The sequence below is a fragment of the Manis pentadactyla genome, chromosome 3 (assembly GCF_030020395.1).
Source record: "Manis pentadactyla isolate mManPen7 chromosome 3, mManPen7.hap1, whole genome shotgun sequence".
Lineage (NCBI taxonomy): Eukaryota > Metazoa > Chordata > Mammalia > Pholidota > Manidae > Manis > Manis pentadactyla.
Genome location: NC_080021.1, coordinates 85,632,068 through 86,785,500, shown reverse-complemented (window position 1 = coordinate 86,785,500; position 1,153,433 = coordinate 85,632,068). Strand labels below are relative to the sequence as shown.

At 36.2% G+C, this 1,153,433-nt stretch overlaps 2 protein-coding genes and 1 non-coding gene across 3 annotated transcripts; all 3 read left to right on the top strand.

The window, feature by feature from the left end:
• Positions 1-18,956: 18,956 nt before the first annotated feature.
• On the top strand, positions 18,957-19,988 carry LOC118910057 (melanoma-associated antigen B4-like). Its single transcript, XM_036880877.2, has one exon. It carries the CDS (start codon positions 18,957-18,959, stop codon positions 19,986-19,988), a length of 1,032 nt encoding a protein of 343 aa, XP_036736772.2.
• Positions 19,989-222,323: 202,335 nt separating this feature from the next.
• SNTG1 (syntrophin gamma 1) lies at positions 222,324-1,010,198 on the top strand. The gene is made up of 19 exons (XM_057498090.1): positions 222,324-223,096; positions 472,722-472,796; positions 694,378-694,431; positions 701,474-701,608; positions 720,265-720,321; positions 741,735-741,792; positions 742,597-742,640; positions 742,733-742,774; positions 789,380-789,482; positions 799,512-799,594; positions 805,340-805,470; positions 819,132-819,261; positions 839,486-839,524; positions 919,955-920,071; positions 921,154-921,225; positions 948,942-949,094; positions 952,217-952,309; positions 974,222-974,332; positions 1,006,368-1,010,198. The coding sequence occupies exons 3-19, from the start codon at positions 694,405-694,407 to the stop codon at positions 1,006,524-1,006,526; spliced, it is 1,554 nt and encodes a 517-aa protein (XP_057354073.1). The 5' UTR covers positions 222,324-223,096; positions 472,722-472,796; positions 694,378-694,404; the 3' UTR covers positions 1,006,527-1,010,198.
• Positions 867,108-867,214, top strand: LOC118910077 (U6 spliceosomal RNA). The gene has a single exon (XR_005023828.2). It is a non-coding gene; the product is annotated as a U6 spliceosomal RNA (small nuclear RNA).
• Positions 1,010,199-1,153,433: the final 143,235 nt, after the last annotated feature.

The window sequence follows — 1,153,433 nt, the reverse complement described above, 5'->3', positions numbered from 1 at the left end:
CTAGCAGTGGTACCAATAGAAAATCTCATAAAAATTCTACTCACTGCACAACGTATTCTATCTTTATTTCTTAACAAATTTTGTTCTCTTTTTAAGATTCTTACCTCAATTTATTGAATGACCTTTTGAAATTTCAAAAATCTTCTCTGAGGCAGTCATTGTTCAACATTCTTTTTCTAAAATAAAATAAACCATTTACTAGTTTTTCCTTTTAACTACTGTGTAGCTTACTCTGTGCACAGCATGGCCCTGGGAAGTAACTTGTATTTATCTCAAATGTCAGAGTTTGGTGATGAGAAAAACTATTGGAGGCTTATACTATATATGTTAAAGTATAGTCCATGGTGATACTGTTTGCTGCTTTTGAACTAAAGAAAAGTATTTCTCTCTGTCTTTGTTTTTCACACAAACATATGAACACATATAAAAATGAATGCATTAGTGAAAATACAGATACACTAATTGATGAAATAGAATAGACACCTAGAAATAGAGCAAATGTAGTCAACTAATCTCTGACCAAACACAAAATCAATTCAAGGAAGAAAACATAATATTTTCAACAAATGGTGCTGAACTGTTTGACATCTATGTGCACAAAATGAATCTAGATCCAGACTTTACCCTCCTTTATAAAAAATTTAACTCTAAATGGATTTTAGACCTAAGTGTAAAATGCAAAACTGTACAGCTCAGAATAAAACTTGAAAAAATTCTAGGCAATCTTGGATTTGGTAATGAGCTTTAAACTACAACATTAAATGCATAGTCCATGAAAAAAATTGTAAAGGTAGATTTTATTAAAACTTTTGCTGTGTGAAAGGCATTGTTAATAGACTGAAATGACAAATCACTGAGAGAAAATATTGGTAAATTGCATATCTGGTAAAGGAGGTGTATCCAAAATATAATGAGATCTCATAACATGAACAATAAGAAAACAATTATTTTTTTACAAAAATAGGCTAAAGATATGAATGTCCAACTCAACAATGAAGATATATAGATGGCCAATAAGCACACAAAAAGATGGTCCATGTTATTTGTCATTAGCAAATGGAAATTAAAACAGCTTTGAGATGCTACTACAAACCTATAAAAGCAATTAAACTTTTAAAAGCTAACAATTCCTGATGAGGATGTGGAAAAATAAGAACTATCACTCATTGCTGGTGGAAATACAAAATGGTACAGCTACTTTGGAGGGCAATTTTAGAGTTCTTTATAAGCTAAACATTGTCTGATTTATAATACAACAATGAAACCATGGGTATTTACACCACAGGAAAAAATATCTACAATAAACTGTGCAGACTGTCTATTACAGCTTTATTCATAATGACCTTAAACTAGAAGCATTCAAAATCTTCTTCAGTAAGTGAGTGGATAAACAAACTGGTATATCCATATAATAGAATATTGTTCAGAAATAAGAAAAATGAGCTACTGAGCCTCACAATACATGGAAATAACCTTAAGTGCATATTGCTAAGTGAAAGAAGCTAATCTGAGAAGGCTACATTCTTTATGTTTCCAATTATGTGATATTCTAGAAAAAGCAAAGCAATGGAAATTGCAAAATGGTCATGTAGTTGCCAAAGTTTATTGAATAGCTAAAGCACAGATGAGTTTTTTAGAGTCATTGGGCATATGGTGTATCATGCTATAATGGTACATATGTGATATTGTGAATTTCACAAAATCCAGAAAAATGTATAGCATAACAGTGAACTTTAATGTATAGACTTTTTAAAAATTATCACCTGGAAGTTCAAGTGATTTCAGGGTGGAATACAGACTGTGACAAAAAATCTACCTGTATTGCATATATATAATATGATCTTTTTGAAGGGCACAATGAGCACATTGAGCACCCAGATCTTGGTTTCTGACACCATTAAAAAAAAATTAGAGCCAGAATTCATTGGAGATGTGTTTTATTCAGGTTCAGGAAATATATGAAATGAGTCTGGAGTTACTTGTAGTGCCAGAAAGTAAGGAAGTGCTAAAAAAATTAAAAAGACTGAAACAGAGCAAAAACATATATGCAATGATTGGGGATGTCAAGGGACACAGGATCCTACTGAAAGAGCTCTCAGTGACTAAACCTAGGATAGTTTGAGTAAGAAAATAAACAATGTAGTATTGGAATATGACCCAAATTATAAAATAAATATCCAAGAGTCCATGCTGATATAATAGATTGAGAAAATAGAGATAAGACATAAGTCTTATGTGTGTGTGCATACTTGAAAGCAATATAATCTTATATATCAACTCTATGTGTATAATTGAAATCAATTTATTATGCATCAACTATACCTCAATAAAAATATATCAATAAAAAAATTTCCATGTAGGATATTTCCAAATAATTATTGTTGATGCTAATCCCTAAAGGAGAGTGCTACTCACTTCTCCAGTGTGGGCTGTTCTTAGTGGCTTCCTTCCAAAGTCCACAGTATGGAAAGAAGGAGTGTTCAGGCTCAGGAAGGGGTGCATGAATAGACTTCTGAAGGCGAAGGGAGAAGAGAGGCCAAAGAAGGAGGCAGACCAGTTCAGCTCAAAATTAAAGCAAGTTTAATGAAGGGGCTCCTTAGAGGTGTGTCTTTTGTTGCAGTAAGACAGCGGTGGGGTTTGTCTCCCATTTTCCCTCACCTGTCCTAGACCCCTTTTGCAGCCCATCCTATATGGGTCTACATGCTGAAACTCCTCAACCCATTAGCTACTCAGGAGGGTCTGGCACTCGGTGGCTTCCTACTACATTTCTTCAGGAGTGGTGTTGGGGAACACGCGCACGAAGCAAGGCATCTGGAAAGGCCAGCAACATTCCATCAGAGGGAGAGCGAAGTCAAGGTCAGTCAGCAGTTAAGCAAATGGCAGATATTACAAGATGGAGTCACCCTAGCCCCACAAGGGGGAAAAAAGTGATTTTACAGTGGAGACACGCCACGCACTGTCCCAGCCAGTGGTCAGTTACCATCAAGGTGAGAAGTCGTCCTGACCGCATGTGCCTTGGATGTGATGCGAAGGGAATGGCCTTCTTTCAAAAATCCATAAGCCTAGACTCATCTCGAGAAAAACATCAGACAAACCTAAATTGAGACATTCTACAAAATACTGCTCAAAACCATCAACATCCTCAAAAACAAGTCTGAGGAACTGTCACAGCCAAGAGGACTCTGAGGAGACATGGTGACTAAATGTGATGTGGTTTTTGGATGGGATCCCAGACATAAAAGGGACAGTAGATAAAAACTAAGGGAATTTAAAGAAAGTGTGGACATTAATAGCAATCTAGTTTTCCTTTTTTGAGATAAATGTGCCATAGGAATGCAAGATACTCACAGCTGTGGAAATGGCATAGAGGTATCTGGGACACCTCTATACCATCTTTCCTACTTCCTAGAAATCTAAAATTACTTTAAAATAAAAAGTATATTTCTTCCTTGGAGAAACATTATGAATAAATTCCAAATCCTTGGAAAAGCAGGTGATTTCCGGTGCAAAAATTTGAACTAAAATGATAAGAAATTGATGTCTTTTTGTGGCTGTACTAAGAAGACTGGGGCAAGCATTGTTATGTCAAGTCCTTATGCAGAAGAACCAAATGAATTCTAGAGTTCCCCATGTAGAACTGAGGTACTTTATTCTATGAGTGAGTTTAATGTCCAGACAAGGGGGCCAATTTTGTTTTGTTCTCATAAAGAAAACAATGTTTCAGAACAATTTTCCCATCCTTATACATGTAATTCTTTCACTAACATATGTTAAATGCCTTCCCTAATAAAAAATAATTTTTTTAAGAATGATAAATATATGTTCTTGAGTATTTTAGAGGCCATTACAAAGTGATGGGGATTGGTTTAGACTTTTAATATGGTGACACAATTGTTTCCCCAAAAAGAATATTCTGTACTTCCAAATTTCTGTAAAAGTGAAATGCATCCTCTTCTCATAGTTTCTGCAGAAAGTGATCACCTAGAACATTCCAGTTAGCGATGGCTGACTGCAGGCTTTCCAGAGGCTTCATCCATTTGCAGTAGGTAACCAAGCCTCTGCAGTTTCTCACAGATCCTGATGGAGGAGGAACCCAAGTCTCTGGGTGAGCTGGAAATACTGGAAATAAGGTACCTTTAATAATTATTGACTTTAACCTTTGTCTTTTTTATTTATTATTATGGATTAATGTACTTTATAAATTGAAATACAATTGACATACAACATTGCATTACTTTTGCACAAAGCATGCACAGGAGTTTGTACTCTGCCTGTGGACTAGTGTACCAGGGTTGCCGGAACAAAGCGATAGACTGAGACCAGGTGGCATAAAAACAGAAATATTATCCCCCACTGTCTGAGATGAAGGTGTCAGCAGGGTGGGTTTCTCCTGATGCCTCCAACCTAGGCTTGCAGAGGCCTTTCCGCCCGTGTGCCCAGGTCCTCCTCTCCTGCTAAGGGCTCACTTGTAGGCCTTCACTTCACCTTTGCAAGGTCCCTACCTTCAAATACAGTCACATTCTGAGCTATCTGAAGTTACTACTCCAACATATGAGCTTTGAGGGTACAAATTCGACCCCAAGCAGCCTGAAAATAGAAAAAGAAAGGAAATGCAAATATCATGCAGTGATTTGCAACTCAGAACACAGCGCCTCTTAGTGTTGTGCAGGGGAAATGGGGGCCAGGACAGCTGACAGGCAGTGCTGTGATCTAGGCAGACATAAACTAAGAAATAATCAGGAACTGAGCACTGTAGGTCCGGCCACTCACACTGAGTTTAATAGCTAATTGTTAGGACTTCATAATTTATTAGAAGTGGGGAGAGGTTTAAAAAAGGTGGCTATTAGGTGAATCACTGAGGCTGGTGTAAGCAAAACAAAGAAAAAGTATTAGTATAGGGGAAGATGAGAGGATGCATAAAGGAAATTATATAAAGAAACACTGGATTTGGATTAAATAACACTGACCCTGCATGATGTAGTTTTCAGTTTAATGAGAACTCAGACCCACACTATCTTTATTCATGAGTGGGATTTTCCTCTGCGGTGGTCTGAGACATAACCGAAGGTGAGGCTTGTCATGATTAACACCTTTGTTTTGGCCAGGAATGCTTTGTGATAATTTGCATGATGTGCTATGAATATTTCACTCAAATAGAAATAATCCTAACAGCTGCTATATGATCATATCAAAGATATCTGGTCATTGTTTGTTTGGAATTCAGTTTCCCAGAGGAATACGGAACTATTATCCAAATGCAAAGTGTTATTTTTGTTATTTCCACTACATCAGGGGACATGCTGCCTTTAATTATCCATCACCAGTTACATTTTTATGAGAAAAAAAAACAGGATTACAGTGTTGTTGAAATCCCCTTACACTAAACCTTTAGCATAGTATGAAATACAACTTGTATATCACAAACATAGACTACAGATGTATGCTGTCATGTGCAATTAAAAATGCGCAGTTCATAGCACAGTTCCTGATAATTAATTTTGCCCTCTAGCAAGTGGTTATTCCATTTCTAGCAATTATGCATTAAATGGAATTTCTTTCTCCTCCAATCCTGAAATAAGAGTTTACATTTCTGTGTTGTGGTTGATGTTGATAAAATATGAAAGTTTAGCTGCTGAGCCTATTAGAATGAACTCAATGACAACAAAGCAAAACGTTTTTTTCTTCCCCTCCTCAAGACTGTAAATGTGCTGTTCCAAGAATATATAATTTTCTATAGATATTTAAGCACCATGACCTTCAGGCATGAGGCATTTAATATTGTGCATGCTTCTGCATGTTTGTGAAGTTACACCATCTTCCAAGGAAGGAGTTAATTTTCCCACATTTCTTGAATGGCTAAACCTAAGACTGAAAGGAAAATAATCAAAGAATGAAAAACAAAGAACAAAGAATATGACATAACTGAACAGCTAAAACTGTAAATGATACAATAATTACTCTCTGGTAAACTCTTCTTTCCCCAGAACACAAAAGAAAACCTTGAAAAACAAAGGTAAGCTGTCTCAAAACAGTGACCTTAATGCTAAAAACAGGGATTTTGATTTCCTTGTGAGAGAACCAGGAATATTGAAATTTAACATATATACCTGAGACACAAAGCTGATTCTGTTGCTCAGTCACAACAGTTAGTTACCACAACTATGAGTTCCGTGTTGTATTTTATTAGTTAATGTTAAGCCACAGTAATTTATCTGTAAGCTTTCAAAGCCGCTGACAGTAACTAATAATGGAGCAAAAGCAAGGGAGTGTTGAAAGGTAATATAGATGCTCATTCATGCTCCAAGCACCATTCAAGGATGTTACTCTTTGGAAATACTTTGCTCACCTGGCCAAAGATCACCACACTGTTCCTTTGAGCTTTACATAATTGTTAGGCTCTGACACACTCACATCACTGTATTTAAGAAAACCTTCTAGGTCAGAAAAACTGCAAGAGTTTGTGCCAGTAAAGCCAAAATTGACTGCATCCTTCTGCACTCCCAGGCCAGGATGTGGGATGTGGGTGGCCGTGGGCACAGGACTCCCTCTCCTTTCATTTTCCTGTTGAGGTCTATGGTAACTCCAACGGAGGCACGAGCTGCTAAAATTTCTCAGCTCTCAGTTTATATCACAGGGATTCTGTCCCAGGCAAGAGCAGGTGAGAAGTGTGGAGTCCTCTCTTTCCACCCAACCACCATTCATAAGGCCAGGATCAATCACAAGCATGGCAGACCAGGAATAATGAGGCCCTGATCATCCTGGCTCCAGTCACATGCCCGGCACAGAGATTTGATGCCAGGAGAAGCAAACAGAAGAAAAGACAGCCTCTCCAGCAGAATGACCTGCTCATAAAGCAAGAGTGTCACTCTTGAGAAAAGTGGCTCACTGCCCCTGCCCCAGCTCTGGAGCAGCGATGTGGAAGGGCTGCACAGGGGAGAGGCAGGCCAAGATAAAACATTTCCACAGCTCTCCCCAAGTAAACAATGTGAGGAAGGTGAAATATAAGGACACTCTGGCAAAAAAATAAAAAAATAGAATTAAGAGGAGGCTGGGAGTTCCATCAGGGCAAATAGCTACACCATAAACCACATGGATAATTAGCAGAAAGAGCTAGAAAAAACAGAGAGCTGAGAGGATCTCCTGGGATGGGAACAAGCCTCAAAGAAGGACCTCAAAGATTACTCATGCAATTGGGCCCAAATTTAACTGTCCAAACAGTGAAACAATGTGTGTCCTAGAAAAATCACTAAGAACAATAAAGCAATCAGCTGAATATTAGTGGAGAGTAACAGCTGGTGTGATATCAGCAGACTGACAGCTTAACAAAGAGATCAGAGGGAAGGACAGACACACAGGGTCTCCAAATATATTGTCGCCCAAAGGGATTCCGTGTGCTTAAGGCTGTGTGCGCTGAGGGCTTTGAAACAGGCCAGCCAGGCACTAACCAAATAAAGAAGCAAATGACAACAAAAAAAGCCCTGGAAGAGGGGCATCAGCAACCAGATAACAGTGGGGATCAGTATTTAGAGAATAAATGTTATCTGAAACATCCAATCAACAACAAAAAATACAAAACATGCAAAAAAGAGGGACATGTGGTCTATAAACAGGAGAAAAGCAGGCGACTGAAATTGCTTAAAAAGAACTCAAATGTCAGACTCTTCAAAGTCTTCAACACAGCCAGGGTCAATCTGTTCACAGAGCTGAAGGACCATGCTTGTGAAAACAGAGGAACATATGAGGACAAAATTCACCAAGAATGTCAATAAAGATACGGAATTCATCAAAAAGAACCAAACAGAAGTTCTGCAATTGGAAAGTGTATCTGCAAATATTTTAAATTCATAGAGGGATTCAACAGCAGAAGAAAAACTCAGCTTGTGTGAAGGTAGAATGATAGATATGACACAGTGTGAAGAATCGAGAAAAATATTTTTATTATATTTTAATATCTGTATATAAAAATCAATTTTATATCAAAAAGAACAGAACATTAGAGACATGTATGTCCTCCACAAGGCACACCAACAATGGAAGAAGCAGAACAGGATAAAGAAGAAAAAGTAAGAAATATGTGAGAAAATAATTAAACTTGAAGATAAATTGGGATTATGCAGGCTGAAGAATAGAGGGAAAAAATGAGCAGAGCCTCAAAGAAATGTAGGACACCATCAAGTGCTCCACCTTGCACACACTGAGAGTACTAGAAAGGGGAGGAAAAGGAGAAAATTTTAATAGAAATAAAGAAGCCAAAACCATCCAGGACCATTTAAAAAGGTTCATAAATGGATAGATTGATAATACCAGATTTCTACATTAATATACAGCAACATTAATCATTAACTAAATAACAACATTCATTTATAAAGGGCAGTAGATAGCTATTAATAAATAATTACTAAACAGTAATTAAGACAGATGGGCAATTATACAAGGATAGACAACTAGAGAAATGGAGAAAATAGAGTCCAGGAACAGCTCATGTGCATATGGCCACTTGATTTAATGCAATAGGATAAAATATAAGCCTCTTTTAATAAATGCACTGGATTAATTGCCTTTCACTTACAGATAAAACATATTGGGACCACTATCTCTCACCATATAAACAAACCTGTTAGAGATGGTTTGCTGATCTAAATGTAAAAGTAAACAATTTGTTTAAAATAAAATTTTATAAGAAACTTACAAATACCTTCATGATTTTTGTTCTAAGATATTTGTAAACAAGATACCAAAACTGCTTTAAAAACGTAGTAAAAGGTAAATTAGATTACATTAAAAATAAGAACTGCTTATCAGAAAAGAAGAATTAGAAAAATAAATGGCAGGTTGGTGTACAGGAGCAGATATTTGTGAGGCATATATCCAACACAGTGTTTGTATTCAGAATATATAAAGAATTTCTATGGATAGATTTAAAACAAAGGAAATGTTAGTAAACATGTTACAAGTTGCTCAGTTTCATCAGTGTGCACAGAAATGCAGAGGAAACCAACAAAGCTATAATGTCGACTATTTTATAGAGGCAGCACAAATTTAAATATAAATAATACCAAATAAACCTGACTGTATCCCAAAGAGTAACATAACACTGGAAGGGATGGACAAGAACTAGCATCAGTATTTTTAGAAACAATATTTTAACTAAATGTTAGAGGCTAAAGAAAATAAAACCAAAACAAATATTACACACTAGTTAGTAAATTTGCTTTCCAAGCAGTATGGGTTAGCAATTCTCAAACTATTTTAAATGTTCTGGAATTGAATAAATACATCTACAAATAGTGGACAAAGAAAGCCACTCCTTGAAGAAAGGAGTAACAAGTAAGAAAGTCAGGAATGCTAGAATTAACCTATGCTGAAATGGAACCTCATTATACATATTTCTGTGTGTGTGTGTGTGTGTGTGTGTGTGTGTGTGTGTGTGTGTATGTGTGTGTGTGACATATATATATATATAGGTTGTGGGGTGTTTGGGTAAATATAGTTGTGTCACGTACACACACACCCTAATTCTGTCACTGTCACTGAGAATGTGTAGGAGCAATCACAACCCAATATATATGGGCAGGTCTATTATTAGAACTCAGCTGCTAAATGTCATTCTTCTGGTAAAGAAACCGGAACTCCTTGGAGAAATGGCTGATGCCACTGGCAGGCTTGGAGAAGTAAAAGAATGCTCCTGGAAATTCTTATGCACTAGAAAGTAAGGAAGTCTTTAGAAAATGATGGGGACGTTTTAAAAAGGACACAGAGACAACCTGAAGGGTCTCCAGTGGCCAAATCTAAAACAGCTTGGACAGCAAAATAAATAATGATAGTGGTGGATTATAGTGGGTGAAATAAAATAAATATCCATGAGTCTATTCTGATAAAAATCAATCATCAATCAATGGGGAAGAAGGCACCTTTCTGCCTTGGAGTAGAATACTAATTAATAAATGTGGAGGAATAATGATTCCTCCAAACGTAGTAAGGAAAGACTGAGGATACATAATAACAGCAAGCAATGTGTGGTTTTGAATTGGATTCTGGCCCAGAAAACGGCCACATGTGAAAAAGCAGAGAAATCTGAATATGGTGTTTAGATTAGCTAGTATTGCACTGATGTTATTTCCTGATTTTGGTAATTTATTATGATTACATATGAAGTATAAATTTGTGGATATGAAGTAAAAGTTATGGAAACTATTTCTGCCATTCTAAAATTCTTTCAATATGAAAAGTTCATAAACTAAAACATCTTTAAAAAAAACAGGCAAAAATGTTTAAAGAAAATAGTCACTGTTTTCTATGTAAAAACGAAGAGGCTATAGCACAGCATATCCACCAAAATGCTAAAATGAGTAAGACAAACAAGGCTTAGTCCATGATTTTGTGCAGTAACTGAGATTCTCAGTGCTTCAAGTGGGAGAGTAAACTGATGGAGCCACTTAGGAAAACTCTGGCAGTATCTACTGGAGCTGCATGCACATATGCCAACCCCCTATCTCAGGCCATTACTGCCAGGTGTGGACTAGTAGACAATCTACACAGAAAACAAGTCAAACGCTGATCATCAGAATAGGTAAATAAATCATGCTACATTCACCAATGAAAAATACTGTTTCACATAGCAATAACTATATCCACAAAACAGCATGCATGAGTATCCTAAACGCAATGTTGAATGAAAGAGTACATACTATATTGTATTCATATAAGTTCCAAATACAGGATAATTTCATCTGCGATGTTTGACTTGAGACTGTTGGTTGTGTGGTAGACACTGACAGGGAGGAAGCAAAAGAAGCTCCTGGAATGCTAATGTGGCTTCATTTTTTAATCTGTGCTTACTTTGTAAAATGTATGACGTGCTTACAACACTATCTGCTTTTTTATCAGCTATCTTATGTTACAGTAAAGTATTTTAATAAAAGTTTTAGAAGTATATACATTGTATATTATGTAATATATTTTTTATATATACATACACACACACACACACACATTCTTTTCATAAATCTTACTCAACTTGCAAGCTGTCTTTCAGTCTCTCTCCTGTTTGCCATTTTCTTTTTTCTCACATTTATTTTTCTAACTACTGGGCTATGTGATGCGTTCCATCCATACCATGGTATTAAATCAATCGGTCCTTCCTAATCATCAGCTGTTATCTTTTAAATTCAGAGTTTGGCATTTTTTTCTGCCTCCTGAATCCTGAACTCACTTTTCAATTACTTTACTTCTTTTTCTAGACGTCCACATTAATGAATCTTACCCTTTGCCAGGCATTGTTATGTGGAAACAAGTGCCACTAGAAAACAGAAAATGGATCCATCAACTTTGGGGAACTGCAGAATGCCCCAAAGGTGGAGGTGAAAAGGAAGCAGCTACTACTGAGTACTTCCATGTCTTAATAAGCTCTTCTTTACAGTTTTAGTCTTAAAGACTTTTGAGATTTTCCTCATACTTATAAAGCACATGTCTGGGTCGGAACCTCTGCCCTATACTTTCCTGGGGAAATAAGTTCTCCCAAGTACCAACCTGGCCAATCACACTCATTTCCGCAACCCCTTCCCCCCTCCCGACCCTGCCGTGGCCGGATGTGACTCACGCGCATTTCCGTTTGGGAAGCGAGGACTTTGCAACCGGCGTTTGGCTTTTTTCTGGCGGGAGGTGCATTCCCAGGACTCGTCTGGAGACAAGGTGAGGACCCTGAGAGGGAACCGAAGGGGCCTCTCCTCCCATAACAAAGGTGACCCCCTCCTCCGCAAAATCCTGTTCCTGCGGTCTGGCGCCAAGAGGCCCAAGCGGAGCATGGTCAGGCTCAACCGGGCTCGGGATGTCTCAGTGAGAAGGCCTTTGTCTAAGGGAGCAGTGCCATTTCTACCAATGAAGGAGAGCTAGGTCCTACCTGGATGCACAATGAGGGCCCTGACTGCTAATGAGGCGACCTTTACCCAACAGAAAGGGACACACTGAGCAGCTCCCCAACCAAGGTAGACAGTTGTGGGGTGACCTAAGTGACTAAACGAGTCCCTCTACACCTGACAACTCCCAAATTCAGCAGAGGATGCAGAGCTTGCAGACTGAGATGCCTCATTTCCTCTGGAGGTGGTCTCTGGAGGTAAGGGCCTTGTCTAAAGGGTTAATTAAGCCCCATTTAGCAAGAGAGACCCAGTCCCTAAGAGATTCATGGTTGTGTCACTGAGTGAGAATTGAGGACCCTTCAAGGAAAAAGGGGTCCACAAAAGGCGCCTGTGCTGTTTTCAGACCTGGGAGACTTGGACACATTGAAATATGAGGTTTTTATTTATTTATTCTTTTTTGCCAGCACTTGTTTTTAAAGTGTTAATATACAATCTTATGTTTGTTTCAAAATGTACATCACAGTGACTCAACCGTCCCCATGATCAACTTATGTTGGGATTGTGAATTATTGTGCCCCTTTATCCCTTGCCGCCTGCACCCACCCCAACTCTTCCCCCTTGGCAACCACAAGTCACTTCTCAGTGTCTAAAAGTCTACTGCTGTTTTGCTTTGTTTTTATATTCCATAAATAAGTTAAATCATATGGTATTTGTCTTTCTCTACCTGCCTAATTTCACTGAGCATAATACTCAGTAGATCTATCCATGTTGTTGCAAATAGCAGGATTTCATTTCTTTTTATGGCTGAATAATATTTCACTGTATATATGTACCCCTCTTTATCCATTCATATATTGATGGGCACTTAGCTTGCTTCCACATCTTGGCCATTACAAATAGTGTGGCAGTAATCATAGGGGTGCATAAATCTTTTTGAACCAGAGATTGTGTTTTCTTTGGGTAAATTTCTAGCACTTGAATTAATGGTTTAAATGCTATTTCTACTTTTAGCTTTATGAGGAACTTCCATATTGCTTTCTGCAGCAGTTGCATCAGTTTACATTCCCAGCAACAGTGTAGGAGGGTTCATGTTTCTCCACATTCTGACCAGCATTTGTTTTTTCTTCTCTGATGGATAGTGGCCATTCTTACTGATATGAGGTGATATCTCATTGTGGTTTTAATTTGCATTTCCCTGATGATTAGTTATGTGGAGCACCCTTTCATGTGCCTGTTGGCCATCAGTATTTCTTCTTTGGAGAAGTGTCTGTTCAGGTCCTCTGCTCATTTTTGATAGGGTTATTTGTTTTTACGATGTTCAGGCATATGAATTCTTTATATATTTTGGATGTTAACTGCTTAGCAGACGAGTCATTTAAAAATACATTCTTCCATACTATAGAGCGCCTTTTAATTCTGCTAATGGTATTCTTTCCTGTACAGAAGATTTTTAGTTTGATGTAGTCCCTCTTGTTTATTACTGATTTTGTTTACCTTGCCTGAGGATGTGTGTCCAGGAAAAAGTTGCTCATATTTATATTCAAGAGATTTTTAACTATGCTTTCTTCTAAGAGTTTTATGGTTTTGTTACATACTTTCAGTTCTTTGATCCATTTTGAGTTTACTTTCGTGTATGGGGTTAGACAATTACCAGTTTCATTCTCTTTTATATGGCTGTCCAGTTTTCCTAACACCAGTTGTTCAGGAGGCTTTTCCCCATTGTATATTCATGGCTCTTTTATCATACATTAATTGACTGTATATACCTGAGTTTATATCTGTACTCTGTTCTGTTCCATTGACCCATGGGTCTGTTCTTGTGCCAGTACCAAACTGTTTTGATTACTGGAACTTTGTAGTAGAGCTTTAAGTCGGGGAACATAATACCCTCAACTTTGTTCATCTTTCTTAGGATTGCTTTGGCTGTTCACGGTCTTTTTTGGTTCCATATGAATTTACAACTATTTGTTCTAGTTCATTGAAGAATGCTATTGGTATTTTGATAGTGATTGCATTGAATCTGACAATTGCTGTGGGCAGGATGGCTAATTCTTTGTATCCATGAGCACGGGATGGATTTCCATTTTGGGGTGTCTTTCTCTCATGAGTGTCTTGTAGTTTTCAGACTATAGGTCTTTTACCTCCTTGGTTAGATTTATTCCTAGATATTTTATACTTTGTGATACAGTTGTAAATGGAGATGTTTTCTGATATCTCTTTGTGCTAGTTCATTGTTAGTATATATGAATGTGACAGATTTCTATATTAATTCTGTATCCTGCAACTTTACCGAATTCAGTTAATATTTCTAATAGTTTTTTGGTGAATTCTTTAGGGTTTTCTATGTCATCTGAAAATAGTGACCGTTTAACTTCTTCCTGACCAATTTGAGTGCCTTTTATATTCTGTGTTGTCTGATTCCCGTGGCTAGGTCCCCAGTACTATGTTGAATAAAATTGGTGAGAATGGGCTTCCTTGTCTTGTTCCTGGTCTTAGAGGAAAAGCTTTTAGCTTTTTGCTACTAAGTATGATGTTGGCTGTGGGTTTGATGTATATAGTCTTTATGATGTTGAAGTATGTACCCTCTATACTCAGTTTGTTGAGAGTTTTTATCATGAATGAATGTTGAATTTTGTCATATGTTTTTTCAGCATCTATTGAAATGATCATGTGGTTTTTATCCTTCTTTGTGTTAATGTGGTATATGATATTGATTTACAAATATTGTACCATGCTTGCATCCCTGGAATAAATCCCACTTGGTCATGATGGATGATTTTTTGATATATTTTTGAATTCAGTTTACTAATATTTTGTTGAGGATTTTTGCATCTGTGTTTATCATGTTTTTTTTTCTATAATTTTCTTTTTTTTGTGGTGTCTGTCTGGTTTGGGTATTAGAGTGAATGCTGACTTCCTAGTATGAGTTTAGAAGTACTCCCTCCTCTTCAACTTTTTGAAATACTTTCAGAAGGATGGGTATTAGCTCTTCTTTAAATGTTTAGTAGAATTGAGCTGTGAAGCCATCTGGGTATGAAATTTTGTCTTTGGGGAGTTTTTTGATTGCCAGTTTGATTTCATTGCTGATAATTGGTGTGTTCAGATTTCTCTTTCTTTCTTGGTCAGTCTTGGAAAGCTGCATTTTCCCACAAAGTTGTCCATTATTTCTATGTTGTCTGGATTATTGGCATATAATTTTACACAATATTCTCTAATAATTCTTTGTATTTCCATGGTATCCTTTGTGATTATTCCATCTTTGTTTCTGATTGTACTTATGTGTGTAAATTCTCTTTTTTTTCTTGTGTAGTCTGGCTAGGGGTTCATCTATTTTATGTTCTCAAATAACCAGCTCCTTGTTTCATTGATTTTCTCCCATTGTTTTATTGTTCTCTATTTTGTTTCTTTTTGGTCTAATCTTTATTGTGTCCCTCCTTCCACTAACTTTGGGCTTCATTTGTCCATTATCTAGATTCTTTAATTGTAATTTTAGACTGATTATTTGGGATTGCTCTTCTTTCTTGGGGTAAGCCTGTATTGCCAAGTACTTTTGTGATGTAACTGATTTTGCCACATCCCACACGTTTAGGGGTGTTGTATTATTATTTTTTCACATTCTCACTTTCTTCTTTTTTTAATTTTATTAAGGTGTCATTGATATATACTCTATGAAGGTTTCACATGAAAAACAATTTGGTTATTACATTTGCCCATATTATCAAGTCCCTCCCATACCCCATTGCCGTCACTGTCCATCAGTGTAGTAAGATGCCACAGAGTCACTACTTGTCTTCTCTGTACTACATTGCCTTCCCTATGATCCCCCCCATACCATATGTACTAATCATAATGCCCCTCAATCCCTTTCTCCCTCCATCCCCACCCCTCCTCCCCCCACCCCTCCCCTTTTGTAACTGTTAGATCCTTCTTGGAGTCTGTGAGTCTGCTGTTGTTTTGTGCTTTTAGTTTTGCTTCATCATTATACTCCACAAATAAGGGAATCATTTGGTACTTCGCTTTCTCTGCCCGGCTTATTTCACTGAGCATAATACGCTCTAGCTCCATCCATGTTGTTGCAAATGGTAGGATTTGTTTCTTTCTTATGGCTGAATAATATTCCATTGTGTATATGTACCACATCTTCTTTATCCATTCATCTACTGATGGACACTTAGGTTGCTTCCATATCTTAGCTATTGTAAATAGTACTGCAATAAACATAGGGGTACATATGTCTTTTTGAACCTGAGAACTTGTTTTCTTTGGATGTTGTATTTTTTTTCATTTGTATCCATGTATTGCTTGATTTCTTATAAACATGTTGTTTAGTGTCCATAAGTTTATAGGCTTTTTTGTTTTCTTTGTGTAATTTATTTCTAGTTTTATATCATTGTGGTCTGAAAAGCTGCTTGATACAACTTCTGTCTTTTTTAGTTTAACGAGGCTCTTCTTGTGGACTAGCACATGAGATATTCTGGAGAATGTTCCATGTGCACTTGAGAAAAATATGCATCCTGCTGCTTTTGGGTGGAGTGTTGTATAGATATATGTTAAGTCCATTTGATCTAATGTATTGTTCAGTGCCCCTGTTTCCTTGTCTATTTTTTGTCTGGTTGATCTGTCTATTGGTGTGAGTGGTGTGTTGAGGTTCCCTAAAATGAACATGTTGCAATCTATTTCCCCCTTTAATTCTGTTAGTATTTGTTGCACATATTTAGGTGCTTCTATGTTGGATGCATAGATATTTATAATGATTATATCCTGTTGTTGAACTTACCTCTTTTTCATTATGTAATGTCCTGCTTTGTTTCTTGTTACTTTCTTTGTTTTGAAATCAATTTTGTCTGATGTAAGTACTGCTACTCCTATGTTTTTCTCCCTATCTTTGCATGACATATCTTTTTTCCATCCCTTCATTTTTAGTCTTGTTTCTTTATCCATTCTTCCTATGTCTTTTGATTGGTGCATTCGGTCCATTTACATTTAAGGTGATTATTGATAGATATATACTTACTGTCATTTTATTAATTGTTTTCTGTTTTTTATAGCTCCTCTCTGTTCCTTTCTTCCTGTCCTATACTCTTCTCTCTTGTTGTTGATGGTTTTATTTAGGTTCTATTTGGATTTTTCTTTTTTAAATAATTTATTTAGTTATTTCTTTCTGTGTGTGTGCATTTATTCTAGACTTTAGTTTAGTGATTCCCAGAGGCTCAAGGATAGCTTCCTTACTATATAATAGTCTACCTTAAATTTCTGATTACTCTGAAACACAGTGTAAAAGTACTTGCTTTTCCCTATTCTTCCTCTACTTTTTCCATATTAGATATCATAATTTGCATTTTTTGTGTATCCTTGACTGATTTTGTATATAGTTGAATTTGTTTCTTTTGTTTTAATTTCATACTTGTTTGGTAATTAGTTGGTTTATTACCTTCACTGTGGGCTTATTTTCACTGGTGAAAGCTGTTTAGCCTTAGGGATATTTCCATCTACAGCAGTCCCTTTAATGTATCCTGTAATGAAGGCTTAGTGGTGGCAAATTCCTTCAACTTTTGTTTGCTGGAAATTCTTTAATGCCTACTTCAAATTTAAATGGTAACCTTGCTGGGCAGAGCATTCTTGGTTGGAAGTCCTTCAGTTTCATTACATTAACTATATCATGCCACCCCCTTCTGGGGTATAGAGTTTCTGCTGAGAAGTCTGCTGTTAGCCTGATAGGATTTCCTTTATAAGTAACACTTTTCTCACTCTGGCTGCTTTCAATACTCTCTCCTTATCCTTGATCTTTGCCATTTTAATGATTATATGTCTTGATGTTGTCTTGCTCAGGGTCCTTTTGTTTAGGGCTCTTTGTGCTTCGGTGAACTGTCTGTTTCCTTCCCCAGATTGAGTTATGCCAGGTATCATGGTGAGAACCTTGAGGCCTGTGGGGATGTCCCACCCCATGTCAGTGAAGCCACAAAGAATCCTTCCTATTTTCAGCACTGGGAGACTTCAAGGATAGAATGTCATACAGAAGTTCCCAGGAGTAGCAGGAAAGTAAGGGTCTTGGTCTGAGGGAAATGACCCTAAGTCATCAGAAGGAGAAGTCTTACACCCTATCATGAGTAAAATTTAAACTTTGAGTTAAGATCCTATGTGGGACCACCTACCATAATATATCAACTTGCCTGCAATAGCTTTCACTCTTGAGACATCACATTTGGTCAGATAAGGTGCTCTTCACTTCTTCCTACTGAGAGTCAGGGAGGTTGGCTCATACTGTGAGAGCACAGGCATCAGTTCAAGAAAAAGTGGTGCTTCTCCACCAGGAACCAAATTGGGGAACCTGAGTGAGGACTCACAGGACCATCCAAACTTGAAGAGAAAAGACATCAAAGCATCCATCCCAACCTTTTGATTTCAGCCAAAGCAATCTCAGGGAAGGGCTCTGAGGTTGAGTATCCCCCTTGCTTGTTTATATCGGGTCTAAGAGAGGTGAGATTCCTTAGTCTGAGGGTACAGCCACAAGTCAGCAAAAGGAGAGTGATCTCGAGCCTTTCAAGGAGCCAAACTGAGGACCTTAAATGAGGACTGAGGAGCCGAGTGAACTCAGGAGAAAAAGGACCCCACTAAATTCTCAGCACTGGGTGTCCCCTGGTAGGGAGGTAGACTGAGGCACTCTGCAGCTCCTTCTGGGTCTCAGGAAGCTTTGAGGTGTCAACTTCAGAGTAGCAGAGGGGAGGGTGCCTAAGCTCTGCCCAGAGTTGGCGTGACAATGCTGAAAATAAATTGAGAAGAACACACATTCCAGAACACAGGGGGTTTCAGTGCCAGCACCTGCTGTCACAGTAAATCCAAGGCAGGCCTTATAGTATACAGATTAAGATTCACTGTAAGGGTTCTATGGTTGCTCTATGGGATTCTCAGGGGACAGCCTGTCCAGAAGAACAGGAGCCTTATGGGTTCCCTGAGTAAGGCCCTCAAGAAAACCTGTAGAGTCCGCAGAATGGAATCTACCTGTTGAAGATGTTCACATCATCTCACTCTCCTTCCTCCAGGTGTCCAAATCACATTTTCACTGGCCCAGGCTCTTGACCCTTGTCCCTGATTACAGCCATCATGCCTCGTGGTCAGAAAAGTAAGCGCCGTGCTCGTGAGAAACGCCGCCAAAACAGAGCGGAGGCCCAAGCTCTTAGTGCTCGAGCCACTGCAGCGGAGGAAGAAGAGACCACTTCGTCCTCCTCTCCTGTTGTGCAGTGTGCTCCCTCAAGCTCCCCTGTTGCTGGCACTTCCCAGAAGCCTGAGAGGGCCCGGGCCACCACAAGGGCTGTTGCAGGTGTTTCACACCCAGGATCTGATAAAGAGGCTAAAGGCCAAGCTGTGGAAAGTGAAACTTCCTCCCAGGCCTCAGCTTCCATTGAGAGTGCTAAGGAAGATCCTGTAACCAGAAGGGTGGAAATGTTGGTGCAGCTACTGCTCTATAAGTATAAAATGAAGGAGCCCATTAAAAAGGTAGACATGATGAAGTTGGTCAACAAAAGGTATAGGGAGCACTTCCCTGAGATCCTCAGGAGAGCAGCTGAGCATGTGGAGCTGGTCTTCGGCCTTGAATTGAAGGAGGTTAAGCCCAATAGTAGGTACTACACCTTTGTCAACAAGCTAGACTACCTCAATGATGGCAGTCTGAGCAGTGGCTGGAAAATCCATTGGAATGGGATTCTGATGCCTGTCCTGAGCGTGATCTTCTTGAATGGCAACCACGCCTCTGAGGAGCAGATCTGGCAGTTCCTGAGTATGTTGGACATCTATGATGGAAGGAAGCACTTCATCTTCGGGGAGCCCAGGAAGCTCATCACAGATTTGGTGCAAGAAAAGTACCTGGAGTACCACCAGATACCCAACAGCAATCCTCCACATGATGAGTTCCTGTGGGGTCCAAGAGCCCATGCTGAAACCAGCAAGATGAAAGTCCTAGAGTTTCTGGCCAAGATCAAGGGTACCACCCCCACTGCCTTCCCATTGCATTATGAAGAGGCTTTGAGAGATGAGGAAGAGAGGGCCCGAGCCAGAGCTGCAGCCAGGGCCAGCACTCCTGCCAGGGCAGGTGCACACTCTGAGGCCACGTCCAGCCACCACTCTCACCTGCAGTGAGGTCAGAGGCAGATTCTTCATTTTATGGTTGAAAGGCCTGTTAACCTGTGTTTCTGATATGCCTGATTAACTTGTTGACTTCTCTGTTTTGTTTTCTGATTTTCAAGTGGTGTTCCTTTCAACAGAATGTTTATTTAGATTCAGAATATAAGGTTATAAATTTCACAGGTCACATCTTTATTGCTGTTTGTCAGGTTTAAGAGTAAGAGTTTTTTGTTGTTTGAATAGAAATTGGAAATCCTTAAATTGCTTTTGTAATCCAGAACAAAATAACCTGGCTTTAGGATAGGACTATCCTTGGAAATGTGAAAGAAGTCCATGCTAAAGTAGTTGGGATCAGAAAATGACAGATAGATAGATATAGATGTATAGAGATGGAGAGAGAGAGAGAGACAGATGGATAGAGGTGAAGGGAGGGAAAGAGAGAGAGAGGGAGGGAGGGAGATAGATAAATAGGTTGTTGATAGAAAGTAAAAGTTAATCCTTGGTTTGCTTTATGCCAAGTAAGTTCTTGGTTTGCCTTACTCCATTTAGTCTTTCTTTTTATAAATTTAGGAGAGAAATACCTGGATTTGCTTATGTTTTTCAAGCACTTTTGAGAATATAAAGCATATTGAATCAGATCTCTTGTTCATGGCTCTTATTTCACACAAACATTAACTGAGTATCTGTTCTTTGGAAATCTTCATGCTTGTACTGGGGATGGTAAGTGAAAGACGATCCAGCCCCTGTCCATGCATTACAGATTCTCGGAAAACTTATCATTATGAAAGAGGGGGATATGCTTTCTATTTCACAAAGAACAACTGAAAAGCAGGCCATAAAGGAGAGTGCTACAACATGTTAACTTAGTTTTCATTGCTGAGCAGAATTTTGGCTGATTGGCAGGTTCTCTGGGTTTTGGTTTGGGGTTTTGTGTGCATGTTTGTGTTTTGACTAGAACACTGCATGTTCTCTGACATCTCTTAGATGTAAAAACAAAAACCCCGACTGGGTCGATGATAACATCTGAGGTCAAGATAATCATAGTAATAAATGCCATTTCCTAATGTCTCAATACAGAACAGGCACAGTGACAGACACTTTCCATACATTATGTGTATGCCATCAGTACTACAAGATGGGGCTTATCAAACTCACCTCACAGGGGAGAGACTGAGGCTTATAAAGTCAGAGTTTGATGATGTGCCAAAATTCTCAGGGCTTACAAATGATCGGACTGGGACTGGAGTCCTTGTCTCTTACTGCAGAGTCCTCACTATGGTCCTCCTCCTATCCTGAGGAACACCTGTGTTCTTATTTCAGTTTACTTTTCAGTACTTCAAGATTTATTTTAGGTGCTAGAGAATTGCTTTGTGCCCAGACTACTGGATTGGAAACATAGCCAGAGCAACAAGAATACCAAAATAATTGACAGGTACAAATAAATGAATGACCATAGTGGATGACAGTATGGTCATCAACATTTGCACTGTTAGAGAAGGAACCCCTCAAAGATCAGAGGCTTTCAAAATCATCCTGAACAATCTCTTTCCTGCATAAAGTAAATATATCAGAACAGAAGTTACGTGAGAATCTTCATCTGGCTGATGAAGAGAAGAAACAGATCTATGTACTTTTTCCCTGACACCCCACCACCTTTCCTGGGGCTCCTGCCTTGTGCTACAGGTTCCCCATCTCACATTACTTCTAGGATAGGGGCCCATTCTCTGCCAGGTTTGTAGAGCAGAAACTGCTCAAGAGTTTGCAGAGAGGTGGAATTTTCCAGGAAGCTTTTAATCCAAGGGAGGGGCACTAATGGGGGAGGCCCCGTTCACCAAAGGAAGGATACTCAGTTCCTAAAAGCAATTTACATGATGACACTGAAAATGAGAGGATCCCTCCCAGGAAGAAGGAGGCCACATAGGGCCCTGTCCTTGTTAGACCTGAGACCATGTCACCTAGGCAGAGTAACATGATGAGTCATACTCAACGTCCTCCCAGAGCAGCTTGTGGAGGTGAGGAATCTTGTCAAAGGGGGTGACCTCGAGTCAGCCAAAGGAGGATTTCCAGATGATGCCAGAGCCAAGGTAGGGACTCTGTAGACTGAAAGGACCACCCACCTCATACCAGGTGGTTGGGGACACCTTCCACTTCTGTTAGCCTTGGGTGACATCCATTGGCTTTTGTGGCCAGATCAGGCAAACTTCACTTCTTCCTAGAGGGTATTAGGGAATTGGGGGGCCTTAGTATGAGAGCATAAGCCTTAAATCAAGACAGGGAATATTTCCAGGTTATTCCAGGAGTCAGGGTGAGGACAGTGAAGAATGTAGGACCACACACTCCATATCAATAGTGGCCCACAGAATCTTCCCTACTCAGCTCTAGGAAGGCCCACATGGAGATGTCAGACAGAGGAGCCTGTCAGTTCCCACTCCAGAATGATGGGCAAGTAAGTTTTGGTCTGAGTGTGGCAGTCACATGTGAACAGACAGAAGAATTTTGTCCTACCCAGGAGTCAGACTAAAGACCCTGAGTGGGACCATCTGTTAGAGGGCTTCAACCTGCCTGACACAAATAACATTCTTATGAGACCATAGGTAGGCATGTGTAATCAGAAAAGGCCATGCTTATTTCCTCCCATCAGGTCACAGGGAGGTATGGGCCTTACTACCAGGAGACAGGCCTCAGGTCAAGGTAAAAGGGAGCCCCTGGCCCTGCCAGGAGTCAAATCAGGAAGGCTGAGGACTGAGTGGTCAGCCCATCCCTGTATGGGGGAAGGGAAGAGAATCATGCCCTATCCTTTGATACTGGCTCTGGAAATCTCCGGGCAGGGCTATCAGGTAATGCTCCACCCTCACTTCTTTATATCAGGTCTGAGAGGCAGAATCTTTGGTTTGAGAGTGAAACCACCAGTCATCAAGAGGGAGGGCTGTAACAGCTACAGGGGCTTGCCATTCAGTACACACATTCCACCATCCTACAAGACAGAGCTTACCAAATTGACTGGACAGAAGAAAACCCTGAGACTCACTCATAGAGTTTAATACTGGGCCAAAGTTCACAGGGCTCGATAATGACAGAAATGGCATTAGACCCTTGATTTGAGTTAGTCTAAAGCCCCCACTCTTCCTATCTTCCAACTCTTGAGGCCAACCTTGTATCCCTTAATTCACTTTTTTTCTCATTACTGCAAAATGTATCTCAAAGCAATAAGATGGACTCATGGCTCAGATCCTGGGTTGAAGTACATAGCCAAAGCCATAATAATACTAAATGTAAATGTGAGGTATAAATTAAGGAGGAGATAATATTTGCTGATAATAGGATCATCTACATATGTGATTTCAGATAACCTTAAAAGGTCAAGGACTTCAATCATTATCTGACCCAGCCATTTTGTTATAAAAAGAGTATCTATTTAAACAGAGGTTATGTGAGACCTCAGGTCTGGCTTGGATGAGAAAGAATAGATCAGTATGTTCTAATTTATCTTAAAGCCTACCCCCTGGACCTCCTGTGTTGCACCAAGGATTTCCCATGTCACATCACTCCTAGGACAAGGACCCATTCAAGGTTTGGAGTAGGGCAACTGCTCAGGAGTTTTCAGGAATGTGGCATTTCTCAAAAAGCCTTTAATCAAAGTGACAAGAGCCTATGCGAGGACACCCATGAACTAAGAAAACAACATCTCAGAACACTGGGTGTTAGACACCAGGCCCTGCTCTCAGACCTGAAGTCTCTAGCAGAGCTGTCAGGTTAAACATCTCACTTTTGCATCAGTGTTATCAGGGACATGAGAGCTTTGGTCTAAGAGGGGCAATGTCAGGTCAGTAGAGGGAGTTGACACATATGGCTCTGAGGTCCCTTAAAAAGAGTGAAGCACCCACCCAGAACACTGGGGTCCCATAGAGTGCAGTTCCTGCTGTCAGCCCTTGGGGGTCCTGAATTCCACTGCAAGCTAAAGTGTAAAGAGGTTTTGAGAGAGGAGAGAGAGCCTAAGCCAGAGTTGCAGCTAGGCCTGGAACTGTCGCCACTGCCAGGGCATGTTCCAGGGCCAAGCCCAGCAGCACCTCACTCACCCAGTGAGGTCTGAGGGAAATTCTTCACCTTGAGGTTGAAAAGAGATGTCAACATTCTCAGTAGCTGAGCACCAAGGTAAGGCTGGAGGGAACACATTGTATATCTTTTTTTTTTTTTTTGCTATACTTAAATAATTGAGATTTATCTGTTTTTGTTTGGGTTTCTCTTTCGTACTTTAAAAATACTTTTCCTTGTAAAAGAAGGTCTATTTTATCTCAGTAACAGTGTTTATCAATAATATGTGTCACATTTATTTCTTTTTACCAGTATAAATATAGAAGTGTTGATATTTTGTACAACAAAGTAAAAATCCTTGAATCTCTTTTTGTGGTCCAGAACGAGATACCACAGCATGTAAATAGGAGTTTTCTTCCAAATATGGATGAACACTGCAGTAAAATTGTTGGTGTTGAGAAATAAAGCAAAGGCCTTGGCTGAGTGACCTCAGCAAGATGGTGGAATTCCCAGCCCTCATTCCCCACAGAAACAGATTAAATAATGATAAAAGTAACAAAATACCTTTATGGAAGGTAATCTAACCAACAGGTTGCAGTACCACAGGGAAGCATAAACAAGAGCAGCAACTCTTGAAATGGGTAAGAAAAACAATTCGACGTTACTGGCAATGGCCCCTTCCTCAAGCTGACGTAGTTCAGCACTGAGAGAGACTGTGACTTTTCTCTAAGTGGTGGGGAGAGAGGGAGTGGCATGAACGTATTATGTACCCCAAACTGTTAGAACTAATAAAGGTATTCAGTAAAGTTGCAGGATACAAAATCAACATGCAACAACCAGCTATGTTTCTATCGCTAACAATAAACTATTTGAAAAAGAAATTAAAAAAAAATTCCATTTAAAATAGTGTCCAAAAGAATAAAATACATAGGAATAATTTTAACCAAGGAGGTGAAAGATCTGCACACAGAAAATAGTGAGACATTGTTGGAAGAAGTTGAAGAAGACGGAAAGAAAAGAAAAAATACCCATGCTCCTACGTTGGAAGAATTGATATCCATATTACCCAAAGGGATGTACAGATTCAACACAATACCTATCATAATTTTAATGGAATTGTTCACAGAAACAGAAAGAAAACTAAAACTCAAATGAAACCACAAAATACCCCTAAGAGTCAAAGTCACTTTGAGAAAGAGGAAGAAATATGGAAGCATCACACTTTTTGACTCTGAGCTGTATCACAAAGCTATAGTAATCAAAACAGTGTTATACTAGTGAAATTAAAACAGTGTTATATAGACCAATGGGACATAATAGAGCCCCGAAATAAACCCATGCATATATGGTCAAGGAATCTTTGACAAGGGTGCCAAGAATACACAATGGAAAAGGGATAATCTCTTCAATAAATGGTGTTGGGAAAACTAAATAGTCTCATGCCAAAGACTTAAACTGGATGCTTATCTGACATCACACTCAAAAATTAATGCAAAATGGACTTAACAATGAGACCTCAAACCACAGAACTCCTAGAAGAAAACAGAAAAGGTTTCTTGACATTAGTCTTGGCAATACTTTTTGGAATATAACAATAGAAACACAGGCAAGCAAAGCAAAAGTATACATGCAGGATTATATCAAAGTAAGAAGCTTCTGTACAGTAATGGAAACAAAATGAACAGGCAACCTCTGGAATGGGAGAAAATATTTGCAAACCATATTTCTGATAGGGAATTAATACCCAAATTAAATAGCGAACTCATACAACTCAATAGTAAAGAAACAAGCAATTAAATATCTCAGTTTTTAAAAATGGTTGAGGAGGATATTTTTTCAGAGAAGACATACAAATGGCCAGTACATATGTGGAAAGGTGCTCAGTACCACTAATCATCAGGAAACTGCAAATTAAAGCCACAATGAGATATTATCTCATACCTGTTAGGATGGCTAATATTAAAAAGACATGGGATAACATGCTGGTGAGGTGTTGAGAAAAGGGAACCCTTGTGCCTTGTTTCTGGGAATGTAAATTGGTGCAGTCACTATGGAAAATGGTATGAAGGTTCCTCCAAAAATTAAAACGAGAACTACCACATGATTCAGCAATCCTGCTTTGGAGGATATAACCAAAGGAAATAAAAATCAGTATCTAGAAGAGATATCTGCACTCCTATGTTCATTGCACCATTATCCACCACAACCAAGATACGGAAACAATCCAAATGTCCATCAAAAGATAAATGAATAAAGAAAAACTGTGGTATGTACATGCCACAGAATATTAGTTAGCCTAAAAAATGAATGAAATCCTGTCATGTGGGACAACATGGATGAACCTGGGGGACGTTATTCTAAATGAAATAAATCAGTCACAGAAGGAAAAATACTGCATGATTCTACTTATATGAGATAACGAAAATTGTCAAACACGCAGAAACAGAGTAGAGTGCTTGTGGCCAGGAGCTGGGGCTTGGAGTAAATCAGGAATTGCTGTTCACCTGGTGTAGTTTCACTTAACACAAGATGCGTTAGTTCTAGAGATCTGCTGTAAAACATTGCACATGCACTTAAAAATTTGTTAAGAGAGTAGTTTTCATGTTAAGTGTACTCTCCACAACAATAGAAAAAGGTTGACTCTCTTGCCTTCTTCCCATAGAGAGAGTAATCTGATCAAGTGCAAGTATTTGTAAAAGATAACTCTTTTATCCTGTTGGTGGGAATGTAAATTGATGCAGCTACTATGGAAAACTGTATGGAGACTCCTCAAAGATTAAAAAACAGAACTACCCCATGATGCAGCAATCCCATATCTGGGTACATAATCCAAAATAATTGGAATCAGCATCTTGAACAGATAAATGTACTCCCATGTCCACCACAGCATTATTCACAATGGCCAAGACAACAAAGCAGCCAAAATGTCCACTGATGGACAAACGGAAAAAGAAAATGTGGTATATACATGCAAGGGAGTATTATTCATCTTTAAGAAAGAGGAAACCCCTGCCATTTGCAACACCACAGATGAACCTAGAGGACATTATGCAAAGTGAAAGAAGCCAGACACAGAAAGACAAATACATGATACCACTTGTCTAAGGCATCTACAATAGTCAAACTGACTGAAGCAGAATACAGTGGCTGCCAGGGTCTGAGAGGAGAGGTAATGGGGAGGTATTGGTCGAAGGATACAAAGTTTCCGTTATTGAAGGTGAGTAAATCCTAGAAATACACTATACACCATAGAGCCTATAGTTAACACCACCACACTGGATACTTAAAAATTTGCTGAGAGAGTAGATGCTATGTTAATTGTTCTTCCCCCGCCCCCAACCAAGTAATAATAAAATACAGAGGGAAAGAGAAATATTTTGGAGGTAATGGATGTATTTGTAACATAGATTGTGGTGATGGTTCCTAGGTATGTACTTATCTCCAAACTCAAGTTGTATATGTTAAATGTGTACATCTTTGTGTATGTAAATCATACCTCGGGAAACTTTTTTTAAAAAGAACAGATATTTTGCTTTATTTGGGGTTGTACAGTATATAGTAGTATACAGTAGGCACTGTATAAATATTTAATCAGTGAAGGCCAAAGGAAGAGTTAAATACAGAAAAGATTGTCAATTCTCAGCTTGCTTAACACCTTCTAACGTTCTTCTTGTGAAAGTTATATACCTAGGTTTGCTTAGATTATTCAGGAATGTAAGAGAAATTCAATCCTAATGAATTAGACCTAATGAATTAGCCCTCATATTCACTGTCTTGTTTATTATCCGATCATTAATTGAGAATGATGTCTCTGGAAGGCTTCAGGTTAGTACTGGTTATGTTTTGCAAAAAAAAACCCAAAACAGAAGCAACAAAAATAATAGGATGTAGCCCCTGCCCATTGAATCTTAGAGTCTAGATGCAACCATCATATAATAAAGATGGCATGATATGACCTAAAGTATGAGTAAAAGAAGGGGTGGGAAAGGAAAGGGGTTAGAGTTGAAAGCAATCAAATGTATTTGTCCTGAGGCAAAGCAGTTTGGAGCCTGAGGGAACTGTGATTCCTTCAGTGACAGGTAATTTTAGGTGAGGTTGCATGGTGCGCTAGATGAAGCTATGGGGGCGGTGAGCAGGGGCAGACGCTCAGATGAGGACCTCAGAGATGAAAGACTAAGCCTGCAATGGAAAATTGTCCGTAATGTTCACTCACTACGGGATTGTGGGTAAACCAGACAAAATCTCTGGGGTAGGAATTGAAGGTGCCCTGTGCTCTTGTCTCAGTGCAACTGAACACAGTGTGCAGACTAGATGTTCTATGTGCATTATCACCAGGGAGTTTCTGAGAAATAAAGGTTTTACTTCCTTGAGGTGGGATGCCCAGAATATGCTGGATTGGCATTCTTTACTCTGGGCTGGGGGAGACAGGAAAAGGGCACTCAATTAGTTTATCTTGTGTCATTTGGTGAATTCTAGGCAAGGTCTAGGTTTTCACTGATGGTTAAATGAAAATAATGGTGATTAGATGGCAGGGCAGCTCGTAGTTATGGAAGATAATGGTTATTGATGAAGATTCTTAAGACTTTGACTTACATCCAACTGGGAAAGACTCTCCCACAAACCTATTATATGTCATATCCTATGATGAGAATATGTTACATTATTGCCCTTGTTAAGCAGCATTTTGCTTGTCCACAATTTCTTTGTCTTGGGATTTGGTAATGTGCTTTGGTTCAGTTTACAGGGCTGGCAAGTGACAGGGCTGGGACTGGACTCCTGGTCTGAATTCCTGTGGAGCCCACACTCTTCACTCCACTCTTCTCTGCCTAAAGCAAACCTTGTGTTCCTTAACACTCTAAGATGTATCTCAGGAGATAAAAATAAGGGGTCTGTGCCCAACAAACTGACTGAAAATACATAGCCAAAGCAATTACAAATACCATAGTAAATTAAAGTTATAAATAAAGAGGAAAAACAGATAATATTCAGTGATAATATGATCATTACATATGCAGTGTCAGATAACCTCAAAATCCAGGTATCAAAACCATCCTGTTGTCACATAAAGGGCTAATTCTGACTATTGAAAAGACAGGACAGTGTCACTTTTTCTTGTCCTGGGTCCACTGCCTTATACTGCAGTTTCCCCATCTCACATCAAGTCTGGGACATGAACCTGCAAGGTTTGTATTAGGGACACTTTTCTCAAATTTGTAGGGAGGTGGTGTTTCCCAGGAATCCTTTAATCCAAGAGACAGGAGACAAAGTGAGGACCCCAGGAATAAAGACTGGGAAGACAACCATCCCAAAATATAGTGAGTCATTCGGAGACCTACCCAGACCTGCTCTCTGGAATGTCCAGGCAGGGCAGTGGTACTGGATATCCCCTTTGCTATTCCTCATAGTTGTCAGCAACGTGAAGGTCTCAGCCCAAGGGTAGAGTACCCAGTTAAGTGGAGGGAGCATCCCTCGTTAGACATCAGTTTGAGGACCCTGAGTGGTGAATGTGGAGACACTGGCTCCAGAGCAGGGGTGTTCCACAGAGACTTGATTCTGTTGTCACCCTCCAGGGATCCAAGCATTCTTGACCTAATGACGCTCCCACCTGGAAGTGTACGGGAAGGAAGTGGGCCATTCTTCTGAACAAAGTAACCTCATAGCAGGGAGGGTGGAGCCCCAGGACTGGCCAGGAGCAAGGTGAGGTCCCTGAATGAGGAAAGGGGGGTTGGCTAGCCCAACAAAAAAAGGGGCTTTACAGGCCCTCATACGGGGTCTTAACAGAGCAGAGCTGCAAGGCTGAGGAGACTCCTCATTTCTGGCAGGAGGCTCTCAGGGAGGGAAGGGCCTTATCCAACGGGATAGAGACCCAGGTCTGCAAAGGTGAGGACCCTCCAGCACTACTGAGGAAGGCTCACAGAGTCCACCCCTCCCTTCAGGCCTGTGAGACCTGGCAGAGGGGGTCAGAAGTGCAGTACCCTGGCTTCCCCCTTGGGAACCCACCTTGCCTTCCCCACTAGGGGCTCAGGAAGGTGAGGGCTCTGTTTGGAGGCTGGTGTACTCAGGTCTGTAGAGGTAGGAGGCCCAGGCTCTGATAGACACCAAGGTGAGGTCCCTGAGTGAGGACCTAGGGACCACTGACTCCTAAATAGTGGGGTCCCACAGAGCCCCAACCTCGCTGTCAGCTCTCAAGAGACCCTGAACAGTCATGGCTGGACGTGACTCATCCTGACTTCCACTTCAGAGGTTCCCAGAAGCAAGGACTTTTGTCTGGGGTGAAACCTTTGGCCTGCCAGTTGGATTCCCAAGACTGGTCTGGAGCCAAGAGGAGGACGTTGAGTGAGGACTGAGGGGACCATCCCACCCATAAGAAAGGGAACACCATTAGCCTCCGTGCTGCCGTCTTCCCTGGGAGGCCCCAGCTGAGATGTCAGCTTTCTGCCTGGAACGTCTCGGGAGGGAAGGGCCGTGGTCTAAGGGAGCAGCCTGGGTCCTGCAGATGGAGGATTCCTAGGTCTAACCGCAGTAAGCCTCACCCGAGTATTAATAAGGAACCTCTCCCCACTAGGGGTGGCAAAACAAAGCAGCGCCCCTAAATTTATTTCTGGAGGCTTTAGGTAGGGTTAGTCATATACAGAGATTCCTGACTTTCCCCTCAAAGAATGGAGGCCTCAAAGGATTGAGGATTTTACTCTGAGGCTGGACTACCTCCAGCCTGATAAGAGGGAGGAGTCCCTAGTCCTACCTGCAGTTAAGGTCGGAGGCCTGAGTGAGGACTAAGAGGAGCACCACCTCTAAAAAGTGGAGCTTCATGAAGTCTGCCCCTTCTCTCAGCCCTGGGAAAACCCAGAATATCTGTTAGGCTGAGACACCCCCTCATTTCTGTCTGGAGAGTCCCAGAGAGGTGAGGGCATTGGGCTAATCGAGCAGCCTCCATTCTACAGGGGGAGGAGCCCCAGGGCTTCACTCACAGGAGTCAGGGTGAGGAACCTGCATGAAGACCGATGGTGCCACTCATCCCAGAAAAGAGGCGACAACAGAAAGGGCCCCGCCTTGCTTGCAGCACTGAAGAACCCAAGTGCGGAAGTCAGGTATGTATTCCCTCCTTTCTCTCTGATGGCATCAGATTGGGGAGAGCTTCTGTCTGAGATGGAGGGAATCAGGTCACCAGCGTAAGTGTCTCAGGCCCAGCCTAGAGCCAGGGAACAGGATGCTGAGGACTGAGGACCCCAGACCCGAACGAGCCCAGGACAGAGAGTGCCACAAAGTGGTGAGCATGGGGTGCCCCCTGGCAGGAGTGGTGGGCTGAGTGCCCCTTCATTTCCTCTGAACACATCCCAAGAAAATGAGAACCTGGGTTTAAGGTATAAATTTAGAGCAGCACAGATAAGGGACCCAGGCTCTGTCGAATTTTGATACGATGGTCCTCAGCATGAACAGAGAGGATCCCCACACTCCACAGGGACTAGACCTGCCCATGCTGCTCTCAGCCCCACTGAGCACCAGGCAGGACTGGCAGTCTGCAGCCTGGGGCTCACTTCAGTTATTTCCACAGGGTTCTCAGAGAACAGGGTGATCATGACAGGAGCCCTGTGGGTCTCTAGAGCAGGGCCTTCACAGAAATGTGCAGAGGTGACCTTCCTGACGTCAAGGTGATATCTCCCTGCTGAAGGCACTCAAACCCTTTCATCCTCTCTCCTCTCATACCCAGATCACCTGCTGTCCTACCCACACCCCTGCCTGCCATCCCTGAGCACTGTCATGATGCCTTGGGGCCAGAAGAGTGAGCCCCGCACCTGTCAGAAACGCCACCAGGCCCCAGCTGAGGGGTGCTGAGGCCCCTGCCACTGAGGACGAAGCATTCCCCTCTATCTCCTTATGCTACTTCATTCTTCTTACATTTAATATTTGTTATTACACAAAATCTGATTTAATTATTTTCTTTACTTTCTCTAACAAGTAGCCCCATTTAGCAGAAATTTTCTCACCCTCATTCACTGTGGGATGCTCAATACACAGAACAGTGACAGTTAGATATTTAGTATTTAGGAAAGTTTCAATAAATGTCTTAAATTAATAAAATATTAGTTGAATGTTTATTCCTTTAAATATTTATTCATATAGGAATAGTTCATAAACTCTGTCAATTGTGCATATGGGTGGAATATATCATTATTTTGAAAAAAATCTGTAAATTAAATTGATTACATTAAAAGGAAGGGTGAAGAGACATGACAATTTTACATGTTTCAATTCTAGGTTGAGAAAAACATTGAAAAGATGTAAACCCCCAGTCAATAAGAGTGACAATTTAGGAAGAAGAATGCCATATAAATTAGAGTAATATTTGCATCAAAAAGAGTTAAAATTAAGGGTAATTTTATAATTTCCTTACATATTATAAAAACAAAAAATACTATCATTTTTGAATACTGCTTCATCTTGATTGTTCATATCACCTCAAATCATTAGCTCATAAAGACTCTTGAATTCCCATTGAAAGAGATACCAAAGTATCACATACCATCTTTGTTTTATAGATGAATAAGTTAAAATTGAAAATAACAATGACAAGGTCAATGTCAAACAAACATTTATGGTTAAACTTAGAGTAGGGCCCAGATATTATTTCTCCTCTCTGAACTGTCACATTGTCCTTAATGGCATGCTCTCATCCTTCCCTTGTTGTAGATTTATCAGCCAATACCATTTTTAATTATCTATTGATTAAAATATACTACCTAATATATAATTAGGATCAATCAATTATTTGGATTTAGTTAAGATTTTTTAATTTAAATAAAAATTATGATTCATGCTTCTCTACAAACAAGTCTAAGTTTAGCACTCATTAATATTTCAGTGATGTTAAAATGTATGAATATCTTTCAGTTTATTCTTCAAATGAAATTTTAGGTCGAGAAAATCACATGTTGAATTTAAATTCTTACCATAGCCATTTTTATTTATGTCCCAAATCTGGGGAAAGATCATATGGTATTTTTGAGATTAAGAAAGGAGAGGTAACTTGCCTAAGGCCACACATAAGCAGTAGTCAGGCCAGAATTTGAACTCTATTCTGAATGATCCCAACGTTCTTAAATTTTCACCTTGTTATGTTTTCCTTTGAATAGATTATATACCCCAGATTAGAGAACATTCAAATGAAATTCAGATGGCACTTGTGGAACACCCCATTGTGGCCACATTTGAACAAGATGTGCGGAGCATCTTATCAAGCCAGAAAGCAAGAAAGTACCCAAAAAAGAAAAGAAAATGATGGGGATATGTCAAAAGGATCCAACTGGAAGAGCTCCCAATGGCAAAAAGATGGAAAAATTTAATCAACACAATGATGTAGTATAACCAAAATGTAAAATAAGTATACATATGTACATACTGATATAAATACTGACTGAATAAATAAATAAATGGAAGAAACAAATGTCTTGTTCTAAATTCCATGTAACTCTTGGATGTTCCATTTTCAAGGAGGCACAGTATAATTCCTCATTTTTAAGTGTGAGCCAAACATAATGACTTCATTTAATAAGGTGTGGTATGGAAAAGAAGGTGAGGGGGAGGGACCTCAGAGCGAGGACAGCTGACGGACATCATCCCAGCCAGGCGGCCGTGGCAACAGCAGCAAAGGTGAGTCGTGTTCATGATCGGTACCCTTTATAGAATATAATATCATTGAATTTACCTCTATGATCCAGCTCTGAAGAACCTCTAACTTTATTCTAATCATGAGAAAAACATCAGAAAAATCTCAATTTAAGGACAATCTGCAAAATATCTGACCCATACTACTAAAAACTGTTAAATTACTGAAACAGAGAAAGTCTGAGAAATGGTCACAATTTAGAGGAGTTTAAGGAGATATGGAGAATGAATGAAATATGGCATCTTAGATGGGATCTTCGAGCAGAAAAAGTATATTAGGTTAAAAACTAAGGAAAACAATAAAGTATGAACTTTAGTTTATAATAATGCATCAATATTGGTTTATTATGACAAATGCATGAGAGTAATATATGATACTAACAATAATGGAGATTGGGTGTGGGGTATACAGGAATTCTTTGTACTATCCTTACAACTTTTTATAAATCTTAAAGTATTCTAATATTTTTAAAATTTCCTTTTAAAAAAAACGAGCATAACAAACAAAGCAAAACAAAAAAAACCTGTGTCCATATGTATGGTCAAATGATCATGCAATCAATATAACACGTGTTCTTGAAATAAACACGAAGCTTACAAAATATTCTTAAACATAATACTGGCATTATTTTACAAGCCTACACATCACTTAAAAAATGCAAGCCACTGAATCAAACACATTTATAGTAAAATATGCAGGCTTAAAAAATCCCTTGCTTTTCTTAATGTCTTATCCATATGTTTAAATTTCCTTAAAGCCTATATTGTTTTAGAACTTTGAATCATTCTGTATTGTATTTACTCTTCTGGACCTTGATTTGTTGTTCAAAATTTTGTTGTGATGTTAGTATTTTTTGAGGCTCATAGCAACAGCACACCATTTCACTAAGGGAGTGGCCTTTTGAGGCTCCCTATCAAACCCAATTATGGTGAATATTTTATTTATACTTGCTCTATAATTTTAGTTACATCTTCTATGAGAGCTTTCTAGCTACCTAGAAGAACCCACACTGCCAGAAATGTACTTTATTTGAAGGTTTCATCTTCAACAAATTCTGTGCAACCATTTTCTCACACTCTTAATTTCTTCTCACAGCATTGCATGGAAACCCAAGATGTGCAGCTTTGGCATAAACATTTTCATTTTTTTCATTGATTATATCTAGGTTGTAAGAACTACCATACTCATTACAATAATCATTATTTAAAATTTTAATTTCACTTTTGGAGATTTGCATTTTTTTAATTTTTAAAAATTTTTATTGAAGTATCATTGTATTTGCAAATGTCAAGGCTATCAAAACAGAGCTGTTGAAAGTTGGGAGTCAGAATGAGCTCCCATAGGAGCCAAAATTAATTTAATCATAACTGTTTAAATTTAGCACTAGACAGTTCTAATCAACAATAACATAGCACTGTGGCAGTCAACTTTCTATACAATTTTTAAATATTAACTAAGTGATTCCTTTTAACAACCCAACAATAAAACTGAGCCTCAGAGAAATTCTGCAACTTGCTCCAAATCAGAAAGATCAGGAAACAGTTCTGGGAGTTGAATTTGTCCAGTCTGGCTCTAGAATCTGGGTCCTTGCCCCTATACTATGTTGTGTCTGATATATAAAACGTTTATCCAGCATAAGTTTTGAATTTTCATCTTTCCCTTATGAAAGCATTTTTACTATTTAGAGCAAAATACATTTTTTGCTCCTCCAATTTATATTTAATTTAAATTAAAATTACCTCCATTTTATATTTAAGAAGGTGTGCCTTTAGGATTTATAACCATATTTCAGTTATGTTGTAAACAGAAAATGACTAACAATGAATTTGATATCTTATGATATTCAAATACTCAAAAAAACTGAAAAGAACAGCTTATAAAACAGCTGTTACATTGCCTAAGGTAAAACTCATGGAAGTATAAGAAGATTCTTACCTGCTAGATTGCTTGTAAGTGAAATAGTGATAGAGAAAATAAGCAGATGCAATGAAACATAAATAAGTAATCAAAGTGAAAAAGGCAGTAATTTAAATAGCTTGATATTTTTGAATTCCTGTATAATAAGGCTTCATTGGCCACAGTGTGTGTTCGTGTGTGTGTGTGTGTGTGTGTGTGTGTGTGTGTGTGTGTGTGTGTTTAACAAGCATCAGTACCATCTCTCCCAAATGGGTGATAGTGGTCCATAGTGTAGAGAGAATTGACACTGATAAGCCATCAAACAAAAGCTTTTCTCAAGACACGTTCATTTGGTCCATCCCTTAGGTGAGAAATTAATTGGCAATCATGACACTTTGCAGATGACAAACTGCTGTTACAATGTCAAATACCATCCTAAAGCAGAAAGTTCTCTTAGACTAGTCAAAAATAATTATATTTTTTAAATGAAGGATCTTTCATGGTTTAATGGAGAGAAATGTTTCAGTTCAGTATGAGAACTCTGGAACATGATGACAGAAAATGAGAATTATTCAGTCATTAAGAGGCAGAAGAATAATTTTAAATAAAAATGTTGAGCAGTGTGAAAGTAAAATATATTCCTCTAGAAGCCATATATAAAGAATATTGGGCTTATATAGAAAGAAAATGCATTATCGCTCCTAAAATTCTGTTGATTTTTTTTTTGTAATTGAGACATTTTTTCCAGAAAAGTCCTGTTTTGTAGTTGCAAAAATGACTGAGATGTGTTTTCTTTAAAAATTACACTTCAGAAACTTTTGCATTTCCTGCGACTTCTGTAGTTTTCTTCTCAGATGTAACAGTGGGTTCCATGTAAGGATGGTCTTATCAACTAACCCTAATAACTTAAAATGGGAAGATTTCCCCTTTTACAATATAATTCTCTCACTTCATCTAGAGATGGATATTTATTCCTGATATTGTTTGATTTATTACACAATGCATTGTTTACCAATTAGTTTCTATTCTAAGTATATTTTATCCTTGCATTCAATAAATATCTTCATTCAATATAGTATTTCAAATACGACTTTTTCTCTTTGGATGTTTAGAGTCACCCAAATTTGTATTAACTTTCTAAAAATTTTAGACTAGATTAGACATTTTTCACTGACTCTTGAGATTCTACCATTGCTATCCCTTATTCACTAAGTCTCAGTTTTAAGGAAATACCTAGTGCTTGGAAATAAATAATACTGAATACATGCACTGAATAGACCAAACTGAAAATGTGCATGACCCACACATGGCCATCAGATTCAACTTTATTATAGATTCCAAGCTGCTATGATTAAAACAAGAACCACAGACATATTTGGCTAGAGTGTATACTCTCCATACACTTTGAGATTCTCTCCACGAGAAAACTGGAACTCATCATACTATTAAAAAAGGAACAAAATGTGGGAATTTAAATGGTAACGAATTTGAAGGAAGTATGGCAGCTTCCTTCAGGAATTTTGTTTTACACTCTTGATCAACTTTTTCTCCCCTCCTGACACATTATTCCAGAAAATGTCATTGGAACACTGCTATTCATTCTACTCTTCCTATTTCCTTTATTCTTACAAGAACTTGTAAGATCTTGTAATAAACTCAAGTAAAAATCAATTAGCATAACATTATTTATTGTTATTTGCTGGAAATATATATACTGAAGGGAATGGTGATAAAACAGACATGCTTGGCAAGCAGTATTTACATCTTGACATGATAGGCTTTGCTACTTTTTCTTATAGGAACTGGGCATTTTACGCTCTGAAACCATTGCTCAGCATAATTGTATGACAAAGGCCATTTCTATCTCCTTCAGCCACTTCTGTTTGTCTGTCCCAGGACTATTTGTGTTGTAAGACAAAACTCTTCTGGAAGGATTTCTGCTATCTATACCCCATTTCCAATAGAATGGACTAGTCAGTGTTGGATGCATGTACAGATATATCATTGTAGAAATGATACTTTACATTTACTCAAAATGTATTCCCCAAAAATGTTATGCTAAAAAATTCAAACTTATTCTGAGAAGAGTTGCAAGAGTAGCACAATGAAGACCATGCAGATTTCTCCTAGGCACACAAATTACAAACATTCCGAATATTTCCTCTATCTCTTCATATCTTTGTCTTCATAATATTATATTATAATAATTATTAAAAATATTATTAAAGTATCAACTCCATTAAAACAATGTCATGGGTCTTTCTGATGATTGCTGTGTTAATTTCATTTGTCAACTTGGCTAGGCTATGATGGGCAGATTTGGTCTAGCCCCAATCTAGATTTTGTTTAGGTACATTATAGATGTGATTGACCTTGCAATCGGAAGACTGTTAGTAAAGGAGATTATCTTAATAAAATGCATGGACCATATCCAATCACTTGAAGCACTTAGAGTAAAGACTAAGGTTCCATGGGAAAGAAGGACTCAAAGCTGCAGCCCAGAAACCCTGCTAATGTTTCCGTCCTGTCAATCTGTGTAACTCAGACTTAAAACTGTAACATCAACTCTTAACAGAGTCTCCAGTGTCCCAGGCTGCCCCCACAGAGTCTGAATTTTTCAGACCCACAATCATATCATGTGATATATATATATATATATTCATATTTTTATATATGAGATATTTATATATATATATATAATCCCCTTCCCTTCATTGTATATATATGTATTACATAAATATACATGAAGAAAATACATATACATACACACACACATATATATATGTATATGTATGTGTGTGTGTGTATATATATATATATATATATATATAGCATATAATGCATATTGCATTAGAGTTCTTAACCCCACACACATGCATACATGTCCTATCACTCTTCTCTCTGACTAGTCTATGAGACATTATTATATTCCTAGCAGATGGCAGAAGAGGTCTTGGCACACATTAGGAAAGCAATAAATATTGTTGAATTAATTATCTGCTTTTTAGTGGAATCTTCTACCAAACCTAGTAAAATAAAGTAGTATAAATAATATCTATGACCTATGATACTTCAAGACCTATATGGAAAGGGACTAGAGATGGTAATGTATATTTAAAAAGTGTTTCAAAGGTATGAGAATTCCTTCAAAGACCTTTGCAATTCATCTGGAGTCTCTGCTTAATTTTTTATTCATTTTGCAGCTACATTTATTTTCCCCACCTCTCATATGTTTATTACTGACTAGACTTGAGAAAAAACTGGTTGAGTTTTCTTCTATTTCATATGATGCATAAAAGACATTCTAGAAATCTATAGACAAAATAATAATAATAAAGTGCTGGGAAAGAGAATCCATTCTCATCATCTGTGTGACAGAAAGTATTTGTTTGCTCTCATTGATTCACTATGGTGAGATAATCAGAATCAGCACCCAGTCCAAAACATAGGCACCAAGCAAAGCGAGCATACAATCAGTATATGAAGAATAGATTTGGGTTCAGAACCAAAGATGAAGACACTTCAAGGAGAAAACAAGCATGGGAGTATCCTGGGAAGAAGGAGAACATGGAGGCACAGGAATCTGTCTCCCCACCTAGATGACAACTGCACTAGTGGAGTCAGTGTGATGTAACTACTTGGGGATGCTGGGATTGATTATAAGGCTTACAACTTCTGGGATAAGGCTTTAACAGAAATCATAGTTCATTTAAGTCAATTTCAGCATTAGTTCAGCATAGTAACCATTCCCCTGTTCCTCATCCCCATGGTGAGCGGTCATCCAAGTTCCTGAAGCAACTGTGTACATCTTGTAGTAGCCAGGGTGGGCAATAAAGACTGTATTCTCCAAATACCAGGGATCTGGGCCTGACTGATGATTGGGTTTCTGATCATGGAGCACAAGCACAGGGCTGGGCAGCCAGTCACATCCCCTTTCCTGTTGGAAATCTTCCCCCAATTATGCTGAAGTGACTTACTGGGGATTTAACTGGCACTTTCCCCTTCCCTTCTCTTTTCTTTTATTTCTTTCCTTTCCCTGCTTTTTTACTTATAAAAGAGCCATGTATTTCAAGTATAGGATATATAAAAGTAACAAAACTATGGGGAAATTTAGAAAGTCATTTCACATGTCCAGGGAAAGACACAGGTTCGTAAAAGTCCTGAGGCCTTAAGTTTACACCTCAAACTAATTTCCAGAATAGATACAGCCTACAAAAGTCCAAAAACAAAAACCAAAATGGGAGATTCCTATATTTTACCAAATTATTTGATTCAAATGTCCAATATTCAACAAAAAAATCACAAGGCATACAAAGAAACATAAAAGTATGGTTCATGCAAAGGAAAAAAATGTTAACAGAAACCATCCATGAGAAAGGCCACATGGCAGATCTCCTAGACAGAGACTTTAAAACAAGACTCTTAAAGATGCTCAAAGAACTAAAGGAAGATGTGAAGATGTGGAATAAATTATATATATATATGAATAAAATGGAAAGAAATATCAGTAGATAGAAAACATAGAAGAAATGACCTGAAATTCTAGAGCTGGAAATACATAACTTGAAACGAATAAATGACCTAGAAGGATTCAAAGGTATATTTGTGGCCCAGAAGAATCCACAAACTTGAAAATAGGATAATGGAAAGTATTGAGTCTGAGGAACAAAGAGAACAAAAGATGAAGAAAAATGAGCAGAGCCTAAGGGACCTGTGAGATACCATCAGAGAATTCCAGAAGAAAAAGAGAGAGAGAAAGGGGCTATTCAAAGAAGTAATGGCTGCAAACTCCCCAAATTTGATGAAAGACTTGAAAATAAATATCCAATAGCTCAACAGTCTCCAAGTAGGAAGAACTGTTATAATCAAACTGTGAAAAGACAAAGACAAAGGGCATCTTGAAAGCAGCAAGAGAAAAGCAACTTTTCAAATACAAGGAAATCTCAATGAGATTATTTGCCAATATATCATCAGAAATTTTGAAGGCTAGAAGGCAGTGGGCTGATACATTCAAAGGGCTGAAAGAAAACACTGTTAAACAAGAATTCTATTTCTGTCAGAATTGTCCTTCAAAAGTGAGGGAGAGATTAAGATAATTTCCAGATAAACAAAAACTGAGGGAGTTCATTACCACCAGCAAGTAATGCTAAAGGATCTCCAGCAAGTTGAAATGGAAGGACACTGGACAATAACTGGAACCCATATGTAGAAATAAAGAACTCAATAAAGGTAAATACATGGGCAATTAGAAAAGCTAGTACTATTTTAACTTAAGTTTGTACTTCAATTTCTTTTCTTTATAATTTAAGACACTAATACATGTTTACATGTGTTTTTTACAGCTGTATTGAAGTATTCACAACTATGCTTAAGAAAAAAAATATATATATATACAGATGTGTATATGGTATACAACTTGATGATTTGATATACTGTGAAATAACCACAAGCAGCAGATCAAAATAAGTATTGCTTCACATAGTTACTGTCTTTTTTATAATTTTCCAACTCTACTGAGATATAATTGACATATAACGTTCTGTATGCTTGAGGTGTAAAGTTGGATGATTTGATACATTACGTATATTGCAAAGTGTTCCCCAAAGTAAGCTTAGTTAACACATTCTTTACCACATGATTATCAATTCATTATTGTTGTTATTGTGCTGAGATGTTAAAATTCTATTTTTATGTCAGCTTTTGAGTATACAGTACAATATAGTTAACTAAAATTGCATGCTGTGCCTTAGATCTCCAGAACTTATTCCTTTTATAATAGGAAGTTTGTACCTTTTAATCATCATCTCCCCATTTCCTCCACCCCTCAACTTCAGCAACCACCATTCTACTCTTTTCCTAAGAATTGCAGTTTTCTTAGATTCCACATATAAATTAGATCATACATTATTTGTTTTTCTCTGTCTGATTTATTTCCCTTAACATAATGCTCTCAGGGTCCACCCATGTTGCAAATGGCAGCATTATTAAAAGCTGAATAATATTCCACTGTCTTTCTTTACCACATATTCTTTATTCATTCATCTGTCATTGGACACGTACATTGTTTCCATGTCTTGACTATTGTGACTAATGAAAATAAGAGTGCAGAAATCTCTAAGTAAATGACTCTATTTCCTTTAAATATATACCTAGAAGGGAAATTGCTGGGTCATATGGTACTTTTATTTTTAAATTTTTGAGGAATCGTTATATTGTTTTCCATTGTGGCTATACTAATTTCCCTTCCACCCAGCAGTAAAAGAGTTCCATTTTCTTCACATCCTTGCCAGCATTTATTATCTCTTGTCATTTGATAATTGCCATTCTAACCACTGTGGGATGATAATTCATTGTGGTTTTGATTTGCATTTCCCTGATTACTGATATTGAGCACATTTTCACATACTTGTATGTCTTCTTTGGAGAAATGTCTAAGTTGTCTGTCCATTTTTGGATCAGATTGTTTTTTCTTGCCATTGTCTTGTATGAGTTCCTTATATATTTTATATATCATATATCTTTATCAGATATATGGTTCACAAATATTTTCTTCCATTCTGTAGGTTGCCTCTTCATTCTATTGATTGTTTCTTTTGCTGCACAGAAACATTTTAGTTGATATAGTCCCACTTGACTGATTTTTGCTTTTAGCTTCTGCTTTTGGTGTCATATCCAAAATTATTTCCAAGACCAATGACAAGGTATTTCTTCCCTAAGTTTTCTCCTATGAGTTTCATAGTTTCAGGTATTAAGTTTAAGTTCTTAATCAGTTTTGAATTAATTTTTGTAAATTATGTAAGATAGTGGTCCAATTTCATTCTTTTGCCTGTGAATATACAGTTTTTTACCAATACTTTTTCTATAATTTCTCCAATGACTACTCTTGGCTCCCTTTTCAAGTATTAGTTGACCATATATGCATGGGTTTACTTCTGAACTATCAATTCTATTCCATTGTCTACATGTCTGTTTTTATGAGAGCACAATACTGCTTTGAATATGATAGCTTAATAATATAATTTGAAGTTGGTAAGTGTGATGCCTCCAGCTTTGTTCTTCTTGCTCAAGATTGCTTTGGCCATGTGGAATCTTTTGTGGTTCTATATGAATTTTAGGACTGTTTTTTCTATTTCTGTGAAAAAATGCCATTGGAATTTTGGTAGAGAATGCATTAAATATATAGATATCTTTGGGTAGTAGGTCTATTTTTAATAATTTAATTCTTCTAATCCAGGAGCAAAGAATAGCTTTCTATTTGTTTGCATCTTCAGTTTTTTTCATCAAAGTCTCATATTTTTGAGTTATAAGTCTTTCATTTCCTTGGTTAAATTTATTCAAAAGTATTTTATAGTTTTTGTTGTTACTGTAAATGGGATTATTTCTTTTCCATATATTCATTGTCAGTATACAGATACACAACCAATTTTTGTATGTTGATTTGTATCCTGAAGTTTTACTGAATTTATTCTAAACATTATTTGGGTGGAATCTAGGATTTTTCTGTATGTCAGATCATGTCATTATGATATATTTTTCTTATCTGATTAGTCTGTCTAGGACTTCTGTACTATGTTGATAAGAGTGTTAAGAAAGGGTACCCTTTTCTTGTTCCTGACCTGCGGGGGAAAGCTTTCAACTTTTCTCCAGTGAGTATGATATTGGCTTTAGATTGGTCAGTTATGGTCTTTGTTATTAAGATATGTTCCTTCTAAGCCAAGTTGTTAAAATTCTTTATTATGAAAGTATATTGAATATTGTCAAATCCTTTTCTTGAAGGATTTCTATTGAAATGATCATATGATTTTCTTCTTTTATTCTATTAATGTAGTATATCACATCTGTTGACTTTCATATGTTGAACCTCAAGACTAATGCATTTCTTTAAAAATGTTAGTTGAAAATCTGTGACTTTGGTTTATAACTTCATAATTTTTTGTTTTCTAAATAATTTAAGAGACAATACCTAAAAACTTTTAAGTTATTTTTTTAGACACACCATGTATAAAGATGTGATTTTGTGATATCAGTAACTAAAAAGGAATGGGGACAGAACTGTAAAGGAGTAAAGATTTTTTTGTGTGCTATTGAAGTTGAACTGGTAAAAATTCAAATTAGAGTGTTATAGCTTTAGAATATTGTATTTAATCTCCATGGTAATCACAAAAAAATAGCTGTTGAATTTTCAAAAAAGGAAATGAGGAGGGAATTAAATTCACTACAAAAATATCAGATTACCACAAGAGAAGGTAATAAAGCAGGAAATGAAGAACAAAACAATATATAAGGCATATAGAAAACAGCAAAATGATAGAAGTTCCTCTTCATCAGTAATTAAATGTAAATGGATTAAATTTTCCAATCAAAAGATCTTGGCAGAATGGATTTAAAAAAGTGATTCAATTATATTGCTGTCAGCAAGACATTCACTTTAGATCCAAAGACACAAATATATTTAAAGTGAAAGGATGTATAAAGATATTCCATGCAAATAGTTACAAAAGGGAGTAGAGTGGCTACACTAATATAATGCAAAATAGACTTTAAATAAAAAAATGTTTACAAGAGACAAAGAAGGATATTATTTATTTATAAAAGACATTAGTGAGAATATGTAATTATTAATAATTACACAATAAGCCATTAAAATGTATGAAATAAAAATAAAGGGAGAAATAGTCATTTCTATAGTAATAGTTGGAAGCTTTAAGATCCTGCTCTCAATAATGGAAGAACACAAAATAAAACAACTAGGTCTAACAGATTATATAGAACACTCTACCCAGAAACAACAGTTTACACTTTATTATCAAGTGCACATTAGGCATGTTTTAGATCTCCAGAGTATATGTTAGGTGAAAAATTAAGCCTCAATAAACTTTAAAAGAGCTATATCATATGAAGTACCTTTTCTGGTTATAATAGGATGTACTGAGAAATCAATAACAGAAGGAAAATTAGAAAACTTACAAATTTGTTGATATTATACTGCAATTGTAATTGATCAATGGATCATAAAGGAATCACCAGGGAGATTAGTGAAAGTGAAAATGAAAACACACACACCAAAACTTATGGGACACTGTGAAAGCAGCATCAAGGAGGAAATATATAGCTATAAACATTTCAGCATTATTCACAATAGCTAAAAGTTTGAAAGCAATCCAATTGTCCATCAACAGATAAATGAATAAGCAAACTGTGGTATGTACATACAATGGATTATTATTCAGCCTTTAAAAAGGAAGGACATTCTGACATGTTGAAACATGGATGAACCTTGAGGACATTATATTAAGTGAAATAAGAAATAAGACAAATGCTGATGCTTCCACTTATATGAAGTACCTATAATACTCAAATTCATAGAAACAGAAAGTAGAATGGTGATTGCCAAATACTGTAGGGAAGGGGGAATGGAGAATTACTGCTTTTTGGTTACACAGTTTCAGTTCTGCAAGATGAAGACTTCTGGAGCTGGATGGTGATGACAGTTGGACAATATGAATATACTTAATACCATTGACCTGTACACTCAACAATGTTTAAAATGATAAAGTCTACACTATCTGTATTTTACAACAATAAAAATGTTTTATTTAAAAAGAAAAGGTTAAAAGAAAGCAGAATTGATTGCTTTATAGTCATCAAGCAAGCAATGCCTGAGAATCAATGTTAGAAAGATAAGGGAATTGCCATCTAAACCCTTCAGGTGGATTAAGTGACTATGTGTTGATATCCATTTTATTCCTGGCACCCTGATTTACAGCTTGTTGCTGCATTAGCCTTTTGTAACACAGTGTCCAGGGCCAATAAGTATTTTAATGGTCTATCAGGCTCCAGCATACCAATAGGAAACTTCAAAAAGTTTACTGCATACTTAATTAAGTGTTTATGTGATATCTCATTATGCCAATCAGTCACTGCAATTCAACTCAACTCTTAAATAGCAGGATATAAATTATAGTTTCATTTGGGATGACATGAATTTAAGCAATCTGCTTTTGGGAATGAGACCTCCAGAGAGAGTACCAGCAGTATACAAAGTTCTGGCTCTGTCTCGACTCAGGGACCAAGTTTCCTGTGCTTGCCTGCTGCTTTTCCACAGACTCTTACAGAACTAGCTCTTTGTGAACAATAATAATAAGACAAAGATGAACACAAATATGAAGAAGAAGAGAAAATAATCTTCTTTTACATAAACCAAGTCAAGGCACTTGTGCAACATAATGTCTTCAGATCCACAGCATTCCTTCCACTGGTAGAAGATAGCTCAAAATTGGAATTTTGCATTTTAATAATTAATTTTAAAACTTTGAAAATGTATTTTGTAAAGAAAGGCCCACATATAAATGAGAAATAGAAGCCATTGCACCTTATTTCCTGACTGAAACCCCTGAGGAAAAACCAAAAACAGGGAACATTGAAAAAGTGACCGCAACTCTACCTGCATCAGAAGGTAGGTGGGGAATAGGTTGCTGATTGTCCAACAGTACAGGCAATTTTGTTTACTTGATGGTTTGTACAGAAAGTGTTTGCCTTTGAAATGTTTTCAAATTTTTGGCAGCTGAACCTTCTGTTTCTTGTCTCTAATCCCTAGCATTTGAATATGATGTCATTTAAAGATGGGAGCCACGATAAAACAGGTGTCTTTGAGTAAAAATTAGCCAGCTGCCAGGATGTAGGGGGCTTTGCAATAAACAACCGATTGCTGTCACTTGCATGGCCTGGAGAATTCTCATCAAGTCACTTAATCATCTTTCCTGAATCTCCTGAGATAATCCGCTCTCTCCAGGGTGGTCATCTATGACTTATTTGTAGAGAAGGGGAAAGCAAACTTACAATGCCAATGTGTGACATTGTTCGAGGTCTTTCTGTTGGAAATGCTAGCTTTCCATCAAATCTTTTTAATTAAAGGCATAGCATTTAATATCATGTTACATTTTGCTAGAATGAACTGGTTGTATTAATAAAATGAATACATATATAATTGATATAATAAATTGGATAAAATGGCATTACCTGCTAGGGAAACTATGTGAGATTTGTGAAAATATTTCATAAACTAGCAATTATTACTAAAATTTCTTAAATGCATATCCTACAAATAAAGATAATTTTTATCCTATCAATGGAAAGGATAAAAAACTGTAAGCACAAACCTGGAACTTTGGTTTCATTTTCATTATTTTATATTGCATCTACATCCATAACAGATTTTAGTCAGCCCTTGTTAAAAGACATAGGTGAAATAAACCATTAGTGAAGACCATAATAATAGAATGTAAAAAATACTTCTGTGAGGAGAAATAAAAGTCCCTAAAAATGAAAGGATTAAGAGTTATTGGTAGAATATTAAATTACCTCTCAAATAACCAGAAATTGCCTAGTTTATTAGCACACTTTTCAACATAAAAAAATATTTTCTTTGCTGTGCAACCCAGAAATTCAACTAAAGATAATTGAAATCACACAGGTGAGTGTGTGCATGCTTGCAGAGTATTTATAAAAGCGTCTTACATAATAATCCAGAATTGGAAACAAAGCAAATGTTCTTCAATAGGTGAACAAGTAAAGGAAACTGTGGCATAGTCACAAAATAGAAAACTATTCAGTGATACATAGGAATTAAGTTCTGATACACATACACAGGGATGAATCTCAAAACATAATGCTCATTTAAAGAAGTCAGACACAAAAGATCACAAACTATGATTTCATTTATGCAAATTTCTAGAATAGGTAAAACTAACCCATATGGACAGAAAGAAAATCAGTGTTTGCTTGGGGGTGAGGAGGAGGGGTTGATTTCAAAGAGGCACAAGGGAACATTAGATATTATACAAATGTTTTGTGTCTTAATGATGGTGATGCTAGGGACATAGGTGTATATTAGCATATCGGTGTGGATGACCCTAAAAGTATAGTTGCAGTAGTTATGTAAACAGTTGGTTTTTTAGGTTTTTAAAGCTCACTGGAAATGGGGGAAGCTCCCTATAGTTAATTTGAATTTTCTAATCTGCTGAGCACCCTTGACAGAAATTATATCAACACCACCCTGTGGACTGTCCCCACAATGTCCCTCGGTCATACAAGTGTGTTCAGAAAATGCAGACTTCTGCTCTCCAAAACCTTTGGGGAATTATGAATAATGTGAGCCTGTTAGGGTCTTCATATCATCCTACAAGACTCTTCAAGGCTTAGGCAAGATCTGCTTTGGCTAACAGGAGGAATTTGGATTTATCCTTCCTCGTGGATATTGTGTTGTCTCATATGATTGTCAGGATGGATTTATCACTACTCTCCATCACCCAGTAGGCAAACTATCTATCTCACCACATGCTGATATTATGCTAATAAACACCTTATTTTTAAAGCCATATTTAAAGAAAAAAAGCTCCTTTCCTTTCTAGAGCTGCACTATTCAGTATAGTAGACATTAGCCATACATAGCTACATATATGTATATGTATGTATTTTTCAACTTGTTCTAGAATAGAGAAAAAAACATCTACATTTTATAATCAAATAAACAGTGGTATCAAGATTTTTTTTAAGTCCAGGGTACTTTCTTTTTTAACTTTTTATTTTGAAACAACTTGTTTGTTTCAAGGAACATACAATAAAATGCAGAAATCTTAGTGTACACCTTGATGAATTGCAACATATGTATACACTTGTATAATAATCATTATCCAGATCAAGATAACAAACATTCTCATTATTTTTCTCTTCATCTATTTCATTCCTCTTCCCACTTCCCTCCCCTATGGCAACCACCAGTCTTTTCTCTGTGTCTATGAGTCTATTTCTATTTTGCTTGTTTTGGTTTTTAGATTCCACATATAAGTGAAGTCATATGGGATTTGTCTTCCTCTGCCTGATTTATTTCACTTACCATAATACCCTCTAGGTTCATTCATGTTGTTGCAAATGGCAAGATCTCATTCTTTTTTTTTTTAATATATATTTACTCATTTTTAATCCATTCATCTATTGATGATACTTTGGTTGCTTCCATATCCTGCCTATTGTAAATAACACTGCAATAAACATAGGGGTGTACATGTCTTTAATAATTAATGATTTTGTTTTCTTTGGATGAATTCCCAGAAGTGGAATTGCTGAACTGTATGGCATTTCTATTTTTAGTTTTTTTGAAAAACCTCTATACAGCTTCCTATAGTGGATACACCAATTTACAAGACCACTAGTAGTTTATTAGGATTCCCTTTACTCTGCATCCTCTTATCAACCAACATATATACCAAAATTTCTTATTTCTTATCTTTCTGGTACTAGCCACTCTGATGTGAGGTGATATCTCATTGTGGTTTTGATTTGCATTTCCCTGATGTTAGCGATGTTGAGCAACTTTTCATGTGCCTGTTGCCCATCTGTACATCTTCTTTAGAAAAATGTCTATTCAAGTCCTCTGGCCACTTTTTAATCAGATTTTTTTTTTTGGTGTTGATTTGTATAAATTCTTTATATATTTTGGGTATTATATATTCAACCCTTATCAGATATATCATTTGCTGATATATTCTCCCATAAAGTACATTGCCTTTTTGTTTTGTTAATGATATCCTTTGCTGTGCAGAAGTTTTTAGTTTGATATAGTCCCACTTGGTTATTTTTGCTTTTATTTCCTTTTATGGGGGAGGTATATCCAGACAAAAATTACTAATGCTGATTGATGGTCAAGAGTCTATTATGTTTTTTTCCAGGAGTTTTATGATTTCAGGTCTTAAATTTAGGTCTTTAATCCATTCTGAGTGTATTTTTATGTATGGTGTAAGTGATCCAGTTTCATTCTCTTGCATGTAGTCATCCAGTTTTCCCAACACTATTTATTAAAGGGACTTTCTTTTCCCCATTGTATATTGTTGCCTCCTTTGTCATAAGTTAACTGACCACGTAAGAGTGGGTTTATTTCTGGGCTCTCTATTTTGTTCCATGGGCAAATGCTAGTACCGTATTATTTTGATTGCTGTAACTTTGTAGTATAGTTTGAAATTAGGGGTGATAATGCCAGCTTTGTTCTTCTTTCTCAAAATGCTCTGGAAATTCAAGGTACTTTTATGGTTCCATACAAATTTTGGAATTATCTGCTCCAGTTCTGGAAAAATGTCACTAGTATTTTGATAATGACTGAATCAAATCTGAATGTAGATTGCTTTGGACAATAAGGCCATTTTAACACTAATTCTTCTAATCCATGTGCATGGGGTCTTTTCATTTATCTATGTCATCTTCAAATTTTTTTATCAGTATCCATGGCTATTTAATTTAAATTTAAACTAATTAAAATGTTTTAAAAAATTAGAATTCAGTTCCTAAGTTGTGCAACCTGTGTTTTAAGCAGTGAGTAGCCATATGAGGCTAGTAGCTGTTATGCAAGGTAGTGAAACAAACTATAGAGTAATTTCACCACCACAGACTTATATTTGTAAAGCTACTACTATTTTGGAAGGTATGAAACTAAGTAAACTTTTATAAGTTTGGAGGAAAAATATTAAACTACTGTTCTGATTTTCCCAGGAAAACATTGAAACTGACTCGCCAATCAATATTTAAGACTGCATAGTATTAAAAATTGAAATGAAAATGCCGAATTTTATAGTTGTATAATGATAATTAATAAAATTCAATCTTAAAAAAAAATATATTTAGTTAAAAGGAACATTTCATTTAAGTGGTGTGTTCCCAGCTTGATCATTTCAGTGCATATAATGAATGCATGATGCTTGCCCGTGTCTTTGACAGTCTGTCAGATAATGGAGTAAATGTATATGTTTTCTTAATATGTAAATTAATCCCGATGTGCTTTGAATTAGGAAACTTCATAGAACTTCAAAAGAAAACCATGACATTTTCAGGTTAGACTTACACTATTTAAAAAGTGTTAGCTAAAACCCAATTATACAGATCAAAGCAAAGATAGCTCTCTAGACACTTGAAATATTTATCATGTCAGAAATTATATGTCTGGACTGATAAGCCCATGATGCATAAAGTTTACTTTAAAAATATTATATTTAGATATATAAATTAGTTGAACTATTTTTAAGAAACTCATATTTTTTATCACTCAGGGTTTATAAGGTATATTTAATATATTAAATAACTTAGTTTGACAAGATTTTAGTGAGCAACTATTTACTGCATAGTGTTTCCCTAGGCCTGAGGAAAGGACCCAATAAATGAAAGTTGTAAATCCTTTCCAGAAACTCCACTGTTTCAGTAGACAGGAGTTGGAAGGTGGTTTTGCACCCAGATGGTTGAGGACAGCTTAGCAGAATGTTTTCACCAATACATCATATATAACATATGTTCAGATTTTCCAGTGGATTATCAGATAGAAAAATCAAAGACATTTCTGTTTTTTATTAAAAGGAGCAAATCTCTAAATAATTCTCAAGATAACTCAAATCTTATTATTTGAATTGTGTCTGCTGAATTTAACTGGTTTTTGGGTGACCCTAGTCCTATACTGATAAGATCAGGAAAGACAAGAGTGCATCCAGTCATTGCTTACCTCTCTGCACAATGTCAAACATCATAAAATTTCATAACCTCAGAAACTGCTTTTTTGTTTTTCTCCAGTGGCATTGGCTTGACTGCTACCATAACAACAGGGGAAGTTGGATAAAATAAACTGTCATTTAATAAATATTGTGCTACTGGGTATCCTAAGGGTTAATTCTGTGTGACATGGTAAGAACAAGGTGGCCACAGAGTAGGAATTTCAGAGCTTTATCTTGGGTAATGAGTAAGCTTAATTTTGAGTCTACAATCATTGCTATTTCAATAAGCCCAGATCCTAACCACCCCTGGCCATGCAGCCCTTCTAGATTGCTCTCTTCGCATGGTTGATGAGAATGAACTGTGACCAAAACACATTCACCTGCTACCTGAAGGAGATTTCAAGAGACAGGTTAACCTTTACAAATATCACTGGCTTATTAACTTCTAAGATACTTTAATCTTATAAATTTGCTCACTGTGTTAGGGCCAAAACAGTACAAACTATCACCAGCGTGCTTCTATCACCAGTGCACCTGGAGATGGCATGTTTGAGCTGTTTGCCAATGAGGTTGCCTACCTAAATCATGAAATTTCAAAACCTGTGATTGAGGGTGAGCCTTTATTATTAAAAGGTGTTTTCCAAGTTTCCTCTTTTCAGATACATTCATTGCATTTTTATGAAATTCAGTAATTATGAAGCCTTTTAATAATATTCTGCCAGTGACAATCTGAAAGCTCCAATTCTTGCCTAGACTCCACGAATGCAGTAAAAGTAAAACAATGTACATAGTCACAAAACTTTCACTGAAGTTTTGTCACTGTGGTTATTATTTCACTCAATAGTATAGGCTAGCTTGTATTAGCTGTTCAAAGACAAGGCCTATGTTTCAAGCTGTTACCTCTGCTGACTTTAGTGTCACAGGAATGGAGCTTCTCAAAGGCTGTCTCTTATCCTGGAGCATCAGCATCATCCGGGATGTGGAAACACAAATTCACTTGCTCCACCACAGTGCTGAATCAGACACGGTGTCTGTCACAGCAGTGTGTGTGTGGCGTGCACATGGCATTCAGATGGGACAACCAGGAGCCTGGCTGATTCTGATACACACTTACATTTGAGAATCACTGGACCAGAGCTGCTGAAAGTCTGGAGGATGTGCAGGGCAATTCAAATTCCTTCTCCGTGCCTAAACATCTCCAGGAATGTAGTACCACATTGACACAAAGGAAGAATTAGCTAGAAAAAAAAATGATTAAATTTTGATGACTTTCCACAAACCAAAACTCACTGGATCATATTGGAGGGTTATAGGAAACATAAAGAGCTGCTTCTTATCACTAGCCAAAAATCTTTAGAACTCAAATGAGGATCTGGTCATTACAGTCCTATTCCTAGGTACCTAATTTTAAATAATATATTCTTAATTCCAGTTGTAAATTATTACTCCAATCACTATTTTATACTAATTACCTCTCTTCTCTTAGAAAATACTTTTCCTATTATCCTTTCAAAAGCACATGAGAAATGCAATCCATTCATTTGCAAATGATTCTTGGTCCTCCCCTTGACCCATGGGTGACCTTACACAATAGCAGCCTGGCGCTTCCTTGAAACAGAGAAGAGGCACAACCATCAAGGTCACTGTGAGGGCTAAATGAAGTGCCCCGGGCTGGTGGCTTAATTCTTCACAATAGATGGATGTATTTCATCTCTTTGTCCTTCCCTGGCTTCATTTCTTGCTTTTTCCCTGGACATTTTTCTCTAGCTCCAAGAAAAACGTTACTTTTCACCTTGCTGGTAACCTAAATTTCAGAGTCTGTCTTTAGCATTTTGGTGAAGCATAAACTCATTTTTTATTTCATTATTTCTCAGAGTTTTAAAGAAATACTGCAGCCTATATTTGTTCTGAGTTATGTAGGCTAATTTTCATGATACGTATAGGTCCTTTAAAAATTAGAGAGAAATTCTGACTTAAGCTACAACACAGATGAAACTTGGAGACAATATGCTAAGTGAAATAAGACCAGTACAGAAAGGGCAAATACTGTGTGATTCCGCTTACATGAGGTCCCCAGAGTGCTCACATTTACAGAGACAGAAAGTAAAATGATGGTTGCCAGGGACTGGTGGTAATGGGGAATTAGTGTTAGATGGGTACAGAGCTTCAGTTAGCAAAGAGAAAACATTTTAGAGATGGATGGTGGTGATGGTTATTCAATAATGTGAATGTAATTAATGTCATGGAACTGAACACTTAAAAATAGTAAATCATTTGTTATGTTTATTTTACTAGAATAAACAGTGTTAGAAAGTTAATTCATTTATGTTAAGGAAATATCTGTGAAATATGCTTACTTACAGGAAATACCATTTGTAGGAAAAGGTCTGCTTTTTTAAGGAGAAAAATAGTATTGAATGTTTTACACAATAACTTCAAAAACACCTGAGATGAATAAAAAACAGGTCATTGTAGCTTTTTTCCAACAGTTTGTACACATGGATTTTTTTTAGGGTACCTATAAAATCCCCAAGTTTATTAACTCTGAAAGGAGATGACACTGGCAGTTATTTATTTTAACTTGTAACTTTTCTCCTTGTAATTGTATAGCCCAGTCTAAGAGACTTGGATCATTTAAACTGGCACAGCTTCTGTCAGAGGGGGAGAAGCTGCCTTGCAAACAAGCCAGCTACACTGGCCTGCTCACTACCCACTGTTAGGCTGGAGAAAGGAAAAACAAGGACAGGCAAACAGAACAGAGAGATGCCATAGGGGGAGAACAGACCAGACCCCAAAGTCCGTGCCGTATATGGAAAGGGGACAGCTCTCCCTGAATTCCATCCTGATGTGCCAACTGGGACCCGGATGTCAGCCTCCTCCCTCTTGGAAGGAAAAAAGTTTCTAGTTGACTATTATGTCACCTTTAGCCAATCATACCTCTCAACACCCCCCTAAGATAGTTTGCCCACTCCTCCCCCTCCTAATCCCTTATAAGCGCCCGAACTCCCTAACCGGGCGTGACTTCTCCGGCCTGTAGTACCCAGGCCGCGAGAACATCACCCTGGGGTATTTAAATAAAGTACCTGGCCCTTTGTTGCCTCTCTTTGCCTGCTTATTCTGGCTAGAATTTATCTTACACCCACACGAACCGCAGTCCTGCCATCCACTCACTCTGTCACCTGCATTAGGCATTGTTCTAATGCATTTCAGTCATCTTCCCTCTTCCCTAAGGAAGAGCTTTTTAAAATTGAAATACATATATATATATATACACACACGCACACATATGTGATAAATTTTAAAGAATTTACTGATATCAAAAGCTGTAAAACAAATAATGGTTTTACTGGTTCTGAGGAGAATATACATTGACACAGAGGAAGAATTAGCTAGAAAAAAAAATGATTAAACTTTGACGACTTCCACAAACCAAAAGCAGGTGGGGACCATGTACAAGCAGGTGGCCAGTAACTTTGCAAGTCTACTCAGAGACCCATATTTGGGCTGTTGTCACTCCCTCAGCATGAGTTTATTTTCTCCATCAAGAATTTATTTTCCATTGTATGAATATGAATTCTATATAAAATAATAGAGGGATCTGTAACTATAAAAATATAAGCATGATAAATTGAAGTAATTTAAATGTTTACCTTTTTGATAGAATAGTGTATTGTCCTTAAAAGAAAAACTGGGAATACATTGTTTTATTTATGTGTTTATATCCTATTGAGACAGGGACCATGGGTTTAGACAGAGTAGGGTGAGGGCCTCCCGGAAAAACAAAGCAAGATAATCCATTGTGAGATTTGTTTTCGCCTGCTGGGGGGTGCAGCTTATTTTTCTGACTTTACCCACGTGCTGCTTTTCTTCTTCCAGCCCTAATCAAGTGATTTACAACCTGGGAAATTTAACAAGCAAGCCTAGAAACAATGTAGTAAAATCACGAAGCATTCCATCTTAAAAATAAGATTTCATTTTAAAACCAAATTAGTTAAAAAGTAAGTTTCTTAACATACTCTTTAACAAACAGACAATAACTCAGCCCACCTTGGGAACAAAGCAGTCAGTCTTAAGTGATATGCTCCCAGACCAGGAAGCTACTATCCTGACAGGAAATCAAAGCAGTTAATTTATTGTAAATAACCAGGAAGACTAATAAGAAACTTAAAGTCTCTTCAAAAATAAACATTTTGGGGACACTTAGCAGATGTACATCCCTAGCCTTTTTTCTCTCAACTGCCTAGACAACATACCACCCGGGGCCTCCCTTGCCCCTCCTGGCATGAGCCAGGAGTTCTGTCCTCTCACTTTATCTCTAAATAAAAGCCTCTGCCTTGCTCTCCTACCTTGAGTGTTTGTGAAGTTCATTCTTCTACTCCGTGAACAAGAATCCCTGCATCAATATTTGTATAATTATTCATTGAAATAATTGTGTAAATGAGCTCTGATTACTGAGGGCAAGCTCCCAGATTCTATTTTAGCCAATCGAGACCCGGATCCTACCTCAGCCAATTGGGACCCGGATCCTATTTCACCCAATCAGAGCTTGGTCTCTCTCCCCTCCAGTCAGCAAGAAGTACACCCACCACCCCTAGACCCTGCCAATTGACCAAAGCCATGACTCATCACCTCCCAACTACCCCCAGGCCCAGCTAATCAGCCAGGGCCACGGCCATCACCCCCACAAACCAACCTGGAAACCCATAAAACCTTTGTACTGGGGAAAACACACTCTCTTTCTCTGGCATCTTGCCACTGCATTGGTGTAGATGAGAGATTGAGCTTGAGCTAGCTCAAATAAAGGCTCTGTGCTTTTGCATCGGTGTTGGCTCCTTGGTGGTCTTCTGGGATTTGTGACTTTGGGCACAACATTTGGGGGCTCATCTGGGATCCCAGAGACCCCCAGGACCCCCGACCTGGAGAGCCCTGTGCCGGCTGGTGAGTGCACTCAGTTATCTGTCTGTGTTTGTCCGTGTCTCACTGTTTTTGTTTGCGAACAAGCCTGAAGCCTGTATAAGCCTGTAGGAGCTCCAATCTGTATCTGGGTCGGCATTGACTTAGGCGGACGCGCTGTCAGGTCGTCGACCGGGGGTCTTGGGAGATGTCCCTTGCCTCTGTCTGGAGGATGAAGTCCTCATCTGTGAGGAAAGTCGGCTGCCGCTGCAGTCTGACAGACCTTCAACTTACTTTCAGTTTTGTCTCCGCAGCCGCGGCAGATACTTCTCTGTAGGCGCCTGTTTGTTGTTTGTCGTGTTTGTCTTAGTCTTGTTGGCAGAAGAAATGGGACAAACACAGACGACCCCCTTGTCTCTCATGACAGACCATTTTTCTCAGATGTTAGGGAGAGAGCTCACAATTTGAGCATGGACGTCAGGAAGGGAAAATTTCGTGTTTTCTGCACCTCCGAGTGGCGGTCTTTTAACGTTGGCTGGCTGCCGGAGGGAACATTTAATCCAACCACTCTGTTACAGGTTAAAGATATCAGGGGAAGAGCTAACAACCTCAGTGTGGAAGTCCAGAAGGGTCGGTGGCAGACTTTTTGTTCTAGCGAGTAGCCAGTTTTCAATGTCAGATGGCTGCCAGAGGGAACCTTATCATTATGTCTCAGTCTGTATGTTTGTGTGTCTAAGTGTGTAAATGAAAATATCTTTCTACCTCCGGATGGTATTAATGAAGTTGATTTAAAGACAAGCGCTTGTGAAAATTGGGCATTCTAAAACTTCCAGAAAATCTGATAAAAAATGTTAAGCATTAATGCTAATTTGGGTTTGGCTGAGGCACGCATGTCCTTGTAGCTATCAGCTGCCTAAGTTTACCTAAGGCCATTTAAGTCAATGTTATCTGTTAAATCTTTTAAGAATAAAATGCTTAAAGGCTTGACTTTGTCTAATATTCAGTAAAGGTCTTGTAAGTAATCTAGCATAGTTTTTACGAATGAGTGAACTAAATGAGTGTGGCAAGTGAACACCTTTTTAATTGTGTGTTACCGTGTGTATACCTACCTACAGCCTTTTTGCACAGGCTTGTTTCTCTGTCATTGCACAGAGAATCTTTGTGGTAACCTAAAACCTTAAAGTTTTGCTAAGTTAAGAAGATATACTCTATGTTTAGTGAGAGATTGTGCTGTAAAGCTCATGGTTACAGAAATTATAAAATGTGTTCATAAATTTGTCAATCTAAAGAATGTTAGTTTAACAGTTTACAATAGCCTACTTCTCAGTGTTCACTGAAAATTAAGGTTACTAATGGTTTGAAGTTCTAATTAAAACTACTTAAAGTAATAAAGAAAACATTTCTCTATGCTAAAAGATGTATGTTTTAATAAGAGAAAGTATAAGGAATGGAAATTCGTTCTACGTGCTAAAGAATGTGTCTTTTGATAAAAGAAAGTAACTTTGTTCTAAAGTACAGATATTTATTTATTTAAAGGAAGACAGAGACAGAGACAAAGAGAGAGAGAGAGAGAGAGAGAGCAGTGTGGTGCAGCAGCGTGGTGCCTTTTATTGTGGCGGATCCGCTCAGCCTGCTGCTTTGGGGGAGGGTCAGGATGTTTAGAGATAAGGCGGGATAAACCCAGTCAAGCCCAGGCATAATTCTCACCGGTTTATGTGCTTGGAACCATGGGGCAAATGGAGAATAAATTACTATATTCTTAAAGATACAGTCATGCTATGTGAAATTAAAGCAAGTGAATCTTGATATCAAGTACACAGCAAAATTAGAATTTTGTTTCCAGTTAAAAAGACAAAGTTTTCTTTAATTGTTAGTCTGCTCTTAATGTTGAAAGATTGCAAAAGGTTCTCTAATTGTTTTATCAAAGCAGTTTCTCATGCTTAAAGTCTCAGTGAGTTGCCAGAATATTAAAAAAAATGAAATCTTAATACTAAAAAGACTAAAAGCTAAAGTTTGTTAACAACTGTGTAACCTTTATTTGCTTTTGAAATATTTTGTTGTCATTCTGGTTAAATAGATAAGTATTGCTTCATAGCAACCCATAATCCTATTTAAGCAAGTGCCAAAAAAAAAAATTAAATGCAAAAAGGTGCTTTTACCTCTAGTTAACTCTGATATTTTCCAGAGGGCCCCTGGAACATGTCAGAGGAACTTTTTCTCATTGGAGAAAGTATTTGACTAATTTGGCTTATTTATCTGATATATATATATATATATATATATTTACCAGGAAAGCACTGTCAAAGAGAATGATGCTAAACTTTGTTACTGAATGTTTTGTGTTACAGAAATATCCAAATTTTCTTATATCAACTCTTATAGTAAGTTCTCATCAAGTCTTTAACCATTGTCATTTGTAAGTCTTTTGTCATTTATAGTCACTGTTTTATTATTCCTAAACTAGTAAAGAACTAGATTTCAGCAGAACAGGTATTAGTTACATAAGATTACATGAACTAAAGAAAATGATTTTGTGTCTTTTTGTTTCAAATGTTGTTGATAAAGTGTTTTAAGCTTTTTCTCTTAAGCTGACAACAGTTTAGTAAATGACTGTCTTTATAAGTAGAATTGAAACTTTGTCTTTCTCTCTACCTAATCCCTCCAGAATTTAAAAACTCTCAGTGACTTTTTTTATGTTTCATGGCAGTATGTTTATTTGCATTAGTTCAATAAGAACCTGCATTCCTTGTAAGAAGACCAATTAAAAACAGAGGTTATACTACCAAGGCTTTGACTGGAATGTCATACCTGAGAGACATGTGCATAAACTCAGATATGGACAGCTTTAAGGAACTAAGGTTGACTTTATAAAGCCAACAAAGCCCCTTGGAAGAACTGGCCTGGTACCTTGCTTACAGGGTTCCTAGCAGCCTTACCAGGTGAGTAAGGAAGGTCACTTCTTGGCAGGTTCAGGAACCTCAAGATGTTTTGGGGACCTCGAGAAGAAAAGAATTCACCCGAATCTACAGGTACTGAAGGCAAAATCTGATGGCAAGTCTGGCTTGGCTGTCTGGCCTCAAGAGGCCTTTGAAAGTTCAATCTGAAATTCCTTACAAGAAGTTCCAGCAAAGCACATTTAAAAGAGCCTATGTAATCAATTGCTCTTCTTGCTGCACTTATGCAAATAATCAAGCCAATTGTTAATTATTTTCTTAATCTGGCTAATTCTAATAAAAATAAGGGTGATTTTAGAGAAAAGTATTGTTTCAATAATGCTGTCTTATCTATACTAAATCCTAATACTAGTTATTGAGATGTAAACTCGATCCAGAATTCTAGTTTCCCCATAATACCTGACTATGATTCTCAATTAGAGTCTTCATATTTCTAGTTCTCATATTCAGCCATGCATTCTTAATCTCGTCAAGTTTGTCCTTCCAGAATAGAAAATCCAACTCCACATGTTGCTACTTAACCTAATAACACAATTTGTTTTATCTTGCCTAGAAGCCACAAAACTGCAAATAGTAATAGAAATGAAACCCAGAACAGAAGCGCCAACCTTCCGAGGCCCTCTCAACTGACCAGTGATGGACTTCTGTGTGCTGCTGTGTTACCACACTTCAAACATTTATGAATCTAATTAAATCTTGTTAAATGTCCTTTGTTGTGGCAATTAGCATGAAGTTCAATTTGCCTGAGTACTATACTGCATAACCTTGGAAAGGATGTGCAATTGCAAAGTGGACCATTTGCACCATGGGCAGCCTTCCTTTGTGCTTCCTGTAGGGCTTGATGGGCCCTGTGAGTATTGAATCTATGTGGGTGAGTCTTGATTCAAAGAGGTGATCTATAAATACCTATGGCTATTAGATAATAGCACTTCTATCCAATAACTATCCAATAAACAAATTAGTTCACTTGCAGAATGGTAATCATGATCATTACATCTAATGCTCTTTTAAATTGTTGTAATATTTTATTTTGTTCCTCATGTGACCTTGAAAACCTAACCGTCAGTAAGCTTACTGGACTAAAAAGCATGTTTCCCTAGGCCAATGTTCCCTTCCTAAATTTGATGACTTAATTTCCTATTTTGGGTGACTCTCATGTGCATTATTAAACTTGCCTGGCAGACAGCAATCCAAACATACACCCCATCCAAAGATTCAAATTAATTTGATGAAAATGATGTCCTCTCTGTTCTGAATTTCCCCACTGCCCAGTCAGGCCCTCCAGCAATTTCCATGTTTGTAGGTGACAGAACCATCTACACCTGAGGCAAAACTCTGAGTCATCTTTGATTTGTCTCCATCAAAACTGACACTGAGTTCCCTAATGAAGTGCAATAAATTGCATCTCCTTAACTAATTACAGGTGTTCCCGTGTCTTCATTTTTATAACACTTTCTTAGTTCAGAAACTAATTTTCTCCTTCCTAGATTGCCACATACCCACAAAAGGGCAAAGGATGGTCTCTTCTATGATTGCCATGAGAGAAACTGGTTTTCCATATGGGAGGACATGAAGCATACTCCATACATCCCACTACACACAGTTATTTATAAACTAATTAATAATTCAAGATGGACTATAAACTTAAATGTGAAAGATAAAACAATAATGCTTCCAGAAGAACACATAAGAGAATGTTGCCATGACTTCCCTTGTCTTAAACAAGACCTCAGAAGGCTCATTACAGTGGCTGCCATTAAAATTAAGATATCCTGTTCCTAAAACGATACCAATAAGTATAAAAAAAGGCAAGCCACAGCCTGAGGGAACATATTTGGGATAGCTACCCAAGCAATGCCCAAAGTATATATCTCAAAATCAGTAAGAAAAACACAAACAACACATTTGTTTTTAGTTGGGGAAATATTTGAATAGCACTGTACAAAAGAAGGTACCTAAATGGTCAATATGCACAAGAAAAGGTGTTCATCATAGTAACTCAAGAAAATGCAAACTGTGACCCTGCTGAGAGGTGAGCTATCACCATACTCCAACTGGAAAGGTCAAGCACAGAAGACTGTCAGCACCAAGTGTTGGCAAGATGTAGAATATTCAGGCATCACTGGTGGTGCCTGAATATATATATATATATATTTTAAACCCTCCTAAATGCAAACTTCCCATTCACATTTCTATCAACACAGAAATGTTTCTAAAATTAAAATCTCATGATACTGCCCCATGCCCATCTTCCTTTGTTCCTCCTCCATTGTCTTCAGGTAGAACCTCTCATGGACTGACCTCTGCCTCTATCTCCCCACCGCCCTCAACCTCATTCCCTTTAAAGCCATCCTCTCTGTTAAAGCACTTTCAGGTCCTTTCCTTTCTTCTGAATCCTTCTGTTTCAATAACACGTAATAAGTTTTATTTATGTAGTTACTAATGTGACTGTCACATTATAAATAATTACACGCTCAATGTTTCATACTAAATCAGAGGCCACTGAAAGACAGGGTCTGTAAGCATTTTATCTTGCATCATAACACATTACCTCTGGGTGCCATACAATCCAGCACACAAACTCCAGTAGGTGGAGCACAATATGGAGCATAAAGCATCACACCTAACAAAGACTTTTGCATACATTTCCAAATAATATATTAGTGACTGCAGGATGACTTTTTCAAGGGAGAGAATAAAAGCTGTGAGTATTGAATCTACATGGGTGAGTATTGATTCAAAGAGGTGATCTATAAATGCCTATGGCTATTAGATAACAGCACTTCTATCCAATAACTATCCAATAAACAAATTAGTTCACTTGCGGAATGGTAATAATGATCATTACAGCTAATGCTCTTTTAATTCTTCAAAGTATTTCATACACACTAATTAATTTTTCCAGCACCCCTGCCAGGTAGGTGTTAGCTCTGTGTGTCACATGCACTGAGCGCTGATGAGTCCATAATGAACCTAAGTTTACAAGAAGATTGCTTATGAGGGCCACTGAGGATAGTGGCAATTAGTAGAGAAAATTGTAAGGGGCTTTAAGGACATTTTTAGCTGGTGGTCCTGTAGTTCTTACTATGAACTTAGAAAGGGCTTTGATAAATGTCAGTGAAGACAATTATAGTAAGAGAAGTAAACTTGCTATTAGATTAAACTATTAATAAGGATGCCTACACGCTATATACACTTCTTATTTGAGCTGATCTTTTCGCTTTGGTCTTTTCTTACTGTTTATTCAAACCGTTATCTACCATAAGAATATGGGAGTTTGATTGGTGCCGACCCAAATGTTAATAGACTTCAAGACAGTCTTTACTTGGGTCAAAGACTATCATTTACATTATTCACCTAAAACAGGACTTGCTAATGAAGAATAGTTGATGGCTTTTGAAATGTTTTCCTTTCCATAAACTTAATTTTTATTTTATCAGGTAGGGAGATTTTTTCAGTCTATAAGAATTGACCAGTTTCTACTTACACAAATGTCTGGACCCTTCTCCCCACCATGCACAACAGAATTCACATCATATTTATCTCTGGTTGAGATGATACACAGGAACTATATTGCTCCCCTCCACTGCTGTCCTCTTCTGCCACAAGGCACCATCTCTGCCCTTTTGGCCCTGTGAGTGTCCTGGGCTCCGCACCTGCTCCCAAATTGCATGTGGGGAGTAGATGTATGTCCATGTTCACCCGCCACCTATCTCTTCTCACACACGGTCATGGCCCATAATTTTAAATCAGACTCAAATACCGTCAGTTGATAAATCAAATCATTGACTTCACTTACCTTCTCTCCTGAGCAACTCGAACCACAGCAAGCTGTGTGCTGTGCTCAAGAGAGGTTTCTTATGGAACAGTTGGCTTTAGTTCCAGCCTCAGTCCCAAGGAACACTGATTAATTCACTAATAAAATTTTGGTGGACTTCAGGAGATGTGAAAAATTGGTGATTTATGACCTCCTCGAGAGCTCCCTGTGCATTATCTGGAGCTGGCCCCCACACTTGACATGAGGAGAGGCTGAAGAAAGAGGCAGGCCTCTCCAGAAGGGTAGGTGGCAGGTTTAACAAGCAAGGGAACTTACAAACAAGGCTTGTCTCAGCCTCTGAGGCCCTAAGATGAGTAGATCTCTATGCCATCTGCCGGAATCCTGAAGTTCATACAGGGACCTGAAATGGGTTCAGACACACGCGTGGCCCAGGCAGTCTGACACCACAGTGCCATCTCAAGGCTGCGTCCCTGGGCAGCCTCTGGGAATAGGGAAGCGGAGTGCACCTTCCAAGGACAGGGGAGGCATGTGGGTCTCCAGTTGCCAGGGTCCAGCTCTTGGGCCAACCAGAGGTCACGTCCTCTGGATGATCTCCCCCAACAAGTAAGATTGCTTTATGTCTTTGAAAAGGGCCTGTGAAACCAACAACCGTGCCAGACTATTAAATAAACTGTCATTGCAAGGCAGGAACAGTCGTTACTTATTTTGTTCATGGCCTTCTCTAACAGGAAGCAGATTGTAAAATGAAACACTTTCAAATCAGATTTCAGAGTCCCTGATTGTTAAAGCCCCAGTAGCAATGTAGCAAATTTCTCAAATTTAGTTGAATCCATCCAAACTAATACTTTAAGTAGCAGGCATGAGTGGTAGCTATTTTATTCCCAAGTGCCACACCTACTTCTAATGGCTTCTGCTTTGGACTTTATTTGTATCTAAATCTAATTTGTTAAACTGATTAAAGAAGTTCTGGAGATCTGGAAATATAGTTTTGTACGTGGTGGTTAGCATACAACTTTACATTGACTCCTAAAATGCTGATACAATTTTAAGCATCACACAGACAGATGGTGGAGCATGAGGAGAGCAGGGGTCCTGGCCCCCCACATCTCTGTCTGATGACTGTGAATGAGCTGTTTCTTCTCTCTAGGAATTCAGGTACCTAATCTTTAACAAGAAGGTCTTGAACTAGACTACAATTCCCTTTGACTCCAAAACAATAACACTTCAAATATAATAATAATTTATTCAATGACTCTAAATTATTAATTTAAAATAATTTTTAACTTTTTAGACAACTTTAGATATATTAAATTAGTTCTATTTTTTAGGTAAATTGACATTTTAATGTAGAGAATTCTTACTTTCAGAAAGGATTCATGTTGACTAACTGATAATCTAGCATGTATTATGTTAAATGATTTAATTTGTTGAAATGTTACATTCCATTCTACTGGGGAAATGAAAGAATCTTGCCAATAAATAGATCCCTCCATACCAATATAGAAAAGAGAGAGGATACAATTTATAAGTGAGTGATTATTAACAGATTTACATGAATATAAGGTGGCAGGAAAGTGAATGTGAATTTAGTGCAGAACCTCACACATCTGATATAGGAAAGCAGCAGCAGGAACAATGACATCTGTTGTCTCCTCATGCATGTCTCCTGCAAAGCTCTTGAGAGGCCACCAAGTTAATTCTTGGGTTGCATTTTTACATGTCTACATGTTATTTGTCCTATCATCTTGGAGGTACCTCTAAATTATAAAAACTAGAGATGGAGCTTAATTTCAAAGAGATTTCTCTCTATTCAAAGGTTAGAGGAACTCTTGGACTTGGGTTCACTATTTCTCTAAAGAAACACTTGAATAAAGAAAGGAGGGGCGAAAATTGTTTTGCTCTTTATACACAGAAAATAGTTTACTCTTAATTCCCCAGAGTAGTTTCCTTTATTTTTTAAAAAATTTCTAAGAATATTAATGGCCCATGCCTATATTTTTCTTCTATCATGTTTTTTTTTCAAAATAGAATTTAAGTTATGTACATCTCAGTCTAGTTGTACTTCTAAGATAGCTAATATTAAGAGCTGTTTTATCAAATATATAAAAGCAATTTTACTTCTCAAGAAAAAGTCAGTACTCTACTGGAACCCTTGGTTTGCTCAGACAAGAGTACATATTTTTTCAAATAATTTTCTTAAACGGATAATCAGTTTTAAGAAAATCACAGTATTGAGTCCCTTATTTGCTCTCAGTCAGTGTTTGAGATTTAGGGCCAAGCTTTAGTGATCATCAAAAGTTTAATTCTAGGCCAAAGAAAATCTTAAAACCCTTAGAGAAAAGGTTTATTTTTAGCATATATGAAGGGTTTTAATTTACCCTTTTAATTAAGTGTCTAGTTAAGGAACTTTTTAGAAGAGGTCTTATTTTTCTTTATCCTTTCATGTTGGCAGACAGAATGGTAAAAAACAAGAAATGAACATTTCTCTCATCTCTTTAACTGTTGTGTAACTCAAATAATCAAGAATAATTTAATAAATTATTGATTTTTAAGGTAAAATCATTAATTTTATAGCAAAGCTCTTCTCACTATTATCCTCTTATTCATTTATTCACTGCAATGTAGTTTGGAGAACAAACAGTCACACATACACACTCACACTCCACCCTAGTCCTATCTGCAGTAATCACCAGGATGCTTCCTCTACCAGAATATTCTTCTTAAATTGAGGACAGAAAGGAAGATCTCAGGAACTAGAAACTTAGGAAATGTCTAGGGTCTGCTTGAGATGGGTAAATTTACATTGAAAAGTATTATATGTGAACCAATATTAAAACACTGTATGTGGATCGCATGTTCCCAGTGGGAAGTTTTACCCAGGTATAGGACTGAGGTACTGAGGCCTGCAGGTTTACATATGTGCATGTTTACATGTGTAGGTTTACACATATGTATGGTTGGTTTGGGGGAGTGAGCTCTGAAACTACCACATGTATGTACTGACTTATATGTATGTTTTAACTTAGAACATGACATTTACCTCGGAATCCCTTGAACATGTGTCATAAAGTGTTACTCATGACAATTCTATCTAGATTTCAAAATTACTTTCTTTACTGTAGTTAATAGTTAATGATCATTATTTAATGCAACCTGACAAATTAACTATGATGAATGTGTCCTTTCCTTTCTTTATTTTTCTTTTTATGTTCACAGTATACTCAAACATCTACAAAAATTTTCTCTTGATTGTAGAATTTTATCTGCATTGAAAGTGAAAGTCAACAAGATTTTAATCCTTTCTTGTTAGGAAAATTAATGACTATTTTCTAACTGAGGTATCTGATAGCCATTTCTAACCAAATTTAGTTTGATTCATATCATATTTTATATGGCAAAGTAAACATAGCTATTTTATAGCCACAATATAAAATGTTATTAAGGAAGAGCACTCTCAGATACTTAAGAAAGATGACTGACATTTTATTGTATCTAATTCAAGCAAAAAAATATAAGCTGAATTCAGAACACAGACAGCTATGTAGGAAAAATAAAACAGACTTTGTGTAGCATCATCTAATACCCTATGGATTATGATGGTGGAAGCACTCTTTACAGTACAAAGATCCATTTTTTTTTCAGACAAGGTACATGCCCAAATATGTGTGTGTTTATGAAGTGTTTATATGTATATGAAGTATTTATATATATATGAAATGTATGTATATATATGTATATATATAAACATATGAACCCTTGCCTGAAAAAAAGGGATCATCGCACTATAAAAGTTGATTCCATCATTGTATTCCATAGGGGATTGGAGTTGTATATCAGACATGTAATATGTGTTGTATGTATATGTAAAATTGTGCATATGTATACATACATGTACATATGTGCCCAGCCTTTAGAGGGACAGACTTCATTCAATTACTATACATTAAGTAGAAATCCCAGGTCTGCAGACTTCATTTTATCTTAGAGAACAGAGGTAGCCTCAGACTGTGGAGAAACAGGAACTTTTTTCTCTGTAGTTTGGATGATTCTTGGAGTCAGTTAGAACATCTAGGGGGAAGGAGGAAATTCTGGTTTATTTTCTGAAATTCATGGTAACATTTGCTTTAAGCTCAAGCAGCCTGGTGACCTACCCAAGACCCAGCTGAATTTTGGTTAGAGTCTTGTCATATTATATATACAGGCATACTGTATTTTATTGTGCTTAGCTCTATTGAACTTTGAAAGTACTGTATTTTTTACAAATTAAAGGTTAGTGGCAACCTTACATCAAGCGAGTCTAATAGTATTTGTTCACTTCATGTCTCTGTCACATTTTGATAATTCTCACAGTATTTCAAACTTTTCATTATTGTTATATGTGTTATGGTGATCTGTGATTGATGATCTTTGATGTTATATTGTAATTGTCTTGGGGTGTCACAAACTGCACCCCTATAGGATGGCAAACTTGAATAGAAGAAATGTTGTGTGTGTTCTGACTGCTCTACTGACCAGCATCCCCCACTTTTCTCCCTCCCCTTTGTCCTCCCTATTGCCTAAGATACAAGGATATTGCAATTAGGCCAGTGAATTACCGTACAGTGGCCTCTGAGTGTCCAAGAGAAAGGAAGAGTCCCACATCTCTCACTTGAAATCAAAAGCTAGAAATAACCGTAGTGAGGAAGGCTTGTTGAAAACTGAGATAGACTGACAGCTAGTCCTCTTATACCAAACAGTTAGCCAAAATATGTATGTGAAGGAAACATTCTTGAAGGAAATTTGAAGTGCTCCTCCAGTGAACACAAGAATGATAAGAAAGTGAAAACAGCCTGATTGCTGATATGGAGGAAGTCTTAGTGGGCTGGATAGAAGATCAAACCATCCACAGCATTCCCTAAACCCAAGCAAGGCCCTAATTCTCTTCATTTCTGTGTGGCTGAGAGAGGTGAAGAAGCTGCAGAAGAAAAGTTTGAAGCTGCAGGAAGTTGGTTTATGAGGTTGAAGGAAGGAAGGTGTCACCATGACATAAATGTGCAAGGGGAAGCAGCAAGTGCTGATGGAGAAGCTACAGGAGGTTACCCAGAATATCTAGCTCAGATAGTTAATGTAGGTGGCTACACTAAAGAACAGATTTTGAACATAGGGGAAACAGCCCTCTATTAGAAGAAGATGCCATTTAGGCACAGACAGAGAGGAGAAGTCAATGCTTGGCCTCAAGTTTCAAAGGACAGGCTGACTCTCTTTTTAGGGCCTAATGCAGCTGGTGACTGTAAGTTGAAGCCAGTGATCACTTTCTATTCCCAAAATCCTATGACCCTTCAGAATCATGCTAAATTTACTCTTCCTTTGCTATGTAAATGGAACAACATAACCTAGGTGACTGCACTTTTGTTTACAATACAATTTACTGAATATTTTAAGCCCACTGTTGAGACCTGCCCCCCCCAAAAGATTCCTTTTAAAATATGGCTGCTCAGTGGCAATGCACCTGGCCACCCAAGAGCTCTGATGGAGATGGGCAGTGAGATTAATGTTTTCATGCCTCAAACACAACCTCCATGCTGAAGCCCATGGATTAAGGAGTTAATTTTGACTTTCAAGTTTTATTTGTAAGAAATACAGTTCATAAGTCTATAGCTGCCATAGATGGTGATTCCTCTGATAGATCTGGGCAAAGTAAATCAAAATCTTCTGGAAAGGATTCACCATTCTAGATGCCATTCAAGCATTTGTGATTCAAGGTAAGATGTCAAAATATCAACCTGAACAGGAGTTTGGAGGAAGTTGATTCTGACCCTCATGGATGACTTTAAGGAGTTCAACATTTCAGTGGAGGGAAGAACTGCAGATGCGGTAGAAACAGCAAGAGGACTGGAATTAAAAGTGGAGCTGGGAGCTTCTTGTCCCTTCCTGCATAAGCCAGGAGCTCTGTCCTCTCACTGCATGTCTTAATAAAAGCCTCTCCCTGGCTGTCCTACCTTGGGTCTTTGCTAAGTTCTTTCTTCAACTCCGCAAACAAGAACCCAGCATCATGTTTAGGGGCTCATCTGGGATAGCTTTGGAGATGGGAGCTTCCTTTTAAAGCCAGACACCCCTCTGGCATGCATTATGAAGAACTGAGAGCAATTTGATCCCAAGACCCTGAAAAAGAGGTGCCTTATCTTCTGCACACAAGCCTGGCCTTAATACAAATTCTCCAATGGAGAGGCTTGGCCCCTGAGAGAAGTATACAATATAATAAGGACCAATTAAAAACACTGGTTATATTACTAAGGCTTTGACTGGAATGTCATGCCTGAGAGACATGTGTAAACTCAGATATGAGCAAGACAGCTTTAAGGAACTAAGGTTGACTTTATAGAGCCAACAAAGCCCATTGGAAGAACTGGCCTGGTACCTTGCAAACAGGGTTCCCAGCAGCCTTACCAGGTTAAGTAAGGAAAGTCACTTCCTGGCAGGTGCAGGAAACTCAAAATGTCTTGGAGACCTCAAGAAGAGAGGAATTTCCCCAAATCTACAGAAGCCATAAAACTGTAAATAGTAATAGTAATGGAACTTAAGATGGAAACACCAATCTTCCAAGGCCCTCTTGACAGACCAGTGATGGAGACCTAACTGCACCCTTTACTGTGCCTCCTCTCAGCATGAAGCAGCCAGAGCGGTCATCGCCCCCTTTCCCTAGCAGCAGCTAGGGTCTCTTTCTGTAGAGGGGGGAATGAGACAGGGACCATGGGCTTAGACAGAATAGGGTGAGGGCCTCCGGAAAAAGCAAGGCAGGATATTTACAGTCAGAGCAATATAACTACATGCAAGAAATCTCCTACCAAAACTCTGTGTTAAATATTAAGTTCTAGAGTCACTCTTTAGTGAGATCAGTTGATACTCCCCAGATAAAGGAAAGTAGCCCATGCTTTTAATATGCTAATCATTTGTAATCATGTGTAAGATTCACTTTAGGATGCTAAAAGGAACTTAATATCTCATCAATCACAAACATCCTAAGACCACATTTAAAAAGTTCACACCCTAAGCCCTTTATCAGTTCCCCAAAATCCTCAACTGCCTATAAAACCCCTAGACAACGCACCACCCCGGGCTCTCTTGTCCCTTCCTGGTGCGAGCCAGAAGCTCTGTCCTCTCCCTGTATCTCTCAATAAAAGCTTCTCCCTGGTTCTCCTAAAAAAAAGTGGAGCCTGAAAATGTGAATGAATTGCTGCATCTCATGATGAAGCTGGAACAGATGAGGAGTTGCTTCTTATGCGTGAGCAAAATAAGTGGTTACTTAAGATGGAATCTGCTCCTGGGAAGGTGCCGTGAAGACTGTTGAAATGACAACAAAGGAGTTAGTATGTCACATGAATTTAGCTGATAAAGCAGCAGCAGGGGTTGAGAGGACTGACTCCAATTTTGAAAGAAGTTCCACTGTGGATAAAATGCTATAAAACAGCATTGCTTGCTACTACAGAGAAATCATTCATGAAAGGAAGAATCAATTGATGTGGCAAACTTCATTGTTGTCTTATTTTAAGAAATTACCACAACCACTCTGACCTTCAGCACCCACCACCTTGTTCAGGCAGCAGCCACCAACATCAAGGCAAATCCCTCCACTGGTAACAAAATTACAATTTGCTGAAAGCACAGGTGGCTAAGAATTTTAAGTTATACAGTATTATAAATGAACATATATACATTTTTTAGACATAATGCTATTGCATGCTGAATAGACTATGGCATAGTATAAACATAACTTCTATATTCACTGGTCAAATTAATTTGACTTGCTTTATTGCTATATCTGCTTTATTGTAGTGCTTTAGATCTGAACCTGCAATATCTCCAAGTCATGCCTGCATATATAATTAATACAATATAATATAGTATAATATAATATGATGTGATGTGATGTGATGTAATGTAATGTAATGTAATATATTCTCTTTTGAGTTAAGGTTCTATATTTAATACTTGATTACCTAAGGAAGAGATACTATCTGAGAAGGGTCTATTTGAATTTCACAAGGAAGAAATGGGCAATTCTGTAAAACATTGATCCTGAGTTTATCATTTATCCTGATAACATTTCTAAAGTAATCTATCTGTGTAATACAGATGTAGAATTCCTTGATTCAGCATCATTTTACTAAAAATATGTCAATAATTTTCTCAACAGGAGGAATTAAGATGGCTGAATGTCAAAACAGTTAGATGGACTCACAGTTGAAGTATTCTTGCTGACCAGCAAATCAATAGCAATGTGGAAAGAAATTTGTTTCCAGTAATGGAATATAGGTTCCACTTTTGGCCATATCCTGACCAATGTTTCTCTTAACATCCCAAATGAAGATATAGTCATCAAATTTATTGAAATAAAACACAAAATAAATTGCATAACCAAATATGAATCCAAACATTCTTAAAGCTAGAGAATTGACAAAAAAAAAAGAGCGTTTAATGTTCTGTGTATATGAAGACCTCAAAAACTAACTTTGAAAATCCAAATCCAACCTTAAACAGCAAAGTTGACCCAAAAGGAAAAAAAATGAAAGAAAACAACACTAAATAGACCTGAAACAGGTCACTTGTTTGCTGTGTTGAAGCTGGAACAAGAAGGCAGAAAACTGCCTTATTCCACCTCAGGTGAGACCACACATATCAGAATGCTCACATTTTTTGCCACTTGGCAAATGTACACAAATGACCATGACAGTGCCATGAGAATTGACTTTCAGGTTACAAATAAATTTGGCTATTAGGAAAATCTGCAAATACAGAATCTGTTAATAATGAAGAATTACTATGTAAAACAGACCTACTTTACTCCTCTTGATCCTACTTTAAAAAGGATGTAAATAAAGTGTAATTGGAGGAGAATGGCGAAGATGGTCAAAGTTCTGTCAAGCAAGCCCAATATAGAAAATCTGAAAGAAGTTCAAGAGTTTAATCTACAGAAAAGATATGATCGGAAAAAAAAAAAAAGGAATGAAACACAGATCTGTCTGCAAATGTTAAAATCAGGTCTAGTGCTTCCTTATTGTTCTCTGCCCTGCATCCACTAAGGGTTTCTGCCACAGTCCACCCATCCACTTCTAATCCCAAGTACCTGCACGTCAGGCCCATCATCTTCCCACCTGTCCTCTCCACTTTGTCCCAAAGATAAGCAGGACCTGCGACCCACGGGGCTGGCGGGACACACCTTCTTCTCTGACATCACAGAGCTCATGGCTTTATTCCTAAATGGAATTTGTCTGCTTCTTGATGATGTTTTATGGCAGTAATCACTTACATTCCACTGAATAAACTCCTGAATATCTTAAGAAGCACATCCTATAAAATTATAATAGTAAAATTATAATTTGTTTTTCTGATTATGAAAGCAAACATATTCATTGTAGAAAATTGGAAGACAGAAAAAATTCTAAAGAACAAAAATATTTCCCCCAATCCCACAACATCGAAGGAGCACTTAAGAAAAAATTTTAAATTATGGTAAAATATGCATAACATAAAGTTTACCATCTAAGCCATTTTTATGTGGCATTATGTATATTCACTTTTTGAGCCACTATTGCCACCTTCCATCTCCAGAATTCTTTTTATCTTGCAAAACTGAAACTGTACCCATAAAAAGTTAATTTCCCATTCCCTCCTCCCCGACTCCAGGCCCGGGCTACCAACCTGCTGAAAAGTAGCAACTTTTACGTGTTGCTATTTGCCACCTGGTATTGATGATTCTTAGCGTCGAAGAAAGATTCCTCCTGTTAAAGAAGGATCTAAACAAATGGAGCACATTGTTGACTGTGATCACTATATCCTTATCCCTGTGGCTAAATTCTGTCAATTATAAAAAAAGCTGACATTCAGCTTGTGATTTTTATAGCACCGGAGATTAATTGTTTAAGATAACTAATAGGAAAATGTCATATATGTATATGTTTAACAAATGTGTCCAAATTATCTGAAATCTTGCATTTAGAAGAAACTATTAATAGGTTAAAATTTTCCAGGTACAAGTTCTGTAATGTTGGAGATATGAAAGGTTGTTTTTTTGTTTGTGTATTTAAAACGCACTGTTCAGTCACATAATGATGGAACATTTCTAAACCTCTATAATTAAGATATTTGTCCATATGATGACTTTCTCTCAAAAGCAGAGATTTTCTCAGTGCTAAAATGTTACCCTTAGCTTGAAGGGACTGATTTCATTATTTCTTAAGGATTGGTATATGGTATACTTTTCCATTTGTTATTATAGGAAAGATCAGCAAATTTAGATCAGTTATTTTTTCTTTGTTCAAATGATCATACAATTTTTCGGTTTAGTAAAATGTATAAGAAATGTCAGTGAAAATTTGTATAGGCTAAATGATACCCACAGTCAATCCTACAAAAAATGAAAACATAATATAGTTCACACTCTCACTTAATTGGTCACAAGTAAACTTCAACAGGCTATAGGTAATAAAATGCTAAGCCTACCATTGCTGGATCCCCACTTGACAGTTACTCCTATAAATTATGAGGTCTGAGAATTTCAGACATGTAGACTATTATTCATAAAATTTGTTTTTTTAATATTGAAAAATAGATGTAGAGCTTCTAATTCTTCTTTTTTAATTCCAAATGATTATTGTCTTTAGTCCTCAAGAAACCTCTGAACATCTGATTATCAAATCAAAGATCTGTAATTTCTACCTGCTTTTTATGATGCATCAGTTTTATATTCCATAATATTCTTTTAAAACCATATCATTTCCCTTGCCATTATTCTTAAAATTTTATGAGGATTTGAACATGTTATAGTTTTACCCTGTGTCAAAAAATCCTAGTAAATAATAGAAAAGAAATGGTAAGTATACAAATAAATGTCTGGCTATGCTGTACTTCAAAGTGAGAAAGCAAATTTTTGGACAATGGAAGCTGTGAGAATTCCCTTCGTAATTAAAGCAGGAAGCACCGTATTGAAGAAATAAACTTCCACCCAGGAAATCCAGAAGGACAGAGCATCAGGAAAGAAAGACGGCTTGCCAAACACCTCCCTACAGGGAGCGGATGAGCAACAGCAGCGAGGGGGCCCTGGGGAGACCATGCAGCGCGCTGTCCCTCAGTACCTCTCATCAGCAACTAGAATCTTCATCTATTGAGAGGAAAAATGATTATGGAAAATACTGCATAAATGAAAGAGAAAAAAGCATATGAAAAATAAAGCAAGTAAGCCTTAGAATTTATATATATTGATAAAACCAAAACCTCAGCACTGCATAAACTAGAAAATTGGAATATCTAAACAAATAATTTTTCCATGCTTTAAAATGGATAAAAACATGGAAATGTTGGAGAACTCTTAAGGAACATTGACAATAATCACTGAGGCTCCAAATTCACAAAAAGGTTTCCAGAATAGAAGAACAAAAAGAATTGTAAAAAATGAAATATTAAAAAAAATAGAATTTGTCAGAATTGAAGAAAAATAAAAATCGTGAGAAATTATGTTCAAAAACTAAAATTAAAAAATGTGAATCTGGGGCTCTCTTGTCCTCTCCTGGTGTGAGCCAGGAGCTCTTTCCTCTCCCTTTATTTCTGAATAAAAGCCTCTACCTTGGCTCTCTTACCTTGGGTGTTTGCTAAGTTCATTCTTCAACTCCACAAACAAGAACCCCGGCATCCTCTTTGAAGGCTCCTCTGGGATAATTTCAGAGGTATTTTGTTGTCATTCTGGATAATGGATAAGTATTGCTTCATGGCAACCTTTAATCCTATTTAAGCAATTGCCAAAGAAACTTTCTTCTGACAACTTCCCAAAATCAAATTAAAAAAGGGTTCCCAGCAGCCTTACAAGGTGAGTAAGGAAGATCACTTCCTGGCAGGTGCAGGAACCTCAGAATGTCTTGGGAACCTCGAGAAGAGAGGAATTCACCCAAATCTACAGAAGCCATAAAACTGCAAATAGTAATAGTAATGGAACTTAAGATGGAAGCACCAATCTTCCAAGGCCCTCTTGACAGACCAGTGATGGAGACCTAACTGCACCCTTTACTGTGCCTCCTCTCAGCATGAAGCAGCCAGAGCGGTCATCGCCCCCTTTCCCTAGCAGCAGCTAGGGTCTCTTTCTGTAGAGGGGGGAATGAGACAGGGACCATGGGCTTAGACAGAATAGGGTGAGGGCCTCCGGAAAAAGCAAGGCAAGATATTTACAGTCAAAGGAATGTAACAATGTAAAGTCCTTATTGAAACTCTGTGTTCAGCATTGTGCAAAGTCAAGGTCACAGTAATTCTCTAGGGTAAAGATACCAGACTAGGAATATAGACTCCTTCAGTGAGATCCGTTAAAGGTCAAAAGGCCAAGAGCAACATCATCTGGAACTTTTGAGTGTTCTCCAAGGGTATCTCAGCATAACCTGTGACTTCACTATAAACAGCCCTAGCAAACAGACAACAACCCAGCCCACCTTGAGGGCAAGGCAGGTGATACAAGTCCACACCCTAAGCCCTCAATTCCCCAAAATCCTCAACTGCTTATAAATCCCCTAGGCAACACACCACCCCAGGCTCTCTTGTCCTCTCCTGGTGTGAGCCAGGAGCTCTGTCATCTCACTGTATCTCTCAATAAAAGTCTCCCTGGCTCTCCTAAATAAAAAAAAAAAAAAAGTGAATCTATGGGAAAGTACTACAATTAAACACTGTTTTCTTTTTAATATAATTTATTTGGTAAGTTTACATGATTTAATTTTATTACAGGTTTATTGAGACACAATTTACATACTACACAATTAAACCATTTACAGTGTATAATTCAACATTTTCTAGTATATTCACAGTTATTCAATCATCAGCACAATCCACTTTAGAACATTTTCATTACCCCATAAATTAACTCCATACCCACTGGGAGTCACTCTCTATTTGTTGTCAGTATCTTCAGCCCTAGACATGCACCAAACTACTTCTAGTCTATATCAATATTTCTGGAGACTTCATATAAATGGAATAATATAATATATCCTTTGTAACTGGGTTCTTGCACCAGATTTTATTTATCACTTCATCAGTTGATGGACATTTGGGTCATTTCCATTTTTTGGCTATTATGAATAATGCTGTTATAAACAAGTCTTTGGATGGGTTTGCTTTCATTTTTCTTGGGTACTTATCTAGGATCTGCTGATTCATGGAGTAACACTATGTCTAATAATTTCAGGAACTGACAGATTGTTTTCCAATATAGCTACACTATTCTATATTCCCACCAGCACTGTATAAGAGTTCAAATTTCACATCATTGTTAATATTTGTTATAATCTGACTTTCTAAAAATCAGACTCATTCTAATGGGTGTGCAGCGGTATCTCACTGTGGTTCTGGTTTGCACTTTCTTAATGCCTAAACATGTTGAGCACCTGTTCATTTGCTTATTGGCCTTTTGGATATCTTCATTGAAGAAATCATTATTCAGAATCATTATTCAGGTAATTCATCAATTTTAAATTGGGCTGTCTTTGTACTATCGAGTTGTAGGAGTCATATTGAGGTTTTACAGTTTAAACATGATCATATATAAAGAAATGGAACATTGGATGCAAGAAGACACTACAGAATGTCTTCAGGGTTGGAAGCAAAATAAAAAAAATAAATTAAAGATTTAAACTTAGAGTTATAGACCCATGTTACAGTGCTGAACTTTGGCTGTGCCCTTACTCCTGGAAAATAGCAATGGTCAAGAAATTCCCCCAGATTTTTATGTTACAGAAATGGTCCACGGCAAAGGGCTACCTTGTCGTGCGTATTCACAGGTAGGGCTTGTCCCCACTCTTCCTCACAAAACTCCCTCAGGCAGCTCTCTCTGTAAAACCTCAGCCCCCTTCTTCTTTTATTTATTTATTTATTTATATTTTTTTGAAGAACATTGTTTACTAGGCTCTCCCATACCACAAGTCCCCCACAAACCCCATTACAGTCACTGTCCATCAGCATAGTAAGATGTTGTAGAATCACTACTTGTCTTCTCTGTGTTGCAAAGCCCTCCCCTTTCCTCCACACCCCACATTATACATGCTAACATAATACCCCCTTTCTTCTTCCCCGCCCTTGTCCCTCCCTACCCTCCCATTCTCCCCAGTCTCTTTCCCTTTGGTAACTGTTAGTCCATTCTTGGGTTCTGTGATTCTGCTGCTGTTTTGTTCCTTCAGTTTTTCTTTTGTTCTTATACTCCACAGATGAGTGAAATCATTTGGTATTTATCTTTCTCTGCTTGATTTATTTCACTGAGCGTAATACCCTCTAGCTCCATCCATGTTGTTGCAAATGGTAGGATTTGTTTTCTTCTTATGGCTGAATAATATTCCATTGTGTATATGTACCACATCTTCTTTATCCATTCATCTACTGATGGACACTTAGGTTGCTTCCATTTCTTGGCTATTGTAAATAGTGCTGTGATAAACATAGGGGTGCATCTGTCTTTTTCAAACAGCCCCCTTCTTTTTGTGTGAGGTTTTTCTCATTAGTAAATGTTCTCCTTACTGTGATAGACTTACATTGTTGAGTCTGAAGAGGTATGGATTTAACAAGGGTAACAATCTGATGCTAATAAAGATAATAGCATTGGAATGTCAAGGTGGTTAGAGTGGATGGAAATAAACTTGTAGATTCTGGTCAAGTTTGTTTTCAAGATTATTAGAAAAATTAAGTTTAGCAGGTATATAAAAATTAAAAGATAATCACTAGAAAAATGGAAGTATAATGTATAACTTTTAGATTAATAAGATTAAAATAATTAAAACAAACATTAGACAAAAATCTAATCCTAAAGGAAATACTGATCATAAATTGACTTTGAAATTTCCTGAGGTCCCCTAGAAAATTCCAAGAGTTTGTTCTTTGACTTTGTAAGAAGAGAATGCTAAAAATAATCTAGCATTTTTGCTGCATTGAATTGCATCAAAAGCACTGTCAAATAGTGAGAGATGCTTAACTTTCCCTAGGGGTAAATTTTATATGGGTAAATGTAATTAATATAAATATTTCAGGAGTTATATGAAATTCCTAGAAATTTGTAAATGTCTTCTGTGTTCATATGTCCTGATATGTGCTTGCCTCAAAGAAGACAACGTATCAGTCATAATCGTAATTGCAGTTTTTGTATAAAATGTATGTTACAAAACCTCCAAAGTTCTTTATCAAATTGTCTTATTTTTACAATGAATTATCATCAGAACTTTAACCATGGCTAAAAAGGACTGAAACGACTGCCCAGGTCCTCATTGGCACCTAAGTTACACTATAGTCGCCCTTCTCCTGAAGTACTGCAAGCTGAAGCTGGGCCGCTTGCTATAAACCTCAAAGGATGCCTCATCACAACAGATGGCCTACTTGGGAAGTCCTCTGAAGTACCCATGTCTTCTATCCTCTGCTCCAGGAAATAACCAGATTGTAACACTGATGTCTGTACCATCACCAAATGCATTCAAACTGCAAACCCCAGATCCTTCAGATGGCCACTGCCATCCTCATCCCAACATGTAAAAACACTCTGAACCCAACCTTTAAAAATCTTCTTGACTGGCTAGAATCTGGACTCAAAAGCTAGATTTATAGTCTGCTCCAACCATTATCTTTCTTTTTGTTTCAATAGAAATGCCCCTCATTAAATTTCCAGTCACTCTTACCATCCAGTGAATACCTGTTGTGCCCAGGACTCAAAGACTGGTTCAGCAGAATATGGAACAATGTTTATATTTGTCCGTTTTGACTGATCTTCTTTCCACAGAGATCAACCCAGCTTCTTTTTGTAAAACTTCCTGGGAAATTTCAACTAGGGGGAATGAAGAGATTAACAGCCCAGAAGATTGTTATGAAAATGAATTTAAATTGAAAGTACCTGAATAATCAACAGCCACAGAAAGAAACATTATCTAATCTTGAGTATAGCCCCAAAATACAGCTGCTTTTGATCCCCCTCTGAGAGAGTTTCCTGTTTAGGAGAAGATTGACCCTTAGCAAATTCAGCTACTCATTAGTATCAAAAAGCTATACAGAATCTCCCATACTTTCCCTTTGAAGCCCTAAATCTCTCTCCCAACCCCCTTCTAGTCAAGCTCCTATATAAACCTTTACTTCTGGCTATTCATAGAGTTCCTCATTACTGAGTACTCTCAAATGCATGGATAAATAAATCTGGACTTTTCTCCTGTCAATCTATTTCTAGTTAATTGCCAGTGCCCTGACCAGTCTGACCTTAGATGGTAGAGAAATTTTTCTCCCAACACATAGTGGCAGATCCCCATGGTGGGGAAAGTCCTGAGAGTCAGAAGTGAATCCTGGGCAAGCCAGCTAACGTGATGCCAGGCACAGAAGGCTTCAGATCTGTCAGTAACCTTTTGTGTTTTCAATCCCTGCAGGACCCCTTACTCCTTCTCTGAAAACTTTCTGATGAGGTGTTTAATCTGGAGCCTTCAGGATACTTTCCTTTTCCCAGTTGTTCCCTCAGCCTTTGCAGCCAAGCTCTACAACAGTCAAAAGCAGTTCATTCTGCAGGGCAGCTTCAGGGCTGCAAGGAGGCTGCTTCCCTCACAACTGAGTTGACAGTCTTAAATTAATCCTTGGGCTCCCTCATTATTGGTCTTCTTGCTGCTTTTAGTATCTTCATCATATATCTTATACTTAATTATGTTTTTTTCTTTGGTCTTCTCTATTTGTTTAGTGTAGTCCAGTTTCTTTGTAATTTCAGTTTGTCTGTTTAATTTTAGACCTTAGTTAAAAGTGTTATGGGTTGAGTTTGTTCTCCTGAGTTCTTGTCCTGTGGCAACAAAGAATTGAGAAGCAGAGATGCAATAGTGAAGCAGAGTGAAAGTTTTACTGAATACACTCCAGGGGAGAAGCAGGCCAGAGTCAGGGTAGACAGAGGCCTTGATCCCATAGGCGGGAGTATATATGTATATATTACATTCTGGCTAGGGGGTGCCTCTTTGATTGACAAGGTGTGGTTACTTGATTGACAGGTCCACCTATACAGCCATCCCTCTCAGTGTGTGTCCTTTCCCACAATGAGGCGTGTTTTGGACTGTTCATAGTTTTATTTAGTTGCGCCCCTGTTGGGATCAAGTTAGGACCAATTTGGTCTGGTTCTGACAGGCAAGAAGTTATCTTCCTGCAAAGTTGCTCGTGGGCCCCCTACCTCGGTAGTTTGGGCAGTTTTTCCTTGGGCTTTATCATCTTCTTCTCCCTGGCTGCTAATGTCTGTTTTTCTACCTAACAAAAGCATCAGCCTCTCACCCAGTGTTTTCTCCCCACTCCTCCTCCTTTGTCCCTCTCATTCTTCTCTCTCCTCACCTCTTCCTCAGCCCTCCCACCGATCTCAACATGATTGAAATTTTTTCATGTTAGCCATACAGCTGAGTTTACAACACTTCCTAAAGGGCAAGTGTTATTCTGATATCATGTATGAGGAAATTTTCACTTAAAGTTGCAGTAATATGTATGGGGTTAAACAGATAGTAACATGGAGTTAATGTGTCAACCCAAGCTGAAGTGATAAAAAATCCTTTTCTCTTTCCCACAGGCCATCCTTCTTGGCCAATATCTGTTCATGGATTAAGAAAAGACAAAGTTCAAATGTCAAACAAATCGAGGCTTTCAATAGTAAAGTGCTGACTACACCCTCATATTTAAAAGCACACAAAAATGTCACAGTCAACATTCTCATTAACAAGAAAGCCGTGTTAAATATGAAGTTTGTTTATGTGATCATGTAGGGAAATATTGTGCTTCAATGTTTAGAACACTTTCTATGGGGTTATCTGAGTTTGATTCAGATTCTGTGGGGGTTCTTTCCCCTTCTTTGCCTTTGAGCTATTTTGCAACTCTGTAAATTATAGAGAACTGAAGGGAATGCAAATGAGGCTTGCTTATTGACGCCAAGTGAATTCTGTCTGGATGAAGTTCATTGATTGTCCTCTCCCATCTCCCCTGGAAAAGCCAGTTTATGTCTATTTGCAAACCCTTGAGTATTTGTGATCTATAAATATGCTGCTTCTTTGGTTTTTCCTTTGAACTATTTTTCATATTGTATCAATTCTTTCATTAATAACAAGCTAAATAAAATCTTAAATGTGTGCCAGCTTTACATCTATTTGGGAATCATAATTTTATTTTTAAAAGAATTATCCTTTAAGAATAAAATTATAGAGTGATAAATTCTATTTTAAAACACATTTGAAATTACAAAAGTAGAAGAAATTTGATACTTTTACTTAATTCCCCTCTCCCCCTTCATATTAATAAAATGAGACACTCTGAAATTGGTCTGCCCACTTTCCCCAGCCAGTTAATACCATAGCTGGAACCAAATACAGGTCTCCTGACTACACGCCCAAATTCAATGTTTTTTCCCCAATTGTAACAAACTGTTTTATTATGAAATAATTCATTTAGTGAGTCTGTCTGGAGTTAAATAAAATTGTTGGGGGTTCAGTTTGTTTTCCTTGGTTCTTGTCCCAACCAAAACAAAGAATTGACAGGCAGAGACACAGTAGTGAGGTAGAGCAAAAGCTTTACTTGAATACATGCCAAGGGAGGAGTGGGCCAGAGTTGAGGTAGACAAGTCCCCAAGCCATTAAACGGGGGGCCTTTTTATTACAGTCTGGTTAGGAGGCACCTCTTTGCTTGACAATGTATGGCCATTTAGGTAGCCATCCCTCTCAGCGAGCATGTCCTTTCCTGGATTGCACACAGAAAAGCTCATGGTGGGGGAGTAAAACAGTATTTTCACTTTAATGAGATTATGATGTGGTGTGGTTTGGGCAGTTCTTAATGCTCTTTGATTGAGCCTGTCTTGTGGTCTTGTTGGGACCAGACTGGGACCTATCCTTGAACCTTATTTTCCCTTTCCCTGGCTTCTCATGTCTTATCTTTCTACCTAACAAACTGATAAATTGACAATTCATGAAATAAATAAAGACATTAAGAGAAGGTAAAACGTAATCTATTTTTCAATTAATTATTTTTAAATTTCAATACACATTTCCTAAAAAGGAACAAGAGTAGTAAAATGATTTATATCACTGATTGTAGCTACATAAATAATATAATTATATATAAGATATGCTTTGTATTTTCTGCCAAAAACCTTACTATCGTCATAGGAGGAAACAAACAAAAGACATGCATTTTAGAAGACATTTTACTATCACTTGAAGCATTTACATATAATTTTTGTTAGCATGGTGATGAATAATTTGGGCTAAGGAGGAAGCTTATTTGAGTTCATCTTTTTCCTCTAGGTATAAAAATTAGTTTGAAAAAAATGTTGTTTTTTAATGGGAAACTATGCACTGTTTATAGTACACCCTTCAGAGTTCTCAGATTCTAGCCCTGTTCATAGTCTTTGAGTGATTTTACAACCCTTCACAAATTGCAGGTAACTGATAGATATGCAGATTCTGACCTGTCTGGTAGCAATTTTAATTAACTTCCTCTATTTGAGGAAAACCAATTTTGTCCCATTTGCAATTTGTCTCAACATTCATTTACTCCATATAAATATGTGCTGATTCTTGTTTTCCTTTTGGACAGGCTATAACATCTGCCTGGTATCTTCATAGCATATGAATAAAAAATTCTTTAAAATTTGCTTATATTTAAATCTCTGTGAGAATAAGTTTACCTTTTCCTGAAAATTTTCCTTAACAATAATTACTTGCTCTGCCTCTAAAAAGTTCTGGAACTATTAAATTAGATGGTCCAAGATGCATAATGTATGTTTCGGGAAGATGTTTATATAAGCTGTTAAGTAACAAAAATTCAACTAAGTAAATTTTAAAGTTGTAATTGGCCTTATTGATTGATTCATGAAATGGGCAGCATCTCTTCTAGCAAGTAGAAGGGAGCTCCAAAGGGCCACAGAGAGGGAAAGGTGTTTAAAGTAGGACAAAAAGTCATACAAAGACAAGAGGACTATTTTCAGCAAGAGCATCACTCTTTAGTGGACAAAAGGGTCTTTTTAGGTGGATTACTTCACCAGTGCTGATCAGGAAATTCCAGACTGGCTGTTAAGATTACATTCCTAGGGAAGACTGAACCTGCAATTAGGCTAGATATTCAGCCCTGGTTTGGTGACAGGGGCCTAGCACAAGGGACTCCATTTTGGGTCTGTGGTTTTCCTTTTAGAAAATCTGTTCCTTTACTACAAATTGGAGATACCTAATTTTTGCCTGTTAATATTAATCAGTAGGAATATCACTCATGAATAAGCACTAGATAACAAGTATGTAAATTAAATATTTCATATTCTCTCTTAGCAAATCTGTTTATCAAATTTGATTTTATATTTTGTTCCTTTCTATTAGCTTTGAACTATATGCTATCAAATTTAACAGGAAGCTCCCTAGTTGATTATCATAGCAGGCAGTAAAATATAATGTCAGTAAAGTCCACATTCTTTTAAGAAACACAAATTCTAAGCTTTGCGTAGTAATGCCTCAAGCTTGCAGGCTTTGGGCATCATAGGCTAACAACTCCTGGCTTCAAGCCAATTCCACAGCACTGAGCAATTCTTAGAAGTGGTGATTGTTTTCAAAGCACCTGAGTATGGGCTTTGGCTCAATCAATTGGAGAAAACAATAATAAAAATTTACAATAACAAAAAGAAAACCAGTATAATCATTTTCAATATCCCCTCATGACCAAGGAACATTAGAACACTTCCTAAACATCTCTACTCTAAGAAATTCTTAGTTGGTTCATACTGTCCCCATAATGTTAATCATCCAGACCCATTTTGCATGGATATTTCCCTTGTTGACTCAGAAATATTTTCTTCTTAAGCTTAGCTGCCATTTCTGCATTTTTTAAATTGTGCTGAGAAATTAAAATAAAATTCTCAAATTATCAGTACTAAGACATTCATTCAGAAATTTTGGGAACTTCTCCAGACAACATCCTCAGGTAAAGAGAAATTAAAAGAGAAAACAAAGTAAAATAAAAAGAGAAATAAAATGGAATTTCTACTAATATTAAATATGCACATAGAACAATAATTACAGTACATTGTGAAAAGGAAGACTGTGAGGGTGACTCAAGAGGTGCTTCTAAGTTTCTTGTGCAGGTGGGGAGATAGTGTAGGGACCAGGGGTTGATTAATATTATTTCAAGGTGAAGGTACAGAGTGTGGGGGATAGGGAGAGTGAGGTTTAGCATTAGCATAGACACTTCTAATAATGTGTGTACAGGATGCAGAAAGATTTTTAAAAGACAGCAAGGGTTTCAGATTACCAAACAGTTATGTGCTGTTGGAGAATAAAACCCAAGGCCCAGTCAGGAGATCAAGCTGGAAGAGCCATGAAGGAACACTTTCCAGAGGCCTTCAGCCACTCCTCCTGGGAGCAGAAATGACTGACAGACCCTGAATGGTTCTTATATACAGGTTGTGCTGTGGTCAGATGAGGACATGATGTGTACTCATTAAGGAAGTCAAGTCAAGGCAGGGAGATGGCTGAAAGTCTGTTGTAAATGTTCTGATGAGGGATCTGGAGGTATGAAACCTGAGCAGGGTGGGTAACTTCAGAAGATAGGAAGAACTAGCGAGGCTTGAGAATCTTGAGAATATTTTATCCAGATATTGATGATGGAAGGTATGTGTGAGGGTGAAGGGGAGTGAGTGTGTAAAAAAGTTCCCCAGTTTCCTGAGATTGGAGATTAAGATAGCAGAACTTTCAGGAGCCTGTGGAGTGTCCAAATGGAGATGTCCACAAAGCCCCTGGAGCTAACGTCTGAAGGTCACACCTGGTAGCATTGATCTAGGAGTAACCATCCTATTGTCATTTATTAAAATGCACAGAGTCAATGAGACTATTCAGAAAGTGCTGAGTCTATGACTCAAACAGTTTTGTAGAGTTAACTATTTGACTTTTATTTACTTAAAAACTTTGTCATTATTGTACAAACTTCAACATTAGATTATTCACATTTTAATTCAAGATTGATAATCAAAGTTGCACTTAGCATATTTGCCAATTACAATGACTGCTAAATGTTTGCAAATTTAGCTATTTTAGATCCTTGTAAAGCAAGAGATAGAGAGAAAACCTTGCTCTTTGAGGGAGCTATTAAACTTTTTCAAGTGCTTCAAGTAGTCCCCTGTAGAGATAGTTATTGGAATACTATGTGAGTGTTCTTTGTGCAAAACTATAATTTCCTCAGTGGTTAGGAAAAAAAATGGCACATGTGACCAATGTTTCTCCTGTCATGGTACATAGAATGGTTTTCTTTTACTCCTGACAGTACCTAAGCAATAATATCAGGATAATTAGAATACTAATTCTGAAGTTTAGATTTTTAAAACTCAGGTTAAGATGAACATCAGTAATTTATATTTTTTTCCTGAACTGAATATGCATTAAGGAAAACCATTTTCACAGCAAGCACCTATATTCAGTGCTGTGCATGATTGTGGTAAATTATTTCTGAAATTGCTTTGTCTTTTTTCCTCACATAATTTTTCTGTAATTAATTCCCTGGTCTGCTGGAAGTAATGATTTCTGTCATGTTTTTGTAATTAAATTGCTATACAATTTTGAGGTAAGACAATTGATTTTCACTATAGGCTTGTAGCAGTATTTCACATAATAATTTGGGATTTTATTACATTTTTGTAAACATGCATTAGACATTTAGTATCTCCTCAGTGATATGTCTCCATTATTATTCCCATTTCAGAGATAAGGGAGCTGCAGAGCACCAAGAATATGGCACAGAGGCCTGCTGAAGCCCACTTTTCCTTTACTCACCGAGGACTCTCCTATGCACATTTAGGTCTTCTATACTAGGATCCTGAGGTATACTTCCCATTTTGTCCTCTTATATGAAACCAAAATGCACAATTACTATTCCCTCTCTACAAGAATTACATTAGAACTGATAGATTTTTAGTAAGGTGGTGGAATAGGAAGATGCACATCTCATTCTCCATCAGAAATAGTGACTTGATGACAATATACAATCCCCAAAGCCTTTACAAGAACACCAGGAGCAAGTTAAGAAGTCGAAGTACTATAGGCAGGTGCATAACTACACTGAAATGTACTGTGTTGTACTTCACAACAATAGTGTCATCCACAAGTTCATGGCTCAATACAATCAGGAGAGAACACCCAAGTCATAGTTTCTCCCTTGGGAAGGTTGAATAGTGGAATGTAAATCCCATGTTCTGACTTTTCAGGGGGGCTGCCATGACTAGTTTCTGATTCATCCAATTCAGTGTTGACCAAGAAGCAATGTATTTTGAATAACAAAGGAGAGCTCAGTAGCTTGCTGAAGCATGAGAGAACCTAGAGTAGGCATACAGACACAGGAAAGAGTCAGGTTAGGAGCTCCAGACAGAAAAAAAAAAAACAAACAGCAACAAAAACAATCAGACTTCTCTAATTGGGGAATTGAATGAACAAGCCCAAAGATGATACATCCTCAGAAAGTGTTTGAAAGGTCCCCAGAATCTCTAGTCAAGCTGAGTGTTGAAGGTATTTCCCTGTACAAAGACAGTCTTTAAAAACTGGGAATGCTGCTCATTTTCCAAATATCCAAATCCTAGCAAAAAATAACAAGGGCTATGGAGAGACAGGTAAATATATCCCAATCAAAAGAACAAAACAATGACTATTTCTGCAAAAAATGATCCTAAAGAAATGGAGACTTGTGAATTCCCTGGCAAAGAATTCAAAATAGTTATCTTAAAAAATCTCAATGAGCTACAAGTAAACACAAACAACTAAGTGTACTCAGGAAAATTATACATGAAAAATGTGAAAAAAAACACCAAAAGGAGACAGAAAACATACAAAAGAACCAAACAGAAATTCTAGAGCAGATAAGTACATAACTGAATTGAAACTTCATTAGAAAAGAGAAAGTTTCAACATCAGACTTGATCAAGCAAAGAAACAATCAGTTAACTCAGCCAATTGAGATTATTTTATTAGGGGAATAAAAAGAGAAATGAATGATGAAAAGCTAAAAAATCCAAAGAGACTTATAGCACATGAAGAAGAATATCAAGATACATATTATAGAGTCTTAGAAGGAGAATAGACAGAGAAAAGCACAGAGAACTTATTGGAAGAAATAATGGCTGATAACATCTCAAATCTAAAGATAGAAATGGACATCCAAACTCAAGAAGCTTAAAAACTCCAGTAAAATGAACTCAGAGAACCATACTAAAGCACATTATATCAAACTGTAATGGACTAAATGCTTGTGTCCCCTCAAAATTCACATGCTGAAAGCCTGTTCCTAACGTGATTTTAGGAGGTGAGACCTTTGGCAGCTAATTGTGTACGTGGAGGGCTCCTGAATGGGAAGAGTGCCCTTAAAGGAGTCATAAGACAACTTACTTTCCCTGTTCGCTCTCTGGCATGTGAGGACACAAGAAGTTGGCAGTCTATAACTGGAAGAGGATCCTCACAGAATCTGACCATGCTGGTACCATGAATTCAGACATCTGACATCTAGAACTGGGAGAAATACATATCTGTTGTTTGATCTACCCAGTCTCTGGTACTTTGTAGCCTAAACTGGCTAAGGTACTATTAAAGGTCAAAGTTAAAGAAAAATTCTTGAAAGAAGCAAGAGTACAGTGATTTATTTCACACACACACACACACACACACACACACACACACACACACACACACACACTTTTGTTAAATTATCACCAGAAACATTACAGGGCAGAAGAGATAGAGATGATACATTCAAAGTGTAGAAAAAGAAAAACACCTTTGAACCAAGAATACAATATCCAGCAAAACTGTCTTTCAATAATGAAAGTGAAATAATTTACCTTTCCAGATAAACAAAAACTCAGGGACTTCATAAAAACTATACTTGACTTACAAGAACTACTAAAGGGAATCCTTCAGGTTGGAATGAAAGGACACTAGACAGTATCATGAAAGCATACAAAAATAGAAAACTCTCTGGTAAAGGTAAATGTATAAACAAATACAGAATTCTGTAATACAGTAATGGTGGTACATGAAATATTTTTACTGTTGGTATAGAATTTGAAAGAAAAATATGTAGATAGAAGATGTGAATTGTATTGACTTTGTATTCAACTGAAGTTATGATCAATATAAAATAGATTGTTGTAACTATAAGATGTTCTCTATAATCCCCATAACCACACAAAAAAATAATTATAGAAGACACACAAAATAAATGAAAAAGGAATCAAGCACACCACTACAAAAGCTCATGAAAGCTAGAGGAAGACAGCAAGAGAGGAAAAGAGGGAAAAGGCCAAAAATACTGCAAAAGATACAGAAAACAATTAACCAAATGGAAATAATAAGGCTTTCCCTATCAGTAATTCCTTTAAATGTAAATGAATTAAGCTTATAAAAAAATATGTGGTTGATTGGATAAAAAAATAACCCAACTGTGTGTTGTCTACAAGAGACTCTCTTTAGATGTAAGGGCACACATAGTGAAAGGATAGAAAAGACATTCCATGCAAATGATAACTAAAGAGATCAAGGTTAGCCATATTTAGGCTAGACAAAACAGTCTTTAAGTCAAAACTGTCACAAAAAATGGAGGACATTATATAATGGTAAAAGTGTCAATTTACCCAATAACAGCAGCCTTCACATTCTTTTAATGTAAAATGGAAAATACTCCAGGACAGATAACATATTAGGTCATAGGCAAGTCTTACTACATTAAGGAAATCTGAAATCATAGTAAAGTCTCTTTTCTGACCACAGTCTAATGAAACTAGAAATCAATAACAGAAGGGCAATTGAAAAATTCAAATATATCACAAGGGAAATTTAAAAAATATCTTGAAACAAATGAAAATATGTCATGGAAAAACTTACGGGATGCAGCAAAAGCACTGCAAAAACACATTAGAAAAAAAATCTCAAATAAACAACCTAACCTTATACCTTAAGGAACTAGAAAAAAGAACAAACTAAGTCCAAACTTAGAAGAAGGAAGCAAATATTAAAAATTAGAACAGATGTAAATAAAGTGGAGAATAGAATAGTGATTGAAAAAAATGAGACAAAGAATTGTTTCTCAAAAGTTCCAAGAAAATTGACTAACCCTTTTGTAAATTAAGAAAATAGGAGGGAAGACACAAATAACAAAATCAGAAATGAAAGTGGAAGTATTACAAATGCCATAAAAATAAAAAAGGATAACAAGTGACTACTATGAAATATTAATTGCCAACAAACTGAATAACCTGGAAGAAGTGGATAAATTCCTAGAAACATATAATCTACCAACACCGAGTAATGAATAAATAGAAAATTTAAAGAGACTAAAAATGGATAGGAGATTTAAAAGTGTAATCAAACACCTCACAACAAATAAAATACCAGTACCAGATGGCTTCATTGGAGAATTCCACTGAACATTTCAAGAATTAACACCAACCTTTCTCAAATGATTCCAAAAAAAATATCACTGGATATAGAAGGAAGAAGAGGAAGGAACACTTTCAAAATCATTTTATGAGGCCAAGATTACACTTATACCAAAACTAGACAAAGATACTGAAGAAAGCCACAGACCAATATCTCTGATGAATATTGATGTAAAAATATTCAACACATTATTAGTAAACTGAGTTCAACAGCATATCACAAGGATTATACACCATCACCAAGTGTGATTTATCCCTGGAATATAAAGATAGTTCAACACACAAAAATTTGTCAATATAACACACAGAATATAGAACACAGAATACATAAGCATCACACTGACACATAAAATTCACTTGGCAAAATTCAGTGCCTTTCATGATAAAAATACTTAGCAAACTAGGTAATGAAAAGTAATTGCCTAAATGTAATAAAGGTCATATATCAAATGCACACAGATTTAATTGTGGAAGAGTGAAAAGCTATTTCTCAGGACTCTAGGGATGCTCCACTTCTATTCAACATAGTAATGGAAATCCTAGTCAGAATAAGTAAGGCAAGAAAAAGAAATAAAGGGCATCCAAATAGAAAGTAGAACAATAAAATGGTCACTGTTCACATATGACATTATCTTATATATAGAAAATCCTAAAGAGTCCACAAAACAAAAACAGAAATAAATTCAGCAAAGTTGCAAGATGTAAATCATACAAAAATCAGTTGTGTTCTATACACTAAGTATGAGCAATTTGTAACTGAAAACTATAAAACATTGCTGAAAGAAATAAAGAAAACACAAACAAGTAGAATGACATGCTGTATTCACGGACTGAAGTCTTAATTTTGTTAAAATGTTAACACTACCCAAAGAAAACTATAGATTCAATGCAACCCCTATCAATATCCCAGTAACATTTTTCTTCAGAAATAGAAAAAAATTTCTAGAATTCAAAATAATTTTGAGAAGAACAAAATTGATGGCCTCACACTTCCCAATTTCAAAATATATTAAAACTAATATTTGAAATAATTGAAAATGAAGCCAAGAATATTCAATGGAGAAAAAACAGTCTCTTCAAAAAATAGTGCTGGAAAACTGGATATTCATCTGTAAAAGAATGAAGGTAAGCTTCTTTGTTACACCACTCACAAAATTAATTTAAGATGAATTAAATATTTACATGTAAGAACTGAAATCATAAAATTTCTGTAAGAAGACATAGATGGTAAGCAACTCAAACAATTAAAAATAGAATTACTATAAGATCCAGCATTTCTACTTCTGGATAAATATCCTAAAGAATTGAAAACAAGATGTCAAAGATATATTTTTACACCTATGTTTACTGCAACATTATTAACAACAATCAACATAGGTAAACAACCTAAATGTCCATGGAGGGATGAATGGATAAAGAAAATGTGGTAGATTCATACAGTGAAATAATAAACAGACTTTAAAAAGAAGGAAATCCTGTCATATACTACAACATGGATGGAACTTGAGGACATGCCGAGCAAGATAAGCTAGACACAAAAGGACAAAAAATACATGATTCTACATGTGAGAGGCATCTAAAGTAGTCAAACTTTTAGAAACAGAAAATAGATTGGAGGTGGCCTGGCCTGGGAAGAAGATACATAGGAGTTTCAGTTTCTCAAGAAGAAAATGTTCTGAAGACCTGTTTTCCTAGAGTACTCATATATAGTTTACATTACTGTACTATACAGTTAAAAATGATTATGATGGCAAATTTAGGTTATGTGCTTTTTACTACAACATAAAAACTAGAAAGCTGGTTGATTATTTCAGATTCACTTATAAATTATTTTGGATTATTAAACATGACTCATAACAGATGCTTAACTTCATGCATATATAGTTTGCTTATTAAAATCTGCTTTTGTAGAAGATGCTTATAAATTATGTGGATTCTTTAGTAACTCATACTAAAGCAGGTTCTTGATACCTGCTTGTTTCCACTCAGGTGAGAGACCAAATATCTTAATGAATACCAACATTTATAAGAAGAAGAACAACAGCAAAAGGTAACATGTTTAAACATGTTTGCCCAGTGCCAGGTAATAAGGGCTTTATGCATATTGTTCCCATTTCTATGAATTTACATAATAAATTCAGCCTATAGAATATATAATTTGTATGTACATTTTAGAAAAAGCCTGATAGTGTAGATACTATTTTGTAACTTTTTGTTCCTATCAAAATGTCCTGATGACTTAACATTGATTAGCCAACAGCCTGCACCATTTATAATGGCTGCTGGGTCCACAATATGCATAGACCTGCCTGTATGGCCTCTCTTACTGATAAGCATTTGGGGTCTCAGCAATTCTTTCTGCAGTTATACGTTAGCCCTAAGTTCCTGTCTTTCAACCTTTTTTCTAGGCTGTCACCTAAGGCACAATGACAGCTCTCTTCCTCCCCATGTGCCAGGATATTTCTTCATTCCCATGCTTCAATTTTCATCTTGTGCTGGTGACCACTGACTTGTCTTCAGTGGGACATCTCCTTGTCCTATACTGGAATATTTGGACACCACATCCTAGACATGTCCCCTAATGACCCACAGACACTACCACCAGCATTAAGACCACTTCTAGTTTCACAAGAGTAGAGTTTGTGGAAATAAAAATTTGTTGATAAAAATAAAAGAGCAAAGGGCATGTGAGTTGGCTCTTAAAAGGAGGGTAAAAACTCTAGAGATAAGAATAAAGGCCTTCAGCTAGAGGAAACCAGTGTGAGTTAAGGTAGTGGAAAGAAGCAACTGATGTAGCTTTGGATGGTGGATGAATGTTTTTGCTAGCTTGCAGTATCAGTATAGAGAAACAGTATGATGCAAGGTTGGGGAAGTACAACCCATTTATACCTAAATTTTTAACTAAAAATTGCCCATCTAATGGTATAACTACCCAGCTATTTTCTATTTTCTACCTAAGAAAAGTCATTTCATTATGTGTTTTTGATTGGGTGCAATCAGCCCTGGCTGGTTAGATGGTCATTAGTTCAAATCAGGGTTACACAACCAATTGGCTGTTAGGTTTAGAGGAATTACTGATTGTTGGTGAAACTTAGTTTTTCAGCCATCAAGAAATGATTAAAATACACTCTCATAATGATTACTGTGAAAATTAAATAAAATAAATTGTGTGAAACTTCTAAGTACAGTGGTACATTTTAGATATGTAATAAATGCTATTTCCCATGTTTCTTACTTTTAAAACTTTGTAAATCTAGGAGTTATTATTGATGGGCCTTTATCTAATTCACTTAGATTTGCACCTATAGTATGATTCAGAAAAAGGGTACAGATAATATTAACACTTTGAGAAATTAATTGTAGAATGGCTTTTGTAAATGATTTTGCATCTGTTTGCTTAATTTATCACTCCTGGAACTTTTTAGCAACCTTGGAAAGAAAGAGAGATCCATTTGTGTGGATAACTGAAAGACTTAAGGATGAATCCCAAGAGTGTGACTAATGACAATTTTGTAGCATAGGTGAGGCACTTTGTTCTCTCTCTCCAAAACTTTCAGTGGAAGTCTAAGATGTATTGCAGCTACATTGTTCCGTGACACATCGTGTATAGTAACGTTAAGGTACAAGCTAAAAATGCATTTCTGAGCACTAATAACTTTTTGGGAATGAATGTTGAAAGACTCTGGTGTTTGTGTTTTCCTTAAGAGTTTATACCAAAATATTTTACTGCAAATATATACTTGTCTTTAATCAGATACTATTCTGATGCTTGCCAGATATTTTATTACACTATTATAAATATTATATGCATTTGCTGAAGATTTAAATCAGGTTAATGCCTGGGCCAAGAAAACATAATTAGCAAAGAAATTAAGTTCCATTTAGTATGTCTGTTACAAAGGATAGTTACATGTTTAAAAAAAAACATTGACTGTGGCTATTATCAATGCCTATCTGGGTTCACTGAGGTTTGCATTACAGAATACAAGAGGTTTGGAAATGTAAATAAAGTTTTACGTTTTTTTATTAGATCAAAGTTTTTCACCAAGCGAGTACACATGCTGAGCCTTGTTAAATTAAATCAGAAACCAAATTTTACTCATGTAATGTTAGTAACTATATCCTCTTCAGATTTTAGCCAGGATTTAATTTTTGAAACCAAGAAACTAAACAGGTTGACCCTTCTGCAGATGTCCAGCAACAACATTAATCTGAAATAAAATAAAATAAAATAAAAGCTCAACAAAGGAATCCTTATTGCCTTCCCTGGTGGGATGCTTGCCAGGCTCTGGCTGTTGTCAAGGTGTAGGATCGTGGACACATTAGCCTTGTTGCCGTATCTGCAGCAGGTACTACACTGGCCTCTCAGGATTTGTATTTTAGGATCTTAAAGTACAGGAAGTTATACAAACATATGTGTTTTCAGAAAAAAAGATAGCTTCCCTATTTGTTAAAATATTTCATATACAATTTAAAATGAATACTTATCATCTCATATGTGGCCTATTTATTTGACAAGTAGAGAAAGAACTTATGGAAAAGTATTTGTACGAGTGGCAGAACAATTTGGCACAATTTTGGCTGTTCCCTACCAAGTGATTTTTACCAAATGGGAGTGAATGAGAAGATATTTAGTGATTTTTCAAATTTACCATTGATTTTTCTACTAGTTCATCAATTATCTATTAAATTTAATACCACTCAGATATTCTCCATAATAATTATGTTTGGCACTTATGATAGAAACTGCAAATAGCACCAATAGCAAGAATATATTGATGTTGAAAGTTAACACACGGTTTGGGGTTGGGAGGCAGGAGACCTGAACCCTGTTTCAGCTTCTCTACTTGCCATGTTATGGACTGAATTGTGTCCCCCAAAAGGAATATGTGGGTGTTTTAATCCCTGGTATGTTAGAGTGTGACTTTATTTGGAGATAGGGCCCTTAAAGGGTTAATCGAGTCATTAGGATGGGCTTTAATCCAATATAATTTTGTCCTTACGAAAAGGAAAAATTTGGACACAGACAGATGCACACAGAGGGAAGAATGACATGTAAACAGGGAGAATGAAGTGATGTATCTATAACAACTATCAGCAAACCAGCAGACATTAGGGAAATGCAAAGAAGACTTCCCCTACAGGTTTCAGAGGGAGCATGGCCCTGCTGACATCATGATTTCAGATTTCTAGTCCCCAGAACTGACACTGTAAATTTTGTTGTTTTAAGTCACTCAGTTCTTGGTACTTTGTTATGGTAGCCCAGCAAACTAATATACCATATGAACTTTTTAAATAACACTTCATCTCTGAGTTTTTCATCTCAGAAAATGGAAATAAGATAATAGCTATATTCATCCCTTTAAAGACTTGTTTGGAGAATCAAATGAGATAATATGTGTCAAAGTGAGTATGTATGTGTATGTATATTTTAAGCAAAAGTTTAGGACACATGTACAATATGTGCCAAATGTATAGATATAGATAGATATTTCAGGTATAAGTGTGTTCATGTGTGTATATGTATATATTAATGTGTAATATATGTGTATAATGTATTTTAATATACCATATTTGAGTAAATTTCTCTTGTGAGTTTACTGGAAGGCAGAAGCAGAATCTTTTCATTTTTGTTTCCTCATTGTACCCCTTTTGAGTCATTTACACAAGTGGAAATTCAGCATATGTTGATTGAATCATACTCACAATATTGGATACTTAGAAACAGAGTACTACAAAAAATTATTTTTTCTTAGAATTAATGCTAAAGGCGTAACAGATTTAAAGCTATCATCAAGGAAGAGTATGTATGAATCCATGAATATGCTAATCCTTAAATAAGAACATTTAATTTACATCAGGGTTGGAAATGCAGGTTTTCACAATACTTTGGGTCTGAATTTGGAAATTGCTTTATTCCTGCATGTCATGTCACATCATGTGTCTGGTAATGGCATACTGCTATTCTAACAGTCTTTGAAGTACATGTAAATTTTAGGTAAGTTGTCTAGAACTGATGAAAGAGAAATTTACTATTGCAGATAAAATTGCCAATAACCTCAGCAAAATAAATTTCCTATCTTTAGTTATAGATTTAGAAAAAACATACACAAATAATTAGAATTATATTTTTAAATGATCACTTATTTTATAATATTAGCTGTACTCTGGGTTACTGAATGTTTGGAATTTTTAAAATACTATGCAAGAATTAATTATTATGCTTATATTGTTATTATTTACTTTTGCTTTGGGTACATTTTTCATCAAACTGGAATTTAAGGAGAACATAATTTCTAAAAATACCATGATAATAGCAATATAGAATCTGTCTCATGACAAGAAGATGCAAAAGAGATGATGTAATTTTATTATTACTCTTTTAGGTTTTCCTATAGAATTTAATGAGAACAAACACAATGATCTTTAGCTCATAAACAAACTTTATTTTTTTAGCATAGCCTGAAAAAAAATAATTTTCAGGCTGTTGTAATTAAAGTTGCCCTTAGCTGTAGTAAGGAGTATAAACAAATAACATATGCATATATTATGGCATAATGTTAAGTACTTTATTCTCTTTGATCTGCTAGTTTTAATTCACTTATGAATCAAAGTGAGACTTGAGAAAATAAGATCAATACAAGCATAAGGAAAACATAGTGTCAACATTGCCCATGTTTATTCATATGGTTCCATACTAGTATATAAAACAGCAACTACAGTCACAAATTATAATGTACTGTATATTCAACAGGTATAATGCATTTATCTATTCTTAAATGAAGTATCTTTCTCTTCATTACTCTGTAAGATTGAAGGCATCCATTTTTTTTGTAGTAACACAAAAATAAATTGCTGACTACTATTCAAATAATGAAATACCAATTTGAAGAAACTTGTGGAAAAAATAACAAAACAAGTATAAAAGTGTAGCTGCACTATCAAAACCATTATTTCATACTTTGTATAAGTGGTGGTGAATTACTTCTTTGGCTTTCTGGAAGCTAATCCAAAATTTAATTTCATTTTAAAATACCTTTAATAATTAATTATATACTTCACAATGACCTTCCTCATTAATTTATATTTTGCATTTAAATTTTTTATTGAAGTATAATTGATACATAACACTATATTAGTTTCAGATGTACAAAAAATTATTTCATATTTGTATTATTTGATACTGTGAAATGATCACCACGATAAGCTATTACCCTCAGTCACCATACATAATTACATTACTTTTCTTGTAATGAGACTTTTAAGATTTACTCTCTTAGCAACCTTCAAATATGCAAGAAAGATAGTATTCTTAACTACAGTCATCATGCTGTACATGACAGCTATTTGGTAACTGGAAGATTATAACTTTTGAACACCTTTACCTATTTGCTCATTCCCTACTCTCCCTCTTCACGGCAACCACCTGTCTCTTCTCTGCATCTGTGAGCATGTGGTTTTTCATTTGTTTTGTTTTGATTTGTTTGCATGCTGTATTTTTTAGATTCTACACACAAGTGAAGTCGTACAATATTTGCCTTTCTCTTTCTGACTTGAATGTAAGACCTGAAACCATGAAATTCCTCAGAAGAAAACATAGGTGATAAGCTCCTTGACATCAATCTTGTAAATGATTTTCTGAATCTGCCTCCAATCATATATCCAAAAAGGGATTAATATCCAAAATATATAAAGAACTCATACAACTCAATAGCAAAAAAATCAAACAAATAACCCAATTAAAAAATGAACAGAGGACCTGAATAGACATTTTCCCAAAGAAGACATACAGATGGTCAACAGGCACATAAAAAGATACTCCACATCACTAATGATCAGAAAGATACAAATAAAACCATAATGAGGTATCACCTTATATATGTTAGAAAGGCTATTATCAAAAAGACAAATAACAAGTGAGGATGTAGAGAAAAGGCAACCTTTGTGTACTGTTGATGGGAATGTAAGTTGTGCAGCCACTATGGGGAAAAGTATGGATGTTCCCCCAAAATTATAAATAAAACTACCATATGATCCAAAAATTTCACTTCTGGTTATTTATCCAAAGAAAAGGAAAACACTAATTTGTAGAACTATCTGCACCCCTGTGTTCATAGTAGCATTATTTACAGTAGTCAAGATATAGAAGCAACCTAAGTGCCCTCTGATGGATGAATGGATAGAGAAGATGTGTTATATATATAAACAATGTAATATTATTCGGTCATAAAAAAGAATGAAATCTTGCCATTTATGATAACATGGGTGGACTTGAGGGCCTTATGCTAAGTGAAATAAGTCAGATGGAGGAAGATAATACTTCACTAATTTCTGTTTGAAAAAACCCTTACATTCTTGTTCTATGACCCATAGAACCAGATGTTTTCCTCTAAAAACAGAAATCAAAATGCTACAAAAATCATTACAGGATAATATAGGTGGTTAAAATGATAAGTAACTCATATATTGAGTATCTTTTAACATTTTCTGTTAAATGCTATATCATCATAAATATATACTTCTGTTAGACCTTTGACTTGCAAGACATTTTTGATAAATAGAAAGTTCTTGGAAAACTCTGAGAAGATTTAAATATCCCAGGACAAATACATAATAAATGCTACCTTAAACTATAAGTGATAATTTCTATATATTTAATTAAACTGGACTAATATAATTTGGGTCTGATTTATCCCTTTTTGCTATCCACATCAATTTAATAAGACAAGTGTCAAATGACCCTATCTTGATATACTAATGAAACGTTGAGCCATTTTTTTCTTTAGATTCACTTTTTTTTGCAGATAATTATTGTTTATTGAAGGGTAGTTGACACACAGTATTACATTACATTAGTTTCAGGTGTACAACACAGTGATTCAACATTTATATACATGATAGTTCTAGGTACCAGCTATCACCATACCAAGTTGTTACAATATTTTGACTATATTCTTTATGCTATACATTACATCCCAGTTACTTATTTATTTTACAATTGGAAGTGTGTATATACATATATATATATATATATTTTTTTTTGTGAGGGCATCTCTCATATTTATTGATCAAATGGTTGCTAACAACAATAAAATTCTGTATAGGGGAGTCAATGCTCAATGCACAATCATTAATCCACCCCAAGCCTAATTTTCGTCAGTCTCCAATCTTCTGAAGCATAACGAACAAGTTCTTACATGGAGAACAAATTCTTACATAGTGAATGAGTTACATGGTGAGCAGTACAAGGGCAGTCATCACAGAAGCTTTCGGTTTTGCTCATGCATTATGAACTATAAACAGTCAGTTTAAATATGAATACTCATTTGATTTTTATACTTGATTTATATGTGGATACCACATTTCTCTCTTTATTATTATTATTTTTAATAAAATGCTGAAGTGGTAGGTAGATACAAGATAAAGGTAGAAAACATAGTTTAGTGTTGTAAGAGAGCAAATGTAGATGATCAGGTGTGTGCCTGTAGACTATGTGTTAATCCAAGCTAGACCAGGGCAATAAAACATCCACGTATGCAGAAGATTTCTCTCAGAACGGGGGGGTGAGGTTCTAAGCCTCACCTCTATTGATCCCCAATTTCTCACCTGATGGCTCCCCTGCGACTGTGCCTGTCTTAGGTTGTTCCTCCCTTGAGGAATCTTACCCGCCTCTGGCTAACCAGTCATCTTCCGGGGCCATACAGGGAAATGTGAAGTTGGTAAGTGAGAGAGAAGCCTTATTGTTTGAAAAGGTTAGCTTTTTACTTCTTTGCATATTTATGCCCTGTGGCTTCTATGCCCAGTATTTGTCTTGAGGTGTCTTTACCACTTGGAAGAATTATGATACTCGGTAAATTCGATCTATGGCATGAATTCTATTTAAGGATTGTAATTAGGAAGGAAGAAGAAAAGCTATAGAAGTAGCAGGCGGAAGAAAACCTGGGGAAATTGACGATTTCTTTGACATATCTTCTTGTAGAGTAACTTCAGTATGTATAGTTTTTAAACTACTAAGTAAATTGTGCACACACATTAACATAATAGGAGTACAGTTACGTAACCAAAGCATACCTGTAATTACCAGCCATCTCCAGTGAAACCAAGAAAACCAGTTAGGCACCTTAGGCATTTGTGAAAACTTATCTATGATATGGTGGATAATGTCCAACTGAACTTGAACAGTCTGAGAGAATTCAGATAAATTAAAACAACCCATTCTTGGGGACTGTTCACATACCATATGCTCTTTTAACAGTAAATAGTCTGTAGTTGTAAGATTTTGGGGTGCTACAATTTGCACTTCTCCTAATTCTTGGTTGAGTTCCAACCGTATAGATCCAGTCAAATTTGTTGTTTTACTGTATGCACAGGCCAGCTTAGATATCTCCTTCTTCATTCCCATGGCAAGTCCAGGAATTGGTGGGATGAATGCATCTACACCTGTAGCAGTGCGTGGATCTTTGTTGGGGTTTTTTTGATGATCATCTTCTGGCATGAGTCCTCCCAAGAGTGCTGATGTTGAAAGTTCTTTTTCATATCTTATCTTAGTTCATTTAAGGGGTAGCCCAATTAGGCTTTGATCCACTGTATAAACACAGACCCTTTGCGTACAGTTTTATATGCCCTTTATACTCTTGTGTAGAACTCATTGGAGGTCACCACACAGGAACTGCCCTTTTTTTTTTTTCTTTGGTATCACTAATCTACACTTACATGATGAATATTATGTTTACTAGGCTCTCCCCTATACCAGGTCCCCACTATAAACCCCTTTACAGTCACTGTCCATCAGCATAGCAAATGTTGTAGAATGACTACTTGCCTTCTCTGTGTTGTACAGCCCTCCCCTTTCTCCCACCCCCCCATGCATGCTAATCTTAATACCCGCCTTCTTCTCCCCCCAATATCCCTCCCTACCCACCCATCCTCCCCAGTCCCTTTCCCTTTGGTACCTGTTAGTCCATTTTTGAGTTTTGTGATTCTGCTGCTGTTTCTTCAGTTTTTCCTTTGTTCTTATATTCCACAGATAAGTGAAATCATTTGGTATTTCACTTTCTCTGCTTGGCTTGTTTCACTGAGCATAATACACTCCAGCTCCATCTATGTTGCTGCAAATGGTAGGATTTGCCCTTTTCTTATGGCTGAGTAGTATTCCATTGTGTATATGTACCACATCTTCTTTATACATTCATCTATTGATGGATATTTAGGTTGCTTCCAATTCTTGGCTATTGTAAATAGTGCTGTGATAAACATAGGGGTGCATTGGTCTTTCTCATACTTGATGGCTGCATTCTTAGGGTAAATTCCTAGGAGTGCAATTCCTGGGTCAAATGGTAAGTCTGTTTTGAGCATTTTGATGTACCTCCATACTGCTTTCCACAATGGTTGAACTAATTTACATTCCCACCAGCAGTGTAGGACGGTTCCCCTTTCTCCACAGCCTCGCCAACATTTGTTGTTGTTTGTCTTTTGGATGGCAGCCATGCTTACTGGTGTGAGGTGATAACTCATTGTAGTTTTAATTTGCATTTCTCTGATAATTAGCGATGTGGAGCATCTTTTCATGTGTCTGTTGGCCATCTGTATTTCTTTTTTGGAGAACTGTCTGTTCAGTTCCTCTGCCCATTTTTTAACTGGGTTATTTGTTTTTTGTTTGTTGAGGCGTGTGAGTTCTTTATATATTCTGGACATCAAGCCTTTATCGGATGTGTCATTTTCAAATATATTCTCCCATACTGTAGGGTTCCTTTTTGTTCTATTGATGGTGTCTTTTGCTGTACAGAAGCTTTTCAGCTTAATATAATCCCACTTGTTCATTTTTGCTGTTGTTTTCCTTGCCCAGGGAGATATGTTCAAGAAGACGTCACTCATGTTCATGTCTAAGAGGTTTTTGTCTATGTTTTCTTCCAAGAGTTTAATGGTTTCATGACTTACATTCAGGTCTTTGATCCATTTTGAGTTTACTTTTGTATATGAGGTTAGACAATGGTCCAGTTTCATTCTCCTACTTGTAGCTGTCCAGTTTTGCCAGCACCATCTGTTGAAGAGACTGTCATTTCACCATTCTATGTCCATGGCTCCTTTATCAAATATTAATTGACCATATATGTCTGGGTTAATGTCTGGATTCTCTAGTCTGTTCCATTGGTCTGTGGCTCTGTTCTTGTGCCAGTACCAAATTGTCTTGATTACTATGGCTTTATAGTAGAGCTTGAAGTTGGGGAGTGAGATCCCCCCTACTTTATTCTTCTTTCTCAGGATTGCTTTGGCTATTCGGGGTTTTTGGTGTTTCCATATGAATTTTTGAATTATTTGTTCCAGTTCATTGAAGAATGTTGCTGGTAGTTTCATAGGGATTGCATCAAATCTGTATATTGCTTTGGGCAGGATGGCCATTTTGACGATATTAATTCTTCCTTGCCACGAGCATGGGATGAGTTTCCATTTGTTAGTGTCCCCTTTAATTTCTCTTAAGAGTGACTTGTAGTTTTCAGAGTATAAGTCTTTCACTTCTTTGGTTAGGTTTATTCCTAGATATTTTTTTTTTTTTGATGCAATTGTGAATGGAGTTGTTTTCCTGATTTCTCTTTCTATTGGTTCATTGTTAATGTATAGGAAAGCCACAGATTTCTGTGTGTTGATTTTGTATCTTGCAACTTTGCTGTATTCCGATATCAGTTCTAGTAGTTTTGGGGTGAGTCTTTAGAGTTTTTTATGTACAGTATCATGTCATCTGCAAATAGTGACAGTTTAACTTCTTCTTTACCAATCTGGATTCCTTTTATTTCTTTGTTTTGTCTGATTGCCATGGCTAGGACCTCCAGTACTATGTTAAATAACAGTGGGGAGAGTGGTCATCCCTGTCTAGTTCCCGATCTCAGAGGAAAAGCTTTCAGCTTCTCGCTGTTCAATATAATGTTGGCTGTGGGTTTATCATAGATGGCCTTTATTAAGTTGAGGTACTTGCCCTCTATTCCCATTTTGCTGAGAGTTTTTATCATGAATGGATATTGAACTTTGTCAAATGCTTTTTCAGCATCTATGGAGATGATCATGTGGTTTTTGTCTTTGTTTTTGTTGATGTGGTGGATGATGTTGATGGACTTTCGAATGTTGTACCATCCTTGCATCCCTGGGATGAATCCCACTTGGTCATGGTGTATGATCCTTTTGATGTATTTTTGAATTCGGTTTGCTATTATTTTGTTGAGTATTTTTGCATCTACATTTATCAGGGATATTGGTCTGTAGTTTTCTTTTTTGGTGGAGTCTTTGCCTGGTTTAGGTATTAGGGTGATGTTAGCTTCATAGAATGAGTTTGGGAGTATCCCCTCCTCCTCTATTTTTCAGAAAACTTTAAGTAGAATGGGTATTATGTCTTCCCTGTATGTCTGATAAAATTCCGAGGTAAATCCATCTGGCCCGGGGGTTTTGTTCTTTGGTAGTTTTTTGATTACTGCTTCAATTTCGGTGCTGGTAATTGGTCTGTTTAGATTTTCTGTTTCTTTCTGGGTCAGTCTGGGAAGGTTGTAGTTTTCTAGGAAGTTGTCTATTTCTCCTAGGTTTCCCAGCTTGTTAGCATATAGGTTGTCATAGTATTCTCTAATAACTCTTTGTATTTCTGTGGGGTCTGTCGTGATTTTTCCTTTCTCGTTTCTGATACTGTTGATTTGTGTTGATTCTCTTTTCCTCTTAATAAGTCTGGCTAGAGGCTTATCTATTTTGTTTATTTTCTCGAAGAACCAGCTCTTGGTTTCATTAATTTTTGCTATTGTTTTATTCTTCTCAATTTTATTTATTTCTTCTCTGATCTTTATTATGTCCCTCCTTCTGCTGACCTTAGGCCTCATTTGTTCTTCTTTTTACAATTTCGATAATTGTGACATTAGACCATTCATTTGGGATTGTTCTTCCTTTTTTAAATATGCTTGGATTGCTGTATACTTTCCTCTAAGCACTGCTTCTGCTGTGTCCCACAGAAGTTCGGGCTTAGTGTTGTTGTTGTCATTTGTTTCCATATATTGCTGGATCTCCATTTTGATTTGGTCATTGATCCATTGATTATTTAGGAGCGTGTTGTTAAGCCTCCAAGTGTTTGTGGGCCTTTTTTGTTTTCTTTGTACAATTTATTTCTAGTTTTATACCTTTGTGGTCTGAAAAGTTGGTTGGTAGGATTTCAATCTTTTGGAATTTACTGAGGCTCTTTCTGTGGCCTAGTATGTGGTCTATTCTGGAGAATGTTCCATGTGCACTTGAGAAGAATGTATATTCTGTTGCTTTTGGATGTAGAGTTCTATAGATGTCTATTAGGTCCATCTGCTCTACTGTGTTGTTCAGGGCTTCCATGTCCTTACTTATTTTCTGTCTGGTGCATCTATCCTTTGGGGTGAGTGGTGTGTTGAAGTCTCCTAGAATGAATGCATTGCAATCTATTTCCCCCTTTATTTCTGTTAGTATTTGTTTCACATATGCTGGTGCTCCTGTGTTGGGTGCATATATATTTAGAATGGTTATATCCTCTTGTTGGACTGAGCCCTTTATCATTATGTAGTGTCCTTCTTTATCTCTTGTTACTTTCTTTGTTTTGAAGTCTCTTTTGTCTGATACTAGTACTGCAACCCCTGCTTTCTTCTCGCTGTTGTTTGCCTGAAGTATGTTTTTCCATCCCTTAACTTTTAGTCTGTACATGTCTTTGGGTTTGAGGTGAGTTTCTTGTAAGCAGCATATAGATGGGTCTTGCTTTTTTATCCATTCTATTACTCTGTGTCTTTTGATCAGTGCATTCAGTCCATTAACATTTAGGGTGACTATTGAAAGATAAGTACTTATTGCCATTGCAGGCTTTAAATTCGTGGTTACCAAAGGTTCAAGGTTAGTCTCTTTAGTATCTTACTGCCTAACTTTGCTCGCTTATTGGGCTGTTATATACACTGTCTGGAGATTCTTTTCTTCTCTCCCTTCTTATTTCTCCTCCTCGATTCTTCATATGTTGGGTGTTTTGTGCTGTGCTCTTTCTAGGAGTGCTCCCATCTAGAGCAGTCCCTGTAAGATGTCCTGTAGAGGTGGTTTGTGGGAAGCAAATTCCCTCAGCTTTTGTTTGTCTGGGAACTGTTTAATCCCACCATCATATTTGAATGATAGTCGTGCTGGATACAGTATCCTTGGTTCAAGGCCCTTCTGTTTCATTGCATTAAATATATCATGCCATTCTCTTCTGGCCTGTAGGGTTTCTGTCGAGAAGTCTGATGTTAGCCTGATGGGTTTTCCTTTATAGGTGACCTTTTTCTCTCTAGCTGCCTTAGAACTCTTTCCTTGTCCTTGATCTTTGCCATTTTAATTATTATGTGTCTTGGTGTTGTCCTTCTTGGATCCTTTCTGTTGGGGGTTCTGTGTATTTCCGTGGTCTGTTCGATTATTTCCTCCCCCAGTTTGGGGAAGTTTTCAGCAATTATTTCTTCCAAGATACTTTCCATCACTTTTTCTCTCTCTTCTTCTTCTGGTACCCCTATAATACTGATATTTTTCCTTTTGGATTGGTCACACAGTTCTCTTAACATTGTTTCATTCCTGTAGATCCTTTTATCTCTCTCTATGTCAGCTTCTATGCATTCCTGTTCTCTGGTTTCAATTCCATCAATGGCCTCTTGCATCCTATCCATTCTGCTTATAAACCCTTCCAGAGTTTGTTTCATTTCTGTAATCTCCTTTCTGGCATCTGTGATCTCCCTCCAGACTTCATCCCATATCTCTTGCGTATTTCTCTGCATCTCTGTCAGCATGTTTACGATTCTTATTTTGAATTCTTTCTCAGGAAGACTGGTTAGGTTTGTCTCCTTCTCTGGTGTTGTCTCTGTGATCTTTGTCTGCCTGTAGTTTTGCCTTTTCATGATGATAGGAAAAGTTTACAGAGCTGGGATGAGTGACGGCTGGAAGAAGTTCCCTTCTTGTTGGTTTGTGGCCCTCCTCTCCTGGGAGAACAGCGACCTCTAGTGGCTTGTGCTGGGTAGCTGCGCCAGACAGGGCTTCTGCTTCCTGCCTGGCTGCTATGGAGTTAATCTCAGCTGTTGCTGTGGGCGTGGCCTAGCTCGGGCTCCTGCTCCAAAATGGTGGAGTCGCGTTGGAGGCGAGCGGCCTGGAGGCTATTTATCTCCGTAAGGGTCCTCTGAGGTCCCTGCAGCCCAGGAGATTAGGGTGCCCAGAGACCCCAGGATTCTCTACCTCTGGATTAAGTGTTCCACCCTGCCCCTTTTAGACTTCCAAAAAGCACCCGCCAAAACAGAACAACGACCACAAAAAAAAAAAAAATTTTTTTTAATTAAAAAAAAAAAAAAAAATGGCCACTTGTTTTTCTTTATTCTCTGGCGCCAGCCTCAGGCATCTGCTCACCGGTCTTGCTGCCCTGTTTCCCTAGTATTGGGGTCCCTATCCCTTTAAGACTTCCAAAAAGCGCTTGCCAAAACAAAACAGAAAAAAAAAAAAAAGAAATGGCCGCTCGCTTTTCTTATGTCCTCCGGCACCAGGCCTCTGGTACCTGCTCACTGTTCTTGCTGCCCTGTTTCCCCAGTATCCCGGGCCCCCCGCGCACGCACTGTTGCTACGCTCTGTCCCGGATGGCTGGTGCTGGGTGTTCAGCAGTCCTGGGCGCCCTCTCCCTTCTCGCTCTGACTCCTCTCCTCCCGCTGGGAGCTGGGGGGAAGGGCACTCGGGTCCCGTGGGGCTGGGGCTTGTATCTTACCTCCTTTACGAGGCACTGGTTTCTTGCAGGTGTGGATGTGGTCTGGATGTTGTCCTGTGTCCTCTGGTCTTTATTCTAGGAAGAGTTGTCTTTGTTATATTTTCATAGATATATGTGGTTTTGGGAGGAGATTTCCGCTGCTCTACTCACGCCGCCATCTTGGCTCCCTTATTAGCCTAGATTCACTCTTAAACAAAAACTCTGACTCAAAGTGTCAGAGAATGTAGTCAACACTATGCAAGCAACAGATTAAACATAATACTATAGAAAGTGCCAAAATATTATGTACCTGATAATAAAGTTGCCTCTAAAGGTATAATACACATAATAAAAAATCCATAGCATGCTCATTTACTGTATTGATTATTGTAAATACATTTTCTCAGTGTTTCATCATTACTTGTGTTTGAATTGCAGCTCACCAACTCATAATGGCATTTTCCCAGTAAAGGTAGGCTTTTTCTTTTCTAGGTTTCATTGGTCCTGGTAGCTAACTAGCTTTGTAAGTTTTCAGCCTCCTCCCTGTCTCCAATCCGCAGATTAAGAAGGTGATGCGATGAGATATCGAAGACCTGAACGGACCAGCCAGGGGACTCAAGGCGTAACAGCTCAAGAATGATGATGCCAAGAAGGCACTCCTCATATTTATTGAGTAAATGAACATCTGAAGAAATCTGAGTAGGGGGTTCAGCACATGACCATTATCTATCCTTGAGTCCAGCCCAAGGGCGGGACACTCATCAAGGACACCAAAACCATGTGAGGGCGGTCACGAGCTATAGAAACTTTTTACGGCTTTAATCATTCTGCCCTTGGCCAGACATCAGAGGTCATAGGAGAGACAATCAAGTCACATATCTTCATACATTTGATTTCTATTTTACTTGATTTATATATTAAACCCATTAAGCAGACATAAGTTTTCAATGACAGCTCTTATTGCCCTATTACAAAGAAAAAAAGGCTCTTTTTATATGATAGCTAAAACAATTTAGCTCTGAGTTATTTAATATTAATTTTTATTGTGGTCATAGGGTACAAGATTGTTAAGAAACATGTGATCTTTGGGGCATAGTTGCTCTATCCATTGGATTTTTTCCCTGGATGTATTTAGCTTCTTTCATTTTTTATGAGTCATTGAAACATCATTTTGTTTTTATGAAACCTGCATGGTAGCTAGCTAATGATTAGCATTTATATCCCAAAGTTTGTTTATGTATATGGAAAATGTGAACTTTCTCAATCATTGATAGACAGTCACCTCTCTGTCAGCATTTCTAACACTAGTCACAATTCGATATATGTATATGAGTTTATAAATGTACATACATTCATCTATATATGACAAATTTCTCTTGGCCTCACCCATTTGTGGGTATAATTGAACTCATATTTCAAGTAAATTTAATTCCACTGGCTTTTGCCCCCAAATTTACCCAATATTCCCAGAACATTTCTCTAACTTTCCAACAGTGTCAACACCTATAGACCAAACTTCCCCAGGAACCTACATCCTGTTGGACTTGGGCTTGAACTCTCCAAATTCCATGGTGCAGAGGCTACTTCACCAGGTGCCACTGAGTCCTGGGTAGTGACTATTGCTGGGCAACCCCCCACCATCATGTCAGTTTCTGAGCCCAAGACATCATTCAGATATGCCTGATAAATACCTCTGAGCAAGGCTGCCTTGACTCACTCTGAATGAACAATCACTACAGAAATCCCTGGGAAGTGGGGGGATGTCCTGTGTCTTCTGGTGTTCTGTGTATCTAAACAGTGCCGCTTGTATCTTCATAAAAAAGCTACTGCATTGTTTTCTTCTAGAGCCTCCCCTTGTAGCACCCAGGCTGAGCACCTCGCTTTCTGGCCTCAGTCTCTTACTGAGTGTGAATTTTGTGTCTGCCCAGCATCCTGGAATGCCCCTGCATATATAAACCTAAGTTTAAATATGTTAGGACCTACTGTACAGCTATCTCAAGTCCACCCATGTTATCAAAATATTTACAAATCTAAATATTTAATACAGCTCAGCTGAGCTTTCTCCCCTCTTCTGTTCACCATGATTCGCAGTCTCTTCTGTCCTCTGCTAAGAAAAAAAAAGGAAAAAAGAAGGAAACAAAATTTTGGACAACAGACCATAAATCTCAGAACATTATAACTTGCCATGAATACATTCAAACACAACAAAGTAAGAAAGTGCTCTGAGTGGGTCTAGTCTAGTCTAATCTGCTGTTTCCTGGTCACCACTGGATCCATTTCACAGCTACTTGATTAGAAATGTTAAGTTGGTCTTTTGGAAACCTGTAAATTACTAGAGAGAAATCAGCAAACTTTATCTCAATATGAAAAATATTTTATTCTGAAAGTGTATCATTTTTACCTGTCTAGGTAGCTTTATTTTCTATATAAAGGGCACCACATTTTTAAAACTTTAAGATTCTAATTGTATCATTATGTATTCTCTCATGGACAGTGCATCAGTCAAGGCAGTTTTGGATGTGCTGCAGTAACAACTAGTTAGAAAACCTCAGCACTGAACTTAGCAAATTAGGGGTATATGTCTTCTAAACTGCACCCGGGACTGACAGAGCTTCCCCCATCTGGACAACCACCAGTCACTGTGGCAGAGAGAAAGGGCTCGACTGAGGAATGCAATTGCCTGGAAATCTCCTGTTCACCCATGCCCCCCAGCAAGGTTGGGGGGACACACTAGAATACCAGGATATTGGTGAATAAAATGCGGACTTCCAGTTTGAGCCATTGCGATCATCAAAAAACTTCAAAACCCTTGACAGTCAACATCCATCAGCCCTCCCAATCATGTGAGATCATCTATCTACCATTGGACAGCTGGGAAAAATTGGGCTGAGTGCCTTGTTCAAAGTGTGAAGTGAACAAAGATTGACAAATGAAGTGACAACCAGTTGACAAATGCGAAGGCTACTTATTCAGTTTGCTCCAGCAAGGACTTGGCCATCCTCATTTGCCTTTCAGCAGAGACTCAGGGAGAGTAGCTGTAAGGCCTTACTGTAGGAAAAGGGGAGGCTCAGGTGTATCCTGACTGGTGAGAGGAAGCTGGGGGTGGCTGAGCAGAAGACAGCATCCTCTGAGACTGGTGACAGAGGTACTTGGTGCTCTCTGGTTGATCCTACATTGGAAAAGATGGGAGAAATAGAGAAACCAGCAGTTAAAAGTCCTGATGGTTCTAGGCCTCCTGCTACAGTGGGGAAGGTTGGGCTTTCTGGAAGAGCCACAGTAGAGGCTGTGGGGTCAGAGTAATGTGTACTCTAGCCTTCCTACACTTTTATTTACAGTCTCTCAATGTTTTTCACATATTTTCATTAGCCAAATCAAGTCATGTGTCCTTGGATTACTTCATGGTGGAGGATGACTTAAATACTGACTCATGACAACCAGTGATTGAGATTCAAAAATACTGTTTACAAGCATAATATATCTTTACATCAATGCCATAACAAGTCACAGTCCTAGCAGTCACTTGCATATAAACTTATGTTCAGTCTGTTTATTGGCACAGGTAGATGTTTTGATTCCTCATCTACATTTTTTGGGACAGGCACAGAAAAACTTCCATTTTATAGTTAACAGTCAGTATGAAACCTCCTTCACAAGCAAAAATCTGCAAATCTTCTCTCTGTTAAAAAATGTATACATATGTATATAATTGCACATGTATGTATATATACAAACTTACATGCACAGATATATACATATATATACATACACACATGATTAAGATCAAAGATGATTTACCATTTACTCACAATCATACATCCCACCATTTTGGCTCTCTTGACTTTAGACCATTAGGTAGATCATCTGAAACAGTCCATTTATAATGAAAACATCTTTCATAACATAAATTTGTTTTTAGTAAATAAACAAAAATAGCCAGGACCTAAAATTTTGCCTCTCTTTAAATAGTCAATAAAAAACACACAATATTTTTATTTAAAATTTTTATTGTTAATAGTCCATTTAAATCATATGACCTATGTAATTTGATACAAATCAAAGATGAGTAAATTAACAGCAAAACTTCTCATAAGCAAAAAATATTAAGAAAATTAAAGTGCTCATCATCAAATGATTCACAGAGAAATCTTAATTTTAAGAAAGTTGCTAAAATCTGAGACAATGATGTAATTATCTTGAACGAGGGTAATACTTGCAGGGTACTGATAGCATGTCTCCAGTGTTATTTCCATACACTGTTCTCTAGCTTCATACTCTTAGACATCAAGGACAGGGCAGTCCTGCTGTCACCATCACCAGGGCCCCTGGCTCCACTTGCTTCTAGTGACCATGCTTCTCATTCTGAAGGCCTTTCCTCTGAGAAGCTTTTTTTTTTGATATATTTTTTTATTGAACTATAGTTGATATACAATATTATATTGGTTTCAAGTATACAGCCTAGTGAGTCCACAGTTAAATACATTGTCAAATGCTCACCCCAAAAGTGTAGTTACTGTCAATGTAGAAAGATGTTGCATAATCATTAACTATGTTATCTATGCTGTACTTTCATCCCCATGACTAATGTATGTTATGACTGAGATTTTGTGGGGGTGCTGTCATCTCCTTGTCTCCTGTGGTGCCACACTACACACCTTCCCAAGTAGGACGCCTGTATCTTTGATCCTCTTTCTCCCTAGTCGTTCTCTCTTTGGAGAACTCTCACTTGTTCCATGCTTTCCACTGTAATCTCTAAAGCCTGGGATCCTCAGTCAGTCAGCGCTGCCACACATCACCACAGGTTGTGTGGCTGAAACAATAAACACTCATTTTTCACAGTCTGGAGGCTGGACATGTGAGCTAGAGGTGCCAGCGTGGTCTGGGCTTGCAGACAGCTTTACCCTTGTAGTCCCCTGGTAGCAGAAATCAGGGAAGAGGGACTCATGTCCTTTCCTGGGTACCCCTCCTATAGGGAAATGAATCCTATGAGGGTACCAGTCTCTTGACCTTCCAAAGGCCCACATCTAAATGCCACCACACTGGGGGATGGTTTTCAACATTTAAATTTGGGAAGGCGGCATAACATTCAGAGCATGCATGATAGCTCCCAAACTTAAAGAGCATAAGAACCACCCAGGAAACTTGCTAACAAGGCACACACCTTGGCCGGAGGTGCTGATGGCATAGGCCTTCATTCATGGCTCTACAGTTGCCCTGAGCATCTGAACTCAAGTTGGTCTTTCTCTTAGAGAGTCATATGCCTACTGTGAACTCGGTATTTCCATGTGGGTGTTTAATCCACAACTCAAATGAAGCACGTGCAACAGAGAGTTCCTTACTACAGTGGGGAGGCTGCACGTCCCGTGGCCCCTTCTGTACCTCTGAGCTCATTTCATCCCTCCACCCTCTCCTTCACCATGTGCCACATGCTGTTTTCTTTATCCATGGCCCCACACAGGGCAGCTCCCAATGACAGGAGTCTTTCAGCACTGTTTCCTCTGCTGAGATACTCATTCTCTATGGCTTTATCTGCTTCTTCTCAAATGGCACATCCCCACAGAGGCCTTTTCTGCCCACTTTCCACAGGGAGCCCCTACCCCCGCCACCAGGGAGGCCACATCTCACTCCGTGCACAGCCGTGCTCCTCATGGGCTCTAACCTCTTCATTCGCCTCTGACCTTGTTTACTGCCTCTGAACGGGAGAGGTACACAAGCACTTGATAGCCAGGATCTGGACTTGTTTTCTCTCATTGTAGACCCTATGCTGGAAGGTTTTAATAACTAGTTTTGGAAGGCAAGGAGGGAGGAAGGAAGGAAGGGAGGAAGGAAGGGAGGAGGGCAGACAGGCAGGGAGGGAGGGAAAGAGGGGATGTGTTTGATAAGTAATTGATCCCTGGATTTACCATCCCTCGTGTCTCTTTTCTTCATTTTTTTAGCCTATTTTTATCTAGTCCTTCAGCAGCTTTAACTCACAGAGTGAAATAATTTGTTCAAATACTGATCCTTTCCTGTTTTCTATGCACTAACAACGGAAAAGAAACAGAAAGGCTTTTCCTCCAAATAACCAAATCTTTAGCTTAGAGTTTTGAGCTTCCTTGTCCCAGTGTAAGTGGCAGAACTCGCATCTGCTCCTTATGTAAGTCTTTTCTGAATGCATCCTCCACGGAGGGTTTGATGGGGCCAGGCTGAGATTTCATATCAACCTGATGGATGGACATAAAGCCAAATTTAATGACGTTAAAAACATAATGGTTCTTGAGAAAGAAAATCTATGTCCTTATCTATATCCATTACCCTATTAGCTTTTTAAAAGATCTTGCCTGTAGTAATCACACATATTATAAAACTAACAAAAATAACCAGTTACTTAGTTTTGCCCAAGGTAGGAAAGCCACATGTGTCCCAGAGATGTCTCTGGGCGGGAATCTACAGCTGACTGGGAGAGGGAGTTGAGATTTGGGAAGCCCACAGATTAGGTCCTACACACTTCACCACATTAGTTTCTTCATCCCTAAAATTGGAGTAAAATATTGCTTATCTCATATGATTATTATGATAATTTAATTAGTGATTGTATGGAAAGCATTTAGGAAGTGCTCTTTAAATACTAGTTATAATTCAATTTATAGTTCTTGAGTTTACATATCTGACTTCAGCCATGTTTATTTTAAGCGTTCCCTAATTACTCTTATGAAACACTGATCTTTCTCTCAGTTTTGTTATTATTCATTATACTACACCATTTTCCACTTTAAATAGTAATTATTATTGTGATTATAATAATTGTAATGTGCTAATTATATGTTAATGATAAGTCATTGCATTCTACAAGTCCCCTAAAGTATTTTTTATTAATGTCATAATGTCAATTATGTCTGTTGATTACAACTTGCATTTACTATCAATTTTATTCTTGATAAGTGTTTGCATTTAACTAAGGAGGCTTTTAAAAATCTAGTTAAGAATGCTATCCCATCTGCTTGGACTCATGGCCACCATGTGCTTGTTATTACTAAGGAATTTATGATATCCATTTGTCCTTCCAAATTAAAGTAGCACTTATCAATAAATCAAAAATTAACCAAGGTATAAATAAGGGGCAAGATCTTTGAGATGAACAAAACCAAAACGAATATTAATTTAATGAGACAGATATGACATACATACATGTTAAAATTATTTTAGACTATAAATAGCTATTTTAAACTGTTTTTGTATGTATATAAATCATGTGCTATTTCTATAAAATCTATTTTCTTTCCTGTCATTAGGTACTTGCACAGAATCACTCTTTTGGAACCTTAGTAAGAGACCCTGGACAGAATTCAGAGTAGTATTTATACTTACCCTTAGATGTTTGCCCTCCAATCTTGCTGAGTATATAGAGATTCAGGTGAGCTAAAGCCATTTCTTTCAGTTACAATAACTTTCTAACACAGTTATACATAGTTTGACATTGTTGTAGTTTTTCTAACAGACAAATCTTTTAAAGTATGATCTCATTTACTCATCTTAATTCTAATACACACAAGTTGAAATTAATCCTTTTCTCCTGGTTTTTGTTCTGTTAAACTATTTTAAAATGTTTCTTTTGTAAAACTTAAAATCAGAGTGGGCTTGCTTTTACTAATTTTCCTTTGTTTCTCTCCAAATTAGAGCAGTGGAAAGAATATGGAGAAACAAAATGGCAGCAGACTCAGAGACTCCAAGAATGAACTAGTGGTTATCAAAGGGGAGGGGTGTGGGAGGGTGGGTGGGGAGGCAGGGAGAAGGGGATTGAGGGGTATTATGTTTAGTACACATGGTGTGGGGGATCACAGGGAGAACAGTGTAGCACAGAGAAGGCACATAGTGGATCTGTTACATCTTACTACACTGATGGACAGTGACGGCATTGGGGTATGGGTGGGGACTTGGCAATATAGGTAAATGTAGTAACCATATTGTTTTTTTATGTGAAACCTTCATAAGAGTGTATATCAATCAAAGCTTAATAAAATATTATAAAAGGAAAAAATAAAGAAAGAATATGGATAGTTACATCAGAATCCCAATACTAACACTTACTCAATGTGTAAAAGAATATAATCTAACAAGTTCTTGTCACTCAGTTTTCTTCACTATAAAATGGAGATAATTCTCTCTACCTTCCAAGATCATTACAGGTATATTCCAAAAGAGGGTATGGCACAAAACCATCACTGTTATTATGTTTACTGTCAATTTCAACCTAGTGACTGCCAATTGTTATCAATTAGAGGGGTGGTACTAAATGATTTATGAACACGTAGTACACTATTTGGACATTATTAGATATTGTTGAAATACGTCTAATGATTCTTTGAAATTCTGTTTTTTAGTACATCCTCTTTACATTAACAAGTTGTCCTAAGTTAGTGTTGCTGTCATATTAATAATAACCAGAACAACATCTCTGATTTCTACTTGGGTTCTACCCACAAGTGTTCATTCAGTTCAGTTCAACACCGACTCATTGAGCAGAATTGATGTTCTAGAACTCTGCTAATTACACGGGTGAGCCAGACAGGTTGCCCTTGAAAATATTGGATTCTTTGGGGATGAGAGGAGAGCAGAAGGCTCTTCCAATTCCCTGTGTTGGAGGTAAATAGGGGATAGTAAAGAGCCAGAGAGAAACATAAGGCTTAACTGGGTTGGGGAGGTGAAATGCGAAGCCTGAAGGGTGCATGCTGATGTTGAGGACTTTCTAGGGATTTGTATCAGCACACCTTACTTGGGGAGGGTTGGAAGACACATGATTTTCTTTAGAGGAGGCTATCATAAAAGAATTGAAGGCTCTAAAAAATATATTCTCATACAAACAAGATAGTGATCCTAATGTCTCAGTGATAGCTTAATATCCTAGATGAAACAACTACAGAATAGACAAGCATTGCTTCCAGGGGGCCACTGTTAAACTAGAAATGAATTACATAGAAAGTGAGAGTCAGCAGAGGTTGAAGTGAGGCCATTGCTTTTTAGTCAGTATTGTGCTAGGTTTTCAGATCAGCCCCATGGAATGCAAAGAACCCTTGGAGAAGCCGACTGCACAGCCCATCAATGCCCTTGAATCAAAGAACAGACCAGGGTTAGAAGCCTGGGTAACTGACAATCAAAACACAGTGCAGATGCTGGAAGAACAGACAGGAATGGGGCAGAAGAGAGTGTAGAAAAGGGGCAAAACTCCTCTAATGCACAATACTGTTGGTCTGAGCTTCTTGAAAACTAGCCTGTCCGTGAAATCTATTTGACTTTTATTATTCTTCCACTTTTTCCTCACACATATTGTAACATTCAGAATTCAAATATTGTGCAAAAATTTACATGGTGGTGGAATTACTAATAAACTATATCCACTAATTTCTATGAACACTTCTGCTGTCCCAGGGCCTTGACGTGTAGGATATTAATGCCCACTGAAAAGACTAACAATTATGTTGATTGCTAACCTGAAAAAAATGTAATTCATTTACCTCTTTTCTCTGCAGTATGTAACACTAGACAATATAATCATCTTGAAATTGTTTGAACACTAACAAAAGAAAATCCGTGAGTGTTTAGTATAGAGGGAGAACAATAGAGTCACCAGGTCAATCTTATTTAAGGCTCTGGAGTTCCACAGCACCAAAAGAATGTGCTATATTGGTAAAAGCAAATGTAGAGGTGTTCTTTTTTAAAAAAAGGTTTTGAACAAGGTTTATGTTCTGGTCTTTACTCCTCCAAAAGGAAGCCTTTTACCAAAGAAAGGTAGAAGAAAGAAAAATTATACATAACAGTCAAAGCCTTTAATTTTTAAGAAAATCTAAATATGATATTCAAGCTTACTTTTTTACCAAAATGGCCTGCTGGAACTCCCTATAATGTATACAATTTTAAGAAAGATTTGTATTCTGTCAAAGTAAAATAAATGTATTACTTGTAAAGAAAAGCATTTTTGCCAAGATTGCAAAGAATTTCCTTGGTAGCTATCAGCCTATGGAGGGAGACAGCGGAGTGGGGTTTTCCTTGCATAAGCATCCTCTCTTTTCTTTATAGTCTGGCATCTATTTAATTGCCACTAAAGTCAGAGCCCACAAAAGAAGTCTCTGCTGCACACCTTCCATGCCCAAGGGATGGAGCGGCCAATCTTTGGCAGTAAGTTGCATGCCTGTCATTTCGGTGACTGTGTATATGATAATCATCTGGCATAAGTGACCCATCCCACTAGAGTGAGGCCAAACATCAGTCAGTTGACCCCATAGCAGGTAGTACCTAATATCACATACATTAAAAGGATGAATGGATGGATTGCTCTAACTCAGGGTTTCTCAGTGAAAATGAGGCCTATTCCCATTTGAGGAAAGAATGGACTTTTAGTGAGAATGGGGGAAAAGGCAATATATCAGCTCTTAAAAAAGGAATCCAACAGGAGTTGTTGAGGGATTTTTCTTTCTGCGTGGATGGTTATGAAAGCAGAGCAAAGGAACAGACTTTATATTCAAAGTGAGTTTTGCTATTATTCAGTTTTCCATATTACTTAAAACAGAAAGTTGTGACAGAGAAGCAGACCCAATGCCCAGAATGATGTCCTGTGGTCACACTAAGAGCAGCAGTTGCTGTCTCATCTCAATTTATTTTTTATCTATTTTCTATACTATATATATTTGGTTTATTTTTAGTTAAAATATGAAATTTATTTTAGAATCTCATGTAACATTGAAGTTCTTTTATTAATTGGGAAGTAGGGGTTTAAAACATTTTCAAACAATTCACCTGAGCATTTTTCCTTCTGCCTGTCCAAACAGCATGTCACTGAGTGCGCACCTCTCATACCAGCCCAAGGGGCTAGGCCGGAGACAGGGTGATACCCATGCTATCTCCCGGAACATTACATGTCCTATTAAACCATCACTTGCTGTGTGCCCAGTATTACAAGGTCAACACAAAAATGAGTAAAATAATTTCTTCCATTAATATTTTTAAAATCACCTGTATTGAGTGATAATTTTCATGGAATAAAGTGGACCCATTTTTTAAAGTGTACAATAAAATTTGACAAACACATTCTGTGTCAGAACCAACACAAATCCTGATATAGCACTTTTATTGCTCAGGAAGTACAATCATGGTACTTAACAATCAAAATCCCCTTACAGGCCCCTTACCCATAAGTAGCTAAGCAAAGCCCACAGGAGGGCCAAAACCACTATGCTAATTAGATTTGGGTGTTATTTTAATGAGGTGGGGTTAACGTTCAAATAAGGTCTTTGGATCTTGCACATGCCCTGTAATCAGGGAAGCCGCTGTGGTCCTAAGGCCTCTTGACCATCTAGGTGTCCTTTACTCTGGACCTGGGAACTAGGGAGGGCTTAAGGTTGGGCTGAGAGAAGTCTTACTGGGGAATGGGATGGCCCCTTTCTCCTGCTTATGCCTAACTACCTGTTCTAACATCATGTTAATAATGATATTTCCAGGTGGAACCAAGATGGTGGCGTGAGTAGGACAGTGGGAATCTCCTCCCCAAAACATATAAATTTTTGAAAATACAACAAATACAACTATCCCTAAAAGAGAGACCAGAAGACACAGGACAATAGCCAGACTACATCCACACCTGTGAGAACCCAGCACCTGGTGAAAGGGGTAAGACACAAGCCGCAGCCTGGCGGGACCCAGGACCCCTCACCCCAGATCCCGGTGGGAGGAGAGGAGTCAGAGCTGGGAGGGAGAGGGAGCCCAGGACTGCTAAACACCCAGCCCTAGCCAACTGCACCAGAGCACAGACACACAGTGTATGCGTGGGGTGCCGGAAACTAGGGAAGCAGGACAGTAAGACCTGTAAGCAGGACCGCACGGCTAGCGCCTCTGGGACAAAGAAAAGCGAGTGCTTTTTGAAAGTCTTAAAGGGACAGGGACCTCAAAACTGGACGGAAGCATCCCGGGTCACAGTCTAGCGGCTGGAAATTCCAGGGAACTCCGGGTGCACTAACCCCCTGGGAACAGCTCTGAGACCCCTCACAGAGGTAAACAGCCAAACAGCCCCCCGTCCATTACCCCTCCGGGGCCCCGCCATAACATAGTAGCAGCCTGAGGCTGGCCACGCCCACAGCAAGGGAACTTCTTCCATGCCGGCCAGGAAAGATACAGAGACCCAGTCTACACACAATTGCCCAACACAAGCCACTAGGGGTCGCAGTTGTCCCAGTAAAGACAGGCCAGGAACAAGTGGAAAAAGTCTAGGCTCTCCCAGCTGACAGAAGTGTCAATAACATACCACTGCACCTATCAACTTTAAAAGGCAAAAAAATTTGATCCACACAAGACTAACCCAGACAGATTTGACATCTTCTACGTCTTCTCCTGAGAAGGAACCTGGGGAGATAGATTTAGCCAGTCTTCCTGAAAAAGAATTCAAAACAAAAGTCATAACCATGCTGATGGACTTGCAGAGAAATATGCAAGAACTAAGGAGGGAGAATATAGAAATTTAACTATTTCTGGAAAGACTTCAAAGCAGAATGGACGAGATGCAAAAGACCATTAATGGACTAGAAAACAGAGAACAGGAATGCAGAGAAGCTGATGCAGAGAGAGATAAAAGGATCTCCAAGAATGAAAGAATATAAAGAGAACTGTGTGACCAATTGAACTGAACAATATGCGCACTATAGGGGTACCAGAAGAAGAAGAGAGAGAAAAAGGGATAGAAAGTGTCTTTGAAGAAATAATTGCCAAAAACTTCCCCAAACTAGGGGAGGATATGGCCTCTCAGACCACAGAGGTACACGGAATTCACATGATAAGGGATCCAAGGAGGGCAACACCAAGACACATAATAATTAAAATGGCAAAGATCAAAGACAAGGAGAGAGTATTAAAGGCAACCAGAGAGAAAAAAAGGTCACTTGTAAAGGAAAACCCATCAGGCTATCATCAGACTTCTCAACAGAAACCCTATAGGCCAGAAGAGAATGGCATGATATACATAATGCAATGAAACAGAAGGGTCTCAAACCAAGAATACTGTATCCAGTACGATTATCATTTAAATATGAAGGGGGGTTTAAACAATTCCCAGACAAGCAAAAGTTGAGGGACTTTGCCTCCCACAAACCACCTCTACAGGGCATCTTACAGGGACTGCTCTATATGGGAGTACTCCTAAAAAGAGCACGGAACAAAACACCCAACATATGAAGAATGGAGGAGGAGGAATACGAAGGGAGAGATAAAGAATCATCAGACTGTGTTTATAATAGCTCAATAAGTAAGTTAAGTTAGACAGTAAGATAGTAAAGAAGCGAACCTTGAACCTTTGGTAACCACAAACTTACAGCCTGCAATGGCAATAAGTACATACCTTTCAATAATCACCCTAAATGTAAATGGACTGAATGCACCAATCAAAAGACACAGAGTAATAGAATGGATAAAAAAGCAAGACGCATCCATATGCTGCTTACAAGAGACTCACCTCAAACCCAAAGACATGTATAGACTTAAAGTCAAGGAATGGAAAAAGATATTTCATGCAAACAACAGAGAGAAGAAAGCAGGTTTTGCAATACTAGTATCAGACAAAAAAGACTTCAAAATAAAACAAGTAACAAAAGATAAAGAAGGACATTACATAAAGATAAAGGGCTCAGTCCAACAAGAGTATATAACCATTATAAATATATATGCACCCAAGACAGGAGCACCAACATATGTGAAACAAATACTAACAGAATTAAAGGAGGAAATAGAATCCAGTGCATTCATTTTGGGAGACATTAACACACCACTCACTCCAAAGGACAGATCTACCAGACAGAAAATAAGTAAGGACACAGAGGCACTGAACAACACACTAGAACAAATGGACATAATATACATCTATAGAACTCTACACCCAAAAGCAACAGGATACACATTCTTCTCAAGTGCACATGGAACACTCTCCAGAATAGACCACATACTAGGCCACAAAAAGAGCCTCAGTAAATTTCAAGAGTTTGAAGTCCTACCAACCAACTTTTCAGACCACAAAGGCATAAAACTAGAATAAAATTGCACAAAGAAAGCAAAAAGGCTCACAAACATATGGAGGCTTAACAACATGCTCCTAAATAATCAAAGGATCAATGACCAAATTAAAATGGAGATCCATCAATATATGGAAACAAACGACAACACCAACACAAAGCCCCAACTACTGTGGGATACAGCAAAAGCAGTCTTAAGAGGAAAGTATATAGCAATCCAGGCATATTTAATGAAGGAAAAACAATCCCAAATGAATGGTCTAATGTCACAATTATATAAATTGGAAAAAGAAGAACAAATGAGGCCTAAGGTCAGCAGAAGGAGGGACATAATAAAGATCAGAGAAGAAATAAATAAAATTGAGAAGAATAAACCAATAGCAAAAATCAATGAAACCAAGAACTGGTTCTTTGAGAAAATAAACAAAATAGATAAGCCTCTAGCCAGACTTATTAAGAGGAAAAGAGAGTCAACACACATCAACAGAATCAGAAACGAGAAAGGAAAAATCACGACGGACCCCAAAGAAATACAAAGAATAATTAGAGAATACTATGAAAACCTATATGCTAACAAGCTGGGAAACCTAGGAGAAATGGACAACTTCCTAGAAAAATACAACCTTTTAAGACTGACCCAGAAAGAAACAGAAAATCTAAACAGACCAATTTCCAGCAATGAAATTGAAGCAGTAATCAAAAAACTACCAAAGAAAAAAACCCCCGAGCCAGATGGATTTACCTCAGAATTTTATCAGACATACAGAGAAGGTATAATACCCATTCTTCTTAAAGTTTTCCAAAAAATAGAAGAGGAGGGAATACTCCCAAACTCACTCTATGAAGCCAACATTACCCTAATACCAAAACCAGGCAAAGACCCCACCAAAAAAGAAAACTACAGAAAAATATTCCTGATGAATGTAGATGTAAAAATACTCAAAAAAATATTAGCAAACCGAATTCAAAAATACATCAAAAGGATTATACACCACGACCAAGTGGGTTTCATCCCAGGGATGCAAGGATGGTACATTTGAAAATCCATCAACACCATCCACCACATCAACAAAAAGAAAGACAAAAAACACATGATCATTTCCATAGATGCTGAAAAAGCATTCGACAAAATTCAACATCCATTCTCTCAACAAAATGGGTATAGAGGGCAAGTACCTCAACATAATAAAGGCCATATATGATAAACCCACAGCCAACATCATACTGAACAGGGAGAAGCTGAAAGCTTTTCCTCTGAGATCGGGAACAAGACAGGGATGCCCACTCTCCCCACTGTTATTCAACATAGTACTGGAGGTCCTAGCCACGGCAATTAGACAAAACAAAGAAATACAAGGAATCCAGATTGGTAAAGGAGAAGTTAAACTATCACTACTTGCAGATCACGTGATATTGTACATAAAAAACCCTAAAGACTCCACTCCAAAACTACTAGAGCTAATATCGGAATTCAGCAAAGTTGCAGGATGCAAAATTAACACACAGAAATCTGTGGCTTTCCTATACACTAACAGATGGAAACTCATCCCATGCTCCTGGCTAGGAAGAATTAATATCATCAAAATGGCCATCCTGCCCAAAGGAATATACAGATTTGATGCAATCCCTATCAAATTACCAACAGCATTCTTCAATGAACTGGAACAAATAGTTCAAAAATTCATATGGAAATACCAAAGACCCCAAATAGCTAAAGCAATCCTGAGAAGGAAGAATAAAGTGGGGGGGATCTCACTCCCCAACTTCAAGCTCTACTACAAAGCCACAGTAATCAAGACAATTTGGTACTGGCACAAGAACAGAGCCACAGACCAATGGAACAGAATAGAGACTCCAAACATTAACCCAAACATATATGGTCAACTAATATTCGATAAAAGGGCCATGGACACACAATGGGGAAATGACAGTCCTTTAACAGATGGTGCTGGCAAAACTGGACACCTACATGTAAGAGACTGAAACTGGATCACTGTCCAACCCCATACACAAAAGTAAATTCAAAATGGATCAAAGACTTGAATGTAAGTCATGAAGCCATAAAACTCTTAGAAAAAAACATAGGCAAAAATCTCTTAGACACAACCATGAGTGACCTCTTCTTGAACATATGTCCCCAGGCAAGGGAAAAAAAAGCAAAAATGAACAAATGGGACTATATCAAGCTGAAAATCTTCTGTGCAACAAAGGACACCATCAATAGAACAAAAAGGTATCCTACAGTATCGGAGAATATATTCATACATGACAGATCCGACAAAGGGTTGACATCCAACATATATAAAGAGTTCACACACCTTAACAAACAAAAATCAAATAATCCAATTAAAAAATGGGCAGGGGAGCTGAACAGACAGTTCTCCAAAGAAATTCAGATGGTCAACAGACACATGAAAAGATGCTCCACATCGCTTGTTATCAGAGAAAAGCAAATTAAAACCACAATGAGATATCATCTCACATCAGTAAGGATGGCTACCATCCAAAAGACAAACTACAACAAATGTTGGCGAGGTTGTGGAGAAAGGGGAACCTTCCTACACTGCTGGTGGGAATGTAAATTAGTTCAACCATTGTGGAAAGCAGTATGGAGGTTCCTCAAAATGCTCAAAATAGAAATACCATTTGACCCAGGAGTTCCACTTCTAGGAATTTACCCAAAGAATGCAGCACTGCAGTTTGAAAAAGACAGATTCACCCCTATGTTTATCGCTTCACTATTTACAATAGCCAAGATATGGGAGCACCCTAAATGCTCATCAGTAGATGAATGGATAAAGAAGATGTGGTACATATACACATGGAATATTACTCAGCTATAAGAAAAAAACAGATCCTACCATTTGCAACAACATGGATGGAGCTAGAGGGTATTATGCTCAGTGAAATAAGCCAGGTGGAGAAAGACAAGTACCAAATGATTTCACTCATATGTGGAGTATAAGAACAAAAGAAAACTGAAGGAACAGAACAGCAGCAGAAGCACAGAACCCAAGAATGGACTAACAGTTACCAAAGGGAAAGGGACTGGGAAGGACGGGTGGGAAGGGAGGGATAAGGGCAGGAAAAAAAAAAGGGGGCATTACAATTAACGTGTATAGTGTGTGGGGGACACGGGGAGGGCTTTGAAACACAGAGAAGACAGGTAGTGATTTTACACCATCTTACTATGTTGATGGACAGTGACTGTGAACGGGTATGTGGACGGGCTTGGTGAGGGGCGGAGCCTAGTGAACATAATGTCCTTCATGTGATTGTAGATTAATGATACCAAAATAAAATTTAAAAAAATAATAATAATGGTATTTTCTTGTATTTCTAATTTGACTTTCCCAGATGATTAATGATGCTGAGCATCTTGCAATGAGCTTTATATGTATATATACAAAAAAGTTGTCTTTTAATTGAATTGTAAGTGTTCTTTTTATTCTCTATACAGAAGCATTTGGTCACATTTAGGTTTTGCAGATCTTTTCCCTAGTTTTAAATTTCCCATTTATTTTTTAATGTTGTCCTTTGCTGAGCTTCTAACCTTGATGAAGTTCGTGTTATCAATTTTTTATTTGTGGTTTGTGTTTGTTTTGTCCTAAGAAATCTTTGACTACTTTAACATCATACATATTTTTCTCCTGTGCTTTCTTCTAGAAATATTAAAATTTCAAAGTGAACTTGGACTTAGGTGTGAGGTAAGTAGTGAGGGTGATTTTTAGTCCCTGTTGGATACAAAGTTTTCCCAGTAGCATTTATCAAAAGGCTATTTATCCATTTCCCCATCGTTTTACCTTTGTGAACACTTCATTACTTAATGACACTTTTGTAAAAAGTTTTAAAGGTGATGGATGTCCTTTGAAACTTTGAAAGAGGATAGTTTCATGGCCAAGAAGTTTTGTTGACTCTACATTTTTTTCCATATAATTTAAGAATGAGCTTCTCAATTCCTAAAAAAATGACATGTAATAGGATTTTGTTTGAGATGCCTTTAACTCTTTGAATGAATTCAAGGAAATTTGACATTTTAAAATAGTAATAGAAACATTGCTAAGATCTTCATGAACATGGCGTAAATCTACTTTTATTGTATTCCTCTTTAATCAATATTTTATAGTGCTCAGTATAAAAGTCTTGTACAACTTTGTTAATTTTTTTTACTGGAAGTATTGTTTTTACTGCTACTTTAAAAGTATTAACATTTCATTTCCAATATTTTTGTTGCTAATATATAAAATGTAATTATGTTTTACACATTAACCATTCATTATGTGATATCATTAAATTTCCTCAGTATTTTTAGTATTTTACTTATTTCTTTGGATTTCTACATAAGTGCCCATAATATTTGAAAATCAAGGTGGTTTTACTTCTTTATTTTCTATTGCTATGGATTTTATGTATTTTTCTTGACTTATCCACAAAGTAAGACTTCATGTGCAGTTTTTAATAGAACTGGTGAGAGTGGCTATCCTTGGTCTTAATTTTAGTAGGCAGGCATTTAGTCTGTTAGGCTATTAGCTTTATTTTACTTATTTTTAAAAGTTCTTAATTCTGTTAGTGTGAGAAATGATATCAATTCATTTTCAAATATTAAACAAACTTTGACTGTCTTGGATAAATACCACTTGGTCATAGTGCTTTCTAAGAAAACCCTATATACTAATATACACACATATGCACATATATTTATGTTTACAAGTATAAATATAAATAAATGTACATATATTTGCTAATACATTTAGAAGAATTCTATTTCCAATAATATGAATGATGGCTTATTGGGGCCAGTGATGTATACCAGTGGAAAACGGGAAGAAATTGCTTTTGAGCCATTAGTAGCCAAGAATCCTTTTCAGGAGGGAAACGTCTCTGTACCTGAAGGTACTTGGAATACAGCTCTAGTTGTGGGCAGCCCCCAAAGTGGAGGACTGTGGCTTTCCATCCTAAGACTGAGATAGTATGGATGGAGGATGGAGAGGGGAAGAGCAGCAAATGGGCTGAGTTGTGGGCAGTATGGCTCATGATCACCCAGGAACCCTCCCTCATAGTCGTCTGCACTGATAGCTAGGATGTCTATTGGGGCTTGACCCTGTGGCTACCAACATGGTACCATGCCAACTGGATGGTTTGTCACCAGCTCCTTTGGGGGCAAGAGTGTAGCAAGACTATGGGCCTCTGGTCAGACTAAGACAGTTATCATATATCATGTAACTGGCCATTTGCCTTTAGCATCCTTGGAGAATGATGAAGCAGACACATTGGCCTGGGTGTGTTGGCTAGAAGGAAAGCCTGCCTCTGATGTAGCCCAATGGTTAAATCAGCTTTTGTTGCATGTGGGACAAAAGACAATGTGGGCTGTAGCCTATTGGTGGGGCTTGCCATTGACCTCTGAAGAAGTCAGCAGAGCTCAGGAGTGCCTTGTGTGCTCTAAGCGGGAATTACACTGAGTCCCACAGCAACATGGGACAGTAGTAAGGGGGCCAATACCCCTTGTCAGGTGGCAAATAGACTATATTGGACCTCTGCCCATATCAGAAGGCTATCGGTATGCCATGACTTGTGTGGACATAGCTAATTGACTATTGGTTGCTTTTACTGCACATCATGCAAATCAGCACACCACCAAAAGAGGCCTAAAGCATCTCTTTGCAGCCTATGGCTGGCCTGAGGTGATTGAGAGTGATCGAGGCACCCACTTTACAGGACAGGTGTTACAAGAATGGGTGCAGCAATTGGGAGTAAAGGTGGAAGTTTCATGTACTATATAACCCTATCAAGGATAGGCATGACAGAGAGGTACAATGGTTTGTTGAAATCTGGCCTGAAGTCAGACAGCAATATTCTATGGGGCTGGTCAGTTTGCTTATTGAGTGCTACAGCATTTGAATGAGAAACCCTGAAAGGAGCCTTGAGCCTGTGGACATGCTAACACACATTGCTGCCTCTCCTGTACAACTGTATGTGCAAACCAGAGAGGAGTTATTGAATCCAGAATATGGCCAGCAGAGCAATATCCTGTTGCCAGCCCCAACTGCATTAAACCCTGGAGACTCTGTTGAGTGGACGTGGCCCTAGACATTTTGTCACATGGAGTAGTAATGGTTGGTCCTTTTGGAACCTTGAGGAAAAGGCCTGGAAGCTAGCCTCCTGTGTGTTCCTAGAGTAACAGTGGAATGGCCCCCAAAGATCAAGGTAGTGTACCCTTAACGTCTGGGAGGTAAGAGCATCTTATGGGGAAGTTGTTTTATATTTATGGCCAAAACATTGTATTCCTCTTTAATAGAAAATAAAGAAGAAAACCACCTTGATTTTCAGATATTATGGGCATTTATGAAGAAATCCATTGCATGTACCTCCTGGAGCCCTATATATTGACCCATCTGTAACTCCCACAGGGAGGGTGGTAAAATTCTGGTATACTAGACCAGGGAAAGATCTCATTCCTGCCACTGTCCTATCATGGGAGCACTCTCTTGCATGCATCCTACCTGATGGACAAGATTTGGCTATGCTGGTATCATTAAAACATGTATTTTAAATATGGCAGCTTGAGAGGAGAGATAGAGGCTTCCTCCTAAAACTGGATACAATTAGAAAATTTAATTGGTGCTACTAATCCTGACAGAGCAACAGGAAAGAGGACGCATCAGACTGCACACACCTTGAGAAAAGAGCAGACCTCAGCAAACGGGGTAACGTACCAGAGCTGTGGTTCCACGGGACCCGAGTCCCTCCCCCACCCCAGATCACCAGCTGGAGGAAGAGAAACAGAGCAGGGAGGGAGTGGAAGGCTTGGGACTGCTGAATACCGGGCCAGGAAGCTGGGAACAGCTCTTTCCTCCCCCCAGGCACCAGTACCGCTCCCCTGCAACCCCCGACATTGCTTCAGGGGCTGAGCAGATCCAGAATAGAGCATCTGGACATGAGAGGGCGCCATATACAAACATGAAACGCCAAAGTAACCTTGTCCAGAGTAAAATTATTAATACAACTGCCGAGAAAGATTTAAATAATATGGACCTCGTGACTCTTCCTGAAAGGGAGTTCAAAATAAAAATCATCAACATTCTAATGGAGGTATGGAAAGACATCCAAGAACTCAGGAATGAATTCAGGTTGGAGATCCAGTCATTGAAGAGCATGATGGAGGGTATTAAAAGCAGGTTGGATACGGTGAAGGAAACAAATGAAATAGAAACTAGAGAAGAGGAATACAAAGAAGCTGAGGAACAGAGAGAAAAAAGGATCTCTAAGAATCAAAGAATATTGAGAGAACTGTGTGACCAATCCAAGTGGAACAATATTCACGTTATAGAGATACCAGAAGGAGAGAGAAAGGGATAGAAAGTGTCTTTGAGGAGGTAGCTGCTGAAAACTTCCCCAATCTGGGGAAGAAGATAGTGTCTCAGGCCATGGAGATCCACAGATCTCCCAACACAAGGGGCACAAGGAAGACAACACCAAGACACATAGTAATTAAAATGGGAAAGATCAAGGATAAGGACAGACTGTTAAAAGCAGCCAGAGACAGAAATAAGATCACAAACAAAGAAAAGCCCATCAGGCTAACAGCAGACTTCTCAGCAGAAACCTTACAGGCCAGAAGGGAGTGGCATGATGTATTTAATGCCATGAAGCAGAAGGGCCTGGAACCAAGATTACTTTATCCGGCAAGATTATCATTTAAATTTGAAGGAGGGATTAAATAATTTCCAGATAAGCAACAGCTGAGAGAATTTACCTCCCACAAACCATCTCTACAGTCTATTTTGGAGGGACTGCTATACATGGAAGTGTTCCTAAGGTTGAAAAGCTGTCACCAGAGGTAATAAAACCACAGTAAAGAAAGTAGAACAGCTAATTATGAAGCAAATGCAAAATTAAATTAACTATCCCCAAAATCAATCAAGGGATAGACAAAAAGTACAGAATTTGATACCTAATATATAAAGAATGAAGGAGGAAGAAAAAAGGAGGAGAAATAGAAAAGAACCTCTAGATTGTGTTTGTAACAGCATACTAAGTGAGTTAAGTTAGACTCTTAGATAGTAAGGAAAGTAACCTGGAACCTTTGGTAACCATGAATCTAAAGCCTGAAATGGCAATAAGTACATACCTATCAATAATCACCCTAAAAGTAAATGGACTGAATGCACCAATCAAAAGACAGAGTCACTGAATGGATAAAAAAAGAAGACCCATCTATCTGCTGCTTACAAGAGACTCACCTCAAACCCAAAGACATGCACAGACTAAAAGTCAAGGAATGGAAAAAGATATTTCGTGCAAACAATAGGGAGAAAAAAGCAGGTGTTACAGTACTGGTATCAGACAAAATAGACTTCAAAACAAAGAAAGTAACAAGAGATAAAGAAGGACATACATAATGATAAAGGGCTCAGTCCAACAAGAGGATATAACCATTATAAATATATATGCACCCAACACAGGAGCACGAGCATATGTGAAACAAATGCTAACAGAACTAAGGGGGAAATAGAATGCAATGCATTCATTCTAGGAGACTTCAACACACCATTCACTCTAAAACATGTATCTTATTGCCCTCAATGCTATTTTATTCCAGAGTACCTGTAGACTGGACCCGGCCTCTGGCTGCAGCTGCTGCGTGATGATTGCTCTGAACTGCCTACCCATTCAGCTACTGACCACCTGTGGAATGGAAGAGCTATGGACTTAATCTGCATAGGACTTTGAACCTAGCTGATTCCTCCGACTTGAGGATTATCATGATTTTATTGCTATTATTATTGTTTGTTATTAATCTGGTTACAGTGCTCCAGTTTTCTCACACAGGGACCATTAAGAAAGATGGAGATTGAGTAGATTGTGAGGTGAGATTTCTGGAGGGGTGGGCTGTGGGTAAAATTGCAATATTTCCAGAATCTCTTGCCTGGCCTTAGAGTATCTCCATATCAATAGGTGTTTTAAAAAAGAGGTTGAGTAGGATCCCTTTTATAGCTGCGTTGCAAGAGACATGAGCGAGCAGAAGTGGATGACTGCTTGTAAGAGGTTTTCTCCCACTTTATTTCTCCCTTTGACTGATTTCAGTTTTAAAGGGAATTTTTCCTGGGATGGGACTTATTCCCCCCACCCTGCCCCAGGGTTACAGTATTGTATAGTTTTTTAAATCTTTCAATACCTTTGGTTTTAATGTGAAAGGATGCTTGTCTCAAAAGTCACTCAAGGAAGTATTCTCTCCTCTACCCTAAAATGTCTGTCATAGATTAGTGATATATCTTTTAAGTGTTTTATAGAATTTACCACTAGGAAATTCTGGGTCTGAGGTTTTATATTTGAAATATACATATATGCATGTATGTGTAGTCAGGCTTATGATTTTTTTCATATTTTTTTCTTTGATAAATTTGTTCATTCAGAAGTTATCAAATTCATTCCCATGCAGTTTTTCATAAAATGAAGTTACTATTTCTTCATGCTTTTAGGATCTATAGTAATCTTTAATTACTAATATAAATAAATTGACTTTTCAAAGCTTTTAATATAGATTTAATGAAATTCAAATCAGAAATTCATTGTTATTTAATATTTTCTCTTTTTCTTGAATAAATATGGCGTGTAACATTGTGCACAGTGTTATATTGATACACTTGTGTACTTAATATGATTGTTAATGTAGCAATATTTATATTACATAATTGTAGTGCAATATTAATGTCTATATTCGTTATGCTGTATATAGGTCTCTATGGTTTATTTACTACTTGTTACAGGTTTGTACCCTTAAACACGGTCAATATGATTGCACCACCTCCCATCACCTGGTAACCACTATTTTACTCTGTTTTTCACAGGTTTAACTTTTTTAGATAACAAATATAAGTTATATGATACAGTTCTTATATTTATCTGACTTTTTTCATTTAGTATAGGTTTAAGGTCCATGTACCTTGTCACAATGGAAGGATATCCTTCTTCCTCATGGCTAAAATTCTCTTGAGTCCTATGTACATCTTTTATATCTGGTCATATGCTGATTGGCATTTGGGTTGCTTCCATACCTTTGCCATTGTACATAATACTGCAATGAACATGGGTGTGCATATAGTTCAACAAAATCCTGTTTTCATTTCTTGGGTATATACTATTTTTAATTTTTAATTTTTAATAAATTTTTGAAGATCTATTTTTAATTTTTTGAAGAAACTACAAATTGTTTTCCAGCATCATTGGACCAATTTACATTCCCACTAAAAATGTATAAGGGTTCCTTTTTCACCACATCATGACCATATCTGTTGCCTCATGTCTTCTTGATGATGGTCATTTCTAACAGGTAAAAGGTGCTATCATTGTGGTTTTGACATGTATTTCCTTGATGATTAGTGATGTCGAGCATCTTCTCTTGTCTCTGTTGACCATTTTGATGTCTTCCTTGGGGAAAAACATCTGTATTTAGTTCTGCCCATTTTTCAATCAGATTTTTTTTTGTTAATTGAGTTCTATGAGTTCTTTATGTATTTTGGATATTAATCCCTTATCCAATATATGGTTTGCAACAATTTTCTCCATTCTGTAGAATTATTGTTTCTTTTGCTATACTATAGCTTTTGAGTTTAATATAGTCCTGTATGTTGATTTTTGCTTTTGTTGTTAGTGCTTCCGGTGTTATGCTCAAAAACTTATTACCAACACCAATATCAATGAGCTTCTTTCCTACATTTCCTCTTAGGTGTTTTAGGGTAAAAAGTCTTACATTTTAGTCTTTGATCCATTTGAGTTAATTTTTGTGAGTGGTGTGATACAGGACTGTCAAATAGGTGACAGTATGCACAGGGATTTAGTTCTAGGCTAAACTGTTACATTGGTTGAATTATCTATTTTTGCCCCAATTTCGCAAACTATATTGTTTGCAATTTTTTATAAGAATTGTAATATAATTTTAAATCCAGAAGACTGATACTTTAGGCTTTTTTTTTTTCTTCCTTAGGGTTGCTTTGGTTATTTGGGGTCTTTTGTGACACATACATTTTAGAATTCTTCTATTTCTGTGAAGAATGCCCTTGGTATTTTGATTGCAATTGCATTGAATTGATATATGACTTTGGATAGTATGACCACCATTTTAACAATATTAATTTTTTCAATTTATGAACAGAAGATGTATTTTTCCATTTGTTTGTGTCTTCTTCAATTACTTTTAGCCTTGCAGTTTTCATTGTACAGATCTTTTTTCATTGACAAAATTTATTTCTAAGTAATTTATCCATTTTGGTGCTATTATGAATGGGATAGTTTTCTTTATTTCTTTTTTAGTTGTTTCCTCATTAGTTAAATAGAATGCAATTGATTTCTGCATGTTGATGTTATATCCTGCCACTTTACTGAAATTGATGAGAAACTCCAAGTTTTTTGATGACTTTTGGATTTTCTATATATAATATCATATCACCAGCAAATAGAAACATACTTGTTCCTTTCCAATTTGGATGCCTTTTCTTTCTTTGTTGCTCAATTGCTCTGTCTAGGACTTCTAGTACTATACTAAATAGGAGTGGTGAGAGTGGATATCTTTGCTTATTATTTATCTAAGGGAAACACTTTCACTTTTCTCCATTGAGTACAATGTTAGCTGTGAGTTTGCCATATATGGTCTTTTTTATGTTGAGGTATGTTTCTTCTATACCCAATCTGTTAAGAGGTTTTTTGTTGTTTTTTTTTTAAATTTTTTTAATGTAATGAGAAGTTTTTTTTTTTTTTTCCTATTTCTTTTTTTTTTTATTGAAGGGTAGTTGACACACAGTATTACATTACATTAGTTTCAGGTGTACAACACAGTGATTCAACATTTATATACATGATAATTCTAGGTACCAGCTATCACCATACCAAGTTGTTACAATATTTTGACTATATTCCTTATGCTATACATTACATCCCGGTTACTTATTTATTTTACAATTGGAAGTGTGTTTATATATATATATATATATATATATATATATATATATATTTTGTGTGAGGGCATCTCTCATATTTATTGATCAAATAGTTGTTAACAACAATAAATTTCTGTATAGGGGGGTCAATACTCAATGCACAATCATTAATCCACCCCAAGCCTAATTTTCGCCAGTCTCCAATCTTCTGATGCATAACGAACAAATTCTTACATGGAGTACAAATTCTTACATAGTGAATAAGTTACATGGTGAACAGTGCAAGGGCAGTCATCACAGAAACTTTTGGTTTTGCTCATGCATTATGAACTATAAACAGTCAGTTCAAATATGAATACTCATTTGATTTTTAAACTTGATTTATATGTGGATACCACATTTCTCTATTATTATTATTTTTAATAAAATGCTGAAGTGGTAGGTAGATACGAGATAAAGGTAGAAAACAGAGTTTAGTGTTGTAAGAGAGCAAATGTAGATGATCAGGTGTGTGCCTGTAGACTATGTGTTAATCCGAGATAGACGAGGGCAATAAACATCCATGTATGCAGAAGATTTCTCTCAGAACATGAGGGGGGAGGTTCTAAGCCTCGCCTCTGCTGCTCCCCATTTTCTCACCAGATGGCCCCCTGCGACTGTGCCTGTCTTAGGTTGTTCCTCCCTTGAGGAATCTTACCCTTCTCTGGCTAACCAGTCATCTTCCGGGGCCATACAGGGAAATGTTAAGTTGGTAAGTGAGAGAGAAGCCTTATTGTTTGAAAAGGTTAGCTTTTTACTTCTTTGCATATTTATGCCCTGTGGCTTCTATGCCCAGCATTTGTCTTGAGGTGTCTTTACCACTTGGAAGAATTATGATACTCGGTAAATTCGATATGTGGCACGAGTTCTATTTAAAGGTTGTGATTAGGTAGGAAGAAGAAAAGCTATAGAAGTAGCAGGCAGAAGAAAACCTGGGAAGATTGATTATTTCTTTGACATATCTTCTTGTAGAGTAACTTCAGCATGGATAGGTTTTAAACTACTAATTAACTTGTGCACACACATTAACATAATAGGAGTATAGTTACATAACCAAAGCATACCTGTAATTACCAGCCATCTCCAGTGAAACCAAGAAAACCAGTTAGGCACCTTAGGCATTTGTGAAAACTTATCTATGATATAGTGGATATTGTCCAACTGAACTTAAACAGTCTGAGAGATTTGAGATAAATTAGAACAACCCATTCCTGGGGACTGTTCACATCCCATATGTTCTTTTAACAATAAATAGTCTGTGGTTGTAAAATTTTGGAGTGCTACAATTTGCACTTCTCCTAATTCTTGGTTGAGTTCCAACAGTATAGTTCCAGTACAATTTTTTGTTTTACTGTATGCACAGGCCAGCTTAGATATCTCCTTCATCATTCCCATGGCAAGTCCAGGAACTGGTGGGATGAGTGCATCTACACCTGTGGCAGTGCGTGGATCTTTGTTGGAGTTTTATTTTTGCTGATCATCTTCTGTCATGAGTCTTCCCGAGAGTGCTGATGTTGGAAGTTCTTTTTCATATCGTATCTTAGTTCATTTTCGGGGTAGCCCAATTAGGCTTTGATCCTCTGTATAAACACAAACAGACCCTTTGCCTACACTTTTATATGCCCTTTATATCATTGTGTAGAACTCATTGGAGGTCACCACACAGGAACTGCTTTTTTTTAATCATTAATCTACACTTACATGACAAATACTTTGTTTACTAGGCTCTCTCCTATACCAGGTCCCCCCTAAATACTCCTTTACAGTCACTGTCCATCAGCGTAGCAAACTTGTAGAATCACTACTTGTCTTCTCTGTGTTGTACAGTCCTCCCCTTTCTCCCACCCCGCTATGGATGCTAATCTTAATACCCCTCTTTTTCTGCCCCCCCTTATCCCTCCCTACCCACCCATCCTCCCCAGTCCCTTTCCCTTTGGTACCTGTTAGTCCATTCTTGAGTTCTGTGATTCTGTTGCTGTTTTGTTCCTTCAGTTTTTCCTTTGTTCTTATATTCCACAGATGAGTGAAATCATTTGGTATTTCTCTTTCTCTGCATGGCTTGTTTCACTGAGCATAATACCCTCCAGCTCCATCCATGTTGCTGCAAATGGTTGGATTTGCCCTTTTCTTATGGCTGAGTAGTATTCCATTGTGTATATGTACCACATCTTCTTTATCCATTCATCTATAGATGGACATTTAGGTTGCTTCCAATTCTTGGCTATTGCAAATAGTGCTGCGATAAACATAGGGGTGCACTGATCTTTCTCATACTTGAGTGCTGCATTCTTAGGGTAAATTCCTAGGAGTGCAATTCCTGGGTCAAATGGTAAGTCTGTTTTGAGCATTTTGATGTACCTCCATACTGCTTTCCACAATGGTTGAACTAACTTACATTCCCACCAGCAGTGTAGGAGGGTTCCCCTTTCTCCACAGCCTCGCCAACATTTGTTGTTGTTTGTCTTTTGGATGGCAGCCATCCTTACTGGTGTGAGGTGATACCTCATTGTAGTTTTAATTTGCATTTCTCTGATAATTAGCGATGTGGAGCATCTTTTCATGTGTCTGTTGGCCATCTGTATTTCTGTTTTGGAGAACTGTCTGTTCAGTTCCTCTGCCCATTTTTTAATTGGGTTATTTGTTTTTTGTTTGTTGAGGCGTGTGAGCTCTTTATATATTCTGGACGTCAAGCCTTTATCGGATGTGTCATTTTCAAATATATTCTCCCATACTGTAGGGATCCTTTTTGTTCTGTTGATGGTGTCTTTTGCTGTACAGAAGCTTTTCAGCTAAATATAGTCCCACTTATTCATTTTTGCTGTTGTTTTCCTTGCCCGGGGAGATATGTTCAAGAAGAGATCACTCATGTTTATGTCTAAGAGGTTTTTGCCTATGTTTTCTTCCAAGAGTTTAATGGTTTCGTGACTTACATTCAGGTCTTTGATCCATTTTGAGTTTACTTTTGTATATGGGGTTAGACAATGGTCCAGTTTCATTCTCCTACATGTAGCTGTCCAGTTTTGCCAGCACCATCTGTTGAAGAGACTGTCATTTCGCCATTGTATGTCCATGGCTCCTTTATCAAATATTAATTGACCATATATGTCTGGGTTAATGTCTGGAGTCTCTAGTCTGTTCCATTGGTCTGTGGCTCTGTTCTTGTGCCAGTACCAAATTGTCTTGATTACTATGGCTTTATAGTAGAGCTTGAAGTTGGGGAGTGAGATCCCCCCTACTTTATTCTTCTTTCTCAGGATTGCTTTGGCTATTCGGGGACTTTGGTGGTTCCATATGAATTTTTGAATTATTTGTTCCAGTTCATTGAAGAATGTTGCTGGTAGTTTCATAGGGATTGCATCAAATCTGTATATTGCTTTGGGCAGGATGGCCATTTTGACGATATTAATTCTTCTTAGCCATGAGCATGGGATGCGTTTCCATCTGTTAGTGTCCCCTTTAATTTCTTTTAAGAGTGACTTGTAGTTTTCAGAGTATAAGTCTTTCACTTCTTTGGTTAGGTTTATTCCTAGGTATTTTTTTTTTTTTGATGCAATTGTGAATGGAGTTGTTTTCCTGATTTCTCTTTCTGTTGGTTCATTGTTGGTATATAGGAAAGCCACAGATTTCTGTGTGTTGATTTTGTATCCTGCAACTTTGCTGTATTCCGATATCAGTTCTAGTAGTTCTGGGGTGGAGTCTTTAGGGTTTTTTATGTACAGTATCATGTCATCTGCAAATAGTGACAGTTTAACTTCTTCTTTGTCAATCTGGATTCCTTGTATTTTTTTGTTTTGTCTGATTACCGTGTCTAGGACCTCTAGTACTATGTTAAATAACAGTGGGGAGAGTGGGCATCCCTGTCTAGTTCCCGATCTCAGCGGAAGTGCTTTCAGCTTCTTGCTGTTCAATATAATGTTGGCTGTGGGTTTTTCATAGATGGCCTTTATTATGTTGAGGTACTTGCCCTCTATTCCCATTTTGCTGAGAGTTTTTATCATGAATGGATGTTGAACTTTGTCAAATGCTTTTTCAGCATCTATGGAGATGATCATGTGGTTTTTGTCTTTCTTTTTGTTGATGTGGTGGATGATATTGATGGACTTTCGAATGTTGTGCCATCCTTGCATCCCTGGGATGAATCCCACTTGGTCATGGTGTATGATCCTTTTGATGTATTTTTGAATTCGGTTTGCTAAAATTTTGTTGAGTATTTTTGCGTCTACGTTCATCAGGGATATTGGTCTGTAGTTTTCTTTTTTGTTGGTGTCTTTGCCTGGTTTTGGTATTAGGGTGATGTTAGCTTCATAGAATGAGTTTGGGAGTATCCCCTCCTCTTCTATTTCTTGGAAAACTTTAAGGAGAATGGATATTATGTCTTCCCTGTATGTCTGATAAAATTTCGAGGTAAATCCATCTGGCCCGGGGGTTTTGTTCTTTGGTAGTTTTTTGATTACCGCTTCAATTTCGTTGCTGGTAATTGGTCTGTTTAGATTTTCTGTTTCTTTTTCGGTCAGTCTTGGAAGGTTGTATTTTTCTAGGAAGTTGTCCATTTCTCCTAGGTTTCCCACCTTGTTAGCATATAGCTTTTCATAGTAGTCTCTAATAATTCTTTGTATTTCTGCGGGGTCCATCGTGATTTTTCCTTTCTCGTTTCTGATACTGTTGATTTGTGTTGACTCTCTTTTCCTCTTAATAAGTCTGTCTAGAAGCTTATCTATTTTGTTTATTTTCTCAAAGAACCAGCTCTTGGTTTCATTGATTTTTACTATTGTTTTATTCTTCTCAATTTTATTTATTTCTTCTCTGATCTTTATTATGTCCCTCCTTCTGCTGACCTTAGGCCTCATTTGTTCTTCTTTTTCCAGTTTCGATAATTGTGACATTAGACCGTTCATTTGGGATTGCTCTTCCTTTTTTAAATATGCTTGGATTGCTATATACTTTCCTCTTAAGACTGCTTTTGCTGTGTCCCACAGAAGTTGGGGCTTAATGTTGTTGTTGTCATTTGTTTCCATATATTGCTGGATCTCCATTTTGATTTGGTCATTGATCCACTGATTATTTAAGAGCGTGTTGTTTAGCCTCCATGTGTTTGTGAGCCTTTTTGCTTTCTTTGAACATTTTATTTCTAGTTTAATGCCTTTGTGGTCTGAAAAGTTGGTTGGTAGGGTTTCAATCTTTTGGAATTTACTGAGGCTCTTTTTGTGTCCTAGTATGTGGTCTATTCTGGAGAATGTTCCATGTGCACTTGAGAAGAATGTGTATCCTGTTGCTTTTGGACGTAGAGTTCTGTAGATGTCTATTAGGTCCATCTGTTCTAGTGTGTTGTTCAGTGCCTCTGTGTCCTTACTTATTTTCTGTCTGGTTGATCTGTCCTTTGGAATGAGTGGTGTGTTGAAGTCTCCTAGAATGAATGCATTGCATTCTATTTCCTCCTTTAGTTCTGTTAATATTTGTTTCAGGTATGTTGGTGCTCCTGTATTGGATGCATATATATTTATAATGGTTATATCCTCTTGATGGACTGAGCCCTTTATCATTATGTAATGTCCTTCTTTGTCTTTTGTTACTTTCTTTATTTTGAAGTCTGTTTTGTCTGATACCAGAATTGCAACACCTGCTTTCTTCTCTCTGTTGTTTGCTTGAAATATCTTTTTCCATCCCTTGACTTTAAGTCTGTGCACGTCTTTGGGTTTGAGGTGAGTGTCTTGTAAGCAGCATATGGATGGATCTTGCTTTTTTATCCATTCTATTACTCTGTGTCTTTTGATTGGTGCATTCAGACCATTTACATTTAGGGTGATTATTGAAAGGTATGAATTTATTGCCATTGCAGGCTTTAAGTTTGTGGTTACCAAAGGTTTAGGGTTAGCTTCTTTACTATCTTACTGTCTAACTTAACTCACTTGTTGAGCTATTATAAACACAGTCTGATGATTGTTAAGAGGTTTTTTATCATGAAAGATTTTAAGTTTTGTCAAATGCTTTTTCTATTGAGATGATCATGTGATTTTTATTTTCTGTTTTAGTCATGTGATGTATTACATTTATTTATTTGCATGTATTGAACCATCCTTGTCGTCAAGGAACAAATCCCACCTGGTTATGATATGTAATCCGTTTTATGTGTTCTTGAATTTTGTTTGCTATTTTATTAAGAATATTGCATCTACATTCATCTGGGTTATACTTGCCTAGTTTTTCTTTCCTTATAATTTCTTTTATCTGGTTTTGGCATCAATGTAATGCTGATCATCTTTGGTAGAATTCACCTGGGGAGGCTGGGGTTTTCTGATTTTGATTCAATTTCTTTAGTCATTATTGGCCTGTTCAGATTTTCTATTTCTTCCTGATCCAGTCTTCGTAGTTATGTGTTTCTAGAAATGTATCTATTCCTTCTAGGTTACCTAATTTGTCGGCATATAATTGTTCATCATAGTCTCTAATGGCCCTATGTATTTCTATAGTATCAGTTGTAACATTTTCCCTTTAATTTCCAGTTTTGTCTTCCTTCTTCTTTTCTTAGCATGGTTAAAGATTTGCCACTTTTGTTTATCTTTTTTTGAAGACCCAGCTCTTAGTTTTGTTTACCCTTTCTATTGTTTTTATAGTTTCTGTTTCATTTATGTCCACTTTGATCTTTGTTGTTTCCTTCCTTCTGCTCATTTTGGGCTTAATGTATCATTTTTCTATTTCTTTGAGGTATAAAGTTAGGTTGTTTATTTGAGATCTTTCTAATATTTCATTATATACATTTATTGCTTTAATCTATCCTCTCAAAATTGTTTTTGCTATATGCGACAATATTTAGTATGTTGTATTTGCATTTTCATTGGTTTTGAAGTAAGGTTTTACTTCCCTTTTCATTTCTTCTTTGAACCAGTGGTTGTTTAGAAATGTGTTGTTTGGTTTCCATATATTTTAACATCTTCTCACTTTTCCATTCTTCTTGATTTCTGTGCTTAGAGAAGATGGTTGGCATGATTTCATTCTTCTTATATTTGTTGTTTACTAGCCTATCATATAATCTATCCTAGAGATTGTTCCATGTTCAATGGAGGAGAATGTGTATTCTGTTGATGTTGGATGGAATGTTCTATGTATTTTTATTAAGTGCATTTGTTCTAAAGTGTAGTTCAACTCTAACAATTCCATGTAGAGTTTCTGTCTAGACAATCTATCCATTACTGATAGTGGGGTATTAAAGTCCCCTGCAATTAGTGAATTGTTGTCTATTATTCCCTTAAGATCTGTTAAAATTTGCTTAATATAAGTCAGTACTCAGATGTCTATAAAATAGATATCAAGACCAATGGAACAGAGAGACCAGAAATAAAGCCCCACATACATGGTAAACAAATATTTGTCAAGCAAACCATGAACATTTAATGGGGAAAGTATTATATTCAACAAATGGTGTTGGAAAAACTGTACAGCCATATAAAGAAGAATGAAATTAGACCCCTATCATACACTACTCACAAAAATTAACTTGAATTGTATTAAAACTTTATACATAACACTTGATAAAACTCCCAGAGGAAAACACAGGAAACTTCTTGATAATACTACTGGAAATATTTTTTTTAATATGACACCAAAAGCACAAGCAATGAAAGTAAAAATCAACAAATAGGACTATATTGTGGTAAAAAACTTTTATACAGTGAAAGAAATCATCAACAAAATTAAAAGCCAACCTATGGAATAGGGAAAATTATTTGCAAACCGTATATCGCATAAGGCATTCATATCCAAAATACATATATGCAAACTCATACAACACAATAAAAAGACAAATAGTTTGATTTAAAAATTTTTAAATGGAACTAAATCAATGTTTTTCTAAAGAAGACATCCAAATAGCCAACAGGTAGATGAAAAGATGCTCAACACCACTAACTATCAGGAAAATGCAAATCAAAACCATAAAGAACTATCTCATCACACCTGATAAAATGGTTATCATCAAGAAGCCAAGAAATAACAAACAAATGCTGGTGTGGATGTGGAGAAAAGATAACCTTTGTACACTGTTGGTAAGAGTATAAATTGTTAACAGCCACTATGGAAAACAGTACAAAAGTCCTAAAAATATTAAAAATAAAACCACCATATGATGATCCAACAATCTCCATTCTAGCTGTTTATCCAAATGAAATGAAAACAGGATGTTGAAAAGATATCTGCACTCTCATGTTAATTGAAACGTTAGTCACAATAGCCAATATATGGAAACAACCTATTTGTCAATCAATGGATGAATGGGTAAAAAAATGATGAATGTGTATACACATGTATACACACACACAACATAAATATATTTTTCATATACAATGCAATATCATTCAGCCATGGAAAAGAAGAAAATCCTTTCATTTGCAATAACATGGATGGGCCTTGAGGGCAATATGCTAAGTGAGATAAGTCAGACAGAGAAAGGGGAGTACTGTATAATATCAATAAATTGTGGAATATAAAAAAGCCAAACTTACAGAAACAGACAGTAGAACGGTGTTTGCCAGGGGATGGGGGTGTGGGTGTAATAGAGGAAATACTAGAAGATTCAAATTTGCAACCTGAAGATGAGTCCTGGAGATCTAATGCACAGCATAGTTGAGTATAGTCAACAACAGTATTATACACTTCAAAGTTGCTGAGAAGCTACATCTTACCTGTTCTTACCACATACAGGAAATAATTATACCACGTAATAGAAGTTTTAGCTAATGCTACTGTGGTAATCATATAGCAACATATAAATGTATCAAATCAACACATTATATACCTTAAATTTACACAATGGTATATGTCAATTACATTCCAATTTCAAAAATGTTTCTAATTATAAATAATTCTGAAGGTTTTCTTTAACTCACAAGGATTACTCATTTTCCTAGGATAATACCATACCTATTTATTTACTAATAGTTTAATTTTTATGGCCGATCATTTATTTTTCACATATTAAAATGTTTTATAGATGTTGAACTTTTCTTAAATGATTACACTTTTATGCCACCCAGAGAAAATGCAATAATTATTATTTAGTAACCAATTGATCCAATTATATATGTGTAACCAGGGGGAAATGTAGGTATGTAGGTATTTATTATTAGACATATAGTATACTTTATAACATTATACACACACACACGTGTATATATATAAAACATATGTAATATTTTTCAAGTTCCTTTGAATATTTTAAAAGAGAATATTGAGCACTTATAAAAACCTCTGGACAGTTTTTTTATGTTTCATTTCTGAAATCTAATTAGGGCAGTTAAGATTTGTTTTCTCTGTTTTTAATCTACTGAAATGTACCTTATAAAACAGAGGACTTAAATATTCTATGAGCCCTGCTATAATTCCAGAATAACCCCTCTACTTTCACATTAAAAAGTACTTTGCTGCCAAGGGAACTTTTTTTATTATTCTTGCCTTTCCTTCCTTATTTTTTTGTTTCTATACTGTTTGAAATATTGTGTTTTCTTAGTTCCCTTGATATCTAAAAAAAGCTCAGCTTTCAAAAGAACCAGATTATGAAACTATTTTAAACTTCATGCTCTTAGCTTTTTATGTGTTCTACAAGTAAACTTTGTTGGTTAGAGAAATAAACTAATCTGCCTCCATATCCTCTTTAATTTTTTTTCTGACCCAAATTTATCAAACCTAGGGCTTCTGATACATGTTGTAGCTCCAGAGGATTTCAGGTCTGGGCAAGTTCACTCTGGATTCACTGAGACTGGAAAACATAACAGAGCACTGGGAAAATGGTTCATATCCAGCTATATTCTCCTGGCCACCAGTGGAGCATTAAGGTTACATCCACTGCATCCTCATATAGCAAGTCTGAAATCCACATTTCACAATCCAAGCAAAGCACTGGGCAGAGATCTTTATGTGGCTCAGACAATAATGCTCATTGTCAACACATGTACAAGCATGCGCCTGCACAGTAGGCCAGGTATTACATAAGCATGAGATAGAATTGCAAGAGCACAGTGGGCAAGTAGGTCAGGGTTAGGTGAGCATCCTGGCCACAAGAACTTACATTTTCCCTCCATATGTAAATCAGTATAATGTGAGGATGTTATTTACTGTGAATAACAAAGTGGAGGGGAGTGGTGTGTTTGGGTGGATTAGGATGCAGTCAGCAGATATATTTGGCATATGACAATGAACATCCCTGCTCTGTGATGCGACACTTCCTGTTTGGGAGAAGGTAACCAGAATGTGCAGGTCTCCACAAAATTGTGGTGGCAGGACTTTGAAATTACAGGAGAAATGACATATCCTATTTTTCATTAAGATAGAATTGTTAATATAATTTTCAAAGGAAAAATAGGATTTTGTTTTAAAACATATGACTCACTACTGTTTGGTCTCAAATTGTAATTTCTCCCTGGAGAGCTGATTCATTTTTTCTGATGCATCCTCGGTTCCTTCATGTACCCAAGAATTGCATTTCAAAGATGCTGTGGTTGTAATATGGGAGAGGGCAGGGCAGGGAGAGATGGGCTGTCATATGCATCACAATATTTTCTGCATTGTTTGACTTTCAACCATGTTCAAATATTAATCTGATTAAAATAAATTTTACATAATATTTTCCTATCAATAAGCTAAACATGAAGAGCCTCAATGAGAGGCAAGCAAACATTTATTTGAGAACAAAGAATTGCTATTTGGGTAGATTCAAGTAGATACTCAAATGGTGTTCCTGCTTGTAGGATGGAAGCAAGGGGTTTTTCTGAGGAAAAGGAAAGGGACAATTACACAAGTATTTGTGTATTTGTAAACCAGAAGTTTTCTATGAGTATTAACAAGACAAGCTACTCTGGTGTATGCATGAATTGACTGCAGGTTCTACCTCCAGAAAGCCTACCACTTGCAGATTGTCCCTTCTGCTGACTTCTCACATACTTGCCCAGTCCAGAGGTTCTGGACCATTTCAGACAACGGCGGGGAAGGTGGTCTCTGTAGTGGCCCATCCAGCTCCATTTTAAAACAGTTCCAGTCATGTCAATTTTTCACACTGTTATTAATACTGCTATAGCTGTTAACTGGGGAAAACAAATTGTTCAGTATGTGGTTAATATGTAACTGGCTAAATTCCTGGAAAAATGGAGTTAGATTCTTAACTCATGTCCCAAAAATGAATATCCAACTGAAATAAAAATTTGTATATAGAAATTTAACCATAAAATACAGGAGAATATGTTTAACTAAGGATCTTTTTCTCCATATAATACCTAAGGTGAAAATAGGAAAAAAAAGGATCAATAGAATTAAATACATAATAATTTTTAAATCTATATATTACAAATAGGTCATAAACAAAATCAAAACAAAATAAAAAACTAAATGAACTTGGATACTGTAAGACAAAGGGTTACTTGCCTCCTAGAGAATAAACAATTTTTTAAAAACCAATAAGAAATGTTGAGTATCTTTGTGGACAATTGTTCAAAATTTTGGAAGAGCTACTTAATAGGAAAATAAATTTAATTGTAAATATATGGAGGAAAATTAATTTCTCTGGCAAATTTTGAAAATAGAACATTTCAAAATAAAATAATTACACAGCATTTATTACTTATGGAAGTACACATAATAATGAGTTTTGATGCATTTTAGTAGTTTGTGGTTGTTTCCTATAAAATATATCATACATACAAAAAGTGCATAAAATGAATACTGGGCTCTTAAAGAATAATATTAACACCAGTGTACCCATCCCCCAGATTAAGAAACAGAACAAAATGGGTACTGTAGACACCTCCTCCTAACAATCACATCTTTCTCTGCTTCCCCCAAAACTAATAAATATCCTGAATTTGTGTTATAATGCCTCTTTTTAAAATGGTTCTATTTCCAATACATATGTATACCTATACAATATATCATTTTCTTTGTTAGCAATTTTTTCATACACTAATCTTTCTTCTTTGACTTACTATTTTCTCTGAACTCAAAGTTTATGAAACATGTTCATGTTGTTGCATGTGGTTGTCTGTTTCTAAGAACAGTCATAACTAATCTTAGTGTAGTCTAACCTATCAAGTATTTCCTTTATTATTTTCAATATTTGTGTATTATTGATAATCCATTACATAATCTGAAGTCACACAGGCAGAATCAGGCTCAGATGGATAGCAATCGTTTACTATGTCACTGACCTGTATCCATAGTTTTATTATTTACATATTTGTTCTTTGTTTGCAATTTTCATATAATTGTGAACATAGCAAATAATCAAATTAGGTAATTGGGACCAATATTTCTGCTGACCTTAACTAGTAAAACTGGAAAAACATTTTTCAAAATAACATGAATTAGAAAACTCTGGAGAACTACAAGGAAATGAACCATTGCAGAGTCAAGGTCCAAGAGAAGAAAACAGAGAAATGACATTTGGGTGCTTTCCCCGCACATCGTCAATTCCATAGGCAGCACGTGAGAGTCTGAGAATCAAAGGGCTCTCCGTGAGCCTTCCAAGGGGGACAGGGGGTTGCTCACAGACTCACTTGGTATTTCACATCAAATACATCTGCAAGTCCTATAAGTACTATCCACAAAACCAAATAGGTCATCTTCATCTTTTAATAACTTCTCGTGTGTGAAGTAAGATACAACACTCCCCTCCTCCTCTGTCCCCCAAGTAGAAAGTTTGTAATGCTTTGCCCTCCAGATTTTCACATGATTATCTCTGTTTTTATCTTCAGATGTCAGCTCAAATTTTTACCTTCTCAGAATTTTCTCAACTACTCAACTTAAGTTACCCACCAAACATTGCCATCGTTGTGTCATTTTCTACCGCATCTTGCTGCCTTATTTCCTCAAAGCCTGGGTCAGTCTCTCACTCCAACTACAGTACTTGGCTCTTGAGAGCAGGGACCTTGGCCTGTCTTGTCTACCGTTGTCTACACTGCGCTAACCTGAAAGCTGTGTATCTAACATGCACAGTGCAGACAGCCCGTGTGAAACGGCCTAGCCATGCTTGATGCTCAGGTGTTGGATCCCCGAGCCTTGCTGATCAGTACAAACGAGAGAGAGTTGAAGAGTTTTGCTTTCCCATATGGGTCACAGACATTTCCTCTTCCTTTGTCTAGGTGGACTGCTCTGTGTTGCATTTACTGCAGTGCAATGAGCTAAGTGGAAATGGATTATTCTGAGATAACCTAAGAAATCTCACCTGTCCAAATGAGATGGAGAAGGGTGTCTTTATAATTCAAGAGCCTAACTATCCCCTTAAAGCTGAGTGTGGACCTAGAAGACTGGATGATCCCTGTGTTTGCTGAGCTGTTGGGTGGGGTGTGGGGGGGCAGGGAGTGCATCTTTCCCTCTGCTCTCCACAAACTCCTGCCCCACTGTCTGACCAGCTTCTCCTGCTCTGCCTCCTCACACTAGTAATAGTAAAAGTAATAGTAATATTATTTTTACTTTTGAATCTTTGCTTTTGTATCCTTGTTCCCTTTTCCTTTGCATACTTGTTTTGCTCCTTTGTCACTGGGCCACACTTTGGCCTCCTCTGAAACAGCTCTGAAGAGTGTCATGCCTCCTCGGCTATTATAGCTAGATACAGAGTCTTTGTTTCAATAAAGTAGGGATCAAATGATCAGGTTTTAATATGTTATTTTATAAGTGATTGCCTTTTCTTCTGAATTAAACTGGATTTACTTCAAGTTGTCTGTGTGTGTATGTGTGTGTATACAGAAAGTTGGAACCAGTTGTTCCTCTGTCCATAACCTGAAGGCCATAGCCATCCATACCTAACAGGGGATAATTAAAATTGGGGTCCATTACCCCTTCCAGTTTGCTTGTAAGCACATACTTAAGATGACAATTTTATCTGCAAATAAAAATGGGAGTAAAGAAATAAGACAGACTAACTGTACTTAAAACATTAACAAAAAAAACATTAATCATTAGATTGTTATAAATATTTTCTTGACTAAAAAGTGACTGAGAACCATTTTTATTGCCTTGCATGATACCAAGCACTCTGGAGTGATTTCAGAACCTCTCAAATATATTACTGAATTGATCTAGTTTCAAAAATTAATTTCCTTTGCATAAATTCTGGCTTAAAATGTCCCCACGAACATATCTCAATGACTTTTACTCTAATTGCAACATGAGAAGCTCCAGTCAGTACATTAGATGCTCTTGGACCCTAGAGATTTTTATTTCCAAAGGAGTGTGTACAAAACACCATAATAAACATACATATAATAGCCTTTGTTCTGAGGCCCCTTCAGTGAAACCTCAGGGAGCATCTTTCCTCTTTTATTGGTGAGATTCATTGACATCCTCTCACCCTGGCTTTTAACGTCTCTTTATTCCATTATGATGTGATCTCCATCCTGATGCCCCTGTGTCCTGAATTCTTACCCCACATTACCTGCAGTCACCTCACTGACTTTCTTTCATCAGGGTTGTCTCTTAGTCAGACTGAAACTGAGCTTCAGGCCCAGTTATCCTGGCAAATGCCATTACCTCAGGAACTGCCTTTTCTGTGGGTGTGGATGCCCACTTTCCAAACCTTCTTGGTTTGGAATGCTTCAGAAATTTACACTTTTATAAAAAACCTCTGTGCACATTCATATGTAAGCCAGGGAGACATGAATCATGTGGGAACACACATCCCCAGGTTGACAACATCACTGGCCCACACAGTCTAGTCACTGAAATGTTGCTTACAAGGGGCACATGTTACAAGCATCAGTGAAGGCAGCTGCTCTTAAGTCTAGAATGGTCTATGCTGTACTGTCCCTATCAGTACCCCAAACTAAAATTAAATGGGATTGTTATTGGAGAAACTGTGTTTCCCTGAATCTCATATGTTGAGGCCCTGACCCCCAGTACCTCAGAATGTGACTGTGTATGAAGATAGGGTCTTTGCAGAGGTAATGAAGTTGAAATGAGACCATTAGGGTGGACCCTAATTGACTGGTGTCCTTTTCAGGAAAGACAATTAGACTCAGATGTGTACAGAGGGAAGACCATGTGAAGACACAGATAAATCTCTTGGCTCATAATATTTTCACTTCTATATTAAATTTTATTTAAATTGTATCAAGATTTTTTTTTCTTTTTCAACCATACATTCTTTCACATTTGTCTGTTTTTGTATGTCGGAACCACGTGTTGTTATTTTTTTATTGTTGAACTGGCCCTGGGTTTGTATTAATTTCCTTCAGAGTTTTCTTGGAATCTATTCTTTCCTATTACCAGCTTTTCCCGCATTATCATGAGTCACATTCCTATCTACCTATGATGTCTCTTAAGTGACTTGAATTCAGGGAAAATTGGTATAAGTTAATGTTCTCCATTTTCTCAGAATCTCTCCATCCCCCTCCCATTTTTTTCTATAGAATTAGACTAAAATATTTTTTATTTTCTTTGATCACTATATCTGTAAGTGTTTATTTAGGATTAACCATGTTTCAAGCACTGTGGTAAATGCTATGATTTTAAGCATAAATTATTGCTACATAAGATTATTCCCCATTTTCCTGATGAGGAAACCAAGACTAAGAAACTGAAAATTTTTCAAAGTTCATACAGATATTAAGTAATGGAGATAAAGTGTAAAAATCTGTCTGATTTTACAACTAAGCTCAAACCACTTATGTGGCTTCTTTTTTAGACATTCTTTATCTTAGATTCTATAATACTTGAAAAGCAATATATAGTTCTTTCTTCAAGAAAATTATTTATTCCTTATAAGACCAATCCATGGTATTCATACAAAATGCAAGAGTAAAAAGAAAAAGAAAAGAAAATTGGTACAAAAAAGGCACACTTAAGCTCTAGCCTAAAAATATTAAATTAACTATTTTATGTATATCTTCCTAGGTATTATTTGATGTATAGCTTACCTGTCTCTGTTTCTTTCTCTAGCTCATTTAGGGAGGAGCTGAATTTGTGGTGGATATTTGATACAAATATGATCATACTTTGAATAAAATGTGCTTACTCGCTCCACTTAACATTTTGACATTACTATTTCCCATTTTTACCAATAAGTTGATCCAATAAGTGGATCGACTCATGTTTAATTAAAAATTTCCTATATCCTATGTTGGATATGATTCTTATTTTTGTGTATTCAAATATTTGTTTTTATTCTTATAAATAACAAATTCAGTATCTTTTAAAATAACCCTTAAATTTTATAATACTTTTGATTTACAGAAAAGTTGAGAAGGTACTACAGAGTGTTCATATATCCCACACCCAGTTCCCCTTATTACTCAAATCTTATATTAAAAGGTACATTTGTCACAATTTTTAAACCAGTATCAACATGGTATTATTAAGTAAAACCCACACATTACTCAGATTTCCTTAATTTCATGCAATATCTTTTTCTTGCTTTGGGATCCCATCCAGAGCCTAAATCATACTTCATCGTCATGTCTCCTTAGTCTCTTTTGGTGGTAACAATTTATCGTATTTTCCTTTTTTTGAGTAGTACAGGCCAGGTATTTTGTGCTGTCCCTCAGCTGGCATTTATCTGTTTTTCTCACTGTTAGGCACCATTTCAAGGGTTCATGCTATCAACACGGCTTATCATTGTGGATGCTGACCCTCATCACCTGGCCAAGGCCGTGTTTGCCAGGCTTCTCCACTGCGGGCCTTCTTTTTCCTTCTTTCTACACTGTACACTCTGGAAGGAAGTTACTTCATGCAGCCCACACTTAGGGAGTGGGGAGTTTACCTCCTTGAGGGCAGAGGACCCACATCAATTATTTGGAATTATTCTGTACTGATATTTGTCTTTTCTCTCCCATTTATTATTTATTCAATCATTATTTAAATAAATATGGACTGGTGGATATTTATTCTGTGCTTTTAGGTATAATCGAAGCTATCTTATTTATATCTTGCTCACATTGTCCCAGGTCTGTCCTTTGGGAGCTTCTTGGCCCCTGTGCCCCTGCGGCCAGGCCCTCCTCGTGCACGTGTTGAGTGAGAGGATATCTGAATGCTTTCTTCGTGGCACTGAAAGGCTCATCCTGTGTATTCCCTCTAACAGAAAGTAATGTCACAAAGCAGGGACTGTGAAGAACCTATTTCAGCTCAGGGAAGCCTTTTCTGAAAATTAAGAAAATGTCCCAGATAGTCACAGCTGTAGAAACTCCTGTAAGGTGGCCTCTCACCTCTCCTCCGATGGCTGGACAGCATAGGCGATTGCCACCACCACATGTCTGCCTCTCCCCGAAGACTCCTGACCACTGACAAGCCCTTGCAAGTCCACCTTGTGGTGACAGTGCATTCAGGAGCATTCTAATTCAGGGCAAATAAATACCCTCCTTTATTAATATGCTGCCACAGTCATTTGCTGAGTAAGTTTCACCCAGTTCAGAACCTGCTTGGCTCAGAAGCCACATCTGAAAACAGGCTTTTGGAGCATCTCTGTGGGCTGAGCTAGCGGTGCCTCCTGCCTCCTCTACAGATCAGCCCTCAGGCCGTTGGGTACTTCAGAGCAGGAAATCTATACTAACTGTAGTGCACAATGGGGAAATGTTACCTTGTGCTCCCCTTTGCCTGTCCTTATAGAAAAGCATAGTAAAACTTTTGCAAAAACAGAAACAGTCAGGTCTCCAAGATAAGCAAAGCATGTGATTGGACTACTGTGCTGGGTCTGTCCAACCCATGAAAGGAGTTTGAAGAATGGACAAATGGATGTTGGATTAAATTAAAGATTACTAAAGAAAAAAGAGGAGTAACCTAATTCTTGGAGATAGAAATTTCTTACTCGACAGCATAATGTAGGAAATTAGTTTTTTTTTTTCTGTTTCTCCACCCTTCCTAATGTCTGGAAAAGAAAAGCTGTTGGAAACAACCCTCCAATCAATTGTATCTTCCTGAGAAATGACTCATAAGGGTGACTGTTTCAGAAATGCTTTGGCTTCTTTGAAATTCACATATCTTGTCTGTGGGAAAAAGTTTTACAATGGGAGTTACTGGTATCATTTCAAACTCTAAAACTGGAAATGTCCTTAAAAAATTTTTAGACTGTAAGGTAACTATAACATAATACAACTTAAATTCTTAACTTGGAAAAATGCAAAATAACTCATTGGTTGAAGAGCTGACTGTGTTCTCCCTCCCACTTTAATTATTCATTTCTTTCGTTCTTTTCTGAATGAATCTCCAGGGAGAGATTAGGTGTGGAGAAGTGCACAGCCATGCCTGCTGTGAACTTTACCCAGATGAGTTCCAGAAATGGAATGCCAAAGTGTGCCCTACACAAAGGCTGGCATTCCCTCCTCTGTTCCTGCAGTCCTATGAGCCCTGGCTCCTTACCCGGCTCCAGTCTGAGGCACAGTGTGTCCAATGTGCATTCTTCAGGACACAGGTGGCTCTGGGCATCACATTTACACATGCTAATTACATGCATGTTATTGATATCCCCAAGGGATCCAGCAACTTCATTAGTGAGTTGTTTACAAATAACATTTTAAACTACCTATACTGAAAAAATGTATTTATCTTGAAGCAATTATCTTAACTTGGAACCCTACATTTAAAATTTGTATTTTATTCTCAGACTGACCATGGAAAAATACAAATCTCATAAACCATTTATGAGGGAATAATAATGCTTAAATCAAATTAACAGATGTTTGAAGATTGCATTTTCCATCTGATATGTAACAATTTTATTTTTAGTTCACCTTAACTTGTGAATATGACTGTCTTTTATCATGGTACCTTGACAACCACTAAGACCACTTAGTGCAAGCTGTCATCCTGCGATATCCCAGCAACAACGCTGCTAATTCTCTGGCAGATTTTACTGACAGCACACACAGTATTTATCAGTCAGTACAACTGGAGCACACTCAGAGTACTGGGGAAAGTTGATTGTGCATTTGTCAACAAGATAAATTACCCATCGTAAGCTTGAAATTTTTAATTGTTTATGATTAAATGCAGTTCCCTTCTTTGTAATTTGCATGTTTATACCCTTCCACAGTTAAAATAGTATATATGTTATATATAGCAACAGCACAGAGAATTACCAAGTAGGAAACCTAATGAAATACATATGAGTTACATATTTAATAGAAAACAGACTCCTCTGTTTAGACAATTTAATATACACAGTCTTTTATATTAAAAATAATACTTCTCGTTCAAAACGTGCCTGTTTCAATGACAATATTTTTCAAGTATTACAGTGAAAAATCAGTTTAAATCTATTGTTACTTTATGGTTTAGCATGTGGTTTGTTGGACGTTTGCTTTATTTATGATGACCTTTCAGGATACTTTATTCAATTTTTCCACTTCCGGAAATTTTCTGAAAAACTTCAGCCTTTTTAATGACTCCAAAATTCTTAAATTAGGCCAGAATCAACATTTAAAATTACATATTAAATGGTAATATAATGGCATGAAAGATAACCAAATATTCAGAAAAATGAAATAAAGAATTTTGACCCTCTATTAAACTAGGATTTTAAACCAAACAAATGTGCTTGTGTCTAATGTACTTCAAACACATCCCTGTTTAGTAAAACATGTAGAGAAGGAAGGCAAAATATCAAAGGGAAATGAATACTAGCCTTATATTGAGCAGAAATGTCTATATATTCCCTAATTTTGGTTTCTCTTTAAATATGTGTGTTTTGTAGCATTTCTAGCAACTTATTGAGGAAGCAACATTATGCAAATCACCACCTGGCTCTGACTTTTCTGGGACTTTGGTAACTGGTCCTTGCTTTACCCACTCTGCAGGAGGAGTACATGGTACCCAGTTTGTACTCAGCTCCCCAGGATGTGGTAAGGATCAAAGTGATTTGGACCTCATTGTATTCATCTGTTTCCTTACCCGATTTTTCAAATCGGGTCACCATAGAAAAGATGGACTGCCATTATGTGTATAAGCTGAACCTTAGGAACGTCCCACCAACAAACGAGAAGAAACAGTGGCTTTGCCATGTCTGTAGGTGGAACCAACTTCACCTGTAGGGCAATAAAGGCACGTGGGGCCCCGTTATGATGGGCATGGGACAGGAAGGCACCCTGGGGAGGGCAGTTCTCTTCTATTATACTGAACACTGTCTTTAAAAGTCAGTCAGGACTCTTACTGAGATAACCTACTGTTAACCTTAAAAATAAAAGTTATTTTTATTTTATTTTTATTCTGAATAAACTACTTTATTCAGGAATACAAGAGAATTGCAATCCAGGACATGCAAGCTACCACAGAGCCATAGACAGGTCTGGAGAACAAAGGAGAAGAACTCTTTTTCATTGAGGAAAATGGCTGAGCAGGTGGGGTGCTGGGGTTGGGGGGCTGTTTCTAAACAAAAAACCCATTGGAAGGAACGGGGCATGTTGTGTCTCCTCTTTGGCAGCTGAGACAGCCTCTCATTCGCTGTGCATATGAAGAAGTGGGAGATAGAAACCTTCCCCCCCTGGGGAAAAAGTAACTAAAACAGTGTGGCCTCCTCTTCTCCAGTGGGATCTGAGGTTGTGGGGAGTGGTAGGCCTGAAGGCTTCTCCTGCAGGCTTCCTTACACCTTGTCAGTAAGGTTTCCCTTGATTAGTTGTCGCACTATTTACCTCAGTGCAGAAGCTATGATTAGCATATAATAAACTAGGTTCTTAATAAGGGTTCTGTGAACTTGACTGTTGCACTAACTCCAGTTTCACTAACGTTTATTGAAATTTTGGTTTCTTTAATTAAAATGTAAATAAAAACACAGTAGTGTTAGACCTACCATTAAAACCCACAGAAATTTTAAATATTTTAGTATTTATGTACAATTGTTACAGATATCCAAACATGTTTTGCCTATCACTGTAATAATGGTATTTATTAAATTAAGTGGTCCTTATTAAGTCACAGCATTTCTTAATCTCATTGTTAGATCTTATTTAATGTAGCTAATAAAGGAACATATTTATAATTATATTCCAATATAATTTATTTCCTTTGTGACTGGAAGTGTTTTATCCAATGTATTTAAATCATTCTTCTGAGAAGAGTTGTGGGCCCATTTTGCTAAAGGAGAATAGGGCAAGAACCTTCCTTATGGCAGGGCAGAAAGTGGAGGTTGTTGAGAACAACGTCTCTCCCATTTCAGTTTCCTGAAACTCTGGGACCTGTGAGGAGATTATCCCAAAGGAGAGGTAGTGGAGACAGGAATTGGCTGGGAGAAGAGGTTTAAGACAGCAGGGATCACATGTGGATAACTGGCTTCCTCTGGGAGGTTGGCAGGGCCTCCATAGGCTCTGGTTCATGAGGTTCATCCAGAAAGGTGGCCCCAGGGGTACTGGAGCTCCCAGAAGAGGACTAATCCAGCTTGACATGGGATGGTGGAGCCCCAGCTTCAAAGGACCAAGTGCACTTGTCCAAAAGCACTCTCAGTGGGAACCATGATGGATTAGAGCCCATGTTTTTATTTTCTGTCCATCTATAAAACCCCCACCTGCCCACTCAATATGCAAACCTGGGGGAGGATGTGTAGTTCAAAAATGATTACAGTTGAATTTACTGCCGTCACAGCAAAATGCTGACATGGAATCAGATTTATTTTGTCCTAAAAACAAATTAAAATGTATTTCTTTTACATTCTTGTTTGTGAAGAGTCAACCACATCAATTATATTACTATTATTATACTCATTTTATAATAACATTAACATTTTTATTATCATTATTTTGTAAACTACAGTTAATATTATATCACAATCTGAAATTTTGGGGGAATCATGAAGCTTAATTTTTTATAGTTTTTGAAAAACATGCCAGATTTAGAAGTAAGTTTAGGGGACTATTTCATTGCAGAAGGGGGTATTTTAGACTAAATAAGCATAATGACCTTTAAACTTGATTTTATGCATATATATTTTAATCTTTCATTAAGAAATATTTATAATATATGTACTACAGAACGTACTGGACATTGTTTGAAGGAACAAAGCTACAGCCATGGGCAAGAGGTACAGGTACTAGTTCTGGGTTCTTATTCTAACAGGAGGCAGATAGGTGGCTGACCACAATTACTGTAGCTGATAGTAAGTGCTGGAAAGGAAGAGGCTGGAGCCATGTAATAGACAAAGACGAGCAGTTAGTGGGCTGACTTTGGGTGGGAGGAAAGGATGTCTGCGGAATTGGCATTTGTTCCTAGGCATGAACACATGAGAGGAGACTAACCGTGGGGCAAGCCCTCTGCATCGGAGCACAGAGGCTCCTGGGAATTAGTGGGTGGGCCAGGGAGGAGACTGTGCTTCTGCATGTGTTGGACAACAATACAGAGAAGAGAGGCAGTGTAGCAAGGAGTTATGCTTTTCACTGTAACACTGAATGCGTTAAGAAAGTGGTTTACATTTGATAAAGGTTCTTTTGGGTGCGGCTTTGAAACTGGATGCAGAGGGAGCAGAGGTTTGGGCCCTGTCAGTGACCCGGAGGAGGAAGTGTAGACAATCAGAGGTACATTTCCGAGGTTGCGTGCCCAGAGCTTGCTGGAGAACAGGAAGCAAGGAGCAGAGAAATCGTAGAATTTTCTGTCTAAACCAGAATATTTTTTAAAAGCAAAAGAGAGTGAGTAGTAGTAAGCCAGGACAAGAGGTGTAGACCAGGACTGCTAAGGGTCTGTCAGGAGGTACAGGTACCCGGCTACCCCGGATTTAAGGAACAAGAGGAGCGAAGCCTACAGCTGTGGTTTTGACTATGAAGATGGCGCTGCGCTTATTGGGAGAAGCAGGAAAGCCTGTGGCAGGACTAGCTTGGGAGAAGACATCACCTCCTTCCTTCTAGATGTTAAATTTCAGAAATGTTTTTTTGTTGTTGTTGTTGAAATCACTGGAACCTAAGTAAGGAGTTATGACTTAAAACACCCTTTAAAATACATTTACCATGTAAAGTTTTGCTATAGTTTTGTTCACCAGTTTTCCAAAACAATTAGGTAGCTCTTCCTAATTTTACATTCTAAATTTATTGAAAAGAAAAGGTGAACCAATTTATTTCATGAAAGGTTTTGTTAAGAAACTATTATCATTAAATATGTCAAAATGTTTCCTTTATGCTATTCTATTCCTTTATAATTTGTTTACATTAGCCTGGGCTCATCATTTCAAAATTAGAATAATGAGAACAATGTATAATGACTCTTAATATTGCATTTTCTTTTCCTTTTGAGACTTCTATTTATAAACTCTTTGAACAGTAGCACTTATCTTTCAAAGATAATTAGGCACATCTACTGTTCAAGAGATGGGCATGCAATTGAGAAAAATGTGCCCAAGCAAGAAAAGAGAAGGTATTCTTTGCTTAATATGCTCTGCTATAAATTGAACACCTACATTCTAGATTAAGACTGTATAGTGTAGTGTGACAGTGGTCCCCAAATCTGGGCTGCACACCCCAGGGGCACACAAAATGATTATGCATTACAGGTAATACATGTACAGTCATTCTACAAACCTGTAGATGTTTTATTATTAACAAAATATACTGGCACAATAGTACATTCAGAAGACATAAGCTTATGTAGCCAGTGCTCAGGAAATATTTTACTGATATAACTGCCGCTCTGAGAAATGTTTGGGGGAGCAATACTGTCCTGTGGCACCAATGATGGTAGAACATGTTTTCAACTACCTGGACTTTTCACCTGATGGAGTGAATTCTAAGACTGGCAGTCAGCTGATGTTTGTCTGGGCTCTATGCCCACCTTGGCAATCGCTAAGTCTGCAGTTTCATGTTCACCTAAGGAAAAGACACAAATCTGACTGGCCAAGAATTTGTCATAAGACTTTAGGCAAATCATTTTTTACATCTCAGTTTCCTTATCAATGAAACCAGAAAACAGAGTAATATCTTGTTGAATTAAAGTATGAATGAATAAATGATGACCATAGAATAAAAGGTTGTACTTAGACACCCTGATATTTATTCCATTCTCAGTGACCTCATCCATATCTCTCTGAAGTAGAAGAGAAAAATCTTAATCTCAACTTTAAAGATATCATAAGTTTGTACGTCCATACTTTCTTTGCAAATATGTCTACATATGTGCACACATTTTTATAGCAAATTATAAATTATGCCATTAAAAATAGGGCAAAATATATACATAGGGATAAATAAATCATCATAGGCCGCAATATGTTAAAGATATTTTCTTTAATAACTTAAAGAAGGAGATGGTGGCAAAAAATAAATTTAACTAACTCATTAGTTCAGTTTCTTTGGTAAGAATAATTTTTAAAAACACTAGAAAATTTTACTCAGTGGATTTTGAATTTAATGTTGAAGAAATGTCAGAAACTAGACATTTGCATACCTTCTGGGATTCCCCCTAAATTAAACGTTTTGAAAAAAGTAATTATATATGTAATATATGCAACCTTATCTTGTCTTACAACATCAAACTAATATGTCAAGTAGATGAAAAATACTGGAATCATAAATTTTAGTAAAATAAGTCTTCCCAACATATCTACCAGATATGTATTTACAAGGCATAGTTGTGAGTATATTTCTGTAACATAATTTATGAAAACATAATGAAGTACATACTTCATAGCATGGTTATAAAATGAAGTAGGGAGGCATTACTCTAGTTTATGGAAAATAAAGTAAATTAAATGATCTTCAATTTTCATTTCAAATGTCATAACTCTTCCTATGATTTATCAAAAATGCCACATTCCTGTCTCTGTGACTTGTTGTAAATGCCATCTTCCTATCTCCAGCAAAGCTGTGCATATATTTTTCATTGCTAAGTATCACCATTTGAAAATGTCTCTAAGGACCACTTTCCATTAAAAAATATCTTCCTGAGATTTACTATACAATATTTGTGACATGGAACTAATATTTGACAAATGAATGTGTTCTCATACAGCGTCTGTAGAACAACTAATCCAAGTAAAACTTGTAAACTATTTTCAATCACTCTGTCTTTTGGACTACCTTATCATCAGCAGCAGCATCTGTTGAGCAAATACTGTGGTTGTTTCTCTATTTCTCTGTTACTTGAAATCTTTATATGTTGGTGGATATTTCCCCTGTACTTTGATCTCTGATTAACTTTGGCCCATCAGGTTCTTTAAAATACTGCGAGCAGTGAAAGGTCCCTAGAACACCCGGAGGGACAGCACTGGACTTTTCAATAATATTGCTCAAACAGGATGAGCAGGAAAAACTGGTTATATGTATGACTGTTTGTTAATTTATACTAACTGGCATGGAAGGAAATGTTGGGAAAGCTTTTTCATTGCTTGTTTTAACAAGTTCTTCTTGATAAGTTGTTTTCATGTTGTGATCAGATAAGAAATGATTTTATATAAGAAGCAGATAAAGAATTGATGAGAATATGGTTTAGAGAAGGAGGCAAACAGCGAGTTCTGATCAGTGGTTGTACCATGTACTTGTGAGTCTTTTGAGTGGGCCTAAGGGTGCCTGAAGTGATTGGTGCTGCTGGAAGAGCAACAGTCTGAGGCTGTGAAGAAGCACAAGCAGTGGGAACATCTTGGATCTAAGTTCAGCTCTTTGTTTCTAGATGTTTCTCTTTGCCAAGTGCCTGCAGACCAGTGGAACCAATTGAACTAGCTGTACATTGTGGTTTGGGACATTTTTCCTAACAGTGTATCTTCTAATTTTGATTCCCTGGCCTTTTTGAAGATTATCTAAGCATCTAATATCCCTTAATGACTTCCTTTTCTGTATAAATGAACATTTACTCCTGTTGTAGAACAGCTGTGGCCTGAAGAGACAGAGGTGTAAAGGGGCTGATGCTTTCCCGAAGACAACTAGAACCTTCAGGATGGGTCTGCGAGGCCCAAGGAACTGCTTACACCACTGTCGTTGGTAGAAGGCTGGGATGTGAAGGGCCATTCCTGTGCCTGGTGTGGAAGCAGCAGAGGCCCTTGAAGCAGCACCTGCTGGGAGGTGGTCATACCTGTTAGCCACAGGCAGCAGAGGCCCCCAAGGACCACCACTCTGGGCCTCTCTCTAGGGCAAAGCCAACCTCACCTACTGTGATGTGACAAATAATAAATGTTTGGTCTTTGTGCCTGATTCCTGCATACAACTCTCCAAACCCTTAGGATCTCCCGTGTGCCAAGAGTGTCCTTTGTATGCTGATGATGACTGGTGACTGGAGGCCCCAACCTAGCTTCAGGAGGGGCGCTGCCCACTAGAAAGACACAACCATGATTAGAAGGATGGAAATTTCAGCTCCAACCCCAACCATTAGGGAGGGGAGAGGGACTAGAGATTGATTTAAACACTAATGGCCGATGTTTTAGTTAATTGTGCTTACATAATGAAACCTCCATAAAATCTTCCTACCCAAGGAGCTCAGAGAGTTCTGAGCTGGTGAACACATCCATGAAGCCGAACAGTGGTGCAGCCCAACAGTGGGGACAGAAGCTCCTGCAGTTAGGAGCCCTTAGAGCCCTGCCTGATGTCTCTCTTCAACTGGCTGTTCATTTGTACCCGTTACAGTAAACCAGTGATAATAAGCCAAGGGTTTTCTTGAGTTCTGTGACTTGGTTTAGAGAATTATGGAGACCTAAGAGTGGACCATGGAAACCTGTGAATTAGAGCTGATTGTCCAGAAGTACAAATGGCAACCTAGGATTTGTGGCATGTCTGAAGTGACGGCAGTCTTCTAGGATGGAGCCCTTAACTTCTGAGTTCTGCACTAATTCGGGTTCTGAGTATCAGAATTGAATTGAACTGTAAGACACACACATTTGGTGTCAAAAATGTTGCATGGAAAAGCAGTTCATAACTATTTTGGAAGTGTTACTGAAGAGATGAGGAGCATGTCTGCTCACTTGCCATTTTCCCTCTCTGTGCTGTGGTCGGATGGTGTCGACAGTACAAGAAGGAAGTTTTATCCCAGCCGTCACCACCAGTGTCTGCTCCAGACTCCCTGAGAAAGAGAAGTGGAGCTGCGCCCAGAGAGCTTGTGCCTCACTGACTTGGTTCACAAGGGGGTCCACACATTTGGGGCAAGTACTCTTCCCTCCAAGAATGGAGAGATGCTGTTATATGAAAAAGGATCAACACCAAAATAGGGTCCTGAGTTTCTCATCCCAGCGGTAGTTTGCAGGATAATTACTCTTTCCAGAATTGGAGACTGAAGCACTTTGCTTAAGGAGGTTAATGAGTCTGCATCCTAAATCAGAATCCGTATGTACCCTGATAATGCAATTTACGTATGAAATTAAAATATGTGTTGGTTTCCATGCAGAGCACAATTAGGTTAGGATTACATCTCATCATGATTCAAATTCAATGTGCCCTGAATTTGTTACAGTGATAGATTTAAATAGAGAAAACTGCCAGATGTCTATGGATGAGAAAGATAAGGAGATATATAAGATTCTTTCTGCAGTTTGAAAGACCGTCCAGTAACTCTAGGACTTGCCCCCTTTATCATAGTCATAATAAATGATGATGATGATAATGATAGCAATAATGAAAAGTACTGTGAGAGCTTACTGTGTGCTAAGTGCAGTTCCAGGTTTCAAATGTACCAAGGTTTATTTAATTTTGTAACACTCTTGTGATACAGGTATTCTGTATATCCCCAATTTGATATAAGAGGAACTGAGACCAAGGTCACAAGCTAGAAGATGATGGAATCAGGATTCCAACACAGGTTAGCCCATCCCAGATCCTGGGATCAAGGTACTGTGAGGTAGGTTAGTCTTGAGAATGTAGTAAACACTGTAAGTTATTTAGAAATGCCATTGTAGTTAGTTAATATAATCATACAGGAAGCACTTTCAAAAAGCCTAAGGATGTCTTAAGGTAGAAGGCAACTTGCAGGGTTAAAACTGTCCCTTGACATGTTGAATTTGTGAAACACAGTTTCTAGATAGGAGGGTGATCACAGATTGAGAAAATAGTTCCGCCCATCGTTACCATCATGCTCTTGAAAGTCAAAGAGATCCGAAATAAAGAGGAATTGGAGACTAAACATGGAGGTCTGTTACCAAATTCAGACCACCATGTCCCTAATCACTGGCCTGCTTGGGATCCCCCTTCACAGGCCTGGTGCTGGGATGGCCCAGGTTCTGAAGACATCAGAGACATTGGGTTGCTCTACTCACTTGGGGTGAGGTGGGGCCTGGCAAGGAGTGGGCGTTCTCAACACCAGAGGACTGGGTAGTCAGTGCTCTTAAATTTTGCTGAGCCCACAGTTCCTTCCCTGGCTGTGCTGGTACCAGTTTGGAACTGCAGGCATTACTTAATCAAGACAAGGATAGGGTATAGAAACCCTGGACATTTGCAGTTAGTTTTTTTGACCACAAGATTTTTTATTACATTCATAAAATAGTTGCATTGGAGCTGAAACAAGCTAGCAGTGGTAGAATTAAGTAGATATTTTTAGTACCTTTTCAAGTGAAGCCTGAAGCCCCCAGTCCTCCCTGCTGTGGAGATGGTGATGGCCCTATAAACTAACAGCTCAGCTCCGTGTGCTTCAGACTGGACTTCTGGGTCACAGTGACCTCACCCTTGGACAACTGACATCAAAGCTAGCAAGAGGATGTGCCTATTTAGGACAGAAAACAGGTAGGTTTCCTAAAGTGGTCAAATCTGTGGTACTAATATCAACACGGAGCTTTGACATGAGCGTGTGAAGTTCTTGCAACCTTGGCCTGTCCATCTCACCTGAACAGAGAGCTCACGCAGCTCACAGGAAGATAAACTGGGCAGCGGCTGCGGGCAACAGGGAGAGCACTTCTCTAAATGCACCACACCCCGCACAAGACATACCAGGACAATCACCCAAGGTGCATTGTGGAAATACTGAGCAATGAGAGAAACACCAGAGCTGTTAAGTGGTGACAAACTCTCCCTCTCTGGCCCAGTCTTACTCTTACAAAGTTTATTCTTACTATTCATTTACATAGTATGCCACTAGACCCTTTAAAAGTGTATCTGTAATATTCATTCACATCCATTTCATCATCAAGGTGATGAATGATAAATCAGATAACATCAGGATAAACTAAAATCATAAGTCTGTCATACCTTAATGTTGCTGTGCAATAACCCTTGAGTTGGCCATGACTCAGATAAACAGCATGGAATGAACACTGTGTGAACTGATAGTGATATTAACAGTCTTCACCAGTATGTAGAGAATGATTATTTAGGGTATAGGCTTCATAATGTCTCAACAATTATAGTTTATATTTAAGATGCAGTGTTATAAAACTGCAAAATATTAGTGAAACCAAGTCCAGTGAATGTGACCTGAAGAAACATCACAGATTTTTGTATCTCAATATTCTTAGCAGCTCATTGAAAGTTGTGAATCATACCACTTTTTTCTTTCTGTTTTACATGCACAGCCTCAAAGTTCAAGGCCAATAGTTCACTGCTATTGGTCAACTATAGTATTTTCAGAAATTTATGTCCTATTTTGGACATTATTTTCATCCTTGGGTCCTAATTTTTTCTGCACTTCCCTGTTTGTGGTCATTTCTTGAAACTTTTAAAAATCTTGATGTCTAGCATGAATTTTAAATCTTTACCCAAATATTCTTGGAATAAATTGCGGGGATATATTGGAGGTAAACAAAAAAGGCAAGACTCAAAAAAATGAGTTTATAAAGTAAATGAATATATTTTCTTTCAAAGTATTTTCTCTCTTGCACTTCTAAACTATTGTGGTTTGCAAACTCCTTATTCAAAATACCTCAAAGCCACGATTATCTCTGAGATCCTGAATGCAGCTAAGGCTGAATTTTATGACATGCACTCAAAATCTTTGTTCTCTCTAGCCCCACACTGGCTAACTGTAACATCTTCATTTTGGGAAGCATTTGGGGAAAATTCTCATATAGTTCTTGGCTTAGCTATGCCTCAGTAGGATGTCTTGACTACTTTCCAGTTCAATTCCCTGAAGTTTTGGCTCTGGGGCAGCTTTGCTGATTCATTGTAGGGGGTGTAAGCCCTGCTACTGCCTTCCCCACGGCCCCTTCAGTGGTGACCTGGTGAGGATTGCAGAGCTCCAGACACTGTTGGAACACTAGGGGAAATTACTCAAGGACTATTTCAAATGGATACTTGTTTTCATCCTTTCTCTCTGTAAGGCTGTCCAGAGGAATCAGAAAGATAAGGATTCCTCTGGGTACTGACTACATACTTCATGTATTAGGATTAAAGATTCTGTTTTTAAGATAAGTGTGTATTTATTTGAAGCTTTCAGAGTTTAGTGTTATGAGATTATTAAATCAGTTTAAACAAGTAATACAATTAGTATCAGCCACTTTAAGTTATATTTTATTATATTTTGTTGCATATTAATGTCCCCTTTGATGACATTATTATAAACTATGACAGGCCCTTTCCATAAAATGGATGACCACTCATTGATTATTCACTAGGAGTGGTCAGTTTTGTCTTGAAGTTACTGTTAACAAGCTATCGTTGTGGACTGTATAACTTAGAAGATGTGAATCAATAGATAATCCTGGCTCCATAAAGGGAGGAGTTATCTCCTAAGACATTGAGAAGGTGAGGAAACATTTCCAAGTATGTTTTTGAGTTAGACAGAATGTGAGGGGGGAACATCCCCATCTTTAAGCCTACATCTCAGGCCCCTATTGTGTCCACAGCCCATATTTCAGACTGCCCTGTAATCACAAAGCCTAAGTGGCAAGATTTGGGAGGAAATGTGATATTAGGGACAGGAAGGCAAGCAAACACGATTTTCTATAAAACTATTTAATGCCCAGGCTAGACTGCCACAGAACCACTCCTGGCTAGAAAAACTGAACAGGATTCGATCATGCAGGCTAATTCAAGCCAAGTATTGTTAAGTGCTTTCTGAATAGTTGTTTGGAGAGCTAACAAGACAGACCACTGCCAGGAAAAGCCTTTAGAGCATAGGAATAAAAAAGCCACCACTTTCTCCAAAGCTACAAGACCTCAGGGTTCCTGTGTTTGAATTTCAAAGGCTGACAAGCCCTTCCTAGCCCAAATCAAACAAGAGGCTCTCCCCTGTGGCAAGTCTTCCCACTACCATGAGCAAGGGAGTCTCAGGGGCAACACAGACCTGGAAATCACCTGCAGTTAGTGGAGTGGAGATGGAAGGGGACTCACAGTCTCTGAGGATGGCCTGGTGGGGGGTGGAAGGTGACCTGGAGGGTCTCGATACCCTATGGTGGCATCCATCCCAAAGAAGATGTCCTTCAGTGCTGTATATGCTGATCTTAATTTTAGGTCCACTTTAAGAAATTGGTGAGGGTTAGACACATCACTGGGAGTCAGTACTATTCAATCCCTGAGAAATATTCCAGAACAGTACCCTCATGGGTGCAAAGGATCTCTCATGGGGAAAGGTGAGACAGGCACTTGGCGCAGACATTGAATGATAGCTGTGTGAGGGCCGGGGGCAAAGGAAGGCTGGGAAGGCAGCCTGGAAGGGTTTGAGGGATGATTAGAAGGTTATTTCTGGTGAAATACAGATGTTGGTAGCTAAACTGAAGATTAACAGCTCAGCTGAAATAAGGCAGAATCGTAGAATTCATATCATCTGCATTCTTAATCTAAAGCTTTCACCCCAAAAGAGGAAAGTAGAAAAAGTTACCTGGTGATGGTGAGGCATTTGGACTGACTCATAATGGAGATGTCTCAGCCAGTATGGGACCAGCTGCTGCTTGGCCCTGGACAAAGGTGTTCATATAATGGGACAATTCCATGTGAACTGAATTTTTAAATGGTTAGGCATGTACTGTGGTGGTGAGGGGCACAGGTGATGGGGGGAGGGCATGAGGAAGGGCAGCCAGGCCTTTGCACATTCAAGTGGCTTTGAGAGAACTTCAGGTGGAGAGCCTGCTGCCCAGGAAACAAGGAGGAAGCTTCAGGAGAGTCCTCAGAAGAATCCTCAAGTGAAAACAGAGAGAGAAGTCATGACGGCCCAGTAAGTATGAATCTCTGGAGTCATCCCTCCTGGGGACAAAAGCCGGTAGTTTGACTGCCAGTATGCCAGAGTGTTTGAAGCATGGAAAAACTCTTTGTTGTTTTCTGCCTTTTAAAAAGTAGCACTACTGTTGCTTAACTAGCAAACCTATACTGGAAGATACTCTAATTTCTCCAAAGAGTGATTTCTTGGTGGTGAAGAAAAGGGCTAGGAGACAGAGAGATTGAAGGCTTTCAGTCCAAATGGCACTATATGCTCATGCTTCAACCAAAACGAGATTAGAGCTAATTCCATTCAATGGAAATCAAATTAGTGTGCCAGACACTAAGTGGGAATGAAGTGTGAGAAGCCAGGCTAGGGAGCTGGATACAGAGCGAGGAGAGGGGGGAAAGCCAAGTCGCCCTGTGGAAAAGGCAGGAAGGACCCAGCGCTGCTGCCCCAGGCCGAGTGATCCGGGAGCCTCCAGGATCCTGACCTGAGAACACAGCTGTTAGGAATTTGCCAAATTAACACTTGTTAGGTGGTGCACAGGGTGCCAGGTGGTAAGTGACTCCTCAACAACAGACCATGAGTGAAACTGAAGTGGCGTTTACTACTCACAGTCCTGGAGGAAGTACCCAAGATGTGTCTAGGGGCCACACAGGGAGGCTGAGACAGAGTGCAGGCAGAGAGAGACAGGAGCTGGTGCACACGCCTTCATTAGGGTCTGCGGTACAGTGCTTTGGGTTCCCAACTAAGGCCATGCTGGCCAATTCAAACCAAAAGAGCAAAGTTTTTGTAAACCCCAGAGGGATCTTATCCTAGGTGCCCATGAGAGGAAAGCACTGGAGACTGAGGAGATTGCTGGTCGCAAGGGCTTTGGGGAAAGTCCCATCAGGAACTTACATTTACTGTGACTCTGTGGGTTGCTATGTAGGGCATGTGCTTGGATGGGGGATGGTCCCAGTTTAAGGTCCCCTCAGGCCTCTTGACTAAACAAAATGGATCTCCATGGCACTAAACTGTTGACATCACCATGCATGAGACTAATGCTTACCTGAAGTAGCAAGGATGAATGCTCCCTCCAGAACCCTGACTCTAGGGGCTGAACCAAGTGCAATGACTGCATCCTATACCCCCAAAGCTCGAGGTCATATAGAAGTGCTTAAGATGAGCTCTTGCAAAAGGATGCACTTACGATTTTGTGACCATTGGCAGATAACTTAAACTTTCCATGTCTCACTTTGTTCATCTATAAAGTAGGAATAGAATTGGTGCCTATGTGAGGGATTTAAATGTACGGATGGAATGGGTTCACACCAATCGATGACCTAGAAAAATGCCCAGTCCATGGCAAGTACTCAGTAAATGATAATTGTTTCTGTTATTACTGTGGGACAAGACACCCAAATAATCATTTTAAGAACTGATTGTGAACTAAGAAGAGTCATGTAGGAGGCTACGAGACAGGTATGCATAAACTCACAGAGTAAGTGAACATAATAAAAAAGTTCCACTCAACATGAGTCTAAAATTACCAATCCCAAAAGACAGAAAGGTACAAACTATTGCTAAACATGGCCATTAACAAAATCAATACCAGGTACATGAAAATATTGCAGATAAAACAATTCAATGGAATAGTCTGAGAAGGACTTAAAATAAGCATATTTAAAATATCAAAGAGACTAAAGAATTACATCTATCAAAACAAGGAATTATGATCCAAAAATAGGTAGAAATGAAACAACCAGAAAGGTATTTGTAAGGAACAACTAGAAATATTTGAAATGAAAAACATGTATAGTCACGGGAATTTACAAAATAAGACAAAACTCTGGACTGATCATTGTTAAAAAAACCAGTTGGAGTATCGCCAACATAGACATGAGACATTCACCCAGGATGCAACATAGAAATGTATACACAAAATGCATTAAAGGGCAGTTAAGAAATATATGAGACAGATCCAAACACTGCAGTTTGGGTCTAGGCAGAGTACCTGAAGAAGAAAATGGAGAAGATGAGACAGACCGAATATTTGATTGGATCACAGCAGAGATTTTCCTAGAAATAAAGATGTCTTCGAGCAAAAATATCCCAAAAATCCCCTTTGATTTCCAAGCAAGATAAAAAACATTAGCCCAAATTTAGGAACAGTGCCCAGAGGTATAATAATTACTGTTAAAAAACTAAATTAAAAATAAATCTCTAAGCAATATAAGATGGAGGGAATCAGTGCTTGATGATACCTTAAATAAGGGGTTAATCCCTCTGAATTCCTTATGTTCTTTAGAAGGACAGAATACTGCATATCTGCAACTTGTTTAGAAAACATATAGTTCATGTTCATATAAAGTTCTAATGTATCTGTATAAACCATGGAAATGTATTCTGCAACCTGCAGCATTACATGGTTAAGACATAGGCATATTACTAACTTTCTGACTCTGAATAATAGCTCTTTCATCCATTAAATTGGATGAAGGTGGGAAGGCAAGTTCCTGGATCTTTCCATGCCTCAGAAAAAAGTCTTCCTGTCCATTCTAATATTGAATCTTTTTACTTCTTTAAGAAAGACATTTAACTTCATCTTTGTAAGCACATAAACATTTATCCTCTCCTTTGTATTGTTACTTGAATGGCAGAGGTTCTAGCCAGATTAGCCCTCCTGCATGCTCTGTTTGCTGACTCAGGTGGATATCTTCCACCATATGTTGTGTTTCTACCATAGATTGGTGGTGTCAGTGTGGGCGTGGTTGTGAGTTTTAGAATTCCTCCCACCAGAGTGATTTTTTCCCCTCATTGTCTTCTGCAAGGATCCCAGAGGTATCACTGACATGGACCAGGTTTTCTGTTTACTTCTTATACTGGAGCGTCTCATACACTGCAGTGAAAATCTGCATTTCAACCAACGTTAAGCTCCAGGTTTAGATTCTTCATGGGAGGATTTTCCCCACATATGACATTGTCTTTCCAGCAAAGACAAGCTTCTTTGTTGTCTTTTTTGGCCAGTGGTTGAAGAAATTTAAGCCCGTTTTCACTGGAGTTGAGCTTAATGCAAGATTTTTTTCCAATTATCCACCCTTTTGAAGCCGCAGACCTTATCTCCTACCCAAATGGGCTTGTGGTTGGGCACTACAATCCAATTCCAGGGCAGCTACAGGGTCAGGTAACACTGCCCACCACCACCCCAGTTGTAACCATGTCTGGCTGTAAGCTCACCGCTCCAGCCCTCTGCTCCTTCCGTTTCTGGCCTTGGGGATTGCCTCTTCAGTCTTCTGTACAACAGCATACAATTTTTTAAGTACTTGTTAATGTTTGTAAGACAGGCTTTCCTGCCTGTTGCCAGAATCATAACACTGTCATTTAACTTTTATCAATCAAGATTATGTTATAAATACATTAATGTTAATGTGATTTTTTAAACTTCTTAGGTGAGAGTATTAGTGCTGTTATCCCATACACTTTTATCTTTTTTTTCCTTTTTTTTTATTAAGGTATCATTGATATACTCTCTTATGAAGGTTTCACAAGAGAAATAATAGGGTCATTACATTCGCTCTTATTATCTAGTACCCCCCCATATCCCATTGAAGTCACTGTCCATCAGTGTAGTAAGATGCCACAGAGTCACTACTTGTCTTCTCTGAGTTACACTGTCTTCCCTGTGACCCCATACACTTTTCTTTAAAAGCACTTAGTGGAGTTTAAACTGCTGCATTTCATAAGAGCTTCCTGCAAACTGAAAAGTTTTGTCAAAAAAAATCAATGTCATTAATTCCTCTGTCACTTATTCCATCCAAGCTTTCTAATTGCTTTCAAAATCAAAACCAAGAAGACATGCTTTGCTAAATAACTTTGGCTGTCTGCATGTGTAGTTTGAACAGTTAAAATTTCGAAGGAACAAGGTTTTGATCTGTTTATTTGTGTTTTCATTTGGAAACAATGTTACAGTGTATAGTCACGTGGAAGAAAAGAAAGAGACCAAAGAAAGAAGAAATATATAATTATAACATTATTCACAAGGATATATTCAGTTTTTAAAATGTATTGGTTTTCCAGAGATGAATACAGATCAAAATATATGATTAATGTCTATATATGTTATAGATGAAAAACTGAAATTGTCTACCACTGTAATTCACACAAATCACTCAGTATGCTAATGATATGGTCCAATGTGTCTAATAATTTAGTTGGGTGACTTCATATTTGATATATGACATTTATGTTACATTTTCTCAATCATATGCATAGTTTTAAGAAACATTCTTAATCTAGTTCAAATATTCTCCACTCATAAAGCAAATATCCTAAATGTAATTGAAAAAAACCATCCTGAAAAATCACATCCTTTGAAAACTGGGCATCTATTGCTTAAACCACGTTTGCATACTAGCACTCCATTTTTCAAATGAGTCTTTCAAATATATTGGATGAAGAATATGTAGTAGGTTGAATTAGCACTTTTGGATCATTATTCCTTGTTTTGATAGACATAATTCTTTAGTCCTGGTTCTTATCCCCACCGTATTCTCATCCTTTGCCACCTAACCTTGCAATTCTTCCTCCTAGGGGAGGAATATTCTTTTCACTCCATGGAACTTGCTTTGGCCAAAGAGATTTTGGCAGAAGTAATGCAAGGAAACCTGAAACGTGCCTAAGATGTGCTGGTGCCATGAGAATACCGTGCTCCACTAGCCTAGGGTCCTGTGGTCTGTGGAGGACAGACACATGGGTGCCAGATGGGACAGTTCACCTGCCCACGTGTGGACCAGAATACATAAATATCAGTTAAGCCTTAAAGTTTTTGTCTTGGTTCATTAGTCAGCATTTTTGTGTCAAGTTAAAATATGCCTAATAATTTTGATAGTCAATTGAATTTATATACATAACATATTTTCATTGATTTTTTTAAAAACAAGTTGACTTTTTATGTTTTTATTATTCAATTAATATGGAACAAGGCATTGAAGATAATATACCCTGAAATTAGGCAGACTGGACATTATCTATATTAAGAGACACTGTGAATCTTAAAATAGCTGAGAAGAAATGTATTCTAGTAATAGTAGGCTAAATAATTCAGACCAATTCCTCACTAAAGACAGTGGAAAATGTTACAGGGATTTTACAGACAAAAATTTGTTAAATGCTTCTTAAAGATTCTCAGAAACTAACAAGCTAGGGAAACATTATCAGGCCAAAATCTAGAGGAAAGAGAGATCCCTGAGATTTAAGATCAACAACATACAAAATTGCTTTTGCCTTAAAGGCATTTGCTAATCCAAAAAAAAACAGATAAAATTTTTCAAAAAGTAAGTGTCCACATGGATGAAAAAGCATACCCACACCTAACACCATATGCATAAAAGTACTTGCATATAGATTAAAGATTAAGTGTGACAGTCAAAAAGTTAAACTTAATATTGGAGAATATAACCCAGAAAATGATAAGGGACTTGAAAAACCACTTAACAATAGAGGGAAATCAGATGGTAAATAAAGATATGAAAAAGCCCTCCACCTTATTAGTAACCAAGGTGTTAAAGCTATCCTAAGGTAAAACTACACAGACACCACACTATTTAAAGTTTAAAAGCCTGACATACCCTGTTTCATGAGTGATGATATAGAATAAAGGAGCTTTATCATATAGTTACTATACTACATTGAAAACAAATTTTTCATTATCTACTAAGCTGCATATACAAAAAACCTATGGCCCACCAATGTTAATTGTGAGCACATGTCAGAAAGAAACTAATGCTACATTAATTAGGTATTGCTGCATGAAATTTACCCTTGAAGGTAGAAGAGTTAGGTTCTTCCATGCGATTACAGTCCAGCTTCAGACCAGAGTTGCAGTCATGTCCAGGCTCAAATGGAAGGTCTCTTTCCAAGCCCATTCATGTGTTTATTAAGGGACCTGGTTCCTCAGTGGCCACTGGCCAGAGGTCTGAGTTCCCTGCCACCTCTGTCTCCCCTTAGGTTTACTTACAACACAGTAGCAGGTTTCCTCCAGAGCAAGACATCTGAGAGGAAGACAGAGAGAAAGATAGGCAGAAAGACAGAGCCAGAGAGAGCATGTGAGCTGGTGAGCATCCAAGATGGAGCTGCAGACTTTTAAAATCACATCTTTGAAGTGCCACCCCATCACTCCTGCCTTCTGCTGTTAGCCACACAGACCAACCCTGATAGACAAGAGGAGGGTGACAGGGTACACAAGAGTGTGAAGTCTCAGAGTCAGGGAGCACTGGAGACCTGGCGAATGAGCCCTGACAAGGCATGTACGGATCTTCTTCAAATACATTGTTTGTAACAGGCTCAGATGAGAAAGAATCCAAACATTCATCAATGTGAGGGAAGACGAATCATCGTTAGTATGTTCACAAATTGGAATGTAGCATGCAGCAGTGAGAGTAAATGAACTATAATAACAGTACAAAGATATTTCTTATAGACACATGGAGTGAAAGTAACAAGACAGAAAAGAATCATTATAATTTGATTGTAATTATATAGGTCCCTAAACAGGCAATACATTGAAGGGGAAAATTTGAAGAAGAATAAGTTGATTGCAACTAAAGTCATGATAGAGGTTATAACTAGTGGAGGGAAGGAGAATGTGTTGTGAAAAGGACTCAGGAGGGTTTGTGGAGCACTGGTAATGTCTATTTCTGAACCTAGGTACTGGGTGTAAAAGTGCTTCCTATATAAGTATTCATTCTATATTCACATTTTTGCACTTTTATCTATGGTTGTGTTACAGTCATCTTGAAATGTCTAAACATTACATAAAGTCTTGTCCGCTTCTTAAGTGAAAACCCATTCCCTGGGCATTGCCATATTCTTAGGTTTGATTTAATGACTTTTTAGAAGCAAATGCCTTAAATATTAGGAAGTAAATTTGAAGATTCCTAGGTAAATATAAATGTCTCGTTGTCAGACAATGGAAGTGCCCATTTACTCCAATGTTCCTTATGTTTAAGGGCACCATCAAATATTCCTTAAACGTCACACAAAGGTCTAAGAATTTTCATGCACAGTGTTGATATTCAGAAGATATTAGAACAGAAAAGAAAAGAGAAGAAGAAAAAAGAGGAGAGGACAGAAGATGAAAGGGAAGGATCCAAGATAATGCAAGGAAAAAAGAAAGTAAGATAATATAGGCTTTATTTACATGGACAAAGAGATTTAGGAATCACCTTGCTAGTTTAATCAACTTTGGTTACACAAAATATAACTGAGATTTTCCACAAATGTGAACATTATGTCTTTACATTGGTTGATAATTAGCTGGAATTAATTATTAGTTGGAAATTAGGCTATCAATTTCTGTTTTCTCTATTAAGGAAAGACATGAGACAATGTGGGAAAGAGCTTGGTAACTTATGAATTTCTATTCAAACAGTAGTTATTACAATGATCTTATATCTTTAGTAATGTATTTTGAATTAATAAATTCTAAGTCATTTTAAAACACTTCTGTGAAAATTTCCAAAAAACTACTTAGGCATTTCAACATTTCCAGTAGTTGTTTAGCCTTACTCTCTCTGCTATTATAGATGCTGTTCCTGTATGGGCATTCCAAATTGCAGAAATAAATAACAGCACCAACTAATACTCTCTGGGTTCAAAGGTGACTGTTGGATTTCATCAGACCCAGTAAAGTCTAAGTCAGGGATTGTCCAGAGCCACCCTCCTACCTTGCTGTCCTTAACTGGCTCTTCAAATATGCCGATCATTTTGCAGCTTCAAAATCTGAGCAATGACATAGTACTAGCCCTGGGCTACTGAGCCTCCTGGTAAAACCAATGTTTTCCTCTAAAATCTTGGGATGGTTCTTTTTCATATCATTTCAATGGTGTTTGGAGCAGTGACATGTATATAGACCTAAATGTTTATTTACATGTGGCAGTTGTGATTTTGAAATTTCCAAAATGCTATGAATGGCATGCTGTATTTTCATTACAGATCCCCTTATTGAGCGATCCCTTGCTTTGTCCCATTTCTAGTCCAGACCAGCCCTATAAGGGGCACACCTCTTTACAGTCCTTATCATTTGTGTAGAAACACAAAACTATTGAATAGCATTTTAAACATAGCCAACTAATAAGTATGCACCACAAAATGCAATCACACAATGTAAATTTTAAAAGAAATGCTTTTTTTTTTTTTTTTTTTTTTTTAGATAATTATTTTTTATTGAAGGGTAGTTGACACACAGTATTACATTACATTAGTTTCAGGTGTACAACACAGTGATTCAACATTTATATACATGATAATTCTAAGTACCAGCTATCACCATACCAAGTTGTTACAATATTTTGACTATATTCCTTATGCTATACATTACATCCCGGTTGCTTATTTATTTTACAATTGGAAGTGTGTACTTTTTCTTGGTTGTTGTTGTTAGGGCATCTCTCATTTTTATTGATCAAATGGTTGTTAACAACAATAAAATTCTGTATAGGGGAGTCAATGCTCAATGCACAATCATTAATCCACCCCAAGCCTAATTTTCGTCAGTCTCCAATCTTCTGAAGCATAACGAACAAGTTCTTACATGGAGAACAAATTCTTACATAGTGAATAAGTTACATGGTGAACAGTACAAGGGCAGTCATCACAGAAACTTTCGGTTTTGCTCATGCATTATGAACTATAAACAGTTCAAATATGAATACTCATTTGGTTTTTATACTTGATTTATATGTGGATACCACATTTCTCTCTTTATTATTATTATTTTTAATAAAATGCTGAAGTGGTAGGTAGATACTAGATAAAGGTAGAAAACATAGTTTAGTGTTGTAAGAGAGCAAATGTATATGATCAGGTGTGTGCCTGTAGACTATGTGTTAATCCAAGCTAGACAAGGGCAATAAAACATCCACATATGCAGAAGATTTCTCTCAGAACAGGGGGGATGAGGTTCTGAGCCTCACCTCTGTTGATCCCCAATTTCTCACCTGATGACCCCCCAGCGACTGTGCCTGTCTTAGGTTGTTCCTCCCTTGAGGAATCTTACCCGTCTCTGGCTAACCAGTCATCTTCCGGGGCCACACAGGGAAATGTTAAGTTGGTAAGTGAGAGAGAAGCCTTATTGTTTGAAATGGTTAGCTTTTTATTTCTTTGCATATTTATGCCCTGTGGCTTCTATGCCCAGCATTTGTCTTGAGGTATCTTTACCACTTGGAGGAGTTATGATACTCGGTAAATTTGATATGAGGCACGAATTCTATTTAAGAATTCGTTGTAATTAGGAAGGAAGAAGAAAAGCTATAGAAGTAGCAGGCAGGAGAAAACATGGGAAGATTGATTATTTCTTTGACATATCTTCTTGTAGAGTAACTTCAGCATGTATATATTTTAAGCTACTACTTAAATTGCGCACACACATTAACATAATAGGAGTATAGTTACATAACCAAAGCATACCTGTAATTACCAGCCATCTCCAGTGAAACCAAGAAAACCAGTTAGGCACCCTAGGCATTTGTGAAAACTTATCAATGATATGATGGTTATTATCTAACTGAATTTGAATAGTTTGAGAAAAATCAGACAAATTAAAACAACCCATTCCTGGGCACTGTTCACATCCCATATGTTCTTTTAACAGTAAATAGTCTGTAGTTGTAAGATTTTGGAGCGCTACAATTTGCACTTCTCCTAATTCTTGGTTGAGTTCCAACAGTATAGATCCAGTCAAATTTGTTGTTTTACTGTATGCACAGGCCAGCTTAGATATCTCCTTCATTCCCATGGCAAGTCCAGGAGCTGGTGGGATGAGTGCATCTACAGCTGTAGCAGTGCGTGGATCTTTGTTGGGGTTTTTTGATGATCATCTTCTGGCATGAGTCTTCCCGAGAGTGCTGATGTTGGAAGTTCTCTTTCATATCGTTTCTTAGTTCATTTTCGGGGTAGCCAAATTAGGCTTTGATCCTCTGTATAAACACAAACAGACCCTTTGCCTACACTTTTATATGTCCTTTATATTATTGTGTAGAACTCATTAGAGGTCACCACATAGGAACTGCATTTTTTTTTTTTTAATCATTAATCTACACTTACATGACGAATACTTACGAATACTTTGTTTACTAGGCTCTCCCCTATACCAGGTCCCCCCTATATACTCCTTTACAGTCACTGTCCATCAGCGTAGCAACCTGTTGTAGAATCACTACTTGTCTTCTCTGTGTTGTACAGCCCTCCCCTTTCTCCCACCCCGCTATGGATGCTAATCTTAATACCCCCCTACTTCTCCCCCCCTTATCCCTCCCTACCCACCCATCCTCCCCAGTCCCTTTCCCTTTGGTACCTGTTAGTCCATTCTTAGTTCTGTGATTCTGCTGCTGTTTTGTTCCTTCAGTTTTTCCTTTGTTCTTATATTCCACAGATGAGTGAAATCATTTGGTATTTCTCTTTCTCTGCTTGGCTTGTTTCACTGAGCAAAATACCCTCCAGCTCCATCCATGTTGCTGCAAATGGTTGGATTTGCCCTTTTCTTATGGCTGAGTAGTATTCCATTGTGTATATGTACCACATCTTCTTTATCCATTCATCTATCAATGGACATTTAGGTTGCTTCCAATTCTTGGCTATTGTAAATAGTGCTGCGATAAACATAGGGGTGCACTGATCTTTCTCATACTTGATTGCTGCATTCTTAGGGTAAATTCCTAGGAGTGCAATTCCTGGGTCAAATGGTAAGTCTGTTTTGAGCATTTTGATGTACCTCCATACTGCTTTCCACAATGGTTGAACAAGTTTACATTCCCACCAGCAGTGTAGGAGGGTTCCCCTTTCTCCACAGCCTCGCCAACATTTGTTGTTGTTTGTCTTTTGGATGGCAGCCATCCTTACTGGTGTGAGGTGATACCTCATTGTAGTTTTAATTTGCATTTCTCTGATAATTAGCGATGTGGAGCATCTTTTCATGTGTCTGTTGGCCATCTGTATTTCTTTTTTGGAGAACCGTCTGTTCAGTTCCTTTGCCCATTTTTTAATTGGGTTATTTGTTTTTTGTTTGTTGAGGCGTGTGAGCTCTTTATATATTCTGGACGTCAAGCCTTTATCGGATGTGTCATTTTCAAAGATATTCTCCCATACTGTAGGGTTTCTTTTTGTTCTATTGATGGTGTCTTTTGCTGTACAGAAGCTTTTCAGCTTAATATAGTCCCACTTGTTCATTTTTGCTGTTGTTTTCCTTGCCCGGGGAGATATGTTCAAGAAGAGGTCACTCATGTTTATGTCTAAGAGGTTTGTGCCTATGTTTTCTTCCAAGAGTTTAATGGTTTCATGACTTACATTCAGGTCTTTGATCCATTTTGAGTTTACTTTTGTATATGGGGTTAGACGATGGTCCAGTTTCATTCTCCTACATGTAGCTGTCCAGTTTTGCCAGCACCATCTGTTGAAGAGACTGTCATTTCGCCATTGTATGTCCATGGCTCCTTTATCAAATATTAATTGACCATATATGTCTGAGTTAATGTCTGGATTCTCTAGTCTGTTCCATTGGTCTGTGGCTCTGTTCTTGTGCCAGTACCAAATTGTCTTGATTACTATGGCTTTATAATAGAGCTTGAAGTTGGGGAGTGAGATCCCCCCTACTTTATTCTTCTTTCTCAGGATTGCTTTGGCTATTCGGGGTCTTTGGTGGTTCCATATGAATTTTTGAATTATTTGATCCAGTTCATTGAAGAATGTTGCTGGTAGTTTCATAGGGATTGCATCAAATCTGTATATTGCTTTGGGCAGGATGGCCATTTTGACGATATTAATTCTTCCTAGCCATGAGCATGGGATGCGTTTCCATCTGTTAGTGTCCCCTTTAATTTCTTTTAAGAGTGACTTGTAGTTTTCAGAATATAAGTCTTTCACTTCTTTGGTTAGGTTTATTCCTAGGTATTTTATTTTTTTTGATGCAATTGTGAATGGAGTTGTTTTCCTGATTTCTCTTTCTGTTGGTTCATTGTTGGTATATAGGAAAGCCACAGATTTCTGTGTGTTGATTTTGTATCCTGCAACTTTGCTGTATTCCGATATCAGTTCTAGTAGTTCTGGGGTGGAGTCTTTAGGGTTTTTTATGTACAGTATCATGTCATCTGCAAATAGTGACAGTTTGATTTCTTCTTTGCCAATCTGGATTCCTTGTATTTTTTTGTTTTGTCTGATTGCCGTGGCTAGGACCTCTAGTACAATGTTAAATAACAGTGGGGAGAGTGGGCATCCCTGTCTAGTTCCCGATCTCAGCGGAAATGCTTTCAGCTTCTCGCTATTCAATATAATGTTGGCTGTGGGTTTTTCATAGATGGCCTTTATTATGTTGAGGTACTTGCCCTCTATTCCCATTTTGCTGAGAGTTTTTATCATGAATGGATGTTGAACTTTGTCAAATGCTTTTTCAGCATCTATGGAGATGATCATGTGGTTTTTGTCTTTCTTTTTGTTGATGTGGTGGATGATATTGATGGACTTTCGAATGTTGTGCCATCCTTGCATCCCTGGGATGAATCCCACTTGGTCATGGTGTACGATGGTTTTGATGTATTTTTGAATTCGGTTTGCTAAAATTTTGTTGAGTATTTTTGCGTCTACGTTCATCAGGGATATTGGTCTATAGTTTTCTTTTTTGGTGGTGTCTTTGCCTGGTTTTGGTATTAGGGTGATGTTAGCTTCATAGAATGAGTTTGGGAGTATCCCCTCCTCTTCTATTTCTTGGAAAACTTTAAGGAGAATGGGTATTATGTCTTCCCTGTATGTCTGATAAAATTCCGAGGTAAATCCATCTGGCCCGGGGGTTTTGTTCTTTGGTAGTTTTTTGATTACCGCTTCAATTTCGTTGCTGGTAATTGGTCTGTTTAGATTTTCTGTTTCTTTTTGGGTCAGTCTTGGAAGGTTGTATTTTTCTAGGAAGTTGTCCATTTCTCCTAGGTTTCCCAGCTTGTTAGCATATAGGTTTTCATAGTAGTCTCTAATAATTCTTTGTATTTCTGCAGGATCTGTTGTGATTTTTCCTTTCTCATTTCTGATACTGTTGATTTGTGTTGACTCTCTTTTCCTCTTAATAAGTCTGGCTAGAGGCTTATCTATTTTGTTTATTTTCTCGAAGAACCAGCTCTTGGTTTCATTGATTTTTGCTATTGTTTTATTCTTCTCAATTTTATTTATTTCTTCTCTGATCTTTATTATGTCCCTCCTTCTGCTGACCTTAGGCCTCATTTGTTCTTCTTTTTCCAATTTTGATAGTTGTGACATTAGACCGTTCATTTGGGATTGCTCTTCCTTTTTTAAATATGCTTGGAGTGCTATATACTTTCCTCTTAAGACTGCTTTTGCTGCGTCCCACAGAAGTTGGGGCTTAGTGTTGTTGTTGTCATTTGTTTCCATATATTGCTGGATCTCCATTTTGATTTGGTCATTGATCCATTGATTATTTAGGAGCGTGTTGTTTAGCCTCCATGTGTTTGTGAGCCTTTTTGCTTTCTTTGAACAGTTTATTTCTAGTTTAATGCCTTTGTGGTCTGAAAAGTTGGTTGGTAGGATTTCAATCTTTTGGAATTTACTGAGGCTCTTTTTGTGTCCTAGTATGTGGTCTATTCTGGAGAATGTTCCATGTGCACTTGAGAAGAACGTGTATCCTGTTGCTTTTGGATGTAGAGTTCTGTAGATGTCTATTAGGTCCATCTGTTCTAGTGTGTTGTTCAGTGCCTCTGTGTCCTTACTTATTTTCTGTCTGGTGGATCTGTCCTTTGGAGTGAGTGGTGTGTTGAAGTCTCCTAGAATGAATGCATTGCATTCTATTTCCTCCTTTAGTTCTGTTAATATTTGTTTCAGGTATGTTGGTGCTCCTGTATTGGGTGCATATATATTTATAATGGTTATATCCTCTTGATGGACTGAGCCCTTTATCATTATGTAATGTCCTTCTTTGTCTTTTGTTACTTTCTTTATTTTGAAGTCTGTTTTGTCTGATACCAGAATTGCAACACCTGCTTTCTTCTCTCTGTTGTTTGCTTGAAATATCTTTTTCCATCCCTTGACTTTAAGTCTGTGCGCGTCTTTGGGTTTGAGGTGAGTCTCTTGTAAGCAGCATATGGATGGATCTTGCTTTTTTATCCATTCTATTACTCTGTGTCTTTTGATTGGTGCATTCAGTCCATTTACATTTAGGATGATTATTGAAAGGTATGAATTTATTGCCATTGCAGGCTTTAAGTTTGTGGTTACCAAAGGTTTAGGGTTAGCTTCTTTACTGTCTTACTGTCTAACTTAACTCGCTTGTTGAGCTATTATAAACACAATCTGATGATTCTTTATTTCTCTCCCTTCTTATTCCTCCTCCTCCCTTCTTCATATGTTGGGTGTTTTGTTGTGTGCTCTTTTTAGGAGTGCTCCCATCTAGAGCAGTCCCTGTAGGATGCCCTGTAGAGGTGGTTTGTGGGAGGCAAATTCCCTCAACTTTTGCTTGTCTGGGAATTGTTTAATCCCTCCTTCATATTTAAATGATATTCGTGCTGGATACAGTAGTCTTGGTTCGAGGCCCTTCTGTTTCATTGCATTAAGTATATCATGCCATTCTCTTCTGGCCTGTAGGGTTTCTGTTGAGAAGTCTGATGATAGCCTGATGGGTTTTCCTTTGTAGGTAACCTTTTTTTTCTCTCTGGCTGCTTGTAATACTTTGTCCTTGTCTTTGATCTTTGCCATTTTAATTATTATGTGTCTTGGTGTTGCCCTCCTTGGATCCCTTGTCATGGGAGTTCTGTGTACCTCTGTGGTCTGAGAGGCCATTTCTTCCCCTAGTTTGGGGAAATTTTCAGCAATTATTTCTTCAAAGACATTTTCTATCCCCTTTTCTCTCTCTACTTCTTCTGGAATGCCTATGATTCTTAAATTATTTCTTTTATATTGATCACTCAGCTCTCTTAAAATTCTTTCATTCCTGGAGATCCTTTTATCTCTCTCTGCATCAGCTTCTCTGCGTTCCTGTTCTCTGTTTTCTAGTCCATTAATGGTCTCTTGCATCTCGTCCATTCTGTTTTGAAGTCCTTCCAGAGCTTGTTTTATTTCTGAATTCTCCTTCCTTAGTTCTTGCATATTTCTCTGCAAGTCCATCAGCATGGTTATGACTTTTGTTTTGAATTCTTTTTCAGGTAGACTGGCTAAATCTATCTCCCCAGATTCCTTCTCAGGGGAAGATGTAGCAGATGCCGAAGCTGTCTGGGTTAGTCTTGTCTGAATCATATTTTTTTGCCTTTTCATGTTGACAGGTGCTATTGACTGTCAGCTGGGAGGGCCAAAATTTTCACTTACTACTGGCCTTTCTTTACTGGGGCAACTGCGACCCCTAGTGGCTTGTGTTGGGTAATTGCGTGTAGAGTGGGTCTTTGTGTCTTGCCTGGCCGGAAGGGAGAAATTTCCCTTTCTGTGGGCGGAATTTGTCTCAGGCTGCTTCTCTGCTTTCGCAGCGCCCGGTGGGGTGATGGATGGGGGGGCTGCTTGACTGTTTGCCTCCGTGAGGGGTCTCAGAGCTGTTGCCCAGGGGGTTAGTGCACCCGGTTTTCCCTGTAATTTCCAGCTGCTGTACTGTGACCTGGGTTGTTTCCATCAAGCTGTTAAGTCCCTGTCCCTTTAAGACTTTCAAAAAGCCCCCGCTTTTCTTTGTCACAGGGGCATCAGCTTCAGCACCCGCTCTGAGGTCTTACCCCCTGTTCTCCCAGTATCCAGGGCCCCCTGGGCATATACTGTGTCTGCGCTCTGGCCCGGATGGCTGGGGCTGGGTGTTCGGCAGTCCTGGGCTCCGTCTCCCTCCCGCTCTGCCTATTGTTCTCCCGCCGGGAGCTGGGGGGAGGGGCGCTCGCGTCCCGCAGGGCCGGGGCTTGTATCTTACCCCTTTCACCAGTCGCTGGGTTCTCGCTGGTGTAGCTGCAGTCTGGCCACTGTCCTGCGTCTTCTGGTCTCTCTTTTAGGGCTAGTTGTGTTTGTTGTATTTTCAAAAGTATATATGTTTTTGGGAGGAGATTCCCACTGTCCTACTCACGCCGCCATGTTGGCTCCGCCTCTCCAAGAAATGCTTTTTAATATATATATAAATTTAAGTTATAATGCTAAGAATGTGATAGCTAAAACAAAATGATGTTTCACTGATTCTTAGTGTCTATTTCTGATGCTTTCCCAAAAAATTTTTTGAAAAAAATAATATTCTATAGCACCAATGTTATTTTGGCAATTTATATGCTGTCATACCTATCTTTTGAAATTAGTTTTAAAATCAGTTTCTTCTTTTTGCCTTTAATTCTATTTTAAGCAAAATGAAAAATGCAGCAGAAAATATACTGCTCTTTACACCCTCCTGACTCCTAAGTTTCTTGCTTTCTGAAAAGTATCGGTATAACTTCATTGGCCCTCTCCTGGCCTGTCTCCTGGAGCTCTACTACACACTTCCATGCATTCATTCCTTGCTCTTCCAAGTAGCTGCTCCAGATCCCAATGTCCCCACCAACCTGACAAACGAGAAGACATACACATATATTTTAAAAGATTTTTATATCATCATAAATTTATTCCACGTTGTGTGGTTTTTTCACTTGTAATTTTTACCTCCTGTTTACAAAAGATTTCATATGAGACAATGTGGTGGCTATTGTCCAGCCTAATACTGACAGATACAGTGGAGAAATCTTGACAATATATCCTTTTTTTAGGCTGTTAATTTTCCACTTCAGAGCATTATAGGCATAACATTTGTAGCATAATTGAAATTTCCCTTTTTTTTACACAGATCTCATAGCAGGTGGGCTCAACAAAGGGCCGTGTTGTCTATGAAAAAAATGGATTTACATGAAAATGATATAGTCATTAAAATGCAGATGAATGGTGTTATTCAACAAACTAGATTTAAATGTAATAAAAATCACCTATAATGTTTCTGGAAAGTATGACCTACAGCGACCCTTCACATAATTATAGCATTGTTTTTATCAAAGTCACCGCCAATTCTAATGTGTTTGGGAAGTTAAAACTAGATCTGAGTGAATTAGCAAACTGCTAAAATACTTGAATTTATGGCATGCAACAAATCTGCAAGTTCTCTAGAAGAGTGAGATGCCACTATGCTACATTTCCTCATCCTTACTCTGCTCAGGTATCTGAGAGTATAGAAGGATTAAACGTGGATTTAAAGGTACGCAAAATGTATGTAATTAATGGGAGAAAAAAAAGAAGATCTATCCATCAGTTGAGCTAAATGCAGCAGACATCAGGACCAGCACTCACCTTTGAGAGTAAGCTTAAAGTTTTTGCCACCTCCCACAACCAAAAGCAAAAACAACTTGTGGCTGTAACAACTATGTCCAGACAGACTGCGCTGGGAAGATCGTAGCTGCCTGCTAGGTGGGCGGGAGGCAGTGGCTGGAGCAAACTGATTCAAGGCAGAGGGCCCATGTAGACCACATAACGTGGCTGTAAGGTGGGCTCTGGTAGCTCCAGAGCACATGCACCATAATGCCACTTCACAGAATAGCTTCTTAGATGATCTCCTAAATCAAACATTCAATTTTCCTTAGTTAGAGGCTCTGCAACTTATCTTTTGAATCTTTAGAGGTAGTTCAGGCCAGCAGGACATGGCAGTGAGGAGCTCACACACACGGCAAGAAAAGGTGTCCAAGAGGAGTAAACCCAGGACGGGTTAAGGGATGCAGGGCCACTGTAGTCAGTTAGGCTCTCTCTGCTGGGGGGAAGGCCCAGTGCAGGCTGACCTGCACCCTGGGGAAACAGACGGTGGGGGCTCCAGCCTAAGTCTGGCAGGACGTGCCGTGCCGTGATTGGGCCATCTGTGTCTGCTAACTGGCTTCATGGCAGTCAGGGGAGACAGGGATCGTCTCCTTACTGTTTTGACAGGAGTGGCTTCTTGTGAAAGTCATTCCTGGGTTGTAGAAGATATTTGCACATTTCAAAAGGACTGAGAAAAATTTACAGTTCCAAGATTTGTAAGTAAATGCTCTGAGAAAAGGGAAGTTATAGGCCTATGACAGGTTTTTGGCTGAAACAAGGAGTAAATTATTTGGTAGCTTTGAATTTTCCCAGGCAGGAACTTAAAAGGGCTCAGGACCATGCCTGGCACAAGGCCTTAAGGCGGCTGGAAGCCATGCTGGGCTTGGTCACTTGCCTGGGGCGGGAGGCTGGACCTCATTGGAGCTGAGAGTGTTTACAGTTCTCAAGGAAAAGGCTGAGGTCTGACCCACATGATTTGTAAAAGCACAGGAATCATTTAGATTTAGACAGAGAATAGGAGAATGTACCAGAGGTGCCGGCCTCTTGTATCCTGCACAACACCAAAAGCACAGCACCGAAACCAAGGGTTGATGTGCATAAGGTCGCAAGGTGCCCTGCTGCCCGGAAGCCAGATACAGAGGCAGCGTGGGAGTTTCTGCTCTGCAGCTCCGTGGGGCCGTTAGCCTTTCTGTCCTCGGGGTGCGCTCAAGGGGCGCTGCGTGGTGGAGCTGCTCCATGGGGGCCTTGCCCTCGGGTTGCCCCACGGGGACTACCCAGCTACAGTATCATGGGCCCTATCAGCATCCACATGGATCCCACAGGTGGCTGGGCTGCCCTACTTGGTCTCAAGCACCGGTAGTGTTTTCTGTTTATCTTTCCCTGGACTTGGATGTTTGGGGAGTGGATGTTTCATACTTTTCTCTGTACCAGCTGTCACTTTGATGTTTACAATTTACCTTCACTGGTGTTCATTGTAACATGATCCTTATTCTGCCTTAGGCATTGCCTTTGGACTGGATTTCTTGTTCAGAGTTTGACCAACTCTGCAAAACCAATACACGCTGGAAAGGTAAGTGAAGGGTCCAGGTCTTTCAGGGACTGGAATCTTCAGATGTGCCTTTTTGCAGCCTCCAGTTTGGGACTGTGTTTTCCCTTTGATCACTGAAAACTGTCAACATATGAACTGTTATTAACTTTTCAACCCATTCCATGGAACTCCTGGATGAGAGGAAGCCACTTTTGACACTGTAGGGCTATTTAAATACATACTTTTCATTATGTTTAGCATGCTTACTCAAAATCTATCTTTAAGGTTTTTGGGTCATTATTTCTTCAAAAGCTATTTCTTACCACTTCTCTCCTTCTGGCACACTCCTTATGTGTATGTTGGTATACTTGACAGGTGTCTCACTGGTCTGTGAGACTCTGCTTATTTTTACTTCATTTTTTTCTGTCCCTCAGACTGGCACATCAATTCTGTATCCTATATGCTCAAATATTTTGTTGAACAGCCCAGTGAATTTTTCATTTCAGCTACTATGATTTTATATTTGGCTCATTGTTATAATCTGTCTTTATTGATGTTTTCCATTTGATGAAACATTTTGTAATATTTTCCTTTATTTCCTTTTGTTCTTTAAACAATTTTCAAATACCTGATTTAAAGCCTATGTTTAGTAATTCTACATATGGACATCCTTGGGGACAGTTTATATTACTTTATTTCCTATATATTGGCCATATTTAACAATGCATGTCTCATTTTTAGGGGATAGAAACAGTGTATTTTTAATAATATAATGTGGGAACTCCATGTGGTATAATAATATGTATATTATATACTATGTCTCCAGGTCCTGGCAGAAAGCTTCAGAAAGCATTGGAATTTCCTGAGTGATGAGTGCCTCTGTTATGCTAACTAGGTGACTCAAGATAAGTCCCTTCAAGGTTGGGGCTGGTCATCAGAAATACCAACCATATGATTACAGGATTGGAATTGGACTAGCCCAATCTCTTCGTTACAGAAAGAGGCTGGATACTGATTTAAACCATGTGGCCAGTGATTAATCAACCATGCCCACATAATGAAAGCCCAATAAAAACTGTGATCATCATTGGTCTCTGTAGTTTCTTAGTTGGCAAAAACACTTACATGCAGGGATGACACACTGTAACTCATGAAGAGAAGGCGTGGTGGGTCTGCATCTGAGACCCTTCCAGACTTTGATTTATGTGTCTCTTTTATTTGGCTGTTCTTGTGTTGTGTTCGTTACAATAAAACTTTAGTCATAAGTATACACTTTCCATGAAGTAAAGAGTAATTCTAGTGAATGTCAAACCTGAGAATATCATTAGAACTCCCTAGTTTATAGCCATTTGGTCAGAAGTGTGTGTGATTGTGGGGAAAATTGCAATATTTCCAGAATCTATCACATTGCCTTAATGCATCTCCATATCAATGGTGTTTCCAAGGGATGGAGAGAAGTAGACCATCTCCATATCAATAGGTGATTACAAAGGGAGAGAAAATGCATATCTCTGGACTAGAGAGGTATGGTGGGGCCCGTTTTTGCATCTGGGTCATAAGAGACATGGGTGAGCAGAAGTACATGACTGCTTGCAAGCAATAAATGTGTTTCTCCCACTTTATTTCTCTATTTGACTGATTTCGGATTTCGGCTTCAAAGGTTATTTGCTCTGGGCTAGGAACATATTATCCCCCTGGAGTTACACCTGGTGGTAATTGGAAGGACCTCTGAACCTGAAATCTGTCTTCATGGGTGCAATGCTTGGGCAGAATGCCCCTAGAGATGGTGGGGTGTTACCCAGAAACAGCCCCTGTGGATGGTAGGGAGGCCCTGGTGTCTGCTGCGGTGGGGGGTGATGACTCACCCTTCCCTCCAGCAGTGCTGAATGGTGCAGTTTCATCTAGTAAAACCCCATCTGTGGGACTTCCATTCAGGAAACCCTAGTGGCAAATTGGTCTGGGGTAAAGCACCTTCTAGATGGATGGGCCCTTCCCCAGAATTGGGGAAGAGTGGAGATACTGGAAGCTGTGAAATTAGCCCTCCATGAGACAGACGACAGCTTAGAGGCCCTAAGTGGCCATGTGGCAGCCAGGATTATGGGATGTTTTTTTCGTGAGATAGTGGAAAAGGTTATTGCAGAGATAGACACACTTCAGAATTGCATGGAGGAGCTGAGCAATGACCTATGGAGTGCTGTTAAGAAGGAGAGACAGTGATTGAGAAGACAGGTTGTGCTTCTGAGAGATACATTAGTGCAAGGGAGGAGGTGCCCGAAGAATCTGCATTGCAGGAGTCTGTGGGGGAGGTAGAAACAATAAGAGCACAAAAGAAATATGAGGTACAACAGAAAGGAGAGGTGCAAAGGGCCTGCGAAGGTCTCAGGGGATAGATGTGGGTTGATTTGATAAAGGTGGGGGTAGTGAAAGAAAAACCTGATGGGCAGCCCAATTGGATCTTGTTAGAACTGTAGCACTAATTAAAGCCACAGCAGCAGTTCTAGCTGCTGAGGTCCAGGACACAGGAGCCAGAGACAGAACCCCATGTCCAGTCTGTGTCCCTGTAACACTTCCTGAGGGACAGTACTCAGGCTCTCCCTGGACCCTCAGTCCCATAGGAGGATGATTGGGTATTCCGTTTGACTGAGGGATAGTTCAACACCCCCACCTTGGGGAACATGATGGGTACCAGGGGCCACATGTAGAATTAGCAATTAATTGGGCCACTGTGAATGTACAACATGTCCTTGCACTGGAGGACACAAGAGCTGAATGTTCTCTGATTTATGGCAACCCTAAGCATTTTCCTGGGCCCCCTGCTATGATAGATAGCTATGGGGGTAAGGTAATTAGAGTGTTGAAAACCCAAATCCCATTGGGGATAGGGCATATACCCCCAAAGGAGTATATTGTGTACATTTCTCCCATCCCTAAATATATTTTGGGGGTAGATATCCTGCAGGGCCTGTGGTTACAGACCACTACAGATGAGTTCAGACTGAGGGTACATGTGGTAAAGGCAGTTCTGAGGGGACATACTTAGCACCTTCCTGTAGCTCTGCCTGTACCTAGGTGGGTGACAAATACTAAGAAGTATAAATTGCCTGGGGGATACAAGGAAATTAGAGAAACTCTTTAGGAGTTGGAGAAGTTGGGTATCATAAAGCCAACTCATAGTCTTTTAATTCCCTGGTGTTACCTATGAGATAGCCAGACAGCTTCTGGCATATGACTCTGGATTACAGGAAATTGAATAAAGTCACACCCCCTTTGCATGCTGCTGTCCCCTCTGTAACACCCCTTATGGACACCCTCAGTCATGAACTATGGACATATCACTATGTTGTGGACCTTGCTGATGCTTTCTTCTCTATTGACATAGCAAAGGAAAGTCAGGAACAGTTTGCCTTCACATGGGAAGGCCTACAGTGGACACTCATTATCATTCCACAGGGATACCTCCACAGTCCCACCATTTTTCATGGACTTGTAGCCCAGGACTTGACCACATGGAAGAAATTGCAAATGGTGAAGCTGTGTCCCTACATTGATGATATCATGCTCATGTCTGATTCTCTTGAAGATTCAGAAGGAGCAGTTCCTGTACTGCTGCAACATCTACAGGAGAAAGGATGGGCTGTGGACAGCACCAAGGCTGAGGGACCTGGTTTTTCTGTGGAGTTCTTGGGTGTTGTCTGGTCAGGTAAAACTAAAGTTATCCCAGAAGCAGTCATAGACAAGGTCCATGATTTCCCTAACCCCTACCACTGTTTCAGTATTACAAGAATTTTGGGGCCTTTGGGGCTACTGGACAGTGTTTATCCCACACTTGGCACAAATTCTGAAGCTCTTATACCAATTGGTATGAAAGGGCATCAGGTGGGACTGGGATAAGACATTTGCACCTGCTTTTACTGCTGTTAAGCAAGCAGTCAAGGTCATACAGACCTTGAGGGTAATGGACTCATCAAGGCCCAGTGAGCTAGATGTTCATGTAACTGAAGATGGTTATGGGGGCGTCTTTGGTAGCAGCAGGAATGGATATGCCAACCTACTGGATTCTGGTCACAACTATGGATAGGAGCAGAGGTCTGTTACACCTTGACAGAGAAGCAACTGGCTGCTGTGTACCAAGCCTGGCTGGCTACAGAGCCCATCACCAGAACAGCTCTGACCAAGGTAATAACCTCGTATTCCATCACAGGATGGGTGTGAGACTTGACCCAAAGGCCACAGAGTGGCATGACACAGACACCTACACTGGCCAAATGGTGTGCATATTTGCAGCAGTATAGTGCCCTCTCCCCCAGGCCCTTAAGTGGAGAATTCCAACACTTACTGGGATCAGTGACATATACCAGTGTAAAGCAGGAAGAACTTGATTGTGAGCCATTTGTAGCCAAGAGTCCTTATCAGGAGGGAAAAGCCCCTATACCTGAAGATGTTTGGTATACAGACAGCTCCAGTCATAGAAAGTCCCTGAAGTGGAGGGCTATAGCTTTCCATCCTAAGACTGAGATAATATGGATGGAAGATGGAGAGGGGAAAAGCAATTTGGGCTGAGTTGTGGGCAGTAGGGCTTGTGATCACCTAGGAGCCCTCCCCTATAGTTGTCTGCACTGACAGTTGGGCTGTCTATCAGGGCTTGACCCTGTGGCTTACCGACATGGTACCAGGCCAACTGGATGGTTGGTCACCAGCCCTTTTGGGGGCAATAATTGTGACAAGACCTATGAGTCTCTGTCAGACTAAGACAGTTATATCATGTGACTGGCCATTTGCCTTTGGCTCCCAGGGAATGATGAAGCAGACACATTGGCCCAGGTGCTTTAGAAGGAAAGCCTACTTCTGATGTGGCCCAGTGCTTACATTAGCATTCATTGCACACAGGGCAAAAAACAATGTGGGCCCTAGCCAGTTGGTGGGACTTGCCATAACCTTTGAAGAAGTCAGCAGAGCCCAGAAAGAGTGATTTGTGTGCTCTAAGAGGGACTTACAGTGAGTCCCACAGCAATATAGGACAATAGTAAAGGGGCCAATACTCCTTGGCAGGTGGCAGATAGACTGTATTAGGCCTCTGCCCATATCAGAAGGATATTGGTATGCCATGACTTGATTGGACACAGCTACTGGCCTGTTGATTGCTTTTCCTACACATTATGCAGATCCGCAAATGACCAAAAGAGGCCTGGAGTGTCTCTTTGCAGCCTATATAGCCAGCGGCAGGTGACTGAGAGCCATCAAGGGTGGATCAAGGGTGCAGCAATAGGAATATAGTGGAAGTTTTATGTACTATATAACCCTACCATGGAAGGCATGATAGAAAAGTACAATGGTTTGTTGAAATCTGGCCTGAAGTCAGACACCAACAGTCTACAGGGCTGCTGAGTTCATTTATGTGCAGTGCTACAGCATTTGAATGAGAAGCCCCCAAAATGAGCCTTGAGCCCTGTGGATATGCTAACACACCTTGCTCTCTCTCCTATACAATTGTATGTACAAACCAAAGAGGAGTTACTGAAGCCGGGATATGGCCAGCAGAGCAACATCCTGCTGCCAGCCCCAACTGCACTAAACCCTGGAGACTCTGTTGAGTGGATGTAGCCCTGAACATTTCAACACATGGACCAGTGATGGCTGGCCTTTCTGGCACTTTGGGGAAAATGTCTGGAAGCTGGCCTACTGTTCGTTCCTGGAGTAACAGAAGAGTTGCCCCCAGAGATCACAGTAGTGTATCCAAAACATCTGGGAGGTAAGAACATCTTACAAGGAAGTTTTGTTTTATCATTATTGCCAGTGTATGTACCTCTCATAGCCCTATATATTGATTGATCTGTAACTCCCACAGGGAGGGGGCTGAAGTTCTGGTATACTAGACCAGGATGAGATCCCATTCCTGCCACTGTCCATCATAGGACCACTCTCTTGCATGCATCCTACCTGATGGGCAAGATTTGCCTATGCTGGTATCATTAAAACATGCATTTTATCACCCTTAAGGTTATTTTCTTCTATAGACCCTGTGGCCTAGACCCACCCCCGGCTGTAGCTGGCATAATGAGCACATTGAACTCCCTACCCTTTCAGCTACTGGCCAGCCACCTGTGAAATGGGTGACCTATGGACTTTATCTGCATAGAGTTTTGAACCTAGCTGAATCCTCCGGCTTGAGGATTATCATAATTTTATTGCAGTTGTTATTGTATGTTATTAGTCTGTTTACACTGTTTCAGTTTTCTCACATAGGGGCCATTGTGGAAGATGGAAAGGATGTAGATTGTGAGGCAAGATTTCTGGAGAGGTGGGCTGTGGGTAAAATGGAAATATTTCCAGAATCTCTTGCCTTGCCTTAGAGCATCTCCATATCAATAGGTGTTTCCAAGGGGTGGAGAGAAGTAGTCCATTTCATATCAGTAGGTTATTACAAGTGTCAGGGGAGCTTGGGTGTATCTGGACCAGAGAGGTTTGGTCTGATCCCATTTTACAGCCAGGTCATGAGAAACACATGTGAGCAGAAGTAGATAACTGCTTATAAGGAATAAACAGATTTTTCCCACTGTATTTCTCCCTTTCACTGATTTTGGCTTCAAAGGTTATTTGCCACAGGCTGGAAACATATTTTCCCTGGAATTACAGTGATTCTTATAACTTATACTTGACATCTGATGTGAGGACAGTGTTATGAAGGACTTTGCCCATAACTTGTAAGTTGTGCATTGATTATGGGTAGTTAGTCTTTGAATTGAAATATAGGATAACCAACTTGTATCAGGGATTTAGTATGAGAATACTCTCAGGAAATCAGAAGTTGGATACCATCCACACTCAGAATGATTGCTGATGCTTTGCTATTATTTGCTAGTTTAGTTACTTTTCTGAAGTAGTTCTGTAAAATCTGTAGCCTTTTTTGCATGTGGCCAATAAAATCTCTGCTTAATTAACAATGGCCAGCTAATAATTGTACATATATTTTTCTAAAATACTTGGAAACAATGCAACTCCCACTTTTTTTTTTTTGGCAAAGGATTTATGTGTGTGTGCTAAGGTATGCCTTCAGCACTGAGGCAGTTTACAACTCCGCCTTGTCCTTCCCTTTTGTCCAGAGCCTTTAGATTAAATGGAAGTTAAAATTTACCTCTTTCTCTCATGAAAGAGAACCTCTCATGAAAGGCAGTCTTGCGTATTCACATGTCCTTTTGGGTTCCTAAGAATACTCTGTGTTTTCAAAGTCTTTGAAGACTTCTTATTACTCAGTTTTTCCTTATCAACTTTTTGTTATCCCCCAACTATTATATCAACTATTATCTACAACTCCAGGCACTCACAAAGTTAAACAATTGTCTATAATGTTGACCACAATTGCCCAAGGAGAAAATACATTTCACACCGAGTGGACTCCATATTAGGTCAAATACGGATAGCCTTCCAAATTTCATAACCTGAGGATCCATTGGGTAGGTCACACATGATAATCTTGGGGAATGAGTCTTTACAGTATTTCCAACCGCATTCTTTCCCTTCCCACTGCTAGGGTACTAGGTTTTATTTTGATTGCAGGTTATTTTCACAGCTACTGTGAAGTTGGAGAGTGGAGGATGGAACCACAATACATTAAAATACACAGAGTTTGCTGTTTTCCTTGAAATTCAACACTTTTTTCTTGAATTAAGTCTGTCCTTATTTCTGGAAGCATTTGGTTATTTTTGAGAGTTCTGAAAATCTTCACTATTTTTTTTTTTTACAATTTCCTCATTAGTTTTATGGAAAAGAAAATTTTAGGAGGGCCTTACTGTGCCATTTTCCCTGACATTTCTCCATTCCAATTTAAAAAAACATGTTTGTGCTTTAAAATTCTTTGAGCAAATCTTTAATTTTTTCTTTGGTAAGTGCAATCTCTAGGCACACTAGAGAACAGTTTCTTTAGATAGTTTTTTTTCCCAGGTATGGGTCATATTTTCCTGTTTCTTTGTATGTCTCATAATATTGTGCTGAAAACTGGATATTTTAGGTAGTACATTGTAACAACTCTTGATTTCAACTTTCATCCCTTGAATGTTATTGATGTATCTGTTTACAACTTTGTTATTTTTCTATTTCTTGAGGATTTTTGTTTTGTAGTAACTTAGAGATTTTGACAATTTTGTTTAGTGTCAAAATTTTTTTGTTTGTTTTGCTGGAGGGAATAATGATTCCCTATCTCTACTCTATTATTGTTGGGTGTGCCTTCCACCCCACCTCCCCAATTCTGGCTAATTTTTATTTGTCTTTCAGTACCACCTTCCCTGAGTCACTTCCTTGACTCTCTTGTAGCCTAGGAGAGATGTCTAATCTGCTTATTTCCATGGTATCCTATGTGTTGCTTTGTTTAACCTTTATCAGTTTTTATTAAAAGTTTCTATTGATGTATTTGTCTCTACCATTAATTGTAAACTTCTTGTGGGCAGAAACTGTGTCTTATTTTTCTCTTTGTCTGCAATGTAAAGCAGTGTCCAGCACTCAATAAATGTCTGTAAAATTTTTATTAGTCTTCATATGGTGAAATCTTTTTGTCTTCATGTGTATGCTGTTTCTGCAATTAGACTGAAATCTATTGTGAGTAAAAATCGTTTCATTTTTTTGCTTTTCACAGAGATTTGTGAGATGCTACATATGCAATTGATGTTAAAATATCAACAGTTTAAATGACTACTTTAAGTATTTTTGCTATTTGTTTCACCCTAAAACATCATTAGATCTCTCAACTCCTTGCCTTCATACATTCATTAATTAATTTCTGAATCTGTGCCTGGATCAATCATGCCTACCTTCCCTTACTGATCAATTTTTTTTACATCTAATGCATTCTTGCTTCACTCTTCAACTTGGCTAGTTGCTGCACCTACATATTCCCTCTGACGGTGTGTCTGTATTATAGCACTTACCATACTCTATCAAAATTCCTATTTACTTCATGCGGAAGAAGTAAATTTGCCTTTATATCTTCAGTAGCAGACACAGTGACTAATGTAGAGTATGCATTCAAGAAAAGTTTTGAAATAAATAAACAACAGTATATTCAACTAAAAGCTTATAAATACTTAAAATATTAATAAATTAATCCAAAATCTTAATCTCTTAAGGCAGAGACTGAACTCTTACATTTTATTTCTGTGGGAAATAACAGTAGCTTGGGTTATTAGAATCAAGTATTTTCTTATTAATTGAGATTACTTTTTATTTTTATGCCTTATGAGTTTATTAACAATATCTCTAATATCTGCCCGAATGTTCTCATCTAATTATCTTCAATTATGTAGATACAGAAAGAGCATAGTTTATGTACACATAATTTTAGTAATTAAAGATTTATTATCCTGCAAAAAAGTTAGATTTTTTTCAGCTGTTTTGTATATGTGTGATTGACATCAACTTATAGAATTCCAGCGTAAGAAATGCCATATCAGATATTAACCAAATAATAAGCCACAACCTTCAAAATAAAATAAAAGCAGGGCAAGTCAAAATTTGAAGTTTGGTATTACAATTTAGTAGTATAAAACCTTGAGAAAAAAGTCATTCTATAGCAACCTTAATAGGAGGAGGATTGTAAGAAGGAAACTATAGTCTCTTTTAACTTTTTGCGCTACTGAGAGCCTGAGCTCTGAAGTTGGATTGCTTAGTTTTAAGGAATTATTCTTCATTTGCTAGTCGCAGGATCTTAGGCAAATAACTTCATCTTTAAATGCGGATGAAGTAGTCTCCTTCCCTAAGTAATTTATGCCATATTAATTTGCATATCAGCAAGTAGCAGAGAAACAAACATGGTATGCTCTTATGCTCTTGAGAGTCTGATATTCCACAGTGGTTGAATTCTTACGTCCTTATTGTGCTCTCTCTCTTTGCATCTCCCTCATGGTAGTATGTTCTCTGGCAGGCATTGTGCTTAGAGTTAACTGATGGCATCAGTGTTAATCACATTATCAAGTCCATGCATAACCCCCAGGTCTTGTGTGCTTCCTTCCACAATGTGCTGCTGGGGAGCACAGGGTACTGCTCTGAAAAGCTGGTACCTGAGTTAAGGGAATCCCTCTGTACAGTACAGAAGCTGTTCAGCCTTTTAAGTGCTCTGCCATTATTCTCCAAAATGGTCTAGAGATGTTTATAATAAACAATAGAAACAATATGAAAGACAAAATCCAATATTGCTCAAAGGCTATTTAGAAAAGAGCTTCAGTGGAGTGGGAATAAGGGTTGGAATCATAACAGCTCTTCCTTGTTTTTTGTTTTGGTTTTGGCTAGAAGTTATTGGTCTAAAAGTAGCACTCACCCTTCCACAGGAAAAGGAGAAGGAAGAAGAAAAAAGGAAGAAGGAGGAAGGAAGGGAGAAGGAAGGAAGGGAGGAAGGAAGGAAGGAAGGAAGGAAGGAAGGAAGGAAGGAAGGAAGGAAGGACGGACAAAGGAAAGAAGAGAGGAGAAATGGTATGCTCACATAATATTCCTACCTATTTATACTTGGAAAAGTTGCCTACTTGCCAAATTCTGAGTAAATAATGGGACACATTTGGTGGCCACTCATTAGAGAACAGACTTTCTTTTCTTCCAAACTAAGTAACTTACTTCAATATTTCTAGTGAGCATGGATACATCTGAGACAGATAAGAACTATAGACACTTTTACCCAGAAAAATGCATGTGTAGATACCCAGAAATTCATAATTCAATTCACATGGTCACAGGACCTCCTGAAGTCCAAACATCTTGCAGACTTACCTGGTATATGTGTTGGTACATAGCATGTATGCCATGCAGAGCACTATACAGGATGCATGTGCTGACCATTGTAATGAAAGTTAACAAATTAGGGACAGTGCTGACCTTGCAGCCTACTCTGAATAGAAGAGAAAGCCTTGGTTAAAGTGTCACTTCAGGGTCCTAAATAAATAGTGTTGACCACTTGTTGAAAACAGATAACAGCAATCATTGTAAGATTAAGCATTCCAAACACTTTCTGAGCTTTGACAAGGATATGGTGTTGCTGTGTGTATTAGCAGTGAAGGCGATCAGAATATACCATCCGACAGTATACCATTTGAGCAGAATGATTATTTTGACCTGAAGACACTTGAGAAATAGCAGACACAACAGAAACTCTGCTCTCTTCCTTTCTGCCTAAAAACAGGGAATAAATTCCCATTCCTAAAGGGGTCTCCCACTCAGTACCAGGAAGACAAGAACAGCTCTTAATCTAAAGAGATGGTTCTTTTATCTATATCTATCTATCTATCTATCTATCTATCTATCTATCTATCTATCTATCTATCTATCTATCAATTTATTTATTTTTATTTTTTTATTAAAGTATCATTGATATACACTCTTATGAAGGTTCCAAAAGAAAAACAATGCGGTTATTATATTCACCCTTATTATCAAGTCCCTCCCCATACCCCATTGCAGTCACTGCCCATCAGTATAGTAAGATGCCACAGAGTCCCTATTTGCCTTCTCTGAGCTACACTGTCTTCCCTGTGACCCCAAACAGACCATGTGCACCAATCATGATACCTTATGATCCCTTTCTCCCACCTTTCCCCACCCCTCTCCTTTGGTAACCACTAGTCCTTTCTTGGACTCTGAGTCTGCTGCTATTTTGTTCCTTCAGTTTTGCTTCACTGTTATACTCCACAAATGAGGGAAATAATTTGGTATTTCTCTTTCACTGCCTGACTCATTTCACTGAGCATAATACCCTCTAGCACCATCCATGTTGTTGAAAATGGTAGGATTTGTTTCTTTCTTATGGCTGAATAGTATACCATTTAGTATTTGAACCACCTCTTCTTTATCCATTCATCTACTGATGGACACTTAGGTTGCTTCCATATCTTGGCTACCATAAATAGTGCTGCGGTAAACATAGGGGCACACATGTCTTTTTAAATCTGAGAAGTTGTTATCTTTGGGTAAATCCTAGGAGTGGAATTCCTGGGTCAAATGGAAACTCTATTTTTAGTTTTTTGACGAACCTCCATATTGATTACCACAATGATTGAACTAGTTAACATTCCCACCAGGAGTATAGGATGGTTCCCCTTTTTCCTCATCCTCACCAGCATTTGTTGTTTCTAGTCTTTCCTATGTTGGGCATCCTAACTGGTGTGAGGTGATATCTCATTGTGGTTTTAATTGCATTTCCTTGATAATTAGTGATGTGGAGCATCTTTTCATGTGCCTACTGGCCATCTGAATTTCTTCTTTGGAGAAGTGTCTGTTCAGATCCTCCGCCCATTTTTTTATAGGGTTATTTGCTTTTTTGGGTGTTCAGGTGTGTGAGTTCTTTATATATTTTGAATGTTAGCCCCTTGTCAGATATGTCATTTACAAATATATTCTCCCTTACTGTATGATGCCTTTTTGTTCTGCTGATGGTGTCATTTTCTGTACAGAAGCTTTTAAGCATGATGTAGTCCCATTTGTTCATTTTTTATTGTTTTCCTTGCTTGAGGAGATGTGCTCAGGAAAAAGTTGACCATGTTTATAGTCAAGAGATTTTTGCCTTTGTTTTCTTGTAAGAGTTTTATGGTTTCATAACTTACATTCAGGTCTTTGATCCATTTGGAGTTTACTTTTGTGTATGGGGTTAGAAAATAATCCAGTTTCATTCTCTTGCATGCAGCTGTCCAGTTTTGCCAAAACCAGCCTTTGAAGAGGCTGTCATTTCCCCATTGTATATCCATGGCTCCTTTATCATATATTGATTGACCATATATGCTTGGGTTTATATCTGGATTCTCTAGTCTGTTCCATTGGTCTATGAGTCTGTTCTTGTGCCAGTACCAAATTGTCTTGATTAGTGTGGCTTTGTAGTAGAGCATGAAGTTGGTGAGCATAATCACCCCCACTTTATTCCTCCTTCTCAGGATTGCTTTGGCTATTTGGGGTCTTTTGTGGTTCCATATGAATTTTAGAACTGTTTGCTCTAGTTCATTGAAGAATGCTGTTGGTATTTTGATAGGAATTGTACTGAATCTGTAGATTGCTTTAGGAATATCAATATTTTGACAATATTAGTTCTTCCTATCCATGAGCATGGGTTATGTTTCCATTTATTGGTATCTTCTTTAATTTCTCTCACGAGTGACTTGTAGTTTTCAGGGTATAGGTCTTTCACTTCCTTGGTTAGGTTTATTCCTAGGTATTTTATTCTTTTTGATGCAATTGTGAATGGAATTGTTTTCTGGATTTCTCTTTCTTCTATTTCATCATTAATGTATAGGAATGCAACAGATTTCTGTGTATTAATTTTATATCCTGCAACTTTGCTGAATTCAGATATTAAATCTAGTAGTTTTGGAGTGGATTCTTTAAGGTTTTTTATATACAATATCATGTCATCTGCAAACAGAGACAGTTTAACTTCTTTCTTGCCAATTTGGATGCCTTTTATTTCTTTGTGTTGTCTGATGGCTAGGACCTCCAGAACTATGTTGAATAAAAGTGGGGAGAGTGGGTATCCTTGTCTTGTTTCCGATCTTAAAGGAAAAGCTTTCAGCTTCTGACTGTTATGTATGATGTTGGCTGTGGGTTTGTCATATATGGTCTTTATTATGTTGAAGTACTTGCCCTCTATACCCATTTTGTTGTGAGTTTATATTATGAATGGATGTTGAATTTTGTTGAATGCTTTTTCAGAATCTATGGAGATGATCGTGAGGTTGCTGTCCTTCTTTTTGTTGGTGTGGTGAATGATGTTGCTGGATTTTCAAATGTTGTACCATCCTTGCATTCCTGGAATAAATCCTACTTGATCATGCTGGATGATCTTTTTGAAGTATTTATGAATTTGGTTTGCTAATATTTTGTTGAGTATTTTTGCATCTATGCTCATCAGGGATATTGTTCTGTAATTTTGTTTTTTTGTTGTGTCTTTGCCTTTTTTTTTTGGCATTAGAGTGATGCTGGCCTCATAGAATGAGTTTTGGAGTATTCCCTCCACTTCTACTTTTTGGAAAACTTTAAGGAGGATGGGTATTAGGTCTTCACTAAATGTATGATAAAATTTAGCAGTGAAACCTGCTGGTCCATGGTTTTGTTCTTAAGTAATTGTTTGATTACCAATTCAGTTTCATTGCTGGTAATTGGTCTGTTCATATTTTCTGTTTCTTCTTGGGTCAGCCTTATAAGGTTGGATTTTTCTAGAAAGTTGTCCATTTGTTCTAGGCTATGTAGTTTGTTAGCATATAATTTTTCATAGTATTCTCTCACAATTCTTTGTATTTCTATGGTGTCCATCGTGATTTTTCCTTTCTCATTTCTGATTCTGTTTGTGTGTGTGGACTCCCTTTTTTTCTTGATAAGTCTGGCTAGGGGGTTATCTATTTTGTTAATTTTCTCAAAGAACCAGCTCTTGCTTTCATTGATTCTCTCTCTATTGTTTTATTCTTCTCAATTTCATTGATTTCTGCTCTAATCTTTATTATGTCTCTCCTTCTACTGTGTTTGGGCCTCATTTGTTCTTCTTTTTCTAGTTTCATTAATTATAAGTTTAGACTGTTCATATGGGATTGTTCTTCTTTCCTGAGGTAGGCCTGTATTGCAATATTCTTCTTTCTTAGCATGGTCTTTGCTACATCCCACAGATTTTGTGGTGTTGAATCATTGTTGTCATTTGTCTCCATATATTGCTGGATCTCTGTTTTTATTTGCTCATTAATCCACTGGTTATTTATGAGCATGTTCTTAAGCCTCCATGTGTTGTGGGCTTTTTCATTTTCCTTGCATAATTTATTTCTAGTTTCATACCCTTTTGGTCTGAGAAGCTGGTTGGTACAATTTCAATCTTTTTGAATTACTGTGGCTCTTTTTGTGGCCTAGTATATGATCCATTCTTGAAAATGTTCCATGTGCACTTGAGAAGAATGTGTATCCTGTTGCTTTTGGATGGAGTGTTCTGTAGATGTCCGTTAGGTCCATCTGTTCTAATACATTCATCAGTGTCTCTGTGTCCTTACTTATTTTCTGCCTGGTTGATCTGTACTTTGGAGTGCGTGGTGTGTTGGTCTCCTAGAATGAATGGATTACATTCTATTTCCCATTTTAATTCAGTTAGTATTTGTTTCACATATGTTAGTGCTCCTGTGTTGGGTGCATAGATATTTATAATGGTTATATCCTTTTGTTGTACTCTTTTACCATTATATAATATCCTTCTTTATCTCTTTTTACTTCCTTTGTTTTGAAATCTATTTTGTCTGATAAAAGTACTGCAATTCCTGCTTTTTTCTTCCTATTGGTTGCATGAAATATTTTTTTCCATTCTTTTTCCTTCAGTCTCCATATGTCTTTAAGTTTGAAGTGAGTTTCTTGTAGGCAGCCTGTAGACGGGTCTTGTATTTTTATGCAGTCAGTGACTCTATGTCCTTTGATTGGTGCATTCAGATCATTTACATTTAGAGTGATTATCTAAAAGTATGTACTTCTTGCCATTGCAGGCTTTAGATTCATGGTTACCAAAGGTTCAAGGGTAATTGCTTTTCTATCTAACAGTCTAATTTAACTCACTTAGTATGCTATTACAAACACAACCTAAAGATTATTTTTTCCCCTCTTTTTTCTTCTTCCCCCATTCTTTATATATTAGGTATCATGTTCTGTACTCCTTGTCTATTCCTTGATTGACTTTGGGGGTAGTTGATTTGTTTTTGCTTATGCTTAGAAATTAATTGTTCTACTTTATTTACTGTGTTTTTATTTCCCCTGGTGACAGTTACTTAGCCTTAGAACACTTCCATTTATTGCAGTCCCTCCAGAATGCACTGTAGAGGTTGTCTGTGGGAGGTAAATTTTCTCAGCTTTTGCTTATCTGTAAATTGTTTAATTCCTCCTTCAAATTTAAATGATAGTCTTGCTAGGTAGAGTAGTCTTGTTTCAAGGCTCTTCTGCTTCATTGCATTAAATACATCATGCCACTCCCTTCTGGCCTGTAAGGTTTCTGCTGAGAAGTCTGATGGTATCCTGATGGGTTTTCCTTTGTATGTGATCTTATTTCTCTTTCTGACTGATTTTAATAGTCTTTCCTTAACCTTGATTGTTGCCATTTTAATTATTATATGTTTTAGTGTTTTCTTCCTTGGGTCCCTTGTGTTGGGAGATCTGTGCACCTCCATGGCCTGAGAGAATATCTCCTTCTCCAGACTGGGGAAGTTTTCATCAATTACCTCCTCAATGACACTTTCTACCCCTTTCTTTCTCTCTTCTTCTTCTGGTATCCCTATAATGCAAATATTGTTCCATTTGGATTGGTCACACAGTTCTCTCAATATTCTTTCATTCTTACAGATCCTTTTTTCTCTCTGTCTCTCAGCTTCTTTGTATTCCTCTTCTCTCATTTCTATTCCATTTACCGTCTCTTCTACTAAATCTAGCCTGCTTTTAAATCCCTCCATAAAATGTTTCATTTCAGATATGGAAGTTCTTAATAATTGAATCTCTGTGCTAAATTATTCCCTGAGTTCTTGAATATTTTTCTGTACCTCAATGAGCATGTCTATGATTTTTATTTTGAACTCTCTTTCAGAAAGATTGGTGAGTTTAGTTTCACTTGGGTCCTTTTCTGGTGTCTGTGAGATTTTGGTCTGAACCAGGTTCCTTTGACATTTCATATTTGTATATGGAACCCTCTAGTGCTCAGAAGCGCTAGTGTCTGGAGCTGATCAGCTCTGGGAGTGATGTTGGGAGTCGCAGGGGAGTGGTGCTGGTGCCTGGGGAGAGGAAAGAGCTGTTTCCTGCTTCCAGGCTCCAGTGACTGTCTCCACTGTCAGAAGTAATGGGCCGAGCACACAGGTGATAGCCTCTGTGCTTTGCATCTGTAACTGCTGTAGTCCGGGCCTCCCTCTGGCTGTCCTGATGCCAGGGCAGGGACTTACAATTTGCTAGCCAGTGCTGGAAGGCCAGTAGGAAGGCACAGCAGGCTGTGTATCACAGTGGGGGGCCTTGGGGCTGAGTAGCCAGCTAGGGGGATGAAGAGCCTGAAACTCCTGAAAGTTTCCAACCTTCTGGACAGAGCATGCCTAGCCAACCTTGTCCACATATCCCTTCCCCTGCACAGCAAGCTCCATACAAACCCCACCCCTTCAGCATCCCTCTCACTGCTAGGAAGCCTCTCAGACCACCCACCTTTCCTTTGTCTCAGAGAAGCCGGATGTGGATCCCTGTCCTCTACAAATGGCTGTAATCTCAGTCTCTCCAAGTATTCTACCTGTCTTAGCTTTCCAACCCCACTAATCTCCAGAGCACCATGCAATGTAGGTTTGTGTTCCCAAAGCAGATCTCCAGGGCAGGTGTTCAGCAGTCCTAGGTTTCCACCCTTTCCCTGCTCCCGATGGTGAGCTGGGGTGGGGGAAGGGTTGGATCAAGGCTTTGGTACGTTACCCTGTTTTGTGTGGTCTGCTCTGTTCTTCAGGTGTATGCAGTCTGGTGCTGCCTTCTTTCCTGTTGCTGTTTTAGGATTAGTTGAATTAACTATATTTTTTTGTTATATGTGGTTTTTGGAGGAGTTCTCTATCTCACCTGTCATTGTGCCATCTTGAATCCTCTCTCCTAAAGAGATGGTTCTTAATACTGGTGACCTCACTGACTTGTCTTTATAAACCAGCTTTACTAAAAAGTTCATATCACTAGTTCACCATAAATTTATCTTCCCACAGTTTACCACCCCTTGATGCCTTTGAAGTAAATGGCAAAATTTCCAGAATATTCTGCCTAGCCTTAGTTCATTCACATAACAATAGATGTTTACCACTGCAGAGCCTCCCATTGATAGGGCAATGAGTGGAGAGAAAGTGTCCATTCTCTCCTCCCCTCCGTTGCTGGCATGTAATTGGTCTGGTGTTGTCCAGTCACCAGTGACCCACCATGGAGTTCTCACTGGAGGCAGTGAGTGGGGGTAGGAGAGCACAAGCTGTGGCCAGAGGAGATGAATGGTGCCCTGCTGGTCAGTGAATTTGAGGAAGCTGTTAGCAATAAAGATAGTTTCTCCCAACTTGCCCTTCCCCTTGCCTTACTTCAATTTCATCAGATTCACAGGAGAATTTGTTCTAGAGGGGTAGCTTTTTAACCCCAGAGCTACAATACCCAAACCTCTCTTCTTCTGTCTTGTCATTTCTCCACAATTCATCAACCTTTGGTAAAATGGTAAATAAGCTGCTGGCCTAACTGCTGCTATGGAGTTCTCACTTATTTTCTCTGAAACTTCTGATATGCATGCAAAATAAGCCTTTTCTCCAGTTCATCTGTCTTTCATCAGTTTAAGTAGCTTGCCTAGCCACTGGATCTAAGAAGGTAGACGAAAAGTTTTCTTTTTTTTTCTCATCTATAGTAGCTGGATATGGACACCTTAAAAATGTCAGACAAGTACAACCTACATCTCTCCCTTCTGGCTATATTCTCCATGTTCTAAGTCTCCTTAAAAGATCAAACTTATAAAATTGAAATTCTGGCTAAGGTTATTGGAATGAAATAATGAAAAGAAAAGAAAACATTTTCATAAATATACTGATAGGAGCATACATTTTGAATTAAAAGGATAACTTGGGCTGAGACACATGAAAATTAAAAATTGGAAATGATTGAAAGTAGTTTTCCTTTCTCTCCCATGATTATTTAAAGGCACAATAGAATAAGTACATTATAGAGTGTTGGGGAAGATAGAAAATGTGAAAACTTATGAAAATTATGCAGTATTTTACAGAAGAAAGCCAAATAGATAAAAAGGATATACCTTTTTCCTTTTTTTAGATATTAAATAAGGGTATTTTTCTTTTTTGCTTATTTTATTGTGGTTAACTTTACCATCTTTACCTAATTTTTAAAAGCACATTCACACATTGTTGTGCAACCCTCCCCACCATCTCCTAAACTGTTTCATCTTCCCAAACTGAAGCTCTGTCCCCATTAAACACCAATGCCCCACCCCTCCCCCTGCAGCCAGAACAACTGCCATTCTACTTTCTGTCTCTAGTAATGTGAATATTCCAGGTGCCTCACGTAATGAAAAGGTTTTGTTATAACATTTTACGAAGACATTTTCCGAGATAAGGTTATTTCAGGATTAACAACAGGATTTCCTATTTGCCTGGGGCCATATTGAACAGAACAGAGAATAGAGCTTTTATGTTGAAAAAGAAATGAAAATGGAGACTATACCTACCTAATGACTATTAACAAATGAAAAAGAATAGCTAAATAATTATAGGAAAATATGTTTTATGCTGTTGTGAAGCAAGTAGGGTTTCCTGGTACTTGGTGGAGAATTTTCAAGGCCTGAAGTGTCATAAAAGCTAGATGATTCTTCACAGAACTCCTTATTTCACTCTTGCAGTTTCTCAAGGAAGCCATTTTAGGGCACCTTACTGGAACTCTTGTATCTGCTTTCTGTACTTCTCACCATACTTACAGAACAGACTGGGTGGGAATCCTGAGGGGAAGAGAGAGAAACAGGCAGCAGCCCTAACAGGGGTTTATCGGTATCACACAGGTTGCAGCCTTCCCAGGCTAATGTCTGGGGAAGGAGAGTCAACCATCTGCAAGAACCGTTCAACAAGTGGCAAATCCACAAGACCCTAATGAATCTCCTGTTTTGCAGAGGACTGGGAACAGACATGATGAGCACAGAATGAAGTGAGGATGCAACAAGCCTATGGAAGGTGGTGGTACTCTGGGCCTCCTCACTGTTTCCCTTTATTTGAGCAATATGGCAAGATGACAATTTTAGGTATGGTCACAAATTACTGGTTACTTATGTTTTGGAGGAATATATTTCCTAAGCATGCATTTAAGGTTATGTTAGGTCCCATTGATGGCTGTAGTTCCACTGAGGCTTCCGCTTCCATCTCTTGTGCTTATCCACATGAAACATGTTCTTATACATATTTTTCCAAAGTAAAATGTACAATCTGGTTTATGTACTTCTGCATTTTGAGAGAGAATGTCCAGGTTTATCTGTAAGATTTATTAATTCTTTAAAGAAAATTATTTTAAAAACTATAAGACAACTACTTTATCAAGAAGTTTTTGCTATGAAGTTATGGAGGAGAAAAATTTTCCTCTACCCTTCAAGGTTCTCCTTGTGAGTCTAAGAATTAAATTAACATGAGACAGTTAACAGGAGAAAAATCAAACTTAATTTCATCTGTACAGGAACCCCACATACAGAAGAGTTTCCAAGACAGAAAGATAAAACAAAGCGTACATGCCATCCTGAGTGAGGGGGTGGGCAGGGGCCTGGGCTTCATGGGGGAGGAGGGCAATAAGCAGAGCAGACATTTGGTGATTAGATGTTTGCCATGCCCTATGGATGGATCACTCAGATGAAATTTATCTCTTATAGGAGCTCTCATTCTGGAAAAGATCCCAGTTTAGATTCTTTTGGGTAAGGTTAGGCAATTAAGAGACCAACATCTTCTTAGTCCACAGGGTCCCTGTTGTCTTCAGTTCAAAATAGTCTATGTGCCAAAATCGCTTATTTTGGGGAGCACTGTTTTGAACCCGTTCAATGTGTATAGACATTATACAAACATTTTTGTAAAAGGCAGAACGCTTTTATGACTAGGTATATCTTTTTTTCCTTTTGCACAGCCAGAATAAATTTATCTTAGCCATATATTACATAGTGGCCAATATCATGACCCCAAATCCATTAATCTAATCAATTCAAAGAAGTCCAGTTGTTTTCATTCTTCTCCATGTCCTCCTGTTTAAAGATTACACTGCTACATTTAAGAGATGTTCAGTAGTTATCAATTCAGTCAACTTTTGATGGTTTTTCAGATAGACCCACACTGGCTAAGATCAGATAGATGAAAAGTTTATAGTCAGCACCAATAAATATCACCAGTTGACCTGTCTCTAGACTTATATTAATAATTTGAAAAAAATAAATTAAAATTTATAATCTTAACCTCACTTCTCTAGTATGAGGTATGAAGCAAGTAGATGTTTTTATCACCACCCCTCCCCCCTTAACACACACACTCACATTGGGGTTAAAATAAACTAATAGCTGTGTCTCTAGATTAACAGTGTTACCTAATTTAGCGTCATTATCTCAGAAAAATCCCATTTTCCCAGTAACACTAGGGGACTTGTCCATTTTCTGGTGTCAAAAACTACGGAGGATCTGAGATGTTATTTTACTTATGAGCTAACAGGTTAGCCCACTACCTGCATGCTGGCAAAGGACCCTACCCCAGAGTGAAACCTGAAGGGCAGCACCCCTCACTGGCACAGCTGGTGGCCTGGCCTTCGTGTTCACACCCGCTCTGTTGTCCCTCACATTCCGCGCGGATGTGAAGGTGGCCCACGGTGGATGCTGCTCGTACGCAGGGCTTGTGTCACAGTGGAGAACACCAAGCTGAGGAAATCTCCAGTTTTATAAAGAGGCTTCAAGCAAACCTGCTCAAATTTTGGCCCAGAGGGAGACATTGTCTTTATTATGATGATCAGAAAAAAATTTTCCCTCCCTCTGTCCTGGAAGAAGGCATTCTGCTACCTCGATCTCCCAAAGTTGTTCGCTATCGACACCCTTGGAAAGGAAATGCAGGACAGAACTGTCACAAGTAGAAACTTCATAAAAATATCCCCTATCCCAACATTTGGTTCCCCTCATCGTTAATCATAATGAAAGATAGTTTCCTTTCGGCATCATGTTAAACCAAAGGTGAGTGAGGATAAGGAGGGAAGAATCCAGATAATACTAATGATAATGTTTTTAACACCACTATGTTATATTATATTATAATTTTTAAGTACAAAAATTCATACTCATGAGTATTTCTACATCACTTTTGATCCAAAGAGATAACCATTCTAAATTTTTTGGATGTAATATAAGGCCCTACAGCAAATTAAATGCTTATGCCCAGTCTTTTTTATTCCATAACATTACTTATTCATTGCATAAAAACTCAGAAATAAAGCATAGGCAGATGTATATATTTCTCTCCAAATCTGAGTTTGTACTAATGATGTTTTAGATGTAAAACCACAGTGTAGTTGTGGATATCTACTATGGTGTTCTGTATTCTCTGTGGATGAATTCTAAGGTTTTATGCATAATTCGTTAAATATATGTTGAAATATTAAAGAAGCTATACAATTTCTGTACAAAATTTTTCTCTAAGTTTAGAATATATGCAGGCAATACATTGAACAAAATTTCCTTTAACCTGTGTAAAGCATTAAAGGATATCAAATTAAAAAACTATATATTAAAGTTGAAATTCCCAGCACTTACACAGCATTGTTTTAAAATGCTTTGGTTTTATTTGTTAAGATTACTTTAACTGATCCATGTCATGGTCGTTCAAAGTAGATTTTTCAAAATGTCCTAAAATATTTCATTGCTATACTGTTAAGTTGTCTGCAAATGTTCTCTAAAAATTTGATAGTTGCATGATTACAGACAAAAAGTTATTTCAGATATGACTTTGATAGATTTTAACAAGACAGAATTTAGTTCTTGTTGAGATAATTCTCCACCTTAATTCTTATTTGGGGCAGAGATTCTTTTGAAAATATTCAAGGTGTAAATTACATCTAAGTTGGAAACTCTGAAGTTTGCTTTAAGTTTTTTTTTTTAATGTAATCTGAAGGGCAAATTGGAAATAACAATTTCTAGTTACAATTTTCTCACCTCTAACTTCACCTATTGTTTGATTTTTCATTTTCAGGAGGCTGGAGTAATTCTCTCCTTAGGGATGACAGAGCTAGAGAATAACTGACTTTTCTATTAATCACAAATGGCTGCAGGGAACTGAGGTGGCCTTTTTCACCAGCCCTGTGGGTCCTTCTAGTTTCTTTAGTGGCCAAAGCTGCCATCTGCTCAGGTGTAAGTGCCAAATCACTCCCGTGAGGGCTACACCTTTGACTGAAGGGAGCAGGGCTTTGTAGCTTGGAGTAGATATATTCGGAGCCCAGAGCTGGTGTTTTTGACCTTTTGCAGTTTCAGTTTCTGTGTTGACATGGAGACCTGAAGGACCTTCCCTGTAAAGAGAAGGGCCAACCCTCTGTTGTACAGCAGCCCTCCTTCAGTGTCTGGGTGCTTTGCAGTGGGGCATGTGAGCAATCCACTACCCTGGGTCCTTCCCTCAGGTGTACTGAAGATGCTCTGTGGGCTTCTTGCTTGCTCACCTAGGGGTCTCAGAAGGCTTCATGCAAATGAGAGCCCTGGTGGCCTGCAGTGAATTCTGTCTCTCAGGTGGAAAGGAAGATGAGGCTTATTCTGCCCCAATGCTACACTGAGTTGATTTTCTAAGTTATTTGTATCCCATATCTTTTATTGGTAGGAAACCTTACAAAAATAAAATATAAAATGAAAATGAAACATAACATTACTGAAATCTTATTTCTCTTCTATAACTAAAATAATTCTTACTTATCCATCTATTTATCCACACATTCACTTCCACTCATACCTACTTGTATATATTCCACAGTCAATCAACACCAATATGGACTCGTTGTAATGTAATAATGTTTTGCTACTGAGGCCGTATTAGCTGCTCTGTTAGGAGCCTCAGAACCAGCTATGCACCCTTATATCACTAGGTTGTAAACTGATTAGTATTGGGACAGGTTTATTTTTCACGGTCTGTTGGAGTTCCTAGCAAAGGGCCTAACAAGGTGGTCTGCTACCCAAAGACGCTTATTAACTGACGGTTGAGTGGGGATGAAGGAACACAATAAATGAATAACACAAGAGCTTTTCTAGACAATTAGAATTTCACAAGACACTGGGGCTATTTACATACAAAAGGAGTACTCCTTATGCAAAGTTGGGTTATTGAGATCTTTGAAACTTTGAGATCTGAAAGTACACTATTACCCTCACTTTGGAGAACAACAGAAGACAGAGCAATTTGCTCTGCACATATGTATTTGCATTGGCTATGAAATCTGTCACATAATTCTGTGTTTTTCTATACAGAAGACAAGCTAAGGAAGGAGGAGAAAAAGGTGGAGAAAGAAGAGGAAGAGGAGGAAGAAGGAAGAAAAAGCAACAATAGAAGTATGAGGAAGAAGAGGAGGAGAAGGAAATAGGAGGAGGAAAGAAAAAAGAGAAAGATTAAAGAATAGACCTTCGGGTATTATCAGTGATAACTAAACAATGTCAGGGTTTTCAGCCAGCATTTTTATACAACTTTGGAAATTCAGGATTCGTTTTGAATTTGATAATGTGTATTCAGAGAAAAAGAAATACAATACTTCCAATTGTGTGAACAAAAATATGAAAATACGAAAATTTAAAGAAAGCATAATTACTTTGCATGAAACTATCTCTTTATGACCCCACATACATATACATGTATATGTGTAGTTTATATATAGATCCTGAAATATTTAAATTATATATGCACTGTAAAATAAATTTTATTCCAGATTAAAACTTACATTTGGGTTTTATTTAAGAGGTTCTGCAATGCAAGAAACTGCTTGTTAAGAGAACTGCTCAGTGCAAGCAACTGCTTGTTGAGGCAACTCTCAATATATTATTCCTAGTTGAGAGGTTCATTTGGAGTTCGGTATCTATATACTGTTATCAAATGTCCAAATAGGGGCCCAAGGAGGGGAGCATTCCAAGATTAGCTATGAACAGTATGAAGTCTCTGTGCCTGGAATTATGTTATATTGTGGTTTAGTGGAGGTGGTGAGAAGTCACTGTGTATGAGGATTCTCCCAGCAGGGCTGACAGCACATATTCATGGGACATTTTTGGGCCACTAGGATGCATCAGTCTATGTGTTCACTACTTGTGAATGTAGTCATGTCCTCCCATTATCCATTTTCTAGAGAGATAGATATGCAAGTGATAAGTGTTTTTCCTAATGGGCTTCCTAGATATTAGGAATCTGGCACTATGTATGTCCAATGTTGCTATTAAATGTTTGGAACACTTTGCTGACTCAGAGAAGGATCAGGGTACAGGAGTGGCAATGCCTGCACTAGAGGTTTACCCTGTAGGATCCAAATGTGTCTGATTCTACTGTTCTGGATTTCCTGTTTGTAAGAGTCAATATGTTCTGCTTTAAAAAAAGAAAAAGAAAAAGTAAAAGTAATTACCAATCAAGGGCTATAGAATGATCTACTGGACATTTAAATTTTCTCACTCCAATTGATTTCAGTACAGAAAAAAAATTAAGTATAACATGAAATAGAAGCAGAGAGGAAGATGTGACTAACTTGACAGCATTGTCTGGGAAAGAATTCACAGAAAATATAAGATTTGGGAGTAAAACATCATCACTCCAGGTTCCTTCTTTTACCAGGCTGAGTTTGTTTTCCTCCATTCTTATCCCACTGTAACAAAGAATTGAAAGCCAGACACATAATAGCAAAGCAGAGCAAATGTTTTATTTGAATATCCAAGAGAGGTGTGGGCCAGCTTCAGACAAAGGCCCTGATCCTCTGTTAGGTGGGAGGCTTTTATATTGCATTCTGGCTAGGAGGCGCCTGTTTGATTGACAAAGTGGGGTTATTTGATTGACAGATCCATCCGTATAGCCATCCCTCTCAGTACGCATGTCCTTTCCCATGATGAGGTGTGGTTGGGCAGTTCTTAGTTCTGTTCAATTGTGCCCACATTGGAATCTGTTGGGGACCAGTTTAGTCTGGTCCTGAAAGGCAAGGAAGTTATCTCCCTGCAAAGTGTTGCCTTCACATGGGACCCCCTACCTGGGTAGAGTTTAGGTGTTCTTTTTTATTTGAATCTTATCTTCCCCTTCCAATGGCGGCTCATGTCTATTTTTCTACTTAGTATTTCTATTAGGAAAAGCAAAGCTCAGAACACTCTGATTTAAGGGGTGGAGAAGTAAATTCCAATTCTTTATGAAAACTACAAAGTCTCATTGCAAAGTATAGATACAGAAAGATCCCATTAATTAAAATCCATGAATTCAATCAATCCACTAGATAGGTAGGTAGGTAGGTAAATATAGAGGATGACAGATAGAATGCTTTGCATATCTGCATCTGAACCAAAGACTGTTCTGTGATTCGTTGTATAAATGGTTATAGCATAGCATATAGTTGCATCCCTGCTACAGGTTTGTTTTTCCACCTAAGGAGTTATGACAAGGCAATAAATCAAAATAAGGCAACATTTATGTTATACACAATCCACAGTTATCAGAATGCATCATAAATTTATTTTTTCATACATTACCTTTGGCATTGTTTGTGGTTTTCTTTTTGAAAAATACATATAGGCATTAAAAAAGCAAAGAAATGAAAAGTTTATCATCTTTTTTATAACTTGTCTGTATCAAAACCTAAATTATATTATTTCTGGGATGCTTTTACTTAGAAGAAAGGAGACACGCTACCTGAAATGTACAAGGGAAGACCCTGGAGAGAGCTTCAAAGATACTAAGTCACCACCCACAAAAATCTAGGCTAAAAATTATGTTTTCACCACACTTAAATGACATTTTTGAGGTGGTTTGACAAAAAATGCAACTTATGTGGCATTTACAGAATTTAGTCTTGAGGATATGGGGGGAGTATACTTCTAAGAGGCAGCAGTCATCCTCTGGCTGATCATTCAGTATTACAAGAGTTGTGTGATATTAACACACACGTATTGAGATGTGGAAAGGAGGTAAAAAAAAGTGGCAGCAAATTAAACTCACAGAGAAAGCCTGTGGGGTAAATGGAAGTTTCCACCCAGAATTTCCACCTGGCTTCCATAGTGGTGTGCAGATAAGGGTCCATTTACATATCAATGGACATTTACCACTACATAGCCTCTGGTTGATCCAGGGCAAGGGGTAGAGAGAAAACAGCCATTCTTTCCTCCCCTCCAGTCCTGATACTTAATTGTTATGATGCCTGCCAGTCACTGGGGACCCACCCATGGAGTTCTTGCCAGAAGAGGTGGGCAGTGAGAGTGGGACATGTGTGGCCTCAGGGGATGGTTGGAGTGGGGGCTGGCTAATGAACCCCAGCAAGCTGTGAGCAATAAAAACCCTTCTTTCTAACCTGCTCTTTCCCTTGTCTTCCTTCAGTTTCACTGATTCATAGGAAACTTGCCCTGGGCGGGGAACCCCCTTATTCCCAGACCTACAGAGCCATAAGGGAAAATTACATGTATTAACTTGAAACCATGCTACCTCTCACATGGGGCTCTCTATATAGTGGATCCTGGAGATAATAAGAGCATAGCAGCATTCACTTATCATGTATATGTTGTCAATGGTTAAAGATTCTCCCTAGAAAGGTAGGGTGCACCAGGTAATTTCCTCTCAGTCTCTCTCTTTCTCTCTCACACAAACAGACCATATATTATAAATCATAAAATAACAGCTACTTAGAGGGGCGGAGCCAAGATGACAGCATGAGTAGGACAGTGGGAATCTCCTCCCAAAAAACATATATATTTTTGAAAATACAACAAATACAACTATCCCTAAAAGAGAGACCAGAACACACAGGACAACAGCCAGACTACATCCACACCTGTGAGAACCCAGCGCCTGGTGAAAGGGGTAAGATAAAAGCCGCAGCCTGGCGGGACCCAAGGACCCTCACACCAGCTCCCGGTGGGAGGAGAGCAGTCAGAGCTGGGAGGGAGAGGAAGCCCAGGACTGCTGAACACCCAGCCCCAGCCATCCAGACCAGAGCACAGACACACAGTGCATGCGTGGGGTGCTGGAAACTAGGGAAGCAAGACAGTAAGACCTGTGAGCAGGTCCCGCAGCTGGCGTCTCTGGGATAAAGAAAAGCGAGTGTTTTTTGAAAGTCTTAAAGGGACAGGGACACCACAACTGGACAGAAGCATCCCGGGTCACAGTCTAGTGGCTGGAAATTCCAGGAAACTCCGGGCGCACTAAACCCCTGGACAACAGTTCTGAGACCCCTCACAAAAGTAAACAGCCAAACAGGCCCCTGTCCATTACCCCTCCCGAGCCCCGCCATAGCAGAGCAGCAGCCTTAGGCTGGCCACGCCCACAGCAAGGGAGCTTCCTCCATTTCGGCCGGGAAAGATACAGAGACCCAGTCTACACGCAATTGCCCAACACAAGCCACTAGGGGTCGCAGTTGTCCCAGTAAAGAAAGGCCAGGAACAAGTGGAAAAAGTCTAGGCTCTCCCAGCTGACAGATGTGTCAATAGCATACCACTGCAACTATCAACATGAAAAGGAAAAAAAAATTGATCCAGAAAAGACTAACCCAGACAGCTTCGGCATCTGCTACATCTTCCCCTGAGAAGGAACCTGGGGAGATAGATTTAACCAGTCTTCCTGAAAAAGAATTCAAAACAAAAGTCATAACCATGCTGATGGACTTGCAGAGAAATATGCAAGAACTAAGGAGGGAGAATACAGAAATAAAACAAGCTCTGGAAGGACTTCAAAACAGAATGGCCAAGATGCAAGAGACCATTAATGGACTAGAAAACAGAGAACAGGAACGCAGAGAAACTGATGCAGAGAGAGATAAAATGATCTCCAGGAATGAAAGAATTTTAAGAGAACTGTGTGACCAATCAAAATGGAACAATATCTGTATTACAGGGGTACCAGAAGAAGAAGAGAGAGAAAAAGGGATAGAAAGTGTCTTTGAAGAAATAATTGCCGAAAACTTCCCCAAACTAGGAGAGGAAATGGCCTCTCAGACCACAGAGGTACACAGAACTCCCATGACAAGGGATAAATGGAGGGCAACACCAAGACACAAAATAATTAAAATGGCAAAGATCAAAGACAAGGACAAAGTATTAAAGGCAGCCAGAGGGAAAAAAAGGTCACCTACAAAGGAAAACCCTTCAGGCTATCATCAGACTTCTCAACAGAAACCCTACAGGCCAGAAGAGAATGGCATGATATACATAATGCGATGAAACAGAATGGCCTAGAACCAAGATTACTGTATCCAGCATGATTATCATTTAAATATGAAGGAGGGATTAAACAATTCCCAGACAAGCAAAAGTTGAGGGAATTTGCCTCCCACAAACCACTTCTACAGGGCATCTTACAGGGACTGCTCTAGATGAGAGCACTCCTAAAAAGAGCACAGAACAAAACACCCAACATATGAAGAAGGGAGGAGAAGGAATAAGAAGGGAGAGAAATAAAGAATCATCAGACCGTGTTTATAATAGCTCAATAAGCGAGTTAAGTTAGACAGTAAGATAGAAAAGAAGGTAACCTTGAACCTTTGGTAACCACAAACTTAAAGCCTGCAATGGCAATAAGTACACATCTTTCTATAATCACCCTAAATGTAAATGGACTGAATGCATCAATCAAAAGACACAGAGTAACAGAATGGACAAAAAAGCAAGACCCATCTGTATGCTGCTTACAAGAGACTCACCTCAAACCCAAAGACATGCACAGACTTAAAGTCAAGGGATGGAAAAAGATATTTCATGCAAACAACAGAGAGAAGAAAGCAGGTTTTGCAATACTAGTATCAGACAAAATAGACTTCAAAATAAAGAAAGTAACAAAAGATAAAGAAGGACATTACATAATGATAAAGGGCTCTGTCCAACAAGAGGATATAACCATTATAGATATATATGTACCCAATACAGGAGCACCAACATATCTGAAACAAATACTAACAGAATTAAAGGAGGAAATAGAATGCTATGCATTCATTTTGGGAGACTTCAACACACTACTCACTAGAAAGGACAGATCCACCAGACAGAAAATAAGTAAGGACACAGAGGCACTGAACAACACACTAGAACAGATGGACCTAATAGACATCTATAGAACTCTACATCCAAAAGCAACAGGATACGCATTCTTCTCAAGTGCACATGGAATATTCTCCAGAATAGACCACATACTAGGCCACTAAAAGAGCCTCAGTAAATTCCAAAAGATTGAAATCCTACCAACCAACTTTTCAGACCACAATGGCATAAAACTAGAAATAAATTGTACAAAGAAAGCAAAAAAGGCTCACAAACACATGGAGGCTTAACAACATGCTCCTAATAATCAATAGATCAATGACGAAATTAAAATGGAGATCCAGCAATATATGGAAACAAATGACAACAACAATACAAAGCCCCAACTACTGTGGGATACAGCAAAAGCAGTCTTAAGAGGAAAGTATATAGCAATCCAGGTATATATGGATCCCAACAATCCCAAATGGATGGTCTAATGTCACAATTATTGAAATTGGAAAAAGAAGAACAAATGAGGCCTAAGGTCAGCAGAAGGAAGGACATAATAAAGATCAGAGAAGAAATAAATAAAATTGAGAAGAATAAAACAATAGCAAAAATCAATGAAACCAAGAGCAGGTTCTTTGAGAAAATAAACAAAATAGATAAGCCTCTAGCCAGACTTATTAAGAGGAAAACAGAGTCAACACACATTAACAGAATCAGAAACGAGAAAGGAAAAATCATGACTGAACCCACAGAAATACGAAGAATAATTAGAGAGTACTATGAAAACCTATATGCTGACAAGCTGGGAAACCTAGGAGAAATGGACAAATTCCTAGAAAAATACAACCTTCCAAGACTGACCAAGAAAGAAACACAAAATCTAAACAAACCAATTACCAGCAATGAAATTGAAGCAGCAATCAAAATCTACCAAAGAACAAAACCCCTGGGCCAGATGGATTTACCTCGGAATTTTATCAGACATGCAGAGAAGACATAATACCCATTCTCCTTAAAGTTTTCCAAAAAATAGAAGAGAAGGGAATACTCCCAAACTCATTCTATGAAGCCAACATCACCCTAATACCAAAACCAGGCAAAAACCCCACCAAAAAAGAAAACTACAGACCAATATCCCTGATGAATGTAGATGCAAAATTATTCAACAAAATATTAGCAAACCGAATTCAAAAGTACATCAAAAGGATCATAACCATGACCAAGTGGGATTCATCCCAGGGGTGCAAGATGGTACAACATTCGAAAATCCATCAACATCATCCACCACATCAACAAAAAGAAAGACAAAAACCACACGATCATCTCCATAGATGCTGAAAAAGCATTTGACAAAATTCAACATCCATTCATGATAAAAACTCTCAACAAAATGGGTATAGAGGGCAAGTACCTCAACATAATAAAGGCCATATATGATAAACCCACAGCCAACATCATACTGAACAGCGAGAAGCTGAAAGCTTTTCCTCTGAGATCGGGAACAAGACAGGGATGCCCACTCTCCCCAGTGTTATTATACATAGTACTGGAGGGCCTTGCCATGGCAATTAGCAAAACAAAGAAATACAAGGAATCCAGATTGGTAAAGAAGAATTTAAACTGTTACTATTTGTGGATGATATGATATTGTACATAAAAATCCCTAAAGACTCCACTCTGAAACTACTAGAGCTAATATCGGAATTCAGCAAAGCTGCAGGATACAAAATTAACACACAGAAATCTGTGGCTTTCCTATACACTAATAATAAACTGATAGAAAGAGAAATCAGGAAGACAATTCCATTCACAATAGCATGAAAAAGAATAAAATACCTAGGAATTAACCTAACCAAGGACGTGAAAGACCTATACTCTGAAAACTGTACGACACTCTTAAGAGAAATTAAAGAGGTCACTAACAAATGGAAACTCATCCCATGCTCCTGGCTAGGAAGAATTAATATTCTCAAAATGGCCATCCTGCCCAAAGCAATATACAGATTCGATCCAATCCCTATCAAACTACCAACAGCATTCTTCAATGAACTGGAACAAATAGTTCAAAAATTCATATGGAAACACCAAAGACCCTGAATAGCTAAAGCAATCCTGAGAAGGAAGAATATCGTGGGGGGGATCTCACTCCCCAACTTCAAGCTCTACTACAAAGCCACAGTAATCAAGACAATTTGGTACTGGCACAAGAACAGAGCCACAGACCAATGGAACAGAATAGAGACTCCGAACATTAACCCAAACATATATGGTCAACTAATATTCAATAAAATGGCCATGGACATACAATGGGGAAATGACAGTCCTTTAACAGATGGTGCTGGCAAAACTGGACACCTACATGTAAGAGACTGAAACTGGATCCCTGTCTAACCCCATACACAAAAGTAAATTCAAAATGGATCAAAGACTTGAATGTAAGTCATGAAACCATAAAACTCTTAGAAAAAAACATAGGCAAAAATCTCTTAGACACAACCATGAGTGACCTCTTCTTGAACATATGTCCCTGGGCAAGGGAAACAAAAGCAAAAATGAACAAATGGGACTATATCAAGCTGAAAAGCTTCTGTGCAACAAAGGACACCATCAATAGAACAAAAAGGTATCCTACGGTAAGGGAGAATATATTCATAAATGACAGATCCGACAAAGGGTTGACATCCAACATATATAAAGAGTTCACACACCTCAACAAACAAAAAGCAAATAATCCAATTAAAAAATGGGCAGAGGAGCTGAACAGACAGTTCTCCAAAGAAATTCAGATGGTCAACAGACACATGAAAAGATGCTCCACATCACTTGTCATTAGAGAAATGCAAATTAAAAGCACAATGAGATATCACCTCACATCAGTAAGGATGGCTACCATCCAAAAGACAAACAACAACAAATGTTGGTGAGGTTGTGGAGAAAGGGGAACCCTCCTACACTGCTGGTGGGAATGTAAATTAGTTCAACCTTTGTGGAAAGCAGTATGGATGTTCCTCAAAATGCTCAAAATAGAAATACCATTTGACCCAGGAATTCCACTTCTAGGAATTTACCCCAAGAATGCAGCACTCCAGTTTGAAAAAGACAGATGCACCCCTATGCTTATCGCTGCACTATTTACAATAGCCAAGATATGGAAGCAACTGAAATGTCCATCAGTAGATGAATGGATAAAGAAGAGGTGGTACAGATACACAATGGAATATTACTCAGCTATAAGAAGAAAACAGATCCTACCATTTGCAACAGCATGGATGGAGCTAGAGGGTATTATGCTCAGTGAAATAAGCCAGACGGAGAAAGACAAGTACCAAATGATTTCACTCATATGTGGAGTATAAGAACAAAAGAAAACTGAAGGAACAAAACAGCAGCAGAAGCACAGAACCCAAGAATGGACTAACAGTTACCAAAGGGAAAGGGACTGGGGAGGACGGGTGGGAAGGGAGGGATAAGAGCATGAAAGAAGAAAGAGGGCATTACACTTAACATGTATAGTGTGTGGGAGGCACGGGGTGGGCTGTGCAACACAGAGAAGACAAGTAGTGATATTACAGCATCTTACTACGCTGATGGACAGTGACTGTGAAGGGGTATGTGGGGGGTACTTGGTGAGGGGGGGAGCCTAGTGAACATAATGTCCTTCATGTAATTGTAGATTAATGATACCAAAATAAAAAATAAAGAAATAAATAAAAGCTACTTCAAACCAGTATTTCCATTATGCTGACTCTTGCCCACAAATAATGGGAAGACAGAAATGGTATATTCATGAAACTATTCATATAAATAGTATCAAAATTTGAAAATACATTAAATGTCATAAAATAAAGATCTGATCAATTATGTTACCTCCATATAACAAGGTTATATGAAGACTTTAAATGCAATTATAAAGACTATATGGCAACACAGAAAAATCTTACATATATTGTGTTACATTAAAAGTACTAGAAAAAATTGTATGTATACTGTAGCCATTAAAGGGGGGTGTGCAATACTTTGAAAATATTTAGGAGAAAGTATACTAATGTTATGATGTTATTGGTAAGGATGTTCCAGATTGTTTTCTTCATTCTTTTCCAACTTATCCCTACTCATAGTATTGGTTTTAATAGAAAATGCATTTATAGATAAAAAATAGTTACATACCCATTCTTTAAATAGAATGGAAAATAATGAAAGTTTAAAGAATTTGAATCAAAGAGAATGAGAGTGAGGATTTAGAATAAAACCTGTGACTTGATCTATTTGTTTTTTTGCCAGTGTATAAGTAATTTTATTACTTTTAACATTAATATCCACCTAGTTAATTATACTAAAATATTGTAGTCATAGAAAAGCATACAAAGTGAATCTCTAAAAATAAATCCTTATTAAAACATTGAAAATACCCCTTTGATAGTTTCAAATGGATGAACATATTGTTAAAAAGCTATTATTATAGGAAGTAACCATGGTTTTAAAGCTTTAATGCCTGCAGTTAACAAATATTTCCCAGGTTTGAAGAGCAAACACAGCATTTTGTTTAGTTTCGTACTATCAGCAATTATCACAGGGCTTCAGTTTTTTAACCACTCAGTTACCAATCATTTACTGAGCACCCACTGTGTGTTGGGCACTGTTGTAAGGAAGGGGACTCACAGGGATGCAAGTTACTTACTGCTTTCCTACAGCCTGGATTGTAGAGAGGAGGACCAATAAGGAGAATACACATTAATAATTTCCCTTAGTGATACCTGGTATAAACACATTAAAACAAATTGATGGATATACAAACAGCCCATGAAGATTGTTATAACTGACCTGTCAGGGGAGATCTCTGATAATGTGTATTCACTGAGACCTGAAGGAAAAGAAGTCAAACATGTAAAGATCTGAGGAAGGGTTGGTAGAATTTCAGGTTTGGTGAATGTTATGTGCAAAGGACCTAAGGCAGGGCTGATCTTGGCCAACATCAAGATCTGGAATGCAGGTGATCAAGGAGGAAAGAGAGATGAGATAAATATTAGACTGGCAAAGCCAGGTGTTAATCTCAAGTGTGTTAGCAAGACCTAGGATGGTTTAAGCAAAAGCATGGAATTATTCATGTTGTCAAAACAGCATTCCTACTGCTGTGCAGAGGAAGCATTCCAGGATTAAAACTGGCTACAATGAGAGAAGTTAGCAAACTACCCCATTAGTATAGATAAGAAATTACAGCAGCTTACACTACAGTGAAAATACTGTGTGAATAACGTCACAACAACCGAGGGAAGAGCATTTCAAGGAGGTTGCCATCAAAGGGTCAAAGTTTGCTCTTCAGTTAGGTAATATGCTGAATACAGTGATGACAGAATGATGACCAATGGATTCAGAAATAAAGAAATTCACTGGTGATCTTGACAGAGAAGCCTAGTTAGATGGGTATAAAAAGAAAATGGTATACAAGAGGTGAAAAAAGTAAAATAATAAATGAGACCACTTTTGACAATATTTCCAAGACATTTTTCCATAATTAATCAGGCACTAGGTGGAGGTATCACTGTAATATTAATTTATTTTTATCTATATGTATATAAACATATGCAAGCACACACACATGAACATACATGTGCACAGTGCACACACTGACACGTGCACGCATATTTTTTAAGAAGAAAGCTATTGAAGCATATAAGTATTATATGTAAGTTTATTGGAAAGGGTGTACATTTCTAGGCAGTTTAAAAATATGCTTTATCATACATAGGTTAAATTGGTGGTCTATCCTTTAAAGATGGTTTTATTTTTGTCCATGGTTAGCAGCTTGCTCTATGGAGGACTTGATAACCTCTGAAGGGATATCCATGGTCTCAAAATCTATGGTAGAATTCTCACATACTTGTACCAAATCCTATTCACATTGATATATTTTGAATAAAGCAATATTCTGTGCTTGATGTTAATGAACAAGAAAGATTCTCCAAGTCTCCATGTCTTTCTGTTAGAGAGGTGTGGAGAGATGTCCTAGAAAAGAACAGCTCATCATATGTTGAGCATTTTATGTATTAGGCTCTGACACAGGGGCCGGACATCAACTCTACTTAGCAGGATGCATAAATTCCATTTTAAAATGAGATAATAGACTCAAAAGGTTAAGTAACTGATCCAAGTAACAAAAGTAGCACTCTTTTTCAAGCAAGTCATACTCAGCTTCTTTAAAACAAACAAAAAACACAGGCAGAAGTACTCAGGGAGCCTTACCTAAACTGAACCCTCTCTCATGAGGAGTTGTGGTAACAGAACCCTGTTCCCTAAGTTACTCTGACCTTTCACTTATTACCTTCTGCTGAAGAAAAATCAAACAAATCTGATAGATTTTGGTGCTTTAGTTTATCTGAGGCCAGTGGAGTTCCAAAATACCATCCACTTTTTTCCTGTAACTGAAATCAATTGAGCTCACCTAATACAAAAGCAAACACACATGAAGTTCTCTAGACTTACCTGATGACGACTCAGCATCAAGTCAGGACATCTTAGCTAAATAAAGGTATGTGTGGAATGAGGAGTTTTTTGTAAAAGGGACAAAACAAAATACAACTCAACCACATTTCATTAGAAAACCCACAGGAAAGTTTTAAATAAGATCACTGTTCCAACTCAGAAATAATAGGGAATAGATAAGTAACACCTAGTTGTATTTGTACACAATTAAAAATCAGCTCAATTTGATGTTTAAACCATTAAGTGAAAGGGTTAAGTTATGGGTATTGGAATCATATAGCTCTAACAGAAAACATTTAGTGAAGCACAGAAATCATTAGAAAAAACGTCAATCAAAACAGAACCCCCAAAGTACCAATCGGATCTTGAAATTGAAGTATAGAAATGATTACCAAGAGACACCTCATAGATGATAACATTGCCTATTTTTATAGAAATATACAATGGTATATGAAGATTTTACACTCATTGTTTTTGTATGACACTTCGATGGAGTTAGCAGAAATTACGTTACCACCATTTTACATATGATTTCAAAATGGTTCAAAATAGGAGGCTTATGTCAGTTATACAGTCAGTGTCTCAGTTTCATATACAATGATCATCACTCTAACCCACCGCATGTGGAGGTTTTGCTTTGTTTTTCAAACTCATTCTCCAAAGGACTTCAAGTTGCTTCTAAAATGTTTCGCAAACTAATATGTTTTCTAAGATTCCTTACACTATGAAGTGTAGGCTGGGTGGGGATTGAATCCTGAAGTTTTGTAAATAGAGACTAAATGACATGGTTTAGGAGTCAAACCATCCTAGGGTGCTAAATTTTCTTGTGAATATAATACTTTATATATTGTATTGTTTTGATATTTCACATTCACATTTTATCATATTTATACTTTAAACAAATGGTAACAAACTAAGACTAAAGATTTACATTTAAAATGGACTTTTAAAAATCTGCTCCAAGGGTGAAATTTCTTAAAATATTTCCTTGATTCATCTCAGTTTATCTGTCCTTTGGTTTTGTTGTACTTATTTATATTAATTTGTAATATCAGATGTTAGACTGCATTTAATTTTCATCATCTTAATTTCCATAACTGGTTACACAACTTGATGAGGAAAAATATGGAGTGTAGTTTGTTTCTTTAAGAAAAGACATCAAACTAACTTAATCTTATAGAGTCTGACAGTTCAAATTAATCAACTTTCTTTTTTCTTACTGGAGAAGTAATAGAAAGATGGAGACAGAGACTGCATTAATTCCAATTAATGCTCAGAAAAAGAATCTGTCCCTCTAGATCTGAATATTGAGTGCATGTTTTTAATTAGTAACTGTATTAGTACAAATTAATCTTTGTACTATGCACCTCATTTAAATCTTTCATCTGGTGTGTTAAATTGTTCTTGTTTTTACATTTCCAGAGAAAACAATTTAAACAGTCAATGGAATCACCGGGATTAAGCATAGAATCAAATGCTGCAGAAAAAAGCCTTTTAACCTTCAGGTGAAGAGGGACACAGAAGACTACTGCCCTCACACAAGGTTTCTCTTCACTGTCCTCTAGTTCCTTAACAAAAACCTGACCAACACTTTCTGAAAATTACAGAGAACACGTACTTGTTTGTGCAGATATAAGCAACATGCGTTTGTCTACATTTCTCTAAGGATAAAGGAAACTTCATATACCACAATCCTGAGAAATCCGTCTGTTTTCACACGGACCATGAAGCAAAACACACCCTTCCAAATTAGCCTCAAGCACCTACTCTAGGTAGGTTTGTATATTGAAATGAGGCCAGGGGGCTTCATCAGACAAGGTTTGTCAGAGAGGCCACTCACACCTTTCCCCAGCATCTGTCCAAGCATGTTGTGAAAGTTGGTGCCTCTGCACTCTCTGGTCCGCACAGCGCTCCTGGCCTCCCAACCCAGCCCAGCACCAACACGGCCTCTCCACCCAGCCTTGGAGCTTTTAGGCCCAGCCGGTGGTCTCTAAGAACACAGCCATCGCGGTGAGGAGCGACATGGCTCAGAGTCTAACTGAAACTTGAACTTTTCCCGTGAGAAATCACCCGCGTGTTTGATTTTCCTTCCCAGGAGCTCCGGGTTCAAACCCGTTACGCCCCAAGGAACCAGCGTGCGCTGCTTGGGCCTTGCCGCCCCTGAGCGCCAGAACAAATGGCAGAGCAACGCTCGGGAACCGGCAATGGACCGGGCGGCACGCGCGGGCGCTCGCGCTGCGGAGCGCTCCGCACCTTTCCGCCTCCGCCAAATCCAGGAAGAGAAATCTGAACAGTCAGGACGGTGCTCGGAGCTCAGGACGCGCAGCCCCTGCCCCACCGCCTGGGGAAAGCAGTGCCACTTTCCATCTCCTGCACCCACACTCGGAGTCCTTATTTCTTCACCAGCCGCCGGCGCGCAACATCTATAGCTAGCAAGTTCGGTGCCTGGAGGGACGGCCTGCGTTCCGACTCCCTCTTTTCCGCATTTTCCCTCCTCCCTACCGGCAGCTGCGGGTTCCTCGCTGATGGGGTTTTCTTCAGTTTTCCAACAGTTTCAATGCTGTACATTTCAACTCCCCTCTACCCCTGTTGCGCCCGCACTGGTTGGCAAGCGTGGGTGGCGGAGCCCTCGGTGACCACCCTGGGGACACCTACAGACCTTCCTTCTGCTCGGCAGTAGCGGGTTATCGGTCAGGTGGAAAGCGCGGAAGTGGGGGCTGTGCCGCGGCAGCGAAGAGCCTGCAAGGCCTGGGGAGGGCGCCGGCCGGGCGAGGAGGCAGTGGCCGCTCGAGGTCCCAAGGAGAAGGCTGCGGCCCGGGCCCTGGCCGGCGGCGGGCGTTGTTGGGGATTTCACCGGGCAGGGGCGGCGGAGCCCTCCGCTGGCTTCGGGCATCGCCCCTCCTCCGTCCTCACCTCGGCCTGGCGGGGAAACCCTCCTCCGCCCCTCCTGCCGGGCCGTGGGAGGCTCTGCCTGGGGCTGCAGCCCCGCCAGGCCCGGCCAGCCCTGCTGGGCTCAGGGCTCCCAGCACCCACACTCACACGAGCTGCGTCCGGCCGGATCCTTCTGGCTGCTGGGCAGCGATTCCGAAACAATTCATCAGCGTTTGAAAAGGTACAAAGCCGAGGTGTCTTTTCTTTTTTTCCCGTCCGTTCTCTTTTTATTTTTTTTTAACAGTAACCTGTCGTTTCTGCTTGGAGGGTCTAAGCGGAATTCACGACCTCTTTACTATATCTAACCTAGGTATTTCAAATGGGGCTTCTCAAAATTTAAACGCCAGCGTCCTAATTGGTAACCAAGATTGCGGAGTCTTCCAAAATAGCCCTTTCCATTTTATGTAATTAGAGACTCAAAGAAGCTGTGGCTTTTCCACGGTAGTAATCTATATAATCTCCCCCCACTCTCTCCCTCTCCCCGCCCCCCTTCTCCCTCTCCTTCTCTCTTTCCCTCCTCTTCTTCTCCCTCTTCCTATCGGTCTCCCGCTCTCTCCCCGTTTCTCTATCTCCCCCACTCTCTCCCTCTCCCTCCCCCTCTCCTTCTCGCCCTCTCTCGTGCGCGTGTGTACGCGCGTGTGCGTGCGTTGCCTTTCATTTCTAGCGTTAGGCAACTCGCTCAGAACCGCTGAAAACTCAGAAGAGGTTCAAATCTGATTTCTCATGGATTTCTACCTACGATGTCAGATAACATCCGGAAACGCTACCACCAAATAAGTATGCGAGTATAATTTAGGAGAAAGAATTAACCCCACCAAAACATAAAGCGCCAGAGGAGAGGTGAGACTGGAAGACAAGGGAGCATTTCGCATCCGCTGCGGAAGACAGTGTGCCCTGGGGACCGGCTGGGGTCCGGTCCCCATACTTCAGCACCGGAGGGGATGGACAGCGTCTCTGGTCCCGGGGAGAGAACTGCTCTGAGACCGCCGCCGTCGCCACTGGCAGCTGGGCTCTCTGCTCCTCGCAGCTAAAAGGCTGTGCCTCCGAGTACCCCGACCCCTTCCCCTCCATTGAAAGACGAGAAGTAAGCCTCCTTACCACCTGCTACAACTGCCGAACAGGGCTCCCTAGGTACTCCCGTTCCACGGATTAAACTCCCAGTGCAGCAACTTCAAGAATGATTTTCTGTAGGGGGCTGGGCGGACTGCAATCCGAAGAGTGAAGTCCAAGTTAAGAGGCTCTGAGAAACCATGGGCTCTGCAGAAGGGGTCAACATGCTCAAAGCCACACACTTCTTGAAATAAATAGAATGTGCATGAGAAGACTGCAACTGTTTTGGAAATAGCTTTGTGAGAGGAGGTTCCAGATCTATGCAAAACCCTACGTTGGAGCAACTGAAAGACTTCCAATTCCTTTACTTGGCTGGTAAGTCATACTAACTATTATTTCTGCTGATTTACAACTCTAATGACTTTTCAAAAGATTTCAACATAAAGGTTATAAACATTATTTTTCCTAGCACATTACGAAGATACACAATTTGATTTTTAAATGTTTGTACATCATGACCTAAGGAAATCTCTTGTCTAATAAAATAATTGGATATTTTATTTCTCTGAGGTCTTTTATATATCAGAAATATTAAAAATAATATATATTTGCTTATGTAATTATAGTAAACTCTAAGTTGGGTATCTAATATATTTTTGAATTTATATATATACCTTGCTTTTGTTCCAAAAACAATATAATCTGGCATTTTGAAAAAGGTTTTATTTTTTGACTTAGGCATGCAGTTTAAAGTGATCCTTTTTGTGTTACATTGTATGCAAGGCTCAAAGTGACAAGTATAGATAGATAGCTTAACCATCTGTTTTATTATATTTTCTATGATTTTAACTTGCCAAACCATGCACAGGAACAAATATATGTATGCATGCACACCTGACCCCTCTCTTCACCCTGACCCCCAAGTACACCTACACCTGTAGAATCTTACCTAAGGGAATACACACATTTTTACTTATCATCATCTTTCCAGTCTTTTAAAGCTTAAGTCTGCTTGCTGAAACCAGATCTGCTGGAAGGCAGAAAATGAAAAGCTTTAGTGTGTTTCTTTTGAAGAGCGGGGACTTGATAGCATTCTGAATTCTTAGTTCGATAAAGTACATTCTTCACTGAAATCCAAAAGCAATAGGGGCCAATAGGATCTTGACAAACTATAAACTTTAAAGTGTTAATTGAGTCTGTTTCTGTTGACTCTTATTCCAAAGTCTTCTCCTGGAGCTTTGAAACTACAATCTTTCACAATGACCTTGATAAACATGCTGCTAGAAAGGGTTCACTGGGTAAAAGCAGTTACACAAATTTATAGCCCATGCCGGACATTTCACTAAGAGCTCAATCAGTTCCAATGGGTACATTCAGTTCAGTGGACAGTGTTGACTTGCAAGGATGGGCTTTTACAATCATGTAAACACATGTGATGATAGATGCATAACTGTCACTTGGACAAAGTTTGGCCCTTTGAAAAATTACAGTTCTTTGGGTTTTACTTTTTAATTTCATAGGTCATATATAACTGATTATATAATGCCTGTGATACATATCCATATCTTCCATCCTTCTCAATTTCAACACAAACATCCTCTGGGGCATTTTAGATAATATTTGTTGGTAGGCTGATGGACCCTTGTTTTGAGTTGGCTGAGAGTAGCAATTACACTCTAAGGAAATATCACTCTTAACTGTCACCACTTACCAAGAACCTGCTTGCTTAGCAGAAAGGGAGCAGAGCCATCTATATCGCTGAGCTCCTTGGGGGCTACCTTGCCCTAAATAGGTCAGAAATGATCATCTGAGGAGGAGAAAATGTACCACTGATTTGGATTCTTTCCCAAGAGACCTACAATGTGCTCCTAATACCACCTGTTGTTTTTTTTCCTGATCTGAGAGATGTGGAAGTGAAATAACCACATGGAGTAATTAATCATGTTTTAAGAGTGTTGTAAACTATTGTTAGACTCTTATTCGGTTGTCAATTAATTAATAGAGACAGACTCCCCAGGTCGGCTGAGCATAAAATGAAAGCAGAGAATGTTTTCCAGGAAGCATGCCTGTGGGTACATGGCCGCAGTTACCTTCTTACCGATAGAGGGGGCAGGCTTTCCCTATATGTGTGACAGAAACAGCACAAGGTAAAATTTACCTTTGCCTAATCCTTTTGGAGATTTAGTCATGGAAATAAATTACTATAGTTCACCCTACTGAGCTCAGGCAAGGTGCACGGAAACTCATGTCCATCCTTATCTTTGGGGAAATGCCCTTAGGTTGATAATTTTGTAAACCAATTTAATGCCCACCTAAAGACTAATCTCTAACTGACACCCACCCACACCCCTTGACCCCCACAATAAAAAAAAAAAAGAAGTGGGTGGGTTAATGAAGACAAGCCGTCTTTTTGCACAGAATCACCTGTCTTCAAAGAGAAATTGATACTTTATTTTAGGTCACCCATATCCCTTAAAGAAAGTTGTTTGTCTTGATAGATATTTTGGTCTGTTACAGAAAAAGGATGGATGAGGTTTAGGGAAAGCCAGAAAGAATAATTCAACATTTCCTCCCCTAGGGGGATAAAATCTAAAAAAAATTTAGAAAGTTTTGTTGGTAAGGCAAAGTGCTATTGGCTGTTGCTTATATTTGAGATACAAAAAGAAAAGTGAAATAGAATTGCATAATCAGAAAAATGTAAAGTGTATACAGGACCAGAGGATGATTAGAAATGAGGATGATTAGCCCTGGAATCTGTTCATTTGCATTTCTTCTTTTAATAAAAAATGGTATGGTGAGTGGGACAGAGAGTTCTGGCCTGAATCTTAAAATTATAAAATATTATAAAAATACTTCTCAGTTAACTTCTTGCATAGACCATCTAAAAATTAATTAAACATTCTAATACAATTACTGATACCATCAGATCATACTGGATTTGAGTGTCCACAGTTTGTTTTGGAATTATTTGTTTGGGTTTGAACCAAGTTATATACATATTTATAGAAAAATGTAAGCATATGAGATGATTATTATTGAAATTTAAGAATGCTATCAGAAATTGACTTTTATTTTTGTACCATTTAAAAGATGTAAATTCCAGGCAGGCATCCTGATTATTCCTCCAATTTCAACAAACAAGGTAAAAACCACTAGAACAGTTACCAAAGGGAAAGGGACTGGGGAGGATAAGTGGGAAGGGAGGGATAAGGGGGAAAAAGGGGCATTATGATTAGCACACATAATGTAGTGGGGTGGGGGTGGCACAGGGAAGGCAGTACAACACAGAGAAGGCGAGTAGTGATTCTATAGCATCTTACTACGCTGATGGACAGTGACTGTAATGGGGTATGTGATGGGGACTTGATAATGGGGGGAGTCTAGTAACTATAATGTTGCTCATGTAATTGTACAATAATGATACAAAAATAAAATAATAAAATAAAATAAAAGATAAAAAACAAAATACATATTGTAAAAGATAAAAAAACAAAATACATATTGTAACCAGAAAAAAATATTTCTATAGTCATTTCACCTCCATAGAAATCTGTACAGTGAACTATAGAATAGAACTCAGATGACTAGAGACCTCTTATTTATTGTTTTCTTCCTATTTAGCTTAGGAGAATTAGTTACACATGGCATGGACAATGTAAAAGGGATGATGTGTTGCAATATAAAATGTGTGCAATGCCTCCTGATGTAGCAGAATGAGCACTGTTTGACAGTCAAAAGATCAGGATTCCTGAATTACTTGTCATCCTGGACAAGTCACTCAACTCACTGAAACTTATCTTCTCTGTAAGGGGATACTTTAATTACCAGTTAAGGCACTATCCTTTATATATGGTTGACATCTAAATATATGTGAGATAAGTAAATGGATACCTACTCTGTGGGAAGTCTCAATATGGTGCTTTGAGTGTTTTGGAAACCTAAGTGCTGTATCTTTCAATTATTATAAATAATCTCTAACACCATTCATTCATTCATTCATCAGAAAATTTCCTGTGGAATTCCATGTCTCTTAGATCTAAGAGACTCTCAGTGTAGGACATATAATATTTTCCTACTAATTCAGCATCGATTTTCTTTTATCTCTTAATGGAATACATATTTCAATGCAGATGAGACCTGTTTTAAAAATGCATATTACTCAAAACCAAAAACATGTTTTACACCAAATGGTCAAGCTTAGGTCAACATGACCCAAGTTCATTTTAATTGCTTTCATATTGACCTTAAGCAAATCAATAACAACCTTTGTGTCATAATTTTCTGGTCTATAAAGGAAGAATATTTATTATTAGTTATATATCAACAAATAAATTCCTAGAATTAAATGGGCTTTAAAACTCAATATCTGAAAGCAAACTCAGAAAGCATTTTGACTTCTGGTTAGTGAGAATAGAGTGAAGTGTGGACAACATCTTCGGGGATGCCCTGGGGATTCTGTAAATATATAGTTTTGATGTAGTCCTATGCTTAGACTTTACTCATGGAAATCTTCAGGAAAATCTCAAGCTGAGCAACAGCTCATTGCTTATTTTCTTTCATCACTTGGAGTTTTAAAAGTTACTATAATTTTTAAAATTTAAAATTAGGCCTGTGTAGATTTCTAGAGTATCACTAAAAATATACTGATAGTATATTTAAGAAATCTAAATTATGATTTGGTGTTACAGTCATTTCAGTATTGTTGTGTGGTTAAACTATTTGTACCAGAAATAGAAAATTATGTAATTACTTAGTGATACAGTCTTGGAAAAAATTTTTTTTTGTTTAATTTGCTATAATTTTCCTAAAAAGAAGAAACAACAGAGAAAGGAAAAGGGGAAAAAAATCTCAACAACCCAGGAAGTGAAAGATCATTAAAACAATGCCATGTGCCTGAGAATTTTATTCTTACATTATCACTGTGAAACTTGTTCAGTACATTCTACTCAAAGGATCAGAAAATCATTTTATATTTTCAGGAATTTGTTCTTTAAATCATCATCAAAGCTAAAATAAAAGTATTTTATTTAAATATAAGAACCGTTAAATCAATGGATTAGGATAGTGACTAATCCTTCATCACTTCATTATATTTAATGTGCATACTTACGTAAGTTTTTAAAATTTAAATTTGTGAAGTACTTTGTTTGCCTTAAAAATAAAACAGTCATTTTACCAGCAAAACTGGGTTTATTTGGGCATAACAGAGAATTGCTATCTGGGACACAAGCTACAGCAGAACCATTGGCCTGTGCAGAGAACAAAGGAGAGGAGGTTATTTTGTGGAGGAAAGGGCTGAGTTGCGAGAGCTATTTAAACAAAAAGTCCATTGGAGGAAACTGGGAGTCTCACGTCCTGTGGCTTCTCATTGGCTGAGCTGTAACAGCCTCAAAGAAATTACTGGCGGTTGTGGGAAGTGGAAGGTGGAAACCTTTCTTTCTTCCTGCTGGAGAGAAACTAGCTAAAACTGTCTGTCTCTTCCAGTGGGGTCTAAGATTTTTGAGGAGATTGGCATGAGAGCCTTTGCTGACCTTCGGAGGCCATGTCAGTGAAGTTTCCCTTTATTAATTTTCAGAAGTTACGACTATATTTATATTTACCAAAAACATTACCATTCACTCAAAACTTCAAAGAGCTGAAGATTTAATTCTTAAAGGAATAAATACATACCTGATAAATTTACCAAATCAAATAACAGAAAGCAAGAATCTTTTACAATTGACACTAGAATTTTAACAATAATATGTTATTCATATAAAACAATTGGAAAGAGTAATGCATTCCCTTTGAATCTCCTCAAAGGGATCCATGGTGATAAGTATCTGAGATTAAGAAATTTAAGACTGTCAATAAACAGTATTTTTAAAAGAAAACAGTATTGCATGGATATACAACATGTTGCATATTGCATCAAGTACATACTAATATGAGTCTAATATGGTTTTCTTATCAACTGTGATCTTAAGTAATTTACCTTTTCTTGATTAAATACTTCATCTGTTTTCTTGATTAGCTTGGGAAATCATTATCATGTCTGCTAGAAAACAAGCAATAACCACTAGGGGAGGAAGGGCCAGGGGATGGGTGAAATAGGTGAAGGGGATAAAGAGGTACAAACTTCAGATTATATATTAAATAAAATAGTCACAGGAATGTAAGTGCAACATAGGGAATATAGCCAATATTGTAATTTCTTTGTATAGTGACAGATGGTAGGTAATATCATGGAGAGAATTTAGTAATGTATATAATTGTCAAATCACTATATTGTACACCTGAAACCTATATAATACTGTATATCAATTATATTTCAATATGTTTCTTAAAAAAGCTCTTTTGACAGGAAGGCATTATTATTCCCATTTGGTGGATAAGGAAACTGAGGCTCCAAGAGGACTTGTCAAAAGTCCCAAAGCAGTAAGTTGTTGAGCCTGCATTAGATGCTAAGTCTTTCACCACCTTGTCTGTGCCCCTTTCCACTGCATTGAATGCCTTGCACACCTCTGGAAAAGATGGAAGATCACTGATACATTGAACCCACAAACTGAATCCAGATTCCCTCAGCAATGTTAAATGTTGATCTTTTTTGCCAAAGTGGAAAGAAAGAAGTGTGGGGAAGAGACAAGGCATGTCGTTTCTCCCTGTGAAGATAGCAGGACTGGGGATAACTATTCACTCTCCACATGTACAGCATGCACTCAAAACACCTATAATAAAAATAAACAGTATTTTTCTTTCAAAAAAGGCCTATAGGTTTTGTTGAATTCAAAAACTTCTCTTCTGCTTCCTTCAGACCTTTTCTCTTAAAACCATTCCCTTACTCTCATGGTGGGAAGTACTCAAGATTTAGGATCAAACAGATCTGAATTTGAATCCTGGTTATTAATTCCTTAGTGATATGTTTCATTGACTGCAAACATGGGCAAGAGCTCCAAGTCTTTTTTTTGTCATAGGTAAAACAAAAGAAAATTCCTACCCCAATATGTAGCTGGGGACAGTTAATGTAGCAGAGTATTGCCCTTGCATGCCAGGACACCAGCAAACTTGATGTTCATAACTAGTAGGCCTGTTAGGCCAGTCTGCATATAATGGCTCTGACCGTTCTACACCCGTTTTTATTAATTCTTTAGATGAATCCTGTGTTATATATTGTTTTCCAAAACATGCTGTGGTCACTACTCCCTAGTTCTTTATTTTTGTGCATTGTGTTATAGACTGTTTACTTTTCTGTTTACTTATTCAAACTTACCTTTCTTTACCTAGGTTGTAAATTCAAATGCCTGTAGGGTTCAGTCCAGTAAGCTAACGAGTGGCGCTGCAGTGGGGCCCACTGCAAATTGCAAAAAGCCAGCCCATCAGGAGGGTTCCTTACACTCAGCTGTCCTTAAGTGGAGCAAAACCTTGGGACTGAAAACAGAATTTCTTCATTTCCAGCTATTTTTAATTTTAATTTTTTTTTCATGGAACAAAACAGACTGCAAGCTGGACTTAGTGCACAGGATGCCTTCTGGGTCCTGTAGCCTTAAAACCATGACTTTTTCATTTCGGTGGCATTTTTCAAAAACCAAACCTGACACACTTAGTCTTTTTCCAGTCTTCTTTTTTTATCCAAAATGGGAGAATGAACCATAACTTGACAAGAAACCTATTCTTAATATCTTTTAGAAGTTTACAAGAAATAAATCACAAAAGATGGTAAATGGCTCGGACAAACTAGATGCTCCATTTCTTTGGTCAAAAATAGTGTGGGAAAAATAATGCATAGAATTAGAATGAAGATAGATCAACAACATTCCATAATATGTTTTATTGCAGCACCTCTTCCCACCACTACCTCTCCCTGTGTTCCTGCAAGGGTCACAATAACCCAGCTGACAACCTTGGCTAAGTGAGAGAAGGATAATCAGGCAGTGACTGCTGTGTGTTAATGCAAAGCCCCTCCTCACAAATGCAAATTTTGGTGCAGCTTTAGGGAAAAGAGGGACTATTTTGCAGGATAGAATAGCAATTGTCCACTACAATATTATTGAAGAACCTAGCAAAGATTTCTAAGTCATTTAATGTATTTACTGTTGATGGAATGCTCAGCTTTTTGTGGGCTTATAGGATTATTGTCTCTCTAAAAACTTGCTTTTGTAACAAATAACATGTTAAGATGAAATGGCCAGAATGTGACCTTCAATGTAAATAATGCATCAAAGCTTTGTGGGTGTCCTTTTACTTTATTACTCAAAAGTGAATAATAGCAGGAGAACACACAGTAAGCAGAGAACAGTGTAGAAAATAGTACTTCTTCCGCATAGCTTTTTTTTCTATACTTGGTGCTTTTTTTGCAGTTTCAAATAGTATTTCTTCATTTATCATATGGTAAGCCTGCTCTAGTTTAGACTATCTTTTGTTGATCTGACCTGGTTTTAATTTTGAAGAAGTAAAACTCCTAAAAGCAGATTAATCTAACTACCTGAATATTACAATACTGATTATAGGTAATACAACCAGTAAGTGATATGATAGGGCACATTTACAGTTAAGGAATGAGACTAGAGTAGTTCATCTAATTCATTAAATTTGCAAAATATATTCATTTTTTTCTTCAAGCACCATTTTATCCACTTATAAATCCTTTGAAATGATTATAAGAAAAATAACATTTTCCTAATCAGTTTCTTTTCATTTCATTTTATTTTTATTTTCCATTTTCTGTTTTCTTTCCATGACAATACATTCCTGGAAAGCCCTTTGAAGTTGGAGTTAAGAGTATTTTATTGTTGCATAAAGTCTTCATGATTCATTACAGCAGTACTTTGAGGCTGATTTTATCATTCCTGCTTTGGAAATGAGATAACTGAGGTCCAGCAAAGTTAAATGATTCTTTATAGACTAAGTCAAAATTAAGATTTGGGTCAGTATTTCATACTTTTCCATATTCTTTAGGTGGTTTGGAAAACTGCTGTTATCCCACCTATTATGTGCTTCACTTACTTCAGATCGTGATTTTTAAAAAAGCAAAAACCAAAGGAGAAACAAATAAAAAAACCTAAGCAACTACATTTAACTGACTTTTACTAAGTAACTAGAGGATTTAAGATTCTTAAGAACCTTGGAAGTTCTCTTGTATAAACTTGACCCTAATCTTCTATGAATGGGGTGCTTTGTGGATGTATATTCACATTGAAAGTTATATTTTACAGGCATCAGTGAGTCATGAGAATCAGGGTTGATTTTGTTGCAGCAATTCAGATTTGAGGTGATGAGAACTTGGCCTAATGGAGTGAAGTTTAGAAATGAGCCAATTAACCATTTGATCAGATAATAGTGATATGACTAATAAACACAAAAAGAATCAAGAGAAGGAGATGGAAATGAGATCATGTGCTTGATACGTGCTAGGTAAATGTCAAGGTGTGTAAATGAAAAATGGTATTCTTTGGGAGGAAAGATGTCACAGCTGACTTGGGACATGTTAGGGTGTAATAACCAGCTGGCAGGTGAAGGAACCGTTAGTTTCAGAAAGAGGGTAACACCTGACATATGTAACTCAGAATTATCAAAATGGAAATTATGGCTGAAGCTATGAAAATATATTAATTAGTTGAGAGAATAAAAGGAAAACAATTGTTTACGAACATAAGCACCCTCATTTGGAAAGGGAGAAGTAACAGGAAGAGAAGATCATAAAAGAGTACTTACATATGTATGAGGAAAAATAAATAGAGATTCAAGAAAAATTTAGATGGTTGACCTGTTGATGGTGCATGGAGGGGAAAGGAAGTAAGATTCACGTGCCTTCAGGTTTGCTCAAAAGCAGATCGTTGGCATCTTGGGGAGAACATTTCTAACACATGGTTGAGGTAATCTTCAGGCAGTGGGGTCTTAAGGATCAAGCCAAGGCTAAGGCAATGCAAAGGCCACAAATCTAAGAGATATAAATCATACGTGGGCAGAGCACTGTTTAAACTCTTATTTTCTCCTGTTAGTTATACAGTTGACCAGTATACATATGAACACAGGTTTATACTATGCAGGTCCACTTATATGTGGGTTTTTTTTTTAAATAAACATATTGGAAACATTTTTGGAAATTTTTGACAATTTGAAAAAGTTTTCTTTAGCATATTTTATTTTAAGAATACAGTATATAATACATATAACATAAAATATGTGTTAATCCTTATTCACTATGTAAGAATTTGTGCTCCATGTAAGAATTTGTTCGTTATGCATCAGAAGATTGGAGACTGACGAAAATTAGGCTTGGGGTGGATTAATGATTGTGCATTGAGTATTGACCCCCCTATACAGAAATTTATTGTGGTTAACAACTATTTGATCAATAAATATGAGAGATGCCCTCACAAAATATATATATACATATATATATATATATAAACACACTTCCAATTGTAAAATAAATAAGTAACCGGGATGTAATGTATAGCATAAGGAATATAGTCAAAATATTGTAACAACCTGGTATGGTGATACCTGGTACCTAGAATTATCATGTATATAAATGTTGAATCACTGTGTTGTACACCTGAAACTAATGTAATGCAATACTGTTGTCAACTACCCTTCAATAATAAAAAAAAAAAAAATATGTGTTAATCAACTATTTATGTTATTGGTAAGGCTTCTGGTCAATTGTAGGCTATTAGTCATTAAGTTTTGGGGGAATTGAAATTTATACATGGATTTTCAACCAAGTTAGAGGTCGGTGACTCTAACCCCTGTCCTGTCCAAGGGTCAACTGTATATTTATTTATAAGTGATCATGTAAAATATATAAAATGTTCAATTATTGTTCTTTTGATTTAATCACTGGAAAATTAACTTTTCTCCACTAGTAATATGTAACATAGTTAGAAGGCTGAAATTAATTTCAAATAATAATATTTTTTTATTGTGTCCTCCTTTATAGTCTCATCTAGATTATTAGTCTTCCACTATAGATATTGTATGAAATATCCATATTTTTTAAAGGAAAATTCTGAGGATGAAAATGAGTACCAGGGTCTTCCAACCTCTTCGTGCTTTTATGTTTCACTGGCTGAGTGAGCCAGAGGACCAACAAGAGTGTCACCACTTCCAGTGGAGTAGCTAGAATTTCCAAAGGAGTTGAGGCAAACAAAAATTTGCTTTTGTCCAGTATTCCAATTCCTTTTGCCAACCACTCAGGTCCCCCAAATAATTGCCTGGACTTATCTTGGTACAAAAAGAGTAAATTATCTACTTTCTGAGGCCTATTAAGGTTTCTAAACCACTAGTGTGCCATTTAGCAAATTACCTTTTCAGCCTCCTGAAAGGCTCCCCAGTGACCAAAGGAGTTAATGTACCTCCAAACAGTGGGTGATTTATTACTCCATCACTGATGGAATCGATGGCTTAGAGTATTAATGTGAGCTTTCGCTTTGAGTCAGTGAGTCACATTTCGGTCAGTGTGGGGCACTGAATCAGAGAGTGGGTGATGAGGTGCCTCCACCCTTGAAAAATGCAAATAATGCTGTCACCTGTTATCTGAAAGAAATTTCAATACCATTATCTGAATATTGGCAATGATAGGCAAGACAGCAATCCACAGGAACAAGGGGTTGTGTGCTTATAGATGTGTAGAAAGCGTTCTTTTCGAAGTAATCAACTCTTTTAATTTTAATGCAATGACCATTTGCTTTGCTGTCCTGGCCTTATTTGAGAAATGGAGTAATTTACTTCCTGGCAATTATAAAATTCAGCTGTCTAAATGTAAATGAACTTACTAAATTCAACTCTTTGGTTATAACTTTTCTCATGTTTTTCCATAATCTTACCAACAGTTGTAGTGATTCAAATCTACTTTATCATTTGCTATTATTTTCTGTTGCTATTGATATTTTAACTGGAATATCAAATGGACATTTTTTAAGGAATTTTTTCTCCATTTACTGTTGGATCACATTTCAAATGATATATGTATACATATTACATACTATTCTGAGTAAATCACATACATCCTACTTTGTTTAAGGGGATACTTTCCAAAATATTGACAAATGCCAAAGATTTACCAGTTATGCTTATGAATAAATGAAATTACTTTGAGTCATAAGCAATTCTGTTAAACTCAATTCAATTTTTCTGTGAAAATATTTCTTCAAATCATATCCAAACTTTATGTGAAGTTTTTCTATATGTATAAAAGCAGTATAATCACAGAATAATCAGTTAAAGGGAACCTAAGAATTATTGACATTATTTTTACATGTGTATAAGACCCCCACTAGGCTACATTCTTCTGAACAGAATTAACAAAACTCCAAATGAAATACAGTGCCTGCCTTCAATGTGTAGTTCCAGAATATTTGCATAAGTGCTTTACTTCAGGATGCTTAGCTGAGCCAAACCACAGAGCTTTTTCAAATTTATCAACCATACACATTAAGAGATTGAATCCTAGGAGCAAGATGGCTCTCAAATAGATATTTATTCTCAGCATCAATCTGAGACTAGGTTTTAACTATTAATAATGAACATGCGAGTTGAACACTTGGAACAAGACCAACATGTGGCCAAAAAAAAAAACAGTTTGGCATGTGATGAATTACTTAGCATTTCTTTTTGTAAAGAATAAAAGCTTTCTGGCTTCTAACAAAGAGTTTGTGAGCTGTATGGCAGTATTTTGAACAAGGAGATCTTTTATAAAATGCAGTCTTTGTATTTAGGGAATGATTACGGGACACAGCTGCAGTTTTTAATGACTTTTAATAAAGCATGTTACAAACTGAATTAGCTGTAAATGTTTAGCAGATGATACTGAATCAAGATATTATAGGACATCATTAGATCTGTATATCAGATTGTTAAAGTTCCTGTAATACCAGTGGTTGAATTTTCTAGGAAATTTTTAAGGAAAGTTCAAGGAAGGATAAATTTGAATGAATGGGATTAGTATATCAACTAGCTCTGCTAAACTAGTGAAATTCTTAATTACATAACTGATAAAGAAGCTTAGAACTTCTTAAATTTTCACAATATATAGAATTATAAGAGAAGATTCATGTGTTAATACATGAAGATACAATGTTTCAGCCATTTTAAATTCCCTAATCTTTTATAAAGAAAGGTTAATGTACTTTGCAGAAAAAAGATAGAAGTAATCTGTGTTCAACACTTCTTTTGCTGGCATTGCCAAAATTCTAAATTTCAATGTCAAGTGGTCAGAACCCTAATGAATAGAAGGAAACACAGCTCATAACTTACCAGTTTCTGATTGTGCAAGTGTTTGTAGACTCTCAGCCTGCAGAATGACATAGTATACAGATTCCTTTTAAAGACTAAGCTTTATCTGCAAGAAGTTTACAGTCTAATGAGGCAAAGCAAAGATATCTAGAATCATGGATCATTACAAGGCAGAACTAGAAATGTGCTCACAGGTTATCATATTGGGAAACTGAACCTCATAACATTTGTGAAATTTGTTAAAAAGTTCAGATTTAGTTCATGGTGGAGTTGAAATAAATTATGGTTTAATCAGTGATGACTACTGTATAATGAATATCTTTTTATGTCTTTATGGAGCTGTAGTTCAGGGTAAATGAGCAACCTAGGATGTTGAGAAGCCAGAGAAGAGGCAAGTTGTACATCTGCAAAGTCTGAAGCAAGTGTGATTGAATGCCCATTGTAGATGCACCTGGGGATAGCAATGCTATATTTAGATAACTTTTTCAAAATTTTATTTATTTTTAAATAATTACAGACTCAAAGGAAATTGCAGAGATTGTTTTCTGTGAAACCTTTACCCAGCTTCCCTCAATGCTGACATCTTACATAATTATAGTATAATACCAAATCCTGGAATTGATATTGGCACAGTACTGTCAAACACATAATAAATCTTATTTAGAGTTCATTAGTTTTTATCTGAACTCATATTTGTATGTGTGTATTTTGTAATTTATCCTATATATAGATTGGCATAATCACCATCACAAGATGTTAAACTGTTCTGTCACCGAAACAGAACTTCCTTGTTCTAACCCTTAATAGTGTGACCCACTTCCAACTCCCTGGCAGCCATATTCCATTCTCCATCTCTAGAACTATGACATATTGAGAATGTTATATAAATAGGATCATACGGTATACAATTTTTTGAGATTGACTTTTGTCTTTCCACTCAGCATAGTGCCTTTGTGATCCATCCAAACTGTTCCATGGGTCAGAAGCTTATTCCTTTTAACTGCCAAGTACTAGTCCATGGTATGGATATATCAGTTTGTTGGCCATCTTCTGGTTGAAAGACATTTGGGTTATTTACAGTTTTGGGCTACTATGAATAACAGTGTTATAAACATTCATGTATAAGTGGTTTGTTATGTAATAATAAACAACCAGAATATCTTCCTATAAGTACACTTGAACACTTAAAATGATATATTAATAGTACATATTGATAAGGCAGATAGAAATTGATAATACAATAGAAAACAAAGGATTTTGAACAAGTTATACTGTTTTAAACCCCGGCTTTCCACTGATGAATGATGGTTTTATACCAGTAACTTTTACTCCATGAGCACTGGGTTCTGATATGTAATAGGTGTAAAAATGTATTTTTCTAAGAATTAATGCAAAGTGAAACAATTCAATAATGCTCCCCCAAATTTTTGATTTTAAGAAGATATTTTAGTTAATGCATATTTAATTGATTTTGTAATCTCACACATTTCATAACAACAGAAAATAAGGATATAGGTATGAAAGTGTAAAAAATCTATACATAGTATATGTACAAATACAGGTTATTTACAATTTAAATTATTTAGAAGTTCACACATTTAGAAAAACTTGACCATATATTGTGCCAAACAGCAAACCATGCCAAATTTTAAATGTTTAAATTTAAAAGAGCATGGTCTTTGATAAATACCATTTAATTAAAAATAAATTAATAGAATATAATGAGTCTTTTCAACAAATAGTGCTTGAACAACTGGATATCCACATGCAAAAAATGTGGATCTAGATGAAAATCTTACACCCTTCATAAGAATTAACACAAAATGAATCAGACTGAAGTGTAAAACACAAAACTATAAAACTCCCACAAGACAACAGAGAAGAAAATCTAGATGATCTTAGGTATAGTGATGACTTTTTAGATACAATACCAAAGGTACAATCTATTAGAGAAATAATTGCCAAATTGGACTTCTTTAAAACTAAATTCTTCTTCTTCATGAAAGATGCTATGAAGAGAAAGAAAGACAATGAGAAAATATTTGAAGAAGACACATCTGGATATTGGATAACGACTATTATCCAAAGTATATGAAAAATTCTTAGTAACTCAACAAGAAAAAAACAAAGAACAAGCCAATTAAAAAATGGACAGAAAACCTAAATAGATACCTCACCAAAGAAGATACACAGATAGCAAGAAAGCATATGAAGAGATGTTCAACATTATATGAATTAGGGAATTTTAAATCAAAATAAGAACTACTACATACCTATTAAAAGAGCCAAAATGCAAAATACTGACAACACCTAATGCTGGTGAGTATGTGGAACAAATGAACTCTCACTCATTGCTGGTGGGAAAGCAAAATAGTACAACCACTTTGAAAGACAGTTTGGCAGTTTCTTACAAATCTAAACATACTCTTACTATGCAATTCAGCAACTGTGTTCCTTGATATTGAACTGAAAACATAAGTCCACACAAAAATCTGTATACATCAGAAATAAGATAGAGAAAAATAAAACAATGGAAAAAAATCAGTGAAATCACGAGCTGTTTCTTTGATAAGATAAATAAAATAGACAAACCCCTTACCATATTTATCAAGAAAAAAAGAGGACACAAATAAACAAAATCAGAAATGAAAAAGAAATAGTCATAACTGACACCACAGAAATATAAACAATTATTATAAGAATTCTATGAAAAATTACATGTCAATAAATTAGACAAAAAAACCTGTACATAGACATTTATAGCAACCTTTTTCATAATTACCCAAACTTGGAAGCAACCAAGATATGTTTTGTGAGTGAGTGGATAAATAAACTCTGGTTCATCATAGCATGGAATATTATTCAGTTCTAAAAAGAAGTGAACTGTCAAGGCATGAAAAGGCCCAGTTTCTCTTTTTGAGTTCCTAGTACCTTGTCTAGTGCTACATAAAGCACTAAAAAAAATATTTGCTGAGTGAATGTCTACCTTTTTAAAGATCAATATTTCATATAATTTTTGTTCTACTGCCTAACTTCAAAGTAATCCCTTTCACTTCCCTTTTAACTCTTTATTTTGAAATCTTGAATCTTACAAAAAGATGAAAGAATAGTACAATGATCACCTTTAGACCTTTCACGTATGTTTAGCATTTGTTAATATTGCTCTTTCATAATTGATGGTCAGTATTGTATTAATTTACCTATTTTTTAACTATCTCAAACTAGTCATTATCACTGTTTTGAAAAAAATACACAGCATTCCTTTAGATTTACCAATAATTTCTCTGTTCACTATTGTTTTTTTTTTTACCACTTTACTATTTTCATTTATTTATTTATTTTTATTAAGGTATCATTGATATACACAAGAAAATCAATGTGGTTATTACATTCACCTTTATTATTGAGTCGCCCCCACACCCCATTGCAATCACTGTCCATCAGTGTAGTACGATGCTATAGAGTTGCTATTTGTCTTCTCTGAGCTACACTGTCTTCCCCGTGTCCCCACACACACCATGTGCATCAATGATGATACCCCACAATCCCCTTCTCCTGCCTTTCCCCACCCCTCCCCTTTGGTAACCACCAGTCCCTTCTTGGAGTCTGTGAGTCTGCTGCTATTTTGTTCCTTCAGTTTGGCTTTGTTGTTATACTCCACAAATGAGGGGAATCATTTGGTATTTGTCTTTCTCTGCCTAACTTATTTCAGTGAGCATAATACCCTCTAGATCCACCCATGTTGTTGCAAATGGAAGGATTGGTTTCTTATAGCTGAATAGTATTCCATCATGTATATGTACCACATCTTCTTTATCCATTCATCTACTTAGGTAGCTTCCATATCTTAGCTATTGTAAATAGTGCTGCTATAAACATATCTGACAAGGGGTTAACATTCAAAATATGTAAAGAACTCACATGCCTCAACATCCAAAAAGCAAATAACCCTATTAAAAAATGGGCAGATGATATGAACAGACACTTCTCCAAAGAAGAAATTTAGATGGCCAACAGGCACATGAAAAGATGCTCCACATCACTAATTATCAGGGAAATGCAAATTAAAACCACAATGAGATATTACCTCACACCAGTTAGGATGGCCAACATAGAAAAGACTAGGAACAACTAATGCTGGTGAAGATGTGGAGAGAGGGGAATCCTCCTCCACTGCTGGTGGAAATGTAAACTAGTTCAACCATTGTGGAAAGCAATATGGAGGTTCCTCAAAAAACTAAAAATAGAAATACCATTTGACCCAGAATTCCACCCCTAGGAATTTACCCAAAGAAAACAACTTTTCAGATTCAAAAAACCATATGCACCCCTATGTGGTTTTTTAAAAATACATTGAGATACAAGTCCCATAGCATACTATTCAGTCTTCTAAAATATATAATTTAGTATTTTTCAGTATTATTTACAAAGTTGTGCAACAATCACCACTATCTAACTTCAGATTATTTTCATTAGCCAAAAAAACTGTACCTATTAGCTATCACTCTCCATTGTCTTCTCTTTTCACCCCTTGGCAACCTCTAATCCACTTTCTACCTCTATGTCTTAGCAGGTTTATTTTTTTGCACATTTCATATAAATGGAATCATAAAATCTGCATTCTTTTGTGATTTTTTTTCATTTAGCGTAAGGTTGTCAAAGTCCATTGATGTTGTAGCATGAATGAGTACTTCATTTTTTTTCATGGATGTTTGATATTCCATTGGATAAATGCACCACATTTTGTTTATACATCAATTGATTTTGGTGTTTCCACTTTTTGACTTATGAATAATCATTAATGTTAATATTCATACATATATTCGTATATGAACATATATTTTCAGTTCTCTTGGCTATAGACCTAGGAGTCAGATTGGTTGGTCATATTGATTAACATTTTTATTAACATTTTGAGGAACTGAAAAACTTTTTACAAAAGCAGCTGCAGTGTTTATATTCACGCTAATAATGAATGAAGGTTCCGATTTTTCCACATCCTTGTTGAGACCTGTTATTGTTGCTTTTTCATTACAGCAATCTTAGTAGGTGTGAAGTGAAGTATTTCCTAGCTTTGATTTTCATTTACCTAATGAATAGTGAAGTTGAGCATTCTTTTCATGTGATTATTGGCTATCTGTAATATCTTTCTTGGAGAAATGTCTATGCAAATTCTTTGTCCATTTTTAACATGGGATATCTTTGTTACCAAATTACAAGAGTTCTTCTAATTGGGAAACTATTTATTTATTTATTTATTTATTTACTTAAACTGAAGTATAGTTGATACACAGTATTATACTGATTTCAAGTATACAACACAGTGCTTCAACAGTTACACACATTATTAAATACTTACTCTAACTAGTGCAGTTACTATCTATCAATATAGAAAGATATTACAAAACCATTGACCATATTCTCCATGCTGCACTTCCATTCTTGTAACCAACTTATTATGAGTGTGATTTTTGTTCCTCTTTATCCCCTTCACCCATGTGACCTACCCACTCTAACCCCTCACCACTGATAACCACCTATCACTTCTCAGTGTCTCTAAGTCTATTGCTATTGTGTTCATTTTGTTTTGTTTTTAGTTCTTCATATATTCTGGGTACTAGATCTTATCAGATACATGCTTTGAAAAAATCTTATCCCATTATATAGTTTTTTTTAACTTTCTCAATAAGTCCTTTAAGCACAAAGATTTTAATTTTGATGAAGTCCAATTTACCTACTTTATGTTTTGTTTTGTTACCTGTGATTTTGGTGTCATACACAAGAAATCACTGCCTAGTAGAAGATAACAAGTTTTCCATCTATGTTTTTTTCCAAGAGTTTCTTAGTTTTAACTTACATTTAAGTATTTGATTCATTTTGAGTGAACTGCTGTATATGCTGTATTATAGGGGCCAATTTTATTCTTTCACATGTGAATATCCAGTTTTTCCAGCACCATTTGTTGAAAGACTATTCTTTTGTCATTGAACGATCTTGCTATTCTTGGAAATCAATTGACCACATGTATAGGGGTTTACTTTTGGACTCTTAATTTTATCCATTGATCTGTATGCCTAGTCTCATCCCAGTATCACTGTACTTTCATACTAAGTTCTGAAATAGGCATATGTGAGCCTATTTGCTTTTATTCCATCTTGCTTGATGTCCATTCATTCATGTGATGATTATTTATCTGTAATTTCCTGAACTTAGTTTTAAGATTTTAAAGAGATACCAAAATATATTATATAGCCTCTGCCTAGCTTAGAACTCATTTTGGAAAGAGAAAGGCATAGACATGAAAGAATAAATTAGTATATAAGATTTTATATCCAAGATAATTACTTTTTCCTGTGATGCAGTAATTTCATAATAGAAATCAAATACGCTTAGACAGGTAAATGAATGGTGCAGTACAAGATTAGTGTGTGCATGAGCAAGTCCCTTATCTAGTGAGTATACCTAGGCTGTTAGGCAAAATCTTAACCTAAATTTGACTTTGTTCTTCTCTAGTTCTTGTCAGTGTATGCCTTACTTCAACTTGGATATCTTTCCCAATTATGTATACCTTTATACCTTTCCTTACAACAAACACATTTCCTTCTTAGTGTCATTTTCTCTGGTTGTGTATGCTTTTTCTCAGTGTGTATATATTATATAATACATACATATATGTATATTATTATACATATGCATATAATAGAATTTTCTACATATATATGTAAGTTCTATATATGGTATGAATGCATACATATGAATATTATGTATTACACGTGCATGTATAAATGTCTAATATAATAATTATGTAATAAATGTAGTTATATAATGTCACACATAGTTATATGTAATATAATTATGTTATACCTAATTACATATAAAAATACATGTTATACATATATTATTATATATACATAAAATGTATGATATTGTCTTTGTCACATTGTTTTGTGGACCTGCTTTGGAGGAAAATGTGGTAGCATGGCAATTCATGAAACTTTGAGCCACATTCCATATTAAATGGCTAATCCAAGAAGGAGATGCTGTGATTGAGAAATGAGAGGTTAATGTGAGGGTGGGAGAAACCTCAGGGAGAAGGTCTGACTGGACTACTTACTGAAAAGCATACCCCTGAAGGGTATGTGTCTAATGATGGTGTTAGTTCCACAGAGAATGAATACAAAGTACACACAAAAATGTGGTTGCTATGACTGTCTATAGTTCATGTGACATTTCATAAAAAATGCAGGTATAAGAATATGAACAGTATGTTTGTGTGTGCATGTGAAAATATAGTATTTAAATAGGTAAGTAAGTTGATTTAAAATCTAATTTCATTGGGAAGTACAGGGTTTAGCCTACACAGTCAAATAGTTTGAATGGATTTATGCATGAGTATTACAAATAAATCTCACCACATTAGGTAAGAAGCCTGGAGACAGATGCAGAAATAAAAGAATTGTTTCTCTTTGAACTTTTGGAGAAAAAAATCTTAAACATAATTTTTGAAGTTGCTATATGTCTGTGAGAAGGCATGAAAAATCAATGCAATGCTCATTTAGTGCTAGTAACTTCAAACCATCCAATGCTATAAAGGATGAGGGAAGCCAATGAAGTTATCTAGATTACTGCTTAATAAAATTGGCCAAATGGTTCTGGGAAGCTTTTAAAAGTATGGATTGCCGGCCCTATTCCAGACTTGCAAATTCTAATTGGATCTCTGTAATGAGAGAACAGTGAAGTACAAGTGTGTGTGTGTGTGTGTGTGTGTGTGTGTGTGTGTGTGTGTGTTAGCCCTCCTGGTTGTCCTGATGTTGTCTTCTAAGAAGTGTTTTCAGAGCATCCTAATGAAATGAGAAACTAGATGCATATCATCTTTGGACCTCCCTGTACTATTTCCCTTATTAAGGGCTTTCAAAGCCATCATTGATTTTTGGTGTTAAGCACAGAGACATTTAGGAAGACTTTATATGTGGAAAATGCAAGATCACTGGAAAAAGTGGGTCCATTTGATGAAACAGTGCTGAGGCAAGAAAGGAAGCAGAGGAGGTGGTTCTGTTCCATCACATGCTGGTCCCTGCCTTTTCAGTCTTAGTTAAGCCAGGTGCCAAGGCATTGAGCCCCGGTTTGCAGCACTCAGAAATGGATGCCCATCACCATGGCCTCTCCCCTCTACACTTAGCTCAGTGCTTTACTTAACCTCCCTCTCTGAACCAGTGGACCCAAGCTAGAGTCCTAACGTGCTGGCCACTGCAAAATCCAGCACTACAGCTCACCAGAGAGCCTGACAGGTGTGCTCATTTGTGGACTTTTACATTTTTATTCTCCTCTTAATTCCCCCTTTTTCCCTTCTGGACTTTGAGATATGGTTGTGCCTTTTCTGTCTTTTGTAGATGCCTTGCTACAGTATCTGTGATCTTTCAATGGACGTGGTTATCAATGAACTTTGATATTCATTGTTTAAAAGAACTAATTGTTGACATGAAAAAGAACCAAGTGAAAACCAATCAAACTGGAAAGTAAAAAATGTTTATGACTACTGAATAAAATCCTAATTGGAATGGATCTGGTAGATTTAGCTGGCAGTTGTTGAGTCTCCAAAATGCAGTGATCTAGGAGTCATTGCAAACTAATGGAGGTAATTTAAAAGGCTTAGTACATGAGTAAGGGTCATTATCAGAGGTGGCCAAAATTATGTCAACTAAATTAATGCCTTTTTAAAATAAATTTTAATATCGATTTAGATAAATAGAACATTTTCTTTCTTTCTTTTTTTTTTAATATATGGCCCCTCTAGTTATTTGCCTTGAAACTTCAGTGGGCTGAAAGCCACTTTTTGCTGCAATTTCCCTGTTTATTAGTATGAGTTGATTTCATTGTGAACTGAATATTCTTTTAAGAAGTATTATGAACCTTGCAGTTTTAGAGAACTGTAGAAGCAGCATTCACATGTTTGTTAATGAAACTATAAATTGGCAAATAGGTTCAAGTGAAGTGTTCAGTATCTTGATTGTGATGGTAGTTTTAAATTGTGCAGTTTACGCGGTGTTTGTTACATGTTCAATTATCCTCATGAAAGCTGTTACGAAAATCATTTAATCTGTTCTTTGTCCTTTTTAAAGGTGCCTATTACCCAGTTTAAAATGATCCGTGTGGCTCACATTAACTTCCTATTGGAAAGTCTTGATCTAGGTCTCAATACCATTTTGCAGGAAATACAGGAGGTGGGGAAATTTGTCATACACCACCAGCCGTTTATGTTATACACTAGGATTCAATCAGCTACATCCAGCATGTGGAAAGTGCAGGACAAATGGCCAGGCTTTTCAAACAAATATGTGCAATAGAAACTATAGTTGAAAAGGAACTTTGAAAATAGCAACCAAAGGCAATGTGTGACTTTGTCAGAGCTTGGGCTTTATATTTCTCTTTCTGAGTTGTTCAACTTTCTTGAAGACACTATGTTCTCCCTCCCTGTCTCTGTTACTACCTCCCTCTCTTCTTTTGGGTTCCTTTGTGAAACATTAGTTCATCCAGATCCACAAGCTAGTAGTTTTGGCATAATCATTGACTTTGTCTCTCTGCTTCTTTTTCATATCCTATTAATGATGGGTCTTCATTCTGCCTTGCATTTGTCTTCTCCCCACCATGCCTGTTGCACTAGCTCTTTAATTGGTCTCCTGACTCCTCTCAAATCCATATCACTCTCAAGTTTATTTACCAAAATGCAAGTCCTAATCTTCCCATATCCTTGACTATGAGACTTCATTGGCTGCCCCCAACTGATGGGGTGACTCCTTGATGTAATTTGCAAAGCTGTTTATGAGCTAGGCCCACCTGTCTCTCTAATCTCATTTATTAGAGAGACATGTACAAGGAATTTATTACACATGTTACCTATCTCCTAGAGAGGGAGCCCAGATTGGTTTCAATGACCAGATACCATGCATGACAGTAATAAATTCCTTGCCATGTCTACGGTGACAATCTCAGGTATTGTTATTGCTCATGTTTCAAAATAATATCAGTGAGCATGTGCTAAGCACTTTGCATGTCATATCTAATTTAATCTGTACAAGAATTCTAGAAGATAGATCACAGGGATAATCTCCATTTTATAGACAAAGAAACATGGTACATGTTTATTAAATTGGCTCCTCAAGATGAAAACCATGGCTATATAGTCAGGATTCAAATGAACTGATGTGCTACTCTGCCAGTGCCTAACTAACATGTAGTGGAATTCTTCCCTCCCTGTCTCTCCCCACCCCCTTCTCTCTCTCTCCCTCTCTTTCTCCCTTCCATTATTTTCTTGGACTTCATAACCAGAGTTTAATTAATTATACTACTTACTATCAGTCAGTGTCTCAGAATGAAACATAGGTCACTTAGAGTAGGTCATTTGAAAAGAGTTTAATAAATGGCTTGTTTTCTCAATGTGTAAAGGATATGTGGAAACAACAAGAGCATGGAGTGGCCCACTGGGAGTGGTCTTTAGGGGTGAAAGGTGGAGGACAGGAGCACTCTCCTGAGCTCAGAGAAGTTGACTGTGTTTCCTGAAGGGGACTTTGCCACCTAAGGACTTCACAGGCACTTGAGAACAAACACCCTGAAATCTCTCCCCCAGCCTTCCCATCTGTGCTTATGCCTATCATTGATTTCATCCAAATAGAAGCCAGAGGCAAGAAAGCCACTTGGTACAGTCAGCTCAGGGTAACCTCCTGTAGCACAGAGGTGAGTGGAGAATGTGGAGGATTGGTTTCCTAAAATAGAAAATATCCCTATAAAATAGGTAACATTTTGTACATGTTATAAACTTATATAAATGGTATTGTGTTACAAATCTTGTTCTGTTTATCACTTTTTTCCTTCAACAATATATTGGTGAAGATAATCACCTTGTTGTTTATACACTTATAGTTCAGTACTCCTAATGCTGCATGGTATTCTACACTCTTGACCTACCACATGTTACCTGTCCGTCTCCTAGAGATGGGCCTGCAACTTGATTTGCATGACCAGATACCACGCATTTCAGTGTAACAAATTTCTTGCACAGGTCTTATATTGACTAATGGGTTTTGCTGGGTCAGAATGTTTTCACATTTTTAATTTCATTAAGTACTGCCAGACAATTTTCCAGAATGGCTATTTGAATTTATAATCTCTCCATTAGAACATGAGGATTTCCATTTTCTCATATTCTGGATAAGCTTTGGCATACTCCACTCTGATCTTGCCATTCTGTTGGGTAAAAAATGAACATGTTGGCATTTAAATTTGTATTTATCATCAATAGTAAATTTTAGAATCTCTTCAAATTTTTTTTAATCACTAGGATCCTATCTATACATTGTCTATTTTAGTCAGATGTCAGTAAACAGTTTTATTGAACGATAGAATACCATAGCTTATGGTTTTATCACAGATTTTAAAGCCTCTTGCCCTTGACCACTTAGTAAGCACATAATAAATGTTCATATATTTAATAAGAGCTATGTACTACACTTTAATTTTTGTACATTAAATTCTACCATAGGCCTTTTCAGTTGGCTTTGACTCTTCCAAGCTAGCAGTTGATAAGGCTTTTAAAGTAACCAGACTGAGCAGCTTGTCCTCTAGTTCTTTAGTATGTTCTGTGCTTATCTATCATATCTATTCTTTTTTTAGAGAGGCCCACCCTCACTTGCTCTCTTCTTCCAAAGAGCATTGAGTTTCAGAAGAAATTCTAAACATGGGCTTCTTGGGAAGACAGCAGATCCTGAGAAGGTCCAGACTCCCATTGTCCAGGAGCACCCCTTCTCTGCCTTTTATTTCAAAAAAGAATACAAGGTTCATTTAAATATATAAAGCAAAATGAAGTAAAATAGGAAATCTTTAAGAAACACAATAAATAAAATAATGTACTAGAACATACCTGGATTTGATATAGCATGAGATGAATTCTTGGCTTTGGGGAGTTGATTCTGTCAGGATTTCATCTTTATAAACTGAAATCCCTGAAATTTGAGGCACTGGGATTGAACCAACCCATTATAGAGAAACTGTGCACTGGATCTTAGAGATGGTACCATGGCACACCAAATGCCCAGAAAGACCTTGGAAACTGGGTCTATGAACTAGGCAGTCTTCATCAGATGCATTGAACCAAGTGAGCAAAAAAAGGCAGGGAACCCCATATAATAGTTAGAGAATCTCAGGCCAGAGACTGAAATGGAATTGAAGAATTGGAATGGATCTGAAGAATGGATCTGAAGAAAGGCGGTGTGCACTCTTGAGGTAAACAGAGTTGACTGATTTAGGAAAAAGGAGATTGAGCTGAGAAATATTGTCTTAAGCAGCAACACAGCCGGCTGATCCAGCCACAGTGGCAGATACACCCTATTCCAACATGCTTTATCTCTTAACTTGATTATATACAGTATGTAATCCATATAACTGAATAATTGGTTCTGATTCTAGAATTACCAAGTAAACTTTTCTAACATTTGACCTCCTTTTAAATTTGCTCAAGATGAGACACTGTATTTAACAGATGACTTTTCTGTGCAGTTCCTTTCATGAAATGACAGTTTGTAAATAATTATTGAGGGCCTGTACTGTTCCCAGTATTGTGCTAGGGACAGAGAACACAAAGCAGTTACCACTCTGCCTTCATGGAACCTATCATCTGGTGAGTGAGAAATATCAAACATGTAATCATGCAGGTGAAAATATGAAATGTGCTGTATAAATATTATGAAGTCTGAGAAACACAGTATGCTACCAGCATAAGTATACAAGTCTAAGGTATCAGAAATGACAATCCAGAGGAAATGATCTTAGAATTAATAGCCTAAATTGAATAAACATGAGTTGATAAAATTAAGATAACTCTGATGGAATAATATTTAATGTGCTATTGGAAATGCTTGGACATTTAGCCTAGAACATTAAGTAGACTGAACTCAGCAGTTAAATGCCCCCTCGTAGGATCTTTCTGAGTGGACATCTATTGTTCCAAGATAAACCCTTCTGGCCCATATTCTTCACATTCAAAGCCTGACAAACCATAAGTAGATAGTTTCACATGGCACTTGCCCTTTGCCCTTTCACCCACCTTCCATCCAAGCGATAATGAAAATATTGCCTGCTTGCTTTTCCTCTTGAGAGGACTTGATGTCGCCCAACAAGTCAAATGACACTATTTTACAATCATGCCTCCTACCCCTTCACAGAGCAAGTGGTGTTTATAGCTCTCTTACATCTCACAGAAGCTCTAAGACAATAACTCCACTTAGAATTGATATTACTAACAGCCTGATGTTACTTCTTAATTCTAACTTTCCCACTGAAACTTGTTAAACAATAATTGCTTGTATTATAACACTGAGCACATTTTTAATAAAAAGTAGCACTCAAGGTCAACCAGGGAGGTCTTTGCACATCATTAAACTTAATGCACACAGCTGACAGCCTGAGTTAACACCTTTGGGCTTGCGATGCCTGATCTTGCCATGTACACCTGTTTACTTCATGCACCTGGCAGGCGTTGTTGCCAAATGAAAGTCTGTGTCATGTTTCACTGTTATTCTCTGTCTCTATCTGTGTGTGTGTGTGTGTGTATGTGTGTATGTGTGTATGTGTGTGTATATATATATATGAAGGAAACTTCATACTTCCCTAAAGAGTTCTCTTTTCCGGATTCCATATTCTTCCCAGTTACCTGAAGCAGCCTTTTATTTTCCAGATGAATTTGGACTCCTAGCTACTACAGTAGCTATTTTTTCATAAATAGCTCACAAGCATATTAAAGACTATTACCACAAGTAAAAAAATATTTTAGAAATTAACTTCATGGATATAATAATTCAAAATAATGTTCTGACCCATTTAGGCTTCAGTGAACTTCTACGAATAACCTCTTGAAAGCTCTGGGAGATGTGTGTGGTGGTGAAATACACACACTTACCCAAAACTGAAAACCTTACTAAATTTCACTGGGGTTCTTGATAATTCTAAGTATTTAAAAGCACTAATTTTAAAGTGTTGATGGTATCTTTTATGTTACAGAAATAAAGAGTAAGTGATTTCAGGATTCTTTCCTTTTATTTATGAAACAGAAAAAAGAATATTTCTTATTTGGAAAATGGGGAAAGTGACTTAACATATTGAATTAAGTTTCACAGTGTTTTTCTGTAGTCAGATTGGGCCTTCTGATGTAATCTGCTTCTGGTCAGTTTTGTGAAAATCATCCATTACATGATAATCCCTCCTTTTATTTGAACATCATCTAAACTGTGAAAAGATTAACATTGTACCTCTTTTAAATAATTTTTAAGAGATGTAACTTTAGTTGGATTCAATTTTCATGTCAATTGCATACTATGTTCTTTCTTCTTAAAATAAATATTCCCATAAATATTCATATTTTCAACTTTTATTTAATTTTATTTATGTTTAACATACGTTTGACACATCTACTAAAAATTAAGTACTCCTTAAGTCCTATAAGAGATTAAAGGAGAGTAAAAATGCTGACTTCTGTCCTCAAAACAATTACAAATTATTCAGTGTTGAGATAAATATGACAAGTGGAGCAGCAGAAAAAATTACTTTTGTAAGCAAGATGTAAGGGAAAGGTCCTGATTTGGATCCACTGGGCACTAACTTACCTGGGTGACCTCAGGCATATCACTTTTGTCACTGAGTTTTACTTCTTTCATTTGGAAGAAAAAAAGAATAAAAACAAACCTTTTAGGATGCTGTAGAAATGGCATAAATTAATGTACTAAACATCTATACATATATCTGTCATATGGATGGTCAATTAAGTATAGCTTTCTTTCTATAAGCAGCATAATTCGTATGTCCTCTGAAATAAAAAGCTAGGGAATATCAATTTTATGAAAGTACAGTATTAGCAAATGTTTGATATTTTCTAGAACACTCTTACATTCCTAATATTTATATTACAAAGTTCTGTAAAAGTAACACTAAATATAAATATAGTTATATGAGTTCTTGGATTCATATCTTAAATAGAATTGTCATTAAAAATATCTATACTTCTTGTATCTGCATGTTTCATTGTATGAATATAATCATTACCTTTTCTTCTATAGTATTTCATAGAAAGTGAAATAATCAGAATGAACTGGCAATAGGAAATTTGATCTTATTACACATTTATAAATTAGCAAAATATAAATAAAAACAAGTGTTCTCAAAATATCCATCTTATCTCTTTTAAAATTATTTTGGATATTATGAAAAGGCTGCTTAGAACACTAAAATGATTACTGAAAAAAGTTAATCCATTTATTGCACTCAAGAAAAACTTGATAGTATATATAAGCAATTAAACCAAGAAACAGGAAAAATACAATGATTTTTAAAAAGCATTAGACCAAAAGTTAGGTGCCTTGTTCCTAAGTCTAGATGTGCAATTTGCTAGCCATATATCTTTTTATAAATTATTTGTTCCTTTTGATACTCACTTTCTGAATCTTTAAAGTAGAAATGCTATTTCTGATACTTTTCTAAGAGATTACCCATAGAATGCCTTTGTAAATTTCAGATGAGGTAAATCATATGAAACCCCTTGGCAAATTTATATAGAGCTATATTGGTAAAGGCATGGTTTTCACTGTCATCATTATCATTATCAGGATTTAAGAGGTCAGGAGGTTTGCTCGCCACAGTCACTGATAAGCACACTCATATTATAAACATTACCTTCCAGAAAGGATGTTTCTTCTTAAAACTTAAAGATACTTTAATCTCATATAGATATTTTCTATGTCAATGAATATATTTACATTTCCAACTAATAAGCTTGAAAACTGGTGATAAAATATATGTTGCTAGAGGATTTTTTAATCCCCAGTGAAGGTTAACTAAGGAGTGATGTTTCTGTTGTCATAGGACCATTTTCTAACTTCTTAGAGACCAAATCACTGAAGCTGAAGAAAAATGCTCAAAAGTATTTAAACTTTCTCCAAATAAATGTATTTTGGTTCTTTTGAAACTCTGTTAATATTACAATCTGGCATGTTAAAAACAAAATTAAGAAGACAATTTGTTCTGCGCTATTACAGTGTGAACATATATGACTTTCTTATTCTCTTCCTTTGGTTTCATAAGATCTCTGTAAATTAAAACCCATGTGGACTGATACTTATTATTAAAATAAACATTTACAAAGTTCTTCAAAAACTACTTAAAGTGTATTATTTCACTATTGAATAACTATCAGAGGTTATTTACCTCATTTTGTGTTGGGGAAGATAAACTGTAAAGATATTTGGATATCCCCTACCAGATATGAAGACTTACATCTACTGTTAACAGAAACTGGAGTGTCTCCTTTGAATCTGTTAACCTTTCCCTCATAAATCATGTCTTGCGCATTTTTTACTATGTAATGTGAGATAGTTCTTCGACCTTAACTGCCAAGTCACTCAACAGTTACTATCTTATGCCTCAATCATCTTTTGAATAGTTTAGTTTGAAAATTATGTTATTTCCTAGGCTTTTGAGTGTTGTACTTGAATCCCCTTAAATATACTGATTATTATTTTTTTTTTCCCAAAATCTCTTCTGTCTCCTTAGCACCTGTGTTTTGGTAAAAACCCATTTTGTTTATTTTTTCTCTATTTCCTAATGTTTCTTTGCTATTCATAATTGAAGCCTAAAGGTCTCTTTTGGCCGTTAAGCAAAACCAATGAAAATGCTAGAGTTCCTTTGGGCCAGAAGGTCCCAGTCTAAAACCTTGGAAGAAGCTCTTCTTTCTACAGTTGCCTTAGCAAAAATTCTGTAGTCCTCCCAGGCTCAGGGTATGGAGACCAAACCATCTTTTCATTTTGCTCATTGGGTCCTCCAAGATCTATGACACCTTCTTGTGAAGATTCCAGAGGCACCAAGAGCCACTTTCTCCATATCATACGTGGATTGATTCTTATAAATTCACCCCTGGTCCCAAAACCTCCTCAGGCCAAGTAGCAAAAAAAAAAACCTGTCCTTTTTCTCTGTCCAGACAGCATTACTACTATAAGCCACTCTGTCTCCAGGCCTGATAATTCTAGAAGCAGTTCTTCCTTGGACAGAGCTGGTAGTTAGTTTGTGTTTGATAAAGAGGCCAGTTGGGATGCTGTCCACCAAAGACTTGCTCATGCTCATAAACATTGCCCTTATGCTTAATCCTTTATTCACTGGTTTTGTTAAGAGAAGATCACTCTCTTTTCCTGTAATTAAGGGCCTGAAACTTGCCTCATGAGATTTTAATTGTTACTTATTTTGAATTGCATTGAATCCATGTGAAAATAGTTGGGACAAACTTTACTAATTCTGATCTATGTTGGCTCTTCAAAAGAAAGAGCATTACATGATAGGTGGACTCATTGGGTGTGTTTGATTTTTGTACTTTTCAATTGTAAATGAGAGATTTAAATTCCATTTGCTCATAGGGAGCTTGTTGGCTAAAAATGCTATGCTTCTAAAAGCACAGGGAATACTTCTAACCACATACTTTCAAGTTATTCAGTTATCCTAAGCTAGTAATGTTTTTATGGATATAATTATTACTGGTTGAAATTCTTAAGGTGCTGCTGGAAAATTTTGACCTTAAAGGAAAGTTCAAAGGACAACTAGTTTTATTAGATCTTCATAGACTATTCCTCTCTAGGTGAATCTTGACTGTTAGCTGCTTTATTTCTATTAGAAACTAAAGTTAATATTATTACTGACCATCTCAAATCTTCCCTGACACATGATTGATAAACAGTTTATTTTCAGTCTTATTTGCACTAACATTTAGACATTTATTTTTCCTTTTGATATGCAGTCAAGAATTCAGGGAAAATGCTTATTCTTTGCCAATCAAGTAAGAGACAACTTATTAATACTTTGGTTTTTTTTTTCATTGAAAGGATGTATTCTGACTTCTCAGAATGATAAATTTGATCATGCAGTAGATGTCTGGGCAGCTGGTTTTGACTTGGCATGTAGAAAACCTGTCAATTTTCACCTTCACTATCTGCCAAATGTGGGATACACCAAATGCTCCCCAGCTTTCTTCAATTCTCAAAGCTCTGAGACATATGAGTTTCTTCCAAAATTCCAGAAAATATTGTCCTTGTTTTGAAACTGTGCATTTCTTCACTTGCAAGGAGCTCACATATTACTCTTTTTTCAATTAAAAATGATATTAGTGTGCTGTCTAGACAATATCAAAGTTATTTTTTTCTTTCCTTATTCATAAAACTCTTATAAGCTTAGAGTTGTCAGGTAATATTGAGTTTATCTATTCCAATAATTTCATTTTTAGGGATAGTGAAGTTGAGAGATTGTCTTTACTCCAATTTTACACAGCTAATTAGTGATCAAAGTAAGAATAGAAATTGAGTTTCCTGACATCGAATTCATCATACTATTACACTATAGTAAATTCTTCAAAGGTGAAAGCAGTGTTATTTTACCAGCCAAGGGAGGAATAATCAGTGGACCAAGAAAGAAAATGTCATTAACTGAATAGTTACAATATCCAGGCTTTAAATAAAATATGTAAATGAGTTCTCCTGAACCTTTAAAGGAAGATGTAATTCTCCCCTCGCACTGTGAACAGAGAGAGAGTATACCCTGGCCTAGGGCACATAGCCAGCAAGTGGCAGCCTGTTCTCAGGAAGTACAGCTCTGCTGATATCCACTTAACTCCTTGAGGCCATTTGTGGACACAGGGAGGAGCAAGGATGGTCACCAGTGAATGTATCACCCAGAACTGTTCTGCTGCTTGTTGTGTTATGAGGATAATTGGAACTGATTTGATCTCAAGGAGCCTTCAGAGTCTAAGGAAGGTTTCTGCCAGAAATACCATTTTAGACTTAAATATCTTCCCAACAAACAGATTTTCCTTACAGTAAGCTACTTTTACTGTTTGTCTTGATTCTACTCCCGGGTGCCGTACACTAAGCTCTATCATGAAAAACCAGTCCCATCCCTACCCAGAACAGACTCAGCCTCTCTTCTCACAGAGCTTCTGAGGAAAAACAGTGACCAGACCATATGAAATTCTATAAAGTAAACATTGGTGCTGTTGTATGAAGTGCTGCAAAGCCCTGATGAGAATGTAGAGGGAGAAGACTTCCTTTAGGAAGAGAAGGAACCAGGCCTGCACAGGACGGCAGGGAGACCTTCCCCAATAAAAGAAAAAGCACACACTCAGGTGTGGAAAGGGGAGGATCCTGGCCGGTTCAGCCAGTGAGAGGCTGCTGGCACTATTGCTTGGGAATGAGGGTGGCAGTTTAGAGTAGGATGGAGAGACAGGTGAGTGGCATAATAGGTCCTTTGTTGTTGTTTTATCAGTGACTATGAACAAATGTCTGACCTGGGAGGGAGGAGGGAGGGACCAGGTGCAGTTTGATGCCACTGAGATGGTCTAGGTCACACTATATAGAATCAAAAAATACAGATTTGGAAAGATTTTGAATGTGTTACTGGAACCAAATATGTAGGACTTACTGATAGATTGGATTTGATGGGGACAATAAAGAAGGGTTCAGGAGTAACCTCCTAGGTTTTTCCCTTGGCCAACTAACTGGTTGGATCTAGTGTACTAAAATGAAGATAATTTGGTTAGGAGTAAGTGTTGGATGGTGTGATAGGTGAAAACAAGTGTACAGAACTAGGCATATCCTTGTTGATAAAATTGTTGCCTTCCAGATGGAGATGTCAGTAAGTATGAATCTGGAGTTCAGAGGTGGCTGCACTGGGTATGCCCATTTAGAAATCATCAGCCTATAGGTGAGATTTATATTCACAAGAATGGATGAAGCAGAATGTGTGTGCACAATTCCAGCATTTAGAGAGAAGATAGAGTAGAATAAACCAGCAAAAGATACTCTGGAAGGGTCCCAGCAGGAGAAGTATGGCTTGTCAAATTAGAGGAATTTTCCCTCAAAGGGACTGACACATAATGCGTCACCACTCCTCATTCATGGGGACAGCAGACTGCACAGGGAACCAGAGCTGCATGGCCTGTCCTTATCCTTTTCCTCCCTCCCTCCATGTCCTTTTGCTGGTGGCTTCTGGCCAAATAAGCCCAGAAGAAAGCTATAGGAGATGGGAGCCTGTGGCATAATCACACAGGTCAGTGTCCTGTCCCACTAAGGAGGGTGGGAAGGTGCAGAGAGGCCAAAGGAGCGAATGCAAGATGCTTGGCACAGAGAGCAAAATACTCCATATCAAGGTAATGGAGCTCGTACTCTCTTTACTTTTTTGTTTTTAATGGTATATGAATACAAAGGGGAAGTAAGAGATATCTATTTTGTTATCTCTTCGAGGTATGATGAGAATTAAATCACTTTAGACACTGGAAATCACCTTGAGAAATGACAAGCCTTATATAGTGATTAGTGTTGTTTTCACTGAGGCTGCGTCTCCCACCGAGTGAGGGAAAACGTGCCCCACCCATGTCAGAGGAACAAATCCAGTTTTGACACTGTGTGAGAGACTTATGAAACGTATCATGTAGCGGCTACTGTTGGCTGCTGTTGTCTTTTCCTCTCTTGTTTTACAGGCACTTCTGTTATATTTGAAATTAAAATGTCCTGTGATTAAAAAATAAACAAGTAGAAATGCAAGTGTCAGAATGTCTGTTGACTGTATGTCTTCAGTGAAGAAAGTTAAGGACCGGAATCATCTGCTGTGTCTCGATGGCAATGTAGGAGTAGAAGATATGATCAGAAATATTAGGAGAATGCTTTGTATAGAAATAGCTGTGATAATCTGACATTTTTTAAATTTGTTCTTTACCTCCCCTATAACTGGGAACTGACTGTCTAACTTTTAAAGGAAACTCAACCAGAGAGAGAATCCCACATGGCTAGACAATAAAATTTAAATGAATACTATTGCCTTAAAGTGTATTAATTAAATTATCAGACTTCATTCAGAGAGATGTCCATAGCTAAATGGACTATGTACAAACATAAAATTAGTAACTATGTATCAAAAATGAAAGTCACCAACAGCTCTCCTCAACAGAAATGATTTTAGGCTATAATGCCTAGTAAGGATGGTAAATAAGGCCAATTTGTAAATGCTCCTATTGAGAAGGAGAAAGGCGACTGATCCCATTTATATTTACTTAAATCGATGTTAAATTTTAATGGAGAAATATGGGACCAAAAGCAAAACTTGAGATAATTAGAAGTGTATCTCCTTTTTCCTTTTTTTTGTCTTTAATTTATTGTTCCAATAAGATCTGCTATCTTCTTGAAACTTTGCATGACAGACCTTCTTAATTGAGTCAGTAGCCTTCCTGCTTACGAAATGTTGAGCTGTAAAATAAATGGCAAAGTTTATTTTTATTATTACAAGTTCAGAGTATTTCTCAGAAAAAGGCCAAAATGTTTTCCCTCATAGTTTATATCTTTAAAAAAAGAGAATATTGATGTATTTTAGTTTGCAATAGTACTTTCAGTAATATTTGTCTTATTGTTTGCTTCAAAGAAATCAGAAAATTAACAGTATTTCTAGTTATTTAAGATGCATATATTGAAAACGTTTATCTAGCATTCTATTAGGCAGAAGTGTTTGTTAACTGACATCTTTGACAATGTTTATTAATGACTCCAAAAATGTGAACAAATTTCAAGTGTTTCCATGAACATCAAATGAATAATTATGCCTGGCATTATTTTAGTATTAGGTATCTTTTGTATTCTTGCTTCCTAAAGGTTCATAATCCACCAATGGCATGAGTGAAAACACTCTCAGCCAGAATATTTGGCCTACTTCATTTCCCTTCAAGACTACAGAGTGTATAATATATATCAATGTATATTCAGTTACCTCAGAAATCTGCTGTATATACTGACTGGACAGATAACTTTTTCTCTTTTAGCTGGTTAACATAATTTTTTAACCAAAAATAAGCTCATTAGAGTGTGTTCATGCAGTCAAGTGATGCTCTGTCTCAGCACCCCAGCCACCTGACACTGGATCACGGTTCTGTGGCAGGCACGTTCAGTGTCCGGCTCCATGTGTCCATTGTCGTGATGGATGAGGAGGGGTGAAGCTGTTTGCTGTGGTGAGCCCCCCTGTTTTAGCTGCTTTGCAAACTAAAGTGCATGGACAAGAAGCAAAGTTCTTAGAGTTACAAATGGACTTGTGAACACGCATCCAGGAGCTTTTCATCACTTACTTATCTTTAATGGGAAGTGGATTAATGTGATCTACTTTTACCAAGCACTTAATCACATTCCTTTGATTTTAGTGGACTTTCTGCTTTAAAATGTTAATTTTCATGGGCACCACTCTCTCGTGTAACAGACCAGGACAAAATCTGGCACTGCAGAACCACTGTGGTCACCCACACTACTGAGCAGATTTGCCACACGTTCATCATGATTTCATCATGGAGACAAATGCCATTTATGTATGAGCTTTTCCCAGGCTTGCCTATTATAAGGCTGGTTAACTGTTGGCCTTGCTTCTTAAGCTCTTGGCAAAAAGAATTTTAAGATATATATATATAAAATCTCAATTTCAATGCTGTTTTTCTTTTCTCTCTTCTGATTGACATATTTCTTCTCTATGCCAAATTTTTCTCCTACTGTGTTACATATATCAGTTGCTATTTATCAAGTCACTAATACAAAGAACATACAGATTTAAAATTCTTATCTGGTTTATTTTACATTTTGCAGGCAGAAATTTTACTTACTTTTACATGTGTAATGACAAAGACATAATTTAGGAGTATGAGCAAAATGCATTGTATGACTAGTGAGTTGAAGAATCCCACTGAGCCCGTTTGTGCAATTGAGGCAAAATCTAAAACAACCTATACTGTGTCCTTTGATTGAATAATTTAAATTGCAAGACGTGATCTTTCTAAATAACTGTATAGCTCCCACTTTGTTTTGCTGTTTTTTAAATAGGCTGCTAACCTAGCCCATGAACCTGAGTTAAAACAAATGTGGGGACCCAGGCTGGTGTGGCAGTAAATCGAAGTGGCCCACATACAGCCCTGGGCACTGCACTGCCAAGACTGTTGCTCACATTTGTCTCCATGCGCATATATGAAAGTGGAACCTCGAGAACTAGGGTAAATGAGGTCTTAACTTAGACAGGCAGTGACTGATTCATGCCTTTTAAAGGCAGATCCTATTAAGCTTTAAGAAAAACAGGGCACTCAGCATCATAGCCCAATAGAACCACACCATTAAAGACAGGGTTGCCTCTGCAACCTAGCGGGGGTTTGCAGGGGGACCTGTGGACAGGTATGCGTTGTCTCATTCACTTACTTCCCAGGAGACAGTGGTACTCTGTAAGAATGGGAGCAGCAAAATCAGCAAAATACATTTCCCTGAGTTCATTTTAGTTATGGCTGTCCTATCTACAGTACATTCTTTATTGTAATTACATGCATTGATGTTTCCCATATGAATCTCCTGTATGTTCTTTTCTTCATTGCTGCTGTATGTTGCATGCAGTAGCTTTGAGCAGTTGGCATTGTCAGAGGGTGAGGGTGGTGGTGAGGAAAATGTCTGGCAGGGATAGGCTAGCAGGAAAAAATGTTTTCCATGAGACCTAGTGCCCCCAGTCACTTTCCTACAGATACACAGATAAAAGTAAAAACTGGAATACCAGTCAGATTATTACCTTCCTCTTGCACTAGTGTTGTGTTCGGAAGAGCTGGAGGACAGGGGAGGTAGTGGCTTTAAGGTTATTATGCAGATGACATGAGGCATGTGAAACTTATTAGAAGTCTTGCCCTTTATATCTCTGCTGTCCTATGTCTAACCCTGAACATCCACAATGAAAGATTTGACTGGTTTTAGTAAGAGGTCAGGAATTCAAATGGGAGACGATGAAAGGGAGGTAGATGAGAGGGAAGCCGGGTGCTGAAGTCTGTGGCCAGCAAGAGGGCCTGTGCCCTCCTGAAAGAACTCAAGTCAGTACTTCACATCCACTGTGGGGCCAAACAAAGGGCGAACTACCAGCACAGAGGCCCCCACCTCTGACACGGTGGGAGAGAGATGGCGGCCAGTGTAGAGAGACGGCCATCCAAGGAGGCCGTCCTTCAGCTCCAGCGGTGATTTGCTTGTGAATGTTTTTCTTCCACTCCAAGAATTTAGTACCGTGGAACCTAATTAAGATCATTCTTAGGTGAAAATAGTGAAGCATATAATCATAGGTGAATCATTACTGATCATGGAGTAGAAAGATGATACTTATTATTAGAGAAATACCTCTCCATTTGGATCTCCAAAGCATAGATTATGGCCTTCATAAAAGGGAAAATAGAGCTTCAATCAGAGCTTAAATTATCTCATGGTTGAAAATGTGCTTCTAAGCATCCAATACCATGCTTTTTGAATTTTTAGTCCATGTGGAAAGTATGATTCTTCATGCAATATGAAAATTTAATTCATCTAATTAGCTTTTCTGAGTTTTCTGTTTCTTTCAGTATTTCTTAACTACTAAAAATAAGTGGGGCACATTCTTGTATTTTTATTTATAATTGTTAAACACACTGTAGACATTTTCTGATTTATAGATATTATATTCACAAGAAAATGATCTATAATCCACGTGTGCTGAGGGCTGTCTTCCTCCTGCTGCCTCTGAAATGGAGCATGGTGCGGAAGAGCAGGAAAGGAGGAAAAAAGGGGAGAAAGTCCTTTCTTTTTATTTTATACTATTAATAAATATCATTGAGAAATTAGGCATCATTGACCTGGAGTCCCTAATTCTTACTGCCAGAAGGCTAAGATTTTAGTGAACATATGTTCCATATATTCCTGGTGTCAACAACAGCCAGGCCTTTGAATTGTTTTTCCACAGAGATATTCTTGACACAGTCCTTTTTTTGTAGTAGCTTTACTGAAGTACAATTCACATCCCATAGTGTTCACCTATTTAAAGGTGTACAATTCACTGTTTTTTAGTACATATAGAGTTGTGCAACCATCAGCATCATCTAATTTTAGAATACTCCATCTCCCTAAATAGAAACTTCCTATCCATTAACACACTCCCCATTCTCCTCACTCCCAGCCCTTCACAAACACTAATCTACTTAGTTTCTATAGGTTTGCTTTTCCTTGTCATTTCATATAAATATAATCATATAATAGGTGCTTTTTGGTGACTTGCATTTTCATTTAGTGTAATGGTTTCAAGGTCCATCCACATTGTAACGTGTATCAGAAATACATTTCTTTCTATGACCAAGTGTATTATATTGTATAGCAACACCAAATTTTATTTATCTGTTAATTAGTTGATGGAAATTTTGTCTCCACTTTTTGGCTATTATGTATATTGCTTCTATGGACATTTCTGCCTGTTTTTGTGTGGAAGTGCATTACTGTTTACACGTGGTTCCTAGAATACATATTGTGACTTTTCCTTGTCTGCAGAGCAAGCTCACTAACCCACCTGTATTAAATTCCATCTGACTCTTTTAAGGTTGAAGTGGATGTGAATTTCTAGTTTATCCCCTTCACTTTTGGGATAAGAAAACTGGGGGCCATGAAGTTAGTAACTTATAATTTTAAAGCTAGAAAGTGTCAACACTGGAACTCAAAATCTGCTTGAGACTTAGTCTGCATTCTCCATAATGTACATTATAGAACCAAAATGAATGGAACTGGAATCATGAACTGATCTGTGAACCTAATTTCTATAATTTTTTGTTTAAAGAATATATTTGCTTTACAAATAGTCTCTAAAGATAACTAAGCTTTTTGTTAAGTACATTATTCAGTACTTCAAATAGAGTACATGTATGCAGTACATTAGATATTAACTGTATATTCATATGCACATGACATTTTAATGATGACATTTTTTACAAGTGCTGTCCAATAACAAATTCAGTTTATAGTTTTCTTGAATTTGTTATAAGACAGCACTTGTATAGAATGCCATTATGTCAATTATATCTCAATAAATCTGGAAAAAAATTATGTTTTTCTTGACTCTCAATTTGTATGGATTTACTCTAACCGAAAGGAAAAGAAGGCATGTGAACTTCAACAGTCCAAGCAGGTTTACTGCTAAATCTGAGAGGGACCGCTCTGCTCTGGCCAGCAGAACAAAGAAGGTGTCTCCTACAGGTTAAGAGGCTTTTATGGCCAGGGTTTTTGGCAGGCTTTTGAGGGAATGGGTCAGGAAAAAAGGTGGACTTGTGGCTTATTAAGTGTCCTCTGGGAGATACTTGTAGCCTAAGTAGGATGAAGCCTAGCTTTCTCTGAGGTGGTGGGTGGGCTTATTCAAAAAGGTGGTCCTTCTGTCCAGGCTGTATCACAAACAAGAGTATCTATTGAGCATAAATAATGGACTTCATATTGGCTGTTTTGAAATGCAGAAGAAACTATAATTATTTTGAAGTGTCAGGATAATACAAAAACTAATCAACAGGGAAGTGGATAACAGAGGATTGCATTGCATGTTCTAAAAATCAGTTCTAGCAAATATACAGATTTTGATCTGTATGAATATAGATTTTGATCACACTTTTTGTACTAATTAGAAATACAATTTTGAAAAGTAATCTATTTATTTGATCCTGTTACATTATCTTTGAGTAAATTGCATAGGTTGATATCTATAGCTATAAAATGCTGTGGTACAAATGGCACCATGAATTGTTTGAAGGAGCGCACACACAAACACTCAGACAGATGTAAAGGGTAGATAGATGTTCACATATATTATATGTAAGTGAATGGAAGGGAAAAAGTTGCAAACTGGATAGAGCTCTAGCTGGAGCTGGGTCTTGTTCCAGCTCCGTTCTGCTACAAATGGCTCGTGTGACTTTCTGGGTCTGTTTCCCTGGGTAAAGACAATAGATGTGCCCACCTCTGCCCTTTGTTGGTGTGCAATACAATAATGGCTCTTTCATTCTCAGGTAGAATGGTGAAGGTCTTCTACTGATAAATGTGGAGAAATCCCTAGCCTGCATGTGGCTGTGAGCCTCAACAGGAACAGCGCTACAAAGAAGAGGGAAAGGGTGTCAGGAGATATTAAAAGACCATCTTGGAAACTATTCTTATTTTTGTTGTTACCAGAGTATTAGCTGCCATTTTGGGCGAGAATAAAACAACTGGAGAAACAGGAAGCTGACCTACTGTTTTAGCTAAAGCTTGGTGGCTACCCAGGGAGGTATGGGTCCTGTTTTCTGCAGACTGTTCTTCAGACACACAGCTGGCCTTTTCTCTCCCCCAGAGCTGTGCCCTCTGTAAAGGAGATGCCTACTCAGTGCCATCTGCCAGGCAACAAGAGTCTGCAGAAACACTACTAACAATGAATATTATATTTAAGATTTGCCAGCATTATCAATAAAAAAAGAAACTTCTTTCCCCCAATATTGGTTTTTGGAAGCTTGGATCCCACTGTGGATGGCTAACTTTCAGTTGGGGGAAACCAAGGGATGATGCTCTCTACTCTAATAAGTCCCTGTTGAGTTCCTTTATCATTCCTGCATCCTGACTGCCTTCTTCCTGAAGCAGAATTTTCAATATTGTCTCTTTTTTGTTGACAAGTCTGTTTGTAACTGTTATCCTGGTAAGTGAAAAACCTGAGATGCAGCACACCCACATCACTGCCAATGGCATTCGAGTAGGACTTTCTGTCCTGGGTCATTGTAATGCAACATGCACCGTCTACATAAAAAAAAAGCAGTAATAGCTCATGCTGGTTGAACTCGGGAGCTGAGTCATCTCCCTGCTGCACAGCTTTTGCTGTGGGTCACACGGCTCCCATTGACCTGAGTCTGCAACTCCCATCAACTTCCTTCTGACCAGGGAAGATGCTGAGACTCAGGGACTCCAAGGACTGGTTGGAATCACACAGCAAATTAGCTCCAAGGTCACCTTCTGATTTTGCATTAGACTATAGGGAAAATGCCATTGTTTGCACTGGTTTTACAAAAATAATTTGTAATTGGCTTTGAAGGAGGCTGAGAATGGCAGGTCGAGGCAGACCATTGGCAGCTGGACACACACCAGCTTCCCCTCTGCTTCCCCAGCCTCCTGAGGCTCAGAGGTTTTAGTCAAGGGTCATTCAGAAGCAAATGTGAGCCTCTGTGGAGTGTTGCTCAGGTCAGAGGGGTAGAGGAAGAGGTGTAGGATAGGGCTGGAAGTGATGACAGGTCTGACTATAGGATGGGCCATCTGGCCTTAGTGGTCAGACATGGAGCAACCACATGGCACTGAGTGTGAGGGGACATGAGGTCAGCAGGGTGACAGGCTTCTTGTGCTGTGTGTGGTGGTAATGCAGCTATGTCCTGGCAGGATGAGGGCTGGCCTGGCAGAAGCAGAGGCATGCCTGGGGTTCCATGAATCCTGGTAGGTGGTATGGGACCAGCAGTGGCCAGAACGGACAAGGTGCCACCAACTTCTGGGTGTTGCATTACATCACCTACCACAGCTGTGATAGATCAAACTTTGCCCATGGTTACTTCCTCGACTTTCTTACTGTTGGGGGGAGTGTTGTGTATTTTCTTTGGTTCTTGTCCCCAACACAACAAAGAATTGAAGGGCAGAGACACAGTAGTGAAGCAGAGTAAAAGTTTTATTTAAAGTTATTTGAAGAGAGAAAAAGTGCAGCAGGTGACCTCAGGGAGGAGAGGTGCCTTGAAAGGTTTAGGCTTTATTGAAAGAGAGAAAGTCTATGCACTTACAATGTGCAGGCAACCCCAGAGAGAGGTGCATGCTGGAAAGTTGGGGGTTCCCCATTTTAAGGATTTTTCAGGAATGTGACCAAGGACTGGGAGTGTAGACTTGTTAAGTGGTCTCAAGATGTTTATCGTGATGAGACATTAAGTTTCTTATTAATCCTCTGGGTAATTCTGAAAAATTAACATAGGAAATTTACTGCTGTGGTACCCTCCCAGGATGGCAGCTTCCTGGTTTAGGAGCATATTGTTAAGACTGCCTGCCCAGCCCCCGAGGTGGGCTGAGTTATTGTCTGTTTGCTAAAGAGTACGTTAAGAATCTTATTCTTAACTTCCTGGGTTTTAAAATGCAAGCTTATTTTTAAGGTAGAATCCTTCCTGCTTTTTACTATGTGGTTTACGGCTGGGCCTCTTTGCTAAATTAGTTGCCCAGGTTGCAAATTACTTGATTAGGGCTGAAGGAGTAAAAAACAGTATATAGGTAAAGTTAAAAAATAAGCTGGGCCTGCATGATTAACACAATAAAGACATGGGCTATCCTGAGGTACCCTCCTTTATCTGGGGAATAGTCAAACATTCCAGGCCAAGTTACTCCTGCCTTTTTGAGCTTTAACTGATTAATTCATTAACTCTGGGTCTTTTTTAGTGGGTTTCCTGGCCTTATTCTCTTTCCACCCTGCTCATATCTATTTTCCTGCCTAACACTACCTCAGGAGGCAGAAGCAAATGTCATGTGCCCAGAGCACATATTTGAGCATTTCTCTGGAAACACTCTCTGAGAATCAAATAAATGGGAGATCAGAGACTAGTGTTTGAAAGCGTCTTTTGGCACACTGCCCAATTCTTATCTTGGCAAGTCTGATTTTGTTTGGGTTCATGTCTTGGGCTTTCAGTATTCATTTATATACAACTGTTTCACAATTTTATGATCTTTTTTTAGCCCCCGTTTGTGAGGTCTTGGTTTATATTACTACTTCAACGCAATAGAGTTTCTTTTTAGCATTTGCCATGTTTTTCATAAACCTAAGGGCCATTTGCCTTGCTTCTATGCCTTTCGGGGAAGCCTCCTGACTGAGCAGGCACTGTCTCTTTGCTTTGCTTTTTTCAACCCAGTGAGCCAGGTAGAATTCAGGTCTAGTGCTCATAGGCTGGAGTTTCCTTTACTGTGAGCTCCTGGTCTTTGTATGGTGTCTTTGGATGGCTATTTAAATAAGCTCTAATCCATGAAGCAATACTATGAATAGCTCCCAATTTATTTCAGTAAGTTCTAAAACCTGTTAAAAATAGGGGCCTTACAGAGACTTCATTTTCTTCTGTTTTTTTTTTTTTGTAGTTTATGTGACAAAACATGCCTTCCTAAATCTTTTTGACTTAGAAATAATTTTGCTTCCCCCCACTAATATCTGATTAAAAATCATATTTTTAAAGCTCAAAATGAAAAAAGGGTTTGAATCAAATTTTTTAAATTCACATAATTTATTCTCAACTCAACATAAATTCAACTGGGTACATATTGCACTCATGTCATAGTCCTTGTCCTCAATGTGATCATTAATTTTATGCATCAAGGAGAAAGCACCTAAACAGGATTCATGATGTTTCTGTAGACATATTTGTCAGATAAGAATAACATTTAAATCAGGAAACTTTGAGTAAAGCAGATTGTTTGGCAGTCTTCCAAAGTGGAGGCATCTCATCCAGTCAGTTGATGCCCTTTTCTGCTGGCTGACTGCCATGGGCCTTGACTGCCTCTAGTCTGCTGTTCTACCCTGTGGATTTCAACTTGCCAGCCTCCACAGTCACGTGATCCAATTCCTTAAAATAAATCTCTCTCTCTCTGTGTACACACACACACACACACCATATTCTATCATTCTGTTTTCCTGGACAGCCCTGACTATATACTTAGTGCCAGTGGGCTGGGTCCTTCTGTCCTTCTCCTGAGGTGGCAAACCTGGGACAGGCATTTTCTACTTACCTCTGCAATCGTCATCCTTGCACATTTCTGGCATAAGGAAGGTGCATGCTCATGTTTATTGGAACAGATTTGGCTCCTTGTTTTTATATTTTTATTATATTCCTATTGGCTTTCCTTTTTTGAATAGCTTTTTTTGTTTATCCAGTTCCATGATAATAAGTAATTCATCAGTGATGTCCTTGAAGCCATGAAGTTTTTAAAATTATTTTATGAATCTCCAAGATAGATGAAATTATACTCAGTAAATTTTGAAGATCTGTACTCTTATTTCTTCTATAATTAGTAGTCATTGATGATATATTAGGTATTACCCAGACACATTAGTGCCAACACTTAATGTAGAATTTATATGTATTCACTGTATTTGTATACATAAAGAGTACTCGCTGCATCAAGTTGAAACTGTTAATGGTATATAGACCATGACAGAACTTGGAATCTCTGACCCTGATTTTCAGTTAAAACAGGAAACATTAAACCAATACTATTTTTTGTTAAATGTAGTCCAGTACCACATACCATTTTTTTGTTGCATGTCTGTGTTTTTAACTATTATCCTGGTGAATGAAAAACCTCAGGTGAAGAATATCTGTATCACTGCTAATAAAATCCTCAGGTAAAGAATACAGGCATTGACTGCTCTACCTAATATATTACATCGCATGAGTTAGCTGTCATCAGCAGTATTTGCCTAGGTATTTTTTACACTTATGTGAGTGATGAGTGATGGATTTACATTACATAAATGGTGATGGGTTACACAGAATTAGCTGTAAGAATGTAGTTCTTTATGGCAGATTGTAAAAAATCTAGTTACAAAGAGCAAGATATTTAATAGGTGATGATGGTGGTGGTGGTGGTGGAATCCAATGGCCCTTTTCTTATTCTTTTCTTCACAGATAGCTGAAACCATATATACTGATCGAGTCCTGACTGCATTTGCCAATATAATGACTTGCTGTTTAATTGTTTTTTTCCCTTTCCAAGAACATCTTGCTTTGATTTCCATGCCTCACCTGAACAAAGAATGTGTTCAGAAAATGAATGACTCACATTATCAGCGGGGGCTCAAGAGAGTTCTTGCTCCAGACACCACAGCAATGACCTCTCTACAAATTTGAAATCTAGGTAATAGGAAACTTGACTTGCATTTCCTTAAGGTGGGTTTTGTCATGGATCTTGATTAGCCAATGCTCCCTACTCCACGAAAGGATTCAATTTTTAGACGATGGAGAATTTTTTAATGAAAATAGTACAAATAGCTACCACTCTGGCTTTTGTAACTTCAGAGATATTTAAAGCCAAATGTTATGTCACAAATTTTAGTGTATTTCTACTCCTTGTATCTTTCTTCCCTACCTGCCATTTGTACAAATTCACTAGTGTCTTTTTATGAATTTTTCCTGAGATCTTTCATCATATTTCATCTGGCCTGTTATTTTGTTTACATGAATATTAAAGTCCACCAATTTATCTGTTGTTTCAACTTTTTATGTTGGGCCTTATTATTCCTCACCTTCATCTATGCATTTATATTTTTATGTATCTTCCTGATTCTTTTTCAGTATTTCAGCATGTAATATTCATATCTAAAATATATTTGGTTTCCATTTATGATTGCATTTTTTACTTAGTCGAGTCTCTACTGGTCTCTATTTGTCTTGCCTCTGTTAGGAAAATAGTGGGAAAGAAAATAGACTCTGGAACATGACTAGTTGTGTTTGAATCTTTGGTCAACTTGCTTCTTTAATATCTCTTCTTACAGAGAGAGAGGGTTCTTAGTTCATAGAGTTGCTGTAAATTGTGGATTTGCACTTGAAGTATAGTCAGTACTTTAGATGTATTAGTTCACATTATGTTTTTCTTATTTAAAAGTCTATTGCTTAAAAAAAAAAAAAAGAAAAAAGAAAAGGAAAGAAACCAAAGAAAAAAAAAGTCTCTTGCTTATTCCCAGTCCTTTTTAGTAAAACATAGGTTTTTGTCTCTGAAGGTGAATTATTGTAATTTTGCTATTTTATTCCAGTAATAATTAATTTGTGATAAAAGGTGTGTTGACTTGTGAAACATTTTTTTATTTTACAGTTATATTTTGTGTGTACTACTCTATGTATACCTAGTACATCATAAATGCTCAATAAATATTTGTTTTATGACCATACTGCAATGTTAACAGTTATATTACAATTTATGTGAATTTAGTGTCACATCATAAGTTTGCTGACAACGTTTTTTCAGTCTCTCTACCAGAAGTGTCAACAACTATTTTTATGCTCTATTTATTATTTGTAATGCACTGTGCTAGACAATACTGTGAATAATAATAAAGGTAACATTTACTTAACACTCAATATTAGCTAGCACTGCCCCAATTAGCATATTATAATCTTCATAATAATGACATGAAACTGGACCCATTCTGGTTTTTATTTCACAAACTGATGCACAGAAAGATTAAATGACTTGCTAAAAGTCATATGGCCAATAAAGTGGCCTAGCAGAGCTTTGAACAATGCCTGTCTGCCTTTGGATTCTGTGCCCTTAACAATCATTCTATATTTGCACCATAATCCAGAGTCTCTGACCTCAGGGAGCTTGCAGTCTATCACACTACAGTGTTTGTCACCATGCAGTTTAGCCATTTGTTGGGTTTCATTTAATCTATTACAAAATCTACTTTTGCAGCTATGGGCCTATGAAGTTTTCTTTATTGGTTTACTCTCTACTTTGGTGTACCAATTTGCCAGGTGCCTATACAATGATGAAAATTTTTCACCTGATAAAATCTTCACTTTTTGGTTTCAATTTTTGTTTCATTTATTTTAATGTGTAGATAGACTGTGTTTAAGTTCTACTGGGTTAAATTGGGCAACAGAGAAATAAGTTAAGTTTATAAAACCTTTAGCTTTTCTCAGCCTACCTTTATCATGACAGTGCCAGGTCTTCTGTGTCTAGCCCTTTCTCAGAAATCTCTCTCTCATTTGTAGTGAGAATTGATAGGTGTTAATTATCACTGGAAGTGAGATTAAAGCAATGGAAAATCCATTAAGCATAATTAATTACAGGGCTGGAGCTTAACTGAAAGTTTTTAAGCAAATAATAAAATGTCACCAGTATGTATGTCTTACTGTTCACATTTATAGTTTAAGATAACGATTGTCAAGTAATCTATTTTTCCAGCATTGAGGACAACCACTTCACTGCTTGTCTCATCCTTATCCTGCAGGGTAAAGAATTGCTCTACTCATCTTGCAAGCCCAAGGATGTGTCTTCTACGCCTGATGGGCATTCTTTGTTTTTTTTCTGCAAAGAAATACAATGGTAACTGCTCAGTATATATTTATGTTTACATATACCATTTTGTAAGGATGCAAAGATTTCAGCAGAGGAGAATGAATTGTGTTCTGTTCTTCCAATGTCCCTGTGTCCAAAGCCACTATCCACATACTTCATTTAATCTGATGATTTGAAATGTGCCGCAGATGCTGTGTTAGCTTATGGAATTTCAACACTGTCGTTCCTCCTAGTCACCCTACATTCTGTTTGCAGGATAAGCATGGTGGTTAATTTTATGTGTTGACTTGACTGGCCACAGGATGTTCAGATTAAACATTGTTCCTGGTTATGTCTGAGTGGGTGTTGTTGGGTGAGATTATCATTTAAATTAGTGGGCTCAGTAAAGTAGGTGGCCCTGCCCAGTGTGGGTGGGCATCATCCAATCTGTTGAGGGCCTGAATAAAGCAAAAGGCACAAGAAAGAGGAATTTGTCTCTTTTTGTTCTGCCTTGATGCTAAAGCTGGGACATTTCATCCCATATTTTCCTGCCCTTTGACTGGTGTTTTCACCATTGACTACTGGCTCCCCTGGTTTTCAGGGCTTTGGACTTGGGCTGAATCACACCGTCAACTTCCCTGGGTTTCCAGTTTACAGATGGCATATATTGGGACTTCTCTGTCTTTACAGCTATGTGAGGAATTTCCTCATAACAAATATCTATAACTATATCCTATTCATTTTGATTATCTGGAGAACCCTGAATAATATGATAGATTTTTTTTTATCTCTTGTACTTTTGCCTCTTGTGACTTGAGAGGTAAGAGAGTAAAGAGAGTAAAAAATACATCCAAATATATTTTCCCTCAGCAAGTTGACTCAGTGCCTTACTTTGAGTTAATTTTTTAGTTCTTGAAGTTTCTCAAGTATCTGAAGTAGAAAGATTACTGAATGAGGTACTGAAACAATATACAATGAATGAGAAATCACCTTTGCCCTGAAAGGGGTTATAATAAAGTTCCCAGGTTACTATCATCAGAAGATACCTTCTATCCAGAGGAGATAATACAAAGTTGGGAGGCTCAGATGCAGCTTCATGATGAAGGTAATAGTTAAGCTAGATTTTGAAAAATAATGAAGACTTTCCTCTTCATGAGAGAACATTCCAGACAGATGAGAGAGCATTTATTTCACTCAATTCAATCACAGTTATTTACATGCTCTATGTTCTAGTGTTTCAGAAAATTGGAAGGCAAGGACATTCAGGATACAATGGGCCATAATAATGGATCTTTCCATTGGTTTGGCGTCTACTAGAGGCCAAGGTGAATGCTGAAAAGGAAGAGTCGAAGTAAGCTGCATCTGAAACTAGAGGGACTGAATGCCAAGTCAGGGGCTTGGATGAAGTCTGCAGGAATGGAAAAGGGAGTAAACATTCCTGAGCTTTGGAAATATTAATTTAAGAATAGTATGTAAAGGGGATTAGAGACTGAATGAGAAAAATTAGGTGACAGCATATCCAGATTAAGGTAACTAATATATTGGTAGCTTGTGTATGCTTGATTCAATTAAACTCTTCCATCCTGATTATTTTTTTTAATGAGGTGGTTAAACTAACTTTTTAGTATTTTAGTCCACTTTTTAAATTGCTTCCTTCCTTTTGATTGATTATGAATCTGTAAGAACTCAGAGAGAGGCATTAATCTGATGAAACTTGGAGTACTTTAACCTTAAGCAGGATCCAAAAATCACTTCATGGAGAATTGTAAAATTTAGGAAAATTCTCCATAACAAATGTATTTTAATTCACCTGATTTTTCAAACTCCATTTGTGATCTATGGTACTTGGTGTTGGGTCATGTTAAAGAATAGAGGGAGCTGCATTGACCAGTTATGCAGCAGTGCAAATTCCAAATTTATGGAACTTGAAAGGCAGCTGTTTCTTCCTCCTTTGCCTTCCTCAGCCACACTCCAAATACTGCTGATGATAAATCTGTCAATACATGCTGCTTTTTGATAATGGAATTGAGACTATTTGTGTGTTTGTTTTTAAGCCTGAAAAAATCCCTGAATCCTAACAAGACCATCTCATACTATTATTATGTATTTTAATCCAGGTGCCATGATACATGCTGACTTAAGGAACATTTAGACTAATTTTGGGATGATTACCAGGGGTTGGTTGAAGAGGGCAACTTCTAGTCTGGTTGACATCTGGCTATGAAAGGGTTTCACTGATCTGAATTTTCAGTAACGTCTCTATACCTCACCTTCTTGTAAAAATTTTCAGCACTTGTATGGTGAATAAGAGCTCCTCCAAGGCGGTCACCAGGCAATTGTCAGCATCACAAAGAGTTTCAACAGCTATTTATTCCTGGTAGTTGGGCTGCAACCAGACACACACTGAAATACATTACATGCCCTATTGTACTGTGCTTGATTTATTCAACATCTAGTGTTTAGTGGCCCAGTCTGATACGAGCAGGGACTGTTTTCTCAGGACACACACAGTGGCTTGAGATGATGGCTGCTTCTCTGGAGCTTCCAAAATAATCAATAGCAAAATGTCCATTTCATTAGAGAAACAGATATGTACTACTTGAATTCAAATTATAGTCAGATGTTTTTCTTTTTTCTTTCATTCCATAACATTCCTGTCCAGGTTGGGGTTTAAAGAAACATACAACATGCAGTTCTACCCATTGTGTCTCTAGAGAAGAACAAATTCTGCTGTCCTAGATAGTTACTCAGACTGGCAAACAGATCATGTTTTTAATTCTGGAGACTTTATTCTCCCTGAGCAGTGACAGCTATGGTTAGGGAGTGATGCCAAGGCTAAGCAAACGTGACTTAAAGGTAGAGTGGATATGAAAGAGCCAGTTGCTCTATAAACACTAGGCACTTAGCTCCAAGCTGGCCCCCAAAGGAAAGAGTTTTGCCTGTGTTTCAAATGAGTTGAAATTCACTGCTTCAGTTTGGTGAGTCTTGGCCTTCATATAATATGCATCAAAGTGCTTTTAAAAATTAAAAATAATTCAAGCCAGTTAAACAATATGTAAAAAGAAGTATATGTTGGAAAATAAGAACATTCTGTCAACATATTTAGTATTATTTCAATATGTAAGTCAAATCAGTTGAACTTAGGATCTCACAATTAGAGATGCAGGGGTCAAGAAAGGAATATTTGGAGAACATAAAAGTGAAACCAACGATAAGTTTGATTCTATTTGATAATATTTATAACATATAATTTCAACAAAATGATATTTCTATCATTACTATAGCAACTGTATTATTTTCTGTGTTTTTATTCAAATAAAGTAAGAGAGCATTCTTGGTGTTACACAATTACCAACATTGGGGCAAGGAAAGTATATCAAGACTATACTAGAAATCCCAATTTTTCTGTTGTCAGAGTGTTAGGTTGTTTCCTCTTTGAATACATTAATATTATCCATTAGTTCAAGTTTTTACTTTGTTATAGCAGGAAGCGTGCTGTTTTCCAAAGTGAATGAATGTAGCTTCCAAAGCTTCAAATCTTCCAGCTCTTTGTTCCTATCTAAAAGCACAAGCCATAAGTCCATTAGCAAGCCATAAAAACTGTAGACTAACAATATTCAACTGCCAAAAGTCACCTTAGATTTCCAAATAGAAGTGAGGTAAAATGACCCTCACAACAATATTGATTAATGAGCACCAGTCCTTGTTTTGCCCTCCCTATCGTAGAGCACACTTTTAAAATTGTATTATCTTATGCTGACTTCTCAACAGTTCTGTGAGATAGAGAAATCATTAAAATCACGTTTTCTAGAGGGGAATATCTTTTCCCAAAGACGTACTTGTAAAAAGTGGTAAAATTGTCCTCAGACCCTTTGGTTTCAAATTTCCTGCTCTTTCAATTGTTTCTCAGAATGATGTATAAGAGATTTTTTTTCCTTTGGCATCAGTAAGAGAGAGCCCTAGCCTGCAAATATGGAGAACACACCTCTATATGCCAGGTCAGTGATTTACTAGCTGCAGGACCTTGTGGCTTTTGTCATTAACTGTAAAATGAGGGCTTTGAACTAGAGCATCCTAAGTACTGTTAGCTGTAAGATTTGGTGATTCCATTAAAATAAGATGTTGCAGAAAAAAATTACATCTACAATAATATATTTTATTGCTGAGGGTTTCTCAGAATGTATTCTGAAACTGTTAGTTTCATGTATGTTAATAATGTATGTATTATATCATAAAAGAGTTTTATGGGCAATTTGGCTTTTGAAAATGCAAGATAAAACAAAATTGAGATGTACATCTATTTATGGTGGATCTTCTTAATAACTTTAGCATACAGAAGAAGAGCAAAACTGGAAAAAGAGCACGTAGAGTGAAGGTGCCCAGACGTGCACTGGAGGTGCTTCTGAGACTGACAGTCCAGAGAGTGCTTTCCGGGCAAGCCTGTCACAGCGCAGTAAGAGAGAGTTCTCAGAAAGTCATCAGTGTGTCCGCCTCTCCCCTGGCTCTTCCAAAATGATTTTGAGGTGGCTAAGGGCTGTGACTTTAAAGATATATATGGTGAAATAAGATTTAAAGAAGATTCTTAATAAACATAACTGCAGACCTGTAATTTAGAAAGTCTTGATTGTCATTTCAGCTGCGGAGGTTAACAATTTTCAAAAGATACTTTAGTTCTTCTTCATTTATGGTAGTGTTGGATGAGAGGATTTCTGAAATTTCTTGGGGTTTCATACTGAGACTCTTTGGCTTCATGATATAAAGCCATTCACCTAAGTTTCTCAACGTTAAGATTTTAATGAATTGCTACACAACAGCAGCAGCATTGACCTCCAAGAACATTCTGATTCATTCTGGGTTGCAAAGTTGGCACAGTTCCTCCAACTCTGGGCAATGTTTTCTCTTGTAACTGTTTCCAGAGTAAGATAACTGTGAAACTGCCCTGCTTGCTCTTGGCATCTCCAGGCTGGCAGGCCAGCTCTCCCGCATCCCTAACAGACTGGTGCTCCACACCCATAGACAAAAATACATAAAACAGGTTCTCCACTCGTATATCATAGGTGAGCCACCAGAAGGTACCTGTTACTTTCAGTTTGGGGAAAGATTTATTCTGTTTTAAAATGGCATCATTGTGTGCTCTGCAATACTTACAAAAGCATATTTAGGTATGAAAAGGCTTCATTTCTTGCTATATAATTCAAACAGTTTTTGTCTTTGTTCCTGACATATTAATGGGATTTGAGAATTTGTTATATTGTCTTCTTTCAGTATTTATTTCCTGTTTATATTTTTTATTTTTTGCTTTTTTGTTCATGGTGGTGCAGAGCATGGAATTGAGTTTCATTTATTTTTCAATTAACAGCTTTTTTTGCAAACTATATTTGTCTCCTGAGTTATTTAATCTTACCTTTGTTTCAAAAATTGGGATGGAGAGAGAATTGGAAAGCATATCTACTACCATTTTTGACATCTATTATTAATTTGCAAGATTCATATCCCAATTTACTACATAGCAATGATTCATCCAGATGTACTTTGCAATAATTGGCAAATTTGATTATATTTTATGTCTTTTGTGGGGGGGAGCAAAGTCTTCTTTGAAGACTCAGTGTGTGGATATTTATGTATAAAACAAAAGAATGGGAAGAGAAGTTTTCTTTGATTATGCAAAGGGAGGTATAGATAACATTATTTAAGAGCCTGTGATACAGATGGGAAGGATTACAAGGCAAGCCACTCAGTTATTTTCTGTTTTTGCATTTTTATATTTATTTCCAAAGCCTTATCTTATTTCTTCCAGGCCATGAGGTTGAACAAGGCGACCATTTCCTGTTTTCATGAAACTGACACCCAAGTGGGTGTGGGAGGGACGCAGGAACATGAAATAAGCAGAGAAAATCTAAGACACTGATGAACGTTAAGCAGAGAATTTTACAACATCATGAAAAAAGAAAAGTAACTTAGCTTGTCCAGGGGAGCCTCTTCTGAGGAGGTACAATTGAAACTGAGATGTAACTGAGAGAACAAGGCCAAGTTTGTGTTGCAGGTACAGGAGCAGCTTTGGGAGGGAAGGTGTCTGGTGGGAGAGGGCCCGCCTGCCACAGTACAGCAGTGGGAAGGGCGCCTGGTAGTTCAAAGCCAGAGAGAGAGGGGTTTCCACGGGATTCTAAGCACAATAGAAAGCCACCAGCAGGTCTTCAGCATGAATAAATGGCACAGCTCCATTTGTATTTTGGAGAGATCACTCTGGATATTATATGCAAAAAAGAATCATAAGGACAAGAAGGCAGCTCAGAAACCAGCAGGTGGACTGTGCTGGTAGAAAATAGATGGATTTGGGTCCCTGAGCCCAGGATGCAATTATGAGGTGTGGGAAAACAAGATCATTCCAATCCACCCTGTTTAAAATGTAGGCAGGCCAGACTGAAGGGGAGGGTTGGTGGGGAGTGCAGAGTTCAAGAGAGCAGTTCAGAGGGTGCAGGGAGGATGGAGTTAGAATCCTTCTAGCAATCCTAATCACACTCAGTGTGTAAAAGAGGCACAGACTAAAACATTTCTGAATCCTTGTACTACATCCCAAAATATTTTAGATGATATTCTTCAGAAATTAATTAGGTCTCACAAAGCAAACAATTAAGCAAATGCATGGACTGTACTTTCCTTTATTCCCACTTGGAATGTGCAATCCTGCTTTTGAAGCCAGAGGGGATCCTGAGGGCTGTTTGAATCCCACCCTTCATTTTGACCAGTGAGAATGTTCCCATGCAGACAGGTCACACTGCACATGCAAGGCTGCAAGCCCCAAGATAAGGATGAACCCACAGCCCCCCATACTGAATTAGTACTTGGGTTCTATACTGAATTAGTAATTACTACACTTTGAAATAAGAAATGTTTCTAAAAAAAAAATTAAGTAAAAACATCAGAAAACTAATGGGTACAGACTGAATCCCCAAGGTTAAGAGGCTGGACATCTGCACTGGGCAGTACTCCCTAGGCTAGAGATGCTGTTGGTAGATTAGCTGATGTATAGGTAGATCCTTCTACAGTTCACATCCATTTCCTCAAAGGAAGGCAGAAAAGAATAAAATGTCTTCTCTTGTCATCACTATGGTCTCTGCCAGCAGCACGAGCCTCTCACCAGCATCCTTTCCCCATCACCGGTGTGACTGTGATGGTCCAGGGCCTGGCCACCGAAGCCTCTCCCTCAGCCCGGGACGTGGAGGCCAAGCTTCCTGAGGGGGTGAGGCTGGTCATGCACTTGGTGCTGTGCTGGGGTTTGTATGTCATGCTTCTCTCATTTTGTTTCCCTGTTATGTGGTAAGTTGCTTGAAAGCACGTGCTGTCTCATAATGACCTCAAAAGAGTGTCAGGATCAGTGGTTATGAGAAAGCCCCATGCTCAGGGTGTGCAGCCTCTCCCTCCATACCTGTTCTTTAAAGCTTGAATCCTGACTTAGTCCCCTTTCCCACTGATGATCATCCCACAGGCAGAAGGTGGAAAGGGAGAGATTCACAGCAGAGCTTATTAAAAGACAAGGTTGGAAGACAAAGTTAGAAGTCAAGAACACATACAGCCTCTGGGGGAGACACAGAGGAATAAGGATGCTGCTTATGGATTTAGGAGGTCCTATTTTTTTCCAAGGAAAGTGACCATGGATATGTGAATTTGTTTGAGATTTAATTTCCGTATCTTCTTATGGGGAAAGAATAATGGGTCATCTTACAATGATGCTGGGATGGTCCCTGCTGGTAATATGTGTAGGTTGCTGTGCTCAGACCAGTTCAGTTCATTCCCATCATGAATAACTTGCTCATATCCAGGATTCTGTGGTGTTGATGATAATATTTCACTTGCTTCAGGTCATTTTCAGATGTTGCTCTTTCTGCCTCAGCTTTGCTCTTCCTTCTGGGCCCTGTTCCTCTCCCCCTCTCTCTACCCACGTACCTCCTCAGGACTCACTCATTCCTGGGTTCTCAGCTTGGTCTGGCCAGGCACCCAGCACTTAGTGCCTGGTGCTCCGTGGCCACAGCATCATGGGCTGTTTAATGGTCTGTCCCTCCAGATTACAGGCTCCAGGTAGGCAGAAACCATGTTCACCCTGTTCATTAATGTTCTGAGCATGGAGGCTGCTGAATGCGTATTAGCTAAATGTCCAATAAAAGAACCATGCAGTGTGCATACTTACACCTTATGAGTGTGCAAGCACTGTGTGCATCAGTTATTTACAGCTGTGTGTGTGCATGTGTGTGTGTGTGTTGTGTGTGTGTGTGTGTGTGTGTGTGTGTGTGTGTGTGTGTGTGTGTAGAAAGACAGCCAGGCAGATGCACATGGTTATTTATATCTGCATATTATTTCTTTGGGGAGAATCTCTATACCAGTAAAAGAGCTTGCTATTAAAAAACAATCACTGTACCCATATAGAAAGCACAGAACTTGCTGAATGTCACTCGACAGACATACCTCATACTGTCAGGGTAGACGGAAGCCATGAGTCTCTTGAAATGTAGAAACAGAGCAAGTTCAGAGAGTAAACAAACCAGAAATTTTCTGTCCTTTTGTTCAGTTGTTTGCACAAATGTATTTTTCATCTACATTTCCTAGATAATCAGATTAAATTTTCATTTTCATTTTTCTTTATAGCTAAACTGTGAACATTGTGTGTCTAATGGTAAATTATGCTCCTTTTAAAAAAATACCTAACTATGGCAAATTATATGCAACAAAACATACCATCTCAGCCATATTTGCATACAGTTCAGTAGTGTTCAGTATATTTACATTGTTATGTAACCAATGTCCAAAAAATTCTCACTTTGCAAAACTGAAACACTATACCCATTAGACAACTCCCCGTTTCTTCCCTCACTGACCCTTGGCAACAACAGTCCTGCCTTCTTTTTGAATTTGATGGCTCTAGGTACATCCTTGTGTTTTAATTATAGCCTGCTTGATACTGTAAATAAATTAATGTTTGGTCCAGCAGCCATTCTCAAGTACACATGCTCGCTCCAGTCACCTTAAATTTCTCAGCATCACCTAAGCCCTGAGAAGACTGAGCCCTTTGCTTTTCTGGTTTGTACCTGGGTTATACTCACAGAATATGCCCTGCCCTGATTTCTGCCTCCCCACTTCTCTGGGTCCAGCCCCAGGGCCCCTACTCCTTTAGCAGAGGGTGCCTTTGCCCCTCAGTTCCTGGTCCACAGGGTGGTGGCATCTCTGCCACCCAGCCGTCAGCTCACAAAGCACAGCATGTGCTCCCAAATGTTTTTTCCTATAAAAAATGTTGTAAATTATACTTGGTTGAATAAAATTTAATTTCAGGTACTCTTTGATAAAGTGGTTCTGTGGTTTTGACTGGAAAATTAAATTCAATATGAAATATTCTTTAGGAAAATGTGTTTCAAAGACCTTAGACACATTAAACTTAACTTTTGCTGAATGTTCATTCAAAAACTATACACTCTTAAGGTTTCTATTGTGTTTTTTATCACTCTTAATTGAAAAAAAATTATTTTTCCTTAGAGAAACTCTAATAAAAATGGAGTGAATTCCCAGCACAGCAGCCTTGCCTCCATACCTGCCTGTCTAGAGCCAGAGCCCACATAGTCCAGTGAAGAGCAATGTTTTTGTCTTTAGGAAGCTAAGCAATAGCTGCAGTTAAGTGTCTTAACATCTATCTAGGCTAGGCTCCTGATAAACATTGACTTGAGTTTCCTGGTATTAATGTAGGGAGAAGGAAAGGCTTACCAGTCAAAAGAGAAGTATTGCAGAACAAAAGCAAAGAGTATTTGAAGTAATCTTAGCAATTAATAGCAGAAAAGGAAAGGGAGAAAGAGAGAGAGAAACAAATCAACTGGCACCAGAGACCCCCGCATGAGACCCATAATCAGGGAAATCACACAGTACAGATGCAGACAGGGAACCTGCAAGTCTTATCTGGCTTCAGGCTCAAAACTGCCCATTGTGTTGATAGACCCTGAAAGTCACTGTTTTGTTTATTTTGAAGGCAGTCTTAGTGTGGAATGATCAAGAGTTTGGACTCTATGACATTTAGGTTTCAGATTGAACTCTTCTTTTTAAGGGCATTATTGATCTGAGAAGGGCAAAAAGATGGACCAATATCATTTGTTTTAGTCTATCCTGTATAGTGGTTAGTTGCTTCCATGCAATTTTAGGAAAAAATATGGGCACCTTAACAATGCATCCTAGTATAGTAAGTTAATTCAATTGAATAGCCTTATTTTTTTGAGGTGATCAATAACAGTCAAAATAATAGAATTAGTTAATCCTTTTATGCATTTTTGTGTGCATTTTATGAATTGTTTTCCTATTCCTTAATGTTACATGACAATATTTTGCTTTCAGTTAAGAAATTAAATGTTATATATTTAAAAAATCTAACAATCTCTGCCTTTGTTGGCCTCTCAGAGTACATAAACTTTCTAAAATAATCTCTGCAGTAAAATAAAAATATTAAAAAGTGAAATGCTACCCTTAGAGTACCTTTGCCTTAAGTTTATCTTTATTGTTTGGGATGTGGATATTATTAATATTTTACCCTAGATCTTTATTAAGCAAAATAACTACAGATGATATGATACATTGAAAAAAAGTAATAGCTTTAAAAACAAGTCCTGGAAACAATGAGTATAGTTCTCAAAATGACCTGGTCCAATCAAAGTTTCATGCCTCCTTCAAGTTAAAGAACCCTATCCTTCCAATTGCTGAGAAAGTCATTTGCAAAAGCAGAAGTGTGTCTGTGCTGTGGAGAGTTGCCTGCTCACTATGTGAGCTCTTTCAGTCATTGTGTGGATGAGCATCTCAGTGGTATTTAACTGCTTGGTAGTCAGCATTTGAACTCTTCATTCTGAAAGCTTAGAGATTCTGTGGGCTGTTTAACTAACAAAAAATTCAACCAAGTAAATTTACAGGTCAAACTGGCTTTATTCAACAGTTCATAGGTCAGGCAGAATCCCACTAGCAATAGAAAGGAAATCTGCTGAGCTGTAGAAAGGAAAGGTTTTCAAAGACAGAAAGAGGTAGAAAAGGAAATTATTAGCAAAGAGTGCATTATTCCAGGTGAGGTCATCCTCCTGGGTAATGGGAGGAGTCTTTAGGGTGGATTAACTCACTAGTGCTAACCAGGTAATGCTATACTGACTGGTTAAAGGTTACATTCCTGAAACTGCAGCAAGGTTGAGTATTAAGTCTTGGTTTGTTGATATGGAGGTTAGCACCAGTGACTCCACTTTGGGCCTGCTGTCTCCTTCTAACAATTCTCACCTTCTGATCAGACTCTCACCTTAACTGAGAGAAGTGATCCAAATTTAAGGCACCATTCTCAGAACACCCTCTCATTCTCCCAACATTTGCCCATCCTCTGTGTGGTACCACAGATCATGGCATTTTTTTGTTGAATCTCTGTGATATTTGTAGGCCATGACCTGAGGTTCACAGTTTATAGTTGGCCATTCTCTTTGTTCCTTTTCTGGTGTTCCATTCTTAGGGAGATCACTTACTTGTTTGTTAGCTGCAAACATGCATTTAAAGCTTTTGAGAGAATACAGTGCACCAGAGAGAGTTTATGATTATTATAAAGCAGGATAATTCCCAATGTCCGAAGTGTACTTCAAAGGAAGGGTCCTCAAGACCCAAACCAATCAAAATCAAGAAAGTCAAATAAAGACCCCACTGAAGAAGTCTACTTTTGAAGCCAAGTGGCCTGTTAGTGGCTTAGGTAACTGAGATAAAAATCCCCTCTGAACTTTATGGATACCTCTACTGTGGAAACCTCTTTTTCACTCCCAGGATTTGTTGTCCTGTGAGGGTTGGTTTAAAGAAGAGTGTGTAGCTCCAGTATCAACTAGAATTTGGCAATGTTTCTCATTATTTTAGTTTTAGTTTTCCCTTGGCTATTTAAGATTACTGGTAATAGTAATTGGAGAACCCCTTGGAGTCCCATCCACTCCTGGGGCAGGGGACATATGGAGACCTTCCCTTGGGGTAGATGTGGAAACACTTGAGTTGAAGAATTTGCATAGGACCTTGAGGATAATCTCTTTTATAGTGTCCCGGGTGACTGCAACTTCAGACATTGACCCCTGAGCCAGTGCTTTGATGTGGACCCCTGGGAAGGGTGCAAGTGGGGAGGCCCAGGTCTCTGGCTTTGGAGATACTGAAGTAGTTAACCAATAGCTTGGTGAATTTTTGTGTGTAGTCTTGCTCCTTTCAGTGCTCAGCTGAGGTCACGAGTTCAGTCAGCATGGGGGCCTCCCATCCTGTTTTCTGCATTTTTATTAACCAACTAGTCCCAGGAGATAATCCAGTTACAAATAGAGCAGTTAGAGCTGGTTGAGTGACCTCATTTATTGTATGGAATCTGGAATGTGGTAGGAAGAGAACTTCCAAATGCACTTTACAGTCTGCAACAGATTCATCTTCCTCTTATTTGCATGTTTGAATAATAGTGCGGGAAGTAGCCTTTAAGAGATCAGTTGCTATATTGTAAGCTTTTTCTGGTCCATTAGCGGACCATGTTGTAGATTGGGGATCTCAAGTAACATCCTCAGGATTATGCCATTCTACTTCCTGCATCCATATTTGGGCTTCACGGGGTCCCACTAACTTATGTGAAAGCTGGTAAAGCTGTGGCAACCTGTGGCTACAGGCCACAATAAGGATTCTAAACTCTCCAAAAAAGCTTTTATGGATTCTCCCTGGGCTTAGGAAATCTCTTAACTATGGCCCTTAGTTTGGTCTTTGACCAATGAGTGAAAGATACCTGGGAAGGATTTCCCTGCAAACTTGGGTAGTTTTATTTTTAAAAGAACTATTTAGTAGTCTCTTTAAAGTGGAAAGACTGTTAGAGAATGAGTATAGTGTGAGCACTCAGGAAAAGGATGGAGGGGAGCCGTGGGAGTCCTGCCACATCACCTTTTGTTTCAGGTCCCTCTTATGTCCAATCTCTCATTAGCCTTTTGTAATGAGTCTTTTAATGAAGCTATTTTAGGATCTTGAAGGCTTTTGGAAGCTTCTGCACACCAATTAACATAGGTATTCCATTCTATGTGTTTAATTCAAGAACCTTTATTTTCAAGTGCACTTCTTAAATGAATGAACTTATCTAATCAGAATGTTCCCCATAATGGTGATTGTAATTCTGGGTTGCTTTTAGTAAGATTTTTGCCATTTTTATAGATACTTACAGCTCCTACCACCATAGTTTATGGACATGACATAAGCAGGTATAACAGAAAGTGGTGCACTCAACTCTTCGTAGTTCCAGGATCCCATTAGCTAAGCCTTTGAGTTTCTCAGAGCTGAACTGATATGTGAAGGGGTGTGCAGTGGGGTTGGGAATTGTGTGTTTTACAGTGTGCTCCTTTGCACAGAAACTTTCTTGACTTTGGCAGGTGACTTAGTGTCAATCTAAACCATCCTATGATCAATTTGTCCTATCACCAGAGTCTTATTGCCATGCTAACTGCTCTAACAATATTATGCCTACAGGACTATAGTGTTTGGGGCTTTGTTGACTTCTGAGAGTTCCATTAACAACTCATCTTTACTTAAAGCAAAACGTTATTTCCCTAAGGCCTTACACTGGACCCAGGCCAGCTTAAATAACACCAGACCAAACCCATATCTGCCTTGTTTATAAGTTGTGCCCAGTTCAACTCTGGACAGTCCAGTTACCACCATTAGTTCTCAAGGTGGAATTCAGGGGGAATAGAGAGTGAATCTGGGGAGGAATTCCAGTCTATGGGGAACCTTGGAAAGCCATCTAGATTGGGAGCTCAATGCAAAGAGAGTGGAGCTCAGAACCCAGAGGAATTTACCCATACCTCAGCAATGGAGAGAAAGAACTCAGAAGGGCTGATGGGCACTATGTCTGTGCTTCTCCTTGTCCCAGAAGCCATCACACATCTTCAGTTTTGCCACTACCATAAAATCTAGTAAATAACAAAAGTTCAGCCAAATACATTTAAAGATCAAATTGGCTTTATTCAACAGCTCATGAATCTAACAACAAGAAGGAGCTCTGCTGAGCTGTAGGAGAAGAAAGATTTTTAAGGTGGAAAGGGGGACAGAAAAGGAAATTACTAGCAAAGAATGCATTGTTTCAGATGAGGCTGCCTTCCTGGGAAACAGAATGGCTCTATTGGGTACATTATCTCACTAGTGGTGACTAGGTAATGTCATGTTGTCTGGTTAAAGTTTATATTCCCGCAGGGTTGAGACTGCAGTTAGATTAGGTATGAAGTCTTGGTTGGTTGACATGGGGATTAGCACAAGTACTCCATTTGGGGCCTGGTCTGTTGTTTTTAACAGAGGTCAAGTGACTTGAATCATTCAGTAAGTGCTTCTGCACACCTCCTTTTTGCTAAGCACTGTTCTAAGTTCTGGGAATGTGCGAGGAACTCTTATACCTGAAGAATTTTGAATTTATAAATGTATATGCACACACTATATATATAGTATAAAAATATGTCTATATGTTAGTATGTATTTATAAATGTAGAATTATATACACTTCACAAAAGACTAAGGATTTTATCTTATCTTTCATTTACCTTAAAGAAATAGGTAGCTTAATGTAGTCTAGTTAAGATCATTAGTTTTATTTTTAGAAAAATAATCAAATGGGTATTTTTTCTAATAATATTTTTGTTCATCCACATATCCTTACAAATACTCAGTAGATGTTAGTATAGTATAGTTTTAAACCATTAGAGAGAAAATGGAGTTTAACTGATATAATTTTATTCAACAGAGCTTGAAAGTTATTGATTTTTTAAAAGCATTAAATAGAATGTACTTTGTATACTTTTAATGCAGTTTTTTTCCAAAGGCTAAAAAGTTTTCTAAAGTAAGACTAGTAACCCATCATAAATACAGGTTTTTCTTATACTTAACCAAAGAGATAATATAGGAATAGGAAGATTTATACCAGAGTGGTTTCATGGACCATAAAACTGCAAGTATAGCTCCACAGTTATGCAATCACTTTGATTCTTGGCAACTTGTCTTTGATGGATAATTATACATCATGGAAACTCAATCCTAGCTGACAAGGGAAAAAATTTAGCACAGATACTTTCTGATTAATTTTTGTTAAGAGAGATTTGCCTATACATCAAATATAAAGGTCAGATGACTTAGAATTCAAAATGCAAAGAACCTCTTATAAAATTATACCTTTAATATGACTCCATACATATGACATTGTTTATTCTGAATTCAGTAAAAGACCAAATTTAGTCATTTAATGCAAAGATTATGAATTTTATGTATTTAAGGAATCCTGTATTTTCTTTTTTTGATCTCTAAACACTTTATAAATAAATTCTTTTTCCTTTTGTGAGTTTATTATTATTGGTTGTGAGATCTGTGAATTTAAATAACTGAATTAGTAAAGATATTTAGGATGACATATAATTGTAGTGCCTAGATGTCCAGTAACTAACTGTTCCTGCTCTTCTATCCCCAACTCATCGGCTGTGAAGGCCCACATGAGCCCTTGTCTTGGAGAAGAAAGGTCTACAGCTCAGCCACAGCAGTCAGCAGATCACTGAGGTCTCCAGGATTATGCTACCTCCTTGTCCTGGTGCTTTAAAAAGGTTTGCAGGGAGTGATGTAGGAAAGAACTACTGTTGCTCTACTCCCATTTCTTTGACCCATTTTTGCAGTATGCAGAGAATACTGCACTGCTGAAGATTTGGAACTTTGTTAAGTTTTATTCATTAGAACGTCTGTTCACAGTGAGATCAACAGGAGAGCTGTTGCCTTAAGACCTTGCTAGGATTTAACTCTGCGGCATGCATAAATTCAATCTATTACTGGGAAGCAAAATTCTGTCTTATTCTTTTCTATATCTACCATTTTTCTGACTCTCCATACCACTAGATCCTTTTGGGGGCATTTTAGTTTCCAAGTCAAGATTTAAAAAAAAAATTGATTTGGAATAAAGCACAAATATTTAAAAATATAACTCATGCTGTGACCAGCTTTTTGTTGTTGTTTCTAAACAGTATATTTCTCTTGGATTGGTGAGAGATCAAATATAAATTATTTCCAAAAACAGTAAGTGAATGACTTGAGGGATGAAATTCTCCCTAATGTCTTAGACCTAAATAAATAACTCATCTTGCTAAATTATTGTTTTGTTCTTTTTCTTTTCAAAACCATCACTATATTTCATGGAAAACACATTGAAGAATTGACACTTTGTAATGGAAGAGATTACCATGCTAAGTATGGTACAGCTTTAAGAATTTCTGCTTAGCTGAGTTCATTAATGAAATGGCAAACTTCCCGTATGATATCATTCAAAACTTTGGCCAGAGAAGTGTTATGAAAGGTAGGTTGCCTCTAAAAGGTTAAGTTCTTAAGCATCTGTAGTAGAAAGCAACCTGTCCTTTTGGAGTATATATTCTAACCTCTGCCTTACCAATTTCTAGTAGAAAAATTATCTCAGAGCCATTTTTGATTGAAATCTAATTAGTCAGCTTTCCTTCTGGTGCCCAAAATTAGATTTCTAAAGACAAAGCTTCATAATAAAGAATTGAGAATGAAGGTTACAGAGACACCAAGAGATGGCTGAAAAATATTGCAAATGTTATAAAAGTGGAAGTGAACATTCTTTTATTCTATTAAAATAAGTATAGATCATAATTCTTAGTGTCTTCCTTGAGAATATTAATGCTACATTTTCATAGAATTTTCTTCAGGTAGCTTAGGTTTTTAATCAGAAGTGAAAATAGAATGTTTTTCTTATACTTACAAGTTGAGGGCATTAATGACTCAAAATAATTCATTTAAATCATATGATATATTATGAATATAGTTTAATGATGACTCATATTTAGCCCATAGGAATACAAGTTTTGACAATCAAATTGGCTATTACAAATAACTCAGCAGTTATCATGCTTTTCGTTGGTCCTTGATGGTATCAGTTCCTCACTGTAGTTAGTCACAACTTCATTTGATTGTTTTATAAAACTTTGGTTTTATAAAGATTTTTGTTTGGCATTCTTTAATGAAAATGACCTGTACATCTGATATGTGCTAGTATATCTGATATGATATTTCCATTTTATATTTAGAATTTTTCTGAGCAGTCTCAAAAAATTTACTTCTTAAAAATCCAAATTATTATAATAACAAAATCTGTTAGATGGGGGACTCTATAGAGAAGTGTTAGATTTTTCAAAATGAATGATTTAGGCTCATTTACATTTATTGAAGTGAATGATATATTGTTCTCAGTTCCATACTTTTTTAAGTTACAAAATATCCCAAGAGGTTTTAAAGCAAAAGTTGTATTGATCGGGCCCAGGCATAGTTTTCTGGCATTTAGTGTGGTGTATTAAATGGAAAGTGAAAATTAAAGAGAAAATGGTTAGATCAACAGAAAGACTCATAATCTGAGTCTTTTGTGCCAATTAGCACTTTATACATTATACTTCTATTTTCCTAAGTTAGGATCTGATTGTGTCAGCTGGTCTTCAGGCAATGAAGTGTTCTAGAATGTGAGTGAAGTGCTCATATAAGATCCTGTCTCAGTCCATTTGGGCTGCTGTAACAAAATACAAAAAAAAAATTAAGTTCCAGAAACACTTTATTTAAAAATGTAGTTGTAAATGAGTAACAAAATAATATCAGTAATAAAGTGTAACAAGACTACAAAAGGAAAATAATTGTTTAAACAAAATAAAAATAACATAGTGAAAGGTCAAATATTTGTAACTGAACAAAACTGAACTTAAACCATAATGTAAGTAGAGCAGATGCTAATATTTTCCCAAAATTCTTTACCTTCCACTTCCATGTGGATATAATCACCACCCAAACATTAAATGAAAGAGGGAACAATGCTGATTGTTTGACTTTTTCTCCAGAGGGATAGACACTATTGTAATGTTTTATTTATTCCTTCAAAGCATTTATATCTTTCCATTCATGTTCTTTAAAACCTTTTTCAGTCTTTTTTATTAGATAGAATGGGAAATTTAGCTTTATAAGGAAAATAATTCACTTACTTTTCTTTTTTAGTTTAAAGAAAAACATGAGATCCATTACACAATATACTTCAGTTTTGACATCTCTGTAAAATTTTTAAATGTACAGAGTTAGTTACCCCCCCAAACATGTAGCACAGGATTATTGCTAAATTATTAAAGGCCATTTCATAAAGGTTGAAACAGCTTCACTTTTAACCTTTATAGATTGACAGGGCCAAGAAGCCCAGACTGGGTGGCCTACAAACAGCACTTACTTCTCAGTCCTGGAGGCCAGATGTCCAAGATCAGCACACAGCATGGCTGGGTTTTGGTGCAGGCCCTCTTCTAGGCTACAGACTGCGTTGCAGTGTGACTAGGTGGCAGAGAAGGAAAGGCTCCCTCACTTCTTTTGTGAAGGCACGGATTTCACTCATGTGGTCTCCTCCTTCATGACCTAATCACCTCCCAAAGGCCTTGCCTCCTAATACCTTCATAATGGGCATTGGTATTTTAACATACTAATTTGAGGGGATACAAACTTTCAGTCCACAGTGTTCTTCCCCTGGCCTTCCAAAATCCATATCTTTCTCACATGCAAAATACATTCACTCCATTCCATCAGTCTTCAAACAGTCCTGTATCACCTCAAAAGTCGAAAGCCCAAAGATTCATCTAAATGTCATCTAAATCTCATATGAGACATGGTATGATTCATCCTGAGGAACCTTCCTCTCCATCTGTAAGTCTGTGAAATCAAACAAATTATGTGCTTCCAAAATACAATGTTGTGAAATATATGGGGTAAACAGTCCCATTACAAAAGGGAGAAACAGGAGAGAAAGGGGTAACAAATTCCAAGCAAGTCCAACCCTGACATGAGAAACATGGCAAACAGCATCAAGTGTTAAGACCCAGGAATAATCTTCAAGCTGATGCTCTGACTGCCAGGCCCACTGGGCAAGGCTCCCACCTTCTGGACACACTGAGACATCCTTGCCCCCATGACTTTGCTGCTTTCAAAGATTGGAGTTGTATGCCTGTGGCTCCACTGGCCTATTGACATCCAGATGACATCTTCCCTGTGACACTGAGGAGGCTGCCCTGATCTCTAAATTGCCCTTAGGGTTCTACCCACCTTGTCTTGAAGAATAGTGCACTTTCACAGCCAAACAGCAGCATGGCCCCATCCCATGGACTAACGTGTCTGACAACCTTCAGTTAGTCCTTCCTGCTTCCTTTTCTTTCAGCTCAGTTTGGCTGTTTTGCGGATGGGTGACAAAATCCATGGTTCATGTCCATATGACTCTCCTTATAAAAGATTTAGCTGGTCACATAGTTTGTATTTTCTTCTGAAAATGCTCTCTCGTAGTTTGCATTTTGGACAGGCTGAGAATTTTTTGAATTTTTAGTTTATGCTTCACTTTTGTTAACAATTCCATCTTTATTTCTCTCCTGTTATATCTTACTATAAGCATTCAAGAGAAATGAAGCCACATCTTCAAATCTTTGCTTTATAACAAGCATTGCCTTTCCTGCATTATCCAATAATGTTTCTGATTTTCTGTCTGAGTCCTCATCAGATGGCCATTACCATCCATGTTCCCACCAACATTCTGTTCTGACCACTTAGGTATTCTCTAAGATTGAGGCTCTGCTGTTTTCTTCCTGGGCTCTCATCAGAATTGCCTTTGATGATCTTCTCACAGAAATGTAGACTTTTTCTACCACACACCTCAACATACTTTCAGCCTTTATCCATTATACAATTCCAAAATTGCTTCCACATTTTAGGTGTTTGTTACTGCAGCATCCATCTCCCAGCACCAATTTTCTGCCTTAGTATGTTTATTCTGCTCTACCAAAATAGCACAGACTGCATGGCCTATAAAGAACAGACACTTGCTGCTCAGTCCCAGAGGCTGGAAGTCTGAGATCAGGGAGACAGTATGGCTGGGTTCTGTGAAGGCCTTCTTCTAGGTTACAGATCGCCGCCTTCTCATTGTGTCCTCACATGGTGAAGGGGCAAGGACTCCCTCAGGTCCCACTCATAAGGGACTGATCACATTCAGGTGGGCTCCTCCTTCATGACCTAATCACCTTCTAAAAGCCCCACCTACTACCACAATCAGATTAGGCATTAGGATTTCAACATATGAATTTGGAGGGGGACACAAAACACTCACAACACAGCAGATACTCTCATTATACGACTGACCTAAACTTGAGTTGGATCCCACATCTTGATTAAATCAGTTGTGGGTAAACTGTAGGTATTACATGGAAGCCATTATACTATCCATCATTAATCGTTTTTCACAATTTTCTGCATAGTAGCTTTCATTAGAATAGAGTTTTGTGTATGGTGCATACTCAGTATATCCCAGGTCAAATGATAAACACCTGGACATTGGGGATGGAGAATAAATGTCTTCTGTAATGGATATTAGGGACTAAAATCCAAGGGTGGCCCCAAATTTCTATCTGAAATAAGGATTTCCATCTGGCATTCATTGATATTGGGAAATAAGAAACGGGTTATGTTTCAGAAGATGTGATAAATCCATTTGGAGAGTGCTGAATTTAAACAGCATGTCTGTATCCATCATGACCCAGTTACAGTGCCGTATTAGATCTTGGGAGAGGAGATGGGTGTCATCTCTATGCAGATAATGACTATATAGAGCAAAAAGAAAATAGATGATGTCAAGTATAAAATCATAGGAAACATGAAAATCTAAAGTGTACAGAAAAATATGAGAATAAGAATGAGTTAGGAGACTGACTCCAGAATGGCAGTGTGAGGTGCTCCATGACCCTTAGTAATACAGCCATACTAGTTAAAATTATTAAACAAACACACAATGATTTAAAGTCTCTGGAAAATGTCTCAGTGGCACACAGCAAGTGAAGAAACAATTATTAAAGAAATTTATTAAAATTTTTTAAGACTACTGACAGGGTGCCTTTGAGTCACAACCAACACCTCCTTTCCCCCACTAGGCTCAGCATAACAAATGCTTTTTCCCTGATCAGGTGCAGCCAGTCTCCACCCAGCTCCTAGTCTAAGGCTATATACTCTTCCCTGGTGTGGCAAGCTCTCAGCATTTCTCTTTTTCCCCAGGTTCCAGTGCTGTATTTCAGGTTAGAGAAACTGGGAGATCTGGAGCTCACTTTGTCTACTCACCCCCACATGTGTAGTGTAGAAACTCTCCTCAAGATGCTGCTGGCGAAAAATATGGAAGCCCCAACTCCCTTATGCCAGCTCACTCCTAGGGAAAGCTTTCCTCTCAGGGGGAGGCAAACTGAGAAAATGAAAGCATCCCACCCCTGCACAACTCCCTAGTGTAAAACAGGTATAACTCTGGGATAAGTGGGCTGCTATCTTTGACCTGAATTCTGAAGCAGTGACATAAAAGTTTTCCCTGTAGGAAAAGCAGACTGTAAGAAAGAATGCTCCTAAGATTTCCCCAAGTTTTATTTTAAAAAGAGATATAGAAACATTAAGCTTAAAAGTGCTATTAAAAACAATGGAAAATTTGGTTTTTAATTAGAGGAGATGGGTGGCTCCATGAGAGTAGCAAGCTAAACCCTGGACCATCTAAAAGTTTAACAGAGAGAAATAAGAAATAAGAAAATACACATTTAAGAACAACTTTCCTGGGATTGGAACAAGCCTCGATATCTAGCCCCAAAACCTACCCCATAAAGGGACCTACATTTACTTGGATCATACTGTGGAACAATTCATGCTCAGTGTACTTTTGAATATAACAAAGCAATCAGCCTGCAATTAGTGGAAGTTAAGAGCTAAGTGTGATATAAACAGACATAGACAGACTTAATTAAAGATCAAAGAAAGAGACAGTAAAAAGGGCCCTGTGAAAACCACCATCAGCCCCAGATGCCTGCGCACAGGCTCAAGAATGTGACTTCTGAGGAGCAGCAGCAGAGGTTCACAGAAGGGAAAATACCTCAGGGAACTAGTCTAGCCAAGTAATGAGAAGAACAAGTAAGCAAAAGCAATAGCAAGACTGAGGAACAGGGTTATAAATCAGTATCCAGAGTTGTTGCAATATTATATAAGATATCCAGTTTTTAACAACAACAAAAATAGGACATAAGAAAAAGAAACAGGAAAAGTGTCCTATACATAGAGAGAAAAAACAGAAACTGGTATGGACAGCCTAGATGCCAGATGTAGCAGAAACAGCTTCAAAGTAATATATTCAAAGAACTAATGCAAATGATACATAAAGAAGTTAAGAAAGGTATAGTGGCAGTGTCTCATCAAATAGGTGATATAAATAAAGAGAAAAAAATATAAAATAAGAACCAAATGGAAATTCTGGGGTTGAAAAGTATAATCAATTTTAGAAATGAAAAATTCACTAGATGGGCCCATCAGTAGATTTGAGCTGGCAGAGGAAAGAATCAGCAAACTTAAAGATAGATTGATAGAGATCATGCAACCCAAATAATAGAGAAGAAATGAAGGAAAATCTACAGTTTCAGGGAATAACCAACATATGAATAATGGGAGTACCAGAGTGAGCAGAGAGAGGAAGGAGTAAAAAGAATATTTGAAGAAATAGTGGTGGAAAATTTCCCAAACAGGATGAAAAAATGTGAACGTGGACTTCAGAGAAGCACAACATACTCTAATTAGCTTAAAGACAAAGATCCTTAAACCCAGATACATCGTAGAAAAATACTGAAAACCAAAGATAAAGATACAATCTTGAAAGCAGCAAGAGAAAAATAACTCATTATGTACAAAGGAAAATTAATAAGAATAATTATTGGTCTGAAACTCAGTGGGGGCAATATGTTCCCAGCCCAGGGCAAATTACCTTTGAAACCAAAATCAGTCAAAGGGAGAAATATAGTGGGAGAAACCCATTTATTGCTTATAAGCAGTCATTCACTTCTGTCTGCCCATACCTTTGGGGACCCAGCTGCAAAAAGGGGATCTACCCAACCTCTGGGATCCAGATATGCCCTCGCTCCCCCGCTTTGTAGTCACCTATTGATATGGAGATGGACTACTTTTCTCCACCCCTTGGAAACACCTACTGATATGGAGATGCACCAAGGCCACGTGAGAGATTGTGGAAATACTGCAATTTTAACTACAGTGTCTCATCAAGGCCAGAAGTCAGTACAATGATAAAGTGCCAAAAGAAAAACAAAAACAAAAACAAAACTATTAGACAAATCTCATATCCAGAGAAAACAGAGAAAATAAGAGCATCCCAAAACAAACACTGGGAGTATTTGTTGCTTCTAGACCTGCCTTAGAAAGATATTGAAGCTTCTCAGACTGAGAACAAGTGACCCTATAAAGTAATGAGAGTCCACACACAAAAAAATCAAAGAGTAATGCTGAAGTAATTATGTAATGGAAAGAGAGTATAACTGAAGATTTTTTCTCCTGTTCTCTCTTGACCAATGTATATAACTGTACTATTGGGCCTATAACCCATACATATATAACAGGTTGGCACTAACAACACAATGATGTGGGTGGTAGCAAAGCTGTATTAAAGTAAGGATATAACAATAAAGATGATGTGAATCCACTGGAAAAAGTTAAGTGAACCAGAGTGTTACATAAACAGGTTAGTATTACAAAACATACAAATACATATTTCCTCTCCTTGTCTTCCTTGGTTTATTTAAAAGACATGAAATTGTATAAAAAAATAATTACAACAATATGTTGTTGGGTTTGTAATAAAGCTAGATAAAATATTGCCTGACAATAATAGGACAAAAAAAGGAAGGAAGGAATAGTGTTAAATTGGAGTCACTTTTATACATATAACTGGATTAAATTAATACATATCTGAAATGGATTTTGATAAGTTAACATGTACATTATTAGCCTTAGAGCAACCACTAAGAAAATGATTCAAAAATATAGTGCAAAACTATTTGAAAGGATCAAAGTTATTCAATACAAATATTTACTCAATGAAAAATAAAACAAAAAAACCCAAAATGAATAAAAATGATATGAGATATATAGAAAACCAAATTGTAATGACAAATATAAAGCTAACTGTGTCAATAATAACACTAAATGTGAATGAATTAATCCATTCAAATGTAATCAAAAGGCAGATATTGTCAAACTGCTAAAAAAGTAAAATAAATCCAACTCTGTGTTGTCTACAAGAGCATACTTTAGATTCAAAGAATCAAATAGACTGAAAGCAAAATGGTAGAAAAGATATATAATGATATTTTAACAAATGGAGTCACTATATTATCAGACAGCATGCACTTTAAGCCTAACATATATTACTAGAGATAAAGGGACTTCTTTTATAATTAAAAGAGGTTAATTGATCAGGAATATATAACAATCACATATATATGCCTAATAATAGCTTCAAAATAAATGAAGTAAAATCTAACAAAATTGAAGAAGAAACAGACAATTCAAAAATTATACTTAGAGATTTAAATCTCATTGGAAACCATTTTCAATAAGGATAGAACATCTAGAAAGAGGGTTGATAAGGAATGTGAAACCTTGAACAAAAGTATAAATGATCTAGACTTAGCAAACACCTTCAGAACATGTCACCCAATAACAGCAAAGCAGGAATTTTGGTCAACTGTCCTTGGAACAGTAACATTTTCCAGGATAAACAATATATTAAACTGCAAAATAAATTTCAATACATTTAAAGACTTTGAAATCATGCAAAGTATGTTCTTGGATCACAGTGTAATGTAATTAGAAGTCAGTATCAGAAGAAAATCCACAAAAATGTAGAAATTAAACAAAATCCTCCAAATTAATAATTGATTAAAGAATAAATCACAATAGCAATTAGGAAGTGCTTTGAGATGAAAGAAAATGAAGACATAACATACTAAAACTTATTGATGTATGTAGCTAAAGCAGTGCTTAAGAGAATTGTACAGATCAAGTGTCTATATTTTAAAAAGGAAAATCTCAAATGAATAACCTAGTCTATCCAAAAAACACTGGGTTAAAAAAAAAGAACAAAATAAACATAGAGTAAACAAAAGGAAGAAATGAGAAAGATGACAGCAAAAATTAATATAACAGAAAACAAAAGAACAGTAGAGAAAAATCAATGGACTCAAAAGTGGGTTCTCAGGAAATACAAAAACAAAAACTGACAAGCCTTTTTGTTAGAATGACCAAGAAAAAGAAAGAGAAGATTCAACTTACCAAAATCAGGAATAAAAGGAGGGCATCAATATTGACCTTACATAATTAAAAATAATTTTAAAAGAATACTTTGAACAATTGAATACAAATAAATTAGATCTTAGGTGAAGTGGACAAATTCCTATAAAGATATAAATTACAAAAGTTGACTCAAGAAAAATTAGAAAATGTGAATAGACATATAAGCAGTAACTAGATTGAATTATTAATTAAACTTCTCACAAAGTACAGACCAGGTGTAGATTACTTCAGTTGTGAATTTGACCAAACATTTAAAGAAGTAACTTTTTTTTAAAGAAAGTCTTCCAAAAAAATATAAGTGAATGTAATACTTTCCAACTCATTTTATGAGGCCAGTGTTACCCTGGTACCAAAATCAGATAACAATGTAACAAGAAAACTATGGAACACTATCTTATGAATACAGACTCAAAAATCCTTAGTTAAATACTGGTAAATCAAATTTGGCAACCTATAAAAAGGATTATGCATCATGAACAAGTGGGATTTATCTAAAAAATACAAGGTTTAACATCTGAAAAATCAACAAGATATTATACTGTAGTGATGGAATAATAGACCAAAAACTACATGATGATAGCAATATACACAGAAAAAGCATATGTCAAAAGCCAATATCCTTTCTTGATAAATCACTCGAGAAAGAGTAAAGGGGAACTCCTTCAATCTGATTAAAAAAAAGGGCTTCTGTGAAAAGCCCACAGATCTCATAACTTAGCTGTGAAAAGTTGAGTGCTTTCTGCTTGAGGTCAGAAACAAAATAAGGATATATATTCTTGCCACTTCTAGTCAACATTATAGTGGAGATTCCAGCAAAAGTAATTAGACAAAATATAAGTGGGAAGGGGGAAAGGGAGAAATGCATCTGCACACATTTTCAAATGATGTGCCCTTGTATATAGAAAAATCATAATAAACCCCCAAAAATATTGGAAATAGTAAATTATTTCAGCAAAGTTGCAAGGTACAATATCAACAGACAAAAATCAATTGTGTTTCTTTATACTACAGTGAAAAAATTAGAATATAAAATTAAGAAAATAATTCCATTTACAACAGCAAGAAAAGGAGTACAAGACATATAATCTTAAAATGGCAAAAACAATTGTTAAATGAAATTAAAGATTTTAATGCAACACCATCTCATATTCATGATAAGGCAATATTGTTAAGATGGCAGTGGTTCTCCAATTGCTCTAAAGAGTCCATGCAAGCTCTAGTGAAACCCAGGTTGGTTATGTATATTTTTTCAGAAATTGACAAAGTAATATGAAAATTCCTCCAAATGCAAGGGACACAGAATAGGCAAAATGATATTGAGAAAGAAGAAAAAAGTTGGAGTACTCATAATTCCTGATTTCATAACTTACTACAAAACTACAGTAACCCAGACTGTGGTGTTGACATAAGGATAGACATATAGTTCATTGGGATATAATTGAGAGTAAAGAAATATTTACATTTATGGTCAGTATGTTTCCAATTTGTGCCAAGCCTTTCTAATGGATAGGATGACTCCTGTTAACAAACTTGTGCTGGAACAACTAGATATCTGCTCATACAATACACAAAAGTAAACTCAAAATGTATCACAGACCTACATAAGATCTAAGCCAGTAAGTCTTTTAGAAGAAGTATGTAAGAAAATCTTTGTGACTGTGGGTTATATGAATAGTTCTTAGATATGACAAAGAAACTCAAGCAATAGAAAACAAAAAAGATAAATTGGACTCCATCAAAATGAAAAGGTGTGTTCTTCCAAAGACATTATTAAGACAGAATGGAGAAAGTATTGGCAAATTTTATATGTTATAATGGACTTGTATCTAGAATATATTAAAAACCCTTACAATTCAATAATAAAAACACAACAATCCAATTTAAAAATGAGCAAAGAGTCTGAATAGACTGTCCTCCAAAGAAGGTATAAAAATGGCCAATAAGCATGGGAAAAGATGCTCACCATTTATGTTATCTGAGAATTCCTGGTCAAAAACATAATTAGATTCCACTTCCTGCACACTAGGATGGCTATGATCAGAAAGAAAGGTAACAAGTATTGGTAAGGATCCTGCAAAATTAGAGCCCTCATACATTGCATTGCTGGTGGGATCATAAAATCGTGCAGTCCCTTTTGAAAACAGTGTAACAGTTCCTCAAAATATTAAACAGAATTACCATATGATGTAGCAATTCTACTCCTGGGGGATATACTCAAGAAAGATGGAAATATAACCACTAAGAACTTGTATACAAATATTTACTTATAGCAGCATTATTCATAAGTCATAGTAGAAACAGTCCAAATACCCATGAATTGACAAATACAAGTGGCATATCTCTGAAGCAGAAGAATATTTGACAATAAAAAAGAATGAAGTAATGATTCATGGTACAACATGGATGAACCTTGAACACTTAATTCTAAGTTAAATAATGTACTCACAAAAGAGCACATATTGTATGATTCCATGTGCACATAAAGTCCAGAATAGGCAGATCCCAGAGACAGAAAGCAAATGACTAGTTGGCAGGCAGTGGGGAGGGGTGAAAGCCATATGACTGCTAATGTGTATTGTGCTTCATTTTGGCTTGATGAAATGTTCTAAAAGTAGACAGTGGGGCGGTCTGCACAACTCCGTAAATACTGTAAGTGAATGAACTATAAAGCTTAAATGGGGGACTATTATGGTATGTGAATTATATCTCATTAAAGCTACTAAATGACAAAGAATACCTTAAAGAAGAATTCTCCCATCTTTTTCTTCTGTTGTGCTTCTCTAATATTGTACTACCATTCAATGCCTACTTCACAGCATGCATTCCTATGCAGGAATAGAGTTCAAACAACCTGATGTTTATTATAGTCTATTATCTATATTCTTGGAGCTATGTAGATTGGCATAGGGTCAAGAAAGACAACTTTCAAATTAAATTTTTGTAATAGTTTTCAAACCAAGAATGTAAGAAAATAAGGAATTTTCAGAAATGGGGTCATATTGTAGTGTAGATTAGGATATGTGGGTGGAACAGGAAAGAGCTGCAAATGAGGAAGGAATGCAGTGACCCTACACTTAGGTTCAGCACGTCCACCGCAGTGTACTAGCTTTTAATAATTTTATGAAATAGGACTTGACACCAGTTACGATGTGATTTTTTTCCTCACCATCAAGCAATTCTCTAATTCTCAGTAGACACTAACCAGGTGTTCCACAAATTTAACTAAATTCTGATACTGCCTACCTGGAGAGTGTCAGATCCCACAGGTAAATGATCAGTAACACAAGACTGTCCCACTGTAGATGCCAATAGAAAGTCCAAGTTTCACCAGTGCTTCTAACCGATTGGTGATAAACTGGAGGTTCCCACAACTCTCTCCTCAGGTTCAATTAATCTGCTAGAGTGGCACACAGAATTTAGGAAATCCATTTACTTACTAGATTACAAGTTTATGGTAATAGAATATGACTCAGGAACAGCTAGATGGGAGAGGTGCATGGGGTGGGGCAATGGGAAGGGTCATGGGACTTCCCTGCTCTTTAGGCAAGCTGCGGCACTCTCTGCATCTCCACATGCTCACCAAGCTCAAAGTTCTCCTAAGCCTGTCTTTCAGAATTGTTATGGAGGCTTCATTACATAAGCATGCTTGATTAAGTCATCGGCCTTTGATGACAGATTCAACCGCTAGCCCCTCTCCCTTTTCCAGGGGTCAGGTGGATGGGACTGAAAGTTCCAATCATCTAATAACATGCTTGACTCCCCTGGCACTAGTCTTCATCCTTAAGTGCCTTTCAAAAGTCATCTCATTAACATAAACTCAGAGATGGTTGAAAGGCTTGCCTTGAATATCAAGATACCTTTATTGCTCATATCACTTAGGAAATTCCAAGGATTCTAGGAGCTCTGTGCCAGAAACTGGGATGAAGACCAAATACAGATTTCTTATTATAAATCACAATATCACAGTGTAAATTTTATTTGGGAAAGATTTTTTATTTCAAGTAAGTTTGAAGGCTATCATTTTTTTACATAGAATTTTTCACATAGACTCCTACAGTACTTGGTTTGAAGCATGTTAGCTTTTACATTACTTGAAGTATTTAATGATAAAGGGAACTTGATAAGCTAAAGTCATAAATACACACAGAGAACCTGAGAAACCTAGTTAATTGGGAAACAAACTCCCACATGTCTGAAGTTGCAAATGGTAATGCTGGAAGAAACTTTAAATTGGCTTTCATAATAGTACCTCACATCAGCAAAAAGGTGGAATTATAAGTAGTACATTTCTCCTGATTAAAACATTTTACTATCCCTATAGGATAAAAGTGGGTTTCATATAATAACGGACCTCTGGAGAACAATTAGGTTTTATGTATTGCCTTAACCATTAATTTATAGACATAATTCAAGCTGTAATACTAAAAATTTATTCTTGGTAAATAAAATGCCCAAAGAATTACTAAAATCAGCTTTTTATGAATGCAACCAGGGGCATTTATATTGCATTTTTGCATTCACTCATTTTCTTGGAAGAGCTTAGACACTGGAACATTGAAAGCAGAGTATTACTTTTGTAGGAATATAATATCTATATATAATTTTTACGTGTTCTAAATGCCTTCTTTGTGAAGAAAAAAACTAGTCATTGCATGTATACTTAAATATATATATGTATGCATTTAAAATTATTATACCTAAAGAAGATCAAGCAAAATGATATGCAAAATTCTTTTCTTCCTAAGGTGAGAATAATACTTTCCTATGGGCTTGTGTTGAAGAGAGTGTGGTGATGACTGTCAAATGGGTGGAATATCAGATGAAACATCATAGTCCTGTTGAAAAAACCTTGGGTTCTTATACATGTAAACTTTTCTTTCTATGCCCTTTTCTACCCTCCACCTATTACTCTTGAGGATTCCAGTCCCCTAGGATAGACTTTATACACTCTGTAGTCTATTGAATTTTATTACATATCTTTTTCAGTGTGTTAAATTTTTATGAATGTGTATGTGTGTGTGTAAGTACATGCATATACATATGTAAGTAATTTTTTCATGGTATAAATATACTTCATCTTAGATGGTATAAATAAGACATGAAAAAAATGTTTATTAAAAATAAATTTTTTTCTACTACCCACAATTCTCAGGACCATTTTTCTTACTAAGGATCACTATAAAGAGATGTGCATTAAAATGAGGAAACCCAATGAAATAATATTATTTCAAAGCTTAAAGAACTGTTAAATCATATCTAATATTATTTCATTTTGAATAATAATACTCATTTTTTCTCCAAACCCAGAGAACACCCTGATATAATGAGATAAAAGATTACAATATTTATTATGGAAAAGTCAGGAGGGCAAGACTTTGAATGGATTAGAGAAGCTATCAAAGATAGGGTGTTAAAGATAATAATGGCCAGTATTTAATTTCATTTGAATCATCCCAGATCTTAAGATGCAGTAAGTACACTTGATTATTGCAAATCTCCATAGATCTTTTGATTAATAGAATGTAAGTGCAGAGAAAATGCAATAATTGCCTAGCCATATTCACCACATAATATAAATGAGAATATTGAGACCCCAAAGTGAGATGATTTGAACATGGTTTTGTTATGGAACCTGGACTGGATGCCTGACAGAAGAACCAAGCGGCACTCCGAGGTCTTGGAGGGTGAGAGGTTTATTTCACACCGCTGGCTCAGAGGGGAGTGATCTCCAAAGGTCTGAGCCCTGAGCACAGGCAAGAGGAGCAATTTTTACTTTTCTACTTCCGTATATGTAGCATTTTGGTGCGCGGCAAGTAGGAGGAAGAAGAACCCAGAAGGGTCCTGAGGGAGGTGCTGAGATTCTCCTGTTAAACCCATTGGCCATGTTGAAAAATGCTTTTCTCCTTATCAGTTTTTGTTTTAAGATGGGAGAATCCAAAGATTGAGAAACACAAATTGAAAGAGAGATGTTAATGAAATAAGCAAAAACAACTGATGAGATTTCAAAAGTTTCTAAATGGAGGAAGTTCCCTAAGTCTGGTAAAGAATTCAACTTTAAATTGAACAAGGCCACTCAATATAGTGTGAAATAGGAAATAAAAAAGGAAGGATGGATACAACTATAGGTTTATTTGTTAGATTTGGGGTAAATGTTGAGCATGTTATTTTTAGATGACTTTTTAAAGAGGAAAATTGGAAATAAGATCATTTTCTGAGAAAAATAAGGTGGCAAAAGGTTATAAGTTTGAGAAGACTGGAGAAACTGGAAAATGTTCTTGTTAAGGAAGACCAGAGAAAATACTGATATGGAAGGATGGATGGCAGAGTTGAGAAGCCAGTTAATTTTGGAAACCATACAATAAAGATGGCACCAATGTGTGCAGGTGTGTACTTTTTTTGCCAGTAGCATTCCGCAGTTCAGGGATTTTTTAGAATGGACAGAAGCACTTTTATCTGGATGAGGTCCCCTCTCTACACACACACACACACACCACCTGGTCAGTGTAAAAGAATACATACTGTAGCAAAAATGTTCAGGATGCTGACAAAATAGATATTGGCATCTACGCACAATAAAGAATGAAGAACGAACTCTAGAACATCCTCTCTGGTGTCCTCATAGCTCAAGAGCCAGACCCATACAGTCAGACATTACTATTTTTTCAATAGATCACTGTTTTATTATTACTTGAATGCTGTTTCTTTGGCTTCTTATTAGTTAATCATCAAGATCCTCTTTTATACTAACATTTAAAGTATTTTTTAGATTCATCTGTCCATTTCTTTAAACATAAATGTCTGAGTTTCATTTACTCACCAAATTCATGCTGACAGAGAGTATAACTAATGGGAAAATATGTCAATTGAATTTTAAGGGGGAAAAAAAAAACTTAGAAATTCAAAAGAGTAACTGAATATATGTATTATTCAGTTGAATGCTTAATTAGTATTGTTTCTTTGTCTTGTTTATGCCATTTTAGAAAACAAGCCCTTCAGCTCTTTTCATTTCTTTCATCCTCTTATTTCCCCCAATTTACACATGAAACTAAATGAAAAAGAAGGATCTAGTTAATATTTTCTTCTCGGGTGATATGATTTTCCAAGGGAATAGGCACATGCCGAATTACTGCTGCAGCATTAAAAACTTTGGAAATAAATATTGTACTCCTCATTATTCTAGGATAAATATATCAAGGTGAAAATTTAAAACAGAGGCAATATGTTTGATGAAACATTCTTTACAAAAAGAGCAGTTCATTCTTCATGTCCTTGTCCTTCTCCTTTCCTCCAATTCTAATTTTATCTAAGAGCCTCACATTGCAAGTTGAAGAGAATTATTTTGACTCTATAAAGCTTGAAAAAAAGGACAGCTCAAAATATAGAATGTACTTCCTAAACCGTAAAAGCTCCTGTAAATAAATAAACTGCAGTACTTAAAATACTTACCATTAAAAAAATAGAATTTTATTTGAAGAAATGACTAAATGATAATCAAATGTTTATTAAAATCTGCTCCCTGGAAATGATCTAGATCTACTGTCAATGCTTTTCACTACTCAGTACTATTAGAAGGGTTATGGTTTTAATAACTAGCATTTTTCATAACCCTTGAATTTTTAATAACTAGGACCATAATATTAGCAGGGTTTCTGTTATAAATTTGAAGATGGAAGCCAGTATGGTATATTTTCCAGATTGCAAGAAATGCTGTTACAATTTTATTTAAATACTTATTTAACACAAGGTATGTGTAATGAGTGGCACATCTAGAAAATAATTAGCCTTCTGTGGGCTGCTTATTTTATCATTTGAGAATACAAAATTAAACCTGGTTTTACCTGAACTAGGCAATTATATGAGTCCATGGAGCTGTTCTTTATACAAACTAGCACCATGGAATGAGAACTCTGTCTTATTGTAATTTAAATTTAAATAAGTGTACATATTTGCCCATGGCTCTCTCTAAAGCCAAACCGTCTATGTACTTCTCCCCATCCCTCCTTAAACACGGCATGATTCCAGAAACTTTTCCCTCTTTTCATGCATCCTTAATCCCCAGGCCTAATGGATTATTCCTATAAGCATCTAGACATATTAGTTTTATTTTTCCATTAAAATAAATTAAAGATAAGCTTTCTTGATTTCCATGAACTACCTTGTACTTCACTGCTTCCTGTTACTCCTCGGTGTCGTCCCATTCGGTGTGCACTCCTGCCTGCTCCTGTTTTATCATGGACCTCCTCAAATCGTATTTTTTCCTTCACATCCCATTACTGAAATCTTTCCAGGACACCACTGAGATTTACGCTGTCAATAAACGAATTAATTCATACTATTCATCTTGGTGAGTGTCAACAAGTTGACTATTAGTACATTTTCACAGTGGAGCACATTCTTACCCTCCCTGGAAATGTTTTATTACTTGACTTCCAGAAAAAAGACCATGGACATCTTTTATGTCACCTGGTTTCTTGCCCTTAAAAACTATGCTAATTCTGAAATTTCTATCTTGTTGACAGAAGAAGCCAGCCTCATATATGTGCAACTCAACATAGCTTTTGAATGTCAAAGAATCATATTAAAATGAAGAGTTTAAGATTTCCAAACCTTACTCTTGATTTTTCTTCTCAAACCTTCTCTTTTGCATTAAAACATTGCTCCATTTTTCCAGTTGTTGAAGCCTGTTTCTTCTCTTTCTCACTCTACATTTGCCCCACAGGAGAGTATTTCTTCTACAATATACGAGGAACCCACCCTGTCCCCCAGCCCCTGCTCTTGCCATTCCATCCAGTCAGCGCCACCTTTCCCCTCCTGATTGGGTGTTAGTCTGATTCGTGTCTCTTTGTCCACCCCTCCGCAGCATTCGCAACACAATAGCCAAAGCGATCTTGCTAAAATAAAGTAAAATAAGTCTGATAGATATCTCTCAGTGACTTTCCACCTCACTCTCCGAAAAGGCAGAATTCTCTCCTTGGCCTGTGCAGTGTCTGACCACTCAGCCCCAATCTTCTGAGCAGCTGCTGCCCAACCCTCCTCCCTTCTCTGGATCCACACAGGTCTCTTCACACAGCATTTTGCACTTGGCTATTCCACCAAGCTTGGATTTTTTTCCCTCACATGTTTGCACAGCTCTGTTTCATATCCTTCAGGATGGGCTCCGATGTCCCCTTCACAGCCACGCTTTCTCTGCCCCCTTTCATGAGATGAACATTTGACCCTACTTCCCTTGCCTACTCTGTGCTTTATTTTTCTCCACAGCACTTGTCATTGATGGTGTAATAACTTGCTTAATTTTATGTGCCTCTCCCCACTAGGCTGTAAGCTCCCAAAGAACTAGGATGATGGTTTTCCATTTAGTCCCCTGCTGTATTCCTAGGGCCGAGATCAGTTCTTAGCTTCATAAATACTATTGAATTGCTTAGTTTATTGTAGCTGGTATTAAGATCTAATCTTTCCTCACCAAAAGAAAAGTAAAATGTAAATGTTTAGTCAGGTATGGCTGGGAGAAAGTCTATTCTCTCATTTCACGTTTTTTCCATTTAGTGCTGACCATCACAACTAGTGCTGCACCAAGCCATCGAGCTGTCACCTTTTCATATTCAAGCTCCATGATCTGCTTCTGTTCTTGCCTCTTGCCATTTGTGTTGAAATAATTGATTGATTATACCTGGGTTTTGAATATCTACAGTGAATAGTTTTCTGTCTTTTTCTCGTTGCCATTACTCCTAGTTCATATTTTAAGCCTAAGTATCTTCAGCTATATTCCTAAAAATCTATCAATTCCAATTCCTCCAAGTCTTTAAACCACAGAAATGCTGCAGGGGCTTGTCTGCATGCTGCAAATGCCTATTCTTTCCTGTGATCTTAGAATGTTTTTTCTCTTCCTCGCGTTGTGTTTTAGCTCTGTGTGCCTTTACCCCTCTGCCTGCCTCTTTCAGCTACTCTGTGACAGCAGGAGCAGCCTTACATTTTGGTGAAAAGAAAGAAACTTCAGTGTTGGGCCAGACCTGAAAAAAACCAGCTCCGAACTGCAAATATCACAGGCTCTATGCTACTTCTTTTGAGCAATATCAAATATTCTCCTTGGTGCCAACAAACCAAGCATTGCTCTTTCCTGCCCCTCATGCTACAAAAATGTATGAGGGGTCCGAGACAGTGCTTTACAGGTAGAATAACTGCTTCTTGCTAATTGCTTAATGCTCCGTATTCCATTCTTGTTCGTCTACTATAGATTTGGGCAAGAGGTTATCCTTCATGGCAGTGGCAGATAAATGAGAGTATTTTAGTTGATAGAAGGAAATGATTTCACCATGTCTGAACTTTTGGTCTTTTGCAAGCAGCAGGGCATAGATGCCCACTGACACAGTTGTCAAAGCATTTTGTTGTTGTGTTTATTTAGTTCAGTTTTTTGTCTTCTTTTGTTTTTTCCTTTTTTTTTTCTTTCCAGATACCTTACCATGTAACATAGTTGAGTCATTACTCCAAGGCACCAACAGCTCTCCAGGTTTTGTGCATCTTCACTTTCCGTGTGCACACAGGCAGGCCTCCTAGTGCACGCTCAAAATATAAGTGACCTAGCTGTGCAGCCAACGTTAGGTTCTCTTTCTGGTCTAAACTTCTGAGAATTGATTGCTGTTTGCTTCACGGCAGTGACAACGTCCCTCTCATGTCAGGGAGCAGCCCTCCACTGTAAGGGACCGAATCTTGAGGCTTGTCTGAGGTTCCACAGCTAGTTTGCAGCAAAACTTATGGTTTATTAAGCAATTTACAAGTATCAGTGTATTTGATTTATACAAACTGCATGTGAGGGAGACAGGGAACTGGACTCCATTTTGCAGATGAGAACACTAAGTTTAAAGAAATTAAGTGCTTGCCAAAGGCAATCAGGCAATGAAACCATAGCATCAGGCCAAGAACCTAGGTTTTGGGGCCCCACAACCAATGTTCTTCCCAGTTGGCATCTTATTTCTCCCCGTGCATGTTACATGTTTGGCACCTCTAATTGGTAGGATACGGGGAAGGGAAGGGACTGCTTAATAGGCACAAGGATGTTTTTGGAGGCTGATGAAAACATTCTGAAATTAGAGCATGGCTGTGGTTGCATAAATCTATGAATGTACCAAAAAGCCCTGAATTGTATACTTTCAAAAGTTGATTTTAATAGTATATGAATTGTATCTCAATAAAGCTGTTATGTAAACATGTAATGACATTATATTTGTTGAAAATAAGCACAAGGGAATTATTTCTTCTTGTTACCTAAAACATAAATGTTAGATACTGAATATTAAATATTAATGCTTTTCCCCCCAAACAACTGCAGTGGTTTTATGGGAAAAACAGATGGTTTAGGAAAATCTTGATGGAATCTAGCAACAATGACCACTTTTTTCATTATGTTTACAAGACTTAAAAATTTTCCATTTTATTTAATTTAAAAGATAAACTTAAATTCAAGGATAAAACAATACATTTCAAACTTTGACGTAATTATCATGGAAAGATTTGTTTCACTTTAATTAAAAAGCAAGACTTTGTATGAAATTAATTTTTTCCTCTTTAAAGAAAATTCTATGCAGAAAATAGATGTTTAATTGCTGGAATTACTTGGTAGTTTACTTTTTTTTTCCTGCAAAAGGAGCTATCCTTGGACATATTAGAACACTATGCTAATGCCTCCAGGGGCCATATGAATGATCTGGTCATTTTCTCTCTGGAAAATGCCCAAATAAAAATTGCTTGCTCACTTGGCATAATCAGCTAGAATTAAGTCATGCCAAGTGTCACCATCCTGTTCCCCAAAGTCTGGTTCTGGTCTATCACAAAACCTGCTATCACACAATGCAGAGCAGAGGAAGTGAACAACATTGAAGTCTCTATGACAGAGCAACCTTGAGAGGTGCATTTCACTGTGGTTGACCTAGGCTTATTACTCCAGTGAAAAGACTTTGCCAAGGGTCCAAAATTACATTAGGACTTTTATTTCTGCTTGATTTTTAAAATTTGCAAAAGAGTACATCACTATGGTGATGGTTAGCAGCATATAGCTTGGCACCATGTAATCCTGGCACATTCTTTAACATCCTTTTATCTGAATTTTTGGTCCTTATTAGAGGAATATGGATCTACTGTTAATGATTCTTATGAAGACTAAATGTGATTATGTCACAAATAATAATAGCGTAATAATTTAAGTAGTTGTGATAGTGATAATACAACTCCTTAAATCTGTTCTGCCCCATGGATTTTCTCTCCGTTAGGCCAGCTCACTTCACATAAATTGGGAATTATTAAGTCCCAAAATATGTTTATTCTGGAATTCTCAGTAAATTTGGAAAATACAGTCATTTTAAATATTTGTAACAAAGTCTGGTGGTCCCCAAATCTCAGGAGGGGGAGGAATGGCAGGTCATGGTTACTGGGAGTTAAGGTTTTTGTCAGGATCCAGAGGATCTGTACCTTAATTAATGGATTTCGTGCTTCCCCAACTAGTGCCACCTGGCCCCCTGCCACCTCCCCTGCCCCACCATTAATGCTCCCACCCCTCCGCGAAGCAGCCAGTTTTGGTAGGGCTGACACTATCTTAACTGTAGAAAATGACAAATTGCTCAGTCCTGACATCTGCTGGTGATTTTTAACTACTGTTGCGGGGATGGCATGAGACCCAATGAGATCCAATAAAATCTGTGTAGAGATGCCAGGGAGCCTTTAGAGAAACACATAAGCAAACTTCTTTGGTCTCCTGAAATAATTTCTAGAAGAAATCCTTTCTCTATCCTTAGAAGTAGATGAGGGAGCAAGTAGTCCAATGGCTGCTTAGTACTGAAAGAGGTCCCAGCGTTGGAATGAACCTGCTATCACACAATGCAGAGCAGAGGAAGTGAACAACATTGAAGTCTCTATGACATTATGGCCCTACTGAAGTAAATCATGCATGAAACCTCCCTACCAACTGACTTTTCACTATTTGAGTGAATAGATCCCCCTTATTGCATGAGCAAGACTGAATTACATTTTATTTACTTAGTTTCTTGCAACAGAAAATCTAGTGGAATACCAGATAGAGTCATGTGTTTTCTATTGTTCCTTTACTGATACTTATACAGCATAGTATATGTCTAAATTTTTTTTCTTTATACTTTTGATAATGATACAAAAAACATTAAAACAGACAAAAAATTTTGCATTCTAACCAGAAGAACAATGAAAATATATATATAGCATGGCTTTTCTAATATCATGAATGTTAAAGAAATAAAAAATAAGACAGTACTTTGTTTTACAAAACACAATGATCATTCCAAGCATAATAAAATTGGAAATCTTTAATAAGATTTTATGTATTTTGTCATGACAGCATGACATATGAATATTGTCTTTAATTGAATGTATGTATCATAAAGAAATTTTAAACTTTCTTGTTGTGTTTCTCATCTTTGAAAAAAGAATAGTAAAGATTATTTGGAAACAATTATTGGAAACTGATTATTGCTGTAAAAATGGAAATAGTTGACCATTTGACTGTATATTTAGTATAGTACAAATTTGTTAGAATTCATGTGGGTTTTTCCAAACCAAACTCAAATTGTGGCCCAAAGATTGTTATATACATATACATATATAATCGTGTCTGCCTTATTGCATCTTTTTTAAAGTAAAATGAAAGTGTTCGTTTACATATGCAGATCCTCAGTTCAGGAGTTATGTGATGAATATTTGAAATTCAGATATAAAATACTCCATAATACAGAATTAGATTGGACGATGTGACTGTTGTCAGTTCTGTTATGGTCCCACAGGCCTCTGAGGCTGTGCTCCTCATTTTTGGAATTTCTGTTATTTAGAACAGGTAAAGGCTTTTTTAATGTATTCTGACTCACTTTTCACTCTAAAACAGCTCATCCAACAGGTTGTCTTAATTTCTGTTATTTCTTTTCAATAACTCCTTTTTCTGTAACTTTTCCCTGCTGAATATTTCTGTTTTTTTCATTTGTTTCGAGAGAATTTGAATTTGCTTGTTGAAACATTTCTATGATGATTACATTGAAACTCTTGTCAGGTTGTGATGTATGATTCATCTAATTGCTGGTGTTAGATGATTGTCTTTTTTTATCTTTCCAATTGTGATCTTTCTGGTTCTCAGTATGACATTTTTTTATTGTATCCTGTCTTTTTACTTATATGTCATGAGACACTGTCTTAAGTTTTATTTTTTCTTTCTTTTTAGCACTAATTCACCCTATTTAGATTTATAACAAGATCCTACCCTTGTTTTATAGACTGTCTGGTTCATTGACAATTTGATTTTTTGACCCTGTGTGGCACTAGTTGGTCTGAATTGTTTATCTTGTGTCACTGAAGCTTCTGTGACATATATGTATGTGTGTGTGTGTGTGTGTGTGTATATATATATATATATATATATATATGAATATATATGATTTATAAGATGTCCCACCTCTGTGCTGTTCCTCTGGTCCTGGGGTCTCTAACCAGTGCCACTTCCTCCTTCCACCTTTCAGAATTCTCCTTTGCTTGTCTCTTGCTTTTTTTCCAACAATCTATAGTTGTACTTGCAAAGAGGAGCAGAAAGAGATAGTCTTCACTGTACTGTGTGGATTGGAAATTTCTAATTCATTTTAAAAAGTAGTGGTTTTCCTTAGCCTTTCAGTGACACTGTGCTCCCTGGAGGGAAGTAAGTTAACAAGATTTTTGGGCTCAATGGGCTGAGAGTTGATAGATACAATTTAAAAGTCAAAAAGTAAAAGCCATGTAATGCATATTACTAGTTCTATGAGTTGGATTCAGACAAGCCTTGTGGCAGGCCATGCCTGGTTCCCGAACAATGATAAGTTCTGTAGATTTTCAGGAAAGAAAAATGAGCTGGAGGAAGTGGGAGAATCTCATTGAGGGGACTTCCAAATTTCTTTGGTAGGGAGTTTAGAGGGAAGAAGAAGAATTTCAAGGATTTTATATGAAAGCTATTTCTAGGTAGAATGCAATACTTGGTGTTTTAGACAAGACTTCTGGACTGGGTCAGTCACTCTTCTCCCAGTACCTAAGTGACGTCAGGAAAGTTACTGAACCACCAGGACTACATTTTCTCAGATGAAAATCAACCAGTGACATTAGTGCCTTAAGGCATGTTTGAAGGATTGAACAAGCTAATATGTGCAGGGTCTGGGTAAGCACTTGGTGATTATTGTTGTCTGTCACTGACAAGTCCCATGGGAGCTATTGCTTTTCTTAGTCAGGTCCAGTTTTCCACTTTTCCTTTTTATGTAAAGTTCATTACTGTGGACTTCCCGTCCCCCTGACCAATTATCCCAGATGTGATTTGTGGGTGTGTGTATGTATGTGTATGTATGTATGTATGTATGTATGTGTGTATGTATGTATGTGTGGATGGAAAAAGAAACAAAGAAAAATTACATCAACCTTGTAGTGGATAATGCTAGGGAATGTTATGTTGATTTAATTCTATCTACAGCTTATTTCAACAAATCAAATTATGTATCAACCACTTGTTTTGTCGTATCACTGATTTGTTAGAACAAGTGAATAAGATTACTCATAAGATGTCTAAATGATTATGTTACAATTCATAGAGATGGATTACTTAATGCATTCTATCTGTAGCTCCTATTGTTAATTAGGTGCTTAGCCACTGTTGCAAAGTTAAATCAGCTTATTAAAGAGGCACACTGCATTTCTCACAATGTGTAAGCTATATTTCAAGTAATTTTAATTTTCAATCTTTAACCCCACAGTTTGCTTCTAATAGAGAATCAATTTCCCAATTAGTGCTTCAACTCATTATTGATTTGTTAGAATTTCATTTATTTTCATCTAATCTTGGATTTCCCAGGATTATCTGTGGACATTACATACACCTATTTGAGAAGGTGCTAAGCTGCCAGACTCATTTCTGGACTCCTCTGAACCCCGATTCTGTGTCTTGCATGCTTGTTGACTGAGGACTGATTTTTATATGCTATATAGCACCCAACTTCAGATGTGTGATTTAGTTCCAGTTGCCATGCCTTTTTGAGTTTTAATTTTAGTATTGAAAATATGTGGAGGCTTTGCTTTCATTGTGCATGGCACAGGAATTTTAATATAAATATTACGCTTGCCAAAGGAATTGTTTGGGTAGAACTGGACTATACCTCTGTGCCTAAAGAGCATGAGGATGCAATCTGGCATATGTTTGTTTACCTTTGCAAAGGCATATGCTAAAGGAAGGTGGTCTGTGATCTGAGAATCAGCAGAACCATTTTTGCTTGGGGGATTCGTGATGCCATTTTACTCTGTATGTTCTATAGACTGGGAACCAATTCTTGTCACAGCCACTGTCTCTATGCTCGTCTGGAGTAAATCATTTGAACTTTTTTGGTTGTTATTGTTACCAATCTGCCCAAATCAATAAAACATTTTTGAACTATTATAAAGAAAAAACGCTGCAGTGTGCTAATCACTGTTTACTGAAATGAGGTTTTGTGCCATCCTGGCACTCTACCATGTCATTTATCTCCTGAAGTTCCTCCTTTTCTTTTCCTTTCCATCAAGTCTTCTTAGTGAAGCTTATTTCCTTGATGATTTTTTTTCAATCTTTTGGTTTTAAATGGAAGTAATGAATATGTATACAAGGAAAGATATAACACTTACTGGTCCTGTCTATACCTATTTGCAGTGACATCCATTCAATGCCTACATATAATAGAAGTTGTAACCATTTACTCATTTAACCCTTACAGTGTCTTGGGCCTTTTCTCTCATTTTATAGATGAGGGATCTGAAATATAGAGAGCTGTAGGGGCTTGCCTGTGACCACAGGTAGCAAGGGGATCCTTGGAGGATTTGGTAATTTCACTAACACCTGTGTTTTCCACTAATGTTTAGAGTTGTAAGTTAATCAAATTCCTAACTTCATAAAAAAAAAATCTGAATGTAACTAATTTATATAGATAGTAAGTCATATATTCTAAGGAATCACTAACATTTTTTCTTCTTTAACAATGAAAAATTTCCTAGATGCACATGATAAATGCTAGTGTAATATCTTAAATTCTGAGAAGTTCCCCTAAGTGGTAGACTTAAAAAAAAGATATGAACTTACTAAAAACTTGCCTGCCCATACTCAATATTTTAGTTGCTTAGGAAACCTTAATTCACATTCTAACCACCATAGCTTTCAACAGACAAGCTAGTTAGTTTCTTTAAGGTGTGAAATAATTTATGATGTTTGGTTACGTTTCCTAGTAGGGAGTAAGGAGAACATGCCTAGTGCGTATGAACTAGGTGACTGGTTAACCACAAAATCCAAGGCACAGGTTTCTCTCAAATGACCCACCACCTCCTTTGTGTTTGGAAAGAGGATAACTAGTTGCTGAGTTGCTGTTGTTTTAAATCCCTTTACTCAATTTAACAGAAATAGAGTTGTGCCATTTTCTTTATATTTTATTTCTTCATGTTGTCACACTGTGGCCCATTCATTTTAATAATAATGAAACATTTTCCATGAATCAATAATATATTGCCCCTTTGAAATGTTGAATGTGAATAAAACAGAGAAATTTAAATGATTTCTGTCACATCAGGTGTAGGTTTATTCATGTGCCTGTGTATGGCGCTGCTTTGACATGCTCCAGGCTCTACATTACACAGGAGTATGACTTTCACGTGTGACTTACTGACTCAGCCTCACCATCTCTCTGAGAGTCTATTGCAGAACTAGAAAGAGTAAAGGATTTGTAATCGGGCAGACAAAATTCTGAATTCCAGCTCTGACATTATCTTTTCACCTGAAACAAGTTAGGACACCTTTCTGAATCACAGTTATTAAATAAGATAAAAATATCCATGTTGAAGAGTTTTGAGAGATGAGAGTAATGTTTAAAGAACCAGACATCTGTACATGACACTGATTGCCAGTCTTATGTGGGGATGCCCCTATGAGCCCTTCCTTATTTTTAAGCACCAATATTTCTACCTTTCTCTGAAAGTGTGTGACAACTCAGAATTTTGAGGGCTTTGATAGTGTTACTTGACTTTAAAACTATGTTTTTTAGCTTCTAAGTACTCCTTGACTGCCAGCAAAATGTTAAGTTCAGTGCTTCCAAATTTTCAGTTTTGTGTGTTGTTATTCCAGGTCACTGTCCAAAAGAAAGAAAAGATCTTTTGAGCATTCTTGGGCCCTTCAGTACTTTTTCGGGAATTGTGTTTCTATTTAAATGTTAGAGATTGCCAATCCCTGACTGCCAAATGGACAGGGATCTATTTAGTGAGACCACCCTCTTCGACAGGAGAGCCTTTCCTCCCGGACCTTATGTTCTGAGGAAGGCTGCAGATCCTGGCCCATGAATAAAGTGCAGCACTTCCTCTCACGGGCAAAGTCCATTGCCTTAACCCTCTGCCTTCTTCACTGCCTCTCTGTTAGGAAATGCCATGCCCACAAACCCTTCCCCACCGCACAGGACTCCGCCTGTAGAGCATTCAGATTGTTATATAATAAGAGCAACTGTAAGTCACATTTGTGGCAAAAGGCTAAGCAAAATTGGTAAAAGATGAATTATTTCCATACATATGTTAATTTTACCTAAAAGGGGGCTTTTATTTTTAAAATGTTTATTGCTTACGTATTATGAACACTTGGCCTTTTTCTGTGGATGTTACATCTCCTGTGTTTGCCATCTTCACGCAGGAAAGTGCCACTGGGGCTGTTGGTGTTACTGTTTGTGTTTTCATGAGCAGGACAGACTATGGTATGTTCCAGATGAAATCTGTCCTGTTGCATGTGTGAAAAATGCTCTCACTGTCCTATATGTGCAGAGGCAGCCCTGCGTAAAGGACACTAAGTGGGAAAACCACAAACACAGTGGAAGTGCAGGGTCTGGATATTAATCCCTTACATTTGTACAAACTTTCAAATTTCAGCCACTTCATGCATTGGTTATTGCCCCATTTAATTGCAGTAACTCTGAGGTCTGAAGTCAGGCTGTTAAACTCACTGGAATGCTTTTAGTTCAGGGATAGTGAGGGCAACAGATCAGGAGATGACTGCCATTGAAACATAGCTTGTTATAGTCCCAAGAGTAAGGGGTGCACTGCACCCGGGGTGGGGTGGGAGTTTGCATAGGGAAGTGCCAGGTTCAGTCATGAGGTAGAAGAGTGGGCAACTGTGAGCAGAGCCTTTACCATGGTTTCCATGGGAAGGAGCAGGTGAGGGGGCAAACAGGTTCGGGGTGGGCTAGGTTGAACGTTTCAGTGGGCTCTGATGTGTGGGGTCTGTCTGTAGCCATCTGGCATGGTCCTGGCACATCAGGGATTTGGAACGGTGGCCCAGAGTGGGAAGGCCCAGTAAAGCAGGTTTGTGGAGTGAGGGATGCAATCGATCAGCCTCACTATGAAAGGTGCACACACAGGCGAGAGGTGAGTTGTTTCATCCAGAATTGGCCACTCTAGAAGGGGTAGACCCTCTATGATCACATGGCCCCTAACGTCAAAGCATCAGAAGAAGACATGCTTAACACAAGGCCAAACTCTTTGCCAATAAATATGTGTGAGCTGCATGGATGGATGAATATCTGATTCACAAGTCATCATACTATCATTAGACTAGTGTTTATCTTGGTTGAGAGTAGCAGCACTATTCTGTAACACAGTAATCAAGAATTCACTGAACACATGGAAGAGGACAAAGATAAGGATAGTCTTTTTCCTGAAATAGGGATGGGCAACACAGAACTGTGTCACAGGACTTTATCTGCTTCCACATTTCTTAAATCAAATCATCTGTAAAAGTTTTGCCTGTCAATTTTATTTGCTGATTTCTTCTTTTTAAAAATTTTTCTTTGGTAAATCTACAACTTTCAAGAAGGGGCTGAATATATATATATATATATGTGCTTTATCAATAGGGTTCTCTATGAAAGTAATTGTTAAAAATATTGGATAAAAATACTACTTTTTAAACAATGGTGCTTGTATATAAATCTACAAAACTATAAGTGTTTTTAAGATATTTCCCTGGGGAAATTACAAAGAGAAGAAATACACCTGGCCCAAGGTTTTTATTGGTACCCATGCTGAGGGAGGACAGACTTAGAATGTATTAGGTTTACTCTGAAGAACTAATTCCAGAATTTCAGTGAGGACCTCAATTAACTCAGTATTCCTCTACAGCAACAAAAATAAAACAAAACAACTAAAATCAACCATTTCAGAACTTGGCTGACTAACCAAAACCTCAGAATGAGCTGAAGATAACCTATCCAAGCAAAAATATTGAAACACAGCAGGACAGCAGGTTCTGTGATGTTCTGAGGTCACACACCCACACCAGCTCAGCAGCAAATTTGCCAGATGCCAAATTCATTGCAGACAATGGAGAGATATGACCATTTCTAGAGCTCCAATACAGCAGTATCTCTAGGGCACAGTCAATATTTTGTCCAAACTGGCAGCTCTTAGAGAAATCTCAGAGTATAGTTGCTATTTCTCTTGACTCAGAGCTCAGCTCAGGGGCTGAAAGGTGGTCAGCAAATAAGTCTACCCCCACATTATTACGGAAACAATAGGCAACACTGTAGGTACTTCAGGCTGCAGTTGCAGTTGGGACAAACAAGATCCTGCCTGTGAATCTACACAATCTAGGGACTTCAAAAATGCTCTTACACATTCCTGGGTATCTAAAACGATGTGTGTATGTTCAGAAAAGATCTGGAAAAGGAGCAGGCACCAGCCATGCACCTTTGGCTGACCTTGGGGCTCTGTACAAGCAGAAGTGAGAGCTAGGGCAGTCTTGTCCACTGCCTAAAATTGGAAGAGATGCCCTCACACAGATCCTCTTGGCGAAGGACAGAAGATAGATGGGGAAGTCACCTACTGAAACCTTCTAACCAATCATTCATTGGCTGACCACTAAATTATAATGACTAAGTTATGATTCCTAGGAAACCAAATTTAAAAATAATAACAAGAATTTAAAAAACAATGTTAAAGGAGATCTCAGTGATCACAAACTTCAGGAAATACAAACCCTATTTAATTAATCCAGACAAATAAGGAACTACAACCAAAGACTTTGTGATGGCGTGGGAGGGCAGTAAATGAATCTGACACCAGAGAAGTTGTATTACTTAAAATGTCCAATTTTCAACAAAAATAATGATGCAGGCAAAGAAACATGCCATATTGCAGAGGGGAAACCTTGACTGAGAAGTCTATATACAGCTAAACTCATCTTCAATATCAAAGAAAGAATTAAAACAAAACTCCAGAAAAATAGAAACTAAGAGACCAGCAGACGTGCCCTACAAGAAATGTTGAAGTGAACGCTTCAGGCTGAAGTGAAAGGACAGTAGAAGGTTTCTCAAATCCATACCAAGAAAGAAAGACCCCCAGTAAAGGTAATCACACCATTATTATTAAAGACAGTATAAATGTATTTTTGGTTGTTATTCTTTTCTTGTCATACTGTTTCAAATACAGTTGCATACAGCAATAATTATAAAACATTTTGATGACCATAAATGTATAACAATATAATTTATGTGATAATACTAATACAAGCAGGTGGAAAAGAAACAGAAGTATATTAGAGCAAGGATTTTGTATACTATTTGAATTATTATTAATCTGAACTACATTGTTTTAAATTGAAATGTTCATTGTAATCTCCAAGGCACCCAGTAAGATTATAACTGCAAAAATAATACAGTAAAGGAAACCACAAGGGAATTTAAAATGTATGTTAGACTCTACTTTAAGAGCAAGGGGGAAAAGGCAGAAATGGACAAAGGAGAAATAAAAATAAGACCTATTGAGAACAAACAGAAAAGTGATGCACATAAGTACTACTATATCAGTATATATATTACATTTGAATAATTAAACATCTCAGTCAAAAAGCAGAGATTGGCAAGATGGATAAAAAGTAAATAGGATCCAACAATATGCTTTTTACAAGGAGATATACTCTCCATTTAAAAACACAAATAAGTTGAAAAATAAAACAGTGAAAAAATGTACAGTACTAAGTTTAACCAATATAAATCTAGAATAGCAATGCTAGTAACACACAAAATAGCTTTTAAGACAAAATTGTTACTAGAAAACAAGAAGCACATTCTATAATGATTAGAAGGTTAATTAATATACATGATTATATATGTGAATCATATATAGGAATATATACCATATATATCAGAAATGTATATGATTATATATATCATATATATATGTATCAAGAATATATAGATTATAAACTAAATGCATCTAAAAATAGATCTTCAAAATAAATGAAACAGAAACAAACAGAATTGAAGAGATAGATAATTGAGTCAACAATTTAGTTTGAGATTCAATATTGAGTTTCCATAATGGATTGAACAATTAGAATATGAACAAGTAAACAGAAGATTTAAAACAACAATAAGAAAACAACTTAAAACTAGGCTTAGTAGACAACTATAGTGCACAACACTTAACAGCAGAATACTTCTTTTCCTAAAGTACACATGAGACATTGAAAACCACAAATCTTTTTGAAAGAAATGATTTATTTTTAAATGCTCACCCCAACTAGTGTAGTTACTATCTATCAGCTTAAGAAGATATTGGAAGTATTTCTAAATAAATTGAAAGACAACCCATTTTTATATATCTTAAAACTTACATTAATCTTCGGAGTCACCACAGCCCTCATTGGAAATGCTGGCAATTTGGTTATAGAAAACAGCAAGCTTTTTTTAAAATTCATATGAAAAGGCAATGACTCAATAGTCAAAATAATTTTAAGAAAGAATATTGTTGGAAAGTTTATGCTTCCCAATTTCAAAAACTACAGAGCTACAGTAATAAAGACATGAAGTATGGGCAAAAGGATAGATATACAGATCACTGGAATATAATTGAGTCTAGAACTAAATTGTCACGTTTATGCTCAATTGATTTATTACAATAGTGCCAAGATCACCCCATGGAGAGAAAAGAGTCTTGTTAATCAATTGTGCTGGCCAAATCGGGAATCCACAGGCATACAGAATAAGTTTGGACCTCTACCTCTTAACATACTAAAAAATCAACTTACAGTGAATTATAGACCTAAATGTAAGAGCTTCAACAGTAAAACTCTTAGAGGAAAATAGGAGGAGGAAACCTTCATTGCTGTGTATTAGGCAATGTTCTTTTACATGTGTCAGCAGAAGCAAAAACAACAAAAGAAAAAATAGATGAACTGGACGTCAAGGACATTAAAAACTTTCATATCAAAAGATACCATCAAGAAAATGATAAACAATGCATAGAATGGGAGAATAGATTTTCAAATCATATACCTAACAAAGGTCTAGGACCCAGAATATAAAGAGCATTTACAACTTAACTAAAAGACAAAACACCAGGATTTTAAAAAAGATAATTCTACTATGCGTATTTCCAAAGATGTACAAATGGTCAAAAAGCACATGAAAAGATGTTCAGTTTCAGTAGTCATTAAGTAAATTCAAATCAAAACCACAATGAGAACCACTCCTTACCCACTAAGGTGGCCATAATCAAAGAAACAGAAAATAACAAGGATTCTCCAGCACATGGAGAAACTGAGGCCCTGTACTTGGAAGTGGAGAATGTGACCTGCTCCAAGCCTCTCTGGTGAACAGTGGGGTCATTTCTCACAAGTTAAGCATGGGGTTACCATGTGATTCAGCAACTCCTTCATAGTTATATGTCTGAGAGAAATGGAAACATATGTCCATGCAAAAAGTTGTACCCAACAGTTCACAGTGGCATTATCTATATCGCCAAAGATCATAAATATTTGCTAACTGATGAGTGGATAACATAATCCATTTGTGGTATATCCATACAATGGAATCATAGTTAGAATGTAAACGAAGTACGGACACATGCTACAACACTGATGAAACTTGAAAACATCTTGATAACTGAAAGAAGTCAGGCACCTAAGAGCACATAGCATATGGTTCTATTTATTTTAAATATCCACAGTAGTTGAATACTTAGAGACAGGAAGTAGATTAGTTTCTGATAAGGCTGTGTTTGGGAAAAAACCAGAAAGAGGGATACCTGCTAATGTATATGGGATTTCCTTTGAAAATACTGAAAAATGTACAATTAGTTTGTGGTGATGGCCACATAGACCTGTGAGTATTCTACAAAGGCTAAAGCAAATTCTTTTCATGGATTAATTTTATGGTAGGTGAAATGTTTCTCATTAAAGCTTCAGAAAAAGTTCCCATTGTCTTTCTGGTACATATGAAGAAAAATTATGTAAGTTCTCTTATTTGATAAGATATCCAGTTTTCAGAAGGCATGGTTATTGGGGTTAGGCTTATGAACACAGTAAATACAAAAACATGCAGATGTGTGCGAAATATGTTGCATGCTTTAAGGAGGAGGAAGAGAGTAGCGTTATTCATTGAGTGAAATCCAAAGAACCTCTTTATGAGCTTTCTACTTATTGCCAGCAAAATCTCTTACTTTAACTCACTTTCTACATCTGTGAAAAACTATCTGGCCCATTCATGAATCCCTGCATCCATTTATGCATCTATCCATTTATCCTTCCATTCATTGATCCATCTAGTATTTTATGAGTCTCTCTCTGCTCAAAGGAAGAGAGTTCTGATAAAAATGTGGCTCATGCATTCAGTGAAAACATAAAGAAACAAACAAAATGACTCCCCAAATACACAAAGGTATGTCAAAAGTAGAGAGCAATATGATAAATGAGGAAATGGTTGTAGGGCATGGGAGCTTGGAATACACCTGCACAAACAGGTATTTGATTGACTTTTATCCCTGTTGAGGTCCCATTGTGTGTAAAGCATTATACATTGGAGTACCATGTATTCCAAAATAGATAAAGGTGTTCTCTAAACATGCATATTATTTTACCTGTAAATTGAGATGCTATGAAAATAATGTGATTGAGAGAATAAAAGATTGCATTTTGGCAGTAGAATCCATGTTCACTTTTATTGTTAATCTGTACAAAAAAAACCCAGAAAGCAATCAGGCCTTTTGTCCTAATGCACTTCATCATTTATTAGGGGATTCCTCTTTTCCTTTAGTTTTGAGCAGGATTTAGGGTTACCTCTTGCTCACTGACAAATATTAAATCTGAGAGGAAAATATTTTGCTTTCATGGAAAGCTACTTTTTTCCTCCTCTTTTGCCTTCAACTCCTTACTTTTCATTTTCTTGAGATGGTAAGTCTCCCACAATACAGAGTGAATAAAATAACTCCATGTTTTTGAAGCAGGTTTTGACATATTTACACTAGGTCTTCCTATGCAGGAGACAGAAAAAAGGCTTCCTACACAGCTGCCAGCCTGCTGTTCATTTCACTTTTAAAGCATTGGGTTTAATGCAAAGGAAGCTGTGTGGAGTTAATAAATTATCTTGGACATTAACTTTGCTATGTATAATGTAATCATTTGAGATAATAAACTTCCAGTTATATTCCCTTCAAAATATAGTTTATCTGTGAAATGTTTTCTTCTTGTAATCATTGTCTAATTTATTTTATTTAGGCACACCATTATTCTGCGAGGAGAGTTTTGTTTTTTGTTTTCATTTCTGGAGCCACATACCTGTTTTATAAAGGGATGTTGTATGGGAATGCAGGTGGTGAAATACACACAAATTATCCCTCTTCCTCAAACCCACCCCCCTTGCCCATACAGATCGGTGATTTGCATTCTGATAAGCTGCCATGCGGGAGAAGACTGCAAATGCTTTTCTTTCTCAGGTTATAAAAGGAATATTCAATGCACCTGGGATTTTGACTGCACTCTCTTCTTTATGTTGTGCACAAAGGAATTTACTTTGGTAGATTCTAAGAAATTTGGTGGATAAAAACTCTATCTGGTAGGGATAAACTCCTTGGTGGAGATAAATTCTAGTATAAATGGATTCTTCATTCTGACCTAAAATCATAGCTAAGGCAAAATCTAGAATTTATCAGTTTGTGGCCCAAAGGCCTGCTAACTCAGAATCACTCAGAATGACTGTTAGCAATGGGCCAGTGACTGAAGCCCCCTAACCTGCTGCAATAGTACCTCTCGGGTGGCAGGGAGAGGCTATATTGTAACTGGTTCCAGAAATTGCTTATGCCCAGGAAAGCCTGAGAAGCACAAGGAGCCTTGCATAAGTCTCATCAGAACTGCACCTACTTGAAAAACTGGCTCTGAGAAATCTCCATGATTCCAGAGTTGACTTTAAGGGGAAAGAGATGTAAATTATATGTAAAATCTTACATCTGATAATGCTCTTCTTACTGGCTTCCTTAATTCTGTCTACATGCCATCATTTCTCACCACCTTTATTTGAATCCTGTCATTTTTACCTTTTTTTGATCATCACGTTGCCAAAACTAGTGCAGCCTGTTACCCTCTCCAGATTCTAGACTTGTCATAGTTACTCCCACTAATATCACTTCTATGGTCAATGAGCCATTTCTTCAAGTCCTTGTTAGATTAGAACATTTGATTTGATAAATCTGTTTCTCCCATTGAGTTAATGAAACTAATGACATTTGTTATAGGTCCAATTAATTGGGGACTCTGGGAACTACAGGAGGCCTGGAGAGTCAGTCCTGCAGTCATAGTGCTGGTTAGCTACGTGCTCCGTGATCATCAGTCATCCTGGTCAAGCACCTTCTGTATGCTGGAGGCTACGTGTTGTGCAGTTATGAGAAGGAAGATGGCAGAGTTAATTTTAAGGAAACTTCATTGTAGTGAAAAAAAATGGTAAAGGAAAAATTCACAGTACAGCAAGGAAGCATCGCAATGTTAACACAAGTGGTGTCACGTAAGGGACCAAGCTCCATCGCTATCTTGTGTCACAGTTAGCAAGATACAGAATCTCTATGGGATCAGTAATGGGAATAGTAAATCCATGTGATGGAGATAGTAACAGCCTGTTGAGGCTTCCATGCAGATAGATGAGATAATGATGCCAGTAAGTGCTGTAACAGAAATTTGTACAAAATGCTTGAGGTTTCATGGGGGTAAAATACCCAATACAGCTTGAGATGGGGTGGAGGAGGCCCCAGGACAGGCTCTACTAAGGCAGTGCCAATACTGGCATAGGAAACCTGGGAATAGTCTAGTAGGATAGGACAGAAGCAACTGTTACCAAATTCTGGGATGCCACAGAAACTAAAACAGGGCAGATTAATAGACAAACCCATGAGGGCTTCAGGTCCACTCTGGCAGTGATGGATCTCCTCTCTGGAGATCTGCAACTGGGTCAGGGTCTTAAGTATATACTGAATTAAATTGGATGGAACTGTAATAGATCACCTCTAGCCTGCCTGGAAGTCTTGTTTTGTTTTTGTAACAGGTTTATAAATGTAAATGTGTGTGTGTGTGTGTGTGTGCATGTATGTGTGAGTATGTTTAGTCTGTTCAGAACTATTTGCTATCTATGTTTTGAGGAGAACTACAGTACCAGAGCTCAGAGTTGAGGAACAGTGTCCATGCCACTCACATTCCCACTGGGCAAAAATCCAAAATGCACGGTCCTCATGAAGTGAAGGGATGTGTGTGGAGGGGGTCTTGATCTTTTAGGCATTCTCTCACAACACACATGCTGCTGTGGGGCCAGGATCTTCAGCTTTAGGGAATATTTACAATTGTCCTAATGGGAAGTAAGTAGATAATGTGATCAGTGACAAACAAAAACTCCATTAATTAATGTTTTCTGTAAATATATGGCCAATAAACTACCTCACAGCAGTGTAAGTCTGGCCCTTAATGAAAGATCAACATGCTAAAAGTAGAAAGATGGTAAAGTGAAAATTGTCTTTAGGCTTAGAAAGAATTGAGCTTGTTTTACGTCCATTAGGAAGGACAGATTGAAGATGTGAGGAAGGTAGGCAGCAAATCCTATGAGTGATAATGGTAATATTAATAATTAGAACTGGAATAAGCCAGCATCCATTACTTAATCATTTTCTCTAGGGCTATACCACAGTTAGTTGATCTGAATTTGGGGAGACTCATAGTTTTGGATTAGACTAGGTAGAGAGAGAGGGAAAAAATTATTTTTTTATGTTCTCATCAAGAACAGGTTTATAAATGTAAAAAGCCAAGTAGTGCTGTTTTGTTGGTGATAGCTTTCCAAATGCCCTAGGACCCTTTAGGTTGCCAGCATGAGGTTCAGAAGGTGGACATTAGAGTCCATTTTATCTTTGTCATAGAAAGCTTATTTATGCGTGCAAATGTGGGTTATTGAAAATTTCATTTCATCCATGCAATTTTAACGGCTTCTTGAGATAAAGTATTTTGATCATGAACTTTTCTGGCAGCTTCTCCCCTTCCTTTTCAACATCTCCCCATCTTCCTGTAAAGACCCTGCTGCCTCCAAAGAAAATGCAGTTTCACTCATGTCCAGTGTTTTCAGTGAGCCAATCTTTACTAAACTGAAAGAATGAATGGCAACAATTACAGCAATAAAATATTTGTAAGCACAAATGTCCGTAAAGCCCGAACAACCACTGAGATGAACAGATGACCCCAGCGAATAGGTAAGTCTGCTCTTTCGGGGCCAACAGCATGCAGCTTGGTGCATCCACATCCACATCCACAGCTCCAGGCCTCAGCTCAACTAGGACATCTCTGAGTTATGTAAGATGTGGGCATGTGTCTCTGTGGATGAAAGGGGACGCTTTCCAATTCTAAACTTGGTTCTGTGTTAAGGTGTGTCTTTTGTCCATCTGGAGATAGCTTATACAGTGGTGAAAAAGAAGATACTCTCATTTTTCACTCCATATGTTCTCCGTATGTTGTCCCTGGACCAGCTTCATCAGCATCCCCAGGGACTTGCTAGAATTTCAAATCTGGGCTCGCCAGAGCCACTGAAGCAGAAACTCTGACAGTACAGCCCAGCGATCTGTAGTTTGGTGAACTCTCCAGGTGCTTTTGTTACACAGGTGTGAGAACTACTCTTTCAGGCAAATAGAATCCAGATCTAGAAGGAGTGAGTATGTAACCTAAAAGCAAGATAGAATTACACACTTGCTAAAGGAAAAGTGGAAAAGCCAGTATACTAGATTTCTTTTAGGAAAGCGTATTTTTAAACACTTGAAAAGAGCTTTATCCTTATTAGTCATGACCCATTACCATCCACCATGTTTTTTGTCCAAAAGCCAATGCTGTACTCTGTTACTTTAGCAATACCGAGGTTCTGAAATGTAATATTTTACACATTAATTCTCAGTTATATCTCTTTATAGCAACCACTATGAAAGATTTAGGAAACTGAGGAAAGAATGTTTTTGATGAGCATTTTTAAATATAAAAATACATTCACTCTGTCCTTCCCTGGCACAAAGTAGAATGCTTTTTCACTTTAAAGTTTTAAAAATGGTATACTCATTAATTTCCAGTCATGTATAATAGGCCATTTTATCATTAATCTTAATCCTAATTTTTCCAAAATTCTAATTACTAGATATTTTTTCTCTAATAACTTTGCCATGCATTCATCCATGTCTATCAAATAATTAATTAGTTTCGAGTGATAAATTTGTCCTTCCAAAAATTAATGGAAGGTGAGAAGCCTAGTTCTAGGAGATGATATAATATCCATGGTGTAAGAAATGTATTTTCTTTTTATAGTGATACTCAGAGACATATAATAAATCAAAGGGAAGAACTATTTAAATGCGAACATTTAAGAAAGGTAGGTGGGGAAACAAATGACTGGTAGCTCTTGCAATCAGAAGAAGCAAATTTTTAAAGCCTTTTGGCACCAATCCGATTTCAGATATTGAGGAAAATCCTATATATATATTTTTATAAAACTTACCTCTTTGGAAAAAATTTGTGGAAATTTCGGTATGCTAAAGACATTAGAACCACTCTAAAACTATTATTTCATTTTGCTGTTGCTGTAAGAAGGAACTTCCTAATTGATACATTGTATCAATTTTTCTCTCATTGTTACATATTGTTATACAGAGCGCATCCCAGCTGCCTACAGGGAAGTAAATAACTCTCTTCCTCACAGTGACAAAATGCTAGACTAGTAGTTATATAAATGAGCTTGCATCCAGCCAGGAATTCTCCTTGGAGCTCTGTATTTAGGTCTCTGGCCCAGATTTTTCTCAACCTTTTAGACTGCTGTATATTTAGAGTAGAATACAAATGAGTTTCAGAAGAACATAAATTATCTAAAATTGTTCCCTACTGCAAAAAAAAATTAAAGTGTTTGTAAAGATTTTCTTTGATCACTTGTTTGCTATTTTCCATCAACATGCATTGTTTCCTCTATGATAGGAAAATGGTATTCTATTGTTATCAAACCCAGTTTTAGATTATTTTTCAGTTCATATATATTTTATCAGTAATGATTTTGCTGTATTTGTAGGAATAAAAATTGTCTTTGGGCATGTGCAGAGGGTAATGGTTCTAACCTTTAGGCCTCCTGTTCTGGAAAATCTTTGCTATCCGAATTCTACGTTATCTTGACGATTTGGTGTGTACGTGTATGTGCACAATAACCTAATGGATGTTTCCTGCTCTAATTATGATACATCTGTCTGGCTAGTTCTCTGGTTGAAGGGCGTTGATAATGAGATTAAGTTAGAAGGTTTCAAATTCCTATTGACTGATTGATTACCTTTGTAGGAAGAGAATTCATTGCCCACACTCCCATGTGGGAGATTACCCTTTCACACATGCAAAATGCTGTGAATGAATGAAATATATGAGCTTAAGAATGATTCACCAGGAACACAGAACCACAAGTAGAACAACAGTCCCAATTCAGAAACCCCAAACAGGAAGGATTTTATCTTCATTCAAAATTACATTTATAGCATATGTATACAGTGTTTTATGTGCTACTTAGAAAACGATCTTGTCCTCATGGAAAGAAATAAATTCTGCATGGAACATCACAAATGTACAGATTTTTTAAGTTACAGATTTTGTATTGTTAAAAACCTGTATTTTTTCGTTAAGAAATGTGCATTTGGAATGTGAACAGTAAAAGAACATTAAGTGCATAGGTCCAGGTTGAGTGAACAAGCGCTGAATGTGTTTGCTGACCATGGCTTTTTCATTTGACTCTCCTGTTCAAGACCCCATTGTGACTCACAGCCCTATGGTATCCTTCTCACTAGTCACTCATTATTGCTTTCCCCTTTTGAGAACATCCTATGTACTACAAGATTGTTCTTTTTAGAGATTATGCTGTAACATAATTTCTGTGTTTAAAATCAGAAAAGGTGGGGATTAAAGAGGATGCTTTGATGGTCTAAGGGAAAAGATCAGGTAACTTTTATGGCAAACTGTTGCCTCACCTCTCAGGGCTGCATACCCTCTTAACCTCTCTGTGCCCAAGCTCTTGCTATCATCTCTCTCCACTCATAACTACATGATCGTCTCTTCAGTTTGTAACCAGATATTGGCACCCACCACCTCCAGAGACATCATGTGTTGTTCTGGTGACCTTCCGTACTGAGTTAAATGGTGTCCCCAAATTCCTGACCACCCTGAATCTCAGAATGTGGCCTCATTTGGAGAGATTCTTATAATTAATATAAGAATTATTGATAAAGTTGATTAAGATGAGAGCATCCTGGAGTAGAGTGGGCCCATGGAGAACACGTGAAGTCAAGACACACACAAAGGGCAGAATGCCCTGTGGCAACATAGGCAGATGTTGGAGTGAGGCAGTTGGAAGCCAGGGAATGACAAAAACCGCTGGCCATCACCAGTAGCTAGAAAAAGCAAGGACGGATTCTTCCCAAGCTCTCTTGCAGTTCATGGCCCTGTTGGCAACTTGATTTTAGACTTTTAGCCTCTGTAATTGTGAGATCCTAACTTCCTGTCATTTTAAGCCAGCCAGTTTGCAACACTTTGTTACTGCAGTACCAGGAAGCTAATCTACCATCCAATATAATTCACTGCATACAGCGCCTTGCTCAGACTGTGGAATTCATTGACTTGTGTCCCTATACTTACCCTCTCAATTCATTCTATCTCTTAGTTGGTTACTCATTTTTTGTATTTTTTATTTTGGAATAAATATAAACTAAGTTACAAAGACAGTATAGAAACATTCAGTTTACCAAGAACAGTTTTCCCGAATAGTTACATCTTTTGAAAGTAAGAAATTGACTTTGATACATTGTGTATATAGTTCTATGTCATTTCATCATGCATGCACATTCCCATAACCACCACTTCAATCAAGCAATCAAGATAAAGAACCATTCTGTCACTACAAAGATTATATATATACACGCACAAAACACGCACATACACAACCCTTAGAAACCAGCCTGTTTTCTATCTGTATAATTTCATCATTTCAAGAATATTATATGAATAATATTGTGTTACCTTAGAGGTTGGCTTTCTATACTTGACATAGTGACCTTGAGATCCATCAAAATTGTTGTGTGTGTCAATACTTATTTATTTTTTATTGTTGAGTAACATTTGTGATATGGATATTCCACAGTTTATTTGACCATTCAGTTATTGAGAATATTATTCACCAACTGGGTTGCTTCCAGTTTTTGGCTATTACAAATAAAGGTATTATGGACAATTGTGTATAGATATTTGGGTCAATGTAGGTTTTCATTTCCCTGAGACAGATGTTCAGGCATGCAGCTATTGGATTATATGGCAGTAGGATGTTTACTTATTTATTTTTTTTAAGAAAGTGCCAAAATATTTTCCAGAGTGGCTGTACCATTTTAATTTCCCATTAGCAATGCTTGTGAGGTTCAGTTTCTCCATACCCTTGCCAGATTTCATATTTTTTGTTACTGTTTTTAAGTTTTAGTTATTCTCAAAGATGTGTGGTATTTCACTATGGTCTTAATTATCTGTAGCTTGTCTTTCCATCTTTTTAATGGCATCTTTGGAGAACAAAATTTTTAAAAATTTGATGAAGTCCAATTTATCAATACTTTTATGTTTATGCTTTTGGTTTCACGTCTAAGAACTATTTATCTAGCCCTAGTTCCCAATAATTTTCTCTTGTTTTACTCTAAAAATTTTATAGTTGTTAATTTTACATTTTAATCTATGATTCCTTTTCATTTAGTTTTGTATATTGTATAAAGTTTAGTTAGGGGTCCATATTTTTGCTTAGAGATATTTGACTGCTCAGCACTGTTTATTAAATAGACTATTCTTCCTCCATTGAATTGCTTTTACTTTTTTGTCAAACATCAGTTGTAAATAACTATATGGGCCCATTTCTGGATTCTGGATGTCAATTCCCTCACCAATATCACATAATGTTGATTAGTATACAATAATTCTTGAAATTAGCTATGGTGGTCCTCCCATTTTCTTCTTTTTTGAATAGTTTTAGCTATTCTTTGTCTTTCTTTATCCATTTTTAAATAATTTTGTTTGTATCTTCTAAAAAAAGGGTGAGATCTTGGTAAAAATTGTATTAAACTTATATATAAATTAGTGAAGAACTGACATCTTTATTATGTTGAATCTGCCAGTCCATGGGTATTACATTTATTTATTGAGATATTTAGTTTTTTTTCAGCAGTTTTTTTACTTTCAACATAAAACCCAGGTATATTATTTGTTACATTTACACCTAAATGTAAATGGCATTGTTTCATATTTCTGTTTCTGTGTGTCCATCACTAATATATAGAAAAATAATTGATTTTTGTTATGTTGATATTGTATCCTGTGACCTTGCTGAATTCACTTATGAGTTTCAGGCTTTTTTGAGTAGATTGCTTGGGATTTTCTACATAGACCATTAAATCATTTGCAAATAAGGACCATTTTACATCTAACTTTAAGATCTGTATGTCTTTTATTTCCACTGCTTGTGTGATTGTCCTTGCTATAACATACAGTACTATGTTGAATAGTAAGTGCTGAGAGTGGATTTTCTTGTCTTAGTCCCAATCTTAGGGTGAAAACAGTATTTTATTATATTAGCTTATAAATTTTGTAAGTACTCTTTATCAGGTTGAGAAAGTTATCCCTCTATTTCTAGTTTAGTTTGCTGAGAGCTTACATTATAAATGGGTATTGAATTTTGGTAAATATTTTTTCCGCATCAGTTGACATGATAATTCAATTTTTCTTCTTTAGCTTATGAATTGGTAAAGTATATGGATTGATTTTGACATGCTGACTCACCTTTTCATTTCTAGAGTAAACCATACTTGCTCATGTTGTGCAATTCGTTTTGTGCATTGGTAAATCCTATTTGCTTACATTTTATTAAGAGTTTTTACATCGGTATTCATGAATGATATTGCTCCATGGTTCATTTGCATTTTCTTTGGTTTGGTATGAGAATAATACTGTCTTCACAGAATGAGTTGGGAAATATCACCTTCTCTATTTTCTAAAAGAGAACATGGAGAATTTATGTTAACCTTCTTTGAATATTGGAAACCACTGAACTGCAGATTTCTTTCTGGAGGTTTTTAATCTTTAAATTAAATTTTCTTAAACGTTATAGTGTTGAAATTATTTCATCCTAGTTGAATTTTGGTAGTGCACTCTTTCAGGAATTTTTCCATTTTGTCTAATTTGTCAAATTGTGTGTAGAGTTGCTGATAGTAATCTCATTTTATCCATTTGATTACTACAGTGTCTGTAGTGATGTCCCTTGCTCCATTCCAATTGTTAGCAATTTGTATCTCTTCCTTTTGTGTGTTTGTCAGTCTTGCTAGAGGTGTGTCAAGTTTATTAATTTTTTTTCCAATGAATCGATTTTTGTTTAATCAATTTTTTGTTTTTCTGTTTTCAGTTTCATTGTTTCATGTTCTTTATTGCTTATTTCTTTGTGCCTGTTTGTAGTTCATTTTGCTCTTCTTTTTCTAATTGCTTCAGACAGGAGTTTAGATGATGGCTTTGAAACTTTTCCTTTTCCGTAATGTAAGCTTTTAGTCCTTCTGTTACCTGTGTTTTCTACCAACTGGCTATAGATCAGAGGCTCCACTGGCAACCAGTCCCCATCCTTAGGTGCTCGTCCAAAGGTCACTTTATTAGTATAACAAAAGACAGTTTTATGGTTCTATCACTTAGGAAATTCCAAGTGTTTGAGGAACTTTGTGCCAAAAATGGGGATGAAGGCCAAATATGTATTTCTTATAAATCACAGTATCACACTCTTCTATCTGCTCAACTGATGGGGAAATTTTAGACAACAAAAGATGTTGCAGATGAAAATTCTTTGAAAACTGTCTTGCACAGTGCTAAGTAAAAGTAATAATAATCATAGTTGATGCACTCAATAGCACTCATATTGCTTGGAATAGAAAAGGTGCTATGGATGGTAAAGGGTGAACAGTAAGAAGGGAAAATGAATTTTCAGCAGCCACTTTTTTGATTGTGATAAAAAGATACATAATTAACTATATTCTTTGGGGTGGAAGTCGTAGCTCAATGAAGAAGTAAGTGGCAAGAGTGAAAGTTTTTCTTCTGTAAAAATAGCATAAAAATTTGGAGAAATCAGGCACATATTTCCTTAAGGATCTGTGCTTTGGGAGAAATTGGAGTATTCTGCCTTCTCAACCCAAATAAATGCAGCATTTAGGCCATCAGACTTGTTGCTAGATTGCTTACATAACACTAGAAGGAAGCTTCATAATAGGCAAGAGGAGTAATAAAAATCACACTTATATTCATTTCATTAAAAGAGATAAGAAATCATGCAACGTGGTGAAACTTTTCTTAGACCTGCTTCCTAGTCTACTTAGGAAACAAAGTTGTCTGAGCTCTTCGAAGTGCTATTTTCCTGCTTAAAAGGATTAAATACAAGGTTAATGCCTGCATTTCTAAGTCAAAGAGAACTCTTTACTCTGAAGTTGCTATTGCAGAAAGAGCACAAGTTAGTTAATGGGGTAAAGTTGGAGTGGGGGCAAACTCACTTGATGTGAGACTCTGCCCACAGCCTGGGATTTATGTCATCCTGAATAGTGTAGAGTTTCAGCAATGATTGTGATTTTCTCAAAGTAATATCTGTAAGTCATCGATTGCCATAATGTAGATTGGGATGGGCCATCCACCAAAGGCCAACTTTCTTCAGCCTACAGAGGGGCTTCCCTGTGTAGAACTGCCTGCACTCCACATCTCCCTTCTGGCTGTGTGATGCCCCCATGGAGTTCCTACTAGACGCAGTTCTCTTTTCCTTTACTGTTTTGCTGATTTGATACTTCCTCCTGGCTGGAGCTTCTGTTAGCACTCAGTATACCAAAATCTTGCTGAAGCCTCCCTCAGGGAAAAGCCTTGGGGACCCTTCTAAGGAGTGCTGGGCTTTCTGTAATGTTTTCTCTTGGATAGACACCTCCTCTCACAGAGTTGATGTTATTTGTTGAATAAATGAGCCAGATCACCCCTACTCCATCTCCTTGCTAACTGTGGGAAAAATTTTCCCTAACACTTCCACCTCTGTAGCATCCCTTTATTGTTTTTTCTGAAACTCATCATGTCATCTCCTCTTGAGATGAAGGTGATTACCTCTTCACTTGGTTGGTCTGTGAACATTCTTTTCCTGTTTTCAGGATGCATAGGTCTGGACCCTCATAGTCTTTTGTTCCTGAGTCTGTTTTTGTTAGAGGTGCCACATGAATAAAAATGTGACATTTTTAGAAGAATACGAGTCAACTATTCTGAGTTGTCAGAATTCTCACCTTCCTAATATAAAAATGTGTGCTGTGTCTCCAGGAAAAGTCCTGGTATGTTCTCTCCTGTTTAGTTCAATTCAACTTTAAGAGTCATTTGTCAGTTGGGATTCCAAAACTCAGGCATAAGAAATCACCTGTAGTCTCTGCCCAGTATCACAGGTCTTCACAGATAACTGTCAAATGTTTATGTCTCCACAGGTTCTAAACAAGCCCACTTAAGGCACAGTGAAATAAAAGGCATCTTTCTAGCTGGATTAGAAAGTGCTCACCTGACAGCAAGGGGGGCCAGATGGAGCTCCTTTGGAAAAGACCTGACCAAGTGTGGCTGCACCTGCCATAATCAAACTACAGGATAGGTTGGTGATGGCCAGTTCTGGGTTTATATCAGAGATCTAATGAGGAATAAACAAGGGAAAAAAGTGGGTCCTATTAAAATCAGCGTTGCACAATTTAGAAAATTTGTTATCTTTATGCCTAGTTTTCTCTTTACAACAGATTCACTCAGGATGGTATATGATTGAAAGTGGTGTACAGTGTGAGTGAAAGTTAGACTTCTTAGACATGAATGTGCAATAATATGAATTAAATGTGTCATATTTCATAGACTTGTTTTCACATGCATAATCTCTCTTGAACACTCAACAAAAGCTGTAAGGTGAATAACACTGATGGGAAAAAGTTTTGCTCTGTTGCAGTTTCTGCACAAACTTGTCAGTTGTTTTAGTGTGTCATGCCCAGGGCCACTCGCAGCTTCTTCATTTAAACAGTAGGCACATAACTGTTTCATAGCTCTAGCTTTTCAGAGTTAGGTGTTCCTGATTCCTTTTCTATTCATGTGACAACTGGGTTGCACAACCAGTCCATTTATTTTCTATGTTTAGGAAATCATCAGCGTTGTGTATTTTTCCATCCTTTAATTAGACAATTTTGTTAATCTACAGATAGTTTCAAAGTTATTATTTTAATGAAAGGCATTGCTAAGGTTTTTGATGAGTATATAATAAACCAGTGCTTTGCAAACTTTGGTTCACATGAATCTTCCTGGAATTTTGTAAAATGGAGATTCAGATTCAGCAGGTCCAGGATAAGACCTGAGGTTCTGCATTTTAACCATCTATTTACAATGGCCTATGTGGCAGCCTATGAACTAGGACTTCAAATAGGAGTTCTTATCTGTTTAGCTCCAGATTCATAATGCTCAAAATGGAATCAGTAGCTAAGTTTGGTAATAAGAATCCAATAGATGAATAGTTAAAATGTCAGTGCCTCATATAATTTCTGATAATGTGAATTAAATTTATTCTGCTTCTCCTAATACCCATTGTGTGTTTTTTAAAAGCCTATGTAGCATGAGTTTTAAAGGAGATTTCCAGGAGTTGACTTACGGCTCTCCCCTTTACAGTTGGTTGTCCTTGGGAAAGTTCGTTAGTTGTCTTATCTAGTTACAACATTGGATGAGGTACCAAACTTAGGATCCCTTATCTGGGAGTTGTCTTGGGGAAAATGGATAAATTCACATGAAATAGCAATAAGCGTGGAATATAGTCATTATAATGAATGTCTCCCTTTAGAAACTGGTAAAGGAATTATCAAATTTCAGGGTTGAAAGGGATTTTAAGGTCACTTAACTGAACTTTCATCTGACATCTGAATCCCCATCCTTGCCCTAGAGGCTGAAAACACATTGCCTTTGTATTTCATTTAATCACTGAAATTCCTTCACTGGAGCTTCCTTCGGCCTTCCTGGAACTTCCACTTTTGGGCCTTGTTCTTTCTTGGGAAGAGCCTCATCATTTTTCCAAGTGCTGGTCCTTCAGTGTTTGACAGTGACTAGTAGCTTGCCCTTTTGCTTTCACCTTTTCACATTGAAAACTCAAGACTCTTCAGTCTAGACCCTCTCTTCCACCTTGTCCCCTTCTACTTACTTAGAGTCCCTACATAAAATAGACCATGCAGAGATGAGTGCGTGTCTCTGGGGTGGACTAATCCCAGATGTTCTTCAAAGTCTCCTGTTCTGAGTCCACTAGTTGTCTTGTTCAACTTAATCACATTAGCACTTATGGCCACATCACAGTGTGGACACAGTGAGAATTACAGCTGGCTATACCCTGCGTTTTCTCATGTATGACCCTGTCACTATTCTCTGCCAACCTTCTATGCATAATGCTTTAGGGGTCTCATAGAACCACTTACCATGCTCCCAGCTAAATGCATTCCTGTTATGTTGGCCTCATGCCCATACACATGAATTTGGATAATTTTTCCATGAAGGAATTTGCTGTTCCTCCAATTTTGTGTGATAGGTAAAAAATATATACACCAGCCTGACATTAGAGCCCTTATCTAAGTTAGAAATAAAACTCCGAAATAAGAGTTCTAAAGAAAAAAACCCATAATGGCCAATAATACTTTAGGAATGTACTTAATTATTTATAAAGTTATGATTAATCAAAAAAATAATTACCATACAGTATTTTATTTATTGCTGCTTTTTCTAGACTATATTGTAGTGTTACCAGGAAGATGTAGCATTAATGTATATTTATTAATGGAAAAATATCTCCTTTATAGGTTAACCAATCCCACTTGATTGTACTAAATTCCTGAAGAAAACAGACACTAAGTTTTAGACTATCTAATCAGCAAATTTTGTTAGGGATCTTGAAGGAGAGGTACCAGAGTTGCTTTCTGTTATTAACTTGGAAAGTAAGTGGAGGTGGCCTTTGCCTTTGGTATCCTGCAAGACAGTGACATCTCCACAGCCAGGGACCAAGCCACAGGGCACGGGAGACCCAACATCTGCGTGTTCCAGAGGGAGAAACCCACATGGCAGCACATATTGACTCAGCAGCCACACTGAGTTTCCAGAATGAGAACTGAGGTGAGTCACTTTGAGTCAAAGACTTGTAAGGCTTATAAAAGAGAGAAGCTCGAAGGCCAGCTGAGAGCTGGAGGTGTGCTAACCACAGTTGTGCACAAGCACCAGGAGGCTGCCCTTGAGCACACCTGTCTCAGCTTTACTTTAGACTGAGAATGCAGCCCACTTTTGGTTTAGGAGGAAATGAACTAGGTCTTTTGCACCAAACATCAAAGCCCATTATATTTAACTCCACATCTTTGGTTCTGTTAGAATTGTACTTGCCAAATATTGTTAGAAATAAGTGGGACACACACGTCTTTTTTGCTATGAAACTTATTACAGCATTTTCCCCCTCTCCTATTATTGTGTATTCATTGTCTTACTTATTAAGTATTTACAGTTGGTATAGGTTAATTGCACTATACAGGTCTTTGTTAGTAGTCACTTGGAATGTATTTAACTTATACAATTTAAAATTTATTGAGGAAGAGGGATTTGTGATTAAACTAATCTAGAAATTATTAAGTATTTATAAGGAAACAATCAAGAACATTCAGATTGCAAGATATTCTACAGGACAAGTAGTGTTATTTCTTCCAATAATAAATGGAATGGGAGAAAAGGAGAAGGTATTTATAGACAAAGAGTGTTAAGAGAAAAAGCAAATACATGCAAAATGTAGAACTTGTTTAGGCCTTGATGTAAATAAACCAAGGATAAAAAATAATCTATGAGACTTCTAGGGAAAATTTCAAAATGAATTGGGTATCAGATGGTATTAAGTAGCTGTTATTAATTTTATTAGATGTTTTCATGTCATTTTTGTTTAAACATGTCCTCATCTGTCAAACATGCAGAAAAAAGATGTTGACAGTTGAAATAAAATGGTGCCAAATAATTATTTTAAAATTCAGCAAAGAAGGGAGGAGGTTGTAGAACTAGTGGCTGAATGCTGATAGCTGTTGAAAGTAGATGGTGGATACAGCTGCATCATTATTCCATTCTCTTTTCGGCCTATATACTTCTGAAAAATTTCAGAATAAAAATATATAGTGAATTAACAAAAAGAATGTCCCTAAAGGCTTTTAAACATTTCATTTGTAAGATTCATGTTTAGTGGTGACCTTCAAAACTTAAGGTTTCCAGTGAAGGTAAATAAATCAGTAAGTCACTGTGAAGCTGCAGAGATAAGAGACAGGAACGAGAATTGTATTCAATGGAAAAAATAGACATTGATTTGGGATTAAAAGGGATTGAGCCCACAAGAAGCTTTAATGTCAAGGTGTATTTTTTCCCTTTTAAATCATCGTTATTACATTTTAAAATATTTATATTCCTCTTGTCATTTATACCTTCCTGTATTCAGACCTCAGGCAAATTAATGGACTGTAGAACCATATTTGCGTTCCAATTGAAAAGCTGTCAGCTCCCCTCTTGATTCATGCCTGTCTGTTATGGCATCAGTTCCTGGATTTAACATTTGATAAGCTTCATTATCTAGACAAGGTGAATTGATTTTTCCTCCTTAGAGTTTGGCCAAGTACACAGCAAAACTATCAGTCACCCTTCTGTCCAGCAGGAGGGGCTTTTGCTCCCAACAAGGGAGCTCGTCAACTTCAAAGTTCAGTAGCCAACAGCTCAGTATATTCTGCCTCCTGACTCTCTCTGGGATCCGTTCCCATACAGCCACCCTCAGGGGAACCTCTCTAGCCACCTCCAGCCCTGCCTTTATCTTTCCCTGGGTGACATGTCACAAGTCCCACTCCTTCCAAACTGATTTTCACATGGCACATTGAAAGAATGTTCCAAAATAAACTAGGGCCATAATTCTTTTGGCGTAAAAACCTTCAGTGTTGCCCATTTGCCATTTGTTAAAGTTCAAACACCCGCATATGGTATCATGGGCTGGATTGTGCCTTTCAAATTCATATGTCCAAGCTATGATCCCTAGTACCTCAGATGGCAATGTATTTGGAAAGAGGGTCTTTATGGAAGTAATTAAGGTTGAACAAGGTCATTAGGAGAGGCCCTAATCCAACACGACTGGTGCCTTTATAAGAAGAGCAATTAGGACATAGACAGACCAGACATATGAGGACACAGGGAGAAGGCGGTCCTCTGTGTGCCAGAGAGGTGCCCTTCTAGATTGTCCTTCCCTTGATCATTTGTTTGCTCTTCAGACTTTTGCTTAAATCACATGTTATTAGGAAAGTTGTCTTCATTTCTAGACAAGTTTACATCTTTCTGATACTTAATACTATAGCATGCTAAATCCCCTGTATCACCAAATCAGTCTACATTTTTGGATAGTGATTTGATTAATGAGTATTTTAGCTGGGTTCCACTGAAAGTTCAATGAGATCAGCTCCTAGGTATAAAGGATTGCAAAACTGGGATTAATGTTGGAGGACTATATATAAGAGATTTATGTTTACCAAAATTACAAAAAGCTACTTGAAGCTTTCTTGGAAAAAACACTGTAATTTACTACATGCTTAAATTAATTATATGTATCTTATATTTTTAAAGAAAGCAATGACAATTCTAGAACTTGATGATAGTTTTTATCTGAAACAGGTCCTTTCCAGTGTCAGTTCTTAGCTTCTTGTGATGATACAATTTTCCTGGTATGTGATGTTTCATCACTTATTTGAAAATCGCATGTCATTGCAACAAATAACCAAGTTTTCCAGAATAAAAACAATCATACTAAAGCTTCATTATTTGTGGAATTGATAACAAATCTAATTTCTTAGTCATTTCTGTGAGGGTCATACTTTATATTGTAAGAAAACTGAAGATATGAATATATCAGGATTTTGAAAGGGTTAAAGAACATCCCCACTACTATTTGAAATGTGTCTGTTTTCACTTCATATCCCAACTACAATAATTTAGGAATAAGCTAAAACAAACTCTCATTTTCATAATATTAAATTATGGTAGTTAATATGTGCTTGTTTGAAAACTGGTCCAAATTGTTAATTTTTTCATTTTAAATTTACTGGCCTTTGTTACTGTGATAAAATTCAAGACTGAATACCCCTTCTGCAGACCTTATGTAACCTAGGGTTTTATTGTCTTTGTTTTTAGGGATGCCATTATTTTTTCTCTAATTTATTGGCACTTCAGCAACAAAGAGTTTGAACTATCTTTAAAATTAACCAATAATTTCATTTTTAGATGTTTTGTTATTTTTGAAAATACACACTTTTTGAGATTCAGATGTCCATGTAAAGTTTTCATTTTAATTGGTACACCAATAGTTTTCTACTTAGAAATTAAAGCAATGCAAAGTTTTTGGTTTGAAACCACCCTTGTATCAGTCATTGACTCATAAAAGAGTAACTCATTATTCAGTATTTTACCCAATTATTCAATCATTATAGCCTAAAGATTACTGGCCCTGTCTCCCTGTATTTTCCTCTCTCTTCCCCTCTATTATTTTCCTTTTCCCTACTCTAAAATAATGAAGATAGTACAATTTCTTTGCACTTTCTCAAATGTTAATATGCAAAGTAATCATTCAGTAAGAACTTGTTAAAATATGAAGTTTGCATTATCAGCAGAGCTTCTATGTTAGCAAGGCTGGAATGATGCCAGGAATCTGAATTTTTATAAGTGCAATGAATGATCTTAATAGACAGTGTCTATTTACAGAGACTCCAAAGGCTTCTGAAATTATTTCTTGTGTAGCAGGAAGTTAAATTATAATTTTTGACTAAAGCACAAATGTACAATATGTATGGCATACCAAAATGGCCATTGTGAACATTGTTAAAACAAGTAACTGAAAACACTTCTTGGTACATTGGGCTCATAAAAGCAGTCTGACTAATAAAACACTTTGTGCATGTCTTTGGACTGCGCTACTGGAATTAACTGTCAGTTCCTTTACCCTCAGCTGGTGTGATGGTCTCAGCAGAGCCTCTCCCTGAGCTGACTGTGAGTCTTGCAAACTAAGGCATCATAGTGGACATGTGTTTGCTTCATGCCCAGACGACCCCAGAGGATGACACATTGGATTGTTCCTGCTTCCACGGCAGAATTAAGGATGCCTTGGGAGCAAACTGTGCTCCCATATAGTGGGGGAGTGCTACTTGTTGACTGACAAGACTACAACACGGGGAGACACTAATGCACATACATACGCACACACACCCTAGAAATGACATGGGCTGGTATCCTGGGGAAAATGCATCGCCCACACCATGGTAAGACAGGAAGATGTGCTCAGTGAGATCTCAGAGGCACATAAGCTATAAACATCTCCTAATCCTACAGAAAGATGAATCATGTTCTGTAGCCATATAAGAAACTTTGCTGTCCTTCAGACAATGTTTGTGCACTTCCATCTCCATATAACACTGAAAATATTTTTAAAAAGTCACACTTTGCAACCATGTGAAAGAAGAGAAGGACATTATCTCCCTGTGTGCCTCTAGAAGCCAGCTCACAGGAGGCCCAGTTGGGAAGAAGTTACAAGTTTAAATCAAGTGCACTGCTTTGAATATAACATGGAATCACACATATTTAATCACAAAATTGAGAATGTTTTTTCTAAGTTAAAGTGACCATAGAACTTGTAATCGAGAATTATCAGATAAGTCACGGCCTTGTGAACATCATCATCCAAGAGCAGGGGAGACATTTCCAAAAGTAGAGTTTAGAAGTAATCGTGAGTGCTGTATGTTAGATATGCCAGTTACAAATCTTAAGTGTCTTTTAAATTATTCCCTTTTTTCTCAAATGGAATCTGACTTGAAAAAGCAAAACAATAAAAATAGCTGTATAGTCCATTATGACATGAACGTCCTCTAATAGTGGAATGAGCTCAAAAACCGACTTCAGGTTGGCCATTCTCTATTTGGCATGTGCGTGTCACTGCTGTTTGGAACGTTCTGCATGTGACGTCACCCAGAGGTTCTGACTCAGAGATTCTGTGGCATGAATCCAGAAAACTGTGCTCTTAACAGATCTGCGGGATTAATCTGGAATGCATTATAGGTTAAGACCCATAGGTTTATTTAGAGATTTAGGGTGTGGCCTTGTCATTTCTTCTTGCTTCCTCTGTGCAAATCATATCTATAAACAGATGTGTCTAAAAATTTTAAGTGAACTAGCAAATTGTTTCATCTCATCTAGTTAACCACTGAAACATTTTTTTCTAGGCAACGAGAAAAAACATTATTGATTTTTCAAGAACTTCTAGATGTAAGAACTGGGTATGTGGTTACAAAAATTTTTTCCATTTGTTCAGTGGATTAAATAAGATGATATTAGCAAAGTACTTAGAACAGTGCCTGAAATAAAAGAGTGAATGTGTTAGTTTATACAGAAATAAGATAGATTCATGGAAAGAAGTAGGTGATATAGATAGGTAGATAGCCAGATAGAAGGAGAAAGTCTGTATGTTGTAATGATTAAATTAGATAAAGAACTTTACTCACAAAATAACTGGCATGTGGTAGGATAAATATTGGGTAATTTTCAAACTTCTGAACTCCCTCCAGGCACTAAATCCCATGGATATGTGATGCTATTAGGACAAGAGCCATGCGGAGAGGTGCTGGTACCCAGTGGAAGGATCATGCAGGCAGCCAGGCTCTCCAGGCTCTGACATGGGTCTTGCTATGAACAGTCCACAGGCAGGTGGCCAGAACCCTAAAAGTTTTCCTTGTGTGATGAGGAGAGCACCTGGGAGTGAGGAGTTTAGATTTCGAAGGACTGTATGTATCTGTTGTAACTATTCTGTCACATCAGCAGGGAAGCATAACAAGTGATCCTGGGCCTGGGAGCCAAGAACACTATGTTTATGGACTGAAATTTGAATTCTATGTGATTGTCACTTTTCATGAAACATTATTCACTTTTGACATTCTTCAGTCTTTAAAATGTCAAAGTCATTCTTCCCTCAGGGACCATAAAAAAGAGGTGGCAGACTGGATTTGGTGCCAGGGTTGGAGTTTTCTCACCCCTAAAGAATATTTCCAAGAACTGCTGTACTCTCAAATCCTTCATTCTTACTATGACTGCTGTCCCTCTTTGATCCATTTTCTCATTCCTCCATCCCCCTCCTTATTTCTGCCCACCCATCTGATACTCTTTCTGAAAATTACCTGATAGTTGCAGGTCCATGATTTTTAAAGGGCAGTTGCAAACAAAGATATTACATTTTTTTTCTCCATATAACTTCTCTTTACTCAGCAAACAGTAAGTTAATTTACCACCTTTCAAAATATCTTTCTCAAATCTATAATGGTAGTCGACTATATTCTAAGTGACCATAAGGACTCTGAGACTTGGACAAAATAATCACTCATTAAACTGAATTCAATTAAAAATCTATAAAAAAAATTATTCCTACATAGGGATCAAAGATAGTCTCAGCATTTCCTTGATATTTGTATATACTTGTTTATTTAAACAAAATAAGTAATATTTCACTGCCACAGATGCTGGTTGTTTGAATTTTCCCACATGTCTAATTACTGTGATATGTTATAACTTGCTCCTTCTTCTGTTTTTATCTAGTGGGAGTTGCTGCTTCTTCATATTCAAATTATTAGCTTTATTATAATAATTTTGTGATTATTTATCCATATTAATTTTGTTCTAGTTAGAATTTACACTTTCCCCCAAAGTGTTATTTATATTATGAGGATAAGTGACTTTTTTTTGAGTGCCCTAAATCCCAGGTTTTTAACTCACATTCTACTTTTTAAGAATATTATATTTTGTAAGAATATGTGATAAGGCTACAATGAACATAATTTTAAGTTCAGCATAGAATTGCAAATATTACTTATATATATGCAGAATCACTTTAAAATTATGACTTTTACAATTTTTAAGTTAACAAAAGTAGGCTTTATGTACAATGTGAGAAAGAGTTTAGACCCTAGGAAAGATTGCAAATTTAAAGCTATTAGGTAATTATAAAAAGCTATTTTAGTCACATGACCAGAATAGTTAGGGTATGGTTCTTAGACCAAATTGATGGCAAAAATTACTGTTATTTTAGGAAACCTTTTAGTCCAAAGATTTTTAATCAGAAAACTAATTTCTTTAATGTATGTTAATGAGTTTAACATAAAATTTCCTCCTAACCTCTTTCTTCAAAGAAGTGGTGACATCCAAGCTTATGTAGTATTTCTCACACTTGTCATAATGACCTTGGGAGACTAGGTTGAAATAAATATTCACTGAGTCTTAAGATTCCAGAGTAAGATGGGCCAAGGAATGTGTAATTTAACAGATGGATGAGATTATTTTTAATTAAATCAAGCAGCTTTTGTAACCCTGGTTTGTATTTAAGAGTGAAGGATCAGGGTTAGGATGAGAAACTTGCTTGGTTTCTTGTGCTTTAAAATTGGATAATATCCATGTCAAAATACTGATCAGAGGATTACATGAGAAAGCATATACAATGTATTTATTTCAGAGCCCGACACATCCAACAATCAGAACATGAACTTAATAATTACAATAAAATATAAATAAGTTGCTTTAATGTTGGCATTCATAGGTAAAGAATTACAGAGTCATAATTTGATTTATCAGATAGAATAATTTCCCCTAAACAACCAACTATGGAGATGCAGCAAATTTTTTAACTTCTCTGAATTTTAGTTTACCCTCCTCAGAACTGAGGGATTAAGATAGATATAAGATTGAGGAAAATTTGAAACCTTGAAAATAATACACTAAGAAACAAAAATCAAGAACAACATGAAATGCCCAGTGTCACAGTTAAATAGCTGCACACATGAATGAGGCTGACTTCCATCTTTCAGTGATGCCTGCTGGCCTGTAAAGGATGGCAGAGCAGGAGAAAAATCCAGATCCTCATGTGCAGGGCTGTGTGCAGCTGCCTTACCAGGCCTCACCTCTAAACAGGCTCATTTGTTTTAATATATTCTGTTGATTTATCTCCTTTTAAAATAGTCATTAATTTAAGTACTTAATTTTTAACATTAGCTTCTTTTTCAGCACTGTATCATAAGTACAAAAAAGTGCTTACTCCTAACATAGAAGAGCAATACTAAGTGGAAATGATGAAATTGGAGCTTTTTTTTCAGTTAATTCATTAGTTCTATTTTTGTAGCTTTAGCTCATATTCTCCAACATTATTTAGACAAACACCAGCAATATAATAAACCTGGTGTCTTGAATGTTTGGGCTTAGTATTTTATCTCTGACTTAAAACTGATTCAGTGTTGTGATAAATAATGACAATGTCATCTAAGTTTTGCTCTCACAGCACAGCTTGCCCTTCTATTCAATTATTCTATACATTGTAGTTTGTTTTCTGATTATCACAGTATGTCATTTAATCTTGAAGGTGAGAGCTCTGGCACTTGAACCCACAGTGCTTTAAGATTTGTTAAATGAATGAATGCATGATGTTTCTCCTGAGTTTGTGTGTATAGATTTATTTTCTGTTTGTAATGGTTTATCTTACATTGCCCCTACCATTTTCCAACTGGAATTCCCATTATTTACAATGTGCCTCATTGTCTCTACAAAAAAATAAAGTTTCATTTTAGTGTAAGAACTGTTTTTTTTAAATTTACCTTCTTATCCCCTAAGTTTGCCCAAGTCTCAAGAATCACTATTGCAACATTTTAATAAAATGACTTGAGAAGTAATTGTGAATTTGGAAGATACATGAAACTGTAATTTGTTCTTCAGAGGATACTCCAGGGGTGGGCAGTGTTTTCCAGAGTGTAATCAATATTCAATAACCATTTACTGAATATCTATTTCTTTCAGAATGTGTTATGCAATGAACATACAAAGATTAGGCAAGGCCCTGTTCTGCAGGAGTTTAAAGTTTAGAGGGAGAAAATAAATGACTCAGAAACATACAAAATACAAAATGATTCAGATCCTGCAAGAAAAGCACTTGCATACTATAGTGGGGCACAGATGGAGTGATCATTTTTATCTGTGGATTTCAGTAAAGTTACATGGTTCTTCTGACCTGGAAATTTTTGCATATGTTTGATCTGTACAAGTAGTTAAATTATTTATATGTATACATATGTACATACATGAAAAACATATGTAATTATATAAAGAATGTACATAAATATAGATTATAGGTAGATACATAATTGATATAAATAAATATATGATATTAAATATATAAAATATAATGTAAATGTATTAGGTTTAGTATCAACTGTAATATATAATGTAAATATAAATAAAATAAAGAGGGAATTTATATACAAATACAAAATACATAGGAAAATATAAAGAAAATAATATATGTGTAAAAACACTTCTATAATGACAAAGTAAGGACCCCTGAAAATCCACTCCCTCATAAAAGAAGAACAGTACAGCACTGGCAAAAATTGTCAAAATTAACTTTTTGGGAAGTCTGGAAATTAGTCAGTGGCTTATCACAATCCAAAGAGCATATAATCAGGAATGATGAATCTCAGCAAGAGCAGTTAGGTTTCTGGCAACTTAACATGCCTTATTTTCATCCCTTATCCCAAATTCCACACTAGCATTGAATATCAGCAGCCTTACAACCATGGTAGATGTGAAAATGGGTGGATGGGGAAGGTGGGAGAAGGGGATTAAGGGGCATTATAATTAGCACATATAGTGTAGAGGGATCACAGGGAAGGCAGTATAGCACAGAAAAGGCAAGTAGTGACTCTATAGCATCTTACTATGCTGATAGACAGTGACTGCAATGGGGTGTAATGGGGGAACTCTATAATATGGGTGAATGTAGTAATCACAATGTTGCTCATGTGAAACATTCATAATATTATATATGAATGAAACTTTAATAAATAAAAAAAAAGAAAAAATTGCAGCACAACTACCGCTGAAAGGAGGATAACATATTCCTAAAAAGGTCCAAACTACAGAAGGTTGTCACTGTTTGATTTGTCTGTTAGTTCCCTAGAAAATCCCCTTTTACAAGACCTAGCTTTATTTGCTAATTCAAACTTGCATAGTGGGAAAGCCCTTTTCCCAGAGTGTTTGTTGAAACTAATAAATGACAATTGTTTAGTATTGTAGCAAAGACAATTCAATAAAGAAGTAAAGGTATTTTTATCTAATGGTGTTGGACAACTGGCTACCTACAGATAGGTAAGTTGGATACCTATCTTACACCTTTTTTATTTACATAAATAGAACATTTTTATGCTTTTTCTGTTTATATAAAGCATAACTTTTCATTTATATAACTATATAAATATATAAAGTATGACATATAATATAAATAATATATAATACATAAATAAATGTTTATATATTTTTGTATAAAATATGACTCAAAATGGATTGTAGGCCTAAATGTATGAGCTAAGTTCATGAAAATCTTGAAGGAAAACCATGATAATATTCATGTCTTTAGGTTAGGTAGTGTTTTTTTTGATATGACCACAAAATCATAAGCAACAAATTAAAAATATGTAAATTAGAGTCCATTAAAATTAAAACAAAAATACTTATACTTCAGTGGACACTAGGAAGGAAGTTTAGAAAACCTAAAAATTAGACAAAAAATCTGCTTTCTATACTTCTGATAAGGGTCTCTGATCCAGTACATATAAAGGACTCATTCAACTTAACAATGAAAAGATAATGCAAACTTTGAAATGCAAAGGGTTGAATGGACATTCTTCCAAAGAATATACACAAATGACCAATAAGCACATGTTAAATAAAATATACTTAACATAATTAATTCCTACTGAAATGCAAATCAAAACCACACTAAAATACCATTTATTACCCACTAAGATGGCTGTAGTAAAAAAAAAAAAAAAACCGGACAACAACAATTGTTAGTTTTTATATATGTGGAGAAAATGTATGAGATGTTGCTGATGTGCATGCAAATTGGTGCAGTCACTTTGGAAAACCTTTTGGCTGTTCTTCTAAGTGTTTAACCGAGAATTCTCATATGACCCAATGATTCTACCACTATACATATACCAAGATAAGTGAAAACATTTCCACATAACTACTTTTACAAAAAGATTTATGGTAGCATTGTGCATAGTAGTTACAAAGTGAAAATAAACAAAATATTGGTGTACTAAAAAATAGACAAAAGTGATATATCCATATAATGGAATGTTCTTTGTCAATGAAAAACTGAACTACTGATACATTTTAGAATATGAGTGACCCTTGAAAACATTAAGCTAAGTGAAAGAAGCAATCACATATTTTAAGATTTCATTTATATAAAATATCCTGGATCTGGAAGTCCATAGATATGTAAAGTAGATTAAGGTTTCCAGGGTCTAGGGGGAGGAGTGAATGAGGAGTGACCGCCAGTAGGCACAGGTGCCTCTTAGTTTGATGTAAATGTTCTAAAATTAGAAAGTGGTGATGGTTTCACAACACTAAAGATACTAAAAATCAGTAGTTTCATAATACTAAAATCACTGAGGTAATTCAAAGTGATGAGTTTTATTGTATGCAAATTCTATCCCAATAAAGCTGATATTGGCATATATATATATGTGTGTGTGTGTGTGTGTGTGTGTATATACACACACGTGCATATATATATTTTTATATACTTAACAAATATGTGTAAATAAACACATATATTTGAATATAAAAACATATACATATGTAAACTTACTGGGGTCCTCCAGTTGGGTCTGAGCCTAGTCTAAGAGTTGCAATTTGACACGACATGAACTGGTTCAATGTTATCTTTGCTATTTCTTGAAATTAATTCTACTCATCTCTTTATCTAAAAAAACTGACTCCCAACGCATACACATACACTGTGAGCTAAACTTTATTTTTCTGATGACTATTTTGACATTCTAAATGCATATTACTTTTTTCAAGTAATCTTTTAAATGCTGAAATTCTTTTGAGTTTCCAGTAGGGGAAGAACAAAAGACTTTTTCTAGAAATTGTTATTAACAGTGGGAGTTTGTATCAAGTATCAAGCATTCCAGGAAAGTTTACCTGGAAAGTCATATATCTGCCTTCAAGAAGTGACATTTTAATTCTTCTTCAACCCTTTTACTTCACTGTGATATTGACACTCAATACAGAGGACTAAGTTGATATTATCCATACATGGAAATGCCCAAATCTGCATTTTCCCCTGAGTTACAGGTAGTGACAGGATCATCTTTTGGGTCCTGAATAGACCTGGAAACAACAGGACTCTTCTCTTCCAAGGTACTTCTTCCCAGGTAGCTTCCCTCTCAGTGAAGATGCCATAACTTATCCAGTTTTCAAAGCCAGAAATCTGGATGTTCTTTTTGAATGTGATTTCTCACTTCTACATTCAAGCAGTCACCAAGTTCTGTGCATTTAACTTTTGAAAGAAATTTGGCATCTTTTCCATTCTCTCCTTTCCCATTGCTTCCGTACTTGCCCAAACCACTATGTTTTCATGTCCAGATTATTGAACAAGCTCCTAAGCTGTACAGCTTTTCATATAAAATCATTATTTATGCTGTTGCCAGAATGTTCATTCTTATCAGAGCATTGCTCAGTGTCTTCCATTTTTTAGAGTAACGTCCAAGTTCCCTAATATAGTTCTTGAATAGCTTGCCCCCTGCCTACCTTCCAAGCCTCAGCTCTTTCACCTTCTCTCACTCCTTATGCATAAACCACACTGACCTTTCTTAAATTCTTCAAATGGGCTTCAATCCTCCAGTCATTCCAAACTTGCCTGTAATTTACACACACTCTCTTTCCCACATTGGGGACCACAGGTTCCATGGCTACAAGTAGCCAGCATCTACTAAACAGTCGGAAGTCACTGATTCTAGGAATCTTTCCCTGCCCTCTCCCAACTTGGGGCAGTGTCCCTGCTATAAAAACCCCTTTAACACTTTATTCAAGTTGTGTGTTACATTTTATCTATATCCTCTATTCAGTGTCATATCTGGGAGCAGGAATTATTCCAATTCTGTTTAACATGCTTCAAAAAAAATTTCATTCTTAATAGATATTTTTGAATGAACGAACAGAATATTAACTGAAAGATACATTCCAGGCTTTGGGTAAACTTTGAAAAACATGTCAGTGCCTCTTATTTCTCTGCTCCTGGCCTACAGTGAAAAAGTCCATGTTGGGGAGGCCTATAGTGCTGGAAGACATGGGGCAGGGAGGCAAACAGCTGTTTCTTCATATGCTAGCAAGTCCTTTACTATCTCTGAATCTCACTTTCCCCATCTGTAACAGGCATGATAATACCTCAGGGGTCTGTTTAAGGATAAAAAGAAATGCCACATGTAAAACATGCTGATGCTTCAGTAGGCAGCTCTTCTATTTCCCATCTTTGCTCAAAGTACCTCTCTCCTCCCCAGTCTTGAAAAAGAATGTGTCCAAGGTTTGTCATATCTCATAACCCATCCTTTTTTCTCTCCTGAAGGAAAGCAAGTCATTTGCACTATTTCTAGTCAATAGTTAGAGAGACAAGCACAGCAGTGTACTTCATAACTTGATAAAAAATATTTTTTAAATAGATTGGATGGCTCCTATTTTCCTTAGAAAATATGTTTTACCACCTTTTTATTGGAAACAATGGAAAATGTACCATGCCAGACAATTCTGTTTGAGTCTATTTTCCTAACTTTTCCATTTTCAAGGGTTTGGAAGCAGTTCCAAAGGGAAGAAAAAATGAGTCATCACCTTCTTTATATGTGCATATTGGATTGGCAAATTGCGTGTGAAAACCTCCATATATTATTTCACTTCACAATCGATCAAGCATGGATTTTTTTCAGCCTCATGACCTTTTTGATTCCCCAGGTAGTCCTGGCTTAATCTAAGTATCTATCCCTAGGCTTGAGTAAGGGCCCATGAGAACAAATTAGCAAAAGACTATATCTATATGACTGAGTTCAACTCTAAGAGACATGCAAGTGGGCATGCAATTTGGACTGAGGACTAGCCTCTGTGTTTTTTTCTGAAAGAGAGGAGCCAGCCCTTTACTTGAGGCTGTATCAGATTCCTTCTTCTATCGTTGTGGAAACTTGTTTCATTGTTTTTTTCCCAAATATCCAGGCCAGCCGTATGACACAGTAGAAAAACTATGGAGAATAATAAAGTCAAGAGTTGGGACCTATCTTCCCATAGATACAGCCTAGTGGTTAAATTTGCACGCCCTGGAGCCTAATTGCTAGTACTAAAATCTGCTTGTAAAACATGTAAGGCAAATTTCTTAACCTCATTGTTCAAGCAGTCACATCATTTGTCAAATGGGCATAATTATAATAGCCTTTGCTTCCTGGGTTATTTTACTGTACATTTTACTATAGATAAAGTCCTTTAGGACATTGTCTGGCACAATGTCACAATCAATGTTAGCTATTATTATCATGTTTTACCTTCCAACAGTCAAGTAAGATAAATGAGTGAATAGGCCCCACGGAAGCAATAGGAGATCATCAGTAGTGTTTGTTAGGATCAAAGGCAGACGGTTTTTTCAAAATAAACGAGCAAGCAAACAAATCCTCAGTGAGCTTCCAGGCTTAGGTTCACAGAGTGTAGTCAAGTCAGCCACACTGCATTTTGAGGTTTAACCTGCTTAATATCATTTGTCATATCTAACATAAGTATACTCTCACAAGAGATGAGATGAAAAGCTATGTTGCATTGTGAGTTTCTGTGGTGATTCAGCAAAATATAAGTTAGAGGGATGTGTTATTTTGTCATACACATTCGTCTTTTGTCATACTGCTCAGAGGAGCATGCCGAATAGGAATGTAGCCGTCAAAAATAAATTCAGCTCATAGATGGAGCCAAAATGCTCGACAATAAAACAGGCTAAGGCAATATCTAGTCAAGACATGTGTCTTGGCTAAGCCTGTCCATTTTTCTTTTGTCCCCTTTTAAAATCTTAATTCTTCTTTTTAAATTTTTTTCTTGTTTCATATGAAATGTCATAATGTCTCAGAAAGTGTGTGGGCTCTAAAATTAGAACTAAAGTCAAATGCAAGGTTTGGTACTTATCTGGGCAAATTATATAACTTCCCAATCAGCAGTGTCAGCGTTTATTAATTTATATGCCTAATAAGGACAAGGATGGCTTTAAGGATTAAGTACGTAAAGGCAGATACTAATGTCTATGGCACTGTGTACATAAGAGGTGAACACGAGCTTCCTCCTCCTTTGTCTTTAGACTGTGAGGGACTTGTCAGTGGAGACTAAGCCCACCCTATTTTGTTGCTTAGCAGTACTTGGCTATTCCCTTTCTTGGTATGGATGTTATAGGAATGTTGCATCTCAGGACTGCAGTTCCTATTTCAGCATTCCAGGGCCCATGATCACTTCAACTTAGGAAATAATATGCACAAAATATTTCTGACTGATGATGCGTCTTTTGGATATCAGTGATAGTCTATTTGTGCAGGATTGTGATTTGCATGTGATTTGATAAGGCAGTTTCGCATATTGGAAACTATAATTCATACTGGAAACTTTCTGTGGTTAGTGGTTAAGTCAAAACTTATTATATATTTGTACAGTTGAAAATCTAAATCTCTACATTGGGATCTTAAGTCTAGAAGAGACCTTTGAGATTTTTTAACTTATCTTTTAAAATTTTCAAACCATTAGCTGTGAACTCTGAGGGGCTGAGGAGTTATAGCAAGGGACCCCAAGACTTACACAGGCTGCAAACATGGTCTGTAGAATAGATGAATACTATTTTCAAAACAGCACACTATACTTTTTCTAGCATGTGTACATGTTTTATGCAATTAATAAAAGAAAAAACATGCAGAAGAGATTTTTTTACCTGAAAAACTTCCATCAGTGGCTCTTAAGTATGGTGATTACAGTGCAGGAAGTGGTTTGTACATTGTTTTGTTGTGTAAAATATTTACTTATTGTTGAATAGCCTGGAAACTATACACCTTAACTAAATCCTTCCTGTTCCTATAAGGAAACTGAAGCCTAGAATGATAAAGTGAATTTTGGAGGTGGCACAGCTACAGAAGTGCCAGAGTCTGGAAGCCATATGGCTTCCCACACAGTCCAATGTCCTTTGTATGACTACCTTGATTTTTTTATTAAACTCTTTATTTTGAACTAATTATAGATAGGCCTACAGTTGTAAGAAATAATATTATAAATAAAGACACTGTTGCCAAGTAGTATCAGGATGCTGTGACTGTCCTCCCAGTGGCCACCAAACCAGAAGTGTTGACTGAAGTCTCCTGGGAGAAGCACTTCCCATGTTAACTCTCATCTCTCCCTTTACCCTCCACATCTGTAACCTCACCCCTCTTGGGTGACATCCTTTATATGTAGAAACAATTTATGTCAGAGCACATTATAGTTGTACATCCCTTTACTTCTGGAAATCATTGCTTCCCTTTCCTTCGATTTTGAATATTTAATGACAGTAATTTAACACTAACAAAGGCACTCTCATTTTCTTGTCTTATGGATGAACTTCACTGTAGATTCAAAATGCTGAAAATATACGTCAAGCTTGTTGCAGGTGCTGGTGATCTCCACATTTACATATCTCAAGTCCTGTTTTCCTCACTGAGCCTATTCTACAGTGCAAGGATTAAGAAAAGAGACTCATAAGACTACTCAGGTTCCAATTCCATCTATATCAATTTACTAGGTATATAACTCTGGGTAATTTAATAATCTTTCTTTGGCTCTGTTTTCTCATTTGTAAAATGTGTCTAATGAAGGTCCCTAACCCTAGGATTATTATGAAGGTGTGTATAATAATATGTGTAAAGCAATTTAGATGTCAGTTGGCACAAATTGAGCATTCAATAAATGTTAGCTGTTGTTGGCACAAATTGAGCATTCAATAAATGTTAGCTGTTGTAATGATCTCTCCCCATCACCAAGTACAACACAACTGAAACAGAATCCTTAATTCCTATATTTATAACTAAAGTTTTTCTTCTATCCCTGGAAATGGCATCCACCCAGCTTCTTAGTTCCCCATCTCAGCTATCAAAATGGATGTGTCTTTACCTACCTCCCTTTCTCTTCTGTTGGGAATTTCTGCCTTATCTCTATACAGGTAATTAAATCCTCCCCCTCAGCCCATGGCTCGCACCTCATTCAAGCTGCCATCATCGCCCACATAGACTTACTGTTCTTCTCCTGACGTTCCTGCTGGGACTTCTTGCCCTCATCACTTCTACCACACCACGAACCATCATCCATGAGTTAGAAAAAAGTGATCTTTTCATATCCAGAAATATGCTTTCACCTTACCAGCTTACACTGCAAAAAGTGTGGGCTTTGTGGCCATGCGTGACTGGACTGCCCACACCCTGGCTTTGTCTCCCTGTGCGTCCCCAGTGGTCACTCCACTCCCCTCAGTGCGTGTCTCTGGCTCTTTAATATGTCTGGTTCATTTTCATTTCAGGACCAAACCTTGCTCTATTTTTCTGCCTGCAAGACTCTGACCAGACCTTCGCAGAACTGCTCCTTCAAATTATGCTTATTTTGGTTCACTTATCACCTCAGGGAGCTAACTCCGTATCTGAAAGAAAGAGCCTCCATCCCTAGACACACTTATCCACGTCACCATGCTCTGTTGTCTTCATAGCCATCATAAATTTCATACAATAACTTATTTATTCCCTCTCACTGTTATGTTAGAATATGAACCTCTTTATAATCTTGTGCCATAGAGTTCTTAGCACATACCAATTCTTCAATACATGTTTGTAGAAGAGACAAATTTAAGAAGAAATATAAAGCAATAAAGTAATTAAATATATTTGAAAAATAACTGAAGATTTAGGTTTTAAGTTTCCTTCAAATACTTATTAAAAATCATGACTCAATAAAATAATTAGCCCTACATATTGTTAAGTGATTTTCAAATAAAGGAATTGGACTATGTTGCATATCTAATAAAATGTAATGGATTAAAATATTTTGAGATAGTGTATTTTCTGTAACTCAAAAAAAATCTTCTTTCACTAATGGCATGAAAAAGTTTATATTAAGCATCATACTTTTAATCTTAATTTTGTTTTAGACTGTTTAGAGAATAAAAACAATGATAATTTTACATTAAAAAAAACTTTAGGGGCAAACAAGTGAACAAATAAAAAAATTGTAAAAATAAGCTGAAGAAATAAAGTGGGGATTTAATTTGAAGTTCAGTTACTAAAACTGAGTTGGTAGACATTTCTTTGGTTATGACTTACAAAAAAAAATGCCAGGTTCTAATTGCATATAACCCTTAAAAAAAAGAAGTGACTCACTCACATTTTTCTTCTATTGCATCTCATAGGATAGAAAATCCATTTTTAAAGTTTGTTTTGGGAAATATACCATATTCAGAATCATTACAGAATGTTTGACCATTGGGTAAATAGAGTGCTGTGCATTTTGCTATATGTACCCTGGTAGTTTAATTATACATGACCTTCATAAACATGATGTTTAACCAATCTAGAAAGTACTTTCAGATGAAGAAGGACATTTGGATAGCTAAGAAATATATATATCCCATGATTCCACTGCCTTCTTTTCATGCTCAGGTGACACATGTCTTCTGGGACACTTTGACAAGAGGAGTAAGTCCATAGAATCCAGTCTCTCATATTATTTTCTCACCTTAAAACAACCTCATGTCATACTGGCTCTTTATTTTCTTGGACTTTTTTTTTTAATTCAGTGAAAAAAATTGTTTTAATTCAGTGAAAATAAAACAATAACAATGACAACTTGAAAATAATTGATTACATTCCTTTTCTTCTCCCTCCATTTTTTTGTTTGTTTATATCTATGCTGTCTCAATGAAAATGTTTTCAAGACACAAATGAGTGCAGACCTTAAAGTAAATATGTGTGAGCCCCCATTCTACTTCTTTAAGTTCTAAATCTGTAGTGAAGGATAAATAGAAGCTGCTCTGGCTTCAATGCTTAAAATAGTAAAGGATAAAATGGAAGTATTCTGATTGTAGGCTTCTGTGTATCCTGACAGATAATCTCCATTATATGTTGACTTTGCACTGTTATAACTGTCAAACTTCCTACTGGTTTCTAGTGCCTACTGACCAATTCATTAAAATATCCTGAAATGTTAAAAAGAACCATAAGAAAATGTTTTACTCTTATTGTAGAAAACACCACAGGGAAAAACAGAATGAATTTGATTATCGCAGTGAATTCATACATTAAATATCATTAATCATTGCTTATTCTTTTATTAGTTACTTTTCTCTCTTTTGTTTAAAGACATAAAGTCATTCTGCTGTTAACCCCATGCATCCTACTTTCCTTTGTTTTAAATGTTCCTCATCCTACAAGACATCAAAGTTATGCCTTATTTTGTGCTTAATATTGATGCTTCCCCCTTTCATCAGTGGGCTTGTTACATTTTCTTGCAAGCCATTTTGATGAAGTTTTACAAAGTTGAGAGCATTCTTATTTTGGACATATGCGGTTTTTCACCAGTTTATTTCAAAATCCCAACTAACGCTATTACTTTAAAATTGAACTATTAATTTACACATCATTTAACTTCCAATTGCATTCTGAACCTAATTTAACTTTAAATTTACCTTTACGCCATTAAGAAAATAAGATTAGTTGAAATACAATTGCAGGCCATATGGTTGTTTCAGGTCTTTCCATTTCTGATGTGGAATTTAATTTCAAATGGGCTTGTTTACTTAGCTCAGTGTGAAATTAATCGGTTTCTTGAACTACACTTGCAGTTCTTAAAATTCTTTAAACCTTTTTGGTCTTCCCTTTAACAATTTGTCATTTGTTTACTTTTTTGATTTTTCAAAATATATTTCCTTAATCTTAACTCATGAGTTTTCTTCACTGGATGCAAATCTGCAGTTGACCAACTTTCTCTTTCTGTCAAAGTTTGATAATTCAAACCATGATTTGATGTGTTTGGCCTGGTATCTTCAGAATGTGCATTGGAGATGCTGTTCTCCCAATGCTTTGCCTGCTCACAGTCTTATCCCGGGAGACCTTGAATGATGCTGTATCTGGCTCCCTCTCCTCTGCCTTCAGTACTTGTCACAGGGCAGGGTCTCGGTCAGCAGTTTTGCATGAATGATTGCAGAAATCTTTTAGACAAACTCTGATATTCCTCAAAGATCCAGCTAGGCATTATTTCACTATATCGTGTCCAAGCACACCATTTCAGACACAAGAAAAATCTTACAAAATTCCTAGGAAAACTGCAAATAAATCTGAGGTATCCATATGAAGCAAAGTGCAAAACTTTGCCAAAGGACATAAAAGATGTGAAGGAATGGAGAGCCTTCAATCATGTTTCCTTGATAAATTGTCTGCATATCAATATTTCCATTCCTCTCAAATAACAGGTGTGATACAGTTCTGATTGCAATAGTGTCTGTGGTTGGAGAGGGGTTCTGGAAGTTTTGCTTTTATATCCATCTGGAATTATCTTCAGGCAGATTATCCACCTGAAATATCACCTCTAATTGTAGCTTTTTTATTTGACTTGTGCTTTCAACTTTACATCAGTGTTGTGAAGCTGACCACAGCAGTCACTTCCAAGTACAGTTCATCCTACAAAAGTGCAGGGGGCGGGGGCGCTGACCCCTGCACAGCTGAAAATCCATACATAACATTTGACTCCCCCAAAACTTGACTACTTACAGCCTACTGTTGACCAGAAGCCTTACCAATAACATAAACAGGAGATTAACACATATTTTGCATGTTGTATGTATTATATACTGTTTTCATACAATAAAGTGTGCTAGAGAAAAGAAATGTTTTCAAATTGTCACAAATCTCCAAAAAATTTTCCGATATATTTATTGAAAAAAATTCACCTCTAAGTAGACCCAAATAGTTCAGTTCAAACCCATGCTGCTCAAAGGTCAACTGCTCTTCCAAGGTATTTGGCATGAACAGGTCCTGAGAACACCTGTTGTGGCCATCTTATAAGCACTCCAAATTCTCAGACCCAAAATCTGTAGAGAAGGAAAAATAACTTTCCCTCTACCCTACATGTTTCTTGGCTAAGACTCCCCATAACAAAAGACAAGACTAACAGGATACAAAAAATAATTTTTTAATTATATACACATTCACTGGTGCCCCACAAAAATATGAAGCTCAAAATGCATCCAGACAACGGAGGCTTATATCCCATCCTGGGTTAAGGGATAAAGCTCTGGAGCTTCAAAATGGGGAAGGAATTCATGGGTTAGAAAGGGAAATGTTTGGTAAACAAAGGGTACCCTGACATGCTGATAAGTCTCTCAGGTGTAAAAGTTATGTCTGATAGTAGACCTCTCTCTGCTAGAGGCTGATTTTCTGATGTAAATTTTCCTTACAAAAAGGTAACTTCTGTTTTCAGTGCTTTGCTTTATTCTCAAAATAATCAGCTCAAAGCAATCATTACGCTGTAGGATGGGGTGGCCCATCCTCTGACCTAAAGGTGTAGCCAGACCTCTGGCAGGTGGAATGATGCTTAGTCCCGCTCCTCTGGCTGTTTTGTCCAGCAGCACTGAGCACTTTCTAACATTATATGCTACAGATTGATCTTGTTTATTATCTACCTCCTCTACTAGAATGGACGCTCATTTATAGTAAGAAACTATTTTTGTTGGTTTGCTACTGTATCAGTAGTGCCTAAAATAATCCCTAATACATAGTACATGCTCAATAAATATTTGTTAAATGGATATGCTGCTGTTGAATGATTAGTAGTAGATTATTTTTTCTTGCCCAATGGATGTTAACCATCCATTTCCCTCGTTCCTGCTTTGTCACTCATCTCTCCACATGTCCTTCTTAAATCTATTCATGATTGCTATTACTTAAACTATTATTTATAAAAAGTACACAGAAATGGTAGGTTTCATAAAATGATTATGTATAATATATTCATTGCTGTTCTTGACAAAATAGTAAAATAAGCAAAAATTTTATCTTACCTACATTTAAAATGTTTCTGTTTTCTCCAGACCACTGATAACTGTCACTACTCCTTATAAACTGTATCCAGTACTTTCCTTTCAGGACTAAATGCTAGAGTGACAGATTTTATTTATGAAGGAAAATACATAGGACTTAAACTATGTATCTCCAACAACAGAAAAAATTAAATAAAGCTTGGTTTGACTGTACAATTGAAAATAAACTCATGTGCTTGAGTGGTCTTAGACCAGCACACAAGAACCTAGTCTGTGTATTTCTTCCCAGAGAATTCAGGGAAATCATGTTGGTAGTTTGAAATTTGCCAGAGTGGGAGTTTCTACATAACAAAAATCTTCATGTGCTGAAATTAGGGCTTTTTCCCTCCCCAAAAATACAACTTTACTTGTTGAACATTTATCGCAACATTTACCTGCACACCAGTAAAGTAATTCAGTGAAAGAAAGAACAATCGCAATAGACCTACATCTATTAAGAGATTGAATCAATAATTAATAACCTTTCAAAGCAGAATGTACCAGTCCCAGATGGGTTCCCTGGTGAATACTACCAAACATTAAAGGAAGAAATTATTCTAATTCTCTACAATATTTTCCAGAGAATAGAAACAAAGGAAGTGCTGCCTAACTCCCTCTATGAGAACAGAATTATCTTAATACCAAAAATCAGACAAACATTACAAGAAAAGAAAACTACAGACTAATGTCACTCATGAACATAGATGTCAAATCGTAACGATGTATTAGCAAATACAATCTAACAAAACAGAAAAATAATTAAACACCACAGCCAAGTGAAATTCATCCCAGGTATACAAAACTGTCAAAATATTTTAAAATCAATTGTAATCCATTACAAAAATAGGCTAAAAAAGAAAAAAAGACCTGATCATAACAATAGCTACAGATTATTTGACTAAATGATCAAATTAAAAGCACATGATAAAAAATTTCAGTAAATTATGTAGAGAAAAAAAATCCTCAATTTGATAAAGAACATCTACAAAGAAAATTACAGCTAGCATCATACTGATGAGAAACTTAAAGATTTCCCACTTAAATCAAGGTACAAGGCAAGGATGTCTCCACTTGCCACTCCTTCCAACATTATACTGAAAGTTCTAGCTAAAGCAGTATGTCAAGAAATAGAAATGGAAATAAATGTATGCAAATTGGAAAGGAAGAAATAAAAATTTCCTTTTTCATAGATAACATCATCTATGTGGAAAATCCAAAGGAATAGATAAAAAACTAGAATTAATAAATGATTATACCAAGGTTGCAGGATACAAGGTTGTCACACAAAAGTCTGTTGATTCCCTATATATCAGCCAGGAACAAATAAAATCTGAATTAACAACACAATACCATTTACATAAGCACCCCCAAAATGGAAATGTAGGTATAAATCTACCAAAATATATCAAGTTCTATGTAAGATAAAAACTACCAAGCTGATGAATGAGATCAAAGAATAAATGGAGAGATATTCCATGTTTATTGGTAGAAAGACCCATACTTGATCTATGGCTTCTATTTCAGTCAAAATATCAGCAAATTATAGATATGGACAAACTGTTGTAAAATTGATATGAAAGGAAAGATAAAAAGCCCAAAAAAGCCAAAACAATATTGAAGGGGGGAAAAAGAGGTCTGACCCTATGTGACTTCAAGACTTACTATGAAGTTGCAGTATTCAAGACAGTGTTATATTGGTGAAGAAACAGATCATTGGAACAGAATAGAGAGCTAAGAAATAGACTCCCATAAACAGTCAACTGAGTCAACTGATCCTTGATAAAGGGGAAAAAGCAATAAAATGGAGCAAAGACAGTTTTTCAATAAATGGTGCTGGAATGACTGGACATCAACATGCAATAAAATGAATCTAGACACAAAAATCAATCTTCATATACTGTATGAAAATTAACTCAAAATGGGTCATAGGCCTAAGTGTAAAACCCAAAACTGTAGAAATCCTAGATGATAACAAAAAACCTAAATAACCTACATGACCTTGAGTATGACAAATGATTATTTTTAGATACATCAAATGTACAATACCTGAAAAAAATTTGATAACTAGACTTCATTAAAATTAAAAACTTCTGCTCTGTAACAGATGAAGTAAAGAGAATGAAAAGACAAGCCACAATCTGAAATAAAAATATTTGCAAAAGATATATCTGATAAAGGACTGTTAGTCAAAATATACAAAGAAACCTCAAAACTCAACAATAAGAAATCAAACAATCTAATTAAAAAATGGGCCAATTATTTGTACAGACACCTCACCAAAAATATGCACATATGGCAATTAAGTTCATGAAAAAATGCTCCAGTTCATATGTCATCAGGGAAATGAAAATTAAAGTGACAAGATACTACTGTACACCTATCAGAACAGGCAAAATACAGAACACTGAGACCACCAAATTAGGGTTTGGTTAGCTTTTCTTTTTTCGTAAGATGGCAGTTGGAAGTCCTGCCCTGCATCTTATGTCATTTGATTGATAGGTTGACTGACAGCTCTACATTATATAACCTGTTCTCAGTGCTCAGGTTCCTTACCCATAAGTTCCTAAGCAAAGCTCACAGGAAGGCCAAAACCACTATGATAATTATATAGGTGTTACTTTAATGAGGTGGAGTTACTTTTGGACAAGATCTTTGGCCCTTGCACATGTCCTGTAATCAGGGAAGCCCCTGTGGTATGGGCCTCTTGACAATCTAGGTGTCCTTGACTCTCTGGAACTGGAAACTTGGGAGGGTTTAGGGGTTGGCCAGGGAGGAGTCTGCCTTGGTGATGAGCTGGCCCCTTTTTCCTGCTTATGTCTAACTAACTGCCTCCTCTAACACTTTCATTTAAATAATATAAGTCAATTTTCTCAATTTTCTCATTCAGTTACCTTTTGCTCAAACCATGGGTTGGAACTTGGTAGCAGAGGATATTTGTGAGCAGTCAGGCATTCAATGGGGGAGGTCTATGGAAATAAAAGCAAAACAAAGGTTTATGTCTGGAAACCCAGTTTCTGGGCCCAGAAAGTAGCCAGTCAAAAAGAATTGTGGAAGTTGGATTTGAAGTAACTTTAGATGTTGGAGTAAGGCCAGCAATGACAAAACAAGAGATTCTCTGGTTTGTAGTTTATGTGCTTCTGGTGAAGACATGTGTATCAGGGTGACAGTCATGGTATTACTAGGATGACAACATGGACATGTCCAGCTTCAGCTCAGAGGAGTTTCTGGATAGTCCCAATAAAAATCTGGGAAATCAGGTTTCAGCAGGCAGCGGCATCAGGAAAGGAGGGTGAAATAACCATTGGATATGTTCCTTTGGAGAGCTGTAGTCTCATATTAGAGGAAACTAGAAGAATTGACAGCCTAAAAAGATTCACTATAGTTTTCCATTCAACTATAAAGTTTTTCTCTACAGTCATCTTTGATTCTCTATACGAAATAGAACTAGTCTCATTAGATTTGCTCTGATCATTTATGTAAGCAAGAATGGCAGTTGACCACATAGGCCTTTTCTGTCTGCCTTTCTAGAACTTTTCAAAATAAATTATAAAATAAATGTCCTATTAGACTTTCAAATCTCTTGACTACGAAGCCAAGTCAAGAAATTACGACCAGATTCCACCTTTAGCACACATTGATTCAAGTGAATCCTCTCTCCTCTAGGCCCCCAAAATATCCCAATGGCCTTGAGCCTGCCAGAAAATGACCTTTCTCACTCACCTGCAAGGCTGGGAGTAAACCAGGTACCAATCCAGTTTTTCCAGGGGGGCGTTCTAAGCATTAACTCTGTAAATCAACTTTAGTCCCTTAAAACTGATTTATGCCCATTATTCCTAAGTATGACATTCTAATCAAGGCCTGGTTTATATAAGCAATGTTTCCAATTACATTCTGTTACACAGAGAACTGATTCTTGTTTAACTTATGCAAATAATTATATTGCCATGAATTAATAGTGTTCTATAGGAGGTTCCAAATTCAGGAGCATTAGGCAGAGAGAAAATATAAATATTTCCTTTCTGTATACAATGGTATGATCTATAAAATTGTTGTAAGTTATTGATAGCTTCAGATAAAAGAGAAAGGAAGTTCCTTACATTCAGAGAACAGAGCATTAAAGAACCATCAATGTTCCAAACAAAATTCATAATCATCCTTTCTCATTTCTCTCAATCCTATGTAATTAGATCTTATTCTGTTTGGTCTTAGATTAGCAGTTCCATGAACCCATCAGCCTCTCCACTAGAATTCTGGAAACTCTAACTCAGTCCAGTGGTATGACTCACAGATATTTAAGCAATGCAATAACAAAGCGTTTTGGCCTGTTGCTGATGGCAGCAGCTTCTAGGAAAACATTAGGGTGACATAGTAACTGTCCATGACTGAAAAGGATTAAAATGATCATGTTTAAAGAGTTGGTGAGAGTGCATTTGACAAGAAAATGTGGTTATTTTTGTGGGATACATGCTATATAATAACTATGAATTTGATACAATTTCTGGAATACCTGTATTTATAACATTTACCCATTTAGATATAACCCAGGAAATGTTAGAGCAAGGCTTCTATTTGTCAATATCTCTCATGCAATTCAACATATCAAAAAAACCAAATAATTTTTAACATTTCTCTTTCTATAAGGTGAAAAACTAAATTCTTTGAGATTTTCCAGGGGTCCACTGGACAATCTCAGGGATAGTTTATGAACAAAGAAGATTTCATATAGTATTTGATTTGGGGAAGGGAAAACATGTCAAACATGTAAAAAACTTTACCTCTTTTAAAAGTAAGAGGTCTTACTTCTCTTAAATAATCAGGGAGATGAGAAAGGTTTACATAAAACATAGGAAGTTATTCTGATAAGAAAAAGTCCTGGTGTTCTAGGAAGGTTATTCAAAAGGTAAAAATCTTTTACAGTATCCTATGAAGATTTGACCAATAATTCAAGAAAATTTTGTCATTTCAACAGATTAAAAAAACAAATTTCTAGTTTTCACCATGTACTTTTGATATCAAACATCATTTTAAAAAATCAAATTTATAAATAAACCCATTCATCTCTCAGGCAGCTTTACCACACATAAAATTCCTTTTCTGCAAATCTTCTACAACTTTCTATGTCTATTTAGTTTTTTTCCCCCTGCATTTTTCTGAGTATATATAGTTTGGATATACTCTCATATATGGCTCCACTTTTTATTATTTATCCAAATTCTGTTTTTGGCAAGTGGGACAAGTTGAGACCACCTCTTTAATGTGGGGGCTAAAGTTTTTATCAACATTTGTGGTGGATGCTTAAGACTTCCTTTGCCTGACTATGTAGTCATATGGAGGTTGTGGACTACCTTTTTAGGGAAACAGAGGGGGCATTGGGAAGCTGTATGGGTGTCTCCAAGCCTCATTTAATTGGACAAAATATCTGGTAGATTTTCAATTAGCCTTTTTTCCTCTTTTCAGCCTCAAGTGGTTGCTTTTAGGGGCCCTTGAGTCCCTTGAGATATCCTGATGGGGGGAACAGTGGCCTAAAATTCAAGAAACTGTAGTGAATGTAGGGGCTGGCAGTGTAGGCAGAGGGTTGGAGGGGCCGTTGGAAGGATTAAGGATGCTGAAGGGAAGGTTGAAAAGGAGGAATGAGGGTTGGTGGAGTTGAGAAAAGAGAAATCTTTAAAGAGCCATTTTCAGGGAATCTTAAGGCCACTGATATTCCATTATATACTTAGTGAAATTATTCCAACAGAAAGGAAGCAAACAACTGGTGGAGAATATAGTCAATAGAGGTTTAAGAAGGGGTTCCATCTACCAAGAAGCTCCCATTCTTAACTAATGGTACCTTTATACTGCTAACAGTGGACCTGTTCCTTACAGAGAGTAGCCTCTTAAAGACAGACATGGTAGGCCTCTAACCCAGCCTTTTCTCATCTGGGACTCTGGTGGAGCTTGTAGGATACACTAAGAATCTCAAAAATGAAAGTATCTCATGAATACCCTACTGTGTTTCCATGGACTGCCACCCAGAGCGCTGGCTCAGGGGCCTGCCTCACCAGTGAACCCCCAGTAGTGGACAGGAGCAGGGATACAGCCTTTTCAAATGTGAACCTCAGGTCCCAGGTGAGAGATCCATGGCCCAGTGACGAAGCTGGTCCTTTCCGAGTCTCAGGCACCACAAAAGTCAAGGAAAATATAAGCAGGACAGTAGTTAGAATGATGAAAACAGATTACTCAGGAACTATCACAATAGGGAAAAAGAGACCTCAGTATAGAACTGGAGCCCAATTCTGAATATAATGTGGACAAGTGGGGATTCATAGTCAAGGGGCACTGTGGAGCCCAGAGGATGGAAATTTTGAGGGGAATCATTGAGGGAAAGGGGAATTTCTGGATAAATTATTTGTCAGGATTCTTGCTGAAGGCAGGCTAGAGTGATCGGATCTACCTGGGGATGTGGAGAATGAGGGATTTTATCAGCTATCCATTGATGGAACCTCCAGTCTGAGGATTCTCTCCAAACTGGCTCAGCAGGATTCTTTCTAAACTGAGCTCTATGGGATAGACAACAGGCATGGGCCAAGTTGAGCAGGGGGCTCAGAGACTTGACTAATGTGTGGTTGAGGAGAATTTGTCATTTCCCACATTCCTTGCTCTTATACCCTTGGGACCCTCCTTTCAAAGCTAGGCTGAGTACTTGGACTCCTCCTGCCAGGCTGCCCCAGGGCTCTGCCTGGCACCCACCATGTGTTCTTTTACAGCGCATAGGCTTGGTAGGAGGCTATTTGTGACTTGTCAGCCTCCTTATGATCATTTGTGAGGCTATATCCCCAGTGAAATACCCAAAATAGACATATTCAATAAATGATAAAATAATAGAGTGAATGATATCATGATAGCAAAACCAAAATTCTCACAATAGCTATAAGGTATTTTAAGCAATTCACTGTGAGTAAAATCTAAAAAACAACACAAAACATTTATTAACTGAGAAGTATCAAGAAGCAGCTTTATAGGAATTACCCAAATATGAAGAAATTTTTGAGCACCATCTTTGAAAATCCTTGTGTTTTTATTTCTGTTCTTTTGAAAATCAAGATGAGGGAAAATAGTTTTTTTACCATTGTTCTGATCATTTGAAAATGAAAAAGAGTTACTACAAACTGAAAGCATTTTGCTACCTTCTCATAAGCAGACACAACTATAAATCTAATCGGTATTTTTTCCTGTTGGGAGTAAAGCCATTAAATAGATAACACAAATAGTCATGCACCTGCTAGTTACTGGTCAGGCCAAATGACAAGTCTCATCAGCCAAATTCCACAAAGGCAGACTGGGCAGGGCCTCCGTGTTAGAGATTTAGGGAAGAACCAAAAAATGGAAATGACTTCAACTCTGTTCTATAAAATTTATTTGAGTACCTATGCAGGTTATCTGTTGCTACATATCAAACTATGGCTTAAATCTACTGTTTTATAGCAACCACCATTTTATTATGTATCTATGACTGTGTGGTTCAAGAATTCAGGCAGAACTGGGCTGGGTAAGGCTTCTGTCCCACCTGTTACCAATTATGGTCACAATGTGATCAGTTGGGGGTTGGGGGCTGGGCCAGGCTACTGAGTCAAAATGACTTTACTCATGTGCTGGGTGCCATGGTAAGGATAGCTGGAAGCTAAACCCCTTTCTCACTCACTCTTTTCATGGTAACTAGACTTTCCATGTAGTTCTTTAGCTGGATAACTGTTCTTACATGAAAACATAGGACTCCAAGGGACAGTGTTTTAAGAGGTAAGAAGTGAAAATTATCAGTGTTTTACACCAGATTGGGCACAACTCACTCACTCTCTATTCTATTGGCCAAAGTGATTACAGAGTTTTCCCAGATTCAAATGGAGGAAATAATATGGAAGAATCTACAGATATTTTTAACCTACTGCATATGCATATGCTTCTTTTAAGAGATAATGAACTTTGAATTTAGTTAGAAGAACATGCTTATACCAATAAAACTAATAGGAATTACTCAGAACTAAATGTCAGTGTTAAAATTTATACAAATGCTAACAACTAATCTACTTGTTTTATTCCATTAAAGAACATTATTTCCTTGTTAATATTTATATGGTTCCTAGGAACTTACACTATGAAAATCTATAGCAAGATAAGTCCCTTAGTATTATTTGCATAAATTCATTCTTCAATGCATTTCTAAAAGTCAACTATCAGAAAATTAAACAACAGATTACAATAAAGATTAAGAGTTTGAGCTGTAAATTAAAACAGACATGGATCTATTTCCTTTGGCCAAGTAATTGCTCCTTTATGATCTCACATTATGATAACCAAAGAAAATAATAGTAATTATCAGAGAGACTGTTTAATTATTAAATGAGAGTGTGTAGGAATTACTTAGCATAGTCCTAGGACATACAGGCATTCAATAAATAACATGATTTTTATGTTAAAAGGGGAAGTTCCATTTTAGTAATTTATAAAGAGAAGTTAAAGAAAGGTACAAAATTGTAAATTAAGGTTCATGCAGTTAATAATTTCTTCAGGCTTAGTTTTTTTTGATAAGAAAAAATAATGGCAATCCAGGCATCTTCTGTTTCTAGGTGGTAATTGCCTGTATTAGTTTCAGAGTGTCGCTGTAAAGAAAAATACAACAAATAGGTGGCTTGAAACAACAGGGATTTATTCTCTCACAGTTCTAGAGTCCATAAGTCCAAAATCAAAATGTCAGCAGGGTCATGGTCCTTCTGAGACTCTGGGCAGAACCCCTCCTCACCTCTTCCTAGCTCCAGGTGACCTCCAGTCCTTTGTGTTGTCTGGTTTGCAGCTGCACCACCCCAATCCCTCCCTCTGTCATTACCTGGTGTCCCCCTGTGCATCTCTATCTTCACATGACATTTTTCTCATCTTACAAAGATATCAGTCATATTGAAATAGGGCACACCTAATGACATACTCTTAACTTGATTACATCTAAGAGACCCTATTTCCAAATAAGATAGCATTTATATGTAGTGAAGGTTAGGACTTCAATACAACATTTGGGTGAACAGAACTGTAACAGTCCACTCCCTGTCTGCCCAAAATTCCTGTCTTTCCAATGTGTAAAATACATTCACCAATCCCAACATGCCCAAAAGTCTTAGTCAAATCCACCATCAACTCTGAGTCCAAAAATCTCTTCAAAATAATCAAATAGCAGGACAAATTCCATTAGGTTTCAAAGCCTGAGGATGATCATTTGTGTTTCAAAGCTCTGTTCTCTGGGCCCCCGGGGTGTGGCGCCGCCCTCTTGAACTCACTGAAACGCTGACGTTGGCACAGGTCTCTGCATCTGAGATTTGGCCTCAAGAGTTATTTTTCCCTCATTTTGTTCCATCTCTGTCCCTTTTGGTATAGACTGGAAATGTTGCTGATGGTATAAATTCTCATAAACCTTGTCTACCTCTTATCCAGTGGGGGGCACAAACCATCACACAAGAGTCTTCCACAGATAGTTAATCTCTATCCCTGGTTTCTTGTCAGATGGTTGATTGGATCCAAGAATAACACACCTAATCTCTTTAGAAAGTGATCATCCTCCCAGAGCCTTGGACCAGTCTCGAGGACACTCTGAGACTATTGCTATGCTGAGAATTTGCCAAATCATCAGTGGTGGTTACTTTTTCTTAGTAGTCCCTTCCTCACTTTCTTTCTTCTCACTCACATTTTCCTATAAGCAGCAGAGAGAATGAAGACTTTACCTTCCATTTTGCTTGGAAATATCCTCAGCTAAATGTCCAAGTTCATCACTTACAAATTCTACTTTCTGCAAATCAGTGAAACATATTTGAGCCAAGAGTCCTGACACCTTATAATGAGGATTATCTTTCTCTGAGATCTCACTAGAACTACCTGTAATGTTCACATTTCTATCGACTATCTTCCCAAGATGATATCGATATTCTCTAAGATAATAGGAAGCTTTTTCTTTAGCATTCCTCTTTCCTTTTGGAGGTCTTACCAGAATCACATCCAAATTTTTAAAGTCTTTTTAAGGCAACTTAGGTTTTTTTCTCTTAAATACCTAAAAACTCTTCTAGTCTATACCCATTGCACAATTCTAAGGTCACTTCCACATTTTTAGTTACTTGTTACAGCAGCACCCCACTTGCTGACACTAAAATATGTATTAGTTTTCAGGATTGTGTAACAAATTTTCACAAATTGGAAAGCTTTAAATAACAGAAATTTAATCTCTCTAGATTTCTAGATCTAGAAGCCTGAAATCAAGGTGTTGGCCTGTTTATGCTTCTTCTAAATCTTCTAGGCAAGGATCCTTTCTAACCTCCTTTGGATTCTGCTAGCCTGACATTTCTTGGCTTGGAGTTGCAGCACTGGTCTCTGCCTCTGTCATTACCTGGTATTCCCCTGTGTGTCTTCATATGGGTTTTTTTTCATCTTATAAAGATATCTATCTATCATACTGAATTAGAGCAGATGCTGAAGACCTTATATGAACTTATTACTACTGTAAGGCCCGATTTCCAAATAAGGCCATGTTTGCGTGAACTGGGGATTAGGCCATAAAAATATCTTTTTCCTGGACACAATTAGTATATCACTGTCTAATCACGTCACATGTAAAGGGGCTAAGATAAAGAACCCCACAATTGTAAATTGTGTTTTGGGATTGATCAGGTGCCTAGAGTGGAATTTCAGGGAACAGATCTGTCTTGTCCGTCCTGCTGAAGGACCACCTCAGTATGCCCTTCTGAGTACCATGAAGATCCACAGCTGGCAGCTTGTCTACCTTGTAAGTACAGACCCCATGAAGTGTGAGGAATTTTCCTGGTGTCAAGAGACTGACACCATGCGGATGGGTTGGCAGCCCAAATGCCAGTTGAGTTGAGGTCAAGCTCTCTTTCTTAGCGATATCACTTGGGAATGGCTGATCCTTAAGTAATATAGTATTTAAAAAAGAAATTTATTCCTATGAAAATTGGTTTATGTATACTAACTGACACATTGATATGTTATTAACATTAAATGTTGGACAGTGTAATTCTATGAAAATGCATGACTTCCAATATAGCAAGAATGGAAGGAACAAAATTAAATTTATTTCCTACAACATTTTTTTGAATAGACTACCAAACGGCTTCACAGAGCTATATTAATTACTATTAAAACATAATAAATAACTTCTAAAACTAAGTACAAATCAAGACATAGAAGTTGACATATATTTAGGTCTACATATTCTATTACATACAAAACTCTTAAGATGCTCAAATAATTTGAGACTTTCAAGTCTTTCTCTGAGTTTTTAATTTTATATTTATAGGTACCTTGTTCTCCTATATAAGTATTATGAACTCAGCTATCATATACTATTGCTGGCTATAATATTTTGAGCTCCTTGGGAAAAGCAACTTTTGGAGAGTCACTAAATATTACACATTATTTATAATGTATGCTGTATTTAAATTTTAAAGTAGTGGTGACTCAGGGTGTCTCCAGGACTGTAATTTTTCTTGTGCTTTCTTTCAAATACATAGGAATATGAACTTAAAATTATGAGTAGCTAAAGCCAGTTTTAAAGGAGAAAATATGGAGCAGGAAATTCCATTGTTAATGCCAAAAGATTTGAACTTCAGCACATTTGACACTATTTCTGTAATTTTATCAAAATGAGGTGACCAACTTCCTGCCTCTGGCTTAAGCTTCTGTACTTTCTCCCTGACATGCTATTGGCCTTTGCTGATGGACAGGTTGCAAATGCACAGTACAACATCCAAACACCTATTTTGGCCACAAAGAAGGAAGGCACAGAAGGAATTACTCTATCCAATTTGGCATTTCTGTGTACAATCATTCTTGCATCTTCTATTTGTTCCTCCCAGATTTGACTGGCATTCAGCCATCAGGGCAGGATCTCAGAAGAAAAGTTTCTGGCACCCACGTTATTAGATCATTTGGTCACTTCACAATTTCCCACTATTATTATACAGCAATGTTCTTCTTTCTAAAACTAAAAGACCAAATCTCCTATCTTGTTCAGAGTAATAATCAATATTCTTTTTACCTCTATTTTTTCTTTGAGAACAACAATCAAGTCAAATCAATTTAATTTTCAATAATAATTTCAAATCAGTTTAACACTTGATTACTCAAAATGTAGTTTTTGGGTTTCTTTCATAGAACATTCTGAGATATATATCCTTAACACTCATTTTCTTTCTTACTTAAACATTTTTAACATCTCTAAAGTATAATTTATGTGTCATAAAATTTACCCATTGCAATGGACAATATACACATTTTTGACAAATTTGTAGTGGTGTGCAACAATCATTTCAGTATATTTTTAGATCAGTTCCATCATCTTGAAAAAAGTGTGCTCATGCCCATTTGGAGTCATTCCCTACCCCCAACACTAGTAACACCAGTGCTTTTGGTACACACCTAATAATTCATTCCTGATTCAAAGATTTTCTTCTGTGTGAGCATGTGTGTATGTACATGTGTTTTTTAATAAAAGTCTCACAGGTTTAGCTTTTGCTTTTAGGTCTTTGATTCATTTTGAGTTAGTATTTTTATGGTGTGAAGTAAGGGCCTATACATGTATATGTACTCATATTTACTCATGTATGTATGTGTATGAAGGTATATGTATACAAACATCCAAACGTCCATATGTATGTGTATATGTTAATAAATATCAGTTGTTCAAGAAACTTTCCTTTCTCATTGAATTGTCATTGTCCATTTATTAAAAATCATTTGAAAGTAAATGTAAGGATTTACTGCTAAACTATCAACTACATTTCACTTATTTATATGGAATCTTTAGACAATACCACATTGACTTGATTTCTGACTAGTTTCAGAATTGTATATGGTTTCCAAGTTTGTGTTTCTTTTACAAAATTATTTTGTCTATTTGTTCCTTTATATTTCCTTATAAGTTTTATGTTCAGTTTGTCAATTTCTATAATAAATGCCTATAAAGCTCTTGATGGAGATTGCCTTGAATTGATAAACAACATTTGCAGAGATTTGCTCTCTTAACATAAAGTCTTCCATTCCATGACCATGGAATATCTCTGTATTTATTTTAACCTGCTATAATATTTCCTAGCATTGTTTAATAAGTTTCAGTGTATAATATTTTTCTTAATCTGATTTCTAGATATTTTATAATTTTGCTTGTTATTGTAAATGTGATTTTTTAAGACTTCATTTTCTTAAATTTCTAATACTATTCTATGTAAACATAATTTATTTTTATGTTGATCTTTTTACCTATGACCATGCTAAACTTGTTTATTAGTTCTAGTAATTCTACTGTGGATTCCATAAGATATTTTTAATATAAAAAATCATAATATTTGCAAGTAAAGATATTTTTTTCCTTTCCAATCTGCATACTTTTATATATTTATTTTTTGCCTTGTTGCGTTGGTTAGAACTTCAAGTAAAATGTTGGCTATAAGTGCTAATTTATATTCTTACCTTGGCTCAATTTAAGGAGAAAGCATTCATTTTTTTCACCACTTCATATTACATTAGTGACAGGTTTTCTGCAGACATGCCTCATCAGCTGAAAAACTCTTCTACTCCTGGTTTGTTAAGATGTTCTTATCATGAATAGGTGTTGGATTTGTAAAATTCTTTTGTATTGTTGATACAATTATGTGGTTTTTGTCATTTATTTTATAACTATGACTTACATGAATATATCAATTGATTCTTAGATGTTAGATCAATCTTGCACTCCTGGAATGAATTACACTTGATCATGTATATAATATTTTCTATAAGTTGGTAAATTTGGTTTGTAAATATTTTGCATAAGATTTTTGTGTCTATATTTAGGAAAAATGCTGTTCTATAGTGTTCTTTCTTGTGATATCTTTGTCTGATTTGGCATCAGTGTCCTGGAACCTGGAAGAAATTGAGAAGTGCTCTTTACTATATTTTTAAAGTTTCTGTTGAAGTATTTGTATGATTAATTGTTTAAGTATTTGATAGAATGTACAGTAGACCACCTGGGCTAGGCTTTTCTGTGGGGATATTTTATTTGTAAATTTATTTTTTTACTTCTTTTAAGTCTAATTAAGTTATATAATTTCTAGTGAGGTAGTTTGTGTAATGTGCTGTCTACGCAGATATTTTCTATTTCATCTAGGTTGTCTACTTTGTTGACGTGTACTTGTGTTAATTCCTAAGAAGCTCTTTACATTCTATGTAAAATCATCAGTTCCCTTTCCTGTTTTCATGGACAACCAACATTTGTCTTTAAAAAAATTCTTTTTAATGAAACAATGAAACTAGTTGGTTTCACTGACTTTCTCTATTGTTTTCCTGTTTCAAAAAAATTTTTCACTCTATGGAATATTTATTTCCTTTCCTCTGCTTGATTGGAATTTAGTTGAACACTTTCTAGTTTCTTAAAATGAATGCTTAGGTTAATAAACTGTTATCTTTTTTCTTTTTGGATATAACATTAAATATGCAAATTTTCCTCTAAATGCTGTTTTAAATGCATTATGTAAATTTGCTATGTTGTATTTTAATTTTCATTAAAGAAAAAGTATTTCTGAAAAATAAAGATAATACGAAAAAAGAAAATTACAGAACATGTCCCTGATGAACATTGATCCAACAATCCTCCACAAAACATCAGCAAACTGAACACAACATTAAAAGGATTGTACATCATGAGCAAATGAGATTTATTCCAGGGGTACAATGTTGTTTCAATATCCACAAATCAATTAATGTGATACACCACATTCACAAGAAAAAGGATAAAAATTATATAACCATTTCAATGGAAGCAGAAAAATCATGTGATAAAATTCAATATACATTCATGATAACAGCTCTCAACAAAGGATATAAAGAGGGCACAGACTTCTACATAATCAAAACCATATATGACAAACTAACAGCTACTGTATTCAACAGTGTTAGCTGAAAGCTTCTTCTCTAATAGGAACAAAACAAGGATGCCTGTTCTTGCCACTTTTATCCAACATAATATTAAAAGTCCTAGTCATAGCAGTCAGGCAAAATAAAAAGAAATAAAAGGAATCCAAATAAGAATAAAAAGTAAAACTGTCAATATTTGCAAATGACATGATAGTATATACAGAAAACCCTAAAGACTCCACAAAAATCTATTAGAACTAATAAATTAATTCAGCAAAGTTGCAGGATACTAAATAAATATACATAAATCTGTTGCATTTCTACACACTAATAATGAGCCATCAGAAAATAATTTAAGAAAATAATCCAATTTACAATTACATCAAATACTTGGGAATAAATTTAACTAAGGAGGGAAATACCTGCATATTTAAAGCTATAAGACATTAATGAAATAAGTTGAAGATGACATAAATAAAAAGAACAATTTACAGTGCTCATGGGTTGGAAGAATTAATATTGTTAAAATATCCATATTACCCAAAGCATTCTACAGATTCAATTCAATCCCTATCAAAATACCAGTGGCATTTTTCTTTAACTGGACCAAACAATCCTAAAAATTGTATGGAACTACAAAAGATTTCACATAGCTAAAATGATCTTGAGAAAGAAGAACAAAGGTGGAGGTATTGTATTCCCTGATTTCAAACTATATTACAAAGTTATAGCAATCAAATCAGTATGTCACTGGTACAAAAGCAAACACATAGATCAATGGAACAGAATAAATTCTAAAAATAAACTCATACTTACATAATCAATTAATCTTTTGACAGAGGAGGTGAGAAAACAATGGGGAAAAGAATCTCTTCAATAAATGCTCTTGGAACCATTAGACAACAACATGCAAAGTAGTGAAATTGGACCATTATCTTATACCATACACAAAAACTCAAAACGTATTAAAGTATTAAATACAGAATCAGAAGCCATAAAACTCTTACAAGAAAGCATAGGCAGCAAGCTCTTGGACATTATCCTGAGCAATAATTTTCTTGATCTTTCTCCTCAGAAGGGCAACAAAAGCAAAAATAAATAAAAAGGATTACATCAAACTAAAAGCTTCTGCATCATAAAGGAAACCAACAACAAAATGAAATAACCTGCCTAATGGGAGACAATTTTTGCAAATTATATAACTAATAATCAGTAAAACTCCAAAATAAAAAAAGTTCTCCCACACCTGAATATAAAAATAAAAAAAAAAAATCAAATTTAAACTGGCAGAGGTCCTGAATAGATATTTCTTAAAAAAAAAAAAAACAACAGAAAACACATGAATGGCTAAAAAGACACATGAAAAGATGCTACACATCTCCAATCATCAGGGAAATGTGAATCAAAACCACAATGAGAATCAATTTACACCTGCAGGAATAGCTATTATTTTAAAAAATCAATAATAAAAATTGTTGGAAAGATTGTGGAGAAAAGGGAATCCTAGTCCATTGTTGATGGGAATGCAAAATGGAGTAACCATTTTGGAAAACGTGACGGAAATTCTACAAAAAATTAAAAATAGAAAAACCATGCAATCTAACAATTCAACTTCTAGGTATTTATTCAAAGAAAATGAAAACACTAATTCAAATAAATATATGTACCCTTATGTTCATTGTAGCACTATTATCAATAGTGAAGATATGGAAGCAACCTAAGTGTCCAATGATAGATTAATGGATAAATATATTATGAATATATAGCTATATGTTATGATAATGCAATATTATTCAGCCATAAACAATAAAGAATTCCTGATATTTTCAACAACATGGATGGACACACAGTGTGTTGTGCTAAGTGAGAAAGTCAGAAAAAAGAAATACCAATACCATATGATTTTACTTATATGTGGAATCTGAAACATAAATGAACCACTCCAACACCACTGCAACCAAGAACAAAAACAGAAAAATTACAGTAATTGCCAGTGGGATTAGGGGGAAGGACAAAATAGTGGTAGGGGAAGTGCAAGCTTCTAGTTTTAAGTAAATAAGACATGGGGATATAATACACAGTTTAAGGATTATAGTGAATAATATGTAAGAACTTTTTATGGTGACAGGTGGTACCTAGGTATATCTTGGTTAACACTTCTTAATGTATATAAATATTGAATTACTGTGTTATATACCAGAAAAATAACACAATTAGTATGTCAAATGTACTTCAATTAACAAAAATTAATTTATAATTTCTTTTGTGTTATCACAACTGTATTATTTAATTTTTAAACATTTGGTGATTTCTCAATTTTATTCCTATGATTAATCTCTAATTAATTTTATTTTCATATCAAATATTTTGCATGAATTTAATCTTTTTCACATTTAATTAGTCATTCTTTAGTGGTCTTGTGTAGGATTTATCTTGACAATATTCCATGTACACTTTTAAACAATGTGTATTTAATTGTTGGATGGTGTGTTTAAAAATGTCCACCAAGTCAGTATCATTGGGCATGTTTTCAAGTTTTCCATATACTTGATTTTCTATCTTTTATTAATTGTTGAAAGAGGGTAGTTGAAGTCTTCAAGTGTGAATTTTGAATTTTCTGATTCTCCTCAATTTTGTCATTTCTTTGCTTCATATATTTAAGGGCTATGTTGTTAAGCATATGTGATTATGTAATTTTTATGTTTTTGTATGTAATGACAAATTTTTCATTATAGATTGCCCCTCTTTTCTTTTGTAATATTTCTTGTTTAAAATCTATTTTTTATGATGTCAATAAAAGCAGTCTGGCTTCTGACGGTTGCTGTTTCCATGGCATATCACTTGTCACCCTTTTATGTTCAATCTGTTTCTGTCTTTGAATTAAAGATGTTTCTCATTGACAATATTCAATTGTACCTTAATTTTTATTCAAGACTGACATAATCCCTCTTGAATACAATGTTTAGTTAATTAATATTTTATGTTATTATTGCATTTTATTTGTCTGCCATTTGCTACTTATTTTTTAAATTATCTCTTGACTTTTCAGTTCCTTTGTGCCTTTTACTAGCTGCTTCTGTGTTAAAGGCATTTTTAGTATGCTAATTTAATTTCTCTGTTTATATTGTTACTACATGATTTTCAAACATTTTCTTAGTGTTCTTCTATGTCAGGGTTGGCAAACTTTTTCTGTAAAGGACCAGATTATAAATATTTTAGACTTTGAGAGCCATCCTTTCCCTGTTGCAACTGATCAACTCTGCCATTGTAGTGTGAATGCAGTCACAGTCAATAAGCTAATGAAGAAACATGTTGTTTTCCAATACTAATTTAGGTACAAAGCAGGTGGTAGGACAAATCTTGTTCTCTCAAGTTCTAGGAGTTACAATATGTATATTAACTTGTTTTGATCTATTTTAGAACCATAATAGCACATTAAGGTAAAATATAGAAACTTTGCTACAATATATCTCCCTGTCCTCCTCTCCTTTTGTGTTAATATTGTCATATATTTTATATCTACATGTTATAAACCCCAAAATGCAATGTGATGACTATTGCTTTATACCATCTATGTCTTTTAAATAAGTTAACAGAAAAAATAGAATATATATTTATAGTCTCTTTAAAATTCACACATAATTACCATTCTAGCACTCTTAACTTCTTGTCAGGTTGAATTACTATATGCTTCTTTCCTTTGAGACTAGATAATTTATTTTAGTATTTTTTATAAGTTAGGTGTAGTAGTAACAGATTTCCTTAGTCTTCTTTCTTTCTGAGAATGTCTATACTTTGCCTTCATTTTTGAAAATAAGTTTTGCTGGTTATCAAATTCTTGGTTGACAATACTTCTCTGTTATCAATTTGAATATGATAAAACACTACTGTTGTCTATTATTTCTGCCTAATAATGTCTGATAAATAGACATTAATCACATACATGAATGCTGCCAAGTTTTTCTTTTTCTTTGACTTTCAACAGTTTTACTGATGTGTCTAGAGGTCATCTCTTTGTCTTTATTCTATTTAGCATTTATTTAGCCTATTAAATATGTAAATTAAAGTTTTCCATAAGTTTAGGAAGTTTAAATTATTATTTCTTCATGCATTTTTCCCTGTTCTTTCACCTTTTCTCCTATAGCTCAGTTTCATGTATGTTGCTCTGCTTGACATTGGCCCATGGTTTCTGAAGTTCTCTTCCTTTTTATTTAATCTATCTCCTTTCCCTTTAGACTGGATAATTTATTTTGCTTCATCTTCAAGTTCCTGATTCTTCCCCACCTCAAATTCTCTTCTAAGCTCTTCCAGAAAATTTATTTTAGCCATTGTACTCTTTAACTCCAGAATTTCCAATTGATTTTTAATAATTTCTATGCTTATTGAGATTCCCTATTTGCTGAGGCATTATCATTCTACCTTAATTCTTCAGGCATTATTTCCTTCATTTCTTGTCATGTATTTATAAGAGCTGCCTTGAGGTCTTGGCTGAATCTCACATCTAACAACTGTCAGAAGAAATATATTGCTAGAAATATATTACAAGGAGATTGCTAGATTAACTGACAATGCTCCAAGTTAAGTGAGATCTTTCTCCAGTGTTTGATTCTGCTGGTTTTCATAGCCTGTGCCTCCCAGGTTAACCTATTATGCCAACACACGTAAAGGAGTTCTGGACAGCCTTGGGTAAAACAGCCAGTCTGTTGAGCACAGTTGTTCACTGGTGTTAAATGAAGTTCTGTAGTCTGCAGAAATACTTTTGTTTGTGAGGAATTGGTGAAATTCCAGAACTCTAAAATATCTGATTCTCACCATTTGTCCAGTTTTATATAGTTGATATTTGAAAGGAAAAGGTGCCTATTCATGTCAGAAATCAGAACATTTTTGCATAAATGGTTATTTAAAAATCTAAAGACACTTAGACATTTTTTTTTGTCTTTAAATCCATTGTTCAATAGTTGAAGTCAATTTTGTACCAACAAGACAACACCCTGTGATGGCTACATTTAATCAAACACAGCAAACATAATCAAAGACTTTCATTGAAAGGGTTTGTTTATAATAAAGGAAGAACAGGCAACTAGAAATGTGTGCTAACTTCTGTACCAAAATACAAATTCCCGTCTTAAGTTTGTGAATTTTATGTAAAGCAACATATTCCTTCAGCCAAGAATGCTATTCTTCAGAAATAATATATGATGCATATAACCTGTAAGATTAAGCAACTACCTCAAGCATTCATTTTATTGGTATGTTGAGATTTTGTCCTAACACATGTGCATAGGCTTTTTATGCACACAGGTATATATCTGTGTTATGAAAATTCATGTTTCTTGGGAAAAAATTAACTGCCCAAATGGTGGAACTATGTTTATAGTTCATTTGCTGTTGATTTGCTCAATGCATCATGCTTTCTGGCTACCTAGTTAGTAATTTTTCAATGTCTGATTATTATTCAAAATTATAAATCTTGATTTATATCAAGATTTATGTTTAAACTAATTTTTATTAATTAATGATTTATATTTAAATCAATACTTTTATTAATCTACAATTAGTAGAAAAAGTAGTATGGCACACTAATTTGATGCTCTCTTGGTCATTTTTAATATGTGGATGTAATGTTTACCTAGAACTTCTCTAAACTCTAGGTACCTCATTCTTAAAGACTTAAACACACACATTATTTTTCTTACTCATTCTAAATTGAACATATACTCCTATACCCACTTCTTGAAAACTGTACTTATAATACTAGATGGTTCCCTTGGAGAAAATACAGTGCTAAATTCTGTGTTGTGGTATAAAACCTTTAAATATACTGTAATATTTAAATCTAGATGACTTTGGATAAGTCACTTGTAGATGCTTGCTTAAATTATTGTATGACTCAAATTAGAGTAAACCTTTGTCCTGTAATGTCTAATTATTATTTATGAGCATGTTTATAGTTATAATTGTTAAATGTTTGTACTTATAATTATGAATACATTTGCAATTTTTATATGTATCAGTAGTATACTCTTGATGAAACAAAACCAGGGAGCCATTTTGCAACATCCTCCCTAATCTGAACTGTACATGCTATAAAGTACTCATTGAGGAAATCAGGTAAAATATCTCTTACTCATTTTAAGAAATAACTTTTCTTCTACTATTAAAGTTGTACACAAAAATATTTTAGGTTATTAATAACACCAAAAAAATGTATACAAGACAAGGCAAATAATAATCCCAAAATCTAGAGCATTATTTCTTTATAGAAAAATCCATTAGTCACTGAAAAATTTTTATTTCTCAGTAGCTTTATCTGTATTTTCCTTTTTAAATGTAACAATTCGTAAAACTAACTTCCCTTTTCCATTTTTCCTTGTTTTGTTCCTCCTACATTATACATTGAGTAGTAAAATGTTCTGAGAACTCCCATACGTACTGATGAGTCAATACTGGATAAGTCAAAATATTTTCTCATGTATATTACACTCTTCTGGGAAAGTCAAGAGGTGAAGGATTGTAAGACCAAAGACAAGGCTGTAGGCACAGGATAATCACCACCTTAGTAAAATCATAAAATCCTCAGATTTTCTCCATTTTTCTTTCTCTTCCTAGTGCTAAATTTTTAGGTTGGTGTCTATGTCACCTTACATAGACAATCTCTGCTACAGTCTGGACTAAATACCACCTGTTCATTTCTATAGGAGATAAAGCAAACCTGACCCTGAATCTGGAGCATAACTTAGCTCCTTTCATCTGAATAGACAATTAGTTCATGTGCAAAATCCTGGAATAGTAAAAATCTTAAAGGAATTCCATATACTCATTGACTTTCAAAATTGCTGTCATCCATGGCTGTACTTCAGAGTTTTTGGAAAAGCTTATAAAACATACTGAAGTAGGTTTCAGTTCAGAAAGTGGCATAGGAAAACCTGATATCATCTCCTTCATGGACTCACTCAGTCTACAACCACATAAGAAATATTTTCCTCTTAAATGTGAAGGGTTGCTGAATGACTACCACACATTCAACAAATGAGAAGAAAATCACATCAAAGCAGGTGGATGAGGGTGAGACAAAATCTTGCCATAAATCCCACCCCATGTGACTCACAGCAGGAAATAAAAATCAAAACCCAGAGCTTCTCCCAGAGAAGTGAAAGGTTTGAACCCCACATAGGGCACCTCTACTTTTAGGACCCACACCTGAGAGATGAAATCCCAAAACATCCAACTTTAGAAACCAGTGAGGCTCTTATCCTAAGACTCACCACGCTGTGGTGATCTGGAACATGGTTCTCAAAGGGACCACACACCCAACTTCCCACCCCAGATCCCAGCTCAAGCCTGCTAACAATGCCCAGATTTAAAGTGAAGAGACTTACCTGCTTATTTTGAAGTGTCAGCCTGAGGAGCAAGCATCTAATTGAACACACACATCAAGGAGCCTGCTGGAACACTCTCTGGGGACAGAAACTTGTGGCCACCGTCTTGCACTTCCCTTTTGTCAGCCTCCTGAACATCTTCATCTCCAGAAGGGAGCTCTGCCCTGCATCTGGTGCCCTGATCTTTGTGGCAAAGTGAAAATACTAATTAGAAAAGATAACCTACACACCCAAGACCCGGAGGCCAGGTTAGCTAGCATTCCTGGTTCCATGGGACTGTAAAAATCGGTGTCACACAGAAAGGAGCTCATATCCCCCTCTGGCACCCCAATCTCTGTGGCTGCTGCCAAGGCACCTCTAGACTGCCCGGCTCTGGCAACCAGTAGGACTGATGGTCATGGGTTCTGTGGGACTGTAACTAAGGGAGAAAGAATTCTTAAAGGGCTACAACTTCCCCAGCACAGCAAGAGGCATCCTACCCAGGGGCTCCATCTTTATTTGAAGCAGGCCTAATCGCTAATTATCATGGCTGTGGCTGACAAGCAGACTTCTAATGAAACTCACATCTAGAGGCTGATGGTAATCTTTTCTGGAGACCTCAAAGGGCTGGGGCTATATTTGCATTCTCCCTCTATTCCCCTCCAGAGCTACAGTGTCTCCTGGAGGGGAGCTTTACATCCACCTGGTGACCTGCTTTTTACATCTGGTGCTGCTATTTTTGCAGCTGCTGCCCAGGGATGTCCCTTGATCACATGGCTCTGGTGGCCAGAGGTTTTGCATTCTTGGGGCCCCTAGGTCTGTGGCAATCAGAGAGATGGCTCTTGGCAGGTTTCCACCCCTAGGAAACTACGCAGACAGCAGACTAAGGCACACCCCCAAGTCCTTCTGTGAAGGAGGCCTCTTTGCATGTCCTCGGCCTTTGGTCTGAGGGCCAGGCTTCAGGTTTGGCATGGATATACTGGATTACAGATCTTCCCTCAAGAAACACAAGCTGTGGGTGCCCTTTCAGTGCTCTGGCTCTGCCTTTCTCCAGCTTGCCATTGTAACCCCAAAAAGGGCTATACGCTCATCTAGAACTCTGGTTCTGTGACTCCTTCCCAGAGGGTGCTGCCGGAAGACCTAGCCAGGTCCCACTGGACATATTTGCATACTTCCAAAGGTGCCCCCTGAGGGGCAGTCTTATATTCTTATATCACACACACACAAAATAACTCAAAATGGGTGAAAAGCTTGAATGTAAGACCTGAGACCATAAAAACCCTAGAAGAAAACATAGGTAATGAGTTCCTTGATGTAGGACTTAGTGATGATTTTTTTATATCTGATACCAAAAGTAAAAATATGTAAGTGGGTCTATATGCACCTGGTGCACCTGGTACACCTGGTGACCTGCTTTTTATATCAGATGCTACTCTTTTTGCAGTTGTTATCCAGGGATGTCCCTTGACCACATGGCTCTGGTAGCCAGAGGTTTTGCATTCTTGGGGCCCCTAGGTCTGTGGCAATCAGAGACTAAAAAGCTGTTGCAAAGCAGAGGAAATGATTGACAACATGAAATGTCAACCTAGCAAATGGGAGAAAATGTTTGCAAATCATATATCTGATAGGTGATTAATATTCAAAATATATAACTCACCAAAACAACTCAATAACAGAAAAACAAACAATCCAGTTAAAAATTGGTCAGGACAGTTTTCAAAGATGATATAGAGATGGCCAACAGGCATATGAAAGGATACTCCACATTGCTAATTATCAGGGAAAATGCAAATCAAAACCACAGTGAGATATCACCTCACACCACTTAGAATGGCCACTATCCAAAGACAAAAATTTACAAGTTTTGACAAGGATTTGGAGAAAAGTGAATCTTTTTGCCCTCTTGGCAGAAATGTAGGTTGATGTAGCCACTGTGGAAAACAATATGGAGGTTCCTAAAAATAGGACTACCATATCTCCCAGAAATTCTACTTTGGAGTATTTATTCAAAGAAAGTGAAAACACTAATTAGAAAAGATAACCTGCACAGCCATGTTCACGGCAGCATTATTTACAATAGGCAAGACAAGGAAACAACCTAAGTATCCATCAACAGATGAATGAATACAGAAGATGTGGTACATATACACAATGGAATGTTTTTTTTATGGCTGCTTTTTTTTGGTATTATTAATATACAATTACATGAGCAACATTGTGATTACTAGATTCCCCCTATTATTGAGTCCCCACCACATACCCCGTTACAGTCACTGTCCATCAGCATAGTAAGATGCTATACAGTCACTACTTGTCTTCTCTGTGTTATACTGCCTTCCCTGTGCTCCCCACTACATTATGTGTGCTAATTGTAATACCCCTTATTCCTCTTATCCCTCCCTTCCCACCCACCCTTCCCAGCCCCTTTCCCTTTGGTGACTATTAGTCCATTCTTGGGTTCTGTGAGTCTGCTGCTGTTTGTTCCTTCAGTTTTTTCTTTGTTCTTTTACTCCACATATGAGTGAAATCATTAGGCACTTGTCTTTCTCTACCTGGCTTATTTCACTGAGCATAATACCCTCTAGCTCCATCCATGTTGTTGCAAATGGTAGGATTGTTTTCTTCTTATGGCTGAATAATATTCCATTGTGTATATATACCACATCGTCTTTATCCATTCATCTATTGATGGACACTTAAGTTGCTTCCATTTCTTGGCTATTGTAAATAGTGCTGTGATAAACATAGGGGTGCATATGTCTTTTTGAAACTGGGCTTCTGCATTCTTAGGGTTAATTCCTAAGAGTGGAATTCCCAGGTCAAATGGTATGTCTATTTTTAGTTTTTTGAGGAAGCTCCATACTGATTTCTACAGTGGTTGAACTAATTTTCATTCCCACCAGCAGTGTAGGAGGGTTCCTCTTTCTCCACAACCTCGCCAACATTTGTTGTTGTTTGTCTTTTGGATGTTGGTGATCCTTACTGGTCTGACGTGATATCTCATTGTGGTTTTAATTTGCATTTCTCTGAATATTAGAGATGTGGAGCATCTTTTCATGTGCCTATTGGCCATCTGAATTTCTTCTTTGGAGAACTGTCTGTTCAGCTCCTCTGCCCATTTTTTAATTGGATTATTTGCTTTTTGTTTGTTGAGGCATGTGAGCTCTTTGTATATTTTGGATGTCAACCCCTTATCAGGTATGTCATTTATGAATATATTCTCTCATACTGTAGGATGTCTTTTTGTTCTACTGATGGTGTCCTTTGCTGTACAGAAGATTTTTAGTTTGATATAGTCCCACGTGTTCATTTTTGTTTTGTTTCCCAGGGAAATATATTCATGAAGAACTTGCTCATGTTTATATTCAAGAGAGTTTTGCCTATGTTTTTTCTAAGGGTTTTATGGTTTCATGACTTATATTCAGGTCTTTGATCCATTTTTAGTTTACTTTTGTGTATGGAGTTAGACAGCAATCCAGTTTCATTCTCTTGCATGTAGCTGTCCAGTTTTGCCAAAACTAGCTGTTGAAGAGGCTGTCATTTCCCCATTGCATGTCCATGGATTCTCTATTGTTTATTAATTGACCATATATGTTTGGGTTAATATCTGGACTCTCTATCCTGTTCCACTGGTCTGTGGGTCTGTTCTCATACCAGTACCAAATTGTCTTGATTATTGTGGCTTTGTAGTAGAGCTTGAAATTGGGCTGCAAGATCTCTCCTGCTTTATTCTTTCTTCTCAGGATTGCTTTGGCTATTCAGGGTACACAGTGGAATATTACTCAAAACAAAAAGAGTAAAATGTTTCCATTCATAGTAACATGGATGGATCTCGGGAGTATTACGCCAAGTGAAATAAGGCAGACTGAGAAAGACAGACACCATATAATCTCTCTTATATTTGGGATCTAAAGTTAAAGAAAAAACACCTAGCTCATACTAACATAGAAGCTACTGGTAGTTGCCAGAGGTTGTAAGTTGCAGGTGGAAGAATGAGTGAAGGGAGTCAAAAGGTAAAAAAAAAAATTGAGAATCCAAAAATTTCTTGAGGTGGTGGAATAATGTGCCAAAGGGAAATAAATAAAGGAAAAAAAGTTATGATAATGCATGTTAAATCCTTGTTTTAGGTCAAAACAAATATTTTGTAAGAAGAAATCTGAGTACATTTGAATCAGCTTGTGTGAAAAGAAAAACAAATGAAAAAACAAGCCAAAATCTTCAATGCTGGGGACTTTGTTCTCATATTTTTAAAGGGCTGCACACCTCATCAGGCCTGAGGTCTGCTGGCTTAGAATAATGAGGATTCACTTTTATGTTCCATGATGGGTGGTAACACCAATTAAATTTGCATTCTCTAAGAAAGAAAAAATTGATTTTGGCTTGTATCCTAGTCCTTCACACTTTCCTGGGGTAAGACAAGACACAGGCTTGCTGCGGGTTACAGAGAGACAGCCAGTCTGGTTGGGGACCACGGAAAGCTGCACCTGAGCCGTGTCTCACAGAAATAGAGATTCGCTGGGCAAGTGGTGATGTAATGAAGTCTGCAGCACCTTCTGGCGGCTCTAACGGTGGCACAACGGCACTCAGTGCAGAGGAAGAAGCTGGAGGCAGGAAGACCTTGAGTGTGAGCCTGGTGAGTGGACACAGGATCAAGTGAAATCGGTCACAAAGCATCTGAAAGAGAGGGTCCAGTTCCAAGCGACAGGAGAGAAAAGGGTCAACACTGTGCGGCCACTAGTCAGGGCTCCTGCACCGTGAGCAAGAGCAGATTTTGAGGATGACAGCCAGTTTTCTGCTTGAGTGGTTGGATGAAGAAAACTGACCCCTGAGCCTGGAATATAAATTATTCCCTGTGTCTCTGTCACTTAGAGAGAGAGGAAATACGGATGAACGGTGGGCTTGGAGGTAATGCCAGGGGTTGTGCTTGAAGGGCCTGCATCCTTCCAGGGAGATCTGCCCAAGGTACAAGTGCCCAGCAATGCTCTGAATCAACTGCGTTCTTGAACAGAGACACAGATTTCTGTGCTGTTTGCAAGAAGTCATTGAAAATGCAGGCTTGGTGACCACTATTGGAAAGGGGAAAAAAAAACCCACTTTATTAAAAAGAAAAAAGCCTTCTATGTGTTGTGCAAAGTAGTGAAGAACTAAGATCCAGGTGTTATACGCAGTCCTGGTAACCCTTTAGGTAACCGTAGTAGTGGGAAAGAGGTCTCCTAAGATTGGGAAGGGACGGTGTGTTAGAAAACTCTTTTTGAAGATCAGTATGTTCTGTGGTTCTCCACAACTGTAGGGAGGGATCTTTGTACTTTTATTTGTTCGCACAGTGAAGTGCTTCAAGGTCTTGTCAGGTTCAGAGTACCTTTGGCTTGTGGTGTTATACCACTATGTTCCAGAGAGTTTTCCTGAAATAAGTGAGAGATTGTCATGTCTATGTTTTTTTCAGCTGGCCTCTGTTGTTGAACTTTTGTGAGCAAGACATGTTTTTGAAAGCTTCGGGAATGCCTGAGTCATTTTCAGGTTCTTCTTTTGTTGATACAATATTTCTTTCAGTTGTTGAGATCTCCTGGGGATTCTGGCTTCCTTTCAAAGGGTCAAATTTGTCTTTGATTATAACAAGACTGTTTGCTCAACTATCCCGGAGCTTTGATATCTCCAATAGAGTGTGCACTGTTCTACATTCTCAGTAATGAAGTTTATTATTCTACTGTGTCATGTAGAAATGTCTTCTTTCAGTAACTTCAGGCATCTTTTTATGATATGAAAATAATATTAAAAATTCCTGTCTTCTCTTGCTTACCTTTCCCTCTATTTCCCCTTCACTTCTAAAATATTTTAGGTATTTTCATGTGAGAGAACATTTTTACATAATCAAACCATATAATAGTCTATGGATATATTCTGCTTAGCTCAATGAGTACTTTTATGACAGGAAAAAATTGATAATCTTCCCTTCTGCAAAATGTGTGTGGATAATATTCATTGCTAAACAAAAATCCAAATTACCCCACAGACTACCACGGAAAATCCGATTATACTTAAAAATTTCAGGAGACAGAAATTCTGTAGCTTCATATGGGTCATATGATATTATATATAGTATGGCAATGAAGTTTCTTCAGCTAATTAATAAAAATTACACACAGCAAACCAGTGCCAAATATTGGACAAACATCAACTATGCTTTGCCATTCCTCTCTCTCTGCCTGCCTGGTGAATGGTGACTGACAGCAAGTCTGGGATTAGTCAGTTTATCATAGAAATATGTTTAAATCATCACAACCACTCAGGACATACTTTCCTTCCAAATAAAGGAGTTGGACCAAAGAATCATATTTGCTCTAAAGTTAGCACAATATCTTTCCACTACCTAGAATGCCCTTGTTCAGTGTTCTTTCTTATACTGTAAAAGCCAACACAAATGCCACAGACTTTGGAAGTATTCTCAGTCTGCCAGAATGCTTTTATTGGTGCTCCTGTGCTATTTAGGAGACAATATCACTACACATCCATCAGGTCACCTTTATAGTGTTTACCTGTAGTGTGATACCCCTGTTTCTCCTTAAATATTGCCAGGTCTTTGAGTTGGGTTTTTAACGTCATTCATTTTTTAAAATACTACTCAGTTGCAAGTGATAAAAACCCAATCCTAAAATGGCTTAAGCAGGAAAGAATTGATTGGCTTATAATTTGCAGCTGTTGGTTCCAGCTCATCTTAAAGGAGGATCTCAAAAAACATCACCAGAAACCAGTTCCTCTCTTCAGCTCTCATCTTCTCTTCCTCTGAGTTGGTTCCTACATGAGAGAGGCTCTCCTCTCATGGCAAATGGCTTCAGCCTTGCAGCTTCACAAATCAAAAAGCAGTAGATTTGGAGATGCTCAATTCAGAAAGTCTACTAATCCTGAGATTCACTGTGAAATCAGGTCAAAGTCTACCTCTTCAAGTTATTAGCGTGTACAGGTGAAGTCAATGGCCTTACTGGGCTTTGTGCCTCATCTTTGGAACCCACAGGGACTCACCTCCTGGTTACACATAATGAGAATAACAAAGGGATGTGTGTTCCCCAAAAATTGAAGGCTGTTGGCAAAGAAGGGGAGATGGAAACTGAGCAGAAAACAGCCATTGTATCTCCACACACTGTTAGATCCTTGAATACAATGATGCAGAGAGAGCATGAATCAGTAAAGGGAATGCAAAGCAGGAAAACCAATGTAAGAAGGCTAACATGGTGGTTCTACTAGGGTTAAGACCAAGCATGACGACCTCTTTGTTTAAGAAGGACTAGTATGTTAAAAAAGCTCAAAGTTAATTAAGAGAAGAAAAGTGCTTTGGGACCAAATAATGTGTTTTTTCAAACTAAAATTTTAGTTTTTAATAAATATGAATGAGAATGGTGACATGGATAATCAAAAATGTTGGTGATAAATATTGCTTTTCTTAATTCACAGAGAAAAAGTAGATGATATGTTTTTCACCTTAGGGTGTTTTACTTAAGGTGACATTTTTGCCTTCCTAGAGTGTACTCTGGCTGATGGAGTGCATTGATGGGACCAATGTGTTCATGAGATTCCTGAGGTATGTTTGATGGGAAATCAAGCTGTAGGTAATCCATTAGGAGGATAGCAAACAGGTAACTGGCTCTTTTTTAATTTTAAAATTTATCTGCTACTTAATGGTCTCTGGAAGCTTCAGTATAATTTTAATTAAAGCAAAATTCAATTTGAGTAAAATATATAGCATGTCAGGAACTCAGCCAAGAGACCAACAGCAATGATAAAACAAAATCTGTCACATAGGAACCCCCAGTCCAGATATAAAACTCCTTTATCCATTTCCCCACCCTAAGGGAAGTATCACAAAGCATTTATTCCTTGTTGTGGCACTTCACAAAATTGTAATCAATAAGCTACTTGCATAAATGTGTTGTTTCATTCCCTTCAGCTTTCTAATGGCAGAGACCTGTCCACTCGCACAAAGACAAGAAGGAACATCATAAATGATGAGGAATCAATGTCAAATGATGAGAAGTGCAAACACCTAAACAAGATGCTGTTTACAATCAGTGAACAAATTGTTAATAATCTAAATGTTTAAAATTTGGTAGGTTTACGAGCACCACTGCAGCAATAATGAAAATGCCTCTGACATCTTGACTTTAGGGAGCATGATTGATCTAGGGCACCATCTGCTCTGCTCTGAATTCTGTCACTGCTCCAGAACTTCTACAGTTGTTCTCAGCTGTGGATTGACTGTGGTAGGTCTGGTAGGCCAGCCCCTTCTGGGAGATAATGAGATCCCTCTGATGATTACTTTGGCTTGAGGCTCCTAAGTAGCCTTGCTGAAATTTCCTCAGTCTGTGTAGCAATTTGGGAAATGTCCACTAACCTTCCCTCCCTTTTTCACTTGAAGTCAGCCTCTCGTCACAGTCTGATGGGCCAGACTTCCTGTACCCCATCTCCATTTACTTTCACAGACCTAATAAAGTTCGTGTATGTTTAATGCCTTCATGGCATTTGCTTCCAGACTACCTGGACTAACACAGTCAGGCTACATTGACAAATAGTTTTATTATTTGACAATCTGTGTGGAGCAGGATGTTACTGTGCTAGATTCTAGGAATACAAAGACAAAAAAAGGGAGTTAACACTCTTAATGAAATCTTACCATATTTGGAGAAAGAGTAATTGCAACACAGCAAGTGTGGCATGATTTATGTTACATGGTTTTAATACAAAAAATGAAGATGTGATTAGTGGAAATAAACCAATGGATAGAGTGGAAGGAGAATTCTGAATATTAGGAAATGTGAACACTTATCTGTGTAGAGATGAGCGTGTAAAGCATAGATCCTGGTGGGGAACAAATATCTTTGATCATCAGGGCTCTGTGAGGGCAGGCAGTTGTGAATGTTTCCACTCAAGAGCTTTGAGTATCCCTACTATCCTCTACAGCACTTCCCAGATATACATATATACAAACAACCTGGAAGTCTGGTTAAATTTCAGCAGGTCAAGGATAAGGCCTGAGACCATATATGTTTTCAATAACAGTTTTCCTGGGGTAAAATTTACATACCATCAATTTGGTCCTCAGAGTGTACAGCTCAGTGGTTTTAGCATGTTCTCAGGGGTGCACAATCTCTATTGTTGTATGAGTCATCATGCAGACTACATTTTAAACAGCCAAGTGTTAAGGGTCTGACCAACTCACCAGTATCTGGTACCAAACCACACTATCCCACTTCTGAATAGTTTCTGAAGGCCAGCTGAAGTGAGAACTAATGTCCTATGTGGGTCTGGCTTGATGGCTGTGCTAGGCTTTAGTTCTTAGAGTCTGCACTGAGATTTATGTAAACCACATGAGAAGCTCAGGCAATTTGCTCAGAGGAGGAGAAACAGGCCAAGCTTTGAAGATAGAGAAGGTATCAGTTGGGTTTGATTATTAAGCCCTGGAGAAAGCATCATGCACAGAAATACAGTTCTTTGTGAAAGAATGTGGTCTTTTTAGGGGCCTGCAACTTACATCTGTGGTGTAAGTTTAGAGGTGGTAGACCAAGCTGAAACTAGACTGGACCAAATCCTAAAAAGCCATATTCCACAGAGGAGCTTGTGTTTTAATCTGATCATGATAAAGAGCCTTAGAATCATGTTAAACCACAGAGACGTAGTTAATAGCTGCTGTAGAAAAGTCATTCTGGCAAAAGGCTAAAGGATGAATTTGAAAAATTTGAGGATTGTAAACAGACCAATAGGAGAGATGTTCCAGCAACTGAGGCAATAGTTGTTCAGACCCCAAATAATTATTTGCAATTAGATTTAGAAGTGAAAAAAGAGGTAGATAGATGGATATAACTGTGAGGATTCAGGTAAAAGATGTGGAAGGAATTGGAGCCTCATATGAAATCTAGGATTGTAGCTGGACTGACTCGAGAAGATAACGAGTATGTTACCTGAAATAGGACAAAGGAAAAGGAAAAGCTTTTGTTCATGTGTTTGATTTTCATTTCTTTACATATTTTGCAAGGGTTTAAAGTGTTTTGTTTATATTTTATAGGGCAATATATGGCTTGGAGATCACGATTTTTGAGTTTTGTCTAGATGTTTGCTGAAACTATCGCTGTGTTTGAGATTGCTGGTGGGGGTACATGGTGATGGAAGGAGGCAAAGAGCAGTGAGACAATGTTGATATTTCAAAAGGCAACAGAAATGGCAAGGCATATAAAGGAAACAAAAAGGAAAAGATGAGTGAATAAAGACAAAGCCATGGAACTGAGCTGTCCAATCAGTTGGGGAGAAGAGTTAAAAAGGGTGATAGAGGAGGGCAATATAAAGTGTCAACTGTGCAGTGGGTTCAGTAGACCAGGGCTGAGTCCTTTTCGCTGGATGTGCTATTTGGGAAGTGTTTGTGGATGGCTCTGGGGCCAGTTTTGGTGTCCTATTGGAGAAGTGAAATTCTGCTTTTGTGCTTATAGCAGTACAGTGACAGCTCTGTGAAAAATTAGAAGACAGTAGGATACAGCTATTCAAGTTGCTACTATTTCACACAATTAACTTCCTCCTAATAATCAGAAGATAATATAGAACAATGTTGTGCCAGGATAAGATTTTTTTTTTTCTGTTAGTTGCCTTTAAATATAAGGCAAAGTGGAAAATCTCTGAATGAAAATTAAGATCACATATTTTGTTTTTCAGAACCCCTTCTTTGTGGATCAGTTTTTTCTTTACAGACCCCGTTTTTCTCATTTTTCAAAATGAGCATGAGTTTATTTCAGACATTTGTAATAAGAGTCAAAAGAGCTAATATATGCAAGTTGTTTTGAAATGTGGAAAATAAAATAGCCCTGTAAATTATTATCCCAATTACCATTATCTAAATCTAAGAAATAATTCCTTGGTTGATAGCCTTTTTTTAAGGACAAACAGAGCTCCAGTCAAGTAAGGACTAAGACATGGAAATTTCACTGTAATTTATTTTACCACTTTCAATCTTCCTACTGAAGTACAATTTAGTTATGTGGTGCAATGATCTGAATGTCAGTGTCCCAAATTCATATATTGAAACACTAATCCCAATGTGGTGGCATTTGGAGGTGGGACCTTTGGGAAGTAATTAGGTCTTGAGGGTGGAGCCCTTCCGAATGGGATTAGTGCCCTTATGAGAAGATCCCAAGAGAGTCAATGAGCTCTCTTATCACTATGTGCACATATGAGAAGTCAGTAGTCTGCAACCCAGAAGAGAGCTCTCAACACAACCAGACCATGCTGGTACCCTGATCTTAAACTTCCAGCCTTCAGACACTGTAAGAAATAGGTTTATTTTAGTTAGATAAATAAGTTTATTCAGAAATTTAGTTAGCATACATAGTTAATCCAGAAGGTTTAATGTAAAGATAAATTTTAAAACCACTTGGAAGGGCATCTTTATGAAGTGGTTTTCTCAGAATTATATATCAGAATGGAATGTAAACTCACAGTGTCTTAACTGGCAGAGGTTCAGTAAACTGGAGCTATGTGTCCCCCACACTGCCACCAGCAAGCTTAATGTAAGGGATATTATAATACAAACTCCACAAGGAAAAAAACCTTTGGTATTATTTCTTCTTGGTAGAAAAAAACTCAACCTTGTTATGAGACTGGACACAATATCCTGTTGTTTATGTCACCCAGGCATGGTACTTTGATTTAGCTCACAAACTAAGACATGTTGCCTCTTTGAGGTCAGAACAACTAGAAATTGTCAGAGCCCAAGGGTAGGGTTCAAATTTCTATCAATGCCAATACCCATTTTACTCAACCACACTTCTTGAAAATGCTGAGTTTTGAGGGTTAGAGTAAATGGAATAGAAAAACAATAACATAATACAATTGTGGAGGATTTCAGCAGTTTTAAAATGACAATAGTTTAAGTTTGTTCCATTGAATTTTTTCACCAAGGTTTAACTCTGTAAATCTTTCAGCCTTTGCAAAACATGAAGAAACTTGTAGAACAGAATAAAGGAGTATAATTGTGATGGAGGCCATGGGAGATTTATCGATAGAAACAATGAGATCCAAATGAGTCTGCCCTTGAAGTAAATAAAAGTACTTTTCCTGAATTAACAACAAGATTGTTGTAATTCTACTGAAAACTGAATTGTAAGGTGAAGTGTTTTTAAGTGAATGGAATGGTTATTTGTCTGTTCATAATATGAACTCTTGTCAGTGGAAAGCATAAAATATGCATAAAAAGGCAGCAAGATGTGAAAACATAAGATATTTATGATCAGGAAGATACATATTGCAAATTAAGGGTTTCTTTTTTTCTCAGAAAGAATGGCCATCTATAAATTTGGTTTTGTTTTTAAAATGGCACATACAGAAGAATGTTTGATGGGATGGTCCACAAAAGTTAGGAATGGTTCATATTAACTTTTGTACCAAAGCTTGTATCATATTACAAGTAGTTGTCAGGATATGTATGAATGAACAAATTCTCTCAAATATTTATGTATAAGGATGAAAGATAGTGTAGTGTTGCTCAGATCAGTAGCATAGACATCTCTAAAAGAAAGCATGAAATACTATGAATATGGTATACTTTCTGCTAAGAATCACTTTCTGCTAAGATCCAATAGTTTAGACAAATGTGGCATTACCAGAAGCTTAAAGTTGAAATAAACTTTCTCATAGTCTGCTTTTATAGTAGTATAAACCATACTCATAATCACAAGTTTTTGCATTTAGCATTTCTTAGTTCCAAAGATAAATTATGACTTGATGGAAAGAAATATTGTTATTTTCTCAATTTTGAAGCTAAGAACAGTCAAAGTGATATATACTTTACAGAACATGAAGAAAAATTTCTTTTAATTCTGATTTACAGTGGAAAACCTTAAGAGAATTTGCACCCATCAAGAATTTTGGCAGTTACCAGAGTCAAAGCAAACTTATTTAAGTTAGATATTTGTTTTAAGTGTGCTGCATTTTGTTCAAGCTTGTTTATGCTACAGTTTTTGATTTGATAATTATCCTTGGTATGTTAAAGCCTTCATATGAACTTTATGTGAAAATTTTGAATGGTGTAAATATAAAGTTTTTGTGTGGAGAGCTATGGGACTTCTCCTCCTTCTCCCAAATCCTGTAACTATCATTATTTTTCTTATGGGAGTAGAGATTTCAGATTAATTAAAACATAGCATTAACCATGGGCAAAACTGGGACAGAGATTTATCTTCATTGTCTTCTGATACACAAATATTTTAATGGTTTCAACATCTTTCCAGTCAGCTCAAAATGTTTCTACTGATTTGATTGTGCTGTTCAAGAAGAGGCCATCTTCCAAACTAATTTGCTCTAGACAATTCAATGAACAAAATATTCTTCCCAAAGGACTGCATTTCAAGACAGTGTAAGATAACGTTTCCTAATGTAGTAGAGAAAGGATGTCTTTGGGATTCAGACAAACCCATTTCATGATGAGATTCTCATCGTCTGTGATCATGAACAAGTTATTTCTTCAAGCCTCAGATCTTATTTATAAATCATCATATGATTCAGGGGACAATTTTACACAAATATATGCATTCATCTATTCCTAGGTTTAGGAGATTCTATGGAAAAAATTCCCGTTTCACATTGGGGTCCTAATCTACTAGATACATATTCACTATAGCTTTTTCTATAATAATGACCAAATCACACTAATACTCTTTTGTAGGGAGTATGTGTTGAGCCATGTGCAAATATAACCCAAGGTCACAATCTAGAGGTTATAGAAGGTGTTGTGAAGCTGTTGAACTTTTATATTGAGTTTTAAAAACATACAAAACTGCCTCACACAAAATGTGTCTTAAATGGTAGAAATTCAGTCTCTTACATAAGAGAGATATTTAGGAACAAGTATAAATCCATCCATATTCCATTGCTAATGATATCTCGTACCATATAAGTAGATTTCTGCTGCTGGTCTTTGAGAATTTGGATAGTTTTCTTATTTTCTGAATAGAACCCAGATGTTGTTTACATTTTAAATGGTGTCTGTCCCTGAAATACACACATAAACACACATATACACTATAGTATAGGAACCAGAGTCATTAGTTAATTGAGAACATTAGTTAAAAGGGGGGGGTCTTTAAAATATTATATATTCTTTCTAATATGTTAATTAACATCAAATTATAATTGCATACTTCTTGTCAATCTTTTGAGGTAAGACCAATGTATTTTCTTTGACCATGGACTTGTTGAATAGGGACTTATCTTTTTTTTTTTTTCTTGTAGTAATAGTACCTGGTTTGTATTTTCTATACTGTATTTCCATTTTCAGAATTTTTTGAGCCTAAGAATATTTAGATTCTTGAAAATCAATTTTAATACATTCTTTTGAATGTTTTCATGAGTTTCTCAAACTGTTACAGTTGCCTAAGTTTGATAACATTTTTACTTAACAGCTCATGTTTAATATACCTACCCAAACATTCATAGATTTCATAGACTCAGTTCTGTGTTTTGGCTTAGATACTTCAACAATTTATGTTTGTTTTTCAGTATTAGATAATCACAGTAACAACTTACCTTGAACTAAACAGTTTGGAGCAAATGCAGCTGATTGACTCATGGTACCAAAATAAAAATTTTTGACTGCCATGGACAGAAGTGCACAGGCGTCCTGTAGCCAGCTGACAACACACACACAGAGTGCCAAGATAGCAGGCAATGTATTTAAAATAATTTTCCATTCTAAATAAGGACAATTTCAGAACTAAAACTTTTGCTATCTAGGAAGGCAATATTACCAATGTGTATTAAAATAATTCTCCTTAAATACCCCTTAATATTTAATCTTCTAAATATTTTACCTCTCGTGAAAGTTTATCAAGGCTGTCATAACTTGCCAGAAAACCCCAGAGTGACTTGATTAAATGGGAAGAGGGAGGCATGGACATCTCCCTCCGTATTATATTAGGATTCCATGCAGAATATCAGTAACAGGGACAGGAGGATGTATGGAAAGACAGATGATAGACAGATTTGCACACATAGGTGTTATTTAAATGTAGTTTTTAATGCCATTTGTTTTTAAGTTCTTCATTTTTATCAGTTTGTTATTTTTAATAACTATATTTTGCATACTCACTTTAAGATTTGGGAGTAAGTTAGCTCAAAGCTTATTTTAAAGGCTAAAGTCACTTAAATTAGGAATCATGATTCAAATGAGAAAAATTCACTAAGGGGTTGTAAGAATTAAATAAGGATATGTTTAAAATATTTAGTTTTAGCACCTCATAAATAATTTCCCTTGATAAATGCTAATTACTGTGCCTTTGCCTTGGATATTCCCAAAGCCATACTTAAAATGATGAATCTGTGTCCATTTCATTGTTCATATCCAAAATGCATAAGATATTATGCAAAATATTTGTACCAGAGAAGGTTTTTAATTATGATGAGGTAGGCTCCCATGGGTCACACAAACCTTGCCTTGCAAGTTTACTGTCTTCAAATGCTTGGGCAAATAACATGTACTAACTGAATAGAATTCTGTTAAAAGGCATTAAAGCATAACAGAGAATGTGTTTTAGTTAAAAAGAAATATAAAGCACTGTTATTTATTTTACATAACATGCTGAGTAAAGTCAATCTGCTTTCTAGAGAATGAAGAGAGATTACAAAATAGGAGACAGGTTTTCTTCTGGTATTTCAGAGGACAGGTCAAAGACTGTTGTAGTAAGAGTTACACACATTTGCCAGCCTGGCAATAATTTCATACGGAATTGGAATTGATTTGATGTTGTTTAAAAACAATAGTAGGAAAGAAAGGTGAAAAAAAGGATGTTGTAAAGATAACACTGTAAAGATGATTGTATTGTAAAGATGATACTCTACAAAGCAAACTAAGATTTATAACCAAATAAAACAAAGACAAAATATGATTTAGTAGTTTATTTTTATAATTTTATTGAAACTAAAAATACTTTATATATTTTTGCTCCATGTATCAACCTTTGTTGAAAACCTACTATGTACTAGGCTCTGTTAATTTATTTGTGGGGAATGCTGGTCATATAGTGGCTTGAACACATTAAAATAATGTTTTGTTATATCCAATACACTGCTTAAGGAAATTCACAATGTAAACAGTTGTGGTCTCCTTTTGGACTGAAGTAGGAGTCTGCAGGAGACTGGATATATGAAAGACCTGAGGATTTTTGTAGGTATGAGATGACATCACCTATGACATCTTAGCATCACTTCTGTATATGTATATGGTCAGAGGAGGAGAGTGTAACTGACTTAAGGAAATCCATTAAGAAAGGGAAAAGATCTTCCCCTGACTGCTGAGTGCAGCTTTGTGAAAGATCAGCTGTTTCCATTAACATCAGACACTTCTTGCTCCTTGGCATGGGGTATTCTACATTCCTCTTGTGAAAGGTCAGAGGATGTCAACCTGTACGCTACTGTGGGAACTTGGGAAAATCTATCCCTTGAACGTCAACTGCCCTTCATTCTGGAAGACCTAAAATATCTAACCTGCATATCCACTAACATAAACAGATGAAGATATAATTGTGCAAATAGGCCATTAATATCAAATGGAATGAGAATTCCTAAGCAGATGCAATTAATATTAACATGCAAGTCTCCAAAATCATAAATTCTGATGTACTATAGTATATCACATTGCCATAAGCTGGCAAGGACTATCAAAAATGTAAATGAAGAACCTCAGTGGAGAGTATAAAACAAGCAGGAAGGACTATTAGAAACCTACACACTGATTTTCCACATAGGGCAGGACTTCTCAAATGATGTTTTACAGTTTTTAAAGAATGTTCTTTTGGGTATCAGAACTGCTCTCAAACTTCGTATGTAGGAAACCTACCACAGATGCTGAAAGGAGTAACTGAGTTGCCCACTCAGCTGTGCAGGCAGCATGGTTATCAGCATCCATCATGCCATCTCCTTTGCCATCTGTGACAGCACAGGCCTTCAGGGTGCCCCACTCCAAGTTCATCCACAGCTCTGGCTAACAGTCTATGTGAACTCAGGAAGCTGTTTATCTTTTAGGCTTGAGACTTTCCAACACTGAGCACTTCTCAGTCCTCCTGGGCATGTAGAACCTGGAAGAGTAGGGAGAGAGGTTAATCTCATGAAACCAACCCCAATTAGTGAGAGATGGGACTTCTTGCTCTTTAGACCCTCAGCCTACAAACTCTTTTAGTTGATATAAATCAGTATATATTTTATCCTTTGCTGGCATACTGTCTTTGTTGTGCCTACTCAATAATATCACTGTAGTGCATAAACAGCTATAGACAATACACAAATAAATGGGTGTGGTTTGTTCCAATGAAACTACGCACAAATGGACCACTGGCTAAATTTGGTCAGTGGTTAAGGTTGCCATATTTATATATAAAAACTCAGGGCACTTACTTAAATTGGAATTTCAGATAAACAGCAATTAACTTTTTCAGCATAAGTATGTTTAAACAATTATTTGTTGTTTACATGAAATTCAGTGTTAACTGAGTATCTTGTATTTCGTCTGGTGACCCTACCTACCGATTGTAGTTTGATGACCACTGCTTCATACAGATGTTTCTGGGAGGAGTTCAGTATGATCTCAGGATTCCTGGAAGAATCAGCTACGTGAGTTGTAATACCAATGCTAATACACATCAGTGTTGATTTCATTTTTATTTTCCTGTCTTACTCTCCAGTCTCCCTCAGAGTTAATGCCATTAAGTGCCATTTCTTTGATCACCACCTAAATAAACTACTATACCTCTCTGCTATGGACTGAATTGTGTCCTCCAATGTGTTACAGCCTTGACCCCCAGTGTCACTGTATTTGGAGAAAGAACCTTAACAGGGGTGATTAAATGAGGTAAAAAAATGTGGAGCCCTAATCCAATGGGATTAGTTTCCATTTAAGTAGATACACCAGAGAGCTCACTTTCCCTCTCTGACTCCTTGCACACACAGAAGAAAAACCGTGAAGGAATTGGTGAGAAGGCAGCTGTCTGCAAGCCAGGAAGAGTCTGCACCAGAAACTCTTATGAGGGTTACTTGATCTTGAACTTCCAGCCTCCAGAACTGTGAGAAAATAAAATTCTGTAGTTTAAGCCACATATTCAGTGGTATTTTGTTCTGGAAGCCCTAACAAACTAAGACACACTACCCCACCACTGGATTAAAACTTCTAATAAAGTGAGAAAAAGAGGATCACAGGTAAAACTGTATGACATTGGCCGAGGACCAGCAGAGGACACCTGCCACAATTCCAGGCAAAACTCCCAGGACACGGAAACCATGAGTGGTAATGGGACATGGGGATAACTCCATTATCAAACACCAGGAGTTGAAATAGAAAGAAAGGAAGAATTCAAAAAAAAAAAGAAGTGAGGCCACAAAAAAAATGAATGGCTCCGAAGCTTTGAATGAATTCGGTCATGTAAGAAGAGACAAACGAGTAATTCCTTGGGACAAAACAGTGCTGTCATAGCACAGGTAGCTCTAAGGACATAAACTTGAGAAAGAAAGGTAGACTATTTTAAGGAAACTACAATTTATCAAATTCTATTGTGAAGACATAGAAGACCTGAATGATACAATAATACTGGAGAAAGGGTCAAATACACAGACAAATTAACTTTCAGAGACTAGATGACTAGTTCAGCACTCACAGGAGAGATAGTTGGCATATATTTTATGTGATTTTGTTATTAAAGTACAACCATAACTAAATTTGACTTAAGAATATAGCTATAATCATTCTGATTATAATGCTAGTAAATTGAAACTAAGGTTATACCAAAAGAATCCTACAGCAAAGCAGTAGGAATACATGCATGACTCAATTTTAAACATACTAAATATGGAAAAATGAATAAAGTTAATAAAATCCTCAAACCAGAGAGTTAATATGTTATCATGAAGCATTTGACCAATTAGACATAAGAATGCAAGTATAAAAACCTTAATTAAAACACTAGTTAATAAAATAAAAACATATATATTTAAAGAACTATACAGAATGACCAAGTATTTAATTTTAAGTATACATGAATGGTTCAACTTTACATTATTTATTTATTTATTGTAACAGGAAAAAAATCCAGCATATTTGATAACACTAAATGACCATTTCTTTTAAATACTAATAAATTAGGAAGAACTTGAAAGTCCTTATACATTGCAATGCAGTTTTCCTAAAGCAAATAGCAAATATGTTAAATGTTAAAATAGTAAGGAAGCTCTTATTAAAATCAGTACAACTTACAGAGTGCTGTCTGCATTATGGGTAAGAACTGAATTATTTTGGAGATGCTAACTACTAACAGTCACCCAAGAATAATACAAACAATACTACATTGGTTAAGAAATACAATTATTTATTTCCATATACATTATTGCACACCTAAAAATTAAAGATTCAACTAAAAAACAATTGGAATTATTTCAGACAATTTGGTAAGACAGCTATCTAAAGTATAGATATATAAAACCAATAGATTACATTAATCATAAGCAGTGGAAGAATGGATCCATTCTGAAGAGTGACACATATACTAAAAATACTTAAAAGTAAATTTAAATGAAAATGTATACAGGTCATAATGAAGAATCATGTTTGAGATTATGAATTTAGAGTGAAACAAACCAGTTTACTTTTCTGATATTCTCCCACAAAATCAGGTATAAGTTTGGAAGAAACATTGAATTCTACTAAAAATGTGGATTTACGGTGGGAGCAAAAGAGTAAAGAATGAGGAAGGCCTTTGTGGGGGAAGTTGTTATGATCCAGACCACATTCTGTATGATTTCAATTCCCTAAAGGTGGTAAGATTTGATTTTGGATTTGACGCTAAGATGTTCTTCCTGGTGAATGTCCCAAGGCTACCTGAGAAGAGTGCTTAGTCTGATGTTGTTGAGTGGTTGTTCTATGCAGCCTGTGCTGACTGATGGTGTCGCCTGGTTCTGCTGCATCCTTGCTTATGTTTGTTTGGTCTAGTAGTCCTGTCGGGTGCCGAGGGGGTGGTGCTGAAGCCCCGGCACACATGTGGAGGGCCTATTTCCCCTTTCTGCTCCATCAGTTTTTGCCACATGGCTCTTCCAGCTCTGTGTATGGGGACACACACATTTAGGATTACTATATCATCTTAGTGGATAGAGTCTTTATCTTTATATAAGATCCATCATATTTGCTAATAATTTTCTTTGCTCTGAGGTCTACTTTATTTTATAGCCATTTCTGTTTTTTTAAATTAATATTGACAAGATACTTTTCAGTCCTTTCATATTCATCCTATTCATGTTGTTATGCTTGAAGAGATTTTCTCATAGAATTCTGGGTCTTTTTAAAAATCTATTCTGCCAATCTGTGTCTTATAGTTGATGACTTAGAACATTTGCATTTACAGTAATTTATGGACATTTAGTGACTTGAGTTTTTCAATGTATTATTTATTTGCTATTTATTTCTTGTTCCTCCATTTTTAGTGTTCTTGCCTTACTGTGGATTGCTTGAAGTTTTTTTAAGAGTTCCATTTTGAAATATTTATAATATTTTTGAGTTTATTGCTTTTTATAGTTTTCTTAGTGGTTGCAACATATATAATTTATCACAACATACTGATGTCAACGTTTTACATCCCAGAACTAGGTCTCCTTAACTGCCAACACTTCTAAAATATAATACTGTTCAAGTACTTCCTGTATCACAATAGATGCCATCCATTATAATTTTTGCTTTGACCTTAAATTATAATTAAAGTACTTATAAAATGATAGTCTAGTATATTTAAATTTTATTTTTAGCCATTCTTTTGTTACTTCTGGAGTTCCCAATCTTCTACATAATTTTGGATTTGTTTGGAGAGCTTCTTTTAGCCACTCCTTAAGGATAGGTCTGCTAGCATTAATTTTTTGAGCTTTCCTTTTTCTAAAAATGTCTTCATTCTTATATATAGATTTGGGTTTGACAACCTTTTCTTTCAGCACTTGAAAAATGTTGTACCATTTTCATCCATCTTCCATGGTTTCATATGAGAAATCTGCCATCTGAATTGTGTCTCTTTATAGGTAATGTGTCATTCTTTTTAGCAGTTTTTAAATAGTTTTCAGAAATTTAATTATGATGTGCTATGGGTAAATTTCTTTGGATTTTTTCTTATTTGGAATTTTCTCAGCTTCTGGAATCACAGGTGTCCCTTGCCAGGTTTAGAAAGTTTTCAACCATTTTTCTTTGAATACTTTCTCAGTTCCACCCTGTCTCCTCTCCTGGGACTCTAATGGGGCTGATATTATTATTATATGTTCTGTTCCCCACAGACCCTGAGGCTCCATTCAGTGTATTTCCTTTCAGTTGTTTAGAATGCATCTTTTGACATATGCTGTTATTCTTAAGGCCATTCATCGAGTTTCTAGTTTTGCTGATTCTATTCTTTATTTCTATAGTTTCTTAGTAGATGATCTCTCCAAAAACAGTTTTAGCATGAAATCAGTCCTTCTTCCTGACTTCTCACTAGCCTGGCTTTTCCCAGTTCCACTCTCAGGTCTTTGATTTCTGTGATTCTTAACTTGTCCTTTTGTTATTTTGCTTGTCATTTTTAATAATCACTTACTTTGCATTGGAATGGCTTTTATATACACAGGATAAAATCCTCATCCATTCTATATTCTCAGTCATTGCCTGCTTCACTCTGAGTTTATAAATTTATAAGAAGTTTGAATATACACTGTCTTAGGATACACTTAGCCTGACTATTGGATGCATGCCTATATGAACTTTTATGTTTTAAAGGCCTATCTCTTCCTCATTGTTTATTTTTGTTAATATGCCAAAAATATTTTATTTTAAACTCACTTTCTATGAGCAGTTAGCTATGAGGCTTATGGTGATTTTTGCTCTTATTTCTCTGTTGATGCAAAAGTCATATTTCAATAAATTCCTGAGTTTTATTCTATCATTATGAAAATTTACATATGGCTCTACCTGTTCATGCCATTAGCAGAATAATCTTCCAAACTGTGAGAGGTAGAGTCATAAATGTTTCAGCATTTTAAGTTAAGTGGAAAATTTTGTATTTCACTTAAGAAGACCAGAGATTCTGGGTACTTACATTTTTTTTTTTAATGCTTGGATTCATCTTAGTGGAGAATGGGGCATTACACAGCATGAAAAATATTATACTTGACAATTTTATCATTAAGGTTAACATTGTAAAGCACTTTTTAATATGTTTTAAACATATTCTTTTCTTTCTGTTTGACAAAGTTCTAGTCACTCAGCCAAATGAGAACCATTGCTTGTCATTGTTCCCCATATGCATACAAATATTCAAATACCTTTTTAGACATTATTTCCAGAGTGTGTGCACACAGTTTGGAAATTGTTATAGCACAATATCAATTTAACCTAACAACAGATGCAGATTTTTTTACTGTAACTTTAGAATCTAACATATTTCAGGACATGTATATACTAAGTATAGCATTAAAATACACAGGCCAAACTTATGTATAATATATGAGTGAAATATATGTGTTTCTTCAGATTTTCAGAACATTTTAGGAAAATAAAATAGCAAGAATACCTCCTTCTGTAAGAATGATCCATAACATTAGTATGTGGTATAGTTCCCCCTAGTTTCCTTACAAAGACAAAATGTACGGTGTTTGATTCCCTCACAGGAGCACTAATATCTCAGTGTAAACTGGCAAATAGTAACAGAGGAGAGCAAGGCAAAATGGTAGCCCTCATGCCTCTCAGCAGAATGCTCTTCACTGGATTTCTGTCTGAATCCAAAAATTCACTTTTTTAAAATAATTTTTCAAACACTTTAAATTAACATCACAGATACCGTTGTCGTTGAATTCAGTAAAAGTTGCTGTCTGCGGGTCATTCAGTTTAGGTTTTCCTCTGTTGCCACTAGACTGTAATAGTAAGCATTTTTTTTTCTTTACTGTGCTTTTATTTCATTTATTTATTTATTTATTTAATTAAGATATCATTGATATACACTCTTATGAAGATTTCACAAGGAAAATAATGTGGTTACTACAGTCACCCTTAGTATTGAGTCCCCCCCATGCCCCATTGCAGTCACTGTCCATCAGTGTAGTAAAATGCCACAGGGTCACTACTTGTCCTCTCTGTGCTACACTGTCGTCCCTGTGACCCCACATACACCATGTTTAACAGTAAGTATTTATGAATAACTTAAAAGCTCCAGGAACTAGGAGGAAGGTAACATTTCCCTTAGTCATTTTTATTACTTCTTCAAAATATCAGGCTTCAAATCAGATTATATTGTACTTTCACCTCACAATCTAGTCAGTGCTAGTTTGATTTGTCATGAGCAAACCTCAGGCATGCTGACTGCACCGTGACTTTCTAAGAGCTCAGTGAACATTGGCACCAGAGACAGGAAAGAGATCCTGACTCCCATGGAAGATTTAGTACACCGGGGTCTTAGGTTGCATTTACCATAAAGCCCCTATTTGCTTCCCTGTTTTTCCAATTTGTGGTTTAAAAAACACCCATTTGATAGTAAAGGGCAAGGCTGGACACCTGCAACTTGAAAATAAAATTTTTTGATTTGCTGGTCAGGTTGGTGTTTCCCATTTGTCCAGGAAGTTGAGGCATATGAGACAGAGTTCATTATCAGTGGGCTCCTGGCTGGAGGAAGTAGCTCAACTCCAGCAGGCAACAGCTTATTTTATTTCCTACTTTTTAAAAAGAATTACATTTATCATAATTTCCAGGGTTTTACATAAGTATTTAGGAAATGAAATGATTATAATGTGAAGTAAGATTTATTGATTGTCAAGTGCTATTCTCAGTGCCTTACGTGGTTTGCATGCTTAGACTCACATAATCCTCACAATGTCCCTGTGGGGGGGAAACTATTGTTATCTCTACTTTATGTATAAGAAAATACAAGCAAGAGGATTTTGCTTATTTCCTCTAGGCCCCCATAGCTAGTAAAGGGCTGAGCTGGATTATGCATGGAGGCTTAATAAAGAATCCACTCCTCTAGAGGATCCTGGAAAATTTGAAAGAGAAATTACAAATTTATTGTTTGAAAACAAATAGCTGTTTTCTTTTTGTTTTACCCTTATAATACATAAAATTAAAATTCATTCTTAAATTACTTAGAGGTTAGTTTTTCAAATGACAGTAGATATAACACTGTGATCATTTTGAAAACAAAATTAACACCTCTTTAGTTGAAAAGAATTGGAAGCAGAATAATGAAATCTAGAACCTCTGTGCCTTAGTTATGAATAGAAGTGCCCTGTGATCTAGTTGGGAGACAATTTTACCTCTAGCTAGCTCAGGAAAAATGGGGGCTCTATTGGCTCACAGAAACCTTCAAACTACTGAAGCAGAGACACATAGATGGGACTCAGAAGCCTCCTCAGTTAAAAAAAAATACTTCTGGAAATATTTTCCATGTATTTTTTCTGATTTTCTCTTTTGAATTAGCCTTTTTTTCTCTCATTAGCCTTCCTTACATGGTAAGAAAAGAAAGCTAGTGAAAGTGGCTGACTTATATTTTGTCACTGTCACCAACAGGAGGGGACTGATTATTCTCTTTGGCTGTCATTTGAATATTTCAGGAAAGTGCTCAGGTTGACAGTGCCTGGGAATGGCCTCCTTGGGCAAATCAGGCACCTTCCAGGAGCCTTGTGGCTTAGGCCAGTTCCCTAGATCGGGGTGGGGTGACTGGTGGCAGGATGGATCTGAACAAACTGGACCCACAAAAAGTTATCTTTCAATCCCAGAGAAAATAATACAGCACAGTGGCAAGAACTTAGAATTTAAGAGTTAAAGAAATAGTTATTCAAATCTCAGTTCAGCTAATCACTTGGTTAGTCAAGTTATTTATTGAGTCTCTTTACACACTGGTTATTTCATCTAAAAAGATGTGATAAGTGTGGTAATAAGTAAACAAATAATAGCATTGAGCTAGGAAGCTATCATTTAGCTATCTCAGCTAGTTATCTAAGCCCCAGGATTTTGTCCATATATTCAGTTTACGTTGTAAATCCAGTTAATACCACCTTTTCAGATGAGAAACTAAAACATAGTTCAGTGTTTTAACAAGTTCATTGTTGAAAGTTCAACAAGCTGCTGTATGCTCATAGTAATTTTAGGAGCCAGAAGATGTAAATGTTCACAAATTTTAATCCTCCAAAATAAGAACTCAAAATTTTTTAAATTTTAAAACCACACTTGCTCTTCAAGGAGATTGCAATGCTCAGGTAGGATGCACATTACATGGTTCAGTAAGTCAGTTCAGAATTGCCATGATTCTAAACAGATCCTAATTCTGCATTAGTAATTGCTCATCATTAGTCCTGTACATGATGATTCAGGATCATACCCTGAGAGGCACAGTAGCTCAGAACATGGACTCTGAAGCCAGTTGGCCTGGCTAAACGTGTAGCTTTGCCATTTGCCAGATGTAGAGCCTTGGCTGCATTGCTCAACGTCTTTGTGTCTTGGTTTTCTTTCCCATCAAAAGGTAATAACAATATCTGCCTTTTAGGATTATAATAGGGAAAAACGAATGGTTCAGTAGTTGTAAGAACTCTGAATAGGGCCTGACTCTTAGTAAAACAAGGAAGAGTTAACTGTTACCATTTATACTAACTACAGCTGTCACTACCACCACCCTCTCTCTTATTACCACCACTATTGCTACTCTTTCTACTCCCACCACTATGACCACTACTAATATCATAATGGGTTTTCCTCTTCTGAATCCACTGTTTCTGTTCATCTCATGTTAATTTTCAGATTCTATTTTTTGTTCCTCATATTTAATTTAGGAAAAAAGTATTATCTGGTTTTTAGCCTTCATTAAACTAGTAAAGAAATGATATATAATGTATTATGGAACAAACCATGTAACTATGGAATGAATGCTGTTATATGAGACAAATGATCCTTGTTACAAAGCAGGTTGCTATAAATTCTCATCAACATACTGCAGGGTAACAACCTACAGGAAACACTGAAATGCTCCTTTTTCCTCGTAGTGTCATCTTTTCACCCATATTTGATGAGCACATCAAATTGAATGAGACATTGAAAGGATATTATTTATTAGACTTATTTTATCTAAGAATATTAGAATGTCATCTGTTTTTATTGCTAATAATGCATACTTGCAGCATAGACATGAAAAAATGGTCTCTCAGTACCATTATTTTCCATAGAGAAGGGCCTCTGAATATAGTAACAGCATCTCCAAATAGAGTCGAAATATATTCCACTGGGAGCTTGAATAATTTTGGTTTTTGACTTAACTCCATAATTTATTCTTTTTGTGAACTTCGGAAAATTCTTATCCCTGAATCTTATTTTTCATACCTAAAATAAAACACTTCAATGAAATGGTCTCTAAAGCCCCTTTAAGTTCTGATATTCCTGGTTCTACATACAATACACAGAATTCAAGTGCTTTCTAGGGGAGGTAAGTTCAACTGTTTTAATCAACATGTACACAGTTTTATATACAGAAAGAAAAATAACCTTGGAGAAATTTGCCAAAAATAACATTTATATGTTTTGGAGGGTAAGAAAGCAGCCAAATATACAACATAATGTGATTCAACCAAATCAATAATGATAGAAACTTAGGTTAGTTGTAGTGTGCAGAGTACTTTAGAAGTTGGAAAACAAGAAAAACAGATGTGAAATTTCTCCAGAATTTGAACCAGAATATTGTGACTATACCAAAAATAGGAGTTTGGAATGTAAGTCATGAAATAAATGCAGTTTGGGCTTAAAGCTAAATGAGAAGGGATAATAAATTATGTAAGGCAAGCATATTTATCTTAAACCTAAATCTTAAGTGTCTGGATGGGAAAGCTAACAGAGATGGTAGAGGCAGTAAAATTATTGGGATGAGAACAAGCTGTAAGTATAGCTGCTCAGTGGGCTGGCATGTGTATGTGGGTCTCCCACCTCAAAACCATGTGGAAGCATATGCAAAATAAGATCATAAATACTGAACAGCATGCCCAATTTTCAGGGCCCATTACCTCTGCTGAGGGCCCCAAGCCCCCACACACTTGCAGGCTGTGCCCGATCTCTTCAATCCATGCATTCCTTGGATAAATATTTTAAAAATTCAAGACATATACACATCCTTGGTTATGTGTACCCCACTCCCCTCCACTTATACTCATTTTGCAAAGAAAATATTAAGATGGGTCAGTGTTTCCTGGCTCCTTCTAGGCAGAAGGCCTTGTGTGCTCACATGCTGCTGAGGCTACGGTGGTGAGAGAGGCAGAGAAAGAGGGAGAGTCACTTTCCAGGAATTAAGTTGGTCACAAAGCCAGGGTATATAGGAAGGGCCAGAGAGGCTGGGAGCTGCTCCAGAAGTAGACCCAAGACTGTAGAAACTGAGCTCAGCCATGTAGACTTCATCCTCAAGGAAACTAGTGGAAAAGTCTTTGGGGCAGGGGAATGTCACTTAGGTTTGTGTTTTAGGAAGTTCATCCTGACTACAATGCCAAGAAGTAACAGGAGGGCTGAGACTGGAAGCCAAGAATCAGGGAGAAGGTTGCTGGCCCACTCCAAGTAGGAGACACAGTGGCTGGTCAGGAGGCAAGGCATGGGAATGGGGCAAGCAGTTGTATTTGGAAGCCCCTCTGATGAGTTAAGGAGAATAGGAGTAGTGAAGAAATGCCAGAGAGCTATCTAGTAAAAAACATATGAGTGCTTTTTCCCATAGGAAACAACTGTGTGAGCTCCCACAAGGAGAGTGCACAAAATTCATGCATAGGAGCATCTGAGTTCTTGGCTTATAAAATGCAGATGGCAGTATATCTATTTAATGCATTTTTATTGAATAGCTATTATGTGCTAAACACAAACTCTTCATGGGTTCAAGTAGCTCATAACGTCCAGCATTGTGTAAAGACAACGGAACAATGTGGAAGCATGTGGCCAAACAGGGTTGTAAACACTGAATGAAAAAAGTAAATCACCAGAATATAAAACCTTAGACTTGTTTGCTGTGGTTGCTACGAACCTCTGAGATGTCATGAAACTCATCTAAAACTCAATTTGCCAGTTTTTATCTAGGCATTGCAGAGATTTACATAAAAAAACTACCAGTTAATGATAACTGTAGTGCTCTGTGCTCCTGTACACAGTTGCATTGGTGTATAAAAGCATAAATAGTTAAATTGTCAGCAAACAAATGTGCATGCTGCCATCAGTGTTCCTGAAAGGGGCCACTAGGATAATGAGCGGGTCTAATGTGGCTTCTTCATAATGACTAGGTAAACCAAGGGTGCCCTAGTGAGCTTATGCTATGGTTAACTCAGCTACACTCTAGCACTTTATTTGCTCTTTCCAAAACAGAGGAGGAGGTCAGGTACTTAACAATATCTTTATATTAAGAAAGCAAATGTGAGGTCTTCTCTCATATCCATTATAAATGATGGGATGTCAGACTTCTAAGACATTCCTATTAAAACCCTTTGTTTATTCCCATAATTTTCACATAAAGACTTACTTTCAGAATAAAATTTACCTTGTAAGTATGTCTAAAAACACTGTTTTATTTTGTTTTGCTTTGTTTTTTCTTACTGGGAAATAATAGGATCATGGAAAACAAAGGAAAAGACCCTTTCAAGCAAACAAAGTCGTACTTCACAGTGGTGTCGGCAGTCATGGTTGTGACAGTTGCGGTTGTGATAATGCTAAGGGCAACAGGTATTCTCAGACCCTCACCAGAGGGCGCTGCCTGGAGGGAAGGAGGTCCTGATCCCTGACACTCATCACAGGTCACTGCTGAGGAAGGAAGGAAGTCCCTGGAGGCTGGTTGGGAGCAATGTCCAGAGGAGAGGCATGTATGTAAAGGTTTAGCTGTCTTTCTTGTTCAGTACCACCAGCGCATTTGTTAAACACCAAATCTTAGGCCCCCAACCCAGACCCAACAACTCAGAATCCCTGCAAAGGGGCCCAGGAAATTATGGTTGATAACATTCCCCACCCCCACCCCATCCCCACACATCCCCCACCACACACACCAAAGCACTTTTAATTGGGGTATTTGGGAAACAGTTTTTTATGGGGTAGTGACTTACAAGGAGTTATAAGTGACTTATGAAAAATAGCTCTGTAACCCACAAGTACATGATTTAAGATGCTCAGAGGCCACCACATATTTGCTATATTAAGTGATTTGTCAAGGCTGCACAGACAGTAAGTGGCAGGGTTTGGATTCAAACCATTTCCAGAAGTGATTTTATGTTCAAACAATTGAATATGAATAAATATATTTCACTGTTTTTAGTCTCTTTTCCTTAGCATGAGAAAAAGCCTTTCAATTTTGGGCTGAATTGCATCCCTCCAAATTCACATGTTCAAGTCTCAACCCCAGTAGCTCAGAATGGGGCTGTATTTGGAGCCGAAATCTCCAAAATAAGTAAAGAGGTAATTAAATTAAAATGAAACCATTTGGGTGGGCCCTAATCCAATATAACTGTTCTTCTAAGAAGAGGAGATTAAGACACACACAGAGAAGACCACGTGAGGACACAGACGCACGTGAGGACACCGATGGCCACCTGAGAGCCGAAGAGAGCGGCCCCAGGCTGAACCAGTCCCGAGGGCACCTTATCTCACAGTTCTAACTTCTACAATTGCAAGAAAAGCAATTTCTGTTGTTTAAGCCATCCAGTCTGTGGTACTTGGTTACGACAGTCTTAATGCCTTCTTAGTATGGGACTAGTATTTCTGCTGAAGGATGGATGCAAATAATTGTTTAAGAATTTTTTATAGAAAGTAAAAGAGTACTTGCTGGATAAATATTAAGCAAAACAATCATAAAAAAATAAAAACTACAGATGAATAAAACTGTCATCTAAATATAAAAAGCTGAAAAGCAATATGGCCCTCTCTCCATGAATGGAACAGATGTTGATGCTTTATTTTTAATCATCCACTTATAAATTATTAATATAGCTTTAAAATATAGTAAATAAGGCAGAAAATTGTCCAATTTACATGCCAGATTACTTCCATGGGACTGTTTTTCCTTCCATTTTTGCTAGCCAGTGATGGAGAAAATAGTTGCTGAATTCCTGAAGAAATTGGCCCTACTTGTTAAAACCTTTTGCTAAAATTAAAGTGTTGGCTTAAAAAAATATGAGAGTGGGATTTATTCTTAAAGATGGGGTTCATACTTTCTGGAATTTTCTAAGTATTTTTTTTATCAAAGGGTTTGTAACTGGATTATAAATTATTTCTGCTGGCATGTAGTTTCTTGCACTGAACATAGCTGTCTTATTTTTCATGGCATGTCATCTCATAAATGATACAACAAATAATTATCTACTGATACAGTCCTATCTAAAAGTGGTCAGATTGCTACTGTTACCAAGCAAGAGTCCAACCGCTTACTCTTGAAAACCATGTTTTGTTTTTTAATTTAAGTGTTTAAAAGAAATCATGGGGGTAAAAAGTAAATTGCAGAGGTCCATTTGAATGGCAGGTGATCTAGTGACTGAACATGTGTACATTTAATGTCAAGAGCTCAGTGATCAATTTCTTTCTTTAAGTGTGAAGTTAAATCCTGACTAAGAATCTAGGTCCTCATCTGAAGCAATTACGTGTGAAATTTTAAATATAGGGATCACCATCTCTTGTTTTTTCATCCTTTAAATAGTTTCAAAATGACTTAATCATTATTGCAAAAAATGCATGAGTTAAATTGAAGGTTAATTTGTTCTAGTACCATTATCCTTTGTTTTTTGTTTCCTTAAGTAGACATCAGTTTTTTTCTTTATTTATGAGTGTATTTTCAGGGAAAGGCACATAAAACATAAAACTTTTTTGATTTACTAAGACAGCCCTTGTACTAAGTACTCTATTACCGAATTCACTCTCTGTGCTAAGTACTGTGCAAGGTACCATGGATAGAAAGTGAACTGAGAACATGTAGTCACAGACTCATGTTTGGTCTAACTGGAAGATATCATTGTGTGGTTCACTGTGTCCTCAGGGCCCATCACACCTGTGCCATATGGTAGGGTGTGCCAAGTGTCATTGTATGGCACACAAATGCCCACCACATGGTGTACTAGGTAACTACTGTATATGCACTAAGTGCCCATCATGTGATGTTCTGTGCCTGTGAAATAGCATACCAGGTACCCATCATAAGGTGCGCTAAGTGCCATTGAGTGCTGTGCTAACCACCCATTGGATGGTGCGCTAACTGCCCATTGGATGGTGTGCTAAGGCCCATTGTATGCTGTGTTAAGTGCCCATCATATGGTGTGCTAAATGCCCATCATACAGTGTGCTGAGTGCTTTTGTATGGAGTACAACCTATTGGGGGGGCAGTGGAAGGTAAGAAGCATAAAAATGTTGGAGGAATTGTGGAATGTTTCATTGAAGGAGCAATTCTAGCTGCCCCTTATATGCTGAAATAAAAGTCCAGGATTTATTGCCAGACAAGTCTAAGTTGAGTCTCAGCTCTATGTATCAATAGCTGTGATATTCGTTAAATTATTTAATATCTCTGAATCAACATTTCCTGATCTATGAAATTTGACTAATACTAGTGCTATTATAGTGTGAGAATGAGAAAGTATCCTCTGTTTACAGCACTTAATGTAACTCTACTGTTAGGCCAGGCTTTGATTTTTGAACCCATACTCTCCATCTACCTGCTGGTAATCTTGAACAGATTCTGTAAATTCTCATTGCAGATAAGTTCCCTGTATATAAATGGAAGACACCGGTTTATATTTTCAGAATTTATATTAAATGATCTCATTCAAATAAATATGCTTAGCAGCATTCTTCATGTGCAATAATAAATGTTACTAAGTTTTTGTTATTCTTGATTTATACTAAATGCACATTGCTCAAAAATTAGCAGCTATTGCCCCTTAGAATCCATCCAGAAATGTTTGAAAATGTGGGAGGATAGCCACGCAGAGGAACAAAATATACTACGGGAGATATATGGGACATTTTGACTCTGCTTTTAATGTTCATTTTGAGCATATTGGAGAGGGCATAAAATAGGATTGGAAAATAAATCTAGATGATAATCATCATAATATTAAATGATTATTCATTTTATTAAGCCTTTTTCTAATTATGTCAAGTTAGTAGGGCTGAGAAAGTATATATTGAAATTAAATTTTAGCAGATACTTTTAATTGCCTACCAAACAATTACCTTTCACTTTGACTCAAATGCATTTCTTTCTTGCTACCAGAAATCCTAGTTTGCCTTTGTGCTGATTAGCTTAGCAATCAGTTCAAACAATACAGAGTTATAAAATTCCCCATAATAAAGATTGATCTGGAAAGAGGCATGTTACTCAATTCTGGTCAGTAAGACATGGTAAAGAACAGAGAATCAGAAGAAAAACTGCCTTTGACTGTCCCAGTGACACTCTGCTGTCATCCTTTGAACTCTGGTGTGTGAGGGCCTGATGACTAGTAGCAGCAGCTCTCCTGGGTCAATGCACCTAAGGGCAAATGAACACATGTTAAGGAATGTGCAATGAAAGGGCAGTGATTGAGGGCAGGAATGTTCAGGAGTACACTTACCTACATCAGTTATGAAAATCATGACTAACTTTTGAGAGGACCATGTGACTGGATCTCTAAGACTTGTGGACGGAGGTCCTTGGACTCAGAATGGCCAAGCTAAATGGGCCATATTGGACTACATAGTTCTGTGAAGGGATTTACAATGATAACATACAGCAGATGAAATAGATTTGAATGCAACAAAAGTAAGTTTTTTTAGAATAAGAATGTACAAATATTTTATTAAAATGAGTTAATAATAAATGCCTAAACAATATTAGTATATCCTTTCAAAAAGCTTAGCTTAGCACTGATGGGGAAGAAAAAGATAAATGCTAACTTGAGAAGAGAGAGGTTCAAGAGACTTTTTTTTCCTTGTATCATACAGATTTTTGTGTTGGTGTTTGCGGAGGTAAAATTGCAGGGGATATTAGAATAGATATTATTAGAGAAGAAACTTTTGAAGCAGTTGAAACTAGAATCCAGGTTAGACAGAAAGGCAAGTGAAGACAAAAGAAAGTCCATGAGTCATGAGGACTAGAAAAGTCCTGAGTCTACATAGTGGCGGCATGTAAGCTTTATCCTTAGGAATGTGAAATCCCAAGGTAGCAGCAGGCTTTGAAAATTGTAACTGTATCAAGGAAGTAAAGGGGTTTAGGATCTGTGCAGTCAGAGTAGAAATATGTATGGTTTAAGTCATCTGGTAAATAAGGAAACAGAATGGTGAAAATAAGGAATTTTAATATATGATATGAGAGAGAGAGTAGTCTTTATTGGGTAGATGATAGATTCTTCAATAAAGCAAAGAAAGAATTCCTGAGTGATGGTAAAGGAATGATTTTCTGGATACAGCGGTGGAAATTGAGGCTAATGCCATCTCTTCAGACTGTGTGATGTGTGTTCTGTATGAGAGGGTCATTCAGAAGACAGTTTATTGTTATTTTTCAGTTTATTGTTATTTTTATAGTAATAAGGTGGTAACTTATTTAATAGCAATAGAGTGGCATCTTACTTAATAGTAATAAGGTGGTACATTTTTAAAGTACCAGAGGGAAAATGAAGTCATAATGAACTTAGACACTTAATTAGTAATTCTAAAAATAAAGTACATGAAACTTAATTGTCTTGAATGACAGGCAAGGGTTTCATCACAACAGGTGGTCATATTAGGTCTTTTTTATCAAAATGATTCTTCTGTTCCCCAAACAAGGAGGTGGAGTGTCAGGAATAAAAGCCTTTGAGGCTTTCTCAGGGCTCAACTCCTCTTGTTGCTGATACATTTCAGGGCTTAGCAATTGTCTTGAAATATCTACGGAGAGGTCTCCTGGTCCAGATCTTGGTTTAACTGATCAAAACATCCAAGATGTGTAGTGAGTTTTCTATCACTTTTAGTGCTGTTTTGATTAATTTTTAATAATGTTTCATACCAAAATGCCCAAACCTAATATCTTTATATTTCTGATGTTACCTAAACTTATGAACTCTCTGACTAGAAGTATCCCAGTAAGATATATTCTCTCCAGTAAGGAAAATGTTCTCTCCATTTATTTTTATTGGATTACCTCTAAGTATGTTTTGTGAGTCCAATTGTTTTCTTTGACTTGACTGCCTTCCTATAGCCACATGACACTGCATCTAAACACAGCTTCCAATATTGCTTCTGTATTCAATAGGTGTCTTGTAAATTTATGTTCATCATTATCATGCTAAACTGGTCATTAGATTGAGGGGAGAGTCTAAAGAAATGTCTTTTGCAGCAAACAAATGTGAGGGATCAAATTTTAAATTACTTAAACTGGATAGCACTGCAAATTAAGTTTCTAATGTGGAACTCTAATTACCCCCTAATGAAAAATCACCACTCAGAAAAGCAACTAACATATTGGAGAATAGAAAAAATTTACATAGAGAAACTATTGCTTATCTCAGTATCAGTACTGGTGTGTTAATTTTATCTCCCTCCCTTACTGGCAGGGAAGGGAGATGAAGGGAAGGCATGCACTGAGCACTAGGGAACAATGTTCTGATTAAGGTATGGGGTAGGAAGTACCTTGCTGTGTTATAATGTAGCACTCACAACAAAAACTTCTGTCTTTAGGGATGAGCCTATAGAAACAGCTTGTAGAAACTGAAAAGGAAGATTGCACAATTAAAAGCACATTTGAAGAATGCATTCATGCCTTTAGCAAAGGTGCTAAAATTCACAGGTTCTACAAGGTGGTAATAAGTGATATGAGAAGCGATAATCATAAAAATAAGTGATAACAAAGGTAATAGGTGCTTATATTCTTTCCAAAATGCCTGCACAAATGTCCGCATAAATAAATCCATTGCATACTGCTCAACCTAGGTTCAGATTGTGATACCATAACTTCATAGTGGTATGACATTGGACAAGTTAAATTTTTTATTTCTCCTTTTGTAAAGCGGAGAAAATAACTGATGGAGTGCCTGATGAAGTGTTGAGGATTAAATGAAATAATAATGTGCTTAAATCCTTACCACAATACTCAGCTCATAGTCAATGCCCAATAAATGTGATTTCCTAATTAAAATTACAACTTTAGAATAAAGTTTTCTCCATTCTATCTTCACGTTCATCCTATTCTTTAAAGAAATCAGTTTCAGCTTTAAAGTATTATATGTTCATAACTTGCAAATACATTTTACATTCATGTCTCAGTTTAGTAACTTGTGACTGTACATCTATTTACCTCTCAGGCATGACTATTCCAGTCAAAAGGGTAATGAAGTTCCTAAGAAACCCAATGTGAATAAGAATTGATGTGACTAAGAATCAGTGCGGCCAATATTAAGAGTCAAAATACCAGATCATGAAGAATTGAACATGGCACACAACTTTATCCTCGATGCAAAGAATATTTACTCTAATGTTACACACTGAGCACTACATCAAATAGTAGGGACACAGGAGTAAAAAAGCTAAATTAAAAATCTCTTTCTTAAGGTTGCTTACATTTTATATGATTAATTTAATATTCAGGGTGCCTGATCAAAGTACTGAGCATTGTGCTGAGGGTAAAAGAATAGTTAAGGGAGTTGTGTTTCCAGAGTTTATAGCACAGAAAGCCTTGGCTTATTTTGTCTAAGTAGAAGAAAGAGGATATGCATTTTAATCTGATTGGACTGCTATAATAAAATACTAAAGAATAGATGCCTTACACAACAGCAACTCATTTTTCACTGTTCTGAACTTTGGGAAGTCCAAGATCAAGTGCTCAGCAAAGTGGGTTTCACTCTAGGCCTCTCCTCTCAGCTTGAAGGGAGCCTCCATCTCTGTGCTCACATGACCTCTTCTGCATTTGCAGATAAAGAACAAGGCCTTTGATGTCTCTTCTTATAAAAGCATTAATCCCATTAAAAGGACCCCACCCTCATGATTTCATCTAAACCTGATTAATTACTCCTCATTTCACATCTGCCCCCCCACCCCCAGCTGGCATTCTATTTATTTCTTCAAATTTGTGTGAATAATTTTTGCTTAGTGTTGTCTAAATTATGTTAACAACATAATGACTTATATATGAACACTCAAGTATCTAAAATTCTTTTTAATTAATTTAATTGAATCCTGACTATTGACAACATCTATGGGAAGGGCCCGGTAAGAGGAGCTTCCAGATGGGGCTTACAAAGTAGGATGGGATAACTAGAGAATGGCTGTGCTGAGCCAAGGAGGGACTGGTCAGGTGTGAACATCACAGATTGATCAGTCCAGGGAAGAACATGCATGAGCCCACTGGATTCAGTAAATAGACTCTTCTGACCTGTGGCTGTGTCAATGGAATTGGGAAAATGTAGTTAGCAAGTATAGATAGCAAATTCAAGTATCCTTGCTGTGGGGGGAAGGAGAGAATGAGAGTTAGGGTGACTGAGAGGGTGATAGAAGGACAGACACTGAGGTATGTGTATGTACTTAAGGGGAAAAAGAAGTTGAAAGATTAAATTAAGGGTAATGGAAAGAGAGTTACTTGAGCAACTTGTAGAATGCAGTCCCTAGAAGAACTGAGATTCAGAGCATTGATGGAGGGACTCACTTTGACCAGGAAACTAACGTGATCCAAACTTAGTATAAAAAACAGTCCAACTTTGATGGTGTTCCCTCAATGATTGTAAGAATAATTTCAGTCCTCTTTCATGTTCCTTACAATGGAAAAAGGATCAAAGAAATAGAAATGATAGTACAGGTCTGATCTTGAGATGGCTATTCCCTGTGATCTCAGCAGTGAAAAACAGCTTCCCAGGTTCAATTGCGTCCATCCTATAGTCAGCCTGGAAATGCACATGCCTGTGAGATGGGGTTTGACCTCCAGTGGGGCTGCATGCTGCAGGAGGAGAGAAGCACCATGTCAGCATGACACTATCACAACAGACCATCTTATTCATGGTTATTCATTCCCCTTGACAAGGGTACATCTGCAAAGCTTTCTGAATGAGGTCTGGTTATATTTATTCTATGTACATTAACATTTGCATCTGATTCCATATCAAAATCTTAACAGTTCTTAAATAACATTTCATCATATGGTAATAAATAGATAAATCAAAAATTTAAATATCACATAAAAGAATAAAACTGAAGAATTGTAGTCCTCTTTTATGTTTGTTTTCATTTTTATAGGCACCTGTCATTATTTGAATTGATACATTAATTCTATTTGTGTGTTTCCCAGCCAAGAAATTTGTCCATAGCTACCATTAATATGTAGTAGATATTAAAATGATCAACAGGAAGCAAAAAACTATTTTATGTTTTTTCATATGGCTGTTCTTGGATATGTTGTGTTTTCACATTACTTAAACTTAAAATAATCTTTCAGAATTTCCTTTGGCTTTCTTTATAATGCCCCAGTTTAAACAAAAGGAAGATATAAAACAAAATATGGAATACAAGAAAAAGAGATTCTTTACACTCTATTGCTAGAACTATCTCCCAATAGCTATTTTTAATTATGATATGCAGTAACCAGGTGTTTCAATTATGGGACTAGTTTTTCCTCTTAATGTTTGTTCAGAAACATAATTTTCTCTGACTATAGCTTCCATCACCCTGGCCAATCTCTATTTCTCTAATTTCCCTTTTCACTATTTGACACTACCTTCTTTACCTACTCTCCTGAGGTCAGGATTCTTTGGAGTTATTTTAACCTCTTTTTGCTCTATACTCTATATATTCAGTGAAGTTATTCCAAAAACTTCACACAATTTCAACTAATCTTCCTACTGCTTCTCATCTTCCTTGTCTCTCCTCATTTCCCTTCCTTGCTTCCTTCTCATTCAACTCCACCCCCAAATTTCCATTTGCTACTGGAGCACTCTTTGGTATTTACTGTGTCATTTGATTCCTAACCACAAAGGGCCCAGAAATGAGTAGGGCTTATCCCTCTGCTCAGGGAGCCCAGGATAGACAGACCTATGCAGACAGGTCCGTGGTGACTGACAGAAGTACACACAGGTTGCGGGGCCAGGGGCTCACAGGGGGCGTGACCAGCGCTCCTTCAAAGAGGAAGAGCCTTCAGAACCATTAGAATGGGCACATTTGGACTGTCAGTTGAATGACAGTAGATGTTCACCATTAAGAAAAGGACACAAAGCACAACACATTTTTTGAAAGTGGTATGTGGAGAGCAACAGCTTCCGAATGACTTCAGTTTCAGCAAAGTAGGCGCCTTGGAGGACTCTCCAAGATACTCTGAGAAATAGGCACTGCTTCCCACACAGTGTTAGTGCACCATGTTTAGGAATCCTCCCAGGCTTTCAGAGGGTGAAGAGACTGGGATGATGCACAAGCATCATCAAGCATCATGGAGATTCATGAGAGAGGAGAAAGGGGATTAATTAAGGTGCTGTTTCCAATCTGCCCACTCAGCTTCATTCCAAAGCAAATGACAAGATCTGAGCCCCATCTCACTGCACCAATGGCAGGGCCTGGCCTCTGTTCCTCCCACCTGGGTCAGCTCCCCTCCACTCAGTCTGCAAATGGTCACAGTGTGATCACTAGTCTCCATGCACTAGTGTAGGTGTGGAAACATGGCAGTAAGCAATTGAAGACTGTACTTAAGGAGATTATCTTCTAGTGGGGGAGGACAGTCACTAATTAAATAAACATGTAAATAGATGGTAGGTTGGAAGGCAATTAGCATTGCTGAGAACACAGAAAGCAGGGTGAGAGAGGCAGAGTGGCAATGTGCTGGAATCAAGCCCATCCAGGGGCTCACCCAGGGAAAAATCTGCTTCGAGTTCACTCAGGCTGTTAGCCACATTCATTTTCTTGCAGCTATGGGACAATGGGTCTCAAGCTCTTTGAGGGGTGTCAGCTGGAGGCCACCTAAAGTTCCTTACCAAACAGGCTTCTGCAGTCTGGCCTATCACTTCATCAAGCCTACAAGGGAGGTTTCTAGCTTCCCAGTGCCGAGATGGAGTCTTATGAATACAACAAAATCATGGGAGGTGACAGGATATCCCATCATCATTGGCTTCTTCTGTCAGTTGAAAGCTAGTCTCAGATACTTCCTGCTCTCAAGGGGAAGGGTCTGCACCAAGGCCTTGACAGCAGAAGGCAGGGGTCATCTCCCTACCCCTGTAGGGGGTCATCCCTTGGTCTGTCTGACATAAATGTCAAAAGCTGCTGATAGGTCAAACATGATGAAGACTGAGAATGGATCACTGAATTTATCAATGAGGGAAGGATTGTTGACATTAACAAAACTGTTTCACTGGTTAAAATCATCGTTCAAGAGAATGGATGAGAGGAATTGTATAAAACTCAAATCTGATCACTCTATATCTCTGCTTTGAAACCTTTAAAACCTATCCATTTCCTAGAGAATGAAGTTCTAATTCTTTGACTTGACATCGAAGAAAGCTTTCTGATTCCCTCCACATGCTCATAGACCCCAAACTCTTCGTGTCAGGCTGGCATCTCTTTCCCTTGACAATCCCTTAGGAACCAGAGGTCCTGGGAAGGACTGACTTCTCACCATTCCTTGAAGACGTCCAGCTACGTTATATCTACCTGACTTTGCTCAGAGTGTACTTTTTCTTCTAATTTTCTTTCCTCTTTTCTGATTGGAAAAATACTACTAATTTCTTCATAACAAGTTCAGTTGTCACTTCTGTTGTGAAGTCTGTCTCAACTCACCCAGGAAGAATGGCTCCTTTGTTATACTCCTACTGTATGCCACACTTCGATTTTTTTTTACTCACAAACATTTTAAAGTTTACAAGCATAATTTCTACTTAAAATAAAAAAGAAGTATGGCCCTTTCATGTATGGAGTGGTAGCCTTGATCAGTACCTTAGTAAAGGATTTATAGAGCATTCCTTTATTTTAATTGGTGTTGGTCAGTTTTATAAAAAATATGCCTGCAAGTTGTGAGGTGTATGTGACAGGAAATATTTCTGACACAGATCTTTAGATCTAATCACAAGTATGACAGTTAATAGGTCCTAAATGATTACTGAGTGGAGTAATGATAAATGTTTATTGATTGGATTAAGGTTGCATTTATATTTCCTTTCATGCTGAGTAGACCTAATACTAAAGTGAATATTCAAAAATATTTATTTCAAGAAATATCACTGTTTTGATTAATTAATATAATAGATTTTTACATATACATGCCATGACCATAGACATTTACATAGCTTGTAACTAGTAATCTGTTTTAAACTGAAAAAATCTTGAAACTTTTAAGATATCATGTTTTAAAGATGATTTAAAAGATACATTAGTCAAAGTTATGAATGTAGATAATCTGGGGAACTAATGAATTTTCCTTAGCATTGTTTTAGAAAACCTGGCTTATCTGTCTAGATTTAACTTTGATAAAAGGAGATATTCTTAGCCAGTTTCTTTTATATTTTCTAATCTACTTGAGACATGGCCCCTTCCATCTTGGTTTACCAACATTTAAACACAAGTATTCCCTGGAGGGCTCTTGAATGGAGGGGACCCGTGGTGTCACCTCCAGGTGGGAACACTGAGATCCCTCCCAGCTTCTCAAGACTCATCACATCCCAGTACGGCATCGACTCTGCACACAAGAATGTCCTTTCTAGGATTCTGCATCTAGGATGAATGACAAAGAACCAAGGAAAGTTGGGATTGTGCCAGAATACTGAAGCATAGAGAATTTAACAACACAGCACCTAATAGCCAGGAGTGGTGGCTCCTGCAGCAGCCTGAGCCACACTAAGTGGCAATGGTTTGCATTGCCTGTGTTGACTCCTTAGGACAGTGTCCTGCTAAGTTGCCAGCCAGGCCTCACCTCTCAAGATGTACTCTGTTTTCTGAATCTGAATCTATAACCATTCTGTTAATAATGGAATCAAATCAACATCCTTCCAGTAAATGGGTTTTCTACTTGTTTTAATTTCTATAGTCTCATGCTAAGAAGCCTGTCTGTGAGAGGACTAATTTACAGATTTCAATAATCTGTGACTTTATACAAACTTTAAAGAATAGCATGAGTGTGATTGCCTTATTAAACATTCTAGGAATAAGGACATGGGGCAAGATGCATATACACATGAAATGTACATATATACTTTTTCACTGATAAATAATGCATTGAAAATTCCTGTCCAGATAACCTGCAACTGAAATAAATCAGAATAATATTAGTGAAAACATAACAACCTTATGGGAAAATCTCTTGAGAGACTCATGCACCTTGATGGGCATATAGCAGAGACTGGCTATTGGGTGGGGTGTGCAGCCATTTGTGATTATTTTTCTTTTGTTGGTAAGACAGCCATCTATTTTAGGCAGGAAAAATCAAATTGCTTATATAAAAAGTTGAGTTTTGTGAACATGGGTAGAGATATTGCAAATTTTTATGAACAATTAAAGTCATAAACTATGTTTGGCTGATACAGACTACATATTGACTCCTTTAATTTTAAAATTATGTTTTTTTGGTAAAATTACTACATATGTTTTTATGATAAAATTATGATAAAGTTTATGATAAAATAAATTCTGAAAATTTGTAAATGACAGAAAAACAGTAGAAAATAAAATTTACTTGTAATTCTAATATGTACAAATGCTGTTATCATTTTGCTGTTTCATTTCTAGAATTTTTCTACATGATTGTGTAGTTTGCATCTATCTGTGAGGATTTATACTCATGTTTTACATGAAAAAATTGAAATATAATGAATATCTTATTTTGCAACCTATTTTTGATATTGTAGTAATCGACTTGGGCTGCCATACAAAATTCCATAGACTGGGTGGTTTAAACAACAGAAATCTATTTTCTCACACTTCCGGAGACTGAGAAGTCCAAGATTAAGATTGGTTGATTTAGTTGATTTAGTTTCTAGGGAGAACCCCCTTCCTGACTTGCAGACATCTGCTTTCTTGCTCTGTCCTCACAAGGACTTTCATCAATGCCCGTGGTAGCAAGTGAGACTCTGTTATCTGGTTGTATAAGGACAAGAATCCTATCAGATCAGGATCCAACTCTAATGGTTTCATTTGGTCTTAATTACCCCTAAAAACCTTAGGTCCAAATATAGGCACACTGGGGATGGAGGTTCAACATATGAATCAGGGCAGGACAGAATTTAGTCTGTAGTAGACAAATAACATGGGGAAATTATAGTACAAAAATTCTTTTAAGGAGTTTTACATGGCAGCAAAATATTATACTGAATGTACATACCACCATTTATCTAACCAGTAATTTATATCCAGACATGTAATTTTATTTTTTCATTTAATTGCTGAGGACATTCATAAGCATAATATCTATTGAGAGGGTTTATTTCCTTACGCCCTAAATGCAGTCTTACCTAATCGAAGGATGTAAATGACTTAGGTTTGAATGGCCCTCCCAGCAGGGCTGTATGACATGAGAAGATGTAATTGACCTAGAATGCAGAATGTCTGTGCCATGTCTGCCAACATTTGACTAAGTTTAAATTTCCAAATACATACTAAAATGGTTCTAACTTACTTTCTTGCATCCATTAGTGAAGACCCCAACAACAAGAACAGATTCATTTGATGTGTCAATACAGCCTGACACTGGAGAGTTCAACAAAGGAAAGAAAAGCCCTCTCCATTTAGAGGAGGTGGGAATTATCTTAATGTGTGCCACAATAGTGCTATTTGAAGAAAGAGCTAATTATCTTTCATGTGCCCACTATGCACATTCCCCAGAAACCTGGCAGATTGCAAAATACCAGAGCCAAGAGTGAGTCACTGAAGTGTAAAGGAGACGAGACCATTGGCAGGGAGATTCACAGTCATTCTTAGTGATGAGTGCATGGATAGCTCAGGAATTTACCTCGGTCTTTCCAAGGTAAGGTGATGTCTAAAGATAATCTCATGTAACAGAAAATTGTGTGGTTTTGCTTTGTATTGTAAAGAAAATAATGAAAAAAAATTTATAGGTGCCAGAGTAAAATGTTGAATAGCTCATCATGTCATTAATATATTACTCTGTAATTCCCAGTTTAGATGATCACAAATCATCCATCAATCAATAAGCACCTATGAGGCAAATTGTTTGTTCTAGGGAATGCTAGAAGAAGTGTAAGCACTCAGGCACTTAAAAAGGGATCGCCTAACTAGCTCAACAGCTGTTAAGGAAGTTCAGGAGAAGGATGTTTGAAGGGGAACGAGCTCCTCACTTTCAGGGCTGTAGTCTTCCAGGTGTCCCATGTTTACAGTCTTCCGAGTCTAGTGAAAGGCTGTAGGTGATGCTCCCTTGCTCAGCCAGAATCCTTGTTCTTGTTCCTCCTGAGCGTATGTGTATGTGTGTGTCTTTCTACGTGCTAAGCAAAAGCAAAACAGAGTTTTATTTCATTAAAATTCCAGAGCCCCTTCAGGATATATTTTAATGAAGGTCACTTGCCATCATATTCTTCACTTGTGCTTGTATAAAAAACATTGCTTGTTTTAGTCCTTGTTACAAATTAATTTCTGGAAATTCAGGTTTGACAGTATTTTTTTAAATTGAAGTAGAGTGTATACAGTCTTATATTGGTTTCTAGTATACAACACAATGGTTCAACATTTACCCATTTTATTAAATCCTCACCCCCCACTAGAGCAGTTAACTGTCTGTCTGTCAACAGAAATGTGCTAGAGGATCATTGGCTATATTCTCCGTGACAGCTATTTTCTTTCAATACTCTGATGATTTAATTCCCTTCTCATGGCTTCCACACTTTCCATTGAAAAGAAGGGGGTGGTGCTGGCAATCTGATTCTTCACTGTGACTGACAACATTTCTTTTTGTTTTTACTACTATAAAGTTTTACTATGATAGTTTAGGTTTTGATAACTGTTCGGTTATCTCTACTATTTTAGTTTTCCTGAATCTGAGGGTTGATGATGTTAACAATTTCAGAAAATTTTAATTTATCTTTAAATAGAGTCTTTCCTCTGCTATATATCTTGAGATACAAGGATCTTCTTGAAACTGTGACATAATCCTTTTCATTGGTTCTAGAAAATTTCGTTATTATCCTTCAAATACTGCTTCTGTCCTTTCAGATACTGCTTCTGAGCAGTTTCTCTATTCTCATGGCCCCAGAATTCAGACAAGATGTACATTAGTGTTTACTGTCTCATAATGTTCACATCTGTTCATTAGGATTCTTCTTCTTCTATATTCTGGATATATACATGAGGTCTGCCTGATTCACTGATTCTACTGTTTAACTTTTCATCATTATTTAATTTATTCTATATTCCTTTCCTTAAGATGTTCTTTATTCTTTTCAAATCTAGTAAACTCCAATCATTTTTTATTCTTACCATTTCTTTTCCAATTTACCTTTCAATTATTTAAACATAGTATGCCTAAACATTTTGTGTTTCATTGTTACTTATTATAACTTCGGTGGTACTTACAGATCTGATTCTGTTGGACTTCCAATGTTGCTGGTATCTGTAAGTTGCTTTGTTTGTTCTAAAAGTTATTCACAAATGATTTCCGTTATCATTTGTTTATGGTTTTGATTGAGTTCTCATTTTCCTTTCATTTTGTCTTTGAAATTCTTGGAGTCTGGATTGGTAGTCGTTAGGGTTGATCACTAATATCCCATGTCTTACTGTGTATTCACCAAGAGTTAGACATGTTTGTAGTACTTCTTGGCAATGACATATGAATAGAGCAGAAGGTTTTAGAACCAATACACACTTACAGTGCTCTCTTTTTTTCACTAAAACACAATCCAGATAGCAGTTAATTAATATTATGAGTTCCAGAACTTCAACTTAAATATGGTGCACCTATAATATGAGCAAGAAATAAAACTCTGATGTTTCAAGTCAATGAAATTTAGTGGGAAAGGTGTTTTTATCTCAGAATAAGCTAGCCTATCCTTAGCTGGGTTTAATGAATCCTGGGTTTAATAAAACGTATTTTCATTTTGTTTTGTTGCAGATATTTGTGTTTACCTCTGCTGGCTACCTTTCAGAAGTTATGTTAAAATATTAGCTTGGAGCTTCTCAGATAACTTAGAGTATAAATTGCAGCTCTGAATCCCTGTTATTGTAGAATTACAGCTAGAAATTCTCAGTACTCACATTTTTCTTAATTTTTAAAAACAATGAACAACTGTTAATTGTTTTTCTTCTTAATTCTCCATCTCCAGAATTTGGCTGACACACTTATCCCTGCTGTCTTCCGTAAAGGGATGGGCTGTACTGAGTTCACCAAGTGTAGGTGCTGTTCTGCAGACATTCAGACATTACTCTAAAGTCTTTGTGCAAACCACCTCTAGGTGTGGATTTGAGGTGTTTTTTCTTTGTTTTGCATATATTATGCATTAAAATCCTGGTTCCAGCTTACCTGAACTCTGCACTTACCTGTAGAGCTAATGCCAGTTTAAGATCATACAGTCTGTTAACGTGTACATTTTCCTTATTACTGATCCTCTGGATATCTACTTCCTTTAAAGCCAGCTTTGCTTGTATATTTTACCTGTCATTTTCATTATGATGTGCCAGGAAGAGTTTTTCTGAATAATTCTGTCTACCTGTAGCAAGAAAACTTTCTGCTGATTTTCATGATTTTTGCCCTTATGTACTGCATTTTCATTAACTAAATGTGCTATCATGGAGATTATAACTTATTGAAAAAATTGACAATCTAAAGTATAAACAAATTTGTCTGCAGTTTCCTCAAGTGTGTTTTCCACTAAAAAGATAATCCTGATTTATTTTTAAATTTGTTCTTTTGCTGAAATGTTTTCCTTTTGATTGATTTATTGGATAGTACTTGCTTCTGGTAAATGTCCTGATGTGCTAATATTCGCAGGTGCTAAAATACATGCAGAAGATTAATATCTTTATATTGAATTTTGCATGTCAAATGCTATATACTCTTTTACACAACTAAAAGATATGCTTTCATCAGATATTATCATATTTTTTGATGATTATGTTCAAGTTGTCTGCTTCTATATCCTTATGCTCACAGCATTTCTGGAAGTTGCTTTTTTCCCTCTCTAAATATCTACATATTTTTTTTTTAAAAAAGTGTATTCAATATAGGACACTAAATTGAACTCAGATTTAAGTGACTCCAAATAGCTAATGATTGATGTTTTATTTTTTCCAGCTTTATTGAGATATAATTGACATATGACACGTTTGAGGTTATACAATGAAATTAGTTGAAATATGTATATATTGCAAAATGATTACAATAGTAATGTTTGTGAACATGTCCAATCAGTTCACATGTGTGTGTGGTGAGAACTTGTAAGATCTGCACTGTTAGCAACTTCCAAGTATTCACAATAGTAGTTTATACTAATATTCACACAGATGTTTGCACTCGTACCACTTCCACCCATTCCCTCTGGCAACTATGAATTTACCCTCTAGTTTTACAAATTCATGTTATTTTTTAAGATTCCATATGTAAGTGAGATCATGCATCATTTGTCTTTCACTGTCTGACTTATTTCACTTAGCATAATGCCTTCAAGCTCCATGCATGTTGTCACAAATTACAGAATTTTCAACTTTTCTTATGGCTGAATAATACGCCATTGCATTAATATACCACATTTTTTTTTACCCATTATTCATCAACAAACACATTGTTTCATGGCTTAGAAATTGTAAATAATGTGCAATGAACATTGGGGTACAGATATTTCTTTGAAGGAGTAATTTCATTTCCTTCAGATATATATTCAGAAGTGGGATTGCTGGATTATTTCGTAATTCTGTTTTTAAGTTTTGGCAGAACCTCTGTTCTGTTTTCCATAGTATTTATACCAATTTATACTAATATCAATAGTATACAGGGTTGAGCACATTTTCATGTACTTATTGTCCATTTGTATACCTTCTTTGGAAAAATGTGTGTTCAGGTCCTTTGCCTATTTTTTTAAATGGACAATTTGATTTTTTGCTATTGAATTATATAAGTCTTTTATATATTTTGGCTCTTATTCCTTTATCAGATAGATGGTCTGCAAATATTTTCTCTCATTCTATAGGTTGCCTTTACATTTTGTTAATGTTTCTTTTGCTGTGCAGAGGATTTTAAGTTTGATATAGTCCCACTTGTTTATTTTTGCTTTTGTTATTTGTGCTTTGTCGTCAAAAAAATCCAAAAATCATTGCCAAGACCAATGTCAATGAGTTTTTTCCCCATGTTTTATTTTTATAGCTTTAGGTCTTACATTTAAATCTTTAAACAATTTTGAGTTGATTGTTGTATATGATATAGGATAAGCATCCAATTTCATTCTTTTACATGTGGATATCTATTTTTCCTAATACCATTTATTGAGGAGACTCTCATCCTCCATTATGTATTTTTGGAGCCTTGGTCAAAACTTCACTGACAATATGAATTATCTGGTTTTTGCTACAGAAACCCAGAGAGTAGTCAAAATGAAGGATGTAATATAGTTTATAATATAATGGCATCAAATTTTGTAACTGATTCATAAACAAAGAAAGTTGTGAAATGAAGTAAGTGACTGAATAATGATTCACAATGGATGTTCATAGAAAATTTTTTAAATTGACCTTTTTCTTACTAATACAAACTTCTCATTTCTCTGAAGATTTGGGTGATGAGTTAAGAGGTTAGCTATATAAGAAATTTTATTTATTTTTTAAGAAAATGTAACTAGAAAGAATGCATACCAATTACATTGTACTCAGGTTTATTTGGGAAGAGAGAAGCTTTTATTAACTAAGTTAATGGTAAATGGACTAAAATTTTCTAATAACTTGCATTTTTATGCTATAGAAGTATGATATACTTATGAATACAGGTTTGTGGATATATTTCAGCATGTTATAACTTTTCACTGAAGTTTTGCAAAAAACCAGATAGGTTACAAAAAGTCCACAATTCATTCCTTTACACACACACAAAAAACATTAAATTGTCATACTGCCACCACCTGCTAGAACATTTCACCTGGTAGAAATTGTTTATGTGCTTCTGACTTCTAATGCTCTTATGATAGCATCACTTTATGTCCAAGGTAAAATTTTCTGCCTAGTTTACAGATTTTTGCCTTATCAGTTGTTACATTATCAAATTAGTAATTGAGGATAAAAATTTCAATTGCTCCTTTTCTTCCCTTGATACTTAAATACTGAGTTAAAGAGGAATAAAATGACATGTTAGCAATGGAAGGGATGCTTCTTGAAACTTTTTTTCCAAATATAGTGGCAATGGTGTAGTAGAAATCGATTCAGTATATCAAAAATTTACTCACATTAGAGACAGAAATTTAGAAGTATCTGATGGAAACTATTTTCCACCAGATTTTGTCAGATATTTTCTTGTTTAAACATGCACTTGTGTTAACATTTGCTCAGATGCAAAGTTTGATGAAAGTTGTCTAGCAATCTATAAAAACAGTTTCAGGGGAACCAATGTGATATTGTTTGGCTATACAACTCTGGCTGTGATCTGGTTTAATTTGGGGGTCTATTTTAGAGTAGGTGAAAGAATGGAGGTACCACAAATTCCTGATAATACCTCCATTGAGGATACTTTTCACTTCATTGGTAATGGGGAGTGAACTTTAAGACTGACTGCCTGGATACAGACTTGGAATATGGCTGTTCTATGCTTCTTACAAACAGTGCACCATATCCTTCCCTTTAATGTGAGCTAACCGAGATGCCTAACAAAAACATGTCACCATGAAACCTGCCCTCCTTTCCTGTGTGCATTTGAGTCAAAGTGCACCTCAGAGAGCCAGAACGAATCATACTGCATTTCATCAGAAGCGCTGACAAAAGGATATGCTCACACATGCTTATTTCCAGAATCCTGGCTAGAAACTGTAGCTTAAAAATTTTTTTCAGATTGAATCAAATGCCTACTTCAGCCATAACTTTGAACAATGCTGCCTCCAGGTACACTGTCCATGACATTAGTGAAATCTGAAATGGTCACAAAAGTCACTGGTGAAGTTGCCACATTTATTTAACAAATTATTTCAGTTCATCATGTGTTGGGTTTGTACAGGGGACATAGTGGGTGAAATCAGTTAGTTGGGAAAATACAAATGAAGATGATAATTAGCTCTAATTTCTATAAGGAAAATAGAATGGCAAGATAGAGGTTAGTACAAAGCCAGACATCACTGAGGTTATGTTATTGAGGAGCTGTGCTGCTCTGAACAAGAGATATTTGAACTGAGGACAGAATATTTTAGGGATAGGGAACAGGAAATGCAAGGGCTTGAGTGAAGAAAACTCACTATACTGAGGTAAAAGATGTCCATTCAGTAAACCAAAGGGTGTGGTAAGAGAAAAAGACTAGTAGTTTAGGCAGGGACCAAATCCTATTAGGTACTATAGGTAAAGGGTGAGAATTGTACCACTCATTCAGTAAAAGGTTATTGGTGAGTTTTTAGACAGGGTGTCATAACATGATACAATGTTTTAAATTAGAGGATGAGTAGGAAGGGTCAAAAATCAGATCACCGAGAAAATTAAGAAAGCTTCTTGATATAACTGGAAGCAGTGGCAATAAAGAGAAGCATGTGTTTCCAAGCTATGCTGTGGAGACCAAATAGACAGTAAGGAATGGATTAAAATTGAGAGGAGGGGGGCAAGAGGCCATAGGCTGGGACCAGTGCACCTGGGAAGATGGTGATTCTATTCATATAGATGAAGAGAGTTTGTTTCATTTTGTAAAAGGAAAGGACTGGTAATTCTATTTTAATGCTAATTTTGAGATGCCTATGAAATATCCAAGCAGTGCTGTCAGGTAGGCAGTCTTGGTTGTTTTGAATAGAACTCAGCAACAAGGATGGCATTTAAGTGATGTGTAAAATCACAGGACTAGAGGACACCATGTGGAGTCAGCCTAGACAGACAGTATATGATCTATGCCTAAAACTTCCAGTGCTCCAAGTTTTAGAGACCCAGCAGAGAGAGCAACAAGAAGAGGAGATGGGAGTGAGCATCAAGTGAGGTCGGAGAAGCACCAGTAACAAGTGGCACACCCAGAGCCAAGACAGTATATCAAAGTATGTGCTTCAGGAATTATTACCACTCATCTGACACCAAATGCAATGGTGTATTTTTCTCTCTCTCTCTCTCTGTCTGTATATATATATATATATATATATATATATATATATATATAAAACACTGTTATACACGGCAATAATAGTAGTATAATTTCATTTGGGTTAGAATTCTGATTCCAATGTGCTTAAGTATGTGGGAGGGGTTCTTCTGACACATACTTACACCAAGCAATTCTTGAACACCAGCAGGGTGTCTGAGAATTCAACTCAGTTCTGATGCTATCTGCCTGGAGACAGCTCCACAGTCCCAGGTTAAGACTCCATCCTACAAGACTGCCCTCCACCCTCAACTCCAGGTGCTGGTCGTAAGCCCCAGGCAGTGAGTGTCCTGTGCTTCTGATCTACTAGCTACATATTGGATGTTTCCACAACCTCCCCATTAGGTTTAATTAATTTGCTAGAGTGACTCATAGAACTCAGGAAAACATTTACATTTACCAGTTTAACAAAAGATACCATAAAGGATACAAGTTAACAGCCAGATGAAGAGAGACATAGGTCAAGGTCCCAAATAAAGGAGCTTCTATCCTCGTAGACTGTGGGGACTGGCTGGGTGACATGTGAAGGGGTTCTGGTTCCCCAAGCTTAGAAGCCCTCTCTGACCAAGAAACAGGATAATCAAGGACAGCAGTCAAAACAGAGCAGAGAACAAAAAGCTCTTCTCAAGGGTTTTTGTGAGGACTTCATTGCATAGTCATGATTGACTAAACTATTGGCCATTGGCTGATTCAGCCTGCAGCCCCTGCCGTTGGGTGGGATCTAAGTTTCTATTAACATGACAAGACACCCATTTCATCTTCAAGACTCTGCAATGTTTTCAGGAACTGTAGATAAAGACCAGATACACCTGTGAAATACACATTTGGTCATATGAACGACCAAATATGTATTTCTTATGACTCATTATATTGCAGGAATGAAGGTGTGAACTGTAAGGAATGCTGCTGGCATGTGCCCCTGGAAGTTGACACACACAGCCTGGTAGCCTTGGCAAGAGCAAACCTAGGGGAGCAGATAGGGAAACCTTGCATGGAATGTACTAAGAAAGATTCTCAATAGTGAGCAAATGGAAACAGTGACAATAGAGAAATCTGGAAAGGTTTGCTGTGAACAAAAGAAGATAAATATAAATTACACATACACACACGTATGGCTAAATGACATTATTAATGTTAGCTGCATTTTTTTGCTCTTTTATCTGTGGAGGAAAGACTTCTCTATATTTTTGATATTTACTTTTAGAATAATTGATACACAAACATTTGTTATGAAAAACATAGATAGCAAGCTGAGATCAATTTGCAGATCAGAGTCAAACAAGAAGTCTATTAACGCAAATTCCTGGGCCCCTTTCCAGATTTACTGGTGATGGATCTTTAGGGATGGAGCCTGAATGCCCAGACTGCCTTAAAAAAGCAGAGGGCAGGTTGCAGGGGGAGGGGTGGCTGTTGGACCAGGTTCAGAGGCTAATGCTGAGATTTACTTTGTTTTTAGGAATGGTAACATAACAAAATATTATTGTTACTCCTCCAATCAAAGTCAGACAAAGGAAAAGAGAGTTGATTAGTCTAGAAAATCAAATTTGAAAAAATATGTGCAAAGGGGCTCAACGGAAATCAGCCCAGCCAGCAATGGGAGAAGAGGGCTGAGCTTAGGCTCCAGGTGAGGTAGACCCCTGAGGGGCAGGTGAGAGAACATAGTGGCAGGCAGGAATCAGGAAATTGTGTGGAGCTAAGGGAGGACCGTGGGGGTAGTACAGAGAGTCAGTAGCATTCTGTGGGAAGTTACCTAAATGGAGAGGGCAGCCCTGGGGGAGGTGGGAGAGGTGGGAGGGTGCAAAGGGCCCAGAGGTGCAGTCTCGTGGAGGCCTGAGCTTACAGTGCTCAAAGACAAGATGGGTTCTGCCCCAGGGCTGAAGAGGCTGAACAGTACCATCTGCACAGCAGCATGACCTGTTTGCAGACCTTGAGCACCGAAACCATGACTAGTGCAAATTAAGAGAGGCTGTGAGCATCAAATAAAATGCAGACCAGATTTAGAAGACTTCATACAAAAGAAGGATGGAAATTATTTCTTCAATAATTATTTTAAGTAATGGTTATGTGTTTCAATGGTAATAATTTGAGATATATTGGGTTTAATAAAATATATTATTGAAACAAAAAAAGTAACATCTTATTGTCAAATTCATGTTATATTTATATTTTCATATATTTTACAAAGTAACAAAGAAGTTTAATCATTTAAATTAATTAAAAATGTAGGTTTAATTTTTGAACAATTATGTAAATAAATCAAAATAAACAAATATATAAACAATAAAACAAATGCATTTAAGGGGTAAATACTTGTTCAAATTCTGAAGAAATACATGGGTAACTTTAACTATCTTTACATAAAATTGTAGATGGTTATTTCAAGAAATAAAGCTAAATATACATAAATGATTTAGTTGAACTTAGTAGAGAATTATGCAAAAAAACTTAGAAAAATAAAATTTTTGTGGGTTAAGATTGCTTTATCAGAGGAAAGACAAAGGCTTTTAATAAAAATATATTATGGGTTGATGTGTACGTGTTCACACAAGTATTCCACTCACTTAAGTAAATGGTTAAGAGTGGGACTGTGGGATCACGTGGTAAGATACGTTTACCTGTATAAGAAACTTCCCAACTGCCTTCCAGGGTGGCTGCACCATTTTGCATGCCACTCAGTATATGAGAGGGTCTGTGCCTCTACATCTTCCCCAGAATTTAATATTTTCAGTGATTTTAAAAAAAATTTTAGTCACTCTCAAAGTTGTGTGGTGGCCTTTCCTTGTAGTTTAAATTTAGATTTCCCTATACTCTTTTCCTTTTTAATTTTCTTACATGGTGACTTTATTTATTTATTGAAGTATAGTTAATATACAATCTTAAACCGGTTTCAAGTATACAACAATGTTCAACAGTTAGCCACACTATTAAATCCTCACCCAAACTAGTGCAGTTACTACCAGCATAGAAGATGTTACAGAATCATTGTCTATATTCTCCATCCTATACAACTATCACCAAGGTCAACTTATATTATGATTGAGAATTTTTGTGTCCCTTTATCCCTCTCATCTCCCCATCCACCCACCCCAACCTCTCCCTTTTCTCCTATTATCTATGTTTAGATGTCTATTTGGGTCTTTAGGTTATTATTCCTCCATATGGTTGAGTTTTAAGATTTCTTTATATATTTGATTACAAGTTCTCTATGTGTGTGATTTGCAAATATTTTCTCTCAATCTATGGCTTGTCTTCTTACTCTCTTAATAGTATGTTTCAGAGCTAAGTTCAAATTTTGATGAAGTCCAATTCTTCAATATTTTCATTGTGTATCCTATTAATATTTTATCTAAAAACTCACCACAAAAATCAAAGGCAGAAGTAGTTGAATGTCAAAAGGGCACAGGGGACTTTGAAAGAGATGGGACTATTCTGTGTGGCACTTGGGTGGTAGATATATGACTATACATTTGATGAAATCTACAGTTCTATCACAAAAAAATGAACCACCACTTTAAGGATCAGTTTAGTAGTTTCTTAAATAAACATATGGCTACATTATTATGTAGCCATTTTATTCTTAGGTATTTATCCAAAATAAATGAAAGTATTATTTCCACACAACTTTATATACAAAATGTTTAGAGCAATTTTATTTGTAATGACAAAAACTTGGAAACAAGTTCGATGCTGATGACTTGATGAATTGATAATCAAATGTGATTTGATATATTTGTACACTTGCATATCATTCAGCAATAAAAAGATAGAACTATTTATACCACAAAATATTGGCAAATCTCACAATAATTACATGGATGAAAGAAGCCAGACAAAAAGAGTATGTGCATGTTTCCTCTCATGTATATGTCTAACAAATGCAAAATACTATATAATGAAATAAATTAAATGAAAGTTGTCCTGAGAAAAGTATGGGAATGCATGGATGGATGAGAGGGAAGGACCATCCCTTGAAGCAATCTTTGGTGGTATTGGAGCATATTTCACAGTCGTACACCTACATCTTAATTTGTCAGTTTGCCAACACTTTCTACGTATGTACTTTAAATATGCTCAGTTTATAGCATGAGGTATATTATAACTCAAGAATGCTGTTAAAAATAAACACACAATTTAAGCCTATAGAGAAAACAAGACATGATATACAGGAAACAAAGTTAAATGTTTCCTGACTTTTCATCAAAATTAATGGAGGCCAGAAGATAGTAGGAAAAGTACTGAAGGAAAACCAATTAAACAAAACAAAAACCCTCATACACATACACCAACAACTTTCTTTCAAAACTGAAATGGGATAGTTTCAGAGAAGCAAAGTTCCGAAGATTTGTTGCCAGGTATATGCACTACAGGAATTGCTAGGTTCTTCCGACTGAATATAATTAATACCACATGGAAATTTTGATCATCAAGAATTAATGAAGATCACAAGAAATTATGAACATAAGTAAATAAACATGTTTTTCTTTTTAAATTTTTACAAATGTTAGTGGGCTTTTAAAGCAAAAAGTTATCATTTGATATGAAATTTATACTTAAAGAAAAATCTATGAAAATGATAACACAAAAGATTGAAGTGGGAGTAACTGGAATGATACTGATATTAGGTCTTCCACTGAATATGAGGTGGTATAATATTAATTAAATAAGAAAAATTAAGAATGCATTTTAGGTTAGACAGATACCACTAAAATTATAGTGAAAACAGTTATGACTAAAAATAGAATGTAATAATATGTATTTTAAATAAGGTAAAAAAGAGGAGCACAATAGAAGTGAGGCAACAAATAGAAAATACAGAGTAAAATGTTAAATCCAAAGAAAATAATAAAAACACCAAATGACAATCAGAGGTTATAGATTGAAAAAAAGAGACTATCCTTAAACATAAAGATGATAGTAACTTGAAAATAAAAAGATGAAAAAACATACATTGTGCAAACACTAAGCATAAGAAAACTCTGGCACATTAATATAAGGTACACTTCAAAACAAGGAGTATTAATTGAGATAAAAGGAGTTATTTCATAATGAACAGATCAATTCATCAAAAAGAAATGTTTGTACACTTTAGAGAGCTTCAAAATATATAGTGCAAAGAACTGAAAGTAATACAGGAAAAAATAGAAAAATCCAGTCATATTTGGAAATTTTAATACCTCAATAATTTTACTTTTTTGTAAATTTTAATATCTCAATAATTTTAATATCTCAATAATTCTACTTTTAATTCTAAAAGTAGAATCACCAAAACTAGCAGCACGTCAATTATCTTCATCCAATGGACAGTTATAAAGCATTTAAACAAATAATAGCATAAAATACATCCTTTTCAAGGGCACACAGCATTCACAGAACAAATTATATGACCAAAGAATGCCTCAGTAGATCTCAAAGAAGTGAAAATGCAGAGTATATTCTCTGATGACAGCAGAATTAAATAAGAAATACATAATACTATATTTAGGAAATCCCCAAATATTTGGAAATTTAGCTATACATATCTAAATGAAGAAATAACAAGGGAATGTAGAAGCTAAAGATAACTTGAAGACAATGAAAATAAATAAAAATTTGTGAGATACAGATTAAGCAGTGCTTAGAGGGAAATGCATAATCTCAAATATTTGCATTAGAAAAGAAAGGTTTATGATAAAAACCTCAGCTTTCCACAGTATTAGGGTATATGAAATAAGATTTAGTGAAATTCAAGGTATGCTGAAGAAAAATAATTGAGGCGCAAACACAAATCAATGATACAATATTTTGTGTCACACTCAGCCAATTGATACTGAGGCTATCAGCTAGGAATGCCTAGGGCACTCATCTGCACCCTAACTCCATATGGCAGCCCCCACAGGCATTTTCCCAGTGTTGTGGCTGGACCGGCCCTTTGATTCGTATGACTGCAAGATGCTCCTCAGCAACAACCTTCAGGGAACTTTGAAAGAATACGTTTTATCACTCACATGTCCTCGAGAGTTCATGGCATGCCTAGAGGCACACAGTAAGGTTGAAGATAAAGAGGGAGAAAGCGAGAGAAAGAGAGAGAGCAAGCTTGGATCTGGGGTTTTGCCTCTATTGGGGTGGAGGGGGAGCCTAGGGTTTCATGGGCTTACTATGGGTGAATTTACAATATGAGGGTAGGAATTCAAGAATGGGAAGGGAAAAGCAGGTCACTTAAATGGTATAAATAATTATCTAGGTAACTGCCTTTCTCCACCCAGGGCTTTCTAAAAGGAGAACTTCATGAGTGGGGCAGCTTTATCTAACGTATAGCTGGCAATATGTTTATTCCATATGGATGTCTGAAATGGATTTCTTGGCAATCAAAAGCTTAATGTCAGGCACTTGTATTACACTCAAAAAAGCTGATAGTCATCACTTACACTATACACAGAAAACAGAAAAATGATAGAGCTAGTCAATAAAGACAAAAGTTAGTTTTTTGATAAGATTAATAAATCCCTAATAGTAAAAGAAAATAAAGAGAAAAACCACAAATTACCAACATCAATAGTGACAGAGGGGATACTATCTACATACTATGGGTACTTGAGATAGTCTACTGAGGGAAAATTCAAACACCATCATGACAAAAAACTGACAACTTAAATGAAATAAAATGAATGATTTATTGAAAACCACAACCCAATAAAACTAATACAAAAAGACAAATATTAGTAGCCTTTTATCTCTTAAAAAAATGGAATTGAAATTTCACTTTCCCCACCCCTGTCCCTGTACATAAAATATCCTAGGTCCAAAATGCTTCACCAATGAAATCTATTAAAAATTTCAGGAGGCAATTGTACAAATTTTATATAAACTCTTAGAAAATAGAAAGCAAGAAACAATCCCAACTTGTATTATGAGACCAGCATAGCCCTGAACTTCTGACAAATAACTAAAGCAGAATGGAAGAGCACTAAATTTTCTGATCTATATCACTTATGAGAATAGACACTATAGTATTTTATGAATTATTTTCAGAACTCATCCAGTAATGTATGAAAAGATACCATACCATGACCATTAAATAGAGTCATCCTGGAAATCTGAAATCTGAGGTTGTTTTAATGTATAAAAGTCATTTTATACACACACACACACACACACACACACACACATATAGTTATATATAGAACAAGTTACATATATCATTATACACAGGTAGTTATAGAAATGTAACCAGAATAATTAAACATCAATAAAAAGATAAATTAAAGTGGATGAATATTCTGATCAGGTACTTTACACATGTCACAAAAGTATATATAAATTGTGAATCAGTACCTGTAAAGACACTCAACATCATCATGAATATGAATCAGGTAAATGTACATTAAACCATCCTGAACTACCATTTTGCACCCACTAGGATTCAAATGAAAAAGACTGACAATAGCAAGTGAACTTTCATTGTGTGGAGAGTAAGATGTTATAATGATCCTATTCTCAAGAGAAATACAAGCAAATGTTCATGAAAAACCTGTATGATGTTCATAGAAGCTTTTTATATAATACTCAAACCTGAAAATCACCCAAAAATACTGATGGATGGATAATGAATGGATAAACAAATTGTATTATATTCGCACAGTGGGATACCACTCAGCAATGAAAGAATGACTACTGATGATAAACATGGCTGCACTGTAAAACCATACGTTTGAGAGAAGGATGCCCTACAGAAATGCATACAGATTCTTTCACTTATTTGCTTTCTAAGTAAAGTTAAACTATGGTGATAACAATCAGAACAGTGATTGCGCCTTGGAGCTGAACTTTTGGAGTTTTAGAAGTGTTCTACATCTTAATCAGAAGAATGGTTAGAGGCTATATATATTTTAGGAGAACAAGGTACAGGCTTTTATTTAGAGATACAGTGAAAGGACAGAGCTCCCGGCTCATGCCAGGAGGAGACAAGAGAGTCCCTATATATTTTTTAAAAACCATCAAGTCTGATCTTCAAATCTGAGCATTTTATTCCTTTGAAGTTATACTTCAATAAATATCTTTATTCAATAATTATTTGGTAATTGATAATTTAATTTAATATCATACATTAAGTCTGATTATAGAAATACATGTTAGTGTACACAAAATAGAAATACTTGTTAGTATACACAATACACCATGCAATGAAGAACTTACCCTCTGCATCACCATTAATTTCTGATTAAAAAAAAGAGAGGTTTCTAAATATTAGAGCTGCTGAAGCTTTAAAGAAAAGTTTGCACTAAAGATTTTGTCAGAGCATTCATATAAGAGGTTTTCTGATCTGTGAAAGTTTTTATTAGATTTGTAAAAGGGAAGACAAAATTCAATAATTCAGCAAAGCAAAGAAGACAATTCACATCTTTTCAAGATTCCTACTATGTGCTTTGTTTAGAGTACAGGAGTATTTTCTGTCTTGCACATTCACAATTTGTATATTATAAATGGAAATATACAAATCTACAGATTTAAGACTTGTAAAAGTGATAACCAAACTCACACAAAAAGTAGTTTTCTTCAAAAATTTCTTAGAAAGTGTCCATTGACAACAAAAACAAAAGTGGTTGTTTGTTTGGAATAAGTTAAATGCATGTCCTCTTTTCCCCAGGACCTTCCTTGTGTATTCATATTGTCCTGACATGAATAGGCCTCCTATCACTCTCACAAGTGGCCTTGTTTAGGCAACAAATTGTATAGTCACCTTAATTTGGGAGACCTGATCCATGCTGGGTTTCAAGACAGGCATTTCTCAGTATACCATTTCTCTTGTTTTCCAGCTTCACTAAGATATAACTGACACATAACACTGTTTTAAGGCATGCAGTATGATGACTTGATATGTGTGTTATATTGTGGCATCATGACCAAACTAAGGCTAGATAATGCATCCAGCTCCTCACATAATCATGGCTTAATTTTTGAGGGAAAGACACTTAAATTGTACTCTGTTAGTAGCTTTTGAGTATCTAACAGTACTGTCATCTATAAGTGACCATGCTATGTATTAGATACCCAGATCTTATTCATCCCATAACTGGAAGTTTGTAGTCTTTAACCAACATCTGACATTTTGCCCACTCCCCAACCTCAGGCAATCACTGTTCTACTCTCTTGCTTCTATGAGTTCAGTTTTTTCAGATTCCATATGTGAGACCAAGAGGTGTTTGTCATTCTCTGTCTTATTTACTTTACCACTTAGCATAATGACCTCAAGTTCCATCCATGTCATTGCAAATGGCAGACTTTCTTTATTTTTTATGACTGAATAATATTCCATTGTGTGTGTGTGTGTGTGTATATATATATATATTGAATTTTATTTATCCAGTCATCTATTGGTAGACACTTAGATTATTTCCATGTCTTGGCCATTCTGAATACTGCTGCAGTGAACATGGGGGTGCAGATACCTCTTTGAGGCAGTGATTTCATTTCCTTCACATGTATAGCTAAAAGTGGAGTTGCTGGATCACATGTTAGCTCTAACAGGTATGGGATAATATCTCATTATGATTTTGATTTCATTTCCCTGATGATTAGTGATGCTTAGCATCTTTTTATGTGCCTGTTGACTATTTGTATGTCTTCTTTGGAAAAATGTCTATTCAGTCCCTCTGCCATTTTTAATTGGATTATTTGCTTTCTTGCTATTGATTTTTTGATTATATATAATGTATTTTGGATATTAACCCATTATTAAATACATGGTTTCAAATATTTTCTCCCAATACCATAGGTTGCCTCTTCATTTTGTTGTTTCTTTTTCTATGCAGAAGCTTTCTAGTTTGACATAGTTCCACTTATTTATTTTTGCTGTTGTTGTTTGTGCTTTTGTTGTCATGTCCAAGACCATTGTCAAAAAGCTTTTTCCCTAAGTTTTCTTCTAGGAGTTTTATGATTTTAGATCTTAAATTTAAGTTTTTAATCTATTTTGAGTTAATTTTTGTAAGTAGTATAAGATAGGGGTCCAATTCATTCTATGACATGTGAATATCCAGTTTTCCCAACACATTTATCAAAATGACTGACCTATCTCCATTGAGTATTCTTGGATCCCTTGTCCAACCACATATGCATGGCTTTATTACTAGGCTCTTAATTCCCTTCCATTGGCCTATGTGTCTATTTTTATGTCATTACTGTACTGTTTCTATTACTGTAGCTTTGTCATATGTTTGAAATCAGGAAATGTAATGCCTCCAGCCTTATTTTTTTTCCAGATGGCTTTTGATATTAAGGGTCATTTGTGGTTTCATATACACTTCAGAATTGTTTTTCTATTTCTGTGAAAAATGCCATTTGAATTTTTATAGGGATTGCATTTAATCTATAGATGGCTTTGGATATTACAGGTATTTTAACCATACCAATTCTTCAGATTCATTAATTCATCAACACAGGATACCCTTCCATTAATTTGTGCCTTCTTGGATTTTTTTCATCAATGTCTTATAATTTTCAGTATGTAGATCTTTCACTTCCTTGGTTAAATTTATTCCCAAGTATATGTGTTGCTATTGTGAATGGGATTGTTTTCTTAATTTGTCTTTCATGTAGTTTGTTGTTAGCATATAAGAATGCAACTGAGTTTTGTATTGTAATTTTATATTCTGCAACTTTATTGAATTAGTTTAGTAGTTCCATATTTTTTTAGAATATCTACGGCATTCAATATATAAGATCATATCATCTACAGAGAAATTTTGCCTTTATTTTCTGATTTGGACACCTTTTTCCTTTTCTTTTTTTTCCCTAAATGCTGTGGCTAGGATTTCCCAGGACTATACTGAATAGAAATGGCAAGAGTGGTCACGCTTGTCTTGTTCCTGAGCTTAAAGGAAAAACTTTTAGCTTTTCACCACTGAGTATAATGTTAAATGTGTTTGTCATATATAGCCTTTCTTATATTGGGGTATTTCATTCTATATCTGATTATTAAGAGCTTTTATCATGAAAAGATGCTGAGTTTTGCCAAACTTTTTCAAAATCTATTAAGAGGATATGATTTTTATTCCATTAATGTGATATATTGTTTTTATTGATTTGTGTATGCTGAAACATTCTTGCATCCCAAGGATAAATCCCACATGATCACAGTGTATCATAGTTTCAAAGTACTGTTGAATTTTGTTTGCTAGAATTTTGTTGAGAATTTCTGCATCTATATTCATCAGGGATATTAACCTGTAATTTTCTTTTCTTGTAGCATCCATACCTGGCTTTGGTATCAGAGTAATGCTAGCCTTGTAAAATGAGTTTGGGAATGTTCACTCTTCAGTTTTTTGGAAATGTTTGAGAAGAATTAGCATTAATTATTCATTTAGTGTTTGGCAGAATTCACCAGTGAAACCATCTGGCCCTGGGTTTTTCTTAGTTGGAAGGATTTTTATACAGCTTCAGTCTCCTTAGTCATTGTTGGTCTATTCAGATTTTCTATTTCTTCATGATTCAGTCTTGATAGGTTGTAATTTCTAGAACTTTATCCATTTCCCTTGGTTATTTAATTTATTGGCATATAATTGTTCATAGTAGCCTCTTAGCATCCTGTGTATTTCTATTTCTGTTATTTCTTTGTATTTCTTTGTATTTCAAAGTTAATATCTCCCTTTCATTAATAATTTTATATGGTGCAAAAGCAATGGTGAACAAAACCTCTGGTGCGTCAGCAGGAATCAAGGCGGTGGAGCCAAACCAGAGAGTAGTCATGGTATTCTTCACTGCCACACACCCACGGGTAAAATAGAATGCCAGTTATATTTAAAAATGCCATCGATGAAAAGAAAAACTATTATTTATTAAATCTCTGCCCCCGAGTACACACCTTTTTATTCTGTGTACAGAAGTGGGAAGTATGCATACCATCCACTGCACATACCAGAGTACAGTGGCTTTCTCAAGAAAAAACAGTTGGGAGATTAAATGGTAGCTTGAACACTTTTTTCATGGATACCCATTATCACTTGAAAGAAGGACTGACAGATGAAATATAGTCATTCAGCCTTGAGTATTTGGCAGACATTTTCTCAAAAGTCAATTAAGTGATTGTACAACTTCAAAGGAAAAAAAAGACAGTATTTGTCATCAATGATAAAATACAAGCTTTCAAAAGAAAATAGATTTGAAGAAACTTGTATCTACTTCATCTACATCACTCAAAAAAGAATCACAACAGACTCATTGCAGAAGCAAATAGGACAATCTAGCTGTTGTCTCCTGAGGCAGACATAATACAAGAGATCTGCAGAAATAATACAACAGTGACACTCTTCTCAGTAATTTGTTTTGCTGTAAATGTGGAAAACAGTTATTTTTATAAGAATTTGTTATATATATTAACACATAATGGATTAATTGTTTAATTAGGTGATACATATTTTTTAAGTTTCTCAGTTTAATTTTTAATGCAGTGTATATTGATAGGTGTGACTCATACACAATAACTCCTTGAGTTCCTTCTTAAAGGTGCGAAGAGTCCTGTGGATGCTTCAGGAGAGCACTGTGCAGCATCTCTGGCTGCCAAAGCTCAGCAGACACTCTTCTTATGATAGTGGGACATGAATAGTACTCAATTTAGCAAAGTTAATAGAATCCAAAAAATAAAAATGTAAAGTGGGAATTCAAAAGTTTCTTAATGTTTCAACCGTGTGATTACTGAGTACATGAGCACATTAGCAAGTTGTCCATGTTGATTGATGCAGCTGCAGTTAATTTATTTTCACCGTTGTAACCATCTTTCCATTTCAGTAATAAAGCACGTTGTTTTTTTCCTTGGACATATCTTTGTTTTCCTGAAGCTACTTTTCTATTATAAAAATGGTTTTGATGAGCAAACATTCTAGTATGCTTTAATGCCCATTTGCCCATTTTTTTTAAATGTGCCTATATCTGATAATAGAACTACTGGAACTTCAGGTGTGGATATCCTCAACTTTAATAAATAACATCACACTATTTTCCATAGTGCTTTTACCTATCCATGTCCTACTAGAGTGAAAAAATCATTAAGTCCACTTAGTCACAAACATTTATTATCTGACTGTTTCCCAGTTAAGCAGTGGTGAATGACATTGTGTTGTGAACATACAGGCATATCTTATAGCTCTGGTTCCAGAACACTTCAATAAAGCCGATATTGCAGTAAAGCAAGTCCAATTAATTTTTTTAACATCCCAGTCACACAAAAGTTGTGTGTACACTATATTGATATATTGTAATGTGCAATAGCATTATGCCAAAAAATCCACATGCATACCATAATTAAAATGTTATTGCTAAAAAATGCTAACAATCATCAGAGCTTTCAGTGAGTAAACATCTTTTTGCTGGTGAGAAGTCTTGCCTTGATGTCAATGGATGTTGACTAATCAGGGTGATAGTTGTTGAAGATTAGCTGTGGAAGTTGCTTAAAATAAGACCGCCATGTTTCTGCATCAATTGACCCTGCCTTTCACAGACAATTTTCTGTAGCATGTGATGGTGTCAGATAGCATTTTAACCAGAGTAGAACTTCTCTCAAAATTAGAGTCAATCCTCTCAAACTTTGCTGCCGACTGATCAACTGAGTTTATGGAATATTGTGATAATTTCAATAATCCTCACAGCATCTTCACCGGGAGTAGATTTCATCTCAAGAAACCTTTTCCTTTGCTCATCCGTTGAAGCATTTACTCATTTGTTCCAAGTTTTACCATGAGATGTAGCAATTCAGTCACATCTTCAGGCTCTACTTCTAATACTAGTTCTTTTGCTGTTTCTACCACATCTGCAGTGACTTCCCTCAAAGTCACCTGTGAGGGTCAGAATTAACTTCTTCCAAACTCCTATTAATGTTGATATTTTGACCTCTTCCCATAAATCACAAATGTTCTTAGTGGCACCTACAATGGTGAATCCTGTCCAGAAGGCTTTCAATTGACTTTGTACAGATCCATCAGAGGAATCATTATCTATGACAGCTATAGTCTTATGGACTGTATTTCTTAAATAATAACACTTGAAATTCAAAATTTTGCTTGATCCATGGGCTGCAGAATGGATGTTGAGGGATGAAAACAACATTAATCTTGTGCATCTCCAACAGACCTCTTGGGTAACGAGGTGCATAGAAATGATCAGCCATATTTTGAAAAGAGTCTTTTTTCTCAGCAGATCTCAACAGTATGCTTAAACTATTCAATAAACCATGTTGTAAACAGGTGTGCAGCCATCCAGTCTTTGTATTCAATTTATAGAGATTTAGCATAATTCTTAAGGGCCTTAGGATTTTTACAATGGTCAATGAGCACTGGTTTCAATCTACAGTCCCCAGCTGTATTAGCCCCTAACAGGAGAGTCGGCTTGTCCTTTGAAACTTTGAAGCCAGGCATTGACATCTCTCTAGCCATGAAAGTCCTAGATGACATCTTCCAACAGAAGGCTACATTGAAAATCTATAACCTCCTTCATGAATTGTCTCATCTAGATAATCTGCATAATTTACTGCAGCTTCTATGTTAGCATTTGCTGCTTGCCTTGCACTTTTTGTTACAAAGATGGCTTCTTTCCTTAAACCTCATGAACCAGCCTCTGCTAGCTGCCAGCTTTTCTTCTGTCTTCTCACCTCTCTCAGCCTTCAGAAAATTAAAGAGAGTTGGGGACTTGCTCTGAATTAGGCTTTGCCTTAAGGGACTGTCATGGCTGGTTTGATCTTCTCTCCAGAACACTAACACCTTCTCCATATCAGCAATAAGGCTGTTTGCTTTCTTATACTGTATTTTCACTGGAGAAGCACTTTTAATTTCCTTCCAGAACTTTTCGTTTGCATTCACAACTTGGCTAACTGGCGCAAAAGCTGAGCTTTCAGCCTATCTCAGCTTTCAGTAACCTTAATAATTTCCAGCTTTTGATTAAAAGTGGGACATGGGACCCTTCCTTTCACTTGAACATTTAGAGGTCTTTGCAGGGTTATTAACCAGCCTAGTCTCAATAACATTGTGTTTCAGGGAATGGGGAAGCCTGGGGAGAGGGAAAGAGATGGATAAACAGAGGGTGAGTGGAGCAGTCAGAACACACACACACCACCTAATCTATTCAAGTTTGCCATCCTATAGGGGTGTAGTTTGTGCCACCCCAAAACAATTACAATAGTAACATCAAAGATCAGCAATCACAGATCACCATAATAGGTATAATAATTAAAATTTTGAAATATTGCAAAAATGACCAAAGTGTGATACAGAGACATGAAGTGAGCAAATGCTGTTAGAAAAATAGTGCCAATGACTTGCTCAAAGCAGGGTAGCTACAAACCTTCAATTTGTAGAAAACACAGCATCTGTGAAGCACAAACAAAATGAAGTGCAACAAAACATTGCAAGCCTGTATTAAAAAAAGGAGTGAATTCCTATGAAAGTTGGTTTATGCGTATTAATGACACATTGATATGTTATTAATATCAAATGTTGGACAGTGTGGTTGTATGAAAGTACATGACTAGCCAATACAGCAGAAAAGTCAGAAACAAAATTAAATTTCTTTCCTTGAAAAATTTTTTGAATGGACTATAAAAGGGCTTTACAAAGCTATATTAATAACTATTAAACCAAAATAAATTATTACCAAAGGGAAATACAAATCAAGAAATAGAAGTTGACATATATTTAAACCTATAAAATGTTTTATATATCATAAAAATCTTAAGATTCTCAAATGTTTAATCAGTTAACTTGAGACTCTAAGAACTTTCTCTGAGTTTTTAATCTTGTATTTATAGGCATTGTGTTTTCATATGTAAATTCTAGTATTTCACTTGTTATATATTATTCCTCTATTTTATTATAGCTAATAAAATATTAGCTATAATATTTTGAGTTCCTTGTGAAAAGAAACTTTTGGAGAGTCACCAAAAATTATACAGCTCCATTACTTATCATAAATGCAGGTTGTACTTAAAATTTTTAAAGTAGTGGTGGCTCGGGATCTCTAGAACTATAATTTTTCTTGGGCTTTCTTTCAAAAATAAACATTATTTAACTTAAAATTATGATTAGTTAAAGCCAGTCTTAAAGGGGAAAATATGGAATAGGAAATTTCATTGTTAATGACACAGACCTTTGAATTTCAGCACACTTGACACCATTTTGCATTTTAGTAAATTTATCAAAATGAGGTGACCATCTTCCTGCCTCCGGCTTAAGCTTCTATACTTTCTCCCTGACATGCTGCTGGCCTTTGCTGATGGACAGGTTGAGAATGCACAGTACAACATCCAAACACCCATTTTGGCCAAAAAGAAGAAAGGCACAGAAGGAATTACATTATCCAATTTGGCATCTCTGTGTACAATCATTCTAACATCTTCTGTTTTTTCCGTCCAGATCTGACTGGCATTCAGCCATCAGGGCAGGATCTCAGAAGAAAAGTTTTCTGGCACCCAGGTTATTAGATCATTTTGTTTCTTCATAATCTCCCACTGTTATTATACAAGATGTTGCTGAACTAAAAGCCCAATCCCCTATCTTGTTCAGAGTAATAATAAATACTCACTTTTTTCTCCATTTTTTTTCTCTAAGGTCAACAATCAAATCAAATCAATTTAATTTTCTAACACTTGATTTACTAAGTATAGTTTTTAGGCTTATTTCATAGAATATTCTGAGGTATATGTCATCAATATTCATTCTCTTTCTAACTTAAATATTTCTAACATCTATAACTAATTTATGCATCATAAAATTCACCCATGAAATGACAATTCACATTTCTTTGGTAAATTTATAGTTTTGTGCAACAATCACTTCAATAAATTTTAGGTCAGTTCCATCATCCTGAGAAGTGTGCTTATGCCCCTTTGTGGTCAATTTCTCCTCCCAGTACTGGTGCTTTTGATGCACACCTAATAATTTATGATTAATTCAACGTCATAAAAATTTTCTCGTGTGTGTGTGTGTGTGTGTGCATGTATATATGTTTATGCATGTTTTTCTTTTTTAAAGCCTTATAGATTTAGGTTTTGCTTTCAGGTCTTTGATTTATTCTGAGTATTTTTATGGTGTGAAGTGTCTATACCTGTATTTGTACTTACTTTTACATATATATGGATATGTATGGATGCATAAGTTTACATATATACATACATGTATATGTATACATATATATTTATAACTGTCCAGTTTTGAAGGAACTTTCTTTTCTCATTGAATTGTCATTGCATGTTTTTCAAAAATTATTTGAAAATTAATATAAACTTTTATTGCTGACCTATCAACTGTGTTTCATTGTTTGATATGAAATCTTTAGACAATATCACAATGTCTTGATTTCTGTACATTGTAATAAGTTTCAAATTAAATGTGGTATGTTTTCCACTTTCATTCTTTCCTTCTTAATTTTTTTTACTCTGCTATCATTAATGTACAATTACATGAACAACATTGTGGTTACTAGACTCCCCCTATTATCAAGTCCCCACTACATACTCCATTACAGTCACTGTCCATCAGCACTTTCATTCTTCTATCAATGAAAATTTATATTCTTACCTTGTTCCCAAGTTAGGGAGAAAGCATTCATTCTTTCATCACTTTGTATTATGTTAGTACCAGGTTTTCTGAAGATGCCCTTCATCAGCTGGAAAACTGTTCTGCTCCTAGTTTGTTGAGGTGTTCTTTCCATGAACAGGTGTTTGATTTTGTAAAATTTTTTTGTATCTATTTAGGTGGTTATGGGGCTTTTGTCATCTATTTTATCAATATGATTTTAAATGAATATATTAATTGATTTTTGAGTGTTATACCAATCTTACATTCCTGGAATGAATGACACGTGGTCATGATATATAATCTCATTTTTAAATATAAAAAATATAGATTGTCTATGAAAATAGGAAAGAGAAAACATCACTTCTAACGTTATACTGGATATAAAAAGCTTGTTGGGAATAATAACAAAAGTATATGTCAACAAAGCAGACCACTTACATGAAATAGAAAACATGTAGAAAACAAAAATTAGGCAAACTGACTCACCTAAAAATATAACACTTAGACTTATAACAAGTTAAAAATTAGTTAATAATTTAAATCTTCCCACAGAGAAAAGCCTAGCCAGGTGGCTTCACTGAATTCTATTAAATATTTAAAGAATTAACAATACGAATCATTCAGAAAATAGGGAAAATATTTCTCAACTCTTTCTAGGATCCAGGACACTGTGACATTAAATCTGACAAAGATATCACAAGAAAGGAAAATGATAGAATAGCATTTATATCATGGGACTTATTCCAGGTTGCACAGATGGTTCTACATGTGCAAATTAATCATTGTGATAGACCACGTGCACACAACACACAAAAGTGTAAAATCATATGATCATCCCAATAGTTGCAGTAAAAACATTTGATACCATTCAGCATCCATTTATGATAAAATGTCTCACTGAAGTGCATATAGCAGGGACATATCTCAACTTAACAAAAGCTGTATGTGAGGAAACACACCTATAACTTCATACTCAATGGTAAAGCTGAAAACTTTTCCTTTAAGATCATGAACAAGACAAGGATGCTCACTTACCACTTTTATTCAAGGTAGTAGTAGTATTGGAAGTCCTAACCAGAGCAATCAGACAAGAAAATAAATAAAAGACATCCAAATTGGAAATGTAGTAAAACTGTCACTGTTTGCCAAAAACATGATACAATACATAGAAAACCCTAATGCCTCCACAAAAATCTTTAGAACTAACAATTGCATTTAGCAAAGCTGCAGGATACAAAATGAGTACACACAATATGTTGTATTTCTATATAATAATAAACTACCAGAAAGAGAAATTAAGAAAACAGTCACATTCACAATTGCATGAAAAAGAATAAAGAACCTAAGAATAAATGTATTTTTTTCCTCCCTTCTCTGTTTTTTCTTTTCTGCTGTAGCTCAGTTTTATGTATGTTGCTGTGCTTGGCATAGTCCCACAGGTTTCTGAAGCTCTGTTCATTTTTATTTAATCATTTTCCTTATACTTTAGATTGGATAACTGTTAATTTATTTTGATTTATCCACAAGTTCACTGATTCTTTTTTATCCCATCTCAAATTTTCTGTTGCGTTGTTCTTCTAGAGAATTTTTATCCATTTTACTTTTAACTCCTGAATTTCCAATTGATTTATTTTTAAAAAATAATTTCTATGCTTATTGAGATTCTCTGTTGGCTGAGTCATTGCTATTCTACTTTAATTTTTTAGGTATTATTTCCTTTATTTATTTGCACATATTTATAAGAGATGCCTTGGAGTCTTGACTGACTCCTATATCTGTTGGCACTCAGAATAAATATATACTGACCTTAAATTTTTTTTTTTTTGCTGAGCATTTGTCATACCTTCCTTTTTTTTTTAATGATTAATATTATTTATAATAATGAGCATTTTGATAATATACTGTAGCAACTCTGGATTCTGATTTTTTCCACTGATGTCATTTTGTTTGCTTGCTTGTTTGTTTTGTAACTTGCTGGGGCAAATTTATAAAGTGCCTCTTCCCTGAAATGTTTGCCTGATTATTTCTCTGCTCTAAATTTTCTTGTTTTATCTTTTAAGTCTGGATTCCTGCTGAAAACTGCATTTTTGAATGGTTTAAACTTAAACTTAAGACTGATAAAAGGATATAATCAAAGACTTTTGGCCAGGGAGTTTCTAGTCCCTTCTGTTATGTGTATGTATGGCTTGGAGAGAGTTTTTAAATGTCAGTCCACTTCAAAGCTTCCCTGGCTGTTACTTTCGATGGACTTTTTTATGCCACCTTGGCACATACACACAGGCTTCCTTGCTAAGGGATGTTTGGGGGTCTTAGCACCACCTGGACTCTGCTGTACATGCACGCTGACTCCGCTCAAGAATATGTAGACAGCTTTTCCAGTCTCCAAGACATCTGTGGCCTCCTCAGCTTCAACAGCACCCTCTTAAACCCACACTATTCCTACAGTCCAGTGTTTGCCCCAGATAGGACCTGGACCTCAGGCTAATGAAACCATTGACATCTTTTCAATTGGCAAGAAGATTGCCAGATTAACTGACAATGCTTCAAGTGAGATATTTCCCAAGTGTTTGTGAATATGTTGGTTTTTGTAGCCTATCCCTCCCTAATTAAACTACTTCATCAACACATCTAATGGGGTTCTGGGACAGCCTTGGGCAAAACACCCACAGTCCATTAGCACAACCATTTACTCTTGTTAGCTGAAGTTTGGTATTCTCCATGCAGAAATACTTTTGTCTGTGAGGACTTTGGTCAAATTCCAGAACTCTAAAACAGCTGATTCTCACCATTTGTTCAGTTTTGTAGCTGATTTTTAAGTGGAAGGGGTATCTATTCATGTCAGAAATCAGAACATTTTTGTATAAATGCTTATTTAAAAAGCTAAAGGCACTTAGACAATTTTTTTTTTCAGATACATTGTCAATAGTTGAAGTCAATTTTGTACCAACAAATTATCCTGTGATGGCTACCCTTAATCAAACACAACAAATATAATCAAAGACATTCATTGAGAGAAATAGCTGGTAATAAAAGAGGAATAGGCAACTAGAAACATATGCTAACTTCTGTACCAAAGTACAAATTCCCGTCTTAAATTTGTGAATTTCATATAAGACAACATATTCTTTCACCACCAGAATTCTGTTCTTCAGAAATACTGTATGATGCATATAAGCTGTAAGATTATTTAAGCAAGTGTTCAATTGGTATATTAAGGTTTTGTTGTCCTAATACATGTGCATAGTCTCCTTTTGCACACAGATATATATCTGTGTCATGAAAATTCCTGTTTATTGGGAAAAAATTAACTGTCAAAATGATGGAACCATGTTTGCTTATGCTTTTCATTTGCTTGATTCATCATGCTTTCTGACTACCTAGCCAGTGATTTGCAATGTCTGATTAAAATTAAAATTGTGAATATTTGGCTATGCAAATAATATTGCAGGCTTTTCTTAATCTACAATTAGTAGAAAAAGCAGTATGGCACACTAACTTAATGCTCTCTTGGTCATCCTTAATATGCAGTTATAACTTTTATCTAGAACTTCTCTAAATTCCAAGTGCCTCATTTTTATAGCCTTACACACACAAATTATTTTATGTTCCTACTCATTCTAAATTTAATATGTACTCCTACACCTACCTCTTAAGGAAAGTCTGTACTTCTAATACTAGAAGGTTCATTTGGGGAAAATAGTGTGCTATTGTGCAGTGCTACAAAATCTTTAAATATACACTATTTTTTTTTGTCAAAATCTAAATGACTTTGGAAAAGTCATTTGTTGATTGTTGCTTCAATTATTTTATGACTCACATGAGAGTAAATCTTTGTGCTATAATGCCTATAATTACTATTTATGAACACATTTGTAATTATAGTAGTCATATCTGTGTCATTACAATTAATTATGAGCATGTTTGTAAGTTTATATGTATGTGTTATATATATGTATATATGTAAAAGTAAAAGTAGAAGTTTGCTCTCAAGATAGATGGTGCACTGCCTGAAAGCTATTATGTGGCAGCTTCTTCGGATAATCTCAACTGCGCATGTTATAAAGTAAACATGGAGGAAATTAGATAAATTTATTTTATTCATTTTTAAAAATAACTTTCTTCCATTATTACAGCTAAACAGTTTAAAATATTAAACCTACATAGAAAATATATACCAGTCAAGACGAGTAATCAATAATCTCACAATCTAGAGCATTAATTCTTTATAGAAAAGTCCACCGGTCGCTGAAAAACTCTTTTATTTCTCAGTAGCTATATCTGTACTCTCAATTTCAATTTAACAATTCATAAAGCTGACTTTCTCCTCCTTTTTTTCTTCTTTTCTTCATGCCACACTGTAAATTGAGTATCAGGAGGTCTGAGCACTCCGGTGGGCACTGACTGGTGAGGCAGTTCTGGATAACTCAAGCAAAAATATGTTTCTCATTTAGGTTATACTCCTCTGGGGAAATTAAGAGCTAAATTATTTAAAAAACCCAAGTAAGGTAGAACAAGAAATTAAATCAAGTTCTTCAGAATCCATGTGAAGCTTCCTCTAGTACTGAAAACTAAGCACAACTACCTAACTAGGCACTTACCTGATGGACTTAAAACAGGGAATCAGTTGGGAGTAATATTAGTTCAGAACAAGAAAAATGTAGAAAAAACAGCTCGTTTGACATTTATGCAGCATATATTGGGCAATGTGTTTGCTGGTTTTTCTAATTAAAGGAATACTTGCTCTTGAGTATTGCACTTACTTTCTCCAAGACTTTTGAGGAAAATTTACTAATCCTTAGAATTCCATGAGCTATTTTGAGATAATCTTCACTTGGAGCCTTATGAGATTTAAATCAATTTCTGACTCAGATTTTTTGCCATAACAAACTGATTTTCAATTAGTTCTGAAATTCCTTTTTGTGAAATAAATTATATAAACCATAGGTATTCTAATAGTACTGGTAAACTTTTGTTGACTTCTGAGATGAATTCCAAGAAAAAAATGCTTTTGTTTTTAAATAATTACCTCTCTTTTCAAGAAGAAAACATTTCAGTTTTCTTAATGGATCACAAATATTGCTCTAGTTTCTTAGAAGCTCTGACAAGGTTTTCTTTTTCCTGCTTTGATTTTTTTTTTTCTGAGAGGGCATCTCTCATATTTATTGATCAAATGGTTGTTAACAGTTAACAACAATAAAATTCTGTACAGGGGGCTCAATGCACAATCATTAATCCACCCCAAGCCTAATTCTCATCAGTCTTGAATCTTCTGAAGCACAACGAACAAGTTCTTACATGGTGAACAAATTCTTACATAGTGAATAAGTTCTTACATGGTGAACAGTGCAAGGGCAGTCATCACAGAAACTTTCGGTTTTGATCACGCATTATGAACTATAAACAATCAGGTCAAATATGAATATTTGTTTGATTTTTATACTTGATTTATATGTGGATCCCACATTTCTCCCTTCTTCTTCTTCTTCTTCTTCTTCTTATTATTATTTTTAATAAAATGCTGAAATGGCAGGTAGATGCAAGATAAAGGTAGAAAACATAGTTTAGTGCTATAAGAAAGCAAATGTAAATGATCAGGTGTGTGCCTATAGGCTAAATATTAATCCAAGCTAGACAAGGGTAACAAAACATCCATGGATGCAGAAGATTTCTCTCAAAACAGGGGGGTGAGGTTCTAAGCCTCACCTCTGTTGATCCCCAATTTCTCACCTGATGACCCCCTGCGACTGTGCCTATCTTAGGTTGTTCCTCCCTTGAGGAATCTTACCCGTCTCTGGCTAACCAGTCATCTTCCGGGGCCATACAGGGAAATATAAAGTTGGTAAGTGAGAAAGAAGCAATATTGTTTGAAAGGTTAGCTTTTTACTTCTTTGCAGATTTATGCCCTGTGGGTTTTATGCCCAGCATTTGTCTTGAGGTATCCTTACCACTTGGAAGAATTATGATACTCGGTAAATTCGATATGAGGCACAAATTCTATTTAAGGGTTGTAATTAGGAAGGAAGAAAAAAAGCTATAGAAGTAGCAGATGGAAGAAAACATGGGAAGATTGGTTATTTCTTTGACATATCTTCTTGTAGAGTAACTTAAGCATGTATAGGTTTTAAACTACTAGTTAAGTTGTGCACACATATTAACATAATAGAAATACAGTTACATAACCAAAGCAGACCTACAATTACCAGCCATCTCCAGTGAAAACAAGAAAACCAGTTAGGCACCCTAAGCATTTGTGAAAACTTATCTATGACATGATGGATATTGTCTAACTGAATTTGAATAGTTTGAGAAAAATCAGACAATTCAAAACAACACATTCCTGGGAACTGTTCACATCCCATATGTTCTTTTAACAGTAGATAGTCTGTAGTCTCAAGATTTTGGAGTGCTGCAACTTGCAATTCTCCTAATTCTTGGTTGAGTTCCAATAGTATAGAACCAGTCAAATTTGTTATTTTACTGTATACACAGGCCAGCTTAGATATCTCCTTCTTCATTCCAATGGCAATTCCAGGAACCAGTGGGATGAATGCAGCTACAACTGCAACAGCGCCAGGAACTTTGTTGACGTTTTTTGATGATCATCTTCTGGAATGACTCTTCCAGAGAATGTTGATGTTGGAATTTCTTCTTCATATTGTATCTTAGTTCATTTACTGTGTAGCCAAATTAGGCTTTGATCCTCTGTATAAACACAAACAGATCCTTTGCCCACACTTTGATATGCCCTTTATACCACTGTGAAGAACTTATTAGAGACAACCACACAGGAACTGCTTTTTTTTTTTTTTTAAGAGAAAGGAATATTATCAGAAAAATGTACTTCCATAGCTGATCATCTGACACCCTTTAAATGATGAAAATTAAGGATATTTAAAGCATACATTAATTGTTGATTTACAGTTAGTTTTATCCTATCAGGGAGTAATCCCCCTTTCCTTCTTTTTTTTTTCAATTTTTTGTTATCATTAATCTACAATTACATGAAGAATATTATGTTTACTAGGCTCTCCCCTATACCAGGTCCCCCCTATAAACCCCTTTACAGTCACTGTCCATCAGCATAGCAAAATGCTGTAGAATCACTACTTGTCTTCTCTGTGTTGTACAGCCCTCCCCTTTCTCCCACCTCCCCTTTATGCATGCTAATCTTAATACCCCCCTTCATCTTCACCCCTGCTTATCCCTCCCTACCCACCCATCCTCCCCAGTCCCTTTCCCTTTGGTACCTGTTAGTCCATTCTTGGGTTCTGTGATTCTGCTGCTGTTTTGTTCCTTCAGTTTTTCCTTTGTTCTTATACTCCACAGATGAGTGAAATCATTTGGTATTTCTCTTTCTCTGCTTGGCTTATTTCACTGAGAATAATACCCTCTAGCTCCATCCATGTTGTTGCAAATGGTAGGATTTGTTTTCTTCTTATGGCTGAGTAATATTCCATTGTGTATATGTACCACATCTTCTTTATCCATTCATCTACTGATGGACACTTAGGTTGCTTCCAATTCTTGACTATTGTAAATAGTGCTGCGATAAAAATAGGGTGGCATCTGTCTTTTTCAAACTTGAGTGCTGCATTCTTAGGGTAAATTCCTAGGAGTGGAATTCCTGGGTCAAATGGTAAGTCTATTGTGAGCATTTTGAGGAACCTCCATACTGCTTTCCACAATGGTTGAACTACTTTACATTCCCACCAGCAGTGTAGGAGGGTTCCCCTTTCTCCACAACCTCGCCAACATTTGTTGTTGTTTGTCTTTTGGATGGTAGCCATCCTTACTGGTGTGAGGTGATACCTCATTGTGGTTTTAATTTTCATTTCTCTGATAATTAGTGATGTGGAGCATCTTTTCATGTGTCTGTTAGCCATCTGTATTTCTTTTTTGGAGAACTGTCTGTTCAGTTCCTCTGCCCATTTTTTAATTGGATTATTTGTTTTTTGTTTGTTGAGGTGTGTGAGCTCTTTATATATTTTGGACGTCAAGCCTTTATTGGATCTGTCATTTACAGATATATTCTCCCATACTGTAGTGTTCCTTTTTGTTCTATTGATGGTGTCTTTTGCTGTACAGAAGTTTTTCAGCTTAATATAGTCCTACTTGTTGATTTTGCTGTTATTTTCCTTGCCTGGGGAGATATGTTCAAGAAGAGGTCTCTCATGTTTATGTCTTAAAGGTTTTTGCCTATGTTTTTTTCTAAGAGTTTTATGGTTTCATGCCTTACATTCAGGTCTTTGATCCATTTTGAATTTACTTTTGTGTATGGGGTTAGACAATGGTCCAGTTTCATTCTCCTACATGTAGCTGTCCAGTTTTGCCAGCACCATCTGTTGAAGAGACTGTCATTTCCCCATTGTATTTCCATGGCTCCTTTATCAAATATTAATTGACCATATATGTTTGAGTTAATGTCTCTAATATGTTCCACTGGTCTGTGGCTCTGTTCTTGTGCCAGTACCAAATTGTCTTGATTACTATGGCTTTGTAGTAGAGCTTGAAGTTGGGGAGTGAGATCCCCCCTACTTTACTCTTCTTTCTCAGGATTGCTTTGGCTATTTGGGGTCTTTGGTGTTTCCATATGAATTTTTGAATTATTTTTTCCAGTTCATTGAAGAATGTTGCTGGTAATTTGATAGGGATTGCATCAAATGTGTATATTGCTTTGGGCAGAATGGCCATTTTGATGATATTAGTTCTTCCTAGCCATGAGCATGGGATGAGTTTTCTTTTGTTAGTGTCCCCTTTAATTTCTTTAAGAGTGACTTGTAGTTTTCAGGGTATAGTTCTTTCACTTCTTTGGTTAGGTTTATTCCTAGGTATTTTATTCTTTTTGATGCAATTGTGAATGGGATTGTTTTCCTGATATCTCTTTCTATTGGTTCATTGTTAGTGTATAGGAAAGCTACAGATTTCTGAGTGTTAATTTTGTATCCTGCAACTTTGCTGAATTCTGATATCAGTTCTAGTAGTTTTGGAGTGGAGTCTTAAGGGTTTTTTTATGTACAATATCATATCATCTGCAAATAGTGAGAGTTTAACTTCTTCTTTACCAATCTGGATTCCTTCTATTTCTTTGTTTTGTCTGATTTCCATGGCTAGGACCTCCAGTACTATGTTGAATAACAGTGGGGAGAGTGGGCATCCCTGTCTAGTTCCCAATCTCAGAGGAAATGTTATCAGCTTCTTGCTGTTCAGTATAATGTTGGCTGTGGGTTTATCCTATATGGCCTTTATTATGTTGAGGTACTTGCCCTCTATTCCCATTTTGGTGAGAGTTTTTATCGAGAATGGATGTTGAATTTTGTCAAATGCTTTTTCAACATTTATGGAGATGATCATGTGGTTTTTGTCTTTCTTTTTGTTAATGTGGTGGATGATGCTGTTGGATTTTCGAATGTTTAACCATTCTTGCATCCCTGGGATGAATCCCACTTGGTCATGGTGTATGATCCTTTTGATATACTTTTGAATTCGGTTTGCTAATATTTAATTGAGTATTTTTACATCTACATTCATCAGGGATGTTGTTCTGTAATTTTCTTTTTTGGTGGGGTCTTTGCCTGGTTTTGGTATTAGGGTGATGTTGGCTTCATAGAATGAGTTTGAGAGTATTCCCTCTTCTTCTATTTTTTGGAAAAATTTAAGGAGAATGGGTATTATGTCTTCTCTGTGTGTCTGATAAAATTCTGAGGTAAATCTGTCCGGCTCGGGGGTTTTGTACTTGGGTAGTTTTTTTATTACCGTTTCAATTTCTTTGCTCATAATTGGTTTGTTTAACTTTTGTGTTTCTTCCTTGGTCAGTCTTGGAAGGCTGTATTTTTCTAGGAAGTTGTCCATTTCTTCTAGGTTTTCCAGCTTGTTGGCATGTAGGTTTTCATTCATAGTAGTCTTTAATAATTCTTTGTATTTCTGTGGAGTCTGTCATGATTTTTCCATTCTCATTTCTGATTCTGTTGATTTGTGTTGATTCTCTTTTTCTCTTAATAAGATTGGTTAGAGGCTTATCTATTTTGTTTATTTTCTCAAAGAACAAGCTCTTGGTTTCATTGACTTTGCTATTGTTTTATTCTTCTCAATTTTGTTTATTTCTTCTCTTATCTTTATTATGTCCCTCCTTCTGCTGACTTTAGGCCTCATTTGTTCTTCTTTTTCCAATTTCGATAATTGTGATATTAGACTATTCATTTGGGATTGTTCTTCCTTCTTCAAGTGGGCCTGGATCGCTATATACTTTCCTCTTAAGACTGCTTTCGCTGCGTCCCACAGAAGTTGGGTCTTTTTGATTTTGTTGTCATTTGTTCCTATATATTCCCTGATTTCTATTTTAATTTGTTCATTGATCCATTGATTATTTAGGAGCATGTTATTAAGCCTCCATGTGTTTGTGAGCCTTTTTGTTTTCTTCGTAGAATTTATTTCTAGTTTTATACCTTTGTGGTCTAAAAAATTGGTTGGTAGAATTTCAATATTTTGGAATTTACTGAGGCTCTTTTTGTGGGCTAGAATGTGGTCTATTCTGGAGAATGGTCCATGTGCACTTAAGAAGAATGTATATCCTGTTGCTTTTGGATGTAGAGTTCTATAGATGTCTATTAGGTCCATCTGTTCTACTGTGTTGTTCAGTGCATCTGTGTCCTTACTTATTTTCTGCCCAGTGGATCTATCCTTTGGGGTGAGTTGTGTGTTGAAGTCTCCTAAAATGAATGCATTGCAGTCTATTTCCCCCTTTAGTTCTGTTAGTATTTGTTTCACATATGCTGGTGCTCCTGTGTTGGGTGCATATACATTTAGAATGGTTATATCCTCTTGTTGGTCCTGAGCCCTTTATCATTATGTAGTGTCCTTCTTTATCTCTTGTTACTTTCTTTGTTTTGAAGTCTATTTTGTCTGATATTAGTACTGCAACCCCTGCTTTCTCCTCACTGTTGTTTGCCTGAAATAGGTTTTTCCATCCCTTGACTTTTAGTCTGTGCATGTCTTTGGGTTTGAGGTGAGTTTCTTGTAAGCAGCATATAGATGGGTCTTGCTTTTTTATCCATTCTGTTACTCTGTGTCTTTTGATTGGTTCATTCAGTCCATTTACATTTAGGGTGACTATTGAAAGATATGTACTTATTGCCATTGCAGGCTTTAAATTCGTGGTTACCAAAGGTTCAAGTTTAGCCTCTTTAGTATCTTACTGCCTAACCTAGCTTGCTTATTGAGCTGTTATATACACTGTCTGGAGACTCTTTTCTTCTCTCCCTTCTTATTCCTCTTCCTCCATTCTTCATATGTTGGGTGTTTTGTTCTGTGCTCTTTTTAGGAGTGCTCCCATCTAGAGCAGTCCCTGTAAGATGCCCTATAGAGGTGGTTTGTGGGGAAGCAAATTCCCTCAGTTTTTGCTTGTCTGGGAATTGTTTAATCCCGCCATCATATTTAAATGAACATCATGCTGTATACAGTATCCTTGTTTCAAGGCCATTCTGTTTCATTGCATTAAGTATATCATGCCATTCTCTTCTGGCCTGTAGGGTTTCTGTCAAGAAGTCTGATGATAGCCTGATGGGTTTTCCTTTATAGGTGACCTTCTTCTCTCTTGCTGCCTTTAAAACTCTTTCCTTGTCCTTGATCTTTGCCATTTTAATTATTATGTGTCTTGGTGTTGTCCTCCTTGGATCCTTTCTTTTGGGGGTTCTGTGTATTTCCATGGTCTGTTCAATTTTTTCCTCCCAAAGTTTGGGGAAGTTTTCAGCAATTATTTCTTCAAAGACACTTTCTATCCCTTTTACTCTCTCTTCTTCCTCTGGTACCCCTATAATACAGATATTGTTCCTTTTGGATTGGTCACACAGTTCTCTTAATATTGTTTCATTCTTGGAGATCCTTTTACCTCTCTCTATGTCAGCTTCTATGCGTTCCTGTTCTCTGGTTTCTATTCCTTCAATGGCCTCTTGCATCTTATCCATTCTGCTTATAAATCCTTCCAGAGTTTGTTTCACTTCTGTAATCTCCTTCCTGGCATCTGTGATCTCCCTCTGGACTTCATCTCATTGCTCTTGCATTTTTCTCTCCATCTCCATCAACATGTTTATGATTTTTATTTTGAATTTTTTTCAGGAAGACTGGTTATATCTGTCTCCTTCTCTGGTGTTGCCTCTGTGATCTTGGTTTGCCTGTAATTTTGCCTTTTCATGGTGATAGAAATAGTTTGCAGAGCTGGAACGAATGATGGCTGGGAGAACTTCCCTTCTTGTTGGTTTGTGGCCTTCCTCTCCCCCTTCGCGAGGTGCTAGGTTCTCTCAGGTGTGGATGTGGTCTGGATGTTTTCCTGTGTCCTCTGGTCTCTATTCTAGGAAGAGTTGTCTTTTTTATATTTTCATAGATATATGTAGTTTTGGGAGGAGATTTCGGCTGCTCTACTCACACTGCCATCTTGGCTCTGCCTCCTGCTTTGATTTTTATATTAATGACTTGAGTACTTTTTAGTTTTACATTTCATCAGGAATGAAATGTAAATAAGTTAACATAATGTGTTATTAAATCTTCTGGAATAGCAAAATGTATAGTTTGTGACCCTCCTGAATAATAAATATGTATGAAATCTCCCTGAGTGACAATATGTGTAGCTTGTAATTACTTTTAATATATATTATTGAAGTTGACATCACAATTACATGTATATTAGTTTATTTGATACTCAGTGGGCACTTCTTTCAGAAATACAGGCTAGCTACAGCTCTCCTTTGGGAGTTTATCACTTAAGATATTATGTAGACTAGAGAGCACTTTTTGGAGGAGTCTTGGAGAGCAAATGGGAGCAATTCTGGCAAAAGGACCCAGAGAATAAGGGGTGCAGGGAAAGGAGAGTTCAGGCAATGAAACCCTTAATGAGAATTAACACTGTTTCAAAGAGAAGAATTCACACTGGGGAATGACAATGACTTCAGAATAGTAAAATTGAGGGGAGGAGTTGGTTAAGTTAAGACTTACAGACAGATCATTAAGGACAATGAATATTATTCTAATTGGTATTGATTGTGTCCTGGAGACAATATGGATCCATGAAAGGACTTGAATCAGAAGAGTCACATAATTATACATTTACTCTTTTAAAAGCTTATGTTTGTAAGTCAGAAAGATAACTTTTGCAGCAGGGTCTAGGATAAGTAAGAGTTTTTATATGGGGTATCATGTGATCAGTATTTCTATATTTATGGAAATCTTAGCATTGAATGATAACAGAATAAACCAAAATAGTGGTCAAAGGAGGTATAAATAATTAGGGGATATAAACCTTTGAGAAGTAATTAAGAGATTTTCATAGAACCTAATGAACCACTGAAAGTGAAGAGCCAAGGGAAGGAAGAAGTCAAATATGAAATTTAGTTTCCTGGCTTAGAAATCTGGAGTGTGATGGTGCCATTGATTCAGATGGAGCTTGTGAAAAGATGGGTATGTTTTAGGTGGGGAATGCCTAACTTCCAATTTCAATGTGTTGATCTTGAGGATTATGTAAGAGGAGAGATGTGATAGGATGTTGTATATGTTTATCTTGAGTTCAGGGAAAGTTCTGGTATAGAGATATAAAGTGACTGATCCTTCAGTGAATTTGTTAAAATAGGCTGTACACTTGAAAGGACTGGTATAGTGAGGAGAGAGTTCCCAGAGGAAAAGTACAGAAAGATCAAAAGATCAAAAAAAAATTGTTGATTAAATGTTTAAGGGGCAGAAGATAAAGACCATCAGATCAAGAGGAAATCATCTTTTCCAAAATGCAATTCATTTCTCATTATGCCTTGATAAAATATACAATCTTAGCCAGAAATTAAAAATGCTCCATAATCTGGCCTATATTACCCATAAGAATGAGGAAAAGAGAAATGAAACTGGGAAGAATGAGGAGAAGAAAAGAGCAAGAGGGAGAAAAAGATGTTACGTGGTTGAACTAAATGAGTTGCAGAAGTTACAGACAGGAAAGGGGGAGAGCTTGACATGACGGCAGCTCACCAGGAGGACAAAGTAAGCTATTGAGAGAACTGTATTAGATGAGAGAAGCTGTCACCCTGGACCCTATCAGGGCAGCTCCATGAATAACCCCAGGATGGGAAAGCTGAGAAACAAAGCCAGGGGAAAATGAGGTGGAGCCAGGAGCTGACCCTGAAATCCAGTGGTCATTAGGAACAACACAGTGGCTGGTAGGACTTTATCTTCTGTTACCGTATCTGTCCTCAGCCTCAAAGGCTCTGCTTTATCTAGGGAGCTGGCATAGGAAGGGGTACTTGTGACACATATGTGAAGCCACATCATCTGTTCTGATCTAAATTAGCCTGTGTCACTCCTCCATAATTAGACAGTAATCTGATTCTGCTACTGCCCAGAATCCCCTCAGGAAGAAATATGGACAGCTGCAGTGGAGATTCCCTTTATGACCTAACGGGAGCTTGAACACACCCCACTGGGCACAGCTGAGATCATCTTGAAACACACAGGAAGACTTTACTCAAGGAAAAGAGAGGGGAGTTACACACTGTTACTTTGGGGGTTCATAGTTCCAGCTTCCAGATTCAGCTAGCCAGGCTCCTTGCCACCTAGCTCTCTCTTCAGAGGAGAGGACCCTCTCCTCACTAGTAAGTAATACCTGGCCTCATTTTCGAATTCTTTGCAGATCATGCCAACTGGAAAATCACATCTCTCCACCACCCAGCCAGTTATTCCACAACCCTTTCAAAAAACGGACACATTTCATCCATAGCCATTAAGTCTCATATTTTTCTAGTTTTAAATTTTGGCAAATATCTACCTAATTATGATATATACTTTACTGATTAAAGTAAAAAATGATAAAATTAAGAATTCAAAAATATCACATATTGGATTCTTTTCAAGTTAACAACTGTTATCTTTATAATTGTAGCCTTTAGCACTACAAATTGTTGAACTTAAAAGACATAAATTTGTGGGTTTCATCTACTTTCTTGTGTTTGCCTTTTTTCCATTTTCTTTTTAATGTTCTTCTTGATCTCAGAGATCTTGATATAAAGAAATTCTTCTTTGTGCCCTGTATCACCATGGGCTTGCTGAACATGCTTAAAAATATGGTCATAAGTAAAAATTAACAGAAAGCTTCTGTTTTCCTTTTTCATATGCAAGCTTAAAATTGTTAAGAAGAATAATAATACATCACTCTGCTGCTATTCAGATGTGGTTAATATGATGAACAATTACAAAGAATTTTGAACATGAACATGTTCTGTTGCAGTATCAAATTCTGAAAAGAATTACTTTTTACCAAAGAATACATAATTCTCAATTGACAAGCATGAATAGGAGATGACATAGCAAATCCCATTTACTGGTGCTTGTCAGGTTAAGCCATAACTATGAGACATTCTTTCTGAAATGACAGTTTAGTTCTGAAAGCTCAAAAGATATTTAAAAGTAGATAAGCTTTTAAGTAAATTAAAAATAGACACATTTTAAGTCACTAGGAGATATGGTTTGCAATTGTCTTTGCTGCAAATAACATATCACATATCATATAAATTCCATTTATTTATTTTTTCCTTGTCTGTACTTTCTCTGCTGAATTTACAGACTCTATAACGGTACTGAGTTCCTAGTAAGCATTCAAATATTTAGTGAATTCATAAATAGGAACAGCCTTTTGAAATATATAACCCTTATGTCAGCAGATGAGATTATATTTTTTGGCCATCTTATAAAGAATGGCTGTACAACATCAGGGGATAAAGTTTATTCTTTTGAATACATCTCTAACATTCTGGTCCAAGAATGGGACTTTCCTTATTTACAGATTTTTAAATTTTCCCTTAGCTTATTTCTCATTATCATGAATTAAGAAAATCATGACCAAGATACCCATATAAGCTTAGTTTTTCTCACCCTTTAGAAAAAAAAAATATTTTTTCTCATTTTCAAGAAATTCTTGAAAATTTCTTTCAAGAAATTTGTGTCAGGTATTTTTAATCTTCAGAGTAGAAGAGTGTTGCATTCCACAATGATAAACTTTACAAATATAGCTTTGTTTACTGAAAAGAGTGCAAATGGCTTAATATTGTGCAAAGTCAATTTAACTTAAAGATTACTTTCCATCCCCAGCCAGGAACTCCCATCAATCTTATTCTAACAAAGTATCTACTTTGAAAGATTAATAGTCTGTATCACAGTGAGGTCAGGGATAAGAATTAGGCTTTAGCATACTGATATGCAGATATATTGAAAATATTTTGGCCTTAGTTATTTACTCAAAAGCAAAGACCAAGGGAAGCATGTTAGTCAAAATCCACCCCCGAGTCTCTTTGCGCCCTGTATAATGACATTTTCTGTTGTGTCTCATCAGTGTACTCATCTCTAGATAAGGCTTTTTTTTTTCCACTGGAAAGAGTACAATTGAATTAATATTTCTTAATTTACCTGAGTAATAAAACTTACATGGTGGTTTTTATGCCCAGCCAGGCACACCAGCTGTCAGCAACATTATCTTCCAATCCATGAGCATGGTATGTCTTCCATTTAATTAAATCCTCTTTGAATATTTTTAACAGCACTTTGTAACTTTCATGAGGCTAGTGTTATGAAGTTTTTTATATTTTTGTCTAAAAAGTTATTTTCTTTGGTGTGAGAGTGAATAGCATTGTATTTTTATTTTGGTTCCTACTTGTTTGATGTTAGTATATAGAAATGAAGTTGAATTTCAAATGTTGATCTTGTATCTGTAACTTTACTAAACTTACTTATTAGTAATAGGAGTTTGTTTGGCAAGTCCTTCAGATTTCCTACACAGACAATATGTAGTCTGCAGAAAGATAGAGTTCTACATTGTCCTCTCCAATCTGTACATTGGCTGGAACTTAAACTACTAAGTTGAAATAGACCTGTCAAAGCAGACTTTAGTGCCTTTTTCTCCGTACTGGTCAGAAAGCATTGTGTCTCTCACTATTAAGTTTGGTGTTAGCTGTGGTTTTTGTGTTGTTATGGGGTTTTTGGTTTGCTTCTGTAGATGTTTTTATAAATTCCCCTCTATTACTAGTTTCTTGAGAGTTTTTTCATGAATGGCTACTGAATTTTGTCAAATTCTTTTTCTTCATCTACTGATATGATCATTGGTTTTTCTTCTTCTAACTGTTAATATAGTGTATTATTGATTGACTTTCAAATATTGAATGGGTCTTGTATACTGGAACCAAACCCATTTGGTCATAGTGGTCCTGATGGGTCATGTGATTATTTTTGTACATTGCTTGATTTTTTAAAATTTATTTTTGAATCTCTTTACCTCTAAGTATATGAGAGATATTGTTATTTAGTATTCTTTCAAATATATGTTGTACTTATCTGCTTTGGGTATCAAGTTAACACTGATTTCATAAAATGAATTGGAAAATGTTCCCTCCTCTTATAGCTTTTGGGAAGAGGTCTAAACTCTTTGACTAATAGGCAAAACTCTCCAGTAAAACCATGTCAGCATAGAGACCACTTTTCATGAAATTTTAATTATCAGTTTAAGTTATTTAATGGTATTAGACTATTTGATTTATCTATTTTTTCATGGATGACTTTGGCAGTTTGTGATTTTCAAGAAATTATTTCATCCTTAGTTTGTTGAATTCAAAGTAGAAAGTTTTTCACAGTATTTCCTTATCATTCTTTTAATGACGGCAGGAATTTTTTGATATTCTATATTTCATTCCATTTATTTGAGGTCTTTGAGGTTTGTGTTTTGATTGTTCCTATCTTACAAAGGTTTATCACTTTTTTCTGAGAATCAGCTTTTTCCCTAATTTTCTCTTTAGTTAATGTTTTCTATTTCATCCATTTCCATTTTTATCATTACCTTTCTTCAATTTAGTAAAGTTTGCTCCTTTTCTAGTTGCTTAAAGTGGCAACTCACTGATTTGAGATGTTTTGTCTTTCCAAATGTAAGGATTTAGTGTTATAAATTTCACTCTCAAAACTGCATTGTGTGTATCCAGTAAATCTTGATGCTGAATTTTTCATTTTCATTCAGCTTAATATATTTTTTAAATTTCCTTTGAGACTCTTAGAATCACATTCATAATTTTGTTGGTTAATTTCTACATATCTGAAGACTTTCCTGTTGTCATTAAACTTGTTAATGGTTTGTTTTATAATGCAAAGTGTAGCCTATCTTGATAATTGTTCCATGTATACACAGAAAGAATGAGTATTTTAACTTTATTTGAAAGAGTTTTCTGTAAAATCCATTAGGTCATTTTAGTTGATGGTTTTGCTCAGTTCTATATTTTTGCTGATTTTCTTTTTGTTAAATATAAGTTGTTGAGAGTGGGGTGTTTAAGTCCCCAAGAAAAATTGTAGATTTGTCTATTTCTTCTTTCAGCTCTGTTGGCTTTTCTTTCTTATATTTTCAAGTATAGTTTGGAAAATAAAATTTAGGATTGCTGTATATTCTTGTTAATTAATACCTGTGTTTGTCTCTGGTAATTTTTTTGTCCCAAAGTCTATTTTATCTGATATTAATGTAGCCATTCCTGTTTATTTTGATTAACATTTTAATTTTATACCTTTTGCATTCTTTTAACCTATACCACTATGTTTGTAGTGAATTTTTTATAGACAGTTTACAGCTGGGTCTGGATTTTTAATTTATCAGGTAATTTCTGTCTTTTAATTAGCATATTCTGATCTATTTAAATTGATTATTGACATGTTAGAGTTTACCATTTTATTATGTCTTTCATTATATTCTTCCCACTTTTCATGTCGGTTCCTTTTTTCTTTCCTTCTGGCTACTTACTTGAAATAGCTTTTGGAATTCCTTTTGATTCCATTTTTATTTATTTGTGTGTTCCAAATAATTGCAATAAAATTTCCTTAGTAGTTGCCCTAATATTACAATATGCATATGCATCTTATCATAGACTATTGGTAGCAACAATACTTATCACTTCAAGTAAAGTATCAAAACTTTGTTGTCATATATACATAATATACATACCTTTATAGTACACACAGCTTTTCAACATACACTGGCCACCACATTACACAGTGTTACAATTTTTAGTTCAACCATAAAATATGATTTAGGAAACTTATGAGGTAAAGATTATTCAGTTATGTTTACTATTTATTCCATTGTTCCCCTTTCCTTTATGAAGGTCCCAGCCTTATTCATTTATCTTTTTGTTGGAAGAGTTTCCTTTAGCCATTCTTTAAGAGTAGTTCTACTAGCAACAAATTATCTCAGTTTTCCTTAGATATTTTTCCCTCTCATTTTTCCTTAGTTCTTTCTTGTTTTTGTTCTTGTTTTTTTCCTTTATTTCTCTTATTCTGGGAATATTTTTATTCTGTCTTCATGAGCAGTAATTTCTTAAGATAGAATTTTTATGTGATAATTCTTATGTTTCAGTACTTGAAAATATGCTACTTTTTTGGCTACTTTTTGTGGGTTTGGTCAGTTTCTTAAAATCTGTATGTTTGAATCTTTTGCCAAATTTGGGAAATTTTCAATTATTATTTCTCTGAGTGTTTGTTTTTAGTCTCAGATTTATCTCCATATGGGCTTTCAGTGATAAAAGGTTAGATTGCTTGATATTGTTCCATAAATTCTTGAGCATATGTTAGTTTTATTAATCTTTTTCTTGTTCAGATAAATTCTGTTTATCTGTTCACAGAATATATTCTCTTTCATTTCTCCTCTAATATTAAGCCCATCCAGTTATTAAAAGCATATTAGTTACTGTAGTTTTGATTCTGTATATTCCATTTTGCTTTTTTTGAACTTTTATTTCTTTGTTAACATTTTCAATTTTGTATTTGTTACAACAGAATTATTAATTGTGTAAGCAATATTGTGATTGCTATTTTAAACCCTTTTTAGAAATTTTACCATCTCGTTCATCTGTGTTGGTGTCAGTTGCTTATATTTTCTAACTCAAATTTGTTGGTTCCTGGTATTGATGAATTATTTTTGATTAAATAATGGATATTTCATATATTATGTTAAGAGACTTGATCCTGTTCAAATATTCAATTTCAGCAGGTAGTCATTTAATTTCTTTATCAAGGAGGTTCTGGCCAACTTTTCTGAGATGTAGCACCAATGACGATTTAGTTTGCCATACTCTTCTGGCCGCCTTCATTCTTCTAGCTCTGCTGGGTTCCCCTCTAGCCCCGTGCATGCACTGACTGGGCTGCCAGTTGCTTTTGGTGGGAAATTCAGGAAAGGCTGGGCCTTGCTCATAAGTATGGTACCAGACCAACTCTGCTGCTCCCCCAGAGGCTCTGCAGGGTCTGCTGGGTGGGAAGCTGCCAAGGTCAGTTCCTACGCTACCCTGTGAAGCAGGGTCTCACTCACGCTGCTCTTTCAGATTAATCTGTGGCTGTGCCAGTCACTGAGCAGGGGTCCCACTAATGCTGGTACTGTTCAGACTAGGTTCTGCTCCTTCATATATTGGGAGGCAGTAGAGTTTCATTGTCAGGTCTGCTGGGCTGACAGTACCAACGAGGTCACCAGGAAGGGCCACCTTTACTGCTGCTGCTGTGCCACATCAGGCCACTGCTGGCTTTGGTGTGGAGGGGAGGATGTGCCCTGACTGGGTCCACTCACACTACTACTTCCCTGGAGATGGCTGCTGTTTACTGGGCATTGGGTATGGATTCTTTTGATGTCTGCTGTCTCTCACCAGAACGTGATCCTGGGGCTCCACAAGGAACCCGTGAATGCTGACACTGCGGTAGACGGGACCTGACGCTGTGCCTATGTGAACAAACAGTGTATCCCTGGAGGTCTGTGCAGTCCTGACATTTCCCTATGCATAGGCTACAGAGAGCAGGCTTTTTGTGCCTTTGTTGTTTTGTTTTGTTTTGTTTTATTCTGTACCTACTGCTGTTATGGGTTTCAGGGCTGTCCAGTGATAAATGCTAATACCAGTAGTCTGTGATAAGTTACATATGTATGTTGTAATGCTAGAACAACTGTTAAGTAAACAAAATAGCAATAAATTGAAACACATACAGGTGTGACATCTACTTTTTAAAATCTGTCAAGACTTAATTTGTGACATACCATATGGCTTATCCTGGAAAATATCTCATGTGCACATGAGAAAATGGGTTTGCTGTTATTTGGTAGAGTGTCCTGTATACATCTGTTAGATCTACTTAGCTTATTCTGTTGTTCAAGTCCTCTATTTCTGTACTTACCTTTTTTCTGATTTTCTATTCATTATTGAGAACATAGTACTGAAGTTTGAAACTGTTATTGTAGACCTGTCTATTTTTTCCTTCTGTTAGTTTTTGCTTCATATATTTTGCTGGTCTGTTACTTGATGCATAAATGTTTAAAATTTTATATTTTCTTCCTTCTTTTATTAATGTATAAAGTGCTTCCTTATATCTTAATCTACTTAGATTTAAAGTAAATATTGATAAGGGACTTACTTCTGTCATTTTTCTGTTTTCTATATACCTCATAAGATTTTTTCCCCTCACTTCCTATATTACTTTCTTCTTTTATTTAGTTGATATTTTGTATTGAAATGTTTAAATTATTTTCTTATTCCTTTTACATACATTTTATAGCTACTTTATTTGTAGTTACCATGGGGATCATTTAACATTCTAAAGTTTTAACACTCTATTTGTACTTTTCAGTTCTTTGATTTTTTTCTTGTTCTTTTTTGGCTTTCTTTGTTGATATTTCCCTTTTATTCACACATAATTTTCCTGACTTTTATGTTGACACCTTTCTTTAGTTTTTTTATTTCTCTAAGTTAATTAAAGTCTTGATCTAGGAGATTTGCAATCAGGTGTTTTTCAGGGACAGTTTCAGTCAATTTATTCACTGTTTCTTTGTATGCGTTGTGATTTTTTGCTGTTGAAGACTGGACGTTTGACTCTAATAATGTAATTATCCTGGAAATCATATTCTCATCATATTCTCTGTCTTCCCTGGGGGTATACCGTTTATATATATATAAAAATATATATATATTAAAAAATATATATATATATATATTTTTTGCTTTTGCTTAGTGTTTTTTTTTGTAGGCTCTCTATGTGCCAAGAGTTAGTCTGAGATGTCAACTTAAGGTCTTCTCAGCTCTTCTCTGAGCCCATTCTGTGCCCTTCTCCTGAGCACATACAGTTGCATTCTAACTCTTGATGTATATGCTGTGCATTTGCATGTTCTAGTCTTTAATTTCTGACTTTCAAAAGGAGAAAAAGAGAAACATGAAAGTGAAGGTAAAGGGTGCTAGCCCTTTTAATTCCCCTAAACATCACTTATGCTGGATGGAGAAGGAGCTTACCACAATGGGGGAGGTTCAACAATAATGGCTGCCCAGAAGTGGCAGCCAGTGATCAGAGCACAGATCCCCAGTATTTGGAGTTCTGGGTCTTGTTTCGCCCACCCTGGCTCCTGAAAACTGTATTAGCTGCTCTACGAACATGTGCAAAGCTGCCAGCCATGGGGATAGCTGCTACTGTACTAAGAGCAAAAATTAACTACAATTTATTGTCTAAGACTTCCCCTGGAAGGTGCAAGCCTTTAATAGACTCCAGAGTTCCAAGATAAATACATCAGACAGATTTTACCAGCATAATTGGTGTTTAGGCGAAGAAACAGATTTCTAGTGCTTCCTATGTTTCCAAATCACTGCATTAAATCCAAGGAATAAGAGATGAATTTATGTGGCTATAATGCAGGACATTGACCAGGACATTTGATTTTTAGAATAATTGTAAAAATTTGTAGTAATATCTCAATGATTTGCAATAACCATATACAGTTTATTTTCTTATAACAGTGATAAAAACAGAGAACAGAAGAGTATTGAGTAATTCACAGACTACTGCTTACATAGAAGTCTGCAAAGTATGTTTTCTGAATGCAATAAGGAAATGTATATATAATCATTGCTAAAGAAATTCAAAGTAAATGAGTTAGAAAAATGTGAGATTCATGAAGGTATCTGTTAAATAGCATTTTTTCCACTTGTGTGGTTGTATCCCTTATGTTTGCTCTATAACAAACTATCCCAGACTTCATTAACCTGAAAATGTAAGAATTTACTGTTGCTCATGAGTCCATGGGTCAGCTGAGAATGTCTTCTCTTGCCTCTAGCATGTTTCAATGGTTGACTCTAGGTCAGATAAGCATTTTTGCTAAACTCTCAAATGTCCAGGGCCTCAGAAGGGACAGTTCATCCCCACTCCTTGTGAGCTCTATCTAGCACACTACTCTGGGCTTGTTCTTTCCACTGGAAAAGTTCTGAGAGAAAGTGTAAATATGCACACTTCTTGAGGCCTGGTTGCAGAACTACGTATGCTTACCTCTGTTGCAAACTGACAAACCTCTGACCAAGCCCAGCATAGATTTCAAAAATGACATGAAACTAGACATTCTTTCTTGGAGATGCTACAAATTCCAATTGCAAAGGGTCAGGACACAGGGAAGAGTTAAGAATTAGGACTTTACAGTCTCTGCAGTGTTTTTGACAGATGTGGTTTCACCCTGTCTCTATTATCCTGAGCTGACTGATTTAACTCATTGCCTTGGCACAACAATCCTACAAACTGTAAGAAAGCCATCACTGAGGAGCTTGCTGTTTTTCTATAAATATTATATAAAAATAGTTAATTAAAATATCTTTTTGCCTTTCTTAAAGAAAAACTCTTAAAGTAGCATAATATTATTCCTACCATCCGCCTGTGCTGTGGAAAGCTTTCCATGTAGCCTGCAACTTGAACACAAATCTCCTGACCCCTCTGCCCCACATCTATTGCTAGGAAGTCTAATTTGAGGTTGTCACTCTGTTATAACACACTTTGTTTTGTAACAAAAGATGCTGAAGTTTGGAAGACACAAAATATCTTTTGTTAACTATTACAGGGTGCTAGAGGAGTTTGGCAAGAACAAAACCTGCTAGTCCTCCTGCCTTCAGTGTATGAGTTTGTTTTTTGTAACATCAAAGCTGGCAACATTTTTCAAATAGTGGCAAATTCCATTTAAAATAGTTCTAACTTGTGAAATACTTGTTATTTGGAAAAAAAGTGGAAAAAGTTGTTTTGAAAACATCAAAATTTACTCTCCAGTTGAATAATGCTGATTTTGCCCTAAAAGTCTGTGATGAAACTCTGTTGAAACCCAAATATTGTTTGGATGATGGCTTGCCTCATTACATAATGTGGTAGGCAGAATGATCACTTTAAATTTCTGCATAGATGAATAGTGTTCCAAAATACCTCAAATTTCATTATTTAATTCTCTTTAACTTTGCCATATTTATGTTTATGCTTGAATTTGTTTTCCTTAGTGATATTTATGTGATAGCATTTTTGGTGAATAATAATTTCATTTATAAAACTCCAGAATAGGGCATACAGATAGTATGAACCTATTATATTAAAAGACATACCCTGAATAATTGAAGTCAGGTATTTTTTTAAGTCACATTTAAAAATTTTCAATTAAATTCCTAAATCAAGAAATCACATCAGATTTTTGGTTCTGAACAAACTGGAATGGAATCAGTTTTACCTATTGTCCCACTTAAGTACAACTGAAAATCCTAGACATGACATAAGAAACATACATATTACACCTGGAAAGGCAGAAATAGGAAGGCAGACATGCCAGGGAACTTGGAGCCTGATTAAGGACAGGATCCTCACCTGACCATAAACTACTTGATTACATAATTGGCCTATTGCTAGCCTACTGCTTCCACACCCCTAGGCAATAAGCTATTATTGACTGACTCACTATATAAAGAGCTCTGCCCCATGCTCTGGGCGGAGGCAGAGATGGAGGTGGATTATGGGCCTGCACACTGCTGGCTGCAGACATGATTGTAGTGTGTGTCCTACCACCGTGAGAATCAATCCAGGTAATAAACCCTTTTACCCCAAGAACTTTCTGTTGTCATTTCTCGGTTTCACTGAATCCGTAGTGAACCTCCTCAGGGCTGAAACCCTCAGGCAAGACAACAGCCCAGATATATTCTGGTTTAGGGTTCCCAACTTGCCTAAAGTTCAGATTTATCTGGGGGTGTGTAAGGAAGTTGGGGTTCCTATGGCCAGGATCCTCACTGAATTTAATTCACCTGATGATGTAACTGACCTGTTGCTAGGCTACCGCTTCCACACCTTTAGGCAATAAGCTAACTGCGCTATATAGAGAGCTCCGCCCAGTGCTCTGGGTGGAGGCAGAGACACTAGTGCTCTACCTACCGCCAGGAGAACAAGCCGGGTAATAAACCCTTTCACCCCAAAGAGTGTTTTGCTGTTAATTTATTTGGTCACATTGAATCCATAGCGAACTTGCCGGGGGCTGAAACCCATTGGCAAGACAGGGTCTTTTTAAAAAGACATATGCATAAACGTTATATAAATCTGAATCAGGTTCAGAATCAGAATGTATCTACTTAATCAGACACATATTTTTGACGAGCTATACAGGCAACTCCTGTGCAGCCAGCTGCATGCCCCTGGAGCTTCTGTTGATAACCACTGCTCTATTAAATAGGAGGTCTCACCTGGCTATCATTTTATTAAATTATTAGAGCATTTTCAAAGCTACAATTGAGTTCACAAGAGGACAAATAACACATATGAGATCATTAAAAATTAAGTGGCTAAGGCAGAAACATCATTCTAGCCTTTAGAATTAGCAATCTGTTTCTCAGGCCTTGATTTACAACTCTCTCTCACCCTGTATAAAACTGATTTAATAGCTATGCCTCGTTAAAAATAGTGATTACTCCTTGGCATCAAATCAATAGGCTATTCCTCGCACAGAATGCTTTAAAAATATTACCAATTATTTAAACATGGAGTCTAATTCTAAAGCCTGCAGTATTGGCAGTTTAGGTCTAAATACTAACTACTGAGGATACAGTTTTTGACAGATTACCAAATATTCTTTTTTATTTCTTTTAAAGCTAATTTCCCTAAAATGTGTTCTGTGTCTTACAACATTAACCATTTGGGATATAGTCATGATCTTATTTCCCCTTCTGATTCCCAAGGCTTTGAATCCCTCCTAGAAACTGACAAGCAGATGTGGTAAAATCATATATAAATGTAAATAGGATGCATATCTTCCTTATAGATGAAGTAATAAAATTTCAGTATATAGTTTGTACTGCTTCTCTTTTGAATGCTCACAGGACCTTTATTTTTGCTTCCTGATTCTAGACCCTTCTCCAGAATGTTGAGATTGCCAGAGAAGTGACCTTTGAGAAAGGAAACCATTGCTGTACCTAAATTCAGGTAAGACCATTACTTTTCAGTAAGTCTATGAATGAACACTGTAAATCACTGTAAAAAATAATAATTTCTCTACATCTCTATAAGAGAGTTGCTTTCTTCCATATTAAGGTTTATGAAGCCTCTCTATCTGCTCTAGCACAGTATCAAACTTTAAAAAAATATCTGGCATGGGAAAGGCAGCAACTCTCTATGCTTCTCAATGTTTAGTGGTTAGACTGGATTTGAGCATATCTTTCCCTCATATTCATTTAAACAACTATAGTGAATTTATGTTGCTCCTTTAATGAGAATTTTTCAGAGGAATGAGTGATACACATTAGTTTTTCAAAAGCTTCCTTTATTAGGGAGGGGTCCATGACTTCTCAGCAGGTTGAGAATGGTTGTCACCACCTCCATGAGCTATGGAGACCTGGAGAAAGGGTAAATCTGTGACAATCCAAGGGGCTGTGGCAAAGTGCTCCTAAAAGGCTTCACAACATTAGAGCTTGGGGGCTTTCACATTCTCTTTTGTTTATTCAACACAAAGGATAAAAAGGTATGAAATTAGTGAAATAAATATACCTTCAGAGAGCCTGAATCAGCAAGGAAAAGCAGAAGAAAGATGGATATAGTCTTTGACATTGGTGCTAGGAAGGTTACTTTTGGAAGGACTCTATTTGCTAGAAAGAACAAAACCTGGCTGCCAAAGTTTCACACTGAAATCACTAATTCTGTTTTTTTAAAAACAAATTGTCACAGTGTTTTCTGAGTCCTTATTTCTTGGCAGTGCAAGGACTTGCAGTGTGACTTTAGTGATAATCATAAAACTTATTGTCATCTATGTTTAAAGAAACACCAACACTTAAAAGTATATTGTGTGTATATTATTGCATTAAATTATTTTTAAATACAATATGAACTGGGACACATTCTTGAGTATATATTTGTATGCTATGAAAATCAGAGTTCTAGGTTTGTATGCATCTATGCAGATGGCTTATTAATGGATTTCCCAGACTGTGTTCTTGAGGATTATGGTAAATTTCAAAGCTATTTAGGATTATGAGCAATTAATTACTAAATCATCTGTTTATTAATCAGCTGCTATTAACAGAAGTAGGCTGTTCTAATTACTTCTGTTAGACACAGAAGCCATATAGTGATATATTTTTCATAGTAGAACCTATGTGGGGATGGTTTGCTAATAGGTTGAATCTGTTTTCCTCACCTACACCTGACCCCTAACCACCCGAATTCAGATTTTTCCTCATCCTTAAACCCTGTATTTCTCATCATTTGAATAAACTCAGAAAATTCTAATGCATATATTCCTAGGAAGCAAAAAGAACACATTTTAGTGCGCCAGTAATGCTGGGTTATATCCACGGTTTTCAAATGATTTTTCATAGCTAAACCTGTTTTCATAGTTATACCTTCTCTTAAATAAAAGTATCAGAGAAGCCCGAAAGATGAAAGGGTGGGGGGGGGGGACATTTTCACTGAAACAGGGGTCAGTGCTGCAGATCTACGTGGCAGCTGTGCACTGCCCTTCCTCCAAAGGCATCCTCATAGCCGCAAACCCCACGCACCTGACAGATGCCACTATTTCCTGGAACCCTGTGATTCTCTAGCTCTTGGTCCTTCATTTTGAAACCCATGTGGAAGAATGAACTGAGCAGAGGCACAGAGCAGACCACAGAGGTGGAAGTGCCAAAATTATGCGGTGCTGGCCACAAATGGCCAAGTCATAGCTTTGCAACAGAGATCATTTATTACCTATGGAGAGTCCCAATGTGGGTGTCTCCCGGTGAGCTTTCACTTCACTGTTGTGCAAAACCCACCCTTACAAGAATCCAAAGGACCAAACGCTGTAAATCTGCCTGAAGCCTAGGAAGTGTTGCATCTCACCATTGAAGAAGAGAAGTTGTGAAGAGAGTTATGGAAATTTATTTGACAGTCCCTATTGCCATCCTCAAAGCACCTCACAAAGGGTAGTGCATATTTTATTTTAAAAGCTACCTTTGGATACATTTCTAACATTTCTGTTTCTTCTGGGGTATGTATCTCTGCCTTCTGTGTTTTCTTGTTATTTTGGAGTTCAACATGCTCTGTTGACAAGTAACATGTCTGAGTGGATTGTTGCTTTTGAGAGAAGATGAATGAAGAGGAGAAATACTAAATGTAGTCTTATAGCACATAGCCTACCCACATGCCTATTCTCTGATACTTTGCACATAAGGAATAAGCACTGCATGTCTCAGCATGCCCTGTTACTGGATTTCTCATAGTCTCTGACCTGACCTGTAGGATTTTACTTGTGCTTCCTGTGTTTTATTCATGCTCATATTTGTGTATGTTTAAAGCTAGACTGCTTCAAATGTGAATGGAAAATAGCCCATGAGCAAAAGCAAACTGGATGTCTGGTGTGTGAGCAGCTGTCCCACCGGAGCACCTGCCTCTTGATTTGTGCTTGCTGTGTCCTCTACCTGGGTAGAGGAGCCTTCCTGGGAATTTCTATATTCCAGAACAAGATTCCTATAATATAAATATTTCAGATATTCAAATACTACATATTTGAATGCATACATTTTATGTTATTGCTGATTTTCTGTGCATTGAGGATGTCAGAGGCAGCTGACCTTGTACTTTGGTGTTTCCATGGTCTGTCTGTCTCTTCGTGTTACACCTTGCATCTGTTTATCCTTCCCTCCTTCTAAACCCCTGGAAAGCACTTATTTTTTAGAAATCATCTCTACAGTGTCCCTTTTCCAAAATGTTAATAGTGATTCACTTTTTCAGCCTGACTTCTTTCGTTTAACAACGTGCTCTTAAGATTCAGCATGTCATTTTGTGGCTTGATAGGTAATACCTTTTATCTGAATAATATGTCACTCTAGATGGACCATAGTTTATTCATTTACTCTATTCATCTACTGAAGGGGATTATGAAGAAAGCTGCTATAAACATTCATGTGCATGCTTTAGTAAGTTTTCAAATCAGTTGTTTAAATACCTAGTGGTATAACTGTGGCATCATATGGTAAGAATATGTATAGTTTTATAAGAAACTGTAAAATTGTCTTCCAGAGTACATGTACTATTTTGCAATCCTACCAACAATGAAGGAGAGTTCCTAGTACTCCATATTCTTGCCAACAAATTATATTGCCAACTTTTAAGTTTCATAGTTTTTAAAATACATTTAACTTTTATAGTATCCCTTTAGAATAAGGAATCAATTCATTTGAAGGGCATTTTAAATTCAATGAAGGGCATTATCATTCTCATGATAAGTAAAGACATATCTTCCAAAATAACAAAGTTTACTAACACTAACCAGGCAAATAGATGTCATGAGTGATATTTAGTGGGGGGCATGGACATTAGAGAGTTAAAAACTGAAAATTAAAGCAGTTATAATCAGTTTCAAGTTTTATGAGGGAGACACCAAATGAGATTTCTTATTTTTGCCCCTCCCCCTTTTCTTTTTTCTCTTCATCTTCCTCTCCTTCTTCCCCCTCCTCCTCACTCACATCTTACTCTCTGCAAACATGCATATGTGCTCACATAATCACATGCTGAAAAGAAATTTTAGTGGGTGCCTAACCCATAAATTGTGGAATTAACAAGTTGGAAAATGCCATTACAAACAACACTAATGAGGACATAAATGAGCAGATACAATATAAAGCCTCTTCAGCTAATCAGAGTATATCTTGGACAGTACTCAGCCAATGCCTTCCTGCACCTCTCTGAAAAATTCAGTCATATAATTTCCAACCATCCACTCTTCCTTTTCACCCATTGTCTGATGATTACTTTTGTTCTTCCTATCTATATCTAGTTTTGCTTCATCCTGTAAATCTCATCTTTCCTCAATGCTGCTAACTCTCTATGGTACTAATTTTTCACAGGAATGTCTTTTACTCTATTCAAAGACTTCTTATCACATAAGAGCCAAACACAAATCCCATTACCTTCCACAAATTTTTTAAGTGCCGTAATCCTAATTAATTATTCCTTTTCTATACACTTAAATGATTACATTTTAGGTTATTTTTGCCTGTTTTCCCTACCAGTTCATGAGCTCTTCAACAGGAAGGCTTGAGTATATTCTGTCACTAATAGTGCATGTTGACCCTGGTCTGTTCATGTAGCCTGTCTGAACCACGAGTCTCTAGTGTAACACTGTTGGTGGCGACGGCCCTGCGCCTGATTCCCAGTTAACTGGCTCAGATCCTATGGCTCTTCACACTCTGCCATCTCCACCCTCATTTTTCTGTACCTTGTTCCCTCTCAGATACTGTTTCTGGCTCTTTGGACTTCATCTTTGTGTTTGATTTTCCTTGTGGATTTTGACACAAATGTGATTCTTATTTATTCAATTATGTTGGTATAATTCCAGCATCCTTGCCTTTCTACAAACTAAAGTTCCAAGAAAAATCATTTGGCTAGCTACCGTTTTCGTTTTTCCACTTCCATAAATGTGTGTGTTGGGGGGGGGACTCAGTAGAGTTTATAAGGTGCTGTACACACACAGTACATTCTCACTTTTTAATTTGAATTGAGTTCAACTGATATTTAGAATATTCATTGCTTCAGCAAGTTAACATTTCTTTGAATATTTAAGAAAATAACACTAGTACAATGTATTAACAGTTAACAGGTTTTTAATTTTCTTTTTAAATTAATATGCTTGCCAATATGTGTATGAAAATGATTAAAGGTAAAGGAATGATGCAAAATTTCATCTCTAAGATCTCTTAGTAATGGATTATACTGTATAAAAAGTGGAGTGCTTTTGAAACATATTACTTGTAGTTTTAAGTCCAAATTGGACGTTTCTACATATTTTAAAAATAACACTGGAGGAAAGTCAATGGTTTGAGAAGAGGCCAATTGGACAAATGAAGAAGCATATGAATGTCATTACACAATACAATAATTATGCTATTTAAAAATGAAGACAGATGTTCAAAAGTATTCTACATCTGTGTGTCACAGTGTATAATGTCTAAACTCATTGGAACAAGTGGTAAAATTTGAATGAGAACACAAAATTATTTTCTAAAGACAGGTCAAAATTAACAAACTATTTTAGAAAAGAATGCCATTTACAAAATGAGAATCTTAGTCTAAATGCTTATGTGTTAGAGAAACCATGAGAAATGAATATATAACAATGACACTTGCCATTTGTGCAGTATTTCACATCTCTTTTTTGTTTCAGTGCAAAATCCAGCTTTTGACATATGGATGCTGGTTCTATTATTGCCAACTGCATTTCTCCTAAGTTTTATGTTGAGAAAATGGCAAATCAAGGACTGCCTCTTCAGTATTTGGTCAACTAATACAAATTCTTTCTACCAAATGATACAACTCATTTTAAAAGTTCAGGGTTTGAAGAACCTAAAGAATGAGTTCTCAGTTAAGTAACATATAATGAATTTGAAGATGAAATAGAAGAGAGAAATATATAAAATATGGGTAGATATTACTAAATCAAAATTATTTGATGATACAATGTATTAGTGATAAAAGTAGCCCCAACCATACCAGGAAGCATTTTTCAAGAAAAACTATATTGTGGTGTCTGTGTGTGTGTATCAGATGCCTCTTATAAATTTATTCAGAATTCTCTTGATTTCACCTGTCTCTTTTGGTCACTTATTCTAGCTTCAGCCACTACCGTAGTGGTTAAGTCTACCTGGACCTTTGAAATAATTTGTGCAGCAGCCACAAGTTACCAGCTCCTCATCTTATTTCTGCATCTCAAACTGTTCATCTATTTTCTCCTTCCTGGAAATTTCCCATTAAGGTGAGATATCAAGGAACCCAGAAGTGCTATGGAAATAATCATCTGTAAGGCAAGTCTTTATCATCTGGGAGACAAAAGTGAGTGGATGAATTCTCCTCCCCTCTGTCTTCAGAAATTGAATATTGTCCTGAAGCTAAACTGTACTGAGAAGCTGAATATCCATGGGTGTTTTATACCACATGGTGCCACTCTTAACAACTCTTAACAGGTTGTAACTCCTGATCTGACCCAGTGTCCTATCTTTCCCTGATTTCCTGAGCCTTCCAAATGTTCTCTTTTCTACTTACCTGGTCCACCAGCAAAATCTTCTCTATCCCCTTAAGTACTGTGAACATTCCCTTCACCTTCTTGCCCTTATTCAGACCTGGAGATCCCTTGGGGGACAATTCTTTCTCTCCAGCCTTCTTAAATGTGGTTTCTTCTTCTTTAAATGAAGAACCACTAGACCAGGAGATAGGCATGTGTTCACCTTGCTCCTCTTCACTTATTGTTTGTCCAGTTCTTCTCTTTCTTTCCTCATGAACTGCTGCTCCTTTGCAATATGTTCCACTGGTTTCTGTTGCTTATACACATGATGACATCATTTACTGAAATTTGGACACTCTTGCTCATTTACTAGATATTTTAGTATCTGAATCATCAGTTTCTCTGCACCATGTATGCATTTATTATGTGTCAATATTCATGCAGAAGAGTCAAGCCTCTGAGCTTTCAGTTCTCAACTTCTTGGCTTTTAGCTCTGTGCCCATTCTTCCAGAACTATCTATTCCTGTTAGTTCTCTAAATTATATTATTGCTTTATACTGTACTGTCTCTAAAATCTCAGTATTTGACTGTATATGACATCTTTACAATTCACATTCTTTACTTATCCTATACCAGTTTGCTGAGGACTTCTAATCTATCAGCACTTCATACTTGTCAGTATTTGTAATCCTTTGTGCCTTCATTCCCCCATATGTAACTTAGATTCCATGATAAAATTACCATCATGCATACATCCTCCAGTTTTGTTTTTATTTTTTACCTTTCTCTCCTTTTCTATATTCACCTGGACAAACCTTAACCACGGTTAAACCATATTTCTATTTCCTTACCCAAATAGCAGAATATGATTAAAGGAAAACATGCAATTATGATGTTGAGTCCACTTCTAATTTTTGATCCCAAACCTCAATCAGTTATAAATATTACTTGTCAATAATCATTCATCTGAGATGGCTATTTATATCTTCATTCTCCCCAAAGCTGTCAGCAAACCTCCCTGCTTCTCATTATATCTAATAATTTTACATTGATGTTACTACCACAGAAGCCATAAGATGCAAGTTACCTGATGTATCCATCAGGGAATCTACCAAACTACCTGAATGTCTAACTGTAGCCTGCCCTATCACTATGAATGGAATGTATATGCTAATCCTTTTCTACCTGATTAAGGAATCTTCTCCTGACAGTGTGTCTTATTTATTCAAGTATCATGAATTTATCCCCTCTTTTATTTCTTTACTTCCATCAGAACACAAGTATGGTCATATTTTAAAATTAAAAATAAAATCCATTCTTTAACTCTAATATCACTTGAAATCTCTGTTTACCTTGAAGCCAAACTTCTCACAGTAGTTGTAAATATCCCATCTCTCCAGATTGTCACCTTGTATTCACTCCTGGAACTGTTACACACAGGTTTTCACCCACCATTCCAGTGATGACATTCTTATCCAGGTGACCAGGGGCTAGTGCATTCCTTTTTCCCCCAATTTACAATATTTCCTCCTGCATGCCCACTCATCCAGTTTCATTCATATTGCTTTAAAAAGTTGTTTAAATAATATACATTGGAGTGCCAAATGTGAAAATGTTATGGTGCCTGTACTTTTTTTAGAAGAAAGAAATGTTAAATTATTCCCAGTTCATATTTAAATATCCCTTTTGTGGAACTTAGGAATTTTTTTTCATGGCAATTATTTCCATGAAACTTCTCATTTTTCCCCCAATATTTAAAAAAATATAATGATTGTTCACTTTTATCAAAACAAAGAACAACTTGAGATTCTGCTTATTCAGGTAGATACTTGTGCCTTTGACATCCATCAGAATGCTAAATGGTCTTTCATAAAGTATTGACACTTTACGGTATGCTTAGAAAATACATGCAATTTATGTTAAAAGTCATATTCTAAAATTAGGCTGCTGGGGTCAAAAGTTGATGCTATCATTCAATATCTGTGAGATCTTTGACAGTTTTTAAAATTTTTATTCTTAGTTCCACATGGATAATAGTGTTATGGAAAGAATAAATGGATAATACATGCAAAGTGTTTAATGTTATATATATCAGATAATAAGCAACTAATATTAGAATTTCACTTTAAAGTTCACAAATAGTTTTGGAAAATCTTATATTTAAAATTTTATTTAATATTCACACTGGCCTTATTAGGAGATGCTATTATTGGGCTCATTTTATAGTTGATTAAATAAAAAATGAAAAATATTCAAATTGTAGAAATCCATTTAGGTATAAACTCAGGATGCAACTGTTTCAGAAATTCATAAGCATGGAGTAATTACCACATTTCTTTTGTTATAAAATGAGCTCTGTGGTCAGAAGCAATGCTATATAATACCTTAGTGTTTGAAAGGCATTTTAAGGGATTTTGTATGTTCATGGATGATAATTTTGACAAAAGCACTATAGTTAGGGAAGGTAAATTGGTATCTATAGTAAGTGGCTATTCCATGAAGAACAAAAAGCTGCCCCTTCCATAAAAGAAGTGGTCCAGTGCAATCAACCTGCTACTAAGCCACTGGCTGACACCCCAGGAAATGGTACCATGTTAGTTCATCTGTATCCAGCGCAGCCTGGGTGAGTGGGGCCCATGCTGCCCAAGTCATGCCTGCCCTCCACCACAGCCACTGCAGGCACTTTGCCCACCAGTCCTCAGGGTGTAACAGCTACGGCTGAGAAAGAGACCAGCACCACCAGAGTGGGTCAGCCTATCCTCATCAGTAAAATATTCCCTGCTGAGTCGCCTGCTGGCAGTCATTCACCTAGGACACAAATATCTTTATGTTCCATGCCAGTTTGGAGCCGACTACCCACATTCTTCTCCCAAACCTACTTGTCACCAATTTTCCTGTCGTATTTCTTCAAATTCTTAACAATTCAGCCTAACCATTCTCTTTAGCTCACAAATCAGATGGTGAATCACCTCTCCTTCCAAGTAGAATGAACAACCAGGTATATGGTTCCAAGTTCTGCCCGCTGGGAGGATCTCCACGAGGGTTTCCAGGACTGTCCTGGAGGAAGGCTGCAGAGCTGTGTCTGTCCATGGGGGTCTGGTGCCAGTGCACTGGGCAGCTACCTCTGCAAACAGAGCCTCGGTTTTTCGTTATCAGTCAACCAGTCATAGGGAACTCCACATGAGGCCACAGGTGCAGGCTGGGCGAGAGGGTGGTGAGCACAGGGACCTTGGGTATTTGGGCCACTTCTAATGCAGCTGAGCTTTCATAACCTTCCTGGTCCGATCACACATACATTGCTTCCATGGGATAGTGGGGTGCGGCTATGCACACCCAAACAATACAGGATTCATAATGGACACTCAGGGCACAGAATAACTTGGTGGCCTGTGGTTAAGTCTTTATTCTGATCTAAGTCCCTGTAATAGGTCAAAGGCCGTTTCTCAAAAGAAGAGTAGGTATTCATTGTGCAAGGCAGAGTTTGTTCCTGAATCCTGAGAGCCTATGCTGTGATTCACCAAAGGGCCTGCCAGAGCCTCCGAACAGCATATCCATCTGCCACTGAAACTCTGAGCACCACCACTGGATGCAAGTAGCAGAGAACAGTTTGCTTGGCAGCCTGGATTTGCTGGTGATCCTGCTGTTGTTCTGAGTTCCACTCCAGATTAGTAGGTTACCCAACTGACATACATGTGCCCTGCAAAATCCAAAGATGGCCCATAGAATTGGTACCTGGGGCCCAAAACAACAACTAGCCCTTTCCTTTTACATGATATTTTGACAATCTCCAGGCCCTAGAACCTTGGGAGGAACACAATTAAATCAACATAGATGCTATGAATTTAAGAATGGAATTCATAAAACAAGAGTACTTGAATAATTTTACCCTATGGCTTTATTATGTTTTTGGATACTCATAAATGTCAAAGAGCAGTAGTTAAAATAAAACACACATGGAGGACTTGTTAAAACTCAGGTTTCTGATATAAGAAGTCTAGGATGTAGCCTGAATTTTCTTTTACTTTTTTAAATTAAAGTATCATTGGTATATGATCTTATGAATATTTCACATGAACAACACTTGTGGTTTCAACATTCACCCATATCATCAAGTCCCTGCCTCCCACCCCATTGCAATCACTAACCATCAGGGTAGTAAGATGCTGTAGAGTCATTACTTGTCTTCTCTGTGCAATACTGCCTTCCCCATGACCTAGGAATATTGTGTGTGCTAATTATAGTGCCCTTTTATCCCCTTCTCCCTCCCTCCCTCCCCACCCACACTTCCCAACCCCTTCTCTTTGGTAACTGTCAGTCCCTTCTTGGAGTCTGTGAGTCTGCTACTATCTTGTTCCTTCAGTTTTGCTTTGTTGTTATACTCCACAAATGTGTGAAATCATTTGATACTTGTCTTTCTCTGCTTGGCTTATTTCACTGAGCATAATACCCTCTAGCTCCATCCATGTTGTTGCAAATGGTAGGATCTGTTTTCTTCTTATGGCTGAGTAATATTCCATCGTGTATATGTACCACATCTTCATCCATTCATCTACTGATGGACAGTTAGGTTGCTTCCATTTCTTGGCTATTGTAAATAGTGCTGCAATAAACATAGGGGTGCATATATCTTTTTGAATCTGGGGTCTTGCTTTCTTCTGGTAAATTCCTAGGAGTGGAATTACTGGATCAAATTTTATTTCTACTTTTAGTTTTTTTGAGGAACCTCCATACTGCTTTCCACAATGGTTGAACTAATTTAGATTCCCACCAACAGTGTAGGAGGGTTCCCCTTTCTCTGCTTCCTTTTCAGCATTTGTTGTTTCTTGTCGGTTGATGCTGGCCATTCTTACTGGTGTGAGGTGATATCTCATTGTGGTTTTGATATGCATTTCCCTGATGATTAGCGATGTGGAGCATCTTTACATGTGCCTGTTGGCCATTCAAAGTTCTTCTTTGGAAAAGTGTTCAGATCCTCCACCCATTTTTTTAGTGGGGTTATATTTTTTTAGTGGGGTGTTGAGTCATGTGATTTCTTTATATATCCTGGATGTTAACCACTTATTTTGGGGGAAGTCATTTATGAACATATTCTCCCATAGTTGTAGGATACGTTTTTGTTCTGCTGATGGTGTTCTTTGCTCAACAGAAGCTTTTTAGTTTGATGTAGTTCCATTTGTTCATTTTTAAATTTTGTTTGCCTTGTCCCAGGGGCCCAGTTGTGCATACCTGTTCTCCACAAATGGCCGGAATCTCAGTCTCTCTGAATATTCTAACTGTCTTTGTTTTCCAGTCCCACTACTCTCCAGAGCACCATGTAATGTGGCTTTGTGCTCCTGGAGCAGATCTCCAGGGCTGGGTGTTCAGCAGTCCCAGGCCTCTACTCCCTCCCCACTCCATTTCTCTTCCTCCCACCTGTGGGATGGGGACTAGGAAGGGCTTGGGCCCCACCAGACCATGGCTTTGCTACTTTACCCTTTTCTGTGAAGTCTTCTCTTTTTCTCCAGATGCAGGCAGTCTGTTCTACAGCCTTTGGGTCACTTTTTCAGGAATAGTGGCATTTTCTGTATTTTTTTTGTTTTATATGAGAAATAAGGTGTCTGTCTCACTTCTCATGCCACCATCTTTTTTACCTCTCCTGGAGACTGAATTTTCATTTCTAACAAGTTCCCAGAAGCTGCTGATCCAGGGACCACACACTGGGAACCATTGGAGACTGAAATCAATAATTTAGATCAGAAATCTAGTTATAAATTGACTCTACTATGATCTGCTATTGATAACTGCCTGTTTTATTTCTGCGGCTATGTGGTTACAGCCTGCATAGGAAAGAAGTTGACAACATTTTAACTCCATGGTACCAGTGTTATATTGCAAACTAGTCCCTGTACATGGAAAACAAAGAGACACTGAAAAAAGAGGCAGACCACTCCAAATTGGTAGGTGGCAGGTCTAATAAGCAAGGGAACTTATATGTGAGGTTTGCCTTAGATGGCCAAAGACAAGTAGATCTTCACATCCACCTGCCAAAATCTTAAAGTTTATATAGAAGCCTTAATGGTGTTCAGATTTATATTCAGTCACGAGGTTTTCAACAATACCTTACTCACAGCCTTGGAAGGAACAGCTCCCATTGTGGGAATGGTGGGCAGAACATGTATTCCAAGGACAAGGGAAGGGCTGAGGAGCCTCTGATTGCCCAGGGCCAGCTCGTGAGTAAACCAGCAGTCACATCCTCTTGAAGATCTGCCTGAACAAACAGGAATACCATAAGACCATGCCAGAATTCTTGGGTTAATTCTGCCTGCATATGGGTTCTTTGTGACATTTACTCAGCAAAACTGAACATTTAATGTATTTTAGAAGAGATACAGTTTTTAGTAAGTATGTATATTGAATAATTGAGGCATAAACTATAGTATCCTTACCAAAAAAAGTACAAATCTAATAACTGAGATTCTTTGAATCCTTGTCCTAAATGGAACCTAAATTAAATTGTAATTTAATTTGCCTTCAGAGTATTGAGGGAAGGTCATTTGTGAACAATGGGAAATCATTCAATGTTAGAGTATTCCCTATTTTCTATTTGAAAATAAAATTATCAATGACAGTTGTTTAGTAGCTTTCATTCATTTGTTCATGGGTCTACAGGCACGGGTTGAATATCTAGATGAGGTTCCCTGTTTAATCACAAGGATTCAGAGATGAAGAAGATGTCACTGCCTTCATGGAGCTCATAACCTAGAGATTTGTAACTAAGTCGTTGCAGAGGAAGGCCAGCTTCTGATTCTGCTTCTCATTCTTCCCAGAACAGGCTCATGTTTCCTGTACAAGATAACATGACCAGAGCAAAATTCAGCTGTCAGCTGTGCTCTATTCTCATCATCTTCCTCAGCTGAGGTCACTCAGAACACAAGGTAGTAAGATTTATGCACCATGTGTTCTGCTCTTAGGATTACAATTGAGATTAATTTTTATTTTTTTTATTAATTTTAATTTTTATCAGATTAATATTTAATTTATTTAATAACAAATTTTAAAAAAGGAATGAAGGAACATTTTGGATTATGTCCAAAAAACATATTTTTATGTCACAAACTCAAATAGCTGCTAAAATATCCTACCTGCTTTACTAAATTAAGAAGCAATAGTTTTGTATGATTAAAATTAGAAGAAATACATCAGTGAGGGTATGCCTATTTCCAATCTATTTAAAATGCATAGTTCCGGGTGATTACAATGGTTTCTCTTTGAGAAAAGAAATAAAGAGTTGGTGGTAACCAGCTATCATGTCATAATCAATTGATATTCTTCTCCATTTGAAAACCTGAGAAAGGTCTAATAACTGGTAGTACATTTTTCTTTCTGTTTTATTTATTTGTTATTGCCCGGTGCCTTTTAAAAGTGTAATGTTTCTATAAAGCTTCTTGCACACTCCTGTAAGAAGATTTGTGAACCATTGGAACCCTTCCTGTGGACAAACACAGCACAACCCTGCACACATCCCAGAAGTGATCTGGCTGGTCATTTGAGGCAAGAGCTACTAGCAAAGCAGCCACCTGTTCACTCTTTCAGTAGATGAATCCATGCAGCTAAGTATCTGCAGGAAAAAGGTGAAATGACAAAATAATTAGAGTAAATTAGGCTTAGATAAAATGGTGCAATTATACTACAAACAGCTTTCCTTTCATTACCAGTAAGCCATGCTGTGTAGAGTATCTTCTAGATAAGCAGTTTATTTTTTATTTTGCTGCTTTTCTTTCCAGATTTTACCATTTCAGTTTTTCTCCATTTTCATCTGTCTTATACATCATAAATACTCAAGCTTTTTAAAGCTTGTAGGATTGTGGGAGTTTTTTGTCAAATGCATTAGGCTGGGTTATTTTATATTATATATCAGGATGATATTTCCAGGGAGCAAAAGTCTCTCTGATGTCAAACTACCTGTACTGTATGTAGCCATTTGGTGACAGTAGAAAGACCAAGATTTTACTGTAAAAATTATTTTCATTCTCATTTTGGTTCATCAAAATCAGCATGTAGAGCAGGGAGAATGATGCTCAGCAAATCTGTGTTGAGTTTGAGATACTGTGTTCTTGGCATAGTTTCTGATATGCCAGGTGAATAAGTATTATTAAGTTTATTCACAACAGCACAATTTGGAATAGCTTGGCCAATCACTTTTTGCTGTCTTAATAGCTGCACATTATATTGAAAAACTCACACGTTTAATACAGAAGTATGACCAGTGATAGCAATTCCTATTAAGTGTCTATCCTGTCAATATAGTGGTATTATAACAGGACAATGAAAGACAAGATTTCCAAATTTTGCTACATCTTTTTACCACTCATTATTTACTAGAGTACATGTAGTCAGAGAGGCCATGGAGACAGCTAAGTTTGGCCTGAGCTGTGGGGAGCCAGACAGTCCAGGCTGACACTGGAGAGCCTGAGTGAAAGTACTTCTCTACACTCATGCTGAGCACAGCAGGAAATTAGTCAATGAAAAGTGTTTGTTTGTTTGTTAATTTGTTTGTTTATTTTAAAAGAAAATGAGAAGCAGTTTGGTGCCAAGAGATTCTACTGGCCTGGAATGTCGGCATCTCTCAACTATTCATCTGTTTTATGAATTTGAGAAATTTACTGGCTTTCTTTGAGCTTTTGTCATTTCATCTATAAAAGAAGGAAGTTAGCCCTATTCCACTGTTATTTTCTTTTTTTTTTTTTTTGATAATTATTTTTTATTGAAAGGTAGTTGACACACAGTATTACATTAGTTTCAGGTGTACAACACAGTGATTCAACATTTATATACGTGATAATTCTAGGTACCAGCTATCACCATACCAAGTTGTTACAATATTTTGACTATATTCCTTATGCTATACATTACATCCTGGTTACTTATTTATTTTACAATTGGAAGTGTGTATATATATATATTTTTTTTTTGTGAGGGCATCTCTCATATTTATTGATCAAATGGTTGTTAACAACAATAAAATTCTGTATAGGGGGGTCAATGCTCAATGCACAATCATTAATCCACCCCAAGCCTAATTTTCATCAGTCTCCAATCTTCTGAAGCATAACGAATAAGTTCTTACATGGAGAACAAATTCTTACATAGTGAATAAGTTACATGGTGAACAGTACAAGGGCAGTCATCACAGAAGCTTTTGGTTTTCCTTATGCATTATGAACTATAAACAGTCAGTTCAAATATGAATACTCATTTGATTTTTATACTTGATTTATATGTGGATACCACATGTCTCTCTTTATTATTATTATTTTTAATAAAATGCTGAAGTGGTAGGTAGATACAAGATAAAGGTAGAAAACATAGTTTAGTGTTGTAAGAGAGCAAATGTAGATGATCAGGTGTGTGCCTGTAGACTATGTGTTAATCCAAGCTGGACAAGGGCCATAAAACATCCACATATGCAGATTTCTCTCAGAACGGGGGGGAGGGGGAGGTTCTAAACCTCACCTCTGTTGATCTCCAATTTCTCACCTGATGGCCCCCCTGCGACTGTGCCTGTCTTAGGTTGTTCCTCCCTTGAGGAATCTTACCCGCCTCTGGCTAACCAGTCATCTTCTCGGGCCATACAGGGAAATGTTAAGTTGGTAAGTGAGAGAGAAGCCTTATTGTTTGAAAAGGTTAGCTTTTTACTTCTTTGCATATTTATGCCCTGTGGCTTCTATGCCCAGCATTCGTCTTGAGCTGTCTTTACCACTTGGAACAATTATGATACTCGGTAAATTCGATATGAGGCACGAATTCTATTTAAGGGTTGTAGTTAGGAAGGAAGAAGAAAAGCTATAGAAGTAGCAGGCGGAAAAAAACATGGTAAGATTGATTATTTCTTTGACATATCTTCTTGTAGAGTAACTTCAGCATGTATAGGTTTTAAAATACTAATTAAATTGTGCACACACATTAACATAATAGGAGAACAGTTACTTAACCAAAGCATACCTCAAATTACCAGCCATCTCCAGTGAAAACAAGAAAACCAGTTATGCACCTTAGGCATTTGTGAAAACTTATTTATGATATGGTGGATATTGTCCAACTGAACTTGAACAGTCTGAGAGAAATCAGACAAATTAAAACAGTCCCTATCTGGGGACTGTTCACATCCCATATGTTCTTTTAACAGTAAATAGTCTGTAGTTGTAAGATTTTGGAGGACTAAAATTTGCAGTTCTCCTAATTCTTGGTTGAGTTCCAACAGTATAGATCCACTCAAATTTGTTGTTTTACTATATGCACAGGCCAGCTTAGATATCTCCTTCTTCATTCCCATGGCAAGTCCAGGAACTGGTGGGATGAGTGCATCTACAGGTGTAGCAGTGCGTGGATCTTTGTTGGGGTTTTTTGATGATCATCTTCTGGCATGAGTCTTCCAGAGAGTGCTGATGTTGGAAGTTCTTTTTCATATTGTATCTTAGTTCATTTTCTGGGTAACCAAATTAGGCTTTGATCCTCTGTATAAACACAAACAGACCCTTTGCCTACACTTTTATATGCCCTTTATATCATTGTGTAGAACTCATTGGAGGTCACCACACAGGAACTACTTTTTTTTTTTGGTATCACTAATCTACACTTACATGACAAATATTTTGTTTACTAGGCTCTCCCCTATACCAGGTCCCCCCTATATACCCCTTTACAGTCACTGTGCAGCAGCGTACCAAATGTTGTAGAATCACTACTTGTCTTCTCTGTGTTGTACAGCCCTCCCCTTTCTCCCACCCCCCAATGCATTCTAATCTTAATACTCCCTTTTTCTCCCCCACCTTATCCCTCCCTACCCACCCATCCTCCCCAGTCCCTTTCCCTTTGGTACCTGTTAGTCCATTCTTGAGTTCTATGATTCTGCTGCTGTTTTGTTCCTTCAGTTTTTCCTTTGTTCTTATACTCCAAAGATGAGCGAAATCATTTGGTATTTCTCTTTCTCTGCTTAGCTTGTTTCACTGAGCATAATACCCTCCAGCTCCATCTATGTTGCTGCAAATGGTAGGATTTGCCATCTTCTTATGGCTGAGTAGTATTCCATTGTGTATATGTACCACATCTTCTTTATCCATTCATCTATCGATGGACATTTAGGTTGCTTCCAATTCTTGGATATTGTAAATAGTGCTGCGATAAACATAGGGGTGCATCTGTCTTTCTCAGATTTGATTGCTGGGTCATAGGGTAAATTCCTCAGAGTGGAATTCCTGGGTCAAATGGTAAGTCTGTTTTGAGCATTTAGATGAACCTCCATACTGCTTTCCACAATGGTTGAACTAACTTACATTCCCACCAGCACTGTAGGAGGGTTCCCCTTTCTCCACAGCCTCGCCAACATTTGTTGTTGTTTGTTTTTTGGATGGCAGCCAACCTTACTGGTGTGCGGTGATACCTCATTGTAGTTTTAATTTGCATTTCTCTGATAATTAGCGATTTGGAGCATCTTTTCATGTGTCTGTTGGCCATCTGTATTTCTTTTTTGGGGAACTGTCTGTTCAGTTCCTCTGCCCATTTTTTAATTGGGTTATTTGTTTTTTGTTTGTTGAGGCGTGTGAGCTCTTTATATATTCTGGACATCAAGCCTTTATGGGATCTGTCATTTTCAAATATATTCTCCCATACTGTAGGGCTCCTTTTTGTTCTATTGATGGTGTCTTTTGCTGTTCAGAAGCTTTTCAGCTTAATATAGTCCCACTTGTTCATTTTTGCTGTTGTTTTCCTTGCCCGGGGAGATATGTTCAAGAAGACGTCACTCATGTTTATGTCTAAGAGGTTTTTGCCTATGTTTTTTTCCAAGGGTTTAATGGTTTCAAGACTTACATTCAGGTCTTTGATCCGTTTTGAGATTACTTTGTATATGGGATTAGACAATGGTCCAGTTTCATTCTCCTACATGTAGCTGTGCAGTTTTGCCAGCACCATCTGTTGAAAAGACTGTCATTTCTCCATTGTATGTACATGGCTCCTTTATCAAATATTAATTGACCATGTATGTCTGGGTTAATGTCTGGATTCTCTAGTCTGTTCCATTGGTCTGTGGCTCTGTTCTTGTGCCAGTACCAAATTGTCTTGATTACTATGGCTTTATAGTAGAGCTTGAAGTTGGGGAGTGAGATCCCCCCTACTTTATTATTCTTTCTCAGGATTGCTTTGGCTATTCGGGGTCTTTGGTGGTTCCATATGAATTTTTGAATTATTTGTTCCAGTTCATTGAAGAATGTTGCTGGTAGTTTCACAGATTGCATCAAATCTGTATATTGCTTTGGGCAGGATGACCATTTTGACGATATTAATTCTTCCTAGCCATGAGCATGGGATGCGTTTCCATCTGTTAGTGTCCCCTTTAATTTCTCTTAAGAGTGACTTGTAGTTTTCAGAGTATAGATCTTTCACTTCCTTGGTTAGGTTTATTCCTAGGTATTTAATTTTTTTTTGGTGCAATTGTGAATGGAGTTGTTTTCCTGATTTCTCTTTCTGTTGGTTCATTGTTAGTGTATAGGAAAGCCACAGATTTCTGTGTGTTGATTTTGTATCCTGCAACTTTGCTGTATTCCGATATCAATTCTAGTAGTTTTGGGGTGGAGTCTTTAGGGTTTTTTATGTACAGTATCATGTCATCTGCAAATAGTGACAGTTTAACTTCTTCTTTACCAATCTGGATTCCTTGTATTTTTTTGCTTTGTCTGATTTCCATGGCTACGACCTCCAGTACTATGTTAAATAACAGTGGGGAGAGTGGGCATCCCTGTCTAGTTCCCGATCTCAGAGGAAAAGCTTTCAGCTTCTCGCTGTTCAATATAATGTTGGCTGTGGGTTTTTCATAGTTGGCCTTTATTATGTTGAGGTACTTGCCCTCTATTCCCATTTCGCTGAGAGTTTTTATCATGAATGGATGCTGAACTTTGTCAAATGCTTTTTCAGCATCTATGGAGATGATCATGTGGTTTTTGTCTTTCTTTTTGTTGATGTGCTGGATGGTGTTGATGGACTTTCGAGTGTTGTGCCATCCTTGCATCCCTGAGCTGAATCCCACTTGGTCATGATGTACGATCCTTTTGATGTATTTTTGAATTCTGTTTGCTAAAATTTTGTTGAGTATTTTTGCATCTATATTCTTCAGGGATATTGGTCTGTAATTTTCTTTTTTGGTGAGGTCTTTGCCTGGTTTTGGTATTAGGGTGATGTTAGCTTCATAGAATGAGTTTGGGAGTATACCCTCCTCTTCTATTCTTCGGAAAACTTTCAAGAGAATGGGTATTATGTCTTCCCTGTATGTCTGATAAAATTCTGAGGTAAATCCATCTGGCCTGGGGGTTTTGTTCTTTGCTAGTTTTTTGATTACCACTTCAATTTCGTTGCTGGTAATTGATCTGTTTAGATTTTCTGTTTCTTTCTTCATCAGTCTTGGAAGGTTGTATTTTTCTAGGAAGTTGTCCATTTCTCCTAGGTTTCCCAGCTTGTTAGCATATAGGTTTTCATAGTATGCTCTAATAATTCTTTGTATTTCTGTGGGGTCCGTCGTGATTTTTCCTTTCTCGTTTCTGATACTGTTGATTTGTATTGACTCTCTTTTCCTCTTAATAAGTCTGGCTAGAGGCTTATCTATTTTGTTTATTTTCTCGAAGAACCACCTCTTGGTTTCATTGATTTTTGCTATTGTTTTATTCGTCTCAATTTTATTTATTTCTTCTCTGATCTTTATTATGTCCCTCCTTCTGCTGACCTTAGGCCTCATTTGTTCTTCTTTTTCCAATTTCAATAATTGTGACATTAGACCATTCATTTGGGATTGTTCTTCCTTTTTTAAATATGCTTGGATTGCTATAAACTTTCCTCTTAAGACTGTTTTTGCTGTGTCCCACAGTAGTTGGGGCTTAGTGTTGTTGTTGTCATTTGTTTCCAGATATTGCTGGATCTCCATTTTGATTTGGTCATTGATCCATTGATTATTTAGGAGTGTGTTGTTAAGCCTCCATGTGTTTGTGAGCCTTTTTGCTTTCTTTGTACAGTTTATTTCTAGTTTTATGCCTTTGTGGTCTGAAAAGTTGGTTGGTAGGATTTCAATCTTTTTGAATTTACTGAGGCTCTTTTTGTGGTCTAGTATGTGGTCTATTCTGGAGAATGTTCCATGTGCACTTGAGAAGAATGTTTATCCTGTTGCTTTTGGATGTAGAGTTCTGTAGATGTCTATTAGGTCCATCTGTTTTAGTGTGTTGTTCAGTGCCACTGTGTCCTTACTTATTTTCTGTCTGGTGGATCTGTCCTTTGGAGTGAGTGGTGTGTTGAAGTCTTGTAGAATGAATGCATTGCATTCTATTTCCTCCTTTAGTTCTGTTAATATTTGTTTCAGGTATGTCGGTGCTCCTGTATTGGGTGCATATATATTTATAATGGTTATATCCTCTTGTTGGACTAAGCCCTTTATCATTATGTAATGTCCTTCTTTGTCTTTTGTTGCTTTCTTTATTTTGAAGTCTGTTTTGTCTGATACCAGAATTGCAACACCTGCTTTCTTCTCTTTGTTGTTTGCATGAAATATCTTTTTCCTTCCCTTGACTTTAAGTCTGTGCATGTCTTTGGGTTTGAGATGAGTCTCTTGTAAGCAGCATATGGATGGATCTTGCTTTTTTATCCATTCTATTACTCTGTGTCTTTAGATTGGTGCATTCAGTCCATTTACATTTAGGGTGATTATTGAAAGGTATGAACTTATTGCCATTGAAGGCTTTAAGTTTGTGGTTACCAAAGGTTCAGGGTTAGCTTCTTTACTATCTTACTGTCTAACTTAACTTGCTTGTTGAGCTATTATAAACATGTTCTGATGATCCTTTATTTCTCTCCCTTCTTATTCCTCCTCCTCCCTTCTTCATATGTTGGGTGTTTTGTTCTCCGCTCTTTTTAGGAATGCTCCCATCTGGAACATTCCCTGTAGGATGCCCTGAAGAGGTGGTTTGTGGGAGGCAAATTCCCTCAACTTTTGCTTGTCTGGGAATTGTTTAATCCCTCCTTCATATTTAAATGATATTCGTGCTCAATACAGTAGTCTTGGTTCGAGGCCCTTCTGTTTCATTGCATTAAGTATATCATGCCATTCTCTTCTGGCCTATAGGGTTTCTGTTGAGAAGTCTGATGATAGCCTGATGGGTTTTCCTTTGTAGGTAACCTTTTTTTTCTCTCTGGCTGCCTTTAATATTTGTCCTTGTCTTTGATCTTTGCCGTTTTAATTATTATGTGTCTTGGTGTTGCCCTCTTTGGATCCCTTTTCATGGGAGTTCTGTGTACCTCTGTGGTCTGAGAGGCCATTTCTTCCCCTAGTTTGGGGAAGTTTTCAGCAATTATTTCTTCAAAGACACTTTCTATCCCTTTTTCTCTCTCTACTTCTTCTGGTATCCCTATAATGCGTATATTGTTCCTTTTCAATCAGTCACTCAGCTCTCTTAAAATTCTTTCATTCCTGGAGATCCTTTTATCTCTCTGTATCAGCTTCTCTGCGTTCCTGTTCTCTGTTTTCTAGTTCATTAATGGTCTCTTGCATCTCGTCCATTCTGTTTTGAAGTCCTTCCAGAGCTTGTTTTATTTCTGTATTCTCCTTCCTTAGTTCTTGCATATTTCTCTGCAAGTCCATCAGCATGGTTATGACTTTTGTTTTGAATTCTTTTTCAGGAAGACTGGCTAAATCTATCTCCCCAGGTTCCTTCTCAGGGGAAGATGTAGCAGATGCCGAAGCTGTCTGGGTTAGTCTTGTCTGGATCATATTTTTTTGCCTTTTCATGTTGACAGGTGCTATTGACTGTCAGCTGGGAGGGCCAAACTTTTCACTTGCTACTGGCCTTTCTTTACTGGGACAACTGCGACCCCTAGTGTCTTGTGTTGGGTAATTGCGTGTAGGCTGGGTCTGTGTGTTTTGCCAGGCTGAAGTGTAGGAATTTTCGTTTCTGTGGGCGTTTTGCCTTAGGCTGTTTCTCTGTTTTCGCAGCGCCCAGAGGGGTAATGGACGGGGGTGGGGCTGTTTGGCTGTTTACCTCCGTGAGGGGTCTCAGAGATGTTGCCCAGGGGGTTAGTGCAACCGGTTTTCCCTGTAATTTCCAGCCACTGGCCTGTGACCTGTGTTGTTTCAGTCCAGCTGTTACATCCCTGTCCCTTTAAGACTTTCAAAAAGCACTGGCTTTTCTTTGTCCCAGGGGCTTCAGCTTCGGCACCCGCTCAGAGGTCTTGCTGCCCTGTTTCCCTAGTTTCCAGCCCTCCACGCATGCACTGTGTCTGCGCTCTGGTGTGGGTGGCTGGGGCTGGGTGTTTAGCTGTCCTGGGCTCCCTCTCCCTCCTGCCAGGAGCTGGGGGGAGGTGTGCTCGGGTCCCGCCAGGCCGGGGCTTGTATCTTATTCCTTTCACCAGGTTCTGGGCTCTCGCACATGTGGATGTAGTCAGGCTGTTGTCCTGTGTCTTCTGGTCTCTCTTTTAGGATTAGTTGTATTTGTTGTATTTTCAAAAATATATATGTTTTTGGGAGGAGATTCCCACTCTCCTACTCACGCCGCCATGTTGGCTCCCGTACACTGTTATTTTCTGATTACACTTTGCCCAAGGGCCAAGGCAGCCCTGCTCACAGGCATAGGCACAGGATTTCATCTAACAGAAAAATGTGAATTTAGTCATGTCTTTCTTTTGTAGTGTATATGTTTGCTTTATTTATTTATGACATTAACAGAAGAGCTAAATCAACATTATGTCTCACCAGTAAGCAGATTAAGTGAGAAATGAATGCAGTATTTGCCTATTTTAAGACAGAGCTTCATTTTTAACATTTAAAAAAATTTCTAAAATACCAGTTTTACCTAGGAGACTTTCCCTATGGTTTACATTCACCTTTTGTCATTTGAAAGCTTAATTACTTTTCAAATACAGCTAGGATGGTTAAATTATTTTAAGCACTTTGTTAAAGTCTTTGAGTACTCTATCTTCCTACTTCAAAAATAAAGATAAAAATTCTTTGACAAAAGCAGGCATCAGTATAATTTATTAGAGACAGTTGTCTAATTTCAGTGCTGTTGGAGTTCAGAAAGGTATAATTATCTTCTTTCTAAGCTACATCACAAAATTCTAAGCTTCTAGGAGTTGAATCTGTTAAGACAGGAGTTTAATGTTGTCTATAGTAACAAAAATATATGAATGATTATAATTTAATGAGTATCTTTTATGAATGCACTCTAATACTTGCTTTTCATATGACATAACATTTGATAATTTCAAGATGAACAAGATGACAAATGAAAGTCTAAGAAAACATATAATAGCATTGGGGAAGAGACCGCAGTCCTATAAATGAGAGAGATTGGTTTTAAATGAAATTTTATACAGTTTATGTTTGATTGAATCTAGAAATAGCTTGAGAATTATGCAAATAACACAGTATATTACTTTGAAATTATTAGACACTTCATTTCACACTATTGTACTAATTATATATGGTTACAAGTATCTACTATGTATCAAAGAGCTAGAAGAAAGGCTTGCAACTTACACTGAAAGGAAACATATTGCACACGATCAGCCAAAATTGGTTAGATTCTCTCAGCAAAGGAAGAGTACTGGTAACCAACTTGCTGCTTTAACTTTCAATGAAGTATTTAATTAAAGTCTATTTTTGGACAATCACCTCATAATCTACTTGGCCTCTTGCCCTTAATATTGTTCCTTGCACACTTTTTACTGTTACATTTGTTGCATGAATTTAGTGATGAGCCAAAAGATGTGTCATGGACTATCCTTTCTGTGATTAAAAAGAAATTGTTAGTTGTTTTCAATGTGAAAATATTTTAATAGTGAAATCTTGATGCTGTTGGCTTTAAAACATTACTTATTTCTAAAATATGGGCCTGTAAGTTTAGGGAGAGGAAATCCCAGGCAAAATACCTCTAAAACTGAAATCAGTCAAAGGGAGAAATAATGTTTAAAATCTGTTTATTGCTTACATACTGCAGTCCGGGCCCTTCTCTCTTTTCTGCTCCAGCAAAAGCAAAACCGGCCCTCCCCTCACCTCTCAGGTACAGATAAGCCCTCCTTTGTCCAAGCAATTACCTGTTGATATGGAGATGAACTTCACTCAACACCTGAGGAATGATGCAAATGCACTAAAGCCATACTTCTTTCCACCTCTGAATGCTTATTGATATGCAGATGTACTAAAGCCAGGTAAGATATTCTGGAAATATTACAATTTTACCCAGAGGGCCTGATTCCAATTTGATAAGTTCTTTAAGATATACCTATGGAATATGGTACCAAAACAGACAAAATTTAGATATTACAAAGAATTGGATTAACATACCAAGACATTAAAAAAGTATGTATAGGAGATTTCTCAAGATGGCGGCATGAGTAAGGCAGTGGAAATCTCCTCCAAAACCATATAAATTTTGAAAATACAGGAAGTACAACTATTCCTAAAAGAGAGACCAGAAGAGCCACAGAGATACCAGAAGACAACAGTCAGGCCACATCTACATCTGTAAGAACTCAGCATCTCACGAAAAGGGTAAGATACAAAGCAGTGACCTGGTGGGACCCAAGCATTCCCCCTACCCAAGCTCACCGGCAGGAGGAAAACAGTCAGAGTGGGGAGGAGTGGAAGCACAAGACTGCTAAATAACGAGCCCTAGTAAATGTGCACTGGGAGCACAGACACACATTGCCTGATGTACTGGATATTAGAGAAACAGAAAAGTAAAATCCGAGACTAAGACTGTGAACAAGTCCCCACAGCTGGCTGCCCTGGGACAATAGACAAGTGGATGGTTTAAAAGTCTTAAAGAGACAAAGCTTTAGCAGGTGGACAAAATTGTCCCAGCACACTCAGCCCAGCAGGCTGGGAATTTTAAGGAACTTCAGGTGCAATAACCCCCTGGGTGGCAACACAGCTCCAAAGCCCCTCCTGGTGATAAGCAGCCTGTCATTCATTCTCCCCCGCTGGCACTGCAAGCAAATTGGCTGACCTACCACTGCTGCGGACCAGCCAGGGAGCAGCTCCATCCAGCAACCACACAGAATCTTCTCCCAGTGCACAGCTAATGAGGCCAGACCACCCAGAGGCTTCCCACTGCACGTAGCTGCCCAGCCCAGGCAGAGGAAGCCAGTGCAAAGGCTGGAAGGCACGAAGGGGCACCATTCTCACAGGAGAAAACACACCACTCATTTGGAGCTCTTCCAGTGCCCTAGGCTATCCCGAGGGCCATCACACCCATGGCAGCTCAGGGGATTAACCCAGAGACTGCTCCCTGTGTACAGTTATCCTGCACAGGCAGTGGAGAAGGGCAAGGTGACCAGCAAGCAGGAAGGGACTTTGTTCTCCCAACTGACACACAGGCCTCTTGCTGGTGATCACTCCTATCACCATGAGAAGGTAGAATAATCTGGTCCAGTCTAAAATCCCTCAAATGCCAGAGAAAGGGCATGGTGAGATCGAAATAACCAATCTTCCTGAAAAAGAATTCAAAATAAAATTCATAACCATGCTCATGGACCTTCAGAGAAATATGCAAGAGCTAAGGGATGAAGTATGGAGGGAGACAGTAGGGGAGAAAAAAGCAGGTGTTGTAGTACTTGTATCAGACAAAATAGACTTCAAAACAAAGAAAGTAGCAAGAGATAAAGAAGGACATTACATAATGATAAAGGGCTCAGTCCAACAAGAGGATACAACTATTATAAATATCTATGCATGCAACACAGGAGCACTGACATATGTGAAACAAATACTAACAGAATTAAAGGGGGAAATAGAATGCAATGCATTCCTTTTAGGAGACTTCAACACAACACTCACTCCAAAGAACAGATCAACAAAACAAAAAATAAGTAAGGACACAAAGACACTGAACAACACACTGGAACAGATGGACCTAACAGACATCTGCAGAACTCTACACCCAAAAGCAGCAGGATACACATTCTTATCAAGTGCACATGGAACATTTTCCAGAACAGACCACATACTAGGCCACAAAGAGAGCCTCAGTAAATTCAAAAAGATTGAAATTCTACCAATCATCTTCTCAGACCACAAAGGTAAGAAACTAGAAATAAATTGTACAAAGAAAACCAAAAGGCTCACAAACACATGGAGGCTTAACAACATGCTCCTAAATAACCAATAGATCAATGACCAAATTAAAACAGAGATCAAGCAATATATGGAGACAAATTACAACAACAGCACAACACCCCAACTTCTGTGGGATGCAGTGAAGGCACCTCTAAGAGGAAAGGATATAGCAATCCAGGACTATTTAAAGAAGTAAAACAATCCTAAATGAATAGTCTAAAGTCAGAATTATTGAACCTAGAGAAAAAACAACAAATGAGGTCTAAATTCAGCAGAAGGAGGGACATAATAAAGACCAGAGAAGAAATAAATAAAATTGAGAAGAATAAAACTATAGAAAAAATCAATGAAACCAAGAGCTGGTTCTTTGAGAAACTAAACAAAATAGATATTATCTATCTAGCCAGACTTATTAAGAGAAAAAGAATCTACACACACAAACAGAATCAGAAATGAGGAAGGCAAAAGCATGACGGACACCACAGAAATACAAAGAATTATTAGAGAATACTTTGAAAATCTACATGCTGACAAACTGGATAACCTAGAAGAAATGGACAACTTTCTAGAAAAATACAACCTTCCAAGACTGACCAAGGAAGAAACAGAAAATCTTAACAAATTACCAGCAACAAAATTGAATAGTTAATCAAAAAACTACCCAAGAACAAAACCTCCGGACCAGATGGATTCACCACTGAATTTTATTAGACATTTAGAGAGGACATAATACCCATTCTCCTTAAAGTTTTCCAAAAACTAGAAGAGGAGAGAATACTTCCAAACTGATTCTATGAAGCCAGCATCACCCTAATACCAAAACCTGGCAAAGACCCCACAAAAAAAGAAAATTACAGACCAATATCCTTGATGAACATAGATGCATTGCAAACCAAATTTAAAAAATACATCAAGAGGATCATGCACTATGATCAAGTGGAATTCATCCCAGGGATACAAAGATGGTACAACATTTGAAAATCCATCAACATCATCCACCACATCAACAAAAAAGAAGGACAAAAACAACATGATAATCTTCATAGGCTGAAAAAGCATTTGACAAAATTCAACATTCATTCATAATAAAAACTCTCAGCAAAATGGCTATAGAGGGCAAGTATAGTAGACATATGTACCCATATGTTTATTGCAGCACTATTTGCAATAGTCAAGAAATGGAAGCAACCTAAATGTCCATCAGTAGATGAATGGATAAAGAAGATGTGGTACATATACACAATGGAATATTATTCAGCCATAAGAAGAAAACAAATCCTACCATTTGCAACAACATGGATGGAGCTAGAGGGTATTATGCTAAGTGAAATAAGCCAGGCAGAGAAAGACAAGTATCAAATGATTTCACTCATCTGTGAAGTATAAGGGCAAAGAAAAAACTGAAGGAATAAAACAGCAGCAGGCTCACAGAACCCAAGAATGGAAAGGGACTGGGGTGGATGAGTGGGAAGGGAGGAATAAGGGGGAAAAAGGGGTATTATGATATAATGTAGGGGTGTGGCACGGGGAAGGTAGTACAACACAGAGAAGACAATTAGTGATTCTATAGCATCTTACTACACTGATGGACAGTGACTGTAATGGGGTATGTGGTGGGGCCTTGGTAATGGGGGGAGTCTAGTAACCATAATATTGCCCATGTAATTGTGCATTAATGATACCAAAGAAAAAAAAAAGTATGTGTATTTGCACCTTTGATTAGTTATTTAATTATTTTACATAACCTCTTTTCTAATAAGTGAATTTCTGCTGCTGTCATTGCAGCAAAATTTTGTCTGTAATTTTTTTTTGGACTTTGCTTTAGTTATCTATTGCTGTGTAATAAATTAGCACAAACTTAATGGCTTAAAACAACACATATTTATTATTCCAAAGGGCTTTCACACAGTTTCAGTCTAGGTGTTGGCCAAGGCTGGTGTCTCCTATGAAACTCTTGAAGCTCTCGAAGTTGTTTCTGATCCTATTTGTTCTTAAATTACTCAGGGCCTCTCTCTTTGAGCAAATTAGGTAGACTTCACATGGGATCAACTAATTTAAAACTATTAAAACCACTGTAGGTAAGAGAGATAAAGAGGCTGAATTGCAATGCAGGTAATTGATACTGGAAATCTTTAAATAAACCTCAGAGGTGCTCCAGGACTGCGGTGAGCTGCAAACACAAGTAACTGGTTAAGATAAACAACAACCAACAGAAACATAAGCCATTATGCAGGAATATGTATTTCTGTAGTAATTTGTTGCATAACTATGAAAACGCTGTCAGCTCTAATAATTTTAGAATTTAGACTGACAGTTTTCAGATTAGTCAGGGGTAGACTCATTTTCAGAGTCTTCAGAAAATGAGTGTTCTAAAGCCATCACCTAGCCTTCACGTTGTCATCCTTTAGATCAACCTAGAGGATCCAGCCCTAGAAAGTTAAATAAAAAAGACTCTTTCAGGGTTTCTAGTAATGACAGTCACCACATTTAAGAGTTCACTGTGCCAGGATCACAGCTGTGATCCCCTCTACATATTTTTGGGAGCCTGTGTTATCCCTGCTCACTGCAGCTACTTGTCCTTAGAGCCACTGTGTGTAGGCACAATCTGAGATACTTTAGTCATTTGAGCATTTTCTCCTTTTTAAATGCTTGCCACTATAATTCTGAATCCAGACATCCCTTCTCTTTCATCAGCCTACCTCATTTAAAACAATATAATTGACATGGGGTAACATTTGGAAGCTGGAGGATGGAAGAAAATGTAGTAGTGATAGATACTCAGAGCCAATAAATCTGATTTGTCTGAAGAAATGAAAAAGGATTTAGAGTGATGCATGGCGGCAATCCAATACCTCAGGCGGCTGTGGAATAATGAATAATGTCCTGGCCACCCATTGCATTCAACAGGGCCAGATGGTAGCACAAAGTCACCCACAGCCCCACTTGTCCTCTGAGAGTTGGCATGCTACTAGATTAACCTTCTGAAGTGCACTTGTGCATCCAGAATATACCAAATAGAGATTCAGTTATGTTTTTTACAATTACACAGTTGAAAAATCTAAATTCCATAAAAACTTTACTACAAAACAGGGTCAGATCCAACATATTTCATGGAGATGGTCTAAACATTTTATAAAATATTTAAAGGTATTTGGTAAAACTTTACTACCTACTAGTATGCTAATTGTTTATGATCTTCAGCCTTCTGTTTTCTCTTTGACCTTTAGCAACTCAGTGTTATTTAATGAATTACAAACATTAAAGTGCAAGAATGTGTTTCTGTGTGATATAAGGTCATGTCTTTATTTAGATCTAGGATGAGTCTTCTCCAGCATGAAACATATAATATAATACTACATATGTGTGTGTGTATGTGGGGAGCAGGGGAGAGGTTAGGTCTATGCCAGTGTCCTTAAAATTGTTTATATGGGATAGTAGGACAGGTATATATCAAATATGATATATATTATATCAAATATTATATAAATTTTACTCTTATACAATAGACTATCAAAAATGCAGAGAAAGCTGTTATCTTGAAGAAGCACAGTGTTTGAAGAGCACCTCAGTTGTATAAATAGTCCTGTAAAACTAGTAAAAAATGTTTCCATCCAGAGATAGCTTTAGATTTCAGGGGAAATCCAATGCCATATGTAAAACAGAACTTTTCCTAAACTCATTGTCTAAATCAATGCTTTGTTTTAAGATTGTACTCATGTAGTTTCAGAGATTTTTGAAATGAAAAACACCCAAGGATTCTTGATTCATGACTGCATTTGAATAAGTAGACCTCTCTTTATTGAGAACAAGTTCTTGCATGTTGTTTAATCAAAGGTTTAGTTGGCTGCTGTAGAAGTTTTATCCTGACGTGAGAAAAATAAATGCTTGCATCCTGAGCAGTGCATTATTTGCTTTCTTTTTTTTCCTGAGAAAGTTCTGAGGAGCAAAGTATCTGTGAATTTGGATAGGTTCCTTTCAAGAATACCAGTCTAAAGCTACCACCTAATACGTGGTGATATTTTTACACTATAATCTTCAGGTTGAATTTTTTTTTCTCGAGGAAGAATACTTCTTCTTTTTAATTGATGTAAGACATTGTGCAAGTTTAAGGTGAACAACATGATAATTTGATACATTTATATATTGTAATATCACCAACATAGCATAAGCTATCACATTCATCATATTATATAATGACTTATTTTTTGCAGTGAGAACATTTAAGACCTAGCCTCTCACAACTTTGAAGCATAATACATGTTATTGTTAATTACAAACACAATACTGTGCATTAGATCTTCAGAACTTTTTCATCTTCTGACTACAAGTTGGTTCAGTGTGCATATCTAAAGAGTGCATCTGCTGCTGTTAGATGGAATGTTCTGTAAATGTGAAGTCCATTTGGTCTAAAGTATTATTCAAGTCCAACTTTTCCTTGTTGCTTTTCTGCCTGGACAAGCTGTTACTGAAAGTGAGGTATTGAAATCCTCTACTATTATTATATTGTTGTCTGTTTCTCCCTTCAGACATAGTAGTATTTACTTGATATATTTAGATTCTCCAATATTGGGTGCATCTGTTTTACAATTGTTAGAGCCTCTAAATGAGTTGACCCTGATCATTATACAGTGACCTTTTTTGTCTTGTTACCATTTTTGGCTTAAAGTCTATTTGCCTGACATTAGTATAGCTACCCCCATACACCTTCTTCTGGTTTCTGCTTGCATGGAATATCTTTTCTTTTTCAGTCCCTTCATTTTGAGCTTCTGGGTGTCCTTAAAGCTGAAGTGAGTCTCTTGTAGGCAGTGTATAATTAGATCTTGTTTATTAATTATCCAGTGATTCTGTGCCTTTTGACTGTAGAACTCAATCACATTATATTTAGAGTAGTTATTGATATGTAAAGACTTATTGATGCCATCTTATTACTTTCAGTATGTTTTATAGGTCAATTGTTTCTTTTTTCTTCTAATGCTGCCTACCTTTGTGATTTGGTGGTTCTCCACAAGGGTAACTGCAATCAGCTATAGTTAAAAATTCCTTAAGTTATTGAGGAATATAGATAGGTAGATAATAAATGATAGATAAATGCAGATACATATGTAGATCCATCTATCTGTCTATATCTCTATATAGTTATATATATATATATTTTAATACATACATTTACATATGGTTTATATATATATGGTTTGTATATGCAGTGATAAACAAAAATTTTTAAATTTCAAATCCTAACAAAATTAAGAGAATCTCTTTCTCTCTCTCTTTTTCATCTCCTACTTACGTGCATTAAGCATTTTCACATCCACTTGCCAGCTGAACCCTTTCCAAAGCTTTTCTCCTTCCTCTTTGTGCTCTACATTGAATTAAATTTCTAAAGAAGCAGAAGATATTTTGATCCAAATAATCCAGTACAAATAAGGGTTACATTTCCAACCAGCTGGACATTTGGTAAAAGGGGAATAGAAGTAACTTAAATAAGAGAATAAGATAGCTTGAAGACTGCTTCTCTACATGTTCTGAAGTGATCCCTACCAATAATGATGACATCTTTAACATTTCTGAATTTCAGTGATTATAGATTGTATCAGTAGGCTTTCAAAGAAACCCATATTTTTGTTAATTCTTAGAATGTTGTATAGGTAAACAATTGTAAACAGTTTGTATAGGTAAACATTTTACCTAAAAAATGGCAAATCATGTTTCTATCCTGGCCTTCTGACTACTACTTCAATAGTTTTTCCTTGATATTAGGTCAAAAATTCTTGTGAATACTGGTCGGTACAGGTGAGGAGATATTCTAGTACTTAGAAAAGAAATTACTTGGACAATTCCATCAATTTCAGCATTATGAAATGACAAAGGCATTGGAAAAAAATAGAAAATTTTGTATTGAGCTCAAGGAACTCCTGAAACTATCTCCAGTTAAATCGCCTTCATATACTTGGATAGATAAAGATCGGCGAGCAAATTATTGATATTAAAATTTCATCTCAAGGTGTAAGTAGACTGTACTCTTGTTTAAAATTAATGTTTTAATAAAATATTTTTGTTGGCAAACTGAGTGGGTATTCAGGAAGAATCTAGTCACATTTTCTCTACATATGCTTTTTTGGTTAGAATTTGGTTTATTAACTGATTTGCATCTTTTCATTACACCTTCACTATCATGGATTTTTGAAATTTAATAATGTGCTAATTTAAAAGGTGCAAGAAGTATGTAGATAGCAGCTGTTTATTTAAGGAACTATGAGAAGCAAATGGGTGAGAAGGAGTATTGTTTTTCCAACTCTAATTTGACTTGTCATTGAAATTTTCTTCCAAATCATTTTCATAAATTACTTTTTTGTCTCTTCAAATACAATGGGAAAAATGTGGAAGGCAAATACTATTATTTGATTTACTTCAAGTTGAAGTTCAGTCTGTTTTCACCATTTATAGAAACTTAGATATTCATTTTCAATGAGTCATATGCATTGTACCTACAACATAAACCATACTACTCAAAAAAATCTCAAATCCAAAAATTTTTATCACTCATTTGAGAATATCTTTAGATGTTTATCTAGGATCACTTTTTTTGTCTTAAGGTCTATATATCCATGTTAGATTTTGTCCTGTCAGAATGGTGGACTCATCTATCACTGTGGAGAATAAAGATATTTCACTTTGTTTCTCCTATTATTTTTATCATTTTATCTTTCACATTTAGGTTTTCAACACATCTACTTTCAAACTTGGCACACAGAGTTATGTGGAAATATGGTTTTAATTTCTTTCCCTAATAGTAGAATATTTTCTAAGAGTGTTTGCTAAGCAATCTGTTTTCCTCTCTGATTTTAGTGGCAATCTGTTTTCCTCTCTGATCTTTACTGTGTACGTAGCCGCCACTTATAAATGAGTCCATTTTAAATGTCCCTGTTGTGTTCCTTTGGTGCCCACAGCCCTCCCAGTAACACTATATTTATCTCTGGTTGCACCATGTCTGCACATTTGTTTTCTTTTTAGAATCAGCCTCTTAGCAGACAGCACTGTGGTGAGGTCTCCCAGGTGCTGCGCCTCCATCAGGAAGTCCTCCCATCAGTAATTTACTTCAGACTATTAGGAACAGCAATGGAAGGGAGCAAGCCAGGAGAGAGCAGTCTCCTACTTTTAATCTGAGAGCTCTGAATGTGGGAGAGGAAGGAAATGAGTACATTTTGGCAGCTCCTTCTGCCAACTATTGTTTTTTTGGTATCCTGGTTTTATCATGCCACACCATTGCCCTGAGTTGCTACTAATTATTTATCTGGAAATGGGTCAGGCTATAATTTTACAGGCAACATGGGACAAGTAGAACCTGAATGAGAGATTGTTCTCCATTCTCAACACATCCTCATGCAGCTGCAGAGCCCACTCTGCACGTCAAATCTGCAGGGGTTCTGCAGGCCCATGCTTCCTTCTTGCTTCCCTAGTTCATGAGGTAAATATGTGTGTGGTCCCAGGCCTGCTAGTTTACCTTTGTGACAGATGACACACATTAAGGAATTGTTCATAGTAGAAAAGAACACAGAATTGGAGCCAAAATATTATGCCACCACTACAACCCAAACATATGAGAGAAGCTATTTGGAGGTTAAAATCAAAGGGGCAAATTCCCAACTCAAAGCATAAAAAAATCATCTTCTTCCAGACTGAAGTCCAGAAAGGCCTTTTACTGAAGGAATAAGTACTGGTTCCAGACTTCCTATTGAATGAAATTTTCTGCACTGGTGTTTTAGTATCTTAGTCCTCCAAGGATTCCATGATGATTTTAATGTTTTTATCAAAACTCATATTCATCACACCTAGAAGACTGCATGCAGCCTGTCTCATACTTGCCCTTACTGCATATTGGGACCTCTTAGGGCATTTTGAGGCATTTAACTCTTTCTTGGCTAGTTGGAAGAAGAAAGGTATATGGGCCTTAAGCATTTTCTGGACAGAGGAGCTGCTTTCAGAAAGAAAACCTTTCCAAGGGAGCTTTGACTGTTTCACACTAAAGCCTGAAGTTGCTATGACTTGAGTTTCTTACATCTGGTTTCAAGTAGATAGAAACAACCAGAAACTTTTGTGATATGCTACCATGAAGGACACAGTAATAGGAGTAGTGGAATAGTTTGTTCCTATAAATATTTAAGATTTCCCTATGGACTTTCATGAGTGATTATTAAACTAGGTTTCAACTTGCAAAAAAAAGAAAAAAAAACTCAAAGCATAGGAAAGAATCCCTTTCTTCTTTTATATGTCATATTTTCTTTTAACTAACAATGTGAGATCTTGTAGACTTTTGTTTTAAGGTTGGAAGTTAGTAAACCAGCTTGATAAAACTGTTGAAACAGAATAGATTAGGACCTAAATTTCTAATGTGCTCTTAGAAAAGCAAGTAAATTGAGTAGAGTTGAGCCTGCAATTCTGATTGAGCAACACAGTTCTGGCCCAAGAAGACCAAACCCTGTTTATGACTAGAGATCCTGAGAAACTATTAAAATAGTGAATGCAGGTCACCAGTGGCCCTGTTGTAATACATGGTCTTATCTATAAGATCCTGTGGCATCTGTGGTGAATATAGGGGTTGGTCTGCCCGACACACATTCCAATTATCTTCTGTTGTGCCTGTTATTAATACAGCAGAGGGTGGAATGCTATGTAAAGTCCCTAGACTCCTTGTTTGTGATTTAAGTGTTATCAGTCACTTGTAATTGTAGGGAACTTTGATTCTGACCTGAATTACATAGATAAAGAAACAAGATTAGGAAAATCTGTTTCACTGGCTTGGATTTTAGCAAGAGACTGGGTGAATAATAGTGGGAGAGACAATTAATGCAATTGTTTCATTTTGGTTTACCACTGTCCCAATAAATTGATTTTTCTCTTGGGTGACAGAAATATTCACCTTCACTGGCCTGTGTGTTGTGTTAGAGAGTCATGGGGCATGAGAGCAGAAGCCTTCCAGCTCCTACTGCCTGGCAGGTGCTGCACTAAGCCTGCTAAGTACACTGACTCCCTGAATCCAAAGAACTCCCTGTGGGCTACGTCCCAGCAGTGCCCACTTTACAATGAGAAGACTAAGTCGCTAAAAATGAAAATAATTTTCCCAGGGTCCCAGCGAGAACATCTTAGACATGGGTCTTTAACTCAGGCAGGTTAGTTTTAAGTCCCTCACTTAATGACTATACAGCTAGTCCTCTGCTAATATATTTGAATCTCCTAGTGATCGTGATCCAGAAAAATCCAAGGTCATGGTGAAAGGCTGTAGGGAAAGTAAATGAACTGTAGCTGAGCACTCTGGACCCTCGATTTGTGGTATTTATGCCTGAGGCTCAGTCCCCAGACTTGGGCTAAGGCTTGGGGAATGTAACAAGCAAGGACATTTCCTGCATGGCATGATGAACAGTTGTGGTTCTCTGCTCTCTCTTGAAATCTGGCCTGTTCATCCAGGAATGTATTGAACAATACGTGTTTCAACAGTTTCCCCTTCCTCAACTAGTTAGTCCATTTAGGAGTCACCAGAAGCATAGTAGTAGCAAGTATTGAAAGCATCTGGGCAAGAAGACCTCACATGATTAAAGACAATTTCAAGATCCATCAAGATAAATGAAGACCAAGTGTGTGTGGAGGAGGAAGGGGAATGATCGAAGCAATGTTCAATATAGACTTTGTGTGTATGGTATTCAAGGCAACTAGAGCTAGAGAAAACAAAACAAACAAAAACCCCCAAATATACGAGGATCACATCTGATATAAGTAAATAGGTCCACTTTACTCTTCCTGGTGGCTCCCATGTGAACACATTATTATCCCCGAGTCAGATGAAGGGCTCATATTGAAGTTACTTCCTTATCCATTACATAATTGACTTTTCATTTTAAGCCTTAGAACTTTCTCTAACACCATGGGCTACACTGAGGTATCCTGATTAGAATATTTCAGGGAGAGGGGTAGATGGAAACAAATTAACTCCTTCTCAAGACAGAAACTGGAGGTTTAGAGAGTGAGCATATATACCTTGAGGGCCTAAGCTCAAGACAGACAATATATAATGGAGTTTAAAGTTCTCTCATTTCTATACCAATCCCAGAAATTTATGTGATATTTAAAATATTAAAGGGGCTGAAATTTCCTTTTTTCCCCAAGAAAGTTGAAAATAAATGGATTGCTTGCAAACAGATTTTAGAATGATTGGTCTAACTTTGTTTTTGAATTAGGGAAAAAAGTGAGTGTCATTCAGGTCAGGATTGGACATCCACTATGTCCATTTTATCCCTTTGCGATTTTTAAATAGACTTTGATATTTAAAACAGTTTCAGATTTTCAGAAAAATGGAGAAGGTAGCACAGAGTGTTCCCAAGTGCCCCCACACCCAATCTCCCTTACTAATAATACCTAGCATTAGTCAGGTTCAAAAAATATTAACATGATATTTTAACTGAAGTTCCTAATATATTCAGATATTTTTAGTTTTTCTATAATGCCCTGTTTCCGTTCCAGAATCTCATTAAGATCATCACATTATTTTCAGTCTCCTTAGGCTTCTCTTGGCTGCGAGAGCATCTCAGACTTCTTTTGATTTTGATGACCTTGTCAGTTTTGAGAAGTACTTATCAGATATTTCATAGGATGCCCCTCATTGGGATTTTTCTGATGTTATTCAACAGATTAGACTGGGTTACTGGAAGGAAGATGGAAACTATAAATGCCCGTTGTGTCACATCATTTGAAGGGCACATACTATCCATGTGATTTATGACTATTGATGTTGACCTCAATCAACTGGTAAAAGTAGTTTTTCTTAACCACATAACCACAGTAAGGTTACTCTCCACCTCTTCCCACACAGTTTTATTTAGAAGGAAGTTGCTATATGCAGCTCACACTTCAGTACTGGAGAGTTATACTCCTTTTATCTATGGTAGAACATCTATAAAATTTATTTGGAATGATTTTTTGCAAAAAGATTTGGCTCTTCTCCCCCATTTATTAATGTATTCAATCAATTCTTTACATCAGTATGGACTCATGATTCTTATTTTATACTTTGGGTTTTAATTCAGTACTACTTTACTTATTTTTTAGTTCTGATTGTTTCACCTTTAGCCATTGGGGGCTCTTTTCAGATGGCTCCTGTACTTTGACATGCCCCCATGACAATGAGGTTTTTACTCTTGTTTTGTTTTTGGAGAACTTTGTTTCCTTTTGGCACTATATAGTACTCCAGCATCATCGTGTATATTTCTTGCTTAAGTTCTGGAATCAGCCATTTTTCCAAGGAGTCTTGGTTCCTCTTACTGGAGATTGGTGTTAGGAACCAAGATCTGGGTACTATGTATCCTTATTACTATTTGAATGTCCTTTCTTTTAGGCACTCTTAGCTGATAACAAAGAAATATATGTTGTATAAACATCTGTCTATCTATCTATCTATCTATCTATCTATCTATTATCATTATCATCAATCATCCATCTATTACTGATCTTTAAGGCACTCACAGCTGACTGCAAAGAAATATATGTTATATAAACATCTGTCTATCTTTCATTATCATAATTAATCATCTATTACTAATCTGTCACCTATCTACCTATACCTACCATCTATCTAGATGGATAGCTAAACATGAGTGGGTACTAATTACTCCAATTCTAATCTATTACCACATGGATAATTTTTAACTTCCTCCCTTGATCATCAATACATTCTCAAATTGTTGAAAACTGCCTCCTCCCATCAGGCATATATTTCCTGGAATACTCAATTCCAGGATACAAGTATAGCAATATCAGGTTGATGAACCTATACCCTCATGGGAAACACTTTATCAGCCAGAGTAACGGGGACATGTGCATCTCCTTTTGCCATTAGTCTTACAGACCCTACTCCTTTCCAAAGCCACTTAGATCTGCACAAGCCCATCAGTTAGATTATTGCACACATTTGTAATACGGTTAGATTCTCTTGCCACAGTCTGAATTTCTTTCTGAATTACTTTTTTTGTTGTTGTTAATTTGTCTGCAATAAGTTTTACTCTTTGTTCTGTAAATCCTATGGTTTTTGACAAATGGATAGAGTCATGTGTCCACTGTGATACTGTCACACAGATAGGTCAAGTGGCCTAAATAATCTTCTGCATTTTCCTCATTCATTCCTCTGGACCCCTCTGCTTCCTCTCGGAATTACACTCTTTCTTATCATATTTATATTTTTGCCTTTTCCAGAATGTGATGTAATTGGGAACATACAATATGTAGTCTTTTCTTTCAAATGGGTTTCTTTCATTTAGCATATATTGTTTCCTCATTGTCTTTTTGTTGCTTAATAGTCCATTTCTTTTTATTGCTAAATAGTTTTATTGTACATATGAACTGCAATTTTTAATCCATTCACTTATTGAAGGACATCTTGATTAGTTCCACTTTTTCACAATTATGAGTAAGTCGATATAAGCATCTGTGGGCAACATTATCTGTGGAAATAAGTTTACAAATAAAATGAGTAAATGCTTGGTAACAAAATAGATGGAGACTATGTTTATCTTTGGAAGAAACTTCCAAAGTGGAAATACCATTTTGCATATCAGCTAGAAATCAAGGAGAGTTTTTGTTGCTCCAAACTTTGCCAGCAATTGCTGCTGTTAGTTTTTTAAATGTGAGTTATTCCAATAGATGTGTAATGATATCTTATTGCTGTTTAATTTGTGATCCTTTACTAAGAGATGATAATGAACAACTTTTCATATGCTTGTTAGTCATCTATAGACCTCCTTTTATGAAGTATATGTTCAGATCTTCTGCCCATTATTTGACTAGATTGTTTCTTTACTGTTGAGTTTTAAGGCATTTTTATTTTTGAACCAAGTCTTTTAACATATGGGTTTTCTAATTACTCCCCCAATCTCTGGCTTGTATTTGTATTCCCTTAATGGTATCTTTTGCACTGCAGATGTTTTAATTTTAATGTAAAAGTCCAAGTTGTCAATTTTTAAAATTTTATATTTACACTTTTGGTTTTATATCTAAAATCTCATCACCAAACCTTATGTCACATCCATTTTCTCCTATTTTTTTCCTGTAGAAGTCTTATAGCTTATAACTTTACAATTTGATGTATATTTTATTTTAGCAAATTTTTGTGAATGCAATGTATCTTCCTAGGTTCAACTTTTTTTGTTTGTTTTATGTGTAATATACATGTATATTATAATATACCAATGCCATTTGTTGAAATAACTATCCTTTCTGATAGAATTGTCTTTGCTTCTTTATAAGAGATCAGTCGACTGTTTGTGTGGGTCTGTTTCTGAATTCTCCATTTGTTTCTGCTGGTCTATGTGCTGTTCATTTGCCAGTACCATGCTATGTTGATTATTGTATCTTTATATTAAATCTTGCCATGATTAGGGTAAATCTTCCAATTTTATTTTTACTTTTCAGTATTATGCTATTTATTGTAGATCTTTTGTCTTTCCATATAAATTTTAGGATCAGTTTGTAACTATGTCAAAAGAACGTTGCTGAAATTTTGCATAGGATTGTGTTGAGTCTGTAGATAAATATGGAAGAGCAGATATCTTAGCAAGATTAAGTCTTCTAATCCATGAATGCAGAGTTTTGTAGATTCCCATATATAGAGATCAGTACATATTTTGCCAGAATTATATCTTTGCATTTCATTTTTGGGTGCTTTTGTAAATGGCATTTTTTGTTCAGAATTTTATTTGTTCATTGCTGATATATAGGAAAGCAGTTGACTTTCATATTTTAACCCTGTATCCTGTGACTTTGTCCTACTCATTGGTTCTAGGAAATGGTTGCTTTTTTTTTCAATTCTTGTCATCTGCAAATTAAAAACAGTTTTATTCCTTTCTTTCTAATCTGTATACCTTTGATTCCCTCTCTTGTCTTACTGCATTAGCTAAATACTTCCATTAAGAAGCTAAGTAGCAGTGGTAGGAGAGAACATCATTCTTTTATCCCAGTCATAGTGCAGAGGGTCTAATTTTTTGCCATTAAGTGTAATTAAGTTTTCTTCTTCTTTGGGTAAATACCAATGGACACAATTGCTGGATCTTTTGATAAGAGTTGTTTAATTCTGTAGGAAACCACCAAAGTGCCTCAAAGTGGTTGTAGCCCTTTGCAATCCCACCAGCTGTAAGTGAGAGTTCCTGCTCATCCACATCCTTGGCAGCATTTGGTGCTGTCAATGTGCTGGGTTTTGGCCATTCTACTAGGTATGTAGTAGCATCTTGTGGTTTTAATTTGCATTTCCCTCATCTAGCTCTGTTGGGTTTTTTTAATTGACATATTTAGGTCATTCTTTATATGCTAAAACTAATTTCAAATCTAAAGTGACTATTGACATAGTTGAATATCTACTATATATACAACTGTTTACTCTTCATTGATCTTGTTCTAATTTCTTTCCCTCTTTTTCTGCCTCTATAGTTTTAATCAAGAGAATACATGTGTCCTAGAGCTGTACTTTGGTGTGTCATAATTTTGGAAAGCTATCAGCGACTATTACCTCAAGTATATCTCTACTCCATTCTTTTTTCTTCTGTATCCGCGTTATACACATTATATCTTTAAAACTGTCCCACAGATTTTTTTGTATGTTGTATTATTATTATTGTTTGTTCCTTTGTATTTCTGTTTGGGAAGATTTTATTGACATATTTTCTAGTGCACTTACTTCCTTTGCCACGTCCAGGCTTCTGATGAGCCCATCAAGCACACTTTTCAGTTATGGGACAGGGTTGTGGTTCTAGCGTTCCTTACAGTTTCTGCTTGCCCATTTACATCCCCCTCTGCACTTGCATGCTGTCTCGGTTTCCAGTAGAGTCCAGTTTATGGCTCCAGCAGCCTCTTCTCCTGTTAATCTGATCTCAGCTCACTGTTTTTATTTACCTGCTCCGCAGATTTCAGGTTGGCAGTTGACTCTGAGACTTCAGTTTTCTTATGGGAACAACAAAAGTTGTTGACTTTCACTTTGTTTAGTTTTTTCTTTTTTCTTTTTGTAAAGATGGAAGTGATTCTTTCAAGCTTTTTGCTCATCAGAGCTGAAACCAGACCCTATTGTTTTTTATAATGGCAGTGTTCAGGCTGTTTATTTTAGGGTTTTATTCTTCTCTGTGCAGAATATCATGCAGTCCAGGTATGAAATATATATACCGTTAAATTGGGCATTCCAAATGCTTCTTGGTACCAGAGAGAGAGAGAGAGGGTCAGCATAGGGTTAGTGCAAAAGTTCATCCATTATACTATCTTGTCATGCTTTTTGGTGGATTTCAAAAAACACAAGTGTTTGTAATAAAATCTGGTTATATTTGCAGTGAAAAATAATGTAACGCTTTTAGTTTTAAAAAATAAGAAATTATAAAAGGAAGGTAGGATGACTGGAAATTGCTAGGCAATGTCAATGCAGCTTTTGTAGCAAATACATAATTTTTAATCCTAATAATTCTGCTGTTATTGATGAGCTCTGTAAAGGGCAGCCCTGCCTTAGAGACCTTTCAGTTTTATAAGGTTATGAAAAATACACAATGATATTCCATGATAAAAAGCAGCAGGTACATTTTGTGTGTAGACACAGACTTCAATCTAGACTCAACAATTTCCTAAGGCACTGAGCAGAACAGGAATGTTTCCTTCCCTCAAGTCTGGGGAGAACCTAGTCATTGGTCCCACAGCCATCAAAGTATATTTGCAAGTGAGATGTATTTTCTTCCAGTGAAGAGCTTTAAATTTTTTTCTGTCTTTAATTATCTCCACTATACGTAGATTTGTACCGGATGTCTTTGTGTTGTCTAATGAACATGGCACTGAAATGAATAAGTCAATACTGGTTTATCTGGGCATGAATGGTGTTCACAGTGGATTATCCTGATAGTATTTTTCTGTCTTTTCCTTGCCAGCCAAAATTTTTCTGGCCTAGATATCTTCCAAATAAGCCTCGAGTACATTCCTCTAAATATTAATCTAGGAATGGAGTAAATGTGAAAATAAATCTGTTGAAAATCAATTTAATTAATCCTAAACTCAAATAGAAATAATTTAATTATAGCCCCTTTTGTTGTTAAATAGAGTTGAACTACAGTTGAATAATGGAATGATTTCCACCATTTGGTTTTAACACTCAAGAATTTCTTTAAACATAGCAAAGGAGCATTATAATAATACCAGTAAATTTATTAAAAAGATTCATTTCATGGCACTTTGGTTCTTAGAAGTGGCAGGGCAAGAAATGAATCAGCTTAAAAGCAGGCCCTAATTGTACTAGTCGTTAGGTAATTTTGCACTTAACCAAGTTATGTATCTTTCCAGATACTATCTATAGTATAAAAGACTCCTTCTATGTCTGAAATTCATACATTAATAATTTGTGACATGCTTTCCTATCTAATATTTCAGAATCAATGTCATTTAACAACACTAAGTGGGGAAACAGGGTGTTGCAAAATCATACCAAATGCACCAGGTATTTGTAACGAATGCAATCAGACAAAATCAATGTTGACTCTAGAAAGTATGTACAATGGATTTTTTCTCTTTATATGTGTACTGTAAAACTTCTGAATCTCTTCAGAGATTTCAATAATTTTAAAAGAAAAAAGTGTATTACTATACAATCCGAACATTAAGTGAAATTCAGAAATTTTACATCTTTTACATAAAAGTAATAGTTTTTCTGTTATCTGACACACTTATCTATACAAAATCATATAAGTCCTTGAACATTATCTCTCTTAACTTTCAATGTGATAATACAGAAAGCTGTTCAGACAAAGCATCTCTGTTGCCTGGGCAACCCTTTTCTTTCCTGTATTCATCTGATTCCGGATAGGGGACCATTTTAACCATCAGTAAAGATATGCAGATTATATGCCTTTGTGAATGATAAGGATTCTATCCAATCTGAGTAATGAAATTCACTTGTAGGAGAAATAACACTATAAAATGATATAGAACATTGAGAGGCAGGATTGTATGGCAGCTGTAACATTATCACTCCATACCTTTATGGCATTCATTAAGCAAACATTCTCTGAACAGATAAAAGTGTGTGATAGAGATATAAATATACCTAGTCTTTGCTCTCCAAGAAGTCATGGGCTAGTAGGAGAGACAGATAAGAAAAAAAAAAGCTAATACTTCATTAAAAAAATTGTAAGTGTTCTGTTTTCCTATACAAGGTACCACAGTGATTTGAGTTAGTTAATTCACATCTCTTCCATGTGGTCTGTTCACTGAGGCTCTGTCTATATATACTTAGCAGTAGAAAAGTTCAAATTCTAAATGTGCTATTGAACGGAGCAGATCAGACATGGTTTCTCCATGAGTCAGTGTGATTGGAAGGGATTCAAAAGCGCCATTCACTTCCTTTGAGCAGCTGTGTTGTAAGATCGAGCTGACCAATTTGAATGGAAATTTTGGTTGGAATGTTCTCTGAACTGTTCTGTCAGAGAAAGTGTGGCTGCAACCCCAGCACATTTTGGGACTGCCTGTGCAGTGGTGAACATTTCAGTGGTACTTCTCCAGATAACTTCTGTTTGGATGCAACTTTTTTCTCCCTTTAAACTACTTGGAATTTATTGCCCATACTGATTACGTAGCCACCACCACATATTCCCTTGTGTCCTTGTAGTATGCATTTATGTCATCTTCCCTATCAAAGTATAGATACCTACATATGTTACATATGCAATAGGACCAAGCATGCTTGTTCATTCATAGAAGATATTTAATAGAAACTTCCAGAAAGACATAAATCATTGTGTATGTGTGTGTGTGTGTGTGTGCATACGTGTTGTGTGTGTGTAAGTTTCAACATCTTAACATCTGAACAGGAATTTCTTGAAGTATTCTGCACAGGCATTTCTTTCAAGTAAGACCATCTTACCAAATTATATTCTTTTGATTACATATGGGATGCTGAAACAAATCAAAATAGAATGGGAGTAATATTGATGAATTCACTTAAATATTATTTAAATTGGGGCATTGTACATGCCACTTTTGGGGACAAATTCCTACAATGTTTATTGGCATAAGTATAAATATGAGTTGGTCTGAAAATAATCTAAAGTGTTTTGAAATCAAACTTTTGAAAGAATAATATACTATTTTGTTTTCAGTTATAGCATTCAGAAAATCAAAATTAATACAAATTCATAAAAGTCCTTGACCATTATCTCTCTTAATTTTCATTGTGATAATAAAGAAAAAAAATGAGACCCCTTTAGATTGGACTGAACCACATTGGGAATGCAAGGATATGTCTTTTGCATTTTGTAGGTCCTAGGAAAATTGGGGTCAAGAGAGTATCTTCTTCTGTGCTGTCTTTTATTATTTCATGTTTTCTGCTCCTGGAGATTTCCTCAGTGTTATTTGTGAAATGAAATTTGGCTGACCACCTGATTTTCATATGAAGCTTATATGTCTAGTACCAGTTTGATTTGGGACCAAGCCAAGCCTCATTTGTTCTCCCTAGTCTGTGACACTTTAAGCATGAGAGACACAAGCAAATGGATGATAGCAATGTAAACAAGTCACACATGAGGTGATTTCTGTGCCACCAGCCTGACAAAGTTGAGGAAATAATGGGAACTTGACATCCTAGAAGCAAGGGGAACTCATTGCCCTCCACACAGCCATCTGCATATCTCAGGGGGACTTGTCTGATTTCACTGGTGGCCCTTCAGTAGCTTTGATGCCAAAGGGAAAACAAACATAAAAAACCTGTGGCTATCTTCCATTTGTGAACATCAGAATGTAATTGTCTGGATTTGCTCTGATTCTGTCTGTGGCTTGAACACCACATGCCTCCATGTGCACCAAATACTGGAGGGGCCATTGTCCCTGGGGAGCCTATCTTTCAAGGCAGGATCAATGGGGCATCTCTGAATTAGGACACAAGGGTCCATTAAAAGTGCAGAACAGAACGATGAGCTGAGAAGTTTGAAGGCTGGTATTCAGATTTCTATGAATTTTTCTTTAATTTTGAATAAATATTAAAACACTGTATCCACTATTTTTGCTTAAAACAATGTAAAACAGTATTAGATAAAGAACTTGAAAATACATTTGATTCTACTTAACTAAATACATTTTGTAAATTTATCTGGTTCTCAAATACTACTACATATTACAAATGAATCATCATTTTAATGTCATAATATAATGAACATGGCCATATTAAAAGATACTTTAATGTTTTCTGTAAAAGATAAAGCCTGGTTATTATATACCTATGTATACATATATGCATATTAATATAGGAAAACTTGTACATAAAAGGATGCACAAAACATTTTAATAATGAGTTTCACAAGCTGAAGGTTGGGCAAAGAGCAAAGAGAGAAATAAATGTTTCCTTTTCTCAATATGGTTTGATCTACTACTACAAATAAGCAAAATTAAACACATAAAAGGCATCATATAACATCATATTGTAAGCAAGTTTCATTTTTCATTTTTATTTACATTGATACTTTAGAACAAGATAATTAAATATGAGTTATGTTATGAAACGATCAGTAGAAAAAAATAAGCTTTTATGTAAAAATGGCAATTCACCATCATATTATGTTGACTAAGGCTTAGGGTTTTTTGACTATATATATCCCTTCTTGAAAGTGTCACCTATAGCTGGGCAGAGATTAAAGGCTAAGATTAGTCTGGGATAGCCTAAAATTTTATTTTAATTGATATTTAAAGTGACAATGAGGATAAATGAGTCATAAAACAGAAGATAAATTATAGCTTTGTTTATTAAAACATAAAGTATTGATCCAGATGACCAATTATAATGTAAATAACTGATTAAATCCAGTTTCCCATTCAGACGAGATAGGCAGAGATGTATCTTTGAGGCTCAAAATCCAGTGGTTTTCATGTGTTCTAGAGACTTTTTTAAAAGGAGGTTTTAAATTTAAGTAAATTTATCCCATGTGACTGTCACATACCACGTGTTACAGAGAAGTAAGAATCGACATCCTCATAAGTTATTTGAGCAATACCTAGTTTAGTTGTAAAATTGAAGTCATGATCAGTTTTAATTAGAATAGCTTATTTATGGAAAAATATATTGGCAAATCCATTGATTAATATTGACTGTAAAATCAAACTTTTTAAAATGGAAAGTCAGAGTTCTTATCTCAGTCAGGAGCATGGCTCAGCTGTGTCTTCCCTCTTGACAGAAGTCTAGCTCCTTGGTGCTCACAGATGGCGAGAACATCAGTACATTGGTAGCTTTAGACGGACAGCTGATTTGACCAGCGAGACTAAACATTTTCTTCATATTTTCTTGTGAATGCCTTCCTAAGTTGCGGAGGGACAAAAACAACTTCAAATCACTTCTTTAGATATTACTGATCGTTTTTTTTATGTTATTTTCTTTAGCATTTATTATTTCTGGCTCAGTATGTGCTAGTTCTTTGTTTTATAAATCATATTTTTTCTCAGCTGCTTGTCAAATATAGAACTCGTTTCCCCAATAAGACTTCACAGCTGAGGGAAAGATGTGTGCTGCTTATTTCATCAATAATCATATATTAGGCTTTAATAAGAACCTGGTGAAAGGCAAATAAGAAAATTAAATAAAACCACACCTTAAAGTGTAGTGGTAGACTTGGCGATAGGAGGTAGTTACAGCTAATCTATAATATCTGTATATATTACTTAAATTTTTTTTCAGATTTTGCCTGAAGTAGGGTGTACTAGATCATGTGACTAAAGGAATTTTTTGTAGATCTAGGATATAGTAATTACATTTTATTTTAAAAATTACAAAAATTGCATGTTAGGCTGATCTGGCCACAATATCTGCCTTCCCAGTGTTTGCAAACATTGATTTGGCTGATCTGTGTGGGAAGGCAGGTGTCATTAATGAAATAAATGTTCTAACACCAAAGGGAAGTTTATTTTTAAGCCTATGATTTAACTTGGCCAAAATAACATTAATTTAATAAAAGTACAACTTCATCATGATTTGAAAATTTACATATTTAAATGTTATCTGTTTATGTACAAATGGTATGCTCATATATAACACAGTTCATTCTGTTTTTACATAATCACATATAAGAAATGTCTAATAAAATCACATTAGCCTATGATGAGAATTATCGTAATAGAGCTATAGTAGACTTTTTTTTTTAATCACTGGGAAGATGGTCCAGAGGGCTAAGCAGTTTTGCATCTATTATATGTCAGAATCAATTTTTAAAATGCTATTTCCTTACTTTGGCAATTGGCCATTTTTATTTCTATTCAGCACCTTCATTATAGGTGGTGACTATGTAAAGATGTTCTTATCTCATTCCATAAATGAAAATAGGTCAACAGTAAATTTAATAGAAAAAAGTTGAGTGAGCACACAAGTTCAACTCTATTTCAATTTAATTCTAAGATAGAGAATAGACATGATACTAAAAAACAATTATTACATTAAATGTCCAATTACATTTACAAAGTGCTGTTTTCACATTTAGTAAAAACATACTCATCGTTCCCACTTTATAAATTCTGAGACTAAGAAGAACACTGGAGTTTTCAAATGATCCTGAGAATGATGGAAAAGTTATTCAAACCCATGGTTATGACTTCTTGTTTCGTGCTGTCACCACATCATTAAACAAAAGGAAGAGCTGGTGGATGTGAAGATGAGAGAGAGACTGGAGGCTGAATTCATTCAAAGTCATGGGAAAAGGAGGACACATAAGCTCAGTTTGGTGGCTTTCATTCCTTTTCTTATTTTGTTATCAACTTTTTCTCTGGGAATAAAACCAAACATAACAAACATGTCAGACCTTAACGTAGCTGAGTTTCACCTGTGTTCAAAACTACTAAAATATTATTTCAGCATGAGCTAATTCTCTGCCATGAAGTTTGGGTTTGTGGATTTTCTTATTTTTTCATGATACTTAAAATTTGGACTCCTAATACACATGCTATTTTATAAAAGGATAATGATGTTTTCTGTTGAACAGCATGAACAGTTCTAACAATCTTTACAGCATATAAAGAGTTTTAGGAATGTTATAGAAAATTACAGGATTAAAGGCCTTAAAAAATGTTTAACATTGTGTGTAATGCTTTGCCTCTAAACACCCTTCAGCCATTCTAGGTATTAAGAAATACATGTTTAATTTACAGAAAAAATAATTTATTTACATTCAACTATTAGATTCTAGTATATAAGAATATTCAGTGTATTGATGATATATATTCAGATTGATTTAATGCTTGTGAGTACCTATGATATACATTCTTAGAAATAAAAGGAGGTATTCTTCCTCAGAGGTCTAAGAAGTTATAAAGAACATGGCAGTCACAGTCATATTATTCCTATGCTTTCTCTCCAGTGTAGTTGATGAGACTGAGGTTTCAATTAAACAAATACATTATTTTTAAAATAATACTCTATCATCATAGTGGTATGTTTTAGTTATGGAAATTTTTTTAAAATAAAGGAGTACAGAGAGTAAAATAAAGAGTAATCTTAATCAAACTTCGTATTCTAGCACATATCAACAGATTAATTATTAGAATGGCCTTTGGAATATATTACATATAAAAAGTTAGATACAACATCCTCCTTATGCACAGAGTTGAGTTGGCAAGAAACAGAGAAATCCTCAGAGGTGACACAACTCAGAATAATAATAAAACTCCAAAGTGGAGGGCTGCCTTGGCAGCCTTCTTGATCTTGCCGGGACCTGTGTGTTTCAGCCGGCCTCAGGAAGAGGCAGGGAGGCAAGGCCTCCACCTAGCGCAATGTGGGAAATAATGGTGAGACTCACAAAAATGGACTCCAAAAGTGGTTTTTCTCAAGGAAAGGGTGAGTTATGAAAAAAAAGAAGGCATGCAAAAGATAACACAGAGGAAAATGTTCATGCTTTCTGTAAAGGGAAAAAAGGCAGCTTTAACAAAGAATTTCCAGGAACAGTCTGGCTGGAAGTCATGTTTTAGACCAGATTCTGCTATAGGCCCTAAAAGACATAGCCTGGAATTTTCTTTAAGGCATTGGTGACCCATCTCACATACCTGATGGGATGAATAAAGGGAATTCACTTTAAATCAAAGCCTCAAATATCCCATAGATAAAATTTCATTGATCATAATCTCACAATCCTCAAAATCACATAAAATGTGAAGATACAAGCCATCACAAGTAAGTGTAAGCAGAAGAAACAAACCCTAATAACAGCCACACTTTTAGATGGGATAGTTGGATTCTGAAAGGGTGATGATCCAAGAGAACAATAGTGTGATGTTATTAATATAAGATAAAATAGACCTTATGACCAAAAACCTTTCTAGAAATCAAACATGAAAGTTCAATTCCCCAGGAGAACATAACAGTTATAAACTTTTGTGAGCATAGGAATATAACTTTAAAAACTGTAAAGCCAAAGTGAAAGAACTACAAGGAGAAATTGACTTACCTACAAATCTCTGGGAGATTGTAGTATGTTTGTCTTCGAAATTAATAGTAAGTGAACAGAATATTTGAACCACATAGATTACAAGGTGAAATTGAAGGACGCCCAGCTATTTGTGCTCTGAAACATTTTAGATGTCCTGGAAATCATTCTATTCTACAAAAATATACACTAAAAACAGCAAGACTTCTAAGGAAAAAGAGGGTTGCAAAGGACAGCACAAACTCTGTAGCTTTGTAACAAGTGCACAAAACAAAAAGGAGTAATTGAGCCTCGAGGGTATAATTCGGACTGGCCAAGCAGCCATGTTTGTGTGAACAGATGCTGTCACAGTGCTTACTAAAAATGTACTGAAACAATAGAGTAGTAATGATTGCAAAACTTTATTTGGTCCACAGTGGGTGGGTGCTGAGACAAGATGGATGGCGGGGCGGGGAGCATAGCTGGTGTGCTCCTGTTCAGCTACCCAGGAGAGGCAGGCCAGGCGGCAAGAACCAGGCCCAACGCAAGAGACAGTAGGGGGGGTGCACCTCTCTGGGATGGAGCCTGGAGTGCCTGGTCCCAGTGTTTTAAGATAGATAATGAGGTGCTTTTCCAGCCAGGAGAGCAGTAATGTTGAGGATTTTTTCCTTTTCCACATAAAGATCATAATTCTACTATCATTCTGCCTTGTCTAGCCTAGATACTGTGAATGAACCAACACAATTTTACTCTATTCCAAAATAATTCCTTTATTAATGAATCCTATGTGGGTGAATTTGCTTTACAGAAATACATGTTGTAGTGTAATAGCCTGTGTATAGAGCACTGCATTGGGCAGTAGGAGAAAACACCTTTCTTCCAAATCAAGTTCATACAACCAGTACTAGTATCATGTAGAATATATTCTCTGACTACAGCACCATTAACAATTAATAACAAAAGAAAATCTACCATATTTGAAAATTAAAGCATTTGGAAGTTAAATTTAATCTAAGTAACTCATGATGGAAATGTATGCAATATTGTAATAAAGAAATTATTCAGTATAGAATTGGTAGGACACAGAAATATATAGACTTTAATGTATTTATTGGTATTAGGTGTTCATTAGGTATTAGGTACTGGGGAAAAATGTAACGCTGAGAATTAATGCAAATACTAAAGAAAGTGAGATAGGAGAGAATCGTGAAAATGAGAATTAAATAGAAAACAAAGACAGTGGGGACTATCAATATAGCTAACATTAGGGAAGAGATAAAAAAAGCAAAAGATTAATGAAAAATTCTGGACAATATTTAATATAAGACCTTCCACTTCTGCTGTGCACCCTGCACCCCACCCCACACACATCCCCAAAATGACTGACCGATTATAAGAACTTATACTCAGCGGTGGCGAGAGAGAATATAGTATGGAAGGATGTGGTAGAGAACAGCATTTCAGCAGTGCATGCTGTGTGCTTGGCTCACTTTTTCTGTTTTCCAATTTGGGAGGAATTTGACAGCTTTGTGGCACTATAGGGATAGTAATGAAACTAGGGCCTGCAGAGTGCTGAGGACTTGAAAAGCCACATGTTAAGAGTAAGAATAAACCTGAAGTAGACAGTTCCTCACCAGGGAATACTGTTAGTCTCAAGCGATCTCCAATGCCAGCATCAGTTAAAACAGTCCTGGAGTGCTCGTGTCTCTAGGTGCAGACAGAGGCAAATGCACAGCCTCTCTGGAGGCAGATAACATCATCCTAGACTTTATTTCTGTAAACACCCTTTTCAAATACGGTATTCTGCAGGCAATAAAAATTAATAAGCAGCAGAAGGAGAAGACAAGAAAACATGAACGAAAACTGCACAAACAATAAATACTCAGTAGCAATAAGGCAATAGGAGCTTCAGAAATTGTCATTATCAGAAGCAGACCCCTAAATACCTAATACCAGTAAGTCTGAAAATTTGTGTAAAATTGAAAAATTCCTAGAAACAATTTTGGGGCCTACTCAAAACAAAACAAAAAGAACAGCTAAGTATTCAAGAACTCAGAGATATTAACAGGAGTTGGGGTAAAGTATGACTGCCTATGATTTCTTTTGGGGGCAACAACAGTATTCTGGAATTAAATACTGTGAGAGGTACACGATCTTTAGTGAATATGTTAAAAACCACTGACACACTTACTTTAAGAAAACAGAAATATTAAGTATCTCCCCAGAGACAGAATAGTTTAACATGTAACCTCCACCAGTTATTCAGAAAACAAATCATTTCAATCAGCTTTATTGTTGAAATATAACATTGTGTAAGTTTAAGGTATACAACATGATGATGATCTGATACATGTATATATTGTGATGCATATATACATATACATACACATACACATATATATTATAACCTTATTATAAAACAATGTTAGTTAATGTACCTATCACCTCGCATAACTAATATTTTTTTTGTAGTGAGAACATTTAAGATCTACTCTCCTAGCATCTTTCAAGTACACAATACAGTATTGTTAATCATTGTCAGCATACTGTACCCCAGATTCCCAGAACTTACTTATCAGACCAGAAGTCAGTGCTCTTCCATCAACATCTTCTCATTTTCCCCCACACCACAGCCCCTAGAAATCACCAGTCTGCTCTTTCTGATATCAACTTTTTTGATTCCATGTCAAAGTGAGATCACACAGTATTTGTTTCTCTCTGTCTGACTTATTCAGTTAGCATAATGTCCTCAGTACTTATCCATGTTGTCTCAAATAGCAGACTTTCCTTTTTTCTGGCTGAAAATTCTATTGTGTATATATACCACATTTTTCTTTATCCATTCATCGATGATGCTTAAGTTTTTCCTATGTCCTGGCTTTATAAATAATGCTTTAGTGAGCATGGGGGTACAGATATCTTTAAGATAGCAATTTCACTTCCTTAGGATATACGTCAGGAGTGGGACTGGACTGATGGATCAGATGGTGGTTCCACTCTCAATTTTTGAGGAACCTCCATACTGCTTTCCATAATGACTATACCAATTTATATTCCCAGCAACAGTGTACAAGGGTTACCTTTTTCCATATCTTCACCAGCATTTATCTCTTGCCTTTTTGATGATGGCCTCATTGTGGTTTTGGTTTGCATTTCCATAGTGATTAGTGATGTTGAGCAACTTGTAAGGTACTTGTTGGCCAGTTGACTGTCTTTTTTGAAAAATTATCTATTCAGATCCTTTGCCCAGTTTTTTAATCATGTTATTTGTTTTACTGCTATTTTAACTTGTATGAATTCCTTATATATTCTGGCTATTAACCCCTTCCCAGATACATGGTTTGCAAATACTTTCTTCCTTTGCGAAGGCTACCTTTTCATTTTGCTGATTGTTTCTTTTGCTGTGCAGAAGCTTATTGCTTTGATGTACCCTTAACCTGTTTATTTTTGCTTTTGTTGTTTGTGCTTTTGGTATCAAAAAAATTTCAAAACCAAAGCTATTGTTAAGGAAATTTTTCCCTATATATTCTTATGGAAGTTTCATGGTTTCAAGTCTCATGTTTAAGTCCTTAATCCACTTTGAGTTAATTTTTGTGAGTCGTATAAGATAGGGGTTTATTTTCATTGTATTGAATGTGACTATCCAGTTTCCCAGCACCATTTACTGAAGGGACTGTTCTCTTCTCAATTTTTTGTTTTGTTTTGTTTTCTTTTTGCTGTCTTGTGAAATATCAATTGACCAAAGAAGCACAGATGTATTTCTGGGCTCTCTATTCTGTTTCTTTGGTTTGTTTGTCTGTTTTATTCCAGTACCATACTGTTTTACTTATTATACCTTTCTATATGGTTTGAAATCAGGAAGTTTCCACAGTTGTCCTTTCTCAGGATTGCTTTTGTGGTTCTATACAAATGTTAGTTTTTTTTCTTATTTCTGTGAAAAAAATGCCAGTGGAATTTGATAAAGATTGCATTGAACCTACAGATGGCAAAATTAACTCTTACAAGGCATAAGCATAGGCTATCTTACCATTCGTTTGTGTCTTCTTCAATTTCTTTCATCAGTGTCATAGTTTTCAGAGTACAGATCTTTCACTCCCTTGGTTAAATTTATCCTTAAATATTTTAATGTTTTTGATGCTCTTATAAGTGGGATTATTTTTTCTTTTTTCAGGTAGTTCATTTTCAGGTAGTTCACTGTTGGTATATAGAAAGGAACAGGTTTTCATATTTTGATTTTGTATCCTGAAGCTTTAGTGAATCCACTGATTAGTTCTAACAGTTTTTTGTTGCATATTTAAGGTTTTCTATACAGGAGATCATGTCATCTGAAAACAGAGACAATATTATATCTTACTTTCCCATTTAAATGCCATTTATTTATTTATTTATTTTTCCTTAATTGCTCTGACTAGGATTTCCAATACTACATTGAGTAGGAATAATGACAGCGTTTCACCACTGATTATGATGTTTGCATTGGCCATGTCTTACATGGCCATTATTGAGATACGTTCCTTTTATGTCTGCTTTGTTGAGAGGATATTGAATTCTGTCAAAGGCTCCTTCTGCATTTATTAAAATAATCATATGATTTTTATTTTTACTCCATCAATAAGGAGTATCACATTTACTCCTTGGTTTGAGTTCATTGGTTTGAGTATGTTGAACCATTTTTTCATCCAAGGATAAATCACACTTGATCAAGGTGCCCGTTTTTTAATTATGTTATTTGGTCAATGTTGAATTTGGTTTTCTAGTATTTTTTTGAGAACATTTGTATATATATTCATGAGATGTTGGCCAGTTGCTTTCTTTCCTTGAAGTGCCCTTATCTGGCTCTGCTATCAAGCAATGCTGTCCTCCTTAAAAGAGTGCAGGAATGGTTTATCCTTCTCAAATTTTGGAATAGTTTAAGAAGGATTGGTATTACTTCTTCTATAACAGTTTTTTGGAATTCACCCATGAAGCCATCCAGTGATTTATTTGGGAGATTTTTGATTACTGATTTAATTTCCTTATTTGTTATTGGTCTGTTAAGATTTCCTGTATCTTCATGATTCAGTCTTGTAGGCTGCATATTTCTAGGAATTTATCCATTTGTTATAGACTTTCCAATTTGTTGGCTTCATAGTAGTGTCTCATGAGACTTTATATTTCTGTGATATCAGTTGTAATGCCTTCTCTTTTATTTCTAGCTTTATTTAGGTAATCTCTCCTTTTCTCTTGATAAATCTGGTTAAAGGTTTTTCAATTTAGAAAACACTTTAATTTTGTTAATCTTTCCATATTTTTCCTATTATTAATTTACTTATTTCTGTTCTGTCTCTGTTATTTCTTTCTTCTGCTAACTTTGGGCTTAGTTTGTTCTTTTTCTGGCTCCTTGAGATGTAAGGAACACTTTATTTAATATTATAATGAGTAGTTTATATTTGAGGATCTTTACAGCTTATATTTCCATTCCATTATTACAGTTGATGAAAAACAGAAAATTGCAAATAGCATGTAAATTCTAAATATACAATCTTTCCACTTCACTAACCAAATTCCTACTTTCTGGTGTTACTTCTCAATTTATGCAGGGAACTACCTGCAAAGCTGAAACTGATTAGAAAAGACTTCATAGTTTAAGATATCTCTTTCTCATTTCAGTAGAAACCAAATACCCAACCATCAAAATTAAAAATGAATTGAATTGTCATAGTCCATTACAGTTATTGTTACTAGATCTACTTTATTTGCAAGTGTCCAAAATATAAAATAGGTTGTTTATTTGCATTCTGCCTTTTTTCTTAGTGTAGGCATTTATTAATATAAACTTCCCTCCTAGAACTACTTTTACTGCATCCCATAATTTTTTGGTATTTTATGTTTCCATTTTCCTTTATTTCAAAGTATCTTATGATTTGTCTTTTATTTCTGTTTTTTGACCCACTGGTTGTTTAGGGGTGTGTTGTTTAATTTACACACATTTGTGATTTTTCCAGCTTTCCTCCTGTTACTGATTTCTAGTTTCATACTATCATAGTAAGAAAAATATACGTGGTATGATTTCAAAATTTTTATTGTTGCTAGGACTTGTTTTTTTAATATAACATATGATCTATCATGGAAAATGTTCCATGTGTGCTTGAGAAAAAAATGTATTCTTCTTTTCTTTGACAGACTGTTCCAAATATCTCTGTTAGGTATATTTGACATAAAGTACAGTTCAGGACCAAAGTTTCCTCATTGATTTTCTGTCTGGATGATTTCTCCATTTTTGAAATTGGGATTTGAATTCCCCTACCAATAAACTGGTATCTATGTCTCCCTTCAGTTCTGGTAGCATTTGCTTAGTATATTTAGGTGTTTCAATGTTGGGTGTATATATATTTATGATAATTATGTACTTTCAATGATTGACTCCTTTATCATGACATAATGATTTTCTTCATGTCTTGATAACATTTTTGGCTTAGAATCTATTTTGTCTGATATATATATGTGTGTGTGTGTGTGTGTGTGTGTGTGTGTGTGGCTACTCTTGCTCTCTTTGGCTTTCCACTTGTGTGGAATATGCTTTTCCATCCTTTCTCTTTGAGTCTATGTGTGTCCTTAAAGCTGAAGTGAGTCTCTTGTAGCCAGCGTATAGCTGGGTCTTATTTTTTATCCATGAAGCCACTTCATGCATAATTTAGATCAGAGAATTTAATCCATAATATTTAAAGTAATTATTGCTAGGTAAGGACTTACAAATACCATGTTACTAATTGTTTTCTGGATGTTTTTTAGTTCCTTTTTTCATTTCTTTCTTTCTTCATACCTTCCTTTGTGACTTGATGCTTTTCCAGAGTGGTAGGCTTTGAGTCTCATCTTTATTGTTTGTGCACCTAGTGTCGGGCCTGCATGTGTTGTAGTAGTCAGGAATGGATCCAGGCCTACAGGGAGCTTTGGGGGCCATGGCCGCCAGTGTGCACTCATGAGGGGCCAGGCATGTGCATGTGCAAAGCTATAAAGGCCGAGACAGGAGTTGGGCTGGAAGCAAGAAAGTGTAAAGCTGTAGAGGACTGCTGCAGCTGGGTGTGTGATGCGGGCCAGTAAGAGGAGTCAGGGCCAGATCTGGGCCCACCAGCAGCCCTGAGAGCCTTGGCTGGATAGCGCACTTGTGGCCTACAGGGGCCAGCCTCAGGTGTGTATGCAATCGTGAGTGTCAGTTGCAGGGCGCTAGGCTGCCATGTGCATGCACACAGCATGGTCACAGAGGCCACAGCTGGCTGTGGGTATGGATCCCAGGCAATGTGGGAGAGATTGAGGGAGCATGGAGGGCCTTAGGCAGCTGGCATCAAGAATTACAAAAACTTATTATGGGCAAAAACCTCATCAGTGAAATTAGGTTCCATGAGAGCTCTGCTAGCAACTGATTTCCTCAGTGGTAAAATCTGAGGGGTTCCTCTAGGGAACAGTCTGCTGGGGCCTATGATAGTGTCTTCAGTGATGAAAACTGGGGGATCTGAAGCATCTGCAAGGACTATAATGTGTTCAGCTACAAAGGCTCCTGGATCCTCTATAGACCAGGATGCTGGAAATTGTAGTTGCTCTACCGAGAAGCAGGTGCTGGTCGCCCTTGCCCTTCTCCTTGTTCCTAGCCATCTCTACAGTTCTCGGCTTTGCCAGTGTCTGGGTCGGGTGAGACCAAAGGGGGTCCTTTGTATAGTGCCCCAAAAGGCTGGCAGAGCTGGTCACTCATCCTACTTTTTTTCCCTGGAGAGGGGAACTCTTTCAAGAAGAGGAGTTCCTTCTTGGTGCTAAGCAGTGCTGACCTGGGGGATGGGATGGTGCCAGCAAAATGAAATGTTCTTCCAACACTTTCTGTGCAGTTATTTTGTTGTTTGGCCCCACTGTATTGCTTATGCTTCTTAACTGGACTTCTGAGCCCTAAAAATATTTTCAGTTGTAGATTGTTGTCAACTGTTTCTTTTTGGGAGACAGATGCTGGGGTCTCTGCTATCTTTGTGACATCATCACCCTCAGATCATTTCAATCTGACACAAAAATTTACAGATTACAAAAGGAAAGAAAACTCCTAAATCCGTATACTCATTCTATATGGCTAGTATATTTGAATAGAAAATTTAGAAAATGAGAATGTGATAAAAGAAAATTTAAAAAAAGAATGTTATTTTTATTCAAATACAGAGCTGCAAAGGGATATTTAGCAAATGGAATGCAGTATAAAAATATAATAATCATTAACTTATTGGGTTTAATATAGGAGAGAAAGGTATGTGTAGCACTAGATAAATCTTTTAATGAAATTCACCTTCTAAAGAAATCTCAGGAGAATACCACCATCCCATTAAATGCAAGAGGGAATCATTTGATATGAGAGGAAATCAAATGAAACTACCATTCATAAAAAAAGGGAAAATGTAAACAAAAAACACATATAATAAAACAATTTTTTAAAATGCAGTCTGTACATGAAAAGGCCCATGCTCAAATAGACAAAATGTATTTTCAAAAAAGCTACAGCAAATATTTCCAATGGAGAGCTGAGAATTTTAAAAAACTGTAAATTCAAGAGCATGACAGAAATGTTTAATTTCAATACTTCTTTTAATATCATATAAAAATATAAAGAGTGAAGAGGTAGAATAAAATGCTAGTACTATTTTTTGTATGAGGTATTTATTTGTCTACATGGAAAATCCCAATAATCTCAAATTGTTAGAATAAAAGAGTAGCAAAATTGCTATGTATACTATCAATTCATATTAGTAAGTGACATTTCTATTTGGCACAAAGAAGCATTTTGAAAATAAAATACAAATTCCTTTAATTCCAAACAGTACAAAATACGCATTGTAATAAATGAAACCAAATACATAAACCTGTATATAATAATATATGAAACATATGAAATACATTACAGAAAACCTAAATAGTTGAGAGACATATCACATTAATGGAAATTCTAGTATTTGAAACATTTCAATTCTACTTAAATTGATTTAAATATTTAAGGCAAGGGAAAGTGATATGTAGGACATAGAGTTTTCCAAACAGTACAATAGTTAGATGCCCCCAAGAGGTGTATATCCATGAACCCCAGGTTTTGTAGGATGTCACATATCACAAATACAAATACTTTTATGATAGGACATATGGCTCCTCTGCCATGCAGGACCCAGAACTCACCTTTCACAAAGTGAGACTCATGACCCTAAATATTGATGCTTGCGATTAAAACCACTCAGGCCCTAGGAAACCTTTATCAACATCTAATGTTCTACATCCCTGGAACAAAAGATTTTGTCTGAATGCATGAACATTAGTTGTTTGAACTATATAAAGAACAGGGAGAATTTGGAAAAGTGGAGTGGTTGGGTAAGAGAAAGAAAATTAAGTAATATGTCAGATACTCCCTAGTTGCATGTATGCAGTATGCTCTTGCACAGCGAAGTATGCTTATTCAGTAGAGCCAAACATTCATTTTGCTTTCTCTGTGTTCTCGCTATTGTTCTAGAAGTATTCAGGATTAGCCTAGTATTTGCAACAGTTACAACAGGAGCTGAAAACATTTCACAATATTAAAAAACTCATTATTAACATATTCATATGTATATGTAGACAGGAATGCACGAAACATATCAATTAATTCCTTGAAAAGATGAACAATGAAATGTAGAATTATAAATAATACTATTTTATAAAAAATGGTACCTTTGTAAGGTTTCAAAAAGTTAAACTAAAACTTTTATTTAAATGATATAAATTTTTATGTGTTCCTTATAAATTCATTTAGTTGAAAAGATGGTTTTAACTGTTTTCAAAAAATGTTTTAAAAAATGTATTTGACGTGGTAGTTTGGTTTCAACATTAACACGCGAAGAATTTAGAAATTGTCACTCCAGGCTTTACAACAAGATAAACCTGAACAAACTGAAAATCAATGACTTTTTTTGTACTCATCAAAGAATTAAGACTGCAGAGTATATACCACCACTCCAAATTTGGAGATAAGCAAGTACAGAAAGTGACATCTAAGATCTGCTTATGTGGAGCAGAATGTCTGTGAGTTATGAACTGGTAGGAACGACTTAATGGTAACGTTATGTTGAGGAGACTCGGTGGGCTAGGGTGTGTGAGAGGAAACCTCTGCAGACTTAGAGGACCTAGCCACACTTTCATGGTTTTACCTCCAGGAATCCAGCTGGTTCTGATGGTAAAAATCCAAGGAAGATCTCTTTTTGGCTCTGGTAGGGGCAGGGGAAGGGTAGTCATTGTGAAATAGGTGCAGATAAGTCTCCATAAGAAAGACATACTCCCCAGAGGTTTATTTTAACTGGGGAATGGGGTTCTTCCCACTCCAGCTTCCTCTAACCTTCCTGTCCATAAGGGGAGAAATACAAAGCTATACTTCTTGGAAAAACTTATGAAAGTTACAGATCAGAAACACACCTGCTAAAGAAAAATCTTGAAATAAACCATAGGAAAAATACTTAATTTATAGAGGATAGAGAATAAAAATTATGACAAACTACTCATCAGAAATCATGCAAGCAAGAAGAAAGCAAAATATTTAAGGAGAGAAGTTCACCTACTTAGAATTCTCTGTCCAACAAAACTATCCTTCAGAAGTGTAAGAAAAACAAAGTCTAGGTTAGATAAACAAAAACTGAGGGAAATCATCACCAAGCAGACAGGTCCTGGAAGAAATATTAAAAGACATTCCTCAAGGACTGAATAATATAACTCAACATCTCAGATCTACATAAAGTATGAAAGAGCCCAGGAGAAGGAATAAATGAAGATACCATAAATATTTTATTTTCCTTAATCTTAACTGAAAATATAACTATTTAAGTATTAATAGAACAATTCATAAGGCAGTTACAGCATGTAGATAAGTTAAATAAATGACAAAGTCATAAGAGGTGGAACGAAGGAATTGGAAATACTGTGTTAAAAAGTAATATTCATGGCAAGTGAAACACTATACTGTTATTTGAAGGTGGACTTAGATTAGTTAAAACTGTATGTTGCAAACTTTAGGGCAATTCCTAATTTAAAACTGTATAGTAAATATGTTTAGGAAGGAGATGAAAGTGGAATAATATAAAAGCTCAGTTAAAACCAGAGAAGGCAGAAAAGAGGGAGGGGAAGATAAACAAAGCAATGCAACAGATCAAATATGGGTAAATATAGTAAATATCAGTCCAATAATTATTTTGAATACATATGTCTAAATGCATTAATTAAAGGACAGAGCTTCAGATGAAAAAGAAAAAAAACTCAACTGTATGTTGTTGTGTTGTCTACTAGTAAACACTTTAGATACAAATAATTAGGTTAAAGAAAAAGCATGGAGGAAGATATAATTTGCTAACACTAATAAAAAGAAAGTTGCAGTAGCTACATAAATTTCAGAAGAAATAAACTCCCAAACAAGGAAGATTATCAGGAATAATGACCAGTTTATGAGACCTTGCAGTGTTAAACATATACACAACTAACAAGTGTCAAAATATGTGAGGCAAAAACTTGATAATACTGAAAGAAAAAATATACAAGTAAACAAATACGATTTAAAATGTCATCACCTTTCCTTAAGTAATTGATAGATCAAGCAGGAGAAATGCAGTATAGTTGATCTGAAGAGCACTATAAATCAATTTACTCTAACTGGTATTTTTAGCATTATTCATCCAGTGAGAGCAGAATATTCTTATGCTCACATGGAACATTCAGCAAGATAAATCACAACACACATTAGTACACTTGAAATAACAGAAATCATATAAAATATATTCTCAGAAAACAGTGGTAGAATAACAAAAATATAACTGGAATATCCCCCAAATATTTGATGTGTAAATGACATACTTCTAAATAACCCAAGGGTCAAAGAAGTCTCAAGAGTAATTAAAATACTTTCACTTAAATAAAAGTGAAAATATAATTTATGAAAGGTGGAATGTGGCAAAAGTAGTATTTAGAGTGAGATTTATGGCATTAAATATATATGCATATTAAAGAAGAAATCTGAAACTAATCAAAGCTTCTAATTTAAAAAAATTAGAAAAAGGACAATATTAGCCTAAAGCAACAGAAAAAAATAATACAAAATTAGATTAGAAATTAATGAAATTGAAAGCAGGAAATTAATAGAGAAAATCAATGAAAGAAAATCTGTTTTTTGGAAAATATCAAGAAAATTGACAAATATCTGGAAAACTGAGAAAGAGAAGAAGAAATAATATAAATTTCCAATATCACTATGAAAAAGGAAATTGCACTATTGACCTTTGAGAAATTGAAAGTATGTTAAGGGAATAATACCATATACAGCCCTACATATAAATTAGCAAATTATGTAATATGAACCCATTCTTCAAAAGGACAAACTACCAACATGGCTAATGTCAAATAGATAATTTGAGTAGCTATGTAACTATTTAAAAAAATAGAAATTGTAACATAAAAACTTCTAAAAATGAGTTCTGTAAAATGAAATAATTTCAGTTTGTGAATTTAAAGGAAAATTAGCACCAATTCTCCACAACTGCTTTCAGAAAATATCAGTTCATTTTAAGTTAGTATGACCCTGTTTCCAAAAGTAGAAAGGCAGCCTAAAAGGCAAAAGTGCAGCATTATGTCCCATTAATACAGATGCAAAACTGCTTTTTAAAAAATAGTAAGTAGAATTTATCTATCCCTAGCTATCTATCTATCTACCTACCTACTATCTACCTACCTGGTGGTGGTTTCTATAAACCACCAAAACCAAATTATTCAAGGGATGCAAGTCTGGTTCAATGTTTTAAAAACAAACAGTAAAATGCAAGATATTTTCAGGCTAAAAAAAAAAAATCATTTGAATAAGAATTTGACAAAATTCAGCATGCATTTATGATAAATACTTTCAGAAAATTAGTAATGGAAAGCAAGGAACTTAATAGTTTTTTTTAAAACCACAGCTTATATAATACTCCATTGCAAAATTCTGAATCTTTTCCCTATAAGTTTGGGAACAAGGCAAGAATGTTTACACTTCTGACTCTTAGGCAGTGAAATAAGGTAAGAGAACAAATATTGATCTGATGGAAGAAATAATATTTTTCCTAATTGTAAATGACATGATTGTCTTCATAGAAAATCCCAAGGAATATACAAGAAAAAAAAATCCTAGAACTAATGAGTTCAGCAAAAATACAAGATAAATATTCCATACACTAGTAACAACATATAGAACATGAAATAAAAAATATAATTCCATTTAAAATTGCCCAAAATGATAAAACACTGTGGTATAAAGTTAATAAAATAGCTACAAGACTTCTAAAGAGCAAACAGTTCTGATGAAAGAGATCAAAGAAGAGCAAATTTAATTGAGAGATACATTGTATTCATCAAAGAGCAAAAACGTCAATTCTCCTCAAACTGATGTATATGGGCTAAACTGCAGTTCTTGTTAAAATTTCAGCAAGATATTTTGAAGATAAAATCATAATCATCTAAAAGTTTTGTGGAAAACCCTGATAACTCTAATAGCAAAAGTGATTTTGAAAATGAAGAATAAAGTGGAATGGATCACTTTACCTGATTTCAAGATTTATTTTAGAACTACAGTAATCAGTCTCTGTGGTAGTGGCAGAGGCAAAGACACAAAGATCAATGGGGTGGAATAAATATCCCAGAAATATTACAAATACAAATATGGCCAAATGACTTTTGTCAAAGTGCAAAAGAAATGAAATGTAGGAATGATTACATTAAAAAAAAATGTTTCTGTAGTGATTGGATGCCCATAGGTAAAAGTGAACCTTGATTAACCTCACTCTTAATAAAAAAAATTTAATGGGTCATATTTAAAAGAAAGCCACAATCCTATAAACTCTTTAAAATAAAGTATAAGACAAACATTAAAACCTAGAGGTTGTTGAAGACTGAAACATGACTCCAAGAGTGTGGTCCATTAAAGAAAAATATCAGTAAATACCGGAGTCCAGCTCCAGCGAGTTCAGGAGTCCCTGAAGGAGGAACGGCGTCGGCGAAATGAGTGAGGAAACGGACACTAGCAAAGATGCTAAGCTGGCCTGGCCTGTTTATTGACAGAAACCTCAAGCAATATATAGGAGATTGGTTACATGAAATCATCATAAAATCATCATAAGGCATATGTCATTCAGAGTGATTTATGGCATAATCTACTTCTCAGAATGTTCCCTTGCTTTCCCAACCATGAAAGGTCATTATGTTTTCTTCTTCAAGATTCTTCTGTTGCTCTCATACCTTTAAATTCTAATCTCAGGTTAACTTTCTACAAGGCACCACACTGTTTTCTGAATGGGTCTTAAAACCTGCCTAACTGGACTCTCAATTAGGCTTATTGTAGGCCGTGTTTTCTCCATAGTTGCCTGAAACCATTTACAGTAGAAAGCGCAGCACTCATTCTGTTGGCTGTAACAATGCTTACTGGAATTTCTATAGTAACGATTGTTAAGGGGACTCTTACCAAGATTTTTCCACCTGTTTTCCTGACCCACACTCATGTTAGTCACCTCTTGTTTTTCCTGGGGGCCAAATTGGCCAGGGAGCTGTACCCTGAACTCACCTGAACTTTCTGTTATTTCCCAACCCAGGGAGAATAACCCACCCACCTGAGGGGAATGTGCAGGGTCACAAGTTGAGTTTTATGATTGCTTTACAGCTCCTAACAGCTCTTTCTCTAGGGGCTTTCTGGTTCATGAGGGTTGTTCAAATCTAGGGGAATTGTCAAATTAATCAATAGAAGAGATATCAGTAGCCTTCCCTTTGGAGGCCCGCTGTGTGGCATCCATCCATTGGCCTCCTGGCCTCCCATCAGACAGGTGGAGTAGGTTGGCTCCCAGCAGGTAAATTGGATTTTATCAAAATTAAAATCCTTGATGTATGAAATCCCCTGTCAAAATGAAACAATGAGCTACAGGCTGGCATAAAAAACCTGCTAGCCACAAATCTACTAAGGGGCTCATACACTGAATTTATAAAGAACTTTTAATACTCAATAGTGAAAAATGAAAAAATAAAAATTCTAATTGGAAAATAGCAAAAATAGAATGAAGACACATTTCTTCATGAGGGAAGAAGATTGAAGAGTATATAAGGATGGCAAATAAATACATGAAAGTATGTTCAATTGCACTAACCTTTGGGGAAATGAAAATTAATAGCACAATATACTATCACTGTATGCTTATTAAGACAGCTAAAATAAAAATTACTGATAAGTCCCAGTTCTGACAAACATGCAGAGAAACTGGATCTCTCATGTAGTGAATATAACATTACACAGCCAATGTGAAAAGTGTTTGGGGAGTTTCTTATAAAACTAAGTGGAAATTTATTATTTCACCCCATAAGTGCTCTCCTGGGCATTTATTCCTGAGGCATGAAAACTTATATACACACAAAACCCTTGCACAATTATTCATAGCAAATTTATTTGTAATAGCCAATGCCAGAAAACAACCAAATGTCCCTCAAAAGGTGAATGGTTAAACAAACTTCTGTACCTCTGTATCTTTGTACACTACTCAGCAACAAAAAGAAATAAACTATTAATACACAACAGCAACTTGAATGGATCTCAGTGATGGTACACTGAATGAAAAAGCCACTATCAAAAGGTCCCACATTGTATGATGCCATTTATATAACATTCTTGAAATGACAAAACACTGAAGTTGAGCACAGATTAGTAGTTCCTATGGGTTAAGGGTGGGTGGGACTGCATAAGGGAGATCTCTGTAGTGATGGGATCCTTGTCTGCCTTCATTTTGGTGTTGGTTAACAGAATATAAACATGATAAAATGGCATTGTACACATACTTCATACTCATGTCAATTCTCTACACTGACATTTCACTATAGTTACCTAGGCCGCACCCTTGGGGAAAACTGTGTGAAGGCTCCACAAAACCTTTCTGTACTGTCCTTGGAAATTCCTATGGATTCATAAAAACTTTAAAATAAAAGGTTTAAAATAAAAATGATGTCATACATATTACTAACATTACATCTTCCTAAATATAACTAAATTATTACTAAGATAACCTCATATCACAAAGTGACTGAAAAATCACATTGGACAATCACTCAAATTTTCAAAATGTTCTCAGCTCTCTTTTTTCTAATAATACCTGAATCATTGCACTACAACAAGTAAAAGAAGAAAATAGCTAGTTTGTATAAGCTGCTGGTAAATGTAGACAGATTCATAGGATTGGCAGAAGTAATCATAGGGAATTAGATGAATGCAGTGTGAGGAAACCTGCAGGTACACTTGGAAATCTCAGTGAGGAATTAAAGTGAAAGAATCAAGGTTTGATTGGTTATTAGTTGTAACATTTTATTGAGCCCTGATAGGATATATAGTGTTCTTGGATTGGAAATAAATCAAAACACTTTTGTTGAAGGCAAACAGTAAATATTAAGGTCAGCTATGCTTTTTACTTATAGTGAACCTCATGCTTTATGGTGAAGGAGTTGTGGATATGAAGAAATGCTCACACACGTAAGGACCCATCACCGTTCACTTTCTTTTATTTCCCACTGGTGCACTGTAGATTTTTCTTTCCCTAAAAGTGTGGGAGAACAACAGTGCACAAATACTTAAAATCAATTCACTTTAGTTAAATTCTAATTTTCCTCCAAGTCAAATGTGTTAGCTGCTTTTTTTTTTGCAACGACTCCAGTAAAGAAAAAATATATGTATTTGTTGTATGAGAGTATCCCACACATAACTGACTGCAGATGGTTTAATAATCTATTCCTAATGGATTTATAAACCAGTCTAGGAGCCTAAAGCCTAGTTATCTCTAAAAGTGCAGTCATTTCTCTGACCCTCAATGTGAGAAATTCTGAATGGCCTTGGTGGGTGGAGGAGAGGATTTGCCTCTTTAAGAAGACACACAGTCTTACGTGGATGGTTTCCAGATCACACAGATTTCCTTTTAGTAACCTAACAGAAGAGCCACTGTTGTTTATGATAAAATGCTTTATTGCTCAGATCTACTGAAGGCAGAAGCAACAAATGAAGAGGGAATAACGTTTGGAATAGAAAACAGACCACAGCTGAGTGTAGAGCATTGCATAATACTGAATCTAATTATCTGCTTAGTGATTAAGTTCTTAACCTTTTACCTCTCAATGTATACAGTTAAGGTGTCCTATGTCTTTTATGTTTATTTTTTATAGGTGAAAGCTCTGTTTCATGTTCACAGTCACTTTTTAATTAGAAATGTCCTAAGTACTCTTCTTTTTCAGCATTTTCCAATCTATTCTTCTGAATACCTTCAGATTTTTCTAGTCCAAGAAGAAAATGATGTTTTGTGGTATGTTTTATTGAATTTATGAATTGACTTAGGAAGTTTCAATATTTTCATTTCAAGAGACTTGAAATAATGTCTTCCTATCATCCAAGGATATATATATTTTTGTTCAAGTCTGTTTTTCAGAAGTTTCTTCATATAAATTATTAATATTTTATATATATTTTACTCCTTTTTGCCTTGAATTTTAGCACTTTGAATTATTTCTTCACAATGTTTTCAGTTTCTTAATATTCAGCTATTGATTTTTGTATATTGATTTTCTCATATGCTATTTGCTGAATTCTCTTCTTAGTATAACATTTCCTATTTTTTCTTTAATTTTTGTTTTCATTTTCAATTTTTCCATCATTTCTTTTTAGTATTCCATATATGTTATGTGCATTTCTCTTTTAATTCAGATGCCCCTAATTTCTGTCTCTTTTATAGCCTAAGTTACTTATACTCCTAAAGTGTTGAATAGTAGAGGTGATATGGGTAGCCTTATTGTCTTTTTGACTTTGGCAAGAAAATATCTAGGTTTCCTGTAAGGAAGATGATATATATCCATATCTGCATCAATAGCTATATCTGAATATCAGTATAAATATTCTAATTATATTATGTAAGTGTAATATTAATGTTTGAATTTTGATAAATCTCTTGTGTTTGTGGATGTTGTTATATGAATTTCTCCTTAATATATCAAATGGCAGCCTATAGTAAAGCATTTTCTAATTTTAAATCAATCTCAATTCCATAAACTACAAATAGTGGTATTGTAGAATTATTTAATATGCTTAAATATTATAGGAATTTTTGCCTTAAGTTCACAAGTGGAATATTTCTGTAGTGTTCTTCTCTAATGCAATTTATCAGATTTATAAATCTCTGCTATTCTGTTTAATACAATGAATTTAGAGGTTTCTCCCTCTCTATGGTCAAGAATAGTTTTAGTGGCATTAATAAAATGATTTTTAGTCTAGTGTGATTCCATCATGAAACCATTGAATTCATTGCTCTTTGGGAAACTTTTAACTACTTCTTTATTTCTTCTATGATACTTACTCTATTTAATTTCTGTCTGTACTCAGTTGTATTACAATAGGTTATATTCTCTGTTAAAATTGTTTATTCCATCTAGATTTTAAAAAGTATTATGAAGAGTTTTATAAAGTAGTATCTAGAGCTTTTGAAATTTCCTCTCTTAATGGTTATTCTATCTTTTAATTTCTAATTTTATTTAGTTCTTTCTGTCTCTTTTATCTTTAGGTTGCTAGGGGTTTCTCTGTTTTATTGATTTCATTAATAACTCAATCTCTGGATTTATATATTAACTTTATTTTTTTCTGTTTGTTTTTAACTCTTATTTTGATTTATATGTGCTAATTCCATTTTTCTGTTGTTTTCATCCAATTTTACTTTACTTGCTTTTTTTCAGTACAGTGTTTAATTCATTTATTTATTCTCATTTACAAAGGCATCAACACCTTATGTTATAAATTTCTCTCATTTAACTCCTTTAAGCTGTTTGCCACAGATTCTGAAATGCTGTGTAATCAATATCATTATTTTAAAATAATCCTGTCATTTCTTTATTTAGGTCTCTGACACATACCCTAATCCCCTAGTGAAAAAATATATAATCCTCAAAATAATTATAGGCCTAAATAATTTTCACTATCAATTTTTCAGTAAATCTCTTATGAAATATTCATATTCTGAATTCGTATGTTTTTACTCTCAAATAAATGATGTGTATTTTCTGTTTTACCTTTTCTGACCATAAAAGATAGCAAATAGAAGAAAAGTAGCTTTATTAGAATTAATTCTTGGTAGAATCAAGAAGTGTCCACTGTAAAAAGCCACCCAGAAATCCTTGAGAGAGTCAGATGATTTTCTCTTTTATTGCAAAGTTAGGATAAATAGAAAGACTGAGTCATGTAAGTGAATGAGGACTGGAGGTAGAGTAAAAAGTTATGAAGCTTTTGCAATTTAAAGATAGATCAATTCATTTGTTTAGCATTTTTTTATTTTATAAAGTGTTTGGACACACCTTACATTTTTTTCTACTTTTTAGTTTTAGATTCATGTGAATCATTGTGTTGTATTTAAAGCCAAAAATATAGGAAAACGGTCAGAGAGTGTGAGGGGGAATAGCTTGGTATCAGAGTTACAATTTGGGAGAGACAAACTCAGACAGGGTGGGATTATATGAGGTAACAGAAAAGTCATGGGTGAGTGGAGGAGAAACAATATTTTGTGTATGATGATCTTTCGCTGAGTTTTAGCTCTGGCCTGCAGCAGTGACCAAGAGGAAGCCATGTGATTTCTTATAAATATGTAGAGGAGCTGGAGTGAAGAGCAGGAGATTCAAACGGGTGTTGCTCCAATGTCCAAGGGGGCAGGCATGCCGTACCTTAGAAGTCCCTTCAAGGACCTAAGGCCTGCTCTTGCTTAGGTGGACAGAATTTCTTGGGAAGAGAAGAGTCGGTGATATCACCATTCTAAGAGGAAGTCACAATGGTAGCTACCTCAGAGTGTGCTGAGAAACATGAAGTAACATAAAAATTTACACTTGATCAGGGAGAAGTGAGTTGAGCTTTCATTTCATACAGTTTGTTCTCAGAGCAGATGGGATACTGTATATGGAATACTGGCATTACTGTTCAGTATTGTTTCATAGTCCTTAAAAAAGTGATGATTCCTCCTTCTCCCTCTAGAGAAAGAGAGACAGAGGTGCTGTTTAGATGATAAGAGTACAGCTAAATCACATTCCATTCTTCTGGTTGGCAAAGACCCATTTTAAAGCAAGAAAGAAGTGATTTCCTTGCTGGTGGACTTAAAATGTATAGATCTGAAACTGTAAATGATATCAAGTGACACAAATGTTCATGAGTTGCTTAACACATCCTTTCCTAAAAGGAGGGTTCGGTTAAATCTCTTTACTTGGTGCATCTGAACCCCTTTTATGAAACTCCCAATAACAAAGTGAAACTGGACTTGAGAATTAGTTCGAAGCTAATCCAGCAGAACCTTTATAAAGAATAGTTACACAGCAGTTTTCTCTGATTTTCAAAGTAACTTCAAGTCGAAAGAAGAGGAGTGGTGTACGCACTGAGCTATCTAAGGGTGCATCTGGGAGCACCAATGGCATATCCAGAGATTATTTTTAATGTGAACTCTTTTTATATTCTATTCTATTAATATGTATGTTTGGTTTCTCATAAGGAAAATTTCTTCTCTGAATCCTTGTGTAAAGCTGATGCTCAAAGATACATCCCATTTATTCTGTAGTTTTAATACCATTTAGTATATTAATGTGAACATCTAAAATACACAGATGTTCCATTTTGTAAGGGAATGTCCACGGGTGGACATAACCTTCCCAATAAGCCTTTTGTATATCCATATTGCTATGCATACCACCTTTAATTTGTCTATAGAAAGTAGATAATGATGTCCGTTTCTGGAGCAGTATTTCATAGAAGCCATGCAATTTACTTTGATTCTTGCAGACTTACTGAATGTCACTATTGAGGCTCTGTTGTTATCTGCTGTTTCTACTGAGGTATTGGACTTATAAATTAGGTGTTAACTTATTATAGAATTAAAATCTACTTCTGAAAGTTAAATGATTAACAGATATATATGTGTAATAATTAGCATTCTGTTCAACAATAATCAGATATCTATAAAATATTTTGGAATAATTGGAAGCTAATGCTATGTGTACCAGGTAAATGAGTTCTGAACCATTATCTTCATATATATTCAAAAGATGTGTGAAAATTACTTACAGTTCTAATGTTGTGAAAGTCTGATAAAAAGTTGTTGTAACAGTAGTATCTGGTATTCAGATTCCATAAGTACTTTTAATGATTTATGCTTCATGGGGTTCATTTTAGGGTTTTATTTATATGTAAGTACAGAATTTTGAGCTTATAGATTATTTTAAATACAGTTTCTCTGTTTACTATGTTGTCAATTTAAGTTGTTAAATCCCCTCTTATCAATATCTTCCTCTCCACCTCTACTGCACTAACCTTAGAAATTAAAACTCTGAGGATTTGAGTAGATTTTAAAATGTCAGTGTCTATCTGATGCTTCACCAGTTCCATTCTATTCTTGTTATATCGTTTACTGACTACTGTTTAACATCTTCAGGGATAGCGAATGCACCAATTTTAACACACCACTCCTTGAGCCTGCTGTCTGAGATCAAAAGTCAAGCATTTTAGGGTATCACCTCATATGCTATGGATATACATTCAGATCTCAAGATGTAGAAAGTTCAATTGGAAACTTAAGCTCAGGCATATTTCCTCTTTTCATTTTACAAAAATCACAAATGTATGATATAGGAATTTACATGTGATAGAGCATATGGAACATTGATATCTTCTGAAGTCTTCTTTTTATCACTGAGATAAACCTGAAGGAGATGGAGAATCTGCCTTTGTGGCAGTGAACTGGTGTCTGAGGGAAGGGGAGCCTTTTGGCAGGTGGGAAGATCTTTTTCTGATGTAGGTACTCATTTCCACATTTTGCTCACTGTATGTCAACAGCCTTCTCAAACTGTCCAGGCAGGCCTGTGAAAACTCTGCCCAGGGTCCTCTTGCTATTTTCAGTATCATCTCATGACATTCCTCTCTTTAAGTAGAAAAGTTATGGGCTTCAAAATCAAGCCCATTTGATTCTAAAGTGTATCCCCCTCAAGTACATTTTATATTTTAGATAAAGCTTGCCTAATCCTTTGTCTTTCCTTCAGGAATATGACAGGAATTTTAAATTTCCACAGGAAATCCAGCCCTTCTCAGTCTGGGGTGCTCTACTCGCTCAGCAGATGTCCTCATGGCTTCATGCTGTATGTCCACAGCACCCATAGACATAATATTTACCATCCCTTTGCCAATGCAGGATCACATAACAGCTAGTACAATGTGGAGGTACACATGACTAAGAAAACCTGAAGCCTCACATGTGCTTGGTGATCACAGAACAGCCACAGGCTACTATTAATGGTGCAATAATCTGTAAGCTTAACTCATGGAGAGAAAGGGAGGGACGCAGACATTCTACAAACCTAAGGCTTATTTTCCTTTGAAAAATTTTGTTCTGCCATTTAAAATGTTATTTTTGCATAAATATGAACAAATTGTGGTTTTCTAATTCTTTTCCATTTTCATTGTCTATCATGTCTTTTTGGCTGGACCAGAGCCGTTATAACTCTCCAAGTGCCCAGGAATATCCTCACTGCATGCTTGGGAGCAGTAAACATGTTCCATGTCTGAGGTCACCCAGACTGTGTCCCTCTCCCAGAGGGCCCGATGGTCAGCACACCTAAATGGCTGTGACCTTGCTCACCTCTTGGCGGTACTGATCTGGGGTTGTCGGTGCCTCACAATACCCAACCTGGGCAGCATGCCCAACCCTGGACTCCAGTCTCTGCTGTTCTTCTGGATGGAGGCAGCACAGTGGGGAGGGGAAGCACTAGCTGTGGAGTCCTCAGCGTACTACAACCTGAGCTCTTCAGTGATCCCGTGACTTCAAGGTTCTCATCTGTCCAAGGGGAAAGACCAGAAGGCTAAGAAAGCCTTCCCTGAAGGTTGTCACAGTGCACAGCACGGGCTTGCAAGTGCACTCAGCAACCCGTATAAACTGTATAAATTATTAAGCGTTATGTTGATGGCCTGTGCTACTTATCTTCAAATTGGGAGATATGCCACCTAATTATAAGCTCAAAAGCCATGGCCAGTATAACAGCCAGGTGAAAGCCTTAACAACTTGAGTAAAAAAGTCAGTGGAAATCATTAAATATTCCTTATTAAAATATATTAAGTTCATTCATGTACAGAAAAAATATCCACCTGATACTGGATGCATTAAATGTGACATTTTTAAGAATGGGTAAATACGCATTATCTGATCATTAAAAGTGAAGCAGAATACATCCTTATTTTTCATCCTCTGCATTAGTTTGCTATGTCTGCAGTAACAAAGCACCATAGTTGGGTGGCTTAAGCAGCAGAAATGTATTCCCTCATGTTCTGCCGGCCAGAAGTCCATCAAGGTGCTGGCAGGGCTGCTTCATTCCGGGGACTGTGAGGGAGACTCTGTCCAGGCCTCTCCCCGCGACTTGTAGGTGATTGCCTTTCCTCTGTGTGTCTTTACATCCCATCTTCCCTCTATGAATGTCTGTGTCTGTGTCGTGTCCAGATTTCCCCTTTTTATAAGGATACCAGTCATAGTAAATTAGGGATTATCATAATGACTTTGATTTTTAACTCGATTATGTGTATAAAGACCTATTTGGGTGTTAGAATTTCCACATGTGAGTTTGTAGGGAAACACAATTCAACCTATAACATATGCTATGGTGAAGCATACAGCACTCAGAAAAGCTCCTTATTTGACAGCTGTACAGCCCTCCTGATTTGTTGTCAAATAAAACCCACACATCTCTCCCACAATGCCTCTATTAGTGTTTGACTTTCAACTTCTCTCCAGTCATACTATTTTAAACCCAATTTCCCCAAGGACAAATATGCCCTTATATATGTCTGTATTTCCAAATGCTGATTCCTTTTTTCCCAAAAGCTTTTTCTCTGCTTGACACCTTCATAAATTTCTCCTCATCCTACTGGACTCAGTCAGACTGTCAATTCCCCTGTGAGCTTTACCCTAACTCCTACCCCACAGCCTTGACAACAGTAAATTCTCCAGAGCCTCTCTGGCCTGTTCACTCCTTGTAATGAGTCTATGCTCTTTGAAATGAAGAGTTCTTCTGTTTATCTATATCTAGATATTTCCAGAGCCCAGCACAAAAATAAGGTGCACACAACACAGCAACCACTCAGTTTGGATTAAAAGAACAAATACAGAATAAAGTCATGACTGGCTCAGAATGAAAATGGGGGTAATACTGGTCATGATTTAGCAATACCTCACATTTACTTAGTACTTAGCATGTGCCATATGTATGTTAATTATTTCCATATTCTCATTTTACAAATAAAAACATAATGCAATGTGGTTAAACAACCTGCTTTAGCTTATAATATCACTGCAAGGAGATACCGAGATTGGGTCCAAGGCAAAGAACCTCAAAGACTGTATTCACAATCAGTATTAAAGATTGCCTAGCAAAGAATATAATACCTGTGAGACCCCTGTGCTGGAGTGTGTACTTTATTGTGCAGAACCCACCTTCACCTCAGTGCCCTTCCTAGAAACTCAGACTATTAGAAGTAGCTGTGAAATGTCATCCTCAAGTTCCTCCTGATAGCTGGGACTGTTACTAGCATAAAAGCTCCTAGGAAACTTCTTAAAGTTTTTTTTCCTACTTGATTTATAGGTTTCCTCTCAGTAATGCCCATACTAAGAAAGACTGAGTGGGAAGGGAAACAAAGGACAAACTGGGTATTTTTATTCTGTAAGACTTTTGCTGCTGGGGATTGATGATCTTTTTCATTCTCACATTTTTTACTCCAAACATTTTTGTCACCTTCTATTTATTTTCATTAAATCCATTGCAATCTGAATTGTAGCCTTTCTGATATTATTCACCTATGTGACTTTATTTGCTATAACTTATTCAATGTACCTTCTGTCCTTTTTAATTGACCTTTTTAGATGTGAGCTCATCATAGAACAAACAGCTATCTCTGCATCCACAATTAGTCTTTAGAAACCCTTAGTTTTCTTTCTCATTAGGGTCATTTGTAATTATAATGTCAGACTTTTATTTTTAGAATGGAACATAGGCATTTATCACATTTAGCCATAATTGTTATTCTTATCACTTAGCTGGTTTCTTTACTTCTGAGAACTTCTTTCTCTCTGTTTCATCTTTTAAATATCTCAAGCTTATACTGTTTTGAACTAAATTCTAAAGGATTTTATAACCCTATTCACATTTGCTATCATATGTGTATCATCTAGGGCTGGCGAACACAGTATCATAAAAGAGTAGACATTCATATCCTCACAGTTGTGAAGACTACAAGTCCAAAATCAAGGTGTCAGTACAATGGGTTGGTGACTTCTGAGGTTATGAAGAAAAATATGTCCCCTGCCTCCCTCCTAACTTCAAGTGATTTATTGTCAACTTTTGGTGTTCCTTGGTTTGTAGAAGCTCCAGTCTCTGCCTTCGTCTTCACATTGCACTTTCCTTTGTGCATGTCTGTCTCTAAATTTCCCCTTATTATTAGGATACCAGTCATACTGAATCATGGGTCTATCCTACCTAACTGATCACATCTGCTGTGAACCTATTCACAATAAAGGTTACAGCCTAAAAGCACTGAGGGGTTAGGCCTTTATCATATAAATGTTTGGAGGACACTGATGAAGATTTACATTCCCATTAAGATCAGGGACAAGGCAGGGATGTTTGTTCTCACCACTCCTATTCAATACCATATTAGAAGTCCTAAATAACACAATAAGACAAGAAAAGGAATAAAATTTATATAGACCAGAAATGAGGACATAAGATTGTCTTTTCTTGAAGATGACATGATTGCCTATGTAGAACATCCCAAAATATCAACAAAAAAACTCCTGGAACTAATTGATGGATATAGCAAGGTTGTACAATATGAAGTTAATATAAAAAAGTCAATTGTGTTCCTATACAGCAACATGAACAACTGAAGAAATGAAAAACAATATCATTTTTATTAGAACCCCAAAATGAACTACTTATGTGTAAAGCTAACAAAATTTGTATGAGGTCTATATGAGGAAGACCACAAAACTTGGGTACACATAATTGAAAAACAAAATATTGGAGAAATATTTCATGTTTATGAATAACAAAACTGAATATTGTTAATAATGTTCTTTCCAATTGATTGATAGATTTAATGCTATCCCAGTAAGTTATGTTTTGGTGATTAAGAAACTGATTCTAAAGTTTATATTGAAAGTCAAACGGCCCAGAATAGTCAACACAATAGTAATGGTGAAGAACAAAGTTGGAAGGATGACACTATTTGACATTGTATAGACACTACAAGAATTTTCCATAAAGCTACAGTAATCATGCAGTATGGCTTGATGAAAAATAGACACAAAGATCAATGGAACAGACTATAGAGTCCAGAAACAGATCCACACAAATATAGCCAATTGATCTTTGACAGGAACTAAGGCAACGCAATGTAGAAAGTATAGTATTTTCAACAAATAGTGTTGGAATAACTGGGTATGCACAAAGGAAAAAAGAAGAAAAAAAATCTCATAAAGATCATGTACCCTGCACACAAATTAACTCAAAATAGTTTATAGATCTAAATTTAAAATATGAAACTACAAGTCTGAGAAAAATTTAAAAGAAAAAGAAAAAGAAAAAACTCAGGTGACCTTAGGTTTGGTGATGACTTTTTAGATACCTTACCAAAATAATTAACACATGAAAGAAAAAAATTTTGGTAAGTTGTTACTTTGTTAAAATTAAAAACTCTGCTGTGCAAAAGACATAGTAAGAGAATAAAAAGATAAGCCACAGAATTAGAGAAATATTTTCAAGAGACATATCTGATAAAGGACTATTTTCTAAAATATACAAAGAACTCTTAAAACTCGTCAATAAGAAAATGAACAAACCGATTAAAACATGGGCAAAAGATCTAAGCAGATATCCAACAGAGATGATACCCAGATGGTAAATAGGCTATGAAAAGGTGCTCAACATCCTATGTAATTAAGGAATTTGCAAATTAAGAAGACAAAACAAAACACTAACTACTATTAAAGTGGCTAAAATAAAAAAAATAGGACATTACCAAATGCTGAAAATTATATGGAGCAACAGGAACTCTCATTCATTGTTTTGGGAATGCTGAATCACAACATATTAGAAGACATTTTGGTAGTTTCTTACAAAACTCTTACCATATGACCCAGCAACCTTGCCCCTTGTTACATATCCAAATGAAACAAAAACTTTGTCCGTACAAATACTTGCATGCAGACATACATATATATAGAAGCTTTAATCATTAATTGTCAAAGCTTTGAAGTAATAAAGATGTCCTTCAGTAGGCAAATGGATAAACAATATTGGTTCACCAATACAATGAACAATTATTCAGTCCCCCAAAAAAATGAGCAATCAAGCAAGAAAATACATGGTGTTACTTAAAGCCATATTGCTAAGCAAAAGAAGTCAGTGAAAATACTACATATGGTATGACTGCAACTATATGAATTCTAGAAAAGCAAAACTTGGAAAAGTAAAAAGATGAGTGGAAGGAAGAGAGGGATGACAGGGTGGATACTATATGGTATATATCTGTCATATATGTTAGTCAAAAGCCCTGGAATATACAACAGAGTGAAGCATAATATAAATGATGGACTTTGGTTGATAATGATGTCTCTATTATTTCAGTAATGTAACATATGTATTACACAGATGAATGGTATTAAGGATGGGGAAGCTGTGTGTTGGGGGGATGTGGGGACTCTGCTTTCTGCTCAGCTTTGTTGTACACCTAAAACTGCACTGAAAACTAAAATCTATTAATTTTTTAAATAGAGACTTAACTACTAAAATTAGATCTTCAGACTAAGAAGCAAATAATCCTGGACAATAATTCAAATCCATATAAAAAAATACCATATAACACTGAAAAAAGTAATCATTTGCTTAATTATTAAAGGCATTATAACTGCATATTTATCCTTTTTGTTCATAACTGATTTAAAAGTCAACTGTGGAGCACATACACATGATTGCTTTACTGAGCCTAACATATAGAAATGTATGTGTCTGACTATAAGAGCACAAAAGATATGGATGGTAATAAGCAGTATTGCACTAAGGAAATAGTATCAGAGGCTAACACAAATCCATTAAAGGAAGAACCAGAATGGCAAATAGGAAGATTGACATAAGAAACTCTAAACATATATATTTGCTCTTCTTTCTTCTCTCAGTCTCTTTACAAATTTATATCATTATTTTTTAAATGCATTATTTGGTTTGTAACATATAGAAATATGATATGTAGAACACTAATTGCAAAAATAAAGAGTAGGACAGTGAATAGCAAAAACACTCCTGTGTTTCTTCTCTTTTCCAGGACTCACATTGAACATGTCATGATTTTTTTCCCCAGTAGAACAATTATTTGACATTAGTCATGTGTCTTAAAATTTAACTCAGTTCTGACACTATCTACCTTGAAATAGTATCTCAGATCCCACAGATTAAGGGCTCCCTCCCACAAGTCTGCCCCCAGTTCAGATGCCAATCTCAAATCCAGCAACTCTCAGTGGAGCTCACTCTCGGGGAACTCCCCTCCCAAACGGCTGGAGGGCGGGGCAGAAAGTTCCAGCCTTCTAACCACGTGGTGCTGGTTGCATAGCAACCAGCCCCCATCCTCAGGGGTTTTCTGAAGTCATTCTATTAGCATGAACTCAGGTGTAGTTGAAAGGAGCTTGTTAAGAATAACAAAAGACACCTTTATTGGTCTTATCACTTCGGAAATTTCGAGAGTTTTAGGAGCAAAAAAGAAAAAAAATATATAAACATAGTTGTTGTCTTCAAGGATTCTGTAAATTATAAGAAAATGAGACACATAGAAATGACTATGGTGCCAGGCAGTGTACCTAATGGCACACATTTACCATGGGAGTGGAGGAGGGAGGGAGCAGTGCTTTTGGGAAACGGCTGTGGAACATAAGCCTTTTGTGTTAGTCTTTAAGAACAAGATTTTTATATACATAAATTAGTACTTGGGGTAAATTCAATGTGACAGAAACAGCTTGAACAAGGATATCAAAGCAAAAAACACGAGATGGCAAAATATAATCAACCCATTTCTTCTAAACCAAGAACTACATGTGAGGGTGTTGTTACAAATAAAAAAAAGAAAGCCAGATTTTAGAAGGGCTTGAATGCCAGGTGAAGAATTTTATATTTGTCCTATAGGTTGTTAGAGTCATTAAAGGCATTTCATCAGGGTTGCACATTTATCAAACAGGCAATCTTGCATGCATATGTGAAAACTTTCAGTCCCATCCTAAATAAAAAAGGGGAAACAAGAAATACGAAGTTATTTTAACAAATAAACCTTACCTTGTGAATTAAACACTAAAACCTTTTATGATGAGGTGCTAATAGGCTTCTCTAGGCTGCTGAAATATTCCAGGCCAGAGGAACTGTGATTTGCCTGTCTTTGAAAGAACTGAGCTGAAGAGATGGGTGAACTTCCATCCTATAAATTCCATGAAGGAAGGAACCACACTGTTCAGGAATACATGCTCATTATTTTGAGGGATGTCTGGAACATAACAACTAGTCAATATGTATTTTAAATGAATTATAAATGCATACATACGAGGAATAGAATCACTAGAACTGATTTTGTGTGTCAAAGAGAAAGGGAAGACAGAGCCATTCAAACAGTGGTGTCTGCTGAAAGATGAGGGAGATCTCAGCCTCGCTCTGGGAATTAGGAGACGATCACAGCTCTGCTCTTTGCACTGCCTTGGCCATAGCTGGAATAAGGCAAGAGAGATTCTAAATATGCTCTTTCTGCCTCTGCTATTGCCACTTAGAAACAGTCAGAGTCAGAGAAATACATGAACCTGATCATTTTATCTGAGAGAGAACATGAGGTATTATGTACCAAATTCAAATCAACAAGGAGGGCTTTGAGGTTGGGTGATTAAATGGAAGAACAATATCTCTGGCAAACATGATTAGACAAAAAGATTATAGGAGCATGTGAGAAATGCAAAGTATTAAAAATATGTCAGTTTTTGGTATTTTATCCCTAATCCTTTCTGAAATTCATTATCATGCCAAAAATTGTAAGAATAATGAGGTTGACATTTAGGGGAAGAACTACAACATTGTAAACTTCCATTTAATGTACCATTTTTCTCATGTTTATCCAGAACTCAGAAAGTGATGTTTATATTCAGATTCACAGTGTTTTCTTTTATCACTTCTTAAAATCACTGACAAATATTTTCTTTTGGCATCTGCTTGAAGTTAGAAGGTCTATGAGGCTTTCTGTAAATGAACAGGCAGTGACGTCATTAAATCAGCTCTATATTTTTTAGTTTTTGTTACTTGATTATATTTACAAGTATTTATTTTATGCCTACATATATTTCTTACAGCAATTTACTTTCCAAAAATTAAATTGCAGGCCTAAAAATTAAGGTATAATTCAGTTTTCTTTCATCAGGATGATTCAACCAAGCTTAATTGTAGAGTTAGCATATTTGTACAAAAGTTTACTTCCTAAACGTTTTGACCCTGAGAATTCTATAGCTAAGATTACGTGGGGGAGATGCTTGTGCTTAAGGTAAGGTATGTAATATGCATACTTTAGTTATAATAATGTCCATTGTCAATTAGTCATTGATTGTCAGGGCTTTCTCAAATGTTCTCTTTGCAAAGCTACACTACATTTCCCAGAACTTTTCTTCCTGTGTATTTCTGGCTAGGGTGGGCCACAAGGAATACTCTGGCAGGAAATTTGAGGGGTGCAAGCGAAGCAGCAGCTACTGTGTGTTCACCTGTGTGTGCTGATCTCCTCGGTCTGAGCAGCAGCTGTGGTCTTCTCCCATGAGCAGCTGCATCTCCTCCGCCAGGAGTGCAGTTAGCCTCATAACAGAGAGCCTGGCTGCTGCAAGGCCCCAATACCATCAAGGTCGTATACAGCAAGAACACCAGAAGTTCCCGTCCTGCATGTGGACTCCAGCTCATACTTGGTAGTCACGGCTTGTTCTTGCTCTCCTTTCCTCCCACTGCCTATGCCTAGGGGCCAACATCAGGCACAAAGACAAGAGCTTTGAGCCTTGACTGGTTAGGTGATTGAATATACTGTGTCATTTAGACCATACAACTGGTAATTCTATGTATTTTTTCATTTTTTATGCTTATTTAAATTTTCCATAATGAAAGCTAAGAAACAATCTTAAATCTTTCTTGGAATGAGATAGAATTTGAATCAACATGGAAGGTGATAAGTACATTGGATTTTAGAATAGTTTGAGGACCTTGTGGATAAAATGAGAGTTCCTGTGTCCAGGAGTCTTACCTGGCCCTGGTTGGCTAGCTTACTGCACACGTGTGGGCAATACGTTGCTACTGACTTGACATAAGGAGCTCTGCCCAGTGCTCTGGGCAGAAGCAGAGGTGCTGGTGGTTGACCTGCCGCTGGGAGAATAAGCCGGGTAATAAACCTTTCACCCCAAAGAAACAACATTTCTTTAGTCACACTGAATCCATAGCGAACTTGCTGGGGGCTGAAACCCACTGGCAAGACAGAACTTTTTAATGAATAATGCTTAGGGCGTCATATTATGTTATAGCAGGGCTTTGAGGGAAATAAAAGCATTCAGAATATAACTGTATAGTTTTACACTTAGAGCCTCATGCCAATACCTAACCCAACATGGTTCAAGCAGTTTCTGAAACACACTAGTCTGACAGATGTTCTGCACAAAAACACACACCTGGTCACTGCTTCATTCCCCCACGCCTTCCCTTCCCACACTGACAAGGCACCTACTGTATGCCAGACATTATTGTAGGTGTTGAAGTACATCAATGCCCAACACTGAAAAATAATCCTACCCTCTTGAGTTTATACTCAGGAAAGACAGAAAACACACTCTGACTAATAGTGATGTGATATGCGGTGCATCAGATGATGTTAAGTGCCATAGAGACAATTGAAATGTCGGTCACACTAATGGGTATTGGAAGGGCTGAATGGGGACAGACGCACATTGCAATTTCAAACAGGCCAGACAGCATGGGTCTCCTGGAGCCAACATTTAAACAAAAACTTGAAGATGGGGGATAAATAAAAGTCAGTAATATTTTATATTCTGAGAACAGGCACTCAAGGGCCCTCAAGTGAGCTTGTGACTGGTATGGCTGAGCCATATCAACAAAGCCAGAATGGCTGGAGTGAAGGGAGTGAGGAGAACAGTGAGGGGGGGAGTCAGAGATGTCATAGGGCCTAGGGTGCTGCGTACCTGAGGGCTTGAGCCTCACCTGGGCCCTTGAGTGTCCTTCAATGGGCTATGGCTTATATTAGTGAGATGCGAGCCACATCTGGGTGTGAACGGAGGCCTGCCATGGCCAGACCAAAATGTATTCACAAGGTCCTTCTGGCTATTGCAGGAGGAATTGCCTTTAGTGAGGTAACATCTGTCCTGAAGACCAGCAAGAGGCTTTCAGAGTCATCCCAGTGAATGTTACAGTGACTCTTGGCAGGGAGATAGCAGAGGAGGTGGTAAGAAGTAGTTAGTTTATGGATGTATTTTTAAAGTAGAGCCATTAGCATTTCTTATTGGATTAGATGTGGTGTGATTGACAGAGAGGGGTTGTGGATGAGGGCTGTAAGTGCAACCTATTTTGGCATTAATATCAGATCTTTGTTTTTTGACAGACTGAATTGGAAATATTGTTAGATATCCAAGGTAAAGTTTACAATAGGAGCAGAATATAACTTTTTAAAGAGTACTAATGAGTTTGAAAAGGTGCCTATATAGCTGCTTCTGGGAGAATCAATATATAAAGGCTCTAAGAATGCTTTCATAAAAAGCATTTTATATTTTAAGAAAAAAGGTCTCTAAGTTGCTTGAACAAAGCATCCTTTAATTACATAGTAAGTAATACCTATGATTAATTCACAAAGTTGTTCCATGGAACAATTTGGCAAGTGGTGATAACTGATATATATATATATATATATATATATATATATATATATATATATATGATAAGTCAAGCAGATATAGGAGAATCTAGATTTATTAAGTTAAAAATGAACCATTAAATGTTGAAAGTATGATTTAAAGAATACACAAGCCCTAATGTATCAGAGGTGATTTCCTAACCAAGCAAAATTTTTTCAAGAATATATCAATTGCATATAGGAAAATATTTCTGTGCATTATACTAATGCTTTTTTATTAGACCCATGTGTTGTGGGATCAGATTTGGAGGGATGTCATTGTCATTCTCCTTCTCTTCTCCTCCCATATGAATTTATCTAGGAAGAAATTCATTCAGACATTAAGCCAAAACTGATTGCCAGCCATTGCTCCAGAGGCTGAGGTTGGTCAAGAAACAGAGAAAAGCAACATGCCTAGGATCTTACACACCAGTGGGAAGAGATTGATAATACACACAAAAAAGCTAGTAGTAAAATAGTGATATTTGCTGTCAAATTAAGCAAAATGAATAATGGGGTAGAGAATAACTGAAGATGAGATGTACTTCATGCAGGAAAAAATAAGGGTATATTGGTTCTATAAAGACAAAAAAAAAAATGGCCATGAAGGGGTGAGAGGTAGTCCTTGAGAAGAAATGCAGCCCTAGCCAAAGTGGGGTAAAAGGATGGAGAAGGCATTGTTCACTTAGCCAGATATTTTTGCCTTCTAACATATCCCCCCTTGAACAATTGTTTAAATTAACAGACTTTTATTTTATTGAAAGGTTTTAAATTTAGGGAAAAATTGAGCAGATATTACAGAAAGTTCCCACACACTCCTTCCTCCTACATAGTTTATCTTAATATTAGCAACTTATATTAGTGAATTACATTTGTTACAGTTAATGAACAATGTTAACTGAAGCCCATCATTAATGCTACATTAAGGTTCACTTTTTCCACTGTACAGTCTGCGAGTTTTGACGTACATAACATCAAGTGTCTACCATTGCACTGTGGTACAGAATAGCTTCAGCATCCAAAAAATACACTGTGCTTCTCCTCTTGAATCCCTCCCCCCATAAAAAAAATGGAAAGCATTGATTTTCTTGTATCTGCACAGTTTTGCCTTTTCCAGAACTTTATATAGATGAAATCAGGCAGTAGGTAGCCTTTTAAGACTGGCTTCTTTCACTTGATAATATGCATTTAATTTCATTACTTTTGATGCTCTTTCTTTAGGTATATTTAAGTTAGACCTATACAATTTTCCTTCTGTCTGATGAACTTTTTAAAACATTTCTTGCAAGGCAAATCCACTGGAGAAAAATTTCGTCAGTTATTATTTTTCTGAGAATGTCTTTATTTTCCTTCACTCTTGAAGGACAATTTCACTGGGTACATAGTCTGTGGTGGTATTTTTTTTTTCTTTCAATGCCTTAAATATTTCATTCCACTACCTTTTTGTTTCATGGTGTCTCATGAAAAGTCCAATGTAGTTTATATCCATGTTTTGCTAGAGGTAGGATTTTTTCCCTCCTCTGACTTCTTTTAGGATGTTGTCTTTGTCTTTGGTTTTCTAAAGTTTGAATATTATATGCCTAGGTGTATATCTTTTAGTATTTATTTTGCTTGGTGTTTTTGGTTTCCTGAATCTATGGTTTGGTATTTGTCACTGGAAAATTTTTAGCATTATTACTTCAAATATGTCTTTTTGGTTCTCCCTTTTCCTTCTAGTATTTCAATTATGCATGTGTGATACCTTTTGCACTAGTTTCAAGTTCTTAGATGTTATGGGTTTTGTTTTGTTTTTCATGCTTTTATAACTTTGCTTCTAGTTTGGGAAGTTTTTCATTTTTGTTTTTTATTGAGGAACACACAATAAAATGCACAAATATTAGTGGACAGCTTGGTGAATTTTGACCTATGTATACACTCATTAACATATATGCAAGCTCACTGATTCTCTCCTCAACCATGTTCAGAATACTGTTGAGCCCATATATTTAGTAAAATTTCTTAGTTTAATCAAGGTAGTGAGTGCCAACAGATTGTGATGAAACAATGAATTGGTGAATTGCTCCATTAATAATTAACAAAGATGTAAAGACTTGATATGTTATGCTAATTAAACAAAATTCATCTAATTAATTTTATCTGACATTTCTTATAACTAAGTTAATACTAATTTTGCTTGCCTAGAAGGAAATGATTTTAACATTCTGAAAGCAAAACATCATTTGCTTTTTCCCCCTCATTTTTCATAATTTAAAAGTGTCAGGACTAATTGGACAAGATAATGATTTAATCTGTAAGCCTTAATTCCCCATACCATTTTTAATCTGTTTGTGTTGTGGAATGAACAGCATATCATGCATCTGTAGATTTAGCTGCGTCCCTACTGACTTGGTTACTCAATATAAATAATAAAATTTATATAGAATGGTCAGTGACATATAAATTATTATAAACTAGAAAATGTTTGTTTTTCTCAGAAAGAGGCTTTTCATAATATATTTGAACTGGAAATAGATTATATTTATACAATAAATAAATTCAATTAGTGTTTAACAGTCTTTTAACTCAATTGTGGTTATACCAGATCATAGAAACCTTTTCAGGCACATGAGAATCATCTGTATTTTTTAAAGGAAGCCATGAAATAAAATATTTTTTATCTAAAGTAAGGCAGACCCACATTATTTCAATCTATGGAAAGGAATTGAAAATGAGACAATCTGACTGATAGATGTTATAAAATGGAATCAAAATGCCATTAAACATTTATGTGATATGGTCCTATGTTGACATAAATAGTGATTTACTTTTTTCCAAGGGTGTGGTTATTCCATAAACTTTCCCAAGCACATTTCAGAACTGTATAGTTAATGTGTCACGAAACTACTAACCATTTCTGTGAAACGACTCTGTTTTCAGCCTTATTGATGGTTATGGAAGATGCTTAATCAGGATCTAGATTAACTATTAATTAATTTTGTTTTATTACATAATTTACTTAAAAATTTAAACATTAACTTATTTGGGCTTATAACATGAAATGTTTTCATCACAGTTCTGGAGTCTGGACGTGAAGTCTGAGGTCAGGATGCCAGCGTGGTTGGGTGGGTGTCTCTTCCTGGTTTCCAGCTGGCACTTTGTTGGCATGTCCTCACCTGGTGGAAGGGGCCAGGTCTCTCTGGAGACTTTTTTTTGGTATCATTAATCTACAGTTACATGAAGAACATTATGTTTACTAGGCTACCCCCTTCACCAAGTCCCCCCCACAAACCCCATTACAGTCACTGTCCATCAGTGTAGTAAGATGCTGTAGAATCACTACTTGTCTTCTCTGTGTTGTACAGCCCTCCCCGTGCCCCCCCCAACATTATACATGCTAATCGTAATGCTCCCCTATCTTTTTCCCCACCCCTATCCCTCCCTTCCCACCCATCCTCCCCAGTCCCTTTCCCTTTGGTAACTGTTAGTCCATTCTTGGGTTCTGTGATTCTGCTGCTGTTTTGTTCCTTCAGTTTTTCTTTGTCCTTATACTCCACAGATGAGTGAAAGCATTTCGTACTTGTCTTTCTCTGCCTGGCTTATTTCACTGAGCATAATACCCTCTAGCTCCATCCATGTTGTTGCAAATTGTAGAATTTGTTTTCTTCTTATGGCTGAATAATATTCCATTGTGTATATGTACCACGTCTTCTTTATCCATTCATCTACTGATGGACACTTAGGTTGCTTCCATTTCTTGGCTATTGTAAATAGTGCTGCAATAAACATAGGGGGTAGGGGGTGCATCTGTCTTTTTCAAACTGGGCTGCTGTATTCTTGGGGTAAATTCCTAGAAGTGGAATTCCTGGGTCAAATGGTATTTCTATTTTGAGCTTTTTGAGGAACCTCCATATTGCTTTCCACAATGGTTGAACTAATTTACATTCCCACCAACAGTATAGGATGGTTTCCCTTTCTCCACAACCTCACGAACATTTGTTGTTGTTTGCCTTTTGGATGGTGGCAATCCTTACTGGTGTGAGGTGATATCTCATTGTGGTTTTAATGCATTTCTCTGATGACAACCAATGTGCAGCATCTTTTCATGTCTCTATTGGCCATCTGAATTTCTTCTCTGGAGTACTGTCTGTTCAGCTCCTCTGACCATTTCTTAATTATAGTATTTGCTTTTTGTTTGTTGAGGTGTGTGAGATCTTTACATGTTTTAGATGTCAACCCTTAATCAGATCTGTCATTTATGAATATATTCTCCCATACCATCAGATACCTTTTTGTTCTATTGATGCTATCCTTTGCTGTACAAAAGTTTTTCAGCTTGATGTAATCCCATTTGTTCATATTTGCTTATGTTTCCCTTGCCAGGGGAGATATGTTCATGAAGAAGTCACTTACATTTATTTCAAAGAGATTTTTGCCAATGTTTTTTTCTAAGAGTTTTATGGTTTCATGACTTACATTCAGGTCTTTGATCCATTTTGAATTTACTTTTGTGTATGGGGTTAAACAATGGTTCAGTTTCATTCTCTTACATGTAGCTGTCCAGTTTTGCCAGCACCAACTATTGAAGAGGCTGTCATTTCCCCTTTGTATGTCCATGGCCCCTTTATGGTATACTAATTGACCATATATGTTTGGGTTAATGTCTGGAGTCTCTATTCTGTTCCACTGGTCTGCGGCTCTGTTCTTGTGCCAGTACCAAATTGTCCTGATTACTGTGGCTTTGTAGTAGAGCTTGAAGTTGGGGAGCAAGATTCCCCCCCCTTTATTCTTCCTCCTCAGGATTACTGTGGCTATTCTGGGTCTTTGGTGGTTCCATATGAATTTTTGAGTTATTTTTTCCAGTTTGTTGAAGAATGCTGTTGGTAATTTGATATGGATTGCATTAAACTTGTTTATTGCTTAGGGCAGGATGGCCATTTTGACTATATTAATTCTTCCTAGCCAAGAGCATGGGATGAGTTTCCATTTGTTAGTGTCTTCTTTAATTTCTCTTTAGAGTGTCCTGTAGTTTTCAGGGAATAGGTCTTTCACTTCCTTGGTTAGGTTTATTCCTAGGCATTTTATTCTTTTTCATGCCATTGTGTATGGAATTTTTTTCCTGATTTCTCTTTCTGTTAGCTCATTATTAGTGTATAGGAAAGCCACAGATTCCTGTGTATTAATTTTGAATCCTGCAACTTTGCTGAATTCCAATGTTAGTCCTCATAGTTTTGGAGAGGAATCTTTAGGGTTTTTTTATGTATAATATCATGTCATCTGCAAATAGTGACAGTTTAACTTCTTCTTTACCAATCTGGATTCCTTGTATTTCTTTTTCTCATCTAATTGCTGTGGCTAGGACCTCCAGTACTATATTGAATAACAGTGGGGAGAGTGGGCATCCCTGTCTTGTTCCTGATCTCAGAGGAAAAGCTTTCAGCTTCTCGCTGTTCAGTATAATGTTGGCTGTGGATTTATCATATATGGCCTTTATTATGTTGAGGTACTTGCCCACTATACCCATTTTGTTGAGTGTTTTTATCATGAATGGATGTTGAATTTTGCCAAATGCTTTTTCAGCATCTATGGAGATGATCGTGTGGTTTTTATCCTTCTTTTAGAATGTTGTACCATCCTTGCCTCCCTAGATGAATCCCACTTGGTCAGGGTGTATGATCCTTTTGATGTATTTTTGAATTCGGTTTGCTAATATTTTGTTGAGTATTTTTGCATCTACATTCATCAGAGTTATTGGTTTGTAGTTTTCTTTTTTGGTGGGGTCTTTGCCTGGTTTTGGTATTAGGGTGATGTTGGCTTCATAGAATGAGTTTGGTAGTATTCTCTCCTATTCTGTTTTTTGGAAAACTTTAAGGATAAGGAGAATGGGTATTATGTCTTCTCTGTATGTCTGATAAAATTCCACGGTAAATCCATCTGGCCCCGGGTTTTTTTTCTTGGGTAGTTTTTTGATTACCGCTTCAGTTTTGTTGCTGGTAATTGTCTGTTTAGATTTTCTGTTTCTTTCTGGGTCAGTCTTGGAAGGTTGTATTTTTCTAGGAAGTTGTCCATTTCTTCTAGGTTTCCCAGTTTATTAGCATATAGGTTTTCATAGTAGTCTCTAATAATTTTTTGTATTTCTGTGGGGCCTGTCGTGATTTTTCCTTTCTTGTTTCTGATTCTTTTGATGTGTGTTGTTTCTCTTTTTCTCTTAATATGTCTGGCTAGAGGCTTATCTATTTTGTTTATTTTCTCAAAGTACTAGCTCTTGGTTTCATTGATTTTTTTCTATTGTTTGTTCTTCTCAATTTTATTTATTTCTTCTCTGATCTTTATTATGTCCCTCCTTCTGCTGACTTTAGGCCTCATTTGTTCTTCTTTTTCCAATTTCAATAACTGTGACTTTAGACTATTCATTTGGGATCTATCCTTTGGAGTGAGTATTCTGTTGAAGTCTCCTAAAATGAATGCATTGCATTCTATTTCCTCTTTTATTTCTGTTAGTATTTGTTTCACATATGTTGGTGCTCCTGTATTGGGTGCATATATATTTATAGTGGTTATATCCTCTTGTTGGATTGACCCCTTTATCATTATGTAATGTATTTCTTTATGTTTTGTTACTTTCTTTGTTTTGAAGTCTATTTTGTCTGATGCTAGTATTGCAACACCTGCTTTTTTCTCCCTGTTGTTTGCATGAAATATCTTCTTCCATCCCTTGACTTTTAGTCTGTGCATGTCTTTGGGTTTGAGGTGAGTCTCTTGTAAGCAGCATATACATGGTTCTTGCTTTTTTATCCAATCTATTACTCTGTGTCTTTTGATTGTGCATTCAGACCATTTATATTTAGGGTGATTATTGAAAGACATGTATTTATTGCCAATGCAGTCTTTAGATTCGTGGTTACCAATGGTTCAAGGTTAGCTTCTTTACTATCTTACTGTCTGACTTAACTCACTTATTGAGCTATTATAAACACAGTCTGCTGTTTCTTTATTTCTCTCCCTTCTTATTCCTCTTCCTCCATTCTTCATACATTGGTTGTTTTATTCTGTGCTCTTTTGTGTTTCCTTTGACTGCTTTTGTGCATAGTTGATTTTATATTTTTGCCTTTAGTTAGCATTTGGTTGTTCTTCTTTCTTTGCTGTGATTTTATTTTCTCTGGTGCCATCTATTTAGCCTTAGGAGAGCTCACATTTAGAGCAGTCCCTCTAAAATACCCTGTAGAGGTGGTTTGTGGGAGGCAAATTCCTTCAACTTTTGCTTGTCTGGGAATTCTTTAATCCTCCCTTCATATTTAAATGATAATCATGCTGGATACAGTATGCTTGGTTCAAGGCTCTTCTGTTTCATTGCATTGAATGTAGCATGCCATTCTCTTCTGGCCTGTAAGGTTTCTGTTGAGAAGTCTGATGATAGCCTGATGGGTTTTCCTTTGTAGGTGACCTTTTTCCTCTCTCTAGCTGCCTTTAAAACTCTGTCTTTGTCCTTGATCTTTTCCATTTTGATTATTATGTGTCTTAGTGTTGTCCTCCTTGGGTCCCTTCTGTTGGAAGTACTGTGTACTTCTGTGGTCTGAGCAACTATTTCCTCCCCCAGTTTGGGGAAGTTTTCAGCAATTATTTCTTCAAATACGCTTTCTATCTCTTTTTCTCCCTCTTCTTCTTCTGGTACCCCTATAACGCAGATATTGTTCCTTTTGGATTGGTCACACGGGTCTCTTAATATTCTTTCATTTCTGGAGATCCTTTTATCTCTCTCTGTGTCAGGTTCTATGTGTTCCTGTTCTCTGGTTTCTATTCCATTAATGGTCTCTTGCATCTCGTCCATTCTGCTTTTAAGTCCTTCCAGAGATTGTTTTATTTCTGTAGTCTCCCTCCCTACTCTGTCGGTTATCTGCTGCATTTTTCTCTGTAGCTCCATCAGCATGGTTATGATCTTTATTTTGAATTCTTTTTTCAGAAAGATTGGTTAGGTCTATCTCCCCAGGTTCCCTTTCAGGGGATAATGTCTGTGTGATTCTGGTCTGGATCAAATTCTTCTGCCTTTTTATGGTGATAAAGGTAGTTGTCAGGAGTTGGCACGTGTGTCAGCTGGGAGAACATCCCTTCTTGCTAGTTTGTGGCCTTCCTCTCCTGGGAGATCGGTGACCCCTATTGGTGTTTACTGGGCAGTTGCGCACAGACGGGGTCCCTGATTCTTGCCCGGGCCGCTGTGGAGGAAGCTCTGCATGGTTGCTGTGGGTGTGGCCGGCCTCAGGCTGCTGTTCTGCTATGTTGGGGCCATGCTGCAGGGGGAATGGATGGGAGGCTCTTTATTGCCATAAGGGGCCTCTGAGCTGCCCTATCACTCTGGGTGTTAGGGCGCCCAGATTTTCCCGGGATTCCCAGCTGCTGGTCTGAGTGTTCCAGGATGCTTCTGTCCAGCTGTGAGGCCCCTGTCCCTTTAAGACTTTCAAAAAGCACTCGCTTTTCTTAGTCCCAGGGGCACCGGCTGCAGGGACCCACTCGCAGGTTTTACTGTTCCGTTTCCCTAGTATCATGCACACCATGTACTGTATGTCTGCACTCCCAGTGCAGATGACTAGGGCTGAGTAATCAGCAGTCCTGGGCTCCCTTTCCCTCCTCGCTTTGACTCCTCTCCTCCCACTGGGGAGCTGGGGTGAGGGGTGCCCTCGGATCCCACCGGGCCATGGCTTGTATCTTACCCCCTTTGTGAGGTGCTAGATTCTCATCGGTGTAGATGAAGTCTGGCTGTTGTACTATATCTTCTGGTCTCTCTTTTAGGAATAGTTGTATTTGTTGTATTTTCAAAAATATATATGGTTTTGGAAGGAGATTTCCACTGCTCTACTCAAGCCACCATCTTGGCTCCTCCTCTGGAGCCTTTTTTATAAGGCACTGATCCCATTTCTGTGGCCTCCAACCTCATGATTTAAGCATTTCTTAAAGGCCCAACATCCTAATACCATTACTTTTAGGCTTAGGAATTCAGTGTATGAATTTTGGGGGAACAAAAATGTTCAGATTATAGCAGACATTATCTTTTGACTTTCTTCTATGGAAAATGTGGCTTTAGGTCTTATATCATCTTACACACACACACACCTGCATCTCCCCTTACTCATTCTTCCAACATAGTTACTGATTAAACCAATAGTCAGTGTGTATGTTTCCATATATACATTTTTCACAGGTGAACCATACATAGGGTTACCTTTTCCTTCTTATACAATTCTTTATTTTCTCAGAAGACAAGTGCTTAATTTTTAAGCATGTTTTCTGTTTGCCTTTCAGTATCTCACCCCCAAACTCTTTGACAGAACCATAAATCTCCTCTCCAGAAGTTCAAACACACAAGCTAATTGATCATTTTAATATTTTTCCCTACACTTGTTTCTTTAGGAGCTTCCAATATCTGGTTCCAAAATTGACTTGTGACCCTTTGAATTGCTACAGAGCTAAAAAAATATATATTAATTTCATTAATATCCTGTTTTTAATCTTACTGATGGTATGGAAGATGCCTAATCAGGATCTATATTGATGAACAGAAGTTAACTTTATGAATTATTTTTTCTCCAGAATTTAAAGGAAAAGTAGAATTTTATTAATGATTGAGTATAATATTTTCCAAATTCAAGGAGTTACTCTGCCTGATAGCTTAGTCATTTTTCACTCTTTGCTCCTGGGAATGGCAGAGATTTCTTTTACTGGTTTTGCACTTTGCATCCTTTAGTTGACATTGACCTTGTAATGTACTTTCTGCCTAATTGAAATGGAAATCCCTTCCAGGCTCCTTGTGATTGAATTTATTGTGAATCATAAACAAGGATTTTTTAAGATATACAAAACTTTGCATACTGATTCACAGCTAAATACTAGGGTTGTTATGGGTTGCTTATTTGTCAAATGAACTCAATTACATAAACCTTGTGGGAAAACGTTAATGGACTGTAAATCAGTCATCTCAACCATGAAGTAAAGAAGCCTGTGAGGGAAAATAACAAAAAAGGAAAAAGGAAAATGTTGAACTTTTTTAACATGTAAATTGAAAATAGTTTAAAATATTAACATATATGAAGAAACGAACAGCAGGCATCTGTCCATTAGCTATTATATTTCTAATAAGACAAATATTTATGCTCTTACCTTGATTATGCTTTTGAAACTTGAATCTCTGGGAAAACAGTTTGTGGTTACTAAACTGATGTCTTTTACTATAGGAAACCCAGGGATATTTGTAGCATTACTGAAATCCTTCCACAGATCATTTTTATCATTCTTACAAAACTATGGTTATAAAAGCAAACATAGTCCACATGATAGTTTAATAGAGTACGAGTTCAGAATATGAGAAGATGCTTTCAAATAGTTTCACAGATCTACTCCTTATGCAGTCAACCCCTGTTTATTGACATCTTACTGGGTATATAAAAACCATGCAGAAAATCATGGCTCCTCACTTAAATAACTTGAGTCTTTATAGATGCAGCCAGAAAAAAGACTGAGTCCTGGACAGGAATTTTCTGCTTTACCAGCATCTAGGCCAATTAACAAAAACAACTTGTCCACCAGACTCAAGAAACAGCCATTTATAAGGGTCTCAAGGACAGAAAGTTCTCTAAATTCACACTGGCCACAGAAAAGCAAAATGGGCTCACGTGAAGTGGGAAACCCAGGAACAGGCGATTAGTCCATAGGGAAGGCTCATGGATTGGCTGTTGATGGTGCTCAGGCACTGTTCACAAGCAAAGGGGATGCAGTTGTTCTGGAGACTTTCTTGATGATTGTTGAAATGACTTCATCCAAGAATATGGAGTTTCTGGCTCACTATGGCCCATGGATATTGGTTGATGACTTTCCCTTGTCTCTTTCCTTCTTTCTCCAGTCAATATGTCTCTTAATTTAGGACGTTTCAGAATTTTTCCTTATTGTTTATCAAATTGTTTATCTACTTATTCACCGCATAGCATAATGAATAAATAGTCTAAAATTTATAAACCTGTTAGCCGGTCCTTTTAATCATCTTACTCCATATGATTTCATATGTATATTTGTTTTGAAAGTATATCATGAAGGAGGCAATCTCTAAATTTTAAATATTCTACTTCCTTTGTGTAAATTCACATTTTGTTATGTAATCACAAGTTTCAAAGTCTTTTGATACTAGTTTTCTGTTTATATGGATTATTTTCTATTATACTACTTCCTACTATCTTTTAAACATGGCTTTCCATTCCTGAGTTTATTTTCAGTCAATTCTCAGTTGAATACTATCAGTTACCAAGTAGTTTCTTCAAGATCACATGATGACTGTATTTCCAAAGCTCTTCCGGTTGAGAAATTTATAGTTTCCTTGATGTAGGTACAATAAGCATGGTTACATATTCCTTTGTTTGTAATAAACTTTGTTTTATAGACCAGTTTTAGACTTACAGAAAAACTTAAAATACAGTACCTAGGTTCCAGCAAACAACATCCTCTATTATTGACATAGTACATTAGCATGGAGAACTTGTTACAATTTCACAGGCATTCTTTGTTTTTGACAACTTTAAAAGTTTGAGGAGTACTGGTCATGTATTTACGAGGATGACCTGGTATTGGAATACTGTGGATGTTTTGCTTATGAATGTACTCTGATCATAGGCATTTGGGAGGAAGACCACAGAGGGAAGGTGCAATTTCATCACACACATTGTCAACATGACTTACTATTTATTGGGTTATAATACATCATAATGTTTACTTCATTGTTCAGCTGTTCTCCCATTGACTACTGGGAATTCTTTTTGTTGACCTCTGTATTCCTTTGAAATCCCTCCATCAATGAGTTTATGTGTTTTAGCACTCCCTTATTTTATGACACTACAAGGTGCCCCTATCTCATCTTGTACATTTCTCTCCCAATCCTAGAATCAGAAAAGTCTCCAAGGAAACCTAGTTCATGGAGTGAAGCTCTCATGACTACTAAATGGCATTTCGTTTTGGTCCACTCAGTTGACAGAGTAAAGAAACATATTTATATACACAATAATTCATGTATCTGCATCTGTATTGAGCTATACAAGATTCACTCATGTCTCCAGCTCTGCTCCAGCACTGCATACTACTCGTTTATATGTAAATTACCACTCCCAAAGTAAGGTCTATCTCCCATCATTCTTGATTCATTTCCTGAATGATTCAGTTCTAATATACATACATAGCAGTTTCAGAATTATTAAGCAGCACCTTGTGGGAAAAACATTAATGATTAGAATACAATGCTGTGTGAGGTCCTTTTGCTTCTCAAACTTTTAGAGGAAGAGACTCCACTCACTTCCAAAGTCACTTAAACCAGCATTCTACAGTTCATCCTAGTTCCTCCTGACATCTGAAATGATTTTTAAAGCATTTTCATAGATTAACGTTTGTATTTGTGCTCATGTAATAAAGAAATTAGCTTCACTCAAAGCAGGGTCTGGCCTTTAACCAGGCTTCTGGGAGGTAACCTCTAAACCTGTGGGCTATTCTGAGCGATAGGCCTGCCTTTGTGATTTATGGCGGGCTCCTTTGACCACAGCTGATAGTTTATGCTACTAACATAGTTCAGGGTGGTCTGACTAAGCTGAGTGACCTCAGGATAGGACTGACCATGCCAGAAAGGTCACCGTATGACTTATTGCAGGCCTTTGGTCAGCACAGTGTCAGTCACCTGAGAGACTAGGTTCAACCATGTGGCAATTAATCCATCATGCCAAGATAATAAAGCCTCTGGGCACTGAAGCTTGGCTGAGATGCCCAGGGTGGCAATATACCATACTGTTTGTCACACATCAATCCTGGGGGAGAAACACTTCTGACAACAATGGAAGCCTCACTTTGAACCCTCCCAGATTCTGTCCTATGTGTCTTTACCTTGGCTGATTTTAATGTATCTGTTCTCTGTAGTAAATGTAATCTTAAGTATTAGAGGTTTCAGTGAGGTCTGTCTGTGCAACTTCCTGATGATTTTTGTAGCTGAGGATCATTTTAGAAAACTCCAAACTTGCACTTAGTGTTGGAAATGAGAGTGGACTTAGGTGAAAACTGCCTTTAGCTTTGATATTTGAACACTAACTTCTCACAGCTGGGGTCAGAATTCTTGGGCAGCCTTGGCAGCCTGGAAGGCTCCAATCTCAATATCAGTTTGTCTGACTTAGGAAGTGCTCTGCTGTTCTGTGAATATGGACAAGAGCATAGTCATATATCCATCATTACTGCATCATACAGAATAATTTTACTGCCCTACAATATCCCCTGTGCTTCACCTGTTGATAACTTGTTCCCTCAGCAAATCCCTGGAAATCTCTGATATTTTTACTGTCTCTATTTAGTTTTCCTTCAGAATGTCATAAAATTGGATCATACAGTGTGTAGCCTTTTCAGACTGGCTTCTTGCACTTAGTGATGTACACTTAAGATTCCTCTATGTCTTTTCATGCTTGATAGATAATTCTAAATTACTGGTTAATATTGTGTTGTATAGACATGCTGTTTGTTTATCCAGTCACCTATTAAGGGTTGCATTGTTTTCTGTTTCTGGCATTCTTAGTAAAACTGTCATAAATATTTGTGTGCAATTTTTTGCATAAACATAGGTTTCAACTTAATTGGATTAATTGCTAGAACATACAGTAAAATTAAATTAGGTTTAATAAGAACTGCCAAACTGTCTTGTCAGATTTTTGTATTTTGGGCATTTTATAGGTGTGTAGTGGTATCTCATTGTTATTTTCATTTGTAATTGCCCAGTGAAAATGTTGAGAATATTTTCATATGCTTATTTGGCTTCTCTTCATTTTTTTTTTTTTTTTGGTGATGTGCTTGTTTAGTCTTTTGTCCATTTTTTAATTGGATTGTTTGTTTCTTATTTTTAAATTTTAATAGTTCTGTGTATTTAGCATCCAAGTTTCTTATCAGCCAAGCAAGAGACTTGGAAATTTCTTGGTACACTTCTCAGTATAACCATATATATGTGTGTATATATATACATATATACACATTTTATGACATATATATATTTATATTTGTATCTCACAGAAACATTAATTTGAAGGTTATATAGATATATAGATATCTTACAGGAACTTTTTTTGTATTATATATTTTAATACATCTCTTCTGGTTTGGAGGCATTCTACTTCAGTTGTAATAATTGTCTTTAGGTTAAAAAGTTATAGCCAATAATACTGTAGTATCTTTGTACATTAAGAGAGGATAACTACATTTATGGTGAGCATTTAGTGATGTATATACTGTCCAACCACCATGCTGTACACCTGAAACTAATATAATGTTATATTTCAACTATACATCAATTAAAAGTCTTTGTCTGTTTTCATTTATCTAATAACTTTTATTTTTCTCCTGCATTCACCCTGATTTTCACAAGTCTTTCCTTAATATTAGATATAAAAATTCTCAGTGTTGTTTATTGTTTCTCATTTTTAATAGTATTTATGTGCTTTAGAATGTTATTTTGAACTTCAATGTAATACTTCAGATCAGCAAATCCTGTTTTCATTTCATTCTATTTTTTATTACCTAACTTCTGTGCTCCTGTCATATTGAATTAAAGTGCTTTCCAACCTGATATTGAATAAAATAATTGCGACAGCGTAAAACAAGTATGAGACATTTCTCTCAGTACCTTGAATTATACTGTGTTCATTTGACTCATCAATGGCATGTTTCCTTTACTCTTTTGTTTTCTACTACAATACTCTGTTCGCATAATTGCCATGATTTTAACTCGCCCTTGTGCTTTTCTGTTGCTTGTTCTGTGTAGGATGGCAGATTTCTCAGCTCTTTCCCACTATGTGTGTAGCTGCCTTTCCTGCAATCTCAACTTGTACTTAGCAGCCTGTGCTCTTCTCTTATCTGTCTACCTATTTTTATAAACCTTGAATGAATGATTGGGGTGAGGGTGGTAGAGTGTGGAGAAAGGGGATGCTGAGTGGAGGAACCAAGCAAAAGCATATTGTCTCTCCAGCATTATATTTTGAAAATGCTCTCTGCTAGTATGTTTTCAGCCTATTTGGGGATTGTGTCTGTTCCAATGTGACAAAACTCAGATTTTTATTTTTTCTTTGCTTAATGTTAATGTGTGTTTCAAGGGCCTTCACATCTGTAGTCATTTTCCATTTATTATCCTCAGTTCACCAATTTCTCTCCACCAGTCACTTCCTTTATACCTCTACAAAAACAGGAAAATATAATGATAGCCACCGGTTTTCTTCTCTTGAGATTTGGAGTATTAAGGGAATTAACCAAACTGTTATCACCTACCTATATTTCTTCAGGATCTTAGAGGAAGAGCCAAGTGGGTCTGTTGACTGAATCCCCAAATGTTTGTTCTTTTGTTTTCCTTTCTCAATAATTTTTAATGTTATTTGCATTATGCTAATTCTGATATCTGGGTTGGAGAATTTGCTGCTGATTTTTACAAATTGTTAATTTTATAATTGGTGAAGAAATTCGCAATGCAATTCTAACCCATTATTTTAAAGGAACCACCAATTAATTTTTCAAGCCATACAATTAGGCTTCTGCCCCATTACTCAGCTGAAAAGCCCCTGTTAGGATCATCAATAATTTTCCTCACCCAATCCAATTTTCTGTTTTCATAGCTAGATTTACCCCACCCAGCTCAAGCATTTTCTAAGGTCATTAATTTATTTTTCTGTCTAAAAATTCTGTTTTCCTTTCTCATAATTAAAACATTCTCTTCTTACCCTGCTCCAATCTACTTAACTATTCCAGCTACATTTGCATGTCTTTCTTCCTCTGATTTATAATGCAACAATAATTTTCCTCTTATCCTGGTTCTCTTTCCCTCCCTAAGTAATTACTTGCATTTGCATGCTTGCTTCCAAAATCTATGATTGTAAATACTGTCTCAAACATGTATCTGTTTAAGATCTATTTCTCAAAATCTATGCCTACTCCCACTTTCAAATGAAAGATGCTGTATCTGAACTTATTGTTTTTCCTCTAATCATTTCCTCTAGAATTCTCCTGTTTTCCTTGTCTTCAGCATGAACAAAACCACTCAACCAAACAGTCTGAAAGCCGCTTCCATCTCACCCTCCATGTCTGAGCTTCCGTGTACAATTATGCAAGTCACTCCCTGCAGAGCAGCACTAGGTCACAGCACTGCTCAGTCTGGTTTTCCTAACAAGCAGAAATGCCCTAGGTTCAGGCCTAGCCATAGCTACATACAAAATAATGGCCAAACCTTAACAATGAGCTTGATTGCAAACTTGTGGTCAGATGTGTCCTTCTGCCTCAGTCGTGTCTAGTAGCCCTTCATTTTATACCTAACTTATTTCCCTGCTTCCAGAACCAGCTCTATCTGATCCACCTTTTATGTTGTGTGGGTGGCCTTTTTCATATATATTCCTGAGCAGGTTATTTTCTTGCCTAGGCACTTTACTAACTTCCTACCAAGGGAACTCAGGTGCTAGAGTCCAGACAGTCTGAACATTTAAAGCACCCCCTCCTTCCAGTTGATGCTTCATCATGCATTTCCTGGACCTAGCCTTCAGTTACAACACATCACAGCACATTCAAAAAATTATTTCAAATCTTTTTATGCTAGACACTCCCAATATCTACTGTGCCGTGTCCACCCCTCTGTGCTCACCTGTTTCCCATTTTTTATTTTGCCAGTCTTTCTGCAAATGTCATCTCTAGGATACTTCTTCTGACTCCCTGCCCACTCCCCACTTTGTCCTTCTCCCCCTCCACAAATAGCATTTACATTCAAGAACTGTAAACTTGTTTAGGGAAATAACAGGATGTGCTTATTTATTCATATATTTATTTCTAGTATCTATAAGCGTGCCACTCATACATTAAGACAGAATGGAATGATATTAATGGAGTAAATATTGTTAGTTTTAATTAAGCATTTTTTTAAAAGAGTAACATTTAGGTTTCTCAAAAGGACTAAGACTGTACACACCTAGGTTTGTGATATTTTCTAAATATAGAATTCTACTGTATTTTGAATTGATTAGGAAAGGAGAAAAATAATGACTCCACTCAACTAACAAAAAATATATTCCATATTTCTAAGTTGTATGGTATGCCATTACTTTATTGGTTTAATCATCTTAACTACATTAAAGAACCAGTGATGTACACTGTTTATTTCCCCATAGCTAAACACACATTCACTATATTGGGGAACCCTCCTTCTTTATACTGCGTTTGAGAGCAGAGAAAGTCCTTGACTGGTTTTTGTATTATTTTGCTTTACTGACAAAGTTAACACTCAACATTTACACATGTTGGATGCTCAGTGAATTAAGCTGCTCGTTTCATGCAACTCAACTCTCTGGGCACTCACAGACTCAAAATCGCTGAAGATTTCGAGTGATAACTTTTGTTTGTAGTTATGAAATGTGTTGCTTAAGGTCATTCAGAGAAGAAGGAGTCCAATAAACAGAATGATTTCAAGTTATACAATTACATGACATTGAAATATAAAACTATTTTTGTCATTTCAGAAGTTAGCATATTTAACACTTTAGTCCTACTGCAAAGTAGGTCATTTATCTTCTAATTACTACCCAAGTACTGCATGCTTGTAAGTTGCTAACCTCAATGTACAGTGTCTCTTCTTTTTAAATTAAGCACAGCATTTTACCTTTTTCTTGTCGAAGGAGCAGGGCTGTGTCCTAAAGTTCAACCTACTTATGGAAAATATAACACATAGTTAAAAAATGTAACCAACTGACCAATAGGAATTGATTCTTGGACTGTTTCAAATTTTGCTTTGCAAGACGTTTTTGAGGAGCAAAAAAAGTTCAACTTTTAGACTTAAGATAATTAGAATACAATAGCCTCAGTAGATGATTCTGATATAAATATTGCAGTCTTTTGTCCTATATGAAATAAAGTGGCATAAAACCCACTCATGTGTTTCTATGTTAATGGGGCTCTAGGTAAAACAGCGTATTCAGTAGATAATACATCAAGTTTGCTGAATCTTACAGTGCTGTCTACTAAGTAATTGTGGAATAAGATGCACAAACTAGGGACAAATCTGCAATTCGTGAGTGCTTCAGTGCCCAGGACTCTTCTGTGGAGCAATAAAACATAACTGCCTCAGAAAGCACAGAGGCACGGTTGACATGTCTCCTCTTGCTTGTACCTGTTTTCACCGAGATATTCTTGTGCATCATTAAATAGTTTCCATACATCATTGTATCACTGACACCACTGAAGCTCTTGAATATTTAATTATCTGGACTTAAAGAAATATCCAGCTAGAATGTAAATGCTACCAGACTGGAAAGTTTGTTTTGTGCCTTGCTGTTTTGCCAGTACCTCAAAGAGCAGAATAATGGATAATGGAGAGCTGAGTGAACTCTGCACAGAGATGGTGACTATGTTTACAGGTGCTTATAATCAGGATTGCTACCAGGAAAAACTGGTGGGACTGGCTGATCATCCTTCTTCCATTTCACAGCAAGGGAATGCCTGGTTTGCACATGCAGCGGGTATCTCAAAATGTACTCATGGAATTTGGATGACTAGGAGCATGAATCCTGTTGAGTATATGTGTGTGCAGGGGGTGTGATTGTGTTCCCTTCCATCCTGTATGGTTTTTCAGCTTTCAGTGCCAAGAGGGCACGTGGGTGCCTCATATACACATTGACCTCCCAGAAAGGGCAGCCCTCACACAAGGCTGAGGATTTTTCTGACACAGTCCCTCAGCTTCATATTCTTCAAATCTCTTCTGTACCCAGGTTCTTCAAAATCCTGCTTGTTTTAGGGATCTGGAATTACTTTACTAAACCATCTAATGTGCTTTATGAGTTACTGAGTTATCTCTCCTTATTTTGTCATGACTCTATAGAAAATGCTCTGACTCTGACTTCAGAATGCCATTCGGAATGCCAAGAGGTCTTTTAAGAGGAATTTTTTCTTCTTCTTTGCAATCGAAAGAGCTGTAGTGTAAGTTTTATAAACCTTCACTGCTGTATTTTCAATATGGCACAAGGCCATTGCAGGAAGACATCATTGTTTGGGTTACTAGCACTACAGAAAGTGATTGGCAAACTGTACAGTCTTTAGCAAATACCTGAAAACTTTGGCCTTGCAGGTCCCAAAGATATATAGAGTTCTCTCAAGTTCCAACATTCTGTGTCCTCAAATATAACCATTAATATAACATGTATTTTACTTTGTTGCCCTTATTTGTTTATGTGTTTGTCCATTCTTATCTATTCTCATGAAAACAGATTCTAGTTAGTTAACAATGTTAATAATACAAATCCTCCTTCACCCATTCATTCATTCATTCTTGCATGTGTGCATTTCATTCAAGTAATAATTATTATTGAGTGTTTGCTATGCAGTCCTCCAGTCCCTGAGGTTTCAGCAGGGAGAAAAAGGTCCAATCTCTTTCCTTGTGTGTCTGACATACTAGGAGAGACAGAGAGAGAGAAAGAGACATGCATGTAAATATATAAAATATAAGGTAATGGGAAGGGCTATAAATTTCAAAAACAGAGTAGAAGGCCCAAGTGTGATTGGTGGTCAGGGAAGAACTCTCTGAGGAGCGTTAGTTGAATAGAGACCTGAATCAAGTGGGAATGCAAATCATGTCACTATTTGGGGAAATCTTTTCCAGGTAGAAGGAAAAGCGTGGACATGTACCATGCAGTGGAAGCTTGTCTAAGTGTGTTTGAAGGCCAACAATGTAATGAATGAGAACTGGAGTAATAGGAAATGACCTTGAGGAAAATGCAGGGCCAGAATGTGGAAGGTCTTCTAGATTGTGCTAAGGAATTGGAATTTTATAGTTTGTGTGCTGGAAGGCCAGTGCAGGTTTAAGTGACTCTGGTTGCTGTGTGGAGAACAGGCTGTAAGAATGTAAGAGACCAGTTAGGAGGATTATAGAACAATCCAAGTGAGAGCTGGGTTGTGTGCTAGACAGGGTGTTAGGAATAAAGCTAATAGGAAGAATAGTAAGAATACATTTTGACGATAGGGAAGATAAGATTTGTTAACTAATTGGGCCTGGAATGTGAGAGAAAGAGAGTCATCAAGGGGACTGTACTGTTTTTGTCTGGCCCATGGTAAAAACATTTATGGAAATGATGACAGGTTCAGGGCAGGGAGCAGAATGAGGGAAGTCTATATTTTTTTGAACACTCAGCTTGGAATGCCTGTTACATAACCATGATTTTTTGAATGCCCAGTTGGTAATGAAATGGGCAATTGCCTCGAGTGTAGAATGCATGGGGATGGTTGATCCCCCACATGTGAAGGTGGGAACCATCTGTGTACTTGGGTGGCATCTAAAGCTGTGAAATGGATGACATCATCCAGGGAGGCATGTTGACATCAGAGCAAAGTGTCAGGAAAAGAGAGAGGGTGAGTGGTTCCCAGATGGGGCAAGCAGAAGGGAGGTTCTAGGCTGGAATAACAGAAAAGTTGTAGTTGTCAGCATGACCCATTGAAGACAGGACAGACCAGTTTAGGTGAAATACAGAAGGAAAAGAGACAGGTTGTGATATGAGAAGAAAGGAAAGCAGATGCTAAGTTGGTGGGGATGGGCTAGCCATGTTAAGGGTGCTGGGGATTGAAGAAATTTCAATGGTGCAATTCCTAACATATTCAGTTGCCTTTTGGAAGCCATCTGCTTGCTGTATGGAAACTAGTTCAAAAGGGTAGAGAAGGGGCAGACTTGTCAAGAGATGCATAGGAGGGCAGGTGAGAGGTGACTGCATCTTGAGCCCAGATGGTGATCGTGGAAAGAGAAGTGAAGGCATTTGAAAGGAAATTAGAAGGCGTGGGTCAAGTTGTTACTATGGGGCTTGGAGGAAGTGTTAATAATCAACTGAGACAGAAAACACTGTAGATAGATGAGCCATCATGACTTTGATGTGCTCTCTGCTAAGTGGGTGCTTTGATATTTGGGAACAGAAGTGTGATGTATATTTTGATTTTTAGTCATCTGTTACCCACAGGTGGTAATTAAAGCCAAAGGAGCCAATAGAATGAAGAGGAACCAGAAGCAACCAAGAAAAAGCAGTATACAGCAGCATTTAAGAGACAGAGCACAATGGAGATGGAGAAGGAACAGCCAGGATAGGAGAGAAAACCAGGGGATTCTGATGATGGGAACGCAAATGAGGACAAAAGCCCCATCATCAGGGCCTCTGATGTGGCAGTGTCTCTGGGGCCCCAGAACAGTGCTCATATCACTTTGTCCCTTGGAACATGTGGTGTGTGCATCTACTGTGTCACCTTTGGAACTGATGGTAGAATTGGGACATGCAGGATGTTTTGTCAGTGTATTAGTTTGTTAGAGTGGCTTAAAAGAAATTAATTTTCTCACCTTTCTGGAGGCTAGAAATGCAAAATCAAGGTTTCAACAGGGGTGGTTTTTCCTGAGGCTTCTCTCCTTGGCTTGTAGATGCCATCTTCACTCTGTATCCTCACAAGGTCCTCCCTCTGTCTTTGTCTTAATCTCTTCTTCTTATAAAGATACCAGTCAGACTGGATTAGCCTGCCCCACCCCCTCCATGACTTCCTTTTATCTTAAGGACCTCTTTAAAGAAGTAATTTATATTTTTTAAAGACTTTATTTCTAAATATATTCACATTTTGAGGTACAAGGGGTTAGTATTTCAACACATGAATTTTGGGGAACATAATCCTTCCGTAACAGTCAGATTACATAAATCCTACCCTTATAGAAACTATGACTTGAAAAGAAAAAAAAAATAAAACTTCTTCAGAAATTATTCAATATGTAACATCATACAACATTACTTTTCTTAGAAAAAAATAATAATTTACACTGTCAGGTTCCTGGAGAAAATAACTAATCAAGAAAAAGTATGACCTAAATAATAATGATAAATTAAAATATATTATTAGGAAATGTGGAGGAGTAGGTTAAATTGTGAGAATAAGTGCACAGGTCTACCCTCCCTTCTATCCAAAATTCTATGAAATAATTTTACAAAAAGGAATAAATCCATCATGTGAAAAAGTTAAGAACATCTAACTTTGTTGCATTAGAGATTAAGTAATTCCCAAAATTCAGAAAGGTGAAAAGGTCAAATATATCAATAAATTAGATGATTTTACCTGTAATAACACATTCAGGATTAGACTTTTGCAGACCTCTGGGTAAGTGCTAATCCAGATTCAATAGATATAAGAAGCAGTAATTTTCAGAAGCCCTGAATCAGTCCTCAGAGGGCAACTTTTTAGTACAGGTGGTATGTTTAGCAACTGCAGGAAAACAGAACTAATGGAATGTGTACAAGTACATAGACAGTCATGTTTTGAGGTTCATGCAATTACAGAGTCTAGTATATCCAAAATCTGTAGATCAAGTCCAAAGGTGTCTCTTGGCAGAATTCCTGTTTACCAGGGGGAGGTCATTCTTCTGTTCAGGCATTCAACTGATTGGATAAGGCACATTCATTTTATGGGCTCAAAGTCCATCAATTTAAACATTGATCTCAGCTAGAAGCATCTTAACAGAAGCATCAGGAATAATATTTGACCTGCCAGGTACACACAAAAACTAGCCATCACAACAATCTGTTTCTCCTCTACCTTTGCTTAACTAACAGTGCAGCATACACCAGGAGCTGGGCAGGGTGGACACACCACTCAGTGGTTCAGGAGTCTCTGAGCTGGGCAGTCAGCACTGAGTTACTCCACTCAGCAACTCATTACATCCCTGCATGTAGGAGCCAGGTGCTGAAGGGATCAAAGCAGTCAGTAATAGAATGTTTTTTATACAAATCACTTTTTCAAGTCTACAATTTACATACTAGATAATAATACATATTTTTTAGTATTTTTAATGCTGCCCACTGTAAATACAAAGAAGTACCAATAATGGTAACATTGATGGTGACTGAGCAATGGAACTGACATGTGCTGCCGACCTCCATTTCAAGCACTGTAGGATTCCTACACCTCTTGCTTATTCCAAAAAAAAAAAATTCATATACATTTTTTATACTACATGTACTACAGTAATACATATACTATATGTGTATAAGTCCTGGTAGAGGAAATCTTGGGGCAAAATACCTCTAAAAACCAAAATTAGTCAAAGGGAGAAATTAAGTTTAAAATCCGTTTATTGCTTACAAACAGCAGTCCTGGGCCTTCTCTCTTTCCTGCTCCAGCAGAAGCAAAACCGGCCCTCCTCTCACCTACAAACTGCAGTCTGGGGCCATCTCTCTCCTCTGCTCTGGAAAAAGCAAGCCAGCAAGTTGGTCAGCCCCCTCCCTTTAACCTCTCATGTTCAGACATGCCCTCGGTAGCTTAGGTAATAATCCACTGATACAGAGGTGAACTTCTCTCCACCCCTGAAGAATGATGCAAATGACCTAAAGCAATACTTCTCTCCACCCTTGAGCGTCTGTTGATATCCAGATGTACTAAAGCCAGGCGAGACATTCTGGAACTATTACAGTTTTACCCACATGGGTATATAGTTTTTATAGTTTATCTTTTTTTTTAACAAATAGGTGAATGATTTCTTTGAAATAAAATTCTTATGTAAATGTGTGTCCTTGACAATACTGGCATTTTAACTGAGAAGTGGTTTTCCAGCTGCCATTGCAGATTTATTAATTTGTGTCATCTGTATTATCTATTATCAAAGCATAGGTTCTAAGGAGAAAAGGATTCCTACCAATGCAGACAAGTAACTTTTCAGAAGGTTAATTATTCTCATTATTCCAGATGCTCTTTAATTGCCATGGTGTTTGCTTGACAGTTTAAATGGCAATTTAAAGAAAATTTAGAAACTGCAAGAATCTCATATACCCTACATAGAAAATAAAGCACTAAAGACTTTACTATCTTTAAGCAAATTTTCCCCTGTTGTCTTAATCCATTCTAGAGATTTCAATTCTTGATTTTTAAGAAAATCTCTTAGTGTAGAAGTTGGATCTAATGCATTTAGATCCTATGATGGCATTTGAACATGTGTGTATCTCATAAATATGATCCTAGTCTGGGAAAACTTCTTCAAGTATTCAAGAAGATTTTAAGATTTGAAATTATCTAATATTTAGTTGGTTCTCTTCCAAACCACACACTTTCCAAACATGGCACTATGTTCTGCATCCTAATTAATGGAGACAACACTGGTAATGCAAAGTGTGGTTATAGGAGGCAATTACAAACAAACTTCCTTCCATGGACTCCCTATCGTATTTGAGAAAATGAGTAATCCTGTTTATTGTGCAGAAGACTACCTATGGGATATGTATCTCACATATCCCATAAATTCATTTCAAGATTTATTATTCTTCAAGTTGACTTTGGGATCTTTAACAGTGAAATCTGTTCTTTTCATCCCTACACCACTGGTGCTTGGCTCAGAATGCATGGTAACACCCAGTACACTTTGACAATCTTCTATTTCATAGATGTAAATATTCTGTTAAATTAACTAGAGAGAATTTTTGAATGGGACCCATTTGAACATTCGTTATTGAGTGTGGGAGTGGAGTATAGTGAGAGAACAGAGTGTGGGAGGGACACGGTAGATATACCTGGCTTTTTGGATGACCATTTAATCAATAATTAAGTGTGTGTGACATGACACACTATCAGACGATAAGAAAGCAAGTGTAAGTAAATCAGTGTTTCTGTTGTCAAAACAGGGTAATGGAGTAGGGTTGGGGAGGGAAGAAGACAGACCCTTCACATTACTCTCTTATTCAAAAGCTAAAATATCCCTAGTAGGGGCCAGAATTCCCTAGTCATCAGCCACTGACTCTACAGCTACTTACGCATCTCATACCCTTCCTAAGGGACCTCCAGACACACTGGACACTTTTCCATCCTTTTCATCTCAAGGTTTTCCCATATGTTCCTTCTGTCTTAAATATTCTTCAAACTGACCTCTAATCTCTTCTCAAAAGGACACATCTTCTAGCTTTTTTCAATGGTTAGCTTCTTTATTTTAGGTGTTATCTAAAAAGGTAATTTCCCACAGAATAGATCTTAATTCTAATTAGTAATTAGATGTGAAATAGCATTCACCTTACTATCCCTTATGCTCCTTACTAGTTAAGCCCTTCCTGTCTATTGCCTCCGGTGTACTTCCTTGACAGCAATCTGACAACATTGATTATTCAAGTAAATCCAGCATTATGCATTTATTAAATGGTATGGTCTGAGAAAGCAGAGATTGACTCAGTCTTCCTACATTCCTGCTATACTTAACATATGATAAATGCTTAGGGGTGTGTATGCATGCACAAGTGATTCGATGCATGTATAAGTGGTGCATGTGATAAGTAGTGTAAGGATACATATGAGTACAGAGGCACATAGAAAGGGCATTTTCATTGGATTTGGAGATCAGGAAAGGCTCCCCAAGAAGACAGAAAGTTTGGGCTGAGAGTAGAGGAATAAATAGGTTTTACATAGTGAGACAGTAGTTAAAACTTTTGTCTCCACAATCACATTGCCTGGATTTGTCACTTTATTAATAACATTTGCAAGTAATCTTTACAAGCTTCAGTTTCTTTATCTTTGAAATGGAAATAATAAATATACTTCATACATTGAGTTGCTATGCATTATGTTTATATGCAAATACAGATAATCAACTTATCTGAACTCTGGTATACTATAAAAGCTAAATAATGAAGTACAGGGGTGGTTCAGGCAAAGCAACCAGCAAGAACAAAGTCATGAAAGCATGAAATGAAATAACTTACAAGTGGCTTGATTTTGGACTAGCTCTAAATGCAACAATTCAATGAAAAAGGAAACAAAACCCAGCAGGAACAGCTTGCCAGGTTCAGCAATATCCATCATCTTATTTTTCCTTTGGGTTTTTATGTTTCACTTAGCACACAATCACATTCAGCAATAGTTTTATGGAGGCTGTGTAATCAGTAGTTGTTATGTTATACTAAAATATTAGTTTTCATAAATATAGGGTTATGTGGCCATTAAAAAAAAATGAAGTTGAGTTAGGTTTCAAGAACTGGTTGAGAGGACACGCTGAGAAGACATGGATGAAAGCCTGTTAGGTTTGTAATATTCTTCTTTATTAAATAATCTGAGTGCTCACATGAAGTGTCCTGGGTCAGGGATAAATTTCTTACTATTTTAGAGTACATAATAAGTTTCTTGCCCCTTCCTCCATGTCTTAATCCTACTTCTATGTTATGCTAGCCCATGGGAATATTTCTTACATGATTAGCTGGAAACTCCCTAGGTAAGGGGTGAGGGAAATTATCTGAGGCAGATATTCCCCTCCCCTCCTGAAAGGGTTTCCTTCCCAGAAATATAATAAGGAGTTGAGTCTTAACTCCAACTCTTCGGAATGTAAATAAAGTCTCTCCAGGACCTCTATATCTCTTGGTATAAGGATGTTTACACCATAAACATGCTTTCCAATTCCCAGGTATCATTTCCCTTTGAAATGTCAATACCTAGGAAGATACCTTCTCTAGTCTCCCGGAATTTTAGAATAACCTGGGAGCTAATTTGGGCTGTAACTATTTGTGCAGCTCATGGAGACAACAGAAATAGCCTTTTGGATCAGAGAAATGAACTCAATAAATGTCATGTAAAGAGTGAAAGTTTTTAGGGGAAGTGAAGGTGAATATATCCTGTTTTTATATTGTATACATCCCATATCTCAGAAGGCTAAGAACTGTTGCATGAGCTCTGATAACTCCAGAGAAGATTTACTACCCAACAAAGCCTTTGTTCTTTGATTAGTATTTTCATATTCTTTGCACATCTCTTTCACAGCAACTGGGCCAACCTATAGAGTTGATAGGGAATTTTTTTTTTCTTATGAAGTATTGAAATCCAGGTTGTTTTTTTTTATTTGCACTTGTTTGAAAGTAGCTGCAACTCGGGTGGAAAAAATCCCGGGGCAAAATACCTTTGAAACCAAAATCAGTCAAAAAGAAATAAAGTGGGAGAAACCCATTTATTTCTTGCAAGCAGTCATCCTACATCTTTTCTCGACTGGCCGCAGAAGAAAGAGCTCCACCCAACCTCTCTAGACCAGATAAGTCCTCACTTGCCCCTGTTACCTATTGATACGGAGATGGACTACTTCTCTCCACCCCTTGGAAACACATTTTGATATGGAGATGCACTAAAGCCAGGCAAGACATTCTGGAAGTAATGCAGTTTTACTCTCAGTAGCATGTACTTTGAACCTGAATGCTCAAAACTCTTCCGTGAAACAAATCAATTCCAAATTCATGGCATAATTCCAAAATCATGGCTAATATTAAGTCCCATCAAATTTGTCTCCTCTAGGACCAGTTTACACACTGATGGTTTTTAGTACAGAAGTTAGAGATTTAAGTGTATTTCAACAATGAGAAATATTAAAAGGCTTTACAAATTCTTTATTTGAAAATATAAAGCCAAAATAGTATTGGTATATTAATTTCATTGTTTTCAGGTGCAGTCAGGAATTTTCCTAAGAAGCTATCCTGGTCCCCACTTGCTGGCATTAGTTTCTCTGTGTGTAGAGTGTGTGTTTAAAATTACAGAAGCCTGCATAAAAAATTGATGTGCAAAATTTTCTACTTATTCACGTGCAAAATTTTCCCTTTTACTTTAAAATCTGCTAGAGCTTTAAAGCCCATTTTTCTCCATTTTTTCCTTCTCTCCCACCTCCTCCTCCTTCTCATTTTCATTATTACTATTTTGGAGGGAAAAAAGGGAAAGAATGGACATAACCATTTATTGGACATGTACTGTGAGATAGGCATGTAAGTAATCTCTTTGAAAGCTGCTATTTATCAACAATCTTTTGAAGAAGAGGCAGATACCATAGATTACTGAAAAAAAAATTAGTGTCCAGTAGATATGTGAGCCACATGCACAGTTTTTAAATTTTCTAGAAGTTATATTAAAAGGTAAAAGTCTGTGCATTTTATTGTAATGATGTTTTTAATTTAATGGAGTAGATCCCAAATATTATAAATCCCAAACTAAAAACATTTGAATCAAATGTAAGAAGGGAAAATTAATAAAGTAAGCACTTAAATGGAAATACACCACCCAGCACATGGTACCATTAATATTTTTACACTGTAATTTAAGCACTGATGTGTGATACTTGAAAAGATTTTTAATTCCCTAAACTAAGAGTTTTATGAACTTTAAGTTCCTTCAGGATAAATAAGGAATCAGTTTGTCAAACATGTTTGTGTGGTGGCTTATGTATTAACAATTTATGCTCATTAATGAAGCATGGCATAAGGTTATAATTACACAGTTTCCTTTATGACAGCTAAGTATGGTACTTTGCCCAAATTACTTTTTCCACTTGCAATGAAAGGCACAGATCTGAAATTTTACCAAAATCATAAAATTCATTTGGACAGCTATCTCAAGGATCAAAGTTAAATGTAAGAAAAAACTGCACAATTAAAATTCTGTGAAACCATTCTCAATATCTGAAAACATACATAATGAGTCATGAATTTTTTTTATTTTAACATTTTACTTCTATAAACTAAGTCAAGTGAATAACTTTTTTCAGCTATTTGCATCTATGAAATGAGGATAATAATTGTTATGCTCTCAGTTTGCCTTAAAAGCTTAAGTTCATTATAGGTAAGCCTTGGAGTAGTGCCAAGTTTATTGAAGGTTCTTGATAAAAATTATCTAATTAATTGTTAATCATTATTATCTTGATGCCATATATGGCCATGGCTAGTGAACCCTATAAAAGTTATTATATTCATTGCTTCGTATATTCACTGAACAAAAGTTTACTGAATGCCAACTATGAGCACTGTACTAGACTCATGGGAACAATTATAAAGAAGTACACAGCATCTCAGATCAGGTAGTATTCCTCACTTCCTTGTCCTCACTGTGCAATGTACAAGTATAGAGAAGAAACAGTGTCAAGGGCCATACTATCCCTTACTCTCCTGACATACACTGGAGGCATAAGGTACTTGTAGATTTATATCTTTTATATTTTTTTATAAGTCTTGCCCACCAAGCACAGGAAGAATGTAGTCAGAAAATTTAGACAGCATAAAAACAAATTATTACAGAAGCCTATCTTGCAAACTAAGATTAATAACAATCACCTCATCATAAGAAATCCTTAAATGTATTTTTTTCAAATTGTATTTTATAAAATATATTCTAAATGGTATAGTTTCCAGTAAAGTTACATAACAAGTTACCCCAAAACTTAATGACTTAAAACAACAATAATCATTTTATTATCTCTCCAAGTTTCTGAGAAGGTTGAGGATTAGAGGAAGGCTCAGCTCAGCAAGTCTGCCTTGGTCCTAAGAGTTCCTTTAGAAAATTATAAACTGAAGCAGCAGTGTGACTCTTGTCATGCAATCTAGGGACCAAGTCATGTGATCTCTCCACTGAGGCTTGTTTGGGTCTCTTGCAGTGTGGTGGCCAATTAGACACTCACATGGTCGCTACATTCTTCAAAAGCTTATATTATGGCAAACAAAAAGAGGCTGCATTGTCTTTCATGAGCTCGCCTCCAAAATCACGATATTATTTCCACCATAGTTCTATTCATCAAAATGTCTTAAAACCCTATGCTAACACAAGGGGAAGGGGCATAGGGCTCCCCTCTCAGTGGGAGGTGGATCAGTGTTACATTATAAAAAGAATATGTGAGATGGGGCATATTGTTGTGGACATACTTGAAAATACTTCCTGCCATATTATAATTCAGTGATTCTTGAAAGGTCATCCTGATGTAAAATACCATTCTCTTTGCCTGACAGGGTACATAAATTTCTAGCATTTGCAATTTTTCTTTGATTTGGCAGATATATCTCTTCAGAATTGTTTTTCTCTATTTTCACTGATATGTACCTTTGTTTAGTAACTCAGAAAATGTGAATGAAAGAATTTGCCTGATGTCAGAGTTTAACAAAGAAAATAATTTCATTTTCTGTTTATTTTAATCTCATTCAGGAATGAATTATTCCCTTTATTTTTGACAAAGTTTATAACTAATGTCTCTGAATGTAAGAAGTACAATTCTAAAAATATTTTTATAATTACATCTGATTTCAAAGATAATTGGTGAATTAATTCAAAGTTTCTTAGAGAATCTTATGTAAGTTGAAAGAGTATGTTGGACAAAAATGTATTTAATAACACATATTCCTGAAAGCATATATACACACACATACACAGGACATACATTTACACTTATGCACCTCCTTAGGAGTGCAACTTGTCATTTGAAATTGATGTGAACAAAACTTCTTATTCTAATAAATATGAATAATTAGAAATTTCCTTTTCTGGTTAGAGATTAAATAATTCAGACAGGTCTTCCCACGGAAGAAAAATAGAAAAAGACCTATTTAAGGAAATGTAGATCAAAATAAATAAATAAATAAACAATTACCAGAGCAAGGTTTGTGGGACAGTGAACACTTATGTATACCTATGTAGTATTCTTCATCAGCACTCATTATTTCTGTATAAGCATTTCAGTCTAATGTCTAGTCTAACTTCTTTTTCAGGCTCCTGAAGACATTATTTCAGTATTTCTTATAAGCTAGTTATTAGCCTCAAATTCTATCTTTCCCTTTTGTCTTTCCCTTGATCTTTACCTTGCCTTTATTGGGAGGATAGTTTTGATTGATACATAACTTTTGGTTGACATTTTAATTTTCATGCAAAAGTTTGAATATGTCATTCCACTGCCCTGTGGCCTCCATTGATCCTTATGAGTAGTAAGAAGATAGATACTTTATCATATTGTGGTTCCCATGTGTGTGATGTTATGTTTCTCTTGCTTCTTTCAGAATTTCCTCTTTGCCTTTCAGCAGTTACCTATGATGTAGCTAGGTGTGGATCTTTATATTTATCTTACTTGACTACTTGGACAATCAGATTGATATATTTTATCAAATATGGGAAATTTTTAGCCATTATTTTTTCAAATATTTTTTTCTGCACCTTTCTCTCTCTTTCCTCTATTCCTAGGACTCCTATTATACATACATCATTATGCTTAGTAGGCATATTAATTTTCCCAGGGCTGGTTTTAATTTCAAAAATCCTGTCGGGGGTCTGTTCCCACATGAGGAAAACAATATCCAGGCTATGACCTCTGGGATTCAGTCCAGCACAGGGCCTGATCCGGCGACCTTTTAGCCACCAGGCTCTGTCATTCCATCATGAGGGCTAATCTCAGACTGTCCCCATCAGCCTGAGAGAAGGGGGCCGAGGTGAAATTGCTCAGGACTAGATTCTGTCTCTCCAGAGATGCTCTCTCTGTTTTAGGAAAGCCAGCTGTGTCTTTCCAAGGAGAGTCAGTCCAGCCACCAGGCTCAGTGTGGATGGCAGACGACCATCCCAGCTGTGGGGTCCTGTGGGGCTATGGGTTTCCTCTTTCTAATTTTGTTCTTAAACTGGATACTCTCTATTGATCTATGTACAGGTTCACCATTTCTTTTTTCAGCCAATTTGAATTACTATAACCCTATACTGAAATTTTCGTTTCAGTTATTATATTTTTAAACTCCAGAATATCCTGTGGTTCTTTTAACAATAATGTCTATTTCTTTGTTGACATTCTAATTTGAATAGTCATTGCCATGACACTTTCATATAATCTTTAAACATGGTTTCCTTTATGCCTTTTGATACATTTATAATAGCTGATTTGGTGACTGGGACAGTTTTTGTTGACTGCTCTTCTTGTCTTTTTACGGGTCACTTAGAATATGGTAAAATATATTTTACTGCAAATGAAAACGAATGTCCACAGCATTTTCAAATAAGATAAATTTAAAATGTTTCTGCTTTAGTCTTATAAAACCGGTCTTTTGTCTATATGTTTTATTCTTAAATACATAAAACAATTCTAATATTTTAGCATTTAGCTTGTGCAATTTGTACGGAGTCTGACTGCAGGCCATAGGACGTAATCCTGTGTGAACTGGATACAGCAAATGGAGTAACTTTAAAGTCAAGATTACAATTTCAAAAGTAAAAGCTTATTTGATGACTTTATCCTAATTTGCCACTTTAAAAAGAATCTTATTGATTGTCCAGGCTGCTGTCCTATAATTCTGTTAAGTGCAGTTGGCTGCTGTGAGTCACACCATGCTTATGCCAAAACAGATGTATGTGTACTTTGCTTTCACGTCCAGCTTGGCCCCGGCTCCATGGTGACAGCACAGCTTCTTCTGAGTAAAATAATGCTCTGGATATACTGTAATGCTGCACATTATGTCAGTTGACTTTGGCTGCAGTGAAATTGACTGGCATTAATCAAATACCTCCCATCTCATAGAGAACCTTACATAACACACTGGTGTGATCAAGGGAGAGAACCTAACTACTTATTAAGCAGCTGGGAAAATGGGGATAAAACAATAGGAGGATAAATATAATTTACCATTTATGTAAATTATATTTAAATCATTTTTATAGACTTTATTACAGCCATTTTAGATTGACAGCAAAAATGAGCAGAAGGTATAGACATCTCCCATCTACCCAATGCCCCACACATGCACAGCCTTCCCATTACCAGCATCCCTCCCCAGAGTGGTGCACTGGTGGAACCCGCATCCACACGCCTTTGTCACTAAAGAATATCAGAGGTCATTCTTGGAGCTATACACTGTATGAGTTTGAGCAATATATAATGACATATATTCACCTCTGTGATATCATACAGAGTAGTTTCTTTATGCTAAAAACCTATGCTCTGCAGATTCATCCCTCCCTCTCCCCAGCTCCTCACAACCTTGCTGATATGTTTAATCTGTTCATTGTTTTGGTATGCTTATGCACATTCATATCTTTTACATAAATAGACTCATCCTCTCTGGTATTTCATTTGTTTTCTCTTCCATTTTAAATTGTTTTTTTTTTTTGTATTAGGAATTTTTACTTTTTGTCCTAATGGTTATATTTACACTGATTTTAATAGATTAATATAATGCCCTCAGTACTCTGTTTGACTTATTATCTTTCTCCATCAAAAGCATTGTTAATGCATTTTGTAACTTCTTCCCTTTCCCATCCTTTCCTGCTGCCTTCTGATATAAAGTAATACCCTTTTATTCTTTCAATGTCTCTAAGGCAATCATCAAGCCAATTCTGTTCTTCAGTCACTTTGCCCATTGGTCCTTCCCACCCTCAGTTGTCATATTTGACCTGTATCTATGTTGTCTGAAGCTATAATTATTGCATGCTATCCTCTGTCCCTTACAGCCATCATTTAATTGTGAGCCACCTGCAAATGTCATTTGTGTTTACCACCTTTTCTTCTGTCATCATCTCTTCTGTCACTTTGTTCATCTGAAGCTCTTTCTCTAGTAGAGTTTTCAAGGAGTATGTGTGGGAACATTACGCTGAGCTTTCTCATTCTGACCTGTTTATTTTAAAGTCAGTTTGGTTCTATGCAATGCCTTTAGTTCGCATATTCTTTTCAGGAGTATCTTAAACATGTTATTTCATTTTCTTTCAGCACAAAGTACGGTGACTGAAAAGTCTGAAGTCAATATTATTTCCTTTCCTGTATATTAGACCTGTTCAATTTTTGCTTAGGTGATAAAATGGTTTTTTAAATGTCTTTAAACTTCCTTAAACTTTACCATTTTTACTAGAATATGTCTTGGTGTTGGTCATTTAGATTTGATTTTCCCAGATTTGAGGTGTGCTATTTAAATTTCAAGTATACTTTATTTTAGCTTGAGGAACTACATATATAATTTTATATGTCCTTTTTCATTCTTTTGATTTGGCTTTCTCCTACATAGAGTCTTACCACATGTGTGTTAGATCTTTTTGCTTGTCTTCACTGTGTCACATTCTTTACAATACGTTTACATTTTCTTTGATTTATTTCATTTTTTAAAAGAAATTTGATTTAGATATAGCATACACACAAAAAATCACCTAATAAAGACTACAGTTACATGTATTAAGCATATTCATAGAAATGGTGTGTAGGTAAGAAAGAAAAAGCTATCAGAACCCCAATAGCCCTGCATACCTCCATCCAATTTCTCATATCACCAAAGGTAACTACCATCTGACTTTTAATATCATACTTGTGTTTAAATTTTATGTAAGTGATAACTATAATGTGCACTCTTTTGTATCTAGCTTCACTTAGTCTTATGCTTGAGTTCATCTGTGTTATTATGTTGAGTTGCTCATTAAGTCTCATTTGTATGTGTATTCCATTGAATGAACATACCATAATTTATTATATATTATACAACTCATTGAAATTTTGGCTTTTTTAAGATCTTAGCTATTATGAATAGTTCTGTTATGTACCTTATTTTGATGAATGTATCCAAACATTTTCTTGTACATATAGTTCAAAATGGGATTGCTAGGTCTTAGGGTATAAAAACATACTACATAAAAACTACAGTTTTAGTAGGTACTGCCAGTGTTACCAAGTGCCTCAACCCATCAATGTTGTATGAGATACGTAATTGCTCTTCTTCTAGGCAAACAATTGAGCTGGAATATCTTTTTTTATTTAGCTGCTCTGGAGTATATGGAGCAGTATTGCTTTGTATCTTAAGGCACTACCTGGTTTATTTCTTTCTGTTTTTTTTTCTTACTTTACTTTAAAAATGTATCTCAGTTATAATTGTTTCCTGTTTTATCATTTAGTTTCTCGGTTTTCCTCATTCTGATCTATTGCATCATTTTTCTTCCGTCATGTTCTTAATTTATTTCAGTTCATTTTGAAGAATTAGGTAATGTTGTCACTTGTGGGCCTGTCGTAATGTGCTTTCATTGTCTGTAAGAACATTTTCTGCTCCTCGTTATTTTTTCCTTATGCTGGCTCTATATGTAATTCAATTATAATTTGTTTCTATGTATTTTTTCCATAGCATTCATTTGTTTCCTGAACTTTTAAGGAGAATACATATGGTTTGCTTTTCCAGCTTTGTGGCTTTAGAGTCTTCTGTTGCCATACGAATTTTTAAAAAGATAGTCATGTGCCTTCTGAGACCTGGATCCTCTCTTGCCTCCCACTTTGGTTGTATCTTCCCTTTTCTTTACAACAATTTTCCTTGGTCCTTTTAATGAGTGGTCTATTCCCAGAGGTTTCTCCTCAGAGTAGGGCTTTGACCTGGAAGGAAGCTTTGGCTGGACAGTTTGAAGGGTTGACAAGACTTACTGCCCCAGCACCTACGGACCACATGAAAAAATACCTCTAGGTCTCAGCTGTTATTCACAAATTCACCTTATGTGCTTTCCAGAGAGTTCCTGTTAGCTGTGAGTTCTCTTTTCTTTTCTTTCATATCCATCATAGGTTTCTTTGTTTCTCTCTGCTTCCTTCCACATAGATAGTAATGCCATGACAGTCTGTAATTGTTCTTCTGTTTTTTTCTTCCCATCAAACACATTTTGGGGTGTGAGGTTACCTCATTTCCTTTTGTGTTGTAATTTGTCATAGGTGTTATTCACTTACTAATATGTTAATATTATATTGCTATGTACTTATTGAATGTGTGTGTCACTCTGTTTTAGAAGAATTTAAGAAGCTCAGAAAGCTACATTGACACCACCTCCATGTTCATTCTATTTTCTTTTAATATATATAATCTTTCAAGTTCCCTATCTCAAGCTGGATGGAGTACACAACAATTTCTTTTTCCTTCAATGGCACATATCTATTCATTTATACATATTAAATGCCTAATAAAATTAAAGTTGCTGTGACTTCATAACTGTCATAGATATTCTATTTTAACATTGTCTACTAAATTTACAAATGCTACTTAGATTATTTTGTTCTTGCTAATTTTCTGCCTTCATTTTTCTAGAAAATGTTTTCCAAGACTGACAGAACTACAGAACTAGTGGGATGCTTTCTAAAAGATGCTTCTATTCATAGAACAGCTTTTTGCCTATTATAACTAGGAAGCAATAGTTTTTATCTACACATCAAAGATGACTTATAATGGCTTTCACAAAAGAAAGTAGATGTATCTTTATGAATTCTTGGCATTTTTAGTCATCTGGAAAGAGCTAATAAAAAATATTTTTCTAAAGCTGTCTGATGGTGTTAATGGTTCTTTACTGAGCTTAATCAAGCTTAAAGTTCAGGAGATGAAGAAAAACACATGCTTTTTGGTATTATTATGTATTTGAAAGGGCACCTAGGCTTAAATTTCTTTTGAAAGCTGTTTATCATTTCACAAACCCCAAATGAGTGTTTCATAATTAGAAGTAGGCAGTATACTTACTCTTGTTTCTGTTTCCTTTTTTTAACTTATAAACATTAAGTAGGCTATGCTTTTTTCTCTTCTGAGGAAAACCATTATGATTATTCCAAGAAAAACAAGGCTGGTGGTTCTTATTTTTTTCTCATCAGTTGATGCAAAACTACAGCTGGGCAAACAATGTATTTGGAAACAGAACTTATTGCACTGAGTTCAAATTTCAATGGGCTGAGTGGGAAATTTTGACTTGCAGCCTATATTCACTCCTTTAGGACAGATTGATTGTATCTGTCTTTGGTGATGAGATTTAAAATCTACAAAAGTGACAGGTGACGTTAAGGCTGACCAAGCAGACCGTGACTCAGTCGGTGGCTTGAATGTGCAGCTACTTGAAAGGTGGCTGACGCAAGTGCCTGAAAGAAGTGGAGATGTAAGACAAATTACACCTAATTTAACTAATCGCTTTTCTTCTAAAAACAAAATGTAAGTCTTTAGAGGAAAATCATTTTAGTCTTTTTATTTCAGTACCTTCCATATGTAACTTCACTCTCCACAAACCCCATTGTCCCATAACCAAGAGACATTAAATTGAGGTATTTAGCTGGAAAATATACACTTTTTGTTACTTCTGTCATATTGGTATTAGAAGTAAAAACTCAATGCTTACTTATATGTGTGGAAATAGTCAAGAAACTGTTTTATGTAATATACATTAATTAAACCTCTATTTGCACATGAGCATATATGCACTGGTATATGCCTTAATCTACAAAATATACTTAAATTTGTAGCTCCAAATGAATGTTGTCCTTCAAATTGGTCATCTTGGAAGAAGCTTCCTTTTTTTGATGCCACATTGCTTGAGGTGTCTGTTTTGTTTTGTTTTATTTCAAACTTGTTACCTACCTTGTTCTCTAGTTTTATTAAATAAAATGGTTTGTGGATCCTTTGGAATATCATAAAATTTCAATTTCAAAGGATGGAGATTTGACATTCCTATGCAGAGTTGTAGAAATGCAGTTCTAAAAATTGAATTTTAAGAGTCTTAAAAATGGCAGTTGTATTTAATAAGTACTGAATTCAAATTTTATTATATTGGTTAAATAATTAGTTTATTTAGGTAGAGGTAAGATATAAATATGATCATAAAGTATGTGTTTACCCATATATAAAGAATGTGTGTAAATATGTATGTGTGTATATATGTGTGTAATTGAATTGTAGAATGTCATTGCTAAGGTTCTATAATCTATATCAATCTCAATTTCTGCTGTCTTTAGATAAATAAAGAAGCTAATGTCCAGAAAGCTTTTTATTCAGATCTCACAACTACTTAATGCCAGAGCCAGAATTATGTCCTATCTTCTGATTCATTGCTTATATCACTAAGCCATGTTTTTTTTCTTAAAATATTATGAACTTTTATATGAACTTAAAGTTACTGCCTCTAAGTTTTGTTCTAGAAAATGTATTTTTTTGATTTTGTAATTGGATATTTAGGGTTGTATTCTATTTCTGCTCTCACCACCCTTTTCATCTAACATGGCTAAAGGGTCTGGCTGCAGCAGCCTGAGTAATTGGATATCTCTGTGGGCATTCATATCAGGGGCTCAGGGAACCAAGACATGAGCCACTTCAGTAAAGGTTATGCTCCATTGTAGTGAGTGGTATGCTTGCTGATTAACCTCCAGCTTCAATTGTAATTGCAGATCCAAAGTGCTTTTATAATCACGTTTTGATGCGCATTGTGTTTATGTGAGCCATTTGACTGAAAGCAAAATTAACATATTATTAGCAAGAGACCTTGAAATAGTTACATTAAATAGGTTGTGTATCTAGAGTTACAAATAACCTTTTATACATAAATGTCTTAAAATTAGAATAGAGAGACTAGAAATACAAATAATTTTCATCCATGTACCTTGAAATTCTAGAAATGCATTTCACAATCGTAACCTGTTATCACCAACAACTTGGAAATGGGATCAATTCATATACACACACACACTATATATTCTATAATTATATATTATATATATATGTGTATGTAGGTATGTGCCTGTATATATATAAAACCCTACAAAAAATATTTTAAAAAATAGGTAAGAATTAGAAAGTTGTGTAGCTTAAGACTATTCTCAAAAATATTCTGTTGAAAATACACTTTGCTTAGTTTTTGACTCACTCAAAAGTAATGTGCAGTATTCACTTAAGTTACCAAGGTAACCAAGCACTAATCTTTGCGCTTAATGTCTTTTGTTCAATTATTTGACATCTATGCATGATCTGATCTCTTGGGGTCACCATAGAGTCTTAATATGCACACAAATGGAGAAGATTGGAAAAATAGATTCTCCTTAATGACAGCAAATGAAGGTGATGCATATGTGATTTGGAGATGTATTTTATAGTTACATATATATAAAGTATCTTTTCTGTCTCTAAAATAAACAATAACCTAGCTCTAAGATAATGGATAAGTGACTTACCTTCTCTGGGTTTCACTCCAGGCTTCAGTGTTCTTATCTCCAAAGTGTGAAAATTTGATGTCCAAAATCATGAGTGAGAATATAATCTATGATTTCAGTGTAAAAACTTAAGCCAACAAACACTTTCCAGTTCCCACCCACATTTTAAGTTCAAATCCCCCCTAGTCTTGTTTCCAGAAAGGTGGATGTTTGATTTCATGTCAAAATCAATACAAATAGATGTTCTAACTCAGAGATTGCTTATTTCTCTAATAATCCTGATTAAATGCTTCCTTTTTATTTCTCAAATAAGGTAAATTAAATAATCTGGAATAAAATTCCTAAAACTTGCACATAAAATACAGTATCATTTTAAGTACATAAAAAAATTAAAAAATAAGTAAGGTGAGTACCAGTGTAAGATTGAAAATCAGAGCTGCAAATAGAGGCTGGAATATCAGCTACTTCATGGAAAGAAGACCATGTGTAGTCAGAAGTGGTCTTCAACTTGCCAATCGAGGGTTTGTGAAAAAACAACATAATTATGGAAAATTTTAAGCATATGGAAAAATACAGAAAATAATATACTAAACAACCACATACCCATCACTGAGCTTCTATATAGCAAAATGTGTTTCATTTTGCCTCTTCTTAGTTCCCAACACTCCTTCCTGGGTTATTTTGAAAGAACAACAACAACAACAAAAAGGAAATTACTTCATCTGTAAAAGTTTTTCACTAGGCATATGTAAAATAGAAACACTTTCTAAAGATGCTTAGGTGAAGGAGTAGACTTGAAAAATTACATACAGTAAAGGAAGTTATCAAGGCAGTTGGTTATCTATGGCACCTGGTCTCTGTATGAAACTCTTCTCTGAATATTTATAACTATACATCTGCTATTAGGTGGATTCGGGATTCAGAGTTACAAATTCTATTTGATATGAGAATATGCAGTAAAGAAAATTAATACTGTCAACCATTTGCAGACTGAAAATACTGACAGATGGGTACATCCTTTACTCAGGACACACAAGATTCCTATTGATAAGGCCACCTGAACATGAGTTCAGAATCCAAATTCCAAAACACACAAGGAAGCTTCCAATTTTAGGAAAAATCAGAAGATACAGCAAACAACATAATGTAACCATAGGTTTTTACATGATAGGTTTATCAAAGGCAAAATCCACAATCAATATATTTAAAATAATTAAATAAATAGGAGTGACTAAAAAATATAGTAAGTTATTGTGAAAAAAATATGCCAGAAATAAATTGAAAATCTAAAAATGAAACATATAACCACTGAAACTAAAACTTCAATGTACATGATAAATAACAAAATATAGCTGTTAAAATAATTAGAAAATGGGAGTACAGAGTTGAACAAATAATACCATGATATGCAAGATGGAAAATATGACAGAGTAGTTATGAGAGATAAGTATGGAAAAAGATGCCCAACATTCATCATGTTAGAGTTCCAAGAAGAGACTATAATGAAAGCAGAAAAGATATTTATTTGAAGGTCTGGCTATTTTAGGAGTTTTGAGAGATTTCCTAACAAATAACAGTGTTCTTTTCAATTTGGCCCTAAGCAACCTTACAAAATAATTATGCAAGTAAAATGTCACTCTTATTTTTGATAGATAATATTTTGAATAATGTATCTTATTGTGAAAGACAAGTAAATTTATGAATGACAGTTTAGAATTGGGCAGAAATACCCATCAATAGTCAGTGTTTTACTCTGTAATATCATGAGGTAAAACTTGTGGAAGGAACACAGAGAATCTTCCTAAAAGAACAAAGTCAGTATTGATCAAGTCATCACCAGGTAGCTTTCCCAAATTTACCTATCATAAAAGTCATTCCACATCCTGTGAGGATAAGTGAATTAAAAGATGAGAGATATACAAAATTATATAGACTGAGATTATTTCACATTAAAAAATATTAGGTGATGAAAGGAAGAGTTTCTTTGTACAGAGACAATGGCAAATAATGCTACAAAATTGATGAAAGACATGATGAAATTCCCAAGTAAAATAGCAGATATAAATCTACATCAACACATGTTGGAGTGAAATTATAAAACATCAAAAGCAAAAAGAATATTTGAAAAAGGCACAAAAAGAGGAAATGCAAATTACCTAAATAATAACCAACTATTAGAATAATTATTAGACTTCTCAGTAGCAAAAATGGAAGCCAAAACCCAATCACATAGTAATCCCAAATATTTGAGAGAAAATAACTATCAGCCTATAATTTTATACTTACCTAACCTATTTAAAAACAAATTCTTGATATAAAATTTCTTTTAGATAATACATTTGAGAGTGATTACCTACATAGTTTCATTATAGAATTTTCTAAAGGTTGTTCTTAATATAGAAACAATTGAACATTAAAAGGAAGGACTGAGGTGCAAGAATGAATTTTGCATAGGGATATGAGTAAACTTGTGAGTAAATGTAAAATTCTCTGAAACAGAAGTGGTATAATTTAGATCACATTAAAATAATAGGTAACTAAGATGTTATGATGAATTAGTTCCACATAATTTATGACTGATATTGGTCAGTCAGGGAGATAGAGCTATTTATCTAATATTCATCTAAAATGTTAGCAGAAATAAAAAACTGAAATGTAAGTTACAAAAAGATAGAAAAAATTCAATTAGTGAGGAAAGAAAAAAATTTCAATTAACAAGAAAAGAAAAGCTTGAATAAGCCAAAAGGATCAGGAAAGGAACACAAAAACAAGCTAAATCAGAAGCTCAAAGTGAGATGTCACCAAATATTGTGATGTATAATACTAAATGTGAAGGGTCTGAATTGGGATAAGAAAATCCCTTTTTATGTAGAGAATTGTAGTAAGTCAGTGTATTACTTGTAAAGACGACATTTGCATCTTATTTAGTTGGGCAACTAGAAATTTTAAGAATGGATAATCAACATATTATCCAAGTAAGTGGAAATAGCATTGACATTGATAGATTTTTGTCATATTTTTCCACAAATAAATTTGTATAGATACTTTAGGGTTAAATTATATATATTTTCACATCAAAATATGCTTCTATATTTTTCAAGTCTTACTTTATCAAAAAACAGTTTTTGAGCAAAGTTTTAGTGGACATACCCATGCAAAATGGAATGGAACATGAGGGAAAAAAGTATTTTAAATTCTTATTTCTTTATTTTCTTAGGTATTTCTTTCTTAGTGTATTGCATTTATATTTCTCATTATGTCAATTTCTAAATCTGCTTTAGTAATTTGTATTGATCCAGTAGAATAATCACATTCTCTCATTGATTACGTTAATACTACTTAACAGAAATAGACAGATCTTCCATTTATCATATGTAAATATTTCCAATGTAAATCCCTATTGCTTTTTTAAATTTTTCCATGATTTCTCTAGGAGCAATGGACCTCAGACTTATTCAGAATACATTTTACTTTTCTTTAGCATAATCCATATATTTAGTTGTTTATTCTGTCCTGCACCGATTTCTATATATTTACAAGTGTTTATTCCCTTATTTCATCATTAAGAGAAATTATGACATTTATTATGTGACAGTCTATCATTTTTTATTTTCTCTCCTTAATTTATTTTCTGGTTTCATTAGTTATTTTCATCTTTCTATATTCACTCAAATTGTGTTTCTTCACACTATGCATTTTCATTATTTACTGACCTTCTATTTTTCTCTTCCAAATACCAAAAACATCTTTCTAAGCTTTTATGCATGTGTGTGTATCTGTGGGTGTGTGTATGTGTGTATGTATTCTGTGTTTTAGGTGGCTACTTGATTAATGGGGTTAAATATTAAACAAAACTTTCAGGGATATTCTAAATATTGCAGTATACCTATTTACTCATAAACTAATAAAAACTAGACATTTGGAGCAAATGATTCTGTTCAAATTTAGATTTGTATAGATTCAACCTTCCATAATACTTTTTTGGCTATACATGATAATTTCTAATTGTTGAGGCATTAATGTTATAGAAATCAAAAATTTATTTTTATATGTACTGATATTTAAGCTTCAATGAGATGGCAGAAATAATGATGTCAATTTTCAAAATTGTCCCCTACACAGACATAATATATGCATTTTTTAAAATGTTTATCTATATGGATTCCAACAACTACATTAGTGGGATGCCACTGTTAGAGCCTATTTAGTTAGAACATGATGGAAAGACCATTTAGGAAAAGCTTTCTCTCTTCTCCACCAGGGTATGCAAATACATACAAAAATCTGTTTTATTTAACTTCAGTCTAGTTTTAGGTTTTTCAGTTGAAAGGTTTATTAATTGATATACGCCCTATAGCAGATAGCCTCCATTATGTGCTGGTTTTGATTATGAGAAAACCCATTTGTTTCACAATTCTGTCTTAAATGAAAAGCATTTTCAAGGCACATGAAAATTTAAAACCTGTTTTTTAACATCAGTTGTAATTTCCAAGCTTGAATCTGTTATATGTTTCCTAACATTTATTGTTATATGAGCTGCTTTATATGAAATTTTCATTTATAGGAAATGTTTTGTTTGTTGTTGAATAGCTATTTATCTAAATGTATGAACTATGCTGTACAGGATGATGGAATAAAATTATTAAATTGCACATTATGAATTTACTTTGTGTTCTCAAAATTATGTAGAACACACTTAGAAGAAACTGGTGTTTGAAAATATATCTTCAGTTTATAGCTGCTATAAAAATTATTTTATTATGGAAAACTTAAGTAAACAGGGGTAAAGTGTAGTACAATGAACCAGCAATGATCACTGTCTTCTTTCATTTCACCTCAACAGCATTTTTTTTTTCAGAAATATTTAAGAGTTCATTTGGATTCTCATTTTCACCTTCAATTCTCAGTATGAAAACCTAAGATACAAGGACTTCCTTTTTCTATTAACTAGCTTGTCATTATTACCATTTTTAAAAAATATTGGTAAAAGTATTAGTATGTAATAAGCGATCAGTTTTCAGATTACTTGATTTTCTCCAGTTTTCCTTTCAACTGTGATTTCTCCAGTTTAAGACCCAAACAGCCCATACATTGTCAGGGGTGTTCTTTGCCACTAGACCATCCATACCTCTAGGCCTCTTCTATGGACATTAATTTATTAAACAAGAGGTGAGTGTCCTAATTCAAATTTGATTAGTGTGTTTTTACCTTTTTTTATTTATCCTTGCATCTTTATTCCCTTATAATGAGCATCATGGTCCTTTTTCTCTCTGGCTCCTTGAAAATTTTCTTCTTTATCACTTGTTTTGACAATTTGATCATGACATGCTTTGGTGTGGTTTACCTTGTTCTTGTGCCTGGACTTTGTTGAGATTCTTGTATCTGAGTGTTTATAATAGTCTTTACCAAACTGAAAATTTTCCAGCCATTGTTTCTTGAAACATATTTTCTGTCCCCTCTTCTACTGTACACATTCCAGTTGCATGTCTAGTTGGTCAATTGTGATCACCTGTTCATTTTTTTAAAATGTTTATTCTGGTTTTCCTGTCTTGAAGTTCACAATTTTTTTTCTCTGTAGTGCTTAAATTGCAGCCAGCCCCATTCAGTGTTTTTTCTTTTTTAATCTCAGATTTTGTGCTTTTCATATCTAATAGTTGGATTTGGGACTTTTTTTTCATATCTTTTAGATCTTTACTTACCACTTAGAATATATAGAATCTAGTCATAATTAACTGTTTTCATGTCCTTGCCTGAGAATTCTAACATCTGTGTCAGTTCTAAGTTGGTTATGATTGATGGTTTGAACTGTCCTGATTCTCTGCCTGCCTAGTAATCTTTGGATGTCAGATACAGATTTTACTTTACTGTGTACTGGACATTTTTTATATTCCTATAAAGATTACTGAGCTCTATTCTGGGGTGTAGTTATTTAGAAAGAATTTGATCCCTTTGGATTTTGCCCTAAGGTTTGTTAGGCTCGGGTTTTCAAGATTGAAACAGAGTACATTTGGTCTCAGGCTTATTACACCTAGTTGTTGAGGCCTGACGGCCCTTCCAAGTAATTAGCCAATGTTCCATGTTCTCTGCATGAGGGGAAGGCACTCTTCTGGGCCTGTGTGAGTATGGGGTGCTATTTCATCTAATGTTTTTAAGTGTTTCTTTCCCTGGTCTGTAATTCTTCATACACATATGCCCTTGCTGCCTCTAGCCTGGAAATTCTCTCAAGACAGACAGCTGGGGCAATCACAGGGTGTACCCCAATTTTTTCCATTGCTATGCATCACTGACCTTATTACCCGATGTCCAGTATTTTGCAAATCGTTGTTCATGTTTTTCATGTTTATTGTTTTACATAGGAGGATAAATCCTGTCTCTCTTACTCAGCCTTGGCTGGGAGCCTAAGCCATAATTAGCCTGAACAGCCAATTTGTATCTTGTATTATGGTGAGTGCGATGATATGACCACTCTAATGTAACTCTACTATATTTACCACACAACAGCTTAATTTAAGGTGATGTAATTATTGGGCAAAAGAGAGAGGCAATGGGAGAATAATTAGGCAATAAAATCTATGTAACTTGATCACCTTTAGTTTTAGGAGATGACTTAAAGGGAAGAGTAAAAAATGTGCATCAAGTTGGGAGTGTCAGAAGATGGTTGTCAGAGGAGACGCGGAGAACCTTCCAGGCATGTCTCGTGTAAGTGACAAAGCATTCATCCACTGGAAGAAACACTGGGAGGTGTAGATGGAGATCTGAGTTTCATGACTTAGGAACATATTGCTATTTCCTGAAGGTGCCTTATAAGTTCTGAAATCATGCTTCTCTTTAATCATTTTTTGAAATGATGCTGTTCTATTAATTTGCAATGATCTATTTCACTTGTTCCCTTATTCCATATCAAAATCTAAATGTAATTATAGGACAGTCTCAAGTAACATTTGTTTTATAAATACTCTTCTAATCTCTCTAATTAAATATGGTAACATGATTACTTTCAACTCTGCATTTGGTTTATGTCTCTCTTGAGTATTTTTAATTTATTTTGTATTGTAGATACTGGTGAACTCTACTGTCTACTAGATGGTCATTAGCTTGAGAGATAGACTCTGCATTACATTTTTTTGTATCTCTTAGGGTAGTGGTTTTGACTATAGTATTGTGATAAATTGACCATGTTAAATTCATCAACTGTTCAGTGTTTATTAAATGACCCATTAATAAATATTTAATCATTAAAAGTCATGAATGGCCTACCTCACTTAAAAAATCAATTAAGAAATATTCAAGTTTAACTTTATAGGTTCTTTCATGTATATTGTTTTTGATTTCTAAAATGTGAGATCAAGGGGTGGGAATGCATTGATCACTAAGGTAACAGCAATTTAGCTTCAATCTTTTATATATATGATTCAGAAAGTGTGCACTACAATTCAACTTTATTTCATATGTGTGACCTAAGGGAAAAAAAGCAGTACCATTGTTTTTCAAGAGTTAATAGAAGATACATTACAAGTTGGAATGAATAATTGTATATTTTTTACTTACTTCATAAATACCTTAATATCATTCAAACTCTATGCATTTTATTGACATTCCCCACAAATAAGATAATAAATAGTAAACAAATAAAAAATAACTAAATTGATTGTCCTTGCAACATTATTAAGCAAATTTCTTAAGGGTAATGAGAATAGCATGTGAGATATAATAAATTAATATTGTAAATAGTGAAAACAATGCAGCAGAAGGTTACTAAATTCTGGATGGAAAATCAGAAAAGGTAGATTGCTTCAGAAAACCTGTAGTATTGGGAGAAAATGTGGACTAGATGAAATTATGATAATGCAGTTATTTCAAAAATCCCTTTTCTCTTTGGGATTCTCACAGTGAAATAAGTGTGCTTCATAGCTAACTTTCTTTCAAAACCACCAGAAAAAAAAGAAAAGAAAACAGTAATACTAAGGTTGCAAAATCATCAAAGGTCTGTTCTTTTAGTCCCACCGTGAACATCTGCATTGCAATTAAGCTCAACAATTTACAGGTGTAAAATGAATGTATGCTGATGACAAGCATATTGCTACCTTTTGAATTTAGTTGAAAAAGTACCACCTGTAAATTCAGAAAAATTAAAATTGAATGTGAGACAACATCATTCAAAGGAAACAATATTACCTAAATGTCTTCCCCAATTTTTTTAATTCAAATAATTATTCAGTTGGTTTTCAAGGAACCAAATTTTAAAGTCATACTTTTTTCCTTCAGATTTTAGGTGTCATGGTTTAGCTGACCTTCTCTCATTGTCCTTTAGATTTTACTTAATCTTTTTTCCCTCTTTGATCACTTGCAATTGTTCATGCCCTTAAGCATATTTTGAATACTCTCCAAGCCTTGCTTCATCTGTTAAACCGGGTGATCTTTAAAATCTGCTCGACTAAATGTTTGAAGTGCTTTCTTTAGAATAATATATTACTTCTGGAAATTTTTCTTCTGTAATATGCCACTGATCTGGAAGTAAAGCATAGTGAACCTGTATATGCTCTCCTAGTGATGTCAGCACATGTTTATCAAGGACAAAAAGTAACTTATGGGCATTGAAAGTTTGATGTGCAGCTCCACCTTCTGTAATGACTCACCAGGTGACCGTGGTCATATAAAATTAATTTTGGAATCAATTTGCATATTTCCTTATACAGAAAAGTATAGCATGTTTTTCAGAAGGAGTAGGTAGTGCCTTTGCTCATGGTACTACTTAAAGAAAATCACAAAACATAATTAAGAGCAGGATACAGTATTGACATTTTCTTCTGTATGTAACTCAGTGCTTGATCATCATCTGATATAGCAAATCTGTCCAAAAAATAGAATTTGCAAAGGGATTTTAAAAGATTTTCCTTTTCTATCTGTGTCCTCACTGCATCCTTTGCCTGCCTAGCGAATGGCTTCCTGCCTGGCTGGAATTGCGGTGAACTTACTTGCCTTCCTCCCTGGATGGGAGGCCAGGGACTGATTCTTTTCACTTGTTTAGTCTGTACTTGGCACTATTCTTGGCACGCGCTCCGCAATCTACAAATATGTGTAGAGGAATGTTTTAAGTTAATTATATAACTACGCCATTGTGGAATCCGCTGGATACAATGCCTACGTGATGCACTCCTGTGGTCTAGCGCCTGTTTATGCTCCCTGGGGCTCCATCTGTTACAATTTCTACTCATTTTCCCCAGGGAAATGAAGATAATGTGTGATTCATTACTCTCCATCACTTCACAGTGCAGAATCCATCTCTCAATTACCCAAAATACAAATGGCATTGTGTGCCTCCCACGAAGACACTCTGTACTATTCATCCCGGAAGGATCTAATGGGGACCGGGAGCTCTCCTGAAATACTGCTGGGTAAATTTCCTTAAGTATGTTTAAGAAGCTGCCAGCCTTTCTTGTCAGTACGTGAATTACGTAATCTGTGATAATTTAGATTTATGGAGTCATGAATATTAGTTTTAAAATTCTGAAAGATATGTTCCACAACAATCTATTATATGAAAAATAATACATGCACATACATCTAACTGGCAACCTCATATCATACTTCAATGAACTTCTTTTTTAAAGAACTTTTCAAAGTGCAATTACATACATTTTCTATTTACCATCCTATCTTTGTTTACCAACTGGAATATTTGTAGAAAAAGAAACCACCCTCTTTCTATTCATTGGTTATCTACTGTTACAAGTTGCATGGGAAAGGCATGACAAATGCTTTTTTGATTTAACAATGTTCCAAAAATGATTTGGTATTCTCAGTAGAAATACATGCATTAAAATATACACAAATTGTCATAGTGGCTTTATTCATGAGGCCCAAGAACCGGAAACAAGTCAAATGTCTGTCAATAGTAGAACGGTTGGACAAATTGTGCCATATCCATGCAGTGGAATATTACATAGTAACTCAAATGAATTAATTAGCAAGATGTACAGTAGCATGAATAAAGCTCAGAGATACAATGTTGTGTTAAGGAAGTCAGACAAAAGGATACATATTGTATGACTGAATTTAGTTAGGATCAAAAACAGAGAAAACTAATCTCTGGTAATAGAAGTTAGATTAGTAGTTACTCTGGGTCAGACTGCTGAAAGTGACTGCAGAGACTCCTGAAGTGCAGGAAGGTTCCTGTCTTCATCAATCTTTCTTTGTACAAAGAAGGTAAAGTATAACATAATTTAAAGAAGTGTTTAGGTTATATAATGGTGGCTAATAACGCAAACATGCACACCCATGGATATAACATTGTGAGCTTAGTTAATTCATTTGCATGTTTCAGTCACAAAAGTTATTATTCATATTAATGTCAGGTTGTCTTTTGTGAGGGCCTGTTCAGGTTGTTTCTGTCTCCTTTTTAATATTAATTTTTTTACTCAAAATTATTATGTTTAAAACACTTTTGTCTGTTTTACATTTACTTAGTGTTTTTTTTATGGTTTCCTTTGATATGCTGTTCCATACCCCAAACCTAAAATCATCCATTTCCCAAATAGCACATTCTTTAAATATGAAGTGATATTTTGGGATACCAATCTGTAATCTAGAAGTACTTATTTCTGTGGGTTGATCATTATTTTAAACTTATTTCAATTTACAAAAAGAAGAAATGTATTTCTAACACATAAATTCCAATGTTAATTCATACCAGTATTTTGACTTCAAATTCAGTATTAAGGATTTTTGTTTAACCTCCTTTAATTGCCTTTTCTCCTATCATATGAATGCTGTTTCTCTAGAATGCTCTTGATAGTGGAATTAGAATATTCTATGATTACTAACTCAGTTACATGCAGAGCAGTTTTAGAGTAACAACATCAGTATTAGCATCAAAATATGGTTACTGAAAACTGTTCACATTTTTTGTAGTACTTTTAATCTGATGGTGTAACCCACAGCAGATGTGTAGTTAAACTATTGTTATTCAAAGTTGTATGAATTTTCTGCGTGATTATGCCACAGTTATACTATCTCTGAAATATAGGCTCCTTTTTTCCATTTAATTTTTAATTCTAAAATCTTATATTTTAGTTACTTTTCATAATTATGTAATAAATATTTACCTGATTCCAAAATGAGATGTACAAAAATGTAGAAAATCAGGTTGAAATAAAAGTATAGGTTTTTACCCTTTCTATTCCCTCCCTCCCCATAGAGGTAATGATTATTATTTAATTGTATGATTTTTACTGCCCTTTTAAAACAGAATGATCTTTCACTTTGTGATGCTTCATTTGTAATCTTTGTCTTTTTTGCACATATTTTCATGTTTAAGAATACTTACTCTGATTCTAATGTTTATATGGATACATTTATACATTATCCTTAGTGGCATATTTTTTTGTTTTGCTTTGGTTATTGACTATCAGTTCTCTCCTATGAGCAATAATGAAATCAGTTTGTAATCTCTTTTTTCAACTTATTCTGCAACTGAAATAATATTATTTTACTCCCAGGTACCAACCACAAGTGTCATGGTTTAGCTTATTTTGCTTTTTTAAGTTCTCCAGTTCTCCTGACTACCTTTTGTTTAGTGAGGTGAAATTCACATAATAGAAAATTATCCATTTTAAGGTATACAATTCAGTAATATTTAGTACAGTAACAGTTGTACTACACCATCTCTATCTAGTTCTAGGATATTTTCATCAACCCTAAAGAAAACTCATATTCATTATAAAGTCACTATTCTCTTCTTCCCTAAGGCAAACACTAGTCTGCTTCTGATCTCTACAGATTTACCTATTCTGGACATTTTATATAAATGGAATCATATGGTATGTCACCTTTAATGTCTGTCTTCTCTTACTCAGCAAAATGTTAAGTTAATCCACCTAGGTTGTCTCAGTACTTCATTCCTTTTTATGGCTGAGTATTATTTCATTGTGTGGATATATCATTTTATTTATCCATTGTTACACATTTAAGTCATTTCCACTTTTTTGCTATTGTGGATGGTGTTTCCATTAATTTTTTCATAATTGCAATGTATCTTCATTGCCAGAGTATATGGTCATTATAAAAATCTCTCCTTTATAACCATTTTCAACTCTATGTGTTTAATGCTTAACAGTAGTCCTTATGCCACTGCATCTCTCATTGTTTGTGTTATCAGAAGCTATTTCTACAACAAATTGCTCAGGAAGAGTTCTCAGAATTGTTTCATACTGGTAACTACATGTGTACACAATACTTGAAAGTAATTTGACTGCATATGAAAACCTGCATCAGCCTGTCTTTACTTTTATACTTCATTTTATTTTATGGTGTAAGAATCAGTTTTAACAACTTCGATGTTAGTTTTCATTATTTACCCACTTAAAAGTGTACACTTTTTGCTTTTTGAAATTTTGCTAAAGAGCATCTTGGATATATATATTAGATAATGTCATAATCATTGCACAATATTTCTTTAGTTTTCCTCAAAATTAAATGTTAATTCATTCAAAATATTTTACCGATATCCTTTGATGATATTGGTGCATTCCTTTCTAGCATCAATGCTGCTCATGCAAAAACTGATGCTAATCTTAACATTAGTTTCTCTGTGAACAGTGTCTACTTTCATTGCCATCATAATTTTTCTCTATGAAAATTTGTAGATTTTGTTAGCCATTTATTTTCTGAAAATTGGCCATTATATGTCTAGACATTTTAAGTTTATCTTTTTCTAAATTGATAGGCCCTTTTAATTTTAGTATAACTATCCATTCAAATCATGTATTTAGCCAATATATGTTGACCTCTTTGAACTGATTGACCCCATAATTTCAGATTTCTAAATTGCTCTTCTGTATTTACTTGGCTTTTTCAATCCATATCCTTTTTTCCCTGAAGCTCACATTTAAAATTTACATGATTTCTAAGTGTAAATGGATATGGTAGTCTTTTTCATTTCTTACAATGTATTAATTACAGTTTTTCAAAAATCTTTTTTTATTGACTCAGCATCCCTCTGTTTAAGCTGTAATTTGTAAGTTTGTTGGTTCTTACTTATGCAACACATCCAGCATGGGAGACAGTACAGGAGATGCTATCACATATGCACTTAATCACTACCATGCTAAAGAAATGGCCAAAAGTAAATCTCCAAAGTGCTATTTTCCTTACTCTCTTCAAAATCTTGTATTTACAATTCCAAGTGCATATTTTTATACATTTAAAACTCTGAAGGAAATCTTTTAAATTGTGATAAATTCCTCAAAAACAAGTTTGGCATTGGAGTGAGACTGCTATATGGTAAGACTATGTTTAACTTCGTTATAAACTCTTAAATTGTCTTCCAAAGTGGCTGCACCATGTTACCTTCCCACACGGAACAAATGAAATTTCCTGTTGTTCCACATCATTGTCAGCTCCACATTCTGCACTGCCTGTGTTCTGGATTTTTCTCATTCTAATAGCTCTGTGGTGGTATCTCATCATTGTTTCAATTTGCAGTTCCTTAATGCATATTGAACATCTTTTCATATACTTATTTGCAATCTGTATGTCTTACTGTTCACATTTTTTGCCCATTTTTAAAATTGCATTGTACTTTTTCTTACTGTTGAGTTGTAAGAGATCTTTGTATATTTTGGGTAACAGTCCTTTATCAGGGATATATTTTGTGAATAATTTCTCCCAGTCTGGTTTGTCTTCTCATTTATGACAGCTTCTTTCACAGAACAGAATTTTAAAATTTTGATTAAATCCAATTTGTGGTTTATTTCTTTCATGGATATTGTATCTAAAAAGTTGTTGCCAAACCCAGGGCCACCCTTGATTTTCTCCTGTGTTATTTCTAGGAGTTCTATGGGTTTTGAATTTCACCTTTATGTCAGTGATTCATTTTGAGTTAATTTTTGTGAAGAGTATAAAGTGTCTGTCTAAATTCATATTTTTGCATGTATAAATCCAAATGTTCCAGTACTATTTGTTGAATGATGATCTTTTCTCCTTTGTATTACTTTTGCTTATTTGTAAAAGATTAGATGACTATATTTATGTGTGTCTGTTTCTAGGCTTTTCATTCTATTCCACTGACTTGCTTATGTATTCTTTTGCCAATACCATGCCACCTTGATTACTGTAGATTTATCATAAGTCTTGAAGTTGGGTAATGTCAGTCCTTCAATTTTGTTCTTCTTTAATATTGGGTTAGCTATTCGGGGTCTTTTGCCTACCCATAAAACTTTAGAATCAGTTTGTCAATATCCACAAAATAACTTGCTGGGATTTTGATTGGGATTATGTTAAACCTATAAATCAATTTGGGAAGAAGTGACATCTTGAAAATATTGAATCTTCCTAACAATAAACATGGAATTTATTTAGTCATTTTTCAATTTCTTTAATCAGAATTTTATTTCCTCAAATAGATCTTATATGTTTATTATTAGATTTATACTAAGTATTTCATTTGGGGTACTGATGTTAATGGCTTTTAAAAAAATATCAAATTCCACTTTTTTCTGGTGGTATATAGTAAAGCAGTTGACTTTTGTATGTTAACCTTGCATTCTACAAACTTACTACATCAATTATTAGTTTCAGGAATTTGTTTTATCAATTATTTTGGATTTTCTACATAGACAATCAAGTCATGTGTGAATATAGTATTATTTCTCCTTTTCCAATATACATACCTTTTATTTCCTTTTCTTTATCTATTGCATTAACTAGGATTTCCAATACAAAGCTAGGAAACTGGTGAGAAAAGACATTCTTGCCTTGTTCCTGATCTTAGCAGGAAAGCTTATAGTTTCTCGCCAATAGTGTCATGTTAATTGTAGGGTTTTGAAGATGTTCCTTATAATGTTGAGGGGTTTCTATTCCTAGTTTACTGTGTGTTTTTACCATGCATAACTGTTTCATTTTTTCAAATGTTCTGTGTACATTGACACTGTCATGTGATTTTCCTTCTTTAGCCTGTTAATCTGATAGATGGAAATACTTGATTTTGAAATGTTGAACCCACTGTGGAGCCTGCAATAAATTCCACTTAGTTGTGGTGCCTGAATATTTTTATGCATTGTTAGATTCAATTTGTTAAATTTTGCTGATGATTTTTGCATCTATATTTGTAAGAGATTAGTCTGTAGTTGTTTGTTTTTCTTGTAATGTCTTTGCCTGGTTTTGGTATTATGTTAATACTGGCCTTATGGAAAGAGTTAGGAAATATTTCCTCTGCTGTCTTCTGAAGAGTATATAAAGAACTGGCACAATTTCTTACTTAACCTATCTTGGAATCCATATGGACTTGTTTTCAGTTTGGGAAGGTTTTAATTATTGCTTTAATTCTTTAATAGATACAGGCCTAATCATGCAGTCTATGTCTTCATGTGTGAGTTTTGGCAGATTATGTCGTTCAGAGAATTGGTTCATTTCATCTAGGTTATCAGGTTTTGAGCATAGAGTTGTTCATAATATTCCTTTACCAGCCTTTTAGTGTCCATGGGATCTGCAGTGATGGCCCTTCTTTCAGTTTGATATTAGTAAATTATGGCATTTCTCTTATTTTCTTCATCTGGCTAAAAGCTTATTAATTTTATTGATCTTTTCAATGAACTGTTTTTGTTTTCATTACTTCTATATTCGTTTATCTGTTCTCAATTTTATTGACTTCTGCTGCAACTTTCAATATTTCTTTTCTTTTGCTTACTTTAAATTTAATGCACTCTTCCTTATTTTCATAAGGAAAGCTTAGATTACTGATTTTGATTTTTCTACTTCTCTAGTAAGTATTGTCAATGTTATAAATTTCTTTCTGAGAACTGCTTTTTTTGCATCCCACAACTTTTGATAAGTTCTGTTTTCATTTTAATTTAGTTTGAAATATTTATTAATATGACTTGAGGTTTCTGCTTTGACCCATGTGTTATTTAAAAGTGTGTTATCTAATCTCCAATTATTTGGGGATTTTCCAGCTGTCTTTCTGGTTTTGATTTCTTGTTTAGTTCCATTGTATTCATGGAGCATACATATTATATGATTTCTGCTTTTTAAAATGTTAAGATGTGTTTTATGGTCAAGAATGTGATCTGTCATGGTCAATATTCTCTGGGAGTTTGAGAAGAATTTGTATTCTGGTTATTGGATGAAGTAGTCTATAGTATCGATTATATTCAGTAGACTGATTGTGTTTCTGAGTTCAGTTATGTTCTTACTGATTTTCGTTCTGTTGCATCTGTCTGTTTCCTATAGAACAGTGTTCACACTTCCAACTATATTCATGGTTTTATCTGTTTCTGCTTGCTTTTCTACCAATTTTCTGCTCATGTAGTTTGATACTCTGTTAAGGACATACATATTAAGGACTGTTACATTTTCTTAGATAATTGACTCCTTTATCATTATGTAATGTGTCTCATTATTGTTGACGTTTTTTCTTGTTTCAAAGTCTGCTTTGCCTGAAATAAACATAGCCACTCCAGATTGATTAGTGTTTGTATGCTACACTTTTTTCCATCCCTTTCCTTTAAACTCTATTATCTTTAATTCTAAAATAGATAATATATTGCCTTGTTATCGTTGGGTTGGGTCTTGTGTTTTGATACACTCTGACAGTCTCTGCCTTATAAGTGGTGTATTTAGATGATTGATATTATAATGATTATTAATACTGTTGAATTGATATCTACCATATTTATTATTGTTTTAATTAGTTTCTGCTGTTCTTTGTTCCTATTTTGCTTTCCACTCTTTTTCTGTCTTTTGAGATTTTAAATAAGCATATCTGTGTTTCTGTTTTCTCTCCATTCTTAGCATATTATTGATGCTTTTCTTTTTATTTTGGTATCATTATGTATAATTACATGAGCAACATTATGGTTACTAGACTCCCCCTATTATCAAGTCCCCACCATATACCCCATTACAGTTACTGTCCATCAGCATAGTATGATGCTATAGAATCACTACTAGTCTTCTCTGTGTTGTACTGCCTTCCCCATGCCGCCCCCCACATTATGGGTGCTAATCATAATGCCCCTTTTTCCCCCTTCTCCCTCCCTTCCTACCCATCCTCCCCAGTCCCTTTCCCTTTGGTAACTGTCAGTCCATTCTTGGGTTCTGTGAGTCTGCTGCTGTTTTGTTCCTTCAGTTTTTCTTTGTTCATAACTCCACAGGTGAGTGAAATCATTTGATACTTGTATATCTCCACCTGGCCTATTTCCTGAGCATAAAACCCTCTAGCTCCATCCATATTGTTGCAAATGGTAGGATTTGTTTTCTTCTTATGACTGAATAATATTCCATTGTGTATATGTACCACATCTTCTTTATCCATTCATCTACTAATGGACACTTAGGTTGCTTCCATTACTTGGCTATTGTAAATAGTGCTTCAATAAATATAGGGGTGCATATGTCTTTTTCAAACTGGGCTGCTGCATTCTTAGGGTAAATTCCAAGGAGTGGAATTCCTGGGTTAAATGGTATTTCTATTTTTAGTTTTTTGAGGAACCTCCGTACTACTTTCCACAATGGTTGAACTAATTTAAATTCCTACCAGCAGTGTAGGAGGGTTTCCCTTTCTCCACATCCTCAAAACATTTGCTGTTCTTTGTCTTTTGGATGGTGGCCATCCTAACTGGTGTGAGGTGATATCTCATTGTGGTTTTAATTTGCATTTCTCTGATGATTAGCAATGTGGAGCATCTATTCATGTGCCAGTTGGCCATCTGAATTTCTTTGGAGAAGTGTCTGTTCAGATCCTCTGCCCATTTTTTAATTGGCTTATTTGCTTTTTGTTTGTTGAGGTGTGTGAGCTTTTTATATATTTTAGATGTCAGCCCTTTATTGGATCTGTCATTTATGAATATATTCTCCCATACTGTAAGATGCCGTTTTGTTCTATTGATGATGTTCTTTGCTGAATAGAAGCTTTTTAGTTTGATGTAGTTCCACTTGTTCATTTTTGCTTTTGTTTCCCTTGCCTGGGGAAATATGTTCATGAAGAAGTTGCTCATGTCTATGTCCAAGAGATTTTTGCTTATGTTTTTTTCTAAGAGTTTTATGGTTTCATGACTTACATTCAGGTCTTTGATCCATTTTGAGTTTACTTTTGTGTATTAGACAATGATCCAGTTTCATTCTCTTACATGTAGCTGTCCAGTTTTGCCAACACCAGCTGTTGAAGAGGCTGCCATTTCCCCATTGTGTATCCATAGCTCCTTTATTGTATATTAATTGACCACATATGCTTTGGTTAATATCTGGACTCCCTATTCTGTTCCAGTGCCTTGTGCGAATACCAAATTGTCTTGATTACTGTGGCTTTGTAGTAGAGCTCGAAGTTTGGAAGTAAGATCACCCCCTGCTTTATTCTTCCTTCTCAGGATTGCTTTGGCTATTCAGTCTTCTGTGATTCCATGAAAGTTTTTAAACTGTTTGTTCCAGTTTGTTGAAGAATGCTGTTGGTATTTTAATAGGAATTGCATTGAATCTGTAGATTGCTTTAGGCAGGATGGCCATTTTGACAATATTAATTCTTTCACCCAAGAGCATGGGATTAATTTCCATTTGTTAGTGTCCTCTTTAACTTCTCGTAAGAGTGTCTTGTAGTTTGCAGTGTATAGGTCTTTCACTTCCTTGGTTAGGTTTATTCCTATGTATTTCATTCTTTTTTGAAGCAATTGTGAATGGAATTGTTTTTCTGATTTCTCTTTCTGCTAGTTCATCATTCTGCTATACTCTCTTTCTGTTAGTATAGGAATGCAACAGATTTCGGTTTATTAATTTTGTATCCTGTAACTTTGCTGAATTCAGATATTAGTTCTAGTAGTTTTGGAGTGGATTCTTTAGGGTTTTTTATTTACAATATCATGTCATCTGCAAATAGTGACAGTTTGAGTTCTTCCTTACCAATCTGGATGCCTTTTAGTTCTGTTTGTCTGATTGCCATGGCTAGAACCTCCAGTACTATGTTGAATAACAGTGGCGAGAGTGGGCTGCCTTGTCTTGTTCCCAATCTTAGAGGAAAAGCTTTCAGCTTCTCGCTGTTAAGTATGATGTTGGATGTGGGTTTGTCATATATGGCCTTTATTATGTTGAGGTACTTGCCCTTTCTACCCATTTTGTTGGGAGTTTTTATCATGAATGGATGATGAATTTTGTCAAATGCTTTTTCAGCATCTTTGGAGATGATCATGTGGTTTTTGTCCTTGTTTTTGGTGTGGTGGATGATGTTGATGGATTTTCAAATGTTGTACCATCCTTGCATCCCTGAGATTAATCCCACTTGATCATGATGTATGACCCTCTTGATGTCTTTTTGAATTCAGTTTGCTAATATTATGTTGAGTGTTTTTGCATCTATGTTTATCAGGGGTATTGGTCTGTAATTTTCTTTTCTTTGTGGTGTCTTTGCCTGGTTTTGGTTTTAGAGTGAAGCTGGCTTCATAGAATGAGTCTGGAAGTACTCTCTCCTCTTCTATTTCTTTGGAATACTTTAAGGAGAATGGTTATGTCTTCTCTAAATGTCTGATAAAATACAGTGGTGAATACATCTGGCCCAGGTGTTTTGTTCTTTGGTAGTTTTTTTATTACTGATTCAGTTTTGTTGCTGGTAATTGGTTTGTTTAGATTTTCTATTTCTTTCTTGGTCAGACTTTGGAAGGTTTTATTTTTCTAGAAAGTTGTTCATTTATTCTAGGTTATACAGTTCGTTAGCATATAGATTTTCATAGTCTTCCCTAATCCTTGTATTTCTGTAGTGTCCATCATGATTTTTTCTTTCTCTTTTCTGATTCTGTTTGTGTAGATTCTTATTTTCTCTTAACAAATCTGGCTAGGGGTTTATCTGTTTTTTTAATTTTCTCAAAGAACCAGCTCTTGTTTCACTGATTTTTTTCTATTGTTTTATTCTTCTTCTCAGTTCTATTTATTTCTTCTCTGATCTTTATTGTGTCCCTCCTTCTGCTGAATTTGGGTCTCATTTGTTCTTCTTTTTCCAGTTTCTATAATTGTGACTTTAGACTATTCATTTGGGATTGTTCTTCCTTCTTTAAATAGGCCTGGATTGCTATATACATTCATCTTAGAAATGCCTTCACTGCATCCCACAGAAGTTCAGACATTGTGTGGTTGTTTTCATTTGTCTTCATATATTGCTTGATCTCTGTTTTAATTTTGTCATTGTTCCATTGGTTATTTAGGAGCATGTTGATAGGCCTCCATATATTTGTAAGCCTTCTGTTTTCTTTGTACAATTTATTTCTAGTTTTATACCTTTGTGATCTGAGAAGTTGGCTGGTAGAATTTCAATCTTTTTGAATTTACTGAGGCTCTTTTCATGGGCTACTATGTGATCTATTCTGGAAAATGTTCCATGTGCACTTGATAAGAATATGTATCTTGCTGCTTTTGGGTGTAGAGTTCTGTAGATTTATGCTAGGTCCATCTGTTCCATTGTGTTGTTCAGTGCCTCTGTGTTCTTACTTATTTTCTGTCTGGTGGATCTGTCCTTTGGAGTGAGTGGTGTGTTGAAGTCTCCTAAAATTAATGCATTGCATTCTATTTCCTCCTTTAATTCTGTTAGTATTTGTTTGGGCGCATATATATTTGTAATGGTTATATCCTCTTGTTTGACTGAGCCCTTTATCATTATGTAATGTCCTTCTTTACCTCTTGTTACTTTGTTTTGAAGTCTATTTTTTCTGATACAAGTACTGCAACACCTGCTTTTTTCTCCCTGTTGTTTGTATGAAATATCTTTTCCCATTCCTTGACTTTTAGTCTGTGTATGTCTTTGGATTTGAGATGAGTCTCTTGTAGGCAGCATATAGATGGGTTTTGCTTTTCTATCCATTCTATTACTCTGTGTCTTTTGATTTGTGCATTCAGTCCATTTACATTTAGGGCACTTATCGATAGATATGTGCTTATTACCATTGCAGGCTTTGGATTCATGGTTACCAAAGGTTCCAGTGTAGCTTCCTTACTATCTAACCATCTAACTTTAACTCACTTATTACACTGTTACTAAAACAGTCTGATGATTCTTTATTTCTCTCCCTTCTTATTCTTTCTCCTCCGCTTTTTATATGTTAGGTGTTTTATAATGTACTCCTTTGTGTTTCCTTTGACTCATTTTGTGGGTAGCTGATTTTATTTTGCCTTTAGTTAGTATTTGGTTGATCTACTTTCTTTGCTGTGACTTTATTTTCTCTGGTGACATCTGTTCAGCCTTAGGAGTACTTCCATCTGGAGCAGTCTCTTTAAAATACACTGTAGAGGTGGTTTGTGGGAGGTAAATTCCCTCAACGTTTCCTTATCAGGGAATTGTTTAATCCCTCCTTCAAATTTAAATGATACTCTTGCTGGATACAGTATTCTTTGTTCAAGGCCCTTCTGTTTCATTGCATTAAATGTATCATGCCTTTCTCTTCTGGCCTGTAAGTTTTCTGTTGAGAAATCTGATGATAGCCTGATGCGTTTTCCTTTGTAGGTGATCTTTTTTCTCTCTCTGGCTGCTTTTAATACCTTTTCTCATTTTTGATCTTTGCCATTTTAATTATTATATGTCTTGGTGTTGTCCTCCTTGGGTCCCTTGTGTTGGGAGATCTGTGTGGACTTCAATGGTCTGAAAGACTATTTCCTTCCCCAGCTTGGGGAAGTTTTCAGCAATCATTTCTTCAAAGACACTTTCTATCCCTTTTTCTCTCTCTTCTTCTTCTGGTACCCTATAATGCTAATACTGTTCTATTTGGATTGGTCACACGGTTCTCTTAATATTCTTTCATTCCTAGAGATTCTTTAATCTCTCTCTGTCTCAAATTCTCTGTATTCCTATTCTCTGGTTTCTATTCCATTAACGGTCTCTTCCACTTCATCCTGTCTGCTCTTAAATCCTTCCATTGTTTGTTTCATTTCTGTTATCTCCCTCCGGAATTCATCCCTTAGCTTCGCATATTTCTCTGCAGCTCCATCAGCATGATTATGACTTTTATTTTGAATTTTTTTTCAGGAAGATGGGTCATTTTGGTCTCACCATGTCCTCTCTCTGGTATTTGAGTGATTTTGGAAAGAACCATTTTCTTCTGCCTTTTCATGGTGATAGAAGAGATGGCCAGCTAGTTGCGCTTGTGTCAGCTGTGAGAACAAAGTCCCTTCCTGCTTGCTAGTCACCTTGTCCATCTCCACTGCCTGTGCCAGTCAACTGCACACAGAGAGCAGCCTCTGGGTTAATCCCCTGAGCTGCCGGGGCAGGTGATCCTCAGGATAGCCTAGGGCACTGGTGGTGGTTGCAGGTGAGCAGTGCATGTTTGCCACAAGAACAGAGCCCCTATGTACCTTCTGGGCTTTGCATCAGCTTCCTCTGCCAGTGAACCGGGTGCAGGAGGAAGCCTCTGGGTTAATCCCCTGACCTGCTGTGGGCGGGGTGGCTCTCTGGATGGCCTAGGGCACTGGCCAGAGTTGCAGGTGAGCACTGTGTATTTGCCACAAGAAATAAAGCCCCTTTGTGCTTTCCGGGCTCTGCGCCATCTCTCCGCTGTCTGTGCCAGGCAGCTGCATGGTGGGGGCAGCTTCTGGGTCTGGCCCGGTTAGCTGCACACTGGGAGAAGACTCTGTGTGGTTGCTGTGGGTGGGGCTGCTCCTGGCTGTTCTGCAGCAATGGTGGGTCACCTGGTTTGCTTACAGTTCTGGTGGGGGGGGGATGAACGGTGGGCTGCTTATCATCATGAGGGCCTTCAGAGCTCCATTGCCATCCAGGAGGTTAGGGCACCTGAGATTCCTTAAAGTTCCCATCCTGCTTGGCTGAGTGTGCCAGGACAATTTTGTCCAACTGTTAAACCCTTGTCCCTTTAAGACCTTTAAAGCACCTGCTTTTCTTTTGTCCCAGGGAAACCGGCTGTGGGGCCCTGTTCGCAGTCTTAGTATCAGATTTTACTTTTCCGTTTCTCTAATACCAAGTACACCATGCAATATGTGTCTGTCCTCCCAGTGCAGATTACTAGAGCTGTTTATTTAATAGTCTTGCATTTACATTCTCTCCCCAGCCTTTTCCTCCCACCAGTGAACTGGGGTAGGGGAAGTGCTTGGGTCCTGCTGGGTCACAGCTTTGTATCTTACCCTTTTCACGAGATGCTGATTTCTCACAGATGTAGATGTAACCTGGCTGTTGTACTGTATCTTCTGGTCCCTTTTTTAGGAATAGTTGTATTTACTGTGTTTTCACAATGTATATGGTTTTGGGAATAGGTTTCTGCCACCTTACTCATGCTGCCATCTTGAGAATCTCCTACTGATGCTTCTTTTTAAACTTTTATTAATGATTGTTTAGAATTCACAATATACATTACAGCTAATCCATATCTACTTCAAATAACTCTATTCCATTTCACAGGTAGTAGTTCAATAACTTCTAATAAATTGTTCCTAATTCCTCCAACCCATTCCTTGTATCATTGCTGCCATTCATTTGCATTATATATGAGCTGTAGTCATAAAATATGTTGTTATTTTTAACAGTTATCTTGTGGGTCAATTAAAAATAAAAAAAATAAGTTGTATTTTATTTTGACTTGCACCTTCACTAATGCTCTTTCTTTGTGTAGCTCTAGATTTTTGACCTGTATCATTTTCCTTCTCACTTAAGAAGACATTAGGCCTATCTCAGTGAATGTTAAAGAACTTCTATCCATATGTTCCATTTTTTTGTAGTTGTCTCACAGTTTCTGGACATTCTGTCAACTTTTTTGAGTCTTTCTTTTCTCTTTATTTCAGTTTTGGAAGTTTCTATTGACATATCCTCAAGTTCAGATATTCTTCCTTCTTACTTTAGTTGTGTTCAACTGACTAACAAGTCCATCAAAGGCATTTCTATTATAGTGCTTTTGATCTATAACATTTCTGTTTTATTTTTTCTTAGAATTTCCACATAACTTCTTACACTGCTATTATGTTCTTGCCTTCTGTCTACTTATTCCATAAGAGCCCTTAGCTCATTCTCCATAGTTGTTTCAAGTTCCTGTTCTGATAATTCCAACATCTCTACCAAGTCTGATTCTGATGTTTTCTCTATCTCTTGAAACTATGTTTTTTGTTTTTGTTTCTTTTCTTTTTAAAATATCTTACTTTTTGTTGAAAGCTAAACATGATGTACTTACTGAGTGAAAGGAACTATGATAAACAAGCCTTTAGTGATATGGTGCTGAGATTTGGGCAGGGCAGCATTCTACAGTCCTATGATTAGGCCTCAGGCTTTTAGTGAACCTGTACCTGGAATATGCAATTTCCCAGTGCTTCTCAGCATCCCTTTCAGGTGGGACAGGATGACTATGGGGTCTGGAGTTAAATATTTCCCTTCTACATGGAAGGCTAGAGTGGGTTGGAATTTCCCTTTCACCATGTAGACATCTACAGTGGGCTGGAGTTGGGAATTTCCCTTCACACAGGTTGGTTAGGCTTTAGAAAAAAACAAAACAACAACAGTAAGTTAGGTTCTGGAAAGATAATTTCTTTTGACAGAAGTGTTTGTTAAGAATAGAATGTATCTGGTGTATTTCAAAAGAGCTACTTTCCCTTTCTCCTGACAGAAGCATGAAGGCACTTTTCATCAATTTTTACCTTCAGTATCCTGAAAGTAAGACTGGAAGGTGTGGGATCCCCCTACAGCTGCTCCCCACACCAGAGTTTTTAACTCTTGGATTTATCCAATGAGTTTCCATCAATTAGTCAATTACAGTTCAGATTTTCCTGTCTGATACTGGTTCCCACAGAGGTTTCTACTCCTGAGTAGTGTTTCTGCTTAAAAGAAGTTGTGATTCTCTGTATCTGCCCATCTATTTTTGGGGGTGACAATGTTCTATCAATCTATCAATTCTCTGATGGATCAAAGAACACTTGTCAATTTCTTGATTTCATTCAGTTTTTGGACTTGTTGGTTTAGCATGACAACTTCTGAGCTCTTTACCTTCTGAAACAGAAACCAGAAGTCGCTCCAATATGCTTAGATTTGTTCCAGCATATATCTTTTTCTAGTATTTTACTATTAATTTTTATGTGTCTTTATCTTTAAAATCAGTTTCTTGTAGACAAAAAAAATAGTTCGGACTTTGTTTTTTATCCACTCTAGTAGTCTTTATCTTTTAATTATTGTATATAGAACATTCATATTTAGGTGTTTATTCATGTAATTTTAATACAATCTACCTTATTTGTAACAGCTTTTAGTTCGTTGTTCTTCTTCGTAAGAAAATGTTTTTAATTGTAATGAATTCTCCCAAACCAAAAGTTTGGCATGAGTCCTGAATCATAGGTAATCCATGGGCTTGAAGAAGATTGTTCCTGCTGACCTGGGGGGAATGGGGAATCCCCTTTATTTTTAACCCAAAGGATGTATCTGCTCAAAAAACTAGTGTATATGGAAAAGACTATTTAAAAACATATTTTTCTTTGCATACAGAAAGTGGAACAGTTCAAATCCTTTTATTGAGGCTGTTCCCATTTTGTTCATGAAAAGAATAATTGATTTAGATATCTGTCAACACCAAAGTAAATAATATGCTGTGTGATGCAATTAAAACTTGCATGCCATTTTTTACATATTTTTAAAAAATATTTTTAGTTATTCCCTTCAGAGCCTTTTTCAAGTATAATGAATATCCACTACTGTTGTTCTAAAGTAATACGGCCATTGCTTACAGATGGTTTCCAATGTGGTCTGTTCAATTTCTTGTGTTTCTATGATGCATATATTGATATGCATTAACAATATTGTATCATTTTGAGAATTTTTACATACTACATTAATCATCTCCTGCATTCCTGTGAAATGTTCATTATTATTGTTTTTTAGTCATTATTATATGTCTGTGATTTCTCTATGTTGATAGATGTAAATCTAGTTTAACCAGCTTAGCTGAAATTTAGAATTATACTGGTATGATAAAATTTACTTGTGTATTTTCTGTATTATGGAGATTTGTGATGTTTATATAGAGTAAACATTCTTATACATGTCATTCTGACAGATGTGTGGGACTTTCTCTAAGCCACTTACCTTAGTGAATTGGGATGTACCATAGAATTATTTGCTAGTCACAGAATATACATTTCCAAATTGCCTTCCAAAGTAGTTGTGATGATTCTCACTGTTACAAGTAGTAGCATATCAGAATTTCTTTCAAATAATCATTTATCCAACTGGAGAAACTTGAATTTAAAGGGGAAAAACGTGTGTGTGTATGTGTGTGTGTGTAAAGTTAACCCTGAACTGTGGAAGTTTTTTCAATAAATATACTGAAAATTGTTTAGAGATTTGAAACAAATTGAAAAAACATCTTCCTTTCTCCAGCTCCCTTAATTATAAGAATATACTATATTATATATATATCATGCAAAACACATGTTAATCTGTCATATATATATTGATTGGTAAGGCTTCTGGTCAATACAGGCTATTAGTAGATAAATTTTGTAGGAGTCAGAACTTTTATGCAGATTTTCGACTATGCAGGGAGTAAGCATCCCTAACCTCCGTGTTTTTCAAGGATCAATTGTATGTATATGCTACATAACTTTCAGGGCAATAATTGGCTGGTGTAAAAATATCAACAAAAATATAAGTAGACACATGTAATGACACTTGCTTAGTCTATAAATAATTTACACATAGTTGATTTTTGAAGTAAAATTGGAAAAGGAATCCATAAACAAAATGTTCTTACAATAAAAACTGTCACTTTAAACTTGGAGGTGTCTTTATTAATTTGATATTTGTGCTAATGCTCATTTTTTTTAAACATGGTATATGTGTCCAAATGCTGTGGGTATAAAAATTACTCTCATGCTTCAGGTGTTCTTATTCTTCCTTCAACTTTCAATGCTGTGGTGAATCCTTTCCTTTACTTTATGGCTTACTGAAAGATACTTATACATCCTGACTACATCTCTAATCTCTAAAAATCCTCTCTATCCTAATATTGATCCCTTTCAGTATCTTCACATGTGTATTGTTTTTGCAACCTATATGATATCTTATGGTTTCTCCTTGAAAATTTTTACAGAAAATATTCTATAACTCATGTGAAACTGTAAAGAATAGATAGAATATACTAGAATAATTACTTCCAAACTTAGGTGGGAAGCATTTGTTTTTCCTGTTATTCACAAATGTCCAAGATCATGAAATCACCCTCTGCTATTCACATAAATTACAATATTGTACATGTGATTACAAAGCTTGCTTCAGTGAAACCCAGTACACCCATAACAAGCTTATACATGTGAATATTTAGAACAATGGATGCAGTACACTTTTAAACACATATAATATGTATGCAGAAAAAAAAGATAATGAAAATGTTCTTATATCATCTATAGAATTTAAGTCATCTAGTACAAAAGCTTGGCTTATAGTATTTTATATAAAACTAAAGTTATGTATAATTTTATACATAATTAAAAATGAGTATGTGTGTATATTTCTATGCATGAATACTCATATAATAGAGTTCATTTAATGCATAAATTGCTTGATTTGTTCACAAAAGAAAGATATTTTACTCTTGAACAGAGACTTAATTCACTTAATTCAAACGTTCATGTATCACGCAGTCATGGATGAAAGCAAAGACGTTGAAGTTATTTGAGTTTTCATTGCTGCACCTCTGCTTTGATTTATTTGTTTATGGCTAAATAACAGTTTGGCTAACTCAGTGCAAGGCAGCATAGAGAGGTGTAGTCCCAAACTTCCTAGGAGAGATTGGTCTCTTTTAGCTATAAACACATAACTGAGTATTCCTGTTGGCACACTGAGGAGTGATCAATCCTATAGTAATAGGCAGTTGATGTATTGGAGTTCAAACAAGGGACAAATAGAGTGGGAGAAACAATCTCTAATAACTTTTTTCCCTCTCTGATAAATGAGACTTTTTCTTCCCAGTCTGTGTAACTAGACTTCAAGATTAGTGAATATTTGCTGTATTTATTCATATGCAAAATACTGGGCCAATGTGGCATATTATTTATTCAACAAATATTTATAGCATTTTAATAAATATTCACTCAACAGATGTTTATAAGAGTATGTATTGTTTGCTACTCCTGTGAATACTGAACATCAATAGATACAGAAAATGAAATTAGGTGAATACTGACATGAGAAATAAGACACACGGCTGAGAATAAATTTTGATTGCAGGAAAGGAAGAAATTGAACAAGTGGAGGGAAAACATGTTAGTAAAGCAAGTTAACCATTTAATTCAATTGCCCTGATGAGTTAAATTTAATGTATGACAGGAAAACTAATGTTAGTATTAGTTTAAGGTTAGCTTAAGCATCAGTGGTACCAGTTTGGAGGTACCAGAAGTCATGTTTGCCTAGTAAAGACAACTGACATTGAGATTCTGAAATACCTTAGGTACATGACAAGATAATTGTTCTTGCAGAATAATAGGCTAAATGTAAATAAAGTTATCTTTTCTTTCATTCATTCAGTTATGCTGGAAAACAGTCAAATACCTGGCCATTTTCCAAAAATAATTTTTGCATAACTGCCTGTTTCTGTATTCTCAGATAACATACTATTTCAAATATTGTGGTTTTCAACCTTGCTATATCCAAGCTACTGTTAAAATCCAGATGTCCATTAAAATGGCACAGTCACTATTTGTACACTGGCGATTTTGTCATTACTTGCAGAATGACAATAAATGTATAACTTGTTTTCATTCCAAAGAATAAATAGGCAGCAATAAAAAGCAATTTTTTTTCTTTTGCTCATTTTAGTTCTGTATGAAGTACTTTAAAAGCTTCCAGAATAATATCATGTACACTTTTAACATCATAGGCTGCCACCTACTGGAAGATAAACTAATATCTGAAGACAATTATGAAAACACGCAATTTTTATCCCATTGAACACACACAGAGACATACATACACACACTCACAACTTCAATAGGAGAAAACACCAATGTTTTATGTGAACAATAATTGGCCTGCTTATTTCTATACTATGTTTTAAAGACAAGTACTTTTCTTTTTTTTAAATTTTTTATTAAGGTATGATTGATATACACTCTTATGAAGGTTTCACATGAAGAAACAATGTGGTTACTACATTTACCCATATTATCAAGTCCCCACCCATACCCCAATGCAATCACTGTCCATCAGTGCAGCAAGATGCCACAGATCCACTACGTGCCTTCTCTGTGCTACACTGTTCTCCCCATGATCCCCCACACCATATGTACTCAACATAATACCCCTCAGTGCCCTTCTCCCTCCCTCCCCACCTGCCCTCCCACACCCCTCCCCTTTGGTAACTACTAGTTCATTCTTGGAGTCTCTCAGTCAGCTGCCATTTTGTTCTTTCAGTTTTGCTTGATTGTTATTCTCCACAAATGAGGGAAATCATTTGGCATTTGTCTTTCTCCGCCTGGCTTATTTCACTGAGCATAATGTCCTCCAGCTCTATCCATGTTGTTGCAAATGTTAGGATTTGTTTCTTTCTTATGGCTGAATAGTATTCCATTGTATATATGTACCACATCTTCTTTATCCATTCATCTACTGATGGACACTTAGGTTGCTTCCATATCTTGACTATTGTAAAAAGTGCTACGATGAACATAGGGTATCTGTCTTTTTGAATCTGAGAATTGTAAATCTTGACTATTGTAAAAAGTGCTACGATGAACACAGTGTATCTGTCTTTTTGAATCTGAGAATTTGTATTCTTTGGGTATATTCCAAGAAGTGGGATTCTGGTGTCAAATGGTATTTCTATTTTTAGTCTTTTGAGGAACCTCCATATTGCTTTCCACAATGGTTGAACTAGCTTAACATTCCCACCAGCAGTGTAGGAGGGTTCCACTTTCACCACATCCTCACCTACATTTGTTGTTCTTAGTCTTTTTGATGCTGGCCATCCTTACTGGTGTGAGGTGATATCTCATTGTGGTTTTAATTTGCATTTCCCTAATGATTAGTGATGTGGAGCATCTTTTCATGTGTCTGTTGGCCATCTGAATTTCTTCTTTGGAGAAGTGTCTGTTCATATCCTCTGCCCATTTGTTAATCGGGTTATTAAGACAAGTACTTTTCACTGTTAACCAGAAACTATTCCTCGCATTGTAGAAAATAGTACTTTACTTGTAAATCAATAGACAGGAAAAGTTGTTTTTGCTAAGATAAACAAACCATAAATACATTTAGGAAGAGGTGTTTGGGCTCTAAAAATTTAAATGTGTCCATTGATTTAGTCGGCCAGTGGCTGAATCATGCCACAATCGAAGTTGCCTTAAGTCTCTCACCTAATCCCCTAAATAAAATTGAAGCTGAGTAAGTGAAAAGAGAAACATATGATTGTTAAAAAGAGGAACAACTGTCCAAATAAGCTAAAGACAACTTTGAAAGAAGAAAATTTCCCTCGTTGTGATATTTATGTAAACATCTTCCTTGTTTCAGCTATCTATACATAAACCTGGAGGTAATTGCAGTAAAAAGATTCTATATTGCTTGTTATCGATGCAAAAACATATGCCTTCTGCCCATCTTCTCATTATTGATGTGCTCTTAGAAAATTAGAAATGAAGACTCAGATACCACTGAACAAGGCCTTGCATAAATGGAATTTTCCATAAGAATTAGACAAAATGGTATATCTTTCTATTTCTTAATAAAAGTTAATAAAAACTGGCAAAACTGGTAAGATCCACAGAGGCAAGACGAAGACCATATTCAATTAAACTAACGTCCTCTAGACCGTGGTTGTAGAAACACTGAATCCGAACACATCCATCTAGAGGAGCCTGTGGCAGTGGCTCTAACAGCTCACAGAAGGGCAGGTGTACAGAAACTCACGAACCCCACACTGGTTTGGGTGTGGACACTGACCTCACAACCACATCTGAAAAATCATGGTTTCCCTGTACTAGGTGAATGCCAATCTCATGTAAAGAAAAGGTTGGGTGCAGTTCTCTTGCAAGCAGTTCCCTCTCTCGAGTAATCAAACTAAATGAAGTCTAAATTTAAAAACAAACAAAACACCTGTGGTGCAAACCTGTTCAAAGTAGGATGACATTTTTACATCAGTGCCTGTAAATTTATTTATTTGCTACAGGACTAAAACTTGTTGCGTACACAGACTTCATGTTTATTCATCTTTATACCCATAAGGTCCAGCTCAGAGTCTGTAATGAGGGCTTAGTAATTGTTTACTGAATAAATGACCACTTTTGAATCATAAGGCTATTTGGTGAAACAATTCTCCTTACTATACAATGCAAGTGATCTCACAGTTCTTCCAGGAATAAATAACTGAACAACAAAAATGAAATATTTCTCTTCCACAAAGAAAACTGGAAAACACATACTTGTTTGTCCTTGTCTAATTTTATGACTGTATGTGAAAATAAATGTAAAATTATCATATAGATTTTCTCTACCTGGAGGCTTTCTGAAATTGCCCAACTGGCCGTGGAATTGTGACTAGGGTGATCCTTCTAAGCCTGTGGCCAGGCAGGGATGGAGTCTGGAATTATCAGTGAGCCCCCTCCAGCCCAGGCTTCTCAGAGATCCTTGAACACGTTCGCTTTGTTCTACCTCTGGGTGTCTTCATTTGGGATTCCCTCTACTCGAAGTAATCTTTCCCTGATGTTTATTAAATTCATTTACCCTCTGAAACCCACCCTCTGAACTTATTTTCAAATGTATTTAGAAACATTAGCATTGGTGAACTATATTTTTTCTTGTGGGGTCAGTCAGAATATTTGGTGATAATGAGAATTAAACCAGTCATATGTTGTTGCATTATCTTGGGTTCAAGCAAAACTCTTCAGTCTGGTCATTTTTTATTTAGAAATATAATAGAATTCACATTGATTTCTCAATGTATACAGGATGTATATTGTATTTTGGTCCAGTCCCCATTATTAGAATAAGAAAAAATACTGCATTTAAACACTTAAAAATCTACAGCTGTATAGTTTGTATTTGTTCACTGTGTCTATATGTGTATGGGTTTTTTAAAAATAAAACTAGGAACTATTGGAGAGTCATTTTATGGTAAGATTGAAACATACACAATTGTCATTTGCATGGGCCAAAACATTTTCGATAACAGTAATTTCATATGGTTTAACCTAAAACTTATAAACAACATTGAGTCTCAATTATCACTTAAGGATGTATGTATATTCTGAATTTTGTATAAAAGTCTTTGTGTTAAACAGCTGTGCATTATTAACTCCCCATGTGATGTTGAGCCCATTCTCTTTACTAAAAACCACATCTTCTGGTCTCTTCTATATCTAGTATTTGTTAGTTTATGACTCTGTGGTTGTTTGTAATAAACATAAACATAATCAGTAAAAGAAAAGACAGATTTTATTAATATGCATAAATATTGTCACAGATGGTTATAGAAGAGGACCTAGGCAAAAACAAGTCTTCACATTTGCCTTACCCTTTAAAAAGAAAAAAACTTCCTATAATCTGTTATTCTGATCCTCAATCTACATAATCTCTCTAGACTAAGTTTAAAATTTATACTTTGCCATAAAATATGCTGCTTTAATCTCTGATATTTTCTCTTTTCATATTTGCAATTGAGCCCTCTATATTGTATTTCCTCTCCTAAAGTACTATTAGCATCTTACTGTCTTTGAACAAAATATTTTCCAATATATCATATCCTATTATAACAATCATATGTGGAATCCGAAAAACAAAAACAAACAAATCAGAGATAAATTCATGGACACAGAGAACAGACTGCTGGTTGCCATGGGGATGGGTGAGAGGATGGGTGAAATAGGGGAAGGGGAAAAAATGAATGAGAAGGGAAAGGGGGAAAAATGAGTGAGAATGTTTAATATCTTTTTATTTTATCTGATCCCTGTTTATTTGAAATCATTTGAATAATACTGTGAGAGTAACCTCTAAAAAATTTGGTGTCTTAGAGCTTTCTTATGTATTTCATTCCTGGCTACTTTACATTTTCATTTAAATACTTTCCAGCAGTATTTTGCACTTGTAAAGTCTCTCTCCATTATGAAGACTCATGTTTCTAAGATGAATTTCTTGGGCAATATTATTTCCACATTAACCATATTGGTATGTTTTCTCTCCACTATGAATTTCATCTGTACAGTATATACGGAACAGTTGACAGCTTTGCCACAGTCAATTTTTAGATTCTTTTCTCCCACCTGAAAACGTTCATGCTCCCTACATGTATAGTTTACAAAAAACTCCATACTACATCTGTGGAAAAATCATTTCTCTCTAGTATGAGTTTTCTGGTGTGCAGGAAGGCTTGAGCACAGCTTAAAGGCTTTACCACATTCTTTATATTTGTAAGGTTTGTCTCCAGTATGAATTCTCTGATGAAGACTAACTTTTCAGGGATATGAAAAATAATTGCTACATTCTTTACATTTGTAAGGTTTCTGTCTAGAATGAATGTTCTGATATTTAGTAAGGACTGAGGCCTGGATAAATGCTTTGTTACATTCTTTACACTTACAATATTTCACTCCAGTATGAATATTCTTATCTTTATTTATACTTGATGAATTACTAGAGTATGTTTAATATCTTGATCTGGGTGATGGTTACCTAAGTGTTTACACATGTCAAAATGCATTGAACTGTACACTAAGATTTATACATTTTATTGTATGCACCTCAATTTGAAAAAGATAAAAAACAAAAGAAATAGGCAGCCCAGAACACATTATCACAGATGAAGTAGAAGAACGAAGGTAGAGAAACTTTCTAACATGCTCAACATGGATGGAAGTGTAAAAACAAAACAGAATTGTACCACATGCTCACATAGGCTCACAGGCTCTGCACTTGTGGGCATTTAGTTACCTGGCATCTTGGAGTTGTAAGGGGACTGGCGTGCCATCTGGCCTAGGCCATCCTTTGCAGAGCTGAATCAGGTTTGTTCCAGAGAAGTCCAGTGATCTTCCTGGAGCACTTACACAGATCCACTAGTATGGCAGCTCAGGATTATTAAATCAAAGGCCTATTTTTTTTTTTTTTAAGGGAAAGCTGCCTGGGATTTTATGCCCAGGAAACAAAATTGAAATAAAAACCAGAAAACTAAGAAACAGAAATCACACAATTTTTGCCATGGAAATTTTTCCTGCCTTCTTTACTCAACAGTAATTTCTGTCAGTCAACAGGGATTATTAAGCTCCAAGGAGCTTGACCTCCTAGTGAGGGGCACTCTGAAACCTGCAGAAGGTGGGAAAGGCAGACAAGGATGTCATCAGCACTGATGAAATAGACTACATGGCATTAATTAGAAAGTAGTTTATGAGCCAACTATTAATTGGAAAACTGTTACATCATTACCATGATTTCTATGTGAAAGTACTTACCTGTGCTGATTAAACTACATTTTAAGGCTATAATAGTAAAGTGAGATATTTCTGTAAGAACCATCAAAATGTCATGAATAGTAAAATGGTTGAAAGCAATGAGCAATCAACTTACTTTAACCATAAAAAAATAATTTTAAAGGATTGCAAAGGAAAAAACAAAATAAAAGCCAAGCATTCATTTTTAACAGGATTATTAATGCTGCATTGGATTTAAAATAAGAAAATGTAAATAGCAAATAATAGCAAACTAGGTCAAATTTATGAAATAACATCTTTCACTGTATTTTATCTGTTGTTGCCAAAAATTATTTTAATCATTGATGTTATTATGTTTGACTCTTACATGATCACCATATGTACTTCACTTAGTGAAGTTACCAGATAATACAAACCAAAGCAATGATCCTATTGATTTTTGAAATAAAATATAGTGATGACTCACTGTATATGAGGTACACATTGTTTATCAGATAATCTTCTGGGCTTAATAGAATTGAAATCCTGAGCCTTAATCCCATCACCATAATGAGTATGGATATTTCCCAGGGAGATAATTCAAAAATAAGACATCAGTCGACATAAAGGATGGGGCAGGGTGGTTGGTGTTAGCGCGCTGACAAGATAACTCCATCCTGCAGCTGGTTCTTCTTTCTGCGGAATACCACAGTCCCCCATACTGCTGGGCTAGGACAGTGTAGGAAGCCATGTCTGTAGAGCCCCTGTCCACGCATGATCACAGCTTTCACTTCTGGCACATTTAAACCTAATTCTCATAGTATGTACTGCTTAACTTCTCTGCAAATGACATCAAGGGAGACACCGCAGAATTTATAATAATTTGAAAGAGTCCCTGACATCAGGAAGTTTACTGTCGATAAGTCAGTGGAGTAAGTGCTTATTTCAATAAGTTAAGTATGTCTATGTAGCATGAATAAATATTTGTTAGATTCCATAGGGGGAAAGTTCACTTCATTAGAAGAATCAGAAAAGGCTTTGTGTGTTCAATATGCAGGAAACCTTCTTGGATGCCCTTATGATTTTGCAACTCTGCTAATATTAAGTACTCGTGGTTAAAACACAGACCTCACTTCAACGATTTCAAAGCTTCATGGGACCAATTTGCAAGAGTAGTTTTTCAGCCTGGGAATTCTCCCTCCTTCTCTTTATCACTATTTTTTTTTTAAACTCTGAAATGTATTTGTTGAAGAATCCCAACCTCTTTTCCAGTTTCCTGGTCTGGATTTTGCCAGTTGCATCTCTATGCTATTCTTTTACATGTTATGTATCTTTTTACTTCTGTAAACTGGTGATTAGTTCCAGAGTCTTGGTAAGAGTCAGGTCCACTGTGTGTGGCTTCTTGGTGTTTGCTTTCTAGGCAGTGGTGCGCTACTCTTTCAGGAGGTGGCTTGTGTCCCTTTGTCCTTTCGGAGCTGTGAGCTGGTGTTGGTGATTATTAGATAGGTCTGTTGCTCATTAGGTAGGGCTGCAAATGTTGGTGTTCTAGTTTTGTAGGTTATTTTCATGTAGTAGCTGGTGTCAGGGTGTCTGGACTTCTCAGATTGTTCAGACTGAGGGGTTCTCGAGATTCTCAAGATGTAGGATTTCCAATACAAAGCCAGGAAAGTACAAGTAAACTGGAACAAGCTGGTTACTTGTTCACATAGAACATATCTATACACAGAGTTTCCCTTCACCTAGTGCTTGGCTATCCAAGCTTTATATAGGAAAGACACAAAGAGGCACTCAATTATTTTTGACAGAAAAGATGAATGCTACCATTTGAGCTTTCTAGAAAATTAACCTTTGAAAAGAATGCATTTATCTCATTTGATTAATATGCTTTGTCTTTTTTTTATATTGTTGCTTCTTATCATATATAATTTAATGATGAGCTCAAAGACATTCAGTGAGCTGTTCTGGAAATAAATAGACCTATAGCAGGAACATCACAATGAAACATAGACCATGGCATAACAAACTGGAGGGGAAATTGTGCAAGCAAATGAAAAAAATTCAGTAGTGCTAAAACCAAATTACCACCTAATGTAAGGTGACATGAAGGGTTGAACACAGCTGAAATTTCCTTTATTCAGTCGCAGGACATACCTGGTCTGAGAAAACTGTAAAATAAACTTCAGAATGTTTAAAAATGGTAGGTAAAATCTTTTCCTGAAGTAGACAGGCAGTTGCTTGACAATCTTTGGTGATTAGGAAATACCACCGAATCATTCCTGAATTGGAAAAAAAAAACCCACAAATATGTCTTTTAAAGAATGAAACTTAAATACTGAGCACCTCCAAACTATAAGCATTGGGGTCCTGGGGGGAGAATGGGGTGAGGAAGAACATTCCCTGTCATGGAGGAGATTCTGGTGTTTTGGATTCAGTTTGAAATCAAAAGAGATGATACATTAAGCATTTAAGAACAGAAAAGATAGTTCAGAGTAAAATGTTGAAGGTATGGAAGAGTCTGTATATCTGGAGGGTTTTCTGTTTTACTTGAAATGTAATGGGTCATCAACATGTTCACCTCTGAAACATGCTTCAGATACAGCCCCCAACATGTGGACTGGTATCCTGTATGCTGGTGGCAGTAATTATAATCATTGTGTTTCTTTATGCTGCAAAAGGCTTATAGTTAAACTTCTCAAAATATACAATTATAACACTTCTTTCTTCATAGAAACTACATTTATGGTATTTTTTTTTTTTACTTCTCTAAAGCTTATTTTTCTCATAGCATTTATATATTCCTACTTAAAACTTATGAAGGGTTATCCTTTTGCTTTGTGTTGGGACCATTTTAAGATAATGTTTCTTTCTTAGATATTTTTTATCCTGTTGGAAAAATTCTTTCTTGTAGAGAATTTCATCAGTCTTTATAATTTTGTATGCTCCTTTGTGTTTTATTGGTATAAGTAAAGGAGAGTTTTAAAAAATATTTGTAAACTTTTCTGTGGAGTCTGTTTTTACCTGAGTTTTTTCAACAAGAAAGACAAATACGGCCATAATCATTCTTCCTTACTGTTATTTTCTCCCTCATCTCCCTGTTTAAAATAGCTCATTTTTTCTTATTTCCCCTTATAAGTAAAACTGAATTACGGACTCAGAGAAATGTGATCCAGAAACAGACTTTAAGAAATCATATTTATAGCCAACTCATCTTAAATATTGCATAATTAAGAGTCAGAAAGATAGGCTTTCTCCAATTGCTAAGGGTAAATACAGTTAGATAATTAGCTTAAGATTGGAAAGTAATCTTCAAAACAGAGTTGGATAACATGTTTCTGCTTCAAATGACTCCTGAGGAAGGGGACTTTTACTGCTTTCTTTGTATTACAGAGGATCCCTGTGGAGAAGGGAGGAGCCCTGGCTCCCCGTTATTCAAAATAGTTCTGTTTTTATTCTTTCTATTCTGGTAAACAGCCAATATACAAATTAAGACAGCTCTCAGACAGATTTTCAAAAGCAACTGAAATGCTCTTGCCTCCTCACAATATTTAGACCCATCAGAACACCTGCATTGAATGAGCACTTTTAGCAACTATGCTTCTCACTGAAAGTAGCCCTGAAAATGGGCAGGAGCACTTCAGCCTTTTTATCATTCCAAGCAAGGAGAACTCACTGATGTGAAAAATAAAGATGTTAACCTTGATAAGTAATTCAAGTACAACACTGCCCTAGAGAAATATGACAAGCTAGTTTGGGCTTTTTCTTCTGTGATCCACAAGTCAAAGAAATGCAGCATGAGCATTTATTTAACTGCATTAGGCCACTGAGGTGTGTGCATGTGTGTGTGTGTGTTGCATGCACACATGTGCTTTGCACACATGCACACACACAGTGTGTTCTTTCACGTTGTTGACTAATAACATTGAGGCCAGAAACTATCCCTTTTCATTCAAGTGAGATAGATTTCAGCCACAAATGCACATTCAGTGTGATAACAGTAGTGGTGCTTTCAACACAAATGTGGATGGCTGAGGATCAGTAAATGAAGACGGAAACCATCCAGGAAGACAAGGATGAAGGGCTCAGTCTTCAGTCACAAATCACATGCTTTTGGGTTTAGTATTCTAACTGGTCCCAAAGGAAACCCATGGTGCCTTAAAAGGACTAATTGATAGTGCATACCTGTTCTCTGAGTAAGGACACATAAGCCCTCAGCTGGGTGTGTGCCTATCTAAAAAGGAAAGACCTATGAGTGAAAAATGCACTCGATAATCACCAACAGGACACTCCATTTCAGAGTTCTTCCCTTCTTGTGCTTATCCAGAAAGCTCAATCTGCCTGCTTTCTCTGCATTCCTGCCGATGCAAAGCCACAGTTGTCCTTTATTTGCTTTGAATAAAGAAAGCCTTGACTTTCCCCACCCCCTCCCTCAAAAGGTTTAAAAGTTATAGACAGCTCTTTACATCTGGAGCAAGCAGTCACTAATCAGCGTTTTTATGAAGGGACACTATTGATTCACTGCAAACTAAAACATGGCCAGATTTCCTTTTAATTAGGTTCCCTCAAAAAGCTTTGCCACATCATCACACCTTGTCTGGAATATTCTATGTAAAGCTAATAACAATTTCTTTCTTTCCTATTTTTAAAAATAATACTAAGTTTAAGTTACTTATGGTCCAGGATCATATTTTCTGTACATTGTATCACAAATGTATCTTAACATGCAGTGATCAAAAATGAATTAGCTGTAATTATCTATTGTTTACCCTGTCCTGGTGAGTCTTGCAACCTGAAGGTTGACATTGCTATATCTTCTGCTATATTAATTTTCTGTTGTTGTGTAACAGATGACACAAATTTAATGGCTTAAAACAGCATGTATTATTAACTCACAGTTTCCATGTGTCAGGAATTCAGCTGGGTCCCTGGTTCAGTGTCTTCCAAGGCTACAAGCAAGGTGTGGGCCAGGCTGTGCCCTTTCTGAAGCATGGGGTCCTCTTCCTAGCTAGCATGGTATCTGGCAGAATTCAGTTCCTTGCGGTTGTAGCACTGAGCTCCCTGTTTTCTTTCTGGCTAGAAACGGTGCAATTAAAGGTGAAATTAACACATGGAATTGTATGCCTGATTGTGTAAAATTGGAATGTAGCTTTGATGCTACTAATCTTGAAAATGGAAGGATATAGCCAAATACACTTAGTTTTCAAACGTGTCTTTTAATAAAATAAATCCTGCCATTCTGGAGAAGCATATGGTGTTTTTGACAAGGAGACTTAAAGTCTGGAAGTTGTGGAAGGAAAATTTAAATGAAAGTCTGTTTATTTTCAACACCTACCCTATAGCCCTGAAATCATGCTGCTTTACAGAGAATTTTAGTTCAAACATTTCATTTTACAAATGATGAAACAGAAAAAAATATAAGCCAAACAGCTATTTAGTAAGACTTAAGGACTGAAGAATGTAGAACTTCTCATAGTCATTTATTTATTTTCTTATTAATTAGATTCTCAATTTTAACCTAAATAATATGCTCATACCTCTAATTCATGATGATTCAATATTATTTACTAAAAAAAGGAAACTGAACTCATCTGTATTACCACCTCATGCTGCCCACTACTTCTGTTCAGATTTGAAAATTACATTAATTTTTTTAAAGTTATTTTTTTAAGTTATGTGCTTCTATATATACTCATTCACTTTACCTGAGAAAGGATATATGAAATATAAAATTTATGAATCTTTAAAGGTTCAAAAATGCCTTCGTTCTACCTTCACATTTGAAGGATATGTTGAAAACATTTTGCCCCCAGAGCTTTGAAGATGATGCTCCATTATATTTTAGCATCCATTGCTGCTGATGGGAAATCTGATTCCAAAATGTTACACATTCATTTAAGAGTCAATTGTGGGATTTAACCTCCATCTGAGGGATTCCTATGTTGTCAGAAAGAAGGAGGTTTTATTTTAGGACAACAATATTCTTATTATTAGCCTTAAGTATCACAAAAATAAATTTTATCTGTTCATTGAGAAAACTTGTGATCTATTTGCCTGTGGTTAATTGTGGCTTTTAGGCTGACTGTATTCCTTGCGTCAGGTGTACCTGTGGCCCAGGGGTCCCAGAGGAATGGCCCACACCCAGTATGCCATGCAAACTGGTTGTGGTTTATCTTGGGCTATGGCCCTTCTGCCCCAGAAATTCTTACACTTCTCTTTTCCCATCCTTCAGTATGTTTGGACCCGCCCTTGCATGCTGTTGCCCTGTCCGCTGGCTGTCATCATTTGGGGGGCTTATTTCTTTTTCACGTGTATGTGATGTGGGCCCTGGAGTAGCTGAAGCCACACGCTTGCTCAGTTCACCACTATGTGGGGATTGCCAAGCAATTTCAGGCCAAATAAGCAGGTTTGCTCTCCCAGGGAAGGTGTGGAAGCAGCCCGGGGAAGCAGGGCAGGCCCCTGTGAGCCTGGGTTTCTGCCTCCCGTCACGAATCTCAGATAAAGACAGGGATCTGGGCGGCCTCCCAGTGATGCAGTGGTCAGGCCAGGGATTTACTGTCCGAGAGCAGTGCTCAGCATTACCTTAAAAGATGAAGTGTTCTCTCTGGCCAATGTGTACTCCTCCAGTCTGTTCCTTATCTTCATAAATAAAAATAACTTATGAGAATTCACTCTGCTGGTGTTTGTACAGTGCCAGACTGTCTGCTGGTCCTCAAACACCCTAAACCTTGGCATCATTTGGGGGCTTCGGTGAGCCAGGGCCCAGGCCTGCTGTTCTAAGTGAATCACTGCTATGTGGCCTTTGTCTTTGAATTCTACCCCAAATCGGCCTTCTAGGCCTTAGCTCACACACTGTCTTCTCTCTCTACACAGACTTCCCTTCACAGTCAGCCTGAGAAGCTGCACGTCCACCCTCAGCCCTCCTCCCTCAGATCCCCTCTTGCCTATCCTCCAGGCCAGCCGTTCTCTGCAGCCCTGGCGTTGCACCTTCCTACCCCAGCAAGCAGGACTCAGGGCTGCTTCCCAGCAAGGCCCACGCTGCTGGCCTGGGGGCTTCTCTCTCATGTTCCTTAGCCAGAAGGCTCAGGGCAGGGCCATGTCTGTATTCCTGTATGTCTGCTATCCAGGCATGTAGAAGTCAGTCATGACTGCTGCTTTAAGTTGAATTGAAATGAAAGACTCAATATACATATTGTCTCTGAGACATGCTTTATTACTACTCAGAAGTGATATGATTCTTAGAGCATCAGACACATTCATGCTTTAATGGAAGTTTGAAATCATATTCCAAAATCAATATAAATGTTCCTGGCACTTGAGAATTATCCCTATTCCTCCCATTACCAAGATGAATAGATTTTACTGCATTAACATTATTTCCTGTGAAATAGGACTGGACCTAAAAGGAAACTGACCATCCTCAACACTGACATAGGTCTGATGCTGTCACTTATTGAGTGTCCTCGTCAGTGTGCTCATATTTATCTGTATTCCCAGAGGGATTTCCTCTTGTCACCTAGAATATTTTCCAGCACATTAATAACTGTTTAGTGATGTGATTTAAAGGAGTATAAAGTAATTTTGTCTTGTATTATTTTTAAAAAATGATGAAATAGGCTTAATAAGAAAAACAAATCGCAACGAACTACAAAGAAGGCTGAATGATTGTGGGGGTCTTATGTCCCACTTCCCTTCACTAACCCAGTAATTGCATTGAGGATGTCTGTAGTTAGAAACTGTGCTTATTTTCTTTGATGTTGTTTCAACTATTTCTTTTGTCTTTTGAAATCCAACCCCACTCATCCACAAATACCAGCTGCCCTGACCTAATGTGAGCTCCCTTTCAGACATTTATCGTGTGCCCACCATGTGGCAGGCACCCACCTGTGCCGGGTGTTGAGCTGCTGTGCTGGCCAGTGGGGAGCCAGCCTCCTCTATGGGATCCATGGGCTAGTTCCCAAATCACCTTGTACTTTATGGGAATTAAAGTTAAATGCTGGTTTTGCCGTACGAGTTGTGTTCCAGGTCACTTCCAGTTTGTTTGGAGAAAGGCTTATACTCATATTTGCTTAGTATTCATTAGAATAAGTTTTATTTTCTTTAACTTTATTAACTGAAGGAGGATAAAGGCAAAGATCAATACCATTTATCTTCACATGTCCTCAGAAATCCTAAAAAACAGAATAAGGGAAGCAGTTCCATGTTTGCATTTGGCACAGTGAAATAGAGAAGCAAATAAAGAGGAGCAGATGGTTCTGAAGCCAATTAGCCCAGGACCCTGGCTCACATTTCAAGGTTTCTGATGAGCTTTGCAATTGTTTAGGCCATGGAGAACTTTGAGTCAATAATACTATCTATGTTCAACTTTCATAACTTCATTCTTTTGGAAATTCCTCTATAATCATGATTTGGATAATTTAAATCATGATGAAGTGCCAAATCATTTTACCAGAAGTATAAAAAAGATAATTTACTTTTAGCAGCACTGGAGTTAATGCTACCTTAATTATCACAGATTTCAAATTCAATCAATAAATTAGCATCTTGTACTAATGAAAATTATCACCTTCTATGCAGATATGGCAATATTTTGTAAACCTTGATTAATTATTCAAGTTCAAACCACCAACTGTGACAACAGGACAATTTCCTGCCTGACATTTTTGTTTTTTACTATTGTATGTGCATTTGCACACAGTTGGGTATTCCTTTGCCTTTCAGTATTTTAAGAGCTATGCGTACTGGTAACCTGTGACTTCAATAAGTGTCCTTCCTGACATCCTCACTGGTCATCATGCACAGACACCTCCCCACCCTAAGCTGCAGTGTCGGGCAAAAGTGATCATTTCTGCCTCCCAGCTGCAGAATTCCCTTAATGTGTCCCTTCTGCCTTGGCTGTCAGAACTGTAGCTGTCAGCTAGTTCTTCCTAGTACATGCATGTCAAAATTTCCCAAAATAGGCATGCCTTTTATTCTGCTCTCAGCTCAGTCTTCATCTGAGTTTTCTGCCTTAGTCCATGAAATAATTCCCCACCCCACAGGGCCCCCAGATGTCCCACATTTATGTTCTTCTTACTCTTCAGTTCACAGGTCCCACCTTGTGCCTGTCTGTATTCATCAGCAAGTATTTGACATCCAAATGGGGGCTGCATATTTTATTGTTCTATGCTATTTGCTTTCTGGGTCTGCACATTGTGAACTGCTGGCATTTAAGTGGTCCTGAAGTTGCTTGCCTTGCATGTCATAACACAAAGTAACCCTGGCTTATCTCCCATGTTCACATCTCTGTTTCCAATGCGATAACTTTCTTTTTTTAGAGAGAGTTAGCTTTGAGCTAGTCTTGCATCAGTGATAGCAGTAATGTTTTCCAATCTCAAAGTGATTTTGTGAATTTCTAAAATATACCACTGTCTTGCAAGTGCAAACAAATGTATGCTAAATTAAAGGTGTGAGCAGGGTGGGAGTGGTCTGTCAGCCTCTGGCCAGGCTCAGCTCTTTTTAAAATGTCTTTTTGCATAATGGGAGTAAATTTTAAGATAGAAAGCTTCAAGATTAAAGATTTTTTAAAGGTTATTTCAAAGTATTTTTCTAGTTCTTCTCCTCCTTTCCTTCAATCCTTGTTCCACGTTTAAATCTTTTACTCTTTCATTCTCTTGTGCTCTTACCCCTAGGCTGTCTTCTGCTTTCCCACATGAATGGCATACAGACCTTTCTGACTACATATGTACCCAATTAATTCACTGAATGTTCATGTTAAAGAAAGAAAAGACAAACTTTCCTAGAAATGTAAGACTTGGGGTAGAAGAGTTGTTACGGTAAATTAATGACTGACTCAATTCTAATTTTCAATGAATGTGATAATCAACAACTATCACTAACAAGTGTTACTATTCATGCAGAAATATTAAACACACACCCACACAGAGCTAGATCTTCATCACTACAAACCTTTCAGAGTGTTTCCTTGCTCAAACTAAGCTGGGAAAAATTTGGCAGTGTTTTACATATACCAGGAAACCCGTCACCATTTCCAAAATATCTACTATACAACTATATATAAATAAATGTATGTATATTTATCCAGATGCCTGGATTGCTCAGCTTCTACTTGGTAATCTAGTTCTCTATCAATATTTGAGAAATCAACATATTTCCATTTTCTCTTAGAAAAAGGTACTTTCCAGTCTTATTACTGTGATCTCTTTCTGGTATCCTAGAACACACTGGTGGGTTATCATCAATTTTTTTTCTGACACATTTAAGCAACAATACCTTTTTTCTTCTTTACTCCCAAGTGTACTTACTACTACACTTCATTTTGGATACCTTTCTAAGGATATTTTTATAGCAAATAGCCTTAGATAAAACATAGAGCATCTCCTTCCAGAGCAAAGGGCAGGCATGCATAGTGATTAGCATAAGAGAGGTAATATCTTCCTACAGAGAAGAAGGCAGGATGTTTAAAAAGATTTAGGTTCCTTAAGCTCAAGATTCCTGTACTTCAGTGCAACACACTGCATGTGCTGTGCTCCGTCTGGACCATCTTTGAGATATGCAGACAAGGAGGACTAACACAATATGCTGATGCTCTGGTGCTTGCTATGCTAAGAGTATGTAATCAAGTCCTTACTTTATGACCCAGGAGTCTCATGTGCTCTGCCAGAACCCTTGAAAGTGTGGCAGGCTAAATCATTAGGATACAAGTAGGTTGTTAGCATAAAGAATGTCAGATTCTTCACCATCCATAGCAGGCAGGTCATGGACTGTTATTATCTTACAAGTATCTGAGTCAATGTGAATAATTAAGAAACCATTTGTAAAATATTTAATATTATAGATGTTTTAATCAGAATTAAATTGTTCATGGATGTTCTATTTCAATAGTTATTATTACAGTTTCACTTAAAATGAATGACTTACCTACACACATTTGTCTCACATTGTTTGCAAGGAATTGGTAACCAAAAATAATTTTACAAATAAAAAAATATTTGCCATGTATTATATATGTATTATATATGAAGCCTACTTAGTTTTTCCCCATAAATACACTTTACAAACTAAATGAATTTAATAAATTGCGTTTTAGGGAATTATTGATAAACATGCAACTTATGATCTAATCTGCAATTTGAGGTTAACATCTTTGTCAGTGTTATTGAACTATTGGTTGAGAAAAATATATATTTTCTAGCCAAAAAACCCCACCAGAACCAAAACCAACCAACCAAACAACAAAAACCAAGTATATATTTCTTCACTGTAAAATATTTTTAGTGATAGAACAAAATTGGGAAGAATTGGTGTCTTGGAGGTTGTCCATTGCCTTTATCCAGATGTTTCATTTCTCACACTTTGGAGAAGCAACTTAGAACCCAAATTTAGTAGGACGGTAAAAGGGAACTAGAAGTATGCTCTCAAGAATTTCAGGTAAAATTGAAATAAAACTGGACACCCTGAAAAAATACTTGAGGTATCTTGATTTTACATTGTTAGTATGCTTTTGCTGTCAGCTTTATACAAACAGCAAAGTTATATGCTGTTTCTTTTTATTCCAAGCATGCAGTGGCACAATGTGAAAATCCTCTGGAAAAATAATTAACATTTAACAAATATAAAGTGTGGCTATTAACCTTTTCTCTGAGGTGCTCATGTATTTACTGTATAATCAATACATTGCAGAATTACATATTTATTGGCAAAAGAACTCTACAACCCAACAAAATTTTCTTTTCTTTTAAAAATTGTTGTCAAAAGATTATTAGTTTGTATTACTATCCAAAATGTTATGCAAACAGACATTTGCATAAAATGTATGACAAATATTTTTTCATGTTATAAATGCATATGTGTATTTACATAATTACAAGAAATGCCTAGTATAGTCTATGCAGACTTTGACATTATAAGCATTATGTAACACCCACATATGCAAAATGTGTGTGTGCATCCCAGATATTTTGGATGAAAAAAAAAAAAGCCTAAATTCTTACCATCTTTAAATTTTGGTTAGAGCACTTTCATTTCTGTGCTGTGGTTTATGTCACATTTTCCCAAATATTACATGTACTTCTTTTCTTGGCTTTTGTTTTCATCATATAATCACCTCTGAAGGATTTGAGGTGCAATGTAATGTAGGTTTCTTCCTTTGCCAGAATATTCCCTTCTTGTGTGTTGTGATATGGCATCATGTAGTGAGATCTCCAAACCACTTCATTGTAAAAATGAATATTCCTGTGGATTTAGATGGCATCTGGGGACTTACTGCTGTTTCCCATTAGATGGTTCTCTTCTAATATCATGGAGCCCATTTGAATCTTGAAAAATGTGTTTTTCCTCCCAGGCAGTTGTGTTTGGGAAGAATCTGCATTCTTCATTTGTACTCAAGAACTAAAAATGTCCTATTCTGAAATCTTAAAGAGGCCAAGTTCCTGTGGGTCTATTGAAAGTTTCTTGTCTTTGGACTTCAGACATTTAATTGCACACATACAATTATATACAGCTCTGTTAGTGAGTAGTTGCATTCATCAGGATTGTGTTTCAAAAAATACAAATTTTCTCACTGAACTGAGACATTTGGAAGTAAAACTAGTCTAGATCAAGCAGCAGAGGATGTCCAGCTCTCTGTCGACTCCAGATGTTCATCCTTCATCAACAGAGTTTCTGCAGCTCTGAATACTTCTCTGCTGAATAGTTCAATGATTCTCAAAGGTGAGTGTGCATCACCCTGAGGCTTGATAAGGCCTCAGCTCCCACAGTTTCTAATTCAGTGGGTTACGGCGTGGCTAGGAATTTGCAGTTCTGACAAGATCCCAGTGGTGCTGATGCTGCCAGCCCAAGGACTCACTGAAAATCTCTCTTCTGGGTTAAGACTCAAAATTTAATGTACATATGGATTGCCTTGAAGAACCTGCTAAAATTCAGAATTGGATTCAGTATTCCAGAGGAGGGATCTGAAAGTCCCTATCTGTAGCAAGCTGTCCCGTGTTACTGAGGCTGCAGTGCCCTCCTAAGCAGTAAGGATCATTGTAGGCCAATGTTTCTAACTCTGCATCCTTGTAAGAATCTTCCAGAATTGTTTTTGTAAAGGTGGATTTTAGCCTTTCATGAAGATTACAGTCAGTGGGTCTGGAATGGGATCCTGGGATTCATGGTTGAGTGCCTCAGGTCACTTGTGTTTGGACAAGTTTAGGAAGGGCAAAGAAGGAGAATGCCTCCTTTGGTCCTCCTGGATGAGAGAAAAGATGTTTCCAAAAATCCCAACAAACTTATCCCATCTTGTTTGTCCCTCCTTGAGTTCCCTGAGGCCAGGGTGTTAGCTCATTAGAACCACCCTGAATGTAAGGATGATCAGGTATAAACAGCTCATCTTCAAATTGACCAAAAGAAGGGTGACAGTAGCAATAAAATAAACTAACATAAAACAAAAATAAATAAATGCCCAATAAACCACCACAGTGGCCTTAGCCTGGCTAATGAAGCTTTTTGGAGTATGTCTAACAAGGAAAGGGGCCAGTGCTGGATACTTTTGTACAAAATGTTTTTCCTCTTTTCTGCTTACAGAATGTTACATTACATTTTTTCTTCTTTTTTTTTTTTACCTGAGGAAAAGCTATAGAAATGACAGTACAACCTTAATTTTCTGTCAATCAGCACGTTAAGTCCATTTTGCATTACTTCACTAAGGTCACGTAATTAACCACTAAGGTCATATTAAATAGCCAGTGCAGGATTAGAATTTAGGATTCCCTTGATAGTGTTACTCTATCAGATGAAAGCTCTTACAATTTTTTAAATTTTAGAACATATTTTATTAAATTTAGCCCCTAATATACTTGATAAATAACTTTCGTCATCTGTACATGGACTAATATATGTAAGGCAATATGCTTTGTTATGCATTTCATGGATAGTATTCTCTCACTCTTGGTGATAAATAAGGCCTCGCTGACATAGAATCATACACACATGAGAGTGAAATAAAAGTAAAATGTAAAATCAAGACATAGATGAACCATACTCTTATCACTAAAATCTCCTGATGATCTTGTCTTCATTAATAAACAGATAACTGGATTGCACCAGGACTCCAGCCGCTGGGGAGTAGGAAGAAAAATAAACAAAGCTAACAGCTTCTTCCTTTCAATAGTCCTGTTGGAACATAAAATTTTCTTTTTAATCTTATTTGTTTTGTTTTGTTTTGTTTTGTTTTTAAGGCTAACTGAAAGTCTGTATTTTCAATCCCTGAGCAGAATTTCTAACTAGAATTAGCTGCTATATAATCATTATTTACTTGAAAATTCTTGTGGTCACTCCACAAATGTTCATCAAGAACCTATTAGGTGCCAGGCTTCATACTAGGAACTGAAAATAAAAAGGAATGGGCCCTGGCCTACTCACATTTGCATCCCCTCTCCGTAGCTCTCTTTTCAATGGAGTTTGCAGTAGTGGTCTGGAGGTACGGGTGGTGGTGAGGGTATAGCGATGGCAGTGGTGGCAAGAGGTGCTGTGTGGGGCTCAGGCTTGGCAAGATAAGTATGTAACTGTTGGTTATGGCATCAAGTTTGAGCCTTTCAAAGTGGACTTTATCCTTCAAGCTTTATTTGGGGAAATGATTGTGTGTGTGTGTGTGTGTGTGTGTGTGTGTGTGTGAAATAATAGCAGCTATTCAGTTGTGGGGTGAGTAATTAGTGAAGAAATGAGAAATTCAGAGAACTATAATCTGTATTAGATTTGAGTATTCACCCATATTAAGCAAGCAGTATATATTTTATAACAGATTGAACCCCAGACACATTTTTTCTCTGTAAAATGATTCATTTATTATATGCTATTATATACCTTATAAAGATAAAGCCATTTTCAGAGAGGTTTTTGTAGGTCTCAATAAACTCAACAGCCTCCAGATGGACTTCCTTTGGGAGAGGATATCTGGAGAATCTCCAAGGTTTAGTATGTTGGTCTAACCACCAAGCATAGAAGGTGCTCTGGGATTTTCTCATAGGTATTTCTATATTGGTCTACCCAAGGATATTTCAGAGAGGTTTTTGTAGGTCTCAATAAACTCAACAGCCTCCAGATGGACTTCCTTTGGGAGAGGATGTCTGGAGAATCTCCAAGGTTTAGTATGTTGGTCTAACCACCAAGCATAGAAGGTGCTCTGGGATTTTCTCATAGGTATTTCTATATTGGTCTACCCAAGGATAAAAGTTTATCTAGAGAAACTCTTATAGGTATTTGTGTCCTAACCTACCCAAGGACAGGCCTCTTTCTGAAATTCATGTCTTACAATCAGCATGATGTCATGCCATGATGCAGAACTGATCACAAAGTGAAACAAGTTACCTCACATGTTACCTAATGAAATATGACAGTATTTGTTTCCTTGAAAATACGTTGCTGTGCATTAGTGTTTTTTTAATGACGATGGCTTGTATAATTTTGAACGTAACTAGAGAAATAGCCAAAATCAACTTTAATATGTGGTTCCCTGAATGATTTGACATCTATAACATGCTTATTAATGCAGTTTTCTCCAAGACACAGTATCTTAAATCATTGCATTAATTACAGTACCTCTCATTATTATCTTAACTGTGAAGTAGGTTATGATGAGTAATTCACTCATACTCAGGATTCATACCTGAATTTGCTTTCCAATAGTCCTTGAACTCTGATGAAGATATTTAAAAATACATTATATTCAATTCTATCTTACTCAGCATTTTTAGGTCAACAAACCACTTGTTCACTTTTATTTTAGTAAACATTTAAATCATTTTGTTGAGTTCTTAGAAATTACAAAAAAATATTTTTCCAGAAACACATTATTACTGTTTTTTTAAATAATAAAGCTTTTTGCAAACCATAACATATTTTCTTTTTACTATTACTGCTATTACAATTGCTGTCACTATCCAAAATCAGTTTCTATTTATTAGGCATTGATTTTGTGCTAGGCCTTATGTTGAATATTTTATATACACCACTGATCTACCTGATTTCTATAATTCCAGACTGCCTGTGAGAGTCAATTGATTTCCATCAGTATAATCACATTTATGTGTGTAATCAGGGAAAAATACCAGAGGAAAAACTAGAAATATAAAATATCTATAAAATTAGATTTCGAAAAGTTTTTGTATTGAAATATAATTGACATAACTGTGCAAGTCTGTATATAACATATTGATTTGATTCACTTATGTATTGCAATATGCTTACCACGATCGCATTAGCTAACAAACATCTCTATCAGGTCACATGATTGTCATTTCATTTTTGGTGGGAACAATTAAGATTTAGTCTTTAATAGCTTTGAAATTCACAATACAATGTTGTGGACTATAATCACCACGCTGTGCATTAGAGCTGCAGGACGTATTTATATGCTAGTTACCAGTTTGTAGCCTTACACATCTTCCCAGTTCCCCAACCCCAGCCTATGGTAGCTACCAATCAACTCTCTGTTTTCACAAGTTCAGCCTTTTTACATTCCACATACAAGTGATATTGTACGGTATTTATCTGTCTCTTATTTATCTCACTAAGCATAATGCCGTCAAGGCCCATCAGTGTGGTCACAGATGGCAGGATTTCCTTCTTTCTCGTAGCTGAATAATATCGCATTGCATATGCATACTGCATTTTCTTTATCCTTCTTTCTTTGACAGACGCATAGGTTGTTTCCATATCTTGACTTAGTGAATAATGCTGCAATAAACATGGGAGGTCATATATCTCTTGAAACTCCTATTTTCATTTCATTTGGATATATACCCAAAAGTGAAATTTCTGAATCATATGGTAGTTCTAATTCTAATTTTTTGAGGAAGTTCCATAAAGTTTTTCCAAAATGGTTGTACCAATTTACATTCCACCAACAACATGAAAGGGTTTCCTATTTCCTACATTCTTGCTAACACTTGTTATTTCTTGTCTTCTTGATGATCACCATTGTTATAGTTGTGAGGTGATATCTTGGTGGGTTTTAGATTTCCATTTCCCTGAGCATTAGTGATGTTCAGCATCTTTTTATATACTTATTCATTACTGAATGTCTTATTTGGAAAACTGTTTATTTCTCTTATTTTTTTATCAGATTGATTTTGGTTTTTTTTAGGATGTTCTATTTCTGTGAAAAATGCCTTTGGAATTTTAATAGGTATCTTGTTGAAACAATAGATGGCATTGGATGATATAGACATTTTAACTATATTATTTCTTCTGATCCATCCGTTTTTTTATGTCCACTTCAATTTCTTTCATCAAGGTCTTAGAATTTTCAGGATACATATCTTTTACTTTCTTGGTTAAATTTATTCCTAAGTATTGTACTTTTTTTAATGCTACTGTGAATGGGCTGATTTTCTCTATTTATTTTTAAAAAGTTTTATTTCTAGTGTATATAAATGTAACTGATTTCTATATGTTGATTTTATACACTTCAACTGAATTCATTGATTAGCTCCAACAATTTTTTTTGTGTGTATTTAGGGTATGTTCCTTGTATTCAGTTTGTGGAGTTTTTTAATCATGAAAGGATGTTGTATTCTGTCAAATGTTTTTATGCATCTATTTAGAAAATCATATGATTTTTCTTTTGTTCTATTAATACAGTATATCACATTTTTAAATTTACGTATGTTGAACATTCTTACAACCCAGGGATAATCCACTTAGTCACAATATAGAATCCTTTTAATATATTGTTGAATTTAGTTTGCTCATATTTTGTTGAGAATTTTGCATCTGTATTTATCAGAGGTATTGTTCTGTAAGTTTTATTTTCCAGAGTGTCCTTATCTGGGCTCTGGTATCAGGGTAATGCTGCCCTGATGAAATAAGTTGGGAAATGTTTCCTCCTCTTCAACTTTTTGTAAGTTTGTGAAAGATTTATATTATTTCTAACTTAAATTAATTAGAATTCACCAGCAAAGCCATCTGGTTCTGAATTTTTTTGTGTTGGGAGGTTTTGTATTATTGATGTAATCTCCTTACTTGTTATTGTTCTGTTCAGATTTTCTATTTCTATTTCTTGATTCAGTCTTGGTAGGTTGTATGCTTCTAGGAAGCTCTCCACTTCTTCTAAGCTATCTAATTTGTTAGCATGTAATTGTTCATAACAGTCTCTTATGATCCTATGAATGTCCATAGTATCAATTGTAATATCGCCATGTCTGATATTGATTTCAGTCTTTTCACCTTTTTTTCTATATTAACTTAGCTGAAGATTTGTCAATTTTATTTATCTTCTAATAAAAAGAGCACCTAATTTTGTTGATTTTATTCTATCACTTTCTGGTCTCTATTTCTTTATTTATGTTTTGATCTTTGTTATTTCCTTCCTTCTGCTAAATTTAGGCTTATTCTTCATTTTCTAGTTTCCTGAGGTATAAAGTTCAGTTGTTTATTTGAGATCTTTCTATTTTCTTAATATATGCATTTATTATATAAACTTTCCTCTCAGAACTGCTTTTGCAGCATCTCATAGGTTGTGGTATGTTTTTCCATAATCATTGTTCTCTGAATATCTTTTTGCATTTGATTTCTTCTTTGACCTGTTGGTTGTTCAGGAGTGTATTTTTTAATGTCTATATAGCTGTAGATTTTTTGAGCCTTCCTCTTTTTCTTGATTTCTAGTTTTATGCCATTGTGGTCTGAAAAGATATGTGTTATGATTTCAATCTTAGATGAGATGAGATTTATTTTGTATCCTGTCACATTCTGGAGAATGTTCTGTGGGCACTTGAGAAGAACATGTATTCTGCTTCTTTTGGATGGAATGTTCTAAAATATCTGTTAGGTCCATTTGGTATAATGTGTGGTGTAAGTATATCATGTCCTTGTTGATTCTCTGTCTGGATGACCTCTCAATTGCTGAAAGTGGGGAACTGAGTCCTCTACTATTACTGTATTGCTGTATATTGCTCACTTGAGATCTGTTATTATTTGCTTATAATATGTAGGTGCTCCAATATTAAGTATATATATGTTTATGATTGTTATACCTTCTTGATTGATTGAATCTTTTATCATTATTACATAATGACCTTCTTTGTCTCTTGTTACCACTTTTAGCTTAAAATCTATTTTGTCTGATATAGACATAACTTTCTTTTGTTTCTTTAGGTTCCTCCACTTTCCTTAGGTTTCCATTTCCACAAAATATCTTTTTCTATCTGTTCACTTTGAGTCTATACATGTCTTTAAAGCTGAAAGCTGAGTGAGTCTTTCATAGGCAGCATTTAGTTGGGTCTTTTTTTCTTTTCTTTTTTTATCCATCCAGCCATTCTGTGCCTTTACATTGGAGATTTTAGTCCATTTATATTTAGAGTAATTGTCAATATATAAGGACTTACTAAAACCGTCTTATTAATTGTATTCTAGTTGTTTTATATTTCCATTGTTTATTTTTCCCTCTGTTTTTGCCTACCTTTGTAAATTGTTGGTTTTCCATAGTATACTCTGATTCACTTTCTTTATCATCTGTACATCTGCTCTTTGGTTTTGATTTATGGTTGTCATGAAGCTTACATAAGATATCTCATAGATAAAATTGATCATTTTAAGCTGACTGTAACCTAAGTTTTACTCTTTTAGTCCTTTTTTTCTATTTTGATGTCATTATTTACATCCTTTAATATTGTATATTAATTAATATATTTAAGGAACTATAATTATTTTTGATATTCTTTTCTTTTGGCCTTTATACTATACCCAGGTGGTCCATACACCATCCTATTACAAATTTAGAGTTTTGTATGTCTCTCTTTATATTTATTGTTACTAGTGTGTACTATACTTTCATATATATATATGTATATTTTATGTCACTGATTAGCATTATTTCATTTCAGCTTGAAAAGATCCTTCCAGCATATCTTGCAAGGCAGGTCTAGTGTTGGTGAATATCCTCAACTTTTGTTTGGGAAAGCCTTTATTTCTTCTTCACATCTGAAAGATAACTTTGCTGAAAAAAGTATTCTTGTCTGCCAGTGCTTTTTCCTTCTATACTTGGAATATGTCATTGCATTCTCTCCTGGACTGTAAGGCTTCTGCTGAGAAATGTGCTATTTGCTTAATGGGGATTCCTGTGTAGGGTGCAATCTTTTTCCCTTGCCTGCTTTTAGATTTCCTTCTTTACTTTGATTTAACAGTTTCATTATAATGTGTTTGGAGATGTTATTTTGCGTTGATATAACAGGATGATGTATTTGCCTTGTGAACTTGGATGTTCAGTTCTCTCCCCAGCTTTTGGAAGTTCTCAGCTATTATTTTTTTAAATAAAAACTTTTATTCCTTCTCCCTTTCTTCTCTGTTTCCCCAATTAGTTTAATATTTGTTCTTTTGATGAATTTCTATAGATTACATAAGCTTTCTTTGCTCTTTTTCACTCTTTTTTCTTTGTCTCCTCTAACTGGATTATTTCAAAATTCTTACCTTCTACCTTTTTTCCCTTCCATTTGCTTTACTAATTGCAGATGCTTTCTAAAGCATTTTTCCTTTCACATGGAGTTCTTCAGTTCCAGAATCTCTTTTCTTTTTTATGATTTCTATATCTTTGGAAAACATTTAATTGGATAATGTGTTTTTTTTTGGATTTCATTGAAGAGTTTTCTGAGTTTTATTATAACTCCTTGAGTTTCTTCAAAGCAGTTTTTTTCAATTCTTTATCATCTATATTATGAAGTTCCATGCCTTTGAACTCAGTGGAGAATTATTATTACTGTTCTTATTTTGATTGTATGTTTCTTTGATTTTTTTTCATGTTCCTTGTAGGTTTATATTGGTTTTCTTCACATTAGAAATAACAGACAACTCCCTAAATGTTTTATGGTTGCCTTCAGATAGGGTATGCTGTTTAATGTTATTATCTGGTGTTTATCTATCTTTCCATTGGCACATCTGCTCCTATTGAGCTTTAGCTCAAGTTTGTGCTTTCTCCTTCACCTGCAGACCACGACCTGTTCTCTTAGTACACTGTGTCTCACTTCCACACAGGGTAACACATGCATGCAATAGTTGGATTTCGGTGGGAGGTATGAATTCAGCATTAAGGGAGGTGGCATGTCTATGGACCTAGTAGAGAGATCTCCAAGTGTGGTATCTCAAAGTATGATATTTATTGATGGACTCATGTGCCTTGTCTGCCTCTTTCCCAATCTACTGTGTACACCCAATCATGGACATATTCTGGGTCCTGCTGGAGAGAAACATGTTTCTCCAGCCATGTCCACACAACTGGGTTGCTGGGAACTCACTTACTGCTATTCTTTCCCTGCACCTGAGAGGTCACTGCTGCCAGATAAATTGGCCACATGCAATGTTTCCTTTTGGGGCTAGGTAATGTTGGGAAAGTTTCTCTTATTGCTGCCTCTGTTCCAACCAAACCCAACTTAACATTTTTCCCCTAATGGCATGTCAGAATCTCCCCTCAAGAAGACTGAATGTCTGTAATTCTGTCATGCATGGCTATCTACCAAGTTCAGCAGTCTCCCATTTTTTTTTCCAACAATGGAGAGAAGGCTTTGGGCAAGTTTGCTGGCTCTCCTTGTTATGTAGCCCTTACCAAAGTGTCTTTCTAGTACCAGACACACACGTGAGCAGAACTTCTCCCAGGTCCCTTGGCCATATGGGGCTATATCCCACAGTACCCAATAATGTGCTTCTCTTGACGGATGGATGTTTATTTTGTTGTTTAAAATGGGGATATTAAGAAAGAGAAACATCTTACACCACACCATGATGCTGGAGTCATCCCCTCAAAGTTTTATGCACTGACTTCCCCCTAAGGGTATTTAAGCTTTGGTGGTGTCATTATAGGTTATGCAAAGGGACATGGTAAGATGATTAGTCAAACATCACTCTAAGTCAAAATAAATCAAATGTGGAGACAAAAGATGGTTATGTGAATTTATTTTCATACCTGTTATTTTTTTTTGTAGATAATTATTTTTTATTGAAGGGTAGTTGACACACAGTATTACATTAGTTTCAGGTGTACAACACAGCGATTCAACATTTATATACATGATAATTCTAGCTACCAGCTATCACCATACAAAGTTGTTACAATATTTTGACTATATTCCTTATGCTATACATTACATCCCAGTTACTTATTTATTTTACAATTGGAAGTGTGTACTTTTTTTTTTTTGAGAGGGCATCTCTCATATTTATTGATCAAATGGTTGTTAACAACAATAAAATTCTGTATAGGGGAGTCAATGCTCAATGCACAATCATTAATCCACCCCAAGCCTAATTTTCGTCAGTCTCCAATCTTCTGAAGCATAACGAACAAGTTCTTACATGGAGAACAAATTCTTACATAGTGAATAACTTACATGGTGAACAGTACAAGGGCAGTCATCACAGAAACTTTTGGTTTTGCTCATGCATTATGAAATATAAACAATCAGTTCAAATATGAATATTCATTTGATTTTTATACTTGATTTATATGTGGATACCACATTTCCCTCTTTATTATTATTATTTTTAATAAAATGCTGAAGTGGTAGGTAGATACAAGATAAAGGTAGAAAACATAGTTTAGTGCTGTAAGAGAGCAAATGTAGATGATCAGGTGTGTGCCTGTAGACTATGTGTTAATCCAACTACACAAGGGCAATAAAACATCCACATATACAGATTTCTCTCAGAACAGGGGGGGTGAGGTTTTAAGCCTCACTTCTGTTGATCCCCAATTTCTCACCTGATGGCCCCCCTGCGACTGTGCCTGTCTTAGGTTGTTCCTCCCTTGAGGAATCTTACCCGTCTCTGGCTAACCAGTCATCTTCCGGGGCCATACAGGGAAATGTAAAGTTGGTAAGTGAGAGAGAGGCAATATTGTTTGAAAAGGTAAGCTTTTTACTTCTTTGCAGATTTATGCCCTGTGGCTTTTATGCCCAGTATTTGTCCTGAGGTACCTTTACCGCTTGGAAGAATTATGATACTCAGTAAATTCGATTTAAGGCACGAATTCTATTTAAGGGTTATAATTAGGAAGGAAGAAGAAAAGTTATAGAAGTAGCAGATGGAAGAAAACATGGGAAGATTGATTATTTCTTTGACATATCTTCTTGTAGAGTAACTTCAGCATATATAGGTTTAAACTACTAATTAAATTGCGCACACACATTAACATAATAGGAGTAAAGTTACATAACCAAAGCAGACCTTTAATTACCAGCCATATCCCACGAAACCAAGAAAACCAGTTGGCACCTTAGGCATTTGTGAAAACTTATCTATGATATGGTGGATATTGTCCAACTGAACTTGAACAGTCTGAGAGAAATCAGACAAATTAAAACAACCCATTCCTGGGGACTATTCACATCCCATATATTCTTTTAACAGTAGATAGTCTGTACTTGTAAGATTTTGGAGCGCTACAATTTGCACTTCTCCTAATTCTTGGTTGAGTTCCAACAGTATAGATCCAGTCAAATTTGTTGTTTTACTGTATGCACAGGCCAGCTTAGATATCTCCTTCTTCATTCCCATGGAAAGTCCAGGAACCGGTGGGATGAGTGCATCTACAGCTGTAGCAGTGCGTGGAACTTTGTTGGGGTTTTTTGATGATCATCTTCTGGTATGAGTCTTCCAGAGAGTGCTGATGTTGGAAGTTCTTTTTCATTTTGTATCTTACTTGATTTTCGGGGTAGCCAGATTAAGCTTTGATCCTCTGTATAAACACAAACAGACCCTTTGCCTACACTTTTATATGCCCTTTATACCCTTGTGTAGAACTCATTGGAGGTCACCACACAGGAACTGCTTTTTTTGTTGTTGTTGTTATCATTAATCTACACTTACCTGATGAATATTATGTTTGCTAGGCTCTCCCCTATACCAGGTCCCCCCTATAAACCCCTTTACAGTCACTGTCCATAAGCATAGCAAAATGTTGTAGAATCACTACTTGTCTTCTCTGTGTTGTACAGCCCTCCCCTTTCTCCGACCCCACCCATGCTTGCTAATCTTAATACCGCCCTTCTTCTCCCCCCCCTTATCCCTCCCTACCCACCCATCCTCCACAGTCCCTTTCCCATTGGTACCTGCTAGTCCATTCTTGAGTTCTGTGATTCTGCTGCTGTTTTGTTCCTTCCATTTTTCCTTTGCTCTTATACTCCACAGATGAGTGAAATCATTTGGTATTTTTCTTTCTCCGCTTGGCTTATTTCACTGAGCATAATACCCTCCAGCTCCATCCATGTTGCTGCAAATGGTAGGATTTGCCATCTTCTTATGACTGAGTAGTATTCCATTGTGTATATGTACCACATCTTCTTTATCCATTCATCTATCGATGGACATTTAGGTTGCTTCCAATTCTTGGTTATTGTAAATAGTGCTGCGATAAACATAGGGGTGCATCTGTCTTTCTCAAACTTGATTGCTGGCTTCTAAGGGTAAATTCCTCGGAGTGGAATTTCTGGGTCAAATGGTAAGTCTGTTTTGAGCATTTAGATGAACTTCCATACTGCTTTCCACAATGGTTGAACTAATTTACATTCCTGCCAGCAGTGTAGGAGGGTTCCCCTTTCTCCACAGCCTCGCCAACATTTGTTGTTGTTTGTCTTTTGGATGGCAGCCAACCTTACTGGTGTGAGGTGATACCTCATTGTAGTTTTAATTTGCATTTCTCTGATAATTAGCGATGTGGAGCATCTTTTCATGTGTCTGTTGGCCATCTGTATTTTTTTTTTGGGGAACTGTCTGTTCAGTTCCTCTGCCCATTTTTTAATTGGGTTATTTGTTTTTTGTTTGTTGAGGTGTGTGAGCTCTTTATATATTCTGGACATCAAGCCTTTATGGGATCTGTCATTTTCAAATATATTCTCCCATACTGTAGGGTTCCTTTTTGTTCTATTGATGGTGTCTTTTGCTGTACAGAAGCTTTTCAGCTCAATATAGTCCCAGTTGTTCCTTTTTGCTGTTGTTTTCCTTTCCCGGGGAGATATGTTGAAGAAGAGGTCACTCATATTTATGTCTAGGAGGTTTTTGCCTATGTTTTTTTCCAAGGGTTTAATGGTTTCATGACTTACATTCAGGTCTTTGATCCATTTTGAGTTTACTTTGTATATGGGGTTAGACAATGGTCCAGTTTCATTCTCCTACATGTAGCTGTGCAGTTTTGCCAGCACCATCTGTTGAAAAGACTGTCATTTCTCCATTATATGTCCATGGCTCCTTTATCAAGTATTAATTGACCATGTATGTCTGGGTTAATGTCTGGATTTTCTAGTCTGTTCCATTGGTCTGTGGCTCTGTTCTTGTGCCAGTACCTAATTGTCTTGATTACTATGGCTTTATAGTAGAGCTTGAAGTTGGGGAGTGAGATCCCCCCTACTTTATTCTTCTTTCTCAGGATTGCTTTGGCTATTCGGGGTCTTTGGTATTTCCATGTGAATTTTTGAATTATTTGTTCCAGTTCATTGAAGAATGTTGCTGGTAGTTTCACAGATTGCATCAAATCTGTATATTGCTTTGGGCAGGATGACCATTTTGACGATATTAATTCTTCCTAGCCACGAGCATGGGATGCGTTTCCATCTGTTAGTGTCCCCTTTAATTTCTCTTAAAAGTGACTTGTAGTTTTCAGAGTATAAGTCTTTCACTTCTTTGGTTAGGTTTATTCCTAGGTATTTTATTTTTTTTGATGCAATTGTGAATGGAGTTGTTTTCCTGATTTCTCTTTCTGTTGGTTCATTGCTAGTGTATAGGAAAGCCAGAGATTTCTGTGTGTTGATTTTGTATCCTGCAACTTTGCTGTATTCCGATATCAGTTCTAGTAGTTTTAGGGTGGAGTCTTTAGGGTTTTTTATGTACAATATCATGTCATCTGCAAATAGTGACAGTTTAACTTCTTCTTTGCCAATCTGGATTCCTTGTATTTTTTTGTTTTGTCTGATTGCCTTGGCTAGGACCTCCAGTACTATGTTAAATAACAGTGGGGAGAGTGGGCATCCCTGTCTAGTTCCCGATCTCAGAGGAAAAGCTTTCAGCTTCTCGCTGTTCAATATAATGTTGGCTGTGGGTTTTTCATAGATGGCCTTTATTATGTTGAGGTACTTGCCCTCTATTCCCATTTTGCTGAGAGTTTTTATCATGAATGGATGCTGAACTTTGTCAAATGCTTTTTCAGCATCTATGGAGATGATCATGTGGTTTTTGTCTTTCTTTTTGTTGATGTGGTGGATGATGTTGATGGACTTTCGAATGCTGTGCCATCCCTGCATCCGTGGGGTGAATCCCACTTGGTCATGGTGTATGATCCTTTTGATGTATTTTTGAATTCGGTTTGCTAATATTTTGTTGAGTATTTTTGCATCTATGTTCATCAGGGATATTGGTCTGTAGTTTTCTTTTTTGGTAGGGTCTTTGCCTGGTTTTGGTATTAGGGTGATGGTAGCTTCATAGAATGAGTTTGGGTGTATCCCCATCTCTTCTATTTTTTGGAAAACTTTAAGGAGAATAGGTATTATGCCTTCCCTGTATGTCTGATAAAATTCTGAGGTAAATCCATCTGGCCCGGGGGTTTTGTTCTTTGGTAGTTTTTTGATTACCGCTTCAATTTCGTTGCTGGTAATTGGTCTGTTTAGATTTTCTGTTTCTTTCTGGGTCAGCCTCGGAAGGTTGTATTTTTCTAGGAAGTTGTCCATTTCTCCTAGGTTTCCCAGCTTGTTAGCATATAGGTTTTCATAGTAGTCTCTAATAATTCTTTGTATTTCTGTGGGGTCTGTTGTGATTTTTCCTTTCTCGTTTCTGATACTGTTGATTTGTGTTGACTCTCTTTTCCTCTTAATAAGTCTGGCTAGAGGCTTATCTATTTTGTTTATTTTCTCAACGAACCAGCTCTTGGTTTCATTGATATTTGCTATTGTTTTATTCTTCTCAATTTTATTTATTTCTTCTCTGATCTTTATTATGTCCTTCCTTCTGCTGACGTTAGTCCTCATTTGTTCTTCTTTTTCGAATTTCGATAATTGTGACATTAGACCATTCATTTGGGACTGTTCTTCCTTTTTTAAATATGCGTGGATTGCTATATACATTCCTCTTAAGGCTGCTTTTGCTGCGTCCCACAGTAGTTGGGGCTTAGTGTTGTTGTTGTCATTTGTTTCCAGATATTGCTGGATCTCCATTTTGATTTGGTCATTGATCCATTGATTATTTAGGAGCGTGTTTTTAAGCCTCCATGTGTTTGTGAGCCTTTTTGCTTTCTTTGTACAGTTTATTTCTAGTTTTATGCCTTTGTGGTCTTAAAAGTTCGTTGGTAGGATTTCAATCTTTTTGAATTTACTGAGGCTCTTTTTGTGGCCTAGTATGTGGTCTATTCTGGAGAATGTTCCATGTGCACTTGAGAAGAATGTGTTTCCTTTTGCTTTTGGATGTAGAGTTCTGTAGATGTCTATTAGGTCCATCTGCTCTATTGTGTTGTTCAGTGCCTCTGTGTCCTTTCTTATTTTCTGTCTGGTGGATCTGTCCTTTGGAGTGAGTGGTGTGTTGAAGTCTCCTAGAATGAAGGCATTGCATTCTATTTCCTCCTTTAGTTCTGTTAGTATTTGTTTCAGGTATGTTGGTGCTCCTGTATTGGGTGCATATATATTTATAATGGTTACATCCTCTTGTTGGACTGAGCCCTTTATCATTATGTAATATCCTTCTTTGTCTTTTGTTACTTTCTTTATTTTGAAGTCTGTTTGTCTGATACCAGAATTGCAACACCTGCTCTTTTCTCTCTGTTGTTTGCATGAAATATCTTTTTCCATCCCTTGACTTTAAGTCTGTGCATGTCTTTGGGTTTGAGTTGAGTTTCTTGTAAGCAGCATGTGGATGGATCTTGCTTTTTTTCCATTCTATTACTCTGTGTCTTTTGATTGATGCATTCAGTCCATTTACATTTAGGGTGATTATTGAAAGGTATGTACTTATTGCCATTGCAGGTTTTAAGTTTGTGGTTACCAAAGGTTCAGGGTTAGCTTCTTTACTGTCTTACTGTCTAACTTAACTCGCTTGTTGAGCTTTCATAAATGCGGTCTGATGATTCTTTATTTCTCTCCTTTCTTATTCCTCCTCCTCCCTTCTTCATATGTTGGGTGTTTTGTTCTGTGCTCTTTTTGAGAGTGCTCCCATCTAAGCAGTCCCTGTAGGATGCCCTGTAGAGGTGGTTTGTGGGAGGCAAATTCCCTCAACTTTTGCTTGTCTGGGAATTATTTAATCCCTCCTTCATATTTAAATGATATTCGTGCTGGTTACAGTAGTCTTGGTTTGAGGCTCTTCTGTTTGATTGTATTAAGTATATCATGCCATTCTCTCTTGGCCTGTAGGATTTCTGTTGAGAAGTCTGATGATAGCCTGATGGGTTTTCCTTTGTAGGTGACCTTTTTTTCTCTCTGGCTGCCTTTAATACTTTGTCCTTGTCTTTGATCTTTGCCATTTTAATTATTATGTGTCTTGTTGTTGCCCTCCTTGGATCCCTTGTCATGGGAGTTCTGTGTACCTCTGTGGTCTGAGTGGCCGTTTCTTCCCCTAGTTTGGGGAAGTTTCCAGCAATTATTTCTTCAAAGACACTTTCTATCCCTTTTTCTGTCTCTTCTCCTTCTGGTATTCCGATGATGCCTATATTATTCCTTTTTGATTGGTCACTCAGCTCTCTTAACATTCTTTCATTCCTGGAGATCCTTTTATCTCTCTCTGCATCAGCTTCTCTGCGTTCCTGTTCTCTGTTTTCTAGTCCATTAATGGTCTCTTGCATCTCGTCCATTCTGTTTTGAAGTCCTTGCAGAGCTTGTTTTACTTCTGTATTCTCCTTCCTTAGTTCTTGCATATTTCTCTGCAAGTCCATCAGCATGGTTATGACTTTTGTTTTGAATTCTTTTTCAGGAAGACTGGCTAAATCTATCTCCCCAGGTTCCTTCTCAGGGGAAGATGTAACAGATGCCGAAGCTGTCTGGGTTAGTCTTGTCTGGATCATATTTTTTTGCCTTTTCATGTTGATAGGTGCTATTGACTGTCAGCTGGGAGGGCCAAACTTTTCACTTGCTACTGGCCTTTCTTTACTGGGACAACTGCGACCCCTAGTGGCTTGTGTTTGGTAATTGCGTTTAGACTGGGTCTTTGTGTCTTGCCGGTCCATTTTGAGGAATTTCCCTTTCTGTGGGCGTGGCCAGCCTTAGGCTGCTTCTCTGCTTTCGCAGCGCCCAGAGGGGTAATGGACAGGGGGTCTGTTTGGCTGTTTACCTCCATGAGGGGTCTCAGAGCTGTTTCCCAGGTGTTTAGTGCGCCTGGATTTCCCTGTAATTTCCAGCTGCTGTACTGTGACCTGTGTTGTTTCAGTCCAGCTGTTACGTCCCTGTCCCTTTAAGACTTTCAAAAAGCACTCGCTTTTCTTTGTCACAGGGGCATCAGCTTCGGAATCCGCTCAGAGGTCTTGCTGCCCTGTTTCCGTAGTTTCCAGCCCTCCATGCATGCACTGTGTCTGCGCTCTGGTGCGGGTGGCTGGGGCTGGGTGTTTAGCAGTCCTGGGCTCCCTCTCCCTCCTGCCGGGAGCTAGAGGGAAGCGTGCTCGGGTCCCGCTGGGCCGGGGGTTGTATCTTACCCCTTTCACCAGGCTCTGGGCTCTCGCACGTGTGGATGTAGTCTGGCTGTTGTCCTGTGTCTTTTGGTCTCTCTTTTAGGATTAGTTGTATTTGTTGTATTTTCAAAAATATATATGTTTTTGGGAGGAGATTCCCTCTGTCCTACTCACGCCGCCATGTTGACTCCGCCTCTGTTATTTTTAATATATGTTTTTGCTCTGTATATTTTATATGTTTGAACTTATATATATTAAATATATATTAAAATAAAATGTCATAAACTAAATATATTGTATAATTAAATATATCTATCAAATCATATATATAAAATTGGTATTGTATATTTTAATATGTACATGACATATTTTATATATATTTGAAAGTGAATACATATACACAGAATATATATATTTCTGAATTTTTCCCTTTGAGATTTGCTAGTCACACAGTAGGACACTTACTACTATATCCAAACTAAAGTATTTATGAGAAGACTTTACAAAGTCATAGATTTAAAAAATCATACAGAAATAAATGAATAAGTGATCTTAAATATTCCTATATAGAATATGTGATTAGAAGACTGAGTATGGCAATTCAAATTCAGTTATTTTGCCATGTTCCTTCAATAATTTATTCTGTTCATATTTATTTTAATAGCTTTAGTAATTTATAGTGTCTTCTTAATTATAACTGTTGATTAAAAACTTTTATAACCATAAATTATGAGTAGTAAAGCACAATTGTTCTCCTTTTACTTTTGAAATTGAATAAAATATTTCAAAAGCTTTTGGTCTCTAATTGCTAACATAAATCCCTTTGAAACTCTTTTGCAAAGCATTGCAAAACTGCATAAAATGTAGTTTTGATTCTGGGTACCTGACATAAAAGGTATTTTCCGTGTATCTCCTGCCTTTCTAAAATAACTCACCAATTGGCTGTATTTTAAAACACTTAAATTAATTGGTATGACCATTGGTATAAAATAATAACAAACTATTAACCAAGGATTTGAGTAATATGGAACATTTATTATGCAATATTAAAGATTCCCAGTGAACAATGATAGAATGAGAGAGCTAAGATCTAACCAATGGATGAAATTATTCCCAAATATATTCCTACCACCAGATGGTCTCATGTTGAGGTACGGTACAAGGCCAATACACCGCAATAACCTTCTGGGTCCAGATCTCCCCCCAAAAATAGGTCAATCCTCACACTTAAAGATGACTAACCTGATATCAAGAGATGTTCCATGATTGTGCCCAAGAATACTGAGTTAGTCAGGATAGAATTATATCTTAACCCAATGACCTTTTTGCCACATTGTACAGTTGTAGTTAAATGACTTTTTAAAGTATGGTCTTTGACCACCTGAATCTGGATCATTTGGGATGTCTGTGAAAAATCTATAATCTTGAATTTTTCCCTAAATCCACTGAATCAGACTGGGGACTAAGAATGGATCTGCATTGGTAACAATCAACCTGTAACTGATTCTTAAGTACATAAATTTTTAAAATTTTTTAAAATAATGTAAATCTAAAGAACATAGAACATTAAGGATTAAAATGCAGATTTAAGCAGTCAACTACACTTTTCTATGCCACTAATGTGACTAACAACATCAGAATAACTGGAAAAAATTCCCAATAACAATAGCAAGTATTCTAGACCTACCCAGATATGGTAAGAGTTTTTCAGGTGTGAACACAAGTGATTCAGAGACTTTTAAAAAACACTTCTCATTGTGCTGGTGTGTTATTCTTTTTCCAAGCGTTTTAGTTAGGTATTTGAAATTTATTATTTTTTTTCGTAAAGCTATAAGTTGATAATTTTATTTTAGTCACTTGGTTACCAGGAAATCTACTGGAGCCCATGATGTTTTTCAGTAGCTGCATTAGAAGGAACATAGTTGTGGAATTTTTAAGCTCCCACAATAAAATTAATCATGAGAAGCACATCAATTTTATTTGCTCCTATATTAAAATGATGAATTATAGCCAGTATTAAAAGATATCAGTTGTATCCTAACCCTAAACACAAACTTCATTGAGGATTTTTTTTTTATAACAGGATTAGATGTGCTTGCTTGCATGTTCTTTCAACATAGTACTACTTTTGTTCTTTTGTTAATGACTCCATTGAAAATGCAGGGAAGTATATGCATTTTAACATCTGCTTATTCTAATATAAACCTTTCCCAATTATTGTACATCAGCTAAAAATATTAAAACATTCAATTATGACTTTGTTGGCAGATAGTATATATTACCTGCATCAGTTAATTTTATGTGTCAACATGATTGGCCTACAAGGTACCCAGGTATTTGGTCAAATATTTTTTTGAGTGTATCTGTGAAGGTATTTTTGGATAAAATTAACATTTGAATGAGGAGACTGAGCAAAGCTGATTGATCTCCATAATGTAGGTGGGCCTGATACCATCAGTTGAAGGTCTGAATCATAGGAAAAAGGTTGACTCTCATTCCTCATGCTGACTGCCTTGAGTTGCAACATGTCTTCACTTGCTTTTGGACCCAAACTGAAAACTAGACTCTTCTTGGTTCTTGAACTTACGCCATTGGTTCTCCTGGGTCTCCAGCTTGCTGCTGCAAAACCTAGGGCTTCTCAGCCTCTGTAGTTTGTAAGACAACTTCTGTATAATGATCTCTCTGTCTCTGTCTCTCCCCTCTTCATACACACAAACACGCACACATTGCTCACACACACATACACACATATATCATACATCTTTCAGTTCTGTTTCTCTTGAGAACCTTGAACAATATACTACCTACCTGAAATATATCTCACCACACTACAGAGAACAGGAAGTTCAGATGTGCTTCCTAGTCCATAACCTTGAAAGAAGTACACATGGCTTGCCTTCACAGGAAACTAGATGCCAAGACCACACTAGGACATAGTTAACCAGCAATCTCTTTCTAGAACAGATGTAATGTCATAGTATATTTGGGTAAAAATCATATAGAATAAATTCTCCTATTAGAGAGACATTTCAGAATAAATGCATATGTTGCTAATAATGGGAATTATGTTTGTTCATATTTGAATGAGACTAAATCAGGATGGCAGAATAACTCCCCAATTTTATTATCTCTCCATTATCGTAAGGTAATATGTGAACAAGGTAATAAATCTACCCATTTTGTGTATTTCCATGTCATTTTTCTCATTTTGTGTCACCTCTGCACTGCCACTTTTGAAAATGGAGGCAATAGAGTTAGGCTTTATCAAGAGAGTGGTCACACTGATTTTTATATACTAATTCTATCAGTCCTTTAAAAGATTTAGCCAAACTGAGTTTCCTTTCATTACTCTGAAAATTCGTTCTATATAACCAACACCCTAGACTTGTGTAATTTCAAGTTGTATGTGTGATCATTTATCATGACACAGGTAATGTATTAAACTTTCAATAAATATTTATTAAGGAGGAATTTATACTTGTCTCAGAAGATCAATTCATCATTATAATTTTTCCCCTATTTTAGAGAAATGCAAATATAAACTGAGGAATAAAAAGTGTTCAAACATCTAGATTTTTGGAAGTATCTAGTTGCCAATATTATATGATCTTAAAAGGAAAATTGATCAGAAAATATTTGGAAATGAATCATTACACATATGTAAGCACACAGTGACATTCTGCCTCTTTTTATTTTGAAGTAATTTTAATCAAATTAGTCTTATTAAATAAAATAAAATTTTAATTTTGAAATAATGATAAATTCATAGGAATTTGCAAAGAAATGAACAGAGAGGGCCCCTGCACTCTTCATTCAGCCTCTTGCAGTCTTAATATCTTCAATATCAAAACCAGGGTACTGATATTAGTACAACCTACTACATGTGCACAGAAGGGATGGTGTTGTGTGTAAACTCTGTGCATTTTTATCACATGTGTGGCTTCATGTAAATATCACCAAAATGAAGATACATGACAGAACAATAACCACAGACTTCCTTTTACTACCTATCATAGCCACACCTGCCCTCTTTCTGTTTTTCTTTCCTTTTCTTATATTGATATATTTTGGTAATTACTAACATCATCATCAAAAGCATTAGGTGTTCTTGAATTAAGTTCACAATAATGCCCTGTGTTACACTTTTCCTGACACTCCAATCTTCTACTCCTACAATTCCCAACTTTGGAGCACAGCAGTAGACTCAATGACTTGACCAGTCACTACTCAGAATACTCTTTCTTTTTTACCACATTAAGTGAATAAGTGTACATTTTTCAGTGTACAGTATAGTTATGTCAACCATATATGCATTGTTCTGCAACTGTACTCTTTAATTTCTTATTTTTGCAAAATGGAAACTCTATACCCATTGAACAAAAGCTCTTCTCCTCATTCTCCCAGACCCTCACAAGTTCCATTCTACTTTCTGTCTCTAAAACTGATTACTTTAGATGTCTCAGTAAGCAGAATCATGTAATATGTGTCTTTTTGTCACTAGCTTATTTCACTTGGCATAATGTCCTCAAGATTCATCCATGATGTAGCATATTATGAAATATTTCCTTCCTTTTTAAGGCTGAGTATATAGGGTTGATCTATAGGGTTTTTCAAATCCTTTATTTCCTTATTGATCTTCTGTTCATTGTGTGTATATGCCACATTTGTTTTTATCCATTTATCCATCAGTGGACATTTGGGTTACTTCGACTTCTTGGCCATTGTGAATAATGTTACAGTGAACACGGAGTGAAAGAATCTCTTCAAGATCCTGTTTTATAATCAATGCTATTATAAAATGAAATTATTTTGGTTATATATCCAGAAATGGGATTGATAGATCATATGTTATTTCACATTTAATTAAAGAAACTCTCCTCTGTTTTCTCTAGCAGCTGCAACATTTAACATTCCTACCACCAGTGCACAAGTGTTTCAATTTCTCTACATTCTTGCTGACACTTGTTTTGTTTTGTTTTGCTTTGCTTTTGATAGTAGCCATTCTAACAGGAGTGAAATAGTACCTCATTGTGGTTTTGATTTTCATTGCCATTATGACTGGTGATATTGAGCATCTTTTCATATGCTTATTGACTCTGTATCTTCTCTGGAGAAATGTTTATTCTAATATTTTGCCAATATTTAATTTGATTTTTTTTTCATTTTGTTTATGAGTCTATTGGTATTTTATATATTCCATATATTAACATCTTTTTAGATATTTAGTCTGCAAATATTTCCTCCAATTCCATAGGCTGCCTTTCAGTCATCAGTTGTTTCTTTCCTGAGCAGACATTTTTAAGCTTGTGTAATCCCATTTGTCTTTTTGTTTCTGCTGCCTGTGTTTTGCTGTCATATCCAAGAAATTATTAACAAATCCAGTGTCATGAAGATTTTCCCTCGTATTTTCTTCTAGGAGTTTTATATTTTCAGATCTTATATCTAAATATTTAATCTATTTTGAATTAGTGTTTTTATATATGGTATAAGGTAAGGATTCAGCTTCATTTTTTTACATATGGATATCTAGTTTTCCCAACATTTGTTAAAGAAAGTACCCTTTCTCCATTGTGTAGCCTTGACTTACACAGTTGTTTGACCATACACATGATGGTTTATTTCTGGGCTCTATATTCTATATCTTTAGTCTCTATGTACAGTTTTATTCCAGTGCCATACTGTTTTGATTATTGTAATTTTGTAGTAAATTCTGAAATCAGAAAGTGTGAGGCTTCCCACTTTACTTTTCTTTCTCAAGACTTTTTTGGCTGCTTGACATCTCTGAGATTCCATATAAATTTTAATATATCTTTTCTATTTATGAAAATATTGTCACTGGGTTGACAAAATTTATTTGGTATTTTGATACGGATTTAATTGAATCTGTGTCATTTTGAGTCATACTGACATCTTACGATATTAAGTCTTCCAATCCATGAACACAGAATGTCTTTCCATTTATTTCTGTACTCTTTAATTTCTTTTAATCATATTTTGCAGTTTTCATTATACAAGTCTTTTGCCTCCTTGATTGCACTTATTCTTAAGTATTTTACTATTTTTGATGCTATTACAAATGAAATTGTTTTCTTAATTTCCTGTTTTGATTTTTCATTGTTGATACATAGAAATGTAAAAGAAATATTTTCGTGTATTGATTTTGTATCCTATAACATTGATGAATTTGCTTATTAGTTTTAACAATTTTCTTTGTGAAATATTTGGGGTTTTCTACATGTCAGCTATGAACAGAGATGGTTTTACTTCTTCCTTTCCAATTTGGATGACTTTTATTTCTTTCTCTGTATAGTTGCTCTGTCTAGGTCTTCCAGTACCATGTTGAATAGAAGTGGCAAAAGTAGGCATCATTGTCTTGTTCTTGATATTAAAGGGAAAGCTTTCAGTTTTTGATCATTGAATATGATCATAATTGTGGGCTTCTCATATGTGAACTTTGCTATGTTGAAGTAATTTCCTTCTTTTCCTAGTTTATTATTTTTTTATCATGAAAGGGTGTTGAATTTTGTCAAATGCTTTTTTCAAGCATCAAGACAATCATGTGGCTTGCCCTTCAGTCTGTCAATGTTGTGCATCACACTGATTTTCATATCTTGACACATCTTGCATTACACGTAGTCATGGTGTATAATCCTGTTAATGTGTTGCTGAATTGATTTGCTAGTATTTTGTTGAGAATTTCACAGCAACATTCATCAGGGATATTTGCCTAAGTTCTCTTTTTTTATAGTGGCTTTGTCTGAAGCCATGTGGTCCTGAAAATATCTATGTTGGGAGGCTTTTGATTACTGATTCAATTTCCTTCAAACACACTTTTAGGTCTGTTCAGATACTTTATTTCTTAATTATTCAGTCTGTATAGGTAGCATGTTTCTATAAATGTACCCATTTCTTCTAGATTATCCAATACATTAGAGTTCACTTGTTCATAGCAATCTAATGATCTTTCTTATTTCTGTGACATCATTTGTAGTGCCTTCTTTTTCACTGCTGATTTTTGTTATCGACAACTTTTTCTCCATAATTAATCCAGGTTTGGATTTGTCAGCTTTGTTGATTGTTTTGACTCTTATTTAGTTGATTTTTTTCCACTGTTTTTCTATTCTCTATTTCACTTACTCTCATCTTTATTGTTTCTTTCCCTCTGGTAACCTTGGATTTATTTTGTTATTTTTCTAATTCCATAAGGTCTGAAGGTTTGTTGTTGATTTGAGATTCCTTTTTTATTTTTTTAGTGTAGGCAGTGATTGCTATAAATTTCCCTTAGTACTGCTTTTGCTGCATTCCATAAGTATTGGTATGCTGTGTTTTCTTTTTCATTTGCCTCCAGATATTTTCTAATTTCCCTGTGATTTCTAGTTTGACCCATTGATTAGTTTTCTAAGAGTATTTTGTTTAATTTCTAACTGTTTGCGAATTTTCCAGTTTACCTTTTTAAATTGGTTTCTAGCATCATTCCATTGTGGTTGGAAAGACAGTTTGTATGATTTTAATCTTCTTTAATTTGCTAACACTTGTTCTGTGACCTAGTGTCTGATCTAGCCTAGAGAATGTTCTCTGTGCACTTGTGGAGAAAGTGTGTCTGCTATTGTTGGGTAGAGAGCATGCATATTTCTGTTAGGTCCAGTTGGTCTATGGGGTTGTTCAAATCTTTAATTTCTTTATTGATCTTCTATTCAGGTGATGCATCCATTATTAAAAGTGGAATATTTTAATCTTCTACTATTACTGTTACTTTCTATTTTTCCCTTCAATTCTGTCAGTGTTTGCTTCATATATTGGAGTGCTGTGTTGTTAGGTGCACATATATATTTGCAATTGTCATAACTTCCTGGTAAATTGATGCTTTTATCACTCTGTGTTCTTCTTTGTCTCTTATGACAGGTTTTGACTTAAATTTATTTTGTCTGAAGTAAGTATGGCCACTTCTGCCCTCTTTTGGCTGCCACTGAACTGAATATTTTTCTATCTTTTTCACTTTCAGCCTATGTACTTTTATTTAAGTGTGTCTTTTGTAAAGAGCATATAGTTGAGTCTTCTTGTTTTTTTTTCCATTCAGACATTATATTTCTTTTGAGTAAGGAGTTTAATATATTTGCATTTAAAGTAATTACTGTTATGAAAGTACCTACTGTTGCCATTTTGTTTTCTGCATGTCTTGTAATTACTTTTTCCTTTTTCCTTTGTTACTGCATTCATTTGTACTTAATAAGTTTTCTTAGTGATTTGCTTTGATTTCTTTTTTTTTTTACATCTTCTATAGTTATGTTCTGTATGGTTACCATAGGGATTACATAAAACATCTTACAATTATAACAATCTATTTTAAACTGACAAATTAAACTCAATCACATACATAGTCTCTGTTTTTCTTCTGTCCCCCCTCCCCTTTATGTATCATCTATTGTTATTAAGTTGGTGTGCCTATGGGGAAATAGGAGCTGGGTCTTGTAATCTGCTGTGTTACTGATGTCACTCCCTTTCATCTCTATTTTTTAAGGGACAAAAAATTTTTTTTGAGTTATTATTTCCTATTACAAATGAGTCACATAAGAAGGACATGGTCATTATTTAACTTAATATGTTTCTATTAAATGTCTATCCAGTGCTAAGTGCAGTGGAAAGCTCTGAGAATGCTAAGAGAAGGAAGACACATCTCTGACTTTATGTAATGGGAAGGGCTAACAAATAAGAAAAAAAATCATTAAAATCTAGTGTAACAATTTAAATAATGAAAGTCTGCACAGAGTGAAAACTGAAGGATTGACTCTCTGGAAAGTCATAGAATGCATACCAAGAAACTCCACAATGGGTTGAATTTAGAAGATAGACTGAATCTTGTTTATGCGTGTATATATAGGTATGTATGCATGTGAATATATATATGTATGTCATATTGCAATATAAATCAATATGTTGTATATCTCAAACTTACACAATATTGTATGTCAAGTGTATCTTTAAAAAAAAATGAAGTACTTCAATCACAAAAATACACTTTTTTAACTGAAGAGTTTCCAAGAGACAATGGTAAACATAACAACAAAATTATATTAAGATGATCCAAGGAGTAAATTTAAATTTAAACATTTATCCATTATGCATATATATAAACACATTTTACCTGCAGAGTAAAGAGAAACCTCAAAACTGCATGCTTTTTTCATGAATGAGTTTTATTATTGTCTCTGCAGGGAATGGAGTCAAAATGGACAATGTAGATAAAAAAATATTACACATGCTTTTTGCAAATCATCCCAATTGTTTGTTGAATTTTATTTTGTAAGATAAATAAAGGCTTTTATTTGGTTACATGAAAATAAAAGAGTGGCAATTCTATTTGATTAGAGATTATTAAATACCAGTATGACATTATTTAAAGCATTCAATACATATTTACAAAATATAGATGTTAGTTTAATTTTGTAAGCTTGAATATGATAGGTTATGTTTAATTGATGAGTAAATCTCATCTTTAAGTCTAGTACTCTGTGATTAAACAAATATAAATAATGTAGTAAAATGTATTAAACAGTTAAGAATGCATAATGTATGTCTCTTTCCTTATCTTCAGAATAGATACCTAGTTCCCAGAATTGTTCTGATGACACAGAGACAATAAATGGGAAGCTCATTTAAAAAGTATACAGTTCTAAGCTGACATGAGGCACTGTAATATATATTATGGTTAAATGTACATTTGATGATATATTTGAAGACCCCAATGTATTTACAACTGAATGTCTTCCCCTGAAATCAGATGTCCTTATGTCCATATCTAGTATTGGTGACAATGGTCATAAAGTCACTTGGGCTGTGTGGATGCCAACTCCAGATCTCATTCTTTTCATTATTTGATCACCTGGTCTTTTAGTCTCAGCTCCCATCTACATGCTTTGTTGTGTCACATTTCCTTGATTTCTCATGTTCCTTGAAGTCTTGCAGTTCTGTCTGCCCACTGAAAGAAGTAGTCATCATGTCTGGCCTTTATTGACTTTGGAAAGAAAAACCTTCTGTCACCCTTGCTAGGGATTCTCAAGCTTTCTCATACCTTTTATATGGATACAGGAGCTCCACACTTCCGTTTTATTTCAGGTCAGTGGGTAGGTGGGGATTCTTAAAACCGGATGCCTTTTCTCAGTCCTGGAAAGAGAGTTTGGATGCTTAAAGCCTCCCATTCAGTTTCCATAGGATGGTGCTGGAAGCTCAAATTTGTGTGCTTTCTCCCAATCCCACAGAGCTGAGGTGGCTTTCTGTATGTAGTCACTAGCCCTACCTGCAGAGCCTTCACAGGCAGTTGGCCATCAGTTGTGAGGATGTGTGGATGAGGTGTACAGAGCCCTGGGACTACCTATGCCATTTTGGGGGACCCACAAGTGAGGCCACCCAGTGGCTTGCTTATGGGCTTCCTGATGAATTTTCAAAGTGGTTTGTAGGATCCACATCTCTTTACTCTCTGAGAGCCTGGCTGCTGTGTTCCCAGCCCCTCTACACTCCGAGCCATGGAGCTCACCACAGTATTCTGGATGTGTGCTGTGCAGCAAGGGGAGCTGGGTGCTCATTCACCTACTCTCCTCCTCCATGGAAGAACCCATGGACTGAGAAGTTCTTACTTGGCACTAAACTGTGCAGCCCAGGGAGAGGGTGATACGAGTAAGGTGAAACGTACCTCTTCTCTCCTTCAATGAGTCCAGTCTTAGATATTTTTTTCTCCAATATTTTGTTGAAACTTCTCCACTGAATTTCCTGATCTCCACAAAGGTACACTCATCCATGGGTGACTGTCAAACGTGGTGTTCTTTGGGAGGAAAATGGTAGAAACCTCCTATTCTGCCATTTGCTGCCCTGACCTGTCAAGAAGCTCTTGAGTCAGCTTCTACTTCCTGAGGTGAGACCAAGAAGACTTGTTTATTTATTCAATGTCCAGGAACTTGACTGTTTTCCATAAATCTTCTCCATTCAATCCAGTAAACAGAGATATATCCCTTTTTAAGTCATTTGGGAGTTAATCTAGGCAGAAATGTGACATATTTTTATTTGTTTCTGTTACTGTGTAAAACATACGTCATTCCATTAACACAATTGAGTGTCTGCTATGTAGACACTCTTATCACTTTATACATGCTATCTAACTGATTCCCTCCATTCAGCCTTAGAGACAGAGATGATCAATCTGAGATTGTTGTGGAGAAATATAAGGTTTAGAGAATATAAATAATTTGACAGTTCCTTGTAGCTAACAAGTTAATGGCCAAAATTTGAACCTAGATTTACTACATTTACTACAAAGTTAATATTTTCTTTCTAATATTAAGTTTATACTTTGCCCAGTTATGAATGTGACATGAGTCTTCTATTTCACCACAAACCTAACACTGTGATTCCATAAATATTTAAGCCACAATTGGAGAAAGGGATGCCCTACGTTTTAAAAATATTGAGCTCTATTTTAAATTTGGGCACAAAACTGAGGAATTTTGGAAAAGTATACCATTTTCAAAGGGCATAGTACAATGGGCAGCCCAGATCAAAATAATTGTCAAGGCTATGCCTACTTTAAAGATTTTATTATCTCTCAGTATGATCAGACACTTGATTGAGTCATAAATTGAATAATGTTTAAGAGGCTTGATTACTAAAATTATTTCTGAAAGTGATTTAATTATTATCATTATAAATTATTCTTCCATATTTTTAACATATCTTACACCTTTTACTTGTAAATAATGTTTTTTTCTTATAAAATTCTGCTGTGAAACATAATAACTGTCTATTAGTATTAAAATATATAGCTTGTTTGGAGAAGACCTATTCTGATGAAGGACTCTGAAAAGGAAGTTACCAATGGCATCCTGCCATATTTTTTTTTACCACTTTTAAGGTGTTTGAGAGCTCTCAGTTTGCAGCTAAAATCATAAATTTCCTTGAGCCAGATTGATCATCTGTAGCTGTGCTATAAAGCGTGGTCAGAGAACTAACAAGGCTTCAACCATCTCCTGGGAGCCTGATCTCCCTGCAGACCCCTGCTGAGTTAGAATTGGTATGCTAACATGCCTCATGGGATTCCTTTGCACAGTACATTTCGAGTTGAATCTCTCTGAAATAGAACTCAATCACTCCTCTAGGCCACATAATGAATGAAACCTACATATTTATTGAAGTTTTGTCATTTTTAAAAATTACAAAACATTTTTTCCAATTTATATCAGTCCCTAACTTTTCAACAAGAGCCCTTAATTTTATTATATTCCCTCTTTAAATCCATTACAATATTTCTTTTAATAATTATAAAGATGAAAGATAAATCAAATGTCTGTCAAAAATTATTATTGTTAAAAAACCAAGAGCTGGATGTTAGAACCATTCTGATGAAAGTATGTTCTTGCTATGGAAAATTTTGGCAATATTTTTGAAATGACATGGTAATCAAAAGTTTTCACTCAATATCTAAGTGTTCAATTAGTCAAAGTATCAGTTATTATTTTTGGAATCATAAAAAAATCATAGTAAGTATCTAAATTCTATCTAACAAAATTATACCAGGACTTTCAAATTTAGTCAGTTTTGTTCCTAGACTTCAGTGTATCATTATTTTGTATGGTCAGGTGACATATCTTTCATTTTTTTTTTTCATTGAAATATGTTTGATAAATAACTTTGTGTAAATTAAGATGCACATGTTAATTTGAAAATTTATAATTGTAAAGTGATTGCCATTTTAATTAATTTTATATATTAAAAATTATTTATTTAAAAATATAACTTATAAATTATTTAATAATTGCCATTATTTACTATAAAATGATTCCAGCATTTAGTGCCTCTATCATGTTACATAATTATCATTTCTTTTTAGTGGTTGGAATAATTAAGTTCTAGTCTCTCAGAAAGTTTTAAGATTACATTATTTTCATCTATATTCACTCTACTCTGAATTAGATCTCTAGGACTTATTTATTATTCATTGCTAGTTTGTGCCCTTAAACCACATCTGTCCTATCCTTCACCCCCAGTCCTCTGGTAACCTTCATTTTATTCATGGCTTTTATTAGTTTGGTTCTAATAGATTTCACACATAAGTGATATCATCATACAGTATTTATCTTTTTCTGTCTGACTTGTCTCACTCAGCATAATACCCACACTGTAAATCCACTGTTAAAAATGGCAAGATATCCCTTATTTTCATGTCTGAATAATATCCCACTGTGTATATATATCATATTTTCTTGGCACTTAGATTGTTTCTGTCTTTTGGCTACTGTGAGTAATGCTGCAGTAAACACAGGAGAGTGTGTAGCTCCTCAAACTCTTATTTTTACTTCATTTAGATATAAACCAAAAAGTAGAATTTTTGTATCATTTGATAGCTCTACTTTTAATATGTTGAGGGACCTCCATAATGTTTTCCATAGTGGCTACACTTTCACATTCCTACCTGCAGTGCACAGTTGTTCCCCTGTCTAACAACCTCACCAACAATTGTAATTTCTTGGCTTTTTGATGACAGTAATTCAAACAGGTGTGAAGTGACATCTCGTTGTGGTTTGAATTTCCATTTCCCTGATGATTAGTGAGGTTGAGCTCCTTTTCATATAACTGTTGTCCATTTGGATGTCTTCCATGGAAAAATGTAGATTTATATTTTATTCAGATTGTAATGCAAGGTACATTTCTATATGGACAGTATCATTGTAATAAGACATACAAAGGGTATTGGTTTTCTGGTTAATCTGTGCCAGGCCTCTCTCCAGACCATATGCCAGGTGGTAAGTGTGAGAGGGAACATAGGAATTATCTAGCACAGTGGTCTTTAAGCTTTGCAGAGCTCCAGGCTTTGAGAAGACTGGTATAATTAGCTATGGGAGAGAAAGCAGTCCTGAGAACCTGAGCCTGCCCTCAGGTCCATATCACTGAGAACTACTCAGCATTTATATATTTTTCATATTGGATTTCTGCATAGCATTTAGATGAAACAAAGCATTCCATAGCTGAATAAGTAAATAAATTCCCTATTGGTTTTATCTTTCTCTTAGCAAATGGAAAACTGTTTTAGGTTGGAAACCTGTTTCCACACAAATGAAAATATTTTCATAGTGAAGAACAAGGGTCACAAGCTCAAATGCCTCAGGCCCTGGGAGATAAAATAAACAAGTGAGGTGTAATGTATCTGGATAGGAGGAACCTGTGATCAATTAACTGAAGAGAATGTTCTGCTGGAGTGAAAATTTAGCACATAAACAGAATATGTCCACAGGCTAGATTTGGCCCTTGGTTTGTTATTGAAGATCTTTCCTGTAGGTGATACTTGAAAATGATAGTAATTCAAACAGGTGTGAAGTGCTAAATTACATGTATTGAAACAAAAGCATTTCTGAAATGCAATTCATGCTGATGATAAAATATGCTGCTTAAATTGCTGACTTCTGGGGGCATGGAGCCTTGAATCTTCAGTTTGATGTCCTCAGATACTCTTCCGGCCTGTGGCTGGGTGGAGTGGACCAACCTGGGTTGTCACGGCTGCTGCACTGACCTAGAAGATGTGAAGAAGTGGTTTGGTTACAGGAAGGTCTGGGTGCCAAACTCCAGGGCTTTATAGTTTGTGCATGAAACAAATACAATGTGTAAAGAAGCCAAGGGAAGAAGGCAAGTGAATGAGAAGGAGTAAAGCAGAAAACCGAAGGGAAAGCAGTTTGTGAGGGTGAGTGTTGAGTCAGTGCCATTAGCATCAGCATCATCACAAAAGGTGAGAGCAAATTGCCAAGGAAACTAGTAGCAGGCAAAGGAGATGTTTTGGTTTAGCCACAGGAGTTGGTGGTAACTTCACAGTCCTAGAATGCACTTGTTTGGGGCTATTATTCCCATTTAAAGGGAGTCAGGATAAGCTACCTCTGACAGTATGATGAACAACTAGAATTTTATATTACTGCAGCTATGTAGATCATATACATCCTTCACTCCATATTATATCAAAACCGGCAGTTACTAAAAATTGAGCCTCATCCCTTCAGTTGAGATTGAGATTTTTGCATATCCTAGATGGGGTAAAATATTTTTCTATATCATCCTCCTGAGTTTCCCTTGTAGCAGTAATAGTACTTTTGTGGACATCCTTATAATAATTATAATTTTTCCTCTTACACACATTGCATCTCATTTGAACGTTACATCATCCCTGAGAAGGAGGACAGTGACAAATTATGTCACTGGACAGATGAGTGTTGAGATAGAAAGAGTATTGAGACTCAGACCATTTAAATAAATTATTTAGCCAGTATTAGCTGATATAGGGCACTCCCCAATTGCAGCCTTATGTTCCTGCATTGCACTTGTCTACTTTGTGAATCTTCATAAAATTAAATACCTGTTTTTACCTCCCTCCATGAATCCCAGGGCTTAATCTATTTCACAAATACGTATGCATGTATATTAATTTTCCCCATGGGTTTAAAAAGAACATTACATTACCCTATATCTCTGTTCATTTTCACCTTCTCTTACAAGTTACATATGTTCCTCATCTTTCCTGTGCAGTTTACACACTGCATTTGGAATTTACTTCCTTTAATTTCATGCCTCAAAGCTGAAATTTCTACCCAGAACTGCTAAAGATGAGATTAGAGATAAGTTGCCCCATGTATCATACAGACATGCAGGCATGGAGGAAAGTTTTTGAATGTAGCAACAAAGTAATTAACTTCAAAGTAGCTATGTCACCATACTTTGAATATCTCACTATTAGAGATGCCTTCCTTGTACTAAAACTGATTCTATAGAGATCTCTTTGTCCTAATCCTTCCTGCAGATATGAAATGTACACCTGCATGAGCCAGCTGCTCTGCCAAACAGAGAAATAACCAGTGAGGAGCCAGACCGGGCCAGGGGCACCCTTCCTTGGTCAGACACCATGAATTCCATGATTAGAGTAAGACAAGTGGCATGAATTGTCAGCTTCTTGAGTCATCTGCACAAAATAACCATACTTAGAAGATGTTTCTAGGATGGAGTGAGAAGGAGAAATGAGCTGGGAATTTGATATAAATGAATTTGGCTCAAGTCTTAAAGGAGTAAAACCTAGGGAAGTAAAAACTGGGAAGTCAGCATCCTCATCAACAAAAATTTTGGAAAAAGGGGAGAAAAAAATAGAATGTTCATCAGTGTAAGTATTGATACCCACTGCCATGTAATGAGTCATAAGAAATACATATTTGGTCATTCATATGACCAAATATATATTTCTCAGGTATATTTAGTCTTCATCCATGGTTTCTGAAAACACTGCAGAGTCTTAAAGGTGAAATGGGTGTTTTGTCTTATTGAGAGACTTCGGACCACCACCCAAGGGCAGGGGCTGGAGGCTGAATCAGCCAATGGCCTATTAATTTAGTCAATCATGACTCTGCAATGAACCCCTCACAGAAACCCCAGAGAAGAGTTTATAGCTCTGTGCTTGGTTGATCCTGCTTGTCAGTCATAGAGAGCTCTATGCTTGGGGAACCAGAACGCCTCCATGGGCCACCAAGCCAGGCCCCAAGCTCCACGAAGATAGAAGCTTCCTTATTTGGGACCTTGCCCTTTGTATCTCTTCATCTGGCTGTTAACTTGTATCCTTTATGGTATCCTTTGTTAAACTGGTAAAGGTGTTCTCCTGAGTTCTGTGAACCACTCTAGCAAATTAATTGAACCCAAGGGGGAGGTTGTTGAACGCTCCCATCTGTAGCTGGTAGGCCAGAAGCACAGGTAACTGCCTGGTGCCAGCATTTGTATCCAGGGGTGGAGTACAGTCTTGTAGGATGGAGCCCTTAGCCTGGGGAATCTGGTGCTGTTTCTGGGCAGATAGCATCAGAATTGGGTTGAGTACTTGGACATCCCGCTGGTGTTCAAGAATTGCTTGGTGTTATGTGTGGGAAGACTCCCTCCCACACACTTACACATTGGAATTGGGCCCAGGAACCCAAAGGCAAAGTCATACTACTATTACAGCTGTGTATAATATTGTTATTGTTATATATATGTAGGAAAAAGACACTATTATACCCGCTTATGTATCCTTTCTTGATTTTTTTCTCTGCAAACTGAATTTTTTTTGACTTAGTGCAATATTTCAAATATTTTTATTCACATTCTAGATTTTAGAGGAGGATGTAATTTTTTAAATGATTTTAATTGAAATTTAATTGACATACAACATTGTGTAAATTTAAGGTATACAAGGTGTTAATTTGATACAGTTACATATTATAATATGATTGCCATTGTAGCACTAGTTAGCACCTGTGTCATATTACATAATTATCATTTCTTTTTTATGGTGGGAATAATTACCATCTAGTCTCCTAGCAAGTTTGATGATTATAATACAATATTGTTATCTGTATTCGCTACAGTGTGCAAATATCTCCAGGACTTATTTATCTACTGGTTGCAAGTTTGTGCCCTTAAACATATCCATCCTATTTCCCCACACCCTCAGCTCCCGGTAACCACCATTTCACTCTCTGTTTTTATAAGTTTGGGCTTTTTAGATTCCACAAAATTCAAAAACACAGAGGAGAGGATAATTTTCAAAAATTGGTAATCTTCAGATTTTTGGAAGTTTCCTTTAAGTACAGATGTTTTTCTCATCATCTTACTTGTTTTATTTCTAATTCATTAGACCTGTAGTGCTTATTTGCAATGTATTCATGGGTCTCCAAAATTTCTTCTCTTCCTCTAAATGAAATATCAAATGTTGAAAAAGATTTCCTTTTTTTCAGAGTATTATCAAAGCTGCATAATTAAAAATAAATATTTGCTCAAAAGTGTAAAATGTCTAGTTAAACAGATTAATTGGCTGAACATGCATTTAGTATAAAAAACAAAATTACTTAGCAAACTGACATAATTGTCTAAGGATCTAAGAGTTATAAAATCGATGAGGGAATTGAGTCCACAAAAATTATCAAGACATCAATAAGAAACTGGAATTATTTTACTTTGAAAAAAATGATTTTGGATAGTTCCCTTGGAGATACACAGAAAATTTTTTAAATTCTTAATAACTTTGCAAGTAAGCAGAGTAAGCATAAATTGCCAAAAATGATACAATATTTAAGGGTAAACAATCTTAAAATGTTATCTGTACATAAAATTTCCTCAATAAGCTCAGGGCCTACAAAAAAGATCCTCAAAGGAGGCTTTTTTCTAAAGAGTTAAAGTGAATGTTAAAATCAGCAAGAACAATACTGGAAAAAGCAGTTCTTGTATTCTCTGTGACCTGGCCTGCTGCAGGCCCTTCTCTGTGATACACCTTCTAGCTAATCACAGAGATGCCTACTTAAATACTATATTCTCTGTTTCAGTGTGGCCAGATGTGATCATGTAACATGAAGAGTGAAATGTGAATGGACTTGATGTGTCAGCTCCCGTTTTCTGTCCAGGCAGGAGTTTAGACATGGAAACAGAAGTTGAGTTCTCTCACGCCACCCTTCCTGAGAATGGCAGAGGAATAACATAGCAGGAGAATGGGTTTCAGACACTTTGGAATCACCTCTTGACTACCAAGCTTGGACTTTACAGGAGAGAGAAACAAACTGCTCTCCTGTTCAAGCCACTATTATGTTGTCTTTTTTTTCTTCTTTTAAGTAACCAGTCATATCCTGACCAATATGAAGATGAAGAAGAGGCAGTCCAAGATGGTGGCATTGGCGACCCTGAACTTACCTCCTCCCACAGATAGTGGGTACCCTGACATATAGAGCAATTCCTCCTGAAGAAGAACTGAGGGCTGATTGACTAGCATCTGCACAGCAAACAATAGAGGGGTGACAGGGAGGAGATGTAGGAGAGACAGAGATGCTGTGATGAAGGGAATTCCATTCCTGACCCAGTGACCTGAAGTGAGGGGGACACCGCTGAGGGACCTATACAGGCTTACCCACCCTGGGGCACAGTTTTAACGTGTATAGGACAACTAGATTATAAGTAAAGGACATCCTTTTACTGACCCTAGAGCATCTACCAAACAGATGGGGGCCTGCTGAAAGTCAATCCAACGTCTGAGTTGCTGGTAAGCTCCATTTTTTGCATTCCCCTGTACCTTGGTAGCATCTTATGGAACCAGAGTCCAGTTGCTTTTGAAGTCTGCTAGGGACACCGCACATGCCCCAGACCCTGGCCCATACCAGCTCCAGCCATCTCCCCACAGCAACCGTGACATGGCATGCCACTGGCCTCCATACTTACAATCACCCCAGACCTAGCCATTATTCCAAGTCAGCCCCAAGTTTAGTCCACTCCAGAACCTCCCCAGCCCATGCCCCCTCCAGCTCCAACCATCCTGCTAGGGCAACCCGAGGGCAGCATGCCCTGGGACAACCCAGGCTAATGCATGTTACAGCCCCAGACAAGCTCCTTGTGTGACATGCCCAGAAATCCCTTTGGCCTGCACCTGATCTAGCTGTCCCATTAAGGCAGCCCTTGTGTGGTACATACAGGGACCCACCGGCAAGGTGTCCAGTCCAACTCTAGCCATGATGTCAAGGCAGCCTTGTCCCAAGTTTACCCTGGGACTCTTTGACCTACATCCCATCCAACTCTAGCTGGTGTGTCAAAGCTGCCAGGCTCATGCAGTCTATACCAGGGCACTCTTTAAAGAGCACATAGGTGACAATTCTGCCAGATTCATAGAAACACTGAACATAAAAATGAGAGAAAGAAATAGGTCCCAGTAGAAGAATAAGATAAAAATCCAGGAAATACAACCAAATTAAATGGAGATAAGCAATTTACCTAATAAAGAGTTCAAAGTAATAGCTATAAAGGGGCTCACAGAACTCAGCAAAAGTCAAGAACATGGCAAGAACTTAAACAAAGAATCAGAAAAGATGAAAAAAAAAACAATCAGAACAGAAGAATATAATAACCAGAGTGGAAAATACATCTGAGGAACTAAACAGCAGATTAGAAGATGTAAAAGAATAGATTAGATGTATCAGATTTGATAAACACCAGTTTAGATAATGTGTCTGGAAAGACAGAATAGTGGAAATTACCCAGTCAGAACAGCAAAATTAAAAAACATGAGGATACCTTAAGGGACCACTGGGACAACTGCAAGCCCATTAAAATCCACATTATAGGGATCACAGGAGGAGAGAAGAAAGGGACAGAAAAGTTATTCAAAGAAATAATGACTGAGGAATTCTCTAACCTAGAGAAGGAAATAAATAGACTTCTGGAGAGGGAAACAGATGTCCAAGTCTAGGAAGCATCTGTTTAGATAAAGAATCAGAAACAAGATGAATCCAAGAAATCCACACCATGACATATTAAGATTAAAATGTCAAAATTTAAAGATAAAGAGAGAATCTTAAAGACAGCAAGAGAAAAACAAATAGTCGTATACAAAGGAAACCTCATAAGACTATCACCTGGTATTTTAGCTGAAACTTGGAAGGTCTGAAGGGAGTGGCAGGATATATTTAAACAATGACAGAGAAAAACTTACAACTAAGAACACTCTACCCTATAAAGTTATCACTCAGAATTGAAGGAAAGAGAGTTTTCCAGATAAGCAAAAACTACAGAAGTTCATCACCACTAATCAGGCCTTATAAGAAATGTTAAAAGTTCCTTTTTAGGTAGAAAAGAAAAGGGCATAACTAGAAATAAGAAAATGTATGAAAGAAAAAAATCTCACTGGTAAAAATAAACATATGGAAAAGGCCATGAATCAGCAACTGTAGAAGGTAGTATAAAGGTTAAAAGACAAAAATCAGTTAAGTCAACTATAAAAACAATAAGTAGCTAAGAGATATTCAAACTAAAAAGATGTAAAATACAAAGTTAAAACCAAAATTGAGGGTTAGTAAAAATGTGCTTTTAGATTGCTTTTAACTTAAATGACTATCAGCTTAACATAAACTGTTCTCTCTCTCTGTGTATATATATATGTTGATGTACATGAACTTCATGGTAACCACAAACCAAAAGCTTACCTTATATAGCCAAAATTAAACAAATAAACACAATACTAAAAAAAAGTGAAGCCACAAGTGAAGAGAGCAAGAGAAGAAAAAGGAACAGAGAACTACAAACAACCAGGAAAAAAATTTAGCAAAATGTCAGTAAGTACATACCTATCAATAGTTAGTTTCAGTATAAATTGACTAAAATCTTCAATCAAAAGACATAGGGTGGTTGAATAGAAAAACTATGATGCATCTATATGTTGGTTATAAGAGACTGGAGTTAGAGTGAGGGGATGGAAAATTGTTTGCATTCCATACAAATGGGCACAAAAACAAAGATGGTGTAGCAATGCTTATACCAGACAAAATAATCTGAAACAAAGACTATTGCAAAAGACAAAGAAGGGAATTACATAATGATAAAAATGATCATTCCAACAAGATACAACATTCATAAATATTTATACACCTAACATAAGAGCACCTAAATATTAAAGCAAATGTTAACAGACATAAAAAGAGAAATTGACAGTAATACATAATAGGTAGGGACTTTAATATCCCACTTACATAAATGGATAGATCATCCAGGCAGAAAATCAACAAGGAAACATTGGCCTTAAATGACACAGACCAGATGGACTTAATAGATGTATACAGAAAATTTCATCCAAAAACTGCAGAATACACATTCTTTTCAAGTGTATGTGAAATATTCTCTAAGACTGATCATATGTTAGGCCACAAAGCAAGTCTTAGTAAATTTAAGAAAATTGAAATCATATCAAGAATCTTTTTTGACCATAACACTCTAAAACTAGAAATAAATTTCAAAAAGAAAACTGAGGAAAAACCCAAGCACCTGGAGACTAAACAACAATTAACAAATGGGTCAAGGAAGAAATAAAATAGGAGACCAAAAAGTACTTTGAGACAAATGAAAATGGAACACAAATTTCCAAAATCTATGGAACACAACAAAAGCAATTCTAAGATGGAAGGGGATAGAATAGAGAGCCCATAAATAAACCCACATATTTATGGTCATTAATCTATGGAGACAAGAATATACAATCAGGAAAAGACAGTCCTTGAATAAATAGTTTTGGGGTAACTGAACAGCCACATGCCAAAGAATGAAGCTGGAAATTTTTTTTTCACCATACAAAATAATAGATTCAAAAGGAACTAAAGACTTGAATGTAAGACCTGGAGCAATAAAACTTCTAGAAGAAAATATAGGCAGTAAGCTCTTAGACATCAGTTTTAGCAATATTTTTTGAACCTGTTTTCCCAGGGAAGGGCAACAAAAGCTACAATAAACAAATGAGACTGCATTAAACTAAAGAGCTTTTTCATTGCAAAGGAAACTGTTAACAAAACAAAAAATCAACCTACTGAATAGGAGATATTATTGGCAAATCATACATCTGTTAAAGGTATATTATCCAAAATATATAAAGAATTGATACAATTTAATATCAAAAAACAAACTAATAAAAAAATGGACAGAGGACTTGAGTAGACATTTTTCCAGAGAAAATGTATAGAAAGCTAACAGCACATTAAAAATGCTCAATATCACTAATCATCAGGGAAATGTAAATCAAAACCACTGTGAGATATTACCTCATACCTATCAGACTGGCCATTATCAAAAACTCTTTGGTGAGGGTGTGGAGAAAAGTGAACACTCATACACTGTTAGTGGGAATATAAATTGTTGCACCACTATTTAAAAATGTATGGAGGTCCCTCAAAAAGTTAAAAATAAAACTACTATACAATCCAGGAATTTTACTTCTGGGTATTTACCCAAACAAAATATAAAGCCAATTCTGAGTTTGTACACCACTATAATCATTTTAGCATATTTACAATAGCCAAGATATGGAAACAACCTCTGTATCCATTTATAGATTAATGGATAAAGAAGATGATACACATGCACACACACACACACACACACACACACACACACACACAGGAATATTACTCAGACATGAAAATTAATGAAATCTTGGCATTTGCAACAACCCAGATGGACCTAGAGGACTAAAAGAAATAAATCAGACAAAGACAAACACCACTGATTTCACTTATATGTGGAATCTAAAAAGCAAAACAAATAAAATAGAAACACTCATAGATACAGAAAACAAACTTGGTTACCAAAGTGAGGAGGGACTGTGGGACAGGTAAAAGTAAGTGAAGTGGCTTTATGAGATGTGGACTTCCAGTATTATAAATAAGTCATGGAGATGTGATATACATCATAGGGAATATAGCCAATATTATAATAAGTTTGTACAGCAATAGTAACTGGAATTATTGTGGAGATCATTTTATAATGTATTAAAATATTGAATCACTATGATGCATACCTGAAAGTAATAGGATATTGTACATTAATTACACTTCAATTAAAAAATGGAAGATGCAAAAATAGTTCGCCCAAGTTACATATAGCTAAATGAGTAAAATACTCACTAAAAAGGAAATCCAAATAACTATAACTGTCATTTTTAATCCTATTATTTTTGCCAAATTTGAAGTGGGATCAATTAGTCAATTTCCAAATAGTCAAGGCATAATGTGAAGATCTGAAAGTGAAAACAGTATATGCTGGGTTTGAGTTTGGTTGCACAAAAAGATGGAAAATAAATTTTGCATATTTCATATTTTGCCTGGGGCAAATTCTATTAGTAGATAATGTTTTTTCCTTCAGAAAACTGAACAGTCATAGCAAGTAGAGTATTAAAGAGTCCTTTCACTCACTAAGCAAAGCATTCTGGAAATTATCTAAATAATTTAAATCCAAAATATTTTTGCACCAGTGCTTTTTATTCTATTTTATGTAACTACCCACTCAGCTCTCCATTTCAGTCTTTTAAAATATGTGCATTATTGTATAGGTACCTTCTTTTTATTTTGTTAGTCTCATGCCAAAGGAAACAATTTTATAGGAGGAAATTACATATTTTATATGTGACATGCAGGAATTTGGCTATATTTGTTTTCACTTTCTTGATTTTGGTTACAAAGATGAGGTTTAATTAAAAGGAACTGGCACTGTTCTCAGCATAACTGATGACAACTGTTTCTGTTAATTTCTAAGTATTACATTTAACTACAAGAGATACCTCTGGACAGAGGCCGATCCATGCCACATAAATGGAATGCTCTCTAGGTACTCAGGAAATATCCAGCTCCACTTTCACTTTTCTTGGTTAGGGACCGTACTGTCACCACTTTCTGTTGACTCACTGATGTAATAATAGTAAAAACAGGTTTCCTTAGGCCAGGGCTTTTCCATGCTGTGTGGCTTATCACAGAGCTGGTCATGAGGATTCTAAGTATATTAAGAATGAGGTATGTTACATTTATGTATTGTAATTCTGTTAAAACTAAAGTTAATTTTCTCATTATTCACCCAAGTTACATATACATGGCTATTTTCATCTCCATCTTTTAAATAATTGTTTCCTAAAAATCATATTTTAAGAAATTTATTTCCATAAAGGATTTATGTTTTTCACTAGAAAAGCTATTCTAGATACTAATAAATCAGCAAACTATTTTTTCCTTATCCGTGAATATAGATGAAAGCATTTGGAAATCATACACTTGTTGCATTATATTTTAATACATATCAGTTATTTTAAAACAATCATATGAAGATAGCCTTAAACATTTCTGATTTGAATAGACAATAAGTAATATAGAAATAATGAATTGCCTATAGAAAAGATATTTTTTGTGTGTTGGAAAAAAAGGTTAAGTGTCAATAAAGGTATTAGTGAAATTATCTTGTTAATGAACCAATTTCAAAATGAAGTTCTTTCTCACATTTTTTTTCTTAGACTGTAACTTAGAAATATCTAGAATATAATACATTCTGGAACTTAGGTTATTGCATTTTCTGGTACTTTTTATTTGTGCTTCATGTATTTTCAGAAATACCTAGAAACATACTTTTCAGTCAGTTACTGTCTCAATAATTCTGCATAGTAAAACCATAAAATCTCAGTAACATATAACATTGTATCAGTCAAGATTCTCCAAACAACAGATCCAGCTGGACCTATGTATCATGCTACACATATTAAATTCATTCCAAGGAACTGGCTCACATCATTGCGGGCTGGCAGGTCTGAAATCTGAACACAAGCTGGAACGCTGGGAGCTGTTGGGCAGGAATTGGTGCTGCAGTCTTGAAGCAGAATTTCTTTGTCAGGGAAATGTCTAAGTTTGCTTTCAGGTCTTTAAATTGTCTACCTGAGGCCCACCCACATTACCTAGAATAGTCTCATTTATTTAAAGTCTACCTACTTATAGAAGTCAGCCACATCTACAAAATACCTCCACAGCAAGACCTACATTGGAATTTGATTGAATAACTGGAAACCAGTTTGAATAACTGGCCTGGCCTAATTCACACTTAAAAATTAATCATCACAGTTCACCTCTTGTCAACTTAGCACCCAAACACATCTCCTTAATCTACTTAACATTCAAACAAAATCCATAAAATCATACTTCCCATCCAAATAATACAACTATCCTTTCTACAACCTAAAACACACGATATCCTTTGCAGGCAATGCAGAGTCCTTAATTGACATATATTATTCTCCTTGGTATACTATAACTTAAATGCTTAGATATGAAGGTTTATATTATTAATAAATTTTATGTTAGGTAAGGAGGTAAGAGAGGGACAAAAAATATTTATATACATGTATGTATAACAAATGTGCATATATACATATGTAATGTGTATGTACAAATGTAAGCATGCATGCAAAGCATATAATATTTATGCATATAGTATATAATCTATATGTGTGTTATATATGCATAATATCTAATATGTATATATGTACATATACATATATACATACAAGCATTCACAGCAAAATAAGGGACAAATGCTTATAGAGTTACAGTTCTCATTTCTACAATTGAACACATAGTTGTAGTTGCTATTCATAGCTATCTTTTTGTACTTTCCATTGCATATTTATTTATCTAAGCAATAATCTTTATTCCTTTTTTGTAGAATAATTGTCATATTTCCCTTGAGAATCAAGATCACCCCAGCCAGTAAAGTAATTTTTTTGCCCATTGATTCAAAGTCATGGTGAGTCCAAAGTAGCTGGGTGTCAATCTTAATTTCCATTTCAGTTGAATCATTATTTCTCCTGCTGGAGTATGTGCCTCTTTGCAACAAAGACATGTAGACCTGCAGAACATAATGTCATAGGAATAAGAAGCAACAATTATCTAGAGGACTGTTACGGGTAGTAGTGAGTAGTGCCACTCATTTCCTCCATCGATTCTTGGATCTGTGAATATGGGCTATGGGAGAAAGAGCACCATATACTGGATGCCAATTCAGAGCATATGCAGCCTTTTGAAGAACCTATAATAGCCCTGCAATTGTAGCTGACACTGTAATTAAATTCAAAGGGCCATTACACTGTTCTAAGCTAGCAGCTTCAAGACGATGGGGAACAGAGCAAGACCAGTGATTTCCACCAGCATGAGCTATTCACCACTTCATTTGCTCAATGAGTTCCTTGAAGAGAAGCAATGTTGTATGGAATACCAGGACAATAGATAAGGCATTCTGTGAGTCCATGGGTGGTAGTTTTGGCAAAAGGCTTGCATAAAGGAAAGGCAAATCTGTATCCAAAGTGTTTACTCCATTAAGAACAAAACATTGTCCTTTCCAATGTGGAAGTACTTCAGTGTAATCACCTATCACTAGGTGGCTGGCCAATCATCTCAGGAATGGTACTACATTGAAGTCAGTGTTGCTCTCTGAAGCTGGAAGATTAGGTACTGAACAGTGACTGTAGCCAGGTTGACCTTGGGAGTGGATATCAATGTTGCTGAGCCCATGAACAGCCTCTGTTCTTGCTACAAAGGCTACTTTGTTCATTTGTTGGTTGGGGAAAGAGGCTTATTTTCACTCTCTGACACAGATGTCTTACCAATAAGTCTAGTGTAGGTGCTACTCTTTACTCTCTAGTTCCAATAAGCATAGTATTATCAAAGTTATGGACATATGTGATATCTTGTATATGGGACAAGTGATCAAGATCCTGTGGACTAAACTATGACACAGAACTGGAGAACTAATGTAACCCTGGCATAGTACAGTGAAGGTATATTGCTGGCTTTGTCAAGTGAAAGAGACTGCTTCTGGTATGCCTATGCATGGATATTGAGAAAAAAGCATTTGCCAGATCAATAGCTGGATACTAGGTACCAGAGCATGTGTTAGTTTGTTCAAGCAATGAAACCATATCCAGTACAGCAGCTGCAATTGGAATCATCACTTGGTTAACCTTATGATAATCCCTTTCATTCTCCAAGATCCATCTGTTTTTCTGCACAAGCCCAATAGGTGAGTTGAATGGGAATGTAATGGAAATCACTATCTCTGTATCCTTCAAGTGGTGGTGGCACTAACATCTGCAATCCCTGCAAAAATGCAGTATTGATTAATTATTTTTCTTGGTAGAGACAATTCTAGTGGCTTCCACTTAGACTTTTCTACCATAATGGCCCTCACTCTATAGGAAAAGAAATGTAATGGGGATTCTACCAGTTTCTTAGTATGGCTTAATATGCATTCTGGAACTGTGGAAGTAACCAGAGTATGGGTTCAGGAATCACCAGAACTCACTGTGAAGTAGACCAGAGCTAAAATTCCACTTACCACCTAACCTTCATAAACCCCTCCTCTAACTGGTAGACCACAAGGATTCCCAGTAGTCCTTGAAAAGACTGATTATTTCCTTTTTCTTTAATGCACAGTTAACCTAGTGAACAGTTATAGGTCCCTTTGAGGAAAATTGAAGAAAAATTAATTAATAGTCTAAAATTTTGGCAGTGTGACACTGTCCTTCTTCAATAGGACTTGACCTCCCCTTTTTTATATAGTTTTGGGTCTATAGATTGGTTCAAGTCTGGGAATTGATTGGGATCCATTACTCTTTGCTTTGGTGATTCAATTAGACTTGTGTTCACTTGATTTAGAAGTCTTCTACTTATACAGCTCAAGTGAGAAGTAAATAGATTCCCCATCCATTTCAGTCCTAGGGACACAAAATCAGCTGCCAATGTCGTAGGTTTCTGAGAGTCAGACTTTTCTGACTACTGCTTTGTAGACTCTGCTGCCCATATGGTAACCAGTGGCACTTCATCTTTGGTAATGAAGTGCTACCACTTGGCCCTCCCCAGCCCAGGCTCCAATTACTCCCCTTGCATTTAAGCACTCTAGATGAGTGGCAGCTGTTACCACTATCATTTCCTGTCTCCAGAGATGAGTGGCCACAGAGCTCTTCAGCAGTACTAGGCTCCTATCACAAATTCATTCCTGACAGCCATGGTGAAAGTGTGCTCTCTGGGCCCCCCCACGGGGGTGAGCAGGTTTTTCATAAAAAGAACCTTGCTAACGTTTCAGTCTCCTTAAGCCTTTGAATCTGTTCATCTACCTTAAACCAGAGTGAGTCTGTCATTCCAACTCTCACTGTGGACTATCTTTGGTCTATGTTTCAACTGACCAAACAATTAGAGATCTTTCTAACCCACAAGGGAAAATTGTAAATCCAGAATCTCAGCTTAGTGGGGCCATATCAATAAACTTGGCCAATCCAACTTTATGTTCCTTCTACCACTACCTACTCCCTTGATACTCATTTCCACACATATTCCCCAGAATGCTGTCTATATAAACTGGAAAAATGCAATTATTGTGCAGTGTAGTATATCTCCTCATGGGTCACACTTTAATTAGGGAATCCAGTGGTGATATTTTACATATTTCTACAGCTAGATCATGCCATGGATGACTAGTGCTGTGTTTAATACTGGAAATAGAGCCCCTGGTTCCTTTAAATCTAAGCAAATTAGACAACCAATTCTGAAAACCCCAGAAACTATTTATGAAACTCTTCTTTCAGATTCTGTTCCTCTAGAACCACTTTTGGAACCAAAATGTGTATCAGGATTCTCCAGAGAAACAGAAACAGAATGAGTACTTATATATTACATTCATTGTATACATATTCCATATAATGTAAATATAAATGCACACAATATATATACACATATATATGCATATGGAAATACACAGAGAGACACAGAGAATGGGGAGGATTTATTTTAAGGAATCAGCTCACAAGGTTGTGGGGTCAGGAAGCTCTCTGGCAGAAGCTGATGCTGCAACCTTCAGGCAGAACTTCTTCAGAGAAACCTCAGTGCTTGCTATTAAGTCCTTTGACCAATTAGATGAGGCCAACACACATTATTGAGAATAATCTCCAATACTTAAAGTAAGCTGATTGTAGATATTAACCACATTCACAAAGTTCTTCCATGGAAACACCTAGGTTAGATTTTGACTGAAAAACCGGGGATGGTGCCATAATCAAGTTGACACATATAGCCAATCATTACATATACCAAGCCCTTATTTTACTCTAGATTCTCAGCTTGGTTGTGGCAACTCTGACCAGCTGGAGTGTGAGGGTGTCTCTCCTTCATCCTGTGTTCTGCAGGCCATTTAGGGAAGTTTCACTCTGTGTATATCATTGTGGCAATAGGACAAGCAGATGGCGATTTCTGGGGGAGGCTCTTCTCATTAATGTCAGAAGTGCAAGAGCACAGGGAACATTCGAGGCCATTCAAGACACTAGCGTAGATCCCTTTGCAATGGCAAAAGCAAGTCACACGATCAACTCCAAAGTCAGCACGTGAGGAGGTACTCCTTCCATAATAACTCTGCATGGACGTGGATGCCAGAAAAGATGGAGAATGCAGGCCATTCAGTCTCCTACACTGAAAATTTGTTTTTCAGTTGCATCTACAGAAAACCAAAAATTATCAGTATAACCTTAACCTAAATAACAGTGTTCACCTAAAAGATATGCATTCCTTCGCTGTGGTATTTTATTTTTTAAATCTATTCTTTTTTGTTTCTAATTCAGATATATTAATCCTAATATATTTGGTTTTTTAAAATACTTTTTTTGCTCCTAAATATGGATAATTTATTTCTGACATCACTTGTTACTGTTCATGTAAATAGGAATAGGTTAAAGGGATCAGATAGCATGGTCTAGTTGATTTGACTGGAAGGAATGGGTGGAGGTTTAATATAATTTTGGCTGGATAAATATAACTGTGGTGCATCCTTGCAACATGCGTTACCCATGTACATATATTTCCTTGCTCTGCCAGCCCAGAAGGATTAAGTAAATAATTGAATAAATAAATAAATGGGGAAGAAAAGACATATCTCTTATACAGAGTAATTCCAAATAATTAATGCAAACATTCCACCCTCAAGAAAGGGAAGCATAATTCCCCACTCCTTAAGTATGTGCTGTTCATAGCGACTTCTCTCCAAAGAGGAAAGTGTGGAGAGAGAGAAGAGTAATTTACCAATGGAGAGACCTGACAAAACACTCTCTCAGTTGGGTGATCAAGGTCACAATCAAAGGTGTTAAGTCACACGGATAGTGTGTACCTCAGATGTGATGAAATAGCACTTGTCTCTGTGATCTTCCTCCCCAAACCCTATAACCCCATTATAATCATGAGAAAAGCATCAGAATAATACTAATGAGGTACATTCTACAAATTAGTGACCAGTACTCCTCAAAACTGCCAAAGCCATTAAGAAAAAGAAAACAAAAAAGAAATCATAACAGATGAAAGGAGCCTGAGGAGAAGTGATGATTAAATATAATGTGGCATCCAAGACAGGAGGCCAGGGCAGAAAATGCACCTCAGGAGAAGATGAAGGAAATTTCAATAAAGCATGGACCTAATTAATAATAATATGACAATATTGGTCATTAATTTTGACAAATGCATCACACTAATGTAAGATGTTAATATAGAGGAAAAAAGGATATGGATTAGAGGGAAACTTATTTTGGAATATTTCTGTGAAGATGAACTGTTTTAACATGAAAGTTTACGTAAGAAAGGTCTCGGAAAATTTAAAACTAAAAATATTCAACAGTTTTTACCCCAGTTGTTAGCTTTAATCATTGAAAATAGTTTTGTTAAAACTGTGAAGTTTAATATGTTACATAACAATTAGGTCATTTTGAATTTCATACTTTGTTTATATTGAGGTATAATCAACATATAGCATCATTTTCATTTCAGTTGCACAACATAGTGATTTGATGTTTACATACATTGTGAAAAGATCACCATGATAAGTCTAGTTACCATACAAAGCTATTTTAATGTTATTGACTATATTTCCCATGCTGTATAATATATCTCTATGACTTACTTATTTTACAATTGGCATTTTTTATAACTTTTTCACCTATTTTACCTAGGACCCAACAACCTTCTCCTTTGGCAATCAGCAGTCTTTACCCTGTATCTATGAGTATGATTTTGTTTTGTTTCTTCTTTTTTATTATTATTTTTGTTTGTAGATTCCACATATAAGTGAAATCATATGTCTTTCTCTTTTTGACATTTCATTTAATGTAATACCCTCAAGGTTCATCTGCACTGATGCAAAAGGAAAGATTTTATTCCATGACTGTGTAATATTCCATTGTATATACATACCACATCATCCATTGATGGACACAGGTTGTTTCCATATCTTGGCTATTATAGGTAATACTACAATGAATATAGGGGTGCATATATCTTTTGGAGTTAATGTTTCCATATTTTTTGGGGTAAATACCTAGGAGTGGAATTGCTGGATTGTGTGTAGATCTACTATTTTTAGAGGAACCTCCATACTGTTTTCCATGGTAGCTGCAACAATTTACATTCCCACCAATAGTGCACAAGTGTTTCTTTTTCTCCATATCCTTGCCCATACTTGTTACTTCTTTTTTTCTTTTCTTTGGTAATGTCATTCTTACGTCTATGACATAATATCTCACTGTGGTCTTGATTTTCATTTCTTTGACGATTAGTGATGTAGAACATCTTTTCATGTGCCTGTTGGCCATCTGTATGTCAATTTTGGAGAATGTCTATTCAGATCTTCTGCCCATGTTTTTATTATGCTGTTAGGTTTTCTTTTTTTGTTTGTTTGTTTTTGCTGTTGACTTGTATGAGTTCTTTAAATATTTGAATATTAGCTCCTTTTTAGATACATGATTTGCAAATATTTTCTCCCATTCAGTAGGTTGCCTTTTGATTTTGTTGATAATTTCCTTCACAGTGTAAAATCTTTTTAGTTTGATGTTTTCCCATTTGTTTATTTTTTCCTTTTATTTCCTCTTATCTGTAAAGTCTGGTCCAAAAACAAACTGTCACTAGGATCAATGTCAAGGAGCTTACAACCTGCGTTTTCTTTTGGAGTTTCATGATTTCATTTCTTACATTCAAGTATTTAATCCATTTTGAGTTAATTCATGTATATGATGTAGGATAGTGGTCCATTTCATTGTTTTTCATGTAGCTGTTCAGTTATCCTAACACCACTATTCAAGAGACTGTTTTATCTTCATTATATATTCTTGCCTCCTTTGTCATAACTTAATTGACCATGTATGTGTGGCTTTATTTCTAGGCTCTTTATTCTGCTCCATTGATCTTTGTGTCTGGTCTGTGCCATTACCATGTAATTTCATTATTTTGTAATATAGTTTGAAATCAGGGAGCATGATAGCTCCAGGTCCATTCTTCTTTATCAAGATTGCTTTGGCTATTAAGGTTCTCTTGAGGTTCTATATAAATTTTAGGATTATTTTTTCCAGTTCTTTGAAAAGTACTGTAGGTATTTTGATTAGGGATACATTGAGTCTATATATTGCTTTTAATAGTATGGACATTTTAACAATAATAATTTTCCAATCCATGAGCACAAACTTTCCTTTTATTTGTGCCTTCAGTTTCTTTCATGAATGTCTTATAGTTTTCATAGTACAGGTCTTTCACCTCATAGGTTAATTTTATTACTAAGTATTTTATTCTTTATGATGCAGTTGTTAATGGGATTGTTTTATTAGTTGGTCTTTCTGATAGTTTGTTATAAATTCATGGAAATGCAATAGATTCCCATATATTAATTTTGTGTCCTACAAGTTTACTAAATTTATTTATAAATTTTAATAGTTATTTGGTGGAATATTTAGATTTTCTACATATAATATCATGCCATCTTGCAAACAGTGAGTTTTGCTTCTTTTCTGATTTGGATGACTTTAATTCCTTTTTTCCTTTGCCTAATTTCTGTGGCTAATACTTCCAATACTATTTTGGGTTAAAATGACCTTGTCTTATTCCTGATTAAAGAAAAAGACTCAGATTTTCACCATCAAGTATGATGTTAGCTGTGAGTTTAATATATATATATATAGTCTTTATCATGTGGAGGTAAATTCCCTCTATACCTACTTCATTGAGAGTTTTTAATCATAAATGGGTGTCAAATTTTTTTTCATCTATTGAGATGATCATGATTTTTATCCTTCATTTAATTAGTGTGGTATATCTGATTTCTGGATGCTGAACCATCCTTACATCCCTGGAATAAATACCACTTGATCATAGTATATTATCCATTTAATGTATTGCTTAATTCAGTTTGCTAATATCTTGTTGAAGATATTTATATCATGTTTATGGGAGATATTGGCCTGTGATTTTCTTCTGTTATAGTGTCTTTAGTTTTGATATTGGTATAATGTTGGCATTGTAAAATGAGTTTGGATGTGTTCCTAAGTCTTTAATTTTCTGGAATAGTTTGAGAAGAATAGATTCTAAAACTTCTTTCAATATTTGGTGGATTCAGCATTGAAGACAACTGGTCCTGGACTTTTGTTTGTTGGAAGTTTTTTATTATAGATTCAATCTTATTACTAATAATGCATCTATTCAGTTTTTCTCTTTCTTTGTGACTCAATCTTAGGAGATTATCTGTTTTGAGGCATTTATCTACTTAGCTATTTTGCCCAATTTGATAACATATAATTATTTATAGTAGTCTCTTATAATCCTTTGTATTTCTTTGGTATCAGCTGTAACTTCTCTTTCATCTGTGACTTTATATTTTTAGGCTTACTGATGTCTATTTTTCTTCCTGGTTTTTAAGCAGCAAGATATTGATTCTAGAGAAACCATGTTTTATTTTATTTATTTATTTATTTTTATTAAGGTATCATTGATATACACTCTTATGAAGGTTTCACAAGGAAAACAATGTGGTTATTACATTCACTCTTATTATCAAGTCCTCCCCATACCCCATTGTAGTCACTGTCCATCGGTGTAGTAAGATGCCACAGAGTCCCTATTTGTCTTTTCTATGACTGTCTTCCCTATGACCCCACACACACCATGTGCACCAATCATGATACCCCCAATCCCCTTCTCCCTCCCTCCCCACCTGCCCTCCCACACCCCCTCTCCCCTTTGGTAACCACTAGTCCCTTCTTGGAGTCTGTGAGTCTGCTTCTGTTTTGTTCCTTCAGTTTTGCTTCATTTTATACTTCACAAATGAGGGAAATCATTCGGTATTTGTCTTTCTCTGCCTGACATATTTCACTGAACCTAATACCCTCTAGCTCCATCCATGTTGCTGCAAATGGTAGGATTTGTAGAGAAACCATGTTTTGGAAAGGAAAATTGCAACAAGCAAATTTGAAGATCTAATTGGCTTTCTTAACCAGTTCATGATTTGGGCAGCATCCCATCTAACCAGTAGACAGGAACTTTATCAGGCTTCCAAAAAAGAGAGGTTTTTAAAGACAAGGATTTAGCAGAAAAAAAATAAATTATTAGCAAAGAATGTATTGCTTTAGGCCCTCTTAAGGAGAACAGAAAAATCTATCAATAAATTTTCGAGTGCTGACCAGGAAATTACATGTTGACTGGTGAAGGTTACATTTCTGAGTATGCTGAATCTGTAGTTAAGTTAGTTATTAAGTCTTGGTTGGCTGATATGGACCCTAATAAAAGTGACTCCATTTTGAGGCTGGGGCTTTCTTTTTAATATATATTTTTATATAACCCCAAATTACTGAAATTCTCCGATTTTTATTGTAAAGGAATAACTTTATATCAAAATTGGAGATATGTGGCTATTTACAGTTTATATGCAAATTTTAGATCAATTTTGAAAAATAACTGTTAATGAAATGACAGATTTCTCAGGGATACCAAGGTATAAAGTAATTTATACCATTGAATTATTTTTATCATCATATTAACTTTTTATTTGCCAATGAATTGTTGCTATCTAACTTAAATATAATCATATGCATTTTTCGATAAGATAAAAATAGGCCCACAAATCATGACTCATTTAGGTAAAGTGTTCAATATATTATGTGGCATGTTCAATTACTATTGAAAATGGTCAATCTTTTTTATTTCAGAAGAAAGAGTAATAATCCAGTGGCAGCACAAGTAAACTTTATTTTACTCTCACCTTATGTGACCAAATGTTTGATCTCATACAGCAGAAATGACAAAGAAGGACACTATAGTTACTGTTCCAAAGGCTGAGAGGAGGTACAATCTTGAGCACAAAGTCTTCTATTTTGAAATTTACTGTACATTTTACTTTGAAATCTCATTTATATAAACCATTACATTTTGACTCTGCATTTTTTTATAGTGTCCAGGTATCAATTTTATATGATGACATTTTGTTTTATTAAGTTTATCATATAATTAAAATAAAATTCTCTAAAAGCACTTAAAACTTATATACTTTTATATGCATTGAGGCTATGTCCACCATTTAGGTATGATAGTGACCACAAACGATCTATATTAGATATTTCATACATTGCTTTATCTTAATATTTTTATTCACTCTGATAAGTAGCTTGTTTCCTTACATCATCCTGTTTGTGAATAAACTGTTAAGTTACAGAGAGAATTATTCAAGCATGTAGCTTTTTAATTAAAAAGAGAAAGATTAGTCAACCTTTTTTCAAGTGATAACCACATGAAAGGCAACTTTTAATTACTCCTTTTGAAGTGTCTTTCCCAGTTGCAAATGTAGGTTTCAGAAATGAATGTTGAGAATGAGGTAACACTTGGGAGAAGAGGTTAATCATATGTAGATCAGTCTGAATGCTTAGAGGGTGGAGAGGTACACAGAAATGCACATTCTCAATCTCACTGAACAGTGGCAGTGTGTGTGTGTTTCACAAAAGTAGGGGTTAAGACTTTTTTCATCTCTTCCTCCCTCTGTTCACTGTACCTTGGGAGTTCTTGTTCCCCACTGGTGACCATAAACACAGTTTGTCCACAGAATCTATTTCATTATTTCTTACACTTTATTCACCTTCTTTCCTACTCTTGACGGTGTGCTTGATGGCTTACCATTTCTCTGTCTTTTCAGACAACATCCTTTGTGGTGCCATAGCACATGGATTTCAGGACTGCCTGTGAGGAGGTAGGTTAAATGGCTTTCTGCTTTTAAAATAAGGAAAACAGGTTTTAAATAGAAAATATTTGGCCCTCCTTTATATAAGTGGAACACTACTTTGGGTGGAGGGATGGGTGATGTGTCCATTTCCTTTCCAGACTATAATTCGTTTCTGCAAGACCAGAAATCCAAATAATGCCTGGAGAAGCCTCAGATTTTCACTCTTTCTTTAAGGAGAAGATGGGAGCATATTTGATATGATAGATTGCTCTTCTCCATAAACTATGCACTGCAAGATTTCATACAGTAGAAGTATTGGAAGTGATTCTTTTCACATAAATGGTTATAAATTAGAAGACATCTAAGGTCCCTTTCAGCACTAAAATCCTATGATTTTATGATTCCAGTATTATTTAAGTATTTCAATATTATTTAAATACTAACATGTGGCAATTCGGATGCTCAGTAGAACTGTCAGTAGGAATTGAAGTGTTACATTGCCCTTTCAAGGGCATTAAAGGCTGTTCAGGTGTGCAGCCAGCAGTGCATGGACCTGGGGCCCCCAGGAATGTAACTGCTATTTCAGGAAGAAAGACTATTTGTTTACAAAACATACAACATTCAAAGCATTGCTTTGTTCATTCAGGCAAAATGCAAGCATGCATAGGTTAAAATATTTTGTATTTAATTAAAAGACTTAAAATATATTTTTGTGTATAAATAACCCAAGAAAAAACAACCATAAATGTATTACCTATGATAGATTTAAAAGAAAACCAACAAAATTTCAGTTATTCATATGAGTAACGATTGCTCTTTTCATCTGAATTATCATGTGTTAAATTTCTTGCAAAAATACCTTCTTTTAAAAAGTATTTGTCACAGTTGGTTCAAAGTTTGGAATGTTCATAAGGACTTTCAGAAAATTAATGTTAATAACACTTATGTTATTTTTATATTCAAAAGTTTACATATGGAAATGCTTCATACATATCTGCCAGGACTTTTCAAATTGCATTATAGTTATTTGATTAAGAATTTATCTCATGTGCAATACTGCATACTATAAGGACAGAGTATATTAATTTACTCATCTTGTTAACCCAGCACCTATCAATTCATACTTTTATTTTAAAAATGAAGTAATGTTTTAGCAGCTTAAATTTGGAAGCACCAATTTTAATTCTGTGCCATTTTATACTCTTAACTTTGAATGTGGCATGTCTAATATTTCTGTCAAAGTGTTATCCTATGTTTGGGATAGTGCAGCACTCATTCACACTGAATGGGTATTTGTGAATGAGACACAAATGAAATACATACAAGGTTCATGTAGTACTCACTGCGTTGTGGCCAAATACTATTTTAACAAATGGTTTACCTGGGGTGTCGAAGGCTGACATGAGACTCGTTTCCCAGACCGTTTTTAAACCAAATTATTTTGATACATTGATTTGAAATACACATCAGATTCTTCTTAGGGTCCAGCAGATTTGTTTTACAATGGCAGTGCCCTTGTGATCATCTTTCCCTTGCTTCCTGTAGCAGTAGGTTTCTGTTGTAATGAGACCTTTGAAAATCTACCATTTTCAGCTGTGAGATACACTTGTCCATAACTGCTCAGCAATAGGGTTCATGTGTCTCCCACATGTGGCTGGACTGGCAGGGGTAGAGAGCTATAAGACACTGAAGATAATCAAATTGCCCTGAAGATGGATCAGAGTCAATTAGTTTCTCTGAAATTTAGTCAGAACATGTAAGTGGACAAGAAACATAGTTCAGCTTATCTCTGTCACTTTGCAGATGAGAGATTTTTATGAAATGTTGAGTACCATTTAATTAATTAGTTAAAAATAAAACCATAACATGTAGCTTGGAGCTCCCAAGTCTAAGTTTAGCCTGCCTTCTAAAGTTCTACAGTACTGGAAATTAGATCCTAGTAAAAAATATATTAAATGAAACTTGTTTTCTCTTGACTGCTAATAAGGCATTAAAGATGAAAATCTGATATCCACATCCATCAGACATATCTAGCTAGAATATTCCCATGTGGATAACAGGAAGTCTCTTCTTTAAGAAGAAATAGAAATATGCTCAGATAAGTTCCCTTTAAATGTCTTAAAATTTTCTAATACAGGTCATTTTTAAAAGACAGGTTTATGTATTGTTTAAGGAAGTGCTCTTCTTAAAAAGAAAATATTACAATTCTTTCAAGGAACTGGGATAGAGAGGTGCAACATGAAGATAGAAAATACAATTGGAACAAAGGCAAAATCTACAATACAGAAAAAAAAGTATATGGACAGCTAGGCATATTACTGATTTCTCTACTTTTAGAAGTGTTATGAAAATAACTGTGTTCAATAAGCCAGTATCTTAAGTCAAGTTTTTCTTCATATTTCATATTTGCATTCCTAAAGATATTATCCATAAATTTGTGTTGACCATGAAGTACATATTTCTCTATAACATATATTTAGTATTTAATAATTTATACACACATATAATTTAATCTAGTCCCTCATAAAACAAAATATAACCTGTGAGTATGATTCAGCAACCAAATATTAGAATTCCTCTGAGTAAAATACTGTACCAGGTCCTATAGATTAATAATCCTGAATAATGAAGACACTAATAACTTACTGAGATCTTCTTGAGATAACAATAAATAAGATGAAATTAATGTTTTAGCCACTATTGTGACTCTATGGTACAGTGCAAAAAATTAAATGGCACCTAAAACCATAGGCTTACAGAAGAAATTGTTACACTTAGCAACCAAAATATAGAAATAATGAGGATACTCTGTAAGAGTAGTAGCACAGCACACCACTGTCTCCACCTAGTTTCTTACAGTTTGTAGTTTCTATATTTGCTATTGCAAATACATTTCAAGATAAGGAACAGATTTTAAAGTCTCACAATATACATTTTAGTTCTTTTAATGATTTGAACTTAAAGAGGCCTTAACTTTTAAGTAGAAAATGAATAGTCTGCTTTGCAAACTTGCAAAGGTATTAGGTTTAAGCTAAACAGAAATTCTTAATAAGTTTAAATGTGAGGTTTGTCTTTAAAACAAAAAGTAAATTCATGCAAATTCATGAGTACATTTCACTAACTGACAGAAAACAAGTCAGTGACTAGATCTTTACAAGCACTGCCTTTTAAGTACTCAAGAGGTATTGCCTTTGAATATTACATGTGAATTTTGTAAAATCCAACTTCAATGTATCGAATCAACCATCAGACCCAAGAAAACAACATTCGAATGTATATCTTTTTTTAATGAATTATCCTGTGAAAATAATTTTATGTATGTTTTATAATTTTCATAATGCATTTGTACATTATATATGGCACATACATTTCCTCACTCATGGGCGATACATACACAGCCAACAAAGTCTGAAGACAAATCATTGTCATGTTAAGAAAGAGAGAGAAGATGAGTTCAGTTCTTCAGTTTACACTGAAATGTGGGCCAGTAATTATTTAGTTGATTTTCTATTTTTAAACAACCTAGGGCCACAGATCTGTATAGATTTTTCAGCTGCACTGTTTGAGTTTGTGCTGCTCACACTGTTTCCCATTCTTCTCCCAGAGCAATCCATGGGTCACATGAGCATGCAGATCATCAAGCCTCTCCCCATGTTAGATGGTGTCCTGTGCTCCCTTAGCGGCATGTCTCTGGTAGGAAAATTATCTGTCAGGTCCAGAGTAGATTCTTACTCATTTTCTTCCCTCCAGTGGTCAGTGCTTTGATACATTCAAGACAATGTCCTTCTCAGAACACCTGGCATTCCCACAGGAGAGCCTTAGTGACCGAAATGGGACTGATTGCCATGTCACTGTATACGGGAGGACTGCAGAAGGTGTCCCTCAGGTGATCCTGCATGAGGGAAACCAGAGCGAGGCTGAGGGCGCAGAATCCAGAGCCCAGCAGCCTGGGTTCAAATCCTGATGGCCACTCACCTCTGCTCCTCTGTTCCCATCCAGTCCATGAGTGTGGAAGCACTGGTTTATTAGGAGGGTCAAATGAATTTCTATTTCTGGGCACACAGTGGTTATTAAACAACAAATATGTGAAATGTGTGATCACACTTCATCAGCGTCATCAGATCTGAGTCAGGAGAGCACCCTGAAATGGACTCTGTCCATTTTCTTTGATCTTCTTTAGCAGCTCCTAATCCAATGCATTTGTCTGCCAGTCTGACATTTCCTGCTCAAGGTTGATGTTTTTTTATGTCAGCAAAAACTATGTTTTGAATTATGTTCACTCGGCTTCCCTAATTCCTATCCATCTTCCACTCTGCTATGAGAAATATATTTACAAACATAATTTTAAACACTTTATTTCACTGCTCAAATGTCTCTAGGGCATCTGCATCACCTTCAAACCCTGGCACATCCCACAGGGCCTCGGCCCACCTCCTCCCTGACTGGCACTGCTCCCTGCTCAGGCTCTGCTTGGCCTCGGGAGGCCTTCTCCTGCTTGTCTTCTTGTAGCATATGAGCTACACATTCTCATACTTCCACATCTTTACTAATTTTTTTTCTTCTTGAACAAAATAGCTTTGCCCCCTCTAATCATTGTTACCTCAGTGCATTTTTTTCAACAAGCTACGCATTTTTTCTGTTAACAAAGCCTCATTGACACTCCTCCCCTCGAGAATATTTCATTTCCCTCCACACTGCCCCCATGTCAGCTATCATACTACACCTTATGCGAATATTTTTGCAAGTAGGAATACTCTGAGGTCAGGGACTATTGTCTAGTTCATATCTAACTTTGTTGTCATGCAAAATTCATGTATGGGATTGTAAAAGTATATTAATGTACACAAGCTGAATTTTCATAGTAGAATATATATAACATCTCTAACCTCTGGAGTAGGTATTTTAACTTGAATTTGCTGTTAGATTTGTTAGCTTTCTGCTGGTCTTCTCCAAAGAGTGATTTATTGGTATATATACTTAAGCCACCTTATTCTTTGCTTTCTCTCACTCCTGTCATCTCAGGGTCCAAAAGTGAGCTCAAAGTCTGTATTCTGTTTTTCAGACAACTATCTAATAATTAGGGGACATTTTACACATTATTTGAGTGAATGGAGCTTTGCCCATATCAGAAATGTGATGAAAGAAGCTGCAGAGCTGTTTTAAGTCCTCCAAATTTTCCTGGATGCTTTTTTATATCTCTTTGATGTGTAACAATGATGTACTTGTGGGCTTTCAGGGAAAAGCCCCTTTTTCATCTTCAAATTGAGACAGAGCATCACTGATGATTATCATCTGTTACGTTACACTTATGGGGAAAAAGTGGCCCAAATTACTGCACATTGTAAAATCAGCAAGTGTACTCAATTATGTTCACTTGGCTTTGATATTATTTTATACCTGTCTGTTCCCCATGCTGCCTCACAGAGTCTCAAAGTTGGCTTCTGTCCAAGATCACATTGTAAGCATGAGAGAGGTTTTTCCATGTGAAAAATGTCGAAAATTGTGTTTTGTATTAAAGAAAATATAATTTACTTTTGTTGAAAATTTTTGTCCTCTAGACATATCAACTTGATTCATACTCTAAAATAGATGTGTTGATACCATTTAGTGAACACCTGCTATGTGCCAGTCTCACAGAGAAGGAAATAATTCCATCCATGTTCCTGAAAAAATGTGTTTTTCCTTAAAAATTTCATAACTATTACAAAATAATTATTGACTAACATAAGAGCATATGTGCTAAATGGTATAATGGTATGTATTGGCACATGAGATAAAAGAGTTTACAGAAAGAGTTATCTTTGGAGGCTGCAGTATCTAAATATAGTCTCATCAACATTCTGGAACATTCTTTTAAAGAAACAAACTCCTAGCAATCTACATGTAAATTTATATTCCAAAAGAAAAACTGGTATTTGCCTGGGAGTTTGTGCTCATTAGAAACTAAAGATAACTAAGTATTTCTATGTACTCATCTCTTTTTCTAAATTAAGAATGACACAATAATTTTTAAATGAAAGTATAATTGCCAAAGTAGTCATTGTTCCCATCCACTTTTTAATGCAGAATAACAGCCAGAGATTTCATTCCATCACAAAATAATCTCCTTTTGAATCTCTGACAAATGGGCACATGAAGTGTACTTTACTTACTTGGGGAGAATATTCCTGTTTTGCAGGGTGTGTATCGTAACACCGGCATGCTTCAGGAGGGACCAGATTCAAGGTCTCTGGCAATGATTACTAAGGGGCTGGTTTACAGACAGGTAGTGCAGGTTCAGAAATCTTCAGAGGCTGTTTTCACAACTCCCAAAAATGTGTCAAGCAAAAAGAGTGAATTGGGAATCAAAAATCCTGGGTCTTAAACCAGTCTGTTTTAATTAACTGTGCTAATTTAGGCAGTTCACTTCATCTCTTTATCCTCATTCTCTCATCTATGCAAAGTGTGAGTGTGTGTAGTTTCTTGTGTGTGTTGGCATCTAGGAATGATGAACTAGTGCAGGTTAGAAAGGGTATTAAATAGATACATTTTCAAATTTAAAATGCTGTGATGGAGACAAAGCAGATCTGGTTGCCTAGGGCTGGGTACTGGGTGGAGAGACGAGGTAATAGGTTTCTTTTAGGAGTGATGAAAATGTTTTAAAATTGAATGTAGTGATAGCTACAACTATGAATATACTAAGAAACATTGCACGGTATACTTGAAAGCAGTGAATTGTGCAGAATGTGAATTGTGTCTCAATAAAGCTATAATAAAAAGTTTTATATTTAGATTGTATGTATTATACAAAACTTTCCTTATTTGTCAGATACACTATATAAACTATACTCCTTACTTCCCAGATCTTTGTGGGTTTTCTGACATAAACCCCATTATCAGGCCTATTTTACCTGAAATTTTAATCCTTTCCTCTGCACCTATATTAATGTCACATCTCAGACTCACCAGACTACATTTTCCCTAGCTCTGCTATGTTATTCATCATATTTTGCTGTGAACAGGCCATACAATTATAATTTGTAAACTAAGTATATTTTTTTCTCTGTTTTGCTCTTTTTTGTGTCTGAAGACAAAGACAGGGGTTTGTTTGCTGCAGGATGGTAATCAGGAGCCTTTCAAAGTCCGGCTGCACCTAGCCAAAGACATTTTGATGATCCAGGAACAGGATGTGATTTGCGTGTCTGGTGAGCCTTTCTATTCTGGTGTAAGTAGCTTTTCCTTCTGTTGAAGATTTTATTGCTTTTGTTTTTCATTCATAAAAATGTTTATTTATAGAAAATTCTTAATATAGTTTTCTTTTACTTTCAGAACCTAGTCTATCATCCTGCATGTAATTTTTGTTTACATTGTTAAATAAGCACGGCCCTTGTGTAATACTCATAACCTGGGCGCACAGCTACCCGATTTTTAGTTTATCTTTACTGTGTAACAGCATTAAAAACACCATCTTAACAATGTTGCCATATGTGATCTAGAAGAAAATTACAGCAAGTATCAAACAGTTGGCTTCCTGGATTCCCCAGACATCTGTAGCCATTTAGCATGAAGATTTAATTTGTAGTGTATTAGCAGACTTACCTTGGAGTGTTTTTTTGTTGGTGGTGAATACTGCTGAACTTGAGTTATCACTTAACTTCTCGCTAACATCCTGTGGGAGTCACACCAGGTCCTAAATCAATAGGCCCTTGCTAACTAACCAAAGGTAATGGACATTTTGCAGACTGTTAACTGTTCTTTTGTCACAGACCATTTAAATCATCCTCAATCATGGGTCTAGCTGTCAAGGCTGATTAAATTCTTCCCGTGGGGTTGCCCTTTCTTCCTTTTAGTTAATGAAAGAATAGTGGTCAATTCCTCCCTCCCTCCCTCTCTCCTTCCTTCCTTCCTTCCTTCTTCCTTCCTTCCTTCCTTCCTTCCTTCCTTCCTTCCTTCCTTCCTTCCTTCCTTCCTTCCTTCCTTCCTTCCTTCCTTCCTTCCTTCCTTCCTTCTTCCTTCCTTCCTTCCTCTCTTCAGTGAAGAGCTTTGATTCATATAACTCTCTAGAATGAATATATCATGCATGTTCTAAATCAGTAAAAAATATTGTAATCTGTAAAACTAAGTATTTCAACAATGAAATAATGTTATTTTTTTAAATGTTGCTGTTAAAATAGCTAATACATATAGATCTAGTCTGTTTTGAAGAGAATGCTTAATTCAGACACAAGTAAGAATATCTTATGATAACATCAACAAATGGAAAAAAAAGCATGTGACAAAATTCCATGTTCATTTATAAGAAACGTTTTCGGCAAAGTCTGAATATGATGGAACTTCCTTTTTCTGATAAACACCTAATGAACACTTCTCACTAGCATTATAGTTAACATTGAACATACTCTCTGAGAGTGTCTAGAATTATCACTTGCTTCATTTCTACTCAATACTGTGTTGGTTGTATGGCAGGTCAGGAAATGGACTTGCATTGCAATTACAGATGAAGAGGTAAAATAACTTTATTTTAGATGTGATGTTGGTGTACATAGAAAAACCTAAGAGTCTACAAAAAAAAATAGAATAACACAAATTTAGCAAGGTTATTGGAAATAAGGACAATGCCCAAAGTTAATTGTATTCTCTAATTTGCAACAAACAAAATAAAAATGCAAATCACAAAACTTCAGAGATAATATAGTCAGGAATAAATGTCACAAAATGTATACAAACCTACCTTGAAAACTACAAAACTATAATAAAGGAAGTGAAAATAAAGAAGCAAATGGAGAAATGTAACATGATCATGAATTAATGATGACATATTGATGTTTTTGTATCTTCCCAAATATCCAGTATCAATCAAAACCCCAAGACGTTTTCATAGACATTGATTCTAAAGTTTACATGGAAATACAAAGGACATAGTATACAATCTCAAATAAGTAGAACAAATTTGGAGTGTTTTCCTGATTTCAGAACTTACTGTAGGATCACAGTAATGACCACAATGTGATATTTTCATAAGTATAGGCACTTGAATCAATGGAACACTATAATTGGCCCAGAAACAGACCCACTCTTATATGGTCAATTGCTTTTTTTTTTGTTATGGTAAACTATATATAACATAAAATTTACCATTTTAGCTATTTTTATTTTTAAGTGTGCATTTCAGTGGCACTGAGACATTCACATTGTTGTGCATCTAACACCGCTATTTTCATCATCCTATTCTCTGTACTCTCTGTGCCCATTAAACAATAACTACCCATGCCCCCTCCCCCAGTTCTTTTTCTACTTCCTGTCTCTGTGTAGTGACTCGTGAGTAGAATCTACAACATTTGTTCTTTTATGTCTGGCTTATTTCACTTAGTATGTCTTCAAGGTTCATCCATGTTATAACATGTGTCAGAATTCATTTCCTTTAGAAAACCAAATGATATGCCTTTGAATGTATATGCCACACTTTGCTTACACTGTTTACCCATTTACTTAACAATGAACATTTGGCTTGTTTCCAGAATAATACTGCTTTGAATATGGGTGTATGAATATCTGACTCACTTTTTTCAATTCTTTTTTGTGTATGTTCACAGTTAATTCCTTATCAGATACATGATCTGCAATATTTTCTTCTAACCTTGGGTTGCTTTGTTACTCTTGATTGCTTCGTTTGATGCACAAAAGTTTTTAATTTTGATGAAGTCCAATTTGTCTATTAATTTTGTTGTTGGCTCAACTTCTATGTTATATCTAAGAAGTCTTTTCCAAATCCAAGGTCATGGATATTTTCTCTTTTATTTTCTTCAGAATTTCTAGTTTTACCTTTTGCATGTATGTCTTTGATGCATTTTGAGTTACTTGTTGAGTATGGTGTTAGGTAAAGATCCAACTTAATTCTTCTGCATTGGATATTAAGTTTCCTGATATCATTTGTGTATTGGCACCCTTGTCAAAAATAATTTGACCGTATATGTGAAGAATTATTTCTGGGTTCTCTATTCTATTCCACTGGTCTGTCTTTATGTCAGTACTACACTACTTTGATTACTGTAGCTTTGTGGTAAATTTTGAAATCAGCAAGTGTGTTGTGTGGTGTCTAGCTTTGTTCTTTTTCAAGAATGTTTAGGCTGATTGGAGTTCCTTAAGATTCCTATAAATTTCAGCATGGAAACATCCAGTGGAAAACACATGAAAATACGGGAAACAAGGGGACAAATGTTAGTCCCAGGTTAACTAATTAGAAAGACTTAGTTAAGAAGATCATCAAAACTATAGCTTCTCTAAGTCTAATAGGTGGCATCACTCCTCTGAGCATTGTATAGAAATGATACATGGTTACATTTGCTTATCATTTATATTGTTCTTATTTATAACCTTACAGATATAAAAATATATATCACATTTACACAAATTAACTTTATTACATATAATTTGAATTTTAAAAAGGATGTTGTCACCCCTGTGCCCATCATCAGCTTAATAAGGAGATTGCTACCCAAAATCTGAGACCCTTGCCTCACTGACAGCTTCTGTCCCTGCCATAGAGAAAAACCAATCTGTATGTTGTGTTTATAATCCCCTTAATTGTTTGCTTACTACTTATAAATAACATAAACCTATTCCTTGCTCTATCTGCATATATGTATATGTATATAGATGATTGATAAATGGACAGATTATAGGTAGATATTTAAAAATCTTTTGTTTTGTTCCTTCTTCTTGTAAGAAGGTTGACATTTTGCTTTATTTTGTTATATTTTGTTCCCCAGCTCTCAGATGGAGCTTGGAGTCTTGGAAAGTCTGCCAGCTACCTAATTCTGCTTTCTTTGTAGGGAATCTGTCCCTTCTTTCTGAGGGCTTTCTGAGTTAGGAATCCCTGCTTGTGGTGACCTGCAGTTTCACTGTGATGCATCTATGAAGATTTATTTTATTTTGCTTGGGAGTCATAGGAACTCTTAAATATGAGGATTTATGCATTTCTTCAATTCAGAATTAATGATAAGTTTTAAAAATTGTGCTTATCTCCCATTCTGTCTGTTCCTCCCTTCAGTAGTTTTTTTTAGATAGATGTGAGATCAACCTCCTTGATTCTTCATACTCTTTCACATGATACACCAATTGTCTCCATGGAGTACTGAGGAGAACTCTTCAAGTCTTCCTTCCAGTTCACTAACTCTCTCTTTGGTTAGATTTAGTCTGTTGTTTAAACTATTTATTGAAATTCTGATTATGGTAATTATGTTTTTTGTTTCTAGAAGTTCTATTCCACACCATTTTATATTTTCTACATATTTTATCTCACTGTCATGCACTTGATATTTCTTCCCATTCTATTAGTCATGTTAAAACTCCTATTTACAGGTGTTTCTGGAACTCTAGTTTCTGCAATCATTGTGGATCTTATTCTTTTATTTGGTTCAGATTTGTGTGCATGGTGTTCTGTTGACTACCTCTTATGCCTTCTTTCCTCCTGTGATTTTTCATGGTGTGGTCATGTTCTTTGATGCTCTGTGGGGTTTCCTTGGGGTTCTGTAGTGTGATACAGAGACAGAATTTTCTTTTGCATTTGCTTTTGCCAGGTGCCTGAGGATACTAGCAATCCAGACATCCTTTACACTAAATTCTCTACTGGGGATTTGAAGCCATGCAGAGTGAATCTTATCTGAAAACGACCTGTGGGGCAGTGCATGTTTATAAGTTCTCAGGAGATTTAGTTTTTAATTCTTTAATCCACAATCAAATTCAAAAGTAAGTTTTCTACTATAACCCTTTGGGTGGTAGAAATCTTTTTCATACTTAGGCACTAGTACAAGGCTATGTCTCACCTTGTCTGGGTCCTTCTAGTCAAGAGCCCAGGGTGGGGATCATCAGGGCCACTGCTTCTGGAGAGTCTTTTATGTCACAATTGACACTTTGTTATCAGTTCTAATGACAGAGAAAATTCTTCTGTTTTTATTGCCTGGCTCGGCATTGAGATTTTTGTTTGTTTTTTTTATTGTATCCATCATTTTATTGTGTGTTGTCCTGGAGAAAGATTTCAAAGGAGCATTAGGCCCAAGGTTATTTTTGTGTGTGTGTGTGTTTTTTATGGTAGAAAAATCTATTGGCTTTGAAATCAGGCAGACCTGGCTTATATCGCAGCATCACCATTAGCTAGCCTTATGACCCTGTGTGAGTTAATTACTTTCTTTGAATCTTGGCTTCCATGAGGGAAAAACTGAGATTGTCTAATTTACATAATTTTCTGTGACAGCACTAAGTGAGGCAGCATTACCTGGAAACTTCTAGAGGTGAAAAAACAGAGGCAGCCTTGCTTCTTTTACTTCCTGCTTTTTATCTATTTACTTGCATTTGTATCAATTCTACAGCCTTATTTGATGTCATAATTGTTCCCTAAAATAATGAAAGAACTACTGATTTGGATATTTGTGCTTTTCTCTAATTCACATTGCCTAACATTTTGAATGATTATCCTGGATGAGCAATTTGAATAGAGTAAGTAGGCTTTCTGTATAAAATTAGAAAACAAAACTTCTCACTTCACAAGAAATGCTCTGTGAGTAAATGGACACTTTATAAATGCAAAGAAGTTTCATTATTATAGCTTGAAACCAAAGTGCTCTTAATGTTGCATTAGTGAAAAGGAGCCTCCGGATATTCTAAAGATTACAGATTGATGACAGTTATATTGCTTCTGTAGAAATTCATTTTAATTAAATATGTAATACTTCAGTGAGATTCATTATAGACTGAAAAGCTAAAATTCGCATTGTTCTGGAAGTAAAGAATCATACTGACTAGGTGAAATGAAATAAATAATAATGTGAAGACAAAATCCATGTGATTTATATAAATGATATCCTACATGACTTACCATAATAAAGAGTGACATTTTTGGTCAAAATAGACATTTTTGTTACTGGTATATTTATTATTTTTCTCCCTTGGAATTGACTTCATCTATTGTTTTGTACCACAGATAGAGAAATTTAATGTTCAAAAAAGTATTTTTCTCCACATCCTACTGGAGAGGTACAGGAGAGGCCTTGTGGCAAGTCAGGACTTAAACTTCATCCAGTGGATAATGAGATGTCCAGAGAGCAAAAATAAAGCTCCTCTGCACCACCCAGCAAGGCTTTGTCAGTGGAGGTGTGCTGAGCAGCTGGAAATTCCCACCTATGACCAGCAGTAACAAGGAAATTCTCACCTCAAATGAGGAAAGACAATCAACAGATGCCAACCCTGAAATGACACAGATTTTACAATTGTCTAACAAGGATTTTAAAGTAGCTGTCATAAAACTGCTTCATCTTTGTTACAAATAGGATTGAAACAAATGAGAAAATAGAAAGTCTCAGCAGAAAGCAAATGGAAATTGTGAACTGAAAATACTACTTGGTGAACAGGCTCTACAGCAGAATGGAGAGGACAGAGCAAAGGAACAATTAACTTAAAGACATAACAATACGAATTACCCTCTGTGAGAAAAAGAGAAATTGGACTAAAAAAATGAGGGACCCATGGGACTATAACAAAGATTTGACATTTATTTCATCAGAGTACCAGGGAAAGAAAAAGAGGTCAGAGCTCAAAGATTGCTTGAGGAAATAATGGCTGAAAACTCAAAATTTTGTAAAAGACACAAACCTGCACATTCAATAAATGAGAGAAATTTCAAAAGGATAAAGCCAAGAAACCCACACCAAGACACCTTCTAGTTATATCCTGAAAACTAAAGACAAAGAAAAAATCTTAAAAACAGCAACAAAAAAATAATTCTCTAGCAATAGTGCAAAACCATTTAAGTGGCAGTAGATTTTCCCCCAGAAGCAATGGAAACCAGAAGGGAGTGGTACATTTATTTTTTAATTTCTGCACAGTAAAAAACTGTCAACCCAGATTTATGTATATGCCAAAAATAATCTTCAGGCATGGAGAAATTGACACTTTATCCTAAGAATGAAAACTAAGAAAATTTGTTACCAACAGACATGTTCTAAAAGAATGACTAAAAAGAATTGTACAAGCAGAAAGTAAATGATTAAGGAGGAAAACTGAAATAGAACAAAGGAAGAAAGAGCAATGGAAAGAGTAAATACATGGGTAAAGACAATGCATTTTCCTTCTCCTCTTGAGCTTTCTAAATTATGGATAATGGTTCAAGCAAAGATTACATAGTTGTCTAATATGGTTCCCAGGGGAAAGAGAAGACATATTTGAGACAATTATATTACGGGAAGAATGAAGGGACACAAAGGGAAGATAGGGTGCGTGGTCTCAATTCTGATTGCATGCCCACATGGGCGAGTTACAATGGGAAAGTGCCCCAGAGGTCATAGAGAAGACTGGGGATGCCACGAGACATGAAGGCTTATTGGGAATTACATCAGGGAAATTCAGGAGCATCCAGCTGGACAAAGTTGCCCGCACTCCCACCATCAAAGAGGGAACTACCGATATGGGGTGAGAGGAAAAAGACTACGTGTTTTGCTAGAAGTGATCATTCTTGTTTGACCAGCACCCCAAGGAATAAAAGCTCCAGAGTGGCCTGGATGCCTTCATTCCAAGATGTTCCTAAGGCAGGTCCAGTTTGGCCAGACCCAGGCCATTAACATACCATAAACTGGATAGGTCACCCAAAGAAGTGGTCATGTGACACATGGTTATTATTGGACAAGAGGGTGCAAACTGGCTGTGCCTGTCCCCACATGGGGTTTGTTCATTTCCTTTGAGTAGGTAAAACACTGGCATGGGTAGACAGTGATGTTGTGTATACATAATGCAATGCCTAGGGTACAACGACTAAAAATCCTATATAAATGCTCAAAAGCACTATAGATTAGTCAAAATGAAATTCAAAAAAATATTCAAGTAAACAGTAAGAAGGCAACACAAAGAAGGAAAGAAATGAAGAATGGAGAGAAAAAAAGTACAAAAACAAATTAAATTAAATTAAATGCCATGTTAACATACCAATTATTAAATTAAACATACTGTAGTTATATTTTAGTGGTCTAAACTCATAAATTAAAATATACAGATTAGAAGCATAAATTGAAACCAAAAAAACAAACCCCACTATGTTCTCTACAAGACATACATCAAGTTCTCTGCAGTAACATGAATAAGTTGAAGATAAAATGATGGAAAAATACATAAAGATACATCCTTAATGAAGTCATCCATCAGTAAAAGCAGATCTCAGATAAAGTACATATTAATATCAGATAAGGTAGACCTCAGAGTAAAGAAAAATATGAGGTTCAAGGATATATTACTTAATGATAAAAGGATCAATCCACAGAAACATGTAGCAATTTTTAATATGTTTGAACCAAACAGCAGAGTTGTATAATACATGAATCAAAACCTGATAGGAATGAAAGGAGAAATAGAGAAAATCCAAGTTATATTTGGATACTTTAATGTCTTCTCTCAAAAACTGATAAAACAAGTGGACAAAAAAAAGTTATACTGAAAATAGGAGAACATAACACCATCAACCAATGAGATCTAATGAACATTTATAGAACATACAGCAGATTATGTATGCTTAAAACACTAAAAAAGCATTTTTCATTTGTCAAAATAAAACATTTTATGAGCCATAAAACAAAAGTTGATAAATTTAAAAGAATTTAAACATAGTGTGTTCTTTGACTGTAATTAAATTAAGATAGAAATAAAAACAGGTAGGAGGATAATCTCCAAACACTTGGAAACTAACCAACAGAATTCTAAATAATACAGGAGTCAAATAAGATATCTTAAGAGAAATTAAAAAAATACATTGAACTGAGTGAAAAATAAAAAATATCAATATGTGTGGGATAGTAGTATTGAGAGGGAAATAGCATTAGATGCATTTGTTAGAAAAGAAATGTCTCCAATCAATAATCTAAGCTGTCATCCTAAGGACCTAAAGAAATAACAAAATAAGTATAAAGCAAATAGAATGAAGGAAATGATAAAAGAGTAGAAATCAATGAAATGAAAACAGAAAATCAGTAGAGGAAATCAATGTAATAAAATCCTGGTTCTTTGAAAAAAATCAATAAAATTGAAAAGCCCTCAGCAAGACTGACAAAAAAAAACCAGATTGAAGATACAAATTACTAATATTCAGAATAAAATAGGTGATGTAACTACTGATCCTACAGACATCAAAAAAAGAAATAAGAGAATATTATGAACAACTCTAATCATATAAGTTTAACAAATTAGATGAAACTGACCAATTCCCCAAATAACAGAGGCTACTGCAGCTCATACCTATGTGAAACTGATTATTGATTCCCTCTATGACTATTAAGGAAATGAAATTTGCAATAAAAACTCTGGACAGAGAACTATAAAGGCTTAGGTGGTTTTGTTGAGGTCTACCAAAGAATAATTCATAGTAATTCCATAAAATCTCCTCCAGAAAATAGAAGCAGAGAAAATACATAAAATTTCATTTTCCAAACTTTTATTATTCTAATACCAAAACTAGACAAATAGTACAAAAATGAAAACTATGGATAAATATGCTTCATGAGTATAGATGTTAGAATTTTTAACAAAATATTAGCAAATATAATTCAACAATATATGAAAGGAATTGTACACTATGACCAAATTGGGTTTATTCTAGATATACAAAGCTGATTCAATGTCCAAAAACCAATCAATGATTTCAATTCATGATAAAAATAAAAAGTCTCAGAGAACCAGGAATGGAGAGGAACTTTTGCAACTTTTAAGAGCACATCTACAAAACCTTACTGCTAGCAGCATGCTAAATACTGAAAGGTTGAATTCTTCCCCCTAAGTGTGTGAATAGAATGAAGATATTTGCTCATATCTCTACTTTTCCACATAATACTGGAGGTTTTAGATAGTGCAATAAGGGGAAATAAAAGGAAGTAAAAGATACAGTTAAAAACAAAGAAATATCTGTCCCTTTTTTTTTCCAGATGACAGGATTATCTGAGTCTTCTGGAATTCCTGAGTATACCAGGCAACTTTCTCCTTTGGGCTTTTGCCTTACTGGTCCCTCATTCCTGGATTATCCTTCATCCAGGCATTTGTATCACTTATCATTTTCTTACCAAATCAGGTTGTGCCAAATGATATCATCCCAGAGATCATCTTTTATTACCTTTTTATTTATACCAACTTCTTGCTCTCTGGCATTGTTTTTCTCCAGAGTATTTATTGCCTTTATTTCAATTAGAATAAGAACACCTAACAGGCAAGGATTTTTGATGTTTTGTTCTTTGTTGTAGTTACAACAGAAAAAACAGTGGTATATAGTAGCCACTTCTTAACTATTGGAAATTGTCAGCATTTCAGAAGTAAAATAATGAGAATCTTTATCTCCTGGTTTTGAATTCTGCATTTAAGCTATACTGACTGAATGGTTATCCTTTCATGCTTTCAAAAGTTCATAACTTTCCTAATTTTTTTGCTCTTAACATTCCCATACAACCTAAATTTTTAACTCAAGTTCACGTCTTTATCTCTTCCCCTTGTGTTCTTGCAAAAGCACATTCAAACTCTCCATCAAGAGCCACAGCAGAAAAATTCTGTCTCACAGGGGGAAGAGTGATTGTATATTTTCCAGTGGGCTGAGGGGAATGTCAGCCTCCTTTCTGTCTACCACGAGTGTAATTGGGAGGACCCTCTGGAACTTACTAAAGAATAAAAACAAAGGGAATGGAGCAAGTTACCCCAGAAGTGCTTTAAATGGAGTTCATAAAATGACCCATAAGAAAGGAATATTTTAAAATCTATTCTCCTTATTCTGCTTAGGTTACCTAAATCTTCTCAGAGGAATGCTATTACTTTGTTAGGACCAATGAGTTCTAAAGTCTAACAACATTATTTATTTAAAATAGAATAAAAAAAGAATGAAATACTTAGGAATTAAATTTGCAAAAGTGAAAAATATACATTCTGAAAAGTAAAAATATGACTGAAAGAAATTAAAGAAGACCTAAATAAATGAAAAGACATTCCATTTTTATATATTCAAAGACTTAATAATATTATTAACATAGTAATGATCTCCAAATTGATTTACAAATCAGGCTCTATCAAAATCCTAGCTTACTACTTTGCAGGAATTGACAAATGATTCTAAGATTAATCTGAAAATTCAAGGGACTCAAAGTAGCCAAAACAATTTTGAAAAAGATGAAAAATGTTGAAATAATCGCACTTGCTTATTTTAAAGCAATAATTTAAAGAGACTGTAATCTAGACAGTGGAGGATATGTCTAGTTATAAAGATATTCATGAAGATCATTGAGTAGAATTGAGAGTGCAGAAATAAATCATCATATTTACAGTCAATTAATTTTCAGTGGTGACAGGACCATTTGTCTTTTCAACAAATGGTGCCAGGACCACTGCATATCCATATGAAAATTATGAAGTTGGACCCTACCTCACACCATATACTATATAACTCAAAAAATTAACTCAAATTGGATCAAAACACTAAAGCACTAAATATATAAAACTTCTCAAAGAAAAATATGTGTAAGACATTGGGACATTGGATTAGTCAATGATTTCTTAAATATGATACCATAAGCCCAAGTAACAAAAAAAAGATAATTGGTGTATCATCAAAAATTAAAAATTTAATACTTTGTTCTTCAAATAACCCTATCAAGAATATAAAGACACACGAAATAGTAGAATATTTTTTCAAATCATAGATCTTGGAGAGGACTTTTATGTAGAATATATAAACAACTCTTACAGCTCATCAATAAAACGGGCAATAAAATATGGGCAAAGGATTTGAGTAAACGTTTCTCCAAAGAAAGTATGTAAGTGACCAATAAGCAAATGAAGATATGCTCAACATTATTAGCCATCAAGGAAATGTATATCAAAACCATAATGAGATATGGTATATCTACTAGGATGTTTATAATCAAAAAGACAGATAAGAACAAGTATTAGTGAGATGTGGAGAAGCTGGAATCCTCAGACACTGCAGGCAAAATGTAAAATGGTACAGCTGCATTGGAAGAACAGTTCCTAATTTCACTGATTAATGTATGCTCAAGGGAAATGAACTCATATGAAGACACAAAAGCCTGAACACAAATGTTTATAGCACTGGTGTTCATAATAAGTAAATAGTATAAACAATGAAAAATTCCATTAATAGAAGAATAAATAAAAAATGCATTATAATCATGCAATGTAATGTCATTTGACAATTTGAAATATGAAACATTGATTCATATTACAACATGGGTGAACCCTGAACACCTCATAGTTAGAAGCTGGACACACAAGACTGCATACTGTATGGTCCCATTAATGCAGTCCTAGTAGGCAAATCTAGAGAGAGAGAGAAAGTAGATTAGTGGATGCCTCAGGCTACTATGGGGATAGGAACTGAGGGTATAGTGTTACATTTTGGAAATGCCAATATTTTAAAATTGAAGTAATAGATGCACAACTCTGAATATATACCAAAAGCCACAAAATTGTGTACTGTAAATGGTTGGTTTTATTATATGAATTATATCTCTATAAAACTATTTTTAAAAAGACAAAAGTAACCTGTGTATATCAACATATCTATAAATATTTGTATATGGAACCATCTGTATCTGTATTAAGCTAAACAAGAATTCTTACTGATATCCCCACCTGTCTTCCATTACTCCATGACCTGTTCTAGCCTCCTCCTCCCTTTGCATATCTGCAAATTACTACTCCAACAGTGAAAAATGGGTCCTCCCATCAACTGTCCATTTATTCAAATGTTTATTTCAATGTACATGTATAGCACTATCAGAATCGTTAACCACATCTTCACATGAAATAACTTTATCAACTGGACTACAGAGCCATGTGTATCTTTTGGTCTTTTTGCTTTTTAGCCTTTTGTCTTACAGACTCAATTCCTCCAAAGTTTCTTAGGTCAGCACATTTCCTCCCTACCCCTTTCAGCAAGTTGGTAACATACATTTGCAATGCAGTTAGATTGTTTTATCACAGTCTTCATTTCTTCTTTGAGTCTCTTAATTTCCAAAATGATCTTTTTAAGTGTACACATATTAAGGTGTACTCTTTGTTCTCAAAAAGTTCTATGATTTTGACAGATGCATAGTCATGTATCCCTTATTGTAATATCATAAAGAACAGTTTAATTGCCCTACAAATTCTCTGTGCTCCACCTATCCAACCTTTCCTCCTCTCCCTGAACTCTTGGCAACTATTTAACATTTTATTGTCTCTCTAGTTTTGCCTTTCCAGAATGTCATATAAATGGAATCAGAGTATGTATCCTTTTCTGCCTGGCTTATTTTACTTAGTAATATAAACTTAAGGTTTCTCTGTGTATTTTTTCAAATAGATTGCTCATTCATTTTTACCACTGAATAATATTTCATTGTAAAGATGTACCACATTTTTTAATCCATTCTGTGGATGAAGAATATCTTGGTCACTTCCAGTTTGGCTTTGTAAGAAACAACCAAACTGTCTTTTGAATTTTCAGCAAGGAATGAGAATTCTTATGATGAGTATCCTTGTTGGTATTTGCTATTGTCAAATTTTTGGATTTTAGCAATTCATTAGGTGTGTTAATGTTATCTCATTGTTTTACTATGCAGTTCCCTAGTAGCAAATGATGTTGAGCACCTTTTCACATGCTGCTTTGACATATCTATTTGTTCTTTGATGAGGTGTTTGTTCAAATGTTTTGGCATTTTTAATTGGGTTCTTTATTTTCTTACTGAGTCTTAACTGTTCTTTGTATATTTTGGAAACAAGTCCTTTATCAGATATGCTCTTTGTAAGTACATTCTTTCAATGAGGCTTTTCTTTTTCATTCTCTTAACAGCATGTCTTGCAAAGCAGAAACTTTAAATTTTAATCTTTACTAATATCAACTTTATATTTTATGGACCATGGTTTTGATGTACCTAAAAGCTCACCACCAAGCCCAAAGTCATATATTTTCTATGTTTTCTTCTAGATTTAGGTCTGTGATCTGTTCTGTGTTACATTTTGTGAAAGAGATAACATCCGTGTTTAGGTTGCCTTTTTTCTTCCCTCCTTCCTTCCTTTCTTTCTTCTGCTGCTGATGTTATTGAAAAGACTATCCTTTCTCTTCTCTATTGAATTGCCTTTGTTCTTTGTCAAAGATTAACTCTATTTTGTTAGTTTTATTTTTGAGCTTCTGTTTTATTCCACTGATCTGTATATTGAGTCTTCCAATCATTCTGTCTTGATTACTGTAGCTTTACAGTAAGTCCTGAGTCGGGCATCCTCAGTCCTCCAACTTTGTCCTTCTACTTCAATACTGTGTTGGCTAGTGTGGGTCTTATGAATTTTCATTTAAACTATAGAACCAGTTTGTTGATATACATAAATAGCTTGCTGGAATTTTTACTGAGAATGCATTGATTTTATAGGTCATGTTGGAAAGAATTGACATCTTAAAAATATTAAGTCATCTAATAATGGACATAGAATTTCCTTCCATTTATTTTGATCACCTTTGATTTCTTTCTCCAGAGTTTTATAGTTTTCCACATATATATTGTTACTTATTTTTGTTAGATTTATACCAAAGTATTCTTCCCTTTTCAGTGGGCTATTTTAAATGGAATTGTGATTTTAATTTCAAATTTAATTTCTTAGGAATATACAGGAAAGCAATTAACTTTTGTATATGTCCTTCCCTTCTGTATTCCAATTATTACTTATTAGTTCCATGAGATTTTTGTTGATTCTTTAGGATTTTCTACATAAACAAAGAACAAAGACAGTTTTATTTCTTCCTCTCTAATTTTTATGCCTTTATTTCATATTTTTGTCTTATTGCATTCACTCAAACTTCAAGCACAGTATTGAACAGGAGTGGTGAGAAGGGCCATGCAGGCCTTATTCTCCATCTTAGAGGAAAAACATGCAGTTTCTCATAATTCCCTCTCTTCTTAATGCATTATATCCTGATATTTTAGTTTCTTTGTTTCTTTTATCCTATGTCTCCATCCCATCTTAGACCTGTTATGATAGGAAAGACAGTGGGAATCATATGAACTTTCATTTAAATTATTATTTGGATCTTGGTCAAATTAATTAAACTTCTTTGCATTTTACTTTTCTCATTCTAAATTAGGAAAATTTAACAGTGGGTTGTGGTGATGATTATTTGGAGAAATCTTTGTAAAAACCTTTTTATTCCTTTAACACAGGAATACCTAACTTTGATTGAGACTTTCTGCTAAATTCTTGGGATGCAACTCTGAATAAGACATTTGTTCTTAGATATGTCTTATAAGATAGGTTCAGCCCTCTGAAAACTGTATTGGAAAAAAAAGTCAAGATCACAACACATTTGAATAAATAATTATAAGTACTATGAGATCTGTTAGTTCATACAGATATTTACTAAGTAGAAGCTATCATCTATATTATTGTTCCTTTTTCAAGTTATTCACTCTTCCTGAGTTGTCAAAAGAGCTCTTGACATTCCCTCTTTCCTGGGTATCTTCTTTGTTTCCATTTCACAAACTCAGTATAAGAAATTTTCCACCGACTCTCTAGTTTCTGCATCATTCTCACCTGTTTCTCCTCTTTTCACATACATATCTCAAAAGTTTCTGTATCTGGAATATGTATAGCAACATTATTTTGTTTGGTAACATGTATATTTTGGTTCTATATAGTTCATATGGTATACTTATGGACTAATTCAAATATAATATTATAGAGGGCAGGGTGATGATAATTATATTTTTATATAAAGCAAGTTAAGCATGTAAAAACTGTTTTTTCATAACACTAATCTGACTATTTATTATGCAACACATCTTTGCACAGTCCAATATGATTCTTGGGCTCCATCCTTTACATTTTGTAAAGAATAGGAAGATTAAAGAAAGGCTTTTTATATATGTGACTGTATGGGATTACCCATCTTAATTTTGTGTTTTAAATAAAATTACCTATAATATCTTGGCTTCTGTAGGACAGTGTTGTGTTACTAGGCAAGGCCTTGCTACCTGCAGTGACAAATTAAAAAATTTGGCCTTAAAACACGAAGCAATTTGTCTTTCTTGTCTCTCCTTACTTTCTTAAAAATAAGCTAATGAAGAAATATGTGTAGAGGTGTTGGCTGGGGCTTGCAGGTGCATATGTCTGTGCCATGTGTTTAAAAACATTATAATAAGTACTGTTTCTGAAATTCTCAGCAGTTTCTGCTGACTCTTTAATCTCTCCAAGCTCTTCAGTGCATCAGCAATTTTGTAGTTAATTTGGAACACGTTCTAAATATTCTCCACCAAAATTCTGAAGGCAGTGTCATAATGAATGAGTAGAGGCCTTGCATAGACCCTTGATAACACCTGGTGTGTTTGCTGTTCATTCAAAGAAAAGCAGTATTTCAACACACACCTGGCTGTTTCCTAGAATTTACTCACTAAGTTGCCCTTTTGACTAATGATTACTTTGTCAGTTGTTCTAGAAAATGTATGTGATTCCATTTGCAAATTACAATGCATTTTGCTTCCATGGATTGAAATCTTTATTTTGAGACAGTTGCTCTCTGTTGTCTAAGCTAACTGTACCACTGTTTTTTATACTACTTTAAAGAATAAGTACTTATTCCTTACAGAAAAGAAATTAAGAAAAAACTCTGCTATCCAAAACTTTAGTTTGATAGGCAGTACCAAAAAAACACTTAGCTTGTTTGTTTTATAAGAATAAAGATAACCTATCCCTGAGTCTGGGTCTTTTGGTATGTGAGCTACTATGTGATGTAATTATTGGGATATAAGATGAATAAATATTAATTAGACATTTAAGTGACTAAAGTAAGAATTCCCATTTAAAATAGAGATTGTGTGTGTGTGCCTGTGTGTGTGTGTGTGTTAATAGTTATTAAATTTCTACTATATGCCAGGGTCCTTCATAAATATCAATCCTCAGAACAAAGCTGTTACTGTGTATTATTTATCAACACTTTTCAGATTTGGAAACAAAGACTCACAGGGCTGAAACAATTTGCCAACATATTAAGTTGTGGATATTTGAGTCATTGGTAATCTCTGACTAAAATTCCAGTATTGTTTGCAATGTAAAAACTTCCCTTTAGATAATCCTCTAATGAGAAATAGTAAAAGATTAATTAAGTTAACATGCTGTTTTCCTGTACAACAAAAGAACATTTACAGTAAATATTTATTTTAGATTAGATTTTGTGTATATATAATGCATATGCTCACCTTCCTTTTTGCTTTTATATATGCAATGTGTTTATACACACAGATTTTCAATATACATGTTCAAATACTTCATCTTCTCATATCTGTGACTTTACCAATGGGAAGTGATATAATAGCAAGATTAATAATTTTTTTAAAAATTGAGTTTATGGTAGTTTTTAATATGAATAGTATGTTTTATATTTCAACTTGCTTTGCACAAATTATAATACATTTATAGACCTAATTTATATAAATATAATTTTAATGTTTGAAAACAATTAGATGACAGATTATAAGAGTAACATGGTCAAAAAGAAAATTTATATAATTGTGACTATTGGAGCTAGTTGTTTTTAAAATATACACTGATCTCCAGATGATAAGGTTAATTTTAAATTCAACATAAGTACCATTTATATACATCAAATTCTGGTATGATGATCTTATTCTTTCAGCATTATTTTGTTTTTGTTTATGAAATCTAAATACTTGGCTAAGCTAAATGAAGGTATCTTTTAACTCTCAAAATTAAGAGTTTTTACATTATCTTAAAATATTTAGGAAGAGCCTACAGAAGAAGATTTTCCAAATTTTCCCTTTGATCTTCTTAAAAATTATTATTTCTTCTACATAGCCCCTGTAAAACCAGGGAGTGAAGGAAAGAATCTGTGAGAAAGAGAGCAGTATTTAGACTTTGGAGTGGAACTTGTAGCCAAATAAATTGAGTATCTGTGGAGATACAGGGACCAGATAACAAATATCTATTTCCGGTACAAGGGGAGAAAGGTGGTGTTTCAAACCGTACTTGATGGGAGAAAGTTCAAGAAAACAAGGTTATAAATCAATAGAGATATTTTAAATAAAAGCTTTTAACTCCTCAGCATGCCTTCAGAATATACATTACATAGAGGTGATTGCCCTAACACAGAACAATATTGTTTCTTTCTGAAATGAAAGGATTTGTCAAAATCTGGTTCTTTGTGATATTTAAGTTTCATACATGAATGTTTGAATTATTATTTACTTTGTGGAAGGAAGAAGAGAACTAATTTTTTAAATTGACAATTATATTATCATTATCAGTTAGATGTAAAATCCATTCTTTCACAAACAAGCAATAATTTTGACCCTGGTTTATTCAGTTTCAATTCCAGGCACACACGTGAATCATTTATCTCCTGGGACATGGCAGCCTCCCCATTCATCTCTCAAATCCCCACAATCAATATGACTTGGTAGTTAGTGGAGAAAAGACATTAGTTGACAAAGATAATATTAACCATTGACATTGAGTTATTTTTATGTAACCAAAACCTTATCATTTCTGAGACAAGAGTACATAAAGTACATAATGTGAAAATGAGAAAAAATTTAAAATTTACTCCAAATCATATCCAAAAAATGATTAAAAATAACTTAATTTTTCAAAGATTAGCAGTTTGGTGGTGCACAGTCCCTTTTATCTTGACAAATGAATCATTAACCTTTGATTTTAAAATTATAAAAGACCCCATTTATTGAAATATTTGGAGCCTCTATGCTATCATAAAATATGTCTTTTTTGGAAATCAAAAATTAAACCCAAAGAAGGAAAATAACATGTACATACAGTATTAGGAAAGCTAACCACTTTTACAATTCTCTCTTTCAGGAAAGAACAGTGACCATCAGAAGACAAACTGTAGGAGGATTTGGATTAAGCATAAAGGTAGCTATTCTTTCCAGTCTGTCCTTACAAAAGCCATGGATAATGCCTGCATTTCTGTGTATTTCAATTTTTTGCTGATCAACAATTACATAAGAATGACTATAGCAAACTCCTCAATATTTGGCTTGAAATGTAAATTAGGTAGATTCTCACAAAACCTTAGCCACCTTCTGATTTGGAAAGTTTGGGAAATTATTTTGGAATTTTATGTTACCTGACATTAAAAGTAAGGCATTAATTTTCTTTATCTGTTTTCTTATAAAATATCAAATATGATGCTGTAGTGTCCATATCTAACTCTAACCAGCCAGATTAGGACATACTGAATGATCAGATAGATCCAGAACAAATTTTACACTAATAATAGTAAGTTAAGTGTTAGTTGTATTCTATTCAATTTTTTCTTTTGTTTGAATTGCTTTTTTTTAAAGAAATCAGTAAAATCTGATGTTTCAATGCCAAGTATATAAGGTAGACTTAAACTTTTAGCATCTAGTTTATTTTTAAAAATGACCATTTGTTCATTTCCATGTATTATTAAATTTTAAAGGGCTTTTCTTACTTTATATGTTGACTGTTTATTATGTGCCATACATGCAATTTATCACCATTAAAACAAAACATAAATATAAAGAGGGCTGAAAATTATGTAAATCGTGAAAAAGCTCAATAACTTTAAATGCCTTTTAGAAACCTATATCTCTGCATAGATAAATGAAATTCAACTTTTTTGGGTTAGGCATTTGCCTATGTATGGTGAAAATCATACATCTCAAGTTTATATTTATGAAATGTTAAAAAGGCTCAAGTTACATATGTTTGGAAAGTAGAACTCTAAATTTAGTGACTATCAGCTCTATTGACATTATGAAAATGACTCAGAAAACTGATCAATGTGGAATAGCATTGTGTTGTCAAGTGAGAGTATTACTAAATAACATGTTAGATTTAAAACATATATTTTACTTTTACTTTATCATCAACTAAGACCAGGAAGGCATGGAAGCATGCAGAACAAATTATAGGATGTGGAAATTATGCCAGGGTAGTTTTCTCATTCAATATATAAGGTTTTTGTTTTTGTTTCTTTTTTCTGCCATATTAGAGATACTGCTGTGAAAGATATAAAGATACCACAAAATATTGCAAAATGTTCATGAAAAGAAAACAAAAGCTGAGTGTAAATAAAACTTACTTGTGTGAATTGGTTTCATTTAAGATAAGCATTTTAACTGACTAGGCACTGACTTTTTCCAATAATAGAGCTAAAATAATTTTGTATAGGCCAGAAATTTTCTTTATTTTCTATTTCCATTTATAGTATTAGCACAGTAATGAAATGTTATTTGTTTTTTTCTAAAATGCCACATTTTAAGATAGACAGTTTTTAATATATCAAGACTTTTGCCAAATGAATAATTTCAGGTTAACATTTTCATTATTACAATCCAAAGAAAACTCTTATGCAAATAATAGAGTAACTTTCTAAGTCAAATATGTGTATTTTCCATTCAAAATATTGGCCACAAAGCAACATTTGAACTGTGATCAATGCCATATATTAGGTAGTTTGACAAAAGAGAAAATTATTTTATAATTTTATGATGCACAAACTAAACAGCAGTATGGAGGGTTCTGGAAAGATGGTGAAGATGGGAAGATGGTAGTTTCAGATAGAGCTTGAAACTACCTTTTATCACCTATATACCAAATCTGTGTCTACACAGTTAGCATTTCACATTGAAGAATGGAGACAAAAGTGAAAACCTTCTATACAATGAGGGAGAGAAAGATCAAATTAAAAAAAGAAAGAAAAGGCAGGAGAGACAGAGACTCAGTAACTGTGGGAACTCCATCCTTGGCACAGCAATAAGCAGAAGGGGTGGGGTGGGAGGATATTGCTGAGAGAGCCAGGCATGGACTCTGCCCTGAGGTGCAGGAAAAAATCTTGTAGTTTAAAGTACAACCAGACCATAAGTGAAAAATCCAAGTTTTGGAACTAAACATCCACTGTTTGGAAAGAAAAACATTGGAGGCATTCCAGGATCAGAGGAGCTGGCTGGCACCATTGTGCCCATTCTGCACATCTTAGTGCAGCCAAGGGAGGATTTCAGTGTGATCCACCAGTCCCACCTTGTTGTCTGCTGTTACCCACCAGCCCAGACCCCATCAGCAGAACCATGACATTTCCAGGTTCACAGGGAGGGTGCTTTCCCAGCACCAGAAAAAGCCTGTCTCAAACTTACTCTGCCTCCAGCTTTCCAAAAACACAAGACACACACAATCTGCACAGAGGGCCCTCCTACCCAAAGCCAATCCTTCAAGACTTGGAGAGCAGGCACTTTCTACTAATTCAAAGAACCAAGCACAGAAAATCATGCAAAATGAGGAGACAGAAGAATATGCTCCAAGCAACAGAACAAGAAAAAAAAAAAAGAAAAAATCTGAAAGGAAGAGATATAACCAGTCTTGCTGATAAAGAGTTTAAAGTGATGGTTATAAAGATACTCAGTGGACTTAACAAAAGAATTTTGGAAGTCAAAGTGGACCTCAAAATAGAGAAAGCCTTAAAAAGGAACAATCAAAGATTAATAATCCAATAGGTGAAATAAAAAATAAACTGGAGGGAATCATCAGCAGACTAGAGGATGCAGAAGAACAGATCAGTGACTTGGAAGACAGAGTGATGGAAAGCACTCAAGCTGAACAACAGAAAGAAAGAAAGGAGTGAAAAGAAATGAGGATAGGTTAAGAGAGCTCTGGGAAAACATCACACATCATAACATCCACATTATAGGAGTTCCAGAAGGAGAAGAGAGAGAAAGGAGTAGAAGATTTATTTGAATAGATATTAGCTGGAAACTTCCCTAACTGGGAAAGGAAGCAGTCTACCACAGAGAGTTCCAAATAAGATGAACCCAAGGAAGGCCACACAAAGATACATCATCAAAATGTCAAAGATCAAGACAAGGGGAGAATCTTAAAAGCTGTAAAAGAAAAACAATTAATTACATGTAAGAGAGACTCCAGTAAGGTTATCAGTTGCTTTTTCTCTAGAAATTCAACAGGCCAGAAGGGAACAGTATGATATTTTATTTATTTATTTATTTATTTTTAGGAGCGAGCAAGGTACAGGCTTTTATTTAGAAATTAAGTGAGAGAATAGAGCTCCTAGCTCAGACCAGAAGGAGACAAGAAAGCCCATGGTGGTGTGTTGTCTAGGGGGTTTTATAGGCAGTTGAGGATTTTTTGAGAAAAAAACTTAGGGGTGTGGACTTGCATCACCTGCCCTGTACTCAAGGTGGGCTGGGTCAAAGTCTGATTGTTAGGACTGACAGCAGAGTCACAGATTATGCTGATATCCTTGCAGAACACTCAAACATTTTAGGCTGTTGCTTCTGGCTTTTTGACTTTTAACTGATCTTACTGAAGATGTTTATATTTTTAGGTATCTTTCTCTAGAGAATTAGTGTGACCTTGACTTTGCATAATGCTTAACAGAGTTTCAAGGGGGATTTCTTTGCCCATTGTTACATTGCTTTGACTGTAAATATTCCACCTTGCTTTTCTCGGAGGCTCTCACTTTACTCTGACTACACTCATGGTCTCTGTCTCATTCCCCCCTCTACAGGTGGAGACCCTAGCTGCTGCTAGGGAAAGGGGGCGATGACTGCTCTGGCTGCTTCATGCTGAGAAGGGGTGCATAAAGGGTGCAGTTAGGTCTCCATCAGTGGTCATTCGAGAGGGCTTCAGAAGATGGGCACTTCTAGGTTCCATTTCTATTACTATTCGCAGTTTTGTGACTTAAATGACAATGGTTAAAGATCTGATGAGAGCATACTGTAAGACAGTTGACAGGGAAATTTGGATATTTCTCTGAAGTTATCCTGGATGACCCCCAAAGATGACGCCGGGGTTCTTGTTCACGAAGCCGATGAATGAGTTTCACAAACACTCAAGGTAGGAGAGCAAGGTACAGGCTTTTATTTAGAAATTAAGTGAGAGAATAGAGATCCTGGCTCAAGCCAGGAGGGGACAAGAGAGCCCAACAGTATGATATTTTAAAAGTACTGAATAGAAAAAAAAAATCTGCAACCAAGAATACTCTATCCAGTAAGGTTATCACTAAGAATTTAAGGAGAGATAAAGAGCTTCATAGATAAACATAAGTTCAAAGAGTTCCACTACTAAACCAGCTTTACAAAAAATGTTAAAAGGACTCATTTAAGAAGAAAAGAACATAAGTAGAAGCAAGAAATTTAAGAAAGGAAAAAATTTCCACTGGCAAAGCAAAAATAATTTTTTTTTTGCTAATTACTTAGGTCAATTACTTAACAGCCAGTATGAAGGTCAAAAAGACAAAAATAGCAAAAGCAATTATATCTGAAAATTAATTAAGGGAATCACTTATTTTAAAAAGTGAGAAAGAAGATATACACATTAAACATGGAGGAAGGGGAGTAAGAAATGTAGTGCTTTTAGAATGCATTCAAACTTAAGTGGCCATAAGCTTATTGTAGATTTTTATTTTTATAAGATGTTATATAAGAAGCACATGGTAACCACAAACCAAAAACTTGTAATAGATACACTAAAAAGAGAGAGATGGGAACCCAGCTGTAACATAGAAAGAAGTTATAATACTAAAGAGAAGAGAGCACAAGAGGAAAAAAGGGTCAGAGAACAACAACAAAAATAAGCAAGAAACATTTAACAAAGAGGCAATAAGTAGATACAAATGGATAATTATTTTAAATGCAAAGGCTCCAATCAAAATACATAGGGTGACTGAATAGGTAAAGAAACCAGATCCATGTATTTGCTGCCTACAAGAGACTCACCTCAGACCTAAAGACACATAAAGACTGAAACTGAAAGGATGGAAGAAGACATACCATGCAAATAGGGATTTTTAAATAAAAGCTGGAGTTGCAGTACTTATATCAGACAAAATAGATTTCAAAACAGAAAGTAACAAGAGATGTCATGGATAAAATGGATAAGTCCAACAAGAGAATATAATAATCATAAACATCTATGCACCCAACTTAGGAGAACTTAAGTATATAAACCAAATAATAATAGACATAAAGGGAGAAATTAACAGCAATATAGCAATAGTAGGGGAGTTTAACTCTCCACTTAAATCAATAGAATAATCATCCAGACAGTAAATAATTAAAGAAGCAGAGGTGTTGAATGACATTTAGACCAGGTAGATGTAACAGATACATACAGAACATTCTACCCAAAAGCAACACAATGGACATTTTTTTTTCTCAAGTGCACATGGAACATTCTCCAAAAAAGAACACATATTAGGGCACAAAACATGTCTCAACAAATGTGAGAAGATTGAAATTGTATCAAGTATGTTCTCAGACTACAATGATATGAAACTAAAAATCAATAACAAGAAAAAAAAATGGAAAAAACACAAACCTGTGTAAGCTGAACAACATGCTTCTACACAATCAATGGATGAAGGAACATATCAAAGAGGAAATGTCAGTATTATTCTAATTCCAAAACCAAAACTACAGAAAAGGAAAACTACAGACCAACATACCTGATGAACATAGATGCAAAAATCCTCAAGTATTAACAAACCAAATTCAAAAACACATTAAAACATCATTCATCACAGTCAAGTGGAATTTATTCTGGGATACAAGGATGAAATAATATCTACAAATCAATCAGTGTGATACAGCACATTAACAAAAGGAAGGATGAAAACCACATGATTATCTCAATAGAGCCTGAAAAATATTTGACAAAATTCATCATCCATTCATGATAAATACTCTCAATAAAATGGGTATAGAAGGAACATACCTCAACCTAATAAAGGCCATATATGACAAACCCACAGCCAACATCATACTCAGTAGAAAAACCTGAAAGCTTTTCCTTTAAGGTCAACATAAGGACATGAATGCCCACTCTCACCACTTTTATTCAACATAGTACTAGAAATCCTAGTCATGGCAATCAGACAAGAAAAAGAAATGAAAGGCATCCAAACTGGTAAGAACTAAAGCTATCACTATTTATAGATGACATGGTACTATATACAGAAAACACTGAAGACCCCATCAAAAAACTGCTAGAACTAACAAATGAATTCAGCAAAGTTGCAGGATAAAAAATCAATACACAGAAATCTGTTGCATTTCTGTATACAAATGATGAACTAGCAGAAAAAGAAATCAGGAAAACAATTCCATCTGCAGTTGGTTCAAAAATAATAAAATACCTAGAAATAAACCTATTCAAGGAGGTGAAAGACCTGTATTCTGGAAACCATGGTATATGGATGAAAAAAAAGACACAAATCAATGGAAATCTAGCCTATGCTTAAGTATGGGAAGACTTAATATTTTCAAATGGCTAATCTACCCAAAGTAATTTACAGATTCAATTAAATCCCTATCAAAGTACCAATGGCATTTTTCAATGAACTTGAGCAAATAATCCTAAAATTTATGTGGAACTACAAAAGACCCCAAATAGCCAAAGCCACCTTGAGAAAGAACAGAGCTGGGGATAACATGCAACCTGATTTCAAGCCATACTACAAAGATACAGTGATTAAGATAGATGGTACTGGCACAAGAAAAGACCCATAGATTAATTGAACATAATTAATAGAAAGCCCAGAAATAAACCTATGCATATATGGTCAATTAATATATGATGAAGAAGTCATGAATGTACAATGGGGAAAAGACAGTCTCTTCAGTAAATGGTCTTGGAAAAACTGGATAGCCACGTGTAAGAGAATGATTGCTATCTTAAACTACACAAAAATAAAGTCAAAATGGATAAAGACCTAAATATAAGAAATGAAACCATAGAACTCTTAGAAGAAAACATAGGTAAGAATCTCATGTTAGTTGTAGAAATAGAAGTACACTGTAGAGAATATAAGCAATAATACTCTAATATCTTGGTATAGTAATGGGGTTACTACACTTATGGCAAGCTAGTAGTAATGTACATAATTATTGAATTACTATTTTATATATATGAAACCAATATATATCATTTTTACTCCAGCCAAACAAAAAGAAGTACAAACATCAGTATTTTTATTTAGAATATTACCTACTCATCTTTAAGACTTTCCTTTTAGGTTTTTCCATTTGGTTTTCTCAGTACTTACCTCTGATCTTTGCTTCTATTTTTAAACTATCTTTTTTTCTGTTAATATATATCAAAATGTGATCGTTTATTCATTTATTTATTTCAAATAGCAGTTATTTTATATATATATATGTTTTTCCTTTTTACCCTGTCATTTGTGAATCAGATAAACTATAAACTGTGTTTATCTATTTGCATTTTCTTTAGATCTAGGTGTTCAAAAATATTATATATGTAAATAAAAGTTAAGAAATTATTCTAGCATAAATGCAGAATTAATATTTTAATGTAAACCATTTACTTATTTGTCTACTTATTTATTTGTTTAATTATTGCTGGAACAATTCCAGCCAACAATATAACTATTCACATAAATATGTAAGCATGTACTTTACCTTCAGTTAAGTAATCACTGCTGGCACACAGTGGATGTTTTGTAGTTAGAATTATTAATGAACAGCTTGACTACCTCAAGTAGAGATAATGAAGGAACAGTGTGTGTTAGACAATTGAAAAGGCAATCCACGTAGTTAAGGCTCCTTATAGATGCTCCTGAATTTCACTGTACTCAGAATTTATTTACTTTTTTGTCTACTTATTTATTTGTTTAATTATTGCTGGAACAATTCCAGCCAACAATATAACTACTCACATAAATATGTAAACATCTATTTTACCTTCAGTTAAGTAATCACTGCTGCACATAGTGGATGTTTTGTAGTTAGAATTATTAATGAACAGTTTGACTACCTCAAGTAGAGATAATGAAGGAACAGTGTGTGTTAGACAATTGAAAAGGCATTAATCCACGTAGTTAAGGCTCCTTATAGATGTTCCTGAATTTCACTGTACTCAGAACACATGGAGCTGTATTACAGTGTTTCCTTCCAAAAAGCTTATCTTTTAAAACCTGACTGAAGGGTAACAAAATGTCCTTTTTGGTCAGAAAATACTAAAATACTCTAATTTGTGCTCTTAGAAGTTGGGGCCTGTTGGCTGTGCTCCACGCTGCTGACAAGTGTTGGCTCCCAGGACCCTCCTGCCACTGTGCCCGTGGTGCCTGGTAGTAAAATCCTCAGGTCTCCATGGGGAGGTCAGTGCTACAATGGTCTGTAGGCAGTATCACTGACAGGCTCCTTGTGCAGCATCCGTTTTAATGCTTTATTTACTAACACACCCCAGTGCTGCAGACTGTGGGCAGCATGGTGTCCCTGGAGCATTAAGCCTCTGTTACCTGTCCATGGACACCGTTCCTGCTCCAATACACCCTCTCCTGGCTGATTCTCCTGTAGGGGTAGTGAAGAAAGTGAGCTTTTACCTCCTTTTATTTTCTCTACCTTATTAATGAGACCATGTTGAAACTTCTGGAACAAAAATGTGTAGGTGGCTTAGAGGTTGAGGCAGTTACATGCCTTTCCAGTTCAACTCTAGGTCTTTGATTTGACGTCTTTGAAGTCCAAATGGTAGATATGATGTAGTATACACTGAAGATGATTCCCATTTCAAATTTTCCTAAAATTCCAAAAAATAAAAGGAAAACAAATGAAATAAAATGAGACAAATATTTTATTAGATTTAACTCTTTTAAGATATTTTAATAGTTAAATAAATTTTTATCCATTTTCATTTAAAGTTTTGTTGACTTCTCCTCTTATTGTTGTTTTTTCACCTTGAGAACATTTTCCATTTGCATTACTAGGACAGTCTTTTAAGATCTGAGACTCTCCTTTGAAAAGCATCACTGCTATTTTTTTTGATCATGTTTGAAGATGCTAGACCATCAGTTTGGAACACAGTAAGTCATCCAAAAAGTTTTGGCATCAGTTACATGGAAAGTTAACATAAGAATCACCTTTAGATTCTTAAAATCCCATCTTTTTTCAGTGAGAGTGTTTTACCATTAAAAGGTAGAGACCAATATTACCTAAATATCCCTGTTAATTCTAAATAAGGAACACACACACACACACATACACACACCATAGAACCAAGGCCCTCTGAGCACATGGGATATGTGTTCTGGTGCTGCCTGTGGTGCAGCAGATGTCCTGCCAAGAGGGGCGGTCACACGCACACACCTGACTTCCTTGACCCCATCCTCTGGTTTAGACAAACTATGTGTCTTCGGCTTCTGAAAATGAATTCTTTACCCCAGGGGAATGTGCCCATCCTGGGATCACAGTTTGGCTCTCTGCTTTCTTGCGGTGTATGTTATCCCCTCAGTTAGCAAATCTAATTAGAATCAAAAGGGTTCATGCAGCAGGGTTCAGAGATGAAACTTGGAGGCACGCATCCACACAGTACACCAGGCCCAGCCGTCTGCTGTCCTTAAGTGACTTCTTATCTGTGAGCCCCTATTCTGATCACAGTCATACTTAAAATAGGGGAAATGCCAGCCAAACTTTCTGACCAGAAACTCAGGACCTGCTGCTAGGGCTCTTCACTCTGTTCTCACTCCTGTTCTTCATTTTCCAGGAAGCCTTGCTCTTTCCTGCAAGCTGTTTTTACTCCTGTGTTGCTTTTTAGAGACATCCCCATATCTGCATTTGTATCTTTTTTTGGAAAATTCTTTTGGATTCTTCCTGGCTGTTGTCATTCTATTTTCCTTGATTAATACATCCCTCAGGAGTCACAGAGTTCTGTGTTTTTTTCTGTGGTATAGTTTCTGTTTTTGTTTGCCCCTCAGTAAAGTGTTAAGGTTTCCTATTTACATTTTTAAATTTCAAAAAAAAAAATCATTGTCCAAAAACTGATAAAAAATCACTAATCTTTGCACTTGTAATCACACATTCTTCTCTGTTCTTGAACTGAAACGGCTTCCCTTTGTCAAAGGTTCAGATATAATGGAAATAAAACCAATGCATCACCAAACTAGTAATTTAATAGTTTATTGTGCACACACCAGAGACAATTTGCAAACTGGTAGCACTGAAAACAAAACATGGGATGTGGCTCAGGGGTGTATGGTTCTAAAGTAGTTTATACAGTAGATTCTTCACTTACATAATAGATTCATTATGTAGTATACTGGTTATACTATTAGAATTTCCTTAAGTGACAGGGATTGGTTAAGGGTTACCTCATATTAACCTTGGGAAACAGTTCAAGTTTTGCTTATGATTCCCAGAGACAAAAACAAGAAGTCACTCAGGTCAAGTTATCTTTGCAAAATAAGCTAAATTAAGCTGTTGTGCTTGCCTAAACTGTTTTTGCCTTCCCAGGGAATTTTTATGGTTGGTCTCCATTGGTTTTTGTTTTTTTGCTATAAGAATTTTTTTTTATTTTATTTTGTAATCATTAATCTACAATTACATGAAGAACATTATGTTTACTAGGCTCTCCTCTACCCCAAGTCCCCCCCCCAAACCCCATTACAGTCTTTGTCCATCAGCATAGTAAGATGTTGTAGAATCACTACTTGACTTCTCTGTGTTGCAAAGCCCTCCCCTTTCCCCCATGCACCACATTATACATGCTAATGATAATACCCCCTTTCTTCTTCCCTGCCCTTATCCCTCCCTACCCTCCCATTCTCCCCAGTCTCTTTCCCTTTGGTAACTGTTAGTCCATTCTTGGGTTCTGTGATTCTGCTGCTGTTTTGTTCCTTCAGTTTTTCTTTTGTTCTTATACTTCACAGATGAGTGAAATCATTTGGTATTTCTCTTTCTATGCTTGGCTTATTTCACTGAGCATAATACCCTCTCGCTCCATCCATGTTGTTGCAAATGGTAGGATTTGTTTTCTTCTTATGGCTGAATAATATTCCATTGTGCATATGTACCACATCTTCTTTATCCATTCATCTACTGATGGACACTTAGGTTGCTTCCATTTCTTGGCTATTGTAAAGAGTGCTGCGATAAACATAGGGGTGCATCTGTCTTTTTCAAACTGGAGTGCTGCATCCTTAGGGTAAATTCCTAGAAGTGGAATTCCTGGGTCAAATGGTAAGTCTGTTTTGAGCATTTTGAGGAACCTCCATATTGCTTTCCACAATGGTTGAACTAATTTACATTCCCACCAGCAGTGTAGGAGGGTTCCCCTTTCTCCACAACCTCGCCAACGTTTGTTGTTGTTTGTCTTTTGGATGGTAGCCATTCTTACTGGTGTGAGATGATATCTCATTGTGGTTTTAATTTGCATTTCTCTGATGACAAGCAATGTGGAGCATCTTTTCATGTGTCTGTTGGCCATCTGAAATTCTTCTTTAGAGAACTGTCTGTTCAGCTCCTCTGCCCATTTTTTAATTGGATTATTTGCTTTTTGTTTGTTGAGTGTGTGAGGTCTTTATGTATTTTGGATGTCAACCCTTTATCGGATCTATCATTTATGAATATATTCTCCCATAATGTAGGATACCTTTTTGTTCTATTGATGGTGTCCTTTGCTGTACAGAAGCTTTTCAGCTTGATATAGTCCCATTTGTTCATTTTTGCTTTTGTTTTCCTTGCCCGGAGAGATATGTTCAAGAAGAGGTCACTCATGTTTATGTCTAAGAGATTTTTGCCTATGTTTTTTTCTAAGAATTTTATGGTTTCATGGCTTACATTCAGGTCTTTGATCCATTTCGAATTTACTTTTGTGTATGGGGTTAGACAGTGATCCAGTTTCATTCTCTTACATGTAGCTGTCCAGTTTTGCCAGCACCATCTGTTAAAGAGACTGTCATTTCCCCATTGTATGTCCATGGCCACTTTATCAAATATTAGTTGACTATATATGTTTGGGTTAATGTTTGGAGTCTCTATTCTGTTCCATTGGTCTGTGGCTCTGTTCCTGTGCCAATACCAAATTGTCTTGATTACTGTGGCTTTGTAGTAGAGCTTGAAGTTGGGGAGTGAGAGCCCCCCCACTTTATTCTTCTTTCTCAGGATTGCTTTAGCTCTTTGGGGTCTTTGGTGTTTCCATATGAATTTTTGAACTATTTGTTCCAGTTTGTTGAAGAATGCTGTTGGTAATTTGATAGGGATTGCATCGAATCTGTATATTGCTTTGGGCCGGATGGCAATTTTGATGATATTAATTCTTCCTAACCTGGAGCATGGGATGAGTTTCCATTTGTTAGTGACCTCTTTAATTTCTCTTAAGAGTGTCTTATAGTTTTCAGGGTATAGGTCTTTCACTTCTTTGGTTAAGTTTATTCCTAGGTATTTTATTCTTTTTGATGCTATTGTGAATGGAACTGTCTTCCTGATTTCTCTTTCTATTAGTTTATTGTTAGTGTATAGGAAAGCCACAGATTTATGTGTGTTAATTTTGTATCCTGCAACTTTGCTGAATTCTGTATTAGCTCTAGTAGTTTCAGAGTGGAGTCTTTAGGGTTTTTTTTATGTGCAATATCATGTCATCTGCAAATAGTGACAGTTTAACTTCTTCTTTACCAATCTGGATTCCTTGTATTTCTTTGTTTTGTCTAATTGCTAAGGCTAGGACCTCCAGTACTATGTTAAATAACAGTGGGGAGAGTGGGCATCCCTGTCTTGTTCCCGATCTCAGAGGAAAAGCTTTCAGCTTCTCGCTGTTCAGTATGATGTTGGCTATGGGCTTATCGTATATTTCCTTTATTATGTTGAGGTACTTGCCCTCTATACCCATTTTGCTGAGAGTTTTTGTCATGAATGGATGTTGAATTTTGTCGAATGCTTTTTCAGCATCTATGGAGATGATCATGTGGTTTTTGTCTTTCTTTTTGTTTATGTGGTGGATGATGTTGATGGATTTTCAAATGTTGTACCATCCTTGCATCCCTGGGATGAATCCTACTTGGTCGTGGTGTATGATCCTTTTGATATATTTTTCAATTCGGTTTGCTAATATTTTATTGAGTATTTTTGCATCTATGTTCATCAGGGATATTAGTCTGTAATTTTCTTTTTTGGTTGAGTCTTTGCCTGGTTTTGGTATTAGGGTGATGTTGGCTTCATAGAATGAGTTTGGGAGTATTCCCTCCTCTTCTATTTTTTGGAAAACATTAAAGAGAATGGGTATTATGTCTTCTCTTTATGTCTGATAAAATTCCGAGGTAAATCCATCTGGCCTGGGTGTTTTTTTCTTGGGTAGTTTTTTCATTACTGCTTCAATTTCTTTGCTGGTAATTGGTTTGTTTAGATTTTGTGTTTCTTCCTTGGTCAGTTTTGGAAGGTTGTATTTTTCTAGGAAGTTGTCCATTTCCTCCAGGTTTCCCAGCTTCTTAGCATATAGGTTTTCATAGTATTCTCTAATAATTCTTTGTATTTCTGTGGGGTCTGTCGTGATGTTTCCTTTTTCACTTCTGATTCTTTTGATGTGTGTTGATTCTCTTTTTCTCTTAATAAGTCTGGCTAGAGGCTTATCTATTTTGCTTATTTTCTTGAAGAACCAGCTCTTGGTTTCATTGATTTTTGCTATTGTTTTATTCTTCTCAATTTTGTTTATTTCTTCTCTGATCTTTATTATGTCCCTCCTTCTGCTGACTTTAGGCCTCATCTGTTCTTCTCTTTCCAATTTTGATAATTGTGACATTAGACTACTCATTTGGGTTTGGTCTTCCTTCTTTAAATATTCCTGGATTGCTATATACTTTCCTCTTAAGACTGCTTTCGCTGCGTCCCACAGAAGTTGGGGCTTTGTGTTGTTATTGTCATTTATTTCCATATATTGTTGGATCTCCATTTTAATTTGGTTGTTGATCTATTGACTATTTAGAAGCGTGTTGTTAACCCTCCATGTGTTTGTGAGCCTTTTTGCTTCCTTGGTACAATTTATTTCTAGTTTTATACCTTTGTGGTCTGAAATGTTGGCTGGTAGGAATTCAATCTTTTTGAATTTACTGAGGCTCTTTTTGTGGCCCAGTATGTGGTCTATTCTGGAGAATGTTCCATGTGCACTTGAGAAGAATGTGTATCCTGTTGCTTTTGGGTGTGGAGTTCTGTAGATGTCTATTAGGTCCATCTGTTCTAGTGTGTTGTTCAGTGCCTCTGTGTCCTTACTTATTTTCTGTCTGGTGGATCTGTCTTTTGGAGTGAATGCTGTGTTGAAGTCTCCTAAAATGAATGCATTGCAGTCTATTTCCCACTTTCGTTCTGTTAGTATTTGTTTCACATATGCTGGTGCTCCTGTGTTGGGTGCATATATATTTATAATGGTTATATCCTCTTGTTGGACTGAACCCTTTATCATTATGTAATGTCCTTCTTTATCTCTTGTTACTTTCTTTGTTTTGAAATCTATTTTGTCTGATACTAGTACTGCAACACATGGCTTTTTCTCCCTATTGTTTGCATGAAATATCTTTTTCCATCCCTTGACTTTTAGTCTGTGCATGTCTTTGGGTTTGAGGTGAGTCTCTTGTAAGCAGCATATAGATGGGTCTTGTTTTTTTATCCATTCAGTGACTCTATGTCTTTTGATTGCTGTATTCAGTCCATTTACATTTAGAGTGATTATTGATAGGTATGTACTTATTGCCATTTCAGGCTTTATATTCGTGGTTACCAAAGGTTCCAGATTACTTTCCTTATTATCTAAGAGTCTAACTTAACTCACTTAGTATGCTGTTACAAACACAATCTAAAGGTTCTTTTCTATTTCTCCTACTTTTTCTTCCTCCTTCATTCTTTATATATTCGGTATCAGATTCTATACTTTTTCTCTATCCCTTGATTGGCTTTGGGGATATTAAATTTAATTTTGCATTTGCCTCACAATTAGCTGCTCCACCCTCCCTTCCATGATTTTACTACCTCTGGTGACAGCTGTCCAACCCTAGGAACACTTCCATCTATGGCAGTCCCTCCAAAATAGACTGCAGAGATGGTTTGTGGGAGGTAAACTCTCTCAGCTTTTGCTTATCTGGAAATTGTTTAATTCCTCCTTCAAATTTAAATGATAATCTTGCCGGATAAAGTAATCTTGGTTCCAGGCCCTTCTTTTTCATGGCATTTAATATATCATGCCACTCCCTTCTGGCCTGTAAGGTTTCTGCTGAGAAGTCTGTTGTTAGTCTGATGGGCTTTCCTTTGTATGTGATCTTATTTCTGCCACTGGCTGCTTTTAACAGTCTGTCCTTATCCTTGATCTTTCCCATTTTAATTACTATGTGTCTTGCTGTTGTCTTCCTTGGGTCCCTTGTGTAGGGGGATCTGTGGATCTCCACGGCCTGACAGACTATGTCCTTCCCCAGATTGGGGAAGTTTTCAGCAACTACCTCCTCAAAGACACTTTCTATCCCTTTCTCTCTCTCTTCTTCTTCTGGTATCCCTATAATGCGAATATTGTTCTGCTTGAATTGGTCACACAGTTCTCTCAATATTCTTTCATTTTTAGAGATCCTTTTTTCTCTCTGTGCCTCGGCTTCTTTGTATTCCTCTTCTCTAGTTTCTATTTCATTTATTTTCTCCTCCACCGTATCCAACCTACTTTTAATACCCTCCATCGTGTTTTTTAACGATTGGATCTCTGACCTGATTTAATTCCTGAGTTCTTGGATGTCTTTCCATACCTCCATTAGGATGTTGATGATTTTTATTTTGAACTCCCTTTCAGGAAGAGTCACGAGGTCCATATCATTTAAATCTTTCTTGGGAGTTGTAGTAACAATTTTACTCTGGACAAGGTTCCTTTGGCGTTTCATGTTTGTATATGGTGTCCTCTAGTGTCCAAAAGCTCTCTTCTGGAGGTGCTCAGCCCCTGAAGCAATGTCGGGGGTTGCAGGGGAGCAGTACTGGTGCCTGGGGGTAGGAAAGAGCTGTTCCCTGCCTCCTGGCTGCTGTGCCTGTCTCCACTGCCTGAGCCAGTGGGCCAGGCACACAGGTATAAGTTTTTTTCCCAGAACAGCCAGATATGGATCCCTGCTTTCCACAAGCAGCCGGAATCCCAGTCTCCCCAGGAACTCTGCCTGTATTAACTTTCCAACCCAGTAGTCATGCGAGTCTCATGAAAGCACCATGAAATGTAGGTTTGTGCTCCCAGAGCAGATCTCTGGAGCTAGGTATTCGGCAGTCCCAAGCCTTCCACTCCCTCCCTGCTCCGTTTGTCTTCCTCCTGCCAGTGATCTGGGGTGGGGGAGGGGCTTGGGTCCCGCGGAGCCACAGCTCTGGTACGTTACCCCATTCGCTAAGGTCTGCTCTTTTCTATAGGTGTGTGCAGTCTGATGCCATCCTCTTTCCTGTTGCTCTCTCAGGATTAGTTGCGCCAATTAAATTTTCTAATTTTATCCAGTTTTAGGAGGTAGCCTCTGTCTCTCCTCTCACACTGCCATCTTTAATCCCATCTCTGCTCTCCATTGCTTTTTTATTTTAACTCTGTGAAGCTCTCACATTCACCAGGTTTGCTTGACTTCCCATGCACACTGATCTTCCCTGCAGCCTTCAGCCCCTGACTAAGTTTTCTGTGAGTTGCACCACCAGTCTGTGGGCACTTTCTGGCTACCATATAGGGATGCCTTATATTATGATAATCACCTTAAAGCCCCTACCAGCTTCACTTTATAAGACTTCTATCATCCGTACCTTTTAAAATAAAATACTATACATTTACATGTTATTAAATCATACTTCTTATCATTTTTTTAAAGATCACCTTTTAGAGAAAGGGTGTTTTGAATATTATTACTAGAAAATTGTTTTAAGGAGTATTTTCCAACAGACACAGCATTTCTTACATAAACAGTAAGTTACCCATGTCCATTCAGGAAATGTTTACAATTAAAGACAATTTTTATATGGAAACTTTAACTTTGCAGCAGCCAAAATGAAATTATAACTATAACAACAATTCAAATCTTATCATTAATAAACAATAATTGCTAATATTTATTAACTGCTCTTTAAGTACCAGATTCTGAACTAAATACTTTATATTCTGTTTCATTTGGCCTTGAGTATCCAGCAAAGTAGATCAAGCAAACAATTTCTTATTATTTCTTAAATATTACTTATATCAAATTTACCAAACAAAATTTATGCCTTCATACTAGACATAATAAAGTTCTGTCTTTTATTTTATTAGTGAATTCAGGGTAAAAGTCTTCATCAACCTTTGATGTAAGCATGCACATGCACACACACACACACACACACACACACACACACACACACAATTGGCATGATTTCTCCTCATTATGTCCCCTGTTCTTTTAACTTGAGTCCGAAGTCTCTGTTTCCACCAGAGACAATGTAGATAAACACCTTTCCTTCACAGAAGTGGGAGGATAACAAGCAAGGAATAAACCTGGGTTTAAAGATCACAGACTATTGCCAAGAATCAATCAGAACCATACCAATTATCGTTTGATAACCACTGTTTTTCATTAGATTATTGAGATATAATTCACCTACCATACAATCACCATACCCAATTAAAGTGAACAACAATGGTTTTCATAGTGTTCCCAGGTGTGTACACCCACTGCTCTTCAATTTTACAACATTTTCATCACCTCATGGTAAGACCCATGTGCTTTAGCTTTCACCCCTTTATATCTAAGCTCTTAGAAAACATTAGTCTGCTTTCTGTCTCTATAGAGTTGCCTATTTTGGACTTTCATGTGAAGGCAATCACATAGTATGTTGGAATGATCAAGTAGTTTTGCCAAAACCAAACTATGTGATTCTGGCAGGTAAGCATGACCTTCAAATGGACAAAAATGTTTGCCCATATTCTTTCAGGTGACCTTCTGGTCAGTGCTTCTTCTATATCTGTTCACTGGGCTTTTAGCCTTAATTACTGTGTTGCTATTGATCTGTATACAAGTGCTTTCCTTACTCTAAATGGATATATATTGGTAGGGTCTATGTATCTTTCTGTTTTCCCCCAGAGCCCAGAATATGATTGATTGATTGATTGGAGTAATAAAAATATCGAATTAAAAAGATTTATTGGGCAAGATTCCCATACTTTAAAATGTCCTGGGTTTATTTGATGGGATTTTGCAACCATTGTATAGAGTCCTACTTAAAATACTTCACACAGAACTTTATATCCTGTTTCCTATAAAGCTAGCTATGAATTAAGTATGCTTTGTAAAAAAACTGTTGCAAAATTGAATGGTGTCTGTTTTAATATTTTCTGGGACCCAATTTAAAATGTTGCCTCACTTTCCCTAATCTTGATTTTATACTGGATCAAAAAAGCTAATTAATCCACTTCTTCTGTAAACCATGAACACAAGCCATGCACCCGGTTGACCTAAGGATGGTTTGGGGAGAAAAGAAAACCCAGCCCTGATCTCAGGCCTTTTACACTCCAGTGGGAAAGTGGACATTGATCAAATTGTGATGTAAATAAATCTAAATCATAGTCATGATCCATGCTACAGAAATGAATTACTCCAAGTAAGGATTTTCTGTTGAAGGGTCCTGTTGCTGAAATCCTGAATATGAGTAGGACTTTTCCAGGTTTAAGAGTAAAGGAAAAAAGCATTCCAGGCCGAGGGGGCAGTTTTACTGATGTCCTTTCATGCTCAGAATGATGAAGGATCAGGATGAAGCTGCAGAGGGAGGCCGGGGCCACAGGAGAGAGGGCTGCTACGGATATGGGTCTTCATTCCAAGTGCAGTAGGAAGCCTATTTTAGACAGGGTAAGCCCTATTATTTGATATCTGTCTGAAAAGTCTTGAATTTCCCCATTTAGAGCCAGAATCAAACCTAATTAACTTTAATGGAGCTGGGTAGCTCTCACGTTTCATCCAACAAGTGAAGGTACTGTAATTTTAAGTTCTAACTTTATCTCCTGAGTTTTGCCTTAAAATTTAGTCTCTAAATAATTAATACAGTAATTTTCTGATATTAACTTAAAAATTATCTCAAAGCTTGAAATACCTGATTAAAAACCCCCCACAAACCAAAAGACCACCTTTGGACTCTAACCATCCAAATTTCAGGAGAAATTTATATATAGAAAGAGAATGTTGGCAAAATAAGAGTCAGTTATATCTTGTTATTAAAAGATAGTCGCCAAGTCTCAGCTGTTGGGGGAAGAATGGGGTTACTGAGTGGACCCTCTGAAAATTGCTATCTCAACAGCCTTTTCTCTCCAGAAAGACCCTAGGGAAAGTTTTCCGAAAAGCCTGCCAGGGTTACTTGCATTAAAAATCAGAGCACTAAGAAAATCTTCGGATTCAGTAGTACAAGAGGAGAGAAAGCTCTGAGAAGCAAAAACAGCTGAAGGAACTGAAGGAAAGCACTCTGGTGCCAGCCTCACGGGCAAGAGTGGCGTGGGCATTAGTCTCTGCGCCAGAATGTCTTAGACATATATTTACATGAGTTTGTTTCCTTTTTTTATACAAATTAAAACTTCATCAGTGGATGATTCATCTTATTAACCAACTTTTTTTCCAAGAACTAGAGATGCACTTGAAACATTTCCAGTTTCCAAGTATCTCTAGAAACTATCTGTGACCATGGGCATTTGATTTCATTGTACACCACCTACTTTCTTAGCTTCTACTCAGAATCATTCTGCAGCATATTTAATGAATGAAGTGATTTTAGGCCTGGGAAGCTTTAGATTTCATTAAACATTCACTCATTCATTCAACAAACATGTCAAGATTTAAAAAGAAAAACCTTACACTATATACTGAGGTTACTACAATGTGTGAAACAGATGGCTAAAACATTCAGTGCCCTCGTGGAACGTGCATTCTAGTTATGGATGGGGAGGGAGAAAGGACACAAATAGTAAAGGTATGAAGTGAATGAAGATAAGAGTAGGTTAGAAGCTGGTAAGTATAATGGGGTAAAGAGGAACAGAATGCAGGGGATTGGGAACTCAAAATCTTACTTAGTAAATACTAAGGGTCTTAGAATGGGTTAGTCCCAACCTTATTTACCACTTTAATGCCATGTAATGTTACTCATAAACTTTCATCAATAGGCTGCATTAGAATAATAGCTACCTTTATATTCAGTATTTACTGTGCTCTAAATATTCACTCATTTCAACCACACCAGCAGTCACAAATCACTATTCCTTTGACCAGAGGACAGATCATTTTAGACAAGATCAGTGCTTGTTATGGACACACAGAACAAAAGATAAAGTAGAAACAGGAGCCAATGTAGCTGATGTCAAGACCCCTCACAGGATAGTGTGGGCGGTCGGTGAATACTGTATTGGTGGAAAATAGTGAAGAAAGGGCATTGAGAAGTGGTTTTAAACTTGAATCAGAGTGAAACAGTTTTCAAAATTTTGTAATCATGTCTCTTCTTAATATTCCAGAAATAGAAGGACTCCTTGTCAAAAAAAAGAAAGTCAAACACCACTACTTTTCCCAACTATTGTCAATCTTATATTTAAGTGTATCGGCAGTCCAGTTTTAAAAAATGGGCATTCATGGAAAAGAAGTCCCTTCTAAAATAAATTTTGTCCTTGAAAGAGAAAGGCTTAGGAAGTTTATTTATTCTGAAGACAGAAAACCCCTAGTGGAATTTAGATCCTCTTTTCAACTCTTGTATGTTGAAAGTGCTATACTTATTTTCTACATGACATTTTATTCTTTAATGCACTTTTTTGATGTTTCAACTATTGCTTTCAACCTTCCCAACTCTGTGATATAGAAACAGACTTTGTATGCCGTTATTTCAGGGATTTATTTTCTTTCTTTCTACATATGTTTTGCTTACTTGTTTTTCTGTTTTTTTATATATCTCATTTGGTCAATTAAGCAAAACACTACAACAGTATTTTTGCCAAATCACTTAATTCTGTTAATTGTTCAGCATGTGCTTTTGCACAAAGAGGAATCTAATACTAATTAAGGTAATGCAGATGATCACTTCCCCACCATGCACATGCATAATCTCAATTTTTGTATCAATTTTCCTCTAGTCACTTAGCATCCAAAGAGGTCTGTGCTTGGTCACAAGCAAAGAGCAACTTGGCCAGAAAATGGGTTATCTGATTAATCCATTTAATGGAATACTTGATTATCTGGTCTTCGGAAACTTAAACGAGAATTTCTGCAATGGGCAGCACTGCTTCTTGTTGAAGGGAATGCCTATTTAAGGCATGACCGAGCTTCATTTGAAAAATGAAAACTTTCAATATCAATTGCTATTAGTTATTGAATGTCATGGTGAATTCTAACCAGATGGAAAAATTTCTTCAGAGTGCTATCTACTTAGTAGAGGAATTTCATAAGTTCATTTAAATACTGTCTGCTATCCATTAACATACTATTCATAACTTGTATTATTTCCTAACTAATACCTAGCTGTAGTTTTTTTTGTGTGGTTTTTTTTTTTATATGATAAAAAGCACAATGTATGATTTTCTCTTTTCAGGGGGGAGCAGAACATAACATTCCAGTTGTCATTTCAAAAATCTCCAAGGAGCAAAGAGGTAAAGTGTTAAGAGAATAATATAGTAGCCATTCCTTTGTAAATCATGATTATTGAAAAATAAGATGAACTTTAAAAATGATACATTAGCATGTACCCAACTAGCTCCAGGGTCCCCTTGACCAGGCAGTAAGTGGCCCAGTCTGATTCTTTAATCTGTGCCCTTTATTACTCCAGGGGAAGGCTTTTCTCACAGGAAAGCAACAAGGAAAAATAAAGAGCATGTGACTATGAGTGAACTAGGAACTGCATAACTTCCCAGTTGTTTCATTAAACCAACATGTAGACAAATGTAAGGATAACAAGTCACATCAAATATAGGCAACTGCAAATATATATTTTTTTTCAGTTCTCTTATACAACTTATCTCAGCTTATCACATGAAATTTCATCTGGGGAATAACTGCAAATGCAAAGCAACTGTTGCACTGACTGAACTCAGTATGACAAATAATGTTTTAAAAAGTCCTTGTAGCCGATTCCATAGGTTTTGGATTGAAGGACTAGTTCTAAACTTTTTCACACACACCTTTAAGTCATTTGTACATGGGGGGATTTATCCATTCATCCAGAAGAGTGACTGATTTTTGTCAACTGTTAGATCTGAAACCATAGAATTAAATAGAAACATCTCAGCATGTGTGTTAATATCAGGGCTGAATCATGTGATTGTTTTTGTTCCATTACTTGTGATTTGTATAAAGCATTTAATTTTCTTGATCAATTTTGACTTTATTTAATTAAAAAACTTTCACCGGCGTGAAGAAAGTAGTCCATACATAATCAGTTGTCCTTGTCTTTATAGCGGAACTTTCAGGACTGCTTTTTATTGGGGACGCGATTCTACAGGTATGCAATTTATCATTATTCTCCATGTGCAAGCAAAACATAAGGCCAATTCACAATATGCTACATTAAACTATGCTTTTCTTTCACTGCAGATAAATGGAATTAATGTGAGAAAATGCAGACATGAAGAAGTGGTGAGTTCTCTTTACTTTTCTCTAATGTCACAATTTTTCCCATATGCGAACAAGGATGCACTGATAAAAATTGTTCATTTTATTCATTAAGAAACTAGGACATTGCTCAAGTATGCTATCAGATTTTCAAATGATCTCAATTTTTTTTAGTGTTAGAAACAGATCCATAGCACCACCCAGGATGAAATGTAATTCAAATAAATACCTACAGACGTTGCCTACTATGTTTTTTCAGTTTTTCTATTAATCCCTACCAGTTAATATCCACTAAGTATATATCTAGGTAAAAACTATCTCTGAATCATTGTAAATATTTAAAAGCTTATAAATGGTAAAATTTATATATGTAAAATCTCAGTAGCAAGGACATTTGGAAGAGCATATAAAGACTGTGTGTGTGTGTGTGTGATGCCAGGGTTCTTGTTTGCAAAGCTGAAGAATGAGCTTCACAGTCAAGGTAGGAGAGCAAGGTACAGGCTTTTATTTAGAGATAAGGTGGGAGGACAGAGCTCCCAGCTCATGCCAGGAGGGGACAAGTGAGTCTGCAGTGGTGCACTGTCTAGGGGGTTTTATAGGCAGTTGAGGATTTTTCGAGAACATGAAAAAACTTAGGGGTAGGGACTTGTTAAGTGGTTCCTGAATATTAAAAATTAACTTAACTGTAAGGAATTTCCTGCCTTGATTTCTCTCTGGGACACCAGACCCTTGGTCTGGGAGCATATCAAAAGGCTGCCTGCCCAGCCCCCAAGGTGGGCTGAGGTATTGTCTACTTGCTAAAGCATCTTGCCTCTTGAACTTCCTGGGTGTTAAAATGCAATCTTATCTTAAAGATGGAATTTTTCCTGCCTTTTACTATGCGTCTACAGCTGGGTCTGCATGCTAAGTTAGTTGCTTAGTTTGCAAAATCACCTTGTCAGATCTGATGGAGGAAAGACAGCACATAGGCCCAGGGCTCTGAGCATGCTAAAGTGAATCTTACACATGGTTACAAATGATTAGCATAATAAAACATGTGCTACACTTCTTTATCTGGGGAACATTAACTGATTTTACTGAAGAATGATTCTAGAGCTCAATGTTTAACATAGAGTTTTAGTAGGGGGGTTTCCTTGCATGTAGTTACATTGCTCTGACTGCAGATATCCCACCCTGCCCCCTCCGGAGGCCCTCACCATACTCTTGACTACATCTATGGTCCCTGTCTCATGTGTGTGTGTGTGTGTGTGTGTGTGTGTGTGTATGTGTGCAAGGGACAGAGAGAATTCAGAGGAGCTTGATCTCTAAATTTTGTTTTGGCACTAGGCAGAACTTGATCAGTTTTTAGTGTGGCATTTGCTTGGATGTCGGTAAATGTGCAGATTTGAAGCCCCAACCTCAGATATGTTAATTTAATCAGTTTACTTGAGTGCAGGAATTTTTAACAACCAGCCCAAGTGGCTCCATTGTAGGTAACCTCTAAACTGCAGTCTGGGAGAAACTGGAAAGTTGAAGAGCTTCCACTGGGGATGGTGAGATGATGGAAGAAATAGCACAGAAAGGAACAGAACCGTGATTGGTGTTTTGGGAAACATTTGTTATGGTTGATTAACTACTATTCATAGAACCCCACTGAATTTCTGTATCAACTTAGATGGGAAGGGATAGAGAAGTTACATTTAATAGTTTATATTCAAGGGTCAGACAAGCTGAAAAATACTGTAAGCCTTTTGCCTATCGCAACTCTACTTTATTTGGTTTTTGAATACATTACTCCTCTGTTAAGAGCTATTTGTAGAAAACTTCTGATATGTTTACACATTTCAAACCTCAAAGAGGCAATCTCAAGTGTCTGTAAAAAGCCCTATTCCACAGGTAGTGACAAGAGAGGATTCTCTGTTGTGAGCACTCAGAATAACTAATCAAGGTTTATTAGTATTTATGACCTGTCTTTGCTTATGGAGAATCTTACTTAGGCTCCCCTATTGCCACTCTGGTGAACATGATATAAAAAATAAGAATTTCAAGTCTCTAGTTTGCTACATATATGTATCAAGAAAAGTCATACTTTTGAACAGGTTTTTAGACAAATGAACAAACAGCAGGACACAGAGCTCCCTGTTCAGCAGACTCATGTGTAGATTTGAAATAGAGCCATGGAAGCAAAGATATTTTAAATTAAGGTTTTTTTTTTTTTCCAAAAGTGTAAAGTAATTTTAAGCTCATTATACAGGGAGCAAAACAGTGCATTGTCTTTTAAAGCCACGTGCTGTTAGATGGATTCAGGTTTGCAGCTGGCCCTTCAAAGGCAGGCAGCATGCTCAGACAAACTGTGATGAAGTTTTGATTAAACAGATCAGTGTGGCATCAAAGATTTGAATGTGCAAATAATAACACTTCTTAATGGTGTTCATCCTGATTCAAAGGAATTTAGGATTGTATGGCAAATAATGTGTGGCCCTTCACAGTAAACTTATTTTTCTGACAGGCTTAATTTTATCAACTTTCAAACATAGGTACTGATATTCTTATTTAGTTCCAATATTTAATTTTCCAATGCTTTAGTCCTCACTGCTAATAATCTAAACAAATAGACATACTTACACCTCAGTAGGACCGAGATATTAATTAAGAGTTTAAATTTGACTCACATGGGCAGAAAAAGGCACAATAAGCTCAGAGGATGTGGGTGACGTTAAAGCATGCTGACTTCCCACAGTCCTTATTCCAAGTCAGTGATTCCCGTAGAGCTCCAAATTCAAAAACAATTGGGTACGTGTGACAGAGTGTTGATTGTGCATGTAACTTTTTCTTTATTCACCTACACTATTCATTGACAATGTTAGAAATTATGCATTTAGCCTGATTAGCTTCACTTGCAGGATGCCTGCAATGGTATAGTTATAATGTCCATGTTGGAGTTGTAAGGTTTGATCTATGTAGAAGGGGGAACCCATGCTGTCTGTCCACTGTGGGCACTCTGTAGAATTATTAGTGGGGTTCTCAGCCAAAAGCTTAGAATTAGATGATCACAGACTTTGTGTCTATCAGTTTCTCATATTAACAGTCTGAGTGTGCAGTAAGCCAGTGCTGGGCTTCACCCACCCCACCCAGAGCATTCTTCTCACCAGAGGCTTGCTAAGGAAGAGAAGCTCCCAAAGTTTCCTTATTGAAAAAGACTAGAACAGTGTTGTTTTGCATGTGATGTGGTGGGGAACACAGCAGGATAATGAGTGTAGAAGGTTCACAAGCTCAGAAACAATTGTATACAAACCCTAGCTCAACCACTCACTAACATGGTAATTTCAGGCAAAAGAACTAAACCTCTTCTGTTTCTCTCTTATTCAACTGTAAAATAAACTAATAATAACTTGCATAAGAACTGAAGGAGAGTAATAAATATGGAACTCCTAGCACAGATCTGGTGATTAAGCAAAGTTATATATTATTTGTGTCATAAACTAATATTGCTTCTCACACTGGCACTTTTCTCCCTATTCACCCCAGGGGCCACTACTGGGCAGTGTCTTGTTGGGACCTTGCTGGGCCCCAGCAGGTCCCCATACAGACAGGGAACTAATGATAACTCTGCTGTGCACCCCAGGCTCCTTCACCACTTCCAATCAGAAATCAGAGTGGGCACCCATGGCTGGAGGGGCAGGGCTGTTGGAAAATGAAGTTCTCTCACTCATCATTGTAGGGTATCTCTTTTCATTTTCATTGTGACTGTGTTTTGTAGTCTACGAGTTGTGTTCCCAAGACACTGGAAGTCCCTAATGTACCACTTTTTTTCAAGGAAGTTGGACCTATTGCTGCTGCTGATGTTAAGCTTGGTTCTGCTTTGTCTACCTTCCCACTAAAGACTGGACACATTACATGGATTGTTATCTCTGTATCTAGCTATCCATAGATAGATGATAGATAGGTAGGTAGATAGGTGGTAGATTGGTAGATAATAGACAAAGTTAGAGATACATAGATAAACAGGTAAACTGATCACATACCAATATTTTTTGAGTGCCGTCTATGTGAAATGCACTGAATCTGAATCTTTTGTATGACAAGAAGGAGTTTATAATTAACTTTATTTGTCTCTGAACTTATTGCCATGTAGACATCATTTCTTCTGTGTTTAATAATTAAGAAAGTATACAAACAATTATTAGGAAAGGAAAATACTTAAAAAATTGATTTCTAAAGTTCTTCAAAATATAACAATGGTGATCTATCTAGGCTCACTAGACATAAAATAAAATAAGATTTAGCTCTAGCAGGAGAACTTGTATCCTAATTCTATAATCCAGATACTTGGAAATGCGAATATATTTGTATAGTTGAAATTTCCATCCTATTTGAATTTAGAATTCTAATAATAAATTTACATCACAAGGTGAAACAGCACAATGGTTCATGATTCCAGGGGTGTCCTCTAAAAGAACTTTTCTGGCTTTGGGTATGGGATTTATGGGTCCTAAACAAGAGGATCTTCTGCTTTTTATTTCTATGGTTTCATTGATAGAAAATATTAGATAATTAGATGTGCAAATAACTATTACCCTGATTCTGAATTTATGATTATGAACCAAACCCTAAAAAATTGTATAATTCTTAAAAAAGCCGAATGAATAGATCAAATTATGAAAGTTAAAGTGATATATTTAATGAAAACAAATTCTAATAAAAGTAATACAAAATACTGATTAATAGCACTTTCATTTTCATGACATATGCTTAATTTAAAATTTCCACTGAAATAAAAAGAACATGTTCTTTTTTAGCTTAGAATAATCAGAAAATATCATTACAAGGGTATTTTCATATCATCTGAAAATGAGGCATCAATTTATGTATTGGAACAGTTTAGGAGGTTTTATGAGTTACCAAGGAACATATTTAGAATATGATGTGGGAACACAAATCATTTCATATCTTGGCAAAAAGATTAAAATGTCATCGAATTACAAATCATGTTTTACCTAATTGCTAATGATTCTCAATTTGTTCTCAGTTTGGAAATAAGTATTGATGTCTAACTGGTTAATATTTCCTTAAGAATCCAAAACATAGTGGACTCTTCTTTATTGAATTAACTACCACCAAGGAAAGTCATGTATGAAATAATCTAACTTCTAATGTTTCTCACTGGTTCAGGAAAAGTTAAGTGCAAAGACAAAAAGGTGCCAAATATTGTTTATGCTATCTCTGGTTTTGAAAAGAAATAAAATATCCAGAACTTGCCATACTTACATACTTACTGTTAAATTGACACCCTTAAGAGTTGCTTCTCTGCTAGACCCACAGGTTTGTCCCCTTATCAGTCTATGAATATAGACAAGATAGGTGACACTCTAATTAAAGTGCATGCTCTCATGCTCTTTACTTCTAGCTACTAATTCTCATCAAATCCTTATTTATTGTCTTGCATTGCTCAAAGACCCGATTTTGTAGCTGCCTTAATAAGGAGACAAAATCAAGTGTGAAACATTGATGATTTAGTGGGACACCAGCCAATTTCCATTTACAGGACCAGACACAGAGGACACACAGCAGTAGACACAAGGAGACCAGATCATACTGAGAGGAGACAGTGACTGGTGAGGTGTTGGCAAGTGTCTCAATATTCTTTTCACACATCCTGCAAAGACTCTTTCTTCTTGGTCATGTTCCTGTTCTCCAAGTTAGAATGAGGAGGGAGATGTGTGCTAAACAGATTATACATTTTTCATATAGCTGACATTTTATTCTCAAAATGGTTAAACTGTGAGAAGAGATTAAAAATGGTGGCATGAGAGGTGAGAAAGAGGCTTCCTCCTAAAACTGCATATAACGAACATATAATACAACTAATACTGAAAGAGCACCAGGAAAGAGGACTACGCCAGACTGAATACACCTGGAGAAAAGCGCAGACCTCATGGAACAGGGTGACATACCAAAGCCGTGGGCTGGCTAGACCAAAGCCCCTTCCCCACCCCAGATCACTGGCTGGAGAAAAGGAGTGGGGAAGGAGTGGAGACCTGAAACTGCTGAAAAACGAACTCTGGAGATCTTCTCTGGGAACACAAACCTACATTTCATGGTGCCTTCATGATACTCTCATGATCAGGGTTTGGAAAGCTAACACAGGCAGAATTCCTGGAGAGACTGAGATTCCAGCCACTTGTGGAAAGCAGGGATCCATATCTGGCTGCTCTGGGACAAAAGAAAGGCAGCCAGTCTGAGAGACTTCCTAACAAGGGAGCCCTTAGCAAGAGGGCTGCTACAGGGGCAATGATTGTACAGAGCTTACTGCTCAGGAGAAAGGACAGGTAGACAAAATTTTCCAGGTGCACTCTTCCCAGCAGGTTAGGAGCTTTCACAATTTCCAGGTGCTCCAGCTCCCTGGCTGGCTACACAGCTCCAAGGACCCCCTCCATGATAGGCAACCTACTGCATCTTTCTCCTGGCCAGTCCCACCTGGCTTGCAAACCGGCAAACCATACCCTGGCGTTAGGCCAGCCAGAGGGAAAATCTGTTTACAGCAACTACAAACGCAAAGTAGAGAGGCTTATACCTGTGTCCTCGGCCCACTGGTCCAGGCAGTGGAGAAAGGCATAGCAGCCAGGAAGCAGGAAACAGCTCTTTCCTCTCCCCAGGCACCAATACCACTACCCTGCGACCATACCCTGAGACATTGCTTCAGGGGCTGAGCAGCTCCAGAGAGTAAAGCTTCTGGACACTAGAGGATGCCATATACAAGTATGAAATGCCAAAGGAACCTGGTCCAGAGTAAAGTTAATATAACTCCTGAGAAAGATGACATTGAACTCATCACTCTTCCTCAAAGGGAGTTCAAAATAAAAATCATTAACATGCTAATGGAGGTATGGAAAGATATTCAAGACGTCAAGAATGAATTCCAGTCAGAGATCCAATCATTGAAGACCACAATGGAGGGAATTAAAAGCAGATTGGATATGGTGGAGGAGACGGCTAATGAAATAGAAACTAGAGAAGAAGAATACAAAGAAGCTGAGGCACAGAGAGAAAAAAGGATCTCTAAGAATGAAAGAATATTGAGAGAACTGTGTGACCAAACAGAACAATATTCACATTATAGGGGTACCAGAAGAAGAAGAGAGAGAGAGAAAGGGATAGAAATTGTCTTTGAGGATATAATTGGTGAAAACTTTTCCAATCTGGGGAAGGAGATAGTCTCTCAGGCCATGGAGATGCACAGATCTCCCAGCACAGAGGACCCAAGGAAGGCAACACCAAGACACATAGTAATTAAAATGACAAAGATCAAGGGTAAGGACAGACTACTAAAAGTAACCAGAGATAGAAATAAGATCACATACAAAGGAAAGCCCATCAGGCTAACACCAGACTTCTCAGCAGAAACCTTAAAGGCCAAAAGGGAGTGTCATGATGTATTTAATGCAATGAAGCAGAAGGGCCTGGAACCAGGATTATATTATCTGGCAAGATTATCATTTAAATTTGAAAGAGGGGTTAAACAATTTCCAGATAAGCAGAAGCTGAGAGAATTTACCTCCAACAAACCAACTCCACAGACTATTTTGGAGAGACTACTATAGATGGAAGTGTTCCTAAGGTTTAAAAACTGTCACCAGAGGTAATAAAACCACAGTAAAGAAAGTGGAACAGCTAATTACTAAACAAATGAAAAATTAAATTAAATATTACCAAAGTCAATCAAGGGATAGACAAAGAGGACAGAATATGACACCTAATATATAAAGAATGGAAGAGGAAGAAAAAGGGGGAGTAAAAGAAAAGAACCTTAGATTGTGTATGTAATAGCATATTAAGTGAGTTAAGTTAGACTCTTAGATAGTAAGGAAGTTAACCTTCAACCTTTGGTAACCACGAATCTAAAGTCTGCAATAGCAATAAGTACATACCTATCGATAATCACCCTAAATGAAAATGGACTGAATGCACCAATCAAAAGACATAGAGTCACTGAATAGATCAAAAAACAAGACCCATCTATATGCTACCTGCAAGAGACTCACTTTAAACCCAAAGTCATACACAGACTAAAAATGAAGGGATGGAAAAAAATATTTCATGCAACTAATAGGGAGAAAAAAGCAGGAGTTGCAGTACTTGTATCAGACAAAATAGACTTCAAAACAAAGAAAGTCACAAGAGAAAAAGGACATTGCCTAATGATAAAGGGGTCAATCCAACAAGAAGATACAACCATTATAAACACCTATGCTGCCAACACAGGAGCACCTACATATGTGGAACAAATACTCACTGAATTGAAAGGGGAAATAGAATGCAATTCATTCATTCTAGGGGACTTCAACACTCCACTCACTCTGAAGGACAAATCAACCAGACAGAAAATAAGTAAGGAGAGAGAGACATGGAACAGCACATTAGAACAGATGGACCTAACAGACACCTACACCCTCTACAAAACTCTATACCCAAATGCAGCAGAATACACATTCTTCTTAAGTGCGCATGGAACATTTTCAAGAATAGATCATATACTAGGCCACAAAAAAAGCCTCAGTAAATTCAAAAAGATTGAAATTATACCAACCAGTTTCTCAGACCACAAAGTTATGAAACTAGAAATAAATTATGCAAAGGAACTGAAAAATCCCACAAGCCCATAGAGGCTTCAGAACATGCTCCTAAATAACCAATGGGTGAATGACCAAATAAAAACAGAGATCAAGCAATATATGGAGACAAATGACAACAATAATTCAACACCGCAAAATCTGTGAGATGCAGCCAAGGCCATGTATGAGGAAAGTATATTGCAATACAGGCCTACCTCAGGAAAGAAGAACAATCCCATATAAGCAGTCTAAACTCACAATTAATGAAACTAGAAGAAGAACAATGAGGCCCAAAGTCAGTAGAAGGAGGGACATAATAAAGATTAGAGCAGAAATAAATAAAATAGAGAAGAATAAAAGAATAGAAAGAATTGATGAAAGCAAGAGCTGGTTCTTTGAGAAAATAAACAAAATAGATAAACCCCTAGCCAAACTTATCAATAAAAAAAGAGAGTCTACACACATAAACAGAATTAGAAATGAGAAAGGAAAGATCACTACAGACACCACAGGAATACAAAGAATTATTAGAGAATACTATGAAAAATTATATGCTAACAAACTGGATAACCTAAAAGAAATGGACAACTTTGTAGAAAAATAAAACCTTCCAAAGCTGACTGAGTAAGAAACAGAAAATCTGAACAGACCAATTGCCAGCAACGAAATTGAACTGGTAATCAAAAAACTACCTAAAACAAAACACCTGGACCAGTTAGCTTCACTGCTGAATTTTATCAAACATTTAGTGAAGACCTAATGCTCATTCTCCTTAAAGTTTTCCAAAAAATAGAAGTGGAGGGAATACTTCCAAACTCATTCTATGAGGCCAGCATCACTCTAATACCAAAACCAGGCAAAGACACTACAAAAAAGAAAATTACAGACCAATATCCCTGATGAATGTAGATGCAAAAATAATCAACAAAATATTAGCAAACCGATTCAAAAATACATCAAAAAGATCATCCATCATGATCAAATAGGATTTATTCCAGGGATACAAGGATAGTACATTAGAAAATCCATCAACATCATCCACCACATCAACAAAAAGAAGGATAAAAACCACATGATGATCTCCATAGATGCTGAGAAAGCATTTGACAAAATTCAACATCCATTCATGATCAAAACTCTCAACAAAATGGTTATAGAGGTCAAGTACCTCAACATAATAAGCGCCATATATGACAAACCCACAGCCAACATCATACTTAACAGTTAGAAGCTGAAAACTTTTCCTTTAAGATCGGTAACAAGACAACGATGCCCACTTTCCTCACTTCTATTCAACATAGTACTGGAAGTTCTAGCCATGGCAATCATACAACACAAAGAAATTAATGGCATCCAAATTGGCAAGGAAGAAGTTAAACTGCCCTGTTTGTAGATGACATGATATTGTACATAAAAAACCCTAAAGAATCCACTCCAAAACTACTAGACTTAATATCTGAATTCAGCAAAGTTGCTGGATACAAAATTAATACACAGAAATCTGTTGCATTCCTATACACTAACAAAGAACTAGCAGAGAGAGTAATCAGGAAAACAATTCCATACACAATTGCATCAAAAATAATAAAATAGCTACAAATAAACCTAACCAAAGAAGTGAAAGACCTATACTCTGAAAACTACAAGACACTTTTAAGATAAATTAAAGATGATACCAATAAATGGAAACACATCCCATGCTCATGGGTAGGAAGAATTAATATTGTCAAAATGGCCATGCCTTAAGCAATCTAAAGATTCAATGCAATTCCTATCAAAATACCAACAGCATTCTTCAACAAAGTAGAGAAAATCGTGCTAAATTTCATATGGAACCACAAAACACACCAAATAGCCAAAGGAATCCTGAGAAGGAAGAATAGAGCAGAGGGAATTATGCTCCCTAACTTCAAGCTCAACTTCAAAGCCACAGTAATCAAGACAATTTGGTACTGGCACAAGAACAGATCCATAGACCAACAAAACAGACTAGAGAGCCCTGATGTAAACCCAACCACATATGGTCAATTATTATATGATAAAGAAGGCATGCACATACAATGGGGAAATGACAGCCTCTTCAACAGCTGGTGTTGGCAAAACTGGACAACTACATGCAAGGGAATGAAACTGAATTAACCCCATACACAAAACTAAACTTGAAATGGATTAAAGACTTGAATGTAAGTCATGAAACCAAAAAAATCTTTGAAGACAACATAGGCAAACATTTCCTGAATATAAGCAGAGCAACTTCTTCCTGAACACATCTCCTCGAGAAAGGGAAACAAAAGCAAAAATGAACTCGTGGGACTACATCAAACTAAAAAGTTTCTGTACGGAAAAGGACACCATCAACAGAACTAAAGGGCATCCTACAATATGGGAGAATATATTTGTAAATGACATATCTGACAAGTGGTTAACATCCAAAATGTATAAAGAACTTACATGCCTCAACATCCAAAAAGCAAATAACCTGTTTAACAAATGGGCAGAGGATATGAGAGACAGTTCTTCAAAGAAATTCAGATGGCCAACAGACACATGAAAAGATGCTCCATGTCACTTATCATCAGGGAAATGCAAATTAAAACCACAATGTGATATCACCTCACACCAGTAAGGATGGCCAGCATCAAAAAACTTAGAACAACAAATGCTGGTGAGGATGCAGAGAAAGGGGAACCCTCTTACACTGTTGGTGGGAATGTAAGCTAGTTCAACCATTATGGAAAGCAATATGGAGGTTCCTCAAAAAACTAAAAATAGAAATACCATTTGACCCGGGAATCTCACTCCTTGGAATTTACCCAAGGAATACAACTTCTTAGGTTCAAAAACACATATGCACCCCTATGTTTATCGCAGCTCTTTTTACAATAGCCAAGATATGGAAGCAACCTAAGTGTCCATCAGTATATGAATGGATAAAGAAGATGAGGTGCATATGCACAATGGAATACTATTGAGCCATAAGAAAGAAACAAATCCTACCATTTGCAACAACATGGATGGAGCTGGGGGATATTATGCTCAGTGAAATAAGCCAGGCAGAGAAAGACAAATGCCAAATGATTTCCCTCATTTGTGGAGTACAACAATGAAGCAAAACTGAAGGAACAAAATGGCAGCAGACTCACAGACTCCAAGAATGAACTAGTGATTACCAAAGGGGAGGGGTGTGGGAGGGTGGGTGGGGAGGTAGTGAGAAGGGACTTGAAGGGTATTATGTTTAATACACATGGTGTGGGGTATTATGGGGAGAACAGTGTAGCACAGAGAAGTCACATGGTGAATCTGTGGCATCTTGCTGCACTGATGGACAGTGACTGCATTGGGGTATGGGTGGGGACTTGATAATATGAGTAAATGTAGTAACCACATTGCGTTTTCATGTGAAACCTTCATCAGAGTGTATATCAATTATACCTTAATAAAAAATTTAAAAAAGAAATGATTAAACTGTAAGGCAATGAGAAGAAAGTATATGAGAATGGAAGTTAGAAGACCTAAGTTAAATTTTTGTTGTGGACACTTTCCACGTGTTTTGTACATACATGGCCTAAATCTCCCTGACCCCCATTTTTGTTATCTGATAGATGAAGAGTTTGAAATAGATAACTTTTAATTTGTTTTCTAGCTGAAATGTTCAATTCTTTTATTTAAAAGAGCACACACTTTTAGCAAACCTGTAGAACTATACAACACAAGCAGTAACTTCCAATGGCCCTAACTATAGGACTTAGTTAATAACAATGAATCAGCATAGGCTTATCAGTTGTAACAAATGTACCACACTATGGCACATCTTATTAATAGAAAATACTCCATGTGAGATGCAGAGGGAACTTTCTTCACATTCTTTCTGTCAACCTAAAAGTGTTCTAAGAAAGTCTATTAAAATTGAAAAACAGAAAGAAGAGCACACCCATTTCCATGCATTCTTTCATGACTCAGTAGATATATATGCCAAAATCATGGCATTTACAAAAAAGAAGGTGTAGGCAAATTTATGAAAATGGAGAAGTGATACTGAGAATGGCCATAATTATTCAGATTAGATTTTTCTTTCAGGCTTCCATAACACTTGTGGATTCATATCTTAGGCTATAGGGGAGAGCCCATTAAGGGAATAAAAAGCCTACAAAATAATGTTTTGGAAAAAATGCTTTTAAAATATCAGGATGCAAGGAATGGTGCGTTGCTATCTGTAAGAAAATGCCTCTCAGAACACTTTGACTGCCACTACACAAGGGCAGAAGTGGTACAACCAAAGCAGGCACTGTGCTCAGCAGAAGTAGTGATGCTGGTCAGGGTCTACCGTAAGTAAGGATTTAACCAGTGACCCGAAAAGATGGAGGAAAGGAACAACAGAGCATTGGACAGACAGACACATCAGGAGGCAGATGATTTTTGTGGAAGTTGAGATCATGCCATTTTATAGAATACAAAAATAAATGAGAAAGGGGTAGGCATTCATCTGTCACTCTCAAGGTGGGTAGTTCTCACTAATGAAGAGCAAATAGCATTAGCCCTCCAGATTGTGAACACTTCACTATGATCCTGTGGTGGTGTGAAGCCTTCTAGAATTCACATTTAGACCCAGGCTCTACCAGATGACTTACCAAGAGGCTTCTGGAGTAGTGTGTTCCAAAGTCATTCTGAGATATCTCAGGAAGCCCAAGGTGCTTCTGAAAGTCATCTCGACAACAGGCATGATTCTCTGGGTCAGAGATCTGGGAATCAGAAAGGGAAAAACCTCAAGGTCTATGCCTCTTTGGATGACTTTAAGGTAGAAATATATCCTATATATGTATGTTTACCTTTCAAAATGTCTGGGAGCTGCTATAGAACTATGTGACAGAAATGATCATACCTGACTTAGTAGCACTAATGATGTTTATGTGGACAAACTCACAGGAAATCTCCAGTTCTTGGTTCTGGATATCAAAACGATACAGAAAAAAGCATCTTTGACCTTTTCAGGATTATCTATCAAAAGACAAATCTAAGGCTCTCTGCTATGGACTGAATATCTGTGTCTCCCCAAAATCCATTGTTGAAATTCTAGTGCCAGTGTGACTGCAACAGGAGGTGGGGTCTTAGGGAGGAGCGGAGGGGCTGAGGATGGAGCCCTTGTGAATGTGATTAGTGTCCTTGTGAGAGTCCCCTGGAGCTCCCCAACCACTGCCTCATGTGAAGATGCAAGTCTACAGCCCTGAAGAGCACCTTCAGCCCACCTGCCGGCATGCTGATCTTGGACTTTCAGCCTCTAGAACTGTGAGAAATTTTTAATTTTTGTAAGCCATCCACCCAGTCTGGGGTATTTTGGTACAGCAACTGGAGTGAACGGACACCTTCCCAAGTAGAAAATGTGTTGTCTCAGGCAAGTCAATGCAGGGATTCGGATTTAAATAAGATGTTTTGCTTCTTTTTCCTTCTGAAACTTTGTTATATGACAATAAAGAGGGTTTTGAGTTAATTTTTTTGAAAATGGAAATCAGATTTTTATTTCAGCAGGAAGTGTCCTAGGTGGGCTGAGAAAGCAGAAACACAAACCAATGATGAGCAAACATTCACATTAGAGAGTTCTGATAGGCACTGGAGCAGGGATACCAAAGGAGGTACTGCCAAGAACAGGGTAGAGTTAGAGCTCACCAAGTCTCTAGAGCATTCTGCCAGGCAGAGCTGAGTCGCAGCAAAGGAGACGCATGCTCTGAAGAGCACGTCTACCTGCCTTTGCCCTTCCTTCAACTCCCGGAACACTGGTAGCTAGTTTTTGTTGTTGTTTTAACCACTAACAGAGAAGGTTAGACATTTCTTTCATAATGAAATAGATCTAAGAGAAAGAACCCAAAATAGTACATTTGGGCTGTCTCACTGCAGCTGGGTTCCCACTAATAACTCCACAGTGGAGCCCCAGTGGATAGACCACACATCCTCTCTACAGAGCTATGAATTTGCTGTTTAGTGCTCCAGTCTTAAATATTGACTGGTATGAAAGCATCACCAATATTTGAAGAAAATCACCTATATCAAAAAAAAAGAATAAAACAGAAAAAAGACAAGTTTCAGACAAAAAGGATTTCATACTATAAAATTTTAAGAGATGGAAAGATTTATTATATAAATAAAATAATGCCAGCATCATATATTTAAAAGGAAGAGTGGAGAAAAATATAAGAACTCCCAGATATTAAAACTTTGATAGCAGTATTGTAAAAAGCTATAGAATGTAGAAAGCTTGCAAAATAAAGTTGGGAAACCTCTCAAAATGAAATAAAAGAGCAAATAAGTAGGCAATAAGGCAGAACAGAATAGTTGAGATATTCCATTCAGGAATTCTAGCATCAGACCAACAGGATCTTCAGAAAAGTTTCATCTATTATCTGAAAAATGAAACAAGTTTTTATTGTCATGAAGCCCAATTTATGGATATTTCAATTTTACTACATGTGCTTTTGCTGTCTTCTCTAATAAATCCAAAGATACAAAGAATTACTGTGTTTTCTTCTAAAGTTTTTATACTTTAAAAGTTTAAACTATTACTTTTAAGTCTGTGATCACTTTTAAATTTTTGCAAATGATGTGAGAAAAGGTTATGTCAGTATCATTTTTGAAAACATCATTCTTTTTCTTTGAACTTCTTTGGCATGTCATTAAAAATGAATTGCTCTAAATGTAAGATTTTATTTCTAAATTCTTAATTATGGTACATTAACTATTTCATATCCTTATGCCAGTATCACACTACTGATTATTCTAGCTTTACAGTGAGCCTTGAAACTGAAAAATTTAAGTCCTCAAACTCTGTTCTTTTTATACCCGATTTTTAAATAAACCTTATGTTACATTTCTTACAATTAATAAGCCAATATTGGTACATTTTTATTAAGAAAAGTCAATATTTTATTCAGATCTCCTTAATTTTTTCTCCTAATAACGTTTTTCTGTCCCAGGATCCCATCCAGAATACATATTGCATTTAGTAGTCCTTAGGCTCCTGTTGGCTGTTGTAGTTTCTAGGACACCGTTTTTTGATAAGCTGGATAATTTTGAGGAGTGCGGTCAGGTGTGCTATGGAAGCACCTCCATTAGGATTGTTCTGATGCTTTCCTTGTGATTAGACTGGGTTTGTCTTGGGAGGTTGACCACGGAGGGAGGTCATTCTTGTCACACCGCATCAAGCCTAGGACATGCTGTCAACATGACTTATTGCCATTGCTGTGACTCTGATCACTTGGCTGAGGTAGAGTTTGTCAGGTTTCTCCACAGTGAAGTTACTTTTTGTTTCCTGTCTGTACCATGCTCTTCAGAAGGAGGCCGCTATGCAGAGCCCATGCTTGAAGAGTGGGGAATATACTTTCTCTCCAAAAGGGTACACTGTCCACGTAAATTCTTTGCAATTCTGCTACATGGGAGATTTGTCTATTCATCTTATTTATTCAATCATTTTGATAGATCTGTGTAGACTCGTGGATATTTATTTTACATTTCGTGTTGTAAGCCAACTCTTGCACTACCTTATTTCTCAAGTGGTTCCAGCTGTGGCTCTTGGGGGCTCTCTCAGTGTTGCTTTGAAATACTATCTGAGATTTTTTTTAGCACTTCCTTGGTTTCTGACCCTAAAAGATGCTTCAGGCTCATCTTGTATATTTCCTGCTGGTTTAAGAATTGGCCATTTCTCCTAGAAGTTCTGCTTCCCTTTATCAGGGGATGGGCTAAGGGCCTAAACCTGGGCATGTAGCAGTATCTCCTTGCTTTTTAATTGATAATTCCTTAATGACAAATGATGTTGAGCATCTTTCTATATATGTTTATTTGCCTTCTTTATAATTTCCTTGATGATATGTCTGTTCATATAGTTTGTCCATTTTTTAATTGGTGTTTTTTATAGTTGAGTGTTAAGTTCTATGATATATAGGAGGTAAATTGTTGTATAGATTGGGTAAACATAAAATGCCTGTTTTAAAAATATTTTCTCCCTGTCTGTGGGTGGGTTGTCTTTTCATTTTCTTAAAAGTATATTTTGAGGAACAAAAATTATTAACTTTAATAAAATCTAATGCATCAGTTTTCTTCTTGCATGAATTATGCTTTTGGCATTGCGTCTAAAAACTCATCACCAAACCTAAGGTTATTGAATAATCTCCTCTGCTAGCTTCTAAAAGTTTTATAGTATTGAATTTTTCATTTAGTTCTATGATTAATTTTGAGTTAATTTTTGTGAAAGGGGTAAGGTCTGCTTCTAAGTTAATTTATTTTTTATTTTTTGGCATATGGCTTTCTGATTGTTCCAGACGTTTGTCAAAAAGACTTTTCATTTCCATTATGTTGTCTTGGCTCATTTGTTGATCAGTAGGCTATATTTGAGTGAGGTTATTTCCGGTCTTTTAATTTTCTTCTATTAATCAGTATGTGTGCTCTTCTGCCCAATAGCATGCTGCCATGGTTATTGCTGCTTCCTGATATCTACAAAATAATTTTGAGGATTTTGATGGTGGTTTCATGAAATACATTGATCAGCTTGGGGAAATCAACATCGAAATGATAATGAGTCCTATAACCCATGAGCAGTAGTTTTGCATACATAATCCTATATATATTTTGTTGGATTTAAACCTAAATATTTTGATTCTTTGGTGTTCTAGTAAAATATATTGCTTTTATACCTTCAAATTCCAGTTGGTCATTGCTGGCAAATGGCGAAGCAATTAACTTTTGCATATTAAACATCTATTCTGCTCCAAAGTTTTATTTCTCTGTTAGTTCCAGAAATTGTTTGTTGTCATTATTATTGATGTTGGTAAATTCTTTGGGATTTTCTACATAGATAATCACATCATCTGTGAATGAAGGTGGCTTTATTTTCTAACTGCCAGCCTAAGTATCTTTTATTTATTTATTTGTTTGTTTTTGTCATATTGCACTAACCTTGACTTTCCGTACAATTTGAGTAGGCATTGTGAGAAAGTACATCCTGGCCTTGCTCCTGGTCTCTGTGGAAAGGGCTCCTATTTCTCACCATGATGTATAATGCTGGTTGTGGGTTTTTGTAGCTGCTCTTTATCAAGTTGAAGAAGTTCCCATATTCCTAGTTTGCAGAGAATTTTAATCATGGATATACTGTGGGTTCTTTAAATGCTTTTCTGTATCAATTGTTATGGTCTTTCTGTTGTTTTACAGCCTTTTAATGTGGTGGATTATATTGATTGAATCAAAAATGTTAAAGAACATTTTTTCCTGGCCTATCTGGAATAAACCCAGTTTGGTGTGGTTTATAATTCCTTTCATACATTGCTGGGTTTGCTGTACTAATAAATTTTTGAAGATCACCAAAATCATGAGAAAGATATTTTAGTCTTAATTTTATTTTTCTGTAATGTTTTTTTAATCATTTTTGGTATTTGGTTATGCTAACTTCTTTAGGAAGTGTTGCCTCTGCCTCTATATTCTAGACAAGATTGTGGAAGATTGGCATTATTTCTTCATTAAATATGTGGTAGAACTCACGTGGGAAACTTTCTGGGTTAGATATTTTTTCTTGTTAGGTTATTATTATTGCTCAATTTTTTTAATAGACATAGGCCATTTCAGAATACCTACTTTTCCTTCTGTGAGTTTTAATAGTTGTGTCTTTCACAGAATTGATCAATATCACCTAAGTTATCAAAATTGTGTTCATAGAGTTGCTCATGTATTCCATTATTTCCATTTGTTAAATGTTGATGTGGATTAATAGAAATGACCCCTCTTTCATTCCTGATATTCTGGTAATTTGTATCTTCTGTCTTTATTTCCTGGTTAGTCTGATTAGAACTTTATCAATTTTAATTACCATTTTAAAGAACATGTGTTTAGTTTCATTGATTTTTCTTGGTTGTTTTTGTTTGTTTTCCATTTCATTGATTTCCTGTGTAATTTTTATTATTTGTTTTCTTCTTCATGCTTTAAGTTTTAATTGCTTTACTTTTTCTAGTTTCCTAAAGTGGAAGCTTACATCATTGAATATCATCTTCTTTATTAATATGATTTTAAGGGTATACTTTCTCTTAAGCACTACTTTCATTGCATTCCACAAATTTCAAAAGCTGTATTTCATTTCTATATCGTTCAAAATATTTTTGTTTCTCTTCAGACTTTTTCTTTGACTCACATATTATATAGAAAGGGATTGTTTTATCTACAAATACTTAGTGATTTTCGCAGTTCTTTTCCTGTTAGTGATTTCTAGTTTAAATTCCTTGTTGCCTGGGGATATAGTTTTTGTGATTTCTATTCTTTTAAATTTGTTAAGTTTTGTTTTCAGGCCTAGATCTGGTCTGTCCTAGCACATTTTCTATATTAGTTTGGAAAGATATGCATTTTGCCATGTTTGGATAGAGAATTCTGTAAAAGTCTGTTGTATCAATTTGAACGCCAGTGCTGTTATGTTTAACTATATCCTAACTGAATAGCTACTTGCTTGAACTGTCAATTCTTGAAATTCGAGTGTTCTTGAAGGCTACAACTGTAATAGTGAATATGTCTATTTCTCCTTTCAGTTTTACCAATATTTGCCTCACATATTTTGATATTCTGTTGTTTAGATGTTTGCTGTTACTATATAGTCTCAGAGATTCTACTTGTTTATTATTATACTTAAATTCTCCTCTTTGACCTGGATAATTTTTCTTGTTCTGAACTCTGCTTTGTGTATAAACAATACATCTCCTCCAATTATCTTTGGTTAGTACTCACTAGGTATATTTTTCTCCACATCTTTACCTTAAACCTATTGAAGTCTTTATATTAAAATGTTATCTTGCAGAATTTAGAGTTGGGTGTTTATATCCCCTTAGCAATCTCTGTTTTTAAATAGGTATCTTTAGACCATTCAGATATAATGTGATTTTTGATAACACTGAATTAATACCCACCAAGTTTATAACTCTTTTCTATTTGTTGCCTATTTGTCCTTTGTCTCTCCTCCCAGTTCTTTTTTTTACTTCCTTGGCTTAAATTAAGCTTTTTATTGAGTCCATTATATCTCTTCTCTTACTGTATCAATTATACTTTAAAAACAGCATATGCCTTAGAGTTTTCAATGTGTATTTTTAATTAGTCTGCATTTGCTTTCAAATGTCCCTATACTGTTTCATGCTTTATTCTGGTACCTAATAACAGCATATTCCTAATTCATCCCTCTCATCTATTATGACATTGCTGTCATTCAAATCACTTATCTACACTCTAACCCCATACATTGTTGCTATTACTATTTAAAGTGAAAAGTTATATTTCCAATCAATTAAGACAAAGAAAATACAATACTTTTTATTTATTCCTTTAGCTATTGCTTTCCTTATGTTAGTCTGAATTTCTGACATACCATTTTCCTAATCTCTAAAGAAATCCTTATACCTTCTCCTTCAGTACAGTCATTCTCTGATGTGCATCTGATAAAGTTTTTATTCCTACACTTTTCAAAAAAAATTTCACAGAATATGGAATTCTGAGCTTAGGGTTTTTTTTTTCAACACTAAATATTTCACTTCACTCTCTTCTTGCTTTCATGGTTTCTCAATGAGGAATTTTAATTGTAAAAGCATGTGGTAAGGCTAAAGTATCATATGAGATTATGTTATGTAATTGAAGTATGTTCAAGACTTCAGTACAATAGTGTAAATTTCCTCACATCAGCCTTGGGAAGAACATCTTAATCAAGCCATCATTTTAAAAATCCCACTTTTTTGTGTGTGGAAACATCTTTGCTCCTTCCTACCAGAGCATGTTTTTGCATCCATTGCTTCAAATCTATGAGTTGATACCCTACCAATATGCTTATTTTCTATATGTTTAAAAAACTTGTCATCTATTGTGTGCAAAGAATAAAACTAAATAGAAAACAGCAAGATACCACTATAAACCTATTAGAATAACACATTTCAAAAAATCAACTTATCAAATGCTGGTAAGGATGTGGAACAACAGGGTTCTCATTTACTGCAGTTGGAAATGCAAAATGATGAAGCCACTGTTGAATACAGTGTGACGGTTTGTTACAGAGCTACATATTGTCTTACCATACAACCCAGCATGTAGTAATATAACCAATCTTGAGTACTTACCTAAGAAAAATGTAAACATATGTTCACATAAAAATATGTACAGGAACTTCAGAGAAGCTTTATTCATAGTTACCAAAAACTAGAGCCAATCAGGATGTTCTTCACCATATGAATGAATAAACAAACTGTTATACAATCATAAAATGGAATACTCTTCAGTGATAAAAAGGAATGATTTTCCCAGTTGATGCAGAACAAAATTGATACAATTGACAAAATTAAACACCCATTTCTTATTAAAATAACCCAAACAAACCAACACTCAACAAAATGGAAATACTTCCTCAACATAATAAAGGCTTTATATGAAAACCCCAGTATTAACATCACACTCAGTGGCAAAAGACAAAATGACTGGGAAGTTTTCCTTTAAGATTAGGAATAAGTGAAGGATGCCTACTTTTACCACTTTTACTCAACATAACACTGGAAATCCTAGGCAGGGCAATTAGGCAAGAAAAAGAGAAAGAAATCAATTTTCATCCTAATTGAAAATGAAGAAATCAAATTGTCTCTATTCATAGACAACATAATCTTATATGTAGAAAATCCTAAAGATTTCATTAGATAAAAAGCTGTTGAAACTAATAGCCCAGCAAAGTTATTGGATTCAAGATCAATACACAAAAATCAGCTGAATTTTCATACACTAAAACGAACAATCCTAAATGGAAATTAAGAAAATTAATCCATCCATAGTAACAAAAAGAATAAAATAACTAGGAAAAAACTGAAGCAAAGGGGCAGTAGATTTGGATGCTAAAGACTACAATATATTGCTGAAAGAAATTAAAGAAGAAACAAATAAATTGAAAGACATTCCATGTTCATGAATTAGAAGGTTTAATCTTGTTAAAATGTCAAGGTAACCCAATTCAATCTACAGATTCAGTGCAATCTCTATCAAAATCCCAGTGTCATTTTTTGTAAAAATAGAAAAATCCATTGGAAAATCACAAAGATCAAACCACAAGGGATCCTGAATAGCCAAAGCAAAGGTATTACACTTTCAAACTTACTACAAATCTATTGTAACCAAAATGATGTAGTACTAGCATAAAAACAAATATAAACTGGTGGACTAGAGTAGAAAACCCAGAAATAAACCCTCATATCTATGGTCAAATAATTTTTGACACAATGCCAAGGCATTCAATGGGGAAAAGACAGTCCTTTCACCAAATGTTGGTGGATCCTTATTTTTTATCACTTGCAGAAATTAACTCAAAATGGATTTTGGGTTATAATAAAAAACTATAACACCTTTATAAAAAAACATGGAAAAAAGACTCAAGACATTAGATTTGGCAATAATTTCTTGGCTATGACACCAATAGCAGAGGCAACAAAAATAGATAATGGTCTTTAAAAGGAAGGTAATCCTATCAAGTGCTACTACATGAATGAAGCTTGAGGCCATTATGCAAAGTGAAGAAAGCCCATCACAAGAAGATAAATCCTGTCTGACTCTACTTTTATGACTAGTATTCTAGTAAAATACTAGACTAGTAGAACACCAAGTAGTCTACTAGAAAGTAGAATGGTGGTTTCCAGGGACTGGGAGGGTGAAGAAATGGGCAATTGTTTAATGGTTATAGAGTTTCACTTTTGCAAGATGAAAAATTTGTGGATATTCATTGTACAACAGTATGAATATGCTTAAAACAACTGTACACTTAAAATCATTAAAACAATAAATTTTGTGTTCATTTTACTACAATTAAAAATTTAGAAGAAAATCAAGAGATCACATAAAAATTCAGATTTGTGTCTTTTCCTGAAAAAATCAGGAGCTCTGGAAACTCTCGGCCTACATACTTTCCCAGTGTGTCAGTTGCCAGCTTTCCTCGTTGGCTCATCTGCCTGTCCGGCTTACGTAGTCAATGGAGTGGCAACCCTGGAAGGGCACAATACCCACGTTACTTAGTAAGAATGCATCAACATTGGTTCATTACTCATGGCAAATGTCCTACATTAATGTAAGATGTTAATAATAGGGGAAACTGAATGTGGGCTGTATGGGAATATTCTGTAATATCTTTTCAACTTTTTATAAATCTAAAACTGCTCTAACATTAAAAAGTTTATTTTTAAAATCTGAATAGAACACTATTTACCATGCTCTCATATATTTTCCTTTCCCTTTGACATTTATTTTTCTCTCTTTCCTGTCCAGAATGTCAGCTCATTGGGAATGAGAACTGTTTCTCTTTTATTCAGTGCTTTATGACCCATAAATATATAGTGAATAAAATAATGAAATGCTCTTTTCCCATCAAACTGGACGTCCCATTAAGAAATAGTTCTCTCCTATCGACCTTGTTCTTTCTTTTCTTACTCTTTCCAAATAATTCCCACACCCTTTATATGCAACTGTCATAATAGCTCTTTAATCGGTTTAAGAAATGAAGCCTTAGACATCATCCCTTGGCCTACTGGTTTTAAAACATGTCCTTACTTTTCCCACAAAGAACCACAGGATTACAGGTAAACCAACAGAAGCTGGATCTCCATCTGCCATTTTGAAAAACTCCCTTTGCAAAATTCTTTGGACTCTAAATTATTTTTAATAAAGTTCTACAATCAATTGCTTTACGATTTAATCTGATGACATTTTTTAATTGCAGATTGTAGGGCTTCTGTTTATTTCTGTGTCCCAATTATGGACTTCTGAATGAGATATAAAATTTGTTAAGACTTTAAGTTCTTCCCTGCTCCTGAAATTCTATGCTTATTATTGGCCAAATCATTCTTCTAACCACTGAAGCAACTGTCTAATCACTAGTTTGGTAGTTTTTTGTTTTGGTCTTGTATTTTCAACTGAAGGATTTCTGGATAATACTTTCTCTTTCTTCAAATTGTAAACTGTATCTATTCAAACTGTACTTTCAAATTTTGTCTGTCTTCTCTTTCACTGAGTTTAGTAGCGTGTATGCCTGAAACTATCTTTGATTTTCTTGGGGATTCATCTTATTTCAAACAGCTTTGTTATTTAAATACTGGAGATTTCCTGGAGTTTGTCCTGTGGCTCTTAAGGCCGGAATGATGGTTATGTACAGTTGGCTACATGTAAGTCAATTTCACTGGGGTTCTAAATATTAAATGAATAAATTTATTAATAAATTATTTCTGTTATAGAAATATGTATACATGCTATAATAAAACATTTTATATGAAATTCTTATCATTTCAATAACCTATTTTTCTAGCAATGTGAGCAAAAATAATGTTTATTAAGTAAAATCTTCTATAAGCATTTTGTATAAACTCTTCTATAAGCATTTTGTAGGCTATAAAACACTTTATCTTCATCTTCATAAACTTGTTTAGTAGATATGACTATTGCTATTATTTTATAGATGAGAATTATGTATCATAGAGAAATTAAATCAATTGCCCAGGGTTATCTGATACTGCCTGATGGTATTTTTAAAATGCTCCAAGTCTATAGTGGATCATGTGTAAATGGAAAATGCTTTTTCTCCTGCAAAATTTTAGTGCCTGTCTTCTACCTATTTCCCTATTGGGTGGAAAATTATTGGCTGCTTTTTATTTTATTTTTTTTGCCATCCAACTTTCCTCCACCTTCTAAATGTCCCTGATGGTTCATTTAGTCCCTCATCTGCAGAGAAGTTGGTTCCACATGGCATAAAATCTGTCCATCCTGGCTTCATTACAGCTCATAGAAGGCCCCTTCCTCTGTTTACAGAGAGGGCCCTCTTTTTTTTTTTTTTTTAGGGCATCTCTCATATTTATTGATCATATGGTTGTTAACAACAATAAAATTCTATATAGGGGACTCAATGCACAATCATTAATCAACCCCAAGCCTAATTCTCAATAGTCTCCAATCTTCTGAAGCATACGAACAAGTTCTTACATGGTGAACAAGTTCTTACATAGTGAATAAGTTCTTACATGGTGAACAGTGCAAGGGCAGTCATATCACAGAAACTTTTGGTTTTGATCACACATCATGAACTATAAACAATCAAGTCAGATATGATTATTCGTTTGATTTTTATACTTGATTTATATGTGAATCCCACATTTCTCCCTTATTATTATTATTATTATTTTTAATAAAATGCTGAAGTGGTAGGTAGATACGAGACAAAGGTAGAAAACATAGTTTAGTGTTGTAAGAGAGCAAATGTAGATGATCAAGTGTGTGCCTGTAGACTAAGTATTAATCCAAGCTAGGCAAGGGCAACAAAATATCCATGGATGCAGAAGATTTCTCTCAAAACAGGGGGGTGAGGTTCTATGCCTCACCTCTGTTGATCCCCAATTTCTCACCTGATGGCCCCCCTGCGACTGTGCCTGTCTTAGGTTGTTCCTCTCTTGAGGAATCTTACCTGTCTCTGGCTAACCAGTCATCTTCCGGGGCCATACAGGGAAATGTAAAGTTGGTAAGTGAGAGAGAAGCAATATTCTTTGAAAAGGTTAACTTTTTACTTCTTTGAATATTTATGCCCTGTGAAGAGCCCTCTTTTGAGAGCAGCACAGCATGGCTCCTGGGCCCAGTGGGCACCATGCCTTCAGCTGTCCTGTCTGTTAGGGTGGCTGTGGGTCTCTGCTGCTGCTAGTGTACAAATTATCTCATTCCTCTGTTGAGTTTTCCCAAAATCCCTTGATAAATTCCTGTTTCAAATGCCTAATGTAGTTTCTATTGGCCAGACCCTGATAGTTACAAATACTTATCTATATTTCAAGTTTTCCTGGGTTCTTAATGAATGCTGTTGTATTTTTCATTATAGAAGTTCAGTAAATATTTGTTGGTGAGGTTAATGAATTGGATGAGGAATGTATAAAAATAGATTACTAACTATAGAGACTATAAAATAGTAGGACCTTAATATAACAGAAGAAGGAAGATGTCTAGCAGAAATCATGTCAAACATCTTGACACATAATGCTTACCATTTTTTTAAACTCATAAACTCTAACATCACAAACCCTTCAATAGAACACTCTTTAGTAAGTCTCCCTTCTCCCTACCTTCTCCCCACATGCATTTAGATTCACTATTATTTGGATCCCTTGGCAAATACTATTTTGTCCTTCCTTGAGACATTTTCCAACATGAACAAATGTAACTTTGGGGCCAGCCAGTAAGTCTGGTACATACAGTTGCCTATGGAATGGATACAGCCACTTTCAGTTCACTGACTAGAGATATCTTGAAAATATACCAAAGAGGAATGTGTCTAATCTTCTGCACTGTTTGGAACTGTATTACTCTTTTACTTAAATTTATTTACTTTTTACCTGGAAAGCCACTCAGGCAAATTAGCAAGCCCCTCACATACAGTGTCATAAAAATCCAAGAAAATAAATGGAAACAAACTGCTAGTTAGCATTAAAAAATTAGGTGATATATATACTATTTTGGCGTGAAAATGTTGACAATGTAAAGTATCCAGAAAACAGTTATAATCTCTGTGTTCCTTTCACACTGACTCAATATTGAAGGTCTCGTTAAAGATGTTTTTTTTATTTTTATTTTTATTTATTTTTATTTTTTTTATTGAAGGGTAGTTGACAACAGTATTGCATTACATTAGTTTCAGGTGTACAACACAGTGATTCAACATTTATATACATGATAATTCTAGGTACCAGGTATCACCATACAAGGTTGTTACAATATTTTGACTATATTCCTTATGCTATACATTACATCCCGGTTACTTATTTATTTTACAATTGGAAGTGTGTTTATATATATATATATGTATATATATATTTTGTGAGGGCATCTCTCATATTTATTGATCAAATAGTTGTTAACCACAATAAATTTCTGTATAGGGGGGTCATACTCAATGCACAATCATTAATCCACCCCAAGCCTAATTTTCGTCAGTCTCCAATCTTCTGATGCATAACGAACAAATTCTTACATGGAGCACAAATTCTTACATAGTGAATAAGTTACATGGTGAACAGTGCAAGGGCAGTCATCACAGAAGCTTTCGGTTTTGTTCATGCATTATGAACTATACACAGTCAGTTCAAATATGAATATTCATTTGATTTTTAAACTTGATTTATATGTGGATACCACATTTCTCTATTATTATTATTTTTAATAAAATGCTGAAGTAGGTAGATACGAGATAAAGGTAGAAAACAGAGTTTAGTGTTGTAAGAGAGCAAATGTAGATGATCAGGTGTGTGCCTGTAGACTATGTGTTAATCCGAGCTAGACGAGGGCAATAAACATCCATGTATGCAGAAGATTTCTCTCAGAACATGAGGGGGGAGGTTCTAAGCCTCACCTCTGCTGCTCCCCATTTTCTCACCACATGGCCCCCTGCGACTGTGCCTGTCTTAGGTTGTTCCTCCCTTGAGGAATCTTACCCATCTCTGGCTAACCAGTCATCTTCCGGGGCCATACAGGGAAATGTTAAGTTGGTAAGTGAGAGAGAAGCCTTATTGTTTGAAAAGATTAGCTTTTTACTTCTTTGCATATTTATGCCCTGTGGCTTCTATGCCCAGCATTTGTCTTGAGGTGTCTTTACCACTTGGAAGAATTATGATACTCGGTAAATTCGACATGTGGCACGAGTTCTATTTAAAGGTTGTGATTAGGTAGGAAGAAGAAAAGCTATAGAAGTAGCAGGCAGAAGAAAACCTGGGAAGATTGATTATTTCTTTGACATATCTTGTAGAGTAACTTCAGCATGGATAGGTTTTAAACTACTAATTAAATTGTGCACACACATTAACATAATAGGAATATAGTTACCTAACCAAAGCATACCTGTAATTACCAGCCATCTCCAGTGAAACCAAGAAAACCAGTTAGGCACCTTAGGCATTTGTGAAAACTTATCTATGATATGGTGGATATTGTCCGACTGAACTTAAACAGTCTGAGAGAATTCAGATAAACTAGAACAACCCATTCCTGGGGACTGTTCATATTCCATATGTTCTTTTAACGATAAATAGTCTGTGGTTGTAAGATTTTGGAGTGCTACAATTTGCACTTCTCCTAATTCTTGGTTGAGTTCCAACAGTATAGATCCAGTCCAATTTTTGTTTTACTGCATGCACAGGCCAGCTTAGATATCTCCTTCCTCATTCCCACGGCAAGTCCAGGAACTGGTGGGATGAGTGCATCTACAGCTGTAGCAGTGCGTGGATCTTTGTTGGGGTTTTTTGATGATCATCTTCTGGCATGAGTCTTCCAGAGAGTGCTGATGTTGGAAGTTCTTTTTCATATCATATCTTAGTTCATTTTTGGGGTAGCCAAATTAGGCTTTGATCCTCTGTATAAACACAAACAGACCCTTTGCCTACACTTTTATATGCCCTTTATATCATTGTGTAGAACTCATTAGAGGTCACCACATAGGAACTGCTTTTTTTTTTTTTTTTTTTTTTTTTAATCATTAATCTACACTTACATGATGAATACTTTGTTTACTAGGCTCTCCCCTATACCAGGTCCCCCCTATATACTCCTTTACAGTCACTGTCCATCAGCGTAGCAAACTGTTGTAGAATCACTACTTGTCTTCTCTGTGTTGTACAGCCCTCCCCTTTCTCCCACCCCGCTATGGATGCTAATCTTAATACCCCTCTTTTTCTGCCCCCCCTTATCCCTCCCTACCCACCCATCCTCCCCAGTCCCTTTCCCTTTGGTACCTGTTAGTCCATTCTTGAGTTCTGTGATTCTGTTGCTGTTTTGTTCCTTCAGTTTTTCCTTTGTTCTTATATTCCACAGATGAGTGAAATCATTTGGTATTTCTCTTTCTCTGCTTGGCTTGTTTCACTGAGCATAATACCCTCCAGCTCCATCCATGTTGCTGCAAATGGTTGGATTTGCCCTTTTCTTATGGCTGAGTAGTATTCCATTGTGTATATGTACCACATCTTCTTTATCCATTCATCTATCAATGGACATTTAGGTTGCTTCCAATTCTTGGCTATTGTAAATAGTGCTGCGATAAACATAGGGGTACACTGGTCTTTCTCATACTTGATTGCTGCATTCTTAGGGTAAATTCCTAGGAGTGCAATTCCTGGGTCAAATGGTATGTCTGTTTTGAGCATTTTGATGTACCTCCATACTGCTTTCCACAATGGTTGAACAAGTTTACATTCCCACCAGCAGTGTAGGAGGGTTCCCCTTTCTCCACAGCCTCGCCAACATTTGTTGTTGTTTGTCTTTTGGATGGCAGCCATCCTTACTGGTGTGAGGTGATACCTCATTGTAGTTTTAATTTGCATTTCTCTGATAATTAGCGATGTGGAGCATCTTTTCATGTGTCTGTTGGCCATCTGTATTTCTTTTTTGGAGAACCGTCTGTTCAGTTCCTTTGCCCATTTTTTAATTGGGTTATTTGTTTTTTGTTTGTTGAGACGTGTGAGCTCTTTATATATTCTGGACGTCAAGCCTTTATCGGATGTGTCATTTTCAAATATATTCTCCCATACTGTAGGGTTCCTTTTTGTTCTATTGATGGTGTCTTTTGCTGTACAGAAGCTTTTCAGCTTAATATAGTCCCACTTGTTCATTTTTGCTGTTGTTTTCCTTGCCCGGGGAGATATGTTCAAGAAGAGGTCACTCATGTTTATGTCTAAGAGGTTCGTGCCTATGTTTTCTTCCAAGAGTTTAATGGTTTCGTGACTTACATTCAGGACTTTGATCCATTTTGAGTTTACTTTTGTATATGGGGTTAGACAATGGTCCAGTTTCATTCTCCTACATGTAGCTGTCCAGTTTTGCCAGCACCATCTGTTGAAGAGACTGTCATTTCACCATTGTATGTCCATGGCTCCTTTATCAAATATTAATTGGCCATATATGTCTGAGTTAATGTCTGGATTCTCTAGTCTGTTCCATTGGTCTGTGGCTCTGTTCTTGTGCCAGTACCAAATTGTCTTGATAACTATGGCTTTATAATAGAGCTTGAAGTTGGGGAGTGAGATCCCCCCTACTTTATTCTTCTTTCTCAGGATTGCTTTGGCTATTCAGGGTCTTTGGTGGTTCCATATGAATTTTTGAATTATTTGTTCCAGTTCATTGAAGAATGTTGCTGGTAGTTTCATAGGGATTGCATCAAATCTGTATATTGCCTTGGGCAGGATGGCCATTTTGACAATATTAATTCTTCCTAGCCATGAGCATGGGATGCGTTTCCATCTGTTAGTGTCCCCTTTAATTTCTTTTAAGAGTGACTTGTAGTTTTCAGAATATAAGTCTTTCACTTCTTTGGTTAGGTTTATTCCTAGGTATTTTTTTTTTTTGATGCAATTGTGAATGGAGTTCTTTTCCTGATTTCTCTTTCTGTTGGTTCATTGTTGGTATATAGGAAAGCCACAGATTTCTGTGTGTTGATTTTGTATCCTGCAACTTTGCTGTATTCCGATATCAGTTCTAGTAGTTCTGGGGTGGAGTCTTTAGGGTTTTTTATGTACAGTATCATGTCATCTGCAAATAGTGACAGTTTAACTTCATCTTTGCCAATCTGGATTCCTTGTATTTTTTTGTTTTGTCTGATTGCCATGGCTAGGACCTCCAGTAGTATGTTAAATAACAGTGGGGAGAGTGGGCATCCCTGTCTAGTTCCCGATCTCAGCGGAAATGCTTTCAGCTTCTCGCTATTCAATATAATGTTGGCTGTGGGTTTTTCATAGATGGCCTTTATTATGTTGAGGTACTTGCCCTCTATTCCCATTTTGCTGAGAGTTTTTAGCATGAATGGATGTTGAACTTTGTCAAATGCTTTTTCAGCATCTATGGAGATGATCATGTGGTTTTTGTCTTTCTTTTTGTTGATGTGGTGGATGATATTGATGGACTTTCTAATGTTGTGCCATCCTTGCATCCCTGGGATGAATCCCACTTGGTCATGGTGTACGATGGTTTTGATGTTTTTTTGAATTCGGTTTGCTAAAATTTTGTTGAGTATTTTTGCGTCTACGTTCATCAGGGATATTGGTCTGTAGTTTTCTTTTTTGGTGGTGTCTTTGCCTGTTTTTGGTATTAGGGTGATGTTAGCTTCATAGAATGAGTTTGGGAGTATCCCCTCCTCTTCTGTTTCTTGGAAAACTTTAAGGAGAATGGGTATTATGTCTTCCCTGTATGTCTGATAAAATTCCGAGGTAAATCCATCTGGCCCGGGGGTTTTGTTCTTTGGTAGTTTTTTGATTACCGCTTCAATTTCGTTGCTGGTAATTGGTCTGCCTAGATTTTCTGTTTCTTTCTGTGTCAGTCTTGGAAGGTTGTATTTTTCTAGGAAGTTGTCCATTTCTCCTAGGTTTCCCAGCTTGTTAGCATATAGGTTTTCATAGTAGTCTCTAATAATTCTTTGTATTTCTGCAGGGTCCGTCGTGATTTTTCCTTTCTCATTTCTGATACTGTTGATTTGTGTTGACTCTCTTTTCCTCTTAATAAGTCTGGCTAGAGGCTTATCTATTTTGTTTATTTTCTCGAAGAACCAGCTCTTGGTTTCATTGATTTTTGCTATTGTTTTATTCTTCTCAATTTTATTTATTTCTTCTCTGATCTTTATTATGTCCCTCCTTCTGCTGACCTTAGGCCTCATTTGTTCTTCTTTTTCCAATTTCGATAGTTGTGACATTAGACCGTTCATTTGGGATTGCTCTTCCTTTTTTAAATATGCTTGGTTTGCTATATACTTTCCTCTTAAGACTGCTTTTGCTGCGTCCCACAGAAGTTGGGGCTTAGTGTTGTTGTTGTCATTTGTTTCCATATATTGCTGGATCTCCATTTTGATTTGGTCATTGATCCATTGATTATTTAGGAGCGTGTTGTTTAGCCTCCATGTGTTTGTGAGCCTTTTTGCTTTCTTTGAACAGTTTATTTCTAGTTTAATGCCTTTGTGGTCTAAAAAGTTGGTTGGTAGGGTTTCAATCTTTTGGAATTTACTGAGGCTCTTTTTGTGTCCTAGTATGTGGTCTATTCTGGATAATGTTCCATGTGCACTTGAGAGGAATGTGTATCCTGTTGCTTTTGGATGTAGAGTTCTGTAGATGTCTATTAGGTCCATCTGTTCTAGTGTGTTGTTCAGTGCCTCTGTGTCCTTACTTATTTTCTGTCTGGTGGATCTGTCCTTTGGAGTGAGTGGTGTGTTGAAGTCTCCTAGAATGAATGCATTGCATTCTATTTCCTCCTTTAGTTCTATTAATATTTGTTTCAGGTATGTTGGTGCTCCTGTACTGGGTGCATATATATTTATAATGGTTATATCCTCTTGATGGACTGAGCCCTTTATCATTATGTAATGTCCTTCTTTGTCTTTTGTTACTTTCTTTATTTTGAAGTCTGTTTTGTCTGATACCAGAATTGCAACACCTGCTTTCTTCTCTCTGTTGTTTGCTTAAAATATCTTTTCCAATCCCTTGACTTTAAGTCTGTGCGCGTCTTTGGATTTGAGGTGAGTCTCTTGTAAGCAGCATATGGATGGATCTTGCTTTTTTATCCATTCTATTACTCTGTGTCTTTTGATTGGTGCATTCAGTCCATTTACATTTAGGGTGATTATTGAAAGGTATGAATTTATTGCCATTGCAGGCTTTAAGTTTGTGGTTACCAAAGGTTTAGGGTTAGCTTCTTTACTATCTTACTGTCTAACTTAACTCGCTTGTTGAGCTATTATAGACACAGTCTGATGATTCTTTATTTCTCTCCCTTCTTATTCCTCCTCCTCCCTTCTTCATATGTTGGGTGTTTTGTTGTGTGCTCTTTTTAGGAGTGCTCCCATCTAGAGCAGTCCCTGTAGGATGCCCTGTAGAGGTGGTTTGTGGGAGGCAAATTCCCTCAACTTTTGCTTGTCTGGGAATTGTTTAATCCCTCCTTCATATTTAAATGATATTCGTGCTGGATACAGTAGTCTTGGTTCGAGGCCCTTCTGTTTCATTGCATTAAGTATATCATGCCATTCTCTTCTGGCCTGTAGGGTTTCTGTTGAGAAGTCTGATGATAGCCTGATGGGTTTTCCTTTGTAGGTAACCTTTTTTTTCTCTCTGGCTGCCTGTAATACTTTGTCCTTGTCTTTGATCTTTGCGATTTTAATTATTATGTGTCTTGGTGTTGCCCTCCTTGGATCCCTTGTCATGGGAGTTCTGTGTACCTCTGTGGTCTGAGAGGCCATTTCTTCCCCTAGTTTGGGGAAGTTTTCAGCAATTATTTCTTCAAAGACATTTTCTATCCCCTCTTCTCTCTCTACTTCTTCTGGAATACCTATGATTCTTATATTGTTCCTTTTCGTTTGATCACTCAGCTCTCTTAAAATTCTTTCATTCCTGGAGATCCTTTTATCTCTCTCTGCATCAGCTTCTCTGCGTTCCTGTTCTCTGTTTTCTTGTCCATTAATGGTCTCTTGCATCTCGTCCATTCTGTTTTGAAGTCCTTCCAGAGCTTGTTTTATTTCTGAATTCTCCTTGCTTAGTTCTTGCATATTTCTCTGCAAGTCCATCAGCATGGTTATGACTTTTGTTTGGAATTCTTTTTCAGGAAGACTGGCTAAATCTATCTCCCCAGATTCCTTCTCAGGGGAAGATGTAGCAGATGCTGAAGCTGTCTGGGTTAGTCTTGTCTGGATCATATTTTTTTGCCTTTTCATGTTGACAGGTGCTATTGACTGTCAGCTGGGAGGGCCAAAATTTTCACTTGCTACTGGCCTTTCTTTACTGGGACAACTGCGACCCCTAGTGGCTTCTGTTGGGTAATTGCGTGTAGACTGGGTCTTTGTGTCTTGCCTGGCCGGGAGGGGGAAATTTCCCTTTCTGTGGGCGGAATTTGTCTCAGGCTGCTTCTCTGCTTTCGCAGCGCCCGGTGGGGTAATGGATGGGGGGGCTGCTTGACTGTTTGCCTCCGTGAGGGGTCTCAGAGCTGTTGCCCAGGGGGTTAGTGCACCCGGTTTTCCCTGTAATTTCCAGCTGCTGTACTGTGACCTGGGTTGTTTCCGTCAAGCTGTTAAGTCCCTGTCCCTTTAAGACTTTCAAAAAGCCCCCGCTTTTCTTTGTCACAGGGGCATCAGCTTCGGCACCCGCTCAGAGGTCTTACTCCCTGTTTCCCCAGTATCCAGGGCCCCCTGGGCACGCACTGTGTCTGCGCTCTGGCCCGGATGGCTGGGGCTGGGTGTTCGGCAGTCCTGGGCTCCGTCTCCCTCCCGCTCTGCCTATTGTTCTCCCGCCGGGAGCTGGGGGGAGGGGCGCTCGGGTCCCGCGGGGCCGGGGCTTGTATCTTACCCCTTTCACCAGGCGCTGGGTTCTCGCTGGTGTAGCTGCAGTCTGGCCACTGTCCTGCGTCTTCTGGTCTCTCTTTTAGGGCTAGTTGTGTTTGTTGTATTTTCAAAAGTATATATGTTTTTGGGAGGAGATTCCCACTGTCCTACTCATGCCGCCATGTTGGCTCCGCCTCTCCAAAGATGTTTTATAATTACAAAATTATATTGTGATAATCAGATATGAAATATTTGGTATGGTCTAATAATTTATAAGGTATATTTTTACTTTCACCACATAAATCAGTCTTTGTTTCACAATATAAAATATTTCATTGTAAGAATTACAGGTGTCAAAATAAGAGAATGCACAGTTGCTTTTAAAGTATGTAGTTCAAATATATTGTAAGAGACACAGAACCAAAATCACTGTTCTTTTTAACAAACAAGCATTGTATATCCAATGTACACTTCTAGAAAGAAAAGTCTTCCTAGAAACTATTCTCCTAGAAACTCCTAGAAAATAATCTCCTAGAAACTCTATTTATAAAGGTGACAGCACCTGCAAAACAGCACAATAATTGTTTGAAGGCGTAAATACAAGATATTATAGATACAGCAGAGAGTATAAGGTATTATCAGATGCTAGTGATGGACAATATGTAGCATTTGCTTTATTTTGAAATTTTTGAACTCTTTTCCTATAATTATCATGCTCCAGATATTCAAGGATTGTGAAGTATTATGCCTTTCGGGTAACAAATAACTACGGCCACATTAAATGAAATTCAAAACCTTTTCTCTTTTCCTATGTTAAAATCTATTGAGATTATATATAAAGGACAAGAGGCTTGTGCTTCTTTGTTTTTCACCTTATTACTCTGGACTTATGAAATAAATCGTAGTATCTCTCTGACATTTTTCATTGTCAACAACTGGAACAAGGTTATATAATGCCTAGTTTTATCAAAGAGCTTTCGATGATTGGTTTGGATAATGTCTAATAATTCGTTTTGAGTTTCTTTCACAAAGCAATATCAAAGAGAAGGCATACTTTATTGCTCTAAATGGTTTCCTTTCCAAAGCAGTATTTCTGGCTATTAATTAGTTTTGTGATTCGCACAGGCATGCAGTGAGATGGTCGGTTCCTGTGGCGAACAGAAACAGCGCTGGTCTTGGATTTTCACTCTCACACTAGGTGTTACAGACATTTATTGAGTCTCCAGTTCATGGTGCTAAGATAAGAACAGAGTCAAAAGCATTGCTGTAGCTATTTCCCAGGCCAGTGATCTGACAAATTGTTACCCGAGTCAATCTGTTAACATGTCTTCCCCAGGCTTCCTCTTTCCCTCACTCAGGTGTAGTTGTGGAGCAGCTCTGTCTGTGGGTATCGCAGCCCCAGGTTGCCATGGAGACAGAGCAGTAATAGACATGGAAGTAAAAGCAGCTTTTATCTTCCACTTATTACTAACAAACAAGAACTCTCACCCTACTCAGGACTTCAACTATGTCTAAGGCAGGTGGAGCGAGAAAAGGGAATTTCAAAGATGATGGTTCTGCCATTTAATACTCCCGCTGTGAAAGGGGCCCAGCAGCCCTGCTCTCACCTGTGAACCACATACCTTTCGAAGGGCGTGTTTGTGGGAATCGCAGTCAGTAGTTTTCTCCTACATTGTTTCACTTGAAAGTATGTGAGTAGTTCACATACCCTCAGTGAAGATTCCGTCTTCTAAAATCTCTAACTGAACATAAACCATTTCAGTTTTAGGACTCAAAGGAATAGCCTGGGGATTTCTGAAAGTGACATTAATTTACTTCAGTTCATTTAAAGACATAGAGTTTAAATTCTGTTAATAGAAGATGCAGAAGCTTCTAGATGACCTCCGACAAAATGCAGTTTTAAGGCATGAAGGGGCTCATACACTGGCACCTATGTTTAACATACTGTCAGATACATTTGCCCCTTTCCTGAGAGTCCCTTTGGATGGAGATAATGACCGCTGCTGTTTGGAGAGGAATGGGATGGGAATGAAGTCTGAGCCTGAAGCGGAGTGCATGAACACTGAGAGGCTTCCCAGGGAGTGTTTTATGTTTGGGTTATTTTTGCTTCTGTTTTTGCTTTTGTCGTTCAGGTACTAGGTGGCAGGAGTGCCTTAGAGACTGTTGGAAAAGAACTAGGGCTCAAAGTAGAAAGTAGACTAGAAAAAAGTTTGAGATGACAAAATAGAAAGGCAGTTAAGTTTATAATTTTGCTAAGGGTCATTGTTATATATTTTCAGTAATTTCCATATAAGAGGGGACTTGCATGGCTTCCAAATAGAGTACATGCATCTCATAGGGCACATGCATCTTGCATGATTTGATAAGCATCTTAATGCTTTTACAGTTGTCATATGTCCAACAGATTTTTCTGAAGACTGAAATTTGAGGTAATTATTAAGTAATGATATGGATATGTGTTTTTCTTTAGGCATTTAGCAACATATAGGAAAAATCATTTTGTCCCTACTCAGTTATTACAGTTGAGGCATATATATCAATTTTTGAAGAATTTGAAATTACCAGCTTTCCAAAGAAAACCCCATTTTCCCATGACAGCACAGCGGTGTTTCTCCCCATGCACACTTTGGATTACCAAGGAAATGTGGGCATAGCCTACTCTGGGGGCCCCAACGATGTCACTAATGGTATCAGAGTATTTAACTGTAGTCAGTATGTATCACAGGGAGGTGGCATTTAAAATTCAGGATAACATATTTAAATGATTCAAGCAACAGACTGAAATGACAGTATATAGGAGGAAATGGTACAAGTGGTTCTAAAATATTTGCTTCTTAGTTCTATGTTGTGTAAACATAGTGATAATATGCATAAACAAATATTTAGCAAATGTATGCTGCAGCTGCAAATCTAATGTGGGTGTGATAATGTTTAACTTTTTTTTGGATCTTGACAATTCAGTTTGTATGAGATATACAGAATTCTATACAAATAAGGAAAAGTGTCCTGATTTCTCCCTCTTCCTTCAAGAATTCTACTTAAATCTGGTATGCTGTTTATAGAACAGACATCCTTGTAGCTATGATTTTAATATTATGAACGTAGAATAAATATGTGCATTAGTTATTTCAGTCTAATATGACTATACAAAATATTATCATCTGTATGGGACTTTATTTTAAATACTCTGAATTTTCTTCCACAAATATGGACATGTTCTGTACCTCACTATTCTGCCTCAAATATATCATAACCATGTATAAGAAATACATTACAGTGATTCAACCTGTAAAAGATGTCTCCCCCAAGACATGAACTGAATATACTTTATTATGTGCAATTTTATAAAAATACTTTCCATTATTGAAGGAGGATGAGGGCCATTCAAAGATAAAGGTCTGATTTAAATATTTTAGGGACTTACTAAACAGTTGATGTATTTGGTATAAAAACTGAACCTCTGCTCATATAACATAGTCACAGAAGGCCTCTGAGTTATGACCAATGAGGGAACTGTAGCAGCTAATGGCAAGACTGCTGAGACCTTCAGTGCTGAGGGAAACACTGCCCAGGTTTTCATTTGTTCTTATAGTGCTAAGCAATGAAAAGAGTGCAAACTTACCAGTCTTATTAGTAGAGCAACTAGAAAAATTATGTGATGCCTAGTACACTGACTAGATTTGTGTCTGAATACTTCCCATATGCTATTTAGTTTTTAAAAACTTCCTTATAGCATTTTCCCCCCTGTAATTTATTGAGAGACTTGTTTTCTCACTAGTTTGCTGATCTCTAAACTAAAGGACTTTATCATCCTCATATCAGCACTGCACCTTCTGTATTACACAATACGGTTTTCTGAATATGGTAGACACTTGATGTGTGTTGATTGACTTAAACTCTGTAGTCATTGATCCTTAGAAGAAAATGTACACAGTAGGAAACTTACACAAATGCAGTCTCACCAATTCGGAGGGAAGCTGCTTGCTCTATTTTATCTTGTTATCTGGTCCCCCGTGGACTCTGCCTTCCATCCCCTCAGAACTAGTACAGTAAGGTAGTGTCACTGGAGATACAGATAAAAGGATGTTCAGACACTGAGAGGTAGTGATTAGTATCTCACAGTCTCTATGAGAGTCAAATACACTTTTTAAATAATTATTTAAGGTTTGCCTTAACCTTTTTTTGGAAAATGGCCTCGTGGAAAGAGTGGAGTCCTCATTAATACATGTAGTTTTGCTTGTCAGTCTGTCATATATTTATTAGCTGTTGTATCTGAGCAAGTCACTTAGCTTTTTGATGTCTCAAATTCTCATTTGTAAAATAAAAGGTAATACCATTTTTGCCTTGTTTACTTTATAAAATTTATTTCATAAACCCAAGGCTGTATACTTGGTGACACATTATTCATTTATATAAATGTGAATCATTAAACATCCCACTGAATGTAAGACTTTTAGTAGAAACAAATCAAATAGGAATCAAAACAATTTAACAGTCAGATAATGTGGCCCAATATTCAATAGAGAAAATACAGTCATTTTGAATTATTGTTGGAATATTTTAACAATGTTGCATTATATGTCACTGTCATCTCTGAAAGTATAGTGTTTAAAGAACCACTGATGTGTGTGTCAGATAATTAAGAATAAAGTGACTCAAGACAGGATGTGTGGGCCTCCCCTACTATCCTGCAACCAGCTTTTAGAATGTCTATCTAATTTTGTTTCTGTGGTTTAACATATAGCCTATACATCATGAGATGCAAGATTCAGGCTCATTTTTCTTCATGCTTTTGTCCACTACATTGAAATGATGAACTGGAAAACTGTTCTTCCTTATTTGTTGGCCTTAGCAAATTATGAACCATGGAGATGTTCTTTCAAGATGATCCAAGAGCATAATGTCAAGGTTAATTTAGCAGTTGCCTATAGAAATTGGTACCAAAACAAACAACAAACAAAAATAAAAATAAAATAAAATAACAGTTGTCTTCATATCTACTTGGAGGAAGGGGCTAATTCAACTGAACTTAAAGAACAGGCTGTTGGAAATTTACATTTATATACATTGCTGTTTATGTACAGAGCTGTACAAATATAGTATCTCTTCTAAGTTCCAGGCTTGCAGTTCAGTTTAATCTGCTCTTTCTACCCCTAGATTTTTCATGGTATCCTCTATAAAGTTCGTTACAACATTATTTCCATAGTATTAATTATATTTAACTTCATTAATCCATTAGGATTTATTGTCAGCATAGTGTTTAAAATAGTGTCCTATTCCATTTTCTTCTAAAGGGATGGGAAGGTATATTTACACCATTTATGATTAGCAGTCCTTTAAACACTAAACTTAAAAAAAATACTGCTATCATGTGTTAAAGTTCAAGTTAATTAAGACCTACTTTGGAGTTTCTATCCATTTCTATGGATTAATTTGTCTTTTTGTATATCAATAGCATACTGATTTGATTATATGACTTAATACCATCTTTAGACATTGATAACCTAATTTCTCCCAACCTTTACAGCTGCTCTTCTTTAGGCTTTTCTTGGACATTCTGGGGCTATCTTAAAACATTCTGTTGACTTAATTAGTTCTTATAGAAAATTTCATTAAGTGCATGGCATATTGCTGCAAGCATTTAGATTTTGTTTACTGTCCTTCAATAAGAATTCACAATTTATTTGAAAGCAATCTATTTCTATTTGTTAAATCTCTAAGGACTTTATAGGATTTCTTTTTCTCCAGTTTAATTTTTCTTCTGGTGTTTACTGCAAGGGAAAAGGGTATTTTACACTATTGTGTAAATACTTTATACTGTAGCTACCTTAACACATTATCTTTTAATTTCTAATTAGCATGTTAGTGGGGTATTTTTTTAAATACATAATAATATGTTTAGTAAAAAGAAAAACTATTATTTTCTTATTATTTATTAAAGTAATTTTGTTTTCTTAATTTACTGTATTTGCTGCAGGTCATAAAACATTTTTGAAAAATAATAGAGACAGTGGACATCTTTATCTAGTACCTGATTTTATTGACATGGTTTTATTGCTTTAGGACAATTTGCATCTCTTTGAAAAATTGACTTTATTAAGCTTATTTATTCAAATTTATTTATTTATTCAAAACTATTTAATGATTTTTTTATTGACCAAGTGCCATGCTAGGCTCTTTGAATACATCTGTGAACAAGATATAGCTTGCTGTCCTAATAGTATATTAGATATGATATGTCAGCACAGTATGGTAGGTAAGAAGGTGCTAATAGGTATGAAAAATGACAGGTAGAGCAGGTAAACAAGGTAAAAGGTATGGGAGAGCTATAATTTTAAATAGGTTGATGAAGAAGGACTCATTGGGATGAATTTTGAGCAGGGTAGAAAGAGGTAAGGATGTTTAGCCATGTAAATATTTAGGGAAAGAACATGCTAGGCCCAGGGAACAGCCAGGCATATTCAGGAAATACCACTAGGTGGTCTTCTATTCCTATTTTTCTTAAAGTTTTTATTAGGAATTGTGGCTCAATTAGACCAAATGTCCTTTCAGAATCTCTAATAGGATTAAAAACTCAAATTCTCTCTCTCTGTCTCCTATCACTCGATCATCATCTATCTGCTATGTATTAATAGATAATGTATATATTTAACTTCTTGATGAAATTAATTACATTGATATTAACTTCTTGTTATTTATCCAGGTTTGCTATTTTGAAATAAAACCTAGTTGGTCATAGTACAATTTTATTTGTCGCTTGTTGGATTCTAAATATTACTAGAGTATTTAAAATTATAATATCCATATTCACATTAATAATGGTCTCTTGTCTCTGTTACTCATACTATTTATGCCAGTCTTTTTATTAATTCTAACTCTAGTTTGACTTAATCAAATGAATAAAAGACACTTTAATAATTTAATGCTAGAATGATTTCTTCTTTAAGAATTAGAGAAAACAGTGTTGAACCCATCTGTTACTGACATCTTTTTTAAAGTAAAGCTTTTATCAACTTTAAAATTTATTTTAACTTGTTAATAGGATATAAACTAGTTAATTGGCCATACAAAAATAAGAAAACAAAGTAGAATATTGCTTGAATCATTGATGAAGTCACCTTAGAATTAAAACAAATGCTGAAAAGCATATCTATAGCCATGGGAGCTAGCAAACAATGGATTCTACTTGTTGAGTTAAAGTTCAGCTCACTTAGAATATGACTTTTCACCCACTTTTATTACATAGAACCTTGTTTTAATGGGGTCTTTTAAAGTGTTAGAATTGCTTTTAGTCATTTTAGTCAATATTTTAGCTTTAAATATTCCAATAAAATTTGATCAACTGTTTCAACACTCTTGCTTTGCTCAAGTAACTGGTTCTTTTTCATATTGAAAAAAATATATATACATATATTATTATTATATCTTGATTGTTAGTACTGAAATGTATTAGTCAACCTTCATTCTTAGTTGTAATGTTTACCAAAACCCAGAAATTACTGCATACTTTAACAATTTTAGGCTGAAATTTTAGCAATTCAGAAATATTAAAATATTATTGATTCTTTTTCAACACATAACCAGATATACATTTTTGCTGTGACTTTTCATTTTAAAACAACATAAAACTTAGACTATTACTGCCCATGGCCTTTTATTCTACTTTTTAATATATGGAGTGTTTTACACAAACAAAAATGCAGGAAAGATGATGAAATGAAAAAATGCATGAAATGTATTCTTTGGAATGTCACATTACCTTTCTTGAACTGTTATGTGCATGATAGTCCTAAACCCATCCAATATTCCATCTATTCCTAGCTTTTTTAGCATTGTTCTATATGCCCTGGTGGTAGCAATTCAAAGTGAGAGATGATATTTCTAAATCATCCCAAATTGCTTTCTTCTTTTGCATTGCTTCCTCCACATTCTACACTACATTTGATTTTTACAATTGATATGTCCCTCTTTCCAATGGTGATGCAATATGATTTTCCTAGATATGGTTCTATACCTTATTTTCCAGTTAGATAATTTCTACTTTTACACTTAATTTAATACCCAGCCCAAACGCACCAGGTCTTGTGAATATTGTAGACCCCTTCCTTGGTCAAACAATTCTCTCTTAAGAAGGCCTTACCTTCTGCCCTGAGAATTGGCAGCCACTCTGACCCTATGTGTAATCTGTAGGTGTGAACGTATACACCCGTACCTAAACCCCAGAAAGGGCAGCATGTTGCCCCCTCTGCCTCTGCAGATTCCTCTGAACACCAGGGTGTGAAACACACAATGGCCAGAGGACCCTCTAAACCCACTGAGGAAAGCCTTTAAATTCCAGTTTCATCTCAAACTCTTACCCTATAATACATGTAATAAGTCAAGTCCTTTTTTCCCACAATTATATAATGAAAGGATTTGTTTATTCAGTGTGCACATGAAGCCACTCCTTAACATGAAGAGTAAAGCATATTATTGTATCTAAAGTTAGTCTAGTTGTCGTATCTGTAAAGCCACCTGTTTAAAAACATTCCTCAAGGTCGTGCTTAATCTCTTTTTGTCCAGGAGTGAGCACTTTAAGAAAGTGATTTACTGCACTTAACAATGTCAAGAGGGATGAGTCCAAGGTGATAATAAATTCTGGGTGACTGTTTTTCCTTGAGGTTGTCCGTGAGCAGCAGTACCTACCTTCTTTCTTGAGCTCTCAGTCCTATTTGGTCGTTCTGACTTCATGCTAAGCTGCTGAGGAACTGTGACCCTCACAAGCTGTGTCACTGTTCTTATTGCCCTGAAGATGAGTGTGTGTACATGTGTTTCCAGATGTGTGCTTAAAAATATGTGCTGGCAAACACAAGTCCTTCTTTTCATCAATTACAAACAATCTCCAAGGTTGGATTGCAGGGCCGGGAAGACTAGCAGAGCCCAGAGGATTTTAGGGTAGTGAAAATACTCTATATGATACAATAATGGTGGATACGTGTCACTATACATTTATCCAAACCTAAGAATGTTCACCACTAAGAGTGAGCCCTATGTAAACTATGGACTCTGGGTGACAATGACGTGTCCATGTCTCCTCATCAGTTAACAATAAACAGCCCATTCTGGTGAGGAGGAGGATGATAGGGAGGCTGTGCCTGTCAGGGCAGGGGGTCTGTGGGAACTACCTTAATTTCCCTTCAATTTGCCATGAGTCTAAAACTATTCTACAAAAATAAAGTCTTTAAAAGTAAAAATATAAAGCAATCCCCTGATATGAGCATTTTGACCTCATACACCAAAGCAGTGGCAGAGAGCTGAATTCCTCTTTAAAATCTCATGTAAGACAGAGTGGCCTCCAAGGGGAAGGAGAAAAGGGTCAAGAAAACAAAATGATTCAATGATTCTCTTTTAACAGATAAATGAACTTCAGAACAGTCAGTTCATGTTAGGTTTTTCATGGTTTAATAAACTTATCAGTATTTATTTTAATTCCATTTCTCTTTTCTGTTCTTACTGATTGTCATCGTTTACCAGTCTCTGCCCCTTTGCTCACATACTCACCCAAGGCAACATGACAGAATAATTCTGCTCATACATTGCCGGATTAAAATATAGACATTTGATTTGCATCATGAAATGTGAACAAAAATGAAAAAGAATGGGATTTATTGGTGCAGATTTCTGATTTTGTAGGAAGATGACATTCATCATTATTCATACTGTAGACCCTATATTTCCCAACCTGACAATATCAGGCTGGTGAAATATGCACTGAAAAGATGATATGCCTGGATTAATTAAATACAGACTTCAAACTGTAAAGTTAATTAGTTACAGGAATGGAAGTACAGCAGAGAGACACAACCAATAATATTGTAATATCTTGGTATGGTAATGGGATAACTACATTTACTATGATGAGCATTTAGTAATGCATATAATTATCAAATCACTGTTGTACATCTGAAACCAATACTGTATATCAACTATATTTCAATGAAAATATTTATTATCTTAAAAATGTGTATGTATCAAAGACCTGAAATTCTGATTACCTAGAAAGACACCCTTAATTGACCTTTTATTAAAAATAAAACAAAACTATCTATCTTTCTGTTACACTTGAACAAAACTTCAAGACTGAGGTACAAATCTAAAGCTTTAAAAGAAAAACAGTTGCCCATTGCCTATTTTTGAGGCAACCATATTTAACATATTTAATTTGTAGATGTCTAATTTATTATGTTTACACTTAACACTGTCATACTGTTATTCGTTAGCACTAGATATCACCTATTGTACACTTACTATAGAACATGAGTATTTAACTACTGCATTCTGCCACCCCATATATTTCCCTGGCATGTAAACTTCCAATCCAGTTTTATAATAATGATTATAACAATATTAAATGTCAAGGGAAAACATAAGACAAGTTCATGAGTTCATACTAAGCCAAAACCAAATGAAAAAAAAATGTGACTTGCTTAAATGGTATTCTCTTGAATCTATAGAAAAGTAGGAGAGAACAAATTTATTCACGCTGTTAAGTCTAGCAATCTATGACACAGTATATCCTCCCATTTATTTAAAAATTTATGTTGTTTTTTTTATTGATATTAAAGCCAACTGATATTTGCATATTATTTAGTATCTATGCTATTCCACACTAAACTTCCTTAACACTTCACTTGGTAATGTCTCATGTAACAATGTCTATAGGTTGTCAAGGATTTTCTCTATTTAAAATTGTGTTACCTCTAAATGATAGTTTCATTTCTTCTTCTAGTTCTTAACACATTTCATCAACTCTTTTCTTGCCTTGTTGAAGAAAGACTTCAAAAAAGACTAAGGAAAAGTGGACATAATGGACATTGTTGCCTCATTTCTGATCTCAAAGAGAAGTGTCTCAACAATTCGCCATTAACTAAGATGGTTCTTACATTATTTTTTGTATATATCCTTTAAAATATCAAGGATACTCCTTTGTACACTCAGTTTTCTCTAAGTTTTTATCAAATGGAGCTTATCAAATGCTTCTTTGCATCTATTGAAATGATTATATGCTTCATTCATTTTAAAAGATTTTCCCTACTTTTAATGTGATGAAATACATTGCTTTTTGTGTGTGTCTGTTTTTTCTGTTGCTAAGACTGGGTTAATTGTATTGTTCTGTCTTCAAGTGCACTAATTTTATTCCCTGCCATCTTCACTGTGTTACTGAACCAATCCAGAATGTTCTTAAATTTGTTATTGTAAATTTTGGTTATACAATTTCACTTGGTTCTTTCTTAAAATTTGTATTTCTTTACTGATATTTTGTAATTTTTCATTTGGTCTGGTAATTTGTAATTTCTTGTTGGTGGCTGTACAGTCCTTCTCAGATAATTCCAGTGTGTGATTCATCTAGTTGGTGTTAGTTGATTGCTTTTCCTCATTCAAATTATGACTTTCCTGGTGCATAGTGTAAATGCTATTTGATTGCATCCCGGTCACTTTGCTCATTATATTCAGAGACTGACCCTTATTTAAGATTTTCTTTTTCTGTTTATCAGGAATTCAATCTGTTTAGAACACAGGTCCTAGTCTGTTGGTTCTGTGGACAGCATAATTTTTTGTGCCTGTTTGGTGTTTGATCTCGACCGACTTACCTTGTGTCTTTGGGGCTCCCCCTGGTCCCTGCTGCTGCTCTTTGAGAAGGTGGGAGGTTTTTCCTAGGTTGGGCCCCCTGGTGCCTCTCACTTGAGAGAAATGCTTCGCCCTACAGTGGGTAGATAGTTCTGTTGGGTAGTATCACTGTTCATTGTCTCCTGCATTTTTTTTTTAGGGTTTATAGTTGTACTTATTAGGTGGTAGCAGGGAGAGATGCATCTATGCCATCTTGTTGGGACCAGAAGTAATTCTAAATCAATTTGATAGCAAATTCTTTAATGACCTGAGGTTGAGCCTTTTTTTTAGATGTTTAATAGCAACTTATGTTCCCATGTCTATTAACTACCCCTTTGTTATATATTTATAATGCTCCTCTTAGTTTATGTGAGATCAAAAATTATAAATGTATTTATATATTTTCTAGGTATGTTTGATATAAATAATTACTCAACTTCTTATACTTCTTTTAGTATTTCTTTCTTTTCTCTTGAATCATTTTTGAAGAAATTGGCATTATTTTAACCAGACCTATAAATTCTGTAATTTGGAAGGTGTTGAGAGTTATTGACAGTCTCCATCATTATTTCAAGTTTTCAAGGAAAGGAAAAAAAGATACATAATAATATAATAGGAAAGTAATACCTATTTGTTTTACAAAAGAGTTTGAGTGAATTGGGCACTTTTATTTAATTTGAATTAGCTCTCTGTTGAACATCTGCAGGGTAATTTATTCTTATTTCTCAAAGTGGTGTGTAATAAATGATCAATAAATAGTTATTAATACCACATCCTTCTGTACTTCATAGTCCCTCATAATGTCCATCAACTCAAGAGAAATCAAAAATATGATTGGAAGATGATGACATTGTGTGTGAACAGGGGACTATAGAATAATGGGCAGAATAAGAAGGTGATGACTGAATCTTGGCAATGTTAGATAATTTGTTCCCTCTCTCATAAAATGTTTCTGACCAGCAGGGAAAAAAGAGAAGTGGGAAAGAAACCAATCACTTTAAGGTTTTGTGATCATATAAAATTTTGTGAACATACTGGTAATAGTATCATTTTCATTCTCTGTTACTTTAGGTTCAGGTTCTTCGGAATGCTGGAGAAGAAGTGACCCTAACAGTGTCATTTTTAAAAAGGGCACCTGCTTTCCTCAAACTCCCACTGAACGAAGATTGTACATGTAAGCATTTTTGAAGAATAGGTGAAATGCCCACATCAGCGTGTTTATTTTCTAAACCATTACTTCCTGACAGCAATTGGTAATTTGTTTTTAAAGTTGGGATTTCTGCCTGAATTACATTTTTATCTCATAAAGCATTCTTTTAACCCTTATGCAAAAGGAACAGATGTTATTTTTGTTTTAGAATGTATTCACCGCATTTACAGTTATTTTCCAACCTACAATTGGAGACACATTTTAAAAATAAGTATCATATCAAACTTAGATATTTTGTATCAAATTTCATTCATAATATTTGATTAATGTATTTTCTCTCACTAGAAAATGATATGCTCTTATTTGTCCACTAGACTTTTTAAATAAGCATTTACATGTAAGTTGTCCAGATGGGAATAGGGAGGCTGAAAGAAGCTCCAGTCTATGTAGAAATAAAATAAGTTTCCTAAGAACTACTTAAGAATTTCTGTATCAATTTTTGGATTATGAAATGAAATGTACATTATCTACCATTTTTGCTAAAAAAGTCAAAGAAGAATATATATTTTTATATTTTACCTCAATATAATTATACTGAGGTATAATTTGCATGCAAGGAATTGTAAATATCTTTAAAGGCACAATTGGAAGGATTCTGAAAAATGCACACATTTGCATGTTTCCTCTGTGCGTCATCCCAATTAAGAACAACCCAGAAACAATCATCAATTTAATTTCTTGTCATCAGATATTTTTTCTTCTTCTACAACATGTTAGAATGGAATCATATTGTATTTAGTCTCATATGTCTGGTTTCTTTCATTATGAACAATCACATATGTTTCAGTAGTTTTCTCATTTATATTGCTGTGTATATTCGATTGTATGAATGTACTAAAGTTTGTTAACATATTCTCCTATTGATTAACAACAGCAGTTTCTGGTATTTTGTGACTATAAATAAAGCTACTAGGAACATTCTTGTACAAAGCTTTTGGAAGTCTTATAATTTTATGTCACTACCATTAGTACTTAGGAGTGGAATTGCTGAGTCACAGGAGAGCTGTATAATGAACCTATTAGCAAACTGCCAACCCTACTTCTCAAGTGGACATATTTTTAAAGATCTTTCACTGTCTACTCCAACAGTGTATAAGACTTCTGGTTGCTCTATGGTTATTCTAATATGTGATGGTAAAAGTTATCTTTTTTACCCATTCGGCTGTATGTGTAGTGGTATTTCATGGTAGTTTAAATTTGCATCTCTCTGAAGACTAATAATGACAAGCTCCTTACCATGTTTCATTTGTGTATATTATTGGCAGTTTGCATATCTTATTTTGTAATGTGTCTGCTCAAGTTTTGCCCATTTCCATTGGTATGTCTTTATATTTTCACATTGCAGGAGTTTTAAAAAATATTCTGGATATAAGCCTTTTGTCAGCTATGTATTACAAATATCTTTCAGTCTGTGGCTACCTATGTTTGACCTAAAGGTGTTGTATGCTTGCAGTTTTTAATTTTGATAGTGCCTAATTTATCATTTTATGGTTGTTTTTGGCATGTATGATTATTGCTTTATCTTCTCTAAGAAATATTAGCCTACATCGAGGTTGGAAAGAGAATCCCCTACATTTTTCCTAGAAATTCTGTGACATTGGCTTTATGTTTAAGTTTATAATCTCTTATATTAGTTACTTTTGTGTGTGTGTGTGTGTGTATGTGTCTAAGGTAGGAATTAAGAATCAAGAAATAGCTTTTTTATTTTCATTAATCTGTATGCCCATTCTTCCACTAAAACCAAAGTGTTGATTATTGTAGAATTATAATGTCTTTAAACATTCACCTAGGATAGGTTCTCCAACATTGCAATTTTATAAGATTTGCTATTCTAGATCATTTGCATTACTGCATACATTTAGAAATACCATCAATTTCTATAAAAACCTATTGTGCTTATGAACGGGACTAAATTGAATTTATAGACAATTTGGGGAATTAACAAATTAACATTTAGTCTGTCAATCCATGAACATGATAAATTTCCATTTATGTTTTAATTTTTCTCAGCAACATTTTGTTTTCAGTAACTTGCATATCTTTATTAAATTTAAATATTTTATGTTTCTATTCTACTCTACTATAAATGATGTTTTTAAAATTTCATTCTACAATTATCTGTTTCTAACACATAGAAATAAAATCTACTTTTATGTATTGACATATTCTACATCATAGCTTAATTTTTTCCAGTAGGATTTTTTTGTACACTCTTTTGAGTTTTTCTACATGTACAATTATTTCAAATGCAAATAACAAGTTTTGCTTCTTCCTTTCCAACATATATTTCTGTAATTACTTTTTCTAGCCTAAAGCAATGGCTAGGATCACCAATAAAATGTTGAGTATTGAGAGCAGACTTCCTTCTGTTGCTCAAGGTGTTAGGGGAGAAATTTCCACTCTTTTACCTTTAAGTTTATTAGCTGTAGGTGTTCACAGAAACACTTTGTTAGATCTAGGAGGTGTCTTCAAATCCTGGTTTATGTAATTTTTTTTCACTTTAACATAAATTTCAGGGAGTTGTCTCAAATTATTTTATACCCATTGAAATATATATTTTCTTATTCTGTTGATATGGTGAATTTCTTTTTTTAATTTTTGTATTTTGATATCATTAATGTACAGTTACTTGAACAACATTACGGTCAGTAGACTCCCCCCTTTATCAAGTCCCCCCCACATACCCCATTACAGTCACTGTCCATCAGCGTAGTAAGATGCTATAGAATCACTACTTGTCTTCTGTGTATATACTGCCTTTCCGATGCCCACCCCCACATTATGTGTGCTAATAGTAATGCCCCATTTTCCCCCTTATCCCTTCCTTCCCACACACCCTCCCCAGTGCCCTTCCCTTTGGTAACTGTTAGTCAATAGTCCATTCTTGGGTTCTGTGAATCTACTGCTGTTTTGTTCCTTCAGTTTTTGCTTTGTTCTTATACTCCACAGATGAGTGAAATCATTTGATACTTGTCTTTCTCTGCCTGGCTTATTTCACTTAGCATAATACCCTCTAGCTCCATCCATGTTGTTGCAAATGGTAGGATTTGTTTTCTTCTTATGGCTGAATAATATTCCATTGTGTATATGTACCACGTCTTCTTTATCCATTAATCTGCTGATGGACACTTAGGTTACTTACATTTCTTGGCTATTGTAAATAATGCTGCGATAAACATACAGGTGCATCTGTCTTTTTCAAACTGGGCTGCTGCATTCTTAGGGTACATTCCTAGAAGTGGAATTCCTGGTCAAATGGTATTTCTCTTTTGAGTTTTGTAAGGAACCTCCATACTGCTTTCCACAATGGTTGAACTAGTTTACATTCCCACCAGCAGTGTAGGAGGATTCCCCTTTCTCCTCATCCTCACCAACATTTGTTGTTGTTTTTTTTTATGAAGTTGGCCAACCTAATTGGTGTGAGGTGATATCTCATTGCGGTTTTAATTTGCATTTCTCTGATGATTAGCGATGTGGAGAATCTTTTCATGTGCCTGTTGGCTATCTCAATTTCTTCTTTGGAGAAGTGTCTGTTCAGCTCCTCTACACATTTTTTTTTTTTTTGTAGATAATTATTTTTTATTGAAGGGTAGTTGACACACAGTATTACATTACATTAGTTTCAGGTCTACACATTTTTTTAATTGGCTTATTTGCTTTTTGTTTGTTGAGGTGCGTGAGCTCTTTATATAATTTGGATGTCAACCCCTTATCAGATATGTCACTTACCAATATATTCTCCCATACTGTAGGATATCTTCTTATTCTACTGATGGTATCCTTTGCTGTACAGAAGCTTTTTAGTTTGATATAGTCCCACTTGTTCATTTTTCTTTTGTTTCCCTTGCCCAGGGAGATATGTTCATGAAGAAGTTGCTCATGTTTATGTCCAAGAGATATTTGCCTATATTTTTTTCCAAGAGTTTTATGGTTTCATGACTTACATTCATGTCTTTGATCCATTTTGATTTAATTTTTATATGCAGAGCTAGACAATAATCCAGTTTCATTCCCTTACATGCAGCTGTCCAGTTTTGCCAACACAAGCTGTTGAAGATGCAGTCATTTCCCCATTGTATATCCATGGCTCCTTTATTGTATATTAATTGACCATATATGCTTCAGTTTATGTCTGAAATCTCTATTCTGTTCCACTCATCTATTGGTCTGTTCTTTTGCCAGTACCAAATTGTCTTGATTACTGTGGCTTTGTAGTAGAGCTTACAGTCAGGGAGCATAATTCCCCCTGCTTTTCTCTTCCTTTTCAGGATTGCTTTAGTTATTCAGGGTCTTTTGTCATTCCATATGAATTTTAGAACTATTTGCTCTAGTTCATTGAAGAATGCTGTCGGTATTTTGATAGGGATTGCATTGAATCTGTAGATTGCTTTAGGCAGGATGGCCATTTTGACAATATTAATTTTCCTAGCCAAGAGCATGGGATGAATTTCCATTTATTAGTGTTCTCTTTAATTTCTCTTAAGAGTGTCCCATAGTTTCCAGGGTATAAGTCTTTCACTTCCTTGGTTAGGTTTATTCCTAGGTATTTTATTCTTTTTGATGCAGTTGTGAATGAAATTCTTTTCCTGATTTCTCTTTCTGCTAGTTCATCATTAGTGTATAGGAATGCAACAGATTTCTGTGTATTAATTTTGTATCCCGCAACTTTGCTGAATTCAGAAATTAGATCTAGTAGTTTTGGAATGGATTCTTTAGGGTTTTTTATGTACAGTATCAGTCATCTGCAAACAGGGACAGTTTAACTTCTTCCTTGCTTATCTGAATGCCTTTTATTTCTTTGTGTTGTCTGATTGTGGTGGCTAGGACCTCCAGAACCATGTTGAATAAAAGTGGGAAGAGTGGGCATCCTTGTCTTGTTCCCAATCTTAAAGGAATAGCTTTCAGCTTCTCACTGTTAAGTATGATGTTAGCTGTGGGTTTATCATATATGGACTTTATTATGTTGAGGTACTCTCCCTCTCTACCCATTTTGTTGAGAGTTTTTATCATGAATGGATGTTGAATTTTGTCAAATGCTTTTTCAGCATCCATGGAGATGAAAATGTGGTTTTTGTCCTTCTTTTTGTTGATGTAGTGGATGATGTTGATGGATTTTCAAATGTTGTACCATCCTTCCATCCCTGGAATAAATCCTACTTGATCATGATGGATGATCTTTTTGATGTATTTTTGAATTCAGTTTGCTAATATTTTGCTGAGTATTTTTGCATCTATGTTCATCAGGGATATTGGTCTGCAATTTTCTATTTTTGTGGTGTTTTTGCCCAGTTTTGGTATTAGAGTGATGTTGGCACAATTTCAATCTTTTTGAATTTGCTGAGGTTCTTTTTGTGGCCTAGTATATGATCTATTCTTGAAAATGTTCCATGTGCACTTGAGAAGAATGTGTATCCTGTTGCTTTTGGATGGAGTGTTCTGTAGATGTCCATTAGGTCCAACTGCCCTAATACATTGTTCAGTGCCTCTGTCTCTTTACTTATTTTCTGTCTGGTTGATCTATCCTTTGGAGTGAGTGGTGTGTTGAAGTCTCCTGAAATGAATGCATTGCATTCTATTTCCCCCTTTAATTCTGTTGGTATTTGTTTCATATATGTAGGTGATCCTTTGTTGGGTGCTTGGGTATTTATAACAGTTATATCCTCTTGTTGGACTGACCCCTTTATAATTATGTAATGTCCTTCTTTGTCTCTTGTTACTTTCTTTGTTTTGAAGTCTATTTTGTCTGTTACAAGTACTGCAACTCCTGCTGTTTTCTCCCTGTTAGTTTCTTGAAATGTCTTTTTCCATCCCTTTACTTTCAGTCTGTGTATGTCTTTGGGTTTGAAGTGAGTCTCTTGTAGGCAGCATATAGAAGGATCTTGTTTTTTAATCCATTCAGTAACTCTGTGTGTTTTGATTGGTGCATTCAAACCATTTACATTTATGGTGATTATCGATAGGTATGTACATATTGTCATTGCAGGCTTTAGATTCATGGTTACCAAAGGTTCAAGGTTAATTCCCTTACTATCTAACAGTCTAATTTAACTCACTTCATGTGCTATTACAAACACAACCTAAAGGTTCTCTTTTTTATTTTCCTCCTTTTCTTCCTCCTCCATTATTTGCATGTTATGAATCATATTCTGTACTCTTTTTCTATCCCTTGGGTGACATCTATTTAGCCTTGGGAATACTTCCATCTATAGGAGTCCCTCCAAAATGCACTGTAGAGGTGGTTTGTGGGAGGTAAATTCTATCAACTTTTTCTATCAACTTTTTCTTATCTGAAAATTATTTAATCCCTCCTTCAAATTTACATGATAACCTTTCCTGCTATAGTGTTCTTGGTTCAAGGCCCTTCCTGCCTCATTGCATTAAATAAATCTTGTCACTCTCTTCTGGCCTGTAAGGTTTCTGTTGAGAAGTCTGCTGACAGCCTGATGGGTTTTCCTTTGTATGTGATCTTTTTTCTCTCTCTAGCTGCTTTTAAAAGTCTGTCTTTATTCTTCATCTTTGCCATTTTAATTATTATATGTCTTGGTGTTGTCTTCCTTGGGTCCCTTGTGTTGGGAGATCTGTGCATCTCCATGGCCTGAGAGACTATCTCCTTCCCCAGATTGGGGAAGTTTTCACCAATTACCTCCTCAATGACACTTTCTATCCCTTTTCTTCTCTATTCTTCTTCTGGTACCCCTATAATATGAATATTGTTCTGTTTGGATTCATCACACAGTTCTCTCAATATTCTTTCATTCCTAGAGATTCTTTTTTCTCTTTGTGCCTCAGCTTCCTTGTATTCCTCTTCTCTAATTTCTATTCCATTTACTGTCTCTTCTACTACATCTAATCTGTTTTTAAATCCCTCCATTTTATGTTTCATTTCAGATATGGAATTTCTTAATGATTGAATCTCTGACTTAAATTCGTTCCTGAGTTCTTGAATATTTTTCTGTACCTCTGTAAGCATGTTTATGATTTTTATTTTAAACTCTCTTTCAGGGAGATTGGTGAGTTCAATTTCATTTGACCCTTTTTCTGGGGTTTGTGAGATTTTGCTCTGAACCATGTTCTTTTGACATTGCATATTTCTGTGTGGTGCCCACTAGTGCCCAGAAACTCCAGTCTCTGGAGCTTCTCAGCCCCTAGAGTGAGGCGTGGGGTCGTAGGGAAGTGGAGCTGGTGCCTGGGGGGAGGAAATATCTGTTTCCTGATTCCTGTCTGAGGAGCCTGTCTCCAGCATCAGAGCCAGTGGGCCATCATGCTTGTGCAAGTCTCTGTGCTTTGCATCTCTAGCTTTTGTAGGTGGGGCCTCCCTCTGGCTGGCCTGACACCAGCACACTGACTGCAGGTTTGTGAGCGGGTGCTGGCAGGCCAGAAGGAAGGTGCAGCAGGCTGTGTATCATAGTGGGGGGCCTCAGAGCTGGGTAGGCAGCCAGGGGGATGGGGCACCTGAAGTTCCTCAAAGTTTCCAACCTGCTGGACAGAGGGGGCCTAGACAACCTTGTCCAGCTCTCCCCGCCCCCACGCAGGAAGCTCTGTGCAAACCCTGCCCCTTCAACAGCCCTCTCACTGCTAGGAAGCCTCTCAGACTGCCTGCCTTTCCCTTGTCCCAGAGAGCCCGGGTGTGGATCCCTGTCCTCCACAAATGGCTGGAATCTGTCTCTCAAGCACTCCACCTGTCTGAGCTCCCCAATGTCCAGAGCACCACACATGGTAGGTTTCTGCTCCCAAAGCAGACCTCCAGGGTTGGTGTTCAACAGTTCTAGGCTTCCACCCCCTCACCCGCTCCATTTCTCTTCCTCCTGCCAGTGAGCTGGGGTGAGGGAAGGGCTTGGGTCCCACCTGATTAAGGCTTCAGTACGTTACCCTGTTTCTTGAGGTCTGCTCTGTTCCTAAGGTCTGTATGCAGTCTGGTTCAGCCTTCTTTCTTGTTGTTGTTTTAGGGTTAGTTGTATCAATTAACTACATTTTCATTCTATCTGTGGTTTTGGGAGGAATTCTCTGTCTCACCGCTCATGCCACCATCTTGAATCCTTGATATGATGAATTTTTAACAATTGATTTTGAATGCCAAAACAAGCTTTTGTGCCTAGGATAAACACCACATGGAAGTGTTATGTTTTTTGTATATTGCTGGTTTTAATTTGCTAATAAATTGTTAAAACTTTTTTTTTTCTCAAATCTGTGTTCATGAGGGATATCCATATGTACTTTTCTTGTGATGTTTAAGTGGGATTTTGGAGCCAGGGTTTTTATGCCATCATATAAGTTGTGAAGTTATAACCCCTCCTCTATTCCAGAAAAAAATATTTTACAGTGATAAAAACTTTTTAAAAAAATAATTGAATAAATTCACCAGAAGCAATGTGAGCCTAGAGGTATTTTATTTTTTATGAGTTAATCTCTTGAATGGATATGAGACTTCTCTAATAGTCTCTTTTCTCCTTTTATAAATTTTTATAAAATTTTCAAGGATTTTTCCATTTCAAACAAGTTGTCAATTTATTTACATGAAGTTATTAACCATATCCTTTCATTATTTTTTTCATATGTATTGACTTGCAGAAATGCCACCTCCTTCATTCCTTATATCTATAATTTGTATTTTCTCACTCTTTTGCTAGAACATTTTTGCTATAGGTTTTATTATTGTTTCCAAAAGACCCATTTTTATCTTAGTTAATTTTGTCAATTATTTTGTTTTCAATCTCACTGCTTTCCACATTTATTTTTACATTTTCTGTCTCCCATTTACTGTTTTTTAATATGCTCTTCCATTTCTACTTTCTTAAAATGGAAACATAAATGAGCTTACACATGCTTTATTTTGTGCACTAAACCTTTACATTTTTTAATAAATCTTTAAATTTTAAATTTCACTTAAATATTTAAATTTTTTAAATCTTTAAATTTCACTCAAAACACTGCTTTAGACGCTGGCACAGAGCTTGACATACTGTGGTTTCACTTTATTCAGTTCAAAATGGATGTTTTAAAGTAATATGTGTAAGTATTAAAAACATTGTCTCAAAAGAGAAATGCTGTAAACATCGAAAGAAAAAGTAGCTAAAACAAAGTATGAAATTATTAAGATTTAAAGAGTAGAAAAACTATATCTAGGCTAGTGTAGCCAAAAAGCCTATGATCTCCTTAACACCAAGAAATGTATGAAACTTTAGAGTAATAAAAGAGAAGAAAAAATTTATTTCTTTGAGCTCATTGGTTCATATGTTGAGTGTTATCATGACCTCTGATGCTTGTATTTAAGCATAATATTTTAAATAAAAATTGGGAGTCAATTACATCAATAGCTCATATTTATCAACATTAAACTCCAAAAAATAATGTTTTTCCAAAAAATCAATGAAACAGAAATCAAGAAATATGTATTCTAATCCTGGCTGTAAAAATTATTAAATAACTGAAATCTTAGAAAATTGCAAATCACATTACTCATCTTAAAAAATTAGATCTTAGTAGGTATCTCATGAGGACCTAATAAGCTTTTTAGTTGCAGTTTCACAAAACTGGATAGCATCAATGAGAGCACTTCCAATTATAGAATATGCCAAGAACACTTGTAAAGACAGAGTATGTGCAAATGCTTTTTGCATCATGGAAAATGATGGTATTTAAATATAGTATTTGTTAGTAGGTTGAAACATGACAATAAATAGTACTTGACAGACAAACAAAATTCTGCACTATTATAAGTATGGCTCATAAGTGGAGGTCACTCCGGATAATGAAATAAAGTAATATTTTCATAAGGTTGTTTTTCTGAAATTAATAGTAAATATTGGCAAGTCTCTTATAGGGCCTCATTTTAGTCACTTAGCTTACAGTCAAAATTCTAGCTTTGATGTAAGTGAACTGAAAATGTATTTTACTACCTGCTTTGCTTGCTATATTGAGTATACTAAAATACATAATGTGGAATGTGTCTGTCAGGAACATTCTAACCAGCGGGCTGTTTTTTTCTCCCCGCAGGTGCTCCCAGTGACCAGAGCAGCGGAACCTCTTCCCCTCTCTGTGACAGTGGCTTACACCTCAACTACCATCCCAACAACACAGTAAGATGAGCCACAGTTCAGATTAGTAAGGATGTAAAACAAAGAAAGCCCAAAGAGAACATATATAGTTGTACTGTGTAAAACTGCCCTTAATTCTGGTTTCTTGGATATATTTGAAATTCTTGGTTGCTTCATCATTTGAGTATTACGATAAAGCCAGGAAGGAAAAAATAAGTAGGTCAGGTTTTTTTATATCATTTTTCTCCTCTCATATCTATATTTAGCCCTTTGCAAGCTATAGGACTTTTGAGAGGTCACATACAATGTCATATAATCATTTTGTAACATTGCATATTACATGTAATTTCATGCTCTAAATGATTTGACATGATTTTTATCATTTTTCTTTCAAAATCAGATAGTTTAAAGTAGCAATTTAATGTGCTACTTGTTAGCAATTTCTTAGCAATCTTCTTGCTAAGGTTTCTTAGCAATCTTCTTGCTAAGGTTTCTTAGCAATCTTCAGGTATACCAAGGAATTAATGCAAAGTGAGGATATCTAACCTACACATTATGTCAAAATGTAATGAATGTTAAATTATACAGGTATTTCATAATTGATAAGGTTGGCATGCTCATTTTATATACATTTTATAAATTTTCTATTATCTTTTTCATTTGTATTTTAGAGTAAACACATTTTTTTTTTAATAAATATGTACTCCTATGAAACTGCTTGTATTTTACCCTTCAAAATATTCACACACTTAAGGACAAAACAGTTCTCTCTGGTCATATGTTAAGCCTAAGAGTTATCCCCTGTGAAGAGCAGCAGAGCTGGCTTTAAGTAGAATTTTGTTTTTTCTATTCTACAAAGTAGTATATATGAGACATATAATTTCTTCTGACTTGTATGATTCACCCTCCCATTGAAATTCTTGACCTAATTGTATCATTTTACTTCGAATGCTGCATTTGAACATCTTCAGGCCTGCATGGCCTTCGTTGCTCCTCTTCTGTCCCTCACATTGTGCCGCAGATCCCCCGGACCAAGTTACCTGTACAGCGTAAGCCAACCACCTGGGTGTATTTCATCTGGCCTTCTTCTTTTCGTTGCCAGAGAAATAATTGTCATTATAGAGGATGTTTAAAGCACTGATCTTCAGAAGATGACAAGATCCTAATGACAGAATTAGAAAATGAATATAAACATTCTGTGCTGCCCTCAGCTTCCTTCTCAATTCTACATGCTAATTACAGGCTCCCACCAGATCTTCACCTCTTATGTTAGCAATGGCTTTTCTCACCTTTCTCCTTGCACTGTAGATGCTTTGATACTTTTGATGCCCCTCTGGTATCTTTGCTGGGCTGGTGCCTCTGCCTGCAGCTGCTGAGTGTGGCCACCCCACCCCCAGCTGCCCCTCCCTTAAGGAGCTCCTGCCTGGGACTCAGGACCCACGTGCCTCCCCTGCAGTGGCTGCAGCCAAGAACTTGATGGAATGGAAAGGCGGCAGACCCCCCAAAGGCAGAGCCTTGGCAGATGGCACAGAGCCTCCCATTGGTCCATGTCTCTCGCCAGGTTGCTCCTGCCTCATTTATTGCTTCCCTCGTCCCCATAGGTTTCTCCTGAGAACTCTCCCTCCACATGTCACTCACACAAGAATCCCCATCTCACCTCTGCTCCTAAGACAAGAAGGAAGAGCTAATTTCTGTCAGAGTGTTTGGTAACATTTTTATTCTAATTCTCATCCTTGCACTCTTTTTAATAATAATTAGTAGAGAAGTCAGAGTAGAGGGTCTATGAGTAAGAAGAACTCACATTTGTTTTTAACTTATTCCATTGATATACACAAAAACACCTATGTAATTAATTTATGAATTCTGTCTCTGTATGTTTGCTTGATATAATGTCCTCCTTCAGAAAGACATAGTTAAAGCAAGAAAATCACTCAGTAATTCTATACAAGACTGTTCTACATAAATCCAGCCATATAAAATTTTAACAAACCAATTATTCATACATTTTTCTTACTGGAGTTATGTCTTTCTATTTTTAAGAGATACATTTTATTTCCTTTTTTAGCATGAAAATTGAACATTATTTTGACTTGCTGAAGATGTCTAAGTCCAAGGGAATTAATGATACTTATGATTTTAGAGAATAAGAATCATGACATAAGAAAATTCAAATAAAGCACATTAAAAATAAGAAAATAATCTCAATGCATTTTAATTAAATGAGTATTTACTGAGAACCTACTCTGTAGAAATATTCCTCCAGGTACCATGGAGAAAAGTTAATTAAGGTTCCTGACCCAAAAAGTTTAAAATTCAGTTCTACAGACAAATGCATAAAGTGAACTGTATGTACTACAAGTGGAGTAGGAACCATGGATACTAACATTCTAATACTGGAGAAAAGGGCTGCTAGAGACTTTGAACATACGACTTGATTGAGGGACCATGAACCAAATAATGGCCCTGTTGCCCATATGGGAAAGTCTTCGGTCCTGATGGGGTCGCACAGACTCCCACAGCCGGTGCTGTTCTGTTTCTCTTCCTGTCTTGAGTAGGCTCTGATGAGGTGGAGAGTGGAGGACATTTCTACTGACAAGTTTGTAAAATTAGGAGCAAAGGCATGTTTTCTTCTGATCCATCACTAAGTAACAAAGAACAGTGGGAACCTGGAAGGAAGTATGCATTGTGACACGTATTTTCCAAAGAATATGTGCATATTATAGAAAGTCTCCTTCAGAGAAACATTCAATCCCCTGATGTGTCTAAATCCTGAGTTCTCTCCTGGACCCAGGAAACTCCATTTTTTAATACCTATGCCTCAATTATTCTCTGAAGCCAATTTTGAGTAAAGTAGGCACTACTTTAGTTTTCTGAAACAGCATTTTAAACATATGGGAAAATAATTCATATTAACATCACTCCACTGTCTTGCATAAAAATATAGTCTATCTTTCTAAGGACTTGAGATCACCAAATTTTAGGGTATATGAATATCTGGTTTCCCAGCCAAGGAGAAAAGGAATTTGCTTTGTGCTCACTGGGAGACTTACTTTCAGATAATCAGCTAGCTGGATTCTGAGAAACATTTTTCTTAAGTGTATAACTTCAATGAATACTTTCTATGCCAGGTCCTCAACAAAATTTACATTAGCATTTTGCCCTGTATACAATTCTATTTTGGTAACATGATTGTTCTTGAGGTTATTGTGTGACAAGATACCTTGAAATGTGTTAAGTCTTGGGAAAAGAGTCTATTTTAAAGCAGAGACTATGAAAATGCTATCTTTCCCATTCATTTATTAATATTATAGGAAACAACATTTTTGGCATCAAGGAACAAATCTCTTGGAAAATAGCTGTTGAGGGCCTTAAAACCATAACAATCATTATGTTCTTAGATCATCTTTTTTCCATTTAAAAATAACTCTAGGACAACTATTACAGAAAGAAGACTAGAGAGCAAATTTATATTCTATTTTCATAATTCAAATAAATAAGGATAATCTTCAGAGGATACTAGGTATTCCACTGTAAATAGCATATCTGTAAAGTGAAATACATTAAGCTGGATCAGTTCAGAAGCTGAAAGTGACGTTTTATAACTTTGATACACAAAGACATCAAGCTGCGATGCTATCTTAGAGGAATGTCAAAGATCACTGGTGTTTTCATATCAACCAGTCTATGAAGTCTGTAAAATACGATTTGTAAAACTTATCATACTCACCAATGTTCCATTGCCCATGTCTTTAATATTCTTTTACATTTTCTATCCCATTTCTTTATAGAACATATAAAGTAAGGGGAACTATCTGTGCTTTTCAAGACAGATCAGGAAACATCTTTAAATAATTTGCCTAAAATTACATAGTGAAATTGTGAAATATTCAAGAGAGAGCTCTCAGTTATTCTTTGCATGTTTTTGCCTCCGATCATGACTGTTTAATGTTGGGTTGTGATAGGTCCCTGGGATCAGAAAGATGTAGGTCTGAGTGCCCCAGGCACTATCATTTGCAGGCTGGATGACCTGGGTAAATTCTCTACTGTAGACCTCTGCAGAAGCCCCTGGGCCCTGGATCCTGTGAGTGAATTCCTCCTGTAGCTGACATGGGCTTGGTTATAGGGCAGCTTGGTGAGACCTGGGCACTTAGACACTCTGTGGTCAGTTCTGTTCCCTCTGTAGGAACCTAATCTGTTAACCCCAGTGTCCTAGTCACACGGGATTATTGTTTCTTCATGGCTTTCATGCAGAAAAGGTGGGGAAGCAATAACTTAATGCTTCTTAAAGAGCATTATGTTTTTCCTTTGTTAGAAGAGCCTTCTGATAGCCTCATTTTTGGAGATAGGCACAGTACGGCACAGAGAGTTTAAATCACTTGCTGCTAGGTGGAAGGATTAGTTCACTGGGAAAGGTGGATCTTGAGCCCACGTGATCTGATTCTGATTCAGAGCCCAAGCCCTTACCACCCTTTGTACTGCCACCCAGCTGACCCCATGTCACATGCTGACCATCTATAACATCAAAACCAAGAGAAACATAAACATGGAACTAGGTTTGTGCCTTTGTAATTACCAGATAAGCATTAAAAAAAACGGTCTTGTGTCAAACGATAGGTGTCTTAGAGGCTAATCACCACTGGAGGGCCCCACTGAGCAGTTTCACCAGGTCACCCTTCTGGGTATTCTAAACTGCTCCCAGAATTTAGCAGGTTTTTACTAGCGCAAGTGGTGACAAATAACACAATGTCAAAGAACACTCAATCTTTTGTGAAAATAATGGAAGTTTTTTTTCTCCCAAGCAATTTTGAAGGAATTAATACCTGAAAGAGAATAATATTTCGACTAACAGGGTTTCAACATTTAGACTAAAATAGGTTCTTCTTTGACATCGTCACTCAAAAATTAAAGAATCTATAAATTAGAAAAAAGTCAGTGTCAACAGTTCCCAGATCAAATTGAGCCTTGAAATCCTTATACCCTGGGCTGTCACAAATACCCACACAAATACAGGTACTGGTCCCAGGAAGAAATTTCAACTGTGAAGCTGATAACAATGAAAGAAGCATACATCGTCATCAAGTAAAAGCTCATATTTTATTCAAATATATGTTTTCTCTATACATGAGAGAAAAACCCCACACTTCTACTGAAACTTAAAATACATGTAATTTTAAACCAGCAGTAGTTGATTCAACATAACGTGAAAACAATATGAGAAAAGACAAATATTTAATAAACATGAAAACCACGGACATGCATTTCCTTCAGTACTTTTTAAAAGTTGTTTTATAAGAATATTCATTCTACCTGAAAGTATGTACAAGTTACTGATACATTACAAAAACTTATACCAGTGTTTAGTGCTGAGCAGATACTCAGGAAATTTTGGCTAATTGAATGGACTACAACCCATTTTGTTTCTGTCACTCATTAATTCATTGCAGTTTCATTTGGCCCATCTATCCTGTTCTTGAGTGAATTAGGTCCTGTCATACCTTATTTTTCCTTCTTTCTCCCCTCCCCACATTTTTCATATGCTTTCACTACCCTTTTTAACCTCACTTTTCTTATAGAATTCCATTACTAAAGAAGTCAACAAATACAACTGTATGCTGATGCACATGGATTTCTGTGGTAGTCTATGAATGCCCTCTGAGTATCTAGGGGAAAAAATATCCCCCAAATGAAAAGGATTTGTGACACAGAAACTTAAACTACAGAAACTTTAAAAAAAAAACACACACACAAGAAAGAAAGAAAACAATACTAATGTTTGTATCTTTTTAGGACACATTGTCATGTTCCTCATGGCCAGCGTCTCCGGGCTTGCGATGGGAGAAGAGGTGGTGTGACCTGAGGCTGATCCCCCTACTGCACTCGCGCCTCTCTCAGTATGTGCCTGGGACAGATTTGTGTCGGTGAGTTTGTGTTACTGTGTTCTGACTGTCTGCTGATGGAAAATGAGACCTACAGTCAAACGTATAACTTGAGCGTAATGATTATGATTCCTACCTTCAGCACATCTCTAATAGTAGGAGGAAGAACTACAAAAGAGTTAGAATACAGTAAGCCACTTACAAATCTGACGGTGAACATCCTAAGCTAAAACCCAGCCTCTATTCCTAAATTATCATAATGGATTCAGTGCCTGGTTTTATTGTTTTGTTTTTTATTTCTTGTATTAGTTCAGTAAGTTGTTTTTCTCTCAAGGAAATGGTAGATTTCAGTGAAATAGCAAAATTAATTTTCTCATAGTTGATAGTCTCAATTTTTCTCTTTTTATCCTGGTCAGTTTTACTAAGGGATTGTAAATTTTATCAGTTTGTTTTTTCAAAGGACTAATTTTGGACTTTGTTGAAGCTCTTTATGTATGCATTTATTACAAATCATGAGTTTCTGTTTCTTGTTTCCATTCCGTAAATTCTCTGGCTTGACTTTTTGTACTTACAGTTTTTTGAGATGGAAGTTCTAGGGGTCCAGAAATGTCTCTGTAAAGCATTTTAGGCTCTGCAGGCCCTAATGTCTCTGCCAGAACTATTGAACTATTGAACTGTGCTTTTGTGTCTTGAAAACAGGTATAGACAATATATAAATGAATGTGCAGGACTCTTTTCTAATAATAATTTATAAAAACAGGGGCAGGCTGAATTTGGCCCATAGACAATAGTTTGTTAAGCCCTGGTTTGGTCATTAATTTTTCAGACTTTCTTTCCTAATACATGTAATCAGAGCTACACATTTCCATCAAAGTCTGCTTTAGCAATATCCACAGTTTTAGTATTACATCTTGATTTATTTATAGAATTTTTGAGTATTTCACTTTGTATAGTTTTACAAAGGGAGTGGTTGCTCTAGCTACTACAATATGTATACATATCTTATCACCCTACTGTTGTTAATGACTTACCACTTTGAATGCAATACAGAAACATTATTTCCATTTAGGCCCTTTTATCTTGCCCACCTGGTAAATGAAATTATTTTAATTTCCTATATATACATCAAGAATTGTATCAAGTGGTATTATGATTTTTGCTTCAATCATCAGAAGTGGTTTAAAAAACTCATGGAAAGAACAATAATCTATTACATTTAACCCAAGGCTTTCATAGCCCAACATTCTTCTTGAAGTTCCAAGCCTTCTGTTAACATTTCTATTCTATTTAGAGGATATATTTTAGCCATTCTTTAAAAATGAATTTGCTAATATAAAATTCTCTTGGTTTTCCTTTGTCTGAGAATATCTTTATTTTATTCCTAAGGATCATTTTCCTGGATATAGAATTTGGAGTTGACAGTTCTTTTCTTGTGCCTGAAAAATATTGCTCCACTGCCTTTGGATCTCCACACTCACTCAAAAAAAACATTTTGTTTTGTTTTGTTTTGTTTTATTTTATTCCCTTCTTTAGTTTTCAGAAGTTTAATTATGATGTTCCTTGGCACGGATTTCTTTGGATTTATTCTCCTGGGCTTCACTTAGCTTCTTAAATCTAAAAGTTTATGACTTTCACCAAATGATGGAAGTTTTTGGCCACCGTGCTTTCAAATACTTTGCCAGTACATTCTTTCTTCTCTTCTTCTGGCACTTTGTTGATACAAATGCTAGCATTTGTATTCTTGTTCCACAGATCCCTGAAAATGTATTCACTTTTCTGTCTGTTATGCAGACAGTAAGTTATATTGATCTGTATTCAAGTTTTTTTATTCTAGCGTCTGTCATTTCTACTCTGCCACTGAGCCCATTCAGCATTTTACCTTTTTTGTTGTTGATGTGTTTTTCAGTTCTATCATGTCCACTTGGTTCTCTTTTATAACCTCTGTTTATATTTTTTGCTAAAAATTCTATTTTTTACATTTGTTTCAAGAGCACTTGTAATTACTTGAAGTATTTTTATGATGGCAACTTAAAATCTTCATCAATCTCAATACCTCGTTCACCTCAGTACTGGTGTCTTTGGATTATCTCGGTGGCATTGATAAAATAAGTGACTTTTTAAATTTCCTTTTGGGCTTTTTGGATATTAAATTACAGGACACGGGGTTGTAATCTTTTCTTAGCAGGCAATCCCTTTGCGGAGGTGCAGTGTGAGACTGGACGGTGTGTGTGCCAAGTTCCCTGCTGACACCATCTCAGAAGCAGTGGAATGCCCACCGACACTGCGTCCCGGCACACGGCTAGGGTGTAAGGTGGCCCACCCCTCAGGCTCACCTACCGAATCCTGGTGGCAGGCAGAGGCCAGCTCCATCACCTCAGGGCCTTTGACTGGGGTGTCAGCTCGGTTCCCTGCTGCCTCCTGGAGGGTGGGTGGGCAGGGCTGATGCCCACTGCTTTGTTGTTACAGGGGGTGGTGGAAGCTGACTTTTCCATGGAGAGATCCTGCTTACGGGGGGTGGGGGATGGAAGGAGAACTGGAGGCAACCAGCCACACCTGTCGCCCCCTCACTCCTCCTTGGTGAGGACAGTGGGTGGACGCTGAACTCCCTGCTCCGCCGTGGTGGTCAGCACAGGCGAGGCAGAGCACTGACCGGCCCCACTTCCTACCACCTCACTCAGCCTCATTGCTGGGGTTGGGTACGGAGGCTCAGCTCTCTCCTGGACCCCACTGACTCTATCCTGGGGAGGAACTGGAGTGCTGCCTGCTTCTTTCAGGTAGGGGATAGAAGATCAGCTTCCTGCTTGGCCCTTCAAACACCACCAGATGGTGGAATCAGGATGGGTGGGAGACCAGTTTCCCATTCAGCTTGCTGAAACCTTAGGGAGAGGAACAGTGATTCCATTGACATTTGACTGGACTAGGGAAAGTTGTCAAAAAGGTCAAATACTTTTAGACTACTAATTTCCTAGTCCTTTAACAAGGTAGAATGGGTTTTCTATGGAGCCTTGTTTTGTCTTGCTATCGGTGGTTCTGGGATTGGAGGCTTCTCACTGTCGAAGATACATAGGAGGCAGTCAGAAAACCCAGGGCACTTGCTACCTTGTCATTCTTCAAGTCCAAAGTCCCTAGGCAATCAGCATTATTGTCTTACCATTCAGAGATGGCCTGTTTTTGTTGTTGGGTTATGTCCAAGGTTCTTTAGTTGTATGAGGGAGAATTTGGGAGGAATGGGGCTAGAATTGGGCTAAAATTGGGTATCCATAAGAACTGATATTAACATCTTTTTTTAGTATTCATTTAAGGATATTTTCTAATTTGGGTTATAATTACTTATTTGACACAAAGACTATTTAAAAGTGAATTGCAAAGTTGCAGAATATTTTTGGATTTTGTAATTACCTCTTTTGTTACTGCTAAGGACAATTTCATACTGAATGATTTAAATCCTTTGATTGTTGAGATTTAATTTGATCCAGTATATGAATAACTAGCAAATGTTATATATGCACTTCAAAGAGTGCATTACCATTTTCCTTTAGTGCAGTGTTCTATATATTTATATAAATATAGGTCATATTTCTCATTAAGGGGTTCAAATCCTCTTCATCACCAATGATATTTTTGCCTGTTTATTTTATCAGATATTGAAAGGTGTATTAATATCTCCTACTATGGCTGTACCTATTTTGTGACACTCCTTTTAGTGTGTCAGTATTTGCGGTATATATATATATATATATATATATATATATAATTCTGCATTCTTAGATACAAGCTGATTTAGAATTTTTATAACTTCCTGATGCATGACCTTTTATCATTATGAAATGTTCTGTAGTTTGAAATTGCTTCTTGCCTTCAAAAATTACACATATCTATTGGTTAATATTTACATTGTATATTTTATCCATTTATTTTCAACTTTTCTTTGTCCTCCTTCTATAAAATGTGTCTCTTCAGAGCTGTATATATATATATATATTTTCCTTTTTTTATCCAAAGTAACAATCTTAGTCTTTTAATTGGATCATTAATTCTAGTAAATTTTAACGTAATTACTGGTATATTTGGGACTATATCTGCTGTTTTAGTATTTATTCTCTATTCAGTACTCTACCTTTTTGTTTTTTATGATTAAATGTTTTATCTTGAGGTAACTGTTGATTCTCATATAGTTGTAAAAACTAGTACAGAGAGATTCCATTGACCCTTTATCTATTTTTCCAGGTGGTATCACCATGCAGAACTACAATACAATGCCACATTCAGGAAACTTACATTGTTAAATCTACTACTCATTCAGATTTCACATGTGTGAGTGTGTGTGTGCGTGTGTTTAATTCTACAGAACTCTGTCATATGTTCATTTTCTGTATCCACCAACAAAGCTACAATACACAGTTCCATCATCACAAAGACCTCCTGTTGCCCTTCCATAACCATGGCCTACCATGTCCCCAAACTGTGACAACAGACTGATCTGTTCTTCTTTGCCATTTGGTCATTTTAAGAATGTTATACAAATGGACACCTACATCATGTAACCTCATTGGATTGCATTCTCACAATCAGCATAATTCTCTGCTAAGTCTTCCAAGGTGTTACATTTTTCAGTTCATTTTTATTTCTGATATTGTTCCATTGTATAGATGTAGCACATTTTAAAAATTTACCCTTTGAAGGACATTTCAGTTGTTCCAGTTTTGGGCTATTCTAAATATTTATGCATACATTTTTGTGTCAACATACATTATCATTTCTTTGGGCAAGTGTTCAAGAGCTTAATTACTGAGTTGTCTGATAATAGCACATTTAATTTTTAAAGAAACAAGTAAACTGTTTTTAGAGTGGCTGTATAATTTTACATTCCCAACAGCAGTGTATAAATGATCCAGTTTCTTTATATTTTTGCCAGTATTTGCTGTATTGTTACTATCTTTTATTTTAGCATTGTGATAGGTATGTAGCAATATAAGACTGTGACCTGAATTTGCATATCCTAATGATATTGAACATCTTTTCATGTGCTTATCACATAGAATCTTTGGTGAAATGTCTCTTTGTCTCTTGACCATTTTGTGATTGGCTTTTTGTTTTTTATTGACAGTTGAGGTTTGAATTTTGTATATTTCAAGAAAATGTCTTTTTGTCTCAAAACACCAGTTTTTTATATTCTCCTTTTTTTAAAACTTTTTATGATAGTTGAATGATTTTACTGTTAAATATTCCTTCTATAATCTTGCTACATATACATTCTTTTATTTTGGTTATTGCCTAAATATTACTCCTTATGTCTCAGTCCTTTCAGACTGCTATAACAAAATAACACAGTCTGAGTGAATAAACAACAGTAATTTATTTCATAGTTCTTGATGCTAGAAGATCAAGGCACCAGCACAGTCAAACTCTGATGAAGACTGTCTTCCTGAGTCATATCTACTGTAGGGTGGAAGGGGCCAGGATCACCCTGAGGTCTCTCTAATAAAACAGCAATCCCATTCATTAGAGCTCCACCCTCATGGCTTAAGCATCTCTCAAAGACCCCACCTCCTACTACCATGGCACTGGTGTTTATGCTTTCTACATATGAATTTGAGAGAACAAACATTAAGACCATAACACCATATATACATGATTTCTTACAATTTAATATAATTTATTGATTTTGCTTCTTTCAAAAAAGCTAGAGACTTAGAACACTTTAATTTCTTTTCTGTCTTTGGGTGTATTTCTGATATGATTAGAATCATATATTTTTGAAAAATTCATCAAGGTGTATATTATTTTCACATAAGTATTTATTTAAATGTATCTTCTCTTTCTCTTTATTTCTTTCTTTAGGTTCTATTTTCCATCCTCCTTAAGAACTCTCTGGATATTTCCATTAATGACATTTTCTTAAAACATTATGTTTGTGTTTTGTTTTACTTTTACTTTAAAAAAAATTATGCAGATACATGATGCAAAAATCTTTAGCTAAATCAGTTTATGATAAAAAAAGAAATCATTTGCATTTGTCCAAATGAGTATTCATTTTTATTTTTATGACATCTCAACCCATCAACAACTTTTATCAATTGAATTAATTACACTAAATAAATATTACAGTAATAAGAAGTTATAAGTATAGGACTGCTCAGAGTGGATTGCACAGCAATTCAGAGTCAAGAGCTAATTTATTGTGCACTTGTTCATTCAATAAACAATGATTTAGTATCTGTAATTGGAAGGCATTGTGTTTGGTTCTTTCCCCGAAGGAACTCACAGGGCAGTGAGGGAAAAAAAAAAGGAAAGTATAAATTACTAACCAATGAGGACAAATACAGAAAATTGTTTACTTGGTTCCAAATTGAGGATTTTACGTGGTGGTGTGTTTTGCCCAAGGCCCATGATTTTAATTTCAATGATATAATACTTTAAATATGGAATTCCAACAGAGCTGTTACTGTCATATACTATTGTGTAATATAAATTAAAGTATCACAGTATTTTTTTTTTTTTAGTGTAAGATAGTTTATGTTCATCATATGGCACTGACCCCGATTTAGAAATATATATTTCAATCCTGAAGGGTTATAATGCTGCAGGACATTACAGTGTCAAGGTAATAGAATGGGACATAGAAGTTGTGGGGACTTTGACTGCTTTTTTAATTTCTAAGCTTTATTTTCCTTATGTGGAAAAAAAGGATATGAGGATGTATGCTGTTGAGTGTATAATATATATATATAATATATAAGTATATATTATGTATGTATGTGTGTGTGTGTGTTTGCATATTTTAGTTTTAGAAACATAGTTATTTATCTCTGTATGTCCAGTGGTTATCAGGCTTTATGGCCCAAAAGCACTCAATAAATATTAATTAAATGAGTTTTTTTGAGGGAGAATGCCATCTCTCTATTTTTTTTTTTGAGTAGAGCATCATCTATTGCATGCTTCTCAAGTACTCTGAAAATGAACAGGACTGAAATAAAGTCTACTGATTTGTGCTGTTATTTTGGAAAATTCCGGTGACAGCACAATTCCCAGTGCCCTCCCAAGAATGCTTAGCCTTTTTCTGCTGAGGTGTGAGGACATTTGGAGAGCTATGGGTGAAGTTTTGCATCTGAACAGTATGCAAGGGTGGTGGCTGTGAAAAATGTGCTGTTATCAAGAGTCTTATCAAAAGGGTGTCTAATGACAAAACAGACTATGACCCTGGTTTATAATAAGTACTCAATTTTTGTTGCTCATTGAAGGATTGGACTTTAAGGAATGTATATTTTACAGGATCTGAGGAGGAAGCAGAATTAGTGATTGTATGAAATAGGAAGAAGCAAGTAAGTAGGAACCATGACTGGAGACACCAGGGTTGTAAGGGCATGAATGGGGTTGATCATATCAACTACAGAAAAGAAATACCAAGAGGACTGAGAAAGTGGTTAGTTTTGAGGTGAATTTGGGTAGAATAATTGTTCCAATGAATTAGGCTGAGAAATGTTTTGCTGTAAGGCTGCTGGCAGGAGAGAAAGGGAAACCAAGTGTAGGGACCTGCTACTCGTAATGTGATGGGACAGAAGGCACGTCACATTCAAGGCACATCACACCACAGGTGTGGAGGGGAAGGAGAGGCCAGGGGAGGAGCAGCTTCCCTTCGTGGGGGTCCTACACCCTGGCTCTTCCATCTCTGTCTTCTTACATGTGGTCCACGCATGCGGCTCCTGAGTGAGTGAACTGGTTGATGTTTTCCATTTACTCAGTAGGCCAGCAAGTCCACAAGGCCTGTGCTCCGTGTAAACCAGGAATAGTCAAGATTTTCAAAAAAATATTTAATTGTACAGCATTAAACCCTACTTGGCTTCACCTACTCAGCAAGCTGTTGCAAGTGTGCCTTTTTCTAGCATGGTCTTCATATATACTCTGCCTGTTCCATGTTGTTGCATCACAGACTGGCTCCCTTACATGGAGGGCAAGGAGAGGCCAAAGAAAGAGGAAGACCACTCTAGTTGGTAGGTGGCAGATGGAATAAGCAAGGGAACTTACTCACAAGGCTTGGCTTGGGCAGTCACAAGACCAGTAGATGTCTGCCCCCACCTGCCAGAATCTTAAAGTTTATGGAGAGGCCTTACCTGGGCTCAGTCACATGTACCGTCCAGATGGTCTCAACACCACCTTCCTCTCTCAGGGATGAATCCTTGCAACAGCTCCCACTCTGTCCTATTTTGGAGGACAGACAGTTTTTCTCATTAGAGACATTCAGTGCTCTATAAAGACAGGCTTTGTCAGCTGTCATTCAAAACTTGTTGGGTGAGGTTAGTCAGGAGTTCTATGTGCACTATAATGTCCTCCAGGCCAAAGGAGGGGACAAAGATGGTGACCAAATGATTGTACCAGTGAAAAACAGAATATACCCACATAGCCTTGAGGAGAGGGAGTTTGTCAGCTGTAAGAACCTCACCTGGTTATCCATACCACACATGTTGGCCAGAGAAGGAAGCAATGTCCAATGTAAGGAGATGGAGTAGGTGTGGGATATGCCAGCAGGCCCCCATCTTCTACCTTCTTCAATGGTACATGTTCCATCCCAGGTATAATGCCTTTCCATAGGTCTCGCTTGCAGCAGGACAATGGGATCCCAGTGGAGACTGACTAATTCCCCTTAGCCAGGGGTGTGATGTAACTCACCATCAGGTGGGACACCCCCCTGCTCATTCTAGCAGATAATTCCTTTCCAGCCATGGTGGAGCTTGATGCTCTCAACAGCATAGCATGTGGGTCCACAGTGAGAGCTGGGGCGGTGGCTGTTTACCACAATCTCCATGTCTTTACAGTATTGGGTATTTTGGTAGTGTCCCCAGTCTGGCATGTGGAGCAATGGACCCTGCTTGTTGATCATTCAAATGTGTCAAGGCCTGGGGCATTACTTCAGTTTTCCTGAGCAAGGTGGTTTTACCTGTCAGTAACTTAATCTGCTGTTTCAGTATTATTCCATTCTTCTTTTCCACTAACCCTGCTGCTTGTGGGTCATAGTGGAAAAGGAATCTCCATTCAACATTATGTGCTTTTTCCCAGTATTGCTCATCATGATCTCTGAAATATGATCCCTAGTCATTGTCTATTTGACAGAAGTATCCATACATGGTGTTTAGCTTCTCTAATCCCTGTGACAGCAGCCTAGTTTGCTCAGAAACAAAAAAAAAAGCTTGGTTAGGCTAGATGTAGTGTTCACACAAACCAAAACATAGTTAGAACCCTCTCGGGGAGGAAAGTGGTCAATATAAGTGATTTGCCAATCCCTTACCAGTTAGGAATGGCAGTGAATAGCCAAACTCCCTTGGCAGCTGCCCTGGGTATTGTTTAGACACACATGACATGATGTTACTGAATTAACCAAGTCATTGTATTTTAAGGGTAATCTGGCATCCTGGGCAATATGCCATCCCACCCAGACACACAGTGGTTGCTCTTGCTGTCCACCCGATCGGCTATATCTATGGAACGGTCAGTTGTTAGGCCGCATTCGTGGACTAGAGCATAAGCTTCTTAATTGTCTGAGTGTGCCAGGAAACAGAAGACAGTGAGGGTTGCCTCAAGCGCTTACAGGCAAACCCAGATGTCTTTCTACCTACTCTGACTCCACAAGGACTTATTCGTGATCATCCACTGCTCAGCTTCCCATTCCAAGCCTGGGTTCCTTCCTGTAGGACATCCCAAGTGTGCATGCAAAGGGTTAACAGCCAGGGCTCCTAAGGGATCAGCAGCTGGACTCTTCTGAGTTCAGCTCACTGCCCACTGTAGGTTGTTCCTCTTTCCAGCCTTCCGTATATGAGGAATTAGTGAGAATTTTCCCCAGCACCCTCTTTACAGGTCATAGGGGCTGCCATAGAAATAGGGGTGGGGGCAACTGGAGCATCTCCATGCAGAGACGCATATGCACGTTAATGCTTTACCATCAGTGCAAAGGGCCCATTTACTGTTGCGGGGAAGGAGAAAAGAGGCGGGTCTCAGGCTTATCTCCCATGACACTGTGGGGCTGTGCAGGTAGCCTTGGGAAGCATCTCAAAGGTCCGTTGTTGCCTCTCCCAAATTGATCTTCATTATCAGAAACCTATACTTGTCAGTCTTTCCGTGAATCTCCTTGAAAATGAGGCATTTTTACAAGAACACTTTGGCAAAAGTATCGGAGTAAAATAATAACTACCTGTAAATGGCCAAAGACTCAAAAATGGCCATAGTTAAAGATCTGATGAAAGTTCCTTATACTGCAATTTACAAGGGTATTTGGCTATTTCTATGACACATTTTAAAACATTATGATGGATAAAACTATACAGGACATAACAGATTTTAGGAATTGCATACAAATACACCTAAAAGCAAGTTTAACATTGCATCATTTTTACTGGGGTGTTATTGACATACATTATATTAGTTTTAGGCGTTCAAAATAGTGATTCAACACTTATATACATAAGAAATGATCACCGTAATGAAACTAGAAACCCTGCCACCATGCATAGTTGTTAGAATGTTATTAACTATATTCCCTATTCTATGTGTTACATCCCCATAACTATTTACTTTATAACTGGAAGTTTATACTTTTAATCCCTTTCACCTATTTCACTCTCACACGTGTTCATTTGAGTTTTATGTCATTTCATATTTTGCCAGTTACAATACTGTCCTAACTGGTCTAAAAGGACCACTCCCTCCACAAATCTGACCTCTATGTAGAGTTCAGCAGGGTTTCTCCGTGGACTTAAACACCCTTGCGTGACACACAAAGTCCTCTTACTCTGAGCCTGCTGCTTTTCCATGCTGATCTCCCACACTCCCCCTGGATGTGCCAATCCAGCCACTCCAAGTGTGTATACATTAGTCTTCACAACTTTTGCTCTGTGTGTTTGAAATGCCTCCTGTCTCTGCCTTTCCTATTCACTCTTCACAAACTTAACATTTTCCTACATATCTCTTCATGTGGCATAAAATCCACAGTGACTCAAAACCCAAATTATTACCTGTGTTAATACTGAAAATTATTTATGAATTTTCATAGTGAGGTGAATATTTTTCATACCAAGGAAAACCAAGTTTGTATTTTAAATGAATAAACCTACACTGAAATTCAGCAACTTTTGAGAAATAATTTTCATTGTCACAGTAATGATTACGGATCCTTAGAAACATACTTAAAATATTGAGTAAGGAGTAGACAAAATAATCTGAATTTAAAACTTCAGATCATCTAACTCTTCAATTTTGTTACCTTTTTTGGCAAACGTGTGTGTGTGTGTGTGTGTGTGTGTGTGTGTGTGTGTGTGTGTACTAAGAATAATAATTTTGACTGAATATCCTCAAACCATTGTAAATATTATTAAAGTTTAATGTCTCACAATTCTAAATCAATGGGTAATCGAGTCTATTGATAAAGAAATTATACCATCAAGTAAGATGAAACAAATAAGATTTTTTACTATTATTATTTCCAAAGAATTGCATTTTCTAAAAGGTACAAATAAAAACAAAAGCACCTCAGTTCATCCCAAGTGCTCCATGAAAGAGTAAGTGGAGACATTCTTACTAAACACTTCAAATATTGCAATCAAAACCACGTTAATGGATTATTCAGAAGAAAACTATTCAGAGCTCCAATTATTTGTGAAAGTATTTGGATCCTGTCATTTACTCTATAAATACTTGTTAAATCTGTAAAGCATATTATTACATTTTCCTTTATGGGAAGTTGAGGCACATCTAAATGGAGTAATTAGCCAGTACTCTCATTTATCCAATTGTAGAGGCAGAAATATACTCAGACTGAAATCTTTATGATCAGCCTTATTTTATAACAGGCCATATGTGACAAAGAAACTGTTCAAATACTTCACTTATATTCATGGAAGTGTTTCCATTAAATCAACCTTTGAAACAGAATGTCAAAAGTGATGTATATTCATATATAAGCCTGGGTTTAGAAAAGAATAGTCACTCAGAATTATTCCATATAGGGACTACATAAAATATACGATTACATAGATTTCAGATTTCAAATCTTTGTGTTTTAATCAGCTAAAAATATCAAGCAGTGATGATTAATTTAAGGCACAGAGGACAAATATGTTCAAGACATGCTTTAATTCATGGCACATGAAGCAAAGGTTATGATAATCAGAGAGCGGAAACAAATGTATATTACTAAACTCAAATTAGCTCTCATTTTCCATGGATGGTTGAGCTTCTGTCTGTATATTTTAAATGTCTTGCTCACTGCTGAATATCAAAATTAAAGCTTAAAAAGTCATGCGAAGTTGTAATACTCTTCCTATTATGCATATTTTTTGTCATAAATTCAAAAGAATGTTATTTCATAGCGACAGACAGTAGTTGTACTTCTTAGATGTTTTTCATGTGTTTTTAAGATAAAACAAATAATTATATTTGAACACTTCCCTGCTATCAGTTGAAAGTGGTCAAGGATATAAAAGTAAATTTCTCAAAAATGTTAATAATTTGGATGCAGAGTGCCTTAGAAGTAAAAGGCTTTACCCCGTGCCCAGCTCTGAGGCACAGACTGCTCTTCCGAGAAGGCAGTGAGGACACAGGCTTAGTGATGACATTGAGCCAGACATATGCTCTGTGGCTGACTAGGGAAGTGAAAACATGTATAATATCTACAAATAGCTAGTTGTAAAGCTCATAAAAGACAGTAAGGGCATGAACTTAAAGGAAAATATATAAATTTATGCAGTTTACATAGCCTTTAAGTAATGAACTATAGAACTTTGCCATTGCTTTGTAATTTGCTGGGTTTTAAATATAATGTGTGCATTTTCTAAAGTGTATTGTGTTGGACAACAAGGTAATTCTCAAGCATGAGGCATTCCATTTAATGTGGGGTTTCTATCTATATTTGTCCATTAAGCTTATTTCTAAAAGTGCAAGAACTTGATACAGAAAAAAAGTAAATCTTTAAAGCCATAGGGAGCCACTTAAGATTCTATAGCACTTTGGTAAACAATTTAGGATGGCGTAATCTACTTTTCTCTAAAAAGCAACAAAAAAGTCAACAGAAGGCCATAGGGATATTTAGACTGGCTATTGCATTTTAAATCAAAGTTGGTTGTTAACAAAATGTGTAACATTCACATAAATTTAGACCATGAAAATTCAGATTTAAAGGTGAGCTATGAATCTCTTGTCCCAAACTGTCTTTGAGAAGATGAATAAGCTGAGATTGAAAGTGGTTAAACAACTGACAAAATGCTGCTGGTTATGACATAAAGTGATATTTATATGATGTTTAATATTTGTATGATTTTTTTAATCTTTCCAATATAAATCAGAAAATGTATTGAAAAAAATTTCAATAGGAGATGTTTGTAGCCAGACTAATAGATAAACTTCTATGTATATTTTTATGGTAAACTGGGAAAAGAACCTTTCTAAAATTTCTTACACTTCCATTTACATAATACCTCTCAAAGGTGCTCCAAATTTATCTGCATTTCAAGATTTTGTCTAATATTTGAAATTATATGTTGTCTGGGTTCATCTTTAGTGTTCCATCTAAACAGAAATATTCATAAAGAGAAGCAAGCAAATGTGAATTGGAAGCTATATTCATATTGTGTGAAGGAAGAGCTATCAACAGATATTTCAAGTTGCAAATAGGTAAATGAGATGATGTTTTGATCTGATCTGTTCTGACATATCTGCAGGCAGAATGCTTTTCAAGTCATTGCTGTGGATGGGGTCTGCAGTGGGATCATTCAGTGCCTATCTGGTGAAGAATGTATTGACTGGCTACAAGCAATAGCAACTAATATTTCAAACCTCACAAAGCACAATGTAAGTAGTGATTCAAGAAATACCTGGAGTTATGCAGCCTTGGTAAATTCAGTATATATGTAATTTTGCATCAACTTTCTGGGGTTGATCTAAGAATGAGCCATTTCACATCCATCATGAAAGCCATTCTGGAAAACTTACTTAAGGGCAATAATTTTATCTTGAGAGTTTAGCCTGATTTATCACTTCAAGAATACCTTCACATATACATTTCCATGCACAAATATAAACATCTACATTAGTTAAATAAGTAGAAATAAATATTTAGCATGTAATCACTAATGTGTATATATATGTAAAGTCATTCTGGACTAAAGCAGTACTGAATTCAGAAAGCATTAGTGATATTCCTTTAATGATCTTAGAATTGCAGCTGGAAATGTTTGCCGTGCTGGGAGCGGAGAGTGAGAGGAGTCACCGTGGAGCTGGAAGCTCTTACCTGAGGCTGTGCTGGCACAAGAATAGTTAGATGTCATCGTGGGGCCCAGAAATCAAACCTTAGAGCCATGTCTACATTGCTAGGAAAGGTTTCTCAACTTTTTCTCTTCCTGCTCTAGGCTTTTCTTCTTTCCCCAGTCTGTTTCTTTATTATCTCTATCTTCGTATTATCACTATTCTTTAATAACCAAATCAAATTGTTTCTCCCCCTTACTTCTAGGGGAAGTATAATGTAACAAAATATCCAAAACCATAAACCACATTGAGTTTTGATGTAGGTCATTGAGGATTATTTGATATCAGTTAAAGATTATTCTGTTTTAAAAAATACTAAATATCATCTATGCCTGTGTCAATCTCTCTTCTGCCCACAATTCTTATATGCCTTGTTGGAACATTTAAGAAATCCCAAGGGAAGTTCAGAGGTCTAACATGTAAATGGTCTAGCAGAAATATGTAAGTCTTTCACCAATTCATGAACATACAAAACTCTCCTCACATATATGACCCTCCAGACATAAACATCTTTGCTTTGAAATCTAAGTAAGAGTGTAGCAAATATTTCTTCTTAAAATGTGAAGGACCAGCAGCCACTAAACACAGCAATGCCATCATAAACGGCTATGCCCCCGTCTCCTAAGGGGATGTTGAAGTGGATGTCTGGAAGTGGAATTGATAGACATGGCTATGTACTTGTTCCACACTTCCTGGTAATGCAAATGTTTTCCAGTTGGCTGTGTAATTTACTCTCTACTCAGTGGCTGACCATTCTCTTTTCACAGATCACCTCAACTCTTGGTGTCACCAGTTTTTTTAATTTTTGGTTATTTGGTATGTGTGAAATTATATTGCACTGTGGTATTAATAAAGGCAGATGATTTTTTTCCAAAAAATGGTGCCAGATTGGTACAAACACACCAAAACTTAACTGGTAACCTCAACTAACAAGGAGGCCTAGTTTGGACAATAGTGATCCCCCAAACCCAGTCTTTATTAATCTGGTTGTGTCATCATATTAAAGCCATAGAAGATGGCGAGAGTTTTCAGACTGGCAAGGACAAAAACACCAAAATACAGTACTTTTCTAAGGAGCATGCCTCTCCCTCTCATGCTTTACCTACATTTTTAGGGCTGTTTCTAGGGTTAAAGAAAAAAGAAAAATACCTCATGAGAGTATTGCCTCTTATTTCATCACATGCAAAAATTAGAGAACCTAAAAATGAGCCATGATCCTATATTTATAAAAAAAATTTTGGAAGAACAGAATGTTAAATTTTAAATTCAAAGCTTTTTTCTATTTATCTACATCCAAATTTGCATTGACCCCAAATAATCCTAGGCATACTCTTATGAAAATTATGTTTCCTTGGAAGATATGTTCAGCTAGAATACTGTGACCCAAAAGACAAGCATTTGAAAAATCAATGCTATATTTAAAAAAGCGATAATGCAAATGTCTCTAATGTCTGTAAGGATAAAGAAGAACAAGAAGGACAAGTCAAATTTTACTTTTAGTGTTTCAACCTTGTGAGAAATGCTCATCATGAAACTTAAGAAAGCAGACAATTCTCCCATCCAATGTTGTTTCAGCAGCTGGGAGAGCCATGCAGAATGATAGAGCCATTGCTCTACTAACAGTTACCTAGATGTTCTTTCTCCTCCCTGTGATCAGAAGTTAAGTAAGTGTCCTTGGACCTTGAGCTGAAAAATTATTAGGCATAATAACAATATGTAAAAGTTGTATTGACTTCAGTGAAGGCGTAATGACTGTGTGGATGATACAATGGATACAGTGACTAGACTGATTAGTATAAAGAAAGGATTAGACAGATTGAGAGTAGCTAGAAAAGTTTTGTTTAGAGAGCTGGATATTTTCTAGTCCTCTTAATTTTCACTCTAAAAAAGAAACTAGAAACAATATGTTGTATAAGGATATATGTATAGGCCTATATAAATCTTGACTCTTATTAATAAGTGTAAAAAGGAAAATACTGAGATAAACATCTGAGGAAATTCTATTCAGGAGATTAGCATGCATAAACATAAATTTAAGAAAAGATCAACTGGAAAATGCACATAAAAGAATAAGGTAAAAAGTTTAAAAATAATTTTACTGAAATTATATAAAATATATATGTACACATGATTTGGAAAAAAGAATATTAACATCTTAATATTATAGAAACATTTTTTAATAATGAGTCATATTTTAATATATGGACCAGTTGAAGAATAGATCTTAGAAAAGTTAAAAAGAAAGCAAACAAGGAAATAAAAACTACTGGAGTAACTATAACAATATGCCAACCACCTTCTATTCTCTTTTTCTGGTGTCTGGCAGTAATAATTCTGTGGAATAGGGACATTTTCATAACTACTTTTGTGGAAATTCTGTAACCATCGTGGCTATCTGAAAATTTTCTTTTTCCAGCAGGTCATTGAACATAATAGTTACAAGTATTTGGACACACTGTTTTAATTTAAATTCATTGTTATTCAAGGTGGCCCCAAGATATCTACAATGTATTTAGTAAATGGTATACAGTAGGAAAGGATGCTTTGGGGACTTGTCTTAAAGCTGTGCTTGCACAGGGGCTCATGTATTTTATTTAAATTATATGATCACACAATGGGAAGGGAGGAAGGGCAGAAGCTATGGTTTAGTGTGCTGGGTTCCAGCTAAAACCTAAGCCAGCTCCCATTGGGCATTTTGCTATGATTTTGGGTAAGGAAGACTTGAATATATTTGCAAAAATTAAACTCTTGAATTGTGAAAACAAGACTTGCTCCAAGTAAATACTTTAAAAAAATGTTTTTCCATTCTTTATTATTTCACCAGATACATGATCAAGTATCTGTAGGAAGTCATTACCTTTTTTTTTTTCTATGACCAATTCATTTGAAATAATTGAAGATCTTGAAGTATGCTGGTGCTGTAATGGGATGAAACTTGAGAACCTGTCGGGGGCAGTGTATTTTGTGTGTGGCAGGAATGTGGATACCCAGAGACCAGCCAGCTTTGACAAGCTGGTTTCTACAATGACTCCTAATTAGCTCCCCTTGCTGGGAGGCACACCCTTATGGATCCTGTCCTCACTGGGACTGGATATTGAGCTTAGATGGAGATGCTCGCCTGTTGAAATTTCAGAAGATACTGCAGTTTCCACAGACTTGATTGTAGCCTGAGAAACCCGGAGGCAACCAGCTGGCCACGCCTGGGTTCCTGACCTACAAAAAAACAGAGGCAGTGAACATGTGCTGTGTCACTAAGTAATGGAGTTGTTATGCAGCATAAGGACTGTGTTCACACCCCTGCTGCTTCCCGCTGGAGGCTCCAAGACAGAATCCTCCCTTTCCTCATCCATCTTCTGGTAACCATCAGTGTGTCCTGGCTTCCGAGGCTCATGCCACAGCACTGCAGTCTACACTTCCACACTCACATCCCTCTGTGTGCCTGTTTTCCTTCACATGTCGCTTATAAGGATACTTATTGAATTTAGATAATCCAGGATAATCCCACCCCAAGATACATAATTAATTACATCAACCAAGATCCTATTTCCAAATAAAGAAACATTTGAAAGTTCCAGGGATTTGACTTGAATATATATATTTTTGGGGGGATGGAAAAGGGGCAGTCATTTTTTTGGACTACTGTAAGAATGAATTGGGGAGACAAAAACATGCTTAGATTCATACACTAAATTCTGTCTTGTCTTCCATGGTGGGAAAGCTATCTGTTGAGTTTTCAAGTTTTGATTCCACACTGCTAGGGGGTGAACCCAGAATTTCTCTCAGTTCACACATGGAATTAAGGTGTCCCTTCCCCACCTCACTTCTCTATAGGATTTCTCCCACACTCTCTGGGTCCCAGAGAATATCTGTCCTTGATCTTTCCAGAAAGTCAGAGTTTCTCTCAGAGTTTAGCCTCCTGCATTGTTGTACATTTCCTTGTGGGTGGGGCCTCCCCTCAGGGCACAGTAAAAGGAGAGAGAGGAAATGATATGGGATTCTCCTATATCAGGGACCCAGGTTCCAAGTTCCTCACCACATTCATATGAGCAGCTGTTCCACAGGCTGGCCTTGGAGCAGGGTCAGGGAACAAAAAAAATAAAATGTCTTAAGTGTTCTTTTCAGAACTCCTGACTCATAGAGGGTCCCTTCCCAGGCCTCTGGTGAGAAAGATGGGCTTGTATCACAGTTTTGTTGTTCATGATCTAATTTATCTTGATCTCATGTCAACTCTGGAAGATAAAGGAAGCAAAAACAAAACAAAACAAAAACCAGAGAACCACTATAATTATATTAATTATTATCCCCAGAGTCTTTGTTATTTTCTTAGAGATTTTTCAGGTAGTTGCCTTTTGTATTTTGCCCAGTGCATTTAGTTGTGGTCTGATGGAGAAATGGGCTACAGTGGGCTTATTTCTTCTCAGTTAAAACTGGAAGCAATGGCTACTTGCAATAGAAATAAGTGTCAGCAGAAAGGCAGTTGAAAAATATCTGCACTGTACTGAAAAAAAATAAATGCTATCCTATCTTGACATATCTATAAATATCTTTTAAGAATCCAGGTAAAATTAAGTAATTTTCAATCAAATAGAAAGATATAGAAAATTCAACAAGAATAGACTTTTAATAAAAGAAATATTAAAGAGTGTTTTCTTAAGCAAACAAAAATAATTCCAGATATGAGCTTGGAGATGTGGGAAGCAAGGAATAGGGAGGAAAATGGTAAGCATGTGAATGAATCTCAGTGGAAATTTTCTGTATAAAACAATAATAATGGTTTTCTTGAGGTATTTAGATGAACTGAATTGCATTATATTACAAAAGTAACATATATGTGCAAAGGAGGTAAATGTAGTTAATATTAAACTCTAATATGTTAAAAATGGATGTATTATTTACTATAGAAAGACCTAACATAATAGTCAGAGTATATAACTTCCAAATTAACAAAGAATAAGAGGAAAAATAACATTAATATAGTAAAAGAAGACCACAAGGAAAGAAAAGGGAAGAAAAATAAAATAGAACAAGTTGGACAAGTAGAAAGCACATAAAACAGTAGCAAATTAAATAAATATACATGTAATATTTGTAGTTGAGCTAAATGGACCCAACTATCCAGTTATAAAGATTGTCAGACTGGAAAAAGATAGTAAAGTCCATATATTTCTTACCAGAGAAAGTATAAAATGAAGGTATTGGAAGAATGAAAATAAAAGTGTAGAAAAGTGCAGAGCAATCAATAAAGAAAGGTGTGGGAGCTTTGCTGATATCAGCTAAGTAAGGACACCACAGAAATGCAGAGAATTATTAGAGAATACTATGAAAAATTATATGCTAATAAATTGGATAACCTAGAAGAAGAAGATATCTTTCTAGAAAAATGCAACCTCCCAAGACTGACCCACAAAGAAACAGAAAATCTAAACCAACCAATTACCAGCAATGAAATTGAACTGCTAATCAAAAAACTACCAAAAACAAAACTCCAGGACCAGATGGATTCACTGCTGAATTTTATCAAACATTTAGTGAAGACCTAATACCTATCCCCCTTAAAGTTTTCCAGAAAGTAGAAGAAGTAATTCTCCCAAATTCATTCTACAAGGCTGGTATCACTCTAATACCAAAACGAGGCAAAGACACCTCAAGAAAAAGAAAATTACAGACCAATATCCCTGATGAACATAGAAGCAAAAATAATCAACAAAATATTAGTAAATTGAATTCAAAAACACATCAAAAAGATCATCCATCATGATCAAGTAGGATTTATTCCAGGGATGCAAAGATGATACAATATTCAAAAACCCATCAACATCATCCACCACATCAACAAAAAGAAGGACAAAAACCACATGATGATGTCCATAGATGCTGAAAAAGCATTTGACAAATTTCAACATCCTTTCATGATAAAAACTCAACAAAATGGGTATAGAGGGCTAGTACTTCAACATAATAAAGGTTATATATGACAAATCCACAGCCAACATCATACTTAACAGTTAGAAGCTGAAAGCTTTTCCTTTAAGATCAGGAACAAGACAAGAATACCCACTCTCCCCACTTTTATTCAACATAGTTCTGGAGGTCCTAGCTGTGGCAATCAGACAACACAAAGAAATAAAAGGCATCCAGAATGGCAAGGAAGAAGTTAAACTGTTGCTGTTTGCAGATGACATGATATTGTACATAAAATACTCTAAAGAATCCACTCTGAAACTTCTAGAACTAATATGTGGATTCAGAAAATTTCCAGGATACAAAATTAATGCACAGAAATCTATTGCATTCCTATACACTAACAATGAACTAGCAGAGAGAGAAATCAGGAAAACAATTCCATTCATAATTGCATCAAAAAGAATAAAATACCTAGGAGTAAACCTAACCAAGGAAGTGAAAGACCTATACCCTGAAAACTACAAGACACTCATGAGAGAAATTAAAGAACATACCAATAAATGGAAACATACCCCATGCTCATGATAGGAAGAATTAATATTGTCAAAATGGCCACCCTGCCTAAAGCAATCTGCAGATTAAATGTAATCCCTATCAAACTACCAACAGCATTCTTCAATGAACTAGAGCAAATCATTCTAAAATTCGTATGGAACCACAAAAGATCCTGAATAGCCAAAGAAATCCTGAGAAGGAAGAATAAAGCTGTGGAGATTACGTTCCCCAACTTCAAGCTCTATTACAAAGCCATAGTAATCAAAACAATTTAGTACTGGCACAAAAACAAACCCATAGACCAATGGAACAGACTAGAGAGCCCAGATATAAACCAAAGCATCTATGATCAATTAACATATGATAAAGGAGCCATGTATATACAGTGGGGAAATGACAGCTTCTTCAACAACCAGTGTTGGCAAAACTGGACAGCTACATACAATAGAATGAAACTGGATTATTGTCTCACCCCATACACAAAAGTAAACCCAAAATAGATCACAAACCTGAGTGTAAGTTATGAAACTGTAAAACTCTTAGAAGAAAAACATAGGCAAAAATGTCTTGGACATAAACATGAGCAACTTTTTCCTGAATGCATCTCCTCAGGCAAGGGAAACAAAAGGAAAATGAACAAATGGGACTACATCATGCTAAAAACCTTCTATACAGTGAAAAACATCATCAGCAGAACAAAAAGCATCCTACAGTATGGGAGAATATATTTGTAAGCAAGATATCTGACAAGGGGTTAGTATCCAAAATACATAAAGAACTCACATGCCTCAACACCCAAAAAGCATATAATCCAATTAAAAAATTGGCAGAGTATATAAACAGACCATTTTCCAAAGAAGAAATTCAGATGGCCAACAGGCACATGAAAAGATGCCCCACATCACTAATTATCAGGGAAATGAAAATTAAAACCACACTGAGATATCACTTTACACCAGTTAGGATGGCCAACATCGAAAAGACTAGGAACAACAAATGCTGGTGAGGATGCATAGAAAGGGGAACCCTCCTACGCTGCTGGTGGGAATGTAAAATAGTTCATTGTGTAAAGCAATGTTGAGGTTTGTCAAAAAACTAAAAATAGAAATACCATATGACCCAGGAATTCCACCCCTAGGAAATTACCCAAAGGAAAAAAGTTCTCAGATTCAAAAGGACATATGCACCCCTATGTTTATTGCAGCACTATTTACAATAGCCAAGATATGTAAACAACCTAAGTGTCCATCAGTAGATGAATGGATAAAGATGATGTGGTTCATATACACAATGGAATATTATTCAGCCATGAGAAAGAAACAAATCCTACCATTTGCAACAACATGGATGGAGCTAGAAGGTATCATGCTCAGTGAAATAGGTCAGGTAGAGAAAGACAAATGCCAAATGATTTCCTCATTTGTGGAGTATAACGACGAAGCAAAACTGAAGGAACAAAGTAGCAGCAGGCTCACAGACTCCAAATGGGTCTAGGGGTTATCAAAGGAGAGGGGTGGAGCAGAGCTGGTGGGGAGGGAGAGAGAAGGGGATTGTGGGGTATCATGATTAGTGCACACGGTGTGTGGTGGTGTCACAGGGTAGACAGTACAGCACAGAGAAGACAAGTAGGGACTCTGTGGCATCTTACTACTCTGATGGACAGTGACTGCATTGGGGTATGGGGTGGGACTTGATAATAAGGGTGAATGTAGTAACCACACTGTTTTTCTTGTGAAACCTTCAGAAGAGTGTACATCAATGATACCTTAAAAAATAAAGAATAAGCTGGGCCTTTTAGCAGGCTAAGATAAAAAGATATAAAGAACTTGGAAAATTCTGTCCCTTTAACTGATGTTGAAACACTTGTAATTTTTCTTTTTTCCAGTTGCAATCTATACTATATGCCTTAATCCACAAGCCATTAATAAATGGCAGTATTGATTTGTTTAATGTATTTGAGGTTGCATATCTTTGTTATTTGAGATTCTGAAAGGCAGTTTTTTGGATAGATTGTTAATAAAACTGGATACAATGAATTGAAATAAATGTCTAGTACTAACTACACCATTAAGTACCTATGATTTTGGCCCAAAATCAGTTCCCTCATCTTTAGAAGAGACAGAGGAAGCAGATAAAATGTGAGGCTCTCTTTCAGCTAGTGTTTCATGAATCCAACCTTCCCAGTCAGTCTTTACTACCACACCACTGAAATAAATCATGATTGACAAACAGAATTTCACCTGACACTTCTACTAAGGTTACCTACTAACATGAAGGGATCTCCTCTCCTCTTCTAAATTCCTTCATGAATATACCCTACACATGCATTTCCTTTATAGAAATGAAGTGTGTTACTTGAAATGTATTACTGGTGTGTGTGTGTATGTGTGTAGAGAATTATGTATAGATAGAGAAATATCTATGTATATGAATGATTCTGTCCTAAAAGGTTCATTGAAAATTAGTGTAATCTTAAAGAAGAATGTGTGATTACATATGTGAGGATCTAAAAATATATACTTTACATTTTATTACATGAAAGAGAATAGACTCTATTTTCCAATGTTTCTATCAATTAAGAAAGCTTTTAATGACAAACAAGAGAAACTCTAAATACTGTTTGAGTAAATAAATGGGGTTTGTACCCAACTGACAAGGATTCTTGATAGTGGCATTTACTGGCTTTGCTTCATTGGTTTAAGGAAGACACTAATAACCCAACTTCTATCTATACCCACACTGCCTTCCACTACCATTATTACAGTGTTGGCTTTGACCTTATGTTTGTCACCGCATGGTTACACAAGGGTTGCAATGGTTCCAAACATCACTTCAGTGTTCAGAATAGGAAAGAATGGGAAAAAGTGTAAGTAGCACCAGTTACCTATCTCCCCTTATGTCAAGCTAAGAGAAAATTTCCCAGAAACCCCTAATATACTAATGCTGACTTCTCATTCTCCTAAACTCAGTCCCAGGACTATTCCAAGGGTTGGGGAGGTGACAGGGTAGTGATAATGTCTAGTGTCTACCTTTCTGGTGTTTGCTATGGGATATGATTGAGAAAAGAAGATTGTGAATGTCTTTTGAGATAGATAGTCAATGATATATACCAAATTACTTAATACTGAAAGCATAGTAACTCTAAAGAAAATGCATAAGTAACCAATACCCTCTGTGACTTCTGTTGGGTGGTCACAGTCCAGGATTCTCACACACAAATGCACACACATGTGTGTGTATGCAGATTTTGTCAATGAATTCACAGCAGGTATTTCACCCATCTTCCTATATTTTACACATTACCTGCAGAAATGAAAAAAATATTTAAGAGGTACATATTTAATCCATAGAGATCTGCAATATTGCATGGTAAACACTTGCAAGTTGAAAAGATGGAATATTTTTCCCATAAAAATTTAGGTTGTGAAAAGCTAAAGCAAACACTTTTATTATGTCTGTCACATTGAAAAGACTCAACACAGCTTTGTAGGTGAATTGAAAGTCATGACAAAATAAAACCTAGCAGAAAGAAGATTTACTGAAAATGAACTAAAGACTGTGATCAGAGGTTGCCGAGTATGGTTCTGACAGGCATGGTGGCACTTAAGTAGACTTTTTCTTTCTTTTTTATAGCTGCTGACATTTTTGAGTCCTTAAATTACTTTTAGCCCTAGCGTGTTGTCGTTTTTTTGCATTGTATTTTCTCATACACTAAAATATGAATGTCAGACATGCAGATGTCAACTAAAAAGGGGTTACAGAGAGTGAAATCAAACAACTGCAGAGTCATTAACTTAAATCAGAAAATAATAAGGGCAAGTTTGGACATTATGTTGTATTTGTGGCAATCATATTTTTTGCTTTTTACATTAGAGCTTATTTGAGTGTGTTATGTCAGGAGGGATTTCAATAAAATAACCCACTCTGTCTCTTGGAAAATGACTCACTAAAAGTTAAAGTTTTGAAATTTTTGACATGGGAAAATATTAGCTGAATTTTATTTGTACAACAACAAATCATGTGCATTGATACACTGAATAATGCAATCATAATAAAAGTGGGCAGTTTTACTGAACACCATTTATATGCCACCCTTGATCCAGTTGGCTCTGCCTAGCTGACCCACCCCTGCCATAGGTCTCATTCTTTGCCTTTCTTCCTGACTGGGGCATTCATGTTCTCAATGTTCCAGCTTCTCAAAGCTACAGGAACTACATGGGGGCCTCTACCTAACACACCCACCCCTTCAACCACCTGCTGTGTCCCCATCATGTCCACAGTAGCAGGAGCTGATCCTGCTGGGCTCACCAGGTGCTTCCAGACTAATTATAACACAACAGGAATGTGGGATGCTTCCAGACTAATGATAACAGGAATGTGGGGAGCAATCCCCATGGAACATACATTGTCTAAAGAGAAACGAGGATCAAAAAAAAGCTAGCTGGCAAATCACTTGCCCTTCCTCAGAAAATTAACTATTTGGAAATTCAGGGATTGCATAAGACTCTGCAGGGGTTTCACACTTGATGGAATGACCAGCAGTGTTTCATGGAGAGGCAGGGGCCAGCCCAGTGACTCACGCTCCTCACTTCCTTCTATTTGCCTTATGTTGTCCTGTCTTGCTGCCCTTTACCCCTTTCTCTAGCTTCTTTGGATCTGATCATCTTCCCTTAATAAAGGTTTAACATGTATGACTTCCTCAGGCTCTATTTCTAGGAAAGCAATACTAAGGAATTACCTTTCCCTCTAACTGTGGATTACAGGGTACAGAGCCTTCTCACTTAGTAGCAGGCTTTGTATGGGAGAGAAGGTGTATGTAAAGTGTGATAAGTAGATTGGTGAGGAACCATTAGGAAATTATGCAAGGAATCATTTTGGGTTTGCAGTTGCTCAATTGAATATATCTTAGAACATTCCTCATTCCAAAATGGAGCTTAAAAGCTAAGGACAGCTGAAGAGGGAGCTCCTTGATAATACCTTGGGTAATAATGAAGGTAATGAGGGCATAGAATCCATATCCTGTAAAAATGCATGGAAAACATGAGCTGAAATGTGGGCTTCTGAGGCAAAAATCATTTTCTTGATTCTTTCCTTTGCATGAGAAAGGCAGGTTTTATCAACAGCTGCAGAACGGATAGATTGCCTTGATGTGCCCACACACTTTTATCATCAGTCTTCAGGTGGATTTATATCTATAGAATGAAGATCTCTTGAGTCCTCACACATCTGTTAAATAATATTGGCCACAAATCTCTGAGGGAATAGGAGGGCAGTTTCTTGCTTCCAGAAGAATGATTTGCTTGAGTAAATCTTCGAAACTGATTTTCATGGGAAAATATACCTTTTTAGCAGGGTCCTGCCTCATCCATCCTGAGAGCACACTACTGCAGTTGTCAGAACTGACTCACATATGAGGTTTAAAAGCAAAAGGTTAGTAGGATTAATATTTTAAAATGTAATATCTTCACTAATCTGCAAACATTTAATTGGGAGATAATTATCCCTACAGACATTTAAAGTAGGAGGAAAGACCATTTTCAAAGGAATATTTGAATGTTGTACTGCATTTCTCTTTCTGTCTATGGAGATATCAAAGAGGTTATTACTGCTTTAGTTTATGGATATAATTGATGATACTAAAATTGAATATACAAAATAAAGGGATTTTTAAAAATGAGTGATATGACAAACAAATAGACATTCTTATTATCCTCAATTTTATCTCTAAATAAAAGAACTCCGAAAAAATCTTTATTAGAGCCAGTTGTATAATTATTTATATCCCAATTTAACAGATCTGTAGTAATTAAGCTTATTTTAAGTGGTTTCCATCATTAACATTCAATGAAATGTTTTCAAAGAAAAAGAGGACACTATTTATTATTTCCTAGCATGATAAATATTATTCTTAAAAGTGCAGTTCATAATATTTAGATAGATGTTCACTATTGATGTTGGGTAAATTGTAAAGTAGTAGATTTATAATTATTTTTTCAGTTCTTGTATATAAGAAATATCTGAGAAATATTCTCAGTGTAAGTATTTAATGACTTTATATTTGCCCCTTAAGCTTTTTAAGCAGCCTCAACTTAAAACTCAAAATGCTAATGAAAAGTCTTTGATAAGAACACTATTGAATTGAATTTAAACTTTTAATAATATAGGAATATATTATTGCATATAATATATTGGATAGATATTACATATAATAGCATTTAAAATATTTTGTTTATTAAATATGAAACTTAATCAATAGCAGTGATTCCTACAAGAAAAAGCAAATGACTAATATAATTGAATAAAGTAAGAAGTCAAGGTAAATGGTGAAGATGTTGGATAAAATAGGATGCATCTCTCTCCTAATACTGTTTAACATACATAGAAATAGGTAGATGATACACAAGTGTTTTCAGTAATTGTAAGATCTTGACAAAACTTTTTTTAAATTCCATTTCATCCAAAAATGTGAACAGTCTCCTCATGTTAGGTTTTTAATTGTTCTTTCTTTAAAAAGATTATTCAATATCTTTGGACATGTTGTTTTCTAGAAAATTAAACACAAAAACCATTTGGGATAATACAGTTGGTAAAAATATCTTTTAAAATATGTGCTTTCATAATATTTTTTATTTTAGGCATTTATTAATGTGCAGAAGAGTATAAAAATGAAAAGTTATTGCAATAATAATGGTCTATTTATTGTTAATGTTTTTATCAGTATGTGTATTACATATACATGAAAATGTACTTAATTTTCTTTATGTAAAACAAGATTACCATCCTCTTGTATTGATGATGTCAGCCTTTGATCAGTTAAAATATAATTATGAGCATTTTCCTATGATAGTAATAATATTCTGAAGTCACCCACTTTTAATGCACTAATCAGTGTTTTGCTTTTTGTATATATCATAATTAATGAATGCATTATTATTTGACATATACATAATTTAAAATACATCATTATGACCTTTGGTTTCAGACAGAACCTGGCTCTGCCACATTGGGGTGAATTAAAGCTATTTAATCTCTGTGCACCTCAGCTAAACATTCAAAAAATAATAAATTCTTGCCAAGTACAAAAGTGAGAGGAAGAGAGAGTGAGTGAAGAAGAGTGTTAGTGAGGGAAATAAGGAAGGAGGGAAGGCGAGAAAGGGAGAGAGAGATTGAGAGAGAGAGCGAGAGCCAGCCATCAGGTAGGGCCTGGGTTGGTGTGTGTGTGCAATGGCACTGTGATCCACACAACAAAGCAGACTTCTGGCAGTTCTGGACCAAGACCTGGTTTACAGGTGACCCGTGAGAGAGGCAAGGACCATGTCATGGAAGGATTTGAATGCTGTGAGATTCTGTTGTTTTGTTCCAGAAGTAATGGACAATGGTTAATTAATTTAATCAGCCATGGTAATTTAAGATTGGCATTTTAAAATACTTCTCTAGAAGTATGGCGTACATGTAATAGGACAAACCTGAAATATTATCTTTTATAGAGAACATATAAAATTACAGCAATATACACCTTTACTCATGATGTCCTTTTTTGTTGCTTTATGATAAATTGGATGACTAAATTCTAAAACCCCTTCTACAACTGGATGGGTGTAGGTTACTGCAAAAGTAAGAGAAAGCAGTTGAGAAATGCTACTGGGAAGGAATTCAGTCTTTTCGTGTAAAGGCTCACATTCTAGTTCTCCTCCTCTTCTCCTCCCCTTGTCCTGCAGAGATAATGTATCATGTCAGCACTGGTCCTGTGCACTCTCTGGTGGAGGGAGTCTCATCCCTGAGGTCTGAGTGGCACTTTCTTCCAGATGCACTTGCTGATGTGTGCAATCCCACGCAAAGCTTCTTGTTTTCCAGCTCTCTTAGTTATTTTCTCACCAGTCTTGCAGGCAGGGGAAATCTTAGATTCTCTCCTTCAGACTGAAGCACTTCCTGTAGCTGAGCTATTCTGTCCTTTGAAACTGCTTGACATGGGGTTTCCAGGAGCACCTGGGGAGAAGAGTCCAAAACGTCCCAACAGGGGTTTTCCACACTAATGTGTGCTTTCTATGCAATGTATGCAAACTAATGTCTCCCCCTTCAAGGCTCGCCCAAAGCCAATTTGTAGGAGCCCAAACTTCCCTCTCAGTCCTTCTCTCTTTCTCTCTCTCTCTGTCTCTTCCTCTCTCTTTCTGACTCTCTTTCTCCATATTTTGGTCTCAATCCAAATACTTTTCTTCCTAGGAGATGAGTACTTGCTTTTTTTAGATCACCAGGTGTTCCTTCCAGCTTACTGGGTATAAACTCTAGGTTTTGAAGCCATTAGACTTCCTATAGATACTCAAAGTTAATAATTTATCTTTTCTAATCTTTAGAAGTATGTTGCTTTCAAGACAAAGTTAGAACTCAAATACAAGAGTCTGATCCTTTGTTCTGAGATACCTGGTCTTTTCACTCATTCAACAAATATTGAATTGAGCACCTGCTAAGATCTACGCAATCTTCTAGGTGCAGGAAGTGATGTATTTAAATAAACAACAGAACTCTGACCTTATGAATTTATTTTTGGTGGGTGTGGGGGACAGTGGCAAACAGATCATAATACCAAAATTAAATAAAAATCAGACAAAAGAGTATTAGGTAATGCCAAGTGATATGGAGGAAAAAAATCAGAGAAGACCATTTGTGATGGGGCCTTATTTTACATATTTATTCTGTTACTTTCTAGACATTGTCTTTCAAAATATATATGTCACTAAACCAAGTCATATTTCATAATTAACTTTGGGGTCAAAATTTCTGGGAGATGCCAAGCCTCCTGCCTTGTGCGCACCAGTTTCAGTTTCAGCTAAGACTCCTTTTGCTGTAGTCATTCTCTCTAGAGGGAGAATAACAGCATATTTCACTACCTAGTGGGAGAGGGTTAAATCAGCTTGTTTCTTTTGCCATTTTCCTTATTTTCTGGAAGTATCTACAAAGTTCCAAAAAATGGAATTCCCAAAATTTCCCAAAGTTTGGGAATCCTCTGGAATGCAAGCAAATTATTGAACATTTTTCTTTCTCCAAAGAGGTCATAGAAGTTTCATTAAATTTGTGAAGAGGTCTATGAATAAAAATAGTTAAAAATATGTGCTGTCTTTGAAGTAAATGTCTTTAAGATAGCAAAATAAATTCTAATTCTATAGTCATGTTTGAGGGTGGACTATTTACATAAATTATTTGGAATTTTTTGGCCTCAGCTATTTATTTATTCTTCTTCACATCCTCCCTACCTCCCTCCCTCCTTTCCTTCCTTTCTTTATTCCATCATTTCATTTCATTATGAGTGTGGATTCAAGTATACTTCCTGTTTTTTATTAAGATGTTGTGAGGGGGTTCCTAAAAATTCTGAAGTGTAGATTGTGTCCTACTATACTTCCAAGTAGGTGTTAATTTAATTACACATTCTTAGTTTAAATCAACAATGTGTTAAAATATTTGGTATGTTTTGACAACAAATAATTCAAAGTTATATGTGAAAAATATGGAATGTTTCCATTACAAGGGACAGATTCATACTGAGAAAATAATTGCATTGGTGGGTAAAATATATGTAACATCCTTCAACATTTGAGCACTTACCATGTACATGTTAGGAAAGGCATTGTGGGCCCTGGGGAAGCAGGATACACTGAAGAGCACAAAGACAGGATCCCTCCTCAAAGAGCTGACATAAGAAGTCTGCAAACTCTAAAGGAATTTATTATTAAATTAAATAATAAATTAAAGATACTGCATAGGTACATAATCTCCAAGGTTAAGTCATTGTTTTTTTTAGCAACAATAACTATTTAACATGTTTGACTACTGGGAAAAAACTGGGGAGCATGAACATTGGTTGGTGAAACTGTAACAATTGCTGTCACAAACACACCCCAGCACAACACCTCCACAATGGTTGGAGCTTAAATGTAGCCTGGCAAGAAACGTAAGTGTCAAAGTTTACTTTGGTAATAGAACTATAATGGCATTATTATGCATATGGAAGAAGGAAAATCTATTTTTATCATGGTCTGGGAGCTACCTCAGCTGTATAAGGCTAACGTGGGATCTCCTCCTCAGACTGGTCTGCTCAGTGGTCTTGACAGATGTTGGCATTGGCCAAAGCTGGCCTCATGGACTCTCCATGTCTGTACCCCAGAGCACATGGGGTGCTTGAGCAGGAACTGCTCTCAGTCAGTCAGTCTGGAACCAATGTTTGCGAAACCCGGGTTTCAAATTAGCAGGCTTAGATGCAGGGTCAGAGGTATGGAATTATGAAGCTTTGTCTGCTGCCTGAGATAATATAACGGGGCACTTGGAAACAAGACAGTATCTGCTTTTGAGGCTTGTGAGAAGTGCTCTTCCAAGAAATCAAGTAGAGATGAATATATACTTTATGAGATTATCTTTCCCTTTTGGGATAAAAGCCTGGAAGTGGATTTCTTTCCCCTCTACTTTACTTGTAATAGTTTGTGTCACTTGCTGTTCTTGTAGTGATGTCAATCCCAGTCTAAATCATTCTGCTTCCTTTACATCCTTAAGATTGATGGTTTAAGTAATCATCTCCATAAGCCAGTGACGTGTTGTAGACTGCAATTATGTCCTTTCATCTCTACAGGCCTTCATGCTCAGACACTGACTCTATTTTGTTCAAGATTACATTAATTTTTCAGCTTCTCATAACACAAATCACTGGTTCTGAAAACATATAATTAACATTGGTGTCTAAGATGTTTAACATTAAAAATGTCTTTGGGACAAGTTTTAATTTTTCTTCTTTGAAGAGAAGTCTAAAAGTGATGTAGAAAATTTAGAATTTCCATTATTTACAATTAAGATTGTTGCCAAAAATAAATAATTTTTAAATTTTGCTCTATGAGTAAATTTCATTATTAAGAATACATTATATCTAATATATTATTTATAGCTTAATTTTTCCCCACATGATAAATTAAACCTAATCTTAATAATGGTATAAAACTTTATTTTTTAAAATAGACATTGTCATTGTTTCTAATATTTTTATGTTCTTAAGCTCTTTTATTGATATAGTTTGTTATGACTACAAAATAAGTAACTGTGAAAACAAATTATGCCTAGTATTTTCTACAAGTGTGTCCATTTATAATTCAGTTTCCCTAGCATATGCTTGGAAATATAAGAGTAGGCATTCTGTTTCCAAGCGATATTCTACCAAGAAGACATTCTACCATTTTCATATATAAGGAGGAATCCCTTGATTCCTTTCCCACCTAACTGTGGGCATGCCTGGAGTTGACTGAGGTTGTGGCCGCTAATAGTCTGTGATCTCTACCCTCATTGTCTGCACCCCGCCTGATTCACACATGGTTGTCACACACTTGATAGGAGTATGCAAATCTGCATCTGGAGTTGACAAGAAAACAAGAGAGGCATTTGCAAAGTATGGTGAAAGGAAGACATCTTTGCTCAGCATTCTTTAAAACACTCTCATTGTCTTCAAAGGAAACCCAAACTTCTTTTGTATAAATAATTGCCACATATTGAGCTCTAACTGCATGACACTTGTTTTTTCATTTCATTTTCCAACAAATATATGTGGCTAATATTATTGTTGACATTTTACAAAGGAAGGGAATTAGGCACAGGGTAATTAGTCACCTGTCCGAGGATATTTAGTAATAGTTACAGCTGGAATTCAAACCTAAGTCTCTCTGACGGCAGACGTTGACCATGTCATTACGCATCGCACTGCAGCTCCTTCCCTGAGCATCAGCTCATTCCACACTGCAGCCAAGTTGGACAGTTCAGACTCTGTAAGCTACTACTGGAGAAAGAATGTCAATTCCACAAAGAATGTCAATTCCACAAACATTACTTAGATTAGTAGAACAAGATTTCTGTGATCCATATGTAGTTCACAATCTCAACCTCTACTTTATATCATGCAATACTTATTTACACAGCTGATTTTTTTTTCTAAAATACATTATTTAGGCTTTTGCTTTTTCAGATTAAAAAATTATAGTTACAAACCTAGATAATATGTGCTTGAAGACAAGGATCCATATAAAGTGTTGGTACAATTTTCTAACTTTTCTAACAATCCCTAAGAACTAGCAAAAAACATAATTCCACGAAGTATTCAATATGGATGTTTTGATTGGTTAATAACATATATTTAGGGGTCTGCTTTTTTTTGTCTAAATATCCAAACTGTCTTGATGTTTAGCTGAAGGAACCAGTAGTTTTAGAAGTTTCATTGGCTGATTTCTTATCAGAGCAAAAACTATTTAGAAATGATTATAGCAATGTTAGAAAGACATGTTATTTGTACATGACCCTACTGAAATCACATAAATCTTATCAAATTTTCTTTTCTTTTATATTTCAAATAACACAAATGTTGACAGTAAGTCTAATCTTGCAGATGAGCCATTTGATAATTGTTCAACTTCACACATCATATCCATTAAATTTCCTGTTATTTCACATTTATCAGTAAAGCAAAAGGAAGTAAAACTATAAAAAGGAAAAATAAGTCAATAATATAAATTCTAAGTGAAAATAATCCATTTGTGGTTTGATATAAGATTATACTATACAGAGTTGGCAACATTGAAGTTTCTCTAGAAAACCAATGAAAAATAATAATTGGTTGTAATTAGTAAAAATTCTGTTGAACACTTTGTGTATTATAAGGTCATTTCTCTAAATCTGATATTCATTTTAATTTAACTTTTCAACTTTGTTCATATGACTGAATACAAAGGAATTTCTTTTTCTGAGGATTTATTTTAAGTTCTTATGAAATGTCACTCATTAGTCTTAAAGTAAATGTTACACTTTATTTGGTGTATAAAATATTATAAATATTTTAAATGAATTTTTAAATATTGTAAATGAAATAAAAAATATTTCAGCACATGTACTTTTTCCTTTAGTGTTTGAATATTCCATTTCCTCTGTTCTCCTCAGCCTTAAAACAAATGGAATATAATTTGATTTCATGCAGGAAAATAAGCTATAAAAAGTTACTCTCTATATTCTTGGTAGATTTTTACTTAACATTGTATGAAAACACAGGCTTTTCATTTCTCCTCAATGAGAAAATTATTAGATGAAAATTCTTTTTCAAAAATCTACATATGAAATTAGTGATAATTTTGATAGTCATAATTTTTAAAAAGAAACTTTAGTAATTGATATTTGATATGAAATGAGTTTTGGATATCAACCTAGTATATCATATATATGAATTCACTTTAAATGGATTCTCATAAAATGTCTTCTTGTGTTTAGTTTTCTCACTTTTATTATTTATTTATCATTGCAGATTAAAAAAATCAACAGAAACTTTCCTGTAAACCAGCAGGTAAGATGGAGAAATATTTAAAAAGTCAAATCATATATTTCTTTGCTTTTTTTATTATAAAAATTAATGTTGGTTGCATTTAATTTTTGTGGAAATAATTGGTACTATTATGTGCTATTTTCAGTAAGATACATAGTTTATTAGATTTCCTACATATCATGTGATATATCTCTCTCTCCAGTCATGTTAAAAGAAGTTAAGAGAAAACTTAACTAAGCAAACTAAGTCAAAACTATTCTGGACAAAATAAACATATTTATTTGAATACAGTATTAAAGAACATGGAGAGATACTCATACAAAAAATTTTCCTGTATCTTAACCTTTGGAAGACCAATATTTAATATCAAAGTTAAGGGGAATTTTCAGAATTGCTTGACAATGAGTCTAAATTAGTGCATGGAAAATAAAAATAATGTCTGATTAATCAAGCAAAGAATTTAATTGGCTTATTAGACTAATAATTGAGTACAGAATAAAGTAATTACCAGCATACCTCAATGTTACTATGGTTTTGGTTCCAGACCACTGCAATAAAGTAAATATTGCAATAAAACAAGTTAAATGAGCTTTTGGTTTCCTAGTGCATATAAAATTTGTGTTTACACCATACTGTAGTCTGTTAAGTGTGCAACAACATGTCTATAAAAAGAAAAAATACTGTATTGCTAAAAAATGCTAACCATCATTTGAGCTTTCAGAGAGTTGTGATCTCACAGATCACCATAACAAATATAACAAAAAAGCTTGAAATCCTGTGAAAATTACCAAAATGTGACACAGAAACATAAAGTGCGCAAATGCTATTGGGAAAATGGTGCCAGTAGACTGTCTTGTTTGGTGCAGAGTCGCCACAAACTTTCAGTTTGTAAGAAACACAGTATCTGTGAAGCCCAATTAAATGAAGCATGCCTGTATAGAAAGTAGTAACTAGTTCCACTTGTAGTTTCATCATGGTAAACTTAACTTTTGTATTGTTTACACAAACATAATAAAAATATTATTTTCAATGGGAAAATTAAGCATAGGCTCAGGTCTTGGGCTCATGCAAGTCATCACATAGCAGGAAGCAAAGATACAAATTTCTTACTGCTGAATCAACCTCAGCTTGCAACCGTAGATCAAAATCTATGGATCTAAAATATCTGTTATTAAATGGTACACCAATCACAAGTGAATTTCAATGGTAAAAATTTTTAATAGCCTTCAATTTATGAAAATGAAGTGACCTCATCTGGAGTATGTCTATAAGTGCACCTATGTTACATGTTTATTTTTGAGAATTCAGTGATAACAAATGTAAAGTCCTCAATAAATGCCATATTATTATTAATGTGTGAAGTTTAAACTTGCTTTTGGAAAACAGAGTTCATATTTTTGTATAAATTATGTCATTAATGATGCCAGTAGCCTAGACTAGCTTGCAAAACCATGCCTGACTGAGGTACTAATAACAGCTTTAGAGAGCTCAGTGTGTCTACAATATTCCAAATGAAGGCTTTCCTGCCCGAGATACACCCTGCCTCTGACATGCAGGTTCTCACTCCTGGGCCAGGTTGGTGTTTTGGAGGGTGCAGAGTTTGGAGGTGTATGTGTTTGCATCTGAGGACTACTGTACCCTGAGGAGACCAGGGCTCTAGCCCAGAGCTTCTGATTCGCTAGCTCTGTGATGTTGCCTGGGAAACTTGCTCTGTAGCTTCCATCCCATCCCAGGTGATTCTGGTGCCGAGAGTTCACAGGTAACATCTTGGGAAACACAGTTTAACAATTTCAAAGGGCTGAAGTAGAGGAAAAAGATCATTCATAAGAAATTCAAATAGAAAGAAGCATCAGCCATGGGAGAATGCTGTAATACTCACCTTCAGACACGGCCATTTCATAGTCAGATGTATAAAAATACAGATGTACTCATTTGTGGAAATCTTAACAAAAATACAAATGAATGTTTCTTTAAGAATAACTCTAGTATCTGTTATCACCCTTCCTTGCTCTTTCTAACCTCACATGTGAAGTATTAATAATTACTGTGATTTACATTCGTTTGAGTGTTTTATAACCCTGATACCCCAGAGCTATCCTTCATTTATGATGACAACTCCGTATAACACTTTCTATACATTCCCCCCGTGTCTAGTAGTACCCTTGACATTCCTGCATTTTCTAGGTTTCCAACAATATTGAGTGAAGCATATAAGAACCTGAAAAAGCTTACATCTAGAATAAATAACAATAAAAATTTCATATTCCAACACACACTTATATATAATACATATAGAGAAGTATTAGTATAGCAGTTTTTATTTACTAGTCTCTTAGTATTAATATACTGATATTTAATTTCAAATCTCTTAGCAGCTCATACACAAATAAAAAAAAAAACTATATTGAAGTCATAATGAGTTCTTCTTGGCACTTTAAAAACTGGAAGCAAGAGCTAAAAGATTTTTTTCCCTTACTACTTTCCCTAATACACCACCCCCACCATCACGTAAATGAAAACTTTTAGGAAATAGGATTAGTTTATGATTCAACATTCATATATGTGCACAATTGGAAAAAAAATCACTTGCATAGTGTGGTAACAATACAGCAGGAAACCCAGATATTTCCTCTACTTAATAAAATCTGAGCCACTTTAAGGAATAAAAGTTTAAGAGCATATATAATCTCATTTCTCCTCCATATTTAGCATTCGGACAGGACTTTTACCTTGGACTAAACCATGTTGTGTTGCTTTCATCTCAGATTTCTTCCTAACTTAATTTTCATGTAGAATTCTCTGAAGCTGAGATTAGGTATACATTTATATCATTATGCATTATGCTTTCAATTAAATAATTCAGGCATATCTTAAAATAGTCAAGTGTTACACAGTGAAAATCAAACCCCCTCATATTCCTGATGCTCTAGGTCTCAAAAAAAGAAGAAAAAAAAAGACATCACCCAAAATACATTGGAAAAGAAGTCTCCTTCTGGTGAGGCTTGGTTTTGAAAGAGCGGTACCCATATATGGATACCCCAGAGAAATTTAAATAAAAACAAAACATAAAGGGGTCTGAGACTGGAGAAAGTCACTACTTTCCAGTAAAAGCCAGTGGTACAGATCAGCTTCTTTCGGACACTCCTACAGTACAGAGTGCACGAGACTTTCAGTAAAACCACTCTCACTGACAAAGATATTTGAATCTGAATTATAAACCATTGAGAAAATAAACCATTCTAAGGGAAACCATAGTCCAGAGATTAAAGAAGAAACCACAATTATTTTTAATTGTCATTTTTAAAAAATCAATAATGGAAATTGTAAGTCAAAGACAGGACATGGTCTTAAAAACTGTGGATCTGCAAAAGAACCAAATAGAGGCTCAAAAATGAAAAAAAAATGAGTATATTTAAAAATAAAACAAATTGAATAACAGAATGAAGATGAAGATAATAAATGTAATTGGAAGTATTATATCTGAGAATATCATCATAATTAACACACAGAGAAAAGGATGAAAATATAAAAGATAATGTAAGACATGAAGTAATTTAGAATGAGAAGCTCAAAAAAGTATTCTTCAGAAAGCACAGAGGAAATGTCTGAGAGGCAGTTATGAAGAGAAGGAGAAGAGTTTCTATGAGTTTTCAGATTAAAGAACCGAATTACCCTCTGAGCAGGATGAATAGAAACAAATCCACACCATCAAAGGACCTGAAACAACCTAGATATCCAATCAGGATGACACTGTGCAGCCAGTCATTAAAAGGATGTGCTAGCTCTATTGATGCTGGCATAGAAGATAATCGAAGAAAGCTTATTAAGTGGCCATAGCAAAGTGAAGAACAGGAAATAAAGTAAGCTAGTATTTTGAAACAACAGGTTTGGAATGATTCATACACATATTCTTGTGCAGAAATGAAAACAAATCTCAAGAAGATGCCCAAGAATCTGGTAAAGGTGTTTGTGGGGGAAAGTATTGCAGCCCAGTCTCCTTTCCACTTGAGGATTTCAGGCCCACGTCTACATGCTCAAGTTCTGTGCCTTTCTCTGTAAACTCTTTCATTTCAGCTTCCACTCACTCTGTTAAGTTCCCTAACTGGTACATGTTTTCTTTTGAGCTCAGATTCGTGTTAACTCTGTTGTTGCTCCTATTACATCTTGTTTTGCATTTCTATAGATTGGAATCAGCTCCCTCTACCCTGTTTATTAGAGGTCCTCTGGCTTGTGGTCTTTTCTATTGGATAGCTGCAGGAATTTATATGCTCTCCATTTAAGATGAACTTTTAATATTATGTGTGATGTTGACTATCTTCAAATGACTTTGGCATGTACTTTTATATATACATCTCCATATTTTGAACATGTTCCTATATTCTTCCTATTGTTTCCTTATTTATTTCTAAGCCCTGCATACTCATCACTTGAAGGAATTTTACCCTTAGTGTTTCAAAGTAGCCTAAGTTAGCAATTTCTTATGGCTCATAGGATTTGTGTTACGCTTAGAAAGATTTTATCATCTCAAGATTAATAAAAAGAAAAAAAAACATTCCATTGTTTATTTCTAGTAATGCAACGTTTTTGATTTTGCATTAAGCAGTGGGCTGCCATAGGCCCTTAGGCATCTGTCTTACTCAGGCAGCACAACGTGTGTTATTCTCTATTAACCCATCCTCCCTCAGCCAGCCCAGACCTGACTATAAATTCCTGAAGGTAAAGATATTAGTCCTTCTAGTTTCCTTAGTTCCTTTTACAGTGCCTTACATATCATGATTTTTTAGAGCTCTCCATGTAAACGTGTTCGGAAATATATTTAAATAAGAAATATGGTTAAAAAAACTGAGACTTGATCAAATTTAAAACTTCCACTTTCCAGAAGAGACTCTTAAGGAAAGAAAAATACAGGGCACAGATTAAGATAAAATATTTGCTAATTATACGTCTAATAAAGGACTTGCATCTAGAATATGTTTTTTAAAAACTGAAAACTGAATATTTAGAAAACAAACAATGCGATAAAAAGAAAATGTGCCAAGATTTGGGCACTTCACCAAGGAAGTACATGAATGTCAAATAATCACAGGAAATAATATTCAGACTCATTAGCCATTAAGAGTATGCAAGCTAAAACATAATGAAATACCACTGCACATTCACTATAATGGCTAATTATTACTATTCATACTAAATATTGGCAAGGAAGAACTGGAGCTTATGTACACTGCTGGTGGGGATATAAAATGGCCCACCACTTTGGAAGACAGTCTGGCAGTTATTAAAAAGTTAAATCTATGCTTAACTACGTGATCCTGCCATTCCACTCCCAGGAAATAAAAGCATTATGTCCATACAAAGACTTGTTCATGAATGTCCTTAGCAACCAGTGCTAAAAAGGCAAAGCCCAAGTCCCCATGGACTGTCTGCCAGGAAAAGCAGCCCCTTCAACTGCACAGTGGCCGCACAAGGACATCTCATGACTTACTCTCAATCCCTTCTCCAGCCCTTGAATGATATTTAGATCCTTGCACATTTCAATTCAAGAAGGACAAAATCCAGCCTGAGAAGCAGCGGTCTGCACACCAGAAGCTGCCGAACCACATCCTCCCTCCATCCCACCCTGTCACCGCTGCTTTCCAGTCCTGCAGATGGGGTTGCATTTCTCAGAATTTCATTTAAATGGAATCATGCAGTACATATAATTTTTTTGTCTTCTTCTACGCAGCATAATTAGTTTTGTCCACATTACTGCATGCATCAGTTCTTCATTCTGTTTTATCAAGCATCTTTTCGGGCTCTTATCTGCCATCTGTAATCTTGTAATCTTCTTTTGTAAAGTGCCTGTTCAAGTGTTGCCCAAAAGCAGAAATTTTTAATTATGATTCAGTCCAATTTGTCATATGTTAACAGATGATGCTTTTGACATTATATATTTAAGAAATCTTTGCCTAATCCAGAGTAGAAAATTTCAACTATTTTTACACCTAGATTTTTTATAATATTGTTTCATATTATATATCTGCAATCCATTTGGAGCTAATGCTTGTTTTAAGAGTGAAGAATAGATGAAAGTTATTTTTAAACCAATATCCATAAATAAACCAATATCCAACCGTTTGTTGAAATCACTGTTCCTTATCTACCAAACTGTTTCATGCCTTTATTAAAAAATAAATTGATCATGTATGTGTGGATCAATTTCTGGATATTCAGTTGTGTTGAACTGGTTTATTTATGTATTTTGACATTAATAACCCACTGTCTTAATTATTGTGGCTTTAGAATGTCATGCAATCAATAGTGTAAATCCCCTAGCATGTAAGTCTTATCAAAATTGTTTTGGCTACTCTCTGTGCTATTTCTACATGAAAATAAAATCAACCTGCCAATGTTTATATATTTTTAAGGGTATTTGGACTTTTATTGGGATTGAATCTGTAACTAAATTTGGGAAAAGTTGACTTATTATCAATATTTAGTCTTGAGGCCTATGAACATTTATCCATATTTTTAGGTCTTTAATTTCTTTCAGAAATACTTCTTAGTGTTCAGTGTACAGATGTGTATTTTTTATCAGGTTTTTCCCTAAGTAGTACAAAATTTTCTGTTGGCATAAGAATGGTATTATTGCTTAAATTCAAATTTCCAATTTTTCTTTGCTACTGTAGAGAGATGCAAATGATTTATATTGATTTTGTGTTTTGTAGCCTTGCAACATCATTTCTAGTTTCTAGGATCTGTAGATAATCATGTTGTCTGATAATCAGAGTCTGTATATGAATTAATATAGTTTTAATTCTACTTTTCCATATAGATATATTTATTTTTGTAGGTTTATGGCACTTTAAGATCTTCCAGTACAATGCAGAATATATGTAGTGAGAGTGGACATTCATAATTTGTTTCTACTCTTAAGGAGAGAGCTTTAAATATTTGAATATTAAGTATGATATTAGCTAGATATTTTTCATAGAAGCCCTTTATCATGTTGAAGAAATCCCTTACTAGTACCACTTTGTTGAGAGGTTTTTATCAAGAATGAATGCTGGATTTTGTCAAATACCTCTCATCCTATTAATATGATGTATTTATTATACTAATTTATTTTCAGAAGTTAAACCAACTTTGCATTTTGGGGATATACCCCACTTGACCAAAATGGCCTAACATTTTTATGTATTATTAGATTCACTTTTCTAAAATATTAAAAGAATTTGCATCTATGTTTCTGAGATATATTGATTTGTAGTTTTTTTAAATGTCTTTATATGAAATCAAATTATTATTGAGTTCTTATTTTACCCATAGGTATTTGGAAAAGTTATTTACTTTCTAAATATTTAGGAATTTATATGGTCGTGTATCAGAGTAATAATAGCATTAAATATTGAATTGGGGAATATGCTCTCTTCTTAAATTTTTGGAATAGTGATGTGTAACATTGGTGTTATTTATTCTTTAAATATTTCTACAAAATTCTCTGAGTCAAGCTATCCAGACCTGTTGTTTTGTTTATGTGTGGGTTTCCAACTAAAATTTACATTCTATAGAAAGAATCAGGCTATTCATGTTATTTATTTATTTTTGAGTAAGATTTATAGTTTGTGTCTAGATTAGAAATACATTATTTCATTTTACTTACCTAAGTTGTTGGCATAAATTTATTCATAATACTCTCCCCTGTCTCTCTGATGTCCTTTTTTGCTTTTATCATTTTTGCTATCTTTGTTTTCTCTTTCCTTATGTGTTAGTCTAGGTAAAGGCTTATTAATTTTGTTGATTTTTCAAAGAAGTAGCTTTTGATTTCATATTATTTTCTATTGCCTTTCTGTTTTCTATTTTGATATTTATTATTTTCTTCCTTCTTTTGTCTGTAAGTTTGATTTACTCTTCTTTTTGTCTCTCCTTGATTGGCTGTTATGAACCTTAAATCCTTCTTCCTCTCTAGTTTTTGTTTTAAAAGCTGTAAATTCTTATCAAATGCTGCTTAAATGCTTCTCATCAAGTTTGATACTTTGTGATATTCCTCTACAATCCATTCACCATGTTCTTTCATTTTTTTATATTATTTATTCTGTTACTCATGGCTATTTAGAAAAGTGATATTGTTTAATTTTCAAATGTTTATGGATCTTCCCTATTTCTTTCTGTTTTTCATTTCTACTTTAATATTAATTTAGTCAAAGAATATTTGCACATGATTCCAGATCTTTAAATTTCATTGAGGTTTATGTTATGGTTTATCCTGGAACATATCACATGTGAGTTTATAAGGAATATGGATATACTCTATTTTGGGGTAGACAATGTTTTTCAAGTCTCAGGTATATCAAATTCATTGATAGTCCTGTTTAGAACTTCTTTATTTCTACAGACTTACAATTGTTATATTAATTATTATGATAATAATATCTAAATCTCTGTCATTAAAAAAATGTTTTCTTTTAGTTCTGTTATTTGCTTCATTATATTTTAGGCTTCTTTTGTTAGGTACATATACATTTATAACTGTTACATATTCATAAGATATGGACATTTTTATCAGCATGAAATGTCTGTTTTTTTCTTTGTAACATTTCTTCGCTTAAAGTCTACTTTCTCTAATGTTAATATTGCTACTCCACCTCTCTTATGGTTCCTACATCCAGTCTGAAAATATCTACATTTGATTAAAGTCTTCCACACAATCACATTTAAAATATGTATTGATGCGCTTGGATGTACATCTGACACTTTGCTGCTGCTTTTGTAGGTGGTTCATGTCTTTTTATTCTGTTTCTTTTTATTGCCTTACTTATGTTAATCAAGTATTTTTTTGTAGTATTTTAACTCCTATGTTGATTTTTTTTAACTGTATGCTTTTATTTTTATTTTTATTTTTTTAGAATTTGCTCTTGGGATTGAATTATGCATCTTTAACACAATTCTCTTCAATTTTAGACTGACTTAATTGTGGTATTATTTAGAAACTTTCTTTCATTTTAATATAGATCCATTTCAAACTCCTTTCTTTCTGCTATTTTTGTCAGATATACATTACATATATGTTATAAATTTAAAAATACAGCATTATATTTATTGTTTAAATAATCGCATATTATTTCATATGTTATTGAAAGAAGAAGGGTTTATAATTGCCAACATATTTACTATTTATGGTGCTCTATAGCATTTCCTATGGAACCAAGTTCCTGTCTGGCATCATTTTTGTCCATATTGTAGTATTTCCTTTAATACTTCATGGATGGAAGGTCTGTTGGTAGCAATGAATTCTCTCACTTCTTGTTTATCTGGGAAAGTTTTTATTTTGCCTTTACTTCGAAGGGTAGTTTTATAGAAATGTTGTTGGACCTTTTTTGTTTGTATCTTTTAACACTTTGAATTTGTCACTCCATAGTCATCTAGCATCATTTCTGATATAAAGTTAGCTCTTAAACATATTGATGATTTTCTGTGTGTAGTGAAAGTTTTATGGCTTTTAATATTTTTTCTTATATTTGTCTTTCAGAAGTTTGACCTATGATGTACCTGGGCATAAATCTCTTTGTGTTTATTCTATTTAAGACTGTTGAACTTCTTGAATAATAGGTTAATGTTTTCTTTGATTTTTAAAAAGTTTTCAGCCTTAATTTCCTAGAATAATATCATCCCTTTCTCTTCTGCCCTTCTTGTACTTTCACCACATATGTCACTATGCTTATCATTGTCTCACAGGCCTCCACATCCTTTTAATTTTCTTCAATAATATTATTTTTGTTAATTCGATTCATCTGTGAGTCTATTTCTTTCTTATTTTTTGTTCTGTTTTTGGTTCTTCTCAACTTTTCAAATTCCACCTGGCTCTTTCATTCTAATTTAAATTTCTCTATTGAGGTTACCTATTTGTTGAGATATTATCATATTTTCCTTAGTAAAATATTGAACTTATTATAATAACTTCTATTAATTCTTTGTTAACTAAATATATCACCACCTTTGTTCATTCAGAGTCAGTTTCAATGGACTGCTCCCAGAGTGGAATGGACCATATTTTCCTGTGTGTGTGTGTGTGTGTGTGTGTGTGTGTGTGTGTGTGTGCGTGCATGCGCACGCAAGTGCATGCATGGGTGTGCCTTATAATTTTTGGTTGATAATTAGACACTTTAGATAATTCCTTTTATCTGCTCTGGATTTATTTTTTTTCTGACAGGTTATTTGTTTTATTTTATTGCAATATGCCTGACTGCAGAAACTGTCTACCCTATGCTGAGCAGTCTCTGATATTTTTGTTCAGTTCTCTTCTTAATTCTTGTCTTTATTTTTTGCCCCACTTCTAAGGGATAACTTCTGTATCTTTATGACTTAACGGTTAGCCAATGATTTGGGAAGAGATTGTGTGAAGACATCTCAAACTCATAGGCTTCCACTATCCGCTGATTATTCTGTTTAGGTTGGAGAATATAGTCTAAGATCAGCTACCTCTCAAGTTCCCTAGGCTTTTGTTCCACTTCAGTATGGTGGGTCTTCCTTGTCCATGTGCACAGTTTCCCAGTCAGCCAGGGATGTGTGGATAGCTGATTTAACTATCTCCTTTCCAGGGTCAATCTGTTAAATTTGGCAATTGTCTGACAATTTCACCAACAGATATCACAATGTCATACTGGCAAATTATGACATCCACTCATTTGTGTTTTACCAAGTTTGCTAGTTTAGCTGTCAATGCCAGAAGTTATGCTACCAGCCCCAGTTGATTCTAAGCTTCTGGTATCAAAGATACTGGGTTTAATTTCTAGGCCTACCTGGCTAAGGTAATAATTTTCACTGATCACTGAGGATGGAGTTGGAGGATGGGAGCACTGAGGCAGCAATACCACAGATGCCCAAAATTCTAGCAGGCCTTGAAGGATACAATTTTTCAGTTTTTTTATCTGTTTTCAATCTCTAAAGACTTGAAATCGTTGTTTTTGACAAACCTTTTCTAGTTTTAGACTTGTTTGATATAATTATGATTTGTTAACCTTTTCAAAAATCAGTAGTATTAAATGTTTTTTTGTATCATGCAGAATTTTGGTAGATAAGGTATGGTAAAAAATAAAACTTGAAATTTGAGGTATTAAAGTTAAATAATAAACTATTCATAAAAGCATAAGGCTGATTTTGAGAACCTAAAAGGCGTGTAATATACATATGCTATACCTGGGCCTGAAGAGGCATGAGAAGGACACTTTATATGCATACGGATGCCTGACAAAGACGTGCTTTGGCAGCCGGTCCTAGTGAACCCTTAGCAGCCTCTGCCAGGACAGGGCTGGAAAATATATACAATCACCTGGTATCCTTTCGGCCCTCTTTTCTTTTATTAGATTCTCTCACAGAACAACTCCACTGGGAAGCAAGAGGGCAAGAGAGTATGTTCATGGAGTAAGTCAGCCTTCCAGTCACAGAACATAGTGCAGAAGGATGGAAATTAGGCCTTATCAGGGAAACTGTAGATATACAGCATACTTTTTAAGCAGCTTCCTGTCTGACTGGTTTCCATCTTGCATTATAATCAATTTTTTGGAAAATTTATTAGAAGAAAGGCATAAAATAAATGACTATGGTATTCCATTTTACACCATAGTAAATGTATTTTATATTAAATAGCAGAATAACATTTTTCTTTTACATTTGGGCTAGCTTTAAATTTCTGAAGCACAAATGAAAACATAATAGGCATTGTAGAAAGTTTACAATGGAAATAAATGCTTAATATTGTATTTTGAAATCATCACATAGAGCTTTGTGCCTTTTAGTAGTTTTAAGAACTTTTATCTCCATAGTAAGAGGTGAAAAATCTTTTTAACATAGTGAGGTGTGAAGAATATTTTATAGTTATTAAATAGATTTAGGTTAAATACATCTATTTAGATTTAGTAAGTCTTTGGAATAATAGTTTCATAATAAGAGAATGATTCTTTATAATGTACTCTATTTGTGGCTAAATATATGATTTGACTTAAACTTTTTCTCAATTTCTTTTTAGAATGCATTAGATCTCAATTAATTTACAGGGAGAGAGATTTAGCTATTCTCTTTTGTCATTTTCCATTAATCCTGTAGTGTTGGCATGAATGTTCGAAAAGAGTGATCAACCTTCAGTTTTGAACATGAAACCAATGTGATACTAACAAGTAGTCAGTAGACTAGAAGATATTGAAATCCGAATTGGAATCATGGTTATGCTGCCTACTCTACTGGCTATGATGTCTATGACATTGAATAAGTTCTGGTTTATTTGCTTCATTATTTCAATCTGACACCCTCTATATTAACTTGTGTACAAAGTCAAGACTTCTAATCTGTCTTTAGAAGGACATCCAAGTAGACAAATTTTTCAGGGCATCAGAACAAATAGTCATGGACAACAATTGTAGGTACGATTTGTGTCTGGATTCTATTATACAGTCTTAGCATTTATCTGATAAGGGGTTGCACACATAGATGCAGATAACTTGGCTCATATGTAGCTCATAAATGAGAGCAGTAATTTAGGTTGAGAACTCAATTCGTGAGGATATTAAATAGCAGGAAACATGGTGTCAGAAAGTGATGTTCAGGGGAAGAAAACACTAGGAAAAATTACTAAAGATATCATCAATGATGCTCCTTAGGTATATAAAAGAAAGTGACCTGCTTCAAGTTAGAGGAACAAGAAATGTTTTTGTTAAAATCCGAATGCAAGATCAGAGCCTATGCATAGGTATATGATGGTAATGATGGAAAAATCGCAAAGTTTCAGGGTGTCTCGAAGTGTTATTCTAGTGCAGTTCAAACCCATGCTTCCTGTATATAAATGCATATGAAAGACTCACAGAAGTTAAGCTTGTTGTGGTAATAGTAGAAAGTAGAATAGTATTCATGGCTCAGAATTTCCAGAGTTTAAAATTACCTTGATTTTGGGATTTGGGACAAGTGAAAGGAAACTCTTTTGCAACAAAATAAAAGATTATCTTTCTTGAGTTCATGAATTTATCACCAAGAATGCATCTCTTGAAGAGGGCAGTGATAAATTTCAGTTACGTAATTGAAAATTCAAATGAAATAGTATGAATTCAATGATTTGCGATGCCATTGTGGTCAAGTGAAATACATAAGTACGCAGAAAATCTAGGAAGACACATTTCAGCTATAACCTCCCATATCTTAATAAATTGGTGATATGAACATTTTGTGAAGCACACACATCATTCAATTAGATTTAGTTGATGTATTTGTTCTTAAATGCGTTTACTCTAATAAATTCAAGTATCCAGGCATTCTCATATTGGTGTGAATTGTTATAAAGTTCTTGGAGGGCAATGTTTTATTATGTATCAAAATGTAAATTGTACACATAATTTGACTCAAAATTCTTTTTTAAAGGATATTGTTAACAGAAAAATTTTACATGTAATAGAACAATGAAGGTAAGAGAATTGTCTCACTGATGAATGGTTACATAAGTTTGTTACAATCACTCCATGGATTATAAAACCGACATAAATAAGTCATATGTATAGAAATAAAATTTAAAAAATAAAACACACACAAAATGACTGTATCCTTTTAGAGGTTCTTATGTCCATGTACACAGGTTTCTTTTCTAGTTTTAGGATGGTATCTATGAGATTTAGCACTGAGTGACTATTTCTCTAGAACTAGAGCCAGAGGAGAGTAAAGATACAACTTCCATGTTTTATTTTATATATTTTGCATGTTTGACTTGTTTTTAATAAGCATGTATTACAATATTATTTATTAACTTAAAAAGCAATGCAAAATAAAATAATCATAGATTGCATACAATGTTTTACACAATAAAAAGAAACTCTAGATGGGTAGTGTGATTTTCTATGACCTACCAATTCTTAAAGTTTCAAGTAAATTTTAACTCAAATATATTTTGAAAAAAATACCAACATGCAGCTGAAATACCCAAGAAGAACAATTAATATTATTGAAACTGACAGAGATTCTTTCTAGATTAGAATGCTTATAATTCTCATAGTAGAAAGAGAGCCATGACATACATAATAGCAAACAAGAGATAATCTTCATTCACCAAATAGGGAAACCTTTCTGGTTTGTCCATTTTAATTTTCTCCTAAAAATGAAATTAGAAATCTAGTGTAAGAATTAATTTGTCAAGGCACAAAATATATTCCCACAAACTGACATACAGTAGAATGTCATAACATTTGTAGTTATTTTTAACAACTCAATGAGCAATGACCTATACTGAAATTTGCATCTTAATTACATCATCTCACCCACTGAGGTATGAATGAATGTTAATCCCACAGTTTGAACAACAGGTAGGTTTAGGAGAATGACTAAATTTAGTATGCTTAATTTGTATTTGTTTTAATGACTGAAGCTGAAAATTTGAAAAAAATGAAATGTATTTAGATTTTTTCACACTCCATAATAGTTTATTTTGTTCAATGAGCAAAACAATAAATGCAGTATGTGTATCAAAGCATATTAAAATATAACAAAGTATTAATGATTACATAGTAAGATAAGCCAGAAGATTTATGATAATGTAATATTTTAAGAGAAAGGTGTTCAGGAGCAATGAATGAATGTAGCTCTTCTATGGTAATACATTAGAAGGAAGGAGATCTAAAGGCAGATTAGAACTGTGACTAGAGGAATAAAAACAGAAATACATACTTCTCAGCTTACTTTGACATTAGTTTAATTAAAGCATCTTAAGATTTCCATGTGGAGAAGCTTTCCTGACATACCTTTTATAGGGGCCTTGGAAAGAGGATGGAGGGGAGGGCATTGCTCAGGGCATGAACAGCAAACACCACCCTTTTTGATAGATGTCAGGTTACTTGTTAGAGGCAGAGAAATGAGAGATTGTCATTTCATAAGAGAATCCTATAGCTTCTAATCACTGTGAACAATTCCGAAAATCTTGATAAGAAGGCATCATTCAAGTCCCATCAAGACATAGAAACCACCTGTTATTTGAACAGAGAGAATTTAATGGAGAGAATTTTAACTAGATATAAACTGTTAAATAAGTAACTGAAAAGAAGTAAAAAGACACTATTGCAAGGGTTATCACAGAAGTAGCAGGAAGCAGCCCCAGCTCTAAAGGAAAACAGGCTGACGGAGGCAGTACATGAGCCAGGGTGCTCTAGAGAGACAGAACTATTAAGATATATACATATGAGAGAGAAAAATTTATTTGAAGGAATTGGCTCCTTGGAGTGTTGGGACGGGCAAGTCTGAAATCTGTTAGTCTTTGCTTTTCCAGGAAATCTCAGTTTTGCTCTTAAGGCCTTCAACTGATTGTAGAGGCTCACCCACATGGAGAGTCACCCCTTTACCCAAAGTTAACTTATTGTATGTGTTAACCCCCTCTACAAAGTAGCTTCTCAGCAACTTCTAGACTAATGTTTGTTCAAATACTTGGCACCATAGCATAACCTAGGCCAGTTAACACATAAAATTAACCATTCCAGGTAAGAATAGTTAAAACATAGAAACTTGAAATTCGGACTTCTGCAGAGGGGAAGCCACTGCTTGGCTAGTGCTGGTGTCTCTGGGCTAGAGGAAGGACCTGTGGGATTGGGTGAAATGAATCTGGTCCTGAGAATGTTGGGGAAACAATAAACAGGATCTTGCTACCTCCAAGGTGAAGAAGACTTTCCAGGGTGATGCTCCCAGGAAGCACGGACAGCAGGAAGTCCACCGTCCCTTCTGCATCCTTGTGCTCCTCTTCCTGAGCCCACCTTCCCTGCCTCCCGGGGGACACACAGGTAGAATCAATTAGCAAATGTCATCTACTTAGTGGACCCATGACATACTGAGCAAACTGGATGCAAGCTTATGCTCCCTGTAGCACGTACTAGAGCAAAGAGCAGGAAAGCTGGCAAGCCCTCCTTCATGCCAGTCCAGCTATACTGGTTTCCTGCTACTCATCTACCAAACTCAAGGCCTTGACATTTCCTTTCGCCTCTCCACATGCCTTTCTACTAGATAAGCACTTATTAGTCACTGTCTTCCTTTAGGTCTGATCAAGTATGACTCCTGAGCTACATCTTCCTGAATGTTATAATTAAGAGCAACTCAGTCATCATATGATTCTCCATGCCACTCACCCCAGTTTATTTTTCTGCATATCCCTTTTCACTGCCAAAAGTGGTGCTCTGCAAACCCTGCCACACAATCAACACCACACTGTACATCTGTTTACTTATTTATTTCCTTTTCCTGCAAGAATACAAACTCGTAAGGGGAGGAGCCTTGTCTGTGCATCTTTTCCCCATGGATGTAACTGTACCTGGCATATTGTCAAGTCAAAATAAATTTGTTCACTAAACAAGTGAATCTTGGCATGCACAGCTCAAATGTCAATGTGACTATGCCAGTAAAATACAGTAAGAATTTCACAATATGCCATAAAAAATGAAACAAGAGTAAAATGAAAATATGATCCACTGAGAAATTCAGGATACATTAAGAATATAAGGCCTATGAACACAGGGTTTCTTTTAAAATCATTGTACCCAGAATATCTGGAACTAAGCCTGGCAGAGCATAACTTCTTAATAATTGATTAAATTAATCAAGACAAAAGTCAAAGCAAATGACAGTACTTACCCAAACTTATTTTGCTGCTTACTTCTTAGAGAACTTCAGTATTTCATAGGACTTTCCTCATGGGTATATATTACATTCCTAAAGCTGCTGTAACAAATTGCCTCAAATATGGTGACTTACAACAGACACATTCATTCTTGCACAGTTCTTGAAGCCAGAAGTCAAAAATGGGTTTCACTGGGCTGAACTCCAGGTGTCAGCACAGTGCACCATCTATGAAAGCTCTACAGAATTCTGGGAAAGAATCTTTCTTTGCTTTTTCCAGCTTTTATGGGCTGCCCTCCCTCCTTGGTCCATGGTCCTGCTCACATCACCTTTTCTTTCCCTGCCTCCATTTGCACAAGGTATTTCTCCTCTTCTGTCCTCAGGTCTCCCTCTGCCTCTCTCTTATGGGGACACTTGTGGTTACATGTGGTCCCACCGAAAATATGTAGGGCAGTTTTTCCATTTCATGATTCTCAACTTAATCACCTCTGCAAACTCCCTGTTACCACATACAGAGGAATTAACACCTGCATTACTCAGGGGTGACCATTCAGCCTACCACAGCAGGTGTTCAAGATTTATCTGCCCATTTGGAAGACGATCTAATTTTTAACTGCTTTCGGGTAACAAGGAGCACTATGAAATGAGCCACAAAAGTGTGCATGTCCTCACCCTCACTCACCCTTTCACTGGGCCTTTTATTTATGTTTCCTTTTTACTAATATCATCTAGATTTTCATCTGAGCTCCTCTTCCAGGACTTTTGTGCAAATAGGTATAGTTTTAAAATTTTTTCTCCTTTATTTGAAACACACTTCCATTTTTTTTTTTTGGCATGTCTGTTACAGAAAATTTCAAAATTACTGAATGTAGGAGCAAATAATTATTTCACTCCCCAAGGGCAGCCACCATAAACATATGGTTTATTTTGTTTGTTTTATGTTGTTAATCAATTATTTTTTGTTGTTATACAGTAGTCATATTGCATATGTAAAAATATTTTGTCCTGTATAATTTAAACTTTGTATTATACACATGTTTCAATTCTCTATTATGCAGATTCTTTATTACTGAGCTCTAATGAGAGCACTATGGTGCTCTCACTAATAACACTCTAATAAACATCATGGTCATACAAATTGTTCAGTGTTTCAGATATGAATTTAAACGTATCCTAGAAATGGATTTTTATTTTCAAGTATGAATATTGTCAGTTCTTTTGATACTAATAGCAAAACTGGATCCCAAAATGATGTTGCAGTCTGCAACACCCATACAATTCAGGAGGGTCTCTCTCTGCCTTCATCTCAGGACCAGTATAAGACACATGGCTCGAAGTGGGTAGTTCCTTGGGCTGTTGCCATTCATTAAACTCCCATTTATCTTTTTCTTTTCATGGGCCCTGGATTTAATCCTTTCCTACTTGAACTGTAGTGGCTCATACTCTTCAACCTCCCTTCTAGGTATGTCTGTAGAAAAGTAGTATGGTTGTATTAGTTTTTTATTGCTGCCATAGGAAATTGACACAAAGTTAGCTGCATAAATATATAGATAGATTATCTCACATTTCTGGAGGTGAGCAGTCTCGCATGGTCTCATAGACTAAAGCTCAGGAAGAGAATTTGTTTCCTTCTCCAACTTCTCCAAGGTGTAGGCGGAGGACAGTTCCTGCAGTCAAAGATCCGAGATCCCCTGCTCCTTGCTAGCTGTCCAGATTGCTGTATTACTTGGCTGTCTTCCTACATATTCAAAACTGGGAATGGTGGCTTGAGGCCCCTCTCATGCTTTGAATCTCTGTTCTTTCTTCTGCTACATCTTTCTGACGGGCTCTTTGGCCTCCATTTCCACTGTGAAGGATGTATGTGATTAGATTGAGGCCACCTAGATAATCCAGGATAATGTGTGCATCCCAAACTCCTTCACTTTAATCACATCTGCAAAGTCCCTTTCTGCATGGAAAGCACCTGTTCACATGCCCTGGGGGTTAGGCTGTGGACTTTAAGGGATATCAGCCTTCCCACCATGATGGAGATGGTGGAGAGGAGAGCATGCATAGGGTTGGAGCTGGACATAGTTCATATTTGCTGTGGGCCTTATATGAGCTTTTACCCTGTGTGTACCTCACTTTCCACATCTGTAGAATGGGAATAATAATTCTAATTAAGGGAAGCAAACAATGAACAAATATATATTTACAGGGAAAGTGCTAGGTTGTCCCTTATAGAGGAGACTGGGTGGTGAATTTAGCCTGTGTGGTGAATAAAGATCTCACCCAGGAGGTGTACATGCCTGGAAAAGATGTGGAAGAAATGGGAAGTAAAGATCTAGTATAAATCTGTTCAGGGGTAACTGGTCTTTGTTTTCTCTAGAAGTAAAGGAAGTGATTGTGGCTTCAGCATTTGGGATGATAAAGAAAGTAGTCCTGGGTGAGCTGGGAAAGGTACGCAACTTCAAGGTCATGTGGGGTTTTGCAATCCAAGGCAAGGAAATTGGAAGTTATTAATTCAAGTGGAAAAACAGAGTTAATTTGGACCATGAGCATAAAGAGATTCCATTGATTGAGATGTAGTTATTTTCTATGCAATTTTCTTTAGTTGTGATATAGTCATAATTTTTTACCTTTTCAATCGATTTTTCTCAAAATTTTCAACTAATTATAATATTCTTTGAGATAATGAATCATGTTATGTCACATACACATGCCTTTTGGTCGGAAGTAACTAAAACATCCTCACCACAGAGCTGCGGCTGTGTCCATCCTTAGCTACAACCTTACTAGTACAATGTGATAGATTCATGTGATAATATCAGAAGTCTGCCAAAAACTGAAGAGGTGTAAGGGCAGGGGAAGGAGGCTCTTGTGCATTATTTTCTTTTAAATATTTTGTCCTAACAAATTTAAACAGGTTTTACTAATATATTACAATCACTGTCAGAGATAAGCAGCAGAGATGTAGTATCATTTGCTTTCTCATTTTAGAGAATAAATGAAATAAAGAGCAAAATAAGAAAGCAATAACATAAACTTACAAGTTGATCAAAAGAAACTGTTGATTTGTAATTCTTCAACCTAAGAAAGCAAAAAGAGTAAATCCTAATTTAATCAATTATCCTGACAAGTATAAATTGATGATTTATTCGTAGGTAATGGAGTACATTTATACCACAATTTTTGATGTAGAAGCTAATTTGGAGACAAATTTTAACATTTTGATTATAAATATTTAATTTTTTTTCAGTTATGTAAAACTGAATATTTTACAGATGGTAAGAGCAAAAATGGGCTTTCACGACATGAAAAATTACATCTTTCCAATCTCACCTCCTGCTGCTTTCCATCTTGCTTCCTTCTGTTCCAGCCTTGCTGACACACTGGTCAACTTTCAAATGTACTGAGGGCTCTCCTTCTTGGGGCAGTTCTTCTACCTGAATGCACAGCACTCCCTAAATAATACCAATAATATTTTCATTACTTCCAAACACCCAAGCTTGTATAGTGTGAATCCTGTTATTATGACATATTTTGCTACTAATCTGTGTTACTGTTTCCCCAGATTTAATTGTTATGGTAATTTAGGAAAAAGTGAATATGCATATGTGAGATTTGAATTTGTTCTTCTAGTCCTTGGGAAGCTCACAGTCATTCTTTATGTTTTCAGTTAGTCACTTCATAAGGGTAAACTAAACAGTCTCAGTATTTGTGAAATAAATATTGTCAGTTCACATTTAAATATTACACTTTAGCAATGACATTTAATATCCCTTTTGAAATTGTGATTCTGGACATAAGAAATAAAGACTGTATCTGAAAATATCAAATTACCTATAACAAAAATAGTTAATGCATCATAAATGAAACCATATGGAGAAAATTTTTATGCCAAACTTACTGCTTTCCTGTTATTTCAAAGACATTAGCAGACTAAAAGTTCCTAAGGATGTTGTAAAGTAAGAAGAATATTTTAATAATTAAGAGTTCAGAGAATTTTAATAATGTATCCTCAAAAACTAAATAAAAGAATTAAATATTTCTAAACCAATTGGGAAATGTTTGCTATAAAAATACTTCTTGAAATCCACTTTTAAAGTGTCTTTCTCCTTTTGAATTTTGTATTGTTATTGTACAGAAATACAGCTGACTTTTATGTGCTAACTTTGTATCCTGCAATTTTGCTGAATATTTTTTATTAGTTAAAAGTTTTTTTGCAGAATCTTTAGGGTGTTCTACATGTAAGATCATATTGTCTGTGCAAAGACAATTTTACTTCCTCCTTTATATTTTCAGTGCATTTTCTTTCTTTTTAAAAAATTTTTTATTAAGGTATGATTGATATACACTCTTATGAAGGTTTCACATGAAAAAACAATGTGGTTACTATATTTGCCCGTATTATCAAATCCCCACCTATACCCCAATTCAGTCCCTGACCATCAGTGCAGCAAGTTGCCAGAGATCCACTATGTCCCTTCTCTGTGATACACTGTTCTCCCGTGTTCCCTCACACCATGTGTACTAAACATAATACCCCTAAATCACCTTCTCCCACCCTCCCCACCCACCCTCCCTCATCCCTCCCTCCCACATCCCTCCCCTTTGTTAACCACTAGTTCATTATTGGAGTCTTTGAGTCTGCTGCTATTTTGTACCTTCAGTTTTGCTTCATTGTTATACTCCACAAATGAGGGAAATTGGCATTTGTCTTTCTCCACCTGGCTTATTTTCACTGAGCATAATGTCCTCCAGTTCCATACATGTTGTTGCAAATGGCGGGATTTGTTTATTTTTTATGGCTGAATAGTATTCCATTGTGTATATGTACCACCTCTTCTTTATCCATTCATATACTGATGAACACTTAGGTTGCTTCCATATCTTGCCTATAGTAAAAAGAGCTGCAATAAACATAGGGGTGCCTATGTGTTTTTGAATCTGAGAGGTTGTATTCTTTGGGTAAATTCCAAGGAGTGGGATTCTCAGGTCAAATGGTATTTCTATTTATAGTTTTTTGAGGGACCTCCATATTACTTTCCACAATGGTAGAACTAGCTTACATTAACACAAGCAGTGTAGAAGGGTTCCCCTTTCTCCTCATCCTCACCAGCATTTGTTGTTCTCAGTCTTTTTGATGCTGGCCATCCTTACTGATGTGAGGTGATATCTCATTGTGGTTTTAATTTGCATTTCTCTGATGATTAGTGATGTGGAGCATCTTTTCATGTGTCTGTTGGCCATCTGAATTTCTTCTATGGAGAACAGTCTCTTCATATCCTCTGCCCATTAGTTAATTGGGTTATTTGCTTTCTGGGTGTTGAGGTGTGTTAGTTCTCTATATATTTTGCATGTTAGCCCCTTGCTAGATATGTCATTTACAAATATATTCCCTCATAGTGTAGAATGCCTTTTTGTTCTGTTGATGGTGTCGTTTGCTGTACAGAAACTTTTTAGTTTAATGTAGTCCCACGAGTTCATTTTTGTTTTGTTTCCCTTGCTTGAGGAGATCCGTTCAGGAAGAAGTTACTCATGCATATATTCAGGAGATGTTTGCCCATGTTGTCTTCTAAGAGGTTTATGGTTTCATGACTTACATTCAAGTCTTTAATCCATTTTGAGTTTACTTTTGTGTATGGGGTTAAACAATAATCCAGTTTCATTCTCTTGCATGTAGTTGTCCAGTTTTTCCAACACCAGCTGTTGAAGAGGCTGTCATTTCTCCATTGTACATCCATGGCTCCTTTATCATATATTAATTGACCATATATGGTTGGGTTGATATCAGGGCTCTCTAGTCAGTTCCACTGGTCTATGGGTCTGTTCTTGTGCCAGTACCAAATTGTCTTGATTACTGTGGCTTTGTAGTAGAGCTTGAAGTTGGGGATCATAATGCCCCACTTTATTCTTACTTCTCAGAATTGCTTTGGTTATTTGAGGTCTTTTGTGGTTCCATATGAATTTTAGAATGATTTTCTCTAGTTTGTTGAAGAATGCTTTTGGTATTTTAATAGGGATTGCATTGAGTCTATAGATTGCTTTAGGTAGGATGGCCATTTTGACAATATTAATTCTTCCTATCCATGAGCATGGGATGAGTTTCCATTTATTGGTATCTTACTTAATTTCTCTTAAAAGTGTCTTGTAGTTTTCAGGTTAGGTCTTTCACATCTTTGGTTAGGTTTATTCCTAGGTATTTTATTCTTTTTGATGCAACTGTGAATGGAATTGTTTTCCTGATTTCTCTCTCTGCTAGTTTATTTTTAGTATATAGGAATGCCATGGATTTCTTTGTATTAATTTTATATCCTGAAACTTTGCTGAATTCCAATATTAGATCTAGTAGTTTTTTAAATACAATATCATGTCTTCTGCAAACAGTGACAGTTTAACTTATTCCTTGCCAGTTTGGATGCCTTTCATTTATCTGTGTTGTATGATTGCCATAGCTAGGAGCTTCAGTACTACATTGAATAAAAGTGGGGAAAGTGGGCATCCTTGTCCTCTTGTTTCCAATCTTAAAGGAAAAGCTTACAGCTTCTCGCTGTTAAGTATGATGTTGGCTGTGGGTTTGTCATATATGGCCTTAATTATGTTGAGGTACTTGCCCTCTATACCCATTTTGTTGAGAGTTTTATCATGAATGGATGTTGAATTTTGTCAAATGCTTTTTCAGCATCTATGGAGATGATCATGTGGTTTTTGTCCTTCTTTTTGTTGATGTGGTGGATGATGTTGTTGGATTTTCGAATGTTGTACCATTCTTACATCCCTGGGATGAATCCCACTTGATCATGATGGATGATCTTTTCGATGTATCTTTGAATTCAGTTTGCTAATATTTTGTTGAGTATTTTTGCATCTATGTTCATCAGGGATATTGGTCTGTAATTTTCTTTTGTTGTGGTGACTTTGTCTGGTTTTGGCATTAGAGTGTTGCTGGCCTCATAGAATGAGTTTGGAAGTATTCCCTCTTCTTCTACTCTTTGGAAAACTTTAAGCAGGATGGGTATTAGGTCTTCACTAAATGTTTGATAAAATTCAGCAGTGAAGCCAACTGGGCCAGGAGTTTTGTTCTTAGGTCCTGTTTTGATTACCAGTTTGATTTTGTTGCTGGTAATTGGTTTGTTCAGATTTTCTGTTTCTTCTTGTGTCAGCCTTGGAAGGTTGTATTTTTCTAGAAAGTTGTCCATTTCTTCTAGGTTATCCAGTTTGTTAGCATATAATTTTTCATAGTATTCTCTAATAATTCTTTGTATTTCTGTGGTATCCCTAGTGATATTTCCTTTCTCATTTCTGATTCTGTTTATGTGTGCAGACTCTCTTTATTCCTTGATAAGTCTGGCTAGGGGTTTATCTATTTGTTTATTTTCTCAAAGAACAAGTTCTTGATTTCATTGATTCTTTCCATTGTTTTATTCTTCTCTATTTTATTTACTTCTGCTCTAATCTTTACTATGTCCCTCCTTCTGATGACTTGGGGCCTCATTGTTCTTCTTTTTCTAGTTTCATTAATTGTGAGTTTAAACTGCTTATATGGGATTGTTCTTCTTTCCTGAGGTAGGCCTGTATTGCAATATACTTTCCTCTTAGCATAGCCTTGGCTCTGTCCCACAGATTTTGCAGGTTGAATTATTGTTGTCATTTGTCTCCATGTATTGCTTGATCTCTGTTTTTATTTGGTCATTTATCTTTGGTTATTTAGGAGCTTGTTGTGAAGCCTCCATGTGTTTGTGGGATTTTTCATTTTCTTTGTGTAATTTATTTCTAGTTTCATACTTTGTGGTCAGAGAAACTGGTTGATACAATTTCAATCTTTTTGAATTTACTGAGGCTCTTTTTGTGGCGTAGTATATGATCTATTCTTGAAAGTGTTCCATATGCACTTGAGAAGAATGTGTATACTGCTGCTTTTGGGTGTAGAGTTCTATAGATGTCTGTTAGGTCCATCTGTTCTAGTGTGTTGTTCAGTGCCTCTGTGACCTTACTTATTTTCTGTCTGGTTGATCTGTCCTTCAGAGTGAGTGGAGTGTTGAAGTCTCCTAGAATGAATTCATTGCATTCTATTTCCCCTTTTAGTTATGTTAGTATTTGTTTCACATATGTAGGTGCTCCTGTATTGGGAGCATATATATTTATAATGGTTATATCTTGTTAGATTGACCCCTTTATCATTATGTAATGTCCTTCTTTTTGTCTTGTGACTTTCTTTGCTTTGAAGTCTATTTTGTCTGATACAAGTACTGCAACTCCTCTTTTTTCTCTCTACTAGTTGCACAAAATATCTTCTTCCATTCCTTCACTTTTAGTCTGTGTATGTCTTTGGGTTTAAAGTGAGCCTCTTGTAGGTAGCATATAGATGGGTATTGTTTTTTTAATCTATTCAGTGACTCTGTGTCTTTTGATTGGTGCATTCAGTCCATTTACATTTAGGGTGATTATCGATGGGTATGTACTTATTGCCATTGCAGGCTTTAGATTTGTGGTTACCAAAGGTTCGAGGTTAACTTCCTTACTATCTAAGAGTCTAACTTAACTCACTTACTATGCTATAACAAACACAATCTAAGGGTTCTTTTCTTTTTTTCCTCCTTTTTCTTCCTCCTCCATTCTTTATATATTAAGTATCATATTCTGTACTCTTTGTCTGTCCCTTGATTGACTTTGGGGATAGTTAATTTAATTTTGCATTTGCTTAATAATTAGCTGTTCTACTTTCTTTACTGTGGTTTTATTACCTCTGGTGACAGCTATTAAACTGTAGGAACACTTCCATCTATAGCAGTCCCCCCAAAATAGACTGTTGAGTTGGTTTGTGGGAGGTTAATTCTCTCAACTTTTGCTTATTTGGAAATTGTTTAGTCCCTCCTTCAAATTTAAATGATAATCTTGCCAGATAAAGTAATCTTGGTTCCAGGACCTTCTACTTCATTGCATTAAATACATCATGACACTCCCTTCTGACCTGTAAGGTTTCTGCTGAGAAGTCTGATGTTATTCTGATGGGCTTTCCTTTATATGTGATCTTATTTCTCTCTCTGGCTTCTTTTAACAGTCTGTCCTTATCCTTGATCTTTGCCATTTTAATTACTATATGTCTTGGTGTTGTCTTCCTTGTGTCCCTTGTGTTGGGAGATCTGTGGATCTCCATGGCCTGAGAGACTATCTCCTTCCCCAGATTGGAAAAGTTTTCACCAATTATATCCTCAAAGACACTTTCTATCCCTTTTTCTCTCTCCTTCTTCTGGTGTCCCTATAATGCGAATATTGTTCCACTTGGATTGGTCACACAGTTCTCTCAATATTGTTTCATTCTTAGAAATTCTTTTTTCTCACTGTGCCTCAGCTTCTTTGTATTCCTCTTTTCTAGTTTCTATTTCATTTATCATCCCCTCCACCAGATTGAGTCTGCTTTTATTTCCCTCCATTGTCCTCTTCAACGATCGGATCTCCAACCAGAATTCATTCTTGACTTCTTGAATATCTTTCTGTACCTCCATTAGCATGTTAATGACTTTCATTTTGGACTCCCTTTCAGGAAGTGTCATGAGGTCCATGTCCTCTTTGTCAGGGGTTATATTAATTTTACTCTAGACCAGGTTCCATAGGCATTTCATATTTGTGTATGGTGCCCTCTATTGTCCAGAAGCTCTACTCTGTGGAGCTGCTCAGCCCCTGAAGCAATGTTGTGTGTTGCAGGGGAGCGGTATTGGTGCCTGGGAGGAAGAAAGCTGTTCCCCCCATCCAAGCTGCTGTGCCTGTCTCCACTGCCTGAACCAGTGGGCCAATCACATAGGTATAAGCTTTTGTCCCAGAGCAGCCAGATATGGATCCCTGCTTTCCACAAGCAGCTGAAATCTCAGTTTCTCCAGGAATTCTGCCTGTCTTAGCTTTCCAACCCCTTAATCATGAGAGTATCATGAAAGCACCATGAAATGTAGATTTGTGCTCCCAGACCACATCTCCAGAGTTAGATATTTAGCAGTCCCAGGCTTCCACTCCCTCCATGCTCAGTTTTTTCTTCCTCCTGGTGGGGGAAGGGCTTGTGTCCCTCTGGGCTACAGCTTTAGTACGTTACCCTGTTCCATGAGGTCTGCTCTTTTCTCCAGGTGTATGCAGTCTTGCGCAGTCCTCTTTCCTGGTTCTCTCTCAGGATTAGTTGTATTAATTATATTTTCATATTATATGCAGTTGTAGGAGGAAACCTGTCTTACCTCTCATGCTGCCATCTTCTCACATTTTATTTCTTTTTCTTAACCAATTGCTCTGATTAGAATTTCTAGTACTGTGTTTAATAGAAATGATTAAGTCAGGTAACCTTGTCTTGTTCCTGATTTTAAAGGAAAAGTGTTCCATCTTTCACCATTGAGTATAAGATTAGCTGTGGCTTTTTGTATACAGCCTTTGTTTTGTTGAGAAAATCCTTTTTTTTCTAGCTTATTGAGAGATTCATCATGCAAATAAAAACATTCCTTCTGTCTGTGAATGTGGCTTATTAGACTGATTGGTTTTCATATGAAGAACCATTCTGTCATTCCAAGAACAAATACTATTCAGTCATGGTGTATAATCCTTTTAATGTGCTGTTGAATTCTGTTTGCTAGTATTTTATTGAGGATCATTGAATATTTGTGCATTAGAAAATCAGTCTTTTGTGTTTTTTTTTTTTCTTGTGAGGTCTTTATTTAGCTTTGGTATCAGAATAATGCTGCCCTCATAGAATGAGTTTGGAAATATTCCCTCCTCATCAATTTTCTGGAATTTATTTACATGTTTGATAGAACTCACCTGTGAAACCATCTTGTCCAGGACTTTTCTCTGTTGGGAGGTTTTGATTACTCCTTACTGGTTATAAGTCCCTTCAGATTTTCTGTTTTTTTCATTATTCAGTGTTGGTAAATTATATATTTTAGGAAGTTCCTATTTCATCTGGTTATCTAAGTTTTGACATACAGTTATTTATGGTACTCTTTTATAAACCTTTTTATTTCTGTAGAATTAGTAGTAATGCATGCTCACTTTGGCAGTACATATACTAAAATGGAAACAATGCAGAGAAGATTACCATAGCCTCTTCTCAAGGATGATATGCAAATTTGTGAAGTGTTCCATAAGAAAAAGGAGAAAAAAATTAGTAGTAATGCTTTTTCTTTCAATTCTAATTTTCATTACTTGAATCTTCTCTTTTTTCTTAGCCTAGCTAAAATTTGTCAGTTTTGTTGATCTTTTTGAAGAACTAATTCTTAGTTTTATTTTGTTTGTTTTTCTATTATCTATTTTGTCTTTGTTTTAATCATTTCACTCCTTCTGCTAACTTGTGGTTTAATTTGTTTTTTAAGGTGTAAACTAGTTGCTTTAATTGAAATTGGAGACAAGTATAAGTTTTAGTACTTATTAGATAATACAATTTTAGAAGGTAGAATTCCTTTACCTATGTTCATAATTTAAGGAGCAACTTTAATGTAATTTATTGTCTCGAATTCCATAAAATAAGATAGTAAAATTATAGTCAATGTGTTAATTTTAATAAGGCACTTAATAGATATTAGTAAATCTCATATACATCTTGAACTGAACAGTTTTCTACAATATACTTTTTAAATACCCACAAATATTATTTCCTATAGCAAACATTTGTAACCCAAGGTTTACAATTCAACAATCCTTAGGATTATTAAATCAAATATTTCAAGATTTTTGTTTTTATTAGTAAACAGAATGCCGAATAAGTAAAAATTTAAGTTAAAGTGTATGATGTTATATATGAGTAGTCACTAATTTTCATCTCTTGTATTTAAATAAGGTTGTTTAGTAATCCAGTGCTTTGTGTACACAAAATGCTCTTGCATTCTCAAACTTGTGGCATCTGAACTTATCATAACTGTAATAAAAATAAAATTACAGATATTTTAGGCTTACAATAATTTAGTTTCTCATTAGATATAATTTAGCTGTATGAAAACACCTTAGTTTCTTAGAAGCATGGAGTTCTTGAATAGAAGGAAAATTTTCATTTCAATGATTAGGAAATGCAGTTTCCAGAGTATATGTCCTGTATGTGTCCATCTCCATTCCATGTAAACAATTTCAGAATTTTCACAAACTGCCATTTTAACATGAAAATATAAGGTTTTCACAATTTTTCTTTCTTTATAAAAGCAAATACATTCAAATATTTTATTTTTATGTTCTGATTTTAAAATAGATGTTTTCTCTATGAAAAGTGGACAAATACTACAAAAAAGAAAAGAAATATGAGTCTCATAATTTCAACATACAGACCTAATTATTGTTTTTAATCATTAATATAAATTTTTATGTATATACCAGACATGTAATTTTTACTTGAGATCCTATTTTCTTATATAACTTTGAAAGTTATGCTCAGTTGTTTAATTGTGAACTGTTTCCCCTATTCTTTTGAAATCTGATTTTTGATGGTTGTATCAAGATATGTAGATGCAATCTTCTATTAAAATAAATTTACTTTTTTTTATTCTTCATACTTGCTAATCTTTATTCAGTTAGCCTGTGTGAATTTCTGGGCATATCCTTAGAAAATTTCTAACAGGAGAATTATTGAGTCAGAGATGATTTTCATGGCTGTAGTTATATATGTAGTTATATATAACTTCCCTCAACAAATGTTATAAAAACTGTTTTTCTATAGCCGCATTAGAGTAACCACTAGTCCCATTTTAATTTTAGTATTTCACACTACAATTCATGTGTTTACTTTCCTTTTATGTGATGATTTCTTTGTTCACCTTTGACAGAAAACTACCTTTGGTCAATAATAGTGAGTAGCTTTGATTACTTTATTTGGCAGCTCCAAAGGAATGTTTTATCTTCTCACATATTAGAAATTTCTGTTTGTTGTTTGGGTCACTCTGGTCACATATCAATTGTGGTCAGCTTTGCTAGGATGAACAAAATGGCCCTAGAGGTCATTTTAAGTCAGAGGAAGCACAAAGGGAATATAATACTCTAAATTCTCTGGGAGAGTGAGGGTAAGATCTGCTGAAAGAGTTCTGGGAGTACTGCTCTTAGGAAACAATAGTTTTGAACTAGAACATTCTGAAACACTATTGATATCCATTTATTGAGCTGTTGAATTCTCATCTTGAAGGAGACCCTACATGTTCTTTAACCTGATGCCCCCTTTCTTAACATCACCATCTTTCTAGCTAACAGTATTTAGTGTATGCATCACACTTTCCCAACAACTAATCCCTTTATTTGTAAGATAGTCCTTTATATTCATGAAAAGTTCATGTTTGAAAGTTTCCTTGAAATGATTGGAAGTCACATTCCTAGAAATATACATTCAATGACACCAAAGATTACTCTCTCTACCATGTGAGACATTCGCATAATCAAAGACATGTTTCTTCCTCTGGGTCTGCTTTTGTATGACCTAAACATATTCAATTTTTTCACTTGTCTCTGGCAGTTGCTTTTTAGAATCTTCAACATTTTTGTTGAACTTCTCTGGATACTTTGATTGGTCAATTTCCCCATTAAAATATGATTTCAGAATAATGACAATAATGATGGGTCTTTCCTAAGGTCTTTACTTACATTATACTGTTGAATCCCACAGCTCATGTATGTGCTAAATTCTATGATCCCATTTTACAGTCAGGGACTTTATGATTTGTGGAAGTAAAGGAGCTTGAGAAGAATTATACATTTAGGTGTTGGGCCCAAAAATTGTGATGCCACCCAAATTACTATATATGCATTGCTCCAGATATGGCAACCACATAGATCACACAGGTTTATTACTTCCCTGTTGTAAGCTCTATAGATAATAAATACTGTGGAGGATACAGTCTGACAGTTTTATCAAATCATCTACTATACTGATCTTTCAGGCAACTACATATATATTTGTCAAATTGTTGTCATCATAGATTACCTCACTCATATTCATAGAGTTAATATTCCATAATTAAATGAATACTTTCCCATTGAACATTCTTAAAATCCATTGGTTTGTTTCAGCCTGACAAAAAAATATTTGGACCTGCTTTTCTACTCCAGTGTATTAGCTATTATTTCCAATTTTATGCCATTGCAGTTTTCACAAGAATATTTTTTTATTTTCATCCAGATTAGTCATAAATTGTTTAGAATGACCAAGGTTTTCTGATATGTCTAGATATGATTCATACAGCTAGGAAAGGGATAAAAAATATTTATTGAATTTTTTTTTAAGGGTTTTTTAGAGGATGGACATCTGGTATCTGCTTTTCTTCCCAGAGTTACTGTGGTGGGGGGGGATTGCATAAGGACACTTCCTTCAGCTACATATGCAGTTCCAGACTGGATATAAAAGTTGTTCAAAGTCCCTGATGATATCAGAATCCAAATGCATATTGGCCTACATGAGAACACCAGGTTTTTCAGATTCAGGAGCTTCTCAGATATATTTTGGCACATTACCACCTTTATGAAAATATGTGTGTTAAATTTCCTTTGTACAATGACCTCCTCTTACTTTAAATTTCTTGTTAGAAATACTTGTTAAATATTTAAAAAATATGCTGAGAATATTAGTTATAGGCCTTACTAACTATACATTGAAGCAAATATAGGCAGCAGTACACTTGAAAATAGTATAATTCAGTTCAAGAAATTAAATATTAGAAAAAATACAATCTTCTATGCCATTATTTAGGTTTTATCCACTTGATCTATCATGGAAAAAGAAATGTAAATTAATCTCAGTTTATTTCTTATTATAACTCTCATTTATTTTTCCATTATTTATGTGTTTTGTTATTCATGCATCAATATTGTAGATTTCACATTTATTATTTAAAGTGACTTCCTTAGCCTCACTTGATGCTTTTTCCCTGAATTCTACTTTTTCTAACATAAACACTGTCACCTCTATTTTATTTTATTTGCCTGGCATGTCTGCCTTTATTCATCTTTTCCCCATCTTTTATCCAACTTCCCTGAGTCACTTTTTTTTTACATGATTTCTGTTTATATCACATAGTTGTGTTTTGCTTAGTGAGCTAATAACACAGACATCTTCTTTTAATAGATAAATTAAACTTCATTTCTATTAATGAAAATAACAGCTATGCACAGTTTCATTCTATAATCAACTTTTAGCAGTTTTAATAAAGAAATTATATTATTTAATACTTCCTCTTTGTGCTTACTTTTAGTTGAGAAGGTTTACCTTTTATAATCCTCTAATTTACGGTCATTCTCCATTTCATTAGGCATGCCCTATGGAATCCCTAATTTGAAATCTAAAAGAATGTATACATTTGTTGTACCCTTTTCTTTCCCTAATATTCCATTGCTTCAATAAATTACTTTTATATCCTTAATATATTTACTTCCTATTACTTGATTTTTTACTTGAATGATGTATGTTAATAATGGCCTAAATGGGTGATAAAGTCATAATTATGCTACTTGTGGTTTCCTTTCTCCAACCACTTCTAATTATTTTTATTTATTTTAACTTCTCCAGTGCAATAGTTGGCAATATTGAAACCTTCTTTTGTAACAATGATTGCCAATTCACTTTTAATCTTGCTTTTTACAGACAGCATAGTTTCTACTACCCAGCACCATCAAGGTCTTTTTTCCTATTCATCTCATCTCTGATTGGCAGAAATGTATCCTCTTGTATTTTAAGAAGTGGTCAGGAGAATAATTTTTCCATTTGCTTCTACATGTTCAGAATTGTTTAAATTGTGTCCTTATTCTTGAATATCATACTGGTATTGAAAGAAAGTTCACATTTTCTTTTTTCAGAATATTACTATATCTTGTGTTAAATTTTGCAGTCGAAGTGAATGAAGCTAAATTGCTATTTTCCTTTAGAAGATTTCTTAACTGATCTGACTTCATAGACTAAAAGATTATTTTCTCTGAAGTGTAATAATTTGATTAATTCAGGCCTTAATGTTGACTCTTCTGGTTCAGTTGCTCCTGGAACACACAGTATATTTAATTGGTAGATTCAATAATCTTATGTTTGCAAAATTTTTATTCATATATATTTTTATGTTTTTTCTTCTTAGTTCTTCTTTCTTATTCAGTCACTAATTATGTCCAAATTTAGTGTAATTACTTCTCTTCCACAGGTATTTTCTAGTGATTCCGTTTACATTCTTTATCAACTGCTATTTTTTTTCTCTCATTTTTTTCAGTCCTGTTGGAATTGAATTTTCAGCAGTGTCTATTCTGAAAGTGCTTTTCAATTTCACCTTCATTTCTGTGAATTTTAAAATTTTTGTTCCACTTATTTTCTGAGATGAGTCAGCAAGTTTCTTCTCCTTTTTTCTTTAGTATCTTTTTCGTGGTCTTTAGGTATGCTTTGTTTTCTGTTGTACAAGAGATTATTCTGCAAATTTTTTAAAGTTATGAAATTTTATTGACTATTGAACAGTCTTTATTTCAAAATGATGTTTTCTGTTCATCAACTCCTTTGCATTGTAGTAAATTTAAAGGAATATTATGGATATTCCTTCAAATGCACTGAATTTTTCCTGGGTAAGGCCATAGAGGAGGAACCAACTCTGTTCAGACAGGCAGACACTTTCCTGAAATAATTATAATCTAAAAAATTCTTACTGACCATATTCAGATAATTAACACAAAATTCTTGTTATGGAAAGAAAAACAATTGAAAATAAATTTATTTTTCTTGAGGTATACGTTTGCTCATTCTGTATGCTTCTCATGGCTGGAAGTTACTTAAATATGTCATCAGTGATATGAACCATTTTTATAAGCTCAGAAAATAACTGAATCTTTGAAATTAGACATGAAGTTCCTGCTCATAGGAGATTTGTTTCAGCACCTTTCCACTATATACACTTCCATAAGATTCACACAGAACACTTTATCTTATGACTTCAGAGCTATGTTTATAGGGTCATCCTCTGTGCTCATATAAATTCCATATTTTTTCTGCTTTTTAACATGCTATACTTTAACTGGAACATCTCATAATCCAAAAATTTTGAGAAGAGGCATTGTGTGATGGACTTACCTACTGTGTCAAAGGAAATTCCCAGCTGTGCACTTTTGATACTTTTGTGTATGACCTCATCACCTAGACCAGGGCCTGTGCATGGGAAGTATTTGATTATTTTTCAGTTGGTAAAACTGATTTTCTCTAATACCTGAATAACTTATAATTGCTTTCGAGATTCAATTTCTACTGCAAATCTTGTTGGTGGGAACTCAGGGACATAAGCTAACTTGGGATTTATGAAAAGTTTAAATTATTTGTATAGTTTCACACATATGTGTGTGTGTTTGTAAGATCATGAAATATAAGGCTTGGAATCATAATTTTTTCTATAACTGGATGATAAAGCTAAATCTCCTTAAGAGGAAAAAAGATGAATTTAGCTTAGTTCAAGTTTTAAGAGAACAACAGAATATAGGAATTATCTGCTTTAAGCTTCTGCTCTGGTCAATACCTTGTATAATAAAGGCAATATAGTAATTAACCAAAGGTTTTTGCCTCATGCAAACCAAACTTTTTATCTCCACACTTCTTACTGGCTGAATGTCCTTGGAAGTTGTCCTGACCTTTAAATAGGTTGTTTTAACATATGATGGGACTTAATAGATGTAAATGGAACAGCATTACATCTGGCACATAATAAATAAAAGAACTACAAAAAAAAATCCTAGATGTTACCCCACTTACAAGGTTATGTACTTTATATATATTAATATTGCACAAGCATGAAGCACCTAGGTCATGGAAAAAAGCTCCACATTGACACTTACAACCAAATCAGCAGCCAAAAGAACACCAGTGTCAGCCACCCCACCTAGACTTTCAGGTACCACAGTGAGAACTGATGGGATTTTTCTACCTGAGTTTCATATTATAGTCCTAGAAGAGACATGAGGGGGAATAATGTTTTTTTCTTTAAGGACAAGCAGAAGAAAACTGTCTTCTCCTTAGAAGAGAGATAGACAACTTGTCCTCTCAAGACAGGATGAAAATATCCTGAGCTGTCTGACCTTTTAGAATATAAGTGTCTCTCAGAGGGTCAGATAAACCCCAGATGTCCCTCCATTTTATGACGTAGCAATGCATTTGAGCTTTGAAATGTACATTTCTAGAGAAAGAAAAACTGGGTCTTGCTGGCGTCCTAGGGCTTTACCCTGGGGACCTTTTCTGGGGTGTAACCATTTGGCCCTCTCAGGCAGACTAAGGAAGGTTGTATTATACTTTCAGTTCAGATCAGAGCTGTTAACTAGAAAAATAGCTACAGATCTAATTCTCATGGTATATGAAAGGAGAATGTGTTTAGTAGAAGTAAAGGCAAACATTCTTGCTTTTTTTAGTATGCATTTCCTCATCTTTTTATTGGAGCACTGAGAAATCCCAAGAAGTTTTATTTCCTCACAGTAAATGGGCACAAATATTTTAAAAGTTAATACAACATTTTCATTAATATTTTTTCTTCATAATCATCAGTTGTGATCCTGATTATATTATAATAAGGCATATGAATCTAGTTTAACCAGAACACATTTGTAGGCTTACCTGCATATTTTTGGAATAGCTTTTAACATTTCCTTGGCTTCATCAAACTAACAGTGAGTGACTGAATCCCATAACCAAAAAGTTTACTCAAGGGGGTGATTCATGTTACTTAGGAAAATTAGTAAAAGATAAGTAAAGGCGTCCCATAGGTGAAAGGTTTATGTTTTAAATAATTCATGGATAGAACAACCACTGTATTTTGCTTCCTTTATCTCTTCCATAAATGTGATTTAATTGGCCGAACTGTGTAGTACATTTCCCTTGCCACATGAAGGAAGATGTGATTAGTGCCACAGAAGAGCATAGAAAGAATATTTGGCTTAAGAGTCCCACTAATCCCATATGGGGTTTAATGAATTGATCCTGCTCCACAGTGCATTTGCTGCAGAACTTTATTGCCAGAATTCCCTTTTGCCAATCTTGATGATGTAAACCCTAAACCAATGCTCAGGCCTGCTACATTCTACTAGACTAGTTTTTACTTATTTGATGCATTGAAGTATAACTCAGCATGACTAATCTGTTAAGTGATTTGCCATTAAGAAATACTTTAAAATAGATGAAAGTACAGCATAGAGAATATAGTCAGTAGTTCCGTAACATCTTTCTATGTTGACAGGTAATAACTGCATTTGTTGGGGATTTAATGCTGTTATATAACTGTTGAATCACTATGTTGCATACTTGAAACCAATATAATATTGCATATCAACTATACTTCAATAAAAAAATCAAAAACATTCATTATACAAGTAAAAAAATTAAAAAAACAAAGCTGGAATAAATAAAACAAGCTCACTTGAAATATAAATACTACACTGTCTAGAAAACACCTTTTCAACAGTGATTAATTTTCACCAGCATGGTATATGCCTTTAACTGAAGGGCAAAACAGTTCAAAATACAAGATTGTCTATTAATTTATATTTATATTTATAGTTACATTCTAGCAGTACAATGTAGGTGTAGATTTAGGAATCAGAGGAATATATTCTAAAATGATAAATATCATGTCATATACTTTATTATCTTTTATTAGACTAAGAAAAAAAACATTTTTGTGTGCTATTACTCTGGTGAAATAATAAATAAGAGTAAGTCATGTATTACTGTGGGACAGATATTATAAAGCCAGTAAAATATATGCAAACATAAAACCAAAAATAAGAAGGAGACTTTCATACTCAAAAAGAAATTGTCGTTATATGACAAAGGCTGAGAATATTCAAAATCATCAAGACCTGTTTCAGTTGTATTTAATTGAATACACCAAGTTCTTCCCTCCCTTCTCTTCTCTCACATTTTATTATTTGCAGCAAAAAAAAGTCAGAGAGTGCCCTCAACATTTTGTTGGAAATCTCCATAGGTATATAACCAGGTTTATTCTTCACAATTTTTGCTTCCATATAACTGCAGGAGATGATTTCATCAAGATTGCTGCACTTTGTAGAAAACATCTTCTGCTTTCCAGTGTCCAATAACCCTTTCCTTAGTTTTTTCTGAGTCCTTAAGTTCCAGGTGGCATTCCTGAAGTCCATAGGTCTGCTACCTGTCAGTTCAGATTGTTAAGTCTTGTGTAATGTGATTTAGGATAGCTCTGTGTTGCTTCCCCAAAACTTCTCCAGCCTCCAGCCACTCACTGCCCAATTCCAAATAGGCTTCCAGCTTTAGGTATTTATTAAACTAGCACTGTACTTCTGGTACTAACATCTGTATTAGTTTTCTATTAAAAATCACCTTAAATACAGTGACTTTAAACAACACACATTTACTGTCTCAGTTTCCTTGGTCAAGAGTCCAAGCCTGGCTTTGACTAAGTCCTCCCCACCCAGGGTCTTGCAAGACTGCAGTCAAGGTTTTGGGCCCAGATATTGTCATGTGAAACTTGGAGTCCTCTTCAAGGATTCAATTCAGATTGTGAGACTAAGACCCTCAGCTGCTAGAGACTGCCTGCTGTTTTCTGCCAGAGCAATGGTGGTTTGCTTTGACATGACCAAGAGGCATGTTCCCCTGCCATTTACAATCTCCTTTAAATGGCTTACTTAACTAAGCTTCACCAGGATGAATTTCTTTTGATTAAATTAAAGTCAACTGTTAGACTGTGATTCCATATGAAATACCTCTTCACCTTTATCATATAACATATAATCAAGGAAGGGACATCTACCATATTCATAGGCTCCTACCCCCATTCAAGAGAAGCAGACTAGGGACCATCAGGCATCATAATAGCATGCACACTTTCTTTTTTACTGCTTATTTCCTGAACAGATTTATTAGACCTCCAGAATTCCAAATAATTCTTAGGGATTCTCTTAAAAATTCTGCATGATTACCTAGAATAGTATCTCAATCTAGAGTCTCAGTATTTGTTGTATGAATTAATTTCTTCATTTCTCACATGATGTATCATGCCTGGAAACTCATAATGACTTGATGACAATTAAGAAAGGAAGAATTAAGGTAAACTCATCATCTTCTATTTGTATTAGTAAAACATTAAGCTTTAAAGAGAAATCTCTTCTTGGTTATGAGTAAGAACAGTGTATCATTATATCAGAAAGACAATTTTAAAGAATTATAATAATGCTTCTATCACTTGAGAATAAATTTAATTATAACAATACAAATTTCTCTAATTATTGCATTAGTAGGGTAAGTTAGCTGTCATAACAAAGTCCCAGAAGTATAATGTCTCAAACATGATATAAGATTAATTTTTTTCTCACTTAATAGTGCAAGACAAGTATTCCTAGTGGGGAGGCAACTTCCCTCCACATTATAATTCAGAAACTCATAACTCTACCATTTTTTTTTTGTTAGGGTCTTGGTATCAAAATGCATCCAGTTGCATTTATCTATCCTAGTCTCTTCTGAGTGGTATAGTGAAGCCTAGACTGGAAGTGACACACACATTTCATACATTCTATTGGTGAGTTCTAGTCACATGGTCATACTTATCTGAAAAGAAGTCAAGGAAATAGAGCCTTTCTAGATACCTCACTGTGCTTTTCAATTTCATTTACTAAAATCTCTCAATGTTAGCAATTCATACTTGCTTGCTTGGGGCTCAGGTGTTTTATTATGAATAAATTTTCTTTCTATATAACCATGTTCATTAAATTATGAAGTCTTTAATTTAGAGTTAGGTTTAGGAAATCTTGGGTTTATTTTCCTCACTTTATGGAAAGACCCCCAAAGTTTAATTCAATTCAGTATGTTCTGTTATCTCTAGAAGATAACATTTTTTTTTAGGTTGTGATGGCCCAATATGAACAAATCATCCTTATTGTCAAGAAACTTAAAATCTAGTCTTGATTAAATGACCTACCCAAGGTCATAGAGCAAGTGAATTTTAGAAGCAGATTTAGGACATAGATTTCATAAATCTTATTTTCACTAGAGTATTTAGTATGGCCTTTAGTGGATGATTGTCTCCTATCATATCTTTGATCCAGGCAAGATACAGAATTGGATGTTTGATTGTACTGACATTGGGAAGATAAGTAACAAAAAAATGTCAGATTAATTTGGATTTCCTGCTAATGTATTGAAATGAGTTATATCGAAGTTGGATTTATTGGGATTTTCAAATAATTTATTCAAAGTTATCTATCTAGATATTATTTGGTTGTCTAATCAAAGTATTTTAAGATGCACAAATTATTTAAAAACCAAATAAGGTGTTTTTCTTTGAATTATTTCCTTTAACCCAGACTGTTATGTTAAGGATAAGTTTCTTGATCACATTTTCTCAACACATTGATTCTTCTATTACTTTCAAAAGTACATCACCAATAACATGACAAGCAGAATAATGGCCACCAAAGGGACCACCATGTCCTAATCCCAGGAACCTATGAATACCTTACTTTACATGGAAATAGTGATTTTTCAGGTGCAATTTTCATTGAGAACATTGATACAGGGCCAGTCTCCTGTATTATCTAGATGTGTGCAAACAAATCAAAGCAGAGAACCTTTTCAGGCTGAGGTGAGTGAATGAGTGATATTAAGGTGACAATCTGAAATGTGGCCAGCACAGAGATACTATACTACTGGTTTTGAAGACAGAGAAAAGGGGTCTTGAGATAAGGAGTATAAGCAGCCCCTATCTACTGAAAAAAACAAAGAAGTAAACTACTCTCTCAGGCCCCAGAAAAGAATACAGTCCTATTGACATCTTAATTTTAGCTCAGAGAGACCTGTTTCAGACTTCTGACCAACAGCACTGTAAAATAATAAATCTGTGCTGTTTTAAGCTGCCAAGTTTGTGGTGATTTTTATAGCTGCAACAGGAAACTAGTGCAGATTTTGGTATCTGGAGAAGAGGTGCCACTATAAAATACCAAATCTGGAGGCACTTATAAATTAGTGTAGATTAAAATGTACCATTTGACAATATTGATTTTCCTGTTCTGCCTTCTGCTATTCTTTCTGAGTGAAAAAGCAAGGAGCAGTGGCCTAAGAATTTTCTTACAGAATATTGGGTACCAAGTGCAAGTGTGGGGGACAGGATACTTACAACCTTTCTGGGGTCTCAGCAGAAAATGACTCACAAAGTACTGATGAAGAAGAAAAGCAGTTATTCCTGAAATCCTGAGTTCTTGAGATTCTGTAATACTTACCTCCACTCCAGAAGAGGAAGTAACTACAATGTGTTTCAGTAGACATTCCGTCTCATAGAAAGAAAACCCTATCAAATTTTCACTGTAGATACTATTTCACCTCATCAAGAATTTGTCTGATGATTGAAATTGGAGTTTAGAATAGAGTTTGCTGGAGCTTCAGGCACTTCATCCCCTTGACTGGCTACTCAGCTCCAAGGCCCCACACCATAATACCCAGCCTGCTGCACCTTCATCCAAGCCAGCCAGCACCAGCTCATAAAACAGCAGCCCTTGCTCTAGACTCAGACCAGCAAGAGGGAAGCCTCACCCATGGCAGCTACAAATGTAAAGCATAGAGGCTTACACCTGTGCACTCAGCCCACTGGTTCTGGAAGTGGAGAAAGGTACAGCAGCTAGGAAGCAGAAAACAGCTCTTTCCTCCCCTGAGGCACCAGGGTCACTCCACTGTGAACACCTGCCACCCCCTGAAATTGTTCCAGGGGCTGACTAACTCCAGAGAGTAGAGCTTATGGGCAATAGAGGACACCACATACAATATGAAATGTCAAAGGAACCTGGTTCAAACCAAAATCCCACAAACGCTAGGAAAAGGAACTAGTGAAACTGAAATAATCAACCTTCCTGAAAGAGCTTTCAAAATAAAAAGGATAAACATGCTCATGGAGGTCAGAAAAATATTCAAGAACTCAAGGAAGAATTCAGGATGGAGATTCAATCATTAAGGGATACAATATCTGAAATGCAACATACAATGGAAGGATTTAAAATCAGATTCGATGTAGTAGAAGAGATGGGAAATGGAATAGAAATTAGAGAAGAGGAATACAAAGAAGCTGAGGCACAGAGAGGAAAAACAGATCTCTAGGAATGAAAGAATATTAAGAGAACTATGTGATCAATCCAAATGGAAAAATATTTGCATTGTAGGGGTGCCAGAAGAATAAGAGAGAGGAAAAGGGATAAAAAGTTTCTTTGAGGAGGTAATTGCTGAAAACTTCCCCAATCTGGGGAAGGAGAAAGTCTCTCAGGCCATGGATGTGCACAGATCTCCCAAAACAAGAAACCCAAGGAAGACAGCACCAAGACATAATAACTAAAATGGCAAAGATCAAGGATAAGGACAGAATATTAAAAGCAGCCACAGACTTTAAAAAGATCACATACAAAGTAAAGCCCATCAGGCTGTGATCAGACATCTCAACAGAAACCTTACTGGCCAGAAGGGAGTGGCATGATGTATTTAATGCCATGGAACAGAAGACCCTCAAACCAAGAATACACTACTCAGGAAGATTTTCATTTAAATTTGAAGGAGGGATTAAACAATTCCAGATAAGCAAAAGTGGATAGACTTTACCTCCCACAAACCATCTTAACAGTGTATTTTGGGGTGACAGCTACAGATAGAAGTGTGCCTAAGGCTAAATAACTGTCACCATAGAAAATAAAACCACAAGAAAGGAAGTAGACCAACTAAATACTAACCAGATGCAAAGTTAAATCAGCTACCCCCAAAGTCTGTCAACACAAAGAAAAAGAGTACAGAAAATGATACCTAATATATAAAGAATGGAGGAGGAAGAAAAAAGAGGGAAAAAATAGAACCTTTAGATTGTGTTTATAATAGCATAGTAAGTGAGTTAAATTAGATTGTTAGATAGTAAGGAAATTGCCCTTGAATTTTGGGTAACCAATAATCTAAAACCTGCAATGGGAGTAAGTACATACCTATGATAATCACCCTAAATGCAAATGGTCTAAATGCACCAATCTAAAGACATAGCACCATATAATGGATTAAAAAAAACAAGACCCATCTTTTTGCAGCCTACGAGAGACTTACTTCAAACCCAAAAACATACACAGACTAAAAGTGAAGGGATAGAAAAAGATATTTCATGCAACTAATAGAAAAAAGCAGGAGTTGCAGTACTTGTATCAGACAAAATAGACTTCAAAACAAAGAAAGTAACAAGAGACAATGAAAGACATTACATAATGATAAAGCAGTCAGTCCAGCAAGAGGATATAACCAATATAAATATCTATGCACACAACACAAGAGCACGTACATATGTGAAACAAATACTAACAGAACTGAAGGGGGAAATAGAATGCAATGCATTCATTTTAGGAAACATCAACACTCTACTCACTCAAAAGGACAGATCAACCAGACAGAAAATAAGTAAGGAGACAGAGACACTGCACAACACATTAAAACAGATGAACCTAACAGCCATCTACAGAACACTCCACCCAAAAGAAGCAGGATACACATTCTTCTCAAGTGTACATGGAACATTTTCAAGAATAGATCATATATTAGACCACTAAAAGAGCTCAGCAAATTTAAAAAGATTGAAATTGTACCAACCAGCTTGCTTATGAACTTGGTTATCAACCACAAAGGGATGAAACTATAAATAAATTGTACCAAGCAAATGAAAAAGCCCACAAACACATGGAGGGCTAAAAAAAGCAATGAATCAATGACAAAATAAAAACAGAGATCAAGTAATATATGGAGACAAATGACAACAATACTTCAACACCACAAAATATGTGGGATGCAGAAAAGGCTGTGCTAAGAGGCAAGTGTATTGCAGTACAGTTCTACATCAGGAAAGAAGAACAATCCCAAATGAACAGCCTAAACTCACAAATAATGAAAGTAGAAAAAGAAAAAATGAGACCCAAAGTCAAAAGAAGGAGGGACATAATCAAGATTAGAGCAAAAATAAATAAAATCAAGAAGAATAAAACAATAGAAAGAATCAGTGAAAGCAGGAGCTGGTTCTTTGAGGAAATAAATAAAATAGATAAACCCTTAGCCAGACTTAACAACAACAAAAAAAAAGGAGAGTCTGCACACATAAACAGAATCAGAAATGAGAGGAAAAATCACTATGGACACACAGAAATACAAAGAATTATGAGAGAATACTATGAAAAATTATGTTTGCAAACTGGATAACCTAGAAGAAATGGACAACTTTCTAGAAAAATACAACCTTCCAAGACTGACCCGAGAAGAAACAGAAAATCTGAACAGACAAATTTCATTTATCAGCAATGAAATTGAATTGGTAATAAAAAAGCTGTGCAAGAACAAAACTCCTGTACCAAATGACTTCACCGCTGAATTTTAGTGAAGATCTAATACCCATCCTCCTTAAAGTTCTCCAAAAAGTAGAAGAGGAGGGAATACTCCCAATTTCATTCTAAGAGACCAGTATTACTCCAATACAAAAACCAGGCAAAGACAAAAAAAAAGAAAATTACAGACTAATATCCCTGATGAACATAGATGGAAAAATCCTCAACTGAACATTAGCAAACTGAATTCAAAAACACATCAGAAAGGTCATCCATCATGATCAAGTATAATTTATTCCAATGATGGTACAATATTTGTAAATCCATCAACATCATCCACTGCATCAACAAAAAGGACAAAAACCACATGATCATCTTCATGGATGCTGAAAAAGCATTTGACAAAATTCAACATCCATTCATGGTAAAAACTCTCAACAAAATGGGTATAGAGGGCAAGTACCACAACATAATAAAGGTCATATGTGAATGACTAATCCACAGCCAAAATTATACTTAACAGTGAGAAGCTGAAAGCCTTTCCTTTAAGATCAGGCATAAGACAAGGATGCCCACTCTACCCACTTGTATTCAGAATACTTCTGGAGGTCCTCTCCATGGCAATCAGACAACACAAAGAATTAAAAGGCATCCAGATAGGTAAGGAAGAATTTAAACTCTCACTCTTTGCAGATGACATGATATTGTACATAAAAAACCCTAAAGAATCCACTCCAAAACTACTAGATCTAATATCTGAATTCAGAAAAATTCCTGGATACAAAATTAATACACAAACATCTGTTTCATTCCTATACATTAATGATGAACTAGCAGAAATAGAAATAAGGAAAGCAATTCCATTCACAATTGCATCAAAAGGAATAAAATACCAGGAATAAACCTAACAAAGAAAGTAAAAGACCTATACCCTAAAAACTACAAGATGCTTGTGAGAGAAATAAAAGATAACAGTAAATGAAAATACATTCTGTGCTCATGGATAGGAAGAATTCATATTATCTAAATGACCATCCTGCCTAAAACAATCTACAGATTCAATGCAATTCTTACCAAAATACCTACAGCATTCTTCAGCAAACTAGATAAAATCATTCTAAAACTCATATGGAGCCACAAAAGACCCCCAATAGGTAAAGCAATCCTGATAAAGAAGAATAAAGCTGGGGAGATTATGCTCACCAATTTCAAGCTCTACTACACAGCCACAGTAAACAAGCCATTTGGTACTGGCACAAGAACAGAACCATAGACCAATGGAATAAACTAGAAAGCCCTGATATAAATCCAACCATATATGGTCAATTAATATACCACAAAGGAGCCATGGATATACAATGTGGAAATGACACCCTCTTCACCAACTGGTGTTGGCAAAACTGGACAGCTACATGCAAGAGAATGAAACTGGATTATTGTCTTACCCCATACATAAAAGTAAACTCAAAATGGATCAAAGACCTGAATGTACGTCATGAAACCATGAAACTCTTAGAAGAAAAAATAGGCAAAAATCTCTTAAATATAAACATGAGCAGCTTTTTCCTAACACATCTCCTCAGGCAAGGAAAACAAAAGCAAAAATGGACAAATGGGACTATATCAAGCTAAAAGGCATTTGTACAGTGAAAAGCATCATCAGCAGAACAAAAAGCACCCTACAGTATGGGAGAATATATTTGTAAGCAAGATATATGACAAGGAGTTAGTATCCAAAATATATAAAGAACTCACATGCCTCAACACCCAAAAAGCATATAACCCAATTAAAAAATGGGCAGAGTATATAAACAGACCATTTTCCAAAGAAGAAATTCAGATGGCCAACAGACACATGAAAAGATGCCCCACATCACTAATTATCAGTGAAATGAAAATTAAAACCACACTGAGATATCACTTCACACCAGTTAGGATGGCCAACATCAAAAAGACTAGGAACAACAAATGCTGGTGAGGATGCATAGAAAGGGGAACCCTCCTACACTGCTGGTGGAAATGGAAAGTAGTTCGTTGTGTAAAGCAATGTGGAGGTTCCTCAAAAACTAAAAATAAAAATACCATATGACCCAGGAATTCCACACCTAGGAAATTACCCAAAGAAAAAAGTTCTCAGATTCAAAAGGACATATGCACCCCTATGTTTATTACAGCACTATTTACAATAGCCAAGATATGGAAACAACCTAATTTTCCATCAGTAGATGAATGGATAAAGAAGAGGTGGTGCATATACACAATGGAATACTATTTAGCTGTAAGAAAGAAAGAAATCCTACCATTTGCAACAACATGGATGGAGCTAGAGGGTGTTATGCTCAGTGAAATAAGTCAGGCAGAGAAAGACAAACACCAAATGATTTCACTCATTTGTGGAGTATAACAACGAAGTCAATCTGAAGGAACAAAATAGCAGTGGACTCACAGACTCCAAGAAGGGACTAGTGGTTACCGAAGGGGAGGGTTGTGGAAGGGCAGGTGTGGAGGGAGGGAGAAGGGGATTGAGGGGTATTATGAGTAGTTCACATGGTATGGGGGAGGTCATGGGGAAGAAAAGTAGTGACTCTGGCATCTTGCTACACTAATGGACAATGACTGCAATGGGGTATGGGGGGGTCTCAATAATATAGGTGAATATAGTAACCACACTGTTTTTCTCGTGAAACCTTCCTAAGAGTGTATATCAATGATACCTTAATAAAAAAAGGAAGAAATAGCGTTTGCTGTAATAGCAACTGTTTCCCTGCAGCAACAGAATAATATCAGATGTCTACAGAGGCATATATATGACCATATGTTTAGATTCCCTCTGTCCAGAGCTACACTAATGATTGATTTAATTAACTGAAGTTCATGGAAAAGATCACTGCTATGCTCAAAAAATTGAGAAATGCTTGTTGCTATTGTTTATTTTTTAGCTCTGCAATTATTAGGGTTTATATAATATCATCTCAATTGTGTAAAAACTAACTGCAGCCTAATATTAAAGAAAATGTAATATTTATGCAAAAGTAGAAACTAGAAATGTACTACATGGAAATGCAAATTTGAAATTCTATGAAAGGTCAACTAATTATTCTGTTGTAATCTGTTAGTGACAAACATTTTTTAAAGAATATTGCTACATTTCAGTGTACGTATATGGTACTTTAGTCACTAATTTTATTAGAATAGGAAGTTATGGCCAATGCCTCACTAAGTTCTCTAAATTTTTTGGTAATATGATTCTTTCTATATGCTTGTTTTATATGTGCAAGTTATCACCTTTTTCTTCTTCTCTGAGATTATGGAGAAAAACTAATAATGTCAGCATAGCAATGAAATTACAAATAATTATAATAAATGTGATTTGTTTTATTGCTTCCATATTAACTTCAAATATATATTTTTTAAGATCTAAAATCACGTATTGCTGACCCCAACAGAATCCTTTATAATCACGTCCACATGTATTGCAGAGTAATGCATATTACTGATAGCAAAAATTCAATTACACATACACCATAATAATATATATTTAAAGATATATTCAGGTAATGTATCAATTAAATCTCCAGCCCAGGCCTGACTATTTATAATTGAAGCCTGTAAGTACTAACAAATCTTATATTTTATCACGTAATGATGTAAGACTTTGATCTTTTCAACAATCCCTTCTAGTGAGAGTTTCCTTTCTCCATAGATATTTATCAACAGAGGCTTTCACATCTGAAATCACTGATTATTAAGTTAATGTACTTGGTTTTGCTTTTTGATGGCAATCATGTTGTGTCCTCATGTTTCAGTGGTTGCAAGTTCTTCTGTGGTCATGAAATTTCTTGGATACTGTCATTTGAGGACATTTTAATGTCATCATTAAAAACAAATTTGGCAAATTGCTTGAGAAGTTGATTTAGCCATACAAAAGCAAATATTGAAAACAAATAATATGGATTAATTTGCCTCATGAAAACCCTAGCTGTAAGAAGAATATGTTTAGACATCAAGGAAGAAAAGAGTTTGACGTCCTTTACTGTGCGTGCATGTTCACCTCTGAAGGATGGCATTTCTTGCTTTGTACCATGTACTCTAACCTTCCTCTTCCCTCCCCTTTCTCGCACTCTCAACACAGAGGTGAAAAGATTTATACAGATAATTTAAGGTCATTCATCTGCAAATTGTTTTTTCCCTTTAGCTCTTAAGTCTGTATTTTCTCACCTTATTGTCAAAATTGAAACCTAGGTGTTCTGTGAAAAATTGTTTGATCCTGTCATTCTTTCAAGTGGAATCTAAGTTCTTTCCCTAATTCCTCATCTTACTAAACTTAGAGAGGCATGGGCATTCTGTGTGCTCCCACTGCACTGTTCCTCTAGACTTTTCTCCATCTATGTCACATACACAAACAGACACACACAAACACACACACACACTGTCAACTCTGCGCTATTGCCATCCACTATCCAGACATCTCTGATAGATACAGATGGGCACATCACTGTTCAGCCATATGCTTTTAGTCCCTGGATCATTATAAATATCTCCAGAAATCATCTTTCAATGCTTCTTATTATATGAAAAAAAGATACAGGACAGTTCTGGCATTTCATTTTACTGACCTGCTGTTATCCAGTCCCCCTAGTTACGGTTTCCCTACTTGGCCATTCCCTGCACCCAGCCATTATGAGTAAGTACAATGTGACTGTAACTTAAATTTCAAACCTTTTGCTCTACAGTAATATCCTTAACCTCCCAAACTCCACAATACCCCATCTCCAATCAAGATGAAACTTATTACTTTTTGACCCCATCACCTTCATTTTACCCCATATATTTTATGCCCTTTATACAAATGATCCCCTTAAATTACATATTCAGTTATTATTATCAATCCCTCATAACACATATCGTCAGCTCACTTGCTTCCTTATTCACCCTTTGGGAAAAATGAATCGGATTAAATTCAGCTTTCCTTGTATTATATGGCTGTTCTTATTTAGCTAGATATAACTAAAGGAACACGAACAGCCATGTGACATTAAATTCATAGTCACTGACCACAAGTGGACTCCTAAAGCAGCTTGGCAATTATACTATTTTCTGCATCCCATTCCAGCTCTTTAAACCTCCAAATCAATACCCTTATCCTCAGACTAAAAAAACTATTTTGCTTCTTGCCTCACTGAGAAAATTGGGGCAATCAAAGTAGGCTTGAACACATCTGCCCACCTGCCTCCATGTGCGCTTGCTCAGCCGTGGATCTGTGTGAACTGCTCACTCCTGGCCATCGCGGTCACTTCTCGGGCACTCAGCTCCTGTGGCTCTCCCTTCTCTCTCCTGGCCTCATCATTGTTTTCCTCTCCATTGAATTTTTCTTAGGACCACACTGTCCTTTGTGGTCTTTTAGAGCAAACCTCCTTAAAAGAGAAATTCTATTCATTGACCTGAGTTAGTCTGCCAGTTCTCCTGGAGTCCAGCCCAGGATCACAGATGCACATTCTTTTGCCAGATTAATGATCAGCTTGCAACCTTCATGGTATTTGGGACATTGGTGGTGTTAGTTACCAGTGATCATCCTTCTTTCACCTTCTTTCATGACACCAAAATTGCTTGAGTGTTCCCTATACCTTTATTGTTTTCTCCTGTTCTCTACCTCCCCAACACATTGGCTGCTCCAGGACCCAATCCTTAGGCTTCTCACATCTGTACACATTATCCAGTTTCAAGGGCTTTTAATACCATACTTAAACTGATGAATCAAGGTTCTACATAACAAGACTTGACCAATCCCTTGAACTCCACAATGGTTTACCCAGTTTATCTCTTGATATGTCCACTTTATGTCTAAAATGATAACAGTCTTAAAATGTCTAAAATGAGTTCCTGGGGGAATTCTGGGAAGATGTAGAGAGAGCCTGAAGCAAACTTCTCCCACCTATAAACCGAATCTGCACCTATACAGCTAGCATCCTTGTTTGTACCCTTTCCACACATCTTAGTGCAGTCAAGAGCAGGATCTGGGTACACACACCAATCTTGGACTTAGTCTAGGCAGTCCCCGACCCATGCCCATGCCCCTGTGCCCTGCAGGAGACCCAGCAGTCCTGCCTAGTTGTCTTCTTTCATCCACCATCCCAGTTCCTGTCTGCAGGATGGAAAAAGTGCCTGGCCTACAGGGATGGCCCATGAATCTGCAGACCAGTGCCTCCAAACAACATCCCAGAGCATTGCAAGGGAATGTGTGTGGTGCTTGACCCCCCTGGCCACCAGCTGGACCCATCAGGTACCAATGTGGGAATTCCCCAAAGCCACCCAGAATGTAAAGGGAAGCAGGGGGAATGTGTGCACAGAGTGTCTGATCCCAGCTGCCAGTGGGACAGCAGGCACTAGGGGAAATTCCCTGCAGGAGCCCAGAGTGTGCATGGTGTCTGATTCCAGTCATCACTAGGACCATGGGTGCCAACATGGGAATTCCTGGGTGTAGCTCAGAGGGCACAGGAGCCAAGGTGAAATGTGTCAGGGCCTGATTTCATGCCAACAGCAGGACCCACTGGGTGCCGTACTCAGGAATTCCACAGAGAAGTCTTGAGCAGCCCAGAGCATGCACAGGAATATTGCTGAGGAGGAACAGGGTGACTCAGCTGGTGCCAATCCAGGAGTTGCACATATGAAGTGCATCCCCAGCCCACCACTGGTCCACCACCTTCCCCCTGCTAGTGCAGACCTCACCGGTGACCACTCAGAAGCAGAGCCCTTCCAGTGGGCTCCTAAAGCTGTGCCCCTGGGACCAGGCCCAGGGAGCCTCATAACCAGGAAAAACCCATCACACACTTATGAGGCATCTAGCTTACCAAAACAATGAGGCACACACAGTCATACAGGGGACCTTCCTACACAAGACCAACCCTTCAAGACTGGGAGAGTGAGCCCTTTCAACTAATTAATAGAATGAAGCACAGAAAGCCAGGATAAATGAGGAAAAAGAGGAATATACTCCAAATGACAGAACAAGAAAAAGAAGACAGAAAAGAAAAACTAACTGAAATAGTTAACCAATTTTCCTGATAAAGAGTTTAAAGCAATGCTTATGAAGATATTTAGTGGATGTGAGAAAACAAGGTGGAGCTCAATTAAGAGGCAGCCTAAAAAAGAACCAGTCAGAGATGAGTAGTTTAACAGATGAAATAAAAAATAAATGAGAGAATCATTGACAGACTAGAGGATGCAGAAGAACGGATCAGTGACTTGGGAGATAAGAGTGATGGAAAGCACTCAAGCTGAACAGTAGAAGAAAGAAAGAAATGAGGATACATTTAAAGAAATGAGGATAGGGTACGAGAGACTTGGGGCAACATCAAACTTCCTAACACCCACATTGTAGGAGCCCCAGAAGGAGGAGAGAAAGAAAGGACTAGAAAATTTATCTGAAGAATAATAGCTGAAAACTTCCCTAACCATGGCAAGGAAAGAAAGAGTCAACCAAGTCCAGGAAGCAAAGAGCTCCAAGGAGGTCCACACCAAGACACGTCATTATCAAAATGTCAAAGATCAGAGACAGAGAAAATCTTAAAAGCAGCATGAAAAAAGCAATGAATTACATGTAATGGAGGCTCCATAAAGCTATGAGTTTATTTTTCTGCAGAAACTCAACAGGCTAGAAGGGAACAGCATGCTGTATTAAAAGTGATGAATGGAAAAATACTTCCAACCAAGAATACTCCTCGCAGCAAGGTAATCATTCAGAATTGAAGGAGAGATAAAGAGTTTCACAGATAAACATAAGTAAAAAGAGTTCACTACTACTAAACCAGACTTATAAAAAATGTTAAAGGGACTTATTTAAGATGAAAAGATCCTAAATAGAAGCAATAAACTTAAGAAAGGGAAAAATTTCTGTTGGTAAAGCAAATATATAGCAAAGGTAGTAGATCAATAACTTCAAACCTAGCATGAAGGTCAAAAGGACAGAAGTAGCAAAAGCAATTACATCTAAAAATTTTGTTAAGGGAGTGACTCAATAAAAAGGTGTAAAAGAAGATATATACATAAAATGGAGAAGCAGAAAAAGAAATGTTAGAATGCATTCAAACTTAAGTGACCATCAGCTTATTATAGATTGTTATATTCATAAAATGTCATATAAAAACCCCATGGTATCCACAATCCAAAAGCTTATAATAGGTACACAAAAAAGAAAGAGAAGGGAACCTAACCATAACACTGAAGAAAGTCATAAAACAAAAGGGAAGACAGCAATAGAAGAAGAACGGTTCGAAGAAGAACAAAAAACAAGGGGGAAACATTTAACAAAATGGCAATAAGTACATGCATATGGATAATTACTTTAAATGTAAATGCTCCAGTCAAAAGACATAAGGTGACTTAATGGAGAAAGAAACAAGACCCATCTATTTGTTGCCTACAAGAGACTCACTTCAAACCTAAAGAAGCACACAGACTGAAATGGAAAGGATGGAAAAGATGTATCATTCATATATAAAGATGAAAATGAAGCTGCAGTTACAACACTTATATCAGACAAAATAGAGTTCAAAACAAAGAAAGTAACAAGGACAAAGAAGGATATTACAAAATGATAAAGGGATCAGTCCAACAAGAGGATATAACAATCTTAAACATCTATGCAGCCATCATAGGATCACCTAAATATATACATCAAATACTAACAGACCTAAAGGGGAAAATTGACAACACAAGGAGAGTAGGAGTCTTTAATACCATACTTACATCAGTGGATAGATCACTGACAGAAAATAAATAAATAAACAGAGGTATTAAATGGCACATTAGACCAGATAGACTTAACAGATATATACAGAACATTCTACCCAAGCGCAACAGAACACACATTTTTCTCAAGTGTGCATGCTATGTTCTTACATATTAGGATACAAAATAAGTCTCAACAAATTTAAGAAGATTGAAATTATTTCAAGCATGTTGTCAGACCACACTGATATGAAACTAGAAATCAATTAAAAGAAAAAATGAAAAAAGAAACAAGTGAAGGCTTAACAACAAGTTATTAAACAATCAATGGATCAAGGAACAGAACACAGAAGAAATCAAACAATCCGCGGAAACAAATGAAAACAGAAACAAAATGATTCAAAATACGTGGGATGCAGCTAAAGTGGTTCTAAGAGGGAAATTTATAACAATACAGACCTACTTCAAGAAAGAAGAAGAATGTCTATAAATAAACAATCTAGCCCTACAACTAAAGAAACTAGGAAAAGAAAAAAAAGCTCCAGATTAGTAGAATAAGAGACATAACAAAGATCAGAGTGGAAATAATAAAATAAAGACAGAAAACAATAGGAAAATTATCAGTGAAACCAAAAGCTATCCTTTGAGAAGATAAACAAAATAGAAAAACCCTTAGCCAAACTTATCAAGAAAAAAAGAGAAAGTACACAAATAGACAAAATCAGAAATGAAAAAGAGGACACTAACACCACCACAAAAATACAAAGAATTGTAAAAGAGTCTATGAAAGATTATATACCAGTAAGTTAGATAACCTAGAAGAAATGGATAAATTCATAGAAACATCCTATCTTCCAAGACTGACACAGGAAGAAACAGAGAACCTGTACAGACCAATTATTAGTAATAAAATTGAATTGGTAATAAAAAAACACCCAACAAACAAAAATCCAGAGACCAGATGGCTTCAGGTGAATTCTACCAAACATTAAAGATGAAATAACACCTCTCCTTCTTAAAGTGTTCCAAAAAATAGAAGAGGAGGAAATACTTTCAAATTTATTCTATCAGCATTACTCTAATACCAAAACCTGGCAAAAGCACTGCAATAAAAGAAAACTATAGACCGATATCCCTGATGAACATATATTCAGCAAACTGAATTAAAAGATTACACCAAAAGGATTATTCATCATAGCCTTAATGGTTTATTCCAGGGATGCAAGGATAGTACAATGACTGCAAATCAGTGTGATATATCACAATTACAAAAGGAAGAATAGAAACCACATGGTCATTTCAATAGATGCTGAAAAAGTATTTGACAAAACTCACCATCCATTCATGATAAATACTCTCACCAAAAGGGTGTAGAAAGAACATACCTCAACCTAATAAAGGCCATATATCACAAACCCACAACCAACATTGTACTGGATGTTGGATCCAGTAACAGGATATGAATGCCCACTCTCACAACTTTTATTCAACATAGTACTAGGAATCCAACTCATGCAATCAGACAAGAAAAAGAAATAACAGGCAACCAAATTGGTAAGAAATAAAACCATCACTATTTACAGATGACATGATACTATATATAGAAAACCCAAAAGAAATAATCAAAAAACTGTTAGAAATAACAAATGAATTCAGCAAAGTTGCAGGATACAAAGTCAATACACAAAAATCTGTTGCATTCCTGTATACTAACAATGAATTAGCAGAAAGAGAAATCAGGAAAATAATTCCATTTGCAATTGCATCAAAAAGAATAAAATACCTAGGAATAAACCTATTCAAGGAGGTGAAAGACCTGTACTCCAGAAACTGAAAATACTGATGAAAAAATTGAAGACACAAATCAATGAAAATCTATCTTAAGCTGAAGGATAGGAAGACTTAATATTGTCAAAATGGCTAACCTCCCCAAAGCAATTTACAGATTCAATGAAATCCCTATCAAAACACCAATAGAATTTTTCAGTTAAATAGAACAAATATTCCTAAAATTCATATGGAACCACAAAAGACCCCAAATAGCCAAAGCCTTCTTGAGAAATAAGAACAGAGTTGGGGGGATCTGATTTTGAGCTATACTACAATGCTACAGTAATTAAAACAGTATATACTGCCAGAAGACCAGAACCATAGATAAACAGAACAGAAGAGAGAGCCCAGAAATAAACCCATGCATTTATTGTTTTATTAATATATGACAAAGGAGCCATGAACATACAATCAAGAAAAGACAGTCTGTTGAATAAATGGTGTCGGTAAAACTGGACAGCTACATGTAGAAGAATGAAACTAGATCGCTGTCTTACACCATACACAAAAGTGAACTCTAAATGGATCAAAAACTTAACTGCAAGACATGAAACTATAGAAACTCTTAGAAGAAAACATAGGCAGAATCTCATGAACTTCAACATGAGAAATTTCTTTATGGATATGTCTCCATGGGCAAAAGAAACAAAAGCAAAATAAGCAAGTGGCACTACATCCAGCAAAAAAGTTTCTGCACAGCAAAGGAAAACTTCAACAAAACAAAAAAGGCAACCTACATTATGGGAGAATATATTTGCAAATGATATAGCTGATAAGGAGCTAATACCCAAAATAAAAGAACTCATACAACTCAATGCCAAAAAACAAATAATCCAATTAAAAAATGGGTGGAGGACCTGAAAAGACATTTTTCCAGAGAAGATACACAAATCACCAATAGACACATGAAAAGATACTCAACATCACTAATCATCAGAGAAATGCAAATCAAAACCACACTGAGGTATCACCTCACACCAGTCAGAATGGCCACTACCCAAAAGACAAGAAATAAAAGTGTTGGTGAGAATGTGGAGTAAAGGGAACCCTCCTTCACTGTTGGTGGAATGGAATTTCATGCAGCCGAAGTGGAAAACAGTATGAATGCTTCTCCAAAAACTAAAATTAAAAATACCATATACCATATGACCCTGCAGTACCACTTCTGTGAATTTACCTGAATAAAGCAAAATCACCAATTCATAAAGATACATGCACACCTATGTTCATTGCAGCATAATTTAAAATAGCAAAGACATGGAAGCAACCCAAATGCCATCAAAAGATGATTGTAGGCAGAAGTGGTATATATACACAATGGAATATTGCTAAGCCATGAAAAAGGAAATATTGCTATTTGCAAGAACATGAACAGACCTAGAAGGTATCATGTTAAATGAAATAGCCAGGAAGAGAAAGTCAAATACTATATGACTTAATTTATACCTGGAATCTAAGAAACAAACCAACCAAGTAAAAAGGAAATAGACCTGTAAATATAGACAACGTACTGTTGGGTACCATAGGAAGGGGCAGAGAGTTAGCTGAACTAGGTGAAGGGGATAAAGGGGTACAAACTGCAAATTATAAAATAACTTAGTCATGGGAATGAAAGGACAACATACAGAACATAACCAATAATACTGTAATATCTTGGTATGGAATGGGGGAACTACACTTTCTGTGGCAAACATCTAGTAATGTATATTTTTATGAAGTCAGAGTGTTGTACATCTGAAGCCAATATACTATTGCATACTAGCTTTATTCCAGTAAGAAAAGACAAGAAAAAACAAAGAAAATTAAAAAATATAAAGCTAACTCCTGATTTTCCCTCCAAGGTTGATTTTTCTCAAAGGCTTTCCAAACTCATCTCCATTCTTCTGGTTGTAAAGGTCTAAAGCATTGTATTGTCCTTAACTTCATCTTTTTTTTTTCACAGCAGATGTTTAAATTCTACTTTCAAAATATATCCAAGGTTCAACAACTTCTTAAAACCTTCTCTGCTGTTCATATTGTTGAAGCCTGTACCATCTCTTGTCCAAATTACTACCGCAGGAACCTTACAGGCTTCCTGACTTCTTTGCCAGCCTCCTTTTCAGTTGAGTGCTGCTATTCAGACACAAATCAGATTCTGTCTCTCCTGTCCTCTAGCCCTCAAGTGACTTACCATCTCACTCAGAACAAAACCCAGAGTTCTTATAGTTTCCTCCAAGGTTATGTGCATCAGAAATCATGTTCTGTTTTATCTCATCCACTGTTTACTCCAGTCTTTTTACCCAGCCAACACAGCCTCGCAGTCCTCCAAAGCAAGTCCTTGCATTCCAGCTGTGCCCCTGGTGGCCCCTCTGTTTTAATGCTCTTCCCCCAGATATCCAAATGGGGAATGTCTCTGTGCCTCTAAATCTGCATGCAGATGTCCCCGCTGTGAGACCTTATGCAATCTCCTCTAAAATCTCAGATCCTTCCCTGAACTTCCTGTCTTCCCTTCCCTAATTTATTTACTTTGTTTCCCTCAGGGCTTTTTATTCTTTAACATATGTTTTACTTTCTTGTCTCTTCATTCTTCAGTCTTCCTAAGTGGAATCTGAGTTGTATTATTGCAGTGTGTATTTACCTCACTGCTGTCTCTCCAATGTTTGTGACAGAGGTCTTGAATGAATTACTCCAATTGTGTGTGCGGGTGGGTGGGAGGGCTTCAGGTTACCAATGATCTGAAAAATGTTCCCTATATACCGAAACCTTGGATGCCTGTTACTTCTGATATAGCTCTTAGCCAAAAACAAAAAACAAAAGTCTTGAGTTTTACTCTTTAAATGTAAATTAAGATGGCCTTAAATTATATTAATTGGCAGAGAAAGGTCAGCCTAAGATGAACAATGTATTTCAGATGCCACTGGCACATGTTGTCAGAAGATACCCATCCTGTTTCCTATTAACACACTGGGCCTCTGCTGCCAAGTTTACCTGTCTTCTTGGGCTGACACTGGTGTCTCTCTTTTAAAAATTTCCTGATTGCTAGTTTCCAAAATACCCTGGCATAGTTCCAAGCTGCTTAATTTCAATGTACTGAAAGAAGCCTTTCTAGCCAACTCTTTGTGGTGACAAATGAGGGTAATTGCCATGGTCCCCGTTAGAGGGACTTTTTGTGGCTGCCGTAATTGCTGGCTCAACAGTGGTTTTCAGGGAAGCAGCTGGCAAGAGGTAGAGGAAGTAGTTTTCTACAGCTGATATAAAAATGACAATAGGTTCATTTATAAACTCACAATCCTCCATGTGCCCTTCTACCAGCAGTGAAGACTACTTCTCTCTGGTTCTAGAGAACACTCAAGGTACAGGGAGCCCACTTTGCAACTGTGTTTTCATTTAAACCTCTCCTTGGGATTCAATTCATTAAGATTTCTCTTAGAGAAACATTAATATAGCAAAAGTCTTGTCACAAAATCTTCTGATGAAGCACCAATCAAAGAGCAGATTAACTGACATTGCAGTGGGGTTGGACTGAAGGGCAATTTCCTGAAAGGGGCTGAGGCACTGGCTTGGACGGCTGTGCTGAGGAAATGGAAGCAGGCTGGCCTCCCGGGCTGAGAGGTGTGGCGGCTTTGATGCCAAAAGACAATGCAGGCTGCGAGGAGACATGGTCTGGCCTGTGGTTTGAGCTGACTTGTTTCCTCACTTGCGCTGACTGTGGGGAGCAGTGTACACTGAATGCGGAGAACAACGGGAGGAGAATAAAGTATGCTTTCATATTAGCAAGTGGGTGAGCCAATAGACGTCTCACCCCCAGGGCTCATGGAAAGCCTCCTCCCAGGAGGCGGCGGGAGTGGATACTGATGGAAAATGCCAGGGAGGTGTAGTAGATACTGATACTTGCAGATATCCATATTATTATTTCATATTTCCCAGTTATCTTCCACAATTTTTGAACTAGTCATCTAAATTTTGAACACATTGAGCATAGTAGTCTTAAATTCTGAATCTAACACCTGCAAAATCTGAACCTGTCCTGTGAGTGGTTTTTCTCCTATTTTCTATTTTCTACTTTAGCTCCTGGCTTTCCGGCTTGTGCTTCTTTTTGTCTCCTTGTAGGCGTCTAAATACGGTTAAAGAGTAGGCATTGCATATACAAGTTATAGACATGACTTGAAACTCCGAATGATGTTATCTTCCCCCAGAGAAGATTTACTTTATTTCTGGCAAAATAAAATAAGAAGTACAATTTATCTTATCTCAATCAGCATTGGGTGCTTGTGTGATCAAGAGAGAGAGGCGCAGTGGGAAAGGGCTCAAAAGCCAAATGAAAAGGACTGGACATGTTATATGAGACATGCAGGATAATTTGGTCTTGTGTACGGGGAGTCTAGGAGCAGCCGCCTGGATCAGATTGCGCACCTGTGTCATGGACAGGGAGGAGGTGCTTATATGGGGTGAGGAGATAGAGACTATATGGGTGCCAAAGAGGGTTATGCAATTCACGACTATGCTATGTGTTTTGTGAGAAGGAACCATTCTTGAGTGACTAGCGCCCCAAAGGACTGGAACCTTCAAGAGGGTTCTGCATGCCAATAAGGTGTGTCCATCCATAAAGCCGGTCTGGATTTGGCCAGCCCCAGGCCAACAGATACCTCGCATACTGTCCAAAGGAGGGGGCCATTTGCATACGTGGTTATTCTGGGACAAAGGGTTGCAAGCAGGCAGTGCTTGTCCCCACAGTGCTTATGAACTAGGTTCCAGTCATTTTGACCTGAGCCTATTGCTCATTTATTTTTACTCTTACCTATTCTGCTGACTTTCTTCTGGGAGGACTCCCAAATCCCACATGTGTTACTTAAACTTTGTTTCCATCAATACTCCCCATTTCAGCCCCCCAGCAGCCAGTTTGTAATGGACAATGGCCGAGGGGCAGTGACCCTGGATTGACTCCCGTCTCTGAGTCACTTTCAGAGTTTCCTTTTCCCTGGAAGGTGGGCTGCTTAGATATTTGTGTTGTAGTAACACTGTCACACCTAATATGTTTTTATCGTCCCTTCCGAACTTGTTGCCTGTTTCATTCCAGTTGCTCCAAGGAGTAGATGCATCTTCAACATGCTCACCCACCACAGCTCTACTGGAAAGACTCTGTTTATCAAGAACCTGTCATTTCCTCTTTCAACTACTAGGATATTTTCATTAAGTTTTCTTCTGTCATATGTCATCAAACACTGTTCTCAATAATATACAGCCTTACCAGCTGTGGGATTATAACATAATTAGATGGCATACTTCCTGGGTTAGGGATGGATATGTCCAAAATTGAGACTGATCTGCATCATCTGAGGGTTTGTTAAAACCCAGAGTGAAGAGCGCTGACCCCAGGGCTTCTGATTTAGGACAAGGCACAGGGCATGAGGAACTGTGCTTTGTACAAATTCCCAGATGCTACTAATCTGATAAACCAAGAGCCACACTGTCACAGGGAGATCAGAAATGCATACTTTCTGTCTTCACTTTGAGAAAAAGAGACAAATTTGTGAACCAATGTTAGTAAATGTAAAGGACTTAATGTGCTGTATTTTGCTGCAAGAATTTGTGGTTTGCTTTGATTTTATTATTTATTATGAGTATGTTGTTACAGGCTATATTGTATATTCTTAAATACTCTCCCTTTTGCTGCTACCCAAAAACCAGGGATACATATTTTCAACTTTAAATAAAACAAATGGTAATTTAATTGAACAAAGATGAGTTTATGTGGGAATATCAGGGGCATGGCAATTCGAGACAAGCAACTGGCAAACCACAGACAAGTTTGAAGACACAAAGGGAAGATCAGCTTCTGTTAGATTCTGGGAACAAACTGGGGAGGATTGTTTTGAGCATAAGTTCAGTGTTGGAGAATGAGAGTTTGAGGTTGTGGAGGTTTCTCACTGGCTTAAAGTGGTGGGCAGCCTGCTCTTACTGAGGCATGTGGAAATCATCCTTCAGCAGCTGGTTCTGGAGGGTGAGATGAGTGGTACATGCATGAGAGCTCTCCCTGTAGCTTCTTGACTTCATCTTAAGACAGGTTTCCTTCATTCGTTTTTACATTACCTCCTTTTGATGGAGATCTTTCTCCCCTGATCAAGCATCAGGTCACTCATTTTGGTTGAAATGCTTTTGTCCACTTGTATCCCTCAGTACAGGAAGTACCATTCCAGGAGTTGTGTTCCATGTCTGGGGTTGGGTGGGGTGGGATGGGAAGGATGATAAGTAGAGACCAAAAACCTAGAAGACACATTTGAGTAACAAGGAAGATAGGAGGGGCTCTCAAGCATTCCCTGTTCTTAGAGTCATATCTTTGACGGTGCCTGCTGTCGAAGACGAACAGTCCGAAGGGGAGGCGTGGAGCTGAATATATGTACAACTCACTCTGAGAGGATGCCCCACTTTGGGCACCAGATGTAGTGTGCCGCATGTTTTCTTTGGGTGAAATGAGAGAACAAAAAACACAGACAACACAGACAGACAGACAATGGCTGCGGCCCCGATGTGGCGCAGAACCTTTATTTTTATACTGCCTTCCTTGGACCTCAACCAAGTGCTATACTCATCTTTCTCATCTCAGAGGGGGACAGGCCAGAGCACCTTGTTCATTTTCTAAGAAGCTGCTTGGTAAGCAGGGGTGGTGTTTTCACACATCCTCAAGGTCTCCCTATTTTCAGAGTGAGAAGTCTTGGCTCGTCTTCAAGGAAAAGATATGTTTTTTTTTTTTTTGAGAGGGCATCTCTCATATTTATAGATCAAATGGTTTTTAACAACAATAAAATTCTGTATAGGAGACTCAATGCACAATCATTAATCAACCCCAAGCCTAATTCTCAACAGTCTCCAATCTTCTGAAGCATAACGAACAAGTTCTTACATGGTGAAGAGTGCAAGGGCAGTCATCACAGAAACTTTCGGTTTTGATCACGCATCATGCACTATAAACCATCAGTTCAGATATTATTCGTTTGATTTTTATACTTGATTTATATGTGAATCCGACATTTCTCCCTTATTATTATTATTATTATTTTTTAATAAAATGCTAAAATGGTAGGTAGATGCAAGATAAAGGTAGAAAACATAATTTAGTGCTGTAAGAGGGCAAAGGTAGATGATCAGGTGTGTGCCTATAGACTTTAAGTATTAATCCAAGATAGACAAGGGCAATAAAACATCCACGGATGCAGAAGATTTCTCTCAAAACGGGGGGGGGGGTGAGGTTCTAAGCCTCCCCTCTGTTGATCCCCAATTTCTCACCTGATGGCCCCCCTGCGACTGTGCCTGTCTTAGGTTGTTCCTCCCTTGAGGAATCTTACCCGTCTCTGGCTAACCAGTCATCTTCTGGGGCCATACAGGGAAATGTAAAGTTGGTAAGTGAGAGAGAAGCAATATTGCTTGAAAAGGTTAGCTTTTTACTTCTTTGCAGATTTATGCCCTGTGGCTTCTATGCCCAGCATTTGTCTTGAGGTATCTTTACCACTAGGAAGAATTATGATACTTGGTAATTTTCTATATGAGGCACGAATTCAACTAAAGGGCTGTAATTAGGAAGGAAGAAGAAAAGCTATAGAAGTAGCAGATGGAAAAAACATGGGAAGATTGGTTATTTCTTTGACATATCTCTTGTAGAGTAACATAGGCATGTATAGGTTTTAAACTACTAATTAAATTGCACACACACATTAACATAACAGGAATACAGCTACATAACAAAAGCAGAACTACAATTACCACCCATATCCAGTGAAACCAAGAAAACCAGTTAGGCACCCTAGGCATTTGTGAAAACTTATCAATGATATGATGGATATTGTCTAACTGAATTTGAATAGTTTGAGAAAAATCAGACAAATTAAAACAACACTTTCCTGGGAACTGTTCACATCCCATATGTTCTTTTAACAGTAGATAGTCTATAGTCGCACAATTTTGTAGCACTGCAACTTGCACTTCTCCTAATTCTTGGTTGAGTTCCGACAGTATAGATCCAGTCAAATTTGTTGTTTTACTGTATGCACAGGCAGGCTTAGATATCTCCTTCTTCATTCCAATGGCAACTCCAGGAACCGGTGGGATGAATGCAGATACAACTGCAGCAGCACAATCTGCAGCAGATACAATAAAGTATCTTTATTGAAGTTTTTTGATGATCATCTTCTGGAATGACTCTTCCAGAGGATGTTGATGTTGGAAGTTCTTCTTCATATTGTATCTTAATTCGTTTCCTGTGTATCCAAATTAGGCTTTGATCCTCTGTATAAATACAAACAAACCCTTCACCCACACTTTGGTATGACTTTTATACCATTGTGAAGAACCTATTGGAGATCACCACACAGGAACTGCTTTTTTTTTTTAAGAGAAAGGAATATTATCAGAAAAATGTACTTCCATAGCTGCTCATCAAACACCTTTTAAAAGATCAAAATTAAGGATATGTAAAGCATGCATTACTCGTTGATTTGCAGTTAGTTTTATCCTATCAGGGAGTAATCCCCCTTTTCTTTCTCTTTTTTTTGAAATCATTAATCTATAATTACATGAAGAATATTATATTTACTAGGCTCTCCCCTATACCAATTCCCCCCTACAAACCCCATTACAGTCAGGATCCATCAGCATAGCAAAATGTTGTAGAATCACTACTTGTCTTCTCTGTGTTGCACAGCCCTCCCCTTTCTCCCACCCCAACATTATGCATGCTAATCATAATACCACCTTTCTTCTTCCCCACCCTTATCCCTCCCTACTGACCCATCCTCCCCAGTCCCTTTCCCTTTGGTAACTGTTAGTCCATTCTTGGATTCTGTGATTCTGCTGCTGTTTTGTTCCTTCAGTTTTTCCTTTGTTCTTATACTCCACAGATGAGTGAAATCATTTGGTATTTCTCTTTCTCTGCTTGTCTTATTTCACTGAGCATAATACCCTCTCGCTCCATCCATGTTGTTGCAAATGGTAGGATTTGTTTTCTACTTATGGCTGAATAATATTCCATTGTGTATATGTACCACATCTTTATCCATTCATCTACTGATGGACACTTAGGTTGCTTCCAATTCTTGGCTATTGTAAACAGTGCTGCGATAAACATAGGGGTGCATCTGTCTTCTTCAAACTGGAGTGCTGCATTCTTAGGGAAAATTCCTAGAAGTGGAATTCCTGGGTCAAATGGTAAGTCTATTTTGAGCATTTTGAGGAACCTCCATACTGCTTTCCACAATGGTTGAACTAACTTACATTCCCACCAGCAGTGTAGGAGGGTTCCCCTTTCTCCACAGCCTCGCCAACATTTGTTGTTGTTTGTCTATTGGATGGTAGCCATCCTTATAGGTGTGAGGTGATATCTCATTGGGGTTTTAATTTGCATTTCTCTGACAATTAGCACTGTGGAGCATCTTTTCATGTGTCTGTTGGCCATCTGAATTTCTTTTTTGGAGAACTGTCTGTTCAGTTCCTCTGCCCATTTTTTAATTTGATTTCTTGTGTTTTGTTTGTTGAGGTGTGTGAGCTCTTTATATATTTTGGTTGTCAAGCCTTTATTGGATCTGTCATTTACAAATATATTCTCCCATACTGTAGGGATCCTTTTTGTTCTATTGATGGTGTCTTTTGCTGTACAGAAGCTTTTCAGCTTAATATATCCCACTTGTTCATTTTTGCTTTTGTTTTCCTTGCCTGGGGAGATATGTTCAAGAAGAGATCACTCATGTTTATGCCTAAGAGATTTTTGCCTATATTTTTTTCTAAGAGTTTTATGGTTTCATGACTTATATTCAGGTCTTTCATCCATTTCAAATTTACTTTTGTGCATGGGGTTAGACAATTATCCAGTTTCATTCTCTTACATGTAGCTGTCCAATTTTGCCAGCACCATCTGTTGAAGAGACTGTCATTTCCCCATTGTATGTCCATGGCACCTTTATCAAATATTAATTGACCATATATGTTTGGGTTAATGTCTGGAGTCTCTAATCTGTTCCACTGGTCTGTGGCTCTGTTCTTGTGCCAGTACCAAATTGTCTTGATTACTATGGCTTTGTAGTAGAGCTTGAAGTTTGGGAGTGAGATCCCCCCCTCTTTATTCTTCTTTCTCAGGATTGCTTTGGCTATTCAGGGTCTTTGGTGTTTCTACATGAATTTTGGAATTATTTGTTCCAGTTCTTTGAAGAATGTTGCTGGTAATTTGACAGGGATTTCATCAAATCGGTATATTAATTCTTCTTAGCCAAGAGCATGGGATGAGTTTCCATTTGTTAGTGTCCGCTTTAATTTCTCTTAAGAGTGACTTGTAGTTTTCAGGGTATAGGTCTTTCACTTCTTTGGTTAGGTTTATTCCTAGGTATTTTATTCTTTTTGATGCAATTGTGAATGGAGTTGTTTTCCTGATTTCTCTTTCCATTGGTTCATTGTTAGTTTATAGGAAAGCCACAGATTTCTGTGTGTTAATTTTGTATCCTGCAACTTTGCTGTATTCCAATATCAATTCTAGTAGTTTTGGAGTGGAGTCTTTAGGGATTTTTATGTACAATATCATGTCATCTGCAAATAGTGACAGTTTAACTTCTTTTTTACCAATCTGGATTCCTTTTATTTCTTTGTTTTGTTTGATTGCCGTGGCTAGGACCTCCAGTACTATGTTAAATAACAGTGGGGAGAGTGGGTATCCCTTTCTTGTTCCCGATCTCAGGGGAAAAGCTTTCAGCTTCTCGCTGTTCAGTATGATGTTGGCTGTGGGTTTATCATATATGGCTTTTATTATGTTGAGATACTTGCCCTCGATACCCATTTTGTTGAGAGTTTTTATCATGAATGGATGTTGAATTTTATCGAATGCTTTTTTAGCATCTATGGAGATGATCATGTTGTTTTTGTCTTTCTTTTTGTTGATGTGGTGGATGATGTTGACGGAGTTTTGAATGTTGTACCATCCTTGCATTCCTGGGATGAATCCCACTTGGTCATGGTGTATGATCCTTTTGATATATTTTTGAATTCAGTTTGCTTATATTTTATTGAGTATTTTTGCATCTACATTCATCAGGGATATTGGTCTGTAATTTTCTTTTTTGGTGGGGTCTTTGCCTGGTTTTGGTATTAGGGTGATGTTGGCTTCATAGAATGAGTTTGGGAGTATTCCCTCCTCTTCTATCTTTTGGAAAACTTTAAGGAGAATAGGTATTATGTCTTCTCTGTATGTCTGATAAAATTCCGAGGTAAATCCGTCCAGCCTGGGGGTTTTGTTCTTGGGTAGTTTTTTTATTACGGTTTCAATTTCTTTGCTCGTAATTGGTTTGTTTTAACTTTTGTGTTTCTTCCTTGATCAGTCTTGGAAGGTTGTATTTTTCTAGTCAAAGAAGCAGCTCTTGCTTTCATTGATTTTTGTTATTGTTTTATTCTTCTCAGTTTTGTTTATTTCTTCTGTGATCTTTATTATGTCCCTCCTTCTCCTGTCTTTAGGCCTCATTTGTTCTTCTTTTTCCAGTTTCGGTAATTGTGATGTTAGACTATTCATTTGGGATTGTTCTTCCTTCTTTAAGTATGCCTGGACTGCTATACACTTTCCTCTTAAGACTGCTTTTGCTGCGTCCCTCAGAAGTTGGGGCTTTGTGTTGTTGTTGTCATTTGTTTCCATATATTCCTTGATCTCTAATTTAATTTGTTCATTGATCCATTGATTATTTAAGAGCACGTTGTTAAGCCTCCATGTGTTTGTGAGCCTTTTTGTTTTCTTTGTAGAATTTATTTCTAGTTTTATACCTGTGTGGTCTGAAAAATTGGCTGGTAGAATTTCAATCTTTTGGAATTTACTGAGGCTCTTTTTGTGGACTAGTATGTGGTCTATTCTGGAGAATGTTCCATGTGCACTTGAGAAGAATGTATACCCTGTTTCTTTTGGATGTAGAGTTCTATGGATGTCTATTAGGTCCATCTGTTCTAGTGTGTTGTTCAGTGCCTCCGTGTCCTTACTTATTTTCTTCCCAGTGTATCTATCCTTTGGGGTGAGTGGCATTTTGAAGTCTCCTAAAATGAATGCATTGCATTCTATTTCCCCCTTTAGTTCTGTTAGTATTTGTTTCACATATGCTGGTGCTCTTGTGTTGGGTGCATATATGTTTAGAATGGTTATATCCTCTTTTTGGACTTAGCCCTTTATCATTATGTAATGTCCTTCTTTATCTCTTGTTACTTTCTTTGTTTTGAAGTCTGTTTTGTCTGATACTAGTACTCTAACACCTGCTTTCTTCTCTCTGTTGTTTGCCTGAAATATGTTTTTCCATCCCTTGACTTTTAGTCTGTGCATGTCTTTCGGTTTGAGGTGAGTTTCTTGTAAGCAGCATATATATGGGTCTTGCTTTTTTAGCCATTCTATTACTCTGTGTCTTTTGATTGGTGCATTCAGTCCATTTACATTTAGAGTGACTATTGAAAGATATGTACTTATTGCCATTGGAGGCTTTACATTTGTGGTTACCAAAGGTTCAAGGTTAGCTTCTTTAGTGTCTTACTGTCTAACTTAACTCATTTATTGAGCTATTATAAACACTGTCTGGTGATTCTTTATTTCTCTTCCTTCTTATTCCTCCTCCTCCATTCTTCATATGTTGGATGTTTTGTTCTGTGCTCTTTTGTGTTTCCTTTGAGTGCTTTTGTGGGTAGTTGATTTTATTTTTGTCTTTAGTTAGTATTTGGTTGGTCTGCTTTCTTTGCTGTGATTTTATTTTCTCTGGTGACATCTTTTTAGCCTTAGGAGTGCTCCCATCTAGAGCAGTCCCTCTAAAATACCCTGTAGAGGTGGTTTGTGAGAGGCAAATTCCCTCAACTTTTGCTTGTCTGGGAATTGTTTAATCCCTCCTTCATATTTAAATGATAATCGTGCTGGATACAGTACTCTTGGTTCAAAGCCCTTCTTTTTCATTGCATTAAATATATCATGCCATTCTCTTCTGGCCTGTAAGGTTTCTGTTGAGAAGTCTGATGATAGCCTGATGTGTTATCCTTTATAAGTGACCTTTTTCTCCCTAGCTGCCTTTAAAACTCTTTCCTTGTCCTTGATCTTTGCCATTTTAATTATTATGTGTCTTGGTGTTGTCCTCCTTGTGTCATTTCTGTTGGGAGTTCTGTGTATTTCTGTGGTCTGTTTGATTATTTCCTCCCCCAGTTTGGGGAAGTTTTCAGCATTTATTTCTTCAAAGACACTTTCTATCCCTTTTTCTCTGTCTTCTTCTTCTGGTACCCCTATAATATGGATATTGTTCCTTTTGGATTAGTCACACAGTTCTCTTAATATTGTTTCATTCCTGGAGATCCTTTTTTCTCTCTCTGTGTCAGCTTCTATGTGTTACTGTTCTCTTGTTTCTAGTCCATCAATGGCCTCTTGCATCTTATCCATTCTGCTTATAAATCCTTCCAGAGTTTGTTTCACTTCTGTAATCTTCTTCCTGGCATCTGTAATCTCCCTCCGGACCTCATTCCTTGGCTCTTGTATATTTCTCTGTATCTCTGTCAGCATGTTTATGATTTTTATTTTATTTTGAATTCTTTTTCAGGAAGACTGTTTAGGTCTGTGTCCTTCTCTGGTGTTGTCCCTGTTATCTTGGTCTGTCTGTAATTTTTCCTTTTCATGATGATAGAGATGATGATAGAGATAGTTTGCAGAGCTGGCATGAGTGACGGCTGGAAGAACTTCCCTTCTTGTTGGTTTGTGGCCCTCCTCTCCTGGGAGAACAGCGACCTCTAGTGGCTTGTGCTGGGCAGCTGTGTGCAGGAAGGGCTTCTGGTTCTTTCCTGGCTGCTATGGAGCTTATCTCTGCTGTTGCTGTGGGTGTGGCCTGCCTCTGACTGCTCCTCTGATATGGTGGAGCTGCGTTGGAGGGGGAACAGCCGGGAGGCTATTTATCTCTGTGAGGGGCCTCCATGCTCCCTGCTGCCTAGGGGTTTAGAGTGCCCAGAGTTCCCCAGATTCCCTGCCGCTGGACTAAGTGTCCCAAGACGCTTCCGTCTGGCGGTGTAGTCCCTGTCCCTTTAAGACTTCCAAAAAGCACTCGCTTTTCTTTGTCCCAGGTGCGCCAGCCTCAGGGACTTGCTCACAGGTCTTACTGTCCTGTTTCCCTAGTTTCTAGCACCCCATGCATGCACTGTGTCTGTGCTCTGGTGCGGATGGCTGGGGCTGGGTATTTAGCAGTCCTGGGCTCCCTCTCCCTCCCTGCTCTGATTCCTCTCCTCCCGCCCAGAGCTGGGGTGTGGGGCACTCAGCTCCTGCTGGGCCAGGGCTTGTATCTTACCCCCTTCACCAGGCACTGGGTTCTCGCAGGTGTGGATGTGGTCTGGCCGTTGTCCTGTGTCTTCTGGTCTCTCTTTTAGAAAGAGTTGTCTTTGTTGTATTTTCAAAAATGTATGTCGTTTTGGGAGGAGATTTCCACTTCTCTACTAATGCTGCCATCTTGGCTCCCAACCAAGATATGTTTTTGTGGACAGATAACTTCCAAGGATTTCACCGGTTGTTCTCAAGCTTGTGCGTTCCCATGCTGCATTCAGACATGGGGAAAGGTGCTTTCCCATTCTGCCTACAAACATGTGAGAAGACAAAGGCTATCCCCTACATATCTTGTTAAGGTTAAAGCACTGGGGACCATATCCAAGCATTGAGATAACACCATTCCCTCTGGTACATTATTTCCCTGGCCTTCAGAAACATTGAGAATGGCAGTGAACTCAAAAAAGGATTTGCGGAAACCATTCCTGTTTCTCACTGTCCCTGAAACCCTTTGACGTCTCCTTCAGCCCTGCCACTGTCACCAAATCCCCTAATGCTGACCAGGAAAATTCAGGGTGGTGGGTTAAAGGTCACGTTCCTTTTTAAGCCAAGTGGCTTGCTCAGTGATCCTATGTAATAAGTGATTTTCAATTCTCCCAGATATGTTAATCTGGATGCAACAGGTTGTGTTGGCCACAGCATAGACAACTTCTTGCTCATTTAAAAGATAACCAAGGGCTATTATACTATCAAAACCAGTTTGGCCAAAGAGTCTAAGGATCTTTGTGGGGCAGCAGTTATCTTAGCAGTAGTGTCTTCAAGAGTTAAGAGGAGGTTCTTGGTCATATTCCCACTAAAATTTGCTCCTACCAGGGAAGTATGGTCTGGCCAGAGAAAGTGAGGTGTCTCAGATAATTTGTGAGAAGTTAAGGGCATATTTGGATAACCTAGGAGTCAATGAACAGCTATGTGCCCAGTATCTAGGCTTTTATAGGCTTAAGGTAATGATAGTAATACAAAGATAAATCCTGTTAGGTCACAAATCACTGCCACAGATGTGGCACTGGCTAATGGACAGACAGGAGTTTTCAATGTCAAATGCAGCAGTCTGAAAGGCAAAGATTACCCACTTCAGCAATAACCTGAGAGAAACATATTGATGGAATTATCTTTCCAGGCCAAAGCCAGAGTAAAGGAAAGAACAAGAAAAAAAAACTTTCTATTTTATTAATGTATGAACTCTTGATTCTGTGTCTTGGAGGAAGCAGTCTAACTCTATGTCAGCTGCTTCTCTTCCTCCTCAGTTTGATTCGAAGTCTCCAGCATCTGCTCTGCACAGCACCAGATATCAGATGGACCCTTCTTGAGCTGTGAGGTGTGTACTCAAGGCTCATGTCCCTGAAGTTTGGCTGTCACCTGGGTAATAAGGAGGACCTGATATAGTCCCTCTTAAGGAAATTCAAGGGCAGTCTTTGTTCTTCATAACTCTAAATCAGAAGAGCAGGAGAAATTGGAAACATTTGTTTGGAAAGTCATAGAGTGATTTTTGATGAAACTGGAAGAATTCTGGATCCAGTCCAATTTGCAGGTTTCTAACAAAACGTCAAAGAGAATTAAGAGGATTAAATTCTAATATAGACAAAAGTACAAGCATATTAACTTCTCTCTACAATTACATTAATTTTTTGAAAAATAAAACTAATTTGTTTGCATTGAACTTGGCCTGATTATTTATGTAAGTGCAGCAAGAAGAGTAATTGGCCACATGGCCCTTTTTGGCTGCTTTGCTAGGACCATGTAAGCAAGGTGCAAGGGTAGTTTCTCCAAGTGGTTCATTGACTCTGTAAAGTCAACCTGAGTTCTTTAAAAGTGTCTGGTCATATCTGAGTCTATAATATTCCCTCAAATATGACATTCTAGGAAAAGCCTTGTTTATATAACCAAAATTTCCTATGTAACAGATTCTTATTGAGCAAGTGGAAACAACTATATTATCATGAAAATAATAATACTCACCAAAGTTTCTGAATTGTGGAGGCATCAAATTGGGAGAAAAAAAGAAATGTTTTAATTTTTGTTCACAAAGATGTACCTTACCAAACTGTTGATAGCTTAAGAGGAAATAGAACAAAGGTTTCCAAAAATTAGAAAGAAAAATATTAGAGAACCAACAATGTTTTAAACAGAAAGTCATAAAGGTTATAATAATCTTCCTAAGTTTATCCAGTCCCAAGTTATTGAATCCAGTTTTTACACTATTCCTGGAAATTGTTACCCAGTTCAGTTTTACAATCTTAGATTCATCAAAAAACTGTACTTATCAAAAGTCCTTTCCTTGAATCTCCTTAAAAATGAAGCACTTTTGCAGGAACACTTTTGTAAAAGCATCAGAGTCAAATCATAACTGTCTGTAAATGACAAAAGACTTAAAAATGGTCATGGCTAAAGATCTGAGGAAAGAGATTTATAATGCAACTGACTAAGAAATTTGGCTATTTTTGTAATATGCACTTTAAGATAGTAACTAGGATTACAAGTGTTAACATTATTTTAGGGCATCCATATTTTAGAAATTTCATACAATTACTGGGACACTTACACTAATGACACAAATATCCACATAAATATAATCTAAGAAGGTTTAGCGTCACCTATTTGACAATATTTCCTATGTAATTCAACATACCAAATAAACTTAGTTAGCTGAACTTTTCTCTTTTTAAAAGGAGGGAAAACAAATCTTAGGAGAAGTTTCAGGGGCCCCTGGGAAAACTCAATTAGCTCAAGTTTGTAAAAGACTTCATTTACACTTTGATTTGGGGGAAGTTTGTCAAAAATATCCAGAGGTTTAGACAATTGTTCAAATAGGATCATTGGTCACTGTGAAATAATAGTTATCTATTTAACCAAAGTGACAGTTAAATAGGTAAAAATAGGAATGTTAAATTATAAAAGGCCTTAGCTCCTTTAATATTAAAAAAGACTCAGTTTTGTTTTGTTTTTCCTAATCAAAGAAGTAATGAAAACAAAACACAGAATGTTTGTTGTTGTAAGCAGATTAAATTAAAGGTAAAGAAAAATCTTTGTTTATAATTTCTTATTCAAAGTAGACTAGTAATCTATGAAAACATTGCCCTTTTAATACAGAGAAAAAGCAAATCTTTGTATCTTCCACTCAGTTACATTGCAAACCTAAAGCTGCCATAAAAAATAGTCTGTTTAAAAAGGGAAAAATAATCATATAAAATAAAATAAATTTTAAAATAATAAAAGAAATGAAATGTTGTTATGCAATAGAGGCTCCCAATATCAGGAATATTTTCAGATAATTACACATACTTTAAAACAGGCAAGTTTACACAAATCAAAACCACAATGAGGTATTTCCTTATACTTGTTAGAATGGTTGTCATCAAAAGGATGAGATATTAAACCTTGGAGAGGATGTTGGAAAAAGGAACTCACATGCACTGTTGGTGGGAATGTAAATCGATGCAACCACTACAAAAAACAGTATGCAGGTTCCTCAGAATTAAAAATAAGATTACCATATAATCAAGTAATCCCACTTATGGCTGTATATATATATATCCAAAGGAAATGAAGGCACATTCTCAAAAAGATATATACACTCCTATGTTCATAAATGTACAGCTCAATTATTCAAAAGTCAAACCCTTTTATCACCACAATCCAGGTCAAGAAAAATAGATTGCCAACAACTCAGACCCTTTTTCTACTTTGCCTTCTTCTCCAGTCACAACCAGCTTGATCTCTTCTGAGACATCACCCTGACAGTTGAGTAATAATTGTCTTGCTTTACTATAGTACATTTTTTCAACCAAAAATAGACTCCAAAACACTATAGTTTATCTCAATCAAACCATATATATGTGTATATGTAAATGTATATATCTTATTCTATATGTGATTCTTTCAATTACATTATGTTCTGTGAGATTCTTTTATCATTTCATGGAACTATAATTTACTAATTTTCCTTGCTCTATGCTATTATTTTTTATTTCATAGTTTATTCCATAGTCATGTATAGAATATATTAGAGGGTGTATAGTTTATCAATATTTTAAACTAACAGTACAGAAAACAGTAAGAATAATGCTATGATAAACATTCTTGTACATGTGCCTCTATGCACTCATATACACATTTGTGTTGAGTTTATATTGGAAGTAAAGAATCAAACTCTCACCATTTATATATAAGCTTTAATATTACATATCTTCTCACCAAAATTTGACACTTTCATTTTAATTTTAGCCACTTTGAGAGATATACACAGGAAATGCATACTGTTTTAAGATTACATTTCTTACAGTTGTATAGATTTAGGTCTTACATTTAAGTCTTTAATTCATTTTGAGTTGACTTTTGTATATGGTGTGAGATAAGGATCCAGGTTTATTCTTTTGCATGTGGGTAACAAGTTTTATCAATACCTTTTACTAAAGAGACTGTCCATCTCCCATTGTGTGTTCCTGGCATCTTGTCAAAGATCAGATGATCATAAATGCACGTATTTACTTCTGGGCTCTCTGTGGGTTCCGTTGATCTATGTGTCTGCTTTAATTTGATTTAATTTGATTACTGTTGCTTTGTGATATATTTTGAAATCAGGAATTGCAATGAGTCTAGCTTTGTTCTTCTCACTCAATATTGTTCTGACCATTTACAGTCTTTTGCAGTACCATATGAAGTTTAGGATGATTTTTCTATTTCTATAAAGAATGCCATTAAGATTTTGATAGGGATTGCATTGCAACTGTAGGTCACTTTGGATATTATGGGTATTAAAAATGTAAATCCATCTAATCCATGAACACAAATGTCTTTCTATTTATGACTTCTTTAATTCCCTGACTTTATGTTTTATAATTTTCAGTGTATATCATTCACTGTTTTCGTTAACTTTATTCATAAATATTTTATACTTTTTGTTGCTATTGTGAATAGGCTTATTTTCTTAATTTCCTTTTTGGGCTAGAATAAAACATAAACAAAAATCTCCTTGACATTGGATTGGGCAAAACATTTTTTGGATAAGTTACCAAACGTATAGTCAACAAAAGCAAAAATTGGCAAGTATGACTGCATAAACATAAAGAAGCTATACAGTGAAGCAAATAATTAAGATCGAAAAGGCAAACTATGGAATGGGAGAAAATATTTACAAATCATATTTATGATAAGGGGTTAATACCTAAAATATATTAGGGACTCAAACAACTCAATAGTAAAAAGACAACCCAATTAAAATAAATAGACAAAGGACCCAAATAGACATTTTTCTCAAAAGAAGATGTACAAATAGCCAACAGGTACAAGAAAAATGTGTTCAACATCACTAATTTGGAGAAATGTGATAAAAACCACAGTGAAATATTATCTCACACCTATTAGAATGGCTATCATCAAAAAAGACAAAAGATAAATATTGTGAGGATGTGGAAAAAAGGGGACCCACTTACACTGCTGGTGATAATGTAAATTGGTGCAGCCTCTGTGGAAAACAGTATGGAGATTCCTCAGAAAATTAAAAACAGAACCACAATATGATCCAGCAATCCTACTTCTGGATACTAATCTAAAGGAAATGAATCAGTATCTCAAAGTGATATCTGCACTCCATATTCATTGCAGCATTATTCACAATAGCCAATAAAAGAAGTGAGCCAAGTGTCCATTGATGGCTTAATGGATAAAAAAATGTGATATATATATATACGTATATATAATGGCATATTTTTCAGCCTTAAAAAAAGAAGGAAGTCCTAAGACATATGCACCCCTATATACAATAGCCAAGAAATGGAAGCAACCTAAGTGTTCATCAGTAGATGAATGGATAAAGAAAATGTGGTAAGTATACACAATGGAATATTATTCAGCCATAAGAAGAAAACAGATCCTACCATTTACAACAACATGGATGGAGCTAGAGGGTATTATGCTCAGTAAAATAAGCCAGGTGGAGAAAGACAAGTACCAAATGTTTTCACTCATCTGTGGAGTATAAGAACGAAGAAAAAAACTGAAGGAACAAAACAGCAGCAGACTCACAGAACCCAAGAATGAACTAACAGTTACCAAAGGGAAAGGGACTGGGGCAGATGGGTGGGAAGGGAGGGAAGGTGAATAAGGGGCATTATGATTAGCAGACATAATGTAGTGGGGGGGGGGGCACAGGGAGGGCTGTATGATACAGAGAAGACAAGTAGTGATTCTATAGCATCTTATTACGCTGATGGACAGTGACTGTAATGCAGTATGTGGGGGGGACTTGGTGATGGGGGTGTCTAGTAAACATAATGTTCCTCATGTAATTGTAGATTAATGATACCAAAATAAAAATAAAAACAAACAAACAAATAAAGAAGGAAGTCCTGCCATTTCTGACTTCATGAATGAACCTGGAGGACATTATGCTAAGAGAAATAAGCCTGATAGAGAGACAGAGATTGTATGACTTTATTTATATGTTGAATCTAAAATGTCAAACTTCATAAAAGCAAAGAGTAGAATGATAGTTGCCAGGGGCCAGAGGCTAAATAGGAGGATGTTGATTCAAACTGTATGAAGGTTCAGTTATGTAGAATGAATAAATTATAAAAATCTAATCTACAGCATGGTGAGTATGGTTAGTAATACTGTATTTTACCAAGAGAGTTGCTTTTGTGTTCTCACCACAAAGAAAATAAAATTGCATTTGTGTGAGGTGATTGTTATGTTGACTAGCTTGATTGTGGTAATCATTTCACAATGTGTACCTTTATCAAAATACCATGTTTTATACCTTAAATACATATAACTTTTATTTCTCAAATATATTTCAAGAATTTGGGAAAAAATAAGTTGCATTTCTTTGATGGAAATTTTTACAAATTGAGTATTTTTGTAATTTGAATATTTTTTACAACTTGAATAGCCAAAATCTCTTATGAAATGTGTCACTAATATTTTTGCCAATTATTTTTTTACTGGCTTGTCTTTTTTTTCTTATTTCATACTACTGTTATTATTGCTTTTAAAATATTTGTTGCTGTTTGAGATATTTAGTAATGTAATTTATTCTTGAATTATAACTCCATATCAGCATATTGATAAACTTACATATTAATTAAAATATTTGAAGTTTATTTTGTATTTTTTATATACAAATTCACATTATGAACAAAAAATAATGACTTTTTTCTCTTTCCTAAGCCAACATTATTTTTCTTTTCACACCACATTGGGTAAAATCTCAGATTCATGGTTGACTTTTAATAACAGTGGAATTCCTATATTGTTACTGATAAGCGGATACTCTTCAGCAATTCACCATTAAGAACATTATTTTTCTATGTAAAATATTTATTTAAATTAAGAAGTTTCTTTCTATTTTGATTTTTTTAAGACTGTCATGAAAAGATGTTGGTTTTCATAAATGTATTTCCTGCAATTTAAAAAATTATCCTATGATTGTAATCATTCATTCTATTTGTTATGAATATGAATATGATGCTTTTAAATATCACTGCATTTATTTAATTAATAAACTTACACTTTTTAAATTAAAGTGATAAAAATATAAATTTCTTTTCCATAATGAATATCATTGTCAGGTTTATTGCTAAGGTATTAAGGTCATGTTGACCTCATGAGTTGAGAACTAATCACTCTTTCATTGTATTCTTTGAGAGACTTTACAAATACTTGGATTATTTTTCTTAAACATTTAGAAGAAATTGTAGGTGGATTCCCCAGGACCTTAAGACTTTTTTGGGGGGAATGTTTTAAATTACAGATCAAATTATTTAAATAACTATTAGATTGTTAACTTTTAAGATTTTTCTGTATGTCCATCCTGATATTCTTCTAAAAATTTATATATTTCATTGAAATTTTTAATTAATTTATAAAACATTGTATATAATATCTTCTTAAAATGATTATAATATCTGTAGAATCTGATATTATGGATATTAGTAATTTGTGCATTTTCCTTCAGTAGCATTCATATTATTATCTCTATTACTTTTGTTTCTGTTGAGTACCTCTTATATATTTTTTCTTCTATTTCATTAATGACTACATACAAAACTTTCTTTTCTGTATTTTACCATGTTTCTGGATCTTTCTCTTTCCCTCCCTCTCTCTCTTTCTAAACTTTTTCTAATACCTTGATTATTGATGTTCAGACTTTTCAAATGCATGAATGATTAAAATTCTAAGAATAGTTTTTGTGAATCTTTCAAGTTTGATACATCATATTTTCATTATCTTTTAGTTCAAAATATTTTCCAGTGTCTTGTCTGATTTTTCCTTTGGCATGTGGGAGTACACTGGTTAACATCTAAATATTTGGTTAGGGAGGTATTCTAGTTATCTTTGACTATTGCTGTCTAATTTAATACTATTTAGAGCACAGCACATCGCTTGAATGATAAAACTTATTTGAGATTTCTAGCATCACAAATATAATATTTTCTTGTAGTTTCCAGAGCACCTGAAAAGAATGTGCATTCAACTTTCGTTGAGTCCTGTATCCTAAAATGTCAATTAGACAAATTTTTACTAACTGTATTGTTCAAAACCTCTACATTTTGGGTTTTTTACTATTGATTAGGTCAGTGAATAATGTTAAACCCTCCTGCTACGATTATCAATTTGTCCATTTAGTTTGTTGTAGTTATGTCAGTTTCTGACGTCGGCTTAAGCAATTATGTTATCAAACATGAAATCTCAGCATTTCCATGTCTTTTTTTGTAGATTTAACACCGTATCATTATGAAATGTCCCTCTTTATTTCTAGTAACAATTCTTGTGTGTCTACATTTTCTGGTAGTAGTATTGCTAGGTCAGTTTATTTTAGTTTCTGTTTGTTGGTTACAATTTTTCCATTCTTTAGCAGCTTTCTGTACTCTTTGTGTTTCAGATGTACCTTATAGAGATAGAATATAGGGGGTTTTTTTGTGTGTGTGGTTGTTTTTTTCCTTAGTGCATGTGAAAATCTTTGTGAGAGCACATTTATTCTATTCACCTGTAGTGTGATTACTACCATAGGGTCACATTCTACTGTCTTACAATGTACTTTCTAGTTTTTATCAGTTCTGTTTAATTTCATCTCCTTTTCATTGTCTTTTAAATTAGTCATTTTTAATTTTTTTTCCTTCAGTTTATTAAAGTTTCATATATTTCACTAAAGTGGATTTTTTCATACTTTTAATATTTTTAAATTCATAATTTTATTTTCTAACATAGCAAATATTAAAGACACTCATACCTTAAAAATTTCTTCAAGGTTTTGTTTGAATTTTAAGAATATTGAGGAGTACTATTATTCCCAAAAGCTTCAGAACTGCTCTTTTACTCTCTTCTACCTTTTTGCAAAGAAGTTACTTTAGAGATCATCGCTATTACTGAAATAGTTACTTTAGATATTAAAAATGTATCCTTGACATGTTAACTAGTACTTATATCATTTTCACACACAGCACAAATAACTTAGATCATTTTAACCAAAACCATTCTTGTCATGTTGTAATTATTAACAAATATATACTAACATGTTGTAATATAAAAACCCGTTAAAAATTTTCAACCTTTTAACTCCTCCTTTGTCCCCTGTATTTCTAGCATTCTATTTCTCTGAATAATTCATCTTGCTTTTCCTTCAGTGATGGTTTTAGCATTCCATGTCTACATGTAACAAACGTCTAAATTTCACCTTCTTAAAAGATACTTTTTCTGTGTATGAAATTCTAGACTGGCTGTTATTTTCTTTTATGCATATAAGTTTATTTTGATTAGTATTTGGGCTTTCATTGTTTCTCTTGAGAAATCAGTTATCAATCTAATTGTTCTTCTGTGAAGGTAAACAAGTTTTGTTTTGTTTTCTCTGCCTTCTAGCCACTTTTAATCTGTTCTTTACTTTCTGATTCTGTAGATTGACTCCTTTTTACCCATTTGAGAAAATTCTTCACCACCGTGTCTTCAAATATACCCTTTGCCCATCTCCTCTCTTCTTTCTGCTTGGGACTTAAATCAAAGGATTGTATGTCTTTCACTGTAATGCTTTGTCTCTTATTCTCATCCCTGTTCTCCCAAAATGTTTTCTTCCTAATTATAATTCTAGATATCTCCTACTAATTCATTTTACAATTCATTAATTCCCTCTTCAGATGCTTTTAATCTGTTTTTAACTTTAACTCTATGTTTTTTAAAATACATATTTCTCTAGTTTCTAATTTGTACATTTCATAATCTGGAATGTCAAATGTTCTCTGAGTTTCAAGACATTTTCAAGCTTATATTTTATCTCTCTGTAAATAGTAAGTATAGGGAAGTTGATGTCTATGACTGAAAATTATGATACCTAGAGTACTTAAAGGCTGAGTTCCATCGTCTGTTGTTTTTGTTACTCATGCTTTTATCCTCATGTGTGTCATGGTTTTTACCCTTATAGTCTTAGTTATTTTATCATGCCCAGGGCACAGTTTTTAGAAAAATAAATTGAGATTCAACATGATATTACCATCATCCAAAGAGGATTTCCATTTTCTTTAGCCAGGAGCCTGGGACAAGTGTAATCTAGGATTATCACAAATCATGTCAAGGATGATATTCTCTGAGCCCTCTGGATGGCTTAAATCTGAGCTGTAGTTCCTGAAAAGATTTAATGACTTCTACTTCACCATTGCTGTTAGCATGCAGACACTTGTGATCTGAAATATAAGTGAACATGTTTACTAAAGCCATTCCTTGTGGAGGATCCTGGACAGGAACATTACGCCCTAAACTTGTAAGGCTTAAAAAAGCAGTTCAGTCTAATGGAACACTTCTGTTTTAGAAAGTACCCCTAGGCAAAAGTTGTCCCATATTTGTATTTACCTCTACCATTCTCCATATTACTATGGGGTTTTCCTGGTAATTTATTAATGCCATCTAAAATATCTATAGCTTTAAATACATTTGAACATAATTGTTCCCCCGTATTCCAAGGTGACTTCAGTTAGTAGATTGTATGAATTTCATAACATATCACAACTATAAATGGAAACCAAACATCTCCTATATTTTAACTCCATTATTCTGAAAAATTACATATACTTCCATAGTTAACAAGTCATTTTTTCCTTTATGGTATGTATGGTCAGGTAGTAATCTTCATATTCTTTTAAAGCTGTGGCATTACCTGATTGTATCTAACTGGCTATATAAGCAATACAAAATAATTCAATATTATACCTGGTTCTTATTATATTCTTGTTAAGTAATGAAGTCTGTATGAACAGCTCCAAGGTGATGTAAATTTCGAAGCATATATTGGTAATCTATGAGAGAGAGAATACCCAGTAGAGTTAAGGAAGCCAGGGAACCTCAGTTCAAATTCCAGTTCTAACTTTACCAAATCTGAGGAACTTATTAAGCTAATTTACTTAAATCAAAATTTCTTAATTTTTTAAAGCAGGGTCTTTGTATCTCTGAGGATTACTGTAAGATAAACTGAGATAATGAGATAACAGGCTATGCAGTCATTTTGGAGAATAAATATAATACAGTGGAAAGAACATAAGATCTGAAATCAGATATCTCATTTCAAATTCTATACTCCAAATTCTTTCATTGTTGTAAGTCAGCTATCAGCATAGAAATGCTGCATAACCAAACAATCCCAAAAGTAGGTATACTTTAAGTGTCTATTTCGCTCTGCTAGTGAGTTAGGTGTTTGGCATTAGGCACTAGGCTGGAGTTAGCTAGACTTGGATACAGGAGGTAGTTTGGGCTCTGGTCTGCTCCACATGTTTCTACCTTGGGCATGTTTTTTTTCATGGTAATTTCAGAAGCATGAGTACTAATTCCAACTCTGCTTGTGTCATGTACATTAGTATTTCATTAGTCATAACAAATCTCATTGCAAAAGGAAAATCTAGGAGCAGGAAAGAACATTCTGCCAGCCATAAAAACAAAGTAAGTTACATGAAGTGGAAAATCTCCTCCCTGATACTTCTACAGAGAGTTGCAGTAACAGTTAAATGAAATGACATCGAAATACATGGTCAGGAATGTAATGCTCATTTAGTATATGATTATGTACATGCTTTAGCTTCACAACAATCAAATGATAGAAACAGGAATGGCTTATCTCATATGATTTCTGTTTAGAAATGGATCCACCCATATTTCAGAGCTAGAGGCAAAAGAAGATTGTCATTGCCAGTTGATACATGACTAACGGTTGATGATCTATGTTCATCTTAGATGGTGACTAAAACCAGAAAGGTTAACATTCCACCCTGTCAGGCACAGCAGAGATATTGTTACCACACTAGTAATAATCACATAAGGTATCTTTCTTTGACTTGTCTCCTTTACCCACTTAAATATTTTATCCTGGGCTCATGTTCCCAGAAAGTAAAATGTCACCAATTAGGAAACTGAAGGGGTAAGTTGATGAAGTCTATTACAAAGAAATATATTCACAATAAGAATTCACAATAGAGAGTGGGAGATAGGATTCATGCCAAGTTGGGATTGCATAAGCAAGCACACACTTAAGTGCTGATGGAAACCATCTTAAACCATAATGAGGGGCTGACATTTACTTACCGAAGGTAAATCTAGTTAATGCACTTTTTTGCAGCAATTAACTTGAAAATTTTATGAGAAATATAATATGGCAAAATATGAAAGAACACACATAAGACATTTGAAATGAGATTTGTTTTAATGGCTAATTATATCTGATTTCCTTGCAGATCGTCTACATGGGATGGTGTGAAGCACGGGAGCAGGACCCCCTGCAAGATCGCATGTACTCTCCAACATTTCTGGCCCTGAGAGGCTCATGTCTTTACAAGTTTCTGGCACCTCCAGTAAGTGCTTTTGTCCAATGTTTTACATTTTTTTCATACTATCACAACAGGAATGATACCAACTTAGCAATAATGAATAGCATACTATTAATATATTTTGAAAATAAGATACAAAAGATAGTCCAAATATGTCTGAAAATACCTTGCTAAACATGTATATTGGTATTAAGCACTTCCTTTATAGCCTTTGAAAAGTCTAGAAGTCATTTCTGTTAGATATTTATGACAACCAAACTACGTTATCCAGGTAGCAGAAGTCTGTCTAAATCAAATCAGTAATTTTTTGATATTCTGTATTCTAGTCATTGGGCTTTGTATTAAATATGTATGAGTACTGATTGTACCTAAGATCTTGTTTTTGGAAGCATGTACCCTACACAAGAGTAGATTCTTAATAAATATTTATTGAATATCAATACCAAATGCCCATCACTCTCTTACATATCTAATAATACATAGCATCTTGGAATTATTGAAGTCCAACTTGCTGCTATTTTGAATGTCTAGGTCTACACAAAGTTACAGCACCAGAAAGACAGGAAAAGAACCATTTATATTTACACATTTTACTATATCCCTACTCTGAAAAATTTCTTATGATCGGACAGACAAATGTATGTTTCAAATAAAAATAAGTGAAACAACTTCATTGTAGTGTCCAGAGTCTTTACAATGTTACAGTTATATCTTGGAATGATTTCTTGATATAAACCATGTCTTTAAAAAATTAAAACCAGTGTTGATATATAATAGCATTTTTTGTATGTGACTGGTGGTAAACTGAGTAAACAATATTGCATGTAGAGAATACAAACGTTATTTAAACTATGTAAAGACTTGGCCAAATGGAGGCTGTTGCATGTAACATAAAACCTTTTCTGAAAGAGGAAGAGAAATAATGATAAAGTTTAGAATAGAGGAAACCAAAACTTTACATATGGACTACTATAAGAATAATTCCACAATAAAAGACTGTATAGTATGTATGTGAATGTTACACTTATTCATTGTCTGAATGGAATAAAGAGTGAAAGGGGGCTTTTTCTAAAACAAATGACATGCTAGTTTCTCATTTCTTAAAGGTGACAACATGGGACTGGACCCGAGCAGAGAAAACATTTTCAGTTTATGAAATTATGTGCAAGATTCTAAAGGTATGATCAATAAGTAGCAAACTTCTAATGGGTTTTCTTCAGCATAAGAGTCTCATAAAAATGAGTGATATGTATATATGTGTATATATGTATCTATAAAGATAGAATGCGCAGAAATACATAGGCACCCTCACACTGGCTTAAAGAGTTACTAAGCAGCTTCTGCCATCCTTCAATCTGGGAAGAACAGGAGGAAGCTGGCTGGAGTTCATTAGGAAGGATGAGAAAGTTCAACTGGAAATACTTCTGAATTTAAACCTCAGTTATTACCATAGTTTTTTGGATTTGTATAATACAGAAGTAAAAGATTTAGGTAAGACTTGGAAATAGAGAATCAATAAAATATAAAGGTATATGCAAAGAAAGTTCTGTTTTGTTTTGATCTAAGGTTCAGGTTCTCTCTCTGAGTATACAAAAGAGTCTACAGCTGTTCTAAATCAATTACATTTCTGTGGCACCCCACTTGTTGCAATAGGAAGTTACTGAGAGTTCTGTAAAATTCCAAATGGTTTCTATTGCCATTTTTAAGAATCAAAATGGGAATCATTTATAAAACGTAAATACTAATTTATATTCAGTTTCTACTCTAGGGTATGTAGGCTTGAAAGTACTACAGATTGATAATTACATCGTTGTTAAAGTTAACCTTGTTTGTGTAACCAAGGAGAACTAAGTTCCCTGCATTTTATGTCAGTTATTTCTCTTTCAGTTAAAGACTCAGTAGAGTGGAAAATGCTGGAACATTTACACATAATGCAATGTATCAAAAGTGTCTGAAGGCAAAGAGATACAAATATATGATTAGCTCAAAAGTGTTCATAATTTTTCTTCCATACAGAATAATCCTAGATTAAATCTGACATTCACAAAAGAATCATTGCTGGCTCATCGCTGTGTATGGTTTCAGGCCTGTTGTGGGCCTAATGGTGGAAGAACATTCTACTCTGCTTGAGCTCATTGTTAGGAGAAAAGGCTCTGGCAGCTCCTACAGGATATACCAGCATTTGAGGAAAAGATCACCCAACTCCAGTTTTTTGAAATAATTACCAAAATGGCTAATGAGATAGCTTTATAACTAAATTTTTTAGGAAAATCTAGTGGAATTCAAAAGAAAGAACAAAAGAGAAAGAGGAAGGAAGGAGGAAGCAAGGAAGGAGGGAGGGAGAGAGGCAGAAAGAGAGAAAGAAGAGATAAAGAAATCCAGAAACTCACTACTTTAACAAATCAGTCCATTCTTTATCCATACATGAATATAACTTTTTCATACTAGTTATCCAACAGGTATGTCTTTCTCCTTGTTTAGACTTAATTGTAAACCATTTTCAAAGCAGCTGCATGGTCTTTATAAACCCCTTTTAAAAAAGAAAAAAAACTGTTTTAAACATTTAAACATATTCAGTTTATTTTAATATTTGAAATAAGGACTATTTTAAGCAAGAGAATCAGAATTATGTCTGATTCCATGTAAATACTCAATATTTTATTTCTTTTGTAAATTACTTTGCAAAGTTAGGATTATGTGCTTTGTAATCTATTTTTTTTATGTAAAAATGTGTCTTCAGATTTTTTTATGCCAATATTATTTTTAAAAATGATTACTTTTTGGTAGATTTTATGTATTCCACCATTTGGCCATATTTTTTTAGCCAATCTCTTAATTTTGCCATTTGGATACTTCCCCATTTGTTTTATAAAACCTACATTGTTTGTATTTGCTATATGTCAGGTAATCTACTAATCACTTGTATGGCTGGCAGAAAGGCACAAAAAGTCCCTGTTTCCATTGAACTTATTCTTTACCAGGGTGACACAGACATTAAGTAAGTATAGAGGGACAAAAATAAATGGATAGACAAAATAGAACTTTGACTGTAGACATTTATGTAATTTCCAAGTTATTTCCTTTAATCTGAATTCTGCATTTTGGAAATCCTGAGTAGAACATACTCTGATATAATATTCAACACGTTAAGTTTAGATATCTAAATTGCCTCCTGGAAAAGCCATACCAATTTATACTGCTATCAGAAGTATCCAGAAGTGCCCCTGCATTTTCGCTCTGTCCAGATTAAAATCAAGGAGCACTTCACATTAAGTTTTTTGTATAAGATTTGCTATAAGTCACTATAGTTTGGGAAAATTTTTATGTAGGTGAGTGAGTACTGGAGATAATAAATATTTTCATACATTGAATAAAATATAAATTTACTTTCACTTGTTACATGTAAATGAGAAAGCTCTCCTGCTACTAATGGGTACCACACTAATGTTCTATGCTTCATGGATTTACATTTGACATACAAAATTATCCTTTGAGAATTCTCTTTCCCAAAGGAAAATTTCATATAGCACAAGACAGAGGAGTGGACATGAGCCCCAGAGCTGAAGGGATTATGTTCCTGCATACAGAGCAGTGCCTGGAAGATGACTGGCTTGGCAAAGTGCCCAGTGTCAGATTGTTGGGTCTGGGATTGCCATCAAATAAGGCAAATTTAAAGGCACAGTTCATTGAACTGGACCACAGAGCATCTGGCCTGAGACCACTACTGGGGAAAACCCTCTGTCTTCTGATATGAAGCTATCCTCGTAATAACAAAAATGAAGCAATAATAGCCAGTATATTTAGTTTACATGTGTGTGCCCAGTATTATCCTAGTGCTTTACGTAAAATTTATTTAATCTTTACAACACCACTAGGAGGCAGTATTAGTATTTTACAGCTATGGACACTGAGGCAGAGAAAGCTTATGTAAACCGCTCAAGGTCACATAGCTAGTAAACATCAGAGCTAAGGGTTGGAATGTTGTAGTCTGTCTCCAGTATCTGTGCTCTTGAATGTTATACTATATTTTGCCTCTTTCTCTCTTAGTATAAGCATTGATAAATTGGAAAGATATGAGAATGAGGAAGCTGTTAGGTACTGATGAGAGCAAAGTTTTCAGAATAAGAGAGACCTTTCAACAAATGGCAACTCTGTTACTAAATGCATTATTCTTTGCAAATGTGTCAGGCACAGATACACTTCATTTCTTCATCTGTTTAATGGGGGTTTTAAAGTATAGGTTGTGGTGAAGACTAGCAATTCATTAACTGATTTGTGCATGCATTTTCACTGATTTAGTCATTAAGTGCTACATGCCAAGCACTCCTCTGGGTAACAGATTCAATATAATTCTACCAGAGGGTTGAGCTCACAAAAGCCTAGCTAACCAGGGAAGTCAGGAAAGGCATTTTGAAGGAAGCTTTACATAAACTTGAAGTCTAAATGATTATTAAAGGAGTTAACTGGGGAAGATGTGTTTCAGTGGGGCTGGCATTTGGTGAGTTAAGAGGGGAAAGGAGTGTTCTGGGCATAGGAAGTAAGGCATATACTTGCCCAGATGTCCAAAAGGTTATATGTCATTCAAACAACTATGAAACACTCAGGTGGCTGTAATTTGCTTGGCTGTGAGGTCTGTGCAATCACTGTGAAAGGACAGTAATAACGGATTTGGAGAACACTGGAGCCACTGAAGGATTTGAAGCCTGAGGAGTGACAGAATTTGCCTTTTAAAAAATGCTCTTCTAACTGCAGTGTGAGGGGGCCTGGGGGGTGGGCGGGGGTGCTCCAGGGCTTCTGCGAAGATCTTGGTCAGAGAGGATGCATGTCCCAAACAAGGGCACGGGCTGGGGGCTGGGGGCTGGGGGTGGGCGGAGGGCAGGGTCTTGAGCAGACAGTTTAAGGAAGGCCAGCGGCAGTCAGCACAGGCACGATGGCTGAGTGCCTGCAGAGGCCAGGCCCCCTCGTGCTGCCCTTGTCTACCTGGTTTCTTCAGAGGAATGACTGGCTGGGAGCACAGCAGTACAGCGAATGGAGCTGCCAAAGGACACACGGTGCTTTGAATTGCAGACTAGAACTTTAAGAAAGCCTTTAATTCTGCCTCACAATCATGCGGCATTTTCTTCATCCATCCTCTTGCTTAATCTGCTAGAACCTCTGATAAGCCTTCATCCTTTCCTTCAAAGTCAACACATACTTCTTGTTCTTACTCTGAGGTGATGATCCTGCCTCCTGCTTACAAAGTCCCTCAGCCCTGTGAACGCCCACCGGCAGCCCTGCCCTTGCTCCTCCCCAGATGGCTCCTCCCCCAGTGGGGGATCCCACCCCCACGGGCCACCAGGGACACCAGCATTCCCACCTGAAGGAGATTGGTACACTAACTAGACTGCTATGGGGCGGCACATGTGCCCTGAAGCCGCAGGGCACATGCGCTGCCCACACATCGCCCCTCAATTCTAGGTAGTCAGCAGCACACAGGCCTGTCTGCCAATGCGTCTGATAGCATCTCGGGCTCCGGTTACATGTCTCCAATTTAGGATCGGACAGTTGGAGAGGAACCCAAAACAGCATAGAGATTAGAAAAAAAAAAGGAAAAACAAAAACTAGAATTCTGTTTTTTGCTTTGTTTTGTTTTTTCTAGAAAGTAGAAGGAGGAGGCAGGATGGTCAATGGATATTTTATGCAAAGTGGCAAAGCCAATACTGTAGGTAATTAACTGATAACATACTGTCTCAGCACTGGTTGCACTTTACCATTAGAGGCCTTCAGGTACCAAGCAACAGGGGTGTGTCCAGATGTTGTGGAACCTGTCACTTCTTCAATTTTGGAGGCTCATTAATAAAAAAAAATGTGAAAGAAATATGAAATTAGGCATGGAAGTGAATATTTACAATGAGAAAATTTACTATATAGAATCATTTGATAGTTAACAAATACTACAACATTGGAAAATGTACAAAAAGTACATTATATTTTTATTAACTAATGCAGTGTTTCAGTACCTTTCCCTCTTATGTTTTTGGGAAACTGTGTGTTCTTTGATCTTCAAATGAAAACAACAACTTTGCAATATCAATGTCTATCCCCGTGTAGCCTGGATCTCACCCTATAGCTGGATTTATGAGGTCAGTACCAATGGTCAGATTCTCCCTAGTGAGAGAAGGACAGGGCTATGTGCATGATGTGAAAGCCCAGGTGCAGTAATTTTGCTGTCAACCCATCACACGGGGGAGACACAGAGGAGCAGTACATGGAATATCTGAATTCATTCAAAATAATTACATTTATGTTGTTGTTCATAGAAATGCACCTCCTAATAGCACTTGGCTAGCAAACTGACAGGTGGTGGTGTGTGGGTTTGTAGATACGTAGAATATGCCTCTTTCAGAGCTAGCATTAGATGGGGCAAGGACAAGCCTTTCTCAAAGATGATCTTTCTTTTCTAATTCTTAATATGTATCAAGTTTAAATTCTTGATAAAATATTCATAGTGATCTATGTAGTCCCAATGATATTCTTCTAAAATCATTTTCAGAAAAAATACCAAAATGCCACAACCCAGCTGGGCTGAGAGAGAAGGGCTTTTGTTTGTGGTGGGGAGATGTGGAGTGAGGGAGGGAGATTGGTCCACTAACTAGACTGTTATGGGGCATGCAAAACGGGAGCCTCGCTGCTCACTCTCCAGAGGGGTTTACAAATAAGGAGAGAAAGAAGACTGTATTTAACCTTGTACTGCTGATTAGAAGTAGCAGTATTAGAATGCAGTTTTCAATATACATGCAGTTAGCTATAGAAATAAATATACATGTGCTTATGCACATGTACACGAATGTGTGTGTATGTATGTATGTATGTGTATGTGTGTGTGTGTGTATACTTCCAGAACTTACTTGTCCGAGAGTACCTGGGGTCACCCACAGCAAAGAGCACATCCATTGCCCAGTGCCATTTCCTATCACCATTCTCCACTGCAAGGAGACAGAATTCTGTAGAAAAAGATAGGGTTAAATCATTGCATTGTCCCAGAAAATAAAGAATTGATCCAAGAATGTCAGAGACATGTCAAAAGACACTAAAGCCAGCTTCAAGGACACAAGAGCAAATCTGGAACAAATTGTTCTTCAAAATAAATAATGATAGTAATGGATTATAATCCAGTGAATAAAATAGGAAATCATGACTCCATCTTCATAAGAATAAGTAAATAATTAGACAATTTAATGAGCAGAGCACTTACATAGCTTCAAAGTACCTCACTACAAAGTACTGGTTGTAATTATAAAAGACAAAAGAATAGCTTAACAGGGCAGAGGGCTGGCAGAACAGCCTTAACAAGTTAATGGGACAAATCAAAAACATTATGTCTGATAGGATGATAGTAGATGATCACAGTTAAAAGAATATCAGGTCTGCAACATTCCTGCTAAAACTGTAATCAACAGAATATAACTGTGTGAAAACAGCCAATCTAATCTATTGTAATAATGTGGAATTCCAACGTAATCTTCTCCAATCTAATGTGATGTGATCTAATCTAGTCACAAATCTCAGTGAGGCACAGTCTAATAATTGCCCTGCATCTTCAATAGTGTCAAGGTCTTGAGAGCTAGGGAAAGACCCACGAGTTGTTCCCATTGAAGGCAACTAAAGAGATAAGACAAGTCCATGCAATAGGAGATTCTGATTTGGTGAATTGTGGATGGAGTCTTAAGGACCAGAGAAGAACAATATACAGTGTCAAATTTCTTGTTTTGATGGTTGTATTGTAGATAAATGCGTGACTAGCCTAATGTTCTTGTTTGCTAAAACTGCACACACAATCATGAGGGGTGGAGGGTGATGAGAGATCATATTAGCAATTATCAAATGGTTCATGAAATAAATCTTTGTAATTCACATGCAAATTTTCTTTGTCTGATTGTAATAAAAATGATTGCATTTCAGGGCTTGCTAAACAATGAGACCTGTAAAACAAACAAAGCGGAAAACACGCACATGCCTCATGTAGTGTAAATGCAGGAACTCATACCCAAAAGGCAGCCTGGCTAGTAATGAACATTCTGAAACAGGGCTGATTAGGTTTTTGCTCAAATACACAGTAACTAAAATGTGTTATTAAAATGAGTAGAATAGTAAAAGAGGTAAATGGAAAAAAAATTCTGTCAAATTGAAATAATGGAATAATCCTATCATAAATAAATATTTGTGGATTTATTCATGGCCTTCATATTTTGTTATCAAATATGACTTCCTGTACCTCATATTTATTGTATTAGGATTAAAAAGTTAAATCCAATATTATTATTTCTTTTACCATCACTACTAGCATTTTGAATAGGAATAATAGAAAAGAGGTGCTCCAAAATTAGAATGTATTTGTTACACCACGGACCATTGAACAATGGGTTTGAACTGTGTGGGACCACTTATACATGGATTTTTTTAAATATTGGAAAAATTTTGGAGATTTGTAACAATTTGAAAGAAAATTTTCTTTAGCTTACTTTACTTTAAAAATACAATATGAATTACATGTAACATATAAAATACATGTAATTGGCTTTGTATCATTGGTAAGGCTTCTGGTCAAAAGTAGGCTACTAGTAAGTTTTTGGAGTCAACAGTTAGATGTGGATTGTTGACTGCACAGGGGCTTTGGATCCCCTAAGCCCCACATTTCTCGAGGATCAACAGTAATCTTATTCAAATAAAAGCAAAAATAAACAAATATACAATATATATAAATGAAGATACAACAGAAATAAAACAAAATGTATAAAAATGCACTGATTATTAGTCAAGTGCTAATGGTTTGTCAGAGACAAAAATATTCTAAAGAATTTAGTTGAAGAATTATAGTAGAATACTATGTCGACAAGTATTAATAGATTCTAGCTGACTTTGAAGTTACCACTTTTGAAAAATTCTGTTTCTTAGGGTGACTATCTTAGTAAAAAGATGTGTTTGTATTCTTTGAATATATGTGTTATCAGTTTTCATTTTTTTAAATTATACTTTGAAAGTTTATTGATTTACATTTTATTGTCACTTAAAAATGATTGCAGGTCTTAGGTTTTTAATGTCCCACTAGAGAATTAAATTGCCATAAAATAGGTAATCACTTCCTAAAATCTAAGCTTCTTAAAATATGCTTTAATTTTTTTCCTCTGGTAATACAACTACATTTCCCTGGTGATTTTTAAGAAGCTTTATGGGCTGTATTCCTAAGTAGAGCTGCTGACTGGTGAGAACTGTTACATCTAACTCTGAGCTCCATCTGTAGAAATGATAGAGACCTACCACAGAGAATGTGACTGCTGTCCATAGTGCCAATGCCAGCTACTTCAAATCCAGCTTCCTTTCTTAATAAAACACAATGGCCAGCATTGATAAAATCATGATTTTATTCTTTAGTTTTGTTATTTTAATAACATTTTCTTGGATTTATTGTTTTAGGGTGTACCCATTCTGATGTTGGTGTTCTACAAATGTATAATTGTTAAAGTATTTATTTCTACTCTTCCAAGGCATCTTTAAAGCCCCAGGGTATTAATTAATTAAATATTATTTTTAAAATGTATTTTATTGACCTATTTTTGCTCTTGCAAATGCAAAGGCATCATCGTTTAATACTTTTCTCCTCTTCTGGTTTTTTTCAGACTGGAAGATTTTGGTCATTTTCATTTGTAGTGGCACACATTTTAGTATCATTCTTACATTATTATTTTTTCTTTAAATCATACCATTTGCATTGCATTTTGTATGTCAGGGATGAGCAAAGCCTACATTTGCCACATATTTTAAATAATTTTACATCTGATGATTTCTAAAATTTTTATTTGTCCTTTGTTATAAAATTTGCAGACTTAAAATGTTTTCATGAAGCTTTTAAAGCAACTCAAGATCCTTATTAAGTCAAGCAAAGATCTCTTAGCAATGGGATATGGTAATAGGATTCAGTCATATCTGGTCATTAAGAACCTAATACACAAAAGAAAGATATCTACTCTTGTTTTCTAAATATCTACTCTTTATTTTTATTTTTGTCTTTTCTATTTATTTTATCTATTTATGGAGCATTCCTTCCCCATCTAAATGGATCTAAGAGCAGTGTCTATGAATTATTATAACTTCATGTTGCAGAAATTCTTTTTCTGTACAATCTGAGCAAGAAGCATAGCTTAACTATCATTCTGAAAATATTTAAATCCTAATATTTTAATTTACTCCAATAATTTTAGTAAAATATGAAAATATAATTATGTTAGGAAAATCCTTCTAACACATTCCAAATGAAATGTATATATTATTCATAAAATATGAATAAGTTGAATATTTTTAAAATATTTAAAATGAATATTTCTATAATAATTCTCTGGTTAAGAAAATTTTGGATGAGTAGTTAGTCACAACATAACTTTTGTGTAAGGAGAAATCTCGAAAATTGATTTGTAGCCCTAATCAATATGGTGCCAATCTCAAGGATTCATCCCTTAAGAGAATTATTTGTAATTCTCTATTCAGTGTAAATTCCTTCAGGTCTATTTTTGGGTTTTCCCTAATCTTTCTAGGCTTAATACCTTTGGATTCCTATTTACAGAAATGTTCTACTTTGCAAATTTAGTATTGTATGAAATCTAAAAACTGACTTTCCAAACACATCATTGTTTTTAAAAGTGAAAATATAGTTTTAATGCCATTGAAGAATGGGTGTCAGCCCCATTCTGAAGCCTTCGTTCATTAAGGAATATTGCAGAAAAGTGTTGAAATCTCCTTCACATTGGTTTAGAATAAATATTTATACATACATATATATGTGTGTGTGTGTGTATGTATATCTTTATGATACAGTGGCAGATAGTACAGTCCCCAATCACACTATATCGTTTTTATTAACCAGAAGTTTGCTGTTACACATTATTGGGTTAACAAAACTGTTGTTATTTTGCTGTTTTTTTTTGATGGTATCAATTTCTGTGATAAATATCACTTCTTATAGAAGCTAAGCAACGTACACTGAGCACTGCCTCTTATTTATCTTTTGAGTAGTTGAATAGGTCAGGCCTGTTGCTCACCATCTGCTTTGTAAAGCAGAGAAACTGTGCTAAAGGTTGTCTAGATGGCAGCTGCTCTGCTGCTGTGGAAGCAACCTGAGGGCCCTGCTTTCTAATCTGTGCCTGCTCTCTCTCATCACTGACCTCTACCTAAAGTATGAACTCATAGGTCTTGAAGTTGACTTTAAATACATCAAGACTTTCATACTGTTGGAAATGTGCTTTGGAGTGACACAAATGCTTTGTTTGTTTAAGCCAACATGAACCTAATTTACTGGATATAACTTATGTGATTAGATTTCATTGTTGTTGTTGTTGTTTTCCCTTTCAACTTCGCAGCTTTATGATTATGTCACATTTGTAAGAAAAAGAGTTTTCTGTCAAGTTCCTAAATATCTACAATATTTTCAGCTAACACATATTTTTCTAAGCAGTTAATTAGGAGCATTTACATTTTACCTTGGGAGTTATATCCATCAACATTTGGAACCTGTCAAAATTGACCTTATCCCTAATTTCTTTTAAAATACTGAGAAAATTACAGGGTTCCAGTTTGTTGTGGCCAACAAGGAGTAATTGAGAGAGAAATGCTGCACTCCTGTGAGATGGTTTCCTTTCCAAGGACATACAGAGATACAGATATATAGACACACATTTTACTTGCTATGCTTTGGAGATATTGGTTATGATGTTTTGGAAATAGTTGCTAACTTTTTGTTAAATTTTTATCAAAACATGGAATACAGTTCAATTTCCAAAAATGGAAATTGTTCATTCTCCTACTGTATCATTTATTCTGAACAACATCCAATGGGCTTAATAGGAACTAAGACAATTCTTAGGAGTATATTTATGGTGATGTTTATTTCAATAGATCATTTTAGAACTTTTATTTTTGTTTCTCTAAAGCGTGTTCATACTTCAGCCATTCATTATGTAGTATTTTTACTTAGTTTCTAAATGTCGTATTAACAGGATTATTAGTTTAGTTGGTTGAGAGAAAGAACAGTGACATGTTAGTGTGAATCAGCATCAGGTTGCCTGAGTGTGACTTCTGGCCCCTATAATTCCCAGCAATATATCATGGATAAATTACTTAGTCATCTTTGAGAATCCTCACCCTTAAATCAGGAATTATAATTATAGTTAACCTCTAGGGTGATTGGTAAGCATAAGAATGCTAAAGAGAGGGCTCTTAGGAAGCATGTGATAATGTTAGTTTCTGTGTCTAAATTGCTTTTAAAGGCATGTCAGCCTAAATTGGTGTCAGTCATGCCCACAAGGGTGGCCCCTTTACTTTTATCCAATGTAGCCCCCATGCCCATATTCTGAATGACTTTCCAGCAAATGTAAAGACCAAGATGAATTTTACTTTAGTCCAAGTAAGTATTTGAGTGGCATGTCCTGACTGTCCTTGGCATCAGAGGACAGTCTTTACAGCAAGTGCTTGAAATCAAGATAACAGACTCATTTCTTTGGTGGTGAGCTGGAAATTGACTCTTTTTGTAACTCCTGAAGATTACTTTTCTCTAGATGTGGTATCTGCTCCATCACAACCACATACTTGATAGAATGAGAAATTGGGAGTGTCCCAGAGACCACAGATGAGGCTGGTATTCAATGGCAGATGTTTCTCAGCAGCCACATCCTATGTGAAAGTCACACACCGACGCCTCTGTCTGGGCAGTGGGGAGCCTGGGTGCCATCCACTGCCTGGGCCAGAAGTGTACAGTCCATGGCAGAGATGGAAATATACTTCTGTACGGTTGACCCTCAGGGTGCTGTTCTTTCTCCCTGCCCTTAATTACAGGAATTCTCTTGATAGTAATTGATTCTATCATTTGCAATGCCTACACCTCATTGATCCATCTGTTTAACTTGTATACCAGTGGGAGGAGGACATGCAGAGCAGACAGCTTCCTCACAAAGGGTATTGTATGTAACAGGCAGTTTCACTTTAAAGACTTGCTTAATGTAACCATTCAAACAGAATGAATCCAACAGTATTTCTCTGCTCAATGTTCTCTATAGAATTTGGAAATCATACCAGAAATAACACACCCTTTATGGGCTTTGGCTTCTTGACTTAGGGACAAAATGCTGATGAAACTTCAGCTGGCCAATACACAGAGTGTAAAATTAAGTGAATGTCATCAAAGCACTTAAAATAATATAGTCAGTTTTTCTCATTGGACCATGAAGCATTGTCCCTAATATGTATCATGTTCAGATTCTCCTGCTTAGAGAGGATCTAAATTTGCTCACCCTGAAATGTAAGAAATGTACCGCAAGCTGGGCCCAGGAAGCCGACGGCCGTTGCTGTGTCCTTCACTTCCCCCAAGGCCCTTCCCAACCACTTCTCTTTTTTGACTTCTTTTGTTCACCAGTCTCCAGTTTGACCTATGGTCTCCTCAAGACAACATCCTAGGGTCCTGGTGACTTGGAAGCATGGGGCTGCAGCATAGACATGAGATCGCGGGTGAGATTAGAGCCAAGCATGTGCTCAGGGCTCCAGCCCAGCCTACTCTCACCGACAGAAAGGGGCCTGGTGGGCAGACTTCCTGTCAGCACTGACATCCCTTCAGAACAACCCTAAGGGATCTGCAAACACAAAATAATAAAATTAAACACATATTTAAACTTCATTATGTTAGGTTTGTCTTCTCTCTTATACTTCTGTTCTCTGGGCAAATGCTTTCCAATAAGCAAAAGTCATAACCATTAGTTTAAACAAAAGATAAATTAACACTGAATGTATTTATTAATCTGATAATTTGAGATCTAATACAATAAACACTATATATAGATCAGTCATAGGCATTAACTAAGAGTCGATCAAAGTTGAATGCAGAAACAGAAACTTATTTTGGATAGAAGAATACCTGCATGCTTTCTATTTGTATAAAATCAGAGTTTTAAAGGTTATATGGTTGTCTTTTATTGATGTGGAAACATTAACTGATACTATGAACATTATAGGGCACATGTATTTTTAATGCCAGGAATAGTAGTGAATTACACTCAAAAGGAGAAAGGGATATCTTTTATTCCATGTATAGGTGATGACTCTGAGTTTTACCATGCTCAATTATTTTCATAATGTCTATTTTCCAACAATATGTATCTTAACATATTTCATTCTGTATATTCTGCCTTTATATAGTTTTAAATTATTGTTATATGTACTTATTTATAACAACCTGTTTCCTGTTCAACAGAAATGTGTAAAAATGACAATAATGCTCTTTTTGTATGTGTGAAAGGAAATTTTTATTCTTGAAATATGTTTTGATGTTTGCAGTATTATACAGAAAAATGAAAGAGGACCAGAAGTTACTCATAATGATCAAGTAATGCTAATAGTCCTTCCTGGAGTCTCACTCTTTAGATATTCCTTCCTACTTTCCAGTTGCATTGCTTTAAATGCCATTTACGTTCCAGTAATTCTGACTTTACTCAGAGCTCTCCCCTGCATTCCAAGCATATGTGTCCATTGCCTCCTAGATGCGTCCACGTAGATATCTAACAGATATTCCAAACTTAACATAACCCCCTACTCCTGCACACCTGAGCTCATGGCCATGTGAAGTTTCCAGTTGTTCATGTCCAGAAATGCGGTGTCCACCTGAAATCTCATGCACCATTAGCTGGTGCGTGAGCAAAATTACCCCAAACTGCTGCCATGACTCCGGTCACCCTTGTATCTCCCTTGTAGTAGGCTTATCTTTCTTGTGTGTTTTCCTGATTTAATCCTTGCCCCTTATTGACTTTCAGTTTGACTCAAAGTAAACTCCAAAGTTTCCACGACTCTGCAGGGCACTGTAGGATCCCCACCACCTGCCTTGGCTGTTCCAGTCTCCTGCCACCTGCCCAGTCCCACCATCCTGCTTTGGCACATGACAGCCTCAGGTCTTTGAATTTGCTACCATTCTCCCCAACCATTCTCCCCAAATATCTTAACAGCTGACTTTTTAACATCATGCCTCTCCTCAAATGTTAACCCCCTACAGAGTCCTTTTCTTGTCATTTTATATAAATGTCAGAGGCTAGCACTAGCAAAGTTTTTAACAGGCTTTATCAGCATCTGGCATGTTACATTAAACATTTTCTTGTTTGCTCAATGATTTCACTCATCCTCACTCAAAACAAATCTCCATGAGGCAGAGATGTCCTGTGCTTTGCTCAGTGATAGTTTCCACACCAGAACAGTGCCAGGCATACAGCAGGCACACAATACTTCAGCTGGGCATCAACCAGATACCTACTGTGGGCATCAGAATAGGCCAAGGGTCCAAAAGGCTCTGAGGGAGCACTGGCTCCCAGTGTTACCACTATTGAAAGTTATTTATATCTGTTTCAAAGATGTAACAACAGAAGCAAAAATACAGCATCTAATGGGACAGGGGTGTAAATAGCACTCTGTTTTATCCTGAGTTGTTCTTTTGAAGAGCACTCAGAGCCAGGCCAAAGAAAGATTACACCTGCTTCCATGAGCATTAGTTGAGCAGTTTGCCCCAACATCTTCCCTTTTATCTGACAAAATGTGCACGATTAGTTGAACACACTGCATGAAAAGTTTGCTAACCAGATACCACTTCCCACAATGCCCTGCCCTTGTTACATCTCCCAGACAGAGCACTGATATAGCACACTAGGTGTATAGGTAGAAGGATATGTTCTAGGTCACACAGCAATTTCCTTTATGCTCCAGTTGGTGAGATCCATTAGATCCATTCTCGCTATTTGATGGCTTTTACTACTTGAGGGATCAGACAAAAGCTGGGTAGGTTGCAATGGAGCGATATTAAGATAATTAAGTAGCTAAAACATAGCACCTATGAGGAAAGGTAAAATAATTGGCTTCATTTGGTTTTTAAAGAGAAAGGTGAGAGGCAACTTGATAATTGTTCTCAAGGATATAAAAGGTTACTTTTTAAAAAAAACAGAGACCACCTGTTTTTAATCACATCTGAAGAAAGATTTAAAAAATTTGTATGAACTGTGGAGTAAGTGATTTGGTTTCCAAAAAAGGAATACCAGAAGATTGATAAACAGTCTGCACATACTAAGTATTAAGGGCTAAGTATTGGAATTGCATTCTTCCAAGATATTTATAGGTGGGGTTGTTTGGATTATTTTTTGAAGGCAGGACCAGTGACCAGCCATGATTCCTGCTGTTTATAACCTTATGATATCCACATTCATAATAAAAAGTAGTAAATATACAGACTTTTAATTGGAAAGTCTTTTCTCTGGAAAACCATATACTCTTCTGATGGATTTCTGAGCATGGATTTGAAGGATTTTTTTTTTTTGCTATGATGTAATTATCTTCAGAGGTAGAATATTATAATTGAAATCTGGAAGATGACTCTTATAACTATTAATTAAAACCATTTATCTCCATAGGCAATTTTGAAAGTCATCTCTTTTAATAATATAATAAATTAATCTTATTGTTTTGTGCATTTCTTGTTTTCTGGTCCTAGTAATGCTAATTTATAGTAGTAAAGCTTCTATTTATTTCAATAATAATATCAGGGAAAATGATGATATCAATCAAAATAATAATGAAAACTGATCCACGTATGTTAGACAAGAAATCGAGAATGCAGATTAAATACAAGGACAAAAGGATTCTTTTGATAATTATATTCTGTTTATACACTATTCACCTTTTAAAAACATGGCTATATAAAAAATCACTGTCCCTTTGAAAGTGTACATCATTTTTCCACATGGACTAGTTGTCTTGTCTGAAATGTTCCTTTTTGGTATTTTTTGTTTGTTTGTTTGTTTTTAAGTAGGGCTTTGCTTCCCTAAATATCCTGTGAAAAAATGAACCTACCGCATATTTATACAGAGAGGAGTCATTGCCGCCTGTCAGGGAGGGATAGATTTAAACAAACGGTCATTAACAACACTGCACATAGGGCCCGCTGGAAGGACAGGAGGTTGGTTGGGGTCACTATGTCCCCAGTCTAACAGTCACAGGAAAACAACCGTGGTGTTGCTCCAATATACCAGCTGTTACGGAATGTGCATCTGAATTAGGTAAATTCCAGTGCCAAGAGCAGTGCTGCTAGGGAGAATTTTGTCCTTTTAAAAAAACCACGACTTTGCTAGGGCCATATCCACCTTGTTTAAACCACTCCCTACCCATAGTTTCTAAAGCTAAGAATTCTAGTCTTTTTTTTTTTTTATTTTATTTTGGTATCATTAATCTACAATTACAAGAAGGACATTATGTTCACTAGGCTTCCCCCCTCACCAAGACCCCCCCACATACCTATTCACAGTCACTGTCCATCAACATAGTAAGATGCTGTAAAATCACTACTTGTCTTCTCTGTGTTGCACAGCCCTCCCTGTGCCCCCCGACATTATACATGTTAATCGTAATGCCCCCTTTCTTTTTTCCTGCCCTTATCCCTCCCTTCGCACCCATCCTCCCTAGTCCCTTTCCCTTTGGTAACTGTTAGTTCATTCTTGGGTTCTGTGCTCCTGCTGCTGTTTTGTTCCTTCAGTTTTCTTTTGTTCCTATACTCCAAATATGAGTGAAATCATTTGGTACTTGTCTTTCTCCGCCTGGCTTATTTCACTGAGCATAATACCCTCTAGCACCATCCATGTTGTTGCAAATGGTAGGATCTGTTTTTTTTCTTATAGCTGAGTAATATTCCATTGTGTATATGTACCACATCTTCTTTATCCATTCATCTACTGATGGACATTTAGGTTGCTTCCATATCTTGGCTATTGTAAATAGTGCAGTGATAAACATAGGGGTGCATCTGTCTTCTTCAAACTGGAGTGCTGCATTCTTAGGGTAAATTCCAGGAAGTGGAATTCCTGGGTCATATGGTATTTCTATTTTGAGCATTTTGAGGAACCTCCATACTGCTTTCCACAAAGATTGAACTAATTTACATTCCCACCAGTAGTGTAGGAGGGTTCCCCTTTCTCCACAACCTCGCCAAAATTTGTTGTTGTTTGTCTTTTGGATGGTAGCCATTCTTACTGGTGTGAGATGATATCTCATTGTGGTTTTAATTTGCATTTCTCTGATGACAAGCAATGTGGAGCATCTTTTCATGTGTCTGTTGGCCATCTGAATTTCTTCTTTAGAGAACTGTCTATTCAGTTCCTCTGCCCATTTTTTAATTGGATTGTTTGCTTTTTGTTTGTTGAGCTCTGTGAGCTCTTTATATATTTTGGATGTCAACCCTTTGTCAGATCTGACATTTATGAATATATTCTCCCATACTGTAGGATACCTTTTTGTTCTATTGATGGTGTCCTTTGCTGTGCATAAGTTTTTCAGCTTGATATAGTCCTATTTGTTCATTTTTGCATTTGTTTCCCTTGCCTGGGGAGATATGTTCAAGAAGAGGTCACTCATGTTTATGTCTAAGAGAGTTTTCCCTATGTTTTTTCTAAGAGTTTTATGGTTTCATGACTTACATTCAAGTCTTTGATCCATTTCAAATTTACTTTTGTGTATGGGGTTAGACAGTGATCCAGTTTCATTCTCTTACATGTAGCTGTCCAGTTTTGCCAGCACCATCTGTTAAAGAGACTGTCATTTCCCCATTGTATGTCCATGGCCACTTTATCAAATATTAGTTGACTATATATGTTTGGGTTAATGTTTGGAGTCTCTATTCTGTTCCATTGGTCTGTGGCTCTGTTCCTGTGCCAGTACCAAATTGTCTTGATTACTGTGGCTTTATAGTAGAGCTTGAAGTTGGGGAGTGAGATCCCCCCCCACTTTATTCTTCTTTCTCAGGATTGCTTTAGCTCTTTGGGGTCTTTGGTGTTTCCATATGAATTTTTGAACTATTTGTTCCAGTTTGTTGAAGAATACTGTTGGTAATTTGATAGGGATTGCATCGAATCTGTATATTGCTTTGGGCTGGATGGCAATTTTGATGATATTAATTCTTCCTAACCTGGAGCATGGAATGAGTTTCCATTTGTTAGTAACCTCTTTAATGTCTCTTAAGAGTGTCTTACAGTTTTCAGAGTATAGGTCTTTCACTTCCTTGGTAAGGTTTATTCCTAGGTATTTTATTCTTTTTGATGCTATTGTGAATGGAATTGCCTTCCTGATTTCTCTTCTATTAGTTTATTGTTACTGCATAGGAAAGTCACAGATTTCTGTGTGTTAATTTTGTATCCTGCAACTTTGCTGAATTCCGATATCAATTCTAGTAGTTTTGGAGTGGAGTCTTTAGCGTTTTTTAAGTACAATATCATATCATCTGCAAATAATGACAGTTTAACTTCTTCTTTACCAATCTGGATTCCTTGTATTTCTTTATTTGTCTAATTGCCGTGGCGAGGGCCTCCAGTACTATGTTGAATAACAGTGGGGAGAGTGGGTATCCCTGTCTTGCTCCCGATCGCAGAGGAAAAGCTTTCAGCTTCTCACTGTTCAGTATGATGTTGGCTGTGGGTTTATCATATATGGCCTTTATTATGTTGAGATACTTGCCCTCTATACCCATTTTGTTGAGAGTTTTCTCATGAATGGATGTTGAATTTTGTCGAATGCTTTTCCAGCATCTACGGAGATGATCATGTGGTTTTTGTCTCTTTTTGTTGATGTGGTGGATGATGTTGATGGATTTTCTAATCTTGTACCATCCTTGCATCCCTGGGATGAATCTCACTTTGTCATGGTGTATGATCCTTTCGGTGTAGTTTTGAATTCTGTTTGCTAATATTTTGTTGAATATTTTTTCATCTATGTTCATCAGGGATATTGGTCTGTAGTTTTCTTTCTTTGGTGGGGTCTTTGCCTGGTTTTGGTATTAGGGTGATGTTAGCTTCATAGAATGAGTTTGGGAGTGTTCCCTCCTCTTCTATTTTTTGGAAAACTTTAAGGAGAATAGGTATTATGTCTTCTCTGTATGTCTGATAAAATTCCGAAGTAAATCCATCTGTCCCGGGGGTTTTGTTCTTTGGTAGGTTTTTGATTACCGCTTCAATTTCATTGCTGGTAATTGGTCTGTTTAGATTTTCTGTTTCCTTCTGGGTCAGTCTTGGAAGGTTGTATTTTTCTAGGAAGTTGTCCATTTCTCCTAGGTTTCCCAGCTTGTTAGCATATAGGTTTTCATAGTACTGTCTAATAATTCTTTGTATTTCTGTGGTGTCCGTCGTGATTTTTCCTTTCTCTTTTCTGATTCTGATGTGTGTTGACCCTCTTTTCCTCTTAATAAGTCTGGCTAGAGGCTTATCTATTTTGTTTATTTTCTCGAAGAACCAGATCTTGGTTTCATTGATTTTTGGCATTGTTTTATTCTTCTCAATTTTATTTATTTCTTCTCTGATCTTTATTATGTCACCCTTCTGCTGACCTTAGGCCTCATTTGTTCTTCTTTTTCCAATTTCGATAATTGTGACATTAGACCATTCATTTGGGATTGTTCTTCCTTCTTTAAAGATGCCTGGATTGCTATATACTTTCCTCTTAAGACTGCTTTTGCTACGTCCCACAGTAGTTGGGGCTTTGTGTTGTTGTTGTCATTTGTTTCAATATATTGCTGGATCTCCATTTTAATTTGGTCATTGATCCATTGATTATTTAGGAGCATGTTGTTAAGCCTCCATGTGTTTGTGAGCCTTTTTGCTTTCTTTGTAAAATTTATTTCTAGTTTTATGCCTTTGTGGTCTGAAAAGTTGGTTGGTAGGATTTCAATCTTTTTGAATTTACTGAGGCTCTTTTTGTGGCCCAGTATGTGGTCTATTCTGGAGAATGTTCCATGTGCACTTGAGAAGGATGTGTATCCTGTTGCTTTTGGATGTAGAGTTCTGTAGATGTCTATTAGGTCCATCTGTTCTAATGTGTTGTTCAGTACCTCTGTGTCCTTACTTACTTTTGTCTGGTGGATCTGTCCTTTGGAGTGAGTGGTGTGTTGAAGTCTCCCAAAATGAATGCATTGCATTATATTTCATCCTTTAATTCTGTTAGTATTTGTTTCACATATGTTGGTGCTCCTGTATTGGGTGCATATATACTTATAATGGTTATATCCTCTTGTTGGACTGAGCCCTTTATCATTATGTAATGTCCTTCTTTATCTTTTGTTACTGTCTTTATTTTGAAGTCTATTTTGTCTGATACTAATATTGCAACACCTGCTTTTTTCTCTCTGTTGTTTGCATGAAATATCTTTTTCCATCCCTTGACTTTAAGTCTATGCATGTCTGGGTTTGAGGTGAGTCTCTTGTAAACAGCATATGGATCGGTCTTGCTTTTTTATCCATTCTATTACTCTGTGTCTTTTGATTGGTGTATTCAGTCCATTTACATTTAGGGTGATTATTGAAAGGTATGTACTTATTGCCATTGCAGGCTTTAAATTTGTGGTTACTAAAGGTTCAGGTTTAGCTTCTTTTCTATCTTACTGTCTAACTTAAGTCACTTATTGAGCTATTATAAACATGGTCTGATGATTCTTTATTTCTCTCCCTTCTTATTCCTCCTCCTCCCTTCTTCATATGTTGGATGTTTTGTTCTATGCTCTTTTTAGGAGTGCTCCCATCTAGAGGAGTCCCTGTAAGATGCCCTGTAGAGGTGGTTTGTGGGAGGCAAATTCCCTCAACTTTTGCTTCTCTGGGAATTGTTTAATCCCTCCTTCATATTTAAATGATAATCGTGCTGGATACAGTATTCTTGGTTCGAGGCCCTTCTGTTTCATTGCATTAAGTATATCATGCCATTCTCTTCTGGCCTGTAGGGTTTCTGTTGAGAAGTCTGATGATAGCCTGATGGGTTTTCCTTTGTAGGCGACCTTTTTTTTCTCTCTGGCTGTCTTTAATACTCTGTCCTTGTCTTTGATCTTTGCCATTTTAATTATTATGTGTCTTGGTGTTGCCCTCCTTGGATCCCTTGTCATGGGAGTTCTGTGTGCCTCTGTGGTCTGAGAGGCCATTTCCTCCCCTAGTTTGGGGAAGTTTTTGGCAATTATTTCTTCAAAGACACTTTCTATCCCTTTTTCTCTCTCTTCTTCTTCTGGTACCCCTATAATGCGGATATTGTTCCATTTTGATTGGTCACACAGTTCTCTTAATATTCTTTTTTTTTTGGAGATCCTTTTATCCCTCTCTGCATCAGCTTCTCTGCGTTCCTGTTCTCTGTTTTCTAGTCCATTAATGGTCTCTGGCATCTCATCCATTCTGCTTTGAAGTCCTTCCAGAGATTGTTTTATTTCTGTATTCTCCCTCCTTAGTTCTTGCATATTTCTCTGCAAGTCCATCAGCATGGTTATGACTTTCGTTTTGAATTCTTTTCAGGAAGATTGGTTAAATCTATCTCCCCAGGTTCCTTCTCAAGGGAAGATGTAGAAGATGTCGAAGATTCTTGGTTAGTCTTGTCTGGATCAATTTTTTTTGCCTTTTCATGTTGTTAGGTGCAGTGGTATGCTATTGACTCTTCTGTCAGCTGGGAGAGCCAAGACTCTTTCCACTTGCTCCTGGCCTTTCTTTACTGGGACAACTGCGACCCCTAGTGGCTTGTGTTGGGCAATTGTGTGTAGACTGGGTCTCTGTGTCTTGCCTGGCCGGTATGGAGGAAGCTCCCTTGCAGTGGGCGTGGCCAGCCTAAGGCTGCTGCTCTGCCCTGGCAGGCCCCGGAGGAGTAATGGATGGGGGGCTGTTTGGCTGTTTACCTCTGTTCGGGGTCTCATAGCTGTTGCCCATGGGGTTAGTGCACCCGGAGTTCCCTGGAATTTCCAGCTGCTCGACTGTGACCCTGGATGCTTCCGTCTAATTGTGGGGTCCCTGTCCCTTTAAGACTTTCAAAAAGCACTTGCTTTTCTTTGTCCCAGAGGTGCTGGCTGCAGGACCCGCTCACAGGTCTTACTGTCCTGCTTCCCTAGTTTCCAGCACCCCACGCATGCACTGTGTGTCTGCGCTCTGGTGCGGATGGCTGGGGCTGGGTGTTTAGCAGTCCTGGGCTCCCTCTCCCTCCCCACTCCGACTCCTCTCCTCCCACCAGGAGCTGCGGTGAGGGGCCTTGGGTCCCGCCGGGCTGCAGCTTTTATCTTACCCCTTTCACCAGGCGCTAGGTTCTCGCAGGTGTGGATGTAGTCTGACTGTTGTCCTGTGTCTTCTGGTCTCTCTTTTAGGGATATTTGTATTTGTTGTATTTTCAAAAATATATATGTTCTTGGGAGGAGATTCCCACTGTCCTACTCACCCCACCATCTTAGCTCTGCCTCCAGAATTCTAGTCTTATAATATGAATTGTAACACCAAAATCAGAAAAATTGGTGAATGGTAGGTATGTCCTTTAAAACATGTTTTACCTGTAAATTCCAGAATCATTGAATTTTCAGTATCTGTACCTGTTGAAGGTATTTGATCTTTACAAGCCTTAATTTTCTCAAACATTGACTAGATAATGGAATAATGTCTGTAAAAGAATTATAATATATATGATGTTCTTCAGATGGAAAATAATATTATTAATAGGAACAAAAACCAAATTATCTACAGGAATCAGGGTTAACATTTATGAAGCTTTATCAAGCTGGGACCGAATTCACACACCTGTATGGGCAAATACATACAGCACACACAAAATATCTAGAGAATGGCAAGAGTCAAATTTGCCTGTATAATAAACAGTTCTGGCAAGAATGTTTGCCTTTCATTGTGAATGCTATTAGTTAATTTGATTAGAAGATGGAGCCTTCATGAATCTCCGTATACAATGTTGTACCATAGCTGTCACACTGCATTACAGAGAAAAGAGGGTGTGTGTGTGCATGAGTGTGCTTATGTGTGGACTGGAACATACGCCTGATTTAGGGTCGGGTCTAATCCAATTTTTTAGTAATAGTCAGTATTAATGATGGTGAATATTGGGATTACTAATGCTGTTATGTGAGGTTATCAATATGATGGAGTGCTTAATGTGTACCAGACACTTTGCTAAGTGACCTACATGTACCAACTCATTTAATCTTAAGAAACTTTGAGGCAGTTACAAACTTACAAAAAGCTTTGAGGCTTTTTAAAAATTTCTTTGCTGATTCTAGACGAGGTAGAAATAAGTGGTAAAACTGCATCTGTACTTAAACTTGGTCGCCCCCAAACTGATGTCCTCTTAATCGCTAGACCAAACAGACCAAACAGCTTCTAAGGTGAAGGAGTGAGAAGAAAATGCCCAAGACCTATTTCCCTCCTCAGGAAAGTGAACTTTATAGCCTGTTATGAAGATTAACTGTTTAGAAGCTGTATTTGAAGCATCTGCTTTATGTTTTTTCCTGAAATTTACTACTCTGTCCAATTATATCAGGGATTCTAGTTTCCTAAAATGAAGAAAATTTGAAGTTTTATTCCTTCTATTTTCAGATAAGCCAACTAAAATCCAGAAAAATCAGTTGATTTACATATACAGTGTGTTCACTTAGTTTCATTTTGATTTTTAATATCTAAAACATCTGGAGTTTTATTCTAAATAATTTAAAATAATACATTCATTTACACTTTTTTCAGAAGTTGAAATTTTTTACTTTTCAAGTCATGAAAATTTACCTGTGAATTACAAGTAATAACTTAAAGACTGAATGATATAAAAATAATTGCTCTGGCAGGCAGTAGGTGACATTTTAATAGAAAAGTAATTTCTATATCTTAGTATCTGCCATAGCCATAAAAAATGAAAGTATTCAAATTTATATATATTACTTTCACTTACTTTTGATATATTTCTAACCTAACACAAAAAAACTGGAAGTTAGAGTTACTGAGTTAATATAACTTAAAACAAAGTTTTTTTTCCACATAGATCATATTGGCTGAATAATATACAAATATCCTTTTCATTCTGTGATGTATAGAATCAGATTTATAATATTTTGAGTTAGTTTCCCAGCTTTCCTTTTTCTAAAATCTGATGGAAATTATGCCTAAAAATATTTGATTTATATTTAGTACACAACAATGTTAAGGATAATACTTTCATAAAAATGAAAAATAGTATTGCAATATGCTATTAAAACTATCATTTTTGTTCAGGACTTGATGTAGATTTCACAAGTCCCTTGTACAGACTTGATTAATCCTGAAAGTTGAATTCAAAATTTGATGACAAGACTGAATTTTGATATGTTTTTTTCCTTCTCAGTTTTAATTATTAGAATAGTTGCAAAACAATAAAAATAATTATATGTGGCTGAAGAATTCCTCCTGGGCCTGCTATTTCTTTTTCATTAAAAGTCACTATTTGTGTTAAGTAACTCCATGCCTAATGATTGAGTGATTTCCTGACTAACTGTAAATTCAAGTAAAAGAGACAGTAGCAAATATAACAGTCAAAACATATTAGTTAAGTCACGTAGCTTAAGTAATTTATGTTTAATATAGTGATGTAAAAATATTTATTCATCAGTCTACTTTTTCATTTTCATTTTCAATTCCACAAATTCTATGAAATTGAAAAACAAATAGCTCTTACTGCTATTACTAGAACAATGATAAGTATATCTAAAAAGTGTGAAACAAGTAACCTGTCATAATAGCAAATATTGGACACAATAGTATAGTATGAAGGAAAAAGACACCATATTGATGAATGCAAAAACTTTGCCAGTAGGATAACTCCCTGATTTTCAGCAACTTTTGCCTTTAGTCGTACATGGTTTAAGTACAACACAAAACTTATGTCTACAAGCTAGTAATTATTCTAAACATACAGTTTATTTTTTAAATAAAAATGTATTTTGATTATACCCATTAAACTCAATACTTTAGAAAAAATATGAACATGATTAGTATGCATATTTGTAATATGTTAATTCTGTGTAATAGTGTTTTCTAAATCTGAGGCAGACCCCAGCAAGGACAGTATTTGGTTATTAGTATGCAGAGTGTCCAGGAGACCTGACATAAATCTAAAAATCTAGAGGATAGTTCTGAAGGAGAAATCATGAAAGAGAAAAATGTACAAAGACAGTGCTCATGATATGTGTAGCTATTATTTTATTATCATTATTAAATGATAGTTTTCAAAGAGCACAAATAATTCTGGAAGCTATTGTTTCTACTGAGGCCAAACTCACCCTCTGCCAAAAGGAAAACAAAGTGTAAACAGAGCAAGTTAAAGAAGTAGAGATTAAGGAATGACATATATATTCATTTTATTAAATATCAACATTAATAATATAAACTTATAACATTAATTAAGAACTGTATATCAGCAACTAAGCTAAAATGTATATACATCATATTGCCAGCACATCCTAATAAGCGGAAGAGCTGAGAACTGAATCCAGACAGCATTTGAGGTGACAGCCTATGTTCTTATCACGTCACTGTGTTCTTATCACATGCACATGAGCAATACAGAAAGAGGGAGGGAGAGGAATATGTGCATTTTGGATGATTATTTCCAGGCAGGTCTTTAAAACTGGCTACAGTCACTTTTCATTAAACTTCTGAAAAAGAATCCTGACACATTGCTCTTCCATCTTCCACCTCACTTGATCTCCTCTCCAAAGCAGAGAAGAGCCTTTCTTACCACAAATCCTCCAGTGGCTTTTCATAAATCCCCCAGTGGCACAAGCTGTCCTGTGGATTTCTCAGCAGGAGCTCATGGGCTCCTTCTGGCTCCTGGCTGATTGCTCTTGCCTGTGTGTTTTAATTCCTTGCTGATGCTCCAATCTCTTCCTAAAACTTTCTCCTTCCCACTTAGTCTCAGGGATGATTTATCGCTCCTGATTCTGTTTCCTTAGTGCTTTAACTCCAGAATGCTGCTATTGCTTTTCAGTATTTTTACGTATCTGTCTCCCTCATTAACCACGAGGCCTGAATGCCCAGGGACCCACAGAGGCTGTAGTGTGAGTTGGTGCAGGAGAATAGTCTATAAATAACAATAAAAAATGACTACGGGTATTCAGAGATGATGAAATTACATCTACAGAGTTCATTAGAGAATTCTGTCTCTAAGAGCTTCAGTGCTTAGGTAATGTAATAGAAAATGCTAAAATGCACTTTAAAAGAGTAAAGGAGTTAAATTGCCAAGAAAACAAAATCTTCACTGAAGGTCAATTTAAGATACTATGGCAACATGAAATTTATAAGAAGGAAAAATATCAACAATTTTCTGGCTATTCGTGACATTGATTATTTTATCACAATTTTATGTTACAAGGAAAGTTAAAGCCAATTTAATAAGCCATAAAATAGGTAAAGCTTTGGGAGAGTCTGAAGTGTTTAGCTATAATTTTTGTGCCAATATTACAATTTAAATACTTAATATAGGAGTCAAACTATCTAGAATATAAACAGAAGATTTACTAACACTTTTTAATATAGTACATTGTCATTACCTTCATGGTAAAGTCCAAAATTCATGACCTGTCCAGGCCCCATCTCCTCTCCCAGCCTGGCTCTCATCGTCTCCCTCATCTTTTCTCTGGATTTCTGGCTGTACCCCCTGCTCTTGCTTCAGGCCTCTTTCCAGTGCCAGCCCCTCTGCCTGCAGACACACTCCCCTTTCCACTTTTTACTTTCATCTTCTACTCCTCTTTCTGCCATTGTTTACAACTTACATACCACATGACATTTCCCTGATTTTCCAATTGATCTTGGTGTTGAACACTTTCTCACTTCTTATAATGGCATTATAGTACACTTACAATAATCTGTACTAACATATTTACTTGTGTAGTTTTTTTTAACATGTCATTGTCACTCTCCCTAGATATTATAACCTACAAATTATTATAAAGTAAAAAGTACTTCACAATCTGCCTGTCATTGGACTATATTTTCCAAGATACTGTGTTTTCATTTTTCCCCTAAGATAGCATAAGAAATCAATATATACAAAGAGAATGTATCTTCCTTTAAACTTTCTGAGGGTCTGCTGGCAGCAAGCATCAAAGCTGAATTTTACAGCATGGGAAGTAATTGCCCTTCATTAGTTCTCCTCTAGAAATTTAAAGCATCCAAAGAAAAAAAAAAAGAAATTTTAATTTACTTATAAAATAGTGATTATTTTGAAAAAAACTTTCCGAATTGGAGCTTTTCTTCTAACATTGGGCATTAAAGACACTAGTAATTAACCTTTGACAATTTTCAGTATAGTGCACAAATAATTCAGAGGCTCTCTATGACATATTGCACGGGATTACCCTGTTTCATCAACACTTTCTGATTTTTTTTCACCTTTTAACATCTCTGAAATGGAATACAAATAGATATGCAAACTTCTAACAAGATCAAGAAATTGCCATGTCAATCTTTGTCTCAGTGAAATACAATTACATAAGTAAAGTAAATGTGTATTTTTAAAGACCAATATGATTGCTGTGGGCAACCTAGACTCATTTTTCCTTTCTCAGGTAGAAGAATATTTTCATTATGCCTTACGGGTTATAAAAATCAACTCCAAAAATACCAAACTTATAAACTTATTTAAAATTTGCAAACATATAAAAAGTATTATTAATTTCATCATCTTGACAACTTTCTATGGTGAAAGGGAAGATGGTGTGTTATCTTTTTGTACAGTAAGAAACTGAATCTCACGTGCAAAAAGCTTTGGTAGTTAAATGTAGCTATACAAGTTGAAGTCAGAAATCCTAACATCTATTTCATGGACATACTTTGGTGTCCATACAGAGAAGAAATGCATTAATTATGGACTTTGAGGCTGGGAATTTTGGCACTGTGACCATCTCTAATGAAGACTTAGTGATGTCACAGGGTATAATCATGTGTCAGGGTGCCTTCGGCATGCATTGGCCGGCACTGACTTGAGGTGTGGCCCTTTTGGCGGTATGAATTGATGCGCGCCAGCCTGTGTAACTCGAGGTTTTCATCAGGACAGTGACCTTCTGGACCGGCGGAAACACTGCTTCGCGGTGCAGTCCGAGTCTGGGGAGGACCTCTGCTTCTCTGTGGAGTTAGACTCGGACCTCGCCCAGTGGGAAAGAGCTTTCCAAACAGCAACCTTTCTGGAAGTGGAACGGATACAGGTGAGAGCCTGGAATTTTAGAGACTCACAAAGGTGCATGACCATTACCTTAGAGTTCTACTATAAATTGGCATAGAAATAGTTCTGTGAGTCTTGATCTACTTCTCAAATACATTGGTTAATTAGCCATTGTTATTAAATGAATAGTAACAACTCCGAAAAATGTTACTTTTTACAATTTGAGCTTTCTAGGCTATTTCCTACCACTCGTCAAAAATATTTTTTCTAATTTTAATTAGAATCTGCTCCAGTTTAAATCTAAAATAGAAAATACTGATTTTAATTGTTTATAAGGCCATTTCCTGTTTCTCCAATCACCACCTGATTTTAAGCCTGAAGGACTTCATTCACTTAGAATGCTCTTTCTTGCTAGAAAGCCCTCCCTTCATCTCTATCTACCCTTCAAAACCACAGCATTTGAAATTTTTTTCAGAGCTTATTATCACCCATGAAAGTTTTTCTGACTTCCAGTCTGCCCTGCCCATGGATTAGTAATCTACTCCTTCCCTAACACCCTGTTCAAGTTACCCCACTTCTGAACACCACTGTCCCCTTCTTTGGTCTGTTTTCTTAGGTCTCCTCACACTGCGTCTGATATTGCAGTGATGCAGGCTGGTTCATTCTCCACATTAAGTTATAGGTTGCTGGGTAGATAATTTATCTACCAACTGAAGTGCAGTGCATTTTGTGCATTGATAGTGTGCAACAGATATTTATTGAACTTTACTTCTCAAGTGTGAAGTTACAGCTACATCAAATTTCATAAAACCATCAACCTCTGCAGTTCATAGGACCGTGGGGTGGAATGGGCCCCCAAATATTGGCTGTGTAGCTGACCTCTGACAGAGACCTAGGACAAAATGGAGCATTTATTATGTACTTGCCATGTGCAGGCAGATTCACAGAGCCTGGTTCTAAATGTACACACGGACACTTAATTTTGAAAACCAATATATAATGATGACTGCATAGTAATGACTATATTCTGGAATGCTTGCCTATAATAGAAGACATGGGTACATATTTCAATTTGAATTAATACAGCTCTTTCAAAATAGGACTTTTAATGAAAAAATACATCATTTCCAAAAACTGATTTCCTTCACTTATTATTTTAACCTCTTTCATGTCTGTTTTATCTAGCTATAGACATTTAACTGTCATCCAAAAGGGCATTAAGAAGTACCTTATGGTGATGTATTTTCAAATGTGTAAAAATATGTAATTGTGCAAAAATCTTTCAAAGTGCTTCTAGTATGAACTTCTCTTAAAAAGGTAATTTTTTGCTTTCCTAGCTGTAATTCAATTTTTTAATAAAATAAACACACAAATTAAGTAATTATTCAAACATAGTCATTTAAGTATTTATTAACATTATAAATTACAGACTTAAATTTCAGTGGGTCTCAATTTGTACAGTATATCTATATTTCAATCATATCAATATTTCAATATAATGATTTTTAAGATGATGTAATTTAATTTGTAATTCTGAACCTAATGAGGTAAATTTAAATGTTCTGTACTGACATATTCCTTTTAGATAATAATACAGTTGACCCTTGAATGATATGGATTTGAACTGCATGGGTCCACCAATGTACAGATTCTTCTTCAATAAATATATACAAACATATTTTGCAGATTTGTCACAATTTGAAAAAGTCATTTTCTTTCCTCCAGCTCACTTTATTGTGAGAATACAATATGTAATACATATGACCCACAAAGTGTGTTCATCAACCATTTATGTTGTCAGTAAGGTTTCTGGTCAGTAGTAGGCTATTGGTGGTTAAATTTTTAGGGAATCAAAAGTTATATATGGATTTTTGACTGCATTGGAGGTGGGGAATGAGGGTCAGCAGGCCTAACCTCATTGTTCAAGGGTCAACTTTACTTGGAAATAGTGAGCAATTATGTCAAAAATGCAGGAAATGAAATAGCCATGAACATCCCTTACTGTTGATGTAATTTTAAGCAGTAACGGCTGGATGTGCATATGGAAGATGCTCATGTAATAAAATGACACCCAAAATGAACTTATAAGGCTGATTAATTTGTTTTCTGCTTTTTTGAAAAACTAACTCTAAATGAATCATTCAACATGGGTGCATATTTCCTATGCAAATTGGAAATGAATATGAAAAAATATATATAGCTTTTTGATGAAGGTGTCTTAAAGCATTTACCCATCATTATAATCAGAATGTCATTTGTTTAATGTACTTTTATATACAGTATTATAAAACAAATATGTGATTGGTACCGAATATTTGCTTCAGGTAGGTTTCTTTCTCTATCTCTCTCCCTGTCTCTGTCCTTGTGTGTGAATTGCAAGTATTTTTCTTTATTTGAACATTCCACTACAGTTTGCAATTAAATACAAATAAAACTGACCTGCGGTCACAAAAATGCATCATATTGCATATAGGCTTCAAGCTGTTATTTCATATCTGTTATTCTTGTATTTTAGTGTCTATATTTTACTAATCTTCCCAAAATATTTATATAAGTAAAATTAGAATTTAATCTGATCTTACTGTGAAAGACATTGATTGTCAATTCCTGAAAAATAAATAGATTTGCACAAATAGGCAAGCATCGCTAAATAGCTTATGCTAAGTGAGAAGAGCTTGTGCAACCCTTAAGTCTGTATTTTTTTTTTGGCATTGGTTACTGTGTGTGTGCCTCAGATTTCTTTTTAAATAATATCCATGAAATTGACATGCCAAGAATTTTGGTGATATCATAATCTTTAATAATTCACTTTTAGTTTACAGAAAATGCAGTGATATTTAGCTACAGAAAAAACACTTAACATAATCTTTCCTGTACCTAAAAACATTTATACCAGTTTTATAGCCAATATACCAGAGAGAATCAGTGTGGCACAAGGTAGGACAGGAAACTTGGCCTTGCATACCCCTTGGCAGGTCCAAATCCACTTAGTTTCTATTTTATTAACATGAGGATGTGATATCTAATACAATTATTGCTGATATTGTTAGATATTGTATACAGAACATTACAGGAGCTGCCACACAGCTTTGATTAATGTTGGCTATTAATACTGATATTGGGTCAATCACATGGGAAGTTAACAGTGTTTTCTTTTCTGTTTAGTGCAAGACCTATGCATGTGTGCTAGAAAGTCACCTAATGGGACTCACAATTGACTTCAGCACAGGATTTATCTGCTTTGATGCCACAACAAAGGTAAGGTAATGTGTTCAGGTCAGCTCTGATGTTCCAATTTAAGAGTGATTGAAACAACTTCTAACTTCTGTTAGCTTCTAGTAGGTTATCACGTGTGTCAAACTTACGATCCTCATTTTTGTTAAAAGAAGACAAATTATGCTTTAATCTGTTTAGAGTAAAACAAAACTTTGAATTTTTAATAAAATAAATGTGGCAAAACATTGTAACTATAAAAACTGAATATATATTCTTATATATATGGTACGGCATCATCTTGAGGGGAAAGTTTCATGTTCCAAAACAATTTTCCTAAAATGTTCCTTCATTATTTTTCTGTATCAACACCTCCAATATTGAAATTGAAATCAGTTCATTGAGTACACAGCTCAGTTCAGTTTTTCCAGTCCTCATCCTTATTAAAATGGGTGAGAGTTTCTTTCAGTCTTAGAAATAGGGTTTATTTCTAATGTGTCAAAGTGCATTTTCCATAGTTAAGTAAATTTTCCTAAAATGTTCCTTCATTATTTTTCTGTATCAACACCTCCAATATGGAAATGGGGAAAACATTTTTTAGTCTTACAGGTAATAGGTCAAAATTGCAGAATGGAAGCATTTGGGGTTTTGAGTTTCTAGCCAGGGAGTATAACGCTTGTGAACACTTGCTCTATTAAAGTCTCATACTGACTAATTGGGTATTCTTTCCAGAAAGGATATGTCTCTGGCTATGGTGAGTACTGAATAATGAGGACATCTTCTCTGCCAGTCTCAGCCACCAGGATCTCCCTCCAGTCCTGGAGCCACTGCTGCAGTTTGTAACCTGGGGCTCTGGTCCCCACGGGAGACATTCCTTGCCCTTCATGAGGACATTGATTCCACAGACCCACCCTATCTTCTCCTTCATCATAGAGTGGCCTAAGACACAAACCTCTTAATTAGGGATTAATACATAATCCCTTAATGGGAAACATATTTTACCTGGAAATTAAGGCTTGTACAGGATTTTCAAAAATAAATACAAATAAAACAAGACAGCAATATCAGTGAGTGAGGAAGGCAGGGTGCACAGGTAGTGGGGGGTGTCTCGATCTCAGGAAAGCTGGGCGTCTGATGGGCCAGGTCAGCTGGTCACAGCCGAGTAGGATGTGGGTTGGTATTTGGAGGTCTTGTGGCTTTTCATGACCCAGCAATTGAGACCGTCACACTAATGCTCACATTATTTTAAGGATGGCCAGTGTTTTCTTTTATTGTGACATTGTCAACTTACATAAAACACAAAGGCTGGTTGGGTTTGACCTTCCTGAGAGCATTGCCTTTGCTTAAAGCCAAAATAATACTTCTCAAAATATGGAATTTCAAGTGCCAGCGGCCCTATCCACGACTCTCAGATGAGACTGTCATAAACCTTTCATATGATTTAAGACCTTCTTTTGAGTAAAATATTCATTGAAATCAGGATAGGCTCATGAGTACTAAATTAATAATTTACTAATTTAATTATTAATTCATCAGTTTCATAGGTATTAATTTAATTAAAAACTTAAAAAAATAAATTAAGCTGATTAGAAAAAACTCTGATTTTAAAAATGAAATAGTATTACCAGAATTGTCATCAAATTTTATCACAGGAAGGTGAGAGAGTCCCACACTGGTAAATGAGAGGGAAACACATAATTCATTGGAACAAATCCTGAATGCCTGAATCTATTTTGAGTTTTTCCTTTAAGGCTGATATGATCCACATCTCTTTCAAGGTCCTGTTTGGGCTTTGTGTGGGAACGGAGAAAATCCTGATATGGACATTCTGCACAACATACTGTGGTGCTCCCACCTGCGTGTGTGGGGAAGGAGTGAGCAGCCAGGAGAACCTAGGCAGATCAGCAGGATGCCATCTAGGGAAAACCATTTGGTAGGAAATGGGATTTTAGGCAGTATGAGTATGACACACAGGTAAAACCCTGGAGCCCTTTGAGAGTAGTCACCACTATCCTTCCATTTCTGACTATTGTTGAAAGTATTAAACTACAAGGCAACCTAAGAATTGGGAGGGAGGGAAAATAATCTATAGACATTATAATAAAGGTAATATTCATGATGGAAACTATGACACCTAGAGAATGAAGAGAAGAGCTCTTAATATTTATGTCAAGACAACAGGTAGGAACTGAGGGTCCTGGGCAAACCACTGGGCTGACCTTCCTACAGGAAGGTTGCCTCACTCTGTGAAATGAGCCCAGTTACCTATAAATCAAAACTTGTTCCAATGTCTATTAAAATAATTAAATGATATTCAATTATTTTCTTTACTTGATATGCATGTGGGAAGAAACCTCAAGGATGTATGTCCAGCGGATTTTTGAAAATGTTTGTTTGAAAGGGTCATGACAGCCATACGATGCACACCCTTAGCTGAACACACTCTGCCTGCCTACACAGCACCTTCATCAGGCCCTGCTGCCTCCAGGTGACCCTGGGAGCAAACCAAGGTCTTATGATAAAGCACAGATTCCAGGAGAGGGGCGCATGGTGCTCTGAGTGGGTCGTTGTGCCTCACATAAAACACATACAGCACTGCTGGTACATCCGTGAAGGAGAACTGCTACATTAATGTATAAAATAAGCAGCCATAGGTTTTATTTCTTACAAGAAATTTTAAAAATAAAATAACAGTAACAAAAAGTAAACTAAAAGATGAGAGACTAATGATAGGGAATGAGAGTCGGTGTGGTTTTAGATTATACAAGAATGCTACAGGTTTGGAAGCAGTGAGCTGTCCGGTAATGTCAAGCTAGTTCTCGTTACTTACACTCATGCATGAACATCCCCAGGGAAAACCATTCTCTGAATATTCCAGAGTACAAGACACCCTACATAGCAGTTTCCCACACACTTCAATTTACTTTAGCAAGACAGCAAGAGGTCGTACATTCTTCTGCTTTCCTTAATGAGGGGTGATTCCCTTTCAGTTCATTGAGTACACAGCTCAGCTCAGTTTTTCCAATCCTCATCCTCATTAAAATGGGTGAGAGTTTCTTTCAGTCTTAGTAAAAGGGTTTCTTTCTAATGTATCAAAGTGTATTTTCCATAGGTAAGTATAGTTAGTTACATATATTAATAGATCTCCCATGTAAAAAGAGAACTCAACAGTAACCATTGTAAGTAAATATTTACTGAATGCTTGCTGTCTACAGAAAGACACAGGACTGGGTATTATGTCAGTCCTGGGTGATCAAGGAAGGCTTCCCAGAACTTGAGACACCAGGGATAAAATAATCCAGACAAGGATCTATAAGTGAGAAAGAACATTGCATTTGAGGTCAGAGTTAATGAGAAATAGATTTGTAGATAACTAACAGCTAGATCATAAAAGGGTCCTATTAAAAGTTTGATCCTAAAACAGAAGAATACCTTTGAAGGTTTGGAACATATGAAGGATCGCATGGGTGTTTGGCAGCACAAAACTAAGTAGAACAGAGTATGTTGAGATTTGGGGAACTGGGAAAACCCTAAATTCTAAGTTCTCTAAAACTGTCCTCCAGTGGGCATATATCCCACATTCCTCAGAAACCATCTGCAAGTTTCACAAGGTCAACTAAACAGTGTTACAAACAGGGTGAAAATAATCACAGTGTATGCACAGAAGTGAGAGGTGTTTAGCATGATTGGAAGATAAGGTACCAGGAGGACGATGGAGAGAGAACGCTGGAGAAAATAACTGTGCCACACGATTAAGGTCCAGGGCACGTCTAACCTAATCTGATTTATACTGAGGAAAGAGTGCCCTAGCTGAGTTTCACATATTGCTGTGACTGGGAGGAGGCAAGGTTGAATTAATGGACATTTATATTTCCCCTTGATAATGTAGAAGAATAATTTTCAGACTCTTCTTTTTAAACCATGAAATTTTGTAAAAAAAGAAAAACAAAAATGAGGGAGGGTGCTTTTTAATTTGTATCAAGCAGGTAGCACCTGAGCTCTGGTGATTAAAATGGGGATGAAGGCATGTGATCTCATGCCTAGACCTCCCCTCATTCCTAATCTTATTGCTGCCCAGGGGTGAAGCTGCCTTCCAGGCACCATTGGCCATAGCTGGGGCACAAGGACCATTCATCCTGTGTCAATAAACGTTGCACTGTGTGAAACACCACAAATGTTCACTCTTCAATCTGGGTAAAAGGAAAGGACATTATTATTCATATTATTATTGTTTCCCTAGTAGACTCTCTGGAATCCTTAGTTCCCCCAAATTTTTATGGTTTGATAGTCTTTTAAAATTTTTAATAGTTGAATTTGAGAAATGCTAGGATAGCATGCCTAAAAGGCTTCTTTGCTTTAGGATATCTGAAATCCTGTACTAACACATAGCACATTAAAATATTTTTGAAATCCTGATTGGCTAGCAGATCTGTGAAGATAATAAATTATGATATAAAAATAAGTTTTTAAGAATTAGCTCTCTCCTATGTTAGAAACTATTATAACAATTTTATGTTTTCTTCTTGTCCCCATTACTAACCTTCACTGAATACAAATTAAAAATGAATGTGGGAATTTGTAAAACCCATGCATGTGCCTGGTGACCTGCATTTTAGGAATTCTGTGGAGTAAAACACAAAGTCATCCTAACTGAAATCACTTCCTCCTTGTTTTCTAGATTTTCTCTATTAAATCAGAGGGTTTCTTGTTCCCAAATAATTGTGCTATATAATTCATTAACATATTGATTCATGAAATATTTTAATCCACATAATCCATTCATATCTTTAAGTAGAAACTGCTTCCTACAGTGTATCAAGGTAAAATTGGAAAGGAAGTTAACACATGACCTATATTTACACATTTCATTTTCAAGAGTCTTGGGTACAGATTGGATAAGTTGAAAGTTACTAATTATGAGCTTCAAGCTATTTTTTTCCCAAAAACATATGACCTTTGTGTACATAAACACATTTCATATGTTTACTGGATTTTTTCCAAAAAGTAGTTATATCATTAACATAATTATAACATGGACTCCATAGGTTAAACCTCTCAAAATGAAATTAAATCTTTATTTTTTAATTTTCTGATATTTATTATATTTCAACTATTTCATATCAAAGGTAGTTATTAAAAACCTAAAAGGAATATTTAAAATTATCAAAATGCGTATATTCTTGAAACATCCTATATAAGTAGACATCATAAATATGCACATGCTGTGATATAGTTATGACCATATTCTTATAAATCTTAGCATTTTCCTTTTTGAAGTATCTCTCAGTCTTCTTCTCTGTTGTATAAACTGCAGCTCCTAAACACAGTTATTTGGTGGAAATTTATGTTCTTAGATAAATTATTTCTTCTTTGCATTTGTTGCACAACAAACTCAAGCATTTAGGGAAATGATCCATCAGTTAATTTGTTTTAACCCTGAAGCATTTCAAAGATAGCTAAGAAAGTGTTCAAAGGAGGAGTAATAACCCAAGTTTTCATTCCAATATATTAGCTGGATGTAATATAATAACAAAATCATGGATTTTTTTCATTTGCTGCAATGCAAAGACATTGTAAAGTAATGTGGAAATTAATATATACCTTACTGTCTATATTTATAATTCAGAGTATACAAAGACCAAAATCAAGCAAAAGTCAAAAATTCTTTGGCTAAAATACATTGTTCATACTTCCATTTTCATCTTTTTTAGAATTTTATATTGTTTTTATATCCCTCTTCCATCACTCTTTAAATTCTTTAAATTCTACTTCCTTTCTGTGGCTTTGATAGATTTTCTTTTCTTTTGGATAAATTTCTTTTGTTACTAGGAATATCTGCCTTAAAAATTTTCTCATTGTGTTTTAGATGATCTTTCCTTCGACCACCAATTTTGGTTTCCATGATTTTTTTTTTTGTTGCTAATACAATGTTATTAAACTCTGAAGCTCTTAGCATAGTAAATGTGAATAGTAATAGCTGCATATTTGTTTTGCAGTGTTATTCTAAAATTAAATGAGATAACTTGTTGAAAAAAAACTAAGCTATGAAATAAATGGTGTGGATTCTGAAGTCCTTAAGCAGTAGTGCATCTTTCAGTGGATCCTGTCTCAAGCATACATCATGTTTCCCCTTCTATTTCAAACACCCAGAACTCACCAAACAGCTCTTCTGACTGCCTCCCTCAACATCTGCAGGACCTTTGCTAATCCCATAGCTGCAGCAGCCTCACTTTCTGCACCTCTAAAATGGATATGTGGACAACTTATAAACTGGGAAGCATATACCTTAGTTTAAGGGGCCTTAGGCAGTACTTGGAGAAAATTGCCTTTCACCTGAGAATTTGTGGGTCCTGAGCAGCTAACTAGGCGCAGAGGGAGCTGCAGGAGATTGAGCACGTGTGAAAGCCCTAAGATGTGAGCAAGCAGCACAGGCCCAGCGCGGCAGTGGGGCAGGAAAGCAAAGAGCCAGGGGCCAAATAACGGGGAGCCTTGGTCTTCATAGTGAGGATCTGCACTTGCGTCAGTGAGCGTGACCATAAAGTGCTGTGTGACACACAATGACAACACTGGCATGATTTCTAACACTTGTGTGGAATTCAGACTATTGATCTGGGCAGGCCCATCGGTGAGTTTGGATGGTTTCCTCCAGGGTCCCAGGTTTGGCTCTGCTCTTTTTGTTCTTCTCAGAACAGCTCAGCCTTCCCTGTAGAGGGCAAAGTGTTGCTGGAACAGCTGCAGAACCCTCTTGGCCAAAGCATGCATGTGGCTGTGCCACGACCAAGTAGGAAGGTGGATGACCCAGTGGGTGGGAGTAGCATGCCTCAGAGTGACATTGCAGTAGGCATGGATGGGCACGTTGTGCCAAGGGCCATAGAAAGCCACTAACAGATCTATGCCAGCAATCTATGACCACTGTGGCACCATGGAGAATGCGTTGGAGAGGGAGAAGCATTAATATTGGGAAGACAGAAGGTTAGTAGGAGATTGTAGTGTAGTGATGGGTGTACTGGGGATGCAGAGCAGCAGGGAATTGAGTAATAATAAGGATATACTGTTAGTGGGACTTGTATATATATATAGAGAGAGAGAGAGAGAGAGAGGATGGAACTAAATATTTCACTGAAGTTTCTGACCTGAACAACTGTGTGGGAAAAAGAGATGCACTGGACAAGGAGTGGGTTCACAGGACATCTGTTAGATCACTGTCATGAAGGTAGCTATGGAAAGGTCCCTGAATAGTTGCTATGTTTAATGGATAATGAGAGTGTTCCTTCTCAGTTTTCTAGTGCTATGTATTCAATACTAGTTTAATGACTTCTCTAAGTTTCCTGGAAAAATTTAGTGTAGTGTGATATGCCATAGGATTTAGATATTATAAACAGACAAAGTATATGGTGTACTTAAAATGCCAAGGTGTAGTTCTGATAGCTTTTCCCTTTATTATGTAATGCTATATAACTTTTCACTCGTCTCAGAATGACCTACATCCCAAGAGACTTCTGGGTCTCTAGTACAGATAGATTTCTAGGAGTCAGTCTCATCAAACAACTGAGATGTGATATTATTCCAAATTCATTGGATAAACAAAATTTAGACACCAGTTGGTGCCTTCCCTATTGGATCTATCCTATATAGATTCATCCAAGCATTAGAATTATATGCACACACTAACCATGAGTGATTCAGACTCTCATCTTCAACTACTGGCAACATTGTATGGCCTTTTAAAATAAATAAAAAGTTATTCAACTAGAAACACAGATTATGCATCCCAAGGTACTTCATTATATGTTGCAAATTAAAGGACATAGGTTTCCAAGTGATGCCTTTTACATTTGAGCCAAATATAAACTATCAATTTCTAGAAATATAAATTTCTTTTCAATTTTAAGATTTTTTTAATTATGATTGGGGAAAAAAGAACAAATTATTGACTCAGACCAATATAGTTCATAATTAAATTTTAGATATCAATTAGTAAATGTGAGGAATGATGCTGCCTCAGAAATAAAGACATGCAGAGTATATATTAATTTAATGGTTATTTAATAAAGTGCTTATTGTCCATCAGTGTTGCCGCTTGCAGACAACCTGGAGGAGAATGAAACAGTGCCTGCTTATTACATTGTACAGAGCTATTGACTTAGATGTAGCTATTTCAGGAAACACATTTCTTTTTCTCCCATTGAGAAAAAACCTCCCATTGAGGTTTTACTACCCATTGAGCTGGCAACCATGGGTGCATGTGTTAAAAAGAAATAACTAGGAAATAGTTGATTTGTATAGAGAATTGATAATATGAAATATAAGCACAGCTGAATTTTATCACATTGCCAGAAAAAAAGCAATGACAATAAACAAAACTTTAAGGATCCTAGAGATTTATACCAACAAAATCAAATTTCCATGACAGTTTTTATTTTCCAGACAGTATATATATTTTCTTAAAATAAATTAATATGTTAGAACAGATAGCTTACCTCACCCAGCAGTGTGTGGAAACATGTTAGTATGTATTTTCCAGGGATTTTGGTCATTCTTCTGAAAACTTTTACATAGATATGATTAAAATAAGTACTTTGTATACACCAACTTATCAGATTGATGACTTTAAGTTATTATGAAATAGCTCACAAGGCCAGAGATTTAGAAACACTTTTTTGTTTTTTTTCTTAATAAATTCCAAATAAATTATTAAAGTGAAAATCTATATATTCCTCCTCTTTGAATGTTCCATGTATTTGATGGGAATATATATCATATATATCCATAAGTCTCTCTATATAGAGTCCATTTGGGGGGATTAAATTTAAATGAAGTGTATTTGATGGCGAAACTCTGGGCTTGACTGAGTAGTTTCATCCAGTCCTTATTTTAGGCAACTGGCCTGATGATAATGAATTTCTGTTCTGTTAACTCCAGCTCAGACTTGCATCTTCATCTTTAAGACTGCATATTAAACATGTCTCAACCATGTGTCCATTTACAACTAACTCCTTGGTATGTCTCTCTCAGTTATCAAAAAGAAATCTGAATTGTGTTCTTTTGTGCCTATTCTTCAACAACTCCCCCTAAGTAAATCTAGAAGGTGTCCCCTAACTAATTTGATAATCTCTTCTCATTTGGATTACTAAAATATCATCAAAGAGGCTTTCTCAGTTTATTTATTGAACACACTTTTTTTATGCATCAGCTACGTTCCATGACCATTGATAGACAATGAAACAAATAGAAAAGAAACACAAAAATGGATACAATCCCTCCCAAGAGTCTAAGGAAGGAGACAGATCTGGGCCAGGTGCTTCCAGAGAGAAGCCAAAGCACTATAAGGACCCAGAGTCACATCCCTCTCTGTTCCATCTTCATCTTCATGCCAGTGCCAGATTCATGATACTTCTAAAATGTAAATTGGCCATGTCATCAGTCTGTCTTTAAAATTACTTTAGTGGCTTCATGCTGCCTTTAAGACAATCCCTGTTACTGTGATATAGAAGCCTCTTAATGTTCTGGTCTCTGCCTGCAATTTAGCATCATTTTCTGCATTCCACCAGCATTTGGTGGTTCAACCATACTCTGGCTTTTACACATAACACTCTCACATCCTATATCATCCCTGCATGCAAATCTTTATCCAGAAAACCTTTCACTAATGTGCTTTAGATGTCCTTTCTTTGAAAGCAGAGAATCAAAGCCATAACCTAGCATAACACTCATAGTATTACAACTGAGTCTGGCAGAGACACTAACTCCAAACTCTTTGTTGAGACTCAAGCACAGTTTAAGAACACAGAATTAATAATTAATTCAATAGCTAGTCACAAATATATTGATGAATATGATACCACCTAAGGAAATAAGTGAAAGCCATAAGCTTTCATCTGATTGTGTGACCTTTTGATGTTTCTGTTTTTATCCCTTTATCCATCATCACCATTCAATTTTACAAAATAAACAATTAAAATAGAGTTGAAGTATTAGTTTTAGTAAAAATGTAATTATTTAAGCCCAAAGATGTATGTAATTAGGGCAAATTTCACATGAAAGGAGGACAAATGAAAAGTATAAAATATGTAAAGAAAAATCATTTTAAAGAAAATATTTCTCATGGTTTCAACTAAATATTACCCCTAGCCCACCCACAAAAAAGGGAAGGAAAAGGGGCCACTTTGGGAACATTAAAATTTGTTGTAAATTAATTTTGTTGGGGGATAGAAGGCAAGAGATATGTGTGCCAAAGTTTAAGGATGATGCAAAAAGAGCTGTGTGGGAAGGTTTTATTCCCTGTTCAACTAGAAGAACCACCAAGATGATTTTCAAGGAAAAAATAGTATTTTGTAGTTATTGCTGGATAAACATTAGTTAAATGTCAAATCCCAGGTGACCTGGTGTTATGGAAAGAGTAAAATTATATCTGCCTTCAAAGAATTTTTTATAATTTTAATGTGTTCAATGTAATAAGTTATAACCTATAGAGATTGTTCTTTCTAGTGTTTTTGCCTCCTGTGTAGTAAAATACCCTATATCTATTTCCCATAAAGTAATGACATAGTGCTTAAATTACCTTCATATGTAGAAGTTGTTTCAATTTTTTTAAAGAGGAATTTTTCTGTGGAGCATGAGAAATTGGGGCCTGCAAACAGTGAAACAAAAAGTAAACTGATAAAGGATGTGTTTGAGATTGTTTTGCCTATTTTTGTTGAACATATAAGGTTTTCATTATCATTTGCAAAACTTCATTTTCCATTCACATGTAATTAATGAATTGCATTTTTGAATAGCTGGCAATCTAAGGAGCACTTGATGCTGTACAAACATGAACCAATCTCTAACCTGGGTCCTTCAGCTGTAAGCAGCTTTACCTCCCTGTTCCCTGACAGATGACACAAGTCCGCAGCAGGGACGTTCTCTAGGTCACTGGCATATCCAAGCTCTAAGCCAAGCTTAACAATGGATTTCAAATGAATAGCTTATGGGAATTTTTTCACTTGTTAAGAGAGAAAAGCTTAAAATAGCAGCAGCATTATAAGGAAGAAGAAACAGTGACTCAGGGCACACTGTTGGGAAAATCAATAAATTACTTTCCTGGGTTAGATGTCTTGTACTAAATGAGATTCTTGGTCTCCTCTATTTTAAGAAAGGAATCAAGCATTTGCAATGAAAGTTCATTTATAATCATGCTCAATAAATGTTTAGGTATGTATAGGAAAGCAAATTATAGAAAATCAAAGAAAGAGGTTGGGATAAAAGAAGAAATGTGAACCATGGGGAATTACATACGTGGGTTTGAGTCCCACCTATTAGCTGTGAATTACTGACTGTGTGTGATGTTTCCTTAGTTGTATCCTCTGGAAAAATGGCACTCTGGCTCCTGCATAGCTTATGCAGGAATTAGAGAAAACGTATGAAAGATCTTAGCACAGTGTTGTGTTCATTATAGCAACACAGATGCTCCATTGGGCAATGACAGGTACAAAGCATGCTTCACAGACACTAAATGAGATATTTCTAAATTTTATGATCTGTGCATGTGTTCACCTATCAAGTGATTCAACATCAGCCATGAATACTAGATTGCATATTGTGTACATCATTATCTTCACATGAAATTATCTGCTTTATAATATTTCAGTGTTTCATATTCAATCACACATGGAATGATCAGAATTTGTAAGCACATTTTATAAGGATTACTCCCTGGTTTAAGAATGATGACCTTAAATTATAAACCCCAAACAACACTGAAGCCAAGGCTTTTAGCATTTATCTGTTTGCCTGTATTTTTTTAAATGAAATGTGTCTATTATAAAGAGGAGCTCAGATGCGAATGAGTCTTTTGGGAAATATTTTTTAGTAACCTTTAATTGTGAAAACACTTTGTTCAATAGGAATTTATACTACATTTTTCTATTTCTTTTCTTTCTTGGTCATCTTCAATGACTTTATTATAGTTATAATATTGAAAATGCTGTGTTTCACTGTGCTGTTGTTTCTTCATACATATAAATTACTTGCAGGTTTTAGGCACTTAAAAATATTTGAACTATCTTCAAAATGTAAGATGTATTTTATATTTATATTTTCATATAATTATTCAAAGAATATGTGGAATTAAACACTGTCTCTGTTGAAACAAATAAGTTTTAACAAATCAACAAGGTTTACAAATCCATTATTACTATACTTAAATTCATTAAGTATTTTACTGTACAGTGCAAATCTTTATTATTTTTTGAAATGTATTCCATGGGAATAGCTTCCTGGTTAAACAGAGTTAAATAGTTTCTTTCTGAAAATGTCCTCAGACTTGATTATGTTAATGATCCACCAAATGTATTTGACCACATTTGACTTCCTTTTTCTCCAGGATCAAGCAGAAGTGGTCATCCATGGAAAGACGGGGAAGCAAAAATCTAGTCTGTTATTATTATGAAGGCTTTGGGTCAAATTCCAGATTTCAAAAATATTCAGAAATTTCTTTGTATATTGCCATTCACTTTCTTTTTGTTTTTTCTTTTTCTTTTTCTCCCTCCTTTTGGACTTAATCTCCATCAAAAGCAAAAATTAAGATTACTACTAGTGGCAGGAATTTTCCAATACAAAACTAGGATCCTTTTGATCAAAGTTATTTAGAGAAGATATGAGACTATGGAGCTTGCAACAGCCAGGAATATTAGTTTTTGTCCTTAAAGTATTATTCACTCTAAAGTTGAAAATTTCACAATATTTTATAAATGCCCATTTTAGTATATGTTTTCCCTGTTTCTCCCAATTTCATGCCTCCAGTGACATGACATAATAAAAGGGAAGACAAGGAACATTTCCCTTTATTGTCTGTGCATTTCTGTCAAAAACCTAGGTTCATTGTGTGTCTCCTGCACACCACCTACTCTGTTGGGCTCCAGGGATGCAGTGATGAGCCAGTCACACTTGAAGCTTTCTTTACAGTGGAGAGGGACAGAGCTGGATGCTCTCAGATTAGGGTTTTCCTGTGAAGGAAATGAGCAAGGTGTTGAGAAAGAGAAGACCTTCAGAAGGGCCTTTTAGTAGTTTTATGGGGAAAGGCCCTCTGAGGCAATGTTATTTCCAGTGGGAACTAAATAGTGACGATGGAACAGTATGAAAGGAGCTGGGGAAAGGATTTTCAAGCAGAGGTAATAGGAAATGTGAAACCAGGAGCAGAAGGGCTTTCTTTTTGTGGAAACATAAAACAGAGAGAAAGAGAGGGAGAGTGAGAGAGGGAAGAGGAGACAGAGACAGAGAAGGAGAGAACATAGAAAGATCATTCTAATGGCTTCATATTTAACTTGTTCAGGCCTTTATTTCATGTTTAATTTGTTCAGGCCTTTATTCTATGGCATTGTTTGTATTTACCATCTGTCTTGTACTTCAAACAGTCTAAGTTGACTATATTTTTCAAAATTTTCATTGTAGGATTTTTCAAAGCCTGCATTTCATCAGGAGTAGGATGGGTCACTGGTAACCAAGGACATCACAGACATAGCAGGGATCATCACAAACAAACAAGTGAGCAAAGGCACCAAATGTAAAATGCTGTGTGTCTGTGGCCACTGCTCACGAGTAGCAAGTGTCAGAGCTGTTTGTAAAGGGAATTAGAGGAGGACACATAGTCAAACATTTTCCTCGAATCTGAGTTCCCTGTCATTCTAGTTAAATATCAAGTCCCTTGGTGTAATAAGTGGAGTAACCATGAAATTTACTGTCCAAAATGTGAAAAAAATATTATTAGACAATAATTAAGTTTAATGATATTGGTGAGCCAGTAAAATCGCTCTCTTCAAAAATTATTGTTAAAAAATTAAAGATATGAATGATATCAAAATAAAACTAATAAAAAAATAAAATAAAATAAAGTAAAAAATAAAAAATAAATTAAAAAAATTAAAGATAAACATATCTAGGTACATTAAAGAAAAATTGAAAGACATATTAATTATCTAAGCTTTAATAAGTGGGGTAATTATTTTTGTCACATAATTTTCGGTAGACTAACAGCTCGTTGAGGTGCAGTTATGAATGATGTATTCACCAAACTCAAGAGCACTTTAGCTGCATTCACATTTTAATTTAGGAAAATATTGATTTTCCAACCGTGTGCTCTAGCAACAATACATATATTCTCATATTATCATTGCAATAACAAATAACATCCAAGGCTGAAGTTTTTAATTGAATTTATGATAGCATTCAGTTATAGAGATATTTCCATTTTTGACACATAATGAAATTTCTAAAATTTTACTTTGATTTCACAAATTGAATGAAAAAATTCATAAGTTAACTGATTTTCTAATTGAAACATTGATAGACAAATGATGTCATTTAATTGTGAAGTTCTGCTGATGAAAATAAATGAATATCAGTAGTTTTACTTTGGTACATGAACAAAAACTTGAAGTCCAAAATGGACAGATTTGATTTAAAAGGGGAGTAATTTGATCTAAATAAAAATTTATGCTTAAATAATGACTTTTAAATATATTTATTCACCTAAGTATATTATAAAAACTTCTTTGGACACTTTTTAAAAAGTAAGTGCTAGTATTTCAAGTATCTGCTAATTTCTGCCTTTCTGTGTTTATGGGATTGGTGATGCTGTAGCTCCCATGGTGATGGGCAAACATCAAGAATCATTTTGCTCCATTACATATTCATTATCAACTTCTTGAGTTATTAGAATTCACTAACTTCTCACTATATTCTCACCTTCATTTTTTAACTTATTGTGTTTGACAGAATGTAATACAAAATTTAAAAGACACCAAACTATAAAGTTTTTTTTTAGTTGCCCAATGTACAAGATTTCCATCATGTGAGAATTCAGATTGATGTCTATAAACCCATCAGAACTCCCCCTTATCCTCTATTTCCTGTGCATCTGTCATGCACATACTGTCTGTGATTTCCTCTGTTTCCTTGTTGACCCCTCTGACAGATTTGGCAACAGCTTAGTTCTGCTCAGATCAAATGCCAGGAGACAGGTTACAGCAGGCATGTGTGGCTCACAGACACAGAAATACTGAATACTGTCCTCACTGTGGGGGACCTAAGAAAACAAGCCATCTTTAGCCCCTTTGTCCAAGCATACTTAATATAATCAGCAATGACCCTGCATGTTCCATTTGTACCAACCAGGAGCATGTTATGACCTGGTGTAAATGCTGGCCACCAAAGCCAAAGCCTGGTGCATGGAGATGCTTCCTTGTAAAGGCCCAGTCTTATTCCCTCACATGCCAACATCTCTGAACAAATATTAGCCATTTTTTGTCCTATCTTAGGAAGCCATAAAGGATTGCCCTGATGTGGCTGTGTTGGCAAGATGATGAAGTGATTCAGGTCCAAGAATGGTGATTATCTGAGGATCTGGACTGAAGCTTGGGCAGCTTACTTGATCCCTCTGGCTCTGCCCATGTCTGATTCCAGGTGGACCAGTTACATCTTGCAAGAGTTTTAATGGGCCTGTCATACCTCATGACTTAGTGGGTAAACAAAATCCAAATAGATGTGCAGCTCTGACTACATGTGAATGTCCATCTCTACCAGGCCCAATGGATGCCTGTAAAATGGTGCATAGCTTTGCTATAGATGACAAAGCTTTACTGTGGAACTCAAGGAGGTCCAGATTGTGATCTCCTACTAAGGCTTAACATAAATACCACACAGCCTCTTTATCCAGAACAGACACCTCTGGTGCACAGGGTCTGACAAACTGTAACTGTTACAATTAAACGTTCTTATCTACTACCAGCTTGTAATCTCTGTTGCCACCTAGTTATCAAACTATCCATCTCCAAGATCTCATCATTGGGTGTGTAGGGAGGACAAATCCTGGCCCAAACAGGCTTAGAATTGCTTAGAGCAGCATCTGAGGCAGAGAAACAGGTCTGTTGGTTGGTGCTATAAGGAGACACACCTGCAAAGAAAGAGAAAGTTAGGTTGAGGGAGAGGGAGATGCTACCCCACATGGCAATTGTACCTTGTCACAACTAAGGGAAACGTAGGTTCTCTGCAGAGTTAAACCATCAGGGGAACAAGGTCAGGACTTACACTCCAGTATCAGTCAGCATTTCAATACAGCAGGACTGCGGAAGGAGGACAGTGTAAAGACAGACAGTTTTCTCTGTTGAGTGTGAATCTGTGGAGAAAGCTGCATCAGGCATCACATGTAGGGTGCAGAGTTGGAGGGAGGTAGTAAGCAGCATGATAGAGAATATAATCATTTAAAAGGTTTGAAATAAATGAACAAAATAATGGATAAGTATGTCTCTTTAAAGGGTCTAAGTACTCAGTCAAAAAGTCTAGCTGTTCCCACTAATTCTATTCTTTCACTACTCGCTGCGCTGTTTGTTCTGACTTTGGAGCATTATATACCAAAAGCTTTATGCAGGAAACAGGAGAACCAAAAGGAAGTCATAGGAGCAGATGCAGAGGAAGAATGTCTTCCAGACATGACATGGCCTAGAACTAGGAGTGTACACAATATACCATGAATGGCTATGAAAAATCATTACAGGCGTTTATTGGGACATGTTTTCTCAAAATGTGTAAGACTTAATGCTTAAGATCAAATAAATTTTTAATTTTAAAACTAAATATAAAGATTTATTTTTTCATAGAAGCCTGCAGACAGGTCCATACTTAAATGTGAAAGAGGCAATATTTGTCTTTTGAAAGTTCTCACCTCTACTTCCATATTCTCCCAATCATCACCATTACTACTTATGTTCAGGAGCCTCCTGGCATCAAAATTTGCCATATTATACTGGAAAAATCCTACTAAACTAATTTGAACTAAAATGACCCTGCAATTTATAAAGCAATTGCATGAGCGTTATCATTTCATTCGTTTTCACAGTAATTCTTTCAAGTAGGTAGTCAAGTCTTACTACTTGTAATTGACTGTAGAATGTACTCAGGCTCCAATAAATAAGGAATCTTGCCCAAAGTCATGTGGCTTTTAAGTAGGATGTAAAGGTTGGGTTATAGTTCTATACTTAGAGCTCTGAGATCAGCATTTGTTTTTATTTCAATGCATTGCCAAAAAATGCATTATTTTTCCTGGGATATATGTACTACAATAAGGAAAATACCTAATTTTTGGTAATGGAAATTAGGCAGGTCTGTGGAGAAGAGGGCACCAAAGGTAGATAATCAAGAATGTCCTTCTCATCTCATTCCATGTAGGCAACTAGTGCTGGTACCACTGTATAGTAACTCTTACCAGAATTAAAAAATTGAGACAAAAATTACATATCTTTTCTAAGTTTTTGTGTATCTACATGCAGTCTCACTTTTCCAATAAAATTCTACATGTATTTTACAAAGAACTTATTGCTACAGTTTGGGTTTGCTTTCTATTCCTGATTAGAAAACTCTTGAGGCAAAAAATACTTGATCCTGCCATTCTTCACAAGCACCTTGCTCCTAAGAACATCACAGTCTGTTAAATAAACACAGTCCACTCCCTGTACACATCTCAACACTGTCCTATCCGGCCACGTCAGAACCAGCTACAAGGACCCCATAGTTGCATTATTTAGCAATATAAATAGCATGTTATGAAAAGCAGTGGAGTGCACTCACCTTTATATCATTAATATTGTTAACATAGTTTCTATGTTTATCAGAATCTTGTAAACAAAATATTGGCCTAAGAAATGATATCACCAATGAGTTCTTAAATTATGCCATTTTTTAGATTTGTGTAACTTTTACTAATATTTTCAGATTCAGATTCCTCCAAATTGAACATAATGAATTCCTTGAACATTACCAATTCACATGATTTATCTAGACTGTTCTAACTACTCCTCTTAACTGACAAATCTTCTGTCAATCATTAGATTAACTACTTTACACATAGCCAAGGATTCATGCTTCATATTCCAAAAGGTCTCCAAACCTTTGTATGTCTCTAATATGCATTCTTATAGCCAAAGTGACTTTGTTACTCTATCTAAAATAATGAGCTTTTAGATCTTGTTTAATCTCTTGAAAGATCATCTAGTTGAAATAGCAAATTCTTGTTTTACACTATTATGGCTTACAATATTATGAAATAAATTTATACTTCTAATTTGAGAATTGGGAAGCCATTCATTTTACAGCTAAGTCAAGCTAGAAATAAAGCTTCTTGTCCAAAACCACACAGCTGGTTAATGTCAGGACCGGAACTACTTATGATGATGTATTTTGGCAGGCAACTTCCCTCCAGCCTTTATAAGCTTCTTTGTTCTAACATAGTTTTCTAATTTCATGTCCTTTCCCCCTTACCATTACATTATTTGCATTATTCTACATAATATGTGATTTTCATGAGCATTAACTTAATGTAAAATATTCAAAATTTCCATTTTGTGATATTTATTAACAATAAGGGATTTAACTCTTTATTTTTCATATAATTTATTTTGTAACAGTTAACATTTAGGACTAGGATTTCTGGATCAAATAATATTAACATTTATGAAGCTTAAAATATATGTTAAAATTATTGCCCTAAAAAATTCATACTGTCGCTGGCAACTTTATGCAAATATTTGTTTCAATACAACCTTGCTAGCTTTAGCTGTATTTTTGGTGCTTTTACTAATTTAATATCTGGAAAAAGTTATTTTAGTACCATGGCTCTTCTTTATTACTAGTGAGATTAAATATGTTCTCATGTTAATTAACAATAATAATGGTTTTTCCACTTTTTTGAATAACTTCTCTCTATAATATTATTTTCCTTTTTATTTTTTAGGTGTTGAAGGTTGTCCTTAAAACTTACCATACTGCCTGCTATATACTGCTAAGTTTGTTGCTTTTTTTGTTTTGGTTAATAAATATTGTACATAATGAATATATAATTTTTTATTACTCCTAAATTTAGAACTCTTCTCAAAAGTTACTAAATATTCACTTATGTAATATCTTATAGTATTACTATAATTTGGAGAGGTTAAATTATTTCACTTTTTAAAACATAAGAGTTTTTATTTAGAGGACATTGTTGGATATAGGGTTAACTGCTGTAGTTTTTTTTTCCAGAAAGTTAATTGTCCTAGATAATTTTATTGTAAAGGATGATGTGTAATAATAGATTTTAAAAAACATTTAAGACAATTTGTAACAATTAACAGCCATTTCATATGTATTTAGTGAATAAATAAAAAATGAGCAACATTCTGTAATAATTTATTAGGCATTATTTTTCTATTATTGATAATTTTTTATCCCTGTTTTATCTATTATTTTTAAATAATCTATTATTTTTGCTATTTTATTATACTTTTAAAAGTGTGAGCTTTTTAATTAGCATTTACACTGATTGGATTCTGAAGACATACTGTTTTCAGAATGATTCAAAAATTTTTTTTATTGCAGTAGAACATATGTAATATAAAATTTCCCATCTTAGCTATTTTTGAATGTGCAATTCAGGGCATTCATTAATTCACACTGTGTCCAAAACTTTTCATTACCCCAATAGAAGAAACTCTGTAATCATTAATCAGTAACTCTTATTTTCCCCTCTCCACAGAAGAGATTTAAAAAAAAATGATCCAAATATATGAAGTCTAAAAGATGCTAACTTTAGATCATAGACAAAATCATGTAAAAGATTGGTCTACACAAGTAAGAACCCGAAGAGAGCTGGGTGGCTAAACTAATATGAGAAAAAACAGATATTAAGTCACTGTTACAAGAGGCAAAGAAAAGCATCTGTTGCTAAGAGGATTAACTCAAGATTTAGCAGTAATAAACTTGCATGTAGTAAACATCAGGGCCCCAAAATATATTAAGCAAATATTATCAGAATTGTAGCATTTGAGTTTGGTTATTAACACTTGTTAGGTAGAGCACATGGTGCCAGATGGTGATCTGAGTTTCAACAACAGACTGCAAGAGAAACAGAAATACAGAAGTTCATTACTCACAGGTCCTGGAGGAAGGGCATGGTAAGCCTCAAGGGGCCACATGGGGAGATTAAGGGAGAGTAGGTAGAGAGAGACAGGAGCTGAGGCACACGCCTGTATCAGGGTCTGTGGTGGACTGCTTTGGGGCTTCCAGGCTAGGGTTGGATTGGTCTACTCAAACAAGAAAAGCGGGTCTTGTTAAACCTCCCAGGGGTTCTCATCAAATGGATACACAAGGCCCACAGGTGTAGGGAGGCAGGGGAGACTGCCAATCCCAAGGGCTGTTAGGGAAGTCCTATCAGGACCTTGCAGATGCTTGCAATTGCTGTCTAGAGCTTGCACCTATCTGAGAGGGCGGGTGTCAGTTTAAGGTCCCTTCCTGCCATTTGGCCAAACTAAATGGATGCCATCACAACAATAATACGGAATAGCTTAGCTAAACTCTTGATGTGGAGGGACAAACAGACAGTTCTTCAACAACAGTCAAAGGGCTTGATATTGCACTTTCAGCAACAGAATCAACAACCAGACCAAACACCAATAAGGAAATAAAGAACCTGAACAAAATTATAACCAACTATGTCTAACAGACATACAGAAACCACTCCACCCAACAAGAACAGAATGTACATTTTTCTTAAGAGTGCATGGAACATTCTCCAGAATAGACCATATGTTAAAACAAGAGAAGTAGTAATACATTTCAAAAGATGGAAAGATGCAAAGTATTATTAAATACTTTATAAGTAGAGTATTAAGAAACAAAATTCACATATAAAAATCATGTTTTTCTTCACATAGCTTTTATGTTTAAATGCATTATTGAATCATGTTAATACCATGTAAAAAAGTTTAATAAACACACTATAATAACATGTCTTAAATGAAAACCTCTCAAAATATACTCTGGGATTATAGACAAAAACTACAGGCTCTTATTTCGTTTCTGTAAATCTTTGGCCCATTCAATTATGAGAAAAACATTAGATAAATTCCAAAAGGGGCCATTCTACAAAATACCTGGCCAGTGCTCCTCAAATTGCCAAGGATAGTCTGACAGAGAACTGAGACACTGTCACAGCCAAACGGGGCCTAAGCGAGGCACGATGCATAAGTGTAATGTGGTATCCCGGATGGGCTCCTGTACCAGAAAAAGACATTAAGTTAGAACTAAGAGAAGCTGAATAAATGGTGGACTTTAGTTAACAATAATGAGCCCATATTGGCTCATTGACTGACAATGTACCACATTAATGTAGAATATTAATAAACCGTGGGTAGGGTATTGTAGGGACACTGTACTATCTTCTCAATTTTTCTCTAAATTAAAAAAAAATACATACTTCTCACCAGCAGAGAATCTTCGGCCTTGTCAATGGGGTTCCTTGTCACTGTGTATGAAACAATAAGTGAAAGATTACATTTTTAACTACTGCCTTTGTTGTTGTGTAGATTTCATACTGTCTAAACTGGCTGCTGCAATATTGGAAGATGGCTTTTAATCTTGGACTAAAAGATATGGACTGAGATATTATAAATAGTATGAGTGATGGGCCTAGTTCTATGAAGTGCTTATGCTGCTTCCATCTGATGAGGATACCACATAAATTTTTGTCCTAATTACTCAAGCTGATCTTTCATCTTGACAAAGCTACAGGATATTTGAGCTTCAAGGAAAATCACTTAATCACTTCTATTGATTAAAAAACAAAGAATAATAGATGTTTTTGCTTATTCAGTGCTGCAGACATGTTTTAAGTGAGCTTGTTTTTAAACAAGATACTCAAATTGATTCATGTGTATATATTTTTTGAAATAATTATATCATTAGTACAATATGAAAGTTATTTCTGGAAATCAAATGATATATTGAATACTAATTTATAGCCTGTAATGTGCATTTTAATTTCCTTTTTAATACTAGGGTATAGTGCTTACTTAATGTGATTAACTTCCACCACTTAAAACAGAACTATTTAGTAGTTTGAATGCAGGCATTAATTGTATTGACTTGCGTACATTTCTCTTTTTCCCTTAGGCTGTACTGTGGAGGTATAAATTTTCTCAGCTTAAAGGTTCTTCAGATGATGGCAAGAGTAAAATCAAATTTTTGTTTCAGAATCCAGATACTAAACAAATTGAAGCAAAGGTAAGCCCAAATTCATCACATAAAATGCATCTAACTATATTAATGCCACTAAGAAGCAAAGGGGAGAAAATTAGGGGAACCAAAAATGGCAAAAACACACATTCTTATTTACCTTGGAATATCCCTCATGGCCAAAAGAATAAATTCACTTTAAGATTTTAATGACAAATTTTCGCTAAAAGGCACAACTTAAATTGCACAGAGCTAATTGCATTTCTTAGTCTTAATTCCATAAGAACTGGATTTATGTCACACTCAGATAACATTCTTGGAACTGTAACAGTCATTTTTGTGGTGGTTTCACATTCAAAATAATAATTTAAAATACTTTTAAAATTTGGATTTTATTTTATAATTATTTATACCCTCTTTGGATACAAGTACAAATCTCTAAAAAATAATGTTTAAATCAATTCATTATTTATGAATTACATCATTATGTTTTAAATTAAATGAACAATAGAATTTTTTTTTGCTTTGCACATGCAAATTTTCAGTATTTTGAATTATATTAACTATGTTGTTTTAAGCTCATCAGAAAGGCCCACTACCTTTATTTTTATGAATACATATAGTTGTAAATATTCAAAACCTGAATTATTTCTATTCTTCCAGTATGAAATTCACTATAACAATGTTTGGCTTAGAGTGAATTATAAATATATTACTCCAGTGTGGAGGAAAGGATAAATAACAAACACCAAGGTGAAAAATTAATTCCATGGAAATGCAAACCCCAATATAATGTTTCAACTATGGATTAAAATTACCATAATTCTGTTACATTCTTGTACCTATCAGGGGTAAACATCTTAGCCTGATACTGAAATCCTTCCCAGGAATGACCCTCTCCACTAGTCTAGTGAGCGTCTCTGTAACACTGCCTATATTCAGAGCAGATGCTCTCACTCTCCTTTTACCCAGATGACTCCTTTCTTGTCTTACGTTGCTCGTGCTTTTCTCTGCACTTTCCTCCTTAGTGTTTTGTCCGAGCCTCTCTGAGAATACCCCATTCTTGTCTTACGTCTGTCCTTGGACCCATCTCGCTAGGTCCTCCCACCCTGCAGTTTCTTTAAAGAAGGACTGTGACTCAGCTCTTTTTTACTCATTTCTCTAACACACTGGTGTTCACATGGTCTTGCCTTGTATTTGTGCCCCATCAGCTTAGACAAATGCCTTGGTGACTTCATTCACTCCCTTTCTTCAGCTTGCCTCAGACTTCTCAATTCTACATTTCCATCATCGCCTCTTCCCTAAATATAGACCAGTTTGTGGATCTGCCTTCTCTCCATCTCTTGCTACAGCTCCTCTTTTGCTCTTTGACTACACCACTGAGTGAGAATGTCCTTTCAACCAGCCAATTACAGTGCTCTTTAAATTGGTTTTGAGTGTTAAACAAAATGCATTACTATTGTCCAAAATTAATCTTTCCTTTTTGGTAGATTTCTCAACTTTGAAAACACTGGACATATTCTGACACTGGTGAATGATGTTACTGTTATCTCTGTATTCTTCTGGCTAATGTGGAACCTCCATCACTAGTTGCTGACAGCAGTACATTTGATAAGTTACTTCTCTTCTAATACTCTTTAATGTGCTAACAAATCCTAAGTTGACAACATAAAGCAAAAAAGATAAATGCAATGAAATAGCAACAAACTATAATATTTAGTTTAATGCAACATATATGCAGCTAATTATACTTACTTTACTAGTTACTAGTTACCTGTCAGGTTCTAAATATTATGTACTCTTGTTACAGTGTTGTAAGGCAGTATTTCATAAGTTCATTCATTTAAAGCTAGTTTCACAAGATATTAATTGAATGTGTTTCTTAAACTTAAAGACAGCAGTTTTTGAATAGTAGGAAAAGCAGTTTCATAATGAGAGAGAATGATCATTGGTGAGTTACTGAACTTTTTTAAAGTCACCATCTCCGTCTATAAAATGAGAATAATAGTACTCCCATGGTAATGTTGAAAATGCCAAAGTAAATATGGAAACTATTTGATAACAAATGGCACTAACCAGTCAAAATTCAGCTCTATAATTGTCTGGCCATAGTGGTATGTATCACCTCTGCTGACATCATAGAAACTGTACAAAAATTAAAACTAGCACAATTGATAACTATTTTACAACCTTCATAATTGCATCTAATGAGCAACAGTCAAAAGTACCATCAGGTACCAACAGGAGAACAGCAAGGAGAACATCAGCATGTACTTTGGGACTCATGTATCAGAAGGTTGGTTGATTGCTAAAGGTGATGTCTTTTGAGGATTCAATGTTTCTTCTGTTAGAACATCACCTTAGTGAAAAGTTAGAATCAGATAGCCCTGAGGTAAAATTTCATCTTTATCAATTCTTAGCTATGTTCCTGGGGCAATTTATCACCAAATTATAACCGCTTCCTTGCAGGAAAAATATAGGATTAAATATCCCCACTGCCTGGCACATAGAAGGCATTCAATAAATCACTGATGAATGATTTCATCTTTAAAGAACCTAGCATAATAACAAAGAAAGTATTAAAAAAATATCAGCTATTATTATTAGGATAAAAGTCAGTAAAGATGATTATTTAACATATATAAACTTGATATCTTTCTTAAAATTAGGAAGTTCAAGTTTACAACCATAACCCATAACTGTCATTTATCAAATGCGTTGGACTTTTTCTGTGTCTGGTTAATTTCTATTCATTTTTAAAATTTCAATGTGGGAAGTTTGTCCTCAGTCTCTGTCTCCAAGTGAGGACCAGGAACTTCCCATACACATCATGTAACTCCTCTGTCTCTCTGTCTCTGTCTCTGTCTCTGTCTGTCTGTCTCTCTCTCTCTCTCTCTGTGCTGCTCTCTCCACATATATGTACAACATAACATTGATGTACATCCTGAATGGTCATTGTTCACTAGTACACCTTCTCCACTAGCTCAAGGACTTTTGAACACAAAGAATATATCTTACTACATTGTATTCCTAAGGCCTAGCCTCATGCTGTCTAAGAGCAGGCAAGTAGTAACAGTCTCTGTTTTGGTTTATTTAATATTTCCTGGTACCATTATTTAGTACTCCCCCCAATTTCTTTTTAATCTAGGCAAATGAAATTCACCAAGTAGCCATAATCTGAATGGGCTAAGAAAGTCCATGTCTAGGTGCATGTTGTACAAGCTGAAGAAGCATTTGACATTTAATATGTGTATAACTGTGGGTGGAATTGTTTATTCTGATTAACTATTGTTTTATTTTCTTTTTTTTTGTTGTTATCTTGGTTTCATTTATACTTTCCTTCAACAGAAATAAAATGCTATAGAAATATTTGTTTTAAGACATGTCAGAAAAATGACTTCTGGTGAAAGCAAAAACAGTTACCAAGCCATCAGAGACAAAACTAAAGCTATGTGAATTTAAAAGTACTTGTGAATTTATCCGTAGGGAGTAAAATAATAATTTGTTAAAACATACTAGATCATTATTTTACAATTGAGTATTGTAAGCACTTTTCTCAACATTTTATTATGGAAAATTTTCAAATGCATAGCATACTTAAAATAATTTACAGTGAACACCCATATTCACACTAAATTCTACAATTCACATTTCACTATACTTCTTTATCACCTGTCTATCCACCCATCCCTCTGTCCATCCACCAATCCATCTCATGTTGACACATTTTGAAGTAAATTGCAAACATTAGCATTTTTCAAAATGTTGTAGTTGTGAAATGTTGTCTTTGTCCCTCCCACTGTTTCCAAATTCCTCACCCATTGTGCTTTAAATTTATAGCTGTGTATGATATTTGACAATTGCAGACTCTTAATTGCACAATCTAAATAACAGGCTAATTAAATTTTACCTTTAGTGGAAAATAATCTCAATAACAAAAAATACCTAGTAAATGAGAGCTTTATATTTTGGTCATAGATCTTGAAAATTTTGCATTATAAAAAAGTGAGTTGTATATATACAATTTTTGATGCCATTATTAAGCACATACAGCATGAAATCACTTGATATGACTAATAGTTTATAAATAAATATTTAACAAAACCAATATTTATCATATTCCTGAAATTATTTCCTTAGTCTTATAAAAGAGAAGAAACACTAAATATTTTTTCATAAAAAAGTCAATGACATGAAACCCCATAAATGTTTAATGAAAATTTAATTAATTTAGAAGCATATGCTTTCTTATGACTTAGATTAACATGAAAAGATCAAAATGACAATGATTTCTACTTGCAATATGTTGAGAAATGTTTTGAAAACTACATGGTAAGAAATCTCAATGTACTTTTAGAAGTACATTGTAAAACTTGCATGACCTTGGAAACTTTATATGAATATTTTCTTATAATCAGTAATATTGTATGAGAAGATTATTTTTAGATTAAACATAAAAGACACTTTTGACTAAAGATATGAAGACAATAAATATTATCTCACTTGTCCTAACCTTAAGTAAATAAGACAAACTAAATGAATTTTAGTCACTAAAATTTAAATTCATATAATTCAGTTTATGTTTAAGTACCATTTATTATCTAATTTTTATAATAATCTGTTGCCCTGTAGTAGTAAGAATATGAACTTAATAGTTACTGAGCTCTGGTTTTAGCATATAACTATGATGTCTGCTGGCTGGGATAAATTATCCAAATTTAGCTTCAGCATCCTCCTATGTATGATGAAGATTATTAAATCCCATGGTTGTAAGACTAAGAGTACATGTGCTCTTAGAAGACTTGAGAATACCAACATAGTTCTGTTACATGTTCAAAAATATCTAAATTGGAAGAAAGTGATAGGAAGAGAAAAGTAAAAAAAAGAATTTGTGCCAACAGCATAAAAGCCAGGAGAACATGGGATTAATTCACAGAAGAACCCATAACCTAAAACAGAGGCAAGGAAGTACCATGGAAGAGATTCTAGTGAACTCTAGTGAGAGTGAACTCTAGCTCCACTGTCAGGGTAATCATTTGGAAATTCTCTGTGTCTGTGGGCTAGTCAATCCCTACTTTCTCATGTGCTAGTGCTGAGGTGGAGGTTCTAAAGGGTTTATTCTCAAGATCACACTGTGAGTGTGGGTCAAGCTCTGAGTGCCCCAAGGATGTCTAGACACAGTGGGAGCCTCTCTTTATAAGACATTTTCGGTCATCAGTCACAGTATTTGTCAGCTTCAGCAGTCATAAGATTAGCTCCCTTTAGCAGAATATGTAACCTCCTCTGAGTGCTTAGAAAGACTTGCAGATAATTTTTTAAAACTTATGAAACAGAATAAGTAGTGATTTTATGAAGTATGAATATCATAATTAGAATAAGTTTTTCATAAAGTTTTATAAAATAAAAACGGTATTGCAGAATAGAAACAGCCAAAGCCAGGCACTTTTGCTGTGGTGATTCCCCTAAGATTCAGTAGAATAAAATATGGAAAATGCAAGATGAAAGACTGGTCTATGAGTCTACTGATGGAATAACTAGCATTTAAGATGAGTAGAGGTAAATAAAGAAGAGAAAAACAAACAAAAGAGCTATGTAATAGTCCCCCTAAATTGAATATATAAATGAGTTTTCAGATTGAAAGAAAAAACTGAGTTCTGATTAGTAGAGAAAACCAAACCATATCTAAAAATTTTCAAAATCCAAGGATAAAATGAAAATTTAAATCACCAGAAGGGTATCATTACTAGATATGTGTCCTTGGTCTCACTGAAAGAAATAATTTAAAAACAAACACAAAAAGAGGCTGAGCATTAAGAGTCTATTTGGAAAACAAGATGATAGAAAATAGCAAAACTACACCCTGGGGTGCTGGAATGTGGGCAGATCCAGAGGAAGTCACCCTGAGGGAACAATAGGAAGCGCTTTTATCTAAAGGGAGATTAATATTCACCAAGTGAGGTTAGATTTCAAAGGGAACAAGTTTAGTTCATTTGGAATTCCACCTTGCTCCAGCCTCACAAGGGGCAAACTGAGCTTTGAATATATTTGCTCCCCACTGGAACTGTCTTGGCATGGGGAAGTGTAATTTTTATTATGCTAATGATGTAGAGGTGTGGTTTTACTATGTTAATTGATTTTGGGATGAAGTTGGGTGGATTTCTCCTCCATGTTGGAACGAGCTGGTTTTGGCCAGTCTATTATCCATATACCCCTCTTCTCATCATTGGAGAACAACTTACACAAGAATGTGTAGAGTGTAAGTAAGCATCTTGCCAAATGTAAGTGCCCTTCCCCTCCCTGCTCAGGTCTGGCTGTCTAACCACTCTAACTTGTGGAATATTGGCTTTGAGGACCGCAGTGATCTCTCCGTTCCTCTAAAACAATTGAAATACAGGCAAAGAAACTGAAATCAAGTACCTATTTTCAAACATTCTAATAATTAGCCACATTAAAAAAAAATTGTAAAATAACCAAAATCACAGAATTGAATATTGTCTCTCCACGAGAAACTAGTGGACTTCACTCAGCAAGATAATGGGATTCATCTTGAAGTTTTAACCTGAAGATACTCAAACCTGTCTCCCTTCCCAGATCAGTGGCTTTGTAGCCATAAGCCAACAGCTTTGAAGAAAATGAAATCTGAACCAATCCAGAGTAGAGTCAGTCATTCAGTGGAATGTACAGATCCCTGGCAATTCTCTATGCTAAGCATGGTATTGTGTGTCTCAGATCTTAGCTCAGCAGGGGTAGGGCAGAAAAGCATAGAGGGGCTATACCCCCAGGGCATAACTAAATCAGATGCCAACTGCTGCAGTACCTCAACTACCTAAGGCTGAGATTTCAGTTGTAGGAAAGGAAATGTTAGCCTTGGATTTAAAAGAAAATCTTGTAAAATGGGGCAATGATCAAGAAGTTAGGAAATGCTCTGACATATTCTTGGGAATCTGAAGTGGTACCTGCATACACAAGGCTGTTTGCATGCCCAGGAAAGACCTGGGAGGAGAAAAACACCAGGTTCTTACTGTGAACTTGATACAACAACTCTGGCAGGAGAGCAAAGCTGTTTGTCTTGCAAGTGGCCTGCTATCGGAAGGTGCACCTTCCTGTGCAGGTATCTTTGGCAAAGGGTACAAGGCACAGGTGGAAGGCTATTAATGAAACAGTCTGAACAATAGTTGGCTGACCCAAATGTGATCAGTGGGAAGCTAGGCTTAAAAATGGTAAACAAACAAAAATGTGTAACAGAGAACTTCAACACAGGAAAGTGCTAAATAAAGAAGCAGCAATAAGGAAAATATTTTATAGTGATGAAAAAGTGAACCTGTCAGGAAAACATAGGAAATTATACAGATAATCATGAACCTAATAATATTACTTCAAACACATGAAGCAAAAGCACACAGAACTGAAGGGAGCTATAGATAATTCAACAATAACAGGTGGGAAGTCCAATAATCCATTTACAGTTATGGACAGAACAATGGGGGAGCAGATGAATACATAAAAAGAAGACTTGAAATACTGAAGAAAACAGATATTCTGAACATGAATGTGTAGGGCACTCCACACAGCAACAGCAGAACACACATTTTTCTCAAGCACTCATAGAACATTCTCAGAATAGACCATAAGCTGTCACACAAAAGCCTAAAAAATTCAAAAGGATTGAAATCCTGCAAAATGGATTCTTCATCAAATATTAAAATAGGTTAGAATAAAGAAGATAATTTGGGAAATTCATAGATACATTGATTCTTGTTATTCAACAAAGTCTATAAAGCCATTATGAACACTAAATCAGCCAATGCTCCTTAGAGGAAATACAGGGTTAAGTACCTGTAAGTCTCTGGTCACAGCATTTTCATCAACTAATTAACACATAACTTTGTTTCATGTGTGCTTTTATTTAAAGACAATTTATTTAATATTATTGTTTATTCATGAATACTGAACTCAGAACCAACAGCGCTATAACTCACGCCCAAACAAAGCTTCTCTAACACATGTGTTTTCTCAGTAAACAAGTCACAATGTTCTTGCACTGAGGCACAATAAACAGCACTTCAGCATGGTACTTGAGGAACATTTTAAACAGAAAAATCACCAATGCAAGAATGTGAAAAACTTAACATTAAATAGACTGCAGAAAAAGTGCACTTTTTTTGTACACATATTACAGTGTGAGAGCTGAACAAAAAGCAAAGTATCACCTCATTTGACCTCTGCTGGAAAAGTGCATGTTGGGTGACAAAAATTTTTTCACAGTTTTGCATATATCCAAACTGATCATAAACACACCCTAAGTATTGATTTTAGAATTACAAATAAATTTTAGCAAGTGTATAAATTTGCAAATACGGAATCTGTAGATAATGAGGATTGGTTGTACATAGGGTAAAAATCCCTCCTAAATATTCAGTGGATTGAAGGTAAAAATCCACAGAGAAATTAGTGAATATTTTCGGTTAAATATAAACAAAACCAACATATTAAAATTTATAGAATGCAAACAGAGCAGTGATTGAGGAAAGTTTGCACCTATAAATGTGTGTATTAGAAAAGAAATCAATATCCTTAATTTCCATTAAAGAAACTAAATAAAGAATAATAAACTAAAATCAAAGCAAGCCAGGTAAAAGGAAATGACGAAGAATAGAGCAGAAAAATATGAAATAGAAGAGACAGATAATACAGAGGGGTAGGGGAGAAAAGCAAAGAAGGGATATACCCCCAGGGCATAACTAAATCATAAACATAAAGTGATAAGTTGATCCTTTGAAAGATCAACAAAATTCAAACCCCTTCAACAAATCTGATCAAGTAAAAGAAAAGACTCAGATTATAAAAATAATTAATGAAAGAGAGGACATCACTACTGATGTAAAAGAAAATGAGATAAAATGGAATACAATGGACAACTTTATGCCATCAATTTACATAGATGCAAGTATGAAATTTAAGGAAAAACACAATCTACCAAAAATAACTTAAAGACAAATAGTAAATTGATTGGACCTATTAAAAGTAGAGATTGAGTTAATAATTTAAGAACTTCCTATTAAAAAATGGCTTGACTAATAAAGTACTAGCAAAGAGAATCCAGCAACATTTAGAAAGAATTATAAAGCATGACCACAATATAGCACAGAGAAGACAAATAGTGATTCTATAGCATCTTACTATGCTGATGGACAGTGACTGCAATGGGGTATGTGGTGGGTACTTGATAATGGGGGGAATCTAGTAACCACAATATTGCTCATGTAATTGTATATTAATGATACCAAAATAAAAAATAAAAATAAAAAAAAACATGACCTAGTGAGATTTATTATAGCATGACTGGTTTAGCAACACTAAATCAATCAATGCAATATACCATATTAATAAAGTTTTTAAAATTACTCATATATGTATAGATAGACTGTATATGTATTTATTGATTGATGTATTTCCATATCTGTTGAGATGATGTGTGTGTGTGAGATAGATACAGAAAGATCATTTGACAAACCAATACTCTTTCATGATAAAAACACTCAGTCTAGTATTAGAAAGGAAATTCTTCATAGAATAAAGCATCTACAAACAGCCCACAGTTAGCGTCATACCTAATGGGAAGAACACTGAATATTTTTGTGATAAGATCAAGAGCAAGACAAGGATGTCTGCTCTCCCTGCTCTTACTCATCATTGTACTAAATGTGCTAGCCAGGACAATTGGGCACTAAAAAGAAATAAAACTATCCAAATTCACTCATACTATGATATCATACATTGAAAATAAGGAACCCTCTAAATACTATTTTAACTAGTAAGTTCATCAGTGTTGCAATACATAAGATCAACAAATGTCAATTACACTTATATACTAGCAATAAGTAATTTCCAAATGAAATTTTTAAAATCTATTCACATTAGCATCTAAATGAATAAAACAGGAAAATACGTAACAAAAGAAGTACAAAATTTGTGTACTGAAAGGAATATAACATTATTACAAGAAATTAGGACTTGCATAAAGGGAAAGTCATCCTATAGTCATCAATCAGAAAACAATATTGTGGAAAAGCCTGTTTCTCTCTAAATTGAATGACAGATTCAATAAAATCTCTTTCAAAATACCAGCTGCTTTCATCAGGGAAATTGACAAACTAATCCTAAATTTCTGTGAACATTCAGGGAATCCAGAATAGTCAAAGTAGTTAAGAAAGAATGAAGTTGGAGAATTCATACTTCTTGATTTCAAAACTTGCTACAAAGCTATGGTAATCAGTATTGATAACTCTGGTATAAGTATAGACACAAGTCATTGAAACAGAAGTGACAGTCCACAAACAGTCCTCACATTGATAGTCAATTTAAACGAGGCCGGCAAGGCAATTCAAAGAAGAAAAAATAATCTTTTCAATAAATGGTGCTACAACTGGATATTTTCATGCAAAAGAATGATTTTGAAATCTTATATCAAACTATACAAAAAAATTAAAACAAAAAATATCTTAGACCTACAAGTAAGAGCCAAAACTAAAAATTCAAGAAAACATCGTATTACATCATTGTTATTTTGAATTAGACAGTGTTTTCACAGATATGATACAGCAATACAAGTGAATATAAGTGTGTGTGTGTGTGTGTGTGTGTTTGACATCATCAGAATTAAAAACTTTTGTGTCAAAAGACACTGAAAAAACATAAACATAACCTGCAAAATGGGAAGAAATATTGTCTCTTGATTCTGTGCCTATTGCAAGCTTCTGTTCTGTATCTACTAAAATGATAACACAAGCTGGAAAAGTATTGGCATTTTTCCTTCAAAGTAATATGCTCATGGAAAATAGCATTTAAAATTATAATTAGTATATTGATTTTAACAAAATCAAACTCTTGATTTTCACAAGATCACAGTGATGGGTGTTGTCTAATCATCTTTATTTACCTGAGTTTTGGCATTTTCCCTGCAACAAGTGACAGGGTGTATAGGAAGACATTGCTAGGGATTTTGGATAGAAAAGATCTTTATTCTTAGACTGGAGTTATAAAACATTGTACTTTCTCAGCCACATTTAGTATTTATGATTATAAAACTTCAACTTCAAATTTAATATGGTTTTTTACTTAAACTCTTTTATTGTGGACTATAAATTCATAGGACATGTAAAGATACTACAGGGATGTTCCATATACCCTTCCATCAGTTTCTCCCAATGGTTATATCTTATGTAAATAACAGAAATTTGATATCGATGCTATATATGGTTCCACATCAGTTATAGCATGTGTACATTTGTGTGACCATCTCCACAATCAAAATACAGAACCTCCTGCCTCATGCTGCCCCTTTATAGCCATCCATACACCCCCCACCCCCACCATTCCTAATCCCTAGCAACCAGTCTGACTTTTCATTTCTATAACTTTGACATTTTGAGAACATTATGTAAGTTAAATTATACAGTATGTGAGATTTTGAGATCAGCTTTTTTCACTCAATATAATGCATTGAGAGCTATCCAGTTTGCTGTCATACATCAACAAGTGGTTTCTTTTCATTGCTGAGTAGTATTTCATGAGATGGATGTATGCCATGGTTTGTTTAACCATTTATGTATTGAGGGACATTTGATTGTTTACAGTGTTTGGTTGTTGCAAATAAAGCTGCTGTGAATGCATGTGGACATGAGATTTCACTTCTCTCAGATAAATACCCAGGAGTGCAGATGTTCAGTGGTATGGAAAATGTTTGCTTAAAGAAAATACCAAATTATTTTTCAGAGTAGCTGTATCATATTTAATTCCCACTAACAATATATGAAAAATCAATTTTCTTTGTTATTAGCATTTTTAATTGTCATTACAGCTGAACCTTGAACAATGTGGGGATTAGGGACACCAACTGCCCCTCTCCATGAAGATGAAAATTCTCATGTAACTTTGACTCACAAAATTTAGCTACTACTAGCCTGTTGTTGACTAGAAGCCTTACCAGTAGCCTAAACACTGTTAATCAGTATTTTAATACATTAATATTTAATATTTTTGTGTTATATGTATTATATACTATAGTCTTATAATGAAGTAAGCTGCAGAAAAAAAATGTTTTTTCAGATTGACACAAAACTCCAAAAATTTTTCAAATAATTTATTGAAAGAATGCTTCATATAAGTGAACCCACAGAGTTCAAACCCATGTTTTTCAAAGAGCCAACTGTAATTTTTATTTTAGTAGTTCTCATCGTAGTCTTAATTTGCATTTCCCTAATGAGTCCCAATGATGAACAAGTTTTGATGTGCCTATTTTCTATCTGTATGTTTTTCTGTTTTTGCCTATTTTCTATTTTTTTTTTGTTTTACTCTTAAGCTGTATGATTCTTTATATGATCTGTATATGAGGCTCTATTAGATACATTGTTTGCAAATATTTTCTTCCAGTTTTTAGATTATTTTTTATCTTCTTAATAGGGTATTTTGCAGAGATCATTTAAAAATTTTCATGAAACACCTTGTCAGTTATTTCCTTCAGAGACCATGCTTTTGGTGTCATGTCTGAAAATTCTTCAACAAGGCCTATGTGCCATAGATTTTTCCCCTATGCTCTTTTAAAATAGTTCCATAGGCTTGCCACTTACAATATTTCCTTTTTTCCTGTAAGCCATGAGATTTAGTGGACCTTCACTCCGGCTCATGGGTATCCAATCACTCCCAGCACCATCAGTCTTAGAGACCGCTGCTCTACTGCACTATGTTCGCAGCTTTGTCAAAAACCAGTCGGTCGTACTTCTGTGGTGCTATTTCATGGCTTATCTGTGTGTCTATTTCTTTGCCAATACCATATATTCTAGAATATACTAGCTATATAATACTTAAAACGAAGAGGAATGGTTCTTCTGCTTTCTTCTTATTTTTCCGAATTGCTTCAGCTATTCTAGTCCCTTTGTTTTTCCATAGACTTTTTAGAATTACCTTGTCTATATGTCTATGAAAAATCTCACTGGCACTTGATAGGAATGGCATAAAATATACATCAATTTAAGGGAAATGACATATTTACTATGTTGATTTCTTGAAGCAATGAAGACAGAGTATTTTTTCTATTTCCTTACATCTATTTGATTTATTTCTTTTACATTGTGTAGTTTCATCATGTAAACCCTATGCATGTTTTGTTAGATTTACATTTAGGTAAATAATTTCCTCTTTTCTTTTCTGAGGGAATATAAATAGTATTTTTTTTTTTAATTTTGTTCTCCACTTATTAATGTTACTATGTAGAAACATAATTAATGTTTATATATTTATATTCTATCCTGAAGCCTGCAGACATATACTTACTAGTTCTAGGTTTTTGGCTTTCTTTTTAAGACTCATTGGTTTTATCTGCATAGATCATCAAGTGGTAACTGTGACATTCTTCATTTGTTCCTTATTTTAGGGGAAAGTAGAGCAATTAATGAATGTAAGATTTGTGCCTGGCAAGACTGCCCTTTTTCTGGTCATATTCTGGAGAAAGTAGATGTCTGTCTGTCTGTCTGTCTCTCTCTCTCTCTCATCTGCATTCATTGCTGTTTCTGGGTCCCCAGTCTCTCTACTATCTCATCTGGGATGTACCATGCAAAAAGAAAACCCCAGAGATCTCACCATGATATTGTTCCTAGGTCTGGAGTCTGAAGATTCCCGGCCTATCTGCCTTCTTTGTTCCTTCCTTTAGAGTGTCCTTTTGTTTGCTCTGTATATCATGTCCAGTGCTTATTCTATACTTAGAATGAGGAATAAGAAAACATACATCTAGTCCATCATCCCAAAAGTAGAACTATCTTTATTGTTAAAGTACTTATTAATGCTAATTCTAAAATAAAAATAATTGTTGTAATGAGTCCAATAGTTCCTCACCTTCTAAAACCCCAGTGAACAAATGACAGAAATAGAGCAAAAATTGGACAATGAAAGTTTAATTATGGACATGGCCTTTATTAGTACAGCTGAACAGTCAAATACAAAGAATTCTTCATATGTAGGAATCAAATTTTATAGATCTATTTTGTGAAATAATAAGCCTTCTGCAATATAATTCCTGGGTTCCACTTTATTTTTACTGCAAATCTGAGTCAGTAAAATAATAGATTTCACATCATTAAAAAGTACTTGAGCAATTTATATGGTTTGAAAGAATTTAATATGATTTAACATTTATTTTTTTACTTTTCAGCCTCAATTTTAAATATAAAATAAATTTAAATGGCACTTGAATTACAAATTGCATCATTTTCTATTTAGAGAGAGATTGTGAACCCAGAGCAGTTTGTCCAGATTGCAGTCATAGCCTGCACTACAAGGTGTTTGTCTCCACCTCTCTTACTCCATCAGCTATCCTCCAACTGAATGTTTTCTGTCCCAAAAATATTAAATAGTTTATATTTATTAGGGCCAAATTTTATAGCTCTTGCTTTGCTCCCTCTCTACCAGGCTTTATATATATAGATAAGCAAATCGGTAGCCTATGAATGATGTCTAAAAATGCTGATAGTAAATCAATTTCTCCTGTTACGTCAAAGTTTTACTAAGTAGTTTATGATGTAAATTATGTTGTATGTTGGTTATTGCTGATTTGGAGGTGATGATTGATATTGCTTTATATCTCTTAGGGATATCAACTGCCATGTAAATGTAAAGATTTCAGCAAAGATTTCATCAGACATATCAGTGAAAATTGAGTATTTAAGATCTAATTATCACATCTGGGCTTGTTTTACAGGGATTTAATATTATATTTTTTGTTTGTAGAAAACAAAGATTATATGTTTGTAGAAAACAAAACATTCTATTTGAGTAGAAACAAACAATATGTACCACTTTGCCTTCATGTGTACTACATTCCAGATCTATTGATGGCAAGAGAACATGTCAGTTTATTAACAATGTGAACAGCTGTTGAAATTGTTTATGGAAGCTAATTGAGAGATTTCTTTTATCTGCCACCATTATGTTCATCTAGACATCAGAGAATTCCAGCAACATAGGAAATGATTTGCACTTCTTTTGAAAATTCCAGGACAGAATATATTTAATAAAATGCTGAAATATAAAATCCCCTTTACATGATATATTTCTAAAGTTATAATTGCTATTAAAGAAATCTGCAACCCAGCAGAAATAAATTAGTAGTAAGTGGAGAAATGTTTTTCTCATCAATATTAAAAGAAAAGGTGAGCCAACCACTGAGCATGTGCCTGGGGAAATACTTGTATCTGGCTTCCTGCAGCCAGCCCTGCCTCACCCTCTACTGCATGCTGCAAACCCTACCCAGGCACGTTGCCTTTGGACATAGGGGTACCACTGAGGATGCCAACAGCCTTTGAAGCCACCGCAAACTTCAACAGGTTTTACCACTGAAGACCACACAGTTGTTGACATGGACCCCAGATGTCTGAACCACCATGCACAGCACCCCCCGCATACATGTGAAACTGCCACATGCTCTTGTACATGACCCCCATGCACCACTAGACCTTGTACAACAGCATGCTCCCACATGTGCCCAGGTGCCCACTCCTGCAATGTCCCTCTGTATCACGAAAAAGCCTTTCCTATTGAGGCTGATCCATAAACTCTGGAATAGGTGACCACTTGTTCAATTGCACAGACTCCAAAGCAAGGAAACAACACCAAAAATCAGCAAACATGACATCACCAAAGGAACATGAAGAACTTCCATCACTGACAGCAAAGAAATGGAGACCCACCAATTTCTGAGAAGGAATTCAACATAATTATCCTAACCAAGCTCTGTGAACCACAAGAGAACATGATAAACAATTTAATGAAATCAGATAAACAATATTTATTGTACTTAGACAAGATAGACTTTAAGACAAAAACTGTCCTTAGAAACAAAGAAGGCATTATATAATTAAAAAGGGTCAATTTAACAGGAAGTTATAGTAATTATGTTGCCAGGTAGCTGCATCTGGAGAGGTCTCTCCCTGCATACTAGGTGAAGCACGAGGAGAAACCTCAACCTGGACAGGGAAGGTGTATGTCTGGGGAGAGGATATCCCTGAGAAAAAATACCTCTAAAAACTGAAATCAGTCCAAGGGAGAAACAAAGTTTAAAACCCATTTATTGCTTATAAACTGCAGTCCAGGGCCATCTTTCTCCTCTACTCAGGAAGAAGCAAAACTGGCCCTCCCCTTCACCTCTCAGGTACAGATAAGCCCTCCTTGCCCAGGTAATTACCTATTGATATGGAGATGAACTTCTCTCTGACCCTGAGGAATGATGCAAATGCACTAAAGCCATACTTCTTTCCACCTCTGAATGCTTATTGATATGCAGATATACTAAAGCCAGGGGAGATATTCTGGAAATACTACAATTTTACCCACAGGCCACCCCTCCAGAAATCTCGTCTTACAATTTACTTGTTCCCCCTCTTCTGACCAAACTAATGACACACAACAGCAACGGCAATAAAATCATGACAATCCTCAAGGCAGATGATTCACTCTATGCAGATTAAGTAAATGTACTTTACAGAACAATCTCTTACTAAGCACAAAATATATTTCTACACTTGTGTACTCATTCCTAACAGCCATGCCAGATTGCTCACAAAACTTTTAACAAGTATTAGACAGAGTAAAGCATCTCTTTAAGCATTTTTTTTTTTGACAACAGCAATACAATCATGATTCTCAAGCCAGAGGATTCAGCTAGGTTCAAAGTCCCAAGAAGATTAAGTCCAAAGCTTGTCCATTCCAGCCATCACGCAGCAGCTGCAGCCAGGGAGCGCATCCAGGACACAAGGACTGTAAAAGCAAATAATCATGATTCTGGGGGGGTCACTTTGGTGTTATTCCAGGAATACATAGGAGGACAGCTTCCAGGCCTTTTCCCCAAGGTGTCAGAAGAGCCAGCCATTGCCAGTCCATGTGTCAAAATGTCCAGGGCCACGTCCATTTTATTCCTATGTGCTGCACCCATCCTTGCAACATATGTCCAGTAAAGTGTGCACCTTGATCAGTCTCAATCACCAGCAACCATCCATAGGCTGCAAAGAGATGCTCTAGGCCCCTCTCAGTAGTTTGCTAATCTGTACAATGTGCAGGTAACTCCTGGGCTCATCTGATTTCTTCAAAGGTCAATGGCTACAGCCCACATTGTCTGTTGCCCCGCGTGCAACAAACGCTGATGTAGTCATTGGGCCACATCAGAGGCAGGCTTTCCTTCTAGCCAGCACACCTTGGCCAATGCATCTGCTTCATCATTCCCTGGGGATGCCAAAGGCAAATGGTCAGTCACATGACATGCTGTAAGTGTCTGTGCCACACCATTCCATGGCCTTTGGGTCCAGTCTCTCACCCACCCTGTGATACAGTTGGTGGTTATTACCTTGGTCAGAGTTTTTCTGGCAATGGGCTCCGTAGCCAGCAAGGCATGGTACACAGCAGCCAGTTGCTTCTCTGTCAAGATGAACCAGATCTCTGCTCCTTTCCATAGTTGTGACCAGGCTCCAGTCAGCAGCAGAAGCAGCAGCAGTGGCAGAAGCGGTAGCCTTAGGCTCGGGCTACGGGACAGGGTCAGCATGGCCAGCAGCAGTGGTGGTGCCTCCATGACCACACAAGTGTAGACACATGTCCCTTAGCACAAGAGCCAGTTATCCCCATCATTTCTTGGAGTGACCCTCCCAAAGGTCGCACTCATTATAACAGATTTTGGGTTCAGAGGAATCCTGCCAACTGTGCCAGATGTATGTCTGGGGAGAGGAAATCCCAGGGAAAAAATACCTCTAAAACCCAAAATCAGTCAAAGGGAGAAACAAGGTTTAAAACCTGTTTATTTACAAATTGCAGTCCAGGGTCGTCTTTCTTCTCTGCTCAGGAAGAAGTAAAACCAGCCCTCGCCCTCATCTCTCAGGTACAGATAAGCCTTCCTTGCCCAAGTAATTACCCATTGATATAGAGACGAACTTCTCTCCATCCCTGAGTTATGACGCAAATGCACTAAAGCCATACTTCTTTCCACCTCTGAACACCTACTGATATGCAGATGTACTAAAGCCAGGAGAGATATTCTGGAAATATTACAACTTTACCCACAGGAGGGTTCTTGACTCTGGACGAGAAAGAATTTTCAAACAGGTCACATGAGTGTAGGAAGGGAAAGAATTAATTAAAGCCAGAGCCACAGGGAATGGCAGCTGCCTTGGAGGCAGCAGGGAACAGGAAAGTGCAGAGGGAAAGAGGAGAAGTTCTCAGCCTAGGGCAGATTCCCTTTCCAACTCTTACAGCCAGAGTCACTTGGCATCCTGTGTCTATTTTGATATGCACTGCATGGGAACTAGCCCCTCTTACCCCATAATTTGGGGGAGCCATGGAACACAGGATGGAGTGATTTTATGTTCTGAGAACTTCTCAACGAAAGGAGATTTTTCAGGTAGGCTACTAAGAGCAGATTGCACAGCTGCAGTCTGTCCAGGTCACCCAGGCAATGGGAACTTGCAGGCCAAAATCTGAGCTCTTAGCAGCCACTTCCTACTTATTAAGAGTAAAGAGGAGACAGAGTGAAGACTTGGAAGTAAAATGAAATAGCAAAGGGACAAAATGCAGTAATTTGAGCAGTGAGAAAGCTTTATTTGAAAGTATGCACTTAAAGAAAGGAAAGTGTGGGTGTCCTGAGAAAAGGTGTGCTGAAAGGTTGGGGATTCTGTCTTTTAAAGCTTTCAAGAATGGGGAAAAGGGTTGGGGGTGGTTGGGCATAGGCCTGACTTGTAGTCTCAAGATGCTTATTTCCTGTGAGAGACACCATGTCTCCTGTCCTGTATTATTAATCTTCCAGCTAATTCTGCTAAAGAAACTCAACACAAGGGATTTATTTATCCTGTTCTTCTCCAAGATGGTGGTTACCCTCAAGCAGTGGGGACATATCAGTTAAGACTGTTTTCCCTGCCTTAAAGTAGGCTGTTGGGTTATTGTCTGATTACCAGAGAGTATCTGAGGAATCTTACTTCTCACCTCTCTGCTTTTTAAGATACAATCTTAGCCTTAAGATGTGGTCCCTCCCCTTCTTACTATACTGTTTATATCTCAGCATTTTTCATCATAGGCAGGAAAAGTTCATCATGTTGCTTGTCCCATGCCCCTGCCCTGCCTCAATTATAAATATATGTACCTAACATCATAACACCTCACTTATATATTGTCAGATACTGAAAGATTTGAAAGGAGAAACTGACAGCAAAGAATAATTCTAGGAGATTTCAATATCCCACTGTAAGTACAGGATAGAACATTCAGGCAGAAAATCAATTAAAGGAACAGCTGACTTGAATAACACTATAGACTAAAAGGACTTACTAGACATACAGAATATTCCATCCAAAGGGAACAAAGTACAGATTTTCTCAAGTAAATGGGACATTCTCCAGGATGGATGACATGTTATATCACAAAACAAGTCTTAAGAAATTTAAGAAGATTGAATCATACCAAATATCTTTTCAGACAATACTTAAATGAAACTAGAAGTCAATGACAGAGAGAAATAGAAAAAAAAAATCACAAATATGTGGGAACTAAACAACATACTTGAAAAACCATTGGGTAAAAGATGAAATCAAATAGAAATTTTTTAAAAATACCTTGAGACAAGCAAAAATAAAAACTCAACTTAACAAAATTTATGGGATGCAGAAATATAAGATTAAGGGTTCCCACATAAAAAAGAAGGCATCTCAATTAAACAACTTAATTTACAACTAAAATAACTAGCAGTTAGCAGAAGGAAAGGCATAGTAAAGGTTAGATCACAAATAAATAAAGTAGATAATAAATAAATAATAGAAAAAGTCAGTGAAAATGATTTTTTTTTAAGATAAAAACAAATTTGAAAAACATGAATAGATTTAGAAAGAAAGGAAGACAAAATTAAAAACAAAAGAGGAGGCTTTATATCGCATCATAAGGAACTGCATTTAAAAAAGGTAAGAGACTACTATGAGCAATTATCTCCAACAAATTGAATAAGCTAAAGAAATGGGTATATTTCTAGAGACATAAAACTATGAAGACTGAATCACAAATAAATACAAAGTCTGAACAGACCAAAAACAAACAAAGGGATTGAATCAGTAATCAGAAGATTTCCAACCAAGTCCAGGATCTAAATGCTACAGACATTAAAAGAATTAACAAGAACTCTTGTTAAATATTTCTGAAGAATAAAAGAGGAAATACTCCCAAAATGATTTTATGAGGTCAATATTGTCCTGATTCTAAAGCCAGGCAGATAACAACATAAGAAAAGAAAACTGCAGCCTAACAGCCTTGATAAATATTGATGCAAAAATCCTATGAAATACTAACAAATTAAATTCAGCAGTGAATTAAAGTGATCATCCTCCACCTTAAAAGGGTAATAAGTGGGATTTATGACTAGGATACAAGGATGCTTCAACATATAAAAATCAATCGGTATAATATACCATAATAACAGAATAAAAGCTAAAAACCACATGAGCATCTCAATAGCTGCTGAAAAGCATTTGAAAAAATTCAGCATCCTTTCATAATAAAAACTGTGAATAAATAGGTATAGGAAGGAACATACCTCAACACAATAATTCTATGTTTGAAAAACCCACAATTAACATCATAATTAACATCCAAAAAGAAAGTATTTCCTCTAAGATATGGAACAAGGCAATGATGCCCTCTCATGCCATTGTCATTCAACATGAAAATGTTAGCCAGAGCAATTAGGCAAGATAAGGAAATAAAAGGCACCCAAAGTGGAAGAAAAGAAGTAAAATTAATTCTGTGTGCAAATGACATGTTTATATACGTAGAAAACCCTGAAGATTCCACACAAAAGAAATGTTAGAATAAATAAATTCAGTAAATTTTTTGGATAAAAAATTAACACATAAAAATCAGTGGTGTCACTATACCTTAACAGTGACCTATCTGAAAAAGACAGTAAGAAAAAACTCCCATTCATAACAGCAACAAAAAGAATAAATTACTTAGGAATTAACTTAAACAAAAAATAAAAGGTCGAAGACTGCATTTTATAAAATATTGACAAAGAATATGTTAAAAGAACAAATAAATGGGAAGTCATCCTATGTTCGTGAAATGGAGGAATTAAATGGCTAAAATATCTTTATTAGCCAAAGCTATCTGTAGATTCAATGCAATACCTATCAAAATCACAATGATTTTTTTTATAGAAATAGAAAAAAAAATCCTAAATTCATATAGAAGCAAAAAAGACCCCAAATTGCTAAAGCAATCTTGAGTAAGAAAAAAACAAAGCTCGGGGTATCATGTTCCCCAATTTCAAACTATACTAAAAAACTACACTAATCAAAATAGTATGTTACCAGCATAAATTGACATATAGACTAATGAAACAGAAGAAAGATTCCAGAAATAAATCACATATGTATGGTCATCTGATCAAGGGTTCCAAGAACTCACAATGAAAGGATAGTCTCTTCAACAAATAACACAGAGGAAATCAGATATCCATTGCAAAAAAAATGAAATTGGATGGCTATATCATATTATACATAAAACTCAACTCAAAATTGATTAAAGACATAAGTATAAGACCTGAAGCCATAAAACTAGAAGAAAACAGTGAAAAACCTTCTTGACACTGGTCTTGGCAATGAATTTTTTGATATGACACCAAAAGCACAGGCAACTAAAGCCAAAATAAAAATATGAGACTAATCAAACTAAAAAGTTTCTGCACAGCAAAGGAAAATAATGAAGAAATGAAAAGGCAGTCTACAGAGTGGGAAAATTATTTGCATCCATACATCCAATAATGGGTTGATACTTAAAATACATTAGGAACTATACTAAAATATAAATAACTCAGTTAAAAATGGGCACAGATCTTAATAGACACTTTTCAAAAGAAGAAATGTAAATAGCTGACAAATATATGAAAAGTTGCTCAATGTTACTAACTATTAGAGAAATGCAAATCAAATCCACAGTATCACCTCACATGTATTAGGGTGGCTGTTACCAAAACGATAAAAGATAACAATGTTGGCAAAGACATGGAGAAAAGGGTACCATTGTAGACTGCTATTGGGAATGGCAATTGATACAGCCATTTTGGAAAATAATATTAACATTCCTAACAAAATTAAATAGAATCACCATATTATCCAGCCACTCCACTTCTGGATATATATCCAAATGAAATGATATCAGTATTTTGAAGAGGTATCTGCATTTCCATTGTTCACTGCAACATATTCACAATAGCCATGATATGCAAACAACCTAAATGTCCTTTGACAGATGAATGGATAAATAAAATGTCACACACACACACAAACACACACGCGTGCACACACACACACACACAATGGTATATTATTCAACCTTTAAAAAGAGGACATCCTGCTATTTGTGACATGGATGGAGCTGGAGGACACAATATAGAGCAAAATAAGACACATAAAGAGAAATACTACATGATCTAACTTACATGTGACATCTAAAATAATCAAACTCAGAAGCAGGGAATAGAATGGTAGTTGCCAGAGTTGGAGGCAAGAAGAAATAAGGTGACACTAAAATTTCAGTTATGTAAGATATATATATAAGATGAATAGAGATCCAGAGAATAATGTGATAATAGTTAACAACACAATGCAGTATACTTGAAATTTGCAGAGGCTAGATCTTAAATAAATCCCCCCTAACACACAAACACAATTGTAGCTGTGCAGAGGTGATGACTTGTTAATAAGCTTGATTGTGGTGCTCTTTTCACAGTATATGCATATATCAAACATCAAGTCACACACCTAAAATACATACAATTTTATGTGTCAAAAATATCACAATAAAGCTGTACTAAAAAATAAAATAAAAGGTGAGCCAGCACTTGAAATACAGCTCAGGAAAAAGTAGTTACATATTGAGGCCATTACAATGTTTTCTCTTTGAAAATAATTTAAACAGTGATTGGGCAGTTTATAGAGTGGGCACAGGTCTTGTCGTATGACAGTAAGTAGATAAATTCTAAGAAAACATGCTTTAATTTAATGATATACATGTATATTCCAAGTTACAAGGCAAATACATTATAACCAGAGCTTAACAAGAATTTGGGGGCTGTGATTGCTTGAGTTGCCAAATGTATTACAATATTAAAAGTTCAAATTGTATAACTTTGTGGTTGTGAAAAGGCCTAAGAAATACTCAAAAGGGTCATATAGATTTACATGGGAGGTAGGGAACCTTTTGTTTTGGTGGTTGTTTTATAGCTATAAAAGAACAATGTCGTAGTACAAAAGCCTGTTATACTTTTTTCTCTGAAAGCAGAAACTCAAAAATTCACACTTCATTACTCAGAAAGCTTAATATATTTCCCATTTGTTTTACAAAGCCTGATTAAACTCCTCAGAAAGTTCTAGTAGAACAGAGGAGGGTTTACCAAATGAAGTTATGAGCAAATTGCAGTTATTTGACAATTTACAAAAAAACTTATTTTTGATACTTTTGGAAACTTAAAAAAGTGGTTTTTATATAATGTTACTATTGACAGTGGTAAATCAAGATTACTAACAAGTCTCATAGTTATCCATAACTGAATTTTCTAGGTTATACACACATACACACACACACACACACACACACAAAAAAAATATATATATATATATTTCTTTACTAGTGCCAATATTTTATTTTTATCTTTATATGTATGAATTTTTTAAATTATAATTTGAGATAATATGGTCAGTCACCTGAATTCAAAACAGTGTTATAAAAGCAGTGCTGTAATTTTATTTATTGAAATTCATGACAATCCTCCCCACCCTCATGTAAACACAGTGAAAATACCTCCTAAGTTAGTATATACAATATATTAAATCTAAATCACTGAATTTGAGATCTGGAAACTAAGGTAGTGCTTTTTACAGTAAAATAAAAGAAGAAAAAAGAAAACTACTTTTCTATTTAGTGGAGCAAGACATAGTTTGGAAATATTTGTAAATACATTAGATTAATGGAGGCTTGTTCCCAAAAATCTTCTCCAGCCCCCAGTCCTCATGGTCTCAGACTCCATGCTCCCATAAGAGACTTTTTCACACATACTGTGGTTTAATAAAACTCAAATCAGAAATTGAGGATTGACTTCCAGCAATGGCACTTTCTAGCTAATCTCTATAAATCTTAATTTTCTCATTATAAGTTGTGGATAAAAGTGCCTGCCTTAAAGGATTGCTCTAGGGACAAAATGTTCTGTAGTTTGAAGGTAGGGACTGAATATATAACACAATGGATGGAACTTTTGTGTGCTTAGTGTCTGTGAAAGATCCCCACTAAAGAATTCATGATGTTTTGAAGTTCGTCTTTGGAAGAGAATGAATGGATATTTAAAGGAAATTTTATTTTGCACTTGAGGTCTCATAAATGAGGAATTTTAATATTCACAAAACTGGGTGGGCATTTAGGATGAAAGGTCTCTCTCTGCATCAGAAATGAAGAATCAGCTTCCTATCTATCCTACTTTTCACAGTATATGACTCTTTTCAGTTTCTGGAACCAAAGTTTTTCTGAAATTCCAAGATCATTTTCCTTTTAGTACAGACTTTCCAGAGCACCAGCTGTTTAGATTTTGGAGAAGAAAATGAGGACCTAAATCAAGGGTGCCTACTGATTAGTGAAGGTCCTGTATAAGTCTGTTTTGTAGTGTTTCATACTGTAAAAGAAACAGAAGAAGCTGGAAATAAATGAGAGGAAAAATTGGAGGCAGTTTAGTGTTTGAGTATGTATGTGTGTAATTTACGTATCATATATTTTATCTGAAATTTTATGTCAAATTATTTGTTGGATTAGGAAAAGGAATATATAGTAAAGGAGATAGCTGGAGAACATACACGTCTATTTTTAAAAGAGCTTCTAAACTCCTGGGAATCACTGAGGATTCTAAACCATTTTCATTTCTCACTGAGTTTTTTCTCCCGGTACGTGATTTTTTTTTCAAGTTCCCTATTTTCTTCAAAGGGATACTGAATTTTATTTACCCAAGTGTGTTGAGGTCAAAATACATTTTTAATTTGGCAAGCTATAAAACTTATGTTGGTATCTTTTAGGTAAAATAAATATATTAACTGCCTCCAAATTTAGTTGTCAAGGGAAACATGCTCATGGTGTGATGCATTTTGCTTTTCCTTTGGACAAAAGTCACAATTTACCTACAGAAGGAATGTGATAACCTTTATTTAATTTATATAAGTAAAAAACATTTTGAAAATTAGAATTTTAGGAATAGAGTACACATATTTAAAGCATTTTCCGAGGGGAGGTAACGTAACTTAAAATACAAGAGTACATTAACCAGGTACTGTGTTATCTTATAATAAAAAAAGTAGCAAAAATTATAACAATCGTGAAAACACTTGAAAATGGAAAAAATAAACTGAATTTCAACTTGAAAAATTAAGTATTTATAAAAAGAAATACCACATAATTGACATAATTGTTCTGAAGCTGTATGTATTTTGAGTTCTCTGCTTTAACATTAGAATTAACTTTAAATCAGGTTTGATCATACCCCAGATGAATTTCTTAAGTGCAACAATCATGTCTCCTTCAAATTTATGGACCCAGATATTAGGATATTGGCTGGCACATTGCCATTTGCTCAATAACTTAATATTATACAGGTATTAATATTATAAAGTTATTAAAGAGCACAATATTAACATATGTCAGTATCTTTTACTTTAAATTAACTTGAAAGAATCACACATTATTAAACAATATATTATATTAGATTCTAGAATTAAAACTTTGAAAGTAAACAGTTTAGTACAAATTGGCAATTAAATGAGTTTTTAGTCACTAAACCCTATAAAGGAAGTCAGCACAGAGATAAATAATGAGCCAATAACTCAACCCACAAAACAATACAGGCTGTTATTCTTAGGAACCCACAATGTGAATGAACAGAGTAAAAAGATCAAAAAGCAATAGGTTGGAATCTGATCTATGTCTATAAAAAGTGCAATGCAAATGCACTGATATTTATTGATACATAAATTTTTCACATCATTATGCCTTAAGGCATTTTAATAAATCAAATGTGAATGTTGGTTGAACTTGCATAATGGCACAGTAAGATCTTCTGAAATATCACTTCTCTGGAAAAGCAGTGATAAAACAGTTAACATTACCAGATTAACTTTTTCAGAACTCTGAAAATTAACCAAATGTTGCATTAACTGTAGAACATTTATTAAAAACAAAACAAACAGGTGAAAGTTGGTAAGAACATGAAGTTTTGTGCCATTTTTCACTTGCCTTATTCCTATCATCTTCTCCACAGCTCCATTATCACCTTGGAAATGAACAGTCTAGAAAACATAGTAACTGTGAAAATCAACAGCCCAAGAGCCACTGAAAAGAGTAGACTGGGCTTGCACCTCCTGAGAAAGCCTTATCCCTAGAAAATTGTATTTGAATTATCTAGCAGATCCAAGGAAAACCTATTTGCAGTGCTTGTCATTACTTGACATATCCCAGGCTATGTTCATTAAGGAAACCCTACCCTAAGGTGTTTATTGAAAATAATCAGCAACAGTTGTTTAAGATTACAAGTACCTGAACTGGTCATACTGGCTGCGGCAAAAAATAAAGTAGGGAAACCTTAAAAAGGTGATCCTAGGAATAAGATATCCACTAAGGATTTTCAAAAACTCCAGTATATTCCTGAGAACCTAGAAGGACATATGGACATGAAAGAGCTGTGTGCATGACCAGAAAGACTCCCTAATGCTTCAGCTCTGGCTGATCTGGAGGCCCTGTGAAACAAGTTAAGTAAAGACTTAGAAAGAGTTGCAAATGACCAAATCATTACAGGAGTATCACAAAATACACAAAGAACCACGTGGAAAAGTTGGAAGATGGTGCTTCAAGTCATTTAAGGAAATAGCTGTTAAATAATTAGGTGTGTACTAAGCTAAATGAGCAGGGACTTTAACTGTAAAAGTTAACAGGAAATACGGGCCTAACAGAATTAAAAAATGCTCTAGAAAGTTCACTGAAAAAAAAAAAAGATGAAAGAAAAATAAGGAACTCAACAAAACCTGTGGCAAAATCAGATTTTAGGGATGGATGAGAATCTGATTTCCAGAGTATATTACTTGAAATGTCCAGTTTAAACAAACCTATGAAACATTCAAAGAATCAGGAAACTGTGGCCCTTATATTAAAAAATAAGCTATCAGGCCATACTCTCCCTGAGGAAATTCAGCTCTTAGATTTACTAGACAAAAAATTTGAATTGTTTATTGCATATATGCTCAAATGACTAAAGAAAGCCCTGGCTAAAGAATTAAAAGAAAAATAATACACCTCATGAAATGGAGAATTTCAGTAAAGAGATAGAAATAGTAAAGATAACCAAATGAAATTCCATAGTTTAAATGCAATGCCTGAAAATTTTTTTAAATTCCCTGAAGAAATTAAACAACAAATTTGAGTTTGTGAGGAAAGGAGAGAACTTGAAGAAATCAATACATCTAAATCTCAACATGTCAGTCTTGAAAGCAGCAAAAGAGAAATGACTCAAACCATACACGGTATCACTAATAAGGGTAACAGGTGATTTCTCATAATAAACCATAGAGAACAGATAATATTAGAATGACATATTTAAAAGAAACAAAGATTGTCAAACAAGAAGTCTTTAGCTAAGTTTTTCTTCAAAAATGAATAAGAAATCAATTCATTATAAGATTAAACAACAGAATTATTTGCCACTAATAGATACGCACAATGTTTAATACTAGGATCCTTCACATTAAAATGACAGGACAGTAACTTAAATCCACATGAAGAAATTAAGAATACTGGTAAAAGCAAATATATAATTAAGTATCATTGACAGTAAAAATACATTTTTGTTCGTAATTATTTTTCTTTACTGCTTTAAAATACAATTACATAAAACATTAATTATAAAACTGGGTCATTGTGTTTTGTTTATAAAAATGGAGTACATATAGAAGTTAATAGCATAAAGGAGGAAGGGAGAGAACAGAGGTATACTGGAACAATTTTTTTTAATTTTATTGAGATTAAGTTGATCTTGATCTAAATTAGACTGTTTTAAGATGTGAATTATATGTGCCAGAGTAACTTTTAAAAAATAAATATATGATGAGAAACACGAGAATTATATTTATGTGTATATATGTAGACAGTAGTGGAAGAATAAAGGAATAAAAAATACTGATATATAGTAAACAAATAGCAAACAATAGACATAAATTTTACTTTACATATAATTACATTTAAAGTAAATATATTGATTCAAAAAAGTAAAGATTAGCAAAATGAATTATAAAAAAATCCAAACATTATGATCTCAAGAGAATACTTTAGATTTTTTAATTAAACATATTGTTATTTTTCTATATTTATTTTTAACCTGGATGAGTAGTTCACAGTACAAATATAGGTTAAGAAATATATATGGTAAAACATGAATTGAAACTTTGTTGATTTTTTTCTGAAGTTATTACACCAGTAAAACGGCTTTAAAAAATGAGATATAACTGGCATATAACATTTCATTAGTTTCAGGTGTACCACATAATGATTTGATATTTGTATATATTGCAAAATGTTCACCACAAAAGGTCTGGGTAACATTCTTCACCATACAGAGTTATAATTTTTTTCTTGTGGTGAGGACTTTCAAGATTTACTCTCTTGGCAAGTTTCAAATATGCAATACAGTATTATTAGATTAGTCTTAATCATTTTCTTTCCACCCCTGCGCACCTTCCTTGATCTTCTCACTCAAAATACAGCTTTATCTATCATCTTTATGCTGAGAGATCCTAAATTTTTTGCCCAGTCCTGATTTTTCCCTAAAGTCTACATTAACATATACTACTCAATATGTATCCTTTGTAATTCTAATGCGCTCTCAGATGGGCATGTCCAAAACCAAAATCTTGATCTATCATTCCAACCCTGTCCCCTCACTTCCTCCTTTTCAGTAAATGGCAACTCTCCTTTCAGTCGCCCAACTCAACACCTTGGAATCAGCCTTGACTTTACTTTCAAATCTCACACCATTCCTTATTGAAAAATTTATAAGGTCCCTCCCCACTTTCATTCTTAATCCCCAAAATTTCATTCTCAACAGTGTAATCAGAATTATTATTTTAAGACTTAAGTCAATTTTTGTCACTTCCGTGCTCAAAAATGTCTAGTGGTTTTCCATGTCACTCAGTGTAAAACTCATAGGGGACCATATGGCATTATACTTTCTCACCTGGTTATTTCTTTGTCCTCAGTTCTTGTTAACTACTCCTTAATTCATTCTATTCCCTCCACAATAGCCTCTTACTTTTCCCCAAACACTCTTAGAATGTCTCTATCTCAGGGTCTTTGATATTAAACTTCTGCCTGCAATCTTTTTCCCACAAACATGCAAATGGTTTACTCCTTTGTCCCTTCTAGCTTTTGCTCACCTGGATATTTGGATTTTCCTTTCCCACAGCTTTTCTCACACTGTTTGCTCTCTTCCCTGCTCTAATTTCTCAATTGTACTTACAATCATAGTCAAAAATATTATATTTATTTTCTTCATGCCCTCATATTTTGTTTTCCTGATGCTAGAATGTAAGTCCCATCAGGACATTTTTATGGTCTGTTTTGCTTACTACTGCATCTTTCTACCAAGAAAAAATCTATATGTATAGTAAGCACTCAATAAATATTCATTGAATGAATGGTTAAATTTTGAAGAGATTTTTAATTTTTAATTTTTTTAATTTCATTTTTACTTGGTGAGATTCTTGGGTTTCCAAAGAGCTTTATTACAAGGTGATTGTAAAGAACTTGGTGGATGTCATCATGGATGCTCAGTAAGTAGATGGACATAAAGTTCTAGGATTCACATTAGAAATGAGGAGAAAAGTGGTGTCAGTGTGTATAGAAGTGATAATTGAAGCCCTAGGAGTGGATATCATTGCTAAAGGTGACCACTGAGGTGGAGGAAAAATGAGTTGACAATGAAAGGTGACCACTGAGGTGGAGGAAAAATGAGTTGACAATGGAATCAAGGGTCAGACTTGAATATATCTCTGTCTCCTACTTTTTCTATTTACCTATAATGTCCTGCTTAACACTTGCTCCCCTGAAAAAAAAAAGTGTAAATGTTTTGAAGTGACAATTTATACCAAAAAGTTGACATAAAATTGACAAGGTATAAATAATTGAAAATATTAATCTTTCCAAAAATTTCCTTATGTTTAGATATTTATTTTTGATAGCTAATACATGAACTCCAATTTAATAAAGAAATGATGGAACTATTTTTGAGAAAAAGTTATTTGTTATATTAGTGCCCATTTGCAACATTTAGCAATGTTCTCCCTTTCTTCAGGAGTGAATTGCATGTTTTTGTTGCTTTTTAATGTTTAACAGTATACAAGTCCATCTCACACTTTCCAAATCTTCCCCACACTTTTCATATGTGATGGAGTTAATGTGGGCTCACTTATAAAGTATTCAAAATTTGCAGGTGACATAGACTTGCTGCACAAGGAATGGTGGTTTGAGTAAAAGTAAGACGAAGCCTGTTTGTTGACCAATAACACATCATAGTGCTACTGAAGTGGTTTGTGAAATAATTATGATGAAGTAACTAAAATCATTTATAAATGGGAGCATTGAGGAAATTAGAATAAGTAAATCAAGTCTTTGCTGTTCTCCAGAACAAGTCAACATTGCTGTAGGAAACTGACTATGAAATACTGAAGTTTTGAAGGGAATTACTGAGACAGCACAGTTACTTTATCTGTGATGTACAGAACAGTGAATCTATGCTGTGTTTTATTGCACTCTTATTGAATGAAAATACTTCTAAAGTGAATTATTTTGATTAAATAGTTCTCTAGCCCATGACAGATATTACAAGACGACCTAATTGAATGGATACTTTGTATTATTTTCCATTACCACATAGTATAAATTGCAAACAGATCAGTAATATACACATCAATTAAAATTCTTCACCTTTTATTACAAATATGCAATGATAGAGCAACAGTTCTGTCAATAATTTGATTTGGTTTATCACCCTGTAGTTATCATCTTTGTGATAAGCTTATCATCTAGTTTTCATAAATATGCGTACTTTTCATCTCTCAACCCTGTTGGAATTAAAACATTTTTACAAGACTTGAAGCTTTTCATAAAATATTTGTGATGTCAGCTTTTAAAATCTATCCTGAGCTCACCTCAGGATTTTACAGCTAGTCTGGCATCATTTGTGGCTTGAAGGAATTTTTCTATTTTCATTACAATATATATCATTGGATTGTCACTTGCGTTTTGAGCTACAAATTTCCTTAAGTATCTAAATGGGAAACCTATTTCTAAAAATCCAAACATTAGTGTGTCCTGGTTGAAATTTTTTGATAATCAAGTACAACAATTTAAATAATCCAGTGCAATAATTTAAGTTCATTAAATTTAAAATTAACTCATGTATTATGTTTTGGAACTGAAGCATTTGGCTCCTGCCATCATAAACATTCCTATTCTCTTGCTTTTAGTATTTCATATTCAGTGTCCTATGACAAATAGTAACTTACTGTAGAGAATAGTAAAGAATATCTTTTAACTATTTGAATTCATTTATCATTTGAAGTATGTGTAAAGAGATAAAATACTTTTGAAGCTACTCTAATGTTTCTCTTATACTTTATCAAGAATAACATTTTAATCTGGCCAAGTGTATTTCTATGCAACATTTATCAATACTGAAATAACTTTTATAGATGATAAGAATGCTTAGTCCTTTCAGCTCTTAGGCCACAATGTTTTGAAGTAAATCTGCAATTCAAATGAAATCTACATATTGAACAAAAAAACCCTACCTCTTCTATATATTAACTGTAATTCATTGTAGCAAAGTTTATTGCACTTGAAAAATAAGTCTATCTATTGCCAAGTTGTCTAGTTATTATCAGTTTTCTGAAAGGAAATTGTTATCTTGCTTGACCCATGCCTCTTTCCTTTTCAGGAGCTGGAATTTTCAAATCTATTTGCTGTTCTTCACTGCATTCATTCATTCTTTGCAGCCAAAGTGGCTTGTCTGGACCCTCTCTTTTTAGGCAATCAGGCTGCTGTTTCTGCTTCTGCCGCGTCTGCTACCACAAGCAGAGGAAAGTACACGACTTGACATAGGCTGTGCATCACCACTTACCATAATTGTATAAACAGAATAAACATATTCATTACTATGGACCTCAGAGAAACAATGATACCACCACCTCAACAGTGAAGTCAAACTGAAATTTCAGCAGAGAGAACTATCATAAGGGATCATAAAAGCATTTCTATTTTGGAAGGCAGCTGTGAATAATTCCAAATGAACAGAACCAGCTTGTTCTTGCTCAGTTGATTCGTACCAGTATCCTGCATTCATCTAAAGTGGAGACAAAGAATGATTTGAAGTATGTACATACTATAAAAATTATAAACTACCTATAAATAAAAATACCAGTTAAATGGTTATTTCTGTATTTTAGATTATTTTGTATGCCAAATACATGTTGGGCCAGATCATGAACTAATGACCTATCATTGTATGAGTGACATAAAGGAGGCAAAAACCATATGGCATCAAGGGGACTAGCATGCAAAAAATCTCATCAAAGAAGAATGCACTTTCATTTGCTCATGTAGATTTCCCCTCGTATTCTCTTTCCATGGTTTAACACTGGCACTCCAGCTTGGTTTATCTTATTGTAAAATATTCCTTAGAATTACAAAATAATAATTACATTGACCTATGATAGACACAGTGTGAAATGGGCTATTTCTCCCTTGTATCACTGATACTAAATATTTTAGTCATTGCCAATGTTAAACACACATGCCAAAATGTGTTAATTTAATTATGAATGGAAGAAACGTTCATGTATGTTTTGTTCTTTCCTTCATTTAGGGAAATTTGTATGTTACTTAACAGGGTTTGTTATCAAATTAAAGTTTCATAAATTTCAGTGACCCTAAAAACTTCTATAAATAAAATAATGTCAATAAATGCAGTATGAGAAATAATTCTTTGTAATCCTAACCCTACCAGTTAATCCTGGACTGAAATGTCCCTAGAAAGGAGTCTCAAAGCTATTACTTATGTTAGGTAAATGAAATGTTTTCATTTTAGTAATATTTTATGAGAAAATAAGGTGAGATATGAAAATATAATTTAAAATTTCTAACTTACCGTGTCATAAAAGTTATTATGTAATGCCAAATTATTAGGGTTATTTTAGATATCTTGTCTTAGGAGTGTAAATGTGAAAGGCTGGAAATTCAAAGGCATCGAAAGTATGTGTACATAGTTCAGATCCCAGATATTTCATAACTATTTGTGTAATGTGGAAATATTCTCTGTCCTTCACTACCACACTACTGAGAGCTGCTTTTAAAGAACAAGTTGCCTATTAAAAGATAAAAATTACTTTGTATTAACACATGTTCTCTGAAATTAATCAAACTAAACTAAATCAAATTGGATATTTCCTTGTGAAGAAGACCAAGCATCAATACTTGGTTTTATTTTATATTTTTTAAATAGGAGAAAAAAAGTCACTCAAGAAAGAAACAAATTTACTTATAAAAAGGGCACATGATCATTATAATTAAAAAGTTAACATTTCTATAATTATTGTGTTATTCATTTTACATCTGATTAATTCTTAAGCACATGATATTGAAAAGAAAAAATTAAGGATTATAATTGTATCTGGATAAGTGTTAAGTTATATCTAGGACACCTTACTAAAAGAACTGTGGCAAATTGGACAATAAAGTTTTTAATATAATTTATTTTGATCCTAAAACTAAATACATATCCATAATTTGGTTAACACTAGAATTATTGCTCATTATGTATTGGTCAAACACAACAATCATTCTAAAATCAGAAGACTACTAAAAGCAGGCTTCAGTTGGCCACTTACTGAACTTAAAAGAGTAGAGGGAAGATCTCCCTTAGGATTTTCAACAGTTGTAGCCAGTTCATTATCTGCTACTAACTGGAGCTATACCTCATTGTGCCCCACATTGGGGTAACATCTCTCTGTCCACAGTGGGATAATCTGGTCTACAGGTAACAGGAAATGGCTTAGTTAGCCAAAAAAAAGTTTTAAAACTTTATATAAGTGTAATGTAATCATTTAAAACTCAGACTTTGTAAAAGATGGATATTAAAAAGAAAAAGACAATTTGATTAAATATCTTTTTTGTTATATCATAAAGATCTTCTAGCCTGTGCTTATTATGTCTATGATGAAGAAAAGATGGTACACATGAGGTACGCATGGGTATATATATCCTTGTGCACGCGTGCGCGCGCACACACACACACACACACACATATACATATATGTATATATAAAGTAAAACATTAACCACAAATTATATTAGGAGAATATATTTCAAATATATATGCTTAATGTAATTTAAATTTACTTTGTAAATTATAGCTTGAATTAAAATTTGTGATAATACCACATGGTGTTTATTTTTGATACTACTGTTAAAATATCAACAGGCCTAACACAATTAGTAGAGTAAACACCTATTAGAAAATAAATATTCTTCTAGTTTTCATCAGCTAGTGAATAGCATTTCACATTTCCTTTTGCATGCAATGATTAGCCACTGTCATCTGTTTTAATTTGGACTACTTGAGAAAGTTTAGAAATGAACAAAAAAACAACATAAATCTCTATTTCTCATGTAATTTAGGTTTAGATGCATGAGATTTACTCATCAAATTCTAGTTTGTATAGAGCACATTTTAAGAACAGAATGCTTAATTATGCGTTAACCCTCCAGTGCCTTGGTATATCATATGTGTGTGTATGTGTGTGTGTGTGTATACATTACACATATATATGTATGCATATATATATATATATGTACACATACATATATATGTATGTATGGACATGATTCATTGCAGTGTACATGGTGCAAGCTCAAGGGGAATATTCTATATAGGTACTTAGGTCAGAGAACAGAGTTCAAAAATCATTTGAAATCTTTCCTAACTACTACAATAATGTATTTTGCCTGACAAAAAAAAATAACAATTAATTTAATTGAAGTATATTAAAGAGGGGCATTTTTAATTTATGTTGCAATAAGTATTTTTAAATACTTTAATAGATAATGTAAGTGTAATGTGTACTCCAACATTTATCATCCAACACTATTTCTAAGAGAGAATAGTCAGCTAATCATTTTTTGTCCATTTTTCAGGCATATACCAACTTATAGCTTTAAAGCCTGTGCTTGCAAAACTGTCATTCAGCAAGAAAAAAAGTAATTTCTTGGGAAAAAAAGGTCAAATTCACATTAACCATGTAAGCAAATAAATTTTCCTCTGGGTGCATTAATTTATAAAGTGACATTTCTCTCACAACAACAAAGCTTGTTTATAAACTGTACATTCAATGTTGGGTATGAGAGAAGCTTGATTTATTGCTGTGGAAAAATAATAATCCTAACAATTATTTAGAATTACTGCTAGAAATCAGCAGTGTGGAGAAGCTTTAAAAGCACAAGGATAATCTTGTGCTTAAGTTTTTAAGGTAAGTGTATATGTTCTGATATTAGTAACATTTTACTACACTTAATACTGCTATATACATGAGCTCTTCTTAAGGAATTGCTTTATCCATACCTCTAAAATTCTTGTTTATGGTTTATTCTTATTCATTAATATCTTCAAATCATAATTCACTTATTTGCACATTTGAAGTTTCTTTTGAAGATAAATACAATATTATAAATGTTATATATTTTATACATATTAAAAATGCAATGAAAATACAAGAAACATGAAATGTAAGTATATTTATTTCATTTTTAATTGTTTTGGTGGGTGTTTGTAAATTGTAAATTAATATCTGTGACAAAAACTTGTCACTTTGATCTTTAAGTTCATTCATGTACTACTAATAAAACTGTACCTTTTTTAATGAAGCATACTGGAAAATAAAAACAAATACTTTTTACTACATTTGTGTTCTCATTTCTGGGTTTGATTTGTAAGTTTCACATATCTTTCAAGTATAACCCTAAGAGATTAACTGTAATCACAAGGGCAGATGTGAGCTGTCTGCTCTGGGTGCAGACCTCTTTGGGACATGATCTGTTCTGGTTCATCAATACTTATGAAGATTAGATATTTGACCCTAAAAGGCCCTACAGAATGAAGAAAGATGCTATTTGTCAAATTACTTAAACAGAGTTAGAACTTCTGAAAGCACAAAAACTTTTGTCTTCACAATGGACTATTATTAAGTGAATCTGTGTTGAAAATGCTGGTTTGACAGGGCATAATTATCTGGTCACTTGTAACTGAAAAACAGCTTATCACTTTATATGATGCAAGACCACAGTTGTCTTTCAAGTAATTACCATAAAAGTGAGTGATTATATAAATCCTTTTAAAACAATTCTGATATATATTATTACAGTTGTTAAATTAAATCTTTCTCATTTTTGATATTTTTATTGTTTTGAGAACAAAAATGCTGAAAAAATAGTACATGCCCATCATAGGTAATTTAAACAATTAAAAAGAATACCAAAAAAAAATCCACAAGTAGATGTTTTATTAAAATCTCACAGCCACAAAAATAAGCACAATTAATATTAGATGAATGTTTTTCTATACATATATCTATGTGTAGAGGCAAAAAGAAATATAGTTGAAGTACATATGAATAGATTTAAATGCTTCTATAAATACATCATCACAAAAACACAATATAATAAATAGATAAATATACTTTGGGGGAATATATGACCCAGAATAACAAAATTGAATTTTTAGAAATTAACTACATATTAGCAAAAAGTGGAATTATAGGGAGGAGCCAAGATGGTGGCATGAGTAGGACAGTGGAAATCTCCTCCCAAACCATATATATTTTTGAAAATACAGCAAATACAATTATTTCTAAAAGAGAGGCCAGAAGATATAGTACAATGGTCAGGCTACATCTACATCTGCAAGAACTCAGCACCTCATGAAGGAGGTAAGACACAAGTGACAGGCAGTGGGACCCGAGCACTCCCCCTACCCCAGCCCACTGGTGGGAGGAGAGGAGTCAGAGTGGGGAGGGAGTGGAAGCGTAGGACTGCTGAGTAACCAGCCCTGGTAATCCGCACTGGGAGCGCAGACACATATTGCATGGTGTGATGGATATTAAGGAAACAGAATAGTAAAACCTGTGAGTGGGTCACCACCGCCAGTGCCCCTGGGACAAAAGAAAAGCAGGTGCTTTTTGAAAGTCTTAAAGGGACAGGGACTCCACAGCTGGACAGAACCTTTGTGGCACACTCAGCCCAGCAGCTGCGGATCCTGGGGAATTTCAGGAACCCCAGGCCCCTGGAAGACAATGCAGCTCTGAAACCCCTCACAGCAATAAACAGCCTCCCATCCATTCCCCCTCCCGCAAGGCTCTGCCACAACAGGGGAGCAGCCTGACAGTGGCCGGGCCCCCAGCAGCTGCCCCGAACCTCCTCCACAGTGACCCGAGCAAAACTCAAGAGGCCCCGCTGGCATGCAGCAGCCCAACAGAGGCAGAGAAAGCCAGGATAGGGAAGGAAGCATCACCATTCTTGCAGTAGAGCACAGCTGGCACACCTGCCTCTCCCCGCAGGGCACTGGACTGCCCAATGGCTGCCCTGCCCATGGTGGCTCAGGAAATAAAAACTGGAAGCTGCTCTACATGTGCGGGTAATCAGCACAGGCAGCGGAGGGCAAGGCACAGGAAGGGACATTGTTCTCCTAGCTGACACACATGCCAACTGCCTACAACTACCTCTATCACCATGAAAAGGCAGAAGAATTTGATCCAGTCCATAATTACCCAGACAAACCCAGAGAGGGAGCTTGGGAAGATAGATTTAACAAATATTCCTCAAAAATAATTCAAAATAAAGGTCATAACCATGCTGATGGACCTGCAGAGAAATATGCAAGAGCTGAAGGGTCAAGTCAGGAGGGAGAATACAGAAATAAATCAATCTCTGGAAGGACTTAAGAGCAGACTGGATGAGGTACAAGAGGCCATTAATGGAATAGAGATCAGAGAACAGGAACACAGAGAAGCTCAGGCAGAGAGAGATAAAAGGATCTCCAGGAATGAAAGAATATTAAGAGAACTGTGTGACCAAACCAAACAGAACAATATCTGCATTATAGGGGTGCCAGAAGAATAAGAGAGATAAAAAGGGATAGAAAGTGTATTTGAAGAAATAATTGCTGAAAACTTCCCCAAACTGGGGAGGAAATAGTCTCTCAGACCATGGAAGCCCACAGATCTCCCAACACAAAGGACCTAAGGAGGACAACACCAAGAAACACAATTAAAATGGCAAATATCAAGGACAAGGACAGAGTATTAAAGTAGCCAGAGAGAGAGAAAAAGGTCACCTACAAAGGAAAACCCATCAGACTATCATCAGACTTCGTAGCAGAAACCTTACAGGCCAGAAGAGAATGGCATGATATATTTAATGCAATGAAACAGAAGGGCCTTGAACCAAGAATACTGTATCCAGCACGATTATCATTTAAATATGAAGGAGGGATTAAACAATTCCCAGACAAGCAAAAGTAGAAGGAATTTGTCTCCCACAAACCACCTCGACAGGATATTTTAAAGGGACTGCTCTAGATGGAAGCACTTCTAAGGGTAAATAGATGTCACCAGAGAAAATGAAATCACAGCAAAGAAAGCAGACCAACCAAATACTAACTAAAGGCAAAAAATAAAATCAACTACCCACAAAAGCAGTCAAAGGAAACACAAGAGTACAGAATAAAACACCTAACATATGAAGAATGGAGGAGGAGGAACAAGAAGGGAGAGAAATAAAGATTCATTAGACTGTGTTTATAATAAATAAGTGAGTTCAGTTAGACAGTTAGATATTAATGAAGCTACCCGTGAACCTTAGGTAACCACGAATGTAAAGCCTGCAATGGCAATAAGTACATATCTTTCAATAATCACCCTAAATGTAAACGGACTAAATGTACCAATCAAAAGACACAGAGTAATAGAATGGATAAAAAAGCAAGACCCATCTACATGCTGCTTACAGGAGACCCTCCTCAAACCCAAAGATATACACAGACTAAACATCAAAGGATGGAAAAAGATATTTCATGAAAACAATAGGGAGAAAAAAACCAGGTGTTGTAGTACTAGTATCAGACAAAATAGACTTCAAAACAAAGAAAGTAACAAGAGATAAATAAGGACATTACATAATGATAAAGGGGTCAGTCCAGCAAGAGGATATAATCATTATGAATATATATGCACCCAGTACAAGAGCACAAGCATATGTGAAACAAATACTAACAGAATTAAAGGAGGAAATAGAATGCAGTTCATTCATTCTAGGAGACTTCAACACACCACTCACTCCAAAGGACAGATCCACCAGACAGAAAATAAGTAAGGACACAGAGGCACTGAAAAACACACTAGAACAGAACTCTACACACAAAAGCAGCAGGATACACATTCTTCTCAAGTGTACATGGAACATTTTCCAGAATAAGCCACATACTAGGCTACAAAAAGAGCTTCAGTAAATTCAAAAAGATTGAAATTTTACCAACCAATTTTTCAGACCACAAAGGTATAAAACTAGAAATAAACTGTAAAACTAGAGAAAACAAAAAGGCTCACAAACACATGGAGGCTTAACAACATGCTCCTAAATAATCAATGTATCAATGAACAAATTAAAATAGAGATTAAGCAATATATGGAGAAAAAAGACAACAATAGCACAAAGCCTGAATTTCTGTGGGATGCAGCAAAGGCAGTAATAAGAGGACATTATATAGCAATCCAGGCCTATTTAAAGAAGGAAGAACAATCCCAAATGAAAAGTCTAAAGTCATAATTATTGAAATTGGAAAAAGAAGAACAAATGAGGCCCAAAGTCAGCAGAAGGAGGGACATAATAAAGATCAGAGAAGAAATAAATAAAATTGAGAAGAATCAAACAATAAAAAAATCAATGAAACCAAGAGCTGGTTTGTTGAGAAAATAAGCAAAATAGATAAGCCCCTAGCTAGACTTATTAAGAGAAAAAGAGAATCTACACACATCAACAGAATCAGAAATGAGAAAGAAAAAAATCATGATGGACCCCACAGAAATACAAAGAATCATTAGAGAATACTATGAGAATCTATATGCTAACAAGCTGGAAAATCTAGAAGTGGACAGCTTCCTAGAAAAATACAACCTTCCAAGATTGTCCAAGCAAGAAACAGAAAGTCTAAGCAGACCAATTACCAACAACGAAATTGATTCAGTAATCAAAAAACTACCCAAGAGAAAAACCCCAGGGACAGATGGATTTACTTCGGAATTTTATCAGACATACAGAGAAGACATAATACCCATTTGCCTTTAAGTTTTCCAAAAAATAGAAGAGGAGGGAATACTTCCATACTCATTCTATGAAGCCAGCATCACCCTAATACCAACACCAGGCAAAGACCCCACCAAAAAAGAAAATTACAAACCAATATTCCTGATGAACATAGATGCAAAAATACTCAACAAAATATTAGCAAACTGAGTTCAAAAATACATCAAGAAGATCATACACCATGACCAAGTGGGATTCATCCCAGGGATGCAAGGATGGTACAATATTCAAAAATCCATCAACATCATCCACCACATCAGCAAAAAGGACAAAAAAACACATGATCATCTCCATAGATGCTGAAAAAGCATTCGACAAAATTCAACATCTGTTCATGATAACAACTCTCAACAAAATGGGTATTAGAGGGCTAGTGCCTCAACATAATAAAGGCCATATATGATAAACCCACAGCTAACATCATACTGAACAGCGAGAAGCTGAAAGCCTTTCCTCAAGATTGGGAACAAGATAAGTATTGCCACTTACCCCACTTCTATTCTACATAGTACTGCAAGTCCTAGCCACGGCAATCAGACAACAAAAAGAAATAAAAGGAATCCAGATTGGCAAGGAAGAAGTTAAACAGTCCCTGTTTCCAGATGACATGATATTGTACATATAAACCCTAAAGACTCCACTCCAAAACTACTAGAACTAATATATGAATTCAGCAGAGTAGCAGGATACAAAATTAATACACAGAAATCTGTGGCTTTCCTATACACTATGGATGAACTAGCAGAAAGAGAAATCAGGAAAACAGTTCCATTTAAAATTGCATCAAAAAGAATAAAATACCTAGGAATAAAACTAACCAAGGAAGTGAAAGACCTATACCCTGAAAACTACAAGAAACTCTTAAGAGAAATTAAAGAGGACACTAACAAATGGAAACTCATCCCATGCTCTTGGCTAGGAAGAATTAATATTGTCAAAATGACCATCCTGCCTAAAGCAATCTACAAATTCAAAGCAACCCCTATCAAAATACCAACAGCATTCTTCAAAGAACTGGAACAAATAGTTCTAAAATTCATATGGAACCACCAAAGGCCCTGAATAGCCAAAGCAATCCTGAGAAGGAAGAGTAGAATGGTAGGAGGATCTCTTCCCAACTTCGAGCTCTACTACAAAACCACAGTAATCAAGACAATTTGGCACTGACATAAGAATAGACCCACTGACCAGTGGAAAAGGTTAGAGACTCCAGATATTAACCCAAACATATATGGTCAGTTAATATACAATAAAGGAGCCATGGACATACAATGGGGAAATGACAGCCTCTTAAATAGCTGATGTTGGCAAAACTGGACAGCTACATGTAAAAGAATGAAACTGGATCATTGTCTAACCCCATACACAAAAGTAAATTCGAAATGGATCAAAGACCTGAATGTAAGCGATGAAACCATAAAACTCTTAGAAAAAAACATAGGCAAAAATCTCTTTGACATAAACATGAGTAACCTCATCATGAACATATTTCCCCAGGCAAAGGAAACAAAAGCAAAAATGAACAAGTGGGACTATATAAAGCTGAAAAGCTTCTGTACAGCAAAGGACAGCACCAATAGAACAAAAAGAAATCCTACAGTATGGGAGAATATATTCATAAATGACAGATCCGATAAAGGGTTGAATTCCAAGATACATAAAGAGCTCACGCACCTCAACAAACAAAAGCAAATAATCCAATTAAAAAATGGGCAGAGGAGCTGAACAGACAGTTCTCCAAAGAAGAAATTCAGATGGCCAACAGACACATGAAAAGATGTTCCACATTGCTGATCATCAGAGAAATGCAAATTAAAACTGCAATGAGATATCAGCTCAACACCAGTAAGGATTACCACCACCCAAAAGACAAAAACAACAAATGTTGGCAAGATTGTGGAGAAAGGGGTACCCTCCTACACTGCTGGTGGGAATGTAAACTAGTTCAACTGTTGTGGAAAGTAATATGAGTTTCCTCAAAATGCTCAAAATAGAAATACCACTTGACCCAGGAATTCTACTTCTAGGAATTTACCCTAAGAATGCAGCAGCCCAGTTTGAAAAAGACATATGCGCCCCTATGGTTATCACAGCACTATTTACAATAGCCAAGAAATGGAAGCAACCTAAGTGTCCATCAGTAGATGAATGGTTAAAGAAGATGTGGTTCATATACACAATGGAATATTATTCAGTCATAAGAAGAAAACCAATCCTACCATTTGCAACAACATGGATGGAGCTAGAGGGTATTATTCTCAGTGAAATAAGCCAGGCAGAGAAAGACAAGTATCAAATGATTTCACTCATATGTGGAGTATAAGAACATAGCAAAAACTGAAGGAACAAAACAGCAGCAGACTCATAGAACCCAAGAATGGACTAACAGTTACCAACGGGAAAGGGACAGGGGAGGCTGGGTGGGAAAGGAGGGATAAGGGGGGTAAAAAAAAAGAAAGGGGGCATTATGATTAGCATGTATAATGTGGCACTGGGAAGGCTGTGCAACACGGAGAAAACAAGTAGTGATTCTACAGCATCTTACTACGCTGATGGACAGTGACAATAATGGGGTTTGTGGGAGGAGCTTTGTGATGGGGGAAGTCTAGTAAATATAATGTTCCTCATGTAATTGTAGATTAATGATACCAATAAAAAAAATTCGGTGGTGAAAAAACAAAACAAAACAAAACAAACAACAAAAAGAAGTGGAATTATATATATGTATTTTAAAAGGACCATGACCTCAAAGTATTACCTTTCTTAACTTTTAAGATCAATCAGTGTAAATTCTGGATACAAGAAAATCAGGCTTTTCAGAATATGGCTCTGTAAGTTTTGACAAATGAATACGATTGTGTATTACCACCAAGATCAAAATATAGAGCAGCTCAATCTTAGCAACAAATTCCCCAGTGCCACTTTGTAGACAACTGTTCTCCAATCCCATAACCTGTCAACTATCGATCTGTTTTCTATCCATATAATTTGCCCTTTTCAAAATTGAAATGTAGAGCATGTTGCCTTTTGAAATTATTCCTTCTCTTTTTGGGAGTCATTTATCTTCAGAAAAAATTTTTCAGTAGTTTCTTTTTTCAAGAGCATGCCAATCCTAATCCTTTAGATTGTGTCCATAGATGGTCTCTAACCACCTGTGTCCTTTGCTCACCACCTATCTTCTGGCAGCATCACTTACAACTAGCCTTAGAGTTTGTAGGTATGAGTCAGGTACTAATTCAAGGGGTTTCAAAAGTTCATTTTTATGGGGGCACACATTTTTAGCTTATTTAGGTAAATACCAAGAAAGATGATTGCCAGATCATATAGTATGAGTATGTTTAGCTTCTAATAAATCTTTCTATGTTGACAGTAACTACACTAGTCAGGGTGAGTATTTAATAGTGTATATAACTGTCCAATCACTGTTGTATACTTGCAGCCAATGTAATATAGTGTATCAACTATGCAGTAATAAAAGAAATCAACAACAGAAAAAAAGGCGTCAATTTTTTTTTAATTGTCAAACTTTCTTCAAAAGTGGCTGTACAATTTTGCATTCCCACCAGTGATGAACGTGAGTCCCTTTTGTTCCAGTCTTTGCCAGGAGTTGGTACTGTCTTCTGGATTTTTGCCATACTAGCAGGTGTGGCCGGGTAGGCATGTTTAACCATAAGCAAAATAAGTTTCTTAGTTCTCAGTGCTGTTAGCTGCTGTTCTTCCCAATTGCTTCAATTTGGAATTTCTCACTACCTTTGAATTTTTGTGAAAAACAAAGTCACAAATTGAGTGGGGCTCAACCAACAGAAATCTATTAGCTCACAATTCAGAAAACTAGAATTTGGAGGTCAAGATGCCAGTAGAGCCAGGCTCCTCTGGAGGCACTAAGGAAAGAGCTCTTCCTAGATTCTCTCCCAGCACCCAGGAGTTCCTTGGTGTCTGGAAGCATAATTGCAGTCTTTACATGCTGTTCTCCTTGAGTGTATGTCCTTTTTTATAAGGACACCTGCAAATTGGATTAGGGGTCTGCCATACTCAAGGCTTAATTAACTACATCTTAACTTATTACATCTCTTGTGACCTTATTCCCAAGTAAGGCCACATTACAATGTGCTTGGGGTTAGAACTTTAACTTATAAATTTTGAAGGTGACATATTTTAATACCGAACAGTTCTTTAGATGGCCGCTTAAATATCTCTTACAATGGGAAGCTTTTAGCCCCTTCCCTTCCATCAAAAAAGCTGAATTCTTTCTGCCATGTACTTGTAGCACTTGGCCACCTTGATTGCTATGGATTAATTTACCATCTGCCCTATCGAACTTCAATTTCTATGAAGGCAGAGACTATGTCTACTTTCCTTACCTTCATACATACATTCACCACTTAGCACCATACCTGGAACATAGAAGGTGCTCAGTGTAAGTATTATTGTAGAATGATTTTAATGAAAGCAGTAAACAATAATGAGGTTTCGTTCAGAATTAAAGTGGAAGATATCATAAAAGTGACTACATTATGTTAATTTTAGTAATTATCCTGACAAAATTCCTTATTTTTCCAAGAAAATACATAGTAGGAGAGTTTGCTTTTGTTTATAATTGCTAGTCCTATGAATTAATAATGGCTGACAAAATAAGAAAGCTCATGATGATATTTCTCTTTACTTTATCTCTTTATTTGTTTTAAATCTTCTGTTTCTTGTTTGGCATTATCATCTTGTTTAAAGCATCTTCTAGTAGTATATAATGTATGTTAATAAATTTTCAACATTGTCAATTTTGAACAAATGAGTAGTACATATCTGTACACACAACAAAATTCTTTATTTAGAGCAAATCTTCCCAAAAACAAATATAAAAAAATAAACTTCATAATTAAGGCATTGTAAACAATGGAAAACATATACAGATGTAAAATTGTACATAGGGACATAATTTATTAATTCTGTGAAATGTGCTGTAAAAGATAAAAATCGGAATGTCATCCAGAGAAGGCAAGGATCTCTGCACTTAACAGCAAGCTTTCTTAAGAATACTCAGGATTTAAAAAATTACTTCAATTCTTCTCTTCTTGAGCTAGTGATTTTTTTCAAAATAAAGTAAGGGGAAACCATGGAATCAGAGTCATATAACCCTGAATTGTTATGTTAACATTTACAATTGACTTTGAATATATAGCAATGGGATTTGCAGATCTGCCTTACAGCAGTTCCCACAAAAATGCTTGTGTGAAACAAAATTATGTCATTCCTAAAAAACTGTGGTGTTGCCATGGTCACCTCTGTCAGGAGCACTCTAGCTCATCGCCTCTTAGCTAAGACTGGTTTTCCGTTTATACAAAGCACCTTCAGTTTCATGATTCAGTTATGTTCTAAAACACTATTGCATTCTACTTTGTATAAGGTATTTTATACTTTTCCATACAAAATGATGTAAATGATGACGAACAACTGTTAAAATAATTTATTGAAGTGAAATTCACATAACACCAAATTAACTATTTTAAATAACCCAGTGACATTTAGTATATTTTTAATGTTGTGCTACTACCACCTAGTTCCAAAACATTTCCATCATTCGAAAGTAAAATCCTTTATCCGTTAGACAATTTCTCTCCATTTCTTTCTCCCTAGACCATGACAGCCATCAATCTGCATTTAACTATTCTGGATATTTCATTTAAATGGAATGATACAATGTATAGCCTATCTGGCATTTACTAGTTGAATGTATTGTAGGATCATCTATGCTGTAGTGTGAAACAGCTCATTCTTTTTTGTGTCTCTGAATATCCAGCAACTCTGATAGCATTCAAAAGGCAGGAAAGAATTCTGCTCATTTAAATTCCAAGTCCCATGGCAAAAGAATCAATAGTGCTGGAGGCTGAGAAACGAAGGAGAAATCAAAGTCCATTAGATTCAAAATGGCCCCTATAAAATAATTTAAATGAACACACTGTGTCTTTGAAAGTAGGCTTACTTTTCTCCTGCTTCTCATTGCATGTTTCCTGCAAAATTTGAGTTATTTGTGTAGTGCTTTAGTGATCCCTTTCAAGCCTTCCTGGTTTAATGTTGCCTAACTTGCTCCAAAATTATGATATTCACATCTGTTTTATCAGAATTCTTATTCTCTAAGTTCCAATAAGTAACACTTTCATAGTATTTGCTGTGCATCCAGAATACTGCTAAATTATTTATGCTAATCCACTTAATTCCTGTAACAATCTTTAAAATAGGTACTATTATTATCCTACGGGTAATAACATAGAGTTCAGATAAGATTTTTCCAAATCCTTTAGCCAGTTACAAAAGCAGGAACTATGAGTAAAATGTTACCAGTGTTCAAATGATTTTTTGGAACATACAGGCTATTTAGATCCCAGTAAATAATTAGAAATTGGGAGTACTAGACAGGTGGGTAGACATTTCTACTCTTCTATTTTTTAACTTGTAATCAGATAAGGAAACAAAGGTCAACAATATTTTCAATGATTGAATGTTTGGCCCTCTGGAGTCCACTAAGGTGTTCTACTTCACAACATGCTTTGTTTGAGATACCTGATGTCTCAAATTCATTGGAATACAACCAGTGCATTCAAGTGGATTCTATGGCAATGTTAATGGTAGCAGGATCATCCTGTAGAGGGTAGATGCTCTTTCTTATATTTTTTTTTCAGAAATATATTACACAGAGGCTCCGTGTTGTATGTTTAGTAATCAAAAACCACAAGATACTGCAGTGCCAAGTGTTTTGACAGAGGACCTCCCCTAACACTGGATTGTTTCTATGTCTCACTTGTGCAATCCAGGTTCCTGTGCACCAAGTCGCCTTGGTTCCAACATCTCCAGAGCTCTTTTCAATGTCTATTGCCCCAAGATTCTTTCTGCTTAGAACCTTGAGCCTGCAGTTGCCTCCACATGGAAATTCATCCACAAATGGATAACTTCTACTCACTCCAGATTTCATGTTAAATGACACTTTTTTCAACAAAGCTTTCCTTCCCACCACTCCTTCCCACCTCCATAATCAAGACCTGTGAGTTGCATTTCATCATCTATTTTTATATATATGGAAACTGAGAAAAATAGTCTAATGATTTGCACAAAGTTACACAAAGACTAACTGAAATAGTCTGGATCAGAATGCAAGTTTCCTAGACACATGAATTATGGAGAGAAAAATGCACACTGACTAGGAAACTTAGGACCAAAAAAAGGGAATGGCAGTGAATTCCCAATTTCTTGCTGACTTATGAGTCTCAGACTGGCTACCAGAAAAATCAGCAATCCAGAACATCAATGGCCACAAATAAAGAAAGGCTCCAAGGAATCACTCTCTTTATAGCTATATGACCTGGTAAGAGAAAAATAGGTAAGACAGAAAACATTTAGAGAGCTGAAATTATCAATAATGTGAAGATAGGATGATAGAAATAATAATAATTGAACAAGATAAAGAAAATACACTGCAAACCACTGAGAAAAGCTTCAGGTATCTGTGAGCTTACAGCAAAAATCTAACATTTGTGCCATGGGAATCCCAGAAAGAAAGCAAAATAAATGGAGTAAAAATATTAGGAAAACTAATGGGTGAAAGCTGCCCAAATTTGCAAAAGATATATATATACAAAATCAAGAATGCGAGTGAACCCCAAATAGGATAAAGTCAAAGGAATCCTGAAGAAAAAATGTCATGGCTAAAAGCCAGAATACTTCTATTATCAGACCAAAGGCAAAAAAAAAAAAAAATTGAAGGCAATAAGAAAGGACACTTTACTAATATGTAAGTAGGAAAAAAACAAAACAATTAGATTGCTAGTAGATTTCACTTCATAAACTATAACAACCAGAAGGAAGTGCATAATACTTCTCAAGTACTAAAAGAAATGGATCATCAACCCATAAAACTATATCCAGTGAAAATATCCCTTAAGAATAAGGGAGAGAACCTGTTTGGGAAATTGAAAGTAGCCAAGAGAGGTCCATCCCCTTCCTGGCCCAGAAAGGGGCCTGGGGCACAGACCCACCCTCTGTGGCTTCTGGTCCCATACCTGAAAGCTGTGTGGCTCAGTGGTGCTTAAGCCAAGAGGACAGGCAGAGCTCATAGCTTACAGAGCAAAGCCAGTGGCCCCACTGGGTGAAAGAACCTGGGATTCAGGTTAAATTGACTTAAGACAACAAAAAAGAGCCTTACCAGTATTAGAACCCGTTCTCTCATTGCATTCTGGCAGGGAATATAGTCCATAGATATGCTTATCATTGAATACAGCCTGCAGTTGCTCTGACAAGGAGATTTAACCAGAGTACACAGGAAACTGAAGTCATTCAACAGCCCTAGATACGGCGCCACTTGACAAAGAGCACAGCCCATGGCCTCCCCCATCTACAGAGCAAAATCAGTTGCTTCACTTGGCCAGGGAATTCAGTGCACACTCATGCCTGACTGGGGTCCCCAGATAATGAGGCATAAGGTCCTGGTCCCTTCCTATTGCCTTCCCAGGACAGATAAGCTAATTCATAGTCCATCTGCAACTGAACATAGTACCTAGTCTTGGTCTTCTAGTAAGCAGGAGAATTCACAGACCTGCAGAACCCATCCTGCAGCCTCACTTAGGTAGGGAACCAATTCAGCAGTCCGAGCCAACTATTCTCAACTGGTGGCACTCCTCCCATTCCCAATCGCAACTGTCTTGTCCCCAACAGACCATAATAACAGGTCCACATACCCAAAGATATTACCAACAGACATAACCAGAAACCCAAATTAAGATAACCAGAGAAGAATGTCGCTTTCATAACTAACATGGAAGGCTGGAAGAGGGACAAAATGACTAAAATGCACAGATACCAATGTAAAGAATCAAGGATCATGAGAAAACAGGTAAATATGAAATCACCCAAGGAAATTAATACAGCTTGAATAACTGATCTGAAATAAATGGAGGTCTATGAACCATCAGATAAAGAATTCAAAAAAATCTCTTGGAGAAGTTTAATGAACTACAAACACACACAGATAAGTAAACCAAATTAGGAAAACAATGTATAAACAAAATAAGAATATTAAAAAAATGACTGAAAAACATAAAAAAAGCCACAGAAATCCCAGGGTTGAAAAATACAATAGCTTAACTGAAGAATTCAGTAGAAACTTTCAAAAGCTGGCTCAACCATTCAAAAGAAAGAATAAGAACCTGGAGGATGGCACGTTAGAAATTACCCAGGAAGTAGAGCAAAAAGAAAAAGAATGAAGATTAAAGGCAGTCTATGAAAATTATAGGATAAAATGAAAGGAAACAGTATTTGCATTATGGGGATTCTACAGGAGAAGTGGATGAAAAAAGGACAGAAAAATATATTTAAAGAAATTACAGCTGAAAACTTCCCAAACCTTAGGAGAGTAATGGGCATCCAGACCCATGAGGCTCAAACGACCCAAAATAAATTGAGTCAGAATAGGATTGCACCAAGATACGTCTTAATTAATTTGTCAAAAGTCAAAGACAAATAATTTTGTGCAAGAAGAGAAAAGAGAGAAGTTACATGCAATGGAATCCCCATAAGACTACCAGCAAATTTCTCAGCAGAAACATTTCAGGCCTGAGGCAGTGGAATGATATATTCAAAATATTGAAAGGAAAAAAAGTTAACCAAGAATACTATAACTGGTAAAGTTTCCCTCAGAAATGAAGAGGTATAAGGAATTTCCCAAACAAACAAAAGCGAAGGGAGTTCATTACCACTAGACCTACCTTACAAGAAATGCTAAAGGGAGATTTTGAGTGGAAGAAATAGAAAAATTCTTAGAAACATACAACTTACTATGATTGAATCAGGAAGACTAGACAGTCTTAATAGATCATTTCTGATAAAGGTATTGACTCAATAACAAAAGATCTGCAAATGAAGAAAAGCCCAACACCAAATGGCTTAACTAGTGATTTTGCCAAACATTTAAGGATTAACACCTATGCTTCTCAACATCTGCCAAAAAATTTGGGCAAACTCATTTTTTGAGGCCACCCATTTTCCTGACACCAAAACCAGAAAAGGGCACTACTAGAAAAGAAAACTGCAGACCAATATTCATGGTGAAGGTAGATGCAAAAATTCTCAATAAAAGACTTGCAAACCAAACTCAGCAGCACATTAAGAGGATTGACCATGATCAAGTGGGATTTATTCCCGAGAGGTAAGGATGGTTTAACATATGCAAATCGATTGATTTGATACATCACATTAACAGAATAAAAGAAGAGAGTCATATGAGCATTTCAATAGACACAGAAAAAAGAATTTGACAAAATTCAACATCCTTTCATGATAAAAACTCTTAACAAATTTGACAAAGAAGGAGCATATGTCAACATAATAAAGGCAACATATTACTAGCCCACAGCTAACATCATACTCAATAGTGAAAGGTTGAAAGCTTTTCCTCTAAGATCAGGAATAAGATAAAGGTACCTATTTTCATCACCCCTGTTCAACATAGTAGTAAAACTATTGGCTAGAGAAATTAGGCAAATAAAATAATAAATGTATCTGAATCAGAAAGGAAGAAGTAAAACTGTTTGTTTGCAGATGACATGATTTTATATATAGAACACATTACAGAGGATCCTCAAAAAACTGCAGAGATTTACAGCATAATCCAGCAATTCCACTTCTGGGGATATATATAATGGAAATGAAAACTCTAACTAAAAAAGGTATCTGCATCCCCACACTCACAGAGGCATTATTTACAATAGCAAAGATGTGAAAACAACCTAAGTATCCATTGATGAATGAATGGAGAAAGAATTTGTGGTACATACATGTAATGGAGTACTAGTCATCATAAAAAAGGAAATCTTACCATTTGAGATAACATGGATGGACTTTCAAGGCATTATGCTAAGGGAAATAAGTCAAACAATGAAAGACAAATGTTATATAATCTCACTTATATGCAGAATCTTAAAAAACAACAAACTCCTAGAAAAAGTGATCAGAAAAATGGTCACCAAAGGTAGAGGGTAGTGGAGGAAAAATTAGAGGGAGGTAGTCAAAAGATACACATTTCCTGTTATTAAATAAGTACTAGGGACATAATGTACAACATGATGACTGTAGGTAATACACGATATATATGTATATGATATATAGGAAAGTTGTTAAGAGATCAAATCCTATAAATTCTCTTACAAGAGGAATTTTGTTTCCATTTTTATTTTTTTCCTTTTTATTGTCTCTATACAAGAGATGGATGCTATCTGAACCTATTGGGGAATAATTTCACAATATATGTAAATTAAGCCATCATACTGTATGTCTTAAACTTATACATTGATGTATGTCAATTATGTCTCAGGAAAATTGGTACAAAAAAATTCAGTTATTAATGTGACAGGATAACGGACACATGGCAGCTGAGTCAGCACAACTTGGCACTGCATTTTTAAGAGAAAAAGATGCTTCTGTGTTGGAGAAAAGATTTAAGAAACTGACACAAAATTGCAATGATAATCTATGTCAGTATGATTAAATGTCTCTATAATTAAATGCTAATTATGCTAGTACCATCACAGTCTTGGTGAGTTATTTTCTAGTATGTTTTGAAATTCGGCATTGTGAGAAGCTACGAAACTTCTTTCTTTTTTATCTTTCTCCAAGTTGCTTTGGTTAGTCTATGTTCTGGATTTCCATATTAAATTTAGAACAAGCCTATAAATTTCCACCGAAAAAAAGATAGGATTGATAGGGCTTGCATTAAATCTATGGATCAGTTTAGGAGATACTACCATTTAATAATATTAAATTTCACTATCCATAATACCAAGATAGCTTTCCATTTTTTTATGTCTTTGATTTCTTTCAATTAGTATGCTATACTTTTCAATGTTCAGGCTTTGCATATCTTTTAAAAATTTATTTATGAATCTTTTGTTGTTTTCTATGGTATTATAAATATAATTGCTTTCTTTAAGTAATTTTTAGATTATCTCTTGCTGGTATGTTGAAATAATCTTTATATTGTTCTTATATCCATTAATGATCCTTTCAAACTTGCTTATTGGTTTTGACAGTTTGTGGTGTGTGTGTGTGTGTGTGTGTGTGTGTGTGTGTGTGTGTTTGTATCCTTAGGACTTCTTTATTATAAGATTCTGTTATCTATGCATATAATTTATTTCTTACTTTCTATCTTGCATATTTTTTTATTTCTCTGTCTTGCTTAATTTCCTGCAGCAGAATCTCTAATACAGTACTGACTATAAGTGGTGAGAGTGGACATCTCTGTCTTATTTCTGATCTTAGGAGTAAGCATTCACTCTTTCCTCATTAAATATGATGTCAGTAGTAGATTTTTCAGATTATCTTTTATGAAGTAGAGAAAGTTCCCTTCTAATCCCAGTTTGTTGAGCATTTTTATTATGAAAGAGTATTGGGTTTTGTCAAATAATTCCATATCTATTGTGATGATGCTGTGGGTTTTGTCCTTTATTCATTAATACATTACATTGATTTTCATATGTTGACTCTTACATTATTGGCATAAATCCAATTTAGTCATGTTGTGTAATCCTTTTATTATTCTTCTGACTCAATTTGCTAATATTTTGTTGAGGACTTTTATATCTGGGTTCACAAGGGAAGGGATATTTGCCTGAGGTTTTTTTTCTTTTGATGCTTTTTCTGGTTTTGGTTTCGGGATACAATGGCTTCATAGAATGAATGGAAAATGTTCTCTTCTATATTTTAGAAGAATTCTTATAAGATGGTTTTAATTATTCTTTAAACATCTGCTAGATTTCACCAGTGAAATCATTTGTTCTTGAGGTTATTTTGTTAATACAAGGGAAATTTTGCCTTTTTTAAAATAATTAAATCTATGCTTGTAGTAAGCTGCATTTAGATTTTCCATTGTTTCTTAAGGCAGTTTCAGTAGTTCTTATCTTTCTATGAACTTCCCCATTTCATCTAGATATATGTTGACATACAACTGTTCATAGAATTTTCTATAATATTTACTTAAGTTTGGTAATAATGTACCCTCTCATGCTTGATTTTAGTAATTTGAGTAATCTTTTTGCTGCTTTATCTTGCTAAAGTTTGTTAGATTTGTTGATTTTTACAGACTAAATTTTGCTTTTGTTGACCCACACCGATCTTGAATATTTCTCCATTGGCAGACTTAGGACTGTAATAATGAAGACTTTTTCAAGGTTTTTATATGAATAGTATATGAATATGGATTAATAAAGTAATCTAAAATATTTGGAAACAATATTTCTTTAGTTGTGTTGGAATATGGCAGATAATTATGTATGAAATTGTTGGGTTTTAGTATTCATCTTTATTGACTTTATCTTTAATGCACCTGAGTTAATTCAGGATCATAGACATGTTTCTTACTAGAAAACTTATGATAAATAATAAGTGTGCCAATTCTTGTGACTCTAGCCTTTAACCTGAGAGGGGTGGGGAAAGAGCCATGTCATTTGTCTTGTGAACAAGCAGGCACTCCACAGATTTAGAGAGAGGAAACATTTTTTCTCTGTTTATAAGAGAACCAAGGCAGCTATAACTTCTCCCCTACTGAGACAATCGCTCATTATTCTACAATTTAATTATGTAAATAAAATCTCTCCTGAAGCTATATGGTCTCCTGTGTCTCAGCTTTTATTACCTAGAAATGTTACCAAATTCTGGGCCCATCTTTACATGAAATATAAATATGTATGACAAAACACTGTAGTCTGATACTGGTCAGAAAAATATGGTTCATTTTTCTTATTCTTTTTCTTATTCTTAATTGATATAATATATACCTGTTTGTTCAAATTAACGATAGTAACACATTTGGGAAGATTATAGCATATGGACAAGGAAGGAATGAGAGCAATGTGAGAGAGGAAAGGAGAGACTTGGAATTCTTTGTTATACTTGAGAAGCAGGATAGTTTTTGTTGAAAGTAAAATTAGATTAACTGTAACTGTATATTGCAAAGTATAGGACAACAACTAAAAAGAATTTAAAAAGAAGGATAATTGATATGTTAAGTCTGGACAAAAAAGAGAAGCTTAGAAGCTACTAATTAAAACCAAAGAACAGAGAAAGAGGATGAGATTTTAAAAAAGAGAAAAACTGCATAAATAGAAAAAAAATTTAGATACCTGGTAGATATTAATGCATCGGTATACATGATGGGGTTACTGTAAAAGATACAAATATATAAACTAAAAGAGAATGATTACTAGAGTTGATTAACAAGAAGACCAAACTATGTTATCTACAAGAAGCTCATTTCAATCGTAAAGACACAAAAAGTACCAGGATGGAGAAAGATATTCTATAATAACACCAATTAAAAAAAGGAGGGGTGACTACAGTAGTTTGAAATAAGACAGACATCAGAATAAGGCAAAAGGTAAAAAGAAGGACATTACAAATGAAGAAAGGGTCAAGTCTCCAGGGAGACACTATAATCCTTAAGCTGTCTGTATCTAACAAGAAAGCAACAAAACACATGAGGGAAAAAAGAGATTGATACAACTGCAAGGAGAAAGAGACAAGTCCATAATTAAACTTGGAGACTTCAATGCCCTTCCTTCAATAACTGATAGATTAAGCAGGCAGAAAAAACAGAAAGGACACAGCTGAACTGAACAGCACTAGGCTGTGAATGTTACTTCCTTCTGAAGAGCACAGAGTGTGAAAAGGAGGGAGTAAAACAGTAACTTCACAGTGGAGAAAACTCAAATGGGTGATCAAGATGATGTCAGATTGATAGTAAGTACACTTGATATGATGAGGAGAAAATGGCACTTTACCCCTGTTGTCTTATTCCCCAAAACTAGTGAACCTTGTCTAGTCATGGGACAAACCCCAATCATGGGGCATCCTACAAAGTTGATCAGCACTCTTCAAAACTGTCAAGACCATCAAAAATCAAGGAAAGTCTGAGAAACCGTGACAGCCAACAGAAGCCTAAGGAGGCATGATCACTAGATATAATAGAGTAAATACTAAATGAAACTTATGTAGAAAAATATTAAATGGCCTAATATTTAGATCTCTTGAATATTTACTGTAAAGATTTTTTGTATCTGGCAGTTCAAGGTAAGTGTCCCAGTTAATAAATTACACAAGTAATGTTTTTATTAAGCACAACTATGATTCATAAAGAACATTAGGGGTAGTTTTCAGGAAGTTTGCAATCTAGATAACAATGTATCTTCAAAAAATCAGTGCCATGTGGAGCCAAGATGGGAGCATGAGAAAGACAGTGGGAATCTCCTCCCAAAAACATATATTTTTGAAAATATAACAAATACAACTAATCCTAAAAGAGAGACCAGAAGACACAGGACAACAGCCAGACTACATCCACACCTGCGAGAACCCAGTGCCTGGTGAAAGGGGTAAGATACAAGCTGCAGCCCTGCCAGACCCAAGGCCCCTCACCCCAGCTTCCGGCGGGAGGAGAGGAGTCAGAGCAGGGAGGGAGAGGGAGCCCAGGACTGCTAAACACACAGCCCTAGCCATCTGCACCAGAGCGCAGACACACTGCATGCATGGGGTGCCGGATACTAGGAAAACAGGACAGTAAGACCTTTGACCGGGTCCCGAAGCCAGCGCCCCTGTGACAAAGAAGAGCGAGTGCTTTTTTAAAAGTCTTAAAGGGACAGGGACCCCACAGCTGGACGGAAGCATCCCGGGTCACAGTCAAGCAGATGGAAATTCCAGGGAACTCCGGGCGCACTAACCCCATGGGCAACAGCTTGAGTCCCCTTATAGAGGTAAACAGCCAAACAGCCCCCCGTCCATTACCCCTCCAGGGACCCGCCATAGCAGAGCAGCAGCCTGAGGATGGCCACGCCCACAGCAAGGGAGCTTCCTCCATACCGGCCTGGCAAGATACAGAGACCCAGTCTACACGCAATTGCCCAACACAAGCCACTAGGGGTCGCAGTTGTACCAGTAAAGAAAGGCCAGGAGCCAAGTGGAAAGAGTCTTGATTCTCCGAGCTGATAGACGCATCAATAGCACTCCACTGCGCCTATCAACTTGAAAAGGCAAAAAAATTTGATCCAGACAAGACTAACCCAGACAGCTTCAACAGCTTCTACATCTTCCCCTGAGAAGGAACCTGGGAAGATAGATTTAACCACCAGTCTTTCTGAAAAAGAATTCAAAACAAAAGTCATAACCATGCTGATGGACTTGCAGAGAAATATGCAAGAACTAAGGAGGGAGAATACAGAAATAAAACAATCTCTGGAAGGACTTCAAAACAAAATGGACGAGATGCAAGAGACCATTAATGGACTAGAAAACAGAGAACAGGAATGCAGAGAAGCTGATGCAGAGAGAGAGAAAAGGATCTCCAGGAATGAAAGAATTTTAAGAGAACTGTGTGACCAATCAAAACAGAACAATATCCACATTATAGGGGTACCAGAAGAAGAAGAAGAGAGAGAAAAAGGGATAGAAAATGTCTTTGAAGAAATAATTGCTGAAAACTTCCCCAAACTACAGCAGGAAATGGCCTCGCAGACCACAGAGGTACACAGAACTCCCATGACAAGGGATCCAAGGAGGGCAACACCAAGACACATTATAATTAAAATGGCAAAGATCAAAGAGAAGGACAAAGTGTTAAAGGCAGCCAGAGAGAAAAAAAGGTCACCTACAAAGGAAAACCCATCAGGCTATCACCAGACTTCTCAACAGAAACCCTACAGGCCAGAAGAGAATGGCATGATATACTTAATGCAATGAAACAGAAGGGCCTCGAACCAAGAATACTTTATCCAGCACGATCATCATTTAAATATGAAGGAGGGATTAAACAATTCCCAGACAAGCAAAAGTTGAGGGAATTTGCCTCCCACAAACCACTTCAACAGGGCATCTTACAGGGACTGCTCTAGATGGGAGCACTCCTCAAAAGAGCACAGAACAAAACACCCAATATATGAAGAAGGGAGGAGGAGGAATAAGAAGGGAGAGAAATAAAGAATCACCAGACCGTGTTTATAATAGCTCAATAAGTGAGTTAAGTTAGACAGTAAGATAGTAAAGAAGCTAAGCTTGAACCTTTGGTAACCACAAACTTAAAGCCTGCAGTGGCAATATGTACATACCCTTCAATAATCACCCTAAATGTAAATGGACTGAATGGACCAATCAAAAGACACAGAGTAATAGAATGGATAAAAAGGTAAGACGCATCCATATGCTGCTTACAAGAGACTCACCTCAAACCCAAAGACATGCACAGACTTAAAGTCAAGGGATGGAAAAAGATATTTCATGCAAACAACAGAGAGAAAAAAGCAGGTGTTGCAATACTAGTATCAGACAAAACAGACTTCAAAATAAAGAAAGTAACAAAAGATAAAGAAGGACATTACATAATGATAAAGGGCTCAGTCCAACAAGAGGATATAACCATTATAAATATATATGCACAAAATACAGGAGCACCAACATATGTGAAACAAATACTAACAGAATTAAAGGAGGAAATAGAATGCAATGCATTCATTCTGGGGGACTTCAACACACCACTCACTCCAAAGGACAGATCCACCAGACAGAAAATAAGGACACTGAGGCACTGAACAACACATTAGAACAGATGGACCTAATAGACATCTACAGAACTCTACATCCAAAAGCAACAGGATACACATTCTTCTCAAGTGCACATGGAACATTCTCCAGAATAGACCACATTCTAGGCCACAAAAAGAGCCTCAGTAAATTCCAAAAGATTGAAATCCTACCAACCAACTTTTTAGACCACAAAGGCATAAAACTAGAAATAAACTGTACAAAGAAAGCAAAAAAGCTCACAAACACATGGAGGCATAACAACACGCTCCTAAATAATCAATGGATCAATGACCAAATCAAAATGGAGATCCAGCAATATATGGAAACAAACGACAACAACAACACAAAGCCCCAACTTCTGTGGGACGCAGCAAAAGCAGTCTTAAGAGGAAAGTATATAGCAATCCAGGTATATTTAAAGAAGGAAGAACAATCCCAAATGAATGGTTTAATGTCACAATTATCAAAATTGGAAAATGAAGAACAAATAAGGCCTAAGGTCAGCAGAAGGAGGAACATAATAAAGATCAGAGAAGAAATAAATAAAATTGAGAAGAATAAAACAATAGCATAAATCAATGAAACCAAGAACTGGTTCCTCAAGAAAAATAAACAAAATAGATAAGCCTCTAGCCAGATTTATTAAGAGGAAAAGAGAATCAACACAAATCAACAGAATCAGAAACGAGAAAGGAAGAATCACGACGGACCCCACAGAAATACAAAAAATTATAGAGAATACTATGAAAACCTATATGCTAACAAGCTGGGAAAGCTAGGAGAAATGAACAACTTCCTAGAAAAATACAACCTTCCAAGACTGACCCAGAAAGAAAGAGAAAATCTAAACAGACCAATTACCAGCAACGAAATTGAAGCAGTAATCAAAAAACTACCAAAGAACAAAACCCCCAGGCCAGATGGATTTACCTCAGAATTTTATCAGACATAAAGAGAAGACATAATACCCATTCTCCTTAACGTTTTCCAAAAAATAGAAGAGGAGGGAATACTCCCAAACTCATTCTATGAAGCCAACATCACCCTAATACCAAAACCAGGCAAAGACCACTCTAAAAAAGAAACTACAGACCAATATCCCTGATGAACGTAGATGCAAAAATACTCAAAAAAATATTAGCAAGCCGAATTCAAAAATACATCAAATGGATCATATACCATGACCAAGTGGAATTCATCCCACTGATGCAAGGATGGTACAACATTCGAAAATCCATCAACATCATCCACCACATCAACAAAAAGAAAGACAAAAACCACATGATCATCTCCATACATGCTGAAAAAGCATTCGATAAAATTCAACATCCATTCATGATAAAAACTCTCAACAAAATGGGTATAGAGGGCAAGTACCTCCACATAATAAAGGCCATATATGATAAACCCACAGCCAACATCATACTGAACAGCAAGAAGCTGAAAGCTTTTCCTCTGTGATTGGGAACAAGACAGGGACGCCCACTATCCCCACTGTTATTCAACATAGTACTGGAGGTCCTAGCCATGGCAATTAGACAAAACAAAATAATACAAGGAATCCAGATTGGTAAAGAAGAAGTTAAACTGTCACTATTTGCAGATGATATGATATTGTATGTAAAAACCCAAAAGACTCCACTCTGAAACTACTAGAGCTAATATCGGAATTCAGCAAAGTTGCAGGATACAAAATTAACACACAGAAATCTGTTGCATTCCTATACACTAATAATAAACTAATAGAAAGACAAATCAGGAAGACAATTCCATTGACAATAGCATCAAAAAGAATAAAATACCTGGGAATAAACCTAACCAAGGAAGTGAAAGACCTATACCTAAAAACTATAAGACACTCTTAAGATTAATTAAAGAAGTCACTAACAAATGGAAACTCATCCCATGCTCCTGGCTAGGAAGAATTAATATCGTAAAAATGGCCATCCTGCTCAAAGCAATATACAGATTCGATGCAATCCCTATCAAACTACCAACAGCATTCTTCAATGAATTGGAAGAAATAGTACAAAAATTCATATGGAAAGACCAAAGACCCCAAATAGCTAAAGTAATCCTGAGAAGGAAGAATAAAGTGGGGGGGGGAATCTCACTTCCCACCTTCAAGCTCTACTACAAAGCCACAGTAATCAAGACAATTTGGTACTGGCACAAGAACAGAGCCACAGACCAATGGAACAGAATAGAGACTCCAAACATTAACCCAAACATATATGGTCAACTAATATTCGATAAAGGGGCCATGGACATACAATGGGGAAATGACAGTCTCTTCACCAGATGGTGCTGGCAAAACTGGACAGCTAGCTACATGTAAGAGAATGAAACTGGATCACTGTCTAACCCCATACACAAAAGTAAATTCGAAATGGATCAAAGACTTGAATGTAAGTCATGAAACCATAAAACTCTAAGAAAAAACATAGGCAAAAATCTCTTAGACATAAACATGAGTGACCTCTTCTTGAATATATCTCCCCGGGCAAGGGAAACAAAAGAAAAAATGAACAAATGGGACTATATCAAGCTGAAAACTTCTGTACAGCAAAGAGCCCCATCAATAGAACAAAAAGGTATCCTACAGTATGGGAGAATACATTCATAAATGACAGATCCGATAAAAGGTTTACATCCAAAATATATAAAGAGCTCACACACCTCAACAAACAAAAAGCAAATAATCCAATTAAAAAATGGGCAGAGGAACTGAATAGACAGTTCTCTAAAGAAGAAATTCAGATGGCCAACAGACACATGAAAAGATGCTCCACATTGCTTGTCATCAGAGAAATGCAAATTAAAACCACAATGAGATATCATCTCACACCAATAAGGATGGCTACCATTCAAAAGACAAACAACAACAAATGTTGGCGAGGTTGTGGAGAAAGGGGAACCCTCCTACACTGCTGGTGGGAATGTAAATTAGTTCAACCATTGTGGAAAGCAGTATAGAGGTTCCTCAAAATGCTCAAAATAGAAATACCATTTGACCCAGGAATTCCACTTCTATGAATTTACCCCAAGAATGCAGCACTCAAGTTTGAAAAAGACAGATGCACCCCTATGTTTATTGCAGCACTATTTACAATAGCCAAGAAATGGAAGCAACCTAAGTGTCCATCAGTAGATGAATGGATAAAGAAGAGGTGGTACATATACGCAATGGAATATTACTCAGCCATAAGAAAGAAACAAATCCTACCGTTTGCAACAACATGGATGGAGCTAGAGGGTTTTATGCTCAGTGAAATAAGCCTGGAGGAGAAAGACAAGTACCAAATGATTTCTCTCACATGTGGAGTATAAGAACAAAAGAAAACTGAAGGAACAAAACAGCAGCAGAAGCACAGAACCCAAGAATGGACTAATAGTTACCAAAGGGAAAGAAACTGGGGAGGATGGGTGGGAAGGGAGGGATAAGGATGGGAAAAAAAAGAAAGGGGGCATTATGATTAGCATGTGTAGTGTTGGGGGGGGCACGGGGAGGGCTGTGCAACACAGAGAAGACATGTAGTGATTTTACAGCATCTTACTATGTTGATGGACAGTGGCTGTGAACGGGGATGTGGGGGGGACTTGGTGAAGAGGGGAGCCTAGTAAACATAATGTCCTTCATGTAATTGTAGATTAATGATACCAAAATAAGTAAAAAAAAAAAAAATCAGTGACATGCTTTGTAATGCTGACTTTCCTAGAAGTTTGTAATAGTATATGGGTATCTGGGAAAAACCCAGTCCAGGCTCACTTTCCCAAGCTGTGAGCTCTGATGTAGGTGGATATACAGAGAGAATGGGAGAATACCTTTTCTTCTAATGTGGACAGGGACAATATGATTACATTTACCTCCTGTCTCCTATCAATGACGAATAGCATCAGCTCAGCCAACCTAGAAACCCATTCAAGCACCACCTCATCACACAAATCCGACCAGTCATCAGTCCTTTGATTCTACTCCATTTGCATTAATGATATATTTACATCATAGGTCACATTCCTTTGAGACCAAGGTTCTTGTGCAAGCTATTAATAAGGCAGTACTCCTTAGAGAAATTGGAAAGGCAATCATGAAAGCAAGACTGATCAAAGGAAAAAGACAAATGTGATTATAGTCAAAACCAGCTTTAATGTGAATCCTCAGGGGAACTCTGATTTATCTTGGAGGCGGGAGAGGTAGGCTTTCCTACTTCCAATCTAGTGAGTCATTGGTTCCAAACCCCCATTCTCTGTGCATGCTGCTAGATCGGCATCAAATTATTTTAGCCTTAGATTTGAGGAGTCAACCTTAGAAAAAAGCATACAAATGAAGAGATAGGCCCATAGAGTATGAGGGCATCTGAGAGAATCATCAACTTCCATAATCCCTATATGTGGCCTTTTCAGGATACTCTCACCTCTGGCCTAGAACATTTTTCTCCTTTGTGTTCTGTCTCCCTGCTAAAAATTGAGGAGGCTCGTGCATCTACTGAGGAGGCTTTTCTGCTCTTTGTCCGCCCTACAACTCCTGCCAGAAGCTCCCTTATGCGTCTTGCTTTTGTATTTCCACAATAGCTCTGTAATGGAATGGTGCTCAGAAGATGGTAGAACATTAATAAGTGCTGTATTTTAACTAAGTATTCAGAGTGAAGTTGGACTAAAAATGTGGGAATCTTCATATCATTTTGTCCAGTACTTTGACCTTTCATATATTTTATGAAAATTGCTTATGATAAGTTTTTATTTGTAGTTTCTTTTTGTTAATAAACTTTGCATAAATGTGAGCAATAAGAAATAATTTCTTGATCTCATTGAGATAGACATCTTATCAGTACTGTAAAAAAGGAATTCTTAACAACATTTTAAAAATATGTCAAGCCTGATAAATGCCTACTGCAGGCAATTCATCATCTCTTATCAAGGAAAACACATATTGAATGAAATAGTAGCACCTCAAGCAAGAGCGAACATTCTGTGAGATTACTTTGATTGAATGAAGCATTCAATTGTATTTCGAACATACTAAAGCTCATCAACCCCTTCTCTCAGAAACAGCTAAGAAGTAACTGACATTAACAAGCTATACTAAATGTTTAACATTAACCAGAGCATTTACGATATCTAACAGGCTTAAAAGGAAATAGAATCATCTTAAAATTCTACATAAGCAAGAAGTTTGCTCTGGCTTATGAATTTTACAGATGTTCACTTCTTTCCATGGAGAGCAATGTTCAGATAAAGTATATCTCAATGTAATTTCTAGGCAGAGTACTATGGTTTTAAAGATTTTGGGAAAATAGCCAGGAAACCAATTTTGGGGTGATATCTGCAATCTGCATGTGCAGATTCAGGCAATTTTTCAGCCATCTCTTCTCTAAGGAAGGGAGCATCCACCGTAGAGAACATTTATATGAATTTAGTACCTTAGCTTTTATTTGTTAAAGGGTACAATTTTTATGCATGCCCAATTTTAACGATTGTTTAATTGAATGCACAGCTGGACTTGTTCTAACATTAATATTTTCAACATGTGGTACGTTCAGGTCTAATTCTTTGGAATTTTTGAAGATATTATGGCAACATTTAAGTGAAAGATTTTGGGAATGATCATTTAATTCTATGGGTGAATTATATTGTGTATATATAAAACTATTTCTTCTTCTAGCTTAATTTCCCCAATTTAAATCAAGTTCATGTCTTTTCTAATAGAGATATTTTAATAATATCTTCTAATTTTCTAACATTCTGAACTATTAATAAATGAAACTTCCAAATTCTACTATAAATCACATTTTCCAGTCAAATCTATTTTGATTCCAATATTTATGCCTAATGAAAAGCAGAAACCCATTTTTAAAATTTTGATCACATGAAGAGTTGAAATGACCCTTGAACCTTTTAGTGTTATTATAAGACTATATGTATCTATCATATGTAAAGAAAAAGCTTAATTCTCTATGCTGCTTCTTTTTTAAATCTAAAAATTTTTTCAGAAATGTTTATTTTTGGAAAATAAAAATGTCTCTTTATTCTATTCATCTTTTTTTGCTGTATTATGTATTTGTAATCATATGCCTAATCAATTTCATTACACTGTTAATGACCCCTAAGAGCTTTTTGGTTTTGTTTTGTGTAAGTGTATACTTTCATATTCCAACTCTCATGATGTTGTTATAAGCTATGAACAGCTGTTGTTGATTGACAGTGTCTACAATATAATTTTTTTAATTGCTCAGAAAATTCTTAACTATTTTCAGTAATTAGACCAGAAAAAATCCACTTATATTCCTCATACAAAGACACTGATTAACAAATAAGTAAACAAAAACACTGCTAGAAAGATCTCTTTTATTAAATACAAAGATGAGTTCATTGAGCTTGGATAATTCAGCATAGACGAAATGAGAAGGGTGGATATACCTATATGATATATCTATATATCTTCCTAAAATCTTGCTAATTCTTGGTAGATTATAGAGTATCACTATTTTTACAATGTATCATTTAAGCATAAACATTTTTTGATAGGTCAGAACTGGCAGTACCTTTAAGTTGTTCTTCAGCCAAGTAACTGGATCAAAGATATGTATGTATCCAAAGATGGATAATAGGCAACATCCATGAATATAAACCTAAATTATTAACCTGGATTTATTATAAATTATTTCATAGGAAAGTATAAAAATTCAAAGTTATATCAAACACCAATATGCTCATTATTTGTCTATGATATAAATTATTAGTAGTATAGTTAAAACCTCTGTATCTAGCCCAATACTATGTATTAAGCTTCTCTGAGATACTACTGTTCTGAGTTTGTGCTTATTATTATATTACTTTAATTATCCTTACATATCATACTGATTCAAGTTTTTTTATAGGTTTGAATGCCTTAAGTCATTGTGTAAATGGTGTCATACTGCATATATTTTTTGGCAACTTGCACTTATGTTGAAAATAAAATATTGGTGACTTACCTATGATGACTCATACAGGTCTAGTTTATTTAAATTCACAGGCGAATAAGTGAAAATACACAAACACACACATGTAGTCAAATGAGTAATGACACATGCCATCTATTATTTGAAGCACCTCACAAGTATTAACTCATTTAATCCCCTCAACACTTGTAAGATAATAACATAATCACAATACTCATGGTATGTCTAATTTATAAATTTTAAAAATTGGCACAGAAAGTTTATACCAATCCACTTTATAAATTTTCTATAAAGTAGTTATTTAATCCTTTATTGGTGAACAGTCACGATGATTTTAAGCAGTTGCCAGTTTTAAAAAATGCTGCTGAGGCATTCCTGTACATGTGTCCTTGTGTGCGTGTGGAAGAATGTACAAGGTAGCTATAAGTCAGCCCAAGTTGGCAGATGGCTCATTTTAGTTTTAATTGGTATTGCCCTAATTCATTCTGCTTAAATGTTATTAACCATTCCAGTTTCCTCTTCTTAAAAACACATCTTCATACCCTGTATGTCTTCTAAAAATTTTTTTCTTCAGAATCTGCCTTTATTTTAATTAGAATGTTTCACTATCTTGAACAGTTGATCCTTGTTTCATATACGTGAGACAAATATTTTCCTTGTCTGTGGCTTTATGTGCCTTTGTTTTTGTTTGTGAAGTTATTTTTATCTTTCATGTAGTAATATTTATCACTGATTACTTTTATGCTTCATGATTTTTGGTTTTATGAAATTCTTCTCTACAGTAATGTTATAAAATTGTCATTCAATATTTTCTTCTAAATTGTGAGATAGTTTACTTTTTATTGTAGGAACATGGAACTAATTTTTATGAGCTTCAGGACATGGGGATGATTTCATTTTGTATGGAAACAGCCAGTTATCTCTATCATTTTTGAATAAACTATCCTTTCCCTGTGGCTCATTTGTGCCAGCTACATCATATATTAATTTCCATATTTATGTAGATTTTTGTGTAGTCTTTTTGGTCCATATCTCCACCAGTTTGATTTGTAATTAATATGGCTTTACAGTAGGTCTTGCTATCTAGTAGGTCAAATTGCCCATATTATTTGCATTCTTTAAGACTGTTTATATATCCTTCTTTTCTCCGCACTTACTGACTTTCTAGGATCAGTTTATTACTCACGGTGATAATAATAGCCAGGGTGACCTCTTGTGTTGGCTCCCTGAGCTCCAGTTCCTACAGAGCGCTGTGATGAAGTTCAGGAGTTGCCTGCACGTACAGTAGGGCAGTGTTACAGGAGGGAAACCCTGAGATTAGATGTTAATCTTATGTATGGGAGGCTGACAAACTGGCCAGTCCTCCCCTACAAAAACAGATGTTATCTTTATTGACCTAGAATGAAATAAAACCTGCTTCAGGGAATAGAAAAAAAATGTATTTTTGCCCTTGAATTTTTCTGTGAAGGCAATTTGAATTTAACATTAAAATAAAGCAAACTTAGGCTATAGCACTGGTGCATTACGGCTGTTTGACGTTAGGCTACTAATTTGGTCGACATTGGAGCAAGAGCTCAAAGGCAATATATCTCTGTTCACACCTGGTTCTGTCACATACTGGGCATAGGGCAAGTTAATATGTTTGGCCTCAATTTCCTCACCTGTAAAATTAGAATGATAATATATACCTAGTAATATTTTGGTGAAGAATAAATGATAGTAGGAAGAACAATGACTGGAACATAGTAAGCACAATAATACTTAAATCACTTTTTTTAGCAGATAAAGGTTATTTACAATCACCTTATTAAATGAATTTTCAAAAGTGGCTCACAGACTACATTTTTTCCTCTTTATAAAGAAGTTATACTTGCTTATAAATATTTTTCCAACTTTTTCATTGTGATAAAATTCACAAACATAGAATCTACCATCTTAACCAATTTTAAGTGTACAATTCAGTTGTATTGAATATATTCATAATCTCCCCTATCCATCTCCAGAGCACCTTTCATCCTGTAAATCTGCTGCTCCATACTGAAGAATATAGCACAAAAAGAAGATAGCCCCCTGAAATATGCCATTTTGATATACTGATTTTGAGCTGTAGGCACTGGAAAAACAGCAAGTACAGGGCAAGCCTTTCTCTGAATTGCCCCTCTCTGCTTCCAAAAGGAGCTCAGCTGTCATATCCCCTCCCTGGGAGTTTCTTCAACCAGGGAGGACTGGACTCTTATCACAGGTGAGATTGGAAGACAGCACCCAGATATACTTCTTAACAATTATCACACACACACTCTCTGTTTTTCTAAGGGCTCATTCATCTTTCCCCAAAATCATTTACTTTCCCCAGAAACCTGCATCTCCCCTCCTTTTTCCCTAGTAAGATGATATTTAATCCTGAATTCTAAGTTACCAGGGAGTTAGTCATTGTTTCCTGGTTATTTCCCATTTGTACATAAAGTGTATATATTAATAGACTTATGTTTGTTCTTCTTTTATTAATCTGTCTTTAACTGCAGGGGTCTCAGCTAAGGACTCAGAAAGGTAGAGGGAATTTTTTTCCATCCTTTATAATTCTCAATAAACAATAATTCTGCATTCTACCATTATTCTTAGCCTTGAGCAACCACCATTTCACTATCTGTCCCTATGATTATGACTCTTCTAGGTACCTCATCTAAGTGGAATCATGTAGTATGTGTCTCTGCTCTGTTATTGGCTTATTTCACTTGGCATAATATTCTCAAGATCATCCATGTTATAGCATATATCAGAATTTCTTTTCTTGCTTAGAGATGAGTAATATTCTACTGCATGTATATGCCATGTTTTGCTTATCCATGCCCATGAACACTTGTATTGCTTCCACAATTTAGCTATTGTAAATAATTCTACCCTGATACAAGTATCTCTTCAAGACTCTGCTCTCAAATTTTTGGATGTGTACTCCAAAGTGGAATTCCTAGATCTTAGTATAGTTTTATTTTTAACTATTTGAAGAAACACCATTCAGTTTTCCACAGCATTTGAATGTTGTTTTGTATGTTGAAACATCCTTACATTGCAGGAATAAATCCCACCTGGTTATGTGTATAATCCATTTAATATTCTAATGAATTCATTTTGCTAGTATTTTCTTGAGGACTCTTGCATCTATGTTCATAAGAGTTATTGGTCCATAGTTTTCTTGCAGTTGTTTGGCTTAGGTATAAGGGTAATACTAGCCTCAAAGAATGAATTATAAAGTACTCTCTTTCTTCAGTTCTTTTGGAAAACATTGAGATGGATTGGTGTTAGTTCTTCTTTAAATGTTTGATAGAATTCACCAGTAAAGCCATCAGGTTCAGAAATTTTCTTTGTTGAAGAGTTTTGATTACTTATTCTGTGTCCTTACTAGTATATTTGGATTTTCTATTTCTTTGTGATTTAGTCTTGGTAGGTTGAGAGAGTCTAGGAATTTATCCATTTGTCTAAGCTGTCCAATATGATGGCATGCAAATTTTCTTAGTACCTTCTTATAATACTTTTTATATCTGTAGAATACTTAATAAGGTCCACACTTTCATTTCTCATTTTAGTCATTTGAGTCTTTTTTTTGAGTCCATCTAGATAAAAATGTCAATTTTTTGTTCTTTTTTCAAAGCATCAACCTTTTAATTGAATTTTACTATTCTCTATTTCATTTAACTCTGCTCAAGTCTTTATTATATCCTTCTATCTGTTGACTTTGGGTTTTGTTTGTTCTTTTTCTAGTTCCTTATATGTAATGTTAGGTTCTTAACTTGAGATTTTTCCTATTTTTTAATGCAAACACTTACAGCTATAAGTGTTTTCCTTAGCACTGGTTTCTTTTTGTCCCATTAGTTTTGGTATATTTTTTTTTTGTTTTCATTCATTTCTAAGTACTTTATAATTTTGCATGTGATTTTTTTCTTTGATCCATATGTTTCATTATTTAATTTCCACACATTTGTGAAATTCCCAGTTTTCCTTCTGTAGTTGATTGCTAAATTTATCTGTTGTGGTTAGAGAAGATGCTTTGTATAGTTTTTCTCTTTTTAAAAATACCGAGACTTTACTTGTGGCCTAATATTGAATATATCTTGAAAAACATCCATGTGCCCTTGAGAAGAATGTATATATGCTGTTTTTGATTGGTAAAGTGCTCTGTATATGTCTGTTAGAGCTACTTAGTTTGTGTTGTTTAAGTATTATATTTCCTTGTATTTTGTCTATGTGTTCTATCCATTATTGGGAATGGAGTACTGAAGTCTGCAACTATTATTGTAGAACAGTCTATTTTTCCTTCTGTTAGTTTTTGCTTCATATATTTTGATGGTCTGTTACTAGATGCATAAATTTTATAAGTGTTATATCATCTTGCTTTGTTGAATCTTTTATTAATATATAATATACTTTTTCTTTTGTAATGTTTTTTATTTAAAGTCTACTTTGGTTTGTATTAGTATAGTCTACCCTGATCTTTTATGGTTATTTTTACATGGAATATTGTTTTCCATCCTTTCACAATCTATTTGTGTCTTTGGATCTGAGGCAAGTCTATCATATAATTAATATAGTTGGATCGTGTTTTTTCTTTTTAAATCAATTCTGCTGATTTCATTTGACTTAAAAGTTCAACTTACATTTAAAGTAATTATTGATAAAGAGTGGATTCTTTTTGTTATTTGCTTTCTATGTACATTACAGATGTTTTTGTCTCCTATTTTCTATATTACTGTCTTCTTTTGTGTTATTTTAGTAAATATTTAAATTCTTTTTATTTTTTTTGCGTATATTCTATAGCTGTTTTCTTTGTGATTTACATGTAACATCCTAAAATTACAACACTCCATTTTGAATTTATACCAGTTTAGCTTCAATAAAATACAAAACTCTTCACCTGTACAGTTTCATCCCTATTCTTCTCAGTTATTGATATCACAAAATTATATTTTTGTACTCTGTGTGTCCCAAACCATAAACTAATAATTCTTTTAAGTGCATTATTCTTTTAAACTATAAGGAAAACAAAATGTGGTGTTAACCAAAGTTACAATAAAATTAGCCTTTAGACCATTGGTTCTCTTAAATGTACTTAGTATCTAAAATCATATAAAAACAAAAGTAGAGCTACAAACCATTGATGCAAGATTACTAGCTTATATAGTTGCCCATTTAAAAAGTAGTCACCTTTATTATAATCTTTATTTCTTCACATTGCTTTAGGTTACTGTCTAGTGTCCTTTCATTTCAACCTCCTAGATCCCCTTGAGCATTTCTTACTGGGCTGGTATTGTGAAAATGAGCTCCCTTAACTCATGTTTATGTGGGAATGCCTTAATTTCTCTCTTTCTCACAAAGGGTGATTGCCAGATGCAGGATCCATGGTCAACAGCTTTTTTTTTTTTTTGAGCACTTTAAATATATCGATATTCCTATGAGAATAACTTGCATGCAATTAATTGCTTTTCTCTTGCTTCTTTCAAGATTGTCTCTTTATCTTTACCTTTTGAAAGTAGAGTTATAATGTGCCTCAGGGTGGGTGCATCTCTTTGAATTCATCTTGAGATTCATTGAGCTTCCTGGCTGTTTATATTCATGTCTTTCATCAGATTTGGGAAGTTTTCAGCCATTATTTCTTCAGCCTTTCTGCCTGCCCCTTTCTCTCTCTTTCTCTGGGAATCCCATAATGGATATGTTTGTCTGTTGATGTCCCTCAGGGTCTCTTCACTTTTCTTCAATTTTGTTTTCTTTTTATTTCTCACACTTGATAATCTCTACTGTCCCATGTTCAAATTCAAAGTTTCTTCTACCATTCAAATCTCCATTTGAATCCCTGTAGTGATATTTTCATTTTAGTTCTTATATATTTCAGCTACAGAATTTCTCTTTGTTTCTTTCTTATGTCTTCTATCTCTTTATTGATATTTTCACTTTGTAAATGCATAGTTTTCTTTACTTTATCTTTTTCTTTACTTTCTCCATGTCTTCCTTTTGTTCTTTGAGCATCTTAAAAGCAATTGTTTTAAGGCTTTGTCTAATAAGGCTTCCGTCGAGTCTTTTTCAGGAACAGTTTCTGTTGATATATTTTTTTCCTTTATGTGGCTCATACTTTCCTATTTCATTGTATGCCTTATAAATTTTTGGTGAAAACTGGATATTTCAATCTCCTAATGTGTTATTAACTCTAGAAATAAGACCGTCCTTTTCCCAGACTTTGCTTTCTTTCATTGTTTTTGTGTTTTGAGTATTTTTTATTGTCTCTGTGCCAAGGATCAGTCTGTAAGATAAATTTAAGTCTTTTCAGGCTTCTTTGGGCCTGTACTTTTCCCTGCACATGGTCATCCCTCTTCAATTTTCCCAAATTATGCAGTTGCTTGGTTACCAAAAGTGATTAAATAGGAAAATGATAAAGGGGAAAAAGATACTGGCTCTTAAAATCCCCTGGAATTAATTTCAGCTGTAGGGAGAAGGTCCTGCAACAATGAGTTGCAAAAATAGTGACCATCACCACTTTGTCTACATTTGTTATATTAGAAGCAGCAACCAGAAATCAGAGTACATACCTCTCATATTTGGAGAGCAAGATCCTTCTTGGCCACCTGATGCCACAGCTGCATGTAAGCTGCTCCTGGAATGGACTCAAGGCCATATGCCATGGGGCAGGGAGGTAAGGTAAAGGCAAATCTTACTGCACTGATAGCTGAAAGTGACTGAAGTTAAAAAATTTAGCATCCACAATTCCAGAGTTCCATAATAGTTACTTGAGGCAGATTCTGTCAGTAAAATTGTTATCGAGGAGGGGCAACAGATTCCTGGTGCTTCCTACTCAGCCATCTTCCAGAATCCTCTCTTAAGTAATTTTTTAAATAGCAGGTAACATATCTAGATGTCATCCAATTATTATTTTGTTTAAATTAAGTTAAAATCTTATTTTAATATTTATTGAACATATCTGATGTCATACTGAGGGCAAAAATGCAAATATAGTTAAATTTTAACTGTAATTATTTTCATGCCTGAATGAAGGTGACCCAATATAAAATAAATATATTGAAAATTACAGAGAAAGGCAATAAGGAGCTGGGTAATACTGTTCTGAACTATTTTTTCTTCACTCTTAAGAAGTTCTCTCACAAAAAGCAAAATTACAAAGAACATCTAACATATATCTAAAATTTTGTTGTTTTTACAGTCATTTTCAAAAATATATAAAAGAAAGTTTAAAAGTTACCCATACAACTTACTTTGCAATGTAAGTAGAATATGTTGTTTAAAAAAGAAATGAATTTTTCTAAAATAAACCTAAATAACAAAAAGTTATGTTTGGTATTATCAAGGGTTATTCTAATATAAGTCCTGGAAAAGGTGTTGATATAAACATTCAGTATTACATCTTTAACTTTGAACACACATCATATGTTGGAAGTAATAAGTTTTGTGGCCATGGATTTTAGGCTTAGATGTGTGTTTATTTCATGTGAGAAGATGACTGCATCCAGCATAAACATGTCACCAATGATAGAAACAAGCATGTACAGACTAATTTTATGATCTTTGCAATGAACTAAACAGCTATATCCAGTGTTATTACTTATTTTTATTTTGCTATAAACTAAACATAACCTTTTAATAAAATTTTCATTGTCCCTGTTTATTATATGTGTATGTTAACATAACTCCTAGCTTACCACCAAATAAAGGTGTTGTGCAGGCTTTCTTTTGGTAAGCAATAACCAATATTATCAATAAAATAGATGACTTTTTAAGAACTATGTAAACTTATATTAATTAAGAAACTGTGGGCCTTTGTCTTGACTCTGGCCCACTCCTCCCTTCGAATGTATTCAAATAAAACTTGCTCTGCTCTGCAAAAAAGAAAAAAAAAGAAATTGTTACCTTGAATTCACATACTTACATGATTTTAAGTATTATGAAGAGCCTTTTTAAAAATAACAGATTTATTGGACTTTAATTCAAATAACCCTTTTAAAATGCACCATATCATGATTTTTAGTATATTTGCAGAATTGTGCAACCATCACCACTGTCATATTTCAGAACATTTTCACCACCAAAGAAAAAAATTCCAGACCCATTAACTGTCACTATCAATTCACCTATTTCCCTAGTCTCCAACAACTACGAGCCAACTTTCTGTCTCTGAATTTGCTTATTCTAAACATTTCATAGAAATGGAATAAGAAAATACATACATTTTTTGACTGGCTTCTTTCAAGTAGGATGTGTCCAAGGTTCATCCATGTTGCAGCATGCATCAGTACTTCATTCATTTTTATATTCACATAATATTCTCTTATATGGATATAACGTATTTTGTTTATTTATTAATTGATAGATATTTGGGTTGTTTTCACTTTTTGGTCTTTAATTTCTTGCAGCAATATTTTGTAGTTTGCTGTATACAAATCTTGCAAGTCTTCTGTCAAATTGATTCCTAAACATTTTATTACTCTCATAACTAGAAATTGTATTCTTAATTTCATTTTAGACTATTTATTAGTAGTATATTAATAAAATTGTATGAAAATAAAATTGATTTTTTATATTGGCTTTGTATCCTGCAAACTTTCTAAACTTACTTGTTAACTTTAAGAGTTTGGGGCCTTTCTGGAGATTCCTTAGGAATTTTTATATACACGCTCATGACACCTGTAAGGGTAGCTTTACTTCTTTATTTTAAATCTGGTGGCTTTTTATCCCTTGTCTATTTGCCATGACCATATCCTCCTCTAAACTGTTAAACAGAAGTAGGAAGAGCAGACAGCCCTGTCTTGTTCCTGATATGAGGGAAATCCATGTTTCTTCATTAAGAAAGATGCTGACTATGGGTATTTTTAGATGCCCATTATCAAGTTAAGAAAGCTCCCTCCTAGTTTCAGTTTGTTGAGTGTTTTTATTTTGAAAAGACATCCTGATTGAATCAAGTTCTTTCTCTGTTTCTAATTGATATTACTGTATTTTATTTTGGTTCTTTATTCTACTGATATGGTGATTTACATTAATTGATTAACTTATGTTAAACCAACCTTATCTTCTAGGGATAAATCTCAGTTATCATGTTGCATAATACTATCCTATATATTGTTGGAATCCATGTGCTTGCATTTTATTGAGGGTTTTTGATTCAATAGTCATAGTGGATATTTGTTTATAGTTTACTTTTCCGATATCTTTGCTTTTTAATTCATTTCAATAATTAGATTTATTTGTTATAGATTTAATGAGATTTCTATTTCTTCTGGAATCATTTTTCATAGTTTGCATCTACCATTCTAAAACTGTGTCCAATACATGTAGGTTTTCTAATTATTAGTGTACAGCAGTTTATAGTATTTCCATAAAAACCTTTTCATTTCTCTAAAGTGCATTAAATATATGCATTTTTCATTCCTGATTTTAGTAATTTGATTCTTCTTTCCTATATTTTGGTCAATTTAGCTAAAAGTTTTTCAATTTTATTTATTTTTCCAAAGAACCAAGGTTTGGAGCTTTCAAAGCTGCCTGCAGACACCTCATACCCCAGGTTTTCTTCTTAAGTTTTTCAGTCACTCTCCTTTTACTCCTACTGGGGCTCACATCATTACAGGTAGCTGCAATGTCAAAAATTCCAATTTATTCTATGTGATAAGCACCACAGAAATAAAACTATTCAAGAGGAATGATCTTTACTAAGTCTAAGGAAAGGGAATTCCTGAGAATGGAATTTTCAGGGAGCTGCTAGGCAGGTCAAACTATTAAAAGTCTCTCAGGATTGGTAGATCACTTTTGAGGACCTCTAAGCCATTTGCTCCTTTCCATTGTCTCCTAAGCTGCTGTTTTCACAATAATGGTTAAAAGGCTGTTGATTTTCCTGTCTACCATGGCATTGAATATAAGGCAAGCTTAAATGCTACAAATCATGCTGTTCTTACCATGCATGATTGACCCATTTTCCTGATAAACACTTTCGGGTTATTGCAAGCTTTGGGTTAATCTCCAGTGTTCTGAATAAGTTTATTTTGATAATTTTTCTAATATTCTCTTTTCTTTATGGAAGACTGGATTATCAGCAGTCACTGCTCTGACATTCTGGATGTGCTTCCTTTTATATTAAGTGTTATCTTTCTAGGGAAAGTGAAGAGAAGAAGGTATGATAGACACAGAGGTTAGAAAGGGGAGGGCATCTCTTCCTTTTAACAAAATAAAAATAAGTAAGAAAGGAGTTGGTATTTGACTCAAACTGGTAAAATGTTGACACCAGTAGATTTTGATAAGTTTATGTTTAATGTAATATCTTGAGCAATCACTAAAAAAGCTCTACACAAGGATATAAACAAAAATACTACAGATAAATCAATTTTAAATTTTAAAAAATGCTTAATGCACAAAGAGTTAAGAAAACAGAAACAAAAAAAGGAAAACATAATTAAAAAATGAAATTGAAGACAATATTAACGTATCTGATATATATATATATATTAAATATAAATGGTCTAAATAAACAAATAAAAGACAGTTTGGTAAAGTAGATAATAACATGAGTCAGCTGTATATTGTCTACAAGAACTTTACTTCAAATATAACAATATAAATAAGTCAGAAGGAGAAAAGAGTGGAGAATGACATACCACACAAATATTAATCAAAGAAAGTAGATGAGGCTGTATTAATATCAGACAAAGCATATTTCAGAACAAAAAATATCAAGAGACAGAAGGACACTTCATATTGGTAAAGCATTAATGCACCAAGACATATAATCTTAAGTGTGTAATGAAAAAATAATAGAGCTACTAAAATATTTGAACCAAAAATTGATAGAACTTAAGGGAAAAACAGCCAAAAGCACAGTTAGAGTTGATGCCTTCAACACCTCCTTTTTACAGTTATTACAAGCAGATAGAAATTCAGCAAGGATATAGAAGAACTCAACACCAGTAGACAATAAAATTTCATCAGCATTTATAAAGCAGTTCACCTGACAATAGACTACAGATTGTTTTCAAGCACCCATAGAACAGGTACCAGAATAGACTATATTCTGGGATATAAAAGAATGTTCAACAAATTTTTAATAATTGAAATCATAAAATGTGTTCTCTGAGAACAATGAAATCAAACTAGAAATTACAACAGAATGAAAACAAAAAATCTCCAAATATTTAGAAATTAAGTATATACTCCTAAACAGCTCATGGGTCAAAGAGAAACTTTGAAGGGATATAAATAAAATGAATGACAATGTAAACATAACATTGAATTTATGGGGTATATCTAAAGATTGATGAGAATCAATTCATAGCAATAAATGCTTACATGAGAAACAAAGGAGTTTCAAATCAGTAATTTAAGCTTCTACCTTAAGAAACTAGAAAAAGAAAAGCAAAATCATTCTACAGCAAGCAGAAGGAAGGAAATACAATGAGGAATGAAACAAGTGATTCAGAACAGATTGTGCAGGCATCAAAAAAATAATTAAGGAATACTACAAACACAATTACACACACAAATCTGACCATTTAGGTGAAATGGATCAATTTCTTAGAAAGTAAAGATTACTATGACCCCAATACAAAACTGAAAATTTGAAAAGCCCTACCTAATATTGTAAGGAAATGGAAATCATTACAAACAAAACACACACCAAAAAAAACTTCCAAAAAAAATCTTTAGGCCAAGATGGTAGAAAGCAGAAGGTTGAGCATGACTAAAAAGTTGAAGTTTGAGTGAGTTCTTTGGGATAATGGAGTAGTTCTGCATCTTGATTGCAGTCAAAGTTACACATATCTACACACGTGGAACAGATGTAAAAATCCTGGTTTTGATATTGTACTTCACGTGGAATGGAACCTTTGGAGGAAATTGGTAAAGGGTACACAGGACCATACTGTACTACCTTTGAAACTTCCTGTGAATCTACATATCAGATTTTAAAAGTTATATACAAAATCCATTAAATTCAGAAATAAAAATAATGTATGATCTCAGCATAAACCTGTACTTAACTTTATAATTGTCTTGAAGTGCACATCTATGTATGTATGTAACTATCTGTTTTAAGATGAATTTTTAATTATAATGTGTTTTCCAACCTTTTATCACTTGAAAATATAGTGAGAATATTTTAATATTTTTCTTCCTCATTTAATATTTTATGTATCAGTACTTTCTGATGGCAGAGGTATTAAGTGTATTTGTCTACTAATTTGAAATGATTTTATTATTGCACTTCTCTATTGACACCAATTTAAACACTAAACCCTTTAAATACAGATATATGGAAACACATAAACATGAATCTCTTCTAAAGTGTTGGACAAATTCCTGATAGTAGAATTACAAATTATGAACTTTTTTTCTTGATGACTTTTTATTTTTACATATAAAATGCTTTTCCCATACTCAGACTATTTTTTGGAGACAGTTTTCCCCTAGGTCTTTCATGATTCACACATCTTGGAAGTGAGGACTGACTTCCTTTTCTCCTGGATTATAATAGGAAGGATGTTTTTACAGTCAAGTGCCTTTGGAAGATAGAACCAGGGTCTCCCTTCATAACATACAGCATGTTTGCTCATAGCCTTGGAAAATAGAGATAATGTCTCCCACTGGAGCAGAGGGCAGTCATGCTTACTGCTCAGTATAATAAAGATAACAGCATCCTCTGAAGCCCCTCTTTGGGAGTATTTACTGTCCATTATGAAGCCCTGGATTCCTCTATTGTAACACAACCCAGTTCATGTATCATCTGGCCCTACAGGGATTGAAGGTCAGGAAACCAGTGCAAAAATAATGAAGCTCTGGCTATTGCAATCCCTGGGACTAATAAACTAACCTTTGGCACTTACCTAGGGTACTCATGTCTTCTATCAGCATGCATGAAATTGTTAGCTTGTAAGTAAGGTAAGTCTCAGAGCCTTTACAGCTCTTGACAAGCCTATATAATGCCTTATAATATTTTGTATTCATTTTCTACTTTATTCAATTATTTATTTAACATTTAAACAACTTAGGCATTTGTAGGCTACATACTTGATACATTAAAATTGTTAAAAGCAAAGACTGTGGAGCCAGAATAGCTGGGTTCAAATTCCCTTTGCCACTTGCCAGCTGCAGAAACTGGAGCAAATTACATAATCTCTCTTGACCTCAATGTAATCTTCACAAATAGCAACAATAACTCATAGAAATGTTATAAGGACTTAACAGGCTGATTTATGTAAAGTACTTGGACACATATTATACACTATAAAAATGTTAAGTTTAGGGCTTTAATTTCTTTGTACCTAAAGGATTAATTTATTGGCCAAAAATTTCATTGTGTATGAGAAAAGACCCTGACTTTTTCTGTTAAGAAAAAAGAGATGACCAAACCATATATTGCGTTTACTGAATCTATACCTATACCTTAGAATCTTTGCAAGCCAGATTCTGCCTTATTTATTTATATTTAAACTCTTAAGCTTAATATTTAAAATTAATGTTCTGTATAATTTTTAAAGCTTCATAGAAGAGAACAAAGACAAATGGCATTGTGAGTGACCTTGGTTTTAGAGTTCTTAAATAAGATATGAATATCACTAAACATGAAGGAAAATAACTGCATAATGTTTAAATTAAGAACTTATATTCATGGAAGTCACCTTGAGAATAGGTAAAGGTAAGCAAATGACTGGTAAAAGATATGCAAGATACATTTATTTGACAAAAGACTTTTATCTAATATATAGATACAGATATATACATACACATATACGTATATACATGTGTACTGATGTGTAAATGTATATCTGTATGTACATATATAGCAAACATGTATACATACATATAAACATATTTATATATCATATATACAGCTGATCTCATGCACACATGTGTATATGCATGTATAACATGTGTGTTTGTGTGTAAACATGCATATATGTATGCATACATATGCACACATTTGTATTTTTTTATATATAGACAATCCTCATTATTAATGGATTCCACATTTGTGAATTTGTTACTAACATTTTCTTGTAATCCCTAAAGTGATATTCGAGGTATTTTCATGGTCTTTTGTAGACATGCGGAGTGATGGAAAATTTTTTGACTGATGCTTTAGCACTCATACTGCAAACGTGCATGGTCTACTAGTAACATGTTTCTCTCACTTTCGTGCTTTTTGTTGGTGATTTAGTTGTTTAACATGTTTCCCAAACATAGTACTGAAGTATTGTCTAGTGTTCCTAAGTACAAGAAGATGTGATGTGCCTTATGAAAAAAATGCATGTGTTAGATAAGCTTTGTTCTGTCATGAGTTATAGTGCTATCTGATGTGAGTTCAGTTTTAATGAGTCAACATACAGCATATTTAATAAGGCATTTTAAAACAGAATCACACACAAAAGGGGTTGTGTACTGATCAGTTGACAAAAATATGACCAGAAGTTTCTGGAAACTTAACCCTTTATTTTCCCTTGGCACACTGCTTCAGTATTTGTTAATTCAGTGTTTGCAGTAACTTTACAGAACATAACTATCATGAATAATGAGATTTGAATCTATGTATGTTTGGGTGTGTATTTGAATTCTACAAATCAATTTTTTTTAAGTTAGCCCAATTTTTTTTAAGTGAGTAAAATGTCTGAACAGACAGACACCTCACAAAAAACACAATACCAACTCTTGATCTGGCAGATGTTCTCAGGATGGCAGAAATAAGAATGGATCCTAACTTGCCCTATGTTCCATTGGCAGACCATAACAAGAAGCCACTTGAAGGGTTTGCAGCCTTCCTTTCCTGACCAAGAGAAATAGGTGAAAAAAGGCCCGGAGATGCACACACACTATTCTGCACACATATCACATGGGAAACACAGGCCAGGGCTTGAAGTCTCTGAGGGTAACCATAGGATATGGCACTTGCTAGATTGTGTAAATCCTAAGCTTCTTTGATCATCTCCAGAAATATAGAAAACATCTTAAATACCGAGAGTGATAGACACTTTTATAATCTTTGTGCCAAGGGCTGAGTTGGATTTCATTGCCCTAGAAGAACATAAATTTTCTTTCCTCCAGAAACTGTTTTACTATATTCAAAAGTAGCTGAAGTTTTTATCTAATTTCACTATCAAGAGAATTATATAGTGTGGGGGATATCTAATTCAAGAATTGGTAAGGATTTGACCATAAAAATATCTTATATTCAATAATATTTTTAAAGTTTGGGTTTGGTTTTAACAAGTTTTGTTATCAGGGTAATGCTGGCATTATAAAATGAGTTTGGAAGTATTCTGTCTTCTATTTTTGGAAGAATTTGAGAATTATATTAGATTTTTAAATGTTTGGTAGAATTCACCAATGAAGGCATCTTGTCCTGGAATTTTCCCTGTTGTAAATTTTTGCTAACTCAGTCTCTTTTCTTGTAACTGGTCTGTTCAGATTCTACATTCTTCATGATTCAGTCTTGGTATGTTGTATGTTTCTAGGGATTTATTCGTTTCTTCTAGGTAATCTTATTTGTTGACATGTAATTCTTTATAGCAATTTCTTATGATCCTTAGTATTTCTGTTATCAGCTGTAATGTATCATCTTTCATTTCTGATTTTATTTATTTTGTTCCCTAATTTTTTGCTGAGTTAGTCTAGCTAAAGGTTTGTCCATTTTGTTTGTATTTTCAAAATCCAGCTTTTATTACAATGGTCTTTTCTATTATCTTTTAGTCTCTTCCTCATTTATTTCTGTTCTAGTTTTGTTATTTCCTTGCTTTTATTAAACTTGGGGCCAGATTATTCTTCTTTTTCTATTTTTTTGAGGTGTAAATTTGTGTTGTTTATTTGAGATCTTTATTTTTTCAAGTTATTGTCTAATACCTTGTTTTCTATCTTCCTACTTGGTGTCCATATTCTCAGATCTGTGGAGAGTGCAAAAAAGATACTGTTTACGTTTTACCTTTGTGTCGTACAAGAAATCTTTTATAAAATTTAACTTTTCTCATTTAAGACTACAATAATTTCCCTTCATATTCTAGATGCTTTATACTCATCAGCTCCATATTTGGGCTGCTTACTTTGTTGCTGTTCACCCATCACCGATCACTATATTAGCTCTCTTTATTTAAGTTGAGTTTTCCTTTGGGCCTCCCTTCGGATGATGTCAGAATCATTTCACAGAGTTCAAGTTAAGTATCTGTTTTCTAGTTCACTTTAAAGAGAATGTGAAAGATCTTAAAGGATGGGTGATAGCAGAAGACAGTTTCATGAGGGAGCCAGAGTGGTGTGCATCCCTGGTATGGTTTCCCTTACACATCCTTACAATGCCCTTGCCTTGTCCTTGAAATACAAGCTGTCTCTGGCTTTCCCTTGTTACCATCTGACCCTATGTTTCCTCCTGAAGTTGTAAAAGTAAGGCGTACACAGAAACAGCCAATGAGTGATGTTATATTCAGCACTCATAATCAAATCAAGTAGAAAATAAGTTGCTCATTAAATCAGCAATCACATGACAGCCATGTCAGGTAAGTTCCTCCATCTACTGTGTATCTGCTGTGCCTATTGCCTTCCTACAGAAGAATCTTGCCTTGCAAATTCTGCTCACTTATAAGGAAATCTATGCTTGTGCCCCCATGTATCATAGACATGATAGTGATTTGATTTCTTAGCCACTGCTTGTCCTCACTGATGCTGATGAATGGATTGATGTATAGATTGTCATACTCACCCTTGCTGGTTTTGAGATTTCCCCATTGAAGTTCTCTATTTTATAAAGGTCTAAATGTGACAGGATTGCCCTTAGAATTGGTGTTTCATTGTATTATTGTTCTGTAAGAAATAAAGCTAACATTTATAGAACATCATACATGTGGAATAGTCTTATAAGCCCTTTATAAGAAACTCATTTCATCCTCACACAACTCTAAGACAAATGCTAATGTTATCAATGGCCATTTTTACAGGTGTGAAAACTGATTGTCTAGAGTGATTTGCTTGTGGTCATTCAGCTGGGGGGGTTGGGTCTGGGCAGGGTGACTCAACATTCAAAAACTTGGCTTCTTAAAAAACACTCAAAAGATTGAGAAGACTGAGGTATAAAGGGGAAAACAGAACTTTACCCCATGCTGGTATGCATATTAGTAATTATTATTTCAATTTTTTTATGCAAACAAAGAAATGCTATTTTTAAGCTATGTACTGCTCTCGTTTCTCTGTCACCCAAACAGGAAATGAAATTGGCCACAGCAGCTGATTTCTGAAGATTTAGTGCAGACTCATGCTCTGCATTGTAGAAAGAACCATCTTAGAGTAAAATTCTTTTATTCTGGATAATTCTTTGCACTATCCATCCATCAGTGAATAAAATGCCTTCAACAGTGCATGAGGTAGACACCTGCCCTCAGTAAGCTTACAGTTTAGCATACTGCAAGGGCTCCGCCTGTTGACCTACCTTAGTCATGATGTTGGGCATCACTTCCTCTATGCTGATTCTTGTCATCATTTACTAGAATTTTGTTCCCCATTGGGGTGGCAGGCATGATAACATATCATTAATGGTTTTCTACTTTCCTTGGCTATTGAGGACTTCAGTTCTTAGAAAAACTGTTCAGATTCAAAGCAGTTGAACATACCCTGCTGGACTGGACACACCAGTCCAACCATCTCAATCCACACCAGCCTCATCCTCATGCATATTATTATCTTTTATGTGTTCCATCAATGACAGTAGTTGGAAATGCTGAGATATTCAAAGAATTTATCATCTCTCATGTCATGACCAAAATTTCACAACTAATGCCAAAAGTTTTCTCCTAGCAGAAACAGAATGAGCAGAATGTCTATATAATTATATATATTTGTATATATGCATAGAAGTTAAGGATCTGTTAAGGGTGGTAAGTTAAGGGTGAGCTAACAGGCTAGAGACCCAGGTAGAGCTGCAGTCTGAGAACTGAATGCCCTCAGTTGTCAGAATTATTTCTTCTTTGGAACTGGTTAGTCTTTGTTCTATTAAGTCCTTCAACTGACTGGATGTGTCCTATCCACATTGTAGAGGGTCATCTGCCTTACACAAAGTCTACTGATTTAAATGCTCATCTTATCCAAACACACCTTCACAAAAACATCAGAGTAATATTTGAGCAAATATCTGACCACCAGGACCCTGCCAAGTTGACATAGAAAATTAACCATCACATCATCCTATTAAAGGTATTCACTTGTTTATTTTTTGTGGAATATGTGATTGATTTTATTGAGTATACATCCTTAGCTCCTTCTTATATTAGCCACTTTGTGATAATTTTATTTCATCATGATTACAATTTGGATGAATTTCAAAGTAATCATGCTGAGTGAAAAAGGCCAATCTCAAAGGTTATATATATGGCATTATTCTATTTATATAACATTCTTGAAATAGTAAAATTTAGAAATAGAGAACAGATTAGTAATTACAGGGAGTTAGTGATGAGAGTTGGAGAGAGGTAAGGGTGATTCTGAAAGGGAAGCCCAAGGGAGCCTTTCAGTGACTGGGCAGCTCTGTGTGGAGGAGGAGTTACAGTTAAATGAAAGTACACCCAGACACACACACGGGATATAAGCACTTCTAATCCAATATAATTGTGAACACTTGGAGTAACCATTGCTCTATTCTTTAAAATAATTGTAAATATTGGTGTTTGTTTCTGACATTTTAGAATGTGATAATGTTTTTAAAAATATTGGTGATATTCAATAAAGAGTTTCATTAGAGAAAATAACCAATCAAAATTGAAAAACAATGATAAAATCTTGTCACTCTATTTATTAATAAATTTTTAAATCCAATAATGGTGTATAACCAAGTTCACAAATCATACCTAAAATTTAGGAGCCAGGAATGACTCCTTGGGGAAGTTATACATATCCTGAAACCTAAGGATAAGTAACATTTAGTCTATTGAAGTAGGTCTAAAATAAAATAAAAAGAATATTCCTACTGACAGGAAGATTTACTGACAAGGTTATAGTCTGTGTTGTTTAAAAAAAGAGATCCCAGGGTATTTTTTAAAATATTAATGCTTATTTCTCACTGTCATGAGAGTTTGGGGGTAGGATATGGCCCAGAGCATATGGGCAGCTCTAATTCCTGAAATCATTCATGGTCAGATGCTCTCAATCTTTTCCTTCATCATTTTTTATGGTATTTTTCTTGCTGGGATCCACAATGGCTCAAATCCACATGCAAATTTCACTCCTAAAGAATGGAGAAAAGAGACAATTTTCAGGATAACTAGCTTGTCTTTAAATTGAACATTGATTAAAGTCATATAAATACTTCTGTTCACAGTTCATTATCAAAAACTCGTTCATGTGGCCATGTTTTACTTATCAAAGACAAATTATATGGGAGAAACTTTGGAGGAATGGTGAATAAAACAAAACAAAAGTGAATGATTTTTCAAGAGAGAATCTATAAAATACCCATCTCTATTTTTAAAATGCATTTGTTTTGACCATTGTTTCCTTCCAAGAAGGTTAAAAAATTAGAAATCCATTGAAGCTATTTCTCTTAAATATCCTCCTTTTCTCCTATCCATGGTCTCTGAAAAATAAATGTTTGGCACGAATAACTGTGTTTAAACCAAGTAGTATTTTTTATCCAATACTTTGTGATTTAATTTCTATTTTAAGAACTGGAGCAGAGAAGAAGATTCCTCAGATTTAGATTAAATCCTAGAGCAATTAGATTAAAAATATACACTTAGTTTGGGTATACAAATGCTTGACACTGTTTAGCTATGCTGGAATAGTTGTTAAATTTAAGCATATGCATTGAAAATTATATGAAGAACAACCTGACTTTGTTGATATTTAAAGAAAAATGGAAATGAGCATTTAACACAAAATGCTTGTCAAGAAGTATTTACTTTTAAATAATTATGAGCACCAACACATGTATTTAGTAGAATATCAACCCTTTCATTATTTCTGTTTGCTGATGAATTTTGTGTTAATCTTTGTGAGTTTAACCTTTCAAAGAAATGTCTGCCTGCTACCTGGGTTACATGTGAGGATATCTTGTGCATCAAATTACTTGAAGGGAAAGGAAGCCTCGGTTACACTACCAAATCACACGCACACACATTACAACTTCTATTTCCATTATGGTCCCCACTCACATTTTTATGATCATTTTTCAGTTTATTTCTTCAGCTCTTCTGATCTACCCCTTCTCCCACACACTGCTGAGGAAGGCCCTTATACAAAACAGACAAAAAAGGCACCCTGCGATTTGCCTGTGTCCAAAGTGCCTTTGTCTTCATGTAATCCATGCTGAGGAAAACAAATGGATCTCTAATTGCCTGGTGTCAGCAGCAGGAACTAAAATTATATGGTATAAAATGAGCTAAGTGACCACTTTATTATTTGTCCTTGGTTTTAAGTGCCTTCATAGTTATGGACTGCCCCCATTTATACTGAGCTATTTTCCCTTTTGGTTTGCCAGTCCCAGGAAGAAGACAGGTGATGTTCAAACAAGTGCATTAAGGAAAAGAGTGAAATGATAGAGATAATGACTGACCTTACCTGTTTGCATCCTATAAGCATTTGGCTCCCTTGTAGAACTAAGCACATAAAGACTCCAGAAATGAAGAATTTGATTTCATAAAGTAAATACTATTGCAAGTGAATTGTTTAATTTTAATTGAGCAAATAATATTGAACCTATGCCACCAGAGATCCATTTATTAAATTATCTCTTCCGCAACACTAAAATAAGTACTAGCAATATATTCTAAATGTATACTTTAGTGATACTTGTTTTCCAAAAAGCATGTCTGTTAATTTTGAAACTTTTAATTTATAATGTTACAAATTTTCAATACCCCAGGACAGATCATCTTTGCAAAATATGCCTTTTCTGAAATATAGACAAAAATATGAAAGAATAAAAGGTTAATAACAAATAGAAGCAATCACCTTTCTAGATAGACTGTTTTCCTAGGATACCTAGATTTTAATTTTCAATATACTGAAATTTAAATTTTAGAAAGTTTATTCAACTACTACTAAGAAACATTTGCATGATTATTTAGAACAAAAATTTTTACACACTTATAAGTTTTAGTAAAGTAACATTATAGGGGATTATCTGAATTGTCATAATCATTTTTTAAAAACATTCATGAGCTCAAAAGAAATTTAACACAAGCACTAGGTAGCTCTGAGAGGCTAATCAATATCTAGGGAGCTTGGCATATGAGACTATTATCAGGTGCTGTGAATTTTGGTTTTCTGCCATGTAATATGCATATGCACCTGACTTATTCAAGGGAATAATGGAGCAGATTTTGGAGAACCTGGGATTGTGATTGATGCATCAAAGTACCAGAGCAGAATGAGGAGGCCAGGCCCAGCTTTAATTATTTCCCCAAAGCAGCTGTTCACCTGTTATAGGGCAGGAGTGTCATTGGCACCATCTCTGTCCTCACCCCACAGATATGGACATAATGCCTCCAGTTGATGTAGCACAGCTGTTTTGTAGACTGAGCACCCCTAAAGGAGCCAGTAACCTGCCTGCTGCTATAGAACTACTGAGTCAGTCAGGCTGCCCTCAAGCACTCTCACAAAGCGACAGTTACAGTCACTTTATGGAAAGTCTATTTGTATCTCTCTCTCGGGAGTCCTGAGCAGAAGAATGCCTTTCAGGAGTCATTTTCCACTCTGTTCAGGCTTACTGGTAGGCAGAATGAAGAACATCTGGGCGGCCAGTTCAAAAATGATCCTACTACATGCCAGGACTTTTTTTCCCTGAGATTATAAATAATAAAATATAGGCCAAAATAAGGTAAATATGGCTAATGATAATTATAAATGCTTATGAAGTGAAAGATACATTAAACAAAGTTTAAAACTGAAATAAGAGAAAAATGGAAACTTTTTGCAAGTCATATGATAGATGAATAATTTAGTTTTCCTTATATTGCAAAGACTGATTATTAATAAGCTGTGATAAACAATCCAATTAATATCTGGACAAATGGGCATAGACTTTACAAGCCCTTCCACTAATAGGTGGACACTGTTTCCCTACTGCTTGCATCTCATCTGACTTTGTGACTTGCTTCTACCAGTAGAATATGGTCACGGTGATGTGATACGAATTCTAAGCAGTGGCCTCAAGAGGCATTACAGTGGCTCTTAAACGGCTCTGATCAGCTCTTCTGCTTTTGGAACCAAGGCAATTTATATTGACTCCCAGGTTAGTGTTCTGGCAGAGGAAAGGTATGGGGCACAGTCACGCTTAAGACCCCAGCTGACATCATGCCTCTGGAAACTTGCTGTAAGGCATGGTAAACCATCCAATCCCTGGCAAACCTCCAGAAGCCCACACCCTTATGAGAATAACCGACGACTGTTTTACACAAAAGCAATTTGCAATGAAATGTAAATAAACAACAAGTCCAGGTATCATGAAAGATTAAGGAAATTCAAATATATATTCATTTTTAAAAGGATATAAAGTTCTGCTTTCATTAGGCTGGGAAAAATCATTTAAGATTAGAAAATATCTAGTGCCAGCAAATATGTGGAAAATGGGTACACATACAATTCCCTGGAATATAAATCACTGCAGACTTTGTTGAATCTAGTTTGGTAGTTCTACTATTGCAGTTCTATCCTGCAGAAATAATGGCACAAATTGGTAGAGATTTTTGTAAAGATTCTTACTTCAATTTAGTAAGGGAATAAAAAAAAACAGTTCATTCCATAGAATGGGGTTTACCTAACTGATAAAACATCGAAGTGACAAGAACTTATATAAGAGAGTGTATTTTCCTATCACATAAAATAATTTTAGAGAATTACAGAATTGGTCCAGTGCTGATACGGCAGCATGATGTTCATTAAAGGAGCACGCTCCTTTTGTCTTTCTACCATATTGTCTTCAACATGCAACTTACACCTCATGGTGCAACGTACATGACACATTCATACAACAAATGTTATTTTCTGTGAGTAATGGTGTTAGACAATGGATGAAGTTGACTCACCCATGCAGATTGTCCTGGGAAGATGTTCAAGAGACATTTCTAGGAAACAAAGGCAAATTGTCAGAATGGTGTGTAGGTATAGACTGATACAGATAGGTATAGATATACCTTTAGAAATCTTTAAAATAGAAACATGGAGCAAATATCATTTATGTTTATATTGTGGCAAACTATATTTATCATAAAATTTATCACTAAGCCATTGAACTGTGTGCAATTCAGTAACATATAATAAAATCACAGTATTGTGTGACCATCTCCATTATCTACGTTGTCATCTTTGTTCAAAAATCTCCATGCTCATTAGTATTCACACCCTATTCCTTCCCCTCCCCTCCCTAGGCCCTGGTGACACTGATCTGTTTTGTGCCTCTATGAATTTATTTATTCTGGATATTTCATATAAATGGAATCATACAATATATGGCTTTTTGGGTCTGCCTTCTTTCACTGAGCACAATGTTTCCAAGGTTTATCCACATTGTTGCATCCATCAGAACTTCATTTTATGGCTAAATAATATTCCATTGCATGCATATTCCATATTTTATCTGTTTATCAACTGATAAACATTTAGGTTGTTTCCATCTTTTGCAATTACGAATAGAGTTGTTATGAACATTCTTATACAATTTTTGTTTGAAGACTTCTTTTGATTCATTTGGGTGTACAGCTAGATATGGGATTGCTGTGTTGTATATTAATTATATGTTTAACTTATTTAGGAACTGGCAAACTGTTTTCCACAGTGGCTGCACCACCTTACTTTCTATACAGCAACATATATGGGTTCCAATTTCTGCACACCATTGCTTGTTATTTTCCATTTATATATATATAGCGCCACCCTCACAGGTATGAATTGGTATCTCATTGTGGCTTTGATTTGCATTTTCCTAATGACAAACAATGTTGAATATATTTTCATGTGCTTGTTGGTCATTTTACACATCTTCTTTGAGGAAATGTCTATTCAAGTTATTTTCCCATTTTTTGATTGGTTGCTTATCCTTTTGTTGTTGTTCTGTAAAAGTTCCTTATATCCTGGATGATAAACCTTTATCAGATATACAATTTGTAAACATTTCTCCCATATTCTGGATTGCCCTTTAGTTCTCTTAATAGTATCCCTTGGTGTACATAAGTTTTTAATTTTGGTAAATCCAATGTACCTGCTTTTATTCTACTGTGACATGTGCTTTTTTAGTGGAATATCTTTTAAAAATTGACAAATCCAAGGTCATAAAGATTTAACCCATTTTTCACTATAGTTTTATGGTTTTAGATTTTAGGTTTATGTCTTTGATCCACTTTATGTTATGTTTTCTATAAAGTATGAGGTAAAGTGCCAACTTCATTGTTTTGCCTGTAACTATCTAATTATTCCAACACCATTTGTTGATGAGATTACTTTTTTCCATTGAGTGGTCTTTGCATGTCAGTGGTCAAAAACATACTGACCTTAGATGTATGACTTTATTTCTGGAGTCTCAATTTGATTCCATTGATCTCTATGCCTCTCTTTATGTCAGTAACACACTGTCTTGAATACTGTCGTTTTGTAGAAAAATATGAAATTGGGAAATGTGTATCCTAAGCTTACTTCTGCTTGTTGAGATTGTTTTGACTATCCAGAGTTCCTTGCAATTCCACATGAGTTTTAGGATCGATTTTTCCATTTCTGTAAAAAGGGCTGCTGAGTGATAGGGATTACATTGAATCTGTAAAATACTTTGAATAATGTTGCCATCCCAACAATATTAAAGCTTCTACTGCATGAACAAAGGATAGCTTTGCATTTATCTTTTTTAATTTCTTCCAGCAATATTTTGCACTTTTCTGTGTGCAGGTTTCATACCACTTTGGATAAATGTATTCCCAAGTATTTTATTCTTTTTAATATGATTATACACTGAACTGGTTTCTCAATTTTCCTTTCTCATTGTTTGCAGAAAGCAAACATTCAGACATAGTTACCAACATGATGGAAAAGGAAGCTCAGAAATGGAGAAAGCTTTTACTTCTTACTTTATATCACAAAATGGACAATGAGATTGTACTATTTTTGCTTAACTTTCTGTAATTTTCTGCATTTTTCATACAAAACTTTTAAAAACAAGAATTTGCCCACATAAAAACCTTACTGAAGTAAAAATGTTTCAAGATAACAGTCAGAGTCCTATATCTTTGTGCTATACTTAAGTCTTAGGGTTATTTTTCAAGGCCAAACCTCCTTTGTTTATTTTTTCCTTTGCAACTGGCAACCTGAAAATAAAGAATCACAATGAGAGGCAAAAGAGCATTTATTTGGGATTAAAGAGCTGCCATTTGTGGAGCACAGACTGAGGTAGATACCCAAATATTGTTTCTGCTTGTAGGATGAAAGCAACGGTTTTTATGAGGAAAAGGAAGAAGGCAATTATGTTAAGTCAAAGAAAGAAAAAGAAAGGTTTTCTATGGGTGTTACAGCCTAAGCTACTCCAGGTCATGCATTGATTAACTGCTGATTTTATCCTCAGAAAGCCCATGACCATCAGGATGTGATCAGTGTCATCTGTCGTTGACTTCTAAAACAATTGCTTAAAACACTTGTGGTTTTGTGCACTGCCCAGAACTGGCCCAGGTCTAGCCCATTTCAAACAGGGCAGGTAAGACAGTTTCTCTGCAGTGACCTCTCAGACTATGTTTTAAAACGGCCTCAGTCGTGTCCATTTTTCACACAACAAACCTGAGACCCAGTCCTCTTTCCTTTTCGTTTAGTAGTTATGACGTCAGACTCAGTATATTGGGGTCCGTCTTCTCTCTTACTCTTTATATAGCCATTGACTATAATGCCTCAGAGGGGAGGTTAAAATTACTTAAGTTCACATTTACGTAAAAACATTTCCAGTTAATTTTTAACTCAGAGGTTGGTGGAGAGAAAGTTAGAGGCAAGATTGGCTTGCTGGGAGGGACAACCCTGAGTGACTCAAAGCATTATTTCAGGAAGGAAACAGTGGAAAGCCTTTGACTTTATATTGCTGCTTTATTTATATTGAATTTATATTGCTGATTTAATAAGAAATTAGAATAGAATCAGAAATAAAAATAAAGCCTCATCTGATGTCTTTCTGCGTTCCCTCCTCTCCTGGTTTTCAGTCAGTTTCTCCTGGTTCCCCCACGATGCAGTGTGACTTGAGTGATTAATACCTTTGAGATGTCTTTAATGACCTAAGAGCAGCCAAATCTTATTTTAGGAAGGGTCTGCTCAAGAAGAAAGTATTTTTCTAACCTGACTGTCCTTTCCCTTTCACTATTATTTCAAACATTCCCAGAAGTTGCCTTTTCCTTTTAAAATTCCTTTCTCTATTCCAGTCTTGATTAAAACAAAGCAAAACATCTATTTTAATCATTTAAAGACTTGTTTCTTTTTCTCCTTTTAAAAGGTCCTTCAGGGGTTACTATCCTGTCTGAGAGATAGAGGGAACAGATGGCAACCTGTTGACTGGGGTTTGCACAGGAATTTGAGAGAGTCTGGAGGTTGAGGCCAAGGATGAGAAGCTATTTCAGTGGCCAGGTGATAAACCAAGAGCTTCCTCAGCTACTCAGGCCAAACAATATTCTGCCAGGGTAAGAATTTATATTTAAGTGCTCAAGTCACTAATACTGTAATTGCTGTGCTTCAGCGTGTGTGTGGATGATGTGTGTCTATGAGAAATAGTAAAACAGTTCCTTTAGCTTTCAAAAATATAAAATAAATATCAGTAGCAATCACAAGAAGGGGATTAATCATAAGCTCTCTTACCTGCCCATCTCCCAAGAAACGGTCTTGCTTGGATCACCTATTCACGTCCAGCTCCTATCTTGGACGTTTCTATCTACTTTTGTTTCAGAGATTTGTAAATTATTATTTCCGCAAACCTAAGGTTGATTTAGAAACAATATTTCTAAAGTATGGAAAAAGATTTGCCTCTGATAGAATGTTCAAAGGAAATTTTTGTTCACTTATGAACATCAAGTACAAAAGAGTCAAAGTGTCTCTTTAGAAATCTGTGACTTGATAAAAAAAAAAAACAGAAGCAAACCTTAAAAGCTTAGGAGGTGCAGGAGGGCCTCATGTGCTGTGACACTCACCTCCGGCCCTTTCTGTGACATTTGATGTACTCAGAAAAGTGAAGAAATGGTCAATGGTTCCTTTCTGATTCATTGGATACTGACTGGAGAGAGTCCATGTGCAGCTCTCAAATATGCTGCTGTAATCAGAAAACAGGAAATGATTCAATAGGAAATTCAAAACTGGCTCCTAGCTTCAGAGGAGTACATTGTATTTTTAAAAACTAATCAAGTACATGTCACCTGAGACATTAGCTGTGTGCATTCACACTTTCCTTCCTTCATTTATTTGCTCTCCGGTGAGCAGTGGGTCCTGACTGCTCTCCACTGCAGGCAGTTCCCATGCCATTTCTCAGCTGATCAAGGTCATAGACCACAGGAAGAAAAGAGCACTATAGGGAAAGACATAGTCAGAGACATAAGTATTTCCTAGTGAGAAGACTGCCAGTGCAGGCAAAGCCCATTTGTTCTGGGTTAGGGAAATCACACTGGGGTATTTTGGAAAGGGAAGGTGGGCAAGGTATAGGTTTTGAAACAGCTGTTGGCGTGAGAAGGAGACTGAGACCAAGGGAGAAAAAAGACCAAAAAGAGACACTTGTAGAAATTGCAAGACTATTTCTAGGCTTTTAATGGTCTCTGGAAGGGAGGTTGTCATAATGGATGAACTTTTAAAATGTTTCTCCAGATAAAGGAATAAATGGCCATACAGTTTCTGACTGGCCCATCCAGAATGGTAATCTAGTTTAATGCATTTATTCTTCACAATGATTATTTAGCTTATGACCTGTTACCCTAACTAATAAGGGCAATACAGGTAGAGATGTGCATACATGAAAGTTCTTCAAATTCAGCCTTGGAGCTCTCATCTGAACAAAACAAAACAAAATGAACAAAACAGCAGTAGACTCATAGACACTGAGAAGTGACTGGTGGTTATGATGGGAACAGGTTCGGGTGGGAGGTAAAATAAGTGAAAGGCATAAAGAGGCATAAAATCTCAATAATAATATAAATTAGTCACAGGGATGAAAGTACAGCATAGAGAATATAGCTAGTGGTTCTGTAATATCTTTCTATGTTGACAGATAATAACTGTACTATTTGGGGTGAGGATATAATAATGTGGGTAACAACTGAATCACTGTGTCATATACTTGAAACTAATACAAGATTGTATATTAACTATACTTCAAAAAAATCATAAAATAAATAAAATATAATATAATTTCTGGGAAAAAATAAACAAAATGATATCTTTGGATGAATTTGAGATAGGTTGGTATTAAGAGATATTTTTAAATGAAATTAGCAGAAAAAGACCAAAAAATGAAAATCACTAAAAATTATAAGAAAAAAGCAATGCTCAAGTACCCCAAAAGTAAATGATGAAGACTGCTTTCTGTCACCATATTTTTCCTAGCAGAGATTGAGGGGTAACAAGAAAACAGTTCTAGTAGAATAGTAACCTCTGCAGTGATGGGACGATTATATATGAAGGCTTTGTTTTTGTTCCATTCATTAGCATAGCTGTCAGGGGATTTTGAAAAGAGGGAGCAATTTTTTAATATTTCTAGTGAATAACATTCAGCATGAGAAAAGTATTCCTCAGTCATTTATGACCCATTACAGTATTAGAGAGTGGAATCATTCAGTTATGTTAGAGTTTCTTATTTTCATTTCTATTAAGTCATAGGCAACAGTCCTCAATGGTTTATTTTGTTCATGCCAACTCTTTTTCATGTATACAGTGACAAAAATAAATTATAATAGCATATAACAGCACAGGGTTTGCGTTAATTTACTCCCTTTAAACACATTATGCAGTTTATGTTCTTTTTAACATAATAAGCAGGAAGCTGCAACTGAAACAGTTATTGAACACAGCCTCCTGCAGCACCCACATTCTATGTTTCTGTGCATATACTTAGCAATGGAACCAAATGTATTTATCATCTGAGTAGGTAGGAAAGACCATGTGATGTTGGCAATCAAGGGAATACTTGCAATCTTCTAATATAGTCTTACAGATTTTGGAACAGGCCCAGAATGGTAATCCACTTGCTCAAAGTACTATGCCTCTTCTCTGGAGAGTAAAAAGTAGGTGGAATTCTTTTGCAACCATTCTAGTAATTTTGATATAAAACCTAAAATCTTATTTCTAATGGATCATGTATGGATCTGAATTTTTTCCAACTATGCCAATTCCAGGAACCAGGAAGTTCATTGGAATGGACTGAACAATATATGTGTGTTGTCTCTCTTTTAGCCACATGTATGAATCAATTCTTAATTAAAACCTAAGTCAAACTCTCACCTATGATCTGCATGCGAAATTTAATATCCTTAAATTAATCATTAAAAATCTAAAAAATAAAAATACTTTATCTGTAAGATGACAGGCTTGAACTAAATCATTTATGAAATTCTTTATAGCTCTAAAGGTCTGTTCCTTTATGGGCCTAATTTATGCAATGAGTTAATTTTCCCCCCTGCCCTAATTCAGTAATCAGGTTCTTTAACTCCAGTGAAATGATTAAAAACTAGCAGTATGAATGCAACTTTTATATGGATGCAAAAGGATACTATTTCAAAAACAAAGGAAATAATTAAGCTACCTTTAGGTTAATAGTTTAAGCATATATATTTACACACTCCTGTAATTTTCATTCATCAAGCAATTATTTATTACTTACCTACTACATGCACTAAGTGTGCTTGTTGTTGGAGTTCCTAAATGAACAAAATGAACATGAACTTTTGACCTTGAGAAAGCCCTAAAAGACGCTAATTCAGGATTATTACTGCTCTAATGAAATTTTTACAGTGCTAATTGAGAAATGATCATGGTGTGTATTTATGTGGAAAATACAATTTTCAGTAAAAGTTAATGCCCAACAGAAGATGGGCAAGATGGATTATCTAAATATTTTCTTTTTGTTGTGATAGATATTTAACTAAAGGATCCCAACTTAATAAAACCCTACATTAAAAACAAACTATCTTCTCAATTTTTAATTTCTTTTAAAATTTCTTCAAGTGTGAATTTTAAAGCTCATTTTTGAAAAGTTCATTTTAATTGTTATATTGATTACAAATGAAGACTAATAACCTACCTGTAAAGTGTTTGTCTTTCAGTGAGTTTTGAAGAGTTGAGAACTTAAACTTGCCCTTTTAATGTCAATTTAGGTTAAAATGATGGTCCCTATGAAAATAAATCCTGGTTTATCTTATTTCTTCTCTAACACTCTTCCTGTTTTTATGCTGGTCCAATTTCTGACTTATATCATTTTCCTTCTCCCTGAGGAACTTCTTTTGATACTTTTTCCCGGGCAGGTATACTGGCAAGGCAATCTTTCCGGTTTTGTCTGTCTGCTAAAGCATTTATTTCTCCTTCCCATTGGAAGGATAATTTTATTCAATATTAAATTTTAGATTGATGTTTTCCTTCACTCTACTCTCTGATGATTTCTGATAAGTCCACTGTATCTTATCCTTATTATTTCTTATCCTTCTTATTTCAGGTATTTCTTCTCCTTTTCTCATTCTAGTCTCCTTCCAGATTTCCAATTATGTGTCTATAACACCTTATGAAATTTTCCCAAAGTTCAAGGAGTTCTGTTCCGAATTCTTAAATTATTTTTTATCTGTTTGCTCTTGAGCTAGTGGAGCCTACTGAACTGTCGTCTAAGTTCACGGAGTCTTTCCTTGGCTATGTCCATTCTGTTGAAAGGCAGCTTATCAAAGGCGTTTTTCATTTCTGTTACAGTGCTTTTTATTTGCAGCATTTTCTTTTGATTCTTTCTTAGAGTTTCCACTTCGCTTATATTGCCCATCTGTGCCTGCATATTCTGTTTTTCTCCACTAGAGATCTTCATATATTAATCACAGTTTCAAAAAGAATTCCCTCTGTAATAATTTCAAAACCAGTATCATATCTGCATCTAATTCTGATTCTTGCTCTGTCTCATCTGACTGTTTGTTCTTGCCATTTATTTAACATGCCTTCTAATTTTTGTTTAAAGCCAGACGTGATTTGGGGGCAATAGAAATTGAGGTAAATAAGCCTTCATTGTGAGGATTTATGTCAACCTGGCTGGGAGCCGGACTGTGCTTAATGTTTGTTAAAGCCTTAGTTGCCAGAGGCTTCAAATTCCCGCACTGTCCTTGGTTTTGTTTTCCTTTCTGTCTTTGGGTTTCTCTCAGAAGTCCTTCCTTAGTAAAATCTATGTCAAGTAGCTTTTTTATCTGTGGTTCCTTGTTACTACACTGCAGCCTTCTTTGTGTGGCTTCAGGTATGGGGGGAAGCATTGCACAATTTTGCTATTAAATCCCAGTCTTTTAGAGGGTATGTCCCTGGTCTGTGACCTTCTCAAGTGTTGCTTACCTTCACCTACTCTGTGAGATGGGCAGTCTAGGAGGTGCTGAAATCAGAAGAATGCTGTCCCCTAATGAGATATGGCTCTGGCAAAATCTTTGTGTCTAGAAAGTAAACCTTCACTGTGGAGAATCCCCTGGACATATGTCACAAAGTTTGTGTTCCTAGCTCCCACAACCACAAGGTCTTCCAAGGATGTTCACTATGAAACTTAGTGGGTTTCCAGAAGGCAAAACCCACAAAATGTGGGGACACTGCTAGGACTGAAGCCCTCAAGAGCTGCTCACTCTCCAAATAGTCCACACTTAATCTCCAGTAACTCATCAAATTTACTCTATAGTGTTGCTACCAGTTTATGTCTCCAGTGGCTTCTCTTCCAGATCAGCAAGGCTAACCTGTGATGCTCTGGACTCACTTGTTTGACTTTATTTCAAGGGTAGCAGTTCACCATGGGCCTCAGTACTCTGATGGATCCAAAAAAATCATTAATTAGCAATACTTTTCAGTGATTTGCTGTTTTAAGAATGGGTATGATGACTTCCAATCAGATCTCCACATGTTGCAGCTGACCTGGAAGTTGCATATAGAGCATGTAAAATGGTTGCTGCTCCCAAAGGACTTTCCAAGTGATGCATTAAGAAGGAACAATCTAGAGGTACTATCAATCTATTGGCTTCATTTTATTTTCCCCACCTACTTTTCTTTTACATTGCTTCTCAAATTAAACCTTTCTTTTGATTACAACAATGGTTTTTGAAAGAATTCATATTATGAATAAAATAAATATGCACTAAATTAAGTTCTATAAATTATAAACGTTTAGCAGGAGGAACAGGAAAACAAAGCCAGACTAATCAGGGAAAAGTTTCATGGGACAGAGGGCAAGAATTGAACTGTAATAAAAAATATGACTGGAAATTAGTAAAGGAATGACTCTTATGTCAGGTAAAGTAGTAAGAATGTAAGAAAGCTATAATGTAGCAATGACATGCCATTTTCACAGGATGGTAGGTTGCTGTCACAACTGATGTATTGCCCATGAACATACAGGTTGAGATTAAAGATCAAAGGAAAAGTTGTCTTGATGTAATTAAAACTATGTTTCTTTTTATTGAAGAAATAGCAATTTAAACATTGTGTCCAGGACAATGAATACAAAATAATATTAGGTAAATCCAGAACGTGTTTGGAAATTAACAAATGTCTGTTTTCCAGCTCAAGGTAACAACTATTACTATAAACAGTAACAAAGGCCAACTAATGCAATCATTAAATTCTCATTCTTCTTTGGTGCTATTAGGAGTAGTTATTTGAAGTCCAAATATAATTTTAGCTGAATGGATGAAGCTGGGAAAAGGTTTGGTGTATGGGTGCTTGGGCTTCCTCCTTTCCGACAACAAAGTGCACTACAAAGTTTCTTATTTCTTGTCTTTCCTGGAGAATCAGCCTGGGCATCTAGGTCATGGAGACTCATTTCTAGTTCCTGGAAATCCCGTATCATCTTTTATGAGTTTTAAGCTTACCATTTTCTTCAGCAGGTGAATATTGCTGGAAGAATCAGCCTCTTAATGGCAAATATTTTTCAGAATAAATGGCAAAGTTATAAAAGTATACAAACAGTAATCTGAGACAATAATCAATGTTATCCAGCCTGGTCATCCTATGTTACAGTCAGGGAGGTGAAAAACCAGCTCATTATCCCATAACTATGGGACCTCATGACATAACATACCCCATAACTTATTCTCTCTTTTTAAATTACATCTGTTTCAAAGCTCACTTAAAATATATTCTACATTATTTTTAGATTGCTTTGGGCATTTCGGAAGTGAAAGAGTGCCTCTAAAATCTCTTTGTTCAAATTATACTTTAACACAGTAGTTTATTTATTCACTAAATTATAAGTAATGGGTCAAGAAAAACGTGTTAAAAGAAATTCATTACAAAATTTAATTTTTTGAGTTCTGGGTTATCACTTAAAACACAGCATGAAATGTAATAGAGTTGCAGAAATTTCTCAAACATGCATATAATCATGACAATTAATAGCCTGCAAGCAAGTAGTCTGACTTTAAATAAATTGTTAATTCTGATTCCAAAGAAAGAGCCAAATAGAATTTGCTAATTATGTTTCACTAGTATAAGCATTATTTAGTATTCATTCCTCTTATATGTGAAATCCACTCTAGATTGTATGTTAACAAGTGGCAGGAGAGAAGCTGACTTACATGTAAATTCAAAAGTGATGATACAGATAATACTTGCATTTAAATTTGGAATGTCAAATGCATAGAAAATCTCCATTTATGATATAGGAACAATGCGGCAGACATAAAAATCACAGGTTGATTAATTGGGTTTTTAAATCATTTTTACTCCATTTACAATGTTAGTAACTAACTGGAACCACTTGATGCTTTCCTCTGCTGTATATATACATATATTTTATTCACTCAGTATTAGTTTTTCAGTGACATGTTACTGAACTAGTATTCCTACCTTTTTTAATGGTGTTTCTTAAAAAGATAAAAATGGGTACTTTATTATAGGTCTCTTTGGATAACATACTAAAGAAGTAATATCTGTCTTAGAAAAGTCTATGGCTGGTAACTCATAACCTTGGCTTCAGAGTGACCAGATCATTTAAAGTTGTCCATGTAGATAGTCTTTATTTAGGTTGATTGTTTCTGCCACATTGCATGGCTTATGCTGGCCAGTCTTCCTCAGTACCCTGGTCCACTCCATTAGGCTCCAGGGGACATGTCCCTGCATGAGCTGCTGTGCTGTCTTGCCAAGGAGAACCTGACAATCCTTTTGGGACACTTCAGGTGAAACCTCAGGCTAGATACACTTCTTCCTGTCCCTGATGTGTCATGGGGACTCTGAAACATAAAAAGCTTCTGTTCAACCTGATGTCATTTTTTCCCTGATGTGCAAAGGTGATAAGGTTCATTTTATCCCAATAAAGTTGAACTTTATTTTGACTAATGATCTGCAGGCTGTAGTCTTTTTTCCCTACCTGGATGGGTCTAACTCCACCCCCTTATTCTTAGGGTAATAGTCATGTTTGATGTCAACCATTGTTTTAATTAAAAATATATAGAATATGGGACAATGCAGAAGATGGCAGCATGAGTAGGGCAGCAGAAATCGCCTCCCAAAACCATATATATTTTTTAAAATAAACAAATACATCTATCCCTAAAAGACCAGAAGATGCAGTACAACAGCCAGGCTACATCTACATCTGCGAGAACCCAGCATCTCACGAAGGGGGTAAGATACAAGCCACGGCCTGGTGGGACCTAAGCAGTCCCCCAACCCCAGCTCCCTGGTGGGAGGAAAGGAGACGGAGCAGGGAGGGAGTGGGAACCCAGGACTGCTAAACACCCAGCCCAAGTCATTTGCACCAGGAGTGCAGACACACATTGCATGGTATGCTGGATATTAGGGAAACTGAAAAGTAAAAGTGCCCGAAGCTGGCACTCTTGGGACAAAAGAAAAGCAAGTGCTTTTTGAAAGTCTTAAAGGGACAGGGGCCTCACAACTGGACGGAAGCATCCTGGCACAATCAAACCAGCAGCTGGGAATCCCAGGGAACTCCAGGCGCACTAAACCATTGGGCAACAGCGCAGCTCTGAAGCCTCTCACAGCAATAAAACAGCCTCCCATCCATTCCCCCTCTGGCGGAACCCCACCATAGCAGGGGAGCAGCCGCGCCCATAGCAACTGCCCAGAGCCTCCTCCACAGCCACCTGGGCCAGACTCAGAGGCCCCACCAGAACATGGCTAGCCATCAGAGAAAGAGGAAACTGGGACACGGCGCAAAAGGTCACCGTTCTTGCAGGAGAGCACATCCAGTGTGCCTGCATCTCCCCATGGGGCTCTGGGCTGCCCCAATGGCTGCCCCTACCATGGATGCTCAGGAAATAAAACCAGAAGCTGCTCCTCATATGCAGGATGTTGTTCTCCCAGTTGACACATGTGCCAACTGCCTACAACTACTTCTATCACCATAAAAAGGCAGAAGAATTTGATCCAGCCCAGAATTACCCAGACAACCTCTGAGACAGAGCCTGGGGAGATAGATTTAACCAATCTTCCTGAAAAATAATTAAAAATAAAGGTAATAATGATGCTGATGGACCTTCAGAGAAATATGAAAAAGCTAAAGGATTAAGTCAGGGGGAGAATACAGAAATAAAACAATCTCTGGAAGGACTTAAGAGCAGATAGGATGAGGTACAAGAGGCCGTTATGGAATAGAAATCAGAGAACAGGAACACGGAGAAGCTGAGGCAGAGAGAGATAAAAGGATCTCCAGGAATGAAAGAATATTAAGAGAACTGTGTGACCAAGCCAAACAGAACAATATTCGCATTATAGGGGTGCCAGAAGAACAAGAGAGAGAAAAAGGGATAGAAAGTGTCTTTGAAGAAATAATTGCTGAAAACTTCCCCAAACTGGGGGAGGAAACAGTCTCTCAGACCATGGAAGCCCACAGAACTCCCAACACAAGAGACCCAAGGAAGACAACACCGAGACACATAATTAAAATGGCAAAGATCAAGGACAAGGACAGAGTATTAAAGGCAGCCAGAGAGAGAAAAAAGGTCACCTACAAAGGAAAACACATCAGGTTATCATCAGACTTCGTAGCAGAAACCTTACAGGCCAGAAGAGAATGGCATGATATATTTAATGCAATGAAACAGAAGGGCCTAGAAACAAGAATACTGTATACAGCACTATTATCATTTAAATATAAAGGAGAGATTAAACAATTCCCAGATAAGCAAAAGTTGAGGGAATTTGCCTCCCACAAACCACCTCTACAGGGTATTTTAAAGGGACTGCTCTAGATGGAAGCACCACTAAGGCTAAATAGATGTCACCAGAGAAGATGAAATCACAACAAAGAAAGCGGAACAACCAAATACTAACTAAGGGCAAAAAATAAAATTAACTACTCACAAAAGCAGTCAAAGGAAACACAAAAGAGTACAGAATAAAACACCTAACATATAAAGAATGGAGGAGGAAGAATAAGAAGGGAGAGAAATAAAGATTCATCAGACTGTGTTTACAATAGCTTAACAAGCAATTTAACTTAGACAGTTAGATAGTAAAGAAGCTACCCTTGAACCTTTGGTAACCACGAATTTAAAGCGTGTAATGACAATAAGTACATATATTTCAATAATCTCCCTAAATGTAAATGGACTGAATGCACCAATCAAAAGACACAGAGTAATAGAATGGATAAAAAAGCAAGACCCATCTATATGCTGCTTACAAGAGACCCACCTCAAACCCAAAGACATGTACAGACTAAAAGTCAAGGGATGGAAAAAGATATTTCATTCAAATAATAGGGAGAAAAAAGCAGTTGTTGCAGTACTAGTTTCAGACAAAATATACTTCAAAACAAAGAAAGTAACAAGAGATAAAGATGGACATTATATAATCATAAAAGGGCCAGTCCAACAAGAGGATATAGCCTTTATAAACATATATGCACCCAATACAGGAGCACCAACATATGTCAAACAAATACTAACAGAATTAGAGAAATAGAATGCCATGCATTCATTCTAGGAGACTTCAACATACCACTGACTGTCTACAAAGGACAGATCCACCAGAAAGAAAATAAGTAAGGACACAAATGCACTGAACAACACACTAGAACAGATGGACCTAATAGACATCTATAGAACTCTACACCCAAAAGCAGCAGGATACACATTCTTCTCAAGTGCACATGGAACATTTTTCAGAAGAGACCAAATACTAGTCCACAAAAAGAGCCTCAGTAAATTCAAAAAGATTGACATTCTACTAACCAACTTCTCAAACCACAAAGGTATAAAACTGGAAATAAATTGTACAAAGAAAGATAAAAGGCTCACAAACACATGGAGGCTTAACAACATGCTCCTAAATAATCCATGGATCAATAATCAAATTAAAATAGAGATTAAGCAATATATGGAAACAAATAATAACAACAACACAAAGCTTCAACTTCTGTAGAACGCAGCAAAAGCAGTCTTAAGAGGAAAGTATATAGCAATCCAGGCATATTTAAAGAAGAAAAGAACAATCCCAAATGAATAGTCTAACATCACAATTGTCAAAATTGGGAAAAGAAGAACAAATGAGGCCTAAAGTCAGCAGAAGGAGGGACGTAATAAAAATCAGAGAAGAAAGAAATAAAATTGAGAAGAATAAAACAATAGAAAAATTCAATGAAACCAAGAGCTGGTTCTCTGAGAAAATAAACAAAATAGATAAGCCCCTAGCCAGACTTATTAAGAGAAAAAGAGAATCTACACACATCAACAGAATCAGAAACGAGAAAGGAAAAATCATGATGGACCCCACATAAATACAAAGAATCATTAGAGAATACTATGAAAATCTATATGCTAACAAGCTGGAAAACCTAGAAGAAATAGAAAACTTCCTTGAAAAATACAACCTGACCAAGGAAGAAAATAGAAAATCTAAACAGACCAATCACCAGCAATGAAATTGAATCATAATCAAAAAACTACCAAAGAGCAAAACCCCCTGGCCAGATGGATTTACTATGGAATTTTATCAGACTTACATAGAAGATATAATACCCATTCTCCTTAAAGTTTTCCAAAAAATAGAAGAGGAGAGAATACTTCCAAATTCATTCTATGAAGCTGGCATCACTCTAATACCAAAACCAGGCCAAGAACCACAAAAAAAGAAAGTTACAGACCAATATCCCTGATGAACATAGATGCAAAAATACTCAATAAAATATTAGCAAAACGAATTCAAAAATACATCAAGAGGATCATACACCATGACCAAGTGGGATTCATCTCACGCATGCAAGGATGTTACAGCATTTGAAAATCCATCAACATCATCCACCACAATAACAAAAAGAAGGACAAAAAACACATGATAATCTCCATAGATGCAGAAAAAGCATTTGACAAAATTCAACATCCATTCATGATAAAAAACTCTCAACAAAATGGGTACAGAAGACAACTACCTGAACACAATAAAGGCCATATATGATAAACCCACATCCAACATCATACTTAACAGCGAGATGCTGAAAGCTTTCCCTTTAAGATCGGGAACAGGACAGAGATGCCCACTCTCCCCACTGTTATTCAACATAGTACTGGCTATCAGACAAAACAAAGAAATGCCAAGAATCCAGACTGGTAAAGAAGAAGTCACACTGTCACTATTTGCAGATGACATGATATTGTACATAAAATACCCTAAAAACTCCACTCCAACACTACTAGAACTAATATATGAATTCAGCAAAGTTGCATGATACAAAACTAATACACATAAATCTGTTGCTTTCCTATGCAATAACAATGAACTAGCAGAAAGAGAAAGCAGGGAAATAATTCCATTCACAATTGCATCAAAAAAGAATAAGATACCTAGGAATAAACTTAACCAAGGAAGTGAAAGACCTATACCCTGAAAACTACAAGACACTCTTAAGAGAAATTAAAGAGGTCACTAACAAATGGAAACTCATCCCATGCTCCTGGCTAGGAAAAATTAATATTGTCAAATTGGCCATCCTGCCCAAAGCAATATACAGATTCGATGCAATCCCTATCAAATTACCAACAGCATTCTTCAATGAACTGGAACAAATAGTTCAAAAATTCATATGGAACCACAAAAGACCCCGAATAGCCAAAACAATCCTGAGAAGGAAAAATAAAGTGGAGGGGATCTCACTTCCCAACTTCAAGTTCTACTGCAAAGCCACAGCAATAAAGACAATTTGGTACTGTCACAAGAACAGATCCACAGACCAGTGGAATAGAATAGAGAGTCCAAATATTAACCCAAAAATATATGGTCAACTAATATATGATAAAGGAACCATGGACATACAATGGGGAAATGACAGCCTCTTCAACAACTGGTGTTGGCAAAACTGGACAGCTACATGTAAGAGAATGAAACTGGATAATTGTCTAACCCCATACACAAAAGTAAGTTCAAAATGGATCAAAGACCTAAATGTAAGTCATGAAACCATAAAACTCTTAGAAAAAAACATAGGCAAAAATCTCTTGGACATAAACATGAGTGACTTCTTCATGAACATATCTCCCCAGGCAAAGGAAACAAAAGCAAAAATGAACAAGTGGGACTATATCAAGCTGAAAAGCTTCTGTACAGCAAAGGACACCATCAGTAGAACAAAAAGGCATCCTACAGTAGGGGAAAATATATTCATAAATGACAGATCCGATAAAGGGTTGACATCCAAAATATATAAAGAGCTCATGCACCTCAACAAACAAAAAGCAAATAATCCAATTAAAAATGGGCAGAGGAGCTGAACAAAACACTTCTCCAAAGAAGAAATTCATATGGCAAACAAACACATGAAAAGATGCTCCACATTGCTAGTCTTCAGAGAAATGCAAATTAAAATCACAATGAGATATATCACACCAGTAAGGATGGCCACCATCCAAAAGACAAACAACAACAAATGTTGGCAAGGTTGTGGTGAAAAGGGAACCCTCCTACACTGCTGGTGGGAATGTAAATTAGTTCAACCATTGTGGAAAGCAGTATGGAGGTTCCACAAAAAGCTCAAAATAGAAATGCCATTTGACCCAGGAATTCCACTTCTAGGAATTTACCCTAAGAATGCAGCACTCCAGTTTGAAAAAGACAGATGCACGCCTATGTTTATTGCTGCACTATTTACAATAGCCAAGAATTGGAAGCAACCTAAGTGTCCATCAGTAAATGAATGGATAAAGAAGATGCGGTACATATACACAATGGAATATCATTCAGCCATAAGAAGAAAACAAATTCTACCATTTGCAGTAACATGAATGGAGCTAGAGGGTATTATGCTCAGTGAAATAAGCCAGGCAGAGAAAGAGAAGTACCAAATGATTTCACTCATCTGTGGAGTATAAGAACAAAGAAAAACTGAAGGAACAAAACAGCAGCAGACTCACAGAACCCAAGAATGGACTAACTGTTACCAAAGGGAAAGGGTCTGGGGAGGATGTGTGGGAAGGGAGGGATAAGGGTGGGGAAAAATGGGGGCATTATGATTAGCATGTATAATGGAGAGGGGGCACGGGGAGGGCTGTGCAACACAGAGAAGACAAGTAGTGATTCTGCACCATTTTACTATGCTGATGGACAGTGACTGTAATGGGGTTTGTTGGGGTGACTTGGTGAAGGGGGGAATCTAGTAAATTTAATGTTCCTCATGTAATTGTAGATTAATGATATCAAAATAAAAATATATATAGAATATGCATATACAGAGCCTTTGAAACCTTTTGGAGGATAAGCTCACCTCTTCTTTAACTATGATCAGAGCTCTCAGCCTTCAACAGAGTTTTCATCTTTTAATCAGACCTCAAGACATCTTTTCATATTTCTTGAACATTTTAGCTCTCTCTCACTTACTAGAAATATGCATAAAAATTATTCCAAAATCAGATATGTGAGGTTTCTTACACAGAATAATATTTTCTCTCTTGCCTGTAATAATGTCCTAATTAATCTACCTTAGTGTTTTTCTTTGACTGGTAGCACTGGCACAATGTGTTAATATAATAGGACTTTGAGAGAAACATTTCATGACATTTATCACATTCAATTATAGTTTAAGGTTAGAAGACTTTCATTTTGACATTCCATAGTTCCAGATACAAAGTAGAATCTCGCTTAAAAATTTTTAATTATCTATCACATAATGGCTTATTTTTCAATTATAGATAAAGTTTAAAGGTCAGAGTCTGCTTTTCTAAATTGAATACGCAAATGAGAAATAACATGCCTCTAGGAATAATGACCTATATGTTATATAATTCTCTTTTTTTATCCAAAAGTTTAGTATTGCTCCTATTGCTTAAACTTCATACAGCTTTATAAGGTAGGAAGAGTAGATCCTTGAATTTTACATTTATCCCTCATATGCAGTTCTTTTCTTATGCACTTTGAACCTTTTTTAGTTCTGTGGTGATTAAAAAAAACTTAGTACCTTCCACAAGAAAATGAGGAGCGATTTTTGCCATTGTAGATTTCACAGGACTTTTATTTTTTAAAAAAAGAAAATCCATTATTTATATTCCTTTTTGCAGGACCAGGGAAGTACTGCAAAACTCAGATTTTTAACTCCTTTTGCTTTTCAGAGAAGAACACAACAAACTGAACAAATCACTCTCCGTTCCCATTTCTTTCCTACTGAATTCATATATGCACACCCCCAAAACCAAAAACCAAAACCAAAACCCATCACCACCCCCTTTACTCTGCAGAGCAATTATCCCCAGCTCCATTTATTATACCTCCAAATTTTTATACTCCAAGTTGTCCTGATACTCAGTATACAAAAGTTCTCTCTTAGAAGATAACAGTTTTATGTATCAAGAGAAACAGCCAAACTATATGTCATATAACACATAGACACAGACATCAGTTCATTTTTATTTTCTTTATCTATTTCATCCAGAAAGCTACTTACAGAGTTGGAATTTGCAAGTGAAGTTTTAGTGGAGTAACCAAATGCAGTCAGATAGAAAAAGACAGCTGAGGAGCATCATGTTCCGCGGGGTCCTCATGCTGTTTCTTCTGTGCCTGCTCTTTAATTATAAAGCTGAATCAGTGGACTGTTTAATTTCATATACTATAGAACTACGTACATGTTCTAGTGCACTAAACCTTTCAATGACTTCTTACAAGACTTCAAAATCTTCATAATGGAAACTTCTAAATATCTAATAAATTGAATGTCCCTAGATATATAAATAAGTAGATTTGCCCTTGTTCTGTCCTTAAGATAGATGGAGAACAGCTGAGCACTGCCTCCTCTGTGCTAAGGCTTTCTTCCTAGAGATAGTTAATATGGCTACATTCAATCCTTTTTCGGTTCATTGAAGTAATCCTAATTAATTTTACCTTTCCCTTGTGTTTTACAAAAGTCATACACTCATATTTCATTTCCCTCATCAAAAATCACTTTCATTGTTCTCCTTTAATATCAATTCTTCCAATTCTATTTTTAAAAGGTATAACAATGTAGCCAATAAAACTGGATTAGGGTGATAATGAAAACTAGACTGATAGGCTAAAGGGTGGAGAGATCTGGAATATCAAACAGTACACCTCACTCTGAACCTTCTCTCTGCTGTCACGTGCTTCTTTAGCCTTGTGCTAAATGACCCCTTTTAATGTTTTAGAGGGATGCATGTCACCAACCAAAAAAGGTGGGGACATAAGTAGAGGATTATACTCATCAAACTATAACAATCTTAGGTTTATTTAGTTAGTGAATAAAGTGAAATTATTATGTAACATACATTCACCCTAGATTTTTCCACTTATATTTTTTAACAAGCAAAAGTATAATTATGCAATCTTTACCACATCATCTAGCACTAAAATGTATCTGTAGTGTTTTCAGGCTATCACAGCAACTAGACTGTGTACCTCTTGAGTGTAGGAAACATGCCTTGCATGCCTACTGTATTGTTTTTATACCCTGCATAGCTCTGGATGTGAAGAGAATGACAATTTTTGAATGGATGAGAGTCAACCTAAGTATGTTTATTGTAATTGAATGTATTTTTGTTTCATGCACACCTGTTGGCCTTTATAAATATTCACACCCACAGATTTATACTTATATATTGTGGGTAAAATTGAAATATTTCCAGAATCTCTCACCTGGCTTTAGTGCATCTCCATAACAAAAGGTGTTCGTTTCCAAGGAGTGGAGAGTAGTCCATGGAGTTTAAGGGTAGTATTAGAGAAGAACTTCCACAATTGACCAAAAATGCTTTTAAAACACACCTCTCTTATATTATCTGTGTGAGGCAAGACCTTTCTCACATACTTCAGCCAAAATCACACTGCATAAGACTTTGAGTGCAGAACACAGCAATATACTCTTTACGCTGTATATTAAGGATTTACAAACTTAGGATACAATGCCAGCACTTACCTCATTATTTTTTATGGTAGATATCATTCTATAAAGATACTTTGCTTTGTTCTTGAAATATTTTATATTAAATTACAAAATTAAAATATTTTAAACACATTATGTAATAGGCCCAACACTGTTATTTTAAGTGAATTAGCATAACTACTTTTTTTAAATTTTCTTTTTAAACTTCTGCAAGAAATGGTGACATATATATCCTGCTGAAACATTAGCACTTTAAGTCCCTGATAATTTTTAAGAGACAGTAGGATCTCTGAGAAACATTCTCAGGCAGAGCATCTTTTGTTCTTTTACTTGGTAACTTGTGCAAAACACAAAAACAATTATAATTGGTCATATGACAAAATATTTCTCTTTAGGACATATTAATTAACATTTGAAAAATGATTATACCAAATGAAAGCTTATCAAAGTGATATTTTTTAATTTTTAAAGCACATGACAACAATGTCAGGTGTGTGTATATAAAAGACATAGATGTGTATACATATAACATATAAACATTTATTTGTAGGTATTTAATTTATGTGCCTTTATATATGTAACTTCAATGGGAAAATATGTTCCCAGCCTGGGGCAGATAAACCTTTGAAACAGGAATCATACATTGTCTATGACTGCTTCTGGGATAACTTTAATTCTACCCAAACAGACAACCCCCAAGAACTTTACAGACAAACTAGGTCCCTTAACATTGGTGCTATTCACATCCTTTCTCCTGTAGATGTTGCAACAGTCTAAGAACTGCCCCTTCTAAATCTGCAAGACAATCAGATGTGAGCATGATATCATCAATGTAGTGATACACCTGTACTATTTGTGGTTTCTTCCATGTGGCCAAGTCCTGGGCTACAAATCCATGACAAATGGTAGGACTGTGGAGGTATCCCTGTGGAAGGCCACAACATGATACATCCCTAGTTCATGACTGAGTGTGTCCATAAGGGCTGCTATAGAGGGGACAGTAGCATGCAAAGGGGGTGTGACTTTATTCAGTTTCCTGTAATTCATAGTCATATGCCAGAAACTGCCCAGCTTTTTCACTAGCCACACTGGGGAATTAAAAGGACTATGAGTGGGCTTTATGATGCCCACCTTCTCCAACTCCTGCAGAGTTTCACCAATTTCCTTGTGTCCCCCAGACAATTTATACTACTTAGTATTTGTTACTCTCCAAGGTACAAGCAGAGCTACAGGCAGGTGCTGAGCATGTCCGTTCAGAATTACCTTTACCACAGGTACCCTCAGTCTGAAGTTACATGCAGTGGTCTTTAACCACAGGCCCTGCAGGACATTGACTCCCAAAATATATTCAGGAATAGGATAAATGTACACATCATACTGCTTTGGGGATAAACACCCTATCCCAAATGAGATTTGGGCTTCCTTCACTCTAATTGCCTTATCCCCATAGCCATCTATCACAGCAAGGGTCCTAGGGAATTGCTCAGGGTTGCCATAAATCAGAGGACACTCATCTCCTGTGTCCACAAGTGCCAGGACATGTTGTACATTCATGGGGGACCAGTGAATTGCTAATTCTACATGAGGCCTCTGGTCCCCACCACATACCCCAAGGTGGGACCTTGACCCACACCCCAGTCAAACCGCAGCACCCAATCATTCTCCTGTGGGGTGAGGACCTAGGCAGAACATGAGTACTGTCCTCAAGGAAGTTTTGCAGGGACACAGGCCAGTCACGGAGCTTCCATTCCTGGACCTCAACAGCTGAAACTGCTGCTCTGGCTTTAACTGGTGCCACAGTTCTAACAAGATCTTATTGGGCTGCCCATTATGTTTTTCTTTCACTGCCCCTGCCTTTATCAAATCAACCCACATCTGGGTCCTCAAGACCTTCACGGGGCCTTTTGCACTTCTCTTTTCATTCGTAGCCCATACTTCCTTCTGTGTTCTTATTGTTTCAACCTCTCCCAGATCTTCTAAAGTATGAGTAGCTCACTTATGGGTTGCCCTATCTGGGGGGCAAGAATAGTCACTAGGGACCTAATTTGATGCCATAACAACCAACTGTTTGTTCTCTATTAGACCGCAATGCATCAGTCTAATGCTGTTTGAGTAGACCTATGACTCCTGCATGATTTTATGGTATCATTCATTGACCATTTGAAAACTGTTGGTTCACTGAATGAAGTAGATGACAATGACACATTTCACTACTATAAGTTTTTAAAAATATCACTTTCACAATATCATAATACCAATCTCATCCAAAGTCTTTGCCTATCAGGAAGCTGGCTAATGTAGGCAGACACAAGTTTTCCAAAATTTTAACTCTTATTTGAATGCTCAAATTTGGCAAAAACAAACAAAACCAACACGTCTGGCAGTGACTTTTCTTGGTGGTATGGCCTTACTTTTCCCATTTTTGTGAAAATGTCTGCTGTGTATCCAAGCCTGCCCAGTGCTCCTTTCTTTGTCAGTCATTCTTTCCATTAAGATACAGGACTCCATGAACTCAGGTTCCAACGCGAAGAACCTCCAGGCTGCTTTTCCCCAAGACCGTGGACATACTTAGGGTCACCTGAGAAGTGCTTGATGTGTGCTTTTTGTATCATTGAACTGAATATTAAAAACGTGTGGACTCAAGAAAAATTAACAATTTTTACTGACTTATCAGGGACATTTTATAGTGAAATTGGCTTTATTTCTCTTTCTGTGGCAGTAAAGAGTCCCATGACTCCTGGTAGAGTTTGGTGCCAGTGCCTTCATTCATGCTAGTGAGCAAAGGTTAGCTGGCACCATATATGTGACTGACAGTGCAAATGTTAACACATGGCAAAAGGCAAACACATTCTATTATTATGATGAAGATAGGCTTTCCATTTCAAGAACCTCTGGAAGGGTACTCTAGGAGAGTATGAATGACATTTTGATAGTCACTGCCTTCAAGGATGGAATAAAGACCATTTGAAATGTAGAAGAGAATATGCTAGAGGAGAGAGGGGAAATAGTCTGTTTCCACACACAGAGGAAAGAGAGATTTCTAATCAAGGCCAGTATGGAGTTGGCATGGAAGGAAATCCAGCTCTCGTTGTACATACTTGTGTGAATCTGACTGCACACAGGTCCCTGGATCAAATAACACTGCTGCCTCTGTGATAATCATCCCATGTCATAAGAGAGGATAAAAATACTATTGTCTGGTATAGCCAAGATGGCAGCATGAGTAGAGCAGCAGAAATCTCCTCCCAAAACCACATATATTTATGAAAATATAACAAAGACAACTCTTCCTAGAATAGAGACCAGAGGACACAGGACAACATCCAGACCACATCCACACAGGCGAGAACCCAGTGCCTAGTGAAGGGGGTAAGATACAAGCCCAGGCCAGGCAGGACCCGAGCGCCTCTCACCCCAGCTCCCAGCAGGATGAGAGGAGTCGGAGTGGGGAGGGAGAGGGAGCCCAGGACTGCTAAACACCCAGCCCCAGCCATCCGGACCAGAGCGCAGACACAGTGCATGTGTGGGGTCCTGGATACTAGGGAAACAGGACAGCAAGACCTGTGAGCAGGTCCCTGAGGCCGGCGCCCAGGAACAAAGAAAAGCGAGAGGCTTCTTTTTTTTGTGAGTGCTTTTTGGAAGTCTTAAAGGGACAGGGACCCCAAAACCAGACGGAAGCATCTTGGGACACTTAGTCCAGTGGCAGGGAATTGGGGGAACTCTGGGTACTCTAACCCCATGGGCAGCAGGGAGCACAGAGGCCCCTCATGGAGATAAATAGCCTCCCGGCTGATCCCCCTCCAATGTGGCTCCACCATATTGGAGAAGCAGCACGAGGTAAGCCATGCCCACAGCAACAGCGGAGATAAACTCCAAAGCAGCTGGACAGGAATCAGAAGCCCTGTCTCTGCGCAGCTGCCCAGCACAAGCCACTACAGGTCACTGTTCTCCCAGAAGAGGAAGGCCATAAACCAACAAGAAGGAAAGTTCTTCCAGCTGTCACTCGTGCCAGCTCGGCAAACTATCTCTATCACCATGAAAGGCAAAATTACAGGCAGACAAAGATCACAGAGTCAACACCTGGGATGGAGACAGACCTAAACAGTCTTCCTGAAAAAGAATTCAGAATAAAAATCATAAACATGCTGACGGAGATGCAGAGAAATATACAAGAGCTAAGGGATGAAGTCTGGAGGGAGATTTCAGACACCTGGAAGGAGATTACAGAAGTGAAACAAACTCTGGAAGGATTTATGAGCAGAATGGATAAGATGTAAGAGGCCATTAATGGAATAGAAACCAGAGAACAGGAACACATAGAAGCTGACATAGAGAGAGATAAAAGGATATCCAGGAATGAAACAATATTAAGAGAACTGTGTGACCAATCCAAAAGGAACAATATCCGTATTGTAGGGGTACCAGAAGAAGAAGAGAGAGAAAAAGGGATAGAAAGTGTCTTTGAAGAAATAATTGTTGGAAACTTCCCCAAACTGGGGGAGGAAATATCGAACAGACCACAGAAATACACAGAACTCCCAAAAGAAAGGATCCAAGGAGGACAACACCAAGACACATAATAATTAAAATGGAAAAGATCAAGGACAAGAAAAGACTTTTAAAGGCAGCTAGAGAGAAAAAGGTCACCTATAAAGGAAAACCCATCAGGCTATCATCAGACTTCTCAACAAAAACCTTACAGGCCAGAAGAGAATGGCATGATACATTTAATGCAAAGAAACAGAAGGGCCTTGAACCAAGGATACTGTATCCAGCACGATTATCATTTAAATATGACGGAGGGATTAAACAATTCCCAGACAAGCAAAAGTTGAGGGAATTTGCCTCCCACAAACCACCTCTACAGGGTATTTTAGAGGAACTGTTCTAGACAGCAGCACTCCTAAAACTAAACAGATGTCACCACAGAAAATAAAATCACAGCAAAGAAAGCAGACCAACCAAATATTAACTAAAGGCAAAAAAAATAAAATCAACTACCCAATAAAAGCAGTTAAAGGAAACACGAAAGAGCACAGAATAAAACAGCCAACATATAAAGAATGGAGGAGGAGGAATAAGAAGGGACAGAAGAAAAGAATCTCCAGATAGTATACATAACAGCTCAATAAGTGAGCTAAGTTAGGCAGTAAGATACTAAAGAGGCTAACCTTGAACCTTTGGTAACCATGAATCTAAAGCCTGCAATGGCAATAAGTACATATCCTCCAATACTCACCCTAAATGTAAATGGACTGAATGCACCAATCAAAAGACACAGAATAATAGAATGGATAAAAAAGCAAGACCCTTCTATATGCTGCTTAAAAGAAACTCACCTCAAACCCAAAGACATGCACAGACTAAAAGTCAAGGGATGGAAAAACATATTTCAGGCAAACAACAGAGAGAATAAAGCAGGGGTTGCAGTACAAATATCAGACAAAATAGACTTCAAAACAAAGAAAGTAACAAGAGATAAAGAAGGACATTACATAATGAAAAAGGGCTCAGTCCAACAAGAGGATACAACGATTCTAAATATATATGCACCCAATGCAGGAGCACCAGCATATGTGAAACAAATACTAACAGAACTAAAGGGGGAAATAGAATGCAATGCATTCATTTTAGGAGACTTTAACACGCCACTCACCCCAAAGGATAGATCCACTGGGCAGAAAATAAGTAAGGACATGGAGGCACTGAACAACACATTAGAACAGATGGACCTAATAGACATCTATAGAACTCTACATCCAAAAGCAACAGGATATACATTCTTCTCAAGTGCACATGGAACATTCTCCAGAATAGACCACATACTAGCTCACAAAAAGAGCCTCAGTAAATTCCAAAATATTGAAATTCTACCAACCAACTTTTCAGACCACAAACGTATAAAACTACATATAATTTCTACAAAGAAAACAAAAAAGCCCACAAACACATGGAGGCTTAACAACATGCTCCTAAATAATCAATGGATCAATGAAAAAATTAAAATAGAGATCAAGGAATATATGGAAACAAATGACAACAACAACACAAAACCCCAACTTCTGTGGGACGCAGCAAAAGCAGTCTTAAGAGGAAAGTATATAGCGATCCAGGCACACTTGAAGAAGGAAGAACAATCCCAAATGAATAGTCTAACATCACAATTATCGAAACTGTAAAAAGAAGAACAAATGAGGCCTAAAGTCAGCAGAAGGAGGGACATAGTAAAGATCAGAGAAGAAATAAACAAAATTGAGAAGAATAAAACAATAGCAAAAATCAATGAAACCAGGAGGTGCTTCTTTGAGAAAATAAACAAAATAGATAAGCCTCTAGTCAGACTTACTAAGAGAAAAAGAGAATCAACACACATCAACAGAATCAGAAATGAGAATGGAAAAATCACGACAGACTCCACAGAAATACAAAGAATTATTAAAGATTACTATGAAAACCTATATGCCAACAAGCTGGAAAACCTAGAAGAAATGGACAACTTACTAGAAAAATACAACCTTCCAAGACTGACCAAGGAAGAAACAAAAAAGTTAAACAAACCAATTACGAGCAAAAAATTGAAACGGTAATCAAAAAACTACCCAAGAACAAAACCCCTGGCCAGATGGATTTACCTCGGAATTTTATCAGACACACAGAGAAGACATAATACCCATTCTCCTTAAAGTTTTCCAAAAATTAGAAGAGGAGGGTATATTCCCAAACTCATTCTATAAAGCCAATATCACCCTAATACCAAAACCAGGCCAAGACCCCACCAAGAAAGAAAACAACAGACCAATATCCGTGATGAAAGTAGATGCAAAAATACTCAATAAAATATTAGCAAACCGAATTTAAAAACATATCAAAAGGATCATAAACCATGACCAAATGGGATTCATCCCAGGGAAGCAAGGATGCTACAACAACTTCATCAACCACATCAACAAAAAGAAGGACAAAAACCACATGATCATCTCTATAGATGCTGAAGAAGCATTCGACAAAATTCAACATCCATTCATGATAAAAACTCTCAGCAAAATGGTATTGATGGCAAGTACCTCAACATAATAAAGGCCATATATGATAAACCCACAGCCAACATCATACTGAACAGCAAGAAGCTGAAAGCTTTTCCTCTGAGAGCAGGAACAAGACAGGGATGCCCACTCTCCCCACTGTTATTTAACATAGCACTGGAGGTCCTAGCCATGGCAATCAGACAAAACAAAGAAATACAAGGAATCCAGATAGGTAAAGAAGAAGTTAAACTGTCACTATTTGCAGATGACATGATATTGTATGTAAAAAACCCTAAAGACTCTACTCCAAAACTACTAGAACTGGGAACGGAATACAGCAAAGTTGCAAGATACAAAATTAACACACAGAAATCTTTGGCTTTCCTATACACTAAGAATGAATCAATAGAAAGAGAAATCAGGAAAACAACTCCATTCACAATTGCATCAAAAAGAATAAAATACCTAGGAATAAACCTAACCAAAGAAGTGAAAGACCTATACCCTGAAAACTACAAGTCACTCTTAAAAGAAATTAAAGGGGACACTAACAAATGGAAACTCATCCCATGCTCCTGGCTAGGAAGAATTAATATCGTCAAAATGGCCATCCTGCACAAAGCAATAGACAGATTTTATGCAATCCCTATCAAATTACCAGCAACATTCTTCAACGAACTGGAACAAATAGTTCAAAAATTCATATGGAAACACCAAAGACCCCGAATAACCAAAGCAATCCTGAGAAAGAAGAATAAAGTAGGGGGAATCTCACTCCCCAACTTCAAGCTCTACTACAAAGCCATAGTAATCAAGACAATTTGGTACTGGTACAAGAACAGAGCCACAGACCAGTGGAACAGATTAGAGACTCAAGACATTAACGCAAACATATATGGTCAATGAATATTTGATGAAGGAGCCATGGACATACAATGGGGAAATGACAGTCTCTTCGACAGATTGTGCTGGCAAACCTGGACAGCTACATATAGGAGAATGAAACTGGACCATTGTCTAACTCCATACACAAAAGTAAATTCAAAATGGATCAAAGACCTGAATGTAAGTCATGAAACCATAAAACTCTTAGAAAAAAACATAGGCAAAAATCTCTTAGACATAAACATGAGTGACATCTTCTTGAACATATCTCCCCGGGCAAGGAGAACAATATCTAAAATGAACAAGTGGGACTATATTAAGCTGAAAAGCTTCTGTACAGCAAAAGACACCATCAATAGAACAAAAATGTACCCTATAGTATGGGAGAATATATTTGTAAATGACAGATCCAAGAACGACTTGACGTCCAAATATATAAAGAGCTCACCCACCTCAACAAACAAAAAACAAATAATCCAATTAAAAAATGGGCAGAGGAACTGAACAGACAGTTCTCCAAAAAAGAAATACAGATGGCCAACAGACAAATGAAAAGATGTTCCACATCACTAATTATCAGAGAAATGCAAATTAAAATCACAATGAGGTATCACCTCACACCAGTAAGGATGGCTGCCATCCAAAAGACAAAACAACAAATGTTGGCGAGGTTGTGGAGAAAGGGGAACCCTCCTACACTGCTGGTGGGAATGTAAATTAGTTCAACCATTGTGGAAAGCAGTATGGAGGTTCCTCAAAATGCTCAAAATAGACTCACCATTTGACCCAGGAATTCCACTTCTAGGAATTTACCCTAAGAATGCAGCACTCAAGTTTGAAAAAGACAGATGCACCCCTATGTTTATTGCAGCACTATTTACAATAGCCAAGAAATGGAAGCAACATAAGTGTCCATCAGTAGATGATTGGATAAAGAAGAGGTGGTACATATACACAATGGAATATTACTCAGCCATAAGAAGAAAACAAATACCAAATGATTTCACTCATCTGTGGAGTATAAGAACAAAGGAAAAACTGAAGGAACAAAACAGCAGCAGAATCACAGAACCCAAGAATGGACTAACAGGTACCAAAGGGAAAGGGACTGGGGAGGATGGGTGGGTAGGGAGGGATAAGTGGGGGAGAAGAAGAAAGGGGGTATTATGATTAGCATGCATATTGGGGGGTTGGGGAGAAATGGGAGGGCTGTATAACACAGAGAATACAAGTAGTGATTCTACAACATTTAGCTATGCTGATGGACAGTGACTGTAAAGGGGTTTGTCAGGGGGACGTGGTATAGGGGAAAGCCTAGTAAACATAATATTCTTCATGTAATTGTAGATTAATGATAACCAAAAAAAAAAAAAGAAGAAAAAAAAGGGATATTACTCCCTGATAGGATAAAACCAACTGCAAATCACTGATTAATGCATGCTTTAAATATCCTTAATTTTGGTCATTTAAAGGGTGTCAGATGATCAGCTATGGAAGTACATTTTTCTGATAATATTCCTTTCTCATAAAAAAAAAAAGCAGTTCCTGTGTGGTGATCTCCAATAAGTTCTTCACAGTGGTATAAAGGGCATATCAAAGTGAGGGCAAAGGGTTTGTTTGTGTTTATACAGAGGATCAAAGCCTAATTTGGCTACCCAGAAAATGAATTAAGATACGATATGAAGAAGAACTTCCAAGATCAACATTCTCTGGAATAGTCACTCCAGAAGATGATCATCAAAAAACTTCAACAAAGAACCTGACACTGTTGCAGTTGTAGCTGCATTCATCCCACCGGTTCCTGGAATTGCCATGGGAATGAAGAAGGAGATATCTAAGCTAACCTGTGCATACAGTAAAACAACAAATTTGACTGGATCTATACTGTCGGAACTCAACCAAGAATTATGAGAAGTGCAAGTTGCAATGCTCCAAAATATTGCGACTATAGACTATCTACTGTTAAAAGAGCACATGGGATGTGAACAGTACCCAGGAATGTGTTGTTTTAATTTGTCTGAATTTTCTCAAACTATTCAAATTCAGTTAGACAATATCCATCATATCATTGATAAGTTTTCACAAATGCCTAGGGTGCCTAACTGGTTTTCTTGGTTTCACTGGAGATGGCTGGTAATTGCAGGTCTGCTTTTGTTATGTAGCTGTATTCCTATTATGTTAATGTGTGCACACAATTTAATTAGTAGTTTAAAGCCTATACATGCTTATTTTACACTACAAGAAGATATGTCAAAGAAATAATCAATCTTCCCATGTTTTCTGCCGCCTGCTACTTCTATAGCTTTTCTTCTTCCTTCCTAATTACAACCCTTAAGTAGAATTCGTGCCTCATATCGAAATTACTGAGTATCATAATTATTCCAAGTGGTAAAGATACCTCAAGACACATACTGGGCATAGAAGCCACAGGGCATAAATCTGCAAAGAAGTAAAAAGCTAACCTTTTCAAACAATATTGCTTCTCTCTCACTTACCAACTTTACATTTCCCTGTATGGCCCCAGAAGATGACTGGTTAGCCAGAGACGGGTAAGATTCCTCAAGGGAGGAACAACCTAAGACAGGCACAGTCGCAGGGGTGCCATCAGGTGAGAAATTGGGGATCAAGAGAGGTGAGGCTTAGAACCTCACCCCCCCTGTTTTGAGAGAAATCTTCTGCATCCATGGATGTTTTGTTGCCCTTGTCTAGCTTGGATTAATACTTAGTCTATAGGCACACACCTGATCATCTACATTTGCCCTCTTACAGCACTAAACTATGTTTTCTACCTTTATATTGCATCTACCTACCACTTCAGCATTTTATTTAAAAAAAAAAAATAATAATAATAATAATAATAAGGGAGAAATGTGGGATTCACATATAAATCAGGTATAAAAATCAAACGAGTAATCATATTTGACCTGATTGTTTATAGTTCATGATGCGTGATCAAAACCGAAAGTTTCTGTGATGACTGCCCTTGTACTGTTCACCATGTAAGAACTTATTCACTATGTAAGAACTTGTTCATTATGCTTCAGAAGATTGGAGACTGTTGAGAATTAAGCTTGGGTTTGATTAATGATTGTGCATTGAGTCCCCTATACAGAATTTTATTGTTGTTAACAACCATATGATCAATAAATATGAGAGATGCCCTCTCAAAAAAAATAAATAATAAATAAAAATAAAAATATCTTTCTAATAAGAAAAAAAAATACTATTGTCAATTAGTCATGTAGAAACTGTTCCTTCTCAAAGGTATTAACAATTAGAAAAATTTACAAAGACTTTAAGAGTCCTGAAAATCATTCAACCTACATATCATAGGAACTTTTTATAAAACTATAAATACTTAAAATTTTCAATCAAAAAGTTATTTTGTATATCAGATATGTTGTACTTCAATACAACCCATTTTATCAATCATAAAATTAAAATTCAGCAAATTCTCACTTCAATACCTTGTATTTGTCAAAGACAGAACTAGGTCTAATACTCAGTTCAATTTTTGGATTTCACACCTCTTTCTCTGTTTACTGAAGTGAAAATTGTTGCTTTCCCACCATATCATTTAGTTATACTTTCACCCAATAGTAATAGAAAACCCAATTACAGTCACTTTTCAATAGATTTACTTTTCTTATGAAAAGAATCCAAAGGTAACCAGCTGCTGGAATCGTTTCAGGGGCTCAGTGTATCCATTGGAAACCTCCATGATACTGTCTGCTCACAGTAACCATACTTTACATGGGGTCCATACACAGTCTCCATACTTTACATAGGGTTAGTGAGAACAGGAGGGGTAGCACTAAGATGTCTGCTTATATCTCATCAAAGAACTATGCCTAGGAGGGAGCATATAAAGTGTGGTAACTTCTAGCCCCTAGGCTAGTCAGGCAAAGAAAGCGGGCCAGATATAGAGTTATGTGGATCAACCTAGCATGTCTTTCAGCAACCACTTTTCCTCCTGCAAACCCATTGTCTCAATGGGAGTTGACCACATTCCCTAAGCCTTAGGTGTGCTGTTGGTCTAAGGGTATTTTATCCTTTGTCTACAATAAGTTCAGTGACCCAGGCACAACCACTCTTCGTGTAGCAATACATTTGGGGTAGGCTTTGGAATCAGCAAAGGCGTTCAACACAATTTCAGTCAAAACATTTGAAAGAATGTTTCTAGTTTTTCTAAGAAAAGATCTCCGTTTGCTTTGAGAAATAATCTAGCATGAAAGACAGTCTCTATACCTCTTCATAGAACCAGATGCATTCATCCTTGCTGGACTTGTGACAGTCTAAGACTACCACTGTGTTTGGAGCAGTCAGAGATAGGACAATTGCATGAGAAATTGGGCAAGAACATTATAAATCCCTGCCTCTTCCCTGTATTACACTTAAGACTATCAGTTTCGTAAATTCATGCATCTTTTTTATGTATTAAGCTATTTGGGATTTTTTATTACTTGTAGCTTAACACATTTCATCTGATACATTGACTGACACAACTTGGAACTAAAATGGATATGAATAATTCAAGTTCCTGTTCAATCTAAAAAATGTTTGCTGAGAACCTTTTACATAAAGCACTGACTAGGTGGTAAAGAAAATCACAAGATACCAATTTTTTAATATTTTATTTTGATATTTAGATAAAAGTATACATTAATTATTAAATTTTAAAAAATCATGCTAGAAGAACTACTTGAGGGTCAAGAATTTTTTTAAATGAGGAAGATTTATGTGTATATTATTTTAATGTCTGGGTAGGATTTTGTCAAATGTAATTGGATTGGGAAAGGCCACACATTCTAGATAAAGGAAATAACATGAGCAAAGGCATGAGGATCATGATATATGGGAGCATATTTTTGGGGTGGCCACTATTTTGTTTTTCAGGAATTTAGTGTACACAGTAAAGGTAAACTTATAATTCATAGCTAAAAAATAAAGCTCAAATCATGTTATATAGGGCATCTTGAATTATGGTCTAAGGAACACAAAGGATGTTTAATAGATTATGCTGAGGCCTTGGAAGTTTTTGAATAAGGGAGTTAGGTTATCTGTCTGGATTTTAAAATGTCACTCTGACAATAATGTGCAGGATAGGGTGGAAAGAATGAATCAGGAGACGACTGCAACGTTTCAGGTGATTGGTAATAATGGCCTGAGTTTGTAGGGTCACTGTTGAAATGAAATTAAAGAAATTATGGGAATACTAGCTTGATCTCTGACCTAATTTGCTTTCCAACTATTCATACAGCCACAAAAAGTGGCAAAGAAAGGGCCCTACCAAAATGATGGTTACTGGCATTTGAACATTTTATGTGAAAGTGTTTTGTTGTTTTGTTTAGTTTTGTTTTTGAGCTGCAAGTAATAAAATGGACTGTGATTAATTCAAGAAGGGTTGATTGAATGGACTTTTGGTTATCTCAGAGAATCAGATACATAATTTCAAAATGATGCTTTAGCAATGAGACCAGATAATGCTGGGATACTGAGCAGCACCTAGTGTCCAGCCCCCAGAGGCGACCCTGCCATTTCCACCATTCTAATCCTTGTCTTCTCATTGTTCAACCTCCTTGCAGAGTAAACTGACCTTCCTCACTTGGTTCCATAGCTTTGTTAGGTAATTGGCAGCAGGTGGCAATGAGTGAATTCCTCAAAGGGGCTGTTATCAAAACAGTGGGGTGGGGGTGTAGAGAGACCCCCGTGGTGGTCAAAGGAAAACAGTCCTTTGCACATTCCTCTTTTAAGAAAGTAAGCCAGATACTACTAAATTTTACTGTGGCCTCAGAACAAAGGAAGCACAAGGCAACAGACAATATTAAAATATTCTTGATCATAAGAAAGTGCAAAGCAGACTAATCAAAGAAATTATTTAACCTAGCTTGTTCAAGGACAAAGACACAGTTTTTCCAAAAAGAAAATCTAATTCTTTTTTTTTTTTTACTTCCCACCTCCTGTTTAAAATAGGATGCTTTAAGTATAAGCTTATATGCTAACATATCACTTTATCATTCACCATTTTTCAAAAATGGCATTACTTAGCATGAGCTTTAGAATAATGTAGATTTAGTCATTTTTGGAATAATTAGAAACCAATAAACGAGCATGAATATATGTATCACAACTTAGAACACTTTATAAGTACACCCACAAAATTTTAAAGATAAAAAAATTTTTTAAATAAAAATAGCCTGAATAATTACCTGTCTCCCACCACCCAGTAAAAAAAGATGAACATGACCAGCACTCCCATTCAAAATGCGGAGGGATGGAAGGCACAAAGCTGTACCCATACATAGCAACTCTGATGCACAACTTGGAAATGTGATGAAATGCTAGAAATTTGTGCAGAAACAACATATTTGGATCAAACACTGATCTTCCTCATAGGGCCTAGTGTCTCCCAGTTTATTGTACCCCCGACTTTTGGTTCTGCCACTGGAAGGGCCTGACTTTTCCGTGTCCTTCTTGCCTATGTGTAAAGAAGATAATGGAGAAAATCCCATACATTATAGTGAGAAACTTTGTCAGCTATCTTAAAAGCCTGTAGAAAGTGGTGTGTGTGTGTGTGTGTGTGTGTGTGTGTGTGTGTGTGCGCTCGCGCGTGCTTACTGTAGCTCTACAGGAAATTTTGCAGTTGAGAAATGTCTTTGAGCATTGGTTTTAATTCAGCAATCTTGCTGAAGTTTTAAGATTTTAAATAATTTATCTATAGATAAATTTTTTCAACATACATCACAAATCTATCTGTATATGATAAACAGGCTTTTTTGCTGGTCTTCCAGTGTACGTCATTTTTAGATTTAAGGCACCATATTTTATTCCTAATTTGCAAAGGGTTTTAATTTTCCAATACATAGATATAAAATAGTATCATGTTCTATTCCGTCTATTGAGATAAAATATTATTTGTTTTTTTAATATAGGAATTATATTGATTAAAAAACTAACATAAATGTACATTCTTGCATAATCACACCTTTATGATATACAACTCTGTTTATATACCAGGAGATTTCAGTATGATAACATTTTGTTTATAATTGTGCCATCTCTGTTTATGAGTGAGACTGGCTGATAGACACTCTGCCTTTCTTGCAATTTTGTCATGTTTAGTGTAAAATACTATAGTGGTTTATGCAAACAGTGGGAGCATTCCCTTTTTCTCAATCCATGGCAAATTTTTCAAAATGTCTTATTTCTTTCCTAATATTGGTAAATACAAATGGGCTGAACATCTACTTTTAAAAAATAGAATTTTCTACATTTTAAAAATATAATTCTTGTTTCTGAGAATTAACTTTCTGAAATCTAGTTAATCAATATTTTTTTTCAAATTTTATGTTTAGAAAGTAAGAAAAATAAGGTGACACTAATGACCATCTCGCAGTCTGAAGCTGACTGAGGATGTAAGGATTTAGCTACATTGAGGTAATACCTGGCTATGGAGGGGCAGTGGGAGAAGCACGGAGCAGGTGGCATCCCCACCAAGCTAAGAGAACCCCAGCGGACTAAAAGAGCAAGGGAGCCATGGGGAGCGAGGAGCTTTTAGAGGCGATGGGGCTGAACCATGCAGGGCTGTGGGCCTTCATTCCAACATCAGTGGGAAGCCTGCGTACAGCGGAGGTATCTTTCTGAAGTGTGGAGGCCCTGCCAAGGCCCTGCCAACTCCCGGGTACGCGCTTCTAGCGATTATGCTCTCAGGACGCATGCCAGACTCCTTAACCAAGCTGTCAGGTACCTTCTCAGCAGGGACTGGCCTGTACTTTCAGCCGTTCCGTGCCCCCACAACCCCTGATGCCCTTCCAGCCCCCACCCCACCACCTCACGGCCGTGCTCTCCTGTGCGTCTGTTTAGCCAAACTCTGTGTCCTGGCTGCAAACACTGCCTCCTGCAGAGTCCATACCAGTTTCTCTCCCTGCAATGTCCTCCATCTCTTCCTACCCATCTGCTTCTAGCAAAGACCCACCCATGTGTTGTGAGCTAATTTGGAGGCCACCATCTCCAGGGTCTGCCCCAGGCCTCCCAAACATTCAGGATCTCCCAGGCAGGGCTCTGACCTAGCCCCTGGTGTGCTGCTCATGTTCTGCCTCCTGTTGTAGTTATTTGGGTATTTTTCTCTCTCCTGTACTAGATTTAAAAAACAAATAAAGTAAGGAAAAAATAAGGCAATGCTAAGGACCATTTCACAGACTGAAACTGACTGAGGTAATAAGTATTCAGGATCATATATCATGGTTCTAACAGTTTTCCTAACAAGTCATTGCCAGGTGACAGCTGCATGGCAGCATGTTGGACAACTATATCATAAAAGGAACATATGGTCTGGCTTGTCTTAGCTTGCTTGGGAAGAAGGGATACAGCTGCAAGAGGAGTGCTGCAATCAAGCAGGACCTCTCAATACGTTGAATACATTTGATTTTTTAAAAGAACATTAAGGGTTTTTAAGTGCCTGTTTCTCAAATATATGCTAATCACATATAGGCAGTTCTAACCTAAGTGCCAGAAATCTGCAGCAGATATTATGATCACAGCTAGTGGTATCTGGGAGTAATAAATAATTGCCATAGCAACATCATCCTTGCACAATGGCTACAATGAAAATGGCAAGAGGAAGGGTGGGAGAGACTGCCAAACACTTTTTGGCATTTTAATATAAATATAATCATTGAAAGGGGTGATGACTTTATAGTATCAACTTACCTGTTATTTAAAGAACATCATTGTAACTGTCACCTAGGTACATGTGAACGTTTGTGTCTTTTCTGTTATTTAGAGTGCTTAGGAGACACACACACGCACGTGCACACACACACGCGTGTTTGTTGCTAAGGACTTTATAAACCCTGTATTTTCTTAATAGTGGTGGAAACTAACATACTGTTTGAAACTTTCATAATAGGAAAATTCCCTTGTGAACTGAATCTGCATGGAAAAATCATAAAAGCAAGCATGGATTTTAAAAATATTAAGGAACATTACTGAATCTCACCAGTAAACCCTCCAAATGGCAGTCACAAAGCTGAATCATGGTCAGACACTTCTGCTAACATTGACAGATCATGACTCTGCCAAGATTCCCAATGATTTCACAACATTTTGAAATTTAAAATAAGTTTCCCCAAATTTGTAGAATGGCGTGTTTATGAAAAACTGTTTAATACTGTTGTAAAATGAGAACGATTAGAAACAATAATTTTTAACAAGTAATTTACTCTTTCCTAGGTTCAACAAGTTCTGAGATATAATAGTTTAGCATCTGTTTATTTTATGATTCCATGTACATTCAGCACATTTATATTGCATCTACTTTGTGCTAGGTACTCTTCTTGTTGTTTTAAAAATTAAACATCATATGTACATATATATACACACAAAAAACCCTTTGATTTAGTAATCCTTTGTTGAAGAACTATATGGAATACATAAATAATGCTAACATATCCACTACAGCTATTATAATTGTCATAGGCTATGCCATATGCCTTCTATAGGAGCTGAGGTGTTATAGCATTAAGAAAGATCTACACTGCTATCTTTCACCATATAAATTATCATCCAGGAGAACACAATCCTGAGAGAGCATGTCCAATTTTACATACCAATAAAATATTTCCTTTCAATAAACATACTAAAAAAATATGCTGAAGAGAAGACTCTGAAATAAAAGGATTTATGAATAATAATTAATAAGTATAATAATGAATGTTAATAATAATAATTAGTGACTCCAATAATGATTATTATGAGAAGCTAGTCTACTAGTTTATACAAATTTACATCAAAAAGTGGCAATAAATGAATTTGAATGTTCAAGTGAGAAGATTTTATAGTAGAAAAAGTAATTTTAAATATGCAATATATTACATTATTAAGCATATCCAGGCAGTAAATCTCTGAATCCAGATAGAAAAACATTCTGTTTAGACATTTTTTCTGAATAAACGTATTACACAAATGTGCCTTTGTAATTTTATGAAAAATATTAAAATTAATAAATTTTTCAAAAGACAATTATAGTCAAAACCCTTAAACTCTCTTCTGGGAATAGAATTATGTTAATCATTATGCATATTAAAATAAAAAATGTCTACTTTTATGAAGAGAGTTTGTGACTAATTTGAGAGACTGCCACCTATATACCTCAACTGAGACAAATACATTTTATACAAAAAAACATTAAAAAGACTGAAATCCAGTGTGTATCCTAGCAACAATACAAGAAAGCATTGCATTTAATCAAGGGAATACCATTTTTTTTCTATGTAATCCTCCAGTAATGGCAGATATAGGGCAGAGGAAGTTGTAAGTGTCATATAATGGTCTTTTGAAGAAATGTAAAAAGAGATAAAATTTATATTAACATAAAATGTGTGTTATGAGACTATATTGAACAGTTTTTTAATTATATCTCATTATTCTTACCTTTTACCATCTTTTAATCTCCACTTATTAGCAACTCACACAGCAGCAGGACATAATTTAGTAATTTAAATCCAACTGACCACTTAAGTTACTCTTGTTTGAGTTATGTAAAACTAAGTACTTAGACATCATTAACATTATAATTTACACTATATTCTTGAACAAACATAACTATGGGAAGAGTAATCTAAATGTTTTGCAGAATAAATTAAATATTGAGGGATAAGGAATAATTAAAATGTTAAGTTTGTTATCCTAAAAAGTTAAAATATGGTCTTTTCATATGTTACACATACTGAATATAACAACTGGATAGAAACATAATTACCATTTCATTGAGCATATGTAGCTCATAGATCAGACATACAACCTACATAGATCATAAATCAGTTGTTCAGTAAGTTGAAATATTTCACAGTGAATAAAAGCTTCAAAGCTAATAGATTATAACCCATAGTATTTTTTGCCTCTATCACCTGCCTTTACCTTACATAGAACATTTATCATTAGCATGAAGGTAGAAATGCATATGAGATACAAAATTCATCTACTTTCAAATGAAGTTACAATGACTTCTTACATTAAACTGGATTGCAATTTAGAAAACACATTTCAAAAAAATACTCAGAAACAGATGTATCAAATGTGATTAACATAAGGGCACCACTCTGTTTAATAGAATAATTCACTATGACTTATGAGAGCACTCAAGTGAATTTGATTTTTTAATAATCATTAATATCCACTCTATAGAAACATAGCTAAAAAGAATTTTCAGACCAAATTGTAACAAAATTAATTCAACTTCGGTTTTCCTCCATGAGAGTATTAGTACCAGACTTATTGTATTTCCTTAAATAGTTATTGAACTACAAAAAAATTATGAGGCAACCTTTTTCAGGTATTAAGTAAATAGCCATTAGAAAGTTGTTATCCCAAAGTGAAGGGCCAAATGCAGGAACATCACATGATCACTGGCTCTCTACCTGGGGATAATGTCACCGTGCAGCCAGGGAGGAGTCGGAGAGAGTAGCATGCAGCATGCAAGGCTGTTGGAAAGGGGGCCAGTACCAGCTTTGTGATCTGTGACCATTTCAATTGTCCAGGCCCCACACTCAGAACAACATCACTTTTGGTTTAATTCTCTGCTGATGTCATCTTGAAATTCTTAATACTTTCATCTTGACTTTTATTTTTTATAACTGAAGCCCTATAGGATAATCTATCATACATGTGAGCAGAGGAGATATTCAGGTCTGTTTTTCCTTGCTGTCTCATTCACATTTAATGTTTGTGATGTCCCATAAGCCCAGAATTTTAGTCAACTCATGATGCATAGGAGTTCAGTGAGAAAGTGAGTGCAAATTGAGGCTACCACATCAATGACTGTGCAAGCTAACCAAATAGGTCATGCTTTCTGTTCTAATTAAAATCTACTTCAAACACAAAAAGAACATTCTAAGGAACCCTATTATATCATTTTTATTCATGTAAGTCCATGAATTAAAGAACATTATGCTGAAAATGGTGACATAGAAAGAAAGAGAAAGATTGGTCAATCCCTAGTTACTCTCCTTTCATTCCTTTCTAACCAGGCCACAGGCCAAAGGAAATCAAGTCAAAGTAAAAATGAAAAGACATGGGGACAATATGATATTTTTTAACTTAACCTCTTTAAACATAAGTATCTTGTTATTACATTTCTATTAAATGTAGATAGCATTTTAGTAGTAGGAGTGGTAGAATGCCATTATTATATTTTTATCCAAAGAGAAGATTTCCATTTTCATCTCTACCAAACAAAACATTTTAATGTTGGTTTATGTACAACTAGTTAATTCTTTGTAGTTGCCAAAGAATATTCATAATTAAAAGTTGTGAGAACAACATATAACAACATAAAAACACAATGCAATAAAACAATGTGATAAAATGTTACTAAAATTAATATGAGAGAACACTTGTTAGGTAATTTGTAGTTCATTATTATTAACCCAATACAATGAAATGCATCTATCATACTTGATTTGAATTCTATCAGTATCTTTGGAAAAGGAAAAAAATGCCTACAACTAAGAATAGTGTACCCAGAAAGCTTATCATTAAGAATTGAAGGACAGAGAGTTTTACAGAAAAACAAAAGTTAAAGGAGTTTATCACCAATGAAATAGCCTTACAAGAAATATTAATAGTATTTCTTTAATTAGAAAATAAAAGGCCATAACTACAAGTAAGGAAACTATGCAAGAAAATATCTCACTGATAAAACTAAACATATAGTAAAGGCAGGGGGATCAACCACATAAAAGCTAGTGTGAAGGTTAAAAGACAAAGTAATAAAGTCAACTATACCTACAATAATTAGTTAAGGGATACATAAAAAACAATGTAAAATATGACATCAAATATATAAAAACATAAGGGTGGGGGTGAAAAATATGGTGCCTTTAGAATGCATTTGAACTTATGTGACCATCAACTTAAATTATACTGATATATTTATATATGTTATGCATAAATCTCATGATAACTACAGGTTTTACCTGTAATAGATACACAAAAAAGTAAAGAGAAAGGAATCTAAATGTAACACTAAAGAAGGTCATAAAAGCTTAAGGGTAGAAAGCAAGAGAAGAAAGGAACAGAGAACTACAAAAGCAACTAGAAAACAATCAGCAAAATGGCAGTAAGTACATGTAGCTCTAGGAGGAGGGATTCACTGCCAGGGGCAAGTTCTGTATGAATCCTAAAGACCTAAGGAAGACAAGGGAGAAAGGTTGGAAGGAAAGGGTTTATTCTCACCACTCAAGTCTCTCCTCACACACTGTTCACTCTCTCTGGCACCCCTCGGAACTCCCTCATGCACAGCTCCTAAGCTCCTGTCTCCTCTGGCTGCACTCCCTGCTCCAAACCCCAGCTGCTGGGCTCTCTCTTCTCATTCACCCTCTACCGCGCTACTGCACCTGGAGGAACTCTGTGGGCAGGTCCCTGGTGACTGGTGGGTGCCTGACCAGTTACATACTAGGAATGCGGATGAAGAGGGAATGAGTGCTTTTTGTCCACCCCCTCCCTGAACCAAGAAACCCATGACTAACCAGCAACTCTGTCCTGTAAAACATCCCATAAATGTGCAAATAGACTCTATTAAAGCCAGGTGAGAATCGTGGTCAAAAAGCCCATTTTCCCAACAGTACATAGCTACCATATTACTAAGTGTAAATAGACTAAATACTTCAACAACAAGACATAAGGTAGCTGAATGGATTTAAAAAACAAGACCTAGAATTAAAGATGGCAGCGTGAGAGGAGAGACAGAGGCTCATTTAATTGGTGCAACTAATCCTGAGAGAGCAACAAGAAAGAGGACGCATCAGACTGCACACACCTGGAGAAAAGAGCAGACCTCACAGAACAGGATAACATACCAGAGCTGTGGCTCCATGGGACCCGAGCCCCTCCCCCACCCCAGCTCACCGGTGGGAGGAAGAGAAACAGAGCAGGGAGGGAGTGGAAGGCTTGGGACTGCTGAATACCTAGCTCCAGAGATCTGCGCTGAGAGCACAAACCTACATTTCATAGTGCTTTCATGAGACTCACATGACTACCGGGTTGGAAAGTTAATACAGGCAGAGTTCCTGGGGAGACTGGGATACCGGCTGCTTGTGGAAAGCAGGGATTCATATCTGGCTGCTCTGGGACAAAAACTTATACCTGTGAGAACGGCCCACTGGCTCAGGCAGTAGAGACAGGCACAGGAGCCAGGAGGCGGGGAACAGCTCTTTGCTACCCCCAGGCACCAGTATCGCTCCCCTGGGACCCCCGACATTGCTTCAGGGGCTGAGCAGCTCCAGAATAGAGCTTCTGGACACTAGAGGGCGCCATATACAAACATGAAACACCAAAGGAACCTTGTCCAGAATAAAATTGTTCATACAACTCAGGAGAAGGATTTAAATGATACGGACCTTGTGACTCTTCCTGAAAGAGAGTTCAAAATAAAAATCATCAACATTCTAATGGAGGTACGGAAAGACATCCAAGAACTCAGGAATGAATTCAGGTCAGAGATCCAATCATTGAAAAACACGATGGAGAGTATTAAAAGCAGGTTGGAATGGAAACTAGAGAAGAGGAATACAAAGAAGCTGAGGCACAGAGAGAAAAAAGGATCTCTAAAAATGAAAGAATATTGAGAGAACTGTGTGACCAATCCAAGTGGAACAATATTCACATTATAGGGATACCAGAAGAAGAAGAGAGAGAGAAAGGGATAGAAAGTGTCTTTGAGGAAGTAGTTGCTGAAAACTTCCCCAATCTGGGGAAGGAGATAGTCTCTGAGGCCATGGAGATTTACAGATCCCCCTACACAAGGGACCCAAGGAAGACAACACCAAGACACATAGTAATTAAAATGGGAAAGATCAAGGATAAGGACAGACTGTTAAAAGAAGCCAGAGACAGAAATAAGATCACATACAAAGGAAAGCCTATCAGGTTAACATCAGACTTCTCAGCAGAAACCTTACAGGCCAGAAGGGAGTGGCATGATGTATTTAATGCCATGAAGCAGAAGAGCCTGGAACCAAGATTACTTTATCTGGCGAGATTATCATTTAAGTTTGAAGGAGGGATTAAACAATTTCCAGATAAGCAAAAGCTGAGAGAGTTTACCTCCCACAAACCATCTCTGCAGTCTATTTTGGAGGGACTGCTATAGATGGAAGTGTTCCTAGGGTTGGATAGCTGTCACCAGAGGTAGTACAATCATGGTAGGGAGGGTGGAGCAGCTGATTGTGAGGTAAATGCAAAATTAAATTGACTATCCCCAAAGCCAATCAAGGGATAGAGAAAAAGTATAGAGTCTGATACCTAATATATAAAGAATGAAGGAGGAAGAAAAATTAGGAGAAATAGAAAAGAACCTTTAGATTGTGTTTGTAACAGCATACTAAGTGAGTTAAGTTAGACTCTTAGATAGTATGGAAAGTAACCTGGAACCTTTGGTAACCACGAATCTAAAGCTGGAAATGGCAATAAGTATATACCTATTGATAATCAACCTAAATGTAAATGAACTGAATGTACCAATCAAAAGACATAGAGTCACTAAATGGATAAAAAAACAAGACCCACCTATATGCTGCTTACAAGAGACTCACCTCAAACCCAAAGACATGCACAGACTAAAAGTCAAGGGATGGAAAAAGATATTTCATGCAAACAATAGGGAGAAAAAAGCAGGTGTTGCAGTACTAGTATCAGACAAAATAGACTTCAAAACAAAGAAAGTAACAAGAGATAAAGAAGGACATTACATAATGATAAAGGGCTCAGTCCAACAAGTGGATATAACCATTATAAATATATATGCACCCAACACAGGAGCACCACCATATGTGAAACAAATATTAACAGAACTAAAGGAGGAAATAGACTGCAATGCATTCATTTTAGGAGACTTCAACACACCATTCACTCCAAAGGACAGATCCACCAGACAAAAATTAGTAAGGACACAAAGGCACTGAACAACACACTAGAACAGATGGACCTAATAGACATCTATAGAACTCTTCATCCAAAAGCAACAGGATACACATTCTTCTCAAGTGCACATGGAACATACTCCAGAATAGACCACATACTAGGCCACAAAAAGAGCCTCAGAAAATTCCAAAAGATTGAAATCCTACAAACCAACTTTTCAGACCACAAAGGTATAAAACTAGAAATAAATTGTACCAAGAAAGCAAAGAGGCTCACAAACACATGGAGGCTTAACAACACACTTCTAAATAGTCAATGGATCAATGACCAAATTAAAATGGAGATCCAGCAATATATAGAAATAAATGACAACAACAACACAAAGCCCCAACTTCTGTGGGACACAGTGAAAGCAGTCTTAAGAGGAAAGGATATAGCAACACAGGCATATTTAAAGAAGGAAGAACAAACCCAAATGAATAGTCTGTCATCACAGTTATAAAAATTGGAAAAAGAAGAACAAATGAGACCTAAAGTCAGCAGAAGGAGGGACATAATAAAGATCAGAGAAGAAATAAACAAAATTGAGAAGAATGAAACAATAGAAAAAAATCAATGAATCCAAGAGCTGGTTCTTTGAGAAAATAAATAAAATAGATAAGCCTCTAGCCAGACTTAATAAGAGAAAAAGAGAATCAACACACATCAACAGAATCAGAAATAAGAAAGGAAACATCACGACGGACCCAACAGAAATACAAAGAATTATTAGAGACTACTATGAAAACCTATATGCTAAGAACCTGGAAAACCTAGAAGAAATGGATAACTTCCTAGAAAAATACAACCTTCCAAGACAGACCAAAGAAGACACACAAAATCTAAACAGACCAATTACCAGCAAATAAATTGAAGTGGTAATCAAAAAACTACCCAAAAAAAAACCCCAGGCCAGATGGATTTACCTCGGAATTTTATCAGACATACAGAGAAGATATAATACCCATTCTCCTCGAAGTTTTCCAAAAAATAGAAGATGAGGGAATACTCCCAAACTCATTCTATGAAGCCAACATCACCCTAATACCAAAACCAGGCAAAGACCACACTAAAAAAGAAAATTACAGACCTATATCCCTGATGAATGTAGATGCAAAAATACTCAATAAAATATTAGCAAACCGAATTCAAAAATATATCAGAAGGATCATATACCACACCCAAGTGGGATTCATCCCAGGGATGCAAGGTTGGTACAACATTTGAAAATCCATCAACATCAACCACCACATCAACAAAAAGAAAGACAAAAACCACATCTCCATAGATGCTGAAAAAGCATTTGACAAAATTCAACATCCATTCATGATAAAAACTCTCAGCAAAATGGGTATAGAGGGCAAGTACCTCAACATAATAAAGGCCATATACGATAAACCTACAGCCAACATCATACTGAACAGCAAGAAGCTGAAAGCTTTTCCTCTGAGAGCAGGAACAAAACAGGGATGCCCACTCTCCCCACTGTTATTTAACATAGTACTGGAGGTCCTAGCCATGGCAATTAGACAAAACAAAGAAATACAAGGAATCCAGATTGGTAAAGAAGAAGTTAAACTGTCACTATTTGCAGATGACATGATATTGTACATAAAAAACCCTAAAGACTCCACTCCAAAACTACTAGAACTCATATCGGAATATAGCAAAGTTTCAGGATACAAAATTAACACACAGCAATCTGTGGCTTTCCTATACACTAACAATGAACCAATAGAAAAGAAATCAGGAAAAAATTCCGTTCACAATTGCATCAAAAAGAATAAAATACCTAGGAATAAACCCAACTAAAGAAGTGAAAGACCTATACCCTGAAAACTATAAGACACTCTTAAGAGAAGTTAAAGAGCACACTAACAAATGGAAACTCATCCCATGCTCCTGGCTAAGAAGAATTAATATAATCAAAATGGCCATCGTGCCCAAAGCAATATACAGATTTGATGTAATCCCTATCAAATTACCAACAACATTCTTCAACAAACTGGAACAAATATTTCAAATATTTATATGGAAACAACAAAGACCCCGAATAGCCAAAGCAACCCTGAGAAAGAAGTATAAAGTGGCAGGGATCTCACTCCCCAACTTCAGGCTCTACTACAAAGCCATAGTAATCAAGACAATTTGGTACTGGCACAAGAACAGAGCCACCGACCAGTGGAACAGATTAGAGACTCCAGACATTAACCCAAACATATATGGTCAATTAATATTCGATAAAGGAGCCATGGACAAAGAATGGGGAAATGACAGTCTCTTCAACAGATTGTGCTGGCAGAACTGGACAGCTACATGTAAGAGAATGAAACTGGATCACTGTCTAACCCCATACACAAAAGTAAGTTCAAAATGGATCAAAGACCTGAATGTAAGTCATGAAACCATAAAACTCTTAGAAAAAAACATAGGCAAAATTCTCTTGGATGTGAACATTAGCGACTTCTTCATGAATATATCTCCCGGGGCAAGGAAAACAAACACAAAAATGAACAAGTGGGACTGTGTCAAGCTCTAAAGTTTCTGTACAGCAAAGAACACCATCAACAGAACAAAAAGGTACCCTACAGTATGGGAGAATATTTTTGTATATGACAGATCCGATAAAGAATTGACATCCAAAATATATAAAGAGCTCACACTCCTCAACAAACAAAAAGCAAATAATCCAATTAAAAAATGGGCAGAGGAGCTGAACAGACAGTTCTCCAAGGAAGAAATTCAGATGGCCAACAGACACATGAAAAGATGCTCCACATTGCTAGTTATCAGAGAAATGCAAATTAAAACCACAATGAGATATCACCTCACACCAGTAAGGTTGGCCACCATCCAAAAGACAAACAACAGCAAATGTTGGTGAGGTTGTGGAGAAAGGGGAACCCTCGTACACTGCTGGTGGGAATGTAAATTAGTTCAACCATTGTGGAAAGCAATATGGAGGTTCCTCAAAATGCTCAAAATAGACTTATCATTTGACCCAGGAATTCCACTTCTAGGAATTTACCCTAAGGATGTAGCACTCCAGTTTGAAAAAGACAGATGCACTCCTATGTTTATCGCAGCACTATTTACGATAGCCAAGAAATGGAAGCAACCTAAGTGTTAATCAGTAGATGAATGGATAAAGAAGATGTGGTACATATACACAATGGAATATTATTCAGCCGTAAGAAGAAAACATATCCTAGCCTTTGCAACAACATGGATGGTAGCTAGAGAGTATTATGCTCAGTGAAATAAGCCAAGCAGAGAAAGACAAATACCAAATGATTTCTCTCATCTGTGGAGCATAAGAACAAGAGAAAAACTGAAGGAACAAAACAGCAGCAGAATCACAGAAGCCAAGAATGGACTAACAGTTACCAAAGGGAAAGAGACTGGGGAGAATGGGCGGGTAGGGAGGGATAAGGGCAGGGAAGAAGAAAGGGGGTATTATGATTGGTGTGTATAATGTGGGTTGTGGGGGAAAGGGGAGGGCTTTGCAACACAGAGAAGACAAGTAGTGATTCTACATCTTACTATGCTGATGGACAGTGACTGTAATGGGGTTTGTGGGGGTACTTGGTGTAGGGGAGAGCCTAGTAAACATAATGTTCTTCAAAAATAAACAAATAAAAATAAATAAATAAATAAATAAAACAAGACCTCTCTATATGCTGCCTATGAAACTCACTTCATACTTAAAGACACATACAGACTGAAGTGCAGAACTGGAAAGTGATAGTCAGTGCAAATGAAAATGACAAGGTGGGATATCAATACTTACATCAGTAAAAATAGACTTTAAAACAAAAATTTTAACAACAGAGAAAGGCATGACATAATGGTAAAGGAATCAGTTTAACAAGAGGATACAACAATTATGAATATCTGTACACCCACACAGGAGCATCTAAATATATAAAGCAAATATGAACAGACATACAGGGAGAAATAGTAATAGTAGGGGACTTTAACACACTAAGCATGGCTTTTCTGTTGGCGTTTGGCTGAAGTGGTACCAATATTGCCAAAAATGTTTTTATTATTAGGTCACCTTTTCCCTGCACCTTTGACCAGGGGTAATAAGATATGCTTGCAGCTTTTTTGTCTGTAGCTTTTAGAGTACTGTGTTGTAGATTTCTGCAGTACTCTAAGATATATGGGAAGCATAAGGAAAACTAAGGAATTCATCTCTGTGTTCCTTCTCAAGATCTAAGGTCATAAGGTAGCCAACTTTCTTTATTCCACTTTTCATAGTCTACATAAGCTTGTTTTATTGTGTTATGTCTAGAATATTTTATTTGTAACTGGGAGAACTTGGGAGAAATGGAGCAAATCCATTCTGGTGGGACTAGGAGAGATTCACTTGCATTTTTAAGAGCTCAGTAACAGTTCTTCAAGCCAGGAATGACAGTGAAACATGCTGTTGTTGCATGGGGTCCTCTGAATTCACTGGGTCGAATGGGTGCTAGAAAGGCAGTAGCCAGGTGGCACCTCTTGTTCCCCATAGACAAGGCTGCTGTGGATGTTTTTCTGAAATGGTGATTAAACAGATTAAATCACAACTCCTTTAGCATTTTTTCTAATTGTTATGGTGTTTCTTGAACAGAAATAATGGGTAGTCTACTAAACCCCTACTTGGTTTGACAAGGAGAAAAAATGAAGGTCTGGAGAAAGGAAGTCCCACTTGAGTTATCATAAGAGAGTCATGACCCCTCAACCAGTTCTCAGACTTGAGTCAATTCGCAATCCCAGAGCTCCTCAAAAAGGATAGGGCAGGACTTGAAAGAAGGACCCTCTGATGTTGCCAAAAAATATATGCAGTGAATCAAATGTCAGAGAACTTTTCTCTAGAGGGCAAGATGATAAAAATTTGAGGCTTTGTGGCAAGTACTCTAGTCTTCAATTGGAAGGCAAGCAAGTGGCTATAGACTATATAAGTGAATGGGCATGGCTGAGTTTAAATAAAACTTTATTTACAAAAATAAAGTGTTGCTGGGCCAGATTTGGTTTATGAGCCATGGTTTGCCAACCCACGCTGTAAATCATACTACTAACGTTCATCCAAAAGACCTGAAGCCATTTATCATGGCCACTATGCTCTGAGAAAGAGGAAATAACCACGCTTTTAAAAATTACTGGACACTGACTCTGATCTGTCACTGATTTCTTGAAATACAAAACAACATCATCAGGGCAAATAGTCAACACACTGTCTCCCAGAGGACAGATGATGAATGGAATGTGTCCCTGTTCAGTCTCTCAACCAATATCAGTCTCCAAGCAGACAAATATCTTTGGACCACACAGTGGTTTTGTCCCCAGTTCTGAAATGCAGAGTTGGAATAGACTTATTTAGTAACTAGCAGAATCCTGCACTGGTTGCCTGACATGTAGAGCCAAGTATTATTGTAATAAGGGCTACATGACAACACCAGAGGGCTCCACCTAACTAAAATGTAAGCTGGAAATAATATGGAATTTCAGAGCAGCATTATCATCAAAACCCAGAAAGGTGCAGTGTGGTGATTTAAATCATGTCACTATTCAGTTTGTCTATCTGGATTGACAGAGTGTCTCAGGGTATGACAGTGGATTTGCATACTCAAACAAGTGTTCTTCAAATACGGTTGCTGTTACAGGCATGATTTTGTGGTTAAAGCAAATCTGCATAGGCCATGGCACCTGTACACCCTGCTGAACTGAAAGATTTCCTCTCTATCTCTGAGAAGTGAACATTGGAAGCGGTCTGCTTCAAGCAACAGAGGGAACATTACACTTCTCCTCTCCTATGCCAGGTATATACCCCCTTACCAGCTCTCTGCCATAATCTAGTGCCCGGTAACTGTGATTTCCACTCTGCCCCACCAGACACCACTCTAACACACTACACTGATGTTATCATGTGACAGAAGCAGCAAGTACCCTATATATTTTGGTAACATGCATATGTGTTAGTGGTTCAGAAAAAAGTCCCACTAAAATTCAGGGACTGGCCACCTCTGTGAAATGTTAGAACAGTGTTCCAAGGTGTATCAAGATTTATTTTGCATGGAATAGAACGATTACTGCATTTGCTCCCTCTTTTCATTAAGAAAAAGGTGCACCTCTTAGAGGGCCTTTCTTTGGATTTTGGCAATAGCATGTACCTATCTGGAAATGTCATTCCAGTCTGAGTCCAAAAGCTGCACCTTTGTATGTGGCTTGGGAAGAGAAGTCTCTGAGTAGGTTCTGACTGCCATTCTTGTTGCTCTGTAACCTGGGGTGTTTGTAGTATCCATGGACAGAAGGGATGCTGTGTGGAATCTCATGTAGACCGTAAGGGTAAGTCACAACACAGGTCTTTACAACCTTGCAGTATAGCTATGCGATCAAATGTAGATCATTTTTCTTTTGAGGAAAAGGCTTTGACTGTACCCGTGGCACCCAGAATAGGGCCTGAAGCATAGCATGTACATAATACAAAATTGCTGAAAAAAGGCACAATCTAGAGTGAAAATGAGCTTTGTGTCTATAGTTTAGTAGGGTTATTAAGTTGCTCAACATAAGTGTAATTAAAATATTTTAAAACCAAATAAAATATGGTGTTTAGTTTCTAAGGTGTCCCCTTAGTGCCTTTCATAGATTTCCATAATAAAATTTCAAAACTCAAGGCAGTGTGCCATCACAGTCTTCAAGGGGATATAGATTCTAATGCACATTTCACATCAAAAGGCAGTGGACAGTGTCCAACCCATTTATTTCTAATAATTCCCACAAATTATTCTAATATGGTGCTACCACATGTGTTATTTCAGCAAAAACAGCATTATCGGTTGGAATTGAATCTTGTTTACATTATTGTTGATATTTAACTCACAATATGGTGTTTCTTAAAAATATAAGGTTTAGTTCTCAAACTGATCAATAATTTTCAAATTACTATTTTTTTAATATTTCCATATCTTCTTTTTATTTCACTACTGTTTTCAGTTACTTTTTACTTATTTCAGTATCTTTATATAATTTTAGTCACAAATATCAACTCTTAATATCTTTCATCTATTAACTATGGATTATATGATAGTTATTTTTAATTCTTCTTTTTAACAATCCCAATAAAATACAGTATATATCAATAGACTTTCAGGAAGAGTTTTTGTTACTCAAAAGCCTGTAAGCTGGAATTTTAAGGAAAGCCAAGAAGGTATTGCCTAAAGTTACTGCTCATTTTCCTGGCTCATTTTTCCTTTCTCTTTTTAATTACCACTATCTTATATACACTTCAATGTCCAGTCATGAAACATTTTTTCATGTTTCACCTGATAATGTAAGTCAGTTAAGATGTTTTCCTTTTTTTTTTTTTTTTTTTTTCTTTTTTCTTTTTTTTTTTTTTTTTTAGATAATTATTTTTTATTGAAGGGTAGTTGACACACAGTATTACATTACATTAGTTTCAGGTGTACAACACAGTGATTCAACATTTATATACATGATAATTCTAAGTACCAGCTATCACCATACCAAGTTGTTACAATATTTTGACTATATTCCTTATGCTATACATTACATCCCGGTTGCTTATTTATTTTACAATTGGAAGTGTGTACTTTTTCTTGGTTGTTGTTGTTAGGGCATCTCTCATATTTATTGATCAAATGGTTGTTAACAACAATATAATTCTGTATAGGGGAGTCAATGCTCAATGCACAATCATTAATCCACCCCAAGCCTAATTTTCGTCAGTCTCCAATCTTCTGAAGCATAACGAACAAGTTCTTACATGGAGAACAAATTCTTACATAGTGAATAAGTTACATGGTGAACAGTACAAGGGCAGTCATCACAGAAACTTTTGGTTTTGCTCATGCATTATGAACTATAAACAGTCAGTTCAAATATGAATACACATTTGATTTTTATACTTGATTTATATGTGGATACCACATTTCTCTCTTTATTATTTTTAATAAGATGCTGAAGTGGTAGGTAGATACAACATAAAGGTAGAAAACATAGTTTAGTGTTGTAAGAGAGCAAATGTAGATGATCAGGTGTGTGCCTGTAGACTATGTGTTAATCCAAGCTAGACAAGGGCAATAAAACATCCACATATGCAGAAGATTTCTCTCAGAACAGGGGGGGTGAGGTTCTAAGCCTCACCTCTGTTGATCCCCAATTTCTCACCTGATGACCCCCCTGCGACTGTGCCTGTCTTAGGTTGTTCCTCCCTTGAGGAATCTTACCCGTCTCTGGCTAACCAGTCATCTTCTGGGGCCATACAGGGAAATGTTAAGTTGGTAAGTGAGAGAGAAGCCTTATTGTTTGAAATGGTTAGCTTTTTATTTCTTTGCATATTTATGCCCTGTGGCTTCTATGCCCAGCATTTGTCTTGAGGTATCTTTACCACTTGGAGGAGTTATGATACTCGGTAAATTTGATATGAGGCACGAATTCTATTTAAGAATTTGTTGTAATTAGGAAGGAAGAAGAAAAGCTATAGAAGTAGCAGGCGGGAGAAAACATGGGAAGATTGATTATTTCTTTGACATATCTTCTTGTAGAGTAACTTCAGCATGTATATATTTTAAGCTACTACTTAAATTGCGCACACACATTAACATAATAGGAGTATAGTTACATAACCAAAGCATACCTGTAATTACCAGCCATCTCCAGTGAAACCAAGAAAACCAGTTAGGCACCCTAGGCATTTGTGAAAACTTATCAATGATATGATGGTTATTATCTAACTGAATTTGAGTAGTTTGAGAAAAATCAGACAAATTAAAACAACCCATTCCTGGGCACTGTTCACATGCCATATGTTCTTTTAACAGTAAATAGTCTGTAGTTGTAAGATTTTGGAGCGCTACAATTTGCACTTCTCCTAATTCTTGGTTGAGTTCCAACAGTATAGATCCAGTCAAATTTGTTGTTTTACTGTATGCACAGGCCAGCTTAGATATCTCCTTCATTCCCATGGCAAGTCCAGGAGCTGGTGGGATGAGTGCATCTACAGCTGTAGCAGTGCGTGGATCTTTGTTGGGGTTTTTTGATGATCATCTTCTGGCATGAGTCTTCCCGAGAGTGCTGATGTTGGAAGTTCTCTTTCATATCGTTTCTTAGTTCATTTTCGGGGTAGCCAAATTAGGCTTTGATCCTCTGTATAAACACAAACAGACCCTTTGCCTACACTTTTATATGTCCTTTATATCATTGTGTAGAACTCATTAGAGGTCACCACATAGGAACTGCATTTTTTTTTTTTAATCATTAATCTACACTTACATGACGAATACTTTGTTTACTAGGCTCTCCCCTATACCAGGTCCCCCCTATATACTCCTTTACAGTCACTGTCCATCAGCGTAGCAACCTGTTGTAGAATCACTACTTGTCCTCTCTGTGTTGTACAGCCCTCCCCTTTCTCCCACCCCGCTATGGATGCTAATCTTAATACCCCCCTACTTCTCCCCCCCTTATCCCTCCCTACCCACCCATCCTCCCCAGTCCCTTTCCCTTTGGTACCTGTTAGTCCATTCTTGAGTTCTGTGATTCTGCTGCTGTTTTGTTCCTTCAGTTTTTCCTTTGTTCTTATATTCCACAGATGAGTGAAATCATTTGGTATTTCTCTTTCTCTGCTTGGCTTGTTTCACTGAGCAAAATACCCTCCAGCTCCATCCATGTTGCTGCAAATGGTTGGATTTGCCCTTTTCTTATGGCTGAGTAGTATTCCATTGTGTATATGTACCACATCTTCTTTATCCATTCATCTATCGATGGACATTTAGGTTGCTTCCAATTCTTGGCTATTGTAAATAGTGCTGCGATAAACATAGGGGTGCACTGATCTTTCTCATACTTGATTGCTGCATTCTTAGGGTAAATTCCTAGGAGTGCAATTCCTGGGTCAAATGGTAAGTCTGTTTTGAGCATTTTGATGTACCTCCATACTGCTTTCCACAATGGTTGAACAAGTTTACATTCCCACCAGCAGTGTAGGAGGGTTCCCCTTTCTCCACAGCCTCGCCAACATTTGTTGTTGTTTGTCTTTTGGATGGCAGCCATCCTTACTGGTGTGAGGTGATACCTCATTGTAGTTTTAATTTGCATTTCTCTGATAATTAGCGATGTGGAGCATCTTTTCATGTGTCTGTTGGCCATCTGTATTTCTTTTTTGGAGAACCGTCTGTTCAGTTCCTTTGCCCATTTTTTAATTGGGTTATTTGTTTTTTGTTTGTTGAGGCGTGTGAGCTCTTTATATATTCTGGATGTCAAGCCTTTATCAGATGTGTCATTTTCAAAGATATTCTCCCATACTGTAGGGTTCCTTTTTGTTCTATTGATGGTGTCTTTTGCTGTACAGAAGCTTTTCAGCTTAATATAGTCCCACTTGTTCATTTTTGCTGTTGTTTTCCTTGCCCGGGGAGATATGTTCAAGAAGAGGTCACTCATGTTTATGTCTAAGAGGTTTGTGCCTATGTTTTCTTCCAAGAGTTTAATGGTTTCATGACTTACATTCAGGTCTTTGATCCATTTTGAGTTTACTTTTGTATATGGGGTTAGACGATGGTCCAGTTTCATTCTCCTACATGTAGCTGTCCAGTTTTGCCAGCACCATCTGTTGAAGAGACTGTCATTTCGCCATTGTATGTCCATGGCTCCTTTATCAAATATTAATTGACCATCTATGTCTGAGTTAATGTCTGGATTCTCTAGTCTGTTCCATTGGTCTGTGGCTCTGTTCTTGTGCCAGTACCAAATTGTCTTGATTACTATGGCTTTATAATAGAGCTTGAAGTTGGGGAGTGAGATCCCCCCTACTTTATTCTTCTTTCTCAGGATTGCTTTGGCTATTCGGGGTCTTTGGTGGTTCCATATGAATTTTTGAATTATTTGATCCAGTTCATTGAAGAATGTTGCTGGTAGTTTCATAGGGATTGCATCAAATCTGTATATTGCTTTGGGCAGGATGGCCATTTTGACGATATTAATTCTTCCTAGCCATGAGCATGGGATGCGTTTCCATCTGTTAGTGTCCCCTTTAATTTCTTTTAAGAGTGACTTGTAGTTTTCAGAATATAAGTCTTTCACTTCTTTGGTTAGGTTTATTCCTAGGTATTTTATTTTTTTTGATGCAATTGTGAATGGAGTTGTTTTCCTGATTTCTCTTTCTGTTGGTTCATTGTTGGTATATAGGAAAGCAACAGATTTCTGTGTGTTGATTTTGTATCCTGCAACTTTGCTGTATTCCGATATCAGTTCTAGTAGTTCTGGGGTGGAGTCTTTAGGGTTTTTTATGTACAGTATCATGTCATCTGCAAATAGTGACAGTTTGACTTCTTCTTTGCCAATCTGGATTCCTTGTATTTTTTTGTTTTGTCTGATTGCCGTGGCTAGGACCTCTAGTACAATGTTAAATAACAGTGGGGAGAGTGGGCATCCCTGTCTAGTTCCCGATCTCAGCGGAAATGCTTTCAGCTTCTCGCTATTCAATATAATGTTGGCTGTGGGTTTTTCATAGATGGCCTTTATTATGTTGAGGTACTTGCCCTCTATTCCCATTTTGCTGAGAGTTTTTATCATGAATGGATGTTGAACTTTGTCAAATGCTTTTTCAGCATCTATGGAGATGATCATGTGGTTTTTGTCTTTCTTTTTGTTGATGTGGTGGATGATATTGATGGACTTTCGAATGTTGTGCCATCCTTGCATCCCTGGGATGAATCCCACTTGGTCATGGTGTACGATGGTTTTGATGTATTTTTGAATTCGGTTTGCTAAAATTTTGTTGAGTATTTTTGCGTCTACGTTCATCATGGATATTGGTCTATAGTTTTCTTTTTTGGTGGTGTCTTTGCCTGGTTTTGGTATTAGGGTGATGTTAGCTTCATAGAATGAGTTTGGGAGTATCCCCTCCTCTTCTATTTCTTGGAAAACTTTAAGGAGAATGGGTATTATGTCTTCCCTGTATGTCTGATAAAATTCCGAGGTAAATCCATCTGGCCCGGGGGTTTTGTTCTTTGGTAGTTTTTTGATTACTGCTTCAATTTCGTTGCTGGTAATTGGTCTGTTTAGATTTTCTGTTTCTTTTTGGGTCAGTCTTGGAAGGTTGTATTTTTCTAGGAAGTTGTCCATTTCTCCTAGGTTTCCCAGCTTGTTAGCATATAGGTTTTCATAGTAGTCTCTAATAATTCTTTGTATTTCTGCGGGATCTGTTGTGATTTTTCCTTTCTCATTTCTGATACTGTTGATTTGTGTTGACTCTCTTTTCCTCTTAATAAGTCTGGCTAGAGGCTTATCTATTTTGTTTATTTTCTCGAAGAACCAGCTCTTGGTTTCATTGATTTTTGCTATTGTTTTATTCTTCTCAATTTTATTTATTTCTTCTCTGATCTTTATTATGTCCCTCCTTCTGCTGACCTTAGGCCTCATTTGTTCTTCTTTTTCCAATTTTGATAGTTGTGACATTAGACCGTTCATTTGGGATTGCTCTTCCTTTTTTAAATATGCTTGGAGTGCTATATACTTTCCTCTTAAGACTGCTTTTGCTGCGTCCCACAGAAGTTGGGGCTTAGTGTTGTTGTTGTCATTTGTTTCCATATATTGCTGGATCTCCATTTTGATTTGGTCATTGATCCATTGATTATTTAGGAGCGTGTTGTTTAGCCTCCATGTGTTTGTGAGCCTTTTTGCTTTCTTTGAACAGTTTATTTCTAGTTTAATGCCTTTGTGGTCTGAAAAGTTGGTTGGTAGGATTTCAATCTTTTGGAATTTACTGAGGCTCTTTTTGTGTCCTAGTATGTGGTCTATTCTGGAGAATGTTCCATGTGCACTTGAGAAGAACGTGTATCCTGTTGCTTTTGGATGTAGAGTTCTGTAGATGTCTATTAGGTCCATCTGTTCTAGTGTGTTGTTCAGTGCCTCTGTGTCCTTACTTATTTTCTGTCTGGTGGATCTGTCCTTTGGAGTGAGTGGTGTGTTGAAGTCTCCTAGAATGAATGCATTGCATTCTATTTCCTCCTTTAGTTCTGTTAATATTTGTTTCAGGTATGTTGGTGCTCCTGTATTGGGTGCATATATATTTATAATGGTTATATCCTCTTGATGGACTGAGCCCTTTATCATTATGTAATGTCCTTCTTTGTCTTTTGTTACTTTGTTTATTTTGAAGTCTGTTTTGTCTGATACCAGAATTGCAACACCTGCTTTCTTCTCTCTGTTGTTTGCTTGAAATATCTTTTTCCATCCCTTGACTTTAAGTCTGTGCGCGTCTTTGGGTTTGAGGTGAGTCTCTTGTAAGCAGCATATGGATGGATCTTGGTTTTTTATCCATTCTATTACTCTGTGTCTTTTGATTGGTGCATTCAGTCCATTTACATTTAGGGTGATTATTGAAAGGTATGAATTTATTGCCATTGCAGGCTTTAAGTTTGTGGTTACCAAAGGTTTAGGGTTAGCTTCTTTACTGTCTTACTGTCTAACTTAACTCGCTTGTTGAGCTATTATAAACACAATCTGATGATTCTTTATTTCTCTCCCTTCTTATTCCTCCTCCTCCCTTCTTCATATGTTGGGTGTTTTGTTGTGTGCTCTTTTTAGGAGTGCTCCCATCTAGAGCAGTCCCTGTAGGATGCCCTGTAGAGGTGGTTTGTGGGAGGCAAATTCCCTCAACTTTTGCTTGTCTGGGAATTGTTTAATCCCTCCTTCATATTTAAATGATATTCGTGCTGGATACAGTAGTCTTGGTTCGAGGCCCTTCTGTTTCATTGCATTAAGTATATCATGCCATTCTCTTCTGGCCTGTAGGGTTTCTGTTGAGAAGTCTGATGATAGCCTGATGGGTTTTCCTTTGTAGGTAACCTTTTTTTTCTCTCTGGCTGCTTGTAATACTTTGTCCTTGTCTTTGATCTTTGCCATTTTAATTATTATGTGTCTTGGTGTTGCCCTCCTTGGATCCCTTGTCATGGGAGTTCTGTGTACCTCTGTGGTCTGAGAGGCCATTTCTTCCCCTAGTTTGGGGAAATTTTCAGCAATTATTTCTTCAAAGACATTTTCTATCCCCTTTTCTCTCTCTACTTCTTCTGGAATGCCTATGATTCTTATATTATTTCTTTTATTTTGATCACTCAGCTCTCTTAAAATTCTTTCATTCCTGGAGATCCTTTTATCTCTCTCTGCATCAGCTTCTCTGCGTTCCTGTTCTCTGTTTTCTAGTCCATTAATGGTCTCTTGCATCTCGTCCATTCTGTTTTGAAGTCCTTCCAGAGCTTGTTTTATTTCTGAATTCTCCTTCCTTAGTTCTTGCATATTTCTCTGCAAGTCCATCAGCATGGTTATGACTTTTGTTTTGAATTCTTTTTCAGGTAGACTGGCTAAATCTATCTCCCCAGATTCCTTCTCAGGGGAAGATGTAGCAGATGCCGAAGCTGTCTGGGTTAGTCTTGTCTGAATCATATTTTTTTGCCTTTTCATGTTGACAGGTGCTATTGACTGTCAGCTGGGAGGGCCAAAATTTTCACTTACTACTGGCCTTTCTTTACTGGGGCAACTGCGACCCCTAGTGGCTTGTGTTGGGTAATTGCGTGTAGAGTGGGTCTTTGTGTCTTGCCTGGCCGGAAGGGAGAAATTTCCCTTTCTGTGGGCGGAATTTGTCTCAGGCTGCTTCTCTGCTTTCGCAGCGCCCGGTGGGGTGATGGATGGGGGGGCTGCTTGACTGTTTGCCTCCGTGAGGGGTCTCAGAGCTGTTGCCCAGGGGGTTAGTGCACCCGGTTTTCCCTGTAATTTCCAGCTGCTGTACTGTGACCTGGGTTTTTTCCGTCAAGCTGTTAAGTCCCTGTCCCTTTAAGACTTTCAAAAAGCCCCCGCTTTTCTTTGTCACAGGGGCATCAGCTTCAGCACCCGCTCTGAGGTCTTACCCCCTGTTCTCCCAGTATCCAGGGCCCCCTGGGCATATACTGTGTCTGCGCTCTGGCCCGGATGGCTGGGGCTGGGTGTTCGGCAGTCCTGGGCTCCGTCTCCCTCCCGCTCTGCCTATTGTTCTCCCACCGGGAGCTGGGGGGAGGGGCGCTCGGGTCCCGCAGGGCCGGGGCTTGTATCTTACCCCTTTCACCAGTCGCTGGGTTCTCGCTGGTGTAGCTGCAGTCTGGCCACTGTCCTGCGTCTTCTGGTCTCTCTTTTAGGGCTAGTTGTGTTTGTTGTATTTTCAAAAGTATATATGTTTTTGGGAGGAGATTCCCACTGTCCTACTCACGCCGCCATGTTGGCTCCGCCCTCAAGATGTTTTCCTTTTTATGGCCCTTTATAAAAATAAATCCCTTCATTTTAAACTGAAAATATAATAGGAGAATGTAAGAAATAGTGAAGAGGACAAGAGTTGGAATAAGACAAAACTGATTGTAATTCTTGCTCTCTTCATGAAGATACATAGCTTCTTTCATTAGAGTGTCATATAGTTTTGATATTTATAACCCCTTAGACTTCAATTGCAATAAATACAAGGAAAATATAAAATTCACTTTTAAAAGGCACTGTATATTATTTCTATTACATAAATTTTCAGTACCTAACACACAGCTGAACTCCGTATGTCCTAGGCACTAAATAAACTCCCATTCACTGATTTTTATTTAAGCTCTTGAACAAGCAGAAATAATGATTATCATCTGGTAATGTTGAAATAAGAAAGGAATTCTCGTGAGTTTTTCAAACAAGGACCAAGGAAATTACTACAGTTGAATTTAAAAAACAATTATGTATGCCATGCTTCTCTGCATTGGACTCAGAGATTTTGATCTCTTGAAATTACATAAAGTTTAAGCAATGTCTTTTCATAAGCTATGAATGAAGTCTTCAAATATCAGCATTCTACTGATGGTCCCCAGCATTAGACATAGTATTCTAGGGGGTATATTAAAATATAAATTTTAATAGAATTGCTGCTAGAAAAGAGATAAAGAAAAGATGAAAGAAGCTTTGAAATAGTAAGTTTCTCCTGCACAGCAAATAAGATTTTCTCCCACAATTCTTCAGTGAATGGTATCTATCTAAGCTTATGTGATATAGCATCTGCTATCAGCAAGGAATGAATCTAGTGGTAGGATTTACCAAGCATCTGAAAAGAATCAGTACAAAGTGTAAAACCAGACACAACTTCCCATCTATAGTTAACAACTATGATGGCCAAAGTGGTTCAGTTGATTGTTCCATTTACACACGCACACACATATTTATTATATATATATATATATATATATATATATATATATATATATATATATATATATATCACCTCTATGAAATAAATTGAATCAATAATTAATAAGCTCCCCCAAAAGGATGCAACAGCTTGGATGAATTCAGTGATGAATTCTACCAAACATTAAGAAAGAAATTAATATATAATACATATATTTCATATATATATTTAAATGTATCATATTTCAAGCTCCAGAGATGACAATTCTTGCTCTGATTTTGGTTTCATGAGTACTCAGTCTAGTTGGGGACACAGAATGGAAAACAAAAAGCATAGATGGCATAATGGTATAAACAAAGTATTTATAGGTACAGTTATAGAAAAGTTGATCATTTTTACCTAGGAATATAAATAGATAGGAACCATTTAAAATTCTATATCACAAAGGAAGCATAACATAATCATAGGCACAAAAATTTGGGATTGTATTTATGAGCAGTAACCTATATAACCTTACTATGAATGTTTCTTACCATACAACTTTCCTGAAATGAAAGAAATATCCAAATAATCTAAAATATTGTCATTTATATTTTATTATGAATAAATATAAAATATTTATAAATAAAAATATTTTATGTCCTCTCTAAATAAATAGTAAACAATTAAAACAAAACATGTTGGACAGATTCCTTTTGGAATGAAAGATAAGATTTGAACAATGGAAAGAGAATATCTTAAAATCGTAAAATGAAGGCAACTCAGTAAGAAATCATATCATATTAAACTCACACAGGATATTCTCTAAAATTTTCCAGAGAAGCTATCCTGATCTTTCACTCTGATCCAGTTTTCAATTTTAAGACTTCTCATTAATTCCTTCTCTTATGTTCCTTGGCTAATGACAGGGGTATAGGATTATTGGTAGACAGTCTTTTACCCCTTAAGCACTTTAAGTATGTCATCCCACACCTTCTGGCTTCCATGTTTTCAGAAATTGGCTATCTTATTGAGACTCTAGTATATGACAATTCACTTCTCTTGCTTCTTTCAAAATTATCTCTTTTGTCTTTTGACAATTTTCACTCTCTGTCTAGCTGTGGTTGTTCCTGAGTTCATGCTGGTTGGAATTTGTTTAATTTCTTTGATATATAAATTAATATTACTTACCAAATTTGGACATTTTTAGGCATTCTTTCCTCAAGTATACTTTATCCCCTTTTTCTCTCCTCTCCTTCTGGGACAGTCCTATCTATGCATGTATTAGAATACTTGATGGTGTCCCACAGGTCTCTGAAACACTGTTAATTTATCTCAGTTTTCTTCTTTCTCTGTTTCTCAAACTGGTCCTATATTGACCTATCTTAAAGTATTGCTGCAAAAGTAGTGTTTACAGGGAAACTTATAATATTTATTGCATATATTAGAAAAATAAGGAAAATATAAAATCAGTACTCTAAGCTTCTACTTTAGGCATCTAGAAAAAGGAGAGCAAATTAAATCCAAATTAAAGAGAAGAGAAACAAAACAACAAATTTTAGAAGGGAGATCAATGAAATTGAAAACAGGAAATCAATAGAGAAAAAAATTAATAAAAACCAAAATATCATCCTTTGAAATTTTATTTAATTGTTCAACCTCCAGCTAGGTTGAATAAGAAAAGTAAAGGACATAAAATACTAAGAAGTAAAATTTAAGAAGGGCTGTCAGAACTGATCCCATGGATATTAGTAGTATAATACAAGAACAATATAAGCAACTCTATGCTAACAAATTTGATACATAGATGAAATGGACCAACTCTCAAAAGACACAATCTGCCAAACTTCACACAATCAGAAAGACAATTGTAGTAGGCTTATCTCCATGGAAGAAATTGAATCAGTAATTAATAAGCCCCTCCCCCAAAAATGCTGCAGCTCAGATGGATTCAATAATGAATTCTACCAAACATTTATGAAAGAATGTACACCAATTCTCTATAATTTCATCCAGGTAATAGAGCAGAGGCAATACTACCTTATTTCATGAGGGCAGCATTACCCCAAAAAGAAATACTAAAAACCAGTATCTCTCATAAACAGTGATGTAAAACTCCTCCAAATATATTAGTAATTTGAATATAAGAATGTATAAAAAGCATGAGACACTTCAACCCAAGTTGGGTTCTTTCCAGGGATGCAAGGGTGGTTTAAACTGAAAAACAATTAACGCAATCCATCCTGTCAAAACCTAAAGAAAAAAAATATCATTGTATCAATAGATGCAGAAAGAACACTTGACAAAGAAAAATGCCATTAAAAAAAAAAAACTCTCAGCCAAGTAGGCACAGAGGGGAACGTCATCATAGGTTGATAAAGAATATATACAAAACCTCTACTCTGTATATTATAGCTAGTGTTAAGAAACACATGCTTTCCCACTTTGGTCAGAATATGGCAAAGATGTCCAGTCTCGCAATTCCAGTCAGCATTGTATTAGAAGTCCTAGCTGATACAATAAGTCATAGAAATAAAAGGGGTACAGATTGGGAAGGAAGAAATAAAACTTTTTTTGAAAGGACATGATTATTTAAGCAGAAAACCCCAAAGACTATAAAACAGAAGACTAACATATGAATAAAACAAGGTTATGAGATGCAAGGTTAATATCCAAAAGTTTGTTGCTTTCTTATTTCTGTAATGAAGAGGTACAATTTGAATTTTGAAAATATCATGTATATTAGCACAAGAAATATGAAATATATATAAGTCTAATGAAATATGAATAAATCTTAGGAATACTATAATCTCTGATGAAAGAATTTAAAGAATTAAACAAATGGAGAGATACCCTATGTTCATGGATAGGAAGGCTCAACATTGTCAAGATGTCAGTTCTTCCCAACTTGATCTATAGATTCAACGCAATCCCAACAAAAATTTTAGTAAGTTATTTTGTGGATATTAATAAATGATTCTAATGTTCATTTGAAAAGGCAAAAGATCCAGAATAGGCAACACAACATTAAGGTTATCTTTGAATAATTCCTCTTCAAAGTCAGAGCACTGACACTACCTGACTTCAAGACTAACTACAGACTTGAAATAATAATGACAGTGTGTCAATGGCAAAATAATTGACAATTAGATCAACCAATGAAGCAGAACAGAGAGCCTGAAAACAGACCCACCCAGAAACAGTCAACAGAGCATTAATAAAAGCAACTCAATGGAAAAAGGATCATCTTTTCAAAAAATAGTACTATAATACTAGATATTCACATATAAATAAATAATGTAGGCAGACTTTAAACTTTTCACATAAATTAACTCAAAATAGATTATTGCACTAAAGGTAAAAATGCAAAATTATAAAACTCCTCGAAGAGAACATAGGAAAAAAAAAAGACATTGGTGATGATTTTTTGGAAAGTATAACCTGTGAAAAAAATAATCAATATGTTGGGCATTATTAAAATTAAATAATTTTTAAAAGATATGTGAAAGAACTGTTAAGAGAATGCAAAGACAAGCAACAGACTGTGAGAAAATATTTGCAAAACATACATCTAATAAATGAGTGGAATTCTAAATAAACTTAAAACTCAACAATATGGGGGAAATGCCCAATTTACAAATGGGCAAAATGTCTAAATAGACCCCTCACCAAAGAAGATAAACAGATGGATAATAAGTATATGAAAAATTGCCCTTTCTTCTGTGCAAAGCTTAAAAATACGACTTTCTCTTTGAAATTTTTCCATTCATCTCTTCCAGGGCCTTACTGACATCCTTCTGTTCTTCCTAACTCACAAAGTCAAGGGCTTTGGATTTTCTCTGGGGTCTCTCATCACCTTGGCACACAGGATCTTACCAAACTGGCTGCACAGCTCTGCCAGACTCTCCTCATCCCTCTCTTCCCCAGTTTTTGATATAAACATTCGTGAATTCCTTGGCTTTTTCTACCTTCTCTTTTTGAGAGGAATATTCTCACACTTTGTGGTCATGAAGGAGCATGACAGCTTCTTCAGCAGCCTCTTGGGGTTCAAAGTGACAAGGGCACCACCTGGAGAGCTTCTCTCATCATACAGTACCTTGTAGGTGAATGTTTCCAAAAGCAGGAGTATCATAAAAAGCCTTGTTATCTATAGATTTGTCTAGGTCTTTGATGAAGATGTTCCCCACACCTGGTTTTCTCAAAGAGTGGTCCTTCTGGGACCACTTGGCAAAGAGGGACCTTCTCTAATCACCATGACAACTAGCATCCAGAGCGCCCAGCGAGGCACCAGGGAGTTGAAAATGTACAGCCCAAGAAACGGCAGGTGGCATGTTGGACTGGACTGGACTTTTCTTCTGCATGGCCTCAGTTGCACAGAAGTGAAGGGCCGCTCCTACCGGGAGGAGATGGGGCAGCTGCTGCCACCTTGCAGGATCACCCAGGTCCGAGGGTGCTTCTCAGGTGCCCTGCAGGCTGGCCCACAGTAGCTTAGCGCCTGCCTGGGGAAGATGGGCAGCTCTAGGCGCAGGCCACAGTCCAGGGATAGGACTTGACAACAGCATTACAGGGGCCTCAAAACAGCACGGAAGTTGTCACATCCAGCTGCTCTGGCCTGACACTCAAGCAAAGGCAAGCAAAATTACAGTTGGGAATACCCCCAAATTGTACAAATTCTTGAGAGGCTACTGAAGGCTGCCCAGGTGGCCTCTGGGAAGCATGTCCTTCTGTAAGGCAGGTGTGGGACTCCAGATGGTTTAGGATGGCAGTTCTCAACGGAGAGGGAAACCAAGTGTTTGTCCTGTCCACTGAAAGCTTTGGTGGGTGGGTGGGGATGCATTCAGCGCTCCCAGGTGGGCCAGCTGGGACACTTGGTGTGTGCCGGGAGGGGGCCTTGGGTCCAGAGATCAGGGGGAAATGATTGTGGTGGGGACATCGTGGCTATTGGGTGCTGGTGGCTCACCACAGACCTGAGGGAGCAAAAGTGACTTCCCACCCTGTTGTCCAAGGAGGATTCACTTTTTCTTTCTCTTTCTTGTGAGAGTAGGTAAAGGGACAGACTGTTGGGGTTTTTTTCATTAAAAAAATTACTGTGCAATATTATTTATTTTTACTGAAGTTCAAATTATTTTTATTATTAAACATATAAAATCTTTTATTAGTTTCAGGTGTACAGCATATTGATTCAATTATATGTATTAGGAAATGCTCACCAGGATGAGCATAGTCACCATCTGTTGCCCCGTTATTACAATATTTTAACTGTATTCCCTGTGCTGTACTTTTCTTCCCCTATGACTTATTTATTTTGTAATTGGAAATTTGTGCCCCTTTATCCCCTAAGTGTTCATCCACAGATGAATGAATAAAGAAGATGTGGTACATATGTACAGTGGAATATTAGTCATAAAAAAGAATGAGGTATTGCCATTTGCATCAATATGGATGGACCTGGGGGGTATTATTATGCTAAGTGAGATAAGTCAGGCAAAGACAAATAACATGTTTTCACTTACATGTGGAAGCCTAAAGCAAATAAAGAAAGGAACAAAGTCAAAATAGACTCATAAATAAGAGAAAAAACTGGTGGCTGCCACAGGAGAAGGGGATGGAGGAATGGGAGAAAGGTGTTTTCATTTCTTAAAATCTTTTTCTCTTTTTTTCTTCAGGCCTTGTGGGCTCAAAAGTGAGGGAGGCTGCAGTGAGCTGGGGTGGAGCTGTTACCTGTGGAATGCGTTGTTTCCCTGATTCTTGTCTTCTCCAAGGAAAGAATTCAATCCACAGACCATATAGCAAGAAAAAGCAGCAACAAAAAGTACATTCTTGACACAGGAGAGAAGGCTGTCTGGAAACCAGAAGCAGCATTGCTGTTAGGGTTAGGTTGGATTTTATGCTTTTAAGATGACAGGAAGTCATGCCCTGCATCTTATGTCATTTGATTGACAGGTTATTGACAGCTCTAGGTTATAGAACCTTTTTCTCACTGTTGCAGGTATCTTAACCATAAGTACCTAAAAAAAAGCCCTCAGGGGAGCCAAAATCTCTATGCTAATTAGATTGAGGTGTTATTTTAATGAGATGGGGTAATTTTCAGACAAGGTCTTTGGACCTTGAACATGCCCTGTAATCAGGGAAGCCTCTGTGGTCCTGGGCCTCTTGACAATCTAGGTGTCCTTAACTACAGAACTTGTAACTAGGGAGGGTTTAGGGGTTTGTCACCTCAGAGTCTTCCTTGGTAATAGGCAGGCCCTTTTCTTCTGCTAGGTCCAATGAACTGCCTACTCTAATAGAGTGGTGGTGTTTTATCTTTTTGTATCTGTGTGCTCTAAGCAATGCCCCAGGAATCATGGGGTTTTGCATCTGCCCCCTAGGAAGAGTCATTGCCTCTGGTTCTGTGGGCATGCTATAGCAGTACTGTCCCCTGTAATCCCTTCATGTGACTGCGTGGCATGCAGAACTTTCCATACATGTGTACTGATCAGTGCTTTGTGAATGCTCAAGGCTGACTGCAGATTTCTCAAGTTCTCACTCTGTGCCTCTTTCACCTCTTTGTTACTGTCTCCTCTAAAGTAAGGCTGCTTTGGTTTTCTCAGAATCTCAGCTCTATTCTCTCAACTCAGGAAGGCATTGCATGCTTGGGCCATGATACACTTATTCCATCTGTCCGCAGTTCTCATGAATCATCATCCTCCATGTCTGATATTCAGGGTCTTGAAAATGTTTCACATATTTATCATTTTGTTTTTTTGGGGGGGTGGGTTGTATTATAGTGTGAGGGTAAATCCAGCCCTTGTGCATTTCATTACCTTCTGGCTTTCCTGATTTCATGTAAATAGCCAGCTGTTACTCTGTCAGTTGTATTAAATGTAGCATGTCCTTATTCTCTGCTTGTTTTTTTAATATTTATGTCTCTTTGGGATTTGCTTCTATAGGCTGCTTTATTTCTTCTTCTCTTAACATTTACTGGTCATTGTGTATAACAGTAACACTACAATATCAAAATCAGCCAGGATGACAGGTGATCATTTTGACTATCAGGGATGATGCTTGACTGTGTCCAAGGATATAAGGCCTATGCTGGGTCAATTACAGGCCGGTTCTCTATGCCAAACTTTTTATGTGTGCCTTCTCTCACTCTCTATGAATTCAAAATACCCATTTCTTGCACTACTTAGTAAAAGTCAGAGTAATTTGTCTGGTGGCAAAGAGCTGAATACTTGAAACTTATCACAAATCCCAATCTGTCATGGTAGTTTACGTGGACTTAAAGTCTTAACTGGTTTTTGCTACCCCATAAAGAGTCCCTTTGTCACCACAAGCTCAGTGTTTTTCTTGCCTGTTCTTTCACTCAGTACATCCCTTTGGAGGCAAATAGCTGTTGATTTTTACTCGACTAAAAATAAAACTTCATTCTATGAAATTTAGTTTCTTCAGAATCTCTCCAATCCCCAGATCTCTGAAGTGTTCAAAATATGTACATTCATAATGATGTTTTTTTTGTTACTTGTTTTTCCTAGTTGTCATTTTAAGGTAGATTTGGGGCTGTGCCTTCTTCATCTTAACCAGAAGCAGAATTATAGGCCTTGCTACTTCATAATAAAGAATTCACTAGCTTTTAGAAACTTTGTTAAGTTATATTTAATTTAAATATGTGTTCTGTTTGTTTCTGATTTCCTTAGATATTGGAGTAGTTTGCCATTATTTTGTGAATGTTTTTTGCTAATTTTTAGCAATGCTTATTTATCAACTCACCTTTCTGTTTAAAATTTTACCTACTTCATGGAAACAATTATTTTTAAAAACTAACAAAAGACCACTAGTATGTGCTGCATTAATTTTGGGTGTGGGCTCTCTCTTCCTGTTGGTGCTTGCAAGTTCTCCCAGGCTCTTCTCTTACTAGATGACCAAGTACATTCTGGATAAACGCTTCAGTCACTGTCTGTTCTACATGGTAGAAGTAATAAACGCAGTGGAAAAGATGTGTTTCCCCAGTTAATCATCCTCTTAGTGCCCCAGGCCCACTTTGGAGTTGGCCACCTCTGACACCTTATCCTAGACCCTCCTCAAGCTCTGCAGCATTTCTTTGATTATATGAGCTTTTGATGTGATATTTCTCAGATGATGCAGTATTTTTTTAAACAAAAAATTTCAAATCTCTTCTCTTGATAGTATACATATGTCAAGAAAAAAGTCCACTTAGGTTGCATTTACAGTGTCCACTTATAATCACCTAAGGAGAAAATGTTACTGAATTATACTGACCTCTAAACCAGAAGTCAAATCATTTTTTTGTTTGCATTCTATATGATAATTTGATTGAACTAACAAGTTTTTTGATCCTGTGTATATACAACAAAGACAATTTTTCTCTACTTTAAAACAATCTAAGCCAGAAATCCATTGGAATGCTCTTTATTATTTATCAATCAATTATTGTTTTATTTATTGATATTAAGCAGCATACACACATTTTATAAACTGGTTTTTTTGTATAAAGTTGTTTTTATACTACTTAGTATATTTCATTGTCATTGAGGCATATTATATCCTTAGCATTTTTATTAATATCCTATCTTCCTGAATATGTGTAGCACCATTTATGTATTGGACACTTTTTTCCATTTACTGTAATTATAAAAAAAATGAAGTGACTTTATACTTTTGAGCTCTTTGTTCTCACATAGTTACTAAATTTTTACCATTTGTCCACCTCTGTGATAAGCACCAGGGTACCATGGTGGCAGGACAGACATCACTAGTCCCTCAAAGCTTATAAGGAAAGACAGGTCATTTCAAATACAGAAAAAAATAAATTGTAGGTATTGAAGAATGAGTAGGTGCTAATACCACTAAGAGGAGAAAGAAGGTGAAGAGAAAAAAGGGGCAGAGAAATTTCAGGCAGCTATAAAAGCAGATCCAATTCAGTGCCAAAAAGAAACGAGCTATCAAGCCATGAAAAGGTAAGGAGGAAAATTAAATACATACTATTCAGTGGGAGAAGCCAATTTGAGAAGACTATATACTGTGCGATTCCAACTTTGTAACATCCTGAAAAACACAAAACAATAGAGACAGTGTAAAGATCAGCAACTGGGGATGTGTTAGGAGGGGAAGGGGCAATGGGGAGAGATGAGAAGGCAGAGTATTTTAGGGCAGTGAAAATATTCTGTATGACACTATAATGATGGACACATGTCATCTTACATTTGTCCAAACCCACAGGATATATAATGCCAAGAGTGACCCTAATGGACTTTGGATGATGAAAATTTGTCAATGTGGGCTCATCCTTATAAAAAATAGACCATTCTGGTAAATGATGCTGATAATGGGGGAGGTCTATGGATGAATAAGGGTGAGGGTATGTATGTATGTTAATGTGTGTATATATATGAGAAATCTATTTTCTTCAGTTTTATTGTAAACATAACACTAATTCCAAAAAATAAAGTCGTTTTAAAAAAACACCTAAGAAATCAGAAATAGAGGCAAGATGGATTTTACAGTGAACTTAAAATAAATGTAGTGCAGCTATAATGTGTGAGGGGCTGGAAGCCAAGTGACAACTAAGGACAAACAGATGGTCAAGGTCAAAGTCATCTTAAGGAAAGTTGAGATAATTTGCTTGAGATAAATTTTTCAAAATTGAATTACTGTCAAAACTAATGAGTATTTTTTCCTCTCTTATAACCATATATATGGGAATTAAATGTACTCATTTAAAAAATGCAAATCAGTTATATAAATTTCATTTGATGACCATTTAATTCTCAATAACAAGTGATGTTTCTTGTATTATACATAATAAAAAATAATGAATTTTGAATCTATTTACTCATTCCATTGTGTTTATTTTTATGTTCATGGCACACTTCACTGATCCTCTTCGTTTAACAAACTAATATTCACATGACAATAACTATAGTAGCATTTTCTTATGCCAATTTGTTTTCATCACATGAATGCTAATTGCTCAGTCATTTTCTCTGGTAAGTATATTTTTAAACCCCCTATATCATAAGCATTATATTAGGTGATCACAATGAGACAAGAGCTCCTTAGTTCCTTCCATCATGGGCTCTGCAGTTGACAGGAGAGACAGACATTAATGAGTCACTTAAATAAATACAGTTACATTTGAGACAAGTTGTATCAAATAGGAATAAAAATGCTACAATTTTATATTATGATGGGAAAATCCTCGTGAGGAAAGTGCAAGATTTGTCCATGAGGACATGGTGATAAGCTTACATAGGAAGGAAGAGTAGGGTTACCAGGTTAAAGACGGGGAAGAGATAAAAAATCACATCAAGAAAAGACCTGAGAGGGGTCAGATGGCCAATAAGTGTGGCTGGCAAAGGAGAACCTAATGATGGCAGACATGAGCCTATCATCATCCAAATGGTATAGATTTTACCTAAAGAGCAGCACCCACATATCAGATATTTTAAGAAGGATGTGGTAGGTAATGATAGACTGGTGCATTTGAAAACTAGAATCCCTCTGGTTATATTGAATGAGGGTGGAAGATAAGAATTGGCATAAGGAGGTCAATTTAAAACATATTGCAGAAGTCCAGATGGGAGGTGATGGCCACCTAGGAGCAGGCCTGGTCCAAAAAAGGATATGAGTCTGAGAGGGAAGAATTTTGGATGAAAAATTAGATAGATTTGGTATCTGAGGTTAGAGAGTGACATACGTAAAAAGAAATATGATGTTTATACCAATTTAACCACTCAACAGAAGGATTTTGTTACAATACATATACTGAGGGAGAAAGAAAAAGGAAGGGAGAGATCCTTTTCAATTTTCTATAATCATTTTGATATTCTATTTGACTATTTTTGTGCTTTTGTGATGTACCTTTATTTTTATAAGCACTTTATATTTTATATAATTAATGTAACATGTGAAGTTCTTCAGGATCTAAAGTCACTGGGATGATATTCTGTTGTTTTTGTTGTTGTTTCTGCTGTCCCTCATCCAATGTGGCTTATTTCTTTGTCCACTAGATTTTGCTTGTGTGTTTATATGTGCCCAATATTTTGAAATGCCTGAAGGCTTAAATTGGCTATGCTTCCTTCCAGAGAGAATTGGTAGTCCTTCTTGTGGGAAGCAGGAGTCACTGCAAAATTGGATCAGTTTAGTATGCCTCAGATTCTTAGACTCAATATTCCAGATTCCTTTTTCTCATAATGCATCTTATGTTTATAAATGGGTCCAATTCCTTACCTGGCTGCTAGTGCAAAACTTAACTGCTGGGTCACAGTGCTCCTCCTGATGCTTACCTCCTATAATCTTTGTCAACCTCTGTGCTTAACTGTCACTGGTGCTTGTAATCACATAACAGTTTTGGAGGAAAAGGTGATGAGAGGGTCCTTTTTCACCCCAATTCAAGAACTTTTTTAAAATCTCTGTATAAAAGTATCTATATAAAAAGTCTAGCATCAGCATTCACTGAATTTTTAGTTTATGAGTTTCTTGAGTAGTTTAATTATTTGGAATAATTGGTACTTCATCATTTTGTTCTTACTGAGGTATCATTCAAAACCAAAAATAAAATTCACTAATTTTCAATAGGATAATTATGTTTTTCAATTATTATATTGAATCACTACACCTCACATACATCAGGGGATCATAGTGACCTTATTTTTCTTTAACTTATATACTATTTTGCTATATTTGCTATTTCACTTTCTAATCATGTTAGATATTCATTGCTGCACAGCAGTTATATTTATATAACTTGGCTAAAATATACTGAAATAATAAAGAAACAAAAGAGTAATGGAATCCTTAAGTATATATGCCATACTGTAGCTGTGTACCCAATCGAGCTGGCCTCCTGATTTTATAAATAAAAGATTTATGGAATCACCTCCACGCACATGTATTGTGTATATTATCAGCTTTCACAGAGTTGAGACAAAATTAAATAGACCCTTTAGCCTACAAAGCTAAAATATTTACCAGGTGGCCCTTTATAGCAAACATTTGCCTACCGTGATTTAAAGGTTGATACAAAAGTACAATGAACTATCATTATCCTATTATCATTCAGTTTTCTTATTGCATCGCTCAGAGTTTTCATTTTCAAAAATATATAGAAGACTAGAGACACAATCTTTATAGACTGTTTTTAAAATTTTTATGAACAGAACTTAAAATTGCTTTTTCATTCTTGACCAATAATGTTAAATTAAAAAAAACTGGCAGAGAAAGACATAGCACTAATATTAGAAAAATCAGAAGATAAGACAGCAGCACATGAGACTATAATGATGTTAATGAATTTGATTATATGGAATAGCAGGTACATTTTCAGATGGCTGTATCCTAAATGAATTCTCTTAAACTTCATATTTTCTATGAATAGACAATGTAACCTAAATGAAAAAGGAAATATGATGTTCATATTAATGTAGTCATTGAACTGGAAAGATTTCATCATGCAATATTTTGTGACAAGATCCTGGCCCATCCCAGTTTGTTAGCAAGAACTATCAGAGACTTTCATTCTTCATTGTGTTTATGTGACAAATTCACCTGACACTCTTTGGAAGTGAAAAAATGATGAAGGCAAGTGAATGATAAAAGGGGATTGGAAGGATATAAATATATATTTAAAAGATTTTGGAGAGATCACTCTGATAATGCTTACAAATAAAAATGAAATATGTAATAATAAAGATGCAAAAACAAGCAAGAAGATGGTCACCTTCCCTTCAAGATAATTATGAGACATAAGACATTTCAAAAATTATTATTCAAGTATTGTATTTTGATGGTGCAAAGATAGGAAGAATCACTAGTAGTGATAAACTGGAATTGACATATTCAGAATCTAGTATCAGTATATATATGATGGATATATTCCAGAGCCTTGCATGACAATTGATGAGCAATTACCTGTATTCTGAAGATATTGCATGCTTTGGTTACATATAAATTGAAAAACATGGAAATAAATAAATTTTGAATTTGCTGTGATTTAATTTTTACTACAATTTCTAATAAGTTGATTGTCATTATTTCTTTATTCTTCCTATATAAAATTAATAAAGTGATTTCAAATATAAAGAATTAAAAAAGGTCCATTGGACCCAGAGGGTAAATGGCAATGCCTTTATTGCCAAGTGTATTGACAATTAATCCCTGGTTACTGGATTTACTTAATTGAAATTTTTATGTGACATATTCATTAGCTCTACATTCTTAATGCTATTTACAAATGAAGGCATCATTTTAATATATTTATAAAAAGACAAACCAGTGAAAAAGCTCTTAGAGCATATCACTTGGAATGAAAATCCCTTCTTGGTCAGTGGTGACATGGCTGGGAAAATACAAGCAAAATCACGGAACTGTCCTTTGTGGAGATGTCTCAAAATCACCTTTCCATTCACCCTTCTCCCCTACTAGTATGATATACTACCTTCTTCTTATCTTTTCCTTTATTTCCCTTTCCTTTATTTATCTAAATCATAATCCAGTACTAATGAATCATTCATAGCAATACAAGTGGACAATACTCCCAGGTGTGATACACAAAATGTCTGTGGAACAGTTTTAAGTTAATCACATTCTTGTTGAACACAGTGAACCCTGAGTAATGGCTTTGGTAGGCATAGATTTTTATAAAATATAAAACTGAAAGCGTTCACAAGTTAAAGTTATTCCAAAACAGTACTTAAGCTTCAGTGGCCTTTATAGAATGCCTGATGACACTTAAATATTTTTAATAAAAATAAATCTTTTTATATCCATTGAGATGATATCCATGTTATTTGAATATAAGATGCAAAAGATTGAGTTTCCTGATCTGGGAGTGGATGAGACTTTAATGTTTAGTTTCTACTATGAATTCATTCATAACTGAATTTTCCCTGAGTTCCCGAGTGTACTCCTTAATCTTTGGCTCCTGGATTGTTCTGTAATTTTGCCTCAAAGTTTAAATTTTAATTTGTGACTTTTGGTCCTAGGAAATAATTGATTCTAAAATAATTTATTTAAAATGAATGAATTATGGTTATAAATTATATTGTTAAAATGAATAAGGTATAGCATATAGAATTCTATGTAAAATGCCAAGAAAAATAACTGTCTCTTTAGTAACAATGATACTCCCCAATCAGTTGAGTTAGGAATAACCAACTCCATAATTAGTTTATTATTCAGGAATGATTAAGAAGTAAAACCTGAAATGTAAATATTCATAATGAGAGTCTACCTTCATTTTTGCTGTTTGACCACTGACTTCTTTCCTCTTGCACCATATCTGGAGACTGATAAGTAAACCACTGCAAATGTACCTACTTCTTTGACATCAATGGATAATTTAAATCTACACAGGAGTTTTTCCTAAGTCCAACTTCTAGCCACTATAGACATCCAAATTACTTCTTCTACTTTGACCAATCAAACTGGACAGGCTTGCACGAGAGCTCTTCCCAGGACCTCCTTGTATGAAAGATTCTTGAAAAATAAATATTAAAAGATATACTTCAGGGTAAGGAAAAAGATGGTGATATGAGAAGTGAGGCAGAAACCTCCTCCCAAAACAAAATACAATATTAAAAAATAGCAAATACAACTAATCCTGAAAGAGTGACAGGAAGATTACAGAACAGACTGCCTACATCTGGGGAAAAGAGAAGACCTCACAGAAAAGCATAAAGTAGAAAAGCCACAATCCAGTGGCACCCAAGCCATTACTCCACCCCAGCTCACAGATGAGAGGAAAAGAAACAGAGTGGGGAGGGAGGAGAAGCCCAGGACTGCTAAACACCCAGTCCTGAAGATCTGCTCTGGGAGTATGAACCCACATTACACAGTGCTCTAGAGATTAGTGGGGTTGGAAAGCAAAGACAGGCAGAATACTCAGAAAACTGAAATTCTAACTACTGGTAGAGAACAGATACCCACAACCAGCCTCTCTGTAACAAAAGAAAGGTGGACACTTTGAAAGACATCCCAACAGCAAGAAGGGTACTAAAGGGGAAAGGATTACATAGAGATTGCTGCTCAGGAGAAAGGATAGGTGGCCAAAATCATTACAACACACATCCAAGCAGGTCGGGAACTTTCAAGAACTTCATATGCTCTATCCTCCTGGCTGGCAATGCAGCCCCAAGGTCCCCCACTGTGATATGCAGCCTTCTGCTCCTTCCTCCTGGCAGGCACTGGTCCACACACCTGCTGCCCCAGCCATTGCACCAGGCCAGCCTGAGGGTAGCCCCACCAACAGCAGCTACAGCAACATAGGACAGAGGCTCCCTGCTACACTCAGCCCACTGGACCTGGCAGTAGAGGCAGGAGCTACAGCTAGAAGGCAGGAAAGAACTCTTTCCTCCCTGAAGGCATCAGTGCCACTTGCCTGTGAACCCTGCCATTGCTACAGGTGATCAGGAACTCCAGAGAGTATAGCCATTGAGCACTAGAGGATGCTGCCTACACCAAGCTATTACTCCATAGCAATCACTAAAAAAAATGAAACAGCAAAATATTTATCCAAACAAAAATACAGGAAAAGAAGCCAGAGGCGGGTTAAGTGAAACTGAAATCGCCAATATTCTGATAAATGTTTAAAAATGAAAATCATGAACATACTCATGGAACTACAGAAAAATATTCAAGATCTCAGGGAGGACCTCAAGAAAGAGATAGAAACTTTGAAGAACACAATACCTGAAATGAAACATACAATGGAGGTATTAAAATGTAGATTAGATGAGGTAGAGGAAATGGTAAATGAAACAGAAATTAAAGAACAGAAAAACAAAGAAGCTGAGGCACAGAGAGAAAAAAGAGCTCTAGGAATGAAAGAATACTAAGAGAACTGTGCAACCAATCTGAATGTAATAATATCCACATTATAGAGATACCAGAAGAAGAAAAAGAGGGAAGAAGGGATAGAAAGTCTCTTTGAGGAAATAATTGCTGAAAACTTCCCCACTCTGGGGAAGGAAATAGTCTCTCAGGTCATAGAACTCCCAACACAAGGGACCCAAGGAAGACACCAAGATATATAATAATTAAAATGGCAAAGATCAAGGACAAGGACAGAGTATTAAAAGCAGCCAGAGAGAGAAAAAAGATCACATACAAAGGAAAACCCATCAGGCTATCATCAGACTGTTCAGCAGAAATCTTACAGGCTAGAAGGGAGGGGCATGATATATTTAATGCAATGAAGCAAAAGGACCTTGAACCAAGAATACTCTATCCAGCAATATTATCATTTCAATTTGAAGCAGGGATTAAACAACTTCCAGATAAGCAAAATTTGAAGGAATTGACCTCCGTCAAACTGTCTCTACAGTGTATTTTGGAGGGACTACTATAGATGGAAGTGCTACTAAGGTTAAATAGCTGCCACCAGAGAAAATAAAACCACAGTAAAGGAAGGAGACCCATTAATTACTAAGCACATATGAAATCAAATCAACTACCCACAAAGTCAGTCAACAGATACACAAAGAGTACAGAATATCACACTTAATATATAAATAGTGGAAGAGGAAGAAAAAGATGGGAGAAAAAAATAACCTTTAGATTGTGTTTGAAATATCATAATAAGTGAGTTAAGTTAGACTGTTAGCTAGTAAGAAAACTATCTTTGAACCTTCAGTAACCACGAATCTAAAGCCTGCAATGGCAATAAGTATGTATTTATCAATAATCACCCTAAATGTAAATGGACTGAATGCACCAATCAAAAGACATAGAGTTGTAGAATGGATAAAAAAACAAGACCCATCTGTCCATCTGTATGCTGCCAACAAGAGACTCACATCAAACCAAAAGACATACACAGACTAAAAGTGAAAGGATGGAAAAAGATATGTCATACAAATAAAAAGGAGAAAAAATCAAAAGTAAAGTACTTATATTAGACCAAATAGATTTCAAAACAAATAAAGTAATAAGAGACAAAGAAAGACATTACATAATGAAAAAGGGGCCAGTACAACAATAGGATGTATCCATTATAATATCTATGCACCCAATATATGTGTAACAAACACTAACAGAATTAAAGGGAAAAATATATTGCAATGCATACATTTTAGGAGTCTTCAAGACAACACTCACTCCAAAAGAGAATTAAAGAGAAGAAAACAAGTACAGAGGCAGAGACACTGAACAATGCATTAGAACAGATGGGCTTAACACCCTCCTCCTAACCACTCACCCTCACACTCACCTTCAGCCACACCTAAACATAACCATTGGCTTTAACCCTAACATTAAACATGTAACTTAACTCTAACCACAATCATATCCTCACCATACATATAACCCTAAACCTAACCCTGACTCTAAACCTAGCCCGTAACAAGCAACCTCACCCACAGCTCACTGTAACCCTAAAACTCAGCTTAGCCCTACAGCTACCCCTACCCCTCAATCTAACTCAAACCAAAATGATAAATTCACCCTAAGCCTAACACTAAATCTAAACCTATTCAGAAACCTAATCCTAATCCTTATCCCTTACCTGAACCCCTGAACCTGAAAACCCCAAAGCCCTGAACCAAAACCCTAATGTCAGATTCAAACACAAGTCTTAAACCTGAACCCAGACTCAATCCTAACACTGACCCCTTACCCTGGTCCCAAACCCTCAACCCAAAACTGTATCCCTGAATGTGATTCTGAATCCTAAAGCTGAACCCTGAACCCAAATTGTGGACTCTCACCATGACCTCTAACACAGACCCTTAGCAATCCAAAGAAACCAACATGGGTTGCTCAAGTCCTGGTTGCATAGCTAAGTAAGTACAGCAGAATCATCATTTGGTTAGTTTAATCTGCTCCTTAGGTACATGGCTCTCTTGTTAGTCCCACATTTATGCACATAATTTCCTTGTGGAACCCTGGTATGGACAGAAAGGAAATGATTCCTGTCAAATGATGTGTTCCTGCAGAACTGGTCTGGAAGCCTGGTGATTTGAGCTGTTTCTGAACTTGTGATTGAGGTTCTTCTTCTAATGTTCTCAGCCTCACCACAACCAGACCCATAAACCCTAAACCCTAATTATAATCCCTAAATGGAACTCTAACCATAACCACATCATCACTTTATATCTAAAAGTAAATGTACCCCTATGCACAACCTTACTCCTAACCTTGCATCTGCACCCACACCTAACTATAACCCTAAACCTAATCCTAACCATAATCTTAACATTAAAGCCAAAACCTAATTCTCACTGGACCCAGATCCTCACCCTACACTTAACCCTAAATCTAACCGTAATCCTAACCCAGGCCACTAACCCTAACTCCCACCATCACCCTCACTTTCAAGCACACTTTACCATAACCCCAAACCTCAAACTAATACTAATCCTAACATTAAACCCATAACCTAACTCTCACCAGAAGCATTTCTGCACTCAACACTTAAACCTAAACTGAACCCTAAACCTAAGCCAGGCCACTTAATCTATCCCCTCACCATCACTCTCACCTTCACCCACACCTAACTGTAAACCTAAACCTAACTCCAAACCTAATACGGAATCCTAAACCTAATTTTCACTGTAGTCATATGATCACCCTCCAAATAACACTAACCCTCACAGTAATCTTAATCCTAAAAATAACCCATAACCCTCACCCTCAATCACACAGAAGTGTAACTCTCAACATCACTCTAAATCTGTCAGCATAAACACTCATCCTGACTTTAACCATAGCCATAACTTCATCCTAAATGTAACCCTACATATCACCCTAACCTTAATGGTACCTCCACCCACTCATCCTCACACACATCTTCACCCACACCTCACTGTAACCCTAAACTGAAATCTAGCTCTAACCATATCATTAAAAACTTACCCTAACTCTAACCATGTCCTAATCCTACACACTACACTAATCCAAAACCTAATGGCAACTAAGGCCACTAACACTGACAGTTTACCCTCACCCTCACACCTTTACACACACCTAACCGTAACCCTTAATCTAAACCTAAACCTAACCATAACATTACACGTGAAACCTAACTCTCATCATAACCATATACTTACTCTACACTTAAGCCTAAACCTAACCCTAACCCTAACCCAGGCCACTAATCCTAATCCCTCAATCTCACCCTCACTTTCTCCCACACATAACCATAACACTAAACCTAACCCTAACATTAAAACCAAAAAATAACTCTCATCATAACAATTCCCTCACCCTGTACTAAAACCTATTGCTAACCGTAACTCTAACCCAGGCCACTAATCCTTAATCCTCACCCTCACCTTCACCCACACATAATCTTAAAGCAAAATCTAGCCCTAAATCTAACATTAAAGCCTAGCCATGCCTCTAACAGTAACCCAATCCTCACCTTAAAGTTAATCCTAATCCTGACTATAACTTTAACCCTAGCCCCTAACCTGGACCCTTGTGCCCAGTGACCCTCATGAAGATATGGCTATGGTGATAAAGAGGTTTAAGATTCAGTGTTAGGTTTGGGGTTAGTTTAACTCATAGGGTTATAGTGAGGTGTGGGTGAAAATGCAGGTGAGGGTGAGGTGTTAGTAACCTGGGTTAGAGTTATGGTTAGGTTTAGAATTAAGTGTAGGTCGAGGATATGATTATGGTGAGATTTAGGTTTCAGGTTTAATGTTAGGATTAGGACTATGTTTAGGTTTATGGTTAGGGTTATGTTCAGGTTTAGGGTTACTATTAGGTAAGGGATCTGGTGAGAGTCTAGGAGTAGGGTTAGGGGTAGCAGTAGGCTTAGTTTTAGGTGTAGGGGGACAATATGCTTATGGTTAGAGTTACTTTTATGAATTAGGATTAGGGTTTAGGGTTAACAGTTCGGGTTATGAAGAAAGTGAGAGTTAGAGGAATCACAATCACAAGTCCAAATATGGCTTAATTTACCAGGCTTCTAGCATAGTCCTGCAGGAGCAGAGATTCATTTGACAGGAAACATTTCTTTTCTGTCCATACCAGTGTCCCACAAGGAAATCATGTGCATTAATGTGGGACAAACAAGAGAGCCGTGCACCTAAGGAGCAGATTTAACTACCTGAATTAAGATTCTGCTGAAGTCCCTTTTCATATGCAACCAGGGCTTGAGCAGTCTGTGTTTGTTCTTTAAATTCCTAAGGGTCCCCATCAGATGTCTGTTGAGAGTCCACAATCAAGGATCAGGGTCAGAGTTTAGATTTGTATTCATTGGTTAAGGTTTGGGTTCAGGGCTTTGTGGTTCCAGGTTCAGGGGTTTGGGTTTGGGAAGTAGGTTAGGGGTAAGGCTTAGGGTTAGGTTTAAGTTTGGGTTAGACTTAGGGAGAAGTTGTGGTTTTGGTTTGAGTTAGGGTGAGGGTAGAGGGGTCAGAGCAGTGGTATGTTAAGCTTTAAGCAAACAGTGATTTGGAGGTGAGCGTGTTGGTTAGGTGTCAAGGTTATAGTTAGGATTAGGTTTATGGTTAAAAGAAGGGTGAGGATGGGATTATGATAAGATATATGGTTAGGATTAAATTTTAGGGTTAAGGCTAGATTTTGCCTTAGGCTATGGTGAGGTGTGGGTGAAGATGAGGGTGAGCATAAGTGGGTAGGTGTATGGGTAGTGTTAAGGTTAGGGTTATGTGTAGGGTTAACTTTAGTGACTTTATGGATAGAGTTAGTGTGAAGATGTGCATTTAGGCTGAAGGCTAGGTTTAGGATTTGGGTTCTGTGTGAGTGAGGGTGAGGGTTAGGATTATGATTAGTTTAGGGTTAGGGTTAATTTGAGTGTTAGCATTAGGAGTAGAGTGAGGATGTGGCTACAGTGAGAAAGGTTTAGGATTCAGAGTTAGGTTTGGGGTTAGGTTTAGGTTTAGGGTTATTGTTACATGTTGGTGAAGGTGAGGTGATAGAGTTATTGGTCTGTGTTAGTTTTAGGGTTTGTATTAGAGCTAAATATAGGGGTAGGATATGGTTATGGTGAGACTTAGGTTTTGTTTGTAATATTAGGGTTAGGATCAGGTTAATGTTATGGTCAGGTGTGGGTGGACATGAGGGGATAAGAGTGAGGTGGGAGGTAGAAGTAGGATTAGATTTAGGTGTAGTGGGAGGATATGGTATTGCTTAAAGTTACATTTAAAGATTAGGGTTAGGGCTTATGGGTTATGGGTAAGTTTATGGTGAGGGTGACAAAGTTAGAAGAACTATGATCATAAGTACAAAAACAGCTCAATTCACTGGGCTTCTAGATCAGTCTTACAGTAAGAGAGATTAATTTGACATGAAACATTTCTGTCCATGCCAAATGTCTCACAAGAAACTATGTGCTTAAATGTGGGACTAAAAAGAGAGCCATGCACTTAAAGAACAAATTTTACTAACCAAATGATGAATCTGCTGCAGTTGTTTAGCATATGTAACAGGAGCTTGAACAGGCAGTTGTTGTTTCTTTGGATTGCTAAGGATCTATGTTAGAGGTCAACGTAAAAGTCGACAGACTTCAGGGTTAGGGTTTGGATTTGCATTGATGGGTTAAGGTTTGGGTTCCAGGCTTCACGGTTCCATGTTAAGGGGTTCAGATTCTGGGCCTAGGTTAGGGGTAAGGATTAGGGTTAGGTTCAGGGTTAGGGTTAGACTTAGGGAGAAGGTGTGGTTTTGGTTTGGGTTAGGGTGTGGGGAGATGGTTAGACTAGTATTATGTTTAGCTTTAGGCTAACAGTAATTTGGGGGTGAGGTTGTCAGTTAAGCACTAGAGTTAGAGATAAGGTTAGTTTTAGGATTAAGTGTAGGGTGAGAATAGGGTTAGGGTTAGAATTATGGTTGGGGTTTCTTGTTTGGTTTAGGGCTAGATTTTGGTTTAGTGTTATGGTGAAGTGTGGGTATAGAAGAGTGTGCAGTTATGAGTAGGGTTCTTGTTAGGTTTAGTTGTAGTATTAGGTTTAAGATGAAGGTATGGGTAAGGTTAAAATTAGGATTTGGTTTTAAGTTGAGGGTTAGTGTTACAGTGAAGTTTAGGGTTACAGTTACACATGAGGGAGGGTGATATTGAGGGTAATTTAATTGGTTAGTCTTAGGCTTAGGTTTACAGTGATTGTTAGTGTTAGGTGTAGGGAGAGGATATGGCTACCGTAGAAATGAGGTTTAGGATCCAGTGTTAGGTTTAGGTTTAGGGTTGCAAGTAAGTGTGGGTGAAGGTGCAGGTGAAGGTTACAGTACTCTGTGTTTAGTGGTCTGCATTAGGATTTTGATTAGGATTAGGATTAAGTATAGGGGGATGATGTGGTTATGATTAGGCTTTAATCTTAGGTTTAGAGCTAGATTTTGCTTTAAGGTTATGGTTTGGTGTGGGTGAAGGTGCAGGTGAGAGTGAGGGATAAGTGTTAGTGGCCTGGGTTATGGTTAGGGGTAGCACTAGGTTTAAGTGGAGGGTGAGGTTATTGTTTGGTGAGATTTAGCTTTCAGTTTTAATGTTAGGGTTAGGTTAGGATAGGATTAGGTTTAGTGTTATGATTAGGTGTGGGTGAAGGTGAGGTTGAGAGTAAGAGATTAGTGACTTGGGTTAGGATTAAGGTTAGGTTTAGGGTTAAGAAATGTAGAGGAGGGTATGGTCATGGTGAGAGTTAAGTTTCATGTGTAATGTTAGTGGTAGGTTTAGCTTTAGCTTAGGGTTACAGTTAGGTGTGTGTAAAGGGGAAGGGGAAGGTAAGGTATCATTGTTAGTGGCCTAGGTTACAGTTAGGTTTAGAATTTGTGTTACATGTAGTGTGAAGATATGGTTATGGTTAGAGTTAGGGAAAGTGTTTAATGTTCAGGTTAGGCCTAGATTCCAGTTTAGGTTTGCAGTGATGTGTGCTAAAGACATGGGTGAGGAGGAATAGGTGGGGCTATGGTTAGTGTTATGTTTATGCTTAGGTGTGGTGTTATGTTTAGGATGAAGTTATTGATATGGTTAGGGTCAGGATGAGCATTTAGGCTGAATTTTAGTTTTAGAGTAAGGCTTAGGGTTACAGTTCTGTGTGTTGAGGATGATGATTATGGGTTAGTCATATGGTTATGGTTACTGTTAAAGTTAGTGTTATTTGGAGGGTAAAGATATAGCTAGAGTGAGAATGAGTTTTAGAATCCATTGTTAGGATTGGGGTTCAGCTTAGTTTAGGGTTATGGTTAGGTGTGGGTGAAGGTGAGGGTGAGGGTGAGTGGATAGTTTTCGTGGCCTGTATTAGCATTAGCATTCAGTTTAGGGTTAAGTGTAGAGTGCAGATATGTTTGCGGTAAGTGTTAGATTTGGTGTTTAACATTAGGGTTAGGGTTAGTTTGAGGTTTAGGGTTATGGTAAGATGTACTTGAGACTGAGGATAAGTATGCTGCTTAGGATTAGTGGCCTGGGTTAGGGTTATGGTTAGGTTTAGGGTCAAGTATAGGGTGAGGATATAGTTCCTGTGAGAGCTAGGTTTTGAGTTTAATGTTAAGTTTAGTGTTAGGATTAGGTTTAGGGTTATGGTTGGGTATGGGTGCAGGTGAGGGGTTATGAGTAGGGCTATGGGTTTATGTATAGGTGTAGAGGGAGGAAGTGGTTATGGTTAGAGCTACGTTTTGAGATTAAGGTTACAGTTTACTCTTTATGGGTCTGGCTATGGTGAGGTTGAGAAGTTAGAAGAAGAACCACATTATCAAGTTCCAAAACTGTTCAATTCACCAGGCTTCTAGACCAATCCTGCAGGAACAGAATTTCATTTGACAGGAAACATTCCTTTTCTATCCATAGCAGTGTCCCACAAGGAAATTATGTGCATAAATGTGGAACTAACAAGAGAGCCATGCATCTAAGGAGCAGATTAAACTAACCAAATGATGATTCTGCCACACTCGTTTATCATATGCAATCAGGGCTTGAGCAGGCTGTGGTGGATTCTTTGTATTGCTAAGGGTTAGGGTTGGAGGTCAGGGTGAGTGAGAGTTCACAGTTAAAGTTAAGGATTAGGCTTCATGGCTCCAAGTTCAAGGGTTTGGGTTTTGGGCCTAGGTTAGGAGTAAGAATTAGTGTTAGGTTTAGTTTAAGGGTTAAACTTAGGAAGAATGTGTGGTTTTGGTTTGAGTTATGGTGAGGGGAGATGGTTATATTGTTATGTTTAGCTTTAGGCTAATAGTAAATTGGGGGTGAGGATGTACTAGCATTAGAGTTAGGGTTAGGTTTAGGATTAAATCTAGGCTGAGGATAGGGTCAGAGTTAGAGTTATCGTTAGGTTTTAATGTTGCATTTATGACTAGATTTCAATTTTGTGTTACGGTGAAGTTGGGTGTAGAAGAGTGTGAGGGTGAAGGGGTGTGGGTACAAATAGGGTTAGCTTTAGGTTTAGTTGTAGGATTAATATTAGAATGGAGTTATGGATGTGGTCAGAGTTAGGATTTGGGTTTAGGCTGAGCGTTAGTATTATGGTGAGATTTGGGTTATGGTTACACATGAGGGAGAGTGAGAGTTAAGATTATGTGTTAGTTTTGTTGTGTGGGTTAGGGTGTTAGTGTTAGGTTCAGGGTGAAGATAGTGAGAATTAGGTTTATGATTCAGTGTTAAAGTTGGGATTATGTTTATGTTTAGGGATTTGGTTATGTGTGGGTTAAGATAAGGTTGAAGGTGACATGTTAGGAATAGTGGCCTAGCTTAGGGTTAGAGTTACATTTAGTGTTAATTGTAGGGTGAAGATATGGTTATGGTTAGGTTTTTTTTAGTTTATTCTTAGGGTTATGGTTAGGCTTTGTTTAGGGTTACAGTGAGGTGTGGGTAAGATGAGGGTGAGGGTGAGGTGGTAGGGTTATTCAAATGGTTTTGGTTAGCAATAGGTTAAGGTTAAGTGTAGTATGAAGATATGATTATAGTGAGAGTTATGCTCCTATTTAATGTTAGGGTTTGGGTTAGGTTTAGTTATAGGTAGGGATATGGATAGGTGTGGTGAAGGTGAAGGTGAGGGTAAGATGATAGGATTAGTGGCCTGAGTTTTGGGTATGGTTAGGTTTAGGATTAAGTGTAGTGTGAGGATATGATTATGATGAGAGTTAGGGTTTAATGTTATGGTTAGAGCTAGATTTTGGTTTAGGATAACAGTTAGGTGTGGGTGAAGATGAGGATGAGTGTGAGGGTTTCAGGTTACAGGTAGTGTTGGGTTAAGGGTTAGTTGTAGGCTTATGTTAGGATAAAGCTATGGATAGGGTTAAAGTTAGGTTGTGGATTTAGACTGAGGGTTAGTGTTAGAGTGAGGTTTAGGGTTATGGTTCCATGGGAGTGAGGGTGAGGGTGAAGATTATGGGTTAGCTTAAGGTTTTAGGAATAGCATGAGTGTGAGCGTTTGGTGTAGTGTGAGGGTATGGCTATGGTGAGAATCAGGTTTTGGATCCAGTGTTATGACTGGGGTTAGATTTAGGTTTGAGTTATGGTTATATGTGGGTGAAGGTGAGGGTGAGTGTGAGTGGATAGTTTTAGTGGCCTGGATTAGGATTAGCATTCAGTTTAGTGTTAAGTGTAGAGTGCAGGTATGGTTCTGGTGAGAGTCAGGTCTCATGTTTAATGTTAGGATTAGATTTCACTTTAGGGTTATAATCAGATGTGGGTGAAGCTAAAGAGTAAGTGTTAGTATCCTGGGTTAGGGTTAGGGTTAGTACTATGTCTAAGGGTAGAGTGAGCCTATAGTTACAATGAGAGTCAGCTGTTTTAGGTTTAGGTATAGGTTTAAGTTTAAGTTGATGGTCAGGTGTGGCTGAACGTGAGGGTGAGTGTGAAGGGTCTGGGTTAGTGGCTTTGGTTACAGTTAGATTTAGGATTAATATTACATGTAGGGTGCGGATATGTTTATGGTTAGAGTTAGGGTAATAGTTTAATGTTATGGTTAGAGCTAGATTTTCGTTTAGGGTTAGGATGAGGTGTGAGTGAAGATGTGACTGAGGATGAAGGGGTGGGGTAACAGGGTTAGAGTTAGGTGTAGAGTTATATTTTGAATGAAGTTATGGATATTGTTAGAGTCAGGATGTACATTTAGGGTGAGCGTTAGCTTTAGAGTGTGGCTTAGGTTTATGGTTCTGTGTCAGTGAGTGTGAGGATTATGGGTTAGTTTTAAGGTTGTGGTTAGTATTAGGGTTAGTTTTATTTGGAGGGTGAGTATATGGCCACAGTGAGAACTAGTTTTAGGATTCAGTGTTAGGTCTGTGGTGAGGTTTAGGTATAGGGTTATGGTTAAGTGACATTGAGGATCAGAGGTTAGGTTTAGTGACCTGTGTTAGGATTAGGGTTTGGTTTAGGTTTAAGTGTAGAGTGTGAATATGGTTGCTGTCAGAGCTAGGTTTGGGATTTAATGTTAGGGTTAGGGATAGATTGATTTTAGGGTTACAGTAATGTGTGCTTGAAGGTGAGGTTGTGGGTGGGGGGTAGGGTTACGGTCCTGGGTTAGGATTAGGATTAAGTTAAGGATTAAGTGTAGGGTGAGAATATGATTACAGTGAGCATGAAGTATCAAGTGTAATGTTAGGGTTCAGTTTTGGTTCAGATATACGGTTAAGATTAGGTGTCTTTGAAGGTTGGTTGAGGGTGAAGGCTTAAATTTAGTGGCCTGGTTCAGGGTTAGGATTTGCTTTAGGATTAAGTGTAGAGTTCAGATATGGTTCTGGTGAGAGGTTTGGGTTAAATGTTAGGGTTAGGATTAGGATTTTGTTGAGGGTTATGGTTAGGCATGTGTGCAGCTACAGTGTTAGGAGTAGTTTTATGAGTAGGAGTAGGTTTAGTTTTAGATGTACAGGCTTTATGTGGTTATTGTTAGAGTTACATTTAGGGATTAGAGTTAGGGTTTAGGGTTTATAGGTCTGATTATGGTGAGATTGAGAAGGTTAGAAGAGGATCCACAATCACAAGTTCCAAAACACTTCAATTCACCAGGCATCTAGACCAGTCTTGAAGGAACAGATTGTCACTTGAGAGGAAACATTTCCTTTTTGTACATAGTAGTCTCCCACAAGGAAATTATTTGCATAAATGTGGGACTAACAAGAGAACTATGCACTTAAGATGCATATAAAACTAATCAAATTATGATTCTGCTGCAGTCTTTTAGCATATGCAACTGAGGCTTGAGCAGGCCATGGTTGTTTCTTTGGATTGCGAAGGGTCTAGATTAGAGGTCAGGGTGAGAGTCTATAGTTAGGGTGCAGGGTTTAATGTTAGGGTTTGGATTTGCATTCATGAGTCCAGGTTCGCTTCCTGGGCTTTGTGGTTTCAGGCTAATGGGTCCGGGCTTGGGGTGCAAGGTAGTGGTAATGAGTAGGGTTTGATTTACACAGTTGGATCATTTACACTAAAAGAATAGGTTTAGGGTTATACATAGGATGAAGTTATGGTTTTGGTTTCATTTGGCAGATCGGAGAAGGTTAGGTGAAAGTTTAAGTTGAGCTTTAGGCTAACAGTGATTTGGGCACAAGGGTACAGCTTTCAGGCTAAGGTTAAGGTTAAGGATGGTTTAATGGTTAGGTGTATGTTGAGGATTGGGTCATGGTAAGAGTTAGGGTCAGGCTGTAATGTTAGCTTTAGTGCTATATTTCACCTTAGAGTTATGCTTAGGTGTGGCAGAAGGTGAGGGTGAGGATGAGGGGTAAAAGTTGGTGGTCTGAGTTAGGATTAGAGTTTAGCACTAGGTTTAAGTATAGGGTGAGGATATGGTTACAGTGAGAGTAAGCTTCCGGGTTTAATGTTAGGTTTAGAGTTATGGTTAGGTTTAATGTCACAGTAAGGTGTGTGTGAAGGGGAGGGTGAAGGGGAGGTATCAGTGTCAGTGGCCAAATTTATGATTAGGTTTAGAATTAGTGTTACATGTAGGGTGAGGATATGGTTATGGTTAGAGTTAGAGTAAATGTTTAATGCTAGGGTTAAGGCTATATTTCACTTTAGAGTTATGGAGAGGTGTGGGTGAGGATGAGGTGATGAGGTTATAGTCAGGGTTAGGGCTAGGTATATGGTTATATTTAGGATGAAGTTATGGTTATTGCTAGAGTCTTGATGAGTATGTAGGCTGAGAATTAGCTTTAGAGTGAGGTTTAGGATTCTGGTTCTGTTTGAGTTGGATAAGATTCATGGGTTAACATTAGGATTATGATTACTGTGAGGGTTAGCATTACTCGGAGGCTGAGGAAATTGCTACAGTGTAAATTAGGTTTAGCATCCAGTGTTAAATTTTGGTTTAAGTTTAGTTTTAGAGTTACAGTTAGGTGAAGTTGAGGGTAAGGGCTTAGGTTTAGTGGCCTGGGTTAGGATTAGCATTCGATTTAAGGTTAAGTATAGAGTATGCATATGGTTCTGGTGATAGTTAGCTTTGGGCTTAATGATAATGTGCAGATTAAGTTGAGGTTTAAGTTTACAATAAGGTGTGCTTGAAGTTGAGGTTGAATATGGGGATTAGCATTAGTGGTCTGAGTGGGGGTTGAGCTAGTTTTGGGGTTAAATTTAGGGTGAGGATATGGTTCCTGTGAGTGTTAGGTTTCAGGTTTAATGTTAGAGTTAGGATTAAGACTAGGTTTAGGGTTATGGTCAGGTTTGGGCTCAGGGGTAGGGTAAGGAGTAGGGCTATGTGTAAGATTGTGAGTAAATTTAGGTGTAAGGGAGGAAACAGAATTATGTTTAGGGATTAGGTATTTGGGTTTAGGGTTTATGGGTCTGATTATGGTGTGGTTGAGAAGGTTAGAAGAAGAACCACAATCACAAGTTCCAAAACAGCTCACGTAAGGGACTTCTAGGTCAGTCCTGCAGGAATGGAGATTTATTTGACAGGAAACATTTCCTATTTGTCCATACCAGTGTCCCACAGGAAACTATGGGCATAAATGTAGGACTAACAAGACAGCCATGCCCCTAAAGAGCAAATTTAACTATCCAAATGTTTACTGTGCTGCACTCAGTTAGCATATGCAACCAGGGCTTCAGTGGACCGTGTCTGTTTCTTTGGTTATTGCTATGGGTCTGGGTTGGGGGTCAAGGTGAGAGCCCACAGTTAGGTTCCAGGGCTGAGGATTAGGGTTCAGATTCATATACACTGGTTCAGGTTCGAGTTTGAGCACTGAAGTTCCAGGTTCAGGGTCTCAGGTTTGGGGCACAGGATAGTTGTAACCATTATGGTTAGGATTAGGGTTGGATTTAGGTTTAGGGAGGAGTTAGTATGAAGTTATCATTTTGGTTCTGTTAGGTTCAGGGGAGAGGGTTAAGTTTAGGGATAAGTCATGCTTTAGGCTAACAGTGATTTGGTCTTTGGGTTTAGATTAGGGGCTAGCATTAGGGTTAGGTTTAGGTTTAGGTTTAAGTGTAGGATTAGGTTTGTGTTCGGCTTATGCTTTAATGTTAGGTTTAGGGCTAGATGTTACTTTAGGGTTACACTTAGGTTTGGTTGAAAGTGACAGTGATGGTGAGGAGTATGGGTTAGTGGCCTAGGTTACAGTAAGGGTTAGCACTATGTTTAAGTTTACGGTGAGGATATGGTTACGGTAAGAGTTAGTTTTCTCATTTATTATTAGGATTAGGATTATTGTTAGATTTGGTGTTATGGTTAAGTTAAATGAATGTGAAGGTGAAGGTGATGGTTTTGGGTTAATGCTTGTATTAGGGTTAGGATTAGGTTTAGGCTTTAATGTAGTGTGAGGATATGGGCATGATGAGAGTTAAGTTTCATTTTTAATGTTAACGTTAGGTTTAGGTTTAGGCTTAGGGTTGCAGTTAGGTGTGTGTGTGAAGGGGAGGGTGAGAGTGAGGTATCAGTGTTAGTGGCTTCGGTTATGGTTAGGTTTAGGATTACTGTTACATGTAGGGTGAGGCTGTGGTTCTACTTAGCACTACAGTAAGTATTTAATGTTAGGGTTAGAGCTAGACTTTGGTTTAGGGTTACAGAGAGGTGTTGGTGAAATTGTGGGCTAAGATGAATGGTTGGGGTTATGGTCAGGGTTAAGGTAAGGTTTCAGTGTTTGATTATGTTTAGGATGAAGTTATACATATGGTTTTAGACTCGGGATGAGCATTTAGGCTGAGCATTAGCTTTAGAGTGAGTTTAGGTTTACCGTTCTGTGTGAGTGGGATCACAGTTATGCGTTAGCATTAGGGTTATGGTTACTGTGATTTTTAGCCTTACTTGGAGGGTGAGTATATGGCTACAGTGAAAATTTGGTTTAGGATTCAGTGATAGTTTTGGTGTTAGGTTTAGTTTTATGGTTATGGTTAGGTGAGGGTGAGGGTGAGGCATTAGGTTTAGAGGCCTGGATTAGGGTTGGCATTCCATTTATGTTAAATGTAGAGTGTGGATATTGTTCTGGTGAGAGTTAGCTTTTGGGTTTAATTTTAGTATTAGGATTAGGTTGTGGTTCATGTTGCACTAATGGGTGTTTGAAGGTGAGGATTTGGGTGGGTGTTATAGTTAGTGGCCTAGGTTAGGGTTAGGATTAGGTTTAGGATTAAGTGTAGGGTGATGATATGGTTTTGTTGAGAGTAAACTTTTGGATTTAATACTAGGTTTATGGTTATGTTTATATGTAGGGTTATTGTTAGATGTGGGGACAGGTGAAGTGT

Excerpts from the sequence above, each read along its gene's own strand:
- LOC118910057 (XM_036880877.2), top strand. The coding sequence starts at position 18,957 with ATGCCTCGTGGTCAGAAAAGTAAGCGCCGTGCTCGTGAGAAACGCCGC.
- SNTG1 (XM_057498090.1), top strand. The coding sequence starts at position 694,405 with ATGGATTTCAGGACTGCCTGTGAGGAG. Across the intron at positions 720,322-741,734 it reads GATTTGGATTAAGCATAAAG|GGGGGAGCAGAACATAACAT; the intron begins GTAGCTATTCTT and ends TTCTCTTTTCAG. Across the intron at positions 742,641-742,732 it reads TTGGGGACGCGATTCTACAG|ATAAATGGAATTAATGTGAG; the intron begins GTATGCAATTTA and ends CTTTCACTGCAG.